The sequence below is a fragment of the Manis pentadactyla genome, chromosome 4 (genome assembly GCF_030020395.1).
Source record: "Manis pentadactyla isolate mManPen7 chromosome 4, mManPen7.hap1, whole genome shotgun sequence".
NCBI classification, from domain to species: domain Eukaryota; kingdom Metazoa; phylum Chordata; class Mammalia; order Pholidota; family Manidae; genus Manis; species Manis pentadactyla.
In genome coordinates this window covers 63,852,077-64,909,756 of record NC_080022.1, presented here as the reverse complement: position 1 = coordinate 64,909,756, position 1,057,680 = coordinate 63,852,077, and the positions used below count along the sequence as shown (strand labels likewise).

At 39.4% G+C, this 1,057,680-nt stretch overlaps 3 protein-coding genes and 1 long non-coding RNA gene across 9 annotated transcripts in view; 2 read left to right on the top strand and 2 right to left on the bottom strand.

Annotated features, from left to right (window-relative positions):
- Positions 1-16,866: 16,866 nt before the first annotated feature.
- Positions 16,867-178,790, bottom strand: ST6GALNAC5 (ST6 N-acetylgalactosaminide alpha-2,6-sialyltransferase 5). Its single transcript, XM_036890103.2, has 5 exons — positions 177,656-178,790; positions 176,629-176,856; positions 36,344-36,753; positions 30,934-31,041; positions 16,867-19,212 (listed from the first exon to the last, which is right to left on the bottom strand). The coding sequence occupies exons 1-5, from the start codon at positions 177,668-177,670 to the stop codon at positions 18,981-18,983; spliced, it is 993 nt and encodes a 330-aa protein (XP_036745998.2). The 5' UTR covers positions 177,671-178,790; the 3' UTR covers positions 16,867-18,980.
- A 91,534-nt stretch (positions 178,791-270,324) lies between these two features.
- Positions 270,325-918,053, bottom strand: ST6GALNAC3 (ST6 N-acetylgalactosaminide alpha-2,6-sialyltransferase 3). 5 transcript variants are annotated; one of them, XM_036890106.2, is made up of 6 exons: positions 917,888-918,053; positions 687,396-687,590; positions 578,230-578,639; positions 439,300-439,376; positions 399,968-400,075; positions 398,773-398,911 (listed from the first exon to the last, which is right to left on the bottom strand). In XM_036890106.2, the coding sequence occupies exons 1-5, from the start codon at positions 917,903-917,905 to the stop codon at positions 399,987-399,989; spliced, it is 789 nt and encodes a 262-aa protein (XP_036746001.2). In that variant the 5' UTR covers positions 917,906-918,053; the 3' UTR covers positions 398,773-398,911; positions 399,968-399,986. The 5 variants fall into 5 exon arrangements, with proteins under 5 accessions (XP_036746003.2, XP_036746000.2, XP_057356320.1 ...); XM_036890105.2 differs by lacking the exon at positions 439,300-439,376 and having other exon boundaries at positions 395,702-398,911; XM_057500337.1 differs by lacking the exons at positions 439,300-439,376; positions 917,888-918,053 and adding an exon at positions 853,358-854,021 and having other exon boundaries at positions 395,702-398,911.
- On the top strand, positions 519,200-525,453 carry LOC118914856 (uncharacterized). 2 transcript variants are annotated; one of them, XR_005025782.2, is made up of 5 exons: positions 519,200-520,403; positions 520,570-520,705; positions 522,892-522,991; positions 523,119-523,197; positions 524,961-525,453. It is a non-coding gene; the product is annotated as an uncharacterized LOC118914856 (long non-coding RNA). The 2 variants fall into 2 exon arrangements; XR_005025781.2 differs by having other exon boundaries at positions 519,617-520,403; positions 520,590-520,705.
- Positions 918,054-1,052,963: 134,910 nt separating the features above from the next.
- Positions 1,052,964-1,057,680, top strand: part of ASB17 (ankyrin repeat and SOCS box containing 17) — an 18,750-nt gene continuing 14,033 nt past the window's right edge. The window contains exon 1 of the mRNA XM_036890325.2: positions 1,052,964-1,053,361. Within this exon, the coding sequence (XP_036746220.1) occupies positions 1,052,964-1,053,361 (398 nt within the window). The remainder of the gene's footprint in view (positions 1,053,362-1,057,680) is intronic.

Sequence of the window (1,057,680 nt, the reverse complement as noted above, 5' to 3'; positions counted from 1 at the left end):
AATTATATCAGTAAGAGCCAGATCCATGGTTTTCAAAAATATTTTGTTTCCATATGCACTAACAAACACATTTTGCATTGTGACCTAATGTGCATATATGTCTATGTATCTGTACAGTTGAAAGAAAAGTTTTACAAACAATACTGACCCTTTCTTCCTATAATGTACCTTTTAATTGTCAAGCTATTCCATTCTAATTTTGTTGGTAGCTTGCCAGTAATATCTGCCTATATTTGCATTGTCGTGCTTCCTACCAAGTAGATATAATGAAAATATGCAGAACCTCAAACCAAGAAAAATTCCCAACAGGGTGGTAGAATTATTACAAACATCTTTGTACTGACAATGCACTTTACTGCTCCCTGGTGCTGCTCTGATCTACACATTGTGTCCTGTTCCTCCAACTTAGGTCAAATACGAATACTTCCCATATGAGTGACAGCAGGCTCTGTCTCCGAGGTATTTATAGTAGGGGAGCCAGGGCACTGGTGAAAAGAGCTCCCGGAGAGTTTCTAGAATGTGTCATTAAATTGAGAGTGATGGTTGGACAGTTTCTTAAAAATTACCAAAAATTCAACACAAATATACTGAAATTTTTAAAAAAATAGAATTTATTTACATAACTGAATGTTCAGGAGAGGTTTGTCTTCAGGCCTAGCTTGAACCAGCACTCATGATATTCCGAGATCTCTTGTGTCTTCTTCCCCATGATAGCTCCATCCTCAAAGTGAATCCTCGTGTGGTAGCAAATATCCCTGTGTGGGGTCATGTTCCCATCCTGTGAACCAATTTTTGTGACTGGGAGACAGGATGTGCCACTAGGGTTTAAGCTAGTTTGGGCTTATCCCTGGAGCTGTGTACAGAGCTATTCTCCCATTAACTACATGGTTCAGAGTGGAGGGATTGACTATGGGGACTCACCTGAAAGGCAAATAGAAGCTAGGCTATCAATGTCAGGGGGTTAGTCCATTGACCCTCAAAGGCCCTATGGAGACAGGGGAAAGAGTTACGTTTGTCCGTAGATGGGACAAGGGGAGGGGCAGCACTAAAGGTGCGAGGAGCAGCCTGAGCAAGGCCTGGAGCCCTGGAGCTTAAGTCAGTCGCCTCGTGCAGCTGGAGCTTCAGGACGCACGGCACCGCCGTGAGATTATAGGCTAGAGATTATAAGGCAGGCCTTGGGTTCAGATTCCAGGACATGGAATAAGGACTAAATCGAGCAGCTAGTCAGAGTGCAGAGAAAAGTTCTGAGAGACTTAGTACTTCATGAGACTCATTTTGCATTGTGGACAGAATAAATCAGATAAAGGCAACCCCGGAAGGCCAGGGCCATCCAGGGAGGAGTCAGATGAGGGCCTCCCAGGGAGCTGTGAGCCAGGACTGGACCGATGCTGAGCTTCTGAGCTCCTTCACCTCACAGCCCTGCAGAATGAGCCTTCAGTTCTGCTGATTTATGCAAAATAGGGATAGATCTTTTAATATTTAACTGGCTTCAAACAAAGGTTGAATGATTCCTGAAGGCTTTACTTTTCAAAAGAGAAGAAACTATCTGTTGGGGGGAAAAAAAGCCGATTGTTATTTAACTCATTATTCAAGTCTATCCCATTGAGTAGTTAAATTACTTTGCAATAGGTGAGATGGAAGAGAGACATTTCTAATCACATGTCAGGAGTCCAAAGGCCTCCCTGGGGCTCTCTGGGCAGCATTCTCCCTATTCTATGGGACCTTTGGTTCAACTGCCTTCTTATCAGCATTATGTATGTACATCTTTATGTACTGCTAGGTTATGACCAAGACAGAAGCCTCTTCATGTTGACTGAAATAATTTCTCTTTCTCTTTCTCCCTCCCTTTCCAAAGCACCTCTAGTTGGATACAAGCATCATGATAGGTGATAGAGAGAGAGAGATGAATCCCAGCTAGACCTGAACCCCAGGAAGCTGCAGTCTCGGGTGGGAAGTGAGACGCTTAACAGATGCTGGGAAGGACATCTATACAGAATATCGTTGGAGAGGTCAGCTCCATATGGTGAGATCAGGAAATGCTTCATCAGGGGCAAAATGTAAAGTCACAAAAGACTAGTAGCCAGAGAAGATGGGCTGGAGAAAGGAAAGACATTGAGTGGGAAGCCCTCCCTGGGCAGGTGCTGTTTCACCATAGGGGGACCCTAACGACTCTGACCTCATGGGCGGAATGCAGGAATATGTAGCCGTTTCTTTTAGGGTATTACCAGAGCACCTTGCTGCCCCATGCTGGGCTGAGTCGTCATGGACACAAGCCTTTCACATACTATTTAATTTTCATTACAATAGAAATAGTAGGAGGAACTGCAGTTTTACAGAAAATGGAGGTTCACCCAAGTGGTTGAGAGGCACAGAGCTGAGAAGGGAGTAGAAAACGGGCTTGTGAAATATACTGGCTTACAGGTCTTTCGCTCCACTAGGGCATACATTTATTCCCTTCTCTCTGCTTGTCATGACTCTGCCCTTTTGGTGCTGATCACATTGGAGATCTGGTGCTCCTTTTTGTGCTCTCAGGTACACCACCTCTTCATTTTATCTGCCAGAACCAGCCAACAGTGTGACGCTTGCTTGAATAAGCCCATTATAGATACATAGAATAAACTGTACACACACATTCATTTGGCAGTAGTGGTGGTTGATCTATGGTGAAAGACATCTGGTGTTAAGAATACAGGTTTATTATTACTAAAATAAGTCAAACAAGACTTGTTTCTCTTTACCTTACACCACTCAAAATTATTGAGAATGAGGAGCAGTCTTGTAGAAATTGAAGCACAAAATACTTAAAGCTATTTTGATGTTTTTCTTTAAAAAATAATTCTTAGAAGGACAAAGAAGATGTGGTACATATACACATGGAATATTTTAAAGCCATAAAAAAGAAATCTTCCATTTGCAACAACAAGGATGGATCTACAGTGTATTATGCTGAGTGAAATAAGCCAAGAGAAAGACAAATACCATATGCTATCACTTATTTGTGGAATATAAAAGCAAAGGAAGACAGAATGAAAAAAACAGTAACAGACTTATAGATACTGAGAAGTGACTAGTGGTTACCACAGGGGATGAATTGGGATGGGTAGGTAGGGAGGGTAAGGGGGATAAAGGGACACAAAAATTCTCAATCATGATGTAAGTTGGTCACAGAGATGGTAGTACAGCATGGAGAATATAGCCAATGATTCTGTAACATCTTCCTCTGTTGACAGATGGTAACTGTACTACTTGGGGTGAGGATTTAATAATATGGGCAACTTTATTCACTATGACTTCATTCACTATGCTTTATTCCCTATGACTCCATGCTTGCAAACATCAGTGATGTACTGTTGACATCAACAAGTTCACACCTTCAACTTGGAACTCAAGGTCAGCAATAATTTCAGTACAACCTATGTTTCCGGTTTTATCTTCAAACTTTCTTACCCACCACTTGTAGATTTCCTCCTTTTGTCCATGCTCACTTCTCTCTATTTACCTTTGGCTTTGGCCCTGCCTCTTCAGTGGAACCTGTTGCTATTAACAATACTGCCTAGCTGAAAATACTTGACAGAAATCCAAAGACTTCTTTGGAGGACTAAAGTCCTGATTTGGTACATTGTGGAATCTCTTTTCAGTAAATGATATGTCTATGGTCTACTCTCTCCCTGTGAGTGATACCTGGCTAGAGTTGCCTTCTTTCCTATACCTGTTATTCAGTGCCGACGGGCTAGCTCTGTTCTCACAGAGGACTTAGCTGGCTGGACCATTTGGTAACTGTCAAAGCCACACCTTGTTACTTCTTCAAGGAAGGACGACAAGAAGTGAGTGAAAAGGTATGGCACAAAAAAATCAAGGGAACCCTCCCCAACATCTTATTTCATTCTATCCCTTATTAAAAATGCCAGGCCAAATCTTGCTGCACTGATGGACAGTGACTGCATTGCGGTTGGGTGGGGACCTGATAATATGGGTAAATGTAGTAACTGCATTGTTTTTTCATGTGAAACCTTCGTAAGATTGTATATCAATCATACCTTAATAAAAAAAAAATGGCAGGCCAAATACTCATATCTCTCTCTTGACATCCAGGGGAGGAGGGAGGCAGCCGTGGATGTTGGTCTAGAGGTGGAAGGATGTGGCTGACCCTGGGAAGAGAGGAAGCTGAAAGTCAGAGCAGAGCACTGCAGGGAAGAGTCACACTTTACACGAACCAAGATTCACAAAAAAGGGCTTTGAAAATTCTATATTTGAAGCAAAAACTTAAGAGAGTTAATATAGCAGGTGCCAACTTGATGTTCTTTTTAGGTTGGTGGCAAGCCAGGGGAAAGAGAGTGTCTGCATTTCAGCAACATGTTTGCTAAAGGTTTCCACTGCATTCTTGTAAAAAAAAAAAGTGGTGAAATATGCACTGGATCAAAGTTACAAATACCACATAAATCAGTTCTATCCAAATTAGCAGCTTTCTCTTACCCTCCAGGGAAGTCTTGGCTGGAAAATAGTCTTCTGAATAATGTGCTTATCAACTTTACACTTGGTACAAACAATAAGAGAATAGACATGTGAGAGATGACAGAATTAAAATTGTTTTGACAGGCTGACACCAATACAGATGAAAATTAACATGGATACATGTTAAGTTCTTTATTTAATTTTGTTAATTGTTTTTTCTCCTGAGGATGATACATGGCTCAGTATGCAGGATTATAGGAAGATGCTATTGGGAATTGCAGTTGATCCCATGACAACTTTGCCATTTTAAAATCCATTAAAATTTTTTTAAATTCCACATATAATAATTTTATATTCTATATCCAATAAATAATGCAAGTATCTCCAGTGATGTTTGTAACTTCTTGTTTGTAACATTCAGTGTTGTTGAATGTCACTTATACTGGCATAATCCTTGGGCGTTTTTTTATTTTATGTGAATTATGTAGAGATGTGCCTAACAAGGAGTCTCCAGAGAAGTTTTCCCACCAAAAACGTGTGCAGCTGTAGGGGTTTGGGCCAAAGGATCTTGCTCTGAATCGGTCAGATGGTCTGGGCTTGACTAGGTTAAATAACAGATTTGACAAGAAAAGAGAAAATTAGCCAACTGGAGACTAGAGTTGAACAGATTACCTAGAATATTACACAGAAAGACAAGATAAAAAATATGGGAGAGTGATTAAACATAAAGGATAACACAGAAGATGTGTTATGTATCTATTCCGGTTCTAAAAGAGGGAGAATAGAGGGAATGTAGGAGAGGCAATAGGTGAAAAAATAATGGCTAATAATTTTCTAGAATTGAAAAAGATGTCAATCTATAGCTGTGGAGAGTCACTTGTATACCTAGCAAAATAAAATCATATCTAGACGTATTGCAGTAAAACTTCAGAACACGAAAGTCAGAAGCAAAATCATATAAGCAGCCAGAGACTGTACAAAGAAATAAAAAGTGAACAACAGAGAACTCTTCAACAGCAGCATGATCAGGAGAGAGTTAAACAATACCTTTAAAAAACGGAGGCAAATCACCATTAACCTAGAATTGTGTATCCAGAAAAGCAAGGATGAAATAAAGACATTTTCCAGACATATAAATCTGATAGTATTTCCCCCAAATAAATCTTCACCAATGGAACTTCTAAAGGATTTGATCTAAGAGAAATAGAAACCCAGAGAAAATTTCTGATATGCAAAAAAGAATGCAGAACAAAGAAATAAACAAGTATAAATGTAAACAAATTTATATTTTATATTTTAAAACTAAAATTAAACTATATAAAATAAAGTAAATTTCTATTAAAATGAGGCAAATGGAAGTAGACTGTATAGAGGAATTTTATGATTGAGAATTAGAGAGGGTTCTAAGGTCTTTGATTATTCAGGTGAGGAGGGGAAATCCACAGATATTGATTTGTCATAGAATTACCTACATTGTTATATATATAGATAATATGTATAATAAAATTTCACTTCAAGAGTGAACATTTATAGAAAGAGGAACTAATAGAAAAAGAAAATTGGAATAATATCAATTATTATTATTTAAAACAAAGGGTCAATATAGGAGAGAAAAACATAGTGAAAGAAGAATGAAAGGAAATTGCAAAGATTAGAGTAACAAGTCTAAATACATCCATCCTCCCAACCTGGAAATGAACTCAACTTTCTAATGAAAGACAGAAATTGTCAAATTTAAGAAGGAAAACAGTTTATGAGAAATGCCTAAAATATGAGAACAAAGATTGAAAGTAAAAGAATGGAAAAAAAGATATTTCCAGGATTGTAACCAAAAGAGCACCGAGGCAGCTATTTTAATGGCAGAAAAATACTGACTTGGAGAAACTAGATTTGAGGTAAAAGTGTTAATACCAAAGAACAAAAATTAATTTAAATGGGAGATAAAACAGTTGTAAAGTTGTATGCATCTCAAAATGGCTAAAGGAAAATATTGGTAGACTAACGGAAAGAAATTCAATATCATATTGGAGGACTTCTGAATACTTCTCTATTATTATTATTTGACCAAGCCAACTGAAATCAGTAAAAATATAAAATATTTGAACATCCCAATTAGCAAGCTGATTTAATGCACATCTATAGAAATCTGGACCACCGAAATTTCAAAACCACACATTCTTCTCAAGTATTCATGGAACACTTACACAACTCGGCAATGTATTATATAAAACCAGTCTCAAACATTTCAAAGAATTAGCAAATCTGACCACATTTTCTAACCACGAGCAATGGGGTTAGATACCACCACAAAAATTAGTAAAGCCTTATATATTTGGAATTTAAAACAAAATTTGCACCTTAGCTTATTTATTTATTTTTTGCTTTGAAGATGGAGATGTGTTCATCTTAAACTGTTTTTTGATTGAAGTACAACTGAAATACAATATTATATTAGTCGCAGGTGTACAACATAGTGATTTGATATTTACATACATTACAAAGTGATCACTATAATAGGTCTAGTTATGATCTGTCACTATACAAAGTTTTCACAATATTATTGACTATAATCCCTATGCTGTCCACCATATTGCCATGTCTTATTTATTTTATAACTGGAAGAGTGTACCCTTAATCCCCTGCACCTATTTTGTCCATCTTCCCACATCCCTTCCCTCTGGCAACGGTCAGTTTGTTCCCTGTAACTAAGTTTGTTTCTGATTTTTGTTTGTTTATTATGATATTTAGATTCCACATATAAGTGAAACCATATAGTATTTGTTTTTCTTTAACATATTTCACTTAGTATAATACCCTCTAAGTGGATCATAATGTCACAGATGGCAAGATTTTATTCTTTTTTTTTTTTTGGCTAAGTAATATCCTATTGTGTGTGTGTGTGTATTTAAAACAAACGGTCTTCTGTTTTATCCTTCATAACATATCTTCTTTATCCATTTGTCTACCAATGGACACTTAGGTTGCTTTCATACCTTAAATATTGTAAATAATGTTGTGATGAATATAGGGGTGCATATATCATTTTGAGTTAGTGGTTTTTTTCTTTAGGTAAATACTCAGAAGTGGAATTGCTGTATTATATGGTTGTTCTATTTGTAATATTTTTAGGAAGCTTCACACTGTTTTCTGTAGTGGCTGCATCAATTTGCCTTCCCACTAAAAGTGTATGAGGGTTCTCTTTTCTCCATATCCTAACATTGTTATTTCTTGTCTTGTTGGTACTAGCCATTCTGACTGTTTTGTGAGGTGATCTCATTGTGGTTGTGATTTGCATTTCCCTGATGGTTAGTGATGTTAAACATCTTTTTATTTTCCTGTTGGCCATCTGTATATCTTCTCTGGGAAAATGTCAGTTCAGTTCCTCTGCCCACTTTTAATAGGGTTGTTTGTTTTTTTTTGATACTGAGTTGTATGAATTCTTCAGGGGTTAATTCCTTAGTGGATATATCATTTGCAAATATCTTCCATTCAGTAGGTTGCCTTTTCATTTTGCTAATGGTTTCCTTTACTGTGCAGCTTTTTAGTTTGATGTAGTCCCATTGTTGATTTTTTCTTTTGTTGTCCTTGCCTAAGAAGACAGATCCAGGTTAATATTGCTAAGACTGATGTTTAATTGCTAAGACAGAATATTAGCATATTTAAAAATATCTCTGTGAAAGATATTAATAGTTGTAACGGGGGAAATGGTAACTTTACAGTGGAGAAATCTGAGACATCACCTGTATGAATCAGGGTTTTCTAGAGAAATAAAACATATAGAATGCATCTGTCTCTATATCTATATATGGAGAGATTAATTTTAAGGAATTGGCTCATGTGACTGTGGAAGCTAGAGAGTCTGAAATTTGTAGGCTAGACAACCAAATAGGAATTAATGCTACCGTCCTGAGTCTAAAACCTGAAAAGATTACTGCCTATTTTTTCTCTAGGAGTTTTATGGTTTCAGGTCTTATATTTAGGTCTTTAATCCATTTTGAGTTTCGTTTTGTATACAGTGAAAAATAATGGTCCAGCTTCATTTTTTTGCAGGTAGATGTCCAGTTTTTCAAACACCACTTATTGAAGACTGTTTTTCCGTCATTGTGTATTGTTGCCTCCTTTGTCACAGAATAATTGCCCATACAAGAAGGGGTTTATTTCTGAGCTGTCTATTCTGTTTCATTGATCTGCAGGTCTGTTTGTGTGCCAGTACCATACTTTTCTGATTACTGTAGCTTTGTAGTATAGTTCAAACCTAGGGGCATGATACCTCCCATTTTATTCTTCTTTCTCAAGATTGCTTTGGCTATTTGGGTCTTTTATAGTTCCATACAAATTTTAGGATTTTGTTCTATTTCTGTGGAAAAGTCATTGCATCGATAGTGATTGCACTGAACTGTAGATTGTTTGGGGGAATATGGACATTTTAACAATAAAAATTCTTCCAATCCAAGAGTACAGTATATCTTTCCATTCCTTTGTGTTGATTCAATTTCTTTCATTAGTGTCTTTGAGTTTTTAGGGCACAGGTCCTTTATTTCCTTGGTTAAATTCATTCTTAGGTATTTATTCTTTTTGGTACAGTTGTAAATGGGATTTTGTTAACTTAAAAATTTTGAATAAGTGGGGAAGGCTCTTCCTCATAGTACAAGTCATGATTCTAAGACATAATAAATATAGAACAAATGATGACAATAGAAATAAAAGACCCAGCATTTGGCAAATACCACAGTAGCAACTGTTGCAGCAAGAATCATCAATAGATGCTAAAAATGAATGGATATGATGAGAAACAGAATATTAGCATATTTAAAAATATCTCTGTGAAAGATATTAGTAGTTGTAACGGGGGAAATGGTAACTTTACAGTGGAGAAATCTGAGCATCACCTGTATGAATCAGGGTTTTCTAGAGAAATAAAACATATAGAATGCATCTGTCTCTATATCTATATATAGAGAAATTAATTTTCATGAATTGGCTCATGTGATTGTGGAAGCTAGCAAGTCTGAAATTTGTTGGCTAGACAATCAAATGGGAGTTAATGTTACAGTCCTGAGTCTAAAACCTGAAATGCAAGGCAGGTTAACAGGCAGGAATCTGAGGCAGGGTTTATATGTTGTAATCTTAAGGAAGAATTGCTATGTTGCATTCTTGAGGAAAAATTGCTTCTTCCTCAGAAAGCCTCAATCTTTGCTTTGAAGGCCATCAACTGACTGGATGAGACCCACCTGCATTATGAAGGGTACTCAGGTTTAATTGAAATCTAATTTGATGGTCAGTGTTATCATATCTAAAAAATATCTTCACAGCAATAGCTAGACTGGTGTTTGTCCAAACAACAGGGCACTACAGCCTAGCCAAGCTGACACATAAAAGTAACCATGACACTACTTTATTATAGTGATCAAATTTAACATTACTGGTAATGAGACATATTGACATGTTGTATCTCCTGATAAAATGCACTTAAAAGAGTACAATATCACTTTAATGGTACTACATGGCCTGAATTTAAACTTGAAAATCACTGAGTTCATTTAGCTCTAATATTGGGTACAAGATGAATATACAAAACTCAACTGTATTTCTATATATTAATATCAAACAGGTAGAAAATTAAAGTTAAAAAATTACTTATAATAGTACCTAACCCATCCAATACCTAGGAATAGATACAAGAAAAGATGCGGAATACATCTATATGGAAGACTTCAAATTGTGTTCATGAATTTAAATACTTAGTATCATTAAAATGTCAATTCTCTCCAAACTGGTCCATAATATCAATACAATTGTAATAGAAATCCCAGCAGGTTTTATTAAATATGAAAAATGATACTCTGATTCCAAAATTGTATGTGGGAATACAAAGCACTAAGACAAGTTGAAGTAATATTGAAGAGGATGAATAAGCTGGATACTTTCCACTTCCAGATATCAAGACTTGTGAAGTTATAATTAAGGTAATGTGGAAATGGTGCAAGAGTAAAAAAAGGTACCAAATTCAGAGACAAGAAACAATCCAATGTGTACATGGTAACCTGATTTACCACCAAAATGCCACTTTAGTTCAGTGGAGAAAGGGTAGTATTTATAATAAATGGTGCTGTAGCTATTGGATTTCCTTAAGGGAAAAAGAAATGAACCTTGATACCTACCTCACATCCTATCCCAAAATCAATTTGCGATGGATCATAAATCCAAATATGGAAAGGAGAAAAAAGAGCTTCTAGATGACAACATGAAAGATGATGTTCGGCTAGGTAAGAGTTCTTAAGTTGGACACAAACTATATTATACATGAAATACTGTTAAATTGGAGTTAAAATTATTAAAATTAAGAACTTTCAGTCATCAAAATACACCAGTGGAAAGACAAGTCACACACGGCAATATATAATCAAAGGGCTTAAATCTAGACCATCTAAAGAATTTCCCCAAATAACAAAAAACATGACAACCCAATTAAAAGACTGTGCAAAAGTTTTGAACAGGCATGTCACAAAAAAGGATATACAAATGGTCCATACTAACATTTGTATGGACAAAGGTATGAAAAGATGCTCAACATCATTATTCATCAAGGAAATGTGAATCTAAAACCATAATTATTTTCCATTAGAATGCCAGCAAATGGGTTAAATTTAGAAGGACTGACAATACCAAACATTGTTAATATGTGAAACGACTGAAGCTCTCAATTTTTGCTGGTGGGAGCATAAATTGGTGCAGCTATCTTGGGAAACTGGCACTATCACTAAGGCCAGGAACATTTGCCTCCTGTGACTCAGCAGTTCCACCCACTGCCATGTACCCAACAGAAACGAGCCCTATGCCCACCAAGATGTATATACAGAATGTTCATAATAACTGTATTCATAGTAGCTCTAAGCTGGCAACAATCCAAAGACCACCAACTTTAGAATTGGTCCTTCTAATGCAAAGTGATAATATATAGCAATGGAAAAAGAGTGGCTATGTGCATTGACAGGGGTGAACCTTACAAACAGTTTTGACTGAAATAAGCCAGGTACAAAAAAGTACATACCATATAATTCTGTTTATATGAAATTTTAAAACAGGTGAAACAAATACATTGGTGGAAGTCAGAAAGTGGTTGCCCTTGACAGGGAAACTGGAAGATGGCATGTATGAGCCTTCTAGGGTCCTGGAAATGTACTATATTGTGATTTTAATAGTGGTTACATGGGTGTACAGATAGATAAAATTTCATCAATATGTATACATAAAGTTTGTGTACATTACTGAATAAAAATACCTCAGTAAAAATGAATGACAAAAAGAAAAATGCAAGAAATTCTTCAGGAAGAAGGTGAGGGGGAAATTGCCCTACAAGAAATCAAGACTTATATAAAGCTGTAGTTATTAGCATAGGGATAGACTGTTTTATTAGAATGGAACAGAATACAAAGAACAGAAATAAGTCCCGACATACATAGAAATTTGATTGCAGATTATTGGAGAAGAATAAATTCTTCAGTAAATGGGCTGGGACAGTTGGTATCTATTAAAACAAAATTTCTAAACCACTTTACACAAAAGTATAAATCCCTTACTGCTCTATGAAAACAAAAATCTTAAAAATTTTTAAGAATAAATTATAGGAAAGTAATTATTGATATCAGGAACAGTGGAAAATTTATTTTAAAATGCTTAAGAAGTTCTAACCATATAAGATAGAAAGCAAGACTACATTGAAATTAAAAACTTCTGTTCATTGAAAGGCACCATAGAGAAGAAGAAAAGACAAGCCCTCAAATTGGAAAAAGCTATTTGCAACACATGCAGTCAACAACAACAAAATCCTACCCAGAATATATTAGGAATTCTTTAAGAGGAAAAAATAAAAAGTGGAGTATCTAGCTAAAAAGTGAATAAAGATGAATAACCATTTTACAGATGAGGTAATACTAATGGAGAAGAAAAAATGTTAACCCTCATAAGAAACCAGGGAAGTACAAGTTAAGACCACAGTGAGATACAATTTACATGTACGAGATGGACAAAAACTTACAGTCTGAAAATACCAAGTCAGATGTTAGAGAGGATGTGGACAATTACTGTGAGGAGTGTAAAGTGTCCAACCGCTTTGAAAATAATCTGGCAATATCATGCACATGTGAACAATTTTACTGTGCAGCCCAGCAATCTTATTTCTAGGTATGTGCTCTGCATAAATTCTTGCTGATGATTTCTGTACTTATACACGTTCTTGCACACATTACTGAAAGAACTTCCTAGGAATGCACATAAAAGCATTGTCCATATCAGCAACACACTGAAGACCCAAATGTGGATAAAAATACAATATGGCATATTCACATAATGGCACTATACAAACAATAAACTAGGGTTACATATAAAGAAAATGGGCAAATTGTTGAAAAAAGCAAGCTTTTGAAGACAATGCACAGTGTTATAACAGTCTTATGATGTTTATTCATATGTAAAATGAAATAATATGTTATTTATTGATATATCTCTATGTAATAAAACTATTTAGAAAGCAAGAGAACAGTAAATTGAAAAATCCTAAATAGTAGAAGGAATACTCATGCAGCTATAAGGGTAGCTGTAATATTGTCCTTATGTTTGCTTCATAATCTACATATTTGTCCCTTATTATTTTGTATGTATCAAATATTGCATGTTCCATGAATATGATGTAATAGAATATCATGAGGAGTCTAATAGAAATTGCTGCCTCTAGGATTACATTTCTGCTGGGAAGTATGTGGTGATTGAGGGCAGACTGGAGGCCGACCCTGTAGCTTTTCACCTGACTTTCCATTTACTAGTTGCATAACCTTGTATGAGTCACTGACATACGCTGTGCCTCAGTTTCCACATCTGTAAAAGGGGAATGATAAATTACCCTGTTTATTTATTGGGGTTGTATGCATGTATGTGTATAAAACACTTGGTAGAATGCTGGTATGCAGCAAGCCATGCATCTACTCTCACTTCATTACCTGGGGGCCGGATACACAGCCTCTCTTAGTCTCAGTTTGCTTATTTGCACAATGGAATAATAGGATTACTGTGAAATACATAGACATAAAGAAGTTACACTATGCAAAGTATCCATTAGATATTCAGTAAATAAAATATCATTGTTAAGGAAATTTTCTTAAGTGCAGCTAGACATGGCGTGTACTAGATTTTCCCCAACATCACTATGGGATTCTGCTTGAACACTTACTGTATCTTTTTAAATATTTTATGAAATAACATTTTGTGCTTACAATCAAAATTTAGAAAATGTGAAAAAGTCTATAATCCTACCCATTTGAAAATAAGAACTCTTCTCAGTTTGATACAGTGTCTTCTAAGCCCTTTCCCTATACTTTAAAAAATGAAATCAGGATCACACAATTAAGTAAATTCTATGGAAGAGCAGACAGTGAAAGAAAGGAATCCCAGAATGTCCACATGTTCAAGAAGGTGGTGATTCTGGTCCCCTGTAGAGGCACCCATTGGCAGCTGACTCACCTTTACTGACCTTATGCCACCTTGTCCTTTTCTGTAACCAGGAGGTAATTGAACACCAGGTGCTGGCCAGGTGGTGACACAGGGGCCTGGAATGTTCCACCTGCGGACAGTTTTTTTTTCCCCAAGAGTTCTCCTTTCTCCTTATGTTTTGGAGGAAACAAAATCATTTGGATCTTCTTCATGGAAACAAAAGGGTTATTTATTTTTTTTGAAAAAATGTATGCTTAATTTTATAGACCTTCAGGAACCGCCAGTTGGGTTCCCAGCAGCTTTAGGAAGCTATCAAGTTTAAGGCAAGCTACAACTTATCTCATTTTAGCCTCCCTTTTGCAGCTGAACTACAGAAGTCAGAGCCCAAGCTGCCTTTCTGCCTTTCTGCATGTGGTAGAGCATTTGTCAATATTAAATTTAATTTGTGCTAAGAGCAGCTTGCTAACAGGAAGAACACAAAGCTTGCTGAACTTCACTTTGTCTGTGTGTTCAGTACAACCCACATTAGCAAATCTAATGAATTCAGCAACATTACCCAACTCAAATCTAGGTCAGCTCTGTTGATTAAAAATGTTACAGGTTTAAGGACCGGCCCTATAAAAACCCACTTAAAATTTAACTATTTCATCATCTATTCTGTCTCCTGTACGTGAATGAAAGAATGTATACCAATTACAAATCCAATAGGCCAACATTAAGAGGTCATTATCAACAACAGACATTTATTGAGTGCCCATTGTGTGCAAGGCACTGTTCTAGGCATGGGGCTACAAAGACAAAGGAGAAAAAGTCCCTGCTATCAAAGAGCTTACAATCTAATTAGACTAACAGGACACATACATAAAAAGACAAAGGACAATTGAAGGTAGCATATAATATTAGGGCACTGAGTAGAAGCAAACAGGATTGCAGCCTTTTTTTGCATTTCTATGTCAGCTCAATACCCTGAGTAGGTGGGGACCAGTGAGCTTGAAGAGAAGGGTTACTCCTGTTCATTTTTAAGCCTTAGAGACACACATTTACCTCTTTCCACTCCACAGTATCTTCTGGCATGTGCTAGAACCTAGGCAATTGGTTCCCCCTCCTTGTTCCCCAAAGGCCTTAGTATTATAATTCTCTTTGAAGTGGCCTTTTGATAGGGTATCCCACTGTCCCAATTTTCCGGCGATTGTCCTGGTTTTAGCACTGAAATTTCGTGTCTTGGAACTCCACCCCTGCACCCATCCCAGGGGACACAAGGATGGTACTTCTGAAGTGCCTTGTCCTGTAGCTAGATGTAGTCCTCCACCTACTGTGGTCATTGCTCTGGCAGGACCTACCCCAAATATGTTCCCCAGGTAGGTTTCTAGTTCAAAAACCTACAAGGAAGACTGCTGGTTTAAGAGCACACTGTACACAAAGGAAGACAATCAGGAGAGAATACAGCAAAAAGATGGAATGAGGTTCAAGAGAGAAGCAGTGAGGATGGAGGCAATGATTGGATCAGGTATGAGATATGTAGGAGTGTTACCGTCACTTCCTAATACTTTAGAAAGAGAGAACTGGAATGCAGACACTTCTCTCAGAGCTGGTCTATTTAACAATCTGAATCACCCCAGTGGAATCCAGGGTATATTTCTGAAATGAGGTCACTCCTACATAAGGACAAATATTTACGTGGGTATTAAATAGGTACATGTGTGTGCAAATAACACTGCCTTAATCCTAACAGAATTTCAGTTTGTTCCTTCTACTTTTTGCCTAGCACTCATTTAGCTCCGGAATCAACAATTTTAATTTTTGAAGGGAGTTTTTATTTCAAAATGAGGTTATATACTTTCATTTTAATGTAATTAAAATAGGCCATAATAGAATGTCAGAAAACAGAGGTTATCTGTCTTCACTGGTGTTGTGTGGAATCCAAGCCACCTACCTGGTAGTAACCAAAGGATTCCAAGTGAGTACCCACAAATTTCTTGTTTAGGTATCATACCTGGTGTTTTGCTTTCACTTATTTTTTGAAAACAAAGCTCACTTCTGAAATCTTAGGACCTTGAAAGTTCCTGAAATGCTCTGGTTTTATGTCCAGCCCTTAGGAGCACATACCAGGGTTAGTGAAGCACAGGGATTAGTTACTCAACACCCATTAACTGTAATGGAAATCACACAGCAAAGTCCCCACGCAACACACTGAATATTTACCTCCTGATGTTCTTTTAATGTCCGCTATCTTGTGTGAATATTTACCATAGAATATTAAATGTAAGATTCCTTTTTTTATGGGCCATTTGAATTGATTGATTTTGTTTGTGAATTCCTGTGTCTTGCCCATAATGGCTATCTACTGGAATGGCCTCTGCCAAATGTTCTGTCGTTGAAATAACAGAAGCCATAGATTGGCCAGCTGTGGCTTTGTATTACTGTGGCATTACAAGCGAGGAGGAAGCTGATGACACAGCTGGGGACAGAAGAAAAAGGTATGTAATGTAACCAGTATGAGTCAGGCTTGGATACTGACATCACTGAGGGCTGTAAACATGGTTTTGTAGGCGTCTTTTCTATCAGAGTTGATGTGTAATGGTGTTGAATGGCATTAAGACTGATCATCCTGAGATGATAGCGGCAAGATAAGAATTCAATTGCCTAAAACCAGGTCCATCAGCACGATCTGTCAGAATTCTCGGCTTTTTCTTTAAATGCCGTACTGAAACCACTGCCCAAGCAATAATTTCTTACACTTATTTACACCATCTTTTTTAAAATATAAATTCACGTACTTACATATCCTAGCTATACATAGATTTAAAATACTTCTCAGTGAAGCCAGGAATTTCAGAATTAGGTTGCTTTTCACTCCTTTAAATATTTGAGAGAAAGAAGTTATGAAAAAGATGGAGCTATCATATGTTTTTTTTTAAAACAAAACAAAATAAAAACTCCAAAATCAGATTCTACAACCTGAACACAAACATTTGACATATTATTAGATTAGGTAATATCACTTCATCTTTGCATGTCCCAAGTGGGCCTTTCTAAATTTCCATAAAAATAAAACTTGTGAAAGGAGCTATGTACATTAAGAAACAAAATCTCTTCAAATGATGGTAAAGGCAGCTAATAAATCCATTATACAAAATTCATACTTTTCATACACTCAGAAAGTATGGTATGTTCAGAGTCCATGCTGCAGAAGAGATTGTGCTGGAATAAAACTCTATATAGTCTCTTTAAAAATTATGAGAAAATGTAAAGAACACATACATCTCAGCTGCACTGGCTTTCAACAGCTCAAGCCACCACAATACCAACTTTGTTTCTGCTATACAGATACCTGGTCTATGTTTATATCTCAACACCAGTACTCCATATAATTAATACTGCACTGGTTAGCACAAGGGAATGGAACCTTAGTACTAATTAAGGAATGGGAAAAGAAAAGGTGATGTGAGAAACCTTCTTTAATCACAAGTCACATCATGTTCTGTAAAATGTCAGTCTCCATACGATGTTTGCTGGTGCCTTCACATTTAGCATTGGAGAAATTAATGCCTCCTAAGACATATGTAAAGAAAACACAGGTGTATTTTTTAAAGACTATTTTTGAACACTATTACTTGCTTAAATGAAAAATCTTCATGCTAACTGATATTGGCTCTGAACAAAGTTAAGTCCTTCATACTTCTCCAGACCAGGGAATGGCAGTGAAGGTAATGTAAGATTTGCAGTGAGTGAAACTGAGTTCATAGGATAAAGGGGTCATATGATAGGGAATCTCTGTGCATTCCATTTCCTAGACCCACAGAAGGGTAGTTCCTAGCTCTTGTAGCCTGTGAACACCATGGAAGTTTTCCATTTTTTCTTTTTTTTTTTGGTGCAAGAAGCACCAGAAAAGCAGGCAGTCGATTTTAGCCAATGGGGACCAAGGAGGAAATATGTTCTTAACTACAGAGGGAGATAGTGAGGGAATATTAAGAGGACCCCTAAAATAAAGCTCCTGCTACTGTGGAAGCCCCATCATTCCAAGCCCAAAGTCCCCAAATGGGTCAATGAGAGGTTCATAGAATTATAGACTTGGGATTAAATTTACACAGTCATCTGGAACAGTGACATCACTCTGCCAAAGAGGAAACTAGGGCTTAAGTGAAATGACCTACATCAATTATTACTAATGAAAACTATCTTTAAGTTTCTCTTGTTAGTTTCTTTTTGTTTTAATGGCACAGTTTTTGGTTTTCTATTGTCGTTTGGAGTCTTTCTGCATGTTGGAAATTGTCATAGCTATTCTTGAAGCCTAAGGGTTCAAAAAATGCAAGATAACATTTCCAAGCCAAATACCCAACTGTATGCTAACAATGACCATTGTGAACGCAGTAATTTACCGACCCAATCCTAGGCCTTCCCAGCCATCATTCTGGATTAAAGAGTTCAGAAGGATAACCTGCCACATAATCATAATCTATAAAAATATTGAGCTAGAATACACTAAAAAACTCTCAATAAATAAATATCAGGCATTTGCTGTATGAAAGCCAGTGGAGAGATGTGCTCTTCACGAATCAAGTCCGTACTTTTAGGCTGCTTTTTACAAATCACACGTACAGAGTTCAACAGATGATAAGGTTACAGATCAGGTTAGGATACAATGTGATACAAAAATGTCTTTTGATGTGGTATTTCTATAAAGGAATATAACTAATATTGTTGAGTTGCTCATGTTTTGGTTCAAAGGCAATACTTAAAGAGATCCAAGATGTTCTTAGCTGTGGCGACACCACTGAAATGAGTGTCCAGCCCCTAACTTAGACCCTTCTGAAAGGGATGACACTTGCTTGGATGTATTAATTCTGGAATTTTCCCTTACACACCAACTGCACTGCTTTGTGGTCACCTTCATGGGGAGCTGCACACAGTACTTCTGGAGGAGTGAAGCTATTTTGTGCTACCAGTTCTGCTCCTCTTTCATATCTGGTGGCTCAAGAGGGTCAGTGCCCTGGTGTCTGAGATAGTAGGTCCTTAGGATTTCGGTCTGGCACACTCATTCCTCAGAACACAGGTTTATTCTCAGGATGATTTACAGCAGGTGATTCTGGTTTCCAGTCTGGCTGAAGAAAGTGAATACTGAATGTCCGTGCCCAGTTCTTAAAGACTCGTTTCTCTGTGATAAAGCGGTGATGACTACCCTTCCGTCCTCGCTCGTGGGAGAGGTACATTGTACATTCATCAGGTCCAAATGGTTCGTAATAATGATAAGGTACTGAAGGGTGATTAGGATCCCTGTAGGAGGAAAACAAGGCAACTAATTAAAGCCAACAACCAAAAAATTCCTTTGATTGATTGAGGTAAGATGTTATCTTTAATAAGGTGATGAGCACAAATCATATTTTCAAATTAAATGAATTTCAGCAAATGTTTTTTCTGATATTTAAGCAATACATAAGCAGAGAGGTTTTGAGGTTGTGAAATAAATGCAGTGACCATCATTATCGGAGATTAAAAGTGTGCTGTAGGGCATTCAGGCTTTTGGGATGTAGACACTACATTTGACTGAGACCCAACTATCATTCTTATTGCCACTCTTGCCCCATACAGTCTATTTAGCATAAGCAGCTATAAAGATACGACAAAACAAAATCAGATCATTCTCCTTTGCTATCCCAGCCCACAAATCCTCCAGGGGCTTCCAATTATACTGAGGACATGACTTACAGGGTGTCACATGATCTGGTTCCTCTCCAGCCCCTTCTCCTAACGCGCCTGGCCTTGTCTGCTCTGCCCCAGCCTCGCTGGCCTTCTGGCCGGCGCTGGCGCCTGCTCGTCCAGGCTGTGGGGCTTTCGGTGGGCAGTCCCCTGGCTGGAACACCCTCACACCAGCTGACGCCTCTCACCCCTGGGGACTGACTTAAATGTGTCCTCGTCAAAGAGGCTTTACCTGACGCCTACCCCTTCACTCCCTCTCACTCTAATTTGTTTTCTCGATGGCGATAGTCACTCTCTAAACAGCTGCTGTTTATTGCTTATTGTCTGTTCATGAGCGCAGGCCTTTGTCTTGCTCCTAGCCAGTGCTCAATTCGTAATTTTTGAATTTCTGTTGTTGAAAGAAATGTGTATGGAGTTAGTAGATAAACAGCAAGCCTCTAAAGACAACTTCTCCTTTGATTATGGAAAGTTGATGATCCTAGTTTGATTCTATGGAAGAAAAAAAATGCCACCATTTTTTTCTTGTTGCTTTATAGACAATGTACTCAGGTGTAACCTCCCTAAAGTTAAATCCTCGATCCCTGCTGGTTAGCCTGAGTCTCAACATTCTTCTGTCTTCATATCCCATCTCACCTCAAATGACAAATACTGGCTCATTTCTTGGTAGGGTGCACAGGATTAACATTTGGAGGTGGGTGGGTACCCTGTGGTAGGGTTACTAAAATGCCTAATCCCCAAAGGGCCCCGGTCTCAGATTGGTTTCCATTCTAGCCAGTCCACCCCATCTCTCCAATCCTTAAGTCTAGACAATAAGGTTAGTCACGATATCCCAGCAGATGAACCTTCCTACCTTGAACTCCACTCACCAGCTGGCCTTGTTGCAGAGACTAAGCTCTTCTTAGTGCTTCTCTGAAAAGGTCCAGGCTTCCTGCAAACCACCATTCAGTACCTGATGCCCTGGGGTCCCCGCTCCGGTCACTCAGGCTCTACTCTAACTTGATGTCCCAGAGATGCTCACCCTGCTAGACACCTCTTCGTTTTCTTCAGAGGAGATCAATACACAAATGGCTTTTAGAGTAGCGATTTTACTGGGGTCAGGGATCGAAGTCTTTTATCAAGAGGGTGTCAAGTTTGTGGCTCTGACAATAAACCTTTGAGCTGCCTTTCCTCTGAGGTTAAAGTTCTTCCAGGAAGAGAGATTTATTTTTGTCATGCAGCATTTAAACATTCCTCATCCTGGGCTGGCTGCTGTGCTGAATTAATACTTTGCATCTCTATTATGCCTGTCTTGGAAGTATCTCTATATTCCACAGTGAAATATCAGATTCTGTCCTGTCTATTTTAACACAGATTTCATTTATTTACATACCCTAGGAATTGGAACCCTCTTAAAAATTTAATAGGAGGTGTTTCAATACAGAAAATGCATGCTAAGAAAAATTTCAGTTGGAACTCACCACTATAAAAAAAAGAAAAACACCCGAAAGAAACAGAATCATGTGAGACAAATTGCTCCAGATTCAGGTAGCATCATCTGGGGAACTATGCTAAATTCATGCTGCCATGGCATACTCGGGGTTCAGTTTTTATCCCAGTTCCGATTAGGTTATACACCTGACTCACCTACGTTAGTGCCATCAGTCTGACTAACGAAACAATTAGGTTTCTAAAAATATCATGAGATTGATTTGGCACCTAGGAATAGAGGGAAATTGGAAACCAGCTAAAGGATGCTGTGGGATCAATTTCCTTATTCAGGAAGACCACCTCTTTCAGTGAAAATGTATGTGGCTCCACATTGATCACCTAAAGGAGAATTACATTTACATATTTGTTACTATGATTTTTTCAAAGGTGTTCAAATCCATAGGGTTTTTCTCCATGCTTTAAGACTCTGTCCAAATGTCAGAAAATTGGGACTTAAAAGGCAGAGTTGACGCGACTGCAGGAACTTGCTCCCAGATGCAGGCTGACCATCAGCTGTGATCCTGCAGAAAGCCCTCCCCAGTTTAAGGTCATGATTCCTTAGGTCTTTCTCAAATCTGGCTTTCTAAAGGCTGCCATAGCTTTTCCTTCTTCCACCTGAGACAAATGGAAACAGCAATAAATATCAGCAGGATTTCCCCATCAAGAGGCTGCTGTTGTAAAAGGGAGGATCTGGCACCCAGGTTCCCATTTTGGGCCAGGAAGCTAAGTGTGGAGGTGCAGTTGGGGGGCATGATAATCACAGAGCCAGTTCCCCAAGTGGCTGCAGCCTGTTATCGGCACTCCAGGGCAGGAACCAATCCTGCAGAATATCCTGATGGATTTTCTTTCTTTATAGAGGAAGCATGGGGGGGAGAGTGAAAGAACTAACATTTAGGGCATATGGGGAGCTTTAAAGAAATATCATTGCCTGTTCCACCTCTACAGATTCTGGTTTAATTGATTTGGAGAGGGTCCCAGGCATGGCTTTTTAAAAAAATGCCTTAGATTTGAGTGTCAAAATAAATAATATAAGTATTGGATTATAGAAGCTATAAAATAAAATGAATGTCCATGATGATTTCAATAAATAACTGAATACATAAATAAATGAGGGAAATAAATAGCATTTTCTTACAGAAGAACAACAATTAATAAATCCAGAAAGAATGAGGGGATAGAAAATCACCATTAGAACAGCAAAATAATTGTTGCAGGCAAGATGCACAATGAAAGGAACGTTAGTGAGGGAAAAGGCAAGGAGAAAGAGGTTATTTGCATAAAGTATCTCCAGCAAGATATTTATTAATGACAAAAGGGAAAAATAGTTAACTTTACAATGAGTAAACCCAGCGGACACCACCTTAACCAACTGATCAAGGTTAATTTTGCCAGTAATAAGACATTTTGACATCATGTCCTGTTGATAGGGGATGCTGAGAAGGGCTTAGTGCTTCTGTAATGCAGAGCCTCAATTTAATCATGAGAAAATATCACACAAACCCCATATGAGAGACATCCTACAATAATGACCAGAATTTTTCAAAAGTGTTCAAAGTACAAAAGATAAGGAAAGACTGAGGAAATGCCACAGATTGAAGGGGACTAAAGAGGACATGATAAATAAATGTAAAGCGACCCTGGATTGGGTCCCAGAGAAGATAAAGGAAAACTGGTGAAAGGTGAATAAGGTCTGCAGCTCAGTACTGTACCAGCGTTAACTTCTTAGTTTTGATACTTGGATCATAATTATGCACAATGTTAACATTAGGCAAAGCTAGGTGAAGGGTATACAGGAACTCTCTGTACTATTTTTGTAGCTTTTTGTGTAAGTCTAAAGCTTTTTCAAACAAAATTAAAAAAATATATAATATTAGAAAGTTCCTTGGGAGATTCTAATGTGCAGGCAGATTTGATAAGGTTGATTTATTAAGTACTTGCTAAGCTTCAGTACTTAACTTATATTATCTCCTTTGCTTTTCCATCTGGCATCTAAGGTAAGTATCACTGCTCCTTTTGGTAGGTGAGCAGCCAGCATCTAGTTGAAGAGTCCAGTACCTGATTTAAGCACATAGCCTCATCCATGGACCATCCAACTTGCTCAATTTGACCCTGTCAGCCCAAAACACTGTACTCAACACTCCACACAGACTAACTTATTTAATCCTTACCATGCCCCAATGAGAGAGGTACTGCTATTACCCCTATATTACAAGTGAGAAAACTCATGCATAAAGAAACTGCAGATGTTTCAGACACCAGATCTGCACCAAAGCTGTACTCTTATGAGTGAGACTCTGTGTCTTAGAAAAACTCCTGTTCTTGTGTAAATATTCACACAAGATAGTGGACATTAAAAGAACATTAGGAAGTAAATATTCAGTGTGCTGCGTGGGGACTTTGCTGTGTGATTTCCATTGCAGTTAATGGGTGTTGGGTAACTAATCCCTGTGCTTCTCTATTAAAGGCACCCAGGTTCCCACTGGGGTTGGGAGGTTGTCTTCACTGCATTCCCCCCTCCTGCACCCATCTATAGAGGCGCCCAGTGCTTGGTGAACACTCTATGCAGTCGGTCAGGATTCAAAACAGAGGCCTCATGCTCCTTTTCGGTTCTGCCCACTAATATTAATGGCAGCAGCAGTTTGCAGTGTCCCATTTTTGAATCTTCTAAAGATAAGTTGTATAGTTAGAAGGAAACCTCATAACATATACAAGCAAGGGGGGATAATTCCACATCTGGGTACAACCTAGGTTGACCCTGACCTCTGGGTTCAGGCTGGACTCTCTGTAAGGCTGCAAATGACCCAATGAATGATTGGTGCCTTTGCCTCTCTCTGGAGTTCTCAGACCCTCTCTCTAAACACACTTCTATTCAATGAATGACTCCTAGAATGATGTGTGGCATGGTGCCTGGCATGTAGTACGTAGTTTGAGTCAGAAAATGTTTGAGGATAGAGTGGAATCAATGGCTGTTAAGTGTCGAGGTTGTTCTGAAGTTGGCTTGCACTGGTGGCCTTTGGGGACACAATGTAGCATTCAGAAGAAAATGTTCCTATAATAAGCCTCCCTATACATCTGCTTCAGGTCTATGAAACCTACTGAGACATCTTTATTCTGCTGCCTCAATTTCTTGTCTTTACAGCCTCTTTTGGAAGGAAAACCCTTGGAAGCCAGCAGAACACTACTTGTATATCTGGGTACATGGAGCACCAAGAGCCTGCAGCTGTCCACCCTTCATGGGACACAAGCCTAAGTGAGTCATCTGACACCTCCCGCCACATGACTCAGGCACCTCAGCTGGTGCCCTAATGGCTCAGAATAGATCAATGGTACCCACATGTGAGAGGAAGGTAATGAACACACCCAGCGGTTGCAAAGCGTTGGTCATACTATGGCAAACACAGAAGAAGAAATGATGGCAAAAGTAGCATGTAGGAAAAAATACAACAAAATATTTTAAGTCTACTTCATCAAATGTGAACCAAGTGGGCACATTACCATTCTGTGCCCGTCCTCTGTAAGCATCTGATTCTACATGGTGGATTGTCGCCAAGTAGGAACTTTCCCTGTTACACTGGCAGCTTTAATAATGTTCACTAGCTAATAATTCTAGCCGAATCAACTCTCTGATATTCACAATACCTTTGAGATGTCCTTCAGACTATGGATGAGATATTAATTTAGTTCCATGACAGTGATCACTCTGAGTCATTACTCCGCTAATTAATGCTCAAGAAAATGATGGGTAACAGAGAGTTGTAAACTTGGAAATGTGTTAAGTATGACCAGAAATAAGATTATTAGGTAGAATTTAAATGCTTGGCTCATTATTATCACAAATAATTTACAATAGAAAATGAGATTAAAAATACTCAGCATAACTTAGTTTGGATGGCAATGATAACAGTTCTTTTCACTGCAATTTATAGTCTGTCTAGAGAGAAAGGATTTGGCTTCCTACGTGGATATGGCATGACTGAATGGTCTACTGCCCACATAATATATTTTGAGGCTGTCTCTGGTGAAACATGGCACTAATTTGCTCCAGCTTTCTGAATACTGATGAGCCTGCAGTCCAGTGACAGAGGCAGGATGGACTGATGCCTCCAGTCCGAGCCCCTCTCTGAGGATCCAGTGCTGACCCTGCTGAGCATGAAACAGGTGGCCACAGCTGAATTCCTAGGGCCCTTGAAATCTGAATTTTTCCATTTGCTAATTATCTTTTTCATTCACTTGCACGTTTTGTCTTGAGATAAGGATAAAATCAGTCTCGTAACACCAAGGAAAAGAATATTTTTACTTATTCACTGAGTCAGTCAATACTGAATATATACCATGTGGCAGACATAATGACAAGTGCTGAAGATACGAATGTGGATGGAGACCCGACCCCTTCTCTTCCTAAGGAGACTACAGGCCCACGAAGGAGGCGGACACGTCAATGAGTGAGGTGGGAGGAGCCCAGGAGGGGCACAGGTGGGGCTGGACTCAGACAGGAAGCAGCTGGGAGGAGGAGGGCCTGCCGCCCCTAACGCCGAGGAGTGAGGGATTAGGAGTGTGGGCTCTTGAGCCCTAGAGACCTGAATTCAAATCACAACTCTGTCACTTACCTGCTATATGACTTTGGCCAGCTGTGTCATGTTTTTAAGCTTCATATGTAAACTGAAGAAAATAATGATGTTTACCTCATAAGACTGTCAAAGGTTCAATGAAATGGCATATATGTTCATATGAAGCAGGGCCACATGTGGTATGGGCACAACAAATAACAGCCATTAATATTATAGTAAAGAGCCATAGTGATCAGGCAGATTCAGAGGAGAGGCTGGATATTCCAAGCCACAGGGGAAGCGTGTGCTGGGTGAGCTCCTTTGTAAGTGTTTCAGCATGGCTAAAGTAGGCCTGTGTGAGGAGAGGAGAGACTGCAGTGGGTGCAAACCAGGCCCCCGACGCGCCTGTGAACTAAGCTGAGGGTGTGAACTCCGCTCTGACAGCTTGGGGGAGGGGTTTAAGTGACAGGCGCCGTGTGTCTGGCCGTAAGCTGGTGTTTGGAGAAGAGGGAGAAATAAACACCAGAGCTGGAGAGAGATGTCAGGACGCTACTGCAGTATCAAACAGAAGAGGAAAAGGTTGCATGCCAGTCAATTGACTTTTAGTCAGTGTTAGATTCTGCCAGGTTTGGAATAACTTGTGCTCTTCTGCCACTGTGGTTGTTTATATATCCACTGCTGCAGTTTATTGTTTTAAATATGAATGTGGGGCTGTTGTTCTTCCTAAGGAGTCCATGTGCTTAATGGTTTAGAGGCTTCTAGAAGTTTTCTTGCCAATGACTCCTAGAAGTAGCTCAGGCCCTTTGGGTGAGAGGGTTGGGAGGACAGACCAGGAGATGTGGATGGAAAATGACAGCTCTAGGCTCGTAGGGATGAACCTGTCCACACATGGCCATCAAGCCCTCATGGATTGCTTGGCTCCAGAAGGGTATAATTTAGTCCCAGACTTCCTCATCCCATGCAAAGCACCTGACATTTCCCTTGGGGCACTGCCACCCTAAGCCAATAGAATTGACTGCAGCAGCCCTGTGTTTGGTCCCACTGTGCCTTTGTGTCCCTGGCAATAAGAAGGTGATGATTTGATTCACCTTGTACATGTGTCAGAGTTTGATTTAGATTGGAAGCAGCATGATTATATCTCAGACCAGAGGCTGTCAAAGTTCTCATCTGCCAGGGACCCTTTATGTAACAGATGGAAATGGGTCTGCTCTTGAGCAAGTGTGGTGGAACGGCCCACATTCTCCTGTCTTGGTTCCTTGTCTCTTTCCACCTGATGGGTCAGAGGGAATTCCCCCTGAGTCCAGCAGACAGCCAGAGGTGGATATTTCAATAAAGCCCTGTGAGTCAGATGCTACTGACATGTAGGGAGTATTTTCTCCCATAGGCAAACCTTTTGTCCCTTATGACTGAACTGTGTTCCAGTGACACTCAGGTGACTGAAGGCAGAGATCCTGCCTCATTCATCTTTGATTATGTCCCCAGGGCCCAAACAAGTTAGTTGAATGAATGAAAGTCTCTGTGATGTAGTAAATGACTTCTTTTGAGGGTACTAGATGAGTCTTAGAGTCTAAAAAGGTTAATTTACTCCAGATAAGCAGTTGACTCTCTTCTTGTTTGCTGAAATCTGATGCATGTGCCTAACTCCTCATTCCAGTGAGAAACTGGGCACTTTAAGGAAGTAATAGAATGGGTAGGTACCCTCTGAGAAGACTGTATGATGTTCTGCAAGGAGCTGGAAGCCACATGAAGCCAATTCTCAGTGATGTAGCAAAGTGGGGTCCAGGTCGCATAGGAAGACATGCATGTCCTTTCCTTCTCCAGCAGCCAGGCCCTCCTCACCAACTGAGCACCATTCATTAGTGCCCTCTGGATTTCTCCTTAAAATGTGCCAGTGAGCACCCACACTTGAAGATAAGTGAGCCCCTCATTTGGTAAACTAATGCATGCTTTACACACACCAGGGACAGCAGGGTTGTGTTGCACCTCCTTATCTATTAGCTCATATGCTCATACATGCCTGTGAGTAAAACTGCAGATTTTTCCAGAATCTCTCGCTTGACCTTAGTGCATGTCCATACCAATAGGTGTTTCTAATGGGTGGAGAGAAGTAGTCCATCTCCATATCAGTAAGGGGGAGTGAGGGTGTATCTTGCATATCTGGAGGTTTAGTGGGGTCCTTTTGTAGTCAGGTTGCAAGAGACATGGGTGAGCAGAATTAGGCAACTACTTGTAAGCAATAAATGGGTTTTTCCCACTTTGTTTCTCCCTTTGACTAATTTCAGCTCCAAAGGTTATTTTCCCTGGGCTGAGAACATTTGCACCCCCTCTTCCCCCTGTCCCCACCCCAAGTTACACTGCCCTTGAGTTAAGTACTATTGTCACCACCTTACAAAAATGGAAGCTAAGGCTTCTGAGGCAGTTGTTAAGTAACTTGCCCAAGATCACTAGAGTTCTATAAGGTCAAGCAAATTTCTCATGCCACAGGGCTTCTGAGAGGTGGAAATGGTCATTTTCACTCATATAAGTGCCCCTTTACTACAGCACTAAAGAGAAGTAGACGACAGAGCCATTATTTACTTGATATTCATGGAGTGTCTGTGATAGGCCAGGATGGCCTGGCCTGTACCCTAGGGCTCCAATAGTAAACCAAACACAAAAAATCTGCCCTTGGAAGTTTACAATCTGGTGAACTCAACCAGCTCGAGCTTGGCCACCTCACAGAAGCTTTTCTAGCACTTTTGGCCCTGGCGATATCTTAATTTCTTAAGTCCTATGAATTTTCATGACACATGAACCCTGTTTGGCTCTTATAATTCTTGGCTTCTTTCAAATTAAAAATGAAAGGGAGAATGGTTAAATAGTGGCAGGGCTGACTTCCAAGTCCCTTTTTCATTCTCTGGTGGCAGTTACTGTTTGTAGGAGTCATTCAACCCCAAGAGTTTGTTATATTTTTGTGTGGCTAAGGTTCATCATAAGCTTCTAGAAAATAAGTGCTATTCTTTGAACCCCCAAAATTCTTGGTATCTTTCAGGGTACCTCTCAAGTACTTAGGATAATATTAGTAATTTTTAATTTATCTTACTATATAACATTAATATATTAGTAATATTGATGATACTAATAATCTTTCCAGAGCACTGTGTGCTGGGCATTGTGTCAAATATTCTACATCCATGATCTCATTTAAACCTTACATGACCTGCTTGCTTGTATTATTATTTTCTATCCCTTCTGCAGATGAGGAAAGCAAGGCCCAAGGTCACCTATTCACACTGGGTGGTTTGCTGATGTGGCCTGGAAATGAAAATCAAGGGAGCTTGGGAATCAGTCTGTGTTGCTCCTGGTCTTTCCCTTCTTATCCTTCCTAAACAGGCAGTGCAGTCGGGCAGATGCTCCGCCTAGCCTGACCCTCTCACCCAGATAGCACCCAGCACACTTCCCCACCTTCCCTGACAGGATGCTGGGTGCGGGGGTCCTTCTGAAGAGTTCTTGCTGAAAGTGCCTTGTGAGAACAATCACTGAACCTCTGGGATGGTGGCTGAGGAACAAGAACCCAGAGCCCATGCCGACATATGGCGCAACGACAGTATTTTGACTTCCTTGTTAGGGGCATTCCAGAAACTCTTTTCATCCTACATCCCTGATATCATGATGAACAAATTCTGAGTAAGAGAAATGACAGGTTAATGTGACTTTCATTTGTTTTCCATAATAAATGGAATATTTCCTGGAACATTATAAGTCATTAACATTTCAATTTATTCATGCTCTTTCTCTCTGGCGTCCTAATGGCAATATTACATAATTACATCTGCCAAACAGCCATCAGCTTTGACACTCTTTGTCCCTAAGTGCTGCTCCCACTGCCCTTTGTTAGCCTGTTGGTTTGAGGAGGCACTTGGCTTTTTTTACCCAGTCCGACCTACTTTTTGCACAAAGGTTGTTAAACAGGGAAACAAGGCACGTGAACTAAGCGATGAGGACCTGGGCAGGAACCAAGCCAACTCTTGCCACATACTGAGTGCTGCTGCACACACTTTACATGCGTTAACTTATTTAGCCACCTACAACCCTATGAGGCAAAGTCTATTTTATCATCACATGCACTTCTAAAGATGAGGAAGCTGAGACACAAAGGGATAAGCAGCTAGCTCAAGGTCACACTAGGTTAGCAAATGGCCAGTGGAGTTCTGAACCTGTGCAGTCTGGCTCCAGACTCCACAGCCTTCCTTTTTCATTTTGTAAGTAAGGGGACCAGTGAGTCCAGGCAGATGTCAGGGCCTGCTTTGTCCAGACCTTTCCTTCTCCTCTGCGACTAGAGGCTTACATGTAAACCTGTACTACTGCTAGGCTGGATCTTTGGGTTAAAAAGGGTGGGAGAAGAGGGGCAAAGCGGTGACCATGCGATTAAGTACTCTTTCTCATCCATGCATCAAACCTCCAAATTGTAGATTTTGCCTAAAGGCCCTCAGCCTTTGGGAAGTTGTTAAGTTGAAAACATATGAGGGTATAAACAACCATAAATTTCAATGAGCAACTTTAAAATGCCCCATCCCAGGAGTTACCATTTGAAGATCAGGACTGAGGCCATGTGCAGGTCATCTGGCATTCCTGAAAACTAGGGCACTTTCTGAATTTACTGGGAGCACTACTTTAAAATTACAAGTGAATTCTCAACTGGGCTTCCACAGATCAGGCCCCAAATATTTCTCAGTGCATCTGAGTTAGTGCACACCAAACTCTGCCTGGACACATGCTGGGAGCAACAGATGTGTGTGTATTCCCTTTAAAGTAGTACAGCAAAATAATTAATTCTGTGCTTTTGGCCTTAGAAGCACAGATGAAGGCTACTGATATGGGGAGGGCATGAAGCTTAGAGGAATATTTTAATTTTAGAAAAATAGGCTTTGCCATCAAAGAAACTGCCCTCTTTGATTCATTAAACATGACCACATTCCTTTCAAATAAGGATACAATTTATATTTCTTAATGCTTGTTCACTGTTAGTATTACGACAATTATTGCATTACTTTTCATTGATAAATATTCAGAGAATAAATGATGCCCACACAATGGATTGATTCTTCAGCAGCACAAACAGAAACCTTCAATATTTTATATCACAGAATTAAATGTTGTTTGTTGATTCTGGAACCAGAACTTGGGGCCCATTAATTAATTGCTTTGAGAAGACAGACATGTTTTGTGGTTGGTATTTGGAATCAGATATCTTTAAACCCTGAACAACACTGCTGATGAACTGCACTTGCAGAGTGAGCCCTACCTGCAGAAGTCCGGGGGCACCATGCCGTAAACATCAATCCTGTCACAGAGCTCCAGCGCGATGGTCATCGTGAACCAGCCGGTGCTCAGCCACGTGTTGGAGATCTTCCTGGAACAACAGTAAGTCCGCAAGCTGGTAAAGTGATCATTATGTCCAATCCCATCTTAAATCCTTTCAGGAGCAAGGCTGACTATAAACCCACACTTTCTCTCTAGGTGATAAATAGCTGGAACTTTACCAGATAGAAGTCTCTTACCAACATCACCCCATTCCATGGGACAACGATTAATGATGTCAGTGCTTCACCATGGTGGGTTTGAGGCACTAAAGGATGCTCAAAGGACTTCTACATCATCAAAGATGATGATCAATATTTCCGTGCTTAACCACAACTCAATTTCTTGTAAAATGACAATCCCCGTGTGTCAACTCTTTATTAACTAGAACACTTGACTGACTACAAATATTCCTTGTTCCCCAAGCAGGCTAGATAACAAAGAGCCTATTAAATATGTATAATCACATAAATGTGTCTATCTATGGACCGACTGATTGATCAAATGATCTTAGCATAAGAACTTGCCTTCAGTTAGACTAATTAACTCCAACAACTTGGCTGAATGTCTTTTCTTAGGAAGGGTACATTTCTTTTGGGAAGGGGCTAATGACCAGAGGAAAAGTGTCCTGGGAATACATAGGCTTAATTGAGCATTTGCTTTATTTTACCTCAGAACATTCAGAGCCTTTCTGAAAAGTTTTTATTAGAGGACCAAAAATTGACAAAATTTAAGGAATGAATCTCTGTGTTCCAACGTGAACTCATTTGCCCATTCAAACATCTGTATTGAGCTCCAACCATGTGCAAACTCTAAGGACACCTATAGACACATAATATCAAGATCCAATCTGACCCTGTGAGAATGACTCAGCCCACTGTGCGAGGTTGCTGTGGATATTAATTTCAATTCTTTGGGGGTTACTGCTTTCACTTTTTTTTTTTCCCGGTGCTTATGGCATGCCTCATTAGCTAGTTTCAAACACCTTATCCCCAAGGTCAGACTGTCTGACTTTGCCCTGCCATAGCACCATATGTGATGTGAATAACAGAGTTGTAGAAAAGCTTTTCTATTCACACTCACACTGTGTAGCACCTCTTGAGAAGGAAGACTTTTCATTAAGCAATTACATTATTTCCATTTCGTGTAAGGACCAAAAAAAAAAAAAGGCACTTTAAGGAGTCCTTTGTTTTGTTAAATATCTGACAGAAATGGGTGATATAGTCATTCCTGAATTCATGGCTTCAACTTTGTGTTCTTATTCCCTTTGCTCACTTTTGCTTTCCATGCCATTGTATCCTGACCCAGCCACATCCTAGGAAGTACATATAAAGCTTCTAAAAATGGGAATACCATGGGTCTGTATGTTATCTGTGTCTATCACTAACCAGCTGAATGATCTGAGGCAGGTTATTGCTGATCTCTGGCCTTGATTTTCTATCTATAAAGCAGGCCTGGGAAACTCTATCTTCCTGGGCTGTTTTGAGGACTAAATAAGAGAATGCCACAGAAGTATCTACTCTGGTGTGTTGATACATTGAGACCCCTTCTTCTCTTGGTTGCTAGGTCAGAGCAAATGAAATAAATAATTCAGCTATTCCTTTTGGTGCTTTTTTAGCATCCATGAAGAAACTGATATCCCTCCAGCACTCTGCTACCTGCCCTTGTGTAAGAGCCACCATCAGCAGCAGTCAGGCCAGTAATTACAAAATCTGGAGCCTCCACTCTACATAGATATTCACAGTCCCCCTTCTTTCTCACCAGGGCCACATATTCATTAAGACCTTTGGGACTAAAGGAGGCGGGATGGAGCAGAGCTGACTGAATGGGAAAGGGGAAGGATAGGGGTCCCTTACCTCAAGTTAGAACCTGACTTCACCCATGTGGCTATGACAATGTGATGGCCAGTTTTCTAGACTTATACTAGTGCATGAATTTCTGGGAGGATGTGGAGCCCAGGAAGACAGCTCACTTACAGCCCCAGACTCCTGATCTGGGAATCACATTTGTGTCCTTATGCTTTTAGAATTGTCGAAAACACCAAGAGCGTTTTTTCTGTTGGCAGAAACTCCACCATATCTTGGTTTTCTTTTGTGTCATGTACTAGAGATCAAGCCACAGCCTGAAATACAAGAGGATGTGACTCCACTGAAAATTGTTTCATGAGTAAAACTGGGGAGAATACAAAGCTGAGGACTAAAGAAACTAATGTGAAGAGTTCTTTAAAATTCCCCAGACTTCTTGAATAAGAGCCTTGGGGATCATGTGCTATAGAAATGCAACTGCTTTGTGCTGCCTTTCTAAAAAGATTTAAACTCTTTTTCCAACAAAGGAATATCTACTGTTTTTCCACTTCATCAGCTATAATGAAGGAATATGAAGAGCTGTCATGTGCTTATTAGAGAAAATTATCAGATATTCTTTTATATGATGAAGTAACACACTGAGCTGATAATTCCATAGTGCACACTAAATTACAATTAAAGGCCTTTCTGCTCCACCAGAATCTCATTTATAATCTCTACGGAAATATTCTTCCTGCAGTTATTTCATTTATGCTTCCTTTATCTAATTACTATAATATTGGTTCTGAATCATATTTTCCTAATGTACCCTTATTCAATTATAAAGTTATTTTCAAGTATAGTTACTTTCTGATATCAAAGAATACTACTTGGCCATCTATGTCATTTGTCATGCTTCTTAATTGCAGATTGTTCCTGAGCCATTTTTCCCTCCACTTTAAAGTAGGGTGAAACTTCTATAAATCAAAATCTATTGAATTATCCTATTTCTTCAAAAATATTAGCCTGAAATGAATGTCCTATTCATAAGATGTACAAAATTAGATATTACACACTCTGGGTATCTTTCATACATGCTGCCGTTTAGCTGGGTTTTAGGAAAAGCATACATAGAGGAAATACTGTGGGACCTTAAAAATTTTGTGTTCTAACTTACAGAAATACTTTTGTTCTGAAGGGCTATTTCTGACTTGGCTCTTCCAGCTTGGAGCAGGTTGCAGGTTAAGAATGCAGACATGAGAATATTGAGTCAATGCAACATTAGCTTCCTTAAGACAGTTTCCTGAAGAGGCACATAGATTCCAGAAGTGACAATGTACTCTGGCACCCTACAAATCCGTGAGTGTGATTCCTCTGAGCAGAGACTGTGTGGACCCTTGTAGACGGATGTCTGTGAATGAGAGGTCCAGCAGCCAATGCACAGAGTTGGTTCTCTCTTTACCAGCTGGCCTCACTAAGAAGACAGGTTTATTGAGTAAAAAGGTTTGCACTGGTCAGAATTTAATGAATTTAGTACATGGGATATGTCTTGATATGAGAGTGTTTCCTAAAGACCTAAGTGACCAAAAGGTGGAATGGCTCAGCTTCCAAGTTATCAACTTCAAATAACCCCTTAAGAAGGTCTCGAGTGATGTGTAATTATCCTAAATAGTGACAGTGTTTCAGGAATTCTTAAATTTAGCAAACAACCATTAAACTGAAAAGAGAGAATATTTTTTACTGAAGAGAGCATTTCTACTTAAGTATTTTTAATTTTCCAACCAGACAAAAATGAAACTGTAAATAACTCCCCTCATTCTTCTTCCTTTATGAAATGCTCTCTTGGTTAAATAACTCATTCAGATGAGTGAAAGCCTCTTTGATCTGTGGTTTTTAAGGGGCAGTAAGTGACTGCATTTTGTGGTAGATTGTAATGATGACCAGGATCTGCTCTGTCATCTACTGGTTGGGCTAACCATGGGGTCACCTGGGACTCTAGGGGAGGCCACAGAGCCAGAAGCAAACACCCCCTCTTCTCTCTCCTCCAGACACCATGCTCCCCTCCTGCCTGAACCTGCCCTCAAATGGTCACAAGGTTGCCAGGATTTAAAAAGAAAGCTCTTTCATGCAAAGAATTTGGGGAGCCTGGGCTTTGGTCTTTCTTTAAGCTGGTTCTCGAATAATGAATTGCCTAAGCTAGCCAAACAATAGATTTAGTACTTTATGTCCTTTATTTCATTTATCATATCTCTGTAGGTTTAAGATAAGAAATCCACTCAGCAATACTTTTTGTAAGGAAGAGGGTAAATCACATCATTAATTAGGTATTAATTATAAAACTCACCTTGAGCTGCTCCCCACTAGCCCTTCTGAGTGCAGCCAGAGGAGACCTTTCTCCACACACACCGTATGTTCTCTTACCCCGGATCCATTGTACCCAAAAGGAGGGTTCTCACTCCCCTTGCTAGGCTCTTTCTTAAATAATTACTAAATACTGGCCTAGGTCTCAGCCTAAATACATTTATTTTGAGAAGGTCTTTCCTTCATTCCCTCATCTCCCAGACCAGTGCTTTACAAAATATTTCAATCTATAGTGAGAAACACATGTTACATCATGATCTAGCATAGATACATACATGTGTGTATGGGGTTTCATTTCATTTTTTTAAAGTGTGCACTTCAGTGTTTTTTAGCATACTCACAGGGTGTAAGGTCATCACCACTATCTAATTCCAGAACATCTTCATCACCTCAAAAAGAAACTTCTACATATATATGTTTGTATGTATAAAACTGAAACAAGTATTATATCATGAAACAATACTTTCCCTTACTTACTGTGGAGGATGAATGCTGATATTGTCCATATCATTCAATTCCATTCTTTCCATTACATAAAAAAAATCTTGCAATGACTCACTACATTGATTTCATGTCCCATTATTGGGTTGTAACTAACAGTTTGGAAAACCTTGCCCTAGGCCATGGCGAGTCTCCTAGAGCATGGCATACATACCACAACACCATGCTCTTCCCTTCGTATGACGCTCAGCACCTGGCTACCCCTTGGTGCATGTTGGCCCGACTTATAAGACTTTATATTCTGGGAGGGCAGGGTCTAGATCTGTCTTGTTTTTTACTGTCTCCCAGTGCCTGGTGCAGCGAAGAAGTAGGTGCTCCATAAATATCGGTTGACTAAATAAATGTTTGCCTTTGAAAGCAAAAATAAACCATGCACTTCTTTTTGGTTAGTGATCACACAAGGAAAATGGAATGCAATAAAGCTGTTATCTTGCATTTACTACCAGCTGTGTGGCCCCTTCCTCCTAAATAGGGATTTGGCCCTGAATTATCCATGTTAATTGTCTCAGTGCTTCATTTCACTTTGCCTTATAAATTCAGCTTGAGCAGCCCAGTCTCATGGACCCTACAGATGAGCTCTGTCAATGGCATGAGCAGTGGGGCCCCTATGTAAAGCCACAGCTGAAGCTTTGCTTTTGGTGACAGCCAGCAGTGACATTGCCCCTTCCTTCCCTGACCCCTGCCACTCCCCGTCCAGCGCCTCTGCACCTGTCTTTGCCAGTCTCCTGCTTGAAGAGCTCATCGAACTGCAGCATCTTGTGGCGTGTGATCATGAAGGCCTTCAGCCGGGGCAGGACCTGGCTCAGGAGCTGCAGGTTGTTGTAGACCTGGCCCTTGCCGTCGCGTCTCATGTAGCTGCTGGGGCCCCAGAAGATGAACACGGTGCCCTGGCTCACGTTGAGCAGGTCATGGCGGTTGCGGAGGATCCTCTGGATGCTGGAATGCGCGATGACCCTCAGGCTGGTGCGATTGCCCACGTCCCGCCCGAAGCCGCGCGTGGGCGCGTCGTTCATGCGGATGACGCACTCCGTCTGGTCGATCTGAGGGCCCTGCCGGCTGTGCAGCAGATGACCCGAGCTTGTCACCAGTGCACAGTCCCTGCAGTGCATTCTCAGGGGCTGGAAGGCGGTGGGAGAAAGGCATGGTTAGGGCAACCCACACTGGGCACCTCTGGTCACTGTCCTGCCTCGGAAGGCTGCTCGTTTCCCCGCTCCCGGCTCAACCCTATGCTCCATGCCAGAGTATATCCCTTCTGCTATGGCATCAGCAGCCCTTACATTCTCTTCCAAACTGGTGACACGGAGCATTAACCTGCCAAACAGTGGGCTCTGGGCCTTACCAATACTGAACAACTAAGCAAGATTTCTCTGATTGCCGTTTTACAGTTGAGGATGCTCAGGCACTGAGATGTTAAGAAATTTGCCCATGGGTGCATAACTAGCAAGGAATGATCGATCATGCTTTTAAACCCAGATCTTTCCGACCCCAAAGTTACCCTCCATATTGAAGGAAAGACTACAATTTGCTGTGACATTATATTTGAAGCTCTAAACTTACCTTATGGAAAGTTAAGCATTTATCAATTTTCTTAGATGCAGTACAACTATGGTTATGCTAAATAAACATTGTCCAAGAATCCCATGGGAAAAGACATGAAAATTGTAACCCCTCAGATGCCATAATTTTGAAATGACAATTAGGATAGTTTAGTCCATTTTAAGGAGACAGGGAGAGAAATTTAGTTAGTCCATCTTAAAAAGTGTAAAGAAAGCCTCGAGCTCAGCACCACAAGCCTCAGCCAGAGAACCCATGCCCTGCAGCAGCCCTGGTTGTGTAGCGCCCACCAGGGACAGCTCCAATGACAGTGCTCCTTCCAGCACCCCAAACCAGTGATTTGCTTTCTGAACACCTATGTTCTCACCAACTAAACATTCCCTACTCATGTCTAATGAGAAAGATCTCTTACTTGCTGTTTGAAGATAATGCAATTAGGGCCTGAGGCCAAGGCTAGCAAGCGCACAAGGAAGTGAGAATCAAGAATGTTCTGAAGGAAAACTGCATTGTTAGATTTTCCCCAGAAACTGCACTCTTCCCTGTTAACTTGGAGAAGGACACATTGGCTCACTGCACAGGTTTAGGAAATTGGATCCAATTTAGTGCTGCACATACTCAGTCTTGTATTTACTCTGGGAGTTCCCTGAGCCACAGCTGTGTCTTCAGAAGCAGCAGACGGAACCTGAGGGCAGCCACCTTCCCTCACTGCATAGTGGCCAAGGGCACATGAGGGGCTTAGCCTTGTCTCCACTACCTGTTAGCTGTGGGATCTTGGCAAGTCACTAACCTTCACACGTCTCTAATTGAGGAGAGTGAATGCCCCATTATACTTGGTAGAATGAAAAAAACTAAAAAACACATAGCATTAGATTTAGCTATTTGAAATTACCAATATTTGACCTGCAAAATAGCAATTGTGTAGGGTAGTACCCAGTCCTTTCCATTGGACCTGGCACAGCGATCATTCAATAGGTGATAGCTGTGAATGGGGTTATCTATCAGTCAGAGTGGCACTTGTTGTAGGTGCTCACTAAATCAGTACTGATCACTTTGGACTGATAATTGACACATCAGCTTATGAAATGGAGATCCCACCATTGCAAATTCTCATTATTTGACATCCAATTACCCTCTGATGACAGGTACTATTTTGGGCAGGAAGAATGGAAATGGAACCCCTCCAAGTTTATACTGTAGTGAGGAACATGGGGTCAATAAAGGTGTGCAATAAAATGTGACAGAATAGGAGAGCTGTGCTAAAGTAATAGTAAAGGGGTCTGTTTAGAGCCCAGTAAGGCTAGAAGCACAAAGAAAAGGATGATCACTCTAGCTGCTATTTTTGGATGTTCTTTCGGTACCAGGCACTGTTCTGAGCTTTTTACGTAATTGCATTAATTCTTCAAATAACCCTATAAGGAAGATACTGTGTTATCACCTCTATTTTACTATCTTATGAGAATATTGAGGAATAGAAAGTGAAGGAACTTGCTAAGGAACATGCAGTTAGGAGGTGGCAGAGCTAGGATTTGAACCCAGGAAATCTGACCTCAGAGTTCATGGGATTAACAATTACCGATTGCAGTGCCAAGAATAAATAGACAAAGTGCCATGGAATGTTTTCTTAACTCATTGCCTTCTTCCTTTCTCCCCTCCCAGAAACTCAGCGATGCCATTTCCTACTCAGTAGTGTTGCTCTTAGGGTACTGGGATGGGTGTATGTGGTAGGTCTTCTGTTTAATACCTCCGTTTTTCAAAAGCCTGTTCAGAGTAGACTCATCCAAGTAGAGCTATAAGTTAATGATGGTGATATGAGGGTAAGACTAAACCTTTCCTTTGAGGAAGAGCTACACTATTCATGCCCAGAAAGGGGCCTCTATTCCCCTCAGAAAACTGCTGGGACCTGGAGTAGGGAGCCCTTCTGACTTCCCTGTGTGAACTGCTGGGGCTGAAGGGCAATTTTCTCAAAGGATGGAGGAAATACTTAATTTTCCTTTTCCTTATTTTACTTGCACATCCCATATATACAGGATGAAGAGGGAAAGTTTAACAACAATCTGCTTAATGACAGACTTCCTACTGTGCGTCAGCCACTGAACCTAGTGATATGGAAAAGAAGATAGACAAGATACTGTCTTTTTTCGCAAGGGCATACAGTCTAGGGTGAGGGTGCCCCCAGACAAACAGCTACAGGAATGCATGCTAAGTACTACGGTATGATTCAGCACTGGGGCCATGGGACCAAAGATGAGGAACATTCGAGCCTGTGTAGAATAGCTGGAGAGGCAGAAGGACTATGTGATGGACACCAACAGATAAGCTGTTTTTAAAAAACAAGCATGGTCAACGGTGTCATAAGACCTGACAGGACAAGTGAAACAGAATTTGGAAAACTTTCTTTGGGTGACCTTGGCCAAAATCGTCTCAGTTGAACATTAGTGATAGAGTCTGACTGTGGTTGGACATGAAGAAGTAGAGGCTGAAAGTCAGCTGCAAAGAGCTAATGTATGCTGACGGTGGAGCAGGGCAGGTGGCAGGATGGACTCTGACACAAGGAGGCCGGCCTACCTAGTTTGTTAGGGGTTGTTTGGGTTTTAATATTGAAAGTCCTGCATCCTGGGAAACCCCCAGTCATGGAAAATCCTGCTAAAGAAATGCCTACGAAGATGGCAGGGCATCTGCAAATACAGTCATGGTGTTTAGGGTCAGGAGACCCAGGGTCTAAAGTAGACTTTCCCACAAATCATGTACTTAACTTTCTCACCTGTAAAACAGAAAGAAGACCAACCAGATCCTTGTGGCCAGATGACATTCATTTGTTCATTCATTTAAAAGGCAATCAGAGAGCAGTTAATACACCCCTGAGGTACTGTATAACTCAGTGCATTTGTTTAACCAGGTCACTTTGTAAGATTTTGTTCTACTGGATCCTAAGACCATTGGAACATGTTTTTTTTTCTCATCAGATTCACCTAGAATTACCCTGAATTTTCCAGTTTGATTGATAATTTTAAGACATTGTGCTCATTCTTACTGGGGAGAACATTCTGAAGAAGTCTCAGAATCTGTTTGTCTCATAATTAATTATTCTCCTGTGATTCTCAGAGCAGGCAGTGACTTGTCACCTTGTAGAGATTCCAGTGCCTTCTTTCTGTCTCTCTTTCTCCTGTGAGCACATGTGGCCAGCTGAAGACCTTTCTGGGGAAGACCATGGAGCCTGACAGGGCCACACTGACCCTCTGTGATTCCTGGGCACCACCAGAACACACAGAGGTCCACCCAGTCCCAGGAAGGCCTCCTTCATGATTCCTGCCCACCTGCCTTAGCGCTCAGGTATGATCACCTCAGGCACCAGCACCCACTCTCTGAATTGTGTGGCTGCACCAAACAATGCAAAAAAGGACTCAAATCTGAATTATGCCTTAAGTGCCTCTTGGTAAGTGGTGCCAATAAAATGACAATAGCTGTTCTAAACATAATGTTACATTTCCCGCAGCTGAGAAGAGCATGCAACAAAGGCTGAATCACTTCCAGAGGAGGAAATGAAGTCTGTTTTCTGCATTTGGAGGGACCAATGATGTCCTGGGAGGCAGAATGACTAAAAATTATATAAACTGAGTGAACCTGTTTCTCAGGATGTATTACAGTCCTAAGAGAGAGAGCCATGCTCCTCCATATCTCAGTATTAGAAGTCTTTGTGTCTTAATGATGTGGGTGGAAATCTTCATGCTTTGAGCGAGTTAAGACTCCCGGTGCAGTATTCGTGGGTGTTTTCCTGAAGCATTCGGATGCTGGGGGGATGAATCACGAGCAGAGTGAGGGAAGTGGGTCTGTGGCTCTGCTGGCCTGCCTGGGGGATGATCCTCCAGTGAGGACCCAGAGCAGAGGCAGCGCCCAGCGGACGTGCTGCCTAGCAAGGCCATCTCTCTGACATCTTCCTCACAGTGTGCAGCCTTCCGGAGTCTTGGGGACATTTTCCGTAAAGCCTCCTTTTTTGTTCCATCCTTTGGTGGAAAACATGTGTACTTGCTTGAGGTTACTCCAATCCTAGTAAATCTCCCTTGCCCCCTGACCCACGAAAAGCACTCAATTAAAATTGAAGAGATGGATGGATTGGTGAATGTGCAATGGAAACCCAACCTCCTGCCTTCTCTGTCCTCTGAGAAAACCTCCTGCCCTCCTGAGACAGAAAAAGGAAAGATCCTGTGGTGCTCTAACCAATAATCTGCCTGCAGACTGCAGCCCTCCCTCCTGATGCCACGGAGAAAGGGTGGGAGTGCACTGTGGGACCTTCGTCCGCAGAGGAGGAGGCTGTGGCCATTTGCCTCAGGGCAGCCTCTCAGTCCAGGGAGCCATAATGGCCCGAGCCCAAGGAACTGCTTGGAATTAACGGCTGGCTGGGAAAATGGCCCAGGACACAGTAAGGGCCATTAAGCCCAGCCAGTTATTAATCCCCAGCAGGAGCTGATGCCAAGGTCATTAGAGCTGTTGTGAGGTAAAAATGCACAGGAAAATCTACAGCACACAGAGGAGTTACCTGCTCTCCAGGCCACTGGTGCTCAGAGCTGCAGCCTTGGTGGGTCCCGAGGGCCTGGCGGGCAGGAGCCTGTGGGTGGTGGGCAGGAGTGTGACCGCTCGTGCATGCGCACACAAGGAGCTCACCGTTTCATTTTTGCTGTAACTTTTGTCCTTTGATAGTATGTAAGCATTTGTCATCATCCCAGTACAATTCAGGGGGGTCTCATGAATGTTTCAGAGTGTTTTAGAAAGTGTAAATGCATCTCTTATTCCACCGACACCCCCCCCCCCCAAAAAAATCACCAAAATCAGGAAATAGGAGAGTATGACAACTTTTAACAAAACTTAACTCCTTTGGGCTGTTGCCACAGGAGCAAACCCTGCTTTGAAAAGCACACTTGGGGAATCAAGATCTGATTTCTGTCACAGCCTGGAGAGCAAGAGCAGAAGGAATTCTCTCTGTGACCCAGCTGATGCCTCCTGAGCCCTTCTTAAGGGAACAGACCAGGCCAATTCAAATTAAACTTGACACCTAAACACCCAGTGATGCCCTTGCAAGCATTTGCAGCATGGCTATCTCGAGCTTCACTTTTTAAAATTCTGATTTATTTGGCAGAGGGAAAGGTACCTCAGAGCATAATGTCCATTAGCTCAGTAATGAGACCAGTCTTGCTCCAGGAGCTGCCTGTTGGTCTGGAGCAAACATGAGATATATTAAATACCTTTAGGTATTTCAAGAATCTCTGCACTTTCCAATCTGAAATTTTCCTGTAATTACTGGGCTTTTATTAACTGTCAATCTCAGTTCAGCCTGACACTGAGTATAAGCCATCCTGATTATTTAATGCGATTCACTAGAAAAATGTTACTCTTCCAAGCTGTTCCTCTCTCTCTTATTCAATGACATGCCTACCCAGCAGCCTCTGCAGCCAAGAAATCCTCCTTTCTCCACCAAGTGCACCTTCCATGATTTCCATCTACTGGCCAGCTCAGGACAAACGAGCTCCAGGGGCAGGAGGCAGCACTGAGCAGTGTTTAAACTGTAGCCTTTGGAGTCACCTGCTTCCTCCACTCCTTAGGTGGATAATTCTGTGCCCAGTGGCTTTGCTTTTCTGACCCGTTTTTTCATCTGTAATATGAGTGTAGTAAAGCCAATCTCAAAGGAAAGTTTTGCCATCTCAATTAATGGCACACCTTCTACCCCCTGATCAAGGATGATTGTTTTTTATATACTATCAAGACAAAGCAACCAAGTGTCTATCAGTAAGTGAATGGATAAAGAAGATGTGGTACATATCCACAATGGAATATTACTCAGCCATAAGAAGAAAACAAATGTGCCACTAACTGAGATGGCAAAACTTCCTTTGAGATTGGCTTTACTGCATTCAATACAAGGATTGTGTGTGTGTGTGTGTGTGTGTGTGTGTGTGTGTGTGTGTGTGTTGGATGCTGGATATTTGTTTTTTATTAAGGTATCATTGATATACAATCTTATGAAGGTTTCACATGAGCAACATTCTAGTTACATTCACCCATATTATCAAGCTCCCCCACCCCACCCATTGTAGTCACTGTCCATCAGTGTAGTAAGATGCTATAGAGTCACTACTTGTCTTCTCTGTGCTGTACTGCCTTCCCCGTGCTCCCCTACATTATGTGTGCTGATAATAATGCCCCTTAATCCGCTTCTTCCTCCCTCACCACCCACCCTCCCCATTCCCTTTCCTTTGAAACCACTAGTCCCTTCTTGGAGTCTGTGAGTCTGCTGCTGTTTTGTTCCTTCAGTTTTGCTTTGTTGTTATACTGCACAAACGAGTGAAATCATTTGGTACTTGTCTTTCTCTGCCTGGCTTATTTCACTGAGCATAATACCCTCTAGCTCCATCCATGTTGCTGCAAATGGTAGGATTTGTTTTCTTCTTATGGCTGAATAATATTCCATTGTGTATATGTACCACATCTTCTTTATCCATTCATCTGATGATGGACACTTAGGTTGCTTCTGTTTCTTGGCTATTGTAAATAATGCTGTGATAAACATAGAGGTGCATATGTGTTTTTGAATCAGGGATCTTGTTTTCTTTGGTTAAATTCCTAGAAGTGGGATTCCTGGGTCAAATGGTATTTCTATTTTGAGTTTTTTGAGGAATCTCCATACTGCTTTCCACAATGGTTGAACTAATTTACATTCCCACCAATGGTGTAGGAGGGTTCCCCTTTTCTACATCCTCACCAGCATTTGTTGTTCCTTGTCTTTTTGGCACTGGCCATCCTTACTGGTGTGAGATGATATCTCATTGTGGTTTTAATTTGCATTACCCTGATAACTAGTGATGTGGAGCATCTTTTCATGTGCCTGTTGGTCATCTGTATTTCTTCTTGGGAGAAGTGTCTGTTCAGATCCTCTGCCCATTTTTTAATCAGGTTATTTGCTTTTTGGGTGAGGCGTGTGAGCTCTTTATATACTTTGGATGTTAACCCCTTATCAGATCCGTCATTTACGAATACATTCTCCCATAGTGTAGGATGCCTTTTTATTCTGCTGATGGTGTTCTTTGCACACAAGTTTTTTAGTTTGATGTAGTCCCATGTATTCATTTTCGATTTTGTTTCCCTTGCCTGAGGAGATGTGTTCAGGTAAAAGTTGCTCATGTTTATATTCAAGAGATTTTTGCCTATGTTTTCTTCTAAGAGTTTTATGTTTTAATTAGTTACATTTAGGTCTTTGATCCATTTCGAGTTTACATTTGTATATGGGGATAGACAATAATCCAGTTTCATTCTCTTGCATGTGACTGTCCAGTTCTGCCCACCCAGTTGCGGAGAGGCTGTCATTTCCCCAGTGTATGTGCATGGCTCTCAGGGATCGTTCGTGATGCCTCTTTCACTACCCGCTGTGTCTCGTCTGTCCTATTGGACCCGCCCTCTTACAGATATCCCAAACTTTCCACTTTTCACCATCCTTGTGGTCACACAAGTGTCGCCCAAGCCACTCTTCTCTCTTCAGCCACTGCACACTAATAACTCTACTTCCCCCATTCTCTCCCTCCTCTGTATTCTAACTTGATTGGAGGAGGTCCCAAATCCAGTCACTGTTGTCCTTTAAGAAGATATTCCAACAAATGGAGACACACAGGGAGGACACGGTGTGACGAGGAGGCAGAGCAGAGAGTGGTGCAGCTCCCGGCCGGGGAACACTGAGGATCACCGGCAACCAGCAGAAGCCGGAGGGTGCCAGTAGGATTCTTCCTCAGAGCTTCCAGAGGGAAGCGCGGCACTGCCAAAACTGTGCTTTCAGATTTCTAGACTCCAGAACTGTGAAAGAATACATTTCTGCTGCTTTAAAACACCCAGTTTGTGGCCATAGGTTCGGCAGCTCTGGAAAACGAATGTACTGCTACCCACGTGGTCTTCACTCTCTGCCTCCCGCCCTCCCGCCAGCGCCAGCAGCCACCGTGCGCCCTCCTGGTCTTGCAGCCTCACCCTTGCCAGTCATTCTACACAGAGCTGCAAGGAAGAGAGGTGCAAAGCATAAAGCACACCGCTCCCCTACCTGGCTTGAAGAATCAAATCTAAATTCTTTACCTGGTGGAGCACGGCCTATCTCACGGTCCTCCACTCAGGAGGGTCTTCTCTTTCTGTGGCCTTTGCATCCTCAGGGATGCATATGCCTGGCTCCTTCTCGTCCCTCAGGTATCAACTTAAAAATCACCTCTTCCAGGCCTGCCCTGACTGCCCTCATCAGAAGGGGCCTCCCCCACTTATTATATAAACCAAGATATTAATCACTAATAATACGGATAAAATATTCAGCTCACGTACCAGGCACTGTTGTAAGCACAACACATCCTTCAACTAACTTAATCCTGGAAACAGTCATGAGAGCCAGCTTCTACAATTGTCCTAAATTATCAGATGAGAAAGTGAGGCACAAATTAATCACTTGTCATGATCCTCTTTACTTCCTCTGACACTTACCACAATCTCTAATGATTTACATTTTTTATTTCTTTATTGTCTGTCCCTGCATTAAAACATGAGTGTCAAGAGGGCAAAGTTCATGATTTACATACAGCACACAGCAGGAGCTCAAGAGAAATCTTAATACCTTTCTATCGCACTTCCTAAGCAAGCAGTAGATGATCATTCTCTATCCCAAAGGGGTGTGGGTGAGGTGTCAGTGAGGCAAGCCTGTTTCCAGAGACTGTTTCTTCTCTGGAACACTAGCGCGATGGCTGGCGGTGCACACTAGCTTACCTTGCAGCCTTTGAAATAACTCCCTGATGTGATTGCCGGCAAAGGTCACTCCTAGGTAATTACTTCCTCCTGGAGGAGATTAGATATAAAGGCCCCCTGTGCTCATTACAACAAACAGAAAGCTGTGTTTTCCTTACAGTAAGGTGATATTTAATGCTGTCAGGCAAATATGACTTGACAAAACTGGCTTCTTTCGCTTCTGCTACATTGACAGGGCCTTAAGGTATACATTGCATGGTCCAAATCTAGGAAGATAACTAATAATTGATAGACAAAGGCAAGAGAATTATGAGAACATGGGAGGTCCACATATAGGTGAATTAAATGAGGGAAAAATGCTAAGACTTCCATTGACCAAATGAGATAAAAATCTAATTGAATGGAACATTAAAGTTAGAGCATTAAAGTGGAGAGAGTTGACTTGAAGTCAGACTTGAGTTCAAATCTCAGTTTAGTCATTTATTCACCAATACCTCTCTCCTGTCAGCCTTAGTTTTCCCATCTGTAAAATGACCTTGGAAGTTACTCAATAAGGTGTAACTTTTACTACTATCATAGCTTAATTATTACAATATAAAAGGAACCTTGTTGAATAAATTGCTACTCCCTCTCCTCTCTTGTTTTCAGTCACTGAGGCTGCTAACATAACCTCCTGTATGTCTGTTGAATTTGATCATTTCTATCTGCCTGTACTCTGACCCCACTCCTGGTTCAACCCACCATCTTCACTGGACACTGTCATGCCTCATAGCCAGTCTTTCCACATCCACTTCTATTTTCCATACTAGGCAGAGTGGCCTTTCTAAAATGCACATCTAATTAGAACTTGCCTTTGTTTAGTATCCCTAAATGTTAGGGATCCCTAAATCCTCAAATCCCTTAGTGTCTTTTGGTTGCTTTGAGGATGAGGTCCTTCCAGTAGCTTACCAGGTTCTGACACCTTGCCAAGTCCAGTCCTCTGTATGCCCATGCTCTTATGGCTCTTTACACTCCACTCCAGTCACACTTTGACTTTGTGGCTCCAAGTGGCACTATTCATAAGGCTTTGCCTCAGAGTCTTTGCATATGCTTTCCCTGGAAACTGAGTTTCGTCAGTTATAAACCAGAACAATAATACCTACCTTGCAGAGTTGTTTGGTGACTCAACTGAGATAATAATAAAATTCAAAGTTTCACTGCACTGCCTTCTCTTCTCATTATGACTTTTGTAACTTCATCTCTCATTCAAAGCATCACTTCCTCAGAGAACCTTCCCTAAATTCGAAGACTAGCTCAGCACCTTGTTTCTCCCTTTATAATCCTCATCATATCTATAGTGACTGAGTCAGCATCTCTCCTCCCCACAGAATGGCAATGTTCTTAAGAACTGGGCTCATGTCTGTATTGGGTTTATGCCTCCATAGTATCCCCAGCACCTAATATTTAGTGGGCACTCACTACATTTTTGCTGCACAAGTAATGAAATTAGTTAATTCAGGGGAGGGGGTCACTCCAGAATCAGAGCCTCACCCAGCCTTTCGCTTGGATTTCTGTTTCCATTTGATATGTCCAAGTGAAGATCAAGAGACAAACTCATCCAAAATAGAATAATTTGGTACAAATACTCATTCTTCTCATGGAAGACTGGGTAGTACAAACTAACCTGATTACACTGTAACCTTATTTCTATTCACTTTATTATCTAAGCATAAGGGAGTTTCCGGAGTGAGTCATTATTTGATGTTGTGGACACTGACTGCCACCAAACACCAAATAACCAGATTGTGTCAGTGTTGACACTTTGGTTCTCTAGCTGATGGTTTGTTTATTGACTGCTTACTTTAGGGGCCCTGCAAATGAAAGAACGGTCATCAGCAGCCTGAATAACAATTCGGCACCCCAGCTGGAAACAGATGAGTAAACAGAATCATAATTTTTCACTTTGCCAAGCTCAGTAAATACCATTGTGATATGCCACCAGCAAGACAGCCATTAGTTAAATAAATAAAGCATGAGACTAGGAACAGGATTATCAATGCTGGCCCAGTCTACTCATTTGCTGACCATTGATGGACATTAGCCGTGATGTACACACTGGGGAGGTACTTTACCACCTGCTTTAATTTGCTAAACATGATGCATCCTCTGGGCCACAGAATTACTTACTTTGTATTAGTGAAAAATCACCTTTTCTTCTTTTCCCTTTTCATTTGCTCAACACATGGTTATTAAGTACCTACCTTCTGTGTAATGGAACCTTCTGGGCAGGCTGCCCAGAACATAACTACCTTCATTCCTCTGGCTACACTCAGACTCAGAGAATGGTTGGAAAATACAAAGAAGCTGATTCCTGGCAAGAGGAGACAAAGGCATCCCAGCTGCTTCAAGTGAATAGCTTAAGAGAGTTTCAGGATTTTTTTTTTTTTTTGAGAGGGGTACTATTTTGAGGGGGTGGAAATAGAGAAACTTTTTACCCAGTCTTCTTCTTTTCTTGATAGTCCTGCTTTGGCTTCATTCATGTATATTAGATCTTTCTTTAGATTATGCTCAAGCATATTAGTAAATCCACAGTAGACTGAGGCTTTCAGGATCCTGACTCAGCTTCAGCCATCCCCGTGGAGATGTCTCCCATACTCTAGTTTTTCACCCATACCTGGATCCTAACTCCCTGGAGTCTGTGGGTTGTTTTTATTTCTATTGATGGTGTCAATAAAAACCAGGTCCTGTTAAGTTCCAAAATAACAACAATAATGGCTACCAATTTTTACAGAGAATCTTTTCATATTATTATTATTATTATTTCAGTTAATCCTAAAGGAAAGCACAAGGTATGTACTACCACTGAGGCTTATATTTGAGGAGAAAGAGGTTTGAGGTTAAATTGCTCAAAGTCATAGAGTCTCTAAGTCACAGCACCACCTGGGTCAACCCAACTGTGTGCATGCTCTGTCCACCATAATAGCCCAAACAAAGCTGAGTGGAAGGGCTGCAAAGAAAAGAAAAGAAGATTGAAGATTTTTAAAAGAAGAAGAGAGAAAATCTACACACAGAATCAACTAGTAGATAACAAGAATGGCAGGAAAATATAGAAAACACTGGAAAACAGAAATTAGAGGCATTGAGATAACACAGTAACTATAAAAATTTTTAGGGGGACAGAAAGGTTAAAGAGGAAATTTAGCAGAACAGCCTGGAATTCTGGAGGCATTCAGTGCAGGAATAAACATTTCCACACCACTCAAAAGGCATCAGTATACAACACACTCCATTATAATAAGTGACATTCATAATGGAGATCCTCAGTCATCAAGAAAAGCTTAAATTAAGTTAAGCTTGTTCACTTAGGTAGGAAAGTATAAAATCAATTTGGAACCTTCAAGATTAATTTAGACAAATACTATTTGGTGCTAAAAGGGACCGTGCTTATGTTATTTTAAGCCTCATTTGCTCATAAAACTCATTCCTTAACCATGCTTCAAAATGAAGTGCTATGCTGCTTTGAAAAGTTATTGCTAAAGGGTAAATAAGGAAAAAATAATTTTTTTTTTCCTCACTCAGGTGCGAGACTTTTCACCAAAATTTGTGCTTCCCTTCTATAGTGTTGTCACAGATGGCGGTAGCTGCCGAGTCAGGGACTACGTTTCTTGTCCCCTGTCTGGGGTCGGGATGGAGAGCATGCGCCTCCCAATGACACTGGAGCAGAGGCCATTGGAGGACTTAAGAAGCAGGTGCCTTTTCCACCCTCTCCCTTTTTGATGCCTTGATCTACATGGCAGTGAACTTGGCCACGTCAGTGACGGCAGGGCCGAAGAATGGAAGGAGAAAGTTGCTGAATCACTGCTTACATGAGAAATATTAGGAGCTTCCACTTTTTTGAGCATGTAAGCAAGAAAAAAACTCATTTTTGAGCCATTATGCATTCTATGGATCTGTTTATGAAGCAGGCAGTGTAACTATAATTATTATGTCAGGCAGGCAGGAATTTTAATTTTTTTTGTCTAATTCTTCTACTAAATGATTAGAGTACAGGAACCATGTTTTCTTTCTAAAGTACCATTCTGATCATATCACTCCAGCTCAAAGATCTTCCATAACTCTATTACCTACAGAGGGAGGCCTACATTTCTCAAAGTGACTCTTTGTATCTTATTTTTTGCTGATCCCTTTCAAGAACGTAAACTCCCCCACGCTGGACGATCCAAATGTGTCATGTCCTCTTCTTGGCCCCTGGAGTAACCTTCTGGGATGACTCCAGTCACTGAAAGCCAACCCACTGTTCACTGTACTATGTAAAGGCTATTTGATCAACAAAGTTGTCCTTAACACAATTGCTTGAGTTCAGATCCCATCACTTACCAACTGCTGATCCCGGCCAAACTTCTCAACTTCCATGTGCCTTAGTTTCCTGGCCTATATAAATAATGGCAATGATGGAGCCCACCTCATGAGGCAACGAGGGCCTACTGAGTTAATCCACAGCGCAGCCTCAGCTGGCCCCTGCGCCATCAGCATACACACCGCATCCTGCAAACTCCTCCTTCACCAGGCTTGATCAGTCATGTGGGACGGACTGCCTTGGGAGGTAGGATAATACGAGAGGACTTATATACAGAAGATGCCTAATAAATGGTTGAATGAATGAATGTATGAATTCCAAAGTGGTAGAAATTGGGTTTCATCCTTCCATTTACTCATGGTTTGCTCAGAGGACTATGATTTCCTCCAGATTGAGTTCTAATCAGAGAATGACAAGGATTTTTAAAAATACAGATCTTCCTTGACTGACGATGGGGTTATGTCCTGATAAACCCATTGTAAGTTGATAACATCATAATTTAACACATCTAACATATCAAATACCATAGCTTAGCCTAGCCTACCTTAAATGTGCTTAGAATACTTATATTAGCTCACAGTTGGGCAAAATCATCTAACACAAAATGTATTTCATAATAATGTTGACTACCTCATGTAATTTATTACATACTGTATTGATAGTGAAAACCAGAATGGTTGTATGCTGACAGAATGGTTGTAGGCATACTGGGTGTTTTCCTTCATAACCACATGGCTGATTGGGGGCCACGGCTCACTGTCACTGCCCTGCACCAGGAGGGAGTATCATACTATGTCTTAGCCCAGAAAGGATCAAAATTCAAACTTTAAATTTCAGTTTCTACTGAATGCATATTGATTCCCCATTATTGTAATGTTGAAAGATTGTTAAGTCAAATTATTGTAAAGTGGGGACTGATTACTGTAAGAATTCTGAGGAGGCTCTGATCATTGTTCTGACCTCCAAGAATTGCCCACCCAGTGAGCATGGGGATCTGTTTCACTGGGAAGCTTTATGACAGCTCTGAAGGCATGAGCAATGTGAGATGCTCTGGCCAGGTTGAGCAGAGGTGCACACTTTTGGCTTCTGTGCTCATTCCTGTACATGCCTGAGGTATATATATATATATACCCAGGGTTAGTCTTTAGAGGCCATAGAAGGGTTAAATAATTTGAGGCTGGAAAAACTAAATATCCTCAGAGCTGACAGTGCAGGAGGCCAGGACAGGGCCACTGGAGGGAGGCACTGAGAAATGCAGAGCCTAACAGAGTGTATTCCCCACTGGTCTGGCCTGACTCATCTTCAGCTGCACTCAGGGCTGATGTGGTGTTTGTTTGTTTTTTTTAAAAATAGACTTAGGAGGGATGCTAAGACTATAAGTCAGTCTTCAAATGCAGAAGGACATGTCAGTCTAGAACATTATTGGTGCTTAAAAATATTGAGATGGTACAACTCCTCCCACTTCCTTAATGATATCTAGTATTAAATTATTCCACTTCCTAATGGACTTTTCCTGTTGGATGGCACATAGGAGCCTCACCTTCAACACATGGAAAGCCGAACTCACTTTCTGTCTGCTCCAACCTGCCACTCTTCCTCTCACGTGGTGAAGGTCCCAGCCCCACCCAGCTGCTCGACCCCCAAACCTGGGAGTCACTAACCCCTTCCTTTCCTGCTTGAGCTCAACCAAACTGTCCTTGTCTTGTTATCCTTCATCCTCACATTCTCTCAACTTGTTCACTTCTCTCCATTCCTACTGGAAACATCCCAGTTCAGCCCTCCACCATCTCTTACCTGATTTACTGCAACTTTGTCACAGCTGTGGCTTATTTGCTAGCATTCCTTGCCTTTAAAATGTCATCTTATCCGTGGAGCTGACCCCAGGATCTGCCACACAATAAATGCTCAATAAAGGGCCAGTCATCTCAGACTCATCTTCCAGCCATTGGAAGATCAAAATGGACCTTTGGCCCTGTCTCCAAGGGCAGGTTCCCTGACACTGGGTCATAAGTCCAGGTATAAAGGACCCTGAACACATTTCAACCCATCTTCAATATAAAGGACCACACTTATTTTTGTTTTAAGCAATGAGAGGTGAGGGAGTATATCTTTTGGGACTAATCCCACTGAGAGCCATGGAAGGGTTCACAGCATGTGCAGCAGGAGCGGCACCTCTTTGCTCTCCTCTGTGGCATCACCACTTACTCCCTCTGCTGTTCTGGGGGAGTAAAGGAGCTCTTTGTCAGCACCACTCCCATCAGGTCCTTCCATCCTGGAGGACTATCCACTTGGAGCAAAGGGCGCTGGGGCAGCTGATGACCCAAACCCCTGTTCCTGCTGGCGGGACCTCTGCTGCCTGGTGCTCATCAGTGTACAGGTGGCTGGTGGGTAGCCTGGTGACCTACTTCAAGAGTGGTCCAACCCAAGACTGTGTTCTGCAGCACAGCACTTGTGCCAGACATATTCCCATTCATTCATTCTTTCTTTCAAAATACATTTCTTCGTGGTTTAGTATGCTCAGGTACCATTCTTCGTGGTAAGGATATGAGAGAGAACTAATCAGACAGAATCTCTGCCATCCCGGAGGCTGCCTACAAACTGGGGAGGTGGCTGGTAAACCGATAAGTAAGTTATTGGTCGCCATCCCCTCTAACTTTGGAGAGCCCTGGACATTACGATTTTCTTGGTACATGGATTCAGGGCTGTATTTCCCCTGCCCTGGACAGTCACTAAGGATAGCTCTCGGAACCCCTCTCAACGACACTTCCACAAGCCAGTGCCAAGGAAGGAATTAGGCCTCTGAAATGGATCAGTTCCAGCTCCGCACAAAGGCAGCCCAGCTTGAATGCACGTGTGTGTCTCTTAGAAGGCAGTTTTCAGTGCAACGGGACATGCTGTGTTCTTATATGGAGACAGCAGGGCTGGTAAGAAGAGGGAGGAAATTAACACGAGAGGAGCTGAGCTGATCCAAAGGGCCCACGCGGTCTGAGCACGAAGGTCCCTTCCCCCGGCCAAGCAGCCAGGGGTCTCTCCTTAATCACATTTCCCAAGGTGCTTTTTCCCCTACACAAATGGCTGTAAATAAGTCAAATGTGGCAAAGCATTTACCAGAAAGAAAGAGCAGCTCCGGGAAGTAAAGGAACTTGCCCAAGGTCGCCAACACCGGCACTGGAATTCGGGTTACAACTTCCAGCCCAGGTTCTTTCCCATTATGCAACAAGCTGCCTCTTAACAGAAAATCTTGGGGAATAACATTCTTTCCTGAAAAGTTTGGAGAAATGCTGGCCTCCCTATGGAAATGGCTTTATGACAGAAGACGGAGTTGTCTACCTGTATTTACATGTTCACTCTTTTACCATCTGCTGAGGGTAGTTAGGTCTCTAGTGTGTGGGGTCTTGGCAGGCAGGGAGGGGCTCTGCAGTGGGAAAGGAGACTGTGGGGGAGGGGCAGCGGGGGGCGGGGAGCGCTGGTGATCTTGAGACAATGGGTGGAGCTGTGAACCGGCTGACCTTGACCTTCCTTTTGGCCCCTCCGAACAATCTTCTCTTCCTGAGTCACCTCCACTGGGCCCCCCATTTCTCACCTACCACATAATCAGTGCAGTCATGCTCCCTGCCTCCTGGTCACCTGGGGAACTCACTGTGGCCACGGAAGCATCCCATGTTCCAGACCTTTCTTAACCACATTTCCTGATTAAAATCCATCTGGTCTGGCTGGTAATTACAGATATGCTTTGGTTATGTAACTATACTCCTATTATGTTAATGTGTGTGCGCAATTTAAGTAGTAGCTTAAAATCTATACATGCTGAAGTTACTCTACAAGAAGATATGTCAAAGAAATAATCAATCTTCCCTTGTTTTCTCCTGCCTGCTACTTCTATAGCTTTTCTTCTTCCTTCCTAATTACAACGAATTCTTAAATAGAATTCGTGCCTCATATCAAATTTACCGAATATCATAATTCTTCCAAGTGGTAAAGATACCTCAAGACAAATGCTGGGCATAGAAGCCACAGGGCATAAATATGCAAAGAAATAAAAAGCTAACCATTTCAAACAATAAGGCTTCTCTCTCACTTACCAACTTAACATTTCCCTGTATGGCCCCGGAAGATGACTGGTTAGCCAGAGACGGGTTCCTCAAGGGAGGAACAACCTAAGATAGGCACAGTCGCAGGGGGGTCATCAGGTGAGAAATTGGGGATCAACAGAGGTGAGGCTTAGAACCTCACCCTCCCTGTTCTGAGAGAAATCTTCTGCATACGTGGATGTTTTATTGCCCTGGTCTAGCTTGGATTAACACATAGTCTACAGGCACACACCTGATCATCTACATTTGCTCTCTTACAGCACTGAACTATGTTTTCTACCTTTATGTTGTATCTACCTACCACTTCAGCATCTTATTAAAAATAATAAAGAGAGAAATGTGGTATCCACATATAAATCAAGTATAAAAATCAAATGTGTATTCATATTTGAACTGACTGTTTATAGTTCACAATGCATGAGCAAAACCAAAAGTTTCTGTTTTGACTGCCCTTGTACTGTTCACCATGTAACTTATTCACTATGTAAGAATTTGTTCTCCATGTAAGAACTTGTTCGTTATGCTTCAGAAGATTGGAGACTGACGAAAATTAGGCTTGGGGTGGATTAATGATTGTGCATTGAGCATTGACTCCCCTATACAGAATTTTATTGTTGTTAACAACCATTTGATCAATAAATATGAGAGATGCCCTAACAACAACAACCAAGAAAAAGTACACACTTCCAATTGTAAAATAAATAAGTAACCGGGATGTAATGTATAGCATAAGGAATATAGTCAAAATATTGTAACAACTTGGTATGGTGATAGCTGGTACTTAGAATTATCATGTATATAAATGTTGAATCACTGTGTTGTACACCTGAAACTAATGTAATGTAATACTGTGTGTCAACTACCCTTCAATAAAAAATAATTATCTAAAAAAATAAAATAAAATAAAAAATAAAAAATAAAAAATAAAATCCATCTGGTCCATGACTCATTTTTCCCAAGATTAGTCCAAGTACCCAGAGAAAGCTGATTCTCACAAAGTAAATTCTGTCTGGGTATAAGAATCGTTTAATTGTAATCTCTCCAGAGCCTTAAGCCAAAGGAGTGACTGTGGTGGACTATCAGGCATTTTCATGTCCTTGAAGTGGGACAAGGGCATGTGTGTGTGTGAGTGTGTGTGTGTGTGTGTGTGTGTGTGTGTGTGTGTGTGTGTGTGAGAGAGAGAGAGAGAGAGAGAGAATGGTTTTAAGAACTGATGTGGCTTTTTCAGTTCCTTTCCATATCTGTGATATTTAAGCCTAGGACAGACTCCACTGAGGGAGAGCTGGGGGTCAGAGGGAGGATAAGAGGATGTTAGGGGCAGAGGGCTTAAGAGGTGGCCTGGCTGCTGCTTGGGCAGCACAGAAAGGTGGGCCACAGCAGATGGAGCCAGAGTGCAGGACATGTCCCTGGATCCCCGCCCCGGGCAGCTGGGGTCTGGCACTTTGCGGTCTTTGCTCTGTCATAGCAGGTTTGCAGGCTGCTGAACACCATCCATGTGCTGCCTCCCCCTGCCTGCGAGGACTGTGGGCCAGAGATTCTATCCTGGCCTGGTCTCCACATGTAGGTCCACTGTCCTTTGTTCTCTCGGAGAGTTTCTGGCCTCATACGTCAAAGTCTTTTCTGAACTTGCCAGAATCAAACTGAGCCACTGAGATCTTCACTGACCTCTCAGATATGCTCTCTCAGTCCACATGGAGGCACATGCATCTAAGGCCCTGAGGCCAGTGGAGGGCACAGGCTCACTACTTCCTGTCCTTGACCTTCCCTTCCATTCATTCCACAATATTCTGTACCAGAAGTGAGGCTTTGACAGCTTAGGGGCATGAACATGAATCTATCCATTCATTCATTCAGCAAATATTTAGTGTCACCTCTTACCAGGGAGCATATTAGGTCCTAGGAAGTGAATGGAAAATAAAATAGCCACTATTTCTGCCTTCATGGAACAGATGGTTTAGGGGGGAAGACAGATGTTAATCAGATGATTGCCCAAATATTTAATTACAATGGTAATAAATGTTGGGAAAGAAAAGCACAGAGTATTTTGAGAATTTTCTAGGGCAGAGGGAATTGACTGGTCTGGTGTTGGGTGTCAGAATCATGATGTGGTCCTGGATTCCACAAAGCTCCCAAGCTCCCAAGCCTGCACCAACCAAGCAGGCGTTCTGTGCTCTGCCTTGGGCCAGGCTGCACCTTCACGCCTGGGCCTGCTCAGCAGTGTAGTTTTAACAGTGACCGCTTTACCCACATAGGCTGCGTTCACCAGCATTAGCACACAACCCTGCCTCTGGCACCCAAATTATTTCCATTTTTTAAAAACATTCTCCCTGCTTTGTGGCTTATGCCCTTCTACTTGTCTCTGCAATGACCCAGTTCTGCCATATACCCCATGCGGGCCCCTTGCGTCTCTGTCTGTGCTGTGTAAACACAGCATAACAAAGTGCAGCGGGTGCAGAAAAAAATGCCAACCCTAAACTGCAACTCTGAAGGATCCTGCCTCCTTGCCTGCCATGATTTCTGAGCCTGCCCCAGATTTCTGGTCTGCTTTCATGGAGTATCCTCCTAGAGGATTATCTCACAATTCAGAATGGCTCTGCTTTCCATTACTGGAAGCTGCTATGTCAGCACAAACCTCTGGTCACTTTTCATGCCTCTGAGTGGGAGCCTGTGCTGCGAAGGCTTAAATGGCATTTGTCTGCACCGAGGCTCTGCCTGAGTCTGGTGGCTGGACAAAGATTCTCTCCTTGATCCAACTTGAGCCAGGCTCCTATGAACCTTTTCTCGACTAGGCCTGTCAGTCTTGGCCAAAAAGACTCGAACGAACACTAACACAGTTTCTAACAGCTCAAGGCTGCATCCTTAGGATGACCCTTGCCCCCTCAAGTGCCTGCCTGAGAAAATTAAAGGCTGCCAAAAGAATTAGTATTTGTTCCAGCCAACACTTGAAGATCAGACCTCTGTCTCCCAGAAAGTAGGAGTGTGACTTCTAGAAGCTAGTTAACAAAACCAAGATGGATTTCATGTGGACCAAACCCCCCTTCCCATTTTTGTAATTTGTCACTTCCCGGACTCTACTGAGCACCCGCTCACTCCCCTCTCTACTTCCTCTTTCTCCCCTTAAACACCCAGTCATCACTGTACAAACTGAAGTTCAGTTCAGTTCACATTGGACACTTTTCCCTATTGTTTCCCTCTTTAATCAGTAATATACTGGCAAAAAGTGTTCTTACCACTTTAACTTGTGCTCAGCTTTGTTTACATTTGACCCCCTGAACATTCAACTCCAAAACAGAAGACTGGGCCTTGTCACCTTGCATGGAGCTGTACCTAGAAATGTACGAGGCACTTCCTATCAGTCACCCAGAAAAATGAGTTTCGGCTACACACAGGAAAAACTCCCAATGTATTTATTTGCTAAGGCTACCATAACAGAATACCACAGACTGGGTGGCTTTACATATTTTCTTGAAGTCTGGATGCCAGAAGTCCAAGATCAAGGTGTTGGGTAGGTTGGGTTTCTTCTCAGCCTCTCCTCTGCTTGCGATAACTTCTTTTCGGCTGTTCCCTCACATGGTGCCTCTCCTTCTGGGTTGTCTGTGTTCTAATCTCCCCTACTTACAAGGATATCAGTTATATTGGACTGAAGGCTCATTTTAACTTAGTCACCTCTTTAAAGGCCCTATCTTCAAATAGTCATATTTTGAGGTAACTAGGGGTTAAGATTTCAACATACAAATTTTGGGAGGGCACCGTTCAGCTCATAAAACCCCATTTGCTGAGAGATTTTTATTCAGAAAGAATGCAGATGTTAAAGGAAGAAAAACAGAAGGGTTCTGAGCTATCATGTCTTCTAAAAAGGGCCAATCCAGAGGAATGTCCCATTATCACATGTGAGAACAAGATTGGGAGCTCAAAGAAACTAAGTTTTTGTATATTTACGTTCCCCAACAGACAGAACTGGGTCTGAATTTTTAAGTTAAAATATAAAACAAGCCCAATTTTCCTATCTATTAGTTTTACTGAGTCACAATGTGACCCTATTAATAAGGTAAGAAAGACAGAAACCGCCTTTGTTTAGTTTCACGTCAACTAATAAACAAGTCACAATTCCAGCTTGGGTTGCTTAAGAGCTTTGAGTCCAGGAAGTGTCTGCCTTTTCTGGATGCAGGCATTCATTTGAAGGCACGCTGGATCTAATACTGCTGTGAGCGAAACCTGCATTGCACTGGCTTCCTTGCCCTGCATATTTTAGGGGCACAAACTTCACATGAGGAAGCAAAACTTCACAGAACATTTCCTCGGCACTGCAAAAATAAAACCTCACCCCAAGCACATTTCACATGGAAAGGGTAACATGCTATGTCTGTAAATCTCTCAGGAGCTCAGTTTTCCTCAGGAAGGTGCAGTTATATTATGAAGCAAGGCTTCTGCTTCAGTGAGGTGTTTGCAACTATGTTCATTTTCTGTTTTTATGGAATTGATGGCAAGTGAAAGTTTTCATTAGAATAATTAAAATACCACTTTCCTCAGAAGAGAAATAATGCATGCTGGGCTTCTAGAAACTGGCCCTGTCCCAAACAGCACTCACCTAAACATGCATTTTGTTGCCTGGAAAGAAAAATAAAATAGACCAACAGGGGCATAGCACAGACTGCTGAATGGCCTGACAGCATCTGCGTATAAAAGGCATTTCTGTTCTTATTAGGAGGTCTGATTACATGGCTCTCAAATTTCCCCTTAAGCCTCCTGGGATGAATGTGAGGTACAACCTTGTAAATTGTCAGCATATATAAAGCTAAGATTTAGAGAGTGGTTTCCACTGTGCATCCTATAAAATATGTCCCATGAGGAAGATTAGTATCAATCACAGGCTTATTGAAGAGGGAGATGGGATCCAATGATAACCTGGCACTATCAACAGGAGTAATGGTCTAAGAAGAAAAAGCAATCAGAGAGCAGAAAGGAACATCCAGAAAGAAAGACAGAAGTAGAAAATCAGAGTGCAATGTATCATATTGATGAACAGGAGCTGTTACCCAGGACAAAGGCTCATGTGAACGATGCAGGCTCTCAACAATGGATATTGCCTGCTGCTGAGCTTAAGGAGAAAGCGAGGAGACTCACGTCACACCTAGTAGCCTGACTCTAAAGCACGGCAGCACCGAAAGGTAATGAAGTCACTATCAGTTAGGAGTCCTACCTGCATTACCTGAGAATCATTCGCTAATTTCAGAGGCTTCTTGAAAGAGGAACTGGCATTCTAGTTCCACAGATAACTTCATCTTGGGAGAGAGAAAAACAGCATTCTCCAGCCCCAGACAATTTCATGTTGGATTCTTGTAGACTGACTCATTATTCCTCAGGGTGTGAGTAGATGAGCGAGAGATGGAAAAATATGATAGCTTTTTAAAAAAGGAGGCTGGTTTGGCTACTAATCACACACCTCTTATCAAGGGGTGCAGTCTAATTTGCTTGCCCTTACTGTGGGGCTGACCTTAGAGCTTCACCTCCAATGAATGGAATGCACCGGGAAGTGTCATGCTGTGGCTCCTGAGGCCAGGTTAGAAATGGTGTCCAGCTTCTGCCTGGCTTTCTGTCTTGGGATGCTTGAACCTGAAACCCACTAGCCACGCTGTGAGGAGGCCATTTGTAGGTGTTCTGGCCAACAGCCCTAAGTCAGGTCCCAGCCCACAGCCAGCATCCACCCCCTGAGATGTGACCTTTAATGATGCCAGCCACAGCTTCCAGCTGACTGCAACCGTATGAATCGTGTGAGATGCCTCGATGGAGTCCTGCCTAGCTGGATCTAGTCAACACCAGAAACTGAGAGATAATAATAAACGGTTCCTGGGGATTTGAACTGACTTGGTGTAGTTTGTTACTGATGCGTTCAGTGAGGGGCAAGGCATAAACACTACTGCCCATCTCTTCCGAAATGTAGAACCATCATGACAAGGAAGCTGAAAACCCTTTGGAACCACCTCGTGAGTGCAAGACCACAGCCCCAAATATCTCATAGGGCCACATTCTAGGTACTTTATAAATACCACTTAAATGTGAGAATCTGCTCCAAAGCACATGGTCAAGTATGGCTTATCAGGAGGCCCGCTCAGGGGAAAAAGCACCCCAACTTACAGCTCCGAGTTATTGCTGAAGCCTTTGCTCAATGTTATCAGTACAATGAAAGTTTTCTTCATCATCAAAATAATACAGATACTTAGCTCAATTCTTTGCATTGGTTTGACAGTGTGAACACAGTTGGAGGGGAGTTCATGTAGAATATGTCTGGGTCTTTTTGCTACACTGCTGTGCTGGCAACATGGTCTGATGTCTGCTGTCTGATTCCAAAATGGGAATCTGGAGGAGACAAATAAAACACGAGCCACGCCTACATTCCCTTAACTGTGAGCACAAGGGCAATTTTTAAATGTGACAAGCCCAATTTTTAAAACATGTGCCAGGACTACAGGCACATCCAAGGTGAGTTTTCAAGCAAAAGGAACAAACCTAAACATTGAAATTGCACCAGGACCAGAACCTTCAGGAACACTTTTGCTACACAGATCACCATGAGCGAAGGATCCAGGCATGAGGCTGGGCTAGAAAATGCTATAAATGCGTATTTAGTGCATTCATCTTCTTGCCATCAGGCTCTATCCATTCTCTTCTGCCAGGTCTAATCACTTAATAAGTCACAACCCAGCCTCTCATCAACAGTGAAGGATCCTAACAACAATTAGGAATTCAGAATCCTACTAGCAGCAGCTATCTACGGAGTGCCCACCACACACAGGCACTGTGCCAGGGACAGACGCTCTGATTCCTCCCAGCAACCCCAGTGATAGGTTTCTAGAGAACTTGACTGTGCTCATTTTGCAGATGGGAGAAGGGAGGTTTCAAGAGGGAATGCCACATATGCAAGACACGGGTGAGAAGGACACAGAGCAGCAGGGAGTCTGGCTCCAGGGCCCTTGATCCTAATCATGCCCAGGAGGTCAAATCAGGGGCCATCTTCCTTTTGGGCTCTGGGAGTTGGGCCTCAGTTCAAACTCCACATCTGTCACTCACCAAATTGGACATGTCACATTTAAAAATTGCCCTTTTGCTCACAGTTAAGGGAATGTAGGCGTGGCTCGTGATTTATTTGCCTCCTCCAGATTCCTGTCTTTTACTTTAAAGTGGCCTGAAAACGAAGAGATCTTGGAATCAGACCACAGAGATTCCTCCAGGTCAGGCTTTAGAACTGATATGAAGTGGAGAAAGGAGGGGATACCCAAACAGTTTGGGGAACTTTTCCTAGAACTGCCGGCATGAACTGCTTTCGGTTCTCTCCACCCCTTGGCGATGAAGATGCAGGCTCCCTTGGGGAGCACTCTTGGGGGCTGGAACACCCAGCACCACACATGATATGATGAGAACATAGCAGCAAGCCACACCTGGCTAGCTGGTCCACTGCCCTGAAGAGCTCTCTCCTGCCCTGGGCCGCCTGTGCTCTGAGCTGGCTGCTGCCATTGCTTCACTCAGCAGGCAGGAAGAGGGCCCTCCTTCTCTTTTCTCCATCCCATCTAGAGAAAGCAGGTGGTTTGCAGTGCTCCATGCACGGAGCTGTGGGGAGCATTTACCCTTCCGTGTGTAGCCAACTCCATTGGGAAGATCCGGGTGTGTTCTCCCCCTGCCCTGTCAGCCAGAGGGTGTGATTTCTCTGCAATGGGGCCCTTACACAGGGAGAGCAGTCTTTGCTTCCAGGAAGCTCAAGGGAATTCTGTGATTTCACTGCTTCCCCAGGGCATCAAGGTATCCAGAGGTCTAGTCAGTCTAAATTCTTTAGAATCTCCTGTCTCTGACTCCCTCGGGAAATGTCATGCTCATCTGCTACGGGATTTCCTTGCTTCCTGCTTAACGATTGGTTTGCAGCCTCTCCCTTCTGGCAGTTCAAGGAGAAATAAGACAGTAGAGCATAATAATGGGCTTAATAACAGTAATCACACCGTTTATTGAATGCTTACAAGTACCTGATACATTCATGTAGCTCACTTACCTCAAGACTTGTAGCTTCTTTAATTCTTCCCAGTTACTGATCAGAAAACTGAGGACTTTGAAGAGTTTGCATTACTTTTCCAAAGACACCCTATGAGTGACAGATGTGGAGTTTGAACTGAGGCCCGACTCCCAGAGCCCAAAAGGAAGATGGCCCCTGATTTGACCTCCTGGGCATGATTAGGATCAAGGGTCCTGGAGCCAGACTCCCTGCTGCTCTGTGTCCTTCTCACCCGTGTCTTGCATATGTGGCATTCCCTCTTGAAACCTCCCTTCTCCCATCTGCAAAATGAGCACAGTCAAGTTCTCTAGAAACCTATCACTGGGGTTGCTGGGAGGAATTAGAGCGTCTGTCCCTGGCACAGTGCCTGTGTGTGGTGGGCACTCTGTAGATAGCTGCTGCTAGTAGGATTCTGAATTCCTAATTGTTGTTAGGATCCTTCACTGTTGATGAGAGGCTGGGTTGTGATTTATTAAGTGATTAGACCTGGCAGAAGAGAATGGATAGAGCCTGATGGCAAAAAGATGAATGCACTAAATTGTTTCCAAGGGGTGCCTCTCTCTGGAGCTCTCCTTTCTCCCTTCTTTCTACATTTCCTACTCCTGATAGACTCTTCTTATTCTCATTCTATTATTATATAACAGAACACTAATTCAGAGTGGAACAAAAACTGTTCAGGGCCGAGGGGAGATCCCTGGTGAGGCACTGCAGGGATTCCCCTGGGGTAGGGGGAACACCACAGTAGGGTTAGAAGGGAGCTCAGGCAGTATCCAAATCAAATCTTTGGCTTTACAAATGGAGAAGCTGAGGCAGGGCCTATGGTGCCCCTGGACACACTGGGCCTCAGAAATTCCTGTTCCATGTCCAATGCTGTTTTTATTCTACCATATTACTTCTTACATATTATCTTTGTATTATGGTTTCCATGTTTTGAACAAGCTTTGTTTTCAATATTTAATACCAAATCCTTACCTCACATTCATCTCTTCCCATACAATTGAGGTTTACAAATCGTGCAGAATTCCACATAGGAATTGTCAGTAATATGCAGTAAACCATGACTTTTCCTCCTACTAACTATGGATAAAAACTCAGGGTTGCAGCATTTCAAAATCAGGAGACTTCTAATTAAAAAATATAAAAGAAATACTCAAAACCCGGAATTTCTGCTTCCCTTGAAACACAGAGTATCTGGGTCCCAGGGTCCGTCATGCGGGGCCACACAGCAGCCCCGATGTGCAGAGAGAGCCCTGTTCCCGTGTGCTTGGCATGCGCCAGGCCAGCTTCACACAGGCACAGCTCCTCCCTGGCTCCTGGGGGCATCTGTGTTTGCACCCCCTGAGCCCCTACCAATCGGAGAGCTGCTGGCTCCACTCTCTAGTGGACAGAGAATAAGACTCTGTCATTTTAACATCTTGTGGAAACAACCACTGTTCCACTTCATTGACATTTTGATGCTGAAGGAAATAGAACCTGACGTCATGTGCTTAAAGAACAGCCCTTATTCCAAGCGCCCTCAGTGTTGGCTGCTGGGGAGGGAGCAGGAAGGTACCAGTCACCACTTTCTGTCAATTCCCTGTGAGAGTCTGGAACACACAGCTTGGACCAGGCTTGCTCCCACTGTGCTCACTAACTCTGAAATGTTACAAGAAGGCCCAGTCTCTCTTTTTTGTTTGAATGATCATAGCCAAACTCATAGCATATACTGTCCCATTCATGTCATTGCTGATTCTCCTTGTTTTTGAACTGCTCATGACTGTCAGAAATAAGAGGTCTTAATAATGAGGCTTCGACACTATTTTTGAAACAATTGTGAGTATATTACTGTCACTCACTTAGAAAGGAAACATTTAAGAAGTTTTTGAAAATCCTTATTTCTGTGCAATATCTCATCCCCTTTTATAGATGTTAGATAATTAAAAGGCTAGAGAATAGTGTGATTTTCTCCAATATAAAACAGTTTGGAGAGTAAAATAATACAACTGACATGAGTGTGCAGCCCATGTGAGTTTTTATGAGTGAAAAGACTGACATGCAGAGAGGCCAAAGGCAGTGTTTAAATGTCACTCTGAAAGCTGCTGGGATAGGAAGCTGCCCTCAAACCTCAGCTTCTTCCCCAGTTAGCAGCAAGCGACCTTGGTCAAATCACTTAGCCAACGGAGCCGGAGCCTTTGCTTGGGGAGGGAGTTTGAGGGAGCAATCACCACTGTGTGCTTTGAGGCAGAGCCATTACCTCTGCTGAGGCCAGTCCAGAAGTGCCGGATAGTGAGCAAAAGCCCATCTTCCTTTCTCCTGGAGAAGTGGATGGGGAAGGGGAGGCAGGGGGGAAGGAGGGGGAGGGGAGGAAGGAGAGGAGGAGGATGGGGAGAGGAAGTAGGGAGCTGGACCAGGCTGGAGCTGAGGCCGAGCTCCTCCATTTCTGGGATGCTGGGTCCAAGGCCTGCCGCTGTGGAGACGACCACTCACAGGCTCACACCTTCCTCCACGAATGGCCCGAGTCTCTCCAGCCCACCTCTGCTCTTTCCACCTTGTATTCCAAGTTCCAAAACACTGCTCTGTCTTGCCTCTGGGGCTTTGCATATGCTCTTCCCTCTGCCTGAAAAATCCTTTCAACCTGGCTCAGTCCTGCTGGTCCTTGAGGCCATACCCCATTTCCTCAGGAAAGACTTTGCTAGGCCACCCCTGACAGTGAAGCAGGCACCCTTCTTCTGTATTTGCAAAGCACCCACACTTCAGCCACCTCAGTACTATCCACACTGTGTTGTTCTGCTCGTTTGCTGGCCCGTCTCTCTCCCTCCACAGTGAACACTTTCAGCATAAAAAACAGTAAGTACAGAGCACACAGAGAGTTCTCAATAAATATTTGTTGAGTGAACAGAAAATAGAATGTATAAGCATGAGAAAATTGCTGAGTTGACATTGACTGATTAAAAAAATATAGTTTAGGGGAAAGAATACCTTGCCCCAGAGATCTGGAGTCTAAATCCAGCTTTGTCATTAAGTAGCCACAGGACATTAGGGAGGTCACTCAAATTTCTAAACCTTAGTTTCCCTATGCTGTAAAACAAAAATTTTAAAATGCCATCTTTTTCAGTCCACAAATCATTGTAAGGAAAATGTGATAATTTTTGCACACTGCCTTGCTTCTCAGAAAATTCCATCCTGGTCACTCCCTGGTGGCTCACATCCAAGTAGCAGAGGGCAAGGAAGGAGGTCAGCTGGTGCGGGGGCATGGAGGGAGCAAGGAAGAATGCACATAAATTTGCGTCTGTGTCCCTGCTTTCTCCAGGACCCACTGGCCCAGGAGGACTCTAGCAATCTGGGCCAGCTGTGGGTTTTAGAAGCTGCCAGTCAACTTAGTCACATCCTCTGAGAGGGTGGGGTTAAAGTCACGAAATTAATTGCTTAGATCATTCCAAGCATTTTCTTGGAGAAAAAAATCTGCCTCCATACATCGCTTATTTCTAATGCCCTGCATCTCACACTGCCTCCTGCTAACTGCTTATAAATCGACCACGTGTGGAGCACCACATGCGTATCCACAGGCATAAAGTGGAAGGGACCCACACATTCAGAGACCCTGATGGGGACTCCTGTCATTTGGCCGATGGAGTGGTCATAAATGTGGAAGTAAGTGATGCAGAATGGATCATGGGATTTAAAGTCCAACCTCCTCATCTGAGCTGCCTGACAAGGTTAGGGAATTATGTGGTTGCAGTTGCATCAGTTATGAAATAGAAAATACTATTCCTTCCCCTGTCATCTCAAAAGGCGGTAACCATTTTATACTGGTTCCCTGTGTAAGAGCAAAACAGTTGCTTTTATTGATCAGCCTGGGGTCTAAGTACGTGGAAAGGATATGGAAACATGGTCCCAAGAATGACAGGCAATGATCCTTTACTTATGACTTTATCCACAATTTGGCTTGGCAATTGATGGGAAATGAAATGTGATCAATTTCAGCTGACTGTACATCGTTTCTCATTGACTGACCTGCCAAATTGTTGATTGAATAATTAGTTAAAGTTCAGTGGGACAGCCATTTTGCACAGCCCTCTCTCTCCAAGACAGGTCCTAATGGCATCCCCGAAAGGCCACCCTCCTGCCACAAGCTGGGACATTAATTGTTTATCCTTTTACTTACGGTGGTGAGCCACCATGTCTATGTAAATAAATGTTAATAGTCCCTCAGGGATGAGTGGCAGCTGGGAGTGGAGCCGCGAGGTGAAGCATTTACACAAATATGGTGCAGCATAAGGATTTAGAGATGGCTTCTCCTAACAGAGGAAAGAAATGTATCCAGATGCAAATAGAATCCCAGGAGAAAACAAGTCACAGTGCCTCTCTGGTTAAAAGGGGAGGCTTCTCCGATTTTTGCAGGCAGCTACAGTGTGGGGGGAAGTTGCTGGTAAGGACAATTATGTAACAAACACCACCCCTTTCCCCAACAAAAACCAAAACTATAACCGAAAAGTGCCTAGCCCTGTGCCTAGGACAGAGTGACTACTCAAGAAATGTTAGCTCTTTTCCTCTTGGAAATTCTAATTTCTCAAAAGGGGAGGAATGGCTTTTAATACCATCCGTTGTCCAGGTGGCTTTGGTGAGAAATTACACACAGACTCACAGAGGAGCCGCTAGAAACAGACACTGACTTCATACTGACATACAGACACTGGCTCGCAGTTCTTAGGACTGGAGATGTGGGCTTGAGCACTCCCTCAAAGACTTTGGTGAGCTTTGGTAACCTGCTGGCTGGTTCTGGGCGTTCCTGACGCCCCTGAGGGCCTGTGGGCCTGCCCTTGCCGTGTGCCCCCTGGGCACACTCTGCTCCCTCTGCCTGGGATGCCGGCTTATCGCTGGGACAACTGCAAATCTTAAATGACACAATGCAAGGCCCGCTTTAGGGGGCTTTCTGGGACTTGACTTTCCCACCTCTATGAGATTTTAAATGCCATTGCTTCCTGGACACGAGAGTAACTTTCAAACACATCTATGAGAGCACCACATGAAACTGGTGCTGCTTTCCTTGCCTGTCCTTAACCACTCAACTGTGAGATTTTTTGGGGAAAGGGACCATTTGCAATTCATTTCTATACCCCCTTCCATCACATCCCTTTCTGTGTTCCTAGAGTGCCACCTGGTTCATCAAAAACACTCAGTAAATGTTTAGGAATAAATAGATGAATCTTAAGATGTACTAGAAAACTCTTCTAATTTACCCATAATCTTCTGGAACTTCAGCTAAAAACACTAAGACCAGCCTATTATAAAAGCCTTTCCACTGGTTCACAATGGCCAGGGGCTCCCGACCCAATTCAATGAGGACTTGTCCTTCTCTTTCTCTCAGTATACAAGGATTTCCATAACACAGAAAACCTAATGAGGTTTTAATCTGAAATTTAAGTTATTTTATCACATTTTGTATTCCTTCCTCTACTGTCCCTAGTAGTAACTGGCTTAGGGAAGCAGCACCTCCTCCCAGCCCCAGGCTGGGGGGAAGCGCGGACCTGACGTGTAGGATGCTCTCCTTTTCTCATTTCCAGAGCAAGCAGTGATCTGGACAGCCTGTGCCTTCCACACCCATCTTGACCTCTGTTGCTGGGACTCTACAAAGTCTTTAGGTCTATAGGCTTGGATGTTAGTCAACTAAGAATGCTCCTGGCCACAAATAGATGTTCTAAATTTATCTATGGCTCAAAATAACTCCTAAACATTACTTCTGCGAAGAAGACATTTTTCTCTCCCCTTCCAAAGACTTTTATACCACTCTGCTACCTATGGATGTGATTTCAAAAGCTTCTGGCCACTTTGATGAGTGCAGTGTGGTAGTTAAAAGTCTCAGGCACCAGAATCACCAGGCCTGGGCCGTGTCCTAGCTCCACGACTATCAGCTATGGGACCCCAGGCAAATCACTCAGCTTCTCTATGCCTCTCTTTTGTCATCTGTAAAATGGTGATAATAATACCAATGCTTTCAGAAAACAATTTTGAGGATTAATGATGAATTTAGATAAGACACTTAGAACAATATCTTGTGTATGATAAGCAGTCCTATATACACAGTTAATTTGTTCTCATTATCACTATATTACAAAATAAAAATACAATATAAAAACACTATACAAAAACAAATCTATGGCATTACATATGACATATACAAAACATAAAGACAAAATTATCTTACATATAAATTGAAAATAAAATATTATTTTTATGTATGAAGTGAAAATGAAACAAGTTGAAGTAGTCTGAGGTACAACTATGTAAACTACAAATGTGCTCTCAGAGACAGCTATTCCCCAACCTTGAAGTGCTTTAGAATCATTTGGAATATCTGTTAAAAAATAAATTAACTGGAGTACATCCCTGGAGAATATCTCTACATTTTTTCTGTTACTCCAGGGGTTAATATGGTGCTGACCCCATGTTGTCACTTTTGCGTCCCTAAGTCTTTACTCCTGTTTGAATGTGTGGGTGACATCGTACAGGCCAGAGAGACCAAGACACATGACATAATATGTTTCTACATCTCTTAATTCTTCCTGGGGAGCCCTCGCTTCCTGGACAAAAGCTCCCAATACTCTAGTCATTGTTTTCCTACTGAGTGTCACTCATAAATTACTGCTCCAGCTATGGCCAATCTCAGAAAAAGGCTGGAGCTTGTTCCCAGCAAGGAGTAAGCTACCAGCCTGAACGTACTAGGGCGTTCTGTCCTCTGCTTTAAAGAGACCGACAGCAGTGGCCTCAGACTTCTAGAGGAATGATCAAAGGTTCTTATCTGCACTGAAACCTCAGGGGATGAAGAAATTTCTGCCTCTTGAGGGTCCTCAACATCCGAATGACATGTGGATTTCCTTGGGAAGATAGAGGCAGCTCAACTTGCCTTCCAAACATCATTTTCAGGAGAACCGGTGAATTGAATCAATTTGTCCCCAAGTTGCTGTTGCTTTTAGAAATAGTCTAAGAATTTCCATTTCCAAACTAATTTGGCATATTGAGAGGAGTGGCCAGGTGTACGGTCCAGACTGCCCAGGAGTCCTGCAGCCACAGGCTCAGATGACTGTCGCATACTGAGCCTCTGGCTTTCTAGATTGGAGAGACCAGGGGCCACACATTTATGTGCACGTGTCACAGGTGAAGGGATCGTGCTCCAGAGAGGGTGGGAAGCCACCCAGGACAGAGCAGCCAAGGACCACTTGTTGGAGGTGTTAACCCCAACATTTCAAATGTAGCTGGCAAGGTTATTATTTTACATGGTAGAGCATCTCTCCAATCACTGAATAAACATTTACTGAGCACTGACTGTGCACCAGGCCTTGCGCTTGTGCCTGGATAAGACAGACACAGTGAAGCTCCATGTCTGCAGTGCCATCACTCATGGGATGGTCACTGGTAAAGGTGACCAAGGACTGGGAAAAAATTCAAGGACTCTTTGAACCAACACTTCAGTGCTCTCAGTGTGGTTATTGCCACTGGGTTGACAACCTTTCACTTCAGTTTTTCTAGTTCTAGTCCAGAAATTAGAAAGAACAGCAAATGGAAAGGGATCAAGGTCACGCTATTAAAAAAAAAAAGTATTTTAGTATTTTCCATAAAAGAGGAAATTGGCAATTTGTTCTAAGAAAAAACTCTAAGGCTAGTAAGAAACCTGAGACACCTCAATTTTCACAGTGATAGATGATTTCCTCAGGGGGAAGATCGCCTAAAACAAGGTAGGAGATAAGACAAAACATGAGGAGAGAAATCCAGCCCCAGAGGGAAAACAATCCAGGCGGCAGATCAGCTTCCTGTCACATGGGGAAGGACAGGAAGATGGTATTTCCCCCATTGCATTAGAGTTAATGCTGTTCATATAACTCAGCTGCAAAGCTTGCCTTTTGCCCTCATTCATTTCTTCTCTGGATCCCTCTCCTACCACTATTTTCTCTATCACTCTGCTCTCCTCCACTCCAAAGCTTTGCAATCCCCCTGGCTACGCACAAGTAGCACCTATCCCGCTCCCCAGTGTCTCATGCTTGTGTGAAATCACATTTCTCCAGAAAAGACAGGAGGCATAATTCCTGTACCTATGATCCAAAATTCTCTCTCCCTTCTCCTGTGACTTCATAAAATGCCTGTCCTTCAAAGTCAACTCTCCACCAAGCTCCCGCTAGATCCAGATGCTACCTTCAGCTAAGTTCAAACCAGAAAACACAAAATTGAATAAATTCATGTTTTGGTAGTGGACTTTACCAGAAACTCTGGTGGAAAGCTACCCAAGGGATATTTTGGGGGTTTCTCCCTAGCAACCCTAAAATCATTCCAGGCACGCACTAGTGTTTAAAGTGCTGGCTCTTGTTATTGCCAGGGAAAGAGGGACTTTGGGCTGCTTCTTTGTCAACTCCTAGTCAGAGAAAAGTTGCTCCAATAGTGGGCAATTGCCCAAACAGGCATCCCTGACTGGACCTTGGATAAACAACATATTTTAGTTTCATAAATGTCTTAGTCTAAATTGGAAATGGTGCTAAGATGGTTTACAGAGTACCTCCCCTGTAGCTTAATTTCTGGCATGAAGAGCCAGGCTAAAAGTACCTCTTTGTGGTGATGAAACTGTAGATCATAACAGCATTTAATAAGAACAGGGTATAGCTAATATTTTTATCAAGTGCCTACTACAGGTACTGCGCTAAGAGCTCTACATACATTCTGTTAATATTTCCAAATTTCATGATGTAGATAGTATCATTCCATTTCACAGATAAATAGACTGAGATTCAGAGAGGTTAAATCTGTTATCCAAGGTTGATGCCAATAATCCACACATCTCTCTGACTCTGAAATACATACAATCTCCTGATTCTTTCCCACTGTGATGTCTGATTACATAGAAACATGAAGCTTGCCTGACCAAAGAAAGCTCTTGCATATGTAATGAGCTGTAGCTGGCCAAGTGACTTAGTGCTGGATATTCCAGCACCTCTGAACCACTGGCTTGGCATTTACCTGATCTCATCTCCAGGTGCTGAAACATACTTTCAGTCTAAAACCTAACCTTTCCAACAAAGCAATGCTACTTTAAAAATACAGACTTCTACTCTACTCTCACAGGACTAAACACACACAGTAATAAAAACAGAAAGAAGTGTCCAAAGAAAATGTCTGTCCCAGACATCCATCACTCTTCGGCAGTGTGTGACCCATCAGTGCCCTTTGAACTGGAAAGATCACCTGCTCTCCCTCAGGCAGCTGTGGGGCCAAAAGTTTAGCCACAAAATCTTACAGAAAACACAAAGGAGGGAGAACAAATCCATCTGCCTTATATAAAGATTATTAGTTACAAGTCAATTTCCATGTTCTTAGAGAGATTTCCTATATAAAAATATTCATAAAAGCATAAAGGTGTAAATAATGGGAAATAAAGAATATTCTCCAGGCTTCTTTTGTTTTTTTATTTTTTAAAAAACCAACTTCCTGGATATGTGTGGGGGTTCTAAACACATTTATTCTTACTTCCAAAACTTTTCGGCCTATAGTAGAATGTAAATCCTGAGGGAATAGGAACCTGGACTATTTTGTTGATGGCTTCATCCCCAAGGCCTAGAAGATTTCCGGACACAAGTAGATACACTGTGAGTATTCATTAAATGAGTGAATGAATACACAAATGGAATGCGTTTTAGAGCAGCCGGGGCATGCACTTCTGAGGCCTGCATGCAACTTCAGAGACAATTATGTTCCACTCAACGATTCATGACGGCAGCAGAAAGTTCTCAGATCACCCAGAGATGATCAGAAAAGTGAATTAGGCAGGTGAGTACTGGTAGAGTGGTAACAGTAATGGTCCCAGCTCTTTATTTGCTTTTCTACACCCTCCGGCAGCACCCTCTACTGACTTGGTGCCCTCCAGCAGTGCCCTCCGCACACTCTGGGCTTGGCCAGCTGACTTGCCTGGCCAACAGACAAGCAAACACAATGCAAGCATACCTTGGAAAGTGCTCACACACAGGGGCCCTCTTGCTTTTGTCCATGTGAATAAGCCTGGGCTAGCCTGCTGGACAAGAGAGATTTCAGACCCAGTGACTTCACTGTCCTACCAACAGCTGAGCAACCACCACACATACGGTGAGGTTATCTGGGACCAGCCAACATCCAGCTGACCAGCCAAGTAACCACAGCAGCATGAGCTACATCAACAGAGGTTAAATAAGCCCAGCCCGGCCCAGCAGAACCACCTAGGAGAATTGTGAGCTGAAACAATGTCATTTTTTAAGTTACTGATTTTGGGGTAGTTTGTTTTGCAGCAATACATAGCTGATAAATAAGTATTTCTCAAATTACCTGATCATAGGACCACCTGGAGTATAGGTTAAAAACCACACATTCCTACGTTATGGTGGTTCTTCCAAAAGTTAAACAAAGAATTACTGTATTTGATTCAGCAATTCTATTTCCAGATATTCATGCAAAAGATATTTGTACCCCAGTGTCAATGGCCACAGTATTCTCAATAGCCAAAAAATAGAAACACCCAAATGTCTACTGATGGATGAATGGATAAGCAAAGTGTGGCATAAATATACAAAGGAATATATTTAGCCTAAAAAGCAATAAAACTCTGATATGCTACAACATGAATGAGCCTTGAAAACATGCTAAATGAGGCTATCCAGATACAAAAGGACAAATTCTGCATGATTGTATGATTTCACTTATATAACATATCTAGTATAGTCAAATTCATAGCAATGGAAAGTTGAATAGTGATTACCAGATACTAGGGAAAAAAAGAATGAGATATTATTGTTTAATGGGTACAGAGTTCCCATTTGGAATGATGATTTAGTTCTGGATATGGATGGTTGCACAATGTGAATGCACTTAATACCACTGAATTGTACACTAAAAATGCTTAAAATGGTTAATTTTTTTGTTATATAACTTTTATCACACACAAGCAAAAAACCCTACACTTTCCTGAGCCCTACCTCAGATATACGAAGTTACCATGTCTGCAGTAGGAGGAGGTTGGTACTAGACCATTCCATCTCCCAGGTTGTTTTAATGTACAATTAAAAGAACTTACTGACACACTAGATCAGAATTTATGTCTCTTCCTTTTAATGAACTGGGTAGTATCTGGAAAAGTCAGAAGACAATTGGTTTTGTTTGAAGGATTAAGTTCAGTATCTAAATCCCTCATTATTATGGAAAAGCCCCAGACTTCAGATAAAACCCAACATAAAGGAAATCTCTTAGTATCCTAGAGTCCAGAACTGGCAGCCACTTGTCTTCCATTTGTCTAGGTATCAAGGGGATGGATATACCACACTGAATCCAAAAGGTAATTTTAACCTTTTTATTTTCTTACAATATTGGAACAAGAATAAATTGAATCACTCTGTCTGAAAAGAACCAGCTGTGCATGTTTACTTCCTTTTCATAGTCACTAGATCTAAGTAATAATGAAAAAATATTGCATGGAAATGATTCTAAAATAATTTCCATTCCAGATATGAAAACACTGCTACTCTTCTGTAAGAGGCTGACTGTTATTTACGCAAGATAGGACTTTCAAATAGTATCCTCAGCTAGGTAATTCACACTGCAGAAACTATTCCACACTCCACAGTGTATAATTACAAAAGAGTTTCATCTTCAAACATTTCACACATATTAGTCACAGAACTTATAATGCCTTTGGATTTTTGATGGATTACTCAATGATGGTTCAAAGTCTCGGGAGAATTTTAAAACTCTAAACTTTAAAATTTAAGTTCTAGTAATGAGAAAAAAAAAACCCAACATATAAGTGGAATGTAAACAAAACTAGATTTCTTTTCCTCTGAATAATGCCTTTCATTCTGCTCAGCACAGAACATAATTCATCTTTTTATCCTTGCAGATCATCACTGGATCTGAATAAGAATACCCTTTGGTCAATTACACTATGCAATTGTCCTGAACATTTTTTTTTCCTTTAAAATGTCACTTATAGAATTTTTCTATGCTAGGTATAACCCCAAGTTGTTTGTTTCAAATGTAACCTGTATTAAAGAAATCTGATTTTATTTCTTTATTGTAAAATGAAAGACAAGATGGAATCTTGATATCAAACCCATTTTAGTATTCAATGAATGGTAATTTAGTTGTCTGGATTCTGTTTAAGAGGGATCAACTAATAAAAGTCCTAGAAACACTTCAATGGATACAGTGGGCTACCTATAACACAGCACCGCTTGGCTGAAAACGTTCTATAGAAGATGGACAGGTCATTTTGAGCCAAAGCCAGCACAATCTGTTTGCTGCCAGGCTCCATGTTTCATGAAAAATGCTCCCACTCGACCCCTCACAACCGTGTCAGCCTCCTTCATGTCTCTGTACTTTTGCTCCTAATTGTCTTCTCCCTGAGTGTTCTTCTACCCTTTCTTGAAGATGGGAATTACTGCCCCCACAGAACCATACACACTCTGTGTATGTCCTACACCTGAGAACTAATCCTTTATCACTTAGTTTACTTCCCACGTTTCTACTCACAGGGTTATTTTTCTCTCTGTTTCAAAGTCATCTATTGTGAAATGAACAAAAAAATGGCTTTGTTTTGTAATTTGCCCTTCTCAGGACCTCACCTCTCTCCCCTCTGCTTTACTCGGCATGTATAACCCTCAAGTGTGACAGCGCATTAACCATCTGTTCTTCTCCATGGGCGCATGTGACATTCCAGAACTGACCCTTCTGGGAGCTCTTCTTGTTAAAATATAACACATCCTGGTACAAATCCTGGAAGATTACTCTCATGAATTAGAGCGCTATTTTCTTCCCCGTCATCTCTGACGACCCCGCCAGCTGGACCGTGGTCCTGTGATTTCCCCCTCACACCTTTGCAGGTTCTTTTCTCACTTGGAATTCTACTGAGACACTACCACTGGAATAAGGGAGCAGACAAAATACATTTGCTGGCTATGTTCTCCAGAGCAACTCCCTGGTTCCAACTGTACATGCTGAAAGGAGTTCCACAGTCTTTTCATGAATTTAAGCCTCTGCCCTGTGTCTGCAATAAGTAGTACTGTGAGAGCCCCTAACACATGCCGAGTGCCTAAAATCTTGTTTCAAACCTGCAGCATAGTTGTTCATGTATGCGTAAGCCACCAAACCTTGCTTTTCTTCCCATTTAATCTACATTCACTGCAGGCAGAGTAGGATTTCAAGCACAAAAAATTCAACAATGTTTATTTTCAAAAATATTTTTAAAAATTTGTTTTCATTATTTGTTCATTAAAATGACAACAAAATTTACAAACGTTCAAAACACTGTGCTAGCATTAGATAGTGAGTGTTTCTGAGGGCAAGGACTGCATCTCTTTCTTGCTTGCCACCTGAAAGCTCTGAGCAATGTGTGGTACAAAGTGGGCATCAAGTCCTGTGTTAGTGGGGGACGAGACGTGATCACAGTCTCGCCTGTGCAGAGGAGTCCCTGTAAATGTAGGGGAAGCCACCTGGTATGGGGAACACCAGCTGGCCTGGCTCAGGCTTAGAAGACAGGAGTTCAAAGCCTGGTTCTGCCACAAGTTAGCTGTGTAACTTCGTGCTTGGTGCTTAACCTCTACAAGCCCCAGTTTCCTCCCAAGTGTGGTGGGAGGGCAATCTTGCAGATCATCTTTACAATGACATGTTAGTGAAAGCTCTTTATAAATGATAAAGGAGCCTACAGCATTGCAACATGATTGAGCCATATTTACCAAAATCAGAACTTTCAAAGACAGTAAAATCTAGTGGCCACTGTCGTCTATTTATCCTTCATTTATACATATTCTGCTCCTCCTGGGATCTGGGCTAGCTGCTAAAAATGAAATGATGAAAAAAGACACGGTCCCTTCCCTCATGGAGCCAACAGGCTCATAGATGATACAGATATAGGTTTAATAACGCATATATAAACGTCAAATAGCAAAGGTAGTGAGCACTACACATAGGAATTTAACTCGAGAAGAGAAAGAAAGCAAAGAATGGGGAGAAGAGGAGGGGGCAAAATAGTAACTGAAAAGCACAGGAGCTTGGTCATCAGTAAGAGTGTGGTAGGGTCTGCGCATCAGGCTTTCCTCACTCCGCCCCGCCCAGTCCCCTGCCTCTCAATGCCATGTTGAAGGAGATTCACAGTATTTAAAGATAGTACGTTTTATGTAACACAGACCTAAATGCAACCTGACTACTTAATCTGGTGCTCAGTCCAAGAGACAGTGATCTATACCAATGCCTGGGGACTTACAAATTGGTGGGTAATTCTGACCATAAGTAAATTTCTCCTAAAAGTTGATTTTAGAACTAACCTCGGTTTTGAGGTGCACTGAGTTTGGGATTTGAGCGGGGGCAGACGGGAAATGAGTCTTCTTAGGTTTCCACTCTGAGCATCTGCGCACATTTCTACAGGAGCCAAGACTACCTTTCTAATCATCTCTTCTGGAGTATGGGCTAAAAACTAACAAAAAATACAGCTGGACATTCCTGCCTTTGGCTGACAATTGTCCTTTTATGTTTTTCTCTTCATATTGCAGGAAATGACTGCAATGGTCAGTGAGAGTACGGAGGTTTTCCCGAATCCCCTCCCTTCGGTGGCCCATGCGTAGTATTTCAGCATCATTCCAACTTCTAAAATTTAATGTACAAGCTACCTCAAGTGGGGGTTCTAAGTGTGCCTCATGGTTCTGAATACATTCACATTCTTGGATTCAATTCGTTCACATTCTTTTCCTCTTCCATTAAAATGAAACTGAAGAAAAGGTATACAGCTCATTCTATAGGAGGCCACGGTACAAATGGCTCAGAGAAACTTTGGGACAATCTTTTGCCTACCCCAGGCCCTGTCATTCTGAATTTAGTTGTGAATGTTTTCGTTACAGAAAAATTCTCACCTTAACTGAGTAAAACAAAGTCATTTTAGAAAGAGAGCCAATGGCCAAATTAATTCTTTTATGGAGCTGTCTGGTTTGATTAAGCTGTTATACCACATTTTAAAACTCATTAACAGGAGCTATCAAGCCATTTTGTAAGTGATTTTTTTCTAATGTCTTTACATTTACTGTCCTGGAAGGCTTTTGGTGTCAATCAAAATAGATGACAATGCTAAATCACCGGCTTCATGACATAACTCAGCGGTGGGTGAATTCAGCTGTCTCTGTGAAATACGACCTTGCAAGAGTGGCTGATTTGCCTGTTGCTGTCCCTGGTAAGAGTGTATATTTATAATGGCACTATGGTTGTAGGTGCATTGCACAGTGTATGTTATTTTACAAAAAGTTGTTTTATTCCCTCCAATATTAATGGAAAAAGGGAACATTTAAAGACAAGTCCTTTTCCTTTCTCTTTTTCAACCAAAACTTCCTCAAAAAGATTCAATGTCAGAAAGCTCCCGTGGAGAGAAATTCACAACTGAAAACAGAAGGAATATGGCTTTACTGGGAGAGCTAATGAAAGAATGAGGAGACAGTTGGATAAATCTGAACAAAGGAGGTGAACAATGAGCATTTTCCAGAGCTGAAAGCTGAGCTTAACACAGGAGAAGTAGAGCCTGGCAGACAGTTGGGTTTGCAAACTTCTCAACAGTAACAATTTCCTTACACAGAAATATCAGAGATTAGCTATTGTGGGTAAAATCATTATTTCTAGTAATACAAGAAAAGTATAAATAGGAATTAAATTCCCATGGGAACAAAGGACAGTGCAGCAATATTCAATATTTCTCACAAAATCATTAGAGAAAGCTTCAGCGAAACATAACACTGAGACATAAGAGAGATGGTGCTGTTTACTGGATACTAAGAATGCTCAATAAATTAGATTAATAAAATGTTCACTAATTTAGCAAACATTGATTGAGCTCTTGTTATTTTCCAAATTTTGCACTGAGGGGAGAGATGATGAAGAACTACAGAATAGGCCAGGCTTTTGAGACTCATAAAGTAGCTGAGTAAATAGAAATGTAAAGATGTAATTACTGTGCAGCACAGAGACAGATAAAATGCTGTGAAATCATGGAAGAAGTAGCATCTGATGTTAGGGAGAGAGTTCACAAAGGCTTCGTGGTGGTGGTGATATTTCTTAAACTATGAGTAGGAACTCCCCATGGAAGTTCCTACTCATACTTGGCACATAGAAAACATTTTAGGGAACTGTGAATGGTGGAGAATCCAAGTTCTAAGTGTGTGCACGAGGAAGGACAGAGATGAGGCTGGAAAGGCAAGTTGATTTCCATGCTAAGGTCTTATCCTGTAGGTAAGAGGCAGTGAATTGGAAGGTAGCTCAGGGGTCAGAGGGTAACTAGAATGGGCATGCATTGCCTAAAAGCATGCACATTCAAATGCAAAGTACACTCTTGGGCAAACACACAGCAAAGGAGGGAGAGCAAGTGGAAGTCATTATTTTATTATATAATGTAAAACAGAGGGTTGTGGGGCCAGAATTGCACTTTAGGAAGGTGATTAGCTGGACCGAAGAGAAAGGATTGGCAGAGGGAAGTATCTGGAGGCAGGATGGACCCTTAGAAGGGTCTTCAGTGCTCTAGGAAAAAAGACGCTGAGGAGTGGTAACAGTGGCAGCAGGGGTAGAGATGGAGAGAGGTAGAAGGTAGAGTTCAAATACAGAGTCATTCATTCATTCAAGAATGTTCATGTCAATGCCAAGTACTACAATACGGTGTGAAGCAGGGAAGGCATGAGCTATATGTCCTCGCCATAGACTTATGACCACTTTGGTGTGGGAAAAAAAGAAGGTATTGAGGATTACCTTTGCAGTGTGCTTTTGGAAAATTGAGCCCTACATAGACTATAGAAACTTCTGATTTCTTCTTCATTATAGGAAGCACCAATGAAACATTTTGAGTATTGACTTATGGCTCTGCCAGAAAAGAGAATCCCTCCACTTACCTACTTCTGTTGGAAAACAAAAATTAAGGAAGCCTAAAATGTTAAATAAGTTTGAGAATTCAGGAATAGACACAAATGTGTGTGTGTTGGGCAGAGGGGTGTTGGGAGGGCTTAAGATAATGAGTCACATTTTCAGCATGTAAATTTAAGATGTCTGCAAAGCACCAAGTGAAAATGTCCAGCAGACAGCTAGAACTATAGGCTGGGAACTCATGAGACAGAGCTCAGCTGGAGAAATGGTTGGACATGTCATTAGAGAAGATGAGAAAACTGACATCAAAGAACTGAAAAAACCTGCCCAGGAGAAAGAGTAGAACTAGCAGAGAAGAAGGCTGAGGTAGGGATTAAAATTAGGGTGGAAATAGGAGGGCTATTTATGGAAACTGAAAGAGAAGTGGTGGGGAATTAAAGATAAAATTGTAAAAAAACTTGATGATTTTCAGATAATGCTCAGTGAGTGTGTGTTTAAACAATTTTACGCCTTAACTTTTAAATCTAGATATTTGTTCATTTGCACATAATGACGCATAACTGTGTTGACCCTAAAATTCACCTTTAAATTGGCATGTGGTCTCAGAGTTATGTTTTCTTTAGAATAATCTTATGCTTGTTTTCTGCTAGCCTACAATCTTTGCAATGTGTTTGCTACTGAATAAAATTCCTTTTGAATTTTGTTTAGACAAAGTTGGTGGATCCACAGAGCGCTATTTATCATATTTGCCCCTCCACACCCATTCTCCACTTCCCTCCCCTCTGCCCTGGGAGGCGGACCTTTCTGGATTGATCACTGGGCTCTATTTGCTACTTGGCTTTTAAATAGGTTTGGCCAGTGAGAGGCACTAGAGAAGCTGGGAGAGTGAATGGAGATAGACTGGGATTTTCCCTGCTTCCCCCTTTATTTGGTTTACATTCCTCTGCTGGAGGTCATAATTCCTTTCAGGAAGCTCTCTCTCTACAGTGCCTCCTATGGACCCCTGTACCACTCCCACTCTTGGTTCCTTCAGGCCTAGAGATGGTAAACAGCTCCCTGCCATTTACAAATCCCAAGATACTGCACTATCCCTTGAGTGCTTTCCTTACCTGGCCAAAGTGTATGCAGAAACAGAAGGTCATTTTCTACCATAGCAGAATCATGGTGGTTTCAGTGAAAAAGAGGAAACAAGGTTAAATGAAGATTCAAACAGACATGGCACATTTTTAGGAGACAATTCTATCTTGTGGAAACTCTGAGAAGAGAACCTTTGCATTGTGAAGCTATGCCAGACAGGAATGTTAACCTGGACAGGAATGTTAGCCTGAAGAAAACTCTTCATAAAATACCTAGTCAAGGAAAACAAAAATCATTCAACGAAGAATAATAAAAATGAATTGATCACATCATTTATGGAAAGATACACTCAGACAAAAGACAAAAAGGAGCAAAATTTTTTAACAAAGCACATCCTTTTGTAAAATACTATCATAGGGAAGATGAAAGTTGTGAACAATATTTTGCCAAGAATTTGGAGGGAGAAAAACTCTGAAATGAAGTAATCATCTGGATGAAAGTAGATAAATAATAATGCAGAAATAGAAGAAGTCAGAGAAAAATATGGTAGAACAATAGTAGAAGATAAGATACAAGCTGGCAGAACTTAGGAAAGGAGTACAAGGAAAAATTAGAAGAACTAAAGAAATGAAAGCAAAAAAGAACATGAGAGTAAATAGGTGCTATGGAAAACATAGTAGATTTAGAGGGTAAGAATGAGAAGTGAAATGGAAATAAAGAAAGACCCAGAATGATTAATGAGACAATGATTAATGATTAACTTTATCTCAGTAAAGTTACTGGGCTTAAAAGATGAAGTAAAGGAGAATTCTGAGGAAAAGATGGCAGTGTAAGAAGCAAGGAAGAAACCTCTTCTCAAAATCACATAAAACATGAAAATACAGAAAACATAATGAATCCTGAAAACAACCTGAAGATTGCAGAACAAACTGCCTACATATGGGAAGAAGAGAAGACCTCACATTAAAGAGCAGAGGGGCAAAGCCGTGATCTGGCAGGACCCCAGCCCTCCCACACCCCAACCCACAGGTGGGAGGAAGAGGAGTGGAGCTAGGAGAGAGGAGAAGCCCAGGACCACTGAACACCTGGGCCTGGAGATCTGATCTGGGAACATAAGCCCACATTACATGGTGCTCTGGAGATTAGTGGGTCTGGAAAGCAATGGCGGATGTAACACTCAAAGAGGCTGAGATTACAGCCACTTGGGGAGAACAGTTACACACCACTGGCTCCCCAAGATAAAAAAAAAATGTGCAGCTTGAAGGACATCCCAGGAGCGAGAGGGGTGCTAGAGGGGCAATACCACACAGGGCTCTCTGCTCAAGAGAAAGGGCAGGTAGACAACACCCTCCTGACCTGCTCAGCCTAACAGGTTGGGAACTCTCAGGAGCTTCAGACTTTGCATCCCTGACTGGAAACACAGCCCAAAAGCTCCCCACTGCAGTACACAGCCTGCTGCTCCTTCCTCCTAGCGGGTGCTGGTCCCGTTCACCTGCCACCCCTTGCCATCCTGGCAGGCTGGCCAGAGGGTGGCTCAGCCCGTGGCAGTTCCAGGGGTGCAACAGTGAGTCTTCTCCCTGCAAGCGGTGCCCACTAGCTGTGGAGGCAGGCATTACAGCCAGCAAGGCAGGAAACCCTTCCAGCTGAGCTCTTTCCTCCTGGCAGGTGCCAGTCTTGCACACCTGTGGTCCCCACCATTGTGGCAGACCACAGGGAGGGCAGCTCTGGCCAAAGCAGCTTCAGGAGCCATCCCGAGTATTCTCCCTGCTCATGAGATCAACTAACAGCCCACACAGCCCATCTGAAGTCAGATCACTACATCTAGACAGGTGCCACACATACTGCATATCAATGGCTGGGGCTCCCCGCACAGAAAATTGGGCTTCTGGGCAATAGAGGGTGTCTCCTACACAAAGCCATTATTCTATAGGAAACAACTTAAAAAATGAAGAAGCAGAAGAATTTGGCCCAAACAAGACTATATGAAAAAACATCAGAAAGAGGGCTTAGTGAAACTGAAATCACCAATCTTCATGATAAAGATTTCAAAATAAAAATCATAAACATGTTCAAGATTTTACAGAAAAATATTCAAGATATCAGGAAGGACTTCAACAAAGAGAAATCTTGAAAAAGAGCTTCTCTGAGCTAAAGAATACAGTATCCGAAATGAAACAAACAATGGAAGGATTTAAAAGTAGATTAGATGAGGTAAAGAATGTAAATTAAATAGAGATTAGACAACAGGAAAACCAAGAAGCTGAGGCACAGAGAGAAAAAAGGATCTCTAAGAATGAAAGAATAATAAAAGAGCCGTGTGATCAACCCAAATGGAAGAATATTCACATTATAGGGGTTCCATGAGGAGAGATAAAGGGATAGAAAGTCTATTTGAGGAAATCATTGCTGAAAACTTCCCCAGTGTGGGGAAGGAAATAGACACTCAGGTCATGGAAGTACAGAGATCTCCCAAAAAAGGAACCCTAGGAAGACAACACCAAGACATAATAAATGGCAAAGATCAAGGAAAAGGAGAGATTATTGAAAGCAGCCAGAGAGAGAAAAAAGATCACTTATAAAGGAAACCCCATTAGGCTATCAACACACTTCTGAGCAGAATCCTTACAGGCCAGAAGGAAGTGGCATGATATAATTAATGTAATGAAATAGAGGGGCCTCCAACCATGAATAATCAAGTCAGCAATATTATCCCTTAAATTTAAAGCAGGGATTAAACAATTTCCAGATAAGAAAAGTTAAGAGAATTCACCATAAATAACCATTCCTACAGGATCTGTTAAAGGTACTGCTCCAGATGGAAATGTTCCTAAGGCTAAATAGCTGTCACCAGAGAAAATAGACCCACAGTAAAAGGTAGTAGGCCAATTAATTATTAACCAAATATGAAATTAAATCACCTACTCACAAAGTTAGTCAAGGGATACACAAAGAGTGCAGAATATGACACCTAATAAGTGTGGAGGAGAAGAAAAAGGGGAGGGGGGAAAAAGTACCTGTAAGTTGTATTTGAAACAGAGTAATCAGCAATTTAAGATAGACTATTAGATAGTATGGAAGCTGTCCTTGGACCTTTGTTAACCAAAGATCTAATAACTACAGTGGCAATAAGTATATAAATATTGCTAATCACCTTAAATGTAAATAGTCTGAAGGCACCAATCAAAGGACACAGAGTGGCAGAATGGATGAAAAAAAGACAAGACCCATCTATATGCTGCCTACAAGAGACTCGTTTCAGACCCAAAGACAGACTGAAAGTGAAGGGGTAGAAAAAGATATTTCATGCAAATAATAGGGAGAAAAAAGCAGGAGTAACAGTACTTATAGCAGACAAAATAGGTTTCAAAACAAAGAAAGTAACAAGAGACAAAGAAGGATGTTACATAATGATAAAGGGGTCAGTCCAAGAGGATATAACCATTATAAATATCTATGCACCCAACATAGGAGCACCTAAATATGTGAAACAAATACTAACAGAATTAAAGGGGGAAATAGAATGCAGTGCATTCATGTTAGGAGACTTCAACACACCACTCACTCTAAAAAACAGATCAACCAGACAGAAAATAAGTAAGGAGACAGAAGCACTGAAAAACACATCAGAACAGATGGACCTAACAGACATCTACAAAACACTGCACCCAAAAGCATCAGGATACACATTCTTTTCAAATGTACATGGAATGTTATCCAGTTTAGATCACATACTAGGCAACAAAAAGAGCCTCAGTAAATTAAAAAAGATTGAAATTGTACCAACGAGCTTCTCAGACCACAAAGGTATGAAACTAGAAATAAATTAAGGAAAGAAAACAAAAAAGTCACAAACACATGAAGGCTTAACAACATACTCCTAAATAATCAATGGATTAATGACCAAATTAAAACAGAGATCAAGCAATATATGAAGACAAATGAAAACAACAACTCAATGGCCCCAAATCTGTGGGATACTGTGAAGGCAGTTCTAAGAGGAAAGCATATAGCAATGCAGGCTTACCTCAAGAAAGAAGAACAAATGAGGCATAAAGTCAGTAGAAGTAAGGACATTATTAATAAAGATCATAGCAGAAATAAATAAAATAGACAAGAATAAAACAACAGAAAGAATCAATGAAAGCAGGAACTGGTTCTTTGAGAAAATAAACAAAGTAGATAAACTCCTAACCAGACTTACCAAGAAAAAAAGAGAGTCTACACACATAAACAGAATCAGAAATGAAAAAGGAGAAATCACAAAGGACAACAAGGAAATATAAAGAAATATTAGAGAATACTATGAAAAATTATATGCCAACATAATGGACAACCTAGAAGAAATGGACAACTTTCTAGAAAAATACAACCTTCCAAGACTGCTCCAGGAAGAAACAAAAAATCTGAAAAAGCAATTAGCAGCAATGAAATTGAATTGATAACCAAAAAACTACCTAAGAAAAAAAATCCTGGACCAGATAGCTTCACCACTGAATTTTATCAAACATTTAGTGAAGACCTAATACCCATCCTCCTTAAAGTTTTACAAAAAGTAGAAGAGGAGGGAATACTTCCAAACTCATTCTATGAGGCCAGCATTACTCATACCAAAACCAGACAAAGACATCACAAAAGAAGAAAATTACAGACCAATATTACTGATGAACATAGATGCAAAAATACTCAACAAAATATTAACAAACTGAATTCAAAAATACATAAAAAAGATCATCCATCATGATAAAATAGGATTTATTCCAGGGATGCAAGGATGGTACAATATTAAAAAATTCATCAACATCATACACCACATGAACAAAAAGGACAAAAATCATGTGATCATCTCTATAGATGCTGAAAAAGCATTTGACAAAATTCAACATCCATTCATGATAAAAACTCTCAAAAAAATGGATATAAAATACAAGTACCTCAACATCATAAAGGCCATATATGACAAAACCACAGCCAACATCATACTTAATAGAGAAAAACTGAAAGCTTTTCCTCTAAGATCGGGAACAAGAACAGGATGCCCACTCTCCCTACTTTTATTCAACATAGTACTGGAGGTCCTAGCCACAGTAATCAGACAGCACAAAGAAATAAAAGGCATCTAGATTGCTAAGGAAGAAGTTAAACTGTCATTGTTTGCAGAAGACATGATGTTATACATAGAAAACCCTAAAGACTCCACCAAAAATCTGTTAGAACTAATCACTCAATTCAGCAAAGTTGCAGGATACAAAGTTAAATACACAGAACTCTTATTGCATTCCTACATACTAACAACAAATTAGCAGAAAGAAAAATCAGGAAAACAACTCCATTTACAATTGTTTCAGAAAAAAATAAAATACCTAGGAACAAATCTAACCAAGGAGGTAAAAGACCTATACCCTGAAAACTGCAAGATGCTCATGAGAGAAATTAAAGACACCAATATATGGAAATACATCCCATGCTCATGGATAGAAAGAATTAATATAGTCAAAATGGCCATTCTTCCTAAAGCAATCTACAGATTCAATGCAATCCCTATCAAAATACCAACAGTATTCTTTAGTGAACTAGAACAAATAGTTCTTAAATTCATATGGAACCACAAAAGACCCTGAATAGCCAAAGCAATCCTTAGAAGGAAGAACAAAGCTGGAGGGATTACACTCCCTGACCTCAAGCTCTACTCCAAAGCTGCAGTAATTAAAGCAATTTGATACTGGCAAAAGAACAAACCCATAGATGAATGGAACAGAACAGAGAGCCCAGATATAAATCCACATATATATGGCCAATTAATATGTGATAAAGGAGCCATGGATATACAATGGGGAAATGACAACCTCTTCAACAAATGGTGTCAGCAAAACTGGGCAGCTACATGTAAAAGAATGAAACTGGAAATGAAATGCCATACACAAAACCCTCTTACACTGTTGATGGGAATGTAAATTAGTTCAATCATTGTGGAAAGCAATATGGAGGTTCCTCAAAAATCTAAAAATAGAAATACCATTTGACTAGTAATTCCACTCCTAGGAATTTACCTGAAAAAAAGATCCCTGATTCAAAAAAGACATATGTACCCATATGTTTATCACAGCACTATTTACAAGAGCCAAGATATGGAAGCAACCTAAGCGTCCATCAATAGATGAATGTATAAAGAAGAGGTGGTATATATACACAATGGAATATTACTCGCCAGAAAAAGAAATCCTACCATTTGCAACAACATAGATGGAGCTAGAGGGTATTATGCGCAGTGAAATAAGCCATGCGGAGAAAGACAAATACCAAATTATTTCACTCATTTGTGGAGTATTACAACAAAGCAAAATTGAAAGAACAAAACAGCAGTGGACTCACAGACACTGAGAAGGGACAAGTGCTTACGGAAGGGGAAGGCTTGGGGAGGGTGTGTGGGGAGGGAGGGAGAAGGGAATTAAGGGGCACTATAATTCACAGTCACAATACAGGTAGGTCACAGGGAAGGCAATACAGCACGGAGAAGACAATTAATGACTTTATAACATCTTATTATGCTGATAGACAGTAACCTCAATAGATGGGGTAAGGACTTGACAATATGGGTGAATGCTGAAACCACTGTGCTATTGTTTATGTGAAACCATCATAAGATTATATATCACTGATACTTTACTGAAAAAAAAAACCACATAGGAATCTTTGGGCAAACAGGTCAAGTCAAGTCAGTTTTATAAGGAGAAAAAAAAAAAATCAAACTAGCCTCATGTTTTTATGCAACACTGAATACCAGATATAATGCCTACAAGATTCTCAAGGAAAGAAAGTTTGAGATAAGGATCGTATATACATGCAAATTATTCTTCATGTATAAAGGCTACAAACAACAACTTTAATGCAAAAATTGGAGGAATATAATTTTGCTGATCCTTTTGGTGTGAATTAATAAAGGAAAACAGTAAATCAAAAACTTTGGGGAAAAGATTGAGGGAGACTGGATATATTTAACAATACCACTAAAACTAGAAGAATGTGAGTTAGAGTGGCAGATATAGGACAATTAAAAAATTGGGAAGGAAAGAGGAAAAGAAGGAAGAATAAATGTGTTTGTTGTTACCTGAAAAGCTGAAGGTCAAAGGTTTTCATTTAAAGTTGACAAATCAAAAAATGCAAACCTAAGCATACTTAACTATATCAAGATAAATACCAAGAAGGACAATACTCAGTAAACTCTATATGCTAGAGGAGAGATGGGAAGAGAGAAGAGGAGGAAATATGCTAATGTTTAACTGTTTGCAGTTATTACTTTGAAGAATAGACATCACTAAACACAGATCTGAATAATTTGTAATTAAAGATGAGTATAGAAAAATCATAAACTTTCTAAGAAGAGAACAAAAAATTCACAAGAGAACAAAGTGAAGAAAACTGATTATAGATTGAACACTAATTTTAAAAAATTAGTAAGAATAATATAATGTAAAGTGAAAGAACTAATATAAAATATGTCTCACTGGGCCAAAATTACCTACAATATGAAAGTGAATTCAAGGTGTGATATTTAGAATTCAAGATGTATCTAAATAAATTGATGCAGAAAAAAAACCAAACAACAAACATAAGTATATCAGGCAAATGCAAACAAAAAGAAAGCAGGAGTCATGATCTTAAGAGAGCTTAGTAGCAGATAATAATTAACCTCACATTTATAGAGCACTTACTCTATTACTTGAGAGCTTTATATATTTTAACTTACGTGATCCTCCCCCAGAAGCAGCGAGATAGTTGCCATCATTGTGTCCATTTTTTTCAGATGAAGAAAGTGGGTCACAAAGACACTTAGCTAAAATCAGAATTTAAACCTAGTCAATCCAACATTTGTGATCTTAGTGACAATATTTCCTGGTTATCCAGGGGAAAAAAAATTAAATGAAAAAAAAGGATGTTAGAGGATATAATTCACAATGTGGAATATAACAGCTACAAACTGTATATGCATACGTGTATCAACTGTATATGTAACTTAAGATTTACAGAGTAAAACATAAAGGAGATATTTATAAGGAGAAATAAGCAGAAAAACTGTAGGAGAGAGGCTTTAATATTTTAACAGGTATATTGAAATATAATTCACACGGCACATTTTGCACCCATTTAAAGTGTACAACTCAATGGCTTTTAGTATATTGATGGAATTGTACATCCATGACCATGATCAATTTTTTAACATTTTCATTGTCCCAGAAAGAAACTCTGCACCTGTTAGCTATCACCATGGAGATTTACATATAATTTTTTCCTTCTTTTTAAAAATTGTTTTAAACTAAACTTTGTATGTTTTTAAGATGAAAACATGATGATTTAATACACATATACATATTGATATGATTGCTACAATCAAGCTAACATATCATCTCATCACATAGTTACCATTTTTTTGATATGTGATGATAAGAGCATCTGCAATCTACTCCCTTAGCATGTTACCAGCATTCAACACAGTATTAACTATAGTCACCATGCCACACATTAGATCTTTAGACTTATGTTGTGTAACTATAACTTTGGACCCTTGGACCAATATCTCACCGTTTTCCCCACCTCTTCAGCTTCTGGTACCACTATTCTACTCCTTGCTTCTATGAGTTCAAATTTTTTTGTTTTTAAAGTTTCTGTATGTAAGTGAGATCATGTAGTCAGTATTTGTCTGTCTGTGCCGGGCTTATTTCCTTTAGTATAATATCCTCCAGGTCCATTCATGTTGTTGTAAATGACAGAATTTCCTTCTTTATTAAGCTCAGTTATAATCCACTTTCTATCTATACCTCATTTTCTTTATCCATTTATCTGTTGATGGACACTTAACTTGATTCTGTGTCTTGGCTATTGTCAATAGTGCTGCAGTGAACATGGGAATGCAGGTGACCTCTCTGAGATACTGATTTCATTCCCTTTCGATATATTACCCAGAATGGAGATTGCTGCATGATGTGTTAGCTGTATTTTGAATTTTTTGAGGAACCTCCACACTGTTTTCGATAGACTGCACCAATTTACATTCCCACCAATAATGTACAAAGGTTCTGTTTTACACATCCTCTCCAACACTTGTTATTTTTTTCTCTTTTTGATAATAACCATTCCAACAGGTGTGAGATGACATCTTATTGTGGTTTTGATTTGCAGTTCCCTAATAATCAGCGAGGTGGAACATCTTTTCATATATTTGTTGGCCATTTGAATGTCTTATTTTAAGAAATATCTGTTCAGGTCCTTTGCTAATTTCTTTTTCTTTTTTTCTTTTGGTATCATTAATCTACAATTATATGAAGGACATTATGTTTACTAGGCTCCACCCTTCACCAAGTCCTCCCCACATCCCTGTTTACAGTCATTGTCCATCAACATAGTAAGATGCTGTAAAATCACTACTTGTCACCAAGTTCACAGTCACCGTCCTTCAACATAGTAAGATACTGTAAAATCACTACTTGTCTTCTCTGTGTTGCACAGCCCTCCCCGTGCCCCCCCAACACTATACATGCTAATTGTAATGCCCCTTTCTTTTTGTCCCGCCCTTATCCCTCCCTTCCCACCAGTCCTCCCCAGTCCCTTTCCCTTTGGTAACTATTAGTCCATTCTTGGGTTCTGTGATTCTGCTGCTGTTTTGTTCCTTCAGTTTTCCTTTGTTCTTATACTCCACATATGAGTGAAATCATTTTGTACTTGTCGTTCTCTGCCTGGCTTATTTCACTGAGCATAATACCCTCTAGCTCCATCCATGTTGTTGCGAATGGTAGGATTTGTTTTTTACTTATGGCTGAGTAATATTCCATTGTGTATATGTACCACATCTTCTTTATCCATTCATCTACTGATGGACATTTAGGTTATTGTGAATAGTGCAGCGATAAACATGGGGGTGCATCTGTCTTTTTCAAACTGCAGTGCTGCACTCTTAGGGTAAATTCCTAGGAGTGGAATTCCTGGGTCAAATGGTATTTCTATTTTGAGCATTTTGAGGAACCTCCATACTGCTTTCCACAGTGGTTGAATTAATTTGCATTCCCACCAGCAGTGTAGGAGGGTTCCCCTTTCTCAGCAACCTTGCCAACATTTGTTGTTGTTTGTCTTTTGGATGGTAGCCATCCTTACTGGTGTGAGATGATATCTCATTGTGGTTTTAATTTGCATTTCTCTGATGACAAGCGATGTGGAGCATCTTTTCATGTGGCTGTTGGCCATCTGAATTTCTTCTTTGGAGAACTGTCTGTTGAGCTCCTCTGCCCATTTTTTAATTGGATTATTTGCTTTTTGTTTGTTGAGGTGGGTGAGCTCTTTATGTATTTTGGATGTCAACCCTTTATCGGATCTGTCATTTTTGAAGATATTCTCCCATACTGTAGGATACCTTTTAGTTCTATTGATGGTGTCCTTTGCTGTACAGAAGCTTTTCAGCTTGATATAGTCCCATTTGTTCATTTTTGCATTTGTTTCCCTTGCCCGGGGAGACATGTTCAAGAAGAGGTCACTCACGTTTATGTCTAAGAGATTTTTGCCTATGTTTTTTTCTAAAAGTTTTATGGTTTCATGACTTACATTCAAGTCTTTGATCCATTTCGAATTTACTTTTGTGTATGGGGTTAGACAGTGATCCAGTTTCATTCTACTACATGTAGCTGTCCAGTTTTGCCAGCACCATCTGTTGAAGAGACTGTCATTTCCCCATTGTATGTCCATGGCCCCTTTATCGAGTATTAGTTGACCATATATGTTTGGGTTAATGATTGGAGTCTCTATTCTGTTCCATTGGTCTGTGGCTCTGTTCTTGTGTTAGTACCAAATTATCTTGATTACTGTGGCTTTGTAGTAGAACTTGAAGTTGGGGAGTGAGATCCCCCCTACTTCATTCTTCCTTCTTAGGATTGCTTTAGCTATTCGGGGTCTTTGGTGTTTCCACATGAATTTTTGAACTATTTGTTCCAGTTCATTGAAGAATGTTGTTGGTAATTTGATAGGGATTGCATCGAATCTCTATATTGCTTTGGGCAGGATGGCCATTTTGACGATATTAATTCTTCCTAGCCAAGAGCATGGGATGAGTTTCCATTTGTTAGTGACCTCTTTAATTTCTCTTAAAGAGTGTCTTATAGTTTTCAGGGTATAGGTCTTTCACTTCCTTGGTTAGGTTTATTCCTAGGTATTTTATTCTTTTTGATGCTATTGTGAGTGGAATTGTCTTCCTGATTTCTCTTTCTATTAGTTTATTGTTAGCGTATAGGAAAGCCACAGATTTCTGTGTGTTAATTTTGTATCCTGCAACTTTGCTGAATTCCAATATTAGCTCTAATAGTTTTGGAGTGGAGTCTTAGGGTTTTTTATGTACAATATCATGTCATCTGCAAATAGTGACAGTTTAACTTCTTCTTTACCAATCTGGATTCCTTGTATTTCTTTGTTTTGTCTAATTGCCGTGGCTAGGACCTCCAGTACTATGTTGAATAACAGTGGGGATAGTGGGCATCCCTGTCTTGTTCCCGATCGCAGAGGAAAAGCTTTCAGCTTCTCGCTGTTCAGTATGATGTTGGCTGTGGGTTTATCATATATGGCCTTTATTATGTTGAGGTACTTGCCCTCTATGCCCATTTTGTTGAGAGTTTTTATCATGAGTGGATGTTGAATTTTGTCGAATGCTTTTTCAGCATCTATGGAGATGATCATGTGGTTTTTGTCTTTCTTTTTGTTGATGTGGTGGATGATGTTGATGGATTTTCAAATGTTGTACCATCCTTGCATCCCTGGGATGAATCCCACCTGGTCATGGTGTACAATCCTTTTGATGTATTTTTGAATTCGGTTTGCTAATATTTTGTTGAGTAATTTTGCATCTACGTTCATCAGGGATATTGGTCTGCAGTTTTCTTTTTTGGCGGGGTCTTTGCCTGGTTTTGGTATTAGGGTGATGTTGGCTTCATAGAATGAGTTTGGGAGTATTCCCTCCTCTTCTATTTTTTTGAAAACTTTAAGGAGAATGGGTATTATGTCTTCTCTGTATGTCTGTTAAATTTCGAGGTAAATCCATCTGGCCCGGGGATTTTGTTCTTTGGTAGTTTTTTGATTACCGCTTCAATTTCGTTGCTGGTAATTGGTCTGTTTAGATTTTCTGTTTCTTTCTGGGTCAGTCTTGGAAGGTTGTATTTTTCTAGGAAGTAGTCCATTTCTCCTAGGTTTCCCAGCTTGTTAGCATATAGTTTTTCATAGTATTCTCTAATAATTCTTTGTATTTCTGTGGGGTCCGTCGTGATTTTTCCTTTCTTGTTTCTGATTCTGTTGGTTTGTGTTGACTCTCTTTTCCTTTTAATAAGTCTGGCTAGAGGCTTATCTATTTTGTTTATTTGTTTATGTCCTTTGGTTTCATTGATTTTTGCTATTGTTTTATTCTTCTCAATTTTATTTATTTCTTCTCTGATCTTTATTATGTCCCTCCTTCTGCTGACTTTAGGTCTCATTTGTTCTTCTTTTTCCAATTTCAATAATTGTGAGATTAGACCATTCATTTGGGAATGTTCTTCCTTCTTCAAATATGCCTGGATTGTTATATACTTTCCTCTTAAGACTGCTTTTGCTGTGTCCCACAGAAGTTGGGGCTTTGTGTTGTTGTTGTTTGTTTCCATATATTGCTGGATCTCCATTTTGATTTGGTCATTGATCCATTGATTATTTAGGAGTGTGTTGTTAAGCCTCCATGTGTTTGTGAGCCTTTTTACTTTCTTTATATAGTTTATTTCTAGTTTTATGCCTTTGTGGTCTGAAAAGTTGGTTGGTAGGATTTCAATCTTTTGGAATTTACTGAGGCTCTTTTTGTGGCCTAGTATGTGGTCTATTCTGGAGAATGTTCTATGTGCACTTGAGAAGAATGTGTATCCTGTTGCTTTTGGATGTAGAGTTCTGTAGATGTCTGTTAGGTCCATCTGTTCTAGTGTGTTGTTCAGTGCCTCTGTGTCTTTACATATTTTCTGTCTGGAGGATCTGTCCTTTCGAGTGAGTGGTGTGTTGAAGTCTCCCAGAATGAATGCATTGCATTCTATTTCCTCCTTTAGTTCTGTTAATATTTGTTTCAGGTATGTTGGTGCTCCTGTATTGGGTGCATATATATTTGTAATGGTTATATCCTCTTGTTGGACTGAGCCCTTTATCATTATGTAATGTCCTTATTTGTCTTTTGTTACTTTCTTTATTTTGAAGTCTGTTTTGTCTGATACTAGTACTGCAACACCTGCTTTTTTCTCTCTGTTGTTTACATGAAATATCTTTTTCCATCCCTTGACTTTAAGTCTGTGTATGTCTTTGGGTTTGAGGTGAGTCTCTTGTAAGCAGCATATGGACGGGTCTTGCTTTTTTATCCATTCTACTACTCTGTGTCTTTTGATTGGTGCATTCAGTCCATTTACATTTAGGGTGATTACTGAAAGGTATGTACTTATTGCCATTGCAGGCTTTAAGTTTGTGGTTACCAAAGGTTCAAGGATAGCTTCTTTACTATCTTACTGTCTAACTTAACTCGCTTATTGAGCTATTTTAAACGCGTTCTGATGATTCTTTATTTCTCTCCCTTCTTATTCCTCCTTCTCCCTTCTTCATATGTTGGGTGTTTTGTTCTGTGCTCTTTTTAGGAGTGCTCCCATCTAGAGCAGTCCCTCTAAGATACCCTGTAGACGTGGTTTGTGGGAGGCAAATTCCCTCAACTTTTGCTTGTCTGGGAATTGTTTAATCCCTCCTTCATATTTAAATGATAATCATGCTGGATACAGTAATCTTGGTTCGAGGCCCTTCTGTTTCATTGCATTAAGTATATTATGCCATTCTCTTCTGGCCTGTAGTGTTTCTGTTGAGAAGTCTGATGATAGCCTGATGGGTTTTCCTTTGTAGGTGACTTTTTTTTTTCTCTCTGGCTGCCTTTAATACTTTGTCCTTTTCTTTGATCTTTGCCATTTTAATTATTATGTGTCTTGGTGTTGCCCTCTTTGGATCCCTTGTCATGGGAGTTCTGTGTACCTTTGGTCTGAGAGGCCATTTCCTCCCCTAGTTTGGGGAAGTTTTCAGCAATTATTTCTTCAAAGACACTTTCTATCCCTTTTTCTCTCTCTTCTTCTTCTGATACTCCTATAATGTGGATATTGTTCCATTTTGATTGGTAACTCAGTTCTATTAAAATTATTTCATTCCTGGAAATCCTTTTATCTCTCTCTGCATCAGCTTCTCTGTGTTCCTGTTCTCTGTTTTCTATTCCATTAATGGTCTCTTGCATCTCGTCCATTCTGTTTTGAAGTCCTTCCAGAGCTTGTTTTATTTCTGTATTCTCCCTCCTTAGCTCTTTCATATTTCTCTGCAAGTCCATCAGCATGGTTATGACTTTTGTTTTGAATTCTTATTCGGGAAGACTGGTTAAATCTATCTCCCCAGGTTCCTTTTCAGGGGAAGATGTAGCAGATGTCGAAGCTGTCTGGGTTATTCTTGTCTGGATCAAATTTTTTTGCCTTTTCATGTTGTTAGGTGCAATGGTGAGCCATTGGCTTTCTGTCAGCTGAGAGAGCAAAGGCTTTCCACTTGCTCCCAGCCTCTTTACTGGAACAACTGCGACCCCTAGTGGCTTGTGTTGGGCAATTGCATGTAGACTGGGTCTCTGTATCTTGCCGGGTGGTATAGAGGAAGGTCCCTTGCTGTGGGCGTGGCCAGCCTCAGGCTGCTGCTCTGCGATGGACAGGGGGGCTGTTTAGCTGTTTACCTCCGTGAGGGGTCTCAGAGCTGTTGCCCAGGGGGTTAGTGCACCCGGAGTTCCCTTTAATTTCCAGCTGCTTGACTGTGACCCAGAATGCTTCCGTCCAGCTGTGGCATCCCTGTCACTTTAAGACTTTCAAAAAGCACTCGCTTATCTTTGTCACAGGGGTGCCGGCTTCGGGACCTGCTCAAAGGTCTTGCTGCCCTGTTTTCCTAGTTTCTAGCACCTCACGCATGCACTGTGTCTGCGCTCTGGTCCGGATGGCTGGGGCTGGGTGATTAGCAGTCCTGGGCTCCCTCTCCCTCCCCGCTCCGACTCCTCTCCTCCCGCCGGGAGCTGGGGTGAGGGCCTTGGGTCCCGCTGGTCCGGGGCTTGTATCTTACCCCTTTCACCAGGTGCTGGGTTCTCGCAGGTGTGGATGTAGTCTGGCTGTTATCCTGTGTCTTCTGGTCTCTCTTTTAGGATTAGTTGTATTTGTTGTATTTTCAAAAATATGTATGTTTTTGGGAGGAGATTCCCACTGTCCTACTCATGCCGCCATCTTGGCTCCCCCTGCCCCTTTGCTGATTTTCTTAATCGGGTTGTTTGTTTTTTTGTTGTTCTTGAATTGTAGGAGTTCTGTATATATTTTGAATATTAATTCCCTATCAGATTTATGGTTTGCAAATATTTTCTCCTTTTCTGCAGGTTGTTTCTTCTTCACTCTCCTGGTTGTTTGTTTTGCTGTCCAAAAGCTTTTTAGTTTGATGGACTCCATTTGTCTACTCTTATCTGTCTATTTTTGCTTTTGTTGCCTGACCTCTTGGGGTCATATCCAAGAAATCATTGCCTGGATCAATATCAAGAATTCCCCCTATGTTTTCTTCTAGTGGTTTTACAGTTTCAGGTCTTATGTTTAAGTCATTAAAGAACAAATAGTTATGCAGTGATTTTAACACTTTCAAAGCCTAGACAAAGAAGGAAAATATCCTAGTTCTTTTTATGAAATCAACATAACAAACATCAAGAAAAGAATAAAAGCAAGGGAAAACTATAGATTTCTATATTCTAAAATAAATAATTAGCAACTGATTTAAAAATATTTTAATAATCTAATATTTGTATATAAGAAAACTGCATTAAATATAAATGTAAATATCCATAATTATTATAAAGCATATGCTTATGCAAACACTACCAAGATCAAGAATTCAAAAACATCACCAGAACCCAAGATTCTCTGAGGCAACTTTTCCCAATCTCTCTCCTTTAAAGGTAACTACTACCTGAACTTTCATGATAATCATTTCCTTATTTTTCTTTATATGTTTATTATCTAAATATGTATCCCTAAACACTATAATTTAGTTTTTCCCACTTCTGAACTTTAAATATATAAAATCACACAGTATTTTGTGTCTGGCTTTTTTGGGGGTAGGAATTAAAAATTATGTTTGTGAGATTTATTCACATTGGTGCATATTTTTGCAATGTTTTAATTTTCATTAATATATAGTATTTAATGTGTGAATGTACCCCAATTTGTCTATTATTCTGTTGATGATATTGTAGATTGTTTCCAGTTTTTTAATGTTATGAATAATGTTGCTCTAAACATTCTTACCCTACAGAATTAAAAACTATAATGGCCAAGTGGAATTTGTCTCAGGAATGCAAAGATGGTTCAATATTGGGACATATATAGGTATGGGCCAAAGGGAAAATAACATGAAAATCTCCATAGATACAGAAAATATTTGAAAGATCCAAATCCATTCTCAATAAAGACTCAGTAAAACAGTAACCAATGGTTAGTTGCTTAACATAAGATGATGTATCTACCTCTGTCCCAAAGCCAGTGTCATTCTTAATACAGAAATACTAGGAGTAGCCTCACAAGCAAAGGATGCTAAGAATTAACATTATTATTTAACAGTGAACCAGACTTACAATCTCATAAAGGTATCATGAGAAAAAAATAAGTGGTATAATAATTTGAAAGCAGAAGGAATAAGATTATATATAAAAATTTCTATATATATAGAAACATACAAAAAACTTAGGCTAGCAATAAAGAAATGCAGTAATGTATCAGCTTATAAAATTAACACACAGAAATCCATAGCCTTCATACAAGACTCCATGTAGAACAGCAACAAAAATTAAAACCTATGAATAAATTTACCAAGAAAATTTGCAGGCTCCTGTAAGGGGAGGAAAAGCCTCTAAAACAGGCAAAAAGAATTTAAAAGAAGACTTCAATGAGTAAAAAGGCATATTTCAGAAAGAAGAAAATTTCATATGCATATCATATTTGATATAAAGATTCAAAATCTTAAAGATGTCAATCTTCCCTAATAACTTTAGCTCATATCTAATAAAAACACCAACATGTTTTCTCCTGTAACCAGATAAGATGATTCTCAATTTTATTAACTAGAATAAGCAAGAAAAGAAATAGTAGGGGGAGAACTAGCTTTATTAGAAATTAAAATATTTTATAAAGCTTCAGTAATCAAAGCAGTCTAGTTCTGGTGCATAAGGCAAATGAATAAATCCAACTGGCACAAAGAGCACAAGAGAAAACTACTGGACCATCTTACTCATGACTATAGTTGTAAAAACCTTGAATAAAATATACCTTATTAGCAGTACAAGAGAGAAAAATCATTGATACAATAATCTCAGTAGATCAACATTCATCCATGTCCAAAATATTTAGCAAATTAGATATAGGAGAAAACTTCTTTAATCTGATAAATGCTATTTACAAAAACAAAGGAAAACAAAACAAAACAGTTTTCAACAAACCTCATACCTAATGATTTGCTGAAACTTTTCTGAACTGAGAATGAGACCAGAATGGCTGCTATTACCATTTACAAGGGTAGTCCTAAGTACTGCAATAAAGAAAGAACAAAAAATATAAGTAGTTTTAGAAGAAAACTAATTTTTTTTGTTTATAGATGATGTAATTATGTAGCAAATACAAAAGAATTCAGAAATTAATTATTGGAAAGTTTGTTCAAACTCTAGCTACATGCAACATATGGCTCTCAAAGATAATGTTGAGTGAAAGCCATACACAAAGGAATACTTACAGTATTATTCCATTTATATAATGTTCAAGAAACTGACAAAACTAAATTATGTGATTTAGTGACATACACATAGATGATTAGGTTAGGAATAAAAGCAAGGAAGCAATTATTATAAACGTCAGAAAAGTTACCTCTGAGGAGGAACTTCTAGGTCCATGGGAGAGAAAGCAGTGTGATTTGGGGTTAGAGAAGGGCCATTAAGAACTCTGGGCTTTATCCTCAGGACAGTGAATTCATTGTACAGTTCTGAGCTAGAAAATACTATTGAGGTGGCATTTTTCAAGAAGAGAACTCTGAATATTTGTGGGTTGTGCAAGGACAGAATTAAAAGTAGGAAAACCAATTGGGTGACCGTGGTAGTTTCACCTGAGAGATGTTGGTGGCTGAGATTAGCAGACTGTATTAGTTTTCTATTGCTACTGTATCAAATTACCACTAACACTGGGGATTAAAACAGTACAATTTATTCTTTTACATTCTATAGATCAGCAGTCTGATGCAGGCTCAATGGGCTAAAATCAAAGTGTCAGCAGGGCTGTGTTCCTTCCTGAATGCTCTAAAAATAATCATTTCCTTGCCTTTTCCAGCTTTGGGAGACTACATACATTCCTTGGTTCATCCCTACCTTCCAGCTTTAAAAACAGCAACATTGAATTTGTCTCACCATTTTTTTGCTGTCAGATCTTCTTTTGACTATGACTTCAACTGGGAAAAGGTTCTCTTTCCCCTTTAGAGGACTCATATCATTAGGTTGGGTTTGCCTAGATAATACAGGATCATCTCCCTAGCTCAAGGTCTCTAATCTTAATCACATTGCACAGACCCTTTTAGTAAGGCAAGGAATTAATTAATTAATTAATTAATTAATTTTTAAATTAAGGTATCATTGAGATACACTCTTATGAAGGTTTCACAAGAAAACAATGTGGTTATTACGTTCACCCATATTATCTATCAATTCCTCCCCCATACCCAATTGCAGTCACTGTCCATCAGTGTAGTATGATGCCACAGAGTCCCTATTTGTCTTCTCTGAGCTACACTGTCTTCCCTGTGACCCCACACATACCATCATGATACCCTACAATCCCCTCTCTCTCTCTCCCACCCCACCCTCCCTCCCGCACTTCTCCCCTTGGTAACCACTAGTCCCTTCTTGGAGTGAGTCTGCTGCTATTTTGTTCCTTCAGTTTTGCTTCGTTGTTATACTCCACAAATGAGGGAAATCATTTAGTATTTGTCTTTCTCTGCCTGACTTATTTCACTGAACATAATACCCTCTAGCACTTTCCATGTTGTTGCAAATGGTAGGATTTGTTTCTTTCTTATGACTGAATAGTATTCCATTGTGTATATGTACTACATCTTCTTTATCCATTCATCTACTGATTAAGGTAACATATTCATAGGTGCTGGGGATTAGGATATCGATTAGGTTACTAGAAGTCTTTGTCCTCTTAGGACATCTTTGTGGGCTTTTAAATTCCACCTATCACTGCGGTAGAAGTGGAAATGGAGAGAAAAGGACATACTCAGAGTATTCATCTGCCTTTGAGAAGCAGTCTGGATGCCTGTGATAACCTCTATGTACATGATGATCATCAACTATATTAACCTGTAATTAGGACACCCTACTCTTTAGTTCTGAATTCTTGCTCAGTCCTAATTATTACCTTTTCTCAAGGTCAAAGACACTTAGATCAACTCAAGTCTTGGCTTATGCATAATTTCATGGTGGTTGTTCGCAGAACTGTAACTGCTCTAGTAGGAGTAAATGCTCAGCAATCCTGTTAGCCAGAGAACTTGCTGTGGGATCTTATCCTATTATCCATAAAGCATTGGCTGGTCATGTTAAATTTGATTTATTTTCTAGGTGGGAAAAATGTATGGATATTTGAGCCTTTAAGCCACATTCTTTACTGTGATAAGTAATTAGACAAGTCCTAGCTAATGGGCAATGTCTCTCTACTAAGTCCCTCTTACTCCCTCCTTAGCTTTGTTCTCAGTCATCTTACCCACCGCCCTCTCTATTCTCACCAGATCCTCTACAAATGTCCCTAATAATCCTATGTACAAACCTTTTGTAGGTTGGAAGAAATGTATTTCAAGAACTGTGCTTTAAGTAACCAATTTTATCTCTATACCCATATGAAGTATAAAAAACAACTGTGTAAAAAAAAAGTCAATGTTCAACCTTTGGTGAACAGTAAGAAATTCTAAATTTTTCACTTTTTGGAGACAACAAAATACACTAATGAGTGGAAAACAGTGGTATTTCTGTTTCTATCGGACTAAGAGGCTGATTAAAATGCAAGATGAATATATAGTATTTTGGTTTAAAAGATCAAAATAACACCATCTCTGTGTAATTTTCTTTATTTTTTATACTTCTCTTAAAATAAACATACAAGTATGTATATATAAGTGAGAGAGGGAGAATTTGAGAATTCATTCACAGATACAAGAATGCTTTATTCTTAGATATCAATTTCAATACCCTATGCCTTTAGGTCTTTTAGGTGCTATTTGTTAATAAAAGTACTTCATAAATTTGCCTTGCATTTTCTGGACCCTCCACTCTAGGATCTGCATTGCATAAAGAGGCCTATCTTAAGATGAAAGTAGGTGACATTATCACATACAGCAACTGAGTTTGGGATCTATAATTACATCTCCTACTAGTCCTCTTGACTTTCCACTGTGGGTCTCTAAACCTTCGGTGAGCTGCTTGACATTTCATCTTGGATCATCCTGGCTGCCCTTCCCAGGCTCTCCTCTTCACTGTGACTTTAAATTCCTTGAGGCAGTGATGTGACTAGAAATGAACAGTGCTTTCAGACACAACCAGCAAGTAGCTCTGAATTTTTTATCATATTTTCTTCAACCTTCTTTCTTAGCTTTCTGTTTTCAATATTCCATGTCTCTTAGGTTGTATGTGTTCAGTTCTTTGAGCATCTTTTTCAGAGATTACTAAATAATGATTTTTTTAAATCAGCCAACTGTCTATTTGATTAAATGCTTGTTCAATATTTGTTTCATTTTGGTTCATTTTGGACAGTTAACCCTCATCAGTTGCTTTGTATTAATCAATTCATTCATGCCTCCAACAAAATTTTATTCATCACTTCCTGTGGGCCAGTCTTTGTTCTAGGTACATGTGATTCAATGGCAAAAATTGAACTCTGTTCATACATTCATGAAGGTTATAGTCTGATGGGGAAGAACATTATTAGTGGATCTGTAATATAGAGGTTCTTAATTGAACTCATAAGCTAAGCCCTCCAAAAGTGCTTTATAGGAGATGCTTGGGCAGCAATGAGGTGGCTATTACTGGATATACTGATATAATATATGTTTAAAAGAGAGGTATTGACAGCCTTGCTTTTCACCACTTCTGAGCAAAATGAAGAGGGCTTAGCATGTTAGAGTTGGCCTCACAGAGGCTGTATGGCACACAAGTGCTCCTGTGCTCATTTCTTACAGGTACCTTTCTTATTGGTCTCCAAATAAAAATAAGCTGTTTTGATGTAACACCTCTTGTGATCTCAGGTAGAGGTTTTCAGAAGTTATGGGATAGCCCTGAACATCTCCTTTGGGCAAGGATCCAGCTGGGTGCCCTAGTACAGAGGGAAGTAGAAGCTGCTCAGGAGAAGATGACACCTTAATGAAGAATTTGGGACATAAACAAGTGACTAAGAATGTGACAATCTACATAGCTGTTCTTGGGAATCTGATAAGCAGCCAACTTTGAAGGGCAGCTGGTCCTCAAAACACTCAGCAGAAATGAGAGTATCAAGTACCAAGAGGCTGGTACTCAACTTTTGTTAGAAATTCACAATCAAGCCTTCCCTTGCCCCTATCCGTTTTGTGCTTCAAAACACATCAGCCACATTGGATGAGGCCCTAAGTTGCCCTTCATTTCCCTAAGCATCTGTCCAAACTAGGCCATGATTCCTTATGTTTTACTGAGCCAATAGGTCAGAACAGAAGGTCTAGATAAATAAGCCAAAAGCAAGGAACCCTTCTGGAAGAATTAAAAAACTAAATGAAAAAAAAAAAAACCCACAAAAAAGAAAATATAGATATAATTAGGCTACCATGATAGATTCTTAAAATGTAAAATATAAAATTGTATTTACATTAAAAAGTCAAGAAAGTAATGATAAATATATGTAGACTTTGCATTTCTATACATTAAGTAAGTATGAATCTTGCCACATGTCCTCCAAAACCTGTAAATAATAAGGAAAGCAAATGAAACCACCCATAACCTCTGTTTACAGCAAAACTAGGAGACAGAGAATCTTACCAATCTCAATTTATATGGAGGTAGGGAGAGAAAAATCTGGTAGCTTTAGAGCCAGCACTGAAGGCCTTGCTGGAGCTGGCAGTATGTTAGAGAACGCTTGGGAAAGGCGTGGCTAGGCCACAAGGTCTAGTAGGGGCAGAACACAGATAAAGCCATTCCTGGTAGCAAATGCCACACTCTGAGAGGATAAATACTGACAAGGGTCTATGACCTCCTGGATCAGAATACTACTACCAAGGACACAAAAGGGGTGCAGAGATGCAGAGGTGGCAGTCTCTGAAAGGTACCTCTTGACACTACCCCCAAAAGTCATGTCTACCCGGAAACTCAGAATGTGACCTTATTGGAAGTAGGGTCTTTGCAGATATAATTAGTTAAATTAAGATCAGATCACACTGGATTAGGGTGTGCCCTAGATCTAATATGACTGTTGTCCTTATAGGAAGAGGAGAGGAGAAACGCAGAGAGACACACGGGGAAGACTATGACAGTAGAGGTAGAGTTTGGAGTGATACAAGCCGACCTGCTGGCAATCACCAAAAGTTAGGAAGAGGCAGGGAAGGATTCTTCCTTAGGAACTTCAGAGGGAGCATGGTCCCTGGACGCCTTGATTTCAGACTTCTAGCCTCCAGAGCTGTGAGAGAAAATGTTTCTGCTGTTTAGGTCACCCAATTTGTGGTAATTTGTTATGGTGGTCTTGGGAAACTAATATGGTAAGTCAAGTTAAAAAGTGTTCAGTGAAAATACTTTCAGTTTTTGTGTAGTTTTGAAGTATTTCAAAATTACACATTGGGAAAAACAAAATAAACTTTAAAAATCTATAAGCATAGAAGAACATCAAGGAAATATACCAAGCAACCAAAATTATCTCCCCAATATTTATAAGGAGTCACTGGCCCCCCAATGACCTCAGAAAGCTTTCCAACCTATATGTTAAAAAGTGCACTTAATCGCTCCCTTCTTCCTCCCCAAATCTATTCTTTAAATTGTAGGTGACTTTGGTTATCATGTAAAAGTGCCAGATGTTCATAACTGGGGAGATAGTTGGGAGATAGTGCATGCAGTTGGCCTGCAAGTGAGCAGAGGAAAGGTTCTGGAAAGAGGATGAGGAGGCAAAACAAATTCTCCATTCACAGGTGTGATAGACAGTACCACGTAAGAAGTCAGATATGACCAAAGTCAATATTATGCCTGGACTGAGACACAGAACCAAAGAAAAGGATGTGTCAAGGAACAGGGGGGTTGGAAGTGGCCACTCAAATTTCTGAAGTCTAAGAAAGTCAGTTAGCCTGTGGACTTTGAACTGGTCCTCTTGAGTGTAAATTTAGTTTGCCTCTGACTGCCTCTGTGACTTTAGGGAAATGGGAATAATAGTAGTAAGTCTTATAGGGTTGTTATGAGAAAGGAACCTGCAAAGTACTCACAATAGTTCCTGCAACACAGCGTTACACACATTAAGCTGCACTTCCTTCTTGGATCTTTACCCTCTGTTAGGTACATGGCTTCTCCCATTAGTCTCAAACTGTGGTGGACACAGAAGCAGTGACTTTAATAGAGTTTAACTTTGAAATTTTAGAATTATCATGCCCAATGTTTAAGGTAAGGGAAAAGAATTCTGCCAGCAGTAGGACCACTGAGAATTTTTATTTTCTCCTTTATAGTTTTTGTTATTTTTATAATTTTCTACAATAAGGCAGTGCTAATTTGATAATCAGAAAAAAAAATTAAAGAAAGGGAAATGAACTGACAACGTAACTAACCTTGTCCCTTTTACTCCTTATCCTCCCACTGAAAAACGGAGGTGATGGAGATAGTGGTGGGGAGGAAAGATTAATCATTTTGTTTTAAAGGTTAAGACATCAGCCAGGAAGCAGAGCGCTCAGATGCCTCTAGCCTGTCCTGGCCTTGACCTGCCCAGACAGCAACACTGGGGCTCATAGAAAACAAGTTAAAAAAAAAAAAAAGACTCAAATTCTGATTAAAAAAAATACAAACTCAAGCAGGAAGGCAAAAGGACATCAAGTTTGGGTGTTCACTTAATGTGGATTTATGGACTTCATTACAAAAGAACATTGATTAACAATAACTTTACTTCCAGATAAAACCCAGTGTGTATAATAGTTGAAAATACAATTGGTGAACACTTAAGCAGTCATCTCATTGTCCTATGTTTCAGGATTCTAGCTCCCTCAGTACTTTTTCATAATTTAGTTCAATTTTGAAAGGGCACAATGGCAAGGGAATATGGTAGAAAAATGTTATTAAAGATACAAATACATATAACATCTTACCTAATGACTACCATATTGATTGCTGAACTTATCTGTGCCTTTATGCAAACCAATTAAACAAATTCCACTTGCATGTGATGGTCACAGATTCTTTGAGTAGGAGAAGCCCCTTAAAGCACAGCCAATTCAGTTCAGATGCAAAATGAGCATTATAATATGCAACATAAATACCATATAACCAGGTCCTCGGATGAGGTCTTCAAACCGCCACCTGTATCCTTGATTTTACCCGAATCTGTAATAAAAAGCTACTACTTGGTAACCTTTGTGTGTTAGGAACTGTGCTGTGGTTCTTGTTTGTTCTGTTTGAATCACAGTTCCTGCTTTTTTCCCATTGTATCCGACTAATAACAAATGCAAAATCTTTGATTTCTATGCTTATTTGTGCATTGTCCACCCTCCCACCGAAACTTCTTTGAGGGCAAAAATCACAACACCTATACTCACTGCTGTATCCATAATCTCTTCTACAAAACCTGGAACTCATCAAGTATTTGTTAAATTAATGAACACAGCTTTTGATTATCTCCCCATTTTAACACTATAGGACATGAAAGGTCACTGAGGTGTTTCTTCAAAGCTCGTAAATGTCACAGCCAAGATTCAGACCCAGCTTCATTTGACCACAGAGGCTGTGATTGTCCTACCAAGCTTCCTGACCACCCGATTAGTTTAAAGGAAACCTATTAAGCAATTTCAAATTAATAGCATGAATTACATTGAATTCCTGCTTCCTCTCCCCAAAGCTAATGAAATGTGAGGATCAAACCTGAGCTTTAATTTTCTTTAAGGTGGTTTTGATATCACCTCTGGGCCTTAGTGCTTTTATAATGTTTTACATTACATATTTCAGTGTTTACATATACCACCATCCCTTATTATCCCTATGACTGCTTTTGTTCCCTCTAAACAAAACCATACAGCATACTTTAAATCAGTAGTGTGCTGGAGCCAGCCTGTACTGTCTCCCAGACCCATTGCTAAATTTTGGGGGAGTCTGTGAGCTGGATGTCAAGCTACAACTATTATTAGAAATTAAACTTACAAGAAAAATCATATGAAAAGCAAAGGAAATTTCATTGGAGAAAGAATAATCTTTAAAACAGATGGTGTTGGAACATTTGGACATCCATGGGCAAAAAAATGAACCTTGACTGAAAACCTCATACATATAAAAATTAATTAAAAATGTGTCATGCTTTAAATGCAAAACTTAAAAATTTTTGTAAGAATGCCTAGGGGAAAATCTTCAAGACCTAAGTCTATGTGAGAAGTCCTTAGACATGTTACTAAAGGCATGATCCATAAAAGAAAACATTGATAAACTGGGGCTTCTTCGAAATTTAAAATTATTGTGTTGCGGAAGACCTTTCAAGCAGTTGAAAAGAAAAATTACAGACTGGGAGAAACACCTTGCAAATCACACATATGACAACTTTCTTATAGCTAGAGTATATAAGGAATTCTCAAAACTCAATGAAATGATAATCCAATCAAAAAATGCGCAGAAGATATAGAGACATTTCACTGAAGAGGTGCTATGGTTGACAAATAAGTATATGGAAAGATGTCCAACAGCATTCGCCATTAAGCAATGCAAATTAAAATCACAGGGAGATATCAATATTCAACTATTAAAGTATTTAAAATGTAAAATAGTAAACACACAAATTGCTGGCAAAGATGCAGAAAAGCTTGACCTCTCAAACATGCTGGTGGGAAAATAAAATGATACAGCTACTTGGAAAATAATTTGAAAGTTTCTTACCCTTATCGTATGACCCAACAATCATACTCTTGGACACTTATCCCAGAAAAATGAAAAATTACATTCACACAAAAACCTATACACCACACAATAGCAAAAAACTGGAACAAACCAAGTATCCATCGATGGATGAATGATTAACAAACTCTGGTACAGCCACACAATGCAATACTTAGCATTAAATTCCAGGGAATTAAGCATAGTGAAAAAAAGTCAGTCTCAAAAGTTTACAGACTGTGATTTTGTATGACAGTTATAAGAGGTCAGCATTGGGGCAAGCTGGAAGGGTTTATGGGACTCAGTACTATTTTTGCAACTTCCTATGTGTCTATAATTATTTCAAAATAAAAAGTAAGCAAAATAAAAGCAGAATATTCAAAACTCATCATGAATAGCATAAAATGGAAAAGCTATTCTGTTATTTGAGAACTGTTACTTGATTCAGCAAAAAAGTTGTTCTTGTTATTGAGGAGTGAGTGAGGTTTCAACATAGGTCTTTATGGTTCACTTTCATCTACTCATTAAGTAACCCAAAATATCAACTCCATCTCATGTTGGAACTATACTCACCCATTAATTGCAACCATAGATTGGCTACAGACTCAAGAATTTCACAAAAATTAGTGAAAGCATTCTGCAAGAACAATTGGCTGTATGGAATTTACAATGAAGAGTTCTGTGTATTTTGTCATCATATGTAAATTATGTGACTTTACATTAATAAAATTCATAACAAACTGAAGCATGTATCCGAGCACATTTTAAAAGCAAGCTAGTGTTTAAACATTTACCAGCAGGGCACTAGTTTAAGCCCAATCTTCTCTTCCGGTTCTTACTTCAGTGTGGACAAATCACTCCTCTTTCAAGTGGAGACGTGGGTTAACTGTGTTCCATCAGGCTTTTACTTTTTGCAGATGCCCTGTTTCTGGGAGACTGATTTGACCCACTGTATGTTCAGATTTGTGTATTCAAAATGAATGACCTATCATAGTTGCAAATCCTTTTGACTTTACAGGCGTATGCTCTAGTTTTTTCCATGAAGAGACTCTCACGGTGGACTGGGTCATTTCCCCTTTGCTTTAGTTTAGACATCGAGTTTATACATTTTCTAATGGCTTTTCCATTTCTTTTGTTTTAGCAAAATCAGAAGGCAAGATTTCTTTATAGCAGGTGGTTCATGAGATTAGTCATACTGGGTCTTGACTTAAAGTGTTTCATACTCGGTGTCCCTGTGTTGTGGCCAGGTACTGGGTAGAAATCAAACCTCCCAACTGATTTGGTATTTGGTTCCATGCATAGTTACAGATTTTTGGACTCTGTGCTTCTGTTCATTCTGGAGTACTTCCAACCTAATTCCAGTGCCCAGCGCCTACCTTTCTTTTGAGGTTTGGTTCAGCTATCTCCTCTTTTGTCTTTTCTCTGATGATTCACTCAGTATGGGAAAAAAATACATCCGTAACTCTGAATTCATCTGGAATGCAGCCATCTTTCTCCTGAGATCCGTCCTATTTTCCCTTATATTGCATTACGTATTTCTGTGGCTATGTACTATGTTACTATTCTCTCTTTAAAGGCTCTTTCCTAATTGATTAGGAAATTAGGAAATCAGAGCTCTTTTCTAATTTATTTCTAAATTCCACCACAATGACTAGTTTATGCCTGTACCTAGAAAGGAATTATAAGAATTGGTTTAGTGAGATGAGTCGGCTATTTATATCATCAAATGAATGAGTTAGTATGTCTCTTTCAGCCTCAGTTTCTTACCTATTTGTGGAAACTGATGATAAAGAGACTGTATCTTATACAGTTATTGTAAAAAATAAAGCTAGGTATATAAAATGACTAGCACAGTGCCTGGCTAATGGTGGCTGCTCAATAAATATGTGTGTTTGTGTAATACATGTGATATACTATAAATATGTCATATATATAATTACCACTATTGGCATGATCATTGTCATATTACTATTCTTGATTACTAGAGTCAGGTTTCAGTGAATGTGTCTGAATTCTCTAGGGCAGTATAGGGTAAGAACATGGCTCCACAAGTCAGAAGTGAGAAGGTGCAAGATTTCATTCCAGTTCTGCTCATTATTCATGATCTTGGGTAGTCACCCTTTCTGGGCTTCAGTTCCCTTGCCTGCAAAATGTGTATGAATGTGGGGAGAAAGCTGAGCATCTTTGAAGCTCTAAGTTCTATAACTTCACAATGCCATGTGGCAAGTCCCCTTGGACTGAGCTGGGCTCCCAGTGAGAGGCAGCACTCTGCTTCAATAACTTCCTTTCTCTAAAGCCATAGACTCCTTCAGCAATGGGCTAAGTACTCTTTGGCAAAGCCATCTTGGTGCTGTATTTATGGGTGCAAAGATACTCAGTCATTCTGTTTGTTTACTTTACTGGCTGGAGAAGGATTATTTCCTCCAGTCTGTGATCATAGTGAGCATTTGGAAGTTGCAGGAAAAAACAATTAATGCCAAAGAGTTCCAGAGGTAACGTGTCTAAAGGTTTTTCTCTTGGCAAGTCACTGTGGGGGGTATGCCCCTAGAGTTGATCAACCTGGTGACACTGCTCCAATACATCCTCCCTGCAGACCCCATATGACACAGGCTGGTGACCTCAATTACAGAGGCAGATACACAGCAACCCAAAATAGCAGGGTGTCACAGCTTGGAGAGGCTGTCTAGTCCAACCATTCGATTTTACACATGAGGGAACTGGAGCACAGAGGGGCCAAAGGACTCCAAGGTCACAGTAGTTATTGGAAGAGCTGCATCTAGGAAATGCGTCTCCTGGAGTCCCGGCTTACAGCTTTTGCTCCCACTCCAGCCACACCCCCTGTGGGCCAGCATCATGGCTGGCAAGGAGCATCTCTGATGGTGAAAGCGAGTCCCAAACAGGCACAAACAGGCACGGCTCAGAACACTATCCTCTCCCCAGCCACCTATTCTCAAAGTCTGATAAACTTGCAGAGGGTTGAAGTTGACTTTGGGAAAAACTAATTCCAATTCTTAACTCCCATAAGAATAGCAAAGATTTTATCTTCAACATATGTGCCAATCCATCCTAGATATGATTATTTGGGAGCAGTAAGCAACTGGTGACTCAGAGGCCCTTTTTTTTTTAATGGCTTAACACAGACCCAGCAACACAGCCCACGGCATGGGTGATAAGAAGCAGTGGTTATGTTTCCTGTAATGTTTCTGTCCAGACTCAGAGGCAGCTGCTAGACCATGAGCTCCTCGAGAGGAGTGCAGCCTCAGGATGAAGCTGGCATGAGGCCTGGCACTTAGAAGACACTCAAAATGTTGGTTGGATGAGTCCAGGAACTGTCACTCACGCTGATGACCACAATGTCACAGAACATACAGTAAAATAGGAAATGGCTCAGCATAGCGACCTTTTAAGAAATGAAGGATTATAACGAGAGGTTTAAGCTTAAGAAAGCTTAGTGTTCTTGATATGTTCTTGGAGTAAGGAAATCAGACATATACTTTATCATATTCACTACAGTGGGTGTAGTTATATGGGAGGAAAGGAAGTCGAGTGAGAAGTATGTTCTTATTTATATTCTCACTTATTTCAATATTGTAAGCATATATTTTTATTTCAGTTGTTTTCTCTCTCTGGCTGTGTGCAGGGTGACCTGGAGTCTCTAACACTGAAATACGGTACCGTTCTGTGATGTCATGCTATTAGGGCTTGGTATGAGAGCTAGAGCTTTTGTTCAATGTCTCTTTTTCTCTCTCTAGGAAGTTTCCTTTTCTTGGAGGGACATTCATTCTGAGAAGAGAAAACAGGGGATTGGCTGCTAAGGAAGGATGAGGTTAAGGGAGTTAGAAAGTCTCCTGAGGCAGAGATAGTGTAAGTCTCACTGCATGTCCTCTTGCTGGCCCTACCTCTCTTGCACTAGGCTAAGATAAGTGGCTGAGTCATGATCAGTGAAATGCGGAGGGATTTGTCATGAGCATTCCCCACTTGGTCTTTACAGATACCTGGAGCAAACTTTCAGCATTTTCTTTCCTGGACACAGCAACCTTGCAGACTACAAGATGGAAAAGGACCACCTGACTCACTTTGGGCTTTGAGTGACTGAAGAATAAGCCCTTAATAGGTTCAACAATTTACTTTTTAAAGTTTATTTGTCACTGAAGCATAGCCTACCCTATCCTGACTTTTCTTCTAATCAAGCCCATCTCATCTGAGGATGACAAGTTGGGGAGGGGGCAAGAATGAAGAACAGGAGATTTCTGCAGGATCAAACATTTTGCATTTGTCTAGAGATCCTCTCTTGCTATCCTGCTTAAGAATATGCATGTGTTGGCACAGGATAGAGGGATTTGTAGGGAATTTATACACATGCTCCAATTTTCTCTTCTGCTTTAACACCTTTCCAAAGCCCTAGTTTTCCATAATTGTTCCTTTTTTGTGTTAAGAGAAAAAACTTTTAAAATAAACAATACAACTTTTAAGGTGAATTAAATAGTTGAAATGATTTTGAACTATAAACTTTCAATAGATTGAAAACAATGTATTTTTTATAAAATTTTTTCAAATTTTTTAACATTTTAATAATCAAGATCTAATTTAAACTTAACAAGCCACCATTTAAAGTTACTTATTTAGTTTAAAGAGCTGTTGAAATAAATTTCTAGGCCCAAGATGGAGCTGCTCTTGCCACATCAGGAAACCAAAACTTGGGTATCATCTGTGTGCCTGTAGAAGCTCCGCTCGACCAGAAATGCAGTGCCTCCAGTCAATCAAACAAATGCCAAGCCAACTCTGTCTCTATATTTATTTTCTTTTTCCCAATTCATTTTAATTTTGCTCTGTTTTGCTTCTTATTCTTTATCCTATGACAACCTCCTGGCTTCCACCCCATTCTGCAGTTCTCTGGACCCTTGGGAATGGACACTGCCTGCTTCATGAAGTGCTAAAGCTTTGGTTAGTATCACCTATACTGTCTTCTTTAATCATTTCAACAGAGCTTAATTTCTTTTTTCCTGCTACATGATAGAAGACATTTTTTTGAAAAGCTACAATATATAGTAGCTTTTAGTCCAGAGTTATTTACATTAACATTAACCTGGATGTATAAAATATTATTAATCCTAAACTTGAGTAAATGTCTAATAAGAAAAAAAAAAGACAAATTCATGAATTCTGGTCCTGGTTGCATTTCTGTTCTAAAGCTAGTTTGTTGCTAATACATAAATTATTATGAATTTAAATTGTTGCCAATGCAGATTAGAACCATGGACAAATGAGTAAATAAAAATGTGTTTGAGTTTGGATAAGTATGTTTTATGAGTCTAGTATTTCACAAGAGAAAACTAGACTCGGCTAGTGCTACCACACACTAAAATTATGTAATTCATATCTACTTGAATTAATTTTGTTATCTGGAAACATATCAACCTATCCAGTCAGGAGCAGGCATGCCCATTCGAAGAGAGTTAAATTACATGTACAAAAATGTATGTGTGCTTATCCTTATGTATCTAGAATGTATCATTAAAATTAGACCTGAAACATATATCCAAAATCATTTAAATTCCTAGGTGAAGTTATTTAAAGTGTTAAAACTAAACAGTGGCAACTTTAACTTTTATTGTCTACAAACCATTCTGGCCCACTCTTGCAAAAAAGCTCACAAGGCAATTTGGGTTAGAGGCATTTTTCTTCTTTAACTCTTCCAAATACAGCTTTGTATTAGCATGTTCAATAAAGCAAGTAACACTTTCACTTGATTGCTTGAAACCATTCTTGACCCTCATTTCATTCTAGTTGGAGGTAATTACTTGCTGCTAATGCAAAGTGCTAAGGACAGCCTTAAATTCTATTGAATTATGTAGATTGGGAATCAGATCTTCCCAATTCTTCTCTTAAAACAGCACCATAACTCTAATCTCTACTTTGCCCAATGCAAAAGCCAACCTATTTTTCTGAGGAAAGATTTCTTACTTAAAATAAAGTATTGGTCCTGGACCTGGTGGAGGAAATGAGTGAGTTGCCTTGGGAATGAGGTCAGGAATGAGTAAGTCCATACCGGTGGAGGTGAGTACATGCTTTCAGGGTTGAATGTACATCAGAATTATAGCTTTTACTCTTTTTTCATATCTCGTGCACTGAAAATGCAAGTTGTTGTTTAGGCAATCGAAGTAGCAACTCTACAATTTAGCCATGGTCACTGGATAATTTCGTTGTTTGGAGTCTAAATGGAAACTCTGAATATTAACTCATTTAAATTCAAACCAATCATTTCTGTATTCTAGGAACTCATCTCTGGATTAATAGTATTTATGGTAAAATGGAGCAGGGTTTCTCTTTGTCTTATTCCTGGAATCAATAAAAAACAACAATAAAAGGCTATTTATTTATTTATTTTTCTATGAATACCTAACTGGCTTCACAACCATTACTCCACTTAGAGGAAAAATTATTCTTACATCACAGCAAGGGGGAGGGAATGCACGGCTTCTCTGAAGACTAATGCAGATGGCAATGCAAACTCCATTTTGGGGTGTCAGGAAGAAAGTTGGCACAGGCCTGGCACACTGGAGGAAATGTTCTGATAATTCTTCCTGAACTAAGGAGCTTATGGTTTTATTCTCCCTCCTTCATGAGAGAGTAAAACACAAAATAATATATATATCTAAAGAAGGAAAATGAATGTTTTCCAAAAATTAAAAAAGAGGCCAAATATAATATCTGCTTACATACATGGAGGTTGTGCATTAGCCATTTTTTCACAACATGGAAAATTCAAGTCTACAAAATGTAGAAAAATTAGAACTAGAGGGAATGATTTATGACCTCAGTTCATCCTGGGAGGGCAGGCCCCAAGCACATTTTCTACTACATTTCGACTACTTTTCATTTACTAAAATTATGCTTCTGGTCTAATCAAAACACTATTTTGACACAGCCTTTTTAATCTTCCTTTTTTTCTTTCATGAAATGACCTCAGGCAACACCATTCCATTTCATTGGAAACCATTATCTTGTACTTAAAGAACAACTAACTTAGTGTTAACCCTGGGCCCTCTGGACAACTTTATCTGGTTTAGATGAGTCCTTGAATCACAGTGCCAGACGGGACTCAGGATAGGAAGGCAGCTTTTACAGACCCCCCGCCATGTACAGCCCGCCGAAGAACCATTTCACCTCGTGGTTCCGGCACTGCTGGGCACTTTGCTGAGCCAGAATAGAATCTACAGTCAGTCCCGATTCCCAGAACTACCTGAGCTGGGCCTTGGCTGCCAAGCATCTCCCAAGGGAGCAGTGGTACGTCTGTCTGGAGCTTCTAGGCCTCTTATATTTCAAAAGATGTTCAGATGTTCACCTAAGTTGGTGTAACTCAATTTGCTAAGCTTCAAGTGTGAAAATACAGTTTTTCCTCAGGTGAATTCCGGGAGAAAAAGCTATAACTACAGTTCTAAAACAAATGCTTGGGAAGAAAAACTGGGTGAGGGAAGCAGCGAGTCATTAGGCTGGATGCTAAAATCGTAAACTCTATCTCATGTTAGCCTAAAAGCCTGCCCTTAATCAAGGAAGCTGCTTTATAGGCAATGAGCTAGCTTATTTTAACAAATGAATTCTTTGGAAGGATAGTTCTTCAGATTGCAATTCACTCATTGATTTATTCACTTATCAACAGATATATTGAATGCCGACCGTATGTCAGCCTCTGTGCCATGCACTAGGGATGCCACAATGAGCAAATGGACAAAAATCCCTGCTTTCAGACGGCTCATGTTCTTGGGGGTGGGCATGGGGCACAGAATAAATAATTAGGTGGATAAGAATGGGAGACAGGGAGGAGGCAAACTCACTTACTCTTCACTTATATATTCATCCCCTTTGGGTCTTCGAGTAAACAAAAATTTTTTGCAAAACTTTCTCTTTTTCATACCATAGCATAATGAATACCGTATTATATTTCTTAGCTCCAGATCACCATGACCTATAAACTATTAGCTGCGAAAGTGACACAAAGCTATCTATTTCTCTTTTAAAAAATGAAAGCAATCCTATAGGAATTGTTGCCAGTGTTCTCAGACACAACCAGGACACGTTTACCTCTAGATTTCTGACCCCGTATATCAGCAGAAGCACTTCTGTGTCTTACCAGGATGAAAACTATTGCCTTGGGCCGTCTTGGGTGAGAGACGAAGATGGCGACACACGCACCTCCTCTCTTTTGATCTGCCTACACTTGAGCCCTGTGCTCATCAGCATGTGACCACTAAGTAAACTGTCTGCTGGGCACCCACAACTCTCCTGCACCCTACATGTGCAAACCCACACCCTACTTTTGTTAAAGAAGGCAATATTCAAGTATTGTGTACTCCACAGAAATCCCATACCGTGTGACATATACTAACTGAATCTTGCTTACTAACATGCCTTCACATTTTAGAAGTAGTTTCCATGAATTAGATGTAATTTCTTGTCATAATACTGGATTAAAAGCATGGATTATATACTGAGACACTGGGAAAAAATACTCTGGTTAAAAAAAATGGTTACTTGCATCTCTGACTGTTCATAGATGGAATTAGGTTCCTCTGCAAACTGTTGTAAAGAGCTGTTGTATTGAGGGAACCCGGCTACCTTTGAAAATGCTTCAGGATTGCACACTGTGTGGACGAAGTCAGTGCAGCTGGGTCTTACCCTGCAGGGTACGGAGGGGTGGTCTGGAGAAGAGTGCCTTCTGATCAGTAACCCTTCTGACTCAGTAAAAAATGAGGCATTACTGCATTGCCTTAGCACCTTAATTTTCAATCCCCTTCTTTTCTGCATGTTTTTAATGTGATCCAGAGCAGAGAGATCAGTATCTGTAGTCAAAGATCCTGGGTTCTTTGCAACTTGGCTACTGTTTAGCTGACCAACCTTCAGCCACAGACAGGTGAGCAATGCGTTTTGTCTTGGCTCTGTGACGGCAGTCTAGCATAATGCTGAAGGCTGTGTAATCTGGAGCCAACCACCAGGATCTGAATCCCCCTTCTGCCACTTTGAAAATAGGGCAAGTAACTTAGTCTGTCTTTACTTCAGTTTCTTCATCTGTGAAATGGGAACAATAGCGCCTATCTCAGGTTGTTATGAGGAGCACAGGAATTCATACCTCTAATATGCTTGGAATAGTGCAGGGAGATTAATATCTTAAAAAAGCTGAATTGTGGCTTGAGGAAGAAGGTAGGCGCTATTTGTGAGAAATAAATAGAACTGGCTTGTCAAGCTCTCTGGGTGACAATTTCCACTCTTAATGTTATCACTTTAGGGCAGACATAAGACAGTTGTTTAAGGAATTTATGATGGCTTAAATTAGCCTGTAAAGAGAGGTCATTCTTCAGATTGCTGTGTATCTGAGACACATCAGTGCAAATCAGCTGTTGTGGATTTTGAGTCAAGTTCCCATGGATTGGGGAGCGGTAATCCAGATGTCGGTGGAGGTGGGGAATGAGAGGAGAGACATCTGCCTACCTCATCATCCCACAGTCTCAGAAGCCCCCTGGAGGCCCTTCTTAATATCAGAACTCTCTTCGAGGGCCCAGGTTGCTCTGATTCCAACCGGGAGAGAGAGGGTCCAAGAGAAAACCAATGAAGTTAGATCCCAAAGGGATCTCAGACCTCAAGTCCAAGCCTGCCAACACCCAGGTGTGCCGCTGTGCTGAGAGCTGCAGGAGGGAGGCACCCCACCTGCTCTGTGCACCTGAGCCTCTATGCCTGCACAGTGCCTGGCATTCAGGGCTCAGCAAATGCCTCCACAGACCAAGGGAAGGAATGCACCAATGTGTGAATGCTGGTAGGCGTTCCTCCAGATGCTCTAGGTCACCGACATTGGGAGAATCAACTGCTGCCTAAGTATTCTGGTGGTGGGGGGTATAAATCGATGGGTGCAGCTTTACTGTTAATCTACTATAAATGAACTTCCCAGTCCTAAAAGCACATTGGCTTGTATATGACAGATGAGTGAGAAGGTAAAGGAAAAAGGAATAATGCTGGGTAAATGATAGAAATAAACACAATATAAGAAATACTCCTTGCTAAAGTGGCTCGTTCTGCAGTCCAAAATGTTCTTACACTACAGGTCAGAAGAAAAAGGCAAATTTTGGGCATTTTTCTGTTACATATACATGAGTTGGAGAAAACTGGGAGCATGTGTGAGAAAACAAATCAGCATTTACCTCAGAAATAAAGAGCATGTGTAGAAACATGTAAATACGTTCTCTAGAATCCCATTCAGGCCTTTCCACACAGCGTGGCCACTCCAGCCTCCTAGGTCTGGTCATCTCCTCACCCACATAGCTCTGAGACCCTGCCCCGTCTGACAGCTCTCATCCAGGGAGCCCTGGACTTGTAGTTGGCAACTGTATTAGTTTCCTACAGCCACTTGATAGCTTAAACCAAGAGAAACTTATCCTCTCCTAGTTGTAGAAGCGTGAAGCCCCAGATCAAGCTGTCAGTAGGGCCATGCTTCCTTCAGAGACTCCAGGGGGAGAATCATTCCTTGTTTCCTCCAGCGTCTGGGGGCTCTAGGTATTCTTGGCTTGTTGCCACATCCCTGCATCTCTGCCTCTGCCTTCATAGGGCCTCCTCTTCTCTGTGTCTGTTCTTCTCTTCTGTCTCTCACAAGGACACTTGTCACTGGATTTTGGGCTCACTCATGTAATCCAGGATGATCTCATCGCAATATCCTTAATTATATCTGCAATGACCCTTTTCCCAAGGAAGGTCACATTCTCTGGCTCCAGGGATTAGGAAGAGGTCACACCTTTTGGGGAGCCACCGTTAAGCCACTATAGTAAGTGAGGATGGCAACCAGTTCTCTTACTTCAATTTGTGAGGTTCATGCAGAACTCTGCACATGATCTCTCTCAAAAAGTCAGTGATGACAGTGCCTATTATGTTGATGATAAATGGGAACTCCTCAGCATGGGAATAACATGATACAAAGATAAATCCAGGTCCATTTTAGAAGGAATTGCTGACTAACTTTCCTGCATGCTGCCTGTTACATCTCCAGGGCAAACAGCTGAGCACGGCACTGGATATTTAAGCATGAACAACAGTCGTATTTCAGAGGACTGTATGTTAACAAGAAATTACTAAATGTCTGACTCATGACCCAAGCATACAGAGTTGTCAATCCTGACATTTGGTCACCACCACCACGTCATCTATATCTTGTCTCCAACTGCTACCAAGTGCTCAGGAATGACAATTTTTATTTAATATCCACAGTTAAAGTGCTAATTTTGTGAGGCTTTGAACAAAAGTTTTCAGTGAATCTATACATGCATAGCAAGCCATAAGACATCCAGTGAAACCGGCTTTGACTGTCAATCATACAATTTTTGTGTTTTTGTTTTATTTTCATTATGAACCCAAAAGACATGTGGCCGAAAGGCGCGGAGCCAGAGCAGGCAAGAATGATGCACTCCAGAGCTTGTACTAAGCTTGGCATGAAGGAGAAAGCTTGGCATGAAGGAGAAAGGTGTTTGCAAGTCTGCCACTGTTTTCTTTTTTCAATTACTTATCATTATTGTCATGTGATATAAGACAGTCAGAAGACAGGCAGTGTGGGGGTACAGCAGACCTTATCCAGCTGGGGCAAAAGACCAGAGTTTAGTTCTCAGTTTCTCACTCACTAGGCAACTTGGGCAAATTATTTTACTTCTCCAGATCTCAATTTTCATCAGTCTGAGGTCCATTCCATTTAAATACATGCTTGAAATAGCCTGCCATAAAAAGGCATATAACGTGTATGTGTGTTGGCTAACATTTAGTATATGTATGATTTGTATAAACACCACCCTTGTGCTTCATCATGTCAGTCTTATTTACTTATAAAATCTCAGGGTTTAATAATCAGAGCAACTCTCACAACAGCTAGCATTTATTGAGCACTTATTTGATGCCAGGTATGACCTTAATTTATCTGACCCATTAGCCAAGCTCAGAAATCCATCCTCTCTAACATTGAGTTGCCACAGCCACAACTTCATCTTGTGTCCAACTGCTACTTGAACTAGAGCTTTACCCAGTGATGATAGTTGTAATTTAATATTCAATTAAAAGGCTAATTTTGTTAAATGCCTCAAATACAGGTTTTTGGTGAAACTGAATACCCATATAGCTAAGCTACAACAATGCAGTGATGCCAGCTTTAGGTGCCTATCTTAGGGTTTCTGAGTTTGACGTGCATTTGCATATAAATAATTAAATAACCATCGCAGCCACCTTCCATGGGAATTACTGATTACTCCCATTTTACAGATAAGGAAACTGAGGTCTGGAGAGGTTAATTAATACAAAGTCATTCAGCTAGTATGTGGCAGTCATGACTCAAATCTTAGAGACTCACCTTCACAGGAGTGTAAGTTCCATGAAGGCAGCAAACACATCTATCATACTTAATTCTGCTGTTCAGTGCCTAGCACAGTGCCTGGAATACAGCAGGTAATCAGAAAATACTTGTGGAATGAATGAAGGTCTAAATCAGATCCCTCACTCTTAACCAGTATGCTGTAGTCATCACACAGTCCACCTACCCAATGATCTTGTAAGTGGTAACAAGGGAGACCCTGCTCGTGAGCAGAAGTAGATTAGTGTAATTCCTTCAATCTCCAGTCCAGGAAAACCAATGGAAACCAGTTCACATTGCTGACCACGGGCCCCCTCCTCCTTCACAAAGGATAGGGAGGTGTGGGTATTTGTGTCTGGGATGCCAGGGTGGATAAGCCTGTTGCCATTGGCCTTTGTTCTCAAAAAGCCACTTCCTTTGACAGTGGATCTTGATTTTGATCTGGAAAAGCTGGCTGGCTGATCAGCTGTGTGACTGACCATCTCCTTGGGAGCTGTGATTGGTTTTCATCATGTCTCTGCCTTTTGACCACAAATAAAGTTACTTTGCTTTCCTATCACCAGAACTGGCTCCTTGTTAATGCATTTCCAGCCCTAACAGAAGAGAAATGAGAAGGGAGATGGTGTGAGTGTCCCAGTGGCACTCAACCTGCTAACACTAATGCCGAGCTGGGCAATCCATCCCATTAGAGCTGATAGAGTATCCCTGAGACAAAACGGATGCTGCGGCTGAAGCCGTAAGCACCCAGAGTGAGCCACCTCCGGAACACTAGGGTGGGAAGGAGGCCTCCTCAAGGAAAGGTTTACTGCAAATTGAAAACATTCAGCTTTGTGGAATCCATGAGGGTTGACTGTTTAGTAAATATTTCATTGAGAACATTAGCTGTGGAATTCGGATGCTTAAGTAAAGCAGATAATTAAATGTAAATAATTAAAAATTAATGATGTTTAAAATGTTAAGCATAATGAGACAGGCAACATATCAGTTATAAAGTGGGTCCTGAATATCTGCAAACCACCTCAGGACTCTGTCACTGTGGAAATGGCCCTCATCAGCTCCTAGCTGTTCCGGGAATGCAAACCTTCTCTCCAACTTGGCAAAAAGCATTGTCACAGCAGGGGTCATCTGGTAGACACTACTACAGCACAGGTACTTTACAGAGGTGCCACACAGCAGCTACTCGGGTCCTTGAAATGGCTAAGGAGAGATTCTGTAAATATACTGCTAGAGATTATGCTTCTAGTAAGAAGGAGCTAGAAATGAAACAAAGATGAATCCACGTTTGTTTAGTGAATTATGTAATGGAGTGAAGGTCTGGAGAGAGGTTCCATTTAGTATTTGCTCTTGCTCTCACTCTTTCATCTTCAAACATTTCCCTTTTCTCCTCCAATAGCTACTCTGTTCAGTCTAAAAATATATGGTCAATTGTTCCTTATCATACAGAGACAATTCTCTCAACATGTATCCCTGAAAAGGCAGAGCCCTCTCCCCTTTCTTTCCTCATCAGACTTCTTGAAGGAGTCAAGCACATTCCCTCCCTCTCTCTCTGCAGCCCCCTTTCCCTGGTGAGGCTGCCTGACTGCCCCCACCACACGCTGCAAAGACTACTCTTACCAAAGTCACCAGTGCTGCACTGCTCAGTAAATCCAGTGACCTCTGAGGGCCTCTCCACAACATCTTACAGCCACGACTCTATTTTTCTGAGATCTTCCCTTTCTCTGGTTTCAGCCGTAACATTTTCTCTTAATGCTCTGTCTACCTCTCTGCTGACCAGCATTTAGTTCCTGGCCTGCCTTTAAATGTGAGCTTCCTCCTAAGCTCTCTCCTTCTCTATAAAAGGGCCTGCAAACAAAAATCCAACAGAGATAAGTCGAGAAACATAAATGTGTGAAATGGATGGGAGATGAGGAGGTATAAGACAACAGGAAGTTGTGGAGCCTCTGGCAAATGGATATTGAATACCCTAGTCCTAAAAAAGCTCAAATTGGAATACAGTTCTGCTCTCTTCAGGGGCAATACTGAGAGCAAAGAATTACAAGAATAAATATTATTGGTCAGGTAGGTCAAGGCAAAAAAAACATGTTTCTTTTATGTGCTGCTCTGGTAAGATGGAACTGATATCGTTATCAGGTACAGGTTCACGTTCACTTTCCATTGGTTTTTCTTATCATTTTATACCAACAAATAAGAGCAGCTGAACACAAAATGCACTAGCCTGATGAGCACATTCATTCTCTGTTTGCATGCAACTGTCTTGGAAATGCCTATTGGATGTTTGCCTTTATTAGTGCATTTGCTTTCTTCTACAACTGGCAACCTCAGCTCTTCCTGACACCACCTTCCATCAAGCTATCAATCATTTTATTCTTTTAAATTTACTGGGAATTTAACATGTTTTAAACTTTCAATAGGAGAAAACATTTGCAAATCATATAGCTGATATGGGGTTAATATCCAAAATACATAAGGAACTCATACAACTCAACAACAAAAAACCCAAACAATCCAATTAAAATATGGGTAGAGGAACTGAATAGACATTTTTACAAGGAAGACCTACAAATAGCCAATAGGAACCTGAAAAGAGGCTTAACATTACTAATCATCAGGGAAATGCAAATCAAAACCACAAGATACCACCTCACATATGTCAGAATAGCAATCATCAAGAAGACAACAAATAACAAGTATTGGTGAGGATGTGGAGAAAAGGGAATCTTTGTGCACTGTTGGTGGGAATGTAAATTAGTGCAGCCACTTTGGAAAACAGTATGGAAATTGCTCAGAATATTAACACTAGATCTACCTATGATCCAATAATTCCTCTTCTGAGTATACGGCCAAAGGAAATCAGAACAGGATATCACAGAGATCTCTGCACTCCCATGTTCACTGTAGCATTATTCACAATAGCCAAGCTATGGAGACAAACTAAGTGTCTGTCAGTAGATGACTGGATAAAGACGATGTGGTACATATACACAATGGAATATTATTTAGCCATGAGAAGGAAGAAAATGCTGCTACTGCCACAACATGGAGGGAATTTGAGGGCATTACACTAAGTGAAATAATCCAGGCAGAGAAAGACAAATACTACAAAAGTCAAACTCTTAGAAGCAGAGTAGAAAAGTGGTTGCCCTGGGCAGGGGAGTGGTGGGAAATATGAGAGGTTGGTAAAAGGGTACAAACTTACAGATCAGTAAGGTTTGAGGATTTAATGTAAAACATAGTGACTACAGTTAATAACACTGTATTATATAACTGCAATTTGCTAAGAGAGTAGAACTTAAATGTTGTCACCAAAACATGGGGAAAATTAACATGGTTTTTAACTGCGCTGAAAATTTAAGAAGATTGCTGTTATTTTCATTAACATTCAGGTTACAAACTTATGGGTTTTCAGTAATCTGCCTCATCCCTATTTCTCCCATAAATCTCTTATTTTTAGTGTATGATTTTGCAAGACTTCAGTCTTTCAAGAGCGCTGATATTGTCAAACATCAAAAATAACAATCAAAATGAAATGACGAGCAAAGAACAAAAACCACTTTTAGGACCTCTGCTCTGCACCCTCACCTGGAACAATCTTATCTTTGCTTTTGGCTATGATCAACCACTGCTGTTACTGAGCCCCATGCTTATTTTCAGCCTAGACCACTCGCTGGAGGGGTAGGTGATATTCAGTTATCTACAAAACATCTCAGCATGGCATCTCCAAAGCATGTGTCTAAAATGAGCCTCTCAAAGCTCCCCTTTACAGCCCACTGACACACACACACACACACACACGCAGGCCTTGCTTCCCTTCCTGTCTTAATTTGGATTGTGACATCAGAGTCGGGTTTGAGTCTCTCCTCTGTCTCACCTTCCACCTACTGTGGTTCACAAAGTCCTATTGATTTCTCACTCTGAGATAGCATTTACATCTGTTCTGCACCTAATTCTGCTGTCACTTCTCTGAGGACCTCATCTTTTGCCTAAAGAAATCCACCAGCCTTTAACTATTTCTCTCATCCTATTTCTTCCTTGCATCACTGTATCTTACACACTAAGGTTTCAGACAGACTGAGAAATAGACAGTAAGGGGAATTGAAGAGAGACCAACAGGCTGTTCTCAACCTTCTGCTCAGAAGCAGCCTTAGCTCTTCAAGGGCTTTACTGAAGGGATTGAATTACATGGATAAATGTTCAGTAAATCAGAGAAAAAAGTCAGACAGTCTGGGGAATCATCTAAATTTTTTCCATTGGCTGTCAACAGTGAATGAGGCTGAGTTTCTGGATCTGGCACTTAGAAGATGTTGGGAGGTATCTGCTGATCGGAACACATTACGCTGGCACCTTAGGAACCTGGGCGCTCCCTGTCCATTTCCCCTGCCCCTCTCAAAACTTCAGACTGTGTCTTAAAATCCTTCCAGCAACAAAGACAAAGGGGGAACTATCTTGCATTTAGTCAGTGGATGTTTATTTTCTTTCTTGGGAGAATAAACACTAGACTGAATTGGGGGATCTCCTGTTTCTTGGAGGTGTCAGGGAACTAATGGTGGAGTATGGGAATGACTTTGTAAACAAGGTGATATTTTCTTTTCTAGTTTTGTGCCTTTTCTTCTGGTCAGACCTTCTGCTTATACCTAAAGAAGCTCTTTCAATGAAAGTTGCCCATGAACTTTTCTCCATGGGGAAAGGCTCATCCACAAGAAGAAATGAGCCATTATTTTTGGTCTGTACCTTTTACTTACTTATTTTAAAGAGCATGAATGACCAGATAAACTGTGTTTGGTTCTTACTTCAATCTGAAGATACATCTATTGTTTCAAATAAAAGATAATAAATCAGACGTTTGTTTTAAAGAGTTGTGTACCAACAAAATAAAGACAGTAATAGACAGGGACACTATTTATAGTGCATAGCCATAATATCTTAATTACATAATGAGCTTCAGTGAATGTAAACGTACTAAGACTTCTGGAAAATCATCCAAGAACAAATTACAAAAGGAAATAATACAATTGACTTACAAACATGTGCAAAATTTTCATCTCACCTAGAGGTGTCTCTAGGTGACTTTATTGACACATTTTTCTTTTGAAAAACTAATGTTTTTAAATCTGTAGAAAATAACCTTTCTGCTACACTGGAGGAAAGTTCAGAGTGCTTGGAGATTCAGACAGGAGCCAATTCCTGGTTCTTCCCTATACTAACAAATTGCTACTCAGAGTCTGAATTTCATCTGGTGAGAAATTGGTACAATACACCAAATAGTTATCATCAATTATACCTGAGATGTTATATACAGGATCTGGCACAGAACCATACCCAATAAGTGTAAGCTCATGAAAGCAGAACTTAATTTTGTTCATGGCTCTATTCTTAGGGACTAGAAAGTGTCTGGACTTTTCAGGCATTTAATAATAATAGTAATTCTTGAATTAAATTACATCAAAATGACTTGAATTACTACCTTGCTATAGGTCTTAAATATAATCCCAAATGTTTTGCTGTAAAATAGTAGAGCCAAAGGTCTTTAGTTTCTGTGCTAGCTTTATGGTTTGATTGTTCAACATCTGAGCAATTTCCCCTTTACAGAAAAAAAAAATTAACCAAGGAATTTAAATAGTAATAGCCAACTATGACACACCAAGTTTATTCCCAAATTATTAACATTGCTTGTAGTTTCGCAGCACTTCACAGCAGAATTAGCTTGCCAACCTGAACCTTTACATATACATATTTATTCAATTCAACTGGAGTAGGTAATGCCACACTCACTGAATATTGCCACTAGTGATGATTTGTACCTACATAATAACCCTGAATAGAGCTTACTATTTTATGGGTCTTTGGTGGGATTTTTAAAAAATGAATTCTACACAAGAGATGACATTAAAAAGGAAAAAACCCATAATCTGATTTTCTCCCTCTATCCAGCCATTGTATTAGTTTCTTTTATTACTCTAAGCAATAAAATCACTTTGACATACTATTGTTATTTATTATTTATTTCCCACATATTTCCAAGAAAGGATTTAGAGTTGCGCATTTTAACATGCTGTTAGTGTCTTCAATATTTGGTTCCCTAGAAGAAGCTATAAAATTGAATACATATAGTTAGCTCAGGATAACATACTATATAACCAATTTTTTCTGTGACAAATAAATATAAGTGTTTATTATATGCCCACATTCTTATTATGCTGAATTTCTATTAAATCAGCAATTAAGCAAAGTAAAATCTGACTTAAGAAACAACTAATGGCAGAATGAATGAAAGTAATTATAGTGTAATTTGTGAATACTGTATATAGTCTTAAAATACTACCTACAGATTCGTGATATACTTGATTAGCTCAAAATTTCAGCATCATGACTGAAAACCCCACAGAGACTTTCTAAATGGGGCTGTCTTTCTTGGTTTCTTTTTTTTTCTTCCTTCAGGATAGCTTCAGAACTGCCTACCAAAGGCTTCCATCTCAGCCTGTTAATAAACCACCACAATATTCACAGTATTCCCCGGACTTTCACCACTTGTCACATCGTCAGGTTTTAGCATGCAGGCCTTAATCTCAACCCAATTACCTGGGTATGAAGCAGGAACTTCACAGCTGTCACAAAACACCTATATGCTTTTAGAAAGGCATTGCTATCAATAACCAAAAATGGGGATTTTATCACAGACAGTATGGGAAATTGCACCTCACGGACAAAACCATTGCAGACCCCAGGTGATAATATTATTATAGTAATTACCATATGTCTTACATCAAATGCAACTCCAGTTTTATTATCATTCAGGTTTTCTGGAAGGAGATAGGAGGGAGCTGTCACAGTCAGACAGATAGTTTGTCACCAACTGCCAGTTCCCCTCTGAAACACAGGCTTTCTATTCTAGTAAAGGAAATACAATTATAACTCCATTTGCATTGGGAACAAGAGCAGCCCTGGGTTAATTACAGGTAATTCTGTTTACATTCCCCAGGGCTGGCCAAGGCCAGATTCCATTTCTGAGGTGAAAAAAGCTGTAGAGTTTGAACTATATCCCCATTTTTATTCCATCTTGAAATTCTGTGTGGCCAGAGGGAGCCTGTCAGTCAAAGATCTTGCAAACATAACCTCAGAAACCTCCATTTTCCAGAGTCTGAATGTAGTTAAAGTAAGTTCAGAACCCAAAGCGAGACAAAAGAAAAGATGGAAGTTTGAGGCCATCCATGTGAAAATCAGCAAGAGGGGGTGGCAGTATGTATATCATTAGTCTTACATAATCAACTGCTGGGAAATGCAAGTAGTAACAGGACAGAATCTGAATGCCAATATTCTAAGAGGACTGTTTACTGACAAGAGACTGGATTTCTAAAAAACAATTTTCCTTGCATGTAAAGCTTCTTGGGTTCTTCTAGCTTTCAGGGCATTTCTTTTTTTTGGCTGACAGAAGGAAGGACTGGCTGTACTGACCTCAGCTGATGTCAGGGCTGCATCTCTGGATACCAGGTTCACAGGGACATTTCTCCTGATTCAGATTCAGCTTTCCAAAAATACAGGCACAGCAGGTCTCATGCCATTTATGTTCTTGCCAATGTAATCACGGATTGTTTAGCTATTTGGTTGCCATCTGATAATCTTCTGAATTCTGTATGTTCTAGATGTCTAAAGCCAGCTTCTTCACAGCCATTATCCATCACATATTTCTATTTTATTTTGGTCATATACTTAGCACTTTCTGATATGTATCTAATATATTAGTGTCAATAATAATGCATATTATAATAATAGAATAATATGTATTATATGTTAACATTTGTTTATTTTCAGCTTCACTCTTCCTCTGCTCTCCTATCACATGCACGTAAGAAAGCCAGCTCTCTGAAAGCAGGAGTCCTTATTTGGACCCTTGAACAGAATCAGATACATAATTGGAATTTAAGTTTAATGAAAAATAAACTGCTAAAACAATTTCAGGAGATCTGAATTTTAGCTCTGGCAGTAGCTGATGCCAGAGCTCCACCTATTTATAGATGACGTAGACACAAAGGATGCTTTCTTTATAGCCCATTTCTTCATGAGCAAAATTTAAATATTCTATTTAAGAAATGACGTGAAAAACAATTACAGCTTTATAGTCTTAGGTTCTTCTGAAGAAAAAACAAGTTACCTCTAAAGAAGTTATAGAGAAAAATTGAGGGCTGACACTGACCTTGTTTTACTTAAATCAGTGGAAGAAAGATGTGGAGACCAAAAATAGTTTCAGAGGGAAGGTGAAAGTAAAGTATCACCACCCCTTCTGGTGAGGAAAGTGGAGAAATCACCCCATTGCAAGGAGTGCATCCTATAAATGGGATTACTTACTTCCAACCTGAGACCTAAATGTTTTTCTTTTGTGACTATGCTAAATTAAAATACAACACAAAAGCCTAGCTTGTCAGCCAAGAGGCATGAGAGTAGTTCCTGTGAGTGCAAGAGGGATGGCTTTTGCAATAGCCCTGAAAACTGAGCTGCAAGGTCTTTCTCAAATTCAGGTTTCTTATTCTAATGGAGACAAACCCAAATCCCTTCACCTTCAACTCCAAGGGAGAATTCACAAGGTGCTATTTTCAACTTTGGTAAAACCCCTTAGAAGCTCAGATCTCTTTGTAAGACTCATTTGTGTTTAGAGAACTTACCCTTTAATTTTCATCAGCAGTTGTACTCATTATCCACGTCCCTAAAGCCCCTGTTCCATCCTACCCCACTTACTCTCAGCAGATGGGAAAACTAAAGTCATGGAAATTTAGCTGACTTCTTACCCCCACACCTGTGAATGTATTTACTTCTGCAAATAGGCAAATTTCTTTTCCCCTGGTCTGAGAGAAAGGTGTTGCTCCTCATCCAAGGCTAATTCTTCATGCTGTTGATTCTACCCATGCCCTCTCACCAAATCCTGTACCTTGATCTAACAATAATCTCCCTTTCTTTCCCATATCTATAATCTTTTCTAAATTATGTGACCAAAAAACATAAAAGTCTTTACCATCGTTTAAGAAAAACTCTTTTCTTGACTCAAGCTCCCCTTTAGCTATCCCCCAAATGCATATTTATCTCTACTTCCTCATTCTTAAGTTACATGATTCACTGAAATCCAGCCTCTCTCCCAGGTCGCAACTGTCAACAGTCTCTTCCTAACTCCTAAATGCAATTAACTCAGGTTTCATTTGACTTTTCTCTTTGGTACTCTCTTTATCTTGAAACTCTTGGAATCTCTGACATCATTCTCTCCTAAATCTGTGCTTACCTTTCTGTTTCCCTTTGCTGATTGCTTGTGTGTATGCCCCTTAAATGTTTCTTTCCTGGGCTTTATCCTTAGTCTTCTTTACCTCCTACAGATGATCAAGTGATTTAATCCATTTCAGTACCTCTGATTACCATCTGGAAGACGCTGATGATTTGGGGAAAAACATCTCTTTCTGGTCCATATTTCACTTTGGATCATATGAATCTGATACATTTTGAACCACAGAATCATGTCAAACCAACATAGGGGAAAATGAATCATCTATCAAACAATAGTCTATTACATGTAAACTTTAAAATGCTGCAAAATAAATATGGTAAATGATTTTATTATTAAATGTCATACATACACCAAAATCCCTTAGCCAGCTTTGCTAAGATGGCAGAAGTTCTTAAAATGAAGAAAAGGAGTAATGATTCCAATCATTTCAAGGAACTTAATCTTGTTTTACTCATGAAATATGCTTAGAGTCAAAATTTAGTTAAGTCAAAGTATCAGTGTATTAGTTATGTACTACTCAATATCACTGAAATCAGTGGCTTAAAATAACATTTATTGTCGCAGTTGCAATGGGTCTGGAACCTCTGCTTAAGGTCTCATGTGGCTGCAATCAAAGTATTGGCAAGGGGTGTGGTTTCATCAGAGGAGGATCCACTTCTAAATTCAGTCTGTTTGTTGGCAGAATTTAGTTCTTTGTAGTTTCTTGCTGACTGTTAGCAGAGGCTGCTCTCAGCTCGTAGAACTTACAGCAGTTTCTGTGTGGAGTCTCTCAATAGGACCACTTTTTCAAATCCATCAAAGGAAGGAAAACTCCAGTAAGATGGGAACTACATCTTACCTCATGTTATCGCATACATGTAATTAAGAACACTCTATCACTTTTGCCATATATCAGAAGCAAGTCACAAGCCCCGCCCACTCAAGAGGTGGGGGTCACACAAGGATATGAGCCACAGGGGGCAGGGATAATGGGAGCCACCTTAAGAGTCTCTGCCACAATCAATATACATTTTCCCCTTTATGTACAGGTGTTGGAAATATCTCAACTTTTGACCAAATTCAAAGTGTTTCTAGTTAGTTAACAAATACAAAGAGATTGAAGAGTTCTTTAATGGATCTGTCTTGTAAAAAAAACATTCTCTAACATGGAAGCTTGGATTTTCGTATTTTAGATTTCCTTCTAGGAACTTACACAAGGTAACAGGGAACTGTGACAATGTGAAGAGAAAATTGTAGATTTACTATTCATTTTAGCATCCTTCCAGATAGCCTGCTGGAAAGGTAATTAATTCATTTGAGTTTTGCTCCTTTCCCTCCATCTGTTCTAGGGGAAAGGGAGGGAGGGGAAAAGGGAATTGAACTAATAAACCATCAAAAATGTTCATCATGTCAGTCTGCAATTGCTACTACTGCCTGTAGAAGAATATAGGTTATCCACAAAACTACTATTTTAAAATGGTATTACCCCATTGATAATTCCACCCATTGGGATGGACATTCTAGTGACCAGTGGATTTATTTACCTATTTAACAACCACTTAAAGAATGTATACTACATGTTAGACACTCTACCCTTATAACACTGGTATGAGTTAGGTACCATTTCTATCTTGATTTTACAAGATGATAAGGTGAAAGAATTAAAGACAGATTAAGATAAATTGCCAAAGGCCATGAAGCCAGAAAGGGGCAAGATTAAGATTTGAAGTGAAGCATTCTGTTTCTAGTGTATGTTGTATTGTTCTCCACACTTACAACATTCAATAACAGCACAATGCAAGCCACAAGTGTGGACTACATCTGTAATTTAAAATGATCTGGTAGCCCCTAAAAATGTTTAAAAGAACTAGGTGAAATAAATTTGAATAACATTTTACTAAACCCCAAATATAAACAATATTATTTCAACACATAACCAACATACAAATTGTTAGATATTTTACAGTACTTTTTCCATACTAAATCTTCAAAATCTGGTTGCTATCCTACAGTTAGAGTACATCTCACTTCAGACTAGATGTTGCAAGTGTTAGCAGCTACCTGGGGACAGGCTGCTGCAAGGAACTCAGGGCTCTTTCCTGTATGTCCCCACTGGGCCACGCTGCCGACAGCAAAGCCTCAGGGGCAGCTTTTTTTTTTTTTTTTAGAATGAGGGTCACTTGAGTTGTTTATCCGAATAGAAACTTGAAAACATGTGATTTGGACAAAAGGGGCTATTGAGTTATTTCATTAAATTTTTAATTTCCTGAAGGTAGGGGCTCTTTCTATCATTTTCACAACTATATTCTCCATGCCAAGAATAATGTTTGCAATATCAGCTAGCATTCACCAAACATTATTAAAAGGAAGAAAGGAAGTTGGACTTTGTATTTTTTTTTTTTACCATCAGTTGCATGTATTAATCACTCAATATGTTAAGATGGCAAAACTGGGTTCACTCAGTTGAGTTCATCAAGTATTATCTTGTTCCAGAGCCCATGGCAGGTGCAGGCCCCAGGGATGTTCAGATGACAGGCCCAGATTCTGCCAGTAAGATGCACGCAAGGGAGGCATAGTTTAACAATATAATGTGAGTACAGACAGGGAGCAAAACCTGAGCTGCTTTGGGAGTGATTACTTGACCCTGGGCAGGGGTCGGAGCACAGGGTAGGGTAGTGTGGAGGAGCAGGGGAGCAGGGATGGCAAGAGGCCACATCCTGAAGAGCAAAGATGAAAAATTCTGAATTGAGGCAAGAGTAGATACGCACATTTCCAAAATGAGGCACCTTTTCACTTACAGCTATCCAATTATGCATCTGACCCTTACTAGTTGGGGTAGACTCACCCATTTAATTCAGGTGAAATGCCAGGGAAACTACAAGCAAAACTTCCAATAGTTCAAAACAACTCTAAAAGCTAGGAAAAAGAATGGAACTAATGTGTTTCATTTATCACTATGAAATGGGAAAAAACGCCCCTGCTGAATTATCATATATTAAGGACTTGATGTGACATAGTTGATATGGCACAAATAATCACAAGTATTTCCTTTTATTAAAAGTCACACTTCTAAAAGCTTAATTTTGGTGCTGCACACTATACTGGATATGGCTATAATACATGACATCATGTTAAAAAAATCAATGAAGGATGAAAATACAAGTACAATATTCAAAACAATTCAGATTAGGAAAAAGCTGTCGACCTTTATGTTGTATTCCCTGGTCTTCGTGAAGAAAAGAGAAACAACGGAGTTGGTAGTAAAATGTGAGACTATATTTCACCCTGGTTGGTGCTTGAAGCCCCATGATATAAATTGCTGAATAACAGCAAAGTAATGCCAGGTCTACCTGGGGGCTCCCTTCCAACTGTGTGCTCCCAGACTGTCCCCATCAAGCCTCATTTTCTTCCAATAAATCACACGTTGAAAAGATCATCACTTTCTGCTCTGAACCCCAAATTAGGCCCTATAACATTTGGTTAATCTTCTGGAAAGCAGCATTAATACTTGCACACACAATTATACTGGAATCACAAATAAATGACTTTAACAGATTTAGGAACAACCTTTATGGATAAACTCATCAATCAAATTTAAGTGCTTGAAGAATGCAATAATGACATTTATTAGACAAGCCTAAAGAGACTGGATACATTTTACTGTTGTCAACAGTAACAAAATGCAATGGAGATCATGAGGGACTCTACAGTTAAGGGGGAAAACAAGACCTCATTTCTGTTAGGATAAATAGGACAAGTGCAAAGAAAAAAATTTGAAGGCTCAATTAAAATCATAGTTTTCTAAAGCATACAAATGTAATGTGTTATTGTCTTCTGTTTATTCATTTATTTTCCCCCAGGGCTATTTTTCTTAGCATGCATTTCATCTTTTTTTCTTTTTAAGGTATCACAATTGTGCCTTTGTTAAATCCTGTCCCTTCCCCAGGCAATAAAAGAAAAAAAACAATCTCACTTCACTTTTCATCTCTCCTGTTACCAAAATTTTGAAGATCACAGTTACTTTATTTTTACGGTCTGCTTATCACCTCACAACCTTCCAATCCAGCTTATTTATAGTGGTGAGAAACTGAAACAATATAAATATAGGTGAGGAAACAGAAAAACAGTGGTCCATTCCTAAAATATGTTGTATAAATTAAAATATTTTACTAGAATTTTCATAAAGAAAAGCAGAAGCGGCACAATGTTAAAAAGATAAAGGTTAGATATAAATTGTGTATTAGGTGTCATAGGAAGGTATTAACATTTATACATAATTTAAAAAATCTAAAACAAATCAAAGATAAATGACAAACTGGGAAAATGTTTGCAACACGTGGTAGACATGAAGTATATATTTATGAAATAAAATAAATCTTTACAAAACAATTTTAAACAAGAAAAATATCCCAATTGAAGATGGGCAGTTCACAGAACAAATGAAATGATCAGTAAATATATGAAAAGATGTTGGTCTGCACTATTAATGAAAAACTACTAGAAAAAAAGACCTACCACTTTTACCTAATGAATGGGGTAAATTTTTCTTTTTCTCCTTGTAAACTGGGAAAATATTAGTAATACTGATAAAGGCAGGAGGAATCCACCTTTCTTATACATTCCTAGTGAGGGCATACTCTCTCAACTTTTCTTTTGGCAGTCCTGAAATAGATATCAAAATTGATCAGAAATTCCTCTTCTAGAAATTTATCTCAGGGAGCTACTAAGTACAAAAACATATTTACAAATAGCTTCACTGAAGCATTACTTCAGAGAACAGAAAACTAGAAACCTACATACTCATAAATAAGGGACAGGCTGCATAATTTCTAAGACATCTACCCATCCAATAAAGAGTATTTTTCTGTATTTCCTGATATGGAAAGAGCACCCTGAAATTCAATCAAATAAAAAAGGCCAGATGCAGGACATGATATGGAAAATGACGCCTTATATAAATTACAGGGGTAAGTGTGCGTGCAGGTATGAACAAAGACATGAATAAGTATTCACTGATATAACAATGGTTGCCTCTGGGTGATAAGACACTTTTTTCCTATATTGCCTCAATTATCTAAGTAAACATGCTACTTTTAGATAAAATATGCAAAGACAAAAATGATTATCACTTGATAGCAGGATTATGTGATTTTTTTTTCTTTTGGAGCTTTTGATATTTTCTGTTTCCTACTATTAATTTATTTCCATAACAAGAAAAAAGTAAAATATCAAGGAAGAAAGAAAAGAGCCATGAATTGCTGCTGCCCACTTGCCCTGAGTGTGCCAGGCAGACCCATTTGCTCAGTCAGCTGGAGTAGGAGGTGTGGTGTTATGGTTCTGCTAACCGGGCCAGGTGTTGGTAACCAGGGAGCCCATAAAGCTGCATGTGGGTTGGAAATGCTGGTTTCAGAGTTGCTGGCTTATGGGTTAAAATGTGTCATTCTAAGTCCCAAACATCTTTTCTAGACAGGTTTGTCACTACTTACCATTTTCAATGTTGTCTCCTTAAAACTGACAAAAGTAAAACATACAGAGTTTTTGAAATGACAATTTGCATTTCCCCCAGGTTCAAAGAAGGGGAGAGGTGTTTGCATTTTTTAAGAACTCCTGAAGGAAATTAGAGTTTAGGTTTTTACTTACATATTTGCTTTCAGAACATGTAACTAATGATGGAATGTATTGTGTAGCACACAGACCTCTTTTTTTTTTTGGTATCATTAATCTACAATTACATGAAGAACATTATGTTAACTAGGCTCCCCCCTTCACCAAGTCCCCCCTACAAACCCCATTACAGTCACTGTCCATCGGCGTAGTAAGATGCTGCAGAATCCCTACTCGTCTTCTCTGTGTTGTACAGCCCTCCCTGTGCCCCCCACACACTACACATGCTAATCATAAGGACACAGACCTCTTTTACTGATTCTCTTCTTTAGGTATCAAATATTTGGCTTGGGTAACTGTCCCTAATAATGCAAGCTTTAAAACTCCTGAATACCTTTCCATGAGAGGCTCTGCATTTGAAATTTTAAAGCAAAGGACAGACTGCTCTTATTCTGAATTAATTGGAGTATGGTATTGACTTAAGACCAAAGATGGACTGTGCTGTGGTCCACTCATCCCTGTATAAATTACTCTGATGGCAGAGATAAATATGCCTTTGGCTTTGAATTGGCAGATTTAAATAGATTGCTAGAACCTTTAAGGGAACCAGGCAAGCCAGGACAATTTACTCTCTTACAGTTTCAAAAAAGTGAAAAAAAAATCTTATTACTGCCCATAGGTCTGTCTTAGGCAGAAGTGTTTGGAACCAAAGGACTATACACTTCTTAACCCTTCAAGTTTTGGAATCTTTTGGTTCCCTTTATTGAAACTGCTTTTTATCTGAAACCCTGGGTGTTGAAGCTGCTGGGACTCCTGATGCTCCAGTCCAGGGGTGGAGAGGAATTCTGGTGTCTATGTGACCACATGAAGGGAAGCTAAAGAAACGTGTTTGAACTACTCCCTCAGTAAAATTGATTGCAGAGAAAAGGAGACACATAAACATTCTGGTTATAAATATTTTAGGCAAAGGACAGTGCTATTAAATATTTTGTTTTCTTCCATAAAGTCCAACAAACTGGTAGAAACAAAGTTTGACCTCTGTAATACATGTGGATTCCTCCAACCACTCAACAAGTATTTCTGTCTCTACATAAAAATAACTGTGTTTGTGATATCAGGATGCAGGGATTGCCCTGCCATGAAGAAATGTGATTTGAATGAAACTTCCCAAATAGGAACAATAATCTCTAAATACTTAGGTAGTGGAGGAGCCCTTCAGTGCTCTGCATTCCAGTTGGAATTGGAGTGGAATGGCTTAGGGGCATGAAAAAAAGCAATGCCACAGAACAGACCCTGGGGTGTGGGTACTGACAATATAAATGATATTTATATAGAAGAAAAGGTCTTTAATTCGGGTATCAACTCATCCATACTTGTATACTTACATATACACACACACCTCATCTCTCATACACACGCACACACACACACACAAAGACAACCCAGCTGAAATCTGTATCTCTCATTCTTTGGTATCTCAGCAATGCCAATTTTCCCCTACCTGGCTCTAATGCTCATTTTAGTAGTATCATGCTGTGTTTATTTGACCATGTTTTCAATAGAACTTTCATTTGATGCATTTGTAAAAAAAAGCCCAGGAGTACAGCATACAGTATCTTTTCATTGGAATGGCACATTACTTTTTGAAGTGTTGAGTGGATACATTTTAATTTCTGTAAATATCTATTTGGTATTTGTTAGATGTGACAGGGGGCGGTCATACCCTGGGATTATGATTTTCCAAATGCACTCAATTATGTCAATCGTCCTGCTGCAAATCCATGAAATCTGTCCTTAGTGGGGCTACTGATGGAATTGGGAAATCCTTTTGTTAACAAGTAAGTATCTTCCATGTGAGCTGTTCCAAATTTGTCCCATGGTGGCAAGTCTCCAATCTCCATCCCTAATCCTCTATTCAGTCTTTTTTTTTCATTAGATAATATTGTTTAATTAAAAAATATCTATTTTGAAATAACTGTAGATTCACATATAGTTGTATGAAATAATATAGAGAAGTCTTTTCACTTTGCTTGTGGTATCTTCCAAATTGTTAATATTTTGCAAAACTATAGTACAGTGTCACAACCAGGGTATTGATGTTTATACAGGCTATGTGCAAACATTTTGTCAGCACAAGGATTCCTTATGTTGCCCTTTTACAGCCACATTTATAGCTTTCCCCTCTTCCTTAGCCTCCTGGAAGCCACTTATCTATTCTCCATTTCTTTAATTTTGTCATTCAAGAATATTATATAAATGGAATCATCCAGTAGGCTACTTTTTAATATTGACAATTTTCATTCAGAATAGTTTCCCTGCAAATTTATACAAGCTGTTGCATCAGTAATTTGTTCCCTTTTTTTTGCTGAGTAATATCCCATCACATAGATATACCACTGCTTGTTTAACCGTTCACTTGCTGAAACATATCTGGCTTTTTTCAAAATTTGGCTATTATGAATAAAGATGCTATGAACATTTCTGTATAGGTTTTTGTGTGAACATAAGTTTTCATTTCTCTGGGATAGGTTACCGAGAGTATTATTGCTGGGTGATATAACCAGTTTTATGAGAACCTGCTAAACTGTTTGCTGTGGCACACACAGCAATATAGCTGTTACACTTTTATGTCTCTACCAGCAATGTGAGAGTGACTCAGTTTCCCTGCAGCCTTGCCAGCATTTATTACTGTCACTATTTTTTACTGAGTCATTCTGGTAGATGTGCAGTAATATCTCATTGTGGTTTTAATTTGCATTTAACTAATGACAAATAATGTTGAATATCTTTTCATGTGCTAATTTGCCATACCCATATCTTCTTCAGTGGTTCACGTCTTTGCCCATTTCCCAACTGAATAGTTTGCTTTTGTTTTTTTTACTGCTAAGGTTTAGAGTCCTTAATATATTTTATGAATGTATGGTACCTCATTTTCTCCCAAATATATCTTATTTTTTCCTTCTCCTAATAGGGTCACTGTTGAGAAAAAATTTTAAATTCTGATGAGGTATAATTTAGCAACTTTTTCTTTTATGTATTGTGCTTTTGGTTGTTAAGGCTAAGAATTCTGCCTAGTTCTTGATCCTGAAGATTTTTCTCTTAATGTTCTCTTTAAAAGTTCTATTTTTTTTCATTTTACTTTAAGCCAATGATGCATTTTGAGTTACTGACATACAAGGTGTGAGGTTTAAGTCAAGGTTCACTTCTTTTGCCTAGGGATGTCCAGTAGCTCCAGCACTGTGTTGAAATGCTATCCTTCCTCCACTGAAAATCTGTTATGCATATTTCTGAGGGTCTGTTTCTGGGTTCTGTAATCTATTCCCATTATTTACATGCCTATTCCTCCAGCAATACCACACTGTCTGGATTACTCTAACTATCTAGTTGACTTCAGTATCAGGTAGAGTGATTAGTCTCACTTTATTCTTCTTTTTCCAGATCATTTCAGCTATTCTAGTGCCTGTGAGTTTCCAAACAAATTTTAGAATAACCTTGTCTGTGGCTATAAAAAACCTTGCTGAGATTTTGACAGGAATTGCATTAAACATGTAAAGCACTTTGGAGAAAACTGACATCTTTACCATGTTGAGTCTTCCAGTCCATAAACACAGTATGTCTCTCCATTTATTTAGGTCTTCTTTGATTTCTTTCATCAATATTTTATTGTTTGCATCATACAGATTCTGTACATGTTTTTGTTAAGTCCATACTAAGTATTTCATTTACTTTGCAGTTATGGTGAATGGTTTTGAGTTTTTAATTTATACTTACACATGTTCATTGTGAGCACATAGAAATGCCACTGATTTGAGTATGTCATTATTTTATCCTGTGACCAAGAAGTTTCAGTTTTTTGTAGATTCTTTGGAATTTCCTATGTAGATACTTATGCCACCTGCAAATAGAATTTTATTCTTCTTTTCCAATATATATGCTTTTAAATTTCTTCTTCTTTCCTTGAGGGAAAACATTCCCTCTTTCATCGTTACATATGATGTTAGCTGTAGGGTTTTTGTAGATATTATTTATCAAGTTAAGTAAGTTACCTATTCCCCTCTATTCTTATTTTGCTGAGAGTTTTGGTCATGAATGGGTGTAGGGTTTTTATAAATATTATTTATATCAAGTTGAGTAAGTTACCTGTTCCCCTCTATTCTTAATTTGCTAAGAGTTTTGGTCATGAATGGGTGCAGGATTTTGTCAGATGCTTCTGTGTCAATTGATGTAATCATGTTTTCTCTAACCTGTTGATATGGTAGACTACACTGATTTTCAAAAGTTGAAGTAGTTCAGCACACCTTCAGATTTCCTATTCTTGAGATTTTGTGTCAACAAATTCAGTTATATTATGGACTATTCAGATTGAAGCTTGTTGGTCTGTGATTTTCAAAGGATTTCTCCATTTCTTTTGAGCTGTCAAATTTTATTTCTTCTAAGTTGTCAACTTTATGAATGTAAAATTGCACACAGGATTTTGAATTATTACCATTTGAGTAGATACAGAATTTGTAGAGATATCCCTGTTTCATCCTGATATTGGTGAATTGTATCTTCTCTCTTTATATCTTTGTCAGTCTTGCTAGAGGTTTATCAATTTTATGGATTTTTTTTGAAGAATCAGCTTTTTGTTTCATTGATTTTCTCTGTTGCTCTCTTGTTTTCAATTTCTGACTCTTCTTTACTACTGAAGATCACAAGAAAGAAGAGTTCTTTTTCTCTCTCATTTTGAGTTCTAGTGTTCTCTATCTTTTCTTCATTCCTTCAGTGTCAGAGAAAGGTTCCTTCTTCCATCTTTCAAAAGCTAAGCACACTCTGCCCAGTTTTGGTCCAGTGTTCTCCTCTGGGATCATGCCACATTCAGTAACTTTGCTTTCTTTTTCATCAAGTTTCTCCTTAGCCTATAAATTTGTTCCCACTTCATTCCAACCTAAATAAAGTCCTGCAGGCATACTTCCCACCAAACTATTGCTCCCCTTCACTATCAAACTTCTCTCTCAAGCAGGTAGTCTACATTCTCTGCAACTATTATCATTTTATTTCCCATTCATTTTTGCTGTCCCCATTCTTGTGACTTCACCTTAACCATGTCTCAGTTTACCTTTGACCTTGCTTATCAGCTTCTCCTTCCTTTGGCATTAACCTCTCACTAAGGGATGGTTTCTATGTTCTACTCAACTCTCACTCTGTGTTCTTTCTACCATATGTCTTGTTTTCTTGTGGCTTCTGCCTGTTGTCTTCCTGTTACTCTGTGTATCTGTGAGTTTTGTCATCACACTATATTTGTGTTTTTGCATTCACATTCATCAAGAGAGTATCTGATTGGTTGGTCACTCACTGTCTAGTACAAATTGCCTGACTGGTTATCTATCTTGTAACATTAACTCATAGGCTAACTTTGGGCTGGCCACTGTTCTCTGATTCAATTAGCTGTGGCCAGCAGAGCAAGGTAATGTGCGTACAAAGCATGGTAACTATGCCATAAGAAACTTGCTAGAGGGAGGCTGGGGACTGGGGTCTATGAAGCACTCAGAGTAAAACACAGTTTAAAATTCCACATTGGGTATACTTACGGTGCTTGGCTTTTGGGGTTTTGGCTATTTTTAGTAAAGGAGATCATGAGAATATTCAATGATAGATATTATATCTGAACTGGCAGGTTTTTAAAGAAGCCTAAATATCAGTACTTTCAGTTTAAATTTCTGCACATTTTCTATAGCACATGAATCTGTAATTTATAAAAGATCATCGGTCATATGGCTGTTTTCCTATAATATGTGGAAAACTAATAAAGGACACCTCATTAAAAATGGAGTCAGGAAGCCCTGAAGAGGGAATCTTCACACACTACCACCCAGACCCTAAACAGAAGGAAGCTTACTATACAAACCCCAGAGGAGAAAGGAAGAATCTCTCTTTGCCCAGTAACAGCCCAGCCAATGAGAAACTGCCACATTAAGCCAATGAGAAACCATCACCACTTTGAATGCTTCCAAACTGCCCCTCCCAGCTGCCTCCTTGCCTTCTTAACAGCATTAATTCTCCCCATTTTCTGGAATTGCCCATGGCTCACTACAATTTGTCTGTTCCACATTGCAACTCTTTGCTACCCCTGAATAATCTCATTTTGCTAGTAAAATAGCTAGTTCTCTCTCTTGTTTAAGGTCAACAGGTGTTAAAGAATAGGAGATTGATTCATGGCAAGTCACTAAATTTACAACAGCTGAGATTTTAAAATTTGTTTTTTTAACTTGTAGAAGGCAAGATTAAAAAATTCACCAGATTAAAACATTCTAAAGGCCAGATTATATAAAGGTTACCAGAGTAGCTATGCTAGGTACTTGACTTTCCTGGATATGATATGCATACACTTTCCTTTCCCTTTTTCTTCTAATTTGCATGTGAAATATAGTCATCACTAGAAAGATGAATACAGCTTGTCAAAACATGATACAGGACATTATTTCTCACTGCCTTATTTTTCCACAAGTATTTCCACCTTCAAACTTCAGTAGAGCTTTCCACCTTATTTAATACCATATTTATGGTGTTTTCTCTGATTTTTATTAGCAGTCATCAGTGAAACTGGCTGTGGCTCTTTTCTATTAGTTCTTGCACAATGTTAAAACAGTCATTCTTTAACACTACAGTCTCATTCTCACTCTAGCTTAAACTCCCTGATTGCGAAGTTATTTTAGGGTAAAGGTATGCTGAGTTTGCCAAGATTGTAATGAAGAAAGGTGAGAAGTTTACAATCAAATAGGGAATTTAGCTTAGTTCAGCTCACTTTTATTCTGTGCTTACACTCTGTTAGGTACTGGGGATGTTAGGCTGAATTAATACAGGTCCTAAAATCAAAGACTTTATAGCCTATCAGATAAGACAGTTGGATATTAGGTTCATTTATGCCCAATGCAACCACTGGTAAATTTCCTCTGGACAACAGGGGAAAGTCACCTTGTTCTTTTGAGGAGGAGTGAGAGAGGGCATTAGAGAAAACTTTCCAGATAAGAATTTGCCTGAGTCATACCTTGAAAAATGAATAGAAACTCATTAGAGGAACAAGGCAAGGATTTGCAAGGTGCAGGGGGCAATCCACGAGTGGGAATAATTGGTATGTGTGAAAAATAGCATGCTGATTAATGCTGGAGAGGAACATGGCTGGTTGGGAGTATAGGAACCAAGAGGCAAGCAGGACAGGATGCATGCCTGGCCAAGCAGTGCTTAGGAGCTTCCACTCATTCGCAGGACCCTGAGGAAGCTCGGAGGCTGTTCACATTGAGTGTTGTGCGCGTGTTTGTCCTTTAGAAGGTCACTCAGCTGCATGGAAGCTGAATCTGAAGGAGTAAATCTAGAGGCTGACAAACCAGTTCAGAGAATCCTTACTCAATGGTTGAAGAGAAAGATAATAGAAGCCTGAGAACCATGGCATTGGTCAAGAATGGAGAGGTGCTTAACTGAAGAAGTTAAAGGGAGTATTTTAATACTATTTTATAATATCCTAATGACATTCCAGTAAACCAAACATATGAATACAAAGAAATGAAGAAGAAATTAAGAAGTGGGCAAAATAGAATGCTTAAGATTCTTTAGTTATAGAATCACATCATATCAATAAACCTCATATTAAATGTCTGTGTGTAATAAATACAATCCACTCAACCCATTTGTGTTGTGTTGCAGTCCAGCTGAACAGAACGTTCACTAGGGTTCAAAGTACCAAAATTTTGCAAACACTATAGCAATGAGAAGCACAGTGAGTGATTGCTGTGGGGCCTCATTCTTCAGATTTTCCTCCCCAACATTGCTGCTTTGGTAAAAATGACCCCCTATGTAGAAATATTTTACTAAGCTCTCTTCTATTCCTTATTTTCATACTCTTAGAAGCTGGAAAAGAGATTTCAGGGACATCATTGACTTGACTCTTGTCTATGTCTTTGTCTTTTAGAAGAAAGGTAATTTCTATTCAACTCATTGAATTTCTTTATAAAAAATAACTTTTAATATGTTACCTGGATAATAGATTATCAATTAAAATTAAGAAACCAAAAATTTAAATTATTTATAGCCACATTAACCAGAGGCAGGAGGAATGTGTGTGTAGGTTCCAGTTTAACTTTTTCAAATAAATGAATCACATGTTAGTGATCCTAGCTCAGTGATAGATCATTAGGGAAAAAACAAGACATTTCGGTCCTGATGCCAATATCTAGCCAGGTTTTCCTAACTTGACTTTTAGCAATGTTCAGTGTTAAAAGCAAGTCAGTTTTTGTTTATCATAGATTTCACTCTGCTTGTTTCGTCCTTTTAACTTTATTTCGTGTTGACTATACCAGTAACATTCATTATAAATTGAAGGGAAAAAAAAACCTCTTTGTTTTTATGTATATGCAAAGAGCAATAGTAAAGCACATGCCTAAGATGGGGGTTCTAGGCAGAATCAAATAATGTCAGAATTTTCTTTTCCAAATCAAAACTCGTCTAGTTAAAGGGCTCACAGCCTTGCAAACCTGACTTCCCACTCACATAAGTGTTCCTTGAGGGTCTCCACAACTATTCTAGGAGGAACTAATTCTGGGGTACTACAGGAATTCTACTTAGGGTTTTTTTTTAAGTTTCTTAATTATAATTATTTATCAATATACTTTGTTCATATGTATACTAAATTTTTAGTGGGATTTAATACAACAAAGTAGTATACAGGAAAACTATTGTAAGTATTTGTTTAACAAAACATAAGGAAAAACTCCTTGAACCATGAAGCAATAGCTGAGGTCCTATTAAGGTATTTCTTAATTGCAAAAAGAATACCTAAAAAGAAAGAAGAAGTCTCAAATTCTGTATTGGCAAACATAACCTTATTTTTTATAAAGCTAATGACATACTAGCTAGATTTTAACTGGAGCATTAAAAGACACATATGGAAGTTTATTCAAGCCTGTGGTTTCCCCTTACTGAGGACTAAAGATTACTTCAAAATCCCATCCTTTCATGATTTCATTCTTTTTCCAGTGGACACCAAAATCTTGATGTTTTAAGAAACTTAACCTTTCACATTCACTGAAAAATAAAATTTAGACCAAGAATACAGTTGGAAGAGAGAATTTCTGGATCATGAGGGTTTTAGTCAGGCCCTAAGAACAATGCATGACATTTGAATAGGGCATAAAGCAGTTTTTCTTTTCTTTTGAAAGGAACTCAAGAGAAAACAAGAAGACTGAGTGAGAGTCTGTCTGGCAATACATGACTGTTCTCAACATGCTGAACAAGGAAGAGGTTGGTAGCAATACCGCCAGGCAGCTGAGTCACTTCTCTCACGTCATCTCTCCCAGCCTTCCACCTGCAACCTCAGAAACACTTACACAGGTATAGGAATTTTTTTTCTAATCAAATGTTGGTTTTTCTTTTTACTTCAAAGCCAAAAAGATACTTTCCTCCTAGAAATTATGAATGTAGCCAATGAATGGGAGATACATTCTGCTACAAGAGTGGTTTGGAGAATTATTTTCTTAAATTCAGATAACTAGATCAGTCTTGCCTTTATTTTCATAGAAATCATGTTTCTCTTCACCTTCCCTATTGTCAAATATACAAAATTGGTTTTATTGTCACCAAGGATTTTTATATACATGTTAAAATCTTAACAAAGATCTATACCAGCTTCAAGTCTCCCTTGTGTGAGTATATGTGCTTCCTTGCTTGTCTCTGATTTTAATGGCAAGAATGGGGCTTTATTTAAAGATGACTGTAGCTCAGTAGAAGCTCTTGGTGCATAAGATATCCTAGAGCTAATGGGCTTTGCTTCATTTGAGCCTGGTCTAAATCACCTAGGATTCCAGTAGGTGCTAACTTCCAATTATGTTATTTACTTATTTATTTTTGGCCTTGACTGTTTATTTAAATACAGGCATACCTCATTTTATTATGCTTTAGTATGCTTTGCAGATAGTGTGGTTTTTTTAAAAATTGAAGGTTCAACACTTGAGTGGAGGAAGTAATTGCAGATGTGTTGAAAATAGCAAGAGAACTAGCATTAGAAGTGGAGCCTGAAGATGTTACTGAATTGCTGCAACCTCATGATTAAACTAGAACAATGAGGAGTGGCTTCTTATCAATGAGCAAAAAAAGTGGTTTCTTAAGATGGAATCTGCTACTGCTAAAGATGTTGTGAAGAATGTTGAAATGACAGCAGTTAGAATATTACATAAACTTAGTTGATAGTGGCATGATTTGAGAGACTTGACTCCAATTATGGTAGTTCTGTGGGTAAAATGCTATCAAAGAGCATCACATGCTACAGAGAAATTATTCTCTGAAAGGATGAGCTAATCGATGTGTCAAAATTCATTGTTGTCTTATTTTAAGAAGTGGCCACAGCCACCCCAGCATTCAGGAACCCCCACCCTGATCAGTCAGCCATCAACATTGAGGCAAGACCCTCCACCAGCAAAAAGACTATGACTTGCTGAGATCATGGTCAGCATTTGTTAGCAATAAAGTATTCTTAATTAAAGTATGAACCATGTTTTTTAGACATAATGCTACTGCACAGTTAAGAGACTACAGTATAGTGTAAACAAACTTTCATGTGCACTGACAGACCAAAAAATTCCTTTAATTTGCTTTACTGTGGCATTTGCTATATTGTGGTGATCTAGAACCAAATCTGTTCTCTGAGTATGCCTGTGTGCTGTTTACCTAATGCATAATTAGAGAAACAAATTATATAATCACAGGGATTCTCAAAGGCATATAAATCACCATTATCTGTATCTTTATCTCCATCAACATAAACATCTTTAATTTTATAGATAGAGATGTCAATATTAATGATACACATCTAGTTCAAGGTTTCAATAAATGCATTTTCAAACTAACATTGATAAAAACATATAGGAAAGGTGTCTTTAGGAGCATATGATCCTCAGTGTTTTGAAGTTAATATTGAAACTTTATAAGTGTTTGGCCAGGTATTAAACTAATTATTTAAAACTAAGATGTCCAAGCTTTTTAGTTACAAATACAAAAATAAAACCTCTTATCTATGTCTAAATAAAAATGTTTGGTTGGTTTCTTTGGGCAATCAATTTAGACAGCTATAATACTATCCCCTGAAATTACTATATTCACTTAGCTTTTTTTCCCACCAAAGATTTAAAAAAATTATACATCTTTGTCCACTGCATTTGTGACACTGCATAGCACCACCCGCATATTCTAATTCCATGATTGCATATATTTACACAAAGTATATAAGATGCAATTATAATAATTACAGAGGAATAGGCAACAATTGAAAAAAAGTGACAAATTCCCACTAAAATAATACTAAATGATATGAAAATCATCAGACAAACCATTACAAGGGAAGAAATTTGGTTTTAAGGTGAATAAAACAATATAATCCAACTGGAGACTTAAGATTAAAGGGTGAAGATCATTTTCTTTTAAAATTGTTTTTCTGTCTTATAATGTGAGTGTTTAACACCGCGACTTTCCTGAACACACTGTAACTAGAGAACCTTTGTCCTTGGTGATTTCTTGTTGTTATTTCAAAGACAAAAGGAAGAATAATTACTAAAATACCAAAACATGAACATACAGTAGACAACTCTGGAATTTTAGTTAGGAAAGATCAAGTCCTGCTATGATTTTGTCCTTTTTTCTATAAGCTATCTCCAATTGGACATCTCATTTTCAAGAATTTACAGTCTGAGAATACTGTTTGTCCAATTTCATTTTTCTTTTTGAAAATAATATTCAAAAGATCAATTATGCAACTGATATACCTGAGCTCTCTATAGATTGTCTTATAGTGTCTTTTATTTGTGTCTCAACATTTCTATTTCAGACAGATATTCTTAATATAAAATTGGGAAGATTGTCTCTTTGGCTTCTTTGGCAAAAGATTTTACTAGATCTGAGATGGTGTCTTGCCAGCCTCTTACAGTGAAAAATTAAAATTCTGACATACCAGAATTCTTCACAAGACAGCTTAGATTTGTCCTTCAATGTAGCTTATTTATAATTTCTATGTTACAGGAACTTATTCATATTATATTTTATGTAATATTTCACAACAACTCTAAAAGGTGATATTTTGTACCAATCAACTCTCCCACTTTACAGATGAAGAAACTGAGGATTTGAGAGCTTAAGTACAGAAATAGGTATCAGAGATAGTGTAGTTAAGCCAAGATTTAAATTTTGAAATTTAATTTTAATTTAATTTAAATTCTGAAATTTAATTTTAAAACAAATATATAAACTCATATCTTAAGCATTTATATGAACATTTCTTGACTGCCAACATCACACTAGATATAAGGTTATGATGAGACAAAGAGGAATACGACATGGTCACTGCCCTTGAGGCGCTTGATGTCTTACATGTTATAGAGACACAAACACAAACAATTTCAATATAAAATGGAAATTGCTGAGAGAATGGCCTGAAGAGTTTTCACTAGAGGACAGTTTTCCTATAGACTAGATGCCTCTTGTATTTTACCATATAGCAGCATGGCTTTAATAAACATGATAGTGGTGATTTAAGGTAGGGATAAATCAGATTTTTTTAATGGAATATATAATTTCAGAAAATTAAATCTCAATTTCTAACAGCATCAGAAATTTTCACAAAATTGTAAATTCATTGGTTCACTGTTAAATGATTAATGGAGTGATCTATGTATTCATTCATTAAGAAATGATCATTAAGTACTTGCTCTGGGCCAGGTAAAGCAACAAGCTTTGAGGATATAAGGATGAACAAGACTTCTACTGTTATGGAGCTTACAGGCATCCAAACCAACTGACAGAGTGTGTTGGGAGCTACGTGAAGAAAAGGGAAAGATTCTATGGATGAACACAGGAAAAGCTCTAACCCAGATGTTCTGGAGGAAGTGAGGTCTAAACTGAGATTTTAAATAGCCAAGCAAAGAGAAGGGTTAAGATCCCAATGGTCCAAAGGCAATCTGTAGTGTTAAAGTCTTTAGAAGAAGGAGAGAAGGCAAAAATAAGAACCTGGGAGAAATTTAGTTTCCTTGGAACCATGGGTGGCAAGGGAAAATGGTGGGAGATGAATAATAGGTAATATCAGAAAGGAAATTATTGCATTAATACAGGGTTTAGACTAATAATGCATGTAGGAAATGAACTCTTCCACAGGCTCTAAGATGGTCCTGCATGCTGTAAATACCTCAGTATCTCCTGTGTTACCTTAATAGAAATATAATGCACCAAATTTTAGATCCTAGTTGACAAGATATATGAAAATAATAATATAAAGGAAGGGACTGGGGTCATCTTGTGACTAAAATCAAGGTGAGCTAAGGATATCCACTTACCTGGAATCCACTAAGTGAAGCAGACTCAAAGGCTAAGTTTAAACATTTGTCCTGATGAGCCCAATTATGAGATCTCTCTCCCCATGCTTAACCTTGTGTGAATGAAGCACATAGTAACCAAGAGTAGGGTAATGTTAAGCGGACCTTCTGGGGGAGTTGGAAGGCTCTGAGTTCAGGGCAAAGGGTGAGATCACATGGGTTAGAGCTTAGGTGGTGAATGGCATGGGCTGCCCAGAGCCTGGGTGGAAGAAATTGTGGAGATGGACTTTCATCAGTGTAGTTGTAGCTAATGAAAATCAAGTAATTATCTTGTCACCATCATCCCAGAGAAAGGACTCTTGTCTTGGATTTGGCAGTTATTCTGAGGTGGCTTAGGCTAGTTGCAAACCTGACAACCTGATGCTTCAACTGCTCTTCCTGACCCTTGCTGTCACCAAAAATAGCTGGGCATCTTCAGAGACAATATGAATGGAGAGGTTGTAGAGGATAGAGTAGTAAGATCTTAAGTAAGTAGATCATAATAGGATCCTGTAAGCCATGCCAAGGATTTTATCTTAAGAGCAAAAGAAACTCAGTGAATGGGTAGAGAAATGACATGAGAGTTGAATTTTGGAAAGATTCCTCTGGTGGTAATGGATTAAAGGGGGCAAAAGAATGGATGGCCACAGGAAGAATAGTTAGCAGAATGTTGAAAGAATTAGTGGACTCCTCTGGATGGGTAAGAGTGGGAATGCAGAAAGAGGGTGGGTTGGGGAGTATCTGACAGATGATTGATTACCATGTGCAGCAGGGGAGATGGCAGAATCCAAGGGCAATCCTACACATGATTTTGGATACTGGTATAACAATGATTAATAGAAAATAAAAATAGAAAACACTAGTAAAGGGATAATTATGGGGGGGTTGAAGAAGGCTATTATGATGAGTTTTATTTTGAACCTGTTGAGTTATACCTGTGGGGAATTCAATGAGATGAGTCTAGTAAGTAGTTGGTTAGGCAGATCGACAGCTCAGGAGAGAGATCTGGGGTGGAGATACAGACGTCTTGCATTAATCGTGCACATTTCTAAGCAAAAAGAGACAAGTTCAAGTTCCAAACACATACACTTTACTACTTAAGAGAACTTTCTGTTTATACTCCATCTTAACAATCACAAGTGTCTTCATAAAATTCTTGTCATGGCTGTACTCAACAATCAAAAAATTATGGGAGATGTACTATATTTAGTGATAGTATTCCTCTAAAATTCAATACGTTAAGTAGCATTAATTCTCTCCTCCCATCTTCTACAGACTTCCAAGAATAATGATCTGATCAGGAAGTTCAAAAGTTCAGGTATTATTTTAACTGCCTTTCATGATTTAAATTCTTACTTCACCTTTTATGTCATGAACAACTGTGTCGCTTTATTTCCCCTACGGAGGAAATGATTCCTGAGAAGTGCTGCTGACAAGAACCACTGTGAGAAACCTTAATGAGAGGAGCTGTAATCTAGAAGCTCTTGGAAAGCCCACTTTGGTTAGGGGCTGTGTCACCTTTCTTGTCATCTTCTCCATCTCAAAAGGGCTTTTAGTTTGGCTGTATTTACTACCCAGTAGAAAGGAATTTTGGCAGGCAATTTTTTTTTTCACCTTAGCTTGGAATTTTTGTTGCTAGAAAATAGCTTAAATATCATTTGCTGCTGTTCGGTTATGAAAAAGAGAAAGAAAGGACTCATTATGGCTTTCCTCCCCCAAAATGAATACATTTGACAAGCGCATTTTGCTTCCTTTCCAGCAGGTAGGTCATGTTAACTTTCTGTAATGCTTATACAAATAAGGGAGTTCTGCAGCAACACTACAGAGGGTCCCTTTTTAAATTTTACACCAGCTAAAAAGCACTCTGCTCTAAGGAAAGATCATGGCAAATGAGATAGATGTATCACTCACCCAAAGCTTCCTGGTTACATCAGACTAACTAAAATATGCCCCAGGAAGGTTCCATTCCATGGAAATGACTTTTCAATAGAGAATAGAAGTTTTGACTTTATAACTGGAAAATTATTTTTATTATCAAAGCATATAGGTTTTAGTTTTTCATAGAACTCAATGAAAATCCCTTCCCCCAGTCATAGTTAGAAAAACAGTACCCTGATAGTGACCAATGACGTTTCTTAATCAAAGAATGAACACAGTGTTTGATTCGGATATTCTCTACTCCATCTGCACCCCGTCTCTGCGTTAATCTCGTAGGGAGGATTGCGGCAGGGGATGACCACCACCAGGGTTAGCCTGACACTAGGAAGAATTGCTGGAGAATTTGGTTCTGAGTAAATAAAAATGAAATGGTAAGTTCGAAGAGGTCTGCTCTTTTCATGCTCAGGAAATGTCCCATAACTCTGCTTCCTCTAAGTGATTATTCCTCTATTCCATCCTTGGGGAAAATCTCTACCCCTGCTTGAGAAATAAGTATGAGCTGCTGCCTAACTTTACAGAAAATAAACAAAGCTCTTTAGTTTGTTTTCACTTTTAACAAAGTAGTAGCATACATAAAGATGCCTAAATAATGAGTGTTACAGCTCAGTGAATTTTCACAAAATGAACATATCATGTAAACAGCACCCATATCAAGAAATAGAATGTTATCAGCACCCAGAAGCCCTTCATCTACTGTCATTCACCAAGATAAACACTAATCTGTCATCTTACAACATAGATTCATTTAGTCTATTTTTAAATTTTATTTAAATGGAACGATATAGTTTGTATCTTCATGAAATGTCTCTTTTCATTTGGTTTCATCCAATTGTGTAGTTTATTCTTGCTGCCATAGGTCTTCCATTTTAAATACCATAAGTTACCTGTTCAAATACCTGATGAATTTTGGGGCTATTATAAATGGTATTGCTACAAACTTTATCATATATGTCTTTTAATGAACGTATTGATGCCTATCACACACTGAATAACTGTGTTTGAAACCTTTACCTTTCTTCTTCCCAACCAAGAATCTAAGATAACCCTCCCTTTGTAAAAACCCCAAGGACATGTGTAGTAGACTTTGCTCTTTCTACCATCTGACATTTTTTTCATCCTTCTTCCAGGGAAATTACCCTCTGCCTATTTACAACCCATGTATTCAGGTGGGTTCCTATGCCAGAACAGACAAGGAGCATGTAGCCTGGGCCTAAGCCGATTAGAGCATCTCATTCCTATCTAGTTTTATTTTTATAAAAGATCTACTGAGATATAACTCACATACCATACTATTCACCTGTCTAAAGTGCATTATTCAATGATTTTTAGTATATTCAGAGATATGTGAAACCATCATCACAATTCTAGAGCATTTTCATGACCTCAAAAGAAATCTCATGCTCTTTAGCTATCACAGTCCTGCCTACCCATCTCCCCTAGCCCAAAGATATTGATCTATTTTCTATTTTTATGGCTTTTGCTTATTCTGGACACTTCACAGAAATGGAACTATGTAGCATGTAGTCTTTCGTGGCTGTCTTCTCTAACTGAGCATACTGGCTTTGCTTTCACCCACACTGTAGCAGGGGTCAGTACTGCATCCATCTTCTTCTGAGGGAACAATACTCAACTGAATAGATATAGCACATGCTGTTGATCTATTCACCAGTTGATAGACATTTAAGTTGTTCCTACCTTTTGGCTATTATGAATAATGGTGCTATAAACATTTGTGCATAATTGTTTTTGTAGCTAGGCATTTTCATTTATATGGGTATATACCTGAGAGCATAACTGCTGGGACATATGGTAACCCTGTGTGTAACCATGTAAGTAACTGCCAGGCTATTTTCCAAAGTGGAGACATTACTTTATAAGCCTACCAGCAGTGTATGAGGATTCTAATTTCTTCACTTTCTTGACAGCACTTATTATTGTATTCTTAATGCCATCCCAGTGGTTGTGAAATGGTATCTTATTGTGGGTTTGATTTACATTTCTCTGAAGACTAAGGATGCTGGGAGCCTTTTCATGTGCTTGTTGTCTATTAGCATATCTGCTCTGTTTTTTGCCCATTTTTTAATTGTGCTGTCTTTTTATTATTGAGTTATAAGAATTCTTTATATATTATGGATAGAAGTCTTTTATCAGATATATGATTTCAAACATTTTTTTCCTATTCTGTAGGAAGTCACTTTCTTGAGAGTGTCCTTGGAAGCAGAGAAAATTTTAATTTTGATGAAGAAACAATTTGTTTTCCTTTTGTTATGCATGCTTTTGGTATCATACCTAAGAATCCATTGCCAAACCTGAGGTCATGAAGGTTTAGCCCTAAGCTTTCTAAGATTTTTATAGGTTTAATTAACCTTTAGGTCTTTGATTCATTTTGAGTTAATTATTGTAATATGGTGTGAGGTAAGGGTCCAATTTCATTCTTTTACATGTGAATATCCAATCATCCCAGAATTATTTGTTGAGAAGATTATTCTTTCTCCATCCAATGGTTTTGACATCCTTGTTAAAATCAGTTGACCACACACATGGGATTAATTTTGGGCCCTCAGTTCTATTCCATCAATTTATATGTCAGTAACACATTGCCTTGAATACTCTTACTTTATGGTAAGTTGTGACACAGGGAAGTTTTAAAATTTGAAAGCCTTCAACTTCTTCTTTTCAAGGCTATGCTAAGTCCCTTGCAATCACCTATGAATTTTAGGGTCAGCTTGCCAATTGTACAAAGAAGCCAGTTGGGATTCCCATCGGGACTAAATTGAATCTGAAGATCAATTTGGAAAGAATTGTCATCTTAATAACATTAAGTCTTCTGATCCATGAACATGAGATGTTTCTAATTTATGTAGCTCTTCTTTAATTTCTTTCAACTGTTTTTATAGTTTTCAGAATATGTTTTACATTTCTTTTGTTAAATTCATTCCTAAATATTTTGTTCTTTTTGGTGCTATTGTAAATGAGTGTTTCCCTAACTTCATTTTTGTATTTGTTCATTGCAAGTGTAGACACACAATTGATTTTGTATATTGATCTTGTATCCTGCAACGTTGCTGAACTCTAATAGTTTTTAATGTATCCCTTAGAACTTACCTTACATAAGATCATGAGTCTTTTTTATTTAAAGAAACATAATCACAATAAAGAAGGAACCATTTAATCTCAATATATTATCTTCTAACAATTTTCTGGAGATAGGAAGATAACATTCTCTGACCAGGGGGGAAAATCTGTATAGGAATTCAGGGTAAAAATGACACATTCTGTTTTCTCAGTTGACCATACAACTTCACTAGAAAAAAATGAAGTGTAATATTTTGCAATTAGATATATGTTATTCTATTTTATATGGCCACCTCATTAACACACTGAAGAGATATTAAAAATAACTTAAATACAAAATGAGAAAATTTGAATTGATTATGATACTGTGAAAACTGTTTAAAAGAAAAAATTTTATGTGCTACACTAGGCAAAAGATCAGGAAAATGTTATCCAGTTCAGAAGATCACGGCAATGGAGTTTCTTTTCAAGTAGCAAATCCAAAGCCAGCATAAAACATTTCTCATTCAACAGGTCTTATAATCTCAAAGTGCCCTGTTCTCTTGTTTCTTATTATTTCTCAGCAGATTCTGAATGTGCCATAATTTATCCTCATGTTACCCAGATACATGTTTGATGATCTGTAATAAAAACGCTAAAATGATACTGTAGTAGACTATGAGGACATATATCATGAGGGCTGGCCTGAATTATTTCACATAAAAAACCTAGGTTTTAACCATATTAATGATGAAGAACACTGCCCTACTGTAAAAAGAAGTAAACTTAGCTGTGGGCTGATGTGATTTCAGTGCTGCCTCCTCATGGCAGCTGCTGAGAGGACAGGGTAGGTATCAGTAGCAGGAGCAATCAGGTTCCTTTCAGTCCTAATTGTGGAAGGTCCTAAAAGGCTGACCGGTGTGCCGATACACAACCTACCAAAAGGTCATTGAGACTAAGGAAGTAAGATGTGTCTCATGGATACACAATTCTTTATGTCCTTGAAGTATTCCATGGCCCTGTTGTTGATGTGTATAAATATACCAATTACTTATTCTCATCAGAAGAGGATGTTGGAATTAATGTACCAAGAAGACTTACTGCCACTATTCCATTTCCTCAACTTCAATGTTCTAAAGCAAAACATTTTCTCATTCAAGACTAACAAGGAACTTTATAAAATATTTAAGTGAGAACTACACTGACATCAAATGAGGCTAATAATGTGCTGACTATAAACATCATCATCATGTTATTTCCCGAAACATTGATGTTCTCAGTAAATATTAATTCATAAGTCTGTTCAAAATTCATTATTAGAATTAATTATAAATTCAGATAATTCCCAACAAACTAGTATTATTAAACTATGGAAAATATTCATTAGCAATAATTGTATCTAAATATGATTTTTTAATCACTGAGGAAATAAACATATTTAAGAAAAATTATTCCTACTTGCAAAGCATAAAAATGAAATATTTGAAATGATAATAATTTTGATCAGTTTGCTCACTTATGAAATTAGAATGACCACTTTCTTAATTTCATTTTGTTCAATAGTAACATGTTCAACTGCGTTGACCAAGCATCAAGGGACTTTATTAAAATCCTAGAGAAAAATACAAATAATTGGTTCCTCCTTATGGCTTGATCATTTCTTTTATAAATGTATATTCTAATTCTGGGCTAATGCCAAATGTTTCTTTGACAAAAGAACATTTCCACTATATTAAAGGTGACCTACATAACCTTTAATAACTGTAAGTTAGGAATATAAAATGCTGGTATTACTTAATGATTGTGGTGGAAACACCAAATTGTATTCAAATAATCTTACCTCTCAAACAAATGTCAATGCCATTCCAACCCACTTTTATCACATATATACCATCTGTAAAAGCATTAGTAGCATTTGATTTATTTATTTTAAAATTTTTTAGATGACTGAAGTTTTTTAAACATTGAGATCTGATTGATATACAACATTGTGAAAATTTAGGTGTACAATGTGTGTTGACATGATACATATATATTGCATAGATTTACCACTGTAACATTAGCTAACACCTCCATCTCCTCACTAGGAATCATTTCTATTTTTTGTGTGTCAAGAACATTTAAGATCTACTCTCTTCATAACTTTAAAGTATACAATACAGTACTGATGACTAAATTTCAATGCTGTGCATCAGCTATCCAAAACTTATTTGATTTCTAACTGCAAGTTTGTACCCTTTGACCAACATCTCCCAAATTCCCTTCACCCACACCCCACCCCAACCCCCAGCCAATGATAAACACAGTTCTACTCTCTATTCTCAGATTTTGGCTTTTTTAGTTTCCACATATAGCTTATATCACACAGAATTTGGCTTTCTCTGATATCTCATTTGGCAAAATGCCCTCAAGGCCCACCTGTGGTATTACAAATGGCAGGATTTCCTTCCTTTTCATTGCTGAATAATTTTCCATGGTGTGTGTGTGTGTGTGTGTGTGTGTGTGTGTGGTGTATACACATTGTCCATTCATCCATTGGTATTTAGGTGGTTTTTATAACTTGGTTATTGTGAATAATGATTCAATGAACATGGAGGTGCAAATATCTTTTTGCTACTCTGTTGTCATTTCCTTTGAATATATGGATTATATATCCATATATAAGTAGAATTGCTGGATCATATGGTAGTTCTACTTTTAATTTTGGGAGAATAATCTTCATACTGTTTTCCATAGTAGCTGAACCAACTGACATTCCCACCAATGGTGCACAAGGGTTCCCATTTCTCCACATCCTCGCACCTCCTTTGTCTTCTTGATTATAGCCATTCTAACAGGTATGAGATAATCTTATTGTTGTTTTGATTTTAATTTCCTTGATGATTAGTGATGACTGAGCATCTTTCCATGTACTATTTGGATGTCTGTTTTGGAAAAATGCCTGTGTAGTTCCTCTGCCCATTTTTTAATTGGGTTGCTTATAATTTTTGTTACTGAGCTCTCTATGTATTTTGGATATTAAACCCTTATCAGACATATGGTTTGAAATACTTTTTCTCATTCTCCAGGTTGCCCTTTCATTTTGTTTATTGTTTATCTTGCTGTGAAGAAGCTTTTTAGTTTGATATAGTCCTAACTCGTTGATTTCTGCTTTTGTTGCTTGTGCTTTTGGTATCATATCCAAAAATTCATTGCCAAGATACATGTCAAATAAGTTTTCTTCTATGTCTTCTTCTAGGAGTTTTATGGTTTCAGGTATTACTTTAAGTCTTTAATTCATTTTAAGTTAGTTTTTGTAAGTACTTTAAGATACGGGTCCAATTTCTATTTTCTGCAGGTAGTTACCCAGTTTTCCCAGCGCCACTTATTGAAGAGACTATCATTTCCCGACTGAGTATGCTTGGCTCCCTTGTCAAATATTAGTTGACCATATGTGTAGGGGTTTATTTCTGTGCTCTCTATTCTGTCCCTTTGGTCTATGTGCCTATTTTTATGCCAGTCAGTATCACACTGTTTTGATTACTATAGCTTTGTAGTATAATTTGAAATCAGGAAGTGTGATGCCTCTGGCTTTGTTCTTTCTTAGGATTGGATTGACTACTATTTGGGTTTTTTTGTGGTACCATACACATTTTAGGATTGCTCATTCTATTTCTGTGAATAATGCCTTTGGAATTTTGATAGGGATTGCACTGAATCTATAGATGGCTTTGCATAGTATGCACATTTTAACAACATTAATTCTTCTGATCTGTGAACACAGAATGTTCCCATTTGTTTGTGTCCTTTTCAATTTCTTTGATTAAAGTCTCATAGTTTTCACTCTGCAGATCTTTCACTACCTTGGTTAAATGTATTCCTAAGTACTTCACTGTTGTGATGCTTTGTGAGTAGGATTGTTTTCTTTTTCAGACATTTCATTGTTAGTGTACAGAAACACAACTGAACTCTCTATGTTGATTTTTGTGTCCTGCAACTTTACTGTATTAGTTGATTATCTTAGATTGTATGATTAGATATGATTAGATTGACATTATCTTAAGGAGTTTGAATTAACTGTTGAAACATCACCATCTTCACTCATGAAGTCACAGTGCTGAGAGGTAACACTATGAAAGGTAAGAGGTTTTTTCTTTTGTTTTGAATGTGGCCTCAATCTCCAAGTGACAGGCAACAATGGGGAGCCTATAAAGTCATAGGGAAGACCTGCTGAGCACAGCTAGATACAGTTTCCTTGCCTAAAGTTCCCCCCTGCCTCTTGTGAGCTCCAAACTCCAATGTCACATGATATCATTAACTACACTAGGCTGATTTTTGTCACAACTCAGCACATAAACTCCCTAGGATCCCAAACACTGCTGCAACAGGGGTGGTAGTCAGGGGGATGTATACTCTGTGCCCTGCAATGGGCCGTTCGGGTTGACACAAGGTCAGTTGGCAAGAGACCTCATTGATGTATCTCCAAAGTAGATTCAAAACAAACCTCACAAAGTTTCATGAGGATTCAGTTTCTGTCAGCTTCCAGGAAGGTCAGGGGGGAAACCTGGGGGATTTGGTAGATTTTATAAAAGCAAATGGAACAAAAAATTATAGTTTCTGATACAGAGGCTTTCCATGACAACATTGTCTTGAACCTTCAAAGGTAAAGAGAAATCTGAAAGCCTACCACCCATGACTGATTTGAGTATGTTTACATTGTGTGCCATGACACGTTTAAGGGTTAAAGAAAACCTGAATATGACTAGCATTTTCTATTAATGGCTGATATTTCCTGAGTGCTTCCAATGTTCTTGGTATTGTACCAAAGGATTAACGTTTATTATCTTATTATATCCTCCCAATAACCCACTGAGGTATATATTATTACTCCTTACATATTATAGAGGGAACTGCGGCTAAAACGTAAGTGAACTGTCCCAAATCACAGTGAATGGCAGATCTAGCAATGAAATCTGGTCTCTGTCTCCAAAGACAGTGCCCTTAAACATTATGCTGTAATTTCCCTTTTCTGGTTCCTCTGCCTTCCTTTGGCTAATTTCTTCTCTCTTTTTACACCACTTTGTGTCTCAAAGTGCCATCATGTGATTCATCTTTCTCGGGTATGAGGGTTGGAATCCAAGTCTATCTGTTTATCCATCTGTCTGTCTATCTTCCCTAATCACTCCAGTCCTTTCATTCTCTATTAACAAACTGAACACTCTATGCCACTCTATTTTCTGAGGGCTGGGTCTCCAAAGCTCATACAATCCTTAAGGGCAGGATTTACATTTTTAATTGATACTCCCCATGCTTGCCAAATTTTCAGGTGTAAATTAAGGAGCAAATACATGAATGATATTTAGAACAAAATCCTGCTCTGGGACTCTCACATGCTTGGGGCTACAGCAATGCATCTGGACATTTTAGCAAATGATACTTGCTGGTGAATATAAACAAGTTATGGAGGACGATAGACACATGTTGATTCATTTTGAGGAATAGTCTACAAAGTAGCTATAAGAGCCCACTAGTCTGTTACATTCTTAATCTTCCTCCCTTTCTTTACAAAACTGGTCAGCTTGAGGTGCAAAATTTAACATGAGAAGTTTAATTATGTGTGCTGGGATTACCATGTTTACCTGATGTAGGTTCATTTGTCTGTTGTTTAAAGGACTCCAGATATAGGAAAGTTGATTTATTTTCTTCTTCCTAAATTTTCTTTGTATCAGATACAAGTAACCCTCTTATGATAAAAAATATGTAACTGCTAGGCATTGCTTATGGGTCTTCTGTTTCCAACTTGAGAGATTCCACATTTTACTTAGGAGTGAGATTAATTTGGGTGTAATATTTAATATACATTCATATTTTACAAGAATTGAAGGGAAAGTTCAAAATACTGCCTATACTTCATTCAGAGAGATTAGTATCAGAAACCTTATTTATCTCCACTGTTTATAAATAATGGTGACTGCTTCTAGGGTAAATGGAAAATCACTGTGACTAAAGAAAACAAAGGTCCTAAACATGACTTCCTCTATTTAAGATCTATCTTATGGTTTTGCCGTTTATTGCAAAATGCAGTCTGTTGAAGCAACAGCAAGAAAGAAACTCTAAATAATAATAGCAGCAATAAAAGAAGCACAGTCTATTTTTCTGTCCATAGTAACACTCTCACGGGAGTACTTTTTTTTGAGACTGTCATGTACGAGTAGTGAAATCCAGCTTCCTGCAAGTGTGAGCTCTGAGAGACCTGAGAAATTTTACAACCTTCTAACTGCTTACTCAACAGTGTACAAAGCAGATCTATTCTTAGTCTCTCCAAACCAAAGAAATTCTCAGCTCCACAGGCATCTTCACAGGATCTTTGGAAATAATAGACCATGATTCTTCTCTATGACCAATGATCATGATTGTCCATGACAGTCTTAAACACATAAGGACATGTTATGCCTAGGATAGCCAGTGACGATATATATAAAATAATTGATGGGACAGAATTGAATTGAAAGTCCACAAATAAATCCTTATATTTACAGTCAGTTTGTTTTTGACAAGGTTGCCAAGGCAATTGAAGAGGGTGAAGGATTATCTTTTCAATATATGGTGCTGGGACAACTGGATATCCACATTTACAAGAGATGAAGTTGGACCTCTGTCACATCATATATATCAATTAATTCAAACTGGATCACAAACCTAAATGTATGAGCTAAAACTACTAAAACTCTTAGAAGTTGACACAGGAAAAAAATCTTCATGATCTTGGATTAGGCAAATGTTTCTTAAATATGATACCAGAAAACAAATGATGAAAGAAAACAATAGATAACATCATCAAAATTAAAATCTGTGTCTCATTAAGTAAATGTAAATAAAAACCACAATGAGATACTATTTCACATTGACTAGGATGGCTGGACTAAAAAAAGATAATAACAAGTGTTGACAAAGATGTGGATAGATTTAAACCCTCATACATTGCTGGTGGTATTGTAAAATGGTGCAGCCTCTTTGGAAAACCATTGGCAATTCCTCAAAAGGTTAAACCTTAGATTACCATATGCTCCAGCAATTCCATTCCTAAGTATATATACAGGAGAAATGAAAACATGTGTTCACACAAAAACTTATGTTCAAATATTCATTATTCATTATTTTTAGTAGCCAAAAAGTAGAAAAACCCAAACAACTATGATTGGGTAAATAAAATGTGATATAGCCATAAAAAAGAATATTATTTGATAATACAGAAGAAAGAAGTTCTTGAATGTTTTAAAAATTACGCCAAGTAAAAGAAACCAGTCACAATGGGCCAAACACTGAATGATTTCATTTTTCTGAAATGCCCAGAATAGGTAATCCATAGAGCTAGAAAGTACATTAGTGGTTTCCAGGAACAGAGGGACAGAAGAATGAGGAGTAAGTGCTATTGAGTATGCCATTTCTTTTAGGAGTGATGAAAACATTCTAAAATTAGATTGTGGAGATGATTGCATAACTCTGTGATTATGTTTAAAACCCAATAAATTGTATATTTTAAATGGGTGAATTACATATGAACAAAACTATATGAAAAATCTGATCACATCAAAACATTTGTTGAATATCTGATTTATTGCCTGTTTTTTCTAAACATATTGAGAGTTCCAAGGTAGAGTTCTATTGCATTCCCCAGTGCACCTAGCTGAGAGTTGAGAAATAAAATTCTGTCACATGAGTATTTTCTGGCAGCCTAACCGAAAGCATTAAGAATATCACCTATGAAGCTAACCCTGTAGTTCCCCTAGAAGCAATGGCTCAGTAACTGCTAATTCTGTTTGCTGAGTCCATGCAACCTTACTGGGAGTGACAGGAATCGCCTGTGTTTACTTCAGCTTTTACTATCTGATAGCAAGTCAGCTCCACCTTGGCAGGAGCTTCCAACTGTCTTGTTCAGCTGCACCCCTGTGCCTAGAACATGCCTGGCACCCAATGGGTGCTCACCAAATATATGTAGAATAAGCCCTCCCCATTCCTCTCCCCACCCAGGTTTCACCCCAATCCCATCTCCAAAGAGCCCCCCAAAGACCCAAAAGCAATGGGGCCAAGGGGACATCAGTACAGTTTTTAAAAAAGGATCAGTTTTTAATTTACAAGAGTTTGAAATGTACAGAATTCTCCTTTAAAAACATCGTTATAAAAAAAAGAAAAACAGTATCACCTAAGCAAGGTGTCAGAAATTCCATCCACCAATCAATTTCTACTGAAAAAGTGATTTATATGTATATTCCAGCCAAATGAGATAAAGAAAAATTAACACAAGAAGAAAGTTGGCGTAAAAATGACAGGGGAGTTTTCCCTTATCTGATTTGAATTTAAAGTTAGAAATCCAACTATGGGTTACATTTTCTTGTGGATTCTTTGATTTGGGAGTAAGGTTGTCTTTATTTTTCCTCAGTTATTCCACTTAAGATGTTTATTCCATTCACAAGACTAGATCTTTTGTTTTAAATATCTGCTTTAGATGAAATCTCTTGCTGTATTTGATGACCATTCAAATCAATTACTGATACTGTTCTATTCCAACACTTGCTAAAAAATGGCTATTTAAAAAATATGATTAGTATACTGTGCTAAAAGAATTACTAAACAAAAAATACTTTTATCTTCCACAAATGGATGTCTGCATAATGGAGTTTTATTAAAAACATGTATGATATGTATGATGAATTACTATATTTTAAAAACTTATATTGGATGATATGAGGATTGAAATTTTAATTTGGAAATACTTGGTATTATTTGCTGCCAGCCTCTCTATGTAATCTTCCACTTTCCCATTTGTGAATATCTTCTAATTATGCTTCAGTTGATACATATGGTGCAATCTCATCTATATAAAAATAATGTACATACAGAAAAGACCTCAATGTACATAGGAAAAAGAAAACATTTGAAAAACTTTATAATGGTTATGCTATTTCTAGCTAATAAAGTTTCTGGAATCTTGGTTTTAGTATTTTATTTTTCTATATTTTAAAATTAACTATAATGACCATATATCAATTTAGAAAAATAGTATTTTAAAATGTGTTTGATAGAAGCACTTAAATAAAATTCCTTCAAGAGCTGTATAAAATGTTTTACAGTCTTTTTTATTAAATGAATTAACAGTAAAGTAAGGGAACTACATAGAAGTCAAAAATGAAGCCAGAGTTTAAGCCTAGCATTGTGTGGGCACTGAAGACAGCAGCTGCTCTGGCAGTGAACTGGTGAACCTTTCACCTACAGCCTTGGATTCCAGCAGCCATGTGGAAGGGCAAGAGGCACAGCCTTGAAACTGAGCAAAGAAGAGAAACCTAGAAGGCCAGTAACCCTCAAAGAAAGACTGAACTTAGAAAATCCATTTAGCACATGGGAAGTATGAAAAAAACCTGTCTCTTCTGTCCTTGGATCTGGGTGAAGGGGAGTAAAATAAATCTTCCTTGAAAATTCATAAAAATCACAGATTTGTGGTTTACACTCACATTTTTGGCATGTGTGCAGAAGGTCAGGCTTATTTTAGAGCAATATTTCTTAGTTGAAAATCCAGGAGCCTGGCAGAAGCAAATGCAAACTTTCTTTGGAGAAATGCATTCTCAACCTAGGTCACTAAGGATTTCTACAGACATAGTCCAGATGAACAGGGGTCACAATAAATGTGCATACCCACATAAACATAAACAAGATGTATAAATAAAGAAGCTCCCTGGAATAAAATCAGAATGAAAACAAAAAGAAAATACACAGACCTCCAATGATTTCAAATGTTGGAGTTATTAAATATAGAAATAAAATGTATATAAGAAAGAAGATACTATGAAAAAAGATCAGGATGATTTTTGGGGAAAAACCTAGAAGTAACTTGGAAAAAAAACTTAGTGGATGAGTATTAGGTGGAAATTAGACACAGCTGAATAGATAATTAGAAACTGGAAAATCAGAGGAAATTATCCAGAATGCACCATAGTGAGACAAATAAAGAAAGCATTATAAAGAGACAGAATAAAGGAGAGACCTTGTAAAGAAATAATGGTTTATGTTACCTAAAATGTAATGACAATTAGCCTGATGGCACATGGCTCAATATCAACAATGAGAGGGGAAAAACAGAGGAATTAGGTCTTCAAAATATTACAAGAGTAAAACATTGACAATGTGGAATTTTTTCTCTTTCAAGAATATGGTCAAGATAAAGATATTTTCAGATTAACTAAAACTGGGTTTATTACCAACAGACTTCAGCAGAGGAAGAATAATGGAAATCTATGCTGCAATGACTGATGAGCAAAGAAATTGGTAATATGCAGGTATAAACACTGACTATCTGAATCAAAAACAATAATAATGTTAATATCCAATTTGTTAGGCTTAGAAAAAGAGATATGTAAATTATGTAAAATATATGCAAAATTAGTTTTACATAATATGCAATTACACAATATATAAAACTAGCATTCAGGTTGACTGGGGTTAAAGTGTTCTAAAGCTCCTTGAATTGTCTGGAAGGGGGATAATGATATTAATTGAAACTTTGGTAAGTATTCATTTTAAAAGTTCAAGAATGATGTTGAGAGAATAGAAATCCATAGCATAAATTCTAAACAAGTATAGGTTAATAAATGAAATGAAGGGATAAGGGGACAACCTCCTCCCCAAGTCCATCAATCCAGAGGAAGGGGAATAATAGAAGAAAAAAGCATAGAAATAGAGACAACCACAGAGCCAATGAGAAACAAAAAATTGAAACAAAAAAACCCCTTCAACAGAACAGTAATATATAGAAAAAACCACAGTAAATGTAAATGAACTAAACTCTTAAAAGACAATGATTGTACACTTAGATTAAAAATGAATTTTAGCTATATGCTGTTCACAGAGGACATACAGTCTTACTCTTGATATTGCAGGAGCACCACAGTGTGCCTGTTAGAAATGCAGATTCTCAGGCCCCAACTCAAACCTAAAGAATCAGAAAATGTGCTGTAATAAAGACTCTTAGGTGATGTATATGGGCATTAATGTTTGAGAAGCACTTCTTAAAGGGCACAGCACATTGCAAACAAGGCATGAATTATATTAATGACCATAGGGGCACCTCTGTCATTCTGTCACAGCACCCCACCACTCAGGCCCCAGAAAAAGTGCTTTTCCACATTTTTTGTCCTCTGTCTATGAAACAAAAGGCCACTGTGTTCAAGTGCCATGACTTCTGAGTTGTGCTGCTGCTAATATGGGGCTGGTCACTGTTTTAGTGTGTGGGGGAAAGGCAGTAGAATTAGAATTTGAGGACTGATAAAATAGAATATATGAAAAGGAGAAAAAGATAAATAGAAAATCTAAAGATATAGTTGGCTTACATTTTTAGAAATTGGAGATAATGAGGGTGGGAAGATTTCTGTCAAGCATTACCCACATAAATTCTTGTGCATGATATTACACATCTTTTGTTTAATGAAGATACACTAATTGATCAAACAATAAAATTACCAATAGTATTATTCTGATCAAATTCATAACTACAGTAAGTCAGACAAAATCTTTGAAACCTGAAAGTCTTTCCTGAATGAAGACATGATTGCTGATTAAAGCAATTAGGAAATATATGTACTCTCCATTTGTACTCTTGCTTCAGGCCCTGCAAATAGTAGGGGCAGGTCTGGACATACATAAACAGAAGTTCATGGAAAGACTGAAAATTATAGGATGGAAAAAGATATAAAAGGCTGCCCTAACCAAACAGGATCTTAATGGCTATTTAATATCCATTTAATATCAAAATGGAAACAAAACAGATTTAAAATCATACACATTTTTAAAAAACACACAGAACATGCTCATGTTTAGGTTTGAAAGAAATAAAGAATGTAATGAAAAAACTGGCAGAAATAAACCAAAACTATATCATTATTTACACCAAACTGGTAGGATTAAGGCAACACTCCTATTTTTCACAATGTTTACATTATTTTTTTTGACAAAGAAATATAATTAGTGCAATTAGTGGCTCTTTTCTCTTGTTTGTTTATTTTATTTTTATTTCTATTTTTTTGGATGAAGGTGGGAACAGTCAGGGGTAGGGTGGCCTGCACAGGTGTGAGGTGATGGGAACTAGAGAATGAGAAATTGCCATGGGGTTGAGGAAAAAAGGGAGAAAAAAGGGAGGCACTTCAAAAAAATGAATGAGTATGACAATGTTCATTGCAGCATTATCCCCAATGGCCAAAGGGTTGAAACAGTACAAGTGTTCATCAAAAGATGAACAGATAAATGAATTGGTATATCAATACAATGGAATATTATTTAGCCATAAAAAGGAACAAAGGATGAACCTTAAAAACATTATGCTGAGTGAAATACATCAGACATAACATGACAAATATTAGATGATTCCACTTACATGAATATACGATATGAAATATTTAGAATAGGCAAATTCAGAGAGACTGAAGGTAGAATAGAGATTACCAGGATCTGGATAGAGGGGAAAAGGGGAGTTAATATGTAATGGCTACTGAGTCTGTTTGGGGGGATAAAAAATTTTGGAAATGGGTAGTAATAATGTTTGGCAACACTGTAAATGTAGTTAATACCATGAACTGTACACTTAAAAAGGGTTAAAATACCAAATACTATGTCATTTATGTGTCACCACAATTAAAAACATTTTTTTTAAATGGATAGAAGGATTCAGTGATACTTCAACCTGGAGGAAAAAGGAGAAAACTCAGGCAGGAAAACAAAGGACTGATTTGATACACAGGTTGTGGGCAAAGTTCTCACACTCTCAGACCCACCCCTTTACTTGGAAGCTACCAAACAAGATGTATAAAATATTATCTCCTGCCAGTGGGCCATCATGGGAGAGGCAGGCCCTGATGGCTCTGATGATAGAATTGTTCTAACTGGTGGACTGGAAGAATAACAGGAGTTTTGAGATTATGCCAAAATCAAGAAAGAACAGCTAGCACATATTTGAAAAATGTAACAAATAGAGAGTAGCTCAGATACATCACTGAGTATAAGAAAAAAAGAGTTAAGAATAGTCAAAGAATTCACAAAGTGGGGTTAACATAAGGGAAAGGATTTAAAATGTTTTATAAAACTAAAAGATACAGAAATACAGAAAAGGTCACTAATTAAGGTGATAATTAAACTTGTGCTGTAAAATCTCTTTTTAGGAAAGATATGTCAGAGTAAACCTGTACTGTATATAGACAGGGAATTAGATCTGTACCATATGTATGGTTAGGGAATTAAATCACCGAGTGGAAGACCAGAAAACAGAGGCGAAACATGAGGCATGTATCTGGATAGGGGCCACCCAGGGACTGGGAATGTGGGGGTCTTCTCTAAACGTGCCCTGGAAGCCCATATGAGTCAGCCATACCCCCAAAATAGCTATGGATGGGTTGAAGGGAAGTTACAGAAAAATGACAAGAAAAACTAAGGGATTATTGGGAATTACTTGTAAAACTTTAAAATTCTGCAACACATTCTGTAATTGAGCAAACAAGCTGGAGATGAAAGGTAGGGATGGAAGCATTGCCACAGTTAAAAATGCTAGAGGGTTTTAAACAACAGGAAAGGAATTTTAAGTTAGTAGAGGGATGTATATACCTTCAGGATTAATAAGTGGAAGTTCAGCATAAATACCAAGTCTTATTTTCTAACTACTCCTAATTGGAATGTATTTTGGTTTTAAGCTATTAATAAGTTAAGTGTTTAGAATTAGGATCTAACACTAAACCTCATGCCCTCCCCTTCATACCATTGGTCACGTCATATTGATAAAACAGTATACACATAAGACTCCACGTACCCAACAAAAATGAATTAGAAAACAAGAAAGAAGCACTTAAAATGTCACATTATTCACACACTGATATGTATGAAAAAATCTGTAAGAAAATACATTAAATTATGAGCAATGGTTATGTCTTGGTGGTAAGAACAATTTGTTATTTCCTTCTTTTCACCTTTTGCCACTTTGAGAAGACAATAAATACATATGCACTTACAACTAGGGAGAGAGTTAAGTTTGTTTTCCAGAACTTTTTATATCTGAACTTTCGTATTAAAAACCCATCACATTTCAAACTGAATCTGGCTCCCTTTTCCCTTATTTCTTTTGTTTACAGGCTACAGTGGGGATGATACAGAGGATGTTTTCCCAGATAGAAGGCATTCCATGCTCTCAAATATGGTCTGTGGGCATAGTTTGCATGAAATACCACTGACTTCTGATCTTCACAGGCTGGCAGAATACCCTGGAAGATACATAAAATAGAGTGTGGCCTCTTTCTATCCTTCAACAAAAGGCTGAGACGCCAACAGGATGCTCTGTGAGCGTATTAAGAAAAGCCCGTCAGTTGGCAGACCAGTCAATACTGCTATTCATAACCCCCTCGAGGACCTGATCCTGCTCACCTTATAGGGGAGCTATGGTGCTCATCCCAGAAATAAAGTTTAGTTGCTACTCTTCTCCAAATCCTATGACTCCTAGCCAGAGGAATCTATTTTTGTGTAAGTGATTCCTTTGCCCATTGCTGTTCTGTTCCATTATCAAACAGCAAATCATCACGTTCAAATGTGATAATGTCAAGTAACTGCAACACCCTTGGAGATATTGCAGAATCCATGACAAGCCACCCTCACTTGCCTTCCTGGAACCTAGTCAGCATCTCACATCTTTATAGCTAGAAAGAGAGCCCCTCTGCTAACAGGTAAGAGGCAACTGGTGTTTTTCTCACACTGACCCTTTTTCTTGGTGCTGGTTCCAGTGATCGCATTTTTATCCTTCACTGCTGCAGCTCATTCAGTCGGGATACCCCATTCTCTATGACAGCTCTCTCTCTCAACTTTTACTTCTGAACTTCCATATTAAAAACCCATCACATTTCAAACTGCACCAAAAACCACACTGAGTTGTTATTCAGAGTAATAGTCATAATTTCTTCAAGAATTAGTGATGACCAGGGCAGCAAAGCAGAACTTCATTCAGTCTAGCTGGGGCATTGGTAGTGGGGAAAATACACAAGTTTCCAAAATCCCCTTTTCCATGTCTGGAATACAAGCAGAATGCATTACATCTCACACTTTGATGGTTCAAACCTGAAAGAAGCAAAATGAAAATGAAACTAACCAGCTTTATGCTTCACAGTAAAGAGTGGAAGCACCTACCATTTAGGTAATGGGAGACAACTTGGAAACCCTGACAGCAGCCTGGCAGGTGCAACGCTGCCAAGTAACTCCAAACATGGGCCCCATAAAGCCGGAGTTCATTCAGATATGTATATTTTTTGCTCCCAACCAAATGCTTTTGAATGAATTAGGGATCATTTCCCCTCTTGCCAAATTTTACATGAATGCAAGCCAAATTTCTTTCTGATGCAAGTGAAATAGAAACTTTGCTTTTTCTAAGACATTAACAAACGTAAATGATTTAGAAGAATGACAACGGCTCTCTCGATAACATTGTGGGAAGTGAAAGGAAAGGAAACTTCTCCCTAGTCCCTACTTACAAAAGATCTATACCTGGTAAGATTTAATATGCAACAAAGGTTGTTCTAGAATCAAGTCTCCCCCAGGAGAACTGCCACAGGATAAAGTCTTTCCCAGTGCATTTATTCTGCACCCACTAGCTCTGCCGCAGGTGGAGGATTTAATTCCTGTTGTTGCCAGTATGCATTACGGAGCTCCCACAAACAGCTTGCTTCAACCTTAATCGAGAAACCATTGTTTTGCTCAAGTCAGTATGTGGTATTAAGATGCACAGCAAGGTTCAAAATTAGACAGAGTTCGAGCACCATCTGGGATCATCCTCAAACTCTCTTCACTAACTATTGAGAGGCAATCTTGAACCACTAACCTGCTGTTCGAGAACTGCATTCAGACTGTCTGCACCTACACAGTGGGGTGGGCAATCAGAAATTCTGGGCAGGCAGAAACTTCAGGTCTCTTTATCCTCTGGCCACCGGCATCACTCAGTCACTCACTCAGATCACAGCGCAGCAGCCACAGGGATTCACTGAAATACATATCTGATTGGAGTCACTCCTCTAATTTACCCTTTAAAGACTTCCTCAAAACTTTTAGGATAAAACCTACTCTCCATAGCATATACATATTTCTATCCAAATCTGCACTGTTAATTTCATGACTGCTTATCTGCCTCTCTCAATAGATGTGTTTTGTAGAGTCAGGGGTCACTTCTTAATCACTGTTGCCTTGTATGTTTAGTGAATCTCTCAGGCAGCCTTGTTTAAATCTCTTCCTATTATAAATAGTTACAACAGGACACTGCTCACCCAATATTCAATAAAGATTTATTGAGTTTTGACATGTATGAGATGAAGTTTTAGGTTCTAGTGTTACCAAGATGGAGAAGTTATGGTCCTGGCCTCAAGAAGGTCCAGTCCAGTGCGGGAGATAATAAGCATGTGGACAAATAAACATAATATCGTATGATTAGAGACATCGACAAGATACACTATTTTACACTTACCAACATAGAGTTATTGTAACATGTATTTCCTCCACTGTGATTTTCCTGTGAGTAGGGGCTGGGTCCTTCCTCTCATTTCCTCCCCTGTACCTAACATACAGTGGGTACTTGGCCAATATATGATTGATTGACTGATGCACAGCTGGCGTTAAGAGGATGTGGGATTTACCCTGCAGAGAGGTTATATCTGGGAAAATTTTAGAAAGGAGATGCTTCAGCTGGATCTTAATGGATGATTAGTTCTCTACCAGGTGGATAAAAGGCGAGAGAGCATTTCTTGGAGGAAAAGCAGGTAAGCGTGAAACAGCAAGCTGTGTTCCCAGGGTATGTAGCCTAGGCTGAGGGGAGTTATGGGAAGTGAGGTTGGAGAAGTAGGCCAGACAGACCCTGCCAGGCCTTGTGAGCCTTCCCATGGAGTCTGAACTTGATCCTCCAGGCAATGGGAAGCCATTGGAGGTGTGCAAGGAACTTAAGCAGATCTGTAAATTAGAAATGCAATAATGCAGTTCAGTCAGTGGAAAGGTTCCACAAGTGCAATTAATTTCCAGAATATGTTTTCTTATAAAAAATGGCTTAACTCTACATTTCAGTCTGTCAGAGTATCCTCAGACTCTGTGAGGTTCCCAGGAACACTATGGACACCTTCTTCGCCATTAAAAGAGAATATAAGAAGTTTCCTTTTCATACTGAGCTACAATCATTGACGTTAATTTTCCCTGCCATGGGTGAAATGGTTTCTTATTTACCTAAAGTAATTCTATCTCACAGTAAGTATCGCATCTCAGAATTTAGGAGGAGTCAGTGGTGACTTGCAGTGTGCCGGTTATTCAAACGCTTGGTTAACTGAATCTCCCAATGATGTTTTCTTCCCCACTGTGGAGAAGGTAATTCAGCTAAATGAGTGGTCTGGTCATGACATTTTCTGCAAATAATTAAACATGACACTCCTTTTGGCTTGGTTTACTTTTTAAAAGTGAAATCCACTGTGATTTGCAAATTGTTCCAATTACATCAGTACCATGCATTATGTGCAGCCTTTAGAGTACCCATTGCTAAGTCAGTGGTTGGTGGACGATCTTTTTAGCTATCCAGAAGCATATTCTCATATTCATTTCAGAGTAATAAGATGTTTAAATATTTATTTCTTTCCAATAACTGGGTAGGCCTAGGCTCTTCATTTTAATAAATTCTGTTCAAATAATGTTAAGTCACTGCTGAGAATATATTGGCACTGAATTCCCCTATGGTAATGATATTCATGTCAGAGGCCCACATTTTAGCCCCAGCTCTGCCACTAACCTGTGACTCTGGGCAAATCACATGGACACTCATGAATTCCTTTGATAATTTTAAAGTTTTCCTTCCAGCTCTGAAATTCTGATTTATGTTTTAAGAGATCTGATTAGTACAAGAACATAGAAATGAAATTGTTACAGAACTATAAATTCTGATGGGAAAAACTGATATTTATGATGTGCAGTAACTCCTTTTCCATACTCCAAATATCAGAAACTCTTGAGGTAGGCTTATTTTAGAAGAAATCTAACATCTTTATATAGTTTTTATATGCTCATTTATTCAACAAATATTTATTGAAGACCCATTATGTGCCAGGCATTATATTAAAGGCTGAGCATTCAAAGACACAGAAGAGAAAAAAAAAAGTCCCCAACCTCTATGAGCTGATTGTCAGGTAGGAAAGGCAGACAATTTTAGACAAGAAATAACAATAAACCAGAATAAGTATTATCATGGGATCCTGGCTATGAAAACAAAACACACAGCTCAGATCTAAGCTGGGCTACAAGTCAGGGAGGCTTCCCTGTGTTCATGCTGTCTAAACAGAGAACATGCATGGTTGTGACTTTTATTTGGAAAATCATATGTATAGAACATGCAGTAAAAATATTTGTTTGTCCCAGGCCCAGGCTAAAAAAGAGTTTAAGAACAAAAGAGCTCATGAAGCAGAATCTGAGTACATCTCATAAGTGCCCCCACCCCCAAGTTTTTATCAATTATTTGATCATAAATTTACTGACTTCCAAGACAATTCTCTTCAATCAGATTCACAAGGTTCACAAGGTATGTGTGATAATATTACTATTTATGAAATCATTCCTTGTCTTTCTATACTTACCATCCTTCACAGCAGTTACCCAAAGGTATAATAGGTATATAGGAGGCTTTCAGAATGATTTGTTGATTAATGATGGCTTTTAACTGTTCAGTCTTTTCTCATTTTTAATTTCCCTTTATCCCAGTATTTGAAGGACAGGAATTACATTGCACTGCCACTTGACCTTAGAGGTTATGAAAAGTCCCTTTGATAATTGTTGTCATGTTTCCAGGACAGACCTCACTCCAAATATTCTGTCTTATGGCCAAAGCAATTATATTCAGATTCATCATACCATAATTTAAGAGGTTTGCATTGGGAAATAGGGTCACCATAGGTTATAGAGACAGTTGAACAGGGTAACAGGGCTAGCTCCCTTCAAGAGTCCAGAGACTCTATGCCATGCCAAACAAAAATCAGAGATTGAATATTCTGAATTTAAAGTCCCTCCACTTTGAAGTTGCTTTGACATCCACATTGTTTACAGACTATTCATTGGACTTCATAAATATAACATATATGCAAACACACACACACATATATATATATATTTAAAAGTACTAGTAAGTAATAGAATTTTAGTTTGAAAATTTTATAACTTGTAAGGTAATAATAGTACTTAACTTATTTGGGGAAAATTTATAGGAATTGCCTCCACTTTAGTGTCAGTGCCTTGATTCCTTGTTTATTGGTTTCATATTATTGCTTAGCAGTTGATTTATTATTTTAATCTTTCTTGCTTTTTTGTCTTTTTTCTCTAATCAGATAAAATGTTCTTTGAGGGTAGGACTGTGTCCTCTTCAAGAATACCCAATTTTGCAACCATTGTGCCTTGAATGAATATTTTCTAAGGGCTCTAAGTAGTTAAAAAAAACAGAAAGAAATTAGCTACAGAACTACACATTGTGATGACTAAAAATGTTTCAAATGATGATTCTCAAACTTAAATGTGCACAAGAATTGTAAGGGAAGCCTGTAAAAATGTGGATTCCTAAATTTCATTCCCAAAGTCTTATGTTTTAAATCATATCTTCCTCTTCCTTTTCATTATTATTAGGAGTGATAACAGCAAATCAAATTTAGGAAAGATGAGACATACCAGGGCCATGGGACTACACTGATGTTTCTCTGAACTGATGTTGTAGAAAAAGAACTTGACATAAAGTGAGGTAGTTCATCATTTTCTGCCTCCCCATACATCCTGCTTTATTCTTTCCTGCAATAAATAGTTACTGTGTACCCACTTTGTGCCAAGAACTGTTCTAAGGTCTGGTCAACAAGATGTACAAATACTTTGCTACAGCTTAGATGCTACTTGGGAGGAACGCAGACAAGAGACAAGCAAATGTTAAGGTTCTTTCAAATATTGGTCAGTATTTTAAGGAGAATAAAACAGTCTGACATGATAAAGAAAGACTGTTGAGGAGGGAGTTATTTAAACAGTGCAGACCACAAGAAGACAACATGTGATCTGAGGACTGAATGAGCAGATGGAATTAACTACGCAAAAGATCCTTGGCAGGAGCTTTCCAGGAAGAGGGAACAGCAAGTGCAGAGGTCTTGAGGCAGAATGAGTGTTCCAGGATCAGCACAGAGGCCAGAATCCTGGAGGTTGAGAGGGAGACTGAGATGATTCCAGGTCAGAATCATCTATCAGGTGAGGTCTGGGCTTTGACATGGAGGTATCTTGGGATTACTCCTGTGGGAAGCTAGAGAAATACCTCTGGCTCTCAGAATTAAGGAAGGTTAAGTATTTTAATAAATATTATGTGAACACTTCTCCTGTTAAAAGCAACCACATTATTGCAACTCCTCACCCATGTACATTAGTGCATTTCATGATTCTGTTTGGTTGATGATTTGTGATGACAAGGTTTTATCATCATGGGCAGATTACACTCTGTAATATTTGAGCACTGAAAATCAGCTCACTTTGAATTTCTTTGAGGTCCACATTATACATCATTGATTGGATGCCTCAAATGTTATAAACTAGGGCCTACTAAATGGTGTGAACTTTTATTTGAGAATTTGTATACTTTGCCAGAGGAAGACTACTTACGCCATAATTTCAAAGTAAGTTATATGGTATGTACCACTTTTTCTGGTTTTGAATTTTTTTTTCCAACTCTTGCATTGACTTGCCTTACAATTCGACTGGACATCTACCAATTAATAGTAATAGTACTATTACCTCCAAGCCGTTTTGTTTTGTCTAAATAATTGAGTCCTCAAAGAAGGAAAGAACCAAGGACAAGCATGTTACTGGCATGTGTAAAATCCATTCCTGGGGACAATTACCGAAGCGAGGAGACAGCAGCTCCACTTCAGACCTCATGGATTAGTGTTCTTTCATATGCCATCTCAGAAAAGGGCAGCCCAGGTGACAGGTGGGCCTTCTGTAATAAGGGCTCCTGTCCAGTGGAAATGGGAACAGGCTCACAGTTTCATATCACAGGATCCACCAGAGGGCAAATGACTTTATCTACCCAGCCAGAACCACACTGGAAACAGAATGTGTTCCATGCCCCCTTCCACTCCACTGGGAGACTTGAAGCTTTCCTCCAAGGGTTGCTTGATTTAGCATATACGTGTCTTTTACTTTGGTTATACATTATGCTGTAGCTCTAAAGGCAGAAGGTTCCCAGAGCCATGAAAATTTGATTCTTCACTTGTGTGTGGTTGATCTGATTAGAAATCAATGATTTCCAAAAATGGGGGCCAGGAGAGTAATGGAAGGGTACAGATACAGCAGCTGCAGTGACAGACATTAACAAGATGGAAATGAGTTGGTGAAGCATTTGTGGGAATAGGTCTGAGGAAAGGGGTTGGGGATGAACAGAAACAATCTATCTAACAGAAAATGAAATTCCTTCATTATCACAAGAAACTCCAAGTAGCCTTCACTTAGTCATACTGGAATTAGAATTTCGGCTCACATCGCTCGTGAAAGAGGAAGTAGGGGGTATGACCATGGAAAGTGATATTTTAAGCTGCAGCACATACTCTCATCACTGGCTTGACTTACAGCATGTCTTTCAACAAAAGCACATAGTGATTTAATCTCAACAGTAATTCAGTCTGCAGTTGTATGAGACAAGACTATCATCGCAGACAGGCTGTAATTTTTGAAATTCAGGTGCTGGGGATTAGGACCACCTGTTGAGTTTAATCTTGGAGTTATAATGTTAAATATCGCCATGTAACTGAACATAAACACTACATATTTATCAGACTTTGGGACCTCCAGCCATGCAGATGTGAACATTTTCCTAAATAGTATCTTTAACTCTCTCCAGATTCTGTAAATCAATGACAAGTAAAAAGTCTGTTGGCATTCTGATTGAATGTGCAGCAACATATGGCTTGGTGGCCATCACATTTGGCGCATCCTATAATTTTTCTAAGGCCTGATGTGAGGGTGAAAAAAAATAAAGAATCAGGGTATCATCTGGCAACATAGTAATAAAAAGGCTTTTATTTCCTACCCTCCTCTGTGTTAACTGGAGAAAAAAATTCCTAGCAATATTCTAATAAATGATTTCCACCTCTGCTTAAGCAAGACTATGGGAAGAATCCCAAACAAACCTAATTAAACAGCACCATTTGAAGAGGACATAGACATTTTACACAGGCACTTTCAGAAAGCCATCAGAAATAGAACTTTGCCCAATTTCCAGCCAGCTAAACAGGAGCAGTAAAATGGTTACATTTTGAGCACAAGTTTACATTTAGTTGGATAGGACAACTGGGTTGATGCCTAGAAAGAGGGCATTGATTTTAAGATTTGCATTTGCTCCTTTGCTTAGAATGATGTGAACTCCTTTGAGCCCCATTAAGTAGGGAACTTTGTGAGATGTTGGTTGTCTATGAAAGAATTTCACTGGTATTAGTTCTCTGCAAAGACCTTCCTGGTCACATTTATAATTCTCTGTTAAGAATTTCAAGGACTTTACACATATTTATCATTCACATGACACTTCACAGTTAATACAGCCCTTTACTACAGATTATCTCAATTTCTCATATAGTTTCAACATTTCTTCCAAAATAGGGCTGTTCTTCATTTTAATGAAATAGCGCTCCAATATAATGAAAATGGGATCCAATACATTTGTGTGAATAAAAACTGCTTTATAAACAAACATGAGGACATCATATTTGTTTTAGCCTATTAATATGTTTAACTGGTGTCTGTTCAGCAGGAGAACACAGGAAGGAAAGTACTAGGAATAATATTCCCAAAGATAGATCAAAGCTTTGAGCAAATTTAGCTTTAGACATCCTTATTAATCAAAGCTTCACAAGTGCTAGCTAGCCATGAAAATCCACCAAGTTCAAAATATTCATCAGACACTACTTACACATAAACACCACATCCATCCAGTCAGAAGCCAACATCCAAACTCTTCTAGAACTCCAGGCCTTAATGGGTTGCTTGTTCATACAGATACAAAGTATGTAATCAATCAACAACTTAGAAAACTGAAGCTCTAATTATAAAGCTGATGGCCCTCTCTACTTTTGATTTTAAGAATTTACCACCACCACCCTCTCATTACACTTCCTCATGAAGTATCTTTCCCTCTTTCTGCTTCCCTGAATTCTTCCCAGTGCAAGTTCCATCTTTTCAAAGAAACTTTCCTTGATTCTTCCAGAGTAATGACCTTTCTCATCTCTGTTCCCCAAAGGTAATGACTACTTATATCTAGCATTTCCTATACATTTTTATCTATCATTCTGTTGTCCATCTACCGATCCATCCATCCATCCACATTTCATGGTGTGTTGTGTTTTTCCCACAGGCACTCAAAAATCTCTGAAGACTGGGTCCTGCTTTAAATTCTTTTGCATCCCCCCAAAGCCTTAGCATTATGCATTGCACAAGTGAATGGAAATATTTTGATTGCCACCTAAAAAAAAGTGACTTTTTCATGCAGAGTAAGAGTAATCTTTTCACACATAAGGAGCACCTGCTAAATAATACTTTGGTTCACAACCACAAAACTAGTAATATAAAAAGCAGAATAGATGGGTGGTTTCAAGAAATCCTCTAGCTTTATAGAGCAGATACAGAGTGAAACTGTTTTAATAAAAATACATTAGCAGCTTCAAACAATGGGGAATATATTTAAACTGTATTAAAGCATCTTTTCAGATTAAGGGGATTTGGTTAGGATTCTCCCAGAGGTTTCACACACTGAAACCAGAGATTTATTATTCCAGGGAAAGGAGACTCAATTTTAAAAAATTCATCTTTTTAATATTAGCCAAGCCATGAAGCGGCTTCCCAGAAGGCAGAAAAAAACAGGCCCTCAATGATGGGTTTCAAGCCAATGAAAGCTGAGTTTGTGCCTCAAGCCTTCGGCGCTTGCCTGGGCACCGCTCCCCAGGGCTGCGGTAATTCTGCCCAGAGCAGTCCGAAGCGGGGATCAGAGGGGAATCTCTGAGCCTGAGAAGCGGCGGCGGACCGCCTGCTGCACACCCGCGCGTTCGCGGTCAGAGGAGCGCTCTGGCTGGTACGCGCACCACCCCGGGTCTACTCCCACCAGGGCGCGATGTGGCCGCCCAAGCCCAGGCTTCAGGAACCCAGCACCACCCGCCGCTGCGTTTCTGAGTACCAGAGGGTTCTAGTTCCAGGGCCAGTTCCTGTTAAGAAATAAGGCTTGGAAGTCCACTCATCTCATCCCTATTCCCTGAAAAACTTTGCTTCCTTCTCCAAATAGGAATTCCTATCAAATAGGAATTATCCCATTCCACCCCAGAGGGCCCACTCCCGCCGCAGGCCTCCGAACGGCACCTACTCACGGCGCCCGCCAGCCCGGGAAAGGGGGCAGGCTCAGGTGTGCGGGCCGGCGAGCGAGCCGTCACCTTGTGGTCCGCCACGCCAAGGTATCCGTCCAGCGGCCGCGGTCCCGCCGGGGCCCCGGGGCGCGAGGGGGAGCTGCTCTCCGCCGACGGCTGCGCGCTGCCGGTCGCCGCTGCCTGCTGCTGCTGCTGCTGCGGGGGACGCTCCTTCTGGCCGCCCAGGCTGCTGTACACGAGCAACAAGCTGGTGCACATGGTGGTGAGCGCTAAACACACTGCCAGACCATGGCGCTGCGGGCGGGCGGGAGAGAGCAGAGGAGCGCCGTGAGAGCCGACTCGCGAGCCCAGCGCCCGGCGGGGTCGCCTGCGAAACGGTCAGGCGCGCGGGGTAGGCTCCGCGCTGCGGGGATAGCCTGGGTCCGGGCCCCCGCGGAGCAGCCGGGGCAGAGGAGGCACGGTCCCCGCGCGTGCGGCGGCGCCTTAGCTGCTCCCGGCCGACGCCACCTCCCACGCCTCTCGGCAGAGGGCAGGTGGCGTGCGGCGCCGGCTACGCCAGGGAGAGCGCGCCGGCGGCCGGGGCAGCGGTGGGCTCGCACTTTGGGGAGGCGTCGCCCTCTCCACTGCTCGGCTCGTAGAATCTCTAGCCCTTGCACCCTCTCCTTTCGGGCCCGTGGGACTCTATTTACGATCCTTGCAAGTTTGAAATCCAACCAGAAAATTCAGAAAGTCTGCAAAGGTCCTCCCTCCCCGCCCCTCTTAGTTTTCGCCAGGCTGCTGCTCTGGGGCACCCCTACCCCCCGAGGAGCGCGCCTATCCCTCTGCCGCTTCTTTGGCTCTCTGCTGGTCCCTCGGACCTCTAACTGGAGATCGGGAGCTGAAGCAACCGAGTTCCCATTCCGGTTGTGGGATTCCGAGCCAGGAACAACCGGCAAATCGTGAGGCGACGCGGAGCAGGTGGAAAGTTGTCCCTTTGTAACAGGCGACCTCGCGGCGCAGGGTTCGGCGCCCCCGGAGCATTCTCGGGCGCCCCGGGAACGCTGAGCCCGGGAATCCCTGCCTCTGCCCAGAGGAGTGGCAACAAATGACTCACCATCAGGGTCTTCATTTTGGGCACCTCTTTTGTGCGGAATCCTCAGGCACACGCGTCCGGGGCCACTTTTTCTTGGAAGATTTCCATGGTGGGTGATGGGGAGCGGGCGGCTTTGATTATCGCCCGGCGGCCAGCCGCGGCCGAGTGGGCAGGGGAGCCTCGGGACGCAGGAAGCACCGCTGTTGCGGAGAGACGAGACAGAATTAAAACTGAACCGGACCCTCGTAGTCTCTCAGCGACCTACACTACTGCTGCCTGCCGCCGCCTGCTGGGTCCTAAAGACCTCTACATCCCCCTCTCTAGCCCCCAAATAATCATCTTTTCAGCCTCGTGGAATTTCTGGGGCCAGTGAGTTAACCGTGCCAGGATACCTACCTCTTGGCCCGAGGGTTTATTTATCTTCTATGAAGTTATCAAGCAAAAAGGAAGGAGAATTTAACTGGATTCTGAACGTAATAACCATTTGAAAAATAGCAAACTAAATTTTCTGTTTCGTGATTTTGGTAAAAACAAGTCAGTCTCCCAAATGTCAATAGCCTCATTGATAGCTTTTGCATTTATGTTAGTAGCACAGGGAAATTTACCAAGAAATGATTTTCCAAAATATTCTTTACTGTTAGTTTTCCAACTGTAAGCTTTCTAGGATTCTCTTCCCTCTTAATTTTACTTCTCAAATTAAGTTATTCTCATGCAATCTTTATAGCATAATTTTCATATGTTTTCATTACTTGTTTTAAATATTACAGTTTATATTTCTACCAGAACTTGGGGGTTCTTAGTGTTCATCTAATGATTTTAAAGTGTCAAAAAACCTTCAGCACATCATAGCCACATGATTACCTGGACCTGTAGATTCTTCCTGAATTTAATGAAAGATTTCTGGCTACTCGGGATAAAACTGCTTCCTGCTGATTCCTAAGGCCTTTGGTCTCTCCTTGTGTTGGCCTGCTGCCCTGATAGTACATAATTTTACATCAAAACTTTGATTGTGTTTTAAAATTATTCTTTTATGTGGGGAAATTCACATCAATAGCCTGTTTTAAGGATAGTCTTCCCCTGTGCTGCATTACAAATAGTATTTGTTAAATGTCTGATTTAGTTAAAAACATACATATTGCTTCTGAAATTGCTTAGTGAGAATAGTTGTCTTAATGTATTACTTAACACCTCACCTGTAGTAATACATTAAGTAATCTTAAAGATTACATTAAGATGGAAATAATCAGCAGGTCAACTCAACCATACACACAATAAGAACCTTCTCAAGGCCAAAAAAAGCATTACAACCCTTTTTTAATCTTCACTAATCCATTGCTGGACTGATGATACAACAGGAACTATTTTTAACTTATGGGGCATCCTTCCGTACTTAGTATTAAGAAAGTTAACGTTATTGATGCAACAATGACTATGCCATGTGTTTGGGAGAAGGCAAGACACACATGGGATTTAGCCTTTCAAGTAAAAACAAAAAATTCAAAACACAGTCCAACATTGCCAGCCTTGAAGCTATTTATTCAATTTGTGCTTTAGGCATGAATAGCACCAGTTGTTAGGGCTGGAAAAGCAGCAGCCAGAAGAGAATCTTATCGGGTCTTGGCAATTCTTTATTGTACAGTTGCACTTGACACTCAAATTAGGGAAACAAAGGACCAACTTGATGAATCCTTGCAAGCAGATTATCTGTGTTTCTGCAGGGCTCCTTTTGAGATACCACTAGAAGCAGCTTCTGCATTTTTCAGGATCATTCCCCTTCCATCTATCAAGTTGCCCTGTGACTGAAAAAACACTTCTAATATATTTTGCCATGGCAAACACAGCCATCATATTTATGATTTAAGCTCATGGCAGCACGTTGAACATCTGTTACATGATATGTCTGACCAAATTCATTAAGCTTATGCTTTTTTTTCCCCCTCCTGGGATGGTAGTTAGCTAGTTGCTAAATAGAAATGGCCAAAATAAATTTAAGAATGTAATCCTGAACTTGATTTGAATAATTTCAAAGTCTCTGGCTTTTAAGTATTTTATTAGATTGATATGATGGTTTTAGGTGCTTGAGCCCAATGGTCAAGATGCGCTGAGGGAGGGATCAGAGAAAACAAGTATCAGAAGTTCACATCCTTGTGCTGTTCAGTTCAGTGATCATTTAATGAGCTCAGGACCTAGTGTGTTTGTGTGTATGTGCACCATGTGAAGTCTGTGACACAAGTCTGCAAGTAGATAATATAAGATGGAGTATAAGAGATTCAGTATATATTTATCAGATACCTACCACATTAAGCCCTATTCTGGTGAGCACTTACTATGTATAAGGCATGGGAAATACCTGGACGATAGGTCACTTGCTGCCCTGAAGGAATTTAGTCTGTTCCCAGATAGTGGTATGAAACTTTATGTTACAGAGAACTAGGAAACGATCAAAATACTTGACTTGTTTTTCAACTTCTGAGCATTTGCTTATTTAAGATCTGAAGGGTTTGATATTTTAAGGGTATCCACCTATGTTCATATCACTTTATGCACACATTCAAGTTAATAATCTGAATAGCCAGATAGAGCAGAAAATAGGCAACATTTGCAGACACTGGATTGACTCGGACACAAGTAGGCAAGTCAATACAGCTTTTTTAGTTCACCTAACTTGTCCAGTTCAATACAAAGTGAGTTCAGGAATCACAACTTGCTTCTCAAAATCCAGGTTAGCTGAGATGGATTTCTCACCATTTAAAATTTTGCCACATTTCTGCCTCTGGTGTCATCACATCCAATCAAATAGGTTTCTGCATTCGAAAAAAATAAAGGAAAGGAAAGAAAAAGAAATTGAGTGTTCCACAATGTAGGTTATGTGATAACCTGAAAGCGAGAATTTATGAAACAAGGCCTGTCAGGAGGTGAGGAGGAAGGAGGTGGAATCTGAAGCTCAGAGGGAATGCCAGCCTGTGCACGTGGCCACAGAGGCACAGAAAGCTACCGGAGGAGGCAGACAAACAAATGGAAATCCATGAGCCCTGCCCGTGATACCTCAGTGGACTCTCAGTTCAGAAACAAGTACCTCAAACATTTCAAAGATGGAAGAAAGCAGAAAGCAACATAATATTACCTGTATCTGAAATAGAATTGCTTAAAATTTATTTGAAATAAATTTGACAAAATTGCTTTCCATTTTATAATCTTAAAGAGAAAAGTTCTGCTAAATGCTACAAAAGCAAAATGCTTGATAATGGCAGAAGGTCTTAGAACAAATGTGTTTTTTGTCCATTTGTGTTCTGTAGTTTACTTAACTCTCAACTTTCCAGGCTGTGCCTAGTGGGCTTTTGGTTGAGAGCAGGACCCTGGAGTCAGGCTACCCGGATGCAGATTCTGACTTTACTACTTACCAGATCTGTGACCTTGGGTATGTTACTTAACTGCACCTCAGTTTCCTTATCTGTAAAATAGCAATCATAGGAACACCTACTTCAAAGCATTGTTGTGAAGGCTGAATGAGATACTACAAGTGAAGTGTCAAGAGGAGTACTAACAGATTAACTATTATTAAGAATATTTTATGATTAATAAACTGAATTTGAAGTTAGAAGACCAGGATTTGACCTGTGTGACAAGCAGCTGCATGATCTTAAGCAAGGGCCTTAAAATATTAAGCAGACCTTTAATTTACTTATAAAATGGATATAACAAAACCTGTTCCTCAAATTGTTAGAGGGCTTATTAAGATATTGTGTATTTGGCTGTTTTGTAAATGTGAAGCTCTACATAAACTAAGATAATCGTAACACATTCATTCACCCAACAAATATCAGATGAGCATCTACTCTGTGCCAGGCATTTTCTAGGCCTTGGGGATGTGACCAAGACACTGCCCCATGAGGCGTATATTTAAGCTGGGGCAATAAACCAATATAAGAGAGCACTAGGCACTGGGAACCTAAAGCAGGCTAAGGCAGTTAGAAATTGGGGTATATATGCTGTTTTAGCTGGGATGGTGACATTTGACCAGAGATTTGAATAAAGTAAGAGAGTGAACCATGAGGCTATCTGGAGGAAGGGCATTCCAAGCAAAGGAACAGAATGTGCAAAGGCCATGAGGCAAAGATTTGTTGAGAGACAACAAGGAGGTCTGTGTGGCTGGAGTGGAGGGAGTGAGAGGGAGAGTGTTAGGGAAGAAGGGCAGAGAGGTAGTCCAGGGCCAGATCATGGAGGGCCTCGTAGGCCAGGAAAAGGACAGTGTGAAGGAAACCCCTTGGAGGGTTTAAAGCAGCAGAAAGCTTTCAACCTTTTATTTTTCTGAAAGAGCACCTGGCTGCTGTGCTGAGAATAGCTTTGGCGGAGCAAGAGTGGAAGCAGAGAGACCACTTAGGAAGCTATTGTTGCACTCTCAGCAGAGGGAGGTTACAGTGCTTCTAGGAGAAGTGACTGGTTTCAGGATTTGCTTATGATTAGGTATGAGACATGAGAAAAAGAGAGGAGGCCAGTAAATGCAAGGCTTTTGGACCATGTAGCTGGAAGAATGGAATTGTTATTTCAGAGATGAGGAACTCTGTGGGAAAAGCAGGCTGGGGGTTTTGAGAATGGAGAATTGGGATTTAGATGATGCACCCAGTATGAAATGTCACAGGTGGTTGGAGCTCAGGCTTAATGTTAGGCTTAGAGACCTGAACTGGGTATTCCAGTTCACTCAGGAATGATCCAGGACACTGAAGAACAGAGGTCACAGGCCTGAGCCCTGGGAGCTCCAAATTTTGGATGCCAAGAATAGAAGGCATTATAATAATTGTAATGCTGAAAAACAATAAATAACTATCCAAACTTGATGTGATTTAGGTGGCTGATTATTTTAATTTTGAATGGATTTTCTATACCAAGGCAGTTAGTCATTTATGTCCTTTTCAAAGTACTTTTCAAATTCTATTATTGTACAAAGCATATTCATTCATGTATTTATTGTTCATCCGTCCTTCTAGATCATAAATTTTCCAGAACTGGAACTATGCCCTATTACTGTTTATATCCTACAAGCCTGGCACATAATGGAGGGTAATAATATCAATCACTAACATTTATCTAGCCCTTACTATGAGCCAGCCCTAATCTAAGAGTTTTATATCTATTAGATCCTTTAGTTCCCACAACAGTCCTATTAGGTAGGTAGTATTTCTATCTTCATTTCACAAATGAGTGAACTGAGGCACTGAGTCATTTGTTCAAAGTCACCCAGACAGTGAGTGATAGTCTAGGGCCAAAGAAATATTTGTTAAAGAAATAAATATTTGTTAAAGAATAAATGAATAGGAGCACTGTGAGAGTCCCCATAGCAAAGTTCTTCTATGAAACTGTTCTAAATTGGCCTGATTTATAAGAATATAGTTGACACCCAATGTTGGGATCATATAGCCAAAGGTTATATTATTTATTTTTATATTGCGATATATTTTTCTGCTACTTTTATTTTTTCAAGGTGTATTTTACATATACTAATATGTACAAAATTTAAGTGTGCACTTTGATGAGTCTTGACAAAATTATATGCTTGTTAACCACCACCACCATCAAGCTGCAAATAATTCCTATCATCCCAGAGACTACCTCATGCTTCCTTTCAGTCTTACTAATCCCAGCCAATATAAGCAAACAGACATTGTTCTGATTTTTATCAGTATAGATTAGCTCTGCTTATTCTAGGACTTAATAAGGATGATACAGCATATTCCTTTTAGTCTGACTTCTTTCACTTAACATAATTTTGAGGCTTATCTATGTTGAGTGTATTAATAGTTTGCTCCTTTTTATTGCTGAATACTATTCTATTGTGTGAAAAGGCACTACTGTTCTTATCCATTCTCCTATTAATGAACATTTGGGTTGTTTTCAGTTTTATCTTGTGAATAAAGTAACTAAGAACATCCTTGTCTTTTTGTAGGCATATGATTTCATTTCTCTGGCATGAATACCTAGGAGTGGAATGGTTGGGTCATGTGATAGGTGTATGGTTAACTTCAGAAGGAATTGTCAAGCAGTGTTCCTAATGTGGCTGTACCATCTTTTATTCAGGAATGAACGAGAGCTGCAGTTGTTCCACATCCTTGCCAGCACTTGGTGTGGCCAGTCCTTTTAATGTCTCTTTGCTTTTGTACAGTTTTCAGGATAAAGCTGGAAATCCTTGCTTTAGCACCCAGGATCCTTCTTGACTATGTGTCTACCCTTCTCTTTTAATCTCATCTCTTCCCTGTCTACACAAATGCACTGAGCTAGCCGTAAAAACTGTTCTTTGAATGTGTAATAGTTATGGTCCAGCCACTGAGCCTTTCAACAAGCCACTCTGCACCCTACTCTTTCTTCACACCTCAGTTTGTGCACCGCCCACCAGCATCCCTGACTTTCTGAACCTGCACTTGGACGATGAGGTTCCAGAGCTCTGTTGAAAGCCCAGGCCTGGAATCACACGGACCAGATTTGGCCTGGCCTCTGACATTTAACTCTCCTATGACCAAGAGCAAGCCGCTCATTGCTCTTCTGTGTTCTCATTCCCAGTTTTTCTTACAGTAAGCCTTTCCAGCAGAGTGCTTGTGTACAGAAAATGTACTAGTCTATGTAAAGTGTTCGGCGCCGTGCTGATTATGCAGATGGATCAAACAAAAGGTTATGTTTTTCACAAGGGACTGCCTGTATGGCATAAAGGGAGGCACATTCATCCTCATATTTATTGAGCTTATAATAAAAATATTATTTAAGATGTATTGTGTGTTTGCAGTCAGGCATTATGCTTATTTATAGGCTGTGGCTTATTTAATCTGTAATGATGTCATCCCATTCTACCAACAAGGAAACTGAGATGTAGAGATGTGAGGCCATTTGCCCAAGGTCACATGGCTAGAAAGTGACAGAACCAAGGTTGGACTGCAGTCCTTCCCTCACCATCTCCTCCTTCTACACTCTGTTGCTTTCTAAATGCTCTGACTCTAGACTAAGCCCTCCACAAGATGTAAAGTGGAGTAAGACACAGCCCTCACTGCAGAGGAAAAACCCTGAGCAGATAATTATAACTCAACGTGCTAAGTGTAAAAGTTGAGTCATAAATGAAGACTTAGAGGGAGTACAGAAGAGGGACATATGGCTATGAGAGGAGAATGGTTCGGATATGATTCCTGGAAAAGGGGAAATGCTCAGTGATTTTAAAGGATCCCTAGAACTAGGCTAAGAGAAGGCCAGTGTCTGTAGGCAGAGAGGACTGCAGAAACAAATGCATGGAAGCATGGAACCTCATGGGATGTGCTGAGAACAGACATGGAGTCTGTGGGTGAGGCAGGGAGTTTCAGAACCAGGGTGGTTCTCTACAGTCGCACAGGCTGTGTGGTGCACAAGGATGCTCATCTAAGTGGGTATCACATGTCATAGACATTGCAGATTTGTCTATTTATTTGTCAGTTTCCTTGAAAAAGACCAGCAAGCATCTTGCTCTACAGATATCAGAATATTATAACAATTTCCTATTAAATACAAGTAGAGTGTTATAAGTAACAGAAAACTTAAAATTTGCACAGTAGGGCGTTTGGGCTGGGAGTGGTTGGATCAGAACTGCCTTCTAGATGGATGTCTCTGGAAACAGTGAGAAGGATGGATTTGTGTGGACAAAGACTGGAGCCAGAGGCAGTAACTAGGAGACTATTGTAGAAAACTGGGTGAGAGAGAAAAGCTTTTCAGCCAGAGCACTGTTGGTCGGGTGGATTCCAGAAGCTCTTTGGGAGGTATTATGTTCTACTGAGTAAAGTGGATCAAATCCTAACTATGCAGAAAAGGATTTGCATATACAAAGAAGTGCTTTTTTTCCATGCAAATAGTGTGTATAATTCCGGCCACATTTCAAAATGATAGACAATGATAATAAAAAATGGCTCACCTCCTAACTTAGTTCGGGTTCTTTCAAAAGCACACCCTGGGATGAGGATCCACGTGCAAGTCTTTTATTGGCAGGTGAAGAAAACCCCGGTGAGGAAGTAGGGAAGTGACACACGAGGGGAAGGCAACCAGTAAATGGTCTTTCGCCAAGCGAGCTCCTCCTGCAGGCACCTGGGACTCAGTCCGGTGAGGGACATTCTGGCAGCTGGTGTAGAGCTCGGGCCTGGGTTATTCCACCCAGGGGTGGAGGCAGTAGGCTGTTCACCTGGCTGAGGGCTGCTCTGGGTGAGGGGCGGTTGCTGGGCATTGACTCCTTGGCACATGCCTCCTGCTGCACCGGGGACAAAGCAGGCAGGCCTGGAGGCAGGCAGATCCCCCAGGCAGAGACTCGTAGGTGTGGAGCCTTAAATCCCCAGTTTGCACTGAAGTGGCAAAGGCAGGGGCTGTGGGTTGGGCCCTCACAGCAGCTGGTATGGGTGGAAATTCCTCTTTAGAGTTTTCAAAGGATTCAAATTTTTTATGTCATTTGAATCCCCCAACAACCTCATGAGGTAGAAAAGCGTGTGGTTTCCAACTAAGGCTGGACAGCTCTTATTTCTGGTCAGTTCCTCCTGCCTCCACAGCTGCTGTTCCAAATAGGAACATCTCCTGTCAAGGTCCCTCCTCTTTTCCTCACCACCAGCTTGTTTAGATGTCTTTCTCCTGATGTGGATTGTGAGCAGCCGAGTTTAGAAATTGTGTATCATTCACCTTTGTTTCCCCAGAGCCTGGCAAACAGTTGGTGCAGCAGGACATTGATTGAGTGGGCGGATGAATCATTATTATCATGGCCATTTTAACTTGCTAACACTGGGGCTGAGAGCTAACACAACTTACCCAAGGTCCCCGAGCCAGTAGAGGCAGGTCTTGAGCTCAGCTCTTCCACCTTGCCCCCGAGAAGCCTTGCTGCCGCAGCACAGCACAGGGGAGCGGACATAACAGGCCAGGAATCACAGCCCCAGAGACCTGTGAAGTCGGGAATATTTGCGGATAGGTCAACAACTCTGAAGGAAGAGCAGGGAACTTCAGCAGAGGGAGCTTGTCACATTAGGAATTGATTTTTGCTATATTATGTATAATATCTCAGAGTAAAAAGGGGGAAAGACAAATAGGGGCAGACACTGTGAGCCCATAAACCAAAACAAATTTTCCTCCAAATATGAAAGAAAAGGGACCATGCCTGTAGGACCTGAGGGAACAGCTAAAGCCAAGTGGGACACACTATGAGGTTCCCTGCGCTCCTGCCTAACCAGGAAGGCAACAGTGATGCTGGGCCTTGGTGAGGAAGGCAGGCCTTATTCTTTAAATGCAGCATACAGTATGAAGGGTAGCATCTGCAAGAGGGGAAACCAGGTACAGAGGTTTCAAAATGAACTTAAAAATGCATTCTTGAGTGTCCTTGCAGTATTTCTGCTAATGTAAAGGCATGATTGATCTATGCATATGTCTGTTGCTGTTCCTATGCTAATTTATAGCATTCTTGTGTCAGCTTCCTTTTGTTTGGAAATGTTGCATATGCCATTTAAAATAGCTGTTTTTAATTAGCATTGAAATATTAGACCTTTATAAAGTCAACACTTAAAAAAAAAGGTCAACTTAAACCTTGCCTTCTCATTAAAAGTGGAATCTCTGATTTTCAAATGTTTTTTGTCTGTGGACCCTATACTTCACCTCTATGTTAAGGGTAGATGCTCCACTCTTGACTTGATCCATGTCTGAATCCCAGCCCTGCCTTTTGTATGCTGTGACCTTGAGCAACATACTACAACTCTCTAAGCCCCAGGTGTCTCATCCATGCATGAGTGATAGTAATACTGTCCTCCTCAGAGGGGCCATTTTAAGGATTAAATGAGACAATGATGAGAGTACCTTATATGTATATAGCATGCATATATATTTATAGGTATAAATAAATAAATAAATAAATAAATAATGCATATATTTGCTATGTACTTAATCCTTGTAACAACTCTCTCAGTTAGGTCCTGTTAATATGTCCCTTTTATAGATAAGGAAACTGAGGCATGATCAGGAGGGTATCTTAATTAGCAAGGTCCATAGTTAGCAAGAGGTAGTGTTAATATTTGGACCCTCACATGTAAAGAGCTTTAAAAAAAAATCAAAACCTTGTCAATTGTTATTTGCTGTTACAATAAAGTCTTACCTTGAAGTTCACATATGACTTACAGTTGGAGCTCTCCTGGTTGACAGAAGTGTGAAGCCGAGGTTTCTTTTTCCTCTCTGAGGTGGCCATGGAGATATGTCCTTGGAAAGCAAACATAACTTGGAAACCACTAGCTTTCCTAATGCTAGTAAAGAAAAACAAACATTAATAAAACATGAAAACAAGCTGGTGGATACCTACACATGTTCTGTTTGTATTGCCTTTTATATCCTATCAGATACATGAGAAGTAGCTCCCTCCCCTACAATTCCTCAGATAAACAGCTTTGTCTTGGAAGATAGAGAAGAGTCATGACACCAGGCTTTTGGGACTGTTTTTATGAGATCCAAACAAGTGTATGTCAGTGGCACAACCAGAGGAGTTTGCATTAAAATTTTCTTAAATAACAACTTAAATTGTTTGAAATTGTTCATTCATATGTTAATTCATTCATTAATTTAGCAAATATTGATAGAGAACAAAATATGTATCAGACACAGTTCTGGTATCCAGGGGTTGCTAGTTGGGGTCAAATACTGAAGTAGAGACCCAGCTACGTACCATTGCATCTCCCCCCCATAAGCCACCTCACTTGGCACCTGCAGGTCACCCTGCCTGCCCATCCCCTCCCATCCCGCGGATAGTCTGCATGATGACTTCTTTGTTGTAACATCTCAATCTGGATGCTGATGTCTTTTCCATGTAAGCTAATTTGCCCTGTGATGTTTTTATCTTCTCTTCTTGTAGAGGCATGTGTTGCTTCCTTCTCTGTCTTCAGAACTTTCCTTCTATTCCCTTTCAGCCAGGGCAAAACCCTCATGTGAATTTATTTCCCTTTTCAAGTTAGATAGAAGGCTGGCAGCTCCTTCAACATGATGACTCTGAAAACACAGGGGAACCACAACACCTAATTGCAAGGTTGTCATGAGGCTCCACCTCTATAACTTATTTAACACTTGACACAGGCCCTGGAGCTCAGTAGGCCCTCAGCCACATGTGATTTCCCCTCCTCTGTAGGAACACGGTAGCTGAAATTATGTACTGTGAGATCATTTACAATGTATGCATTGTTCTACATCAAGGGCTTAAATATATGGAAGTCATATTTTCCTTTTGTAAGGTATCATCAAATAGAATTTATGAACCCTCAGATTCATGGGTTTGGGATGACTGGTATAAAATTGAGGCAATAAAGTTCCACTCTGTACTTTTGCTCAGAACTTCTTTCACACACATTTTTGTATCTAATAATCATGGTTTGCATTTGTAAAACTATTTTTCAACTTGGACATTTCCTACTATGGTTGGCATTGTTTCTGATTACACTAACTGCTCGTATGTACCACTGAGATGAGTTTTACTTTTCCATATATCAAATTTGGTGCCTGGATTTATATGTGTCATAAGTGGAAGGCTAATTGAAAACTGATGAGATTTGAATCCAAGTGACTTGACATGCAGTGGCTTCTAAGACTAATTAATTGCTTCACCTTTCAAGCATTTATTGAGAACCTGCACAACGACATGCAATGTACTAAGCACTGATAATACAAAGATGACAGAGTTTCTCAGGAAGCTCATAGGCTGTCAGCAGAGACAGCCTGCAGTGTTGTGTGTAGAAAGTACTGTCATCACAGCACGTCGATAGTATGGTGATAGTCAAAAGCAGGAGAAATCAGCTCACCAAGTTTTAGATTATGGATTTTATTATTATTATTATTATTATTATTATTATTTAGGTATAAAACAGAGAGGGAGATGATTGCCATTGAAAGACAGTTTGTTATACTCAGATCCCAAGAGGAGGAGGCATGCCATACCACAGGGGCCACATGGGAAAGCAACACGGCTGGTCGGGAAATGGGGAGAAGAGGAGATATAGCCTTGTGGTTGAGCAAGTCAGGATAAGCAAGTTTAGGATTGGTTAGTTGAAAAATTTCCGAGGACTCTAGGCATAGGGGCTGCCCTACTTAATCCTGGCATGATGAGGACAGGTGGATGAGGGCTGATAAAGAAGGCAGCTGTGGGTGTGGGCTCTGGATTGCTTAGTTTGCATGAAAGGCATGCTCCTAGGCAAATTGTTTTCTCTCTAGGAATTAACTAATCCTTGGAGAGGCAATCCTTCAGGATCAGCAAATCCCCAGACATCAAAACATCAAAACATACAAGAAAAACATGGTCAATACCACCATGTGGGGCCAGGGCAGCAAGAACAGGCTTAAACCAAGAGAAGAGCTTTCTGGACAGAAGATTTGGTTAATGCAAATGTCCAGGGACATGGAAAACACATTGCTATTTCACTGTGTTTGGAGTCTGGAGTGAGGATGCTACATGAACAGTAGGGCTGGGGGTGGGCGAAGAGGATGATGTAGGCAGGAGCCAGTTCATCAAGTTTTCCTGGCTAAGCAATTTGGACTTTATTTGAAAGGTTGTAAGAAGTAATTGAAGGGTTTTGCATAGGAGGGTGACAATGATTTTAGTTTACTTCTGTTTGGTGAAAATCTATGCTACTAAATCTATGCTACTTAAAAATTAATGAGGTTTCACATTTCATCTTTGTAAGATAAACAGCATGATATGTTTAGTACTTTCAGTGGTTATGTAAAAAATGTTTACTCTTATTCTCCTATGGATTATAAATCCTTGTAATTCTCTTTCCAGCACCCTCCAAGCAGGCAGGCATTTCAGGTTCTTCATGACACTGTCAGTACAGTGGAGAGTATGGGGTGATGAGGCAGAAATTAGAGGATCAATATCCTGGTTATTCCATTGGTTAGTCACCTCACTTCTCCAAAGAGAAGTTCAGTGGTTAAGTTCAACCACTGGATCCAGATAGTGGATGTAAATTCTCCCTCTGCCACTTACTGTGTCACCTCAATAAAATGATCTGACTTCTGCCTCAGTTTCCTGAGAAAATTAATTTCCTGAAATAATAAGAATACCTATGTCACAGGAGTGATAAGAGACTTTGGATTTGGTTTCTCCACCCATCATACCTCTGCCGGCACCAACTCTGTGCAAACCAGTACCTTATGCAGTGTTATGATGGTCTATGCAATACTGAACCAAAGGATGCACATCAGAGCAGAATAAAGGGCAACAGGATGATGCTTTTAGATATCATTGGTACTATTAAATTCTTCAACACCTAGAAGCAGTGGAGGAATGGAATATTGAAGGCTATTGCTTTCGGTTGAAGCCAACATCCTATTAAGTTGGTGTGTTATCCTTTAGGTTGCTATGAATCAGAGATCAATATATTGCCTGTTTTCCTCCCACTCTCTGTGATCAAGATCTAGAATCTCTGTGATCAAGGAACCAATAACCAGAGTGGAGTGGTGCCTTGCATGATTATATCTAATGCCTACTAGCAACATTTGTGCTTCCTGTCCTTATAATTTTGGATTCTATGTCTACCAGGAGATATAATAATTGTTTCCCTTAATTGGAAGCTGCTATTACTGCCTTTCTGTTTCAGGTTCTTCATGACACTAGGCAATCACCCAAAAAGATACTGTATTTCAGCAGGGCTGGCTGACCCTGAGTAGCAAGGCAAAATAGGGTTGCTATTAAACAGTGAGAGCGGGAAGAAGTAAGAACGGAAATAGTAGCATCTTAATGGAAGACTGTTACAACCCCACACAGGCAGGTCTGCCAAGGGCTCAAACCCCTCTAGAATGAAAATTTGAATTAATGAACCAGGCAAACTACCCCAGCAAATGAGTTGGTCGTTCAAAGCAAAGGAACACTGAATGTGCAGATATAAGCTGTATTTCCTTCCTTGCTGCTCTATAGAGATGATTGACAGAGAGAGATGATATAGATAGATAGATATGTAGGTAGGTAGATAGATAAATACATAGGTGGGTGGATGGATGGAGGAATGGATACATACATGCATACATATACGCATAATACATGTATGTGCAAATATGATAAAACTTTACCATACCTTGAGAATTGGAGCCTAAACCTTAAAAAAAAAAAAGTTGTTATTATGAGGTTGGTGAAAAACAGCATTGAGAGTTGGTATTTCAGTCACTAAGTAACAGAAAAAGAAATGTTTTCAATTATTAGTTTGCAGGAAATAGACCAACTACAAACAGAATATGTCCTTTACTAGAACTAGGAAAGTAACAAATGATTATAAGGCAGCCACTCTCTAATTAAACCTGTCTCTTAGCCCCTCTCAGAAAGATAAGAATTTTAGTCCAGTCAAATTTTGGAATAGAGGCTGGATAGAGTACAGGAGTCAGTCACATCACATTATATTGCTCTGGCATAGTCTTCCTATTGTGGGGAGGGTGTGAGTACATTTTGGTTTGGTATGGTTTTATTATTTCACCTGATAAACCTGTTGCTTCAATTCTGTCTTAAGGATTCCAAGGGATAAGTTGTGTTAATTCTGCTGCTGCCTGTAATCCAGTCTCCTCAGTTTCCTTTGGGAGATTCCGTTCGTGTAAGTTAGGCGGCACTCAGTCAAGAGACCTTGCTCTTAGCCAGCCAGCGAGTTCATGACCAGCACGCATGTCCTTGGCCAATCAGACTTTCCCTCCCAGGATCTGAGAGCTTGAAGCCCAGCAGAAACACATCTGACTGAAATGGGCTCATCCCCACCGTGGCAGCACCCATAATTGGCGGCTCCTGCCAGAATCTCTGGAGTTGTCCTGGTTCTCGCCCCTTCTGAACCTAATTCTTCCAATTTTCCTTCCATCCTATGAACCATCCTAGGTCCTTCCAACACATTCATTTTCTCTTGTGTTAGCCAGAGACTTGGAACCTAGTAGCCCTAAATAAGTCAGAATAGGAAAGCTTTTCAAGCAGAGAGATAGGGGAAAGTTGGTTCTTCCTGACGTAAGGAAGATGTGAGCAAAGTACTAGTCTCAAACAGCACGATGAGTCTGGATGACCCCAGGTAGCTCAGAATGAAAGTTGGTACAAAATCAATCCTGAAAGGGTTTTTATCCTTGCCTGGTGATTCCCCATATATGGGCTATGGATCTCTAGAGTATTGTGAGTCTAAAAAACAAAGTCACTAAGAATCCACATGTAATCAAATGTCATCTGTTGATTGAATGGAAATCCCTGAATTACCATCATGTGATGTTCTGTGAAAAACTTTAAAATATGAAAGGTCTTACCATTGAAATGGTAGGGAACAACTGGTCTAAGCCAGCAGTTCTCAACTGTAGAGTAGTTAACACACTTGCCTGTGATGGTGCGACTGGATACTAACATTAGTTGAGATGTCAAGGCTTATAGGTGCACTGCTTCTTTTATAAATTAGAGCAGAGTCAAGGCTGTTCTTTCTGTAAATCCATCTTGTCTACTTGCATTCTGATTCATTTTCTTGAATGGGAAAGAGCAGAGTGGGATTTTAACTGCTGCTCCAAGGATTGTACACAAATTATCATCTCCTCTGTCTCAATCACGAGCACAGTGAGCTGCTGGTACTGATGGGATATTTATGATTATAGAGGTAATGCATTGTTGTGTTTGTGAGCTGTAGTTCCATCATTACTTCCTTCTTATCTTTCATTTTATTCATGGGTTCATTTATTGTTTATTTTGAAAAACATCCAAATTTACACATAAGTTTAACAGAATGGTACAAAAAATTACTACATTTCTTTCACTCAGATTTCCCAGTTGTTAATATTTTGCTGCATTTACTCTTTCTCCTCTCATCTCTCCTGTATGTATATACACACCAACATTCATTTATGTGGTATTCTTGCAAAGAATGTATGCCTGAGTTTGCTTGTGAAAAACTGTATGGATTCGGACTGTCCATTTCACTTCCTGTCTCTTTAGTCACTTTTAGTCTGGAATAGTTCTTCAATCTTTCTCAGTCCGTGAAACTTTTAAGCAGTGCAGGCCTTTCATTCTACAGGACAACATTGCTCAAATATGAATCACATATATATTTTTAAATATTCTGGTAGTCACATTAGAAAAAGTAAAAAGAGTCACCTGAAACTAATAGTAGTAGTAGTAGTATACTTATTTAATCCATTGTATTCAAAAGATTATCATTTAAAATGTAATCAGTATAACAATTATATATTTACATTTTTCATAAAAAGTCCTTGAAATCCTGGGTATGTACAGAACATCCCAATTTAGACTAGTCACATTCCAAGTGCTCAGTGGTCACATATGGCCAAATGGTTATCACACCGGACAGGGCAGCGTCAGCACGTCCCACAGTCCAGGTCCACTTAATGCTTCCTCATGACCAGGCTTGCACATGCATTTTTCATAGGAATGAAGCCATGCTTTTTATGGTCTCTCCCTCAGGGGGCACATGCTGTGTGAACCTTGGCCACTGGGTCATGATGGTGTCTTCCAGGTTTCTCTACTGCAAAGTTACCATTTTTCCTTCTGTAATTGAAAAGTATTTATCTTGTTTCTCACCAAAACAACATCCACCAGCGTTTACTTTCAAGGCAACTTCTGTCTAAATCAACTACCAGTGTATTGATTGGCAGATGGTGTTTTCTATTTCTATAATTCCTTCTATATTTATCAGGTGCCTTCCTATTGTAAGGAAGAACTTTTCCTTTTTCCTGATTCTTTCATACATATCAACATAGACATACCAATTTTTATTTTGTTTAACAATAGATTTTAATTTGTTACTATGAGTATTAGGTTTGATGTTTATAATGTGCCAGATCTGAGCAGTGGGAGCCTCTTCAAGCTGGCTCTCCTGTCCCTTTGATACATCTTTGTTGTTCTTTGAGTATTCCTTAAATCCTGGTCCAAGAAGATATTTCAGGTTCCTCTTGTATTTTCCTTATCTCACCCTTGGAATTAGTTATTTCCCCAAGGAATCCTGGTTCCATCTAATGTAGGAAATTATAGTTAGAAACCAATATTTTGGTGTGTGATACACTTATTTACAGTGGATGAGTGGACAGAGGTAAGATATAAATAAATATTTATATACACATACATCAATATTTGTACATCTATTGAACAACGATGAGTTCACACTGACACCTCCAACACCTTGGAGTTCTTTCTAGTTTTGCTCTTTTCTATATTTTTAATCCTTTTGCTGACATTGAGAAACTTGGCTCCCACTGTTCTAAATAAATTAATTTGTTCAGTCCTGTGACATGTCACCCGGTTGTAGGTCATGCTGGCCTTCACTTAGGCCGCAGCCTCACTGCTGCCTCCTCAGTCACTGCACCCTCTGCGCCTCTGCCTCCTCACATCCCACCCTGCACCCGCCACCTTGGCCCTGCTGCCTTCCAACACCAGCCCTTTGGGAGCTGGGCCATGATGCCTCTTCAAGAAGGGAAAGAAGGGAAGAGAAGGAAAAGGAAGAAGAAATGCTCCTTTTTAACCATTAGGAAACTGCATAGACTTCGCTTTTTGGGATCATGGCAGGTTAGGCATTTTGGAAAGCTCTCCCACTGACAAACACCTAGGTGATGGATAAGTTAAAATCAAACAACAACAAAGCTTTGAGTGCATTGCTAAATGTGCACAAAAGTAACAAATATTCCAAGGCCAGTAACCCCCGATAACATACTAAATAAAATAAAATTAATAATTGCATGAATAAGGAACTGAAACCAGAATGATAAGTGGACACAGAAAGCTGAGCTGTTCTGAGTGGGGGAGGGCAGAGAAATGCAATTTTTAGTAAAGTAGAGTTTTGAGGATTCATGCCACATACAAGGATAGGGAATACTAGGCCCGAGGCCCTCTGCAATGTGGGTAGCTGAATAGGTCAATCCCGCATACATCTGCAACATTATGAGGAGCCATACTCCCATTAAAACGTAGGGCTGGAAATTGACTGTGAAACTGGCCTATCTCTGCCAGGTGGAAAAACTAAAGTATTTCCTGAGAATTTGCTACCAGAGACCTGCTCTGTGTGGTGTCTGGGACTTAAATTTTTATTACCTCTGTGGCCAGGCAAATATCAAGCCAAGATATTAAATTAAACTAGCTCTGTCATCTGAAGCGTTTGCAAATTTGAGGATAGAGAAAGCCATTTTAAACCTAGGATAGTTAAGTTTCCCAAGATTAAGTTCAGGCAAAACTGAGATTATGAGTCAAAAAAAAAAGTGAATTTACCGAACGTGAGAAAACAAGCACCATGTTTGACTGTCAGCCAAAACAACCATTTAAAGATTTCGCCTCAATAAATTATAGATACTTGGATTATCCAATATAGACTGTAACATACCAACGTGTGAAACATCCAAGAAATTTTTAAAAAGCAAATAAGACATTATTAAAAACAATCAGAAATATTTAGGGAAAATACATAATCATTGAAATTATGAATAGCTCAAAAGCACCCAGAACTCTCATACATACTGGTAGGAGTGTGGATGGGTACAGATGCTTGGGGAAATTGGTTGTTTCTACTATAAGCAAATGTATAGCAAACCCAATGACCAGGCAGCTCCACTTCGAAGTACACATCTAGTAGAAGTGCCTGTGTATGTGCACCAAACACATCTCCTGGAATGTTCATAGCAGCACAATAACAGTCCCTCCTGGGAAGCTCCCCACCTGACCATCAACAACATGTTATAATGATAAATAAATTATGGAATATTCATACAGAAGAAACTATATAGCAATGAGAATTAGCAAACCACAACTACACACAACAGTACATAGGAATCTAATTATGTGAAAGAAATAAGACAAAGGACAGAATATGCTTACAATTCCACTTAAATAAAATTCAAAATTAGGTAGAGATAATTTATGCTGTAGAAATCAAGGTAACAGTTACCTTTGGTGGGGTTTCGTGACTGGAAGAAGCAGGAGGAGGTTGGGAGTAGCTGGCAAAGTGATGTTTTTTGATCTGGGTGCTGGTTATACCAATGAGTTCCACTTGGGAAACTTAATGTGTTATTGAACCTTTAGGATATGTAAGTGTCTCTTCTAAATGTATATTATACTTTAATAAAAATCATGAATATAAAAATAATTCTAGCTTGAGATAGTGAGTTGTGCATCAACATTTATTCATTCATTCAACAAATATATTTATGCACGGTTCTTGCAGTTACTGGGAATGTAGCAGTAAATAAGAAAGACCTTGCCCTTAGGGAGCTTATATTCTCCTAGTGGATAAAGGGAAATAAAGAAATCATTGTAAAATCTCAGGGAGTGATAAAATCAATGAAGAACATATTAAGAAAATGCAATGAAGAGCATAAAGGAATAGATAACATTGACTGGGGGCCATCAGAGAAATTCTAAGGAGGTGAGAGCAGAGCAGAAGCTGGAAGAAGTGAGAGCAACCCATGTGAAGAAAGGGGAGGCTGTAAAGGCCCTGAAGTAGGAAGAACCTTAGGGTTCTGGTGGAAAAAGTAAAAACTCACCTTAAAAATAAAGATTGTCCATCTTTAGCTATTTTTTTCCTCATGAAATGAGATGTTCAGCCAGCACATGTACATGATTCCCCTGATAAATATTTTGTGATAGTATTTGCTTTGCTTCTCTACCAGATGAGGGGAGTAGGGTTTGGTCAGCAGTGGGTAGGTTCTTGCACCTAAATGACATTTGTCCTGTGCATTGCACTGGGGAAGCCGTTAAGAGCCGCTGTCCTTGGCCATGAGAAGTCATTGAAGGGAATCAAGCAGAGGAGTGACATGACAATTTGTGTTTGAGAAGGACTGTTCCAGCCACAGTGTGGAGCATCCAGAGTAAAGAGAACCCATACAGCCAGAGAATGTGGGACATAAGGGCAGTGCAGAGGGAGAGCCGTTTGAGAATTGCCAGCACAGAGCAAAAACAGTCAACCGCCAGAAGTAGCATAATTAGAGTAAGTAGAAGTCCATTGCAACTCTAGCTTATTTCAGATTCTAGTGGCATATGTGGTGCCTATGTTAGAGGCGTCTTTCCCTCAGGTTGTGCTGATGACACTACGCTCCCAACTTTGTTTTCATTTAGTTGAGTGAGATCACACTTAGCTTGCATAAATTCTGATGCAGGGCTTGTTGATTTTTACACACTTTTATTTAAATTACTCTTGAGCTCCAAACCAATTTAGTAATTTATTTCCAAATTCTTACAAATATCAAATAAAATGCTGGTTGGCACCTTTTAAACTGAATCCTTTTAAATGTTGCTGAATTATTTAGATAATCCACTAAGAAAACAGGCCAGTCTTAACTGGACATTGCTTCTCTTCTTTATTTGAAAACAGCCTGCATCCAGGAAAGATTTTCCTGCTGCCGTCTTTCCTGTTCTCATAGTGTCTTCCCCTGAGCAGGCTCACACAGGTGCAAGGAAAGACAAACCCCACCTTGTCTGTCACCTCCACCACCACTGGCTTTTAATCTACAGTGACACAGTGAGAGAAATGTCTGTTACTCCTTAATGTCAGTGACTTCTCTCTGCTGAGTAAGTCCAGTCAGCCAAGCACACAAGAGTTTTTCATTACTACATGGACAACAGCTCTGGCCCTCACCCTGGATGGGCTGTGGACACACGCAGGTGCTGTTGTACTCAGTCTGCATACATGAAGGGAAAGCCCTTCTTTACCCCACCAGATTAATTAAGAAGCATTTATTGCGAGGACCTACACATGTATGGGTCAGGCTTTTTAAGGAGCTGACACATCCGAATTACCTTTGATAGTTGGATTTATTGCAAGGATGCTCACAAGACGGTGGGTTATCATATTTGCAGCCTCGTGAAAGAGACAACTACCTACCTCCCAGTTTTTCTTCTTTTTGTAGTTACAGAGCTCTCATTCAACCCCACCAAATTTTAGCAGGGCACATAGAGACAACCCAGCCAAAGGCTCCCCTTACAGCTAGGAGGGCCATATGACCAAGTTCTCTCAAAGAGGATGTGTAGAAGGGAAGTATGGCACTCCCTGCCATTATCCTTAAAGAAATTTGCTTCCTTCTGTGTGCTCCACAGGCTGAAAATGGACACTGTGTGCTTGAGATGGTTTAATTACATGGCCAGGACTGCTCCCTAGGTGATGGCAGAACCACCTGTTCAGAAAGTTGATTTAACTACAGATCCACACTCTAGACCATGACACAATACATTCAACAGTGTAAAAGGTATGAGCACATTTATGAATCATTGCCAGTCTTCCAAATAAATTTTTTGCAATATATAGAGTAATATCAGTAACCTTCTTAAAGCTTCACTCACCCCGACTTTCCCACTCCTTCATTGCAAGAAGGTAAACCAGTGCCAGAGCGCTCAGCCAGGGCTCTCCTAACACACAGCCGAACAAGGAAGAGTCCATTACTTAAAAAATATTTCTTTACCTGTACTGATGTCTGAAATTCTTCATTGGAAATTCATTGGTTTTAAGGGAATGTTTTCTGGCCCCAAATGAAAAATATCTCTGGAATTTCAAGAACTGTGAGGAGTCTGAGATTTTATTCACTTTCAGGCTGACATATTAGCCTGCTACAATTTCATATATGCTGGCAGGAGACACTAGCTACGTGGGTCAGAGACAAAGGACCTTATTATTGATGGCTTAAGCTGTGTGAGTTTCATGTGTGTGTTGGTTGCCCCCAAGTCCCACCTGGGATCTAAATGACGGTGTACACACAAAGGATTTGCTTCACAGCTGAGGAAATCCCTGTCTTTGAAAGGGTAGTGCTAGTAAACCTGCCCCACCTTGGGAACATGTTTGGAGGGAGACATTGTCTTTATTATCCTGGATCAGAAAATAAATGTACTTTCCATTCTGGAGAGAGACACGATCTCTATCTTCCAAGGCTTTCTGTTAGACAAACATCCTTGCAACTATAGTCTAGAATAAAAGCAGATACAAGAGATGCAGAAACACCACGAAGAATTGTAAACCATCATGTGAGGAACAAATATTAAACCTTTAAAGCTTTACACACATGGCCTAGTGTATCTAAGGGCACTCTCTAAAGCTGGCCATCGGAAATGGCTCCCCAGCAAAGGAAAGGCAAGCACAATAGGTAGCTTCCAAAGTTGCCATGGCCTGTTACTTAAAAAGAATGACAGATCTAGGTAAAATACTCAACATGAGTTTGTAATGTTCAGCACAGGGAATATAGGCAATAATACTGTATTAACTTTCTATGGTGACAGATGGTAACTAGACTTAGTACGGTGAGTATTTTGTAATGTATATAAATGTCAAATCACTATGTTGTACACCTGAAACTAATATAATATTCATGTCAATCATATTTCAATAAAAAATACTCAACTAGAGACCTGAGAGTACGAATAAAGATGTCTCCTTCACATACTTGACTTAGTCCTCATGGCTCGCTCTGCCTGGAACACTATTCCCTTTCCTTCTGCAAGGACAATTCCTTCACTTTTTTCTTAAAATTCTGCAAAAGCATCTCTTCTTCTGCAAAACCTACCCTGAGCCTTTGCCTCCAACCGAGATACGCATCTCACATCTGTGTTCCCACAGTACCCTCTGCAATAGTGTTTCTTGGGCTATATAACAACTTTATGCATGTTGATAGGTTTCCCTTAATTATAACTTCGATGGTAAAAACTGCATATCTTTCAGTATCTCAGGTTTGCAATAAATGTTTGAAGAACTGAGCTGAATTAGGGAGAATGTCATACCTAAATTTGACCTCCTATTTTCAGCTGTCTTTAAATTCAATGTAAATTCTGTACCAGATTGTAATTTCCTACAGGTCTTTGAATTCTTTGACATTTCCTTAAAAGTGACTCTTCATAATAAAAGGAAAACAAATTAGATTAGATCTTCTTTTGGTAATTTTTAAGACTAAAGGTTTGGTTAGATATCAAACAATTCTGGACAATTGGTCTTGCCCAAGAAGTTACAATACAATTCATTCTTGGAAGCAGTGGTACTCAGAATGACTTTCCTGTTGTGTGTTAGAGTACAAGCAAGCTGCTATAGCAGAGAGAGCCCAAAATATGCTAGTTCAATAAGACAGAAGTTTATCTTTCATGTAACAGTCCACAGTTAGATGGATAGATGGACCAGGGTGAGTAGGCAGTTCTGCTACAAAGACCAAAATTCCTCTTTTGTTTGTTTGTCAGTTAAGGTTTTTCATTTTTTACTCTTTGGAGTCTGGAAGCAGCCAGTTTTCTGGTTTTGCTAGACCCACATTTCTAGACTCTATTCTCTTCATTTCTGTTTGAAATGGCCTGTTTTCTCCTGATGTATTATTTGTCTTGTAATATTGCCAAACACGTCGAATAGCAGCAAACATAAAGTTAACTTTCGCTTTCCCTACCTCTCCTCCTAAAGATGCCTGCCTAGTAGATACTTGATCCACCTCTCAAGTTACCTTAGGAGATGGTTTTGCCAAATACATGATATGGATCTCCATCTCTCCAACTTCAGATAGCAGTTTTCTCAACAACTTAACTGCTAGGCCAGTGCCACATATTATAGGGGTGTTTTTGGTTTGTTTTTGCCTGGTTATTTACTGACAGCTAACTACCTCCATTTGCAATATGTGTATTAGTCAGGCTAAGGTAATGTGGTAGAGTGTGTTATTGTTCCCAGTTATTTGCTATCCTTCCCTGTGAAAGGATTATAGTTCTCTTCCTCTTTGGTAAGGCGTAGCTGTGTGACTTGCCTTGAGCACTGAAATGGAGACAGCGATGTTGTGTGCTACTTCTGAACAGGAGGCTTAAAAGCTGTCATGTGATTCTATCAGCATTCTTGCCTCTGGCCCTGAGAACAGATAGGGGCTGCTTCTTCACCCTGAATGCCAGAATGAAGAAGATACACAAAGCAGAGACATGGCCAATCCATAGCCACATCTAATGTGAGAACACTAATAGTGTTCTAAGGCACTGATATTTTGTGGTTGCTTGTTTTCACAGCATAACTTGGTGAAAGCTAACTTACATCTAGATTATACTGCGGTAATAAATAAATCTCCAAATGAAAGAGTTTAATGCTCTCATTTAGGATGGGGTGGGTATAGTTCCAGTTTCTCTAGGACACATCCTCCTTTTAGACATTGCTAAGTAAATTGTCATGAACAACCGTGTCTTTGAACTAATCTGACCAGTTCTGCTTTGTACCACATATAACCAAATCCACTGGGACAGAACCTCATGCAGGTCTGAATTCTTATTTTTTCTTTTCTTGTACTTCAAATCCTCTTAGCTTGTTTATTTGACTCTTGCCATTTTGAGATTTGTTTTTATCTTGGATGTACCATGGTTTTTTATTCATTAAAGGAGGATTAATTTGGTTGCTTCAAAATGAGTTCTATTCTGTTTTCCAAATTCAATATTCTTTTGAACTTATTCCAGAAACTGCGAAGGAACATTACAGTTCCTTCAAGAACTGTAACGTCGAGAGCTCTTTGGGCCTTGGCAATCTTGGTGTGAGGGCGCAGGTTTAGACTCAGTATTCTACCTCCTTGTTCTCTGCATCAATCCTCACACAGAATATCTACATGTACCAAAGTTACCTGCTTATTTCTTTCTTATCTAAAGATGGTGATCAAAATTAGCCCAGTGCTGAAGCTCTAAAAGCCTTGCACAAATTTCAGTTGCTCTGTCTGTCTTTGATTAGGATATATTCATTTAGGTGTTCCAACTCTTTTAAAAACTCTTCAGTAAATTTCCAAGCATCTTCTCTAACACAGCTGACCGATTGCCTTTCCAACCTCTAGCCCTAAAGGAGTCTACATCATTTCTCTGGCATTCTCACCAATGAATTGGACTTTGACTGGTGTCAGCTGCTGCCAACTGTGAGAGAACTGTTTTCAGTAAGCCTTGACATTCTAGAGGTGACCTCAGGTCACTTCCTCACACTTAAAAACAGAAAAGTTTTAGAGCTGAGAGGGGAGTTAATGCTATGAATAGTCTTTCCTTCAACAAACCTAAATTAAGAACTGACTGTGTGTTAGGTACTGTTGGAATGGGGTAAATACTCCCTTCTCCAAATTACCATTGAAAAGAACAGATTAACGTAATTGGAAAAGATGGTGAGTTTGTACTTGGGAAGTGCTGTCCAACTTTGAAACCGCTGTGTGTGGAGGAGGAGCCCATGTGTGGAACAGAGGAGAGGACACAGTGGGAGTCCTCAGTGACCTCTGGCTTACCCAGCAGGGGCACGTGATGTGACAGGGTATGTGTGTGTGTGTGTGTGTGTGATCTTCATCCAATCTTCACAACACCAACATGAGGTAAATACTAACATCCCCACATACAGATAAGGAAACCAGCCCCCTCATAGTACTCGCTAAGGGTTTGTCATTGGCTTAGATGGCAGACTAAGTTGTGCAGGTCCCAGTGGAGGTGGTTGTGCCTGTTAGAGGAGGGAAGCGAGAGCTCCAGCTACTTTCTGACGGACAGGAAACACGTGGGAAAGAACCACTGGCATGGGGCTGAGGCTCCTGAAGTGACCTGGGGTGGCAGCTCCCTCCAATTTCCCCAGGGGCCAGCCAGCCTCTAGTCTCACAAAGTAAAAGTGCAGTAAATCTAAATCCTCTTCTTCCCTATTAGACTTGAGCCTGAGATATTTGACCAGGGACCCATATTCTCTGTGGCAGAATCTGCCCAACTCTCCTCTCTGGGCAAAAACAGCTGACCCTCTACAGAATGGGCAGAGAGAAAACTCGCTGGGTATGTGAGAAGCAGCAGCTCAGAAGACAGCAGGCATGGCAATGACTGGGAAAATGTTGCCCTTTAGATACGGAGAGAAGAAGAAAAACTCTCAGATAATCTCTTATTTGTTTTTTCAATAACAGTTTATTGCATTTATGATGAAAAAGCAGGCAGTCCTGAAAAGGGAAGGTTTGAAAGTCAAAAAATATTTCTTGGAGATGAAAAATATCAACTCTGAATTTATGCAGTGGAGGAAGCAAACAGTGAATTGAATGCAGGAAAAAATGGAATTAATGAATGAGAAGTAAGCTTTAAAATTTGTCTCAAGACACTAAGGGAAAGGATAAGGGGGTGAATATAATGAGAGAAGAGAGTAATGAAACATGATCTAGGTGAGCTGATATCATATATTGAAATAACTTTAGGAAGGATACAATAGGTGGAGAGAAGTAACAGAGAAACAGTGAAAGAAAATATTTGTAAGTGGGGGAAAATTTTGAATCGTAGAGTTGAAACAATTAAAATGATTACATCAGTGCCAAGTTTTTTAATTCAGTGATTTCTTAATGCAGTGAAACAGATTCATTATAAAGGAAATGATATAGTCGACATTAGAATTCTTCTTTAAAAATAAACACTGGCAAAAACAGTGGGACACTGTGCAAATAGTTTTGAGGGGCAAAATATTGTGTTCCTACAATTCTAGCCTTTGCCACATCAACGTTCATATAGAAGGATAGAGGAAAAATTATCTCCATGCACAAGGCTTCAGAAGCATTCTGTTAGCGTAACTTTCCTGAAAAAATTATTAAATAAATGCTCCAGTGAACCAAGAAATTAATCATAATAAAGAATTTAGAAATCAGGAAGATTTATAAAAGAAAATGTAGTGAAAGATGGAACCAGTGAAATAGCATTAAATTTAGATTACTACTGCTAATGTAGTTACGAAACTTACTGCAAATGTCAAAAATGAAGAGAAACAGAAGTTACATAATGTTGAAGTGTATTAAAAAGATCAAGATCTAAAATCCTAGATTATTTTAATGAAAACTGGCTAATAAAGGAGGGAATGAAACTCCACATTTTGCAGGAAGGAGTGTAGTGTTTTATGCTTGATGTCGATAACAATACTTGTCTTCATATATGTTTAAAAAATTTTTAAAGATGAATACTAATATAGTAGGTAACCTTTTTGTTTCTAGCAGTTGAAATCCTCCCTCACCCTTATACACAGCACACACCTTAATATAAAGGAGGGAACCATGAAGACAACTCTGGTTGAGACAGAACAGCAAAACCCACAGCTCCAACCCCTGGGCTTCCCTTTCACCCACATGAGGCCCTAAAACAAAACCCTGGAGCTCATAGAACAAAATTTGAAAACCACTTACTAGTAGCATAAAATGCATAAAACTTCCATTTCATTAGATCACAACTTTGCCAACATGCTCTGAGCGGATTATAGGCCAGCCATGAGATAGTGATCTCCCCTGACTGGGTGGCTGGGCGGCCTGAGGCTGCTGCAGTCCCACAGCCTTTGACTTGGAGCTGCTCATCCAGGGTGCCTTGAAGTTTGGAGAGGTCTGATAATGTGCCCCTTGGTCCCCTATCAGGGAGACAGGCTGGCAACGTGTCACCTCTCATTTGCACTCTGTTCTACCCCGCTGTGCAGAGCACAGTTCAGAAGGTACTCCCGCAGCCTGGCGATCTCTGTCAGCAGCCAGTGTTAACAAGATGTTGGGGGAAGACTGCATGAGCTCCAGGTGAGGCTGGTCCACAGCGGGGGCTTCCAAGTGGGTACAGCTTCCTATTTTCCCAAAAATCAAAAGCTTTGGATCATTTGTGGCAGAGGCACTTAGCTAGCTTCAGGAGGGCCTGTCCAAGAATATATGCTCATTCCTATATATAAAATTTAGAAATACTTAATATTTCGATGGAAAAATTTTCGATGTATTCAAAATCCATTCACATCATCACAAAAATTTGAATATTACATTAGTACATAAAAGGATGAGCTCTTCATTTCTTTAAATACAAATGAAATGTGTACATTTTTTAGTAATTATGAAAATGTTCTAAATTTTTTTATCCCTAACCTGTAAAAGTTTCTGATTGAGGTTTTCTATAAAGAATTTGAAAATATCATCATGAAAAAATTCTTCATCAGGAATTTTGTGTAGTTATTCAAAGCATAAAACCTAATATAAATAGAAGAGTGGAAGCAAGCTTAAGTGTTTTATTAAAAATCTTGAGAATGTTTCATTTGGAAGCTTTATACAAATTCAACATTTAATGTGTTCCTTGATTTTACTTTTGAATCATGACTTTTTAACATAAAGAAAATACATTTTGTACCAAGCCCTCATATTTCCTCCAGTTTACTATGTGACAAAAGTATTATTTTCCATTGTGTGCCATGTGAGAGACTGGGAGGCACTGAATCAGAGAGACAAACATGCAGAGAAAGTTTAGTCAGTAACAAAAATAAAGGGGTAATAAAGGAAGCCCATTGGAATATTAGCCAATAGGCATTAGTTAAGGGGGAGAGTTATAAAGCAATATGTAGAGTTTATTTTCAATTTGGCAAAATAAAAATATTAAAACTACTCCTAGTGGGCATCTGGCTGTCTCACCAGCTCATTATGATTCCTCTGTTTGGTTTACTGTTCCTCTTCCACTTAAATGTGGTTATGATGGAAGCTGCCATGTTCATAGAATGTTCACATGGCCTTGTCCAGGGCTGGTCGGGTCACGATAGGTTCTTTAAGGACTCTTTAGACCCTTCCCAGGAAGCTTTAGGATTCTGACCAGGAATATCCAGTCTCAGTCTGGCGGCTAGATTGAATGGAAGAGATTTAATGTGTTAAAATCCCGGAATATAGGTACCTGCCTTTTTGTGCCACATGACAAGGAAGCAGAGATGAAGGATGGAGAGAACAGATTCTCCCAATTCTCTACACTACTTTAATCTGTTTCGAAGACCTGACTGCATTTCTGCTGTGAATTCAGGGAGACTCCCACCATCCTTGTTGTAAATGCCCCCCTTTTGCATTAATTTCTTCAATTAGGTTTCCTTTGCCTACATCCAATGAATACATTATCTGTATCAATTCACAGGTAAATATGAAAGACACAGGCAAATATGAAAGACAGGGGCATCTACAGTATAATATTAGCAGAGCTTAACTCTAGGTGGTGGACTATGGATGGATTTTATTTTTTATTTTGTTTTTAGCAAAACTTTTCCAAGAAGCATATGCTGTTCTTGTGATAAGAAAAAAAAAACACCCCACTATATTTACTTAGGGGATAAATAGTTGGGTAACTATGTTTAAGTCTAATTTTTACACTTAAGCTCCTAATTTGAAGCCTTATTATGTATGGCATAAAATGGAAGGCTTGACAAATTGTATGATTTTTCTGATGACAATACAACAGGGTAAAATGGATGATGCTGGCTGTTGGCACCTGTACTTTGGGTGAGTAAGGAAAAGTTTATCCTAGTAAAGAGAAAAAATATGTGAATCAAATGCAAAGCTACTGGATTGGACAATGTTCCAATGTGTGTGTAACTCTTGTTTTCTTCCCCAATACTTACCGATGCTTGCTTAAATATGGTTCTTGAGTCTGTCACAGACCTCGGCTAGTCTGCCATCAGAGGCCCCAAAGGCTTTGAAATTGAGTATCAGTGCTTTTGAGCCCAGTCAGCCATCCCTTAGGGCTGACATTAATTCATTTCTCAGGTGGCCCCATGAGGGGTTGTCCAGGGTTTGGATTCGGGTGACCTGCTTTGAATAAAGTTCCTGGTGGTGAGACTTTTGAAAGATGACTTAATCTCATTGAATATTATTTTTCTTCTTTGTAGAAAGGGCTAATAATACTCACCTTCCAGATGCAGGGTCTGAGTGTGAATGAATGTACCGGTTGCTTCACATGACATAATGCATACTCCAGCAGAATATTTCTATTCTTTATCTATACTTTATCTAGAGTCTTAATTTCAGCCATAACAATAACCTTGTCTGCCTTGAAACACTTCCACTACACAGCCTCCTTATCTTCTATGAAAATACTTCATTCATTGCACCTGAATTCTCATTTCTTCAGGATCACGTAGATATTTGTTATTTGAAGATTATCTAGAATGTTCTTCTAGGGACTCCTTTCTCTGCACAAAGACTGAGATGGCATTAGTTGTTAGGATCTAGGGACTATCAAGTCAGTAGCTTGGAAATATGATTCAACCCTGAGATTTAAACGATGAAACTATCACAAACTGGGGGCTGGTCATCCACTTGGTTATTGTGTGAACTAAATGAAGTATGTATAAGGCCCATAGCATGATGCTCAACATGGCTGTGTGAGTGACACTGTTGATAATATTGAGTAGTCCTAAGTGTGCCAGCCAAAACAATAACTTACAAGCAGTAACTGGGTTGCAGATTCATTTCCAATAAAAAATTAGAGTATAGCTGTAGGATAGAGCTTATAAATAGGGTTTGATTTCTCTGCCCAAATGCTATCTGTAATGCTGGGTTAAGAAGGATTCTGAAGCTGCATCTTAGCTCAGTGGGAAAAAGTGCCATGACTGATTAGAAATGTCAGCTCTGAGAGCAGAGGGGAGTGATGGATGGCATTTATTTAGCATTCTTCTAGTCAGTTCCCCACCCCTGTTTTTGACTGCAACCTGCTTAAGTGGAGTGAAAGATTCCTTGATTCATCTGTCTTACCCATTCCCACTTAATAGTGTAAAAAAAAACACTCTATGGTAGTAACAAAAAAAAATTGGAGAAGAACAAAATAATGAACACTATCCAAACTCTTTCATATTAATTTCTGAAAAATTATAGGTTCCCCAAAAAGTCATTACCAATTTTAGAATAATTAGCTTATGAAAAATTGGAGTGAAAATAATGAAGCCAAAGTAATAGTAATTAAAAAGCAAACATAGCACCTGTTGAAAACCCCAATCAATCAAGACAGCACTAATAATATTCTAATAACAAGCTCTGTTCTCTAAACAGTGGGAGTATTAACAATGTGTATGTCAATTCAGGAGAAGGATCCAATGTTGTCAAGCCCTGAGGAGTGGTTAGACATAACAGAATCTTAAATCAAAGGCTTCTGTAAATTATGGTTACTAGTTTTAGTTTAATGTGACAAAGATTACCGATGGCCCACAGTGTCTCTGAGTGAATACTGAGCATAATAATTGTATGTATTTATAGGGTTTTGGAGGTTAAGTGCGATTCTAAAGGTAACACAGGACACTGGCTGGCACCCAGAGTCAGCACAGAAAATGTTAGTTATTATTGGTTCATGTAATTTTAGGAATTCTAGTGAGAAGCCTCTAACTTTTTAATTATTTTCTGTCTTCTATGTGAGCCCTGGTACTCCACTTGAATGTATCTCCTTTCATTTAAGGTTTTGATCCATGTTTTTTTTTAAGTTCATTTTATTATCATTAATCTACAATTACATGAAGAACATTATGGTTACTATACTCCCCCCTTCACCATGTCCCTCCCCACAAACCCCATTACAGTCACTGTCCTTCAGCATAGTAAGATGCTGTAGATTCACTACTTGTCTTCTCTGTGTTGCACATCCCTCCCTATGCCCCCACTACATTATACATGCTAATCGTAAGGCCCCCTTTCTTTTTCCCTGCCCTTATTCCTCCCTTCCCAGCCATCCTGTCCAGTCCCTTTCCCTTTTGTAACCGTTAGTCCATTCTTGGGTTCTGTGATTCCGCTGCTGTTTTGTTCCTTCAGTTTTTCTTTTTTCTTATACTCCACATATGAGTGAAATCATTTGGTACTTGTCTTTCTCTGCCTGGCTTATTTCACTGAGCATAATACCCTCTAGTTCCATCCATGTTGTTGCAAATGGTAGGATTTGTTTTCTTCTTATGGCTGAATAATATTCCATTGTGTATATGTACCACATCTTCTTTATACATTCATCTATTGATGGACACTTAGGTTGCTTCCATTTCTTGGCTATTGTAAATAGTGCTGCAATAAACATAGGGGTGCATCTGTCTTTTTCAAACTGGAGTGCTGCATTCTTAGGGTAAATTTCTAGAAGTGGAATTCCTGGGTCAAATAGTATTTCTATTTTGAGCTTTTTGAGGAACCTCCATACTGCCTTCCACAATGGTTGAACTAATTTGCATTCCCACCAGCAGTGTAGGAGGGTTCCCCTTTCTCGGCAACCTCACCAACATTTGTTGTTGTTTGTCTTTTGGATGGTAGCCATCCTTACTGGTGTGAGGTGATATCTCATTGTGGTTTTAATTTGCATTTCTCTGATGATTAGCGATGTGGAGCATCTTTTCATGTGTCTGTTGGCCATCTGAATTTCATCCTTGGAGAACTGTCTGTTCAGTTCCTCTGTTCATTTCTTAATTGGACTGTTCACTTTTTGTTTGTTGAGGTGCCTGAGCTCTTTATGTATTTTGGATGTCAACCCTTTACTGGATCTGTCATTTATGAATATATTCTCCCATACTGTAGGGTACCTTTTTGTTCTATTGATGGTGTCCTTTGCTGTACAGCTTGATATAGTCCCACTTGTTCATTTTTGCTTTTGTTTCCCTTGCCTGGGGAGATATGTTCATGAAGAAGTCACTCATGTTTATGTCTAAGAGATTTTTGCCTATGTTTTTTTCTAAGAGTTTTATGGTTTCATGACTTACATTCAGATCTTTGATCCATTTCGAATTTACTTTTGTGTATGGGGTTAGATAATGGTCCAGTTTCATTCTCTTACATGTAGCTGTCCAGTTTTGCCAGCACCATCTGTTGAAGAGACTGTCATTTCCCCATTGTATGTCCATGATTCCTTTATCATATATTAATTGACCATATATGTTTCGGTTAATGTCTGGAGGCTCTATTCTGTTTCACTTGTCTGTGGCTCTGTTCTTGTGCCAGTACCAAACTGTCTTGAATACTGTGGCTTTGTAGTAGAGCTTGAAGTTGGGGAGCGAGATCCCCCCCACTTTATTCTTCCTTCTCAGGATTGCTTTGGCTATTTGGGGTCTTTGGTGTTTCCATATGAATTTTTGAACTATTTGTTCTAGTTCATTGAAGAATGTTGTTAGTAATTTGATAGGGATTGCATCAAATCTGTATATTGCTTTGGGCAGGATGGCCATTTTGACAACATTAATTCTTCCTAGCCAAGAGCATGGGATGAGTTTCCATTTGTTAGTGTCCTCTTTAATTTCTCTCAAGAGTATCTTATAGTTTTCAGGGTATAGGTCTTTCACTTCCTTGGTAAGGTTTATTCCTAAGTATTTTATTCTTTTTGATGCAATTGTGAATGGAATTGTTTTCCTGATTTCTCTTTCTATTAGTTCATTGTTAGTGTATAGGAAAGCCACAGATTTCTGTGTGTTAATTTTGTATCCTGCAACTTTGCTGTATTCTGATATCAGTTCTAGTAGTTTTGGGGTGGAGTCTTTAGGCTTTTTTATGTACAATATCATGTCATCTGCAAATAGTGACAGTTTGACTTCTTCTTTACCAATCTGGATTCCTTGTATTTCCTTGTTTTGTCTGATTGCTGTGGCTAGGACCTCCAGTACCACGTTGAATAACAGTGGGGAGAGTGGGCATCTCTGTCTTGTTCCCGATTGCAGAGGAAAAGCTTTCAGCTTCTCGCTGTTAAGTATGATGTTAGCTGTGGATTTATCATATATGGCCTTTATTATGTTGAGGTATTGCCTTCTATACCCAGTTTGTTGAGAGTTTTTATCATGAATGGATGTTGAATTTTGTCGAATGCTTTTTCAGCTTCTAAGGAAATGATCATGTGGTTTTTGTCCTTCTTTTTGTTTATGTGGTGGATGGTGTTGATGCATTTTCTGATGCTGTACCATCCTTGCATCCAGGGATCAATCCCACTTGGTCATGATGTATGATCCTTTTGATGTATTTTTGAATTTGGTTGGCTAATATTTTGTTGAGTATTTTTGCATCTACGTTCATCAGGGATATTGGTCTGTAGTTTTTTTTGGTGGGGTCTTTGCCTGGTTTTGGTATTAGGGTGATGTTGGCTTCATAGAATGAGTTTGGGAGTATTCCCTCCTCTTCTATTTTTGGAAAATTTTAAGGAGCATGGGTATTTTATCTTCTCTGTATATCTGATAAAATTTTGAGGTAAATCCATCTGGCCTGGGTTTTTTTTTCTTGGGTAGTTTTTTGATTACCACTTCAATTTCTTTGCTGGTAATTGGTTTGTTTAGATTTTGTGTTTCTTCCTTGGTCAGTCTTGGAAGGTTGTATTTTTCTATGAAGTTGTTCATTTCTTCTAGGTTTTCCAGCTTCTTAGAATATAGGTTTTCATAGTAGTCTCTAATAATTCTTTGTATTTCTGTTGGGTCCGTCCTGATGTTTCCTTTCTAGTTTCTGATTCTGTTGATGTGTGTTGATTCTCTTTTTCTCTTAATAAGTCTGTCTAGAGGCTTATTTATTTTGTTTATTTTCTCAAAGAACCAGCTCTTGCTTTCATTTATTTTTTCTATTGTTTTATTCTTCTCATTTTTGTTTATTTCTTCTCTGATCTTTATTATGTCCCTCCTTCTGCTGACTTTAGGACTCATTTGTTCTTCTTTTTCCAATTTTGATAATTGTGATGTTAGACTATTCATTTGGGTTTGTTCTTCCTTCTTTAAATATGCCTGGATTGCTATATACTTTCCTCTTACGACTGCTTTCGCTTCATCCCACAGAAGTTGGGGCTTTGTGTTGTTGTTGTCATTTACTTCCATATATTGCTGAATCTCCATTTTAATTTGGTCATTGATCAATTGACTATTTAGGAGCATGTTGTTAAGCCTCCATGTGTTTGTGAGCCTTTTTGCTTTCTTTGTACAATTTATTTCTAGTTTTATAACTTTGTGGTCTGAAAAGTTGGTTGGTAGGATTTCAATCTTTTGGAATTTACTGAGGCTCTTTTTGTGGCCTAGTATGTGGTCTATTCTGGAGAATGTTCCATGTGCACTTGAGAAGAATGTGTATCCTGTTGCTTTTGGATGTAGAGTTCTATAGATGTCTATTAGGTCCATCTGTTCTAGTGTGTTGTTCAGTGCCTCTGTGTTCTTACTTATTTTCTGTCTGGTGACCTGTCCTTTGGAGTGTATGGTGTGTTGAAGTCTCCTAAAATGAATGCATTGCATTCTATTTCCTCCTTTAATTCTGTTAGTATTTGTTTCACATATGCTGGTGCTCCTGTGTTGGGTCCATATATATTTATAATGGTTATATCCTCTTGTTGGACTGATCCCTTTATCATTATGTAATGTCCTTCTTTATCTCTTGTTACTTTCTTTGTTTTGAAGTCTATTTTGTCTGATACAAGTAGTGTAACACCTGCTTTTTTCTCCCTATTGTTTGCATGAAATATCTTTTTCCATCCCTTGACTTTTAGTCTGTGCATGTCTTTGGGTTTGGGGTGAGTCTCTTGTAAGCAGCATATAGATGGGTCTTGTTTTTTTATCCATTCAGTGACTCTATGTCTTTTGATTTGTGCATTCAGTCCATTTACATTTAGGGTGATTATTGATAGGTATGTACTTATTGCCATTGCAGGCTTTAGATTCATGTTTACCAAAGGTTCCAGGTTACTTTCCTTACTATCTAAGAGTCTAACTTAACTCACTTAGAATGCTGTTATAATCACAATCTAAAGGTTCTTTTCTATTTCTCCTCCTTTTTCTTCCTCCTTCATTCTCTATATATTAGGTATCAAATTCTGTACTTTTTGTCTATCCCTTGATTGACTTTGGGGATAGTCAATTTAATTTTGCATTTGCCTTGCAATCAGCTGCTCCACCCTCCCTACCATGGTTTTATTACCTCTGTTGACAGCTATCCAACCCTACGAACACTTCCATCTATAGCATTCCCTCCAAAATAGACTGCAGAGATGGTTTGTGGGAGGTAAACTCTCTCAGTTTTTGCTTATCTGGAAATTGTTTAATCTCTCCTTCAAATTTAAATGATAATCTTGCTGGATAAAGTAATCTTGGTTCCAGGCCCTTCTGCTTCATGGCATTAAATACATCATGCCACTCCCTTCTTGCCTGTAAGGTTTCTGCTGAGAAGTCTGATGTTAGCCTGATGGGCTTTCCTTTGTATGTGATCTTATTTCTGTCTCTGGCTGCTTTTAACAGTCTGTCCTTATCCTTGATCTTTCCCATTTTAATTACTATGTGTCTTGGTTGTCTTCCTTGGGTCCCTTGCGTTGGGAGATCTGTGGATCTCCATGACCTGAGAGACTATCTCCTTCTCCAGATTGGGGAAGTTTTCAGCAATTACTTCCTCAAAGACACTTTCTATCCCTTTCTCTCTCTCTCTTCTTTTTCTGTTATCCCTATAATGTGAATATTGTTCTGTTTGGATTGGTCACACAGTTCTCTCAATATTCTTTCATTTTTAGAGATCCTTTTTTCTCTCTGTGCCTCAGCTTCTTTGTATTCCTCTTCTCTAGTTTCTATTTCATTTATTGTCTCCTCCACCATATCCAACCTGCTTTTAATACCCTCTATCATGCTCTTCAACAATTGGATCTCTGACCTGAATTCATTCCTGAGTTCTTGGATGTCTTTCCATACCTCCATTAGGATGTTGATGATTTTTATTTTGAACTCCCTTTCAGGAAGAGTCATGAGGTCCATATCATTTAAATCTTTCTCGGTAGTTGTATCAATAATTTTACTCTGGACAAGGTTCCTTTGGCATTTCATGTTTGTATATGGTGCCCTCTAATGTCCAGGTGCTCTATTCTGGAGCTGCTCAGCCCCTGAAGCAATATTGGGGGTCGCAGGGGAGCGGTACTGGTGCCTGGGGGGAGGAAAGGGCTGTTCCCAGCCTCCCGGCTGCTGTGCCTGTCTCCACTGCCTGAGCCAGTGGGCCGGTCACACAGGTATAAGTTTTTGCCCCAGAGCAGCCAGATGTGGATCCCTGCTTTCCACAAGTGGCTGGGATCCCAGTCTCCCCAGGAACTCTGCCTGTATTAACTTTCCAACCCGATAGTCATGCGAGTATCATGAAAGCACCATGAAATGTAGGTTTGTGCTCCCAGAGCAGATCTCCAGAGCTATGTATTCAGCAGCAGTCCCAAGCCTTCCACTCCCTCCCTGCTCCGTTTCTCTTCCTCCCGCCAGGGAGCTGGGGTGGGGGAGGGGCTCGGGTCCTGCGGAGCCACAGCTCCGGTACGTTACCCCGTTCGGTGAGGTCTGCTCTTTTCTCCAGTTGTGTGCAGTCTGGCGCCATCCTCTTTCCTGTTGTTCTCTCAGGATTAGTTGCGCCAATTAAATTTTCTAATTGTATCCAGTTTTAGGAGGAAGCCTCTGTCTCTCCTCTCACGCTGCCATCTGCACTCTCCTTGATCCATGTTTTTAAAAAAGCATATTGCCTTGGGAAGACTGACACTATATTCCTTTATATACTTAGCATATTTATAAGTTATCTGTACTGGACCAGGCACCATGCAGTGACCTGTGCGGGATACAGGGGTCACAAAAATGAATGTCATGATTCCTAATTCTAAGGAACAACCAATTTTTCTGGAATGCACATGCATGGCTGCCTGGATTACTCTGATAACTTATGTGATATGGCCCAAGCCACCTTTCCAAGTGAATTTCCTATCAGTGTGTTATGCTGGTGTCCACACTGAACCATCATGTTTCCTAAGCAATCCTTATGTATCTTTGCAAACTCTGCATCTTGTCACATTTCTTCTAACTTGGAAAGATTCCTATCCTCACTTTTAGAAGAAATAAGTCAATTATAGTCTTACCTGTGAGGTCTGAAAGTGAGACTCCCTTCATTGAATAGCTGTAGCAATATATATTTTTGTTGAGTGAATTGATGTGTGGATAAGTAAATAAATTTGTATCTTACTGTAGTCATGGGACATGGGTAAAATCATGTCTTAGGCATGCTGGGTAAGTCTGCAGAATAAAGTGGCAAGAAATTCTAAAGGTGAACACCAGAGGTTTGGCTCTTAATGCATACATACAGCAAGTCACACTCTATCCTGGAGTATTTAAGGATGTCAGCTCTGGCATCAAATCCCAGCTCTATCACTCTATGTTATGGCCATAAGCAAGTTACTCAGTTTTCTCATCTGTAAAATGGAGATAATAATAGTTCCTAAAGCACAGGTGCATGAACATGAAGTTAGATAATAGCTATTAAGCTTTTGACATGAGAAGAACTTGGCACATGGTAGGAATTCAATAAATGTTAATTATTATCATTGCTATTTTGTGAGCTTCTCATTCTCCATATACCTGTAAAATTAGACTCAGTGCTGGTCTTGAATTAACTCTCTAGGTCCATCTTTCTTGACAGATAAACATTTTAATTTCTTATGCAAATATAAAACTGGATATGATCAGGAGACTATTTGGAGTATCAGGAATAGTGGTTTATGGAACTTAATGTTTTCTATTCCTGCTAAGGCAGTTCTTCAATTGGAGTAGTTCCTACTCCCTCTCTTTCAAGTTAATATCTACTGCACTTGAGGATCATCTCTTTTTGTTAGCTGGCAATAGTTGAAACCAATTAAAATGTAATTAATAAATGATAAGTCTGGTGTAGAATGATGTTGGCTTGTGGCAAGAGGCGTTCAGAGACAAACTGCCCAGCAGGCCTGTCAGGTTGACAAAAGAAGCTTGAAACCCATTAAATGTTCTTTGAAAACAACTGAAATGTTTTCCTCTGAGTGTCACCAATAAAGCACAAAAAGCATACCAAAGAGCATCTTGATATGGTGCTGTTTATAGCAAATTTCCCTTATCAAGGACAAAGACATCATTTATGTTATATTTTATGTGTGTTTATATGTGCTAAATAATGTATGCCATCCATACTAACAGGAAATTTCGGTAATGGAATTTGGAAAGATGAGAGATTAGAGCTTATCTGCAACATTATAAAAGATGTGAAGCGCAACATTATAAAAGATGTGAAGCACAACATTTAAGGTCAATCAGAGTTACTTTCAAATCATTTTTCATGAGGCACCTAAGCTATACCTCATTTGTGGTTTCACAGCTTTCTAGTGGACTCGTAGGTTGGACTGGTGGTTGGGTGAAGTCTTCCAAAAATAGAACTGAGAAACATTTGTATTCGTGATGAGACATGACAGAAGAAACATCTTGGGGGAAAGGAGCTAGTGAAAGTAGTGGTACTTGGAAAAATAGTATAGCTAGAGTGGCTATATACCCTGGGCTTTCCAGGAGAGGCTCATTTATACCTGCATTCAGGCACCTTATCTATTTAGCACCCCTTTCCACTCCAAATGCCCCAGTTTATGCAATAAATTGTACAGCCACTGGAGTTAAAACTGAACTGCTCAATTTCACTCTCAGGCCAGAAAAAAGTAATGTGGACCAAAATCTGCCACTGAGTCCTGAGATTCTAATTTGTCTAATAGGGATTTAGAAGGAAAGGTAAGAGACTGCCTGCTTAAAAGCCTGAGCACATTCACTTGGGTACTTAGGTAATGGAGGTGACACATCTGGGACTGGCAGAATAATCAAGTGCATGAGAACCTGAGGTAAAGTTGGTCCTCTGGAGAATAGACCATCCGTTCACCTGGGATCTCCTGCTCACTTTGTGGCAGAAATGTTGCCTTACTTTTCAAGGTCACTGAAGTAAGAGAACACAGACAAATGTTATGGATGCTTATGAGATGAAGATTTTTTTTCAAGGAGGTGGGCTAGAGGGAGATAGGGTCAAAGGGATGATTCTAGTCCAAGGGCTAGAACTTGTTGTCCTGGAAACAGCCTCTCCCTCCTCAGAGAGCAGAGCCCACCTGTGTTATTGTCTCCTTGGGTTCCTGCACGTCTACCCAGGAGGGGCCAATGGACACCCGGGAGACCAGAGTTTAGCTGTGTCTCACTTTGGCAACACATGTACTAACAGTGAAATGAATCCAAAAATGTTAGCATAGCTCCTGTACAAAAAGTTTATTGACTTTTTCCAATTTTTTGAAGCCAAGTATTATTATTTTTATTCAGTGTAGCCCTGGAGACTCTAGCCATTGGAGTATGGTAAGAAAAAAGATATCAAAATTGCCATGATTGGAAACAAAAATAAAATAAAACTCATTATTCAGAAATGACATGAAAATTGTCCAAGTAAAGGACCTAATTTATATATAGGTAATATGTGTACGCACACACATTTTAAGAGAGTTTAATAAGATTGCTAACTATAAGATCAATTTTTAAAAGTCAATTGCACAACCATGCAATAGCGACTGATAGTTAGAAAGTGGTATTAAACAAAGTACACTGTAAAATAGTAACAAGATGGTACTGAGGAATAACTTTAACAAATGATGTCTGTCTTTTATGTGGGGAAATTATACAATTTTACTGAAAGATAGTAAAGAAGACTTAAATAAATGGAGATATGACATGTTCCTAGATAAAGTGATCAGGTCTGCCATAATTAATATGTTACCATAGCGATCGAATTCTTGATGAAACTTGATAGATAACATCTAAAGTGTGTATGAAAGAGGAAAGACAAACAGCCAAACAGCTTGCAGAAAGAAAAGCATGGAGGAACTTGACCTACTCACTATAAAGTATTACTATAAATCTTACATTAGCTCACTATATGGGTTCATGAAGAGCTCACTTAAGCAGAATGGGAACCAGAAACAGACTTACCCCTATGCAGAAGCCTGACATATACGGATCTCACACTGCAAACGAAGAGACCAAATGGACTGTGAAGTCAGTGGTGTTCAGACAATGGGTGATCCCTGTGGAAACAAGTAAACTTAGATCTCGGCTTCAAATTCTAAACAAATCTAATTTAGGTGAATTAAAAGTTAAAAAATGAAAAGAAATCTTTAAATCTTCTTAAAGAGAGCATAGAATAAAGTCTTTACCTCAGGTAAGGAAGTATTTCTAAACAACTCACAAAGAATATAAACCACAAAGGAAAAGGAAATAAATTTGATCATATTAACGTAAAATTTTATGTTTATCAGAAGACAAATACGGAGAAAACCTCAAGGAAAATAGGCAAGAGATGTGGTATTTTTTTTAAAAAGGTGAGCAAAAGACATTTCACAGAACAAGAATGTTAATGCGTGAGAAAAATATTCAATCTAACTCATAAGCAGAGAAATCCAAATTAAATCTACAGTGAATCAGTGTTTTACAACCATTAGACTGGCAGAGTTGGACAATACTAGTCTTGAGGAGAATGTTATTTTTTAAACTTGAAGAAATCTATCCCATTACCTAGCAATTTCATTCTGAGGTGCATGCTGTAGAGAAATTCTTGCTCACATATGTAATGTATACAAATATTCACACTGTGTTTAAACAAACGTCTGCCCAAATTTCCATCGGTGGAGAATGGCTTGATAGTTTGCCTGCTACACAGCAGTGAAGATGGCGGCCCGCAGCTGCATGCCTCAGCGTGGATGAGAATCAAAACATAATGTGGAGTGAAGAAAGCAAATCACCAAAGGATACACAGAGTATGATTCTGCTTAATAAAGTTCAAATGTACCCAAAAGAGTAGCACATATTGCTAGGTTACATGCATATGTAATAAAGCTATTTTGAAAAGCTATAACCCTTGGTGGAGAGGAAGGGAAATAAGAAAAACTAATGGGGAAGAGTATTAGGGGCCTTGCCAGAATTAGTAATTTTCTATTTCTTAGGCTAGCTTGGGCCCAGGAATGTTCACTTAATCATTCTTTATACTTAAGCTGTTCAGTAGACATACTTTTTTAAAGGTATGAAATAGTTGATGAAAAATAAATTTTTAAAAAGGTTCCAGCTGGCCACAGACTCCTATCAGTGATGCAGGCAGTCCAATTATTTCCTTATTTACAGCTGAATTTATACTTTTAACTTTGGCTCATCCCTGAACAAATTTACTGAACATGCTCTAGTGATCAGATCAGCAGCCCTCTATAATGTTTTAGCTAATCCCAACCTCAGCATATGCATAATACAATTTTAATGACCCAGAACAACATATCTAGTCATCAAGTATAGGCAGTTTCCCCATTAGCAACTGCATCGGAAGTCCCCCAGTATGTAATTTCTAATAGTGACTTTATTATGAAGTTCCATCGCTGCCAGCTGGGGACTATATCAGGAATCAGATCTGATGATCCCCACAAATTTCACTTCCTCTGTGAAGCCTTCCTCTATGTCTGAAGGTGGAACTTGTCCTTCTGTTCATCTCAGTAGCCTTTCCTTGTTTACAAAATGGCGAGTACTAACTTACACCTTATAGGTTTTGCCTTGAGGAATAAATGAGATAACGCATTTAGAGCTCGCAGAAAGCACTCAGCGAATATTAGCCATTCTTATATTTGTGTTTGTATTTGTATTTATATGATGATGATGATGATGATGATGGCATTATTGGAATGCATGGCATAGTGTGATGCATAGTAGAGCTCCATCTCTCTCCACTGCCTGTAAACCCATTGAGGGTGGGAAGGGAAGTGTCTCTTTGTCTAGGTGCCCCTGGTGCCTAGCATTGTTCCTGTTGTAGAGTAGGCATGCAATACATATTTCTTGAATTTAGTTAAAAGAGAGTGTTTTATGGTTTCAAATTATTCTTTTAAAATTTAGGATTTCCAAATCTACTCCAAGTTCCAGTCCCTTGAAAGCCTCTGAAATTTGTGTTTCAATTCTGTGTACAGGGAACACTAGTATTACTTGGATTTTTCTCTTTGGCTGTAAATCAAAGGTCTGATGAGATAATGGCAGGGCTGTATCTACCTTTGGTTGGGCAGTTCGCTATTATGGTAAAAAGAATTTCTAAAAATGCTATTTATTACCATCTGGACTGGTCAGAAAATGTAGGACCTAAACATGAACAAAACCCTAAGTCAAATAGGTCTCTTGAAAAGATCTATTTGGGAAAGAAAGCATAGAACTCAGCATTATTGATTATAAGGCTATAATATTGTTTTCTGAGGAGAATATAATTTGCTGCTGAATATAATCTAATGAACATTTAGAGCTGGGACCTGATTCATTGACTCTTTGCTATTCCATATGGATCAATCTGAGAAATAAGTGATAACTCATATGATGCATGGCAAGGTGAAGGCCAGAGAATATAGAATTTAAGATATACTATTAATCCATTCCTCCAAAGACCTTCCATTCTTGTCTTGATCTGTGACTAATTCTAGCTATATAGTCATATGCTGAAAGTATTTAAGAATTTTTCTGTTGGAGAGGCAAAATAGTGTGATGTGATGTGTAATATAGATTAGTATGAAATTTTATTGGGTATTTTATTAGTTTAATTAATAAGCATATAAAATGTATTTGGTTTGAGGGTTTATAAAGATAAATTACGTGGTTACATATGCTTGGAAATAATTTGTGTTATATTAATAGAAATAGAAAATATGAAAGAGTGGATTTGGGAGAACAGATCTTTACATAGTAAGCTATTTTAAGGCAATATCAAGATGGAGAGGAAGAAGCTGTGAGGATCTATGTGTTTGTGACCATGGCAATGGGGAGAGCCAAGGGCAGCAAAGTGTCAGTAAGTGGAGCAGAAATCTTTGATCAGAATGGATTCTGTAAGCATCACTCCTGGTGGTCCATGTACTGAGTCCGTCCTCAAGATACTAAACTCCCGCAGAGGAAGTAAGCAGTCATTGAGGCAGAGCAGAACATGGCCTTATCAGCTGGCCTTGGAGTAGGGTTTGGATGGAGGAATGGATGGTAAAGTGTGAGATCAGATGGGGAATGGTTTTCATGGTAAATAAGAGATGTAGCGTGGTTTCACCCTCAAGAGCCCAGATGCACTAACCGTTACCAGTCATTTTGTCCACTGGAGTGGCTGTGATATAGGTCAATAAACCAAGGTTCTTCAACCCACGTTACCTCCCTGGTACTGTCACATTAGTGGCAGGGAGGAAACCCTAGAAGCAACAGGTAGGGGGAACCCACGTAGTAGAAAGAGTATGACTTTGGCATCAGGCAGAGTTTTCTTTAAGTCCAACCTCTGTCACTCACAGGACCTGAGATCTTATGTAAGTTACTTAATATTTTTGAGCCTGTCTCCTATTTTTCATAAAATGGCATGGAAGCAGTTTCTTCGTAGGCATACTTCCACTGCTTTTTGTTTTGTTTTTAAATTAAGAACTAGAGAGTACATCTATCCAGTGTCTAGTACACTGCAGGTATTTCAAATTCTCCCTTACTAATAAAAAATAATTGAGTATAACTTCAGTCAGTTCATGTGTTAGAATCTGGGAAAGATGAATGAGACTTTTTTTCAAGAAACTACCTGAGAAAACAAGTAAACAAGTATAGTAACCATTTTATAAGAAGGAGTGAAAGAAACTGCTACATGCCTTCTACTATCTATCTGTTCTTCTTTCTTTCAAATAAGAGTCCCAAATTTTTGTTGGGAACCGTGCCCTTCAGCTAAAATACTATTTCTCATCCCCCATTTTACAGATATGTGTGCCCTCGCAATGAAGTTGCAGCCCATGCAGGATAAGCAGAAATTCTGTGTGCACTAGATCTTTCCTGAGGATAAAGGGATATTTCTTTATTATCCCCATTTCTTTTTCTACTCTCTGGAATATAGTAGCTTCAGCTGGCATGGCCATGCTGGACCTGAGGTGGAAGTCATGCAGAGGAAGAATAGTGCACCAGCAAAGCAGGCTGACCACTGAATCTAGAGTTTTGGTGATTGTGAAGCCAACCTCCAGCTTTGGGCTTCTTACCTGAAAATTTCATTTATGTGACAGAAAAACAAATACATCTTTTATTTAAGCCACCATCCTTTTGAGTTTCCTGAAACTTGCAACCTGACTTACTGAAGTAATGCAATAGGATACAGTGAGGAACCCTAAGGAGGGGCTGACTGGTGACTTTATGTGGAACCAGGAAGGGCTTCTCCGAGGAGGTGAAGGTTTAGCAGGTAGAGAGGATGAGCAGGGGACCTGCCAGCTGATATGGTGGCCAGACATTAGGAGTTTGGTAGTGGGTCTATTTATAGATATTGTTAGCATTACCTAGACAAGCTTATTCAAAGGAAGGTTTGAGAGCTCTTATATAAATTGATCTGCCATTTCCCAAAAAATAGAGGGCTGGAGATTTTCATTGAATGATTCCAAGAGCTGGTCTGGTATTTGTTTAATTTACTCAGTTGTGTATGTATATTATGCTGCTTTGAAAATGCCAATAGCTATTCTCTCTTATTTCCTTTTATCCCTTATTCCCTCTCCCACATTTTGACCAGCTAAACTAGTCTGTGTTCACTGGCTCAGAAGAAGAAAGTGGCTACATAGAGAGGAGAAAAGAGAGTTGTTTTCCTGGCTTTTGAACTTCAAAAGCACAGTCTTAGATTCTCAGACTGTCCAATGAAAACTGGAAGAAACTGTCACTGGAGGTAGTGTTAGGCAGAGAGACAGAAATGAGCAGGATGAAAAGCAGAAAGGGTCCCCCAAAGATGACTCAGGGAGTTGATCAAATAGAACCAGAAAGCCAGAAATGACTCAGAGAGTTAATCAGATAAAGCCATATTCATAAAATGGCTTCAGGGTCTAAGAGTGACATGTCCAGGGTCTCCCCAGATAAGAAACATCAGAAGCACAGGCACAGACCCTGTCCTCAAGTCACCAATCAGAGAAAGCCTCAGGAGCTGACAGCTGTCCAGCAAGGACCTCTTCGTCCTGCCAAAACCATGTAAAAGAAGCCTCAGAATGAGCATCCAGGCCTGTCTTATCTTAGGCAGGGCCGCTCTGTTACTCTATGTAGAGTGTATTCAAACTTTGCTTTCTTGACTTTGGTCTCTCATCTCACTATATGTGACTTCCCTGTGACACTGAGCAGAGTCCTTTCCTTCCTAACAATAGGAGAGAGACCAGAAGCTCTGATGTTAGAAAGAAGTTCTGTGTGCTCTGCTCTGGGCCCAACCCCAGGCCAGGGAGGGTGGGGCCACTGGAAAACCCAGGTGAGTTTCTGGGATCCAAAAGCAGAGGCTTCTCCTACGTCGAGTCCTGGGTAAGTGACAAGGCTCTAGAAGACTGAAACAACTATCTTCTGTTTAGGCAGAAGGACCTTAGATCATCAGAATTCCCCTGAATTCCAGTACAGTATGGAAGCTGCAAAATGATTTCTGTGGGTCCATGAAAGTCCGAGAAGTAGGAAAGGCCCAGAAGTATCAGAGAGAGAGATCCACTGCAGGGTTAGGAGGGATGACTCAGCAGTGGCCAGAAGGTGTGTTTCTGTGGGTGCCAGTGTGGAAAGATGACCACGAGGGCATGGTGCCCACCTTCCAACACTTTGATCTGTGGGTGACCCCAGACCTTAGGCGTCCTGGATGGCCTCACCACAGAAAAAGGGAGCTGAATCCCCCACTGCTAATGAGGTGAACAGCACAGAAAACACAGAAAATGAGTATGAGGATAGAGATTAGGACCTGCTGCATATTCTTATGCAACAGGAACTTAGTGCTGTGAAGTGGGTGGCACTGTTCTAAGCATTTGGAATACTGCAGTGAGCAAAAGAAGTGAAATTCCTGCCCTGGAGTAGCGTATGCACTAGTTAGGGAGACAGACAATATATAGAAACACATAAATGTTATTATATCACACAGTATATATTACATAAATGTATATATTATATAGTCAGGTAGTCATAGGACTAGGAAGAAATATAAAGCAGAGTCAGGAATAATATACTTACACTAGAAGGTGAATATTCATACATTAATGATGAGTCTGAATAGAACCCCTTGTTCTTATTGCCTATCTGGCAGTATGTCATGCTGATCTGTGTAACTGATGAGAGCACATAACCATTGACCACTTTCAAGGTGGGGGGGGTGCCAGAAGTGGTAATGAAGTAGTTACGTTGTCTATTATACCTTCCAAAGATCAAGGGCAAAGTTGAAGCTGAGCACCGGATTTTGGCTAAACTCTAGCGCTGAAGCTGAATTTTACCACATGCCTCTTATAGTATCTCTCTTAACCCTTCATCCACCCCACTGGGTAAACGTCTGTGCTCAGTTCTCTACATGAGAGCACCGACCCTCAGAGAGGTTAGTCAACTGGGCCAAGGTTTTATCAGGATTCAGACCCAGGACTTTGACTGCAAGGCCCTCACTCAGCCCTAAACTGGGTAAGGCCCTCCAGCAGGCTCTGTGGGCTGTCCTTCTGGACTCTCTCTAGCTTTGCAGCCAATTGTGGGGGTTTCAAAGAGAAAGACAGGCCTGAGAAATCCTGTCACTGTAGAGGTCCCTTACTTAGCCAGGTAAATCTCAGAAAGTTGCAGCACTGCCATTTGGAATGGATGGTGGATTGGGGGACTGGAGGGAAGGGGAAGAAATGTTTTGCAGTGAGATTCAAGGCACTGGACTATTTTGCAGAAAACTCTGTGGATTACATTCAACTGTAATCAATGTACAGACCACAATGTACAGAGACATATGTTGTGGTCCTAAGCCAGAGGATTAGAAACTTTGAAGGGATCTTGGGGATCATCCAGTCCAATTATTCCCCTAATCTATGAGTTTCCTCACTAGCATCTCTGACTTGAAGATGTCTCATCTCTTTTTTCCCCCCCTCCCATCTCTTGTTTAGTTAGAGAAGTTCCAATCTGACTGAGCAAAATGCCTGTGTTCAGCGAGGTCTTCCTGTCCTAGAGGTGAGCAACGAGCAATGATCAGATTCCCTGAGTTGTGTGGAAGATATGTCTAAGGAGAAAACTTAAGGGTCTTTGTCCAAATTTCATGCACCCTCCGATAATAGCTTAAGAAGAATATTGGAGCTGATTTTATCATAGTGGGAGCCATGGACCTCAATTTCATTGCCTTCCTCAACATAGATAAAGTTATTGGCCAATTGACTCACACAAAAAGCATTAATAAAAGAATTCAACCTGAACAATGTGCTGTTTTATGACTGGTACATGTAGGCTCACCTGTATGAATTTACTGGGCTTATTTAATATCCTCTTTAAGATGAAAAATGATGCCAGCTCAGTGTGATTAGCATCTTTTGATGCTGAGAAAGTGTTCCTGTGGATTGAATGGCACTTGCTCCTTCCTCAGACAGAGACGGAGAACTTCATCTTGAATGTCTGCCCCTGGTGATGGTGTCCCATGCAAACGTCAGCACCAGAGGGCAGACTGATGGAACGCTGACGTGCCATAGGCACCTTGACTTGGCGGACTCACTGTCAAGGATGCTGTCTTTTAGAGAGCCTTTGTCAGTTGTCATCAAGCTGTACAAAGGAAATTGCTAACTAACTCGTATTTCCATTCATAGATTAGCTCTTGAGATAGCCTCCATCAGATGGCATGTTTTGCCTTTTCACTCTATATCTCACTGCCTCTTTGAATTTTAAAATTCTGTCATTAAGAAATATGACAGATTTACAAGACACCCTGGGCATAAAATTATTCAAAGTTCCTTTAGAAATCCTGAAAATGATGAGGAAAATTCTACGGAAATACTTCAGGAAATATGGGGAGCATAAGACACTGATCTTTCCTGAGTCTCAGATTCCCTGCCTATAAACTCAGAGTCTGAAAGTATCTTCTAGCCTTCATATCTCAGAAATCTGTAATTTCTTCCCTGCTTTTTAGGACAGACTCTTAGAAAAGACTTCCTCTTCAGGCACACAACATTTTATTTCTTTCTATTTTCTATATAAAATAGTGTAAGTTGGGTAGGGGTATTGGGCAGAAACTACACCTTAGGAAATGGATTCTAGCTTTGACTCAGGAAAGCTGTATGGCTTTGAGTAAATCACTTAACTTCTCTAAATCTTGGTTCATTCATTTACAAAGTGAAAGGGCCGGATTAAACTTTCTGTACAATTTTTTTCTTTTAGTCCTAAGAATTTAGGTCTTGTAAACCACAGGGATTTTATAATATGTAATGCATTATGAAAATAAATAGTAACATGTAATTGTTATTTTGACTTCTTTCAAGTAAGACCAGATTCCTTTAACTAAAAAAACAGTTGGCCTATTGGGTTCTTATGCTGAGGAGTGGGGGGCAGAGCACTGGATCAACCAATGTTTTGCTCACTGGTATCCGTGGACTTCCAAGAGAACATAAGTGTATTTTAAGAGGCTTACAAGTTTCTAGGTTTGAAAAGACAGAGGTGGAGGGACACCAAATCAAGCAATTGGAAGTGGGTGGGTGATAGGTAGGGGTGGGTAGGAGGCAGAGGTGGGTGGGAGGTTGGGGGTGGAAGGGTTTCTAGGTTAGGGTCTTGGCAGCAAATAGAAGGGTATTTAAATTGAGTAATTTAAGGGGAGTTTACTAAAGAAAGTATTTCTGAAGATGTGCACAGTGCAACAAATGTAGAGTGCTCCGTCACCATTAACGCTGTAGGTGAGCAAGGGTGGAGAAAGGAGTACCCTCCAGAATAGAAACCGAGAAGCAGCCGTGCCCTCCAGCTGAGGGACACTCCGCCCACGGGACGGGCTGAGAAGTGCCTGAATTTCATCCTTGCACCCACCTCCATACTCCTGTGAGGATCTATTCACGGCGCTCGACAGCGTGGGAGTCCGCAGATGTAGCCGGACTGATGGGCCTCCGGGGGGCAGACACCATGATGGCAAAGCAGGGAGATGTATCTGTAGAAGCAGAATGATGATACTCAGCACAGGTGGGCAGGGAGAAAGAGAAGGGTAAATCTTTTTAAAAGATGACTCAAATATTCAGCACCATCTATACTGAAGGCAGACTTTGCTTAAAGTAATCCTATTTCACAAAGTCCTGTAAATTAACACACTTCTGCATTTCTTCTTAAAGTACCTAATGCAGCACATGGCACACATGAAAGGCTCAACAAAGATGTGTTGATTTGAATAGATGGATACCTATCAATGGTTTAAATTTGTAGGTAGTGTCTAGAGGAACGTGATAGTTCCTCAAAATTCAAGCTTTACCTTACAAATTGAGAGAAGAGAAATAAAAATATTTGAGATTTAGGGTTGTGAGGAAATGAAATAAAAAACAAAAATGAATGCCAGGATCTTGCTTTGATTATTAGCCATTATTAATGATGCCATTTTGCTTTAATTATTAGCTATTATTAATGATGTCATTTGTTTTGCAGTGCCATTTCAAGGTTGCTATCTTAATCTGGTCTTTTAAACAACGTTTCGAATTGTTATTGTTTTTTTACCCCCACTTTACAGATGAAGAGAATGAGGCCCAAGGAGGTGGAGCAATTTGCCTCAGGTCACACTGCTAGTAAATAATGCTGATTCCAGTGTTGATCCCACCACAAAGCTCATTACTTTAAAAAGACTTAATGCAAGATTTTCTGAGGGGGAATGTTAGACTCTAATATATTCATCTCCTACCTTTGCTTTTTGGAAGTAGAAAATATGACAGTTTTATTTGCAACTGAATGGAATGTGTTTTTTTTTTGGAATTGAATTTAAATGATATCATCAATCACCTAGCCAGATGATATATTGCTTCAGGAAATAAAATTAAAAGAGTTAAAGCAGTTAAGCATATATTTTATTTCTCTTTTGCATTTTTAACAGAAGCAGAATACAGTCTATTCTCCAACACCTGCTTGTTATTTGCAAAATACTATATTTAACTTTTCTTTAATTGAATAAAACTTCATGTCAAATCCAGATTCTGCAGATGGATTGTTTAGAAATAAAATGTCAAATTTCTTTTTCACACATCTTACTTCTTCTGACCTCAGAGAATTCCCTAAATCTAATGAAACTTAGGCAGAGAAAAGAAGAGAGTCTCTCTGCTACCAGGCAGTTTTCTCCCCCTTTATGTATTTTTATGACATCTATTTTGCAATTACTAAATGGTGGTCTCAGGGATACCCATCTGTCATGCCTAATTAGGGACTATTAAGGATGATTTTATGATCTCATTTCTATAAAAATCAATACATATGAAAATATTTACATTCCTCTACCCACCCACACACGTTACCTGTTTATAATGATGATGGATGGGAAAAGAAAGGGAGGATTCTAACTTTTTACCTTTAGCATTTTTTGCAATAAACAAGTATTTGTTTTATAACTTAGTAAACATGATCAAATACTTTAACAATTAAATAAATGAAATATAAACTAGCAACAGAGATTACCTTAAAACATTAGCAATGATTCAGACAAAAGAATACTGGGTTATGTGAATTATTACCTACACTCTATGACTGACTAGTAAAATGCTGTTACCTTGATGTCCCAGACAGCTAAGTTGTGCATTAAAATACCGAGTATGGCTGCTGTTCCCACCTCCACAGTCTTCGGACACTGTGGAAGTCTCCAGCACTTTCCTACACCCAGACTGGCTCAGCACGGTTGTATTAAATTGCATGAGAACCCAATTTCTTCTTCAGTCTGGTTGCTTCGGCCCATCTACATAGGGAGCTGTTAGGATAAAACATTAGAACTTTCATTGTCTCACAAATGGTGCAAGCAGTCCTTTCAGTTCTCTCTCTTTTCAGGCAAATGGAATATGAGAGCAAGCAAGGAAGGGAATTTGACAAGAAATAGGTATGTTAATTCCTCACATTTTAGGAAGGATGCTATTATGCATGCCATCTAACGTCATCAAGAACATCTTTGAAACTCCCTTCTGGTTTTCTCTTTGGTGTATGACTTTACAACTACCACCACACATATTTTAACAGAATTTATATTTCTTCTAATTGAATATGGAAAAATTAATTGCTTTTACAATATGAACCATGTTTTTAGCTTTGCTGATAGGTTGCATTTGAGCGTCCACAAAAATTTTAAGTGGGGAATACTGAATGACAATAGGCAACTTATTTTTTGTGTGTGTGCAAAAAAAGCTAGTTCTTTGTGAAAATTATTTTTCTTTGAGACAATTTACTGAAATAGAAGTTTAAGAACTTCTCTTTGGTAATGATGTTGCTGTGTTATTGATGATGTTACAAATCAGTAATATGCAATCTGGCTATTCAAAATGCAGACAAAATGTGTTTTGGGTATGCCTATTTGAGTTAGGGTGCATGCATGCCATGCGTGTGTGTGTTTGCAGTTGTAGAAGTTTGGGACTGATAAAACATAGTAAAGATGATTCTCTCACCCTCGCCACTTTATGTCCTTCTCAAGTTACTAAAACCTGCATTAGACTAAGAAGGCAAAAATTTACATGAGGAGAGAGAGCTCAGAAATAGTTCTGTTGTGGATCTTGTCTAATCACTCTCCTTGAGATTCAATTATTTATTTGACAAATATTTATTAAGAACCTGCTATGTATCAGGTAGAACTAGTCACTGGGGATACAGCACAGAACAAGATTACGATTTCAATGTTTAGGTAATGTTTGCAGGTTGGTTCCCCCACGAGCAGACTCTGAGCTGCAGACTTACTAGGTTGTGTTCTTAGATTCAACACGTCGGGAAGGGAAAGGAAGGGAAGGAAGAAGATTGGACAGATGGAAAGTGAGCTGTACTCTAATCTTGGGTAGATTATAGTCATTTTGTGTTCACTGCTGAAATCCGTCTTCTGTAGAACTCCTTGTTCCCGAGATTCCTGTCTTTCTCTTTTCAGGCCCTTGGCTAACCAGCAGAGTCACTTGCCACTGTCATGAGTCCACTTACACTCTCTTACATGGGTTACTCTTCTTTCAACACAGATTAAAACACAGACCAGGTGAACTGCCCAAAGCTCTGCCCATGGGGAGGATTCCCATCATTCCTGTCAATCAGGGTCACTTTGAGTGACATTGTATTGCTGCTCATTTTCAGCTCTTGCTCCCATACTGGATTGACTACCCCATGCACTGAGTGCTGGGATCTTTTCCTCATCTGTTAGTGGGTCGTGAGGGATCTCCTAGGGGCTCTTACATGTTGAAGAGCAAGTGAGGGAGAAATGCTGGCACAAAAACAGTGGTAGATGACATGCAGACCTGTCCCGCCTCCACTTGCAGCTTGTTCATGCACTCAGAATTGCTTGTGCTCAGTCCTGGCTGTACTGCTTCTAATGTAACATGGATTGCTGCTGGGTCCATCCAATTTTATCATGTGGTGAGTCTGACAGAACTCAATTAATGATGGACAGTTCTGGCCATTGGTCATTTGATACTCATAGTCTGTCTCTTCCCTAAAGCCCTAGACTGCAAATATATACTGTGGTCTGTTCAAGTTGAGTGCAACTATTTCTGATCCTCTTTTCTGATAGTGATGGAAAAGAGTTCATTTGCCAGATCAGTAGCTGCATAGCATGTATGTGTTTGTGTTAATCTGCTATAACATAGACATATCTAACATAGCAGCTGCCATTGGGTCTCCTCCCTCTTGAGTTTGCAGTAGCTTACTGTCATCCTCCAGGATCCGTCTGTTTTTTTTACAGGGGTCAGACTTACTAATTAAATACTGTTATGATGAGAATCACCATCCCTATGTCCTTTAGGTGTACAAGTGGCACTAATTTCTGCCATTCTTTCTCTGATGTGATATTATTTTTTAACTTCTGATTTTAGCTTAGAGTATAGAACAATTTCAGAGGCTTCAACTTGACCTCATCCGCAGTGATAGCTCTTGCTCCACAGACCAAGACCTCTCTGTGTCAGCTGTGCCAACGACTAGGTGTGTACACACTAGTTATATACTTGGGGACTCGGGAAATGAATACTGGGTGAGTCCATGGATTTAGTGGACCCGCTGTAAACTGAATCTGGTCCAGAGATACATTTATTGATTGGGCCTTTTATAACCTCATACTAATGGGGGATCATGATGCCACCTCTAGGTATCAATATCAGCTCATACTTTGTGTCCACGAGTCCACTCAATGTTTGGGTATTCTCTTTTCTTTAGTGTACAGCTATTGAAGTCAATGGCTATAGGTCACTTTGGGGGGAATCATTATTATGTACACTTATGTGGTGTTAGAAAGGTCCTTATTCCTGGGGCCCACCCTTTTTTTCAGTCAGTGGATTCTGGGTCTGAAACCTAGCTCAGGCCTGGAACCTGGACAAGGAACTGTGGCCTTACATTGAGGTGACTGCCTTCTTCCATGATTCTTATCTTTGCAAGGTATTACCACATCTATCTTTGATATTTTTGATTATATATATTGACTAGTGTGCTTGTTGGCTACCCATTTATTCTTCAATACCGAGCCCAGGGATTCTGTGTAAATTAACCGTTTCCACAATCCTCTGCAGATCAGGCTCCCTTGCCTGCACTTCTGACCTTGACTCACCATAATTGCATCCATTAGGTTTCTAGTCTCTGACTGATATTTCAGAGTCTTATCTACCTGTTATCTGTGAGTCCAATACTATGATGGAATCCCTAGCTTTCAGCTCTGGCCCACAGAGGAGAGTCACCTTTGAACCTAGTGATAATGGCAACCATCTTACCAGTGTATTCTTTACTATTTGGGTAATTGGTTTATCATTTGGGCTCTCCTGTGGAACAGTCTTCTAGTTGAGTTTTCAGCCTTGAATTGTATATCCACTTTATTATGGTTCCCTTCTCTGAGTCTTTCATTCCTTTTTAAAAAATCATTTGTCATAACCTACCTCACCTTGTGTGGATCATCATTTTTACAATGTTTCTAGGTATTATCCTAGTATCATGTTCACATTATCTTCCGAAGTCCTTGCCAGGGTGTTAAATCTTGTGTTCTGGGAGAGTAGTCCCAAACTGATATCAAGCATTATCAAACATTATGATCAAGCTGCTTGATCAAGTGCCCCAGTGCCCGGCCCCATCCCACGCATGTCCTCCTGGGTCCCGTATCCCATGCTGCAAGCTCTTTTGGAGACTGCTCCCTTCCTTCTTTATCCAACCCTCTGTGTCTAGCTGGGTTACGTTGTGACTTTTCCCTAGTCATTTTGCCTAGTGAGCAGAATGTGTGGGCATAGCTTGGGGGGACACATTTTGTGTTGTTGGGGAGAGGCCTCTGCATCAACCTCCAGCAAAAGAGGGTTGCTAGTTCTTAGTAGACTGGGCCCAGAGGGTTAAGGCAAATCTAGGGTTCAGTATTTTCAAGTGCATCCACCCAGATGTCCCTAGCCCATTTATCAGGGTCACTTTCTTTATTAACCAGGCCCTTGAACTTGGCACAGCAGACCTTCCTTACATTGGACTTCACTCTTTCAATGAAGTCCTAGGCTTTATCCTGAGCTTTCTGTCTCCTCCCACTGTGAGAGGGAGTGTGTGTCTTTACATACTCCCAAAGAAGTCCTCTGGCTTTCCAGTTTAGTTTATAATTAAGCACTCCTAACTTTTTGTTATCCTTTTCCAGAGGTCAGTTAATTTCCAGTGGAATTAGCAATAGCCACCCAAAACTACTGCACTTGTAGGTATGGTTTTTCCCACATATCTCAAAAGCTGGACCAGCAAACACATTACCTTTCATCGGTGCACCTTTTCAATTTATCACAGGAGAAGATTTAACAGTTACAGTGTGTGTTAGGGACCCTGTGCTCCATCTGACGCTGATGATTGGGTTCTCATTGCCAGTTCTAATTGCAGGCAACCCATTTCCAAAATCTGACCCCAGGATCTGAGCCTTCCAGTCACTCCTAGCACCAACTCTTTCAGGTTTGTTTGATGGGACGCAGACTCGGAGATGGAGATCAATGTGCATGATGTTAACTGAGGAGTGTTTTCACCTGTAGAAGGACATTCAGTTGGGCAGAGAAACAAGGGAAACTGAATACAATCTCAGCAGAAGCTGAGCTGATTCTAAGGGGAGTTAAGCAAAAGCTGGGATAAGCCTACAGAGTTGGCCTGATTTCGGATGACAGGGCCAGGGCTCTATGTCCATGAGGATCAGTCATTGGATGCTTACTTCTTCCAAGAAAGGTCAGTGACTTAGGGCAAAGTGGCTCTCTGCTCCCTGATGCCCTAGTCGAAACTGACAGCCAGGAGCTTTCTGTGGGCAGCACTCGCACTTTCCTCTGGGGAGAGAACCTTGTTTACTCCTGAAGAGGAAGCTGGGGGGTGGTGCATCAGTGTCAAATTGTTATGCCGTCATAAAAATGACAAGCAGCATTTCCCAGGGCTTGGTCTGTGCCAGGCACTGTGCTATTTGCATTACTGACATTATTTCATCTGATCTCAAGAACCCTATGGGAAAAGTATCATTATTTTCATCATTTTAAAAACAAGAAAATTGAGGCCCATCGAGATGAAGTGACCTTTCTGAGGTGACAGCTTGTAGGCAAAGGAAATCTTCTTCACTCACACCAAGGGACCCACATCCAGCTTTCCTCATAGTTTGAGCTAAAGGCATCCATGCCTCAAAGTGTATGCAAAATGAGACTAGTGGCAGGCCTTGTTATTGCCCTTCTACCCTCTTACCTGGGTGTTCCTCATTCATACACAGGCTTGCTGCTTTTCTGCACTATGCTTTTGTGCAAATTAGAAAAAGGTGCTCACTGGAGCCTTGCTGGGTGTTACAGTTCCTTGGGCACATGGCTTGCCCAGTAAATAGAACCTTTTGGTGAGGAATAAAGCATCCTCCCCTCCAGGGACCTCAGATCTGCTCCAGGACACAAAGCCTGCCAAGCCAGACTCATGCTGGATTTCCACCCCCACTTTGCCCCTTGGATCAGTAACAGTGTGCAAAGCACTTTGTTTTACAGATGGCTTCAAGTGCTGCTGTCAAATACAGTTGCTCTTGGGCTCCAGCCCACATCAGCACCCTGGGCTTTGTATGTATTTAATCAGTGGGTTCCTACCTATCTCCATTTGTAATGTCTCCAAAAACTTTAAACTGACCCTTAAAACTTAAGAACTTTCAAAGCAGAATTCCTCATCTTTCTCATCCAACTCCACAAAAATCTGTTATTTTTTCTGTGTTTTCTAATTCTGTCCTTAGCACGGCCATATTTCAGTTGCCCAGGTTATAAACATGAACTCAACTAACATTTGTTATGCATCTACTATGTGTTTGGCCCTCCGCTGATGAAGAAACAAGGTCATTCTCTTCATTGAGTTCATGTCCGAGTGAGAGAGACAGACAAAAGCTAGTAGACAAATAGGTAAAAATAATTCTCAATTGAAATTGCTGTTACAAAAAACATTAGGTGGATGATGGGATAGAAAGTGAGGAAGGGTATTATTTTTAATAAGGTGATCAGGGACAACTTCTTTGCAAAAATAACATTTTAACTGAAGCATGGAGAAGGAAAAGAAGCAAATGCAAATATTTCAAGTTTGGTGAGTCATTTGCAATACTTTGCTCTCCAACATCCCACACAACCTAGATCTAGGGCTTTTATTTCCTGAACAGTTCATAAGCCAGCCTCCTTCCAACCAGTTGCCCTGCATGTTCTTGCACTTAGGACACTATGTTCTCTTCCCCTGATTACTTCATATGCATCATAGCCCCTCTCATGCCACTGTCTTGTCTCTGTCCTTTCAGCCTCCATAAGACTAAAATTTGATCATATTGTTGCCCTCCTTAAAATCTGACTGTAGTACCTCTTCTCCTTCAGTATAAAACTCAAGTTTCCTGGAATGGGATATTAGATATTCCTACTTTGCATCTTACCAGTGTCTCCAGATTCCCTCCCACTGTTCCCCATGGACATCCTGCTTTCCAGCCTCATTGCAGTGCTTATAGATCCCTTACTGTGCCATGCACCCACCTGCTTCCAGTCTGTGTTTGATTGCTTTTCCTGGAACACCTCCCCACCTCCCCCAGAGCATATCTATCCCTGTGGTGCCATGAGGATTGTGACTGACTCACTTCCTCACAGTCTTTGCTTGAGAATTTTAGCTGTACCCTCATGATAGCACCTTTCTTTGTCACACATACTACCCTCTACAGAATGTTGGGTGATGTTATTTATTCATTTTTCTTTTGCCCACATCTCAGTTTAAAACACTCTTGGTCAGGTTACTGAGTCTTCTTTCAAATGTAGTCTTCCCAGATTTGTGATGTGTATTTCATCTCTTGCCACAAATTGCATCCAACAGCTAAATCCTGTACATCTAACACCCTACGTAGAGCTATGACTTGATGCTCTCCTTTTGGTTTTAGATACAGACATTTTTATTGGGAAAAGAGATTAAAATGCAATGTAAACCCCCCATCTAGTTTCTAGCTAGAACTTTAAACTCACCAGGAATACAAATCCAGGTTTCTGTTGATTGCTTTGGTGTTTTGTGATCTTCTCATTACATTCAGCATTTATTCACACATGAAATACCTCATTGTTTCTAAGCATAGCTGTGACGTCAAACATACATTGGTCAAATCCCACTGCACTGGCTCTTGGGCAAGTTATTTAAACTCTCTGAGCACCAATGTTTTATTTGGAAAGTAGAATAAAACATCATTTTCATGTTACAATGATAAAAATTTATCCCTTTACTGAGTTCTTACTTTGTGTCAACCTGTGCTAAATGCATTCTCTTATCATTAATTTTCAGTTATTCTGTAAGTGGTTTTTTTAGCCCCTGTTTTACAGATGAGGAGTCTGAGACTCAGAGAGTAATGGGCTTTTCTAAGATCACTCAGCTAAAAAGTGATAGTCTAGATCTAGGTCTGTGTTACTCTAAATCATGAATTCACAGATCATCCTTTGGCAACTGCAAGAGAATTTATCTCATTACTTCATCTTGTCTTCCTTTTTTGGTGTTAGTAGGGAGGCTGCTTCTCAATTTTCACTCTGTAAATGTTCTCACATACTTACTATAGCTTTAGTGCTCATATTTCAATGGCATTATTTTCCCCTTATTTTAATTTTGTTAAATTTGTTAATAGTCCAAGCCATATTTGGGGTAGCTTTATTATTTTATCTGACTATAAGTAGCACATACTTATTGAAAAAAAATTCAAAAAGCACTCTAATTCCCACCTTCTTGGTCATTACTCATGTTTGATTTATATTTCTTTTTCCACATTTTAAATATTTTCTATTGCTTAACTCCTGTATAACTTCTTTCTTGTCTAGGAATCTATCATTCCATCAATATAAAGCAACATAGAAGGTGTTATGTAAGTCTTTTTCATTTTAATTTGATTATCTGCTAATCAGTTTACATTTTAACACCCATAGTTGATCACTACTTAGATAGGAAGTTAAATAGAATTTTTACCTTGAAGGCAAATACTCTAATTCTCTTGAAGCCATTATAGTATTTAGAAATCCCCTCTCCTCCTAAAGATGCCTGCTTTATTGGAGTCCTGACTATATAAAGATCACTGGTTATAGATAAAAATTTTAATCTTGCGTGTTTGTCTTCTTGATCTCCATGATCTCTCTGTCTTCTAAAATGTTAATAGTAACTTAAATGGACTGGAGCCAGTTGAATCACCAAACTCTCTTGATTTAAGCAAAAACAGCTACTCATAGACCTTGCCCTCGTGAAGTCATGTACATTCTTCATATATAAAGTAATTACATAAATCTTTAAGAAAATGAGCACGTCCCAACAGAAAAATGGGCATGTAAGCATATCTTGTAAAACAAGAAATCTATACAACAAAATATTCTTATTGACTTCAATTAGTAATTAAAGAAATATAAATAAAAATAACTATTACTACTTATTGGAATATTAAAGATTTTTAAAATTTCTAAAACTTAAAGCTGATCAGTATATGGTAAAATGAAATCATGCTGGCAGTGGGAAGCAGTTTGGAAACATGTATTGAAAATTTTACTCTTAATATCCTTTGATGCAAAAATCTTCCCTTCAGAATCTAAGGAAATAATAACATATACAGATTAAAATTTAGCAACAAAAATGTTTATTATGGCATTGTGTAATAAAAGAGAAAAGGAAGATATCTTCAATTAGGGCTAAGTTTAAGTAAAATATGTGTATCTTCATAGTGAAATACTATATAGGCTATTAAAGTTATGTTTATGAGGAATTTTTCATGGCATGGTAAGATGATATTACATCTTACAAAAAGAATACAAAAATTGCATGGTTAGATGTTAACAACTGTGTGAAAATATTCACATAAAATATTGGAAGTAAATATGTGTCCTCAAAAATTAATAGAGGATATTTCTGGGTGGCACTGATATTTTGCTGATTTTTAATTGATGTCTTTCTACTTCTTACATTATCCTTTCTTTTAAATCCCCAGTAGCAAAATAATAAATGTCATTTTTTTATAAAGCAGTATACCAGATCGTTATTCATACTATGTTTCACCACTTGCATGTTATTTTGGTCATGTTGAATATCTTGGAAAAACTGTCCTGATTTTGTTTCCTTCCTATCCTTGTTTGAGATGAGGAACTGGGGTAGCTGCTCATCAATCAACCATTACATTTACAGACCTCAGAGTTCCTGCTCCTCCAGCTCTAGAAACGTTCCCCGAATCCCGTTCTGCTTTTGTTATTGCCCTCAGGACTGGGGTCCTCTTGACACCCTAAGGAACTACACGCTTTGCCCCTGCTTCTCTGCTAAGTAAAATCAAAGTAATGGGCTGAAGTTGGTCAAAAATACGAGGGCCCATTTCTCAGGGATAAGAAAATGATGAGTTGGTTCTATCCGTACTCGTCTTCTACCCCTTTGCTCTTTGTCTCTGCCATTACATCCTTGATGATTTATGGGTTTCTAAATGGGGAGAGTTGAATAGTCTTTGTCTTATCTTGTTCAGATAAGAACACTGTATTTATTATTGTAATATTCAGGGGACATTAATAATCAAGATGAATTGTATTTTTGAGTGGTTGCTATCTCAAGACACCTAACAAAATACTGAATTTCTGAGACTGCCAACAAGCCAAAGGGCCAGGATGCTGACAGGGCAGTAAGTACTGTGCAAACAGTGCTGCTAGACACCTCCCTTCATCATTTGGTATTTTCTGTTGATGGTGGGCAGCAATACTGCCCTTAGTTGATTCTCCCAGCCTAGGTGCTCATGATAAAAACGCCCAACACCCAGGCATAGTTTTTACAAAATGTGCTCACATACATGGTCTCATTTACGAGAGGACGTCAGCATGGTGAAATGGAAAGAACTCAGGGTTTGGGTACAGACAGACCTGGATTTAAGTCCTGCTTCTGCCACTTACTGCTTGTGAACCTGCCTGCAAATTTGGAAATACTGCCTACTTTGCAATTTTGATAAGAATATTATCGATTACATATACAAGCACCTGGTTTGTTCATTTTTTTATTCACTATTCCAATGGCACTGTCCTTGTTCAATCTCAGATATCAAAGAAACATAAATTAAAGCAATATGCAATATATGAGGAATCAAATCAGACATTGTTCCTTTTTACATAGAACTTAGAGTCTAGCGGGCTTAGATAAGCATTAATCAAATAACAAATAAATTTAAAATTTCCACTGTGATAAATGCTATAAAGGAGAGTTCCATGATCCGAGTCAAGTGGAAAGCTGTGCTTAAGCTGAGAGCTAAAGGATTTTTAAGAGTTCCACAAGGAAAAAGGAAAGAGGGGAAAGAGGACCATTCCAAAAGAGAGATAGGCATGTGCAATGGCTGGGGGGTGTGGCAAGTAAGTGGGACAGAGAGAGAACAAAGACAGGGTGACAGGTGTGCCTGAAATGTGGACAAGGGCTGGACTGCAGGGTTTTTTGGATGAATTAATGGGTTTGTCTTAATCCACAATATTTGGTGCTGAAAATCGTGGCAAAATTATAAAAAATAGATTAGAGGGGACCCAGAGAATATGCAGTTAGATCAGGTCAGAGACTAATTAAGTAGTTCAGGAGAGAGATCATGGTAGCTACAACCAGGATGGTGATGGTAGAAATATAGAAAAGTGTATAAAATCCAGAGATATTTAGGAGGCAGAACAGAACTTAATCATGCACTGATGGGAATATATACAAAAACTACTAAATTTCTGGATTGCGTAACCCAAAGCCACAAACACAAGGTTGAATGGCAAATATTAAGAGTCCTTTTCTGGACATGTTGAGCCTGGGGTATCTTCAAAATATTAAAAAGGAGGGTTTGCAGATAGTTGGCACACTGTCAGTTTTCAATAAAATTTCATTTATTATTCATTGTATTGTATAAACACTTTATGGTCACAACATTACAAGAAACTGCCTATCTACTGTTCCACAGGTTAATACTTCCTGTACCAAGGCTGGGTCCTTAGCTGTAGACAACTGAATCCACTCTAGCTACTTGAGTGGCCATGAACAGTACAGTCAGACAGAACACACTCAGAACAAATATCCAACCACCCCCCAGGGCTGCCTGGCACCTGCTAAGCTTGAGGATGGGACCTCAGAACTCTGACAGGACCAGGAGAATAGACATCTATGTCAACTGTTTGCCAGAAAAGCTGAAATTCCTGTAATCATGGATATGCCACTATATATTGCCATTTCTGTATCCAAAATTTGGGAGACTTTGATAGGTGTAAACTAGAGAATAGACCCAGCATCCTAGCTGCAAAGAAATCTAGGAATCTGGTTTAAGAAAGCAAGTTAGAAGAGAGCTGGAAGAATTTTGAGTGAGCTAACTGATAGGCTCTTCCAGACCTCCTTTTTGATCCTTTTACATTCAAGCACACTTCCTGTCATTAAACTTACAAACAACAGCATGCTTCTGCCTAACAACAAAGCCATCCCTCATGCAAACAAGCCACGCTCACCCTCCCTTCAAGAGAGAAAAAGGGGTGGACTGAGGCAGAAGCAGCTTTCTGCCTATCAAATATTCATTTTTCTCTTCCTCTCTAAGCCTGATTTTGTCTGGGCTGCTACCAGACCCAGTTAAAAAAAAATCAGTGTTTTTCCAGCTTTCTTGTAGATGGCGTTGTGACACAGTTGTGTGACACAGTGTGTGACACAGTTCTGAGGAGTAAAATGTGAGCAAAATTGTTGGGTGGAATTCTGGGAAAGGCCATAATAAGGGGCGGTGATGTGGCAGTTGCTGACATGGCCTGTTTGGCCTTAGGGCACCATGTTTCTTCCTGCCTGATGTGTGCATGTGCCAGCAGAGGCTTTGGCGGCCATCTTGGGACCCTTCCTGAGGGAAAAGCCCAGGCAATCGGAGAAGCCTCAGTCCTCATGTACAGAAGCCTCCGCCACAGCCCTGGCTTGTTCCAGGCTTCTTTTTCCTTGAGGGGGAGTTGGCTCCTAGCAGTCTGTAAGTTTTGTTCTCTGGGGTTTTCTATTACAACCAATCAAACCCAAACTTCTAACCAAAAGGTCTTCCTATTGGGCTCTCATATTCCCTCTTGCCCCTTCAAATCCATTTTCTGCACCCTATATAAGTGGTCTTTTAAGATGAAAATGATTATATCATTTCTTCTGATGACATCCCATTTCTTGTAGAAAGAATTCTACAGTTTGGAGCATGTTCTGGTCTCTGCCATCCTTTTCAAACCCATCTCAAGTGACTTACGCCTCCTTTACCAGGCTGTGCACACACCAACTTCCCCGTCAAAGGCATTCTCAGATGCCTCCCCTCAGCAGGAAATGGCTTCCCTCTGTCTGCATCTCCCACATACACTTTAGATATTAGCTTTAAATAATCACTTCACCATATAGGTCTATTCTGACCTCATAATTTAAAGGTCTGTTAATCTCTCTTGCTGTGCTGCATTGTTTTATTTTTACAGCTCTTGACTCAAACTGTATTTACATACAAGTTTATTTCTTTACTACATTTCCCTCTTTAGATCACAAACTCCATGAGGTCATGGCATTTATCTGCAAGGTTGCTATACTGAGTACAGCTTTCTGTACCCAGTAAATGTTTAATAAATATTGGTTGAATGTTAAATGAATTAATCTTTCAGATTTTGCCCATAGCAGACATGTTTGAGCAATCAAATCTTATGCATGCTTTTTAGATACAGAGAATCAAATAGTTATGGTATTTTACTGTGATAAAGGACCTTAGATGTCAATAGCCAAACACAAAGCTGGAAAAGGTCACAGAGATTAAATGAATTTTTCAAGGGTCACAAGCACCCCTTGCCCCAGATCTTAAAAAGTTCTAGAATTAAATAATTCACTTGTCAAGCAACTTCTATTTATTCAATCATTTAACAAACATTTATTGAACATTTACTATGTGTCAGTCACTATGCTAGGAGGGAGGCATTAGAAATGAAAGACATACCCTGCCCTGGAAAAGTGTAAACATACATAGATGTGGAGACAAGTGTTTTTGCAGAAATAAGTACAATGTTCTCTGGGACCACAAAATTGGGGTCTCAGCTGAGGGGTATAAGAGAAGCCATTTGAGGAAAAGAAGACATGTGTGTGAAGTCTTGAAGACAAAGAAGAATTCCACAGACTGATGGGTGTGGAGGTGGGCATTTCAGTTGGAATGAAAGGCACAAAAACATAGAATTGAAACAGAAAGGCCAGAGCCAAGTAGTGTATTTATGAGTGACGGAGTCAACTCCTGACAGTCCTTTAGGACTCAGCTCAGTCATCACCATGCTGGGGAACATTCTAGCTCTGGTTTGCAGCTCTCTCCCTATTATAGAATGTATCACATTGTATTATGATTGCTAATTCACTTCTCTGTCTCCCACACAAGACTTCACATAGAGGTTATGTAATGAGTATATGCTAAATGGAAATTTGGGCAAGGACCATATAGTGGAAATCATGAGCAGGAAGGCAATGTGACTAGCATCTTATTTTTGATAGATTAACATGGTTTTGGGAATTGGGGGGAGGGCTGATTCACAGTGGGTAGAAATGAAGGCAAGACAAGAGACAGAAGGGTATTGAAACAGAGAAACTATTTTGCTGTTTCACTTTGTTAAAATAAAATCTCTTCTGGTAAACACCCTAAAAATAATTACCTTTTAAAAAACCCTTGAGGTGGATAAATATGACCCTACTTGATTCCACACATCGTAAATAATATCAGTCTGAAGCCTCATAGGTATTTCTTTAATATAATTCTATTAAACAACACTGCCATCTCCTATGGCTCTCTTTTGATTCCTACTCCATCTCTACTCTTCTCTTCATCAGCAAACTTCTTGAAAAGTCATCTATTTTCTAAACACAGCCATTTCTCAAACAATGACAAAATGTGTTTTCACTACTTTCCTAAAAGTTCTCACATTGTCTGAATGGTTCATTATGTCAATAACTCTTGGGCTTCTAAAATACATTTTTTCTCTTCCCACCCCTAGCCTCATCCCCACTCAGCAAGTGATCTAGTCTATTGAACTGCTCTTTAAATATTAAAATTCTTTCCCTTCTCTTCCTAGTCTACACAGAACAATCTCATTGTCATTCACCTTTCTAGTTTCTAGTATAACCAGAATATCTAACTTCCAAGTCAATCGTCCCTAGCTTCCATTTCTCTCAAATGAATGTATCATAGATACCTCAAACTCCATAGAGGCAAGCGTGAATGCGTTCTCCCCCTGCTGCCCATAAAGCCTTTTCTTCCCCCATTCCCTTTATCTCAGTTAATGAAATCAATATACACTCAATTAGTCAAGGTGTAAACCTCAGAGTAATTCCTGACTCTCCTTTCCCTGTCTCACACACTCTCTAAAATCCAATTAATCATGAAGTCTGAGTAGTTCTTTCTAAAAAATGACTTTTAGATTGTGGTGTCATGAGCAGAGATGTCTGGAAACTACACTGGGACCTCACCCTCGTTGTCTGAACAAAGACCTACCTGGACCTAGCGGTTCTTCTCCCAGAAGGAGGGGCTGCATGCGAGCTCTGCTTCCCAGGGGCCAAGAGGTTTCCTCCTCCCAGCAGCATCAACTGCCTCATTCCATGGCCCATGCCTTCTACATCTTGGAGAGCTAGCATTTCCCCATCAATTCCCAAACTGCTGGCATCTCAAATTCAGTCTTATACTAGGCAGCCTAGGTAATGCAATGGCAACCGCTGTTTACTCAAGCTTGTCCTGTAAATACAGAGACCCATGGCTGAGTGGGGGGACTCTTTCCACTGGAACATAGACCCAAAACACATGTGCAGCTGAGCTTAGGTCTAGCATGCCCCTCTGTGGAATAACGTTAAGATCCAGATACGGTCACCTTCCCTTAACTTCTTGATCCAGCTTGTCCCAATAAAGTCTATTTCTAAACTGTTGCCATATGACCTTGTGAAGTAAATCCCAAACCATTGTAGGTAACAGAAGAGAAGCCACGGAGGACCCACGTGGCATGTCACAAATATTCTCCATCCTAAAGTAATAGCCTTTGTTAAGATCCTCATTGCCTCTCAGCTAGATAACTGCTTGCTAACTGAACTCCTGCCTCGGGTTTGTCCCTTTTTGTTCTAATCTTCACACACGGTCTGAGGGTAAATTGAAGATGAAAATCTGATCACCTACTCCCACTGTTAAATCTTTCAGTAGCAGCATAGGGACTTTTATAGTGTTTTTCTTTTAAAGGAAAAACATTCTTTCAGACTTTTAGCATTGACTTAAATTATTTATTACGATATTAACAAAATCTATAGATGAATAAGACTAGGTATAATCACTCCTTTTTCTCACAGATAATATACAAATATAAATCGCAAAATAAATATACAATTAAATATGAACAAAACTATAAACCTAATAAAATTCTAATTAACAACATTAATTTAATGTTAAAAATTAATAGTAGGAAGATAAAGCTAAATCTCTCTACATTTCTGCATTCTATCTTTAATCTGTTTCTGTGTCTTAAATTCAAAAATACCAAGGAGGGCAATACTATTTACTTAAGAATGTTATCCATGATGGTATTAAATAGCATCACAGTTTTGTTTACTGTTTTAGGGTACTCAGACCACCTAGTTATTCTAATTTTGCCTGTGGAATAATCATCAAATGCCAATTTTAATGAGCTCTCCCTTGATCCCTCTGAGGTTATATTCATAACTTGAAGATAAGGTTATCCTTATGACATATTTAAAACTGGATTATATGACCTAATCCAATTATTACTGGACTTGTGAATGGGAAAATAATATATGAAGTCATTTTTTGTTTCTCATAGTTGAAAAAATACTCATGAAAAAATACAGAGAGCCAGAGAAAGATGTCAGTAAATACTGGAAGTGACTCATGCAGACCATTTTGAAATGACCATAAACCAAATTTTTTATCATTGTTTCCATTTTGTCTTAAATTTGGAATTTTATTCAAACTAAACTAAAGCTTCTTTGTATAGTACCCCATGATGTTATCTGGCCTTTATTTGGCATAAACAAATCATTTACTTAACAAATCTGTCACTGATCATTTGTTAAAAACTAGAACCACTAAAAAGCGAAATCATTTTCCTGTGCAATGTTGTTTTCACCATCTCACATCAGAGTCTCTATTGTCTAACATATGCAACGAAAATCATATTCTAGGAAAATGTGCCTTATTTCAATTATTAATGGAAAGAAACACTTTTTTTTAAATTAACTTGTAAAATAATTCAACATATATACACTGAATTCAGTGTAGGACAACTGCCATTTTGCCATTAGGCTGTGTTGATGTAACCTGTACAATCAAATGCACTTACTAGCACATTAAAAGTTGAAAACTGTCACTTTAGGTCAGGGTTGCAAAGTGGTGGTGCACGTTTTTGTTTGGACCACTCGGAGCTATTTCTTTTAAAATCAGACTTGAATACTTTTTTAAATGGGCATCTCTATGGGCCCTACCACTCTTGACTGTTTCATGGCCAGCACGATCATTTATTTGCAAAATGGAAACTAATGAGTATTTAACTCCTACATAGATCCAAGGTGCCCATATAACAATAGGTAACAATTATGGTGGTACTCAGAATCATCTGGAATATGCCTGAATTCACTGTAGGACTTTTTTTTGTTTGCTTTTGTTTTGTTTTTGCTTAGGTTCTCATCAAAATGGGGGAAGTGTGCGTTTGTGGGAGATTTTTTTTGCATCCTGCTCACTTTGTCCACCCCAAGGGTACATGGACTTCAACTAGAGGAATTCTGGCCAATGGGATCAAGCCAAATTCCTTAAATGGAATTTGAGTTCCATTTTAGTTCCATTGTGATTGTTCAGCCATCCTTCCTTCCTCTCCTATCATATACTCTATCTTCCAGCCACATCAATTGCTTCTCTTTCCTTAAACATCCCATAAATGACAATGTCTTGATGCCTACGCACATTTCCTTCCTTCTGCCTAGAATGCCCATTCACCTTACTAGCTGACAAACTCCCACTCGTTCCTCAAGACTCTCTGTGATCCAGTTGAAGTGTTATCTCCTTGGTGAAGGCTTTTCAAGCTTGCTATGGCTGAGTTGGTTGCTTCCTACTCTGTGCTTCCCATAGCACTATTTTAAAGAGCACATCCTTATAGCACTGATCCTTTGACATTGTAATGAGCTCTTTGTGAGTCACCAAGTCCTTTGCTCCATTTCTTTCTATAAGAGTTGGGGAGCTGCATCATGACCATCCTTCTGAGGACTAGAGATATCACAGAATTTTTCCAGAACAAATACAAATTATAAGAGTAAATGAGGGAAAAGAATGATAAATGTCAAACAATAAAGAAGCCTGGGATGAAGAGATCCAAGACTCTTCCCAACACAAGGAAAAAACATACAGTTTGGAGTTATAAATCTTGAGTTTAATTCCCTGTTTCTAGAAAATATCTGTCATTGTCTTTTCAGATATTGTTCCTATCCCATTCTCTCTTTCCTTTTTTTTTAGGAATCTGCCTTAAACATGTGTAAGAGAGTCTCACGGTATCCCCTATGCATTTTATCTTTCTCTTCCATGTTCTGTGTTTTGTTTCTTTGTGTTACCTTCTGTACAATGTTTTCTGACTTGTCTTTCAGTTCACCGATTCTTTCTCCAGCTGGGTTTAATGTGTTTTAAATGCGATAACTCAGTTTTTATTTTGTTATTGTATTTAACTTTTAAAAGTTCTATTTGGTTCTTTTTAAAATATGTTGTGTACTTTTTCTTCCTTTTTTTGGATTAAGGTATCATTGATATACAATCTTATGAAAGTTTCACATGAGCAGCATTGTGGTTACAATCAAGTATGTTATGTACTTTTTTATAGTTTTTTATTACTTAGAGAGTTATAGCATACTTTTTTATTTCTTTAAACATGGTAATAAAATGTGTTATTTTATTGTTTCTGTCTGAAATTCAAACATATCAACTATGAGTAGAGAAGATAGTTTTTTTGAATCATGTCTTCTTGCTCTCTGGTTATATTTCTGTACTTGACATATTTTTTAAAGTAGAGATGTAAGGTAATGATGCTTTTCTCCAAAGTCGATTTTTGTTGGTCTCTGTCAGGGGCTTGAGGCAATACAAATATTAGACAACATCAACCAGAGTTTAAAGTTTGTGGTTTCCTGGACCCTCTAGTTGCCATCAACTTGGATTGCAAGTCCAGCAAGAGTTGCTTTATTTCTGGTTCATTCTTGAAGCTGTAGCCCTTTGGGCTCTCACCTTAATGTGAGACTCCTCAGATGGAGCAGCTCCTGGGGTTTTATTTTTCCCCTTTTCTTTTAAGGGCTCCAGAACCACAACTTGGTTTTGCAGCTGTTTTTTCCAGAAAGGCAAGTGTGCTTAGTTCAAAAGAAGCTTTGAGTGCTGGGCTTGCTTTTCTGGATCCTCAGCAATCGTGGTCGAGTCATTCTTGGGGCTTGTTAATTCTTATGTGCTTTTAAGAAGATGTTTTTTATATTTCATACCTGCTTTTTTTGTTATCTTCAGTTAGAGGCTTGGTTAAAAATTACTTAGATTGCCATCATTAGATGAAATTTCTAGGTAGTGGCCTCACCATAAAACTGCTCTGAGCTATCAATTTGATTATCTTCAGCACCTAGAACAGTGCCAAGGCACATGTCTGCTGCTCACCAAATGTTTGCTGTTGAAAGAATCTGTAGATCAAAGGTAGCAACATCTAACCTAAAGAGCTGTATCAAGGGAAAAAATAAGATAACATATGCAAAAGTACAAATTCAAGGTGCCATTTGATGGATCCAGAGAGGTTTAGTGATCCCTCTGAGGTCCCAAAGCCAAGTGTGGCAAGAGGGAGAAGTGGAAACCAAAATTCCTGATTCCTACTCCCGTGTTCTATGAGAAATGATGCTCTGGTGAATAACTGTTGTGGTCTTAGAAAGGCAACTCTTCCTGAAAGTGATGGAGCTCAATGCTCATGGCTCCCTGTCAGGACAAAACCATTTCAGTGCAACATGGCTGCTTCCGAGGATCTTTCTGGTTGCACATAAATTGACCATCTCAACTCACAGTCTGGTGATACTGCACTGAATGCACAACCCAATGAACAGAAAACCTAATAAATGGAACATGCACAGCACTGTTACAAAAGGGAAAAAGGACAGGAGCTGGAAGAAGGGCAGTTTTTCTTGGCATTGTCTCTGCCTTTAAGACCAGATCTTTGTTGAATCTGGCTGGAAGTACACAGTGGAGTGTGACGGCAGGCTTGTTGCTGTAGCTTGAAACTTAAATTTATTAATCTTGCTCTTTACTCATCAAGCATGATTTAGTTAACACCCGCTCAGTTCAGCTTGCCTTCAAAAGTCTTTGCTGAGGACCTGCCATGTACTAGGAGGTCAGATGTCAGGAATATCAGTCAGGCACAAACAACCTTCCTGCAAAGAAAATCCAGTGGGTGCAGATAGACACAGGAACAAAATTATTATATCTCAAAGCACTTCACTACTGGTATTCCCCTTAAATTATCTGTTTGGGGTCAGAGCGTGGGGTCATTTCTGCAGGTGGGTTTCTCCAACAGCTTTGGTCATAGATGATCTGTTAGATCTTCAATCCACTGAAAGTTAACACCAGAGTAAACACTGATCTCTGTGTTAGGCATAAATTAGACTCGAATGGTGCTGACTGCAGACTCACTATTTCTAAGAGCACATGTGCTTCCTTCAGCTGCATGACTTTTGGTTGTGAGTGCATTCCATTTCCCCAGACTTGAATTTCTCTAGCTGCCAGAAGGAAAGAGTGTTCTTAGTTGAAAATTCAGCCCTAAAGAGAAGCTGGAAATGGTGCAAATCTTCTGAGAAATCTGTTCCTCACCAAATTATTCATTCACTTTTACAAATTCAAGAGCTGGGATAAGTTTCAGGAAAGAAAAGAAAAGAAGAAATGTGATCAGATAAGCTTCCATGCGTCCTAGCTTTTGGGCACTAATTCACTCTGAACGGATCTGACTTTCAATATCTAGTATTTCCACACACCTCTAAGGGGTATACAGAATAGACAGCTTCTTGATTTACTGGTCAGATAACAATGGGGAAACTTGTCTGTGCACACATGCACATGTTGTGCGGGTTATGGGAAAGACAGTGGGAATAAAACTCACCTTGAACAGAAATAATGAATATCCGAAGTGGATCTGGCATTTGACACTGAGCAGGATACATTTCCTGCACAGTATTTGGTATAAATGGGAAAAGGGAGCAAGGGAGGTGCAGCGTGCTTTGTCAGCATGTGGATTGCAAATGCAATAAAAATGGTATCTGAAGCTTAGAAGGGAAAACAGAAAACAATTTGAAACACTCTGAATAAAAAAGGAGAAAGTAGAGATAGTTGTTTAAATGGACAAGTGTGAATCAGAAAAGGAAGGGAGGGAGGGAGGGGGAAGAAGAACAGAGAGGGAGACAGGGTAGGGGGTGGGGAGAGAAAGCACAGAAGCTAGTTCTAGAAGACCTTGGCCCGTTCCTTAACACTCTGTGAAAATATGAAGACTGATCCTTTGAAAACCATCCCCTCTTACCCCATCCACACCCTTCACTTACCGTGCTAGGATCCTGAGTTTTCCTACCAAGATGGAAAGTTTTAACTTGCTCCAACTGAAGTGTTAAAGTGAATTTCTGTTCTATGGAGAACATGGTGAGATAAAGTGTTATCAGTAGAAATGTGGGATTCGTGCTGAAGACATTTTGGGGAAGAAGAGTCTCTCTGGGAAACTTCAGAAACATCCCCCAGGTAACCAACAAGGATCCCACACCAAGGGCAGTTCTGCAAATGACAGAAAAAAAACAAGGTTTCCAAGAGGTGAAGAGAAACATTAAGAGAGAAGCTATGAGAAGTGGATTTGAGTAACAGAGTGTTCATTCATGGAGGTACATTTTCAGAAAGTCAAGAGGGTAGTTTCCAGCTAGCATTGTAATTATCCGAGCAGGCAAGAGAGGAAACAAGTATTGATTACCCACTAGGTGTCAAGTGTGTTGCCATCTGTTTTGAAATGGTTTGTCTTAGTTCGCAATTGGATTTGTGAGGTCGTTTCTTCTACACTCATTTTACAGGTGAGAAAATTAAGGCTTGCAAAGATTTAGAAATATGTGTCAGGCAAAACTGACAACTAATTTCTACCAACATAATAACAAGTTATCAATTACTGGGCACTTAACTATGCACCAGGTGCTGGGTTAAGTGCTTTGCAAATATCCAACTTAATCTTCCTAATACCTTTGAACAGGTATTAATTCCCCCAGTTTATAATAGAAGGAAAGATCATACGACCACTAAATAGCAAAGATGGAATTTACCAGGTCTGTCTGATTCTGGACCTCACATGAAGTCTCATCATGGACCCCACACTGCCTGCTTACTTCTGCTGTGTGCTGGCCTTGACATTCAGACCCAGTTCTACCCAATGTTCCTGCACCCTGACCATGATCTCCCCTCCCTCCCCCCAAAAGAAAAAGCATGCTTTGCTGTATGCACTGATCTGCACTTCCAGAATCTTTGAAACAACTCTGCAAAGTAGATATTATTATCCCTACTTTACAGATGAGGACACTGAGATTTTGAGGGTTTAGCCAATGTGCCCAAGGTCACCTAGCTAGAGAGCAATGGAGTTCAAATTTAAAATTAAATCTGTCTGACTCTGAGGCCTGTATCCTTCCATTGCCCTTCAGGGCCCCTTGAACGTGTTCTGGGGAGTAATCCTGTGCTCACAGTGGGGCAGGGGATTAGAATTCTGAACAAAGTGCTTTCTAATCATTTTACTGTCAGAGGGCCTCCACTTTACTTAGTACCAAACTCCAATCTTTTTCCAGTGTGAAAGGAGGCCTTTGCAAAATAGAAAAAATGCTTTCATTCCAGAGAGAGCCCTAGGAATAAAAAAAAAAAAAAAAAAAAAAAGGAATCTGCAAAGAGAAACAGTGGGGGAGATAGCTAATACCACTAGCTTCATTTTAGAAAAGATGTATTGTGTGAACTTGAAAACAAGAAGTAGGGTCAGAAGCACTGCAGTGGCAGGTCTGTGGAGGAAGTAGCTACTAGAATAATAGCCTTGATTGCAAGCCAGTGTTAATTAGGCTTGTGGAACCAAAATGAGCAAAGAAGATTTAGCTCGAACCATCAGTTATCACATGAAGGATTTTTTGTAGTATGAAAAAATTACTTAATTTTCCCTTCACATTGTCCTTTTGAATCCTCACATTAATAAAATCATTTTCAGGGGAAATATCAGCAGGAAGAAATATAAAATTCTAATAGTGAGGATTTTATACATGCCCACGAGGAGCGGCTAGGAAATTGACACCTGACTGCCAGATGCATTTTACAGCTTTGCTCTTTACCATGTACCAGAGATGATTTTTCTTACGGAGAATTCACAAGTTTCCAGATACATCATACTGAAGATAGCCAGGATCCAGCACGAGGCAAGTGCCTGCTCCATGCTTGGTTTAGTCAATGAGAAGAAACACAAATGCATAGGGAGCTGGTACCACAGAGGAGGAGGGTAAAACGCACAGGGAACGAGAATGGGAGAGGATCGCCTCCCCTTGGTTTACTCTCACCTATACTGCACTTTCAGTGTCATTAACAATATTTGTTTCATGTCTCTCTCCCGTGATAGACAAAAGTTCAATGAGGCTGGGGTGCTATTGATCAATCTCTGTGCAAGGCATAGTGCAGTGTTAAGAATTTGGCTCTGGAGCTAGGATTACTGTTCTCACATACTTGCTTCACAGCCTGTTAACTTTGTAACCTTGGGAAAGTTCAGTTTCTGAGCCATATAACAAAGGTGATCATCATACCTACCTCACAGGGCTATTAGAAAAACTGTGTGATTTAATTTTTGTTATAATAGTTCCTGGTACCTATATAAACTAGGTAAACTTTTGCTGCTATACTTATTTTACACAATTGTACCCCCAGTACCTCCCTAGTACAGTGCTTATGTAGAACTTTTTTTTTAAGAGTGAATGGATAAGTAAGTGAAATAAAATTTTCTTTCTTTTTTTTCTGGGATGCAAAAGTATTTTTTCTTATGTGAATAAGGAGTTCAAATCTGCCAAACTTCCTTCATTTAGTTTCCAAATGTTAAAATAGTCAAAATCAGGATAAATACCCAAAATGGTGCACTGATATTTTTTTGTTCATGTGTCTACACAATCCTAATAATTCTAGTAATATACATAACTTCAGTTGCATGATTGTTTACAAGGCAATCATGTCCTAGAAACGCAATTCACATCCACTCTTGAATATATTCTGGCTCTTAGTGGACATGCTTTAGCTTTAACTCCTAATGGACTCAATGCTGACCCAGTGGGAATCCTGTAGAATAAAGAGCTTCCCTGTTTAGAGCTTTGAAGCCAATTCATTATTCTTATTGTGAGTTTTATTGTCTTTAGCCTTTTTCTCATTCCCTCTTTCCTTGAAGCCACCTGTTAGGGGGGATGTATCTGCCCAAGAATGAGCAGTTGCTCTCTGGTGGTAATCAGTGCAGAAGGCTGAGATGAGACCCATGTTTACTCAGGGAAGTGGCACCATCATTTTATAATTCATACCACTTGAGATGAGGCTGGCTAATTTGGAGTATTTCTGTTTTCTTTCAGGACAAGCTTTAATAGCCCTAGATAGCCTTAATAATTTTTATTGGGTGGTTTTGTATTCAGTGGACAGTCCTTTAAAAATTTCTCTCCTCCTGCACTGAGACATCCTGAAGAGATAAAAGAACATTGTCTAGAGGTTCTAGACGTGAACATTCTTGGCTACCAGTAACACAGTGTCACCTCCCTTTGTGTATTCTGGGACTTCGGTATCTTGCTCTTTTGGAAGGGTGTTGCCAAACAGCTATGACAAGAAAAACGTTTGAAGAGTAAGGCCTAATAACAATGAAAAGTCAGGAATAGCTTAGGAATAGCTCAGGAATAACCTAAGTCTCTCATGAACAAGAATAGTGTTCATTTCAATATTTCTATTATCAACTTACTATTTGAGTTTCCTTTTTATTTATTATAAATGGTTGAAGTAATAAACTTGAAATATGTTCTTTATTAATTTTTTAAATTAAACTTTTTATTTTGAAATAACTGTACAGTCACATGCAGTTGTAAGCAACAATACAGGGAGACCCTGTGTCTCCTGCACCCAGTCTCCCCTAACAAGTGATTTAAAAATACAGCACAGTATCAGAGTCAGTACTTTGATATTGATACGGTCAAGACACAGAACCACCACAGGACCCCACACTTCCCTGTCCTGACCGCTCCCACTTCCTTTCGACCTTTCTCTCTAACCCCGACAATCACTAATCTGTTCTCCATTGCTGTAACTTTGTTACTTCAAGAACATTGTATAACTAGAACTATATAGTATATCCTTCATTTTTATCTTTAGGAGAAAGTATGCTGTGGCTAATGGTGGGGATAAAAGTTAAAAATTAAGGTGTTTGTCTGGTGCTTTACTAGGGCTGTGACCTCTGGAGAGTCATCTTATTGTGTCTATAAAATCGGTCTGATCTGATGATCTCAAAGGTGCCTTCCAATTCAAAATTGTTATGCGTCCATGACTCAAATGCTTTCACATCCAAAGTGAAACAATAGGAGGGCAGGGCTGAGGCTTTGGGAACAAGCAGGGTCACTCTCCAGGCTTTTCCCCAAGGATGTTTCCAGCATGTTCTCGTCTTTTCTAGTGAAGCTTCACTATTGGACACTCTCCTGCCACTATTGTCAAATCTCCCTTCTTTTTCAGTTACAGGAAGCAGTAGAATATTCAGGGATTTTTCTCCCTGACCTTTTGTTAAGTGGGGTTTTAGAGGCTTCTCTGAAATGCACCTAATGAGGAAAAGCATAAAACCCTTATTTGACACTTCACCTCCTCTAAGTCTCCCTGAATCTTACAGAAAGGACACGGGGATGAGTCACCATATAGGGACACCTCCTTGTAATGAGAATCCACAGGTGAAGCAGAATCCAGGACGGAAGCTGATGGGAGGGTAGGCTGTTTGACTGCTATATAATACAAATAGCAGTGGTATCAGTCCCCGTTTCACAATATCTGACCTACGTGGTCACACAGGGTCCCAGGCCCAGACATGATTTGTCTACTGTCCTGTCCTAAAATTTTCAGTAATTTTATTACTGAATTTATAATTAATAAGTAAAGTTCTTTGGTATAATGGAGTAGGTGTGTGAGCAGAGGAAGTCTGAATAGTATGTCTGTTCACTGCTGTTCTTTGCCATCCCATTTCATTTACCCTTTCCAGTGCCCCATGAGCAGCATTCTGATGCATACAAAACGTGTGGGACTCAGTGAGACTCAAAGATGTTTGTGATAAGTGGCCAGGGAAGCTGATAGCCCCAAGCAGTGAGGCTTTCCATATTAACCAGAACCTGCTCTGAATGCAAAAAGAAGGCAATGATTTCTGAGAAACATGAATGACCCAGGAACTTTTATCACATCCTTTCTCATTTGTGTTTCTTCCCTGAAACTTACGCTGAAAATGGTGGCATAAAGGGGGAGTTCCTATAATTCCTACTCCTTTGGTCTCTTCTTACTCATCAGTAAGTCTAAGATGTAGTGTGCATGTACCAAGAAGTGAAATAAAAGCAATTGGGGTAGTTTTGTGGTGTTGTCACTGCTCTGGTAAGAATGAAATACATATATAAGTATGAGCTATGAAATGCAAATTATGTAATTTTGGTGATTCTGCATATCAGTTAAATGCTCTGACATTTGTATTTGAAACAAACATTGCACAATATAAATAACAACAGTAAAGTTCATCATAACAATTTCAAATTAAAAAAAAATTTAGAATGACATGAAATGAAAAAGAAACTACATGATGAATCAAGAGACCACAGAAGGAAATGGTTTATATTTTAGTACCTCCAATGATACTTGCCCCTTGTTTTATATAGGGGCCCTCACATTTTCATTTTCACTGGGCTCACAAATAAGGTAGCCAGTCCTGGGTGGTAAGATGGTGCTGACAAGTCAAGCATTTGTAAGTAGGAAAATGCCTTGTTAGATGCATTGTTTGAAATTTTCAGTGTAAGGAAAGTGGAACCAACTTGATTAACTTAAAAAAACATTTCTTTGTTTTGTTTGGGAAAGATGCTGGACATTCACAGAACTGGAAGAACAACAGAGAAAACAGGTTCAGAAAAAGGCAGAAATCAAGAAAGTTCCAGGATCCAGGCACAGGAACCGAAGGTCAGTCTTAGGGAGTGCATATGTTCTCTCTGCCTTGCAGCCCAGCCCAGCAGTGTCCAGAAGGGGCATCACATCCGTTCACCTTGGCTTGCTATGTGGCTAGAGGAGGACAGATCTCCTTAACTGACAGTTCAAGATTGTACACAGTGGGGAAGAAGTCATTCCCCTGATAGAAATTGGGGTGCTATATGTATGCATGTTCACTGCTATTCTTTGCCACCCTATTTGCATATAGCCTTTCCAGTGCCTCAGGAGCACAGAATTCTGGTGGAAGCACATGTGTGGGACTCAGTGAAACTCAAAGGAAGTCAGGAGACAGGAAGGGAGAAAGCAAGCTGAACTGCAAAGTCAACAAATGCCCATTACACAAGAGAGACATTCTGAAAAGGGTACTGAGTATTTGCACCACCAAAGTATCTGTGTGTGTACATCAAAGTGCTGACTTCAACAATCAGCTAGATCCCACCAGCCCACATGTCTATGTATAACAAAACTTGGAGATTATTTTTGTATTGTTTTAAAATATTTTTATTATTATTTCATTATTCATGCAAAAATCTATATAGTTGAAAGCCTACTGCAAACTCTGCTATGTTAAAGACTGGTGCTAAATACAAATGTTACATGTATTATAAAACGCTTACCTAAAGGAGCTTGAAATGAAAATCACTGAGACCTGGAGGAAAGTAGGAAGTAGACTGGGGCATGGGCTTAGAGAAAAAGCAGGGGGAAGGGGCCCACCCAAGGGAACCACAGGCAAAGGAAAGTAGTCAACAACAAGATCACCGTCCCCCAAAGCTATGGGGTCTGTAGAAGCCAGACCAATCCCACAGACCATCCACCAGCATTCTGGGAGGCACTGCCCTCCATGGGAGCTGGGAATCCATGTTAACCCTTCATGCTGTCCCTGATGCCTGGGAGCCCCTTGCAGTAGCGGCTTCCAGCACATCTGTCATTACTAGGTTGTTCACCGGAAGATGTGAGGCTTTGCTGAGCTCATCTGAGCTGTCTCAACTAGACATTTATCCATTTTTCAACCCCACTGGGTTACTCACAGACCTCTTAATTAAATGATGAAAATATTTGATGCTGGTTGGCATATTGGCAGTGTGGGAGGGAAAATAGGTGGTTTTCACAGCAGAGAAATTAACCCCAGTTATGTAAGGAATGCTTCACTGGCTTACTTTACTCAGAGCTGAAGTTCCAGTTCTTTATACCTGGAGGCTTTAGGCATTTTCTCTTCCCAGTTATGTTACGGTGTAGGAGACGCTGTTTTGAACTTTTCTGATAGAAAAGTAGCTTTGTGATTTTCTCTTTTTTTGGGCAGAAACATGGGCTCCATGAATTAGTATTAGACATTCACCTGTGGTTGCAAAAATCAAGAGGCTATTCCCAACTTGCAGAACCAATATTGATGATCATCTTGACAGCTCATTCAATTCAATTTAATCAATTTCACCAAGCACACATTGAGCACCAATTCTAAATCAGGCACCATGCTACTGATGACACAAAATTGAATAAGACATGGTTATTGGTGCTTGTGGTCTGGGTACAAGTTAGTTGTGCGTAGCTCCTTAAGGATGATGCTCTTCCTCTGATAGGTGCCTCTTGCTAGTTTGGGGCAGCTGATAGATGTGGGAACATTCCAAAATATGAGTTTGACTTTTTTTCTTTTTTGCTTGCAAACTGTTACTGACTCATCCAATAGTGACTAATATAGCCCTTAAAGAGGTTTAAAAAGTATTTGGTTGTTCTGCCTACACCAGTTTCTCTTTTTGCTAGTTCTCACCTTTGCCACTCAAACTTCTCAGTCCTGAAACCCTTTCCCCCTCCCATGACTGGCTCCAAGATAGGTTCCTGTGTGCTCCTAAAGCTGAATTCTTACTGGCTTGGTTGTTCCCATGTAACTCTTGGAGACAGCTGCTTGAGGGTGGTTGAGTGGGTGGCTGGAGTCTGTCCAGCTCCATTTGGCTGATGCTAATCACTTACAGGTTTTATTTCTTCCATTTGTTTCCCATTCTGGGTTGAAAAATAATGGAAATTTGTCTACTGAGTCTGGTGGAAAGGTAGCAGGTGGGCGAGGCTGGAAGAATGGGACCCGGTGCATCATTCCTGCCACCTATTAGGCTGAGAAATTCATTCCTTTCTCTTTTGTGCTTTGTCGCCACCATCTGCCAAGCTATTATGAGTTATATCTCTTTGACTATAGGGACTAACCTGAGCTCACCTCTATTTTAAGGATGTAGGAATCTTTCACAGAACCCACGGACAGGGGGACCTCAGAATGGATTCAGAATGAGCACCTGGGAAGTCTTTGGCTCCCTCCCTTTTTCATCCCTTATCTCTGCATCCCCTGATTCACTGGTTCTCTCCATCTGTCTCTCTCTCTGCCTCTGTCTTTCTGAGCAGACACTCTTTCTAGGTTTCCTGTCCAAAATGTGGAATGTGGCCACCCCACAGCACCCAGTTTCAGATGTTACATTTTCATTCAGCTGAAGAGACTCATACTTCTCAGCCCCAGTTCCGTGTCCACATCTGATCGGCCAGTTTGGTCTGTGCTCATCCCTGGTTCAGTCGACCATGATGAGAGGGGTAGGGGCACATAGTATAAACATGATGGCAAGACCCACTTCTTGGAGCAATTCCCAAAAGCGGGGAGATAATTGGGAATTTGGGCAGACTTACTCCGTACTCGTATCCCCAGAGATGTGCTATATCATATGCTTTGTTCCCTCTAGATCCTTCTAGTTCATTCTTTATATACATTTTCCATTAGGAAAATGTAGTCACTGTAATTCTTCAAGGCTACCCACCCACAACCATCCAGATTCATATGGTGGCAGGCACTGCAATGCCAGTGCCTATGGATCTCTACATACTAACATCTTCATCTCTAAGTTCTCAGATAATGGACATGTCATGAAAGATGCTGTGGCCTCTTTGCATCTGAGTGTCTCTGCCCAATTAACTATTGATCATCCAGTGACAATAATAAAGGAGCAACAGTTCTTTGGATTTCTGGGGTCCTTAGTTCTCCTCCAACTCACCAAGAAAGGGGAACAGTGATTTTTGGAAAGTCAGAGTACTCTTATTCATGGTCAACTGAAGAAACAAAATATTTCCATGGCAGCTGAAGTCCCCTTAACCTATTCCTGAACACATATTCCTCCTTTTCCCCTGAAATAACCATTTTCCTTAATTTAGCATTTATCATTATCATGGATTTCTTTATATATGTTATAGGTTGAATTGTACCCCCAAATATGTTTAAGTCCTAACCCCCATGCCCTGTGAATATGACCTTATTTGAAAATAGAGCCTTTGCTAATTATCAAATTAAGAAGAGATTGTTAGGGGAGGACCCTAAACCAGTATAACTATGTCCTTTAGAAAAGGGGCTATTGGGACTCAGAGCCAGACACATACCAGGAAGAACACCACATGGAGATGAAGGTAGAAATCAGGATGATGCGTTTACAAGCCAAGGAACATGAAAGATTTCCAGCAAACTGCCGGAAGTCAGGAGAGAGACAGGAACAGATTCTCCCTCACAGCCCTCAGAAGGAACTAACCCCGGTGACACATTGATCTCAACTTTTATAGCCTCCGGAACTGTGAGATGAAATTCTTTTGGTTAAGCCATCCAGTTTGTTTCAGCATCTGGAGCAAACTAATACAACTTACTACATCTATATGTTCCCTTAACAAGTTATAATTTGGTTGAGATATTTTTAAACTTTATATAAATGATACCATGCTGCAGGGTGTCTTCTATGCTTCAAATTTTCCTCTTAAACTTATGTCTATGAAAGTCATCTATTGGTACATGTAGCTTTAATATCTTCATTTTTATTGTTGCCCAGTAGTCCATTTTATGAATATACTTTCATTAATACAATGTAAATTATCCATATCCTGTGATGTGCATTATAAACAGTACTGCTATGTACCTTCTTATCAATTATCTTCTTGCACACATATGAAATAGTTTCTCAGGGGTTTATTCCTAGGTGTTGAATTTCTATGATGTTACATATTGTGCAAATTTTCCCTCCCATCATTGATGTTAAAAAGTTCATGTTGTTGCACAACCTCACTCACACAGTGTCATCTGATTTACAGCTTGCTTCCAATGTGATCAGTGCAGCTGGAGCAGATATTTAAAATTATGAAGGGTTCTATGAACAATTAAGTACAGTGTACTGTGGGAATGCATAAGAGAGGTCCAAACTAACATGGGTGGTGTGGTAGAGAAGGCTCCCTTGGGGAAGTCCCACCTCAGCTGAGACCTGAGGGTGTAAATAGGCATCAGCCAGGTAAAGGGAGAGCAGGAAGGGTGGGGGTAGGGCTTGATGGAAAGTGTAAATGGAGAATAAATATAGCACAGTTAAGTGGGGGGTAGAGGGCACATCCACTAATGTTAATACAGCCCTTAGTGGGTGATTCAGATGTGCCCTCTTCCTGGAGGAGCAGCAGTGAGCAAAACACTGTTGAGCTCAACAATAACTCCTATTGACTCCAAGGTTAGAGCACATGCTTTGAAGACTGAATGAAGAGGTATAATTTTTCTCAGTATGGATTTAGATCAGAGTTCCTAAACTGAGAGCAGTGGGCTGACTTAGATGCACAAATGTATTTTGTTTGGATGTCATAGTAATTTTTATATTTTCTGCCTTTAGTATTTGTGATGGTTAATTTTATAGGTCAACTTGACTGGCCACAGCATGTCCATACTAAACATAATTTCTGGGGCACCTGTGTGGCTGTTTCTGGATGAGATTAGCATTTGATTCAGAGGATTTGGTCAAGTAGATTGCCCCCACAGCACATGGGTGGGCAACATCCAATCTGTCGAGGGCCTGAATAAAACAAAAGGCAGAGGAAGGGAGAATCTGCCCTGTTTGGCTCTCTGCCTGCCTGCTTGAGCTGGGACACTTCATTTTATCCTCTCCAGCCTTTGGACTGAGATTTAAGCTATTGGCAACCCTTGTGCTCAGGCCTGTGGACTTGAACTGAATGATACCACTGACTTTCCTGGTTTCCAGCTTGCAGATAGCAGATCGTGAAGCTTCTCAGCCTCCATAAATGCATGAGCAAATTCTTCATAAATTTATACACACACACATGCACACACACACATTTAAATATATACATTCATAACCTACTGGTTCTGTTTCTCTGGAGAACACTGACTAACAGAGTATTGAATAGCATTTAATGAATTAAATCACCAACATGCTCCACTGTCTTATGCACACTAATCTCCCTGACCTCTGAAGTTATGTAAGTTAGGGGCCCTGTGCTAAGACTGTACTGGCATGTGTAGGGATTGGAAAGGGATGAATAAGCCTCTGTTGAGTTGTTTCCTAATTAACAGACATTCTCGTTGAAGTCCCTGCTAGGACTATAATTCTACTGGTGGAGCTTCAGGAAAGAAAACTGAGCTGGAGGGTCCAGGACCACCCTGGATCCTGGGACTGGACCCTGTTCTGGCCCCTGGGACTGGACCCTGTTTGTGACCTGGTAAATGGACAGGCTTGGAAGGCTAAGACAATCACGGACAATCACTGCCCATCTGGCTCACACTCATGGCTACTTCTCAAGTCTGCAGAAATCCGATTTGGATATGGTGTATAGGGGGAGGATCTGGGAGTGAGGAGGTGTGGGGTTTTTCTGGAGTTTTCTACTGAAAGACTTTAGAAAGAAGGTCTTAGGCAGAGGAGCTTACTGCCAAATGGCAGGGAACCTCAGTGAGGAGAGGAGGAAACAGCCCTGAGGAATACTGTCCCTTTGAGGCTCAGGAAAGTCCAATTCAGAGCCTGCTATTCTTTTCTAGACTTGCAGCTCCTTCCGGGAATTGTCCTAACTCTTGCATTAGGTTTTCAGTCTGGGGCACTGAATTTGGTTAAGACTGAGAGGACAGTGTAGGGGCCACTCGTCTCTCTTACATTTAGTCTCAAGGACGAAATAAAGCATAACTGAATAGAAATCCACCATCTCAGGACCTCCACATTGTTGTTAAGATGATTTATTCTTGGAATTAACAAGAAAAAATGAGAGGCATTGGGGTGGAAAAAAGAGAAATGCTGTTAGAAATACGATGGTTTGGATTTTTGTTTTTGTTTTCTCTTTGCTTGTGAAGACTTTGCAAAATATAGCAAACTTTGCCCAAACAAAGTTGAATTCCCACCACATTTTATCTCTGGCAGCAATTCTACTTCCTAACATCAAAATGCCTTCCTGCACCCCCCCTCTGGTTCATAGATGCCAAAGAGGTTGCATATTCCATCTCAGAAATTCATTCTTCCTTGAACTTACAACATATTTCCACTCTAAGGGTATTCAGAAGGAATTGCTTAGAAAAAGCCCTGCAGGAAGCCTGTCATAATGATGCAGGTTTCCAGAACACCCCAACCACATGTGGGGAATCACTCCCTACCCTCCTGTGTTTTGTTTTCTTTCCTGATCTCCAGCCTTCTGAACCCTTTGGTTCGGTTTCTAAGGCAGAATTTATGACATGTTACCCACCAAAGAACAATTGCATTTTATCCAACTGTCTTGTTGAGTTTCAACTTCTCACCAGGAGAACCAAGTAATATTTTCTCACAGTTTTCCCCAAGATTTTCATCTTTATTTCATTCCTTATCCTCCCTTAAAATGGAATGGAGGTGGAGGTATGTAAACACGTGTGCCCTCGGCAAACTGGTCCCAAGGACAGAAGTTTTTCCTCCTTTTCCTAAGTGGGGAAGCAGAAATTCTAGCTGTGTTTGTGTGTGTATGTACATGCACACATGTGTGTGTGTATTTGAGTCCTTTGGAGTGTAGGAATAGGGAAGAAAATGGATCTTCTTCTATGGCTTCAAATAATGGCCAAATGGGAGCTCAGGTTTATCTTCCAGACATAGCTCGCTTGAGTTTCTTGACACTAACTTTGGACTGGCATCTCAATCTCTGATCTTTCTGCTCAGTTAATCATTTCACCTGGCAAGCAGCTGTTTCATGTGGATAAGGGCCTATGTTTGGGATTTAGAGGCTATAATTTAAAACCCTGTAAATTTGCTTTCAAAGCCTCATTTTTAACCAGAAAATGCCAATTGCTTTTTATTACTAGATCGCATTTCCTTTTATGTGAACTCAGTTGAGTGGGTTTCCTTTAAAAAACAGACTTTGTGTTCTTCCCCCATCTGTTTTCCAATGTTTCATTCAATTTTTGTTTCTCATCAAAATTCGGGTATCACTTCCTCCATCTTCACTTATCTGAGGCTAGTTTGCTTTCCAATTAAATGCCCCTGGTTGGCTGTCCTTCTGCCCTGCAATTATTCATTTCTTCCCTTTCCATGTCAGGCCTAGAAAAGACTCCACAGGTGTCGCCACATTTAGCATATTTTTCTTTCAGCTCGGAATGAAGTCAGTGGTTCTGCAGGGTCTGATAGGAGTCTATGGGCTAAATCGATAATGAGCCTGTCAAGACAAATAGGCCAGCAATTGTTCTAGCCAGGCCAGAGGAGGCAAGCAAAATGCCAGTTGGAGACCCAGTGGTGAACGAGCTGCGAAGAGCAGAGGCAGTCCTGGATTAATGAAATTGCATGGGCTCAGCTTGCACCCAGAACGAAAGCAGCTTTGGGAAAGACATATGGCAAAAAATAAGCCAAAGTTAATGGCAAAATCAGGCGTCCAAGAAAGCAGCATCTGCCTGAAAAGGAAGGCACATCAGCCCCTGCTCAGTGATTTCTGACCTGCTCCTGTCAAGCAGAGGGATGCCAGAGTGGGATTAGCAGAGCAGCGAACCACAGTGCTGCAGCGGCCAGCATGGCAGCGGAGCTCAGGCCTGTGTGCCTGGGGCCCACAGACCCGCTGAGCGCTTGCTGGAGGCAGCCAGCTGGGGGTCTGATTTATCCTCTGTGCAGCAAGCGCAGCTCTGGGGCTGTCTCTCTTCTCCTTTTCCTTCTCACTCCCAGGGCAGCAGCCCCCGTGCTCCTTCGCTTACCACCCATTCTTCCTGCACTGCCCGTTATCAGCAATGGGCTGTGCACCCAAATGCGTGACCTCATTTAAAGAGCTTTGGCTTTAATGATGGCATCCCTTTGGGGTACTTGATTATGAGTCTGTCATAACTGTCCCAAAGAGCTTCGATGTCCAGAATTTGTAACATCCCTACTCTCCTCCCAAAGAGGCAAGAGGAGGCCAGAGGGTTATGGTCTGTCATGGGCTCGTTGCCTTGCCTGGAATTTGTTTTCACAAATTGTTGTTGTTTAGATGACCATAGTTTAGCTTTAGGCTGCTCTCCTGCTTGAAATCTGATTGCATTTTCTGAGGGGTATTCCATGGAAAATTGGTGGGATGTAAATGAGTACCACTTAAGAAAATAGCTTTCCAAGTCACCTAAATTTGAGAAACACTGGGTTTTACAAAGTTTTCTTATTATCCGAAGTTTCCTTATTATAGAAAGCCTCAGTATTTTTAAGATGTGCTGTGTCCTGTGGACGTGAATAATGGATAGAGTTGTCAAAATTTCCCTTTTTTTTTAGCCTGAGAATCCGTTTTTGGAAGAGTGTTTGTTAGGAGTTGAATTGTGTCCCCTCCCCATCCTCATCCTCAGTTCATGTCTTGAAGCCTGTTTGGGCTGCTGTAACAAAAATACCCCAGACTAGGAGGCTTAAACAAGATATATTTCTCGCATTTGTGGAGACTGGGGATCTCTGATCAGGGGCTGGCAGATGGCGCCTCTGGTGTGAGCCACTTCCGGGTCTGCAGACAGCTGTCCTTTCACTATGTCTTCAGATGGCAGCAGGGCAAGGGAGCTCTCTAGGGTCCCTTTTATAAAGGCACTGATGGCACTCATGAGGGTTCTGCTCTTAGGACCCAGTCGCTTCCCAAAGGCCCCACTCCTAATACCATCATGTTGGAGATTAGGTTTCAACATAGGAATTTGGGGAAGACACATTCAGTCTCTAGCAAGCCCCAATTCTCAGTGCCTTGGAACGTGACCTTATATGGAAATAGGGTCATTGCGGATGCAATTGGAGTAAGATGGGGTCATGCTGGACTAGGCTGGACCACTGTGTCAATATGACTGGGTCCTTATAAAAGAAGCAAACGGGGACACAGAGGCAGACACGGACACAGGGAGAACTCCATGTGGAGGCTGGAGTTAGTCAAGCCAAGGAGTTGTCAGAAGCTGGGAGAAAGCCTGGAACACACCCTCCCCTAATGCCTTCAGAGGGAGCGTGGCCCTGATGACACCTTGATCTCAGGCTGCAGGTCTCCAGGATTGTGAGAGAATAATTAACATTGTTATAACTGCTTGGTTTGTGGCACGTTGTTACAGCAGCCCCAGGAAACTAATACAGTGTTCGGGGGAATATAACACAGTGATCGGGGGATACTGTTCTGAAGAACTCACTTCGAGAAACACTGCTTATCAGGTTTCCCAGAATAGCAATTACAGCAGTCTCATAACATATTTACAGAAGTTAAGAGTTTACAAAGTTTAAGGCTCAATTTAAGATATTCTGTATAATTGTCGGTAGAGTTAATTCTGACTATATGGTTGTTTCATGTTTAAAAGAAAAGTCTAGGTCAACCATAGGAGATATTTTGTAAAGCAAATGGACACTCTGCCCTCTTACTTCCCAAGTGTTCAAATTAGAAAACTAGTTTCATTACTCAGGCTGATGGTAATCTTTTTGCCTTGCCTGAGTAACTGCCACAGCCTTTAATTAGATGGGTTGGCAAAGTGTCCCAGGAGTTACTAGCTGTCTTTATTGTATTCCTTTATCCCACTGGCTTGAATTAAAATGGAATGTCCTACAATTCATGGCTGCACAAGGGCTAGTGGTGCAGCTATTTGATTGAGAGAATTCCTGAGGTTGAATAGTGGTACCCAAATTTGGGGGTTTCATTGATAAGTCTATTTTCAAAATTAATTGGGGGATTGACACAGGTTTGTAAACATTTTCTTCTGTCAAGTAAGCATATTAAAACGACAACAAATGACTAAATGAACAAGAATCAACAACCACCATGTGCTGGTGACATCACTTAAAGTTTCTATTTTGCCAAGGAAGAATATTAAACCAACCACCAACTAAGCATACCCCTGCCCAAAACACCCTAAACCAACATCTATAACAACCATGTACTAGCAATACTGTTCATAAAAGGAAAAAGTATTTCCCAAACCAGGAAAGTAGGAAGAACAAAATATCATGATACCAGTAGGTTATGTATTTTAAATGACATGTACCAGGCATATTCTAAATGCTTTATATGTATGAACTCAACAATCCTCACAAAAAAACCCTGAAGGTTGAAACCACTATCTTCAGTTTATAAGAGGGGAAACTGAGGCAGTGGGTCTAACAGCTGCCTCGGGTCACCCCTGGTAGGTGGTTAGGCAGGGAGTTGAATCCCAAGTCTGGCTCTACAGTGGATGATGCTGTGATCTCGAACATCCTCTGATCTTGCATCTCTAACAAGATGGTCCTTTCCAAAGCAGAAACCTCAGCAAACTCAGTTTTTATTTTGCTCAGTGTAGATGTTTTTATTCTCCTTTTGTGCCCATGCTGCAGACCTGTGATAACATCATCACAGAGCCGCCTGGACGGGCATTTGGGAAACCCTTCCCTGCCGCTGAAGGCTATGCACCTGCCAGGGCCCCACAGTGGACATGGGCTGTACTGTTTGTGGAGGGAATTCCTACAGCAAATGGGGAAATGCCACACTTTTCTTGAGTCAGTTATCTATGTTTCATGGCAGGATTGAGCAACCTTATAAAAGGTTAGTGCAAATCAATCATTTCAGCTGACATTTTGGAAATACTTCAGGATGGCAGAAAGTTAATGTATCAAATGTTACTAAAGATTTAAAACAACCAAACCAAAACTAATATATTTTAAACTTAACCTTAAAATCTGGGCTGTGATTCAGCACTGAGCTTGGTGTGTGTGTGTGTGTATGCACGTGTGGTATGAATTGGATTCTATAGCCAAGATGCATATGAAAACAGACCACGTAAGTCACTCAAAATGGAAGAACATTAAGCACATAAATGACCTTCTGCCCCTGGAAATCACTACACAGATGTAGCCTTTGCGAGTGAGAACCTTCACAGTGCAGCCTGATTTCATGAAAGGAGCACTGTTTTGGGAGCAAACACAGGCAGGGGTTCAGAGCCCAGTTCTTATCCTTCCTTGCTGTGCAACTTTGGAAAATTCACTTATTCCCCCAAGTGTATTTCATTGTAAAATGGGAACAATAACACCTATATTACAAGTTTTAAAGGAGGATCAAGCTAATGCATGTTCAATAGTTAGCATTATTACTGACCTAAAGAGAATTTTATTTTTAAACAAATGTTTATATAGTGTTCATATTGCCAGACCCTGTTCTAAGTGATTTATAAATATTCACAACAACTATAAGGGTAAGTATTTTATGATTACCACTTTTACAGTTGAGAAAAATGAGACATAGAGGTTAAGTAACTAGCCAAAGTCACAGAGTGGTGAGGCTCCTTTCTCTCCTGTGCTTTGTCATACCCCCTCTGAGAGTTTGCACTAGCAGCCCCGCCCTTCTCCTGAGGCACCAGGCATTGGGTGTCAGAGACAGTGCTCATAGTCTCCGTTCCATAATATCCTGACAACTGAAGTAAGAATTCTTAGACTTTAAAATGTATTTCAATCAATCTCAGCTGAAAGATGTGCTTTACCAGAACTTTAGAAATAAAGGAAGTAGTTGGACATGGTTAGATTGTATATGGATTCACTTGACTGTGAATATGCACTGCTAAATGCATAGAGATTGCACCGTGTGGACTTGTTGACCACCACTTCTTTGGTCTAAGGGTTGGCACTAGCCTGTGGGCATCAACATCCCAGGTGGTTCCTATTCATCTCTCATCTCCTTCCATTCACCCTCTGGGGTCCTTTCTGGCCTGACTCCCAGCCGAGTGCTCCCGGGTTCCGTCCCCGCCCTCACCAGATGCAGAGGTCTCAGACTGTCCTGGGCTGCCTGCCTGTTGTGGTGCTTCCTGTGTGGGCTGCCACCCTCCCAGCCATCTCCCTGATTCAGGCCCGTCCTCTCCAGATACCCTTTCCTCACCTTGCCAGGCTCCTGCTTGTACCCACATTCTCCTGCCGTCAGCACAGGCCTTTGCCCCCTGTGCTCAGGGGAACTTGGCACTCGCATGCTCCTCAGCTGTGTCTCTGCCGCCACGTCTGCAGGCAACAGCTGCACACACGGCCTCTTCCTCCTCCTCCCCCAGGCTTCACTGCACTGTGCTTCAGATCTCATCCTTTTGTCTACCCAGCTTTCGTTTGTCCATGATTCACCCTCTTTCTCTCTGGAATCCTCCTATTTGTCGGGTTTTCCCCCATCTTAAAACAAATCCTGTGTCTCAGCCCTGCAGTGCCATCAGGCTCCTCTCTCTCCTGTGCTTTGTCGATACCCATCCTGAGAGTTTCCACTAGCAGCCCCGCCCTTCTCCTGTGCAGCCCACTTCTAAGCTCCCGCCGTCTACTTGGCTTCTTTCCACAGCACTTGACCCAAATGCTCTCGTGAGGTCATCAATGCTCTGTTAATTGTTGAATCCAATAGCATGCTGTCAGTCATCACACTTGACCTCTCGGCAGGACCCCACGTGTCTGGCCCAAGGCCAGCTCTCCAGCTTCATTTGCTGTTACATGTTCTTCCACACCACACAGCAGTGCACCGGCCTACCTGCCCTCTGCACAGTACCGCGCTGCTGCCTCACAGCCTTGGCATGTGCTGTAGCACAACTCCTAAAATATTATTCCAGATATTTGCATGGCTCCCTCCTTTTTTTCATGCGGATCTCGGTGTAAATGCTGCTTCTTAAAGGCGCCCTCCCTGAACCTGGTTATCTAAAACAGCACCCTCTTCCATTACTTTGAATGCCCTTGCCTGTTCTATATATTTTTACAGCATGTATCACTACCTACATGTTCCTTACCTGTCACCCCCAGAATAAGATTCCATGAGGGCAGATACTATTCCTCTTTCTTTTTGTTTGTTTTGCAGTTGTGTTTTAGCACCTGCAGTAGTGCCTGGCACATAGCAGCTGACCTATGAGTACTGGGTCAGATGAATGGATTTGAGATTCCCTCATCTCCTAGATTCTGTGATACCACACAGTTTGATTCCCCTGCTGCCTCCCTGGACATGCCTTCTTGTACTTTGCACTTGACCTTTGTCATCCATCTTGGACATTAGAGTTTCATTGGTCCTTTTTCTTTCCTGCTCTGCACCTTGTTCCTAGGCAATCTCATCTGTTTTGATGACTTGGCCCTCACTTGTGCTGTGATGTCACCTAGGTCTATCGCCTAGACCTTCTTACCAATAGGCAGACCCATATTCCTAACAGCCTACTATACACCCCTGATCCAGTGATACCTCAAGCTTAACATGCTCAAATGGGGGGCTAATTTGATTTCTTTATTTCCTGTCTCAAATAGCACTGCCACATAAGCTAAAAACTTACTACCTTTCCCTTCTATATCCAAATTCAGATGTGTCTACTTCAGAAGTCCATTTCTTCTGCCATGCTTGAGGTCAGCCCTCGTCATCTCATCATCTTGGACAATTCCATGACCTCCCTGCTTCCAGCCTCTCCTACCTCCAGTCCAATAGATCTGCATAAACTGCTGCCAGAGTTCCTTTTCTAAAATGGAAATTCAATCACCATTTTCCTCCATTAAGTATTTTAGTGCATATCCATTACCGTGAGTCAAATCCAAACTCCCTCCTATGACCCGTGGCCCTCATGACTGGGCCTAAGGTACTTTGAATCAGTCTGAGGCCAAGAAGTCAGAATCAGCCTCATGAATCAATTGGGGAGCCAAGCTCAGGTGGGGCAGGAACAGCCCAAGCTTTCTCAGCATAAGGTGGGGGTGGGCTGCGATAGCTCACCTAGGGGGCAAATCCAACACTGTGCCAACTGGGAAGTGCCCTTTCCTCCAAAGACGTGGAACTTTTCTTGGGGAAGGTTAATGACTACCTTGGTGAAGTGTGCTTACTTCCTAGGTAAAATGATAATATTTACCATTTACTATATACTAGCATTATTCTAAATACCTTATATATAGTAATTCATTTAATCAATAAACATCAGATAGATACTATGATTCCTCTCATTTTACAGGTGGAGAAACTGAGACACAGAGAGGTTAAGTTACTCTTCAAAGGCCTCACAGAGAGGGTAGAACTGGGACTCCAATTCAGATAGCACGACTCCAGTTTCAGCAAGGAAGCCAGGGGGCCCGAAAGTCTCATTGGGAAGTTGATGGAATGGGAATTGGGGGAGCCATATTCCCTCCTTTCTCTGGGGCCCTCAGTGACTGGCCTGAAGAGAATGCCACGAGTAACCAAGGCAGAAACATACAGGAAGAAATTTTGTGGAGAGGAGCTTGGTTTTCTTGAACAATAGTTTGGGTGATTAAATAGAAATAGGAGGGGGTGGTATGGAGAAGAAAGGATGAGGGAGAAAGACAGAGAGAAGGAGAGGGAAGGAGAGAGAGAATCAGGACTGGCTTAGAGTCCTTTGTGGCCTCCTTCCCTGAGAGGCACTGAGAGTCTGGAAAATTCTTGTTTGGCACCAGGACGTAACTTAACTGATCAAAATGTGGCCTTTAACTCCTCTCTTCCTGGCTTCTGCTGTCCCTCCAGCAAGCGACAAGCCACTGCATCTCTCAGTGTGTTTGGGCAGGTGGACGTACATGGACAGTCACCAGAAGAAGGGCTAATTTCGCCCCTGTGTGTGCATTGTGATGGAGGAGGGACTGAAGGAGTGCTGGTCTTCTGAGTCAATTAAACTTGGGTATTGTAGAGACCAATGATCAAGAGAATAGAGGTTCAGAGGCAAGAGTACTAACCTTATTATTGTGAGTTGGTGCAAAGCGAGGGCCTGCCGCAAGCAGAGGCACATGCTTAACTCCATCAGAAGACTCATCGCGGACCCCTCAGCCAGGGTCTCTCCCGTGTCTGGGGGATACATTTCCTACTGTGGTGCTTCCTCCATCTCCAATGACCTTTCTTTCTCCTCCCTTTCCTTCCTACTCTTGTCACTCCCTTCAGTTCCTTCCCCATGTGATGGAGGTTGTCTAGGTGTCAAAGGATGTGGGGTACTGTTCTTCGATCATATAAAGCATGTTAAAGTATGATTTTCTCACTGAAATGTGAATTTTTTTTTACAAGCATATTTTAGATTCTATTCTTGGTATTCCCAGCAAGAAGCATGGAGCACATGGTAGATGCTTAATAAATGTTTGATGAATACATAAATGAGTGAATACCTGTAAAACATTTAATGGTGCCACAGCTGTTGCCACTGTCACTCCTCATGCATCTCGGAGGAGCTTTTTTGCACTGGCATACGGTTCCCACCGAGAAGTAAACAAACCCCTTTCCCCTTGAGAAATTCCAAGGGTATCATTATCTGCATGGTACTCCTTATGACATGCAGATAATTCTTTATCCATTGTCCTTTGTGTTTCTTTATTTTTAAAAAAGTCTGCTTTGTATAAGAATTCTCCTCTGAGAATCCACACCAAAAAGACTTTTATTCTTAATAATGATTATGGAAAAATTTAATTGAAATATTTACTTTATGTTGGTTACTATGCTGGACAGCTTCAACGCATTTTCTCATTACTCCTTGGAGCAATCTCCATTTGAAAAAGCATATTTTCCATTTAAAAATGATTCTGGGGCTTAGGGTTGAGTGACTTGCTCAAGACCATCTTACTAGTCACTGAAGTCAGAATTCAAAACCAGATTCATCTAAATCCACAAATCCATGCGTCGAAGAGGCATGATGAGATCTGTGTTCAGAGGTCCTGCTGACTGCAGGGAGGATGGCTCTGAGGGCAGCAGGTCTAGAACCGAAGAGGTGAATGGGAGATGGCGTGGCGATTCCTGTGAGAAGAGAAGAGTAGGATTTCAGCTGGAGTGATTGTGGTGAGGACAGAAGGAAGCAGACAGATTGAAAACATACTTAGGACCTAAAATGTGAGGAACATTGTGATTGATTAGATGTAGGAGGTTAGGCAGAGGAAGACTTGCTGGTGACATTTTACTTCCTGGTTGGTTACCTGGGGATACAGGGACATCGTTCATTGAGTGACAACTATTAAAAAGGGAACAGGAATTGCCCAGAAGATGACAAATTCAGTTGGGGGTTGCTGAGTATTTATGTATCTGGGAGTATCCAATATCCTGTAGGCATTTGTATGTATGAGTCTGAATTTCAGAGAGAATGCCTTCCATCTTCTATTCAGTCATTTGTGCTGTGTGATCATTTGACTTGAAGTTCTTTTAATTATCAAAATTTTTCCACTTAATGGTCAAAGGAAATTGAGTGTCTATTGGTGAGTCAGAGCCTCTTAGGGAAACCTTTTCCATATTATCTTTTAAATGCTTGAATGAAGTTTTTCCCGTTATTGCACTTTTCCATTGCCTGAAATCATTCTGAATCCCTAAATTTATTGCACTGAATATTGTTCACTGTCAGGAAACACATAGCTAGCTGATCATGTCACCTTTATTTCTACTGTCTCAAATATATCTTGGTTGTCAGAGGAACTCTCTATCTCTATGAGTTACCTCCAACTACCTCTTTGAAAATACATGTTTTAATAATAATCTGTTTTTCTTCCATACTCTCATCTAATTGAAAGAACTGCTATTTTTCCCTATAATTAAGAATTTGACCCTTCATTGTAGCTTTGTTTATAATCCTGAGTACAAATGAAAATACCGTGATTAAGTAAATCCTAAGATTCCCCAGCTCAAACTATCTCACCAAGGAGACTGCAAAATGCTCTAAGATAAAAGGGAATACAGGATAATAACAGGTGATAAAAAGCATTATCTCACTGAACAAAGGAAAGAGGACATGCAAGGCAAATTGGGCTGTCTGCATATCTCGTCACCTTAAACAGGTGTCTAATATAGCTTACTCAGTCCAGGTGGTGGATGTTGTATTGAGTTTTGGCCTCCTAGCATCTCAGTATCTTTCATATATCTGTGAACCACCCACTACCCTGATCAAATTATAAAGAGCTGGATTCTACTAGAGAAACTGAAAATATCATGATTATTTTCCCAGACCCATGAAGTTACAGTGTAGGCACATGACTCAAATTCTGATAACAAGATAGAGTCGCTCCAGGCTTGCAGCTCAGGCTGGAGCTGTGGAGAAGCAGGGACTCTGTGAACTCTGCTCTGGTCAGACTGACAGCAGCAGCATCCAATTTTCAGAGACTGTGGATTGTGGTTCTGGGGCCGGAATGCTGTGCCCACTGTCCGAGGGTGGCAGTGCGTGTCATAGCATTCATGGAGCTCTTGCTCAGTTGATATCTTCATCAGACCAGCTCTAACGTATCTGATTTGAGGGCATGGCATTTGCCCGCAAAGCCTCCATTCCTGGCTCTCCTATAGATTTTATAAACTACCCACTATCCTTCCATTAAACCCATTTTCTGCTCACTTTAGCTAGGGCTGTTGACTGTTGCTTGCACCAGATTGACGCTTCCCACTTCTGTGTGATAGACTACATTGTCAAGATTCCCAATACTTGTCTCTTGGAATGTGTTCAAAATGATTCTCTTTGCCTTGTATTATAGTTAAATGTGCTTTTTTGTTTTTAAATCAGATTTTCAGAGACTATCTGAAATCAAGAGACTATCTTTTTCATCTTTGTATCCTGCTAATGTCCCATCCCAAATGCCTTGCACATAGTAAAGATTATTTATAAAATTGACTTGAACACACAGCAAAGAAAACATACCTTTATAGCTGCAAGAAAATAATGTGGGCAAAGTCCATGTGTAAGAGTGGACTGTGGACCTCTGAAAAACACTGGGGAGAATAGTTAAAAGGTGTCCTTTCAAAATCAAGAGTTAGACAGTGAGATGCTCCCTATGAGGCTTTGCCATTAATAAGCCCAAGCCACTGGTCAGTAATAGCCAGAGTGATGGCAGTAATCCCACCTCTAAAAATCTCCCATTAGTGTCTATTCACTGAACAATAATAGTCTGCATCTCAGAGCCTATGGATCTTGCTGTGAGTTATTGTAATGGACCTAATGCTGTTCCTCTTTTCAGCAGGTGGAGAGAAGTTTCTTGCCCTATTAAAGAAGAAAAATAAAAGGAGTCCCTACAATCAGAGCATGTGCTGTGTATTATAGTCTTTATTTCTCGGGATCTCACTTTCTTTTATGGATACAAAAGAAAGCCCTATGTAAATTTTGCATCCAGTTCTTGCATACACATGACTACCAGCCTCATTTTCTCATAATGCTTGTTGGACACAAACCTAATGTGTACCTGAAGTCACATTTTGTTGTTACATGGCATGAGTCTAGTGTGCAAATCTTCACTAAGTTGTGCTCTTCAAATCTGACATTGAGCATAGATTTAGCTCATTTTAGTGTAACATGAGTTTAACTCCTTCCCCAGTGCCCTGTGCCCCTGAAGCTGGCTGTTGGTATTATTGTATGTGCTTTGAGTTCCGCTGTGCTCTTGATCCCTCCCCTGCACTGTGGTCATAGAGAGGCATGTGGAGTCCATTCCTATGCCTCCTCTCACTTGCCTATGATGACTTACCAAAGAGCATTACACAATATAGTTGCCCTGTACTCTAAAGAGAATATTATTTATTTTAGTGGAGAGAGGTCCCTTTACCAGATTCTCAGAGTAGAATGTCTTCTAAGCCACATATTCATATTTATCCTAAAAAATTGTAACAGCTGTTATAGTTCTTCTCTCTGTTTCATAGCCCAATTGTTAAGTGTGAATTTGCCTGTATCTAGCTAAGGTCTTCAGTACAGGACTTAAAAGTATAGTATAGTGTAGTAATTAAAAATATAACCTTTGATATCAGACTGCTGGGGATCAAATCCCAGCTCCCTCATTTAATGGTGTTGGACTATTTGAATGACCGTGCCTTGATTCCTCATCTGTAAAAAGAGTATAATAACTTATCTCAGTGTTGTTGTGAGGGCTAAGTTAATTTTTAAAAGTAGAGATTCAGAGCATGGTTCTTAATAAGACCTCTGTAAATGTTAGCTATTATTATTCAGTTTTCCTTTTATATCTCATTCATAATTGCAAAGACAAGGCCATTCCTTAGGTCTTCTAAAAATGCAACCATTGGAATTCAAAAGGAATCAAAACACTAACATTAAACCATTATGCATCTTACCATACATAGTAGATCTAGAAAAAGTAAGCCATTAATTAGTTTTGAAAATGTGGTAAATCTATCAATTATTATTAATTACCTCTTATGCCATTAAAACATTATCTCATAGACTAATGGATTTTGTCAATTTAGGTGCTAGTTTTCTGTAGATCATAAACATAGGACTCATAATGGAATCATGGAATTTTAGACATTTCAGAATTGGAAGGGTTCTTGGATATTAGATGTTCTAATTTTCTACAAGAGGGAAGCCCTGTTGTCCAAGGTCTTACAATACTTGGGGGTGTCAGTCCCTTAAGGTGCATATTTTGAGTAGCAGTAGGACCACCTGGAAGAGATTTGCTCTTCTCTGACTGTAAGACTATTAATTTAGAGGACACACAGTACAAAAATCCAGTCTACAAAGGAGCAGCTTTTAGAAAGAAACACCATTAGACTGTCATTTAGAGTTATTTGAAATGGAAAATTATTATAAAATGAAAAATTATTATAAAGTAAAATTCATATATAAGGGAATAAATTAGTTCATAGGTAAACAACATTTTAATCTTGAGTTTATTAATCTTGTCATTCAGGTCTCAAGTCAAACGTCATGCCCTCAGAGAAACCTTCCCTAATCATCTAATGATTCCCCCTTCCCCAGCCACTCTCCCTTATCCTTCTTTATTTTCTCCATAGTTTAAATCAGGAGTTATTTTACTCACTGATTTTTTCTTGCCTCACTCTCACACTAGAATGTACATTCCAGGAGGGTAGTTGATATCTTGTGTAATATCTCTGTGTACTAGAACTATGCCTGGCACACAGGTCCCTCAGTAAAAACACATTTGTTTGATTGAATAACTAAGTCAAATCCTTGATAAGGAAGTTTGATTTTATTCTGAGTGCAAATAATTTTGTGCAGCAGACTAATATGAACAGATTTACATGTTAGAAAGACATTCTGGCAACATTGTGTACTTACCATTAGCAAAAAAAAATAGGAAATTAAATTTACTTTTGGACTTAAATTGAGAATACTTCTAGTAAATGTCATGTAGGGTATGAAATTTGACGAAATTGGAGATTAGAAGAATAAGAAGAAAAAAAGAAGGAAGGAAGGAAGGAAGGAAAGAAGGGACGAAGGGAGGGAGAGAGAGAGAGGGAGAAAGGAAGGAAGGAAAAAGGAAACATAAAAGTGCTGAGAAAATTAACTCCAGACAAACAAATGGGTACATCTAAATGAGAGGGAGAGACTTGGAGACAGGGAAGCTTAAATGGATTAAAAGAATTACCCAGCCAGAGCTTTGGGTTATGAAATGTTCTACCTCTAGAGATTAATTTCAGCCCTTACAATGTTATTTTCAAAGCTGCTCTACCATCTTTCCACCTAAAGTTTTCATGCAGTTTTATGCTGATACATGGACTCAATGATCCGGGAAGGTGCCTGTATCTTGGGAACTCTATGCAGCCCTCACTGGTCATATATGAACACCAAGCAAGCGGCTGGTGGGATGCTTTTGGTCTGTGGTGACTGTCTGTGAATCTCAATACAATAATGGTGGCTGTTGATCACAGCAGAGAGAAACAGGGCCTTTTAGAATGCTGGACTCAATTTGAGGATTTCAGGTGGTGAAAAGAAGAGGTCAGATAATTAACTCTGAGTTAATGGAAGGAATACAGTGTCATGAATCATACCAAACAGTAGATCATTTTTAAATTGATTATAAAACAGGGCTTTGGTATGCACTATATGACTTTGGCAGAGGATTTACATCTTATTTGCTTTGCTTATGCTAACAGTAGAATTAGTTTCTATTCTGTCTGCATTTGGAAGATGTTTGATAGCAAGTAGGTTGGATGGAAGAAGAGGAGGATTAAAGGAAAGAAAGGTATAGGAGAGAGAAGCAGTCTGGAAGCATGTTGGCTGGCTGGGAAGTTCAGGCGAGGGTAAAAACTTGCCATGTGGACCTGCATGGTGCAAAATCTTTAGGGGCACAATGAGGAATGAACTATATAATCAATGGATATAACTAAAAGCACCAGGCCTGATAATAACAGCATGTAATAAATAAATGAGTGAAAATAATTTTTCTCTGATTTGAAGTGATGACTTTTTATTTCACTGGAAATCTGGAAAAGGTTCATTTAGTGCTCTTTAATTTTTATTAAGTGCTGTCTTGGTAAGAAAGCACAGAAATCCTCTTTCCTTTTTTTTCTCTTCAAATTGACCCCTGGAATAGCAAGAAAAGGTTTTAAGCCTTGGGTAACCAGCTATTGTAACCAAAGCTTAATACATCAGTTTGAACTTTGGTGCAGATGGTATTTTTGCAAAGCAGTGTGTGATTGCTTTTAGGTATATGTTTTTAAAAGACTGGAGAATTAGTTACATTAGTCTGGGGTCTCCAACTCTAGAATGACTGGCCACTTTTGATACCTGTCAGTACAATACATGTACACCTGGTTTCACTGCTGAAACAAGAAGCTGGACCTCTGCATGCTCTGCTGCTTCTTAGGGTGAGGGTGACTCCTGCCTGGCCCTATCGGGAAAGGTGCTATCACCAACTCTTAGGATAGCCTGAGGCATCAGGACACTCAGTCAGCCCATGATGCTGCTTTCATACCAGTGGGGACCCACCAAGGATACAATCCAGATCTTAGAGTATCTATGGCTTTCAGAACAATGCCCACCAGCGGGTCACTACACACCCTGCCTGGAGTGATGAGAAACTTGAGTCTTTAATTTCCTCATTGGCAGGGATCCTCCATTCTCTTTTCCACTGGATCCCAGCAGGACCAAGACATTAAAGCTTCCTTGTGTTTGCATCCAGACAGTGTGACTCTATTACTCCATGTAAATAGACTAATCTCAAAGAGAATCTGTTTTGCATCCCCATCATCAGACTACATAGGCATCTGTTCTAAAATACATGTTTCTGATATCTTATATACACCCACACATAAGTATACAAACTCTATGTATGTCATGGCAGTAGAGCATAACACAAATAGGGTAAAGGCACATGGGGAACAGTTCTGACCAGTCACCCCAAACCCCCGAGGGATGTCTACACTACTCCTAAAATTGTGAAGTAGCAGCCATATCAATAGAAATTTTAAAGAAGTCACTTAAGAACACTTACTGCCATAGATTCTTCCCATTCATTGCTTTCAAATTGCTAACATAGTGCAGAAAGAAAACCAAAGCTCAGCCTGCTCTGGGACATTTGGCAATGTTCCTTTATGGCAAAGATGCTGGTTGGTGCCCCTCCTTGATAATGGGACAAAGGCTCCAAATACATTGGTAACTGCATCTGGCTGCACATAACAGAAATTTAACATTAAGTGGCTTGACAGAAGAGTTCTATTTTTCTTAGTGTATTGAGTTTTGTGGTAGAACTTCTATTGCTGCAGGGTGGCTCCAAGATGCCATTAAACACGCAGGCTTCACCCACTTTGCTGCTTTGACATTCTACTGCTTTACTTTCTTCCTTACGCTCACATGGTAGATTTTTCTCCTCTGAGCATCATGCCCAATTCCAGGAAGAAATGGGGTTAGAAGGGGGTGCATGGGTGGAATAAAGGAGGGTAAAGGGCAAGGAGAAATGCTAGATGAGTCTGTCCCTTTTTATCAGGAAAACAATAAGTTTCCTAAAATCTTAACTGAATAGATTTCTACTTCCTTATATTTAGTCAGAACAGGACCAAATAGCCATCCAAGAGCTATATGGGAGTTGGGAAATTCGAGGGTTTTTTTTTTTCTGTTCCATATAAATTTGGGGTCTATTGACAAGAAATATAGGGAGTGTTTTATTGGTAAGATATTGGCTAGATAACTTGTTGTGTTTGCCTCAAGCTATAACATGCAGGAAACAATTTTTTTCTAAATTCATTAAAATTTTCCAATACTCCACATGACTCATCAGCGAGGTTTTCCCAAGCTTCTAATATGTGAAGCAAACAGATAACCAGATTCTGACAACCTTTGGTTGGAGCAGTGATGGTATGGAAATTAGACCTAAATCTTGAGGACCATACCTGCTTTTTTCTCCCTACAGACTGTCAGCTCTGCTCAGTGGTGGAGAAGGCAGTAAGGGAAGACAGAATGTGCATTTTTCTTCTTCACAGTTTTTTGCCTCAAGCATTTAATGCATCATATATATTAAGTGCTTAAAAGAACATGTTTAATGATGAGTGGATTCATGATCAGAGTTAGTAGGTTCAGGATTAGATACCACCACCAATTAGCTATAAGTTCTTGAACAATTGGTCATTCCATGTCTGCTCTCTCCCATCTCTGATTTGGTGACATTGCATGTGCTAATGTTCCTTGTGGGGCTGTGGGGAAGGTGAAATAAGATAACACAGAATACACTTTCCTGAAGTAGTGCAGGGGTTTGCCCCCTGCCCATACTTTCAGTCCCACGGTGCCCCTTGCCTAGTTTTCCTGCTCACCCCAACTCCACCCTTCACCTGCGACCGTGTGTGAGACATCACTGCACCCACCTTTGAGAGATTAAGGAACTAAGGCTAGGATGGCTTGTAACTGATTGAAACTCAAATAAATTATAAGTGGACAAACTTGGTGTTTAGTCTTGAAAAAAAAGCTGTGTGCAATAAGCTTTCCTTACTTGTAACAAGCTTTTCCAAAAAAGGACTTAAAGAGGAGAGGAATTGTTATTTCTTTAATCTGGTTACTCTGAGAAACACATACATTCAATAGTTTACAGGTAGTATAATAAATAAGATATCCTGTAGCCTACTGAAGAAAAGACGGAAAGTCCTATGAGGGGTTTTCAAGAATATAAGGGATCCAATGATATAGAAACAAAAGGAGTCGGAGCTCTATAAAATTAGGCTAATTTAAAAATTTTAAAACTCCAGAATGGATTAATAAGGTTACTTTCTCTAGGGGTTTTTAAAACTGAGATAGATTCTCATCTGTGGAAGGTGGTTTACGTGCAGCGCCCTAGAAACAGACCGTGCGGTCTGCCTCCCTAAGTGTGCCTTTGAGCCTTACAATCTCTAAACTCTTAGAATTCATTATCACTTCTGCTTATTTACCTCAAAATAACAACTGACACTTTGCAATTTACAAAGTGCTTTCACACAGAGCCCCTCATATAATTCTCACGACAATCTTCTAATGTATTATGCACATTTTCCAGAAGAAGTAAGTAACAAAACTGAAATTTGAACCAAGTGCTCCTTCATCTAAATTTGACGCTCTTTTCTGGACATGCCCTCTGCTTCCCTCTTCCATGGGTCACGCCGTAGCTGGAGAACTGGTGAATTCACTGCCCTCCTCCCCACACCTGCTGCTCTCCTACAGTTCTGGTCTTGGGGGATGAAACCACTCTCTGCCCAGCTGCCTGAGTCAGAGATCAAAGAGTCAAACTAGACTATTTTTTAAATTCTTTTTCTTTCCCACTTCCACTCAATCACCAACTCTCATTGATTTTAGCTCCTCAACGTGTCTCAAAAATTTGCATCCTTTCCACCCCACTACTACCTTTTTAGTTTTAAGTCTTTACCACCACTTATCTGAATTATGAAAACAACACTTTTCTTCCTAGATTTTCTCCTTTCAGCATTGCTTCCTTAACTCCAGCCTTGGCTAGAGTGAAGAGCTTTAAGCAAGAGAGTAAAGTGGGGAGATGCCTCTGGAAAGTCCCCCGTCTCCTACTGTAGCATTTCCTAGATTTCAGCCACTTTCACTTCATTTCATTCATAGACTTTTCATATTGTTGCCTCGGTCTCATCCTGCTGAAAGTCTTACTTGGGGTACTGTTGAGAAGAACATATTGATATCCATAATAATCGCTCAGGAGAATCCATATGACTGACCCGTATCACGAGCTCTTTCCAACCTTCCAGAGCTTTGTGAGAGGAGTTTCAGCTGTTCAGGGTCTGGAGCATCCTTGACAGAGCCCTGGGCCTCAACACACTAGGCCCAGGTAGGATGGATCACCAGGGTAATGACTATTTTAGTCCATCCAAGGTAGTAATATCCATGAAGTCATGAGTCCGATATGCTATGTTTTCCCCCAATGTACACTGAAATATGCATCTAACCATTAAAAATTTTTGAAGATTTTTTATTACCTAAAATCATCTCCTTATATCAGTGGTAAACCTAAATTACTTAAGAAACTTCTCAGTATGAAATGTGACTCTCTGTGATTTGGGTTTATTTTGCTCTGTGCCCTCCTTTGTAGGGTGATTGCAGGGTGGTCACATAATTTATCACCAAACTAAGCTACTTTTGAGTGTGAAGTAGTAGTCACCCTCCATTTAGTTGGAATGCTAGGTATAAAACTGTACCACCCCAGGAAAATTTACCCTACTCGTCTGCTCATTTCCTTATTTCCACTTTATGCTCTTGAGTGATGCTCAGGCATTTTCAGGGTTTTATTTCCAGTATATGATTTCAACTCCTCTAAGTTTTTTCCTGTTCTTTTAGCTTCGAAACTCCTTACTTTTCTCTCAATTCCTAACTTCTAGTCATTGGCTTCTCAGACTCCAGACTGGACCAAATGATTGTTCCCAGCGTTCCCTGAGCATTTTAAACATCTTTGCCTCATTTTCACATTGAGACACTCTCCAGAGCAGGCACTGTGTCTTACTCCTTTTGTTCCCTGTAGCACATACATTCATGTTTGGAGCAGACATAACCAAGTAACATATATAGGACCCACTGTTGACCCGCCCAGTGTAGGGTCCTTGCTGTTCCCCTGAACACTGAAGTTCACCCTAATCGGGCTGATGATGCTGCCACTGCCTGGAAGCATTGTTTGCAAAACAACTGTCCATTTCCCCTCTCTGTTCTCAATTTACCTTCACCTTTGCTGCAAAAGCAGAATATCATGGTGCTTGAAACATGGCTTATGGATTAGGCAGAGCTGGTTTAGAATTCCTCCTGCTCTGTAGTTACTAGCTCTGTGACCTTAAGCGAATTATTCAACTTTCCTAAACCTTGTTGCCTTGTCTATAAATTCTGAATGATAATAAAACTCACCTTGTGGGCATGTTTAGATGAGTAAGTGCTATGATCCACCTAAAGGGATGACTGCAGTGCCTGGTGTGCAGTATGTGCTCAATAAAGTTTCAGAAAGAGCTATGGGTGGATATGGTTAGATGGCAAATAAATATCTTCTGCTGGCTCATTAAGGAGCCTCAGATTTTCAAGACTGCTTGGTTTGAATCAAAGTCCAGGCTTAAAGTACCATCCACAGGGCTCTGAAGAAGCACAGAACAAACTGAGAGACTTAAGACCTTACATTAGGCAGCATATGTGTCCTGACATATGAAAATGAAGGTTTTAAAAACACTAATGCCTCTCTCACAATATAGTACTGAGGTAATCAGCTATTCAAGTTTTATTTGGAACTCTTGATGCCACGGTTTTTGTGTACTTGAAAGGGTAGGTTATTAAGTCCGTGATGCCATCTCCTCCAGTCCCGTGAACAACCCGGTCAATTAATCAATAACGCAGTAATTAATTGATTGGTTAACCAAAGAGTTACGGCCTGCCTATTACATGACAGGTGCTTGCCTGTGCTCCCGTTAGGTATTAGACATTTGTAATATGAACCAGGAATAAAATGATGTTAAAGTAGGTAACTGGCCTTGGGGGATCAAGTGAGTCAGATGAAGCTTAAACTACATAAGCTCCATAAATGTAGCAAGTAGGTTCCTGATAAAGCTGTGGCCAGGTGCAGAGGGAACATAGGGGAGTGGTACCTCGCCTCCCATGGGAGTGGGGATGGCATGTTAGTAGAAGCTTCTGTTCTGTGTCATGAAGTTTTTCTTCATTGCTGATTACCTGACCTGGATGATCTGATCAACCAGTGATGAATTTCTCAAGGCAAGAGCACAGGCTTTTTCCCCTGGGTCCTCTGACCTCACGTTTTAATGAGGCTATAAGAGTGTTAGGCAATTCCTGTCTGTGTCTTTGGGGATTCAGTCCTGTCTGTGCAACACACCACCCTCCACTTCCCAATCCTCCATGCTGAAAATAGAGGTAATTGGATACAGCAGACAGGGAATAATTTAATTAGGTGATTTTTGCAATGCTAGAAAAAAGCCCAAGGTAGGGACACATGGAGTGGAAGAAATCTGTGTGTAAGAGGCAACAGAGAGAGAGACATTTTGATGGAATCAAGATTTTAGCCTGGATGACCTGGTGATGGTGATAGTATTGAGAGTTAGGGAATCGAAGAAGGAAGAGGAGAAAATTACAATGGGAGCTTTATACTATTTTTTATAAGATATAATTTTTTAACAAGAACGCACCTTTCTGATGTAAATGGCAATTGCCTTCTGCCCATTGTTTTTATATTTTTGAGGGGTTCCAAATAAAATGAATACTGTCAAACATGTCCTAGTACTGCTTAACACATATACTACAGAGTAAATTTAAACAGTGATTAAAGAGACAGTACAATTCCAGTCTGCATACAGCCCCGGCAAAGCTCTGTCAGTTGTTAGCTAATGATTTCCAACAACTTATCAGTCACTTTTTATGTTTCTATAGATAAATGTTTAAGAATGACATATTAAAACTGTGGTGCATGTCGAATTTACCGAGTATCATAATTCTTCCAAGTGGTAAAGACACCTCAAGACAAATGCTGGGCATAGAAGCCACAGGGCATAAATATGCAAAGAAGTAAAAAGCTAACCTTTTCAAACAATAAGGCTTCTCTCTCACTTACCAACTTAACATTTCCCTGTATGGCCCCGGAAGGTGACTGGTTAGCCAGAGACGGGTAAGATTCCTCAAGGGAGGAACAACCTAAGACAGGCACAGTCGCAGGGAGCCATCTGGTGAGAAATTGGGGATCAACAGAGGTGAGGCTTAGAACCTCCCCCTTCATGTTCTGAGAGAAATCTTCTGCATACATGGATGTTTATTGCCCTTGTCTAGCTTGGATTAACACATAGTCTACAGGCACACACCTGATCATCTACATTTGCTCTCTTACAACACTAAACTCTGTTTTCTACCTTTATCTCGTATCTACCTACCACTTCAGCATTTTATTAAAAATAATAATAATAGAGAAATGTGGTATCCACATATAAATCAAGTTTAAAAATCAAATGAATATTCATATTTGAACTGACTGTGTATAGTTCATAATGCATGAACAAAACCGAAAGCTTCTGTGATGACTGCCCTTGCACTGTTCACCATGTAACTTATTCACTATGTAAGAATTTGTTCTCCATGTAAGAACTTGTTCGTTATGCATCAGAAGATTGGAGACTGATGAAAATTAGGCTTGGGGTGGATTAATGATTGTGCATTGAGTATTGACCCCCCTATACAGAAATTTATTGTTGTTAACAACTATTTGATCAATAAATATGAGAGATGCCCTCACAAAATATATATATATAAACACACTTCCAATTGTAAAATAAATAAGTAACCGGGATGTAATGTATAGCATAAGGAATATAGTCAAAATATTCTAACAACTTGGTATGGTGATAGCTGGTACCTAGAATTATCATGTATATAAATGTTGAATCACTGTGTTGTACACCTGAAACTAATGTAATGTAATACTGTTGTCAACTACCCTTCAATAAAAAAAATAAAAAAATAAAAAAATAAACTGATCCCTTCCCCTCCCTCAAAAAACAAAATAAAATAAACGTGATCTCGACACTCTAAAAAAATAAATAAAATAAAACTGTGGTGGCTGCTAACCAATATTTGGCATGCCACCCTTGACCAGCTTGGTGGGTTGTGCACCCTTAAAATGTTCTTTCAACAATCCTGGTGTTGGTTTTACTTAAAATAAACCTTGTCATATTGGCATACAGTGCAAAGAGCATGTCTAATAACACTGTTCCAGTTTGGACTAAGTAGTAAAATATCTGAACTGTGGGTTCTTTAAAAACAATTATATGCAGCACTATCTCATTCTGTATTGTGTTAGAAATCATGCCAGCCAATATGTTGCTGGGCAGCTGTCCTTACCCTAACACAGAAACAAAAAATTACTTATAGCTGTTAAATTGAAGTATGAGCATAAACATTCAGATGATCACCAGGTTTGTGGGAAAATAGGTGTTTCCAACGTGTTTGAAAGCTTGTTCTATGTCATAGCCGAAATGCTCTTTGAAATCTTGTTCATACATGTCACTGTTCTGGAAGTGAACTATGTTCATCTATCAGTATGAAATTAAATTGCAGGCCATTTTCAATTTAATTTTATTGACTTCATTTTCAACAAATACTTATTGAGGCTCTGCTTTTGTTTATAGCACGCTCCTATATCTAAGAAATACAACGTGAACTGTATGCACCAAGTTCCTGACCTCACGGAGCTTTCATTTGCTTTGGTGTGTGGGGATGGTGAGAGAGAAGATTTATTGCAACAATGCATTTTTGTATTGCGAGTACTGCAAACACACTACATAAGGAGTTGAAATAGGGAGTGCCTAGGGGAATGGGAGCTACTTTAATTAGAGTATTAGGGAAGATATTTCTGAGTGTATGTATGTAAGATCTCAACGATGACAGGAAGATAGTCAAACTCATATGTGGGAGGAGAGGGTTCCAGGCAGAGAGGGGAACATGTGCAAAGACCTTGGGCATGATAGAAAATGATGTGGTGAAGAAACAGAAAGGAGGTTTGTGGGGCTGAAATGTATTAAGTCAGAGAGGGAGGAGGATATGAGGTCAGCAGTAGATTAAGCCTTCCCAGATGCCTTACAGTAGAAAACAGTGATGGGTGAAGTAAGTAATGGAAGCACTGAGACCACTCTGGTTGCAGTTTGGAGTGTGGAATTTGGGAGAAAATAAGGAAAGAGAAAACCGATTAGGAGTTGATGCATTGGTCCAAGCAAGAGCTAACTGAAGCTTCAGAAGCTGGAGATAGCATGGTTAGGCTGGGATGTAAGAGGACAGTGTGGTCCACAGGACTTGCCAAAGGGCTGAAAGAAGGGTATGTTAAAAAGAAAAAAATTTAAAGGTGACAATTTGGGGTTTGGTTTGAACAGCTTCCTGGGTGGTGGTGCCATTTAGTGGTTGGGCAACACTGGGAGAAGAGCAAGTTTGCAGGATAAAATCAAGATCTAACTTTAGGACATGGTAAGTTTGAGGTAGCTTTTTAAACATACAAATAAGAGATGTTTCCTAGATAGTCATAAATGTACATCTGTAGACAGTGAGGATTGGAGACGTAGATTTGGAAATCATGATGGTAAAGGTAGGGGGTCAGGAGATTGACCACTCCTGTAGAGTCACAGATCTGCCCTGGGAGAACTGGAGTAAGAGAGCTGGAAGGGCAGAAGTACGCAGAGGGTAGGATGAACTGGGAGGTTGTGTTTGTTACTGGTGAGAATAATGCCTAAGTTAGGACCCTGGGAGGGAGGGTGGTGGACAATACATCAGGAAATAGTGTTTGGTCTTCCCTGGGGATGTCAAAGCTGCTTAGAATGCCCACAGGATCGGAGCTGGCCACAGAGTCAGAGCCTTGGATACTATAGCTCCCAAACTGAGCAGCAGGGACCTCAGTGTTGGTAGATGGCAGCAACCGGGAAGGTGGGTACCTGATTTGATGATTTGCACTCCTTGAGTCTGGGAGCAAGCAGGATAACTGGTTTGGGAGCAGCACGGTGGAGCAAGCAGCAGGACGTGCCCTGCCGTTCTGCCTGGAGTGTAGGGGCGGAATTAGAGACTGGAGAACCATCGTTGGGAGAGTTGCTAGGAAAGCAGTGTCTCTGAGAGAAATCCTACTTCCAGCCAGAGCATCAGAATCCTTTCGGGACTTGTTAAAATACAGACTTCTGCTCCCCCTCTTGCCTCCACCCCCAACCCCCCCACCAGAGTTTCTGGTGCTTAGGTCTGGGCTAGGGCCTGAGAATCTGCATTTACAACAAGTTCCTGGGAGATGCTATGCTGCTGGTCCACAGACCACCTGAGAGCCATGATTCAGAGCCAGAGAGCAAAGTAAAGTTTCAGCAAAGATTTGGAGGGTATGGGGAGATTGAACACCAGAGGCTAGTTTGGAAGTCTGGGGAGAACAGAAGGGATGTGATGATAAATGAAAATGATCGGCTTGAAGATCATCTGATGGTGCCTGGAGAAGCGAGAGAAGTGAGCTATCCTGGGCGGAACCCTTACTGTCTGCAGAAGGACAGTAGCCTTGCTTTCATCACTTTGGATGGTGTGTGGACCTAGAGGAGGGTCAAGGGCCTCCTCAGGCGCAGTTCAACATTCAGGGCAGCGCTGTGAGTAGAGGCAGTGGAAGGACATGGGAGAAAATGTGACCTCCAGGCCATTGCTCTCTCCCCTGTACAGAGGGGCTGATGCAGCAGGAGGACAGGGTGGCTGGAGAGTACCAGGCAGCTGAGGTCATGTGACTCCAGGGAATTGGGTTGGCTAGAGCTTGGGGTGATTTAAACACAAGTTAGCTCAACAGACACTGACAGCTCCTTTGCATAATTAATAGTGGTGGGCACTGTTGTGGCAGGGAAGTCTTTGCCCATGAGGATCTCAAAATACTGGAGATGCAGGGAGGAGAGGGGCTTGTTGAATCAGGACTCTTTCTGTTGTCACTTAGAGTGATTGTTTTCAGGCACAGTTGGATCTAGGTGCTCAAATCCTGTCATTTGGAATCAATTCCTCCCTCTCTCTTTAAAATTTCAGCTGCATTGGCTTCAATTCCAGGAAGGCCTTTTCTTTTTGGTAGTAATTAGCAGCCACAAGCTTACACCTTAACACTCAGAAAACCCAGTGGAAAGGAGCCTTCTCTTTCCCAATAGTACATCATAAATTGGACTGACACACTAATAATCCTTGTACTGATCATTGTGGTCAGTGGGGCAGATGCCCTGATTTGATCTGGCTTACGGCATATGCTTACATCTGGAAAAGGAGAGTAAGCATATGGGTTTTTCATCAGCTCCATTGGGGCCACATGCACTGAAAAGTGGATGAAATTGGTTTCTAAAAAGAAAATTAAAATACCTTATAATAAAAAAAGATAGTAATAGTAATGTTCATTGAATGCTTACTCTTCATAAGACATGTGCAAAGCCTGAGTCACTGAAGCACTGAGAGGTTTTCAGGCCATAGGTTTCTGTGTCTTGTGAGTGTCAGGACAGAGCCTGGAGCAAATACTGGGCTAGGAGCAAAGACCAAGGGCAGGGTCTGGACTGGGGAATGGAGAGGTATCTGACTAAGGAGCCCAGGGAAAGCCACACGGGGCTGGATGGTAGGAGGGGGTCCCTCAGATAGGCAGGACAGTGCTAGGTGGACAGGTGGCGGGGCACACTTTCAGTGTAGGGTGGGCAGCACAGACAGTGACACAGCAGTGCCAGAAGGCAAGGCATTCCAGGAAGAGAGTGTCAAAATGCCTCCCAACTCAGAAAACTTCAAATAAGTGCCAGTGGACTTACTGAGGCCCTTCTACACTAAGCTGTTGCTGTCACCAAGCTGTTACTACCTCCAGAAACATATTAAAATTGAAGGAGAGAAAATCTGAGTCACGTGGTTTACTGGTACCTCATTGACATGTTTGTGCAATAATCATGCCTTTCCCATCTGTTTTTCAGTTTGACTTCATGAATCTGGATCTTTTGTTTACAGATCTCTCCCTTTTACCCATAGGCAGAGTTGTGCGTAATTATAGTGAACTTGAGTAGAAAACATGATTATGATTCCAACTTCAGCCATAAGAATGTTTATTTTGTGACTGCACACAACATTTCTAAGTAAGATCATGGGAACAAGAAATTTACACAGAACTTCCAGCAACTGCAAAGCTCCTAAGGCCATGAACTGTTTCCCCTGCTTTCATCCAGATGCAAGCCTTCTTGGTGAAAGGATCGCCATGCTCCCGGTGCGTCTGGCATGAACAGGCCAGCAGGATGGACTCCAGTGGCCCTTGAGAGGAGCTCCTCCCTACTCTGTGTAGAACTTCCTCTACATGGTTTTCTCTTCAATTGATCATAACAGCTTCAGTAAAACCCACTTCACCTTAATAAAAACAAATCAGAACGGCTCATTCTATATATTCCAACCACACTTGCACAAATGCTGATTATTGATCTGAAAACATGCTCTGCCTTAGCCTGGTAATGGTGAGTTTCATTTTCTCCTCTCAAGTTTCAGTAACAGCTACCATTGCCTGCACTGGAATTGCCTTAGCAGAACAATATCAGAGCAGACAGGTCAGAAAATCTATCTTGGGTCAACAGTTTGTCATAATGAAAATTGTAGAGGCCCAAGTGTATTCACAGTTAGCAACTCATGCTTTTCTTCCTGATATATCATATGCATCAGGCTTGCTGACTCTCATTGATAAGTTCAGTTTCTATGGAATAGCTGATAATTATGGCATCAAACAATTGATTCTACATTACCACTTAATCACATAACCAAAGCTGATTTGGCTATCATTGCTGCAAAGGGGAAAATTACAGTGGTTGCTGCTGAATGTCATGTACCTCTAAAGAATTGTTAAGGAAAGCGAAACTCAGAAGCATCTAATTCTTTTTTCCAGATGAACTGTTTTGCCCACTCCTCATTGTGAAGTGGAAAGTAGGTACCTCAGAATTGACAGAGAAATGATGCCAGCGTCACCTCTACCTTTACTTCCGTTCTGTGATTTCCATCCTCTTCAAACCAATAACTCTATAGGCTGATGAGGTCATTTTCCAAGGGCAAGAACTTCAGACCTCGTCCAAGATGGGAACATCAAGCTGTGTGGTCTGCCTCTTATTTTATTGTGAACAAGAAACCCTGTAATATTCCATTCTACTCAATGGAGCTTTATTGAGTGTCCACATGTCTGAGGTTCTCTGCTAGGGGCTGCAGGTTTGTGCGATTTGTATGGGCCTTGTTTCTGTTTGTGTTGTCATCTACGTCCTCATGCAAACCAGAGCCAGAGGGACTGACTTAGTGGCTGAAGTTCCAGGTGCCATAACCTGCAAACTGGGGGGGTTATGCAGAGTTGGGCTGGCCATCACTTTACACTGCTGGGCAGACCTAGTAAAAGCACTGGGGAGTAAGGTCTTGCCTGAACCCCATGCAAATGCATGATAACTGAAGAACATTTAGGAATTATAGACATTAAACACAAGAAAAAAATACAAAAACTGTTTACAATCACCTAGAGATGACCACTGTTATTATTTCTGCTACTTTTATATTTACTCTGTACACACACACAGTCACATACACACATATTCACACTTAAAAAATGCCAATGTACTATTTGTAGACTAATTTTTCCCATTAGAAAGATACTGTAATATGTATTCATTTATTCCACACTTTAAAAATAAAAGCACCTATTACGTGCCAGGCACTGTTCTGGGCATGAGATTTGTAACAAAAGAGAAAAATTCCAGATTTCATGGAGGACTTATTCTAGTGAGGGTATAAAGAGAACAGAATATGAAGAAAATAAACAAGGAAATATGATGACAACCGAATGGGCTGATGCCTTATAGAGGATGGGAGATGCTTTCCATTTGGCTGGGCGGAGGGGTCCTCTGTCAGCAAATGACAAACAGTGAATCGAATGACAAAAGGAACTGAGCATGGGAAGATCTGGGGAAGAGCACAGAGAGACCAGTTAGTACAAGGGCTTCCGGAAGGATCGGGCTTGGCAGACTGTGGGAACAAGGAGAAGGCTCTGGTAGCTCGGGGAAATGAGGGAGGGCAAGGCGAGAAGGAGATGCGGCCAGAGAGGGAGGCTGGGACCAACTCTTGTCTTCACAGTGTTTTCTATGTGTGATAAAGTCATTGGAGGTTTTAAACAGGGAAGTCACATGGATGAATCTGTATTTTTTAAAAAGAGAACAACAAAACTCTAGCTGCTGTGTGAGAATGGGTTGCAGAGGGTAAGAACGTAGCTAGGGATACCACTAAAGAGGTCATTATAGTGGTCCTAGGAAAAGATGACAGTGGTTTGAACCAGGAGTTCAAGCCATTAGCCTAGAAAAATTTTATTCATATCATCTAGGGGCATTAACTTATTCTAAAGGTAACTAATGTATGGGCAGAATCTAGCAAAAGCTCTTAGGAAGAAGAAAACCCATGTGAATCTTTGGACAATTTAAATATGGATGAGAAAACTCTTTAGCCTTAAGTGCCATTAGCAGGGTTGACATCTGGAAAGGAAGGTGAAAAAGGCAATATAAGTACAAAACAAGGAAGAGAAAGAAAGTGCCAACAGGAGAAATTAGAAAAATAAATGCCAAGTGGTTATGAGTGGTAATGTCATTTGAAATTTCTACTCATCGTCACCTGTGCCAAAAATCACTTAACTTCTCTGGCATTGTGTCATTGGTAGAATTAGCAAATTATTAGGAATTTTCAAAGAAGGATGGAATTCAGCCACAGCTCTAAGGGCTTTGTTGTTGGAACTGTGCTAGAATCTTATTAAAATATGGAAATAAGTAACACAGGGTTTCAGGCAGGAATAGATATGCAGAATAACAAGATGTCATCTGAAACTCACTTTCCTGGTAATTACACATAAAGCACTTGGTCTAGGCTCTCTTTCATGCACTTACCTCCCAATTGAAGCCAATTATAAGTAGAGAACCTGACTTTCATGCTGTCTCAGTTTATTTTCACACCCTTTCTTCTAATCACGCCCTTTATCTGTTCTCATATCTTATTGGCTAGTATCCCTCTCCAGGGTGACACAGGAGAGAGTGAAAGGGAGGTGAAGAATGATGTATTTTGAGTCTAAGTGACTGCCTCTTCACTTAGACAACCATCTTCAAGGTGGGGACTGTGTGGAAATCTTGTTTTGCCCAAAATATCTGGGTGGTAATTGGGAAGTCCTGCATCATAGAATAATTGCTTAATGTAAGGAAGGGTGGTTGTGGAGAGAGCAGGCACTTTGGTCCTGGAGAGATGTTGATTTGGATTCAGGGACAGACATCTGTTCTGTGACCCTGTCAATTTACATAACTTCTCTTTTGGCCTTGGTTTTGTCGTCTGCAAATGGAGGCAGGATTACCCATCTTGCCCGGCCACTGAGAATGGATATGATCACTGTGAACAGTGCCTCACACCCAGCAGTCACTTGATTCTCTTCCTTGCTTTCTATTGGTTAGGCTATACAACCAGTCTAGCCCGCCTTCCTGAAGCCTATTTCTAGGTGGACACATCAGCATATGTACAGACCAAAATACTTTCTGGTGCCTCTCTCAGTTGTCATCTGTCCACTCAATCCTGCTGCCACTCTTTGGTGGATGAAGCTTTAAGATTTCAAGCTTTCAGCTCATTGGGCTAGTTTGGATCTGTCAGCTTGGTTATAGGCCATGTAGTATGTAAATAATGACACCTTTTAAAATACGTTTAATCTGTCATCTTGATGGATGCTTTTGTGTCTCACATTTGTCCTTGGAGGAAGGAAAAGGAAATAAATAGCTCCTCTAGGTGAGAAGGTAATTATGCACCAAGAGCTATGTTGCCACCAAGGACTATGCTGAGATCTTGCTAAAGGACAGAGTTGTTCAAAATGTCATCCCTCTTCCTGACAGTGTTAAGAGAAGGTAGGTGCACTTTCAATTCCACTTGAGCCCTGATCATGGGGGAAGTGAAATCTGTTGCTGACTCAGCTAGTTTCAGAATTGCCTGGAAGTGGAGTCAGGAGGAAATGCCGTGGCCTCAGCACCAGGCCAGACAAAGCCAGTTTGATTGGCACTTGGAGCTGAATCCATGCATCACGTTCCCAGAAGTCACACAGCCCAAGGGCATTTGGTTCATGGTCTTGGTTGTTTCCTTGTTTTTTCTCTGCATAATCTGATTTCAGTGAAATGATTCTTCTCTTGCTCCATAACTGCTGGTAAATAGGTTGATTGTAAAACACACCACAGAAAGGACCCATCCAGGTTAATTAGATGAAGTCATGTAGTGCGCTAATAGGTACATTTATTGAGCACTTACTATGCATCAAGCACTTTACATGCATGAATCTTCTCAACGATCAAGCAAGGTAGGCTGTCTTGGTTTCCTTGTTTTACGGGTAAGCAAACTGAGGCACCAAATGATTAAATAACTTCTCCAACGTTACATAGGGCTGCCTGAAAATTGAACTTAGGCTGCCTAACTCTAAAATCTGTGCCATTAGCCACAATTCTGTGTTGCCTAATACAACTCATGCCATAGAAGTCAAATAGTCTCAGCATCAGGAGACCTGGGCTAGAGTGCTGCCACGTGCCTGCTCTGTGCCTATGAGTAGGAATCCCTTACAGACTCTGATGTTTAGTTATAACGATGATAATAACATTTGGTTACAAGGATGCTTTCCCAGTCTCAGAGTACAAATAACTCTATATTTTATTAAGAATACACTATTTTCCAGGTGTCTTATATACAGTTTAAATATTTCTTTAAAGCACCTGGAAGATAGGAACAATTATCCCCAGTTTGTGGCTAACATTTGTAAATAACATGCCCAAGCCTTACTGGATCCAAAGCTAGCTGGATACACAGTCTACACTCTTTCTAGGGTGTATAAATTTAAAGCATAAACCTGAATATGAGACCCAGAAACTTACAGGGCGACACTAGTCTGCCCACACTCCATATGTCCCACTCGTCCCACCTGCCAGCTACTCTGCCTTTCTGTGCCACTCTAGCTGTACCTAAACTTTCCCTCTTTTTTTGTAATATTTAGTGATTGCAGTTTGATTTGATTGGTACTATTTAGTGATTGCTTATTACATTATATTTCCCTCCTTTTAATTCTCAAAATAACTTTATAAAGTAGGATTTGGGGCTCTTTCCTAGGTGGTTCTCTTGTGAATACAGAAAGGAAGAAAGGAGGGACAAGAGCAAGAAGTAACATTTTATCAAACACTATGTGTCAGGCAGTGTCCTAATGATTTTATGTAGGTATTACTATTTTTCCCTTTTTATAGATGAGCAAACTGAGATACAGGGAGATTAATATCAAATCCAAGCCAGGCAACCTGACTCTAGATCCAATAGTTTAAGCTACATTTCATTCTCACATTGCCTCTTCAAGGTAAATAATTTAATTCTCTTTTGAGGAGACCAAAGCTCAGAGAAGTTGACTTAGGACACACACACACATATGAGGAGGTGGCTTATTATATGTTAGAGCTGTGATTTAGACTGAGTTTTCTTGAGTTCTTAAAGCCCTAATTTTTGCTTCACTTACTGGTTCAGTCACTGAGGCCTCCATTGTTTCTAGAATTTCAGTTTGAAAGGTACTCTGTGACACTTGAAGCCAGATTTAAATAACCCTTCTGAGGAGGAGGGGCGGAAGATGGCGGCGTGAGTAGAGCAGCGGAAATCTCCTCCCAAAACAACATATATCTATGAAAATATAACAAAGACAACCCTTCCTAGAATAAAGACCAGAGGACACAGGACAACATCCAGACCACATCCGCACCTGAGAGAACCCAGCGCCTCGCGAAGGGGGTAAGATACAAGCCCCGGCCCCGCGGGAGCCGAGCGCCCCTCCCCCCAGCTCCCGGCGGGAGAAGAGCAGGCAGAGCGGGAGGGAGACGGAGCCCAGGACTGCCGAACACCCAGCCCCAGCCATCCGGGCCAGAGTGCAGGGCCCTCGATACTAGGAAAACAGGGCAGCAAGAACAGTGAGCAGGCACTGGAGGCTGGGCGACAGAGGACATAAGAAAAGCGCGCGACCATTTTTTTTTTTTGCTTTTTTGCTGTTTTGTTTTGGCGAGTGCTTTTTGGAAGTCTTAAAGGGATAGGGCCCCCAATACTAGGGAAACAGGGCAGAAAGACCGGTGAGCAGAGGCCTGAGGCTGGCACTGGAGAATAAAGAAAAACGAACGACCACCTATTTTTTTTTTTTTTTTAATTAAAAACTTTTTTTTTTTTTTTAATTAAATTTTTTTTTTCTTTTTTTTTTTTGGTGGGCGTTGTTTTGTTTTGGCGGGGGCTTTTTGGAAGTCTTAAAGGGGCAGGGCGGGTCACTTAATCCAGAGGTAGGGAATCCGGGATCTCAGGGCACCCTAACCCCTGGGCTGCAGGGAGCAGGGAGGCCCCTTACGGAGATAAATAGCCTCCCAGCAGCTCCTGCTCCAACGCGACTCCACCATTTTGGAGTAGCTGCCCGAGCCAGGCCACGCCCACAGCAACAGCGGAGATTAACTCCATAGCAGCCGGGCAGGAAGCAGAAACCCTGTCTGCGTGCAGCTGCACAGCACAAGCCACTAGAGGTCGCTGTTCTCCCAGGAGAGGAGGGCCACAAACCAACAACAAAGGAAGTCCTTCCAGCCGTCACTCGTCCCAGTTCTGCAGACTATTCTTATCACCATGAAAAGGCAAAGCTACAGGCAGACAAAGATCACAGAGACAACACCAGAGAAGGAGACAGACCTAACCAGTCTCCCTGAAAAAGAATTCAAAATAAGAATCATAAACATGCTGACAGAGATGCAGAGAAATACGCAAGAGAAATGGGATGAAGTCCGGAAGGAGATCACAGATGCCAGAAAGGAGATCGCAGAAATGAAACAAACTCTGGAAGGGTTTATAAGCAGAATGGATAGGATGCAAGAGGCCATTGATGGAATTGAAATCAGAGAACAGGAACGCATAGAAGCTGACATAGAGAGAGACAAAAGGATCTCCAGGAATGAAACAATATTAAGAGAACTGTGTGACCAATCCAAAAGGAACAATATCCATATTATAGGGGTCCCAGAAGAAGAAGAGAGAGGAAAAGAGATGGAAAGTATCTTAGAAGAAATAATTGCTGAAAACTTCCCCACACTGGGGGAGGAAGTAATCAAACAGACCACGGAAATACACAGAACCCCCAACAGAAAGGATCCAAGAAGGGCAACACCAAGACACATAATAATTAAAATGGCAAAGATCAAGGACAAGGAAAGAGTGTTAAAGGCAGCTGGAGAGAAAAAGGTCACCTATAAAGGGAAACCCATCAGGCTAACGTCAGATTTCTCAACAGAAACCCTACAGGCCAGAAGAGAATGGCATGATATATTTAATACAATGAAACAGAAGGGCCTTGAACCAAGGATACTGTATCCAGCACGACTATCATTCAAATATGACGGTGGGATTAAACAATTCCCAGACTAACAAAAGCTGAGGGAATTTGCTTTCCACAAACCACCTCTACAGAACATCTTACAGGGACTGCTCTAGATGGGAGCACTCCTAGAAAGAGCACAGCACAAAACACCCAACATATGAAGAATCGAGGAGGAGGAACAAGAAGGGAGAGAAGAAAAGAATCTCCAGACAGTGTATATAAAAGCTCAATAAGTGAGCTAAGTTAGGCAGTAAGATACTAAAGAGGCTAACCTTGAACCTTTGGTAACCACGAATTTAAAGCCTGCAATGGCAATAAGTACATATCTTTCAATAGTCACCCTAAATGTTAATGGGTTGAATGCACCAATCAAAAGACACAGAGTAACAGAATGGATAAAAAAGCAAGACCCATCTATATGCTGCTTACAAGAAACTCACCTCAAACCCAAAGACATGTACAGACTAAAAGTCAAGGGATGGAAAAACATATTTCAAGCAAACAACAGTGAGAAGAAAGCAGGGGTTGCAGTACTAATATCAGACAAAATAGACTTCAAAACAAAGAAAGTAACAAGAGATAAAGAAGGACACTACATAATGATAAAGGGCTCAGTCAAACAAGAGGATATAACCATTCTAAATATATATGCACCCAACACAGGAGCACCAGCATATGTGAAACAAATACTAACAGAACTAAAGGGGGATATAGACTGCAATGCATTCATTCTAGGAGACTTCAACACACCACTCACCACAAAGGATAGATCCACTGGGCAGAAAATAAGTAAGGACACGGAAGCACTGAACAACACAGTAGAGCAGATGGACCTAATAGACATCTATAGAACTCTACATCCAAAAGCAACAGGATACACATTCTTCTCAAGTGCACATGGAACATTCTCCAGAATAGACCACATACTAGGCCACAAAAAGAGCCTCAGAAAATTCCAAAAGATTGAAATCCTACCAACCAACTTTTCAGACCACAAAGGCATAAAACTAGAAATAAACTGTACAAAGAAAGCAAAGAGGCCCACAAACACATGGAGACTTAACAACACACTCCTAAATAATCAATGGATCAATGACCAAATCAAAATGGAGATCCAGCAATATATGGAAACAAATGACAACAACAACACTAAGCCCCAACTTCTGTGGGACACAGCAAAAGCAGTCTTAAGAGGAAAGTATATAGCAATCCAAGCATATTTAAAAAAGGAAGAGCAATCCCAAATGAATGGTCTAATGTCACAATTATCGAAATTGGAAAAAGAAGAACAGATGAGGCCTAAGGTCAGCAGAAGGAGGGACATAATAAAGATCAGAGAAGAAATAAATAAAATTGAGAAGAATAAAACAATAGCAAAAAGCAATGAAACCAAGAGCTGGTTCTTCGAGAAAATAAACAAAATAGATAAGCCTCTAGCCAGACTTATTAAGAAGAAAAGAGAGTCAACACAAATCAACGGTATCAGAAACAAGAAAGGAAAAATCACGACGGACCCCGCAGAAATACAAAGAATTATTAGACACTACTATGAAAACCTATATGCTAACAAGCTGGGAAACCTAGGAGAAATGGAGAACTTCCTAGAAAAATACAACCTTCCAAGACTGACCAAGGAAGAAACAGAAAATCTAAACAGACCAATTACCAGCAACGAAATTGAAGCGGTAATCAAAAAACTACCAAAGAACAAAACCCCCAGATGGATTTACCTCGGAATTTTATCAGACATACAGGGAAGACATAATACCCATTCTCCTTAAAGTTTTCCAAGAAATAGAAGAGGAGGGGATACTCCCAAACTCATTCTATGAAGCTAACATCACCCTAATACCAAAACCAGGCAAAGACCCCACCAAAAAAGAAAACTACAGACCAATATCCCTGATGAACGTAGATGCAAAAATACTCAACAAAATATTAGCAAACCGAATTCAAAAATACATCAAAAGGATCATACACCATGACCAAGTGGGATTCATCCCAGGGATGCAAGGATGGCACAACATTCGAAAGTCCATCAACATCATCCACCACATCAACAAAAAGAAAGACAAAAACCACATGATCATCTCCATAGATGCTGAAAAAGCATTTGACAAAGTTCAACATCCATTCATGTTAAAAACTCTCAGCAAAATGGGAATAGAGGGCAAGTACCTCAACATAATAAAGGCCATATATGATAAACCCACAGCCAACATTATATTGAACAGCGAGAAGCTGAAAGCATTTCCGCTGAGATCGGGAACTAGACAGGGATGCCCACTCTCCCCAATGTTATTTAACATAGTACTGGAGGTCCTAGCCACGGCAATCAGACAAAATAAAGAAATACAAGGAATCCAGATAGGTAAAGAAGAAGTTAAACTGTCACTATTTGCAGATGACATGATACTGTACATAAAAAACCCTAAAGACTCCACCCCAAAACTACTAGAACTGATATCAGAATACAGCAAAGTTGCAGGATACAAAATCAACACACAGAAATCTGAGGCTTTCCTATACACCAACAATGAACCAACAGAAAGAGAGATCAGGAAAACAACTCCATTCACAATTGCATCCTAAAAAATAAAATACCTAGGAATAAACCTAACCAAAGAAGTGAAAGACTTATACTCTGAAAACTACAAGTCACTCTTAAGAGAAATTAAAGGGGACACTAACAGATGGAAACTCATCCCATGCTCGTGGCTAGGAAGAATTAATATCGTTAAAATGGCCATCCTGCCGAAAGCAATATACAGATTTGATGCAATCCCTATGAAACTACCAGCAACATTCTTCAATGAACTGGAACAAATAATTCAAAAATTCATATGGAAACACCAAAGACCCCGAATAGCCAAAGCAATCCTGAGAAAGAAGAATAAAGTAGGGGGGATCTCACTCCCCAACTTCAAGCTCTACTATAAAGCCATAGTAATCAAGACAATTTTGTACTGGCACAAGAGCAGAGCCACAGACCAATGGAACAGACTAGAGAATCCAGACATTAACCCAGACATATATGGTCAATTAATATTTGATAAAGGAGCCATGGACATACAATGGCGAAATGACAGTCTCTTCAACAGGTGGTGCTGGCAAAACTGGACAGCTACATGTAGGAGAATGAAACTGGACCATTGTCTAAACCCATATAAAAAAGTAAACTCAAAATGGATCAAAGACATGAATGTAAGCCATGAAACCATTAAACTCTTGGAAGAAAACATAGGCAAAAACCTCTTAGACATAAACATGAGTGACCTCTTCTTGAACATATCTCCCCGGGCAAGGAAAACAACAGCAAAAATGAGTAAGTGGGACTATATTAAGCTGAAAAGCTTCTGTACAGCAAAATACACCATCAATAGAACAAGAAGGATCCCTACAGTATGGGAGAATATATTTGAAAATGACACATCCGATAAAGGCTTGACGTCCAGAATATATAAAGAGCTCACATGCCTCAACAAACAAAAAACAAATAACCCAATTAAAAAATGGGCAGAGGAACTGAACAGACAGTTCTCCAAAAAAGAAATACAGATGGCCAACAGACACATGAAAAGATGCTCCACATCACTAATTATCAGAGAAATGCAAATTAAAACTACAATGAGGTATCACCTCACACCAGTAAGGATGGCTGCCATCCAAAAGACAAACAACAACAAATGTTGGCGAGGCTGTGGAGAAAGGGGAACCCTCCTACACTGCTGGTGGGAATGTAAGTTAGTTCAACCATTGTGGAAAGCAGTATGGAGGTACATCAAAATGCTCAAAACAGACATACCATCTGACCCAGGAATTCCACTCCTAGGAATTTACCCTAAGAACGCAGCAATCAAGTTTGAGAAAGACAGATGCACCCCTATGTTTATTGCAGCACTATTTACAATAGCCAAGAATTGGAAGCAACCTAAATGTCCATCGATAGATGAATGGATAAAGAAGATGTGGTACATATACACAATGGAATACTACTCAGCTATAAGAAAAGGGCAAATCCAATCATTTGCAGCAACATGGATGGAGCTGGAGGTTATTATGCTCAGTGAAACAAGCCAAGCAGAGAAAGAGAAATACCAAATGATTTCACTCATCTGTGGAGTATAAGAACAAAGGAAAAACTGAAGGAACAAAACAGCAGCAGAATCACAGAACTCAAGAATGGACTAACAGGTACCAAAGGGAAAGGGACTGGGGAGGATGGGTGGGTAGGGAGGGATAAGGGGGGGAGAAGTAGGGGGGTATTAAGATTAACATGCATGGGGGGGTAGGAGAAAAGGGAGGGCTGTACAACACAGAGAAGGCAAGTAGTGATTCTACAACATTTTGCTATGCTGATGGACAGTGACTGTAAAGGGGTTTATAGGGGAGATCTGGTATAGGGGAGAGCCTAGTAAACATAATATTCGTAATGTAAGTGTAGATTAGTGATACCAAAAACAAAGCAAAAAAAAAAAAAAGGGCAGTTCCTGTGTGGTAACCTCCAACGATTTCTACACAAGGGTATAAAGGGCATATAAAAGTGTAGGCAAAGGGTCTGTTTGTGTTTATACAGAGGATCAAAGCCTAATTGGGCTACTTCGAAAATGAACTAAGATACGATATGAAAAAGAACTTCCAACATCTGCACTCTCTGGAAGACTCATGCCAGAAGATGATCATCAAAAAACCCCAACAAAGATCCACGCACTGCTACAGCTGTAGATGCACTCATCCCACCAGTTCCTGGACTTGCTATGGGAATGAGGAAGGAGATATCTAAGCTGGCCTGTGCATACAGTAAAACAACAAATTTGACTGGATCTATACTGTTGGAACTCAACCAAGAATTTGGAGAAGTGCAAATTGTAGCGCTCCAAAGTCTTACAACTACAGACTATTTACTGTTAAAAGAACATATGGCATGTGAACAGTCCCCAGGAATGGGTTGTTTTAATTTGTCTGATTTCTCTCAGACTGTTCAAGTTGGACAATATCCACCATATCATAGATAAGTTTTCACAAATGCCTAAGGTGCCTAACTGATTTTCTTGGTTTCACTGGAGATGGCTGGTAATTACAGGTATGCTTTGGTTAGGTAACTATACTCCTATTATGTTAATGTGTGTGCGCAATTTAAGTAGTAGCTTAAAACCTATATATGCTGAAGTTACTCTACAAGAAGATATGTCAAAAAAATAATCAATCTTCCCATGTTTTCTTCCGCCTGCTACTTCTATAGCTTTTCTTCTTCCTTCCTAATTACAACCCTTAAATAGAATTCTTGCCTCATATCAAATTCACCGAGTATCATAATTCTTCCAAGTGGTAAAGATACCTCAAGACAAATGCTAGGCATAGAAGCCACAGGGCATAAATATGCAAAGAAGTAAAAAGCTAACCTTTTCAAACAATAAGGCTTCCCTCTCACTTACCAACTTCACATTTCCCTGTATGGCCCCGGAAGATGACTGGTTAGCCAGAGACGGGTAAGATTCCTCAAGGGAGGAACAACCTAAGACAGGCACAGTCGCAGGGGGGCCATCAGGTGAGAAATTGGGGATCAACAGAGGTGAGGCTTAGAACCTCACCCCCCCTGTTCTGAGAGAAATCTTCTGCATACGTGGATGTTTTATTGCCCTGGTCTAGCTTGGATTAACACATAGTCTACAGGCACACACCTGATCATCTACATTTGCTCTCTTACAACACTAAACTATGTTTTCTACCTTTATCTTGTATCTACCTACCACTTCAGCATTTTATTAAAAATAATAATAATAAAGAGAGAAATGTGGTATCCACATATAAATCAAGTATAAAAACCAAATGAGTATTCATATTTGAACTGACTGTTTAGAGTTCATAATGCATGAACAAAACCGAAAGTTTCTGTGATGACTGCCCTTGTACTGTTCACTATGTAACTTATTCATTATGTAAGAATTTGTTCTACATGTAAGAACTTGTTTGTTATGCCTCAGAAGATTGGACACTGACGAAAATTAGGCTTGGGGTGGATTAATGATTGTGCATTGAGCATTGACTCCCCTATACAGAATTTTATTGTCGTTAACAACCATTTGATCAATAAATATGAGAGATGCCCTCACAAAAAAAAAAAAAAAAAAAAAAAAAAAAAGGACAGACTTCCAATGGTAAAATAAATAAGTAACCGGGATGTAATGTATAGCATAAGGAATATAGTCAAGATATTGTAACAGCTTGGTAGGGTGATAGCTGGAACCTAGAATTATGTATATAAATGTTCTACCACTGTGTTGTACACTTGAAACTAATGTAATGTAATACTTTGCGTCAAGTACCCTTCAATAAAAAATAATTATTTAAATAAAAAAATAAAAAAATAAAAAAAATAACCCTTCTGAATGTGATCTTTAGAGCCAGGTGATGCTACTTTGCTTTGGTACCACCAGCAACTCCGTAACTTTGGAGGCAAAGGAAGCTTCAGGAAAGCAGCTCAGTGGGTATCAGATGGCAGTTGAGCAGTATGATGTAGGACTCCTATTCCATTGATACAAATGGCTCCCCAGACCTGTGGTTATGCCTTGACACATTATCACCAGCATTTGAGAGAACTGAACACATCCCTAAACAGAAGAGCTTTTCCTGCAGCTTAGGGAGAGTTGCCTCATCCTGTGACATCACAGAAAAAATAACACCTAAGTTGGTTATCTACTCAAAAATATAGGGGCATAAAACGATTTTGTTTAGCTTACAGTTCTGTTGGTAATTTGGACAGGGCTCAACTGGGTGGTCTTTAATCTGGGTAGGGCCTGCCTATTTTTAGTTAGCCCCTTCAGATGTCTGGGGCCTCAAATGGGAGGGCAGGAACCACTGGGGCTCTGCTCCAAAAGGTCTCATCCTCCAAATGGCTAGCTTGAGCTTGTTCACATGAAGGTTGCAGGGGTCCCAGCATGAGAGCAGAGCTGCAAGGCCAATGGAAACCTGCAGAATGTAATTTATGATACATTCTACTCATGCAAACCCATTACAAATCAGGTAGTACCACAAGGTGAGAAAGTAGATTCCACTTCTTGGTAGGAGATGCTTCAAAGACTGTATGACCATATTTGCAATCTGTCATGCTTTCCTTATTTGGTTAGTACAACATGGAAATTTCCAAATTCTTTTCTGATCATCAATCTCAGTTAAAGCCTTCCCAGCTACATAGACCATTTCTATTCCCTACTGGCTATGGTAAATAATTTAAATCATAATTATAAATTGCCTTTTATAGTTCTTTAAGTTATTTTGTTGGAAGTGGACATTGCCACTTTCCTGCTTTACTCTTGCTGGCATTTGCCTGATAGAATTTTATCTCTCCTTTTATTTTGAACATTTCTGATCTTTTTTTTTTCTTTTAGGTATGCCTCTTGCAAACAGCACATATTTTGGTTTCTTACCCAGTTTCAAAGTCTCTTATTATGGACATTTGGTTTTATTATAACTTAAAAAAAAATTTTTACCTAGATTGCTTTTTCTTTGTTCCCTTGTCTTTTTCCTCATGAGTTTTGAAGTTATGCTTCTTATCTCTTCCCTTCTAGGGGCTAAATTTATATTTTCTTACACATATTTATCTCTATACAATTCCCTACTCTAAACAAAACTTTTAGCATGCTTTTATAACTCCCCTATCTTCTCCCATGCCTTATTGAAATAAATTGGGGTTTGTAGTTATTTGTTCCCACTAACCCTACCTTCCTCTTAGACTAATTCTTTCAATTTATCTTAATTTTTCCTACACATTTGTATGCAACATTAAGGAAAATTGATAAATGTAGATAAAAAAATTTTGTATCCATAGACAAAGTACTCGGAGTTCAGATGCCTATAGTTGGAAAATTTGCTATTTTAATATATTTTTTCTTGTTATGTTTTGTAATCAGTTGTATCAAGGTGTAATTTGCAAATAATAATATTCATTAACTTTAAGGACAAAGCAATGAGTTTTGAAAAATTTAAATAGTTGTGTAACCACAACCAAAATTAAGATAGAGAACATTTCTCACACTCCTGAAAGTTTCCCAGTATGTTTTTCAGTCCATCCTCTCCACCCAAACTCCACCTCCCACTGGTAACTTTATCAGGAAGCAAATGGCCATATATGCATGGGTCTAACTATGGACTTTCTATTTTGTTCCACTGATCTATTTATCTATTTTTGCCCCAGTACCACACTATCTTGATTACTGTAGATTTATAGTAAGTCTTGGAGTCAGGTACTGTAAATCCTCTAAGTTTTTATCTGGACCCTGAAGTCACTGTTCTATTAATTTAGTAGTCAACTAATAATTGGATAAAGATTTACTTAAACTTTTAGTACCAAAAATTATTCCAGTCTTTGCTAAGGGATTCTGGGCAGGGGAACACCTTTAGCACTCGGCCAGACAATTGTAACTCTGCCTTAGCCTTCACTTCCTGCTCTTGTAAACAGGCTCAAAGTAAACAGGACATGAGACCTTCAGGGCCTTTTAAGGTCTTTCTTGAGCATATAGACAGCCCTGAACATGAACAAGGACTTCGAAATTCCCAGGAAATTTGTTGGAACTTTTCAAAGCCCCTATAAACATCTCATTTCCTAGCCTTTCCTCCCAACTTTTCTGTTTAGTCTATTTGCTCCAATTATTCTTCAGGCAATAACAGCCAAAGCATTACCTGTAAATCTTTCTGACAAATGCCCTTTGAGAAGCCGACTTAGCCCTGGAACAGGTGATAAGGACAAGCCCTTTAAGGTGGTCTTCCAGGGAGCCAAATCAGAACAAATAACAAGTCTTTTCAAATGAGGTCCCTCTGCTCCCTCTGGATGGGGAATGAGGTTGTTATTTTCATGGCTACTGTTGAGCTGAGGAGTTGAAACTGGAATAATTAAAATGCCACAAAACCCTTCATTGTTACTGAGAATCAGCCATTTTTCTTGAATAAGTGTTAGCCAGATTGCTGCAAGTCTTTGTTTAATTTCCAAAGTTCTGAAAAAGTTGATCTTAAACTTTTTGCCAATTTTTCACTGCTTTTATGGAGGCATAGAATTTGGATTTTCTGACTGACATTTTTGCTGATGTCATTTCTTGAACTGATTTTTCTCTTTCTAAAGAGTTGTATTTTCCTGATTCTTTCTATGCCTCATAATTTTTTTGTAGGGCTTAGGCACTGTAAATTTTATAATACTGAGTGCTGAATTTTGCTGTATTCCTTTAAATATTGTCTGTTCTGGGAGGTGGTTAAGTTAGTTGGAATAAGTTTGATTCTTGCAGGACTTACTTTTAAGTCTTGTGAAGGTGGGTGCAGAACAGTCTTTAATCAGGGGTTAATTTAGCTCCTCTATTAATGCCATACCTTTCTGAGGGCGCTACTCAATGCCCTTTGTATTAGGTGGGGTTTCCACTCTGGCTGGTTTGAACCATAGACTATTCCTAGCCCTGTGGGAGCTCCAGGGTTTATTCCATTCTTAGTCTCCCACTGCCTCTTCTCTGGATTTGGAAAATTGTTTCACATGCGTGTGCAGATTAGACAAAGATTTGAGGACACCTTTCTGCAGATTGCTAGAATTGTGTCCTTGTGCAACATCCTCATCTTTCATATTCTTCCCCAAAATATTCTTGCCATTTGCCATCTGAACTATGAAATATGTTTCCTCATTTCAGTAAAACTTCTGAGACATTTGACTTCTCGCTTTGTGCCCAGAGGCCTAGAAATTCACGCCAAACAGCAGACTGAGAAAATCGCATAATTGCAGGGCTCAACTTCTTTTTCTCTTTTTTAAAAATTTTCAGGCCACACTATCCCGTATTGCCTATTGTCCAATGACTGAAAACCAATGTTTCATTTATGTTGTCTGTTTTTCTAGTTGTTTAAAGTAGGGTTGTTAATCCAGTTCCTGGTGCACGATCATGGCCAGAAGCAGAAGCACTTATAACACTTTAATTAATGGAGATATAAAAGAGCTCTTTGTCCTATTGGTCCTCTGTCCTAATGGTTTCTTACATCCCAGGCTTTGCTTCTGCTTGGATTTATTTTTATCCTGCTGAAATACATTCTGGAGGAATATATCTTGGATGGTATGCTTTCTGAATCTTGAATGCTGAAAACCATATTCCTTCATTTGTTGGTTTATCAAACAAATCTGTTTAAACTAGATGTAGCTTAAAGACATTGCTGTGTTGTTTTCCAGAATCTAGTGTTTCATGTAAGATTTCTAATACAAATTTGTTTGTAGTTTGTTTTTCATCTCTTTAGAAGCACATAAAATTTTCTGTTTTTCTTGAAATTCAGAAATGCATGTGTTCCATGACCCAAAATTCAATTGTTAGGTGGGGGGAGGGTCCAGGAAGATACTTTAGAAATCTAGCGTTCTGGAAAAAAAAACTCAAAAATAGGTTTTTCCCCATAAATCACTATGAGCCCCTAGTCACAGGTTGGCTCTCTCTGATGATTAGCCTTGACTTTGTCCCCAGTATTCTTGTGTATGTCCTCCTTATTACTTTGAACTTCCTCATCCAGTCTGCTAATGGCTCTTGCCTGCTTTTTAGGATATTTCAAGCCCTGTGAACCAGGCCTGTGTTACTTGTTTAGTTAACAGTTATTTCTGCTTTGCATAGAAACATAGTCTGAAAGTTTTACCCTCCTTATAAAAAAATTAAAGCTCAGAGAGTTACCTGTTATAACCTAAAGGTGTTTACAGGTTCAGCATACAAATGTTCTGAAATTAGATATATCAACTTTGCAGCTAAGTCTAAAAGAAAAATGTTTCAGGTAGAAACCCAAGTTCTAATATAGGAATGACATATACTTACTGGTAAGTGTTATTGCCTATGAAAATTAATTTGAGGTTTAAGTAGGCACAAAAGAATGACATTAGAGGTGATAATGTGTTAAAGGGAGCATTGCAATGCCCATTTTCATTTCTTGAATTGTTCTCAAATTATGTGATGTCATTAAACTTGAAGCCAGCCTATGGAAGGCAATGGATGTTTATTAAAAGCAGTTGAAAGAGCTCTGCCTTGTGTGTTGTTTTAACCAAGTATCTGCCATTAAACTGCTTAAGAAATGGCTATTCCCTTCCCAGACATTCAGTAGTAAAGAGAAAAAAAATGGTAGGATATAATTTGGCTCAGATTTTTTTTTATCAGAATATGGTTTCTGAAATAGAAGTTTCAGTATTGTCTTACTGCAGCATATTCTGACAGCCATTTGATAGACACATGGAAGGTGAGAAGACAATAAATTATCTTCTCTTTGGATTTTAACATTGAGTACAGTGAAGTATTCCTTTAAATACTTTATGTATTCCTTTAAATACATATATGTTGTCTGTTTTTCTAGTTGTTTAAAGTAGGACATACATTATTTGTTGTTATTCTTCTCTATGGCTGCAACACTCTTTGCAATACTACTTATGTGTCTTCATGGCTGAAATTAGTTTTTTAGAGGTTCTGTTTCCTTAGGGGTTCTAGACAAGTTGCAGAGTTCAACTGTAAACTCTTGAAGGGGAGAAAATCAAAAAGAGATTGGAAGAATAAAATGAAAGAAGAAATTATGAGACTATATCTTGAGGAGTTTGCCTTAGAAAACAGGGTTGCCTGCAAATTTCTGGTATTGATTTTGGTGTCTTCTCTATCCTCTCCCCAGCAGGTATGTGGACTCCCTGATGGGGTGTTTTGGATCCACGAGTAGCTGGCTGATGTCACTAGAATGCTACTGGATGGAGCTCCCACTGAAACAAAGAAGTCTAGGCCTGGGCTTACTCAATGCATCATTGTTCTGGTCTCTAATATTCTTGTGCTTCAAACTGCAGACAGCAGAAAGTGACAATGGCAGGATGTTAATTTCAAACAGACCCTATACATTTACTGGTTCAAAAGGAGAGCTCTTTTAAAAAGAAATGCAAAAAAAAAAAAAAGATGATAAAATAAAAACAGGAAATGTTGAGGGTGGTGTAGAGAGAAGGCAAAAGTCCAAGATTCAGACAGAAAAACAATGTAGATTGTTTACTTGAGAGACTGTTTACAGCGTAGGAAGTCTAGTTGGGAATGAAGATCTTAAAAATATGTTCAAAAAGTACTGAGATATCCTTGGTTAAGGCAGGAATCTCATGCAACGTGGATTCCTTATAACTAATGCCTGGTTATGACCAGTATGAGATCCTGCCACAGAAGAAACAGCATATGGTGGAGATGGAGAGCCTGCATGGTATTAGCAGTGCCAAGTCAAAACTGTTGTGGCAATCAATCTAGTTGGTAAAGAAATTATGGACAAGTCACATTCACATGTGATTTAATTTTTCAAAAAGGGAGAAAAGCAGAGTCAAGAATTTCTATCTTGCGAGAATTTAGGATAGCAGAAATGATTAAACCCACAAATGGCTGGTTATATTCAAATTGACACTTCGGTACATTGCTGGTGACAATTATAAACTAGGATGATTCTCTTGGATGCAATATGGCCACACAAAGCAAGAAGTGTAGGGAGATAGTTATAGCCCTTAACCCAGGAATCTCACCCCAGGGAATGTGTCCTAGGGACATAATTCCACAGAAGCAAAGCATATGCAAAATAATAATCATTGTAGCAGCTTTACAATAACAACTATAAAAATGTCTCTGAGAAACAATATACCTATAAAGCAGTTGTGAAATTGTTCGGTAAATTATGGAACATTAAGTCTGTGGAATATTATTCAGCTATTAAAATCATAATTGTGAAGACCATGAATAACAAGGAAAAATGTTTACAGGGTGATGTTAAAAGAAAAAAGTGAAATTAAAACACTATATACATTAAGATTGAATCCTATGTATGTGAGTGGAAAGAAAATGCACAAAACAATATAATTATGTTAGTTTGGTAGACCTATGGATGTCATTTTCTTTTGTAAAATTGTGTTTAATAGATGGTAAATACCATTTAATAAAGTGCAGTGGAAACAGAGCTGGTCAAGGGGGATAAAAATAGGAAATATGGAGTAAAACTGGTAAGAGGATACATATGGCAATGTTATGTGATGCCTGCATAAATTTTGTTACTTTGGTTTAGCAGAGAAAAATCACTGTAAATATACATAATATGAATTACCTTTATAATAAAAATAGTTATACAGATGAAGTGAGTCCAGTGGAGGTGTTCCAAGCCTTGGCTTTAAGTATACAATTTTACTTCTGTGATCATCAGTTACAGAGATGGAGTGTAAGCAGAACTAACCAAGCCTCTGGCTGATTAAAAAGAGATTCTTCGACTTCTGATTTTTCCATCCCCGGTGACCACTGTCTCTTTCTACCAAAGCTTATCTCCACGTGTTTAATACACACAAGTGAACATGTACTATGTATGTATCCTTGTGCATATGTGTATATGTGTTTTTTTTACCTTTGAAAAAGTATGGACATATGTACAGAAAATGTATGAAATGTATAAATGCAGCTTACTAAATAGTTATGAAATGAACCCTTGCATATCTACCATGTAGTTTGGGAACTGGACCACTGCCAATATCTCAGAAGCTCCCAATCATGACCCCTTTTGTCACCCACCAGTGGAAGCCATGGTCAGGTAGCTCTATCCTGATTTAGGGGAATAATCATTCCCTAGTTTTACTTGCTTTTTCTCATGGGTCCCAGGTGCACAGTATTGTATTAATTGTAATTCTTGGTTCATGGCACATTGTTACAGTGGTCTATACATAGAATACTATTTTTACTACATTTCATAATCATATGATGAAACATGAATTCATCACCTGACCCAATAACTAGGATATTGCCATTAGCTTACAGCTTCCTAAGTGCTCCCAACTCTCCCTTTTTACTGCCTCCTTCCCAGAGGTATCCAGGATCCCATATTGTGTATTATTCTTCCCTTGTTTTTAGAAATAGTTTTAACATCTGCATATGTACCTGCAGACAATATGTTTTTAATTTTGTCTGGTTTTGAATTTACATGATGGAATTATACCACATGCGTTCTTCAGTGACTTGATTCTTATACTCAAATTAGGTTGATTCATCTCTGTTGATGTGTCTATCTCTAGTTTATTTTCACCTTTAAGAAACATTTAATTGTATGAATATACCATGATTTATATTCAATTTAATGTTAATAAGCATTTATGTTTCCAGTTTTTAAAATAATGAACAGTGCTGTTTGAAGAATTTTGAACACATCCCTGGTTGCACACATACAAGAGTTTCTCTAGGGTATATTCTGGAGGTACATCAACTGTACATGTCAGCAGGGTATTGAAATCAGTATTCAACCCAAACTGAAGCCAAACATAAATGCCATCTTAATAGAATCAATTCTAGTATGTACGAGTAAAATCTAAAATTTTGCATAAAATTGCAAGTACCATAATCTAAACATTAACATTGTTAGTGATCAAATTTTAAATATTTGAAAGAGCACACTAATTTCTTAGGGCTTGGTTCTGTCAATGACACTATGGCTACCATATTACATTTTTTTTTTTTTTTTTAATAATTATTTTTTATTGAAGGGTAGTTGACACACAGTATTACATTACATGAGTTTCAAGTGTACAACACAGTGGTAGAACATTTATATACATAATTCTAGGTTCCAGCTATCACCCTACCAGGCTGTTACAATATCTTGACTATATTCCTTATGCTATACCTTACATCCCGGTTACTAATTTATTTTACCATTGGAAGTCTGTCCTTTTTTTTTTTTTTTTGTGAGGGCATCTCTCATATTTATTGATCAAATGGTTGTTAACGACAATAAAATTCTGTATAGGGGAGTCAATGCTCAATGCACAATCATTATTCCACCCCAAGCCTAATTTTTGTCAGTCTCCAATCTTCTGAGGCATAACAAACAAGTTTTTACATGTAGAACAAATTCTTACATAATGAATAAGTTACATAGTGAACAGTACAAGGGCAGTCATCACAGAAACTTTCGGTTTTGCTCATGCATTATGAACTATAAACGGTTAGTTCAAATATGAATACTCATTTGGTTTTTATACTTGATTTATATGTGGATACCACATTTCTCTCTTTATTATTATTATTTTTAATAAAATGCTGAAGTGGTAGGTAGATACAAGATAAAGGTAGAAAACATAGTTTAGTGTTGTAAGAGAGCACATGTAGATGATCAGGTGTGTGCCTGTAGACTATGTGTTAATCCAAGCTAGACAAGGGCAATAAAACATCCACGTATGCAGAAGATTTCTCTCAGAACGGGGGGGTGAGGTTCTAAGCCTCACCTCTGTTGATCCCCAATTTCTCACCTGATGGCCCCCCTGCGACTGTGCCTGTCTTAGGTTGTTCCTCCCTTGAGGAATCTTACCCGTCTCTGGCTAACCAGTCATCTTCCGGGGCCATACAGGGAAATGTGAAGTTGGTAAGTGAGAGAGAAGCCTTATTGTTTGAAAAAGTTAGCTTTTTACTTCTTTGCATATTTATGCCCTGTGGCTTCTATGCCCAGCATTTGTCTTGAGGTATCTTTACCACTTGGAAGAATTATGATACTCGGTAAATTTGATATGAGGCACGAATTCTATTTAAGGGTTGTAATTAGGAAGGAAGAAGAAAAGCTATAGAAGTAGCAGGCGGAAGAAAACTTGGGAAGATTGATTATTTCTTTGATATATCTTCTTGTAGAGTAACTTCAGCATGTATAGGTTTTAAGCTACTACTTAAATTGCACACACACATTAACATAATAGGAGTATAGTTACATAACCAAAGCATATCTGTAATTACCAGCCATCTGCAGTGAAACCAAGAAAACCAGTTAGGCACCTTAGGCATTTGTGAAAACTTATCTATGATATGGTGGATATTGTCCAAATGAACTTGAACAGTCTGAGAGAAATCAGACAAATTAAAACAACCCATTCCTGGGGACTGTTCACATGCCATATGTTCTTTTAACAATAAATAGTTTGTAGTTGTAAGACTTTGGAGCGCTACAATTTGCACTTCTCCAAATTCTTGGTTGAGTTCCAACAGTATAGATCCAGTCCAATTTTGTTGTTTTACTATATGCACAGGCCAGCTTAGATATCTCCTTCCTCATTCCCATGGCAGGTCCAGGAACTGGTGGGATGAGTGCATCTACAGCTGTAGCAGTGCGTGGATCTTTGTTGGGGTTTTTTGATGATCGTCTTCTGGCATGAGTCTTCCAGAGGGTGCAGATGTTGGAAGTTCTTTTTCATATCGTATCTTAGTTCATTTTCGGGGTAGCCCAATTAGGCTTTGATCCTCTGTATAAACACAAACAGACCCTTTGCCTACACTTTTATATGCCCTTTATACCCTTGTGTAGAACTCGTTGGAGGTTACCACACAGGAACTGCCCTTTTTTTTTTTTTTTTTTTGCTATCACTAATCTACACTTACATGACGAATATTATGTTTACTAGGCTCTCCCCTATACCAGGTCTCCCCTATAAACCCCTTTACAGTCACTGTCCATCAGCATAGCTAAATGTTGTAGAATCACTACTTGCCTTCTCTGTGTTGTACAGCCCTCCCTTTTCTCCTACCCCCCCATGCATGTTAATCTTAATACCCCCCTACTTCTCCCCCCCTTATCCCTCCCTACCCACCCATCCTCCCCAGTCCCTTTCCCTTTGGTACCTGTTAGTCCATTCTTGAGTTCTGTGATTCTGCTGCTGTTTTGTTCCTTCAGTTTTTCCTTTGTTCTTATATTCCACAGATAAGTGAAATCATTTGGTATTTCTCTTTCTCCGCTTGGCTTGTTTCACTGAGCATAATACCCTCCAGCTCCATCCATGTTGCTGCAAATGATTGGATTTGCCCTTTTCTTATAGCTGAGTAGTATTCCATTGTGTATATGTACCACATCTTCTTTATCCATTCATCTATTGATGGACATTTAGGTTGCTTCCAATTCTTGGCTATTGTAAATAGTGCTGCAATAAACATAGGGGTGCATCTGTCTTTCTCAAACTTGATTGCTGCATTCTTAGGGTAAATTCCTAGGAGTGGAATTCCTGGGTCAAATGGTAAGTCTGTTTTGAGCATTTTGATGTACCTCCATACTGCTTTCCACAATGGTTGAACTAACTTACATTCCCACCAGCAGTGTAGGAGGGTTCCCCTTTCTCCACAGCCTCGCCAACATTTGTTGTTGTTTGTCTTTTGGATGGCAGCCATCCTTACTGGTGTGAGGTGATACCTCATTGTAGTTTTAATTTGCATTTCTCTGATAATTAGCGATGTGGAGCATCTTTTCATGTGTCTGTTGGCCATCTGTATTTCTTTTTTGGAGAACTGTCTGTTCAGTTCCTCTGCCCATTTTTTAATTGGGTTATTTGTTTTTTGTTTGTTGAGGCGTGAGAGCTCCTTATATATTCTGGACGTCAAGCCTTTATCGGATGTGTCATTTTCAAATATATTCTCCCATACTGTAGGGATCCTTCTTGTTCTATTGATGGTGTCTTTTGCTGTACAGAAGCTTTTCAGCTTAATATAGTCCCACTTACTCATTTTTGCTGTTGTTTTCCTTGCCCGGGGAGATATGTTCAAGAAGAGGTCACTCATGTTTATGTCTAAGAGGTTTTCGCCTATGTTTTCTTCCAAGAGTTTAATGGTTTCATGGCTTACATTCAGGTCTTTGATCCATTTTGAGTTTACTTTTGTATATGGGGTTAGACAATGGTCCAGTTTCATTCTCCTACATGTAGCTGTCCAGTTTTGCCAGCACCACCTGTTGAAGAGACTGTCATTTCGCCATTGTATGTCCATGGCTCCTTTATCAAATATTAATTGACCATATATGTCTGGGTTAATGTCTGGATTCTCTAGTCTGTTCCATTGGTCTGTGGCTCTGTTCTTGTGCCAGTACCAAATTGTCTTGATTACTATGGCTTTATAGTAGAGCTTGAAATTGGGGAGTGAGATCCCCCCTACTTTATTCTTCTTTCTCAGGATTGCTTTGGCTATTCGGGGTCTTTGGTGTTTCCATATGAATTTTTGAATTATTTGTTCCAGTTCATTGAAGAATGTTGCTGGTAGTTTCATAGGGATTGCATCAAATCTGTATATTGCTTTGGGCAGGATGGCCATTTTAACGATATTAATTCTTCCTAGCCACGAGCATGGGATGAGTTTCCATCTGTTAGTGTCCCCTTTAATTTCTCTTAAGAGTGACTTGTAGTTTTCAGAGTATAAGTCTTTCACTTCTTTGGTTAGGTTTATTCCTAGGTATTTTATTTTTTTTGATGCAATTGTGAATGGAGTTGTTTTCCTGATTTCTCTTTCTGTTGGTTCATTGTTAGTATATAGGAAAGCCACAGATTTCTGTGTGTTGATTTTGTATCCTGCAACTTTGCTGTATTCCGATATCAGTTCTAGTAGTTTTGGGGTGGAGTCTTTAGGGTTTTTTATGTACAGTATCATGTCATCTGCAAATAGTGACAGTTTAACTTCTTCTTTACCTATCTGGATTCCTTGTATTTCTTTATTTTGTCTGATTGCCGTGGCTAGGACCTCCAGTACTATGTTAAATAACAGTGGAGAGAGTGGGCATCCCTGTCTAGTTCCCGATCTCAGAGGAAATGCTTTCAGCTTCTCGCTGTTCAATATAATGTTGGCTGTGGGTTTATCATAGATGGCCTTTATTTTGTTGAGGTACTTGCCCTCTATTCCCATTTTGCTGAGAGTTTTTAACATGAATGGATGTTGAACTTTGTCAAATGCTTTTTCAGCATCTATGGAGATGATCATGTGGTTTTTGTCTTTCTTTTTGTTGATGTGGTGGATGATGTTGATGGACTTTCGAATGTTGTACCATCCTTGCATCCCTGGGATGAATCCCACTTGGTCATGGTGTATGATCCTTTTGATGTATTTTTGAATTCGGTTTGCTAATATTTTGTTGAGTATTTTTGCATCTACGTTCATCAGGGATATTGGTCTGTAGTTTTCTTTTTTGGTGGGGTCTTTGCCTGGTTTTGGTATTAGGGTGATGTTAGCTTCATAGAATGAGTTTGGGAGTATCCCCTCCTCCTCTATTTTTTGGAAAACTTTAAGGAGAATGGGTATTATGTCTTCCCTGTATGTCTGATAAAATTCCGAGGTAAATCCATCTGGCCCGGGGGTTTTGTTCTTTGGTAGTTTTTTGATTACCTCTTCAATTTCGTTGCTGGTAATTGGTCTGTTTAGATTTTCTGTTTCTTCCTGGGTCAATCTTGGAAGGTTATATTTTTCTAGGAAGTTGTCCATTTCTCCTAGGTTTCCCAGCTTGTTAGCATATAGGTTTTCATAGTATTCTCCAATAATTCTTTGCATTTCCGTGGGGTCCGTCGTGATTTTTCCTTTCTCGTTTCTGATACTGTTGATTTGTGTTGACTCTCTTTTCTTCTTAATAAGTCTGGCTAGAGGCTTATCTATTTTGTTTATTTTCTCGAAGAACCAGCTCTTGGTTTCATTGATTTTTGCTATTGTTTTATTCTTCTCAATTTTATTTATTTCTTCTCTGATCTTTATTATGTCCCTCCTTCTGCTGACCTTAGGCCTCATCTGTTCTTCTTTTTCCAATTTCGATAATTGTGACATTAGACCATTCATTTGGGATTGCTCTTCCTTTTTTAAATATGCTTGGATTGCTATATACTTTCCTCTTAAGACTGCTTTTGCTGTGTCCCACAGAAGTTGGGGCTTAGTGTTGTTGTTGTCATTTGTTTCCATATATTGCTGGATCTCCATTTTGATTTGGTCATTGATCCATTGATTATTTAGGAGCGTGTTGTTAAGCCTCCATGTGTTCGTGAGCCTCTTTGCTTTCTTTGTACAGTTTATTTCTAGTTTTATGCCTTTGTGGTCTGAAAAGTTGGTTGGTAGGATTTCAATCTTTTGGAATTTTCTGAGGCTCTTTTTGTGGCCTAGTATGTGGTCTATTCTGGAGAATGTTCCATGTGCACTTGAGAAGAATGTATATCCCGCTGCTTTTGGATGTAGAGTTCTATAGATGTCTATTAGGTCCATCTGCTCTACTGTGTTGTTCAGTGCTTCCGTGTCCTTACTTATTTTCTGCCCAGTGGATCTATCCTTTGGGGTGAGTGGTGTGTTGAAGTCTCCTAGAATGAATGCATTGCAGTCTATATCCCCCTTTAGTTCTGTTAGTATTTGTTTCACATATGCTGGTGCTCCTGTGTTGGGTGCATATATATTTAGAATGGTTATATCCTCTTGTTTGACTGAGCCCTTTATCATTATGTAGTGTCCTTCTTTATCTCTTGTTACTTTCTTTGTTTTGAAGTCTATTTTGTCTGATATTAGTACTGCAACCCCTGCTTTCTTCTCACTGTTGTTTGCTTGAAATATGTTTTTCCATCCCTTGACTTTTAGTCTGTACATGTCTTTGGGTTTGAGGTGAGTTTCTTGTAAGCAGCATATAGATGGGTCTTGCTTTTTTATCCATTCTGTTACTCTGTGTCTTTTGATTGGTGCATTCAACCCATTAACATTTAGGGTGACTATTGAAAGATATGTACTTATTGCCATTGCAGGCTTTAAATTCGTGGTTACCAAAGGTTCAAGGTTAGCCTCTTTAGTATCTTACTGCCTAACTTAGCTCGCTTATTGAGCTGTTATATACACTGTCTGGAGATTCTTTTCTTCTCTCCCTTCTTGTTCCTCCTCCTCGATTCTTCATATGTTGGGTGTTTTGTGCTGTGCTCTTTCTAGGAGTGCTCCCATCTAGAGCAGTCCCTGTGAGATGTTCTGTAGAGGTGGTTTGTGGAAAGCAAATTCCCTCAGCTTTTGTTTGTCTGGGAATTGTTTAATCCCACCGTCATATTTGAATGATAGTCGTGCTGGATACAGTATCCTTGGTTCAAGGCCCTTCTGTTTCATTGTATTAAATATATCATGCCATTCTCTTCTGGCCTGTAGGGTTTCTGTTGAGAAATCTGACGTTAGCCTGATGGGTTTCCCTTTATAGGTGACCTTTTTCTCTCTAGCTGCCTTTAACACTCTTTCCTTGTCCTTGATCTTTGCCATTTTAATTATTATGTGTCTTGGTGTTGCCCTTCTTGGATCCTTTCTGTTGGGGGTTCTGTGTATTTCCGTGGTCTGTTTGATTACTTCCTCCCCCAGTGTGGGGAAGTTTTCAGCAATTATTTCTTCTAAGATACTTTCCATCTCTTTGCCTCTCTCTTCTTCTTCTGGGACCCCTATAATACGGATATTGCTCCTTTTAGATTGGTCACACAGTTCTCTTAATATTGTTTCATTCCTGGAGATCCTTTTGTCTCTCTCTATGTCAGCTTCTATGCGTTCCTGTTCTCTGATTTCAATTCCATCAATGGCCTCTTGCATTCTATCCATTCTGCTTATAAACCCTTCCAGAGTTTGTTTCATTTCTGCGATCTCCTTTCTGGCATCTGTGATCTCTTTCCGGACTTCATCCCATTTTTCTTGCGTGTTTCTCTGCATCTCTGTCAGCATGTTTATGATTCTTATTTTGAATTCTTTGTCAGGAAGACTGGTTAGGTCTGTCTCCTTCTCTGGTGTTGTCTCTGTGATCTTTGTCTGCCTGTAGCTTTGCCTTTTCATGGTGATAGGAATAGTCTGCAGAACTGGGACGAGTGACGGCTGGAAGGACTTCCTTTCTTGTTGGTTTGTGGCCCTCCTCTCCTGGGAGAACAGCGGCCTCTAGTGGCTTGTGCTGCGCAGCTGCGCGCAGACAGGGTTTCTGCTTCCTGCCCGGCTGCTATGGAGTTAATCTCCGCTGTTGCTGTGGGCGTGGCCTGGCTCGGGCAGCTACTCCAAAATGGTGGAGTCGCGTTGGAGCAGGAGCTGCTGGGAGGCTATTTATCTCCGTAAGGGGCCTCCCTGCTCCCTGCAGCCCAGGGGTTAGGGTGCCCAGAGATCCCGGATTCCCTACCTCTGGATTAAGTGGCCCGCCCTGCCCCTTTAAGACTTCCAAAAAGCACCCGCCAAAACAAAACAACGACCACAAAAAAAAACAAGAAAAAAAAATTTTTTTAATAAAAAAAAAAAAAAATTTTTAATTAAAAAAAAAAAGGTGGTCGTTCGTTTTTCTTTATTCTCCGGTGCCAGCCTCAGGCCTCTGCTCACCGGTCTTTCTGCCCTGTTTCCCTAATATTGGGGTCCCTGTCCCTTTAAGACTTCCAAAAAGCGCTCGCCAAAACAAAGCAGCAAAAAAGCAAAAAAAAAAATGGTCGCGCGCTTTTCTTATGTCCTCTGTCGCCCAGCCTCCAGTGCCTGCTCACTGTTCTTGCTGCCCTGTTTTCCCAGTATCGAGGGCCCTGCACTCTGTCCCGGATGGCTGGGGCTGGGTGTTCGGCAGTCCTGGGCTCCGTCTCCCTCCCGCTCTGCCTGCTCTTCTCCCGCCGGGAGCTGGGGGGAGGGGCGCTCGGCTCCCGCGGGGCCGGGGCTTGTATCTTACCCCCTTCGCGAGGCGCTGGGTTCTCTCAGGTCCGGATGTGGTCTGGATATTGTCCTGTGTCCTCTGGTCTTTATTCTAGGAAGGGTTGTCTTTGTTATATTTTCATAGATATATGTTGTTTTGGGAGGAGATTTCCGCTGCTCTACTCACGCCGCCATCTTCCGCCCCACCCCTCCCCATATTACATTTTTGCAATAGACATTTTGAATTAGGGTCAGGTGAGAAACAAAGTATCATTTCTCCCACTCTACTAGTATTGGGCTCTCTGATGGGAATGTTGGCACCAGTTATTATTACACATTTCTTCCTTTCTAATAGCAATGGGTTATTGTAAAGATATAATTTCATTTCATCTCAAGACTTGAAACTTTGGTCTATAGTGATAATATAGTTTAACTGAAATAAACTGAATCTTTGGGTATTGCTTGAAGAAGATCACATCTGACTATTTTCTGAAGTAAATTTAAGGCTAATAACTTCACTTTTTAAAAAATATTTTTGCCTTTAATATTTCCTACACCCATCAATTTGAGGGAAAAAAAATAGTCTTTGTATTTAGAAATGAGGCAATTCAATGACATGATTAGCTTTCAAGATTTAAAAAAAGGGGCATATGGAAACTTTCACCTGCATCTCAGCTTTCACTGCCTGCACAATAATTTCAGATTTTTTTTTTAGTAGAATGATGGGAGAATCATTTTCAGCAGATGTCAGGTAAGAAATACTTGCATTTTCAAGACACATGGGTTTGGTTGTTTCTTCAGCAGCTTACAGCAGATAAATTACTTCTTTGTGTGCTAACATATCCTGCTTTATTGATATTGTTAGCTGCAGTGTATAATGTATAATATTAAAGTTTTTGTGGTTTCTTTTATGAACACATAGTAGCTGATTTTATGATTTTTTCGTAAACATGTTGTGTAAGCACAATACACATGTGTTCCAAAATCTCCTGTGTGATGAAGGTTGACTTTGGTGGGAGAAGAATAATGGAAGTAGCCCAACATCATTCTGTTTATGACCAGTAATTCTGTGATATTAATGCTGAAGATTAGAACACACCACTGGAAAGTGTGAACAAAATGTAGTATGTGTATGACTTCTTAACCATTCATAGTCCTTGCCATATGGTTTCATCATTAGTGACAACTGTATCACACTTACATTCATTTTTCCTGGAGTTAAACAAGATGATCAACGAAATTCCTACAATGGACATATACAGAACACTGTGTCCAACGCAACAGAAAACACGTTTTATTCAAACACATGCAAAATTGGAACATTTTCTGTTTCATAGGACAAACCTCCACAAAAACTTAAGGATTGGAATCATGCAGCCACACCCTCTGACCACAATGTGATTAACCTAGAAATGAATAATTTCAAAATTATATATTTGGAAATTAAAAAATATACATTTGTGAAGTAAACCTGTGGATCAGAAAAGAAATCACATCAGAAATTAGAAAACATTTTGAACTGACAATAATGAAAATGCTACATATCAAACATTGTAAGATTCAACAAAAACTAGAGGGAAATGTCTAGCCTTATAGCAGAAGAATGTCAACATTTGGAAAGTAGGAAAAATTAAAAAAAACAATAAAGTAATTATTCAAATTAGAAAACAACAGTTACATAAACTCAAAGAACAAAAAAAAAGAACTAAAAATAAGAATAGCAATTAATGAATGTGATTAAAATGTATAATATACAGAATTAAGGATAACAAACTGTTCTTTGAAAGACTAATATAATTGACAAACCAGTGGGTGAGAGGCAGAAAGCAAACAAGAAATGGCAAAAACTGCATTAAGAATGTAAAAGTGTAGTAGCTGCAGACACTAAAAAGATAAAGTGTTATTAATTTACAGGTACTTTCATAGAAATAAATTAGAAAATATATATGAAATGGGTTATACCCTAATAAAATATTAAGTACAGTATAAAAATATAAATATAATAGACTGTGTTCTATAATAGGTTATATTCACCATTCCATCTCAAGAAGAAATAGGAAACCTAATAGAGCAATAAACATAGAAATTATATTAGTAGAATTGTTCCTACATTGCAAACTCAAGGACCAGATGACTTCACTGGCAAGTCTCACCAGGTATTCGAGGAAAAGGTACTTTTAATCCTCAACAAATGATTCAAGAGGTATGAAAAAGAAGGAATGCTCCCAAACACGCTGTATGAGACCAGCTTAATCTTGTTACTACGAATTAAAAGGGTTATTCAAGAAAGTAAAAAGGTCACTTATAAACGTAGGTGCAAAAACTCTTAAAACAAAATATTTAACTGAATCCAGCAATATGTAAGAGGCATAATAATACACTAAGGCCACTGAGGGTTTAATCAAAGAATTCAAGATTTATTTAATATCAGAAAAATTAATGAATGTAATTTATCACATCAACAGATGAAAAGGAAAAACACATGATTATCTCCCTAGATACAGAAAAATTGTTTGGCAAAACTTAAAATCTATTCATGATTAAAACTCGAGGCAAACTAGGGAAGTTCCTTAACTCTTGAAGATACTTACAATTTTTATTAAACCTCATGTTTAAAGTGAAATGTTGAAGACTTTGCCTTTAAAATCAGTAAAAGTCAACAGGCTCCCATCTGCCATTCTTCTTGATCCCAGCCAGCACAATAAGGCAGGAAAAAGAAATTAAAGGATTGTAAAGAAACTCAGATGTCATTTTTTCAACTATGATAATGAGAATTATTAGAACTCATAATCTTTTGCATTGAGTCTATATATTTTTTAATCAGTTGTTAAGATTCATCATTTTCTGCTAAGAAAGAAAAAAATGATGCCAATTAAATTCTGATGCTGCCTTAATAAGAGTTCTACATTCTACATGAATTAGTCTTTATTTGTACTGAGGAATCTATCAGTTTCTCCAGTCTTTCCAGGGTTTAGGGAAGTTCTGTTCTTGGTTTTATTGCTTAATGTTTGGTAGATAATTATTCAGCACACATTGTAGTAACAACTTGTCACTACCAAATGTATTCATGGACATTTTTCTTTCTGTATAGCTCTTGGTTATTGTTTTGCAAGTAAATATGTTATTTTGATTATTCCTCCCATAATGAATATGTACTACATTAATATCTAGTTTATGTCCTGTTGCTCTGTTTTAATGCCTGTTTGTGTACTCGATAACTTTTCCTTCTAAAACTTAATAATAGTATAATTGCTTTAAAGATATTTTAATTGGCAGTTACACTAGCACATGTAGTACTATTTACACAATTTAACTGGAATGATAACAACAGCTATGACCAAGTTTCACATTCACAGTTGATGATGACTACTACCTAGAAATTGTGATTATAAATTAGATCACAAGAAGCTTTACTTAAATTTCAGACATGCTAAAATGTGTAAAGAGATAAACTTTGGAATTGCTTAAATGTAGGGTACTTTAGCACTATGCAGGATACAAGATCATTATAGAAGAAATATTGTATCTCTATTGCAGAACACCCAGTTACTTGGGTTAGAGTTGTTGCCCAACTTAGGACACTGCAGGGTGGAGGAAAGTGCACTGTAGGAAAACTTCCCTTCCTGTTCCTCTGCCATTCTAGGTGCTACTTTCCTGCCCCTACCCACCCCAACACACACACATCAAGGAAACACTTCCTTCTGTTTCTCTAGGGGTTTTCTCATTGCTTTTGTCTTGTTTGGGCACCGTGAATCTTTCTATAGCTCCTTGATCTCCCAGGACTGGACTTGAAGAATGGAATCATGTCTGGGTTAAGTTTTCCATCTAAAAGAAAGATTTAGTTTAACTTTTATAAACTTCTTTGAGTCTCTTATATTTAACATGCGTGCATTTTTTTCTTTCAAGAAACAAAGATTTGAGAGGAATTTAAGTAATTCCGTGTTTCTTAGAACAGAAAAAAGTCACCATATGACCCCTTTCTGTTTCATTTGTGATTTTCATATGATATATCTGAATTAAGAACGTTTTACAAAGCCATGACATTTAGAATAGTTAATTTAAGTAAATGAGCTAACTCCCAATGATCTGTTAAAAGCTTTTGAATGTTCTGAGTGATGGATCTTGTTGTATTTTCTTTAGTTGTGTCAATTCTTTGTGACATCTCAAATCTAAAGAGAATTTGAGCTGAAAAGACAGCTTTTACTTGAACTATTTTATACTCAGTCCTTTCAGAAAACTTCCAAGAGTTGATCAGCCAATTTTATCTTGCACTAAATAAACTCTAATGATGGCCAACTTAAGACTGGCATCTCCTTTACGACTTCTGTTTTTGGTAGATGGCCCTTTTCTAAGATACTACACCACCAAAAGATCACCTGCCTAATGAGACAGGTAAGAAATCTGTGTTCAGACATGTGGATGTTTAGTTTATCTTTTCACTCCCTCTCCAATGATTTCTGCAGTCATTGTTGTCATGCTCCCTAAGTGATGCCTTTGACTTCATCAGGTAACATGTCTCTTTTTGTTAATCACACAATATGGCCTTCTTATCAACTCTACCTATGCTGTGCTCTTTCTTTTTCCATCTTGGCCATTGTATTGGGAGTAAACGAGCAAAATAAGATACATTTACTGTATTGCTTCGGAAGAAAGTGATTGTCAAAATAATGCCATCCTACTCTATATATCTCTTCCCCAAGTGACACAGCTGACTGTTTTATGGACAACATCAAATGTTCACTTAGGGGAATGTTGCAAAGCCAATATAGCCAAGGAAGAGAAAAACAAATGTCATTCCATTTTTGTCATCAGCAATAAAATTATATCTAAAGTCCTTCTACAAAATTTATATTACCCATATGTGAAAGACAGGAATACCTGGATGCTTTGACAGAGCTTTGGGGATGGACACAACTTTATTATACATGTTGTATCTATTTTTTTTTCTTTGTGGGTAAGTTATTGAGACTAATAAACTGTAAACCATCTCAGGCCAATCTTACAGTTATTTCCTTTAGAGTCTGTTTTGTGAGCAGGCTTATCATGAAGGAGAACCAACACTGGGAGAATTCTGTTCTGATTGTCTATTTTACCCTGTAACGTTTGGCAAGTTGTTTTCTCCCAATCTGTCTGCCTAGGTAGGTGGCAGAATTCTCAAGAATTATTTAACATTTGCTGCTTCATGAATACGTTTCTAAGTTCCTTTCACTGTTTTGAGTAGTATCACCTCTATAACAATGTCAAGTAGAAGTTAAGAGTGTGGGCTTCTGACCCAGTTCTTAACTATAGCTTTGTGCAGGTGACTTAGCCCCTCTGAGGCTCAGTTTCCTCATATGTAAAGTGGGAATAATAGATATACCTTACCTCTGTTAGAGGAAGCATAACACCTAGTGTGATTTATTCCCACCAGGAGGTTTAAGCGTTTTAACAGTAAGGTATTGACAAAGGGCCACATGATGAAACATATGCCACAAAGTTGCTCAGGCTGGGAGCTGGGGTGAGCAGGGGGAATTGATAAGGAACGGGCTGTACCTATTTGGGAAAAGAAAGAAGTTTTAAACCAGCCAATTAAATTAAGACAAAAGAAACTAAGGGAAAGCCTAATATGGATATAATTTGTTTAGGTGACATCTGGAAAAGAATGTAAACCCTATAGTACTCAGCCAATGAGGAACCAGGGGAGAGACTTTCATGGTAGGGAATAAATTACGTGTGCCAACTGCCCTAGGTGTGCCTGCTCACCAGACACCTGATCTTGCAGGACCACTATTAAAGCCTCTCTTCCTGTTATCTTTTTCTCCCTGTCCACTTTTTGAGTTTGGACCAGAGAGTGTGTTTCTCACACCTCATAGGGACTAAATGAGAAAGTGTATAGAAACACATAGTACAGAGACAGGATGTGAGTAAATGCTGAACAAATATTAGCTAGTATTATTACTAACATCAGGGCAAATGAGCAGAGGAAGTGGATATGTGGATAATAGTGGTTATGGTGTAAGGGTACATTTGATGCATACCACATCTGCTATCATGAACCATGTTATTTAAAAGGTTTCTACTGTTCTTTCCAAAAAATGAATTTACTCTAATTCATGGAAGACTACCAAAAGAACACAGAGTTGAAATGAGTTGAACAAACTTACAATGCTAACCCATTGGCTGTAAAATTATTTTTAGTTTCAACAGAAAATAAAAGTGAATGCAATGAATGGAAGTGAAATAAAATAACCTTGACAGTGATGATTAACTGATGAACAGATGATTAGAAAACTCTTTTAAAATGAAGTCTGACCTAAATCAAAACTTCAGGCTAATATTTAAGTACTTAAGAAACATTGAATGTCTTATAAAAGAACTTTCAACCTCATACTGAAACACCAAAGCAAACAAAGCCAAACAAATCAGGAGGTGCTCAACTATGCAGTGACTAAATTAAAATCTTTTACCATTTCTCTATCCATCTTCACCTTATAACTTCCCAAATTAACACAATCCACTACATCAGATGGAATAGGTGAGCCCAGACCGAGGATGTGACATACCTAGAAATGTCAAGCAATAAAAAGAAGGCATTCTCTTTATTACCATGAGCACTGCAGACCAGAGGTTAATGATCCCATCACCTCTGACCTGCGTATCTTTCATTTGATGAAAAAGCCCCACAAATTTAACATGATAAAAGATAAATCAGAGCTCTTGGAATAACCATTAAGTCTTAAGTGTTAATTTCCTTAGTGAAATCTTCGCTCTGTCACCTTGTTATATATGAATCATAGCATTAAAGTGAGAAAGCATTGCTCATAGAAATTCAGGGCTCAGCGTTATGTCTCCCAACCTAGGTCAGGTCCTTAAACTTCTATAAAATCTACCAATTTGTAAGAGCCTATTTAGGTCTGAAAAAAGGAAGGGAAGGTTGGGTGATGGTGATATTTGAACAAATAAAAAATGAAGACACATTTCACGGGGATCTCATTGACTTTTAGAAATACTTTGAACAACAGCCATGGCCACTGGGGTGCTGTAATGACATGCCCCATTATCAAATGTAACACTAAGTAAACGTAGGACTGGAAATTTAACAATTGAACATTTAATGGCTGCAATTATGGCAAAAGAATAATGAACCTATTAGACAGGAGAACTGGCAATTACTCTACAGCTTATTGGAATACAGCTGTGAAAAAGTAATACAGCAGCATACTTAAGAATGGTTATTAAAAGAGGATAATGCATTCTGTTTACACTGACAGAAGCAATTTTTCTTTTGAAATGAAATGGGGCTTTCTGGCTATCAGACATATGAACTCAGATATGATGAATCCTACTATTTAAAGGTAATGCATTTTCAGATCTGCCTCTCTAGCTGTAAATGATGCCTCCACTAAGATCATAAGGGTGAGTTTTTTTGGTGGAAGAAATAGAAGAAGATGTCAAAGTGGACTTATAAACACAAAATAAATCACCTGGAGAAAAGTGGGCTAAATTTTAAAAGATCCAAATAGCTGCAATAAATGAAATGGCTACAGGTTCAAAGATGAGGGTTGTCAAGAGAAGTGTTCAGAACAATTACATAACCTATGAAATCATCATTTCGGTGCCCACAAGTGATGTATGTGTCCCATTAAATTTTCGAATGTATACACTTCTAAATTCAATTTCTATGGCACCCTATTTTCAAATACACCTTCCAACTGTAGTTACCAGAACCCTGAGAGTCAGCCAAAAACCAGGCTGGCTGGAAATAATAATTTAGACAAAAAGTCAGACACTGAAGTACAGGTGAAGTGTAAGAAAAGTTTCTTACCTGATTGATTTGACCGAATGGAGCAAGGAGACAGAATGACGAGAGGACTCGGCCCCTCAAGACCTAGATGCCTGCCCAGATATGGTTTTGAAGGGGAAGGTACCTTCTTGTAACAAGGGGTCATTTCTGGCTGTTTTCAAGGTAGATTGGAGGAATATAAAATAGAAGTCTCAGCTTCACAGAATGCTGGAAATTCAGAGATTGTGGGGCTAGTCCTCTGGTCCACTCCTCTGCCTGGTAGCAGGACCATGTTTAAGCCATCTGAGACAGGGGAAGAGAATCCTCCACTTTGTCTTTCACTCAGGAAGACTTGGTATTTATGAAAGCAATTGCATTTCCCCTCTGTGGGGAAAGTCTGTCTGAAACTTAAGCTCATACCCATGTTCCTATTCTTCTATAATTTTATGGGACAGAATTAAAGCACGGTGACCAAGACTTGAACCTTGACTTCCCTGGAAAACTGTGGTGGACAGATGCCCCATCTGCTCCAGTCTGTAGCTTACAGCAGTCCGGCCACACACCTGGAGCTTCAAGTCAGCTGTACCCAGTATGCCTTAGACTTGCAAGCTTATGTGGCAAGGGACTGCTTTTAATGGTATACTCTGTCAGGTCTAGGACCATTTTGATGTCTGATACATGTAAAAAGAACAAAGTAAATTATCTGTTGACCCAGAAGGAAGTTGCTTATGGCAGGTAATGAATGTGAAAGCTATAACACAACAAAGATATTTTTAGAGTTTTAGGGTCACAGACCTATTTTAAGGATCTAATGGAATCATCTCAGAAAAAAGCACTTACATGCTATTTTGCATGAAATTTCAGGGCTGGAAACCTAGTAGGAAGTTTGCAGTCCTGGAATGAGACTTTATATAAACAGTGGCCATTATCAACTTTTTCAGCCTTTTATTCAGATAAAGCATATACAACTGTCAGTTCCCAAACATTTGATTTAATGAGTCCAATGATAATGGTGAAATTAAACCCATGTAATTTAAAAAAAATGATTATAGCTAAATTATTTTTGTAGCCTTCCTACCTAGTCAGGTTCTAACTGGTTTGGATTTCACCCTCTCTTTCTTAACTTGTTACTCAGATAGAGGAGCACAAGAGAACAAATATTTAGTATGTGTATAAAGAAAGAAGATTTTAGATGACTAGATCCTTTGAACCAAACTTCCCCCCGAATCCAAGTTCAAGATGACAGGAAAGAATACGAAACCCTTCCTTCAGAGGGGCCAATAAAAATGGTCTGGAAAGGATTCCACGGGAATTCCAGGGTCTCACTGTTCTGTTCTAATTTCCCTTGCTTCCTTCTTGTGCCCACACACCTTGACCTTTCATTCAGGTTTCTCTTTGGACTTTGGGCCTGGTCTCAAAACAAAAATTATGCTTACCTTGTTTACTTTTTGCTCTTAGCTTTTGTTCCCTTGAAACAGTTGTTTGGCACTTACTTGAGTGAACTCTTTTTGGTATGCAGCTGACCAGCCACTCTTCATCTCTGACGGTGGAACCCAGAGAGAGGGTCCGAGAGTGGTTCTGATCTACCGTCTCTGGGATGAGGCGACAGAAGTAAGGGAAACATCACTGCGATGGGATAGAAGGTGGGGAGGAAGGTGAGGGTGCTGGGTTGGCATGTGTACAAAAATCCTCAGATTCAATCTTCTAGCCTCTCTCATCTGATCACACAGGCAGGTTAAAAAGGGTTAGAAACAAAGGTTAGAAGGAGGACATCCTTCTTACAGTTTGAGGCTTGTATGTCATTGCAGATCATGGTGCCTATTGTGCAGAATAATTCTTTAACAATATTATAATTATCTTATGAATAGTGCAATTGTATGACTCAGTGTGTGCTAAAATTGTTGATTTGTTAAATGAAAACATTTAATATATGTATCCTGATCTGTCATTTCTTTATTTTTATATACTTGGAGTCTCAAAAAGAATTTTGGAAAAGGGGAAATACCCCAGGCCTCTATTTTTGAAATACCCTAGAGCTCTATCTCATTCTGAGTAACCCTGGGGAAAGAAAGGAGAGGGGAAGGAGGGGGAAAGAAAAATGGGAAAAGAAAAAAAAAAAGAAAGGATAGGACTTCTAGTTTAGGAGCAGATTTAGTCTATTTTTTTCATAATCCCTTTGCCATCCCCTCCATCCTTCCCCACAGAAATTGAAATGCTTCTTTTCCTTTTTTCTCTATTGCCTGATTGAGTACTGATGAATATGTGCAAATTAAAACTTGCAGAGGACATGGTATGGCTTCCATGAAAATATCCTTAAGGGTTTTATTAGATGCTGAAGTACAAACTGCCAAAGTTTCCTGACTCTGTGACTTCACATGGGAGGATCTCCATGAATGTTTACTACATTGAGTTTGAGTTGAGAGACTTTTGAGAGTGGTGCATTTTAAAGTTCCTCTCCAAATGTCCATAGCAAATCCATCAATAGCCCTGCCTACAGGTATCCTGAAGCATTGTTTGGATAGTGAATTGACCTCCACTCACTCATGATTTATCTGGTCAACCTTGTGCATTGTACGCACAAAATAAACGTTTAACTGTTTAAAGACCTGTATTTTTAGCCCCAGCTCCATCTTTAATTAACTGTGTGATCTTGAATAAGTCACTCTGTTGCTGGCCAGCTGCATCTGAGCCATCTCTCCCTGTGCACCAGGTGAAACTCTAACCCGGACAGGAGAGAGTTCTGACTGAATGAGAAAGAATTCTCAAGCAGGTCAGAAGAGTGCAGGTAAAGAAGGAATTTATCAGAGCGAGAGCAGTAATGAATGCCAGTGGCCTTGCAGGCAGCTGAGAGCAGGGAAGTGCAGAGGGTGGGCATGCGAGCTTGCTGGCCTTCTCAGCAGAGGGGAGTTTCCCTCGCCAGCTCCTGAAACCAGGGTCACCTGGTGTTTCATGTCCACTTTGATCTGCACAATGCAAAGACTAGCCCCTACTACCCCAGGATTCGGGGGACCCTCAGAGCATGGGATGGAGTGAGATCATATTCTGAAAACATCTCAAAGAAGGGAGATTTTCAGGCAGGCTGCTGCAGCTAGAACTCCATCAGGGTCACTTAGGTGCTGGGGCACTTGTAAACCCAAATCTGAGCTCTCAGAGCCTCTCCCTACTTATCAGGAGTAAAGCACAGATTAAGTGAAGACTTGAAATAGCAAAAAAACAAATGTTAGGGGGCATTGTTTATCTTCCTCAGATCTTGTCCCTGCTGCAACAAAGAATTGAAGGGCAGAGACACAGTAGTGAAGTAAAAGTTTTATTTGAACTTATGCACTTAAAGAGAGAGAAAGTGCACAAAAATGAACAAGTGGGACTATATCAAACTAAAACGCTTCTGTACAGCAAAGCACACTGTTAGTAGAACAAAAAGGCATCCTACAGTATGGGAGAATATATTCATAAATGACATATCCGATAAGGGGTTGACATCCAAAATATATAAAGAGCTCATGGCCTCAACAACCAAAAAGCAAATAACCCAATTAAAAAATGGGCAGAGGAGCTGAACAGACAGTTCTCCAAAGAAGAAATTCAGATGGCCAACAGACACATGAAAAGATGCTCCACATTGCTAATCATCAGAGAAATGCAAATTAAAACCACAATGAGATATCACTTCACACCAGTTAGGACGGCCACCATCCAAAAGACAAACAACAAATGCTGGTGAGGATGTGGAGAAAGGGGAACCCTCCTATGCTGTTGGGGGGAATGTAAACTAGTTCAACCATTGTGGAAAGCAGTATGGAGGTTCCTCAAAAAACTAAAAATAGAAATACCATTTGACCCAGGAACTCTGTTCCTAGGAATTTATCCTAAGAAAACAGGATCACAGATTCAAAAAGATATATGCACGCCTATGTTTATCACAGCACTATTTACAATAGCCAAGAAATGGAAACAACCTAAGTGCCCATCAGTAGGTGAATGGATAAAGAAGATGTGGTCCATATACACAATGGGATATTATTCAGCCATAAGAAGAAAACAAATCCTACCATTTGCAACAACATAGATGGAGCTAGAAGGTATTAGGCTCAGTGAAATAAGCCAGGTAGTGAAAGACAAGTATCAAATGATTTCACTCATCTGTGGAGTATAAGAACAAAGCAAAAACTGAAGAAACAAAACAGCAGTAGACTCAGACTCACAGAACCCAAGAATGGACTAAAAGTTACCAATGGGAAAGGGACTGGGGAGGGTGAGTGGGAAGGGAGGGAGAAAAGGATTAAGGGGCATTATGATTAGCACACATAATATAGGGGGGGCACAGGGAAGGAAGTATAGCACAGAAAAGAGAAGTAGTGACTCTATAGTATCTTATTATGCTGATGGACAGTGACTATAATGGAGTATGTAGTGGGAACTTGATAATAGACAGTATGTAGTAACCACAATGTTGCTCATGTGAAACCTGAGCATAAGATTATATATCAATGATACCTTATAAGAAAAAAATAGAGAGTGAGAGAAAGTGTGGGTGTCCTCAGAGAGGAGGTGCCCTTAAAGGTTAAAAAGTTTTATTTAAAGAGAGAGAAAATGTGGGCATCCTCAGAGAGGAGCACCCTGAAAGGTTGGAAGTTCCCTCTTTTAAGGATTTTCCAGGAATGTGATAAAAAAACTAGGGGGTGTAGACTTGTTAAGTAGTCTCAAGATGTTTATCTTTGGTGAGAGACATTCTCTTCTCTTCTAGTATTGGTCCTCCAGGTAATTCTGAAAAATTAACACAAGAAATTTACTGATCCAATTCCTTCATAGAATAGCAGCTTCCCTCTGGGAACAAATCAATTAAGACCACCTGCTTTGCCCCCAAAGTGGGCTGAGTTATTGTCTGTTTGCTAAAGAGTATGTTAGGAATCTTACTTCTTAACTTCCTGGCTTTTGAAGTGGAATCTTAGCTTTAAGAAGAAATCTTTCCTGTTTTTACAATACTGCTTATATCTGGGCTTGTTTGGAAAATTAATTATGATGCCAGGTTGCAAATTACTTGATTAGAAGCTGGAGGAGGAGAAAACAGCAGTTTAAGTTCAAGAATATGCTGGGCCTGTTAGCAGGCTAAAGTAAATCTTACAATGGCATCATCTAATTGACACAATGATGACATGGATGGCACTCAGATACTTTTCTTTATCTGGGGAATATTCGGACATTCCAAGTTACTCCTGGCCTTTGGAGCTTCAACTGATTAACTCTTTAACTCTGAGTCTTTTCTGGCTCTCTAGTTTCATCTGGTTAACTCTTTGAGTCCCTTTGAGTGGACTTTACTGGCCTTATTCTCTTTCCACCCCACTCATATCTATTTTTCTGCCTAACACAAAGATGCTTACCACCGGAAAAGCTCAGAGAGACAATGAAATTAAGTCAAGCAGTAAGAAAGCTTTACTTAAAGTTATGCACTTAAAGAAAGGAAAGTATAGGCATCCTCAGAGATGAGGCATGCTTAAAGGTTGGGGGTTCCCTCTTTTAAGCATTTTTCAGGAATGTAACAAAGGGCCAGGGGAGTAGTTGTCAAGTGGTCTCAAGATGCTTATCTCCAGTGAGAGACACCATGTCTCCTCTCCTCTATTATCAGTCCTTCAGCCAGTTCCACAAAATAAACTTAACACAAGCAATGTATTGATCCAGTTACTCCCCAGGATAGAGACTTCCCTCTGAGAACATATCAGTCAAGAACGACTGCCCTGCCCCCAAGGTGGGCTGAGTTATTGGCTGTTTGCTAAAGAGGATGTTATAGGAATCTTACTTCCTAACTTCCTGGCCTTTGAAATGGAGTCTTAGCCTTAAGATGGAATCTCTTCTGTTCTTACTATACTGTTTATATCCCAGCCTGTTTGGAAAATTAATCATGATGCTGGTCTCAGGTCCCTGCCCTATATCAACTTTACCATTCTGAGCTGTATTTCCTTCTCTGAAAATAAAAGCATTGAATTATGACAGAATGAGAGATGTTTTCGGGTCTAAATGTTTGTAATGCTGTGATTTTTATAATTATTCATTATGACACTTTATACTATATGATAAAAAAAACTCAATCCTACATATTTTGTCTGAGTCCACTGCATCAACATTTCTAAAGCAAATTAATATTTCTATCCATGCATATAACAGTGGAGCTCTTGTTTTTCTGAATACATCAACAGCTTATTTTCACTTTGCATGTCAATACAGAACTAACAGCAACTTGGTCTGAGGGACAACTGAAGAAGTAAGGCTTGTGATTACTAAGGAACTTATACAAATTTCTCAACAGAACTCAGTTCCTTCCTAGATTGCCGTGATGAGATTTTTTAAAAGTCCAGCGCCGGTCCTAGACTACCTCTAGATATTATGATTACATGTTCAGACACATTTTATCATATCACAGTGGGAGCTGGTTGAAAGCACCAGCCGTGTTTTCTTGTACTAGAATTTTCAGCCATGTAGTAATGGCACACACTCTTTTCTTAGGAAGTGCATTTAGCTCATTAGAAAATATAGAAATGAATCTGGCTGGCAAACAAGAAGCTCAGAGAGGTGATTAATAAGAAAGAGGAAATTAGGCTGTGACAACATATCTTTTTTGAATGTGTATTCCCTGTAGCTAATATCTGAAGCAAATATTTTGTATTTTGAATTGGCTCATAAATGCAGTTATCAACAGAGTGATAGTAGCATAATTTTTAGAGAATACATATATTGCTTAACAAATAAACATAGTTCTTTCTTAATAAGTAGTGAAGCTTTGTTGATTATTGACAGAAAAAATTTAAAAACAGTTGAGGGAAAAATTTCAGGAGAAACCCTTCCAGCGCATGCCACTCTAGTAAACTGTGTTTCACAGAAAATAAAAGCACACAAACTTGCTTTATTAGTATGCAGCATCATATTTTCAATATTTTCTTTGCTAGCATTCAATGTTCCTGGTGAAGAAAGTAGCTGTTTCCATCAAATGTACCCTTTTCTTGGCTTCCTTCATCTTTAGCGGGCTTTCAGAAAAGAACATATTTCTTTTACAAATACAATACAAAAATTCCTGCACTACAAATAGCTTTACCCTCTCCATGCTAACAAATCAGGGCAAAGCCTTAATTTTTTTCTCATTTACACTCCCTATAGCGTACCACTGCATATATCACTGCTGGTGTACTAATAGTATTTAATGATAATTATGTTATCAACATTAATAAAGTATTTTAATTCTCTTTCCCAATTAAATCAATTCCCTTGTGCTAAAAAAAAAATCATTAGTGATTCTACATTGACTCACAAAATTTTCCAGTTATTTTAATGTTGAATTTTTCAGGCTTCCACAGAGATGCTGTAAATAAATAAGGCCTTTGCATGTGACAATTCAAACTTTTTTCCTTTCTGCTTTCACAAGTGGCATTTTTGTGATCAGTCATAAGGGAAGGAAGAGCTAGTTCCTGAGGTGTTACAAGGAGCTGGGGATTTGCATCTTCATTTGCCAATTTCAACAAGAGGCTTCTTTAGTAACACACAGGTGGGGCTGGGATTGTACTTCTTCCCTGGGTTTCCTTTCTAATATTTTATTAAGTTGTGTTCATCTTTTACTGTTTTCCTTGGTCTTACTGTACAGCACAGTGTTTTATATTTATAAGGATACTGCTCCTTCAGTGAAGCCCTAAATCTCATTAGATCGATGCAATGTTTCCTTCTTACTCATGACACACTCCAGTGGGAGTCAGGTGGCAATCCACGGCTCCCACTCAAGCTATGGCTTGGGGACCAGGCTACTTCCATCTTGCGACTCAAGCATCTCAGAATTCTTTGCTTCCAGCCTCTTGTCTGGAAGGAAGAAAGAGCATGTGTAGAGAAGGCATATTCACTCTTATCTGCCTCAGGGTAGAAAAAATACAGACTTCCTTTAATTTTCCACCAGCAGGAATTAGTCATATTACCCCACACAGATACATGAGGGCAAAGAAATACAGTAAAGCACATGGATATTTTGTGAGTACTCTCAGCTGTATCTTAAGAAAAAATATAATTATTTCTATTGGGAAGGCAGAAAGGCAAAATTCAAGATATGGCTAAATGAAACAAAGAAATGGTCTTTTTTCCTAAGAGTGTGGTGGGGTTTTGTATTAACAATTGCAGACATTCAAAGTATATCAATATCAATTCAGGACATTCAATAATATCAATAATATTACTCTGATATTAGTAATGCTAAGTATTTCTACTTTGGAAAATACTTTTATAATATTGTACCCTGAGAACCTTTTACAACTTCTGACACATAATAGTTCTCAATAAATATTTGTTGAATCCATGAATGCATGTCAGTTCATACCAAGCCTCTCAGAGCATTGCACCCCATCACTAGCTGGCTGATGAGGCCACTTGCAACAATGAAACTTTGATCACAGACTACTTTGCCATAACTTATAAAGATTGCTGGGCAGCAAATGAGGAGAGTTGCCTTCTTCCATCTTTGGCTCTGCCCAGCCAGCTGGTGTATATGGAACTCTAGATCAATTCTCTAAGGAGAAGAAAAAGACATACAATTTTGGCCTCATTCTCTCTCTTTTTTTTCCTCCTTAAACAGCTTTCCAAGTATTAATTAAGGTAAATTCTAATGGCCCTTCTGAATAAACCCAACATATTTCAAGTATCTTATCAATGAGGTTTATTCCTTACTCACGGCATCCAGTGCAGGTGCCCAGGCTCTTATGCAAGTTTTTACAGCAGCTAAGACTGCTTCCATCTTAAGGCTCCCACGTTACACTGGAGGGTCATCTCCATTGAAGTTACTTGGAAGGGGAATGCATTACAAAAGATCTTACCTGGGAGGATTTTATGGTAGGTTTTTTATAGGCCTAGAAGTTTTGTACATTATTTCCACCTATGATCTACTGGTTGAAATTCAGTCCTATGACTATATGCAGCCGCAAGGGACATAGGGAAACGTTTTTGACCTATCATTCTAGAAGAAAAACAGGTATTCTCTGTCACAATAGTCAGCATAGATTGAATAGCTAGAGTGTTCATAAATTATATATGAATGTCAAGAAAACATAAGATATTCATGTTATAGGACTTAAATTTTTTTCTCACCCCACACATAAATATTCATTTTATCTATCAGTTGGTCACACTTTTTCACAAGCCACCAAATCTCTAACAGAAAAAGAAACTAGATTTTAGTTCAATCTAGTGATATAATACCATAGAAGCCTTTATATCTGATTCTCCCATTATCAATTTTCAGTTCATTACTTGGAAAAAACAGTAAGGTAGGAAATCATATAAAAAGATTCACAAATACATTAAGGATTTTAACTTAAAACATATAAATACATATCATCTTACCTAGCTTTCAATATAAATGCAGACTTTCATTTGTGTATGGCGGTATTAACTAAAGTGCATGTTACCTTTCCTGCATAAACTCCATCCGATATGTGTTTTCTCTAATTTTCAGTTTCAGTTTTCTTAAGAAGAACAAATTTCCAACTCCCTCTACCTTCTTCAGTTGTCTTTCCTGTACCTAATTTGATAATCATTTTTTTAAATGACCCATCTTTACCAAGATTTTCCAAAACAGTCATTTTCATTTTTTTCTTTAGGTGAAATACATCAGACAAATCAAAGTATATATCTATAATTGAAAATATACCTACCACTCTGCCTTCGAAATAGGACATTACTTGTACACAAGTAGAGGCCCTACTGTGTTCCCCTCCCCAGCAACACTACCCACTCTTGTCTTCCTTTGGAAGTAAATTTTATTCTGAATTTTATGTTAACCATTTCCTTTGCTTCTTACATAGTTTTACTAGATGTGTACATACTCCTAAAATATATGTTGTTTTATTTTGCTATTTTTGCACTTTATATACATGTAACCACATAGAATATCAATGATGTACTTTTTCATGCAAAATTCTTCTTTTGAGAACTACCCATGTTAATATGTATTTCCGTTCATTTATTTTTTTTAAATTGAGCTATAATTGATATGTAACAATGCGTATGTTTAATGTGTACAACATTGATTTGATACACTTATATTGCAATATAATTGCTATTGTAGTGTTAGCTAACACTTCTATCATGTCACATAAGTATCATTTCTTCCAGTGACGGGAACAATTAAGATCTAGTCTCTTTGGCAAGTTTTTTTGAAGTCGATTTTAAATTTACAAACATTTAGGGACTTTTAAAAGGCTTTTCTTTCAATTTCTAACTATAGCTATTGTGATCAGAAAATAAGCTATGCTTGGTAGTAATACTCTGAAATTTATCAAGGTTCTTTTTATGGCCTGGCACATCCTTAATCTTCATGAATATTCCATGTGTACCAGACAAGAATGTATATTCTGAAATTTGGTGGTACATAGTTCTTAGTCCTAAATCATTCATCGTGCTGTTTAAATTTCATCTATCCTTATTCAATTTTGGCTGTTTGTTCTATCAATTATCTAGAACCTTAAGTTCAAGCACCCCATTATAATAGTGGATTGTCCATGTCCAACTTTAGTGTAATGACAGACTTTCAAATCAACTCTTGAGTAAGCAGATGCATGTATGAGTCTGGAGTTCAGCAAAGAGCTCCAATGGGTAAATGCAAATCTACAAATCCTTGCATGTAGATGATCTTTCAGGCCAAGAGACTGGATGAGATCATGCAAAAAGTGAAAATATGAAAGAGTAGAAATCCAAGTGAGCAATGGGGCACTGTAGTGTTTGTAAGGTAGGGACATGCGAAGAAACAGACAAAAATGACCCAAAAAAGTAAAGAAGCTTGTGAAGTAGAAAATAAAGCCAGAAATAGTGAAAATGCTGAAGGCCAAATGAAGGAAGTTTTTCAAGGAACAGGGACTGATTAACTGTCAAATGTTGCTGAGTGGCCAAGTAAGATGAGAACCAGGAACTGAACAACAAAGCCAAAAGCTGGTGTAGCTGTATATCTCAACTGATGGAACATTATCAGGAGATTAAATTCTAACAGTTGAAGGAAGAGACCATTTTCTTTGAAGCTTTTGGAAAACATCAGCATTAAACAGTCCTCAGTTCTAGCCATCAGGGCTGTCCCTAGAACCATAAAGGACTCCAGATGGGTAAAGTGAGATGGGGAAGTACTGCCCTTAGACCTGGGTAAAAGAGGCCCCTGCCCTGTATCCTGCACTTTAGGGAACCGAGCTCTGGCCCTTCTCTGTCCATGCCCCTCTTACTGGCGGGGAGCTCAAGGGGTCAAGGAACAGCCCCACCAGGAACCTGCATCTGCCCACACTCCTATTTCTAGGCGTATTCTGGGTCCATGGCTCAAAGTCTGTTACTAAAGCTTAGGCAGAATTCTTCCCTGAATCTGTTTTCTCAAGGGTGGACCATACTTCAAATGAGTATCCCTCTAAGCCCTGTGTATGGCCAGTAGGTGGTTGTTCATTGAGGAGCGGATGTGACAGAGCTTGGCAAGTGAACAGAAGTATCCAGGTATGTTTGAACATCTCACAGTGTGGGATGAAATCAGGGGTGGGAAGAGAGGGCAGTGGGCTATCAGTGAGATTTTCCCCCAAACTACCATATTCCAAGAACTCTTAAATTCAAAACTGACCTTCCAGGTTGTTATGAAAGTATTTTCACCAAGGTTGGAAGGTAGAACAGTTTTCTTTACCATTTTGTTAAATTGATTTATAAATGGTAAATATTTAAACATGTATGTCTTGCTCTGAGTTCTATAGATGTTATGGATGACATGCAGGTAACAAAAACTATTAAGGCTGACGTGTGTATAAAATAACATGGAAGGACCTAGAGGGTATTATGCTAAATGAAATAAGCCAGGTGGAGAAAGATAAATTCCATATGATTTTGCTTATTTGTGGAATTAAAAATAAAACAAAACAAAATGAACAAAACAGCAATAGACTCAGAGACACTGAGAAGTGACTGGTGGTTACGATGGGGGAGAGGTTGGGGTGGGTGAGTGGGGAGGGTGAGGGGAATAAAGGGGCACAAAAATCTCAGCCATAATGTAAGTTGGTCAGGGGGATGTACAGAGCATGGAGAATATAACCAATGATTCTGTAACATCATTCTATGTTGACAGATTGTAACAACACTAGTGGGGCTGAGGACTTAATAGAGTAACTGTTGAACCACTCACTGTATTGTATACTTTTCAATAAAAAAGTTGTAATACAATGCATGGATATGTAAAAAAAAGTCATAAAAAATGCTTTAGGTGTCTCTTTTACTAAGACACAGCATCTTGCAGCCTCCCTTCCCAATACAGGGCCCTAGCATACCATCCGGAAGTTCTGCCAATCAGACTGGATTCCTCACTCCCCTGCAATTCCCTTCCAGATAAAAAGCCACTTCCCTCCCCAGTCTGACTTACTACCCTCCTGTATTTTTCTTATCTTCTTGCTGAGCTGAATTGTGTCATCTTGCCAGCTCCCTTCTGCTCTCTGCATATTGTAAAACCCTACTCATCTTTCCAGGCCTAACACAAAGCTCAACCGTGGTGCTTTCTGTTCAATTGTTTATATTTCAATCTCTCCCAGCACCATTTGAGTCCCTGAGGTCAGGGCGCATGTCTGATTTATTTGTTTCTGCAGGCCTCCTCCAGAATCCTATACATGCAGGCATTCACTGAATGTTTTTAGGATAAATTAATAAATTCCCGAGTCTTATAACATATGTATCTAGCATGATGGCTTTAGTCCTGGATGATATATTGCATATATCAGCAGGAGGGCTGTTTCCCCTCCACATAGTCTGTCTTACTAACTGATTTAAAATTCTAAAAAGGATAGTATAGTTATCTTTCTATGAATCTTTCAAACTAGCATAGTTATGAAATCACAGTTGGTTCCTGATAATATCTTGTTAGGTTGATTAGAAAAGAAAGGATATGAAAAAAATCATTTAGGGAGAAAATGGAGGCAGGTACTTTTTAAATGACAGTAAAGAATGTCCTATATCCACAGATGTATTTTGGTAAGGGGCGAGGGAGAGAAAAATTGAAGGAGATTAAAAATTATCTCAAGATCCTGCAGTGAGAATTTTATTTATATGCTTTTCTTCCCTATCATTGTCCTTATTTTTAGGATTCAAAGATCTTTGAGGTTATCTCCACTGTCACTACACCCTCCCCTCTTAGTATAGGATTTCATACTGCTTGACAGCTGTGTATTTCTGTCTAGTTTATACAACTTGCAAATACCTTCCTAAGTATCACTGTGCCTTGAAAAACTAACACTGGCAGTTTTGACTCTGTATCATCACCTAAACCAAAAAAAAAAAAAAAAAAAAAATGCTTTAATAACCCTCCTATAAATTCACACTGGTCTTTGGAATAATTTTTTTCTGAACATTAGTACAGCAGTGAATTAAATTCATTATGACTTTAATTAAGTTTTTTTTAAAAACCACAATCACAGATAATACAGTTGAGATGGCTACAAAGAGTCAGTATCAAGCCAAAAACTACACTGAGATTAGGCAATATATCATAACAACACCTTTTTTCACAATTCAAGTCAAATAAAAATGAGGAATAGAGTGGAGTAGCTGCTGAGACAAGGGAACCCCGTGTAGTCATAACCTTTTTGCATTAGTGGGGAGGGCCAGGCTTTGAGTGTGAGGGAAGCCAGAAATGAACTTTGTGAAGAGCAGCTCTGCTAGGAAGAGCAAGCAATTGGTTTTGCATGCATTTTTAAAGAGCGACTGGGTGCAAATTCCACTTAACTAAAAACCTTGGGCAATTTGACCTCTTTGAGTCCTGATTTCCTCATGTTTTATTAAAAATGATAACATTAAACTGGGATAATTGGACAATATTTGGGATTGCAGTCAATCTCAACAGGATGCAGCAAATAAGCTCAATCTTGAAAGAAACTTAATAGAGAAATAAGAAGTTCTATGCCTATGATTCAAAATAATTGCAACATCCCCAAACATACAAATTCAGTAGTAATTACACACACACAGATTGGGACCAACAGAACTTGTAAAAGAAAATATATACCCAAGATTTTAACTGTCATACACAAAAACTTGATGGAGAAATGACATATGAATTAAGTCTTAGAGGAAAAATTTGGATTCCCAAGAAAAGACTTTTGACAACAAACAGACTAAACATTCTTATTACTCCAAAGGACTCACTGGGTAGAAATATTAGAGAAAAAGACTTTAGGTCATTGAAGACATGTTTAGCCACCAGAATGGACAAGATGAAGTAGGCTGTTTCTGGGGCTAGTGAACTCCCCACACCTAGAAGTTTTCAAACAAAACCCAAACTGAAAGCAGGATGCATAACATGAAAGCACACATTCTGGAAATAGACTGCTTGGGTTGAAATGCCAGCTCTGTCCCTTACAAGCTGTGACTTTGTTGTGTCTCAGTATAAAATGAATCTGCCTCATATGGTTGTGGTGAGGATTAATTAATTAACAAATACAAAGCACATTATTGCTATATGTGGGTAGTATTTCCTGGAATGATTATTGCAGAAGAATTCACGCTTTGGAAGATCTTGGCTAGGTAATCTGCCTCCTCTGAGATCCACAATCTAATGTTTCTATATTCCATACTTGTAAGGGAATACAATTGCCAATCAGTTAAACCAAACATATATGATCAATTAATATGCGATAAGGGAGCCATGGACACACAATGGGGAAATGACAGTCTCTTCAACAGATGGTGCTGGCAAAACTGGACAGCCACATGTAAGAGAATGAAACTGGATCACTGTCTAACCCCATACACAAAAGTAAATTCGAAATGGATCAAAGACTTGAGTGTAAGTCTTGAAACCATAAAACTCTTAGAAAAAAACATAGGCAAAATCTCTTGGACATAAACATGAGCGACTTCTTCATGAACATATCTCCCCAGGCAAGGGAAACAAAAGCAAAAAATGAACAAGTGGGACTACATCAAGCTGAAAAGCTTCTGTACAGCAAAGGACACCATCAATAGAACAAAAAGGTACCCTGCAGTATGGGAGAATATATTCATAAATGACAGATCTGATAAAAGGTTGACATCCAAAATATATAAAGAGCTCACACACCTCAACCAACAAAAAGCAAATAATCCAATTAAAAAATGGGCAGAGGAGCTGAACAGACAGTTCTCCAAAGAAGAAATTCAGATGGCCAACAGACACATGAAAAGATGCTCCACATCGCTAGTCATCAGAGAAATGCAAATTAAAACCACAATGAGCTATCACCTCACACCAGTAAGGATCACCACCATCCAAAAGACAGACAACAACAAATGTTGGCGAGGTTGTGGAGAAAGGGGAACCCTCCTACACTGCTGGTGGGAATGTAAATTAGTTCAACCATTGTGGAAAGCAGTATGGAGATTCCTCAAAAAGCTCAAAATAGAAATACCATTTGACCCAGGAATTCTACTTCTAGGATTTTACCCTGAGAAAGAAGCAGCCCAGTTTGAAAAAGACAAATGCACCCCTATGTTTATTGCAGCACTATTTACAATAGCCAAGAAATGGAAGCAACCTAAGTGTCCATCAGTAGATGAATGGATAAAGAAGATGTGGTACATATACACAATGGAATATTATTCAGCCATAAGAAGAAGACAAATCTTACTATTTGCAACAACATGAATGGAGCTAGAGGGTATTATGCTCAGTGAAAAAAGCCAGGCGGAGAAAGACAAGTACCAAATGATTTCACTCATATGTGGAGTATAAGAACAAAGAAAAACTGAAGGAACAAAACAGCAGCAGAATCACAGAACCCAAGAATGGACTAACAGTTACCAAAGGGAAAGGAACTGGGGAGGATGGGTGGGAAGAGAGGGTATAAGTGCAGGTAAAAAGAAAGGGTGCACTACGATTAGCATGTATAATGTGTGTGGGGGCACAGGGAGGGCTGTGCAACACAGAGAAGACAAGTGGTGATTCTACAGCATCTTACTATGCTGATGGACAGTGACTGTAATGGGGATTGTGGAGGGGACTTGGTGAAGGGGGGAGCCTAGTAAACATAATGTTCTGCATGTAATTGTAGATTAATGATAACAAAATAAAAAATAATAATAATAAAAAAAAAGAAAGGAAATTCGGACACATGCTAAAGTGTGGGTGAACTTTGAAGACATTATGATAAATGAATTAATCCCATCACAAGAAGACATGCTATATGATCCACATACATGAATGCAGTCAAATTCATGGTCAGAAAGTGGAGCAGTGGTTGCAAAGGGCAGGGGGAGAAGGGAGTAGGGAGGCTTTTGATGGGTGCAGAGTTTCAGCTGTGCAAGGTGAAAAGATTTATGGACTTGGATGGTGTTGATGGTTGTACAACAGTATGAATGCACTTATTGCCACTGAACTGTATACCCCAAAGTGTTTAAATTTGCGTTTGCTGGTTATGGCTGCCTTAGGAAGAGACACAATACAGTGGTTTAAACAAGTTTCATGTTATTTGGGTTTTATCACAATAAAAAATCTTATCCAGAAAAAAAATTGCCAATCAGTTGAGCAGTGACTGAAGCATTTTTGTAAAACAAAATCAACAAAGACCTATGTTTCTTAAAAATAAGTTTTGACCATTCTTCTTAAAACAGTAACGAATAGCATATTTGAACAATTATTCATATAATTATTTTATGGCTCCCTAAGAAAAATAGCTCCCTGCAAGCCAGCACATGGGCACCTAGGAGCAGAAGGGATAGAGGTGGGAAGGGTGTGGGGGTGAGAATCAAAAGTAAATTCATTTCAGAAGAGACCAGTCTATAAAATGACTTCCCAGTGTGATATATATAAAATGAAGGATGACTGCTTTTGGCCGTGGTGAGCACATCCCTTTGCTCTGAGTGGTGAACTTCACTGGGGGTCAGGATGGCAGCCCTAATGGGTGGTCCCAACTTGAAGTAATGTAATGATTCCCTATTGAAAACATCTTTTTCACTGTTCTCACTACCTTAGTCTTCCCTGTCTCCAGACCATTTGTGTACTGCAGACTGGGTGTTCCTTCTAAAATGCCAATTTGCCCCTGCCTGACACCTCTCAAGATTCTCCACACATTTACAGCATGATATGTAAATTCTTTACCTAATGACTCATTATCAACCACATTAAAGTTCCAACTCCTTATATCTGTTTTCCAAATGAGGCTGCTGACCACTGATGAGGTCAGTTAAAATGTAGCTCCTCAAGCTCCACCCAGATGTACTAAAATCAGAATTTCTGCAGCTGGACCCAGAGGTTAAGAAAACTCAACCCAACTCTCCATCCACATGTGGTCTGCTCACACTAAAGAGGGGTCTTTTTTCACTGCAATTCAAATGGACTGATGTTTGGCAGCGCTCACATCGACCTGCCTATCAATGGCAGCAGCAAGCACTTAACAAAGCTCTGACGGAGGCAAGTCGCCAGAGGCAGCTTAGCCCTTCTCTCTAGCACTGTGTCTTGCAGCTGAACTAGAGATATAAGTCACGGCAGCTAACTTGAAGCTGCAGCTCTTGACAGATCAATTCCATAACAAAAATCAATCACGGCACTTGTTGCCGGCATACATAATATCATGAGTTTCCTGCCTAGCACCACTGAGAAGCAGACCTCCTTGACCTTGACCACAATAAGTGAATGCACTGACACATTAATGTAATCAGCTGATCACCGCATGCGCTCCCATCCCAGGTCTGCATAATAGCAGCACAGAGCTCTGGTTTCCTGTGGCGCCTCCTAACTCAACCAAACTGCTATCCTTACTAGCAGAAAGAATGTCTCTTCTAGCCAAAAAATCATAGTTACAGCAGCATGCTAAGAAGGTCTTATTTTTCGACTGGTCACCTCAGGCAACATGTTAGTTAATTTGCCTGCTAGCTTCTCTCTAAGCAAATATCTGCCAGCCAAGGTTAAAAAATAGCACTGGAAATCCCAATTTGACCACAGATAGAACACCCTGATAGAATGCCCTCCTGTTCAGGAAAAAAAACCCTTGTTCGCTCCTAGGGCCAAAGAGGTTAAACAGGAAAGGAAGCCTGGATAAGCGGCTGGCTGAACATCTCACCTGTATAATGAACAAACTGCAAAGGCTGGAGCCATGGGGTGACAAGGTGAATGGAGTGAAGAGAAGAAAAAGAACTTCTCCTTTTTAAGATTAGAGAGGTTGAGGGATACTATGAATTGCATTTGGGGCAGAAGAATCCTCCAGAAAAGGACTATTGACAATTCCATTGGATTGCTTAACAGAGATGGTTAAGATGGGTGAAGGCTTTCACTGTCCATGTCATATGAGAGACAAATGTTAGATAAAAAACTTGGTCATCTCAGTAGCCCAGAGTGAACTTTGCTGGAAGTATTTTCCCAGAAACCAGGACCACACTTACTACTTTGCCCAGTTGGTTATTTACAGTTAAAACAAGTGATATTTGGACTGCTGAGAAGGAAGAGCTACTTTTAAAAAAAGGGAATTTTACCACCACCTGCAGCAACTGAAGCCTATAGAGAAGCCTTGTGTCTCATGTCTAACCAGAAAGACCCCATATGAATATTTCAATTTGACAAAGATGGTGAGGGGACACACCCAGACTTAGATACCTGCATGCCAAATGGTGATGTCTCACTTTCAAAGCTCCTCATTTACAATTTCATAAAATGTTCCTATGGTAAAAGGAAAATGCTAATTAAGCATTTCATTAGCTGACTGATATAACAGCACAAAGTGAGAGTAGAAAAAGTCAGCATTGGGAAACATCTGTCCCACTCTAATACTGAGAATGTCACCACCTAGGATAGCCTCTACAGATGGAGGCTTTTAAAAATTGAAATAGAGGAGTCTTCAAATAGCATTATAGAAATACCTTCAGGGAATAAACTCCAAGTAAAGTTTGCTCTTCAAACCTGTACATAGAATTTACTGTTCTTAGAAATGATAGTGTACCCTCTGTACAAAGGAAATCATGTTCAAGTTGGCAGTGATTTAATGAATACAAGGACATTATACTAGAATTTACTGCATATTGTCTCTTTCATGCTCAAGGCTCTCCAACGTGTCTTACTAACAAGCAATTAAAATGCTGAGAGACCAGGGATGGTGGGCAATGGTAAACCGTCTTCCCTTATCCCACTAGCTTACAAATTGCCTAGAATATCTCCTTGGTTGCTAGAAGAATGTTGACTGTGGATGTCATAGCTGTCCCTGCAGTTGTTTGAACAGGCAATGAGATCTGGGCTTCTCTCTAGTTAGTGGAATTTAAGACAGTTCTCTATTTGTAGCCTCTTCCATTAAGATTGTAATAAGCCAGTATGCATGTGGGGCCATGCATGCATCCTGAAAATGTGCTGCCCAAGAACAGACCACTCAAAAGCACGTAAGCAAACAGAAAGGTTTGTTTTAATTGTTCTATTATAAAATTAATAGATGACTTATGTAGAAATAGAGAAAACACAGAGAAGCAAAAAGAAGAAATAAAAACACTTTATAATTCCACTCTAGAAGAGTTAACTGGCAAAATGCCTGGTGCATAGTAGGTACTTCAGAAATATTTGTTAGATAAATATTCCCTTTTAGTATTTTTTAATGCAAATATATACATTGCTTAAATGAAAATTTGATCATACTATACCTACTTTTCTGATACCTGATAGTAAAAATTTTAGCACTATATCATAAATAGCTTTCCATGTCATGAAATATTCTAATAATTTACATGACTGCTTGGTATTACATTTTAGGATGCATTTGAAGTACAAATTAGACAACATTAATACTATACTCTCATTCTTTTATCCATTCAATAAATATTTTTGAACACTCACTATGTGTGAGACTCTATTCTAGACAGTCAGGCTTCATCAGGGAGCAGACACAATTCTCGCCTTCAAGGAACTTAAATAACAGTTGGGGAAGACAGACCACCAAACTGCGGGCAAGAACTAAATGTTTGAAGGTTGTAAGCCCAGTCGAAGAGAATAAAGTGGACAAAGGGGAGAGATAGTATCAGGGAAATAGGAAAGGAGTAGCAATTTTAAAAGATGGAATTTAAATAAAGTCTTGAGAGGGTGGAGCCAACATGGTGGCATGAGTAGGACAGTGGGAATCTCCTCCCAAAAACATATATACTTTTGAAAATACAACAAACACAACTAGCCCTAAAAGAGAGACCAGAAGACGCAGGACAGTGGCCAGACTGCAGCTACACCAGCAAGAACCCAGCGACTGGTGAAAGGGGTAAGATACAAGCCCCGGCCCGGCAGGACCCGAGCGCCCCTCCCCCCATCTCCCGGTGGGAGAAGAATAGGCAGAGCGGGAGGGAGACGGAGCCCAGGACTCCTGAACACCCAGCCCCAGCCACCCTCACCAGAGCACAGACACAGTGCGTGGGCGGAGGGCCCTGGATACTGGGAGAACAGGGCAACAAGTCCTCTGAGCGGGTGCCAAAGCTGATGCCCCTGTGACAAAGAAAAGCGAGTGCTTTTTGAAAGTCTAAAAGGGACAGGGACTTAACAGCTGGACAGAAACAACACAGGTCATAGTCCAGCAGCTGGAAATTACAGGGAAAACCGGGCGCACTAACCCCCTGGGCAACAGCTCTGAGACCCCTCACGGAGGTAAACAGTCAAGCAGCCCCCCCATCCATTACCCCACCGGGCGCTGCGAAAGCAGAGAAGCAGCCTAAGGCTGGCCACGCACTCAGAAAGGGAGCTTCCTCCATACCGGCCTGGCAAGACACAAAGACCCAGTCTACACGCAATTACCCAACACAAGCCACTAGGGGTCGCAGTTGTCCCAGTAAAGAAAGGCCAGTAGCAAGTGAAAAGTTTGGCTCTCCCAGCTGACAGTCAATAGCACCTGTCAACATGAAAAGGCAAAAAAATATGATCCAGACAAGACTAACCCAGACAGCTTCCGCATCTGCTACATCTTCCCCTGAGAAGGAACCTGGGGAGATAGATTTAGCCAGTCTTCCTGAAAAAGAATTCAAAACAAAAGTTATAACCATGCTGATGGACTTGCAGAGAAATATGCAAGAACTAAGGAAGGAGAATACAGAAATAAAACAAGCTATGGAAGGACTTCAAAACAGAATGGACGAGATGCAAGACACCATTAATAAACTAGAAAACAGAGAACAGGAACGCAGAGAAGCTGATGCAGAGAGAGATAAAAGGATCTCCAGGAATGAAAGAATTTTAAGAGGGCTGAGTGACCAATCTAAAAGGAACAATATACGAATTATAGGTATACCAGAGATGTAGAGAGAGAAAAGGGGATAGAAAATGTCTTTGAAGAAATAATTGCCAAAAACTTCCCCAAACTAGGGGAAGAAATGGCCTCTCAGACCACAGAGGTACACAGAACTCCCATGACAAGGGATCCAAGGAGGGCAACACCAAGACACATAATAATTAAAATGGCAAAGATCAAAGACAAGGACAAAGTATTAAAGGCAGCCAGAGAGAAAAAAAAGGTCACCTACAAAGGAAAACCCATCAGGCTATCATCAGACTTCTCAACAGAAACACTACACGCCAGAAGAGAATGGCATGATATACTTAATGCAATGAAACAGAAGGGCCTCGAACCAAGACTACTGTATCCAGCACGAATATCATTTAAATATGAAGGAGGGATTAAACAATTCCCAGACAAGCAAAAGTTGAGGGAATTTGCCTCCCACAAACCACCTCTACAGGGCATCCTACAGGGACTTCTCTAGATGAGAGCACTCCTAGAAAGAGCACAGCACAAAACACCCAACATATGAAGAATGGAGGAGGAGGAATAAGAAGGGAGAGAAATAAAGAATCATCAGACCGTGTTTATAATAGCTCAACAAGCGAGTTAAGTTAGACAGTAAGATAGTAAAGAAGCTAACCCTAAATCTTTGGTAACCACAAACTTAAAGCCTGCAATGGCAATAAATTCATACCTTCCAATAATCACCCTAAATGTAAATGGACTGAATGCACCAATCAAAAGACACAGAGTAATAGAATGGATAAAAAAGCAAGATCCATCCATATGCTGCTTACAAGAGACTCACCTCAAACCCAAAGACACGCACAGACTTAAAGTCAAGGGATGGAAAAAGATATTTCATGCAAACAACAGAGAGAAGAAAGCAGGTGTTGCAATTCTGGTATCAGACAAAACAGACTTCAAAATAAAGAAAGTAACAAAAGACAAAGAAGGACATTACATAATGATAAAGGGCTTAGTCCATTAAGAGGATATAACCATTATAAATATATATGCACCCAATACAGGAGCACCAACATACCTGAAACAAATATTAACAGAACTAAAGGAGGAAATAGAATGCAATGCATTCATTCTAGGAGACTTCAACACACCACTCACTCCAAAGGACAGATCCACCAGACAGAAAATAAGTAAGGACACAGAGGCACTGAACAACACACTAGAACAGATGGACCTAATAGACATCTACAGAACTCTACATCCAAAAGCAACAGGATACACATTCTTCTCAAGTGCACATGGAACATTCTCCAGAATAGACCACATACTAGGACACAAAAAGAGCCTCAGTAAATTCCAAAAGATTGAAATCCTACCAACCAACTTTTCAGACCACAAAGGCATAAAACTAGAAATAAACTGTACAAAGAAAGCAAAGAGGCTCACAAACACATGGAGGCTTAACAACACGCTCCTAAATAATCAATGGATCAAAGACCAAATCAAAATGGAGATCCAGCAATATATGGAAACAAATGACAACAACAACACTAAGCCCCAACTTCTGTGGGACACAGCAAAATCAGTGTTAAGAGGAAAGTATATAGCAATCCAAGCATATTTAAAAAAGGAAGAACAATCCCAAATGAATGGTCTAATGTCACAATTATCGAAATTGGAAAAAGAAGAACAAATGAGGCCTAAGGTCAGCAGAAGGAGGGACATAATAAAGATCAGAGAAGAAATAAATAAAATTGAGAAGAATAAAACAATAGCAAAAATCAATGAAACCAAGAGCTGGTTCTTCGAGAAAATAAAGAAAATAGATACGCCTCTAGCCAGATTTATTAAGAAGAAAAGAGAGTCAACACAAATCAACAGTATCAGAAACGAGAAAGGAAAAATCACGACGTACCCCGCAGAAATACAAAGAATTATTAGACACTACTATGAAAACCTATATGCTAACAAGCTGGGAAACCTAGGAGAAATGGACAACTTCCGAGAAAAAGACAACCTTCCAAGACTGACCCAAAAAGAAACAGAAAATCTAAACAGACCAATTAGCAGCAACGAAATTGAAGCGGTAATCAAAAAACTACCAAAGAACAAAACCCCCGGGCCAGATGGATTTACCTCGGAATTTTATCAGACATACAGGGAAGACATAATATCCATTCTCCTTAAAGTTTTCCAAGAAATAGAAGAGGAGGGGATACTCCCAAACTCATTCTATGAAGCTAACATCACCCTAATACCAAAACCAGGCAAAGACCCCATCAAAAAAGAAAACTACAGACCAATATCCCTGATGAACGTAGACACAAAAATACTCAACAAAATTTTAGCAAACCGAATTCAAAAATACATCAAAAGGATTGTACACTATGACCAAGTGGGATTCATCCCAGGGATGCAAGGATGGCACAACATTCAAAACTCCATCAACATCATCCACCACATCAACAAAAAGAAAGACAAAAACCACATGATCATCTCCATAGATGCTGAAAAAGCATTTGACAAAGTTCAACATCCATTCATGATAAAAACTCTCAGCAAAATGGGAATAGATGGCAAGTACCACAACATAATAAAGGCCATCTATGATAAACCCACAGCCAACATTATATTGAACAGCGAGAAGCTGAAAGCATTTCCGCTGAGATCAGGAACTAGACAGGGATGCCCACTCTCCCCACTGTTATTTAACTTAGTACTGGAGGTCCTAGCCACGGCAATCAGACAAAACAAAAAAATATAAGGAATCCAGATTGGCAAAGAAGAAGTTAAACTGTCACTATTTGCAGATGACATGATACTGTACATAAAAAACCCTAAAGACTTCACCCCAGAACTACTAAAACTGATATCGGAATACAGCAAAGTTGCAGGATACAAAATCAACACACAGAAATCTGTGGCTTTCCTATACACCAACAATGAACCAACAGAAAGAGAGATCAGGAAAACAACTCCATTCACAATTGTAACAAAAAAAATAAAATACCTAGGAATAAACCTATCCAAAGAAGTGAAAGACTTATACTCTGAAAACTACAAGTCACTCTTAAAAGAAATTAAAGGGGACACTAATAGATGGAAATGCATCCCATGCTCATGGCTAGGAAGAATTAATATCGTCAAAATGGCCATCCTGCCCAAAGCAATATACAGATTTGATGCAATCCCTATGAAACTACCAGCAACATTCTTCAATGAACTGGATCAAATAATTCAAAAATTCATATGGAACCACCAAAGACCCCAAATAGCCAAAGCAATCCTGAGAAAGAAGAATAAAGTAGGGGGGATCTCACTCCCCAACTTCAAGCTCTATTATAAAGCCATAGTAATCAAGACAATTTGGTACTGGCACAAGAACAGAGCCACAGACCAATGGAACAGAATAGACAATCCAGACATTAACCCAGACATATATGGTCAATTAATATTTGATAAAGGAGCCATGGACATACAATGGCAAAATGACAGTCTCTTCAACAGATGGTGCTGGCAAAACTGGACAGCTACATGTAGGAGAATGAAACTGGACCATTGTCTAACCCCATATACAAAACTAAACTCAAAATGGATCAAAGACCTGAATGTAAGTCATGAAACCATTAAACTCTTGGAAGAAAACATAGGCAAAAACCTCTTAGACATAAACATGAGTGACCTCTTCTTGAACATATCTCCCTGGGCAAGGAAAACAACAGCAAAAATGAACAAGTGGGACTATATTAAGCTGAAAAGCTTCTGTACAGCAAAAGACACCATCAATAGAACAAAAAGGAACCCTACAGTATGGGAGAATATATTTGAAAATGACACATCCGATAAAGGCTTGACGTCCAGAATATATAAAGAGCTCACACGCCTCAACAAACAAAAAACAAATAACCCAATTAAAAAATGGGCAGAGGAACTGAACAGACAGTTCTCCAAAAAAGAAATACAGATGGCCAACAGACACATGAAAAGATGCTCCACATCGCTAATGATCAGAGAAATGCAAATTAAAACTACAATGAGGTATCACCTCACACCAGTAAGGATGGCTGCCATCCAAAAGACAAACAACAACAAATGTTGGCGAGGCTGTGGAGAAAGGGGAACCCTCCTACACTGCTGGTGGGAATGTAAGTTAGTTCAACCATTGTGGAAAGCAGTATGGAGGTACATCAAAATGCTCAAAACAGACTTACCATTTGACCCAGGAATTGCACTCCTAGGAATTTACCCTAAGAATGCAGCAATCAAGTATGAGAAAGACCAATGTACCCCTATGTTTATCGCAGCACTATTTACAATAGCCAAGAATTGGAAGCAACCTAAATGTCCATCGATAGATGAATGGATAAAGAAGAAGTGGTACATATACACAATGGAATACTACTCAGCCATAAGAAAAGGGCAAATCCTACCATTTGCAGCAACATGGATGGAGCTGGAGGGTATTATGCTCAGTGAAACAAGCCAAGCGGAGAAAGAGAAATACCAAATGATTTCACTCATCTGTGGAGTATAAGAACAAAGGAAAAACTGAAGGAACAAAACAGCAGCAGAATCACCGAACTCAAGAATGGACTAACAGGTACCAAAGGGAAAGGGACTGGGGAGGATGGGTGGGTAGGGAGGCATAAGGGGGGGTAGAAAAAGAGAGGTATTAAGATTAGCATCCATAGTGGGGTGGGAAAAAGGGGAGGGCTGTACAACACAGAGAAGACAAGTAGTGATTCTACAACATTTTGCTATGCTGATGGACAGTGACTGTAAAAGGAGTATATAGGGGAGACCTGGTATAGGGGAGAGCCTAGTAAACAAAGTATTCGTCATGTAAGTGTAGATTAATGATAAAAAAAAAAAAAGTAGTTCCTGTGTGGTGACCTCCAATGAGTTCTACACAATGATATAAAGGGCATATAAAAGTGTAGGCAAAGGGTCTGTTTGTGTTTATACAGAGGATCAAAGCCTAATTTGGCTACCCCGAAAATGAACTAAGATACGATATGAAAAAGAACTTCCAACATCAGCACTCTCGGGAAGACTCATGACAGAAGATGATCAGCAAAAAAAAAAAAAAACCCCAACAAAGATCCACGCACTGCTACAGCTGTAGATGCACTCATCCCACCAGTTCCTGGACTTGCCATGGGAATGATGAAGGAGATATCTAAGCTGGCCTGTGCATACAGTAAAACAACAAATTTGACTGGATCTATACTGTTGGAACTCAACCAAGAATTAGGAGAAGTGCAAATTGTAGCACTCCAAAATCTTACAACTACAGACTATTTACTGTTAAAAGAACATATGGGATGTGAACAGTCCCCAGGAATGGGTTGTTCTAATTTATCTGAATTCTCTCAGACTGTTTAAGTTCAGTTGGACAATATCCACCATATCATAGATAAGTTTTCACAAATGCCTAAGGTGCCTAACTGGTTTTCTTGGTTTCACTGGAGATGGCTGGTAATTGTAGGCCTGCTTTGGTTATGTAGCTGTATTCCTGTTATGTTAATGTGTGCACGCAATTTAATTAGTAATTTAAAACCTATACATGCTTATGTTACTCTACAGGAAGATATGTCAAAGAAATAATCAATCTTCCCAGGTTTTCTTCTGCCTGCTACTTCTATAGCTTTTCTTCTTGCTACCTAATTACAACCTTTAAATAGAATTCATGCCACATGTCGAATTACCGAGTATCATAATTCTTCCAAGTGGTAAAGACACCTCAAGACAAATGCTGGGCATAGAAGCCACAGGGCATAAATATGCAAAGAAGTAAAAAGCTAACCTTTTCAAACAATAAGGCTTCTCTCTCACTTACCAACTTAACATTTCCCTGTATGGCCCCGGAAGATGACTGGCTAGCCAGAGACGGGTAAGATTCCTCAAGGGAGGAACAACCTAAGACAGGCACAGTCGCAGGGGGGCCATCAGGTGAGAAAATGGGGATCAGCAGAGGTGAGGCTTAGAACCTCACCACCCCTGTTCTGAGAGAAATCTTCTGCATACGTGGATGTTTCATTGCCCTGGTCTAGCTTGGATTAACACATAGTCTACAGGCACACATCTGATCATCTACATTTGCTCTCTTACAATACTAAACTCTGTTTTCTACCTTTATCTCGTATTTACCTACCACTTCAGCATTTTATTAAAAATAATAATAATAAAGAGAGAAATGTGGTATCCACATATAAATCAAGTTTAAAAATCAAATGAATATTCATATTTGAACTGACTGTTTAGAGTTCATAATGCATGAGCAAAACCGAAAGTTTCTGTGATGACTGCCCTTGTAATGTTCACCATGTAACTTATTCACTATGTAAGAATTTGTTCTCCATGTAAGAACTTGTTCGTTATGCATCAGAAGATTGGAGACTGACGAAAATTAGGCTTGGGGTGGATTAATGATTGTGCATTGAGTATTGACCCCCCTATACAGAATTTTATTGTTGTTAACAACCATTTGATCAATAAATATGAGAGATGCCCTCACAAAAAAAAAATATATATATATATATATATATATATATAAACACACTTCCAATTGTAAAATAAATAAGTAACCAGGATGTAATGTATAGCATAAGGAATATAGTCAAAATATTGTAACAACTTGGTATGGTGATAGCTGGTACCTAGAATTATCATGTATATAAATGTTGAATCACTGTATTGTACTCCTGAAACTAATGCAATACAGTGTGTCAACTACCCTTCAAAAAAATAAATAAATAAAAATAAAAAATAAAATAAAATAAAAAATAAAGTCTTGAAGGAGAAAAGGGATTTAAGCACATACACATTTTGGGGAAAGTATTTCTGGCTAAGGAAAGAGCCATTGCAAAGGCCCTAACGTGGGAATATAATTGGCACAGCCAAGGCCAGTGAGGTCACTGGAGCAGCCACAGCAGGAGAGTGGCAGGAGAAGGAGGCAGAAGAAGCACAAAGGGAAGAACAGGATCATTTGGGCTTTTGGGAGCCCCTGGAGCCTCTCCTAGAGCAGGAGAAAGACACAGTCTGACTTCTACTTTCCTAGGGTCTGTCTGAGTGTTACATTAAGAATAAAATGAATGGGTGAAGCTGGGAAAGGAGCCTAGTTAGGAGGCAACTGCAGTGAAGCACACAGCAGTGTTGGTGGTTGAACCAGGCAGGACTGGGAAGGTGGTGAGAAGTTTCCCTCTACATGTGTTTTGAAGGTAGTGTCAGTAGTTTATATTCATGGATGGGCTGTGGTGTGTGAGAGAGAAGTGTGAAGAGCAAGTGCAGGTGTTTGGGCTGAGCAACTCGAAAGGTAGAGTTTCCTTGTATTAAGATGGGAAGATGGTGGGTGGAGTGGATTTCTTTAGACAGAGATCAGGATTCAGTTTGGGTCATGTTAAGTTTGAGGCGTCCATTAAATATCCAAGTGAAGATGTTGAGGATACAGTTGGATTTAAGAGCTTGGAATTCAGGGGAGAGGCTAGGGGACATGAGTCTGGGTTAGAGATATAATCTTGAGAGTCATGGATATAAAGATAGCATTAGAATCAAAGGTCTGGATGAGATGATGTAAGTATAACTGGAAAGAAAAGAGAAGAAAATCAAAGTGCTGAGGCGTTCACACATAACTATGTCCACCAAGAGGTGATGAAGAACTAGTAAGAGAGACTCAGAAGACTAGCCAGTGAGCTGGGAGGGAAACCAAGTACATGGGGTTCAGGAAGCCATGAAGAACGTGTATGGAGGAAGGTGAGCTGGACTCTGTTGACTGCTGATAGGATTAGTGCTGCAGTCGAGAGAGTCTTTGTGAGAAGTAGAAAATGCATCCTCTCTGAGGACGTATGTTCTGCAGAGCTGCAGCTCGGCCAGTGGTGTGTGCACTAGATTTCACTCCCATCCACCCCATTTTTCCCAGTGCCTTGTGCAGCCACAAGTTAGCAGCTGTGCATGGTAATGCTTGCTGCAGATGTGCAAGATAAGGACCAAGAATTAATCACCCAATCCAGCATCATGGATACCATGAATGACCTTGACAGGAGTTTTGGAGGAGCGGTGGTCACGAAAATATGAATGTTAAGTGTTTAAGAAAGGATGAAAGCAGAAGAATTAGAAACTGAATATAGAGAGCTCTATGGATGAGATTTGCTACAAAGAGAGCAGAGAAGTCAAGGCAGAAGTTGGTGGGGGACATGGGGTCAAGAGACATGGATGAAATCGCAGTATATTTGTGTGCTAATGGGAGCGACACCCAGTGCATCCTCCCTTGCCTCAACCCCTGCAGTGGCCTTATCACTGTTTTCTGACATTCACTCTTGCATTCCAGTCTTTTCTCCAAATATCCTGAGTGTGTCCTCTTAAATCATGAACCAAATAGTGTCCTAATCTCTTCCCATCATACTTAAAATTAAATCCGCTGTCCTTACCATGACCTGTATGATCCTGCCCAGTTAACTCTCCTCCTTCAGCCCCTCAAATATGCCACTGCAGCCGTGCTGGCCTCCTGTTCTTCCTCCAACACACCAAGCATTCTCCCAGCTCAGGGCTCCGCACTTGCTGTTCCTCCTACCTGGAACTCTCTTCCCCATATCTTTGCAGGCCCTTCTGCACCCTGCTCAGGTCCAGTGTCCCCTCTGCAGTCCTTGTCTGACCACCTTATGATCACCCTGCCACTCTCTATTTCTATTTAGTAGCACTATGCTCTTTTTGAACAGCACTGGTCACTACCTGACTGCAAGATAAGGACCAAGAATTAATCACCCAATCCAGCATCATGGATGCCACGAACAACCTTGACAGGAGGAATTACACACATCATTCCTATTACTGTGTGTCTTCCCCGCAAAACACAAGTACTGTGAAGACAGAGGCATTGTCTCATTTTAGTCACATGTTCACCTCTAACCAGTACAATAATGTCTGGCACACAGCAGGCACTTATTAAGTACATTTTAGATAAATAACTAATTGAAAGAAAAGAATACAACAATTAACACTTTGAACACTTTTATGCTTTTTACTATATTGGCAATTCAGGGTCATGGGCCTACAGATGAGCAGAGAGGAACTCCAGTGTATACCCGTCTTTTCATCATACATGTGAGCCCAAAAGGTAGTCTATCGAAAGGCAAAGGACTTTTGCTTCAACCTAATCACACCGTTCAGAATTTTTAATTCAATGGAAAAATTTCAGTAGGGAATAAAATCAGAGAAGTCCTCTGTTGCAGTAGAAGGGACACTGGATCTGCATCCACAGACCTGCCTGGATTCAGTCTCTCCTCTGTTCTTACTAGTGCTGTGTGACTTTCTATAAGTCGCCGTATTTCTCTGAACCTTAGGACACTAATTTTAAGTTTGTGAGAAATATTACCTCATGTATTTCCATCACTTCATTGCTTAGGGGCCAAGTGTGATATTTGGAATAGTGCTGAACAAATGCACATAAATATTTTCTCTGGATGAAAAGAAAGTATTGAAGCAAACCAACAGGGTGGGGGGAGAACACAGAATTCTGCTGCTGCATATGCACCATCTGGTTCTTTAAAATGTGTCCCCCAGGAAGAAAAAGGAGATTGCTGTTAAGGTTGCAGTAAAAAATCATTTCAAAAGTGATATTTTCCAACTCTAATAAGACTATGATCAAACAATCAGTTTCTGGGGTAAAGGCCACTACTTTCCACCAACTGACCTGGAAGCATGTACCATATATTTAATGTCAAGAGTGTGCAGGCATAGGCAGTTTCTGCCTGCGAAGAACAGAAAATAAAGTCGTGCAGCATGAGCGGCTAGACACCCCCATCTGGCTGGGAACTGACAGGAACGTGCCTCCGAAGCCCTCCCTGACATGCTGCCTGGCAAATGCCAGCCTATCCCTGGAGTGACCAGAGGTGGCATTTCAAACAGAGCATTTGTGTGTGCTGGTTGCACAAAGAGAGTATTTGCCTGAAAGGATGTATAAGCCAGGAGCAGCAGGGAGTAGGGATAGCTTAGGGCTCTTTTATTCTCTCCCTCCCTCCTGGCAGCATTTTCTTTCTGCTCTTACTCACTTCAGTCTTCTCTCCCTCTGTTACCTTCCTCTGCTTTCTCACATTTCTGCCCTCTGTCACCTCAGGCTACGGATGACCCGCCAGGGTCACCCTGAACCTGTGTCACTCTATTTGCAGTGGCCCAGATAACTAAAATAGCCTCTCAGTTTCTCAGTTCCAAGTATTTCTAGAGAAATCTCATTGGCCCAGCTCACCTAACATTTTGAGTCTGACCACGTGAGTCCTGAGTCACTGATCTCTTTATTTTGGGCTGCCCTCAAGAGACGTCCACCCCTGGACTACAGATGTGGCCAGAGTGACATCAGATGGCACAGAGCATGGCCCAGCTCACTGACAGAGACCGCCGGCTCAGGCAGGTTCCCTGAGAGGAGGATAGGGTGGCATACACATTTTAAGTCATACTTGCTTAGGTGAGGGAGGGCATGTTCCGTGTGGGTCGCTCCCATAGTCTCTCCTAGAATCATTGTTTATTCAAGAAATAGTAAACTGTTACTCAGAGACCGTTTCAGTAGGTTACTGAAACTCCCACTTGAAATCCTCCTTTTCATCTTGTCTATCAACCTAAAATGTTTTATGTCAGCCTTATTAATTTTCAAGGCTAATAGTGGCTTCCAATGGTTTAGACACTAAGTCCCACTAAGTTGTAAAAGCTGTTTCACTACCTACACATTGATTATAGGAGGCTCAGGCTGCCTTTATATGAATCCATACAGTGTAGTGCAACCTGGGATCCAATTATGCTACACCCCTCTTTGGATGGCCAGCCACCCAACACTGACTCAGTTCTCCAGGAAGCTCTTCCCAGATCCTAGCAGTGAGAACTGGGCATCAGACCATGTCCTCATATTCCCAAGATCATTTTTTGTGGCTGTATAAACCCAAGCAAGCATTTCCTCAATACAACTAAGGAAATGGTATAATCCTTTCACCTGTCAGATTCAAAACAGGTTTCACTGGCCAGATGGAGGAGATCACGGTTCCCTTCTCCAACTATCAATGCCCGGCTTCCATCTTTTAGGAGAAATGAATTTTTGTGTCATCTGCATAGAAATGGGAACTGAATATGCTCTTTCTCTTGGCACATAGCTGCCAGCACTCCCGGGACGTGCATTATTCTGGCCTCCCAAGAGATTTTCTCAGAATAGGAGTGGGGCTTGGAACTCTCCTATCAGCTTCATACCTGAATCTAAAGTAGAGTGAAACCTTCATGCCTCCCCCCCAACCACTGCAGCCAGAGGATTGAGTCTTTAAAAACTATCTTGAAGTGGGGGTGCCTGTGATATTCTTTGCCAAGTGACCAGTCCAATTGCTGTTTATTAAAAAGAAGAATGAGGAGATCTGTGCTCAGTTAATAGCACTGATTGTGTAAGGTTGCCATGACTCCCATTCATTCCTAAGTTTCTGGATGGGTTCAGGGAGCTAATCATGCAGACAGACTTGTAGTGGAGACAGCCTTTCCATGTTTGAGAGGGTCGCCATTGAAGACAGAATTCCCCACCTCTCCAAGGCAGTCTGACCCCACAAAGGGGGTCTTGGGGAATCTGAAGGGAAGGTGTCCAAATCAGGTTCTTTATAACCAGGAAGTCCAGATGATGATGACAGAGTGGATGATGTCATTAAGCCCCACAGATACGTAGCTATGTGAAGGGTAACCATGCAGATGTTTGAGAGTTTTAATATGTGCATAGATCTGTTCACTCTTAATTTCTCCATCTCAGTTGCCTTTATGACTAACCTTTATAAGGAAGAATATTGACCCGGACTCTAGATATTTAGGGGCTAAAAGGATACCATCCCTTTTTCCAATTTGAAACTACAGTATGCACTGAGGGATGCCACAGCCAGCCTGGCATTTCCTCATGTTCTAAAGGCCAGCTGAAAATGGTCACCGTGAAATATTGATGTAATGCTATCTGTCACCATGTAGAAATCAACATAGGATTACATAATCTATGGAAGGATATCTTCATCAAGTAGTATAAAAGAACTATCCACTAGCAAGGCAGGTCCATAGCATGGGAGGAAACAGCTCTAGGTGAGCACTCCACTGAGTATTTGACAGAGGAAAACATGACTTCATTAGGTATCTAAGAAAATTCCTCTCTCTCTCTCTGCTCCCAACCCCTCTTTCTCTTCCTCTTTCTCTTTTCTTTCTTGACCTCACTGGATCAGTGAAATTTGTAAACTCTGCCAAATTTCTTACCCACTGCAACTGTGAAAGTGAAGCCATCTCTGTGGAACCCTTATTGCCAGCAGTGGAGCCATCAAGCCTAGCTCACACTGGATAACTTCTCCCCATGGATTGCTCCAGCCACAGTCCCTCTTCTCATCATCCTGCTCAGCAACAGAGTAAATTGTAACTATTTTTGTTACAGGTGCAAGCAAATACTTTGCTGCTCAGTTGTCTTCTGGCTTGACTATGGATGCTGGGAACAGAGGAGGGGAAAACTAGCCGAGGGACTCTGGAGGGCCAGGGGAAAAGGGGCCAGAGCCGGGCTGGAAGCTGTGTTTCTGTGTCCAAGGCCAGAATGACTTATTATTGCAGACATACAAGGGGCCATCACACCTCTAAAGTGACTTATTAATCCACGAGGGTAAGGGAAAGCCCACTCCTATTCCACTTGTGTCTCATTCCATTTTCCTTTCAATATGGTATCACCTGCCCCACACTAGGCAGCACCCGGATGGGGGCCGGGAGCAGGTGATACACCATATCCACACAGGGGCTCATCACAGAGAGCCAGCCATCTGACCCACAGGAATTAGAAGACTTGCAAGTTCTCAGGCCTCAGCATCCCTCTTCTTCAAAGTGTGGAAATTCTCTGAAACACTAAGTGACGTTCAAGGTCCTTCCAGCTCTGCATAAGCACCCAGAGCCTAAAGTGGGATTTTAAGCATCCTCTTCACCTAGTGTGCATCAACACAGCATCATTTCTGATTGTCCCCCAGTTATTTACTCACTGTCTCAAAGTGCCCCCCTCAAGTTTTGGCGACTTCAAGTGGAATGAGCGTTGTCACCTATCACATTTGAATGGTGTCTCTGCCTTATAAAAGCACTCAGTTTGCACAGAAGAATAGGATGTAAAATAATCCTTTAACTGGCTTAGGTTATGGCCATATGGGGGGACCGTGAGCATGGTGAAGGGAGATAGAGGGTGAAAAGTGTTACATACAATTTTTAATTTAAGCAGAAAAAAATGTTTCTAGGAAGGGACTTATTTCATAAAATTATCAGTTTTTTTTAGAAGTTTAGTTAATTTCATAAAAATGTAGACACCAAAATGATGATTCAGCAGACATTCAGGTAGTTTTTGGTAAATGAACTTGGGGGCTGAGTGAAAAATAGACTCCCCATAGAACCAGGAAGAAGTACCCCTATTAACTCCACAGCTTGTGGGCAGTGCATTTCCAGCCATGTTCCACAATAATAGGTCACATGGAAAAATGATTATCTTTGTGAGAGCCCATGGCATAGTTTAAACAACAAATCCTGTGTCCCAGAGATCACCCATGAGGCTTAAGGTCAGTGAACAGAATATCAATAGAGGGACCTTACAAATCCGGAGAACGTTACCTTCAGTAGCATGAAAAGCATGATGAATTCCAAGAAATATCATTCTTATTTTTGGAATTCAATGACTAACACTCTACTTAACCTTGAGATGCTGATACTACAGTAGCCATGATATGGTCCGGCATTGGTATATATAGTGATGAAGCTGCTTTCTCAATGATGGATGTATATGAGGGCAGTTATGTTATTCTGGTATTAAAATTAAAAAAGAAAAAATATATGTAGGTGAGTAAGCAAATCAAGCTTTGTATTTTGATCTGAGAGAGACTGAAAGACATTTACTAAGGCAAAGAATTTTTCTAACTTCCTTTGTTTGAATGAATTGGCCTCCTCCTACACTTTTAAAGGCTATTTTGAGTGCTGATTATAAGTTTAGGAAAACTTTTTAGTGGCATGATTTTTACTTCTGCAATCATCTTTCTGTCTTTGGTTTTTCTTCTGAGACATATGTATAGTCTTTCAGATTAGGTTTTCCAAACTTTTTAAATAAAGCCTTGTCTTGGAAACACAAGAAGACAGGCCACCTCCAGCTGAGAGTGGATGGTTCTCTGGCTTTGCTCCATATGCCAATTCAAGTTTAGAACTCACATTTTGGAGTCAATGTCAAGAGAGCTCTTGTGAACTATGGAGACCATCAAGGAAGGTGGTATAGCTGGAAATCACTTAGTCAAGGCTACAGTTGGAGCCTGCAGTCTCAACATGGAGGGGTTTTTTTTGGTTTTAGGTTATTAGTACTTCCAGGTGCTTACTCCTCCTTTTCTTCTCCCTCCCATAAATAACAAACACGAGAACTGCCAACATGTCTACTATCCACGTAGCCACATGGAATTTCCTGTTCATTTCTGCAGGTCCTTTGAAAATATCTCTTCTCTCCCATTCTAGCTCTTTCCATGTCCTCTGTGTCAGACTAAGGAAATCAGGAAGAAGATTTGAGGTGTTCAGGGTCATTTCCAAGTATAGAAACTGTGAATATCTGGTAGGATAAAGGAAACTAAGCGTTAAGTGTAAACCCAGGAAGACGGTGGAAAAAAACAAAGTAAAATAGTCTGGGTATGGCATGAGGAAGTGAGCACAGAGATGTGCAAATGGATAGATCTCTAAGAGAATTCTTATACTAGAGATGATATCCAGATGTACTGTCCATGTGTTTGGTGAGAACCGTATCACATCATTTATTTCTCAGAACTGTTAGCAGAAACCTCTAGGGAATTAAACACTGCTTTTACATTATTGTCATACTTAATCTTTTGTTGTTTGGGTAGTGGTAAAATATATGTAATATAAAATTTACATTTTAATGGTTCTTAATATACAACTCAATTCAGTGATATTTATTACACTCACGATGTTGTATAACTATCACCAACATTTATTTCTAAAACATTTTGTCAACCTAAACAGAATCTCTATAACCATTAAACAGTAACTCACCATCCTCCCTCTCACCCCAGTCCCTGGTCACCCCTACTCTACTTTCTGTCTCTCTGAATTTGCCTATTCTAGGTGTTTCATTTAAGTGAATCATACAACATATGTCCTTTTGTGTCTGGCTTATTTCACATACCATAATATTTTCAGTGTTCTTCCATATGGTGGCATGTATCAGAACCTCATTTTTTATGGCTGAATAATATTCCACTGTGTATATATGTCACATGTTGTTCATCTGTTCATGTGCAATGAACAATTGGGTTGTTTCCACCTCTTAGCTCTTGTGAATAATGCCACAATTACCTAGTCTTATAAAACTTACAATAGCTATTTGCTGCAAGATTAATTCTTTAAGGGAGAGTTTTAAAGTATCTTACGGAAAAGTAATTTCCAGATTCATCCTGGCTACTTAATATGGGGGAAACCACATGCTTGCTTTGAAAATCGAATCAGCAAAATCACTTCTGGCCTTGTCCGAGTTCCACCAAAAAGATCTAAGGGTTATTATCACAGTGATATTACCATTCTAGGGGCCCAAAGGAACCTAGATGGTAAACAATGCTCAGCATCAAATCCACAAAGAGAAGTGAGATTCTAAGACAAAAAACAGGTGGCTGTATCAATAGCTGAGCGAGTTAGCTGGGTGAGCTCTGTGGTTTTTGAGCTAAGCATAATGAGTCAGTCAGAGATTCATACAGGAGACCACACAAAATACTTAATGCAAGAAAGGATTTAAGATAGGGAGCTGGTTGCCTTCAAATGTTAAAAGGGGGAACAGGATGAAATTGGTGCCATTTTCAAGTGCTAAATGGCTTGTCAGGACTGAAGGATTGTGTACTATAAGGGCCATAGAAGGCTCTTAAAATCGTCCTTCACTGACCCCTGGGGGGTGGGAGGGGGTAACAACCGAAACAACACTGGAGCTAAGAATTCAAGAACATGCTCACACAGTTGCGATTCAGGGTTCTGGAACCTGGAATCATGGTTGATACCATTTCTGCCTTGGCCGCCTCCATGGCAATTGCCTTGCAACACTAGAAAGTCTGAAAATGGAGTCTGGCAATATGTGCAGAAGTGCCTGACATTCTACAGCCTTGCCTGCCAACAGAAGCGGCAAAAAGACAGGAGAAGGGCATCTGTCTTACTTTCACCTAAGTTCAGTTTGCTCTGATCTTGGGAGCCTTTGCTTTGCAACATAGTAGAACAAACTTGGATAACATTGCACCTTTTTACTCCAAATTAATCAAGGGCACCAAAGACAATTTTGGCTGAATCAAAGGTCATGTATCCCCAGATGTGACTTTCTTTTTCAGATAGGATCAAAGTACAGAGAGACTCATTGGCATTTGAAGTTTGTTAGAAAAGGGAATTGAAAATTAGAGAGAGATCTCATTACTTTGTAAATAATTTTTTAAATTACAAATTTACAGATGGTAATGAAAAATAGCATACTCCTAGTAGTGAATTTAAAAGATGAGTGTCTGGTCTGCAAAACAGATAGCACCATGGCTTTGGAGAGGAGTTTTTTTCTGGGTGAAAGTGGGGAGGTACCACCATACAAAACACGGGCATTCTGATTGGAACCTGGAATTACAATCAGCTCTGGAATGACCCTTGCAGTTTCTGCAAGGTGGTGGCTCTGAACTCAGCTCTGCCTCTTAGCAGGATAAAATTTGTCTCATTTTCAAGTGTCAGATAGGCTCGAAAGTACCCATTCTACCTAACTTTCTCTAGGGATCTTAAAAAGACCAGGTGAAGTAAAAGCTTTGACAATAAAAACAATCAAGAGCTACACTCATGTAAGATATTATTTTTTTTATTACCCCTCATTTCAGCTCAATAAAGTACCCTACACTGCAGAACGCTCTATGTAGGTAGATTTTCAAGAAACTGCAATTGAGTTGATCAGTTAACTCAACACATAATTCATTGTTCTGTGTGTCAAGACATCCTGCCAGGCCTGGAAACACAGAGGAAGTACTTGCCCTCAAAGAACTCTTAATCAAAAGGCTCATTAACAGTATGTCCACTAGATACTAAGCGGAACATTTCAATGCCAAGTGGAAAGAGCCATAATTGAGGTGAACACTGGATACTCTGGGAGCACAGAAGCAGGTACCTAATTTGGCCTAGGGGAGCTGAAAAAGGCTTGGTAGAGGAAATAAGACAGAATGCAGGACAGCAAAAGCATGAAGGTGTCTTTCAACAACAAAATAAAAAACAAAAACCGTTTTGTTTTTTTCTTTCAGTAAGGAGGTCTATTCAGAGAGAAATTAAAGTGTTTATAGGTCCCATTAAATAAGATTTTAAAATAGAAAATGTAGTACTTTGTGCCAAAGAATGTTTTGGTGTGTTTCCCCATGTCACTGAAAGATTTTTGTTTTTGGAGAAAATTTTAGAAACTATATCTAGCACACTTCACAGTATTTGGTTGTAACCAGCATTTCTGTGGAAATGCTATAAAAGTTCAGATCTGGTGGTTGGGGGGATGAGTCTGAGCAATTAGGAGATCCTTGCTTCCCTTGCTGGCAACTGAGGGTATAGAGTGCTGGGCATTTCTGCAGGTATTATCCGGACTCCACTTTCCAGCTCCCTAGTGTCACAAAACAATTGGCAATGCAGTCAGCAGTGACTGGTGTCCAAGTTCAGTCACAGAACAAGGCTGGCCAAGTAGGGGATTTCCTGATGCGGGGAAAGTGGGATGGGAGCAGACGTTCAGTAGGGGTGGGTCTAGGTGGGCTGTGAAGTTTATGAGTCTCAGCAAGAAATAGAAGGGAGATGGATGCAAAATTTCATGTGAATCATGAATTTGGCTTCTCTGTTGCCTATTTGTAAAAGAGCAGTCTTGCTGCAACATTTCTGGGAATAGGGCTTGTATTTGTGTATATGTGTATGTGGGGGACAGGAAAGGGAGCGCTCTCCGTGTTCCCTCCTTGGGGACCTCCACTAGAGTTTCAGTGATCGGTGAGTTTGGGATAAGGAACAGGGCGGGTGTGACTTACAGCCTGTCTCTGGGAGCTGGCTGCCCTCAGGAGTACACAGTGTGCTCTGTTCGTTCGTGCGGCAGACACCCAGCAGAGAGGTAAGAACCTGTAGTGTTCAGGGCAGCCCAGGGTTCTTGGGAACTTTAATCTTTGAACTTCAATTTCTCCTTGGGGATTTCATAAAGGAAGATGTCTTGCGTTCAAATATGCTGCAGTCTTTTTGTTACTGAAAAGTCTTTAGGTTGTCATATCATCTCATCACATGACACTAGTGAGCAAAATCAGACATTAGCACCAACCATGATTGAGGCTGGGGAACTGAAGGAGAGAATTTTTAGTCTTGAGTACAGAATGACCTTGTAAGTGTATCCTGATCCATTTCAGGTTCTTATGGGGGCAAAATCTATACTGTCCACTAGTAGTTGGTAAAGGGTGATTTATTCGCTCAAGAAAATAAGCACACGCCTGATCAACCCTTAGGTTAGGGAATATCTAGGGAGAAATTCTTTCTCCAGCTTCATGTCTCCCTATGAAGAAACCTCAGTTAATTGATGCATTTGGGGACACAGAGTTCACGATGTTCAATTCTTTCCTCATTCTGGAGTCTTTGCAGAAAGTAATTGACAGAAAGTATAAATTATGATCTGCTTTGCTCCTTCCTTCTAGGGAAAGCCTACTGTTGTTCAGCACTTCCAGTGATTATAGATGTAAGTCTGTTTAAATCAAGGCAAAGCATCGCCAGGCCCACCTGACCGGTAGACCTAAATCACCAGTCGCCAATATCAGCTTTCATCAATAATCTGACTTTTGGATGTCTCTATTGATTCTGACCTTGAGTGGGGAAAGGAGAGGAATATAAAGGATTAACTCTTTCAGACATTCATAGGTGAGTGCTGGGGGCCATTCCTTACTCGGTCAGCCCACGTGGTATCACGTGGTGTCCATACAAGGATGTGAATGCCGCACCCTAGGCGGCTGACTGCCAGTGAGGTGCCCTCTGGGGGCAGACATCTCCCCCAGCCCAGGCTGGTGATGTCATCCTCATGGGAAGGGCTTTTGCAGTGCATTTGCTTTTTTAGGTCGATTATTAGTCAGACTTAATATTTTAGGTAATATTGCAGATAAATCCCAGGGTTTCACATAATTCAGTTTCACCATAGTGTCTCCTGTGAAGAAACATGGTCTGGCAACAAAACATAACTCTATTTTCCAGGCTTTGTGATAGTCAGTCACATTATATAAATTTTCACATTTTATCCTCGCCATGAGACAAATACTTTCCAACACACTTTTATAGATGAAGAAACTGAGACACACACACACGCACACACACAGAAGGTCTAAATTGTGCCAGGTACTCTGCTACATACTGGGGAGAGGATGGTTAGCAAACAATAGTCCCTACCCTCTTGGAGTTTGCAGTCAAGTGTGTGGGGCAGAGGGATATAAAAATCATCTATATGTGATATATATATAAAACCACATACTATGATTGATATAGAACCTGACCAAGGATTGAGGAGAAGGAAGCTTCTCTGAAGAGGTTACCTCCATATTTAAAGCCCCAATTAGTTGAGAACTGTTGCAAGCATGTGAATTTTAGGTTCTAGCAGATCTGGATTTAAATCCACGCTGTATGTTTTCCTGTCTGTGTTAATCTACCTAAGTTTCAGTTTCCTCATTTGTAAAGTGGCCGCGATGATGATGACAACAAAGATGAGAGGGATGGCAGAGGCCTCATAAGGCAGTGATTAAATGAGACTATATTTGTAAGCTTTAAGCACACTGTCTGGCATCTAGATTTTATTTTATGTTTCTGTTTTTCTTGCTTTTGTCCAATTATGTCCCTCTTTGTCAAGTCGTCTTCATTCTGACTCCCAAGACCCTGGCTATTGGTCTCAAAGTCCCCTTTCTTTTGTAACGAACATATGACCTTCATGAAGATAGGACTCTGGGAGGTCTGTTCTCATGCCCAAAGTCCCTAAAGTGGACATGTAAAGTAGACACCCACCTCACAAACAAAAGAACAATTCCTTATGAAAAAATTCTCCTCACACTGAGCCAAAGATTAATAAATAAACAAGCAAACACAAAAGCCTATCTCCTACAGCATCTTTGCCAGTTAGCCAGCTTTGCAGCCCTGAGACCTTGGGGTTCTACCTTTCTTAGGGAAGTTGGAGACCTCTGCTCATTGCCATTGGTCAGGCAGCACCCTCTGCTTGCTGTGCAGGTTGTGGCAAACTTGCTGAGCCTTCCAGCCCAGGACGCAATTATTGCCAATTGTACTGGGATATTTTGTGTGAGAGAATACCCTGTTACGGAACACACAGAGGAATGCAAAACACTGATTATTTAATTTGCATTATTTTTCAATGAATCTAAAGAAACTCTTTTCTGCAAGAAACATGAAGGCAAAATGATTAAGGAATAGAATAGAATAAGCAGCCAGAATAGAATAAAATAAACTTAGTTGCTTAAAAGAAAAGGGTGAGGAAACTCAGAGAAGCAAAAGCAGTCATAAAAAACAATGTTATTTAAATAATACTATTTCTCTCCTGCCTTATCATTCTGATTATGTTCAACTAATCTACAAAATTGAAAGGTAATGAGCAGTATTTCCTTAAAGCACATTAAATAATAGTGTCAAAATGCAAATTTATTCATTAAGTATAGATGAGTATGTTAAATATTCATGAGTTGTTGCTCACAGTGTATGATTAATCCCACAGTCTTTGTGTCCAAAGCACTGAGAAGATAAAGGGTTGTTATAATGTTATAAAATAATATCATTCCCCAAAATATCCCTCAGGGCAAAGGTCAGACACCTAGCAGATCCCAATCTGGAACTTCATTTTATCAATACATTACATTGCATTTTAATAGGAACTTGGCAACATGGCTATCTGATGACATAGATTTATTTTTCCAACTTTTGCTGTTTGATAATCTAGGTGGGAAATAAATATTTCAGGCTTGAAGAAACTCTTGCTTGGTCTGAATATACTAGATCTGAGATTCTCTTTGTTTTTGACCTTGGGCAAATGGAATCATTTTATAAAAGTCTACTTCTTAAGCAGAAAATGTCATGTTTCTACCTCCTCTATGGCTTTTTAAAAATTTGGGATGGAGCACCTTGGTTTCAGAATCTCTTGAAAACACAGTCCATTTTCTCTACATAGCCCATCTCATCTAGGGCCATGTGGAATTTGACAATCATTTCTCTCCCTAAATGGCTAATGCACCTTTGCGGGTTCAGGAAAGTTAAAGCCACTCATTCATAATGTCCCTTATTTACTTCCTAGGTTTGATGTATCACTGTTTATTTTGATTCACAAGTATTATGAATTGATCTCTGGGAAAACTACTAACTGTAAAACAGCAAATGAAAAAAGAATTCATATTTTTACCAAAAGTCAAAGAAGCTGTAAGTTTTATTTTTCCTCTAATATCTAAGTTTATTAATAAACTTTGTAGTGTTTGGGCATTTTAAGGCTAGAAACCAGGTTCTCTCAATTCTGTAATTTATCAAGAATGAACTAGATATGCATGATGTCTTTCATATAAAAATATATAAATTACGTCTGTGTGTAGGTTGGATTCTCGTTCTCAGTACATTCACCAAGAGTGACCAGTGTATATTTTCCTGCTCCATTGATGTGGGACTTAGCCTCATAACTTGTTTTGTCCAATGTTGTGTCAGCAAAAGTGAAAGCAAGCCAGCTCAAAGCCAAGGCTTCAAGAGGCACCATGTGCTGGCACTCATTCTCTTATGCTTTTGCCATTCACCATGAGAAGAACATGCCCAGGGAGTTGCTGGTACATGGACTATGAAGAGAAACAGGGAGCTGACCTGATCCCAGACCCCAGGCTGGAGCCAAGACCAGCCTAGATCAGCCGAACCCTGTACACACCCTAGCTTACCTGCAGCCTTGTGAGGGTGAACACAGTGCTATATAGGCCGCTGGGATTTGGAATGTGTGTGAATGCTTATTGTGGTAAGTATACACAACACAAAATTTACCATTTTAACTGCTTTTAAATGTGCAATACTGTCTCGTTAAGTACATTACATTGTTGGACAATCATAACTACCATCCATCTCCAGAACTGTTTCCATCTTCCACAATTAAAACTGTCTCCATTGAATACTTACTTATTCCCCTTCTCCTCCTGCCTGAGCCTTAGAAATCACCATTTTACTTGATTATTCTAAGAACCTGATATAAGTGGAATCATATAACTTTTGTCCTTTGTGGCCAGCTTCTTTCATTTAGCATTATGTTTTCAAGGTTCATCCATATTATGGAATATGTCAACATTTCCTTCCTTTTTAAGATCAAATAATATTCCATTCTATGTATAAACCACATTTTCTTTATCCATTCATCTGTCAATAGACACTTGGGCTGCTCTCATTTTTTGGCTATTGTGGATAATGCTGAAAAGAACATGAAGTATAAATCTCTATTTGAGTCCCTTCTTTCACTTTTTTTGGGTACGTATCCAGAAGTGGAATTACTAGATCATACGGTAATTCCATGATTAGTTTTTTGAGAAATTTCCATATTGTTTTCCACAGCTGCTGGACCATTTTACATTCCCACCAGCAAGGGTGCACAAGGGTTCCAGTTTCTCCACATCCTCAACACCTGTTATTTTCTTTTTCCTTTTTTCTTTTTTATATTAGCCATCCTACCAGATGTGAAGTGTTATCTCACTGTGGTTTTGATTTGCATTTCTATATTGTATTTCCCTAATAACTAGTAATGTTAAGGATCTCTTCATATGCTTAATAATCATTTACATGCCTCTTCAGAGAAATATTTACTTAAGTCTTTTTTAAATGCAGCCATAGCTGATTAATACAATATATAATAGCATAAGAAAAATATGCATGAAAAAGGCACAGTGGTGTTACTTGTAGAAATTCCAGTAAGTTTGTTTTTCTTTTATTCTTTTTTGTATTATTTGAATATTTTTGCAATGCTTATGCACAATTTGTTTTTTTCCTAGATTTATCATAGTTTTAGCTCTTATATTTAGGTTTATGGTTCAGAAAAAATAAAGAGAAAAACCACAGAGTGGAAGAAAACATTTGCAAACTATATAGCCAACAATGGACCTGCAGCTAGAACAAAGAAGGAACTCACAACTCAGTCATAAACGTATAAACAACACTTTGTAAACATGCCAAATACTTGAACAGACATTTCATCAAACAAAATATGCAAATGGTTAATAAGAACACAAAAAGATGATCCACATCAGTCAACATAAGGGAAATGCAAATCAAACTGGATAATGAGATACCACCACCCACCCACCAGCATGGCCATAATAAACAACGCAGAAAATATCAAGGGTTGGGGAGGATGAAAAAGAAAACAAGAACTCTCATGCACTTCCAGCTGGAGTGCAAAATAAGGCAGCCACCTGCAAACATTGGCAGTTCCTCAAGCAGTTAAATGCAAACTTACCAGATACCCCAACAATTCCACTCCCAGAAATTCACTCAAGAGAAGTGAAATCATATGTCAACACAATGAGCTGTATGTGAATGTTCAAAGCACTACCACTCACCACATATTACAGGGTTATTAGGAGGTTTACATGAGATAATATATATGAAAATGCTTAGAGGAGCCCCTGGCAAAAGGAAGCCTCTGCATACCTGAGCTCCTTACCCCTTTCTCCACCTCAGGCTGTTTAACAAAGACAACAGTAATAGCAGCCATGATGACTTTCATCTTCTGAGTGCTTATGAAATGCTAAATACTTGACAGTCACTATCTCTGAACCCATATTCCCGGCACGCCGGGGTACTCGTCCTTTGGATATCCACGTGGCTATGTCATTGCCTTCTTCAAATTCTTGCTTTAAAGTCACCTTCTCAGTGAGACCTGTCCTGACCACCCTTTTCTTTAATTTTTCTCTCTGTGTTTACTTTGGGTAGGTGTTATTGCTATGTCTTCAAGTTCACTACTTTTTCTCCCTCAATTATCTGCTATTCATTTCATCCCAGTGTATTTTAAATCTCATCCACTTTAGTTCTCATGTTTTGAATTTTGATGATTTTTTAATGTATCTTTTATGTCTTTACTAAGCTTTTTCGACATACTGAAAAAGTTACAAACCTTATTTTAATACCCTTGTCTGCTAATTCTAGCACTTGTGTCCATTCTGGTCTGGTTTAAAAAGTGATTTGTTTGCTTTATATTTTCTTGCTTCTTTGCATTCCTTGTCATTTTTTTATTGAAATGCCAAATACTGTAGATTTTATTTTCTTGGATACTGGATCTCTTTGTATTTCTATAAATATTTGTGAGCTTTGTTTTGGGACAGTTACTTGGAAGTGGTTTAATTCTTTCATGTCTTCCTCTTGAAGGTTGTTAGATTGCACTAAAGCAGTATTAAGGCTAGGGTAATTATTCCTCATACTTGGTGAAGAATTTTCTGAGTACTGTTCTCATTGCCCTATAAATGGTAAGGTTTCCTAAGCTAATGAGAATGCAGACTATTACCAGCCCTGTGGTCCCTGGAAATTCTCCCCTGTAATGATTTTAGGTATTAATTCCCTGGCCACAGATGCATGTGCTGATATGCATCTGAAGCCTCAAGGCGGGGGACCCTCTGCAAATCTCCAAATTCTCTCTCTGTGCATCTTTCTCCTATGTAGTACTCCATCCTGCCAACTCTGATCACCTTGGTCTCTCTAGAATCCCAGCTCCCCCTTCTCTGTCCAGGGTACCCACCAGAGTTGTTTCATGCTCTCTTCCCTGACATATGGTCTGTAAACTCTGTCAGGTAATAAGCTGGGGCAGTCATAAAGCTCACCTCATTTGTTTCCCGTTTCTCAGAAGATACTGTCCTTTGTTGCCTGGTGTTCAGTATCTTGAGAACCCATGTTTTATACATTTAGTTTATTTTGATTTTGGTTATTTCAGGCAGAAAGGTAAATCTACCCCTTGTTGTGGCCAGAAGAAGTCTTTACTTTTTTCTTTTATTAGAAAATATAATTTTATGCATGTATTACAAGAAAGGTCAGAGGGCTTAAATTTATTTCTGTCATTTATTGATAGGGAAAAGCCACTCAGGCATGTGCACTGGTCAATACTATTTGATTTTTTTAATGATAAATGTAAGAATTTGGAACCAGAAACCACGTGAAAACACGAGTTAATCATTTTTCCTGTAAATAGCACACCACTTGCAACAACAAATACAATAAAGAATGCTTTTGTTTTCCCTTGTGAGTGTCTGGAGGTGAAGAGGGCAGAAAAACATCTGGACATAATTAGAATTACCAGAAAGCAGGGCCACAGACAAGCAAACTAAATTTCAGGACATCTTTTAGCATCATCTGTCAAGATATTAACAAGACAAGAATACATTGTGTAAAGCATTAGAATAAGATGGTGTCATTGTGAAGGACATCTCTTTGAGATGTCATGATAGATGGAAATGAAGAGTGACTACATTGATTCTTCCCTCTGGAGCTGTGAGACCATAGAGGCCCAGAGTGATAAACAGAAGCCTTCACTGAGCAAGGGCAGCTCTGTTCGTGTTGTCCTCAGTGGGGAAGCTGAGCTTGGGTTGCTCCAGTATGACATAGTACGGCATATATGACATATAAAGTGGTCTGAGGGCTGTGGCCCCTGGAATTTCCTCAAATAGTTGGGTGTGGAGGTGAGGGTGAGGAAGCGGGTGAGAAGGGACATGTATCTGCTTAATTATCAGTAGGTGATGCAGGGACATTTCTGGTCTGTTTAAAGTGATTCCAGATTATTTGTTTATCTTCAACCTGATGTCTCAGCCCATATGTTTATATCTTGAATTCTGTTTTCATAATGCAAATTGAAATGGATATTGTCAGCCATCACCAAAATGAATACTTGAGTCTGAACAATTTCATTTGTTTGTATCTCGTAGATCTAATTGACCAGGTAATATTTTGGTTTCTTCATATATATGTAAATAATTCACATATGGGAGAGTGGAGGGTAATAATAATAGTATCAGCAGATAATACTTACTGGGCTCATTATAGGCCAAGTTCTTTATTTGTATCAATTCATTTAATCATGTCAATAGCTACAGAAATTAGATATGTTAGCATTTTTACCTGAGGCTTAGAAAGATCAAGTAATTTGCCTGAAGTCATGCAATTTTATGAGTAATGAAATCTGAAAAGCCTCAGATTCCTCATCTGACAATGTGGGTGCTTGCTGAAGTCCCTTGAGTTGTTAGTGTTGCGATGATGTGTGAAAAGTTCTTAACTACAATGCCTAGCACAAAGGAAACACCCGACACATGATAAATAAACACCCCTTCGTTATCACCAGTGTTTTGCTCAAGGTCACACAGTAAGCTGGAGCCAGAATTTTAAAACTATGTCTCCTGATTCCAGAGCTTAGACTTTTAATGACTGCTTTTCTGCCTGTAATTTAGAAGGTGTTATTATCTATTTTATCCAGGCCACAGTGTGATTAGAGGCATGGCTTCAACTCCCGGCAGGGAGATGTGACAACAGGAAAATTTAAAAGAAGAAAGCTGGATAGCATCATCGGACAGGGGAATCCATGGTTTCCAAAGGAGCCAGCTTCTTCATGAAAGGCTCACTAGAAGCTTTTCCTGCCTACTCAGAACCTGGGACAAGACATGTGCTAAGAGTAGACCAGTAGATGACTCACTAACCAAAGAGCAATGCATGGCATGCCATCAGAGACTCCTGTGAATATCATGGAAACATGAAATGGCCAGTACAGCAGTAGTCTGCCATGACTGCTAACTGGTCAGCTCCACGAATAGCTAATATGATCAGCAAGACCAAGAAGGGAGGTGTGATCAGCAAAGTCTTGGACCTTGTGACCATGCAAGGGTGGGTTTCCTCAAAGCTTCCTGGTGGGTTCAGGGAGCACAAGACTCAGAAAGGAGAATACAGGAAACATAATCCTGAAAAAATAAAGCATCAAGCCAAGAGAATAATTTGGGGTAGAGGGAGTGAGAAAAGAAATTCAGGGGTGGTAATGAGAGCAGGAGCGGGTATGGTTGTTGTGCTGGTCCTTTAATCACAACCAGCTCACACAAGTAAACACAAAAAGCTGATAATGGCTGCTATTTGAGGAATTACCTGAGCTTTCCCTTCCACTAACCTGGGACCTGCTACTCCTTGCTTTCTGACCCTACATCCTATAGCTTTCCTTGGCTTCTTAGGATCTTCTTCAGTTTCTTTGTCACTTACCTGCTTTTTCTTCTGCGGGTGGAGTGCTTTGGGGTTCCTAGGCTAAGACCAAATTAGTCAATTCAAACCAAAAGAGCAGGGTTTTGGTTAATTCAATGGGTCTTACCTAAGAGGCACACAAGGGAAGGGCCTGGAGGTATCACAAGGGCTATTGGGAAAGTCCTATCAGGAACTTTTATTTGCCTGTGACTCTACAGGCTGTTACCTGGGGTATGTATTTGCATGAAGGAACTAGCACCAGTTTAAGGCCCTTGCAGGCTGCCTGACCAAACAAAAAGCGGGTGCTGGGCTTGGCATACACTTACCTGTTGAGGATTATTTCAACCAACTGCAATTCCCACCCCTTGCTATGTTTCACCTGTCTCTTACCTATCGTAGCGTCCTTGTGGTCTTACAGTGGTAAGAAATCCCAAACTTGTGCAAGGCTGAAACTTTGGAGAAGAAGCACTATCATCTGGAGTGATCAGAACCCTAGGGATGCCCTGGAGCCCAGGTTAGGATGGGCTGGGTCGTTGAAACAACTGTGCACTGAAGTTCTAGCTCAATTCTCCTCTGTCCCTGTAGGTTCTTTCTCACCTTTCCCTCTAGACCTCACACTCCATGATAATTTGAAAAGAGCTCAGCCTTTGGAGTCAACCAGACCTAATGTAAAATTCTGCTTAGTTGCTGATTAGCAGTGTGACCCTGAGCAACTTACTTAACTTCTCTGAACCTCACTTTCTTCATCTGTAAAGGGGGAATAATAATAGCACTTACCTCACAAAGTTGATGTGAGGATTAAAAGAGAGAACTCCAATGTCTTTATGCTTGAAATAACACTTTTAATTCTTGCTCTTTAATTTGACCGATTATGGTTTCTTCCCCCAACCTATCACTTATCTTTCCCATCCCTCATCTTCTTCCTACTGATCTGCCTTTCCACTATGTGCAGATTATTATAAAAACTCCTCAATACTCTGTGTTTAAAAATGCACTTTATTGTTGAATACAAAAAACATACAAAAAAGTACAGAAACCATATGTGTATATTTAATAAATAAAGCAAACACCTGTGTAACCCCTTTCAGGTCAAGAACTTAGACCTTGTGTTTCAGAGTCTCCTATACTCACCGTCACAGAGAGCTCACATCATTTCCTTACAGTAACTGAAGACTCACCTCCTCCACTCCAGATTTCCTTCTAGTGTTCTGAAGGGAAGTCACAGTACTTGTTTGTGTGCCAGGAACACCCATGAGGAGGGAGTGGGAAGAAGGAACTAAATGTAGTATAGGGAAGGATGAGGAAAATTGGCCCATCAAGGAGATATCCTCTTCTAGAGAAAGCCAGAAATCCAAATCACCTATGTGTAAACTAACTCTAATCAAATCTGGAGCCATGTCTTTTCCTAGACTTACACCTACAGAGAACTCAGGGCTTGGTGGTGGAGCTTCTGGTAGCACAAACTCTGTGTCCAGTAGATTTCTGAGCTGTACCTCAGATGGACTGGTTCAAAAAAAGTAGCTCCAGGGAAATGCTTTGAGAAGAACTTAAACTGGGGAGCTGTACGGAAAATGGAAGTTCCTATGGCCAGGATCCTCTCCTGACCCTAATCTACTTGATGTAATTGGTCTACTGAGTAGGCTAATGCTTACACACCTGTTGGCAATAAGCCATTATTGTCAGTGTTACTATATAAAGAGCTCCACCCAGTGCTCTGCCTGGAGGCAGAGACAGAGACAGATTGTGGACTTTCCGGAGGCACACGTGATTCCAGCACTGGACCTGCCACAGTAAGAATAAAGCTTGGTATAAATTCTTTAACCCCTAGTGTGCTGTTGTGTTTCAGTCTCACCAAATCCAGAGTGAACTTGCCCAGGGAACATCCCCCTCAGGCAAGACAGTTGCCTTTAAGAATAGGCCCTAATCCCAGGGTTGTGAGTGGGAATCAGAGGCTTGGGCAGTCAGGGTAGTAGATCAGCCACAGGACACTGGGGCTTAGATAGAGAGGTTTGGACATGGAACCCATGTGAATTCCCAACTTGCTCAGTTCATTCCAGGCATGAGTTCAGCATGAAGATTCCAACTTTAGCCTGTAGGCTAGTCTTTTGAAACTTGGGTGGGGATTGGGACATAGACATAGCCAAGGGATGACAGATGTTGCTCATTTTTTCTCTTCTTCCTACTTGTCCATGCCACCATTCTCCACTTAACTTTTGTCTACGAGGCAGCACTGGCCACTTCTGTGAAAGAAATTGGTGAAGAAATTCTTTGGAGAAAGCTATTGCCCTGTTTGTGTCCCATCCCATCCTCTGAGGGAAATATTCTATCCTTTAATCACAAACCCAGTAAGGGGAGCTTTGGGAGAGCTTTAAAATCTATTGCCTGAAGTTGAGAAGAACAGAAAACTGGTGCCTGAGCCACCTAAAACAGCTGAATCAGATTGTGAATAAGGGTAGGATTCCTAGTGGGAAACTCTAGAGGATGAAAAACCCCTTGCCAGGTTGGAGCCACAGCCATGAGAGTGAAGCGATGTCCCCACTGCCACAGCTTCTCATAGCAAAGGAACCATCCAGAATGTAGATTCATCAACTTGGTCAAGAGAACTGCAGGATAGAAGGACCCTGTGGAGAACCTTTGAATTGCTCTCGTAACAGTTTGTCAGTTAACATCCTCCAAGTCCACATACCTGGAGGCCACCCAGCCAAATAACAGATTTATTTCCTCACCCCTCCTCTCTTCACATACCCAACCCCAAGACTCTAGTGGGAATCAGACAGTATAGCAAATGGGAGAAGAATGGAGAATACACAGATTTAGCCTGAAGCTAAAAGGAGCTGGGGAACAAAGAGGGGGATTGCTAAATCATATTCAGAATATTCATTGTTACATGATATGAAATATTTTAATTTCTGAATTGAGGCTTGTTTTTAATGACTTAAGTGACCAGGTGATATATATTACCTAAAAGTGACCAGAAAATCCAAGTTTTTATCCTTGGGTGAAGGAAAATCACCTCCACTCAATAAAGTTTAAAGGCACTGTAAGTGGCACAAAGTTGTGTGTTGCTCATTATAACTTGCTTGTTCAACCTCCTGGTTACTTGTATGTCACCAAGAAAAATGATGACAGGTAGAATCAGAAAAAACCTAGGAAGCACATGCTCTGTAAATGGTGAAGCGATATTTAAGCCAAAGGATGACAAAAATTAGGAAACATAGACAAGAATAGAGTCAAATGGCATAAACTTTATAAAAGAAGAAATTTTGCTGAAGTGTTTAGCTCCCCACTGGGGTCTTAGGATTGAGTACGTTTCCATCCTTCTACTTTCTCTGGATTTGTTTTGCTGCTCTTTTTCTTTTTCTTTCTTGAAATAGATGCTTAGTTCATGGCTTTTTAGCCTTTCTTCTTTCTTAATCTATTTATTTAAAACTATGCATTTTCCACTATGGGTATCTTTAGCTGAATAACCTAAGTGTTAATATGTCATATTTTCATCATTATCCATCTGAAAATATTTATCAATTTTCATTGCAACTTTCTTCTTTAACTAATGGGATATTAATTTCCAAATATTTGGTGATTCTCTGGGTATCTTTGTTTTTTATGTATAGCATTATTCCTCTCTGATGAAACAAACCCTTCATACAGTTTCAAGCCTTTGAAATATTTAAAGACTTGGTTCATGGTTTATCATATGCTCAACTTTGGAAAATCTTTCATGTGTATTTAAAAAGAATGTGTATTCTGCTATTTTCGGGCACAGTATTGCATGTATTTTAATTATAATAATTTTATTATTTATATTAATCAAAAGTTCTAAATACGTGATGATTTTTCAATTGCTTTTTGTATTAGTGTCTGAACATTGTTTGTTAAAATATACCAGAATGGTAGTGGACTTTCCACTTCTCATTTTATTTGTCAGTTTTTCCTGTTTATGTTTTAAGGCTCTGTTATTAGGTGGATACAAATTTGAATTAGGTGAATACATATTATATTTGTCTGGTGGATTGACCGTTTTATCATAAAATGTTCTGCTTTTTCTCTAGTGATGCTTCTTACATTCAAGTCTACTTTGATTTCAGTCCAAATGCAACAGCTTTCTTTGATTAGTATTTGTACAGTGTATCTGATTTTAATCATTTTGTGTTCAACTAGAAGGTATACTTATATTTAAGGTGTATCTTTCATAAACAGTATATTTTTCTCCTGTCATTATTTCTCAACTAGTCTATTTATTTATTGAAGAATTAGAATTTACACTTACTATCTTACCACTTGGATTAGATTTGTCCCATTTTTTTCTATATTCTTTCATCTATATTTTATTGTCATCTTTTTAAATAAGTATTCTTATCATATTTTCTATCTCTATTAACTTGCTAGTTGTATGATCTTTTGTCTTTTTGGTGGTTACCTCAAGAATGCAATTCATCATTGACTTATTAAAATTTAATATAAATTTGTACTCTTACCATTTCCTTGATAATATAAGGTATTTAGAAGTTTGTAATTCTATGCTTCCCATGCCTGTTATTGTGTCATATATTTCTATTTGACAAATATTTCAAATTCCATAAATTTATTTTTATTATTGTTTTATGCCATCACTATTCATTTACTTAAATATTTATCACTTCTATTGCTACTCATTATTTTCTACATTTCTATGTTTCCACTTGGGATACATTTTTACCTTTTGTCTTAAGAAATCCTTTCCTATTTATTTCAGTCTAGGTTCACTGGTGACAAATTCATTCGTGTGAAAATGTCTTTGTTTTTACTTCGTCTGTAGGATTTTATCCCTAGTTATAAATTTAAGGTTGGAAATTTTGTAGATGGCATGAGATTACTTTTAGCTTCATTATTTCTATTAAGAAGCCATCTTCTATAAATATTTGGAATTAAATCTTTTGGAATTAATGTGTCTTTTCCTCTGGCTACTTTTAAGATTTTCTCTTTGTTTTTTTTTCCAGTTGTATTAGGGGGTGCTCAAGTGTTGCTTTCTTCGTATTTACCCTCGTCCGAGTTTAAAGTACTTCTTGAATCTGTGGCTTGATATCTTGTTTTAGAAAATTTCTTGGCCATGTATGTTCAAATATTCTCTCTCTCTTCTTCTGGGACTCCAGTTACATGTATGTTAATCTTGTTCCAGTGCTTTAGCCTGGATATTTATTACTGATTTATCTTCTAAATCACTATTCCTCTCCAGCTGTTGAAGCCATTCAATGAGTTCTTATTTTCAGTTTTTAAAGTTCTCTATTATAGAATTTCTATTTGATATTTTAGTTATCTGTTGAATTATTCACTTGCCATATATTTTTGAATGTATTAGACACAGATATTTTTGTTTTAATGTGATAACTCTTAATATTTTATTTCTCATAAGTTCATTTCCCTCATCTATTTCCCTTGTTAATCTTTTCTACTGGTTTGTCCAATAGATTTTTAAAAAAATATTTAGATTTTTGCATATTAAAAACAGAAATAATTTGACTCTGGGCATAATATTTTCCTTCAGAGAGGAAAGTTTTTTCCTGGCAGGCAGTTAGGCTGGGGCAAATAACCCTAATTCAATTTGAGACTGAGATAATTAGAATCTGGTTTCAGGTGGACTGGTCTATTTCTTGTTAGTTTTTCTTCTATAGTCCTTCAGGGGTCTCAACTGAAAGTCTTAGAGGTTTGCCATAGTTTCTTCTCTTTTGTAGCACTTGAACTTGAATTTTTTTCTCCCAAGTTCATTAGACAGTTGGAAACTTTGCATAGCTTTTCAGCCTCTCAGAGGCTGCCTGAAAATCAATAAATGCCTTGAAGGGAAAAGCAGAGGTAAATGTCAGGTTTCTCTCTTTACTTCTTTTCTCTAAGGATCTTGATTTCTCATATCCTTGCTTCCTTGATTAGAAAGCCAATGCTTTCTAACAGATTTTCTTGGGTTATTTTATACAGCCTTCCCAGTTGTGCCAGTAAAAATTAGTCTTGTGCAAGTTAACATGCCATCACTGGAATGAGAAACTCTTACCATGCTTTTCAAATTAGAATTTTTTATGTAAATATTTTATCTTTACTACTAGGTGTAAACTCCTACAAGACAAGCCCATTTTTTACTTGTAACAGCTTGCCCTACATATAGTATAGAGTCATAGTTTCTGACTGATGACTTAATGATTTTTAATTGGGAATCTCCAATTAAAAAATAATGTTTAACTCATTTTCCTCAAGAGTTAAATTTTCCCATAAAGATGTTATGTTATTGAAGAGTCATTGTGATAAATGAATATAGACTCAGAAAAGTGAGCCAGCTAAACTATATCAAAGTTTTTAATGTCAGAAAAGTCAGACACAGAAATTCTGAAAACCTTAAACTCCCCAGGATTTATTCATTCTACACGAAATAGGTGTTCTGCTAGTGACACTTTGATCCAACATCCTCATGTTGTCAGAGTTCAGAAGCCTTAAGGCATCAAAGTGCTCCTCTGATTTTGATCCAAAACCATGATCAGGTTTTGATGCATTGCAGGAAAGAGGTCTAATCTCTAGAGTTCAGCTGCAATGATGGCACCAGAGGAACCGTAAATGCTTAGACCAAAGGCCCAGCATGTGGCAAACAACTGATAGATGTGTTGTTGAAAATGTCTGTCCACTTCCTTCTTCCCTTTCTTTCATTATTTGCCATAATGATATTTCTTCTTTCCAGTGCTTTGACTTATAGTTTTTATTATTTTTTATTTAATAAATATTTTTACTGTTTACCTGGGGCTAAATATCATGCAAATACTAGGGCTGGATGAATGCAGACAGGGAAATGAAAAATATTAAATAGAACCCATATCCCCAAATGGGAAGATGTGTATGTGTGTGTTGATATATATGATGAAGAGAGTAGACAGCCTAGACAGGATGAAACCAGAGCCAGCTTCCAAATTCCAGATTGAAACCTTACTGTGGAAGATACGTTTATTGAATAAGCAAATGAATTTCAAAACATTGTTGAAGGGAAGGATCTGATTGCTACAGAACACACTTAGGTCTGAGATGCAGGTCTTGGGTCACAAATTACAAACTTAAGTCACAGGAATATGGTAAGTTAGGTTCACAGGACTTGGCCAAAGTTATTCCAAAATGAAAGTGCCTCTGAAATTTTTACCTATTTTTATAAAATCAAAAAAGGGTTCTTAGAGTCCAACAGACAGGAGTGTTTGGGAACTCACAGCCTCTAAAACAGAAGTTTTAATCTAAGTCAGACAGTCTAGGAAATTTTGAGCAGGGGAACTCTCCCTAGGGGATGTGAAACTGCAATCAAGTTTGAGAGAGAAAGTTCTACATGTCAGCTCATGGCTGACCAGTCAGAGTCCTGGGAATCTGAGCCAGGAGAGAGTCTGAATGCTTTATGTTTTATGGTTTTATTTTATTTTTTAAAGTTGAGATGTAGTTGATATACAATATTATATTGGATTGAGGTGTACGACACAGGGATTCAACAATTATATACATTACTAAATGCTCACCATGATATGTATAGTTACCATCTTTCAACATACAAAGAAACTACAATATTATTGACTATATTCTATATACTGTACTTTCATCCCTGCGGCTAATGTGTTTAAAAAAAATAGATTAAATGATTTTAAACCAGTTGAGTGGATTATTTGGGGTAGTGGATCCACAGATACAATGCCTGACTTATTCAAGATGACCTCAACCAAATCCTTCATTTTACCAAGAAGAATGATCATGGCAAACACTTGTCTTTCAACTCATTAGTGAAGTGGTTCTAACAATATTTTACAGCTGGGCAAGCTGGGGAAAACAATATTTTGATAATAGGTAACATTGCATTAAATAAAACTTTTTTTGTCAGTAGTTATTTATTGAATATATATACATTATTATGTTCATGGGGAATCACAAATGAAAGACACTGAGTGTATTGATTAGCATAGTTTTGACTGCTACTTATAGAAAACCCCCATATAATAGGTAGTACAGGGCTAGTATGTTGCCTATTTGCAGGTAATTTCCACCATCCATGTTGTCATAGTTGAAGTTGGCATTTACATTCCCAGGACAAAGTAGAAGGGGCAATGGATGGGTGTCAGCTGTCCAGTTTTGAGAGACTTTTAGTCATTATTATTTTAATTTATATACCAAAAAAATTTACTTTTTGTGTATACTTTTCAGTTTTAATACGTGTATAGATTTGTGTACACCACAAATAGGACACCAAACAGTTACACCAGGCTCCCAGATTCCCTCATGCTACCCATATGCAGTCAACTCCACTCACACACCCAAACCGTGGCAACCACTGACCTGTTCTCCATCCCTGTGGTTTTGCCTTTTAAAGAATGTCCTATAAACAGAATGATACAATACGTGACTTTTAAATTCTGGTTCATTTCACATAGCATATGCATTTGAGTTTCACCTGTATTGTGTGAAATGTAGTCTTTTTTTTATTGCACAGTAATATTTTATTATGTGGACATACCACAATTAATACATTCATCTATTGAAGGATATTTCATCCATTTCCAGTTTGTGGTGATTATGAATAATATTGATATAAACATTCATACACAGGTTTTTGTTCTGAACATTGGAGTAAGATTGTTGGGTCATAGGGTAACTGTATGCTTAACATTATAAGAAACTGCCAGTTTCTAGTGTGATTGTCCATTTTGCCTTATCTTCTACAGTGGATGAGCATTCAGAGTGCTATACATCCTCACCAGAATCAAATATTGTATATGTTGTTGCTCAATGTCTAATAGGGGAGAAAGGCATATAACTCATGTGTTAATTATTATTCTGTTAGTGTTATAAGAGAGATTTATCCTACAAGCATAGTTTTCACACTGGCATCTCTGGAATCCAGGGCTCCCTTAGGGTAGTCATATAGGTCCTAAAACTTTTGAAATATTTTGAAAAATTTCATGGAAGTCTTATGTTTGTCTCTGATTACGTTCTGAAAGTTGGTGAAGCATTACACTCTTTCCCTTGGTTGGGATTTTGTCAACTCAATTAGTAATTCTAGTTTTCTCATCCTGATTAGGTGTTTAGAATAGATGTAAAATTTCTCAGTTATCAAAAACATAGAACAAATTACTTTTTACTTAAGAAGTGTAACATAGCAGACAACATCTTTCAAAACACGGAGGCTTCATGTTGTTGCTAGATTTTATTAGTCTAGATTCTTTTGACAGCAAGTAACAAACTAGCAAAAATCCAATTCAGGTTTTAGACAATTTTTCTGAAACAGAAGAGAAAAGGGGCATTTCCTGGCTTATGTAATTGGGAAAACTATACTGAAATAAACATTCATGATTTTTTGAGGGTTAAAAAGTATTACCAGTTGGCTTTTTCGTAGGGAAGATAGCTATTAGGCAGACAGGCTGCCAGCATACCCTCATAGCAACATCACTGGGAAGAGTCAGTTCCTTTCTCTCGGGATCTGTACTTCATCCACAGGGAAGAGATCTGAATGACCTGGCTGTGATAGCCCATTCCAAACCAATCACCACGGCTAAAATGATACGGTACAAAGTTAAGCCCATCCTGGATTGGAGACCCAAGCTTATGATCACGGTTTGTTACTGGATGAGTAGAGAGGGAAAAGAAAGGACGTGTGCTGGGAAAAGAAAAATAAGAGCTGTCTGACATTAATATAGAGTGCAGTAAGAGAAGCAAAAGGTAATTTTTTAAATCTTTTCCTTTGGTTGGGTATCATTTTTTATTTAATTCTGTATCTATATCATCCACCAAGTTTTTTCTTTGAGAAAAACCACAATCAGAAAAGTTCCTGAAATTATTACTTATAATATATTCTAGACTTCGCTTTCTTATTTCTGTCAAGAGCTCTGAGTTGTTACTTTGTGTCCCCAAGTCAGGAATATTTTCTGTCATTAAAGTCAGAAAGGAAATATCAACTTTATTTTAGCCATAGGTGGTATAGATCTGAAAGCTCTTTATTTCATTTTTTCTCTGTCACTTTGCCACATTCCAGCTGTGATATAGATAACCTAGCACAGGCTTGAGTGTTAATTTGAAGTATTGTAGTTTCTCACTTTTACAAATGTCCTATTTTTACTTAAACTTTCAACCGTCATTTAGTAAATTCTTATTAAATGAATAAATTATAAATGAATAACCTGATAAATGCTGCTCATTCAGAATATCGACTATCAAAGAGATTTTTGTCTTTTTTTTTTTCTTTTGAGATCTTGCTATGTCCTACTCTACATACATTTGTGATGCATGTTCCACCCTAATTGAAACTGTGATTTCAGTTTTTTCTTATTTTTTCTAGTCTATAGCTCATGTATTTCTGGAAACAGTATTACTAATATCTCATGAATTTTAAAAACTTGAAAGCATTTCTTACTGTTTTTGTCTTCTTTCCATTATCTCAGAACCTATCCAGTGCCGATGTATCTGGGAGCCTCAATTCCCAGTGTGCTTGTTTTTGTTTGGGAGGTCACATCACAGACAATGCAGGCTTAGAAACAGATTTTACTCCCGTAACTCTTGATAATGACTAAATTAATTAATACTCTTTCATTCATACCTATTCATTTTGATATGCTTCCTTTCATCACAACCTCCACTGAAAATATATAATATTCTTTTCTCCATTCATTTGTGCATTTGTAAACAAGCTTAATGTTTTTTTCCCCTGCTTTGATCCTGGTTTTCCTTGCGATAATCCATGGGGTAATTAATAATCCCAATAATCCATGGGATTATTCCTCGCTGGATTCATTTTCTCAAACTTTATACTAGATTTATTACAACTTTGTTTATTTTAGTCAGTTTGGTCCATAATCAATCTTGACATAGGAAAATATGGAAATTTTGCTAATCAACATCAAGATATGCAACTGAGGCATCAGTAGTCAGCCCTCTACTTTTTTACTGTCTGCTTAGAATTCACATACCTTCGCTCAGATTCATGTGTCACTTTTATGTAGAGATGAAGAGGTAGGAAGCTTGTGGGTGATCCTGCCTATTGACATTCATAACTTTGTATAATCGCCTCCCATTCTGGACCTGGCTTCTAGCCAATAGTGGACCTGAGCAATGAAGTGATGCCACGCCCATGATTAGATTGTAACTTTTACCTTGCTAGCTGACTCACTTTTGGTGACTTCAAGAAGCACACTGCCATGTTGTGAGCTGCCCTATGAATAGACCCAAATGGCAATGAACTAAGAACACCCTCCAGTGACAGCCATCAAGGAACTGAATCTAGCCACAACTACATGAGCTTGGACTTGGATCTTTCCCCCTCTGAACTTTGAGATGCAATGTCAGTCCTAGTCGACACCTTGTCTGAAGCTTTGTGAGAGACTTTGTGAGAAGAGCACCTAGATAAGTCATGCCTATATTCCTGCTCCACAGAAAGTGTGACATAATAAATGTGTGTTACCTGAAATAACTAAGTTTGTGTTAACTTGTTAAACAACAATAAATAACTAATATTGATGATCTTTGTGCTTTTATGATATTCTGTACAAAATTTTAGCATAGCACTTATCATACCCTATTCTGTATTATACAGATGACTCCCAAATTTGTATCTCAGGGCTAGACCTCTCTCCTGAGCTTCATATTAAAACCACATTTCAATATTCTATATACACCTCAAACTGACCACATCTAAAACTCAATTCATCTCCAATTGCTTCTTCTACTGTAGTTCCTATAACAGTTATAGCAATGTCTGCCTAATTGGTCCAGCTAAAAACTCGTGAATGACCCTTGATTTTTCTCTCCTTTGATTCTTTTAAACAGCAAGTCAGATATATCATTTAAAATATTTCTATGCTTTCCATGCATTCCTCTTATAATAAAGGTAAAATTCCTTATGATAGCCTTTAAGACTTGTGTGATCTGACCTCTGAATAAATTACTCATTTATCTCTAACCACCACTTTCCAACTTCCACCCCTGTGGTTTTTCCCCAAACAGTCATAGTAAACTTTTAGTTTCTTGGCTTGTCATGCTTGTCTCTTCATTATGACTGTCTGCATTATACAGTTCCTTGTCCATGCTTATTATCTTCTTCATAACTCCTTTGCTCAATTTGCTTCTAGTCATCTTTCAGATCTTAGATTAAATTCACTTTCACCAGGAAGCCTGGCTTGATAATCCCTTTGTCCATCCTCTTGTCTGTGTTGGGATCTTCTCTGTCATCACTCCCAAAGCATACATATTTTTCCTATTCAGCACTTATCCCATTATTTGTGAATGCCTATTAACTTGTCTGTATCTCTCATTACACTATAAGATCTATAAAGGCAGGAACAATATTGCATTTTTTCACCAATGAGTCTCTAATGTCTAGTACAGTGTTCACTTTCAATTTGTATTTCCTGTTCACGGTGATGTTGAGCATCTTTACCTATGTTTATTGGCCATGTGTATATCTTTCCTTGTGAAGCATATGTTCAAGTTTGCCAATTTTAAATTGAGATGTTTGTCTTTACTATTGAATTGTAAGAGTTCTTTACATATTCAGGATACAAGTTCTTTGTCAGCTATGTGTATTGCAAATACTTTTTCCTGTCTGTGGTTTGTGTTTTCATTTTCTTAACAGTGTCTTTCAAAAAGTTTTCAATTAAATTCCATTTATTAATATTTTACTTTAAAGATTTTTGGTTTTTTTGCTTTTTGTGTCCTAGGAAATCTTTGTCTAAACCAAAGTCGTGAAGATTATATAGAGATTTTCCTTGATTTATGATAGGTTCTATCCTGGCAAACACATTATATATTGAAAATATGTCAAAAATGCATTTTCTAACCTATCAAATGTCATAGCTTAGGCTAGCCCATTTTAAACATGCTCAGAACACTTACATTGCCCTACAACTGGGAGAAATCATCTAACACAAAAACTATTTTTGTAGTAAAGTGTGGAATATCTCTTTGCATATTACAAAGGCATTACAAAAATGTAATTTATTGAATACTGTACTGAAAGTGAAAAATGGAATGTTTGTAAGTACATCAGTTGTTTCCCCTAGTGATCACATGGCTGACTGTGAGCCGCAGTTGGCTTGCTGCTACTGCCTAGAATCCTAAGAGAAGATTGTACTGAACATTGCTAGCCTGGGAAAAGATCAAAATTCAAAATTCAAAGTATGGTTTTACTGAACGCATATCATTTTTTGCACCATCATTAAGTCAAAAAACCTTAAGTTGAACCATCATTAAGTTGGGGACTGCCTGTGCTTTGTTTTTCTCTAGAATTTGTATTGTTTTATCTTTTGTGCTTAGGTCAATCATTCACTTCAGGTTAATTTTCTGTATGGTGTGAGGTAAGAGATTATGTTTTTCCATATAAATACCCAGTTATTTCAGCACCACATGTTGAAAAGACTATTCTCTTTTCTTTTGACTTACTTTGGCATCTCTATCAAAATCAGTTGACCAAATATATGTGGATTTTTTTCTGGATCCCAATGATCATAACTCATGAGATCACCTGGGTAGCCCTTCCAGAATAACATAACAAAGAAGAACCATTAGGAAAGACTGTAAGATTTCAGATTGAGATGAGACATGGAAGAGTATGAATTTATGATCTTATAGAATGCTATCTCATCTCCCTTTACTCTTATGCCTCACTGAGAATAACTCACCTGCCTCATAGGAGAGTAATTTTTTCCTGACAAGATCACTTCTAGGAAAACATAAGTAGGTCATTTAGGTCATGAGAGTCGTTTAATCACATAAAAGAGTATGACTCCTCTATTAAATTTTCTTTGGAAGTTGTAGACAATGAGTGAAAGTTGGGAGAGGAGCATATGTATGATTTTTGTTTTCCCAGTCTGTTTCTTAGCACTGCTTAAGTCTCCAGCTAGATGCATATAGCTATAACTACATTAGAAAATTTACATTCTACTCAATAGGTAAGTATAGGTGAAACCATCATAAGAAAAAGCATAATCAGGGTAATTCATATTCATGGTAACTCTTAAAGCTGAGAGTGAATGCATATCAAGAATAATAACAAGGTTAATTGATCTACGTGGATAAAAGGGATAAAATGGATCCATATTTACACCTACATTGGTTCCACATCCTATGCTATTTGAATTCACAGCTTACTTTGGAATGTCTTTGAAAGGTGCTGTTTGTTTAATGAATACATTTAAAAATAGTACCAGAGCCTTGACTGAACTGTGGGGTCTCCTAGAAGATTCTAGAGAAGAGTTATTAGCATTTTACTATATTATGGGCATTTTCATTTCATTTTTCAAAAATAGACCATACATTTTCAAATAAACATTGCTTTTCTGCTACAAGATGCTGCTGTCAGGAAGCCTCATTTTCTATTAGATGAAAGTATCTTTATGTCTTGGTGGCTGTCTCCTGAATTAACCATTTCTACAAGGCATTGCAAATCAAGTTCAAGATATACTTCCTGAGATCCATCATGTGCTATATCATCCTGAGAATCTGAGCTGCCCTATAGTTTTAGTTGAACATTTCTAGTACATCTAATGTAATGACAATTTTTATATCTGAATCATCATTTCTGTATACTTCTTATACATCTGTATAACAAATGACATTTTAATTTGTATCATTCTTATGACCATTGCCTTGTTTTGGGTCATCCTATAGTTATCTGGAATTTTGATTTTTAAAAAAAACTTTGTATACTCCATGAAGATAAATACTACAGATGAACCATCTCTGTATTTTCCAAAGAACCTACTGAAGTACCAGGAATTTGGTTATATTTGTTTATTTATACTAGTTATAAAAGTCGATATTTGTTAAACAATATTTTTGTATAGATATTAATAAGTAGAAGCACTAATTCCATAGCTATGTAACACTTATATTATCAAACTTTTATTCCAGTTATATTGCCGGGAACACAATTAAGCTTATGGCTTACCCAGTTCTCAGTAATGAGAAGACAGGTTTGACAGTGTGGGATGATTAAAATGCTTAATGTTCAATTAGCCTTCCTGGATTAAGTCTAGTAAAGGAAAAGGCAGGTAATTTAAAGTTGCATTATGGAGAATATTATTTTACAAAGCTTTAAGAGGGCAATTTGAAAAGGGCATTGATTGCTCAAAACTTAAAATGTGTAAGACATCATTTTGAAACTACAAAGACCAGATAAAAGGATTATAAATATCCTTAAAGTGAGTGGTACAGACTAGAAAACTGAAAAATGCAGCAAAACTCAATAAGAAGAATTTATTTAATCTAGCAAAAATAGGAAAAGGTGGACAATATAAATTACTCCAAAATCTACAGTGACACCATTATCATCAATTACCAACGTGGGGAATGCTATGATATTAAATGTAATTTTCTTGAGTCATTACATTTCAAAGACATAGCACAATAGCAAATATAGAAAAATATGGATATATGAAATGTGAACAAATTTTCCCCACTGGGAAGTTATAGCTTCTTGTGAAGCATTGTGAGAATGAAGTCAATGATAGGCAGTAGTAGCGATGGTGGGAGGGGGCTGGGGGGAATGTGTGTGCACCTACCAGCAATGGAATATACCCCCAGAATTCAGGAAATGACTCTGAACATGAATTTGGTGAAATTTGCCATCATCAGAAATGTCTTGTTTTAAGAGATGGCATCTGAGTATGCTGCTGCTGAGGCAAGGGGCTCCCACAGCTCAACCATTTTAGGCTTATTTTTTCAGAACTTCAGTGTCAGATCTTGCCTTCCCACACAGATCTGCATCATTTCACAGGACGTGTGCTTTGGAAGGAACTTTGGAGACATTGAGTCCAACTTTCTATTTCATCAAACACTGAACAAATGGGTGGTCCAATCTATCTGTGAACATTTCACATAAATTACTCAATTTTAAAAACCTACACTCTAGTTTTGGACTTCTTGTGATTATTTTCTGAGATAAAATCTGAAATTTCATTCAGTGGTTCTAGTTGCAGTTCAATGGAAACACAGAGTTTACAACTCATTTGGTACCTGCTTTAATGCTTTTCAACTGTTTGAATTTAGTTCACCCTAAAACATTGTATCAAGCTAGTTAAATGTTTCCAATACTTGGAACAACATGACTTCCAATTCCCTCAAAATCCTGATGTTTCTTAACTGGTTCTCTTTCTTTTGAATGAATTCTTATTGGTCTGTACCTTTGAAGTATTGTGACTCTCATTGCAATAAAAAATGATCAAAATATTGGAAGAGCTAATTCAAGAAAGAAGAGATATAAATTGCCAAAAATATGCAAAAATGTTTTGTTTCCATAGTAATCAAATTAAATGCTAATTATAGCAAGATAACCTATTTAGCATGTATAAAATTGGCAAAGATGGAAAAAAATTACACCAATTTTTGGCAAAGGTGCCAGGAAGCCAAGCACCACTCTATGTTGGTACAATAAAGTAAAAATATCTGAGAAGTGTCCAAACATTCATGAACATGTTGATGTTGGAGGAGTGGTTAATTTGATCATGGCACAATGTAGCTACTGAAAATGTTTTAGGCTAATTTAGTGCCATTGAAAGAAATACCTGCAATTTCTTATTAAGGAGAAAAAACGCAGGTTACAAAATAGCATCACATTGCCTTTGATATCAATTTTAATATCCATAGAAAATACTGGATGGATAGATGCAGTGTGATAATGGGTGTCATACCTTTCTGTCTTTTTAATGTTTTGACAATGAAACTAAACTATGTGTCCAATCAGATACCAAGTAAAAATATCCCCAGAAGTGGTCTGATCAATATAGAACTTTCTTGAAATATTCTTTCATGCATCTTAGGTCATAATGACCTTTTAAATTGCTACATCTCATATTAGAGTGTTCTAAACCTCCAGATATGTTTCATGAGTACTGTTGTTAAGCCATGCTCCTGTCTTTTTTCCAGTCTAAGTGCCTGGCTTTACATTTGTTTCTGTCAAATTTCATTTGGTTTTATTGAACCCATATGTTGTGCTGTTGAATGCTTTTATCCCCTTTGTCTAAGGTTTCATACAAAAAAGCCACCCACTCAGAACTCTGCATGATCCACACACCCATTTGCATGACATTTATGTCCTTATCCAACGTTAATGTCCTTTTATCCATCAAATATTGTTTAGTATGCCCTTTTATTTTTTTACTAGAGATGAAACCTATTATACTCAACATCACCAAAAGATGTTGGACAAGCCATTTTAATTTGAAGTAAAAGTGTCACTTAAGGTGGCAGACCATTTTAAGTCAATTTCATTTTAAGTCAAATTCATTCATTACTTCTCTGGGGAACTTAGGCATGTGGAGGAAAATTATTTTGGAAGATTATATAGATTTTTAAGTGACTTCATAAGCATAGAAAACAGTATGTTTGAAAAGTTTGGCCAGTGATAGATGAAAGAACTCTTATCAATGTGTTAACGTAAGATATTGCTGGTGAACACTCACAGTATACTGGTGTTATTCAAGAATTCTATCCATGGGCTTAGGGATAGTGAGAACCTCAGTTTAATCTTATAAAACACCTTAAGATATCACCAGTTACAACTCAAAAAAAAATTCGAACCTATGTCATTTACCAACCACGTACTATAGTTTCTTGTTCTTAAAAGGAATTTCACATTGATCTAGAAGGTAAACACTGGCAGCTTCTCTTCTCTAATTATTTTGTTTGTAGAGTCTCAACTAATCTCTCTCAGTGGATAAACTAAGAAAATTTATATACTAACATGCAAAGCAATTTTTCCCAAGGCAGCAAACAGTTTCCTATTAGGTGAGAAAAAACTTTAGGTTGTGAAATTCTATTAGCATTAGGGGAAAAGGATTTCTAGACACCTTTAAGAAAATAATGTCAAAAGTAGAAAATAGTGGGAATGGAAGAAAAATGTTGCAGTTAAAGATAAAACGTATGAAGGACTTCTCTCCATGGGAATATATCCTGTGCTACTCGCGATGGACAACCGTTTTATGGCATATTAGGACGATTTTTCCTTGAGCGAGTTCATATGCCGATGTGAATAGAGAAAGGGAGGGGGAATGCAAGAGAGAGATTTGTAATTTGAAGATACGAAAACCAGCAGTTTCACTTTTGCCTTGATAAAAATCAATGCAACTCTATGCAGACCTGAAGACAAAGACAACTTGAAAAGGGAGGCTAATCTTTGTGACATCTTGTGAAGGAAACAGGTACACCAAAACATGGGCGGATAGAGATGAGGATGGATCTATCTTACTTTAACCACAGATCATTAAGACATTCAAAGACATGTTACTTCTACTGCTGGGAGAGTTAAGTCACTTAAAAGTGTTTCCAGCATATTAGTTTCTCTCTTTATTGCCTTGGGTAGAGGAAATCATATCCTCTCTTCTTGGCATACAAGGACCTAAAACAATATTTTGTTCCCTAGCTTATTTTGTTTGAACTGTGGGTACTGACATCATGTAAAGAAATTTTTTTCCTAAGTGTTCCTAATAATAGGATTATTGACATAATTCATCCATACAGTTGCATTAAATTGAATGATTTGTTCCTGGCTAAGTCATCCTGACTAGGAATATTATGGCAGAGACTGCTGCACGTTTATCATAAGCCTGTTCCTTTTTCCTTCTGGATCCACAGGCAACAATTGCCCACCTCATGATCAGGCCATGTGCCTGAGCCTGGCCAGTGGATTGTGGCTGGAATGATGCACATCATCCAGACTTGTCCATAAAACCCTCCAACACAGGATCCTCCATAGTCTATCGTCAGCAGCAGGCCAAATAGAGGACTTCAGTGGGTGCAGAGGGCAAAGCCACATGATGGAAGAAGCCTGTGCCTCTGAGTCGTTCTGGAGTCAAGCCGGTGGAGAGGAACGTGTTTTGGAGAGAAACAAACCCTATTCTATTAAGACGCTGAAGTTTTGGAGTTTTGGTTACATCTCTAGTTGTCCCAGCTAGGTGTGGACTCTGTATCAAAACCTCATTCCATCACTAGCTGTGCAACCTTGGGCATGCTAGTTAACCTCTCTGTGCTTCAGTTTCCTTTCATGTGAAATGGTGACAGTAACATTGCATAGCTGAAATGTTGCCCTTTGGTTCCATACATGTGTATGTAATTGAGGGGATTTAATGAAGTATACAATCCTTTAATAAACCAGGCATAGAAATTACTACTTTATTCCCAAAGGAGACTCTCATTTTAAGATCAGATCCAAATAGGGGTCTCATACAGAGTTTGGAAGAGCACTGTAAGTTGATTTGTAAAATGAGAAACTATCCACATATTACGTTCAACTGTAAGACTACTGAATTTTCTAGAAAAAATGTAAGGGTGACAAGGAGGAGTGGAAGAAGAAAAGGAGGGAGGTAATGAAGGAAGGAAGAAAGAATGAAGACTTCTCAATTTTATGTACTAACCCAACTTTACTAACAAATCTGACACAGCGAGGGAGGAAATACACCTTAGCATCCATTAATGTGGACACAGGCAATTCCGGAGGCCGACTAATACTTCCCTTGTCACTGTCCGCAGCGGGGCCTGGGCACGGAGTGTGTTGAGTACCTTCCCCGCCTCCGCCTTGCTTTTGTTTCTCTTAGAGACAAACACTCCCCCACGCTACTCACATCTCCTCTCTCACGCAAGCAAACCACATTGAGATATACCAGTAGCCCTTTGCCGCTTAGTAAACTTTATTCTAAGGCATAGTGCCTATAAATAAAGCAATATGATACCCAGAAAAAAAAAACAAAGAAAACAAACAGCCTTGCCAAATGCACAACTGTGCATTTACAGTCTCTTCTATAAACAGATGAAGATTGCAGGTTTTTAAAGTGAATGAGAGACTACAGCAAAAAACTGTGAACTCCGAAAAAAATGAGTGAAGCATAAAATATACCGTATGTAACAGAAATATATATTTACTCAGTAGCAATGACAACAAAGTTAAACAAAAGGAAATTAGTACTTTGAAGGTTCAGTAGCAAGGATGTGTGATATGCCCTGGTTTGGGTCTCTTTGGAACTTCTCAGAAGAAACTGCTCACTATATAGGCAAATATATGAATTTAACAGTTGGTATTTATTCGCCAAGATGTTCTTTGCTTCTCTGGAAGTGCGCTTCTATTTTTTTGAGGTCTCCAAGGTATGAACAAAAGGAGACAGATCTGTGGAGAAAGAAAACCTTTTCTACTTCATGAACAAATTGTGCCTATTCGGAAAAGAAAAAGTAAAGAACTTAAAAAAAAAAAAAACCCAAATGAGGTTTTCTGCAAAGTTACAGTGCCCAAGGACAGTTCTGATTTGATGCCTTAGCAATTTACATGGAATTTTACTCTAGTGGTTTCTCTAAAGTTCAGCAAAAACAAGCAACAGAACAATATGCAATTTCTGAGGCACAACAACCATTTTCAGAGCCTGTTGCATATGGTTTCAAAATTCTCTTTGACCAGTATCATGAATGGACTGTAAAGAAAAAACCCTTTCAATCTTGCATGGTGTTTGAGTCCTGTGGGGCATTTTGGGCTTTGCTATACCTTCCAGAAGGGTATATATATGGGCTCAAAATCATGTGCAGTCAGAGATGAGTATGGAACCAAAGGGCAACATTTCAGCAGCCAGTGCAGATGGCTTAGTTCCCTCACCCAGGCAGCTGAATTGGTTTGATGATGAGGGCACTTAGCCTCCTTGGATAATTCAACGATGGGACCTGTTAGTTACACCAAGCAATTTCCCTACTCCACAGCTCTTAGGAGTATCAATGGCTTGAACATCCTCAATAACATAAGAAGTAAGAAACTCACTTTTACATTCCTTAAGTTAGTTCTAGAATTTCATGATATTACAACATGGCATAGTCTTAGCAATAAAAGTAGATAATAGAGAATATGGACAATTATCTGGGTATGTTCTTTCAATTATATAAATATGTCTATACTTCAGTATAGGATTTATTTGATCATGAGTAGAATTCACATAATTGGAGGCCTTGATTTCCAGGAATAGACCCTTCTAGTAAGTCACTCATGAATTTTTTCCAGCTACTGTAGCACAAAAAATATAATGGAAAAAGTACTAGAGAAGAAGACATAAGAATCTCAAGACCTTGGTAGTACCAATGGCCTGTTTTATAGCCCCGGGCAAGTCTCTTCATCTCTATAGGTCTATTTCTTCAAGGGGTTGAATTGGCTGGTCTCTAAACCCCTTGAGGCTCTGAGAGTCTAGACTTCTAGCAAAGCTTATCAGTGGCTCCTTCAGTGACTGGATCTATGTATGCTTTAAAATGATGAGGCCTTGCCTTTTAAAAATGCAGTTAAGGGAAAAGCATTTTTTTCCCCTCATGGCTCAGGGCCTGTACATCATTTGTTTTGCTAAGACATGCAAACAAGTGACTGGACAACATATTTGACATGCCACATTAAACACTAAATGGGTGTGTTGTTAAAAAAGGAAGCCATCTGATTATATTTTCTTGCTTATTAAAACTAAACTGAGCCTGTAATTAGCATCTAATTAACACCACCAGGTGAAGTACTTTACCGTTGTTTTTTTTGTAAGGAAGTAATGAGTGATTCTCTTTTGATGGCTTTATTCTCCGGGAAAGGCCAGCAAAGTCTCCAGTTCAGACTTACTACCACATTGGCTGATTCATTCCAAATCCTCAAAGAGCAATCTCCTTAAATACTGCTCTTTTTCACAATGGTCACAGTTCTCTAGCCATATAATAAAAACCATGCAAATCTGAGTTTTGCTTATACTACAGACAGGCTTATTTGAATAGGGCGGACCAATATGTGTGTGTGTGAGTGAAGCTTGAGTGTGAGTGAAGCTTGATGTGATGTGTTTCAATGTGACTTCAGCTGAGCTGTAATCGGCAGAGCCTGTGATACAGATTGCTATACTTACAGGACTGATTTGTCACAACTGTGGCATCTAATTGTGTTCTCAGTTCTAGATTTAGCAGCTTCTCTGGCTTTTATTCTTCTGACCAGCTATTGAATATGATTTATGTACTTTTAGCAATCAGTACATTTAATTTGGATTTTTGCCTCTTTTATCAGGATTTAAAATGTAACCCAAAAATTTTAGATGAAATCTAAGCTAGGTTTTCTATGATTCATACACATCATTCAAAAATATGCCTTCACACACACACACACACACACATACACACACACAAATCGACTCTGTGAAGATACACAAACATCCAATTCACAAGGTTTCCAATTCACATTACCATTAAAACAATATAAATCATTACTATTTATTGATACTCTAACTTTGAAAGATTGAAACATTCATTTAAAAAATGTTTTTAAATTTCCTTGCTTTTTTCTAGGATTCTACATAATTAAAAACAATATTCACTATTTTTAGCCTGCATGATTTTATGCTGATTTCAGCAAATTGTGGCCATTTTCCGTAGTACCGTTTGTGGAAGGTATTAAAATATTTTTAATTTTTTACAGATGTTAATTAACTTCTGGGATACATACACATCAGCAATGAGTGAGTTCAGTTAAATTTTCCAGTGTGTAGATGCTGGAAGAAATTGCAGTTGACTAGAACCTGTGGCTATGACCAGAAATTTGCACGACAAAGTATTCTCCTTGAATTGCTCCTTTGCCATTCTCTTCTCTATCAGTAAATCTTAGATGGAAAATATCTCAACAGAGGAGAAAATAGATTTTGTATTTTCACTAGAATTAGGAAGCTGAGGGTAAAGAACAGGAAGTGGAAGTAGAGAACATTAAGACTGCAGAGAAAAAAAGCCATGCAATTCTATCAAAATGCTGATTACGCTGGAAATCATCCAATTAGGTCTTCAAATTGAGAATAATGTGTTTTTGTTGCCCACTTTTGGGAAAAAAATAGACAAGAGACAACAACAATAAAAATGTAGAGTTGGATTTAGTGAAGGAAAAAAAAAGACAGGGAGAGAAAGGCAGGATGGGAAAAGAAGGCCACCCTTCCGCCTGCAGAGGAAACACTGCCTATTCCACACACACCTACTGCCACAGAGCGAGGGATGCAAGCACTGCCAACGTCTCCATCTAAGGAAGCCATAGTGAGGCAGGAGATCAAGGCAAGTTTTTAACATTTCTCATTAGTAAGGGCTAACACAAATAGAGCTGGCCTTCCACTTACCAGAAACCTAAATTAAGCTATGCTATTTCCTAAGGCATTCTGATAATCAAGGATTCCTTTCATTTAAAAAGGGAGAGAAACAGTCTGTATTACAAGTTTAACATTTGTATCTGTTTATTTTTCTTTGAGGGGGCATTTCTATCCATCATTAGCTCAAGAAACCTAACATACATAGCACTGAAAAATCACATAAGGAAACAACAATGAAAGAATAACAATGATAACAGTTCCAGTGATGGAAGTGGCGCTTAGTCATTTTTACGGACGTGAGTACTGGGGTATCAGAAGGGCAGCAGAGAGCAAGAGAGGCTTTTGCCCAAGATGGCCCATTTTAATAACTAACCAGGGGACACAGCACTGGTAAGGACCTACGATGGGCTCCTGAGGTGAGATGCATCACACATTCAGACTCCAAAACGTTCTGTAAGTCAAACCTGGCTTTGTCTTTTGAATCATTTGCTAGGATAAAATCAGTCTCTCAGCTGCTCTCTCAGCAAATCAACCCTCTAGTATTTCAGGAGCAATGAGTACATGGAATACAAAGTCATCTCAAGACGGGAACAGGAAACTTTTCCTGCTTTCATTCCATCCTGTTTTCCCTGCTTCCTCTTCTTTCCCCACCTAAATAGAGTCATTTAAAAAAGAAAAAATCAAAAGTCCCTCAGTTCCCAGGGATCCTAGTCTATGGTCAAGAATATCCTTGTGCTATTTTTTGCATAATCCTCCTATATTGTATTTGGCCCTGAAATCAATTGGTTACTAGTCTACATAATTGCTATTCTATACAAATATTAACAAGGGGAGCAATCTGGAGTATTTCAGAGCAATTAACAAATTACAGATCATCTGTAAGGAGGCATCATATCTCAATGGGGTGGTCATGGGCATCACCCAGAACAGTGTATGTGAAAGGACTCTGAATGACAAAGCACTTTGAACATTAAGGTCATTATTGTTGTTGTCATTATGCTATAACGACCAATACACTGGGGAGAAAATAAACCCCAAGAAGGCAAAAGCTCTGGTCAGATTTAATACAAGGAATCATTTCCTCTCCATGTCTAAGAGTTGGCACTTGGCAATGACAATGCAGTGTATGGAGAGACACATCTTGGGCCTGTAAAATAGAATATACAAATATATATTATGAAGTATGGTAGGATACAAATTGATGTAAAAATATGCTTTGCTTTCCCTGTTTTCATGATTTAAAAAAGCATGTGATTTTGTGTTGTTAGATGTTGATGCAGAGTTAGTAAACCCTTTTGGTTATGTTTTCACAGTATATGTTATTACAGTGTTGGTATCTTACATGTTAAATAACATTCTGAAATATTTACGACTCAACCCAAAATAACTAAACATTAATACAGACCATCCTAGCAACATGTTTAGCCATATTGTTTGGGGAGTAAGAATGGAGTGGTGAGAACAGAAATTCATCAAGATTTGCTAGTTGGCCCATTTCAATTAAGTGTTTTACATAGTCAAGTAATCCTGACGGATGTCCATGATATCTTCATTGTTAATTAGGAAATGGCCTGAGGCTTCAGCTGTAGGAGGTACTGTATGAAGAGGGTGTGTCTGGGAGAGATTCCTTCCCTGCCTACAGGCTAACAAGTAACTGTGGCAAGATACTGGTACCCAGACAGCATTTCTTGGGTCAGTGTTTGACAATCAAGTGCTCTTCAAGATGGTAGAGCTGCTCAAGCTCCAGAGACCACGGAGGCAGAACCTTGCCGTATGAGGCCAAACCCTGTGGCTTTTGGAGGTTACTGTTCAAGAATTCTGGGCAGCTATCTTGAAGGATAATGTTCCTATTTCTTAGGTCACTGCTGTCATGTTACTGGCCTTCACCTCAATTCCAGTTAAATTATAAAGTGCAATATGTAACGTTGAAACTTCAGAAAGAACTCAATGAGCACAGCCACCCTCTGTGGAATCCTTAGTTTGAATTACTGGCAGAGTCAACATCCATATCTGAGAATGTACAGAAACTTGATCACCATTGTTGCTGTCTTAATCATCATTGCCATTAGCATCACAGTCGCTGTATCACAATTATGTCATGTGGCCTGGCAATATCAGACAAACCAACATCAAGACACTGTCCAGTTTGGGTGTGTAAATATTATCCTGTGTTTCTTGGCCCATTTAGCAAACACTTTCTTTTCAGTGATAAACCTATGCCCCCCGTATGGGGCATGTTCATGAAGAAAATATTCATCACACTCATCTCTTCCTTGTTCATAGTAATGATAGGGAACTTTTCTATACCCTTCTGTCCTAGAAAAGAAAAAAAGAAAAGGAGAGAAAGATTGAGGTGAAGAATGAAGCATTCATTTGCAAGAATCCATTTGTACCCAGTAAATGCATTTACTTGCAAACCCATGCATGATTCTTGTCCATGAAGTCAGTTAAAAGCTATTATGTATAAAAGCTTTTAGGAAGATGTACCAGGTCCTCAGTGCTTTAATAAATCAAATGAAATTTATATATCATGCCAATTACACTCAAACATATAGCTATCCTTTGAAGGAGGAAATGGTGCATAATGGAAGCAAAATTTGGATAGCCCGATGCTCTTGCAAAGCTTGAAAAAGCTTTGTGATTTTCAGAGTAAGATATTTGGTTTATCTGTACCCCATTATGCTTAGTTAGGGTAGAAATACTTGATCATTTATCATATGTTACCAGTTTGACAATATGATTAAAACACTCTCTGAATTATATTGTGGCAATTGTTGGTAGGGAAATATATTTCATTACTTTGATGAAGCATGGAAGGTTTGTTTTATTAAATAATTACAAACACTTCCACTGGCAGGGATATTACTGTGGATAAACATACCCATTTTAAATAAGGACCTGGCAGATTACTCACTTATTAGTGACATGTAATTTCCAGGAACTCTTGCTAAATCATCAGCTTCTATAAGGCTTCAGGACATTTTGTCCTTCATGATCAAATATAACCATTGAGTAGATAGCCATCCATCAAGCCATTAGAGCAACAGAAATGCCAAGCTCACTTTGCAAATTAAATAACCACTAAACTTGTTCTGTATTTCCAAGCCACGAATCCCTGATACGCCACTGATTAAGGAAAAAAAAAAGTCCCTTCTGACATTTGACATTAGATTGTAGTAAATATTTTTCTTTTTATCACCCCTAAAAGTCACAACTTGATGTACTGACAATAAAATGTCATGTCAGCAAAGAACGCCAGGAAATAATTGTTTCTTTATCTGGGTCTCAGATTTATGGTATCAAAATGTATTGTGATATTTTGACAAGATATCAGAATTGGAGATGCATAAAAATAATTTCCGGTGATCTTACTTGCAGTAGGTGTCATTTATCATCCCGTAGACGTGAATGCCGTAACAGGCATCCATGGCCAGAATGAAGGTAAACCACCCCGTGCTGAGATAAGAGCCAGACTGGACTCTGTGGGGGAAACAAAAACAAACAACATACAGAACAAGACAGAAAACATGCACACGGCCACAATAAAGTGTGGTAAGAAATGAGAACCTTTTATCAAAAACAGAGCACTTGTTATCAAGAAAAAGCATTAAGAAACTTGACAATCTGTCAAAGATATGCACTTGTTTTGAATTATCCCTGAATAATTTATAGGCATGCTCTCACTCTTACTTCCTTAAGCCTAGAAGCTATGTTATATGGAAGAGGAGCCATATGGCAAATATCTGAACTCAAATAATCCTGTTCCCTTCAGGTGAAGAAATAATTTATTTGACTTCCCATAAGACACAAATTAGTGCTGTGTATCAGAGGACAGGTTGTCTACAAGTTGCCTGGAGCCCCGATGGGAGCTGAATGGTAATGGTGTTATCATGCTCACCTGGACAGAGTACTCTCTCTAAGACTTGTTGGGCTTCTAAGCATAAATTAGATGCAAATTAGGTGAATGTCCTGGTCTATGAAAACATCTGAAGAGCTTTCCTTCACTGCTTTCCAGGTATCCCAAGACAAACTTTTCCTTTGTATGACCTATGTTACCAATCACTTCAACACATTTTTATTGAACACCTACTTATGTGCCAACCACTGCTGTAAATGCTGGGGATACAGTAATTACCAAAACAATCAAAGCTTCTGTCTTCATGGAGGCCAGAGGATCACTGTTCGGAGGCAGCTATGTTAAAAAGGTCAGAAATGCCTCTTTGGTGATAGTGCCAAAGAGCAGGGAGAAAAGGGGGAGGAGGGGAAGAAGCCATGTGAATCACATTGGGAAAGACCATGTCATGAGCGCAGATTTTGATCCCTGTCTTGGCCACATTGAGAATGGTCCTTGAGGCTGGAACCCTTCTTTAACAAGCAATAAGGAGCCCTCACAGCCTGTGCCAGTCTCACTGCCTTGTATGGGAATGTCGTTCCCTGCTTCGGAGTCAATGTGTACTCCCTTGTTCTGCACAGGCATGTGTCATATGGCAACTGGCCGCCTCCAGTACTGCATCTGTCCCCCGCAAAGAGGGGAAGGAGTAGTTTGTTCTGTGGCATGAGAGGGTTGCATGCAAGCCAAGGACTCTGAATCAGCTGCCAGGAACGAAGGACCCAGTGGCTGGGGGAATGATGTGCACACTTGGGGCTGCTCTTGCCCTGTCTCTCGGTGTGAGTGAAGCATTGTTCCATTCTGGGCTTGTGGTGTGTCTTCCCTGGTGATTCTGACAAAAAAGATGCAGTGGACAGAAGTGCTTAGACTTTGACTCCTGGTGATAGGAGTCAGATGCTACTTGCTCAACAGACCATGAGAAAAATGTGCTCCAGGAAAGGGAAATAAGGGCAAAATCACAAATATGGAAGCGTGCTTGGTATGTTTAAAGAGAAGATGGGACGCACAGCAGCAGAAATGGGAGAGTGGCTGATGTAGTTAGAGGTAGTGCTGATTAGAGGGGTCTGCCAAGTTCCAAATGGCTCAAGGGAGTATTTGATGAAAAGCCGGATTTCCATACTTGTCTTTAACCAAAGGGACCCAGTCCATCCCCAAATGATGACTGCCTCTCTTCTTAAAACTCTCCCTGTAGGGGCATTTGGGTTACCCAGGTTGCTGGCAACTGGTAACACTACTTTTAAAAAGACTAAACCTCATAGCTTCTATCTAGACGGCCTGCTGGAGCACAGCCAGCTCTTCTCCTACAAACTGAAACTTGGCCACTGATAACCGCTCTCTGAGTACAGCTCTCCAGCTTGTAGCTGCTTCCACTTATGTCCAGTATTGTTGATGCAGTTCTCCAGTACCAAGCCATGAGCATGCTATATAATTAGGACCCCAAATCCTTTGATTCTTTTTCTTTTTTAAACAGGCACCGCTTAGTATCAAATTACTTGGAACAAGCAAGCATTTCAGGAGCAACACATATCAGAATGGGGGTTGAGAACTGCATTTTTAAACTTTGTTTTTAGACTTAGGATTTTCTGCAAGGAGAGAAGAGCCCAGCCCATGTATTTCTTCCCCTTTGCTTACTTGACACTAAGTCTGGAATGCCACTTTGTAAGTAACCTTTCCTTGTATCTTCTGGTGTGTCTTCTAAATGGAAAATATTCCAGAAACAGGATCACACTGAGTTACATGCACTTTATTCTATGATAAGAATAGTAGCATCAGCCTGGGTAAGGGATGGGTGCCAAATGGGTAGGAGGATGTACTGCAGGGAGTGACATCTGACTAAAGAGCAGCTTTGCTTATTATGCAATTTAACTTGCATTCTGAGGTCTGAGGATGCACAACAACAATGCAAACTGCTTAAAGCACCATCTGTTTAAAAAGTCTTTATGTGAAAATTGGGAGAGATCTGAAGATGCAAGAGTCTTGACTAAAACTCCCAAGTTGAATCTAGAAATTTTGTTTAGGTACTGAATATTTTCCCGGTTATTATTCCTATTTAACTGCATACTCTCTTCTCCTCTTCTTGTCTTCTCATTATAGTTTTCTACCTTTCTACCCTCTCTATCTTCCTACCTAGGCTGACCGAACATTAGTAGAGATCTCTAAAAATCATAGCATTTATCCGGACATGATGAGAAAAAACAGGTCTTACTTATTCACCCATTTATTCACTTTTTCAACAAACATTAATTGGGATCCTGTTATGTCACTGACTATGCTAGAAGCCGGTAATGAATATTTTCTTAAAGAGCACATGGCCTAGTCAGGGAGGCACACATGTTAAAGCAATTAATCACAATACAGCACAACAGAGCACAAGCCCGGGAGCTTCCGAGCCAGCATAGAGTACGGCATGGAACTGAGAGTGAGGCTGTCTGGTGTCATAGTCCAGCTCTGCCACTACAGAGCTTTGGACAACTTATTCAGCCTCTTTGCATCATCTTAGTTTCCTTGACTCTAAAATGAGATGTTTGAACTAAATCACATCTAAGGTTTCTTCCAGTTTTAAAATCAAATGATTCTGTGATTATCACCCTCAAATACTTAATCTGTTTTAAGCTTTAACCATTTGACAGTAACCTGCCCCATGCATGTTGGATGCATAATTAACAAGCACATTAATTATTTGGATCATATTTAATGTCCACTTGGTGGCAGGCATACCACTAAATGTCTGGGGCTTATACAAAAAGGGTATGAAGTTTCTATCCTACAATGGTAGTGACTACAGTCATTAAACGTTTGGAGGGAAGAGCTCCATGTTTCCCTCTTTCACGCTACTGCTCATGGAAGGTGCTGGAATGACTGTCCAACACCAAAGACACAACTGGACCACAGTATTTAGGGTAAAAATCTGAATGAGGAAAAAATACCTAAGTTAGGGCAAATTGTTTTTCTTTCTACATGTTTTTCTGGGAGTGGGTCCATCCATAGTGATGCTAGCTGTCAAGGACCAAGGTAATATTATAGCTCCAGGATAAAAGAGGGATCACTTGTGTGACATGGACCTCTATTCTGCAAAACAAGTTCTGGCTCATTCTGTTCCAGCCCAGATACTTATTTCTGAGTCCTCAACAGTAAGCTTTCAGAACCTCAAAGGATAAACAGGGTACAAGTGTTGAAGTGGTTACTCTACTTATCTATCTTCTCTTTACCACAGGAAAAGAACAGGAATTGGGCATTTGGTCAAAGATCTTTTCATCTCAACACTTAATAAGGATATTTTACTGCATTTCTGATACTTGATTACTTTTAATTAACTGACCTGATTTATTTTGTTTCTGGATAAAAAGACACTAATAATTAGCCCCCAAATTCTTCAAGCAAGCTGTGTTGCATGTGATTCAGATCAAGGAGGTTCATGCCACCCAAGTGTCCTCTCCTATAAACAGCATTTAACTAGACAGTTGCATTTTCTCTCCTCGGTGCCTCCAATACACTCAGGATGTGAAGTCAGGGAGGTTTCCTACCCACAGCATGTACATGTCCATATAATGATACCTGCAGAGGAATAATGGCAACTGCTGGATGAACCAGGAATTCTTCCGAACAAATGCCCAAGTGATCTGGTTCCCTAAGGGAACTCACTGGCCTGGATGGCACTGGCTCTGGGAATTCTTGTAGCTGCAGCATTTCTAAACTTTCCTGCTGTGTAGGTAGGTGTTCTAGATATAAAGATGTATAAATTATACAAGTAGACCGTTTGAAGTTCAATAAAAACAACAAAAAAAGACTTGAGCTAATGTATGTGAAAGTTTTTCAGCTTGGAAAGACCTTTTGATAACTATCAGATGCTTTAAAAAAATTCTTAAAGTGTCTCCTCTGGGGCCCAGTACTGTCTTGTAATTTGTTGCTCATGAATGGGGCACTAACTATGTACTAGCTGGCCATCAGCCACAGCGCTTTTTATACTTTCTACATTTGGGGATCGATAAAAACAATTATTGTCATCTGCAGATAAACAATCAAGATTCCCTTTGGGATGATAGAATTGTAGCCCCTAATTCAATACAATAGGAAAGCTTAAATTAATGTGGCAGAATAATGAGCCATGCAGGGGAAAATAAAGGCAGGGATGTTAAGAGGAAGCTATCAATCATTTGGCCAAGCTTTACATCCCACTGCTCCTTGGTAATCATGATACTTACCACTTGGAAACTCCTTAAATTTACTTGCTCATCTCTTGGAAAAATGATGCTGTCAACACCTTGATGTAGCACATGCTTGAAGGCATATCATTTAAAATATGATCTTTCATCTAGTGTATTACCAATAAAATATAAGCTACCTTGCCCCTTGATGTTTACCCCTGTTCCTTGATGTTTAAGGCCATCATATGTCCACAGGGATTCATCGTCTGTCAGGCTATCCTTATTTCCATCAATCTCATTATTTTTGGCTGTAAGCATCCTTCATTCGCCTGCACTCCTGCTTCTGAGCATGCTGTCCTGTCTTCTCATTTCTGGAAATGTATTGTGAAGTCTTTTTTTTTTCTCCTATTGCCTGGCAAGCAGGAACTTTCTAGTGAATGACATTTCCCTTTTGGATAATTTCAGGAGAGGAACTAAGGAAACAAATAGTTACTCTTCAAAAGGAAACTGGATTACATTGAATTTATGATCCATTCACAGGATGCTCTGCTAAGTTTTGAATACCACTAGCTCAATGCCTTGAGTTCTGAACTCAAGAAGCTTATATTTTGATGGGGAAAATGATAGCACTTTTCTCTTTATCAAGGTTTCTCAATCTCAGCACTACTACTATTACTATTAGGTGAGATAATTCTTTGCTGCAGGGGACTGTCCTGTGCAGTAAGTTCTGTTCTGTTTCATATTTTACCAGATTCCTCTCTCTTTCAAGCTCACCTGTGCCCTAAGAGGGCAGTAGATTTATTAATCCCCCAGTGACTGCTCTTAGCTTAGGGTGGTTTGCCTTGAGGATGTGTCCCTGACCCTACAAAGCTAGGTTCCTCTTATCTGCATTTCCTGCTCTGCCTGTGCACTCCTTCACAAGCTTTCCTTACCCAGCCAAGCACCATACTGCCTTTTCTTTTGTTACAAGTCTATCTGAAGCCATTCAGATTCAGCCAAAACTAAATCATTATCTCACCTTTTTAACACAACCCTAAGATTCAGCAAATTCCCTTGGCCTAAAGGGCAAGGCCTGGCCTACAATGGGGAAGATGGCAATGGGGAAGGTGCAATGGGGAAAGGAAGAGAGACAGGTGGGAAGCAAGGACAGGGAATCGCACTGCATCAGCCTCTGTGGCCTCCTCTTCATGGAATGGCTCCTTTGGGGGCCTTTGGCTCAAATGTTACAGCCTAAAGTTTACTGTTTCTTACTCATTTTTTTCCTATGAACCAATGAAAACAAGGCCTGGGGCATTCCAAGCTAACACTTTGAAAGCATAATAACCATTTATCAAAGCCCAAAAGAGATCAAGGCTCTACCAATAATGGAGGTTTATTGGAGAGCACAATATTGGCAGCTTCTGAAATCTGCTATCCTCATGAGTAAAAGAAATTTTTAAGAAGAATTGATCAATATTGCATGTCTTGCTTTAACATTATTGAACCTCAGTTCTCTTATCAATGTACTACACTGACAGGATAAGTAAAAATAGCAAAGTAAATTTCCATATAGCTTCCTAGGGAGAAGGAATACCTGACAGGATACCGATTATTCAATTAAAAACATCCTTTCCCCTATTTTTTTCAAAAGCACATGGATAATGAAAGAATACATTTAAACAAAGAGACTGGGCAAGAAAAACAGCTGATGATTATCAGTAGCACCTTGGGATTCAAACTAATACTTCAAACCGATCTAATTGAAGTGGAGCTCAAAGTGTGGAAACAATTTCAGCTCTCCCCAGTTCATATATTTTTGTGTGTCACTCAATAGTTGGGAGCTATGGAAATACTCTAGAGTTTGTCCATTGTATTAAGACTATATATTTGTACTATTTATCAATGGGACATGGCTAGCAAATCCACAGGCAGCAATAACTTTCTGCCAATTAGACAGCAGAATTCTTGATTTGGGTTGAAATCATTTGCAAATGGGCATAAACTTTTTCAATGCATGAAACATCATACTGTGGATGGTGATTATTAAGAGAAAGCACTAAATGAAGGGAATACAGGCCTGGAAAATAATGAAAAATAGACCATGGGTAAATGGAGAAAGAAGTAAATCTTAGAGGAAGATTTTATTACCATCCTGATAAACTAATGCAAAATGCCTGTGTTCACCAGTAGGCACTTAGACTGTGAATACAGCAAAGAATTTTCCTGCAATAGAATCAACAGGCCTCTCTGACTAGTGATGAATGCAATGAAATTATAGAAAAGGACCATAATAAGAGGTGACTGTGTCCTTTTTAAAATGTACATTTAAAAGTAAAATGGTACAGCTCCCAAAGTTATGATTTATGGTCATTGTAGAAATAGAAGATACCATTCACAAAAATTAGTTTGTTCATTCATCTCAGAAATTAAAAGGTGCTTTTGCTCTTGCCCTTAGGCTTTTAAAGCTCCTTCAATTGGAAATGTTGATTTGTGGGATTTCATTCACTTTCTTAAATGAACGACAATCAAACCTCAGGAATGGCAGGGATGGATGGTGGAGATCTCTTAGGTCCACTTCATTAAGGCAGGACTGGTTTCTTAACCACTGAGCACTGACTGGATTATCCCCTTCAAATTCATATGCTCAAGCTCTAACTCTCAATGTGGTGGTATTGGGAGATGGGGCCTTTGGGGGGTAACTAGCTTACCTGAGGTCATGAGGGTGGGACCCTCAGGATGATTAGTGCCCTCACCAGTGGGAGAGACACCAGAGCTCTCTCACATGGCAGAGCACAGTGAGAATGCTACAGCCAGGGAGAGAGCTCTCAACAGAAACTGACCAGCTGACCTTAGACTTACAGCCTCTAGAATTGTGAGAAATAAATTTCCGTTACTGAAGCCATCTAGTCTATGGTATTTCCTTATGGCAGCCTGTGCAGATTAAGATAATGGGTGTCTCTCCAGGTCTTCCCACCACAAACCTAAGCGCCCCCTCAGTGTTTTTCCAGGCTCCTCATCATGACCTCTCACATCTAGTCATGGGGGTCTGTTTAGTTCTCTTTAAACACATTTTGTACATGCTAGTCTCTGTCTTTTTACTCACTTTACTTTCATGTATTTCTTCCTGAAATGCTCTCTTCTACATCTTTGCTGGTTTCTCATTTTATCAAGCTTCAGTATGCTCGCTGTCATCCATACATGCTGTAGGTGTGAGGCACTTTTGAAATGCCAGGTTGCCTTTGATCTCAGCTCAGGGTCGAGTGGGGGAGACAGACAGTGACTATTTTAAAAAATAGGGCTGGCTATAAAGGAGATGATTCTCCTGAAAGTGCTGTGGAAATACTAAGAGAAGAAAAACAGACACAGCTAAGGGAAACTGGTGAAGGTAATTCCCTCTCCAGTAGGAAGTAAGAGCTGAGCTGAAGATTAAGGCTTAAGTAAGAACACCAGGCAAAAGCAAAAGGAAGCAAGCCTTTCAGGTAGAGGGAGTGACTTAAGCAGCTGCACTGAGGTTTGAGAATAATGGGAACACAGCATAGTTCTGATCTGTCCTTTAATCTGGAATGGACCTCAAAGCACCACTGGTGTTTATTTCCATAACATATTATTGGTTAGAGACAGGATGCATAAGTAACACTGATTTATTTTTCTTCCCTATGTTATGTTTTGAAATATTAGAGATATCTTGATGTGTTACATAGCTAGTTTTTTCAGGTGAAGGAAGTTTATGGATCTCAAGGAAAGTATCTAGGGGAAAGTTGGAAGACTTATGTTTTTTCTTCCTCATTAATTCCTCATTAATTCAGAATTGAGAACAAATGTAAACAATATATGACTAAGAGTAAAAACAAAAATATGTGATGAAAACGGAGGTACCTAGCAGTGTTCATCTGTAACACAAACTAAGTTCCAAGTCATGAACAAACTCATCTGATCTCCACTTACTACCAACCATGCTTCCTCGATACATACCTGGAAGCTCTTGACCTGTTCCATTTAAAAGGGAGACAGTTTTTACATAAACATTTAATCTACTGAGTATTTTTCATTAATGGAAATGAAAGCAGGTATCATTCTTGCTTTAAGGACATGAACCCTTTGAAGTACCTTTCAGATCTGGAAATGCTGAACTGAATGACCTCTAGGCTTCTGGAAGAAGGCATGATGCTCTGTGCTCTGGTACCCAATCTCTATCCTATAACACTATTGCCTTCCCTGGAGGCATTCTCTGGTTTTCTCAAATGGCCTATAATTTCAAAGACATGTGGAAATATGGATAGCTTGTGTGGGTTCTAGTTTCAGACTATGAAGGCTCTTGTCTCCATGACCACATTTTTTTCTATCAACCATCCTGTGCTAGATTGTATTGTTCATTCCCTCTCTGAATGTGGCTTGCTCATGTGTGCAGTAACTTTACTGTCTTACTGATTTGGGACTTAGCCAAGTGACTTGCTTTAACCGATGAAACACAAGTAGTAGTAAATCTCTTCCAAGAGATTTTAAAAAGCATCACGCGGTTCCCATTTCCTACATGTCTTCCCTTCGTCATGAGAAAAACACATCCCAGGTAGGGCATGCTCCTTTAGCATGGGCCCAGGAGGAGGAGACCCATGTAGCAGACATGCGCCCAAAACTGGAGCCAGATGAGGTTAGTAGGGCTATAGCTGACATAAACCCATGAGGAGGAAATAAATGTTCTTGAGTGTCATTGAGTTTCAGGGTTATTTGTCATGCAACAAAAAGCTGACTAAACAAATTTTGATTAACAATGATAACTGCTATTATTTATGGAACATTTTTACGTACTAGACCCTGTGCCAAGAGCTGTGCATAGGTCTTCTCATTTAATCCTCACAGCAGCCCCATCCTACCAGGAGTATGAATATCCTGATCATACAAATGAAGTTCAGGGAGGTATAAAGTTCTTGCTCAAGGACAGTCTGATGCCAGAGAACTAAGGTACTTAAATAAGTTCTTTCCCAGTATCACCCAAAGCACCACATATATGATAGAGCAGCGGTCAAAGGACCTTCAATTCTTCTTCTGATTCTACTGTCAACCCTCTAGGAAATCTTGAACATGTCACTTACTGGGTCACATGTTTAAAAATTTTAATGGCAGAATAAGAAGATTGGCCTAGGAAGGCTTAGGGTCTTTCATCATTAAATTTCTGTAACTGTAGTTGCAGTAACATAGACTGTAATGGCAGGAGGTGGGGCACAGCTATGTTTTTGGCACAGTTACTGTCACCACTTTACAGATGTGTACTTGTAACTTCAGAATGCCAAACAGTTCTTAGAATTTCAGCTGTGGTTGTGTTCCAACAATAGCTTTACACCACTGGTGCAGATATGTGCATCAGCTTTAAAAGGGGTAAGAACTGAAGTAAAGATCAAATTCCTGGATCCACTTCATTCCCCAGGCACGACTTCCTTCCAGCACTTAGGTTTTATAATCTTTTAATGAATTCTCCTTTTGCACTTCTTTTCTCCTGGTGGGGTTGGGGGTGGGGGGTGGGGTTTGTTCTTTGCAATCAAAGAGTTGAAATTGTACTGGTGACCTCTAAGGTACTTTCCAACACAATGAGCCTATTAAATACTGCAGGTATAATAGGGACTTTACTTCTAAATATTCCTTAATTCTTATTAACAATCACTATTTGATCTGATCCCAATTTTATACTGAGGCTTAAATAGGATGCTTCTTTCTGGCTTACCCTTCAACTTATCTTGAAGTCTTGACCTTCCTGAATTGATGTGGGCTTCGGGTGTTCTGAATGCTAATCACCTTTCTCTACCTAAGGCATTGGTGCCTCTTCTGCTGCTAACCTGATAAAGGTAATTAATGGAAGGTTTGGCTTTCTCTTCTAGTTCTCTTGTCAGCCCTTCCTCTGCATATAAAAATAAGGAAAGATTGTAATCGGGTAAGGCCATATCTAAACAGATAAGACCTTTTCTTGCCATTTTACCTTTTCAGAAGAGAAATGAAACAACTCACTTTCTCTAGCTTTCAACTTGAATGGAACTTGAATTAAACCAAGCTTTTTTTTAGAAGTAATTCTAGCACAGAATCAGACTCAAATCAGACAAACCAGACAAAAAGCACTGACAGAAGTGCTTTTTGAGCCATTGTTTCATTCAAAATGAAATAACGTTTAAACAAGTAAAAGTTTTAACAAGGATTTAAGACTGAGATTTGAGGTGGGTTCACCCCATTGAAGGAGATTAGGTTTCCAAGCTTCTTGCTAAGGTCTCCAGGGCCACTGGGATCATTGCTAAGCCAGCCTCACCCTGAGCCCGAGCATTCAGCTACACACGAAAATGAATCTGAAGAACACAAAGCATCTGACATTCATCTGGTCGAGAAAGCCTAATTTTAGTGTCACTTCCTGCCTACCAAAAGCTATTATCACTTTTCTGACTGAGTTACATGGCTCGATACATCCTGAAGTAAATTATTTCAAGAGGAATATTAATTTTTAATAGGAAAAGCTAAACTGTACCCCCATTTCCCCCCCATCTATTAAAGTTGTTTTTATCTGACTCACTAAAGGAGAATTCAATAAAACAAGTCAGATGCAACAACTTAAGATATATGGGTCTTCAGGCACTGAGAAGTTCAGGCTATAAGAGAAGGAGGCTTTATTTATCATTTTTCCAATAGGCTGACATTCACTGACTACCTCATTGTAACTCCAGGGAGGGGGAGGGAATCCCGGGGCAAAATGCCTTTGAAACTGAAATAAGTGAAAGGGAGAAATAAAGTGGGAGAAACCTGTTTATTTGTTACAAGCAGTTGTTCCGTGTCTCTCCAGACCTGGCTGCAGAAGAAAAGAGCTCCTCCCAACCTCTCCAGTCCAGATAAGCCCTTGCTCGCCCATGTAATTACCTACTGATATGAAGATGGACTACTTCTCCCCACCCCTTGGAAACACCTATTGATATGGAGATGCACTAAAGCCAGGCAAGAGATTCTGGAAATACTGCAATTTTACCCACACTCATATACAATACTTTTGCCAAATAATAGGTTATCAGCAGCATACCAAAGCAGGCACTGATCTACTTCTACTTCTGAACTGGCAAGTTCCTAAAAGGATGTCTGACTGCCTCCGCAGAACCCCTGAAGTCAAGAGACTTGGTGATGGAAGCTCCCTTGAAATAGTCAAAGCTAATGGAGTCTTAGCCCACTTAGGTGGAATATTATTCCAGTTTAATTTTGCCCAGAAATTTCAGTTCTAAAATAATCCATTTTTCTATTCTTCACATGGGATGGGGTCTGAGAGGAGAAAATTTTTCCTTTGAAGTCTATCCACATTTTCTAGTTGAGGTAGATACCCTGCTTAGTGAAGAAGTTTCTTTCACAAAGGTGATGTCTTCCCCACAGTACTGCTTCACAGCTCAGTCAGCATCTATGGAGAAACGACCTGTGTGCTGCCTACAGCAAATCTGTACATGGGAGGAAATCTTTCTGGGCATACCCTCCCCTTACCAGAACTTCTCCCATACCAAAACCTTCAGAAAATTGTAGAGCTAGGGCATCCCCTCCTCTACTTACAGTAGCTTATCCCATCGACACATCAGGAAAAAAACACCCAGGTATACCCAAAAATGTAAGGAAGAGAGATGAATTCCAGCATTTTTATTTAAGGACCATGTCTTTGATCAGAAAGAAGGGCAGTAATTCCTTTCTTCTGATCAGAAAGAAAACTTTGATGTGTTTCCTGAATTCTAGCCCAGTATTTTGTTGATCCAGAGCAGACAAAACAGCATTACGAGGGAGCTAGAATACAGAGATAAAGCACTATATCTTAGAAAATGCTAGGAAGAAAAACAGAGTAGAATACCTGTACTGAAATGTAAGAAAGTAATCTCCATGGATTTTCCTACATTCAATGGTCACAGAAATCTCCACACCCAACTATGAAAATGAAAAGGACACAGGAAAACAATTAAGGGGATCTTCCTCTGGCATAGGTGCTTTCGCTAGTTGGTGATAACACTTTGTGTCCTTCTTTCTGAACCCTGAAATTCTGATTAAAGGAATTACAAGGAAGTGAACAGAATTCAGAGCTTCTGAACTCTGACCGCTGTTGGATGGCGCAATAAATGAACAGCATCATCACCCTGCTTCTCTACTAGAGCCTGCTAATTGGAGTCCTTCTACTCCTTTTCCATTCCCCTTACGTCTGATTAGTCTTCTGAGTGCATAATCGTGCCAAGAAGATGAAGAGAGCTATTGTTGCAGGAACCATGGGAACTATAAACAGGGAGTTGGGACATCGATACATTTGGCAAGAAGCGATTTGTTAGTGCAGGCACTGGCTCAGCGGATTCCTATCCAAAGGCTGGGCTCTGAGCACAGTGGGCCATGCCTTTTATACACTCACTACAAGGGTAAAGCAGAGTCAGGCCCCAGGAATGTTGCAGTGGGAGCTGTTAGTGTCCTATAGGTTCAGTCAGAATGCTAGTTATGCTTTAACCCATCTCAATAAAGTTACCTAGATACCCTATTGTAAACTAATGGGCCTACATGACTATGATCCACAAGCTGTTCCACATAACTGGGTCCAGGTGGGGGATACACTGTTACATTGCTTCAAACTCAAGCACCCTGGTATTCCTCTGCGTTCTTAAAGCCTTGGAGAAACATTGCCCCTTTTCTTGGCTTGGCTTCCTACCACATTCCCCCCTTTGATGCTCAGACCTCTTTAGCTATAGAGCATCACCTGGGTTTTTTAATTGCTCATCTTGGGCTAGGGGTTTGTATTTCCACAGTAACATTACCTGGTTCTGCCATTCTTCCCCTTTCAATTAAAATTTCAATGAGTGTGGTGGCAGATCGCAGCACAAAGGGGGCAAGACAAGGAAGGAGTAGGCAGGTTCTTAAGATTAAGAGTATTATACTTATCAGGGTTTTGAATCTCCCAAAGGTTGAGAACCAGCCTCCAAATAGTTCATTTGGACTCCAGCCCTTCCAGGTTTGAACTGCGGTGTGGGCTACTTTCTTCATTCTGTCAGTAATTTCTTCTATAACTTTCTTTTCATCATCTATTTGTGTAAACAGCAGTTGCTGAGATTAAATTTCCCATAGATTCTTCCTTCAGAAGCGAGCAGGTAATCTAAGGCTACTCTTATTCTCAATATAAATTTCCACATGGCTTACTATAAATTGAGCAAGTATTACCTATGGCCCCACACACATCAAAGAGTGTACAGCAAGGTTTTTGTAATGCCTTGACCTGACTTAGTAGCCTGCATATATTTGTCACAAGAGTTTTCTGCTGGGACACCTCTGGATTTTAGGAGTAGTGTAATAACAGTAACAGATGATGCATCTTCAAGCTGCCAATTCCTCAAGCTTCTGCTGTTCATAGATTGGTCAGCTTCTGGAGAGACCAAAGCAGGGCCGTAGTCCTTTGGTTTTTTTGGATTTCGGGGGCCCTATCTTCGGATAGTTAATTTGCAGGGAACTGCGTCAGGAATGCACTCCCACTGGCTAGCAGGCTTCAGTCAGTTGTGATGTATCTAGGGTGTGACTTCTGCTTTGACTGCGGTAGGGGTGGACAAAATAGGAAAAGGTCCCCTCAAGAAGGGCCTTAATTCTATTAAAGGGTTGTAATTCTATTCTTTAACCTATACTGAGTCCCCTGGCTTAAAGGGATGAGCCTTGTAGTGAGGCTTACTGGCAACCTTTCCCTAACCCACTGGTTGAGGGAAGATAGGGTGCCTAGCACCTCATTTGTTGCTTTAAGGTGTGGTTGCCTAGTTTCCTGAGGTCTCCTTTAATGCCCTTAATGAGAGGAGGGGTGCAGCCATAGAGGATCTCAAAAGGGGACAGCCCTGTCTGTCTAGTGGGGCTAGATCTTATTCTTAAAAGGGCTGTTGGCAGCGTTTGATCCCAATGAAGGTGGATCTCCTGATACAATTTGCTGAGTTGCTTTTTTGGGTCGGGTTCATTCTCTCTACTTTCTTTGAACTTTGGGGTCGATATGCTGTGTGCAGTTTCCATGTTATCTTTGGCTCCCTTGCCACCTGCTGTACTATTTTGGCCACAAAGGCTGGTCCCTTGTCAGACCCAATAGTAACTGGAATCCCAAAATGGGGAATAATTTCTCTCAGGAGGATTCGAGTCACCTCCTGGGCAGTTTCATTGCAGGTGGGGGACGCTTCTGCCCACCTAGAGAAGGTGCACACAGTCACCAACAGGTGCCGACACCCACAGACATGAGGCAACTCAGTAAAATCTACTGTTATGTTTTCAAAGGGAGCGCCTCCTGTGCTCTGAACCTGCGGGGGGCATTCTTGGTCCTTGTCTCTGGTTGTTCTGGGCACAGACTTCACATCTCTCGCACACAGCCCGAGCAGTGCTGGCTAACTTTGGAACCCAGAAGTGCCTGTCTAGGGAAGGACTCTAAGAAGGTCTAACCCACATGAGTCTCTTAGTGAAACTGTTTATGAAAGTTGGTGCCAGGGATTTGGGAATGACTACTTTCCTGTTGTTTAACATTTGCCACCCTCTGGTGAGGTATTCTCCAGGCTTCGTCTCAAACCACGTCTTTTCATGCTGGGAGTAGTGTGGGTCCCAGTTAGCCCCTGGAGGTGGAAACAGGGCACTTGCTAGATTGCTGGTCTTGCATCACTCTCCTGGGCCACATGCTTTGCCTACCCGTCAGCTCTCCTGGTCTCTGCGGCGATTAGAGCATCTCACTTCTGGTGCCCCCAGCAATATATGACCACCAACTTTTTAGGAGCCCACACAGAGTCTAGCAGTTCAAGAATTTCTTTACCATATTTAATATCTTTTCCTCCTTAGTTATTGGCTCTTTCTCTCTGTATAGGCCCCATGTACATGAACAGTAGTAAAGACGTATTTGGGATCAGTGTAGATGTTCACCTGAACTCCCGCTGCCAATTGGAGTGCTTGGCAGAGAAGAGCAATTAGTTCTGCCTTTTGGGCAGAGGTGCCTGCTGGCAAAGGCTTGGACTCTCTAGTGGAATTTAAAGTAACAATTTAGTAACCAGCCATTTGCCTCCCATCTTGGATGAAACTGCTGCCGTCTGCGAAGTACTCCACTTCTGGGTCGGGGAGAGACTGATCTGATAAGTCTGGCCTACTGGAGAAAACCTCATCCCTTATTTCACAGCAGTCACGATCTGGGGCCCCAGGACCGACCAGCAGTAGGGTGGCTGGATTTAGAGTCTTCACAACCTCAAGGTGGATGTGGGGGTTTTCACACAGCGTTCCCTGGTATCTGGCCATTCGAGCATTTGTGAGCCAGTTCTGCCCTTCACAGCCTACCGAGTTCAGTGCTGCGTGTGGCACTCTGACAGTTAGGTCCTGCCCCACAGTCAGCTTGTCAGCTTCTGCCGCCAGGAGAGCCGTGGCAGCCAGGCTTGGAAGCATGGCGGCACCCTCGAGACACAGGGTATAACTGTTTTGATAGATACACCACTGGCCGGTGCCAGGACCCCAACATCTGGGTAAGTACCCCAACTGCTGGTCTTGACTGCTCACGCGCATACAAGAAAAATGGTTTTGAAGGATTTGGGAGTCCCAGAGCTGGGGCGTTGGTGAGAGTCTTTTATGGTTTGGAAGGCCCTCTCCTGTTCCTTTACTCAAAGTAGGGGCTCTTGTTCATTCACCACCCTTTGTGGCTTCTTATAGAGGGTTTCGCCATCATTGAGAAGTTGGGAATCCACATCCGGCAGAATCCTGCGGCACCTAGGAATTCCTAAACCTGACGTCGGGTTCAGGGGGTGGGCATTGCAGAAACAGACTGTTTCCTTTCTGATCCAAGTTGCCTCTGTCCTCATGAGAGGTGAAAGCCCAGGTACTTAACTCTTTCTAGGCAGGTTTCGGCCTTCTTCTTTGATACTTTATATCTGGCTTAGCTTCCCGCAGTAAGTGGAGGAGCTCTCTGTTCCCTTAAGGCACCCCACCCCCCTTGGGGGTCCTGCGAGTAGAAGGTCATAACTGGTCTGGGTGTCCTGGGCTCCCTGTGACTCCCTGAAAGGCTTTGCCAATTAGCTGTGTATCTAGAGATTCCTCAGATGGCCATTCGACCTCAAAGGAGACCTAGTCTATTTCTCAATGCGTCCGGAGTTTCTCAAGACTAAGTTTGACACTATAATCACCTTTGAAGCCCTTCTTGAAGTTCCTAAGCATGCCCTTTAAGGGGGTATGCTTACCCTGCTGACCACCCATACCTCCCTTTGCCTGTCATGCACACACACACAAAAAGGGTTATTTGGGTTGGGGAAATGCGGTAGAAATGTGAGGTGGGTAGGTTGGTTACATGCTCCGGTCCCTTTCCGGCTGTTCTCCTCCCAGATATTTCAGGCCCCTCTTGGCGCTGGCGGGACCATATAAATCCCAGCCAGGATCCCTCCAAGGAGGGCCGCCCTTAGCCGTATGAGGACTGCCACGGAACCGCAGGTCAGGACTCACACTCGCTGGGCAGCCAGGCCACATCTCACACATTCACCATTCACCATAGTTTCGCCACACTTACTTCCACCCTCCGCTCTTTCCCCTTAGGCCGTGGTTTCACCCCCCCAGATGGGGATACTCCGGCATCCCTTGGGAGGTGAGCAGGCTCCCCTTCTGTCTCTTAAGACAGGTGTACCTTGAACCTGGGTTCTTACCAGTGAGTCAGGCGAAGGCTCCCCACTGGTTCTTGCGTCTCACTGGGTTCTGTTGTGCATTCGGGTTATGTCCCTGATCCGTCGGGAGGGGTGAGTCCCCTATGGAACAATTGCCGTTGGTGCCAAGAGAAATCACCTCTCCCAGCATCCCAGGGACAGTCCCCCGGCGACAAAGGAGGTGTCTCTGAATCCCAGACGAGCCCCCAAGAAATGTTGCGGGAACCGCGGGAACTACGAACAAGGGGTCGGGACACCAAGACGATCGGCGAGAAGTGGTATCTTAATGCTGGCACTGGCTCAGTGGATTCCTATCCAGAGGCTGACCCCAGTGCAGTGGGGCCATGACTTTTTTATACACTCACTACAAGGGTAAAGCAGAGTCAGGCCCCAGGAATGTTGCAGTGGGAGCTGTTAGTGTCGTATAGGTTCAGCCAGAATGCTAGTTATGTTTTAACTATAATCTCAATAAAGGGTACCCGGATACTCTATCGTTAACCAATGGGCCTACATAACTATGATCCACAAGCTGTTCCATATCACTGGGTCCGGGTGGGGGTATGTTGTTACATTGCTTCAAACTCAAGCACCCTGGTATTCCTCTGCATTCCTAAAGCCTTGGAGAAACATTGTCCCTTTTCTTGGCTTGGTTTCCTACCACACTACATGTTTGCATTTTGGAGAGGTGAAATACAAGGCATGAAGTTTTGTGAAAGCCTCACCACAACATAAGAAAGTGGTTTGAAGGTCTGCCTTTGTTCCTCACGAATGGGACAAAAGGAGCTGTCCAGTGATGCTGAACAACTGGGTTCTTACCAGCTCCCTCTCCATCACTGCAGCACCCATCCTGTGCTCCTAGAGCCAAAATTCTAGATGTCTCCAACGTTTCCCACTCCTGAAAAACTGCTTACTGTCATCAGAGACCAAAATCTCTTAAAGAAAATGTGAGTCCACAATCCAGAGGCATCCTTTCTTCTTATTCTGGCTATCAGTGTCACAATTCCTGGACCCCACCTTCTCCCCGCAGAGCCTTGGCCTCCACTTCCTGGTCACAGCCCTGATCCCACTCTCCTAGCAGCATCTTTCCTGTGCCTGCACCCTTTCTCAAGCTCCATTTCCCACCACAGCAACTGAAAATGGATTCTGATTTTATTGTCTGAGAGGTATCGTCTGGCTATTGGTACTTACTTAACTTTTTTTTAAAAGACTTCCTAGGTTATTATGAGGTTATGTGTGCAGCTAAGGTTGAAAATCACTGCTGTAAATGGAGTTAGGTTTGAGGATTCTACTAAAAGTTGAGTTCCACTTTATTATGAATTAAATTGGCTTTTGAGGATTGGCTTGAGACTATAACCACTATTTTTAAATTTGTTTCTATATGAAAATGTGTTCCAATTTATAAATAGGTGACTTGAAAAATTACTGGGAACTTGACAGTGAAGGTATGCTGGTCAGCAAAGATGTCCCATCTTGAATAAACATGGCTGGCACATAGTAGTCACTCAATTTGTCCAATTTAGTTGTATAATTTTTTGAAGGCAAGCTGTTCCAAAGTAGGAAATTGCCTAGTTTTTTCCCCCAAGGAATTTAAAACAGCTTGCTGATGTTTTCTTATTGATGATGTAACAGAGAAGATTACTGATATGTCTAAAGATATGCCACATGTTTGGGATACAACTCAAATCACCACTCAGGATTCTGTAAGCCTCACATGTACACTGGTAGCCGTTTACCTCCAAATCAGGTATCCTCACTCCAACCACCAGCTTTATTGAGATATTAATGACATATAACATGTATAAGTTTAAGGTATACAATGTGATTAAATACATGTATATATTGCAAAATGATTGCCACCATAAGGATAGTTAATATCTCCATCCCTTGCATGATTACAATCTGTGTGTGTGTGTGTAGTGATAACATTTAAGATCCACTTTATTAAAAGATTTCAAGTATATGATACAGTATCGTTAATTATAGTCACCATGCTGTACATTAGATCTCCAGATCTTACTTATCTTACAGCTGGGACAGAATCAGGTTTTAAGCTTTTTCTAGTCAGTCGACCCATAGCTCAGCCAGAACTGTAATTTCATCTATCAGGATTGTAATGTGCTTTGTATGTTTTATAAATAACAGATCATAGCAAAGGGTTGGCCACATACAGTGTGCCAAAGAGACTAAATGAATCCCAATAGATATATCAACATTAAGAGGCTTATTGACTATTAAATCCCTGAAATCATGAGGTAAAATATCAATTTAACTAAATTAATTTTAGTCTTTGAATTTTCCCTGCAAACTCCCAGAAAATTAAAAGTGTCACTGGACCTTCCCGAAGCACATACTTAATGGAATCTCATGGCAATTAATGTCTTAGGTCATCCTCCAGACATAGGCAATACTTCCCTCCCTGCTTTTGGCTGCCATCATGCACCCCTCTTACTGCTATGGTCTCCAGTTCCACAGTCAACAGAGTCCAAAAGGGACATTTGTATACTAGCCTCCTACAGGAAAGCCTCCTCACTCTTCCTGCTGGCACAAAGCTCTTGCACTTATGTTCAGTCTCAGGAGTGCCATTTTATTCATCAGAAGGCCCTTTCTCAGTTTTTGAGTGGCTTTGGACCTGCCACTTCTTTGAGCAGCCCTGACCATGAGAGCATTGCCATTCCCCTTGGACTGGGGTTGTAGCAATTCCCCATGACTCGCATGCTGTTAATAGGACCAAGGTACTCAGGATGGTGCTCTAATGTGATGAGAAGGCTTTCTAAACCCCAAGCTTGCAACTCCTGCTTTGCACATTGTAAGAGGAAAAAAAACTAAGTGCTCATAACTGTTTCCTTCTGTTCGCATATCAGGAATTAATGGTGATATTAATGCAGCCAAAGAATATGTCAGATTGTAGATGGCTCCAGCTCCTGGATTATTTTATTCCATTTTTTTTTTCTTTGGATAGTGGCACCATCATTTTCCAGCATATGTACATCACCTTCGACTTTGATCTCTTCCTCATCCTTCATGGCCCATTAGTAACTGAGTCAGTTAATAACTGAGTCTCTTTCTTCATCTTGTCTCTCACATCTGTTCTTTGTTTGCATCCCACTGTTACTTTAAAACCCGGGGAAGTAAGGTGGCTTCGGTGTAGTCTCAGATTAGGACACCCACCCATGTGGTACATCTAGGAAATCTACACATAATTTTAACAGAAGGGAATGCAGGGGTGACTGTGCTGGTGGCAGCAGTGGATAGGGACCCAGCCCCAGGGAGCCATTATTAGCACCCAAGCTGTCCCTTCACAGTCTTGGCATTTTGTTTAAATCACACAAATAGTTGGTGGGGAAATGGGTAAAAATAAATAAATAAAAATAAATGAATAAATAAATAAATAAAAAGGAAAACACTGAAGCATTGCTATGGAGAAAGAAGATATGTTTTTCCATCTCTCTACCCAATAATTTTCTCCAGTCTCATGACTTTATTGTGGAAACAGACTCTACGTGTTTCCTGGTGAGCTGTTGGACCTGAGAAAGGAAAGTGCAAGCTGGGTTAGACACAAAATCAATATTCTTTGATTCAATCTCAGCTCTTCACCACGGCACTTTCCCCCTCATCTCTTTCAAGAAGGCAACGCAACAGGAAAGTCAGGTTTTTCTCTAATCAAGGGTAAAGAATGATTTTTTGGTTTTGTGATAATCAAGGAGTTTCAAAGAGCTCAGTGCTAGTTAACATATTACAGCCACTCAAAGCCCAATTTCATACCGCAACAAACCACCAAAACCTTCTTTTGATTATTATTTTTTTCCTTTGTGCACCCCCACAGAAGCAGCAGTATTTGATAAGCATGTTAAGCCCAGGTCTGGCACTCTTTGCTGGAAGGACCTTCGAGGGGATGAATAGATGAACTAGTTTCTCCCAACAATTAAACTACACAAATGTGCTCCTTTGATAAGAGGGGAGGGCCGTGGAGGGGAGGAACCACTTCTCTATTGACAGCCATTATCCTCTAACTTACGTGTTTCTTTTTTGGACATTCATCACATCATGGAAAATAACTCAGGGGTATGTAATCTTTGTGGTTTGTTTTGTCTAGGAAGAAACACATTCAAGATTTGGTTAAAGAATGGTATCTTTTGCAGTTTGTGTTTTAGACAAAGGTACATTGTTTTTACTTTTAGGTTTCCCAAAATGTGAAAATACAAATATAAAATACTGGTAATTTACTAGCTTATTTAGAAAAAAATCATTTTGAGTATTAAGTTCCCTTGTATAAGTTGAAATACTTGAGATCATGATTGCACCTTGAGAGTACTAGATGGAATAAAGGGAGCTAAAATGTAAAGTTTCAGTGCTAAGAAATACACCAACTAATGAAGGATAAAAAACATATTTAGCACCTAAGGAGTTATTTTATACATATACATATATATTTTAAGAATCTGGAAAAAAGGATTCATTTCTCTCAGTTCAATTTATCTCCACACTTTTGGAACATAACAATAGGGGAAGACAACACATGAGCACTTATTTAACAAATACTATCATACAGTGATTCAACAAACACCAGCCACAGCAAGGTGCCTGATATGAGCCTGGCCCTGTACAGCTAAAGTATTTTGCCTTCTAATGTTGAGTAATCCCTATATTACAAGGGAAAGCAGATTAACATTTTTGGGTTTTTATGCCCCATGCCCTTAGAAAATCTGTGAAGCATTTTGTCTATAGTAATACGGCAATTCTCTGAATAAAGGGTTCTGTGGCTTGGTGAGGAATTGGTCTCAGAAGTGGCCTGAGCACCCCATGTCTCCCATTATAGAACGTAAATGCTCAGCATTGTCCCAACACTGCTTCAAAGAAAGTGCTTTCAAAACCAGATCGATACTGTTCGACCCTCTTCTTAGGATTCTAGGCCCCACAATTCATCCAACTCTGTTTCCTCCCTCCTTCCAGACCTCCATTCTTGTCACCGGACTTTGTTCCCAGCATCAGGGACAGCATGCTCACAGAAAGGTTTGATTCTCCTGCCCAGGATTCTATCTTTTCCTTCTCCCCTGACCTGACTTTGATGTTCCCCTGCTCTGTGGCGAATTGAGGTGTCGAGAGCAAGGAAGGCGTTGCTTCTAAGGAGTAGGCTGTCTGAACCCTTTACTCTCTGGAGCAAAGGGCAATCATGTTTACTCACAGCGAGGAAAAATGGAGATGCTTGAAGCCTCATCTTTAAAGAAAATAGAGCTAACAGGGGATTCAGATATAAGTGCACTGACAAAGTTTGACTCTGTTTGGGTTCATCTCCCTTTTGGCTATTTTATAGAATATATTTTAAATTAAGAAAATAAAATCCTATGATAATTCCCAAGCTGCATAAATTGTTCCAGAGCCCAGAAAAATATGGAACATTTTCCAATTCATATTACAGATCCAGCATCACCCGTGAAGAGCCAAAAGGGGGCAGGGATGAGAAATGATTGCACAACCCCATCTATAAGTAAACAGTCCCCAAAACCCTCAGTTAAGAGCCAACTAAATGATCTTAGCACTAAATTCAACAGCCATACTCTGTGGTCAAGGAGGTTCTATTCCAGGACTACAAGGCTGATTTAATATAAGGAAAGTTATTAATAAGGTAATTCTCAAGTGTGTTAGGTTGAATCCTAAGTCAGTGGGATAGTAACAGGTTATTACATGAAGTAAGGGGGAACAGATAATGTTTGGAAATGGTGGGTTTAAGAAAGTTAACTGGATTTTTTTTAGTTTTATTGAGCTATGATTCAAATGCAGTGCTGTATACTTTTAAAGTGTATGGCATAAGACTCGACTCACATATATTGTAAAATGTGCCACACTAAGTTTGTTTAACATCCACCATCTCATATAGATACAAAAGTTCTTTTTATTGTGCTGAGAAGTTTTAGGATCCATTCTCTGAGCAGCTTTTAAATATACCGTATTTTACATACATACACACACACACACACACACATATACAGTGAATTTCTTTCTTGACTGCTGGTCTTCGTAGCATTTTTCACATGATAAGGAGCTTATGAATCTCTTAAGAAGAGCATATGCTATGCAGCATTTCCCCAAGTTATTTGACCATATGACAATTTCTCCCCCCACTCAATGTATTTCGTGGACTAGCCTATGGCAGAGGTGTTCTCTGGGAAACATTTTTATTGGATCCTCTATTACTTTAATTCATTGTATCAGTCATTCAAGGAAACACCATATCATTTCTTCAAGAGGTCCCAGACAGAATTTGATAAAATTCAATATTCATGCCAAATAAAATTGTTGTTATCTACCACTAAAGTGTTATTTCAACATAATAAAGAACACCTATCTTAAACCAAGGGCCAGCATCATGAGTAATGGTAAAATGCTAGAAGGGATGTGTCATTAAAATCAGGAACAAGAAAAATGTGTATGCTGTTATCTTTTTTCTTTAACACTTGAAAAATTTTAGAGAATGGAATAAGACATGAAATGTTAATGATGGGAGAAAATGGAGTTTTAATACCAGCATGAAATGATTGTTATAAGAATTGTAGAAGGATGATAAAAACTATCAGAATGAGTATTTGATATAACAGTCAAATATAAAAAAATATATTTAAAAACAAATAGTTTTCTCTTATAACCAGAACCAGTAGGTAGAAAATATAATGTACTATAATAATACTAAAATTCCCAGTAACACCAGGAATATTTTAAAATACCAAAGAATAATCTTAATAAAAATTTGGTGGACTTTCAGGACTGGACTACCAATTTCATACTGGGAAGACTGAGAATGCAAATATGTCCATTATTCCCCAATCAATGTTTGTATACAATTTTGATTAAATTCTGTCCAAGCAAAAATAATTACAAAGGTAAGATATATGAACAAAGTGGAGGAAAAAACCATTGGTAACATGTATGGAATGCAGAGGGTTAATGTTTAAATTTAAAAATTGCTCCTTAAAAATGACCGAAAAGAGGCAAAAAATTAAGAAAATAGACACAGGCGCAGGTACTCACACATGTCCAGTTCAGGGATTTTGATCTTCTGTCTGACAAATGTTCCTTCCAAGTGAGTTCTCCTCAAATGCATCCCTCTACCCCCACTCCTAGTCCTCTCACCCAAGACTTAGCACCACCTGAGTGTAGAGATTTGTTTTGTCTTTCTCCTCCCATTCAATTGGAAATTCCATTAGCCTCATTTAGTTGGTTAATGTCTGTTTTCCCAGGATCTAGAGTAATAATCATCATATAGTAGGGGCTCACTAAGTACTTGTTGACTGAATGAATATATACCATTCAGTCTCCCCTATTTATTTATTTCTTAAATTCACTGGAATTTTAATTCATTTATATTTATATTTTTGATTAAGATATCATTTATATACAGTCTTATGAAGGTTTCACATGAGCAACATTGCAGTTAAAACATTCATCCATATTATCAATTGACTCATTTATTTTATGTGAGGCTTTCTTTTTTGTTCATATCAGCATCTTCAAGCCTTAGGTTCATGTACTTAGGGCTGCCTCATTGGCTTAGGATGGATTTGCTTTTTTCTAATGAAATTGTACTTCATATGAAGCCAGGCATTAAAGCTTGGGAGAAAAAAACACATCTTAATCGGAATCCATCACTGGCCTATGAAAATTTCCATTTGTGTTGATTGATTAGCTTATCTCTGTACCTGAATATTCCTATAAAGGAAGTAGTTTAAGAGGAATTGTCACCTAGCAGCAGGCTGACTGCCAAGGATAATTAGGTAAATGCTATGCTTGGTTGGGGCAGTCATGGGACCATATAAAGTACAGGGCTGCTGAGTCAGAATCAAAACTGTAGGTCATGGCTGTGCATCTTTCCTCCGCACAAGGGCACGGGGCCAAGGAGAGAGGCTGGGGACATGTGGGGTTTGAACCAGCCTTTATTCTGCTTACCAAGACTGGTGCCTTTGTTCTGGCTTCATCAGTCCAGAGAAGAGGGTGCCTTTTAGTAATCCCTCACCCAGAGGGGGCATCTTTTTCCACTGTAATATGATAGCGCTGGGCCTTAATCACAATGGAGATGTTCTTTAGTAAATTAACAACTAGTTCAGAAGGCAGAAATCACCAGAGATTCCCCAGCTAGAATATTGTTAGTTAAGGGAAAAAGAAAAGCCCTGGGAAGAGCCCCTACTAGTTAGCAGTTAGGAGAGTAAAATGCCTCATTTTAATAAATCTCAATAAGCTTAATAAAAAAAAAATTAAACAAAGAGACAAAAGTGAGTACAAATCCTGGTAACATGACCTTGAGAAAGACTGAATAAGTTTACACCCAAAATTAAATTCAGTAAGATCGATAATAAGAAATGTTTAATTAGACAAGTGCCATCTACATTTCTGTTCATGAATTCATACATTTAGTGAGTTTCTTCCAAGTGCCAGCAAGTTATGGAGACTACAAGGAGGACTGAGTTTAGGTGAGGAGACAGTACACTGTGTTAGGTGCTACACTGAAGGCTCAAATAGATTTTTGGCAATTCAGAAATCAAATGACTTTCTTTTATCAGGGATGTTGGAGAAGGTGTTCTAAAAAAGGTGATATTTCTGGGTATGAAAGTATGAATAGGAATTTGCTTGTTGGATGACAAGGGACAGAGCATTCCTGACAGAGGGATGAGTATATGCTGGAAGACAGAGAAAAACTGTGGTACATTTCAGGGGTCGACAGGGAGTTTAATATCACCACACCACAGAGCATATACATATAATGGAGTGGCAGGAGGCTAAAGTGGGTAGACTGAAATGTTGGACTGTAAAAGAGCCTTCTTTGCTGTGTTTGTGTATTTAGATTGTATCTTTTAAGTTATGGAGAAGTAGAGATGTGTGTTAGGAAATACCATGATTAGACTTTTATGATAATAAGCCTATATACATTATGAACTGCATTTGGGGAATCTTGGTGATGGAATGACAAGATAAGAAACTAGTTAAGACATAATGAAGATGGAGACTAAGATATGACAAAGGATTAGAGGGAAGAGAGGCGAGAGCTAAGGGACATTGCAGCAGAATAGAAAAATGAACGCAAGAAGAGACAGCAAAGAGTCAAACTGAACTTATTTCTACATTGGAAACTAGGTGGGATGATGACACCATCATGGAAATAGAATATCCAGAGGCCATGATATTTTAGGGTGTAAAATAACAGAGTCTGGCTTGGATATGCTAAATCTGAGATGCCTCTGGGGCTCCAGCTTGTGAAGTTCCAAGATTAATTTATAATTTGAGTTTGGACAAGTCAGGTCCGGATAGAGAGATCTTGAAATAATCAGATTATTGATTGCAGAGGACGAACAGAGATCAAGGAGAGAAGAGGAATAAGAAAGGGGTCTTTAAGAACTCCCAACATTTGATGTGTCAGCAGAGGGCAAGGGGTTAAAGAATGAGATGGAGAAGACACTGTCAGAGATGTAATTTTATGCATGATTCTTTTAGACCTTGCTAGAGATTACATTTATATTCTCTCTCCATCTCTCATAGAGAATATTTAAATTATGCAAACTGTTCTTTTCATTAAATTTTTTAATAAAAAAACGAATCTAGCAGCCAGATTAGGTGCTTACTTATGAATTTCTAAGAATGGATATAGTGTCCAGTATTTTCTGAACACACTTGATTACAGAACTCTTAAAATCTAATGTTTTATAGAACTTATTCTGGGAATTATTACAGTATGTACCTTTAGTATCTTGTGCTATATACAGAAGTTAAATGGGCAGATTCATTATAGTAAAGTACTTCTTACTTATTAAAAATGAAACACTGAATTGATCTGTTCTCATAATTCAAATATTCACCCATTCTTTCAAAGAACTGTAACTTTGCAAGGCCCTGCCAATTCTTCTGTAGTCCAGAGTGAAAGTCACAAAGATTATACATTTGAACTAAACTTGTATGTTTTCTACACTAACACCAAGTTTTCTACTATGTGCTTGACTTTTCATTTTCCATTTAACTCTTAACCCACATTTAGATTAATTATTATTGTGAAATATTTCATATATATGAAGGACTAGAGGTGGTATGTTCATAGGTCCATAGAATAATAAACTACGAAGCTTAGGAAATAGAATATTATCATATCATTTCAGACCCATTCTAATCCCCTCTCTTTCCAGCAGGAGTAATCATTATTTTAGGTTTTTGATTTATTGCTCCATTTTTTAAAGTACAGTTTTACTATAAAAGTATGTGCCATGAACAACATATTGTTTGGTTCATGAATTTTTCAAATTTGTATACATTTTATATGTACTCCTCTGTGACTTGTCTTTTTCACTCAGTGTTTTGTGATATTCATCTCTGTTAATGCATGTGGCCATTCACTCATTTTTTACTACCTTAGTAAAATCCATTTATGAATACAAAAGAATTTATTTTTATTCATTCTTTTGTCAATGGATATTTGTGATGTCTCCAGTTTTCTTTTTCCTTTTGCAAACATTACCCCTATGAACATTCACACACCTGTACTAGTGTTTCTCTAGGGAACTATCTAGGAATAGAATTGCTAGGAAGAAAGGTAAGCAAATGTTCAACTACAAGATAATTCCAAACTGCTTTCCAAGGGACTGGGGCCAATTTATACTCCTAGCAATAGCATATAAGGGCTTCTGCTGCTCTTCATGCTTAGTAATACTATGTATTTTCAGCCCTTAAAATTTTTGCCAATCTGGTGGGTGTGAAATGGTATTTAATTTTTGTTTGAATTTGCATTGCCCTGATTACTAATGAGGTTGAAAATGTTTTCACATATTTATCAGTTATTCATGTTTCTTCTGTGAAATGCCTGTTCAGGTTGTGGCTTATGTTACTTCCAATGGGTTGTTTGTCTTTCCTTAATGGTTTTCAGCAATCCTTCATGCTACTCCTATCTGGATGCATTGCGAATATCTTCTCCCACTGAGGGTTATTTTTTCACTCTCTTTGTTTGAAAGTTTTTCACTTAAAATTAGTAATTAAATTGCTAAGAATTAAAAAAAATAAAAATCAATGCATTAATTTGTTAATAAAATAAATAAGAGTAATCAAATGTATCAGTCTTTTGCTTTACAGCTGGTACTTTGGGGGCTGTTTTTAAGAAATCCCTCCTACTAGGATATCAGTTTGAAGATTCTTTAAGAAGCACATGTCCTTTGCTTGCCTTACAACTTAAAATCACAAACCTGTTATTATACTACAGTATTATTATCCTAACAACTTACAAATGAAATGGTTTAGGAGGTTGCAAGTGTACTTTTGTGCCTTTCCTCCAGCTTTTCCCACTTCGTGGCCTCTCCTCACTCATGATCTTGCCCTTTGTGGGAGTGCGCGCACACACACACACACACACACACACACACACACACACACCTGTGCGTCCCTCTTTTTCTCTCCCTGGACTGCCTCCCCACTGAAGGAGTTCCCAATCCTAACTCAGGCGCATTGGCAGCATCAGATTTTCAGCGTAAGCTGGTCGCTAAGTGCTTGCTCCATGTGGTCCTTAATCAAGTGTCTGTAGTTAGGGCTCTCTCATTTTTTTCTGCAATCTTTTTCTCTCTCGTTTTTCCTTTCTCTTTCTTTCATTCTCCAACAGTATTGGCTTTTATTCATTCATGTTAAGTCACCTGAAATTGTATCTCTCCATTTCAATGCTCCTTGAGGTAAATGGCTGAACGAATGCATTCCGACGGACACTCAACACCCCATGTAGTTAATTCACTTCAATATAACCTCATGGTGACTCTGATGCCAAACCAGTACTCTATTTTGTAATTTTTGACCCATTTTTACTCCCATGTTGCAGTTTTTCTAGCAGTCAAGAGTACATTTGTCAGTTTTTTTTCCTTCTAGAAGCTCTGTTACATCCTTCCTCTCTTGTTGATGAGCTCACCTCTTACTTTTCAAAGCGGTAAGAGACTGTTTACAAGTCTCTGAAATTTCTTCCTCCCTGTCTTCCCTACCTCCTCTGAACTTGTCTGCATTTACCTATCCTCTTTCACAGGGTAGAAAGAACATGTCCCCCACCCCATTTGGCACCCAGCGTTTGGGCTTGCCTCTGCCAACTTCTAGCTAGTCTTACTCTCACTGCTTTGAAAGCTCTCCTTCCCTGACCCTTTCTTCTGTGGATAGGGTAGCGATATCTCTCCCTCAACTGGTCACACTTTCAGCATGGCCTGTGCTTACCTCTTTATTCCCACTCCATTCCTTCCTCATTCTGTCACTAGGTCACAGACTCCAAATGGTGTTATGGTGTTACTTAGGTTGAATCCTGAGTTGGCCACTGACTAGTTGTTCCAAGCTTGGGAAGAAAGACAAGAAATCTCTCTCATGCACAGTGGCCTTGTAAATGAGAATAATTATCTTTCATTAGGTTGTTGTGAGAATTAAATAAAACACAGTATTTGGAAATGAATTTCATGCTAGCACATGATAGGAGTTCCATATGTGTAAATTTTCTTTCATTATCTTTTAATTTCATTTCTCTTTAATCTCCTTTTTTCCAACTCTGAAAAATAAATTCCTATTGCTTCTTGAGTTAATGGTTGAAATACTTTTATCCCACAATTATTTCTTTTAACTAAGACCCAAAGTCTTAATTCTTTTGTTTATTATAAGTAACCATACATTTCCCTCCAATTACTTTACTCATTTCTTTTTATCCTTATTGTTTATCCAGTTACATTTCAGTGAATTCTAGAATATAAAAAGCAAAAAGGACAGTGAACTTCAATATGCAGTTTTCCTGATAAGGAAAATGTTTTAGGTGGCATCTTGGCCTCAATACCCTTTCTCCATTTTGTAGATGACCATTTCCAGGAAATCTTTCAGTGAAATGGGATTAGGAAACATACATTAGATAAATGGCTTCTGAAGTAGCATTTTAATCTAATTATTAAAGCCAATCTATATTCATAACTTGAAAGCTGGCAAAAAAATATGTTTCTTTGATGCGTTGTATAATAACCTTGACATGTTTTAAAATATACCTGACAGACATCTTCAGGAGACCCATAGTGCACTCTCAGCCTAGAGAAACAGCCACAGAGATGGAACAACTTTATACACTGGATGGGGTAATGACTGGCATACACTTAGTTCCAGGACTTACTGAGAGGAAGTGGGCACAGGAAAATGAGCAGGGGTCCTCTTTTTTTTTTTTTTGCCTTTTAAAATTTATTATATCTCAGAATAATTGTACAAGTAAAAGCATCTGGTCAAAATAATACCAAGTATGGCATGAAGGTGTCCATCTTAAAAACCAACACTGGGGAAAAAAGAAAAAAGGAAAATAGCTTTTCTGTGATTTGTGCACCAAAGTACAGTCCCCGAAGACCCTTGCCATATAAGGGGTGAACATACTTATTTGGAGCAGTCCATTCTTGTTCCATCTGCAGTTAGGAAAGGGGGCAATTTTCAGTCTCCTGACTTCACCTGAGACTATAGCACTTGGATAAATGTTTTCTGAGCACCCACCCTGGCCGGAGGGCTGGGGAACAGAAAAGAGGAAGGTGTCCCCAGAGGTGAGGTGTTCCTATCAGGTCATTTCTAGTTAGGAGTGTGTCAAAGGACATTGCATGTGTGTGTGAGGTAGGTGGTGGGGTGGAAATCCTCAGAAATGGACCTCTTAAAGGCTTCGAGCAGGGGTCCTCTTACAGATCCTTATATACCCAGCTCCCAGCATAATACATATATTTAGAGAGGGTTAGATTGAATAATGAGCATAGGGCTGAAATATGACTCCTCATTTGAGAAAGGTGACAGTAATTCCATTTTCAGATTGGTGTACCTTTAAAATAACCTTTGCATTAAAATAGACTTAATTCCTAACTACTTCTCTCTTCCCACCAGATCAATTTTCTAGCTGCAGAGGATACACCCATAGGATACCAAATTGTGTGTTCTGAAAATTGATTATTAATGATAAAAATCTCATTCATGTACATCACCCAAAATAATAGAATATTGTAGAGAATGGATGTATTTTTCCATATTTTGTAAGCAACTCTCCTTACATCTCACACACACACACACACACACACGACTAAAAAAAGGACAGAGTAATAAAACGATCAAGCAAAGCATTTTATCATAATTTCTTGGCTATCCCAAGCAATCCTTCTGAACTGAATTATACTTGATTTTTAATATGTAAATGTTTACAATAGTTCCTTTACAATAAGCTCATACTCAAAAATGGAAAAAGAAACCCATGAAATCTTAGATAAACATTTCAATTATTTTATGCATCAGAGAATGATAAAAAAATGACTTAGTATGAACAGCTAATGAAAAATAAGAGAGGAGCATTAGAGGTATTTCTTCAATCAAATTCACAGAAATCAACAATCCTAAAAATGTCTGTAAGAAAAAGAGCGGTGCGATGAACCTACGAACATGAAGGAAAAAAAAAGCAGCAAATAGTATCAACAAAGGCAGATTACTTTAGAAAAATAAACATTTCAATACTCATAAATTTCAGGAAGTGTTACTTTCCATGAAGAACACAGAAATGCAGTGAGAATTAGATGTCCTTAGATTTCATATATTTTTGTCAGAGATTTATGTTTTATATAGAAATAGGAAGAAGTATGTGCCAGACATTGGTACTTTTGAAGAAATGCCCTAATCAGTCCTCGCTCAAGCACTTAGCAAGAAGAATCCTTGTCTCAGTCTAACGGAGGCTCCCCATTTACTTTTTAGTTTGTGAAGCATGTACGGCGGGAAGGAGCAGTGAGGCTCCGAGCTTGTCTATAAAGCGCACCTGAATCATCAGTGTAGAGGAGAGCAGTAGAAGGATTACTGGAGATTTGAAAGGGTATTTTGCTTTTTCCTATCATTGAATACATTGGAGTGGATACAAAGAGTTATTTCATCCATAAAGATCGAAATAGGATTAGAATTCATATTTCTTTCCCAAGGCCTCACTGTCAGTTTACATTTGGAATCTGTACGTAAATGATTTTGCAAAACATTTCTTCTTGTCTGCTTGGCTCCAGTCATTCCTTTGGTTCCCTGGGGCAGTTCATCCTTCTGGAAGCCTGGGATGCTGTGGGGAGGGTGGAAGTGCATGGATGTGTGTGATACCTGGCTTCCTGGACTCTGACTGGCACCCTGTTCATGAAGAACCTGCCATCTTGGTGGACAGTATGCACTTAAACTGATCCTGGATGACTCAAATCAGGACCTAGTGGAGAGAAGACATGCCAAACGAAGCAAAGGGCATGAGCAAATGCATTCCTTTAGGAATGGCTCAGCAGAAAAAGTGCAGACCCCAGGGCTCCAATCCCAGCTCTGATACTTACTAGCAGGGTGAATTTGAGCCCATCACTCAATTTCCTTAGGTCCCAGTTTCTTCATTAATAAAGTAACAGTAAAAATACAGAAGCCCTCTACTTATGAATAGTTTAGCTTTTCAACAACTGTTCAGAGGGCCATTTGCTCATTAAGTCCAGAGACATCAATTTTTGAATTTCTTTAAAAATGGCCATCTAGGCTGGCCCTTTCAAGTCTAAAACCAAACTATTTTCTCTCCTTCATATTGGCATGTTATTTTGGGGGTATTTATTTCAAAGTAGAGTCCTTCTGCTCACTGAAAATCTGAAGAGAAAGGTAAATGTCTCCCCGATGCCCTCCCCTCCTGGTGCTGCCCAGACTGTCAGGGAGCAGCGCCAGCTCCAGGGTTCATGTTCTGTGCCCAGCTCACTTCTTCACATGTTGCAGAGATGAACAATCCATGAACCTATGAAACCATCCACTGCCAAGGGGAACAGTCGTGTCAGCAGCTCTGCTCATTTCCCATGCTTCTCAGACCATGCTTGACCCCTCCTGAATTAATGTAAAGTGGGTCTAAATCTCAGGACATAAATTTTGATGTTTAAGATATACAACTTTCTTAATTTGTATTTTGAGCTATTTGGCTTTATCTGGCAAAAGTGAAGTCAAATGGTGTGTGTGTGTGTGTGTACAGTTTTCCATTACAAAGGGAAGGAAAACTTACCAGGGTCATGGCCAGAACCTGGCACATGGTAAACAAGCAACTTATATTTATTGAATATCTGAATAAAAGATGGCTCAAAATTAGTAATTAGTCAAGGTGGAATGCTTAAGCCCTCTGATTTTTCATTAGAGCTTTTCCCCACTTCCCAAAAATTCTGAGTAGGCCTCCTACACTGATGAAACAGGAAAACTAGTCAGTAGATAATTGCCCAGCATCTCTTTGCTTTATGCTTTCAGACTCAGACTAAATTATGGATTTTCTTTCCTTTTATTAATGTCCCCAGAAATCTTTTAGGTTAGTAAATCTCTCTGAAAGCAGAGTAGTAGTTAGCAAGAAGGGGGGATGGTGTAGAAAGAAACCTTTTAAATCATCTCTTAAAATGAACTCAGGGTAATTACAAGCTCACAAGTATAAACACGTTCAATCAAAATTGAATTCAGGTCTCAAGAGACTAACAGTATCCCATACATCTCTGTGAATAGAGCCCTAGATGGTGACTAGACAAGTGTATAACCCAGTGATAGCAACAGTTACCACCAATGCTCTAGTTAATAATAATTATATTAGTTATATATAATACTTATATATAATGATAATTATATAAAATGTTATTATTTAATAATAATGTGATGTGTAGATACTGGCTCATTAATCTTGCTCTCACCCTGAGATGCAGGGGAGAAATCCTGGGTGGGTGTTTACTGCAATTTTGTTGTGGCTTAATAGAATGAGTCATTCACATCTTAGCAATCCCTACTTCAGTCTATGTTGTTTTGTTTTCTAAAACGAGATGCTAGGCTAAATTATTTAAATAAGAAATGTGGTAGCTGCCATATATATCTTATAATTAGCAGTTACAGTACAAGTACAGATTTGCCTATATTGAATTTGGTGGAATTTGTAGTTTTTGTCCAAGAATAATTTTTCAATACTATGCAATACTTAGTCTTCTCTCCAACCCCAAATTTTTTGCCCTCTTTTCCTAGGACACTTACTAAGCAACAACTGTGTGTCAGGAATTGTGTCAAAGCTAAGGCTCTCACACATAAACAGGACACATCTCTACCTCAGAGACTGACTGTTTAACCAGAGAAAGAGGCATTGAACAATTATAATTTCATGTGATAAGTAAAATAAAAGAGGCATGGGTAAGTTATTAAGAAGGAAAGAATTAATTATGTGAGGGTGGCAAAGGGGCAACAGAAGCTAAAGCAGGATGTTCTTGAAGCATTTTCCAGGAGTCCTCCAGGCCTCATGTTAATATAGAAAGCCCACATTTCACGTGTTTATCTGAATTAAAAAGATAAACTCTGGATTTTTCTAGTGCAGTGGTTCTCAGCCTCAGTTTTGCATTAGAATCACCTGGGGAACACTTAAAAATTGGGGATGAGGGCACTACACAGATCATTAATTCAGCATCCCTGGACTGAGCCTCAGTCACTGGTCCCATAAATAAATTTCCCCAGGTGATTCAAATTATGTCATTAGACCTGGGAACTACTTTTCCATGGTAATCAAGTACAGGACATCCTCTGTGCCCTAAGCCACAGGGATCATTATTATTTTGGATGGAGGGTAAGAGGTGGAACAGAACTATATATATATATATATATATACACACACACACACACACACATAGTTTTCAAGATATATATATATACATATCCTTGAGAAGAAAATATAAGAAAAACACAAATATTTAAAATCCATAACATTTTTGTATACCTAACTGCAGTCAATGTAAAAATCAAATCCAATGTAAAAATCAAATCCAAAGTATACATAAATGATATTTATTGAACATTTTGGGGTTATAAGTACTTGAAATGAGTCCTGTCTCAGTTAAAATGTCCTGAGTGATTCTGGACATCTTAAGTATGGAATATACTACCAGTTAAAAGTTTCTATTTTGAAAAGCAGAGGTAATCTGAATAAAATATAGAACTTAGTTAATAATAATCTGATGTGTAGATAATGGTTCATTAATTATGAAAAATGACTAATATTAATAACAGAGAAAATTGGGTAGGGGGTATATGGGAACTATGTACTACTATCTTTGAGATACACTATAAATCTAAAACTGTTCAAAAATTTTGAAGTTTCTTTTTAAAAAGTCTGTCCTTTTGTTTTTAAAGCTGATAGATACCACTCAATGCTACCTTTCTCTTTCTGCATGAAGACTTGATCTTCAGTTAACTTTCTAGCTCTCTTCCCCTGGAACCTAATAAGATAACCTATCAATTATGTTACTAGGCCAACATAGCTTATGATAAAAATGACACCTGGTCCATAAATTGCATCTAAGCTGGGAGAACTGTAAACACCTGAAAGGAAGCCAAGCTCTAGGCTTACCTGGGTGTGCGGACTTCTTGTAATTGGAAGGACCCTTGTGGGTGTCTTGGAAGCTATGTCTGTGAGGTTGTTACAGGAGATAGTGGCTCCTCTGAGCCAGGAGGCCTTTAAACCAACCCCGTTCTTGCACCTGTCTGGCATGAAGTTCGTTTCCTTACACTTGCACTGTCATCTGGATGCCAAGAGAATAGCTTCTGATGGTGTGTGGATTTTGCAAAGTATCCCTCAAGAGGAGAACCTAATGCTGCCCTGCTGGAGGACTGTATTTCTTGCCCTAGAGTTTTCTGAGTAACCCAAATTGCCAAGTGTGCCCTATAAGAGACCTGTGAGTCTGTTAGAGGGACTTTACTTGATGGATATTGACTACCTGTGTCACTACCTCCTCAGAGCTGTAGACAGGATGAGAGACGGTATTATATTTTCTGCCATGCACCCGTACATACTTTCATATATCTATTGAGTACTCACATAAATCAATTTAAGGATCAGTGGTAGTTTGATACTTGTTCATGCTAATTCTGTGGAATCACAGTTAATTCAATGATCAAAGAAAAGGTAAAGGGCCCAAAGGAACATCTCTTTCATCTATCTATCTATCATCTATCTTTATCTACCTATCTATCTATCTATCTATCTATCTATCTATCTATCTATCTATCTATCTATCTATCTATCTATCTATATCTATCTATTATCTATCTATCTATCTATCTATCTATCTATCTATCTATCTATCTATCTATCTATTATCTATCTATCATCATCTATCTATATCTATCTATCTATCTATCTATCTATCATCTACCATCTATCTGTATCTACCATCTGTTTACCTATCATCTATTGTCAATTATCATCTATTTATATATCATCTATCTTTCTGTCCATCCATCTCCCACCTATCTATTTATCTATTGTTATTGAAGTTTTCCTTTATGAGAAGAAAATATCATGATATCATTCAAGAATAATTTATTACAGAATATAACTTGAGGTAGTCACAGATGAATGGGTATCCTATTACAAAGGAGTAAGTTTATCTCTTTGCCACTGCTGTACCTATGACCTACCACATCATCATGCTTAGTACATTGTACTCAAACCATTTGCTTTACAGGCCTGTTTTCCACTAGATCAGGTATAAGTGCCTTGAAAGCAGAGACTGGGTCTCATGTATCTCCTCGATCTCATGACTCTCCAACAAGTATCACAACTAATAGGCATTCAGTGATTAATAACTGGAATGAAAACAAACTTTTGGGCAAGTACAGCAACCAGTCCCAGATAAAGAGTCTGAGCAGTAATTCTAAAACTCTGGACAGAGTTTGGTATGTTCTTCACCAAATAAAGAAAATATAGAAGTAGTTTAGAAAGATGGCTGATAAAGTCTTTTTATTCTGCCAAGCTCAATTTCTTAAAATTGGACCCTGTTCAAGGCTCCTGGGGCACTTTTCTATCTTAGATGGATGTTTACTTCCAAATGTTCACCATGCCATGAGTTTCTTATCTAATGTGGGTATTCAGACTCTAGGTAGGTGCTAATAACCTTTTTCTATTAAGGAGACCAAATTAAAAATTAACAATGCGATCACATAAAATTCCAGTGATAGCATCACAATTAGCTCTGCAAAACAACACAGTTCTTCACAGAACCTTCCTTTGCTTTATACTGCATTTTTTCTGATAAACACTTGCCAACAAAGACATCATACTAATTACAATTTGTTCTACAAAGGGTAGGAAAACTGATAAGTGATTCATTGATTATTTTTTTTTCAAAAATAATTCTTCCACTCTTGTCCTTAAGTTACATTGGGATAATAAATGGAGGCTTTAAGTGATTTCCTAAGGAGTGATTTTGAAGACACCATGTTGATCATTTTAATTTTAGCTACTTAGCAACTTTGAGTAGATGCCCATTAAAAAAAAAAGAGAGGAAAAAACACACACAAAATGTTTTGTATTCTTTGTGTGGAAATAAATGGTTCCTTTAGAAGTAGATCATTCTATAAAATGTTCTTTGTTTCTCTGTAAGATTCTTTGTTCCCCCACCATTTCAAGTGCTGTGAGGTATGACTTCCTCTCCTCTGTATCCCAGATGGGTGCACCAGGGGTGCAGGATTTGCTGCCTTATCCTGGCTTTTCTGACATGAAAAGGTCAACACATGATGGGTAATTTGTCCAAGGACAATGGCTGGGCAAAAGCAGGAATTTGAGCAGAGGAGGAAATGAGCCAGTTCATGAGGTCTTCTAGGAAGGTCATGACTAGAAAGGAGTGGTAGTAGGTATGAGATGACAAAGGTGGAGGGTGATAGGGCAAGATTCAAGGGACTTCAAGCCTTCTCTCCCCTGAATGAGGGAGAGAGTGAGTAAGTACATTTATGATTTCCAAATCTGTACAAGAGGCCCAGGGCTCTCTCCATCTAAACTTTTCTCCTGTGTGTATATGATGCTCCTCATTCATAAAATGACCCAAACTGATCTTCACATGCTTTCTCAACCCTTTTCCCATTTCTTTTCCCCCATCTCAGTTAATGGGGTCAGCAGTCACATTGGCCAGAAGCATTTCCTCGTGAACCCATCACTTTGTTCTCCCTTACCTCCATATGTTACTGCTGGATTTTACTTCATAATGTCTCTCAAATTCATTCCCTTCATCTTCCTTTATTTGGACTTTTATCATCTCTGTAGACAAATATATTTGCTTCTTATGAACCATTCATATATGAACCATTCAGAATAGGCTGTAGAACTCCTGTTGGGGCTTGTGCAAATTGAACAGGTATTTATTGTTTAGATACTTAGGTGCTGGGCATTTTTCTAGGTCCTGGGATATAGATGTGGTATCTTTGCACATTATCTTCTGGAATGCCCATTCTAGGCTTCCTTTAAAATTCACACATCAGCTCTTCTGTGGAGTCTTCAGTGGCTCTCTCAGGCAAAGGCAGCCAGGCTATTTTTTGTGTCACCAGAATTTACTGACCAACACACAGAACTTTGATATGGCATATTATAAATATGTGCTTTGATAACTCTTTTCTTCACTAAACTCTAGGATGGAAGTGTCCTTGAAGACAGAGACCATGCTTCATTCCTCTTTACATCCTTAGTGGGTAGGGTAGTGCCTGGCACTGAGGAGATGACTGGCAAAGGTTTTCTGAGTGAATGGCAATATGAGTCTAGGACAAATGTACTTGGCACACATTGGCCCTGCACTCTAAAATACAGGCACAGTACCCGAAGACCCATATATACACCTACTGTCAAAATAATTACCCAGATTTCCAGGTCAAAATAAAACTTGTTTTGTTGAAAGTAAGAGTAAACATAACTGGAAGGAAGGTTAACAACAGTTGTTTCAGGGGAGGGCTTCTTGAGGGAACTTCAACACATTTTTTTTGCCTGAAATGTTCAACCCACCCTCTTCACACACACACACACACCCACACTCCCTATTCAGTTAACTCTTATGAATTCTTCATATCTCAACTCATTTGCATTTCTTCAGAAGAAATTCCCTGACCCTCCCTTCTCCTCAGATTAAGTGAAGTCCTGCTACCATGGATTCCTTTCCAAACATTTTTCATTGAAATACAGTTGACATCATATTATATTAATTTCACGTGTGTAACATAGCTATTCAATACTTATATACACTATGAAATGCTCACCACAATAAGTGTAGTTACCATCCCCTGTCACGTATTTGTATAGCATCAAATATCTTCTTTCTGTAATTTTTATCCACCTGTAATGACATTTATTGGCGTAATTATTTGATTAATTTCTATTTCCCCTTCTAAACCGTAAGTTCAAAAAGGACAGTCTCCATGTCTGTTTCATGGGAGACACCCAAAACATATTTATTGAATAATAAACAAATGATCAAACTAAACCTCATAATAATTATCCAAGGTAAACACCATTATCATCTGCTTTTCCCAGAGAAAACAGAGACTGAGTACAATTAAATAACCTGCCCAAGATCACACAGGTAGGGATGAAACCCTGGGACAATTACTGCATACTGACTTCCTGCATCACAGAAACAAATACAAAGCTATGTTAAAACTAACTAAATGAGCTCAGCTTTATTATTCAATGTTGAATAACTAAGAAAATTATTAATTTTAAACATGAGTTAAAAAAAATACGAGTGGATCCTTAGAGGGTTTGTTATTTTTGATCTCTTGAGCTCTGATTGAAAATACATTAGCAGTAACAGTGTTCCTGGACTCCATGAAGGTTCCTGTGGGTGCCTGGAGTCTGGCAACAGAAAAGAGAAGCCTATTTTCTCCTTAAATCTAGGGTTCTTGTCTAATTCCTGGTGTGAGTTTCAAGTAATTAAAAAAGTAATCTGATATTTGCAATTTACTGAAACATATCTGACAACTTGGTATTGAAGAATTTATTGTTGAATTATTTTATAGCCTTCCTAAAATCCTAATCCTATTTCTCTTACAGAATGGATATATTCTTTCCTATTAAAAGACACTGAAAAGTAATGGTCGATGAAATGTGGTCACATTAAGCGGCTGCTCAGAACCTCAGTGAAGTTTGGGACTTGATTGCACAGAGTTCTCCAGACCCCAGTTAGTGGGAAGTAGGAACAGAGGACAATGTTGAGCACAGCTGTACCACGTGGGTACAACTTAGCCACACTCAACACATTTTCCAAGGCCACTTGCTGATCCTACTCTTGGCTGCCATGGGCTTCAGAGGTGACTAAAATACACTCTCGGTTAGCAGGGTTCTTAACCCAGTGAAAGGAAGGTGACACTGTATACAGAATGGATTACAGGAATAGAACTGGAACCCGACTTCTACTCCTCAGAGAGAAAGTAAGGACTACCACGCCCCTCCTTCCCACGTTTGGTGTGGACAAAAGCTATATGCATGAAGGGTGCTAATCTCAACCAAGAATTGGTTTCTAACTCATTAAGTATGAATGCCCAGTTTTCTGCTTCTAGTGGGAATTTGCCATTTTTCAAGCTAATTTAAGCTTCGCTTAAAACTGTACCAGTTTGTCTGTACTATAGGCTGTGCAATTCAGTTAACCACTTCTTTTCGTTTGCATTCTATATTTCTTAATTAATTTTACTGGCATCTTCTTCGTATCTTGGGTAACACATGGATGCTGGATTTTGCAGTGGTAGAAAAGCCGAGATCTGGAGGAGGTGTGCTAAGAGTGGAGACCAGTGGGGAGGCATTGTACACTTTATTTGGAATGGTTTCATTTAAAATAAATCTAGATTTATTTATAAGAGAAGGGTGGAATGTTTAATTTCTTTAAAGTTTGTTTCTTTTGACAGACTACATTTAAAGAAAAGCATTCATGACTCTTGAGCATTTACTGGGCCCATCATTTAATTTTAGGATGAGCATAGGGGCACAAAGAGTAAGAAGAGAAATAGGCTAAGATCTGTTCCAGCAAGGGGCACAGGACCTATGGGTACAAAAGGGGAAAGAGGCAAAGTGTGTTCTATGCATCTACCATCCATGCTTCCTACCTCCAGCCACTGTGGGCACACCACAGGCTTGCTGAGCATAAGGCTCCTGGTGTCCTCCGCATGTTCCTGGAAGCCAGGTGGACCCTCACTGGCACATGCTCATGGGGAGCCCGTGCTGTTACAAGCATGGGATCTCTCCTCACTTTTTGGTGCCATGAACCAGTCTCTTGCCAATCCCAGCCTCCAAGCTTTACTGCCCACCTGCTATTTCTCTTGGCCCACTATAATTCACTGGACCTGAATCTCACTGCTTGAGGGCCAAGTTTCTTTATAACTCCCATTCATCAAGAGCCCGTTATGTGCTCAGAATCGGACTAGACATTTGCTTGGATTATTCCATTTAATCCTTGTAACAACTCCCAGTTTACAGAGGAAGAGAGAGATTTAGAGGTCAAATAATTTGCCTAGGGTCATGTAAGCAGTAAATCAGAAGTGGGATTTGAACTGACTCTGTGTCCAAGCACATACCCCATGATACTGCCTCAGACAGCCAGGGGCCAGCCCAGAGGGGCCCACAGTACGCCACTCTTTATTTATATCAGGCTGTCATCTCGAAGCCACAGTTACAGCTCTGTACACACACACAAGCTGCGGGAAGTGGTTGGCCGTAAGCCCTTCCCGGGCACCTGTCTGCCAGCAACAGTGCATACGCTCACGCCACCCTGACCCTGACTCCTGCATCATGGTCACTTAGTCCCTGGACTTCCATCTCACAGAGTGAATTGGTGTCAGCTAATCAAACACATTCCTTTCCTGCCTCTTCTCATTTAGGGGGCTGTATCCACTGCCTACAGCTTGTTTTGTACGACTTATCAAGACTAATATAAAATCATCCTAATAATCATGCACCCAAACTGGCCTTCGTATCTGGTGTCTGCTGGAGTACAACAGAAATCTTTTAATTTCAGTTTTAAAGCATTGCTTCATCCAACCACCCAGCCAACTGACTGCAAACTGATGTATGTTCTGACCTAAAGGTTATGGATCAACAGGTAAATGCAGAAATTCTATTAGTTTTCAGACCTGTGGTTTATGCCATTCATTTTAAATAAAATCAAAAGCCTATACAAGAATAGGAACATCACCATGGATGGGTTCATTTTTAAATGCTTCCATTTACCTATTACATAAGAGTAAGAAGGCAGTAGTTCCTGCATTATCATGAAAATACTTTTTATTCCTATTCATTGACTTTGACAAAGACAGTAAATAAAATACAGAGAACAAACACATTAATGTAATATTAAGAAATGTAAAGTCCCTTGCATAAAGAGAGAGAAAAATTAAAATGCCTTTAGTTTTGAAACTGCACCAAGCTTATATAAATCTAAATTCCTTGCCTTAACCTGAACCTAAAATAATGGGCTACCTTGACAGAGCTTTACAAATTGTAACAATGACCATTTTCATTTATTACCAGAATGAGTGATAATGGGAGTAGCAGGGAGACATGGAATATTGGGAAGTGTCCAGGAGTTTAGCAAGACAATACTTCTTTTTCATAATATGAAGATAAAACAGTCATAAAACTGAGAGCTCATTTCATTCACTTGGAAGAGAAGGGCAGGTGGGTGTTCTGGTTAAACAGATTGCAACCCTCTCCTCTAGGAGGGTAAAGGAGAATGAGCAAACACAAGAGGTAATATTCAGACCACAGTGCAAGAAGGTACATGGATTTAAAGTCCATCACGGTAATTCAATTTCAATGTTGACACAGTACATCTCAACATTCAGAGTTCTAAATATAGTTTATACAGTTCCTGTGAGCAAAATGCAATGCGCATGAATATTTATCTCTGTAGCAACGATTCTTGGGCCACATGATCAGAAAAAGAGGGTTGAGATTAGGACAGACCAGAACAGAGACCACAGAATTTGATGATAATTATTTCATATAGCTGAAATGATCTTGTGGCCTTATCTGAGGCAGTGCTTTTCTAAATATTTTTGGTTGCAGAACCCTTTGTACAAATGAAATCTAATTAGCAGCCAGCTCTTTGAAATGATTGGAAGAGGAGCAGGTCAGTCGATTTATGAAGGGCGGGGGTCAGCAGTAAGGTCTTCCAGATTCTTGACTGTTCCATGCCTCTGCAGACTCTGAGACACATGGCCTGAAGCTACTATTTAACCCATAAGTAAGTGAAATAAAAACCCATTTGGTATTTGATGGACTTTATGGTACTGCAGTGATTTAAGGTTCTGACATATGGTAGAGAGCTATGTATTTCAAAGGAAGGACTATGGAATTGGTTGATTGTGACAGGGCAGAAGCAATGATATTAAAAGTAAACGATATTTACTTTCTGCCACTCTTCAGGAAGATACCGTCTTCTTTCATATTATTATTGTGCCCAGGCCCTTGACTGTGGGCCTGTCCTGGCACTGGCTGAACATCCACTCTGTATGTGCGTCTATTCCCAGTCTGTCCAGCTCTCCCCTCAAGGATGGCGTCTGCTTTCTGGCTGTCCCTTGGGAGGAAGTGGCCAGGACGGCAAGGTGCTGGTTTTCCTTTTATGCCTACCATGTTTCTCCAGCATTAGCTCAGATGTCTTCAAGCATATTCACTAGTTTATTAGTCAGCTTAGATTAAGCATGCTGTGGTAACATGTAACTCCATGTCCTCAGTGCCTTAAAGAACTTGTTTCTTGCTAGGATTACGTGACCATAATGGGTTGGCTAGATGTCTTCTTCACTCTGGGACCCAGGCAAATGGAACCTTCCTATCTGGAACATTGTTGACTTTGTGACAGAGAAAAAGTCATGTGGCAGCATAGTCCACAAAGGTTCTAAAAGCTTTCTGTTGGAAGTGGTACACATCACATTTGCTTACATGCCAAATAAGTCAACTGTGCAAGTTTGATATCAAAGAAAAGGGGAATGTATTATCTTTCCCTAGGGAGGTAGCCCATTGAGGAGTGGCAGTATTTTTAACAGTCTAATACAACAGGCTAATTGTTAAGCCTCCCCCCTGCCCCAATACTGATAAAGTTCAATTCAATGATCTTGCTTTGTTTCTTCTGTCACACCATTTCCATGGTGGGTACACACTTTTCATGACCCATGCCAATTTCCACTGAGAGTCAAAAGTAGGATTTTTTCTTTGTTTTTATTTTAGAGCTTGCAGTTCTTATTAGGACTGCCCACTAAATAATTTGATGTTTCAGGATGCTGCCAGCTTACAAGATATCTGGAAAGCAGAGATACCTAACATGTCCTGAGCAAAAGGCTTGCTTTGCTTTAGGGCTACTGACTCTCCCAGGATGAGGCTTTTATGAAATTCTATAATTATGAAATCATAGTTTAAAAAAAATGTTTTCGATACACAGTGGTAGACCAGAGTATATCAAGAGGAATTGGGCTTTGCATCATACCTGCTTATTAATGGTTTTATGGATGACTGACCCATAACATATTCATTCATTCATTTGTTTAGCATCTACTGTGAAACAAGCAAACACTGTGCCAGGTTAGGTCCTGTTCTCATGTAGTTTACAAATACAACCCAGCCTGGGAGGCACAGGTAAACCACAAATGGCATATTCAACATCTCATATCATCCCAACTGCTACACTGATCTCAGCTCTACCATTTACTGACTATAAAACCTACCTAGCTTCTATAATCCACTCATTACTGAAGTAGGGAGACTATAAGTAACACTTCATAGGTTTGTTGTGAAGATGTCCTGAGATAATGAAAAGCACTTAATTATGCATAGAGTATAGCAAGTGCCCAATAAACTTTAGTTATGGGGCTCATGATCATCAGGACCAGATTAAAAGTTAGAATGGGGGGTGAGGAAGCTAATCTGGTTTTGCAGAATTTCATCTGAGGAAGATCCAGAGGCCTTTATTGAAGAAATTTACCATGGGTCAACAATGCAACTGTTAAGAAAGCTAAATTCAACTCAAGTAAGATGAAAAAGTCATACTGTAGCATAATTAATTCTACTTCAGTCATCTTTGATCAAAACTCACCTAAAATATAGGACTGTGCTTTTTGGAGTAGAACATGTATTTCTGAAAATGGAGTACCAACTGTATCTGCTTCACACAGGGTCCTGAGAACACAGTCTTTATAAAGAGTTCTTTATATGCTGGCAAGCACTCTTCTATTTTTGTTAAATCACTAGAAGTCATGGCAGGCGCTAGCTTTAGTTTCTTCTAGGAATTTTGCAGACAACTGTTGGTCAATCCTACGGGGATGTTTTACAATGTCCTTCAGAATGTCAAAAGGACTTACACCAATCCCTAATTTCCTGCTGGTCTTTACCATCTGTTACCTTGACCTTTTCATCAAAGGATCCTCAAGCTGCTGGAAACCCTGCTTGTTAACACCCAGTGTGATACTCTTCCTGTGTGCATTACCACTCGCATAAATCTTGTCTGCCATTATGGTATGAAGTAGTTCATCAGAATATAAAAATATGTGTCAATTAGAGAGGTCCTAAAGGGTATATACAACATATTACTGAACACTTTCAACTCAGTATGGTGCAGTAGAGTGTTCACTGGCTGAGAATATTTGCCATATGGGGCATGCACGCTTGCTGCCTGAAAGCATATAGAACAGTCCACCGCACCAGCTCTCGCTGGCTCCCAGCATGCCGGCACTCTGAGGATCTGAAAGATTATATGTTGACAGTGTGCTCTAATGAATTGCTCTATAAATGCATGTATTTTTCTTATGGGAAACTATTTCAGATCCAAATACTATTGTAATGACCCAGCCAGCAGGGGGCAGTATTAAATGGAATGTGTGTTCAAATTGAGCAATATTTTAAGAGGGATAAACAAGTGTTTGCTTAGAGGATAACCACGTATTGAGGGATATGAGAAACTTGGTTTGAGTGACTAGGTATGTGAGCATTCAAAAGAAAACACAATTTTCTTGAAAACTACTTGAAAGTAAAAAAAGGAAAGCTGACTTGCTCTGTCTGGTTCCAGAGGGCAGAAGGAGGAACACAAACTGGAAGTTATAGGAAAGCATTCATTTGTCCTGCTTGTGAAAAAGATTTTCTAATATGTAATACTGTCCAAAAGGAATAGTTTGTATGCTATGATAATGAAGTCCACATCACTAGAGGTAATAAACTTGGATGACGGTTTGTCAGGGACACTATACATGGGATTCACGCACTGGGTTGTGTGGTGGTTTATAAACAAAGGCCACAGATTGGCAGTTTGACAAACTGGCATTCCCTCCACAGACAGGTGTGGTCTATTTCCCTTCTCCTTTGATCTGGGTGGGCTTGTAATTCCCTTAATTAATTAGGAATGGTAGAGGGGACACTATGTGAATTCCAAAGCTAGGTCATAAAAGACGGACAATGTCTGCCTTGTTTTCTTGGAATGCACACTTTTGAGATGCTCCCTCTCAGAACCCAGCCACCGTGCTGTGAGAAATCCAAGCTATGCGAAAAGACACATGTGGGAGGAAAAATTCCAATTAAATTTAAATTTTCATTTATGTCTATTTTTGTCATTGGAAAAATTAGAAATAAAATTAAATTCTCCTAAAATGTAATATTCTACTTGACAATGACCCCATCACTCATCCATATGTCACAGACTCAACATATTAAATATTCCTTTGGCATACTGTGCCATATTCTGCTGTAGGTCTAGTCACACTGGTTTATTTGTATATTATATTATTTAGCTTTGACTTACTAATTAGCCCTTTCAAAATGGACAAGGGGTTTAAAGAGGTTTCTGCAAGGAAACCACAGACGGACAAAAACACTAATGATGCAAACAAGGGCACACAAGAAACTAGCTGAGCTGAGACTCTCCTGCCCCTAGCCGAAGGTTCTGGCTAGCCACAGTTCCAGAATGAAATTGTGATGATTGATGTGTACTAACTAAACAGTTTAGAGATTATACAGGAAATTATATAAAATACAGATTTACATCAACTACATTATTGACCCTCATGCTAAGAGTTGGTATATTATTGATAATAGCATATGTGTGCATATTTGTACATGATAATTATAAAAAGAAGGTTGAAAATATGAAATTGCCAATGTCCAAATATTTTTGACCCACAAAATGTCAATTTCATATGGTTCAACTTAATGTATTGAGATTAAATACTCAAAAGCTATTTGCCTTTAGAGCAAGTATAATAAAAAACTGTAGATACTACTGATTAAGCAAATAAGATGTGGTAAGCATGGATTTAGTAGGTACACAGGAAACTGTTCACCATTGCACTTTAACTGCATGTATCTCGTGTGTATGTGAGCACTGACATGTGACATGTTACAAAATTACTGCTTTCTTTGGGAGATGAATAATTTTATTATAACGCATGGACCCTTTCCAGTTAGAGTGGCTCTTAGCACCCGGATATATTATGAAGCACTGACTTGAATGACAATGATTATTCTTTGCCTGCCTCCATTCTGCAGTGATCTATCTAGAAAATCAACATTCCTTAGGAAGAAACAGGCTTTAAAAAGAATGATCTTTATGGGAGCTGGTGGTTATAGAGAATTTTAGTGCCAATAAAAAGAAGATAAGGATTACCTGTTCCTTTGAGGCCGTGAGGTAATTAAAAAACAATATTTAGTGGCTTTTAGAACACCTATTTCCATGAAATCTCAGCACTAAACAATTCATTCAGGGAAATCAGAATAGATAAATCACCCAAACAGATGAGAAGAAATGGATAAAGCAACCATAATTTTATGTTACCTCCACCCCCTTTAGATTCACTAAATTATTTCAACCTCTTGGCACAAAACCCATTTACACTTCAAAGCATGTGTCTGGCTTTGGTGCTTGTCGGAATTAGTGTCTGAAACACCGCACAGGGAATGCTTTCCGAGACAAGGGGCAGTTTCCTGTTGAAACCCTCCTCCCAAATAGCTCAGGATATCCACTCTCATCCGCTCATGTCTCAGCTAATATTGTGCACAGTTTTGTAGCATAATCTAAAACTGGATTTATTCCTGAAAGTAAAAGGAGATTATGGTTTGTTCTTTCCATCACTGATTCATTCAACAAGTATTCCGATGGCTTTGTTGTGCCGGGCAGTGATGAAGGAGAGCACAGCAATTTGCAGTCAGGCGGTAAGACACCACCAGAAAATTAGAATTCCAAACACCAGGTGAATTTGGTTCCCTAAGATAACATGAAAATGTGAGAAGAATAAGACATGTTTTTGAAAACTAAGACATTTGGGCACTTTTGTGTATCTCCGTAATTTACATTTAAAAACTAGCTGCTTTAAGCGCTCCAAAATCTTGCGACTATAGACTATCTACTGTTAAAAGAACATATGGGATGTGAACAGTTCCCAGGAATGTGTTGTTTTAATTTGTCTGATTTTTCTCAAAATATTCAAATTCAGTTAGACAATATCCATCATATCATTGATAAGTTTTCACAAATGCCTAGGGTGCCTAACTGGTTTTCTTGGTTTCACTGGAGATGGCTGGTAATTGTAGGCCTGCTTTGGTTATGTAGCTGTATTCCTGTTATGTTAATGTGTGCACGCAATTTAATTAGTAATTTAAAACCTATACACGCTTATGTTACACTACAAGAAGATATGTCAAAGAAACAATCAATCTTCCCATGTTTTCTTCCATCTGCTACTTCTATAGCTTCTCTTCTTCCTTCATAATTACAACCCCTAAGTAGAATTCGTGCCTCATATCGAAATTACCATGTATCATAATTCTTCCAAGTGGTAAAGATACCTCAAGACAAATGCTGGGCATAGAAGCCACAGGGCATAAATCTCCAAAGAAGTAAAAAGCTAACCTTTTCAAACAATATTGCTTCTCTCTCACTTGCCAACTTTACATTTCCCTGTATGGCCCTGGAAGATGACTGGATAGCCAGAGATGGGTAAGATTCCTCAAGGGAGGAACAACCTAAGACAGGCATAGTCGCAGGGGGGCCATCAGGTGAGAAATTAGGGATCAACAGAGGTGAGGCTTAGAACCTCACACCCCCTGTTTTGAGAGAAATCTTCTGCATCTGTGGATGTTTTATTGCCCTTGTCTAGCTTGGATTAATACTTAGTCTATAGGCACACACCTGATCATCTACATTTGCCCTCTTACAGCACTAAACTATGTTTTCTACCTTTATCTTGCATCTACCTACCACTTCAGCATTTTATTAAAAAAATAATAATAATAATAATAAGGGAGAAATGTGGGATTCACATATAAATCAAGTATAAAACTCAAACGAATAATTATAATTGACCTGATTGTTTATAGTTCATGATGCGTGATCAAAACCAAAAGTTTCTGTGATGACTGCCCTTGCACTGTTCACCATGGAAGAACTTATTCACTATGTAAGAACTTGTTCACCATGTAAGAACCTGTTCGTTATGCTTCAGAAGATTGGAGACTGTTGAGAACTAGGCTTGGGGTGGATTAATGATTGTGCATTGAGTCCCCTATACAGAATTTTATTGTTGTTAACAACCATATGATCAATAAGTATGAGAGATGCCCTCTCAAACAAAAAAAGAGAAGGTAGTAGAAAACAAAACAAAACAACAAAAAAAAAAACCTAGCTGCTTTAGAAGCCATCCCAACATTAAAATCATGTGACAGAACACCTGTCACATGATAGGTAGACTGAGTAAAAGGAGAGGGAGCAGCTCATTTCAAAGTCTCTGGGATACAATATTGCAAACACAGGTGAGCAGACGTGAATGTGTCAAAAGAACATGGCCAACCTTAAGAGGCTCCTGTTGGCCAAAGCTGGGACAATTTGAGGAGAAGGAGAAGAATAAGGATCATAACTGCAATGGATTTAAATACTGCAAGAAATTTTAAATACCTGCGTTCTTCATGATATTAAAACACAATTTTGGGTACTAATAAAGAAGGCCAGGAGCTAAGTCTTTATTTTGAAAACTATGAATAAAAGAATCAGGAGTTTACGCTCCCTTTTCTATACTAACTGTACCACTGTGAACCAAAGAGTAAATGATGGCAACTTTTAATTAGAGAAATATCACATCTAATAAGTGAAAAGTGCGTGAGAAAATAGGAATATCACCATTTTGTAACCTCTAATGAATTAGTGGACCCAGCCATTGAACACCAGAGGCTGACATGCCCTAAAGAGACAACTACATATCAGGTGCTTTCTGTTATGTAGACGACATCAGACAGGTAGTTGTCTTATGAAAGAATATGATCAAATCTCTAGATCTAACTACTCATTATAGGAAATAAGGACTGAAGAGCATATTACATTGTACTATGAGGACGCAGTCAGCAAAATCTAAACTGTGAGAAGCTGGAGGACAAACCAAGTGCCTTCAACAAATGAACCACAAGGAAAAAAAGAGGAGGGTAGAGGACGTACATGTATATTTTTAAAGTCTTAAAGACATATCAATTAACTTCAATTATGGGCTTTATTTGGAAACTGATTTTTTGTAAGTATAACTATTTATGACACGAGTTGTAAAACTGACTGGATATTTTATGATATGAAGAAATATGGTTAACTTTTTAGTGAGGTATTGGTACTCAGGCATATATAAAAACTAAGTTTTTTTTAGAAATACTTTCAGAAATATTTAGAAATGAAATAATATTAATAACATGATCTTGGATTTGCCTCAAAATAATACTGAGGGTTGGGGAGATGAGGCTGATGGTGGAGATGGGGCAGGTTAACCAATACACATCACGATGGGGGATGGTGCTGGTGATGGATATGTGGAGGCTCATTTTGCTATTGTGTTTGTGTATGTTTGGAATTCACCAAAATAAAAAACAGTAAGAAAGAAAATTAGAGGGCATATAAACTCATATACTCAAAATATCAGCAGGAACTGGCTACTTGAAGCTATTCCTGTTTGCCTGTCAAATTATCATGCACCTTACAGTCTTGTTTTTTCACATTTATCTACAGTGATATCATATCCACATGGATATGAATACATGAATAGAATATAAATGTAAACATGGGAAAAAAATAAGAACTCTCTCAGTACATTTGTATAGAATATATGTATGTCCACATACACGCAAATGTGTGCATGCATAGATATATCCCCAGATACATCTTTTTGTTATTCTGCCTTCCTATACTGTTTTTAGCCTTGTCAGAGAAGACTGGGATCAGGCTGAAAACAAATAAATCAATACTTCAATTAGCATAAACACACATTTCAGATTATATACCAGACAACTGACCTTTGTGACATGGCTGGTAGCATATATCAAGTGTGTCCATATGAATGAGCACGCAGACATTGTGCCGCAAAGATTACAGGAGTTCTACCCACCAAATGTCTGCATCTGGGTCGATTTCAGTCTGAAGAAAATGCACTAGATCTAGGAATTCACACTTTAGAGAGGCTCCAAGTTTCCTGAGACCAATTTTAAAACCAAATACACATAAAATCTTCTCCCATCCAACAAATCAAGCAATAAAAAGATGGTTTACCTGCTTTTCCTATCAAAGGTCAAAAGCATCCATCTTAATAATACATTACAAAATGCTAGCACAATGCAATTAAAACAACACAAGCCAAAAACCCCAAACTCCTGAAAAGTAAAAAAGTCCACATTATACAAGACCTCTTGCATCTGATTGCTTACCGTTACTAGTTGTTTGCACAACAGAGAAACTCAGAAGGGCCCCTGCATTATTAGAGCAAATTAGCATGTTTCAAGGAAGTCGAGGATCATTGCAGATGAAAGTGGTTTACCAACAGGGGTTTTGTGGTTGGCAAATGTGATTATATGTCCATTAGCATCTGCAAACCAAACGTGTGTCATGTGCCTCCTGGAAACACCTCCATGTGGATATTCTAATTTCCACCATTTCGAAAGAACAAAATGGTTTTTATCCAGGCATAGCCAAAGATAATTTTTTAAAAGCTGAGTAGTAAAGTAGGGCAAATTATTTCTGTAACTTAAACAATTATCAACTCCCATCTGCTATCTCAGGATAAATGGCAAAAAGAAGCGTCTGTCATTTTTTGAAATGTAGCAAATGTTGACCATCTACTTAATTAGTCCACAGTGCTCACCCACAGAACACATTGAAATTTTATAGAAGAGAAACTTGGGAGAAGTCATAAATAGCCTCTTTCTCCATCTGAACAGAATTAAATCATAAAAATGAGGAAGCTACCCGCCCCCCAGAACTGCTTGCGCCGTCAATACAATTACGTGGAGCTGTCATTGCGCCGAGGCCCGCCTGCGCTTCCCATAGCACCAGTGGGAACAGTGTGTGCCTGGGGATGAGAGGACAGCACCGTGATGCTCTGAGGGTGCCAAAGCTAAATATCCTCCCACTTAACCACAGCTTTACTTCTTCAAGTACTGGTGTGCCCCAGCAACAGCCGGAGGAAGACATGCCCGGTTTTCAAGGTCTCTGGGGAATGATTTTTTTTATGACATGATTTATAAATGATATTATATCTATGAAATTTTAATGCTTTAATTTTGGCCCACATGGCATGAATTAGTGAGCCAAGATACTATCAGGCCCCGTTTTCACAAGAGCAATTTCCACTAAAAGATTAAGAGGCACTGGCTCTTGCTAAAGGTTACCTTCCTTGCAGAAGGATGCAGCCGCGACGGAAACCCAGCAGGGCCTTTTCTACAAAACAATTCCCTTGGAGGAATCATATAAAGCACTCCTAGTCTTGTAATCAAAATCAGAGGAATGGGAAGATGAGTAAGTTTTGCTTGAATAGAATTCAATAAGGACAAATTAGATGAAACAGATCAGAAAAGAGGGAAAACCTTTAAAAATATTGACAAAGCACAATTTCCCCTCCCTTTTTTGTTGCCATCACAGCTGAATAATTATGCAAGTCAACAAAGGAGAAGGAGAACTTTATATAAAACCACAATTTTAATCCTTGAACCACAGAAATAGAGATTTGTTTTGTTCTGCTTTTTCTTTTTTCCTTCCTTCCTTTTTTGGGAGGTGGTGGTGCTGTTCAGTTGATGAGCACAGCATGTGCACCTCTGGACTGGATATCACAGGAGTGGGGGGTATCATCAGAGCCAGGACTGGCCTCCCAGTTCAGGCAGGGAGGGGAGAGTAGCCATTACAGAACAATCTTTTAGAGTGGATAATTACATTGCATTACTCACAGACTGTAAATAGTGCAGGGAGAGGGGGAGAAGGGAAGCCAAGGACAAGGACATGGACAGTGATCAGGGAAGAGCTCCACAAAGAAGAGATGAAGAGTTAGGGCTTGACCGGGACACAGTCCAGGACAGGAGTTTGATAGCTACGGGAGAGGTGACACCCCTCCCAGGCAAAAGGTCCTACTAGGTTGGTAATAGAGTTTCTGGCCCCCAGGGAATAAGCATGTATGGGAGTTTCAGAAGAATATACGTTATAGACCCCTATATCTACATTTATATCTGTATCTACCTATATGTAGAGAGGGACTGACACTGAAGGGAATTAGTTACACATGCAAATCTACTCTTTCACTATGAGAATCCTCTCATTCTCTGTGACGACTGTGGAAATGGTTACTCAGCCTCCTGAGAGCTCATCTCTCTGGCATTTCTTTTAACATGCCATTTGTATATTCCAGAGTTATTATACAGCTTTTATGAAACCAAGTCCACAAGACAGGCTCTAAGGTGTAACTGAAGTCTCTTTTGAAAGCCAGAGAAATTTGCACAGCTTGTGTCTTGGGAGACTAATACTTCAGTTCTTCTTGGGGTATCATTACCTGTTTGTGTCTGGCTTCCACAGCACTAGACTGCCAAATTCTTTGGTCTAACTGCAGCAAGGGAAAAACTATCATCAATTATGGATTGGGAGCACACAATTAACTTTGCAGGAAGCAATTCAAATGAGAGCCAAATTTCTTTTTGGACATTCTGTGATACCAAAATTTTGGTTTATCAGAAGACACAAAAGCACTTTATTTTCCATATCATCTATGGGTTCCATTAAGTTCTATCCCTTGGCCTTTCCCTGTGCTGTTAGAAGAATGAAAGCACCATCATGAAAGGAAACATCCATTGCCAAATAGCTAATAATCCTGTTCTCCACTGCATCTGACAGTCTCTCAGGGAGACGCAGAAGAATTCTTTGAGCAGAGTTGCCTAAGGTCTCCCTAGCTGGCCCTGACTACACTGGCCACCTGTTCCCTGTTTAGAGAAACCATCCTCCCCCCGACAACCTTCTGTTCCTTGTCTCAGACTAACGATGATATATGGGGTGCTCTGTTCCTCCTAATTATGAAAATTGCTTTCCATTGGTTCCAAGATTTTTATCTGATATCTTCTCAGAATCTTGGCTAGCCTCTGTGCCTTGGAGTCCTTAAGTAAAATTAGATCTTAGAGACCCCATATGGGGTCTGACATACAGCTTTTAACCAGAGCTCTTATTTTAAGAAGAAAAGCTTAAGCTTCAGAGAAAAGATACCAGTTATTTTCCATGTAGTCCACACACCATCAAGCCTGGGCTTCCATGTCTGAAGAAAAATTCCCAGACCCTGGTGCATGAACACCATCATTGATGAACACATCACTGCTCACTTCCTCTTACTTGTAGATTGCCATCAGTGTGCTGCTCTTTCATGATTCCTTACCTGTGTTTGTGAGGACATCATCATCCCTGTAACTCCCAGAGTCAGAAAACTACTCTTGCTGCCTTACTTTGCCATACTTAGATGCCACTGAACCTCTCTCCTTGATGTCTTCTAGCTCAGTCCACTCCATCCACCCACTCTCTGCTATATTTTAGGCTCCTATGATTTCTCACTGGGATTATAGCAAATTGCAGCAATCCATTCTTAGACCCACCAGCCCACCTTGCTTTTGCGTTATTCCCATTTAATTGTTTCTATGTGCAGTAGCCTGAATGATTGCTCTGAAGTGCAAACCTATTACTATTCCTTTTTTAAACCCTCAGTGGCCCTCCACCGCATGCACAAGCCTTTTGCCAATGATGCCTGGAATGTCCTATCCCTTCTGATTTGTTCTTGGAAACATGTCTCATGATGTCTTTCATATCCTTATTCATTTCTTTATAATAATCTGTGTGTTTTCATGTCTGTCTCTATGAGCTTCTTTGGCGGATGGGAGGATGCTCCTCTGACTGATCGGTCTATGAAGCCACAGCACAATGATAGTGTCTGACACTCCTAGGTTCTCAGTATATGCTTCATGAATTAATCGATGTTGCAATTAATGAATAGTCTGTCCCCCTCTTGGTCAGCCACAAAGGGCATAAAGGATGTGACAGTAGTTTCAGGTGCTACTGGAAATGGCAAGATGAAAGGAACACTCAATTGTTTTATTTTTACAATGAAACTATTAGTGTGCTTGTGATGGATGTTGGAAAGGAACCTAAGAATGATTATCTTTCTAATGGTAATTATAGTGGATTTGCATTTCTTCTGCTTAAAAAGATAAACTTTTGTTATGGCTCAGATCAATGCATCTCATCACTGGCTTCCCCATGACAGCATACTCTGCATGCAGGAGTCTCTTCTCACCTATAAAGACAGGTATTTGGGCTGCTTCAAACTGCAATTCCATATTCAGAGATTCTATTAAAATAACACAGCTATTTGGATACCCTTGACCAAAGAAGAGTCCAGATAGAGCTTGAAGATCAATTTCTTTGCCTTAGCATATGGCTTAAAGCAGGCCACATGTGGGTCAGTGAGGGAGGAAGGTACCACCTTTCCAACCATCCAAGTCCAATACAATCAGCCTGCTGACCAAAGAGTGACAGATGTCAAAGCCTGACCACTTCACCATGAGTCCTTCCACACATGACTGGTGCTGCCCTATGCACTCTATTTCCTTCTTTGGTTCTGTGGAGGAGAGTTGAGCACCTTAGACACTTTCATAGTTCTTCCTGGCTGGTTGACCTTTGACGCTTGGGAAAGAAATTTGCTCACGCCTCAACTCCACTGCCTGAGACTTGCACATTACTTTCAACAGAAGAAACTATAGGCCATGGATTCCAGCTTCATATAAAGAAGATCATTTGAAAAACTGGAGCTACTGGCTGGTGAACTGGGCTACCTCAAGAAGTAGAGCACTTCCTGTGCCTGGAGGTTTCAAAGAGAGATAGATAATTACTGTTTAATATGCTGGGGAGAAGATTTAGCCATGGGGAACAGGGGTGTAGAGTAGGTTAGGAATAGAGAGGGCACAGATATAATATTCAAGTTTCTTCCATCGTTGAGATTCTATGAGCCTAACAGATTTTACCAAAGTGATGATAAATTCTACGTGCACACTCAAATAATTGTCAAGTCTGTAAAATATTACCATCTAGAAATAAGACTGGTATGACTTTAGTGTATTTTTATATAGTGCACATAGACACACAGATTAGATAAAAATTCCTGATCATGAATTTAACACATCAGCACTCAAAACTATGCCAGATACCAGGTCCTGTAAGTGCTTATTTAGAACAGTTTGGCCACAAATTATTTATTGGATTTTTAAGTGTTGCACTGGGTATTTCTTTCCACTTTCTGTGAACTATAACCTCTACAAAGGCATTTTTGTGTTGTTCCTTGCAGTATCCTTAGTATCTAAAACAGTGCTTGGTACATGGTAGGTTTCAATTAGTATTTATTGAATGATGAGCATTTCTTATCCACAAGGCTGGACAAAAAAGATAAAGGTATCCGTCTAGAGAAAATATGTTCCTTGGATCCTTCTCTACCAACCCAGCCCACCCACTCAGTCCAGAACTGCACTAAGTACTCACAGAACATGACCATACCACCTGTTACTTCCTGGAATGACAAGAGCAGAGGATAAGTACAAGATGTTAACAGTACTTATATCTTGATAGGCAAATTCTAAATGTGTTTATTTTTTAATGCCTTTTCATTTTTAATGATTTCTCTAAAATGAATTTTTATTATCAGTATGATACAGAAAGGAAAGGAGAGGGAAATGGAAGAAGCTGCCTCCTTTGCCATACCTTCATGCAAATCTGACCAACTTTTCTGTAAACATGGAGTCAAGAGGATATTTTTCCTCTTTGTGTAGATAAAGCATTACCTAGGTTATATAGTCACACAAAGGGCTGGGTACAGAACAAGATGAACACCTGGGCACCCAGGATCAGGACAGCGTACAGTCTTGAGTTGCTGCCCACTGTGCAATTTCACACTCAGGGTCTTCCTTCCTTGGAAATGAAAAATATTTGGGTTTTAGGTGTACGCAATGGCTGCTGCGGCATGCCAACCAACCACAGGATTCGTGATGTGGAAGGAGGAGGCAGGCAACACCACGACCTGTCAGAGGGTTCACAGTCTTTGACTTTTCAACAAGTAACTAGATGCTTGTGAGAGGACTCCAGAGGCAGCTTCCCTCACAGCGTTGAGTGGTCATTTTCAAAAAGCACCTGCAGGAATGAATCACCAGACCCCCCTGCCCACTCCCTGGATGAGACCTGCGCAGGTGACTTCTGAGGTTTGTTCAGCATTGCCTTCAGCCAGAAGTTCAACTAGAACAATGACACCTATTTCCCACACTATCCCTAGTTACACACTTCTAACCTAGCTACACTGGTCACTGAGAAAAGATTATCCACTTCTATAAAACTTAGTTAACTTTCTGGGCTATGGTCTGAGATCAGCAAAGCTTTTCTTAACTGATAAGACAAGCGATTTCATTTTCCTTGTCTAATGAATTTGGTACTAAGTCACTACCCAGAATCGTTCACAATGGTAGCTTCTTGTCTGGTTGCCACGCTGTAAGGCTAACAATACTTTTGACAAGCTGAAAAATTCCTTAGCTGCCTGCTGTCTCTGCAACAAATTTCCTTCATCAACTAATTCACTAATTTGGGCCTTCTAGAGGACTCAGCTAATTTGTAAGAACAGGTGGCTCATTCCATAAGTGTTCAATAAAGATTCACACATGATTACACATACAGCATTGCCTTAAAAACAAATGAAGAAATGTGTGTATTTATGGAGAAGCTAAAGAGACAGACAAGAGATTCTTCAGTAGCTAATGGTGTGCATCTGGTAATCTGGTAAAATTATTTCAAAAACTGGTGGAGGAAGGGAACAGACGCAGGTGACATAAGGATATAAAGTCTTTGTCACATGGACAACTAACTATTCTTGGGATACTACCAAGAAGTGGTGGACATGAAAACAAACAAAAGATTACTAATCATAGCCTCACTTTTATTTTTTATATATCCTCATGTTTACCTAGATTTGAGTTCATTCTTTCAAGCAACATTTTTTGAGAACTAAGTGGTACTTACTATGTTGCAGGCACTGTTTCAGTCACTTGAAGGTGTACTTATCTTTTGTTATAAAAAGAGGGAAAAGTATATTATATGCTTTAGAAAATATCATTATCTTGTTTAAAAAATAAAATAGATGCTCCAATATTACTGGATTAGGTAAGAAAAAGATAGTTCATGTAAAAGATTATAAAGCCAATTATTCTACCAGTTGCTTGGACATAAAATATCTCCCCCACAAAAATAAATAAATAAAAGAGATAAGAGAAAAGAGAATTACAGCAACAGTTCTGGCTGATGATTTGTTGAATTTAAGGATTATTTTTCCATGAGAATGATATAACTTACTTAATAAAAAGCCTAACACACGAGGAAAATAGAACATATAAAGTGATGTTATAATTCTGTATTTTGATTAAAAGGGCAAAAATTTCTGCTAACAGTTACTATAAGAGAACATAGGAAGGTTTCCCTCTTTGTTCTTAGTAAAAGAATTAGGAAAACCCATGTGGATGTTGCATAAATCATTACTTTACAAACCATCAGAGACAAATAGTACAAAGTACCGTGAGTGCCACAATGGTTTCGAATTAACATACACACAACAGGGTGATGAGTTCAGCCACTCCTTATATATGGTAAATAAAGAACATCAATTCACTCAGGCACAAAAGACTTTTCTTTTTCTATGCACGATTCTAGCTATCCTTTTCTATCATTTTATCCGAGGAAAAGAAATGTTTGCATTTATAAGACAGTGAACACTTCTAGTGTTCTGAAGTTTGAAATAGAGGTAATGGAGGTGAAGAATTCAATACAGTTCCCTAATAAAGTATGATTTTCTAAAAGAAAGACGATCCAGTTCTGCAACCTGTGATAAAATTATGGCTGTGAAAATCCTTCAGCTGGTACAAGGATTATTGGCCTTTATAAATGTGAGTTACCTCTTTTAAAAAACAGATGGATACAGAAGTAGCCCACATTTTTTGGTTCAATTAATTTGTTCATTTATTCTAAAAACTTTGAACACCTAACAAGGGCTAGGTTTCATGATAAGCAGCTCAAGGTATTTGAAGACAAATAAAACATTACCATTAGTGACTAAAGTTTAGTAAATGCTGAAAGAAAGGTATGTGAACTAGAGAAGGGACTCTAAAGCAGATTTTGCAACACAGGTGAGATAGAGCTAAGGTTTGAGGACTAAGTAGGAAGACAGCTATAAGAATGGTGTCGGGATATAGGAAATTAACCTGGGGCAAAGTGAAGGCATGGAGTGGTTTAAAAAAAATGTACTCGTGAAATAAATGTAGTTTGGTGTAGTTGAAGAGATTGGAGAGAGCCATGTAGGAGGAGATAAATTCAGGATAGGGTTTAAGGAAAGTCTCATCTGCTACACTAGGTTGTAGGAATAGTGGGTGCACAAGAAGGAAAAACGATGAAAAGTAAAGATAGCTTATAGGGCTTATAGGACACACTAAAGAGACTAATATCCATATTATGCAAGTATGACATGCATATTATTTAGGAGAAGAGAATGAGAAGGGGGCAGGGGAGAGAAAGCTTATTCAAAGGAATAATGGCTGAAAGCTTCCCTCATGTGGGGAAGGACAAAGACATCCAGATCAAAGAATCTCAAAGGATTCCCAAAAAAGGTGAACTCAAAGAAGTCCACAACAACTTCTTTGAGGGATGGAAAGAGCAGCAAAGGGAATACAGTCAATAATATTGTGATAACTTTGTACAGTGACAGATGGCAACTACACTTATTGTGGTGAGCATTTTGTAATGTTTATAATTGTTGAATCACTATGTTGATGAATCACACACATCATGCACCTGTAACTAATATATTGTATGTCAACTTTACTGCAATAAAAAATATTTTAAAAAAGAAATAGAAATAATATTTCAGAAGATATTTTTTAATAACTCAGTGAAGAGATGATAATTAAAAGGCAGTGGGTAGGAACTAGACTTACTATGGGGGCCATTTAATAATGTATAAAAATATAGAATCACTATGATGTTCACCTGAAACTAGTAGGACATTGTATGTCAACACTTCAATTAAAAAATTAAAAAGAAAAAAAAAGGTAGTGGGAATGGGGAGAAGTATACAGATATGAGATAAAATAGATGTAATTTGGTATAAAAATGAATGTGGAAGACAAGGAAGAAGAATATTAGATAACTGAGATTCTGGATTTAGCCCTGGATAGAAAGAAGGTTATTCATCACCAAGAATGTCCATTATACTTGCCTATCTTTAGGAAAATAAGCCAAGGAGCAATTTTGGGAGAAAAGAGAATGGGTTCAGTTTTGGACAGCCTAAGTTTTAGTTGCCTTTAAGGGTACTGAAGTAGAGACATCTAGTAGATAAATAACTGATATTTGGGTCTGGAATCTAGCAGGCATAGGCTGAGAATATGAATATATAAGTGGTACCTGAAGTCATGGGCATGGACAGACTCACTCCAGGATTACACATAGACTGAAAAGGAGAGAACCAAGAAAAAAGTCCTGGGGAAAATGGTGTTTATGGATTAAAAAGAAGAAAATCCAAAAGAGATGAAAAAACGAACAACCAGAGTTGTGTCCCCCAAGGCAAGAGAAAATAACATTTAGATAAAGGGAAATGTGTCAAATGCCCAGAAAGATAAACAAAAACAAAGAAAATACCCATGCACCTTGGCAACATAGGATGTCATTGGTAAGTTTACTGGTCTGGTGGTGTGAAAAACTAGCTGTATGTGTTAGAGAAGTAAACAAAAATTTAGGGAGAGAGACATGGGAAGTGCACACCTCTTCGAAGTAGCATAATATGAAGCACGGAAATTTTATCACAGTTAACAGAGGAGAATGTGGGACTGAGAAAATAAAAAATAAGAAAAAATGTATTGAATTAAGCAACTTCATGCTGCATGGAGAAAATGCAACAGTATGGAGAAATAAATGAAAACACGGAAGGAAGGAGGGAAGGACAGAGGTGGGAGAGAGCATAAAAGGTAAAATAAGGACCCTTGATCTGAGGGCAGAGCATCTGAAGCACAGGTAAAGAATTGCCCATTACTACACATATATTTTTAATGATATTTCATTCAAATTTATATTTTATAAAGATATTTTCATAAAGATATTCCATAAAGGTTTAAATTTCATAGATTTAAGAAGGACATTACTAATTCCACCAATATGAGTGCACACTACTCAGAAATAGTGAATTAACTAAATTGGGTCCATTACTTCCATAGTTCAGACCATGGCCCAGCCCTTCTTTAACTTTGCTGCTTCATTACAGAAAATGGATTGGGTTCACATCTAGCCTTAGACAGAAAATGATCAGTGACTCACACCGCCTAGATATGGATGAGACACCAAGTCCCTTGATTCTTGATGAGAAAAGTAGATTTTAGAAACTGATTTCCTTAATTTGATGAACATCAAATCCAAGAACACAGAAGTTTCATGGTTTAAAAAAACTCTGATGCTAATAGCACAAGTGATAAAATATGGGTCTAATCAAAATGACTCAGTATTGAACATTAAGCCCTACAGCACCAAATTACTCAGTGCTGTTGCTGGTGAGAAATACGATATTCATGGGTATAACCTAACCTGCAACCAGAAATAATATACAGGGTGAGAAGTAGGAAGAAGCTCCCTAAATGCTGCCCCTATGTGATCTTAATTGTGGTCCTATTAGAGAGTAATTATTTGGAGGTGTTTTTCCCAAGCAATCACATTTTCACATCCAGACAGCACTTTTCCTAAAGTTGACTTGCTAATAAAGTTGCATTTGCAAGCCATATTAACATGATTTTATTTTGAACATGTCATTTTGGTTTGCCTAGGAGTTTTGTTTTGATTTCCCTGGGCTAATTTTGCAGCAGAACAAACAGAATTTTCTTTAGCTGTCTCAGCTCATACAAAGTTAATCTGGCAACCCTGGTAATGGGGTAATAAGTGACCTACCGTGTTCCTATTAATTCATTTTGCCAACCTGAAATCCATATCCATGCTGGAATTTGTCCTCCTCCTTGCATATACTGAATTTTGTACCCATACAACAAAATGTGTCTTGGAAGGAAAATGTAATTTTTTTAATCATTATTTTTTATTGTATTGTTTTTGTTGCCTTCACTTCAAACAACTGTATATTTGGGCAGCAGTAGTATTATGGTGCTTCATTCATTTCTCTAGAGAATAGTATATAACTCTTGAGAAAGGAGTTATTTTATTCTGCAAAATGCATATGAGATCCTTCAACAAGCAGTACTCATTAAGGTCTCTTCAGAATGCCTGGGATGCTTCTATAAGACAAGCCATCCCCTCGAGAAGTTTAACCCATTTATTCTTCTTCTTACTTTCCCTCTAGGTTTCTAGCTACAAAAAGAGCACAATATATTAAATTAACAAAATCCATTTGGAGAATGAATCTTCTGTAATGGTTTCCAGGAAATGTTTAATGCAGGCATGAATGCTAGTAGCATTTCTGCTTATAGCCGAGATAACTTTGCTTTGATACATGAGCGGAGACACTCTCGGCAAACCTGGGATTTGAGGCAAGGCCTCATTAATGCACTCGCACGCTAAGTAATATATGGTGTGTCAGTGTTTCCATTATGTCTATCCATTGCCTTCTCTCTGTAGTTTTGAACCTCTGTATGCTATTGTTTGGTAGGAAAACTATCAGTGTAGGTGGGGAATGGCTATGTGTGTTGATGTAGGTGTTAATCTCCTTGGTTGATCTACATTGGTTCAATGTAGCTGTGCTCCTGTAGAGATTCCAAATTGCAATGCGATTGCACAGGGTTTATAGACAACTCTCACACTGAGACAGAGATGCTCTGCAAAGAGAGGGCCAGGAAGAAAGTATACACATGATATAGAAGTGGGCTTGGGCACAAATTTCCGTAACATTTCTGTACATAAGCATAGGTGTGTTAAGACAATGTGAAATGCTCAACATATAAATCAGTTCAATTATAGGAGAAAATGTGCTGGTATCTTGGAATGAGTACCAGACAGTTGGAAGGTCAGAGTTCAAATTATGCATCTACCATATACTCATCTGATTGTGGGTAAGCTACTGAACCTGTCTGAGCTTTCCAGGTAGGGTCTGATAACACTTGCTTCATGGGGTGGCTTATGGAAAGGAACGATATAATAGATATGCAATCTTCTAATGCCAACAGTGCATTAGCTGGGCATTCTGCCAGGCACAGAGGATGCAAAATAATGATACGACTTCTGTCTTGAGTTTAAAATGTTTTCTTCCTTTCTTTAATTTCTAACATCTCCTCTCCCATTATAATCAGAACTCAAGGCAGCAATAATCTTATTTTTACAATACAGATGCAACTGCTGAGGCACAAAGATACTTATTTTCTTAAGTCCAATAAAACAGATACTCAATAGAGAACCCGTGGTCCTGATACCTAATTGACAGTTCCAGTCGTAGGAAGGCATGTCCTCCCTTATCACAGTCCATAAACTGATTTAAGAATTGTCAAGGCAAGTATGTGAAATGCACCCAAAGAGACACAGTAGCTTTTTGGGGCCACAATATAAGTATCCATGAGAGATACCAATTTTCTATAAGTACCAGTTTGATTTGATCTGGGCTATTCACAGGACATCTTTGAAATATCAAAGGAATTAAAACTGCAATATTATTAAGTACCTTTCACATTTGGATATTACTGCATCTGGTAGAGTGGCTGCCTAGTAGCCCAGCTTTAGAATGTTTTATTGTGTAAAAGCAAAGCAAAAATGGCATTTTATAACATTCTTTTGTTAGTTTTAGTACATCATTGGAAACAGCCTTTCATTTTGCTTGAATTTTTCTAGTAAAATGTCATAAGTAAATAACAATGTGGAACTCCTGCTCATTTGATTATTGTTCTCTTGTTAGTACCTTACTTTGCCAGTCATATCAAAACTAAGGGCATGATTTCTCCCATGAATATGCATAATTATTGAGCCTACACCAGCTTGCAAAGTATATTAAACCTGGAGTTGAAATTCCAATCAGACATGTTATGGTGCTGTGAAACATCGAAACCAAGAGGGCCTCATAGCTTTAAAATGCATATTCAGTTTGATCCAGGCATCCCCTGAAAACAGCCCTAAAATATCTCTTTTGCTTTTCACATAAATAATAGGGAAATATTAATATCCTTTCTCTCTCTCCTCTCTACTTTCCTGTTGTTATTCTTTTCTTTTTTCCTGTCTTTCACTCAGCAACTATTTATTGAGAGTAGGTTGACCAACAGTCTGGTATTTCCTGGGACAGAGTGTATTCCAGAACGTGAATTTTTCTCCTAAAACTGAGAAATTTCCAGGCAAACTGGGATGAGTTGGTCACTGTAGTTAACAGTCTTTTGCCAGGTACTTTAGGGCTGGGCATTTGGTGACAAATAAAGCAGACTTCCTCTCATGCAGTGCACTTTCCAATGAAGAGAGCCAGAAAATGAATTCTGACAATGTGACTAAATGCTAGGAAGAAGAATAAAATGGGTCTAGTAAATGAGGGATGGGTAAGGAAGGAGAGGACTCATTTTATTCACGGGTATTCCAACAAAACCATTCTGGTTAAGGGACACTTCAGCAGGGTATGAAAAAACAAGGGAATGAGACACAACCTATCTCAGGGAAGATGACTCCGGGCCTGAAGGAGGAGGACTGCAACTGGAAAGGCCCTGAGGCATGAGGGTGCAGAAGGGCTGGAGGAACAGTGAGGAGGACAGTGTGGCTGGAGTGGAGTGAGAAGATGAGGGACCTTCTGCGACACTGCAAAGGATTTGAGCTTTACTCTGAAGCTCATGAACTGCTTTGTTATCTTCTAATTGTTAAGCCAAGCACCTTCGAAAGCTACTGTATATATCAAGCCATGTCTGATACACACACACACATATATAAACACATACACATAATATAATATATATGTAATATAATATACTTATGTATATAATATATGGCATGTCACTATTTTGGAACAGAATAATCTGGGATATACCTGCTGGTTGGAATTTGGCCTCCACTATTACCTAATATCTGCTATCCAAGGAAGTCACCTTTTTTTTTTGAAAACAGAATCTTTGTTAACCAAATAATAAATGTGTACTTACCTAACTAGTTTCTAAGTATGTTAGAATACCAAACTGTCACTTAGAACAATAACAAATAAAATAAAAATACAATGCTGCTCATGATAGAAACACTTTGAAAAGAAAATCTGAAGAGAAGGCCTCTTAAAAATATGAAGGTAGCGTCATAATTTTGAGTTGTGTTAGTGCTGCTGTTTTATTCTGCCTTCCTTTGTGCTCCCCCCATATTGCTCCAGAGGCCCCCATTTACTCCTGGGCAGGATGGTGAAGTTAAAGGGCAAGTACATACACAACTTTGGATATTCACGTCTTTGGTACGGGTGGTAACTCAATAGTTCTTGACAACCAGTTTTGCTGAAAATGAAAAGGCTTTTCCAAAATCTGTTGGCTTCAATTAACACATCAAGAGCCATGCCTGCAGCACACATCAGGCATCTCTGTGCTTTCTCTGTAAGGTAGAGAGGGCACCCTTTCTGCTGCTGCAGCTGAGCTGCCAGGCTGTTGTTAGGAAGGAGTATAAACTTAAGGGAAGCCCACTCAGGAGAAGGAGAGAGAATGGGAGGGCCTCCTTTCTCTGAGGAATTCCTCTTTGGGAAGAAACGCGGAGAGTGGCAGGGAGGCCAAGGGGAAGGCAGGATCCTGGTGCCCCCGCGGGCAAGGACAGCTGTGCCCTGGGGGAGACTGCAGTGGTGGCCCCACCAAAGTGAAGTGGCCTGTGTTTAGCTCTTCCCCAACTCAGGTGTGGTGTAGAGGGTATCCAGACATTTCTTCCTGTACTGCTCAGAGGAAGGATGGCATATGTGGCAAGCTTTAAAGGGGGCATGGCCTTGGTTGGAGTGCCTTTGTTCTCAGCATAGCAGGCCCTCAGAAAGCTGACCCAGTGAGAGCCCAGAAAAAGCACCGGCATCCATGAGACCAGAGGGGCCTTTCCCCCTGGATTCCAGGACCTAGGTATTTCCCCCACACACCCCCACCCCCAGACTTAAACTTATCCCATGTACACAGACACCATCTTCAGGACCAGAAAGGGGAAGGGAAAGAATTCTGAAAAGGCCAGACATTTTCCTGGAAAGGAATATTTTAAATGGAAAGAAAAGGAAGAAACGGAGCCATCAAGTTGAAATTTCTCCACTACCGGGGGGAAGAGGAAAGCAGCTCGTGAAGGTTAGATCAGTTTCAGAAATATAAAGACGCCACATCTACCCTGCATATTTGAATCTGGTATGTTACCTTTTGATCACATCAAAGTTTGGTGCCACCAGTGGACCACCACTCGTTTGGCACTTAATCCAAATCTGTCCTTACTGTGAAGTCATCTGCTGTGGTATTATTTCAAATTAAGAACTCATGCAAGGGTAGACCCAGGTGGCATGAGGCGTGAAGCCTATATATTTGGGAGGAATGAAGGTTTTTAAGAAAAAATAAAATTACAAATACAAATTAGGTACCAAAAGTAAATATTTAGACAGAGAAAGATAATCACCACAAATTGCTGGAGACCTGGAGATTCAATTCCATTTCTAATGTGATCTCCTTATCTCCAAACAGGGCCCATGCAAGTGAGGGGCCCTGATCCTCCAGCTTTCATTACCTTCATATTAAATCTGTGGTACTCTCTTTATTCCAATAGGTTATCCTGTTTTGTATAAGAACTTACACTGCAAGATTAAGTTTACAGTCGAGGCAAATTGCCAACCAGAAGCGCATAGCCTACTTCCTTTCTATGATTGTCCTTTAGAAGTGAATGTGGTCAAGTTCATCGTATGTCACTCCCATACCTCTTGTCTACTTCTCCTCTTTGGATGGGATGCTTAATGGATCTTCCTTGCACAAAATGGGAGAAATTGTTACTATTCTCTGCTCCTGCTATTCTTGAAGATATTAAGAACACTTACTGTTAGCCAAAGTATCTTTGGAGGGATGGAGGGAGGAAGACATTGCTGAGCACTCTCATAGAAGCTGTGTTGAGAACCCTTCTATGGCCTTTATTTTTCTATGGAGAAAAATTTTTTGCTTCATGTTTTTTCATAATAAAATCAAACAAAACATATATTGAACAGTTAAACGGCAGTTTTCTCCACTGGGTAAATTAAATAAGACAGTATATGTGAAGTGCTTTGTAACTGTACCATGCTACATAAATGTAAAATACTTTTACTATTGTTATTATTTCTACTGTGGTGGGGTATGAAAGTTAAACTGGTTACTAAATATGCCTAACTTTGCCATTGGGGTATTGTTGAGACTCTGAAATCCTAGGTACTATCTTCCTTTGGAGAATCCCAGGAAAATTTGTATGAGTTAAAAAAGGAAAGTGCTGGAAACAGTCAGTAGGACTTTGGAGGTGTCTCATGATTCTCCAGACAAGAGAGTCAGGCATCTGCCTCTTCAAGTTTGTCCCTTTGTCAGCACAAGGAAAGTGATGCAGATTTCTAAATAGACTTGCAAAGATTTAATTTCATCTCTGGCTCAAGGCCTGACATCCCTTCCTCCTTTCCCACAGGTCTCCTGCCTGCCTGGTTTAGTGAGAAGGTTGCCAAACAAGATTGAAAACTAATTGATTTCCCATTTTGATACAGCTACGTTGCTGATTGTGTTTTTTCTTTAGTGGTGTTAGTTAAATATTTAATGGAATCTAAAGAGAAAAATGCTGTCTATGTAACATAAGCATATTGTGAGGTGCTTGAAAGGGTCACATCTCAATGAAACTGAATGGCAGGAGTATTGTTAGTAACCTCTCAGTATTTCAGAGAGCTGCCATCAGCGAAAGCCCCACACAGCCCTGGGGCTGCTATGACTTTGATGCACAGCCCACAGGCATTTGTGGTGTGAGAGGAGGTCCAGGACCAAACGGGGGTTTGAGCCCTCCAACCTGCACAGCTGATTAACAATGCAGCTTTTCAGAAATAGAATTCCTCTTTGAGAATTAATCTCTCTGACCTTTGTTGTACAAACACTTATACATTCTATAATCCACAATTGACCATTAACAAAGCCTTCCAAAGTTATCATAGCAACATGTCTATTATTACAAGACAGTGGGTAAATGTTGCAGACAAGGGAATTTTGCCCCTAAGCAATACAAATAATTAAAATCTTTCCCCAGCTAGGGTAGATGGAGGTGATGAGCAGAGGCCTCAGCTATGGGTATTTTTAAAAAAAGTGACGGCTATCACCCATCAGGGATGATGTTGACATAGCTTCCCTAGTTACCTCCTTAAAATCCTACATTTGTTCCCACTGTATTATCCTCATTATCACTGTTAGCTCAGGTCCTGCTTATCATTTATATCAATATTTTTTTCACTTGTTTCCTTACCTACAGTTTCAGCCTCTACTATCTTGTCTTCTACACTGACACGTAACAATCTTTCTTTTTTTCTTCTTAATAACTATGTTATGATATAGCTCACATTATCACTTTACTCATTCACTTAGAGTATACAGTTCAGTGGTTTTTCATATATTCACTGGGTTGTATATCAGTTGCCACAACTTAATTTTAAAACATTTTTATCAGCCCCCCTTGGTCTCCCTACAAAATCGTCTTCCCATTAGCAGTCACTCCTCACTCCCATTCCAAGTCCCAGATCCAGTTCCAGGGAACAATGCATCAGTCTACCTTCTGTCTCTATAAATTTGCCTATTCTGGACATTTCACATAAGTGGGATTACACAATATGTAGCCTTTTCTGACTGGCTTCTTTCAGTTAGCATAATGCTTTCAAGGTTCATTCATTTTGTAGTACTTATCAGTACTTTTTATTGTTGCATAATACTCCATTGTATGTATATAACACATTCTTTTATACATTCAGCACTTGATGAGCATTTGGGTTGTTTACACTTTTTGGTTATTATGAATAATGCTGCTATGATCATTCATGTACAAGTTTTGTGTGAACATATTTCCACATTTCTCTTAGAATGAAATTACTGGATCATATGCAGCTGTATGTTTTAACATTTTGAGGAAATACTAAACTGATTTTCAGAGCAGCTGCACCATTTACCTCCCCAGAGGTAATGTATGAAAGTTCCAGTTTCCCCATCCTTGCCAACACTTCTTGTTATTTTTCTTCCTGGTAATAATCATCTAGTGGTTATGAAGTGGCATTTCATTTCAGTTTTGATTTGCATCTCTGATGCCTAGTGATGTTGAACGTTTTTTCATGTGCTTATTGGCTATTTGTATATCTTCTTTGGAGAAGAATCTATTCAAAACTTCTGCCCATTTTAAAAACTGAATTATTTGTCTTTTTGTTATTGAGTTGTCATAATTGCATACGTTCTACATACACGTCTTTTTTCATATATATATATAATTTGCAAATATTTTCTCCTGTTTTCTGTGGGTTGTCTTTTTGTTTTCTTGACAGTATCCTTTTTAGCATAAAAGTTTTTAGTTTTGATGAAGTCCAATGTGCATTATTTCTTTTGTCATTTGTACTTTTGGTGTCTTATCTAAGAAAGCTTTGCCTAAACGGTCAGGAATATTTACTCCTGTATTTTTGTTTAGGACCTCTTATACTTCAGTTTGTAATCCATTTTTAGTTAAATATCACGTATGGAGTGAGGAAAGGGCCCAACTTCATTCTTTTTTATGTAGATATCCAATCGTTCCACTACTATTTGTGGAAAAAAGTATTTTTCCCTTCATTGAGTTGTCTTGGCACTCTTGTCAAAAATCAATTGATCATAGATACATGGAGTAAATTTTGAAATCAAAAAGTGTGAGTCCTCTAACTCTTTTTCTTCTTTTTTAAGAGTGTTTTGGCTATTCTGCAAAAATGGCTATAGCAAAGATGGGGAAACTGGAATTTTCATACATTGCTGCTAGGGATGTAAAACTGCAGCTGCTTTGAAAAACTGCTGGTAGTTCCTCAAAATGTTAGAGTAGTAGGTGACCCAGCAATTCCACTTTTAGGTATATATCCAAGAGAAATGCAAATATGTTCACAAAACTTGTACATGAATATTCTTAGTAGCATTATTTATAAGAGCCCCAAAGTGGAAACAGTCCAAATGGCCATTAACTGATTAATGAATAAATAAATTGTAAAGATATAAATATGTATAATAGAATATTTTTCCATCATAAAAAATAATGAAGTGATACATACTACAGCATGGATGACCCTTGAAAACATTATGCTAAGTGAAAGAAGCCAGTCACAAAAGGTCACATAGTATATGATTCTATTTATATGAAATATTCAGAATAGGAAAATCTATACAGACAGAACATAGATTAATTCTAGAGAAGAGGATTAGGAATACTGGGGAGTAACTGCTAATGGTATAATTGTTTTGTTGGGGGGAGACAAAAATGTTCTAAAATTGTGGTGGTGGTTGCATAATTCTGAATATACTAAAGTAACACTGAACTGTACACTTTAAGTGGGTAAAATGTGTGATATGTGAATTATATATCTCAATAAAGCTGGTTGTTTTTTTTTTTAAAGGTCCTACTCCAAGAGTTTCTGATTCACTTGTTCTGGTACTCAGGCCCTTAAAAAAAAAGATCACTGGTAGTGCTCTTTATCAATTTCTCCCTTCAGTTTTCCTGAGCTATCTACTTTAGAAGGATTTATTCAATCTGCCACTCTTGCTCCCTTCTTCATACCTGCTATTTTCTCATTCTTTCTCCAGTTGATTAATATCCTCACTCTACCTTACCTGCAAATCAGAATGTCACCACTAAACAACATTTCTGGTTCAAATCTCATTTCTAGGAGACCACTAATGATGAGCCCCACTTGGCTTTGATCAGTCAGCACTTGCTGTGTTCTCCTCATTAATTTGTTCCTACACACTCATTAGAATGCCCAATTTTATATGTCTGGGAGCAGGAAGAAATCTTTAAGGGAAGTAGTTGCCCCACTCTATCCCCATTATTTTACAGCTGATACAAATGAGGTCCAGAGGAACCGGAATTCAATTCCAAGTATTTGCCTACTTTGCATCTGTTAACATTTTGTTTTTTAATTATTTCAAGTAATTCCTCATGTGCTTTTTATCTGCCTAATTATCTTACACTCTTCTTAAAGATATATATTAACTTCATCCCACGTGAACTTCTTGTTCCTGTTGACAATAAAATATATGCTTACCCTAATGAGCTGACATTTCTAGTGCCTTCCTGAATTCTCTTCTTGTATTCTTCAACAAATTTTTACTTTAAAGGTCATTAGTCCTATTTTATAAAAGGCAATAATCAACTAGTCTGTTTCCATTTCACAGAAGAGAAAAAATTTAACCTGCCAAAGGAGACATTTAGGTAACTCTGGGCAGATTACTCAACTTTTTGGAACCTCAGTTTCTAACTGTAAAATGACAGAATATCCTTAGTGTATGTTTTTCATGAGTACTAAATAAATTAGTGCTTACGTTTAGGGAGTGGTTGCATGAGGTATCTTCCCTGGAAATATTAATTACTTTTATCATCATAGTCATAGTTATTGGAACTGTTCTTGGCCTGCAGTCAGTCCTTAGTAGCCCTCAGATTTTTATACATTTGGAATGTATTTTTTCTTCAGAGCATTGAAGTTGTTCTTCATTGGCCTGTTTGAGTTAATAGTTTCTCAGCTAATTTTCATCTAATAAATACAACTGCTAAGAAAACTATATTTAATAAATGTTCAAAATGCTAAGTTTTACCTACCCCTGCATAAACCACACATCTAAAGGAACTGGCTTTATTAGCCAAGTAAACCTGGTGACTCTGACCTTCAGAGAAGGAAGAACTTGTGTCCCAGAGCACACAGTCTCCATCAAGCAATAACATGCCCCGGAGGGAGTGTTCTCATTAGTTATGTTTTTCCATCAGTTTTCAAGTTGAAGTTCTGTTTTGAAGCTGAGTAAAGCTAGCTTAATTGGCTTTTTCCCAGAGCAGAAGTTTTGGGAGAAGATGTATACCTTGAAATCTAATTACATATCTTAACTATAACCTGAGAAGCTTTAAATTCACAGATGTACTTTATCTGTCAAACATGGAGACAGTTGGCAAATGCAGGCCATAAAGGTGGAGATTTAGTACCCAACTGCATGAATTGTTGCTGTTTTCCAATGTTTATTACTTCACATTTAGTCAAGAAGATAACTCCCAGGAGTTTGGTATCTTCCTATGTTCTATATGTTGAGGAGGGAAGGAGAAAAGAATATTCTCTTTGGAACATATTTCCAATTGGAATAAGGTATTTGGTTCACAAAGGCTTGAACTAAAAACTAACATGAATGTTTAAATCAATTCCTGAAATCTTTTTTTAAATCCAACAGACTAGAACATCACATTGTTGTTACTATTTGTATTCTTTTCATAATACAGTAATTGTATGAATATGTGCATGTAATTAGGACAGATATTCAGAAACAGGACTGGCCAACAAGTAGCAAAACCATATTTCTACACTGATCTGGCATTTTACCACTAAGAGCAATTACACTGAAATAATTTTGTAATATGGAAGCTCTAATTATTGAGCAGAACATAGTTTCTTTCCTAAGCTCAGAACACAAGAGGTTTTATATGTATATGAGCCTCAAAAATGATGCAATTTCTAAAGGTGAAAAAAAAAAAAACCAGAAAAATCAAAAGTGCTTGTGAGAGAGTAAGAGCATTCACTCTCCATTGCCAGCCATCATCAAGGCTACCCAGGACAGCTTCAAGGAAGCTAAGCCTTCCCAGTTCACAAGCAGCACCCAGTTTCCTGGAGCAATTAAGGGTTTGCTCTAAATGCCTGGATACAGGTGGCACCAGGTTTCTAGTCAAACGGCCAGCATGATTCACCTACTATGTAAATAATGTAATTATGGTACGGGACCAAGTTACCCCAGAAATCCTTGGCTAGTAGGAAGTTCTATTCCTTCATTTCATGGTCCAAAATAAGCAGTGCTAACCCTTCCTCTCTCCTTAACTCCCACCATTCTTATCTTTTGCTAATATACGTTTTATATGTTTCATTTAAAAAATATAGAAATACCGAAAAATGAAATAAAGAAATGGTGAATTAGGCATACAGCTCTAAAAAGAAACTTAGGTGAAATAAAATTGAAATAATAATTGCTCAAAAATCTTAAGGTTTCTTTTCCTCTGGGAAAAGACCTAAATATTTCTTTGAAAAACTCTTGATAACCAATACACATTATCTTAGGAATGAAAGTGTTCTAACATTGGAAAACCTATTACTGTATTACACAATATTAATAATTAACAAATTAAATAAACAGTATGATAAGCTCAGTAGGTGCCAAAAATGTATTTAATGAAATTTTATTTATGTTTAAACTCTTATTAGAAAAAAGTATTTAATAAAATTAGAAAAACTTATTACAAATAAAAGGGAGGTTCCTGACTTAATAATTATTATCTATCAAAAATCTATAGCAAGAATCAAACTTAAAAATGAAACTAAACAATCCTAACATTAGACTTAGAATAAGACAAGGATGCCTGCTATCAGTACTCCTCTTTAAGGCTGTTAGGAGATCTCAGTCAACACAAGAAGACAGGAAAAGTAAAAGGAGGTACAAAAGATAGAAACATAACTGTATTTATGTGTACAAGATCAGTTTTCTTACATAAATAATCCATGAGAATCTACAGGCAGAAATATTAAGTGTTCAGCAAGGTGGTTAGGCACAGGATCAAATAAAAATAATGATAGGATTTCTACACAGCAGTAATAACTCATTCGAGAATAATAATATAAAAAGTACCTCATTCCCCAAAACAGCAAACTAAAAGATAGCTAAGAATAAATCTAGCACATATGTTTTGATCTTTTTGGAATCAATGACAAAATTACTTTCTGACTGAGATAAAAGAACTGAATAGACAAAGAGGTATACCAAGTTTATGGGTAAAAGATTCAAATTAATCCATATATCAATGCAATGGTGTTTGCATTTTCAACAGGCTTTTTCAAGAGACATTCTTGAAATTTGTTTGAAAGAAAAAAAGGTCAACAACAGTTAAGACCATTTTGAAGAAGAAATAAGTAGAGGTGGCCTGATCTAACAGATATCTCAATTAGTAATAATAATAATACTGATATTCCCACTAAAAATAATAGCAGCTAACTTTTACTGAGCATTTTTATGTCAGACAAAAGCTTTTCATACATTACGAGTTTGATATGATTATTGTCACCATTTTACAGATAAAAATGAAACTTAGGCACAAAAAGAGTAAGGATCTTTCTCAAGGTACCACAGCTAGGCAAGCTTCAGGATTCAAACACAAGCAGTGTGGCTCCTGAGTCCCTGCACCTAACCCTACTCAATAATACCTCTAAAACTATGGTTATAAAGTATCCTATTGACACAGGGATAGAAAAACAGACCACTGAAACATCATACAGAACACAGACAGAGACCTGTGCCTAAATGGAAGCTTGGTATCTATCTGTGACCAAGGAATGGAACATTCAATAATGCTCTGAGTTATTAGCTAAACATAAAGAAAAAGCAAAATAAAACTAGATCCCTTTATATTATATAAAAATAATTCCAGCTGGACTAATTGTGGAAAGCAAAAACTTGAAAGTTTTTATAAGAAAATAGGTGAGGATGTCTTTAAGATTTTGGAGGTAAAGAGGCATGTCTTATATAAGACATAAAAAGCCCAAACCATGTGTTAATAGGTTGATACGTTTTACCATATTAAAACTCAAGTTTCTTATTCACAAAGCAATATTATGAATAACATGAGCAGTCTCATAACAGTTTGGAAAAAGACATTTGCAATGTGTGTTAAGAAGAAAGGATTTCCATCCAGAATATATCAATAAGAAAAAAAATCAACTCCCCATTCCCCTTAAAAAAGGCAATGGCTAGGAACAGGCAATTTGCATTAAAGGGAATCTGATTGAAAGATCCTCGATCTTCCTGACAAGGAAATATGCTGAAGAATGTTAATTATTGGTAATGTTATTTACAATAGAAAAAGATTAAACAGTCAATGAAAATTTTATCTTGAGAAAAAATGGGTAAATTGTGGTATATTCAAACAATGAAACATTACAAAGCTACATGCAGAAATATGGTCAAAAATCAATAATGAGAAGGATTTAAAAGACTGGAGAAAAATATTTTGAGTATTCATATAATATATATACTGTTTATGCAAAACATAATACTTATGTACAGTTTGAAAACATGCCAAATAATGCCCTATAGTTTATTGCTTCTGGATATGTATACAGATAGTCATAGTATAAAAACACATACTAGGTTGACACGGACAGGGAGGACTATGTGGCTCATTCTGTTTTGAATCTACAGAGAATGCAGGTTTTACAGTACTCCAGATGTCCACACTCAATAAAACATTTAACAAAACAAACAAACAAACAAACAAACAAAAAGAAACACATACTAGGCTGGCAAACCCTAATTCAGGACAGTGGTTGCTTCCAGGGAGAGAAAGGCAGGAGCAGAAGCATGGAACCAGGGAAGGGACACAGGGACTCCAACTGTATTTGAGATCTTTTGTTGCTAAATTCAAGAATATCAACAGACCTCAAGGGACTCTGGACAAATATGCAAAAGAAATAGAGCTGGGGGTGGGTATTTGAATGTTCATTATTTTATTTGGCATATATCTCTTCTTACCTCTCTTTATTTGAAGTACTTTTTAATAAAAAAGGAGCTCTATGTAAGCCAAATTTTGATAACGAGAATCCAATTTTCCCAGGAGGTTATGATTTTATGATGATTTCAGGGGTAGCTTCTCTTCTCTTTTCTTCCAGCAGTTAACTTCCTACAAATTAAGCATTATTTATTAAGTGCCTGCCATTCATCAGGCACAAAGCTAGATTCTGGTGAAACAGTGGTGAGAGAGCCAGCCCTGGAATACAGGCATCCAGTGGGATTACAAGCATGTATCTACAAACCATGACAAATACCATGAAGAGAAGTAGGGAGCTACGTCAGAGAATAATCAGGGCAGAGGCCCCGGGGAGCTCATGCCGTAGCAGACACTGAGGTTTGGCTGCCTGAAGGTTGTTTGCCTCCCCCTTCTCCCTTGCCTTCCTCTACTCTGGAGGTTGGGAAGCTAATAGTGATTTTCCAGGCTCCCTTGCAAGTAGCACCAATTAGGTGCTGGCAAGGTCTAACCAATTAGGCATAGTTAGGAGTCTCTGGGGATGGTGGCCATTCCTGAATAGAAAGGCAGAGCCTCACTGGAAGAAAGCCTTTTCTTTTACTCCTCCTGTGTTGTGGTGTTTGCAGCACAGATGCAATGACGGGGGACCAGAGGGGGTAGGTATGAAACAAGCACCTTGAGATGATGAAGATGGATGCCATACACTGCGGGAGGTGGACCAGAGGGGTAGGCTTCTAGGTCCTTGATGACAGGGCTGAGCCAAGGCACCAGCTCTGGACTGTTTACTTCTTTTCAACAAGTTTAAATATCTACTGGCTTGAGCCACTATTAATAAGATCTCCTTTTATTATCAGGCAAATCATTCTAGACAGATACTCTGGAAGAGGTAACATTTAAGTTGAAAGGAGAAGAACGAACAGAAAGCAGGCATGGGGCAGTGAGGTGGGCAGGTAACCAAGACCAGCAGAGAGGAGACCAGCCCATTCCAGAAGGCTGGCACGTTTAAGGAACTTAAGGAACCCACTGAGGCTGGACCTTAATAATAGGTGTGTGACTGTTTTGCAACTGGCTGGGAATCTGAATACTTGAGTGTCTCAGGCTCTATGTTAAGACCAGTGTAGGTAATAATCTGTAAAAAAAGATGGACTCAATAGCACCCAGTTCCTGTTTTAAGAGACTCCCTTCTATCAAACAAAGAATTAACTCCTAATCTATCTACTTGGATTTTTGTTATATTTGATCTTTTAAAAGAGAAGTCCACCAAGTCTGCCTTTAGTGCAGAGATACTGCTTTCTCTACTCTCTCCTTCACTGCTGAGGAGGAGAAAAAATTAGCATCTCACTAGCCCCCTTGACATAAAGTAAAATGCAATGATAGGATTTAACCAAAGGCTAGTCAACTGTGTCTTAGGCATTCCCTGTGCTACAATGGTTTCTATTTTGTTCTGTATTTATCTGAATGGGAAGAGTTGACATCAATGTCGAAAAGAGTCTGACTTGAATAACACAACAAAGATCTATTCCTCTAATCCTGTCCTCACTGGGCACTAAGGAAAGGGTTGGCTATTTTCTAATGTGCTTCCTCTCCTCTTGGCAAACAACGATTATATTCTAAGATAGTGTTTCCTGAGCACCTGCGTAGGCACAGGGCCAGTTCAGGCAAAAAGCCCATAGCTTGGAAGAAAACATCCATTTTCATCTGGAGAGTCTCAACTTGATGGGTATTCCGCAAGTTTCCACTTGCTAAGGTAGACTTAGATATTTATTATTAGTTTCTGGGCCTCTCCCTCAGCTTTCTGGGCTAAACTAAAGCTATTTAATCCTTTTAATCTTTCATCTGAGTCCTTTCCTCCAGCTCCTGAATCCATTTGCTCTTGTTGCTATTCTGTGCACTTTCTCCAAATCGCCTAAGCTTCCTCAGTAACGAGGTGGTGGGAGCGCAACGTGTGGTACCAGGTGCTGCTCAGCTAGAACTGTCCACAGAGGAACTGTTACTCCTCGCCCGTCTGCACAGGCAGCCTCAACCTCGACTTCCCTTTCATCCTGCCAGCCGGAGTAGCTGGCCTGAATTTAATTTGCACACCACTGGGCCCCCTGGGCCTGCTTTGGCACCGCTGCGCTCTGGCGTCTGCTTCCTCGAGTATGGCCGTGTTTGGATTCTCTTCCCCCAGGTGTATTCACTGCCTTGCCTCTCTCAGACGCTCACAAACTTATTATTCCCAGCCTACACACTTTGCATCTCAAAGGTCATTTGCATTTTATTTCTATTGCCTGAGCTGCTCACGATAGTTTCCAAATTGGAATTATTAGTGAATTCCAAAACTGAACAGCTTCTCCCTTTTTTTCCATCCAGGTCATGAATAAGAATGCTTAAATAAGAGTCAGACCCACAGTGGCAGCAACAGCATATTAGGAGCACATCTTAATTCCCCCTCAGTAATAATCCCTCCACGAGCAACATCACTTAGAACCTTCTGAGCTTACAGGAGTTTTTCAGCCAATTTAAAACCCACATACTCAACATTCTGAATATTTATCAAGAATTATGGCATATACTTCAGATTCCAAATTATGTAAGATGCAATCATAGCCCTTCGAGAGGCTTCTATCACTACAGAGAATAGATGATTTTCAATATATAATAAGCACCTTAACTGTGATAAGCAATATTAGGTGCTGAGGTTTCAAATAGGAAAAGTAGAATCCCAGTAAACTTCTACAGTAGCAGATAATGGCATATAATTACATACAATGTAAAAACAGTAATGAAATGTACACCTAGGCTGTCAATCTTTCAGCCTCAATCTCTCCATCTGTAAAATGGCACCAGCCTTCTAAATTGTAGTTAGAGCTGATATAAGATGATACAAGATGTCATGCGGGGTATGACACAAAGTCTTCAGATGTTATTATTGGTAATAATCTTTGCAAATATACGAATAAAATGGTTATTATTATTAGTGTAGTATTACTATTCAATCATTGTTTGAATGATTGAAGGCTGTCTGGAATATTGTGATAGGATAAATCAGAAACCTGTAAAAGGTCCTCTAGAAAAGAATGTGTGGTGAGGAATGCCAATACTATGATGGGCAGGAGGAAGAGATAATGATGCAAGTACCGACTGACCCTGATGCATGAAAGTAACTGCATTACAATTTGCAATGTAGTCTTCTGACTTAGGAACGCCACCAAGTGCAGAGCAGGTAACCGTTTGGGAGAGGAGGGGATTAATGTCATAGTGTGGCATCTTGTGTGACTGTGAGTTTCATCCTCTACCACTTTGATTCAGAAACCCCAGATGTGTTTTTAAGCTCGGACAGGCTAAAAAATCAGGTGAAGCTGGGTGTGGATAAGACCTGCTGCCAAAATGAGGGCATTGCTGCCTGAGGCCGTTGCAGGAACTCCAGGGCAGTGGCTTGCAACACTGCTTCAAAGTTCTCATCGACCTGCGGTAAAATGAGAATGAGAACAATGGAGAAAGAAATTCATGCAACTAAATGTCCTTAATTTGAAGGACAGATACTGTGATTTTTATATTTTGTGGATGTTAGAATGTCATCCCTTTCACAGAAAGATGTTCTGAAAATTTCCATTCCTGTATCAGACCTCAAAATCTTCTCACTTCTGTAATGCTTATTTCCATGAAGTCATATCTGCTTCCATGACTCTAATACCATTGATATGCTGATATCTCCTAAATGTGTTTCTAGTAGCAAAACACTCCTGGAAGCTTCTGATTCAAAGAGTTGCCTGCTTGGGTACCTCAGACATCTTAAATTTAACAAGCTCAAAAAGAGACCCTGGTTCTCCTGCCCAACCTGTTTCTTTCTTTCTTGGTCTTTCTACCTCTGAAAATGGTTCATTAAATGGCAAGTTGCTCAAGCGTGGAATATGGGAGTCATCTCGATACCTCTCTCTTCCTCCCCACATCCTCTCAACTATCAATGAGTCATAGCGATTCTAGCTACAAAACATTCTTTAAATCCATCTACTTCCCATCACCATGGCTGTCACAGTGGCCATATCTATGCCATTGAAGTCCTGTCCCAACTGATCTCACTCCTTCCACCCCTGCTTCCTGCCAATCCATTAGCCAATAGTATCCAGCACCTTTTAAAAAACATTAATCCTGCATAAAATTGTTTAATTATTTCCCATACTTTCAGCATAAAGTTGACCAACCTTGCCATGGCCTAAAAGGCTCTGTATCATCGGGACCTGTTAAGTCCCAGTGTCAATTTTAAAGAGGAAGATTTCCCTAACCCTCTCGGACCATATAAAATTAATGTTATATAATCACAAAGAACCATGTTCACTTCATTCATAGTACCTATCTCAATGTAAATTATGTATCTATAGAGATTAGCATAACTGATTAATAACTGTTTCCCTCAGCATACTTTTGTAGCTGCAGATGATATGTGTTCAATAAATACTCATAAATTCACTGAGTGAAAATGAAAAAAAAATCTTTTTATCTGGTTAAAAAAAAAATAATGGACCACCCTTTGTAGGACTCCAATTAAAATATTTTTTTTTCTTGCCTCTGAAATCCAAAGGTCTGAGAATCACTGCTCTATGGTTGAAAAAGATGTATCAGCTTGGGCCTCTGGATATTATAATGGCCTATGCAAATGGCCTTTGAAAGCTATGGGAGGTGCTAGTAGGGACCAACTAATGTTGTATTGGTTCTCTGCTCTTTGGGATGGAGCAGTTTCTTTGGTCTAATTCTAGTTCTTCAGCTCTGGAAATCTAAAGAGAAAGAGTAAAAGAACACGGTACCCATCTCAAGTTTAAGCTTTTCATTTTAGAAGAATTTATTTGCATATTTTATCTGATGTGATAAAATCGAAGGATAGAAAAATTTATTTATGGTAAAACCTTGTCCATATACCAATTGGCTATACAATATCCCAAGTCATTATATGTAGACTATAAATTAGAAAAGCAAATTGTAAGCCAGTCAATCAGATTTACGTTCCCAGTGGCAGCTTGTGTTATAGTACTTGGATAGTTCTATCAAATAATTTATTGAGACCCAGATGCTCTAGTTCCTGATCTTCACTAAGTGAGTGGCTGTCAGGTACTCCTGTCCAAAAATAAGGCAGTTGGTACTTAACTGTAGGCTCCCACACTTGTCAAAGGATCTCCAAAGAATATGAAATTGCTTGTCATCCTCGTCAAAATTACATATGAATGGCTTATTTGCTATCTGTGTTATAATTAAAAACTCCATTAAAAGAAATTCTGAAATCATTATCAACTTTTTCAGGCATGAGTTGTTCTACCAAAAAGCAAGCTGTTTATAGCTTAGGTTTTTATTAGCACTCAGAAGACGGCTTAATGCCAAAATAGGCCCAAGGAAAGGATAAGATAAGGATCAAGGTGGAAGAATCCTACACGAGGGCAAAAGCAAGGTGCAAACGGTGACATGACCTGTTAGGTAGCAATGCCTCTCATCCTAGCATTTTACTGTAGTGTGTATAACTGCGATTCTCTAATTAGATTGTGTCATTTCACTAACGTTGAGGGCCACTGTCCCTAATGAGTCTCTTCAAAATGAGCAAATAGGAGGTAGCTTATCATTATGGCTCTCATTTATACTGTGCCTATCTAGTAGATGAATATAACTGGGAAAAATTAATTGCATTAGAGTGGGTGCCACTGAATGTAAGCACATTTGGTCTTTAGGGAAACAATTACCCTAAGTGGCCGATCACATTAATTGCCTACAGAGAGTAGGTATCAGTGATGGGAAGGAAGCAAGTGTGCATTTCTAAAAAGGAAACTCACCATTTTATAGCCATACAGCCGAGCCTGGATGGGAAAGCGATCCCAGCCTCAGCCTGAGCTGGTTAAACCAAGCAGATTCTCAAATCAGAGCATGATTAATAGAAATAATTCAATAGCTGCTTCCATTTATTGAGAACTTAGTACATACCAGATTGTGGCTAAGCCTTTTAAATTCATGATCACACTTGAGCCTCCCTATAACCTTATGAGATATGTCCCACAGTTTGTGAGTGGTAATCAGGAAGCAAATCAGTTTGACTCTAAAACCAGTACCCTAAAGCATAAAGTTGTACATTCTAGATCCAGACTCAATAGAGTTCAAAGTCTCTGGGGTATTTTTATTATTAGCCCAGCCATGCATCAGCCCGAGCAGAGCCAGCACATCTGGAATTAAGGCACTGAGCTATGATACTGAGCCTAAGAGCTACTGTGGGTATTGTTTGCCTTCTGTCCACTGGGACATGGTTTGGACATTATGGAAAATACTATTTTTTTAAGGAGAAAATGGCTAAGGCTTTGCTTCTGTGATTGTAACGCTAACCAACAAACAGCAGTAAAGCCTGATTTTTAAAAAGTAGCACTGATTCAAATTTTCCTAACTTCCTACTGAGACAGAAGGGAAGAACAGTGTTCCTAATCTATACTCCAAATGTCTACCGTGGGGAGGTATAGCATGTTGGGATGTGCCGGCTCGGAAACAGGAGCACCTACTTTACAGAGCTGCCCGGGGGGTTCCTCTATCAGGTGTGACAATGGGGACACCTCTGAAAATCTTCCCTGTCCTGATTATCATTCCATCCATGTGATTTTCATACCATGGACTTCACTTTCTGAAGAAAGGAAGGCCTGTGTGCAGCCAGAGCAGACAGTGCACACGGATGGAGCGTGGGAAGAAAGGGTGAATAGAGTGGCGGAGTCTAGTAAGACCCATGACAGCCAGTGTGCCCTGGAAGGCTGGCCCTGCTAGCGGCATAGCAGATATTTATAGCTTTGAGAGAAATAGCTTATAATATACTTGAATGCAGACAGTCAATAGATATTTTAAGGGGTGTGTGTGTGTGTGTGTAAATCCAGAGCTGCTGGAGGAAAGCCTGTGCGTGGCGGCGGGCGAGGAGCAGCATGAGAACCAGGGGCATGGCAGGGAAATGACTGGGAGCTGGTGAGGAACCACCCTGAAGAGGACGATGAGGGATTTCCTTTTTTAATGGCCTTACCAAGATATATGTCACATACAAAATTCACTTGGATGATGAGACACTTCTGAAGATGATTTCATCTGCTGAACCACTGTGTTCGGTCCTTAGAGGGATGAGTAGAGACTAACGATCTTTGTGCTGAAGCCATGCAGCATAACCACATGTCCCCCTTCCCCTCTCCCATCACTCGCTCTCTCGCTCTTTCCCTTCCTTCCAGCCAGAAGGTTTGAGTTTAAGTCTTTCTGGCTTAAGACCAATCTTTCCCATGCACCCATGCCCTCCACCTCTCCTTTGGGACCGTGCTAAATCAGTGTTTTCCCTATTTTATCATGTATTTCTACCTTTCCCCTCTATTGGTTCTTTCTTTTTAGCCCTAACTTTATCTAACTTGTTCACTATTAAAATAACCTGCCTCTGACTCTGCATTTCCTCTAGCTGCCATCCTATCCCTCTCCTTCCTCCCATCCAAACTTTCCTGCAAAGACTCTGCTCACTCTCCCCGCATTCACTCCTCAGCCTTGGCAGTTGGGTTTCTGCAGCCATGCCTGCATTGAGACTACCCAGCTCTTGAAATTTAAGGCATTCTTTTAAAGTCTTTATATTGGATTTCATTGCTGTGGTTTTACTTTGGATCCTGCCACTCTCCTGAACCTCGGTTCCTCTGGCCTCTGTGACGTGACACTGTATTGGGATCCTTCATACCATTTCACTGCCCCCTCTAGGCCTCTTTCTTGGATTTCTCTTTGGCCCACCCTCTGCAAGCTGTCCTTCCCAAATTTCAGTCCTTGTGTCTCTTCTCTGAGGGTTTTATCTACCACTTACATGCTGATGATCTACAGAACTGAATTTCCTATCCAGGATCTGCTGCTTACAATTCAGGGCTATATGTCTAATTGCCTCTTGGACCTTCACTCAAATGTCTTTTAGAAACCTTGAGATACACATGACAAAAATGGCTGTATATCTTCTCCCCTATATGTGGTTCTCCTTCCGTATTCTGTATATAAATTGTACTACAAATCACTTAATCAGTCAAACTATAAGCTTGAGGGTCATCTTCACAAACTCTTATAAAATTAATCACCATACATCACCTTTCTTCACTATTTTTCAGATTGGCCTTCTCTGTTCTATTCAACCCTCCCTGCCTAAATTCCCACTCTCCCTGTCTTTCACCCAGACTATAGTAATACCCTCCCCACTGCTCTCCCTGACCCTCGGATCCACCTTCAAGACTACCCCAAAGTGGCCATGTTTCGTCTTGGCTTCACTGGGGTTCCATCACCAACAGATAAAATCTGAACCTACGACACAATATATAGGCCTTCTATAATCTGGCCTCTGGAGACTCATTTTTTGCTCTCCTCTGCTTGATTTTAAGCTCTAGTCATACTGTTTTTTTACTGATTCCAAATATACTGTGCTATTTTTCACCTCCAGGCCACATTCATGACATCTCCTATTCCAGGGATTTACTTTCTCTTCTCGCCCAAACTTCCTCTGACTTCCCTGACTCTAAAAATGTAGTCAGGAATTCCTTTCTATGCTCCCAAGCACCTGGAATATCTCTATCATTGCACTTAACACAACACATTGACACACTCTATTTATATGTCTGCTTGCCCAACATAATTATCAATCTTTAAGGGCAAAGGTCAGTATTACTATTTCTCTGAATTCTCAAAGTCTAAAGCAGTTATAGTAATCACTCTTCTAATATTTACTGAATGCTATAGTAACAGGAACAAATATGTGTATAGATTTTGGGTTTTTCAGGTTGCCTTTCCATATACTAACTCCTTCAATTTTTATGACAATCCTACCTGGCTATTCAAAATGCGTGTTTTATTTCAGGTTACAACATATGGAAGTAAATGGCAGCTTCAGCTGAGAATTACCTGAGAAATACAACACAGAAAGATGTTATTAGAACACAGTCCACCTTTAGTTTAATATGAGACTATGGGACTCCCCCAAATTAAGTTTATGAGTCAAGAAAAAAAACAAAAATAAAAACAAGATGTTTTAATATCCCTGCTCACAATGTAAGTCTTACAGTTTATCCAGTGTTTCTGAGCTCTAAAATAAATACCAGGTCATTTTCCTGTGCTGTAATTGAACATTTTACCTACCTATTTCTCCAACCTTTTGAGGAAAAGTTTTAATACCTCCTTGGTCCAAAAATTTCTAGTCCATATGGAGTCCCCAGTTCTTATTTTGTATCTTAACCTGTTAGGTTTTTTTTAACTTTTAGATGGCACATGAATTTATATTTTGGAATTTGTATTAAAGGCATTGAATTAAAATGCTGTTCAATTAAGACTTCTTTTGACCAGTAGATTTAGTAGAATAAAATAGTTATCAAATGTTATTTCACTTAAGAAGCAAAAATAGTTGTTATCAAATTGTAGCCATTATCAATATCACTTAATGTTTTTTCCTTAAGACAAATAGCTTTACCTCTTGAGCTAGAGAAAAAGGAGCCTTATAGTAACAAACAAGCTCATACCTCACATGCTGTTCAGAATTTTAGAAATGATTTGTCCAATATGTGAATTCACTTCCATAAAGATAAGAGAAAGCAAATTAGACTATTTATTTAGTACTTGCCTACTAAAGGGAAAAATATCATCTGTATAAGATATTAATACATTTATATTCTATTTCCACTTCTAAGTGACTGTTCTATAGGAGAAACATTTGTTTTTGACAGCAAATACAGAACTTAGAGTTCTTGTCCCAATATTTTTATGGCTGTGACATGATCCTAAAGGACAATATTACTTTGTTTCACTTTACAAAAGCCAAGGAAACTAAAATCTGCCCATTACCAGAAAGACAGTTTGGACCTAAAAGAAATCAGACTGATGTCTGATGATTATTGTCCTATAGAAGAAAACCATAAATTTCAGCAAGTAATATCAGAATACCAAGAGCTTTGTTTGCATGTAAGAACGAAAACCAGACTCCCAAATGCCAGATAAGAGACTGTCACAAAGGCAAGTAGACATTCTTAAATGTATAAAAAAATAATAAACACTTACATAGCACTTACATACCAGACATTCTTCTATGCACTTTACAGATAGCAGTCATTTTCCTTCCCATTCTGAGATCAGAGCCCATAGGACGTGCTCTCCCCTCAACCCAGTATTACTCTTCCCACTCTCTTTACCTTGAGTTTGATTACTCTGTAGTCCACGGAGATGATTTCATATTGAAGACTCTCCTATTTCATGTTGAAAATTGTTAGTGAAGTCACAGAACCTTAGCAAGTTACGGTGGACAAGGATCCAAGAAATCACTCAGTTTAATGAAGACCTAGAGCAGCTACCTGATGTGTTAGGTGATACACACCCGATTGGTGGTAGATTAGAAACTAGGACTAGTATCCTGACTGTGCATATCCTACTATTCCATATTCATTTTCTTATTTGAAAGGTGAGACACCCATTTGCTTCAAACATATTTCCTGATCACCTACAGCATGCCAGGCACCAGTTATGACACTGTAGATATGATTAGAAACAGAGAAAATACCTATCCTGATGGAGTCATGCTGTTCAGTTTACTAAATAAATAAGGATTTATTGAGCACTGATTATACACCAAGCTCTAAAGAAAGAAGATCTGCAGAGGTGAGGACGGGTGCAGTAAGACAGGGAAGAGGATGAGCCAGTCCCTGATCTCTAAGGGGCTACACAAAAGGCACAGGAAAATATAAAACAGCATGTAATGAAGAGCCCAGTTGCAGGGTAAATGAATAGCAAGAGATGTCAGAGGAGAGACTCAGGGAGTGGGAGGGATCTGGGTGTGCAGATCATGGAGAAAGTAGAGGCAAAGGTGATGGTTGCCTACCATAGAGTATGCAACAGCCAGATTTAGCAACACAGATGCACTTTAAAGGCATAGGGCTGATGGAATAAAGTAAGAAAAAGATGAAATTTAACATATGTCATTTGTGTAAATAAAAATACATGTGTGTATAATAATAATAATTTAGCAAAGATGTCTGCAATTTAAAAAAGCACATAAAACATAAGAGAATGCCTGCCTATGCAGAAAGAGGAAAGAGAATAGGAATAAATATGATAAATACATTAATTAATTGATTCATTTGAAAATAAGATCACAAACCTCACAGACCAATGAAAATGTACTTGACCCGGATTATGTCAATTCTCCGCCGTCAAGTCCAAGGAGAAAACTCATGGTAGCCTGGGACAGATGCTGTGAAATTCTGTAGGATGTGTAAGCCATGTTATGGCTGAGAGAAGAATGGAAAAGGTGATACGGGGGAGGGGACAATATGAGAGGGAAGAGATCATTACGCCAGGAGAGGAAGGGACACATGGAGGGAGTGAAGGAAATAGGGGCAACTATATGGCTTGGGCCTCTTAGGGGAACCAAGTCAGGCAGAAGTCTCAGAGCTCTTGTGGTAGAAAACATGGATTGAGGGGGTTTTCCTTAGCAGGTAAGTGATGCAGAGAAAGAGGCGACTACGGAAAGGGAGACTGTCTGTGTCCTCTGGAAGAAGGGCCCAGATGGTGAAGGAGCTAGGAGTTCAAGCTGGGAACCTTCAGATGTGTATGGGTGAGGGCCTGGATTAGCGGTGTCCATGGGAAAGAAAGGACACGTGCATGGTGAGCAGACACAAAAATGCCATGGGGATGTATTTGTCTGGCTCTGTACACAGGACACTTTTCAAAGTTTGCTTCAGTGCAGCCCTGGTTCCTGAAAACATTTAAATGGGTCACTTGCTTAGCTTTCCTTAGGGGTAGATTAATTAGCCAGCTGTAACTCCCGGATCTCTATTTTTAAATAACGACTCGCATAAATCTCCAAAGACAAGAGCTCACCACTAGTATACAGCATATTCCAGCAGCTGCAAGTTATTATGCCCAGTGGAAATTAAATATCTTTAGGGAAATCATGCAAGATCTCGTGACAAATATGAAATTAACCCCTGCCACCTCTGTGCCCAACTCATTTCTTTGCTCGCCTGCCATTTTAATATGCAGAGTCTCTGGGGTCCTGAAATGACAGCAGAATAGGCAATATTTTAAAAAGGCATTATTAGTCTATGAGAACTAGTGAAACACAGAGCCTTTATTTGTGGCTGAGCTCTGGAAACTGTAAATCAACCATCAATAAACACACAACGGGCCCCTCCTATGAAACTATTAACTAACGAATATATTAATCCTAAAACACTATCAACTTAACTCCAGGGATGTAAACAAAGAAAGAAATCTGCTATTTTGTCATTTCAGGCGTTTTGTTTCCTCTGCTTGGTACCCTTAAGCTTCCATTTCTCTTTCCTCTGACCAAGTGCTTCTCAGTCTGGTTCTCTATTACTTCTTCCTTTACAAGCTCCACACTCCAGGAAAGGACTTTTTACCTTCCCTTTTCATGGCCTGTCCTGTTATATTAGGTTTGGGTTCTTGCGGTTTGCAGGGGATGTGCCGCACTGCGTTCTCAGAGTGAAAGCAGAGGGAAGGGCAAGCGCAGCACGCGCGGGCTGGGAGTAACTCTGCCCGCGCTGCCTCAGGAAGGGCGCTGGGGTCCAGAGCTGCGCGGGGAGCTGGGACGCCGTTGGCTAATGTGTTTCTGATAAAACAGCTGCCAATGCACGAGCCATATCACCACGCGCAGGACTACACTTGCAAGGCCATTTTCAAGAAAGGGCAGAAAACAGGCAAGGTTTTGGCAGGAAACCTATCTCTGGGTGGGTGAAAATGTAATTCTCGTTTCCCAAATGATTGTAAAGACTCCATAACAAATCCCTCGTTTCCCGCCTGAGCATCAACAATGTAGAATACAGGAAAGAGAAAGAAGCAATGCATTTTAGGGACAGTATCATTTTGGATGAGATGTGAGGCCGAGAAAAACAGTGAGGACCTGTAAAGAGAAACTGGGGTGCCGGGTATCCCAGCGCCCCTTCTTGGAGAAACCCATCACTGTGGAGTTGGGAGTGGCTGCCCCCTTATCTGTGCCAGCCTTGATCCCCAGGCCTTCCCTCAACTTTCCACATGCTCTGGGAGGCCTGCAAACCCCAATGCTGTTGGGCAGCACTGTTTTCTTCCTTCGTGGAAGTCCGGAAGTGGCTATAGCCTGGGCCTTCACCTTGACCCTTCGACCTCCTATGTCAAGAAGGTAACACGGTTTCTGCCTCCAGCTAATGGTTTCCAACATCGCTGAGTAGGAGTCTATCTTATCAATTATGTGAACTTCAGTCTTTGGCATAAAGGTCATTATTGTGTTATGTACCTGGAATCACTTTGTAATGAGGCACATCACATTCTCTTATAGTCAATGAGGGGGAAAAAAGCACACAAAATGGAAATTACTCCTAAAATGACCTTGCTGGATTTCTACATCTGGCTAGCCGAGCCTGTTTCTATACATCAAGAACCTGATGGGGCAGCTTTGTCATACAGCTGAGCAGCCCAATCCCATGTTAGCAAACATGCTATTATGGAACATATGGCACAGGCCCATTAGTAGTGTGCACAGTTGATGAATTCCCAGAGTAGTACCCGCAATGTTTACTGATTCACTGCCACCCTGCCCCAGGCTGCTTTCAAACATGTCAGAAAAATAAAATGTCACCCATATTTGCATTCAGAAGTTTTTCCATATTTACACATGCTAATAAAAACAAAAGCCTGCTTTTTAAGGAAGGGGCAAGATCCATAATCAATTTTCTGAGACACTGAGGTGCTTGAAATGTTTTGCACGCATTGCAGTCACTGGAAGAGCAACTTAGAAAACACCGGTAGGCTGGCTCTGTGCCTTCTCACCCTTTGCTGGGCCAAAAGCAGTGAGAGCCACAGCTACCCATTCGAGCCAGAGGTACTAACAGATCATTTTATCCCTCTACCTAAATAACTTGCTTTAGATTGTTTCTGAGTGACTGAACAAACATTTGATGAATGAATGAAGGACTTACGTGAATAGCCACACCTATGGTGCCCTAAAACTTCTCTCTTCCTTTCATTAATAACTAGTTCCCTCTCCAACAGTTGGAAGTTTCCTTCAAGTTGCTCCCTTTACTGGAATATAACATTTGGGGTCAGTAAATATGGCATGACATTCTGGAACTGAAAATCACTGATAATGTGATTTTCATGAAATCATTTAACTTCTCTGAGCCTCAATTGCTTTATCCATAAAAATGGGTGAATTATATAACATCTGTCATGTAAGGATTCCTTAAGTTGCAAGACACAGGAAACCAATTCAAAATATTTTAAGTGAAACACAAGGAATATGTTTATTGGCTCATGTGGCTAGGAGGGATACTGGGCTACATGACCAAACTAAGGGTTGGGGAGCCATGCTTCAAACACTAGGATCAAGACACAAAGCCACCAGAACTTCCTCCTTCCTTTATCTCACAGGTCGCCTCAGCTCTGCTTGGCTTCTCCTGTCACAGCCACACACCTTCTTCACTTGAAATGAACCTCGTTGCCTTTAACCCTAATTTCACATTCTTCCAGCATCATGAACCCAGAGGTAAAGCTGTTTATTCTTCACTTTCAAATAAAATCCTTCTTTAGGATGCCAGGGGAGGCCTCAGATTGGCTGTGCTTTACCTTAGGATGAAAAGTCTATGACTGACTAGGCATGGGGTCATGCCAACCCTGTAACTAAGCTAAAAGGTAATGTTCAGAGTGAATTACCAGAAGGGGAATCAAAACCTTTTTGAACAAAGGAGGCAAAAGTACAAGGTGCCGTCCTCTGACCTATCTCATCAGGTTGTTGTGAATTTCAAGGCACACAGCGAGTGAACAAACATAGGTTAGTATTACAAGTAAATGGGCTTTGTAAACTGCCAAATTTCATACATGAGTCCTAGCAAAATAACTACCAATTCTAGTTACTATTTCTCTATCCAATGGTGGAAACTGCTTAAGCCAATATTAATGACAATTAAAATGATAATAGTTAACATTTAAGGAGCAATTACCGCAGGTCAGAAACTGCTTTTCCAAGCACGGTGTATGCATGAACTATGAGGTAGATACTATTATTGTTCCTAGTTTTTACATAAATAACCTAATGCAAAGAGAGGGAAAGCAACTTCCCCAAGGTCACTAAACTAGCAGTGGAGTAAGTTTGGACCCAGGGAGTCTGAACCATAGTTCATACTCCCAACCACCAGGCCTCAGTATTTCCTGTGCTGGAAGTATGTAGTGTAGGTTGAAAGGCAAGTAATGTTTTACATTATACTGTGTGCCTTTTCCCTGATGTGCTGAAAATCTCCACAAGATTAGTAACTGTGTCTATCTTACAGTTGCATATATATGACACTCTTAAGGTCTACGTTTTGAGAAAAGTAGAGATAATTAGGATAATTAGAATTTTTGGGCCTGAATATCATTCAAATAATAGTGCTTTTGAAAATGAATATGCACACCCACTTTTTCTGAAATTCAGAAAAGATGCATAATATTCAGGTGCCTGATAACTTGGCTACTAGTTAATCATGCTTGACACTTACATAGCACTTCACCTTTTAAAATCATTTTAGAATATGTTAGAGTTCATTAATTCCCACAACATCCATGTGAGCCAGGGAAGGTTCCTGAACCCACCTCTGATCTCCCTACCTGGTATCTGCATATGTGGTGGACAGGGAAGGAAGAAAAGAACTGGATAAACCAAGGAAGGAAACCCATGTAGCTGAAAATGACGGCAACTTATGGGCAGCAAACGTGAAGGGCAGCAAACCTGAAGGAACAGCCTCAGATCTCATGGAGGTTTGCCCTCGTCTCAGAAACTTACAACATATAATACTCCATGTTAATAGCAATTATTCACCCCTGACTGATCAAAATGTAAGAAAATAACAATCAATGTGCAGATTCAATTTCAAATGGCTGTACACCAATCACCCGACCTTATCAGTAGTCATTTCCATTAAGATGTGCTTCAAACTGTACACTTTCATGATATTTTTATACTTATATTCCAAGTTTTGTTGCCCACTCTAATTTCTACTTTTCTGAAAAAGGACCTGCTTAATGTTAAATCTAATATGATTTTGGCCTTATCCACTACAGATTCTTCCATTGTTCTCTTGTCAGCTGGCCAAAAGTTGCTTCTAGGGTAGGATGTGGTGCTGAGTAAATCCCACCAGTCATCTGAACAAAGATGTTCTTGGCCATTGTGTTTTCATTCATACACTAGGATTACCCTACTTCTCTTCATGCATGGATGTTGAGCACCACTGACAAATCAAAAAAGTGGGGAGAAAAAGGTATCTGAACAAGGTAACAGCTAAAAATACCATTCTAAGATGCTTTGGACTACAAATAACACTTTAAAAATTAGTGAGAAGGCATCCCCATTAGGACAATGGCATAAAAATCCAACCCAATCCAGGTGCACATACCTATTTTTGGTTAGTTAAATAATCACCTTCTTTCCAGCATCAGCTCATCCTGCTTTCTCAAGGTGTTGATAATTAAAGGAAATGCTGTGAAGGTTAATAGCTTGAGCTCAAATTCTAAAGTCAGGAAGACCAGGGTTCAAATTGATTGAACTAATTACTAACTGTGTGACCTTAGGCAAGTTGCTCACTCACTCTGAGTATCAGTGTCCATAGAATAATACTAAAACCTGCCTTGTAGAATTGAATTGTTATAGGATTAAATAAGATAATCAGTCAAGGCTTAGCACAGTACCAGGATATAAGATATAGTGAATGTTCAGAGATAAATATTACTGTATCCAGGTTTATTTGGTATTCTCACATTCACTTTTGAGGTATAATATTGAAGCTTCTTTAAATGATGGATCCAGGAATTCTAAGTAATGATTGCCTCTGAAAGAGGAGCAGTTGTGGTCTGTGTTAACACATAATGATCTTCATCCACCTGGCCTAGAAACAGAAATTCTCTAAATCATCCAAAAGGTCACATGCTTGCCAGCAGTTAGCAGACTGATATGCAGTGTTGACCCTGGGCAAAGTCAGGGAATAGATGAGCTGTCTATAGTGAACCTGGGTTTTTCTGTTTGCTTCCTCTTTCCTCTTCTTGAGATGGTATCCTCATCCTATTTTAATTGAGGCGGTTGAGGCCTCCCACATGCCTTGGAAGTCTCAACAACTAAATGACCACTTTACCTACTCTTGAGTGCTACTCTGTCCTCTTAAGACGCTCGAGGTTACTGATAGTAGCTTTGTCCATTTCCTATAACCATGTTACTAACCTGTAAGATTTTTCAGCTCCTTTCCCTCCTTTCAAACAGCTACAAAGATAATCCATGATAAAGGGACTTGACAGTGTCTCTTATTACCTATTAGTATGGGACATGGAGACAATGGTGAGGGTTGTGGAAAGGTGTTATCAAGTTCATGGGTTAATTTGCATTGGTACAAGGAAATCTTAGCAGACCTTTTTAGAATCAATTCACTGGGGGAAAATATAGAAGGAAGCATTCAAATCACGGTGCTCAAGCAGAATGAACACTTATTTCACGGACACAATTACAACAGCCAGGGGAGAAAATTTTTCCAAAACTATTTAATCTTTGAAATGGGCAATAAGCTTGTCAGCCTCTTGGGCATTTCAACCTTGCTGCAATGGTTCACAGCAAATCTTTCCATGACCAAAACCCATCAGATTCATCAAGTGTCTCCATTCTCTCACAATAGAAGTCTTTTAAGGCTCCGAAGATGAGGCAGGCTTTGTGTGTGCAATATATGCTCCTCTCTGTCACCAATGCAAAACCTGGGGATGTGCTGGAGCAAGGAGCCTTAAAAATGAGGATATTCATCTTGCAAGTGTTTGAGATGGTATTTCTAGGCTAATTTCCCCCTACAAATCAAGGAGTCCAATTCAATTCAAGTCCAAATCAAGCTTGTCTTCCAGAATGTCTAATAAATGCTCGAAAACATGAACCTCATGCTTGCTGGGTGTCTCACTTTCTACCCATCCTCCTCTCAACCCCATGGGTTCATTATAGCTATGGAAAGTATTAAAATTAAAACTGGAATTAGCAGTCAGAAAATTTGCTAGAACTAGCTGCTTTTTCCCTATCATGTCTATTAATGACTCCAACATCATAAACAATAAAGTTTAATTAGCAACTAAAGTGTCTACAGCAATTAAATATGAAGGAAGTATTCAAAAACACAGCAGGAAGGATCATATTTTTAAAGCATTTAAATTGCAAATTATGTTATTGACAGAACTTATAAAAGAAATTTTGTGTTTGGGAGGAAAAAAAAGAAGTCTAAAGTGAACTGTTGATATCATGGCATTTATAGACAAATAAATATTTAGGATGGATCAATTTGTAACCATGAGCAGATGCTTTGGGAAATATATAGAGCTAATGGGAGCAGTCCTTAATTTCTACCTCACTTAGTCAGTGAGAAGAAAGAAACAAAGGATTCCAGAGTAATGACATGACTCATTAGTGTTAAGGCCACTTCAAATTAAAGGATTCATCTTCAGTTGCTGAGAGAAGACAATACATAATGAGTTTCATGCATGAATATTTGGAAAGGGCTACTGCTCACTCTCTGGGTTTGAAACTGTTGTAATCACAGGTTTTTAGGTTTCTAAATAATTTTTAATGATGAGAGTAGATTATAAATAATTTTGCCTCTCTTTGATTCTAAAGGCCTGCTTGGTAAACAATGGTGGGAATGGAAGTTGTGTGCCCGCTAACCCACTGGGAAGAGCCAGAAGGGCTGGAACACGGGGACAGGGTCCATGCTAGAGAGAAGGGGACAGGTCTGCCATCACGGAAAGACGGTAAAGGAAGGGAGAATGATGAGCCTTCGTTCCTTTAAGTTTATGCCATTCCAAATACAGTGGTGGCAATTTCTGAACACAAATGTAAAAATAAAGAAAGGCCAGGCATTTCTACTTTTAGAATGTTCAGGACTAACTGCTACTGAATTTGTCATTCTTGACATTTGCTCTTGAGCTTGGAACTTGACAGTCTTCTTTCATATTTAACTCTATAACCTGGATTTAGGCCGTATTTAGACCATTCCAGAGAAATGTTCATTTCAAGCTCTTGGTATTTGAAGAAACTGTGCCGAATAAATTGTTTTGTTCTTTGCAAAGATGCTGTAAAACAAATAGTCTCATGGAAAATGAAATACTCAGGTGAAAAATCAGAGAAGTCCAGAATGTTGAAAGCTAAAAGGGGTTGGGAAGTTTGTAGGTAGAACCTTGCAGTGCTGTCGTCTGTGCAAGTTATGAAAAAGACATTAAATTAAGATTCTCTCAACATGGTTGAAATACTGTCAAAACAACTGAGCACTTGCTCATTGGCTTATGGAATGACCTATACCTGCAACTCATTTCTGTTAGGGCAGAAAGAAGCAGAGGCTGATCTTTTTGAAATTCCTTTCCAGAGGCCAGGAATCATGTCAATTTTATTTTCTAGTACAATTATGTTTCTCCCTATACTGTGTTTGAATTACAAAGGAACAGAAGCATGGTAATCCCAGTTCAAGTTTCTCAAATTGACAGTCCAACAGTCTGATCTGTTTTTATTTACTTTCAAATTTAAATTCCAAGCTAGTGTTCATAGGTGTCTTCACAACAAGCTGAAGGCCTCTGGGAAATGCTCCCTGGTTCCTCTGTTTATTTAAAATTTGGCATCCTCATTATGATCAATTAATACTTCAGAGTTCTTTTTTTTCTGATAATTGGAATAGATGTTCTTTCCAGAAAGTCACTTACATTGCTATTCATTTTCTTTCCAGTGCCTTGTTTATGACTAAAAAATGCACTGATGATTTCATAATGAGAGTGTATTATATAGAAATGGAAATATAATCTCTAAAAGTATGAGTTTTATGTGTTAGGGAACATTATTTCTCTTCAATTTCCCTCTTCATGTGATTTTTTTTTTTCTTTTCTAAAGGGTAATATAAGTGTTAGGAGAGAACCGACTTATATATCAGGGATTTAAAAAATATATTTCTTGAATTATTATAAATTCTAAAGGGGCCAGATGATGAAAGTCCTTCATTTTTAAATAATTCTATTTGAGAAATCCCAGAAGCTAGAGAAAAATTATTTTTATTACTGTTTTAGCTTTAAGGGCATAAAATACACAAGATTTTGTAAAGAAAAAAAATTTGTCTCTATTTCTTTAATATTATATACTATATTTTGGGCTTTTAAAAACAATATTATTCCTAATGTGAAACATACCAATAAAGTCATCGACCATGAACACCATAAAGTAATTTATTAATTTATTTAACAAGTAAATGATAAGCACTTACTTTATGTAATTACATGTGCTAAGTATTATAGGAAGCATGAACATAAATAACATGTCTTTGCTTTTAAGAAATTTATAATATAGTAGTAGAGACAAACACAGTGAGATTGCTATAATATAGGGCAGAAAGTTCAAAATGTTACGGGGTTTCTAGTTCAAGATGGTTTACTGAAAGTACATGTTAACTTGTCTTCCCTTTCAAATTACTACTGATAAGATCTTATAAAAAATGATTATAAAAGCCATGGTAAGAGAGGAAGACTAGGCATCCTAACAACAGAGCACTATACTGATAGGAATTGGGGAAGACATAAATAAGAATAGATTAACAGGCATTTCTGTTCCATAGAGGTTAAAGTAGTTTCTGGTAGACCAATTAATCTGCTGGAAAGAATTAGTGTAAAAAAGCAAAAAACACACAAAAATCCTGTTTAAACACATACACAGCTGCAGAAATAATGAGGACTAGAGAGGCTAAAATCATTGAAAGGGGAGACTCATGGAAAAGTGTAACAATCAAGTGCACTTTCCCTGGAAGCCTGTGCTGAATCTTGCATGGGTAGGCTGGGAAACGGCTTTCAATGTGCAGAGAGTCACTGTTGAAGATAGAGAAACCAGTACATATTTTGGCACTTAGATGAAATGGAGTCACAAAATTGGATACTAGAGGAGCTCAAAATATGTGCTAAATTTTGAAGGTGTATAAAACTGGAAGATAAAGAACTAAACTACCAACACTGAGAAGTGAAGTGAAAAATTCTGTGGTGTCCTGGTGCTGAGAAGTCAAAGACAGACTAGAGTAAACGGACCTAGTGAATACAGCAAGCTCTTAACTGCAGTAATGGAGGCATCTGGACTAGACACAGGGACAAGAGATAGACTGACTTTTAATTTAATTAACAAAAAACGTCAATCCAGACTATAATCAGCTCATTCTTAAATGACTAAAGACAGACTTTCACTCTATCTACCTAGCAGAGGACAGGATAATTCTTTTTTTTGATGCAAGATCACAATATCTGGATCCTTTTCAATATTTATATCCAGTGTTCTTTATTTACTAAAATCATCCTAGGCATGGCAAGACTCAGGGCCATGTGTTTGAAAACCAAGAGGGAAAAAACAGGCAGCAGAAACAGATCCGTAGGTAACACAGACATTGGGATTATAAAATAAGGATTCTAAAGTAACTGATTAATATGAATAAGAAAAGAGAAATTATAGAGAGGAAAGGATGAAATGTTGGAGAGTTTTATCACACCAGTCAGAATGGCCACTACCCAAAACATTAGAAATAACAAGTGCTGGTGAGGATGTGGAGAAAAGGGAGCTCTCATACACTGTTGGTGGGAATGTAAATTGGTGCAGCCATTGTGGAGGTTTCTCAAATAACTAAAAATAGAAATATCAAACGACCCAGTTATTCCACCTCTGGGATTTTACCTGAAGGAAACAAAATCACCAGTTTGAAAAGATACACATAACCCTGTTTATTGCTGCATTATTTACAATAGCCAAGATACAGTAGCAACCTAAGTGTCCATCAATAGATGAATGGATAAAGAAGATGTCTGTGTGTGTATATACATATATATACATATATTTTTAATTATATTTTATATTATAAATATAAATATTATAAATATTACTCAGCCATAAAAAGTAATGAAATCCTGCCATTTGAGACAACATGCATAGTCCTAGAGGTATTATGCTAAGTAAAATAAGCCAGCCAGAAAAAGACAAATATCATTATGATTTCAGGTATATGTGACATCTGAAAGATAAAATAGACAAACAAAACAGAAATAGATATATAACAGAGAAAAGACTGGTGGTTGCCTCAAGGGAGGGGGTGGGGGTGGGCAAATAGGTGAATTTTAAAAAAAGAGAGAGAAAGAATTGGAAAGAAGTAATATTTGAAGAGGTAATGACAAAAAAGGTTTCCATGAAAAAAAAACATGCAATTCACAGACCCAAAATGCTTGGCAAGCTGCAAGCAGAATAAATATGTAAAAAAATCATTTAGGTACATCATAAAAAAAACTGATTTAGAAAGAGAAAAATTAGGGCACACCATAGAAAAATGGATTTAAAAAAGAACTAAATAAAATAAATCTTAGAAGCAGCCAAAGGGCGGGGGAGAAAAAGACAGTCTTCAGAGGAACACCAATAAGAAAATTAGTGATTTTTCAATAGAAATGATATAAGCCAAAGACAGTGGAATGGTATTTTAAAAGTGCTGAAAATAACTGTCAGCCTAGCATCCTACATTCAGTGAAAATGCATTTTAAAAGGAAAGGAAAAACAAAAACATTTCCAGAAAACAAAAATTGGAATTCATTGTCAGTGGGATTGCACTAAAGGAAATATTAAAAGAAGTTCTTTTGGCAAGAGGAGTATGATCACAGAGGAAGATACAGAAATGGAGGAAATATGTGGACAAATACAACTAAATATAAATGGCACAAAACAATAATGGTAATGGGTAGGAAATTTAAGATACATGAGAATTAAAATGCATGAAAATGATACAAAAGGGATAAATGAAGTTAAAGTTTTCTAAGGTTCTATCAGTATTATGAAAGAGGTTAAAATAATCATTTGTTTAGGCTTATAATAAGACATGGATGAATATTTTGATCTCTAAATCATTAAAATTTTGTTTAAAAATATAAAACTGATAATAGAAAAAAAGTGAATGACAAAATCATTCAATTAATCCAAAAGAAAGCAAAAGAGAAAAGGCATTAAAAAAACAATAAAACAAAATGAGCCGAATAGTAAACACATAATAGGATGGTGGAATATATAAGTAAGCACATCAACAAATAATATAAGTAAGTATATTATACTTATAAGTAAGGATATTATAAATAAATATATTTACTATAAATGGTTAAAACAGTCCAAGTTAAAAGTTTAATACTTTCAGGCTAAGTTTTAAAAGATTATATGTGCTTATAACAGTAAGAAAGGTACAATGTACAAGTAAATACTAACAAAGAAAACTGGCATAACTATACTGATATAAGCCAAACAACTTTAAGGCAAAAAGGGTTACTAGAGATAAACAAGGTCATATCATAATAACAAGCCAGTCTACCAGGAAGATACAACAATTATAAATCTAAATGCAACCAATATAAAAAAAATTAGCAGGTCTCTGGAATCTATAAACCATACAGATCAAACAAAGAATCCAAAACAAGTGAATTTTTCCAGAACTCCAAGTAACCTGAGCTAATCAAGGATGGAAGTAGTAGACTGTGGTTGTAGGTGAGGCAATTTTTGTGTGTGTGTGTGCATGTTTTTGTGTATCACTATGCCAATCCCCTCTCTTAGAGCAGCCAATTCTAATGTTTGCTTCCAGGATTAAGCTCTAAGCATTATAAAGCAAGAATTCTGAGAAGCATCTCTGGTAACTTATGGTCTTCTGTGCCAAGATGAGAGGCTATGAGCTATCTATAAAGAGGAGCTCATCTAGTTATGTGTCTCTATTGCCTAGTCCCTGTAAACATGGCTCTTGTTATTAGAGCCTATATTTGCTGCTAAGTCAGTAGAGATTCTTATTTGTACTAAGTAAATAAGATGTCACTACCAATACTTCTCAATCAAGATCCTCAGATACAAATATGAACAAACATGCATGAATCACTAAACATCTGAGGAAAACTATAGCATGAAAAAAACTGACTCGACAAACAGAAATAACCACTAAAGACACAGAAAAGAGGAAAATAGAAAAAAAGTATGGATATGTATAAATACATACACAAACATTTTTTAAAATCCCATAAATACTTTAAAAAGATGTTGTCTATGATAAAAATCACTGGCTGTTGTGAAAAACAAATGAGCAGAATCCTTGGAAATTAAAAACAGAATTGCCATAAACCTAATAAATCAGCAGAATAGTTGAAAACTGAATAATGAACTAGAAGATCAAAATGAGGGATTCTCCTATGAAATAGTACAAATGCCAAAGGGTTGAAAAGCATGAAAGAAGAGATGACTCATTAGTTTATACAGAACAATAAAATGTTCAAGAATCTGAAGGAAAACTTTGAGATTAAACTGTATCTGTCTCAGCAGATATCAAATTTAAAAACAAAATGATAGAAGGACTTAGAAAAAGTAAAAGGCTGATTTTATTATGTGTCTATTTTTAAGCTTCTACATTGAAAAAGCTACGATAAGCAAAATTAAAAGATAACTAGGACTAAATACCTGTACCATGTACAATATACTACGGTTTACTATTAATTTTATGCACAGTTCTTTCCAAAACTTTAAAGACAAATAAGCCAACAGAAATCTGAATAAAGGACCATTAGCAAGGAAATAAATACCTGGAGCTAAGAAACTTGTGCAACATTCACCAATCTCACTAGTACAGAAGAATAAAAATTAAAATAAGATAGTATATTTTGCCATTTAGATTGATAGGTATTTTTGAAAATGTGGTAAAAAGGGCCAACTCAGATACTATCCAGGCACAGCTCTTTCTGAAACAATCTTACCAGAGGTTACCTGTGGAAAGCAGCATGGGTTTGAAAGAGGAATGGAGACAATCTTTCACATTTCAAAACTATTTTCCATATTACTAAACTCCTCCCCTACAAAAATCATAATATTCATGTACAAGGTTTTTCATGTAAAAACAATCATTTATAGAGAAAGAAATTATGTTATGGTAGCACAGAGAGACTAATGCCACTAAATAATTCCAAATTTGGAACCTAAGATAAGGTCCCTGACCTTTAGGAGGTTAGGGAGATAAGCATTTCCAGATCACCATGACATATAGCATGGAGGTCTGTAAGAGAAGTAAAAACAAACTGTGCAAGTCAGGAGAGAGCTTTTACTTCAAATATGTTACCTAATAATTCATTTTGTTTCACCACTTAATATTAAGAGGAAAATTCATTTGAAATTATTTATATATTTCCCTAAACTGAACAGCATATTGATTTTGATATTCACTTTCACTACATTCAAGAGCCCTTCGATGTGGAGCCCTTTCTATTTTTAAATGTCCTTGAATAACCTGTGATTGTACTGCCACGCTGAATGTCAAAAAGAAACAGTCACACTAAGAGGGAGAAGGTTTCCTTAAATTCAAGTTTAGTACAATTTAACAAACATTGGCCAGATGGTGTTTATGTGCCAAGTACTGTGCAAGGGCTGAAGAGGGAGAGATGCAAATTCTACGCCTTGCTCTGAACAATCTTTGAATCTGCTACAGCAGAGGCCTCAAGCAATACAGTGGCTGTATTCAGGGCCCTGTAGGCACCACACACAAGTGGGTACGGGGGTGGGGAGGTGGGGCGGATTGGCAAAGAAATTCTGGGAAAGAGCAGGCATCGAAGATGTAACTCAAATGAGAGCAGGACTTACCTGGGGAAGGCTGTGTGGAGGGCAGTTCCTTGGGCATGAAACAGCATGGCTGCCTGCAGTGGACAGAGCCCACTCTTTCTGGACTATGAAAGGTAAGAGTGAGTGGGGAAGGAGAGGGTAGAGGGGAGGCCAAAGAGATGGACCAAGGCCGACTCCCAAGGGCTTTGAATAGAGAGGTAAAGAATTTACATTTAATTCTGGGCAGGATTTGGAGATTTTTTAAGTCACAGGGTTGATTTACTTTATAAATGGACCATCTGGTGTAGGATACGAGGAGGGCAAAGATATCAATTGTATCTTCTTTAAGAGAAGAGGGCAAAAGATCCTGATTTCCTGAAGTAGGGTGGTAGCAGTAGGTAGGGGAAGTGGAGATTGTTTCAGAAACTCTATCTAGGAAGTCTATTTACCAGACTTGAGATGTGAGGATTAAATGACCTCAGATATCCTAAGGCCCGACCAGTGTGAAGGGCACAGAGTAAACACCATGTAACTGTCTGGTATTATTATTCTTGGTTCTGCTATGTTCTCTCTGCTCCTTTACACTTTCTGCTCCCACTTCTTGGCCCATCCTTCCTCTAGTGCCCCTCTCTCTGGTGCCCTCGCTCAATCTAGTGTTCCACCATAACATATTCTGAGATTATATGTGCTCTCTGGCTGTGTGTCATTGATGTTGCCTTCCCCAGCACCCATCATACTATCTTGCACAAGGTCCTCAAGGTATTTTTGGTGAAGGACAGGAAACAAAGCCCATAATATCTTACAAATACCAATTTTTAGCTCAAATTCATGCCTCTAAATGTCAATTAAATTCAATTCAGTATGAACATCCATTCTAAAGTTCCTGTACAAAGCTCATAGCAAGCTGTGGGTTAAATCATGTCCTACATATTTGTGCTGTGATCCCTTATTCTAATTGGGAAATCTATGTCATCCAAGCCTTTGATTTCATCATCAGCAGATGACACATCAGGACTGCCCACCAGGTTTTAACTGTGCCCTGGAGAGTTAGGCTTAGCCCTCACAAGAGAAACACGTTCTCAACCACCTTCAGGCTGATATTCAAAGGGTTGACAAAATCCTTTCTTCCATGTTTTAGAATAATGGCTCCCTGAGGAGGTCTACATCCTAATCCCTGAAACCTGTGAATATGTTACCTTATATGCCAAAAAAGACTTTGGAGTTGTAAATGAACTGAGACTCTTATGATGGAGGGATTATTCTAGATTTTTCAGTCTCAATATAATTATTGGGAGACATGAAAAGGAGATGTGGCAATGGAAGCAGAGGTCAGAGTGACGTGGGACCATGAGCCAAGGAATTTGGACAGCCTTGCATTCCTTGCTGGAAAAAGCAAGGAAACAGAGTCTCTCTGAGAGCTTCCAGAAGGAATGCAGTCCTGCCAACCCATTTTTACTTTTAACTCCAAAACTGTAAGAAAACAAATTTATGTTGTCTTAAGCCACTAAACCTGTGGTAATTCATTGTGGCAGCAATGGAAAATGAACACATTCCCCTACTCAAATCTCAGTGGCACGAACAATGTCCAGCTGATTTGTTCCCTTTGACGTGGTTCCAGTATCTCAAAAGCTGCTCTTACGTTGCAGGTGTCCGAGTGAGAATGGATCCTCATTCTTTTTGTGATCCTAACCAAGATATTGCTGTAGTATCAGCCCAAATAATCCAAGCTTGGTAAGTTTCCATCTGTCCTTAATATGAAAGTAAATGGTGAACCAGGCCAGTTCTGTGAGTTCCTGCCAATATTTTCGGAACTAGTCTTTGAATGCTTAGTGAGCAACATCTATGCTCATGGCCTCACCCCTTTTCTTTACCCTCCATTTCGTGTCCAATTGTTTGTCTGTTTTTTTCCTTGGGCTGTACTGAGTGGCAAAAGATATTTTCTTAAGCCTCCAGCATTCAAATAATTTCATACTACATCCACAACTGAAGAATAACCATTGGTCTTTTCAGAATAATTCAATTCCCATTTCCTGATGAGCTTAAAAATGACAAGCTGTTCAAGTCCTAGACTCTTACATTACATTAGAAGCATCTTAAACAGAGAAAATTCTCTCATACCTAGTAAGGTATTTACTCTAAGTGGTAAGGTATTTAAGTATATACTGTCCTTATAATATAATTGTCCTAAGTTGGAGCTCTATGCTCACCATCTGGTTTATCCTGGAAATTTCAGTATATTTTTATTTGACAAAGAAAGCTTTCTTACTAGTTCTTAAATGAGAAATATGCTCAGGGTCTCAGACATCACCTGAAAATTTTCTACTTATCATTAATGTAAAAGTGACAGTATTTTAGAATCTATAAAATTTTAGAGCATAAAATGGGGAGAATGAAAGGAGACCAAGGAGTATATGCTATCTAATGTCCTAGAAATCTGGAGTCCAGCTCATCCCTTCTGGCTGATGCCTGCTATGAAGCCCTCCTTCTTTCCCATGTTCTTTTTAGGCCTCTTCTAGGAGCCTTTCTCAGCAACACGTGTTCTAGTGGCAGGCTTCTGGAAATCATGCTTCAGCAGTATGGGGGCCCAGGTGACAACCTTTAACCATGTTGCAGCCTTCCTAACTATGCAGAAACTCTAGGGGCTGCTCCATCCACAGACTTGAAAGGGTTGATACTTTTTTGCCATTATACCTCCACTGTACGGGGCCAGATCTCTGTAAGGCAAGTTTACTAGTCAAGATAAAGAAGTAAAAGATGTCAATAAACACGTGAAAAAATTCTCAACATCATTAGCCATCAGGGAAGTCCAAATGAGAGCCACAGTGAGATACCACTTCACACCCAATGAGAAGGCTATAACAAGGAAGGAGATAATAACAAGCACTGGTGAGGTACCATAGAAATTGGAACTCTCATACACTGCTGGCAGGAAAGTAAAGTGATGCAGCTGCTTTGAAAAACAGTCTAGTGCCTCCTCAAAAGTCTATACCTAGAGTCACCATATAACCCATGTATTCCACTCCTACGTACATACCTGAGAGAAATGAAGATTCATGCCCAAAGACTTGTTTATAAATATTCATAGCAGCATTACTCTAATAGACTACTGACAAGCAAAAAAGTAGGAACAACCCAAATGCTTATTGGCTGATGAATACATAAACAAAAGGTGGTGTATTTATAATGGAATATTATTCAGCCATAAAAAGGAATAAGTACTGATACTTGCTATAACATGGATATACCTTGAAAACATTATACTAAGTAAAAGAAGCCAGTCACAAAGGACCACATATTATGTGATTCAATTTATATGGAATACTGAAAATAAGCAAATCCATAGAAACAGAGGTGGATTAGTGTTTTCTAAGGCTAGTGGTGGTGGGGGGTGGGGAGGGTACCAAGGGGTGAAAGCTAAGGGGTGTGGGGTTGCATTTTGGGATGATGAAAATGTGCTAAAATTGATTATGGTGGTGACTGTACAAATATGAATATACTAAAAGCCACTGAATTTTATACTTTCTATGAGTGACTTATATGGCACGTGAATTATATCTTAATAAAGCTGTTTAAAAAAAAGTGGAATGAATATTTCTCACCAAGTTATTTCTTGAGCTATGTCACAGGTTGTCTAACCCATATTATTTCCTCCAGCCACATCTACCTCTGCTCCTCTGCCTCTTTACTTAGGACTGCCAGGATCAAACCCAGCAGCTGTTCCTGAGAGACACAGTGCTGGACTGGCTAGAGTTTTATGTTTTGTTTCATTTTGAAATAATGAATAGTGGAGGCATTTGCTTAATCTTGCTTGCTTCTTCCTGAAAAATCCTGCCAGGGCCCAACAGCATGTCATTTTTCATGATTTCCAAAGGGATGTTCACCTTAAATATTTACTTCTGTTCTCTTCCATGCATGCTCTAAAGCTCTACTCCACTACATAAACATTCATATATATTTATTCTTGCTGACTTCCTGTCATTTCTCCAAGACCTGCCCTCCCTAGCGAGGTGACTACTGATTGCCTTTATGACATGATCTGAGTGTTGTCATCTGATCCAAGCCTCCTTAGCCAAATTGTCTGCAGCCCCCTCTTTTCACTAGCTAAGCCACCTGCCATGAACCAGAAACCCCCATTAGTAGTCTCCCCTTTGGAATAAGACACTGAAGTCTTCCTTGAACTATAAATGTGTCTTAGAAAGGAAAGCATATTGATATACTCCCACATATGTCTCCCAGTATACAGTTAAATACACGAGTTACTCAATAATGTTTTTAAAAAATGGGTTGGGAAGGTCTGGGGCATGCAGCACAGTCAAGGGAAAGCCTCAGGGCAATGAAAATCTGCTCACATGGATCACTGAAAGAAATGGGCCACTAAACGAAAGATGAGGTTTTAGTGTAAGAGATCTTCACTAAAGTCACCATTTTGCCTGTGATGGGCCCAGACTCCTTCCTCCCTGGGACAAGAGTCTTCTCTGTTAATTCCATCTTAACGAAGTGTCACTCTGTTGACCGGCTGAACTTCTGTCATAGTTCAGTGGTGGTAAAAGTACTCGCTCTCTCCCCTTGGGTATACACCTGCTAGTGAAGATCTGCAAGAGCCTAAGATTCAACAGGATGCAGGGTACTACCTAATGGAAGCAGGAGACCACATTGATCTCACGGCTCCATTTCCAAGGGCCTCAACAACACTCTGGAGTTTATTAGCATGTGTCAAATAAAACTCATGCTTCATATACAGCACCTTATTAAATAATGATTATGTCTCAAGGTAGGCGCTGAGCATATTTCATTTTTTCCTCTGCTGTTAAATAAGGAGGTCGCCCTCAGCGGCTATTGACAAGTACAAATGGTCAAATCAACACTGCACCTGGCACTAAAATTAAGTGGTGCCTCTTCCTTCCATGCACATGCTGCTCCACATGTCACTTTAAAATTACTTCTGATTGTTAAGATTAGCAAAGGTGGAAGATTCATGATCATGCAGCCTACGGCCCTCCATTCTGAGCTCTATTTTCAGTGCTTTTGAATATATAACTCTGCATTTCAAGCAATGTACAGCCAGAGGGACTAGCTCTGCTTCTTCAGGGATACAGAGGTGATTCCACATTTGAACATATTGAAGTGCCTGCCTTTTTGGAAATAAATTTTCAAACTGGGCTGACTTAGTCTGCCAATTTGGGCCTCAGTCTAGGTTTTACTTAGATCTATTTATAAAGTAAAAAAAACCACTCCCTGTGGTGTCAATAATTTATGATGTAGGACAAACTCTGGTTTGATTACATGTCTAAATGTCATCTGACATATTTCCCTGAGTTTTTCAATAAAGTTTTGGCTATCCATTTCTTGCCTAAGTATGCTAATTAGCGTATCACTTCTGAAAATTATGCTTCTACTACGTGCCAGAAAATATTGAGCTACATTGTCAGATAAAGAATTGTTTTCTGTTGAGTATGTCAGTGCTCTAAAGATACCCACCTCCTCATTGGCCATGATGAATTTCATATGTGAAATTACAAGATGGGAGAAAAGGACTAGAAGCTTCTGAGTGCTCTATCTTTGAACAAGGTCACATATGAAGCATGCTAGAAAAAATGACAGTGGGTGTGATGTTATTAAAATACTTCATATCAATACTAATAGATAGCATTACTTAATAGTTTAGAGAAGCTCAAGTAGCAAATACTGTAACTCCAGCATGGTAAATTCTCAGTGTAATATGATCTATTATGCCACTGGACCACAAGTAACACTAGGTTCTTTCAAATCTAAGACTTCATACCATAAAGGCCCAAATACCATGGTGTTATGCTTTAACATACAAACGTAAATGCTCTTTGATAATCTATTATTGGGTTTCCTATGGTATGTGTATGTTACATACAGGTTACTTTCTGTAGTTATGAATGCCTAAGTCTTCACACCAAATATTGAAGCCCCATTGAATATCCATTCATTTACTCCAACAGACATTTCTTCAATACTGTATAGGTTGAATTGTGGCCACCCCAAAATATTTACACCCAGAACCTCTGAAAGTGACCTTATATGAAATAAGGGTCTTTGCAGACACACTTAAGGCACCATTGAATGATTTTACTCTTGGCGAATCCTATTTGCTCACAGTGTTGGGTGGGCCAGTTATTCTTTCTATCCCACTTCCTTCAGTTACTTTGCTAGCTTTATTTATTTTAGTGCTTAGAGCTTAAGGCATACTTAACTTTGAGGCTCTATTTCATGTTATCTGATGTACAACTATGATTCAAACTATATCTACACTGAGATACAAATCCAACTGTGTTAGCTGAAAATATGTATTTTTGACATGTCCATATAACATTCTGACATTGTCATATACATTAGAAATACTAAAATATTGTTCACTCATTCTGTTTTTCATACATTAACTTTTGTTTTCTTTTGTTACAGCGGAAGGAACACAAGTTTGTGATAAAAGAGACCTAGGTTTGGAGATACTGTGGTCTTGGGCAACTTACCTAATGTCAACTAGCCTCAGTTTCTTCTGTACAATGGTGTTATGGATTGAACTGCGCTCTCCTAGGATTTACCTGTGGAAGTCCTAACATCCAGTACCTCAGAATGAGATCTTGGAGATAGAGTCTTTATAGGAATAATCAGGTTAAAATGAGGTCATCAGGTGGTCCCTCGTATACAACTATAACTCGTGTCCTTATAAAAAGGGGAAATCTGGACACAGAGATGTGCACAGGAAGAGGACAGTGTGTGAGACGCAAGCAGACAGCCATCTACCAGCCAAGGAGAGAGCCTGGAACAGACGCTCCTTCACAGCCCTCAGGAGGACCCTGCCAACACCTTGATTTTGGACTTTAGCCTCCAGAACTGGAGATAATAAATGTCTGTCATTGAAGCCCCCCACTCTGTGATAACTGTGTGGTTATGGCAGCCCTAGAAAACGAATACAAATGGCAATAATAATACCTACCTCAGAGGTTATTTGAGAGAGTAAAAGAATGTGGCAGACATTGTTGGTTAATTCCCCAAAGACCCTCACATTTTACTTGCTAACAGAGCTCTGATTTTTCTTGAGGTATCAGGAGGAGGTCCCGCCGTCTCCAGAGTGTGGAAGCAGCTCCCGGAACGGGGTGAGCACATGACACGGCTCTGGCCAACGAGGTGTGAGGGGAAACTGCTAGGGGTTCTGAGGAAGACATTTTTTTCCCTGATAAGAGAGTCCCAATTGGAGAAACACACCCTTTGTTTCTCTGATTCAAGGCTTGAAAGCAGACCGTGCGCGGATGCGACGCCAGCTATCGCCGCGCCTGTCCCAGACGGAGGGGCTGTCTCAGATACTGAGGCCACAGGTATCCCAGAGACGCAGACTGATCAGGGGCTCTGATCTCGCTCCCTCGCTGAATCAGTTCCAGTGACTGCCTATACCCTGACTGCTTGTTGTGTGAGGAAAAGAAACCTCCATTCTTTAGGCAATCTTAGCCAGGGATTCTCTTACTGAACTGAAGCAACAAGGCCCCAGTTTCCTCGTACGCAGTCACTAAACACGACTTTCCTTTTCCCTTTGTTTGCATGTCGAAGCGTCTGTAAATGTGTTTCTCTTTCTTCCTTTTGAAGCTTACTCATTTAGGCTGCCTCAGTATCGTGCTTCTCTGTGGTTTCATTAATTTGGAAACCCTGCGTTTAGCTTGTTCATCAAGTATGTTTTGTCTTGTCTTTGCCTTTACTTGTCTCATAGCATTTGCTTCCTTCAGTCAGTTTTCCCCAAACTGACCTCCTCTCCTGCTGTTTCAGCTCAGCAAAATGATTTACTCAGAATGGTTTTGTGTGACTTGCAGCATAATCTCCCGGGATAAGGACCTTGCCTTCTGAATCATTTGTCTTGTAAGGCATCGTGTGTATACATTTGGGGATTTACCAGTTACAGATGGGGCATAACCAGGGCTTTGGTGAGTGCTGACGGTAAAGAATGGATGGGAAAGAGGCTAAAGCCACGGAACAGACTCAGGCCTTTTCCACCAGGAGGTTAGCGGTTTAGTTTGGCTCAAGGTAACAGCAAGCAAAACTCCAAATGAGGAATGGCTCGTGGGAGGAGGCAGAGAGGAAAGACGAAGTGGACTGCATTTCAAACTAATTTCCATTTACTATGTTACTGCCAACAAAGGAACAGGGAAAAAGAGAAAAATATGTCTTCCTCCTCTTCCTGGGGTCCTCCCCCCACCACCCTGGGAGTGATCACTGTGTATTAGAGGAAAGGTTTATGAGTATGTGGCCACATGTAATTATAGATAACGTTCACTGGTATAGCTTTTTTTATTTTGTACAAATGGGTTTACTGAAATACAATACTGCAACCTTTTACTTTATTTCAAAATATATCTTGGATATTTTTCAACATCCATATATATTCCATAAATGGCCGAATAAAAGGTGAAGTAATTTCCCCAAAATTATCCTTCAGAAAAGAAGCATAATTGTCTTCGAGTTCTTTCAAAATCTCTCATATTATGGGAAGCTTTCCTCCCTGCTTAATTTTGAAAAAAGGTTATTGTTTGAGAAAGATGCATTAACTTGAAAAAACCTGAATTAACAGTAGTTTCAGATGCTTACGGAGATTACCTATTGGAATAGATTACGAGGGGTAAATGAAATTTATCACAGATTAGGCTTTTCTTATGGGAGTGAGAACTCAAAATTTCAAGTCTGAGACTGTAAATAAGTTTTTCAAAGATAATTTAATAAGCATTTAACTATCATTTAACAGAAAAAGTAGTAGTATTGTGTAATTCTATATATACCCCTAGAGAATGAGTTAACAAAATAATTTTCCTGATGTTATGTGAATGAGGTCTTGAGGTTTGGGATATAATTCTTAGCAAAAGCATCATATGTGGGCCAGCAAATGCTGCATGTCAAGTAACAGATGGAAATAAGTCAAATGTATGTTGAAAAATACGTGTTAGATGACTCAGAAAGGAGCCCAGTTTGATAATGCTCAAAATGATGCATGTGAAATATTTAAATAATACTGATTCAAGAAATGCTAGAAGGGGAAATATTTCGAAACTATTATGTTATATGATATGTGATCTTAAATGTGAATGTGTAATTAGGTTAAGAAATATAGGTAGACATTTGATAATTTCATTTATAATTCTAAAAGGATATATACATTTAAGTTGGCCATAGTCTTTAAAAAAAAAAACATCTTCACACCAGAGAATATGAGATTGCTTTACATCTAGGTGACATTTTAAAAAGAAGAGCTACCCTACTTTTTAAGGGCTGCCTGGTATTCCATAATAGAGATACATCATGCTTTATTTTGCCTGTTGTCTATTGATGACCATTTATACTTTATGCTCTGCAACTATAAAGTTACAATTAATTTCCTCAGATATACCATCATACACTCTTGCAAGTATGTCTATGGAATAAATTCCTCCAATTGCAATTTCTGGGTCCATTTACAGTTGAATAGAAATTTCTATTCTTTATTTTCTCTTGTTCACCAAGAAGGAGGTTCTATGAGCATAGTGCATTTCAGTTATATTGTAAGTGGTGGTCAAAACCAGCAAGGGAGATGCTTTATTATCTCAGATATTTTCACTCTGAAGTCCCTAGAGTCCATTCCCCTACACTAAAGCCCAGGAAAAAGAGGACCCCACTAGGCAAGGAAATAATAAAACAGAGAACCTGGAAGATGAAAATCTGGGGGAAGACTAGAAAGATAAAAAGATCAGCTGGGGAAAGAGAGAATCATGGAAAGAGGATATAAGAGAAGACATAGCAAAGGAGATTATTGCAGAGGCTCCCTGATTTTTACCTCATATGGACTCTGTAGTCTGATAAACATCTGGTAAATGACCCAAGGGGGCTTTGTGTATCCTTTATTTCCAGTGATGAAAATCAACTTCCACAGTCAACCGGATATTATGAACATTATTAATCAGTTAAAATAAATATTGCCAAATTGCCTTCCAGAAAAGCTCTTTCAAATTTTACTCCCACCAAGAGTTTTTCCCCATATCCTCACCAATGTTTTATATCATTAAACTTTTAAATTACTGCCAATTAATGAAAAATAACATCTCAGTGATATTTCTTTAATTACATACAAGTTTAAGTATCATTTCATGGTCACTGACTAACTACATCTCTTCTTCTTTGCCTATGTTGTTTTCGGTTGTTCTTATTTTTCTTATTTATATGTAAAGAGCTTGTTGTATATTAAGGAGAAAACACCTGGTGCCTTGACCACTGTAGAAGTCAGGGACCCCATCACGTAGCCAGTCCAAATGTCGACTGACTGTTGCTAGGTTAAAGTTGCCATCTCAAGAACATTGTCCAGGGTGTGGTCTGTTCTCCAGTACTATGCAGGTCAATGGGGATAGGTCCAGAGGGCCCCGGGGCCCCCAAGGTCAGACAGTGAGTATGCATACGACATGTGTGTGATGCAGGGGTCCTGTGAGCCCATCCCCAGAGCTGCCCACAGCGGTGCCTCACTCTGGCCAGGAACTGGAGAGTCCCTTTCTCTGAATTCATGCGTTGTCAGTGACTCCTCACTTCCTGCCATTCCAGATGTTGTAGCTCCCCTGTTCCTCAGAGAATTCTGAATAAGGGTTATTAATACTCACGACTAGGTCTCCTGAAGAAAGCAGACCATCTGGCACCTTTGGCAAGGATCCAAATTATAATCATTAAAAACAAGTCCCCCTAATCACTTAAAACTAAAAGAATAGATGCCAAACTTTTCAGTTTATTCACCCATGTGAAGAAGGCAGGCAGCGAAATGGCCCCAGCTTTGGAGAAAGCTCCCACCTGAGGCCACAGAGCAGTCAGCCTTAGAGGGCAGTGACTTCAGTATGCAGACATATGGAGAGGTCATTTGTTTCTCATTTACCCAACAGATAAGAATATGGAAATAGTCTCAGCCCATTTGTTTGATGGGCCTCCTCAGCCAGTGATAAACAAATTGATACAATTAATTTTGGCTCATCATCAGTAAGGAACTTTCACTGCTGGGACATAATTTAATTTTACCTTTGCTCCCCAGGAAAGATGGGTGCTTCTCTTGCAGTTGTAACAAAGTGGCAGTGGGTTGGGTGGGGAGGCTCAGAGGCACAACATGTATGACTTCCTGAGAATGTTGTGTGTATGAAAGGGGTCTGTCCTGGATGGTTCTACATGCTCCTCTTACAAGTCCTTGGGAATTCATTTGAGCAAATGTGCATTTTGTGTGGCTTTCAGAAATATAACAATGCTAACAAACTGAAACAATGCCTAAAGATGAAAACGAGGAAGTCTACTCTGTAACTAAAAGCAAACCCGAAGCCAGGATGCCTGGTGTGGGTCTTCCAGGTTCAGTCTGTTGACAGTGACAGAGCCACAAAATTGCTTCTGCCTCAGCTTTTCCAGCTAAGTCTCTGTCCCATTCTGACTAACAAGCATCTAACACTCTGTAAATGAGGCCTGTGAACTTAATGTTCATACAAAACACTCTGGATCATGGCTGGTGATCAGTGGACTTACTGTTTTGGATAGCGCCTGTCTATATCCCAGGTAGTCTGTTTCATATGGACAGAGAAACTATTTCACATCTTTTCACTTCCTTCCCTCACCTCCAAGAATTCATCTTTAAACCAAATTCAAAGAGGTGATTATCCAATTGGAATAATTGCAATTTTCACTTGGAAGTGATCTTGGAAAAATCAATGTAGCCAATATTCCAAGTTTCAAATTAGGAAACTAAGGCCCAGAGTAGGTAACTGATTTGCCTAGGTTACTCGGCTTGACGAGGACAATTGGTACTTGAATCTAAAATTCAACTGGAGGGTTCACTCTGCCAAACCAGCCTAACAAGTCCATATTTCCAAAGTTTTCTGTTAAAGAAGACTCCCAAATGGCAAAACCTTTTGAAAGTTTAATTTGCTGTTCCACTTATCTTCTTTTCCCACTGGGTTCCACAGAAGATCATCAATGGAGAAAAATGACTTGTCTAAGGTGATGCAGCTCCTAATTTATAGGAGCCAATAATCAATTAAGTATATATTTTTGGAGTTGACTTTATATCTCTTTCCTTCTCAAAGTCAGTGACATATATACTGACTTTAAAGTCTATTTAAATATAGAGAGGTGTTCTACAACTGGATATTACAACTTGGAACTGAGTTGCCAAGGAGAGCTGCCTGACCTTTAGAAGACTGTATTGTAAGTGAGAAATAACTTATTTTTATTCAGCTAGCAAAATGTAGGGATTGATTATCATAGTACCATTACTTTTTCTAATACATGAGGCTTTTCACACTGTTATTTGGGATTACAGAGGCAGATTGAGCATTCCTTCCAACCACATCCAGAAAGCATCCCCTTAAGCATCTAATTAATATACAACAATATTATGACAAGCATACTGTTATTTTCAGCAATATTCTCTAATAACAGTAAAATTAACTCTATTATTCCATTTTCTAATAATAGTAAGAAGCTCTGTTAATTAAGTACCTGATGCATACACAGTATATATACTCTGTGACGGTTAATTTGTGTATCAACTTGACTGGGACACGTGGTGTCCAAACATTTAGTCAAACATTATTCTGGAAGTATCTGGGAGAGTGTTTCTGAGATTAGCATTTGAGCTGGTCGACTGAGTACAGCCGACTGCCCTTCCTACTATGGGCGGGCCTCATCCAATTAGTTGAAGGCCTGAAGAGAAGATAAAAGACTGACCCTCGCATGAGTAAGAGGAAATGTTTCCTGTCTGACTGCTTTAAGCTGGGACACTGTTGTCGTTTTTACCATTGGATTCAGTCACGGCTCTTCTTCAGTCTCAAGCCTACAGGCCTTTGGACTGGAACTACACCTTTGGCTCTGGTGGGTCTGCAGTTTGGCATCTGCACATTTTGGGACTTGTCAGTCTTATATATATCCAATTGGTTCTGTTTTCTGGAGAGCTCTGAATAACACACACTTGCATTATATACAAGGTAGAATCTGAATGTTTGTAAATTAACAAATAAATTAGGAAACCTAATTCAGGAGCCTTTGGTGACTTGAAAAGACCAACATTTCCTCCAAGAGAGAAAAGCAACTGTGCCTAAAAACAGGATTCCCTCAGCAGAATGTAAAAAATGAGACTGCTAGGTATTTAAGGTAGTAGAGATTCTAGAAAGCATAGGATGTGGCCAAGATATCATTTAGCCTTCAAAATGGATAAGAAATGCATTAGGAAAATGGTACCAAGCATGTGTTCAGAAGTCTTGCTACCAAGACTGAGTCAAGGTTAGGATAAGATCCCAAGACATTTTGACAGATACTCTATTTGTAAAAACGTTATAAACCTGCAGAGATCTACAGAAATATGGACAGAGCAGAACCCTACTAATGGTCTAGGTGGAAATGACAGAGGAACTCTGATAAGAAAGGGGAACAAATCTGGAGGTGTGGGACATCTACAGAAACCTGCTCCTATCCTCTGAGGTAATGGCCCTACACTTAGTCAACATTTTCACTTTGTGGCGGTTCCTGTTAAGTCTGTTCATATTGATTTGAAAAAGTTCTGAATAACCGAATTCAGTACCTCCCCTTATTGAATATACAGGCTAAAGTGACAAAGTGGACTAAGTAAATGATACATGTTAAATATGTTTTGAAATAAGACTAAACTGTAAAAAAAAGATAAAAACCATACCCAATGTTTGCATTGTCTTTTATTCTGAATTGCTGAGAATACACCTTTATCTGTTATCTCCTTTAAGGCAGAGAGACAGGCATTCTCTTTGGACAGTCCAGGAGGGCTCACATTTTAGATAACTAGAAGATTTCAAAATGACCGGGCACACTTGAGAAGTGATTAATCAAAATCAGGAATCAATACTTTGAGGTCACAATGCAAAATCAGGAGTTAAGGGTAGGCTTGGCCATGAGACCACAAGTCAAGGGATTACAGCTATAGCTTTTGTGTCTTTCTTTCATACTGCACATTTCTACCCCTGGTTTCCACACAAGATCACATTCTACATCTGGTATCCCCTAAATTTGCTTGCCTTACAAATCCCACTCTGAAAGTTATTTTGCAGTGTTTCCTCTTGTCAGTTTCTGTAGGCTTGTTGGCCTGTAAGCCACGTCTCTCCAACCTTGCCAACCCTACATAGCAGCATCTACCTCTCTAGCCACTTGAAAAACCTCCAGCACAAGTAGTTTTATAACAGATACTGTTTACTTCCAAAGATAGTGCTCAGTTTTGAAAGGTCGCTGAATGATATGAGCAATTGAAAAAAAATCTAAAATTGAACTTGATGGGGAAGAAAATGATATATAAAAGTCTAATGGTACTTGAAAAATAAGTCAACAAAACTAATGTCAGCTTTCTGCTCCTTTCCTCCCTGCAAACAGGCTCAGCCCTCAGAGTGAATTAAGGTGTAGGGTTAGGAACAACTGAAACTGTCCCTATCCCAGGGCACCAGGAGGTGACCTTTCCTTTCAGGAAAACTAGCTAGTTGGTAAGTCAGGTGACAAAACACAGTTTAGGAATGACATTACTGACATTACCCTGCAAGAGATTTGTAGTACTCCAAAACTTCAAACCCATGTACTTGTTTGTCTTACATATTTCTTTAAACCCAATTGGTGTGTACTATGCTGGGTAGTCCTATAGTGTGGCTTACTTCCATACCCAAATCAGGTTTATACATCTGCTTCCTTGTCTTCCCTTTAATGGCATGGGTGGGGTCCATTTTTGGTGATAAGCTCCTGCTAATCAGTTTTCTTTCAAGCATGGGCAAACCACGTTTAGTTTTTATTATCAAATAGTCAGATATTTAGTTCTAATAATAGATTTTTTTCTTTTTAATTTTTATTATGCTCCTATTTTTAGGCCTGTATTTTTGTGTCTTTTTGATGTAAGCCTGTTTTTTCTAAGCCTACTTATTCTAAAGCATTAAACATTAAATCTACTGTTTTATTTTATTTTACTCCCCATTAATTATGTGTTTTATTTATTCAACGTAAGGATCTCTTGGTAATTCTGTAGGCCTATAGAACACCAATAAGACTGTTCTTGTTCATTCACTCCCTAGGACTCCAACCCACTCTTAGAAGGTCAGATAGTCAATCCATTGTCAGGGGAAGAGCAAAGATTATGGTGGGAGAAAGCCCACCTAGCCACAGTACAGGTTACATAATTTGCCTGAACCTTAGTTTACTTACCTGTCAAATAGGAACAAATAATATATGCCACAAATGGCGTGGGATAGTGTACATCAAACTGTACATTCATATCAGGATGGGAAGTTGGAAGTTTTGACTGAATCTTCAGCTCTCATAGATACCAGATACCAAAGTGATCTGTGTGACAGACCAGCCTGAGGACTTGAAAAGGAGATAACGAAAGCCAATCACACAGTCCAATGCAAGCTGGCCACACAGAATGTAAGAGGTATGAGAGGGAAGAATTTGAAGGGGAATTTCTTTAGCAAGAGCTTTGCTGTGATGTCCCTTCCCCAAAGGAGTGCATGCCCCTTCACATCCAATCAAGCAAAAGAGACCTGGACTGTACACTTGGAAACTGGGGATCTTTTTTGCAGCTGGGGATATGTAGTGAACTGGCATCTAACTTTCAGTGTCAACAATGGCCTGAGCAGTGTCTCCCCAAGTTTCTTGGGACAAAAGTTGTGTGAGTGTGTGCCTCAGATTAATCTAGAACCAGAATGAGGTTCTGTTAGTTCCTTTCTGTTCAATAGTGACTTTAAGATGGGAAAGCTCATCCAGTAGAAGCTGGGGGTACCCCCTCAATCCCATTCCTCAGGATTATAGAAGGAGCAAAGAACCAGTCAGAGGAAAAAGCATCATCACCTATATCACGACAACTGTGCAGCTGAGAAATTCCCAGTACTGAGGGTGTGGGGGGAGGATACTGCAGAACCCGTCAGAGTGGTCTATGAGAGAAAAGTTTTAATATAGACCAGGCCCAGAGGGCATGAGGTCCCCTTACAGCAGAACTGGCCATATAAGAGCTTGCCTCTCCTTACCTCTTGCTCTAGTTCCAAGTGGTCTATAAATAGCACCTCGCTAGCGCAGAGAGAAGCAGGAAAGGAAAAGAAACTAAACACATAACACTTCCAGGCTGTGGGTTCTCTGGGAAGAAAGTCACTGTAATTTTAAATGAAGCTGGAAGGTTTAACTATTACATGGGGCTAGACACTTAAAGTACCAAATTATGACAGTACTTATTGCTTTAAGTGACCAGAATATTTTTATTATTTAAGAGTGCCAGAAAACCGATGGGAATACCCAAATTGGGTTTTCTTCCACAACAGAGGAAAAACTAAATCTATTTTAAAGACAGAGGTGACAAAATCATTTTGTTATTACATTCCATAAGTTTGTATTCAATGTACTTGAGACACAAAGACACACAGACATGCAAATACATATACCACATAATGTTATGCTAAAAACAGAAGTGGCTACAGAGACCACAATATAAAATTAATGGGAATTTCTGAGACCAACAGATCATGTCCATATTTAAAAACAAACAAAAACCTTCTGGATCCTACAATTTAATCCCCACTTTGAGAATCTAAGAGGGTCTAGAGTATGATGCAAGGGAATGCCAGGTGAAGGAGTTTCATCAGAAAGCTCTGACTTTGCTGAATCTCTAGCTCCCCACTTCTACCCAAGTCTGCTGAGGGGACCTTTCAGAAGATCACAGGGCGGGGGGTGATCTATAGGCTCCGTTTCCTGGTTAGGAGATGAAGAGGACTGACGGCTGACTAACCCCTGACTAACTAGTCTACCCTCCCAGATCAGTCAGGGCAGGCGTGTGAATGTTTCCCATAGAGCCGATGTAGGTCACACAGGAGAGAGAACAAATGTGGGATTTTCTCATATCATCCCTAAGAAGTTTGCCTAGAAGGCTCACACAGATCTGTCCTCTCCAGCTCCTAAGGGCTGAGAGGCGAGCCACAGGAGACCATCTAGAGTAGACTAGACATACATGCTTAGGATAAGGATACTCAGAAAAAGGGGCTCTGGGGAACCCTTGAAAGGCCCATGAAAGCTTCCTCAACCAGGCATATCAGCTTGAACCATCCACCAGGCTCAAAGAACAGCCATCTAAGAATTTGTGAGGTGAGGGTATTTATCCCCTTAACTTCCTCCCATCTCGTATGCAATCCTGAGTTGAGGAGATCTGAAATAGCAGCTAGAAGGTAAAGAGAGAGGTGAGCAAAAGAGAGTAGAGAAAGGGCCTAAGCCCCCTGCTCGCCTCTGAGTGCAGAGCTCCACCTCGGGAGGGAGAAGAGTTAACGTTACCTCAAGTTCAGAGTTTTGAGCATCCCATGGAACTGGAAATCACAATTACTGCGCTGAGGCTTTTTATGACTTCAAGGCATTTTAGGACCATTTGACCCATGAGTGAACAGAAGAATTATGGAGCCTCCTGGAATTTTCATCCAGCAGCAGAGAAAGGAATCCCTTTCCAATAAAAAAAAAACGTGAAAGGACAATAGGAAAAAACACTGTATTTTGATTGTGTGATGGTTACCAATTATATATCCTGTTGCCTAGATCAGCTCAGGCACATAGTAAATATTTATTGAATAAATTAATAACATATTCGTTTCACACACATATACACAAACCCTTGCACCTCTGGAAACTGTATCTTCATATAGCAAAACTTCTAAATAAGTACATTATTATGATAATTATTAATGCTGTAGAATCCAGTTACTTGCAATCTTGATAAGTACGTAGGGCTTGCAGTGGAAACATTCATCCATTCATCCATTCATTCACTAATTTAAATAACAAATGTTGACTAAACAACTACTTTATTCCAGGTGCCAGGACTGGACAATGGAGATAATAGGATGATGCAGCTTCTGTCTTCACAGATCTTATTATTCAAAGGAGAAGACAGTAAAACAAACAAATAAGTATTTCCAGAAAGCCTGTAGTTTTGACTGGGTAGGAAGGGAAAGGAGAAGAAAGATGATCACAAAAGGTTCATGAATGGGTTTTGCTCTGGTTTTGCTAAGTTCTGGATAGACAGCTGCCAGCAAAAAGGACAGCATGGGGAGAAAGCAGTACCAGCAAAGAATGAAAAAGGGCAGGGGCTGCCAAACAGGCATTTTGCTCACTACACAATTTGTTTAGCACTGGTTCTGGAAGTGGAAGCCACGTTGTGTTACAGAATCATGGACAACTGACAGATGCTAGAATGGGCTAGACTGGATGAGAGTAGTGGCGGTGGGAGGGTGTCAATGGGCCAGAATGCTCTGTAAATTGTTTGACATTGTCTTGCGTTCACTCATGTAGTCACTCATTCTACACATATTTATTAGGGCTCACTCTGAGCCAACCCGTATAACCAAAGGGTGAATCTGGGCTCTGGAGAACTGGCTATTGGAAGTCTTCCTGTTCTTTAGTTACTGCTTCCTGCTAGGGCTTTAGGATCTACTTCTCTCTTCCAGAAAGTAGGTAGCATAGTAGGTAGCATAGTTGAGCAATTAAGAAGAGAGGCTGTCAATGAACCCTATCTGCATTTTGTCTGGGTGACTCGGTCAAGTTATTCCATTTCTCTGAACCTGTTTCCTCATGAGTAAAAAATGTTAGAGTAGAAACACCTCCTTGGAGGGCTGCTGGGTGGATTAAATGAAACAATGCATGTAAAAGAATTGGCATGGTTCCTTGCATGTAGGAAGCCTTAGATAAAGGTTAGTTATTTATCATTCTCTCCTTTTCTTTTCTTCTCTGTTCTCTGGAAATTGGGCACTTTATTCTGCTCACCACAAATGCTGTGGTGTTTAAAATATTCCTACTTTGTGAAGCCATTTATTATTGGTATGTGGAATATCTCCTCTTTCTTCTCCTCTTAATCAGTGTTATTGTTAACAGCTCAGAAGCCACCCGGTGATTATGGCTCCAAAAGGAGTGAAATCTCAGGGGTTCCGTAACCTTTCAGAAAAATGAGGGCTCTCTTGGGCTGAAATTCTGAATGCTGGCTCTTACTGCAAAGGTGAGTTCGTGTGTGTGTGTCTGTATGTGTGTGTGTATGTGAAGGAAATTTGATAAAATTCCCCTTTGACAAATTTCCAAGTCACTGGAGCATGAAAAAAGGTATTTCTCATCCCTTGAAAGAAATTCTCATTGCCTTTTTCAGTGTGTGAATATCTCAATAAGCAGCTTGATTTTAAAATGTCAAACTTGCCACAGAACTTGGTTCTTGGGTAGGACAAATGCCTTTGATTTGTTTGAAGAAATTTGATTCGGAAATAGCCAAATGATTAGTTGTCGAGACTAAAGCTTTGAAGTTACAGAGTATAGATTTCTATTACAGGCCCAGGTGGAGCCCCAGACATTTGCATGTAAAATATTTCTAGAACTTTTGCATAATCTTAGATATTAAAATAAGCATGCTTAATGCATTTATAAGATCCCATCTGTCACATGCATAATGCACCTTCAAATGCTACCCAATGAGGAAATACTGTCTTATTGTTTCACCTTAATAAAAACAAGAGAACAAACACAGTGTGGATCAGTTGTGATTGCTGAAGTCTTACATGAACAGTTGCATTTAATTCTGTACATTGTGCATTTGTGATACTATTAAATAACAGTTCTTATGAGATCTCTATTTGAAAGAGACTCAGGAATGGGGAGCAGAATCAGAGAGTCAAGAATCACTCAAGCATAAAAATAAAAGTCTAAAAAAGACCTTGCAAGGTTGAAATGTCTGATCTTACCTGAAGTTAGAGAGCTGTGTGATGTTAGGGCTGGGGGAGACCAGAGGGAGACAGCTACTCTAAACCATTCATTTTACAAAATCAGGAATTAGGGTCCAAATTAGAGTTCGTTAAAACCTTATTTGTGCTTTTCTTTCAGATTTTCAGAAGAAAAAATTCTACAACTTCCTCTAGCAACATATTCTTGTGCTTAATCATCAGGAAATTGCAACTACCTTAATTTCTTCCATTTAGGCCTATTGTCTTGATGTGTGTGGATTTAAAGCAATGGTACATCATACATCTCTGTTAGTGACTAATGTTAGAACATGACACTATGACAAATGTTAGAAATTAGAAATAATTAAACAGAGATGAGAAAACTCACAGGGTACTGAAGCAGGGTTTTCCAGTAGATTCAGTTACTGTATGATGATGATGCAGGATCGGGAGGGGTACAGTGAGGACTTGGAGCAGATGGTCTGAATTCTAGTTCTGCCCCTTACAAGTTGTAGAACTGGGCAAATTACTTATCTTCTCTCAGTCACTATTTCTTTATTGGCAATAGCAATGGCTACTAACAGAAAAATGCTTTAAAAAAGGACTCAGAGAGTATCTTCCCATCTAAACACTCAATATATGGTGTTGCTCCACTGCCATAGACCATAATTGCACAGTAATAAAAAAAGGGTAGTAATTATGCATTATCATCACCTGTATCATCTCTGACAAATATGTTATTTAAACTAAGTACATAAGAATGTATTGCTATAAAGAGACTTCGAAGAGCTAGTATTTAGGGCAGGGGTGAAGGGACTGAAGGGTCTTTTTCTTCTTTCTTCCCCAGAGATCATTAAATAGAGGTACTATGTATCCCACTGCAGAGGAATGGACTAGGTGAAATTTTATTATCTTTCAAATCTATGACTTCTGGACTTTTGTCATCCCACCATCATCTTTGAATTCTATTTCATTTTCTTAGGTTTATGTGACATTAATTCATGTTTACACTCAAGGAAAATTTTAAAGCAGATTTAAAAGGCCATATGTACAAATTTTGTGTCCAATCTCAAGATTCTCTTATAAGAAATAGCTACTATTTTAAACATTTTCTTTTGCAGAGTATAAGTCCTGTTTGTTATCACTGGAGGTTCTAATATACCTGGGTAAAATGAACTGTGATTATTGAGAGTGGTTAACTCTTACGCAAATCTATTTCAGATCAGTAGTTAAGTGTTAATTTGCGCGATAATGTAAAGCAAATTCTTTTAAGTTCTCACTTTCGTTATTTAATACAAATTGATGTCACAATACTACTGGCAAAAAAAAAAATCTGTATTATTTCTGTTTGTTAGTTTCACACATTTAATTACAGATGTGGGAGGTGTCAATTTGGTTGCTTTTATTAACCAACTCTTACGGACAACTTCACTACTTTCAGGTCAGTACAGTATATGAAAATGTGAATTTTTTACAGGTGGATTGACTACTAAAGTGATTCATTTGGGTAATAAGGGGTCAACACACGCATATTCAGAGGAGTCCTCAGTGGCCAAGAGGAAACCAACCAATGACAGGTAGCTAGGATCTTGTTTGACTTTATGAGGTTATGTGCAGTTTGGGGAAAAGGAAAGAATGTTAACTTTGTTTCTACGTTCCAATGACTCCCCCCACCCCTTCTGCCATCAAACTTACTTCCTGGAGCAAACTCTCCTAGAGATGTGAAGATGTATGTGGAGTGGACAGCATTTCAGTTCTGCTGTATGTCTCCAGGAAACCACTGGTAAGCATGCTGATACCATGCTGGGTTGAGTATTACAAGTTAATGTACTAGTGGAAGGGCTAGCGCCACAAATCTGACCTTGGGGAAGAACAAGGTCAAGCACAGAATAAAACCTAGAGCTGCAGGATGAGAAAAAATAATGGTACTGGGAATATATTGATTTTAGAACAGGAAAATCATGACATTTTCTGTTGTGGATAGTAAAAGTCCATTCTTTGTCTGAATGGGAGTTAGAGAGAGTGGGCCTACATGTCAAGGAACCTGACTTAACTGAGGAATTGAAGTCTCCATAGAAATGACTACAGTAGATCAATCAGAACAGGACAGCCTGGATACAGCAAATACAGGACTAGTGTTGGTTCAGCCTGGGAGTCAACAGAATGTCTTCAGAAAATAAACCAGAGGGGACCCCAGCAAAGAGGAAAGGATGTATTTGCCAAAGCTCAGGACAGCTGGTCTATGACCAGTAAAGGAACTTCCCAGCCCAAACAACGTGACCTTTGGCTGCTGCGAAATGGTGACGAGTGAGTGTGACAGCCCAGGCCTACAAAGGGTGAGTTAATTTAAAGATCATGATACAGGGGAAGGGGAAATCACCCCAAGACCAGGAAAACAGAATAGAATTAGATGAAGTTAAAGGATGAAACACAGGACAGCCCATATTCTAGACTCAGAGAGGGGTAGGAATGACAGCTCATTGTCCGGAGGAGGAACAGCACAGAAGCCCACAGCTCCCTCCTCACCACCCTTCCTGACCTGCCTTTCCCAGGAGGACTGTGCTGGGGATGAGTCCTATTCAAAGACATTTTCCCTGGTCACAGGCCCATAGGTTTCACAATGCTGAACGAAAGTCAAAGACAGGGCCCGTGGAAGAGTGGTATCTTCAGAACAAGGTATGGAGTAAAACAATCAGAGACCTTGCTGCTCATGTTCACTGCTCTGTCTCCAGTACTTAGATGAGAGTCTGACACATGATAGCTGTTCATTAAATCTGTGTTGGGTGGATAATAACTGAATGAAGCATGAGTGGAGGCTGGAAGGTGTTTTGTCCCTTGGTTCAACCCTTGCCTTGAGAAAGCCTGGAGCTAAGGGCCCCAAACAGGCCAGGAGAGGCAGACCGGTCAGCTCTGTCCCGGGCACTGGGACAAATGTGCTTTCTTGACAAATATGCTCCTTCTGAGCCAGCTTTCCCTCCCACTGAGTGAGTGAGTGAGATGTCCAAGTAGGTTTAGGCTGAAGGAAGCTGCTTGCCCTGATCTGCCCCAAGCTCCGTGATATATTAAGACCAACGCACTCAGGAGGAATTCCCCCTGGTCCAGCTCAGCTCACAGAGGACCTCATCAGGGCACAGAGACAGGCCCTCGGCCGAGCTGCCCCTCTGCCTGAGCATGTGTTCTCGGGGTGGCAGGGGAACAGTTGAGGGCAAGATTGAAAGGTTTAGATCCTGGGACATATTCTGCCTGCCTCTTTAAACATAAAATATAGGATTTACCAAAAACATGTTGGATTAAGAGATAAGAATATGATTTGCTCTGAGCAGTGATAAATATTTTTTGGATATTTTATATGTTTTAAAATTATTTATCCTTTTTCTCTCTCTCTCTGTAGCCAATAGAAGATAAAGTCAGGAAAACAGAGCAAAGGGGGGAGCAGGCAAAGATACTCTACAGGTGTCTCTGGGAAGGATTTTGGGACACAAGTCACAAAAGTGAAGATAAAGCCCATCCTAGATCACGGCCTCTAGGAGAATATTTCTCTCATAGGTCCCTGAAGAGACAGAAGACAAGACAGGGGGCAGGGGCTGAAGAGACACTCACCACCTGCTGGGGAGGTTCCATCCCTATGGGTAATTGGAAAACGTCCGAAAAACCCCTTGTTGGGAAGGGTTATTAAAGCTACTTGTAAACAACACAAACAGATCTGAAGGCAGCCAATAGTCTGGGGCTGACCAGCTGTTCATTTTCATAAAGGGCAACATAATTTTCAGCTTAGGGTTTTAATGGCAGTTTATGCCTGATGCCATAAAGCCCTGTATCAAAACTGCTCCCCTGAGGAAGAGAAAGAAAGGTGTGCAAAGCACAAGGATATTGTCCATACCTAATGTACTGAATGGTCCCCAGTCCTCAAACTCATACCTAACCTTATTGCATTCTCAATGAAAATGGTCCTGGCTCATTAAGGAAAACAATCAATGGCCTTACTGAAGCCCAGCATGCATATGTCTGAACCAGAATCAAAATGAGAATTGCTTACATATTTACTTAGTGTATTTTCTCATTCTTTTTCCCCCATACTTATGGGCATAAGTACCTTAGTAATAAACAGTACAAATTTACACGAGAGCAGGGGACCACAAACTATAGCTTGTGGGTTAAAGACAACCAGTGGCCTCTTTGTATGAGCTAGAACGGCTTGTACATTTTTAGAGGGTTGTAAAAAATAACAAAGACTATTTGATAGAGATCATGTGTGACCTACAAAGCTAAAACATTTACTATCTATTCTTTTATAGAAAAAAGTTTACTGAATCCTGCATTAGAACACTGCTTATTTCCTTACATCCAAAATTATGCACAATGAATAAAGAAGGAAGCAGTATGTCAGTTTTGGTTTTGCCTAAAGATTTGTAGAGTCTGTGTACAACAGCATTAGTCTAAGGAGGAAGGTCTTAATGATACCTATAAATCGTAAAATGGCCTGTTGCTACACATTATATTAAACATTTGTTACATTGAAATCATTGACTAAAATGCAGTTGGAATTCATTTCCTTATAAAAATTTCTGAAAAATCCTCTCAATGAGAGGCCGAATATATGAAAGTCCAAAATTACCACTAATTCCAATGATGACAGGTACCACTTACTGTGCATTTACCAGACTAAGTACTTTGCACACAATGTCTCAGTAACTCCTCAAAACAACCCCCGAGGCAGACAGTCTCCTCCCCATTTTAGAGATGAAGTGGCTGAGGCTCAGAGGGGATAAGAGCACATCCAAGGCCTCACAGACAGTAAGTGACTGAATGCAGTTCCAGCTGACCGCAGAGCATGAGTAGGTCACCTTGACATTACACTGGAGAATCACTAGACTATCCTCTCCTCTCTAGAAGTATGTTTTTTCATTTTTTTAAAACAAATGGTGCACAACTTGGCAGACGGGGAGTCGCAGTGTGGCCTGTCAGCAGAACCTCACTACCTCAGCGTTCTCAGCTTGCTCCCTGTGCGTCCAGCTCAGAACACAAAAGTACCATTTTTGAAGGTTTAAGGATCCATAAAGGAAAGCATCTTTTGTCCTTTCACTGTGATTTAAAAAGCTGAGGTTAGGGTTTTTTATTTTCTTTTGGGTCTACTGAAAGGGCAAACCTTGGAATCATGATAATTTTAGTTGAGTGTGTATGTTTCATTCCATATTTTTATGCTAAGCAATGCAGCCTTCCAAGAAGTGTAACTAAAATACAGTGCAATCCTGCAGGATACCACGTTGCCTTATTCTCTGATGTGTCGTCTCCCTCTCCTTTCTATCTCCCCTTCAAAACCCCTTGATATCTCTACCTTTGCTACTAAATCCAGAATAAAGGAGTGAGAAAATACCCTTCAGTCTGGAACAAAAGGGAAGGAGAGCTGGCTGAATCTTTTTGTTTGAAGCCTCTAGCAGCTCCAGCCCCGACTCGGCCCTCAGCTTCAGGCCTGCATCTCCAGCTGCTAAGGGAGCATTTTTACATGGAAGTTGTGCTGTTACATCAAAAAATAACAGCTGTAAACTGGACTTACTATCCTCAAGGATCCAGTTCTTCACCTAGATATACTGCTGCCATATACTGTGTCATAATAATCTTTTATTTCCCCTTCTCCTTTGCCCCCATCCAATCACCAAGTCACAGTGCACTTTGACACCTACTGTTGTCCCACATTGTCCCCTGTCTCTCTCTCTCTGTACTTGTCAGTCCTTCACCTGACACCTGGATCGTGTGTGAGGTCTTTTAATTTGCCTCTCTGCCCAGAAACTCTTCCTCCTCACATTCTATTGCAGCACAATAAAGCTCTCAAAACTCTGAGGCTTAAAGCAATGGCTACCATTTTTCTGCTCACAATTCTGCAATATAGGTAGGGCACAGTGGCAGTGGCTTGCCTCTGGTCCACATGTGTTAGCCAGAGCAACTTGACTGGGGGTTGCAGGCATTAAGCTGGTGTGACTGGCATGTCTGCTGATTCTGCTGGGGAGGCTGCACCGGTTGTGGCCACCTGGGTCTCTCTTCCTGTGCTCTGTCATCCCCTGAGGCTGCTGGCTACCTGTTCCCTCTCTCCAGCAGGCCAGGGAGTTGTTTTTTTTTCTCACTTGGTAGCTCAGGGTTCCAAGGCCTGGGCACAAAAGTCACACAGTGTCAGTTTTGCCTCATCCTGGTCAAAGCAATTCACAAGTCAGGCTCAGATTCAAGGGGAAGGGATAGATTTTGCCTCCTGATGGGAAAAATAACAAAAGAGCACTGTAAACGGGCATGTAGGATGGGAGGGCTTTTTGTGTGACCATTATAACTAGATAAGATCTATATTCTAGCACTTACGTTTCAATATTAATGGAGTCCAGACTACTCCAAAATAAAATAGTCAGCCGTACAAAAAGTGAATTTCCCATCTATAAGTTTATCCAAGAACAGATTGGATGGTATAGAGACAGGCTCTAACCCATCTCTGAAAGTCTACCTTTCCAATAGCATTTTGCATTTTTAAGAAAGAGAAAGATGATTCAATAAGTCAGGAAAAGTATGGGTATAGTCAATCATTTAGTTGGGGTAAAGAATCATTTTAAATTCTAACTTCACACTCCAGACTACAAAAATTTTCAAATGGTTCACCTTAGACTTGTCATCACTTGGAAATGTTCCATTTGTAGAAGCAAACACCAGTCTCTCACTTCGTGAGCACAATTTCTGATCATAGCAGAATTCTCACCCCTTTTGTCAGACTATACATTCTGACTAGTGTCATCTTGCCTCCAGAAGTTACTGCTATGTAACTACTTCATTTATCGGTCCTATTCCATTCCTCACTCCTGCCACCGCTTTCCTCCCACCAGCTGAGCTGTCCCTATATAACAAAGACAACTAGCTGTTGGTCTTGAATGCCTTCAACTTCCTGCTCCCCACCCATGAAGATGTGCATTCTTAGCTTTTCCGCACTTACTCCCCCACCGACGCTACTCCCAGCCCTGGAAATAAGAAGCTCCTCCTATCCAAGGTTCATCCATCCATCTACCTCTTCTATGAATTCCATCCTCCCTCATCTTCTCAGTAATACTGAGACAGGGCAGAGACATGGGACAAGCATCATGATTAATTTTCCTACAAATGCTGAGATACAAATGGCATAGTAAGAACAGGAGGGACTCCATCTTAAGGCCAAGATTCCATTTTAAAAGCAGAGAGTTGAGAAGTAAGATTCTTAACATAGTCTTTGGTAATTAGCCAACAACTTATCTTAAGGCAAGGCCAGCAGTCTTCACTAACATGTTCCCAGTGGCTGAGGGTAACCACTACCCCATCAGTAGGGAGGGGCTGCTGAGAGCTCTGATATGGGCCTGTAAGTTCCCATTGCCTGGATGACCTGGATTGAATAGCAGCTGAGAGATCTGCTCTTAGACGCCTGCCTGAAATCTTTCTTTGCAAAGTTCTCAGACTACAATGTCACTCTTTCCCATGCTCTGTGGCTCCCCAAGTCCTGGAGTGGCAGGGGCTGGTCCCCACGCCATGCAGATCCAAGTGGACACAGGATGCCAGGTGACCCTGGCTTCAGGAGTTGGCAAAGGAATCTGTCCCAGGCCATGTAGGAGTTCAACAAACTTCCCGTCCTTCCCTCTGCACTTCCCTGCTCTCAGCTGCCTGGAGGGCTGCTGCCATGTGTTACTACTCTCACTCTAATGAATTCCTTCCTTTCTTACACTCATCCAAAGTATTCGTGAATTCTTTATTGATCAGAGTTAGAAGCCCACTCTCTGTTGAGGTCTCACCAAGTGTGCAGGGACATCTCCCTGGATTGGACTGCAGTGTATCAATATTACTCCATCAATTAATCCCTCTCTTGTCTATATACTCAATCTGTCTCTCTCGGACAACTGCTTCTTTTCCTCCAGCATATACTCATCTTCTACCTCTCTGAAATAAACTCCCAAATCTCTGCTGTCTATCTGACTATGACTTCATTTTCTCTCCAGTTTTCATACCCAAACTTAAAAGTAGTCCCAGCTTGTCGTTTTTATATACTTGAAAACCACAGCTAGTGTTTATTGAGTACTTGTAAAGAAACCAACACTGTTCTAAGCATTTTAGACCCTTGAACTCATTTAGCCCCATAAGAAACTTGAGATAGTTCTATTTTTATTCCCATTTTGTATAAGGGGAGATTGGAGCAGGGGGTGGGAGAGGGAGTTTGGGGAAGTGGGGTTCCTATGGCCAGGATCCTCACTGAACTTAAACCACCTGATGATGTAACTGACCTGTGACTAGGTTACTGCTTCCACACCTTTAGGCAGTAAGCTATTCTTGTGCTATTTAGAGAGCTCAGCCCAGTGCCCTGGGTGGAGGCAGACTCTAGTGCTTGACCTACCGCTGGTAGAATAAGATGGGTAGTAAACCCTTTCACCCCAAAGACCATTTTGCTGTCAATTTCTTTGGTCACATTGAACCCATAGTGAACTTGCCCGAGGCTGAAACCCATTGGCAAGACAGTTGGCATAGTCGGCAGGATTCATTGTTGACCAAGGAAAAAGACAGGCTGCCCTTATGGGAGGGGTGCTTCAGCAGGCTGCCCCTGTGAATGGGGAGACAGTGGACCGTCCCCCAGTGGGTATGTGGTCTGAGATGGCTTGCCTCCTAGGGAACTGGGCCCCACCCCAGGACTGGAGGCAAGTGGCAGTGACACCTGAGGCAGTAGGGGTGGCCCTTGGTATAGTAAGCAGGTCCTTTGAGAAGCAGAGTGCCCATGAGGCAGCAGGGACTGTGGGTTGGCTGCTTCTCACAGTCTTAAAAAGGTCTACAGGAGAAGAGCATGCTCCTGAAAAAGACCCAAGAAATAAGGCATGAGAACGCGAGCTGCAAACTCCTGTGGATTCCCTGAGAAGGGAGATGGCATCGATGTAGAGGAGGCAGCACGAGAATGCTGGCAGTAGGTGCCATTGAAGAGGGAAAAGATTCCTTACAGAACGAGATGCAGTAACACTGATGCCCACAGTCCAATGCAGGGAGATGGCCCTGCACGCCTGGTGAGACCTCGACTGAAGAGTGCGCTTCTAACTCTGCTCTCCTGTGCAAGGTGTTCTGAAGGAGGAAGAGGCCATCAAGGGAAAGGACGAGCTCCTGAGGGAAGCACAGGCGGAGGTGGCACGAGAACATCACCTGCGAAGCACTGAGGTGAAGGTAAGAGAGCTGGAATGAACTCGCCAACCTATTGGATTCTGGTCACAACTCTGGAAAGGGGCAGAGGTATGACATATTTTGATAGAAAAACAACTGGCTGCTATGTATCATGCCTTGCTGGCTACAGAGCCAATAACTGGAATGGCTCCGATAAGGATAGTAACCACCTATCCCATCTTGGTGTGGGTACGAGACTGGACCCAAAAGCCAAGGAGTAGTGTGGCATAAACGCCTACACTGACCAAGTGGGCTGCTTACCTATAGCAGCTTAGTGCCCTCTCTAGTAGCCCCTTGAGTGAAGAACTCCAACACTTATTGGGGCTGGTGACATACACTGGTGAAAAGCAGGAAGAACTTGCTTTTGAACCATTAGTAGCAAGGAGTCCCTATCCGACTTCAGATTTCATGCCAGCCCCTATACCTGAAGATGCATGGTACACAGATGGCTCCAGCCATGAGAAGCCCTCAAAATGGAGGGCTATAGTTTTCTACCCTAAGACTGAGACAATATGGATGGAAGATGGTGAGGGGAAGAGCAGCCAATGGGCAGAGTTGCGGGCCGTGTGGCTTGTGATCAGCCAGGAGCCCTCCCCTATAGTTGTCTGTACTGACCTCTGGGCTGTCTATCAGGGCTTGAGTCTGTAGTTACCACCTGGTACCATGCCAACTGGCTGGTTGGTCACTGACCTCTTTGGGGGCAAGAACTGTGGCAAGACTTATGGGTCTATGGTCAGACTAAAATAATTACAGTAAACCATGTGACAGGTCATTTGCCACTGGCATCCCCAGGAAATGATGAAGCAGATAAATTGGCCCAGATTCGTTGGTTAGAAGGAAAGCCTGCCTCTGATATAGACCAATGGTTACATCAGTGTTTGTTGCATGCAGGGCAAAAGACAAATGTGGGCTGTAGCCCTTCGGTGAGGCTTGCCTTTGACCTTTGAAGAGGTTAGCAAAGTCCAGCAGGAGTGTGTCATGTGTTCCAAAAGGGACTTACACTGAGTTCCACAGCAACATGGGACAATAGCTAAGGGGCCTATACCCCTTGTGAGGTGGCAGATAGAGTATATTGGGCCTCTACCTGTGTCAGAAGGATATTGGTATGCGATGACTTGTGTGGACACAGCTACTGGACTTCTGGTTGCTTTTCCTACCCGTTGTGCAGACCAGCAGATGACCAAAAGAGGCCTGGAGTGTCTCTTTGCTGCCAATGGCCAACCACAGGTAATTGAAAGTGATCAGGGCACCCATTTTACTGGACATACACTGCAAGAATGGGTGCGACAGCTGGGAATCAAATGGAAGTTTCATGTTCCATACAATCTTACTTCAGCAGGCATGATAGAGAGGCACAGTGACTTGTTAAATTCTGGACTGAAGTCAGATACCAATAGTCTGCGGAGATGGTCAGTCCACTTATGGACCATGTTACAGTGTTTGAATGAAGAGACACTGAAAAGGAGCCCTGGGCCCCGTAGATATGTTAACACATATGGCTGCCTCCCCTATACAACTGCAAGTACAAACCAAGGAAGAATTACTGAAGCTGAGATTTGGTCACCAGAATACTATCTTTCTGCCAGCACCAACTGCACTGAACCCCGGAGACTCCATTAAGTGGACATGGCCTTGGACCTTCCAACATATGGACCAATGATGGCTGGCTCTCCTGGCACCTTGTGGACAAGGCATGGAAGCTAGCCTCCTGTGTATTCCTGGAATAACAGCAGAGTGGGTGCCAAAGGTCACAGTAGTATATCCTGAATGGCCAGAAAGTAGGAGCATCTTACCGGTGAGTTTTGTTTTATCATTATGGCCAGTGCATGCACCTCTAGTAGAACTATATATAGACCCTTCAGTAACCCCCATGGAGAAAGGAGTAAAAGTATGGTATACTAGACCTGGAAGGGACCCCCTTCCTGCTTCAGTCCTATCACAGGACCACTCTCTTGCATGCATCCTACCTGATGGACAAGATTTGCCTATGTTGGTGTCATTAAAACATGTGCCTTATTGCCTCTAAGGTCTTTCTGGATTGGAAACCTCCTCTGGCTTGAGGATTATTATAATTTTTGTTACCTGTATCAAAATCTTGTTGTATCTTAATTTTTGTTATTATCTCTAAGTTGTTGTTATCCTCTGTTGCTGTTGTGGAATCTGCTTACAGTGCTCCAGCTTTCTCGCATAGGGACCATTGTGGAAGCTTGAAAGCATGTAGATTGTAAGGCGAGAATCCTGGAGGGGTGGAGTGTGGGGAAGCTGGGGTTCCTATGGCCAGGATCCTCACTGTACTCAAACCAACTGATGATGTAACTGGCCTGTTGCTAGGCTACCGCTTCCACACCTTTAGGCAATAAGCTATTATTGCACTATATAGAGAGCTCGGCCCAGTGCTCTGACTGGAGGCAGGGACACTAGTGCTCGACCTACCGCCGGGAGAACAAGCTGGGTAATAAACCCTTTCACCGCAAAGAACATTTTGCTGTCAATTTATTTGGTCACGTTGAACCCATAGTGAATTTGCCTGGAGGTGAAACCCATTGGCAAGACAGGGAGAGAGTAGGGGGTAGAGGTGTGGGGAAGGGCAATTGATTTAGTAACCTGGCCACAGTTGACAAACGGCTCATAAAGGGCAGAGTTTGGATTTGAACTTGAGTGGTCCAGCTCCAGAGCCCATGCACTCACACACGGACTTTAGGGACTCAAATATCCCTGCTGTTCAGTCCGCTACAGGCTGGCTTCTGCCTTGGTACCTGCTTTCACACAGGTACCAAGGCCACGCTAGTTTCAAATTTCAAATGACACCTGTTGGCACTCATCTCAGGTGGCAGATTCATGAAGAAGAATGAGGAGGGAAGCTGAAAAGAAAAGAGAGAGCAGAGACTTCCTTTCCCATGTTCATCTGGGGCAACATGGGAACTCTGTTCTTGTCCAGCAAGGCTGGCAAGGAGGAAATGAATCTTTTTCTGGTACCCAGCTATGACTTGTGTATTTTAGACCACGTTTCTACATGGAAACATCTGAAATGTTAACCAATTCAAATCAAACTCACAGATAAAAGTAACTTTGCTCAATTATACTGGAAAGCGATCCCCCAAACTGAATGTTTACTTGGTTAAACACCAGTTTTTTGGAGACATTGAATCTTCTTGCTCACTAACACCTGCACAGAACATGGGCCTGCAAAGCCCTTTGGATGCTTGGAGAGCTTCATAAAACCCAGTCTTTTAACAATAGGTCACTGGCATTAATATTTTCAATTATTGAGAAAAGTCCCCATTGCTTAAAAAAATTAACCTTATTCCTATTCAAATTTGATAAACATAACTTGGACATCTTTATAAAAGCTGTTTGGAAAAATACAGTGGCAACAGAATGATGCCAAAATAATGTAAAACAAAGGGGAAATTATCCATACTTAGATATTTGAATATTTTTTATTTCTATCTCATTTAGATAGGCAACAAATGTTTATTGAATCTAAGCACATGCATTATGCCATACTATGTGCAGAGAGAGCAATCTGAGGAAAAGTAGGCCCTACTCTCTTAGGTTTTAAGTGCCAGTGCTCAATATATGTGCAACTGGATGAACGTTTATTTATTCATGAGTCATAAGCTGCTGCTGATTGCTAGGCATGTCACTGCCTTTAAGGATCCCACTTTCAATGAGCTTACAGATTGTTGAGGAGAAAAGACAAGAATACTGTGAACAATAACACAAAGTAGAAAAGAAAACTTAAATACTGTAGCAGTAACAAGCATATAGTAACCATTCGATAAATACTTGTTAAATAAATAGTAAAGTGCTATAACATAAGTTCATGTTAAGTGTCACAAATATTAGAATAAGGAACTTAGTAGGTATTTTATGAAGACAGTATTTGAATTGGACCTGAAAGAGAAACAGACTGCCATTGGTAGGCATGGATAAGGATGTTCCAGGGCAAAGCCACAGAGGCAGGAAACTCCAAAAGATTTGTGGCCAGTTGCTTTTGCCGCGACTGGAAGATAAAAAGAAAGAGAGGTTAACCAAGGAATTAGTATTTTAATAGAAGGTAATAAGGAACCAGATTATTGAGGAGTGGTAGGACAAAAACTTTGACTTAATAGATAAATTGGCAATGGAGTATTATGTTAATAGACCAGAGGGATTCTGAGGAAGACCAAGTCATGTTTGTCCTGCTATCAACAAACGACACTAGGTATGGCTGTCAGTAAGCCCAAACTTGGAGATGCTGCAAGGTCAGTTCCAGCCCACTGTGATAAAGAGAATATTGCTATAAAGCCAGTCAAAAGAATAGTTGGCTTTCCCAGTGCAGATAAAAGTTACGTTTATATTATACTGTGGTCTACTAAGAATGCAATAGCATTATGTCTCAAAAAACAATGTACATACCTTAATTTTAAAATACTTTGTTGCAAAAAAATGCTGATCACTGTCTGAGCTTCTAAGAAGTTGTAGTCCCTGATCACAGATCACCAGAATATACTAACAAGATAATGCTGACAATACTGTGAGAATTACCAAAATGTGACAAAGAAACACAAAATGAGAAAATGCTGTTGGAGAAATGGGCCAATAGATAGGCGATGATGCTGGGTCGCCTTCAGTTTGTAAAAGACACCATCTAGGAAGCACAATAAAGTGAAGTGCAATAAAATGAGGTATGCTTGTCTAGTGGACATCTGTCATCTGCTTATAGCATCTGGCCCCTGCTTCTAGGGGAAGCTCCTGAGCAGAATCATCTCTGTCCCATGCTGCAGCCCCTTTTGTGTGGAGCTGATCCTGGCTCCTGGAGAGAACGGGGTAAGTGGGGGACCTTGGCCTCAGTGGCGAGCTCTTGAGATGGACATGTTACCCAACTTGGACTATAGAAGTCAGGTCTCAAGGTTTTGTCCAAACTTGGAAAAAAGCCCTTGATTTTTTTTTTTTTTTTTTACCTACTGGATTTGGGTGAGCATAGGGGAAAACCTGTTTGAAAACAGTGACAGCACAGGATAAAGTGTATTTTTAAATTTATGATGTAATAACTTCCTTACTTGTCTACACCATTTTCAGCTGGAATTTTCTTCTCATTTGCAAATGAAAAGGATCCTGACTGATACAGTAAGAGCTTTACTTAATGAATAAACATAAAAATGAGCGATTGGTTTTACATGCAGAAATAGAATAGATCTAGTGGGAGAGATCACTCTTTGGTTAGCCAATCTACCTTATCATTTCCCATCCCTAGGTTCCAACAGTCAGTTTCACTTGGCGTCTCTTTCACACATGAGCTCTATTCATCTCCACGCAACCATATTATGACCTATGTTTCTATCAAGTTCATCAGAGAGAATCACAGGACTAGGCACACAGTAGAAATGCAGTAAGTCCTTTGATTGATTTATGGCAGCACCTAGGCTTTAAGAGAGAAAACAAGTGATGAAGTATCCTATTTCAAAAAAAGAGTATAGTTTCACTGTAAGTAAACAGTGATTAATACCGGGAATGCCTTCCAGCTGGCCAAAATAACCTCCACTGGGCAAATGCGAGAAACAAGAGGGGCCATTTTCATTTGTGCTCACCTGAAGCAATGGCTCCATTAATGCAAAAAAATCAAATACCCGTCAGAACGTTTCAAACTTGTTCCATTCTAGGGGGTTACCACAAACTAGCTAAGCAACTCAGTATTCCCGTGGTGGCATTACATTGCTATGGCTTTGGCTGTTCTGTAATAATGTAACTGCTCTCCTTGCCTTACCTATTGTTAAATTGGTGGGCTTTATACATCATTTATAAGCCTCCTGGTGTCATTTATTGTGAATCGCTCTGGTTCAAGTCACATTTGTTCAACATCCTAAGAAACGAATGTTCCAGCTACTAAACAAAACTTTTATAAGAAAAGAAATGATTTGAAACATGTTCTGGATTCAGCTTACCTTAATAAAGTTAACTGGATTAGCTGCCAGAGATATATCTCTTTGTGAATTATTGGATAAATTTGTGACTCTTTTCCCCAGGGCTCTGAATTGAATCCATTCAATATTTACTGAGTGCCTACACGATATGCAAGGCACTGTGCTGGGCCCGGGGGCAATCTGGTGTTCTGTTCTATTAGATATAGTCCCTGAATCCGTAAGAAAGTAACAAAAAATGTAAATGATGAGGACAAGAAGAAAGAAACAGGAGGAGGAGGTGTGCTGTGTTAGGGTAGCCATAAATAAGGAAAAAGAAGTCTTCAACAGTAGTCTTTTATAAGGGGAATAAAAAAGACATTTTTGGCTAACACCCAGGCCAATACTTAACCATAACCAGAGGGATTTAAAAGAAACATGCAACAATTGTCTCCTGCATAAATAACATTCTTTTACTACCTAGTTAATAATATTGTAATAACCAGTAGGTTACCCTTTTGTGGGGATTTCTCTTTTAGGCCATTAAAGTAGCAAAAGCAAGTGATTCCCTATCAGCAGATTTGTTCCCAAGGGAAGACTATTATTTTTTCATGTGTGATGCCAGAGTATCTCCTTCTCTTCCTCCCCCACCCCCTTTACTTCCTACTTTTCTTCTTTCTTTCTTTTCTCTATTTCATAAACATTTACTCAAAATACTAAAAAGTTAACAAGAAATTTCCAGTTTTTGCTATTGTTAAATTACATTCATTAGAAATGCCCTCTAATGATTAACTACACTGGCCCATCACACGTGGGATATGGAATTCCACAGTCCCTTGACCTCAGAGGACAGGTAGGAGTCTAGATTCTCATGTGTTATAAGTAGAGACAAAAATGTGCTGGTCAAAGTGAAGAGTACAGAATAACTCTAACGAACCTTCCCATTTATGGCACTTTCAGAGGGGCGGTGAAGGTAATGGCCTGGAGAGTTCATGTCCTGTCAGTTAGTGCAGGGCTGGGATGTTCAGTGATGAGAGGCTCCTTTAGTATATTCACAAACAAAAAATACAACACTGGCCTTTTGCAGGGTCTATATTTAGTAGGATTCAGGGCTAAAGGATTTTTTGTTTCTTACTGTATGAATCCAGAAGGCTAACATCAGGCTCTGCAATGTGCCCCAAATAGCTATTGAAATTATACGTATTGAAGTATTTGGGGGTAAAGGCTTTATCTAGGTGCTGACCTGTACTTAAGGTAGGGTCACTGTTGCCTGTTGCTTTCATTTCTTCCAGATTTTATGAACCTCAGCCCTTTCACAAATGGGCCACTATGCTAAACCCCTCCTTACTCTCTTTGCCTACTATTTGTAGAACTGAAAGGAACGAGGGAGGAAGGAGAGGAGGGGATGAGGGGAGGAAGGAGGGAGGGAGGCAGAATTGACTGATCCTGGTATATATAACACCCTAATTTTAGCAAAAGAATTACAGAGAAAAAAAAAGAGAAGAAAACATGAGAGTGTCAGCAAGAGCTTGCATATACATAAATACCGATATTTGGCATTTCAATGCAAGCTGTTCACTGGTGGAGTTACATAAAAAGCAAACAGTCTCATCTGAGCACCTCTGTAGACCTTTAGTGAATGGAAGCAATCAAAATTGCACTTTATTCCATTTTATTTTAATTCATATGTTACCTCTTTCTAAAATTATTTCAGGCATCAGTTCAATCATTATATTTGAGTGCTTATATTAAATTCAATTTAAAAAACAATTTTTACAACTTTCCCCTAATTAAGGGTGAAAAAATAATTGGAGAATATGGACACAAATAGGGAATTGATTGCCTGCTATCCCACTATTCACAAGACCATTGTTGACACATTTGCATCTTTTTAATTTCTTCTTTCTTATGAGTGAGAGTGTAAAAATTGGAGTCATGCTCTATACATAGTATTATATTTCACTTTTTTTCACATAACTTTACTGTAGACTTTTAAATAGATAAACATATATTTCTCTACTTTCAGTGTCTACCTGATAGTCCACTGTATATCCATAGCATGCTTTATTTAACTACTCCCCTATTGTTGGATATTTAGATATTTACAATAGGCCTTTTTCTATGGATTTTTAGGTCTGATTCAAGCCTGGCAGGGATATTTCCACATTCCCTTTCTGTCCTATAGATTTTGGGATAGAGTCCCTTCTACAAGTCCTATTCACCCCATTCATATAAGGACTTTGCAGTTCACGGCCACACGCCACACTGTTTCAACATGTTAAAGAAAATGACTTCCGTCTAAATTATCTGATGAGATCTTACTCTTGCACCAACACTGAAAACCCCAAAAAGAACAAAAATGGGAGGTTTCATTATTATTGAAAGATGTCTACCTCTCTTGTTTATTCGGCTTCTCTTTTGCTTAAATCTGATCATTAAATAGTAATTTTCCAAATCCTTGACACTTTCAGGCCCCAGAGGTATACCTTTAGACAACTATAACTGTCTTAGCAAAGTTCCAATTAAAAAGAACTTTCTCCAGTGATATTTATCTTCAGTCAAGTAGCTTTTAAATGCTATTATTGTTAAATACAAAACAACAATGTAAAACTAGACTGAAGACTGAAAGCTACATCTGAACACATTTTACCAAATTCCATTTCTTCCTATGCATGCAATAATTTTATACCCTCATAATTATAATTTTCTCCCTGAGCCCTATATCATAAACTTTTACATGTTACCAATTAGATTTCATGAATATAAACCTACATAAATTTTTAAAAATTGAGTCTCATTTGTTGAGTACTTGACTTGTTTCTAACTGTACAATAATATAAAAAATTCTGCAGTGAACATCTTAGCTCTTTTTATTCTTCTAAATGATTTCTTTATGCTAAATTCCCAGAAGTGTAAATAAACTATCAAAGGCTATGGACACTTTTATGCATTGCCACAATGCTTTCCAAAGCAATTGTATTGCTACCAGTAAGATATGAACTCAGCAGCTTCACCAATATTCTACCCTCAGGGACTGTTATGCTTTAATAATGACTTTCTAATTTGACAGATGTACAATGGTAACTGCTCATGGTTTTTAATCTATGTATTTCTATGGATTACTCTCTCAAAAACCCAGGGAGCTATGTGCAGAATTCTCCCTGGCACAGTGTGTGGAGCAGTAGTCAGAATAAGCAGATACATAAATTCAATGGGTCACTCCAGAGCAATTTCAGTTCATTGAGACATCTCCCCTCTTCTAAATAAAAGATGACCTAGGGAGTTGATACAAGTTTGTATCTCCTTATATCTAAGACTGCATCACCCTCACAATGATTTAACCCAACTATTTAAAATCGAAGGTCAGTTTTCCTGGAGACTAACAATATGCCACCTAGATTTATTTGATAGTAGGGCTGTTATAAACATGACAGGGAGAAATGTTTGTTATGACACGGTTTATTTTTACATGAGCATCCTCTATACCAAGAGTCATAAAACATTTTATAGTGATACATAAGCTAATGGTCCTTGTAGAATGCTGATTTTTCAATGTTTATTTAACTTGTGATGAAAAATTGGTTGTTTTATTTTCTGGCAGGTAACAGCCATCTTTCCAACAACTATGTTAAAGAAAATAATCCCAGAGGTTAAGAAAAACCAGAAACTTGGAACATTATGATTTACCCTCTCCCAGTGCCTCACACAGAGCCAAGGAAACGCAACATTGTGGGGAAAACAAAAGAGAGGAAAGAATTAGGAAACAACATCCTCACCAACAGGGAAAAATGTGTCAACCAAGTAATATTTTTTCCTGAAAGATGTGAAAAAAACACTCTCTTGTCTTTTCTCAGTAAGTGTACAACTCCTCAGCTGCTCTCAGTGTTTGGCTGATATGACATTTAAATGATAAAGTAAGACAATTCGAAGTTTGCCATATCAAATGTAGCAACAGCTCCCCAAGGAACAAGAAAGAAGAATCAACGGCTGTACTGTTGGATGCTTTAGGCCCGTGGTATTATTTTAATAAATTAAATTTATAACTGGCTGGCTTGCTTTCTTTTGCTTTTTCATTGAAGTCAAAGCATTGTAACTCCCATCGAGATGATGCTGACAGTTTTCAAATAGATTTCTTGGCTTTCTCTTTTCTTTTAGCTCCAGTCCCTTAGTGCAGAAACTCTGTGAAATGCTAGCTTCCAAGGGAATAAAGTGTAGGTAAGGTTCTTCTAAAACCACACAAAAGTGACTTGGCTGGTTAATGGTAAAACCTTTTATTCTCCAAGGACACAAGTTCACAATCTGGAATCAGGAGAAAGTCTCATTGGGTTGTAGAGTGAATGACTCGCTATCTAAAATGCAGAAATTCAATGTTTGATTGTTATTCACTTGAGGGTTCCCCTGATCCTTTGCTAACATACAGTTCATTTAGTCTTCTCTCTCAAATTCCATGCTTTCTACTATTGTACTACTGGAAGGGAAAGAGATGAATCCCAATCAGGTTTTTTTGTTTGTTTGATTTTGCAATTTATACAATGGCTAATTAAAAGAAATGCTTGAAACTTGGAAAAGATCACACATTATGGCAAATGCAACCTTTGGCAAAGTTGATGGTAGAAACAAAGAAGCCTTGGGGGGATGAAACGTTCAGTGGAGAGAATGTTTTTGAGTTTATGGGTCTGGGTTCCAATCTTAGTTCTAAATCCTGGTGCAATCTTGGACTAGTCACCTAATCTTCTTAACCCAGCTGTGCTATCTATAAAATGGAATAGAGAGCTACCTCACAGAATAATTGTGATGATTAAATAAGATGATAATTTAAAGGTTCTTGTATGATGTCTATCCAGTACGATGTCTGGGAAAGAGCAGGCAAAGAATAAATGGCTATTGATTCTGCTATTGCTATGACCAGGGGTTTAAGTCATTACCTCATCCTTTCCAGCTTCCCTGAGAAGAAACAGCAATGGTCAAGAAGTGGAGGCTGCTAGCAAAATCTTAGCCAAGTGGTGCACTATCTTACTATCCCCATAAAACTCTTCCTCCCAGGATACTGACCACAAAGCCTAGTGAAAAAGGTAATTAACAAAGAAGGTTATGACCTCTTCATGGGTCATGATCAACATCACCCACAATGACCAATATTTATTGAGCTTTTCAAGTATCAACTGGATAGAGATAAAACATACTGGTAGGAACCAGAGGTTGTGGTTTTAAATATCTTTCCCTATTGACTAATAAGATGGCTTCCTGGAAACACATACAAAAATAAATAAGTCTTTTGAAATTGTTTCAGTGTGTATGTCACAAAATTAGTTAAGGCATAAGTCAGGAGAACTAAAAGGTCTTAAAGGAAAAGGTTTAGAGTTAAAGTGGTACTCAGTCAACACACACAATGCTAAAGGGATGATTTAGAAAGTGCCAGTGGGGTGTGGAGGAGCCATGGAGGATGAGACTGTACCCTGAGCCTGGTAACAATAGGAGGGAGGGCTGGAGGAACATAAGGGGGAAATGGTCACTGGAACACAGAGACAGGAACAACTGTGTGGAGTGGATGTCTGAAAGAGCTGTGATTTTCAGCACCAGCACCAGCCTGGCATGACCTTGCAAGGTGGGAACTGAGAGAATAAATCCTCCAACCTCACTCTTTTCCCTCCCGCTGACCTACCATTAGTGCTCCCACTGGCTAAACCCAACCAGAAGCCAGAGGGCAAGAGAGCCTTTGGTTGCAGTCTATGTGGGTCACCCTCCCAGGGCAGAGGGCAAGGTTGTGGGTATAGAGTGGATCTGGGAAGGAAATGGAGGATCTCCAATCGTCCCATTCACCAGGCAAGATGAAACCAAGTTAAGGTGGGAAAGCTCCTAGACCAGATGATGTTTTAAGCAGGGATTGCATCTTGCCCACTTTTGTAACCATAGGGTCCAACAATTGTCTAGCTCAGAGTAAGCACTCAATAAATATTTGTTATAGAAAGAGCAGGATAGCTTGGTATTCACTTTAGTATTAGATTTTTTAAGAAGAAACATTTTCAATTTGCTAGTAAAGTGATCAAACACTTGTCTGAGAAATATGAAAATAGACAAAGTGACAAAAGTTTGGCATGTGAAGTCAAAACTGTCATATCTCCAGTGAGCTGTGCAAGGCAGTTCTTCACATGAATGCATTCACAGCAAAGTTTGTCTCCCTCTCAGCATGTGAAAGTCCTATACTAATGCTATTGACTCACATAAATGGAGCACCCACAATTCACCTGAAGTAGTAATGCTTTTAGGTTAACATTTTGAGGAGCAAATTTAAAGAAGAGTGAAAAATGAAGTAATTCTGCAAATTTCAAAGTTAAGCTTCCACTATTAAATTGTTTTAAAAACTTTGTATCTTTTTTTCCTATTAAAGGTCTCTGTAGTTTTATTTTTGATCAGATGATGTTAAAATAATTGTGCTGGGATTAGACTTTCTAAACCTTAGCCATAATTTCTACAAATGATGACTAAATATAAAACTTTAGGAACTGTTTCAGTAGGACAAATCATGTTTGACTACAGGTTATACACTGGGATGCCTTTAGCACAGTGTATTTCAAATAGCAATACAGTTCACATAGCAATCTAGTACACACTCAGATATATACTAGGTCACAATGTAAAATATTTTTCTTAACGTATATCGTGGTCAAGCATTTTGAAATACACCACCCTAGCTGTCAATCTGGTATTTGCCCTTCTGAAAACATATTTAGTCAGTACTATTGATACATATGACTCCTCTATCCACGGGGCGCAAATACTGTGTCTTTCTATGTGCCATGCATGCCCATAAGTTGTATTCTTTTCTAGTCTGCTTATTTCTTTTTTGAAAAATGCTGACTGCCACACACTAAATTAATTTCAAGACCCCCTAATGGGTAGAGACCTACAGTTTTAAAAGGCTTGATTTGGCTTAGCTCATACCTAAGAGCCAACTGCAGAAAATGACAAAGTCCAAGGCAGCCTGAAAAAAAAATGATGGGGAATGAAGAAACTAAAGAGAGAAACAACGAAGTAATTTATCCAGGGGCCTATGGAGATGTCCGGGCCCATTTTATATTAAGAGTTGGGAGGAAGAGCAGGAAACAACCTTCTGATTCACTCATGCATACATTTTTTTCCCCATTTATTCAACCATTCATTCCACAAACTTTGAGCTCCTGCTCTGTGCTGTGCCCTGGGGATAGAGAGAGAAAAGGCACAGTACCTACGCCCTCCAGAAGCTTACCATCTGGGAAGACAGAGATAAGCAAGGACATAGTTACTATGTGAATGACAATAGCTGCTCTAGATGTACAGGGTACCAAGGAAACAGAAAGCCATATGGTCAGCCACACTGGGATAGTTAGGTACACTGCCCAGAGGAGGCCAAGCTAAAGACAGACAGATCTTCAAGAACCTGCCCAGTTTGCTTTCTCAGGGTTACAGTCAGGGTAACCTCGGTCTGAATCCTTATTCTGTCTTTTACCTGAGTGACCTTGAACAACATCTTCAACAACCATAAACAACCTGAGCCTCAGTTTTTCCATCTATAAAATGGAAGGGTAATAACGCACACCTATGGGACTGTGGCAAGGATTAAGCTGGATGATGTACACTAAGGGGACTAGCACAGCCCCAAGAGTCCAACACCTGCTCACCGCTGTCATCACTCTCACTGTGAGCATCCTGTCGCCCTCTCAAAGCTGGTGGCAAGAGCTCCTGTGCAAAATGGAATCCCGAACTTGTAACCAGCACAGCACATGTCCAGGCTGAGGTGGAGACCACGGCCTGACATCTTTAGGGAAGGGAGAAATGAAGTAAAGGCTCCAGCACGAAGCACAGTTACTTTGGAGATTCTTGCCCTGAAGTTTTAATACTGCTATCTGAAGTGTTTAGTTGTGTAATTTTAAATATTCTGATGTTTTTGAAGCTTAAGGGCACTGGGTATAGTTGCTTAGAGATGAAATGTAAACTAAGGTGCAATCAGCTATCAAACTACAAGTCTTCCATGGCCAACCACCAGGGGAGAGACGACTTAAACCTAAAGCAGTTTATCAGAGTTGTGCTAAGATTCAAATGATAACTGATCACTGATCACTATGTGTTTTGCATAGTTAGTGTATTTTATGGACGGTGTGAACTACCAGCAGATATGACATATAAAGAACAATTTTATAGGTGAGAAGAAAAAGCAAAGCTAGATTTAATAAGATAATGACCAGTCTTGACTGCCAGGATTAAATTTCCACACCTAGTTTTCCTAAGTTAGATATTTCTGTGCTATGACCTTACTTCAATAAATAAGATATTCAAATACAATGATCACAAATATTACTCTAACTCCCCTGACTCAAAGCCCACAGAAGCCTAATCCAACCACCTGTAAAATATGTTACCACTTCTTCTCTTACCCAGTCACCCAAAATACTTAAAATTTTTGAATTTCTGAGTCTCCCACCTAAGTCATCTCATCTAAAAAAGAATTTAGCCACATTATCAGGCCAATGTTTCCATTGAGAATGATTTCAGCAGTGTGAAGAAGAAAAGTAAATGCTCTTTAAAAGACTCCATCTCTATGTATTAAATCAAATAAATGAAAGATAAGAGGATGCTGGTTCAGGTTATAATCTTGCTACTACTGAGAGCAATTCCTAATACAAATGAAGAATAATGAAGTCAGGCCCATTTAGCAATTGTCTTTGATGGCAATGCCAACTCCTGGAAACCCACAGTGATGACATTTCTGATGCAATAGTGAGATTTTCTGTAGCACCTAATTTACTGGCTGGAATCAAAGTTCAGCTGATTCTTGGAAGATGGACCAGAGGACCAATGACAAAAGAAAAATAAATGAGAAAGGGACTTCTTGGTCAACAGTGGATAAAGAACTTAGCAAAATTTATCCCTGAGGACTTTTCCAAGTTGTATGATTTCTAATGAAATGACTGACCACAAGCTTCTATTTTGTCTCAAGTTTTATGCTTAAAACATCATGGCATAAAGAAAAACAACCCAATTAAAAAATGGGCAACATATTTGACATGTCTCCCAAGAATAAATATAAATGGCCAAAAGCTTATGAAAGATGCTCGATCTCATTAGTCATTATGGAAATATAAACCAAAACCACAGTGAGATGCCACCTCACACAGACTAGGATGGCTATTAAAAAATAATGACAAGTGCTGGCAAGGATATAGAGAAACTGGAACCCTCATGCATTGCTAGTAGGAACATAAAATACTGCAGGCACGATGGGAAACAATTTGCAAGTTCCTCAATAAGTAAAACACAGAATTATTGTATGACCCAGCAATTCCACTCATAGGTATGTGCCCAAAAGAAATGAAAACCAGTTTTCAAACAAAGATTTGTACAAGACTGTACATAGCAGCACTATTCATAATAGCCAAAAGTTAGAAACAATTCAAATGAAATCAGTTGATGAACTGATGAACGGATAAACAAAATGTGATATATTCATATAATGGATTATTATTTAACTATAAAAAGGAATGAAGTACTGATAAATGCTAAAACATGGATGAACCTTGAATGCATTATGCTAAGTGAAAGACACCAGACACAAAACTTCACAAATTGTATGATTTCACTTATATGAAATATCCAGATAAGCAAATTCATAGAGACAGAAAGCAGACTAGTAAGGGCCTGGGAAAGGGAGACTACGGAGTAACCACTTAATGGGTATGGCTTTTCCTTTTAGATGATAAAAATAGTAGTGGAATGGCTAGACAATGCTGTAAATGTACTAAGTGCCACAGAATTGTGCATTTTAAAATGGTTAAAATGGTAAATTTTATATAATGTGACACAAACACACACACACACACACACACACACACACACCAGCTCCAGAAGTTCCACATAGAATTGAAGGATGTGCTTAGGGGTAGCAACATATTTGACAGAAGTGTAAAGTCTTTGCTATCAAAAGTGAATTTGTCAAGCATAAACATGGTTTTCACTTGGATTAGCTATCTACTTAGGATGGCTAGGAATAAGGGACTGATGGAGATCAAATTACAGGAACCACCCCATTGTGTTGCCAATGTTAAAACAACTCATAGAAAGAGCCAGTTTTTCCTTTTTAAAATAATCAATATGGTATACTTGTAGTGGACATACAGAGATTAAAACAGACTTTGTGTATTCAACAGAGTTCATATTTTGTTACCGTATTTATTAAATGAGCACAGCCTATAATTTCTGCTGCCAATGCCACCACTTTTCTCCCTTGCCTAATGGAAACACTGCTAATTTTCTTCTCTACCCCACTGGCAATTTTTATTGTTTTGTATAGCAACAGGGAGCAAGCATGTTTACATAGTTGTAATAAGCTACTCCTCTCAGCAGTCCACAATCAATTCCCTTCTATCCCTGTATTTCTCTATTAGACAACAATGCCTTATTGTCTAAGGACACTATTTTAATTTGTTAGCCCATCTTGAATCTAAGTTTAAAAACAAGAAAATGGAAAGAACCATATTTCTCAGAGCTGATAGCTTAGAGGTTGTTTCTGTACAACTTGAGCAGAGGTATGTGCACTCCCAGGGATATTTACTGACATGCTAGGAAGTATATAAATTCCAGAAATAATACAGTACATCTCCCTGAATTGTCAGTTTCACTCCATGATAAGGGATTTAAGAACATTACTTTTATATTAAAACAGATACATTATGGAGCAAGATCCACATGTATTTTTAAGATTATACAAGATGTAAAAAAGAAATTTCTCACTAGCTTTCAGACTGTGAAGGGGCAAGTTCATTCTCCTCAGCCTCTAGGAATATGTAAAAGCACTTTGTAAACCGCAGACCATACAGATGGCAGCAGTGTTGCACTGCGTGTACTGGGAAACAATAAGCCACAGAGAAAAGTCACCATCTTGTTGTATATTTGTATTGTGCTTTTTAGTTAGTTTGCAAAGTGTTTTTACATATTTAATTCATTCAATCCTTATGATGTCCCTGTGGAGTGGGCATTTATGGAGAAGGGTAAGGAGGTTTTGAAAATTTAAGCAATTTTCATTTATAGGGTTAGTAATACTCAGACTAAGAATACAAGGTACCCTAAAAGGCAAAAACAAACTAACAAAAAATCTGGTTAAATGAGGGATGGAGTTTTAGTTCATGCAACTGCATTCTTTTCTCAGAGAGGAGGCAAAGAGTTCTTTTCTATATTAATTGAAATAAAGAAAGCAATGGGCACAATGGAAAGTGGGGTTGAAACCTTATAGCTAGAACCCCCAAACCTGTACATTGAATGGTGAGATCTTCAGCATCCTAGCAACCAAGGTTACATAGTCAGGAGATTGGAGTGTTTCCTGGAGAAATCAAATGTCTCCCTAGAGTAAAACCTACATATACTAAATTAGGAGTCCTAATTAGAAAAGCCAGCTCACCAAGCCCAAGCTAAGTGCACACCAAGCCCTCTACCGAGCACACAACTTTCTGGAAGTCTTTATCTTTGCTTTATTCTTTAATATAAATCGGCAGCTAAAGAATGAGGAAAGCTTCCAAAATAAAAGCCAAAAAAAAAAAAAGGCAAAACAAACAGAAATGAAAGGAAAAGACAAAAATAATACGCATGTCTGTGCAGGAAACATGAGAAAATATAATGACATAATGTAAATGAGAAATGATATGGTATTCATAAGATAAGGACAGGTTGTTATGAAATAGAAACATCTGAAAATTTAAAAGAACTCTTGCAAATAAAAAAAATTAATAGCTATTAAAAACCTAATAATTGAAATACACATTTAAGGAACTCTTCCAAAAAGAATAAAAGAATCAAAAGATGAAAGTTGGGGAAAGAACAGAAAGTTAGAGAACAAATCCATATCTAATATAAAATTAAAAGAACTTCCAGAAAATAACTAAAAAAGTAGACAGAAGGACATTATACATATATCAGAAAAATAATTCAAGAAAAATTTCCAGAGTGTAAGAACAAACTGGATTTTCCACAAACTGCTCATTTGAAAAGACCCACACTTAAGCATATCACATTGAAATATCATAATTTCAGAAATGAAGAAAAATTCTTAAAAGTTTCTAATGAGAAAAAATCAGGTCAGGCACAAAGGAGCAAAAAAAAAAAAGAAAAATAATATCAGTCCTCCCAATAGAAAATGATGGGACAAAAGTTCCCCTCCAAAACTTTTAGAGGAAGGAATTCCCAGCTAAATTCTATACCTAACCAAACTATCAATCAATCGGCTATGAGGTTACAATAAAGACTCATTCAGATGAAAATGCCAAAAGTTTATCTTTGTTATCCACCCTTTTCTCTTAGGAAACTTCTGGAAGACGTAACTCAACAAAATGAGGGTATTAACCAAGAAAGAGGAAAACAAGGACCCAGAAACTGGAAGTCCAACAAATATACTGGGGAATCTTATAGTGACAGCTATGCAAGAGGTCTGAGGAGAGCTTGCCCAGATGTGGCAATATATCTGAAAACTAGGGGAAAAGAACTGATGGGCACATGGCTGTGTTGATGGACTATTTAAAAAACTGTGCAAGTACAAATACAAGGAAACTAATGCGACTTAAAAGAAAGTTTTCTAAGAAAAGAAACATAACCACAATATATTTCCTGGCTTTGCAATGACTAGTACTTATGCAGTTTTAAACACTGAACTTTTTCATTAACCAAATGTTATGATAAAGCTATCCTGGAGGAATGGATAAAGAATGTGTATGCAGACATGAGAGGAATAAGTTCTCAATTGCCATTACAGGAGTTTCATAGAAAATGTCTAAAATTGAGACTGCTCATTGAAGACTAACAATTCATTTGAAAAGACCCACACTTAAACATATATCACATTGAAATATCATAATTTCAGGATTATATGCATATGTATATGTCATCTCAAGGAAAAGAAGTGATTGCTGCTAGAGGTAAGAATGAGGAGTGGGGAGCGTGGTGGGCTGTTATTTGTAAACAGATTTTAAAAATATAGGCATGCATTATTTTCATTAAAAAAGTAATTTAAAAAAGAACTCCATGTTGTCCAGTAATAGTGAATTAAAATAAATTTTGATATAACTAATACACTAGGATGCTACACAGCCATCAGATACCATATCACAAATAATCTGTTCCCAAAAGAAAGGATGTTCACGATATATTGTTAGGGGGAACATAAAAGCAGGTTATAACAGTATATGGTATGATCCCATTTTTGTAAAACACACTCACAGTGTGTATATATACTGTGGCTACAAAATAAAACATAACTCCCAGTCCAGTCCAGTCCAATTTTGATACAATGTGTTTGTCAATAAGATTCAGGGGTTCTCAAACTTAGCATGCATGAGAAGCATGTGGAGGACTTGTTTCAACAAGGAAACTTTGGTCCCAGTGCCAAAGTTTCTGATTAACAGGTCTGGGGTGGGCCCCCAAAATTCACTTGCTAAGATGTTCTCAGGAGCTGCTGCTGCCAGTCAGGGATGACACTGAACACCACAGAGATTGTTATATGCAGGGTTCTCTGACACACTTGGCCCAGCCTGGGCATAAGGGGAGGCTTTGCAGAGAAAATACTACCAAGTGACATCCTAAATGGTTCTCAGAGGTCTCTGAAGTTCTTACCAAAGTAGAAAACTCTTTTCAAATGCTGAGAGACCTCAATGGAAATTTTGGATGTACCAGTGATAAGGTCGTACACATTAACTACAAACCTCACATTTCTTTGCTTCGGACTGGAATTCTCTAGTCAGTACTGGTTACTTCAGAGAAATCAGCAGCTCTGCTTGGTGTTTTATATGCCTTTGATTAACAAAATGGAGAAATGAAGACACTATTTCTTAAAAATTGTAGTAGGATGACCCAAATATTCTGTGGTAGGGACAACTGGGAGGGGCCCGAGTCTTTGTGCTGAGGGAGGAAGGGAGACCGGATTCAGTCTAACAAGCAGGGGATGTAAGGCTTCATCAGCTTGTTAAGAGACAGCCAGGACCGCTTTCTGTTGGAACTCTGCTCAGTGTTAGAGGCTACTGTTCATCTCCCTAGAAAAGAAGCAACATGGAAAGTGGAGAAGGACTAACACAAGCTACTCGCTGCCAGAGCTCAGACATTATCCTATACACTTGGAAGTCCCTGCCAGGAGCAGCCCATCCCCAGGTGTTTAGGAAGGTAAGGACTCATCAGAAAACCAATCCCTGCTCACGTGTTGGCCAGCTACTTTCCCCTCATTGATTTTTTTCACATTTTATGTTTTTCTCCTAAGAATGAAAATAAAGGAGACTTGTAATATAAAATTGAGACAGTATAAAATACATCCCATGAAGTCATTTACTGAGCATCGCCCAGGTTGAAGGCACTGAGCACTACCACAGAGAGAGAGGTGCCCAGTCTTCTTCCAGACAGTGTAAGTGCTTGCCCACGAGCAAGCAGTCACTGGGGAACACCACCACCCACAGTCGAAATGCATAAGCAGAGACTGAACAACAAATTTCCTTTGATTTAGGAATTCACAGCCTGGGGTCTCATGGCTAGCTTCTGTTGCTCACTATGTGTGACCCTGGACAAGCCTCCTTTTCCTTATCTGCAATCAGAGACAGAAAGAACCTCTCTCCTTATTTTACAGGGTGGATGTAGAAATCCAGTGGCACCAAAACCAAGAAAATACTCTGAAAAATAAAGGTCTTATACAAATGTATGGTCATGCTGTTGCCATTTTATCTGTCAGAGAGTTTCAAAATGGTTATTTTTTAAGATAAGAACAGCATAGGAGGCTGTTTATGAGCTGATTCTTGAAAATATCTCCAGTTTTATGATAGTGTTTCATGAACTTGCTGTCTTTAACTGGATCATGTGCCTAGCACAGTCAGTGGCTCAGAATTGGTAGTGAGTAAAAATTGTTAAATAAATGGGTAAACAAACATAGAATCTGTCTGGGAGAATTATGGAACATATTTCAAGCATACAGGGAATTTTCTTTTCTTTAGTCTCAGAAAAACGAATGGAGAAAGAATCATCTATTTAAGACTTCATCTAACTCCAAGGGTCTATAATCTGATCCATTTTTAGAAAGAGGAATACTAAAGTGTTGCCGTGCTTGTACCTGTCGGCCGACTCACTGGTAGAGGAAATCTCTGGGTGTGGCTACAATGAAGCCCATAAGCAGACAAGCCTATCACAAATTAAAAGCTAACCCTCCTTCTCTAGAAGAGTGCCAACTTCTTTGCTTCTGATTCTGTGAGAAAGAAGTTAATTCCAGTTACCTAAAACAGTGGTCTCAACTACTCTGATGAAAACTTGTATTAAGAAATAATTGGAAACACCATATTCTGTACTTCCACAGTTGTTAAATTTGCCACATCACACCCATTATAGAGTCTTCTAGAGAGCAGGAGTAAACAGCATTTATGTGTGGATATAATTCCCTTGCCACCTCTCTTGGTTAGAAACCTGGTTTCTTTATACATAAAGCAAGATTGAAAGGCCTTACTTTCTATCATAATATCTTCATTTTCAATTCATTTTGTTTCAAGATTCACAAAATAATTTTTATGGAGCATCACACTGTGCTTTGAAAACCTGACGAGGCCAAGAAAAGTAAACCCCAGTTTCCCTCACACCCAGGCAAAGCTATTCAACATAAAAGCAAAATCCTTTTTGGGGTAGGGATTCTTGGTCGGGGTAGGATAGGGAAGAGTAAAGATGGTTAGAAATTACAGAGGGCCATGAGTTCCCTGCCCTGGTTTACACTTCGAAGAAGTCCTGCCTTGTCTCTGCAACAGAATCTTGCTGAATGAAGTGATGGAGTCATTGCTCTTTAAGGCCAAGTTGGATCACAAGGCCTTCACCTGTCCCAGGAACTGTTAGAAATAACAATGACAGGTCTGCCTCTGGCTTTGGTTTGGCCAAGACACTTGAATCTTATAATTAAAAATGTGCTGGAATAAAACCAAGTTAGTACTCTCAAGACTTTAGAAATAGAGGCTTCAAGGAAGAGAAATTTTGAGTAATCCTAATTGTGATATTACACATCAGAGCTCACAGAAGGAAGTTACAGGAAGCCAGTAACTTAAAGAGAAAAGTGGAAAGATTTCAAACACACTAGGAGACCATTTTGTTCTTCCTCATCAGTCATGTGTAAAAAAATGAAGGCTGAATTCCCCTAAAGTCTGAGGAAAGAGCAATAGTCAAGTTGTTTCCACTCAAATTTTTAGTCCAAAATTCCACTAAAGAAATATGTATTGGGATAGGCAGTCAGGTTCTGTTGGTGGAAGTCAAAAGAGGGGTCCTAAAAGGGGCAGTCATGATGTCTGCTCAGTTGGGCCCCCTGTTGGGCGTTATCAGAATAAAGCCAGACTGGGTTAACAGTCGGTAGGTTCTCATCAGATAACAGATGAAAAAACAGGCATCTGTTCTGAACTGAGCAAAAAAGAAGGATCTAATATTTTTTTACCTAGCCCATACCATGGCTCACTAAAGCCTGAAATGAGTTATATCACAACACAGATAGACTGCCTGTGGGATGTGTATGGAGTAAAACAAATGTAGTCAATTCTGAACTGGGTCATGCTCATGAAAGCAAACAGTGAGGCAATATTCAAAAAAAAAAAAAAGCAAAATCAGAAAAATCCCTTATTTTTGGTTTTTGAATACTGTATTATTTAGGAGGTATCAGGTACCTTTGTGTTTGTGTTCTGCATGTAGAAATGTGAAAATTAGTGTATAGCTGCTAGATACACATCAACTGGTAGAAGAAACACTGGAGTAGGAGAAACCAATCAGCTTGGAATGGAATAGTTCTGTGGGTAAGTTCCAGGTGGCAAATTTAGAGACAACTAATCTTTAGAACATCAAGGAATGGACAACAACTTTTTTATGGAAGGGGTAACTACAAGTGATGCTATTTCACCTAACCCAGTACACACAGTTAGAAGTCCCCAACCCCTGACTCTGAGGCTCTTCCCACTCAGTCAGGCTACTTGTCCCATGCACCTGCGTTTCAGATCAGAGTGGACTGGGGAACATGAATGGCGTGACAAAAATCTCTAACTGATCAGTGCCAGACTGTCAAAAGACTGTTTAGAACAGTTTACATGCTTTGAAGATTGAGACTGACATCAGGGAAGCTTACCCTTCCAAGGAGCCTGTGGGTACTCAATGTCCAGCACTATATTTTACATTTAGTTGGCACTTAACTAAAGGTTACTAACTGCATGTATATAAATAAGAAAAATACAGATACAAGCTCTACAGATTTCCCTGAACACCACGTATGCTATTGTATCTTAACTTGGTTGCAAAAATTGGTTTACCGACAACTAAACAGAAATACAAGTGGGTAGATGAGAGGACATAAAGGATTTCAGAGATGGTATACTTTTGTAAAAGTGCATGCTTCATCCTACAGCAATAACCAAATGCCTTACATACTCCTAAATTCTGAAGAGTTACTGAAGCATACAAAGAGAAATTGAAAACATAAAGCATAGCTTTTGAAAGCCCCAAACCTTTACAAACAAACTTTCTTTTTTCATTTCTATACATTAGGTTTTATTTTAAGTTACACATATTAGGGAGAGTTAAGAGTCTCTTGAAACAGCTTAGTTTAGTTTTGACAGTAACTCTTTTGCAAAGACTCTTTACTGCACCATTTCTCTAGGACTCACTCTCCCTTTGGCTGTCACAGGAAAGCCAATGATATGTGACATTTCATGCCCTCCCCAGACATCACTTATCTTGACAGTTTAGGTGAAGAGTTACTATGGGAGGATTACTATGGCAGAGTTACTATGTTGCTATGGAAAACCTTCAGATACTTCCAAAGATGACATCTCAGTACCCACTTCAGCCTTCAATAAAGGTATGCAGCAGTGAGCAACTGGGTCCTTATTTCAAAGAAATAAAAATGAGCTGTGGGACATTAAGTTCACTGTACCACCACTTTTCTGATTTCCCTGTTAATATTTATCGAGCATGGTGTTGCAGAACAGAAGGAATAAAGTTGTCCCTTGCTCTCAGGAAAGCTCATATTCTAGCTGGGCAGGAAGACGTTTACTCCAACAGCTACTCATGGCCAGCTAAACATGGCCAGTAGCCACAAAGTTCAAGAGCCCAAGGAAAGAAGGAACAATTCTGCCTAGAGTGGGGAGGGGTCACAGAGGAAGGCTTACTTCTGAGCCTCAGGGAAGCATGGGATTTGGCCTGCTAGGAAGGGCTAGACGAGGTAAGGTGGGAACTGGAATCACAGGTAGGATAAAAGCAACATTAGCTTAAAATATTGTTTTATTGGTGAATGGTCTGTTTAATGATATAAAAAGAGGAGAGAGAAAGGAAGGGAAAGAATACAAAGACTTGGTCCTACTTCATTTCAGTAAGAGGGAGGCTATAGCTGTGAATCTTATACAAGAATTTTGAGAAGGAGACAAACAGACATCTATAGTAATTTAATGATTTATTAGGAAGTCAGAATATGTTGTTTGCCTGTATCTCATTTAATGATGTCAGGGTTATTTGAGGAAATACATATAAAAATATAAGGCCTTCCTAAACAGACCACAAACCATCAGCATTTGAAAAATTAGTACCCAGGCTTGGTTCAAAAATTGAGAAGATAAATCATCTTGGGTGAAAATAAATTCAGATTAAGCCTTTGTCACACTTTGAATACTCAGGCCTTTTTATTTTGAAATTATTTTTTTAAAACTAATGCTTATTGAGAACCTTTATTTATAAATTCTAAGAATTTATTCTAAGAAATTTAAAAAAATAAAAAAATGAAAAAATTTCCAGATGACACTACATAATCAACCTTATTAATTACATAAGGTCATATGCATTTTTTCTGTAATAAATAATTCGGCAAGTTTAAAAAGACCATATTGGACACTAAGATGATATATTTATCAGAGAACAAATACACCTTGGAAAGCAGAAAAGCACATATGATTGTGAGCACAGTAGAGAATCTTACTGAATGGGGCTGCCAAGAGGCAGTGACCTAACAGAACTACTAAAATTGAGAATCCTGGGCTTCACAGAAAGGACTATGAATCAGTATCTTGAAAAGATGCCTGGAAAAGCTGGACCTAAGAAATCAACTTCCATTGATTGTCCTCTCTTCAATTAGGTGGGGGTTTCACTTTCTCATTTGGACTTGATCTTATGAAATATATTGCCTTTGTAGATATGAAAACTTAAGGAAAAAATTAAACGAATTAAGAAGGAGCATTTGCTCATTTTGCAGTATTATACTTTCTACTGGTATGGGTATGCAAAGTCACATAGGATTATGGGTAAACGGAGTTTTAGGAACCTGTGTCGATACTAATAACATTAGGTCAGCCAAGTGCATGGCAAAGCTCACCCAGGCTGAACCTCCAGTCAGAGCAAATCTATTTCCCTTCACACCACTTGGATTGAGGACTGGAGATAAAATTCCTACAATAGTGATGGTTCCATTTTTAAAAATGATGATGCCATAGTCAAAAGTTGTCTCAGTTTCAAAATGAGGACAATTTAAAAATGAACATAAAGATCTCCAAATATGGTGTATGTCATCCTAGACAAAAGTAACTCTGAATTGTGTGTAACATCTGTATGTTTCCATTCCATTATCTGTGTGTATATTTTGGAGTAATATTTTTCTCATGAAGTTATTGTAAGGATTAAATGAGATAATGTAAGAAAAATAATTGGCAAAGTACCTGGTACAAAGCCAAAAATTCATTAAATGCTTTTTTTAAAAAGGCCTTCCATTTATGTACTCCCTATATTTTTGGCTAAGGACTTATTTCCAATATTTAATGTATTAAATAACAGCTGATAAGCCAAAATTAGCTAAAACAGAAATGTTCACTCTGATTTTTTAAGAGTTACCTAGTCCTCATTAAATGAAAACATTGTAATTCAAGATACCTCAATAATAACACTGCTTAATTCCTTCTGAGAGAAAGCAAGATCCCTTTAGGCTTAAATTCATAACCCACAGCCTTCATGACCAGCAGTTTCTCAAATGTGATATTCTGAGGAACTTCCAGGTCCTGCAGGAATTACTGCCATCCTCAGTCAGCTGTCCTCTAATCTAGTATGGAACTCAGACTCATTTGATTATTAGTAGTCTGAACTTAAGTGGGTTTAGAAAATTGCATATTGACATAGAGAAAATTTATGCTTTTTGCAATCAAATGCTTTAATGCAAAAAAATTGGGTTACAAATTTCACTCAAAGGAGTTTTAAAAAAGAGGAAAGTGATTGTGGTTTTCACTCCATATTGAGGAGCTTTAGAAAAGGGAGAAGCATAAGCAATAGGTCTGTTTTCAATTGCTATTCTCTATGATTAGCGGATATTTAATCATCAGTTGAAAATAATTTACCAGCACACCTATAAACACATCAGAACTAATATTATCTTAAAGTTACACTGAAATACTCATCTGAATTCTATGGAAGCTACTTTTTCAGAAGGGAAAAAAATATTAATTTTAGGGGAATTATAGTTAAGTATTTTTAGCATTGGCCAAATAACATTATTCAGGGAAAATATTACCAAGGCCGCAGCACAATGCATTTCATACTTTTAGATTTACTCATTTACTTACCCAGTATTCAGGACTATCTACGATCTATCATTCAAACACGGGATTGTCAAACCTCTGAAACCTCCTTTAACCTTTGTTCTATCAACTGAGTAAGAATGTTCCTTATTTCTGAAAGAAGAGATACTAGATTTTTCTCACCATTTGTTACAAGCATGTATTTCATAAATTTGTCTTGCATCATATGTATATATTTATTTAATTACTTGTTTTTAAAATTAGTTTTCCCCATATATATATAAGCTAATAATAATAATAAGTTATAATGCCTTTCATTTTATATATATTCTCCAGTTGTTTTTGGATTCATAGTCTTACTTGGTATTTTCAATCTTTGAAACTCTTTGAAACATTTTTAATATCCCTAACCTCTGCACTTTTTTGAATATTGAATGTATGACTTATTAACTCAGCTTTATATATTAGGAAAATGAGATATTAAGAGTGGTTAAGTGATTAAGAGTACTACATATGAATTACCAATATATAAAGTGGCAATAAAAAGTTCCCTTCCAGTGACAGCTCATAATATGCAGTTGTTTGCATGTATCTACCATCACAGTAAATTCAATACAAAGACTATTTTGTTCATATAACAATAAAACAGTTTAATATAATTTTAACTTCTTTTTCTACTGTATCCTGTAAATAACTACCTTTTGTAAAATACCTTTTTTACAATCTTGCTTTGCATTTATTTGCTAACATGTCTGTATCACTCAGAAGAAGCACTTTAAGGAAGTTTCTATGTTACCCATTGTTGTAAACATAAATGGAATGCTGATTTGTCATGTAATGTGAGTTGATTTCTTAGGACAGAAGCTTACATTTAGTTAAGAGTAGTTAACAGATAGACCAAAGCGCTTAGAACATGACAGTTTATAGAAATACCTTGCCTAAATTCACATGTATTAATGAGTAGCAACAATTATATGGGCATATAAAAATGGGCCTGCCCTTTGGCCAAAGTCCATTACCCCTGTCTCTGATGCCTGCCACCTTAGTTTCTGGGGGACTTGTCGAGGTTTGCTCTTTGAGGTTGTGTCTGTACTGTACAGAGGAGTGATTAAGTAGCAACACTTGTCATGCAACTCAAATGAGCATGAAGTAATCAATAATAGCAATCAATAACAATGCTAAAATAAATGAGTGAATAAATAAAATTAAAAATTAAAAAGAAAACCTCTGTAATCACAATGTGATACTATCATAGTGAATAAGCCTTATCTCATCATATCCCTATCTGCTATCATCAGCAGCTTTCAAAATTATCAAATTGGACTAAGGATGCTGATTTCATAAGCAGTTAGTGCTACTTCCCTGCATTTCTTCAATTCAGGAACAACTGGGAGCAAAGTCTGGCCTTGGGATTCACTGGAAGTGACCCATGTGCAGTTTTGGAGGTGCCTGCTAACTGTGGGGTCACTTCCTCAGTCCCTGTGGACTGCGGAAGTCCATCTCCAGCCCAGCCAGCTACTGTAGTCACACTTGGTGGCGAAGACAGTCAAGGAAAAGGAGGTCTGATGGAGAGCTAGGAGCAAGACCCAATGCCAAGCACTTAAGATATTTTTCCCCGTCAAAACAGAGATAGTTATATTGCTTTTTAACTATAAATATTTGTATATATGTATCACAAATCAATTTCAGAAAATACAGTTTATAGTCATGAAATATCATGCCTAAGTTCACATGTATTAATGAGTGGCAACAATTTTATGGGCATATAAAAATGGGCCAACTCTCTGGCCAAAGTTCAATACCTCTGTGTCTGATTCCTGCCACATTAGTTTCTGGGTGAGCTGCCATATAACGAAGAAAGCAGAACTCATGCATAACCCCACCATCCACTCTGCTAACTGTCCTTTCCGACTTAAAAACATATTGCATACTCATATTACAAAACACAACAGAAAGGGAAACCTGGAATAAGAGTGAGAATAAAATCTTCTTTGCTCATATCTTTAAGAACAAAATAAATAAGGAAAAATAAAATCAAAATAAGAACAAGAACAAAATAAGAACAAAATAATGACAAGCACGCCCAGAATCTAGAAGATAAAAAGGACAGAGAAAGTTTTCAAAGGCAGGAAGAAGTGATCAAATGAGCCTGTCTCAAAAAAAACATGGCACTGAAAAGCATAAAGAGCAGAGGCAAGAACTCTGAGGAAGAGCAAAGAAATACAGATGGAACAGGGTGAGCAGGTCCCGGGAGGAGAGAGAAGAGACAGAGCACAAGAGGCAGAAGCGAGTTAGAACGGCCGCCCGAAGGAAAGCGACGGAAGAATGGAGATGCTCCCCCACCCTACATTTCACCCTCAGAGACGGCCTAAGTTTGTGAGCTGCTCAATTTCTTTGTTTTATTTTTGTTAAGAATAAAAATAGTTTAGGTGGTTCAAATGAAAGAGGAAGACTTCCAGTTATACTCAAAATCCATAACTCAAAAAAGGGTAAATCACTCAGCATCATAAAAGAGAAAAAGATCAGTGAAGGCAACTTAACTATACCTTTCAGCCGAAATTTTTTCAGTGTTTAAACATTCTAAAAGGAAGTCAGCATCTTACCCTATTCCCATGTCCCATATCCGTAGCAGCTCTTCACACACAGGGGAGAACGCAGCATGCAAGAGATTTCTGGGAGAAACTGATTTGATAGAGAACTGGTGGGGACGAGGGGTGCAAAGCAGAGAATCTGTGACATCCTTGTCTCTATGAAATGAAGAGCTACACACACACACACACACATCAGGTGGATTTGGGTCTATCTAACTTCTGATTAAAAAAATAAAAATCATCAAATTTTGATGTTGGAGTTGTTGATCCATTTTTGGAGTGGAGAAAATAAAACCTTAAGACTGTGGGAGGTGACTTGTCAAAGCTTACCTAGTTAGGTAGTGACATAGTTGAGGCACACATACTCAGGGTTCACTGCTTCTGTTCCTGGGGTTTGCCAAGTGTCATTAGCTGCTGATGAGCCAGCACCTGCTCTTTCAGAAACAAGATGACTTAGAGGCCCTTCTACCGTGGGAGATTGAGTCAGCTGCCCTCAGCAGCAGATGGGGCTGCCCGGGCTGAGCCGGATCCCTGCATATCTGTCCTCTCCCATGAACTCCCAGCTGAAAGGATACTTCCCCAAGGAGAAGGTCTTTGATTCAGGGCAAAGGGGATTGCCCTTAATTCTGTCAAGGGGTTTTACAAGATTCCTGTAAGAAAAAGGCTTAGAAAAATTTCCTTCTAAGTATGAAATCAGCTCCAGACAGATTCTAATAGTTGCAAGAAGTCTTTTGAGTACTGTCTCCGAGTGCTTACAAAATTGACATTCTCATCAACAAATATTTGTTGAGGAAGTAATACACATCCCATAGTCTGCACAGAGAAATGTAAGACAGCCTTGAAGGGCTTCCAATCTTGCCTATCTCATTGGCCAGCCAGAACCATTCATAAAGCATAAGAAAGCCAAAGCAGCCTGGCAGAGTGCAAGATACGGGGCAGAAAAATAAATGCCCGAGGAATTCATAAGAGGGGGAGATAAATAGGGCTGCTAGAAAGCACCATGAAAGAGTTGAGCTGTGCCTGAACAGATTTATATGATAACAATACCAAAGGAAGGGCATTTTAGCTGGGGAAATGGTCAGCAAAGATACAAAGCTCAGAGTGTGTTGGGGGATAATGAGCTGACTTGTTTGGGCTAGAGAGTATTTGTAAGCGCTAGCTGGTGGCAAACTTGGAGAGAAGGTAGGGCAAAATACTCAGAACAAGAATGCCAGATAAAAGACACTATAGGCAATGAGGGGGTCATCACAGACTGGCAAGTAGGTGAATGAAATGCAAAACTGATTCAGTCTGATTTAAATAATAAATTCGTTTGATTAGTCTGATAGAAGTACAAAATGTGGATTGAAGGGCAAGGATAGGAAACAGAGTATTCAGAGAAAATTTTAATAGTCTAGACATGAGATAATGAGAACCTTGAAATAAAAATAGAGCATGTAATCAAATAATCAATATTATGAAGCAAGAAATGGGGGACTTGGTAATGTAATCCGAGTTTGGTTTGGAAAGAAGAGTGAAGTTTTAGTCAGATTAAGTTTCACATAGAAGAAGATGCCCAAGAGCTAATCTAGTTTAAGAGACCAATGTTCACAAGTGATATCAGAGATGGAGATAACCTATAGCAGTGAGGGCTGACACTCAGCCACTAACGAGTGGATGTGTCCTCTTGGGGAGAAAACATTTCATTTGTGGTTAATATATAAAGGGAATAGAAGAAAAATAAAGACCAGTGCCGTGGCTTCTTGGAAGTAGAGTGGCAATTGAATGGTCTGCCAACTTCATGAATTTCCTTGAAAAGTCTCTGCTTCCTGATGCTTCCTCATGACCAAAGACTGGTGACAGTGGCCAGGGGCTTACAGGGAACCCCAGAGTCCCTCATTCTAAGAGTGAAATGTGAGCAGTGGGAGAGCCTGGTGACTCGTCCAAGCCATCTCCCAACTCCATCTGGAGCATATGCTGGTCACATAGTGAAGGCCCTTGTGCTATTTTCAATATGATCGTGTAATGACATTTTTTTAAAGGAGAGAAAAATAAAAGTGAATGGTTACCTAAATAACAATAAAATATCAGTAGAGGAAAAGTGGCATTAGTGTGGAATTGTTCTCTCGATATTATAAAATGGATGTAAAATAATTCATAATAATAACTAATACTAATGTTTACCATGTGTCAGGCACTGGCTATGAAATTCATAAATATTATTTAGTTTACTTTTAACAAAAGTGCAGAAGGCCGATACTATTACTTTCATTCTTACTTTACACAAAAGAAAGCTGAAACACACAGGGCTGACCTAGACCACACAGACAGGATGGGGGATAATCTATGTCCTCACAGCACCTACTCTCACCCAGCATTATAACCCAAATCTGGGTGAACATCCTCGAACTTGTAAATTTAGTATTACAAGTCTATTGTTTTAGATAAGACAAATGAATCAAGTACAAACACACACACAAATTTACAGGAGGAAAAGGGCTAATGGGTATTTTAACCATATCAACAATCAATCCAAGAAGCCTTTTTATAAAGCTAGTAAGGACTCAAGATTTCCAGTTCATTTAACAAAAAGACATTAAGTTACAGTTTCTGGTAGGACTGATGGTTACACTTCAAAACCACAATGGAGATGGACCTCCACTTCACTAATGTCTCCACATACACTGTTTCAAGCAAAATATAGACCATTTACAGGAAGTGCAGAAATGTTGTTAAATTTAATTAGATGCAATTGTCACACTTTCATTAGCTATTAACATTATGTAAAGATAAACTAATGCATAATGAGTTCTTTCATTGTCACATAACTGTAATTTTAATGATTACATTATGACCATTATAATACAGTGCATATTTTCAATTTTCCCATTAGTGGGCAATTATTTATAAGGTTTCCTATTACAATCTGTCCATAGAGACCATGTTATTAATGCTTTCATTTTCCTGTAATGATGACCAACCAGAGTGTTGAAATCAATATGATGGCTGTGGGGGGAGCTGCAAAGGAACGTGGAAAAAACAACAAAACTACAAACATGAAGTCAGCTCATTCAACACATGCCTGAGGAAATTCCAAGATGGAAAAATATATATATATTAATATTCTTATAAGATATTCTAGTTTATAAGGTTTTCGCAAGTGTATTTTCCCTCATTCTTTGCAGCCTTAAGTCTTCAACTCTTTCCTAGAAGAGTTTCCATGGTATGAGATATTCAATAGTCCCACCTTTGAAAAATGTCTTAAACAGCTTTCAACATTCAGATAATTAAATGAATGTCCCACAAAACCATTTCTGGGAAATTTTTTTGAATTGTTCAATCTCCAAGTTGTATGTCAAGAAGTAAAATGCTGATGAACTACATCTTCATCCCCAAAGATGATGAAGAGTGGGGGACATTTATTAGAGCAAAGGCAATGGATGATGTGACTGGATGATGATTATATGGCAATTGATTATAGGTCCTGCAAACTGATACCAATAGCAATAGAAATAACATCTAATACCCAGGTTTTGCTGTTGCTCATTATCTCTGAGAACTCACAAATGTCCTCATTATTCTTTTTGTGAAACTGGAGACTATCTGGTGGATTTGGAGAGATGTCAAGGGTATGAGAAGAGATTTACAAAATGTGGCCCAAAGCCCCTGGCCCATGCTGGTTGTGTTACTTGGTCTTCAAGGCCTCATATGGAGGCATCACAGTGTGCTCCTCAGGGCTTCCTGTAGCCCTGTGAAACCACGTGTCTCTCCTAACTACGCTAGGGCTGTGCCAGATTCCTACATAATCCCTGGCACTTGCATTCTGTAAAGTTTGTGGAAGAAATAAATAAGCTAGTTAGATTTAAATCCAAAATCTCAAAGTAGCTCATAGCTTATATTATGTAACGTGATGGTAAAACTAAACAGATTCCAGCATGGCCCAGAGTTCCTCCCCGAGAAACGCTGTTGGGCAAAGTGTTCAGCAAATATGTATTCATATAGTTTGCCGATAAGATGTGAATGTTTTGTTTTACCATTCAAATGTAGGAGAATCAAGAATCCTGACACATAACAGATGACAGGTTCTCAGACACTGGTTTGTGTAAGGCACACCTGGGAAAGTGATTAAAAGGCAGAGCCCTAGGCTCCATTACCAGAGATTATGAATCCTTAGGGCTGAAAGGCTATATTTTTATTAAGACCCTCCAGAAGATTCTAAGACAAATGGGCCATGGACTACATTTGAGAAACACTGCAAATGATGCTCAGTTCAGTGGTGGGAAAGCCACATGGACCAGTTAACAAGGCACTAATCTAGTATTCAGAAGACCCTGTGATTGAAGTTTCACTACAATAAGAGGCATGACACTAAAACTATGCTGGTCTTCGGTTACCTCACCTATGTGATGTGTTTGACCTTGGTTTGGAGTTTCCTTATTGAGATCTCTGTGGAAGGGGATCATGAAGTTGGCAGTAGAGACCCTTGAATTACATATACAATTTCAAAAAGTCAAATAAAAAAATCATTATCCAATACAAAATCTTATTGACACATCCACTTCATGGTTTTTAGCTGTAACTATATCACCTCTGGTTATCAGAACTTCTGATGGCATTTACATTGGTCTCAGATGGAGAAATGAAAAATTATTTAACAAATACAGTTTTTTTGTAGATCCCATCTTTCAAAGTGTAAAACCTGCAGCGCTAAAATCAAACAAAGAATACTGGTATGAGAAATGTTGAGACACAGTGGGATAGAGATTTCTAAGTTCCCGTCCAAACCTACGAGTTTTTGGCCAATATTGCTCATAAGTTAAAGAAACTAACAATTCCAAACGGATTCCCGTCACCCACTCAATAACTGGGTGGAGAATGTCACCTCTGTGCCCAGTGCTATTTGAGGGGGAGATACAGAACTGGGTAAAATGCAGTCCTGCTCTCATGGTGCTTACAATTTAGTGGGAGAAAGACGGACAAGAGCAAACACATTATATATCAGGCCATGATGCGTGACAGCAGGTAAAATAGAGTTTGGTAAGCAGGTTGGGGGAAGGGGCAGACAGAGGGTGTTGTCAAGGAAGGGTTCTCTGATAAGGCAACATCTGAATCAAGACTGAAAGGAAGTGAGGGAGAAAAATCATAAAAGTCTCTGGGAGGATTCCAGACGTACTGATTTATAGAATATATGCTTTTCAAAATAAGAAGATGATTCATCTTCTATATTATCATAAGCCTTATTTAAGCTATCATATTTATGAGCTCATGTTCTGGCAGACTCCAAGCTTGTAGAAAAGCACATGGTCATGATTTCTTAATAGAGCTTGCAGAGAGCACAGGTGAAATCTCTGATTATCTGACAATGAGGTAAATCCTGGACTTTGGCACAATACTTAGTTTTGCTGCTTAAAGAACACATCTTGGTTTGTTGCACATCCTTGTGGTCAACATATTTTTAGCTCACTCAGATTTGTTTGGTGTTTGCAGGGTTTCTCAGTTACTTTCATTTCCTACCTACTGACAGCCTGATGAGCATGATTTATAAACATTAAAAAATGAAGTGGTGAGATCAGATGCAAAGAACCTGCCAACACATGCCAGGGCCACTGATAAGCTCCCACTAAAACTAGAGAATATGTTTCAAGTATCAGTTCCCCATGTCCAGGACAATGTCTGACACCTAGTTAGCTCTGGGGGAATGTGTGCTCAAAGAAGGAAAGAAATGTTTGTAAAAGACTTGGATAATGCTACATGCTCTGCTGCCTATCTCAAACCAAAATAAAAACTCTGCCTAAACAGAATAGCTTGGTGTGAGTGTAAAGTGGGTGAGGGCGTGTGTGTACATGTTAGTACACAGGATGTTTTCTCTCCTTTATGAGAAAGCATGGCAGCTGCTCATTAAGCTCCTAATAGAGGAAGCTGCTAGTTTTACATCCTTGAAAGCCCCTATTTGCATAGACCCTCTATAGAGGGCAGACTAGAAACAGAAACAGTATATGATCAACAAATCTCACTTGTGCTAAAAAGTTCTGCCTGTGGTTTGTGATTTTTGGAAATACGGGTGTGCTGACAACAAAATTAACTTCTCCAAAGTGAGAACTGCCTACTCTCATCATCCCTCTCACTATAATTTACATGACTTGAGGAAATTAGACTGTTATTTTCATCGGGGTGATCTGCAAAATCATAAAATGATGTGTATTTTGGGAATGTCTAATTAACTCTCGTTAGCTCCACTGAGGTTTCAGCTACTAATATAAGCATTGCAAATATCATGGAGGTGTTCACATCTAGTTTTAGCAACTACAAAGAGACACTGCAAGGACCTGAAAGAAAAATCCCTTTAGAAATCAGGCAATAATAGATGATTCAAATCAAATGGTGAACCTATGGAATAAAATCTGATATACACTGATTTGTCAAAACTTGCCTTGCATAAAATAGCAAGAAATACTTTTATAGTTGAAGTCAATATTAATAATCAAAACAGCAGAATTACATATACACACAAAGTCCATCCTTATTCACAATTTTTATCACAAACATTAATTAATATTGATCAAGCTGTTTGCCACAAAAGTTTGCTTTAACAGATAATCGGCATCTGAAGTGAGCGTCATGTTGCTTAGACGATTGCCAGCACCTTGTGTCATACTTGTAAATAATGGGCTACTCCTATTGAGCACCATCTGCTTTATATAGAAAATGTTCATCTTAATTAAGAAATTCTTATTATTTAATATTTACCGAACACCCACAATGTGCTTGGCAGCAAAAAACCAGAAACATGCTCTCTGCTCACCAAGAATCCACATGCTATGAAAAATATGATAAACCAGTTATGCAGTCATTTCTGTTCTTAACATATTTTATGTAACTCTTTCCAGGTGACAGAGTTGCCAATAGTTCAATCTTTGGAAGGGTCTTCTCTTATAATTAAGGTGGGATGGTGAGCTATCAGATGAGTTATGAATTAAGATGAAGAGAAGATAAAGGACAAATTAATTATAATTGCCAGAAAACCTAAGTGAAATTTGCTCCATTGGTGGAAGAAAATTTAATGCACTCCTAAGTACACCCAATTCGTTAAGGACTGCATAACATATTAGAAATACAGACTACGTATTGGAAGTCACCTTAAATAACAAACATTCTTTGTTTTGCATTTCCCTTCAGAGCTTTTTCACCTCTTCAATGATACAATTCTGCTATGGGATACTCATTTCATCACAAACATAATAACTCTTAGTTATGATTTAATGGCAAAATATCTGCTATCAGCTAGAAGAATTAAGACAGATTGACAACCTCTCCCAGAGCCTCCAACTCTATCTCCTTCTCTCTTTCCCACTCTCCAATCAACAGATTCAAGAAAATTTGATATGCTCAGTATTGCAACTGTATAGAGAGCATTATTATAGAGAACATACAAACTACTCACATCAGGAAACTGTTACACCTACGCCTGTAATAGTGCCTTTGAATGAATTACCTAGGAATAATTTTAATTCTCTTTAATGAAAGTTATAAATTAAAAAATTGTTTTTGCTTCAATAATTTAATATCTCAGGTATGTTTTTTTTTTCAGATTCTGAATTTTAACTATTTCTCCACTTCACATGGGAAAATGTTCCCCTCCTACCTTCCCAACGTCTATGTGTTTAAGGTTTTGTTTCATTTTGTTTTCTTAATACTTTCCTTTAAATTATATGCTTTCCTCATTCTGCCTTCTTCAGATGGCATATATATAATGAATGAAAAAGAAGGCAATGATTTTGGTCATAATGTTACTTTCTTGTCCTCCAGTTTTATTGTTTTTCTCAAATAAGCAATGCCAATTGCCCCAGTTATCCATTTGGAACATGGTGACTCAGAGAATGGAATTTTATCCAGCATCTTAATTTTATGGATATACTTCCTAGATAACCACCTACCCCAGATAAATCAGGCAAAAGAGAAACTGTATATTAGTAGAGGTAATACTTGACAATGGCAGTTGTCAGACAGTGCCAATGTGAACTTTTAAGTGAATATAATTTGAAAAAAATACAGGACAGAAGGATAATGACTATCTCATATATTGTTAGGGTAATTAATACCTAATGAGCAAAATTGTAAAGCAAATAGTAGGTCGAACATACACCCAAATGTTGATTCTGGACTCACAAACAGAGAACAGAATGATTTGTCTCTCTGTCTAGAATGATGAAGCATCACTTCCTCATAAGCTAAGGAGTAGCACCATCTGGCATGATTACAGGGGAACAAGAGCTTAAGAAAGTGAAGACTAAAATGAAAGAGCTGTATTAGGATTCTCACAGGAGGTTAAAAACTTCTTACCATTAAAAATATCACCATAAAAATAACTTGCAATGCTCATATAACACTATACCAATAGTACAAAGATGATAGGACCAAATGTTTTCAAAATAATAGAATATGATTACTGAGACCTCAGAATCTTTCTCTAACACAGTGGTTCTCAAAGTTTGGTCCCAGAACCAGTGGCAACAGCATATTGCCTGGGAACTCATAGGAAATGCAAACTCCAGGGCTTTGCCCAGAACAAACTTTCCAGAAATTCTCAGGACAGGCCCAGAAATCTGAGTTTTAACCAGTTCTCCAGTTGATTCTGATATAGGCTCACTCTGGGAATCCATTGCTCTACCAAACCAAATAAGAGTCAGAGATTTTTGCTGTTTCTGTTGAATACCAAAAAGCCAACTAATTAGGTCAATTCTATTTAAACAACTGGTCCATATGCTAAAGAATAAAAATCAGGCAGACCAATTCCTTGAGTGACATGATCTCTTCTGAGTAAGAGAGCTGCCATCCTAGTGTCCTTTTGCAGAACAACAAATGGCCTTAAACTTCTACCTTAATTATACCGTTTCTAACCTTATGTATTTTCTTCTTTTTAAGCTACTTTCATAGACCCCCCTGAGACAAGTTCTGCAAGTTTGCCTGAATCCTTTATTTATTTAATTGTTTTTCCATCTCTTGGTCATTCATTCAGCAAATATTATGTATTAACCACACGACATGCAATATTCTACATGCTTGGGATATATCAGTGAGAAAAACAATGATCCCTGCCCTTATGGAATTTATATCCTAGTGGAGAGATAGACAAAAACAAATGATTAAGTAAGTGAGCATATTAGATGGAATGTTAGAAGGTAAACAATGCTATGGGGGAAGAAAGGAAATGTAGAACAAGGTAGAGAGAACTGGAAATGCTGGTTATGGGAAGTCAGGATTTCAGTTTTAAATAGTATCATTGTAGACTGAGTGAGTGGTGAATGAGCAAAGGCTTGAGGAGATGATTGAAGTAATCGTGCAATATACGGGGAGGTAGGGGAACTCAGCACAGAGCTAAAGTAAACGCCTGGAGGAGAGAGCATGCCTAGCGGTTTGAGGTACAGCTAGAAAGTCTCTGTGGCTGGACAGAGTGAGCACGGAGGAAGTTTAATACATGAAGGTCAGAAAGACAAGGGGTCAGATCGCCCTGGAAGTAATTGCAAGTCATTGTAAACACTTGTGCTCTTACTCTTAGGCAAATAGGCACTATCCCAAAGTTTTGAGCAGAAGAGTGATATGATCAGAATTATGTCAAAACACTTTCCTTAATTTTCCTCTGTGTACAAATTCATCACCCATTTATGCAGTGAGTTGGAAGACAGCGACTTTTCTTTTTCTTTATGTTCATTATGAAGTTACTTAAAAGAATTTTCATGAAGGTAATTTACTTTCTTTGTTCTCAAAGAATAAATGTTTTCTGCAAGACAGAAGAAGATAAAGTTGGGAAGTAATCAGTGCTCTTTTACTTGGGTCTTTTGTTTTCTGCCTCCTATGGTGGTGGTGGTATTTGTTTCCTAAGGCCCAAGAGTATAACCTTGGGTTTGGGAGCGAGGAATTGTTCTTTCACCAGGTGACTGACAGCTAACGGAACTGTGAGTGAAGTCTTGTAACCCACTTTGCCGCTGAAGTGAAACTAAAATGGAGACCTGTATTTGAGGAATGGCTCTGTCAGTGACGTACTAAAAACCCAGTGCCCAGTCACAAAATCCTAAGGGGAGGTAATAGATTTGCCAACCTTTGGGTAAGACAGAGCAAGGGGAGGTCTGTCTGAGTAGAACTGTGGAGACTTTTCTTATCAAAATCCAATCCTAGAACTTGCCTTGTTTGCTATTATTGTGACCCCTATAAACTGAAGAAAAGTGTTTGGAAATTCACAAGTATTTCAATGAATGCCAAAGGGACTTGTAAACTTAAAAAAAAAAAACCATCAGGTACTATTTCTTTCACTCTTTTACTCACTTATTTGTTCATTTATCCTTCAAATGTACTGAGTATCTATTAGATCCAAACACTATTATCAGGTGCTGGGGAAACAAACAAATATGTAAGAGCTGATTTAGGGAAAATGGAAGTCCCTAGGGCCAGGATCCTCACCTGAACCCAAACTACTTGTTGCTGTCATTGGCCTACTGCTAGGCTACTGCTTCCACACCCATTGGCAATGAGCCATTATTGTCACTGTTGTTATAGAAAAATCTCTGTCCAGTGCTCTGCCTCAAGACAGAGACAGAGACAGACTGAGAACTTGCCAGAGGGAGATGTGATTCCAACACTTGACCTGCCACCATGAGAATGAGCTTGGTATAAACACTTTTACCCCTAACATTCCCTTGTTGATATTCGGTCTCACTGAATCCAGAGTGAACTTGCCCAAGGCAATCCCCCTCAGGCAAGACAAAGAGTTTATGGACAACCTGGAGAGACTGGACATACATGGCTATAATACATGGAAGAGAGTGATGATTTCTATTTTTGAATGTCCAAATGCTGTTGTGGATTTTTAGAGGAGGAAATCTGAGTTCTAAATAGCAATATTACAAAAGACTTCATGGAGGAGGTAGCATCTGATTTGGTCAAAAATGATGCATTAGTGTGCGTGGTGATGGAAGGAAGGGAAATTTAGGCCCAAGGGACCATCCTGCATAGGTGTAGAGGCAAGGCTGTATTAGTAGTCACGCACATGAGAGGCAAGAAGGCCTAAACCAGTGGTTATTTCAAGAAAACCTGAAATAATCTGTGGGCCATTTAGCTGAAAGTAGAGTGAAAACAGCACATTTGTTTGGTATTTTGGTGGCAAATCACTGATATACTAGGTCTGAAAAGAAAATGAAGATGGGCACAGTCTTTGTTCTTAAGCTTAAGAGGTATATTGCCCAATAAGAGAAATGGACAAATACAGAAAGTAAGGTTATCTAAGTAAATCATGTTGAATTCTTAAAGACTTCTAGGCACCTTGCTTAGTGGGCCAGAAACAGGGCATAGTCACAGAAACAGGGGCCAACTGCAAGCAGATTACCAAGGCTGTTTGGGGAATAGCTACTCTTCACTTGTGTATTTCTCTAGCTCAAGCAACAGCAGAATGTTGTCTTGTCCCTTCAATCAAAGCAATCTAAGATAGTGCAACTCAAAAAACATCATCTTCAGATTAATATCATGGCCTGGCCTGGCCTGGGGACTTGTTCAAAATGCAAATTCTTAGGCTTCACTCCCCATCACCAGCATCTGCAGGTGATTATATGTACATTACAGTTTGAAAAGTACTATACTAAAAAAAGAGGAAAAGTACTGTACTGATCTAGAGGATCCATTTTTTAGTGAGAAAGATTGTTGAGAAGGGAAGTCCATTTAGAAAGTCAGTAGTACCATATATAATAAGAAGTCTCTTATTTTTGTTTTTAGAAAAGCAAAAATTCAACAAACATCTTTAGAGGTCCTACAACATCTCAGATACTATGCCAGGTACTATGAAATGGTTGTCCAAGCAATTAAAAATCCAGTAGTACAGATGGACACAGCATAGGATGAAAAGCCTCAAAACAGCAGTCTTAAGAGCCACAGCATGCAAAAATTGAAGAAAAAGAAGATTGCCCTGGGTTTATATTTTTCATGGGCAAGTGTATAACCATTCTTCATTTTCTTGATTTTGACCTAAACCTGAAAAGAGATGGACATGGTTAATAAAAAAAAAAAAAGAGAGAGAAAAAGAAAAGAAAGAAAAAAAATCAAAGGAGGGGAGAAATCCAAATTATAGGAGGGATGTATATCAACTGAAGAGATAAATCTTATGATTTAAAATAAATACATAAACAAGAAAAGAAAAAGCCCTTTAAAGCCCTTACATAGTTTAAAAGTGTGGTTATATTTTAATGAGGATTCTAATTTAAGGCTCCTTTGTCTTTGAGTTTCATTCCCTCTGTAGTGTTCAAAAGCCTTTCTATTGAGGGAATGTTCCGCATCAGCGTCTACTGCCACTTCCTCCCTATGCAGTATAATCTGGCTATGGAGCAAGCCATTCTGTCAAGTCATACCCTCAGGCCCAGGAGAACATTACTTCCCTAACTATACTGGTCAGGGGTCTTGATTTCTACAGCTTGTACAGCCTTCCTTTTAATAGTACTATCACTGAATCTTAGATGTTTCTCATTTTGATCCTAAACTAAGCTGTCTTGTCAAATATCATGATCTTACTCAGTGTGCATGCCTGTATGTGTATTTTTTAAACACAGGACAGGCTGGTACTGATAGCTTGAGAAATTACAAACATCCCTACCATCCTCCCATATTAAAATCGATTCTTCCTTCTTTTTCATTGAATTTTTAATTTCCAGCCCATGTGTATTATAGAGGAGGCCTAATGTGGGTCACAGGATGCCATCAGGAATAACAGGAAAAAGGAAGTCAGTCCCTTGTTTCCCAATGCCTGTAAGCATGAAAACATAGCCCTGGATGCCTCATTATGCTTTTTGACTCAGAAGTCCTGTGGGTCTGCACAAGACTGCTGTGTGGACTTATTGTTCCTGCCAAATACATCAGCTGGGTTGGGAACATTAATTCATGTTAACAGAGGTGTGTCAACATTGCTCTTGAAAAAGTGCTGGGATGCTATAGTTGCAAGATCAGCTTCAAAAAGGAAAATACTATTTTTAACACTGTGTCCTGTCTTTCAATCCAAGAATTTTTCTACTTTGCCTATTTTCTTTTGGTCCAGGTTTTCCTGGGGGTTAGTATCTATTTATTCTGGGTTAGAAATAACTGGACATCTTTGTTTTTGGAGTCCAGGTAGAGTGGTAGTACTTCACAGTGAATTAGGCACCTTTCTGTGCCTTGTGCCGACTCTAGGGCTAGCACAGACTTTCATTGTGTTTTTGGTTTCACTCCTCCATCTCTTCATTGCACTACATTTGTCTGCCTTGTGCCCCAACAGAAAGGACTCAGAGAGCTCCCAAATTCTCAGGGGAGAAGGTTGAAACTTTTCCCACTCTAGAAACTAGGAGTTTGCAAACCTAAGGGGGGTGAACCAATTTATTCCCTAAATTTGATCACACAGCAGCACAAGAAGCTTCCAAAATGGCCAAGTTGAAAAAGCAAAACCACAGAAGAGGACAAAACTGTCCCCAACAGAAGGCAGTGAGAAATGCGCATCACTGATTTCTTTTTCTCTCCTTAAGACTGAGTGGGAATGGATGAAACATGGTGGCGAGTATTAGCCATGTAGCTGCCCTGATATTTACAAAATCAGTTTGCCATTTTGACAATGTTTTACGAAAGTGACTTTTGTGCATCCTGTTTCCTGGGTGATTCTTAAAAGTAACTCCCTCCCTTCTCATCCTCTGCACTTGAGGCAATAAGGTCTTAAACATTGATCTATTTGCTGCTAGCTTTCATTAATTTCATCTAACCCTGAAGGCGAAGCCATATTGGTGCCAGCTCATTAAGACCTACTTAGGGCAGTTCAAGGCCCTTTATCAGCTCTGAATTAGCTTTCCACTTTTAATGGGTATTGTAGCTTTCTCAATTATTACTTAATTAAATAATGTGCCTGCATTTGCCAAAATTTTTCTAAAGTGGGATGCAAGCTGCAGTTGTCCACCTGCCGACAGGTAAGAAGAATATCTTACGTGGGCTCTCTATTGCTTCTCTAGGAGAGCTAACCTAGGTCTGCGTCAGCACATGGCCAGGCACATAAATCACATTCTTCAAATGTTGAGTGTGGTGCTATGTGCTGCTGTCCACCCATTAGCACATCTAGAGTATTTCAGTCTTCAAATGTCTTGATGCAAATGTGTACATGTCAGCAGGCTAATATTTGTTTGCTAATCATTTGAAGGGGAAAAAGTGATCCATTTGGTCCAGATTATTTTGAATATAAATCCTTTAAGTCCAAAGGTTTCTGGTTTGTTGAAAGTTGTTTCCCAGCAAAATATTTGGTGAGTGAAACTGTAAAGGCGACCACCATGCAAGGAAATGGAATTTCAAAGAAAACGGGGCCTGGAAGATGGAGAGAGAGGGCGAGCAGCCTTCTCCTGGTCTCCCAGCACCTCTCACAAGGTCAGCCATTCTAATTGACTAGCCAAATAATTTTAGTCGGTAACTGATAAGAAAGCAAATTAAATTTCATATGGGTTTAAAAACTATTCCAATATGCCTATGAATTGGTCTAAGCACATTCTAAATAAATTTAACAGTATACATATTTCTTTTGCTACTTCCTGTTTCCACATAAGGAGCCCCTTCAGACAAAAATAAAAACCACTGGAAAAAGAAAAAGATGCCTACCACCACCTTAAAAAGGGGAGGGGCTTATATTCTTTTAAAGGATTTTGACAAAGCGGAGAAGTAAATTTGCCTTTGAGGAGCTCCATTTAATCATTTTCCTATCAATAATCATTTTAACTACTAGGGACACACTTTTTCAAATTCTATAAATTAGATATCATAATGGTGAAATAGCTTCTCCATTAAAAACTTGATGATACAAACAAGCACTTCCAGTAAGTGCAGGCAAATCAACCAAAACAGCTTTACAACAAAAGTCAAATAAAATGATATATACCATGGAACTTTCTCCTATTTACTTAGGAAAAAAGGACTGAAAACTTTTGTTAGGATATAACCAACACACATTTTGTGAGCATGGGCCTATATGAATGCTTGCCATTAAAACATCTTCTTTAATGTAAAATAACCTAAATTTTTGGGAAGTAAAAATAATCTTAAAAAAATTAAAATACTGTAAACTGCTTAGAGTAATCATGTTTCTAGTTGTGCTGTTATTCTTATCCTAAAATTGTTATGCGTATGTTGTGGGGTAAAGCAGATAAGCAATTTCATTGGTATCTCTAGGACCTGTGGCTATTGGCATGGCAGAAAGAAGAAACAGATGTAAGGTAGATGACATAAAATAATAATCAGTAGCCCTGAATTTGAAATGGTAGTTTCCATTTGAACTCACAGTGATTTTACCTTTATGCAATATATACAGTATATACGGTTTACAGACCAGCTCTGTCCAGTAAAAAGACCAAGAAACAAAAACCAATCCAGTAGCAATTAGCAGCTATAACACCAAAATTAGGCTCTCTTAAATACTAAGAAGACAAAGTTCTTTCAAGAAACATCTAAAACCAGGTTTGCATCAGGATATATACAAGAAGAGTCTGAAGTATTCTGTATTAGCAAGAGATGAAGAAGCTATTCAAGACTACCAAAGCTATACCCAAAGGACTTAAGGGCCAATTGGAGGAGGTTTCCACAGTCCAAAATAGGACAATTTGAGCATAAGAACATAATTTTAATGAAATTAAATATTTCAAATATGTTCAAGTATATGTCAATATATAAGTATTGAAAATAATAAACTTACTACTCACTTTTGGAAAGTACCAGGGATCCATTTCTTAAAATTGATAAAGAGAAAAATTGGTATTATCCTCTATCTCATGGTAACCAAATGATTAAAGAGGGCAAATTTCTCTTTATAAAGTATATCAGCTAATAAATAAAAAAGAAATGATGAAATATCACCATTTTGTAACTTCTAATGAATTCCTGGATCTAGATAATGATCATTAATGACTGTTAACATAAAAAGAGAAAAAGCTAGATAGTATTCCTACTGAAGGAAGTACCATGTAATGGTCTGGATTTAAAAAAGAACAAAATACTAGACCTGACTCCACTAAAGCCTCAGTATATAAATACTAAGGTAGAAGAAATATCATGGAATGCAATCAGCAAAACCTAGACTGTGGATATTTCTATAAGACAAATGACTAGGTTTTTTTCAAAAATGGGGGTGGGGAGGAAGAAGAAGCTATAAGTTAAAAGAAATACAGGAAACATATCAATTAATTGTAATATGCAGACCTTATTCTATTCCTGATTTGAAAATGTATGGGCTTTGATCCTAATCCTAATTCAATTAACTCTTAAAAATATTGATGAGATTATTGGAGAAATTTGAAAACAGACTAAACATATAACATATAAGGAAGTATTGCTTATTTTTGTGTAGGACAAGGGCATTGTATTGATTTTTAAGAATCTTTATCTTTTAGACATATATGCTGAAATATTTATAAGTGAAATGTGGTGTCTGGCATTTGCTTCAGAATAATCCTCGGGGAGGGAGGAGGTGTACAGGGGTATAGATGGAAGAAGATTGGCCATGAGTTAATAATTATTCAATCTGAATATGGGCGTACAGAGGTCCCCTACACGATTAGTCTCTTTACTTTGTAAATTTGACATTTTCCTTCATAAAAAAGTTAAAAAATACTCTTGTTTGAAATTTGGCAATGAACATCCAGTCACTATGGGAAATACTTAGACAATAAAATCTGCACAGTTCAAGTTAGGATGTTGATTTAAATCCAAATGGAGACAGCAGCCTTTGAGGTCATTTTGTCAGACACCCAGATTTTATCAAAACCAGCCCCTCTTCTCATTTCTGAAACACTAGCATAGCCGTTTTCTTTGGTCTGGTTGCAGTACTCAGTGAAGAACCAAACAGGAATAGAAAACAGCAGGAAAGCATCATAAAATCATTCTGGCTTTTTACCCCTACTTTTATTTTGGTAACTCTGCCAACTGAATGATAACCTGCAAATTAATTTTACCAAGTGAGCTTTTTGCCACCATAGTTTTCCTCATCACCAGCAGGAAAATGAATCTCCCAAAGCTATTCTCTCCCACCTCTTGGACAGTCCCCATACCTGAGATAGTGCTCTCTCACTGAAAGCTCACGGCAAAGGCCAACACGATATTAACCCATAGGAACGTAAGGAACACTGAGCTCTTCCCCAATACCCCAACGTGATTCTGGGCATACAGTTATGGCTGAGGATATCCCAAAGGCTAACTATGACTAATGAAAAACCAAATGTATCTAATTAATTGCATTACTTTGGGCTAATGAGAGACCAGAAATTTCCAAAGCCCCTTGAAATTGGTCATATTTAAATAGAATTATGCCCATGTGAGATTTTTTTCTTTGAAGCATGCACCTGCTTCTTCTATCTCTACTGCCTATATCTTTGGAAAGCTTATGCCTCACTGATTCAAATCTAACCCTTGAGATTCTTCCTGCTAACTGTAGCAGTGGAAAGGGCCAGTATTATGGCTATTCCTGTTTTGTATTTCATTATGCAGCTGTGCATTTTTGGCGTTCATAAGTAGAAAACGCTAAATTCAGCCTACATTATCAAAAGGAGACTTGGTCCAGATAAAATTTTAATGTAATTACTAGCATTCAAATGATACCCAGTTACATAAGAAACTTTCCTCCTACAAACACACATCCCAATAGAGTGAAAAGTTTAGATTTGATAATATTGCAAAGTGAAAAATAAACATTTTGAGGAAATCAGGATGTTCATTTGTAATATTGAACTTATTGCTGATGCTCAATTGAGCCAACGGTATTACACTAATAAGCAAAATTCACAGATTGGTTTCAATACTTTCCTTCAGCAATTTTCAAACTTTAGCAATTGGTTTCAATATTTTCCTTCAGCAGTTCTTTATTAGAACTAGAAATATGAAGTAAAAGGGACCAATTTATAACTCCAACTTCTCTGCCATATACTGGCTACCTTTCTGAAGAGAAATAAAAAATCGTAGGCAATAAAGTTATATGGGAGATAAGGGATGAATGAACAGAGAGAGGAAGCAGGAGAAGTAAGGAATAGAAGAATGAGGTGAGCAATCCTCAAAAATCGAAAGTGGGAAGGGTGGTTTATAGAATGCTACAGAAAAAACATACAATGAAAAAATGCAAAATTGATTTTTGGATAATTGAGTATTCATACCTCATTTCTCTTCAAGAGTCCACTATTAATGATTTTGAGTAATGCATACTATCAATATGGTATTCTGCTTAACATGTTAGATACCAAGTTATGGCATACACAATCATAGGGCGTATCTGCATTCTGTTTTGAAACAGAAATGTGTAGATTTCCTCTTTGGGCTAAAATCTGATTTAACCAGTAGCATACTGAGCTAAATCAGGACAAATCTAAACATATCTTGGGGAAGCATCCAGTGTTTTTTGGAGCCTCAAGCCAATAAAAATGGAGAGAACAGAAGGTAGTGTAGGTGGAATTAATGGGGCCTCGCTGCTGGCTCACCAAGTAATCATAATAGTCAAAAACATATATCAATCAGTTTGAAAAATAACTCTGTTCATTTGAGAGCTGGCAAAAGGATGCAGCAAAGATTTAGCATAAAAGGCAATAAGGCTGCTTCTCAGAAGACTCACCTGTCTTTCCCCGTTTCCTTCTTAAAAACTCCATCACAGTAACTCATGCGCTTCTCTGTGGTCACATAAATTTGGGCATTTGGATAGATGTCAACAGTCTTTTTCAACATGTTGTAAACGATGCCATTGCCATCTTTCCTCATATTGCGGAAAGGGCCCCAAATAACATAAGTAGTAGTGTTTGATTCCTTGAAAAAATAATCAGGGTTTTTTAGCAAAAGAGGAACGCTGGTATGGGACACAACTCGGATCATTGTCGTGCGGCCAACGTCTTCTTCATAGCCCGTGGTGGGGGCATTGTTCATTCTCCAAATGCAGGAGGACTGATCTATCTCAGTCCCCACCTTCCGGCCAACCATCTGACCTGAGTTTGACACTATAGCACAAAGGTCACAGTCCAATTGCAAAGGCTGAAAAACAGAAAGGGAAACAAGGCAGGGGAGAGAGACACGTGAGTCAGTAAGGTCCACCTGTCTGGACAAGTCCTTCTGGGAAAACAGAAAATTCAGGTATGACATATAGCTGCTGAGTGTGGGAATAGCTCTGAAATATATATACCAGTCCTATAGTAGCTACCACAGGTTATCAAGCTAAGGACATGCTTCCCATTTAAAAAGTGAATAGAGATTGTTAAGACATTATTTTAATTCGTATCCCTTTGTGTTGGCTTAAAATGTAAATGGAAAAACAGTCATTTGTTTTCTACTCTAAATGATGATTTTTCATTCAAAACCATAATTTCAAATGGAATAAGGAAATATGGATTTGATCTTTTTAATAAGGATGATGCCTAATAAAAGAAATGCAAAAGGAATATATGCACACATCAGTTCTGTATTTTACATACATGCATGAATGTTTATATTAGCAGTTGATGAAAATATGAAAAATTCAGCAAATGATAAGGTTCTTTTTCAGAACCAAGCACTACTTAAGACAAGTCTCAGGCTAGCAAAAGTACTACAGAAACCCTTAAAAAATTCCCCTGTGTCACCATGTTGACTGGCCTTTGTGTTACTGTTTTATTCTAGATGGATAAAGAAGGGATGGACAGAGATGATAGCCTTTGGTGCTGGTCTAACCACTCCCTTTTTCTTAACCAGTGAGGTAATAGAGACTCATTGAGATTTAAACATCAGATTTCAGACTTGTAGATGATAGATTCAAGCTGCAGTGGTAAATTCAAATATAGATCTTCTAACTCTAAACCCATTGTTCTTTCCATTATTCCCTGTATTCTTTCCTCCTGAGCAAAGCAAATAAATTCCATTTGCCACCTCCCTTCTACATGAAGAAATGTCATGCTGTCTTTTCAAACAGTGGTAAAGCAGCAGTGTGTTTGCTGGTATATATCTTCCTCATCTCCCTTCTGTGAGATTCCACATTTTGTATCTGACACTTGATCGTATATTTCTAGCAGGCTGGTTGGTTAGTGGCCCTTCTCAGCCTGAGTACATGCTTACTTTACTAGTTGTTTTGTGCTTTAATGTACTGTTTGGTTATTTCTGTCCTCTAAACAGCAAACTCTGTAAGAGAAGAACCGGTGTCTGTCTTCACTTTAACTCCACTCCCCAGACGTCCTTGTAAAAACACAGGAGCAATTTCACACACACACACACACACACACAAAAAAAAAAAAACAACAAAAAACCATAACCAATATGTAATGGTTTAGTTAGGAAATGAAAACAATTGAATTAAAAAATTTATTAGGAGTCTGAACACTGAACTTAACATTATGGAAAAAATGTACTTTTCCAATTCATCTAGAATTGCTTGTTGGTTTAGATAAAGAGAGAAAAGCAACCCAGAAAAAAACATATAAACCTAACAAAGATTCAACCAAGGCAGATAAATTGAGAGGCAAGGACCTCAGAACAGTCACCTGGATAATTACCACACAGTGTAACAGATTGTCTTCCTATCAATGGTAGGAACCCAAGTAGTTATTGAGCAACTACTATGTGCCAGACATGTTAGGGGCTAGGGATTCAACTGTGAATTTTTTTTAAATGAAATACAGTTGATACAAAACATTATATTGGTTTAGGTGTACAACATAGTGATTCAACAATTAGGTACATTACAAAATGCTCACCATGATAAGTGTAGCTACCATCTGTTAACATACAAAGATATTACAATATTGTTGGCTACATTTCCTATGCTGTACTTTCATCCCCGTGACTAAAGTATTTTATAATTGGAAGTTTGTATCTCTTTATCCTCTTCATCTTTTTCCCTCATCTCCCTATCCCTTCCCCTATGGCAACTATCAGTCTGTAAAAATTTTAAATAAAAATTCCTGCCCTTACAGAGCTTATATTCAACTAGGGGGAGAAAGGCAATAAACAATTTAGCATAATATAAATATTTTAGATGGATATAAGTGCTAAATAGAGAAAATAAAGCAAGGAATGGGGTTGGATGTACGTGTGCATGCACACGTGTTGGTGGAGTGATCAGTAAAGGCCCCAAGGGTAAAAGGACACCTGAGAAAAGGCAAATGAAGTAAGAGTGCTGGCTATGGGATATTTGAGGGGGGGGCAGAGTATTCTTGCAAAGCAGAACCAATGCAAACATCCCAAGGTAGGAGAGGAACAATGGGGACAGCAGTATGGCCTGGTAGAGTATGAGGTGACTGAGTAGGTCCTGGGGCCAGAGAGATGACAGGGTGACATCAAATAGGGTGTTTTACTTATAAGCCCACTGCCATAATTGCAGCAAGTGAGGCTGGTGGCTTCTTGGATCAGGTCAGACAACAGAGGAGGTAGCAAAAAGCTGGTGACACACTGGATATATTCTTAAGGTATAGCCTACCAGGTTGACCAGTAGATGGAACGTGTGATCTGAGAGAAAGAGAGGAGTTCAGGATTTACAACTTCATATTTTAAGTCTAAGCAACTGGAAGACTGGTAGCTGCCTTTAACTGAGAAGAAGGAGGCTTTAGGAAGAGCAGGATCAGGGAAGGAAGAGAGGAGCTCATTTCTAGACCTGGTGGAGTTAAGAAAACTTGAATAGTTACTTTGCAGCAAATGTCATAACAAAGCTGCTCAAAATGCTTTTAAAAACTTCTGTCTTCTGAATTTGAAAGTAATGTGGGCTCATTATGGAAAACTTGAAAAATAAAAAAAAATAGACAAAAGAATGAAAACTGACCATATTTCTACTATTCAATGACTGCTATAATATTTTGTAGTATTTTCCTCCTACTAATTCTATTATTTTATACAGGTTGAGAAAGAACATTTATACAATTTGGTAGCCTTGATTTTTTTCATTTAATTTCACATCATTAAACTTTCCTATGTTAGTAAAAACCCTTAGAGATGTATTTATTGCCTGCAAAATACTCTATCATGTGGATATACCATAATGTACCCATTTGTGTACTGGTGGGAATTTAGTTATTATCTGATTCTTTCTATTATAAAAATTGCTTTGATGAACATCCATGTATTTCCCATCATATTTTGAATGCTAACAGTTATATTTAACTTTACTCTTTCGAGGTAATTTTTACTGCACACCTGTAAAATATGCTAGATGTACAAACACATCTATCTACTTGAGATGTCAACATTAAGAATTTTGAAAAAACTTGACTTGTAAAGCCCTCCAAGGACCACAGGGGTGGTGATAAAGAAGAACACTGTATTCTTCCTGCCAGGCGTATTGCAGCAGGACCTGATATCCATTACACTTAGCTGAGTCCTCCAAACTCAGAGTTATGCAAATCAATGCCTGATTTAAATTGTGTTGTCATATGGCATCCTCTAATTTACCACCAAGATGTATATGGTCTGGGGAGGTTACATTCCACTTACTGTTCCAAGAAGTTGCCTCACTGTATAATAAAAACATTTTTGGGGGTGAAAGGGGGTATGACCTTCACAAATCTTAAAAATACCAAAAAGAAAAAAGAAAGATACAACAAAAAAGCCTTGGATGTGTTCTAACCTACAAATCTGCATTGGATTTCCCAGTCATTAGAGTGAATTAGCTGGTTCTGCTGTAATAAGGTTTAATTTAACTAATAAGAATCAGCATAGTGGCTTCACTTGACAATTGTAACGCCTGAAAGTGATCAATTAAGACATCACAATCCGTTTCATGACAACGTATCAGGATGCCACAGCTGTGCAGATTATAAGGTCAGCCACTAACAACTTGAGGGCAAACACTGGCATCAACAGCCTCTTGTGGATGTAACAACTATGTAATTGGGCAGAGTGCTGTGAACGCGGTGGCTGTGAGGGTACTTGGTGATCTTTAAACTGCCCCTCTTTTCTACTATGCACTTGGCTTTACTGTTGCCATGTCGACTGTGACTTCCACATGTCAGTGCTGCTTGGTTACTGTCCTGTCTCGTCTGACTGCCTGAATGAGGTACCTGAAAAAGTGGCTGCTGTTTACCACTTGGTTGCAGGAGCCATTTTTCAGTAGCATAGGAGTGCACGGCTAGATGAATGAAACACTGTTAATCATAATCAGAAGCTTTGGGAGAGCTTGCTAAGCCAAGAGACTCATTCATACGTTTGAAGGCACTTCAAACTACAGTAAGCAGTGATAAAAAGAAACACTTAGGCACCAATGGGCGGTGTGACCCAAGAGCTGCTCTTCTTTGGTTATCTCGGCTCCTTTTATTAATCTTATCGTTGTATCTTGTGATCTCAACTTTCTGTATTAAATGTACTGCTGTTTCTCAAACTCATTTATATTATTTGACTTGGGGCCCTTGCTTGAAAATTTATTCCATGTGTCTCCACTTGCTCAGTTCTGCCTCAGTAAGCACTATCTTTCTAGATGGAGACCCTAGATTTTCTGAGACCTTTGGGAAGATTGATCCCACTCCACTTTACCAAGTCCCAATTCTCCTTTTTAGTTGACATGTTCCTATTTTTGTTTCTTTTCATTAAAAACAAACTTGACCTCTTCATCTCTTTCTCTTGTATATTCAAAACATCACCAAGCTTGGGCTGAGTCTATAAACTGAGAATAGCACAAATATTCAGCCAGCTGTGGTTTGGCAACTGTGTCCCTGATAAAAGAAAACCCCTAGATGTCAAATACTTGTTTTTATTTGAAGCCTAAAATACTGAATTTTTTTTATAGTAATGCCACTATATTTGATTTGGGTATTTCCTCCCTCTGCAAAAGCATACTAACTCTATACCTGCATATCTTGTTATAAACACTCAGCCTGGGGAAAGCTAAGAATTTGGTGACATCTATTAAACAACAAAGAAATTTTACTTAGTACCTATTCTGTATGAGGCACCGTGAAGGGCAAGATAATTTTAGAATTCTAATCAGTGGGAGCTTTTAGCCTCAGTACACAGCTCTGAGGCAGGCGGAGGAACTCTATGATGAACAGGGTCAATCATAACTATTTTCAAAGGTCTAAGGGATTGCCTTGAAAAACAAGTCCTTTCTCTGCTAAGACGAATCTTGACATTTGCCTCCTTACAAGAAAAAAAGGACTTGATTCCTGTCTGGGGCTAAGAGAGGGAGGAAGGGAAGAAACAGTGTGACAGAGATATGTAAGTATAGTATACTACATTTATTGATATAAACATGATTGAATACCTATTATGGGCCAATCATCCTGCCCAACACTCTATTGTCTTATTCTACTCAATTTTTATGACAAATTTTTCAAAAGTTAGTTTTTATTTCCCAAAATAGAGCTGAGGAAATTGAGATGCACATGATGTCCAGTGAGTTCTAGATATCTTTCAGGTTAAAAAGAGAAACATACGTGATCTTTTGGAAAAGGTACTCACAGCACTAGTAAGAAATGGGAGATATTAAATATTTATTATTAATTTGCACTATTCCTAATACACATATAGGCAAACACCTCAAATCCCACCCAGTATTATATTAAAATTATTTACATTAAATTAAAAATTAATGCTTCTAAACATGTTTGTGCCAAGAATTTCTCCAAAATAGGGCGAAGTTTCTCAGTTGATGAAATGCTCCTCAGTAACATTAGGGTTTACATGCGAGCAGAATGGACCTTTCCTTTCTGGCAATGGTATTAGCATGGCATAAGAAATTACATAGAAATATTTTTCTACATATTGTCAGTTTGAAATATGGCTGACATTTCAGCCTAAGGTAAACTAATCACGGCCAATTTTATGAGCTTCAAAATGGTTCTCCACGTCTTCATTTGCTTTTGAAACTTTTTTTTTCAAAAAGCAGTGAGTTGTGCTTCTTCTTGGAAGCATTCAATGATTACAGTTCATGTCTGAGAAAAAAAAGTCACAGAAGATGTTTTTATAAGCTTGTCTGCGTGGCTACAGGAAATACCTCCCCACCTCTGAAAGTGTCCTTGAGGTAAATTCACTTTGGAAACCACAATGGCTGCTTTCAATTCCTTGGGAATCCAAGTCAGCTCAGTACTGTCACCATTCTCTAACCCATGAAGCAGTCTCCCATCTGTACTTATGAAGATTCCAGGACCCTGGCTGACTGGGATATTATGCTCCTACTATAGGTTATTTTACAGCCGTGCAAATTTTTATTTTATTGTGAGTGTGAGTATTTGGCACAAAAATGAATTCTGTTTGCAAAACTGCTGGAGCGTGTAAGCTCAGGGGGACCAAAGAAGGACTTATAAACTCTGATACTATCGGTGGGTGGGAGGACGATGTGGCTATTCTCAAATCTGCAGTATTTTAATAATTAGTCATTTTTATTTTCCTGTACTTAAATATTATCTATGAGGACTCTAGAAATCAAATCATGCCGAGCTGATCTTCGCCTGGTTAAAAATAAAAAAGAGTAAATGACCCAGACTGACAGGTTAGTCACTCTGATTGCCAAGTTTCTCCTTTTGCTGAGTCATGGTCACTTTTCTCTTCACATTAGTACACATAGAGTTAAAAACTTCCATTTCCCTGCTCCAAACTCACACACACACACACACACACACACACACACACACACACACACACACACACACTCACTCACTCACTCACTCACTCACTCACTTACTCTTCTGGCCACTTTTGTCATCCTGCTCCTTACTAACCACTCTAGAAAATTCTCCTTTCTTCTTTGGGTAAGAACCTGACAAATTGTCCTATCTTTTAGAATGATATATTGGGACAACTGCCAAGCACTTTACATTTTAATCAGCTAAAAAGAATGAAACATTTAACCTTTACTTTTGTCTCTGTGAATAAGCTTATAGACAAGAAAATTAAAGCTTGTAGGATAGCTAATTAAAATCTGTGAATTAAAACTTGCAAAACAGTGTGGTTTCCTCAGCAGAGAAATGGTCTTGTATGAAAGGTCACCTGTCAACTAGTTGTAGTTATTAAATCTCTGCATTTATCACTAAGGTGGCTCTACCAAAAAGGAAGGTCAAGACATTAAATTATGAAACAGTCAGGATTAGAAAAGGTCACCAAAAACTCAAGGAAAATTTAACCAAACCTGCTCATTCTATACCCCAGAAGCAAGCAGAAACAGCTAGGGATGAAACACAATACCAGATCGCACCAATATAGCTCCCCACCTTAGCCCCTTACTGAAAGTGAATTTTCAGTTGATGTCAGAGTCTAAAATGAAGACTGCTTGCCTTAAATAGAAATAGGAGTTTCGATAAATATTTCAGAATGAAAATCATATTTGAACCAAACAAGCTTAAAAAGCATTGTTTTACACCACTCTAATGGTTGCTTTCATTTCAACCATAAGGATGCAATTTAAAATACTGGCAATGGGGCAGTCCTGGCATCTTAAATGCTTTGCAGGACAATTAGCAACTTACCACTCTCTAATTTACCACTTTAATATTGAAATAAATGAGTTCTTTGCTTTTCATCATCCAATCTGAATGAATTTGAACAAAGCAGGTTGAACAAACCTCCAGAGACACACTCTTCAGTTTGCTGTCATTATTCCTCCACTCTTCTTGAATGTCTTTAGAGTTTTAGTTTTAGAGGCTTCAACATGCATAATGATGCCATGGGGGAATAGATTTTGCCTTTATTCTCCTTGATGTTCTTTTGAGGTCTTTCAAGTGAAAGGTACAAAAGAGGCATTAACAATCTGGCATTGTTTTATTGCTTGACAAAGAAAAAATGTATTTTAATTTTTCCCAAGTTTCAGGAATGATTAAGCAAGCTGTTTTTATCTACACAGAAGTCACATTCAGCAGACCTCTAACTGTGAGCAAAGAATCGTGAAGATTGTTCCAGAGAGAAATCAACACAGTTCAACCAAGCCCATGAGTAAATGTACTTCTTTGCCCCTCCACAAGCCAGCATCTTTCAATTAATGCAGCTTTCAAAAGCAGTGTGGGTAATTTACGCACTATGAGGAGTGGCACATAAAGACAGATTTGATAACCCATGGTTCGGCTCTGACACTGTGGATTTGGGATATGGCATTTACCTTGATTCCTACCTGGTGGCATTACATCCAAGCATAAAACTTAATGTGGGTGTGCATAAAAATGTTAATGTCAAGAAATAATTCTAAAATAGGCAACATAAAGCTGTGTTTCTCAGTTGCCACAGATGATGTGTTCTCTTTATTTGGAAGTTCCTTGAGGGAAATGAGTCTGTATAATCATGCAGGCATGCCAAAAGGAAAGCAGCTTGCTTTCTCTGGACTACAAGGCAAAAAAGCAAGAAAGAGTTTTCTCCTATGGACTGGAATAATGGAAGTAATTCATATTTCACTATCACTATTAGGTCAGAACAAAATTTGATTAATTTCATGACCAACTTATCTCTGGGCTGTTTTCCTCCCCTTTCAGGAAGATGAGCTCAGGACCCAGTGCTAACATATTATCCAGGTACATCACATAAAGAAAGTAAGAGAAAATTGAATCATGCTATGATACTAGTACCTCAGCATGTCCCTCAACTAGGGACATGGTTTTCAACTGGCTGTACATTACAATGACCAGGAGAGCTTTTAAAAAATTATAATGGGTGGACTCCATTTCTGACCAATTAAATCAGACAACTCTTGAGGATAGTGCTTGCACGTTTGTTTAAATTCTACATGTTAATCCAATGGGCGTCTAGGTTTGAGAAACACTGTCTTAGAGAAATTAGCAATGATAAATGAGAAGACCATAATGCCTGACCAAAGGGATGAAAAATAAAATGGGAAATTGGGATCTCTGACACAGTGTGTTGGGAAAATGCTGGGGTAGTAAATCCTCCCAATTTTACCCCTCAAGTACCACTAGATGGGTGAGCAGCACTTACAATTGAAATCAGCTTTAGAAGTCAGAGTTTATGACGAGCAAATGGAGAATGTATTAGAAGTTTGCGTATAGTACCAAGCATAAGAACTTCTATTTTCCCACAAAGTTATTGTTAATTATATAGCCTACAGACCTTCTTCATGTTCCAATTTGCTTTGAAAGCAAGAGAAATCATGTTGCCTTACAAATTCTTTTCATTGTTATGTGGAATTTCTGCCAGCACGTAAGTCTAGTGATAAATTTGATAGTCACTGACACTCATTCAATAGTTTTTTTTTTTTCCCCCATCTTTTCAAATATTTTCTAGACTGGAGGATGCTTTAGTGGGTTTGCAGTTTGAGAGGAAGGGGTTGATTGAGATGGAATGACTGTGAGCACAACAGAAGGGCCCTCTAATAGAATGAGAAACCAGGGAAGATGGGAGTCAGTAATTTAACAGTTGGATGGGTAGCTTTTGAAAAGGGAGAGACACTTGTTCCTCTAAGACAGGAAAAAAGAATTAAGAATGAGAGGAGAAACATGACTTTACATGGAGGACTGCAGTTAAGAGTTCACTCCAGATTCCCTCACATTTCTATAAAGCAAGTAAGGGTTAATTAGTGAGACAGGGAATACTTAGAGGGTAAGGTTAACAGACTCCAAGAGAGGGATGAACTTTTGAGAAAGAATAGTTTGGGCAATAATCAAAAGGACTGCCAATTGTGCCACAGCTGGAATTTAGAAGTTATGGATTTTTGATGAATATACTATACTGCAAGGTTATACGTCCTTTCTAGTACTGTTCAGAAGCCCAGAGGCAGGAATGAAGAAAGAAGCTAGTCAGCTTGGTGCAGGGCTGAAGATTGTGGAAAATGGTGTTCTGAGAGTTCAAAGTTGAGATCTAATTATGGGCACTAGTAACATGGATTTCAAGCTGAAAGTGGAAGGAAATGGTAGCAAAATGAGCAAATGGATGAGATAAGGAAACATGAATGTCTTAGTGGGCTTATGATCATTCATTAAGGAGAGGAAGAGGTATGTTTGTATTGTATAGCCTAAGACTGTTTATTTTAGGAATAAGGAGAAAAATGTGGTTTATGTAGGCTTTGAATTATTAAACTTCTTTAAAAATTAAACTTGAAACTAAAAATAAAAAAAATTTTAAACTTTTAAAATACTTTAAAAATTAAATTATTCCTAAATTATAATTCCAATTAGGACAAGCTTCAGGAAAGAAGCTGTAGTGTAAGTCAACCTTCTAGTTAGAAATGCAAAACCAAAGTACAGAGGATATTCAAACTGACATGATTGTTTAAAAGTACCAGCCTGAGAATACTGGCTTCAATATGTTTAACTTAACGAAATTTGGACCAACCTTTCCATGGAAGATAACTAAAAGACCTGGAAAAAATATAAAAGTCATCTCTTTAAGACCACTTAAGACCTAACAAGACAGTGAGGAATTGCCAGCCTGGAGAAGTCTGGAACTCAGGCAGGCACAACACTAAGGGCAGCTCGTGCTCTGGAGGTATTTGTGAGTCTGGAATAAGTAGGTAGACTCCTCTTCTGGCAGCCTCCTGGGCCTAAGAGAATAGAAATCAGAATGAAGAGCCCCAAAAGGGTCAATCAACATCATCTTTGGACCAGGACTCCTAAGATGTATTCTAACAGCAGATTTGAAATAAACCAGTCTTATAAAATCTGCCCTCCTCTTTTGTATCAATTGGGTGGCTCTGCAAATCTCAGTTTTGCAAACTGCATTACGTAATCCTGTGCTTATGATGACATTTGACAACTGGAAAAAAGCAAAGAAAAATCTTCTCTGGAGGAAGATAATAGTCTCCTATGCTTCAAATTATTGCTACAAATAAAACCGCAAATACACTGCCCAACACACTAATCAAAAACACAGACACATGAAAAAACAAAACATCATTAGAGAAAATCAACTGAAGGAGTCCCATAGGAGCTCCACATGCAGAATTGCAAGCCACAGGCTACAAGAACCTATGTTCACTATGTTCAAGGAGATAAAAGCCAAAAAAATGTTGTCAAGGAAATGAAAACCCAAAAGTGATGGAGTGAATGTGAAGAACCACACAGAAGTCCTAAAACTGATCAATACAACACAGGAAATGAAGAACTCAGTGAATGTGTTTAACAGTAAATTAGACAAAGCTGAAGAGAATTAGTGAACTCAGGATAGAAGTCACAATGAAATGAGATTTTTAAAAAGTAATAATATAAGAGACACAGAGGATATAATGAGAAGGTCTAACATAAATTTGTTTGAAATAGCAGAGGAGGGGAGAGGTAGAATGGACAGGACAATGGCTGAGAATTTTCCAGAACATATAAGAATTCACAAATTCAAAAAGCTCAGCTGATGACTCACAGGCAAAAAATAAATATACATCTAAATATATTACAGTGAGGCTTCATAAACACAAAAATTAAGAGGAAACTTTAGAACTAAATTACCGTAAAATAGCATATTATTTGGGAGGGGAACGAATAGAGTTAAAATATTTTAAGGTTCTTACATTGTCATGGGAAGTAGGTAAATGTGCCAAATAACTTTCCATTTCCATAAGCTTAGGATGTCTCATGTTCCTGGGGCAGTAGTGCTCAAACTTTTTGGTCTCAGGTCCCATTTATATGCTTAAAAATTACTGAGAATTCCAAAAGTCATTTGTTTATGTGAGCTGAATATATATCAATATTTATCATAGCAGGAAATGAAAATGAGAAATTTTTTAAATAGCCATCAATGTATTTAAAAATAATATGCCTATTTCATGTTGACATGATACTTTTTAAATGAAAAGTAACTATTTTCCACAAAAGTAGCAAAAAGAATTACATTATTTACATTAAATTTTTGCAAATTTCATTAATGTCAAGCTTAACTGAAACTAGCTAGATTCTCATATCTGTTTCTGCTTTCAATCCATTGCAACATGTTGTTTTGGTTGAAGTGGATGAAGAGAACCCAGCTTCCCACAGATATACAGGAGGAAAAGGAAGGTAACTGTAGATATTTTTCTTTGAATCCACATCAGAATTTGACAAGTTGCAATTTCTTAAAGCATATTTGCAATATGGAATCTGCACCATATCAATTTAAGTTTCTACTCTTATATTAGAATCCATGGTCTATCTTTGCACAGATCTTTAACACACGCATGATTTTGTTACATCACACACTGATCCATTTGAAAAATTTTAGTCCAATGAGTTATGCAGATATTTGCAATGTTGAAATTTTCCAATATACATTTTAAACACATTCATTGATACTACCATTGATCTTTCCTGAAAAGTCTTTAAGTTTTGGGAAACTGGAAAGTTGATGGTGACAAATACTGGTTTTCCAAAATTCTAATTTGACTTGAAAGCTGAATTTTTGTCATTAGTAAAATTTGCTGCCTGTTACTATCTTGAAGTGACAGGTTCACTTCATTCATTTTCAAGAAAATATCTACCAAATACCTAAGTCTAAATATTTATAATTTGTCTGTTGGCTGTTATTTCAAGTAAAAATGGTGTTCGATGAAACTTGCAGCTCATATGAAACCTTTTAAAGTAAAAAAGTTTAGGAGAAAAAGAAATCAATGTAATTTGCAACTTTAAGCATATGATCATCTCCAAAGGACAATCATATGATATGATCATCTCAGTAGATGTAGAAAAAGAATTTGATAAAATTCTACATCAACTAATAATTAAAAGCCTTCGGTTAAGGGAAAGTAACAGGGAACATCCTTAATCAAATAAAGTATTTCCATAAAACAAAGATTCTATAGCAAACATTGTATTTCACTTCACATTTAATGGTAAAATGTTGGAAGCTGTCTCTTTGAAACTGGGGATAAAACAGTGATGTCCACTCTTAATATTGCTATGCAATATTGTCCTGAGGTCCTAGCCATAGCAGCAAGTCAGGAAAAAAGAAAAAGAAGGATTGGAGAAGAAGAAACAAAAATAAAATTATTTACAAATGATATGATGGTATAAAATAATCCACATATAATCTGTTATAATTCTATCAGCATTAGTAGGACAGCTGGATAAAAATCAGAATGCAAATCTATTGTATTTCAGTGTATTTCATTAGCAACAATGAAAATTTAAGAAAGCATATCATTTATAACTGCATCAAAATACAAAATATCTAGGAATAAACCTAATAAAAGATGTGCAAGACCTCTATGCAAAACGTTACTGATGAATATTTAAAAAGCTCTACATAAACAGAGAAATATTACATGGGTATGGCATAGAAAACAATGTAAAGATGTAAATTCTCCTCAACTTGATCTTTAGATTCAAGATACTCTTAATCAAAATCCCAAATTAGAACAGGATTTCTTCTGTGGTACTTTATAAGCTGATTCTAAGATTTATATGGAAATGCAAAGGCCAAGAAAGCTACAATAACCATGATAAAAAATAAGATGGCACTGGCACAAGGACAGCCCCACCCACAGAATACAATAAAAAGCCCAAGTAATTTGTGATGAAAGTACCAAGCAGAGTAGTGGAGATAAAAAAAGACTTCTAAAAAAGTGGAGTGGAAGAACTGCATAATCATGGAAAAGAGTAAATCTAAACTCTTATTTATATGTAAATATTAGTTCCAGGTGAATAGGAAACCTGTATCTGAAAGATACAGTAAAGCTGTATGAAAAAAATGTAGGAGAAAACATTCATAATGTCAGGTTTGGAAAAATTTTTCTTAAACAAGATACAAAAGCACTAACAATAAAGGAAAACACTGATAAAATAAACTATATTAAATTTAGGAATAGCTGTTCTTCAAAAGACAACATTAAGAGAGCAAAAAGGTAGGCCATATATATACATATATATCTTCTCCCTCTCTGTGAGGTGTGTGTGTGAGTGTATGTGCATGTGTATATTCAGTCATTACATAAGATTCAGTTATTGCATGAAAGAGGAAATTCAAATGCCAATTAAGTGCCAGCAAAGATACTTGCCATTAGTAACCAGGAAAATGCAAATTAAAACAATGAGATGTTATCACACATCTACCAGGTTGCCTAAAATTAAAAGATCTGACTAACCAAGTGTTAAAAAGAAGGTAGAGTACCTGGAAGTCCCAAACAGTAACTGGTAGGAGTCTGAACTTTTTATTACACTTCAGAAAATTATATATCCATTCCTAAGACCCAGGAATGCTACTCCCTACTTACTATGGATCCTTTTACCTACCAGGATTCATGTACAAAAATATTCAGAGTAGCGTTGTTTGTAACACACTCAAATTGCAAATAACAAATTTTCATCAACACACTTGTTCAAGGGGATACTATCCAGCACTGAAAACAAATAAACAACACAGACAAGTCTTAAAAACATTATGCTGAGCAAAAGCCAGATATAAAGGAACATACAGTAGAAGATTCTATTTATATAAAACTCTTAGTAAGCTAAGAGTGGGATGTTTTCTTAATATCATTCTGAAACCAAAGCCAATATCATAGTTAACAGCGCCTGCCAGGGTAGCACTGGTGTATTGTATTATAAGATGGTAGTTAAGTGTTCTTCAAAGACCGTGTTCTATGGACAAATATGTTGGGAAATGTCACATACATTGTCCACCTCTCAGAGATCACCAAAATTTTTTAAGTGTTAAAGGCTATGAAAAGTCATTCACCAAAGAAATTTGTTCCATTTGCTTAATTCAGAATTCCAGAAACCTCACCCTCCCTTTTTTTTTTTTTTCTGGTAGGAAACTGATTAACATCTTAACCAGATAATGGTTTGGAGTATAGTTTGGACACTCTGAACTAGACATAGTCTTATTAGGGCTAGGAACAAGACATGAATGTCCATTGATTCCACAATTATTTCACATTGCTCTGCAAGTTCTACTTAGTGTAATAACTGAAGCCCAGAGGCAGGGTTGGGGGAGGTAGCAATAGTTGAATGGAGGAGAAAGAAAATCATTGTTAGTTAGAGATGGTACGACAGTCTTCCTTGCAAACACAGCAAACCAGAGAAAATCTGTTAGAACGAATAGGAGAATTAAGAATGGTAGCCAGCTACAACATGGATGGATATACAAAATCACCAGCAGTCATTAGTGAGAACTAGAGCTACAAGAGAAAGAAATCTAAGGTACAACAGCAACCAAAATAAAGAATATCTAGGGAAAAAAACAGAATAGAAATTTGTGACTGAGCTAAGAAAAATAAGCAGCTTATATAAGAAGGAACCGCAATAGGCTGTCAGTCCAGATATTAAATTCTAAGTGTTTTCTAAGGAAAAAAACACACTTGAATTTCTACATCCAGACTAAATGCTTGCTAAAGTTTATTTCAGGTCTAAGATCTTATAATCTACTACTGGACAAGCTGGACCCTTTGAATTATAAAAATGTGATATTAAGATTTAAATATAATATTCATACTTATGTTGGAGTCTCTCCTTTATTGCTATGGTAATTATAGTTTGAAATCCCTTTCTTGTTTGAATAATTTTTTTAAACCACTTTTTTTTAATCTCTTTCTAGATATCGTGGATTATTGACCCAGTAATGAAATTACTGAGCCCACAGTATTTTAATGCTTTAATGAAGTGGCCTTCTAAAACGCTCAGTCCCTGTGACTATGTAAAGATAGCAATTAACCAACACTGATAATTTCCACCCTCCCAGTACCCAGGACTGCAGAAACTAGACTCACTAAAGACCTCACGCAGGCTACAGAAGATCAAAAGTCAGCAATAAGCAAATAATTATTCCCAGGATAAATGAACCAAAATGTTTTATTGAACACTGTGGTGCATATTGGCCAGTTTTAAGAGCACATGTCAGTCATCTTGCCAATGGGTTTCAGCCCCTGGCAAGTTCATTATGGATTCAATAAGACCAAAGAAATGACAATGGAACATTCTTAGGGTGAAAGGGTTTATACCCAACTTTATTCCCACGGTGGCAGGTCAATCACTAGAATCCTGTCCACTCAGAATCCCATCCACTCAGAGTGAGTCTGCATGCAGCAAGCCGGTCCCTGCCTCTGGGCCTCTCTGCCCCCTCAGCCGTCTTCAGTCTCTGTCCTCAGCGCTGCCACCACTCCAGCCTCTGCTCTGCTCTCCTGCAGCCTTGCAGCCATGCTACCATGTCACCCAGAGCACTGGGCAGAGCTCTTTATATAGAGTCAATAACAACGTATTGCTCACACGTGCGTAACGAGCTAGCCGACCAGGGCCAGGTGAGAATCCTGACTGCAGGAACCTTCACTTTATCCACATGTCTCAAAATCTGTGTAACTGGATTTTAGAACTCTCCATGGAATCATTTTGATAAAGAGCAATTTGTGTATCTCTCACACACTAAATATGGCATCAACTTTATGTGTTTTAAAGCTGAATAAAAATAAGGCCTTAAATTAAAATAGATCAATTGCCATAAATGTTAAAGCATAGCGAATTAAAATGTAAACAAATATTTATTTTTGTTTCCTTTACAAAACAGCTTTCCTGACAGGCTGAGGAGAGCAGGTATCCTTTCCTTGAGAGAGGGCAATCTGAACCGAGAGAGGGAGCTGGGAAAAACCAAATAATTTTTCCAGTTCTAATTTTTGTGAAACTGTTTCTTGTCTGTGTTTCTGTGTCTGTGTAACTGCATCAGCTCTTGCCTAAAGAGCAGTGGACAAAATATGAGGAGGATAAATTCTGCCTTGAACCGTATCTGAAAGAGGATATTTGGGAAAGAAAAGAGAGAGAATGGGCAAAGAAATAATCATGTGGTTGAAATCTGTGGCTGCAGCTGTCTTCAAAGTATTTTTATGAAGTTGGTTAAACCTAAAATGTATAACTCAGAACGAAGTGTTAATTTAGGCGAAGCATAGGTAACATTTCAAAACATGGCATTTGTTCCAACTAAATGTTTGGTTTTTGTCAGAGGAGGCAAGTTGTCTATCCTACTGCAGCCTACCATTTCTGTATCTTTTTGGTGCCAATACATTAATTTGCCCATACACTATATTTTCCAGTATAGATTCAACAAAGATGACATAATTAAAAATTAAAAGCTTTTAATAACAGAACTTTGAAAGTTTAACACCAACTTCAACATTTCCACATATTCCACGTCCACCTCATCTGAAAGAACTGAATGTGTTTTAAGAAAAGTATAATAGAAACAGCTTCTAGCAGGATACTAGAATACAGATAAGCATTGGCTTTGAGATCAGACTTGTATTCAAATCCCACTCACCATTATCTAGCTGTGTGCTTTTGCATACATTTCTCAGTTTCTTGACTCTCTGCTGCTTAACTTCAGCCATTCAGTTCTTAGGCACTCTGAGCACCTTTATATTTGCTCCATTTCAACCTTGAGTAAAATTCAATACTACTACTTACCACTCCCACCCCAAAAGAAAAGCCACCCTACAGAACATTACTGGGTAATGTAAATTCATCCGAAGATAACATGGGGATAGAAAGAGAGCTCTCCCTTCTCAGATCTTCATTTCTTCCAAGTTACATATCTTAGATTCTATTTCTCTCCATTTCTTTGGAGTAGAAAGCAGCATATTTCTCCTGCTTCCTCCAAGCTTGTATCCTCACAACTGTCATTCATTCAGCCCCCTAGAGACTCTCTAGTGACCAGGATCTATTGTTCAGAGGGGTTGGTAGAGATGTATCGATAACAAATCATCTAATTAATAAATAAAAGCACACATACACACATTTTACAAGGGGACATAGTCCCTTTTACTTCCTGATCATGTGGGAATTCCGTTCAGGACTTGTAAAATCATTGTTTTGGCAATAGCTCTTTGTTATTTTTTTTTTAGAAGATGGTAGTAATAATGTTAAGTATGTTTCAGAAGCATCATACACTTGTTACCTTCATTTTTTTTTTTTTTTCACACTAGTTGGCCTGGGAGAAAAATGCTACTTAAAATACATCTGGAAGTAAAGTGTCAGATGAGGCTTAAGGATACATACAGTGAAGGCTTCTGTGTGACTGGACCATGAATGTAGAGTATGAATTGTGAATAAAGTCATTCCTGCATCTCATGATGGGAATAATTTCTTAGATCTAAGTTCTCCCACTGACCCACTGAAGAAATCCAAGTAATAGCGATCCTTTCTTAAGACTGTATCACAAGATTCCAAAGAGGACCGAGGTCAGTAAAATTCCACTAATGGTTATGTGTCTTCCCTGAATGACAAGACAGTTCCATATTAAACACAGCACTGGGGTTTGTTTCTTAGAAACAAAAGGAAAGACTACACTGAAACTTTTTAAAAGAAAATTAATTTCAAAACAGATTTCCTGGCTGGGTGTTAGGAAGACTGTTCTCAAAAAATAAGTGTTATTTGAAGTCCTTTTTGGACAACTAGTAAGGTTTTATGCAGAGTATGATAACTACAGATGGCAGTAAAGTATATAATGTATGCAAAGGGGAATGGTTCCAGGCTGATATTTTTTCCCTGGAAAACTTTTTAATACTTCTACGTTAATAATGGGCCATTATCTAGAAATAGAAGCTGCTAAGTCCAAACACCATTGGATGTAGTTACGCTTTGAATGTGTTCTTGCAATTGTCCAGCTGCAAGTTAAATGCAGTGTAGCCTATGGCTTCCCAAGCTGAGTTTTGACTTTTATTTCTAGCCTGTTGACCTGTGTTCTGATTTTTGACTGCAACATTAGGTCAATCAACAAAAATATCCTGGATGAATGAGATGACATCGCCACCAAACGCCGTGTTCCAGCTCTCAAGCTGGAAGTCTAACCTCTAATTTACTCTAGTCCCAGGATGATTAGACCCATTATTTAATGAAGTCTTACTCATTTGTCTGTCTATCAAATTATTTGTATTCACGGAGAGAAAGTGATAAGCCAAAATGCTAATTATCCATTTTTCTAAAATAAAAGATTCATGCTAAGAATAACAATGAGTTATAAAAATAGCACTTTCATCTGACATAATACATCTTAACAAGCTCCTTAAATCCAGGGAATTTCACTGCTGGACATCTTATCTAATAAAAAGGAAGATGTTTACTTTCTATCTACTCAGACTTTGCTAGCATTGGGAACAGTTTTTGAATTTGAATGCTGTTGGAAATAATGAGAGAGGATGGGGAAATCACATCTTTAAAAACACATTTTTAAAAAACCTACACTTAATGTATTGATTTATATAATCATTTGTCAAATATTTGAGTTTAAAAGAGTGGTTCTCAACTGGGAGTGATTTTTGTCCCTTAGGGGACATTTGGTAAAATCTGGAGACATTTTTGGTTGTCATAATTGGGGTGGTGGGGACTACTGGCATCAGTGCATAGAAGCCAAGGATGCAGCTAAAGATCTTTCAGTGAAGACCAAAATCCCCACAACAAAGAATTATCTAGCCCTAATGTCAACAGTGCTGAGGCTGAGATAATCAGGTTTAAAAGGAGTCAAGGAACTCTAATGAATAATTAGACAATAGGTCTAATGAAGTTTGGTACATAAGTGCTATAAATTTAATATATGTATATATGCTCCTACTAGCTTTGCAACTTGTTTCCAAAGAATATGCAATCCATCCTGCAAAAAGTTTTATTACCTAGTGAATTTATCTTCTACTGATCTCATCAGTATCACCTGCCACGTCACCGTCACCCAGAGTTGTTCATATACACCCACACAAGTGGGATAATCTCCATCCCCCCATCACACAGTCAAAACAACACTCACACTTGAGGCCTTTCACACAAAGGGTCTTTGCTCAAGAGCTAAAAAGACTGTCACCACATACACACATGACAATTATACTGATCACTTAAAAAAATTAACAGACATTTTGATAATTGGGAGTAAAGTGATGTGGGGCACATAAATAATGCACCATTTTGTTTTCTGTATGAGATTGTAGCTTTAAACTTCCAATGTACAGTCCTAAGTCATTTCCTAACCACAAAACCACTTAAAGGTTCAACCTCTTCTAGTCTTCTTACAGGAAAAGTCAAGCAAAAACAGTTTATTTTCTAGACAGGTTTCTGTTTCCTTGGCACACAAACCCCTGGCACCAGAGAGCCGTGAGGAGCTTGGTGGTTGGGGGCTGGCAAGCTCAGGGCGCTGCAGTTCCCAGCAGCCGGGATCCTCTGAGTCCTGCCAGAGCCACGAGGCAACATTTAGTCTCCAGAGCCAAAAGCCCTGGGGAGGGAACCATCCTCAGTGAAAAAAATCCATACATGCTCCATTAGCTAAAAGGCTGATTACCAGTAGCAGTCTTTAATAAATCTCAGGTAAATTTTGGAATTTGAAGGATAGCACTATAGAAGTCTGGTCGTCATGAAAGATCAGTAACGTAGTGGCCAGAGAGGGGTTGTTCTCTCCACTAAGTTAACACCGAAGTCCCTCTCAGATTTAATTTTAAAAAATTCCTTTCAAAAGAAAAAAAAAAAACTCTTTTGCAGATTAAAGATAATGACAGATGCAGAGAGTAGCAGAAAGAATCATGAGCATTTATTTACATGGAACAATTTTTTTAAAATTCATGTATACCTAATGAAGAAGTATTTGTTAGAATACAGGTGGCTCTGCCAAAACAAAACAAAACAGAATAAAAGCACCATGAAACCAACATAAATAATAAATCATTTTATAAATTAATGAGTACAGGGAAATTTATCAAAACCCATTAAAACAAAAATCATACATGTAACTGAATTTGTGTATAAAGGCTGGATTAAAGTCAGTATTATACAATATAGTTAGCAGTAGCAGATCATTGATGGGGAAAAAGCAAATATCCAGCTGCTTTAAATTGTTGGCTATTATGAAAAATTATATTACATACATTTTTAATAAATGGTACCAAAAACCTAGGCTGAGTGTATAAGCAATTATTTTGTAAAACACAATACTAACTCATCTAGAAAACAAATGCACAGGGATGTTGGACACCTGATCATATTTTGCATTGTTCCCAAGTATGATCATTTTTTCATTTCCTGCTTGATAGATAACCTATGTCCAAAACAAAAATCTTCCAGAAGAAAGTAATTTAAATGTTGATAGGTGCCATACTTTCTTAATAGAAAACTTTTTTAAAAGGCTGAATTAAAAGTGCTCTCTAAGGTTAAATGTAATGAAGTGTGTCTAAGATACACAGCCACAAATTAAAAACATATCTGTGATAATTAGCATTCAGTATAAACATGGAGATCCTAAGTTCTGGAATCCACATCTCACACTCTCACACAGCTTATAGGTCTATAGTCTATGAATGTAACTCAGTCAAAGCATTCACTACAGAAAGCAAGGCACTGACTGCTCCCTGACATTCCTGGGTAGAAGGACGCTTAAGGGCACTGATCATTACTTCTGTTAACCCCAAATCAACAAGGTTCTTCCCACTGCATGCATAATGCGCTCCAACCCCTTCCTGTGGCTTTGGGCACCCTGGGCTCTGGCCCTCTCAGTCACAGTCAGCCAGCAAATTTAAGTTTTTGTTTCTTGACCATGCCATATTCTTGCCTCAGCCTCAGGACTCAGAACATTGTTCCCCTTTTCTTTGGCAGTACTTTGCCTGATATTCTACCTTGGTCTTGTACCCTATCATGCAGGATCCAATTAAAAGATCGGCTTCTCAAAGGAGCCTTTTCCTGATTACTCAACTCAAGCTCAAGTGTAAATCCCCCCTATGAGGCCCCTTCATAGCAAACGGGGCTTCACCTCCAGAGATGCATCACAATTATAATTATGTACTTATTAGCACCTACTCATTGATTGTTGGTCTCTCCCATCACTCTCTAACCTTCTTGGAGGGAGAGAAAATTCCGGTTGCCACTGTATCAAAAACACTAGCAAGTTGCCTGGCCCAATGCAGGCATTAATAAATGTTTTTGAAAGCAAAAAAGTAGATTCAGATGCACTGTAGATATCACACTAGTAGAAAGACTTAGCTGTGATGTTTACTGATAGGGTGATTTTAACACCATCGCCTAACATCAGTGTTAAACAGGATCCAACTTCATTTGCCACAGCATCTTATATTTTTTGGAACATAAGTCTTACAATTTTTTTAAGTTCAGTGAATTCTGAGGCATCTCCAAGAATGTGGAGACCTCTGGTACCACTGTTTAGCAACTTCCTATTGAACTGAGAAACAGTACAAAATGCACTCAGCATAGCCTGTGCTGAAATCACAACAGTGTGTGTCTGTGCACACAGGAGCACGTGTGTGCAGGTTACTAAACACACCTATAAGCAGATGCCTACCCAGGGGCCCTGTGGGACAGACTGTCCTGATACAAACACGTGAGGAGTTACCCCTAATTTTTTCTTTTCCTGAACTTTTCAAAAATTGCTTTCTTAACCTATATGGTACTTTAATATCCAAGAGGTCTAATATGAAATTTCTGATAAAGAACCAGATTGAGTTAGAGGAATTGAATCTAAAATAGTTTTGAATTTGTAATGAAAAGGTTATGATAGTTGGAAAATCCAAGATCACAGGATTTCTCTTGTTAAGCAGGTCAGTCCAAATGGGTACAACATGAAAACAGAAGAGGGATTTGAAAGCAAGGAAAATAAAAGATAAAAATACAGTAGAGTTGCTCATCTACATATAAGACTTTATAAAGTCATTTTTAATCTCTAAGTTTAACTAAGAAAAGAAAAAGGCAGATTTTAAGTGTTATTAGGAAAGGGTATAAAGCATAACTTTATATCTCAACTTTAATTTTTTATAATTGGATGATAAGTTTTATAAAAGCAAGGAAATGCTCTTGTTCTCTGGATAACTCCAACATTCAGAATAGAATCTGATATCTAGTAGGCAATCAGTAAATATTTGAATGAATAACAATAGTAGCTTTCACTACCACTTTCTCAAAATTGTGCTAAACAGCTCCTAGATAATAATGCCAATTAACCATCATGTCAACCTTAGGAGGAAGATGTATCATTACCATTTTAGTCATGAGTTAACGAAGTCCATGTAATTCCTGCAGGACCAAAAAGCAGAGCCAACATTCCCGTCCAGGAAGAGCTGACTATAGAACCTGCTTTCCTAACCACTGAAATCAACAGGCTCCCTGGGCATGCAGAATTATGTGGAGGAGAATTGCAAGCACATTTAACAGGATAAGCAGGAAAACAATCAGAATGTACGATGAACTACAGAGGGAGAACGGGGCCTATTTCTGTGCAATTAGTTCACTGAAGCTTCAAGTTCAGTGCCATGGGATGTGGTGCAGGTGGCTGAAGGCCGCATGGGGGTGGAAAGGGAGTCCAGAAAAAATAGAGAGCAAATCAGTAAAGAGCTTATTTCTTTCCATAGTAACAATACACCTCTAGCCACAACATTGCTGGTGCTGCCAGAAGAACCATACAGAAAGGAGGCAAACCCTGTTTTTCAAAAGGGTAATAATGAAAAAATAAAGTCCTGTGGTGCTTTTCCTCTATCGGCCCTGCTTATAAATTCATAGCACAGCATGGAGGTTATTAAAATCCCATATGTGGGAACCACACACAGCACAAAGAGATATGAATTGGAGTTCCATGGAGATAATGCTATCTAATGGGCAAAACAAGTAGTAGGGTTTCATTTTTATTCTGAAAACGTTTGAAAAGGGCTCAGCATCCAGCTACTGGGCATGGATAGCTGACTGTCCGAAGACAATTTCTCGCCTGCCTTCCTATGGAGCAGGAAGTGGGATATAAAGAGCAGGGTTGTTATCTGCCCAAGTCTGGATATTCCCATGACATTTTTTCTTTGCTTGCAACTGTTTGAAAGAGAGTAGATTAAAAGCTAATCCGGCTGCCTTGGCACAGGAAAGAGGTACAGCAAACCTTTCCTGCTTCCCACATAGCATCACGCAGGCCCAGGAGTCCAGATGGGTTCACGACTCTGGTCTGCAGACCCCCAGAGACTCACCTCAAGGCCCAGAACAGACTGGCTTACACTTTATTGCTGGGTTGGTTCGTTCAGAGTTGGTTTTTGTTTTGGTTCTTTTCTTTGGTCAGAAAAGGTCACTGAATGTCCTATTAGGGAAAACCAAATATGACTAATAGTAGAGCAAATACCATATACTATATGATCTGGCATGGAGAGGAGAAAGCAGCATCTCAGATTAGAAGGCCAGTTTTAGGAAATCCTACAATCAGCAGAAAACCTTACTTCTGAGATTTCCTAAGTAACAATGCCAGAATTTAAACAAAATAATTGCTATTTTTAATTCATTTATTCCCAAATCCCATCTTCAAAAGCAAGTAGATTTGTGGTCATAAGCACCCAGACCAGGGTATGGGCAGAAAACACTAATCAAGGAGCCAGCAAGTTTAAAATACAGCTACAACACAAAGAAATTCTGCAGCCTTCCAAGCAACTGAAACCCAAAGTAAGGAAAGTATCTAAACAGAATCTAATCCAAGAAATGAATAGGGTGGGGATGGGGCATGGGGCAAAGATAACAAAGGCAGGAAAATAAAATGTGAGGGATTTGAGTTGGAACATCATTGATTCATTCAGCAAATGTGTGATGAGCACCTGCACTATTCCATGCCCTGCGGGATTCTGCAGGGAAGGTAAAGTCCCTGTCCTCACGAAGCTTACATTGAGTGCTGACAGAAAAGTAGAAGAACACCTCTTGAAGCCCTACCACCACCTCAAAGAAAATTAAATAGCTTGGCTGTTGGTTGACTTAAAGGTTTTTCAAGTAAACCTTGAGTGCTGAGGTCAAAACTCACTACTGAATCACTATTGGAGGCTTGCAATGAGGAGCAATGAACACGGGTGCCAGCATGGACAGAACCACCTCTGGCCTTGCAGGCAGAGGACCAGAAAAAGCCCACCCAAGAAGAGACGAATGCAGCGAGATCAAAGGCCATGCTGGTGAGAGGCTGAGGCTAAAATGAGGTCTAGTGTGGAAGAGTAAAATTTGGGGTCCAGAAGGAGCAATGAAACTCAGCGTTAAACCTCTTACACCTCTTAAACACCTCTACTGACCATGTCTACCACCTAACTACCACATGTGAAAAGATGAAATATTGTTGCACTAATTTAGGATAACACCCCACTCTCAAAAATCCTCTACATAGGGGTGATGAGTTCTTTCTCACTGGTTATCTGGAGATAGGAATGCAGACAAAGGAGGAAGAAGTAAAAATTTCAAAGGCTAGCACTGAGGAGGCCTGAGCTGTAGGTTCTTCTCCAATACCAACAGTCATGAGACTGTTAGACAAATCACTTCCTTGCTCCATCTTTTATCTTGTATACCAATTGCAGATAAGAGCACCTACCCTGCCCAAACTCTCACGGTTGTGGGGAGAATAAAAATAAAATGGATTTCAAAATATAGGGGATGCATTTTAAAAGCAAATTTTCACAATTCTGTTCAGCCCGATTTGAGCTTGTTGGCTGAGAGAAATTTTTAAAAACCATCCACACAATGGTAATTGCTATGATTTACTGAGTGCTTAATACATGTAGCAGGCACATATCTCATTTAAGCCTTACATCAATCCTGAGGGGTTCCTATAATTGTTCCCCACATATTACAAATGAGGAATCTCAGGCTCTAAGAAGTAACTGTTTTATGAAAATACAAGTATCTGGTTCAAATCCTCAAATTAACTAACCTCAAATTAACATAACTCCAAAGCTTATGAGTTAAACCACAGAGCTATTCTGTTTCTTACTCATCTCTCCAGATTCATTCCAGTTCAAATCAGTACAATTCAATTCAATTCAATACACAAACTTTTCTTTTTAAATATAAGCTTTCAGAGTTCAGATACTTTTCACATTTGCAGAAATGACACACGCGGTCTCTTGCTAGAAGTTCCCAACTTACTTAGCCATGAATGGAGACCACACTGGAAGCAAGGTACAGGGAAGGGATTGATGCCACATGTCTTGGCGCTATTTGTTTCCCTAGTGGAGTGCTAAGCTGCTCAAGACACTCTCCTGAGTTGTAGGGTGCCACCAAGGTTGAGAAAACAAATTCTTCCCATCTTATACTTAACACTTACACTAATTTATGCAGCTCTAATTAAGCTTCTGGTTCATGAGCCAAACTTGTCATCAGTGTCAGCTCATCCTCATCCACAGAGAGAAAACAGAGGCAGTTCTCAAAATCTTTGCCTCACGCACTCCAGAAATTCCATCTTCCTGATTGCTCAGTATAGTTCCAGGTATTAGAGGGATTTAGGAAACAAATATGAAGAGGGATCCAATCCCCCGAGGTAATTACAGTAACAATCACAAACATTTTTGGAGTGCTTACTTTTGTACCAGACACTGTTTTAAGTAATTATTGACTCATTTAATTCTCAAAACGGTACTAGGAGACTGGCATTGCTATTACCTTTATTTTACAGAAAAGAAACAGATAAAGAGAGTTCAAGTGTCACCCAAATGTTAAACTGGGAATAAAACCAAGTAGTCTGTCTCCAGGGCTGTGTCTTTACTCCATCCTGCTGCCTTACATGTCCCGCATGATGGAGGAGAAAAAAGATCTGATGAAATTCAATAATACCATTAGCTAGTACCTTTATTTCCATAATGAATAATAGATGGAAATGTTAATGAAGTTTAAAAGGGTTTACTAGGTGGAGGAATGTTCATGGAGAATATAGAACTTGAACCTGAGAAATTTCCCTGTTTCTAATGTTTGCCTACCTTTCCTCACCTAGAAAGCACTTCTGCATTTTTTTACCTTCAGTTTTTTAAAACACATTTTTAATGAGGTATAACATGTATATAGTAAGAAAACAGAACACTGTTGTGCCTTGTCTCATTATAGTTTAATTTTACCTGTCTTGGGATTTGTAAGTGGAATCACATGATATGCATGCATTATGTCTGGCAGTAGCTCATTTTATTCCATTATATGAATATAGGACATATAATTTCTCCATTCCCCTGTGGGTGGACAAAGGGTTATTTCCACTTTTATGAACATTATTGTACAGTCCCTTTTCTTACCAAATGTACCCATTTATGTTAGGTATCCAGGAATGGAATTACTGAGTCATAGAACGTGTATCTTTTCATTACTGACTTATAGCCTGATTCTACTATGACAGGAAGAAATACTACATATGATTTCAACCCACTGGATTTTTTAAATACTTAGTTTATTGATTAGTATGTAATCAGTTTTATTAAATGTTTCAAGTTTACTTGAAAAGAATGTGTATTCTGCAGCTTTTGGGTGCAGAGCCCTGTAAATGTTCTTTAGGTTAGGTTTATTAACTGTGTTGTTCAGATCTGTGGTATCCTTACTCATATTTTTGTCTGCTAATGCTAACAATTAAAAAGGGAGAAACCTACTAAAATCTCCCATGGTGATTTCTTGTCTTTTTAAAAATTAATCAAGGGCAGAGACAAGATGGCGGCATGAGTAGGACAGTGGGAATCTCCTCCCAAAAACATATATTTTTGAAAATACAACTAATCCTAAAAGAGAGACCAGAAGACACAAGACAACAGCCAGACTACATCAACACCTGCGAGAGCCCAGCGCCTGGTGAAAGGGGTGATACAAGCCGCAGCCCAGTGGATCCGAGTGCCCCTCACCCCAGCTCCCGGCGGGAGGAGAGGAGTCAGAGCAGGGAGGGAGAGGGAGCCCAGGACTGCTGAACACCCAGCCCCAGCCATCTGCACAGGAGCACAAACACAGTGCATGTGTGGAGTGCTGGACACTAGGGAAACAGGGCAGCAAGACCTGTGAGCGGGTCCCGAAGCGGGCGCCACTGTGACAAAGAAAAGAGAATGCTTTTTTGAAAGTCTTAAAGGGACAGGGATGCCACAGCTGGACGGAAACATCCCAGGTCACAGTCCAGCAGTTGGAAATTCCAGGGAACTCCGGGCGCACTAACACCCTGGGCAACAGCTCTGAGACCCCTCATGGAGGTAAACAGCCAAACAGCCCCCTGTCCATTACCCCTGTGGGGCAACGCTATAGCAGAGCAGCAGCCTGAGGCTGGCCACGCCCACAGCAAGGAAGCTTCCTAAACACGAGCCAGGCAAGATACAAAGACCCAGTCTACACGCAATTGCCCAACACAAGCCACCAGGGGTCGAAGTTGTCCCAGTAAAGAAAGGCCAGGAGCCAAATGGAAAGAGGCCTGACTCTCCCAGCTGATAGACGTGTCAATAGCACTCCACTGCACCTATCAACATGAAAAGGCAAAAAAATTTGATCCAGACAAGACTAACCCAAACAGCTTCGGCATCTGCTACATCTTCCCCTGAGAAGGAACCAGGGGCGATAGATTTAACCAGTCTTCCTGAAAAAGAATTCAAAACAAAAGTCATAACCATGCTGATGGACTTGCAGAGAAATATGCAAGAACTAAGGAAGGAGAATACAGAAATGAAACAAGCTCTGGAAGGACTTCAAAACAGAATGGACGAGATGCAAGAGACCATTAATGGAGTAGAAAACAGAGAACAGGAACGCAGAGAAGATGATGCAGAGAGAGATAAAAGGATCTCCAGGAATGAAAGAATTTTAAGAGAGCTGAGTGACCAATCGAAATGGAACAATATCCACATTATTGGGGTAGCAGAAGAAGAAGAGAGAGAACAAGGAATAGAAAGTGTCTTTGAAGAAATAATTGCTGAAAACTTCTGCAAACCAGGGTAGGAAATGGCCTCTCAGACCACAGAGGTACACAGAACTCCCATGACAAGGGATCCAAGGAGGGCAACACCAAGACACATAATAATTAAAATGGCAAAGTTTAAAGACAAGGACAAAGTATTAAAGGCAGCCAGAGAGAAAAAAAAAGGTCACCTAGAAAGGAAAACCGATCAGGCTATCATCAGACTTCTCAACAGAAACCCTACAGGCCAGAAGAGAATGGCATGATATACTTAATGCAATGAAACAGAAGGGCCTCAAACCAAGATTACTGTATTCAGCATGATTATAATTTAAATATGAAGGAGGGATTAAACAATTCCCAGACAAGCAAAAGTTGAGGGAATTTGCCTCCCACAAACCACCTCTACAGGGCATCTTACAGGGACTGCTCTAGATGGGAGCATTCCTAAAAAGAGCACAGAACAAACCACCCAACATATGAAGAAGGGAGGAGGAGGAATAAGAAGGGAAAGAAATAAAGAATCATCAGACCGTGTTTATAATAAACTCAAAAAGTGAGTTAAGTTAGACAGTAAGAGAGTAAAGAAGCTAACCTTGAACCTTTGGTAACCACAAACTTAAAGCCTGCAATGGCAATAAGTACATACCTTTCAATAATCACCCTAAATGTAAATGGACTAAATGCACCAATAAAAAGACACAGACTAATAGAATGGATAAAAAAGCAAGACCCATCCATATGCTGCTTACAAGAGACTGACCTCAAACCCAAAGACATGCACAGACTTAAAGTTAAGGGATGGAAAAAGATATTTCATGCAAACAACAGAGAGAAAAAAGCAGGTGTTGCAATTCTGGTATCAGAGAAAACAGACTTCAAAATAAAGAAATTAACAAAAGATAAAGAAGGACATTACATAATGATAAAGGACTCAGTCCAACAAGAGGATATAACCATTATAAATATATATGCACCCAATACAGGAGCACCAACATACCCGAAACAAATACTAACAGAATTAAAGGAGGAAATAGAATGCAATGCATTCATTCTGGGAGACTTCAACACACCACTCACCCCAAAGGACAGATCCACCAGACAGAAAATAAGTAAGGGCACAGAGGCACTGAACAACACACTGAAACAGATGGTCCTAATAGACATCTACAGAACTCTACATCTAAAAGCAACAGGATACACATTCTTCTCAAGTGCACATGGAACATTCTCCAGAATAGACCACATACTAGGCCACAAAAAGAGCCTCAGTAAATTCCAAAAGATTGAAATTCTACCAACCAATTTTTCAGAACACAAGGGCATAAAACTAGAAATAAACTGTACAAAGAAAGCAAAAAGGCTCACAAACACATGGAGGCTTAACAACACACTCATAATAATCAATGGATCAATGACCAAATCAAAATGGAGAACCAGCAATATATGGAAACAAATGACAACAACAACACAAAGCCCCAACTTCTGTGGGACACAGCAAAAGCAGTCTTAAGAGGAAAGTATACAGCAATCCAGGCATATTTAAAGAAGGAAGAACAATCCCAAATGAATGGTCTAATGTCACAATTATCGAAATTGGAAAAAGAAGAACAAATGAGGCCTAAGGTCAGCAGAAGGAGGGACATAATAAAGATCAGAGAAGAAATAAATAAAATTGAGAAGAATAAAACAATAGCAAAAATCAATGAAACCAAGAGCTGGTTCTTCGAGAAAATAAACAAAATAGATAAGCCTCTAGTCAGACTTCTTAAGAGGAAAAGAGAGTCAACACAAATCAACAGTATCAGAAACGAGAAAGGAAAAATCACGACGGACCCCACAGAAATACAAAGAATTATTAGAGAATACTATGAAAACCTATATGCTAACAAGCTGGGAAACCTAGGAGAAATGGACAACTTCCTAGAAAAAGACAACCTTCCAAGACTGACCCAGAAAGAAACAGAAAATCTAAACAGACCAATTACCAGCAACGAAATTGAAGCGGTAATCAAAAAACTCCCAAAGAACAAAACCCCCGGGCCAGATGGATTTACCTTGGAATTTTATCAGACATACAGAGAAGACATAATACCCATTCTCCTTAAAGTTTTCCAAAAGGGAATACTCCCAAACTCATTCTATGAAGCCAACATCACCCTAATACCAAAACCAGGCAAAGACCCCACCAAAAAAGAAAACTACAGACCAATAACCCTGATGAACGTAGATGCAAAAATACTCAACAAAATATTAGCAAACCGAATTCAAAAATACATCAAAAGGATCGTACACCATGACCAAGTGGGATTCATCCCAGGGATGCAAGGATGGTACAACATTCAAAAATCCATCAACATCATCCACCACATCAACAAAAAGAAAGACAAAAACCACATGATCATCTCCATAGACGCTGAAAAAGGATTTGATAAAATTCAACATCCATTCATGATAAAAACTCTCAACAAAGTGGGTATAGAGGACAAGTACCTCAACAAAATAAAGGCCATATATGATAAACCCACAGCCAACATCATACTGAACAGCGAGATGCTGAAAGCTTTTCCTCTGCGATCGGGAACAAGACAGGGATGCCCACTATCCCCACTGTTATTCAACATAGTACTGGAGGTCCTAGCCACAGCAATTAGACAAAACAAAGAAATACAAGGAATCCAGATTGGTAAAGAAGAAGTTAAACTGTCACTATTTGCAGATGACATGATATTGTACATAAAAAACCCTAAAGACTCCACTCTGAAACTACCAGAGCTAATATCGAAATTCAGCAAAGTTGCAGGATACAAAATTAACACACAGAAATCTGTGGCTTTCCTACACACTAACAATAATCTAATAGAAAGAGAAATCAGGAAGACAATTCCATTCACAATAGCATCAAAAAGAATAAAATACCTAGGAATAAACCTAACCAAGGAAGTGAAAGACCTATACCCTGAAAACTATAAGACACTCTTAAGAGAAATTAAAGAGACACTAACAGATGGAAACTCATCCCATGCACTTGGCTAGGAAGAATTAATATCGTCAAAATGGCCATCCCGCCCAAGGCAATATACAGATTCGATGCAATCCCTATCAAATTACCAACAGCTTTCTTCAATGAACTGGAACAAAGAGTTCAAAAATTCATATGGAAACACCAAAGACTCCGAATAGCTAAAGCAATCCTGAGAAGGAAGAATAAAGTGGGGGGGATCTCACTTCCCATCTTCAAGCTCTACTGCAAAGCCACAGTAATCAAGACAATTTGGTACTGGCACAAGAACAGAGCCACAGACCAGTGGAACAGAATAGAGACTCCAAACATTAACCCAAACATACATGGTTAACTAATATTCGATAAAGGGGCCATGGACATACAATGGGGAAATGACAGTCTCTTCAACAGATGGTGCTGGCAAAACTGGACAGCTACATGTAAGAGAATGAAACTGGATCACTGTCTAACACCATACACAAAAGTAAATTCAAAACGGATCAAAGACTTGAACGCAAGTCATGAAACCATAAAACTCTTAGAAAAAAACATAGGCAAAAATCTCTTAGACATAAACATGAGTCACCTCTCCTAGAACATATCTCCCTGGGCAAGGGAAAAAGGCGCAAAAATGAACAAATGGGACTATATCAAGCTGAAAAGCTTCCGTACAGCAAAGGACACCATCAATAGAACAAAAAGGTAACCTACAGTATGGGAGAATATATTCGAGAATGACAGATCTGATAAAGGCTTGACATCCAAAATATATAAAGAGCTCACACACCTCAACAAACAAAAAGCAAATAATCCAATTAAAAAATGGGCAGAGGAGCTGAATAGACAGTTCTCTAAAGAAGAAATTCAGATGGCCAACAGACACATGAAAAGATGCGCCACATCGCTTGTCATCAGAGAAATGCAAATTAAAACCACAATGAGATATCATCTCACACCAGTAAGGATGGCTGCCATCCAAAAGACAAACAACAACAAATGCTGGTGAGGTTGTGGAGAAAGGGGAACCCTCCTACACTGCTGGTGGGAATGTAAATTAGTTCAACCATTATGGAAAGCAGTATGGAGGTTCCTCAAAATGCTCAAAATAGAAATACCATTTGACCCAGGAATTCCACTTCTAGGAATTTACCCTAAGAATGCAGCACTCCAGTTTGAAAAAGACAGATGCACCCTTATGTTTATCGCTGCACTATTTACAATAGCCAAGATATGGAAGCAACCTAAATGTTCATCAGTAGATGAATGGTTAAAGAAGATGTGATACATATACACAATGGAATATTATGCAGCCATAAGAAAAAAACAAATCCTACCATTTGCAACAACATGGATGGAGCTAGAGGGTATTATGCTCAGTGAAATAAGCCAGGCGGAGAAAGACAAGTACCAAATGATTTCACTCATATGTGGAGTATAAGAACAAAGGAAAACTGAAGGAACAAAACAGCAGCAGAAGCACAGAACCCAAGAATGGACTGATAGTTACCAAAGGGAAAGGGACTGGGGAGGATGGGTGGGAAGGGAGGGATAAGGGCAGGAAGAAAAGAAAGGGGGCATTATGATTAACATGTATGGTGTTGGGGGGGCACAGGGAGGGCTGTGCAACACAGAGAAGATGGTAGTGATTTTACAGCATCTTACTATGTTGAAGGTCAGTGACTGTAAACTTGGTGACAAGTAGTGATTTTACAGCATCTTACTATGTTGATGGACAGTGACTGTGAACGGGGATGTGGGGGGGACTTGGTGAAGGGGGGAGCCTAGTAAACATAATGTCCTTCATGTAATTGTAGATTAATGATACCAAAATAAAATAAAATAAAAATTAATCAGGTAATTTGAAAATTTTTCCATTTCTTCTTTATTAGTCTGTTACTTCTACATTGTCTTATTCTCTTTAGTTATTACTTTAGAAATTAGAGGACTCATCCTTGACTTATTACAGTATACTGTAATGCAGTATTTCCAGCAATTTCCAAACATTGCAAGGATCTCACACTGCTTCAACACTTTACCCTGCTCCTGCTTTTCTATTATTGGCATGTGTTTTACTTTCATTGGGCATTATTATTTTCACTTTGCATAATGTTCATCTATATATACCTTCATATTAATTATTTTTCTTGCTTTTTGTTCCTTTTTCATTTATGTACTTTCATATAAATTCATTTTCTTTTGCCTGGACAGCTTCCTTTAATATTTAGTGTCACTTGGCTGCCAACAAATTCTCTCTGTTCTTGTTTGTCCATAAATATCTTAATTTCATCTTTACTTTGAAGGGTATGTTCATTTGATACAGAATTAGGTTGGCAGCCTAATTATTATTATTTTCACTCAACACTTTGAAGATGCCATTCCATTGACTTCTCGATTATACCATTTCTGTCAAAAAGGCAGTTTCAGTCTTGCTATTGTGCCCTTGAGGGTGTTTTTTTTCTTTTTTTTCCTGGCAGCCTTTAAGTATTTTTTTCTTTGTCTTAAATTTTCAGTAGCTTCATTCTGATATATTCAGGTATGGTTTTATTTGTATTTAGGTTGCTTAGGGTTCATAAAGTTGTACCTTGAGGTCTTTATTGGATTTGAAAAGCCCTCAGCCAATACAGTTTCAATTGTTACTTCTGCCACATTGTTTCTCTCCCTGAGTTCTGGGACTCTAAGTTTACTTATGATATACCAGTGTTTCAGCAACTATTTGTAATGAATGCTTTTTTTTTTCCTTTTATTTATAATCCCTTGTAAACTAATTTTCTGTTATAAACTGCATTAAGTTTTTCACAGCGAAGTCAATCATTATAAATATTTATAAATAGTCTATCTTTACTTACCTTGTCAGGCACCAGGACTAGAAATGGTCTCAAGATCATACTCTGAGAAGCACCATGCTGTTATTTTTTCAGCAAGTCTCATGTCTGTTCTGCTCTTTTGTTTATCATTCATCCTTTTACTCTCTATGCTTCAATCTGTTATGTTTTACTAACATATTCAGCTTTACTGATCTTCTCTTCTACTATGTGTAATAGGCTATTAAACACATCTCTTATATTCTTAATTTATATTTTTCATTTCTAGGATTTCCATTTGATACTTGTATATAGATTCCTCTTGTGGAATCATCAATTTGTACTCCTATTTTCTTAAACATATTAATCACAGTTATTTTAGAACCTGACAATCTCAATATATCAATAACCTGTAGTCTAGTTCTATTTTCTCTAGAAATTCAGGTATTTGGTCCTATTTCCTGACATGCCAATTTTCTATTGACTACTGAACATTTTAAGTAAAACAATTATTTAGACTTTAGGTGATGTTATCTTTATGCACTGAGGATTTTTTCTTCTGAAAAATAGGGCACAGACTCATTATCTTGACCCAGTAGAGAATATTCTATTTCCAGTTTTCCCTTACTGTTAGAGTCTAGCCCATCTGAATCTCAGTTGAGAGTTTACCATTCTTACCAGGGCCCTTCCTTCTGGAGGGGAGGGGCCGTGAACCATTTCTGCCTCTCTTGTTCTATGGGATTGCTTCAAACTCTTGGCCTTGTCACTGCTGCATTCTTCCTGGCTTCTCTTGCACACAGTGTAGAAGTCAATAAACTCCTTAGGGAAAGTTGCGTGAGGAACATTGGCTCAGACCTCTCTGGTTCCCTTTCCTCTGGGATCTTGGTCCTTCATATCACGGTTGTCTTGGTATTCCTAAGCACGAATTTTTTTCTCCTAATTCCACTGAAATTCCTGTAAGATCTGGGCCACTATTTTCTGTGCAGCACCTAGGCTCCTTTTATGTGTTACAAATGCATCACAGAAAAGAAGCCACAGAGAAGGTCCTGCTCACCTCAGTGCATTTCCTTTCCTCAGTTGTCTTGACCTCTCAAATTCTAGCCTCTTTCAGGTGCACTCTGACATGGTCAAGCAGTAATTCATCCAGCTTCTTGGTGGGAGAGTTAGTCTGATACCAGCTGCTCCATCATGTCCATACAAGCTGCACATCAAGCAGTGTGCTTTTGTGAGAATTAAAGTAAGTACAAAAAATAGCTAACATTACTGAATAATAGTAAATATTCAATAAATATTTACTAATATTATTATGCCTAAATATTTGGTAACTTTTAGTTCAGGGGCATCTTTTAGTGTAAAGTTCCACGGAATCCTTACTCCCAACTCCTAATTCTAAATTCTGTTTATTCCAACACTTGGCCCTGGCATTCCAAGAAAACAGGTATTGCCTTTAGGTTACGGGGTCTTATGCACCAGACTTTCCTGGTGTCTGGTGATCTTTTATCACCATACTGACAAGCCTCTAGGAGAGGTTATCTTTTTGTGAGCAGCCCAAACCATTTTTAAGCAAAATCTTATGTAGATCCCCAATAAATGAATACAGAGCTGCCTATTAGGCTTAGTCTTATCTCAGCCCTCCCTCTAACAGAAAGATAGATGATGGATAGGTAGAGAGACAGATATATAACATTCTTGGTTTATATTGACTTGGAGCCCAAAAGCTCTGAGGAACCCAGTTTAAAAATAACTACCATAGGGATAATTTCTGGACATTGCAGCTCTTAGAACAAAATAATTCTTAAACATTAATGATATAATTTGGAAAACATTGTCCAGTATTCTTTGCCCTTTAGATCCCACGAGACAAAGGCCCAGCATGGTTCAAACAAAATTTCTGGTGATTTTTATACATTACTCCACCTCTTCAGGGTTCACCAGGATCCAAATTATCATTGTTTTTCCCCATAACTCACAAATACACGTCATGGCCTAAGTTACATGCCTGGTTATCATGAGGAATAAGCAAGCATCACATGAAGAAGCAGAGCTATCTCACACGATCAAAGACAACTCCCACTCGGGATGGTCTAAATGTCAATCTTAGGCCCTTCATTGCTAGAGCAAAACTACACAGAAGTGTGTAGTATGAAAGGCCTAGGAAGGAAAAATGGAAAAGACAAACACCTCAACATGTTATACAGAAGGGTAAATTTTGTAGGTCCCATCTGGTATTTTTTTGGCCACAATATCACATTCAAAGGAATAGAGCTTAGCAAACATAATAGTTTAAAAGCAATTCCAATACTACATTGGTCTCTCAAAAATAGATAGATGGTAGATACACAGATAGATAGATGAGATCTAATTCATAAGTCAACCCACCTCCCCCTTCTAATAATTTTTTAAGTATACAATAAAAAGATAGAAATCTTAAAATAGAGCTTAATGGATGACTCAAATTGATTATTAGTATGTAACCACCACCAAAAGCTATGAAACAGAATGTTACAAAGACCTCAGAAAGCCTTCTGCCATTTCCCAATTACTACCCTCTCTCTGTGCCCAAAAGGCAAACACAATACCAAATATAGGTTAACTTAGTCGACTTTTGAGTTTTACATAAAATCACACAGTATGTAGCTTTTAACATCTGATTTCTTTTGCTATTATCTCTGTGAGGCTTGCCCACATTTCATTCTTTTTCAGTGCTAGTGTTCCATGATGTAAATATTCAATTTGTTTATCCATTCCATGTTGATGAATATAATTTCCAAATGTGGCTATTATGAATAAACCTGCTGTAAACATAAATATGCATGATGTTCAGTGCTCCTTTATACTCATTCTGTTTGCAAGTATACCTAGAAGTGGATTTACTAGGTTATAGGATATGCATAAATTCAATTTTACTAGAATGTGATGAACAGTGTACCATCGGGGCTAGACTAATCATAGTCACACCAGCAGCATAAGAGGTCTAATTTCCTGCATATCCTTGTCAACACTTGGTGTTGTTGTCAATTTTGGTCTAGCCATTCTTGTACTATTTTTATATCATTGTGGTTTAATTTGCATTACCCCAATTAGTAATGAGGTTGAGTATCCTTTCATGTATTTATCATTTATTGCACTATCGTCTTTTGTAAAGTGCCTATTCAAGTTTCTTGCCCATTCTAAGAACACTATTTGAAGGGTCCCCCTCTTTCCTTCTCCTCTTCTCTCAGGATCCTCTCTCTCATCCCCAGTCCAAGTGCCTAATCTGACACACTCCTTATCCCACCCCCCTCATCCCCCCGTCTCTCATTTACTTTGCTCAGTACAGATTTATGCCACCATCCTATCTCTTTGCTTCTTCCAATACTCAGATTCTCCCCAACAAAGGAAAGCCTGGGATGCAACCAGCAGGAGGCCTCCCCTTTCCTGACCATCTTCCTATTTCTGCATCACCAAAAGCCTGGGAAAGTTTCTTGTAAGTTCTGTGCTTTTTTTTAAAATTCCCTTTCATGACTGTACCACTACCCTATGTCATGTCAGCCACCTGCACAGACTGAATTCCTGAACAGACTGAATTCTGTAGATGGGCTAGGAAAGAAAGGACACATGCAGGAGGCCACTCTAAGTTCTCAGTTATTGAATTTGACCCTTTCCCAGGAGAAACTTGTTTTTCCTGGGAGACGAGCCACACATTACAAAGAAAGAGAGCCACCTACCAGCTCTCCTAATCTTCCTCCACAGCAGGCTCATGTGTCAGTAACCTCAACCCAAAAGCCATTATCAGATTCTCTGTCTTTCTCCACCATGGAAAACCACTTGGCCATGGTCTGACAGGCACAGATGGTGCCACCAGCTGCAAGAGTTTTGAGTTCTTGTTGACTCTAAACTGCCCTTCGTCTTAATCTCTTTGCAGTTTACTCAGTAGAATGGGAGATTAGGCCAAACCTCTAATCTGGGAATAAAATTCACAATGGGAGATTTAGCAGGGTCTGGTGCAGGGTGAGATGGGGTTATGGATATTGGCAAGATGCATGGGAAATATGTCCTGCAAAGAAAATGTATGGACAGTCAAAATGAATTCACAATTGTTTAAACAAAGAATCAGGACCCATGAAGGGAAGAGGCACATGAAGAGGAAAATATTCTTAGGTCTGATGACAATTTTTCTGTTGGTCTGAAAATAGAGCCAAGTCTTTACCCTATGAAAGTTATGTATCAAGAGAGGAATGAGGGAAATAAAGGAAAGACCATCCCAAGGAAGTTCTTCTGCATGGCGAGAATGGACTAAAATGACCATTCTGGTTGTGGAAAATGCCATGTAATACACCTGGATGATTTTCTGTATAGTGAAAACACTAAGAATGCAACTGTAAAAGTCATTTACATATATTCTGGCTCCTGTACAAAATGAGTAAGCATCATGAATTATTTGCAAGAGATTCTATACAAAGATCTGTCAACAAGAATGAATGGAAGCTAAAAAAGACTGATCAGGTACCCTAGTGCTAGGGACAATGCTACCAGTTCTGACATCTTCCTCTCATCCTCCCAAGGTAAGAACCTATGAATCTATTTCCAACATTTTTTTACTCTTTGTTTTTCATATCCAACTAGTACCACATACCAAGACCATCAGCATAAGGGTAGGGGAATGGGTCAAGAGGCCGGAGCAGGCCCTCTTCACCTCAAGCATGATTATATGGCAAAATCTGTCCTTAATGGGAAAAAGTGGAAAGATGGTGCCATCCATGCAGTTAAGGGAGGGGGCGGTACCAAACGGGCATGTCTGGCGACATTGTTTTCTCATCCTGAGGAATGGCAGGCACGGTGTTGCTGTAGATCTGCAACCCTCTGGACTCAGGTAGGCACTCAGGGAAAAGTAGCAATGATCTGAGTGTTTGCCATGTGCCAGACACAACACTAAGAACTTTACACACGTTTTCTCACTGAATCCCTGCAATTCTATGAGGTTGATTCTATTATGCACTTCCTCTTATAGTTGGGACTTAGAGAGTATAAGGGGTGGAAGGAGGTCCCCCAGGTGGTAAGTGGCAGGTCTATAAAAAACCATGGCCTGGATCCTCAACAGTGTAGCTTTCTCTGTTCCATGTTTCAGAGTTCCAGACAAGCCCCCAATTTTCAGTTTCTCAAGCATGACCTGGGAACATTTGATTTAACACTTTCTTCCTATTCAAGTTTTCTTTGAGCTGTTTCTTCTGAAGAGCTTTCACCTTCACTTCTCTTCCTGCCTCAAGTCTGACTGTATTGAGCTGAGTTTTTACTTCTTTCATTTGTTTGGGGTGAAAGTGAATGGGGGAAGGGTATTTTGGTTTGATAGTTTAGTTTCTTTTGTAATTAACTTGTAGGTAATAAAAAAATAACCCAAAAGGCAAAAAGGAATAGAAAAATAGTAGATTTTGCTAGTTTATATATATATTTTTTGTGATACCCAGAGCAACCATGAAGAATACTATGCAAGTGATATGCTCAAAAAAACTATTAATAAATAAATATGGAATCCTAAAAAACATTCAAGTAACCCTCAGGAAGATAAGAGAAACAGATAAGAAATGGAAAAAACAAACAAAACAATAAAAGGGCAGACATAAGCCTGACAATAATTTCCTCACATGTAAATAGTCTAAAAAACACCAATTAAAAGTCAGACTTTTGCAGAGTGGATAAAAACAACCATCCAACAATATGCCTTCTGTAAGAAGAGATACATGCAATAACTTGGATGACCCTCAAGGGGGATTATGCTGAGTTTTAAAAGCCAGTATCAAAAGGTTACATACTATATGATCCCATTTATACAACATTCCTCACATGATAAAATCATAGATGTAAGAATAGATTCGTGGTTGCCAGGGATAAGGAAGGAGGGAAAAGGATGGAGGTGGCTATGGCTGTAAAATGATAGCACAGGAGAGCCTTGGGATGGAGCTGTCTGTATCTTAACTGTGGTATTGGTCATGCAAACTTACACATGGTGATAAAATTGTATAGAACTAAACACACACACATGCACATGCGCACATTTTTAAAACTAGTGAAATTTGAGTAAGTTTGGTGTATTGTATCAATGTCAATTTTCTGATTGTGATAATAATCTATATTTTTGCAAGATGTTACCATTGGAGGAAAGTATGTGAAAGATCTCTCTGTGTTCTTAAAATGATGCAATTCTACAATTATTTCAAACTAAAACGTTTAAAAAAAATGAAGACAGAAATATACACTGAGAAGGACGTCTCCCATCTACTTCTGTCTCCCAATCCCTCCATTCTTTTCTCCAGGAATAATCACTGTAGCTATTTTCCTAGATATCCTTCTGGAGGCAATCTCTAGTCCCCCACTTGTAAATATGTGTGAATGCACACACACATAGATTTACAGGTTTTACACAGATTTTAACACCATATACAGTTTTCCCCAACATTGCTTTATCAGTTTATCTTTGAGCTTTCAGTAGTGATAGAGCTCCTTGTTTTAACAGCTACACAGTATCCCATCCTATGAAAAAATCCTGATTTATTTAATCAATCATTTATTTACAGAAAAAAGTAACCCAACAAAAATAGACATTGAGTTCATTTCCAAATAGATCCTATTATAAATAATACTTCAAGGTGGGCCAGTGATCACTGAATTGATATTTTTTCTACATGTCAGTCTTACCCCAACACACCCTCATTTGGTTCTGGGTTCCCGGGAGCCAAGCTTAACCTTCCCATCACAGTGCGCGGCACCCTTGGCTTAGCAGATGCTGACTGGAGGCTTATTTATCTTCATGACCATGTCCCTGGCTTTGCCTCACTCAGCTCTCATTATTATTTTACTATATTCTTAAACTTCTAACTTTTCCTTAGTAAACATGACCCTATTTATAATATCCTGCAGACATTTTCCTCTACTTTATGAACATGTTCCCTCTCAATTCTCTCCTAATACCTAGAACACCCTCTTTTCTTCTTAATTACTCCCTCGCCATCTCTGCCATGACTTTTCCTCCTTCAAAAAAAAAAATCATTTCTCTTGAAACCCCATTTTGACAAGCATCTCCATCAAAAGTATAATTACCCTTTCTCCTTGAATACAATGGAAGCAAGGTGCTCTAATACGCCTTCCAAGTGTATAAACATATAAAAATAGTGTGGTGTTTACAACAATGGGGAACAGGCCCCCAATTTCCACATCCCATGATCCCTCTCCCTTTTCTCTTCATGTATCACCTCCCCTTTGTGGAATTTGCAATCTTCCAGATAGACACTTTAAACAGAGTAACAGGTATAAATTAAAGAATTTTGCTATGAAAAACAAGAAGGAAAAAAAGAAAAGTTGGCTAACTGACATGCTTACTGCAGAAAACCACAGTGAAAAGCATTTTTGGTTTATTCTGTTTTTTAACCAAAGTCACAACTCTGCTGCCAGAGTCAACAAATAATGATTGAACTGAATATGTGTGTGTGTGTGCATGTATGTCAACATCGGTGTAAAATTAAGGTACATCGGCAAATGACATACCATGACACATCTACAATAATTTTTAAATTGTTTCCGTGTAACTTTTAAATGTATGTCTCCAAAGTGTAATAAGTGCTCGATACATATTTGTTGAGTGAACTGTGAATGAATGAATGAATGAGAATGCCTTTTCCTGTCAGTGGTTTTTCTTAGATCATCTGTGTCTACATGTCAGAAGCCTGTTTCATTAGTGCTGCATGTGCCTGTGGCCATGAACGTGTAATGCAAGCCAGGTGGTTTTTCTTTGGCTCCCCGTCTTCAGGTAAATATTCTGTAGCCTTTGCAGTATTACATTACATGCAAGCACTGCTGGACCACCAGCCATTATGACTCTGTGCAGAAGGACTATTTTAATGTCTGATCCATTCCACCAGGTGAAGCAAACAAATTAGAGAGATCCCAAAGCTGGTTGATATAGGATGTCCTCATGTTTTTGCTCCCTTTTTTAATACACCCAAGCATCACATCTATTTTTTCAACAGCTGCTGCATATTTAGCAGGCTTCTTAATTAGCTAATGTTTGGAAAGCCCTTTGAAGATAAAAAGCCCTATATAAGTGCTAAGTGCTGTTATTACCTTGACAAAGGAGTTCTCTTTTACCTTGGCTCAATGCAAACTGTGTGAGCCTTTGGGCTCTCTGGCTAGCCAAACCAAAGGCTACATAAATCACAAGAGAGAAATTGGAGAGTTAGCTGGGACCCCCGAACGCAGGTAATTGGGTCCCCTGGAGCGTTCCTCCATCTTAATGTAATCCTCTCCAGGCACCAGAGGAAAAGAACGCTGGGTAAGAAAACATGTTTTCAGGCTCCAGAATGCTTTTGGCGGGGGGTGAAAACTCCTACAGGACCCTCTTTGTTGAAAAGGCTTTTGGGACATCAAATTTACATTTGCTTCTCGTAGCTTGATTTTGGAAAACAAAGCAAATGTTTAGCTATCACAGACTGCATCCCTGTAAACAGATACCCACGGTCCAGACATAAAAAATGATGTGCCTGCTAAACTCTGTTTTCTACCTTTATCTCGTATCTACCTACCACTTCAGCATTTTATTAAAAGTAATAATAATAGAGAAATGTGGTATCCACATATAAATCAAGTTTAAAAATCAAATGAATATTCATATTTGAACTGACTGTGTATAGTTCATAATGCATGAACAAAACCGAAAGCTTCTGTGATGACTGCCCTTGCACTGTTCACCATGTAACTTATTCACTATGTAAGAATTTGTACTCCATGTAAGAATTTGTTCGTTATGCATCAGAAGATTGGAGACTGATGAAAATTAGGCTTGGGGTGGATTAATGATTGTGCATTGAGTATTGACCCCCCTATACAGAAATTTATTGTTGTTAACAACTATTTGATCAATAAATATGAGAGATGCCCTCACAAAATATATATATATATATAAACACACTTCCAATTGTAAAATAAATAAGTAACCGGGATGTAATGTATAGCATAAGGAATATAGTCAAAATATTGTAACAACTTGGTATGATGATAGCTGGTACCTAGAATTATCATGTATATAAATGTTGAATCACTGTGTTGTACACCTGAAACTAATGTAATGTAATACTGTTGTCAACTACCCTTCAATAAAAAAAATAAAGTAATTAATTTAAAAAAAAAATCATGTGCCTGAAACAAATAGATGTATGAGTCACCTTGTCCCCTTCCTCATTACCAGGAGGCAGGACACTAAAGAAAATCTACGGAATTAGACGGCAAAAGGCAAAGAAAACCTCCACAGTCCTGCGCTCACACCTTAGTCCCACCCCCCACCTCCACACTCATCTTTGCTTATCAAAGTCATTACCCTTCATGGTGTAGGAGATACAGCTTCTGTCCTTGAGAATCTTCCATTTTGCTACTAATAAAACAACAACTTCCACTGGCACCTATTTAGAGGCCCTATGCTCTGTGCCTTGCATAGATGATCTTGTTTACTCCCCACAACAATCCAGAAAGGCAGTTATTAGAATCTTCATCTTACAGGTGAGCAAACAGGCCCAGAGTCCACGTGACATGCGCCTGGCTACCAAGTGACAGGTGGCTGCATTATCTGAACCCAGGTTCACCTGGTACACACACTTGCGCTCTTTCAACAGTGACATTTCAGAGTCACAGTCATTAGAGCCACAGGAGTGGTACGAAATAAGTACGTGCCATTCCTGGTACAATTTTTTATTTCTATAAAAAGGAGGAGCAAGGATCAAGAGAGTCACTGAGAAATGACTTCAGTCACTTTTGTGGGGCGATTCCTTTGCTAAATCCAGCAAACTGTGAGAACTGGCACTCTCGGATCACGACTCATGGATGAGCATCTGCTATTATTTCCATTTCAGAATTTATTCAAGAGAGAGGAGGTGAACATAAAAGGAGATGAACTGAAAGAACAAATACTCATGCTATGGAAATAAGCTCCAGCCTTCAGGGCTCATTTACATACAAGTTTTAATTTTTTAAATAAATAACTTACTTACATTTATTTAAAATAAACTACATTATCTCCAGTTTCTCCTATTGCCCCAAACTTTCAAACCTGAGTATGTGGGAAGATAGGAACAGTGGTGGCATTAATGGAGAGGGAAGGAACTTAGAGGAAAAGAAATTGGGAATGCGGGAAATAATAAATTCAACCAAAAGATCCCAAACTGGAAAATTTTCCATTGAAACCCCCCAACTGTGAGGCAAGAGCTATGCAAGCAGCTTTAGCACCATCTGCCCACGCAGAGCTCTTGCTCTGCCTGCTTCTCCTCTCATTTGGAAGCTGTTGTCTCCGCTTCCTGGTGCCAAAGTACACTTACAGAACAAGGACACACTCGACGGGCTTACCTGCCAGCATCGGAACACCTTTTTGGTGCCCTCCCTAAATGATACCAGGAGTAGAAAGTACTAGCCATTATTACACAGCTCAAGGGCTGAAACACTTGTGAAGGTAAAAATCTATACTCCAGAGCAACTTTGTGGAAACCTTTTGGAACTGGGGACATTCATAGCTGCCTTCTAAAAAGCAGGCACAAGGGTAGTAACATGCTCAGTGGCAAAAGCTTCTCTGTGGCTAATATAACAAATTATTTTAAAAAAACATTCTTTTGAGTCCTGTGATTACTGCCAAGTAACTGAGCGTGTTGGCCTACAAACTATAGATCAGAGACTACATCCGCACTTCACGCAAGATTCCCTCCAGGCTCTAGAAAATGCATTGGCCAAGTTGCTGATTTGAAACACGAAATATGAAGCACAAAATACTGTCACTTAGAAGTTATAATGTAGGGGAGATGAAGGAGATCAGATACCAAAGAAAGGACTTGGCACTTAACATTACCAGCTAGTGACATCAAAATTCTCCATAATTTGATTCAATCACTGTTTCCAAATAGATCTTCCATTACTACCTTTTAGGTCTCCAAGCTTCCTCTAACCTGAACCATTTGCTTTTTCATCTCCTACATATCCTGTATTTTTCACCTCCACTTGTTAATTCTTACTATCACTTTTTTCTCGAATGCCTTTCTTCTGAACCACCCCAAATCCAAATCCTTCCCCTTGTTCAATGTCTATTTCTTACGTCACTTCCTCAGGGAAGCCTTTTTCTCAGGGAGAAGTATAAATAGCACCTGTGTTTCATTTCTCACATGGAAACAACTACTTACCCTAGTATAGTGATGCTGGTGAAAAAGACATAATTTAGTAATGACTTTTTAGCCTGGAATCTCCTTGAGAGTCAGATCCATATTTGTTTCATCTTAGACCATTTTTGGCTCTTAGTCCAAAACTTTGAAAGGCAGCAGATAGCAAATAAATACTTAACTAATAAAAATACACTCAACCGTTCTCACATTTATTATCATTTATTGTCAGGTACTATTCTAAGTGCTGGGGATATGCTATGAACAAAGTTGACTAGCCTTTCTGACCTAGTAGAATTATCTTCTAAAAGCATGGGACAAGACGACAAGCGAAAATAAAATAAAATAAGCTGTGTAGAATGGTAGATGATTTTACAAGTGTGAAAAGGAAAAACGAAGCAGAGAAGAAAGATAAAATGGTTCAGAGTGGCTGAAATTTTATATGGGATGGGTAGATGGATGGGTAGGTGGGTGGGTGGGGAATGGATGCCTAGATGAATAGATTTACTCTGTAAAAAACTGGCTTCATCCATGGGAAAAAAACGTTTTCAAAAGCATTTTCCATTATCTATATAAATCAGTCTCTGGGGCCAAGAAAAGTGATAGTTCATCTCATCCATACAATTTTAGAAAAACACAGGACAGAAAATCTGGTTTCTCAATTTATTGCTATATTGACTTTAGCTGCCTCTGAACAAGTCACTTTTGGTGACCTTGTAAAAAATATTTTAATGCCTATGAGTTTATGAAGAAATTGTTTCTTTTGGTCAGAAGAGCATGTTTTAGTGTGGAGATACTCCCATAAAAAGAATTATCTTTCCAAATGAGAATTGATCACTGAAGACGGAAATATGAAAAGCAAAAGTTTGGAAGGAAAAGGAATATTTTTACATTAAAAGTGGATGAGTTATCTGTTTATGCCAATTTAATCAAATCTAGAATAAAGACAGTTTGCCCAAAGCAATTGGGATCTGTTATCTTCAGATCCACAGTGCCAGTTTTTGTATCATAAGAGAATTCATGAAACTCATTATCACTAACTTACTAATTTTTATTTACAACATGGAATGGTGAGAATCATTTCATGTTTCACCATTCTAGAGATAAAGTGATTATCTAATCTAATGGGGTGGCCACATTTTTCATGCTTGATCTCTGCTGCACTGTAACCAGGAAAAACAGCAACAGACATTATATTCTCTACATTATTTCATATATTGATTTCAATTTTAGAGAAAACATCTATTTGTAGCTAAAACTCTACTTCAGACCCAGTGAAAAACACTTAGTGAATAAGAACATCTTTTCAGTGTTGCAAGCTAGCTCTCTTAAAAGAGAAAGCATAGCCATTCAAGGGCATTTTCATTTCCCTTATGATTTTCAAGCCTCACAATATCCTGGACTTGGAATTTTCTACCTAAGAGAGATAGCATTGCCTAATAGCTCATTTGGTCTCTGAACAGTTCCACTTCAGTCTTAACCATACTACAAGTCATGCACTCTTATTTGTTTTCCTCCCCTCCTTCATTCCTATTTTCTGAGGTTCTAAGAGAGTAGAGGATAGAATTAGGGCTGTATATGCTATGGGGAAAGATAGAGAGAGGGGAGGTCAGAGATCATGGCATCAGTGAAATGGTTTAATGCACCAACTCAGAATCAGATTGTCCGAGTTCAACAACTAGCTCCACAATGTTTAGCTGTGTGACTCTGGGCAAGGTGGCTCATTTCTCTGTGTTAGTTTTTCTTTGGTAAAATGAAGATACTGCAATAGAATTGACATAGAGGTTAAATAATTTATTATCTGTAAACAGCTTGCAGATAGTAAATTCCTGGTGCCTAGTGAGCCCCATGTAAGTATTTGTTGTTAGTTGTTCTCCATGCAAGTGGGAGAGTTAAAAAAGAGATTCTTCTATGGCCAAGATTCCAGATTTCTCTGGCTAGGATTCAAAGTGATGTCTGGATGCCTGGGCAAGTTGACAAATTGGGGGACAGGCCCCTTGAAGTGTGTGCTTGCAAGGAGTAGAGGAGCTGCTTGGGAAATAATTCTTCCCAAGGGCTGAATCCCATGATCTGGATCCTGTAAAAAAGCCTTGTTCTTGGTGGAGGGAAAAGTTACTCTAATTACATCTGATCTGACTCCAGGCTAGTCCCATATGTCAAACAGACTTACTTGGTTCTAGGGAAATAAGGAGCTTCATTAAAAAAGAAAAAGATATTCTATTACAAATTCTGTAAAGCACTGGATAAAAGAACACAGTGCTGGAACCCCCTCTAAAAAGAGTCTAGGACACTTTAAAACACTGATGGGAGCAGGAAAGTGTTCTCCTCCACTTCAGTGGAACAGCAGTTAGTTGAGGAGGGCAAGATGAGGGGACAATCTTTTAGTTGTCACAGACCATCCAAATGGCACTTAGCTAAAGAAGGGCTAAAATAATTGATTCCATGGCCCTCTGAACGCTACTGGAGCCAAGAGAGTTAAACTTCTGCTTTGTAACAATACAGTGACTAAACATGGCAACATGGCTCATAAACTATAAAGCCATAAATACATTTCACCTGCTACAAGTACATCAGGGAAGGGATAAATAATTTCATTCATTAAACATTAAACAAATATTTATTAACCTCCTCCTATGTCCCAGGCACTGTGTGTTAGGTGCTAGGGATACAAGAGGGAGAAAAAGCAAGCAGGTTTCTGCCCTCCTGGAGCTCACTCTGGAGTGGTGGAGACACAAGATCCCAGGCAACTAGAAATCAGTCAGTGCTCTGGAGAGGAAGGTATGCAGCGCTGGGAGCACGTGGGGGGCATACAACCTGGAGCTGGGGCATTGGTGAGGGCTTCTGCCTTGAAGGAGTGACGTCTACACCATCTTGCTGAAGAGTAACTAAAATCTGGCCAGGCAGAGAGATGGAGGAGGAACATTCCACACTATGGCATTAGCATGCCCAAGGGGCCAGGCACCATGCCTTAGAGAACTGTTGCAAGCAGGGGTCAGCAAACTATGGCCCACAGGCCACTGCCTGTTTTTAACAATGAAGATTTACTGGAACACAGCCACGTTCATTCATTTGTGTACTGACTACAGCCAGTATACTACAATGGCAGAGTTTAGTTGTGACAGAGATTGTAGGTTGTGCAAAGCTTAAAATATTTACTCTCTGGACCTTTACCAAAAACACATTTGACAACCCCTGGATTAGATCACAGAGGGCAAGTGCAAAGTGGGGAACATTCTCCCAGTAAACTTTCTTCAGCATTTTTCTGGTGTTGGATTGGATAGTACTATAAAGCAAACAGAATGAACCAGCAGGTGCACTTTTCTGTATACTTTACAAGTCAAACTCACAGCAACAGGCCTGTGGCACTATGAATGGAAGAGGTACTTTTGTGGCATACTTTTAGATTTGTGCTTCAGGGAGCCTTTTTAGAGGACATATTGTTATCCATGTTACTAGGAGGCAGTAACTCATTGCATTCTGATGAGACCAAAAACTCTGTTTCTAGATTATAGCCTCAAATTGCCTGTGACATGCAGAATAAATACGCAATCTGACAAGCCACATGACAAACTCTGTTAAGGAGATGCTGAAGGCTGGAGGTTTACCTAATGTGGCCAGTCCATTCTTGACTGAAATCACAACTAATGTTTGTCCAGTTCACAGAGCCCCTACCTATGATGTATAATTTTATGATGATAACTAAAGCATTGCTGAAATTTTGCCCCATTCAAAACTTAATCCATGCTCCTGCCTGGAACCTTCTCCTCTGCCCTTCTGCAATCCTACCATCCTTCATTCTTAGTTCTATGTATTTCCTTTGCCCACAAGGATTCAGGTGACTGTCCCCTTTTCCTGTTCCCATAGTGTACTGTGCTGACCACACAGTATCGTTTCTTTCCTGCCATGTGCCCCATTCCCATAATAGCCTTAAAGGCAAAGCTGCATCTTTTTCACAAGTGTAGGTCAGTGATTGAAACATTTGTGAGTCCCCAGTATATATCTGCTGACTATAAATGAGAAGGAAAAGCCAATGGTGCCTGGATTAACACTGTAGAATAAAAACTTTTTATATAGTTTACTCCTTAACAAGCTTAATTGTGTGAATAATGAGCCATACGTTTCTGGTATCAATCCCCATTTCCTCCACACTAAGGAATTAGCCAGGTGTCGCTCAGAGAATGTTCTGTTTCCTGGTGTAGTTTATATCTTGTTTAGCCTTTCTTTGTCTAGATTTTGTAATCCCACTGTTTCTCTGCCTTGGAATCCTATACTGCCATTTTCTAATAGTGATCTGCTAGAACAGCCACTTCCTTATGACATAATTTTTAATACCTACTATATAGACTTCTAAATTTCTCTTATTACAGATAATAGAGATTAACTGCATTTCTATGGAGTTTTGTTTACTCCAATTTTCCCTGCAAAGTGCTGGCTTCCAAATCTAGTGCCTAGCAATGATCCTGTTTATCTACTATAGTTTTCTGTTTTCAGTACTTGTATTTTTTTCCAGACCATTGAGATAGGAGATAGGAGACAATTTCTACACAGAAAACAAGTGATTTCTTGGTTGATTTCAAATTATGACAATAGGGGCACCTTGATACCTGTGGGTGGGAACTTCCTGTTTAACCATTTTATAGCCACAATCACATAGAAAATATCAAACTAAATGAGGAAAAACCTAGAACTTCTCATTGAAGTAAGATATTCAAAATGGGAGAAAGATCATGTAATACTCATGTTACAATCTTATATTCTTATGTTTATTCTTATTCGTACCATTTAATTATTTTGGTAAGCAGATAATCCATGGGGAAAAAAAAAACCTCACAGATGATGTTTCAACAAATTCATCAATCAACTATAATTGATTATATACATTTATTTTTTGCCCTTAAGATCTACTTTCAAATGTCTAACAATATAAACAGTAAATACTTTATTTTAGAAGCTAAATTAAAAAGTCAGGGGAAAAAAGTTTGGAGTAATCAATCAGATTAGGTTTTTAAAAGAAGATCATGGTCTTAAATTCACATATTTCTTGCCTGTTTTGAAAGCAAAAAAAAAAATGCAGTGGACAAAATTAAGCTTAAAAATTGAATAGTTCATGCACAGATTCATTTATAAAGAGAACACGACATAGGGATAAGGAATTCTGGAATGTATTATGAATCAGCTTTTAAAAAAAGAATTCAAGAAGTTAATTCTGAAAAATAAACCATCCAATGTGAACAGAGAAAAGGGAGTAACACAGTTTGAAGGAGTAAGGCAATTGCTTTTTCTTATGCTGACAATTCTGTAATTTCACACCTAACACATATGTATTGCCAGGAATTGTGGATAATATAAGGACTTGAGGGAGAGAGTAAAGAAGAGAGAGAAAGCAAGTGAAAGCAGAAGATTATATTTATAGATACATACATCCACACATTTGACACAAGAACGGTAAACATGAATTAAACTAATGAACCTAATCTTCAGAAAATTAGAGACAGTGTAAATGACTGCTAGCTTATCAATTTTCAGAATGTGGAAAAATGGAAAGACTGTGCTTGTCATTATTCTAAAAGAATTCTAGGGCCTATTTTTACATACATACTCAAGCTTATGTGAATTCTTCTTTGAAAAGATCTTAATTATGTGGATGACACATTGCGTTTCACTGGCACAGACCTCTGAGCCATTGACTCTTAGGTCCTGGAAATATTTAAGATATCACAGAGAAGTCCACTCACTACAGTGTTAAACAAAAATAATAGCTTTATCTTCAGTAAGTATGGAAAGGAATTTGGGTTTTAAAGAGGTTTTTAAAGAGATGGTTTTGTCTTAATAATCTATCCAAAGTCTTCTTGATCCTTCAAAGGTCAAGAGCCATTCATTCATTTCCACTTTATGCCAAGACATTCAGTAACTGTTTTTATAGTTCTAATGTTCCATGTACTGAGGTTCACAATAATATTCTGCCTAAAGAAATATTTGGTACCATTATTGTCCCCCACCCCCTAAAAAAAATCTAGAATAAGGAAGCTTGAGTGACAGAGACTTTGAGAATTTCTCAAGTGTATTAAAATATGCTTCCTTCATTTTTATAGGGAAAAAGTTAAAAACAACTTTGTATCTTCAAATACGCTTAATTTCTTTTTTTAAAATTCAATGGCAGAGGTGGAAGCAACCTAAGCATCCATGAATGGAGGAACGGATAAACAAAATGTGCTATATGCATATAGTGGAATATTACTTCACCTTGGAGAGGAAGGAAATCCTGTGATACACTACAATGTGGATGGGCATTGAGAACATGTTAAGTTAAATAAGCCAGTCACAAAGAGAAAATACTATATGATTCTACCTACATGAGGCATCTAAAGTAGTCATATTCATGGAGACAGAAAGTAGAATGGTGGTTACCAGGGGCTGAGGAAGGGGAGAATGGGGACTGTTTAATGGATATAGGGTTTCAGTTTTGTAAGATGAAAAGGTTCTGGAGATCTGTTGTATAATAATGTGAATGTATTTTTCACTACTGAACTGTACTCTTCAAAATGGTTAAAATGGTAAATTTTATGTTATGTATTTTTTACCATCATTCAACCTCCCTTTCCCCCCAAAAAACCTAAGGTGTGTTTCTGACTCATGTACATTTAATTCATTGCTCATTTGCAGAGAAATCAGAGGGCCCTGAAACCCTTGTCATCAGTCCTTTAATTAGCCTCTAGCTCTTTTTTTCTTAGACACAGATCTCCTATTTTGACAGGATTAAATGAACAGGAACACATGAAAGGAAAGGTTTAAATTTTCCTTGAAATTGAGACTCTGACTCCCATAAGGCCAATGAGGTTCTAAACTTGAAATGTACACTTGACAATCACTATTAATAACTAAGATATACCATCAGACAAATTCCCCAACCTACTTATTATGTATGAACAGAAGCAATTATGCTTTTGCACAACACACATACAATATACCACAGAGTATGGAATCAAATTAATGCATAATATAATCTAGCATGGATAATTGATTACAGGAATATTGATTAGCTACCAGAAATACTTCATCTCAACACTTTGTATTTTTACTATTAAGCAAGGAAATAGACGGGTATATTTATTACTTAACTATTGAAAGAAATAGCCAGGTAGAGAATATTTGAAATCAGGGTCCAAAGTTGTTCATTCTCAACAGAGCAGTAGTTACTAGGTCATACTGCTTGTTAGGCTTTGAACATTGGTAAAAGGAACAAAACACCATGTCTGTTATAGCGATCTTACCACAAAAGTGAGATAGCCAGACCTTTATATAAATAGAATGTAAAGGGGACAGTATGAGAGCTATAAACAAAGGGCTGTAGGAATGCAAAAGAGAGAGTAAACTAGACTGAAGTCATAGACTGATGATCACTTAGACTTTGCTTAAAGACATCAGAGATAAAAATCTACCTCCCAAGAGTATCCATTCCATTTTGGGGAATTCCAGTTGATTAAACCTTCTTTCTTAGGTAAAATGAAAGTAAGTCCCCCTTAGCATACAATTATTTGGAAAAATAACATATGACCTCTCTCCTCCTTCATCTCCATGGTAACCCTTATTAATTATTAGCAATTTATTTATTTAACCTCCTTCAGAATGGCTGTGGAAAATGCAAGTGGAGCTGATTGGCATTTGGATAAGAGCATCTGGAAGACTGGAGAGAAATTCTAGCTGAAGATGTATACTGGGGAGTCCTCAGCTAATAAAAGTGACTTGAAATCCTCCATCATTTCTAAATCTTTTCTTCTCTCTTTCAACTCTCCAAATGTAATCATTCACCATCCTAGTTGCTTCTACTTCCAAATTAGTTATCTAATCTTTCCAGAGTCACTATCATTTCTTATTTTAATAACCCCAAATAGTCTCCCCATATCAGTTTTACACACTTCTAAACCATTCTCCACATTGCAACCAGACTTATCTTTACTACATTAATTTGCTAGGTTGGCTATAACAAAGTACCACACACTGAGCAGCTTAAATAACAGAAATGTATTGTCTTACTGTTCTGGAGGCTAGAAGTCTGAGATCAAGGTGTTGATCTCAAGGTGAGATCAAGCCAGGCTCCCTCTGAAGGCATGAGGGAGGGATCTGGCCTCTCTCCTAAATTCTGGTCGTTCTGTGGCTTGTGGCAGATTACCTCCAATTTTCACACACATTTCTCTCTGTATGTATGTCTGGCATTAAAGAAAATAAAGAGGAGTGGGCTTAAGATGGCGGCGTGAGTAGGGCAGCGGAAATCTCCTCCCAAAACCATATATATTTTTAAAAATACAACAAATACAACTATTCTTAAAAGAGAGACCAGAGATACAGTACAACAGCCAGGCTACATCTACATCTGCGAGAACTCAGCATCTCACGAATAGGGTAAGATACAAAGCAGTGACCCAGCGGGACCTGAGCACTACCCCCACCCCAGCTCACCAGTGGGAGGGAAAGAATCAGAGTAGGGAGGGAGTGGAAGCACAGGACTACTAAATAACCAGCCCTAGTAATCTGCACACAGAGGACAGACACACATTGCATGGTGTACTGGATATTAGAGAAACGGAAAAGTAAAACCTGAGAAGGAGACAGTGAGCAGGTCCCCACAGCTGGCTCCCTTGGGACAAAAGAAAAGTGGGTGCTTTTTAAAAGTCTTAAAGGGACAAGTGCTTAAAAGCTGGACAAAATCATCCCAGCACACTCAGTCCAGCACACTGGGAATCTTGAGGAACTTCAGGCACCCTAACCCCCTGGGGGGGAAATGCAGCCCCAAAGCCCCTAACGGCAATAAAGCAGCCTGTCATTCACTACCCCTGGCTGGCACTGCAAGCACTCCGGCTGACCCACCACAGGTGTGGAGCAGCCGGAGAACAGTCCCACCCACAGCAACCACACAGTCGCCTTGCAGTGCACAGCTAACTGGGACAGACAGAGGAAGCAAGAGAAAGGTCCGGAAGGCATGAAGGAGCACTATTCTTGAAGGATAACACACCCAGCATAGCTGTACCTCCCCACCCCCACAGTGCTCTAGGCTATCCCGAGGGCCTCCCCACCATGGCAGCTCAAGAGATTATCCCAGAGACTGCTCCCGGTATGCGGGTAACTGGCACAGGCAGCAAAAGCCGGAGCAAGGTCTAGAAGACACGAAGGGGTGCCATTCTTGCAGGAGAACACACCCGGCGTGGCTGCAATCCCCCACAATGTGCTAGACTATCCAGAGGGCCACTCAACCCACGGCAGTAGTGCACTAGGCTATCCCGAGGGCCACCCCGCCCACCACAGCTCAGGAGATTATCCCAGAGACTGCTCCCAGTGTGCAGGTAGACAGAACAACAGCAGAGAAGGGCAAGGCAACCAAAAAGCAGGAAGGGACTTTGTTCTCCCAGTTGCCACACACAGCACCTGCCTGTGACCACTTCTATTGCCATGAAAAGGCAGAATAATCTGGTCCAGTCAAAAATCACTCAGACAACCTCAGAGAGTGGGCCTGGTAAGATAGATATAACCAATCTTCCTGAAAAATAATTCAAAATAAAACTCATAACCATGCTGATGGACGTTCAGAGAAATATGCAAGACCTAAGGGATGAAGTCCAGAGGGAGATAACAGAAATGAAACAATCGATAGAAGGTCTTAAGAGCAGACTGGATGAGATGCAAGAGACTGTAAATGGAATAGAAATACAGAGAAGCTGAGGCAGACAGAGATAAAAGGATCTCTAGGAAGGAAAGAATATTAAAAGAAATGTGTGACCAATCGAAACATAACAATATTCGCATTATAGGGGTGCAAGAAGAAGAGAGAGAAAAAGGGATAGAAAGTGTCTTTGAAGAAATAATTGCTGAAAACTTTCCTAAGCTGGGGAAGGAAATAGTTTCTCAGACCATGGAAGCCCACAGATCTCCCAACTCAAGGGACCAAGGAGGAAAACATCAAGATATATAATAATTAAAATGGCAAAGATCAAAGACAAGGACAGAGTATTAAAGGCAGACAGAGAGAGAAAAAAGATCACCTACAAAGGAAAACCCACCAGGCTATCATCAGACTTCTCAACAGAAACCCTACAGGCCAGAAGAGAATGGCATGATATATTTAATGCAATGAAAGAGAAGGGCCTTGAACCAAGAATACTGTATCCAGCACGAATATCATTTAAATTTGAAGAAGGGATTAAACAATGTCCAGACAAGCAAAAGTTGAGGGAACTGGCCTACCACAAACCACCTCTGCAAGATATTTTAAAGGGACTGCTCTAGATGGAAGCACTCCTAAGGCTAAATAGATGTCACCAGAGAAAATAAAATCACAGCAAAGAAAGCAGACCAACCAAATGCTAACTAAAGGCAAAAAATAAAATCAACTATCCACACAAGCAGTCAAAGGAAACACAAAGTATACAGAATAAAACATCTAACATATAAAGAATGGAGGAGAAAGAATAAGAAGGTATAAAAATAAAGAATCATGACACTGTGTTTATAACAGCTTAATAAGAGAGTTAAATTAGCTGGTTAGATAGTAAAGACGCTACACTTGAACCTTTGGTAACCACAAATCCAAAGCCTGCAGTGGCAATAAGTACATATCTATTGATAATCATCCTAAATGTAAATGGACTGAATGCATCCATCAAAAGACATAGAGTAACAGAATGGATAAAAAAGGAAGACCCATCTATATGCTTGCCTATGAGAGACTCACCACAAACCCAAAGACATACACAGACTAAAAGTGAAGGGATGGAAAAAGAGACTTCATGCAAACAATAGGGAGAAAAGAGCAGTTGTTGCAGTACTTCTATCAGACAAAATAGACTTCAAAACAAAGAAAGTAACATGAGATAAAGAAGAACAGTACACAATGAAAAAGGGGTCAGTCCAACAAGAGGATATAACCATTATAAATATCTATGCACCCAACACAGGAGCACCAACATATGTGAGACAAATACTAACAGAATTAAGTGAGGAAATAGAATGCAATGCATTCATTTTAGTTGACTTCAAAACACCATTCACTCCAAAGGACCGATCAACCAGACAGAAAATAAGTAAGGACACAGAAGAACTGAACAACACACTAGAACAGATGGACCTAACAGACATCTACAGAACTCTACACCCAAAAGCAGCAGGGTACACATTCTTCTCAAGTGCACATAGAACATTTTCCAGAATAGACCACATACTAGACCACAAAAAGAGCCTCAGTCAATTCAAAAAGATTGAAATTCTACCAAACAACTCCTCAGATCACAAAGGTATAAAACTAGAAACAAATTTTACAAAGAAAACAAAAAGGCTCACAAACACATGGAGGCTTAACAATATGCTCCTAAATAGTCAATGGATCAATGAACAAATTAAAAAAGAGGTCAAGTAATATATGGAGACAAATGGCAACAGCAACACAAAGCGACAACTTCTGTGGGACGCAGTGAAGGCAGTTCTAAGAGGAAAGTATATAGCAATCCAGGCCTATTTAAAGAAGGAAGAAGAATCCCAAATGAATAGTCTAAAGTCACAATTATTGAAACTGGAAAAAGAAGAACAAATGAGGTCAAAAGTCAGCAGAAGGAGGGACATAATAAAGATCAGAGAAGAAATAAATAAAATTCAAAAGAATAAAACAATAGGAAAAGTCAAAGATATCAAGAGCTGGTTCTCTGAGAAAAGAAACAAAGTAGATAAACCCCTAGCCAGACTCATTAAGAAACAAAGAGAATCTACACACATAAACAGAGTCAGAAATGAAAAAGGAAAAATCACAACAGACGCCACAGAAATACAAAGAATGATGAGAGAATACTATGAAAATCCATATCCTATAAGCTGGAAAACCTAGAAGAAAGGGACAACTTCCTAGAAAAATACAACCTTCTAAGACTGACCAAGGAAGAAACAGAATATCTAAACACACCAATTACCAGCAACAAAATTGAATCAGTAATCAAAAAACACCCCAAGAACAAGACGTCTGGGCCAGATGGATTCACTGCTGAATTTTATCAGACATATAGAGAAGACATAATATCTATTCTCTTTAAAGTTTTCCAAAAAATAGAAGAGGAAAGAATACGTCCAAACTCATTCTATGAAGCCAGCATCACTCTAATACCAAAACGAGGCAAAGACCCCACCAAAACAGAGAATTACAGACCAAAATCCCTGATGAACATAGATGCAAAAACACTCAACAAAATATTAGCAAACAAAATTCAAAAATACATTTAAAAATTCATCCATCATAATCATGTAGGATTTATTCCAGGGATGCAAGGATGATACAACATTCGAACATCCATCAACATCATCCACCACATCAACAAAAAGAAGGACAAAAACCATATGATCACCTCCATAGATGCTGAAAAATCATTCAACAAAATTCAACATCCATTCATGATAAAAACTCTCAACAAAATGGGTATAGAAGGCAAGTACCTCAACATAAAAAAGGCCATATATGACAAACCCACAGCCAACATCATGCTTAACAGAGAGAAGCTGAAAGCTTTTCACCTAAGATTGGGAACAAGATAGGGATGCCCACTCTCCCAACTATTATTCAACACAGAACTGGAGGTCCTAACCATGGCAATCAGACAAAACAAAGAAATACAAGGCATCCAGATTGGTAAAGAAGAAGTCAAACTGTCACTATTTGCAGATGCCATGATATTGTACTTAAAAAACCCTAAAGACTCCACTCCAAAACTACTGGAACTAATAATTGAATTCAGCAAAGTTGCAGGATACAATATTAACACACAGAAATCTGTGGCTTTCCTATACACTAACAATGAACTAATAGAAAGAGAAATCAGGAAATAATTCCATTCATAATTGCATCAAAAAGAATAAAATACCTAAGAATAAACCTAACCAAGGAAGTGAAAGACCTATACCCTGAAAACTACAAGACACTCTTAAGAGAAATAAAGGAGGACACTAACAAATGGAAACTCATCCCATGCTCTTGGCTAGGAAGAATTAATATTGTCAAAATGGCCATCCTGCCTAAAGCAATCTACAGATTCAATGCAATCCCTATCAAAATACCAACAGCATTCTTCAACGAACTGAAACAAATAGTTCTAAAATTCATATGGAAGCACAAAAGACCCTGAATAGCCAAGGCAATCCTGAGAAGGAAGAATTAAGCAGGGGGGATCTCGCTTCCCAACTTCAAGCTCTACTACAAAGTCACAGTAATCAAGAAAATTTGGTACTGACTCAAAAACAGACCCACAGACCAGTGGAATGCAATAGAGAGTCTAGATATTAACCCAAATATATACAGTCAATTAATATATGATAAAGGAGCCATGGATATATAATGGGGAAATGATAGCCTCTTCAACAGCTGGCATTGGCAAAACTGAACAACTACATGTAAGAGAAAGAAACTGGATCATTGTCTAACCCCATACACAAAAGTAAATTCAAAATGGATCAAAGACCTGAATGTAAGTCATGAAACCATAAAACTCATTGAAAAAAACATAGGCAAAACTCTCTTGAATATAAACCTGAGCAACTTCTTTATGAACATATCTCCCCAGGCAAGGGTAATAAGAGCAAAAATGAACAATTGGGACTATATCAAGCTGAAAAGCTTCTGTACAGCAAAGGACACCATAAATAGAACAAAAAGACATCCTACAGTATGGGAGAATATATTCATAAATGACATGTCTGATAAAGGGTTGACATCCAAAATATATAAAGAGTTCACACACCTCAACATACGAAAAGCAAACAATCTTATTAAAAAATGGACACAGGATCTGAACAGACACTTCTCCAAAGAAGAAATTCAGATGGCCAACAGATGAAAAGATGCTCCACATCACTAATCATCAGGGAAATGCAAATTAAAGCCGCAATGAGATATCACCTCACACCAGTAAGGATCACCACTATCCAGAAGACAAACAACAAACGTTGGCAAGGATGTGGAGAAAGGGGAACCCTCCTACACTGCTGGTGGGAATGCAAATTAGTTCAACCATTGTGAAAAGCAGTATGGAGGTTCCTCAAAAAACTAAAAATAGAAATACCATTTGACCCAGGATTTCCACTCCTAGGAATTTACCCTAAGAATGCAGCAGCCCAGTTTGAAAAAGAGACATGCACCCCTATGTTTATTGCAGCACTATTTACAATACCCAAGAAATGGAAGCAACCTAAGTGTCCATCAGTAGATGAATGGATAAAGAAGACGTGGTACATATGCACAATGGAATATTATTCAGCCATAAGAAGAAAACAAATCCTACTATTTGCAACAACATGGATGGAGCTAGAAGGTATTATGCTCAGTGAAATAAGCCAGGCAGGAAAAGACAAGTACCAAATGATTTCACTCATATGTGGAGTATAAGAACAAAGAAAAAAACTGAAGGAACAAAACAGCAGCCGATTCACAGAATCTAAGAATGAACTAAAAGTTACCAAAGGGAAAGGGATTGGGGAGGATGGGTGGGAAGGGAGGGATGAGGGGGAAAAGGGGGCATTACGGTTAGCAGACATAATGTAGGAGGGGGTCACGGGGAGGCATGTACAACACAGAGAAAACAAGTAGTGATTCTATAGCATCTTACTACGCTGATGGACAGTGACTGTAATGGGGTATGTGGTGGGGACTTGATGATGCGGGGAGTCTAGTAACCATAATGCTGCTCATGTAATTGTAGATGAATGCTACCTAAACAAACAAACAAACAAACAAATAAATAAAGACACTAGTCATATTGAAGTTGTGGCTCATCCTTCAATATGACCTCATCTTAACTAACTACATATACAATGACCCTATTTCCAAATAAGGTCTCCTTCTAAAGTACTGGGGTAAAGATTTTACCATATGAATTGGGTGGGGACAGTGACACAGTTCAACCCATAACACTTATGATATGTGAATATGATCCTGTCATTTACTCTTCCAATGATCTAATGGCTCCCCACTGTCCCCAGGATGAAGTTCACATGTCTTAACATGGTTTACTGAATTACTCCTAATTTGGTCCCTGGTCTCTCTCATTTTCTCTCTTCCAACTCTAGTTCTCCTCATTCCCCTCCCAGATGTCATCAACAATACAGTAAAATTGTATAATAGCAAGATATGCTTTCATAACATGGTGCTATAAAAGATTCTAATAATGGTGTTGGCCTAATCAGGGAGATCAGAAGATGCATCCTTGAGGAAGTACTGATTGATCTGAGAAGTGAAAGATCTGATGAGCAAATAGGTGAAGAAGGGAGGGAAGAACATCCTAGACAGAGCAAACAGTCTGTGCTCCATGGAAGGACGGATGGGAAAGGAAGGTGAGAGGAATGTGGTGTGAGATTAGGCTGGAGGGGCGGGAGGGATGCATTGTACAGAGCCCTGCAGGCGATATCCAGTAGAGTTTGGGGAAGGCGCAGGTAACCATTCAGAGCCATACCTAGGGAAACAAGGTCATAAAATCTGCATTTGAAAAAAATCACATGGGTAACTGTAGAGAACTGTGAGGACAGAGTTGGGGAGGCAATGTGGATGTGAGAGGCCCAGTCAGAGCCTATTGGAGCAGCCCAGGCAGGAGTGTCCTCTTGATTGGAAATAGTCTTTCTCTGGGTGGACTCTAGATGAAGGAGGAAAAATGAGGGGGAGGAGGAAGAGGCGAAGAACTGGAAAAGCTTACCTATCATTACTTTCCTCCTCCCCGAGTTAAATATCTCCTGTCTTTTACCAATCAGGCATTTCACACATTTATTCCATAGGACCTTCAATTGGAGACACTCGAGCATGACAATATTTTCCTTGAAAATGCCACTGGACACTCTTGTTAACCACTCCTTTATCCCTGATGGACACTTGCCGGGCATGGGGGAAGGATAAAGGATCAGTCAGAGGAGAAGCTTACTCTCAAAGAACTTTAAGTCTAACCGAAATGTGGAGCCATCTCCTATGTAAGTAAATATAACATGAAGTGCCAGTTTGTTATTTGGAAAAGGAGGTAATTGTTTCCATTAATTTTTATAGGAAAGGAAACACTGAGCTGAGTCCAGTAGAGTGGATAGAATTTAGGCACTGTAGAAATGGTAGAGAAAGATCTTCTAGCTGGAAAAAATAAAAATAAAAAATAAAGGCAACAAGGTGGGAAATCAGAAGACTGGTGTTGGGACTGTGTAAGGCCGTGCTAGGAAAAATGTTGCAAAAACTAGTTGGTGGAGGGCTGTGAATATTAGGCTAAAGATTTTAGATTTTTCCCTATTCCCAGTAACAGTCACTAGATATTATTAATGATTCCTATTTGTCTCACTTTGGTCCCTGGAAGTCCCATGTTGTGTTTGCTGAGTTACCTACTGTGGGCATGCCTCTCTGGATGCACACCTCCTTCCTTTCTTCCTTCTTTATTTATTGTCAGCACTGTTCCTCTATTTAGATCTCAATAAGGTTTCTCTAAAGTACTGACCTACGACAGAGTTGGCTCAGGGAGAGTGAGAATAGCTCAGGGGCCACTGTAACAGTCCTTGTTTCTTTATGTTCAGGATAGAGCATCAGTATGGCTTGCGATCAGGATTAGGAGGTTCAAGAAACAGCTGATAGAATTAAAATGCCTTTTTCTGTGTTCTTTTCATTCAAGATACTCCTTATGTTTTAATTTACTTTCATTATCATGTCCATCACCTACTTTATATCTAAACCTTTCCAGTCCACCTCAGCTCATCTTTTTTAAAAATCTGTATTTTATTGAAGTATCATTGATATACAATCTTATATTGATTTCAAATGTACAACACAGCGATTCAACAGCTACCCATATTATTAAATCCTCATCCCCACTAGTGCAGTTACTATCTGTCAACATAAAAAGATATTACAGAATAATTTGGCTATATTTTCCATGCTGTACTACTATCCCCGTGACCAACTTATATTATGATTGCGAATGTTGTGCCCCTTTATCTCCCTCCCCCTCTCCACCCACCCACCCAAACCCTCCCCAGTGGTAACCACCAGTCACTTCTCAGTGTCTACGAGTCTTCTGCTATTTTTTTCATTCTATTTTGCTTTGTGAAATCATATGGTATTTGTCTTTGTCTGACTTATTTCACTTAGCATAATACCCTCTAGCTCCATCCATGTTGTTGCAAATGGCAGGAGTCTTTCTCTTTATGGCTGAATAATATTCCACTGTGTATATGTATCACATCTTCTTTATCCAATCTTCTATTGATGGACACTTAGGTTGCTTCCATATCTTGGCTATTATAAATAATGCAGCAATAAACAAAGGGGTACATGTATCTTTTTGAATCACAGATTTTGTTTTCTTCAGGTAAATTCCTAGATATGGAATTACTGGGTCAAATAGCATTTCTATTTTTAGTTTTTTGAGGAATCTCCATACTGCGTTCCACAGTGGCTGCACCAATTGACATTCCCATCAACAGTGTAAGAGGGTTTCCTTCTTTTTATTGCTTTACTTTTCTTCACAGCATTTAACAATATCAACCTGCTCTTATTATTTTACCTGTGTTATTTTTTGGTCTCTCTCCACTGTTCCCCACTGCTACAGTCTCCAGAACTTAGAACAGGGTTTACACATGGCAGGCACTCAATGTTATGGAATGAATTAATTTGTTTGTTCTTTATATCTGAATCCCATACAATTCAATAAATGCTAGGAAAAGGGAAGAAAGGGAAATCAAAGATGATTCAGATTTTCAGAATGAATGAGTAGGAAAATAGAAGCTATTGGCAAAAATAAAACCAGGAGGAATACTATCGAGGGGGCAGGTTCAGAGATTAATTGAATGTTCTAGAAACTGAGTAACAGTATAAAATTTTCATTCCCTATAAAATATCACTGTGCTCCATAATATATTATTTTGAGAAAGCAAAGAAATATGATAAATTCTTGCATTCCAAATAACCTTTAAGCCAACAGTGTACACATATGAGACGATACCATATGGGAAGGTGAGACAGAGAGAAGCAGAACAAAGAAATTCTGACTTTGATAGATTAAACCCTTGACTTGATAAATGGTTCATGCAGATCGGTAATGGGAAGTCCTACGTGCCCACACAAAGAGCCAAAAATAATCTTGTAGTTTTAAAGAGTGAATGAATGATACCGTACTTTGGGCTTGGAAAAGCCTCAGCTGTGATCATGAAATATGTATCACAAGCACTGGCTCTCTGAATGATACGTAAAGTTCCTCTCTGGCTGTGGTAGAAGTTATTTTTTCTGATAGCGAGTGGGCCCAATTCAAATTACAGATTCTTCGTTTTGTAATTCTCCTAGCATAAATTGCTGCAAACCAAGCGAAATCCAGAATACATTTTTTCTTGGTTGGTGGGGAAGGTGGCAGTCTATAAAAGGAAATGAGCCAGCAGATTCATCCTCTTTATCACAAAGGGGAATCACAATGTGTATCTCAAAGTGGAAGAGAAAAAAGATCATAAATCAGAAAAAGGATTGAAAGGAAGTGCTAAAATGTAAATTTTCTTTGGAATACATATAATTTCCTTTTTATTTATTTATTTACAACGAATGTATGTTATTCTCCAACTGGAAAAATAAATGAAGGGATTCTTAAAAAGAATGATCAGTGGTCGAAAGCTGCTTGGTAATAAACTCATGGGTCATTTTTAAGAAATTTTGATGGCATGGCATCTCTTTCCCTGAGAGAAGAGACAGAGGGCCAGGGTAGCAGGGAGGGGGGATTTTAATGTCAATCCAAATCGTTTTGAGTTTAAGCAAAAAAGAATCCACATGGCTGTTTTGGAACCAGTGAAATCTTTGGCACTCGTCCTGAGGAGATGCTAAGTACATTAAGTTGAATTCCTAGATACTTCTTAAATTCTGTTTTTGTCAATGAAGTCAATCTGTTGTCCAAAAATCATTTCAAATAATTCTGTACATTTTACCCTTTAAATTGTCCCTTCTTACCTCAATAAGAGTCTACCACAACAGTTTTGTTTCCTTTTAGTTTGCTTTGCTTTGTTTTAATGGAGCACAATAGAAAAGGAAATGGCAGACTGCAAGGGGTAAATAACCAACCTGAAGGCTAAATACAGGTAAGTATAGAATTGTCAATACTGGCCACACTTTCCAAACCAATATTCGCAGATGTTCTGGGTCAATACTGGCAAAGCATAACTAATTATTTGAAAGGAAATAATATACAAACCTCCCCCCATATACTCATTCAAATGGGCACATACCTTACCAATATCCATTATATTTCACATTTCACATAAAACCTGATTTTATTTTAAAACTAATCAATCAACAAAAACTAAATACAGCACTCTCTCAGCATTTAGTGACTTAAGACTCATTATTTGATCTATGAGAATGAAGCCAAAAGTCCAGGACATGAAATATACACCCCAATACCTTTTGTGGGTATTGGAGGTGTGGCTCCAGCTTTGGGGGATGTATTGTAACAGGGACAACAAGGTTTGCTTTCATGGAGCTGATAAATCAGCAGCAGACCAACAAGAAAGAGGAGCCATCCCCTAAATTAAGATGAACTCTAAGAGCACTATACAGGACAGGTGTGGCCCGGCAGGTAAGTGGGATGATGGAAACCTCAGGCTAGGCCAGGGTTTGCCAAAAACCTGGGACGGGACAGCGCTCCTGGGGCAGCCACTGTGTGCCTGCAGCAGTAGTAGCGGCAGGCCAGCTACCAGGAGGAGGACGGTAAATGCTGGGCAGGATACACAAGGCCCGCAGTCCTTTGCGCCACTGCCCCTGTCAGGGAAGGAGACGCCATCCTGGTGGTGTTGGGTTTGCAGGGAGCCTGGGAACAAGGTGAACCTGGCAGAGCTGTACAAAGGCAAGAAGGGGCCCTCCACTCTGGGCTGTAGACCACCTTCTGGGGCTTGTAGAGCAGGCTGGAACTGTGAAGTCCAAGGTGGTCCAAGCCCATGTTGAGGGGCACTGTCTTCTGGCTGATGAGGGGATGAACCCACAATATGGAAGGCAAAGCTCAGCTCCTGGCTGACCCATGGGGGCAGGAGACAGACTTGTTACTAGGTGATTCTTCGTTGCTGCTCTTTGGAATGGCTTCAGTGTTTCTCCACGGTAACAGAGGACAGTGTAGAGAAGGCCCTGAAGGTACATCCTAAGGGTACAGGCTTACCTGCAGGCTGACCACCAGCATTATCTTGCAGCTCTGAGGCCCACACCCAGATGCCCTCCTTCTACCCTTTACTGTCTCCTCTGTCCAGCCCAAAATCAGACAGGGCCCCCAACAAGGAACCTTGGCCAAATTTCTGCAATAATCACTCTGGTTCAAAACAAACCAAAACAATGGGGTAACTTAATAGTCACCGGAGAGGCACCAATGTCAGTTATAGTGTCAGAAGGGAAGGCCTGTCTGAGGAAGGGACAACAGAGTGGACGAGATTAGCCATCTTGTGAAGACCATGGCCTGAAGAATACCCAATACAGGAAACAGCAAGCAACCGTATGGCAGACACGTGAGCCTCTGGGAATAGAAGGAGGCTGCTGGGAATAGAAGTGTCCAAAAGCGAACATGGGCAGCATTCCTTACTGGCCAGGGCAAGAGTTTATTCTGAGTTCAATGAGAGGCCAGTCAAGATTTTAAGGTGATTTATATTTTTATAAGATCTCTTTGGCAGCTCTGGAGAAGGGCTGCTGGGGGTGGGGGCTGGAGACTAGTCTCTATAAAAGGCAATGGTGTCTTGGATTAGAGAGTAACATGGAAAATCAAGAGAAGTGGGCAGGTTTGGTGATGTAACTGGCTGGCATGCTGATGAATGGGATACTGGGGAAAGCAGGCAGTTAAATCTCTAGGATGCCTCTTAGGTTTTTAGCTTGAGAACCTAAGTGGATGGCATTACTGAGATGAGGAGAAATGGAAAAGATTGGGTATGTAGAGGAAACCCTATTTTGAACATATACCTAATTTCAGCAGGTCTTATACAGCCGCATGGAAGTGTCAAGCAGGCAATGGGATACACAACTTGGGAACTCATGGTAAAGTGTCAGGGCTGCAGGTATAAAGTTACACAAAAGGATTTAAAGCAATGTAATTGCATAAAGTCACCAAGGAATAAAATACAGATTGGGAAGAAAAGAACACCAGTCCAAAGCTCTTTACACTCCAGCAATTAGAAACCAGCCAGTAGTGAAAGAGCAATTAACAAACTTGAAAATAGTGAGGTACAGAGAAAACTGGGAGCTGGGCAGTTTTGAGCACCTCACTGGCAGCTCACTGAACCCTCTGAGGCCAGCAACAGGCAGGCTGCAAGAAGGAAGCAGTCGGCTGGGCCAGCTGTTGAGAGGTGAAGTCAGCCAAGGACATGAGTGGGCAACTGTGTGTCTCAAAGGATGTCAACAAGAGCATTTCAGGGTTGAAACAATTACCTGTTGTTTACAGAAACTGCAACTACTTTCAAATCATAAAACAACTGAGTATTAAGTCAAAAAAGGAAAGAAAATAATCAATGGCAGCACTCAAACGGCATTCTAACAATGTTTCTCAACCTTTATTTCATTATTGTCTCTTCAAGGAGCCTGTTTAGACAATTTGTTTCCTAATTGTACTCTCACCCTAATGAAATTTTAACACCACAGATAGATGGTATATCACCCTCTGGACTGTGGTGCTTTGGCTGGTCACAAAACACTAGTACTAAAGAATTTCTGCTCCACCCAAACCTCCCCAGAATCAGTGTTCACCTCCCTGTGGGTTGAGAATACCCACATGATAATTATAGGCGGCTGTTAGAGTTGTCTGGGGAGGAAATTGTGTAATTCACTCAACACTAAGTGACCCTATAATTTATTATCCAACTGACTTATTTTTGAGAGGGAAGAGAGTGCTATTGGTGATTGTATTAAGGTAGCAGGCATACACCAAAATATCCCAGGCAAACTGGACGTATGATCCTCTTCATCCATCTTCATCGTGAACTCTTGAAAAAAAAACTTATAAAGATAAAATTGGCAATAAATAAACTCCAAAATAGGCAAATAAGAGCTGAAAAATGAACAAAATGGGTAAACCTGGAAAATCTAAGACAGAAAAAGAGAAAGCAAAGCAAATCATAAGTTTTAAAAATAATATAAAAACAGATAAAGTGGATTTAAAATGTATCATATAACACATAGTACACTTTATACTAAGAAATTTGAAAATCTAGGTAAAAAGGCAAGTTTCTGGGGTTGCATACATTTTTTAAATGGGCTCAAAAAAGACTTAAAAACAACATAGGTAATCACGAAAGAAACTGAAAATGTTATCAATGAAATGTTTCCAAAAAGAAATTTAGCCCATATATTTCTTTAGAAAAAAATTCTTTGAAATCTTCAAAAGCACTTAATGATGTATCTCATAATGTTCCCAAGCTGAACAGAAAGTTATCTAATTCATTTTATAAAGCTAGCATAAGCCTAATGCCCAAACTTGACAAATATACAAAAAAGAAAACTACATCTCAATTTCTCCTATGAGTATAAGCATGCACATATGAAAGAAATTCTAGCAAATTCATCTACCATGCCCAACTGATTAGTATGCGTTATCCAGGACAATCTGCCTTAATTCTCAACACTAAGTTACACTCTGAACTTTCATACTTAGTTTAACACTTGTCTTAGTCACATGGGAAAGGAGTTAAAGAAGAATGTGATGTTGCAAATCTTTAGACCTATAAAAGTGAAAAATGTGTCAGAAAATTGAGATGTGGTGTTTAAAATAGTATGATCATATATCAGAATAATAATGCTTAGGAGAGCTCCAGTGACCTAGTGTTTGCTTCACAACTGTCAGCCCCGATATTACTGTAAGTACTAAAAGACTTTATGACACTAATATTTCATGCTTCAAATGAGATAAAACAACACTTTTAATCCATTATCATAATTCTAATCCATGCCACAGTGTTGGTATAATAGAGAACTTATCTAAAAAAACAGGTAAACGTGTTTATTTTCAACCTTAGTTTAAAAATCTAAGACATGATTCACACATTTACCCATCACATTGATGATTCTTTTATTAGACTGTAAATTGCACTTGAAGAATCTGATTCAAAACACTGATTTTAAAATGTGTCACTCAAAGGACATTTTCATGTTTTCTTTTTATCTTATTAACACTGAGTAGTTACACTTCATAAAAATTGAAGCTTAAATATTCCCTTTTGAATTCAGTACTTGGTAAATCTTATGAGGAAGATATAAGCATGATTACATTAATCTATTTTAAGCTTGTTCAAAATTCTGGACTTTGACAGGGACTAGTTTCTTCCTTCAAATTTTTATTTCAGAAGAATTTAAACCAACAGAAAAGTTATATGAAGAAGAGACTGAACATGTGCAGGCCCTGCACCTAGGATCATTAGTTAACATCCTCTCACATTTACTTCCTCTTTATCCACTTACCTATTAACCTATATTTACATTTCTACACATACATAATTTTGCTGAACTATTTGAAAATACATCTCAGACCTCAAATCTCTTTTGGACTGATTTCCAAGACCTCTGTGTGAGCATGCTGTGGTCCTTCAGCATGTATATTTTAAGTATAATGATATTTCCTTATGTAAGCACAATAATTATGACATTGATGAAATTTAATAGGGAAACAATACTCTCTGATATACAGTCCATTTTCAAATTTTGCTAATCAATATTATAATATAAATCCTGTTTATTGGTTTTAAACTTCAAAATCAAGTATATACAAAACTTGGAAGCTTTAAATATGGTTATAGAACAGAACATTAGCAACCTTGAAAATATGAAAAAGGAGAGTAGGGGAGCTAATATGCTCATCTGGGATAGACAAGAGATGCTACCTAAAGTAAATGGAATGAAAAATAGAAGTTTAAGTCTAGTATTTAAATTTTTTTTAATTACCTAATAAGAGAAGCAAAATACTAACATAGATTTGGGGAAGGGAAGGAGATAAAAAGGTAAGGGGGGAAAAAAAAAGGTAGGGAGAAAGGATGAACTAAATCCTTCTTCATAAAATGGAGTTAATAATGTCTAAAGCTGATAAATCAAGGAACAGTAAAATGAAATAAAACAGGATGGTTCTCTTTCAAAATATTAAACTGATTGTTCTCTGTGCATTTCCCTCCAGATCTTTTGTCTCACTTGTACTCCAAAAACCATTTTCCTTCTTCTATACTTACCTCCAGGGCACTCCACAGGAGAAAACATTTCAAAGAGCCAGACTAAAAGGGCCTAGCTCCACAGAGAGCAGTGTCTGGAGAGCAGTGCAGAAGGGATTCAGAAGACAGCTATCCTTGACTGTGGACTCCCCCGTGCCAGTTTATCTGCCTGGACAAGAAGTCTGGTGTTCAAAAATTGTAGACACTTGTAGAACCACCCCCCTGAAAAAAGGTAACAGATAACTCTGTCCTTGATGAAGGTGAATCTAGACCGGCCCAGCAGGGGGTGGGGCACATTGGAGGGTGTATCACCACGGGGGTTACTTAATGCTATGTAATAGGCAACCATAGGAAGAGTTGAATTTTTTTTAAATAGTGAGGCTCTGGAGAATATGACTGGGAAAGAACAGAAGCAGCACAGGGAACGGCTGCTTTTTATTTCAACTCTTCTGTACTAGCAGATGTACATTTATTACATTTGTAAAACATTTTAAGAGGTGATCAAACTAATAGCTTTCATTACTGAAGGCCTACTATGCAACGGGCATTGTGTTAGGTGCTTTAAATACATTCTCTTACTTACTCTTTAAAAAAGTTAAGTATTGTACATATAAAGATAGGGGCCTGATATTGATTTAATGAATGGATAGCTAAATGAACACAGTGCATGTCTATAGTTGTGTTTGGCTCAATGAACAGATGTTGCACGAAGAGCTTCAAAAAGATTTCAGAACTCCACCCAATCTTGTCCACCAACCACCTCATCACATGGATGATCATTCTGCCTGCATTGCATAAAACTGGCATCAGCTTTTTCAAAGTTCTTGCTTTTCAGGGAAGAAGAAAAAACTGGAAAATCTATCATATAATGATCATTTCAATTTCTGTAGCCTCACTCTGTCTAGGAAGTTCTCAGTCTCCAGAGGTTTGGAGAAGAGGAAGTTCTTGCTGGCATGGAAAACCTTAAATTAGAGTCAGTAAATGGACACTTGGCATAGCATTTCTGAAAGGCTGCCAACCTCTTCTCAGCTGCCTTTTCTTCATCAACTCTCATGTGCAAAGGAAAGCAGAATGTACAAGTTGCTGGGAAAGATACTTCCATGTTCTGAAGGTACAAAAATCACAAGTGGTCTCTCACACTAAATTAGACTTTCATGGTAAATCAATAGGGTCAGAAAGTGCACAAGACAATAAAACGACAGACCAGACAGTCAATGTTAAATAGTAAGTTATCTCTGTCTGTAACATAGTGTAGAAAGTTAGAAAATAAATAACAGAGGCTATTTTTCAACGGATAAACATCAGCTATTTTAATTTGTAGGGCTCTCTAATAATAGAATATCCTTGTTATCAGAGGATAACAAGTTGGTAGGCTTCTAGGAAAAACAGGAAGAAAATTATCTTATTATACAATTGTTGCCACAGTTTGCAGAGATTATTAAAATTAAACACTGTCAATCAATTTGTAAAGTTCTTTTTTCTTAAGTTCCTAAAAATGATAATCAAGCACAAGTCATAATGACTAATATTTATGAAAAACCATGTACCAGACACCATGATAAGCCCTTTATATACATTACTTCCTTTACTCCTAAAAATACCTTCTAAGATAAGATGTACTAATATGGACCCCTTTTGTTTGTATAATTAAGCAAATTGCACAAGATCACTGTATTAGTCTGGGTTTTCCAGAGAACAGAACCAATAAGATGGATGGATGGATGCATGGATGGATATAGACAGATCCAGCTGGATGGCTCTATCTATCACCTTTCTATCTATTGAGATATATAGTTATTATAAGGAATTGGTTCACATGATTGTGGAGACTGAGAAGTCCAAGGCCTACAGTTAGCAAGCTGGAGACCCAGGAGAGCTGATGGGATAGTTCCAGTCTGAATCTTAGAGCCTGAGGACCGAGAGAGCTGATGGGATAAGTGAGAGTATGAGCCCAAGTCTAATGGCACCAAAAGACCAAAGTTCCACATTGAAGACAGTTAGGCAGAGAAAAAGAACTCTTTCTTACTCAACCTTTTATTCTATTTGGGCCTTCAACAGGTTGGATAAGACCCACCAACCTTGGGAGGGCAATCTGTTTCACTCCATCTACTGATTCAAATGTTAATTTCATCCACAAACACCCTATAGATACATCCAGAAATAATGTTTAACCGAATACCTGGGTATCCCATGGTCCAGTCAAGTTGACACATAAGATGAACCATCACAATCACAGTTAATAAGTGGCAAAGAGCTTGACTTTTTACAGTCTCTACTCCACACCTCTGGTTCTTAACCACTATGATATACTCTTCTCATATTTAGTAAGGAAAGGTATAGGAAACCCTATTATAAGTAGTTGATTTCATCAGGTGTAGCAGCATACAAACTAGATAGTTGTTAGGGTTCACAGTTTAAATAGCTTAGATACCATCAATTCCTTGCTAATAGAATATATTATACTATCATTCTGTTCAACTCTATTGTAATACATATGACAAAGTTAAAAAACTTACTATCATATAATACATAAAGAATATGTGTTAAAGATATATTAAAATCATTAATGAAGGAACCAGCAAGACAATAAAGCTCATTCAAAAGAGAATACAAGAAACTGACAGGTAGGACAGTATGTAGGCAAGATGGATGGAGGGACAGATGGGAAAAAGACAGCTGGAATAACATTTCTAAGATTATATATATATATATCCCAAACTGCTTAATGGTCCAGACAGCAATAAAACCTACATATCTGGGGTTATCTTACTACTGTTAGAAATCATTTGCTTATTTGCTTCTTATTGGACAGTAGTTTACATCTTACTAGTGTTCTATGCATTAATATCAACTTTAGAGTCTGGACTGTAACCAATGGTAAATAAGTCAAACAAAATCATGTTGTCCAACAAAGTCAGTCAACCTTTAGGAGAGTGTGTTAGATAATGTCCAGTATGACAGCGAGAGGATATGCAGTCATATTTTTGCCTCATTTCTATTTTAGATGCTCTTTCTTTAAAATTAATAATGAACAGATAACATTGCAACCAAAACTTTCTCTGCATATATATATATATATATATATATATATATATATATATATATATATAGCAAGTAAACTCCATAATGATTCTAACAGGAGTAATTTTTTGAGTGCTTATTGAACTCCTACCATGAACCAGGTACATGCTAATTTACCCTTTGGGGCAGGTGTCCTAACAGCATGGAGTGTCCCTAGAAACCCACAGAGTGCAGTGGGTAAAGCACTGGCCCTGGGCCCCAGCAGACCTCTATTTGAAGCCTTGCTTTACCACCTCCTAACTATGACCTCAGAAAATTTACTTGTCTTACTTTAATTGATACAAGCTTAGTTTTTCTACTTTGTAAAATAAAGAATGAAAAGCAGTATCTACCTTCTGGGGCTATTGTGAGGACGTAGTATGCATGTATTTACTAGTAATTAAGAAGAAAGCTGGTATAGTCCTTGTATTCAGGGTCTAGAGTCAAAAGAAAGCAACTGACATAAAATATTATATGTCAGGTGATGATAAGTAGTATAGAGAAGCAAGGTGAAGAGGATGGGCAGTGGAAGCAAGTGATGGCAGTGGGGAGTTAACATTTTATAGAAAGTTGTCAGGGGGATCTTTTGCTTAGGAAGCGAAGGAAGAAGAGCCCCCAAAGCAAGAGAACAAGTAATGAGGATGTCTGGGAGAACGCTGCCTAGGCACAGTAAGAACCAGTAAGGTCCTGAGGCAGGACAATCAGTTTGACCAAGAATAGCAAGAAGACCAGTATGGATGGAATGGAGGGAACAAGGGAGAGTGGAGGTAACACGTTCAGAGATGTGGGAGGGAGGTGAGTCCTCCTGAGAGGAGTGGATTCCATTATCTGAGTAAGGTGGGACATGATTGAAGAGTGCTGAGCAAAGGAATGACAGGGTTTGCCTTACACTGAAAGAAACATGCAGGAGAGATAATGTATGTAAAACTCTTAGCACTGTGTTAATAAATGTTACTATGCTACCACTTTTATGATTAGACATAGTACTCTAAGGCAGAGATACTACCCTGCTAGGATTCTCAGGAATCTTGTTGTTAACATCCTCTCTGTGGCTATAAGACATGCCAACATCTAACAGGCTGTTGACCCACTGCCTCTATTCCCCTCTGTTCTTTCATTCATTCTCTTATCTCCTTTCTCCTCTCTTGCCCCTCTCCTCTCCAAGCTCTGTCCTCTCTCTAGCCTTGCTTTCTCCCTTTGTCTGCACGATTTCAGTCTCCTGAAAGGGGATTCAAAGGACCCTTCTTGAGGTTAATCAGCAAGCATGAAAAAAGAGGCCAACAATGGCAGCGTCTCATCATCACAGGGGAGAAGGAGGCTGAGTCAATAGGGGGGTGATGTCTGCTTGCTTCGCCCACCATTACCCACACTCAGGTAGGCGGTCAGGACTGCTCCTGACATGGAGACAGTCAGCTAGGGCTTCAGCATGAATCGGCTGCAGATTAATCAGCCGTCTCTTTACAAACCAGAGCCAAGGATCATGAAGGCTTCACATGGCAGACAAGTAGGACTGAACGGGGCATGATGAAGGCTGGAGCTGGGTGTGCAGCGTGTGGGTGAGGAAAGCTGAGGAAGGTGCTGAAAGGAACTAGGGGGACCCCAAAACAGGAATGGAGAAACATTAGGTATTACCTTTTCTTATTTTGCATGTTTATAGCTCTCACCCTCACCGAGTGTGCTGAGGAAAGAGAAGAGGGAATCACCGGAGACCAGTATTTACTCAGCCCTGATACACCAGCATGGCACTCATCCTTTATGTACATCTTCTCATTTAAATCTCACAACACCCCTGTAAAATATAGCATATTATTCCAGATCTGGCAGTTTTCAAAATTCTTGATCTTTCTTCTTTGTCCTACTTCTCTCCAGGGGCACAAAGAAACAGCTTTCTGGAGTGGAAATGCTATTCCCTGGACACCTAGTTATTCTTCTGGGCATTGCTGACACAGTCATCATGAATAAAAAGGACAAAATACAGGTCCTTTCACACTCTAGTGGGAGAGACAGACAATAAACCAGATGAATGGGTAAATTAGAAAGTATGTCAGATATTGCTAACAGCTAGGGAAAAAGTCATGCTGGGAAAGGGAATATGAAATGCAGAAGGCAGGGGTGAGTGGGAAGCAGAGACCAGCAAAAGTCTTCTTAGAAGCATAATAGTGACAGGCCTCTCCTAGACCATGTGACTTTATAAATCAAAGTTCCCTTTTGTAAACACAGGCTTTCCCTGAGGAGTTAGGGTGAACACGGTTTCCCCTTCCTCACCTATAACAATGTGCCTGGCTCCTCCTCACCGTTCATGTCTCAATTAGATTAGGAAGACCCCTACGTACAAAAGTAGGTCTCCTCACCCTTTATCTGCTAGTCATAACTCTCTAGCATAATATCATGTCTGGGTCTTTCATAACACTTTTGGCAATTTATCATTTAATTCTGTATTTATTTGCATTTTTGTCTCCCCCACCATTTATATTCTAAGTTCCGGGAGGCCCAGGATAAGGTCTCATCTCACTCCTGCCCCATGTCCAATGCTTAGATCAGTACTGGACATCTAGTAGGCACCACAACTCAGATGAATAAATGAACAAATATGGTGCTTGAAATAATTCTTATAAATTGCCTTAATTCCCTGTAAAAAACTGGCTTAACGATTACTTTTCACTAGTACTTATGCTATAATGCAGGGAATCCTGGCATTATATTCCATGGCATTAACATGCTATCTAGGTTTTAAGAAAATAAAAGGCAAAGGATATCAAAGCATTTCAAAGTGAGAACGTCAAGTTTGGTCCCTCCTTCTCCTATGCAGTCCGTAGGGCTTGGCTTTAGAAGTTGAGGAGAAGAGAGGAGAAGGTAGGCATTTGTACTGACCTTGAGGACAAGGGAGGATGCCTGCCTACCAGCAGTTGACAGACCACAGTTCCTGGGAGTTTTCCTAGCTGTTCACCCTGGCTGCGTGCCTACTTCCTGTCCAGTTTGGGCTACTTTCCCAGGCTTTCTAGGGTGCAGGGTCAACCCCACAGAACTCAGAGCGTGCACTGATCTCACCCTCTTCTTATTTCATTTCTCCTGACTTGCAGTTGCTCATGTTGCTTAGCCTTCCTTTACCTTTCTTCTTATAGTCCCTTCAGATTGGAGAACAAACTGACATCAAAGTGGAAGTTTTATAAAAGAGGTTCTTCCACTTTGAGTTGTAGGGTTGAAGATGGCCATGCTACTCCTATTACTCTATGTCTTAGAAAGTTTCCCCACTATGATAAAAAACACACATTAATCTTTCAGTTCTGAACATATGTCACTTACCTATCAGAAGTAGGGAAAGAGAGCTTAAAGAAACTCATTTAGGAAAAAAAAATCTAAAAGGATAATCAAATAATGACTGAAGTGCCTTTCAGCTACAAGTGGATTATTCAGCATAAAGAAGGATGGAATACACACATATCATCTATGACCTTGCTTTGGTTTTTACGAGACTAGAGATACAAAATGCACTGAAAAAAAAAAAAAACCCTTTAAACCTATGATGTTAATGGATAGATACCCAGGCCAGCTTAGACTCTGAGAGCCTTCTGGGTGCCTCACATCCTGAGCCGCCTCCTTCCCCTTGCAGCTGCCAAGGGAAATCTTACTCTGAAGTACAAAGGCATGTGCAGCATTTCAGCATTTTAATTTTCTCAGCCTTTTATAAAAACTCAGCCATTTCACCACCTGCCTTGGAAGAAGTATGTGGATTATATTTCAAATACTTCAATTTCATCCTTTGGCAGAGCTTGAGAACTCCAGAGGGATTAGTTGTCAGCAAGGCTGGGCTGTCAGAGGCTATCCCAAGCATTTCTCCCTGGTCCCTGGCCAGGAAGGGGCCAAGGTCTCTAAATTCCTCAATGATTTCTCTCCCAGGATAGTGTGTGCATGTTGGTGAGACACAAGTTGACTGCTCAGAGCCTCCATTGGCTTGTGGGGAGCACGATCCAGGACAGCAGGGGTGCAAGAGGGAAGACTGGCCACAGGGGCGATGTCCTCCCGTCCATCCTACCCTGTCCTCACCACCCAGTCCCTGAAGGTTTGTCAGTCTGAAGCACACACACAAAATTAACATGTTGGGAAAATACTCCTATAACTGGGTCTTTGTGCACAATTTCCAGAGTCCTGGGCCAACAGCTGTTTCTCCTTCACTTCTGTATAGACAGAAAATGAAGGTCATCCTCTAGATCACTTGGCAGCCCCATAAATGCACTCTGAGGGATCACACAATGATAATAACTAATATTTACAAAGTGCTTTGAAGTTCGCCAAGGGATCTCATGTATATTTCCTGGAGTTCTCACGACAGTCTTGTGAGGTAATTAATACCCTTTATCCACACTGGTCCCCTCCCTGTACATCAAATCCCTGAAGCAAACTCCTAGTTGAGGGAATATGCTCTTGCCTTTTCCTCTGCTGGAAACAGTCTTCCTTCAATATCTGCATGGCTTTCTCCCTCACTCCCTTGAGGTTTCTGCTGAATGTCACCTTATCACAGCCCCTTTCCTGGAATACCTCTTAAGAAATAGCCACAACTCCAGCTCCCTTACCTGCTTCACTTTTCCTTCAGAGCACTTACCACTTACATATCATTTATACACTTACATATCATTTGTTGTTTATTGGTCTCCTGTCACTAGACTAGAGCAATGGTTTGATCTGTATTGTTCACTGCTCTATCCAAAGTGCTTAGGAGAGTGCCTGACATATAATAGGTAATCAGCAAATAGCTGCTGAATGAATGAATGAATGTAGAGGCCTGTTTTACAGTACATCAGGCCCTATTTTACGTCAAGAGGAAAATTGTCTGACTTAGTCTATTAGTTTCCTATTGCTGCTATAACAAATTACCACAAACTTAGTGGCTTAAAGCAACACAGATTCATTATCTTTCAATCATGGAAGTCAAAAGTCCAAAAGTGGGCCTTACTGAGCTAAAATCAAAAGTATCAGCAAGGCTGTTCCTTCTGGAGGCTCTATGAGAGAATCCATTTCCTTGCCTTTTTTGGCTTCTAGAGGTGGTCTGCATTCCTTGACTCATGGATACTTCTTCCAACTTCACCCCATCTTCAAAACTATCAGTGTAGCATCTTTAAATCTCTGACTTGACTCCCCTGTTTTTCTTCTTATAAGGACTCTAGTGATCACACTGGACCCACACAAATAATTGAGGACAATCTCCTCATCTCAAAACCCTTAACTTACGTAATCACATCTGCAGATCCCCTTTGCCATGTGGGTAACACTTTCATGGGTTCTGGAATCGGGACCTGGACATCTTTGGGGCCCTCATTCTGCCTGCCAAATTCATGGTCACTCAATTAGGAAACAGCAATGTTGACAATACAGTGCAGGATGGGCCCCCCAAACCAATAGCTGATTCATCAGAAAGAAGGAAAAGGGAAGCTGAGACTCATCTTGGTAAGAGCATCACCACCAACGACGCAGGTCGCCACCCCAGCCTCCTAAACTGTATGCTCGTCTTGATCCCATCCTGGGTGGAAATCCTGGCAGACAGTCCTAGATGACGGTGATGCCCACAGACCTCATTTCCATACAAACAGGATATGGACTTGGCCCCAGTTCTTCAGGTCAGAATCACAGGCAGGAGTGCTCTAGAGTAGAGTTTTTCAACCTCAGCGCTAGATAATTCTTTGCCGGGGGTAAGACTGAGGGCTACTTGGGCATTATAGGACAATTAGCATCAGCATCAGCCTTGGCCTGTGCCCACGCCACCTCCCTTCCAGTTATGACAACTAAAATGTTACTAGATATTCATAAATGTCCCACGGGATGGAGGAGGGATACAAAACCACTCCAGCTAGGGACCACTGCTCTGCTCTGGATGAACAGGCCTAAATGCCCCAGCCCCAGGGCAGGGGGACAGGGAAGTTAAGCCTCTGGATGCATCAAGTGTCTGGAATTATAGGTGTCTTTGCCTTTATCTACATTTAGGCCAATCATTTACAGTACAGGATTCTGGCTGAAATATATTTGGCTGCACCGAGCATAAAGTGGTTCCCCATACTGCTGGCAAAACATAATTAACCAAATGACAGTGGCTTTCACGTACACATTGATTCCTGTAATTTCAAGCCTCCATTACTAGATAAATCAACAGCAGAATTATATACATCAGCAAAAGCCTCCTCTCCTGGCAGACTTTTCACTAAATATATTAATCCTAGAAGAGTAATACTTTTCCTCAGCTTTGCAAAGCAGCCCACCTATAAAAATGTTAATAGCCACAACATCATTTTCAGTATGCTGCTTCTCCATTAGCTCTGGGGTTCCCCCCACGCAGGACAGCTGTGGGCTTTTCTGACTATCAGGTACAATGTAGTAAGAGACTGGTCCATGGAGGGCCATGCACTCAAGGACTGCCGGGAAAAAGCCTGGTAGTGCTTGTGCAACTGCTCTTTCCTTCCTTGTTTGGACATGCACCACTTCATGCAGCACTTTGGAAATGTCACTCTGTGCCAAAGGGCAGGAGGGTCAACATCACCCCACCCCCAGTACTGCAAGTCGAACCCTGTTCAATGTGCCCAAGTTACACTATGAATGCACACAGGAGGTGCCACAGCCCCCAAGTGTCTCCCAAGCCCTTGAGATTCTCCCAGGCTCCAGAGTGTTGTCCAGGTCAGGGTTTCTCAAACATGAAGCACACTCTCTGGAGACCTGGTTAAAATGCAGCTTCTGATTCAGTAATCTGGTCTAGGCCCTGGGAGTCCACATTTCTAAACAGCCAAGTGATGGTGGCCTACAGGCCACACTTTAAGTACCAAACACTAGACAACCTGCTTTTAAACTCCTCACCTTTTAGACAGCTGACAAAGGCCTCATTCCAAGAGGAGGACATCTCTGAGTGGAAGCAACCAGTACACCAGTTCTACCTCAAACACAAAGGGTTTGTTTGCTGCCTCCATTATTCTGGACTCTAAAGCCAGTGGGAGAGATAATTTCCCGACTTATTTCTGTACCACTGTAATTGCACAGTAGCTCTTGCCATTTATTAGCACACACATCTGGCAGCCCTCTTGCCTCCGGGCCAGCAGGCTCCAGACTCCAGCATCCTGCAGAGCCCGGGAAACCATCCAGTTGCTGACACAGCAGCCAGCGGGTGCCTGGGGATGGTGGGAGTGACTGTGCTCCTTGTCCAAGGGGGTTCAGCCTGGCTTCTGCCTGAGCAACAGGAAGGAACGGATCTGGGTGAAAGGCGAGTCAGGAGATCAGAGGCTGGCCTCTGCCCAGGACATCATCCCTCCAGCTGCGGGCAGATTTGCATAATCGGGACTGAGAGACAAATGCAGATGCCTCCTCTCGCCTGTGAAGTGAGCCCTGCTAGTCTCTGCTCTGGCGGTGCATTAGCTCATCTGGAGGAAATCTTGGCTACTTGCTAACGCAGCTGCCGTTCACAAACATGCAGCAGACCAGACCAATCTGGGAGAGAAGAGGAGAGAAGGGGAGAGCATGGGAGGGCAGGGGGAATAACTAAGGAATCTCATGGGTATGGTGGTGGAGGAGGGGGTTGCTTAGAATCAGGAGATGTGGTTCCTGATGAATCAGCTCTCATCTTTGCCCACACCCCTGAATCATCTTTTCGCTTTGGCCTTGACCAAATCACTTGTCTTTCCCCTACCTCTTATTTTTCCTTATCAAAGAAATGGGAGTAAAAGGAGCTCCTCTTTGGCATATAGTGGGAGCAGTGCAGTGTCAGGAGTCAGGCATTGAGCCAGGGGTGAGGAAACCTAGATGTCACGGTGTCTTGCCAATGGGTTTCAGCCCCAGGCAAGTTCACTATGGATTCAGTGAGACCAAGAAATGACAATGGAATGTTCTTGGGGTAAAAGGGTTTACCTGGCTTTATTCTCCCGGTGATAGGTCAAGCACTAGAATCATGTCTGCATCCAGCAGTCTGCAGCTCTGCAATCCTTCTTCATCTCTGCCTCTGCACAGAGCACTGCACAGAGCTCTTTATATAGTGACTCACTCAATAATAGCTTATTGCCTATGGGTGTGGAAGCAGTAGCCTAGCATCAGGCCAGTTACATCATCAAGTAGTTTAGGTTCAGGTGAGGATCCTGGCCATAGGAACCTTCACTTTATCTGTACATAGCCCTCACAGTTCATAACTGTTCTAGTTTGGACTAATAACCTAAACTTGTAGTGACTTAGTCTTTTCACCTATGTAATGTGGTTAAGATCCCAATGATCATCTCATGAGTTTCTAATGGAGAGCAAACAAGAATATGAGTGGTGCTAAGATTCCATTATTGTTCCAAATGGGATAAAAGAGCCTTGTTTATACTGCAAAAATGCACTACTGTTTAAAACTGGGATCTCTACACCACTGTCTTGGGATTCACTTATACAGGAAATTTAAGGGCATTCATTCCATGACATTCACTTAGGAAAAACATGAAATATTCTGTGCCTTGCAATGCTAAAAAATGTATACTAAGAAACATGTTTTAGATCAAAGTTCTTTTATCTACAGATAACTGAAATGATTCCAAAAACATTTAAGATAACTGAGCTCTACCTTGCTTCCCTCATGTAAATATAATCCACCCTGGGTTCTTCCTGGTAAGCTAATGGCACTCTGAGGTCATCCACAGTGAGAAACTGCAGCTTCCTACCAGCCTTCTCAGCCTTCCCTAGAGTTTTAATCTTTGCCTCATGCCAAGCAGGTTTTGAGAACGTGACCCTGCCATCCAGACTTGCTTATTAACCTTTTCCAAAATAGGGGTCCTTATTAAAATCAAGCAGCCTGTTCAGCTGTGGCACTGCTGGTTGGAGCCCATACTGGAAAAAATTATAAATAGCACATGAGAAGAAGAAAACAATATAACATGGCCCTTTTAGACCAATAAAATTAATAATTTTATCAGAAATAAGTTATTCTTATTCTAGCATGATTAGAGATATATGGTCAGTCAATCTAGCCTAATGGGGTAAGACTCTTATTGTAAGAGATATTTATTCATTTAACAAGCATTCCTTGAGCACCTACTATGTGCTGTGCCATGTATGGTAATTAGAAGACATAAATGGGAAATGGAGGTATTATAAGCCTCAATCACCTATTCTGTTTGTATTGAGGTAGGCATCAGGCAGAGTTCTAATCTCAAATGATCTTTTGAAGCAAGCAGGGGAAGACATGTTATCAAATAGTGAAAAATATAGGGCGTGTTCTGGACCAAACTACCAAGGTCACTAGATGAATGAATAGCATCAGGCATTCTGAAAGAGTTGGATTAATATCATGAATATGTATAACTCCTGGGTGTGCATTACAGTCACTTGTGAAATCCTAAAAATATTTTTGATACTGTGACACAGTGTTACCCCTAAAAAGCCTACCCTCTCCAAGTTTGGTCTCAGGACCAGAAGCACCAGCACTCCCTGGGAACATGTTACAAACACAAACTCTTCAAACTGACCTCAGGGCTGCTGAATCTGAAACCCTGGGAGGGGATGCCAGTAACTGGCACTTTAGCTAATCCTTCACATGAATCTAGTGCATGTTAAAATCTGAAAACTGGGATTCAGGTACACATAAAAGGAGTCACTTTGTTGTTGGATTATTGTATACTATTGCAGTTCCCCAAAACAGCAAAATATAAATGGAGAAATCTCAAAGGAGGATAACTGACATAATCATGGAGACAGAATCAGATCCCTATGAATTCAAACTAAAGACAAATAGTTGAGAAAACCACAAATGGTAGAGATTAACTAAGCATGAGTTTGGTTGGCCAATGCCAGAATGCTCTAACACAACAAAGAGATGTTTGAAAGAAGGTATTGTTAGAATAAGTAAAAGCAAGGACTGCCTACAGTTATACACCTGTAATTCAACAAGACAAAGTGATTTTTGAAGGTAAGAGATAATACCTTATTAAATGTATTCATCAAGAGTCAGTAATGCTTAATGATTACAGGTTCAGATCTTAGATCAGATAGCTTGGGTTCTTCCACTTACTAGCTCTCTGACCTTGGGAAAATTAATCTCTCTGTGCCTTAGTATTCTAATTTATAATATGGGAAAATAGTACCTACCACAGAGCATTGTTATGAGCAATAAATGTATTCATATATGTGGAGCACCAGTAAGCACTTGATAAACATTGTCTGTCATAATCATCATATCATTTTGTATCTCCTATTGCATCTGGCCCATCATTCAGTTTTGTTGACTTAAACTGAAATGTATTTATAAAAGTTGTAGTAATTGTATGATCTATACAGACAAGGAATAAAAGGAAACACAGATAAACAAGGACAGCTTGATTCATTGGGGAAAGAGATAGAAGATAATTTATTTTCATTGACTTGATTAATTAAATTTTTTAATGAAGGTTGAGATAAATTGATGGATATCAGATCCATAATTGGCAATTATGGGAACTTAATGATATTTAAACTGATTTAGATAAAAATAGAACTTTAAGATTAGAAAGGATCTTGGCAAGCGCCTATGCCAAACCAATATAAGAATATATATTTGATAGCATCTCTCTGAGTCTTGGTACAAAAACTTCCAGTCATTGAGACCTCATTATTTGACAAGACAGCACATTCCAGTTTTGAGGAGTTTAATGCCCAGAAAAGTATTTTTATGAGATACAAATCCTGCTGAGCATCCTCACTCATGGAACATACCAAAACTGAGAAAACCACATCTCTGGACAGGATCAATCTGTTTTGCTCTTAGGGTTGAAATAAATACTACACCAAAATTCACACATTTCAAAATATGCTTCTCTCTGAGTGGAGGCACTTACTGGTAGGAAGGAAATGGAAGGGACTTGAGATATACAGAAGATCCTACCTTTAAGGAGCTGATGTTTTTACAGAGGAACTCAGCTTTGCACACAGTAATGGCACTAAATGGTTATAGGTGCTCTGATAGAAATAGGCAAAGGCTACACCAGGAATACAAGCACGCTAGAGGAGGTAATCAGAAAAGGCCCAGAAGGTAACTGGTTCACCAGGTAAATGAGGGGAGGGGCAGGCATTTGAAAATTCAGAAAGATATGAAGTACATTGTATATTTGGGAATTCAAATCAATTTAGAATGATCAAAGCATTGAGCAACATGGGGATGGAGTGTAATGAGAGATGAGCTGAAAGGTGGGCAGATGTCAGTCTGTAAGCCAAATGGTCTGAAGGATTACATGAATTGATTCACAATACAGGCTCTAACCCTGTAAGCACCTTATCCACTACATCAAGGAATGCCGTTAGCCCTGTGTGGGTAAACTTGCAGTATTTCCAGAATCTCTCTCCTGGCCTTAGTTCATCTCCATATCAATAGGTGTCTCCAAGGAATAGAGACAGGTAGTCCATCTTCATATCAATAGATGATTACAAGGGGGTTGGGGAGCGAGTGCACACTGGGACCGCTGAGCTTTGGTGGGGTCTTTTTGAAGACAGGTTGTGAGAGACACGGGCAAGCAATAAATGGGTTTCCCCCACTTTATTTCCCCCTTTTTGGCTTCAAAGGTTTACTTGCCCCAGGCTGGGAACCTATTTTCCCCTGAAACTCTTAGAGCTCAGTGAAATTAAGTATCTTATCTCATTTGTGAACACTACGGGGACCAACATAGGAAAATCAATCTCAGACTTGCCAAGTCCCAACTTTTCCAAAATGTTTCCATGTCTCTTGCATGAATCAGAAAACAAGAAAAAGGAAATGACCAGATAAACAAATAGCACCACATCTCATGGCTTCAGTGAAGAGGAACTGATGGAAAGTAGATTCCAGCTGTTGGCAGATTAGTGATGAAACACCTGGAAGAGTATCCTATCAGATTCAGCTCCCACAAGACCTCTGAACCACATGCTTATTTTCTCTTTGGGGTGTCCCACTGTTGTTTCCTGGGTAAGCTCCATTAAAAATCCTGAGTTTGCAGAAGTACCCTGCCCACACTAATACACTGTCACTGAATTAACTCCAGGTAAGGAAAATCATGAATACAAGGAAATTTATAACACTAATGACCATAACAAATCGGAGCTAATTAATAGGATGCCATGAACTGAAATCCCTGTGTTCCAATCAGTCTTCCAGGAAACTTCATGAGAGCACACTTGGGAGAAAAATCCATGAGATATTCTAGGCAGTTTTCTTCATAATAAGAGAGAAACAATTGGAAAAGACAATACACTGACAAGCAGACTGATAATTAGTAATTGTTAAGTTACCACAATTTTTGGTGAATAAATGTCTACACTTAGAGTTACATTTATTCTCAATAAAAGGAGTCTTGACACTTTTTCAAACAGAGGTCCACCTGACACACATATTTATCAGAGCACACTCTGCCTTAATCAGCTGCAGGTGGTGGGGAGATTTGGCGACGGGGCATTTTCAAGCTAAAACCATTATTAGAATGGGAACCTGCAAAGAATTGGTGAAACAAGTCAGATGAGAAAATGATAGCAATCCATCCAGTATTTAAATCGATAAGTTGTAGAGCACTTCAGAAATGATGGTTATGGAAAAGAAGTACCGTTAATGAAGTAGCATTTGAGCAGGAAAGGGGAAGCAAAAGTTCTATTCAGTCATTACTTAGAGAAGGGAAGGATTAGGGAAGCATTTGGATGGTTGCACACCCACAAAGTTGGGCATTTGTTTGCCTGATAAATTTTCCATTAAAGATCGAATAAGCTTTTCTTTATAAGCTGTAGAAAACATCCACTCCTTTCTCAGGCCTGTATGTATTTCACTATCATTAACAAGTAATCTTCCTTTATGATGTTAGATTACACAGGTGTTCATCTTCCCCCATTGGTTGAATGATGCCACTGCAAACCTGAGTGACTTCACATTCAATGACCATCTTAACAGGGTCTCATTCAAAATGATCAGCTGATAGACTCACGTCATTTCAATAGTTATGCCAGATATCATTTATTGGTAGTCAGTTTACATTTTAACTTCTTCTGTGCTCTTCCCCCATCCTGCATAGCAGGGACTGGAAAACTAACAACTACATTTCCCAGACTTCCTGGCCAATAGGGTCCTGGATTCCATTTAGATTCTGCACATGGAATGCACTCATACAAGATTTGAAATGCAGAAGGTAGCATTGGGGTCTGGAGGGTGGCTTCTGGCAATTGTGATTTTTTTGCAGCATTTCGATCGCTATGCGCTATATTCATGTATGTGGAAAGACTGACACTACCAGTAGCTTCCTGCAGTTATCTGACCTTGCATAGTTTACTTCTCAGTCCTTTGGATTACTCATCCATCTTAGTGGGATAATAATGGTACCTATTGCATGAGGTTGTTTTGAAGACTGTGCATCTGGAAAGGAGGTGTTCAATATTACTCCTGTTGCAGATGAACCGCCTAGAACAAAACCTGGCAAAAATACCTGTGCTCAATAAGGGTTAATTAAAATAATGATGATAATTTTAGAGCAACAGGATATAGCTGGCAAAGGAAGAGGTTTTATGGCAGATGATAGAGGACAGCTGTGTGGCATTTAACAAATTACTTCTGTGCTTATTTGCTTAATATTCTCAATTCAAAATGGAGAATATATCAAGTTCATAAGGTTTTTTATTACATGGGATAATGTCTATCAACTTTGTAAAGCATAAAGAATTATACAAGTGTTTATCATTATTAATTACAATAAAAAGTGCTGAAGGGGTTCATAGGAGGAGCCATGACTTCTAAGGAGAATCAGGCAAACCAACATGGAGGAAGTGGCTTTGGACTAGGCTTTGAGAAATGGGTAGATTTTCTACATGTGGAGATGGCAGAGAGAAGCTTGCTAGTCTGAACTAAGGCATGAAGGTGAAAAATTGGACCAATATAGAATATATTCTTCTTCTAACATCTTTTTCTAGCAGTTATGCCACAAAAGCTTTGAGAAACAGTTAAGAAAAGAAATCCTAGGTGGAATCTCCTAATTGGCTTTCTGCATACTTAACACCACTTACAGAAAAAAATAGTTACAGGGGCAGGGTACACTGAAAAGGTAAAGCTCATGGGCATGATTATGTAGCTTACAGGATTTAAGATGAATTATTTTATGTTGAAAGCAAAAAAGAGAAAAGAAAGCTTCCTACTAGCAGGAAAATGTCAAGGTGGCTCAGACAGTGAATATTATTCTGTTGCCATGATGCCTGTGTTTTAATCAGCATAAAAATTTTTAACACAGGCACACCATTCACTGAAGAGGTGAGTGACCTCATGTTAGGTGACTCCATTCCCAACCTCTAAGTGGGGATAATAGCAGGCTGAGAGTGGATTATATAAAAATGAGAATTATAATGACCATGCCAGTTTTGAGAGGTAAATAAGCAAATTGACCACAAACCCATATACTAAACAAACAAATTAACTAACTAACTAACTAACTAACATGTTCTGGAGATGATGAGGGCAATCAGAGTCAGTTCATATTCATGCAGCTTCTAGGGATATCAAAGAGAAATCTGCCCTTTTGAAGTGGATGTTCAAGAAAGAAACACAATGGCTATTTGGCACATACCTCAGCACCTAAAACTTTGCCTTGTTTTCATCCTCAGTGGATTTCTGACAAAGGATGTCAATTTCCACCTAATTTAAAATCGAGATAATATATTACTATATCTCACTGGTTCTTTAATTTGGGAAAGTCAACATTTTCACTCTGAAAGACTGTCCTGAGCAGATTCTGCCTGAAAGCTCATATTATTTCAAGAATACATGGTTAAAAGGCTCTGTGCAGACAGGGATGAAACACAGTTAAGCATACTGCTTTTGAAACAGGGTTAAGTAACTCATAAAACACCACATGTTTCTTTTGAAAAATATAAGGAGAGAAATATGAGGTCAATTCATCAGCAACATAGCAAGAATGGTGGTGTTGGGGTTGTTATGCCTCTACCAGCACAACAGGGTGAAAAGTCAGGAGGAGAGCTTCCCTTCTGTACTCAGTCCAGATGTGAACTGCAACAGGATAACTGATTATAGCAGTTCATACCAGTATGTAGAGATCTAAACTCTTCCACTCATCATCCAACTCAACAAAAGAATCAAGTTTAAGTCATATAGGAGAGATATGAGCAGTGAACCCCAAGCAAAGAAAGTAGGGCCTGTATGGAGAATAATGTATCAGCACATTGGATATTTTTTCTGCCCTTAATCACATGACTAGAACCTGTGACTCTGGAGTCCACCTTTCAAGACTCAGCCCTACCTCTTTAAGCAAGTGTGAAAGAGAAACACTTAAGAGAAGAAATCCTAGGTGAAGGAATTGGAGCAAGTTGTATCACCTGTCCTTATCTCAATTGCCTCATCCACAATATAGGAGAATAATTTTACATAACCCATACAGTCTTGCGACAAATTTTTAAATTCAATGACAAAAAAGCCTTATACACTATTATGTTTAATTTCATGTGTCAACGTGGCTGGGCCATGATGACAAAGTATTTAGTTAAACATTAACCTGAATGTCTTTGAGTTACTTTTTGGTGACTCAATATACTAACAATATATTGGACTTTGAGTAAAGAAGGTTACCCTCCATAATGTGGATGGGCCTTATCCAATTAGCTGAAGACCTAATAGAACAAAGACTGACCTCCCCCAAATGAAAAAGAATTCTGTCAGCCAATTGCCTTTGGACTCAAATTGCAACTTTTCCTAATCTTTAATAAGTTTGATAAACTTTATAAGTTTCAAGAGAAAAATCATAATCATATCACTATATGCCCCAAAAGTCTATTTGATAAAATTGAACACATATAATAATAATTTTAGAAAAATAATTTTAAAAGCAATTATATTAATTCTTAGTATGGTAAAAAAAAAAGTCATGTCAACCTCATGCTGAGGGATCAAACATTAGAAGCACATTAAAAAAATATTTTTAGAACTGTTGTTTATAGTTGTTTGGCAAGCTCTAGTTAATGAAATAAATACTAAAAAGAAGTGGAAAAAGATATTTTTAAAACATTGGGATTGCACACTGAAACAACCCAAAGAAAACTTCTAAAATTTAAGTGGAACTCATAAAGGAGTTCAGTATAGCAAACAAATGTAAGGAAAATATGTAAAATTAATGGATTTCTGCACACCAAAAATAAACAGCTATAAATATCATTCTAAAAGCTTGCACTCAAAAAAAAATAAAATAGTTCAGCAAACATTTACTGAACTATTTGATGTCACAACAGCTTTGCTTAAAATGTACATATATGATCTTTTTCAGCAAATTACTTAAAATACTTGAATAGATAATACAACCTTAATAGAAGGAAGAGTTGTTGTAAAAGTATCTGTTTTCATCAAGTTAATACACAATGTAATTACAATAAACACTTCACTAGCATGGGCTGATGAAATTATTTTTGGCAAATATTCATTCTCTTCACACTGTCCTCTACAAGAAAGCACATTTCCCACTCTGTTGATGTTAGATGTGGAAATGTAACTTGCCTTGGCATCATGGTGGGTTAAGTGTGCTCTCCTGCCCTTTCATTTTGGGCTTGCCTCTGTCACTTTTGGTCATTGAGATGTTAGTAGATGTAAAGCCAACAGATGCTTACAATGTGTTTCCAAAATTGGGCTTAATCTCTGTGCTTCTGCCTTCACCATGAGCAGATGATGCCCCAGGTAGCCTGGTGGTCATCAGTGAAGAAAGACACAGGAGAGGAATTAGAGCCAACTTGCAGCTTTGGAGCTAAGCCCAGCTGAGCATGGGCTGCATCCCTGCTGACCCCCAGAAGAATGAGCAAAAAATAAATGATTGTTGTTTAGGTCACGGAGTTATCAGGTGATTTGTTACATAATATTGTTATGCAAATAGTTGTCTGATACAACCAGGACTTCCCACAACCAGGACTTCCCACTTTGTTCAACAAAATGATATATAGAAGAATTTGTTAAATATTCTGAAAAAAGTGAGGAAAGATGAAACAAGTCTAATCCCACAAGTAACAATAATTTAAAAAGGAGGAAAAAAGATTGGCAGAGCAGGAAGGCAAAGTAGAAACCTCCTCACACATACACACCAAGGAAGCAACTATGGCGAATACAACTAAATCTGAAAATAACCTGAAGACTGCAGAACAGACCACCTACACCTGGTGAAGAAGAGAGGACCACACAGAGAAGGGTAAAGTGGCAGAGCCACAACTGAGCCAGACTCAAGCTCTTTCCTCAACCCAGCCCACAGGCAGGAGGAAGAGGAACTCAGCAGGTAGGGAATAGACACTCAGGAACATTGCACACCAGGCCCTGAGATCTGCTCTAGGAACACAAGTCCACATTGGGTTCTGCTGATTAGCAGGGCTGGACACCAGTGACAGTTAGAACACTCTGGGAGGCTGAGACTACAGCCACTTGTTGAGGACAGGCATTCTCTGCTAAGACCCAAAACAGAGGTTGTGGTTTGAAATATTTGCCAGCAGTGGAAAGGGTGCCAGAGGGGGCAACAGTTGAATGTAGCTCTCTCTGCAGGAGAAATGGCATGCAGATGACACATTCCCAGTCCTCCCTCTGTCAAATGGGTCCAGCACTCTCAGGAGCTCCAGATGCTCCATTTCCCTCTCTGATAACTCAGCCCCAAGGTGCTTCCCTGTGCTCTACTGGCCTGCCAGCCCACTTGGCCCAGTGGCATCAGATTTTGCTGCCTGGCAGGCAGAGGTAGGCTTTCTCAGCTTTCTTGACCCTGTCTCAGACCAATTAGAGACACAGGGCAGGAGTCAGCTCCAAGCATTCCATGCCCCTCACAGGTGGCCAGGTCTGGTGCCATGAGCCTCCCTGCAGCCAGGGCATGCTTGCACTACTTGCTGCCACTGTGTAACTCACTAATGCCATAAACCCTTGTGCCCTGCCACAGCACAACTCACCTCCCATCTACCACCCCATCTGCCCCTCTAACCAAGCAACCCCGCCATTGTTGCAGGGCAGGCAGAGGGCAGGCCCACTCACAGTGATCCCAGAAAAGTCACTACTTTCATCACAAATGGCCACCTGAGGCAAACTGCTGCCACAGAAGACAGAGATAGAGCAGAAAGGCAGCCCCACCCATTTCCTAGCAGCAGCAACTGGGCTCCACTACAAAGGAGAAGCAGATACTGGAAAGGAAACAGGGCTGAGCTTCAGGGCTCCACTGGACACCTTGTTCATAAAGCCACTACTCTCTAAGCCAGGAAGCAGAGCAGATCCATCTAATACAAAGGAAGAAACACAGAAATCCTGACAAAATGAGGAGGCAGAGGAATATGTTCCAAACAAAACTACAGGATAAAACACAAGAAAATCAGCTAAATGAAATGGATATCACCAATATTATTGATAAAGAATTTCAGAGTATCGTAAATATGGTCACTGATCTGCAGAAAAGTATTGAAGATCTCAGGGAGGACTTCAACAAAGAGAAGAGTTGAAAAAGAGCCACCCAGAGCTGAAAAATACAGTAACTGAAATGAAACATACAATGGAGGGAATGAATAATAGATTGGTGCAAGTAGAGGAGAAAATCAAGGAGACAGAAATTAGAGAACAGGAACACAATGAAGCTGAAGAACAGAGAGAAAAAAGAATCTCTAGGAATGAAAGAATGCTAAGAGAGCTATGTGACAACTCTAAACAAAACAGTATTCTCATAACAGGGGTACCAGAAGGAGAAGAGAGAAACAAAGGGATAGAAAATCTCTTTGAGGAAATAATTGTTGAAAACTTCCCCAATCTGGGGAAGGAAATAGACAGTTGGGTCATGGAAGCACAGAGAGCTCCTAACAAAAAGAACCCCAGGAAGACAACACCAAGATATATAATTATAAACATGACAAAGATTAAGGATAAAGAGATAGTATTGAAAGCAGCCAGAGAAAGGAAAAAGATTACATATAAGGGAAACCCCATCAGGCTATCAGTAAACTTCTGAGAAGAAACAGAGGCCAGAAGGGAGTAGCGTGAAATATTAATGCACTGAAACAGAAGGACCATCAACCAAGAATCTTCTACTCAGCAAGATTATCATTCAAATTTGAAGGAGAGATTAAACATTTCCTAGATAAACAAAGACTGAAGGACTTCATAACCACTAAATCAGCATTAAAGGATATGTTAAGGGGACTTCTGTAGATGGAAATGTTCTTAAGCCTAAATAGTTTTCATTAGTGAAAACGAAACCACAGTAAAGGTAGCAAAAAAATTACTTACTGAGTGAGTACGAAATTAAAACCAAATGAAAGTAGTAAAACCAACTATATACAAAATCAGTCAAGTGATACACAGAGATGCAGATTATTACACCTAATAAATTTTGGGGGAGGAAGAAGAAAAAACAAAGAAGTTTAAGATTGTTTGAAATAGAGCATTCATCAACTTAACACAGACTATTATATAGTCAGGAAGCTACCTTTGAACCTTAGGGTAACAACAAGCCTAAACCTATAATAGATACACAGATAATCAAAAAAGAGAAATCCAGTCACAACACTAAAGAAAATCACCAAAAAACAGAAGAGTATAAGAGAGGAAAAAATGACAGAGAGGAACTATAGAAATGACCAGAAAACAATTAATAAATGATAATAATTATTAACTAATGGCATATCTATCAATAATCACCTTAAGTGTAAATGGACTGAAGGCACCAATTAAAAGATATAGGGTGGCATAATGGATAAAGGAACAAGACCCATCTATATACTGCTTAAAAGAGTCTCATTATAGAACCAAAGATATTCACAGACTGAAAATGAAGGGATGGAAAAAAGATATTTCATGCAAACAAGAGAGAGAAAAATGCAGGAGTAGCAGTATTTATATTAGACAGAATAGATTTCAAAACAAAGTAACAAGAGATAAAGAAGAATATTACATGATGATAAAGGGGTAAGTTCCAACAAGAGGATATAACCATTATAAATATCTATACAATGAACATAGGAGCACCTAAACATGTAAAACAAATACTAACAGAATTAAAAGGGAAACAGATCACAACATGTTCATTGTAGGACACTTTACCACACCACTCACATCAATAGACAGATCAAAAAGACAGAAAATAAATAAGGAAACAGAGGCACTGAAAAATACACTAGATCAGATGAACTTAACAGATAATCTACAGAACTATCCACCCAAAAACAACAGGATACACATTTTTCTCAAGTGTGCATGGAATGTTCTCCAGACATATCACATACCAAGACACAAAAAGAGCCTCAATAAATTCAAAAAGATTAAAATTGTATTAAGCATCTTTTCAGACCACAGTGGTATGAAACTAGAAATAAATTACAAAAACAAAACAGCCTACAAATGCATAAAGGCTAAACAATATGCTTCCAGATAATCAATGAATCAATGAACGAATTAAAACAGAAACCAGGCAATACATGGAGACAAATGAAAAGAAAAATTCAACAGTCCAAAATTTGTGGGACACTGCAAAAGTGGTTCTGAGAGAATTATATAGCAATAGAGGCCTACCTCAGGAAACAATAACAATCCCAAATAAATAGTCAAACTCACAAGTAAGGAACCAAAAAAAGAACAAATGAAGCCCAATGAGGGTCATAATAAAGATCAGAGCAGAAATAAATAAAATAGAGAAGAACAAAACAATAGAAAAACATCAACAAAGCCAAGAGCCGGTTCTTTGAAAAAAATAAACAGACAAATCCCTAGCTAGACTATCAAGAAAAAAATGGAGAGTACACATATAAACAAAATCAGTACTGAAAAAAGGAATAGTCACAACAAATATCAGAGAAATACCAAGAGTTATTAGAGACTTCTATGAAAAATTTTATGCCAATAAATTAGACAAACCAGAAAAAAAAGGAAAGAATCCTAGAAAGATACAACCTTCCACAACTGACCCAGGAAGAAACAGAAAATCTAAATAGACCAATTACCAGCAATGAAATTGAACTGCTAATCAAAAAACTCCCAAAAAACAAATTCCAGGACCAGATAGCTTCACAGATGAATTCTACCAAACATTTCAATAAGAGCTAATACCCCTCCTTCTTAAAGTATTCCAAAAAGCAGAGGAGGAGGGAATACTTCCAAATACATTCTATGAGGCCAGTATCATTTTAATACCAAAAAAAAATACCACAAAAAATGAAATGAAATTATAGTCCAATATCCCTGATGAACATAGATACAAAAATCCTCAACAGAACACTAGCAAACTAAATTTAAAAATACATCTCAAGGATTATCTATCATGACCAAGTGGGATTTATTATAAGGATGCAAAGATGGTATAATAATCATATTGAAATCATACATCACATTAACAAAAATGATAAAAACCACATGATTATCTCAAAAGATGCTGAAAAAGCATGTGACAAAATTCAACATCTATTCATTATAAAAACTCTCAACAAAATGAGTATAGAGGGTATGTACCTCAACATAAGAAAGGCCATATAGGACAAACCCACAGCTAACATGATACTCAATAGTCAACAGCTGAAAGCTTTCCTTCTAAGATCAGGAACAAGCCAAGGATGTCCACTCTCACCAGTTTTATTCAACATAGTACTAGAGGTCCTAGCCACAGCAATCAGAAAGATTAAAAGGCATCCAAATAAGTAAGGAAGAAGTTAAACTGTTACCACTTGCAGATGGCATGATACTGGAAGCCCTAGAACTCCACCAAAAAACTATTAGAACTAATAACTGGATTCAGCAAAGTTGCAGGATACAAAATTAATATATAGAAATCTGTTATGTTTCTCTATACTAACAACAAACTAGCAGGAAGAGAAATCAGGAACAATTCCATTTACAACTGCATCAAAAAGAATAAAATACATAGGAATAAACCTAACCAAAGACCTATACTCTGAAAACTATAAGACATTGATAAGAGGAATTAAAGAAGACACCAATAAGTGGCAATCTATTCTGTGCTCATGTATAGGAAAAATTAATATTGTCAAAATGGCCATCCTGCCCAAAGCAACTAACAGATTCAGTGCTATCCCTATTAAATTACCAATGGCATTTTGCAATGAACTAGAACAAATAATCCCAAAATTCATATGAAACCACAAAAGACCCAAAACAACAGAAGCAATCCTGAGAAAGAAGAACAAAGCTGGTGGGATAATGCTCCCTGACTTCAAGCTCTACTACATAGCTATAGAAATCAAAACAGTATGGTCCAGGCACAAGAACAGAAATATAGATCAATGGAACAGAATAAAAAGCCCAGATATAAACCCACACATATATGGCCAATTAATATATGATAAAGGAGCCATGCGTATATTATGGGGAAATGACAGCCTCTTCAATAATTGATGCTGGGAAAATTGGACAGCTACATGCAAGAGAATGAAACTTGATTACTGTCTAACTCCATACTCAAAAGTAAATGTGAAATGGAATCCAAGATCTGAACCTAAGTCATGAAACCATAAAACTGTAAGAAGAAAACATAGGCAAAAATCTCTTGAACATAAGCCTGAGAAATTTTTTTCCTGGACGTATCTCCTCAGGCAAGGGAAACAAAATAAGAAATGAACAAGTGGGACTACATCAAACTAAAAAGCTTCTGTACAGCAAAGGACACCATCAGCAGAACAAAAAGACAACCTACAGTATGGGAGAATATATTCACAAATGATTTATCTGATAAGGGGTTAACATCCATCCAAAATATATAAAGAATTCACATGCCTCAACCTGGCAAAAACAAATAACCTGATTAAAAAATGGGTGGAGGAACTGAACAGACATTTTTACAAAAAAGAAAAACAAATGGCCAACAGGCACATGAAAAAATCCTCGAAATCCCTAATCATCAGGGAAATGCAAATCAAAACCACAATGAGATATCACCTCACACCAGTTAGAATGGCCACTATCCAAAAGACAAGAAATAACAGGTCTTGGTGAGGATGAGGAGAAATGGGAACCCTCCTACTCTGTTCGTGGGAATGTAAATTGGTGCAGCTACTGTGGAAAGCAATATGGAGTCTCCTCAAAAACTAAAAATAGAAATACCATTTAATTCAGTAATTCCACTTCTGGGAATTTACCTGAAGAAAACAATCTGTGATTTGAAAAGATATATGCACCCCTATGTATATCGTGCACTATTTACAATAGCCTAGATATGGAAGCAACCTAAGTGTCCATCAATAGATGAATGGATAAAGAAGATGTGGTACATATACACAATGGAATATTATTCAGCCATAAAAGCAAAAAGAAATTCTGCAACTTGCAACAACATGGATAAACCTAGAGGATATTATGCCCAGTGAAATAAGCCAGGCAGTGTAAGACAAATACCATATGATTTCACTTACTTGTGGAATCTAAAAACAAAGCAAATCAAAATGAACAAAATAGCAGTAGACTCATAGCCACTGAGAAGTGACTGGTGGTTACCATGTGTGAAGGGTTGGGGTGGTGGGGAGGGGGAGGGGGATAAAGACACAGAAACATTCTCAATCATAATAGAAGTTGGTCACAGCAATGGTAGTACAGCATGGAGAACATAGTCAATGGCTCTGTGACATCTTCCTATACTGACTGATAGTAATTGCAGTAGTGTGGGTGAGGATTTAGTAAGATGGGTAACTTGAACCACTGTGTTATACACTTGTAACCAGTGTAAGAATGTAAATCAATGATACTTTAATTTTAAAAAAATCAAAGAAATGTTGATCAGTGAACCAAAACAGTGAGCATAAAACTAGAGTTACAGAATAGTGTAATGATAAATGGTCAGCTATGTAAAAAATATACACTTTTACATATACCACCACAATTACAACTTCACATATATGTTTGCATATAGAGAAAAACTAAATAGAAAATGAAGTGTCACAGGACACTTAAATGAAGCTACTTCTATCTCAAGTGTTTAAGAGAAAACCAAAGACAAGACAAATATAATATAGGTTCACAGTACTTCCACATACTAAAAAAACTAGGGGCAAAATGACCCATTCAGGACATTTTGAAATTATCAAAGTGCTTCAGTTACTATTTGCCTATTTTGGGCATACATAAGAAATATGAAAGAAGCATTTTTTGAGGAAGGAAGTAGCCAAAAATCTTTCCATGGCACAGATGTGATTCTTCTCTATGTTAAGTGTCAGTTATTATTACAAGAGGCAGTATGGGGTGGTGAAGAGAGGGACTCTGATGCCAGGGTACACATCTCAGCAACTCCACTTATAAACAACATAACTTTGGACAAGTTACTTAACCTTTCTGTGCCTCTGGAATGATAATAATACCAACTGACTAGTCTATGAGGCTTAAATAAATTAGTATATATAAAGCGTTCAGAACAGTGTCTGGCACATAGTAAGTACCATATGTGCTGGCTTATTATTCTCATCATCCTTTTATTGTTATTGTTACCAGTTTCTGGTGACATGCTGAAAACATCATCCTGTGAGCTTTGGGAAAGAAAACTTAAAGACAGCTAAGTGCCCTCAATCCAATAAATATTATTGAATCTTTTAGAGTTATTGGCAAAACACAATAGTAAATAGAACCACCAAAAACAAAATATTTACTTTGTACCTTTCCTTCCTGGGAATTCCACTAATAATTTACATAGTCAGAAAGTGGTCTGCACACAACAGAAGAAACTGCTGCCGGGCAGGAGTATAGCTATGAGGAATTTAAAAGCTCACACTGACTTCCACATGTGTTCTTGGAGGAATCTTTAAAGGACTCGTATTTCATAAGCTTTTTTTAGGACAAGGCAGGAGTAATTTCTAGAACACTCACCTTTTCTCCCACAAGTACTTAATTGTATTCAGCATAAAATATGAAGACAATGATATATTCATGATATATTTGTCTTATACATCCTTCCCTATGGAACTGGACTAATATATATTGAAATACATATATTATTTTGAATCACCCGCTTCTGTGGTCTTCCCCATCTCAGTTAATGGCAATTCCAGGCTTCTAGATACATAGGTCAAAAACCTAAAGCCACTTTTTAAAGTAAACTTATTTTAGAGCAGTTTTAGATTGACAGAAAATTTGGGAAGACAATATAGTAAGTTCCCATATGCCAACATCTAGTTTCCCCCATGATCAAACTCTTACATTATTAGTATGATACATTTGTTATAGCTAAAGAACTAATATTGGTAAATTATAATCAACTAGCATTTGTACTTCATTGACCTTTCCTTAGTGTTGACCTAAGGTCGTTTTTCTGTTCCAACCCATCCAGGATCCTACATCACAGTTAGTTGTCATGTCTCCTTAAGATCCTCTTGGCTATGGCACTTTCTCTGACTGACCTTGTTTTTGATGACCTTGACAGCTTTGAGGAGTACTGGTCAGGTTTTTTTGTAGAATGTTCCTCAATTTGGATTCATCTGGTGTTTTTGTCCTCATGATTAGACAGGGGTTATGTTCTTGGGAGAAGATCACAGAGGAAAAAAATTCCATATTCATCACATCATACCAAGGGTATATACTACCAACATGATTGATCACTATTGATGTCGACCTTATCACCTGGCTGAGGCAGTGTTTCCTCGATGTCTCACTGTAAAATTACTATTTTTTCCCCTTTCCGTACTGTACTGTCTGGAAGAAAGTCACAATAAGCATCCTACATTTAAAGAGTGGGAGAGTATTTACTTCTAAAAGTACTCCAAACAATATATTATCTAGACATTTTAAATTCTATTTATTTTTTTTGGAAGATGGAAACAGCTCTGGAGTGTTCCACAGATAGAAATTACATAAAACATAAAGTGGTTAATTCTAGTAATTTTACTAGTAATAAATGCAAGAAGACACTCTTTGTAGAAAAACTGGAAAACATGTTTTGAAAAAGATCACCGAACATTTACCACCCGGACATAGACTGCTACAGTTAATATTTGGAGGTATTTTCTCCAAACCTTTCTGTTTACATTTAAAGAGTTATAACAATCCTCTACATACACTGCTCTCACTTATTAATATTTAGTTATGAAAAATTATGAAAAACTTGTTTGGTACTTTTAGATAAATGTTTTGTTTTTTTTTACAGTTCCGGAGCCCAGCATAAGGCCCAGCACACAGTGGATTCCGCATATGTAATCCATGGGCTTTCCGATGTGAACTGAGGACCCCTCCGTGAAATCACTTAATGGGATTTGCCGACCACAGCATTCTCAGTCGCTTCCTTTGCCCTCCCAGGACAACTAAAGTCACTGGCAGAGAATCACCATTTTAGGGCTTTGGAAAATTACTTTAGTAAAATAGTTTGCAGTCTCTAAGGTCTAAAGAAGATAATGGCATTTGAAGTGCTTAAGCACATAGGTCCACAGTCCCTTATCCCAAGTCATTTGCACCAGTACATTTTGGAATTCAGAATTTTTCAGTTAAGAAGAATAACAGGGCAAATGTGCAGTATATTATGAACCCTTACAAGTGGGTATAGAGAAACACGTTGAACTCAAACAGTAATACTTTTTAATAGTAAAGCCTGTGGATAATCACAATAAATATACTTGTCTTTTATAATTTTTAACGGTGCATTTTAAGAATCGCTCGTGTTTGCATCCCAGAGGAGTTTGCATCCCTTTAGCTCCAGTTTATTGCTAGTTAGGGACTAAATTTTCGGTTGATTTCTCAGCTTGCAGGGTTCCTAGAAAATGCAAGTAGTAAAATTGAAACTTTAAGACCACTAGGCTCCAGGTATAACATTTTGAATTTCCAGAGATAATTTCTTGTTATGCAAAGACAAAAGATGTAAATAAGCTTCCTTGTCTGTTCTCTGTGCCAGTTTTCATGCTTTCTTTCCTAGCCTCCCCTTTCACTAGCACAGAGCTTGTAAAGACCCAGCTTTAGGTCTGTGGGGGAGGGGAGTCTCACTCTCTCCCTTTGCTGGACCCAGGCCTCTTGCTGTATCCTGTAGAGTGGATATTACCCATCCCCTCAGTTATTGAAACTGATAAAACCCAGGAAACCACATCTTCAACTTGCATATTTCTCTCTCTTTTCATTCCTTCTCAGTTTCTGGTGCCTGAAGATTCCCCTTTGGTCTGGCAAGGTCAGCTGGGTATTTAATAATGTATCCTGTATTATCCAGCATGTCCCAGTGACAGCAGGAGAGCTGTTGGGCTATCTATTGCCAGACCAGAGCTCTGAATTTCATTTTTCTTGTAAGTCAATAATCTATTAAATACTTAAAAATTTTCTCTTAGCCAGATAAGTCAATTGATCAGATATTCCATGTCCCAAGTTTTGCAGGATAACATTTGATATAGGAGCTATATAGTTACTTTGGAAATAAAAATTCTGTAATGAATATTTTTCTTTTGTAGGTAAGCTTTTGTCAGCCTACTCTGGAAAATGAGAAACCACAATTTGATGCCGTCTGCTTAGTGACAAATTACCTCCAGACAAGGAGTACAATTAATTGTTTAATTGAAATTACTTGAACGTTCACTATTCTTAATGGCAATGGAGCAAATTTGTTACATTGAAATATCAATGTACTCTAGGTGGTATTTTTCTGGGATATACATAACTGTGCCTAGCTCATTTTTTTCCTTAGTGAACCTCAACTTTTTCTTCAAAGTGGGGTTCTTTGCTGATCCTCAGAACACTGGAACTGTTAAATATCTGGTGACTGACTAATGCAGTAATATTAACTGACACTTGGTGAATGGTTTTTGTGCTAGTCACTCTGTCAGGCTATTAGCAGGAACTTGAAAAAAGCTGACTAGAAAGTTTTTCCATTGGGGCCCTAGTTCTCTTATCTTCTTTAACTCTCAAATCAGGGTGCTTTTTGATGGGTGCTCTATTCTGTTTTTCTTCACTTGTCACAAATGAGATAATTTGATATCTGAATTTGTAATAGGTGTCTTTCAAGTGTGTTAACATGGCAGTTGGCAAATGGGCATTTTTCTACCTAAGGTTCTATAATGAATAAATCACCCATACATCTTCCGGGGAACAAATTACCACATTGAAAACTATGATAATAATGGATCTTTCATCAAAACAAATGTGATTTGTAAACTGAATCAATCTATTTTGACTGATGCCTCATAGCCATAGGGAAGATTTCATCTGAATAATTACAATAAAACCACATGATTTATCAATTGAGTAAGACTAGAAATTCAGTAAGTAATCAGTCTTGTCCAGCCATTTTCTGGCTTGACGACCTTGGAAACTGTGGCCATCACTTTTCTCTCTCAAAAGAACAAGCTAGTTTCCTGAACATACATCCCTGAGCAGGAAGATATACGGCATATCTCTCTGTGGACCTGAGCCAACTGCTGGACTGATGGGAGTATTTTCTTATGCTTGGTCACCCCATAGGTTGGAAGTACGGATCTGAAAAGATAACCTCTCATCCTCCAAGCAGCAACTTGTTAAAAGATAAGTTTCAACATGTTTGGTTTTTGTGGTTGTAAAATAACTATAATGTATAATGTATGCATCAGCTAGGACTCTTTCGTTAGCAAGTGACCAAAGCATAGTTCAAACCAGCAGACATGAAAAAGAGGGATTTATTGACTTATATGCCCAAACCATGGGGAGGGTAGACTGGCTTCAAGAATGGCTGGCGTCAGTGCTAGAGAGTCCAAGCCCTCACTTTAGCTCTGCAACTCCTTTCTGCTTCTCTCAGTGTCTCGGTCCCTTTCTTCCAGGAAACAGCCACCTGACACCCAGAGCATCATATCTCAATAACTCTACCACCGAAGCAAAAAGGAACTTTCCCACAGCATTACATTTCCCACAGAAAAACAATAAAATCTGGGAAGAGTTCAGAATGGCTCATGTTGGGTCATGTGTCCACCTCCTGACCAATCACTTGAATGGCCAATCACCAGCCTGGATTTCATGCTCACTGATGTCATCAGAAGGGAAGGGATTGTTTCTGTGATAAAGGGGCAGTGAAGAGTAGACAAGTATGAGAGGCACTATATATATGATACTGTACTATATTATGTACAATATACTATACATAACATATGTAACTAAACATATTTTATATATTAACCATATTATATAATATAGTATTATGTAGTCTATGTGTGTTTGTGTTTAAAAGAGTGTAAATTGTTTCATGAGCATGTATGTATACCTTGCATGTATGTATGTATACATTCTCTATAATTTATATATATTGGTTTATTAATATGGATGGATGTATATATTGTATGTATTACTATGTTGTAAGTATGAGTGTGTTTTTCCCCTTTTCAGGGATCCCATGCATATTCCTACATCATCATCACCCAGTGAATGCATATTCTATCCTCTAAGCCCTACAGTAAATTGCATTCCAGGCGGATTGGCCTACTTGTTGCCTGTACATGTGTCTGATTTCCTTCTCTGGAAAGTTAGAGGATCATGAGGATCTATGTCAGTGCCTCAGGGACCCCCTGGGCATGGGGTGAGTCATGCCCATGTCAGACATACACATATTAGGAGTGACCCCATAGATAGTTTTGGGGGCAGCAGGGCAAGGTAAGCACACTTCAGGACTGGGTAACCAGCCAAAGAAATGAGCCAAGAGATTAGAACTAAGAGTAATGGGACCAGGGAGAGGTAAGGAATCGATCAATGGAGTTGGAGGCAGGGGTAATTAGCAGCGTAGACATTAGAAGTTTATTGTGACTTTCAGGTTAGCACCCTTGTCATACTGGGAAGTGGTAGGAATTGAAAGAAAATGGACAGTTTTCTAAGCTTCTGCTTTTTCCCCCAACTCTATTTTCTCTTCTCCCTCTAGTCCATCCAAACCTTTCTCCTACCCATCCCTCTCCACAAAAGCTTTCTGGAATTATTCCAACCCACAGTGATGTCTCTCCCTCTCAATCTGTACTCAAGCACAGATTGCCTTCAAATATGGCCATTGTTTGGGACATGCTATTTCACAACCAGACTAAGAAACATCATCTCTTCTCCACTCAATAAATACATGCCCTCATGCTTAGGAAAAAGATAAATTATCTTAAAAATAATGAATCCAGTGTGCACATGCCAAATAAGTAATCCTTATTACATGGTAATTTAATTGTTTCCTTTCCTGTAACAGTGTAACAATTGAAATTTCTTTTGCTTTACTGTGATATAAACGTGAACATTCAGAATTTAATTAACAATTAAATTGATCAGTTTTAAACTTCTGGGACATGCATTTGCATATAATTGCTCTCAATATACTTATATAAAATCCTAAGCATAGATCCCCAAGTATAGAAATGTATCCATGTCAGCTTTACTTACATGTGTACATTTATTTGAATGTGTGGAGTGTGAGCATTCATTCTCAAGAAAGTCAGCTCTGTTCCTTAATTGTTGCTATAACCACAATTCGGGAAATTCTATCACAACATCAATATGTTATGCACATCTTTAATTAGGCTAGTGTGGCCTGTCTGTCACAGTAACTGATCCTAAGTATTCTTATTTAGTCTACTTCAGGCTTTAAAATGTTCTTATTTTCTAAAGAGGTGTATTTTGGCCTCATTAAATAATTTAGCAAGTCAATATGCATCCTTACACTTGATTGCTACCTTCTGGAAATCCTGTGCTTTTTCCCGTAGCACATCTTTAGGCACCCTCTGAAAGGGCCCTCTACCCAAATATCAGAAATGCTCTGCAGCTCCAGCATGTTGCAGTTCTCTTATCAGACATCTGTCTGAAAGAGACACCTGTCACCTCCACTGACCACGAGGAAGATCTAGCTGTGGCATCCTATTGATCGCCAGAGCTTGATTCTCTTATCTAGTAGTTAATGCAAATAAGTTGCAGGTTGCTTGCTCTAAGCAATGTCTTCCCACCGGGTCACCCAACAAAAAAGACAACACAGTGACTGATTTCATGGCCTAGAAACTACATACAGAATCTAGCCCGGAGTTCATTTCTTTCTCTTTCCTCAAAAGCTGCCATGATTTCAACAGGGAGAAACAGTGATTACTTTGAACCAAGCCCTGCGGTACCTTAGTCTTATACACCTTTTTAATCTGCCACAATTAATTCATTTAAAATGAATCGTTAAAATTTGCATTAGGAGAAAGCAGAGTTCAAAGGATATCCCCAAGCATAGGTATAGTTTTTTTGACAGATATATGGCTGTCAAATGCTTTTTACTATATCCATGGTCAAATGTTAACACAGTAACTCTGTTATAGCAGAGCTGTTGGTGGGGTCCCCCAAATTCGACCTGTTAGGATGGGGGGTTGCATTACCAACGCAGTAATGACATGAGAGGGGAAGTTGGAGCAGCTGCTCATGGGTCAGAAATTAAAGTGGGGGTGGAGCACGGGGACGTATAGGGCTACTGCAAAATCTCAATCTCTCCTTGTCCGTGCTTCAGTTTGACACCACCTCACGGTTGCTGTAAGCTCAAACCTGAGTGCTGACGAGCAGTCTGGGGTTCTGTGGCCAACAGGAGTTTGCACAGCTTCAAACTCCCAGTTCATTGATTCACTCTGCTTCTCTGCTTCTCAAGACTTTCCCGGTCCCAAGGGCAAGAACCAGAAGGGAGGTGGGGAAAGGACGGAGCCCTTCAACAACTGTGCTATATTTAGATTGTTATTATTATGGTGGGAGGGGTATTTTAAGTCTTTCAGTTTAACTCCTCTAGAATAGTTCTCATCATTTTCACAACATGTTCCTTTTTATGAGTCTGAACCAGGAAGAAATTACTCCAACAATGTGCAATAAAATCAAGTCTACCTGTACCCTTCCTGCATTCCTCAGGGTTACAAATAAGTGGAAGTATAGACAGTCTCATGCATCTGAGGCAGTTACGAATATTCAGATTTTATTATAAATAACATACTGGTTTTTTAACATAAAAAATGCCAAGTGTTGCATTTTCTTTACCACCCTGGAGCAAGACTGTAGAGTTAAGGCACACAGCTAAAGTGAAGGCACACTTAAAAGGGCCACAGTTGGAATTAAAAGGGAAAATCCCAGGAACAGCTGTGTTAAGTTTGTGACACCCAGCGTTCTGCAGCAGCCACCCTGTCAATTTTATTACATGAAATACAGGTAACTAGAACATCTCCTTCTTGTACTTCTCTTGGGAACAGATCATTCAAAAACTAGGTGAACTGATAAAATGAGTTTGAGCATGAACTGGGTATAGTTCGTAAATTATCAATTATTGCAATTTGTTATAAAGTAATTATTATATTTACAATTAGTAAATTATTATAATTAATGAGGCCTCCAGGAGAGACTGCCTCAGATGCATGAGACTGCCTATACTTCCACTTATTCCAAGCCAAAGGAACCAGAACTCCTCTCATTTTCAAAGATAACCAGAGAATCAGATTTTACTCCTAAGCAACCCACGTCTCCAGTGTCCGCTACATCTTCAACCTAATTCTGCCCTTCCCACATCCCCCACCTCTCCTCCTGTTTTAGACAGTAGTGGAAAGACACTTTTTCTTGGAAATGTTTCTGCTCATAAAATCTTTGTTTAGTGCAATGTCTGGCCAAGCTGAAGCACTGGGCCATAAAACTATCATCAACAACGATCATGTTTGCAGATGTTCCAGGTCTGGAAATCACTGCTGGCATGCCTACATGTTAAAAAAAAATTTTGGAAGCCTGGTTGTTTCTAGAAAGTGTGTGCTCTCTTCTGAGAAACTTCTGAGAAAACTTCAAGGACTAAGATCTTAAAATAAATAGATCAGCTTGGTGACCACTTGTCTCAGCTCAGCCATGGCTACTGACACTTCTCCAGATTAGGAGAGAGTGAACAGGGACATAGGAGTGGGTGGCTACCTCTGAAGTGATGTCTGAGGATCACTACTGAAGCTATTTGCCCAAAACATCAAATCCACTACCTATCATTTTAGCTCTATTACTTTGGTTCTTGAAGACTTTTTCTTCCCAAGTCTTATTTAATGCAACCATCTCTGGGAAAGAGCACATTTGAAACCATTATCTGGTGAGGACCAAATCATAGAGCATTTCGAAGTAAAACTGGAGCATAGCCATGGGGGTGGGAATGGGATGGGACTGTGAAAGGGAAAGATGAAATCAGTGAGAAGGGAGATAGAGCACCACTAATTTTGCTTTCTTCCTAATTTAGCCTACAACTATTTGAGTTTGGAGAAAAATCTTATTTTCTTTGAGTGTAACATTGTTTTTCAAATTCCATGCAAAATTTTCTGCTCATCCCCAGTGCTCATGCTACAGTACATAGGGCCTCTCTTTCTATTACACATAGGTGAGAGAAATAAGTTACCTGTATATCTGCTAGTGTTTGCATAAAATGAAATTGCCTATTTCAAATATTTCTACTTTGTTTTAGATAGCTTAATGCCCTATGGTTTCTTTTTAGTAATTTCTTGCTGTTAAATTAGGTGAAATGTTTTGTGTGATTCCTGGTCAATAACCACCCTATCTGCACTCTGAATACATATTTCTTTCTTTTTTTAAATTAAGAAATAGACATACAGAAAAGGCATATAACATGAACGTACACTTAATAAATATTTAGAGTCCGAACGTCCATGTAACTTCCAACTGGATCAAGAGATAGGATACTGGTGCTATCCCAGAAACCCAATTGATCACAAACCACACTTTTCTCTTAGAGGGAACTGCTCTTCCCTTTCATTTGATGATAATTCCTTGCTCTTTTTCCTTTTTTAGTTTTACGTCCTATGTATGTCTCTAAGCAACGTCATTTAGTTTTGCCTCTTCCTGTGATATATAAATGGAATCCACTGTGTGTATTCTATTATTCTTGCATTTTTTTGTTCAAAATTGTTGATGACTAACTCATCCATGCTGTTCCACATAGCTGCAGTGTCTTCACTTTCATTGCTGTATGGTAGTCCAGCATATGTAGCACGATTTAATAGACTCTCCTACTAACAGATGTTTGGGTTGCTTCCAGGTTCTAGCTGTTACAAACAACACTGCCATACATGCCACCCACGCCGACCACAGCCTGCACACAGTACCTCCAGTAAATACATATCGTGAATACACACTGATGATTAGAAATGCTGGAAAACAGGGTATGTGGATCATTAACTTTACTCAATAATGGGAAGGTGGTTTTTCTGAAGTATTTGTTCCACAATTTAAACTCTCCCTACTAGTGCACAAGAGTTCCCTTTGTTGCATGTCCTCATCAACACCTGGTATTGTCAGATTCTTAGGTTTTTGCCTATCTGGTATTTAGTGTATAGAAATACCTCTCTGTGCTTTTATTTCCCTTCTCATTGTGGTTTTACTTGGCAAAGCCCTAATTTCTAAGGAAATTGGAGCTGTTTCATGTGTTTACTGACCTGAGTCCAGAGTCTTTAAAATTTAAATACAAAGTCTGGTACTCTGGACTTTGGTATTTAGGTATTACTCATACTAAACACTGTATTTCATAAGTGGTAAGTATAGGGGAAGCAAAATAGACTCATTCATTGAGCACCAATTTGGAGTTGTTACTCATGCGTTTTGTCCTCTTTAATCCTCATAATCTTTTGCCACTCGATGTTTTTATCCCCATTTTATAAGTGTCAGAACTGGCACTCAAACCATGCCTCTGTGCCTCTAAAGCCTAACTCTTTCCAGCAAGCATGCTTCCTCCTAAGAGATAATCTCTGCAGGAACAAAATAATGATCAATATTTTTTGAAAAAGTCATTTTATTAAAAACTATGCCAAAAGAATTTCAAAGGTAGCCTGGTTACTGTGACTAATTAAATGACTGTATCTCCAGGTCAGTTTTTCCCTTAACATGCCAAAATCCAATCCATTAATGTTTCAACAAATGAAAGGGTCTTTGATATTTGGTGAGATTTCCCTCATGAGAATAATTCATGAGACACTTCAGTCACATGTTTTATTTTGTGTCTGTGACAGGCACTTGTTAAATGATTAACACAGGCCAGCAGGTTTATAGGATATTAAATGACAGCCAGAAATAAAAGTAAGAAGAGATGAGAGTGAGGAAAACCATTTCCTAAGAGGTACATTTTTATATAGGTAATCAATTTATTAGGAAACTCAACAAATTCAAGCAATGGCATTTTTTAAAAAACTAATTTAAAACCAATTAAAGGATAAACATCAAGCAAGGCTTCTAAGAATTTATATTAATGGTACCTTTTTCTTTTTAACTCTAAAGGTCTAATAAAAAGCCTGTAAATCCTGCAGATAGAGAAACAATTTTCTAAGACTCTAACCAGAAGCAATGACACAGGTATGATATTGCTACAAAAGAGGATGGGCCAAGCCAGCTTTCAACATCCCTCCGTGGATGCTAAGCATAACTCTCAGGACATTCTGTGCATTACTCTTCTCTCTATTATCTTTACAAAATGAACTTTCAATGGGATCTGATCCCAAACTCCTCTCAGTGACATAGACATACTGGTGATTTGTACCTTTGTAACCAACAACTTCAAACAAGCTAGGACTTTGCATCTGTGAATATTAACCTCCCATTCATCCCACTCCATAGACATGACTAATGAAGACAATTTTTTTAACCACTTCTATACACTTCACACATTTTGTGAGGTTCCTTAATTTTCACTTCCCTCCATGATACAAATCCTTGCTGCCAAAAGTGCTAGCACAGTGTGTGCTTTCCAGTTGTCAATATACCTCCATTCACTCCTCTACCACCAATTGGCTACAAAGATTTAGAGGTTCAGTGATTATAGGATTTAAATGATTTTAACACCTTTAAATTTGGAAACTCTTTAAATCCCATTATCTCTGCAGCCACTGAGAATTTTAAATTCAGCTTGGCCTTTTCTAGCTCCAGGTCTCAGGATTACAGAATTTTAGAGAGTATAAATGCTTCTCTGCGGTTCTACAAAGAGCTATCCCCAATCAGTTGACCTCCAGGAAACAAAGACAGACAGTTTTCACGCTGATCAGAGTTTCTAAATGGAAAGATATGTATGTTATGCCACAAACCACCAGGAAAATAGGTAATTGCTTCCTCAACTCCACATGAAGCCAGTGAATCAGAAGATTTGACATAGAAGAGGCAGCAGACTTTAGACAAGTGTCAATAAATGTCTAAGAATGAGAAACAGAAAATTTCAGGGACACAAAGAAGCTCTTTGGGGAAGAGAAAGTTCAGTGATTGGAAGACATCTTGCTCCTAATGAAAAGCTGTTACCATGGATACCTTTGAATCCTAGGTAACCTTCTGAGGTCTTACCTCTTGCGTTCTCACATTTACGTATCCATAGTGAGTTCGGAGGGGCCGCCTATATGTGTAGGAGAATGGTATCCATTTTGTACCAGGTTGTCCAAAGCAGTTTAGTAGCAGTGGGAAATTCACTTCATTTACAAGGCGCACAACCAGCAGGAAGAGGAAGGCGGCTATGAAGCTCACTGCAATCACAGACTTTCTCTAGAAAACATTGAAAACAAGAAAAAAGAAGAATGAATGACTTTTAACCAAAATCAGTTACAGAGGAAGGTTCCTTTATTTCTCTCTCTTTTTCTTTCAAAGGGATCAAAGGGCTCTGTCATTTAGGATATTTCACTTGGAGACAAAATACTGATCCTTGGGTGACCAGGCTGCTTTCGTGTGCTCAGCGTCTGACAGCAAGGAGGGCAGCTATCTTGGATTATCTTTCCATTTCATCCCTACCCTTCTTTACCTCCCTGTCTTCCTTGAACAACTCTTATTCAGTGTTCAAAACCCAGACAGACAGACATTCCCAACTATAGGAAATCCTTCCTAACTGCTCAGTTCCCTGCCCACATCACCTCTTCACCACACCCTGTCAACCCTGATAGAGGTAGAGTCCTACCACTTCCATACCTTGAAGGCACTTCTAGTGTTGCACGTTTTTCACTGCATAATTATTTTGCGACTTTTCCTCCAAATAATTGTGAGTTCCTGGAGAACTGGGATGCACTGTGTCATATGGACCTCTGCATCCCCAGTCCTTAACACAGCGCCTTACATACAGTAGGCACCCAACACACACTTGAGTGAGTGAATGAATGAATGAATGAATGGGTTTTTCACATTCTTATAGACAAATTCACTATCAATCATTATTCTGTTTCTTTGGCACTTTCTACAGGCAGGAAATTTTTCCTGTGCTACAGGATTTGCAAAATTATGGTTCAAAAAACTAACAGTAAGACTAGGAAAGAACTCCTGCCAAGCAGTGTAAGAACATGCCCCTCTCCACTCCCCAACCCAATGTGTGGCCATGGAATGTGAGCAGGAGCAATTAGCTGCATCTGACTCGGGTGGGGAAAAGCAGAAATGTATTTGAGACTGAGTTTGATAAAATTAATTTGTTTTAATCAGTAGAGATGTGTGAGTGGAACTTTGTAGGTAGAGGGGACAGAGCAAGGAGACAAAAACACATGGGATCACTCACAGCCACATGGTACTTTGTCTTACTGGGACACAGAGAAGACGAAAAAGCCAGAATCACAAATAACTTTATGGACTACCTCAGATTCCAAGCCAGGAAGTCTGCTGAGTCTGCCAGGTGATGGAAAAACGAAGCGGTTTGGGTTGGTTTGTTTAATTTTTAAGAGGTGACTGTTTTACATTTGTGGATAAAATGAGAGTTCCTGTGGTCAGGATTCTCACCTGGCCATGGTTGACTAGCTCACTGCACACCTGTGGGCAATACATGGCTGTTGACTCTATAAAAAGAGCTCTGCCCAGTGCTTTGTGCATGACAGGGTGGCAGGGCTGCAAGGCTGCAGGAGAGCAGAGCAGAGGCTGGAGTGGTGGCAGTGCCAAGGACAGAGGCCCAGAGGATGGCTGTTCTGATGACTGTGCAGAGAGGCCCAGAGGATGGCTGTGCAGGACTACTGAGCAGAGAGGCCCAGAGGACAGCTGTGTGGGACGGCTGTGCAGAGAGGCCCAGAGGACAGCTGTGTGGACAGAGGGGCCCAGAGGCAGAGACCGGCTTGTGGCATACAGACTTGCTCTGAGTGAACGGGATTTTAATGACTGACCTGCCACCTGGAAATAAAGTTGGGTGTAACCCTTTCACCCCAAGAACGTTTTGCTGTCATTTTCTTTGGTCACATTGAATCCATAGCGAACTTGCCTGGGGCTGAAACCCACCGGCAAGACAACATTATAATCAGTCATCAATGCTTAAGATGCTTTGGAGCAGGGAGAAACCAGAGGCATGCAGCAATCAGTTAGTGGGCTGTGCCAAGTAGCTAGGACAGAGGTCATGAGGGATACAAACCGGAGCAGTGGCAGGGGGAATAAAAAGGTGGAAAAAGACATGAGAAACTCAATCTAGGTGGCAGGCAGAGAACTTGGCTATTGATTGGATAGAAGTGGCAGACAGGAATTCAGAGATGCCTGAGATTTCCAGTCTAGGTAACTGCAATAATATTGGTTCATATTAGGAGAAAACAGTGGGCAGAGCAGGAACTGATTTAAGAGAGTAAGAAGATGAAGCCCCTGGCTTTCTAGGTCCTAGTTTCCAGGCACTGGAGGGAGCCGCCAAGGAGGCAGGCAGAAGGTTAAGTCCAGAACAAGAAAAAAGGAGCAGAGCTGAGGCAGATGTCAGGACCATTCTGCCTTGAAGTCCAGGGTGAAGAGATAGTCCTCCATGAAGCTGGACTCGGCCTCTGATTCTTGTTCAAACAAGGGAAGCCAAGTAACTTTCTGGGAATGACTGTAGTGGTCTGCTTTTAGTTTACCACTGCCCAGTGGAATCAGCTTCATTTTGCTCTTCACAGAATGTCCCACAGGGGAGAGAAAACCCCAGGCCAGCCCCTGTGTCCTCCCTGGGCCCTCACAGGTCACAGTCTGTGTAAGGGCAGTGGAACAAGCCTCCAGTAGTCAGAGATCCCCAAAGGAAGGTTTCACTCTTGCTCAGTGCCTGTAATTTGTAAAAGCCCCATCCCTCTGTCTAGCCAGCCTAATTTTCCAATCACCTGCAAGTCTCTTGAGCTCTGCCTCCTCAAAACCCCTTATCTTACGGCTACCTACCACAGCCTTACCTCATTTAACCTTCTAATCATGAAAAACCATTTTAATTTGCTCCTCTGTGGAGTCATTATGTCCACAACATTGCAATGTGTCAAGGTAACAGCTTAAATGAGGTGATGGATCTTATAAGTTTAAAGGGACACAGACCAGAACAGATGGCTAAATAAAAGCAAAGAGGCTAGTCACCCATTAAGTAAACAGGTAAAAACCTTTTTTATCAGCATCCCATAGCTTGTTGCAAAAGAGCAGCTTGCTTTGAAGGACGCCCAGATGGGATCTGTGCCTTTGTCTACTCCAGAGCCCAGCATGGCTCTCTGCTTCTCTCAGTTGCCTCATTGCATTGCATGGCTGGGGCTTTGGGGACAAAGGAATGGACGGCCTTTCTGAATTTGCCAGTCTCGCAAAGCAACACATATACAATGCACATATGAGAGGAAAATAAACCAACCATTTTGAGAGAAACTTTAAAATGGAATGAAATCACAGTTGTAAAAGCCTGTTCCCTGGTATTCCATGTCTGCCTCCCACATCCTAGCAAAGTGAACCAGAAATGAGCACAGAGAGGATGAGGGCAGCAAGTGGAGAGGGGAAGCCAGACACTGGTCCTTCTGTGCTTGATCTGAAATCAGAATCTATAGTGGGCAGAGGTGTTCCTTTCACAGCTCAGAAGTCCAGCCTAATTTCTGTTGTGTTGCCTGGACCTAATTAATTCTTTGCCTTTCTTCATGTTTCCATATTTTTGCTTAACAGTAAAGTATTCCCATAGTGCTGATATACAACCACCCTGAAAATTCACTGGAAGAGGCTAAGGTCAAGCACATGCTGTGCTTTGGGCGGCAAGGACATTGGAATTCAACATGAATGTGCATCTTTCTAGTCGTCGTCACCTGAGCCAGACTGTGACCTTGAACTTCATTACAACAGAAACCACAGATGAGGCTTTTCAAAGTCTACCACACCAGAATGCAGTGAGAACGTGTGTGTGTTTGTGATAGGGCTGTGGGAGTTGGGGAAGTAACAAAGGACCACTATGCATGATCCATATGAATGCATCCACTTCCTCAAGTCACAAGCACTCACTGGGTCCACACTCTGTGTACACTGGGTGAAGTGCTGAAAAACAAATAAAGCCATAACAGACCATGCTTGCAAAAAGCCCCATCTTAGTGCAGCTGGCAAGTAAACAGAAAAGTGTAATACCACATATCAAATGAGGTAATGGAGGTATGCTCAGGGTGTTGGGCAGCCCAAAGGACGTGGGCAAGGGTTGTGCTGTGTGTGGGACAAGTCAGGGAATGCTTGTTTGCGGAGATGGTGTGCAAATGCCGTCCTGAAGAATGAGGAAGGAGTTAGAAAAGTGCAGATGGGAAGGGTCTTCCAGGCAGGGGAAATAGCATAGACTAAGGCTCAGAGTTTGAAAGTCCTTAATTTGGTCAGAAACCTGAAAGTCACGTGGAAGAAGAATACACAGACTATTTGTGGTACAAGATGATGCTAGGGAAGTAGAAGGGATTCAAATCATAAAACAAAAAATAATAAACCACATATATTCAGTCAGAAGCAATTATCCATCCTATCTACTCTATGTTAGGATAATGAAAGGATGAATGCACAAAAGTGCTATGTTTTATAACTTTAAAATATTCTCCATTTTCCAATCAAATGAAAACGTATCAATCACTTCATTTTACTTGAAATTGCCATTTAACATACCACAGTGCCTTGTTTCCAGTTACTCGACTTAAGTTTATTCCAGCAGGGGCTTGATTTAGTAATGGTTTAGAGTCCAACACTCAGCAAATTAAAAGACTACCTCTTTATACATGTGTTCTGAGTCCAACAATTTGTTCATGGGAGTGATCACCGCTGCCTTCACTGAGGTAATCAGAGCAACCTCTAGCTCCACCCAGCGATAATCAGGTAAGGGAAAACAACAGGAAGTACTCAGCAAGTTTATAACATGTAAGACTCAGCTTGACAAATTTTCACACCGCAAAAGACAGGAGCACATTTAACAAGTCATTCTTCTAATGCTACATCAAATGATACAATGGGTAGAAAAGACAGGGCACAGTTTTGGGGCCCGTGATAGGCACTCAAAACTGGAAGATATTATCATGATGATATAACTACTAATTGTCATGAGCCTTGCTGGACATTAGACAGTCAGTGAGCAATTGGCCAGCCTATGTGAATACATGATAAGAACTTAGAGATATCTTTTTCTCAGATACTACGAGCAGCTGCACACCCTTGAACTATTTAGTGCAACTTATCCACACACACTCTGAGAGAATGTCACAGTGCTCAAATAGACCTGAAGAATTGCTTTAGGGAAAGGTTTCTCCTTCTTTGTTTCTCATTTTGGGCAAGTCTGAAGGGGCCGTTAACAGCTGAGACATTTAGAATTTAATCCTCTCTGTGCTGCAAAAATATGCATCAAAAATGTGGCATTCCAGTTGCTTGCTCTTTAAAGTTGGAATATCATTTATCAGACTTATAGCAGAAATACCTATTTCAAAATAAAACCCGCAGAGAATTTATGATTTAGGGAGAAAGCAATTGTAGAGATTTGGACCTACCAAATTTGCAAGCTATATTAACATCTGTATGTTTTTATTTTTTGTATCACAGAACTGGTCTCTTAACCACAGAATAAAGTTTTTACCTCTTAATTTAGTCCCTCATTTCACAAATGATAACAGTGTAAAGGTATATTTTTCTATTTAAACAATATTATTCAATGACTGAAGTAGTTGCTTATTAAGGTAAAATAGTGTACACTTTTGTCCAAATGCTGTCATTTATCCTGTAACAAATGTGAAGGTATCAGTTTTTTAAATTTATATCAGTCCTCAGTTAGCTCATGTGGATGAGTCCCTACCAAATGCCTACTTGTGACCTTATCAAATACAAAGAATTGTGTCATCAGTGCAATTCTACCTTGTATCATTGGCCAAACTCCAAATCTGGTTCTCTCAGAATACAATGCTTCCTCCCATTTGTACAGGATGAATTAACAAAACTCAGAATATACTGACAAAATCTTCACTTGTTTTATTTTACCTACTGAATCTACAACCTAAACTAAAGTGAACTCTGGGGAAAATCTCATTCATTTCTTCGGAGGGTAAAAAAAGGAGGGTAATTAAAAAGGTGGGCAGTCCCAGATTGGCAGAGCCTATATAGGAGCTTACCAAGGGCAGCCTTAGGCAGATAGCTGGTGATAGAATCACTAAGGTCATAAAGAAGAGAGCAGTGAATGTCGAACAAGGTCAACACGTGAGAACGAGCAGCACTTCAGAATCCAGGAGGCTGATGAAGATAATGAGATAAAATAAAAGAAATACATTTTGAGAATAAAGCCTTTTTTGAATAGAGCAGGATTGGAGCTAGACAGGCAGGAAGGGACCTGACTGGAATGTCTTACAGATCATGCCTAAGAGTCTGGACTTAGACTGTGGAATCCGAAGAAGGGGGCTAAGCATGATTCAGACAGAATCAGACTAAATTTTGGAAAGCTTACTCTGGAGGTGGTGTGGTCAATGGATGGGGAGGTTGAAAAAAGCCTTTCTGAAAAGACAATGACAAAAGCCAACAAGGGACCATTTCATCAGATATTGTTAATGGACATTAAGTTCTCATTCTCAATATGAAAACTGTGATTGCTATTTTTAGAGATTGGCTTTTCTTCTCTTAATAGGAACACTGGGACTGAAGGTCAGATATAGTGTACATGTATGAATAATTCACATATGTATGAATAGTCTTAATAGATGATAATATTTAATGAGCATTATTAGTTGAAAAAATACTTCTGTAATCCCCATTTTCCAGAAAAAAAAAGAGATGTAGAGAGGCTGAATGACTTGCCCAAGGTAACAGAACAAGTAAATAGTAAAGACAATTACTGAACTCATATATTCTGACTCTAGCACCTGTGTCCTAGTGTATGAATTACATTGTTGTTACTCATACCAGTAGAAACACTCTTATAGGACTGGTTCAGAAATTTTAAAAACTAGCACTAGCCCAAAGTAGATATGGTAATACATTTTGTCAATAAACAAAATACTTCATTCATATGGAAATTAAGAGGCTGATCTGAAGCATGGTAATTATATTTACTTCAAATCAGTAGTCTGTGAGCAAAGTTAATTCTGGTTTTATTTTCAGAATGGAAAAGACAACTGTAGGGAACCACTGGATTGGTTAGCATGAAGGGAAAAGTAACGCAATTATTCTTCCACTTCTGCAAGGGAATATTAGGTACCCTTTGTCAATCCATAGTATGGAGTCTTATGGCAGGCAATTTGTAGGAACCAACATGAAATGGTTATGTTTTCCTTTCTCACCTCCACAATTCTGTGATCCTTTTGTTTAAATGGAGATGTGGCTATAAACAGAAAAATCTTGATATTTCAATTAAAAAGTTTTTTTAAGTAGTAGAACACCTTCAATTAGATGACCTACTTTTAAGAACTTGGAGCTCACATCAGCATGTCACCACCAGAGATGGGCACAGTCCAGTAAGAATTGTAAATCCAACAAACAAAAAACAATGCAATAGAGTTCTCATGAGCACGACTGTCACAGATTACTCTGTGAAAAAGCTAGCCCTACTGAAAAATTACAGGTAGCCAAAATTTCCTCAGGAATTTTTTTCCCAAAGGGTACTTCCTATAGCTGCAAACGCTATAGAGAAGATCAAGTTAACACGCACATGAGGAGTTTGTCCGATGACATGGTAAGAAGTCACACTGAACTTTCTAACACCTATTTTGAAGCCATCATAAAAAACTTCAATGAGTTTTTAATGTGCCTACACGTTTTTCTTATTTTATTTGAGAAGGTGATTTAGGTTTTCCTGCCCTGATTTCATTTTCAAGCTGCTACAATAGCAAATGAAAACAATCATGGCTATATTCACTGAGTTCGTTTCATTTGTAAAAGTATATAACCAAGTTTTATCTCATTTTACTGCTTCATGTTTATTGTATTGCTTCAGCATATGTCTTTGCACGTGGAAGAAAAAGTCAAAGTTTTTTAGAAACACAAGATAGACCTGAAGACTGATTCCTAAGTACATAGAAAGCAAAGTCCCTCAGTGGGGCTGCACAGATACACCCAAAGAAATGTAATCCAATGAGCTGGTTCTCATGATGAGACCCTCAGAGGTTGGGGTAGTTGGCCCTAAAGCTTTTTAATTAATTTTTGAGCTTACAGAAATATGTTCCAGTCCACCTGTTGTCCTCTCCCTGTGCCCCTGGCCTTTTGTTGAGGGAAGAGAGGTGCTAACTAACTAGGGACAATGAAGGGAATAAGGTAATCAGGCCAGGTGCTTCCTTTTGATTCTCAGCCACCTTACAGCCTTCGCTGGCTGTATTCGGTTTCTGCAGACATCTGCTTGGCATCTTTCACTCTTAAAGAGATGAGCTTTTCTCTTAGAACAAAGTTGTTACTTGCAAGGTGTTCAGGACACAGAAGTGGAGCATAAAGACAAATTCTGGTGGTCCTAGTGCCAGCAGGGAGGGTGTGCTGCCCAGAGGCATCACGGTAATGATGAGGATGGTAACCCTGAGGACGGTGAGGAGGCGACTTCTGATTTTTCTGTGAATCTAACTATGTTTACACTGCATAGCATTTGTCTTTAAAAGTACTTTCAGGCCTATGACCTCCCATTATTCTCCCTATAAGCAGTGAAGAAAGAAGGGAAGTTTTGATATGTGAAAGTCTCATTTCTCATGTCTCCCTTCACATTCTCCGGGTTTCAGGCGGGGCCTCTCACCAGTCTCCCAAGCCCTGTTTGCTACCCGGTTCCTGGGACTTGGCCAGGCTGCTCCTCACTGCCACCCTGCTGTGTTCCACCATCCTCGCCTCTGCAATTTCGAAAAGAACTCATCTCAAATGGTATTTCTTCCTCTCTGGCTCCCCGTTCACGGATGGGAGTGAGAGGAGATGGGGTGAGTGGAGACAGAAGATGGGAGAAAGAGGTAAGAAGGAGCAGGGAGGAACAGGAGGGAAAGATTCCCCTATAATTATGTTTTTAAAAATTCCTCAAGGACGTAAACCATCTCCCACACAGGCAGCAGGGACAATGTCTTAAATTTAGTAGATACTCAATGAATTTTTGTGGAAGAAATGAAAGAATGAAGGAGACAAAGAAGGAAGGATGGAGGGATTAAAAACTATTCTCTCCTAAATAAAGCAGAAAATTTTCTGAAAAGTTTTAGATTGGGGTCATTAGGGAAAATATGTTTTTCTATAAGGGGAAAAAACCCCACAAATCATTTTTTCCTTTTTCCCTCTTAATTCACTTCACTGTGTAATTTGATATGAGTGTGGTGGGGAGGTGGGGGAAGAGGGTTAGCATGGGGAATATATAATGAAGTTAGAACTGGAGTATTTGTTGACCTGGACTTTTCACCGAGAACTAATTTGAAGTTCCTGATAGAACTTGCAGATCTGAATGGTAGTAAACCTGCTTAGAGCAACATCCTTTATAAGGCACATAATGAAAAGACTTAAAAGAGTTCATGTTCTTTAGAAAACTAACTCTTGTCCGAGGATAATACTTAAAGCTAGTGTCCCATATCAGGGAATGAGAAGTGGATAACACAGGATACCCTGTCCTTTTAATAAGGACAATGGCCCATGTTCTGCAGCAGTTTGCTGTGTGCCAGGTGAGTATAAGGTTCTGTGTCTAGTACTTTCCAGGGATGAAATCAGATTCTCGTATCTGTAGCCTTCGGGTGGTCAAGTTACATCAAATGAGGCCATTTTTGTAACTTGGGTGCATTGCTTAACCTCTTTGTGCCTCTGTTCTCTTATCTGAAATTGGGGAAACAGTACTTACCTAATAAGACTGTTAAAGGTTTAATGAGTTACTATATATAAAGAGCCCTTAAAGAACTGCTTGGCAAAGGTAAAGTGCTTGGCAAATGTTAGCTTTTATTATTACAGTATTTCACCAAATCTAAGGTACCATCATTTGTTAGTCACACTGTTACTCTAAATATGATTAAGAGAGAAAAATAAAATGGGGAGTCTAATAAGAGACTTCTGCAAAAAACTAAGACACCAAAATGCTATTCCCTTAAAGTTAGAATATTCCAGAAATAAATATTTTGCCATTCAGAAAAGATGCAGCAAGAAAAGAAAAAGGAAAAATAATCTCCTCTGAGAATCTGAACCACAAGCAGATACTCAGGCATGTTTATGATACCAGTTCACACTACCAGTGTGATTTGTGGAAAAAAAACTCAGTAAATAATTCAATTTAAAGTGGTCTTAGGTTGGTGGTATCACCAGGTGACCACCTGAAACAACACAAATCCTATCTGAAAGAATTTAACTTTGTTGCAGGCAATTGTGACTGCAAGTTGGTATTGAATATAACACACATCTAAGTCTAAGATATGTGAAAAAATGGGAAGACATTTTAAAATCAATGAAATACAGTGTTATCACCATCATAGACATCATCACTGTCGTCATCATCCAAGGCAACAAAGAAAATCAGGAATGGGGCCTGAACTATTTTAAACACCTATCCCTGACCCTGTGCCCTAAAGGAGGCATAATCACAAGTCCATAGGGAAAGGATGACAGAGAGCCCTGGAGTTGCCCAGGACACTGGATATCACCAGTTCAAAAATCCTTTGGGTTTTTTCTTCTTGTTAAGATTGCATGACGTTAAAAAACAACAAAACCTTCTTTTGAACATGGTTAGGCTACACTACACACACATGCATCTCACACCTCAGCCGCATGAACAGTGATCGACTATGGCACCTCCCAGCTTCTCTCTAAGGAATAAGCATTGTCCTCTTGTAGGTCAAAGTTGAACCTTCGCAGAGGAATGCATACATATTAAACAGTCTTTTGCTGGGCACAACTAGAGTTTTGCCAGAGCACAGGTCTCATGGTGATAATAAATAATATGTCAAGAACACTTGAATTTCTAAGGAAGACAGTTTTCCTATCAATTCTGGATTTAATATTGCATTGACAGTAATTTGTATTGCTCATGCAACATAAAGCATATTAGTTTATTACTTATGCTCTCAGGTGCTAGAAGAGCAAAGGCAGAAAGATCTCTACCATTAAGCAGAAGCCTAGATGTACATGCACAAGATCTGTTATCAGCAAGTCTTTAATATATTTTTTATCATAACCAGATCAGTCAATACTGTATTTCCAGAAGCCTTCCAGCCACCTCTATTTCTATGTTCCATAGGCAACTCAAATTCAGTCCCAACCCAAACCAGTGATATCCTCTCTCTCCAATCCACTTCTGCTCACCTATACTGTCTCTCCGAGTAGCTAACAAAGTTACTTTAGAGCCCCAATAATTAAAATCTCAGCCACACTTGGTAGCTGTATGACCTTGGGCATCTTAATTTTTCCCTGTTCCTCATCTGTAAAATCATAGTCATTATGAAAACTGAATAACAAGATAATACATCAAAGACCTAGCTTACTGCCCAGCATATAACAGGGAGTCAACAATCATTAATTTCCTTCTTTTCTCCACATATAAGTTCCTCTGCACAAGCTATTCTACGTTCATGGAATGTTGTCTTCATTCCTTCCTTTTTCAGGAAAACTGTTATTCACTCTTCAATGTCACCTCCTCTGTGAAATGGTCCTGACCCTCCAGGAAGATTTTAGAGCACTCTGTTCTGAAGCACACTTTATTTACATCATGTGGTAATTATCAACATTACCTTCATCATTCAGCCAAATTCAGGAACACATAGCATGCCATGCTCCCACATTCTTCCCTAACATATTGCTGATCAACCACAGCACCATTTCCCCAAGTTAGGATGCAACTTCCGAATTCTTTCAACATAATGCTCCCACAGTGGTGATCCCAACCAATGCCACCTGCTTTACTTACCTCTCTAGCACAAAACAGGTAGCAGTTGGAGGCCAGAGGCTAAGCCTTGATGATTCTACAACCAAAATGACAGTGGGTAAGATTGTTATCCTCCCTAGCTCCTGATTTCCTCATCTGTATGATGGAATGCTTTCAGGTGACTAGCTGGCTCTCAAGTCTACTGACTCTGTAATGATGACCCAGGGACCCTGGTTGGACAAGGCTGCTGTCACTCTAAGGAAGTTTTGCACCATAGCTTTGTACATGGCCCTCACTCTGGGTCCAGCCCATTTCTTATCACAGAGTTAGGCATGCCTTCAGACACTCGCAAATTGAACCTGGTGTCTACGTAATTGAAACAGAAATGGGGTGAGACTTTGTGATCTTTCAACTTGGTAGAGAGCAGCTGCTACTTAGCCAAGCCTACCTGATTGCAGCTATTTTGCACCTGCTGAGAAAAACTTTTCATCAAAAGACATTATTTCCTCTTTAACCCTTGTCTGAAAAGAAGCTTCTGTAGTTTTTCACCTAGTTGTACAGAATATGTATCTGTCTTCCATATGTGTATGCACACTGCTGGGTTAACACACCTGGCCAAACCACTTCCTCTGAGTCCTGACACTCACAATGGGAATTTTAAATGTCCACTGAGTGAGTTTGTTGAAAAGCTGAAATCAAAGCAAAGAGAGTCTGAAAATTTTCATTTCTATGCATATTTCTTCAAATAAGAAAAAACTCTGTTTCTGCAGCTTATATGTGACTGCAAAAAGATGAAGATTTCTCCGGAGATTATTTGTTGGTCCATTAAGCCAAATATTCAGATTTATTCAGTAAACAGCATCATAAAAATATACACAAAAGTAGTTACAGGGGAAAAGTTAGCAATAAATAGTTGTAAAGAAACAAAGGCCATTTCCTCAAATTTAAAAATAGGTTCAGTTGATGGAAGTTAGGCTTGTGCTAGATCTTAATATTATAACTAAAATCTCAGCTCTGGTGCCCAAGACTCAGGTGGGTGGGTATTCTCTTGCAGAATTAGGTCCCAATGATTGAACTTTCCCCACAGCACAGTGAACTGCCCCTGCATATCTCTGCTCACTGTTGCAATGACTGGTTTAATATCTCTTTACCTGCAAGACTGTGAGCTCTTGAAAGGGAGAAGCTGTATCTGTCTTGTTCACCAATGCTTTCCCACTGGCAAAAGCACCCAAGCCAGGAGCCTCGTGCACACAAACCTTGAAAACACAAGTAATCTGGGAACAGTTTTGAGGCCTGAGAGTGTGGCACGGTTCACCTCCCCTAAAAGCATATTTAGTACTGGCCCAGCTCAGCAAGGGCAAGGCCACCTCCACACCCCATTTATTTTCTAGCACCTGACCGCCAATTCATAAGATGATGCTTTGAAAACCCAAAATTCCTGCTCACTTAAAAGCAGTATTTGCCAAATTTGTTAGGTAATTTTCCACAGCATGAAGTTGGCTCATAGTCTTAGCATATTTTGACATTTTCTTGAATTTTGTTATTTTTAGGCAATATTTTGCAAATTTGGTATTGCTCCTGATTTTAATAAAGCCTTTTCTTCCTGAGTAAAATACATGAACAGTTCAGCAAGACAGGGCAGCCTTTATCTGTAAAAAATATGCCTTTCAGCAGAACAGACAGTATGAGCGAAACAGAGGCAAACACATTAGGTATTTCCTATATGTGAATTGTGATTCTTTTCTCCCGTGGGATGTACAAGTGGCAAGGTAGTTTATTCCCATGTGGCGCTGATAGCAGGTCCTGAATACTTCCGAATGTATCACTTTTATTGCCTTTTATATTGAATTACTGTGAAAGAATAAATACTTTTGTGAAAATTCAAAATCAAAGTACTTTAGGAGCTTTTAGAATCCATCTCCAGGACATAAAGAAAAGCTTAAGAAAACAAATAAATCTGTTCTGCTAAGAGATACCAGATACCACTCCCACTGAGAGATGGCCCCTTCACAGAAAGGGAGACATTATCAAATATTTATGCTGACTTTCAGGGGAAAATGGAAACATTCTACTTGGGGTCCAGGCACTCTGAGCCCCGTCCCTAGTGTTTTAGAACTCGCCACATAATGGGCAGCATTTGCCCCAGGGTGCTCTGTCAGTACCACTCCAGCACTGCAGGCTCCTTCTGGAACTCTCTTGAGATGCTTCTTATTGGCATATTTCACTAGAAATCTCATCCCTCCATTGCCAATCAGTCATAAAGGTTCTTGTTGAATATATACTTCTTTGTTTTCCAGATAAGTTTTTTTGTAGATTTCCTCTTCTTTACATGCAATCAAGAACTCTACAAACCAAGATTTTAGTTCCAGGTTTGTCACTTTAACTCACCTATTTAGGTGACAGGAAGTTGTCTGTGTGGTTAAGATGAAGTCCAAGTGGCTGAACATGATAAAAACACCTCTTTCTGATCTGACCTCTACTTGTCCAGCCTCTCTCTCAGCCTCCCCATGTTCAGACCTCATAGTTTAGCTATCATAAGAATACTGTAATTCTTGGAAGACTCCATGCTTTTTGATGGCTACATACATTGGTATAGTTTCTTCCGTCCAAAATTTCAGTTCAGGAAAACAAACAAAACAAAACCAAGCAAAAAAAAATCTGTCTTCAAACTAAACAATTTCACATCCTCTCAGAAAGTTCCCTATCCTTTCTACTGCCTAATCAGGAAATTAGTCCCTAGATTCTTGGCGAGTCCACAGTTGGATTGTAGATCAAGATATAAACCAATCAAGATATAAAGCAAACATTCATATGGCTCAGTCATATTATAACTGTAGTACCAATAACTGAACACCTACTAAGTGTGTGGAATTGTACTGGTCCCTTTTATACACATTTCTTTTAATATGTAAAAATGCAATACACACAATGCTCTTATCCCCCATCTGACAGTTGGGGAAACTGTTGGCCAAAGGGAATAAATGATTTGCCCAGGATAACAGCTAGTAAGTAGTGGAATCAAGATTCAACCACATTGCCTAAAAAGCTAGTGATTTTTGCATTATACCTCAAGAACATCTTATTTTATGGCCCTATATTTATTTACTTATATGTCTGTCTACTCCAATAAATTATAATGTCTTAAAGGAAAGGACCTCTAGTCCTGGAAATTCATTCTTTGTCATATATTAGGTTTTCAAGAAATGTTGGTGAATCAATAAAGTAAATGAATGCAATAAATTGTCTCTGTGCTTTTTAGGTAAAAAAAAAAGTTATTATAGGGGGAAACTGAAACATTTGTATATCTCTTGATATTTTGTTTTAATCATTTTCAAGAGGTAGTTTAATCAAAAGAAAAAATGAGTTAGAGATACTTTATATTCTAATCTCAACTCCACATGGTACAAATTAATTCTTATCTATAGATATCTAAATGATAAAATGGAAATTATAAGAGCCCCTTCCCCACAGATTTATGAGGTTTAACTCTGATAAAGCCTGTAAAAAGCCCTTTCTTCATAAACACCAAAGTTCCATACAAATATTGACAGGTGTTGATGGTCAACTACAGAAGATGATTTTTCTCAAAGACCATTTATTTTTAAATATTACTTTTGTAACAAGAAAGATGAGGGCTGGGGGCTCTCTTGTCCCCTCCTGGCTTGAGCCAGGAGCTCTGTCTTTTTGCTTTCTCTCTAAATAAAAGCCCCTGCCTTGCTCTCCTTAAAAAAAAAAAAAAAAAAAAGGAAAATGAGGGCTGAAGAAATTTAATATTTTCTATAAATCAACACACATTTCCTGAACACCTGCACCAAACTTGCACAGGGTCTGAGTTCAACATGTTCTCTTAAAACAAGAAAGTTGCTGGTGGCAGGAGAAAAAATAGTATTCATCTATTAAAAAAATAACTTAGTGTCTTTCTCACTAGGGTTGAAATTCTACAGGGGCAGGAACTGTGCCTTTTTTGGTTACCACTGCCTCTTCCTAGTGTATCTAGAATACAGGTGGTGCTCAACAAACCTTTTTGGGCACACATTCACGGTTCATGGTGCATTTTTCAGGAAGAAAACTGACAACTGGAGAGGAAGAGAAGGATAAGAAAAAAACAAGTCTAGGAAAGTAGGAACAAGCCAGGACCTACATGCGGTGACCAAAATATATTTTCTTAGAAAGAAAAAAACACCTAAACTTTTATCATCTAACGATATTACAGTTCTTAAAGCATTTTATTGCATTTTCTCCTTCCCAACACCTAACACACACACACACACATTTTCCCCAAGAAATTGACTTTGATCTCCAGGTTTTATTTTCTTTCCTCTAATTCCTCCTCTAGCCAACTGTGGATGTTAGAAAAACCCAGGCTTGCTCCTACACAAGGGAACTTTGCCTCTCTGAACCTATAATCTGGAAAGTGTGGACAGTAACCCAACACTTTCCGCAGAAACAGTGATGATTGAAAGAAAGTAATATAAATTATGTATGTGGCACACAGTGAGTGCTCAGTAAGTGTATTCCATTCTGTAACCCCTATCCTCTCTGTATTCATCCTACATCATTCAAGAAACTATTTGTAACTACTGAGACTCAATTTAGCAGAGATGAGAACACACATACACACATACACACTCAAACACTTTACCTTTTACCAAATGCAAAAGTACTGAAGCCCATCATCTCCAAAGAATAATACACTTGGTAGAACATTCTGAGGGTTTTTTAACTACAAAGGCCTGTGCTAGTAGCACCTTAAAATACAACCTTTGGGTGTCTTTTGTTTGAAAAATCTTCAAGAAGCTCTTTGATATCAAAGAGCATACCTATTTTCGGTAGCTTTAAACTCTAATTGCTAAGGCTCCCTGGTAGGAAAAAAAAAAAAAGTCTCATAAAGAAAAAGAAAATACCTCAACAAAGGCTTCCAAAGGAAAAAAAAAATCTCTCACTGGTTTGCAAAAATTCTTAACAGAGCTCTTCCTCTTTGTAGCATGGAGTGGGGAAGCTGCCAGAAAGAAGAACCAAATTGGAACAGGAGGAACGTGGATCGCAGTGCTCCGTAAAACCTGATCAATTTTTGACAGATTGAACATCTTTCCTTCCTCATCACAAATTATGGGAATTTGACTTTTTTTTACCTTTTAACAGGTGAACAAAATGTATAGAGTCTATAGACTGTCCCCAGGACATTCCACTTTCTTACAGTAACAGATTAAGTTCATTAACTTCACATAAATTATATGCCTAAATACACCGACAATGGGCTACCACATACCCAAAAGTCTATTTCCCTTAAGTGGATTGAACTTGACCTTCAAAGCCCTTGAAATGCAAAAAACTTATTTTCTGACATTTATGAGTATCTTTTCTGCTTGACTGCATTTTACCACCTAGAAATGATACTGAAAGCATTGTAGGCGAAACCTGCTATAAACACTGACAAATAACAGGAAAGGCAGACAGTTTTATTCCAGGCAGGTTAAAGCTAATCTAATCAAATCTAATTCTTTCTCTTTCTGTAAGCTTACCACGATGTTCAATTTATTTTTTGATTACAAGTGCAATATGATAGTCCTCTGTTGGACTACAGTTAAACAATACAGAGATTTACATTTTCCCCACAAACTTGATGAAACAACAAATTGTAGGGTGTTTCCTTAAAAAAACATGGTCTTGTACTAACGTTCTAAGAAGATTGTAAGGGGAACTTTTTCTTAGTGTTTTTTTGACTTTGGAAATTTATGGGTTGGTTCTATGCTAACCAATAACAAAATACACCTAAGAGAAAAGTGTTCTTTGGGCCTGAGTTTTAGAGATTTAAGAAAAAGAGCTCTCTGGAAATACTAATGGTAATAAAGATATTACATTATCTATATTTAAATACTGAATAATGGAATAATGAGACTCATGTTGAAGAATAGTTAGCAATTCAGTCAGCAAGGTAAAAAGAGCTATTTTGCTTCTACTGAACAAATGTACAGTCCTTCATCAACAATAGAGGTCCCTCAGGGAGCACAAAGCAAGGCTACATGCCCCCAAAATGGTTCTGCAGAAATGACCGGTTTGCCTTTATATGATGTTTTCACTGAGCAGTAAATCATCCTGTTTATCCTGCTCTTTAATTATTATGGTATAAAGTAAATGCACATTAATCTAACACACACACACATACACACAATACCCCTCCCTCACACACATATTTACACACACTTACTTTTAACTATAATGTACCAGTTGTTAGGCAACACCACCATATCATGTTTTAATGATTTGTATTTAGAAATAGAAGGAATTTTACCAATGGTCTTATAAGAACAAATAGGAAAAGACCGCCACTTCACTTTAGATTCAAATTAACATTAGTATATGACCTTCACGAAAAAGACTAGGAAACCTTCCACAATATGTCGGGATTTCAATAAAACATTTAACATTCCTTGTATTGAACTTGAGAACAACAGGAAGAGTGGAAGCTGTGGAAAATAGCTTAAAGATTTCTTACAAAACTAAAGATACTCCTACCATATGATCCAGCAATCATGGTCCTTGGTATTTACCCAAAGGAGTTGAGAACTTATGTCCACACAAAACCTGCACACAGATGTTTATAGCAGCTTTATTCATAATTGCCAAAACTTGGAAGCAACCAATATGTCCTTCAGTAAGTGAATGGATAAATAAACTGTAGTACATTCAGACAATGGAATATTCAGCACTAAAAAGAAATGAGCTATTAAGCCATGAAAAGACATGAAGGAATCTTAAATGCATATTACTAAGTGAAAGACACCAATCTGAAAAGGCTGCATACTGTATGATTCCAATTAAAGGATGTTCTGAAAAAGGCAAAACTATGAAGAAAATAAAAAAGATCAGTGGTTGCCATGGGTTAGGGGAGAGGGAAGGATGAATGGGTAAAGAACAGAGTATTTTTAGGGCAGTGAAACTACTGTGTATGTTATTATAATGGTGGATAACTGCTGTTATAAATTTGTCCAAACCCATAGAATATACAGCACCAAGAGTGAAGCCTAACGTATACTATGGACTCTGTGTAATAAAGATGTGTCAATGGAGGCCCATCAGTTATAACAAATGTACCATGCTGGTGAGGGATGTCCACAGCGGGGCAGTCTATGCATGTGTGAGGCCAGAGAGTGCACGAAACCTCTCTGTACCTTCAGCTCAATTTTGCTGTGAACCTAAAACTGACATTAAAAAATTGTCTATTAAAAAAAAAGAGTAGCAGTTGTGAGCAAGAAGAAAGAACACCTGCCTTGGGCATCATCTGGCCTTGGTTCTAGTCTTGGTGTTTCTCCTAACCAGCCAGGTGGCTGTAGTCTCTTTTACTCAGTTTCATTCCAAGCAAAATTGGCAGAGAGGATTAACAGATTTAGTTTTTTCTAAAGTCACTTCTAGCACACTTGTGGAAATCTTTGTAGGCCTAATGATCACACAAAAGGATAATTGGTGCTGCCCTAAAAGGAAAAGAGGGCCCTGATGGCACCTACCTATGCACAGTGTTCTGTTACCAACTGTGTTGATCAGATCCTCAAAGATACAACACTGTGGCAACAACATTGTTGACAACAATCAGCATCTGACAAACTTTTAAGACCATAGAAAGATGGGTAAAAAAACAGTATGACTGAATTGTACAATGATAGATGGGATAGGTCACAATGCAGCTTTTGAAAAAAGCCTTTGCTTCAATAAAAGACAGGTGAGAAGGTTTCCTTGCTAGGACTTGAAGGAAAAAGGGTCTGAAGTTTAAGTTGAGCAGGAAGTTGAAATGACTGACACAGCTGGCAAAGGAAATAATTAACTGAGGGAACTTGGGATTAATCTGGAGCAGAGAAAATGTAAGGAGTCATTAAGCATCAAAATGCTCACATGGACGGAGGAGTTGGTATACTCCTTTTTGAGCAGAAGATAGAAGTAGATTTACCAATTAGAAGTTCAGGAAGGTGGATTTTGACTTCCTGTAAATAATAACTTTCATTTCATGTATCAGAACATTTTATAGAGTACTTAATAGATCCCAGGCATAAGTGAGATGTGGGGCTAAGGGTCAGGGGCAGACTCATGCTCAAGGAGGCATGATCCACTAATAATAACAGGCTGGTATGAGAGAAAGTGAACATGCCACAGGAAAGAGTAGTCATGCTTACTGATGGTTTTTAAAGGTAAATCTTTATCGGGTGATTTGATAGATACTTTTTAAAAATATCTATCAATGGATGAATGAATAAAGATGGTATGTGTATGTGTTTGTTGTTATTCACAGATTATTCAGCCATGAGAAAGAAGGAATCTTGTCATTTGTGAAAACATAGATGAAACTAGAAGACATTATGCTAAGTGACATAAGCTGGACAAGGAGAAACAAATACTGTATGATTTCACTTATATGTGGAATCTGAAAAAAGAAAAAAAGTTGAACTCAAAATGAGAGAGTAGAGTGGTAGTTACCTGGGACTGGGGGGTGGGTGGAATGAGGAGATGCTGGTCAAAGGGTCCAAGCCTTCACTTATAAGGTGAGTAAGTTCTGGGGGTTTAATGTACAGCATGGTGACTAAAGTTAATAATACCGTATTGTGTGCTTACAATTTTCTAAGAGAATAGATCTTAAGGGTTCTCACCACACACACATAAAATAATAACAATGTGAGGTATAGATGAGTTAATTAACCTGATTATGGTCATCATTTCACAATCTATACATATATTGAATCATGATGTTGCACACTTGAAATATATACATTTAGTTGTCAATTATACCTCAATAAAGCTGGAGGGGGGAAATAAAAACCTCTTTTCAACTTTAATTCCAGGTTACTGGTCCAAGATGTGACAGAGCATTTCCTTTAAAACTCACATTAAAAAGCCAATTACTTAATAATACTTACACACCCAGTGTTCGGATTTCAGTCACCAAAATGGACAAAGGAGACTCACAGTTACCAGTTCAGTCATTCCTTCAACAAACACTTCATAAAGGTCTCCTCATCCCTGCTTTGTGCATATCTGCCTTCGTAACGCCAAACGTGCATGATTTTTCATGAGCATTCTTCACACACAGGTCTATCAGTGCATAATCTCCCATTGCACTTAAACCACCACTTCTAACAAAATAATTTTAAATTGGGACTGAGAATATTTTAACTTCCCATGAGATGGGAGCCAACAACTGCTCATTTTCAATGTTGCTGTCAGAATACTAAGTTCCTGAGAAGGTTCACTACTCATTACTGGTTTGGGCAATGTTTTATGACAGGCTACAATGAATACGAATCCCAAGAATTATCTTGGAAGCTTCTCAAAATAGTACTGTAAGATTTCCTCACTGAGGCTGCTAAGTCTTGTGCTATAAATCTCCCCCAATAACACTGCTTATTCAATTTAAGGCTGCAAGTCCAGAGAGATTAATGAGATAAGTTGTCCACTAGCTGGGGAAGAGCACAAGATCTATCCTATCTTATTTCATCTTCTGGTTTAATCATTGTAAGTGTTATATAATGTGACATTCACACATTATTGAAGACGTTCAAGGAACAAATTGCATATCACTAATCAGCAGACCATTTTTCATTTTCATTTCTTGAAGACTCTAAAATGAATGACTCCCTTTTCTATTAAACCTTTTTTTAAAAGTTATATTAAATAAGAAATTAAAGATGGGAACAATAAGCAGTTCTTCTTTTTTTCTCTTTTGCAATTTCGGTGCTTTTTTGCAAGCTAATGAACCCCAGCAGTGTTAGAAAAAAGGCTTAAGGAACAGCAACTTATTTTGTTTTGGTTCGTTACATCTCTGACAAGCAACTTGCTCCTTCAGGATCCAAAATGTTCTTTTCCACTTGATTCTTTCATGTCTGTTACTCCTCTTTAACTTAGTGGTTGCAACACACTTGACTGCTATTTCCAATCTGCTAATTGGGTCCGGGGGAGTGTCTGGACTGACTTGGGGCAATGAGGCCCCAGTGAGCTCGTCGAGCTCTGCGCTCTCTGCGCCCTCTGCCAGGACCTGCTCCTGCTGGAATCCTCTGACAGGCCTGCAGGGTGCCTCCATCTCTGGAGCAGCCGAGGGAGGTGGGCGCTCTGGCCACAGGCACTGTAGCTGTAACCAGCGGGGGAAGAAAGCACTGGTCCAACCATCCTGATCCACAGCCCCTCAGACAAGGTATTGGAGGATTTTAATTAAGTAAGAAAGCCTTTCAATATGTCACTGTAAAATATTGAAGAAGGCTCATGAAAAAGCTTGGGGTTCTCTGAAATGTAAGGTTTTTGCAGGCTCCAGGAACCCTTTTTCTTTTAAAGTATGGCGGTCAATTAGAACATCCATCTCTGCCTTTCCTGCTCAAAACAAGCCAGTCTCCACAGGGTATTATTCTCCACCCTCTTTAGTGCCTTCTTCTTTAATAATTTAAGCGTTATTTCATCCTGACATTTCTCAGTCGGAGCTTTCAAATTTCAGCCATGGATGGATAAATCTGTTTCTACTTTGGCACACTGACTTGGTGAGTAGGTCGGGCTGGGCATTCTGTGCAATCTCCCCCATCTCCATCTCGTTCGCACACAGCTGTCCACCTCCAGAAAGCCCCCTTCCCACCGGGAAAGGCAGCAACTGATCTATCATTGACGTGAGAAAGGAAGTGGCCATGTTTTGGGCAGCCCCAGGATGCCAGGATTAGGAAATAGGTCACCAATGCAAATGTTCCAATCTTGGGACAATGGGAGGTAGCCATGCATGGGGTGGGAGGGGAAGAGAACTCATCAAATTGAGTTTGGAACAAAAAAGATGTGGGTTCTTGTCCTGGACATGTCACTCACTGCCTGTGTCCCCTCTCTGGGCCTCTGTTTCCTCTGCTGTAAGAGAGCAGCTTCAAAGAGCAGCTATAGAAATACACCCACATACCCAAAGGGACAGCATTTTTAGCTATGGTGAAAGAATAAAAAAGAAATACCATAGATATCTACCAGAAGGAGAAATGGGTAAGTAAAAAAATCGGCATTCATGGGCATACAGCAATTTCAAAGAATGAGATATATCAGGATCTCCAAGACATATCATGAGTTAAAAAAAAAAATGTTGACAATAGAAATGATATATAGTATATTATAATTAGTGTAAGAAAATACAAAGTAATACTGGACACTTTTTATAGGTTTAACTGTGTGTCAACAAATAGAAAACTGTTGGACCCACACCCTATGATGGTGGTTCACCCTGTGGAGGGGAGCAGAGAACCTAGCCTAGAAGTTCTGCTTGAAGGGAATTTTCACTCTTATCTGTAACGTGTGCATTTTCTTACAGAAGAATAAATTTGCTTCTTAAATGTGTCATTAAACATTATTTTATAAGGAAAACGGTGCTTGTGAGACAACATGTATGAAACTACTCTGAAAATGCTTGGCAGACATGAGCTTTTACTATCAACTCTGTCCAGGCCATTGTCCTTGGACACGGGAAGGCAGAGTAACTCTGTCCCTCCTCAGCTCTGTTCTCCCACCACCGCTAGCTTCAGGAAGAGGCCCTGCCAGGGGGAGCTCCCTTCCTCTGCTGGCCTCACTGAATTCACAAACAACGAAAAAGGGAATTTGGTAGCCGTAAGGTTGGGACTCCAGCAGGCCTTGGTAAATGCCCACCAATTAGATATCCTGTTAAGTCTTAGGCCTCAAAGTATACCTAAACTTCTTTTTGGATTCCTCCTATCAGTGCTTCATCAGGTCTAACTGAATGGAGTGTATTTAAGGCAATGTTTCTCAAACACTTTTTTTGCACACACAGCCCTCTCCCAACAAAATGATATTTTTTTTCCTCATCACACCATTCATGACTTTTTGCCCTCATTCCTGCTATCACCACTGTTACGAATGCATAAGTGATTCAAGCTAACCATTCTTTAGTATGTACTGCATACTGCTTAATTTCCTGAATTAACATATCTAATCAGAAACAGATGAAATATCTGAGGCACAAGAAGCTGAGTGTTTACCAGAGGTTCCACAGTAGGAAGTGTCAGAGTTGGGATCCAAACCCAGACAGTCTGACTTCCATCTGTGCTCGGGTTGCTTCTCGACAAAAATATGTCCCAAAATGCTTGAGAAAAATACCTTGCCTCATACAGAGAGATCAATGGAATTTATCCCAAATGAAACTGTCACCTTTCTGTGTTGTTTGTAGCAAAGTGAGGCTGAGATTAAAGGTAACACACTGGAGTGTAAGTAACATAAGATCTGGTAAACACAGGTTTTAAGAACACAAGTGGGAGAAAAACAAAAACGTGTTTTTATTAGAGTTCATGGCACTTAAAAATACAGCTTTCTGGGCAAGATAAGAACATACACTAGCATGAGACATAACTGGAGGGTGAAGATTTGTTCCACATGCCACACAAAAAAAATCAGATTTTTTGAGCCCCACAGCTTCATACACCTATAAGCAAAGTACATGCTCATTTTCCTGTTCCCGGCAGGGGAGTCAGGGTCAATTGGTATCTTTCTAACCTTATCACCCAGGACTCCCAAAACAGCTCTCCTCCCTGGCCCAGCCATCTCCTGGCTCTTACACCCCAGAGGCTGGCCCACACACATCTGCCCACGGAATGGCCTTCTCCCCAGTCATCCAGGTCCTGCCTACATTGGAGGGTCTACCTCAAATCCAATCTCCCCATCCTCAGACAAGCCCACATCCTGCCCCTTCCTTGGAGAGCCCACCCACCAGGCCAGACCTGATTTCTCTCCTTTATTTGAGCTTCTAGTATTTACTGAGCACACTGTTGATCTGAAGCTCTTCGCAGTACTTGTTGACTTGGCGGTGTGTGCCATTCCCTCTGAGAGCCCACCATGTCCTGGCGGGCAGGACTGGCTAGGACCGACACTTCTAGGTACTTTCCCCAGGGCCCAGCAAAGAGTGAATAGTGGGTTCGCATGTTTGGGGGAACTGGTGTCTGATGTGGTTTGCTGTTTAGAATGTGCATATTAGAACATCTAAAGAGAGGTTTGGGGGGGTAGGCATTGTTTTGATCTGAAAGCAGAAATTGGACCACTGGACTTTAAAAAACATTATCACTGGCTATAAAATTGGAGAGGATAAAATAATGAACATCTCAGTGCTGAGCTTCCACATGATTTTACACCATTCTTCCTCCCAGAGCTTCTAGAAAGCAGGCATAGCTAAGATCCATAGGCGAAAAAGGTAAGATAAAAATCCTGGTAAGCAGAAGAGCCTGCCCCACCAGCGGAATAATGAATCACTATCCTCCCAACAGAAAGCTGGAGATGTAATTTCCTTTGCTACCTCTGAGGAGGGCAGTGGAGCATAGGCAGTAAGAGCACAAGGTCCCAAGGCAGGCTGCCTGCTAATCCCAGCTCAGCTGCTCACAAGCTGGGCAGCCTTGGGTAAGTCACGTAACGCTCTGTGCCTCAGTTTCTTCATCTTTAAAATGAAGTTAATCACAGTATTCCCACCTCAAAGGTTGCAGATCAATTAAATGTGGCGCACTTAGAACTAAGTGTTGTTAGCTATGCTATCATTTGCAAAAGTGAAAACAATCACTTTTTTATTCTGTTATAAAAAGTACATGTAATCAGGAAAGAAGAAATTATTAGCAGACGCTCTTTATATGTGGATACTGTGAAAGAAGAAGGGACTCAGCCAGTGGACTAACTTGTAATGATGCTTACACTCTTGGGGCATCACTGTGTACATCTCTCACATGACAATCACAAAACAGGCCTGCTTGTATAACACCTGTGATTTTGGCTAGAGATGATGGAGTCACTCTTTAATTAATCCGCTGCTACCAGATGATCCTAAATAAACTATTCATCTTCTAAATAGATGAGCTTCTCACACCTACGAAAGTGCGTCCAAAAATAACTGCTGTTAGCTTGTGGGAGGGAAAGGAGGCTTCATTTAATGGGATCATGTAACTCCATTTCTGGTGGGGATTTATACACCATCCGACGCTCGTTGGTTGTCAACAAAAGGCAGAAAAATAAACTGCAACTGACAAAAAAACAAACTTACAAATAACTTCAACTGCCTTTTCTCTCTTAACTGAACGAATTGTCTCCATAATGATGTTGGACAACAGCTATGACTGAATCTACAAACAAACACATTGTGATCACTGGGGCAAAATAAGAAATTACTTCACCTAGACACCCTCTCCACCACCAGGGACGGGTGAGCACGTTCCCTTCAAGGCCGGCACTGTTTTCCCAAGTACCTGCTGCCTATTGCTTCCTCCCAGCCCTGAAAGGTGGGAAAGCCGAGCTTGTTCTGGCTTAACGACTTCTCTCCCTCTCTCTTTTTTTCTTTTCTTATTGATTTCTTCCTCCAACCATCACTGACAAGATTAGAAGACCAGAATTCAGAATGGATTGAGGCATACACACCACTGTTTAGTGTGAATTATTTCATTTCTCTGGTGTTTCTTGTAGGGCATTTTGAATGGTGTGTATCTTAGTGAATCTTTTAAAAACAATCTCCAATCCTATTTTCCAGAGACAACACAAAGAAAAAGGAACTGTGTGACTTTTAATTAGGTGACAAGTGGCTCATGTTCCATTTGTTCCTGTTTCCCTGGTATATTCATATTCAAGGCAGCAGTCCTAAGGCCTCAGGCTGGACACCTCCTGCCCCAACCCAATCTTGATTTTACAATTCCCAGCTGCTTCGGCTGCAGCATGGCCATGAGGTCGGTGGCTTTGCAGCAAACACTGAGGCACTTTTTGGAGGAAGGGAATGGTCACTGCATCACATTCCACGTGAAATGAGGAATGCAGGGTCAAGGCCAGGGTCTGACATAGACCTCCTTCACGGGACTCTGCTGTACCCGGGAGCATGGGGAAAGAGGAGCATGGACCTCACCTCTCTCTCTTAATTCTCTGCGGCTTGGGATAAGATAGCGGCTGGAGAGGCCTATAATTCTTTAGACGCAGTTGCTCCTGGGAGGCTGAAAAAAATCAGACTAAGCTGATGGCTGCCCCTTCTAGGGGAATGCAGCCTATGATATCTTTGTCTGTGTCTGTCTAGTTCAGTGTGTCTGTCCTGCTCTCCATCCTTCTGACTCTTCCTGCCTCCCTGTACCTGTCAGGCTGTTTCTGTGTGTGTCTGAACATCTCTAACCCTGGTATGTGTCCCTGCCTCTCCCTCTCTCTGTCTGTCTGTCTCACTCCATGTGTTTTCCAGTCTCCTTTCCTCTCTGCCTCTGTGGGTCTCTGCTCATCGTCTGTGCCTCTCAGAGGGTTGTTCAGTCAGTCAGGGCTACAGCAGGCCTTCCAGGGGCCTTCGGCACTCGGGCCTTCATTGGCTCCTCCCTCAGAAAGAGAAATATTGTAACATCTCATGATTGAATTGGTACATAGGTAAATATAATTCAAGATGGACCCATTATTATATATTCATTATTATTGTATTTAATAATCTCTCCTGGTCAAAAAAATATTAAAACATTTTTTGTGCACTTCTAAACTTAGCATGGGCCTTAGGCACTGTGCTCCGCAGTCTCTCTCTCTTTCTCTACACACATGCCTGCACGCACACACACACACACACACACACACCCCGCACTCTTCTAACTAGGGGACTGGCCTTGCCTTCCCAGCCTAGACAAGTGTAGGCTACATCAGCTAGCCTGTGTCTGCTCTAAGCTTTCGGGATAATGTTGTCTTTTTCCTACACAGACTTTTACTTCTCACAGGTGAGGGTGGTAACACTTGTCTTGTTCTTAATGCCGGAATGTTAAGATGGAAGCTTCTGGTGAGAGCTTCAGGATGGAAATGAGCTAAATGTGCACTCCCGCCAGTTTTAGTTCTAGGTTAGGCACGAGGAGTTCCTTCTGGTGGCCGGGTCTAGTCCCCAAGACACCTGCCTTGGGGGTGCAGCTGAAGCCTCTGACAGGACTCAGATGCTCCTTTCCTTGTCTCGTTTCCTGCCTCTCTGACCAGGAGAGCTGGCTGGGTGGAGGCAACAGGACGTGTGGCCACCCCTCTCCCTACCCAGAAACATGTACTGGCACTCTGTTGGGCCACGACTCACACCCACCATCATCTCTCTGGGGCTGCCCTGCATCTCACACACAGTAAAGTGTGATCTGTCTGCTCCGAGCACCAGCAGGGCAGTGGCATATGGAGTGGGTCCAGAACAACTGGATTTGATCGCCTGGGCCTCTCATGAAGGCTGAGCAACCCTACAGGAGAACCCTTAATAAACACTCCTCCAAACCTCACTGTCATCCACACTCTATCCCCATGAGATAGTTCTCATTTTCATAGTTGGTTCTTTAACTTGTTTCTGTAGTAGTCCTAATTAAAAGTCCCCCCCTCAAAAAATCCCTAAGCTTTTGCTATCTCCCTGGGAAACAGAATAAAATGAAATTGGTTTTCTTCTTTATCAGCAAAGCTTATAAATTGAAGACACAAATCTCAGGAAGCCAGTGTGTTAAATTTATCTTAATGTTACTAATTGGATGAAAAATGTCCTTTTTTGCTTGTTAAAGTTTCAAAAAACAACCAAATCCCACCTGCCTCAATCATACTTTCCTATCTATTTCCATTGGCCCCAGTGAATAAAAAATATGTTCAGTGTGTTCTTTTAACAAGATTTCTCACTTTTGGAAGGATTATTTTACCATTTCCAGCCCCAAACCCTTCCTTTTTTGCCAGTTTTTGCTTATAATAATGTCCTCTATCCATTTGTTTTTATTTAATAATAGATTTCCCTCTCTGGTCCTTTGGTGTTACCGACACACATTTACCTTCTAATTTCCTTCTGTTCTCAGAGACCTGTCAACAATTCACCTTATCTAAGACTAGAGGGAAATATTAAAATTATAAATCTAATAATGGTAATACTTTAAAGTATAAACTTATGTCCTTTCAATATCCTATGCATATCTACTTCAGTTCTCTGACATTTCCATTGGCTTGAACCAATCATGAAATTCCCATATTCCAACCAGCAAGGGCACAAAAAGGATGAATGACAAAGATTCCTAATAACATATTCATGAAGGTTCTCGTTTGTATGGTCACTTGAAGTCTTTAAGTTAGGCCCAACATAAGAAATTTCCAAACTATGTGAATCCCAACATTTGAAGACAAGACACCACCTGTTTATTAGCTGCTATGATCACACTCACCCAGACAGGTTTGCCTTGGAGGGTACAAAAAAAAGAATTTTATTGAAAACACAAAGGCAGATGCCTGTGATTTCTATTTCCTGACTCCTCCCCAACTCAGCACTACCAAAGAGTCATAGAATCATAGGAAAAAAATGGAGCTTTGTTGGAGAGGACAAGAATCTGACCACTTAAAGTCATGACAAGATGTTTAGAGCTAACATTTCAAACCCAAACGTAAGGTAGAAGATCAAGAGGGACAAGACATGGAGGAGCACAGTTGTGCCAGCCAGACCAGACTTTCTTTTTATTGCTGATTTCCAGGAGGTATGGCAGGCCCTGATCCCTGTGCCTTCCCCTAAGTTGATGAGACAAAGGACACTGAAAGGACCTCATAGCCCTACTCAGGCACGCATGACACTTAGATGAGCTCTCGCTCAGACTGTCTGAATATGTTTGAGTCTGTTGGAATGTAGAGGCTCTATTATAATATACATAAACAGATATAAAAAATAAAAATAAAAATGATTAATTCTGCTGGCAAAGCAGTACATCAGAATTCAATGTGTGTTAGAAAAAGAAAACATAGTTTCCTCTTTTAAAGGAAGAGACAAATTTTCAGTACTCTATAACATCAGCAAATAATAACATCATAGGAAAAATCCCAAAAAGGTAGGAACTAAGTCAGTGGTTTCCCCACAGTGTCTGGAGGCACTGAGGGTGCAAGAGGGAAACCCATGGAGGGAAATGCCATTTTCCTGAGTCTCACAGGGCAGGTTCTCCATAAGATCTGTTGCAAGAATGATTCCAGTGCTTTAAAAAATTAGTTACCAAATATAGATAGTTCTTCTGACTTAATAAAAACCAGTAAAGCTTTTCCCTGAGAAATAGGAATCTGTGGCATTTAGAAGATTTTTTTCCAGATGTCATTGCAGCACTGTTGATAAAGCTAAAAGTGGAAACAACTTAAATATCCAATAATCAAGATATGGCACACACTTGGTATAGAATTTTAGGTAATACTGAACAGGATATTGTAGTTGTAAACATTTAGACATGGGAAAATGTTCATAGTGAACTTGAGTTTAAAGCAGATAATATAAGATGAAGTATGGTATCATCTTATTTCATAGTGTCTGTGTATCTATTGTATATGAAATTACATATATATAAAATATGAATACACTTATGTGTATATGGATATGTACATGTGTCCATAAGCCTCTTGTTCCCCCTTCCCTTCCCTCCCCGCTGAAATTAACCACAAAAGCTTACTATAACCAGTCTCTCAAGTCAGGACTAAGAAGGAAAGGAACTGAGTAGAGCCAGAGCTTCTTCAGCAGGCAGGAGACAAAGGGTGAGAGACACACGGAATGTAATTTTTGTCTCCTTACACAAGGCGATCATATATTGTTTCTAATCATTTCAAGTGACTTGAGGGAACGGATTTTGGAATCAAAAAGTTTGGGATATGTCCTACCTTTTCTGTTTCCATTTTCAATGCAGCCTGCTCTGTCCGTTAACCTTTTCCTACTTTTTCCAGTACTGTCTGAAGACATTTTCGACTCTCGCCAGTTTTGCTAACACGGTAGAAATGCCCACCACAGTACCTGGCATCTGGTATATCAAGATGTCCCTTCCTCCCTTCCCTTACTGTCACCTGTGCCTAAGAATGTGTTAATGGTCTTAAGTAAAAATGAGTCTAGGCCACATGAATCAATACTTTCCATGAAAACTCCTAACTAGGCAGTGTAATTGTGTAGTAAGGTGAGGTCTGGGGCCTTCCCAAGGAACAAACATTTCCCAATGAGAAAAAGATGCTGAATGAGCCCAAGCCACTGTCAGTTTGCCATCATTATCCCCTGGACCCAGCTCCAGGGTTCTGCTTAAACAGAAGGGAGCTGTCTTTTGGCCAGGTGTCCCCTCCCAACCCTGCCCAGTGACCGTGGTCCCACTTGAACTCCTGTCGGTGTGCCTGTGGACGCTGTATACACTCTGTGCAGATGAGGGGCTCAGGCACTCTACGGGGCAGCTGGCACGACTTCCCAGGCAAGCTGCAGGCACCTTGGTCAGGCCAGTTCCACTGATGAAAAGCAGCCGGGGCTGCAGCCTGATGTCTCCCTCAGATGAGAACCAAAGGAGAACATGTTTTATGAAATTCACTCTCCCCCTTTACTACACTAACACAGAAAATAAACTCATAATGAAGTGTGCTTTTGTTTCATGTTCTTTTGTCCTAAGGTCTTTAGGAGAGAAAATCTGCAAACTCAAGAGAAAAATCTATATTGATTTTTAGGCAATATCTCAGGGTAATAATATTTTCAATTAAAAGGGAAAAAAACTCACATTCAAGTGTCTTCACATGAATCAGTGACTCTGCCAGTTACTATCCATGTGGCTTTGGGCAAGTTATCAACCTCTCTGTGCTTTAGTTTCCCTATCTGCAAAATGGGGCAATAACAGTAAATACTCAAAGTATTTTTATGATATTAAAGAGTAAAACTTATGAAACACTTAGAAGAATGCCTGGCACAGAGTAAGCATTAGATGAGTGTCTGACTGATAAATACATACAGACATAGACTAGATCCAAGGAAGAGACTTGGGTGGGGAGAAGGAAGGCAATAATTCAGTGAACATCCACTCTGTGCTGGCGATTTCACAAGGTATCTTATTTGTCCCTATGATAACTCCTAAATGGGCATTACTGATCCCATTTTACAGAAAAGAAAAGAGACTCAAATAGAATAAAGTGACTTGCCCAAATTTACACAGCTAGCAAGGGACTGAGTTGGGATCTGACTCCATATGTTTCTACCACACCATGCACCTAATATTAACAATGGTGATAACAATTTCCACTGATTTCATTGACAATTCCATTCCCATGATTTCAGTTAGTTCTTATAAGCCTCTGTGATAATGCATAGGACCAGCCCCTGCCCCTGATAACGGCACGTCCAACTGAATCTTCTGTCTCTGGTGGCAGCAATACAGGAGTGCCTCACCCTGACAGAAACAGGCCTGACCCCGACCTAAACAGGCCTTGCCCCAACCTAAACAGGAGTCACCTCTAACCTAAACAGTCCTCACCCCTGACCTAAACAGGCCTCACCCTGACCTAAACAGGCCTCAGCTCTGACATAAGCAGGCCTCACCCTGACCTAAACAGGCCTCAGCTCTGACATAAGCAGGCCTCACTCCTGACCTAAACAGACTTCCTTCCAACATAAACATGCCTCACCCCAACCTAAACAGGCCTCGCCCTGACCTAAACAGGCCTCACCCTTACCTAAACAGGCCTCGCCTCTGACCTAAACAGGCATCACCTTTGACCTAAACAGGCCTCACCCCTGACCTAAACAGGCCTCACCCTGACTGGTCATCTCCCCCCACAAAAGCTTCTCCTTCCTGTTTGTTCTGCAACAAGATCCCCCCGAAGCTCCGGAGGCCTGCTGGATAGTGCAGGTTGACTGATAACAACTCGTCTTCCAGCAGAAGATTCCCCGTGGAGGATCCCAGATGGCGAAATGACTTGCAGTAACTTTTTCACCAAAGAACATTGGGCTCAGGCATCAACAGAGAATCCTTTCCAGTCAAATCCACAGAGGAGACTTTCACAGTCATAAGCCTTTACTTGAGTTGTTACCAGAGTTTTCCATCACTGATCATTTAAGAAAATATTAAAAGGCTCCACACAGAGTTCTGCTTTACAATTTTAGTTCTCCCACCTGGCTGTGTGCATCGACATGCAGTGTAGGGGAGGCAGGCTGGTGATGTCTGCTATCTGCTTCCTCAGGTGTGCAGAAAGGTGGTCCTTCTCCGGGGACCACCTGGCCTCCTCAGCAAGGAACACTGACAAGAGCAGTGGGATAAATGCTGTCAAACCTCTGCTGACTTTGGGGTGTGTGCGTGTGTATGTGCGTGTGTGTGGTGGGGGGGCTGTAGTGCCACATGATTGGGCTATAGAATGGATTTATCCATTTTGGTCATTGTTGAGTGCTTAGAAATTTCTGAACATTCTTTTTGCCTAAGGGAAATCACAGTATGATGAATAAAACCATTTTGGAGTGAAACTCTCCAAATTTTAGATCCTGGCTTTGCCATGAACACATTTGTTGTGTGACTTTGAGTAAGTTCCTTGGCTTCTCTAAACCTTGGTTTCCTTGTCATTGAAACAAAAGAAGTAACACCTACATTGAAAGGTGAGGTATACAAAACTCATGCAGGTGTGGCAGGCAAATTTACTAAAATGATTTTTAAATGGTGTTGTTCTCCCTTTATTTTCTCATTCCTTCTTTCAAGCAACTAAACAAACACTACCATTCCTTGTCTCAGGGATTCACACTAATCAAAAAGTAGAGGTGAGAGGATATAAAAGTCCCTTCTTGTTTTATGTAAACACTAAAGTCTATTGGAAAAAAATGCCCAGCAGTAGTTAGAAAATGTGATATTGAAAGATACCATTTATAATAGCAACTAAAGATACAAAGACCTGAATTAGTAAAGATATGGATAGATAAAGCTATAAATAGAAAGACTCAATGTTATAAAATTATAGACATCAGTTCTACTCCAAAACTATAACTTTAATGTAATTCAATAAAAATATTGGAAATTTCCAAGCTAATTATAAAATTTATGCAGAAGAACAAAGGGCTAAGAATGGCCAGGACGTGCCTGAAGAAGGTACAGGAGTTGGGGAGGTGGGAAGAGGCTTGCCTGTCAGATTTAAAGCTTAGTATATAAAGGTGAAAGAGCTAGTGACAGTGTGGTCCTGACACAGACAGACAAACAGACAATGGCACACAACACAGAGCCCAGAAAAGAATCCATTTATATATGGAAACTTGATAGATGACAGAGATGTCATTGCAGATCATTCTGAAAAGATAAATGGTGCTGAAACAATTAATAGACTTATTTAAAAACAGAATAGGATCCCTCCTTCATGCCAGGTCAATTAAAGACATGTGTGTGTGTGTGTGTGTGTGTGTGTGTGTGTGTGTGTGTGCGTTTAAAATGAAGCTGGAGTAGGAAATAATTTGTAAATACGACACCAAACTACAAGCCTTAAGGAATAGTTTGATAGATTTAATCATCTTAATTTTTTAAATTCATTAAAAGACATTTTTTTAAATGAAGAAGTGAAAAATATAAATCGCAAATTGGGAGGAGATATTGCAACATAACATAAAAAACTGATGCTGGATTAGTCAGTAGAGTAGATATAACAACTTCTACAAATCATTTAGAAGAGAAAAACAACCCAAAAGCAAAATGGGTATGAACAGACAATTCACAAAAGAGGAAATAAAAATACCAATAAGCAAATGAAAATCTTTTCAACCTAATTAACTTGTCAAAAAAAGGAAATTAAACCAAAAAATACAATTTTCACAGGCCACTTTGCCAACTATTTAAAATACTGACAAAACCAAGTGTTGGAAAAGATGTGGAATGACAGCATTTCTTGTATTCTACTCATATTGAATATAATTTTATTCTATTTTAGAAAATAACTTTTTAATATCTAGTAATATTAAAAATTGTGTGATCTCATTCAGCAGTGTCATTTTTAAACATGTGTGTACACTTGGGAACTCCTTCCACATAGGCACCAGAATGTACAAAAGATGTTTGGCAGCATTATTCATGACAGCTCAAACGGAAACCAACTAAAAGTCCATCAACAGTAGACAGATTAATAAACTATGGTTTAATTACACAAGAGAATGCTGTATCACAGTTAAAATGTCCATCACATAGACAAATCTCATAAACCATGCGGAATGAAAAATGCAAGTTGCAGAAGGTGGTATCATTAATATAAAATTCAAAAATCACACAACACTAAATAATGCATTGTTTAGGAATATATGCATACAAAAATTATACAGAAAAGCAAGGTATTAACGAACACAAAGAAACCTTACCTCTGGCAGTGAACGTGGGAGATACAGACAAGGAGGACTGGAAGGACCTCCAACAGAACTGGTAATACTCTATTGCTTAAGCTGGGCAGTAGCTCCAAGGGTTTACATTACATTATTCTTCATCTATATTATATGTTACATATACTCTAATAATCTTTTACAACAATTTAAGGGTCTTGTGGGTCCAATGAAGACCAATTAGATGATAAGAGAGATTTTATGGGAGTTATTATGAGAGAAGGATTCTTCATATTCTGAGGAACTGCCCAAAACCAATCGTCTCTCTCCTTTTGTAAGATGAGCTGTCAAATATAAAGCCTGGAATCACTTTAGCCATTTACCCCCACAAAGGAATATACCTTAAGATCAATCTCATGTCACAGTCAATACAACACAGAAGAATGAAACTGATGATGACACTGTTAAGCTGCAGAATCACACCAGTCCTGAAGCTTGCACTGCCAGTGAACAATCCAGATAAATGTCAGTAAATTCCCATGTTCTTTAAAATACATAGATATTAGAGGGGATAATTTTCTTAAATACTAAGAAAAACATCAATTAAGAAGAAAATGAAACAGGAGAACCTAATGCTAGTTACGCTCAAGAATAGGAAGGAAAAAGACTTTTGAGGTAGAGAGAGTCACGAAAGGAAAAAAAATATCTACATACCTTTCCAGCAGTGGGGACTCAAGCACTGCCCAGGAAAGCCCTCAGGATGGTTCTTAGGCATTGTCTGGGACCAGAGGCAACTAACTGGTCAAGTATAGATAAATGAGCAATGACCAGAACTCTGGCACAGCACTAACATGAAGGGACGCAGCTCCAAAACAGAGGGAAGCAGCTCCAACATGGAGGGATGCAGCTCCAAGAAAGGCCAAGTTACACTTCCTGATCCCCAGGATGGATGAATTTGAATTTCATGTTTCAAAAAATAATATATGCTCTTTCTTGCATATCTGAGTTTATAGATCAAGATTCAATCTGCTACAAAGTCCCAACATAAAACATTCCCAAAGTAAGCTTTAGAAAACACTACTCCCCCATGAGAAAGGCTTTCTATTCATTTCAATTTAGGAAATGTTTCATGCTACAACCTGTTCTTATGAATTCACATACACCTTAGAATATTAAAGTCCTGCAATGAATCCTTCCCTAAGTGCATCTGAGCAATGAACTTTCCTAGAGGAACATCTATCACAAGATGAGAAACTGTAATTGCACTAAACACATTTTGGAAAACACCATTTCCATATAGCATAGGAGGTGAGCCTATCTGTCTGCAGAGATGCTTTACCATTACCCTCTCAGTATACAAGGCAGAAAACTCTAGGCTCCATTTATTGCAGTCATGGAGAATGACATTTTTCCATCTAGTGAAGCAATGTCTTTTGGCCAGGTTTGAACTCACCACAAGATGAAGTTTGACATTCTCCAAATTTGAGTGCTCCTGCTATCACAGTAACAAACTGTTGGTGAAAGTCTCTACTGGTAACTGTTAAATCACATGAGACTGTCGAGAAAACAGTAAGAGAGCACCCTGGAAAAGCATCCCCTTTCCAATCCCATCCCCTCAAGGTGCCTATATTTGCATTTACTGTTTCCTTCAGAGATTAGAAATCAGACAGAGAAGACTAGGACTAGGATTTTTAAAATAATATCAGAATAATACTGGAATTTAATAAGTTCTGACTATAAAACTGCTGACCTTCTTCCACTGATTGGAGAAGTTTGGGCCCCAGAAATAGCTTTAACTCATGTTCCACTCAAGGCTTTTGAATTGCTTACCTGTATATTCCTGATGTGGAATGATGAGTAATGGGAGAAGACAGTGATCAGAGATCAGGTTCAAGTGAATCAGAGATCAGAGAGCCAAGTGAAATGCCTAAATTACTGAAGGTTGGGAGCAGTGGGAGCCAAACTCCCAGAAGGCTCTTCCACGCCCGCTTCAGGCCTCTGTGTTGTTCAGAGAATTACAGAGGCAGGTTTCCTAGCTGGGCCTTCCAACTTCACTTTGCACAGCAGCTGTATTTTTAAAAGGCTGAGGGTAAATTAGAATCTTTATAAAAACTTTATATTTAATATGTGTTGGAATAGGTTCAGAGTCTACTATTAATTTGGAGAATTAGGATAAAACTTTAACTTTATATATATCAGTGTGTGTGTATACACACACACACACACACACATACATACACATATATACATAGTATATATATATAACCACAAGTACACACATATGTAATCTATGCATAATTTGAAGTTTTTCATTATTGAGAGATGACAACTAAGTAAAATTCCCTCTAACTATGAATATATTTTCAAAAGGTTAAAAAGGAAAATACTAAAATATTAACTGTTTGACTTTGGATATTGTGATTATGGATGGTCTTTTCCTTCCATTTAGTTTTATGTAATACTCCAAAGTTTTTGTGATAAATGGTACTCTCACCCTTAAGCCATATAACATGTTCCTACTGAACGAAGCAGTGACGTAACAGTGGCTATGAAAAGGACCGGGGGTTCTGAACAACAGACCTCCACACTACATGAAGCACCGGAGTGGTACAGGACTACGTGCACAGGGAGGTACACTTCCAGGAACAGCATTTCACTGTATGAGTTCAGCAAAATTTACTTATACATCTTGAGTGGACATTTAGATTGTTTCTAATTATTCCCTATTGTAAATAAGGCTATGATATAAATCTTTGCTCAAATTTTAGCTCTTTCATTTTTAGGATAAAGTCCCAAAAGTAAGATGGATGGATCAGTGAATATTAATATCTTAAGGCTCTCAGTGCATGTTGCATATTGGTTCCCAGATTGATATAACAGAACATATTTATGCCAGGAATGTACAAACAGGTCTATCTTAATTTCTCAGCTTTAAATATTAAAAATTTTATTTGACCTCTACCAATTTGACAAACAGAAAATGGTGTCCCATTTTTGTTTTGTTTTCAAGTTCTTTGGTTAGTAGAAGCTTATACGTTTTTTTGTAGGTTTGCTTGCCATTTGTATTTCCTCTTCCATGAATTTGTGAGTTCTTCTTCTCAACTCCATTATCTATTGATGTTTGGGATTTTTTTTTCTTTTAAGATATATATACATTTTTTATATTCTGGTTATTAACCTTTTGTCAAGTCAGTCCCACCCAAGCACGATATGATGGTGGCTGGGACAGGGAAGGGCTTGCAAATTGAAGAAGATGACACTTGACAGAGACAAGGGACTAGTAAAATGAATACATCGTACTACCTTAGAGGGAGTGAAAAAAAAGCATTCAACTCTGTGGGCGCTCACTCAAAAAGCGACATTAAGGTGGAAAAGCTCTTCATAGTTCAAGTACAGATCTAATGAAGGAACACTGGACTGTAAACGTGGAAGCCTGAAGCTCCGATCCTTATCTTGATTCTAATGACCTTGGACAGGTCAATGAACTTCCTCGGACTTTGGAGTCTCTATATTTAAAATGAAGGGCTTCACTATTAGAAGATTCTGTTTGAAAGTTCACAGGACAACTGTGCAAATGTATTTAGTTTGTCTCACATGTGTTTTAATTTTTTTTAGTGTAATAGGGCATAGCATTCTGTTTCTAAAAGCCCATATTGTCCCATAATTTTTTTAAGTTTAGTATCTTACCCAACCTTTATTCCTATGAACAAGCATCACAGTTAACAATAATGCTTTGGTATGCAGCTAGTTTCACTCACCTATGTTCCCTACTGTTAGGTGGAAGGCATCAGGGGAAGGGGTGAGCCTGCTGGACAAACTCAGGCCTCCCCAAACTAGGCGAAGAGACCAACAGGTTCCGGTCCGCCCACATTCCAGAGCCTAATCAGATAACCCTCCCAACTAGAGCCCTTCCCCCAAGCTAAAGGATTAGTGGTAACCTTCCAGTACCTGGCTAAAGGTCAGTAAGAGACCCCCATGTACCCTAGACGAGCCAATCCTCGCACCAATGTACACCTTTGCCCTCCCTCCCCCTGCCTTCTTTAAAAACTTGCTGCCTGCCCTGTTGGGTGTGACTTCCCCGGCCTGTGTTTCAGACCATGGAACATCACCCGGGGGTGGCATTCAAATAAACTACCTGTCCCTTTGTTGCCTTTCTTCGCCTGCTTACTTCGGTAGAAATTTATTGGAATTTATCTTACACCTACCTGGCCTCAAAGGTCTAAGTGATCCCTAAAGTCTCTCCCTACTTTGTACATTTATCCAATCCATTGGAAATCCATGACAGCTGGACCTTGAAATACTTGGGCACCTGACACCTCTCACCACCTCCACTGCTGTCCAGTGCTCGCAGCCACTGGCACCTCCCGCCAGGATTACTGAGATGGCCTCCTAGTGTGTCTCCATGCTTCCACCCAGTCTCCTCTGCTGTGTCTACCAGCAGAAGTGGTCACAGAAGTCTTTTTAAAGCATAAATAAAGTTGTCATTCAAACGTCACCTAATCAGGGACACCTACTCTTAACACCCCATTTAAATAGCAATCCCTCCTGATTACCCTTTCCCAGCTTTATTTTCCACGTAAAACTGTCCCCTTCTCACATACTATGTAATGACTTCTGTGTTGTGGGTTTTGCTTTCTTTGGTCTGTTTTGTCCCACTAAAGGTAAGATCACTGTGGACAGACATTTGTGTCTGTTTTGTTTAATGTTTGCTAAAGCCCCAGTGCCAGGAATAGAGCCAGGCTCAGAGGGGGTATGCAATAAATAATCATTAATAATTATGAATTTATGAATAAATTCTCTCTCTCTGGGAATAAGTTCTTCTGGTTGCAAGAAGTAACATCATTTAAATGTCATTTCAAAATGCAGATAGGATCCTCTCTTCTAACCTCCCATTAACAGCAAACCACTTTACACCTACTCTACAGCTTGGAAAACTCTCAGCAAGGAAGGCACTTGCTATATCGTGAAGACTGGGAGCCTTTCATGTGAGAAGCAGGCCAGTCCTTTATTAAAGGCAGCCCACAAAGACATGAGTTCATACAGAATGGAGACATCTTTCCACAGCCATCAAGTAAGAATCAATATGAGGATCAATTTATAAAACAAACAAGACAGTCAGTCCCAGAGGGCAGGCTCAGCAACGTTCAGAGTTACATGATATCATCCATGTTCTTTGAGCCCATGATCCCTTGGGGCCATCTCCAGGTCTGTTTGCTGAATTCAAGCATGCCGACAATAAGATCTTTTGTTTCTCAAGAGTAATACATCCTCTTTCAAAGACTAGTAAAGGTCAACACCTCCCTCACCCCCGCAAACCTGAACTGCTTGCAACAGCTTTCAGATCGATCTCTTTCAAGAGTGGACTGAATGAGGACATGCTCCCCTCGCAAAGGCAACCCACTTTCTCTGAGATGGACATGGTTCTCTGAGATGGACACGTTCCTCCTACAACTTGGAGCTTCAAGACTTTCCCATCCTTCCCTCCCTCAACACGCCTTTCATCAGTTGAGGGTGTGGTTCAAGTCTGGTCACAGAATTTTCGATGTCATAGACCAACACAATCTAAAAATAAAGCAACAGAGAGACGGGAGGTACCACTCCAAGACCACCAACTTTTGAGCTTGTCAAGTGAACGTACTCTTTCTGAATAGGCCTCCTCAGCAGGATATTTCAACACACTCACAGGAAAAAATAGGTACATAATCTCAAAATAAGTTAAATAATTTTAACTTCATGAAATACTTGTTCTCTTTCACACACCATGAGTGGTTGGTCAGAGAACTTTTCTCAGGAACCAGCATTAGGGAGCACTAACGGACATACCCCTGATTCCCATATCTGGAATAATGAAACCCCAGGGTGAATCTGACAACTGGAAGCATGGCTGTGACACCAACTTGATGTTTTACATAGGGTGAAAGGGAGGAACTCAGCCTCACCGGGTTTCAGACACACACACACGGGGTCCCCACTGACTCACAGCGGTTACAGAAGACAGGGCTCATTAGCAATGTCGTTGATTCTGAAAGGTTTTTTCCAAATGGTGGGTGTGACACAAGCCAATGTCTTTAGAGAACAGTCACTAGCTTTCTTTTTTCTATTCCTTTCAGATCCTTCAACAGCTTTGCTGGTCAGCAAAGGGCACTTGGCAAATGACCATATACGCATGGCCTTATACTAAGAGAGCCACGGTAGGATAGTCAATCCCATTACAACTGGGTAGCTACCAAATAAAACTTTAAAGCATACAGTGCAGACCAGTGGTGCACAGGCTGAATATGGCAGCCAAATATATATAGGGCGGGACAGGGGGCACTGAGGACTATATACAAAATGCATGCACGTGCACACACACACACACACACACTAGTTATCTGTGTTTAAAAATCATGGCATTTACTTAACACTCTGGATTTTGGAATTCTCTTGAAATATATAAAACCTTGGCAACAATGGGCTTTCATTCCAATGAGGGCACCAGTGCCTGACGCTGTGCAGATAGACAGGCAAGGCCCTGGTCCCTGTGCTGAGCCGTTCCATTACCTGCCTGGTGGCTGCGAGCACCTGTGTTGATGACCCCCTGGCTTAGAGTACGGAGGGTTATTTATACTCTACTTAATCCCCAAAAGGACTGAAAGAGGTTTAGAACAGATAAACAACAAACAGAAAGGGGAGGGAGGAGAAGAAGCAACGCGATGAAGCCAGGAATGGGGTCACGACCCACAGTGTCCACTACACAATTCTATACACTTAGCTGGAGACGGGCTGCAAATTTGGCGCTCAGCTTCTGCACAGCTGACTCTAGCTTATAGTCTGAGACCAAAACAAGGTCAGATTTTCCCTTTAGTGAAACACAATCTTCTGTAGTAATAACATTAAATCCTATGAAGCAATTAAACATGAGACAGTAATTCAAGACAACATAAAGTGCCCAAACGTGTGGTATTGGTGACAAAGTGATCTGAGTGGTCCCTGGAGGGAGAGGGGTCTGACAAAGATACCCTCAGCTGCGCCTTGGAAGCCGGCACATCACGGATAGGCAGAACTCACCACAGGCTATACACAGGAGACAGTCTCACTGCAACAACATGAGGGAAGGGTGTCAAATTCATTCAGTTTTCACGTAGTACCCTAATTCCCAGCAGCTCTACTTTTCTTCCTTAAGTATTTTCTTTATTTGGATTGTTGTCCAACTATGGGAAACATGACACTAGTTAAAAATGAAATGCCTCTTAGAGTTTAGTGCATAAGTACCTCAGCTTTGAGGCTTTGAGACCCAATTTCTTTCTCTCTCTTGAAATCAAGATTTCAAAAGCCACTCGTGTGTGGCTTTACTGAGTTGTTTGGTGCAGGGGGCTGAAGGGAGAGGCTGACTGCCACCAGGGCCACACAGAAAGGAAAGGGTCCCACCCACAGTGGCCCCCACGTCCTCCCAGCTCTGCCTCTGCAGCACAATGTATTGCTTTGCACTCTCTCTCTGAAATCTGCATCAGGCCCCATCAAGACAAATTCTGGCAACCATGTGGCAATCGCACCTCCATTTCTGTATATAGCTGATGTAGAGTTCTATGTGGCCTGAGTGAAATTAATGGCAAATCCATTTGGCAAAGCAAAATAAATCCTGAATGAATAAACAGCACCACTACCACTTCTCAGTTTATTAGTAGAGAAAGATTTATTTCATGCATTTTCCTCAGTTCAGTATCTTATCTGTATCAAAATGAGAAACAAAGCTCATCACATCAATAATGGAATTTCAAGCAACTGTGGGGATAGGACTACAATTTTCTTCCCTATATAAATGCAGACCTGTGAATTCTATGGAGAATGGACTCTTCCAGACAAATCAATTAAAAAATTATAAAAGCATTTTGGCCACTGAATCAGAAGGACATGAAAATATCATGTACTTCCTCCTCTCTATACTACAGAAGGTAGACAGTTGAAATCTTTTTTCATGAGATATCGACTACATCCTCATATCAAAGCAGCCACAGTCATCAACAAAGTCTGCTAGTGTTTCTGTATGAGACCCCATCTGGGGAGGATTTACAGAATATTAGCTGCTTTCAATTCACAAAGTGCTGATTTTAAAGCCAGGGTCTCAGTTCCCATGAATCCATTTCATTTGCATATCATACATAGTCAGAACAAAGCCATTTCTTGGGTCTCTGACCATTAGCAATTTTACAGAGGTGATAATTAAGATAATAGTCAACTTTATTCAGGAAACATGTAATTTTTTCAAATCTGAGAATTATGAAGAGCAGTTTCCTATTCAGCCTCAGTGCTGACATATTTTCCATCATAATCTATCTTATTTCAGGTGGGCCCTGAAGAAAAGGTGGTAAAAATACAAAGAGGTTTAATGCAGAAGTTCATCTCTCATGCAGAAGGGGGAAGAGAGGAGAAGAAGGGGAGTGCAGTGTGGGTGCAGGTCTGCCTCATCCAGCGCTGGACAGCAGCAGGACAGAGCCTGGACAGGACGGGAAGGGGGCGAATGGAGGTGCCCCTGCAAGATCCTATGTGAAGCAAGGCAGACGAGTGAGCAGATCCAGAGAGGTCAGCATGCGCTGGAAGGAGGAGGCAGATAGTTCCACGTGTCCATCATCAAGCAAGGGGTCACAATCAAGAGGTCAGGTCGTGAGGTCCCAAAACCTGGAGAAGGTAACTGGGGAACAAGGGGTCAGGGACCCGAGTTACAGAGGTCAGGATGTAGGAAAGAGCATAACACAGGCACGCTCTGCCACTGCCCTGCAGCAGTCCTGGGCTGGAAGGGAAGTTTGAATTCTCTGGAGAGACTTGGGGATGGGGGCCTGGCTGGAGCAGAGGGGTTTTAGCTGGCATTGTGGCTCCCAGCACAGTTCTCTCGCCATTCATCATGCTGACCCTCAAAGAGACCTGAGCATGGCCCTGCATGGGAGAGAGCCCAAAGAAAATACCTCCCTGGGCCACTTGTACCTGGTCCTGCAGAGCAACTGAGCCTGAGATTGTGGGTGGCTACGGAACCTAACACATGGCTGGAGAGGCAAGTGGGATGAGAGTTCAGATAGTTCCCAACATTCCAGATTCTTTCTGCCTCCAGTGGGACAGAAGGGAGTGCAGTTAGTGGCTGCTATGCACACTGGGTGGTGGCAGCTGGAAGCTCAGAAGAACGGCGAAAATCTAGATGGAGCAGAGAGATGAGAATTAGAGATGGCATCTACCGAGCCAGTTGCCAGATGAGGCCTTAAGAGCAGCCAGCTGTTTTCCGAGAGGCTTTAGAGGACATTGCCTTCTTAGGCAGGAGGCCACGTGTGCTGTTCCAGGAGCCTGTGCTCCACGTCTGAGGACAAGAACAAGTAGATCTGCTCTCAGCTGGGAATGCAGGGTCTGGTCCCAACAAAGCAGACACCTCAGGTTCTACTTCCTCTGAGAGAAGTTCCTTTGAGCCCCAGGGTCTTTCTGGAGCAAAGGCAGGAGTGGCAGTGAGGGCATAAAATGATCTACAGACCTACTCGATAAAGCCATCCTGACGCTGAGGAAGAGCTGTCCTCGGAAGCAGAGCCCCGGGCACCCAGGGAAAGGAGGTGCTCATCTAGAGATCTGCCTCCACGCCTGCCTCGTCTGTTACTGTGTCTGTTACTGTGTTCCCCACAGTCAGGAGAGGGTTTGCCACACATGAGGTGCCTGGTAACAAATGATGAATGAATACATGGAATCCATAACATCCAATTTTCTACCACGAGCTGCTTGCAATTGGTGAAGTGCCCCCTGAAAGCTACAATTTTTCCTTTGAAAAATTGAAGGAATTTGACCATAACCCAGAAAAGTTTGCAGAACTCATTATACAGCCCATTTGCTTAGAATCTCAAGCATGGTTTTTCTAACAAATGGTTCAATAGACCATCTACCCATGAAGCTCCAAATTCCTGGGCCCTAACCAGACCCACTGCACCAAAATCTTTGGAGGGGGATTAGAATGAGCGGAAGAATCCAAAGCTTTTGGAAGCACTGCAGCTGATACGTGTCCACACAATAATTTGAGAAACATGGAGACGTTCACTGAAGAATATATTTTTTTAGGCCATAAGCTTGAGACGTCATACACATTTTCACATAATCCTTAAAATTATCCTGTGAGTCAAGTACTATCCTCCTTATTTTAAAGATAAGAAAACTGACTTGTACAAGATCACAAAACCAGGAAGTAGCTGAGCTAGGACCCACCCCACATCTGCCTAAATCGGAAAGCCGTGCTCCTACACACTGCACTGAGCTAAGTGAATGTCAGCCACATACCCAAGAGAAAATAGAATGCTGTGTCTCATTTTCAGTCTTATGTTATCATTGAGGAAAGTATATGCTTGTAGTGACGAACTGAGAGGAAGTAAAGTTATATTTGTGAGACTTACTTTTCCCAGCCTATCAATGTGCAGAGCAACAGGGGTGGAAAAACCATGGGGGAGGAAGGAAGCAGCAACTGGTTGAGCACCATGATGCTCACACACGGCAGTGAAATGTTACGATTGAATTTCTAGTCTTGATTTAAAATGGTTAGCTACCTTGGGTTACTATAATATGCTTACAGTGTAACACTGTACCAATGTCATCACCCCCACAAAGCCATCATGACCTGCCTCCGGTAACCTGATGGCCAATGAAGCCACAGTTGGTCTCAAAATTGAATTGTTCAAAACAAACATGACTCACTGAAAGCTGCCTCGTCAAGTTTTAATTGTGCTTACTCTAGACAAAACCACTTTTTTTTTTCTTCGAAGCAGTTGTCACAGTTAAAAATGACCCATATAAGCATTCCTGGAGTGAAATGACATTGAGTTTTAGCTTTTGGATGCTGTAAAGTGTCCCTTGGTATTTCTGAAAGAGATAACTAGTGTCATAGAATGAGGGCTAGGTGATTTATTTTTTGTAATCCAGAGGCATAAAGGAAAACACAGGTTATCAAGGAAAACACATCTCTAGGTAATATAATCTAATAGAAAAAGTACTGGAGTGACAGTCAAAAATCATGGGGTATGGTTTCATCAATAATCAGTTTGGTGTTCTAAGAGCCAAAAAGACTTCTCCAAACTTATCTTAATCACCTGTGACAATATCTACCATTACTATTTCAGAGGAGTTTAATGAGAATATATTAATTCAAATAATATGAAAGAGCTTTAAGCAGAGACTATAATTCTAATGTAATGAATAAGGATCACCATGGGTGAAGAAGACCAGGTTTAGGTTTGGATTCTAGGAGCTCCCACCACTCATCCCCAACCTCCTACTAGATGGATTTAAGTAAGTGGTTCCTGCAAATTACTTCAAGCAACTCACAGAAAGAGACATTTGAAGCACAAATTACTATTTTTATAGAAGATATTACAAAAGTAAGGCAGCAGTTACTACAATTACCATTCAGTGAAGAATCTCCTTAAGTGTGTATGGCAGACGTGCTTGGTAAACCAAAGTATTTTCATGGGTATTAAAGGTTTAAACTAATAACACCTATCTAGTTACTGAAGGTAATTTGATAGCTATAATATATATAGAGACAGATAGGTTCATTATACCAAATGAATTCGGTGCAGTATGAAGAAAATTGAAGCTACTGCTATTACGCGGATGTGGCCTCCTAGAGCTAACCCCAACTCCCTCCTGACAGTCTCTGCTTATTCCAATAGAATTTCAGACTGTTACTTAAGTAAGTTTCCTCATCTGTAAAATGAGGGGGACAGATGTAATCTCTGTGGCTCCTTCCAACTCCATGAATATTCAGTGGTTTCTGTATATCATACAAAATAACAATGGTATTGCAATGGTATCTCATTTCAAGAGGTCACTTGACCCAAAAGCTAATCAACAGATAAAAGAAAAAGAGCATGCTCCAGCCACACAAAAGGGTGACCCTGACTTTGGCATAGTGAGTGATGCTAACACATCAACAGAAAGCTTATGTCAATGGCCAGGGATGAGCATTAAAGAAACATAAGGGCCAAATGTGTTTATCCAGCAAGCTTCAAAAGAATGAGACACTGGAGCTCAGAAACTAAACCAATTCTATTACCAAAAAGGTAACTGCTATTGTGAGACATGAATATGTTGCCACTTTCTCGAGTTTCAGCATTACAGGCCTAAATGATTGCCTTTCTTTGCTGACTCCAAGCTCGCTGAGCCACTTCTCATTAACAATCAATTTCCCAATAAGAGAATGGGGGTGGGGGACAGGAGAGGTGACAAGAAGAGCACAGAGAGCCCTTGATACGGAGATTGTAGATTTGGTACCCTTTTATAAAGGATATTGCATAAGTTGATTCTGATTTACAGATCAGTCATGATAATATCTCATATATTTGTCAAGCACTTGTGATGCTCCAAGCACTACCCACTGATTTACATGCATTTAATCAACATAGTATTTCACAAGGAAGATCCCATGCTAATTAAAGGAAACTGAAGCTGAGAAACATCAAGTCATTTACCCAAGATAACACTGTGAAGACTGGCACAGGATTTGAACCATAACCTCTATGTTATTCTTCAAATTTAGTTTTCATGAGGTAGAGACAAAACCGGACAGACCTGGGCAGATTTGTTCACCTGAACTCACAGGGTTAGGATCAGCTCTGGAACATGGTGGCTCAGCTAGGAGGCTTCCCCTGGGAAGCCTTGCCCGACGTTCCCTCAGACAGCATCTTCCTAGATTCGGCCTCCAGATCACCACGTAACCACAGAGCCAGTGTGTCTCAGAGAAAGGGAAGTGCTTCTTAACTAGGACATGCCAAACAGGGCACAGCACCCCTGGAGGCGGGGAAACGCCACCCATGAACTGAAAGGAGAAGTAGGAGATGTTTGGGTGGCCTTTCCAGTTTCCGGGCACAGATCTATCCTGACAGGTGGTGAGCCACACTCCCCTCACTCCACAGTCCACTCCGGGATGGAGTCTAATTACCGCCCATTTTAGGTCCCACCACAATGTTCATCACATTTGTCTCTATATCCACTGCCATGTCTCTCATCCCAGATGTCCTTACCTCAGGCCTAAAGACTGCAACAGCCTCCTATCTGCTTTCCTCAATTCCAGCTCTTACCACTTCACCTCATTCTACCAAAGCAGCCAAACCAGTGCCCTGAATATTGTTTTCACCATACATTTAGATGACCCAAATATCAACATCAAAGAAGGGGCATCAAAATTATAAAGTAATATTCCTCCTCTTTTAGCCCTCTGCATATCCCTCATTTACTCCCATATTACAGCAAATGTTCCCAAATCTTTATAATATAAATTTTCATAAAAACTGAGCTAATAACACATAGTTATAGCAGCATGGCATGAAATTAGCATGGTAGCTCTGATATTAGTCAGAGTCCTGGTTCCACCAACTTGAGCAAATCTGGTATATCTCAATGCATCTCAGTTTCCCCATGTATAAGATAGGGATACTGAGGGAATGTTCCTCACAGGATTGCTATGATGATTAGGAGATAGTTGGTAAAGGGTGCTGGGCACATTTTTCTGGCATGGAATAAGTATTCAATAAATGCCAGCTATCATCATACCATCATTATTCCAGCAATATGGCTTAGTGGTTAGGAATTCAGATGTTAGCATCATAGATACATGGTTTAAGCAAATGAAAATTATGGGGCAAGGTCTCTATACATCTAACCAACTTCTTTCTACGTGAAAACATTCCTCAGTAAAACTGTCTAAACCAATGGAGTTTCTCCATCCCAGACACTCTTTAAATGTGGTTTAGCAATTTGTTAGAATAAAGATACAGAGAAGAAGAGACCAATATTGCCCACGACAGTAGTAGATTTTCAAACCTCTTTGATCAACAGACATTTATTGAATCTCTAACATGGAACCAGGCACACAGATGAATGACATGGTCCTGCCTCGTGTCTTAGTTCTAGTTAAGGATGTTTTTGCTGGGTCCTGGTGACATGATGGATCTTGTTGTGTGGCACCTGCACTATTCCTGGCTCTGTGTTAAGCCCTAAGCATGCAGTATTCCACTGGTCCTCTGCGTTATTTCTTGAGATTACTTCATTTTTCATGTGAAACACCTGAGACTTAGAGAGGCTGGATGGCTTTCAAAGGTCCTGGGGCACATGGGTGGTAGGGCCAGGACTTGGAGCAGGGTCTGGCCAACTCTACTGCCCCAGTGCTCACCCCTGCGCTTGTGTCTCCTGACTGTTCAAGCATTGCCAATGTTCAACTTCTATCACATCACAGCTGGGATGCAGACAACAGGAAACTGTATTTCCTGGATGCTGTTCTTGGGAATGGAAAATGTATCTTGCAAATGGAAAATGTATCTAATTGGCAAAAACCTGGAATAATGTGAATAACCATCAAGAAAAGAATAATTGAAGAAATTATGGTGTACCAATCTAATAAAAGAATGCCAAATAAATAATGGTGTATCCAAACCACATTATGAACCTATTAAAAGACAGACACATATATATTAACTTGGATGGATGTTCCTGGGATATCGTTAGGTTAAAGAAAAAAGAATCCCTTTAAAAAAAAAAAGTAAAATTGTTAAATGAAAAACTGAGAGAGTAACAGAGAGAGATATAGACATTTTAAATTTAATCTGAGTCTGTATGTAATTATCTGTAGATCTGGCCAGATTTATCTGCAAATTAGAAATGGACCCCAGGAGACATACATGAAGGATAGAAAAGTGGTTAAGAGCACAAGCTTTGCAGTCAGACAGATCCAAGTTCATATCCCGTCTCCAAGACTTATTACTCGTAACCTTGGGCAAGTTACTTACCTCTAAACCTCAGTTGCCTCAACTACAGAATGATGAAATTAACATCCCACCTCAACGTGTTGCCCTGATTGAATGAAATAATGTAAGGAACTGCTGAGCACAGTACCTGGCACTTCACAAGTGCTTAATAAGTGGTGGCTATTACTCTAAACACTATCTAATTGCCTTAGAGATCGACCTTTGCTAAAAAACAGAAATCCTTCTGCAGGTTGACATTTAAAACGCCACTGCCACAAAGAATATGATTAGACTTCCAGGAAGATACTTGTGGAAGTGTAGGCTGATGAATAAATGACATTTGATTTTCTCTTCCAACATCTTTGCACTTCAAAATTTTCTGATTAGGCAGCCACAGCGGTACTCTCTAGCTGTCTGGCCTCCCTTCCACATTTTCAAACTAGGATATTTCAGATGTGAAGAAGCATGGTCCCCAAAGCTTTGTGCTTGCCATGATCACAAACCACACACAGGTTGTTGGGTTCTAAGGCCCTGAAGCAGGTGGGGAAATTAGCTCGATGAACACAGCCTCATTATTCTATGCTTCAGCTGGAAAAAGAAATAGAAAAGCAAAATGAGAGCAAGAGAGAAACAAAGGACAGATGGACGAGTCTCCATTACCCCCTGGGGTACTGTCAGAGGGTCTAGAGCAACTAAATGAATGAAAGAGACAATCTTAAACTTTGGGAAGAGACTCCTAGATTTTTGGGCAAGCCCAGCTGCTTTGTAAACCAGAGCAAATAAATACAATCTTATCAACAGTGAAAATGCTACAGCCCAAATTTAATTAAATTCAGTGTCCGAGTGTGTGCACTCAGCACTAGCATTTATATACTATAGAGATGGGTATTACCATCATGGTTATTAGGTCACAGCACCTATTCCACTTACAATTTCTCTGCTGTAATCTATAGAGTACTGGTTGCTTTTAAACTATTTAAAAGGAGCCACTGGTATTAAATTATGGACTTACCCAAGAACAAAGGGCTTTATCTTAATTAGAGAAGGATGATGCAGGTGATGATAGCAAGCTATTATTTACTGAGCACTGACAAGGTGCCAGGCACTATGCCCTGTGTTTTACCCAACAACGCATGTGATAGATTTTATTCCATGAAGCAGACTAGAAGAGGTTAAGTAACCATTCCCAGGCACAGATGAGCCAGGATTTCGACCCAAGCAGTCTGTCCTCTGACACCACGCTCTTAACACTCCATCACCTGCTGTTTGGGTCTCCATGTGGTCCTTAGACCCTACATTAAGTAGCACTTGATTTCTTCTGCCATTACAACTTTTCATCACTGCAGCTGCTTCCAATTTTTTTTGTAAGCAAGTGGTAACCTACAGCATTTCATCCTAATGCTTCTCACCTACATATTTAATTTTTTTAATCTCCTAAAAGAAATCATGGCTATTTCAGCTGAGCATCATAATTCTATGTTTTTCCAGGACATGCATTCATCTTTTATTTTCCTGAATGAGGTTTTGTTTATAGCACATGAGATAGAAAAACAGGATTGAAAAGGCAGGGAGGAATATAAATCTTCTCATAGAAAGAAGACTCTCCCATCACATTTGAAAGAAGTAATTCTTTGATGCCCTCGATTCACTAGGAAATTTTGGAGGAAATACATTTTGAAGGTCACAAGTAAGTCCAAAACAACTTGCTGGTTTTTCTAGGTCTGCTATGTAACCTGGTGATTTCTATTTCCTAAATCCTAGTATGTGCCCTATGGTATGTAGCATCTGAACCCTTCATTTGGGTTGTTTTCTTATTGTCAGATCTTTATTTCCAACTAGACTTTAAGCCCCCTGTGAGCAGAGCCACATCTTACAGTAGCATGCACACCCAGCCTCCCATAGTGGCTTATATATAGCAAGCAAGCAAAAGAGGCTTAATTAGGCCAGTGATCATTTATTTTTTAAGCAAACTCCAAACCTCAGAAAAGTCGACACTAGACTGCATTGCTTCGTCCAATATTACTTCATCCCAGGGGAGCCTTCAAGTGACAGTAAAATTGATTTCCTTCCCCAGCAACCTGAAGCCTTGATGGGTCTGGAATTATCATCTGGATATAAACCCACCCATGCTAAAGGTGCTCATTTCTTTAAAAAGCTAAGCAAATAAAGGCCTGAAAAAGCAGTATTTGATGAGAACATTTGGCCTTCCAATTCAAAGATTAAGCAATTTTGTAAGGAGGTAGGCTGCACTTTTTAAACTGAATTGTGTCATAACTAGAAAGTGCTTAATAAATATTTATTGAATGAATGTCTTCTTCCCCCCCAAAATTAAACTTAATACCTCATCTTACTTTACAATTAAATTTCACTATAAAAGTCAGAGATAGGTTTATAATGAGAAACACTTTGGATTACATTCAAATCATTTCAATTAAAGACCAATTCTACTCTGAGAACATATTAGTTGTACTAGACAATTTAAACATGGAAAAGCCACTGCACTATGCTTATGGCCTTTAGGTGGGACACAAAAGCTTAAAGGTCACAGCAGTTTTGAGGTTCACGAGAGGGGCCTGAAGACTGGCATCTGAGTCACAGGGAGGCCAAATGGGCAGGGCTGCCAGCCAGAACAACCCCACATTCATCTGCTATATGGAGTGGGATTGTTCATGAGATTTAATTTAACAAAAGGAAAAGCAGTCAAGAGTGCAAAGATACCAGACAGAAAATAAAATAACATCACTAGGCATCTATGACACTCTTTTCTTCCAATATCATTTAACAGAATAACCTGTCATTCTTTCTTGGCTCCTATCAGCTCTGAATCTCGGCCCATTTGAGACGCTATGGGCTTTCATTAGTGAACAGTGGGTGTAGATCAAAAAGACAGAGACAGAGAATAAGCAGAGTCTCAAGTGGGGCAATGAGAGAGCAAAAGGGGAAGAAAGTCACTGGAATTCACGTGGCAGTACAAGGTTCTACTGTTGCTGAAGAACACAGCTTAACACTCTCGAAAACTCTTTGAACTAAAGTAGGTGTTCCCCAAACCAGTGCTTTTTGAACCTGACTATGGTTCAGAATTGCCCATGCGGCTTGTTGAAAATAGGCAGGACTGGACTCCATGACAGATTTACTAAATCAGAGTCTCCAGGAAAGGGGAGGGATGCAGGCAACTGTATACTGAACAAGTCCCTCCAAATTATCTGATGCATATGCAGGCTTCAGAATCACTAACAGAAGCCACGTTAGTGCCACGGTGTGAATTCTTGGCAATGTCATTTTTATAAAGTGAATTTCTTTAGGTTAAGAAATGTCAAGACATTTTGATTGGTGATAGTAAAATCATACTCATGTAATATTGGTATTAAAATACCTTCCAACATACAAGAAAATGAACTGTCACTTTAAAAAATCCGAAGTTTAAATCATATCTCTGAAATCTTTATAAACACATTATGATGTAATGCCTCCCTGTAATAGTTCTATACTTGCAACAGATAAGAAAATTCCTTGCCTCACTCATAATAACTAGCTGCCTTTGACAACTGTCAAATTTTCTCATTGCTAAGATTTGGAGATTCATCAAAACCAATTGCCAACCAGACATCTGGTTTTGTAAGTTTCTTTAGAAATATAATCAGTAGCCCTGAATACAGACAGGATATTCAAAGTATTGTGAATGCCTCAGATTATTAGGATTTTAACTTTTGTGACTGGGGTATTTTTCCCACTCCTGTGAAATCACTACGCAATGTGTCCTGTTTATAAAATACATAGCATTTGTTTTCCCCAGTTTCCTAGAGACTAAAAAAAAAAATCTCAAGTAACTTTATGTTTCAGAACTTCATGTATATTCTAAACCACTTCATTAGAGATATCTGCTGTCATCCTGTGAGTTTATAATAAATATCAGAAGAGGACCTATTTTTTTTAATTTAAATCTTACTTTAAAAAAAGCCCTCTAACCTGCCCATATGTATCTTCCAAATTCTATATTTTTTAATTGGTTTACATTTTATTTTTGGTTGATTCAATTAAACTCATTGAAGCAGTAGGATGCCACTTACACTACCACTTTAACATAGACCTACCCCGCTGCCAAGCAACTTGTTCAGGATTTTCCCTTTCTTTCCATCGCTATTCTTGCACCCAAAATGGGGTCTTCTTGCTTTCTCTGAGTTTCAGTGTCTTTTTGTTATCATTAAGAAGTATTCCAAATAGCTAGCCTTCTCTCTTACATGAAGACTGTCTTTAAAAATTACTACAATTTTACAAAGTGAATGGATCTGCAATCTGTTCAGCAATGGCTGGTCCAAAGAAACAGAATTGGAAAGAAAAGATCATTGACTTTTTCTTTTCTTTTTTAGTTTACAAAGGTAATTTAACACTTGTTAGAATAAGTCTGTACAAGAATAGAAATACGTTTTTAAACCATTTTTAAGCACATTAATATTTATCTTTAAAATACTAGATTGAATTTTGCTAAGTTTTATAAGTACTTATATTTTTTCCAGACTAGTTAAAGACTTTGGACCTCTGTACAGCTTTTCCTAATTGTACTTTAGTGTGTGTGTGTGTGTGTGTGTGTGTGTGCGTGTGTGTGTGTTTTATCACTGAGGATTTTTTTTATTAAAGTATTATTGATATACACTCTTATGAATGTTTCACATGAAGGACAATGTGATTACGACATACACCCATATTATCAAGTCCCCACCCATACCCCATTGTAGTCACTGTCCATCAGTATCGCTGAGGAATTTTTATTAATTCTTTAGTTCTATTTTTGCCCTGTAAAATTATGCTTTATTTTTCCTTTTCTTTTATAGAAGTTCTCATAGAAATGTATTTGATTACTACTTAATTTGTCTTATACCATTATTTTCCTGACTTTTATATATTTTGCTTTTTTTTTAAATTATTGCTATAAGACCACTTCACATGAGATCTACCCTCTCAACAGTGTTTTAAGTGTATAATAGGGTATTGTTAACTACAGGCACAATACTGTTCAGCAAATCTCTTGCCTTAATCATCTTGTGCAACTGAAATCTTAAATGCGTTGAATAGCAATTCCCTCTTTTCCTCTCCCTGCTATTGCCTTTTGCTTTTGTCTTTCTTGTCTTTCCACCCTTTTAGTTTCCAATTATTGTTTTGGTAAGGATATCCTTTCCTGCCATACAAGAGGAAAAGATTAGGTCTTTAGCATAAACACACCACAGCTTCCTAGCAGGAATGAGTCTTTCAACCAGGGGTTGCAAACTCAAAACTCATTCAAGGGCAGGAGGCAACAAAGCAGTGAAACGGTGGGGGGGTATAAGACATTAAGGGGCAATGAGGACTAGAACCAACTACACCGGAAAGTCACTTAAATGTACCTGAATTAAAATTTGTACCAGCCAAACAGAATACATACAGGGGCCAAATCCAGCCTTACAGAGCTAGTTTGCAACCTCTGCAAGATTTCATTCCTAATCTCATTTTATCTCTCTCCAGATAGGAAGTTCAGTTGACTCTTCCTTATTTGCACCAGTGGAAAAGTACTGTTGCATAGATACAACAGAAAGAGCAGAAAATCCAAAATATGCCTCAGTGTGCACTGCTTTTCCTACAAAATTTGGTTTTGTAAGTTTCTTTAGAAATATAATCAGTAGCCCTGAATACGGACAGGATATTCAAAGTATTGTGAATGCCTCAGATTACTATGATTTTAACTTTTATGACTGGGGTATTTTTCCCACTACTGTGAAATCACTATTCAGTGTGTCCTGTTTATAAAATATATACATTTGTTTTCCCCAGTTTCCTAGAGATTAAAAAAAAAAAATCCCAAGTAACTTTATGTTTCAGAATTTCATCCTCCAGAGGGCTTAATTTACCATTTAAGTATAATTTGTCCAAGCTAACCCTGCATTAAAAATAGTTTGTACTCCTCCCAAGCCCGAACAACTCATTGGCTATAAGGGCGGGAGAGGGAGATGAACTTGACACAGGGATGTAGTCAACATCAGGTTAAAAACAGCTTAATGTAAAATTTAGGGCAGTTTTACAGTTACAAATCCACAGTCAGTTTGTGGAAATAACTAGATTCACAATGTCTATGAGACAGTCACTGAATTTAGCCTTTGCAGATGGTTGAACCTGATGAAAATAAAAGCCAGCTATAGTCTCTCCCCTACCACTCTGCCATTGTCAGGAGTGAATGATTTTTCACAAACACATCCTTTGAAATTTTATCCAAGGTAAACTCTGCCCACTGCTTACCCAAAATGGAAACAACCCGAGAGGAGGATAATTGTCACCTTCGCCTGTCACTAAAGAGAAACTATCTAACAAACTGAGCAGGGGAGAAAAATCAAAACCTCGGCATGAGACAGCCTTGCCATCCTGTTGAAGGGTGAGTCACTAATTCCACAGCAGCTTTATTAATCGTAGCTGAGCACACCAATATCCAGCTTAACTCTCGTTTTCTTCTTAGAGCATTAGAGCACTATTCTCCTCTGGTTCACTTATGCCTACAAACAGTAACTGTCCCAGATGAAAATCCCGTGGTGCATATTTAGCATCTCTATAGCATTTTATGACTTCAAGGTTTCGTCCGACCATTTGCATGATTCCTTCCATCTGCAGAAGCAGAGAAGTAAGGTGCCAAGGTCACAGAAAAGATTAACAGAATGACAATCCTAACGTAAGCCCATTCCAGACCATTACTTCATTCGCAGAGGGCTCCTACCTCATTTGCCACCATTTCCCTCTCAGCTGCTGATTGGCCACTGGAAGGCTTTGAGAATCCTTTGAAGGACCTCAAAATCTGTACTGCACATACCAGCCTCCCCGGAAGCCCTCTGGAGGATGAGAGTCCCTGCACGAGGAACCAACTACCACACAACTCCTGCCATCTGCTTGCTTACTGGAAACTAGGAAAGTCAGAATGCTCTGCAAAGGGGGACCTCCTGTGCTCCCAGAGTAAACAATGCCTGGTTTGTCTGCCCTACAGTGTTTCCAGCCAAGCTTACAGCTCCATGTCACCATGGTGATCAGGATTCATGTAACTGCATCAATAGTTTTCCATGGAAGGCATGCTCCAATTAAGCACATCTTAAATAAAAACAGTAAAAGAATTCTATAATTTAACCATACTGAGGCACAGTCTAGCAGCATCATGTAATATACTAAGAAGCCTGATGTTTCATCATATTTTCAAGACCTAGGTTATTGACATAATGAATCTCTTTCTGTCATGCTCTCAGAAAAGTTTTGCTTCTGTGTAAGTTCAGGTTCATACGAAGCTTTAATAGTGAAAGGCTTCACATTTTAAATAGGCTCCTCCATCCTTGTGCCAAAAGACACCCGTGATGGCATTTTTTTGTCCAGAACTCAGCAAACAATCATTTCTACTTCTTTCTTCAGAAAGGGAATAGGGTATATTCTTTGTTACCAATTTCCTGGTGGAAGAAAAATGCAGAAGAAAATTTAAGTTGGAAATAATTCTAAACATAGGAACCTCAAGTTTCCTGAGATTGTCTTTAAGACAAAATTATACTTTTCTTTATTTTATATTCCCTTCAGAATTTTACTCTTGGAGTGTGGGTGTGCATGTATATATGTGTGTGCATATTTCATATAAAAATAGAGACTTATTATTTCTAGTACAGTTAGCCAGAGCACTTCCAACACCATAAAGGAAGCAGCACAATGTGGAAGTGATAGAATTCTACTTTATATTCCCACTTTCTCTACATCCTCCCATTGGCATTCTACTATCAAAAAGAGAATCTGATCGATCAGTTCATTACAGTAGACAGTGACTTAATTTCTGACACATATGGCAATAACGTAGACTTCATCAGCAATCTTTTATCTGCAAGAAATTGCCTTATGATGTCCCACTCCACAAACCTCTTTTAAATTGAATGCTATCACATAGCAGCTTATCAATTAAATCAAGACATCTTAATATTACAGAAAACTTATTCTTAAATGCAATAACAACGTTTCTCAACTGTGGCAGCAGCCTTGAACACTGCTATTTAAATACCTCCAAGGATATAAATTCTAGGAAGCATTTCACACTTTGCACACTTTTAAGTCACTAACTTTAACTGTACTTCTCTCTGCATTAGTAGGATTCAGGAGTGAGAGACTGGTCTTTGGTCCAAGAAATTAAGAAAAAGGATCATGCTCAAGAGATTAGGGTTGGATGTATTAGCAATATCACTGATATTTTTTTTGAGACTAATTAAATAATACATATATACCCTTTCAAATATATACATGAAACAGCTCCCATCTGACAACCACATGCAAGGATTTGGCTAAGCACAGACATGTCATCCTAATCGTCCTACAAAATCCCTGAGAGATGTGTTTGTTTCATATCACAGCAGTAAGGAAGGTGCGGAGGTTCCAAGGAGTGAGGCAGACAATCTCAAATGAGACCTATAAGCCTGGGTTCAAATCCCCTCTAAAGCTAGTGTCCATGTAACCTATACTACAGTGCCACCTATCTTACCAGCCATCTCTACAGGACTATATGAAGCGGTTTCAGAAGCTCCAGTACAATATACAAGTGAGATGAGTCACTCCGGGCTTGGTGCCTGACCCTCCATGGTCAATACAGCATCACTTAATTCTTTCCATTTGGTTTCTCTGATTTCTGTTGCCCCCACATAACAACTCTTTCCACACACCAAAACATACAAATTAGCACACGAAAAGCACTTCAACCATACTGCAGACTAATCTGAGATTTGGACATACTCACCTTTAGGTGAGCAAGGGGAGTAATTTTAATCATATTTGGGGTAGTATATTCATTCATGAGAACCTTTATCTACCAACATCTTTTTTGAGTGAGACTTTATGCTACGTGACCAGGCAAGATAGCCTCTGCTTATGTAGGAGCTGAGAGGTTATAAGTGGAGTTTAGGGATAGAGAGAGACTGAGAAAGGAGGAAAGGAGGGCAGGGAATTAAGGAACACATTGGAGCAAGAATGAGGAACTGGTACAAGAGAGAAACTTGTGAACAGTCACAGAAGTCTGATAAGAACCATGACATGAGCCTATGTAATTCGCCATGGGTCTCAAGAAAGATGTTCCAGAACATCTTTGGTCCAAGAACTTAAAGGGTGAGTAAGAGTTTACCAAGCAGAGAAGAAAGAGACAGGACATTTCAGGGAGAGGAAAGAAAGTGGACAAAAGCATGGATGTACAGAAGACTATGGTGTGATCAGAGATCAGAGAGGAATTTAGATCTGGGAGGCCGAGATCAACATAAGCTGTACAGTGAGTTTAGATTTTATTCTCCAGGCCGTGGAGAGCCTCTGAAGATATGGAGACAAAGGACCAGCAGGGTGAGGATCATGCATTTAGAAAATAGTTTAGGCAGAAATGTAGACAAAGGATAAGAAGAAAAATTGGGTGTGGAACAGCTTTATATTGTAATATTTAGGAAAGAGTCAAAATCTGAACTAAGACAGTGGGGTTGGATAGGAGGGAACATAAACAGATTAGACCTGGTGACACGGGGGTAAAAACTGGAGTCTGGGAATCAGGGGAGGTGGTTTTGCCATGGCCAAAGGAGTGAGAGAGGCTGGTGAGGTAAGAGGAATGAGAAAGAAGGGAGAAAAGACCTCACTTTGGGAGCGTGAGACGAGCGCTGCCAAGATTTCTTTCCATGAGAGGCTTTGCGACAGGCAGGTGGAAAGGCAGATGGAGCCCAGAGGAAAAGTCAAGGCTATCAACACAGATGTGAAAATTCATCCAATTTGGCAACTAGCAGGTTACTGGTGACTTTCATTGCTCCCTGAGAGAAATAACTGTGCAGAGTGGTGGACTGAAGCCACAGAATATACGAAGCTGAGGGGTGCATGGGAAGTATTTTATGTTATTACTGAATTATTTCTAACAATTTCGTATGTGTATTTTCTAGTCCGTCCAAAGAGCAAAAGCTCCTTAGGGCAGGGACCATGACAGATCTCCCTGAAATGCCTCACAGCCATGTTCAGGCACTAATGAACATTTGCCGAATTGAAGAAGTTTGGTTGAGATAAGAAGACCTTTTCCCAGACAGCCCTTCGAAGAGTACTTGAAAGCTCCTGAGACTGCAGACAACAGCTCTTTCTCTTTCACCTCTGTAAATGAAATTCAGGTTTCCTCCTGGCTGATGGCCTCTGCTTATTTTCCATGGATTAATGCTTCCAAGTGAGCAGGAACTGACTTGCCAAGTAGTTTAATTCACTTGGCTGGTGTGTCTCACTTAAAAAGCCATTAACAAGTCATACTAGAGAGGTGAGGAATGTCCAATTAAGGCAATTGCTGCAGTGTCCAAATGCCTATAGCAGCTGTGCCCTCCCCATACCATGGGCCTACTATGAAAATAAGATTTTAACAGTTCTTTGATAGCAGAGCCAAAAGTTTGTCTGGAAGCCACCAATGTCTACAAGGGCAGTTTAGAAATCACAAAACATCCTCTTCAATATCTCTCTATTTTTAAAGCTGTGAAAGAAACTCCTGTGAATTTGGCCAGGATTTCTTAGGTGTGACACCCAAATCACAAGTGACAAAAGAAACAATAGATAAAATGAACTTCAACAAAATTGATTTGTGCTTCAAAAGACACCATCAAGAAAATGGAAAGAGAATTCCACAGAATGGGAGAACTGTTTGGAAATCATATATCTGATAAGGGCCTTGCATATAGAATATACAAAGTACTCTTACAACTCAACAATACACAGACAACTCAATTTTTTAAAAATGGGCAGAGGATTTGAATAGGCCTTTCTCCAAAGCAGTCATACCAGCAACAAATACACACATGACAAGGAGCTCAACATAGTTAATCACCAGAGAAGTGCAAATCAAAACCATGAGACAACACTTCAAACTCACTAAGATGGAGAAAAATAAAAAGATGGGCAATAACAAGTTTTGGCAATGAGGTAGAGAAATTATATTCTCATACCTATCTGGTAGAACTGTAGTGGGATGCAGTCACTTTTGAAAACAGTTTTGAAGTTACACATATAGTTCCTATATGATCAGACTTCCACTCCTAGGTATATACCCAAGAGAATTAAAAACATGCCCATGAAAAAATTTGTACACAAATGTGCATAGCAACATTGTTAGTAATAGCCAAAAAGTGAACACAACTGATGAATGGATTAAAGAAAAGGTGTTAAATTCATAGGATGGATATTATGTTAATGTGTGTGCACAATTTAATTAGTAGTTTAAAACCTATCCATGCTGAAGTTACTCTACAAGAAGATATGTCAAAGAAATAATCAATCTTCCCAGGTTTTCTTCTGCCTGCTACTTCTATAGCTTTTCTTCTTCCTACCTAATCACAACCTTTAAATAGAACTCGTGCCACATGTCGAATTTACCGAGTATCATAATTCTTCCAAGTGGTAAAGACACCTCAAGACAAATGCTGGGCATAGAAGCCACAGGGCATAAATATGCAAAGAAGTAAAAAGCTAACCTTTTCAAACAATAAGGCTTCTCTCTCACTTACCAACTTAACATTTCCCTGTATGGCCCCAGAAGATGACTGGTTAGCCAGAGACGGGTAAGATTCCTCAAGGGAGGAACAACCTAAGACAGGCACAGTCGCAGGGGGCCATCTGGTGAGAAAATGGGGAGCAGCAGAGGTGAGGCTTAGAACCTCCCCCCTCATGTTCTGAGAGAAATCTTCCGCATACATGGATGTTTATTGCCCTCGTCTAGCTCGGATTAACACATAGTCTACAGGCACACACCTGATCATCTACATTTGCTCTCTTACAACACTAAACTCTGTTTTCTACCTTTATCTCGTATCTACCTACCACTTCAGCATTTTATTAAAAATAATAATAATAGAGAAATGTGGTATCCACATATAAATCAAGTTTAAAAATCAAATGAATATTCATATTTGAACTGGCTGTGTATAGTTCATAATGCATGAACAAAACCGAAAGCTTCTGTGATGACTGCCCTTGCACTGTTCACCATGTAACTTATTCACTATGTAAGAATTTGTACTCCATGTAAGAATTTGTTCGTTATGCATCAGAAGATTGGAGACTGACGAAAATTAGGCTTGGGGTGGATTAATGATTGTGCATTGAGTATTGACCCCCCTATACAGAAATTTATTGTTGTTAACAACTATTTGATCAATAAATATGAGAGATGCCCTCACAAAAAAAAAAAAATATATATATATATATATATATATATACACACTTCCAATTGTAAAATAAATAAGTAACCGGGATGTAATGTATAGCATAAGGAATATAGTCAAAATATTATAACAACTTGGTATGGTGATAGCTGGTACCTAGAATTATCATTATCATGTATATAAATGTTGAATCACTGTGTTGTACACCTGAAACTAATGTAATGTAATACTGTTGTCAACTACCCTTCAATTAAAAAAAAAAAAAAAAAATTCATTGGATGGAATGAGGTACTGACACACAGTACAACGTAGACGAACCTCAAAAACATGCTAAGTGAAAGAAGCCAGTCACAAAAGGCCCCATATTGTATGATTCCATGTACAGAAAATATCCAGACAAGACAAATCGGTAGAGAAAAAAAGTAGATCAGTAGTTTCTAGGTGCTGGAAGAAGAGGTGGTGGAAATTGACTGCTAATAAGTGTTTGTTTTGAAGAAGAAACTGGTTGAAGAAATGAAGTTAGGTCACAGAGGTGATTGTACAACTTTTGGAGTATAATAAAAACCACTGAGTTGCACCTGTAAAAGGGTGAATTTTATTTTAAGTGAATTATATATCAATAAAGCTATTATTTTTTAAAAGATAAATAGAAACTGGACACATACATGTCAAGGTCACCTCCTCAAGGAAGTACATACACAGTTTCCATTCAGGATGTAAGACGGGAACATTGGCCTCAAGAGTGTCTTGACAGCCATGTTGATACAAAATAAATCGGTGTTTGGAGAAGCAATGTATTAGCGCTTGATCTTAGCGACTTCTGGTTTCTAGATGGCCACAAATAGGACAGTTTCGCGGGCTTCCTAATGTGTCATCCTCTTTCCATCTTTGGCTTTGTGAACAAAGGATAAGGAGGGAAGAGAAGGGAAAAGGACAGAACAGGAGAGAGCACAGGAAAATATACAGACGGAAGGAGAGGTGAACAGGGGGGAGAAGGAGGAGAGAAGGGGAGAGGACAAGAGGACAGAGGAAACATTTAGTTCCAAGAAAGCAGTATTGGAAAACACATGCTTCATGTAGACAGTCCAAATTACGGATCTTTAAAAACTAAGAAAAATAAAGCATTTCTGGGCTTAGGATAATAGCCATTTAGTTTACTTCCTTTAAAAATTAAGGGGCAGTGTGGTGTGATCAAACAAAAGCATTAGCTAAGCAAAGGGCTTTAAATAGGGATTGCTAGACTTGAAACCTATTTCCCTAATTCCAAAGAAGCTAAATGCTTTCAATTTCCTAAGATTAGATCCAGAGAGAGGTTAGCATACTTGGGGAGATGGTGATACTAAAAAGGCTATAAAGGAGAACAAAAACCATTTCAGCTTTGATACTGCAAACACATTTTAGCAAGGTTTTTTAAAGAGGAAACAAAAGAATGCTTTCCTTAATGAAAAAATTCAAAGACCGCAGCCGGTGATTGTGGAAGCTGCTTGTGGATGAAAGGAAGACGTAGGAGAAAAACAACGGCTGACACCGGCTGAGCAACCTCTGCATATCACGCACTATCCACAGAAGATCCTTCATGCCAGTAACAGCCCCCACGAGAACCATCGCCACCCTTTAAACAAACCTTGCTCCCCAGTTCTCACCCCCCAGTTCTTGCATTTGGAGGTATCAGAGGATATTCACTTATACTAAGGACTAATACTTTCACCCCTGGAGCAGCACTGTCCAATGGAAATGGAATGTGAGCTACATTTGTAATCTTACATTTTCTGGCAGCCACATTAAAAAGAGGCAAGTTCAACAATATGCTTTAATACAATATACCCAAAATATTTTCATTTCAACATGAAATCAACATTACAATTTTTAAGCCATTTGATACTTGAAAAATTTGTTTGTACCAAAACTGTGAAATCCAGCGTGTATTTTACACTTACAGAGTATCTCAGTTCAGAGTAGCTACATTTGAAGTATTCAATAGCAATATATGACTGGGGCTAGCATTTTAGACAGTGAAGCTTTATAGGACTGTACAAATTTTAAATTATACATGCATTATCCTAATTGATCTTCACAATATCTCTGTGACATAATTTGCAGGTAAATAATCTGAGGCCCAAGAAGTTAAATGGCCCAACAAAGTCATATAGTCTATCATCATTTTTCCTATAAGAAGGGAAAGATTGAATAATAAAAAGATCACAAAGCCAAGTCACAAACTCAGCTCTGTTTGTAGGTTTGGTGCTCTTTTTAAAGTGCTCTTCAGTTTGGTATCTTTCCAGCTATCTCAGTCACATTTGAAGATGGAAATAGGAAAAAAATGAGTACTAAGATATGCTAATCTGCCAGAATGAAAGACCCAAAATTAAATGGCTCAAAGACAGTAATTTCTCTCCCATTCAGTTCAGTGTGTGTGTGTGTGCGTGTGTGTGAGGTATCATTCAGGAACCAAGGCTGAGGGAAACTGAGCTGATTGGCTTCTAAGATCACCCTAGGCAGCCCCATCCCAGTTGTCTGAAAGGGAGGAAACAGCACAGAGAAAGGCTTATGGGAAGTGAGTGGCCAAGCCTGGAAATGGTACACATCATTGCCAATCGCGTTCCATTGGTGGCCACTTAGTCACATGGCCACACTTGCTATAATGAAGGCTGGGAAATGGACACAAAATGGTCAAAGCGAAGAAGAACAGTAGAAAGGATTTGGGTGGATAGCCAGCAGTTAGTGCTCAACATGGCTTACTAGCTATACTTCTGCCAGAAATTGAGACAGAATGCTAGCAAAAAATAAAATGAATTAGAAACCTTCCTCCTGAAAGAAAAGCAGGGGCTGGCATTTTCTTGAACACCTTTTATGTGAAGCATCATGCTAAATATTTTTTGTAGATTCTCCCACTTAATCTGCACAAAATCCAATGAGGTGGGTATCATTTTCCTAATTTTCAAAAGCAAAAACTAAAACTAGTCAAGGTTAAATAAGTTGCCCAAGGACAAACAGCTAATAATTGTTGGAGAGAGTGCTCTCACAGTCTGAAGTTCTTTGCAGCATACCACACCACCAACAGTGAGAAAAGCATAGCTACCATTTATGGAACAGCTGAACTACAGGGCATCATGCAATGTATTATACATTAGCTATATTATTTAATCTTCCCAGCAAATCTAAGACACAAATTTATTTCCCAATTTACATTTAAGGGAATTAAGACTCTCAGAGGTTAAGTAGCTTTCCGAAGGTCAGGTAGCTAAGCAAGTAACAGTTCCTAGATTTGAATTCACCTCTGACTCTAAATTATATATACTCTTTTCTCAGAGATAATTTATCAATGGCCACTTTAATAGGGAAAAGCAGAAATGAGGCAGAGGATAAAACCTTCTGCCTAACAGGTAGAAATAAAGAGTAGGTAGATAAGAAAGAAGGAGAATTCAAAGGGAAAAGGTTTAAGTAATGATAGAGGAATCTTCTGTTAGCACAGGGCCTTCCTTGCGTCTCATGTCAGCCCTGTATAAGATTTCATAACAAAGTTGTGGTTGGGCATTGATGTTGCCTTCCGAGAGAATTCAGGTGTCCAGTCTCCACGTCCTACCCTCTTCCCGCATGGAGAAGAGTATTGTTATTGACAGATGAAGGCCAAGGATGCTGATTTGGGCCACATATGTGGAAACTGAATAGTTAGAAGGAAAAGCACCTTTGAGGTGAAATGCTCTGCCTTCTGTGTTTGCTCCATGTGATCAGGGTGGTAAGAAAAGTAGACCATTCACTTCATGTTCTCCCTTCTGTGGGGCCAACCTGACATCCCCAGGAAAAAACTGGCAGCCCACCAGCTCTGCCAACACCCTTGGGACCGAGTCTTTTTGCTCTCTGTTCACTTTTTGTTTACTGGGACTTATATTTTCTTAATAGGTAAAAATCTGAAATATTGGAGCAGACTGAGTGTGAAGATAAGGCTGTTATCTAGACTGCCACAGATCAAGAAAGACATAAAATGTTTTGATAAGAAGTATGGACCAAAAAATTCCTAGACCTGTCGGTACACGTACAATTAGGTGCTTGTGCAGCTGCTATTTCCTGTCCTTGGAAGCATTCTATCTTACACCTATTTCAACTCTTCTACCTTAAAAAATCCTACTCATCCTTTACAGGTGAGTCCACTGTCATCAGGAACAAACTGTATTTAATGAAAGCCTCTTCCCACTCCTCTCTACAGTTTGTTCCTTCCCCTCTGAGCTCTGAGAGATCTTTATTGTCCACAGAGACAATGGCCTTGCATGACAATTAGTTATGGTGACATCATCCATCTCCCTGGTTAAATTGTTGAGCTCCTAGATACAGAACGTCTCATGTCCAATGCCAGCACCAGGCCCCACGGGGCACAGACCTTCAATAAACGTCTGTGGATGAACTAAGGAAGGAAAGCCTCAGAATGCCCTGACGTGGTCTGCTGGGTCTCTGGTGTTTCAGGAGGCTCAGCTTCTCCTGGCTGAAGGCTGACTCAAGCTGTGGGCATCCCCTTGTACATTTTTCATTCGCCATAATGGCCTCTTCTTATCATGCATTTTATTGATCTGTCTGAGCACTGAAACTTATTATTTATTAGATTTCTGTAATAGCTCTGCTCCAAAGAGCACAGTGTGCTATGCAGAGAACTCCAAGGCAACAGAAAGGAAGACCAGAACAATGAAGCCCGGTGTGGGAAGCGGAGAGGAAGGAAATGGAGAGGAAGGACAGAAGCAGCAGGCCAGGAAGGAGTGGTGACAGAAGGACCCTGTCCCCAGAAAAGTGGCAGCCAGGCCCGGTTCACGGGAGCTCGAGCCAGTCCTGAGCTCAGCCCAGCCCCTATCTGTGCCCACGCTTGTTTGACAGTCTGGCAGGAAAAATATTATGGGAAAGCACTTGAAAAGTTAAAAGCATCCTATAAATACAAAGTAATATTATTCCATTATCATTAATCAACATCAACATAATTCATCCAAGAGCAGGAAGTGTTTCATATTCAGGCAAGCAAGGAGAAGTTTGGAGTGTCTATCTTTCCCTACTAGAAATATGCTCTTTTAACGCAAGGACGGTACCATATGCATTTTTGCACATGGCACCAAACCCAAAATTCCCATCTCCAGAAAAATACTCATTTTGTCAAGGGTCCTGACAAAAAGTTAAAAACTTTCTTCCATTATATTGTTAATTCCCATGGAAGATGGCCCAAAGACAAAGATGGTTTTCTCTCCTCCAATCTACTGATTACATGATAAATTCTATGCCTATGGTACCCCCTTAACCTGTATCATACAGATTTCTGGAAAATCAGGCATGGATTGATAAATAAGAGAATCTCACACCTTTCAGCTTTGTTAACAGGGCCCTTCAATGAGCCTAAAGGCAAAGCTGAAATGAGTCCCCTCCTCCTGCAGCCTGCATTTGTTATGGGTTGAGTTTGTTCTCCTAGGATCTTGTCCCTGCTAAAACGAAATGAAAGGCAGACACACAATGGCTAAGCAGAGTGAAAGTTTTACTTGAATACACCCAAGGGAGGAGCTGGCAAGGGCACTGAACCTGTAGCGGAGGGCCTATCACCACCTAACTGGCAGGTGCTTCTTTTGACTGACAGGGTGAGGGCATTTGATTGGCAGCTCTAGTTACATACCCATTCCTCTAGGTGGGCAAATGCGATTATGAGTAGGTGTGGTTTGGGTGGTTCTTAGTTTTGTTCATTGCACCTGCACTGGGACCTGGCGGGACTGGTTTGGCCTGGGATATGCAAGAAGTTATCTCCCTGCAAAGCCTTTGTTGTCTTCCCATGAGACCCCCTACCTGGGCAGAGTTTGGGCAGTTTTCTTTCCTTGAAGGTTATCTTCCCCTTCCCCAGCTCTATCTTTCTACCTAACATTCCAAACACATTGAAATTCAGATTCTCCTTGGAATAAGAATGCCTGAAGCTATTCACTAACTCCCTGTAAACTCTGCTGCACCCTCTCCAGATACCAACCATGAGTCTGACTTCCTCACCATACTCAGCCCCACTGCACTCATCCTGCAGATTCCAGGCCTGGCATCCCTTCAGCACACTCCCAGATCCAACCGAGAGCTCTCTGAAGTTTGGAACCAGGTTTTATTAGTCTGGAATTCCTAACACAGTATCAGGGACTATGTTCACTGAATGTTAACTAAATTGGCAATCTGACGCTATTCTAAAGACAGTATTGACAAGATCAGAATGACTTATTTTATGTCTGGTTAGTTAACAATTCTCATGTAACAGCTGAGCTTCCTATCTGAAATATTATGGTAGAAATTGGATTATGCAAACTCAAATACATTATATGGAAAATAGTATTTACATACAAAAGCAAGTAAGGAGTAATACACAATCAGGGTGAGCTTACAGTTTTGTTTATAATCATAAACAAGCTGAGAAGCTTCAATCATATTGAAATCATTTCACTTCTCTAGCCTCTGTTTACCTATCTGCAAACTTAGGATATTAGAGATAAAGAACATACTGTCAAAGTTTCTATGAGGATTAGAAGCAAGTATAAAAATATAGCCCCTGACTCAAATACTAATGATAATTACTTAGGTTGTTTTTCTTTAAGATGTCTATTTACCAATAATAAGTAGACCAATCCCTCCCATGGCACTTTATATACTTATTTAATCCACACAATACCCTAGGAGGTGGTGTTATAGGTGAAACTGTATCCCCCAAAAACTCGTATGTTGAAATTTAAAATCCCAGTACCTAATAATGTGACCTTATTTGGAAATAGGGTCATTGCAGATTTCAAATTAAGATGAGGTCAAATTGGAGTAGGGCGGGCCCCTGATCCAATATAACTGGTGTCCTTATGAAAAGGGGAAATTTGAATACAGAAATACACCAGGGACAATACTAAGTGAAGTTGAAGGCAGAGGTAGGAACACCAAAGAATGCCAGCAAGCTACCGAATGCCCTCAGAAGGAACCAAGCCTCCTGACACCTTGAGCTAGGACTTCTGGCCTCCACAACTGGGACACAATAAATTTCTGTTGTTTATGCCACCTAGTTTGTAGTATTTTGTTACAGCAGCCCCAGCAAACTAATACAGGAGAGTATTCTTACAATCCCCATTTTAAATGTGGGGGGACTGAGACACAGGAATTTATTATATCAAGTGAGACACGCCTATTTGCTTTTTGTTCTAAGAAAATAACCCTGGCTTTCACAGGCATCCAAGGTAGGTAAGTTTTAGCACTTGACAGTCGAGAGTGTAAGTGTGGTTACTGAAAATGTGGGGCGTAACCTTTTCTCTAACAATGGCTCTGAACAGTTCTCGATTTTTCTCTTGAGAGCCAGAGTGAGTGGCTCCTGGTGCCCTCTGCCAGGAGTGCCCAAGGGTCCTCTCCCTCAGGAAGGCTTCTAGACTGGGACTGGGATAGGATGGGGCAGAGGCGGCAGGGGTGGAGGGAAAGGGGTAGTTGGGGAGGGTGTACACATCTGATAGATCTAACTAAGGGCCTCCAGAGTGCTCTTGTAAAAGAAGCTTTTAAATGTTAATTTGACTGATTTGCTATTATTGCTTATATTCCTCATCTTGCATGGGCCCTCAGGGAAGGAGAGAATGAAATCCACTCATTCCTGATAAATTGATCCTAGAAACTCAGGGTAAAAAACCGAGACTGTCTATTCAATTCTTTCAAAACAACCTTTCAAAGCAACTGTAAAGTGTTTCTCATGGCTACCTCTGTTTACTATAAAATGCATTTTAAAGATTGAATGTTCTTGGAATTGCTACACAGAGAAACTCAGGTGTACAGCCCAGCTTATAGAATAACAGCAGGAGATTCTAATCAAGAGGGTCAGATGAAGATACAGAGCACACAGAGCTTCGGTTAGAGCAGAGCATCTCGCTCCCTGCTATGTTTTCCTGAACAGGTCTGCAGACACACAGTTCCAAATTGTTTCCCACTGGCCTGGGAGGGCCCTTGAAATCCCACTGGGAAAGGGCCAGTCCTGTGGGTAATTCCTCTGCACAGGTATTAAAATGCAAATACCCATTCCTCCAACCCAGTAGCCGAATTTTCTCCTAGAGAACTCCTCCACTAGCAAAGAAACCATAGAGATGGGAGTCTTAGACCCCACAACAAAGCAGTTCAGGAGGGTCCAGGCCACCCCAGGGAGGAAACTGAGGAATTTGGGAGAAGGGGAAGCTGAAAAACCCCTGGGGGGGTCGGGGGGGTGGAAGGTTGAAGAGCTGTTTCCCATCCTCAAGACAAGCAGCAAGGAGGCAGTGTGGTGCTGTGAATAAAACACATGCTTTTGCACCACACAGGGCTTGGGTCAGAGCTCTCCTACCAAATCATTTTGTGTGGGCAAATTATTTAACCTCTCAACCTACATTTAAACATCTATTTAATAAAAACAATAATACCAGATGTCAATACTCGGACTTTTAAAAAATTATTGCTTCCCCCAAGGAGCTTTTTAGATAAACTTTCTCTAATGACCCCCCGACACTGAATTATAATAGCACAGATATACTGCTTATCTGTTTACATATTGTATGTATACCTGAGCCTTACACATAAATACAGTAAGATGATTTATTCCTAAGAATCAGTTTTTGCCCTTGGCTGAAATACTGACCTGCTATGGGATAAATGCTGTGCGCCCCCCCGAAAAAAAATTCACTATGTTGAAGCCCCACTATAATGGTATGTGGAGGTGGGGATGTCGGAAGGTAACTGGGCATGAGTATGGAACCCTAAGAATGGGATTCATGTCCTTTGAAGAAGAATAGAGCTAGTCCTTCCCTTCTGTGCTCTCCACCATGTGAGGAGACACATGAGGAGGGTCCTCACCAGACAACAGATCTTGGATTTAGATTCCTAGACATCCACCTTGCTCTTAGACTTCTCAGCCTCCAAAACTGTAAGAAATAGATATGTACTCTTTAAGCCACTCGGTCTGTGGTAATTTTTTACAGCAGTCCTAAGTTACTAAATGCCCCCACTGAAAACGTATGCCCTATAAGGTTGTTGATAAAGAGTCATCTACACCAGAGCATAATCCTGGTGGTAGATTAAATCATAGCCTCAATTTTTCACTCCCCTATAGAGACATCATACACCCACCCCTCGCCTTGGCTTCATGGTTGGTGGGTACCCTGCCCCACTCCTCACTTTTGAGTCTACTTGTGTGCTTAGGCTGGCCAATGGATGTTAGATTGCTCTCAACTAAAAACTTTTAAGTCTTTTTATAATGTTAGTGTTAATTTACATCTCATGCATCATATTCTTATGCAGGTAAATTTTTGGAATTGAAGGTAGGTCTTTACAACTCTCTTAATTTTAATCGAATTAGGTACTACCAAGTCCCAAGTCTACCTAAACTGGCCTCTTCCAGTGCTAACATCGTACGAATTAGTAGTACTAGAAGTGGTTTTGGTTAAAATAGTCCCAATATTTATATTAGCATTACTGGCAAGGAATTTAGGAGGAAGTGCAAGAAGGAAGGGCCTAGGAGGGATGGGTGTAGTGACGGCAAACGTGAACAGAGCATTTACTATAAAGTTGGCACTCTTCCAGTCCTTTGAGAGTTTTATGTTTCGATCCTGTATCAATCCTATGAGGCAGGCTCTTTTCATGTGACTGTGTCTCAGACACTTGCCAAGGTTAAGTACAGTGTCCAAAATCACACAGTTCCTGCATAGTAAAACCAGGAATTGCTCTGCCTCCAAAGCCTAGGCCTTTCAGTTCCTATAGCAGAGATATCCACCTGGATTTCACACTGATGCATGGCTCAGCAGGCCTGTCTCAATTCAGGCTCAAGTAATACCCGACACCCAAGACAAGAGTTCATCATTGTTTAACCATATGTCTTACCTGGTTGCTTCGTCCAAGACACAGGTTACCCCAATGTAGGACATACAAGTCACCCAGAATGGGAGACAGGGACCTACTGGGGAGAGAGGGAACTGGGGTGCATTTTATTTACTATTCCACTATACCCCTACTATCCTGGGGAAGAGGGATCTGAACACACAGCAGAACACACAGAGAGCCTTAGAGACAGGAGCTCCTCTGATCAGCTGTAATGCACAAAGGAGCCAGCCCCCTGTGAGAGGGCCTGTTGCAAAGAGGGCCCTTCCTCCAAGATGGCCAGGGCACAGAGTCAGTCCCTGCTGAGTGGAAGGTGGGCTGCGATTCAGAGCCCCTTCATGCTCCCTCAGATAAGTCCCTTTGTTCAGGCCCAACTTGCGCAACTGTACCCAAGGCAGTGGAGTTCATCTGAATCATCTGTATAGATCACCCAGTACTATTTCCACCATCACTAAGATAAACTCTGCTAAAAACACAGAAATGAGCTTAGAGGCCACCTGCTATGGTCCAAAAGTTTGTGTCACCCCCATCAAATTCATATGTTGAAATACTAATGCCCAATATGATGGTATTAGAAGGTGGAGCCTTTGGGAGGTCATTAGGTTCTGAGAGCAGAGCCCTCATGAACAGGATTAGTGCCTTTATAAAAGAGGCTCCAGAGAGATCCCTTACCCCTATTCTACATGAAGGACGCAGCAAGAAAGCACTGGTCATGAATCAGGAAGATGGCCTCCCCAGAACACAACCATGCTATCACCTTGATTTTAGACAGGTCTGCAGACCTCTGAGAAATAAATTTTTCTTATTTATAAGCCACTCAGTCTATGTTATTGTTACAGCAGCTGTAACAGACTGTGAAAGCAACATATGATGAATAAATACTGTCAACTTTGGGAAAGCACACTTCCTTGAACTACATTAGTCACAGATAGTCATCTTTTCAATGTTGCTGGTTACTGATGTTTCTCTCTGTCCATTGTACATAGATCACTAAAGATAAAACAATTTGGGGCATGCTTGTTTGTAAAGCAGTATACTATACTGTACTAAAGAGTTGGATTCTGGTACACCAGACTTCAGAAATCAAAGCCTGTTCTGTACAAACTATATAACCTTGGATAAGACAGTTTCTCCCTTACAAAATGGGAATGATGATAGTACTTACCTCTAAGTGTTATTCACAAGAGTCAATTAATTGTTTCCTCTGATATTGTTATGTAATAAACCACCCAATGATTAAAGGGTGAAAACAACAACCATTTAAAAAACTTAATTATCATATGATCCAGCGATAACACTTATGAATATATATCCAAAAGAATTGAAAGCAGGGTCTTGAAGAGATATTTGTACACCCATGCTCACAGCAGTATTATTCATAATAGCCAAAATGGTGGGAGCAACCTAAATGTCTGACAGATAAATGGACAAACAATAGTATATATGTATAATGGAATATTATTCAGCCTTTAAAAAGGAAAGAAATTCTGACACATGTTCCGACATGCAAGTTGAGTGATGTTATAAGTGAAATAAGCCAGTCACAAAAAGGCAAATACCACAATTTCATTTATATGAGGTACCTAGAGTAATCAAACTCATATAAAAAGAAAGTTGGATACTTGCTAGGGACTGATGAGAAGGGCAAGTGGGAATTTGTTGTTTGATGCAGAGGGAGTTTCAGTTTTCCAAAATGAAAACGTTCTCAAGATTGGTTGCATAGCCATACAGATACACTATACACTTAAAAATGGATAAAAAGGTAAATTTATCTTATGTGTATCTTAACACAAATAGAAGTAAAAAAAAAAACCAATTACTTTAAAAAACAACCATTTTCTTGGCTCATAATTCTGTGGAAGAGCAATGTGCACTGGGCCCTCCCTGCAATCATCCGGTGGTTCAATTGCTCCTGGATTGTTCAGTATGTGCCCTGTTGATGGTTAATTTTATATGTCAACTTTACTAGGCCAGGAGTGCTCAGACATTTGGTAAACTTATTCTGGGTGTGTCTGTGAGGGTGTTTCTGAATGAGATTAACATTTGAATAGGTAGACTGAAAAAAGAAGACTGCGTCCCTAACGTGGTAGGCCTTATTCAATCTGTTGAAGGCCCAAATAGAACAAAAGGCTGAATAAGAGTGAATTTGTTCTGACTGTATTCAAACTGGGAGATTTGTCTTCTTCTGCCTTGGGACTGAGACTGCAGATCCAGGGACTTCTTAGCTTCCGTAATTATGCAAGCCAATTCCTTTAATAAATATCTTTATAAATCTGGACCTAGATATATCCTATTGGTTCTGTTTCTCTGGAGAGCCGAGACTAATATGGCCTCATTCACATTAAAGGGTGATGCTAGCTCTTAGCTGGACCTCCCACTCTCCTTGGTCTTTCACCCTAGCCCTCTCTCACCAGGAAGGTGAGAGGCAAACATGGGGCCTCTTCAGGCCCTGGCTTGCAAGTCACAAAACATCACTCACTTGGGTCAAAAAAGTCACAATTACCCTAGATTTAACAAGTGGGAAAATAGACTCCCTTCATAGCATGGGGAGAGGTAGACATCAAGTTTACATTGCAAATGTGCATGCATAAGCAATGAAGGAATTATTAACAATGATCTCCACAAAGAAACTATCACTTAGGGGAACTAGAGTAAAGCACTAAGGACAGTGCCTAGCATATTGTAAGTGCTCAATGATGGTAAGTTATTGTTGTCACAATTCTAATTCAAGAAATGTTTACCAACTGACAAACTGGAGTTGATTTTGATCTTTCTAATGTGTTTCTCATAATCACAGAGATGAAGATAAGCCATCAGTTACTAATAGGCCTCTATATTTCATAGTCCATATATCTAAATATATAAGATATACATTATATATTATTACCTATATATCTATATTACATGTAGATATGCAAGATTTTAAAAATCTAATGTCTTAAAAAGTAAGATAACAAGAAACTAAAATATGACATTTAATAATACTATTCTCACACATTTTCTGCAAACTAATATAACTCAATAGGTTTATCTGACCATAACTTTAAGAAATTGAATTATTTTGAAAAAACACTTGGACTCTAGTGTATTGCCATAGGATCCTAAAGTCTTGCCTAAATTAAACATAATTTGAAAACACAGTAGATCTTCACCATGAACGATGGTTAAGTATTTTTGCACCCTTCTTTTATCTTATTAAAGCTCCATAATTGCAATGTTTAAATACTGTAATAACAGAGTGAACACAGATAATGAACTCTATGCAGATGAAACCAAATATAATAACAAAATAAGGTATGATATGGTTTCAAACTCTTCTTAGGCAATCATTCCAACTTCTCATCTTAGCACTTATATGTATTCCCCTTAAGGTTTGAAGAGAGGTCACTGCTGAAATGTCACTGAATTTTCATTAGAAAAAGAAAAAGGAATTACTTGGCTTTTGTTTCTCAGTCCTGTTGTACTGGATCCTATTACTGGTACAAACAAGAGTATGAGGAGGCTGGTGATTCTAAACCAACTCATCTATAAGCAAGTAGCCCTTTGATGACCTGATAAGCTCAGCTCTCTTATGTCCAAATCTTTTGAGGATAATATTTGAAAAGGTTTTCCTTTATTCTTTAACATAAAAAAAAAAGCCATTGGTTATTGATCTCTGTGACAAAGAGGCCCTCTGCTCCTCCCTACTCAGCTCCATGAGAATGGGGGGGCATCACTGGATGGTAATACCCAATGCATGCATTGACATTTAGTAATGTGATTTACTGCTCTGCCCTTTCCACACATGGAACGGCAACTGGGGGCCAGCCACAAGCCCCTCCAGAGCTAGGAAAGGCTAATGCTCCTGAAGGAGCAACAAACACACAGAATCACCCACCTACAGAGATTAACAAGTGCTCCTGCGTAGCATCACTCCCTGCCCAACCACGCCCTGTGGAAATAAGTGAAGACCAACAAAATGAGAAGCACAGGCTATTTATTCAGAGCTTAATGCAGCAAGAGAGTTAGCCACTGTCGCTTGTGTTTTGGCGAGACTCAAAGGCAGGCAGAGGCTTGTGTTTTGGTGATACTCAAAGGCAGGCAAAGTGGCAAAGTTTCATAATGGAGAAAAAAGGAAAGCTTCAGGTATGCCCTGACTGTAGGTTGTTGGCATAGGGAAGCTGGAGGTGGGCTAACTAGAAATTGGACATCCTATGTGATTGGTGGAGGGAGCCAGAACAAGAATTAGTGGAGTTTTCAGTTGTCAGGCTCTGGCCATTGTGGGCCAATTGTTTCAGAAGTTACTGTTCAGCTTCCTGGATTGTTATTTTAGAGAAAGCATCCTGACTTCAAAAGTCTAATGGAGCAGGTGGGCTGCCTGAGCTATTTATTGAAGATAAGGGTTAAGTTTCCTTGGCAGGTTGCTGCAGGTCATGGGGCAAAGTTCTGTTTTATATATGGTCTGATACATTGCTTGTATATTCACTCTCTCAGTCCTAAATGAAGCCACAGCAGGCACAGTGAGCATTAGCCCAGTGAGTCTAATTTGAACTTGACAGAGTCTATCTGAAGGTGGCTCCCTTCCCCAAGATGCCTTAGTCTCTGTCCAGATGTCTATCAGCATTTCTCACCAGAGAATGATCAACACACAGGGCTCTCTCCCTTACTGGTGCAAGCCTTTTCCAGGAAGAAACCATTGTTTATGTTGCTTCATTTCAAATTTACAAGTTAATATACAGCAAACAATTGGAATCTAAGTTTACTCTGAGCTAAAATGAAAAGCGTTACATATTTTATGTTTTTTTACAATAGAAAGCACATCTCATTTACAGAGATAACATTTTTCCTGGAGGTAAACCAAGTGCAATGTCTGAGGAATGGATAATTAAAAAATAATTTGCCAGACTGACATAATTGTTCCTCTAGAGTTCTGAGACCCACTTCCTATAAGGTTTTTAAAATGTGCTGCTATAGTTTGACCCAGGGCACAGAGCAGACAAGGAAATGAAGAGCATATAAGTTGGACATAAAGTAGAGAACAAATGAATTTGAAAGAAGTCTTCATATGCATCTGCTCCAAACTAACCTCTCTTTCCAGGGTTACTTGTGAATTAAGTTGGTTAATATGAGTGTTGAGGGAAAAGAAACAGATTTGTGCCATAAACTTCTCAGGTTAATTCAAGAGAGAAGAGAGAGAATCTAAGGGTAAGTGTGTGCAAGAAAGCTCTGCTTTCATTGGAGAGTTTGTTCTTAAACAGGATTCATGGTTTGATTCACAGTATTACTGGAATTACAAGGCTTTGCTTAACATTTGGCACTCCTAAACTATAATGTTCTTAATTTTTAAGGGTAGGTAAACCTTTGTGCAATGGTCTACTTTCAATGTTACAAAGGGAAATCCATCCTTGTCTAGAGAGAATGTATTTGCTACAATAGGCATCTTTCTGCCTTGACATCCTAACCTCAATTCTCTTGGGCCTGAAGCATAATTGTAGCTGATTGGTGTTTACCTCCAGACACAGACTTTGATAACAAAGTAATGAAATTAAATGTTCCAGGAGTGATTACTTGCAGATTATAGATACTTCCTCCCCCTCCCCCCACCCCGAGAACAGATTCCAGAAACCACATCCTTTACAAAGGAGCTCAGCACAGTATTTTCTAAGGTTTTATCTATATAGCCACAGCTGCAAAACTCTTGAAGCACTTTGAATCTATACTATATGGTCACAAGAGAGCAAAAATATTACAAATATCCTAGCTACCCAGTAGATGCCAATTACTACTATAATCGACTTTTAAAAAGAGGAATATGAAAGTTTTGGAATTTTCTTTAGAGATTTAAAAAATATAGGTCATAAATGCACCAAATCAAACTAAATTGCTGCTTAAATACATTCTGGTAGTGGAACTTAAATACTGATATGCTCATGACATAATAACACATTTATATTTATTTGGAATACAAATTCTAAATATCCTCTATCATTTTAATTCATTTTCAAACATTTACTAAATACTGTCTCTATGCTAGTTACCAAGTTGGTGATAGAAGTTACAAAGACGGGTAAACACAATCCCTATCGTCAAGAACTTCATGGTCTAGTGAGAAACTAAGCTAAACAAACAATCAGACAAATAGTTCTAATACTGTGTGATAAATGCCACAAGAGAGCTTGATCCTGAAGTGTTCAGGCATCCCAAATGAGAAGGCAATTAATTCTCCTGAGAAGGATCTAGGAAGGCTGGCGCTCAGCCCTGGCACCTTCACCACACTGGATGTTTACTGCAGGCGTGCGTTTTGACTGATCGGGGCCAATGCACTCCTGACTGCAGAGGAAGGAGGCAAAGTAAAGAAGGTATAGGTACAGGGCACAGAATTAAAAGAAGGTAGAGGTTCACTTCTTGAATTTACCTGTCAGTTTACTCTGCCAATGAACATTTCCAGTTGCATCTGGTTTTGACTTCCACTATAAATTCAAATCACTCTTGGAAATATAAAAACCAAAAACACACCTGTATTTCTGCATATAAAGAAATACTTCTCATTTTTTATCACAGAAGTCAGTTAAACTCAACCCAGGTACTGGAATTATTCTCTGGTATTTCCAATTGTTGGTAGACCAGTAAAATCCCATTTGCTAACACTAACAAGATGCTTAATAATTATATTTGTAATTATTTTAATCTAATGCCCTCCAGAAGAAAAGCGAAGTCATTCCTCGACTAAGGGAAGCCATGCAGTCTCTCTTCAGAACAAACAGGCATCTACACTAGAGCCATTCACCCTGGGGTTGGCACTAAGTCCCGGGCCAGGCCAAATATTAATCGCAGATGTACTTTAGGAAACAAAACAAAGTGAATTCTCTGTTTCAGAAGAAACACACAGCGTTAAGTCAAATTTCAATATTTCTCACTCTCCGCTATCTGCCGGACAAGAAGAAAGCCCAGAGTGTGGTGTTTTATACCCATAGTCTAGGTGCAATTGATTTACTTTCATTGGAATCATTCATCTATCAGAGTTGAAAACATAAATGTCAAAGTGGCCATGATATATTTGCACCAATAAAGTTATTGGTTATGCTTTCATACCACATTTAGAGAGAGGACTTTATTAACTTTCATGAAAATTAAATACAAAAATAACCTTAAAGGAAAACACTTGGGAATATTTTGGGTGGCTGGTGTGTGGAGTGGGATAGAGTGATCAAGTTAGTAATAATTGGAGCCCTAAGACGAGTGGAGGAAGAGAAAGTGCCTCTTGAAATGGCTCCTTACAAAGCTTAAATCTTTGGTTCCCATATAATGCAAATTATTTACTCCACTTTTCCACAGGTTACTTACTAAATAACATTATTTCCTTGCAAAATGAGAGAGCATTAACTAGGTTCTCAAATCCAGTGAAGCATATGACAAGTTAGAAACTGCTTCCAGAATAAATAGTGACATAGGTAATGCTAGCTTTGTGGCGTTAAATGGGTCTGGTGGGTGAGTAGTGGAGTGGGGGAGGGGAGGTTTTTATTTTCCTTGTTTGATGGGTCTGTTCTTTTTCCCCTCATGTATGTAACATCTCTTTCTTGCCTCTATTAATTGCTACTCTCAGGAAAGGAACTTCTGATAGACTTTTTCAGACTAACACACACACTAATACACTTACTGCATTCTTTACAGGGAACCAAGCCTCAAGTTAAAGTAACTAGTTTCTAATTAGACATTTCTGGCATCCAAACACAGGCCTGGGGACTGGGGAGAGGTTGTGCTTTGAATAGAAGGTATCAGATTCAAATATCAGATTAGATACCATCTCAGCAAATTTAGAGGCCCTTTAACATCTTCAGGCATAGTGGATTTTGACTGTATCAAATGCACTTTGAAATAAGGAAGGCTTTGCCTCATAGATCAGCAGGTAGGTCCTCTGTTTCTCAGTAGACAAAAAAAAAGAGGGCTTCAGAAGAGTTTTCAAATATCACTGTATTGGCCTCTGCTCAATCCACGTTCCTGCTGCACAAATCGGGAGGCAGCCATCTGCTTAGGCTGCTCCCTGTCCTATCACGGCAGGTGGACATCCACACCATCTGAAATAAACCATGCTGACCTCCTGGGTTTTCACTGTCGCCAGATGTCCAGAATATTGACTAAATTTCCAGGGGATCACAGCTCTAGACCAGATCTCTTCTTTCATAAGGGATTCACATACCTCCCAAAGCCACTTGGTAAGAAAACAGTGCATTTTAATAGGAGATAAAGGCTAACTTGTCATGCAGAACTTCTTAGCAAGCTGATTTAGGAGAAAATCCTTCCATCTGCCTAAACCTTTTGTCACCTTGGAGATTAATAGAGAAGCTTGTAAATACGAAAATCAATCTCCAATACCAGAAATCTTTTGTTTCATGAAACTTAGAGGAATCTGTTATATCCTGTTCCTGTTGAATGGAGAATCGATGTACTATTATTTAATACAGGAGACCAGGATACCTCATCCAGGGGACAGATAATTTGATGTCCAGATTACATAACCACTCACTTGCAGGAAGGCAATGTAGGTGCCAACATTAGGGCTCTGTAAGTCTATCTTTACTCCATCTAAGGAAAGAACACATCTTTTATCATTTTTCCTTTTTCAACAAATATTTAATGAGCATTTACTTTAGGCCAGTACTGTCTTCGAGGATGGGAATACACAGAATAATCATAATATATTTCTTGCCCTCCAAGTAGTGACTCTGTGGCATCTTACTACACTGACGGACAGTGACTGTAATGGGGTATGGTGGGGACTCGATAATATGGGTGAATGCGGTAACCACATTGTTTTTCATGTGAAACCTTCGTAAGAGTGTATATCAATGATACCTTAATAATATATATATATATATTTTTTGTCCTCAAATTTAGTGGGACAAAGTGATGAGTGTTATGAAGCAGGTAAAAAGATGAGAGAGCAGCAATTTTGTTCCTGACAAAGGAAATAAAATGTCTCCAGAGAAGGCAGCCCTGGAATACAATTTTGAAGGTAAAATAGAAATTCACCAGAAAAGCAAAGGGTGAGGATAGGACATTATAAGCAGGATGGCCATGAAGTTCAAAGGGAGGGAGGCTAGAACAGAGTGGTCAGTCAATGTTGAACAGGTCAGTGGGAGGGGAATATCATATGATAGCTGGAGGGGGCATGGAAAGCTGAACAGGTGTGTTTTTTATTAAAGAGTTCAGATATCCTACAGTGGATCAAGGAGGCATTGGACACTTAGACCAAAACTCTGGACCTTCTACACATAAAATTTCACATACAAATTCAGAGAGTTCACCAATTTCCTGACTATAATTGATGGATCCAGGTTTACAAATTCCTAAAGCTAAGAGAGATTTTAGTCACAAAGTTTACCTAATCATATTATTTTGAAAAAATAAAAAAACATCCTGACATCAATAACCAACACCGACTGGATATGTGAATTAGTAGAGTCGAAAAGCTGCTGTATATAATATACCAGAAATACTACTGTGCAGGTTCATAACAATATTGACTAAAAGCAAGATAGTAACAATGGATTATATAAACACTGGCCTGGCCAAAAGTACATTTCAATATCTAATTCTTAACACTTAGAGCTTTCACTGAGGCTGAAATGGAAGAAAAAAATACATGAATAAAAAGAAAATTGTAGAATCCTCTCTTCCAAAGGGTGGTCATCCAGCAACAGAGCAATCATTCCCTATTTATCACTCACATTAGAGAGCCAAAAATGCAAGTTCATTCTTTCAACACAAAGCTTATGCCAAGAGCTGGATAATAAAATTTTGCAGGGAGTGTGAAATAGCAGTGATATTCCTTGAGTTAAAGTATTTTTATTTTATTAACTCTTATACCAGTAATCTCTTTACTTCAATTAAATGAAGAAATCTATCATTCATTATAGGGAACAACAGAAACTAAGCCTATCTTCCCTAGGATTGCATTCAAGTCTGATGAAAAAATGCATATCATACTTTCTCCTCTTTTGTTTTGAATTGCTGAGCACGTGCAATGAATGGGAAGAGGGAGGGCAGGCAAAAAATAGGATAACAGATCCCTGTTGTTGAATTACTTAGGCAAGGGACTATGACTTGGAATGATGGGTGGAAGATGATCCGAATGACATACAACAAAGTATATTCCTGGAGAGCCTTGGAAGAGAGAAGCTATGAAGCCCAGAGGAGGCTAGAGCTAGGTGAGAGCCACAGTTGGTCCCACAGTATTTTAAGGTGTTCATCTCAAAGAGCTGCCCTTGGTTTGGCCAAATCCATGCTCTGGTGGTAGCACATGACAGCATCTTTGTTAAAAGTTATTTAAAAATTGGTTCTAAGGCACGTGGTTGGAAGAAGCACCCAGGCCCTTTGGACTTATTTCCCAAGTCCAGGGTTCTCTGCACCATAAAACATGATTTTTTGGTGCTATATGGTTTTATAGTTTTAAGGATTCCTGGGAAACTAATCCAACTGTGCTCCATGACTATGATCCATGTACCTTTAATATTTCTTTTCCTTAGGAGTTCCAGAACCAAAAGAGATTCTCGATATTTACTCTGTCATCTCACACCTATCACTTCTATCTTCCCACAAGAAGCAGTCCTGGAACCTTTGATTAATAGGGGCTTCTTATAAACCTGTATCAACACTCCAAAGCCAACCTGACCATTGGGTGAGAATAAACTACTGAACAGATTTATGCTTCAACAAAGAGCAGGGAACTGCCTGTGTGACAAGTACTCCCTTTTGAACATATCAGGTTATGCACATGTCAAGAATGGAATGGTGTTCATTAGGCAGCTTTTGCAGTGTTTTTGAAACCTCACATGTCATAACGAGGAACAATCTGAACTCTTGTTACTGTGAATATCTTTGAGAAGAAGATCCCAGCAGCACCATGTCTTGCTCCCAGCTCTAGGCAGCTGCGTGAGCTATTTCTTTGGTCTAAACTCCTATTATACCCCAACAACTGTGCCAAGTTAACCCTCACTGCTCCTCTAGGACCTGGCTTCAATCCTACCGTTTCTAGAAGTCCTTGCCTCCTCCACCTCGGTCAGAGTTAGGTCACCCTACTATGTGCTCCCACAGTGCTTTCCCTTAAATCACAATGATCTGATTACTTTATCATATCTATCGAGTAGATTATAAGACTTGTGAGGGCCTCAGTAGCCCCATTAGCTGACATACAGTAAGCACTCAGATATTAACTCAACAGAATGAATTATTCAATTAATCATGCATGTAGGCATGAGATACATTAAAAATGAACCAAACTGCTGAAATATTTTTACTCTGTGTGAAATACATGTATTTAAAGAGCAACTATAAACAATGAGAATTTACTTATATATTTGTGCCCTCAGCACTAAATTTTTCTGTCTCTAATGCCTCCCCCAAAATACAAAACTCGGACAGGTAGTTCTTCAAGAAATTATCCATAGCCATACTATTCATTTTCAAGCAAAAATTTGTGATGTTTAATCTTATACTCATACTTCTGACAAAATTTACCAGATTATTAAGTGAGCTCTTATGAAATATGAACCCAAAGAACCAGCAAAAAAATAAGAGAAAATTATAGCAAAAATAAATTAATTAGGGAAAAAATGTTTCTATTCTAGCAGACTTTGCCATTATAGACTTTCAAGCAAAAATGGTGTTTACAAATAACAATAATAAGCATAATTTTCACTTGCTGATAGGTACGTTGTCTGTAACAGCCATCAGGAGTCATCGGAAGGATCCAGGGCTGGGACACACAGCAACTCAGGAATCCAGAGCAACACCCAGAATCACTCTCTGGGACCCTAGAAATCCCAACTCTCCAATCCCAATTTGCTTAACACAGAACTATAACTGGATTAGAACATGCAAAGTCTATGTCAAATGAATCACTTTCTGCAATGGAACTGTAAACAGATACAGAGAGAAAACTACACACCATTAAATAATGCCATTGTTATGACGTTGGCACATATTTGCCTTATCCAATCCAACAGCTGCCTCATACAACACACACTTAGCGACCCATGGCCAAAGCCCAGTCACCCTTTCACTCTCCAGGGCCCATGTCACCAGGAAACACCCATGCAGTGCTTCTGGCAAACCTTCTTTCTGTGTGCAGGGGAGGCTGCCCTAGAAGACCCACCTGGCCCCCACACCTGCTCACCAGCCTAGGAGAAACCACCAGGCACAGGCTGCACATCCACAAGCCCAGGATTTGCATCTGCACCTGCTCTGCAGTTGCCCCAGGATCACAGGGTACATCAAAAAAATTTTGTGAGTTCCCGATACTTTAGGCTTCCCTGGGTTTTCTAGGATGATGGAAAAAATGAAGCCCCAAACTGAAGCAAGGGGCTAGAATATCACTAAGAAGACAGATGGGAGTCAAAGATTAAAGATGGTGGCGTGAGGGGTGAGACAGAGGCTACCTCCTAAAACTGCATATAATATGAAAATATAATTAATACAGCTAATCCTGAGAGAGCAACAGGAAAGAGGACTGCACCAGACTGCATACACCTGGAGAAAAGAACAGACCTCACGGAACAGGGTAACGTACCAAAGCTGTGGCCTGGCAGGACCCAAGCCCTTCCCCCAACCCAGCGCACTGGCGGGAGGAAGAGAAACTGAGTGGAGAGGGAGTGGAGGCCTGGGACTGCTGAATACCTAACTCCGGAGATCTGCTCTGGGAGCAAAAACATACATTTCATGGTGCTTTCATGATACTCTCATGATTACGGGGTTGGAAAGCTAAGACAGGTAGAATTCTGGGAGAGACTGAGATTCCAGCCACTTGTGGAAAGCAGGGATCCATATCTGGCTGCTCTGGGACAAAAGCTTATACCTATGTGCTCAGCCCACTGGTTCCAGCATGCAGACAGGCACGGCAGCTGGGAAGAAGGAAACAGCTATTTCCTCCCCCCAGGCACCAATACCACTCCCTGCGACCCCAGATATTGCTTCAGGAGCTGAGCAGCTCCAGAGAATAGAACTTCTGGACACTAGAGGGTGCCATATACAAATATGAAACACCAAAAGAACCTGGTACAGAGTAAAATTAATATAACTCCTGAGAAAGATGATATGGACCTCATGACTCTTCCTGAAAGGGAATTCAAAATAAAAATTATGGAGGTACAGAAAGATATTGAAGAACTCAAGAATGAATTCCGGTCAGAGATCCAATCATTGAAGAGCACAATGGAGGGTATTAAAAGCAGATTGGATATGGTGGAGGAGACAATAAATGAAATAGAAACTAGAGAAGAGGAATACAAAGCAGCTGAGGCACAGAGAGAAAAAAGGATCTCTAAGAATGAAAGAATATTGAGAGAACTATGTGACCAATTCAAATGGAACAATATTTGCATTATAGGGATACCAGAAGAAGAAGAAGAGAGAGAGAAAGGAATGGAAAGTGTCTTCAAGGAGGTAATTGCTGAAAACTACACCAAGCTGGGGAAGGAGATAGTCTCTCAGGCCATGGAGATCCACAGATCTCCCAACACAAGGGACCCAAGGAAGACAATACCAAGACATATAGTAATAAAATTGGCAAAGATCAAGGATAAGGACAGACTACTAAAAGCAGCCAGAGAGAGAAATAAGATCACATACAGAGCAAAGCCCATCAGGCTAACATCAGACTTCTCAGCAGAAACCTGACAAGCCAGAAGGGAGTGGCATGATTTTTTTAATGCAATGAAGCAGAAGGGCCTGGAACCAAGATTACTTTATCTGGCAAGATTATCATTTAAATTTGAAGGAGGGATTAAACAATTTCCAGATAAGCAAAAGCTGAGAGAATTTACCTCCCACAAACCATCTCTACAGTCTATTTTGGAGGGACTATTATAAATGGAAGTGTTCCAACGGTGTAATATCTGTCACCAGAGGTAATAAAACCACAGTAAAGAAAGTAGAACAGCTAATTACTAAGGAAATGCAAAATTAAATTAACTACCCCCAAAGTCAACCAAGGGACAAAGAGTACAGAATATGATACCTAATATATAAAGAATGGAGGAGGAAGAAAAAGGAGGAAAAAAAGAAAAGAACACTTAGATTGTATTTGTAATAGCATATTAAGTGAGTTAAGTTAGACTCTTAGATAGTAAGGAAGTTAACCTTGAACCTTTGGTAACCACAAATCTAAAGTATGCAATGGCAATAAATACACACCTATCAATAATCAGCCTAAATGTAAATGGACTGAATGCACCAATCAAAAGACATAGAGTCACTGAATGGATGAAAAAACAAGACCCAACTATACACTGCCCACAAGAGACTCACTTTAAACCCAAAGACATACACAGACAAAAAGTGAAGGGATGGAAAAAGATATTTCATGCAACTAATAGAGAGAAAAAAGCAGAATTACAGTACTTGTATCAGACAAAATAGACTTCAAAACAGAGAAAGTCACAAGAGACAAAGAAGGATATTACATAATGATAAAGGTGTCAACCCAACAAGAAGATATAATCATTATAAATATCTATGCTCCCAACACAGGAGCACCTACATATGTGAAAGAAATACTAACTGAATTAAAAGGGGAAATAGAATGCAATGCATTCATTCTGGGAGACTTCAACACTCCACTCACTCTGAAGGACAGATCAATCAGACAAAAAACAAGTAAGGAGACAGAAGAACTGAACAACACATTAGAACAGATGGACCTAACAGACATCTACAGAACTCTACACCCAAAAGCAGCAGAATACATATTCTTCTCAAGTGCACATGGAACATTTTCAAGAATAGATCATATACTAGGCCACAAAAAGAGCCTTAGTAAATTCAAAAAGTTTGAAATTGTGCCAACCAGTTTCTCAGACCACAAAGATATGAAACTAGAAATAAATTATGCAAAGAAAATGAAAAATCCCACAAACACCAGGAGGCTTCACAACATGCTCCTAAATAACCAATGGATCAATGACCAAATAAAAATAGAGATCAAGCAATATATGGACACAAATGATAACAATAATTTAACACAGCAAAATCTGTGGGTCATAGCAAAGGCCGTGCTAAGAGGAAAGTGTATTGTAATACAGACCTACCTCAGGAAAGAAGAACAAACCCATATAAGGAATCTAAACTCACAATTAATGAAATTAGAAAAAGAAGACAAATGAGGCCCAAAGTCAGTAGAAGGAGGGATTTAATAAAGACTAGAGCAGAAATAAATGAAATTGAGAAGAACAAAACAATAGAAAGAATCAATGAAAGCAAGAGCTGGTTCTTTGAGAAAATAAACAAAATAGATAAACTCCTAGTGAGATTTATCAAGAAAAAAAAAGAGAGTCTACACACATAAACAGAATCGGAAATGAGAAAGGAAAAATCACAACGGACACCACAGAAATACAAAGAATTATTAAACAATACTATGAAAAATTATATGCCAACAAACTGGATAACCTGGAAGAAATGGACAACTTTCTAGAAAAATACAACCTTCCAAGGCTTACACAGGAAGAAACAGAAAATCTGAACAGACCAATTACCAGCAACAAAATTGAAACGGTAATCAAAAAACTACCTAAGAACAAAACCACTGCACCAGTTGGCTTCACCGCTGAATTTTATCAAATATTTAGTGAAACCTAATATCCATACTCCTTAAAGTTTTCCAAAAAATAGAAGAAGAGGGAATACTTCCAAACTCATTCTATGAGGCCAGCATCACTCTAATACCAGAAGCTGGCTAAGACACAACAAAAAAAGAAAATTACAGACCAATATCCTTGATGAACGTAGATGCAAAAATACTCAACAAAATATTAGCAAACCAAATTAAAAAATACATCAAAAAGATCATCCATCATGATCAAGTAGGATTTATTCCAGGGATGCAAGGATGGTACAACATTCGAACATCCATCAACATCATCCACCACATCAATAAAAAGAAGGACAAAAACCACATGATCATGTCCATAGATGCTGAAAAAGCATTTGACAAAATTCAACATCCATTCATGATAAAAACTCTCAACAAAACGGGTATAGAGGGCAAGTACCTCAACATAATAAAGGCCATATATGACAAACCCACAGCCAACATCATATTTAACAGAGAGAAGCTGAAAGCTTTTCCTTTAAGATCGGGAACAAGACAAGGATGCCCATTTTCCCCACTTCTATTCAACATAGTACTGGAGGTCCTAGCCATGGCAACCAGACAACACAAATAAATAAAAGGCATATCTAGATTGGCAAGGAAGAACTTAAACTGTCCCTGTTTGCAGATGACATGATACTGTACATAAAAAACCCTAAAGAATCCACTCCAAAACTACTAGATCTAATATCTGAGTTCAGCAAAGTTGCAGGATACAAAATTAATACACAGAAATCTGTGGCATTCCTATACACCAACAATGAACTAGCAGAGAGAGAAATCAGGAAAACAATTCCATTCACAGTTGCATCAAAAAGAATAAAATACCTAGGAATAAACCTAACCAAGGAAGTGAAAGACCTATACCCTGAAAACTACAAGACCCTTTTAAGATAAATTAAATAAGATACCAATAAATGGAAACTCATCCCATGCTCTTGGCTAGGAAGAATTAATATCTCAAAATGGCCATCCTGCCCAAAGCAATATACAAATTTGATGCAATCCCTATCAAATTAACAGCAACATTCTTCAACGAACTAGAACAAATAGTTCAAAAATTCATATGGAAACACCAAAGACCCCAAATAGCCAAAGCAATCCTGAGAAGGAAGAACAAAGTTGGGGGGATCTCACTCCCCAACTTCAAGCTCTACTACAAAGCCACAGTAATCAAGACAATTTGGTACTGGCACAAGAACAGGCCCACTGACCAATCAAACAGACTAGAGAGCCCTGATATAAACCCAACCATATAAGGTCTATTAATATACAATAAAGGAGCCATGGATATACAATAGGGAAATGATGGCCTCTTCAACAGCTGGTGTTGGCAGAACTGGACAGCTACATGTAAGAGAATGAAACTGGATTATTGTTTAACCCCATACACAAAAGTAAACTGGAAATGAATTAAAGACTTGGATGTAAGTCATGAAACCATAAAAGTCTTAGAAGACAACATAGGCAAAAATCTCCTGAATATAAGCATGAGAGACTTCTTCCTGAACACATCTCATCAAAATGAAAAGTTCCTGTACGGCAAAGGATACCATCAACAGAACAAAAAGGCATCTAATGACATATCCGACAAGGGGTTAACATCCAAAATATATAAAGAACCTACATGCCTCAACACCCAAAAAGCAAATAACCCGATTAACAAATGGGCAGAGGATATGAAGAGACAGTTCTCCAAAGAAGAAATTCAGATGGCCAACAGACACATGAAAAGATGGTCCACATCACTAATCATCAGGGAAATGCAAATTAAAACCACAATGAGATATCACCTCACACCAGTAAGGATGGCCAACACTGAAAAGACTAGGAACAACAAATCCTGGCAAGGATGCAGAGAAAGTGGAACCCTCCTACACCACTGGTAGAAATGTAAATTAGTTCAACCATTGTGGAAAGCAATATGGAGGTTCCTCAGAAAACTAAAAATAGAAATACCATTTGACCCGGGAGTCCCACTCCTTGGAATTTACCCAAAGAATACAACTTCTCAGATTTAAAAATACATATGCACCCCTATGTTTATCACAACACTTTTTACAATAGCCAAGATATGGAAGCAACCTAAGTGTCCATCAGTAGATGAATGGATAAAGAAGATGTAGTACACATACACAATGGAATATTATTCAGCCATAAGAAAGAAACAAATCCTGCCATTTGCAAAAACATGGACGAAACTGGAGGACATTACGCTCAGTGAAATAAGCCCGGTGGAGAAAGACAAATGCCAAATGATTTCCCTCATTTGTGGAATATAACAATGAAGCAAAACTGAAGGAACAAAATAGCAGCAGACTGAGAGACTCCAAGAATGACTAAAGGGGAGAGGTGTGGCAGGGTGGGTGAGAAGGGAGGGAGAAGGGGATTGGGGGGTATTATGTTTAGTACACACAGTGTCGGGGATCACAGGGAGAACAGTGTAGCTCAGAGAGGGCACATAGTGGATCTGCGGCATCTTGCTGCACTGATGGACAGTGACTGCATTGGGGTATGGGTGGGGACTTGATAATTTGAGTAGATGTAGTAACTACATTGTTTTTTCAGGTGAAACCTTCATAAGAGTGTGTATCAATCATATCTTAATAAAAAATATAAATAAATAAAATAATAAAAGAAGACAGATGAAATGAAGCAGATTATTCAATCTTGAAAACAGCTGATGGCAGTGCAGGATCAGCCATATACTGTGTGAGCACTTGGGTTATCATGTGGCAGGAACCAAACTGCAAATGTGAAATAGTGCATCCCATTGAGTCCCAAACAACTTCCAGGGCAGGAATTAGTATCTCCTTTATACAAAGGAGGAACCAAGTCTCAGACAGTTCAAATCACTAAGCTAGTCTCTGTTCTTTTACTTAGTTACTATGTGACCTTGAACAACATATATAAAATTTCAAGGCACAGTTTCCTTAGCCGTAAAATGGGGACAGTAATATTATCTATATCATAGGGTTCTGGTAAGGATTAAATGCAAAATGCATGCAAATACTTCAGTACCTGATATGGCAGATGACTAATAATCGTTAAGTAGCATAATGGTAGTAGTGATAACAAATATTACAAAATTACTATAAAGTGGCAGAGTTAGATTCAAACATAGGTCTTTCTGATCCTACAGCCTTTGCTCTTTATTCTTACATCTGCAATACAGTACTTACCTAATAAAAATGAATGGATTGATGAAGTGGGGGAAGGGGCAGAGAGAGAGAGGGAAGAGAAAAAAGGGGGAGGAGGAAGGAGGTGGGAGAAGAAAAAGTAAATAAATATTTCATAAATATGGAAATGTATATCAATGAGCTATTTTTTTTTCTGCAAAAAATCGTGATCAGCTTTCCTTTATCTCAAAGAAGTACTATGTACCTGTTGCATTCGTTCTGCAGGTTGGGTATTTTATGAAACCTATTTTTTTCCTCACCACCATACCTCTAGCCTGGATTACCTAGTCTGACATGCAGAAGCTACTCCATAAATATTTGTTGACAGAGTTTCCTCTCAAAGGAGATTTTGATGAGAACAGAGGTACAACTACTCAAGTCTCTGAGGTCTCCTCTGGGCAGGAGGCTGCATCCTCCTGCAAAGGCCACAGTGCTCCCCACCTTAACGACAGCCTCCTGGGATTAGGTCTGGCAGTCAGCGCCATATCCCACCCTGACCTTATGTCTCTGCAAATGCCTGTCTGCAAAGGCAGGCTTTCAAGTTACAAGGGAGCTCAGATGGCAGACACACTCGATGGTAGTGAGGAGGCACTATTTATGCTAAGAATGAAACATTCGCAAGTTCTCCCGGATGTAGGAATAAAGACTTTCCGGGATATAGGACAATAATTTAGACTATCTCACCATGATACAGATGAAATACTTGTTTCATAAAGTTTTTTCAACCTCCTTCTAGACTATGACTAAAGGAAAAATCTACTTCTGAAAATGAAAGGGATTTAAGATCACAATTTAATTTCCTCTTCTACTTGAGAAAAACACACAAGAACAAAAAACAAGGTAACAGAGGATTTTTAAAAATTTCCTGTCAATAAGGAAGAGTTATTAAAGAAGTGGAGAGAGGTTTAAGTTTTTCCACAGGGAGTTAAAGGGCACTACTATGATTTCAAAACTTGTACGTTAAAAGACCTTTGAATTGATAGATTTAATCGTGTATGAAATTAAAATGAGGTGTTACCTTAAAAGGTTGAATTTATTATAGTACAATTCAAGCATTTTAATATATGCCCCAGGCTGACTGTTTATCACAGCTGGCATTTTTAAAATAACAAGGGATGATGCTAGTACTTTTTTTCCTAACAAGATTTGTAATTTATGTAGCAGGAACAACTTAATGTGCCAGTGATTTGTCCTGCATCTCTAATTGATGACAAAGCACTAATTTTTACACATCAAAGAAATTAAACCTAGTTTCCTGTGCATTATTGACCTTTACTGTACCCAAAGTGGTTCAGAAGAAACAAATTACACTGCAGTAAAGTTTTGTATTTCCTTCAATGGTTGCCCCAAAACTGCTAACCAGTGAATAAAGTTTTGTCTTTGAAGATGTTGTTCTTATTTGATGTGAGAGTTGAAAAGAAAAACAGCTTGAAAGTCATCACCCTACCCATATACCACTAAATTTATCCCTCAAAGATGCAAATTAGGTGGCTTCCTTCACTGGAAGTTTATCCAGGCCAGAACAGAATATTTCCAAATACAAGTGGTAAGATTAGATTGCATAAAAATAGAGATTTAGATTTATTCAACAACAACTATTTCTTGAGCACTTCTGAAAATGCAGCACTACTCCAGCCCTGGTGCTATATCCATGCACACTTTAGACAAAAGTTCTGGACCATGTGAGGTTTACAGTCTATTAGAGGGAGACATATGCGCGCGCATGTGCGCGCGCGCGCGAGAGTGTGTGTGTGTGTGTGTGTGTGTGTGTGTGTGTGAGAGAGAGAGAGAGAGAGAGAGAGAGAGAGAGACCACCATGCCTGAGGCAGGAAATGAAAATGAGAGTAGGAGGTGAGGTCATGGAGGAAGAAAAGTTGCTGATAGTTGACCCCACCAACTAGCTTGTTAAAATCCCTTTAAATCCACAATAAAATCTGTGAGGTCCCTATAAATCTCCAGAGCCTGGCAATCCCACCATCTCCAGAAAGCACTGTTGTCAGTAAGGACTTCTCTACATCCATCTCCCGACCCTTCCACTCAGTAGATCCCTGTCTACCCTCCGGAATGCCAGGGAGAGACATTGAATCTAGCTTCCTAAGACAGACCAAGCAAGCAATGTCCAAGACTATTACCCCTTCCTACTGTTCAGCAAGAAAACATCTGTCTCCTTCATTCTTTCTCTCGGAATGTTGAAAATTCAAGTTCACTCACTGTCCTGACACGCTTCCCTGAATACACTCCCACTGCTTGTGGGGCATTCAGACTCCAAGCAGCATGCATTTTTCCATGCAAGTCACATTTATAGACTGTATAAATATGGAGTGAAGAGAACCAGGCAGGACCTCCTTCAGCCGAGACCAGTTGTTCTCAGACTTGTCTGCATGTTAGGTCACCTGGCAGTGGGAGAGGGGAAGTCCAACGCCCCAGTGCCAAAGCCGCACAGCACACCCATGAAATCCGAATCTCTGGCCATGGCCTAGTCATCAGCGTTTTTAACTTCCCAGGAGTTTTAATGTGTAATCCTGGGTACCTTATTCCTATTGCTAAAACTAACTTCTGGAATCACATCACATGGTACATAACAATAACTCTTTTAAGGCCCCAAGTCCGCACAATGAGGTTAAGCCACACATCCTCTGTTCACTACCATTCTAATTCTTCTTTGAATTAAGTATGAATCATTGTGATTCCCCTTTTTAAAACTTCAAGGATTAGATTTTGTCTATTTTTTTCTGTTTATTTTTTAAGGTCCTTCTGAATTCTAATTCTTAAGCCAGCTTAGGTCATCCACAAATTCAAGCAATATTTCCTTATTTTTGTCAGAGATGCAAACATTGACTAGGTCAGAATTAAGACTCACCCCATAAAATTCTCCTAGAGACCTCCTTCCAGACTATGTTCATGCTAGCTAGCCTTTTCCATCACCAAATGTGAAACTCACACCACCTAGGATGTAGATATCATTATTTCCACTCTGAAGATGAGGAAATAGTGATGCTAGTGATGCAGAGAAGCAAAATATCTGTCTGGGACCATGCAGGTTAAGTGAAAAAGCCAGGAATTGAAGGTAGTTCTAGATCTGATTCCAAGTCCTAGGCTCTCTTTATCAGCTGCCTCTCATGGTTATTTAACTAATTAGCAATTAACCCAGCTGTCTTATTACCCAGTAAGTACTAATTTAAAGATAACATGAGAACACTTCTCTTTTATTTTGATAAAACTGAAACTAACTGCATTTAACCTTATTTCTCTGATAGTCATTCAACTGGTATTTATTGAACACTTTCTATGTTACAAGCACTGAAAATACTGAGTACTCAGCAATGAAGAAAATAGATTTAAAAAATACCTTCTCTTATGAAGCTTAGATTGTTATGCCAGTCATAGAAGGAAATGAAATGAATCTGTCATAGCTTAACTTCGTGAACTCTTGATAGCTCCTAATTATCACAACTTCTTTTTATGTACACTCAGAAATCATCCTTTTATGATTTGTTCCAGAAACCTTTTCCAGAATTTATATTGCAACAGTCTTAAAAACATCTCATGTGCTTTAAAAAAAACAGCCGAGTGTTGTTAAAAAAACAAAATTCAACTGAATTAAATTTTAAAATCTTACTGGTTTTATTCAGTGATTCATGAAATGGGCAGCATCTAATCTAGCAGACAGAAAGGAACTCTGAAAAGCTATCCAAGACAAGAGATTCTGTAGGCAGAAGGGAGCAGAAACAAGGATGATGTAGTAGGCAAAAAATAAATTTTAAAGCAGATCAGTTGTTGCAATGTTACTTTCCTTTAGTGGATGGCAAGTGTTTATCGGACAGATTACCCAACTAATGCTGATCTGGTGATTCCTGACTAACTGGCTTAAATTTCTATTTCTGGGAGAGTCAAAACTAAGTCTTGGTTTGGTGACATGGGGCTTGGCATAAGCAACTACATTTTGTGCCTGTTGTCTTGTTTTTAACAGTGTTTTTAAATATATGATAAGTGAGAAAATCTGGAAATTTGGTTGCATCATGAAAAGATAAAAGTATCAAAGCTAGCTCTCTCTATGCCAGTGCTGACAGCACTTTCAGCAAAGATGGAAATGTTCCATATCTGCGCTCTCCAGTATGGTAGCCAGTAGCTACATGTGGCAATTGCACACTTGAAATATGGCTAATGTGACTGCAGAAATAAATGGTTAATTTCAAATAATGTTAATTAATTTAGATTTAAGTAGTCACATGTGACTAGTGGCTGCCATATTAGGCCGCATAGTTCCAGAGAAGTCTAGGTTATGAAATGGTTATATCTCTAAAAGGGGACTGGGGGGAAAACACAACAATTTATATACTCACTCTTTATGGCCTTTGGCCATTGCTTTTTCTAGGGTTTCTTTCAAAACAATCCTGAGAAGCAAGTAGTCCACTAACACACTCATAAAAAAGCCTAACACAAATTGGGTGGTATTCATACATGAAACTTATGTGCTTTGTCTCTGCAAACATATCTCTTTTGTGGGATTTTTATAACTGAGAACATGTGCCTGATTTTGTGATCTGGTGCCTGCCTTCCCTTAATCAGATGGTCATGGCCACCAGAAGTAGCTGTTCTCATTTGCCAGGTTATGCCCAGGGAAAGCCAATGCCTAAACAATTTCAAAGGCAGAATACATACCTAGCACTATTTATCTCTCTAAAACATTTTGTGTTTATTTGTTGTTTTAATGTGCATGTGACTTCACAAGTTCTGTGACAAATGCTCTGTTGGCCTGTAGGCTAGCACATACCTGTGATTCTATGGAATTAATAAAGCAAAAGGAGTATGTTAATAGGGCAGAAACTGGCAAAGGCACATTTTGTTGTAGCATTCATTGTTTTAATCAGATCAAATACTTTTCAGCATAATACTACTAAGAAACACAACCAAGGTGAAACTTTTTTGTAATTAACGCAAGACACTGTAACAAACAACCCCAAACCAATGCCGGTGGCTTAAAACACAATAAAGATTTATTTCTTGCTCAAGTCACATCACAGTCCCATGTGAAGTGGTGGGCTCTGTTCCATGAAGTGTTTCAGGGACCCAGCATGCTTCCATTTTATTTCTCCACCATACACTAGCTTTTCCACTGCACCTTCTGCATCCAGTCATTAGAAAGGGACAAGAGAAAATGTGGAGAATCATGCAGAAGGATTTTTAGGAGCCAGGTTTTGATGTGCCATTACATCACTCCCACCAAACCCCACTGGCCAGAATTCAACCCCATGATGCTACCAAACAAAAAGGGAGAGCATGAGACGCAATTCCAGCCAGGTGCCAGGAGGAAAAAGGACAGGGCTTCAGTGAACACAGAGCATTGTTTTTGCTATAATCACCACCTTGAATTACCTGGAAAATAGTCTGGCATGAATTAATTAAGTCATACATTTACTCATTCAATTATTAATTTCAAGCATAAGCAGCAGACTTAACTATATGCAAAGTATTTCCAGCACAGAACAGGTCAGACTTTACTTATAAACCTCAGCTGTTTTCTTTCTCCCTTCCTGTGTCTTAGACCCACCAGTGGCAACCTCAGATACTACCTAACCCAGCAAGGAACTATCAAATAGTACAAACAGAAAATTCATGACCAAGAAAATGGCTCTTATTTCACTAGATTAATAAGCTTCCTTATAACAACCATGAAGTATTTCATGATTAAGCCCTGAAGGATTTGCATTTTTTATCATGCACCTGCTTTTCAGGATGGTCCTCAAAAGCACCCTCTTCCCATGGAAATCACCTTCACCCCTGGAAAAAAATCCAACTGCTGAATTTCTTCAGTACTGCAGGACAGCCATGGAAATAAGTCCTAATGTTCCCTACATATTTGGAGACTCCGGGTAGATAATCAAATGCTGCTCATCATTCCCAAAATTGCCCAACATTATATACAAGACAGGTGCTTTTTTCCCAGGAAACAAAAGCTTTAAACTCCTCTTCATGATCCAGCACCCTGAAATCAAAACTCCAAACCATCAGGAAGTATTTTTCAAATGATCATAAAAAAGGGCTGCCAAAATATGGCTCTTGATTAAAAATCAACATCATTACTGCAAGCACAGACTGGGGGGCTAGACTGCCAAGCCCTCTGAGAATGCTGCTTGTGGGACAAATACTGTCCAGAAAACACCAATTTAATTTTAACAAAATGAGATTGTCTGGAAGCATCTCCCTAGATTTAACATAGGGGAGCAGTTTCCAAAAATGAGGTTTAGGTTTTTGGATATAACAATCAGGATGCCATCTAAGGGGCAAGATCCAAAGTGTAATTATTGCTAAATGGAGTGCTTTTTCTTAGGGTGGAAATGAAGTCTTCAACATGGCTGCATGCGCCCAAATGGACAGAAAAGACATCACTGAAATGTTGTTTTAATATCTACTGGAAATGTTTAAAGGAGAAAGTCTAGTAAGTGTGGGTTATTATGGAATGAATTTTGTCCTCCCAAAGGTCATATGTGGAAGCCCTAACCCCCAGTGTCACTGTATTTGGAATGGTGCCTTTAATTAAGGTTAAAGGAGGTCACAACAGTGAGGCCCCGAATCCAGTAGGCCTGGTGTCCTTGTAGGAAAAAGAAGGGACTCAAGGAATGCACAGAGAAAAGGCCATGTGAGGACAGCCATCTGCAAGCCAGGGAGAGGCCTCACCAGAAATCAACCCTGCTGACACCTGGTCTTAAACTCCCAATTTCCAAAGTTGTGAGGAATAAACTTCTGTTGTTTAAGCGACCCAGTCTGCGGCATTTTGTTACGGCAGCCCTGGTGGGCTAATGCAAGGATGAATACAGAATGCCTCAGCCATGTTGGTATAGGTGCCCAGGCAAACAGATAACAAATTCAGTTCAATATAGATAAAGTGCAAGTCACAGATCTCAGTACAAAGGGCAGCATCAGGAATGTTTGCTAAGTGGAAGTGTACTATTCCTGCTGCATCCTAGTTAGAGAAAGGGCATTTATGGTTCACATGAGAAAATAAACAAAAAACCTGAGGAATGCGCAGCTCTCAGATACAACTACAGTGTGGCACAAAAGGCTGCCAAGTCACCACCGTGCTGCTTCCAGGAAATGCAGTCCTGAGTGCAAGTGGGTCTGCTCCGGGCATCGGACAAACTAGCTGGGCAATGGAGGCTGGCTCATCAGAGTCCGTGGGTACTAAGTCATCCTAATAGAGCTGGGCTGCTTGACTACAGCTCGGGGCAGCCACTCTTTAGGGAGAGTGGGACTCAGCAGGCATGGATGTTCCGGGGGGCTACACAGGCTAACATCAGTTCTGCACTTCTGACTGCAAGTCCCAACCAAGCAAAGAACCTGAAGGAATATAATAAATCATAAAATGCTAGCAAATGCCAAGTGGTTCTTTAACAACTTAAACAATTTGTTTTGGCCTCTAATGACTTCATTCATCTCAAGGAACTTTAAGATTCCATGAGAGTAAGCAGATATCAGTTCCCTACAAGAAACACTGCCACCTCTTCTTCCACCTTCTCCCCTGAAGATACCTAGCTAGGACTGGCTGCTAGCCCATGCAGCACCTCCGTGTGCATTAGGGAAACCTCCTCCTGTGGGGGTGCAGGCTTGCAGCAGGTTCCAGGCATGGCTAGGAAAGCACAGGCTGAAAGTCAGCCCCCACTCTTGGCCCCTCGGCCCAGCACACCTGGGCAGGATGCAATCTGCGTACCTCTGCAAGATGCTCTGATATAAAAGTTTGTGAAGCATCCTGAGCCACTGTGCTAATGACAATGAAAAAGTCCATGCTTTTGTTTACAGATTCTTTGGCTGAAAGAAGCACTCCCAGCACAGTGGGCATGGGTTGGAAGAAGCCATTCTAACCGACACAACATGATAAACCTGCTCTCAAGACAATGCAATTTAGCAAATTACCAAGTGCATGTTAGAATATCAGCCCAGCAAATTCCAAGCAAACTTTGGAAACAGCAGAATCAAATGATAAAACACCTGAGGAAGTTTCAGCAAAGGAGCTGCTCAGCACAAAAATTTTGAGAAGTACAAGACACAAATTCATCTCTAAAGATGAAGCATAGAAAGTTTCTAAAGACCAGAGAAACTAGAAACTGGGCCAAGAAGAATTAAGGAAGACACCAAAGACAGTGCAAGAAGCCTCAAAAAATCCTTACCAGTACTAATTGTCTCCAAAGACATGTGGGGAAAACATGACCATAGAATACAGGTATAGCCACTGGAGGAGAACACTTGATGTGAAAAGCATGTATGACATATATTACTCCAAGTACAATGTGACTGGGAAGTGTAGGAGGCAGATGTTTTTAAAAAGTAAGCCAACATAATAGTAAAAGATTCCTGCTCTGTACAACAGGGACACTTAGATCCCAGCTGAGGACAAGAGTCAGACAGGTGCAAGCACCCACCCTAACATTCCCCACCCGTGCTTGTGGCCCACCTCAACCTTGAGATTCGACTCAATGGCTTGACAATAAAAACTCCCTGAATGTCTGTGTCAGTAAGTTAGAGGGAAAGCCCTCACATTTCATCCGGAACAGCAATTCCTCTCTGAGAGTCAGACTCAAAAGTAGAAGCACAAGGTTGAATCTCCATTCTGCTTTTTGTAGGCTGTGACCTACTAGACCCTAAACCTTTCACAGACGCGTCCTCCAACCAAATGTCTTGTTGTAATTGTGAGCTTTGGATGCCCAGCTGGCGTGACATAACAGTGGCTGAATATCTTGATACTTGCAATGGTCTGAATGCTTGCATTCATACGAAAATCCATATATCGAAATCCTAACCCCCAAAGATGCTGATAATAGGAGGTGGGGCCTTTGGGAGGCATTCATGTCATAAGGGTGGAGTCCTCATGAATGGGATTAGTGCCTTTATTAAAGGGGCTCAAAGGGGATCCCTGCCCCTTCTACCATGTGAGGATACAGGGAGAGTCTGCAACCCATCTGGAAGAGGGCCCCATCTCAGCACACTGGCACCCTGATCTTGGACCTCGAGTCTTCAGAACTGGGAGAAATAAATTTCTGTTGTTTATAAGCCAGTCTGTGGTATTTTGTTACAGCAGCTCGAAAAGACTGACAGCACTTTATCATTTGCAAAGCCCTTCGAAACAGAATCACTGCCGTAATGGTTTTCAGGACAGCCTGCCAGTCGCAGCACCAACCCAGTCCCTTGGGCCTAGGGAGTGCCCTCTCCGAGGCCAAGGCTAGCTCTCAGGAGGACGGACCCAGAGCACAGGTCCCAGCAGCCCCCAAGTGGGGCAAGGGCTGTCTGGGCAGAGGGTTTTCGGGTCTCAGGGAAGCATGGTTTCCAGGCAAGCCATCTCCTTGACTTGGGGGATCCCCACTTCATGGAGGGCAGCCTGGACCTGAACACTGCAGAGGGTCTCTCTGAAGCCCAGGGGCAGGCCTAAGGACTGGCAGCCCTTACTCAGGCCTAAGGACAAGACAGCTTCTTATGAAGCAAATTCCAAAGTCATTTTATATGTTAGGCTCATTGGGACATTTAAGGTGAAAATTTAACAGCCAGTAAAGAACATGGGCTGTGGGGAATCAACACTGGAGAGAAGATAAATTTAACCTCCATTCATTAGCATCAATTTGAAAGGGGGCTGGTAACCACCCTTACTGTATATTCATCCAAATGGTGCTAAACACTGTACACGCAGGAGCAGAGAGAGCAGGAGGGTAGGTAGTGCAGCTCTTGGCTTGGTAGTCAGATGGAAGGGCAGACGAGCCAAAAACCATGGAGACAGGCACAGACTTTGGAGCAAGACTGTCAGAGTTCAAATCCCACCTTATCACTCACTTCTCGCTGTCCTCTCTGGGTATAATTTGTAAAATGGGGCTAACACCTCCTCATAGTACCACTAGGAGAATCAAGTGAAATGAATCCTGTAACATACTCAACACAGTAACTCAATAAATATAATTTGTTGCTGTTATTTACCAAAATGACAGAAAGACAGAGGAACCAGAAGTCGAAAATATTGGATTGACAACTCCCTCCTGTTATGAGACGGCACCCACCTGAGGCTTCTGTCTCTGGGGATTCTTAAAGAATGTCACTGGGATGAAAAATGAAACAACACATTGCTTCCTCAAGGTAAACAAGCACTGCTCCATGATATATTGTCTAAAGTTGCTAATTTAGGGGAATGAAAGTACTAAATCTGTCATGTAAAGAAAGACAGGTTAACCTGAGCAAGGTGAATGGAGTTGTTTGCTGGAAGTGACCATTTAAGTATGAGTTTAGTGACCCAGTAGAAATATTTTACTGTTACAATTGTTGTTAATAACCATCACCACCAGTTGAGTGCCTTCTAAATGCCAGCACTTTGCAAACTGTGAGCATTCATGCTACAACTGGCACATCACTGAGAGGTACAGAAGTTAGTTTTGCCCAGAAATATTAATTCACCTGCCTAAAGCTATACAACTGGAAAGTGGCAGGGACAGGATTCAAATGCAGAAATAACCCCAATTATTTTACTCCTTCTACTACCCCCAATGGTTTCCACAGCCTAGAGGAAAATTAAAAGCCTCCAGCCTGCATATGTCTCAAGCTCACAGTACATGAGGTATGATTCTACTCATCCTGAAAGGTGACACAAATTTCTGTGCTGTTTCCCTCACCTCAAAGGATTCCTTCCCCATGGCTTCATGGAAATGCATCACATAAGACCTCCTAGGATAATTTTATGGTCTCATTTTTCTGTTTCTTTAAACATAAGCTCCTAGTGTCCAAACACCATGTTTCACATTTTGTTCCACCTTCCCGGTGGATAGCACCAAGCTATAACATGAAAGGAACCTGGTAAATGCTATTTGAATAAATGAATGGAGAAGTAATGAAAGAACCAAATTGGTGAAATATAACGGTGCTGGCTAGGTAAGAAACATATAGGCAACTTCATTCAATTCCAAGATGGAAAATAATACTGACATTTGCTGTTTGGGGATCCATGGTCTAATCTCCTGTAACGTCCCTAGTGCTTAATCTGTCAGTCACCGCACACAGATTTAGTACTTACTGCCAGGTATTCATTCTCAGGTCGTTGAAGCATAAAATAGGCAGCATTGGATAATATAGCTATGGAAATGCTTTTGGTTTCTTTGGGAGAAAATATATATATGCACTTTCATTATTTCTCAATCCCATTGTAGATTTCCCTCCTCTTTGACAACATAAAAGTAGCAGCAAGGGTCCCATTCATAAATATACACTAACTTTCCCTTGAGGATGCCAGATGGGTTGAACAAGATGCTCTTTGGAAAAGGGGCTCAGGTGCCCGGTTGGCACCTCCACCACAGTTTTGGCCCTAAGGTCAGACTTCTGTGGGGCATGATGAGAGTCGGAGACTGACCTGTGCTTTGGGGAACGGAGCGGGGAGGAAGTAGACAGGGAGGTGTTGTGACCTGCCCACCATTAGGAAGGCAAAAGGGGAGACCAGGGACCATGGAGTGCGCATTGAGCCCTTTCCTCTCTGCAGTGTTGACACGGCAGAGCATTGAGAAGGCATAATACCACTGATGTGCTGATATACTTAAAATAATTACATAAGTGCTCTGGGGCCAAATCAGCTCTAAGCTGGCCAATCCTTCACTCAGCACACATTTAATGAGGGCCAATTCTGTACCAAGCATTGTGCTAGGGGATTGGGAACAGAAAGACAAGGAAGGAAACTTGCCTATCCTCAAGAGTCCCGCAGTCCAGGAAACAAAAGGTGTGAGTGACAGCAGTAGGGCGGAAGTTAGAGCATTGCTGACAATTACTGAGTGGTCACTGTGTGCCCGGCATTGTCTTAAGCACATGTACATATGCCAACTCATCTAGGTCTGCATAAGAATCTGAGTTAAGGTCCTCTTATAAGATTTCAAGGCTACTGGGACTCTGATGACGTGCTATGGAAATACAAAGAAAGCTCTCACACCATCCCTCACTCAGTTTTCTTAAGAGACAACTAGTAGCAATTACCAAATGGCCAAGAGAAGGTTATGGGAGTAAAACTTAAATTGAGAAAGTTGTATCAAGTAAATACCCCCACACCCAATAGAAAAAGACTGCATTAAGACACATGCTCAACAATATGGAATTTTCTGAACAATGCATGTGAGAGAAACACGTTCCCGGATATCCAGGCCAACAATTCCTCCCACACACCCTTCCTCCCCCCAACTCCACAATAGAAAAAAAGGACCCTTATGCCATCACAGCTCTCCCAATGCACTCAGCCACCCTGCTCCAGCTACACACAGACACTGAACTTGCTAGACCAGAGTACAGAAGCATTTCTCAGTTCCAACTCTTCTATTTGAGAATTTAGGGCAATTCTTGAGATATGAGGGGAAAGTTTTCATCTATCATGTAGAATAGATAGTGAACATGTATGATGAAAAAAAGGATTTCCAGGAATTCCTACACTTTGAAAATATAATTTTCATCTGAATCAACATACTAAGTACAAATCATTTTTATTCATTCATTAAATATTTACTACGTAGTTTTTCTTATCAATCTTTGTCTTTTTTTCATTTTTTTGGCATTCAAACATAGATTCTCTTGTACTTTTCTTCAACAGTTTCACATACAAGTCACCTCTTCCCTCGTTTGACTGTAATCCTCTGGAGAGCAAGGTCTACACCACTAGCTGGAAATGTTCATTGGGCATTAGAACCACCTGGGGAGCCTGCAAAGCCAAGCCCAGTACAACCTCCAGAGGTTTTGTTTAATTGATATTAGTTAGTTTTTAGAGCTCTCCAGAGTTCTGATATAGTTCTCACGTGTGGCTGCACATCAGAATCATCTGGAGAGCTTTACAAACTAGTGATGCATAGATCCCTCACCAAAGACTGATTTAATTGATCTGAGTATTGCCTTCATTGATCAACGTCCTTCAGTGATCTGAATGCCATCTCCATTGACCTGAATGTGTCCTCCATCGATCTTAATGCATCTTTCATTGATCTAAGAGGCCCCTTTATTAATATGAGTGCCCTCTCCATTGATCTGAGTGAAGCCTTCATTGATCAGAGTGTATCATTCATTTACCTGAGTGCCACCTCCATTTATCTGAGTGAAGGTTTCATTGATCTGAGTGACACTTCCATTGATCTGAGTTTCACCTTGGTCTCACAATTTTTCTGAAGTGCTCCAGGTTGACACTCTTTGAAGCCAAGGCTGAACATGACCTTACATTTCTTTCGCATGTGTCCTAAGACCTAGTTCAGCACTTGCACAGGTTGACAGTCATTAAGCTGTCTTCAATATATAATGACAATTTCATTTAAAAATTCTAAACTTTGATTCTACAACTTCCTACAAATTAATCAAAACCAATAAAGTTTAATTATATGTTAAAAGTTACTGTACTTGAATCCCTATAAAGCTCTAGACCTGATTATCTCAGTTACTATTTCTTTCCTTGACAGGCAATATCTTCATGATTACAATGAACTAAAGAATATTCAGATCTCTATACTTAGCACCAATTGCCCAAAGGCCACATCAGTGTATACCTAATAAGCTAATACTTCAAAATGCAATGTACTAAGATTAAATCTAGATGACTTGCCTACCTTTTTTTTAAGACTCTAGGCAGATTTTTCACTGAAAAAATTGACCTCAACATGCAAGGCTAACAGATTTCATCAGCATGAGGTAGCCACTCTCTGATTGCAGACACTTGACACTTCTCCTCTCATTTGGTGTTGTCTAAGTATCACCCTTACTTCCCTTTCCAGCAGTTACCATACACATTCATTAGTTCCTACTGCAGAGTTTTCTAAGAGCCATGACTGGAAGAGGTGGGGCAGAAGACTTGGAACACAGGTGGAGCATTCGTCACTCTCATTTGATGCTCAGCTTTATAAAAACAATGCTTTAGGCTTCACCCACGTATGCATTCACTCCAAAATTTTGCAGAGACCTTTCACAAAGAATGTTTACAATAAATAGTGTTGGATTCCTTTAAAGCTTTGGAGTCAAATATATATGCATGTGTATGTACATACATACACACACACAATACACACAATTCACCCACACCTCCTTAAAGGACCCCTTAGGAATATCAATGGTTTTCTCCTGCTCTCTGGGTAAAGAACATTGCCCTTGAGTTAAATTCAAAGTCAAAGGTGCGTACATGGCTTTGTCTCTCTGTGTGCCATCCTTCTGTTGGAGCCAGGAAATTCCCTTGATTTGCCCTCCATGTCCCTCACAGTTAATCTCTAGCATCTAGTCACTTTACCCAGAGGAGTGCTGAGTCAGTTAATTACCTTTGCTTTATGGGGATTCTGTTATTTTACCAAGCCAGTGCTCCCAGAGCTTTGGGCTAGTTAGATTTACTAATGCATTTGCCAATGTATTTTGTACATGCTGAATGCTTTGTACATGGAGGTTATTAGTAATTATAAATGGAAACTGCCATTCTGCATCCAAGGACAAATTCTTGCCCTTTTGCATGTCTTCCTGTTAGAATCCCAGATGCTGCTGCCTAAAGGCGCTTGTTTACCTTCTTCTGAGGCTTCTGATCCCCACCACCACCTTTTTACCTTTGTTTTCTCTCTTATTGTTTTAATCTAGAAATACAGTTTATTCTTTCTGGACCTCCTTTTTTGAATATTTTCACCTTACCACCTACATCCTGGCTTCCTAACAAAGAAATATTTTTCCACACTCAAGAGAACTACAGTAATTGTCATCAGTGCCAACTAGCCATGCACCCATCTATAAATTCAGTTTCCATCTCAACGATGAATTCTTTTTTGCTTTCGGGTTCTCAGTCACATAAGGATTTAAAAATCTAGGTCCTTTTTACCTTTTCTTTTTCTTGTTTTTTCACACTCACATTTTCAAAGGCTACTCTAGCTGGGATACAGTAGGAGAAGCCTAAAAATTCAAGAATGGATGATATTTTCATGGCCCTTTCCATAGCTCTGATAACTTCTGGGTCTCAAAAATATCTGTTTTTATTAATTAGAATAGCAACTCACATTGAGCACTTACTATGTGCCAGTACTGAGCATTTCCCATGTATTGTTATTTCTCCACTATAACAACCTCAGGTATTATTAGTCCTATTTCAAAAGGTGCCATCAATTTTCACCTGGACTATTGACACATCTCCTTTCTTGCTTCCCCACATTCATGTTCTCAACACTGTAGCCAAATGATAAAGCAGTTTGTCTTAAAACACTAAATAGATCACATCACTGCCTTCCACTTCACTCTTCTTCCTTCCCCCCACCTCTCTTCTTTGAAACATTAATGCTTTTCCACTGTCCTTTGAGAAAAGGACAAAATCCTTAACGTGGCTCTGCACTATCCCTACCTACTCTCCAGCTTCAACTCCTAAGGACCCCTAGATCTTGGTACTACAGATAAACTGTTCTGAGCATGCCCCATGATCCCTTCTCAAAGCTTTTATCTGGAAAGCCACCTCTCAGTCTCACTCCTCTTTTGCCCACTTATTTCCAACAGTTCCATCAGCTCAAGAGTCACTTATTCAGGGAAGCTTTGCCTGACCTCCCAAAGTTCACAGGCTCTTTTGTAGTACCAGGACCCTCTCCTCTGCATCACTTAGCATGGTTGGGATTTGACAACTTTGATTCATGCCTACAAACTCTACACTGGTGGCCCTCAAAGTGTGACTCTGGGACTGGCAGTGTCAGTATATCTCTGGGAACTTGTTAGAAATGCAGATTCTGGGCCCCCACTCCAGAGCTACTAAGTCAGAAATCTGGAGGTGCAATGCAGTCATCTTTGTGAAGAAGCAGTGCAGGCAATCTGACGCATATGCTACAATTTCAGAAGCAATGTTGAACTGTAGGCACTGAGAAGGGTTTTTTTGGATCATCATGGTATTCTACCATTTGTGACAAATGAATGAATGAATATGGAAAACCTAACCTTATGTAAGGTTAAATAATTTTTCCAAATCAAAGATCCAGCAAGTAACAGAACCAAGAAGTATGACTCTTTATCACCATGTTTGCAAGCATTTTTCTTCTTAATATTCCAAGAAAAAAGTAAGATACATTGCTCACTCATATTTACACTGAATAATACCTGGACCAACTTCCTGGATTTCCCTTTCCCTGACACGTTTTTCCATATTCCCTCATTAATATGGACACTGATAACAGGATGCTACTTTGCAGTAAGAATACATAAAAGTTTCTAAGAACCTTACTTTGGGATTCTCAAAGCCACAGCCAAGAAGAGATGAAGGACATTGTAAAAGTTATCATAAGAGGTTTTCCTTAAATGTAACTGATATTTAGGAAATAACAACATGCTACAAAAAGACCAATGCAACATCAATAAATAGTTGGAAATTACACAATAACAGAGGTAGATATTCACAAATTTCACTTACCTAAAATATTTATATGTGACACCTATAAAACTTCCCAATTTATTATTGTTAGAATTCAATTACCAATTTTCCATTTGCCTTTACACATACACATGTACACATACGTGCACATGCGTGCCTGCACACACACACACGCACATGTGCACACGTCCGCACACACACATTGTTCCAACAACTAGGTCACCATACTTTTGCTCTTTCATCTCATAATGATTCAAATTACAGTTAAGTAACTTTAAATTTTTATTTTTACAGTAATAAAATGCATATGAAGTTAAGCTCAATTCTAATGCAATCACTTAAAAAAACATTAAGGTAAGTAAGTAAACGTTTCTTCCCTTGCTCTATCAACCCCAATTTCCCAGAAGTAATCACTTTCAACTCTTTGGGGACTACCTATCACAATATCTTTCTAAGTATATAGAGCCATATCTCTATCTGTACATACAAATGCATGTGTCTACATACAAATATTATTTATGTACAGACATATAAACATATATTGATTCACGGACAGTTTTTGAATAATAAAAAAGGAGCACTCTAGTTACACTGGCATATATTTTGTTTTTGCGTTACTATCCTATAGAAATAGGAACTTTGTGAGGGTGTTTATTATTAATAATCTTCAAATGTCAAAGACGCGGGAGTAGTCTTCTTCCTGGTGGTGAAAAAATTGGGTCATCTGAGGGCCCCAGGTAGCCTGGGATCTCAAAGCACTTATTTCAGGAGACAAAGAGGAATAGGACCACAAAATGAGAAAGAACATCTCCTGGGAAAAGGTTGGAAGAGACCTTATGCCCCAAGGGCACCTCCCGTCACAGCACCATACTGCTGCCCAAGCACCACTGAGAGACTGTACTCTCTTTTCCTTGTCCTTACATCAGACTTAAAAAGGTTCAGATTACTAGGCCTGGAACCAATCATCACTTACACACATACCCCCTTCCTTTACAAATCTCGTTTCAAACTTGAATCTGTTGTTACACTTCCTATACTTATTCCTGTATTTTTCAGAAAGTATCACAAACATTTAGACCAAAGGCTAGCTCAACTTAAAGCCCTTGAATAATAGCCAACTCATAACACAGCTTGTTTTAAGGATATAAACAAAGCATGATAACCACTATCCAATTAGAAAATAGAAATAGACAACATAGCCCATTTCATCACTCCCATGTACAGGAAACCATCTGAGCTGGTTTAAGCACACAGGATGATTTATTAGAAGGAAACAGGGGTCTCTTAGAAATCCCTTTATTATAAGGATAGAGGGGTCTGTGAGTGGCCTCAAAGGCACAGATAAGCTGGGTCCTGGGAACTTACTAGAACAGGGGACTGACATGTTCCAGGGAAGCCTGGGAGTCCTTCCTCTCTGTTGCTTTTCTCTACTTCTCTCCCCTTATTCTCCTATTTGTGCAGACTGTTCTTTCAATTTTGCTATTTACATAGCAAAGAATGGTATACCCAAAGACAACTGGGCATCTGGCTGAGCCAATTACAAAATCTCACGTGCAGGGCTTGATTAGCATATTTTAGTATAGAGACCCAACCCTGGTCCAATCAGTCACTGCTGAAAAGTTGTATTACACAAAAATGGTTTTTCCCACAATCACCACATGGATAGTCTGGCAAGTGGAATTACCAGGAAAGGAGACACTGCACTAAATTAGGGAGCTAACACACTGCAAATTTAGTGCAAACTTTATTTTTCCCAGCCGGGTTTTCTATTTGAATACACAAATAAGCTCTTATTTAATCAAGAGTCTTAACTCTTCCATTTGGGATGACTGTAAATCTTGACTTCTCAACTCTTTCAGTACAAAAGGGACACATAAATTAGGAAAATGAAAATCACCAGACCAGAAAATGTAAAGCTTCTGAGGGTTTTTATTCAAATATGAGCTACCAAGTGCATTCCACATTATGTAAAAGAAGTTATGAAGCGTCTTATTTTAATTAATAGAGCATTGAAACTATGGCTGAAATTTTTAGGCATGAAATCCAAGTACAGAATTTTCCTTCGAGTCCAATTAGCATATAGCCACAGGACCAAATTCTGAAATAGTCATGATAAGTCACAACCATTTAGAATACACTAGATCTTAGCTTCATGTAAATAATACATTACCACTTTCAAAGGTCAGGTATCTGGAGCACATACCACTCAGGAAAAAATATACCATCTTGTACAAAACTGATCTTAGAGGCTCGGTCATAAGACATCATAACCCATCAGTGATAGTTACCCAATCTCTAAATTAAAGCTATAATTTTTTCAACAAAAGTGGCTTTTATAAAACAGAAACACAGTTCTACTACTCATCAACTCATAAGAAATTTTCTTTAAGGAAGTGGAGGGTGATCTCTGGCAGGGGGGATTTGTCTCCAGCACACAGCCTGCTACATAATTCAGCACCTGGGCCCGTGCCAGTCCTGCAGAGGAACAGCATCTCTCTCCACCTCCAGATGCTGTGATTCGGAGCTTCCATCCGGGTTCTATCAGGGGCAAATGTAGTGATCTCCATAACCAGTCACATCCTTCTTGGAAGTCTGCAGAATGACTCTAATGAGCATGTAGAACCAGATGAAACTTAAATTCATTGAAGACTCAGTGATGGACACAAAATTGCTCCTCTTCACAGAGCTAAGTTCTTCTAAACTTTCCTGGCATTGCAGCATGCCAGTTTTCCTCCTCCACCTTGTCCCCTTCGTCAGCCCCTCCTACTATTGCCAGCGCCTGCCCTTAGCTCCCCGCTCTTCCCACACAACAAAATGCATTTGCCCTGACCTCAGATACCATCTAGTTACTGACTGGCTCAGATCTGTCCCCTAAATTCCAGAACCAAAACTCCACCTACAGATGAAAATCTCTACTTGGCTCTCAGAAGGTACTCAAATGCAACATATCTAAAACCCAAGCCATTCTCCTGATCCTGCCAAATACATGTGTTCTTCTTCCTTTATCAGTGAATAGCACCACCATCTTCAGGGCCCAAGCCAGAAACCTTGAGTCAGCCTTGATTCCTCTTTCCCTTACTGTTCATATACAGTTAGTCACCAAAGCCTATCAATTCTATCACCTAAATATACCTCAAGTCTATATACTTCTCTCAATCAGTTCCGCCACTATCTTAGATCAGATGGCTGTTATTTTCTACTCAGGCTGCTGCAACAACATTCTAATATCTAACATGTTTCCAGATTTCCAGTCTTGCCAACTTGCAGTGATTCTCCAAAGGTGTAAACCTGTTCATGTCACTCACCTGAATAAAATTGTAACTGCCCTCCACTGCTCTTAACATAAAGACAAACTTACTAACAGTGGTTCTCAATCAGGGGCAATTTTACACCCCCTGCCCCACCCAATACACACGCAAGGGACATATAGCAACACCTGGAGACATTTTTGGTTGTCTCAGTTGGGGGCATGGACTGCCGTGGCATCTAGGACAGACACCAGGGAAGCTGCTAACATCCTTTAACACACGGGGCAGCCCAGTTCCACTCCATCAAGGAATTACCTGGCTCCTAATGTCAGTAGTGATGAGACTGAGAAACCCACAGGGCACTGAGGGCTCTGCCTAACCTTTCCACCTTCCTGTGGTTTCCATCGTCTACACTGTCCCACCTGACCTAATCTCACGAGCCAGAAAATTAATTTCTCAAAGACATTGTGTTCTGACTGTCCTCTAGGTCTTCCCACACACTCTGCATTCAGGCTCAAATACTGCTCACATGGATCACCTGCTCTCTTATCTGACTAATTCAAAGTCTCCCTGAAGTGACAGCCCTACTGCCATTACCCTGGGAAAACTTCTTTGCCCCCCTGTGAATATCAGGTGCTCCCTCAGTCCAGTCAGCAATCTGTCCCTCCCTGTTCTACAACTGCCTGTGGACTTAGCAGTGACCCAGACTGGGCTATGCTCATCTTATCTTTCGTTTGGTTCTGAGCACCCAGCACAAAGCCTTGCACACAGTCGGCACATATTAAATGGGTGTATGCCTTGAAATCAACATCACTGGTAACCATCAAACTACCACCACTCTTCATTTAGTACATCTTTATCAGGAGCCTTATCTAAACGTCTGAGCCATAAAAGAAAGTAAGCTATTCAGATAACACAGCAAAGGTGCCTTGTGATATTGGTCAGGGTGCCAAGACCTGTTGGAAATAATGCTAGTGAGCAAAACCACTGGCTATCAAGTAAGTTTTTGGAAACCTGTCATCTGGCTTGAAGAGCAGTTAGGTGCAGCAAACAGAGCATTTTTTAAAAGGTAAATACTGAATTGGTTACTGTCTCAAGTTATATAAAAAATCACACAAATATGTAGAGAACATCTCAGTTCTTGGGCAAAGTTAATGAAAGAAGCCAAATGAAACAGGAAGAATAAGTGCATATCATCTTCCATCCAAGTAAGAGGCACTGGCTTGCTGGATAACTGGGAAAGAAAAGGATACCGAGTGAATTCCCCTGATTCAGCGTCAGGGAGTGTGCTACACAGAAGAGCCACATCAATATCACCCAGAACTCGGCAGAAATACAAACTCGTGGCCCCTCAGACCTCCTCAGTCAGAAACTTCAGCTGTGTTTTAACAATCCCTGCAGGGTATTCTGCTATCTGCTGAAGTTTGAGAACAGCTCCCGAATTCACCCTATAACTACAGCAAAATTCCATTTTCACAATAACTTTCTATAGGTCCTACTACATAATGTCAGGCCCTGTTCTAAGCTGTTGATACACTAATTCATGCAATTATAATTCTATTACATTTCTATTCTACAGGAAACATATGGACAGTATCATTCTGTCCCAACAAATTACAGCAACTCCTGATTTTCCTTGAGAGAGAATTACTCCAGAATCTGGGCCTCTGTGCTTTAGGAATCTCGGTAAAACCTTTCTCCTCCTTACCAACATTGTTTAAGAGATGTCCCCACCCCACACTCATTTCAGAGTTGCTAATCCTTAAACTTTATACTCAAACCAAGTGTAGACCCGTTCCCGGATTCCCCAATAGATCTCATCCCATAACATAATTCCTCTAGCTCAGCAGTTCTCAAAGTGCAGGCCACAGATCTTGGAGTCAGGGGTGTCCTTGAGACCCCATTAGGGGACTACGAGGTCCAAACTGTTTTATTAATAATGCTAACATGTATTTGCCTTTTCCATTTTGTTGACATCGGCATCAAAGTGACAACAGAGGAAGCGCCAGTGCCTTAGATAAATAAGGCTCTGGATCCAGAGGGCACTGGCAGGCACTGGGCTCCTCAAGGCCACACGCTCCCAATAAAACCCACGGCGGCCTCCGTGGAGAGAGTTCTGAATGGAGCAGGAAGGTTCGCTTGCTTTATTAAGCCTTGAATACACATCATTTTCATATTCTATGTGGTGAAAAGCATAAAGCACGTCTGCTTATGGACATACACTTGCCACAAGGAAAAGCACTTGTGCGGCTGAGTTGTGAGAGCAACTAGTTGCTCCCTCATCAGACAAAATTTTTACTTGAAAGGAAAACCGACAAAGGATGGTCATTCAGATGTGGGCATCTGGCAGACATTTTCTTGAAAGGAATGAAGTGATCCTATCGCTTTAAGAGAAACAACTGACAGTATTTGATAAAAATCTAGTTTTCAAATGAAAGTTAAGGTTTTATAAAATGTGTATCTGCCACCATGAGCTTGACAGCTTCCCAATACTTAAAGACGTTCTGATGAGATATTTGAGTGGCGATATTAAGGAATGTAATTTTTGGTTATTGTGTAATGAAACATGTCAACATTTGGAAGATCTGCATTAACTCAGTGAACTGATATTTTCAAATGACCCAATGCAAGATGTTACAAAACCATGTGTGGGTAAAAAAATCCATTCAAAGTGCAAACCAGGCAATGGATTTTAACGTAACAGAAATTGAAAAGTTCATTGATTCTGTTTCAGATTTCACACTGCAACTAACCTTTAAGAAACTACCACTTGGAGTTTTGCTGCAGTAACAAAGCAAAATGTTCACAATTATCTGAAAAGTCGTTTCAAATATTCCCCCCCTTTAACAACTACATATCTATATCTCTGTAACACTGAATATTCTTCATCTACTTCAATCAACACAACATATTGCAACAGATTGGATGAAGAAACGGATATGAAAATCCAACTGTCTTCTATTAAGGCAGACATTAGAGAGATTTGCAAAAATTACTTAATGCCGCCATTTTAATTTTTTATTCCAGAAAATATAATTACTTCTCATAAATATATATTATTCATGCTAACATGTAATGAGTTTATTATTATTACTTTTAAATGAATTAATATTTTTAAATCTGTTTTAATTTCTAATGCTATAGATATCAATAGATATAATTCACATAACAGAAGCTTTTTAAGATTCTCAGTACTTTTTAAGAGTGTAAAGGGATCCTAAGACTTAATATTTAAGAAACTCTGTTCTACTAAATAAAACCCTCTTCCCTGCATATGGTTGCTTAAGATCCTACTCAGTATTTCAGATTACTTCTCTTCAAAAAGTCCTCCCTGGTTTACAGCCAACCAACTCTAATTACTTCTTTATTCTGTAGCCCCTCATCATAAATACAACATAGTTCAGATCTTTATACCTTTCTAAACCTAGCTTGAGTCCACAAGGCCTGTGACTATGACCTAACTAGTTGACTTACTTGTAGGACCCTGGGAAGCCCCTTGCTGCAAACCTCGGTGTCCTCATTGGTAAAGCAGAGACAATCACTGTGCCTACTTCATTAAAGGGGGAGGAGGCATGTGCCCCCCTAAAACCCATATGTTGAAGCCTTAAGCCCCAGTGTGGCTGTATTTGGAGTCGGGAAGTAAAGTTAAATGATATCATGCAGGTGGGAGACCCTGATCTGATGGGATTAGGGTCCTTATAAGAAGAGACATCAATAAGCCAGCTCTCGCTCCCTCTGCCATGAGAGAATACAGCAAGAAGGTGGCTGTCTGCAAGCCAGAAAGAGGGCCCTAACTAGAAACCACATCAGCCAGATCTGATCTTAAACTCCTAACCTCCACAATGGTTAAAAAATCGCTTTCTGTGGTTTAATTCACCCAACCTATGAGACACTGTTACAGCAGCCTGAACAGAGTAAGACAAAGGATTAACAAGATAAGATGGGCAAACAATGCAGCACAGTTCCTGGTATACAGTAGGCATGATATTTTCTGCTATTATTACTGTTCATTCAAGAAATATTTAATATCTATGCTAGTTACAAAGGTTCCTGCCATAACGGAGCTTACAGGGTGGGGGAGGTGGCAGAGGAGACGAAGCTTCAACAAAAAATTAATTCAAAAAGACATATAACTGTGGTTCTGTTAAATACTATGGAGGAAGTCCGGGATGCCAACGAAGATATAAAAGGGAGACCTAGCGTAGACTGGAAAGGAGGCAGACATTAAGGAAGGCATCTTTGAGAAAGTGACATTTATGCTTTACCAAAGGATGGAGAGAAATCTTCGAAGTCTAGATTTCTAAAGAGAAGGGGCCATGTCACTCTTTTACGGGCCTTGCAGAAGGTGGAAGGATCTGCTGTTTTTTTCTATCCAATTTAAGCTACACTCAGAAGCACAAAGCCTTGTTTCTAGTTTTTATATGACATCCCCAAACTTAATGTTTATTTTGGCTTTTATATGAATGCCCTGAGCTTAGTGTTTGTTGAGAATTACTAAGAGGAGTAGATTTACCTTCTGGGGAAATGGAAAAATGACCTTTACAGGCAAAAAAGCGGATGATAAAAGGATCAATAAACAAAAGTCCCCAGTTTCCCAATTCGCCTGACTAATGTTACAAATCAAAAATGATTTAATTCACAAGGTCAGAGACTCTTCAGAGAAGTGAAGACCACTAGGTGAAAACAGGGACGCCTGGGAGTCTATGAAAGCAGATTCCAGTCACACCATTAGGTGATTTTTCCTGATCAAAGAACAAAAAGAACGAAAGCTTTGAAAACTGATCCACGGTGCTGAGAAGTACATTGCTGTGACTATTCCAGGGAAGGCAGTATATTTTAACCACTGGGCCTCAGAAACAAAACATCTTCTTACCCAACACAGTCCTCAGCAACAAGGAGCCTGCGGGAGGATGACTGGTGGCTCAGCTTCCTGCTGGCAGAGGTGATGGGAGGGACCTCTAAGGCTGTGTGCCGAGATCGTGAAATATTAACGTGTCTCTCCTTTAACTTTTCCTTTGGCATTCCTACAGATGTTCTGAGAGAACAGGACTCTTCAACAATTCTTTTCCCTAGTCAAGTAGGGTACAGGCTCTTGATAAATCACAAAATGTAAATAGTCCAGTGGAAGGGACCTCTAGCTGGGAGGCAGCAGAGCCTGGTACCAATCTCAGTGCATAACTACCGGCAAAACTTGTCACATACCTGTGCCCAAGATTCTCCATCTCTCACATATAGATCATGACCTTTGGAGAAAATGAGTTCATATGGGAAGATGCTCTGATTTTTTAGAAATAAAGAATTAATACAGTCAATGCAGTCCCACATTTTAGACCAGTGTTACATTAGTTCTTCACTTATACGATTCACAGCCCTGGAACTTAATATATATATATAGATCCAGTGTAACACTTCTGTTATAGTAACCTAGAAAGATCTGGAACTCAGGTCTCTGTATTCTCATCTACTGTCTTTCAAGGGCCCCCTGCACTTTCTTGAAGCCCTGTGACAGGCTACACCTTTACTCTCAGAAAATAACCTCACCTCCACTGCCAATGAAAGCAAGTCACCGTTTTTTACTATCCTCAGCTGTCCAACTTCCCACCCCAACCCTTCCTCAATATTCAAGCAAATCCGTATCTCCCTCCACCCCTCCCTCTCTCCCTTCCATCTCAAAAGAACAAGTGTCACTCCCTGGGTTTAAGCTAACCTCCCACCTGTATATGCATTCAGCTCCTCTGAGCCCCCATGAACCTCAGCCACTTCTATCCTTTCACTTCTACCTCTTATACCCAGAGGTCTCCTTTTTCTATAAGCACATACATGCTCATGGCTTGCCCAAGTTAACAATAATGCCGTGAACCTGTGTGCATCTATAGCTAGGCCTGTCTCCACATCATCCCATTTTCTGCAGGCCAAGCTTTTGAAAGGGGCAGTCCACACCCAGTGGTTCTCAAACTTTAATGTGCAAGAGATCAACTGAGGAACACAGCAAAACGCAGGCTCAGATTCAGTCTGACTGGGGAAGGGCCAGAGATTCTGAATTTCTAACCAGTCCCCCAGGGTGAGGCTGCTGTGGCTGGGCTGCAGGCCACACTCTGAGAAATTTCTATACTCTAATTTCATTTCTGCTACTAGAACAAACATCCATTTCTTAATGGGCTTCCAGGGATGGGAAACTGCATGATTTCATTCCTGTATGTCCTTTGGGTAGAGCACCTTTCTCCTGGGGCACCAAATAAATACAGTACACCCTTATATATTCTTTTGATATATCCATAAGAACAAAGGCAAATAGCATATCAGTCCCAGGGTTTGTACTGTATAACTAACAAGCTTTATCTCACAAAGAGGAGGCAGACCCCTGAGTGTAAAAAAAAAAAAAAAAAAAAAGCCCAAATAGCAAAAATGTTTCTCAACAAATGGCAGGAACATTATTTCACAAATCTGATCAACAAGGGTAGGCCAAATTCCTGAAGCCCTTACGGGCCACAGTCCAGAACAAATTCTAGCTGAAATTTGTAAGAAATTGACTTACTATGATTTTTTTTTCTATCAATTTAAGCTAACTATTTGTATTTCTGGGGTTTTTTATGTTGTTTGATTTGCTTTGTTTGCCTTGCTTCACTTTTCAATATGATGTAAGCTAAATCCTTCTAATTTCTGGGTATGTGTCCCAAAGCTTGCAAAGGAAATAAAAACCATTTCAAAACAAGTCACTGAGCTGAAACCTTGCTGTCCTGCTGTCCTGTGTGCTTTTTTAACAATTTTGCAATGCTCTGCAAAAATCTTTCCTTTCCATCTCGAGCCTGACTCTCACCCTACTGTACCCTCTGATCTAGTAGTGCAGATGACAGACAACAGAATCCTGGGGTCCTATCGCTATTATGGAACACTCCTGGACAAATTACCATGAATTACTATACTGGTGAAATGTTGTGAGTGTCATATACTACATTACTTTTGTTGCAATAATTACCAACTAGACACAATGAGTTCTTAAAACAAGGATTGGTAAACTCTACCCCAAAAGTCAGAAGGCTCTCATAAGGAAAAAAGTATCCATTATTCAGATGAACTTGCCTTTATCCACCACATCTGAGCACTTGAATCACATTCTCCTGTCATCCAAAGACCAGAAACTCATGTGTCCAGCCAGGCTCAGGGTCAGGTTCTCCCAGTGTCAGTCCCCACCTGATAGCCTTCAAGGGTCCCTTCAAGCCTCCAAGATGATGCTCAAACTCCTTCAGCTGGACCACAAAACCCTTCATAAGCGGTAGCTGGGCCTGGCCACCTCCCTGCAGGGCAGCCCTTTCATTCTCTGCTTTCACTGCTTGTACTTCCCCCAAGAGCCCTTGTCTCCCTGCTTCCAATGGGGTTGGGGTGAAACTGACTGGGAGGTAAGCCAGCATTCCCATTTAAAGTTAAGGAATTTCAAACTCTAGACAGTTTTTTTTTTGTTTTCTTGGATTTACTCTTAGCAGGCTTCTTTCTGGTCTCTGATTAGTCTTCCTACTCACTGTTCTTCATAAGGTATATGTGTCTGAGAAGCTAATTTCTTCTTACTCCCAAATGCACTACAATGATCACTTTTGCCCTTACCTATAAAACACATAGATTATTTCAGAATCTATTACTATCTACTCATAAGCTGTTAATTACTACTCATTTCTGAAAACAAATCACATCCTTAAATTCTGCATTCCCCAAGAGCCAAGTCTCAGAGCAATTTTAAGAAAAAAGAAATCCTAAGGTATAAGTCTCCCAATCAAAAGCTCAGCAGATACAGGAAGGCAAGGAGGCTCAAGGCAACCCGTGGGACGGACCCAGCAGCAGCAGTTATCTGCTCTAGACCTGTAGACACTGCCAGGAGCGGCCTCTGCAAACACAGGGCTAACTCAGCCTCCTCTACACAAGGGGAGACATGTGGGTATGAGTGTGTGCATCCATGTGTGTGTGTGCAAGGCGAGGAAACTAAAGAATGAGGATGGAAAGTCTTCGACATGGCTCAAATGTCTAAGCAGTAGGTGGAGATGTTGACATCCTGTGACACAGTGTGGCTACCCCCTGCCTTCCAGCAGGATTACAGAGTACTTCAGAGTAAGCACATACACCACAGTCTTCTGTAATAAGTTTGGCTGTCAGAATTCAGTGGTTTAAACAATGTTAAAGTATTTTTAGTCACCAGTAGCACAATCTACAGAAAACTGAGGCTGAGACCAGTAATTAATTTATCTGGAAGTTACAAATTTATTGACTCTATCTAGTCAGTTAACTGGAATGCATACATATATAATGACAATAAATATACATATATATCCTATCCTAACCTTTACTTTATTCACAGGCCTCACAATGGAATATCAAGTAAGCAATTACAGAACTACAGGATGTAAAACAACCAGGGTACTTTGGCTAAAGAAGCTGCGACTCTGAAATCTGATGAGCTCATCTATTGTGTGTTATAAGGAAGGCAGTAATTTATTTCAGTGCCATTTAAGATGCACGGCTATTCTGCAGAAAAGCATCCAAAACATTAAGAAGAAGATCAGAAGGAAAACTGTAATTTCCTAGGAACTGATGCCGGAACTGAAACTTTAACAATAGCAAGAGGTTAGAATGGCACATTCTGAGTTTAAAGACAAAAAAAAAGCTCAGGCTTGAAGAATTAGGAGGGATGGAGGAAAGGGATGGATATGTAGTTTCCTTGGAAACTAAATGTAATATTATTGCAGCAATAAGCCTCAGGAATCATTGTTTAGAGGGCAAAAATACTCTAATCTGCTTAAAACTGGACAAGGGTAATTTAGAACCTAAATAATTGTGATCTCTATGAGAATCCTCGGGGAACTCTAAAGACTTCATAGAGTGAAGGTGCTGTGTACAAACTCATAAATCTGCAGAGGAACACGAGAAAGGCCCCTGGTGAGGTTGCAGAAAGCAGACGACCACGGTAATGAGTTACAGGTACAATTTTCCAGGGAACTGATATAAATAGGTGCCACCAGGCAGCTCACTCTCCAGCCCTCCTCCATCCTCTCTTATGGCCTTGAGGACACCCCACAACCCCAGACAAGCAAGAGTGCAGGGAGATGGCACTCCATTCCTCACCCAGGCTCTACCACACCTGAGCTCTGAGCTTGGACACTGCACTAACCTCACTGGGCCTCATCTGCAAAACCAGAGAAAATACCACTTTCTTCTCAGGGTTACTATGCAAATGACATCAAGGAGAAAACACCCCAGAACACTGCCTAGTAGTACATAGTAGAAAGCTCATATAGGCTGATCGCCTTTCTCCTCCCAATGGTCAGGGGGCTAATTTCACTTGTCTGCTGCTTTCCACCACAGACAATCCCATATGACAGCTTGTGGCAGGAGTTCTTTATAGAGAAACTCATAGTGTGTGGCGTCTGGTCAAATTAGAACTGGGGTTATGTGGGCCTTCTCTGCCAGTCAGACACTTAGGAATCAATCCTACTGAAGACACAGGGATGGTGGGTGGCAGAGGATCATGTGAGTGAGGAGCTGAGTTGAATCTGAATATAAGAATATCCCTTCATGAGGGCAGGGCCCATGCCTGGTCAGTTCACCTTTATGTCTCTCGCACCAGTGTAATACCTGGAATGTAGTATATGCTCCATGAAGCACTTGTGGAATGGATGCTAAGAGTGGCAGGGTGTGCCGGGAGCTGAGGGCAAAGCCACCTAGGGATTAGAAGCCAGGAGGGTTCACAGTGACAGCACCAATGAAAACCATGAACAAGGCCAAAAATGCTTGCCTCCATGACATGTTCATACATGCATTCAACAAATATTTATTGAGCACCTAGTACTTTCCAGGCAGTTTTAAGTGCTTCAGAACAAAAAAGACAAAGAAAAGCCCTCTCCTCCAGAGCTTACATTCTAAGAACCCTGTTATGGTACATACTTATACACATGGTTTATGTGCCCATCTCTCCACTTGTCTGCAAGCTCCTCCATGCAAGGTCCAGGCCGTGGTCATCTCTGCTCAGTGCTGGCTGCAGCAAATGTTTTCTGAACTGAACTCAAAGTCGAGTATCCACAGCAGCAGAGCACAGCACGACCCTGGCTTGGGTTACAAAGCACTGCAGTCCCAGGTTTGAGTTTCAACCCTACTACTAACTACAGCCTGGTGACCACGGACAAGTGATTTTACCTCTCTGTTCCTATTTCCTCATCTGTCAAGTGGAGAAAATGGTAGTAACATAGATCACCAGGATGCAGTGAGAGTTAAACAATGTGCTGCCTGTAAAGCAATCAGTACAGAGAAGGACACTTGGTGGTCAGGAAATAGCACAGGCTGCTCTCAAATCATGATCATGATCATTATTGTTGTTGTCCTTCATCAGGGATGGAGGTTGGCTGTGCTCAGCTGGAGAGCATGACTAGAAAATGGAGCACGTCCTCACCTGCAAAACTTTTAACTCAAAATAAGATAATTTAATACAAAGAACTGTCCCCACTGATAATCATGTATGAAGGAGACCCCCACTCAGGCCAACACAATCCAGTTTGTGTTACAAAGTGCCTCCCATCAGTTGCAAAACGTCCCTGAGCCCCGATCTCCAGACCAACTCCAAACAGCATGAGTTTCTGGTGATAATCCTCCTTAGTTGTCTGCTCCTGACGACCATTCCCAAAGGGTCAGCACTCAACTGTGTACTCTTAATATAAGTCCTGGGCAAACTCAAAAAAGCTAGAACCCTCCAAGCTGGCCATATATTTCCTAACTCAGTTCTGGTGACATGAATAAGCTAACTTACCTATAATGAAGAAGTAACAATTCTCTCGGAGCAATCCTCCAATGGAGAAACTTTTGGCTTACTTAGGGGTGATCATATTACACAGCTAGTGATTGGACATGAGCTAAAGGAAGAAAATTATAGAAGAATATATACATAGTTATTAAAATGTGTTACTTGGATGGACTAAGAGTGGAGAGAGAAGTGGCAAGAAGAAAGAAGAGAGACTAAACACACAAACCCACAGTATAGTTTTATATGGATGCATACACAGGACCATATGTTGATATATATGTATATATATTACAATGATCTGAGGTTTCAATAACATGTGTAACATATTCAGTAATATACATGTACATATAGTTGTTACTTATCGCCACCCTACCAAAACATATATATATATATATATGTAACACATATATTCAGTAACAAACATCTAAAGTATATAGGTACACATACTTATTACATGTCTGTACCTACCCCAAAAAGAAGCCATTTCTGAAATTTAGTATTGAAATCAACAATAAGTCATATAGTCTTGTGGTGCTGACCATTTTTTAAAGTAAATAATAATGTAATGCCATATCAATGAACAAATTAGAGAAATAATCTTAAAATAAATTACACAAAATGTTCTCCAGACAAGTCTAAAAGAGATAAACCATTGTACAGAAAAGTCTCCTAGATTCTCATTATATCACCACAAGATGGACAGTAACGACTTCTTCATGGTCATTGCCTTCCTTTCTTCTCTGTAATCATATATTGAACAGAGTCCCAAACAGACGATATTGGAACCACATCGCATGTGGCAGCATCTCTGAGCTCTGCACTGTCCTCGTGTCTAGCCTGAGACACCACAACCATAAATACAGACTTCATTTCTCAAACGACAATTTTGTTCATAGGAAAATAAGTGGCAAGTCAAAATTCAAATGACTGAAGTTGTTTTAGGTAATTCATAGGCTGTAAAAACTAATGAGAAGTAAAAAAAAATTATGAGGGTATTACAACTCTCCCATTAAAATGAAAACCTATGTTATAACTTTATGCTCTTCAAATCCCATACCAGACTGAGGCATCCAGCAACATATCAAGTGTTCCGTTGCTAAAAAAAATCACTTTGCTTATGTGGAGTGAGAGCTTTACTTACTAAGTATCAGAAATACTTGCCAAGTTATCCTTTTAAACCAGAATCATCTCCAATTCTACAGGACCATCAAAGTTTATTTTTAATGGGCAATTCATTTCTGTAACTAAAATGAAAATAATTCCCCAAAATGGCCAGAGGACATTATAGGCAGGCACACACACACACACACACACACACACACTTCAAGCAACTTGAAGGTAAGCTAGAAACAGATAACCATGTCTCTTAAAGAAAATAAACTCCTCTGAAGTCATCACTAAGAACAGTCTTATGAATAGCACTAAAGGATTTAACACATGTATGAGAAACGATCATGCAACAAGACTCAGTTGGCCAGATACTAGTTTCATACTGTAGAAAAGACTTTGTCCAAACCTGTGCACAAAAGTGATATTGATGTTATTTTTTTCTTCACTCTTAAGAGCTGCTGCTCAGCACACAGAGGACACTCTACATATGGGTGCTGATTGGACAAATGACTGCCAATAATCGGATGGCATGGTTTACCATTTGAAAAATCATGTAACACCAATAATGTAAGTGCTAACTAAGGCTTGCTCATTGAAAGGAAAGGAGCGACACACAGCAGCAACTCACCGGAGAATTCCACTTTATTAGGGAAAGGTGCTGGGTTATATAGGAAGGTGCATGGGGTGATTGTGGTGTCACTTCTACGGGGCTGGTGGCTATTGGCTAGGTGCTGGGATTGGGAGGGGGGCGAGGGGTGATTGGGCTTCAGGTGGCGCAGGCGGGAACCAAGGACCTGGAAGAGAAGCAGGAAGTTTGCCATCTTATGGGTGGGGGCCCTTCATTCCCCCCTTTCTCCTCTATGGGGTTGTGGACGTTGCTTTCTCTCTGACTGCTTCCCGCTGAACGGGGGCGGAGAAGGGAGTGAGGGCTTGAGGACTGGGAGGAAAGGGTTGATAGGACTCCCCACAGTAAGGGCGAGTAGATGTGGACTTCTTCAGGTTGGAAATCAATGAAGGTTCTCTGTAACCGTAGGTCGAGGACTTGTTGATTCTAATGGTGCCAAGAGGATACAGGTGCCAGAAGCCAGGCGTCTGCGGCCATTGTTTCCAGGAACAGTTTCCAGCGGAGAGAGGGGTCCATCTCAGCGTGTGGTGAGGAGGTTACGCGAGGGTGAGGGATCTTCTGTGGCTAAAAGCTGGTAGTTCCTGAGTAAAAGCTGGTTGAAAGTTTGATTAGAGATTTTACCGACTTGGGAATTGATAAACTTTACTATACAAGGTAAGAAGAGACAGGCAAGGAGAATGATTATTATAGGGCCTGCAATGGGCTGAAGCCAGGTAAGGAACGGGCTTGTTAGTATTGAAGAGAATGGGTTGGAGGAGTAATACTGTGGGTACCGGGAGTTACCCATGTAGTGAATGATGCAAGACTTGTAGGGACATTCTTCGTAGGTGTCTGGTCATCGCCTGCAACAGGCTTGTTTTTGGTCATAGAGGAAGCAGAGGTAGGGAGAATAAAGGTAGCTGCTAGTGAACACCTCGGTGGAGGGAGGAAAGTGGAGGTATAAAGGCTTGGAGCAGCCTTTCAGAGGGCAGTCTGATGTGGCAATGAGGGCAGTAATTTTTTTTTTTTTTTTTTTTTTTAATAATTATTTTTTATTGAAGGGTAGTTGACACACAGTATTACATTACATGAGTTTCAAGTGTACAACACAGTGGTAGAACATTTATATACATAATTCTAGGTTCCAGCTATCACCCTACCAGGCTGTTACAATATCTTGACTATATTCCTTATGCTATACATTACATCCCGGTTACTAATTTATTTTACCATTGGAAGTCTGTCCTTTTTTTTTTTTTTTTGTGAGGGCATCTCTCATATTTATTGATCAAATGGTTGTTAACGACAATAAAATTCTGTATAGGGGAGTCAATGCTCAATGCACAATCATTATTCCACCCCAAGCCTAATTTTTGTCAGTCTCCAATCTTCTGAGGCATAACAAACAAGTTTTTACATGTAGAACAAATTCTTACATAATGAATAAGTTACATAGTGAACAGTACAAGGGCAGTCATCACAGAAACTTTCGGTTTTGCTCATGCATTATGAACTCTAAACAGTCAGTTCAAATATGAATATTCATTTGGTTTTTATACTTGATTTATATGTGGATACCACATTTCTCTATTTATTATTATTATTTTTAATAAAATGCTGAAGTGGTAGGTAGATACAAGATAAAGGTAGAAAACATAGTTTAGTGTTGTAAGAGAGCACATGTAGATGATCAGGTGTGTGCCTGTAGACTATGCGTTAATCCAAGCTAGACCAGGGCAATAAAACATACACGTATGCAGAAGATTTCTCTCAGAACGGGGGGGTGAGGATCTAAGCCTCACCTCTGTTGATCCCCAATTTCTCACCTGATGGCCCCCCTGCGACTGTGCCTGTCTTAGGTTGTTCCTCCCTTGAGGAATCTTACCCGTCTCTGGCTAACCAGTCATCTTCCGGGGCCATACAGGGAAATGTGAAGTTGGTAAGTGAGAGAGAAGCCTTATTGTTTGAAAAAGTTAGCTTTTTACTTCTTTGCATATTTATGCCCTGTGGCTTCTATGCCCAGCATTTGTCTTGAGGTATCTTTACCACTTGGAAGAATTATGATACTCGGTAAATTTGATATGAGGCACGAATTCTATTTAAGGGTTGTAATTAGGAAGGAAGAAGAAAAGCTATAGAAGTAGCAGGCGGAAGAAAACATGGGAAGATTGATTATTTCTTTGATATATCTTCTTGTAGAGTAACTTCAGCATGCATAGGTTTTAAGCTACTACTTAAATTGCACACACACATTAACATAATAGGAGTATAGTTATATAACCAAAGCATATCTGTAATTACCAGCCATCTGCAGTGAAACCAAGAAAACCAGTTAGGCACCTTAGGCATTTGTGAAAACTTATCTATGATATGGTGGATATTGTCCAAATGAACTTGAACAGTCTGAGAGAAATCAGACAAATTAAAACAACCCATTCCTGGGGACTGTTCACATGCCATATGTTCTTTTAACAATAAATAGTTTGTAGTTGTAAGACTTTGGAGCGCTACAATTTGCACTTCTCCAAATTCTTGGTTGAGTTCCAACAGTATAGATCCAGTCCAATTTTGTTGTTTTACTGTATGCACAGGCCAGCTTAGATATCTCCTTCCTCATTCCCATGGCAAGTCCAGGAACTGGTGGGATGAGTGCATCTACAGCTGTAGCAGTGCGTGGATCTTTGTTGGGGTTTTTTGATGATCATCTTCTGGCATGAGTCTTCCAGAGAGTGCAGATGTTGGAAGTTCTTTTTCATATCGTATCTTAGTTCATTTTCGGGGTAGCCAAATTAGGCTTTGATCCTCTGTATAAACACAAACAGACCCTTTGCCTACACTTTTATATGGAGGGCAGTAATTTTTGTGTGTAAGTCTGTCTGACTTTGAATCGCCATACAAAGGAGGCTGGGGTGGCGGGGAAGACAATAGGAATGAGGAAAAAAAGCGAGAGAGAGCAAGGGAGCAGTAAAGGAGGAAAAAGTCATGATTCGGGTATGGATGGCAAAGGGGGTGAACGGGAGATGCGGAGTTTCAAGGGATCAGAGGGATGAGGCGTGGTAGAGTAGACAGCGTCTTGGGCTGTATGCAAAGGACTCTGGATTGTGACCAATGGGTCTTGTGTGTCCAGAGAAGGTGGGTGGGTCCTGGGTGTTTGGTTTCAACTTCTTGTAATGGGGGAGTCGTCCTTTTGATGTGATTTGCAGTGGACTATGCCCAGTTGGTGTGGGAGTTGTGAAGCCTCTAGAAGTTTAGTAATTAAGGCTGAATTAGTGATGGAATTTCCTTTTGTGGTGAGGAGGCCTCGTTCTTTCCATACTGCCGAGTGAGACAAGAGAATGTGGAATACGTATTTGGAGTCAGTGTACAGTGTGAGAGACGTGTCCCAGGCCAGAGTACAAGCTCTGGTGGCTGCAATGAGTTCGGCCTGTTGATTGGTTGTACCGGGGGGTAGGGCTTGTGCCTCGATGACGTCTTCGAGGGAGACTACTGTGTATCCTGCGTAATGGGTGCCCTCATGTTTAAAGGAGGACCCATCAGTAAACCAGATGAAGTCGGAGTGTGAGAGGGCTCCTTCGGAGATCGTGGAGTGGCACGGAAGGAAGTTGTGAAGGGCTTCCAGGCAATCATGCGAGGGAGTATGAGGAGAGGAGAGTAGAGGAAGAAGAGTGGCCAGATTCAGGGGCGGGCAGGGGAGGAAAGAAATGTTTGGATTTTGGAGGAAAGAGGACAGTAAGGTCAGGAGTCTGGAGGGAGGGAGAGTCTGTAAACTTTTGTAGGCTAAGAGGTCTTTTAGGTGATGTGGGGACAGAATGGTAAGGGGCACCCCGAATGTCAGTTTATGAGCTTCCTTCTGCAAGAGCTGTCCAGTGGCTAATGCTCGTAGGCAGGGGGCCCATCCCCGAACTGTGGGGTCTAATTGCTTGGAAAGATAAGCTACTGGGGCAAAGGATGGGCCATAATATTGGCCTAGGACTCCTGGAGCTTGACTGGACCTCTCATGGATGTATAATGAGAAGGGCTTCGACAAATCAGGAAGATGGAGAGCTGGGGCTTCCACAAGGGCTTGACGGAGCTTAATGAAGGAGTGTCGGGGTGAGGAGGATAATGGTTCTTCAGGGGGGCCCTTGCTGAGGTCATATAGGGGTCTTGCCAACAGGGAGAAGTTAGGGATCCATGCTCTAAAATACCCAGTCAGGCCTAGAAAGGAAAGGATTTCTGTCTCGGTTTTGGGAATGGGCAGGTCAGAGAGGAGCCGTTTTCTGTCTAAGGTAATGGACTTTCTTTGCTGAGATAGAAGAAATCCGAGGTAAGTGACAGAGGGGAAGAGATTTGAGCTTTGACAGGGGATACCCAGTAACCTCTGGAAGCTAGAAGGTTAAGTAGGGAGGCAGTGTCAAGTTGAGACTGTTCCCACGAGGGACTGCAGAGTAGAAGATCGTCCACGTATTGTAATAAGGTGGACTCGGAGTGATCATGATGAAACTGTTTGAGATACTGAGCTAGGACCTGTCCAAAAATATGGGGACTATCTCGGAAGCTTTGTGGCAAAACTGTCCAAGTGAGTTGTTCAGAATGTCTTGTGTATGGGTCCGTCCAGGTAAAGGTGAAAAAATCTTGGGAGGAGGGGTCCAGAGGGATAGAAAAAAATGCGTCCTTGAGATCTAGGACTGAGAAGTGGGAGGCCGAGGCAGGGATCTGCGATAAAAGGGTGTATGGATTTGGGACTAAGGGATGGATAGGGACGATGGCCATGTTGACGAGGCGAAGGTCTTGGACAAGGTGGAAAGATCCGTTGGTTTTTTTAACAGCTAATATGGGGAAATTAAACGGGGAGTGAGTGGGTCTGAGGTAATTTTTGTTTAAAAGATCTTGAATGATGGGTTGGAGGCCTATGAGGGCTGAAGTGTTTAGGGGGTATTGGGCCTGACAGATATACTGAGAGGGGTCACGTAATTTGATAGAGGCAGGAGGACATAGAGCCATGGAGGGGCTTGTAATGTCCCAGACTTTGGGATTTACAGGGTGTATGAGGGCAGAACTGGAGCTTTCAGTGGGTAGAGGGAGGTCTTTGGCTATGAGGGCCATCAGAAAGGGAGTACTGGGGGCTGTGGGAGTGGATATAGTTATGGAAACATGGAGGAGAGAAGGGATGTCTTGTCCTAGTAAGGGGATGGGACACTGGGGCATAACCAGGAAGGAGTGGGAGAAAGGTATGGGATTGTCTTGGATTGTGCATAAAAGGGGGGGGTTTAATGGGAAAATCTGTTTACCTCCTACCCCGACCAACCATAGGAGTAATAGCAGGCGTGGTAGGGCCCCGGTATTCTTGCAAGACTGAGAAGGTGGCTCCTGTATCTAGGAGGAAGGAGATGGGGCGACCGTCTACTATTGAAGTAACCCTGGGCTCCTGTTTGGTGATGGAAATGGTCGGGCAAGAAGCCCCCGGGCCCCGTCAATCTTCTTCTGCCAGCCCCACTATGGAGGGCTCAGGATGGGGGTTGTTCGTCCAGCCTCCCCTTCGGATGGCTGGGCAATCAGACTCCCCGTGGCCCTTTTTGTGGCATCTGGGGCATGGGGTGGTAGCCCCTGACTAATGTCCTTCTTGTCCGCACTTGAAACAAGCTCCTGGGGGGGGGGCTTGTTTGTAGAGGGGCGCCCAGGTTGTGGTTTTATCAGCTGGGCCAACATTTGGAAATTGGCCTGATCAGCCTTTTGTTTACGGCGTTCTTTCTCCTCCTCCCGGTTATGGAAGACTTTAAAGGCCACTGTTAGGATCTCAGTCTGTGGGGTAGCGGGGCCCTGTTCTAACTTTTTGAGTTTAGCTTTAATGTTGGGGTAGCTTTGAGCTAGGAAGTATGTCATAAGGACATGTCTCCCGTCAGGCGTTTCTGGGTCCAGGCTGGTATAGTGTAATAGGGCTTGAGTGAGTCTGTCTAAGAACTCAGAGGGTGTCTCCTCCCTCCTTTGAATTATGTCTTGGAGCTTTTGAGAATTGACTACTTTACGAGCTGCCTTTTTCAGACCTATTATTAAGCAGGAGGCAAAAATATCTCGAGAGCGGAGACCCACAGCAGTGTTATAATCCCAGTGTGGGTCTTGTTCAGGGACAGCGGTGGGGCCAGGGGGATAGGTGGGGTCAGTCCTGTGGGTTTCGGTGGCGTGCGTTTGGGCGAAGTCCCAAACTCGTCTGCGCTCTTCAGGAAGGAGGGTATTGGCCAGGAGCATGAAAATGTCATGATGTGTGAGGCTGTATGACTGGAGGGTCCATTTAAACTCCTTAATATATGTCGTGGGATCAGTGGAAAAGGAACCTAGGCATTTCTCTAGTTGGGCTAAATCTCCTAAGGAGAAAGGGACGTGAACGCGCACGATGCCTTCGGATCCTGCTACTTCTCGAAGGGGGGCAATAATTTTGGGAGGCCCTCGGGACTGAGTCTGAGGAGGACTGAAGGGTTCTGGTTCAGTCTGTGGGGGAGAAACAGGTGATGGGGGCAAAGACAGAGGAGGCTCTTGGAACTTAGTTCGAGGGGGGCTGAAAGGCTCAGACTTGAACTGCAAGGGGGGTGAGGTGGGGGAGGAGATGGTGGTGGAGGAAGGGGGAGGGGCTGTTGTGGGAGAGGAGGGGAAAGGGAGTGAACGGGAGGCTTTTGTGGGGGAGACGGCTTGCAGGCTAGGAGAACTTGGGGGGAGGCGGGGGGAGGAGGCGGAAAGCTTCGGTAAAGGGAATCTCTTTCCAGTTTTTCAGGCGCTGGCAGTAGTTAAAGAGATCGCGAGTGATGTTAGGATCAAGAGTTCCCCCTGCCGGCCATTGGTTGTTATTGTCTAGGGGGTATGTCGGCCAATCTTGGGAGCAGTATTTACGGAGAAGTTTTGGTTTTATATCAGGCGTCAAGGAGAGGGTGGCTAGATGCTTGAGCAGGCATTCAAGAGGTGAGCTTCCAGGGAGGGGTGAGGAGGCCCCCATGGCTAAAGGACAGAGAAGGAGACAAACAGGGGAAGACGAACGGAGACCCTCGGACTGGGAGCAGACGGCAAGGAGACAAAGGGCGTCCCCGATGATCCTTGGGGGTCTGCGGAAACTCGTATACGAGTCGGTTTCTCAGGAAGTGTGGGTCGTCACCCAGACCTCTCTAAGAAGGCAGAGTGCCGGAGTCCGAGGAACCTAGTACTAGGAGTTTGCGGCAGAAGGAACGGAATTTTCGGTGGAAGGAATTTTCGGCGGAAGGAACAGAAGGGGGGGGGGGAAGGGAGCGTTCTCATCCGCAAAGGAGTCACCTCGTTTATGGCTGTTGGAGGAGGGGCCTGAGGGTCCGCCGCAGCCGTGAAGGCCTGAGGCGGGGAGAGTTCCCTCCTTGTCCTCGAACGTCAGGGCCTTGCCAGACGATCATGGTCAATGGTGTTGCGATAGCTCGGGGAAGAGCGGCCCACTCAGGGGGAAAACTTACCCAAAGGCCAGAGAGGAGTGGTGAGTGTGAGGAGCCAGCGCCGGAAAGAGGACGAGGGCAAGCTGCTGCTGGTGTCGGGGGGAAGGGGGAAGACAGGGCCCAGTTGGGGTGTCCCATCTCCCAGGTTTCGGCACCAATGAAAGGAAAGGAGCGACACACAGCAGCAATTCACCGGAGAATTCCGCTTTATTAGGGAAAGGTGCTGGGTTATATAGGAAGGGGCATGGGGTGATTGAGGTGTCACTTCTGCGGGGCTGGTGGCTATTGGCTAGGTGCTGGGATTAGGGGGGCGAGGGGTGATTGGGCTTCAGGTGGCGCCGGCGGGAACCGAGGACTCAGAAGAGAAGCAGGAATTTCGCCATCTTATGGGTGGGGGCCCTTCACTCATCATAGTGGAAGTGCTTGTACTATTTCAGTATTCAGACCCGGGGTATAGAGAAAACAAATGGGCAGAGTGAGTTTGATACTCGACTCTCAAATTTCTATCAGCAGCATTTGCTGATAACACAGGGTCATACTTTGCTACATCATATAAGGGATTCAGATACCCTTACAGGTATGAGAAACAAGCTGATGGGAATTTGAGTGTTCGAATCCTGTCATAGCATTAAAATAATCATGCAAATCTGCCTCCAGCTGGTCTCTGATTTGCATTCATTTTTTTCTGTTTGAAGTGATTTATACATACTTTTACTAAATTCTAATCTTAACATTCAGTCTTGGAAGTACAGACATTTACAATATTAAACTAAATTTATAACATTAATAACTAGCAATTATTAACATTGTAAGTGTGTGGATGACACCAAACCTGGTTAACAAGCAAACTATCTTCACGTGCCTTCACAAAATTGAGCTCTAACCAAATTTTTTGGCTGACATGAAAAAAAAAAGCTGGCTACCATAAATAGTACTTCCTGTAGGTAAAACTGCAGTATTTCCAGAATCTCTCCATAGCCTTAGCGTATCTCCATATCAATAGGTGTTTCCAAGAGGTGGAGATAAGTAGACCATCTCCATATCAATAGGTAATTACAAGGGAGAGCAGGGCATATCTGGTTGGGTGGGGTCCGTTTTTACAGCGGGGTTGTGAGACACAAGGCCCAGCCTAGGTGGACAACTGCTTGTAAGCAATAAACAGACTTCTCCCTTTTTCTGTTTCAAAGGTAACTTGCCCCAGGCTGGGAAAATATTTCCCCTCCCCACCTCCCCGAGTTACACCTCCTTCACACATGGATGATAAGAGCACATAAAATACCACATGCTGATTAAACATAAGAAGACAAGGAATGAATCCACACAAACCCTATGTAATTTTTTTAAAAAAAGGACACTCTCCATTCTGTAGTTGTATTTAAGTGGGAAATTTTACAGTGTGATAGTCTTTACTTAAACAAAGATCAGTCAAACAAAACCCCCGGATCCATAAGCAGGGAGCCCACACTCTTTTAGGAGTAGAATAGAAGGAACCAAAATGTTCCTTCTAGAAAAGTTACACAGGACCAAGACCAGTTCCTGGATTCCACCTGCATTGAAATCCAACCCATGCCTGAATAAATTCAGTCTTAAAGCTCAACCAATACCATCGCTAACAATAATAATAGTTATTATACTTTAGGGCAAATGTGATCTAATATCTTTGTTAAGAAATTTAAGCATTAGTTCTATTCTACAAAGGACCCCATGAAATAGAAGTTACCTGCATTTTTTAAAATGAGGACCCTTGGACTCTGAGAAATGACATGCTGAATGTCACACAACAAATAAGTGATAATGCTGGACTGAAAATTCAACTCTACCAGTAGTACGTTCATTCAACAAATACTTTCTGAACACCCAATATGTGCTGAGTACTGTTCTAGACACCAGGGATCTCCAGGGAACAAAACATAGACCCTGCCCTCACAGAGCTGTGTTAAAGTGTTTATGACTACTTGACAAATAATAAAATACATATATAAATAAACAGAAAGTCAGGTGATGAAATGTGCTGGGGAGAAAAGAAAGCAGGATAAGAGCGAAACCAAATGTGAAATGAATTAGGGGGTGTTCTTGCGGGAGGGTGGAGGTCCCTTTTGATATAAGCTGGTCCAGAATTGATTCTCCAATAAGGCAAAAATTGGTCAGATGTAAAGACAGTGATGGAACCATACAAATATCTCATTAAAGTGTGTCAGGCAGAGAAAACAATGCAGTGCCCCAGAGGCAGAGGCATGACTGGCCAATTGAGGAACAGCAGGGAGGAAATTATGGCCAGAGCAGAGTGATGGTGATGAGGAGGCTAATAAGTCAGAGCAGAGGGAAGAAGGGAGGTGGGGGAAACTACATCACGCAGGGCCTTAGGACACTGTCAAGTCTTTGGCTTAGAAGACTTCTGAGCAAAGAAGGGAGAGGCCTGAGTTACACTTTAAGGATCACCATGACTGCCATGTGGGGAGGACTCGGGAACAAGGGCAAAAGCTGTGAGACCAGTCAGGAGACTCTGGCCATTGTCCAGGCAACCGTGATGGTGGTTAGACCAGATGTTAACTCTGTAGAGATGGTCAGAATAGATGGCTTCTGGATATACTTGAAGGGATTCACTACTTAAATGTGGGCTGTGAAAGACAGAAAGGAGTTAAGAATGACTCCAGGGATTCTAACCTTAGAAAATGAAAGGACAGGGGGCCATTTACTGAGAAGAAACATACAAAAAAATCTATCAGACTTTAAAGTCCATGCTCTCTCAAAATCATCGTGCTGCTTCACAGAGTACACCATGTATTAAAATTAGTTTGGGATTCAATTCAGACCCACCTGAGTGCACAATCCTGTCCACCAGGTGGGACAGGCCCCCGTGAAAAGTGGAGGTTCTGGTACTCCCAGGAAGCAGACAGGTGTCACCCTGAGGCTCGCCTGTGAGCCCAGGAGCCACGGCGGAAAGTGGAGAGTAGAACCAGGAGAGAGAGCTGAAGGGGCAGACCCAGCACACAGCGTTGATACTCTGGGATAAAACAACCAAGAGAGGCTGAAAGTGGAGGTAACGGGCAGGAGGAGGAATGTGACCGCCACAGAAGGCCAGTTGGTAAGGGTTAAATCTTCATTCAGGTGCAAGGCTTTCCCTCATGTGGCCCTGGGGACCTAAGAAAGTTCTGCCTCCAATTCAGCCAATACAGCTCTGCTGTCAACAGATTAACATATTTCTCTTCTCAGACAGCTGAACAAAGGGTTCCAAAGCTTGTGCTTCCTCTTTCTCTCTGTCCATTTTCTTCTGTCCTACTACCTTCTCTCTTATTTTGATCAAAACTATTGACCTTGGCCGGTAGTTTTCAAACCAAGCTGTGCACCAGAGAATCTTAGAAATGCAGAGTCCTAGGCCCACATCAGCTATACTGAATTGGAATCTATGGGGAGGAAAAGCATTTAAGCATGTTTGACTCTCCCCCACGGTTTCTCAATAAATATCAAGAACAGTTACAACTTGTAACCTGCACATGGTCTTGTTTCCTTTCTTTCTATACCATTAGGATCCCTGAGTTGGTCCAACATCTGCTGACATTTTCAATTTTTTTTTTTCCAAGGAATCAAAGGCAGAATACTTTCCCGAGAAACTACTCATGCCTTTGGGTCTAATGAAGCCATAGTATATCCATCTCCCCTTTCCTTCTACAATGACTTTCCCTAGTGAGGAGGCCAGAAATTCTTCTGCTCCTTTACACTCTTTATTCTCCTCTGTATTTGCTTTGGATACTTTAATTAATGTTCATCTTCTGTGTGTGCTCTGAGGCAGAGCCTAAGAAGGGCACAGAGTTCAAATCATAGCCTCATAACACTGCACAGGTTTAACACTGAAAAATCATGACAATTCAAACCGTAGACCAAAACCCCACTCAAACAGCCAGGAACATGAGGTCAGTTTGTGCAGTCCTGCTCTGCTGAATCTGTAATTTCCTTTCTATTTCCCTACTCTTACACTGGTAGATAACTATTCCTGTCCCCTCCTTCCCAAGGAGGGGTTGTATTCTGTGAGAAAATTGCTCCGTCACTCAAGAGTGATGAAATCGGTGGAGCAACACTGAAGGAGAAATGATTACTGAAGGCCCATAAGGAGATGCCAACAGAGAGTCTATATTAACACCATTCCCACTGTAGGCAGTGATCTGAAAGAAAGGGAAGACTTTCAGCTGCTACAGTATCTTAGGGAATCATCTGACAGCTTATTTATTAAATGCATTTTAATATTAATTCTCTTCTGCAATAGCTGACCTTCAAAGAAATTTACTGAGTCTCAAGAACATAAAGCACAATGGCCAAGGGGAAGCACGGAAGGAAAGAAAGCTACACTTCAACTAATTTTCTCCTGTGCAGTTACATACAAAATCTGATCCGATTAAACACTACATTAGATAGCTGATCTTTTAATATAGAGCCTAAAACACAGATAAATTAGGACCCAATTCATTGGGATACAAATTATTTTTCTCTCTGCATGTTTAGAAGAGGAATGCAAATTACAGAGATGAAAAACTTATATAAAGAAATTTTAAGCTCCTCAAGCATGTCCTGGGTTCAAAACACATTCTGCTTTCTCTAGTCCTACAAACAGAGAATTGCATGCAGAATAATGACTGTCAAAAAGCCGGGACACACACTATTATAATTAATCTTCTATATTTCCTAAGTCAAATTTGGATCAAGAAACTTCCCAAAAGAAGCTCCCATTTAACTCTTTTAATTGTGGTGTAAATACACAGAACATAAATTTACTACCTTAATCATTTTTAAGTGTACAGTTCAGTGACATTAAATGACTTCACATTGTTGTGCAATCACCACCACCACCCAAATCCAGAACTCTCTTCATCTTGCAAAACTGAAATGTTGTACCCATTAAACAATTCCCCATCCCCCTCTATCTCTTACCCGGAAAATTCTACTAAACAGAAAACCCCATTCTTTAAATATTTGTCTAGGCCCTTCTGAAGGGAACTCTATTCCTGTCATATAGACCTTATATAAGGTTAAATCAGGTTAACTCTTCTTTTATGAGTTAACTCATATTTAATCCCAATTTATACATTATGCTCAGGAAAGAACTGCTATTTTGTTTTAGAAAGTCGTGTTTAATCCTCAGGTAGCTACATGCAATGCTGATGGTTGTTAGGGACTGAATGTTTGTGTTTTCCAAAAATTCATGTATTGAAGTTTAACCTGACCTCCATTGGGATGGTGGAGCCCCCATGAATTGGACTAGTGCCCTTATGAGAAGAGGCCAAAAAGCTAGCTCACCCTCTTTCTACCATGTAAACAAATAATGAGAAGGCAGCAGCCAGTATACTGGAAGAGGGCTCTCACCAGAATGTGACCGTGCTGACACCCTGATGTTGGACTTCCAGCCTCCACAACTGTAAGACATTTCTGTTGTTTGTAAGCCAGCCATCTACAGTACTTTACTAGAGCAACCCAGACAGACTGAGTCAATGGGTGCCTATCAATACAGTTACCCTAATTAGAACTGGAAGTCACAGACATCTCTCTTTACTCTCTCTGAGTCAGTGTACACTATGAATTAGGATGAGAGCTGTTTTCACAAGGATCTGGTAGATGACTACCTACTAAATCACATTTTAAACTTTTAAAGTTCTAGGAAAAATGACTACCTAGGACATCATCAAAAAAAACCCCACAAAGAACCAGTGCTTGTAACATCCCAGAAATGAGCATCCTGCAAGTCAAACAGCCATTTGGGCCCAGTACTGAGAGCTGCTCAGTGGGCGTTCATCTTCCTGGAGCAGCAAGGCTGCAGGGGGGCGTGGGTGCTCTCTGGACTGTTTGCAGACCCAGCACAAGATGAAGCTCTGTGTCAGTCCTTCCTTGGTTCTGAGTCATTAGTTCCAGGGTGGGAAGGCATTAGAAAACCTTTCAAGCCACAAACCACATATCTTAGGGAGATGGCTAATTAGAATTCACCCTAAACTGTGATAGAATTAACAGACATTAAAAAATCATTATTTATAATTGGGGAATCAAGTCACCCAAGAGAAAAAAGGCAAAGCTCAGGCTGCCTTGGTTAATGTTAAAATTGGAAAAATAAAAGGATAAGTAGTTCCCCAAATGACCAATAACTTATGTTCCCATAGTTAGGGACTTAGAAAGTATTTTTTCTGGATAAGTGATATTAAATTTGTGATTAGGATCTTTGTTCTTAAAACAACACACAAAAATGATCTCATCCACATGCAGCCAAAGTATAGGACAAATAAAGCTCTGGAATAGTGGTCAAGGGGTAATGAAGTTTACAGGGGAAAAAGAAATGTTCTTCCTTCTTTTCATAGCAAAGTATAGCCCTAGGGGAATATTTTTAAAGAAAAATAAGTCTTTGATTTCTTTATTTCTCCTTTTCTGAACCTCTTTCTCATCTTCTGGTACTTCTCTTATGAGGCCCATGATAATCTCAAACTACCTTAATTTCACTCCTCTCCCAACTGGGTTGGCATCCTGGCCAGAACAACACCAAAGGCCAGTCCCTTAGGGCAGCAGACCACAAAGGATTCCAAGAAAATGGGTCAAATCAAGATACAGATGAAATAAGATTTCATGTTTTCTGTTTTGCTCTAAAATGATAGCTTTGTAATATTTGGCCCCCCAAAAAGTCAAAGAAAAACGAAGAAAACATAAAAATATATTCTCATCTGAAAATGTTAAAAATGTTTAAAAGAATGAGACTATTCAGTGTGAGACAGTATGGAAAAAGAAGCACTCCCAAAAAACTGGTTACAGCCCGTCTGGAGAGCACTTTGATCATACATGTGCAGGCTTTTTTAAAAAAGTATAACATTGACCTAGCTAAGAACCACACAAAGGAAGTAATCAAAGACGTGCACAAAGATCACTGTGTATAAAGATGTTTAAGATGTCATTTCTTACAATAGAGAAAAATCAGTAACTTACTGACTAATGTAAATGTCCAGTAACAACAGATTTTTAAGTAAATAATGAGAGATCCATACAGTGGAATACATGGTTATTATTAAGTATCACATCACAGAAACACATTTATTGATATAGAAAAAAATCTTCATGATCTGTTAAGTAAAAGAAAATAATATACTAGAAAATATAGACATATTTTACATAATAGATATGATCTTATATTTTGTAGTTTTATTTTATGCATAAAATTACATTCAAATTATGTATATAATTTACATACATAATTTATACATAATTTTCTTACATATGTATATGTGTATGAAAGTAAGTAAGCTATTAGAAAAACAGTCACAAAAATGTAAGCTGTGGTGTTCTGGGGGTTTTTTCTTTATGCTTGCCTGTGATTTTTAGGATTTCTATTCTAACTACAAAATAGACTAGAACATTCTACAATTAGGGAGTGTCATTTTTTAACTTAATGCAGAATACTAAAAGCAGCAATAACATCAATAGCTCCACTAGAGAAATGCCAGGAGTGGGAAGGAGGTAGAAGTTGTCAGCTGCATTTATAGAAAGTTTATAAGTGGGAGATTATAGACTGTCTCTACATGGTATAATGATTAGGGATAACACTCCTGCCAACCCACACATGCACATGCGCACACATTCACCAACCTCAGTGAATACTTGTTGGGTAAAGAACAAAGAAATACTGAATCCTTGAAAATACATTCCTACCAATACAGCTCCACCTTTATATTTTTCCCAAAATATCTGACTGTTCCATCTACTGTGAGAAATACTGTACATCCTCAAGCTTTAGAACACTTGAAATCATGTAAATTATTCCTGGGGAATGTTTAAAAATTCATATTATTTACTCCTGAGAGACCATGATAACATCTTTCCAGACTGCATCAGACCATTCTGTGAATCAAGGATTCTAATTTGTAAGATGGAACAGCAATGCTTTGTGCTCGGATCAATACAAGGAAATGAGCTACTGTGGTCTGTCTGCCTTTACCAGACCACCCACCCCAATATTTATTCACAGTCCTGAGTGTATCAAAACTCCATACATAAATTAAACTACCTTGTCTGATACAGAAATAAAGCTAACCCATGTACAGAGCAAACCACTTGTGGCTTATTTTCAACACTATGGATCTTTTCTCTTCCTGAGCTAAATCTCTGGCTGGTGAAAAGACAAACAGGTCAGTAATGAACCAGGATTTACAGAATCCAAGGCTTTTTATAGACCTATGAAATAATTTTTTTAAACATTTTTATCTCCTTTCTCCAGCAATGCAGTTTACTACTACTATCTGCATTTTTTAAAAGCCTTAGAGACAGATGCCTGCATTCTTCAATCAAATATATTTTTTCCATTCTGATTCTACAAAATCATTGATGACTGTCATCCTTTCTCCTTCCTCATTTGTTTATTCACTCCTATTACTTAATCATTGAAATTATGATAGCAATTTCTAAATTTGCCCACTCTATCATTATGGGCTTGACGTAATTATACAATCTGAACATTGTGCATAAATATTCATGACGTATTAATTTTTCAAAAATGCATCAGATTCGTTACTTGTATAACAGACCAAGTAAGTGATGGCTGGGTTAAGACTATCTAACTGGAACCAATGCTTTGGAATCCTACCTAACAGTAAATACCTTTAAATGTTTACTTCAGGGGTACATAATGTAAAAGCAGAGTATTTTCAAACTTTTGGATCACTCCTATTTCTTTAAAGCTGCCATGCTCTCCTTCAATAGCTAACACTTTTTAGAAGCCCACCATCTGCAAGGTGTTGCCTGTCTCCAAGTTTTCTTTGGCTGGGAGAAGCCCTATTGGGGTTCCTCTCTTGGGCCAGAGAGTGACTTATCCAACTTCCTGTATAGTCCCACTCCTTCCTTCTGTCTCTCCTTGGAAGGAACTGGGCACAGAGTGCCAAGATCTCCTTTGCTCCTCCATGCCTTCTACCGGCACACCTGTGACTGCACAGGTAATTCTGGGTGCAGTACCAGGAAGCCCAATGACCCACAGGTAGAAGCCACTCTCCAATCTAGAATTCATGACATTTTGGTTCTTCCTCTGCCAGTTCTTTCACCTTTTTTCTCAATTAGCTCAGAACCCGGGTAGGAGAGCAAGCACTGCTATTTGGAGAAGAGGGATGGTTTCTCAAAGAACTGAACATCTTGAGCACTCTGCCATGAACCTTCATGATGTCAAAATTAGCAAAATGCATTTGGAAGGATTAAGGCTAAGGGTGGGTGGCTTTGAGCATCCGTGTGCTTTAGTAAGCATGTGCCATAAAGGTTTTTAACTTTGACAGCTTGTAAAGCTCATGAGGGGTTATGGGGCTGGTTCTAGAGTATGCAGCTACCTCTTAACTATTATGGCAACATCAGGTAAATATAAATTGTGTACATTATCTCCAATTTTCACATAAATCTAAAAGGTAAAAGTTACTGTATTTTATCAGATCTTAAAATGCCACTGAATGTAAGACATACATTATTTTATGTACCACCAAGAAAGAAAGAAACATTGCCAACTGAACTATAACATGTCACTTATCATAAGACATCCAAGGTTTAGAAAAATTAAAATGTGAAGAATAACAAGAGTCTTACAGTCAATGAGCTATAGTAGTAGTAGCCTCATTTTTTAACTCAAGGAAACTGAGGTTTGAAAAGAGTGAATTGTCTAAGATCATACACATAGAAAATGGCAAAGTCAGATTTCAACCCATCCACATGATCCCAATTCTAACACATGGCCCAGGTACACTATATTTTTTAGGTGGATTATTTACTTCCAAAATCAAGCATTACATATTTGTTGATCACTGCAGACTCAGTATTGTGCTCACCCCTCAGGAAACCCAGATAGTATGTAATCAGGGCTTTTCCCTCAGGGGACCTTTCAATCACCTTTCTTGATGACTCAAAAAAATACATAAACTTTAGGAACACTGTTTTTAAAGACATAACTAAGTGTTGAAAATGCTATAGGATTTTAAAGTAAAGTGGAATCAGTTCTGAGGTAGTCAAAGAAAGTTGCACGAATGAAGGGGAAAATACAACTGAAGGAAGAAACCCCCTTTTTGAGTTAGGACTCAGCAGCCTGAGAGGGAATCTAGAATATTAACTGCCATTTACTGGCACCTACTAGGCTCACGCTGGGCTTCTCTCAGCTCTTTAAAACATACCACACGCTCTCCTGCCTCCGAGTTTAAATACACACTGCTCCCTCTGCCCGGACCTGTCTTTCCTTGGCTCTGGACCTGGTTACCTTCTATTCATCAGACATATCACCCATCAGCAATCACATCCTCTCTGAAGTCTTAAGGGATCCCCAGACCCAGCTGGGTTCCCCAGCTAAATGCTCCCACACATTTATTCTCTTAAATACTTTGCACTTCTGTAATTTTAAAAATTATTCACAAAGTTTATAACTGTTACAGTTAGACATCCATTAGACCTGGCCATTTCATGATGGCAGGGACTGTCCTGTTTACTTAGCACTCTACCTCCAGAAAAACACATAGTAAGAGCTTAAAAGTTGACTCATAGTTATCTTGACAGAGCATTCATAAGCCTTATCTCAATTAATCCTTACTACTACATTGTAAGGTAGGTACTATTATTTCCCCTGTTTTACCAAATGAAGAAACTTGACACTTGAAGAGGTCAATTAACTTGCCCATGTCCCACAAAAGGGAAGTCAAGCTCCAGTCAGATGTGCATGAAATCAAAGCCATGTCGCTAACCATTAGATCATACCATCTTCCTGCTAATAAGCAAAGAGCATGCAGGCAGAAATAAAATGGCATTTCATGGTGCAAAGAGATTTACCTGGTTACAGTGGATAATGCCATGTACAACAGATTCAAATTAAATATTTATTGAGGACCTGCTATATGTCAGGCAATGGGCTGAACACCTTTGAAATTGCTTCTTATCTTATTTCCTTACAGTCACCCTGTGGGTTTGGATTTATTATCTCTACAATGGAAAACAGACTCAGAGAGGCTAAGTAAGATGCCCACAGCTGGTGAGCAGCAAAGCCAATATGGTGAGCTATGTTTGGACAATGATATACCCACAAGGAATTTTAGAGAATATGAGAGTATACTTTTTGAAGATATTTTTTTCCTAGCCCTGTTGCCCAAGCTAAAGAACTGGCTTTGTTTTTTTGTTTTGTTTTGTTTTAATTTAAGTATAGTTAATGTATAATCTTATATTAGTTTCAGGTGTACAACATAATGATGACAATTATATACGTTAAGAAATGTTCACCATAAGTGTAGTTACCATCTGTCATCATGCAAAGTTATTACAATATTACTGACTATATTCCCTCTGCTGTACTTTTCATCCCCAAGACTTACTTATTTTATAATGGAAAGTTTGTACCTCTTTATCCCCGTCACCTATTTTGCCCCTCCACCCATTCCCTATGGCAACCACCAGTTTGTTCTCTGTATTTAAGAGTCTGTTTATGTTTCATTTGTTTTATTTTTAGATTTCACATATAAGTGAAATCATATGGTATTTGTCTTTCTCTGTCTGACTGATTTCACTTATCATAATACCCTCAAGTCCATCCATATTGTAATGATGACAATATTCCATTCTTTTTATGGCTTGGTGATATTCCATTACCTCATATACATTTTCTTTATACATTCATCTATCAATGGACGCCACAAGACCACAATGTGATATCACCTCATGCCAGTCAAAATGGCTGGTATCAAAAAAACAAGAAATACCAGGTGCTGGCAAGGATGTGGAGAAAAGGGAACCCATGCACACTGTTGATGGGAATGTAAATTGGTGCAGCCACTGGAAAAATTACAGAGATTGCTCAAAAACATAAAAATAAGAGATCTGAGGAAAAAGATGGTAGATAAGGAAGGCAAGGCAAAAACCTCCTCCCACATAAACACCAAGGAAGCAACTACAGCAAATACAACTAAACCTGAAAACTTGAAGGCTGCAAAACAGATCATTTACACCTGGTGAAGAAGAGAACACCACACAGAGATGGGTAAAGTGGCAGAGCCCAATCCACTGGGACCCAAGCCCTTCCCCCATCCCAGCCCACAAGCAGGAGGGAGAGTCACTCAGGAATGCTGCACACCTGGCCCTGGAGATCTGCTCTGGGAACACAAGTCCACACTGCACTGGGCATTGGTGATTAGTGGGGCTGGACCCCAGGGAGAGCTGGAGCCGTCTGGGAGGCTGAGATTCCAGCCGCTTTGGAGCTGTCACACAGCTTTTTCTTTGAAATCTTTATCAAGAAGAGTTGTAATCTCTGTTTTATGTAGCCCTCTTCTGTAGTCATCCTCTGGAGGACAGACATGCTCCATCATCACTGCTGAGACCCAACACAGAGGTGGCAGGTTTGAAAGATTTACCAGCATCAGGAAGTGTGACAGAGAGGAGGGGGTCAGAGGGAGCACTCTCCGGAGGAGAATGGGCAGGTGGATGATGCTTCCCCAGCCCTCCCTCAGCCCAACTGGTCGGGTGCTCATGGGAGCCAGCTCCAAATGCTTCCTCCCCCTCACTGGTGGCTCAGTCCCTCAGAGGCACTCCCCTGTGCATGTGCCCTACCAGGACTGCCCATTCCAGCAGTGGTAAGACTTTGCAGCCCAGCAGGTAGAGGGAGACTTTGCTGCTTGGTAGGCAGAGGGGGGCTTTCTCAGCTTTCCCAGCCCTTCTCAGACCAATCAGAAAGGTGCCTGAAGGAGCCAGATCCAAAAGCTCCATCAATGTCACTGGTGGTTCAGCCCCATGGCGGTGCTTCCCTGCGCACCCACCCTGCCTGGCCCAGCACCTGCTGCCATTGCTGACTGAAAGGCATAGTCCATCCCCACCCACAATGAATCCCAGAAGCACCTCCCAGCACACAAAGAGCACACAGAGGTGAGCTATTAGCCTCTGCTGACAGACATCAGCCACTGCTGGCAGACAAGCAGAAAGACAGCCCAGACATAATCCACAAACAGCAACTGTGGCTCCACTGCACAGGAGAACCGGGCACTGGGGAACAAAGAGTCTGGAGCTTCTGGGCACCACAGGTCACCTTCTTTACAAAGCTACAAAGCTTTGTAGACCAGAAGGCATAGCTGATTTATCTAATACAAAGGAAAAAACACAAAAATCCAGACAAAATGAGGAAGCAGAAGAATAGTTTCCAAACAAAAGGACAAGATAAGAAATCAGAAAGAGGGCTACATAAAACCATAAAACAGAGATTACAACTCTTCTTGACAAAGATTTCAAAGAAAAAGTCATGAATATACTCACTGAGCAGCACTAAAGAACTGATGATCTCAGAACTTCAATAAAGAGATAAAAAATATGAAAAAGAGCTACTCAGAGCTGAAGAATATAATAACTGAAATGAAAAATACAATGGAGGGGATGAATAATAGATTGTTGCAAGTAGAGGAAACAATCAACGAGATGGAAATTAGAGAACAGGTAAACAATGGAACTGAGGAACGCAGAGAAAGAAAAATCTCTAAAAATGAGAAGGTGTAAAGAGAGCTGTGTCACAACTCCAAACAAAATACTATTCTCATAATAAGGGTCCCAGAAGGAGAAAAAAGAGACAGTGGAGTAGAAAGTCTCTTAGAAGAAATAATAGCTGAAAACCTCCCCAGTCTTGGAAGGATATAGACACCTAGGTCCTGGAAGCATAGAGAGACCCTTCCAAAGGAACTCCAGCCCAAGGCAACTCCAAGACATAAAGGAGTTAAATTGGCAAAGATTAAAGATAAAGAGAGAATCTCAAAAGCAGCAAGAGAGAGGCAGACAATTACCTATAAGGGGAACTCCATATGGCTATTAGATTTTTCAGCAGAAACTTTATAGGCCAGAGTGAGTGGCTTGAAATATTTACTGTATTGAAAGGGAAGCGCCTACAACCAAGAATCTTCTACCCAGCAAGATTATCATTCAGAATTGAGGAGAGATTAAAAGTTTCCCAGATAAATGAAAGTTAAAAGAATTTACCACCACTAAATCAGCTTTACAGGATAAGTTAAAGGAACTTTATAATTGGCAATGTTCTTAAGTCTAAATATTTTCTTCACTGAAAATAAACTTATAATAAAAGTAATAGACAAATTACTTACTAAATAGGCAAGGATGAAGTTAAAAAAAACAAAGTAGTAAACTCAACTGTACAAAAAAAAACAGTCAAGGGATACACAAAAGATGTAGATTATGACATTTTATATATAAAGTATTGAGGAAGAAGAATAAAAAAGTAGTACTTTTAGATTGTGTATGAAATAGAACTACCATCAACTTAATACAGACTGTTACATATTTAGGAAACTATCCATGAACCTTATGGTAACCACAAACCTAAAGCCTATCACAAATACACAAAAAATTTCAAAAAGAAATTCAAGACAACACTACAGAAAACCATCAAATCACAAGAGAAGAGGATAAGAAAGAAAGGAAGAAAGGAACAGAGCGGAACTACAAAAACAGCAAAATAATTAATAAAATGGCAATAAGTACATATCTATCAATAATTACCTTAAATATAAATGGACTGAATGCACCAATCAAAAGACAGAGAATGGCAGAATGGATAAGAAACAAGACTGATCTATATGCTGCCTACAAGAGACTCATTTCAGACCCAAAGACATACATGGACTGAAAGTGAAGGGATGGAAAAAGATATTTCATGCAAATAAAAAGGAGAAAAAAGCAGGAGTAGCAGTACTTATATCAAGCACAATCTGACTTCACAACAAAGAAAGTAACAAGAGACAAAGGACATTACATAATGATAAAGCGATCAGTCAAACAAGAGACTATAACAACAGTAAGTATCTATGCACCCAACATAGTAACACCTAAATATGTAAAACAAATACTAACAGAACTAAAGGGGGAAATAACAGTACAATCACATTAGAAGACTTTAGTCTCCACTTAGATCAATGGACACATCACCCAGATAGAAAATTAATAAAGGAACACAGACATTGAACATGGACTACATGAACTTAACAGATAGATACAGAACATTCCACCCAAAAGCAGCAGGATACAAATTTTTCTCAACTGTACACGGAACATTCTGCAGAATAGATCCCATATTAGGACACAAAAAGAGCCTCAATAAATTCAAGAAGATTGAAACTGTACCAAGCATCTTTTCAGATGACAATGGTATGAAACTAGAAATATATTACATTAAGAAAAAAAAAAACCCACAAACAGATGGATGTTAAATTAGCTTCTAAATGATCAGCGGATCAATGAACAAATCAAAGCAAAATTAAACAATACATGGGGACAACTGAAAACAAAAATACATCAGTTCAAAATATGTGCATTGCCACAAAAGCAGCTCAAAGAAGGAAGTACATAGCAAACATACCTCAAGAAATTACAGCAATCCTAAATAAATAGTGCAAACTCACAACTAAAGAAACAATAAAAAAACAAATGAAACCCAAAGTTAGTAGAAGGGGGGACATAATAAAGATCAGATCAGAAATTTTAAAAATACAGAACAAAACAATAGAAAAAATCAATGAAACCAATTCTTTGAGAAAGTAATAAAATAGACAGCCACCTAGCCATATTTAACAAGAAACAAGGAGAGGACACAAATAAACAAAATCAGAAATGAAAAATTAAAAGTTAAAACTGACACCACAGAAATATAGAATTATTAGAGAATTCTATGAAAAATTATATGCCAACAATTGGACAACCTAGAAGAAACTTCTAGGACAAATTCATAGAAAAGTACAACCTTCCAAAAGTAACCCATGAAGAAACAGAAAATCTGAATAGACCAATTACCAGCAATGAAATCAAACCAGTAATCAAAAAACTCCCAACAGAAAAAATCTAAAACCAAATGGTTTCACAGATGAATTCTACCAAACATTTAAAGAAGAGCTAATACCCATCCTTTTTAAAGTATTCCAAAGAATAGAAGAGGATGGAATACTTCCAAGTTCATTCTATGAGGCCAGCATCACTCTAATACCAAAACCATTCAAAGAAAAAACAAAAAAAGAAAATTACAGACCAATATCCCTGATGAACATAGATGCAAGAATCCTCAGCAAAATATTAGTAAACTGTATTGAAAAATACATGAAAAGGATCATCCATCATGACCAAGTGGGATTTATTCCAGGGATGTAAGGATGGTGCAATATTTGTAAATCAATCAATGTGATACACCAATTTAACAAACAAAAGATAAAAACCATATAATTATCTCAATAAATGCTGAGAAAACATTTGACAAAATTCAACAGTCATTCATGTCATAAACTCTCACCAAGACAGGTGTAGAGGGAACATACCTCAACATAATAAAGGCCATATGTGACAAACCCACAGCTAATGTCATACTCAGTGGCACAAAGAAGAAATCTTTTCCTCTAAGAGCGTGAACAAGATAAGGATGTCCACTCTTACCACTTTTATACAACATAGTAATGGATGTCCTAGCCACAGCAATCAAACAAGATAAAGAGATAAAAGGTATCCAAATTGGTAAGGATGAAATTAAACTGTCACTATCTGAAGAAGACAGTGCTATATATAGAAAACCTTAAAGACTCCACCAAAAAACTATTAGAATAACTGGATTCAGCAAATTTGTAGGATACAAAATTAAAACACAGAGATCTATTGTGTTCCTATTTACTAACAAGGAAGTAGTAGAAAGAGACATCAAGGAAACAACTCCATTTACACTGGCATCGAAAAGAATAAAATACCTAGGAATAAACCTAACCAAGGAGGTGAAAGACCTGTACTCTGAAACCTGTAAGACACTGATGAAAAAAATTTTTTTAATTAAAGTTCCACAAATAAATGGAACTCTATTCCCTGCTCATGGGTAGGAAGAATTAATATTGTCTAAATGGCCTGCCCAAAGCAATTTACAGATTCAGTGCAATCTCTATCAGAATACCAAAGGCATCTTTCAATACTAGAGGAAAGAATCCTAAAATTTATATGGAACCACAAAAGTCTGTGAATAGCCAAAGTAATCTTGAGGAAGAAAAACAAAGCTGGGGTAATATGCTCCCTGACTTCACACTGTACTACAAAGTTACATTAATCAAAACAATGTGGCACTGGCACAAGAACAGACCAACAGATCAATGGAACACAGAGAACCCAGAAAAACCATGCATATATGGTCAAATAATATAAGATAAAGGAGCCATAAATATACAATGGAGAAAAGACAGTCTTTTTAATAAAGGGTGTTGGGAAAACTGGACAGCTACACACAAGAGAATGAAACTGGATCACTGTCTAATTCCATACACAAAAGTAAATTCAAAATGGATTAAACACCTAAATATATGACATGAAACCATAAAACTCTTAGAAGAAAACACAGGCAAAAATCTCTTGAAAATAAACATGAGCAATCTTTTTTTCTCATGCCTCAAGATGCCTTTCCCCAGGCAAGGGTAACAAAATTAAAAGTAAACAAGTAGGACTACATGAACACACAGCACAGGACACTATCAACAAAACAAAAAGCAACTTACCATATAGGAGAATATATTCATACATAATTCCTGGTAAGGGGTTAACAGCTAAAATATATAAAGAACTCATATACCTCAACACCAAAAAAACAAATAACCCAATCAAAAAATGGGCGAAGGACCTGAAGAGACATTTCTCCAAAGCAGAAATACAGAACATAGTCAACAGGCACATGAAAAGATGCTCCATAACACTAATCATCAGAGAAATACAAATCAAAACCACAATGAGGTATTACCTCACACCAGTTTGAATGGCCACTATCCAAAATACAAGAAATAACTAGTCTTGGTGAGGATGTGGAAAAAAGGGAACCCTCCTATATTGTTGGTGGGAATGTCAATTGGTGCAGCCACTGTAGAAAACAGTATGAAGGCTCCTCAAAAAACTCAAAATAGAAATACAATATGATCCAGTTATCCCCCTTCTAAGAATTTACCCAAGGAAAACAAAATCCCTGATTTGAAAAGATCTATGTACCCCTATGTTTATCACCAAATACTTTACAATAGTCAAGATATGGAAGCAACTGAAGTGTCCATCAATAGATGAATCAATAAAGAAGAGGTGGAACATAATCACAATGGAGTATTATTCAGCCATTAAAAAAAAAAGAAATCTTGCCATTTGTGACAACATGGATGGACCTAGAGGATATTATGCTAAGTGAAATAAGCCAGGCAGAGAAAAACAATACCATATGATTTCATCCATTTGTGGAATCTAAAAACAAAACAAAATGAATAAAATAGCAATAGACTCAGAGACACTGAGAAGTGACTGGTGGTTACCATCAGGGAGGGGCTGTGGTAAGTAGGTAGGGTGCATGAGGGGGATAAAGAGGCACAAAAATCTCAATCATAATATAAATTGGCCATGGGGATGGAGGTGCAGCATGGAGGACATAGTCAGTGGCTCTGTAACATCTTTCTATTTACAGATAGTGATTATACTAGTTGTGGTGAGGATTTAATAGTGTGTGTAACTGTTGAATCACTATGTTGTATACTTGAAACCAATATAATATTGTATATCAACCATACTTCAACTAAAAAAATAGAAATAAAATAAAAATAGAAATATCATACAACACAGTAATTCCACTTCCAGGTATTTACCTGAAGGAAATATAATCATTAATTTGCAAAGATACATGCATCCCCATAGTTACTGCATCATTTTTTACAGCAGCCAAGATATGGAAGCAACTATATGCTTATTATCTTTGGCAATTGACATTGGCCAACTGACCTTTGGCAATTGTCAATTTCCAGAAGCTTTTTCTGAACAACTTGGATCTTGAGCAAATGTTTTCTGATGAAAGCCTGATAGTATTTAACTGAAATACTAATGGCACTGCTGTAATTAAATCGCATTTAGAAAAAGAAGACCAACAGAAAGTCAGACTCAGCATTAGGCACTATGTGAAACTGGCATTTGTACAGACTGTTCCCAAATCAAGGGTGGTCTTTCAAGGCAAATTATGTGGCTCCTTGCTATAGCAAGCCAGAGTTGAAAGAGTTAAATTATGGATCAGCTCCTCAATAAAACTGCACTTGACACCTCTTTCCTCAGGAGATTGGGAATTACCTTCCCAACACGCTCACTAGGACATCAGTGTCAGTCCACCTGCTATATAAGTTTAGATCTCAATACCGTATGTAAAGTGTTTTTCTGCTGTGGTCATTAGCAAAGAGAAAAACCTCTAAAGGTCTCATCATTAAATGAAGACACACAACATCTGTTCCATCCTTAGGGAACCTGTCATTTGCTCTGGAGCTCTCGGTGAAGGGCTGAGGGGACAGGGCAGGGAAGCAAGCAGGGTTGCTGTGTGATAGAGGGTCAGGAGATCTAGCTGCTGTCCTTAATCTGATGTTCACTAGCTCTGTGACCTTGGTTAAATCAAAATACCTCAGGGTTGCAAAGAATCTTTAAGGTCTGTCAGTTCAGACAGTTTACCGATGTTGTAATCCCTTTAATAACCACATTGCTAAGTGGTGATTCGGTTTACACTTTCCACTCAAGTGATAAGAGAAATCATTACCTCCATTTCCTCTCCAGTGCTCTATGGCTTCAGAACCTTGGAGAAGGAATCGTGATCCAAGCATTGGAGATTGAAGAGAACCCAAGGTCTGAGAGGCAACTAGCTCTTGACAATACAGGAGAATAGGAAGAGGCCATCAACCCCAAGTGATTATCAATTATTAATCAACGCTAAATAGTCACATAAGGTTCCACCATGAAAAGTCAAAGAGTAATCCTTGACATAAGTGGCTTGCTTGTAGAGTGAAAACTCTTAAAATGCTGAAATTATGCTTTCTGCATACAAGGTTTGGCCAGAGAAAAAGATGTTTAAAGTATATAACCTACATATAGCAAATAAAATTAATTGAATATGTGGCAATCCTACTCTAATTATGGTTGTGGACTGGTAAAGGTCCACAAACTATTATCAGGCCACTAAGAGATATGAGTTGGCACTAGACATACGTATCAACTTTGCCACTAAACACTATTGCTTCAGTTGACTTTGTGTGGGCATGCACATGCGTGCCACGATTTTCTCAGTGAAGGAAAAAGTATATTGATTTGCACTGTGGTGCAAGCCCCTTCTCTTGGCCCAAATGGTAATGAACATTTCACAGACTGGCTACTCTGTGGAGCACTGTTAGAAACTAATAACAATGTGGGTGTTTCCCAACAGGACTCTAATGAACCTGTGACACCTTTCTTCACTCTGTGAAGTATAACACCCCCAACCAACCAAGAGGAGGCACAGGCACAGTCTTACTCAGAAACTGATGCATGGTGTCACCTAAACTACTATAGAGCCTTCTGGCAGGTTTCCTGGCTTCCGACTATTCTGACACACACCAAAGTCAGCCTCCACACTGCTGCTATAGGAATCTTCTCAAAACATATCCAGACACCCTTCTGCTTAAAATCCTCTGAAAGTTCCCAGTGTCTACTGCAATAGCATTAATATTTGGAATTTAATCATCAACCATTCTCTGCCACTCCTCCATCCCTGGGATTATTAGTCATTCCCAGAATAAATTATATACTTTCACATATCTGTGCTTTAACTCACATTGTTTCCTCTACTTGGAATACTCCTTCCCTTCTACCCACCTAGAAACTCCTAGTCACCCTTTAATAGCAAGTTCATATAATACTTCCTCTGAAAGTCTCACCAACTGTCCCAGCAAGAACTATGCATTCAGTCCCATTTCAGGAGGTAGTTTAGTGCCATAATTAATGGCTATGTTCCAGAACTTGACTCTACAACTCCTATTTGTATGACCTTGGGTGTTATTTAACATTTCTGTGTCTCAGCTTCCCCGTCTGTAAAATGGGACTACCAGTACTTCCTCTGGAGGGCTGATCTGAAAATTAAATTAGCTGATCCATAAAAAGCAGGTAGCACAGTGTCTGGCATCTAAAAAGCATTCCACAAAGTACTTTGTTCCTAAAATCTTTATTTTCATCTCTCTGATATTATATTATTCTTAATGGTTTTCACATCTATTTTCTCCAACATAACGTAAGCTTTAAACAGGTAGACCTTTAATTTATCTTTCCATCTCTGTCCCTAGCACAGTGGCACGTGGAAGGCACTAAACAAAATGATTGTTTAATACATGGATGCAGAAGGATACAGATGGGTGAAGCCAGAAACAGCTGACCCCGGGTGCTGCCATGCTCAGAAGGCAGTTCAGAAAAGAACTCCAGGCCTAAACTCCCCAGCCTAACTCACCATGACTACAGAAAGAGCCCCCACCTTTAACTCAGACTGCTCTACTCTCTGTCTCCTGGAGAGTGCCCGTGCTTTCCTACCTCTGCTCTTATTCCCTGAAAGTGGGAAGAGAAAGTCCCTCCCCTCTCCATCATTACCCATCCCTGCTTAAACCGCACGGGTGCCTGAAACAGCAGTGAGAACCCTGCACCTGCCAGCAAAGGGCCTCAGCAGGTTCTAGACTCAGCCATCTGCCAGCTTCCTGACCTTGGGCAAACTACTAAATGTCACCCCATTTCCTCATCCACAAAATGTGGATATAATTTCAATGTTAAAGAATATAAGCAGACAACACAGGAGTGTGTAGTTTTACATTATGAAGCAGTAAGTAAATATCAAGAGCTGTTATTAGATAATAGTAAAAGCAACTAATCACCAGGTGCTTACTCACTGACAGGTACAGTGCTTATTTAATCCTTATAAGCAGTATGGTAGCTGCTATTAGCCCTGCACTAATTAAGGTACCTGCAGGTAAGCAGGGCTTATTCTGTCTGGCTTAAGTTTTTAAAAAGAAGAAGTGAGGAGTGGACTTTCTTTTAAGCTACTAGAGTTGCTTAAAGAACTAATCAATCCCTACGCATCCAGCCCAGGCTGAGCGGGTATCAGGAGCAAATGTGGAAACTACAGCAGCAGGTACTGATGCACCGGCACTCCAGACCAAGGGCGTAAAGGTGTCTCAATGCCAAGGGCCCCTCTCTCTGGGTCTGAAATGTCTAGGTTAGAGCAGTTAGTTAGCCTAACCCCATTAGGTGCTGTGGCTGGGGAGCAGAACATATTGCACAGACCGCTCCCCCCAGTCATTGCTGAGAAAGGAAAATTGTTTAATAAGCCAGAAAGACACCATAAAGGGGTCTAAGGGGTGTAGCATGTTCCCACTTTATAGGTAAAGACTCTTATTTTAGAACTCCTGCTTTGCCAAGGTCCTATGGCTTATAACTGGTGGAGCCAAGTGGTCACCCAAGTCTCTGATATTAAAGCAAAATTATAAAACTCCCCACTACACTATTTTCCAATAAAATAGGTCCAGGAAATCTTTTCATGAATATTTCCACTAAGTTGTCAAAAATAAACAAGGATTCCTTTTTCATTATCTTCAAAGGCCATCTGCTGTGTGATTATGAGCCAGCGTCTACAGCTACACTGCCAAGACTTGAATCCTGCCTCCTCCACTTACTAGCTAAGGAACTTTAAACAGGTTGCTTAACTACTTTGGACCTCTCTGTGGGCTACCTGAGGATTAAATGAGTTATTATATATAAAGGACTTAAAACCATGCCTGGAGCAAAAGACCTAGACTAGCAAACACAATATTGAAGAACAACAAAGTTGGAGGAATCACACTAAGTGATTTCAAAACTTACAATAAAGCTACATTAATTGAAACAGCCTGGTGGGCAAAGATAGACACATAGATCAATGGAACAACATAGAGAGCCCAGAAATATATCCACAAAAATATAGTCATGACCTTTGACATAGGTACAAAGACAATTCAATGGAGAAAGGATAGTTTTTCCAACAAACTGTGCTGGAACAACTAGATGTCCATATGACAAAAAAAAAAAAATTTAAGCTGAACACAGACCATATAACTTTTATAAAAATTATCTCAAAATAGATCACAGACCTAAATGTGAAATGTAAAACTATAAAACTTTTAGAAGAGAACAAAGGAGAAAAAAAATCTAGATTACTTTGTGTTTGGAGATGAGTTTTTAGAGACAATACCAAAAGCATGACTTGGATTGGACTTTATTAAAATTAAAAACTTTTCCTCTGCAAAAGAGACTGAGTGAAAAGATAAACCATAGAACTTTGCAGGTATTTGCAAACTCTTATCTGACAAAGGACTTGTACCCAAAGAAATCATAAACCTCAATCATAAGAAAAAAAAACAGCAAGCCCAATTTAAAATGGACAAAAAAATATGAGCAGAAATTTCACCAAAGAATATAAGAAACAGCAAATAAGAATATGAAAAATGTTCAACATCATTGGTCATTAGCCAATTACAAAATACAACAACGAGATACCACAGCAGACCTATTAAAATGGCTAAAATCCCAGAATTGACAATGACAACTGCTGATGAGGAAACAGCAGTGGGAACTCTCATTCTTTGCTAGTAGGAATGCAAAATGGTAAAGCCAATTTGGAGGACAGTTTGGCAATTTCTTGCAAAGCTAAATATAGTCTTTGCATACAATCCAGCAACTGTACTCATAGGTATTTACTCAATTGATTTCAGAACTACGTCCACAGAAAAACCTACATGCAAATATTATAGCAGTTTTATTCATAATCACTAGAACTTGGAGGCAACCAAGATATCCTTAATAGGTGAATGGATAAACTGGAGTATATCCACAGTGGAGTGTTATTCAGTAACAAAAGGAAGTGAGCTATCAAGGCATACAAAGACATAAATAAGTCTTAAGTGTATATAACTAAGTGAAAGAAGGCAATCTGAAAAGGCTACACAATGTATTATTCCAGTTATATGACATTCTGGAAAAGGCAAAGCTATAGAGATAGTTAAAATGTCAGTGGTTGCTAGGGACTGGAGGAGAGTTAAACAGGTAATAGGTGAAACACAGAGAATTTTTAGGATGGTGCAGTTTTTCTGTATGACACTGTAGTAGTAGATACATGACACATGTATCTGTCAAAAACCACTGACATTTACTGCACAAAGAGTAAATCTTAATACACGTAAACTTGAAAAAAATATCATTTAGAAGGTCAGGAGACTCCCAGGATGAAATGCAGAATGTGACAAAACAATCTAACTGTATTACAAATACATAAAACAACCTCTGTAAAGCAAGTGGAGAAAAAAACAAAATATAGTACATATTTTGGAAATGAGGAGTCTGTAAAACTAAAGGCAAAAGAAACTGTACAGAAGCACTGTACTCTAGCTGATAATGTTATTTTCCATAAGAGTATGGGTTAAACATTCTGATATTGCTACTCATATGTACTGGAACTGAACAACTAAGTAAATGCATGGCAGATGATGGGAGATAAGTCTATCAGAGTTGGAGCAGGAAATTACTGATAAACAAGGGGAGGAAGCTAGAATGAGCCATGTGGTAATGAATCAGAGCTGGAGAGTAGTACCCATGTTTAGCAGATACAGATGATTACAAACAGATATGGTTATAGATTAATAGGTATTCGTATAGCTATTCGTATGTTTCCTTGCTCTGTCAGCTGGAGGGCCTATAAGCAATAGCACCCCATAGCAACAAGTACATGAAAGCCCAGATCTTGGTCTTTAATACCCTCCTCCAAATAAGAAACAGAACTCCTTGGAGAAATGACTGATCTTAGGATTAGGTCAAAAGATACACAAGATGAGCCTGGAGAATCTCACAGTGATAAAAAATAAGAAAGCACTGAAAGACAATGAAAACCACTCACAATGACAGAGGTACATCAAAGGAACACAAGAGCCATATGAAAGAACTCCCAGTGGCCAAAGCTGGAACAATTTGAACAAAAAAATAAATAAAGGTGTATTTTATTATAACCCAAAGTATAAAATAAATCTCCCTGAATCCATACTAGTATCAATAAATAAGTGAATAAATAAACATATGGGTGAAATGAGACAAATTTTCTGTGCAGAATTACAAAGGATTTGTGTAGACACTTTACCCCCCAGGATTTAGAGCACATGCTTCTTAAATGTGGGCTGCACATAGTCACCTTCTCCCAAGAGCACAGTATGCATACAGGGGGACGTAAATTTACAGGGAAGAAATGTGCCAAATATTACTTGAGCTAGGTGATGAAGGTGAGCATCAGCCATGGTAAGTCACGTTGACAGTATGTTCTCTTGGTATGATGAGATTTCCTCCCCAAAGTCCATAACCCCATTCTAATCATAAAAAAACCTCAGATAAATTACCATAAGGGAAAATTCTACAGACTACCTAACCAGTGCTCCTCGAAACTGTTAATGTCATCCAAAACAAGGGAAGTGAGAAACTGCATTGCCAAGAGGATCTTAAGGAGACATGACAACTAATACAATTTGGGATCCTGGATGGGATCCTAGAATAGAAAAAGGACATTGGGTCAAAACTAAAGAAATCTGAAAAAATTATGAACTTCAGTTAATAATAATGTATCAATACTGGTTCACTAACTATAACAAATGTACCATACTTAAGATGTTAATGGGGAAAACTGGGTGTAAGGCATATGGGAATTCCCAGTACTGTTTTCACAGTTTTTCTGTAAATCCAAAACTGTTCTAAAACATAAAGTTTATTAAACAAAAATTAACCACACTTGAAACACAGTAATGTCATATAATTATTAGCTAGTAATGATGGTAGTAGCAGTATTCACAGAACCAGGGGGAGAAAAGATTTGCCAAGTGAGTTGCTTATGTTTTTCCTATACAAATTTAGGTTCCCAGGCCCAGAAAATAAGCAGTCATTGTGCTGGTCACCAAGCAACAACCACTCCCAAATCCTGCTCTACTGCCAACAGGAACAGCACTGCCAGTGGTGGATGGCACTGGTGACTTTCTAGGGAGGAGGTGGTCTGGTCCCCTTCTTCCATAAATAAATGGCAGGTCACCTCACACATCCTCCAAAACTGACCCCAAAAAAAGTTGGTGCGAGGTAGAGCTGGGACATGGGACATGGTTAATTTTTCCTGCTTACAATGAAAAATACCAAGATTTAAATAATATAGTAAGAACAGGAGGGACTACCTTAAGGCTAAATTTCCATTTTAAAAACCAGAGAGTCAGGAGGTAAGATTCCTAAGATTTTTTTTTTTTTTTGAGAGGGCCCTTTCATATTTATTGATCAAATGGTTGTTAACAACAATAAAACTCTGTAAAGGGGACTCAATGCACAGTCATTAATCAACCCCAAGCCTATTTCTCAACAGTCTCCAATCTTCTGAAGCATAACGAACAAGTTCTTACATGGTGAACAAGGTCTTACATAGTGAATAAGTTCTTACATGGTGAACAGTGCAAGGGCAGTCATATCACAGAAACTTTCAGTTTTGATCACGCATCATGAACTATAAACAATCAAGTCAGATATGATTATTCGTTTGATTTTTATACTTGATTTATATGTGAATCCCACACTTCTCCCTTATTATTATTATTATTATTATTATTATTATTTTAATAAAATGCTGCAGTGGTAGGTAGATGCAAGATAAAGGTAGAAAACATAATTTAGTGCTGTAAGAGGGCAAATGTAGATGATCAGGTCTGTGCCTATAGACTAAGTATTAATCCAAGCTAGACAAGGGCAACAAAACATCCACGAGATTCCTAAGATATTTTATGGTAATCAGCCAATAACTTACCCTATCTTAAGGCAGGGTAAATAGTCCTAAATGATGTGTCCCCACTGCTTGAGGGTAACCACAATCTTGCAGAAGAACAGGATCAAGAAATTCCCTGTGTTAAATTTATATTACAGAATATCCAGAGGATGGACTATGGATAATGACATAATGTCTCTCACCGGAGACAGACATCATGAGGCAACATGTCAAGCCTATGGCCCCTCCCCATCCCTGAAATCCTTAAAAGACAGAATCCTAAGCCTTTAAGTGTGCCTAGTCTCTGACATCGCCTGCACTCCCCTTTCTTCAAGTGTGTACTTCGCCTTAAATAAAGACTTCTTGCTTCTCAACTTACTGTGTTTTGTCTCTGTGCTCTTCCAAACGTCTTGGGAGGTTAGTAAAAGACCCCTTTCCCAATGGTAAGCATCATTGTTACTTCACCATTTCATTCAATTTTCTATACTTGAGCACAAGTCTTCACTCTTTCTGTTCAACTTCAGACAACTAGGGAAGGGCTACTAAGATCTCTGATTTGGGCTTGCAAGTTCCTGCTGCCTGTGTGACCCGGATGAGACTGCAGCTCTACGATATGCTCTTTAGTAGACTACTTCACAATCTCCTTTCTTTGCCTTTGGGAAGTTCTCAGAACATAATCTCATTCCATCCAGTGCTCTGCAGCTCCCCCAAATCCTGGGGTGGTAGGGGCTTAGTTCCCATGCCATGCAGATACAAGCAGACACTGGACTCCAGGTGACCCTGGCTTCAGGAGTTGGCAAGGGATCTGCTCTATGCTGAACAGGAGTTCAATGAGCTTCCCTTTCCTCCCTCTGTTCTTCCTTGCACTCTGCTGCCTGCATGGCTGCTGCCACTCACTACTACTCTCACCGTAATGAATTTCTTCCTTACCTACACTGTCTGAGCTGTTCCAGAATTCTTTCTCAATCAGAGTCAAGAACCCTCCCCTGTCCAGGTTGAGGTTTCACCTAGTGGGCAGGGAGAGACCTCCCAGATGCAGCTCCCCAACAACAGGTGGAAATGTAAAGATTTCAATTAAAAAATGCTTTGCAATTGAAAGGAACTCCTGATCAGGGTCAAGGAATTGGCCCCCAAGAATAACTGCCAGATGACCTAGAAACCCCAGAAATCAGAATGGTGGTTTTGTTAATGGTACCACTCCGTGAAGAGTGAATGAAATATGACTTGTAATTAATTCCCTTGCTTGAAGTCTTAAATCCTCTCTAAATGAAAAATCTCCTGTTAGGTTGACCCACCCCAACCATATGCACTCTTCAGCTCTCCCCAAAATAAACAGGATTGACAAAGAAAATCAAGTCCTCATCTCCCTCTTGGCCTCAACACAAGCGTGCTAGAGCCACATTTAAACCAACTACTGGGCAAAGGAGAAGAGCAGACTGGATGCACTGCACTTCAAAGGTGGATGTTGCTCCTGTGAGTGTAAAAAGCCCAGGGTTACAATTACATTTCATTAATGAAACACAAATAAGCAGGGACTGTGCTTAATTTACAACAGGAGTTTACAGACACTAATCTTCCCCACGCCTGGCTGGGCTGGAGAATGTTGTTTTGTTCAAAACACACCTTGAGAGTGCAAGCTGAGAGACAAAGTACCATCTTAAATGCAGTGTGCTTCTGGGGACTTAACCAGTTTTTCCTGGGTACTATTGCTTTAAGAGTGACGAGAGTGCCCTCTAGTGGGTGAGAAGGGGCCCTGCACACAGGGTATAAAGCCGAGCCTAACTGATCACCGCAGGTTCAGCTCATGTAGTTGGTTTCTGCTCTCTGTTTTCCCCATTCCAAGATCTTGGTGTTGTTCCAAGAGAACTGTCCACCCGCACCACAAGAAAATTCCTGGGAGAAATGAAGAGTTCCATTTTCAGGTGGACAGGGCCACGTTTGACTACTTCACTCCTGATTGGCATCTGCCCGGGTTTATAGCTCATCCTCAACACTGCAAACACTGCCCTAATGGCAAGCGCAGAGCTGACGTCTCCTCGCCACCTACGAACACCAAGCCAACTCCTTGCGCCAGTAGCAAAGGTCTACGAGAACACATCCACCTGAAAATGTTGCCCATTTCCAAGGGCCCACCTGGACAAACGTCAAAAAGGGGAAGATTTCCTGATTTTAACAGATCTTTCTCTAAACCCAGCAGCCCAGAGTATCATATCAAACTGAAGCAAAATGGGAAGCAAAAGCACTCAGAGTCAATGCCCTGATACAGAATATTGCTGTCCCCATCTAGGTCACCTCATCTGAAGGCAACAAGAAGCTGCTCAAAGAAAGCCATGTTTATTCTCTAAACAAAATAAGAGTTTTTGCTTAAAAGTTACAACACAGAACAAGCTATACCACCAACAAAATACAGAAAGGCCTGACTTGAGGAAACTAGAAGTGGACCCTGTTCCCTGGACTCATCCCATGTTTTGTGGGATTGAAGTGAATGAGAAATATGCCACCCTGAAATCCCCGCCCCCAAAGGAGCTAGCTGGCTGGATGCACACATTTGGTCTAATCTGCATGCAGAGGCAGGTGAGGCCCTGAGCTGGGAGCTGCACTAGAAGGTGGTCTGTCTCCCCAGGAGCGCACAGGTATTCTCCAGCCAGCCCATGGATAGACAGGGGCCTGGGGGTGCAGGAAATGGAGTGCTTTGCTTAGTTGAGATTATTCTGGTAGCAAAAAAGGAAGGGCAGGGAAGGAGGCAGTGTCCTTCACTGTACAGACAACTTCACATGACATGCAAATAGGGAATGCCTACAGGAAAAATTATCCACAATAGGATTCAAAGGAATGCAAATGAAAGCAATGATGTTGGATAATTTTCCACCTATCAGATTGGCAAAATGAAAAAGAATGACACATCCATTACTGAAGATCTAAGGGAAGAGACACCGGAAGCCACTATAATAGAGAGTATAAAAATTGTTTCCCCATTTCTGGAGACTAGATGCATCCAACATTTTTAAAATGTGCACAGCTTAAGACCCAGCAATTCTCTTCTGGGAATTCTAAAGAAAGACAAGCATTTCCAATATGAAAACCCCTTTCTCAAAAGTTGATGAATGACCACATAATAGGACTTAAAACTTTTGGCTTCAGATATATAAGAAAATGAGGACATAATTTGACCACCAAAATGCAACCAAGAATTAGGGAAAGTGTTGATGGAATCTCCAGACCTTTTCTCCACTTTTCCAGTGGACATGGTCTTTGGCTAATTCATGACTGGAAAGCTCTGCCCAAAGTTCACAATAATTTGTTATGTATATCTCTACCCAGTTGCATGAGGTCAGAGTTATACCCAGGTATTTTATTTCCAATCTAAATGTTTCCAGTTTCTGCCAGAGGCCCGGGTCAGCAAACTCAGTCTGTGTTCTCCATGCACAGGCTGGTTGAAGCCTCAGTCTCAGCTTTGCGAATCACACAGGTGCTTCGCTCTCGGCATTACCAAAGGCGTGTGGGCATTTCAGAATCTCATTCTTGCTGGCACAGTGCTGTATGGACAACCTTGACCTTTCAGCCCAAGGCGCTCCGCAAGTCATGTGTCTCATCACACCTGGCAGGACCTGCTTGGAAGTTGCTTTTCTGTGATAAATAGTTCCTCCACATCTTAAATAACCTGGGCAGAAATGAGCCGATTGTTACGGTGGTGATGGCTGTCGGGTTCTCCTAGAATGGATCAACTGTGTCCTTGGAAAAACAAAAAGCTAGAAGCCCAGGTAAACACTTAAGACATGACAATGACAAAAAGACATGAATAATAAATCCCTTCAAAAATATGATCTTCCTGGGAGACTTTATTTACATACTCAGCCATTTTTTGTTCTTTCTCTGGTTCTCAAAGAAGATTTAATCCCTTTGACAATTTTTCACTCAGAAAAAGACTAACGAATCCATAGTGGGAAAGGAAATATTGTTCTATTCATCAGGTGCAGTATGCCTCATAAATCATTACAAATTTAAATTTCTGCCTTGAGTAGCCAAGTAGGAAGAGCATTAGAGTAAGAGTCAGTATACCTGGATTTCTGTGACCTTAAATCGCAAGAACTGGCCCTGCGACCTTGGGCTCGGCTGTCTCTCTGAGTTTTGGATGCAACCCCTGTCAAGGAAAGGTCTAGGATCAAGTGGAAGGTGAATATGGGATAACACACATAGCAGGGTTGCCGACAGTCTGCCACATTCTCTCAGCCTTTATTATTTCAGCACTCACAGCCTGACCTCCAAATGCCAGCCCCTAATTTCTGTACTTTAGGTTCTCTGGCAGCAGGTCCTTCCTTCACTGTTCAGCACAGCCTGTGTTACACTATATCCCAGACTTCCCCAGTGGGATTGAGTCCCAGTCATCCACAGGAATCCCTAGTTTGACAATGCCCCCTTTGACGACTTCCTCCCCTGCTCATTCCCACTCCCTCCCCAGGGTTTTCTGGGATTATGTCCCATATAAACTATGTGCCCTCGTCCTTGTCTTGGGTTCTGCTTCTGTGGCAATCCAAACTAGGTCAGGGGTCATATGTCTTCCTATCAGGAACTACATCTTTTTCAATGGCCTGTCCTAAAACGGTTAACCCTTCCTTCTGATGTAGGAAGTGGCCAATTTTCTCCAAGGCTGTCCTGAATGCAAACTTTTAAAAGTGACACCATTTGGCTTTCATATCTTTCCCCTAACATCTCAAGGGAGTTCTGATGGCTCCTTCTGATTCCTAGTGGTCACCACGAACAAAGGCAGAGAGCAATGATTCCCCGCTGCACATCAGAACTTAGGACCACGGTCCCGCTTCCTCAGCTCCCTGCTCCCTCTGCGATGGGGCCCACCTCTCCATGTGTTACTGCACACTCAGCAAGTGGCTCACATGCCAGAAGTGCCAGGCCGTGAAGCAGGAGTGGGGGTTGTGGCTGAAGAGTCAAGGTCTGACCACTCCTCTTCAGCGTCCAAGTGGTTGAAATGTCAGGGCTACAGCCCGGCATACACCAAAGATGCAAAAAGGCCCAGCTTCACGGGGACCCAGACAGCCCCTGGCTCAGCAGAAACAGGATCACCAGCAGCCACGATCTGCGGAAGAGTCCCCTCTGGTCCCCAGCCTGCTGCACATTCAGGCCACCATCGGAGAAGCTCTGGAGAAATCTTCGGACCCAGTCCAAGGCGGTGTAATCATCATCATCCAGATAAAACAGAGGTGGGACCCGAGTGGTGAGCGTCCACGTTTACCCATCCCATCCCTGTACTCACACACCCGGTTGGGTTTCCCAGTCCCGCTCTGCGCGGGCCATGCCCACCGGCAGTCCGCTGGGCTGCCAAGTGGCCCCGTTTTCCGAGGCAGGTTCCAAGAAATTGGCACTATCCCCAGATAATCTTAGCTCACAGGAGAAAAGATGTGATAAGGGGAGAATATGCTAAAACTGCAAGGAAATTCCAGGACAGAGATGTGAATGACCAAAAGGAAAGAGGAAATTAGGAAGGAGCAAGTGTGCCTAGACTGAGAGGAGATGAAACCTCCCTACTCAGAGACCCCGTCACGGAAAGAAGAGCCACTCTGACTCAGCGCTGCCGGCCTACGTGACGCCTTTCAGGAAAGGATCACGAGCAACAGAGAAAAGGTGCCAGGGGAAAGTTGAGGTCAACTTGAAAGAATTGTGCCTTTCACGCCCAAGCAGTCCAGGTAAAAGCCAGCCCACCAGGGTGGTGCCTGGTGAAGATCTCTCAGGGGAGCACACAGAGGCTCTTGAATAGGGACTGAAATGTGGTCTTCGGTGCAGGAAGATCTAGAGATAATGAGCCGGTCTCCTCATCCTGTGGAAGAGGCAGAGCCATCTGAAAATGTGTGTCCCACTGCAGAAGCCCATTCTCCAAGCAGCTCTGGGCATGGCTGCTGGGGAACACAGGCCAGGTCGCTCATGCCCTAGGGAGGGCCCTGCCCTAACAAGCTTACCACGTCACTGAGATGTCACCCAACACACCGAACAATCCAAAAGATCCTCCTTTGCTCACAGACTAACAGGAAATGCCAGACTCACAAGGCTGTAGTCCTTCCCACTGGGCTGTAGGGTGACCTTCACATATGAGCCGTTTCTTTCTGATGCGTGGATGTGGCAGACTGAGGCAACCGTGACCCACTCCTCACTTTACCTAGTTGAATGACTTGTGAAGGTGAAATCCCGCATGTGTGTCTTTGAAACACACAGGATTTGACCATTATGTGCTAGACACACAAGGATGAGAAAGCTTCAGCCCAGGGACCCCACAAACCAGGGGCCGGGCAAGTAGAGAGCATCACCGGCCAGAGGGATCACAGGTGCCACACACTGGGCTCCAAACTTTACATGAATTGTCTGATCTCATTTTTGCCACACTACTGACGCAGACATTGTTATCCCCATTCCACAAAGAAACCCAGGCTTAGAAAAGGAAATTGACTATAGTTTCGTAACTAGCAAGTGGGAGAATGTGAGGGTGAGTCTGCCTGGTTCCAGGCCTTTGCCATCCTCTCTCTCAAATAAATACATATGTTTATTCATTTGGCTAATCCTCACCTTGGAACAGAATAAATTTAAGGCGGTAGTATATGAATAAATGGAAAAGCTGTATTAGAAGGGGCCTGGAGGATTAGGGAGGGCTTATGAGAGAAGACAAGTTAGGGCTTGGCTGCCACTGAGCCCCCTGGGGACAGGATCCATGCCGTGGAAGAGAAAGAATGACACACTTTCCTGTGGCTCGGTGGAAAGCCAGCATCAACATCCTTAAAACACATATGGGGCCTAGGGCTGCTGGAGAAAATGTACTTTGCAAAAAAGAGCATTGCAATTTCCCAGCATTTGTTTATAAATTGTGGGAGTGTCTGAATTCTGTCTGAAGGAATAACAAAGAGAAAGCAAATATCAGAGAGAGAGAAATAAAGATACTGGGGGGTGAGAGGGAGTTTAAACAAACTGGCCCTAAAGTAGGAGATTCTGTTTGCCCAAAAGGGGGAAAAAGGAATGAAATGTGAAAATGAAACCCAAAAAGCAAAGAAACTCCTCGAGCCCCTCACAACCCTCCTGTCTCTGAATTCTTAGTTCTTTCCCTCCTACCGTGATAAGCAGTTGAGATTTTTGCAACCCGAGCTTTGTTACACACCAAAGAAATGCCTTTTAGGAAAACGGGAACATTGGAGAAATAGAAATTCCCATGAACAGCCTCTCTTGAAGACATGGAGCATTCATCTCCAGAGCTCAGGGAGGACACGGATGTGCGCAGCCCAGCGCTGCAGCCCACTTTGTGCAGCCTGAGGGGGTTCTTGGGCCTTCCCCGCTGGAACACATGTTGGGTTTCTTGCATTCATTTATAAATTTACTGAGCATATTTCACAGTGATACACGAGGCAAATGTGAATACCCCATGACCGTTTTTCAGCATAAAAGTAATTTGACTAAAAGGCAGAATGAATTTACTGATATGACAGGTACAAACAACATTTCAAAGAGAAGGACCCTTTGAATTAGAAAAGACTTTCTGGAGGAAGTAGTTCTTAGGGAGGTAGACTCTGAAGGGTATAGAGAGATGATGACAAGAAAAAGACAAAGGGCTAAAAAGAAGTGAACACACGTAAGGGAAGAGTAGAGTCAACACTGAGCAAAGGCGGGAGATAAAACTGAGAATACCAAGTCACTCATTTGACCTAGATGTGAAACATTTACTGAGCACCTACTACTTATTAGACACTGTGGCCAGTGCTTGGGCTACAGCAAGAACAAAACAAACACCCCAGTCTCATGGAACTTACATCCTAGTTGACACAAGAGAGACAATAAACAAGATAAACAAGTAAATGGTATCATGTATTAGGAGGTGTTAAGACTATAAAGAGAAACCAAACATGGTGGAGGGTACTGAATGCTGGGGATGGTGGGGAGGGGGGAGTGGTTGCAAAGTGGTTGGTCCAAGAGCACAAATGGTCTTGAGTATCAGAGGAAGGTGTTTGAACTTAATTTCACAGACACCGAAGAGGCAAGGGAGCTCTTCTGAGAAAACACATGCTAAAGGCTTGGCAGTAAAGGTCAGTGATCAGTAGAAGTTAGCAAGTTAGCTATTCATGTAGGTGGTGAATCTGGGATGAAACTGAGGTACTAATTTGTAGTGCATGGGCTCATCAGGTTGGGATGTAGAGAGGCATGTAGGAGAGATACCAAGGAAGAGATGAAAAAGTACATTTCACTCAACACTGGCCTTGCTAGGCACTTCCCAAGAGGGTCCTACCAGGACAGAAATGTGGGAATGAGGCTTTACACAACCCAACCCCTGCCTGGCAGCACATTCAAGGTTTTAAGTTGGCCTGTAGTTAAACCAACAAATAGAGCCATATTTAATTATGTTTAAATAGCATTTTGCACTCTTTTCTGACCAGTTAATGTTTTCAGGGGTCAAGAGGAGGCAGAACACCTATTAAAACCCGCAGACAAACTTTGTGAAATGCTGACCAAGAGGGAACATAACAAAACCCTGTAAAGTGGAAGAAGAGGATGGATTTGCAAAGGAGACAGAAGTAGCTGAAGGACAGGCGGTGGCACCCACCTGACTGGGATTGGCCGGGATTGTGAGCAGCAGGGGCCAGGGGAGGCTCTGTCAAAGGCAGGAAGGACAGGAGGGTGCCAGGGTGCCACTAACACGGATCCTCAAGAACATCTTAACCAAACGTTGAAGCACCTCCTGGGAAGGGGCAAGGAATGCTAACTCACTTCCTCGGCAAGCCTCCCACCTGACAGCAACAAAAACAAGGAATTAAGAGAGGGATACTCTTCCTCTTATAAAAAAAGAGCAGTTACGGCTTTAGACAGGCAGCATCCTAGATCGCCCCTGCAAATCTATCCTGAAGGGAGGGAGAAGGAGGCACATTTTGAGGAAGAAAGGAAAGGAGACAGTGTTGTTTAAAATTAAGCCTCATTTAATCAGGTTAGGAATGTAAAGAACAACTCATTCATCTTGAAAAGCACATCTTGTCCACTCACACAGACATATATAATTCAAGCCTCCCTTTTCTACAGCTGCTTAGCAGGTTGTCTGTATGTATTAAATTGCCTCACACCTTTTAGATGGCAGTAAGTTTTAAAAAAACAAAGACCTAGGCAACCATTTATGTCTATTTGCCAAGTTGGCTTAGAGGACCAGTCCAGGCCCAGACTATCAGTGTCACCAACTAATCATTTTGTAAATTGATCACTTTTGTAAATTAATCACTTTTTGTAAATCGATCACTTTTAAGTCCACATTGAAAAAAGAAACAAAAAAACAGAGACCAAATTTCTTTTCTGATCCCACTACTCAGGAAAAGATATTGAAAAAGCATAAGATGACTTACACATGTTAAAATTTTAAAGCCCCTATTAAACTGTCATGAAAAATTTATATCTATCTAATTTTTCAACACATATAGAATTTACTCTCCAGCTCATAAATGCCACCAATTCTGTGATGTCATTACAACAGCATTAAGGCAGGGATATCTATTAAATAGTGTGCAGTCCTGAATCAGAAGTGAGTTTCAATTCACTAATTATTACCGTAATTTAAAAAGAACCACATACCTGAAGAGCATTTTGACTCAGAAGTATTCAACAGACCAGTGCTTCTCAGTCATATGGGGAACTCATGAAGCTGCAGATTCTGTCAGAAACTCTGAAGTGGCATCTGAGACCCCACATTTCTAATAAGCCCCCTGGCAATGCTCATGCTTCTGGTTCATACCCCTCTCTAAGAATAACAAGGCAGTAAACAAGCCGTCTTCCAGGGCTGAGGCTTAAGGGGAGGCAGCATGATTTGATGAATTAATTAAACTGAGTGAAATGGATTGAGTTGTTTTTGTAGTTTGCCTCGTGATTCCTGCTGCCCTTTCTATCTGGGAAGACATGGAAAGCTCAGGTTCTAAAATCATATGTATGCAATGTGGGAAAACAAATGCAAAGGAGAAACATGAAACTACTAATAGAGTAACGTTGATGCAAGGCTCTCTACTTTGAGCTGCTGTAATAAAGAGGGGGATTCTTAGGTTAGTCTGGATTGAGATTCAGGATTTGGATATTTATAAATTCCCAACTGATTCTTAGAACCACGTAAGTTCTAGACAAGCTCCTGCAAAATAAACTTTCTTCCTTTTGCAACAAAGGAATTAGAAACTCAGAAGATGCCCAAATCCTCCCAACTCGTAAAAGAGCAAAGGTTCAAACCCAGGAGGTCTTCTGACAACGAGAAAAAAGCTCTTCCTTTAAATTACACAACTTGCCAAGGAGATCCTAAAACCATTGTTGGGAACACATGTCTGAGTAAATCATTGATTTCAAATTTTGAAAAAATAAAGATATCAGGAGTTGTAGACTAGTTTATTTAACAAAATTGGGTGGGAGTACAGAGGGAAAGAAGTGAGCATTGGGGGCCAGTACAGGCTCACCACCCAGGGGAAATGAGGACTCCACCAGGACGGAGGGATCTGCCCCGTCTACTTTCTCCACTGCTGACGGCAAACTTGTAGAGCAATGCCTAGTCCAAAACAGGAACTTAATATATATTTACTGAATGATTGAACAAATTAGTGAATAAGGAACAGGCTAGCACACTCCAACATTTACTGAGCTCCCACTAGGGGTCAAGCACTACAGATTTAAAAATAAGTAAGATGTAGTCCCTGACTACAAGTGGTTAACATGTTTTCCTAATTAATCATTTACAAAGGAAGTTATGGTTTCTTGCTTCTGGGACACTTGATGTTCTGATTGTTCCATCCTCCTCCCCTTTCCCTGGCCTCTGAGCAGGCATTAGTGACCTTTCTCTTTCCATTGGGGAAAGTAGCATGCTTGCCCACACTCACGTGCTGTGCCCAGGAGCCTACTGTGATCTCCGAGCCCTCAGTTCTTAATGAGGCATCATGGTGAAGTGGGAAAAAATTGGGCTTTGGAATTTTCAAAACCTGGTTCATTTACTTAGCACTTCCATATGGTAGACACTACTCTGAGCACATTATTCGTATTAATCACTGACTCCTCTCAGCAACTGTGCAAGGTGGCATTACACCATTTCACAGATGAGGAGACTGAGGCCAAGGGAAGCTAGTGACTTGGCCAAAGTCCACCAGCTAGGTTTTAAATGGGCTTAAACCTGGACATGTGACTCTAGAGCCCACTCTCCTGACCATAACTCCAACCTGCCTGTCACAGCGGAGGCCTTAGGACCAGAGTCATCCTCACACGGCAGCTCACAGCATCCATCTCAGGTGCATGCTTGGCCCCTTACGCCATGCGGTAACCACCCCACTGGCTGCCATAGGAAAGACGGTCTTCATTTCTTTTCAAACCAAAGCTGGCACGGCTATTGAGTAACAGTTTTTCTTCCCCTAATTTCTTATCATATCATCAGTGTGAGCTGAAGAGTAATTTATTTAATTGTTTGAAAAATGTTTATAGATATTTCAACATGAAGATGCAAGAAGAAAAAGAGTTGTAGTGTTTGGTATTCCAACAAAATCACTCAACTCATTTTTTTTCACGTTTCAAGCCCTCTTCTTGGATATAACCTTTTAACAGATGCAAAGTGGGTGCCATGAGCCTGTCTATTAAACCGCCATGTCCTGAACACCCCCATTTTAAATATGCACATGGATAGCCACACACACACACACACACACACGACTTGGTAAGAAGTCCAAACTTGCAACAATGTGTTCCTGAAGCAGATGCTAAATTTAAGAAAAAGAGTCGGGTGTTTAAGACAATAAAATATGGCCTCTACCAGGTTCTGCCCATTGTACTCACCAGACAGCTAAAGCTAGCCACTCCCTTACTGGCTGAAAAGGTCTAAAACATGATTCCTCAATGTCCTTAGAAAGACTACAAGCTCTCCAATAAGGTATTAAGGCCTTTCACAGTTTTTATCCTCACCTTTTATCTCACGGTGGCAGAAGATGGCTAACCATCTCCTCTTCTTTCTCTCAGCAGCAGATCCTGCCACCCACCCAGTTAAAGGCTACATTAGTGGCCTTCCTTGTAGCCCACGTGGCCGTACATCTTAAATTGATGGTGCCATATGATTCAGATGAACTTCATACCTCATCATGATGGAAGACTGTTTTCCCTCCTCTTCCCCCTGGCTGGTGGGAGTCACGGGAAGCCAGCTGTGACCTTGCACACAGGGACAACACCCTCAGAGATGGTGGAGCACCAAGATGAAAGAGGCCTGTGTCCCTGGAAGACAACTTGGAACACAGCCAACTGCACTTTCTAGAAACCCAGCTACATCTATGCTATCATGTAGAAGAGAAACAAACTTCTATTTGATTTAAGCCATTATTTTTTTAAATCTCTTTGTTACCATAGTTTAGCCCCTTCATTAACAAATTCACTCACCTGGACTCCATCCCACCAAAGATGGAATTTCTCCACCCTTCCCTACGTTCCCTCCCATGTCCATGTCTTTGCTTTTGGGGTGCCTGCCCTTTATAGGGTGCCCTCCTCCCAACTGTGTATTCAATCTCTAAGGCCCAGGCACTCTCATCTCTCTGCTAACAGATCCCTCCTTCTCAAGATCCGGTTGCCCTTTTAATCTGAAACTTTGGCACTTGCTCAGGTGCTGACTGGAACGGACTCTAGGTGTCTCCTGGGTTTACTCCTTCAGGCCTTCATGGGAGAGGCAATGCAGTGTTGAGAACACCGAGGACACTGGATCGCCCCTCCCATGAAGGCATGAAGAAATATATTCCTAGATTATGGTTGTTGTGAAGAGACTGAAGCATATGTTGAAACGCCTGGCATAATAGAAGCACTCAGAGACTTCTGCTTGCTCCTTCCACTTACAGACAGGAGGGGTTGTACGTGGTATTTATTTCCCCCACAATTTTGTAACAGAACTGAGCATGAATAGGGATTTTAACAAATGCTTTAAATTGCTAAAAGTTCCAAGTGATTTGTTAGGCTTTTTTTTTGCCACAAGCAACTATGATGCTGACCATCCGCATAAAAGGCAAGTTTAAATCTCTCCCTCTTTTAAAAAAAAATGCATGCTATCTTTTGTTGGATTGCGAGTCCCCTTCTCTGACCTGGTTCTCTCAGAGTTCAAGTGACTTGAGAACAAGCCTCTAAGAGGACACAGAGGACCTCAGAGGTGCAGTCTGCTTCAGGGTTGGCTGGAAGGAACGTTAGACTCTCAGTCTAGCAGGTTAGTGGCTGGGGCCACCTTTCGTCCTGACCCGAGATAGATGGACACCCACGCTTACTTCTCCCCTGCGTTATAGGTAAGAGGGACTCTGTCTACACTGGGAGTGGGACAGCTCTCACAGCTTGTCTCCACTGCAGAAATCCCTGGCTATTCAGGGTGTTTCAATTTAACATTATAAAATAGACCATGCTGGCCAACAATGGCATGCCTGAGGCCTGCCACAAGAGACTGGCAGCTCCCTGGTGCCAGCTATGTCTATGGAGCTGCTGGAGACACCCTAGCAGGGACACTGAAACTAAATCTCCAGGCTACAAAAAAAATGCCCTCCATTTATCCCAGCTTTCATCCAGATAAACTCATCATTAATTGTTTCAGGAAATATTTAGTGAGTACCTAGTATAGGCAAGTCACTGAGTCTACAATAAGAAATAAGACAAACACTCAAGGTTTTTGAACTTCTGTACAAGGGGTAGAAGTAAACAGGCAATTTCAATACAATCTGATAAATGCCACTGCTAACGGGAGTACAAGGATCTATGGAAATGACGAGACGAGGACAGAGGTAAGCAGGGGACTCCTGGTTACCAGGGCAGCGGGTATGGACCTAATAATCCCCATCAGACTCCAGGGAGGTATTGGAGCCACCACTTTTTTTGTCCCTTACCTGGCAAAAGAAAGACCAACCTTCCTTCCTTCAGCGGCACAGCAAGGGCAGCCAAAGGTGAAAGAGGCATGAATTGCCCACAGTGTTAATGAAACACCCTGTAACTGCCGAACAGGCAGAATGTAAAAACTTCTCTCTGCTCAAGAGATCTTGCAATCTCCTTCCACAGAGCGTTGGGATAATCCCTTTCACCATCAAAATTTCAAAGAGCTCAGACAAGAGACAGGCAGAGGAAGCAACTGTTTTTGCAGTCAGAAAACCCCAATTAGACCAATTATGTTGTTCAAGGGCCTAGATTTCATGATAAGAGGTGCCATATGAATAAACCAGTGATTGACAGATACATCTTACATGAGTGTTGAGCAAAGCAGTAAGAAAGTAAAGAGATTCTCTTGTTTTGCAATGGCACTGACCTCATCATCCTCAAGACAGGTGGGGATTTAGATCTTATCCACATGCTATTCCTATCCCATTCTGCTTTGTATTTCCACCATCACTGGGAAAGAGACATGCATGTAATTTAAAAGCTAAAATCTTGGAGATCTTCTATCCAGTCCTTCATTTTACATGTAAAGGATCTGAGGTTCAAAGAAGGTAAGTGCTTTGCCCTCCCAGTTAGTGACAAAATCAGAATTAGAACTCAAGCCCTGACCTCTCAGTTGAGAGCTTGTCCCACTAATCCACTTTGAGCCTAGAAATGTGGCACTAGACAAGTACTTATTTTGGGGAAAGATTATAATTTGCTTAAAGACCTTTTTCCTCTAATACCTCTCTCTGTCTCCCTGTCTGAGAATCTATGTCACCAAACATAGTTATCAGGATAAAAGCTGTAGCTGTTAAACGCTTTCAGCCTGGCTTCCTACAAGGACGGAGGCCAAAGAGAATATCTGTAAACAGAGAAAGGAAGCCACTGTCACTGAGTGAATGTTTCTTCCAAGGAAACAGTATATGTTCATGTGAAAGTATATGTGTGTTTACATGTTTCTACATGTTTTACGTGCATGTGTGGGTGAGAGTGCTGTATATCATAAGTGTGGTTTTAAGTTGTGTGTGTGTCTATGTGTATGATGGTCTTCTTTGTGGATCTGTGGGTGTGTCTTTGTCCATCAGGGCTGCTATAACAGAATGCCATAGGCTAGGTAGCTTATAAGTAACAGAAATTTATGATTTGCAATTCTGGAGGCTGTGAAGTCCAACATTAAGACAGCAGCAGAGTCAGTGTCTGGGGAGAGCTTGCTGCCTGGTTCACACATGGCTGCGTTCTCATCGTTCTCATCGTCCTCATTTGGTGGAAGGGAGCAGAGAGCTCTGTGGGGGCTCTTTTGTAAGGGCACTAATCCCATTCATGAGGGCTCCATATTTATGATCTAAGCACCTCCCAAGGATGCCATCTCCAAACTCCATCACCTTGGGTGTTAGAATTTAACATATGAATTTAGGGAAGGACACTGTCTATAGCAGTATGTGCATATGTGTTTATGTATTTATCTGTGTGCTTGTGTGTATAATTGTGTGTATATATTTATATATATATAAATTTTTAAACTCTACCTTATTTTCATGGGGGAAGAAAAGAAGAAAATAGAAATAAGAACCTTTACAAACTGCTTTTGGCTGTCTTTATAAAGCTCTACATCTGTCTCACTGGAGAATTACTGGGGGTTCACTTCTCTGGAAGCCCTTTTCAGTGTCCCATAGACAGAAAAAGTCACTATACTAAAGTTGTAAAGAGCAAATAGAAGCGTGAAGAAACAGTATCTAAGAAGCTATAGTGCACCAAGTCAACAAATACTCAGAAGGGTTCAATTCTCTCCATTTTAGAGAAATCACACAAACACTTGTTGGTTTGGCTCTGTATATAATAGCCAATCTGGGGGGGTGCCCATGACAGCGGCAGGGCTGCTGAGATGCAGGGTTAGGCACCCGAGCATCGAGCTCTGGCCCTGTGGCTAATGCTGCCTCTTTAAAACATTGGTCTTGAATCATGCATTTGTTTGAACTTCCTGGCTGGCCTCACCACGACCCCCAGGACGTGCTCCACACTATGGCCTCTGTGAGAAACTTGCAGGATGATGACACATCCCCCGGGGCACTCTGCTCTGTCAGTGACTACAGCACTTAGGAGTTCAGTGGGCTTGTCTTTCTAAAGGGCCAGACAGCTCCCCTCCCCAAGCCCTTCTGAAAACGATTTTACTTTTCTCATGACATCTTTTAGATCAGCGTTTTTGACATTCAGAGACTGGTCTTCTTCATTAGACTTTAGATCTTTGAAAGCAAGGCCTCAGTATTTTTTCTCCAATCCTCAAGACCTGTCATGGTGCACGGCATATGTTAAGTAAATAGGGATACTACTTAATGTGTTTGAATATCATAGAGGTGGAAGTTTTACCACAAAATAATAAAACTTTATTCTTACAGCAATGCAGTAGCATGTTCCGTGAGCCTCCTCAGTCACCTGAGCCACACCAGCAGCTTAACAAGCAATGTTTCAGTCACGGCTTTGAGGGAGGCTTCCTGGGGGCATTACATTAGTGAGCTCAGAGCCACAAGCAGCTGAAAGCAAGAAAAGCATATTGAAATCGACATTTTCCTGCTTACCCAACAAGCATTTTGGCTTCGGGTTAGGGGTGGGGTCCCTCAGGAGGATTTCCAGCCCGGGGAAGCGCCATCTAGAAGCCCACGATGACCCACCGATTCTCTGGTGGGCCTAACGACCTTGACTTTGTGGGCAAGGAAGCCAGTGATAACTTTTGCTCAAACACTGAAGATTACACATAAAGGATTATTGAACCAAAACCTTTTGAGCTTATGGAGGAAGGGAGGAGGGTGATCCTGTATGATAGAAAGCTTCTACTTTGAACAAAATATCCTAAACCTAATTGCATTTGTCTGGGGCTTATCTCTATTTTATGTTTTTGACCATCAACACTTGGATCACCTGCCTCCCAGAAATATGTTTCTACCAACACGCCTCGGCTGTGGGGTATGTTTATTTGGAACAAGTTAAAGAAAGTCTCTCATCTGGGCACAACGGGCCACTGGATCCCCAAAACTCTCACAAATATCAGGGCCACACTCTGCTCCGTCACCGACTAAAGCTAACAGCTGCAAGTGGCGAAAAAGGGAGCAGAAATGGCTGCAAACACTCAGGCTTCCCAGACTGATGTGATAATATAGAAAGGACCCAGCTCCCCAGCATTTTCTGCCCCACAGCCACAAAGTCCAGCAGTTACCGCCTCTCTGCATAAACACGAGGGTGGCAGCAGAGGAGGCAGCACAGTGGATTAGAAACAGTACAGGGCCCCCGGGCAGGCAAACCTCACTGCCAGTTCTTCCTGTCACCTCCTGGCTCTGAAATCTTGACCAAGATCTTGTATAATCTGAACCAATCTGAGTTTTGTCTTTCTAATCAAAAAAATACAAATATCAACCTCATAAACCACTGTAAAGATTAAATGAGATGTTGCTTTTCAAGCACCTAGAACTGACTCTGATGCTGGATAAATGATGGTCAGGATCATTGCTAGGTTTTCTGTGGGGCCTATAGATTCAGCAGACTTTTGGGGGAAAGAATCTCAGCAAAGGGTTAGTGACAAAGACTGCAATTCCAAATCACCCTAACCAGGAGAGAGAGAGGAAAGCTGGAACTTCCCAAATACTTCCAACCCTTACTAAGCTACAGTAAGGTTTTTGGAAATGACATGCACAAAAGATGGCATATAATTTTGGGGTCAGATGCCTCCCCAGCTCTGATGATTAACTAACTCTAGAAGCTATTTATTACCAGGCATCTTCTGGGCCCTCCTCATCTAAAAGGAGTATTTCATACACACACCCTCTTTGGTGAACAGTTCCTTCAGGAATTTGTTTTTCTCATGCAAAAACCAAGTAGGACAGAATTAGCTTAGGGAGCTCTACACAAAGTCACATAAGATACCACTTAATAAGATTAAAATTGAGTTTGTCAAAAATGACTAGGTGATATATTATAGAGTGCAAATTTAGCACTAATTTCAAAACCCTCACATATGAGCAAGTCCCATAAATGCATGTATTTGTAAGCTGTACATCAAGGAACAAATAGTCTATTGACAACAGAGCTATTTTAAAGAAAGTTTGCCTCCCGACAGAATAAATGCATTTAAAACATATATTGACCAGGCCCCTGTTATTTAGTAAACCCTCTGAATTTGGTTTCTGGAAGTGCATTTATAAATGGCCCGTAGCTGTCTCTTTATATTAGCTATTTTCAAAGAAGGATATAAACTTCTAACATAAAGCACCTGTGTTAAAAATTCTGCCACGAGCCTGTTAGTGGCAGGCGGTGCTGCCTCCCAGTCCTGTGCAGCAATTCCAGAAGATTGCAATGAGCAAGCACAAAAGGCCTGACCTCAAAGGGCCCCCTTCTGAGCACAGATCTTTAATGGAGACAAAGCAGAAAAGCCTGGGGTGTGCAATCGAATAGCAAATTCAGGGGCACAACTTAGATGGAGCCGAGCCTTTCAAGAGCACTGCTGTGGGGCTCCTTCAACACAGCACAACTAGGGAAACATGTGACACCTGGAATCAATCATGTGTGCCCAACGATTAGAGCAGAGCCCCATGGGTGGAAACCTGTGCTGAGAAGGGAACCAGTTGCCTTTCTATCTTATATCCATGTGCTGGGTTTGGCCTGGAAGACAGAAGTTCCCTGAAAGGAGAAATTGTGTCTCAAGTGGTAGGTAGGCCTTCCACGGGTCTCCTCCCGATGTTCAGTTCACTCACAGCATAAGTAAATAGGATATCTGACAGCCACTAAAGTTCACAGTCAGAGGAACATAGGTTTTTGAAGTCAGCCCAAGTCAGATCAATTTTGACTGTGGCCCTTACTAGCTCTATGATCAGGGCAAGTGACAAACTTTCTGAGCTCTCATTTCCTCAAGTGCAAAATAAGGATAATAATGTCCACTTCACTAGTGCTGTACTAAATGAGCTAACTTCTGTAGAAACACCTAATTGGTTTCTTCATATCAGCAGATACTCAATATTTGGCTTTTTTTTTAAACTAGTCATGAGACAACATAAAAAACATTTACAGACTGGATTTTTAAAGCAAAACATGAACACCAACACAATCTGTGCAACTGCAACACTGAGCAAACAAATATACAAAACAGAGGAAGAGGAAATGCAATGGAATCTCAGCTGTTCTACCTTCGCATGAAGGGGTTGTGAGAGCAAGCTTGCCCTTTCCCATATTTTCTTTTATGAAGAAAACATTACTTTTATAATGGCAAAATGTGATTATTTTAATAAGAGGCAGTATTAAAAGGGAGAGTTCTTGAAAGAGACAGTTTGTCCGAAGGTGGGTGGTTTTTATGACATGGGTACAGATCAACACGTTCTCAGGGCAGACAGTTAACCACAGCAGGAGTCCAGCTGCCACAGCTGCCACACCTCACGGGCAGCTGAGGGCACAAACTGGAGTCAGTGGAATATTCTGGAGGTTAAACAGATGCCACTGTGGCTGGCTGCATCCACTAATGAAAAGGAAGCACAGTAGCTGGTGGGCCTCCTCAGGTATTGTTGGAAAAAGCACTTGCCCCCTCTGGGTACGCTCCTGGCAGCCACTTAGAAGCCGAGGATCCTACCAACAAGCCCGAACAGTACAATGAGAATTAGGACATAGCTGCAGGGGCACCTGCAGGCTCGTGTTTGACAGTCTGATTGCACTGAACCTTTAACACCCAGCTATGGATTCCTCTGGTGCCTCGCGGCCATGGACACCTGTCCGGAAGTGGAACTGCCATCCCACATGGCATCCACATGCCAATACCACCCTCGTCATGCTGGAGAAAAATATCTGCCACAGAGTTGGGCACCCTACAGGTCTCCAATCAGATCAAGGCCCTTCTTTTATAACAAAAGCCACACAATAATGTATCAATAATAAATCCCATGGCATACACTGGACTTTCCATACTCCATACCACCCACAAAGTAATGGAGCCACTGAATGGTGGGAGGGAAGACTAAGACAACTAGTGCAGACGGGACAGCCTGAAGAACTCATAGCAGGATGGAATCCTCATCTCACCGGAGCTGTTTGGACCCCTGCGGGGAAAAGACAGAGGTCAGTGTCCCTCTTCCCCATGCCGCCTGAGGCCAGAGGTGCCCCAGCACTTCCGCTCAGGATGGGGACACACACTCGGAGGGGGAGAGGACCAGGCAGTCACCTGGCTAATCCACACCTGGGAACCCCAATCGGTACACCCAGCTGCTTTTTTTCATTTTTCTCTCTTTAGTGCTCTGAGAATGGTTTGTGGTCCCTGCACCTGTAGTACCTGACACGAGTACCCGCTCCCCAGTCTAACTTGGAAATCGTGCTGCCCCGGAGCACTTGGCTCCCCGGGGCCCCACAGAAGAGGGAGGTGGGGGAGACACAGAATGCCACAGGACCAGAGTTCCCTGGGTAGTAACAGGAACTCTCAAGTCCCCTGCACAAGTGCACGATGTTAAAGGGCATGTAAAGTTCATACAGGACATAACTTTCTTGCCTGGATTGAATGATGGGCCTGAAAGGACTGGCTAAAACAGCAGGACCAGTGAGTTCCTGGAGAGGCACTGGCCCCGGGTTAGGACAGATGGCCTGGGTGGCCATCCCTGGATAAACCACACCTCAAGTGACAACAGGTGCATCTCCCACCTCAGGAGTTACGGGGGGAAGTGGGGACAATGACCTCTCTCTTGCCACCCACCCCCAGGACCAATGGTGATGAGTGGACTAATAACATCCTCCTCCAAATCCACTCTGCCGTAGCAAAGGGATGACCTGAAGCAAAGTTGGGTCTGCCACCCAAGACCAAAATCCTTTTTTTCTCAGACCCTCATCTTGGTGGGCTAACACATAATGACACAGGACTTCCTCAGGCCGTCAGTGAATCCACCCACCAGGTGACCCTCTCATACAACATCATTCCAGTGTCCTCTGTTTTAATGTCACCTATAATGTGATTGGAAAGGACCCCACAGAGTGTCAGGTGCTGCCACCTCATACAGGCAGATGTGTAAATTTGGACAGGGGCAGATGTGTGAATTCTCTCTTCAGACTGGCCATACAGGCTGCATCCACGTGCAGTGGAGTAAGTATCTGTAACAACCACACCAGGTCATTTGCTCTCCCCCTTGGGATGCATTTCTTTATGGCCCTCCATCGGCAACAGAATCCTTCCCCTGGAGAAGCATCTCACTGCCTTGGGGCCCCAGGACCCACTGTCCACAGGGGCATCTGCACGGCAGGGTGGAGGGTTTCCACTCCACCGGGACAGCAGGCGATACCCTTCCCAAGGTGCAGATGAACAGCTGGTTCCACTTCACTGTCTTAATGCCAAGGTGGCTTGCAGGCCCTAGGAAAGAGAATATGCTCCCTCTCTTTGACTATGGCAGAAATGGCTAACTCCAAGATCCATGCCATTCAGGACCAACAGGACTCACTGAACTCACTCAATAGCCAAGCTGGTGGGTAACTGAACTGCCCCAATTACCTCCTGGCAGAACAGGGTGGAGTCTGTGTTACAGCCAACACCTCTTGCTGTGAGGAAGTCAAGACCGAGCTGGAGGAAATCCACACAGAAGCAAGATGGTCACTGTCTGTGAGCCCACAGTCCCTGTTAGACTCTTCTTTGACCTTTCAGCCATCTGCACCCTGATGCCTGGGGCTCCTGGCTGAGAGGCACACCCCCGGGACCTCTGACCACTCTCCTTGCAAGGTCCTGGCAGTGGCCCTGACATGCTGTCTCAGTTGGGCAGGGAGGCTCTGTGAGGCTGGAATCAGCCGGAGATCACTGAGAGGCCTCTCCATCTCCATATTCAGGGTAGCCATCGGTCCTGGCAGGTGTGACATGATTTGTTTATTTTTCCTGACATCCCAGTGAGGGTCAGGGATGCACTGCTGAGGAAGCAGCTATTCCATAACCTGTCACCTCTCCCCAGGACTGCCTATGGGTGTTCTGGGCCTGAAACATTCCCTTATATAGAAGGCAGAGGCCAAGCTGCCACATGGTCCCAGACTCTTCCTCCTTATTAGGAGAAAATATTCCCTGTTCTAGGGAGGCAGCAAACTTCCTTGTCTTGCTTAAGCATGTTGCTGCATGGAACCAGGCCAGCCCCACTAGCATATCTGCCCCTGCCTTCTCAGCGAAGGAATAGGGTCTTTGCCAGCAGATGGGTAGGTGCAGCTATGGAGAGGGACCCACTGGCCATCAGAGGCAGACACCACTATAGACACTGATCTGATCTTGCTGATCACTTCTTTCTGAGTAAAGAGCTGTTCCAACCAGCACTTTGTGTGCTGACTTGTCCCTGGGGACTCAGAGCCTCTAGGTGGTGCAGTGGACTGAGGTCTGTGGGCTCTGACTCCTGGAGGCCAGCACTGTTACGCTCTTTGCCATCCTCCACGCAGTGGGAATCCTCACCTGGTACCTGGACCCTTCCTGCCCTACACATGACATAATGTCAGGGAGCAGTAGCTGCTGTGTAGAAACATAAAGCAGGGTAAGGAAGAGAAATGTGGGGAGAAAAACAGAAGATGAAATTGGGTCATGGAGCCTTAATAATGAGACAAGGACTGCAGATGTGTTCATATGTGATGAGCACAGCTGGAGGGTGTGCACACAGTCACCCACCTGGTGTGGACAGTGTCCAGGCACACATCCCATGCTCCTAACACCAGCAGGAGGCTGCCTCCCTGAGCGGGCAGACAGCCCTTTCATCCTTGTGCCTCTCAGGAGACAGACACCACTGACACTTTACCAAGCACCTTGCAAAATCCAACCTTTTGATGCTACTGAAAATAATAACAATAATAATAACTTTCTCAGCATCATGACGAGAAATAAATGAGATAATAATCCACATTAAATGCTATAAACAGTGTATGGCATAAGCACTTAATATATGTTTATTTCACCACACAGCAAAATACAAGAATAGAAAAGCCCATTTAATGTATAAAGTTTATTATAAAGACAGAGCCCTGACTCTATTTCCATTTCAGATTTGCAATAAGGTCTACACTCTGAGAAACAGTTCTTGCCATACTCCCTTTAGTTACTGTCTTAGTCAGCTTAGGCTGCTAGAACAAAATTACCGTAGACTGGATAGTTTAAAGAGACATTTATTTCTTACAGTTCCAGAGGTTGGGAAGTCCAAGAGCAAGGTGCTGCAGACCTGTTGTCTGGCTTATAGACAGCCACCTTCTCTGTGTGTCCTCACATGGCTGAGAGATAGAGATGGAGAGAGAGAAACAAAGTCAGAGAGATAAAGAGAGAGAAACAAAGACAGAGATAGAGGCAGACAGATAGACAAAGAAACAGAGAAACAGAGACAAAGACAGAGAGACAGAAAGAGACAGAGAGATGTGGAGAGACAGAGGGGGAAGTAAGTACTCCCAAGTATTTCATACGGGTGCTAATCCCATTGTAAGGGCTCTACCCTCATGATCTCATTACCTTCCAAAGGCCCCATCTCCAAACACTATCAGATGGGGATTAGGTTTCTATATATGAATTCTGGGGGGACCCAAACACACAGTCCTCAACAGTTACCATGTCAGCTTCACCACCATCTGTTTAAAGCATGAGGTTCATAGTCCTCAGCCAAAGCTGACACAACATCACTCTGTGGCCAATAAAAAATTACTAATGGACTGGGGCCCCCATGATGGCTTTTCATGTTGCTTAATTCCATGCTGCTTGGGCTCTTAGAACACCAGCTTCCTCATTTACACATCCACCCACATTGCTGAGGACGTGCATTTCAAACAGTGCACCACAACAGGCACACAAAAATCTTAAAGATGATTTTAGAGATCTATTTCCTACCTCAAAATTTCCCTTATAAAAGCATCGAAGCAGAACTGAGAAATTTTGACTTTTGTTTTAATCATTTTCCTATGTGCTTCATGAGAAAGTTTTAGAAATAGAGGATTTAGTTTACTTAAAGCATAAAGGTTGCATCTTCTGAATTTAAGAAGGCCAAGACAAAACATTTATCAAAGTTCCTAGCTTAGCTAGAGTTGTTTAGAACTACCACTTGAATGCCCACTAGGTGATAGGCACTTACCCACTTTTTAAGTCCTTAACACAATAAAACAAAGTAGCTATTATTATCTCCATATTGCCGACAAGGTAATGGAAATACAGAGTAGTGACAGCATTTGCTCAGAATACAGGTGGAGCAGGGTCTCAAACCCATGGCTCTCACTCGAAGTCCCACACTCTTTCTTCTATTAGACATTGCTTCCCAGAGCAACAGCAAACAGTATGCTTTATGGGACTATGGACACGCTCACTTGATTTAGAAAAGAAAATGTACTTCACCATGATACATGTTCGCTTATTTCTGTAAGAGACAATCATTTGTCACCAAAGACGGGAAAAAAATGAAAGACGTTTCCCTTAAGGGCATCCCTTACCAAGTTTCATGGTTAGTAATTAATTCCATTTGAAACAGGGACCTAAGGTTAATGAGTGGGTGAGAGAAAGAGGGTAAGGAATGTAAGGGAGAGCATAAAAAAAGGCAGTAAAGAGATGGCAGGGCAAGGAGAGAAAAAGTATTAAGAAAATAGAAGACATTTTATGTTCTTGAAATATTAGAAGTAACTTCCTTATCAGGAACTCTGCAGACAGACCTCTGAAAACGTCTTTCAAAGCAAAGAAAAGAGGCCCTATACTATTTGGGGGTTTTTATATTAACTTAAGTCTTGCAAATCCAATAAGATTTCCAGACAGAGTCCCAGGAGACCTCACTGTGTCCAACACCAGCAGGAAGATTTACACTCACTGAATGTGGCTTTTCAGCAGGGCCTGCTCAATTGGCTCCATCGATCTAAATAAGATTCTAACACAGAAACTGAGAATAAAAGTAGGAGACTGGTGTGATGGGTGTCAGCGAGTATCTTAACACAGACATAGTGGCATATCCTGATTGGTATTTAAAACTACAGCAGGATGAAGCAGATCTTGGTGTTAACGAGAAGGCACAGAAACGAAAAGGTATCATCCCCAGATCCACAAAAGCTGAGAAGATGCCAGAAGCATTCAACAACAAAGATTTCGAACCCAGCTACAAAAGCTGTCTGCTGATGGGAAACACATGCCTTGTGTACAGAGAAAGCCGCTTCTGATCTTCCAAGTGTATTCTAGGTACTAAAATAAGATGACAAAGGATGCTTTATGGTTTCTTCCAGCTGGACCAGAGTCTGCACTGTAAATTGAAAGGAGCTCAGTGTGAATCTGAGTCCCAAACCGCCATTCATATTCTAATCACAAGCTGTCGGTGTTTCATCATCCGTCTGTAACTGTACCTAAACGTCCTCAAATCCTCAGACCCTACCAAAGTCACAAAAACTTGGAGGGATGCTGTGCAGATGCCGTGCAAACGGCCCAGGAACACACTGAGACACCACCAGTGTCTTCAGCAGAGGGGGAGGCTCAGAGGGAAAGAAGCAGGACTGGACTGGACACTAAGTGCTTATATAATTTACAACATACTGCTGAATACAGATCACAGCCTCAAGGAAAGGGGAACTGCACTGTCCAGTGAGAAACAAAGCCCATTTCATATGTTTCATGTTGTCAGTGTAACTCTTTCAATCCCACATCTGGCCATGTTCCTTGCAGTTGTCCGGAAGTTAAATACACCTTTACAAGGGTTCCTAGTAAATGTGGTGCCACCAGAAAAGAGTAAGGCTCCCATAGGGATCTTGTCTCGTGTTCCCAATTTGCCCCTGAGTCTTAGGAAGTTTAGGTAAGAGCAGGTCAGATAAACGAAAGCTGCTGATAATACACAAACACACACACAAATTATTGTGAATCATTAAATGTGAACTCTTTCCCTCACCAGATCTTTGACCAGTCTGTCAGGTTGGGCTATACTGGTTGTTGGCAAATGGTCACTAGAACCCTGCCCCCTCCTGTGATCACTAGACAGTGAACAGTTAGCAGGTGGAACAGAACCCGGTCCACGGTGTGGCCAGCCAGCACTGGTCTGAGTGGCTGTGCTCTTACCCACCCATAGGCAAGGCGCCAAGGAATCTGAGTCTCACTTCCCGTTCTTGTCCAATGTTAAAACTACCTCCAGTAAGCTGAATTCGTTACTCATTTACCACAAAGATTTACTGAAGTCTTGTATGGGTTAGACATTGTGCAGGCCTTTAGGATGCAGATAAACAAGAACCAACTCCTGATCTCTGACATTCATAGACTGAAGGGCAGGGTGAGACAATTAAATCAAGTGCACCCTCACATTATTGTCTTAGCAGTGGTATGGGAAGCCTGGAGCACAATGGGAACACCGAAACTGAGAAAGCTAGCCAAGCCAAGGCAAGCTTCTGCATTTCCAACAGGCATAGAGAAGCCCAGTTTGGCTGGTGGATAGGCCATGGGGACTGGTGCACAGCAGAGTGAGAGATTAGGCTGGAAGGACTGGAAGTGGCCAGAAAATGTGGTTCCTTGTAGGCCACATAAATAAATACAAATAAATACTTACTTGCTTCTAAGAGCAAGGATCTTTGTGTTCTAGAAAGATCACAGCTGTACTGAATGGAATGGCCTAGAGGAGATCAAGACTAGAGGTGATAAGGAAGGAAGTGGGGCAACGGAGACAGAGACACAGATGGAGAGATGACTGTGTGCCAAGCCAGGGCACAGCAGGGAGTATGGACAGAGGAAGGTGCACTCAAAAAGATTTAGACAGAGAACTGACAGGGCCTGCAGACCAACCAGACTGGAGGACACAAGACAGGCACCAAGGATAATACTGCCTGGCTACCTGACTTGGACAAGTGAGTGCATATTTGCACCCCTAAAGCTCAGTGCCTAAAACCTAAACAGAATCTGACTAGTGGGTCCAGGATCACAAAGGCAACAGGTTAGGAGGGAGGAGAAATCCTAGGGGGAAAAATTGAATTCACTTGACCTTCAGCTTCCCAGACAGAAACCTTGCCGGCTGCTTTCTGATCAAACAGGTTGGGAGGTGCTGTCCCAGAGAAATACAGTGCAAGCCACAAACATGAGCACATTTGTAATTTTAAATTTTCTAGTAGTTATATTAAAAAGTTAAAAATAAACAGGTGAAATTAATTTTAATACTATGCTTTATCTAGCCAAATATATCCAGAGGACTACCATTCACTAATCAATATGAAAAAACACTAATGAGATATTTTACTTTTTGTTTGGTATTAATTTGTAATCTGGTGTGTATCTTACTCTCAAGGCATTTCTCACTCAGATGGGCCACATTACAAGTGCTCAGGAACCACATGTAGCTGGTGGCTACCTTATTGGACAATGCATGTTTACAGTTTGTATACAAACACTTTACCTTTTCCCAGATTTCATTTTAACAAATAAAAAACCCTAAAGAAGTATATGATTAACAGCAGCTCACTGAAAGGTCTAAGTAACAAGCAGGATATCAAATCTGATGAAGGAGAATTGGGACAATTAGGGAGCGTTTTTTTTAACACTGTCACAAAAGGAAAAGAAGTTGGGGACAGGCTGACCTCACACCATTGCTGAACAGTACAGCAGATGAGAGCTGCTATGAAATGGAGATCAGAGCTGGTTCCCCTCAGGAATAAGTCAATATAGCTTTGTGATACACAGTAGGTGGAGGACTGCATGTCACCATCCAGGGACACGCTACATTATCAAGGTCAGGTTGGGGAGGACTGTACCTTACCCATGGAGACAGGCCCCTCCCCAGCCCAGTCAATGCCATCTAAAAAGATTTTCATCTGGATCTTCTCAAAATCTTTTCATCAGCTCTTCACATTCACTTGAAAGTGTGCACGTGAGGTCCTCATCTTGGGAGTGTAACGGGGCGCGGCTACCCCACTCCTCACCTCCCCTTCATCAGCAGTGAGGCGGGCTCCCCAACGAGGCAGGGCAGACAGGAGATGAAGCCAAGGGCCTGGCTCAGAACTGCGTGGCTCTCCAGTAATCACAGTTGAGGAGCCTAGCTCCGGGCTGCTGGCCTCACTTCCCCAGCTTTTGAGACCTCACATCTCACCAGAAACCAACAACATTCTTTCTGTTCGGATAACTCCAAGGGTTGTTAGTCAGAAATTGTCACCCCTAAGAGAGAAAAAGGGTGAAATGTTGCCTTCTGAACGTAAGAAATGGACACAGTCTTCGGCCTAACTGTCCGGCCTTGTCTCTCACGCGCCCTGTTCCTACCTTCCCCGCCTCCTCTTTTACACTCTGACCACACAGCGGGTGGGCACTCTCACTCACATACACATACATATACCCCAGAGGAGAGGCAGAATAGTGGTTATGCAGCTAACACACCAGGCTTTGAAGATGAATCCAAACCCTATCCCTGATAGTTGCTAGCTGTATGATCTTGGGCAGATACCTTGACCTTTGCAAGTGAGTCTCTTTACCTGAAAAATGGGGAGAATATCCATGCCAACTGCACAGACGTGTGAGGATTAAATGATTTAATGTATTAAACTAAGTGTATTAGAAATTAAAATGAGTGGAACTGGGCCTGGAACACGCTAAGAAGTATATAAGTGATCCTTTACTACCCCCCTTTCAGGTGTTCTGTAAGTGGTAGCTATTATTATTGTTACTAAAACCCCGCTATTAGCCCATTCTGCTGGCTGCACAGAATGTCAGTGCTGCTCTACCAACCCTCCGTGCCACACACAGAAGTGCACACAGTTCCTCACTTAGATCTGATGACCTGGTGCATCCCACTCTTCAATTCCTAACTCAACAGTGCTGGATACAACTATCTGTTCTGAGTTTCTCACTTTTCTTAGAGTGCAGCTTCTTAAATATACAGATAAATCACCTGGGAATCTTTTAAAATGCAGCTTCTGACTCAGATCTGGGGTGGGACCTGAGCTCTGCACTTCCAACACATTTCCAGGTGATGTGGGTAATTCTGGTCCATGGGCTACACTCCAGGCACGCCTGATGCAGACCTCGGGCTCCTCCGGAGCAAGACACGGAGCTGGTTGCCCTCAGTGTCTCTTGCCCTCTGCCCAGTCCCTGGCTTACAGTGGATGCTGAACTATTCTGGCTGTACTGAATGGAAATGAGGCTACCGTCCCTGGGCTCAGGTGCCCCCCTTTGTGGCTTGCTCACACATCCCGAATGAGTGAGGGACTATTATCAAGCATGATCACTCCCATACTGAACTCACCCAAAAGGCTGCCCTTAGTCAGGGAGCAGCCCTGGGTTATGAAAACACTGTATGCAGGGTCACCATCTCTAATAGGAAGGTAACAGAATGTGTGCACATCATTACAAGTGGAGCGGAGCCAGCGAGGGGGCCTCTCCAAGAGTCCAGGGTTTCACCCGAAGAAATTCTCTGTACACAGCAAAGTGCTTCCTGCCCCCACCTCCCGGCATACAAAGGGACACAAAACCCACACTGACTGTGGGAAGGTCTCAGGGAAACAAAAACTTTATGTTACAAAACCATTCTTTCCCTTAACCACCTATGAAGAAGAAAGTGGAGAAGGGAGAGCACACCCCATCCGGAACCAGAGACCTGAATTTAAAGCCCAGTTTTCATATATATAGTTATTAAGCTCTTACTATACATACGGCACCATACCAGATTATGAGAAAATACAAAATTCTCTGCCCTCATGGAATTACCCTCTCATGGGGAAAGACAGATGATACACTTACAAGAAAATACACACACACACACACACACACAATATACTGTCAGGAATGCTAAGTGCTCAGACGGGAAAAAAGAACAAAAGGGCAGAGAGTGTGAGGGTGGGCAGGTGACAGAAAAGGCAGCTCTGAGAAGGTAAAACTTGAGCAGAGACAGGAAGCCATGAAGATACCTAAGGAAAGAGTGTTTAAGAACAGCAGGCAGGCCAGTGTGGCTAGAGAAGAGTGAGGCAGAGAGAGGAGGTCAGAAACACAAGGCCTAGGGGACCAGACAGTAGTTGCCTGTAAGCCATGAAAAGAGATTTGGGTATCTTTTTCTGAGTAATAAACTTCCTGGAGGGCTCAAGTACAGAGGGGTAGTGTAATATAACCCACTTTTTTGAAGGCCACTCTGGCTGCTGAGTGGAGAACAGACAGTGAGGAGACCAGGGTGGGTGCAGGGAGACCAGGTGGGCTTTGGAATCCATTGTCCAGGTCAGAGAGGGTGTGAGAAAGGAACAGAGGACAGAGCTCCCAGCAGGATCGCTGATGGACTGGGTGAAAGAACAGAGATGACATCTTGGTTTGGGACCTACAACTAGGCATGACTAGTATCTTCCATGGCAAACAGGACTGGCAGAGATGATTAAAGATCTTTGGATGGAGAGATTATTCTGGATTAGCTGGGTGGGCCCAATACCTCTGATGGGTCCTTATGAGAGAAAGATGGAGGCCAGAGGGTCGGAGCCAGAGTAGGAGACGTGGTGATGAATGCAGAGGTCAGGGTGAGGCAGGCCGGGAGTCAGGGGATATCAGCAGCCCCTAGAAGCTGGAAAAGGCAAGGAAACGGATTTTCCCCTCAAGCCTCCAGAAGGAATGCAGCCCTGCCAACGCATTTTATTTTTCTGCACTGTGGAGCTGACATCATAAAGTTGTGTTGCTGTAAATCGGTGGTAATTTGTTTCAGCAGCAATAGGAAAGGAATATGCCTAAGTTCACTCTGATGTCTTCCATTGAGACAGAGAGCACTAAAGAAGGAGCAGGAATCAGGGGCTGTGTTAGGGCCGGAGCTGAGGTGCCTGTTATCTATCCAAGTGGCGATACCAAGTGGGTAGATGACAACCGGGCCTGCAGCTTAGAGGGAGACTGAAACTCCGTGGGACCTGAAGCAAGTCCCTTAATTTCTCTGAGCTTCCCTGTCTTCTGTAAAACAGGAGTTTTATCTTTTTTATCTATCTGGAGGATCAAAGGAGACATTTTATGCAAGTGTTCAAAATGTGCCAGTAATATAAGACATTTATTATTCCTGCAAATCGGCCCCTAGTCCAAAGGTAATGGGAGTCATTTTTTAGGGGCTTTTAAAAGTCTTCTGTCTCTACAAAGCTCATTATGTTCCATCAAGCTCCACAGAATGGAGAGAGCAGCACTTGGGGCAATAAATGGCCACAACTCTCAAGGAAGCACCAGGTCACCAGAAGGCACTCCTTATCAATAGAGCTGTAAGGAAAATCCCCCCACAGTAATCTCACTACCTGCCACTGTCTCCCCATGCCAGATTGACTAAGCTCACATCCAACAGCAGAGTGATGGAGATGGCTGTCTCATTTTCTACTAAGTGATCAGTGAGTAACAAAGAGTTTTAGAAACTAGTCAGAGAAGTCCAAGCTCCCACCAAATGCAGAATCTATTTGTTCATTCATCACATGGCCATTTGCTGAACACTGGTGGAGGCCAGGCCTTGTGCTAAGATTACCAGGTAGAGTGGAACATAGGCAGGCAAATGCTCATGGAACCTATGCAACTTACAACCTCTCATCCACCCTATGAGGTAAGCATCCACTCTTCACAAGCCTCTAGTACCCTTGGGCCAATTCCCAAACTAACTTGAACGTTAATTTTATCATCTATAAAATCAGGATTATAGTCCCTGGAAAGCATTTAGCATAGTACTTGTTAGTCATTAAGGCCCAATAACTGGCCACCTTGTTATTGTTAAGGTATTTTTTTTTTATAAACAGCCTAAAATGTCTCCCTGAAATATCCAGTATGACAGACTAACTAAAATCCCTCCTCTTCCTGACAGCTATAAAATATTTGAAGGCAAATTTTATTACTCCTCTTCATCTCTCTTCCAGGGCAAATACAGTCAACTCCTTCACCATCCCTCACAGAACCCAGCTCCCAGGACACTTCCAGTCCTCTGTATGGCTTGGCTGCAGCCCTCTTAAATATGGCCAAGGGAACACAGTGATCTGACCAAAGTCAAGTACAGCAGAACTGCTACAGAGTAAATACCCAGCATCAAAGAATTTAACAAGCATTGTTTCAATTATTCATAAGCAGCAATTTCAAAGATCTGTGACAAGTTCTAGGGGGAAATTTCACTGAAATACAAATGTGGATCTTCAGATGATCCACAGGGTTTGGGTGACTAGGGTTTGGGAGAATTATTAAGGTTCCAGGGGCCCAGAATCTTTCTGGCAATAAAACTAAGAGAGTCCCTCCTTGTCCTTAATGCAATACTGCATGTGATGTGATTACAAACTCAGGTTCCTTGTTAAAATTTGCCATCAAGCAAGAGAAGATACTTTGGTAAAACTGTTTTCACATAAAAGGCACTGCACAGGAAACATATGATCCTTAAGAGAAATGATTTGGGAGAAATAGGGATTCACATAAACACTTCCATATTCACAAGTTCGGAAGTTGGTGATGGCCTCTACCTTTCACAAATGTCACATATCCTTTATATCCTATCAGTGTAGCCAAAGAATGCTGCAGGTCTTCTCCACACTTAGGCGGCCTAGTGGGTGCAGAACTGAATTGAGAGACAGGTCCTTGAGTTCCAGACCCAGTGCAGACACTGCCTGACTTCAGAAAATTGCTGCTCTTCTAGGTCTCAATCTTCCTTCCTACAAAATGAGAGGGTGGCTTAAGTCAGGGATTCTTAGCCTGTTGTCCAGGGGCAGGTAGGTCAGGGAGATGAGAACACGCAAGTTTTAAGGATATGAATATATATATATTTTTAGGGTAAAAGAGCCACAAAACTTATCAAATTCTAGGCAATGCAGTAAGGTGCTTTACATGACAATGCCTGTAATGATTGCCACTACTTAAAAACTTACTATATACTTCACCAATATTATTTTACTGAATCATAACATTCCTATGCAGTAGGTCCTATTATTGCCCCTATTTTATTGATAAGAAAGTTGAGATGTAGAAAAATCTAAACCACACTGAGTCCCAACCAACTCAGGAACTAGGTAACAAGACTAGCTGGTCATCACATCACAGTGTGAAATTGTCTTTAATGTTCCCGTTTGCAGGGTAGCACTTTCTCAAATCTCAGCACTGGTTGGCAGAGACTGTTCATTCAAATTAGCAGGCCCAGAGACCAGACCAGCATGAATGACCCTGCCATTAACAAAGCTGTTGCCTCCAAGAGCTGATAATGCAGCAAAGACAGAGTCAGGAAAATGCTCCTGGTCACACTTACAAAGAAACCATATTTTTTATTTATGTTAATACTATTGCTATTGGCATTACCTTCAAAAGGAAATAAGACCTGAGTGGGCTGTAGAGAGTCAGATGAGAGAATGCTACAGGTAAAATTTCATTTCTTCACAAGTTTTTACACTCAAATCCATAAATTACCTCATTAAAATGTTTCTGCTAATGTAGCTAAGTTTCCTTGTATCTCATTTCCATTCTTAGAAAATGTTAGATGAACTTAACTTCTCCTGCTGCTTTGTGTCCTCAACCTAAACTAGAGAATATTGGCTTTCCATAAATTAACAAGATTTAAGGTCCATTTAAAATCAGAAGATGAACCTAAAGCAGAATTATAATAGATGACTGTGAATATCTGCACACAGAGAAAAAAAACTTTTACATTAGTAACAGAAACCAACTCTGGCTAGTTTAAACACAAGCTGGGGAGAGATTGTTTTGGAAGAATACTATGTATTATAGAACCCAAGGCTAGGATACATGCTGGAAAGGTCTAGAACGAGGGCCTGGAATACATGGAGGATGAAGGAGTATGTTCTCCCTCACTGACTTCACCTTCAATTCTCTCTGCGGATTTGCTTCATTCCTCCCTCTCTGCACCTCAGGCCACTGGAAAGAACAACTGCAACCCCACAGCCTCTTCACTCCATAGGTCTCTGTAACTGCCAGGAGAGAAACTAACTTCTCTTTCTCAGTTCCAATGCCAGTATCCCCAGTGATCAAAGGAGAAAATCCCTGGATCAGTCAACTGTAGTTGGGACACAGAGCAGCTTAATGCAACAGGGCTGCCTCCATGAGAACCATGGAGAGAGAGTACTAGAGAAGCAATTTCCAGAATGGGGAGGTGGACTAAAACAGGGATAGCCAAGCTAACAGTCAATCAAATAAAGTGATACATGTTCCCTATACATCCTTTCTGAAATACACACTTTCCTTAAGTGGGAGAAAGCTCTTAGCTCACAGAGTCCAGATGAGGACCAGGTGCCCTCACGATCTGGCTCCTGACCTCCATTCAATCCTCTCTGGGCACACGCACCTTCCAGCACTCAGCTCCAGTCACTGCATTTTCTTTTCACCTCTACAAGGATAGAATCCCCTTCTCACTTCAAAGGCTTCTGCAGAAAGTCACATGTACTCTCCATGCCTCCCACCTAGCCACCTCCACTTAGCCCGTCTGCGACTGAGCCTTCCTCATGACACCCAGACCAGACCAGAGCACTGACCACAGCTGCAGTTAAAACACTGTGTGGCTTTTTAGTTGATTTTTTTCTTTCCTCTCATAGTATAAACTTAACAATGGCAGAGCCTATCTTTCCTATTCAACTCTAATTTTGTAGTGCCTAGTATAGTGCCCTACAACAGAAATTATTTCATGCATATCTTTGAGTGAAAAAAATGAGCAAGTGAACCAGACTAAATCCTAAATTCTCAAATTTCATAATGTCCAAAAGGCAGGAATAGCCTAGAATCAAATGAAGTATTTCTCACACCTCATTTTCCGACTCAGAGCACTTATATATACAGGAACCAATTGGCAGGTGATGGCTGGCAAGGACAATCCCAGAGGCATAAGGGACGCTTTGTTACACCACAGCAACCCTGAAAACAAAGTCAAACTGTGGTCCACCAAGAAGCAGAATTCTTGCATTGGAAGAAGCCAAGTACATATTCCCGTCCCCAGTGTTTTTTAAAAATAGGCTACCAGCCACTCATCTAAAAACCAGAAAGCCCAACATCAAGGTTCTTTTCAATCTAAAATCAAAATATGTATTACTAAACGATTATTGCTTAAGACTCACAGCCTCTGTTAAATGTAAATGACTCCTTCTCTGGCTTTAATACTAAGTGCGCCTTAGGAATACAATTGGCATGTGGTAAATCTAAATTCTTCTCCTTCTAATTAGAAAGAAAATTACAGCTACCCAAAATCAGTCATGAACCACTGGATTAGGGGTGGCCAAGGGGTAGCAACCCAGTTTCCTCAGAGACATACCGAAATATCCTGACACACAGAAAGTACATGAAAACCAAACCTAAGCTCCAAGAGCCAACTGTCTACTATGAAGTTCCTGGAAATACATGAAACAGAATACATTTAACAAGTTAACCTATAAAGCAGTCTCATTAATTATTTTCCTTGAAAAAAATGATATCCAATTCTAGGGGACAGAACATAGCATAAACTGTGTGATTATTTTAAATGAAGACCAAGCTGCCTGGTCAATCACCTGCTATTGAGAAGATGGACTCTTGTTCTCTGCACACTTTGTACTCTTTGGGCCCTGTATCAATCAAGCTCTTAGATCGAAAAGAGGAAGCCTTACCATTTACATATAGTTCTCAATCTATCCCTGTCTTTGCTAGGTTCATTTCGTGCAGGTCTCTTCTTCAGGGGCACAAATATATTTTTTTTAAGTGATATAGAGTACTTAATTATGCACCTGCCATTTTAGTAAGATTTTTATTTTGTAATCGGGGGGAATATACTCATTACAGAAGTTGTAAAACTAAAGAAAATCTGAGAGAAGAAAATAAACACCTCTCATTCCATCACTCAGAGGTTAAGTTTACACTTACTCTGACCTGCTGCAGGACAGTCCCGGTTCTAGGAAAGGAGCTGATAAGCAACTCTACAAATAATGAATCTCAATTTTGATATATGCTATAAAGAAAAAGTATAGGATTAGATGCTATGGAAACTATAACAGGACCCCTTACTCTTGTTAATAACTTGGTGCCTATGTTCATACATTTCTTCAGAGCAACTGGTAAATATGCATGCATTCACCTACCTGGTAGTAGATAGTGCGTACCACTGGAGGACAGAGATTCCACTTTTCATTTCCAAAGTTACCTTCCACAGAAAAAGTTGTTGTTTTTCCCAGATTTTCTTCAGAAATTCCAACCATCATTGAGTTACAAATGGACACAAATGAAACCAAAGAATTACGTTTTCTAGATCTCTTTGAAGCAGTCAAATAACATCTGGGAAAAAGGGAGGCATTTTTGAAGGCTGGATGAGGCTATCACATCATCTCAGAGGTACAATCAAAAGGATATGAGAAAATTACAGATCCAATGCAATCCCTATCAAAATACCAACAACATTCTTCAACAAACTGGAACAAATAGTTCTAAAATTCATATGAACCAAAAAAGACCCTGAATAGCCAAAGCAATCCTGAGAAGAAAGAATAAAGCAGGTGGGATCTCATTTCCCAACTTCAAGCTCTACTACAAAGCCACAGTAATCAAGACAATTTGGTACTGGCACAAGAACAGACCCATAGACCAGGGAAACAGACTAGAGAGCCCAGATATAAACCCAACCATATATGGTCAATTAATATATGATAAAGGAGCCATGGACATACAATGGGGAAATGACAGCCTCTTCAACAACTGGTGTTGGCAAAACTGGACAGCTACATGCAAGAGAATGAAACTGGATTATTGTCTAACCCCATACACAAAAGTAAACTCAAAATGGATCTAAGACCTGAACATAAGTCATGAAACCATAAAACTCTTAGAAGAAAACATAGGCAAAAATCTCCTGAATGTAAACATGGGCAACTTTTTTCTGAACGCATCTCCTCAAGCAAGGGAAACAAAATAAAAAATGAACAAATGGGACTACATCAAGCTAAAAAGCTTCTGTACAGCAAAGGGCACCATCAGCAGAACAAAAAGGCATCCTACAGTATGGGAGAATATATTTGTAAATGACTTATCCAATAGGGGTTAACATCCAAAATATATAAAGAACCCACATGCCTCAACACCCAAAAAGCAAATAACCCGATTAAAAAATGGGTGGAGAATATGAACAGACAATTCTCCAAACAAGAAATTCAGATGGCCAACAGGCAAATGAAAAGATGCTCCACATCAATAATTATCAGTGAAACGCAAACTAAAACCACGATGAGATATCACCTCTCACCAGTTAAGATGGCCAACATAGAAAAGACTAGGAACAACAAATGCTGGTGAGGATGTGGAGAAAGGGGCACCCTCCTACACTGCTGGTGGGAATGTAAACTAGTTCAACCATTGTGGAAAGTGGTATGGAGGTTCCTCAAAAAACTAAAAATAAAAATACCATTTGACCCAGGAATTCCACTCCTAGGAATTTACCCAAAGAAAACAACTTGTCAGATTCAAAAAGACATATGCACCCCTATATTTATTGCAGCACTATTTACAATAGCCAAGATATAGAAGCAACCTAAGTGTCCGTCAGCAGATAAATGGATAAAGAAGATGTGTTACATATACACAATGGAATACTATTCAGCCGTAAGAAAGAAACAAATCCTACCATTTGCAACAACATGGATGGAGCTAGAGGGTATTATGCTCAGTGAAATAAGTCAGGCAGAGAAAGACAAATACCAAATGATTTCCATCATTTGTGGAGTATAAGAACAAAGCAAAACTGAAGGAACAAAACAACAGCAGACTCACAAACTCCAAGAAGGGACTAGTGGTTACCAAAGGGGAGGGTGTGGGAGGGTGGGTGGGGAGGGAGGGAGAAGGGGATTGAGGGGTATTGAATAGTATACATGGTGTGAGGGGGTCATGGGGAGGACAGTATAGCACAAAGAAGACAAGTAGTGACTCTGTGGCATATTACTACACTGATGGACAGTGACTGCAATGGGGTATGGGGGTGGGGGGACTCAGTAATATGGGTGAATGTAGTAACCATATTGTTTTTCATGTGAAACCTTCATAAGAGTGTATATCAATGATACCTTAATAAAATAAAAAAAGTATATGAGAACACATTCAGATTATTCTTCTTCATTCCTGGGTCTTGTAAATTTGTCAAAACTGCTTATCTGTTACGACTTCATCACAGGGATCTAGGTTTGCAGATAAGACCCCATAATAATACCATTTGGGAACTCCTCCACCCAATCTGACCTTTAAGATCTAAATAATTTTAAAGATTGGCCAGGCATGCCCTCAACCACACCCCAAATGGAAACACAAATCTCTCACTAAGATTTCTGCAAATTTCTAGGGAAGGGTATTTCTCATGGTCAGTCTCTACCTACAGGACTTTATTTCCATACCTACTATCTCTATTCCACTCCACATTAATACCACACAAAGTCTCAATACCTTCCTCAGTTTCTACAAAATAATCCACTCAAAAACCATTTGAGAATAAAATTGGAATTACTCAGGATTAGTAGATCAAAGAAACTAGATAGACAGCACTCATCAAACCATATTAAAATCACACGTGAGACATTATGTGTTGTGGACATTACACGGCTAGAAACCAATGGGGCTGGCCACACTCAGTTCCTTTTCTCTAACTTCTACACAAAAGGCCTCGTTATAATTCCCTTTGACTCTTGTAGTTACCTCATGATCCCCACATTCCCTCCTTCCCTCCCACACACTGTTTTCAGTATTTCTACCACAAATGACTTATCACAGCATTTCCCCAAGGAAAGGCAGTTCCCTCCCTAAGGGAAAGTCTGATACCAGTTATTATGACTATAATATTTTCTCCTTTTCATTTTGGGTTTGAGCCTAACATCTCTAGGGTTTTCTTATTGGCCTTTTAGAACACATAGCATCCAATCTTCTGCCATCTTCCCAGATTCTTTCTGTTTCCTCTTTTGTTTCTACTCCTCTATTCTCTTCTCTTCTGCAAGCTTCCCAGGGCAGAACAAAACATACCTTCCTTTCCCTTTCTCAGATTCAGAAGATTTTGTGGCTTTGGCTCCTACACACTAATGTTTTCACCACATCCTAATGTTTTCAGTGTTTTTCACCTTTTACTGCAAATGACTTATCATGGTATTTCCCCAAGCAAAGGCAGTTATCTCCTGTAGGTAAAACTGCAATATTCCCAGAATCTCTTAGCTGGCCCTAGTGCATCTCCATATCAATAGGTGTTTCCAAGGGGTGGAGAGAAGTACTCCATCTCCGTATCAATAGGTAATTACAAGGGGAAGGTAGAGAATATCTGGACTGGAGAGGTTGGCTGGGGCCCCCTTTTGCAGCCAGGTGGTGAGAAACACAGGTGATCAGAAGTGGATAACTGCTTAGAAGCAATAACCGGGCTTCTCCCACTTTATTTCTCCCTTTGACTGATTTTGGTTTCAAAGGTAATTTGCCCCAGGCTGGGAGAAAGAGTTTTCCCTCAAAGTGACACTTCCCCAAAGGAAAGTCTGGTAAATCTAAATTCTTTGATTGATACAGGGCCCAAAGAGTACAAAGTGTGCAGAGAACAAGAGTCCATCTTCTCAATAGCAGGTGATTGACCAGGCAGCTTGGCCTTCATTTAAAATAATTACACAGTTTATGCTATGTTCTGTCCCCTAGAATTGGATATCATTTTTTTCAAGGAAAATAATGATATATTTGTGGTATCTAAATTCCACCAATCCTACCTTGCTTGAGCAAATTCTTCCTTGGAAGCACTTTAAAGAAGATAGTACAAAGAAAACTGGAGACATTGGGCTCCCATCATACATCTACAAGTCAGGTTTAGACCAAGGAGCTATCCCCCAACTCTTTTACCAAACACCAATGTACTCCACATAATTCTCAACTCAGAGAGTCCAAAAATATAATTGAAATGATAGTTCTTTCTCACATTTTTTGAAATCACTTCAGGTATTAGAGATCTGTAGCCTAGATGTCAGGAGATGTAAATGTCTCCAGACAGAATGCTGGAATCTGAGCCCTGAGGATGATGGAAAGGCATACAGGAGCAAATGGACAAGGACACTGTACTGGGGGGCAGAAGGAAAGGGTAGGTGGGAAAAAGAACCCAGCCCTGCCATAGACGTTTCCACTGTTCTCCACACTGCATCTTCTGTGAGCCTATGCACATGGGCTGCCCTCTGGTCCACCCACAGGGCCATGTAAACACGAGGCAGGCGGGAGGAGAGAGGAGCTCAATCACAAAAAGTTGCAGACAAATTAATAGGGAAGGAACTGGGAGCCGGAGCAAGCAGAAAGAAGCCTGTGCTCACTGAGAATAAGAAGAAACAAGGCTAACAGCACATAGAAGAAAACATATAAGGTAAGGAGATAATCAGGGTCAAGAGAGAGTAGAATAGTGGTTAAGAAGACTCTCTAATGTCAGGCCAATCGGGGATTGAGTGCTGGCTCTACTTCCTAAAACCGTGACCTGGGCAAGTCACTGACCTCCTCAGAGCCTCCATTTCCTCCTCAGTGACATAAGGATAGAAGGAGGACAGCACTGGATTACTGGTCATTGTCAGATAAAATGAGAAAGTGTTTTAGGAATAATGTATTTGATTAACACTTAATGAGCCATAGCTGCTTTAATTCTCATCAGCCACTGTACTCACGGAATTAGGGAAGAAGGTAGCCGGGAAAGAGGGACGAGTCTACTGGGGACCTGAAGGGAGTGCAGGCACCACAGCTGCAAGCCCGCAGGGCAGGCTCCCCCATGACCCATAACACCGCCCGCGTGGGGGGTACCCGCAGTGGAGCCTGGGTGGCTTTCCCTGGAAGCATATGATGATTATTTTGGGGGGAGATCATTCTTACAGGAAGGGAAAAATGGAAGTTAATTTCTCAGGAAGATAGCAAGGAATTGACTGTAGGCTCCCATAGAGTACAGATCTTGGACAAAGGGAGATACATACCTGTATTCCCCCTTCAGAGTGAAGGTTGACGTGCACACATTTCCCATGACAACAGCAGGGAGCCTGAGGAGGGAAAGCACTTAGGAAATGCCACTATTTTATTTATTTATGTACTTCAGCACACTGATTTCAGTCATTATTCTCTGTCCCAGGCTTTTGTTGTTCTTGTTGTTATTGCTAATAAGTCTACTCTCTACCATTCAAAATTAATGTTCCCCATATTTGAATTATGGGCTTTTCTGTTTGCTTAACTCAGAAAGAAATTAAAAGGTACTTTGTTGCTGATGCTCCACCTCACCCAACTATTTGGCATGACTCCTTGAACTTACAAAGCACTTGGCTGCACCACCCATTTCCTGCACAGAGCCCTACAGGCCATCAACAGCATCACACGGAGGACACAGTCGCTCCAAGCACTAGGCACACCCACACCGTTGAGGTCAAAGCACAGACCAAGACTCACGGAGCTCCACATCCAAGAAGCACAGACAGGAAGGGAAATGGTGAAGAGCTTCCAAGGTCATTCCACGGACTGAGCAAAACTCTGCTCTGTCTGCTCCTCCTGCTATTAATCAACACTGCTCAGTTCATTTTTCTAGGGATGAGGGCAAGGTAGGAAACCATGCTCTGCTCTGGAAGAGAATGATCCGTTAATAAGAACAGCAACCACAATAATACCTGTAATAGCGAGAACTAGCAGTCATCAGGCATTCACTGTATGACAGACCCTGCACTGACCACTTCCGTAAATCAGCTCCCTTAGTCCTTACAGCCCCCAAACAAAGCCAGGACTATTGTTATCCTGAACTGACAGCTGGGGAAAGTGGGAGTCAGAAATATCACATAACAAGGGGAACCAGGAAGTGGCCTGTAAGAGACAGGCTTACATGGAAGACCTACAATATAACAACTTCACGTCCCACCACAGCATCTCAGGAAGATACAGGGCCCTCAAGAACACAGACAGCACTGCTCTCTACGAGTTAATTTTGCCCTAATAGTTAAACTTTACTTACTGTAATTAATGATAGTGGAGGTTCAATCTCTATTACTGAAAAACCCAAATCAGACGAATTGTATACAATACAATTATATCAGTCAGGATAAGTTCAAGGGCATGATACAGGAAACCCAATTTAAACCGGCTTAAATAAAAAAAGAAATGTATTAACTTCTGTAATAAAAAAGTCTTGCAGTAGGACAGACTTTAGAGATGGCTGCTCCGTGCTCCACCTCAGTCTCACTGTAATACTCTTTCACCTCCACCCTCATCCATGTCTTCTTCCTCCTCAGGCTCACTTTTCTTGTGGGACCACTAGGGTGGCGGCAGCTCCAGGCCTCACAGGGGCAGCCCGGGCCATTGCGAGCAAGAGAAATTTTTCCTTTCTGTTGCCACCAAATGAAAGTCCTGGGTTTCGCACTGATTTGACCGGCTTAGGTCACATGCCTAGTGCTGAACTCATCAACCGAGACAGGGAAAATGCTATGCACTAAGGACTGGGTGAGGTCCAATCCCATTCCTGAAGGAGCATGGTTTTTGGAAGATGAGTCCATGCCAATCAGGGTCCATTCCTCCCAGACTAAGTGGCTGCTATTGAATGAGGTATAAGATAGTTGCCAACAGAATTATCTAGGTGCTGTTAGGAAAAAAGGAGTTGGGTACTAAGAAAGTAACCAACAAATGTTTGCCACAGCCACCTATTACTTTGCTAACCAAAAGTGTGCCAAGCAGAGAATGTGAAGGATCTACAATCATAAACACATTTGAAACATTTGCACTTAATTTTGTATGCAAAGAGGTAGTGAAATGCTTGGGAAAATTTTACTTACTTAACTTGGTTCAACATTTCCTCTGTTCATATGACATATTTGCTTAACCATAGCCACCTTCAAAATTAGCACCAGTGTAGACTTTTGGCCAAGCCCTCCATTAGCCTGATTGCAAATTCCAAATTAGTAAGAGTCATCTGCATTAGCAACATTTTACTGATCAAATTCTCTCCACTCAATTTTAATTTTCATCATACATATTTTGTTTCAATAAACCCCCGGCATCACTGTGAACTCAGGATGTCCTAGAGGGAGGCAGCATAGCAGAATGGTTAAGATCACTGGCAAAGGGAAGGCCAGGCTTAGTATTAGCTTTGTCTCTTACCAGCTTGGAAATCCCAGACAAATTATTTAAGTTCTAAACTTTCTCACCTGTAAATGGGGATAATAACAACATCTATATCATAAAGTGAGGAGTAGACGAAACAGTCCACGTAAAGCACTTAGTACATATCCTGGAACACAGCAAATGCTCAACTCATATTAGCGTTTTTATTAATAAGAATTGAAAATAAAGTTCATGTTAGTGCTCTGAGCCATTTTTTTAATCTCACAAATAAACTGGCTAATTAAAAGGAAAAGAATCCCCATTTGCATTCATCTTTATCATAACAACAACAATGATATGACTTATTGACTGCTTACTATGTTCAAGGCATTGGGTGTTTTATAGGTATGAATTCTAAAAGGCAGATCTTTTGTTGACAGAAGAGCTCGAAAAGGTTAAGAAACTTGCCTAAATGCTACAGAGCTAGTAAGTAGCAGACCAAATACCTGAACACAGATCAGACTTCAAAGCTCATACTTATTCCAAGTTACCTGACAATTTTAACTTCTCTAGCAAGTGAAGAATTATCTCTCTTAAGAGAAAGCTAATCTTCCCAGTTCAAAAAAGAGAAAAAAAAGAAAATTGTTTAAAGTAGTATTTGTACAATAATTTTAGGAAATGTAATAGCCAGATGATAATAGCACTAGCAATCCAGGATGTATTTTATGGGGCTATTAATATATGCCTCCAGTGGTCAAAGGCTTCACCACTCACTTGAGGCAAGTAGTAATGGCCAATAAAACTTGCCTTGTCATGTCTTAATGCTGTATTATATCATCACACTTGTAATGAAATGCTCTTAAACTTCACTGTTATCAGAAGAGAAGAAAAAGTGATGGTTAAACAAGCTAGCAAAGTGAGGAGGAAGGATAGAAAAGTGGAAAGAGCCCTGAGCTAGGACTTTGGCCTAACTCTGCTATGAACCTGTGTGACCTTCAGCTCACCTCGTGCATCTCAGGATCCGGGCATCTCCATCTGTAAAATGAGGTTCATTATGGCAAGCTAAGACTCTTCCATCTCCTTCAGCTCCAACAGTCTATGGCTCTACAGAGAATTTCATTCAATCAGCAGCCACTCATGGAGTGAGCAAACTATGCCCCAAGTTCACCCTCTGCCAGGCACTCAGGACAGAACAGTAACAAAGGCGAAGTCCCATCTCTGGTGCTGGACTTTGGGGGTGAATGATGGCTGGTGGTTGAAATACTGCCCTACTTTGCAACTTTCTTTTCTTAAATGTCACGAAAATGTCCAAGCAAATGTAACAAAACCTTGGTAATAGTTGAATTTGGGTAATGGTGTGTGGGAAGATGATGGAGGGTTTCTTTGCACTATCCTCTTTTTTTTTGTGATGTTTGAAATTTTTCATCATAAAAATTTGACACAGAGAAATGACAAAAGCTTCTGATAATAACCTACTAGATATGCCAGATAAGCCCTCTCATCAAAGACAGGTAGGAAAGATAGACAAAATAATTAATAAATGTTTAAAAACATCCAAAGGCCAACAATAGTGTGTGCATATTGTGGGGGAGTAGAGGGGGAATCAAGTGAGGATGAAGAAAGGGAAGTCCAGATGGCATTTTGAACCTGTTTTCCCTCTACAGATGCTTTGAGGAGCTGGGGAATAGAGATTTGTATTCACAGTTGGCTGAGGGTGGTGGGTGATGGACCTGAGTGTACCACTGGTTTGGTGTTAGGATCTCCAAAGAGCTGCACCCTAGCAGGAAGGGAGAACAGAAAGCTAACAGGCTCTTGCAGAAGACTACGGCTTATCTTGAAACCATCCCAATCTCTGAAACTGAAATAAGATGCTTCCAGACTGCTAATGCTCCAAGCACTTGCAGAACAAATGTAAATCCCTTCTAGAATTGGATAACATTGACTTAAGATTATATATGTAAACAACTGTGCAAATATAGTATCTCACACACAATTAAAAATAACAAGCACATGAGGAAATAAGACATAAGTGAAAAACAGCAGAAACAACAGAAACAGAAATAGACCTGCAAGACTCCAAGTTTGGAATGATCTGAAACTAAAAGTCTCACTATGTGCACAAAGGTACAATTACAAGGATGAGAATTTCAGCATAGAATCGTGCAACGTGCTGAACAGTGGCCCCAAAAAAATATGTCCATATTTTAATCCCTGGGACTCTTGAATATTATTATATTTGGCAAAGGAGTGAACAACACTTTATATGGGAAAATATCTGACTAAATTACAGGTGCTGAAGCATAGTAGCAGAGGGAGTTTTAAGGCAGACAGAGACAGGAAAAGGCAGCATGAAGATGGAGCAAAGAGCTGAGGACACAGACAAGGACTGTCCACACCCACCAGAAACTGGAAGCGCTGAGGAATGGGTTCTTCCACTGAGTGTCCAGAGTGTGGCCCTAACGACACCTTGATTTCAGGCTCATGGACTCCAGAATTATGAAAGAATACATTTCTCTTCTTTTAGGCCATCCAGTTTTTAATAATTTGGAAAATTACTACAAATGCCCTAGGCAACTAATATAAATGGGAAACTCAAAGAGAGAGAGAGAGAGAGATTCAAATGGAAAGTTTAGACCTAAAAATATGTTAATTTAATCTTAGTGAATGGATTTAACTCTAGAATAGATACATCTGAGGTAGGAATTAGCAGTCTGAAGAAAACAACTAGAGGGAAACATAGAAAGAAAGGATAGAAAACACAGGAAAATGGATAGGAAAAAATATATAGGATATAGTCAAAAGGGAATTAAATTAAGCCCAAGTAATTAATAAATATAAGTAATTATAGCCAAAGGAGGAGAGGAGAATAAGTGGGCAAAGCAATATGGACAAGAATAAATGGACAAGGTAACAGCTGAGAAATTTTCAAAAATGAATAGTTACCTAGCCTCAGATGGAGCTAAGACAAGAAGCCCTAGAAATCCCAAGCAGGATCAATAACAATAGAATGTCATTTAGGCAGATTATTATAAAACTGCTGAAAACCACAGAGAAAAACTTAAAATCATTAAAATGGAACAAAAATTAAAAATCAATAACAAAATGATGGCTAGAAAATCCTCAGAAAAAAATTAGAAAATACTCTCAACTAAATGGTGATAATAATGATTTCATATAAAATTGCAGGATCCAAACAAAATAAAAAGTAAAGAAAATTTATTATCTAAATACATATATTATACTAGATTAAAGCTGAAAATCAGTGAACTAAACATCCCATTTCCAGAAATCATTTTTCAAAATCAACAAATTCAAAGCAAAGAAAATAGAAGAAAAATAATGGACAAAGAGCAGAAATAAGTGAAGAAAAAACAAATACACAATATAGAGGATCAACCCAGAGAAGTGTTGAAAGATTAGCAACATTGATAAACACTTGAAATGACTGATCAGAAAAAACCAATGTCAGAAACACATGGCTGTTTAACATTATTTAAAACTTTTATTCAGCACATTAAAGGAACTAAGAAGAAAATACATACAATGATTTTAAAATATGAAAGAATAATTTTCATAAAATTGATGATTTTATCCACTGATGATTAAAAACTTTTAGCAAAACAGGAATAGAAGGAAAATTCCTTAAAAATACTGTATCTTAAAAGAAAAAAAAGACTACTGCAAATCTAACACATACTGATGAAATGGTGAAAGCTTTCTCCTTGAAATCAATGTCTTATTAAAGGTTGTAGCCAATACAGTCAGGTACGAAAATATATAAAAGATAATTAGAAAAGAAACAAAAGTGTCATTTTTAGCAGATGATATGTTTGTGGATACAGAAATTTTAAAAATCTAGATAAATGACAATAAGTGAGTTTAATAAAATTGTTGGATAAAAGAATCAATAGACAAACATGAACTGCATATTTATATACCAACTATACACAGTATGACATTTTTGGAAGTAACTCTCATAATAATATCCAAAACATTCAAGAATTTCTAAAAAAAGTACCTAAGATTAATTCATAAACAGATGTGAAAGATCTCTATGTAGAAAACAAGAAAAATATTGTTCAGAGAATTCAAAGACAGTAATACTTGAAGCTATATACCATATTCATAGATCAGAAGCTCCAATCTGTAAAATGTCAGTTCTTCCCAGACATTTTTAGGATATGGTTCTATGACCTCTATAATCACCACCCCAATTGGTACCCAAATGCCCCTATGCAGTTCACCCTGTCCCAATTTCTTCCATTTCCCTACTCCAATCAACCACTGATTTTATATTGATCACTGTAAGTAGTTGTGGTTGATATAAAACTGCTTATAAATGGAGTCCCACAGAATGTATTTTTTTGCACCTGGCTTCTTTTGCTCAATGCACTATTTTTGCAATTCAACCGTGTTGTTGGTTTTATCAGTAGTTCATTCCTTTTCATTGCTCAGTAGTTTTGCATTGTATAAACATTCTAGTTCTTTCCAGTTTGGAGCAATTGTGAAGAAAGTGCTATAAATATTCATGTACAACTCTTTTTGTTGCCTTACGTTTTCATTTCTCTTAGATAAACACCTGGAAGTAAAAGTTCTGGGGATTAAAAAGATGTGAAAGATCTCTATGTAAAAGCAACAGAATATTACTCAGAGAATTTAAAGAGACAGGTTTTGTGGAATTTGATGACCTGATGTTAACATTCAAAAGAAACTATAAAGGGCTAGTCTAGAATAGCCTTAAAGAAGAACAATGGGTAGAAGGGCCGGCTCTGCCAGAATTAAAGACTTACTATAAAAACACCACCATGTGGTATTGATGTAAAAATAATCAAACAGATCAAGGGAAATTAACGAAAGACCCAGAAACAGTCCCAAACATACACGAACATTTGGGTATAACCAAGGTAGGTGCCTGTGACACGCAGGAGTGGAGGGACAGCCTTTTTAATGAATGGTGTCAGGAAAACTGGATATCATAATGGGGGTGGGAGTTGAAACTTCATTTCACATTACACAGGAAAAGAAACTCTAAATGATTTTTAGACCTAAATTTGAAAGGTAAATTAATATAGTTTGTAGAAGTTAATATCTAAAATATTTTCAAGAAAACACATAATGAAAGATTTAAGGAGAGATTTTAAATCATTAACTATAAAATAAAGGAGTAATAAACTATGCTGTATTAAAATTGTTTTGTTCATTAAAAGAATGAAAAGGCAAAAAGTGAGAGCAGGTATCTGCAACACACATATTGATAAATACAGATTAATGTATAGAATACATATAAAGAATTCCTATCAAAAAAAGGAAGAACACAAATAACCCAATTCTCTTAAATGGGAAGAAGACAAGTATGCACAAGACAATATTTAAGCAGCTAATAAACATTTAAAAAGATGCTCCACCTCATTCTTACAACGGAAATGCAAATTAAAAGGATAAAGAGATTAACACTAACCATCTACCAAATGGCAAAAATTAAGTCTGACAACTCCAACTGTTGTGAAGGATGTGACACAACAGAACTCCAGTACACTTCTAGCAGGAGAATATTTTTAAACAACTACTTTGGGAAACAGTTAGGTATTACATACTGCAAGGAAAAATTGTGAACGACTTTGAATAGGGAAGAAAAAAAGAATACTGAGTGTTCAGTCTAGTGCCCCCTTCAATGTTATCCTGCCTTTCATTGTCTTTGAGGTATTTCTCTAAGTTGTAAAAAACTGATACTTCTACAAATGCTTCTTGTTTATAAAAATGCAAATGATTGTGCTTGGTGGAATTCAATGGATTAAAGACAAACTCATTTTTCATCTACTTACAAATTCATTTCAGCCTCCCTTATTGCCTATACGTGTGTGGTTCTTTCAACTCTCTGTTGAACCAAGAAAAGGAAAGGTAACATTTATTGGTTCTCTCATTACTAATGAATTAAATCAAGTGTTCGACACATGTTCATTTTATATTTGTCTAAGAGTAATGACTTTACTTAAAAAAAAATTTTTCCTTTAATAACACGAAGGCAGTAGATACATAGATCCTATGCCCCAGCAGTTCCACTCCTAGGTACACAACTAACATACTTGCATGCATCTGTGCCCCAAGAGACATGTGCATGAATGTTCATAGCACCATTATTTATAATAGCCAAAAACTAGAAAAACCCCAAATATCTATCAGTAGGCAAGTAGATAAATAGGTTGTGGTATATTCAGATGATAAAATACAGTAAGTAAAATGAGTGAACACTAGCTACATACCATTTCAGGGAAGAACCTTGGAAACATAATAAGGAAAAAATAAGTCAAACATAAAATAACACTTTTCTGTATGATTTCGCCTACATGAAATTCAAAGCAGATACAAAACTAAGTCAGTGTTTAGAAATACATACTCAGGTAGAAAAACTTATAGTAATAACCTCTTTGCTTTTCTTTATAAATCAAGACAGTGGTCTCCTTGGTGGGAATAAGAGGTTTAAGGATTGGGAAGCAGTAAGTGGAGCCTCTGGGGCACCGGCTATGCTGGGTCTTGAGCCTCAATATCAGTAACAATCATGTACATATTCACTTCATGCTAAATCACTGGACTCTTTGTTTTGTGCCCTTTTCTTAATCTGCATTATCCTTCATGCTAAAGAAAACATTAAAAAAAATTCAGGGAGTGAAGGTCCCAAAAGCCAATTAGAGACAAAAGCTACAGTATTCATTGTATTGTCCAACAAGCAAGTTTTCCACATTAATATTCCAAAATCATTAAATAAATGGACTTCACAGACTTTTTTATAATCCCCTAAAGCAGTAAAATAAATGCAATAGGCTGTTGAAAAAACAGGAAGCCTAACAGTTCGGCGCCAGGGCTGTTTTTTCTTCAAAGACTTGCCAAGTTCACAAACTGAGCATTTTCAGCCAGAAGTTAAAATTTAAGCTTTATCCTGCTTCTCCGAAAACAGAAAATCAGCTGCTATTCAAAAGAAATTAACACCTGCGTCTCCGTCATTTCAAGATAAAATCATTTCTTTCCATCTCCGCCATAAAGCGACACACTTGAGCGTGACCAGACAGACGCCCCCGCGACAGCTCCGTTGTCACAGGCACAGGTAAACGTTGCCTAGGTAACCAAGGCCTCCACCGGAAGTGCCGGCTCCTCGCACCTCCCTGCCGAGCTCTCCAGGCTGAGTTCACCATCCCCGCACCTGAGGGCAGGAAAAGTTAGAAAATGCAACAAACAAACCTCAGCCGCTCGTGTTTTGATTCACCTGTCGGAGTGCTGGAAGGACCTGTCTGAGGGAGCAATGGCAAGCGCAGCGCCACATCTGAAGCCAGCCCGTGTCATTCGGCCTTGAAGGGAGAAAAAGACTGGCAGTCGGGGGAGTGCAGGGGAGACAAGTAAGATGAGGGGCGAAGTATAAACATCTCTTGCGCTCTTGGCCCTTCTCCTCTAATGGCAATAACTCCTTTCTTTTCAGCAATACAAATACTGTTTACCATTTATTGAACACTTGCTATGTGCCAAGCACTTTACATCACACATCTCCTTAAAGCTTCACAGCAGTCCTTAACTGTGGGCAGCTTTGTCTTCCTTTTCCAGGAGGAAACTGCAGCTCAGACAGGGTAAATGATGTGTCTAAGATCACCCTTAGGAGAATTCTGACCCACTGCCTAGAGAAAACTGCTCCTTTCCCCATCCTCCCCATCTCCTATTCTGGCAATGAATCGCCCACTCTTCCTAAAAGGCATCTAATTAACCACAGTCTGCCAAAACTCCCCAGCTTTGAAATGATGTATAAAGCTGCCATACATGAAACAACAACAACAAAAAAAAGTAGAGTACAAGTAGTAAATAAAATGTCTTACCCTAGAGACAACATAAACAATAAACATTGTTTATACCAAGTGTATCATCTTACTTCATATTGTTCCTGACAACAGCAGAGCACATATGATTATTATGCCCAGTTTAGAGACAGGGAAACAAAGGTTCAAAATGGTTTGCTGCCTGCCCCCAGATCCCAGGGCTGCAAATGGTAGAGTTAAGTTGACTCCAGGGTCCCTAGCCATCTCAGGTAACAATAAGAATGCCAGAGTGTGCATATCACATCACTCTAACAAGTATATGTGTGACCTGGGAATACATGGATATTTATAACTTACAGAGAAGCCCTCAATAAATGTTACCTATCATCATCATCATCACCATCCCTGATTCCTCAAGTTATAAATCTACACTCCTTTGGTCAGCACACCAAGTTCTTCACTATTTGGTCCCCGACTACCTCCTCAACATCATCTCCAACACTTCAGCCAGTGCCAAATACTTGCAGTTCGCCCTGACTGTGATCTCCGTCACCTTCCACACTTTTGTTCTTACCGTTCCCTCTATCTGACACACCTTCTCACTTCTCCCCCCTGGTTAATCCCCCTGAACTCCCTACGCTCCTCTGGGGCTCCTGTGCCCAATGGCTGCCTCTGTCAGAGCGCTAAGTACCCTGTGGTGACTACACTTGTATCCTTACTCCTTCCACCTCCCGCTATGGTGTCTTGCTGGCCTCTCTGCCTTTTCACAGAACGTTCTCAGGAAATGCTGAGAGATGGAACTCAGGCAGTCTCAGGTTCTAGCCACAGACCATGCAGGGATGATTTCTGCCAACGTGATATAAATCCTCTCCTATCTTTCTGTATCTTCCATTATAGCAATCCATGAAAGGCTAAAAAGCAGCTTCTCATAAAACAGTCCATAAAACCGTATGCGGTAATTAAGTGTCTCCAGCCCACAGAGCACCACATGCAGATAAGCAGTGCTGAGGTACTGTTCTACTTCCTATGCTCTGGAGCCTTCTTTTTCTTTGTTTTCCAGTAAAGTTGTACAAAACAAATAAGTTCCAGTGTTTCCACTCTATTCTTGCTCATTTTTAGGTTAAGATTTTTCACTATGGCAAGAATATGCAATTCATGCCTTATCTTCAAATCTTCCCTACCACTCTGGTACAAACCTAATTGGGAAATTATATGCATCACACTCTTGGCCCAACAGACCAAAGCTCAAAAACAAAGAATTCAACACAGATGAGTCAAACCACCTGCTTCTAAAGACAGGCACAAAGACAAAAGAAGGAGTATAGACCTTACTTTCAGAATATGGGTTATGGACAAAACAGAATAAATAAAAGAGAGCAAGCTTAAGCTGGGCAATCTGGGTTTGAATTCTTACTCTGCCACTCCCTGCTGAGGGGCTTTGGACAAGTCACTTAGGCAGGACCACCTACATGATTCGTGGGACCCTGGGAAAAATTTAAATGTTGTGTCCCTTCTTCAAAATTATGAAGAAAAAAACACATTCTCAGAATTTCTTGATCTTTTTGTATATATTTAGTTTAACTCAGATAAAAAATATTTCCGGAGGGCAGAGCCAACATGGTGGCTTGAGTAGGACAGTGGGAATCTCCTCCCAAAAACATATATATTTTTGAAAACACAACAAATACAACTAATCCTAAAAGAGAGACCAGAAGACACAGGACAACAGCCAGACTACATCCACACATGCGAGAGCCCAGCACCTGGTGAAAGGGTTAAGATATAAGCCCCAGCCCGGCGGGACCCGAGCATGCCTGCCCCCAGCTCCCGGTGGGTGGAGAGGAGTCGGAGCGGGGAGGGAGAGGGAGCCAGGACTGCTAAACACCCAGCCCCAGCCATCCGCTCCAGAGCGCAGACACAGTGCATGCGTGGAGGGCTGGAAACTAGGTAAAACAGGGCAGCAAGACCTCTGAGCAGGTTCCGAAGCTGATGCCCCTGTGACAAAGAAAAGTGAGTGCTTTTTGAAAGTCTTAAAGGGACAGGGACACAACAGCTGGACGGAAACAACACAGGTCACAGCACAGCAGCTGGAAATTACAGGGAAAAACCGGGCGCACTAACCACATGGGCAACAGCTCTGAGACCCCCCACGGAGGTAAACAACCAAACAGCCCCCGTCCATTACCCCTCCGGGCGCTGAGAAAGCAGAGAAGCAGCCTAAGGCTGGCCACGCACTCAGAAAGGGAGCTTCCTCCATACCAGCCTGGCAAGACACAAAGACCCAGTCTACACGCAATTACCCAACACAAGCCACTAGGGGTCGCAGTTGTCCCAGTAAAGAAAGGCCAGTAGCAAGTGAAAAGTTTGGCCCTCCCAGCTGACAGTCAATAGCACCTGTCAACATGAAAAGGCAAAAAAATCTGATCCAGACAAGACTAACCCAGACAGCTTCGGCATCTGCTACATCTTCCCCTGAAAAGGAACCTGGGGAGATAGATTTAACCAGTCTTCCTGAAAAAGAATTCAAAACAAAAGTCATAACCATGCTGATGGACTTGCAGAGAAATATGCCAGAACTAAGGAAGGAGAATACAGAAATAAAACAAGCTCTGGAAGGACTTCAAAACAGCATGGACGAGATGCAAGAGACCATTTATGGACGAGAAAACAGAGAACAGGAACGCAGAGAAGCTGATGCAGAGAGAGATAAAAGGATCTCCAGGAATGAAAGAATTTTAAGAGAGCTGAGTGACCAATCGAAACAGAACAATATCCGCATTATAGGGGCACCAGAAGAAGAAGAGAGAGAAAAAGGGATAGAAAGTGTCTTTGAAGAAATAATTGCTGAAAAGTTCCCCAAACTAGGGGAGGAAATGGCCTCTCAGACCACAGAAGTACACAGAACTCCCATGACAAGGGATCCAAGGAGGGCAACACTAAGACACATAATAATTAAAATGGCAAAGATCAAAGACAAGGACAAAGTATTAAAGGCAGCCAGAGAGAAAAAAAAGGTTACCTACAAAGGAAAACCCATCAGGCTATCATCAGACTTCTCAACAGAAACCCTACATGCCAGAAGAGAATGGCATGATATACCTAATGCAATGAAACAGAAGGGCCTCGAACCAAGACTACTGTATCCAGCATGATTATCATTTAAATATGAAGGAGGGATTAAACAATTCCCAGACAAGCAAAAGTTGAGGGAATTTGCCTACCACAAACCACCTCTACAGGGCATCTTACAGGGACTGCTGTAGATGAGAGCACTCCTAAAAAGAACACAGAACAAAACACCCAACATATGAAGAAGGGAGGAGGAGGAATAAGAAGGGAGAGAAATAAAGAATCATCAGACCGTGTTTATAACAGCTCAACAAGCGAGTTAAGTTAGACAGTAAGACAGTAAAGAAGCTAACCTTGAACCTTTGGTAACCACAAACTTAAAGACTGCAATGGCAATAAGTACATACCTTTCAATAATCACCCTAAATGTAAATGGACTGAATGCACCAATCAAAAGACAAAGAGTAATAGAATGGATAAAAAAGCAAGATCCATCCATATGCTGCTTACAAGAGACTCACCTCAAACCCAAAGACATGAACACACTTAAAGTCAAGGGATGGAAAAAGATATTTCAAGCAAACAACAGAGAGAAAAAAGCAGGTGTTGCAATTCTGGTATCAGACAAAACAGACTTCAAAATAAAGAAATTAACAAAAGATAAAGAAGGACATTACATAATGATAAAGGGCTCAGTCCAACAAGAGGATATAACCATTATAAATATATATGCACCCAATACAGCAGCACCAACATATCTGAAACAAATACTAACAGAACTAAAGTAGAAAACAGAATGCAATGCATTCATTCTAGGAGACTTCAACACACGACTCACCCCAAAGGACAGCTCCACCAGACAGAAAATAAGTAAGGACACAGAGGCACTGAACAACACACTAGAACAGATGGACCTAATAGATATCTACAGAACTCTACATCCAAAAGCAACAGTATACACATTCTTCTCAAGTGCACATGGAACATTCTCCAGAATAGACCACATACTAGGCCACAAAAAGAGCCTCAGAAAATTCCAAAAGATTGAAATCCTACCAACCAACTTTTCAGATCACAAAGGCATAAAACTAGAAATAAACTGTACAAAGAAAGCAAAGAGGCTCACAAACACATGGAGGCTTAACAACACGCTCCTAAATAATCAGTGGATCAATGACCAAATCAAAATGGAGATCCAGCAATATATGGAAACAAATGACAACAACAACACTAAGCCCCAACTTCTGTGGGACACAGCAAAAGCAGTCTTAAGAGGAAAGTATATAGCAATCCAAGCATATTTTAAAAAGGAAGAGCAATCCCAAATGAATGGTCTAATGTCACAATTATCGAAATTGGAAAAAGAAGAACAGATGAGGCCTAAGGTCAGCAGAAGGAGGGACATAATAAAGATCAGAGAAGAAATAAATAAAATTGAGAAGAATAAAACAATAGCAAAAATCAATGAAACCAAGAGCTGGTTCTTCGAGAAAATTAACAAAATAGATAAGCCTCTAGCCAGACTTATTAAGAGGAAAAGACAGTCAACACAAATCAACAGAATCAGAAACAAGAAAGGAAAAATCACGATGGACCCCAGAGAAATACAAAGAATTATTAGAGAGTACTATGAAAACCTATATGCTAACAAGCTGGGAAACCTAGGAGAAATGGACAACTTCCTAGAAAAATACAACCATCCAAGACTGACCCAGAAAGAAACAGAAAATCTAAACAGACCAATTACCAGCAATGAAATTGAAGCAGTAATCAAAAAACTACCAAAGGACAAAACCCCCGGGCCAGATGGATTCACCTCGGAATTTTATCAGACATACAGAGAAAACATAATACCCATTCTCCTTAAAGTTTTCCAAAAAATAGAAGAGGAGGGGATACTCCCAAACTCATTCTATGAAGCTAACATCACCCTAATACCAAAACCAGGCAAAGGCCCCACCAAAAAAGAAAACTACAGACCAATATCCCTGATGAACGTAGATGCAAAAATACTCAATAAAATATTAGCAAATCGAATTCAAAAATACATCAAAAGGATCGTACACCATGACCAAGTGGGATTCATCCCAGGAATGCAAGGATGGTACAACATTCGAAAGTCCATCAACATCATCCACCACATCAACAAAAAGAAAGACAAAAACCACATGATCATCTCCATAGATGCTGAAAAAGCATTTGACAAAATTCAACATCCATTCATGATAAAAACTCTCAGCAAAATGGGTATAGAGGGCAAGTAACTCAACATAATAAAGGCCATGTATGACAAACCCACAGCCAATATTATACTGAACAGTGAGAAGCTGAAAGCTTTTCCTCTGAGATCGGGAACTAGACAGGGATGCCCACTCTCCCCAATGTTATTTAACATAGTACTGGAGGTCCTAGCCACGGCAATCAGACAAAACAAAAAAATACAAGGAATCCAGATTAGTAAAGAAGAAGTAAAACTGTCACTATTTGCAGATGACATGATACTGTACATAAAAAACCCTAAAGACTCCACCCCAAAACTACTAGAACTGATATCGGAATACAGCAAAGTTGCAGGATACAAAATTAACACACAGAAATCTGTAGCTTTCTTATACACTAACAATGAACCAACAGAAAGAGAAATCAGGAAGACAACCCCATTCACAATTGCATCAAAAAGAATAAAATACCTAGGAATAAATCTAACCAAAGAAATGAAAAGACTTATACTCTGAAAACTACAAGTCACTCTTAAGAGAAATTAAAGGGGACACTAACAAATGGAAACTCATCCCATGCTCGTGGCTAGGAAGAATTAATATCGTCAAAATGGCCATCCTGCCCAAAGCAATATACAGATTTGATGAAATCCCTATCAAACTACCAGCAACATTCTTCAATGAACTGGAACAAATAATTCAAAAATTCATATGGAAACACCAAAGACCCCGAATAGCCATAGCAATCCTGAGAAAGAAGAATAAAGTAGGGGGGATCTCACTCCCCAACTTCAAGATCTACTATAAAGCCATAGTAATCAAGACAATTTGGTACTGGCACAAGAACAGAGCCACAGACCACTGGAACAGATTAGAGAATCCAGACATTAACCCAGACATATATGGCCAATTAATATTTGATAAAGGAACCATGGACATACAATGGGGAAATGACAGTCTCTTCAACAGATAGTGCTGGCAAAACTGGACAGCTACAAGTAGGAGAATGAAACTAGACCATTGTCTAACCCCATATACAAAAGTAAACTCAAAATGGATCAAAGACCTGAATGTAAGTCATGAAACCATTAAACTCTTGGAAGAAAACATAGGCAAAAACCTCTTAGACATAAACATGAGTGACCTCTTCTTGAACATATCTCCCCAGGCAAGGAAAACAACAGCAAAAATGAACAAGTGGGACTATATTAAGCTGAAAAGCATCTGTACAGCAAAAGACACCATCAATAGAACAAAAAGGAACCCTACAGTATGGGAAAATATATTTGAAAATGACACATCCGATAAAGGCTTGACGTCCAGAATATATAAAGAGCTCACATGCCTCACAAACAAAAAACAAATAACCCAATTAAAAAATGGGCAGAGGAACTGAACAGACAGTTCTCCAAAAAAGAAATACAGATGGCCAACAGACACATGAAAAGATGCTCCACATCACCAATTATCAGAGAAATGCAAATTAAAACCACAATGAGGTATCACCTCACACCAGTAAGGATGGCTGCCATCCAAAAGACAAACAACAACAAATGTTGGCGAGGTTGTGGAGAAAGGGGAACCCTCCTACGCTGCTGGTGGGAATGTAAATTAGTTCAACCATTGTGGAAAGCAGTATGGAGTTTCATCAAAATGCTCAAAACAGACTTACCATTTGACCCAGGAATTCCACTCCTAGGAGTTTACCCTAAGAACGCAGCAATCAAGTTTGAGAAAGACAGATGCACTCCTATGTTTATCGCAGCACTATTTACAATAGCCAAGAATTGGAAGCAACCCAAATGTTCATCGGTAGATGAATGGATAAAGACGATGTGGTACATATACACAATGGAATACTACTCAGCCATAAGAAGAGGGAAAATCCTACCATTTGGAACAACATGGATGGAGCTGGAGGGTATTATGCTCAGTGAAATAAGCCAAGTGGAGAAAGAGACATACCAAATGATTTCACTCATCTGTGGAGTATAAGAACAAAAGAAAAACTGAAGGAACAAAACAGCAGCGGAATCACAGAACTCAAGAATGGACTAACAGGTACCAAAGGGAAAGGGACTGGGGAGGATGGGTGGGTAGGGAGGGATAAGGGGGGCAGGAAGAAGAAGGCGGGTATTAAGATTAGCATGCATAATGGGGGGGTGGGAGAAAGGGGAGGGCTGTACAACACAGAGAAGACAAGTAGTGATTCTACAACATTTTGCTATGCTGATGGACAGTGACTGTAAAGGAGTTTATAGGGAGGGCCTGGTATAGGGGAGAGCCTAGTAAACATAATATTCTTCATGTAAGTGTAGATTAATGATAACAAAAAAAAAAAAAAAGAAAGAAAGAAAAGGGGGATTACTCCCTGATAGGATAAAACTAACAGTAAATCAACGATTAATGCATGCTTTAAATATCCTTAATTTTGATCACTGAAAGGGTGTCAGTCGATCGGCTATGGAGGTACATTTTTCTCATAATATTCCTTTCTCTTAAAAAAAAAAAAAAAAGCAGTTCCTGTGTGGTGACCCCCAAGGAGTTATACACAATGGTATAAAGGGCATATCAAAGTGTAGGCAAAGGGTCTGTTTCTGTTTATACAGAGGATCAAAGCCTAATTTGGCTACCCAGAAAATGAACTAAGATACAATATGAAGAAGAAATTCCAACATCAGCACTCTCTGGAAGACTCATGACAGAAGATGATCATCAAAAAACCTCAACAAAGATCCAGGCGCTGCTACAGTTGTAGCTGCATTCATCCCACCAGTTCCTGGACTTGCCATGGGAATGAAGAAGGAGATATCTAAGCCGGCCTGTGCATACAGTAAAACAACAAATTTGACTGGATCTATACTGTTGGAACTCAACCAAGAATTAGGAGAAGTGCAACTTGTAGCACTCCAAAATCTTACAACTACAGACTATCTACTGTTAAAAGAACATATGGGATGTGAACAGTTTCCAGGAATGGGTTGTTTTAATTTGTCTGATTTCTCTCAGACTGTTCAAGATATGTTGGACAATCTCCAGCATATCATAGATTAATTTTCACAAATGCCTAGGATGCCTAACTGGTTTTCTTGGTTTCACTGGAGATGGCTGGTAATTATAGATCTGCTTTGGTTATGTAACTGTATTCCTATTATGTTAATGTGTGTGCACAATTTAATTGGTAGTTTAAAACCTATACATGCTTAAGTTACTCTACAAGAAGATATGTCAAAGAAATAAAAAATATATATATTTCCATAAGCTTTCAAAGTACAGTTACATTCAGTTCATTTCAATAGTCCTACATAATTCTCTCATCTACAAAGATAGAAGAACAGAGGGTTATAATAAAAATAGGGCATTTTGAGTCAGACAGATCTGAACTTCATTCCCTAGATCCACTACTTACTTGAGAGAATTACAGAAGTCTCCCCCTATCCACAGGGGTATGTTTCAAAACCACCAGTGGGGACGCCTGAAACCACAAATAGTACCAAACCATACATATACTGTGTTTTTCCTATACATACATACCTATAATAAAACTTGATTTATATATTAGGCACAGTAAGAAATTAACAACAATAAGTAAAAGCAAAATAGAAAATTACAACAATATACTACAGCAAGTTATGCAAATGTCTTTCTGTCTCTCAAAATATACTGTACTCCTTTCTTCTTGTGATGGTAAAGATGTGAGATGATAAAATGTCTCTTCTTGTGAGATGATAAAATGTTCATATAATGAGATGAACTGAAGTGAATGTTATAGGCATTGTGACAAACATTAGGCTACTACTGAACTTATTATTATATGTCAGAGGAATATCAACCACTTCTGGACTGCAGTTGGTCACAGAAGACTAAAACTGCAGAGGGAAAAACCAAAGATAAGGGGGGACTACTGTACTTAACTTCTCTGAACCTTTGTTTCTCCATCTGTTAAACAGGAATATATGAAGCTCAAAAAAACACTATTAAGGTTTTACTTACATAATGTAAGTTGATTAGCTCAGTGACTGCCACATAGTAGGTGTTCAGTAAGTAATAGCTGCTGCTGCAAGGACAATAATATTGTCCTTCCAAGGCAGGGCCCCAAGACAGTTGCTATATAATGACCCACAGGACAGAATAACCTAGCATCTTCTTTAAGAGCAATACTACTGACTAAATATAGAAGTCAGCTCTACCAAAGCCTAAACTCTGCAATGTATCACCTAAATGACCCAAGAGATAATATCCAAATTTAAGATTCTCTTCATTAAACAGAAAGTTGAACAATCTGAACTAATAACTTATTTGTTTAAAATATTTCATTTCATTTTATCATTGATTGATACCCATTTGATAGATAAAAAATAAGCTTTGCTATAAACAAGCACACTTACACCTTTGGCACATTTTGATTTCCAGCATTCTGTTTGAAATTCTGCCTGTGCAATCATTGTAGCAAAATCATAATTGGGACAAGTAATTTCCAAATACAAAGGACAATGACCAGAGTCAATTCAAAGACTCTAAGTACTCTAAAAGACAGTAAGACAATAGAATGTTCTCTCTGACTAGATACCTCCATCACATTTAATAATCTGTTTAAAACCTATCAGCATTTCCCTATTTCCAGAAGACAAAGCCCATACTCCTTGGTAGGACCTACATAATCCTTTATGATGTGACCCCAACTATACCATCTCCTCTAGCAACCCAAGTCAGTTCAGTGACGGCCATCCAAATTTCACGATTCCCCAAAATGAGCTGTTACTTCAGGCGTCCATAATGAGTTATTACTTCAGACTATTCTTTTTGCCTTAATTAAATTAATGCATTCAGTCTTCATTGGTTTGTTGACTGCCCTGTGTTAGATGCTAGGTACACAGTGATGAACAAAATAATTATGATCCCGGCCCTTTCAATTTTTTGACGGACAAGTAAACAAACAAATACGCATGTATTCTTATATTAAGAAAGTGCTATGCACAAAATAGGGAAGCATAATAGGGAATATCAGGAAGAGTTATATTTCATTGGCATAATCAACAAAGACCTGTCCAAGGCAATACATTTTAATGTGGGGCATGACAGGTGGGAAGAAACAGCCTCGAAAAGAACCCAGGGGCAAGGTTTGGGAAGCAGGGGAGGCAGTCCAAAGTCTCTGAAGCAGGAAGGAACTTGACATGGTCCAAGAACTGGAGGGAATGAAAAAGAGCAGGAGACCAAGATGTAGGAGATGATTTCTCACAAATAAGCAGGAGCAAGATCATGAGCATTGTGAACCCTGGAAAGGACTTTAGATTTTGTTCCAAGTAAAATGGAAAGTCACCAAAAGGTTGAGAGGGAACTACCATAATATGATTTACTTTTATAAGAGCACGCTGGCTGCCTGTGGAGTTACTCGGGTAGGCAGGTGGTGAACGTAGAGCAGGGAGAGCGGTCGAGAAGGCAAACTGCCTGGCACTCTCACCCAGTCAGAATGTGGGCTCATGCCCAAACACAAACACCGCCTCGATAAGGAAATTAATTCCACCAGGTCTGACGACCTTAAGTGGGTCTCCCTAAGTGTGGTTGGATCCAAAATTCTTCAAAGGCATATAAAAGAAACCTTCACAAAATTTTTTTCAATTCAGTTTTTTTTTAATCTTAAGTCAAAAATCAAGCAATCATTTTTATTTCCACAGCTCCTTTGAAGTGGGTTGATTTCATATTGGAATGAATTCCAAAAGTCCTAAGTGATGCTCTCTGCGCCAGAAGATAAATCACCAAAGTGGGGGAGGAAAAAACACAAAAACACAAGGTTTGTGGCCATATGCATGCGTGTTACATACATAAATACCACAGCCAATGTGCCTGGGTTCAGATCTCACCACTGCCAAAAGTAGTTTGGTGATCCTAACCAGTAAGTGCCTCCATTTCCTCATCTGGAAAATAGGGATTACACGAGTTAGTAAATGTAAAGTGCTGAGAATAGTGCCTAGGCCTCACTAAATGTTAACTAACAACAGCAATAATTAGAAAAATAATAGGGTTACACAGATTGTCTACTCACCAGCCATGGCACCTTGGGCGAAGAACTTGAGCTTTCCCTAAGCCTCAGAGTTTCATTACAGGCAAAATAAATATGACAACAATAGTATTTTTCTAAAAAGACTACTGAATATTAAAGGAAATATGTGCATGCCTCAGTATAATGTCTATCATAAAGTTAGTGCCCAGAAAATGTTTAGTGATGTTATTTTATCATTAAATTATTATCATTCGAGGCAAGTTACAAATAGGTTTGTCCATGTTTGACTACAGGAATGTATTCTACTGCATGTATTTTACTTCAGCCAAACTCCCGGATTCAAATCATACCCCCTCATTTAACAGTTATATGACCTCAGGGACTTAGCCTCTCTAAAACTTCAATTTCCTCCTCTATATGGGAATTTATAAGACTATCTACCTTACAAGCTTTAAGGATTGAGATAATGCAAAAATACAAAGCCCCAACACAATACCTGTAGACACTCAATAAATCTAAGTTATTGTCACAGTCATAGACTCCATTTTCCCTTAGAAAGGAATTAAAGGCCTCAGCTTCTCTTTTTATCTCCATTTTGTCTATCCCTCTACCACTTGGACTCTAAGTGCTTGATAAAAACTCCCTCTTCACAAGTCCCTATTTGCTGAAAATAAGTGGGGTGAAAAGGTCAAGCATAGTCCCCTCTAACCCACACAAATGTAGAAGATATACAGTGGATTTCAGTTGTTCTCATACAGAAATCTACAGTAATATGTGATTTGGATGTCATTTCTTTAAACAAGGTTTTACTTCAAGGGTCAAAGATGCATGAGGGAAAAGCAAACCTTCCTTTACCAAGTTAGAAGTCACATGCAGAAACCTTGGCTCAGTTTGAGCCACCAACCAGGCTGGTGGGGTTAAACAGCATGGCAGAATTAAATAAACATTAAACCAGCCAAGGAACAAATAATTAAGTGACATAAGCCAGAGTAGGAGAGAGCGATTCTCTTACTCCCAAAGAAAAAAATGAGAGGGAAAATAAATAAAGCAGAAGGCATAGGTGGCAGTGGTTCTGCTACTTGCTGTTTCAGGGGAATGGATTGTCTCCTAGAAATAGGGAGAAAGGAAGGATGGCAAGGTCAGAAAGGGCAGCGAAGAAAGAGCACACACAGGGCGTGGGAAAGCCAGCCGCCAGGCAGTGGCAAAGGTGTGCGGGATGACATAGGGGCTGTCATGAACACGGCACCAATAATTCCATACGAGGCACAAAAATGAGTTGCACTTCCCAGAGAATTCCAAATGGAATGACTTTATATCCTGGAACTCTGCAAGACGGCTTTATCTACTTAGTGACAGAGTTCTATACTTCTGTAGGGAGATGATGGTTCTGGAGACATAGTAACCCGCGATCCACTTAACACCTTTATAGAGGAGGAGCCCAGTGACCTGAGATGAAAGGGGGGAAATCAGATAAATGTTCTGTACAATAGATAAAGGCATAGAAATAGAGAGCCTGGAGAAAGCAAAAGGGAAAATTTTAGAGATTTCTTCTTAATGTCAATATAAGCCTGTAAGAAGAGACTAAATCAGAGGTTCCCAACGCTTTTTGTTATTAAAATCCCAAACAAGGCTAAGAATCATCTACATGAAGGAAAAAAAGCTATCACCTTTCACCAGTCTTGGTTCCCCCCCACTCCTAATCCTTAAATAATGACTTTTTAAATGAGACTAAGCCAATAATTGAACTCTAGCACTAACACATTAACTTCCATGACCAAAACCAGCGCAATCTGACTACAAAGCTGTTTCCTGCACCCCAGGTCTCCTTGTCAGCCAACAGAGAAATGGGGGTGCGGGGAGCGGGGCACAGAGTGGGAGAAAGGGCTCAACATACAATTAGCAGGAACCAAATTCCTGTTTATAAATCACCATAAGCTGATTTTGAAACTGATTTGAAAGAAACTGAGTGTCTTGCACAAGGGATGCCACCCTCCAGGGATTCGTTCCAGCCCCAGCCCCTTGCTGATGGGCATAATCACATGCATTTCAACATTCATGGTGGCCTGAGCCCCCTGGCATCAGAGGGCTTGGGGTTTAATGAGAACAATGGAGGCAGAAATCAAATGATTACCATGCCTCAAAAGTTGATAAGAATATACTTATTAAATTTCTAAATTGACTTAAACAGAACAGGAGTTTCTGTTGGAAAAGTCTTCTATGTAACTCAAAAGCTATTTATTGAGCATGCAGGGCTATTCAAAGTGTGCCCACAGATGGGCGCCATTAGCATTGACTGGGGTGGGGGAGGCCTGTCAGAAATGTACGTTTGTGGGCCCCACCCCAGACCTAGAGACTCCTGAACTCTGGATGGGGCACAGCAGCCTCCAGCCTAACAAGCCCTTCCCGGGCCCTGGTGCAGTGCTCAGCTTGCGCAGCATCTTGGTCAGCGTGCTGAGAAGCAGCAGACTTAGGGATCAGGAGGCTGAATTCCAGCCCCACTCTGGGGCTTTGGCGAGTTTCTTATCCTCTCTAAGCTTCAGGCTCCTCTTCCACATAGAGAGCTTGGTTCCATGCTCAGTAAACACCCCTGACACTCAGTGGGAGGCCCCAGGGCCAGTGCCAGCCATTTGTGCAAGAACCCCCACACCCATGACCCCCGCCCCTTACAGCCTACAGAAAGAACATGACACTCGAAGCAAATAAGCATGGCTGTGTCCCAGTAAAATGTTATTTATGAATACTGACTTATAATTTCATACATTTTCAGGTCATGAAATCTTACTCTTTTAAAAATTTTTTCCACCATTTAAAAAAGCAAAACCCATTTTTAATCACAGGCTATAATATAGATAGGTAATAGTGTGATTTGGCCCAAGGGCTATAATTTGCAGACTCCAGTCTGGTGCTCTTATATTAGCAAAGCTGTTGGTGTATATGAACCAGAGTTTCCTCATCTGTCAGAATAAAGTCATAATGCTCATCCTGAAGTCTTGCTGTGAGATAATAAATATCTGTAAAATACCTGGCAAGCTCCCTGCCAGAGAGAAGGCACTCAGCAAAAGGCACCTACTGTCATTCTTAAATGAAACCTACTGTCATTCTTACAATGTCATTTCATCTCACGAAAAAATGCTAACACTGTCTGATCCAGAAAGACTAGAGGGAGCAGGGCAGAAATACAATGCAGAACTGTAAGCAAAACTGAGCTGCAGGTTTACAAACTGATTTGCTCTAATCACCATTGGACATTTGTCTACCAGCATACTGCTGAATTTATATACACAAAAACAAACACTGAAAAAATAAGCAAACTACCCACAGGAACTCCAATCACCTTACTGCCCTGACTTAAAAGAGGACATGTGGTTTATCCTGGATGTCTAAATTACTGCCATATGTGTGCTGCCCTCCTGGAGCAAAGGAATGACTCAAGTAAAAGTGGATAACGTCTGTCTCTGACCTCAAAGCCTCCAGGAGTTCACACCACCACACTGAGACCAAAGCAGCACTCTCTTGGGAGAATTCACAGCTGTTCAACATCTGGGGGGCCAATCAGTCTCGGATATGGAAAACCCTAGGACTCCATTTTCATACAACATTTCAAGGGCTCATCAAAGTTTCCAATATGTCCCCAGGTCTGGCACTCATTACCTGCGCATCACTGCCTTCCTTTGGCTGCCTAGCATCTGACCAAGAAGAGTGCCCCCCGTTCTGATCCTCACACAACAGACCTTTCCCCGATCCCCTGACATTGCCCACATTGCCTCCAAGTTCAGTGGTCTCTCCTGATGGTGAGTATGAATACCTGAATGAACACGCTGTACAACACAGACGCCACTACCTGCATTTGGCTGTTGAGACTTGAAACACAGTGATGTGACTGAGGAAACACATTTTTTATTTTATTTTATTTACATTTAAAAACTGATTACTTGATTCAGCTCTTGGAACACATAAACATCTTTGGAGCAACCTGGACCTGTGAATCTACTTTTTTGACTATAAATTTCATAAAGTCTAAATACAGATCAAATTATCTCTGCTGAAAATTTAGCATCCAAATTGAGATACGATGTAATGGCAAAATGCACACCAAGTTTTGAAGACTTACAAAAAAAGAATATAAATATTTCATTAATAATTTTTATATTGATTGCATGTTGAAGTGAAAACGTTTTGACTATATCAGGTTAAACAGAATATATTATTAAAGTAAATTCTGCTTATTTCCTTTTGCTTTTTTGAATGTTTTTAATGTGGCTCTTAGAAAGTGAATTGCATAAGTGGTCTGCAGTATACTTCTACTGGTCAGCACTGCTAGAGGGTTAAACTGTTATTGTTATCACTCCTGTTCATCACAAAGTTGGAATCAGACTTAGAGTCAGTGCAGGTCTGACCTCTTTACTCTACAGTCCTCTTACTGCCAATGCCCTTGAGAACAGCCCTTCTTAAGGTTTGATAAGGCAAATCTATTTTCCTTGATAGAAAAAGCAAATCTTACCCACAGAGAGACTCACTTCTTTTTCTTTAGAGTCCAGCCTGTTGGTGGGACCAAGAATACCACACATACTAGGAATAGCAGCCTTACACTCTGAAGGTGTATATCCCACTTGTCCCAAGGAAGGGGACAGTCCCAGAACAGTCATTTGTTCATTCTAGTCCTCAAAATCTCAGATGATTTCCACATACTCATATTGATCCCACATCATGACTTATTCCCAATGCAGCACACACACATTTTACTTCCAGTCCCCTTTTGATCATGATCTTAGAGCAAGATGAGAATATAACTTCCATAACTCACCAAAGAAGTTTTTATTTTTGGGTCTGGTAAATGCACAGCTAATAAATTCACTAAGAAACTAAACAGCCTTTTAAATCAGAGCAAGGTCCTTTCCAGACAAGGATTTTGCATGTAAAAATTTTCAAATCTGGGTAAATATTAAGATATGACTGAATGAATGTGGATGCACAGTTTTATTTATGTATTTATATTTACCATGTATATGCAGAGACACATCTTTTGCACAAACAATAGAATGACTTAAGTACAGGAACCTCTTTTCCTGGCCCCACCCCTCAGGCAATCTCTTCAAGAGTTAACTTTCCCCACTCCCCCAAGTGCCAGATGTTGTGAGCCCCCACCCCTCCACATCACACAGGAGGTGAGAAAAAGGCCTGGATATATGGGGTGTCAGGTGAAGGATCCTCTGAGAATGTTACCTACCCCCAAGTTGCTGTTTATTGAAGTCTCTGGAAACCCTGGGCCAAGGGTCTCTAATTTGGTGACTTTAAATGAGTTTAAAATCAGAACCAGAACTCTCATTCTTGAGCTGAGGAAGAAGGAAAACAATAGTGAAAGCACATAATCCCTTCACTTCATTGGAGCCATTTCCTGTAACTACCTTCCTGATAACGAACTTTGAGCTGCTAACAGGAAGAGGAATTAACAATTTCGGGTTTAGCTCTTCTCCCTTTCCTGGCTCTGGTGGAGGTGCTAATCGGCAGTAAAATGCATAAAAGGTGTACATCAGAATGGCCAGGGATGGAGAGGATCTGGATAATCCATAAACTGAATAATGAGCCTTTCAATAACCAGGAGCTAACTGCAGCTTTCTTTAATGGGATCCCAGTAGCACTTGTAAATCTACTCTTTCCAATTAGAAAAATGCCTTCCTCCTCCACTTTTCCCTGAAGCCAGAAAACAAAAAGAACTCCAACTCCCAGCCTTGAGGCACAAGTGTGTGTGAAATTCTCAGAAACAGATAGAAATTTTCCTCCTGGGGAGATTTCATAACTTCCCCCAGTCATCTACTGGAAAGCTTAACAGGCTCCCTCTGCTTTCCTCAAACCTAAACCCTTCTTTCTCCCACCAATCCCCAAGATAGTTTTCCTCCATTCAAGCTGTTACATAATTATTAATATAATCATAGTTTTGCCATACGTGTACAGTGCATTCTGCTTTGCAAAGCACATTCACATGCATTATGTCTTTTGGAATCCAACACTACCCCAGGAGGGATCCAGGCTGGGAAGCCTGAAGTTTATACATTTGCGGGGCTCTTTAAGAAAATGAATATAAAATTACAAATACAAAAATGCCAGGGCCTCTTCCCAGAGCCTTGAAGGCTCTTATCGGAGCCCTAAAGCTTGACATATGGGTAAATCCAACTCTTCACCACCCTCTCCTTCACTCCAACCCCCAAAGGGACTTGCGGGTTTCTCAGGCAAGGGGGGAGGGGTCATGTGACTTGCCCAGGATCAAAGGGCTATTCAGTGTTAGAGGCAGAATTAGAAACTTCTTATCTCCCCAGTCTCTCTGGGCCCCTCTATTCCTCTAGCTGCTCTGTCTCAAAGGAAACTCTAAGGAAGGAACACATAATAACACAGCTAAAAGTGATCCCCACCAGGCTGGTGTTACAAAGCTGTCTAGACAGAGTATTGCCTGCACAGAAGATGGTGAAATAAACTCAAAGCCCCTACAAACATTCACTTAATTGGCACTGAAGGTAAAAGACACACTCCAACCTCACACAGCCAGGGTGAACCCCACCTTCACCACTTAGAAACCACAGGACCTGGGACAAGTTACTCAACTTCTCTGAACCTAATATCTTCATTTGCAATAAAAATTGATATGAGATGATGTACATAAAGCACTTAGCACAGGACACAGCCTGAACATGCTGGGTATTCAACAAGTACCAACTATTACTGCTGTTGTTGTTATCAGTTCATTCAGAGAGCTCTGCTTTTACCAGGCAACTCATTCCCCAGAGCATGCTAATGGAAGTTGCAAAAGCATCACTTGGTCACCATAAGACTGTAAATTAGGCCAGACAGATGCTGGGATTCGAGCATTTCTTGGGTAGTGGAAATAAATGTCATAGCAGATTTACTGGCAAAGTACCTTGTCTGTTCTACTTGCTGGGGTTATGCTGAGTTTCAGATTTATAATCCATATACTTGTGAAGAAGTCTCTGCAGCTTTACAGTCTCAGTCTGTATTTTATTATTTTCAAATGTTTTGGTGAGACCTCATAGTTGGAGAACCACAAATTGGGGGTTGTGGGTGTTGGTTTCTTGATTTGTTTTTGCTTTTGCTTTTTTGTTTGTTTCCAATAACTTGGGGAACCAAATTATTATGACAAAAGATAAGACACTCCTACACTTTCCTTCTTTCTTCCTTCCAGTCTAGTTCTCTCTTCCCTTTACCCCCAGATCTCAAGTTTGCTCCAGATTTTATACGAGCAGCAGTAACAGATCTACAAGAAACAGACTGAGAAGGAACTGAAGAAGTAAACTAATTGGTAAGTTCTAATATGCTTGTTATATAATAGAGGGAAAAATCCCCGCAATATCCATGAAGAATTCAGCAGTTTACAGAGGAAAATAGGTTAGGCCCATGTCTCTAATTGGCATCTTAAAAAATTAATGATATCATTTATACATTCAACAAACACTTAAGTAACACCTTGCTGAGAGCCAGGCCAGTTCCTATGGATACCAAGTGGAATAAGACGAGCTTTTTCTGCCCCCAAGACTCAACTGGATAGCCACCAACACCACCACCCATAAACTCCCACATCACTAGCAGTATTCATTTATAGTGCCTTATAATCACTGCCGATTCACCTACTGAAGGCCCCTGCACTTTGTGAGTTCGTGGTAAAACAGAAGAGTAACCAGCTGACTGACAGTACGGGATAATACCTGCCGCTGCAGAGACCAGAACTGAGGCCAGGGGAGCACAGAGGAAGTCATGCTGAAGCAGGGGAAGGCTAACTGTTGACATGGCACCGAACTAGGAGCTGAAAGATGAATAAAACTTTTGTCCGTGGAGGAAAAGTAATAGCAGAGGAAATTTCCTGCAGAGAAATGAGCCTGTGCAACACAACTAATTGCTAACAATTATCAAGGACATATTGTATGTCAGGTTCTGTTCAACAGAAATTAGCTCACTTATTCTTCATAACCTTAAGAAGTAGGCACTATTTTTGTTCCCATTTTGCAAAAGAGGAAATAGGCCGAGAGAACTCACTGCCAGAACAGGTTGGTCTGACATTAGAATCCAGGCTTTCAACCCCTGTGCTATATATTACAAAGGCACAGAGTATGAAGGGAGGTGCCACATCTACAGACTTGGGAAAAGTTTAGATAAGTGTCTGGACTGTGGGTGAGGGAGAAGTAGGTAGAAAGGCCAGATATATGGGTAGGAGCCAGATTCTGAAGGAGTTAGAATGCCAAGCTAAACCACTGGGTTTATCCTACAGAAGTTGGGGAGCCAAAACAAGCACTTAAGTCTACAAATGGCTTGACCAGCACTGAGCTTATATACAATACCCGAAGAGTGATGTGGAGGATGGACAAGATTATGCACAGCCTGAAGGAAAGGACACTGTTTCAAAAGACAGACCAAATACTAGGCTCTGGACAAGGCAGAAGGACTAAGGATGGAGAGCAGTGGGCAGATTTGGGAGGTTTTCCTAGATGCAATATGGTGAAGAGTTAGGCTGGAGCGGAAAAGTAAATAAGAAGACACCAAGTATATAACTTGCTATCACTAGTCACCCAATTTCCTATAAATGAAAATAAATATCATACAGAGACAGGTAACTGGTAGTGAAAATAACAGTAACTTAGTCATGCATCTATCGTGTTATTGCCTAACTGCTTCATGTACATAAGTCTCATGTGTCTACTTCAGTTCTGGATACAAAGAAAACTGAATACAAATCACTAAATATTTGTTAACTGTTCAATGTGTACAAGATACCATGCTCAAAAAGTACCTGCTAACCAAAGGCAGAACTCATGACAGAAAATATAAACAGTTTTTATTACATAAAATTATACAATGTCTGTAATTTACCAAAGAAGAAAAACAAATGGCTAATATAAATTTTAAAGTGTTACTTCACTAGTAATCAAATTAATACAAATTAGATACCTTTCTTGTCTATCAGATTTCAAAGATTTTCAAAACACCTCTTGGAAAGAGACTGGTCCTTGACTAGACAGGTTGTTCACAACAGCATATCTACCCAGGAGAGCTGTCCCAATAGGGGCAGGGCAAGAAATGAACCTACTAAGACTTGGGGTTGTTTTTACTGCAATATAACCAGCCTATCCTTACTGATAGGAAGATATGCTCATTTAACCCCTAGAATAACCCATTGAGGGATGCATGACCATCCCCATTTCAGAAACTGGGACAGTAAAATCAAGAAACTTGTTCTTGGTTCTACAATCAGTAAGTGGTAGAGCCATAATTAAAACACACGTATTTCTGGCTTCAAAGTAATGTGGAGTGGATATGTATTCCAGAATCAAATGATTATTGAGGCAATCAGCATTTTGCCTCAAAAGCCAGCTCCATGCATGAGCAGAATGGACCCTTGCCATGCTCAGTACCATGAGGAGCTAGTTCTGTCTAAAAAGACCACCAACAGCTGCCATGGCAAGGGCTTCTACTCTTAACTAGTTAGAGATTCCAACTACTAGGAATAATTGCCTACTGTGTAGGCAATAAAGATACTTTATTCATCCACTCTGTATCTCAGTTTTCTCATGTAGATGTGGATAATAATATCTACCTAAAAAAATCTGTTGAGATTACTTTTTACCCACAAAGTTGACACTGCCTCAAAAGGCATCTAAAACACAAGCTCCATGACAGTAAATACTATTCAGTCTTTAAAACCCATCTCCAGTATCGTAAGTGAATATCCTGTCTTGACTATCTAGTAAAAGGGCTGATTACTCTGTCCAACCATGCTCTACTGTACCTCCTACAGACCTATGTTACTCTTCATATTGTAACATAAGCATCCATGTACTTTTCTAATCCCCTTAACTATACTGCAAACCACTTGTGAATGGAGCCATTGGTTTATACATCTTGTGATGCCAACCAAGTCTAGGGCCTGCATATGGCAGAAAATATTTCGTCAAAAAACAAAAGAAAAGAAAATTACCCTGTCAGGCAATTATTATAATTATCTACAGTCTACAACTTGAGCAAATGGAGTCTCCAAGTGGCAGTAACTACCTAAAATCATATGCAGGAGGCCAAACTTGCAGTGAATCCAGGTCCTCAGACTCTCCACTCCACTAGACATAGCCTTTTAAAGACAGCAAGGGGAAAAGACCTACTAGCCCATCATTGCACAAAGATACTTTGTCTCTCAAAGGTGGTAGGAATTATATTGGTATCAGAACATCTTAGAATGTACAGGGAGCAGCATTAAAGTATAAGGTTGGTGGATCTGGGTCTAAATCCAGGCTCACTTTATTCTTAACCTTGTTGCCTTGGGGCAATTTTCTTAACCTCAGGAGACTTAGCTTCCTCATCTGTAAATGGATTATTTTTTTAAAGAGAGTTATTATATTATATGAAACAGGCTGAAGATATAGCAAGGATTAAGTAAACTGTAGTTATTATATGTCAGAAAAAAGTGGCACACTTTAATACCTGTGCCATGAAGTATTTCTCATAGCCTATCTTATTTTATCCCCACAACAACCCTGTGGAAGGTGCTATTACTTTGATTTTATATTGAGCAAACTGTTTCAAAGACAATTAAGCAACTTGTCCAAGGTCACAGGTAGCAATTGGTGGAGCCTGCATTTTTAGACTAAGGTCTTTATGGGTACAGGCCTCTTTGCAGTTTACCTGTTGTATCCCAGATTAGTTTGAATTGAGGAACGAAAAGGAGGACTCATATATGCCCCAAATGGGTGCTGAGGTCAGAGTGAGGAGCTGGAAAGGGAAGATCGGATCAGATTCATGTGTAGCTTGGGATGTGCATTAAAAATGTTTCGAACAGGTGCAAGACAGGGGAGAAACCAAAAGAAGACGACAGCCAACAATAAATGTCATGTTCCTCAATTTTCCTGTCAGCCAATAATATAATAAATAGTAGAGATGACTCATATTTATAATCCAGTCTTTGTGCTGTCTCCAAATAAAAATCCCATAGTGTAACACCAATGTATTATATATTTCCTCTTGATCTTGCTACCATTTGTTATGTCCCAGAAAATGTTTCAAAAACAAACAGAGGAAGTTCAGAAAAGTCACAGGAAATATCTGATCTCCTTTATTCTAAGAAAAGGAAAGAAACTCTGTTAGTCTCTTATTTGCATCATTAACGCCAAGGCATGTTGGAAGATGATTCAGGTACAGCAGGCGATGGCTTCAAATCATCCTACAGAGAAGCAAATGCTATTTCACAATAACACATCCAAAAAATTCTCTTCTGGTATTTTCCTGTGTCACACAGCTCCCCCAACCCTGGAACAAACAGGCCTATACATTCTTCAGCCAAGGCCCAGGAAACCTTTGTACTGTGAATGTTTTTGATTCATGCAGTCAGGAGTCAGGTTAGTTCACAGTGAAACAGTAGTGCAAACAAACAAGTAACAAAACACATACAAACAAACAACTCTTCCTGCGGGATGGAAAGTTCTCAAGTGAGGCACTGACAACAAGCCCTCCCACCTAACACCACAAGGCTGTAAACCCAGAAAGATGCTCAGTCCGGGGTAAGAACAGACTTGGAGAAAGAAAATTCAGCAAAGAAAGGGTGGACTCTGATAGGGAGTGAAATCCTTTTGTCTGTTCAAATTTGTAAGCATAAGAAGGGTCTGAGATTCTCTACTAATAAATACATCGTCCTGTGAACTTTTTCCAAAGTAGAGCTAATGACACATAGAGCTAGCAGATCCCACAGAAAATTCATTCCTAAAGGACTGCCTGTAAACTCAGAAGTTTCTGTCTTCACATGATCAAAGGCTCAGTAGACTTCCCCCCCTATGCTCACTCTCACCCCCATTCAAAGTGTTACACGCTTCACCATCGGGAATCCATACCTCTCCCCCTCTCAACGTGTCCCCTGAAAGGCCTCAGGCAACACAGCCGCGAGACCCGAGGGAGCACCCCACCCCTCCCTGCCATCCCCATTATTCGGCGCACAGCCCTGTTCTCCCCTGGAGCCAAGAGTCTGCAGCTCCTTCAATGCAGGGGCGAGCAGGCAGGAATGGTGGGAAGAGAAGCTGTGCCAGCTGCATGTTTCAGAATCTCCCTCCATATGCATTTGCCAAAGGAACAAAAAGAAAATCAATGCCAGAAAAAGACAACTGAGATGAGGATGCGGTGGGACCGCGACGGACTCTTGCCCCTTAGCAGCAAGGGGCGAGCCAACCACGCGTCCGAGGCACAGAGCCCAGTCGTTACCTTCAGGATGCAGGCCATGGCGCTCCGCCGGCCCTCCTGCCACCGAGCAGCAGGCGCGCCTGGGTCAGGGGCAGTCCCGGCGACAGGCAGGAGGTTGGTACCACGGCAGGACAGCTCCAGCCCACATTCCCGCAGGTCCAAATAAGGGGACCGCGGTACGAGCTGCGCCGGCACAGGCCCCGCCTCCCGCGCCGCGGCCCCGCCCCCGGACATGTCCACTGGCTGGCGGCGCTCGAGGCCCCGCCCCCGGATCACGTGCTGTCCCGGGCGCGGACAGCCGCTCTCGGTGCTCGCTGCTTTTTCTTTTTCTCCTTTTTTTTTCTATAAACGTTCCGTCGATCAACGTATACAAAGTGCTCAGCAGTAGGAAGGGATCTGGATCCCGCTGGGGAGAGAAAACGAACGGCCTTTCTTCTCCTCAATTCGGTCTCCTCTAACAGATCAGAGAACTCTGCAGACATTTCACACTTTTAAAGAAGTTAAATGAATTTGGAATCACCCCGCTGTAGGCTTGGGCACATCAAAGGTTTCTTCAAAAGTAGCAAAGGAAATTCTCCTTGGGCTGTTTAAGGACAGAGCCTTCACTCTACTTAAAAACTCTGTGATGGGCTTACCTAAAAATTAGTAATTTTGCCATTAAAAAGGGAGCACAAATACCTATCAACTAAAGATGCCATGACCTTACACTGTGTATATTTGGTGTGTTAAGTATACACACACATATATACATATATGTAATTGTATTGCTCTTTCCTGCTTTAAGCTTGTGTATTTATGGAAAATGTGTATACATAAATAGATAGCAAGAACATATGTACACATGAAAATATAATACATTCTCTTATCTTTTACATTGGTAGTATATGTATATAAATTGTGTGTGTGCACATGCACAGGACTTTGCTCTTCCCTGCTGCAAGTTTAGAATCTGAATGAACTTTGTTGCAACTTCAGTAACAAAATCAGATCTAAACTTTCCTCTCTTCCCAGAGAGGCCATTCTTCACCATCCAACCAGAACTGATGCTTAAACAAGTGATGATACAGCAGCTCTACTAAGAGGCAGGTTGCCAGAGAGAAAGTGTGTTTTGGGTCCTCTCTACCCCTCCTTAGCAGGCCCTCTTGGAATGAAAATCAATTAAGGAAAGCCCAACACCCAAGCACTGGCTAAGAGAAGCAGTTACTTCTACAAGTAAAGTAACATCACACAGGAACAAGGGAGAGAGCACTCTGTGTGTATATACAGATTTCTACCACTTGGTCTGTCAGAGAAATCTTAAACCAGGTGCAAAATATTCACCCCAAAGAGGTTTCACTTGCTTGAAGCCCCATGTAGTTTGCCTGCATGGGGTCAGGGCTTCTGGTGGCTGTTACGTGGTGAGATTGGCTCATAAATCACAAGCAGAAACCAGGCTTTCAAGGGACTGGGTGTTTTCCTGGTAAAGAACATGCAGAATCCTGAGAAAGCAGAAGACACCACAGGAAAAGAGCTACAGAGGCAGAGGCTGAGACTTGGATAAACTGCCTTCTCCCAGGTGAAACTCCTTTCAGTCTCCCTGAAGGACCACATGCTGCTCTGCAACTCCCTCCTCCAGCGCCTCCATCTGCTTCAGAGATGGGCTATATTTTCCATAAGAACTCCTTTGATAAGGATTGGGTGATTTAACCCTCTGCTTTAGATTGCAGCCTTTAGTGGGCCAGGAAAACTCAACATTTCATTCATTTATGAGTTCCACAAACCTTTATTGACCCACTAAAGGAATAATTTTTTGAGCTACCACTAACTAGAGGGAAAAAAGAAACCTTTATTAAGGCACTCCAGGGCCTGTCAGGGATGAGAGAATGATTTCTATGTCTCTGACATTGTCTCTGGTTCAGTCACATGGGAAAGACAAGAGATACATGATGATATGACATGGTAAGGTCCTTAACCAATGTGGAAGCAAAGCTCCAAGGAAGAGGGGCTGGCCCTGACAGGGTGGTAGGTGGAAGGGGTAAAGGTGGACAGAACATGCATTCTCTCTCCAGAGACTCTGGAGGCCTGAGAGAACACAGCAGACTCTAGTGAGCAACTTTGCTGAACACATCCTTGCTTGGTGACCTTGATCAAGTTTCTTCTGTCTTTAATGCTTAGCCTAGATAATAATATTTATCCTTGTGAGAAGTAAATGAGACAATGCTTGTAAATCCACTCACCTTAATTCCTGGCACTATGAACACTTTCAAAAGGGTAGCTCTTTATCTAAAGATGGCTTGTAAGAAAGGATAAACAGGATGTCTCTCATTCACCTTGGATATCTCAAAAAGATAAACACTGATGCAGCAAACACTTAGCATCTTCTGACTTGGGCATACCATAGCGGGGACTTTACTAGCTCCATCAGGCTTGGGTATGGATCTGTCAAACTCACACTTATTCATATCCATACTTCCCAAAATGTTATTTTTTGATTAGTATCCACAAGTTATACCTAAATACAGATAGGAATGGAAACACATTTATAACAACCAAAAAGAAACTCAAAAGATTCTAGAATAAATCTGTACCAGAAGTATTACAAAACAATATTAACAATCATGTCTCAGACAGACAGAAGTTGGATGGTAAAAAGAAGTTGGACAGGGAAAAAAAGGTTATAAAAGTGCAGCAGATTTGTGGAATGGTGGAGGGGGTGAAGGGAAGGTATGGCCAGGATTTTTTTGTTTGTTTTAAAACTGGCCAAACTATAAGAAGCATAATTTTCCAGGTCTCAAATTATGTGACTTAAAGCCAATAACCTGTTTCCAACAATAATAACAAAATAGAGGCACCTTGCAATTAAATGCAATATCCCATTTGATCCTCACAACATCTATATGGGTGCTGTCTTCTCCAGGGAGAAGTTAACTAGGGAGACAGGGACCTGAGCCCAGATAGTTTGACTTCTGCATCTACCATCTTAGCTGCTACATTTAGTTGCCCAGTAAGTTAGAGACCAATCTCTACTATTTGGCATCATTCAGACTTAGTCTGTTGTTTTAGGTTGGGTAGTCAGAAAGCCTAGAGTAAGTATATATCCTCACTAGGATACATGCTAAGATAAAAACTAGGTATATAAGTATGTGAAAGATGGATATACTCTCTCTCTGAGTATACAGGATAGGTACACTCACCTTGCATCCCTTCACCCCACCAGGCCCTGGGTCCTATTTTAACAAAGACTGCACATCCCATCCAGGTCTCCCATAGAACCAAGCTGTTACCACCTTCTGCTCAGGAGAATTGCCTCCCACCAAAGATTCTGCTGCTGTATCTCACCTATGACATGGGGCCTGCCATGCCACCAGCCCTTGCTTCCCTTCATGGCAAGATCCCTGAAGACTGGGCCTATCACTACATCAGCTTCCCTAGGACTTTTTTGGCTCAAATTTGTCCATCTTCTCTCTCCTCACAGGTTTGTCACTAATGATATCTCAACATGCCTTAAAGCTGAAACCTCACAAGTTATGATAAGTCATGGGCTAAAATATCCTATTTAAATTCAATTTTGCTTCATTATAAACAGCCTCATTACCAAATAATTCTCAGAATTACAACATATACTCTCCTGATAGAATTAAAATGCAGACTCCCATAACTTTTCCAATTTCATCTTATACACATATTAATTTTATACATTTATTTTATACATAGAGTCACTTATTAAGGTTTTAATTGGATCTCAATTTTTCCCATCTAAAGACTTTGAATGAATTCCAGATATTATAAAACTCCCCTTGTCATCCACTACATATATTATGCTTCCATAGGAGACTGTGATTGGAAGATCCATTATATAATGTTATGGGAAAGTCATTTTTTTTTTACATTCTGAGCCAGAATAGGAAATGACTCTTCTTCTAAAAACCATTGCACTGTTACAATTTCGACCAAGGAAGTTTTTCATATCCTAAAGCATGTGTGTATCTGTCCTTGTCCATGTGTGTGTCTGTATTTATATCTGTGTCCAAGTAAGTCTGTGGCTGTGCCCTTTTAGGTGTGTATTTATGAGAGTTTCTTGGAATGTGGATTAAGTTTAATTTCCTTCCATTTTAGATAGTAGATCATTCCAAAATGTCATCCATTTTGCATTTTCAAGACTTTAGCTTACTATTTTTTCAAAGCTTTACACAGTTCTAATCCAGAATTCATCATTATCCTTGACTATGCTCATACTTATCTGGGATGAGCTCCAAACCAAGTTATGCATGATTTAGAATTACATTTTTGAAGTATTATATATTTTCTCATTCTCCTTTAATATTCACCCTTCACTTCATCCCAGCTCTACCCTTTTGGAAGTTCCTATCTTTTCTCAAGAGTTTTTTTCAAATGAACCAAAAGAGAAAAACAAAATAATATGTCTGTTTTTAACTAAAAGAGAAAAATCTGGAAATTAATGTTTTTTACCTAATTTCCATTGTCTAGAAAAATGTACGTTTTAACCAAATTTTGTTTTCTTAAGGAATTCCCAAATAAGCTTTTCAAAAGCATAAACAATTGAAAGTAAATATGGCTGGGAGCACTGGCATGTAGTTTGAATTTGGTTTGTATTGAATTTCTCCAAGGCTAGTGAAGGCTCCCTTATTAATTGAGTCTGATACTTCTTAACCACGTTTCCCAGCATTTGTTTTCTTTTCACTGTGAGTTTCTTTCCATGTGTGTTTCTCTACACTCTTCTTAGATTTCCACCTCTTAGTGAGGCTTGGTGACATGTTGCCTTAAAATATTAGAGTGGAAATTTGGTATTTGAAATGCATCTGTGGTGGATCTGATCGGAACACCCACAGGAGTGGGGCTCACAGTTGACCTCCTGCAGCTTGTTTTGCCTGAACTATTTTTTCTCTGATGATCTGGCTCTCACAAATCCTCAAGAGCTGGGATTTTTTGTTAGTTCTTTGTAGCAATATAAACCATCACTTTTTGTATCAATGTCTGAGCTATTGGATGAGGAGTCATCTAAACACACTCTTAGAGAAGCCCCAAAACACAGAGTATTATTTTGTGTCCAACAATGTTAACATCTGTGAGAGCCAAGAGCCTGAGAGAGTCAAGGGGCACATCCATACAAAAAGGCTGTTTATTCTTTTCAAGAGCAACAAGTATAAAGCAATAGGAGGTTTAAGAATCTGAAAATTTCTGTTGATTTTTACAAACATTTGCAAACAGAGGTGATATGTTTAGGAAGCAGAGAGAGTTTGGCTACCTCTGATATTCAAGTTCCTGTTTATGTCCAGAGCTTGGTTTATTTCTAGGCCTGCCAACATTTCTTTGCACCATTATTGCCCACTATTCTCTTACACCAGGAGTTGGCAAATATTGTCAGTAAAGATTTAAATAGTAAATATTCTGGACTTTATGGACCATTCTGTCTCACAACTACTCAGCTCTGTCATTGTAGCACAAACACAGCCACAGACATAAACAAATGGAGAGTGGCTGTGTGCCAATAAAACTATTTATGGACACTGAAATTTAAATTTCATATAAGTTTTAGTGTTATGAAATATTTTTCTTCCTTTTTTTTTTTCAACCACCTAAAAATGTATAATCCATTCTTGATTCTACAGGTAAACAAAAGTCTGCCAGCCAGATTTGGCGCAACAGTAGTTTGCCCATCCCTGTCTTAACCTTTGCACTCTTCATTCAGCCAGATTTCACCATCTCAACCTGATTAAACCCCATGTGGTCCTTGATGCCTTTGGGACCACCCAATAAATTTTGGACCCACCCAATAAATATTTGGGACCACCAAAATAAACTACAAAGTTTATTGTAGTTTCTCCTACTTGAATTCCAGCGATCACTGCAAAAATCTTTGGCAATTAATCACATTTCTATCTGGTGGCATTTTTTCTAGCATCAACTTGTCCTATTACTTATTTTGTCTTTTATTTTTGGCTTTACTTCCCAAATAGATCAAAAGCTTCCTGGCTTATTTTATTCTTTGTGTTCTTTACCTCTCTGTGCAAGGAAATAAAGCAAATCTGAAGAGATAGCTAAGAGTGCCAGGTGAGATGTTAGAAACCACAAATTTATAAAATTGAAAATCAGATTGTCCTATAATTTTATTACCAAAGATTTTGATAAGAGAATTTTGGATTATATTATTAATCCTTCTACCATACATGATATTCTCAGATCATCCTATAGTTCTCCATGAGGCATGTATCAGACCATCCTAGTTTTTTTTTTAATTTTTAATCAACAGAGTGATGATTTGATTTAGATGGATTGTTCAGTCCATGTTTAGTAAGAGTGGTCTGTAATTACCCGTGTGGGTGTTCTCAGTTGATTGAGAAATCAGTGACACTTTTCTTCTAAGTGGAAGCTGCCTTATTTCCATCATGATTTTTTTTTAATTACCAGGTAGAGTATTTTTGGATCAGTCACAGTGCACTTTGTTTATCCGATATTTATTCTCACTAAAAATGACTTACTACTTACATTACTTTTTTCAGTTCATTTCACTTTATTTTGTGTTTATTCTCATTAAAATGAAAGGAATAGGGTGTTGTAAATATATCACTTCTGTCTCATATATAGAGAGATCTGGATTTCCAAAGGTATCAAATATTTAAATGACTGAGTTTCCAGTTTTTATAGACACCCTCATAATTAAGAAAACATAAGAATTCACATGATAAATAATGACATATTCCAAATAAGATTTAGGTTTCCCTTCCAAGGGGTGAGTGCTGCAGTATGTAGGACAAGGACAACATTATTTAAACACTAGAAAAATGTTATTTCCTTCATCTTTCATTAGCTTACATTTAAATGACTTACAGTTTTCTCCATTTCTGAATTGTAATAAAAATTGGCCATTTAAAAATAGGTGAAAAATACAATGGAATATTATTCAGTCATAAAAAGAAAAGAAATCCTACCATTTGCAACAAAGTGGATGGAGCTAGAGGGTATTATGCTTAGTGAAATAAGCCAGGTGGAGAAAGACAAGTACCAAATGACTTCACTCATTTGTGTAGTGTAACAACAAAGCAAAACTAAGGGAACAAAACAAAACAGCAGCAGACTCACAGACTCCAAGAAGGGACTTGTAGTTACCAAAGGGAAGCGGGTAGGGAGGGAAGGAGAAGGGAATTAAGGGGCATCATGATCAGCACACATAATGTAGGGGGGGTCACAAGGAAGGCAGTACAGCACAGAGAAGACAAGTAGTGACTCTGTGGCATCTCACTACACTGATGGACAGTGACTGCAATGGGGTGGAGGGAGGACTTGATAATATGGGTGAATGTTGAAGCCACAATGTCATTCATGTGATACCTTCATAAGATTTTATATCAATGATATTTTAAGAAAAAAGAAAAAAAGAAAGGTGAAAAATAATAAAGCACCTCACTCCAGATAAACTAGCTTCTCTGTATTTTCATCAAAAGTATGTCTATTAGCACAGCCATTGGATGAACCCCAAAATACAAAATAAATAAGACTACATTTGTTTAAACGTCTTAGTATGTTTAATGCCTATGTACTGCCCTCTGCTTTGACTGCTTCTCTTTTTTCACTGTTCTTGGTATTCCCATCACCTCATTTACCTCTTTCTTCTTTTAGAACATGCTTTACCTTTTTACCTCTGGGAAAGTTTTTCAGTTTAAATTTAACAATAAAACTCAAGGCCAAAGGAGATATTTTTACCTTGAAAAAGTACAAGTTTGGCTCAAGTATTTGCCTGAATAAAATGTAAATGTTCAAAGCAACTGACATGATTCATGAAGGGCCTGAAATTTCACCCTATGTGGAAACTGAGAAATTATCTGCACATTTTTACGGCAGTTGACTAATGCTCAAGATCCTGGGGCCATAGAGATAGGACTATTATTTTCAGTCAAAGGACTATTTATTGCTTTCAGGCAGAGAGTATTGCACCCATTCCCTAAGCCCCAGTTCCAAGCATAACGTGACAGCACATACCAGTACACGCTGTGGGTTGTGTTCAGTAGAAGAACCCTAAGCTTTCAAATGTTTTTTAATGGGAAATAAGCATGCCAGTCTTTTGTTCGTGAGAGAATTATTATCTCTCTCTTTCAAGGCTGCAAGCTGTACAAACATCCTTGAAAAAATAGTGCAGACCCGAAGGCATTCTGTACCTCCATTTGTAAATATGCAGAAAATTAAGAGATTAATTAAGAGTTGTCTCCTACTAGTAATCACATTCACTATACGTTCCTTTATGAATTTTGACTAATGTGGTACTCTGTACCTGTTTTAAACAAATTTAGGCAACTAGAAAAGCATATGAAGCATTTGGCAGTGGTTTTTGAATGAATGTGAGCTGCCTCAATTTTTTAGTAAGCAGAGTTTGTAAAAATAATAATGATAATAAGTAATTACAAAGTATACACAGGTTCAAAATATTTGTTATTTCTCCTCCAGCCCCAGACATCATTTTCCATAAAGACACTTTATGCTTTAAAATGAAATATTTACCCAATGACTTAAAACAAAATATTTTACTTTTTCTGGTGCACACACATACCCATCCCCCCACACACACATGCATACACGTACATGCAAATCCCATCCTTCTTTTGGCCAGAGTTTATATAACATATTACCAAAGTTTTACCTATGTAGAGAATAGTGATTGAATTACTGATGAATGACTGATGCCCTGGTAAACATCCAAGGTGCTCGTATAAACAAACAGGTTCTGGGTTTTTTTTCCTAACTTACACTTATTTTTTTTCCCTTCTTGTTTTCGGCAAACCCATTCACTTGCCAAACACAGGAAGGAATTAAAGAAGGTAAGTATAGGAGGGCACATTATTTGCAGAATTTCTCTATATTTGAATGATATGAAGCAGTTACACAGATCTGGCTATTGTACAAATATTAATAATGTCTTAACTGGGCATCTGAATTATCCCTGTTTTCAGACAAGTGAGTGCTAACTTAATTCATCTCAGAAAGGAGAGAATCTGTCATATTTGAAAAGGACATTTTACAACATTCTCTAGGAAACCTTAGCTCTAATACTTTTAATCTCTCCCAAATCCTCCTTGATGTGATACCTGACATTTCCCTTGCCACAAATGAAAGCTCTCCCATTACACATGACTCTGATCACCTGATCTCTTTCTGGTCCTGCATTCCTCCTGGATTCTCCACAGGCTCAGTCCGGTGTCCATGTGTGTTCAGTGCACTGGGCCCTGAAATGTGTGTCTGGCACTGAGCCTCTAATGAGGGACATAAAATAAACACTGTCCATTTCCCCTTAATGGTAACTGCTTCCTATTCTCAGGCATCTCTTGTCTGCAGCTGGGGAATGGGAGTGACATCACTAAACATGTAATGTGTGCTGTGCTGCAGGGTCAGCTGAAGGGTAAGTTCTAGGAAGCATGCCTATTCAGAAGACAAACCATGTTGGCACTGAGCAGGGGCACTGAGCAAATGCTGCATTTCAGATGGCATTTCCGCAGGGTACACAGTATCAATGACCTCATGCAACAACCAGCCATGCTAATCATCAGCACATGAGTGTTCTTCAATGGCACTTCAGGAGACTCCTTTATGGATTTGAAATAGTAAAATAATGAGATTTAGCCAGTGGCTCATCTTGAATAAAAGTGAAGACATGCTGTCAAATGAAATACTTCTAGAGTCCTGCAAAGCTTTCTTTTAGCTCCGCACCTTGGAGTGGACGTGCCCAGTTATCATTTGGTTCCAGATGCTTTAAGACTAAATCCAAAACTGGCCCCAGCAATAAGTGATGCACTTTCTCCTAAAATGTGTATGTGTTGGCAGAAGGAAGGTGAGTATATTATGTGGAAGAATAAAAACACAAACACAAAACTATTTCTGTAAAACTGTCACCAAATCTCAGCATGATGAGTTAAGACAAAGGATAATCTGCTAAATGACTTTCTCCAACTATATGCATTGTTTCATTGCATGTCTCACACCCTACTTTTCTTTCAACCTCTGCATTTTTACACATGCCATTCCTCCACCTAGTTGGTCTTTCCCTTCTGCAGTCAAATTCAACTCATCTTTAAACGTCTAATTCAAAAGCTACAATCCATATGAGGACCCTCCTCATAGGAAATATTTATTCAACAAATTCATTTGAGTGCCTATATATATATATATATATATATATATATACATATGCCAGCAGTTAGACGTGGAGCCTTGAACAAAGCAAGCATCTGGCCTTCCAGCATGTGCAGCATCCAGCTTCCCCTCTGAGCTCCTATGGTCTTCACTAGGAGACCGGCTCATTTTGGACTTGGGATAGCCTTCTCTGTATTGAGTTTTGTCATTGGGTCTCTTTAATACACCCGTTTAGAGATTTTGCTACAGAGACCCTCAGAAGGACAACAGGCCACAGAACACATCTCCAGACACAACAAAACTAAAATACTTCAATACCAGGGATAGAGCTGAATAAGTAAAACTGATTCCAGTAAAATGAACTAAGAATTATATAGAAAACTCTTTTGAAAATTCCTAGGGTTCAAAAATGTTTTTAAATTTGCTTGTCTATTTCATAAAAGCAATATTGAAAACAAAATTAATATATATTTAAAGGTTGATGTTTTGCAGTGTCATTCTTAGCAATGATAGTTTTCTCTAAGCAGAAAACTATAGATAGAAGTGGACTAGGAAATTGGACTTCATATACACTGATTCAAAACAATGTTCAGGAACTCAACTTAAAAGTTCCTCTGATTAGTTGCAAATTTAGCACTGCTTCGTTTTCATCAAATAGAAGTGCAAGGGGGAAAATTCAGTTATTTGAAGGTTCCAGTTAGTTGGGCTCCCATGTAGCTTATTCCCATAGTCATGAGTCTATTGGGCTACAGCTGGGCAAACTTCTTCTATGGAAATATGCTCTGTGATCATCTGCCTGTAGTGTGGTGGGTTATCCCTTATGGCATTTAATCAGTAATTACCCATATTTTGCACAAATGGGCATTTAACAATTTAATGAAGGGCCTGTCAACATGAGAGTTAACAACATAATCAAACCAAATAAAACAGCAAACAAACAACAATTATAAATGCATTACATACTGCTTATGTCTCTGTTTCCTGGATATATGTCCCATGCACTTACAGTCATAGAGTCCTCATGGGAAGGGCTGTGTCTTTCCTTTCTTTGATTTTCTCTGAAAGGCCTACTACGATGCAAGACATGTAATCAAATCCTGATTGAAAACATTATGGAGTCTCCTCCTCAACAAGTAATTCAGCATAAAAACCCTAATAAAACACTTGCTTAGCTGTAAGGAAGTTAAGTTGCTGTTTTTGATATGGAAATTGCCCTGATGCTTTATATATATGTGTGTGTGTGTGTGTGTGTATATGTATGTGTATATCTATACATGTTTATGTGTGTATATCTATATTTACACATACATGTATATGTGTATATACATACATATGTATGTATACACACACACACACACACACTATCAACTTCTTGCCCACCCAAATTATTCCTTTTTTGGCGCCCCTATTTTGTTTATGCTTGTAGAATAGGTAGTTTGCCTTTTGGATAATCAGCATTGTATATAATAAAACCACATTGGAAAAAATAAATACAACAAAAGGCATTTTATATGCACAGAAATCTGGGCAAAATCTCAATAACTGGTTCTGACCCCTAGGTAACTTCTCTTAAATGCTTTAAAATTCATTGATTCATTCAATGATCATTTAAGATCAAATGATTCATTAGATATCAATATACTATTGAGTACCCATACCAGACCATGTGTCCTAGCAAATAAAATTTCTTGGATGATGTAGTTTTTATCACTATGATACTTGGAAACAACAAGCCCTCTTAATATTCTTGCCCAAGTCAGGGAAATTCCTAGAAGTTGAAAAGTTTCCACAGTCTGTATCATTTTACTGTTGCATGAGTGTACTTAGTATTGAAGATGCCTAAGAAAGAAAAAAGCAACTAAGAATACACTGTCATAAAATTTACTTCTATTGTCAGTAGAGAATAGTTTCAATTCCATATTCATATACAAAGTATCCACATATGTTATAGTTCCCACCAAGCCATATAACTCGTTTACCAGCAAATATCAAAGTTAGAGTGAACTTTTTACACCACTCTCATTGCAACTCCTAGTTTTTAAAGCCTGTATCACTATTTGTTATATATTTTTAAAGCAAATATCTCCTATTCCAATTCTTATGCATCAGCTAAATTGTGTTTCTCATCACAGTTATATGCAAATACACCAAGTTTAAAAACAGACATGATTTTGAAAGACACTGTGTTGCTCTAACAAAGGGAACATTGTTCATCTTCTCTGACAGCCTCTCTCTAATTAAAGAGGCCCTGATGCTCTGCAGAATGCCCGGCTCCTTAAACACCCCTCCCATGCACTGTTCTCACTGCACAAACAGTGGAGAAAACAATTTGTAGCTTACTGGGGTCTTTGCCCTAGAAGGAAATTTAATAATACCCCATAAGGGATAAGGAAGCAAAATTTCCTGATGGGATGTGCATTTCTTCTTTTAAAATACCACAGACTGGAAGATTTGGTTAGGAAATAGGCTTCCTTTATTACCTCCATCTCTGAAATATCTGTGTGCAATTGGCCTTGTTTTTTCAATAGAGGCCATTTGCTTTTTTTTTATTTAACCATATTAATAAACCACCTTTGACATTCTATTTTCTAAAATCTGGCTCTGTAGAAACAAAAAAGGTGAGAGATCATTTCATGACTAGAAATGGCAACGTCAATATCCTCACTCTCTAAGTATGATCTCACAAAGGACATTTTGCGCAAACAACCAAAGATGTGCTGCTACACACTAGCCCATGTCTATTTTTCAGTCATTGCATCCCACTTTAAATTACAAAGGGAAGCGGAGGGAACACTCCCAAACTCATACTATGAGGCCAGCATCACTCTAATACCAAAACCAGGCAAAGACACCACAAAAAGAAAATTACAGACCAATAAACCTGATGGACATAGATGCAAAAATACTCAACAAAATATTAGCAAACCAAATTCAAAAACACATTGAAAAATTCATCCATCATGACCAAGTAGGATTTATTCCAGGGATGCAAGGATGGGGCAACATTCGAACATCCATCAACATCATCCACCACATGAATAAAAAGAAAGACAAAAACTATATGATCATGTTCATAGATGCTGAAAAAGCATTTGACACAACTCAACATCCATTCATGATAAAAACTCTCAACAAAATGGGAATAGAGGGCAAGTAGCTCAACATAATAAAGGCCATATACGATAAACCCACAGCCAACATCATACTTAACAGCGAGAAGCTGAAAGCTATTCCTTTAAGATCGGGAACAAGAGAAGGATGCCCATCCTCTCCACTTTTATTCAACAAAGTTCTGGAGGTCCTAGCCATGGGAATCAGACAACATAAACCCTAAAGAATCCACTCCAAAACTATGAGATCTAATATCTGAATTCAGCAAAGTTGCGGGATACAACATTAATACACAGAAATCTGTGGCATTCCTATACACTAAGGATGAAATAGCAAAAAGAGAAATCAGGAAAGCAATTCCATTCACAATTGCATCAAAAAGAATAAGATACCTAGGAATAAACCTAACCTAGGAAGTGAAAGACCTATACTCTGAAACTACAAGACACTCATGAGAAAAATTAAAGTGGTATGAGATGATACCAATAAATGGAAACACATCCCATGCTCATGGATAGGAAGAATTAATATTGTCAAAATGGCCAACCTGCCTAAAGCAATCTATAGATTCAATGCAATTCCTATCAAAATACCAAGAGCCTTCTTCAAAAAACTAGAGAAAATCATCCTAAAATTCATATGGAACCACAAAAGACCTCAAATAGCCAAAGCAATCCTGAGAAGGAAGAATAAAGCAAGGGGAATTATGCTCCCCAACTTCAAGCTCTACTACAAAGCCACAGTAATCAAGACAATTTGGTACTGGCACAAGAACAGACCCATAGACCAATGGAACAGACTAGAGAGCCCAGATATAAATCCAAGCATATATGGTCAATTAATATGCGATAAAGTAGCCATGGACATACAATGGGGAAATGACAGCCTCTTCAACAACTGGTGTTGGCAAAACTGTACAGCTGCATGCAAGAGAATGAAACTGGATTATTGTCTAACCCCATACACAAAAGTAAACTCAAAATGGATCAAAGACATGAACATAAGTCATGAAACCATAAAACTCTTAGAAGAAACATAGGCAAAAATCTCCTAAATATAAACATAAGCAACTTTTTTCTAAACACATCTCCTCGGGCATGGGAAACAAATCAAAAATGAACAAATGGGACTACATCAAGCTAAAAAGCTTCTGTTCAGCAAAGGACACCATCAGCAGAACAAAATGGCATCCTACAGTATGGGAGAATATATTTGTAAATGACATATCTGACAAGGGGTTAACATAAAAAATATATAAAGAACCCACATGCCTCAAAACCCAAAAAGCAAATAACCCAATTAAAAAATGGGCAGAAGATCTGAACAGACACTTCTCCAAAGAAGAAATTCAGATAGCCAACAGGAAATAAAAAGATGATCCACATCACTAATTATCTGGGAATTGCAAATTAAAACCACGATGAGATATCATCTCACACCAGTTAGGATGGCCAACATAGAAGAAACTAGAAACAAAAAGTGCTGGCGAGAATGCAGAGAAAAGTGCTGGTGGGAATGTAAACTAGTTCAATCATTGTGGAAAACAATATGGAGGTTCCTCAAAAAACAAAAAATAGAAATACCACTCCTTGGAATTTACCCAAAGAAAACAACTTCTCAGATTCAAAAAGACATATGCACCCCTATGTTTTTTGCAGCACTATTTACAATAGCCAAGATATGGAAGCAATCTAAGTGTCCATCAGTAGATGAATGGATAAAGAAGATGTGTTACATATACACAATGGAATACTATTTGGCCGTAAGAAAGAAACAAATTCTACCATTTGCAACAACATGGATGGAGCTAGAGGGTATTATCCTCAGTGAAATAAGTCAGACAGAGAAAGACAAGTATCAAATGATTTCCGTCATTTGTGGAGTATAACAACAAAGTAAAACTGAAGGAACAAAACAACAGCAGACTCACAGACTCCAAGAAGGGACTAGCAGTTACCAAATGGGAAGGGTGGGAGAGGGTGGGTGTGGAGGGAGGGAGAAGGGGATTGAGGGGTATTATGATTAGTACACATGGTGTGTGGGGTCAAGGGGAAGGCAGTGTAGCCCAGAGAAGACAAACAGGGACTCTGTGGCATCTTACAACACTGATGGACAGTGACTGCAATGGGGTATGGAGGAGGACTCTATAATAAGGGTGAAAGTAATAACCACATTGTTTTTCTTGTGAAACCTTCATAAGAGTGTATATCAATATTACCTTAATAAAAAAAATTACAAAGGGAAGTGTTTCTCTATTTTGCAAAGCGTAACCTAGGTATTTCCTTAGAGAAGCTCATGTCTACAGCACCCCACATGTACAGACATATCGGTACACCTTTATGAAAAGTGTACATTAATATCTAACATAATACCATGCTGTTTCTAATTTCTTTCCATTTCTTTATGAGAACTACTTATTCAGTTCGAGGTAAATCACACCATATTCTAAGTTAGGGCAAAAGTAACAACAACAGAAATATTCTACATTCATGCTTTAAAGATCCCAAAAATAGTTTATGCCTATTCTATCATTTGACCTTCACAGCAAACCTGTGGACCAATCAGCTAGTAAATTTTAAGAGTCATGATGCAATTTTTATGTTGTAAACCAGAGATCAGCAAAAATTTTCTGTAAAGATAGTCATATTTTAGGCTTTGGGGGCCATATGGTGTCTGTCATAACTAATCAATCCCACCATTGTAATGCAAAGTAACCATAGACAATATGTAAATAAGTATGACTTTGTTCCAATTAAACTTTATTTGCAAGGACAGGCAGTTGGCTGGATGTCTGGTTGGCTGTAATTTGCCAACTTCTGCCCTAAACCACTATGTTTTAAAGTCCTGAGAAGGTAGAAATCACAAGACAGTTACAGGTTAAAAGTATTTGTTTCCAAAGGAGGGAGAGATTACAGTTTAAGCTATAGAAAAGGTCTTTATGGAAGAGGAAGCACTTTAACAGAGACTTAAAAATTGGTTTCAGGATACCAGAGGGTTGGGTATTTCATGTAAAGAGAACTATGTAAGAAAAACTCTGAGGACAGGATGGTGGGTGTGTGGATGGGAAGAGGAGGTAGTTCAGCTTGACTAAGGCACAGATATGTGAAGAGGACTAGTGAGAGAGGAAAGCCAGGATTTTCCTTAGATAAAACTATCTTGAACTAAAATATAAAACCTCATTTCCATAAGAAATTGGAACTCATTATATGTTAGTGAGTAGAGGAGGTGGTCCATGAAAGAGGAAATGATCATCCTTCCTTATGATCAGAGAAAGTGGAGAAAGTTGTGCCAGAAGGGCTGAGAATTGAGATGGGTCCTAATGAGTGAGGATACAGTTCTAGTTATTGCAGTGAATACGGAAGGCCACCCTTGAAAGATGGACTTAAAAGGCTGTACAAACTACAGTAAGGGAGTGATAAGCCAGGTGGCCATCTACCTATACTGTGAGTGGAAATGAGTCAGCTTTAAGAATCAGCATCCCAAGGTTGTGTGGTGGATCTGTTGGGGATTCAGGTCAAGTCTGGCTGTTCGGCCCTTCGGCTCCACTTAAAGCTGGACTCATTTGCTCCCCTGCATTCAGCTGGGCTCTAAGGCACAGAGTGAGGCTGAAAGTCCAAGGGATCTTCACTCACATATTTGTGTTGATGCCCTCCACTCTGCCTCTCCTTCTGTTTGTAGACAGCATGGCCTTCCTCACAGCGTGGTAATCTCAAGGTAGTCAGGCTTCTAAAGCATCATTTAAGGTCCAGTTTTGTAAGTTACACAGTGTCACTTCTACCACATTCTATTAGACAAGGCCAGTCACAGTGTGGCCCAGAGCCAGGGGAAGGGGAAACAAAATCCACCTCTCGATGGGAAAGTGGCAGGACCACATTGCAAGAGCTTGTGGGGAGATACTGCTGTGGCCTTCTATGGAAACACAATCTGCCACAGAAAGTTGACAGAAAAACTAAGCCAGTATCACTGACACACCTCTAGGGACCTATTGGAAGCAAACTTAAAACTATTTCCATAACCCAGGCCTTATAGGACTCACATGGAAAACAAACTCTGCTGAAAATGAACTTATGGTCAAAAATTACAAACCACATAAGGAAATAGGATGTAGACATAGCTGAGAGTAGAACTGGCACACTGTGACCTGGGATAATGGAAAAAAATGAAAGAGACTTAGAAATAAACAAATTTAAAGTGTGCAAAGAGCTAAAGGTAGAAATAAAAGACATAGGCAAAAAAAAAGGACAGTATAAAAAAACAAATAAGCATGCTTGAAAAATATTAAATTGAAAGTTTGGCAGTGAAAAACTGGTTCATTGAAATGAAAATCCTTTATAGGTGAAAGATAATTAGTGAAATGGAAGATAGAACTGAGGAAATGATTCCAACACAAGTGTAGTGTTGAAATATGAGAGAGATAATAAGAAATTAAAATGTTAAGATAAGAAAGGCTAGTATAGATAGACAGTGACTGCAATAGGGGAGATGAGGACTTGATAATATGGGTGAATGTTGAAACCACAATATTGTTCATGTGAAACCTTCATAAGATTGTATATTAATAATACTTTATTTAAAAAAAGAAAGAAAGGCTAGCATATATATCTAATAGGAATTTCAAGAGGAAAGAATGAAGAAGAAATAATATCCAAAGAGGTAATGGCTGAGAACTTTGCAGAATTGAAGAAAGAAGCAAGTCATTAGATTTATGATCACATCAAATCTAGCAGGATAAGTAAAAAACAAATGCACAACTAAACATACCTTAGTGAAAATGTGCAACATCCATAACAAAAAGGAAAATTTTTTTCAAAGCTACTGGAGGAGGAAAATAAACCATATTAGCAATCAGACTGACTGAGTTCTCCTCAGCAAAAATAGGTAAATAATAGAATAACATATTTAAAGTGTGAGACAAAATAACTATCAACCTTGAAATCTGTGTGTTATTAAACTATCACTCATACTGAGTCCAAAAAAACTCATACTGTAAAAGACAGGAACCATCAGATCAGATTTTTTTTGTTACTCAACTTTATTGAAACATATTTTATGTATAAGAAAGTATAACCATTTTTTGAGTATAGTTTGATAAATTTGACAAACAAGTACAACCTTGTAACTACTACCATAAACAAAGTACAGAACACTCCCATCACTGCAGAAAGTTTCCTTGTATTCATTCTCAGTCAATTTTTCCACCAGACCCTTGTCTCCTAGCAACCACTGATCTGCTTTCTATCACTATAAATAAGATTATTTTTTGCTAGAAGGTTTTTTTGTTGTTTTTTTTAAAGTAGACTTTCACTGCATGCAATCTTTGTGTCTGGCTGCTTTCACTCATTTTAAGGTTTTTGATAGTCATCCATGTCATGTGTATCACTAGTTCATTCCTTTTTATTGCTGAGTAATATTCCATTCTACAGAAAACTGATGCTTCCATATTAATTTCAGTAAAAAGAAAATTTAAGTCAGAAAATACGATTAGGGTTACAGAGGGACTTTCCATAATGGTTAGAAGGAAATTATACCAGGAGAGAAAAGTATGAATTTCCATGCTTCTAACAATATAACCACAAAGCATATATGTAAAAAACTGACCAAATTACAAAGAGTAATATAATAATTCACCATAAGAGGATAATTTTTACAGACACTTCTCTCAGAAATGGACAGATCAAGCAGTCTAAGTGAGTAAGGATTCGGAAAATGGGGGAGAGGGATTGTTAAAATTTACAAATAGATATCAATGGAGGCTTCCCTGAGAAAATCATCCATTAGTCGAAGGGCATCTTAAACTCTTACATATTTATAGCAAAGCACGATCACCTAGCTCCACTGGAAATGGGGTTGGTTAATAAGAAGGGGTTGACACTATTAGCTGTTTGTATGACATTGGTGACCATGCTTCTTGGGAAGATTTTAAAACAGAAGTAGGATGCTTTTTCCTTCCAACAGTAATAAATAACAATTAACAGAGCACTCAGCATGTATCAGGCAGTATGCTAAACACTGTGCATGCATTATCCCTTTTCCTTGTTGCACCAACTTTTGAGTTCACAGAAGAGGAAACTGAGACTCAAAAAGATAGCTAGTGAATAGCAACATTAGGACTCTAACTTCTGTCTAACTCCAGCAACATTTAACATTACCAGACAATATTGCATCAGCCCAAAACCCAGAGTTCACAAACTCCCATCACTGCCTCTTCTTCCCACAGCATAACACATTCCTGACCCAAATCACCACTGAATGAAAGGACAGTTCATTCTTTTTCAAACCGTGGAGCAAAGACTCAGCTGGATTATTTCTCACGTAAAACATTCCATCTGCAGAGAAGCAAAACAGGTTTTTGTTTTTTTAAAGGCAGTCTGCCTGGGGGTTGGAAGTGAGAGGCAGTGGAGTGCCACGGCTGTGGCTGAAAATGAAGCTGGAGATCAGAGCTGGGGAATGACATGCAGGTATAGCACATCAAAGCAGTGAGGAGCTGCCTGAAAACAGACAGCTCAGGGTAGACCCAGCTCCCTGCTGCTGGCAGGGACTTATTTAACCAGTATCTGATAGTCCATAACCAAATAGCTAATGCCATGCACTGCATTTGCATGGATCTTTGCTTCCTGTGACCTTGATTCTTACCTCACCCCAGATCATCTTGCAAGAAAAAAATAATAATGATGCAAGACATTGTCAACTTCTCATGGGTTTTAGAAAGCTGTGAAAATTAGAACCTGAATTCCACATGTTTGTGTTACCTCACCTAAATTTAGATTTTTTTAATTGGCCCTTTACATAATTTGAATTATGTCTTACGCAAAAGAATAGGAAGGAATAACTCATTGGTATTCTGCAGAGAGCTTGTAGTTTTCTGCAGAAAGATTATGAGGAGATACGATATTGAGAGGATCCAAATGAAAAACCTTGTAAGGTAAATATTACCTTGGCTTTTGCTATACACTGTGTATGTTGGCTATTTGGCATGATATCTGGGATGTTGTTGGTTTTAATAAATGTTTAGTGACAACAATGAATAACTATGACACTATAGAGGGCAAGGAGCAAAATTATCTGTTTGAATTAAGCAAAATGAGTGCTCTATTATGCTTACATGAGCAAAATAAAGGGAAGGATGAGCCATTGTTAAGTGATTTTAATCAACCTGAATCAACTGCCTATGTTCAAATCCCCATTCTTCTTTGTGACCTTAAGCATATTATTTTTCTGTGCCTCAGTCTCCTCTGTGAAGTGCAGACTATTTTTTTAACCTTTGTGAATAAAATGTAACCTTAAGAACTTCAGATATATATATTTTTAATATAATTGATATACAATCTCATGTTGGTTTCAGATTCACAATGCAGTGGTTCAACATTTACCTATATCATCAAATCCTCACCCCCTCCAGTGCTGTCACTATCCATCAACATAGTAAGATGTTACAGAATCATTAACTGTGTTCTCCTTGCTGTACTACTGTCCCTGTGATCAACCTATATTGTGACTGTGAATTACTCTGCCCCTTAATCCCCAACCTCCTCTCCCTGCCCCAGTCCCTCCCCCTTCATAACCACTAGTCCCTTCTTGGTGTCTATGAGTCTACTGCTATTTTATTCCTTCTGTTCAAAGAGACTTCTTAATTAGAGTATTCTAAACACATCAAATCCAAAACTCCACATCAAACTGACTTCCTTCCTGTAGTCAATATGATGGTTGGTGTACCCCAATGTTATATAAACACTGAACTTTTATTCTTTCTTCTCTTCACAAAAGACAGTTGTCCTTAATGAAAACAGAAAACTGATCTCTTACTTAATATTTTAGAAATATGGCCCTATTATGCACCATTTTTAGTCAAAACAAGGAAGTATATAAGAAATGTTCTCATAGGTAGTGGGCCAAAAGCTTTGGCTTTATATTAGAAGGACTAGAAAGGAGGTTTTTACAAGGCAAGAATTTGTCTGTTCATGATCACTGCAGCTCAGGTGCCTGGCATGGTGCCTGGCACATGCCACGCACCCACTAAGAGGATGTGTCTGAGAGAGCCTTGCTGACTCCTCTCTGTCATTCCAAGTTGCTCTCTCTGACATCATCCTCTGCAGATTAGGTGCTACAGTGGAAAGGACCCAAATCAAACAGACCTGGATTCAAATCCCCAATCTCTTACTTGATTGTGATTTTCAGCGAGATAATCTTTCTAAACCAAGCCACAATTTTCCATCTGTAAATCTTTTGAAGGATTTCTGTAATTGGAGATAACGTACTCTTATACACTCTTACACACACTTCCCTAAGGTTTTATCATCCATGGATTCATCTACACTTTAGTTGATTCGATCTAAATCAGTCAACATATCCTCCTCATCACATTTTTCTATCTTTATGGGTAAATGCAGAATAGTGTAGCATAATGAGTTTACAGTCTGGAAACTGACAGATCTGGGTTCAGAACCATCTCTGACACATATCTTGAGAGTTTACTCAAAGGCAGGCAAAGATAGAAAAAATCCTGACCTTAGGAAATTTAAATAAGGTCTCAGTGAGGGCTTTGTTTTATCACCTCCCACAGAGAACCAAATACAATGAGCATCTCGAAGGTGATAAGTAATGGAGGATGAATAAATGACTGACTGAATGAATGAAGGAGAAGGAATAAAGACAGGAGGGGGGTGAAGAAGGAAGGAAGAAAAATAGATGTAAGGAAGGGAGGAAAGAAGGCAGGCAGGCAGAAGGAAGAGGAAATGATGGAGGAAAAAATGTACCCTATAGATATTTCAGGACATGATACCTTACACTGAGGTTTAGCTTTTAAAACATAGCATAGTGAAATCTCCAGGAATCCTGAAGGAAGCATTTGTAAAAATTAGCACTTCCTATAAGCCTGTCATCTCATCCTTCATTAAGCATCTAGAATACCTTGGAAAAGCACCAAATATGAAATCATGAAAAATGGGAGAAAAAATTTCCAAGGCAAAAGGATTGTTTTATATCTTCCCAAGTAGCTGTTCCTTCATGCTGAAATATTTCATGCAAAACACATTTCATGTAATTCAAATAATTAACTGAAACAAACATTAAATAAGTAACAGAGAGTAGCAAATAATAAATCTCTTCTGATTTCATTGCCTTGTCCTAAACCTTCAATAAGATATAAATATTTCTTGTATTCACATTGCCAGCAAAATTAAGAATGCATTACCAATTTTATTAGAAAAAAATTATTTGGAAAGAAAATACTATTTGAAATTTTTTTTAATCATAGAAGAGCAAAACATGAAGCTAGTGCTGTTTGATCTATAATAAAAAGAGCAAAAAGAAAAATCTATTGAAATCAATTAAACCTTTTTTTTGTGTAATAAACACCCCAAATACATTGAAAACAGTCTACTTTCGGCAGTCATAATTTTCATTTTTTCTTAAGTGTATCAGACATAGATTTCACAGCTTATAATTAATTCCTGGAGCCCACATCACCATTAATTTTTAATCAAAGCAGAGCTGCTTTGAGTGCCTCTGCTATTTCACCAAGGTTGGTAGGGGGTTGTTTCCAGGCTCAGAAACCTTATTTGTTCTGCATAACAGAGTCTGATTTCTAAAAGGATGGCCAGATGCACCTTGTAAAACCAGCTAATTACCTACAGGTGATGGGGACCAAACTCTGTGTTTTGACTAAAATAAGGAAAAAAAAGAAATCTAGCTTCACAGATAATTACATGTTTACACAGGCTAGGGATTTATACTCTTGGCAGTGTGAAACTGAGGAGGTATATATTATTGAAAAGTATTTCCTCTACATGTATAAAAGGAATTCCCCACGATCAATCTACCATCCTTATGCTCATAAATGTATGTTTACAGGAGCTCCTCCCAGATGTCACGGTAACATTGCACCAGGGAGCAAAGGTGATACAAGTTCCAGAACTTTTATGACATAAAATCACCAGACAAGGATATTATTTCGGTGTGGGTTTAGGAAGGCCACAGGAAAGCTATTTTCCGATTCAACATCAAACAATGAGAGGCAAAACTGGTGGACTAATGCTCAATTTCAATCCAGCTTAAGCAGTCTAAGTAAAAGCAAATACTATCAACAAAAACCCTGCTGCAAGGAAATTCATCTTCCTTAGGATTAGTACCTTTGCATGAAAGATAAAACTTAGTCATTTAAACTGTATCTATCCATCCATCTATCTACACACACACACACACACACACACATATTTCAAATTAATTTCTTTTCAGAAAACAATGTCATGTTCATAAAAATCTAAAAAAATGCCTAATAAGAAAAGATTAAGTCTAGCTAACCCAACCAAATATAAATAAAAGCCAAACTGATATACATATACACAGACACATCTTAAAGATATAAATACTTTAAAATATTTGCAAAATATTTAAAGATATACATATACACCTGAGTGACAATTTCAATTTTTTCTTCATTATTCTTTGTATTTTCCAAATTTCTTAGAATGAACATGTATTGTTTGTATAATAATAAAAAAAACTTGTAAATACTTTCAGTCTTAAAAATTTTAGGCTCACTAACTCCCTTGTCTGCCAAATTTGAGATGCACCATAAAATAAAGGAAACTGGCTCCCAATAAGCTACATAATGAAAATTAGTTTCCTCACTTAACCACACGTCCCACTATCAAACCCTCCATAATGGAGCAGTAAGTATTCAAAAAATGACCTATAAGTGCTTATACAATGGACACACTCACCCAGAGACTCCAGGGACAGATCTAGCTGAGCAACTTAAGTCCAACAAAAAGATGAATAAGATTTCATGTGGACCACTCCATGAAACTGTATGGTTCTAAATTAAGTTTTGAATTCAATGCAGCTTCAATATAACTGCAACTTTGAATAACATCGATTGCAAAGCTTTGCAAGTAGAAAGTGCATTAAATGAAAAGCCCAATTCTAACTCATCACTCTCAACTCCCCTCCACCATCATTAGCTCCCCACCATTTCAAATAGCTGGGTCACTCTGCATGAATGTGTAAGCCATTAGACAGGAGAAGCATTGAAATTTTTTCCTGTTTAAAATATCTCCACTATCCTGTCAGGATACCAGACTTTCCTACTGTGCAAGACTTTTGGCCAAGACATTAACTCCTAAAAGCAAAGAGCAAGTATTTTCTAACACTTGGGAATAATGATGATGAATTATTAGGAAGAAGAAACAAGTGAACAAGTGCACAGCAGTGGGAAAGGAGGTCTTAGTCCAGGGGATGGAGTAGTACCTAAGTAGAGGGAAAAGTGAGGCACATTTGGAAAGACAGTTTAGGACAATGTCATAAGACTCTGAAAGTGCAGAGCAGATTTTATTGTTAGAGGATAGCAATCCACTGAAGACTTCTGACCAGAAAATAACATGATCAAAGTGGTGCTTCCCCCAGAGGATGGACTGCAGCTGGAGAGACTAAAGATAAGAGATGCCAGCCAGTGGTTCAAGCATGGTGTGATGGGGGCATGAACAAAGGCATAGGTGGGGAGGAGTGGAGAGAAGTTGGTGGGCATTGATCAGGGTAAAGAAAGATTCAGATATGACTTCAGAAAGCAAGAAGGTCAAGGAAAGGTTTTAGTGAGAAAGGGAGTCCTGAGTATGCTTCAGGCTGTGGGGAAGGAGCAGGTGGAAAGGGAGAAAGGGAACCAAAGCTTGGGGGAAGACGGGGATCAAAGCAAGAGAAAAAAAATTACATTTTCTGAGCAACTACTATGTATCATCAGATCAAGGCTAGGTGTTGTAAATAAGTATCAATTCTCTGAAGGCAAAATCTGTATCTTTTTCATCTTGATATTTTCAGTACTTCACATTGAGTCCCACTTAGTAAATGTTTGTTAAACAAATGGCACAGAGGAAAGAGGAAGGATTAGCCTTGGTAAGATGACAGGACACTTTTTCAAAGGCAGGAGTCAATGAAAGGAGTACTGAAGGAATGGGGATATTAAGCCCTGATGGCTCAGCAAAATGGGAGTCAAACTCATTTGTTTAGATGAAGGGCAGTGAAGTGGGTTGTGGGAGTGATGTGATTAAAGTTCAAAGAATGGAAGAGTTTCAACAGCTGTTGTAAATAGTGAAAGGAGGATTCTTCTAGACATGAGTAAAAATGTCCAAATAGCCTTGAGGGACTAGCTAATGTGTATGATCCTGTAGGTCTCCATTTTCTGACATCTACTCCCTAAACAAGGATTAGGAGTTGAGAAAGCCAGATAGAGATCATTCAGGTCTTTTGACTTTACAATTTCTAGTATGTAACTTAATCTGTATTTGTCACACTATTTTTTTTTTTCAGTCTCTCCCAATACACAGATGTCTTTTCAAAGGTAGGACCTATGTCATATGCATCTCCAGCCCAGAACATCATCAGTGTATAGTTGATGTTGGTGAAACTGTGAACAAAGGGCTGTGCACCAGCCAGTGGGAACAACAGAAGTTCAACACCAAGCAACTGACTCTGGGGTGGCAGAGAGCACACAGCCCGAAGCACACACTAGACAATGTATAAAATGAATAGAGAATGAGATGCAAAGATTCTAAGAACAGGAAAGGAGGCTACAAGGAACAAACTGGCAGACTAACAGGGTCTCAAAAATAAGGACATTTAATAAGTCACATAACAAAAAGTCCAGAGACAGGACAATTAACAGAGTTGGTGCAGTGGCTCAACAAAGTTTAGGACCCAGTATTTTCTTTATTTCTGGCCCCAAGAAGGTGTTGAAGGAATAGTGATCACCATGAGGATTTTATGGCTTGGGAAAGCCTCAGAATAACCTGCCCCACCCATAATCTCATATTATGCACCAGGTATGTGGATCATGTGATTCAAATAGCTGATTGGACCAAGGTGGACACCTAACTAAGGGAAATCAGTAACATCTAATGTGGCTCAAAATGAAAAGCAAACTAGATTCTTTCTGGGCTATTTATATTAAGGAGATTTGTACCAAGGAGGTGATATTCTATATATTGATGTGCTTTATTTCTCTGAACTTTCTTATTTATGTCTTTCACTTTATTCAATAAGAGGCATTTGCAGTGCCTCAAGTAGAGTTAATATTGTCAAAGCAGGAATGCAAATAGAAAGAAGCAGAACTTTCTAATTTATGTGTATCCCTAAGTTAAATCCCATTTCTCTTAAGAAATGCCAAGTGAGTGACTCTGTCTTTGCTTTTAAAATTGCTGTACTATAACATGGGATGAAAACATGGCTATTGAGTACCAGCTATACGCCAAAGGTCTGGGCAGGGGGTTAGGATTTGGAAATATCACCAACAAACAAAAATAACAAACACTTGTTAAGTACTTTGCTAAATGTCAAGCAGAGTGTTATTTCATTTAAGACACAGAACTCTGTGAAGATGATACAATTTTACCTGCATCTTATAGATGTTGTTTGCAAGTGGCCTATGGAAAAGACATTGTTAGCCTACTCAACATTCATCTGCACTGTTCTCTCTCTGACACCCCTTTATTGGATTTCAGCCTGCACTTCAGGAAAAGCTTCTCATGCATCTAGAGATAGTCTCATCTTCCCACCCCGCCAACACAGTAATTGGTTCCAGGTCTACGACCATTAGCACATGGCATTTCCTCAAACACACAATTGCCTCAAGAACAGGAATATGATCCTGTCTGAGCCAATGAGACACAAGAGGAGGTTGGCTTGGTGCTCCTGTAAAATAGTCTTCTCCCTTGTAAGAGACACTTTTGTAAGAAATGTCCACTCTTTCTCTGGACATGGTGATTTGGAGACACGATGTTTGGAACTAAAAGAGGTTTTTGCCATGGTATCAGGATGATTTTTGTCAACAAATAATTTACCCACCTAAAACTGGTTTACAGATTAGGAAAATTTGTTGTTTCATAAACAGAAGGCCTATAGGCAGGTAGGGAGATCTGAGGTTAATTCCATGGCTAAGCAATATCCTAAAAAACAAACAAACAAAAAAACCCAACAAAAACACAGGCATTTCCACCCTTCTTGTCCATGCTTATCATGTCAACTTGATCCTTGCTCTGGTCTCCTGGTGACAGCTACCACAGTTCTAGTGTCATAGGGGATTCCTTACTTCTCACTGGCCATGATCACATCACATGCCCATGACTAAACCAATCTCTAGCAAGAATGGAATTAGTGTTTGGCTTGACTAAGCACCCTTTAGACAATGGAGGGTCAAACTTCCCTGAATATATAGAATAAATTATTGACAAAATCTGAGTTTTCCCAGAAAAGAAAAAAGGCTGGTGTTGGGAAGGCAATATAAATGTATAGTCACCAAGGGAGGTGGCAGGTGGGGAGGCAGTTTGGTGACAGAGCAGTTGGACAGAGGAGAGCACATGGACTTACTGAGGGAGGGAAATACAGAGAAAGAAGAGCCAGAGCCACTGGATCAAGCCCACCCTGAAGGCCATCCTGCCTTGAATATTCAGCTATGTCAATACATTTCTTTATTGTTTAACCTTATCAGAGTCAGGTTTTCTGTACTTGCAGCCCAGAGCACCCCACCTGGTGCAGTGAAGAGGCAGAATTCAAACATAGGTCTGTCTGAACAGTGCCTAGCTACTGACTCTACTGTCCAGATCTCAACCATTATGCCACACTATATCCCCAGAACCTCTATGAGCAATGAGATAGCAGCCAAATGACTTGACCTGCTTAATTTCCAGTGCCCTACTCCCCATTCTCCTCCTTAGGCTACCGCAGGGGAATGAAGACCAGCCAATCAGCTGGGGGTATGAGCTTGTGGGCCTTTCTCTCAGGTCAAGATCTTGTTCCAGTCTCCTTCACTGGTTTGTCCTCTTTGTTGTCTCACTTTTCCCATGTTTTTCCTCATGTTTCCTGGTACCATCTGTTCCTAAGTCAGGCTTTAGTTTGGGGAAAACGAAAATAAAATAGTCAAACAGTAATAATAATAACTGCCATGAAGGAAAGGTATGTGGTGTGCAGTTTAAAAGAGAAGTTATTGAAAAATGCGGTGGTACATGGGTTGAAAGTAGCAGAAGACAAAGATGATTTTACTATCCTTGCAAGGGGAAGAGTAACCAAATAGTATAAGCTGCCTGCTAGAATGTTGTTTAGTTCACCAGACATGTATTAAAAGAAAAGTAATAAATTATAAAGCAGCTAGATAATCTTATTAGACTCACTTTGTTTGTCTAGCTCTCTAATAGAAGTACTAAGGAGCTTTTGCCCCTATATAGTTAGAAAACATTACAATGAATGGAGAATCAAGAATCTTCCAGACTGAAAGAGGGACTATTTCATCTTCACATGGCTGGGAAAATAATCAGCACTCCCTTTAGGGAGAAAACTCAAATTTTTATTTTGTTTGTTTGTAATGTATTATAAAATTTAAGACAAAAACAACTATAAAAATAATAGAGTGAAGACTCAAATACTCTTTATTCAATTTATGAAGTAAAGTATATCCATAAAATTTAAAGTTTAGTTTCTCCTTCCAATCAGATTCACTTTCTTAATACACAGAGGTAACAATTATCCTAAATGTGATGATTATCATCTCCATGAGGTTTTTTGTACTTAATATATAAGGTGTATATTTATAGTTAATATATAAATAAGTATATATATTTATACTTATATATATAATACTTAATATGTAAATATCAGAATATAAATATATCAACTTTAATTAAATAGTAAAAGCCCACACTATGTTTAACTTCCAGCACTAGAGAAGTACTTCAGCAATGGAATCATAAAGATTCATTATGACCCAAATCCCTTTAGACAGTTTTATCAGTTACATATTAAATATATTATATCTAAATGTTATATACATATATTATGTGTGTGTGTGTATATATATATATATGTGTATATATATATACACAAATAAACATGCATGTATTCCTAAAGAACAATCTCATTTTATATGGCACTATACTTTGTATTAATGTAACCATATTGTGTATATTTTCTGAAATCTGTTTTTTCTTTTCATTTTTATATGTGTAAAATCCAATTATGTCAATGCAAGCAGATCCAGTATATTGTTTTTCACTGCTATGTAATATTCCAATATATTCATTCTCTTGCTAATGAAAACTTAGCATGTTTCCATTTGAATCCTTCTTTCCACAAGCATGGTATGTTTCTCCTCTTAAAATAACTAAATTTTAACTTCCAACTTGTTACAAAAACATTCTATGGATTTTCATATGATGTCACAGAATGAGCACTCAAGTGGTGTGTCAGAAACCTAGCACTGAAATTCTATATGCTTAACATGCTACATATGAGTGGGTATTTGGTCTGAGTATAATGGAAATGGATCTGGGGAGGACATCTCTAAAATTATTTTCTCTATAACATCCTTAAATATTTTTTTCTCTGCTATCACTGAAATTACAGGAGCATGCAAGCATGACTATTCTGTAGACCCAGGACAGGAAATACTGGGAGACTTTGTTACTACATGGATATAAATTCAAGTCAGAAAAGACGATCATTATTGAATTCATGACATATCTTTCTTCAAAAAGTACTTTAAAACCATACAATTGAATTTATCATGAAATCACTCTTGAAAAATAGAAGTGCTTTTAACCCAATTTATTGAGTGACATTGCAGTTTGTTGCATCATCCCAGATCCCACAGGCCAGCTTTGATCCTTGCTCAAAATAGCATATACTCAACCAAGCTGTCTCATACAGTTTTCATCTTTGATAGAATAGTAAACGCCCACATTGTATTAACTTCCAACACTAGAAAAGCTACTTCAGCAATGTTATCAACCAAAGTTCCAACTCCCTTTGGACAGTTTTATCAGTTATGGTCCATTTGGTTGGCAGTAAAATGAAACCAATGATGTAAAACTAGGGAAATGTATTATTTCACAAAGGAGAAGTCTAGAGGTAATTACTTGATTAAGTGACTTATCACTGTCATCAAAGGCCTAGGTTCTTTCCAACTCTGCTGTGCCTCTCTCAGTTTTAGCATTGTCCTCTGGTTGGTAGCAAAATGGCTGCAGCTGTTCCAGGCATCAACTCCAGATACAAAAACATTCAGAGGAATAGAGATACATATTTTTTTATAACTCTCTCTCAGGACTGCTCCCCAGAACCTTCTCCCACCCTCACCCAGCAGACATTGCCTCTAGCTTTGTTGGCCAGAGCTGAGCCACACATGCATCATGGAACCAAATATTAGAAAAGAAAGTGAGATTGATATTTCAGCAAATCAGACCCATCTGTAGAGATGGGCTCAGGGTCTACTGAAACACATGACTAAATGGGGAATGAGGAGACACCCAAACAAAATCAAGGTTCTGAGATAAAGGAAGAGGAAGGAATTCAGGACAGGCAACCAATGATGTCCATTAGAGTCTGTCCTCTTCAAAGCCTCAGAGATGTCAAATACCAAGGAAGTGAATTCCAGCTCTGCCTTATTCCCAGGAAAGTACAAACTTTAGGTCTAACCCCCTCAAAAATACCCCACCACAAGCCCCTAAATCTTACTGACTTCTGATCCACAGCTACTTGGTTTGAATGTTTGTGTCTCCCCAAAATTCATATGTTGAAACCTAATGATCAATGTAATATGAGGAGGTAGGGCCTTTGGGAGGTGATTAGTGCCCTTATAAAAGAGCCCCCAAAGAGCTTCTTTACCCTTCTGCCATGTGAGGGCACAGCAAGAAAGTTCTTTCTGTGGACCAGAAAGCAGACCTTCTCCAGACACCAAATCAGCGGGCACCTCGCTCTCAGACTCCCCAGCCTCCAGAACTGTGAGAAACCAATGTGTTTATAAGCCACTCAGTCTCCAGTATTCGGTTATAGCAGCCCCAAAAGACTAAGATAACAGCTCTAATCGCCAAAGGTGGTCATCAGTATTTGATTCTTCATGGTCCAAAATAAAGATGAATCTGGGCCTGGGTGTTAGAGTTAATTAACACATATGAATGACTGTTTTATGTCCAGTGTAGCTGCAGTATGATTTTGAGACTTATGCACATTAAACCTAATGTTAAATGGAAGACTAATATTCAACATTTGCTTGAGGAACTCTCTAATGTTCAATGTAAATTTTAAAGTATATGGAATTAAATTACTGGAAACACTTCCCTTCATTCCCCTCCCTTTCCCCCAAATATAAACTACTCAGTACCAGATCAACTTGAAAAAATAGATCAGATTTCAAGTGGTATTTTAGCTTAACTTGAACATCAGCTATCTTTTTTGAATGACAGCTATGTGTTTGCCAAATGCTATAGATAGAACATATCCAGACACTCTGTAGGGAACTTTCCTCATCCAACACTTTGCATATATGCTTTTTTTTCAAATTCACATGTTCTTAAAAATAAGTGGATTTTAAAATGCTGCCAATATACCTGAGGATGTCAGTCCAATTTAGACACAGTCTTTAAAAAGTGTCTCATTTGAGTGAGGCAACTGTCAAAAAAAAAGAAGGCATTCAGAAAATCTAATGATGAGTTTCTCGGTGTGTACACATATCTTCGCAGCGGCTTCTCATGCCAGATTAGATGTCTGTTAACTAAACTACACCTCAGGTCTTTAAATTATGAGAGACCTCCAAAACTGCAAAAGTTTTCCAATTAAAGGAAAATTCTGATGTTCACATGAGTTTTACATGCTGTTCATGTGAGTTTCAATTTCTTCTAACCGTGTGATAAGCATCTGTGAGCCTCAGCTACAGGCAGTGTATTATTTTACCCTTTCCCAGGTTTCATGAATTTTTGAAGTTTATTTGAAAATACATAAGGTCCCCTCACATGCTTTAACATCAGCTCAAAGACAGCTTGGCTATCACTCTTAAACAACTTAAAGATGTATTCCTTTCCAACAAAAGTTTACTTCTTTTAATTCAAAAGTATTTTTGATGTATATAAGAAGAAATATCTCTGGACTTTAAGAAATGAAGCCTGTAGATTTTATCAGTGTACATGGAAATTGACTGTTTGAGAGCTATCAATTTTCTTTCTTCTGGAATATTTGGAGAAGAGACGCCTGGCTGGGGAAAGCCAAGTGAAGTTATTAGATTAGGCTCCAAGAGATGAAAGCAGAATGGAATCCCAGAGCCTGGAATATGATTTTAAGCCATTTACTGGTCAATTCCTATGATTGCTTTTGCATTCAACCATTTTTCTGCTTTTTTTTTTCCCACTACACACCTTTCCAAAACAAAATTCTGTGGCTTCAATAGCCAAGAGTGATAAGAGAAAAGAATACCATATGGCTTTCGTGACAGTTGACCATGGAAGAGGAAGGCTGGCATACAAGGCACTTGGGAGATGCAATCATGAGACAAAGAGAGGCTGCCTGGAATCTAGAATTGGGATCCTCTTCTCTCTCATTTCCTCAGCTGCCATTCATTCTACTATTTTCTATTACCATTTTCCCCTCCTTTTTTTTCACCTCTTTTTCCCCTTCCTCAGTCTCTGAAACATAAAAAACTTATTTAAAAACTTCATGCAGTTAAAATATATATTTTACAGGCTGAGAGTTGGGGGCATTAGGGTATAGTAGGTATACAGGCTCTAAAGGCATGAGAACCTTGTCCACTTTAGAGGATTCTTGGTATACAGGAGACAATAAATATTATTGAAATAATTAATTAAGAACAAGAGAAATGAAAAAAAAATTGTATAGTCAGAGTTGCAAATTAGATCTCCTTGTATATTTTCTAAGAGTCTCCAAAAAATATTTGAATTGCTTTCAATTACTTTTGCTTGATGGATGGGAGTTCTTTCTGTGAGATTCCTTGTCCTGTCTTTTATTACAGTTAACATGCATTCTTTGTCTTCTACAGTATCAAGAGGTTGACATCATTTAGAAAGCTGCACAGCTGGGGTTAGAACTAGGTCCAACTGCTGTGGATGAGCTTCTCAATGACAGGATCAATTTACTTTTTACATGTAAAAGTGTCTCTTCAAGAAAACCACAGGGTTCTTACCATTTTAACATATGACTTTAGAGGGGTAATAGTGCCAAAGGCACTTTTTTTTTTTTTTGCAAGTGAAGTAGTGAGATGAAGGGAAAATGTATTTATACTTTCAGTAGTGGTTGAACATCTGCAGGGTGTCAGGCATTGTTCTAGGTCCAAATGAACAAGAAAGAAATATGGTTAGATCATAAGAAAATTCAAAAATAGTGATACAAATTAGGAGCATAGCAAAGGCATTTCTATCCCTGTGAAGATGTAAGTCAAAAATTGTATAAAGAGGTCCTCTTAAAAAATTAGGGATAAAGTGGCTGGAACTTTCTATTTGGTAATCTCAGTGAAATCTCCCAGTATGGGGGCCATGAGGCCTTCCTTCTGGGGATGCTAGCTCTCCTCTCTTTGGAAACTTCTTTCTCCCTGACTTTACACATGTGGAGGTTCTGATGAGGTCTGTTTGTGATGTGGCCCCATCCTTTTGGCTATATTTGATGTGTACAAAGATGGGCATGTGACTAAAACCAGGCAGGGATGCTGCTACAGGCTTCATTTCCCACCAAGTGGAGGAAGTTTGTCTGAAAAAAATTTTTTTGCACTAAAACATCCTTTACCTCACATATTTACTGTGTGTGTGAATATTTAAGTTCTACTCACTTAACACATTCCAGTTATACAATCACAGTGCTGTCAACTACAGTCACCATGCTGCACATTACAGCCCTCAGAGTTTATTCATCTTATAACTGAAAGTTTGTACCCTTTACCAACTTCCCTACTTCCCCCACCCCAGCACCTGGCAACAACTTTTCTACAATCTGTTTCTATGAGTGTGACTTTTTTCCCCATAGATTCCACATGTAAGTATTTGTATTTCTGTCTGGCTTATTTCACTTAGCATAATAACCTCCAGGTTTGTCCATGTTGTTGCAAATTACAGGATTTCCACCTTTTTAAAGCCTGAATAACATTCCATTGTATACATGTACCACATTTCCTTGATCCATTCATCCACTGACACTAAGGTTGTTCTTATAGCTTGGCTAGTGTGAATAATGCTGCAACGAGCATGGGGGTACAGACATCTCTTCAAGCTGTGTTTCATTTGCATATACACCCAGAAATGGGATTGCTGATGATATGGTTGTTCTATTTTTAATTTCTTGAGAAAACTCCATACTGTTTTCCATCATAGTTACACCAATTTACATTCCCACCAATGATGTACTGGGAAACGTTTAAATATACATATGCCTGGGTCCCACACTCAGAGATTCTGATTTAAATGGTCTGGGATGCAGCCTTTGCATCAGAATTTTAAACAGCTCTCCAGGTAATAATGTTGTGCAGCCAAATCTGAGGACTATTGAGATAGAGGTTCTGCAAGTGGCTGTTAGCAGGAAGGAACAGGAGCCAGTTGCTAATCTCATCAATGAACAGGAAGGAATTGCTAATCTCATCAATGAATATAACCAAAGACTCTGGTCAAAATCCCAAATTTACCATTTAACTACTTTGGTAAACTTGGGTTACTGCCCTTGCACTGTGGTTTCAACACCACTTGTATAAAGCTACAATGATATACACATCACAAGGTCATGCTGAGATCAAATGAAATAGCATGCAATGAACACCCTAAGTGTACTCCGCTCCATAAAAGGTGGTTATTGTTACACACCCACTGTGATGGATCAGAAAATTATTAAAGGAAGAAGCGTTACAGATATATTGTTGCTCTGGAAGAATGTCGCTTCGGGTGGTTAAGGGACCTTAAGGCATTCCTCAGTCTGATGGGAAGAGAATCATATTTGTTATGCGAGCTCACAGAAATTATTGAGGGCAAAGTCAGAAGAATTACTTTGTCACAAGATGCTACAGAGAAAAGACTCCATAGCATTCATACATTACGTCCTTATAGAGTTCATGAGAAATTAGTTGGTGACATGAGAAAGAAAGTGAAAGAAATAACACTTCCAGAGGTAATTAACACTTCTCTGAAAATTCCTGTTTTTTTTCAGTGGTCTCAGCACATAAACTGGACATTTTGATTAGACGTGTAGATTACTGATGTCTGTGCATAGTCAGTAATCAGAGAATTTGTATCATTAGACCATTAAAGAGCTTTAAACATAATCTTAACCATTGATTTATGCAAAGGGTCCTGACAAATTGTCTTAGATGAAAAATCTGGTGCTAAAATTGCATTTGTAATTATTGGTTGTGTGTGAATTCAATGCCACACTCTTTGGATTGATGATCTACTTTTCAAAATTTGGCAAGTGGGTCAGCCGTTTGCAGCAGCTATTGAGGCATCATGGCAATGTGTAACCAAAGTATAAAAGATCAACTGGGACATCTCAAATCACTGCCAATTGAAAACCATAAGACTGATCTTAAATGAAACATTAAAAAGACAACTTTTTTCCCCTAGAAGTCAAACACTCCACAGGAGATGGAAAAAGAGCAGGTAGACCTTTCTCCCAACCACTCATTGCCCCCAACCTCTACACGTGAAACAAAAAAATTGTCTTCAAACATGGGAGAGCACCTCCAATCCACAGGCAGCTGTCACCTTCTGTGTGACACTTTCCCTAAGCTTTTACCATTGATCTCACCTCCCAGGCAAAGTAAATCACTTCTCAAGTGAGGCTCCTATGCATGCTCTTCAGCACGTGCTAGTATGGTCCTTCTCACATTGTATCATAACCTCTAAAATAAGTGTTTATTTCCCACTCATGACATCAGGTGCAATCGTAAGTCTTATTTGTTCTTGTTCTTGGAGACCAAGGACTCAGACTGAATAAGCATTGGCTGGGTGTTGGATTTTCTTCTGACAGGAAGGATATCCATCCCTTTTGAGAAGCTGAGTATTGTGTCCTGAGTGATATTAAAAGAGGTCCATTTCATGAGGAGTTTCAGAGAAGCCTTCTTTGTCCTCAGGTATGTCACTATTTTGAAGATGTCCAATAAGAAGCCAGTGAAGTTTTTAAGATAATTGAGCTCCTCCAGGTACACAGAAGCCAACTCATTTAACTCAAAAATAGGTGACCCGGTTGAGGTGGTGACCATGGTGAATGGCCCAGAGTGGGGAAAAGATGGCTTTACTGTGGCTAGGAATGTGTCTCTCTAAAGCTGTTGGTTATGGAGTCCTGGTGGGACTGCAGATTGCTTCAAGTCTGTATTAGCTCACTAGGGCAGTTATCTGATTTAACTCATTTTCAGGAAAGAGATTTGTTTATCCAGACCCTAGAGTATTAAGAAACTTTTGCAAAATTGAAATTTATAGATGAGTTTTGAAGTTTCCAAATGTTTCATTACCCTTCAGAGTGTCCAGTATGCCATCAGATAAAGGTGTGAGCTCAGGTTTTCTTTTAAGGCCATAGTAGGATAAAATACACTCTAATCTAATTGTGAAGTAAAGAATGAATGAAAGAAATATATTTATCTTCGATTCAGAAATATTTAACAATCACAAAAACTTTGCTAAAATCAGGATTTTCAGAACATTCAGAACAGTGACTCTTGGAGAAACAGAATGATTGGAGTCTCACTCCACACTTCTACACTCATTTCCAAAGTGAGATTCTGAAGCAGGGGGGCCTACAGTTTGGAATCACTGGTCTAGATTAACATTGTACTAGTCTGAAAAATGTACAGAGGAAAAAACAGAAAGCTTAAGAAAGAGGCTTGAAAAGCCAACTGGTATATGTTCTAAGGCAACAATTCTCTAACAGGCATCATCTGGAACTCTAGTAATGCATATTCCCAGGACCAGGCCAGCCTCAAAAATCTGCCTTTTAACAAACTCTCATGTGATTCTGGTCTTAGACCACCATTTTAAAAACCTTTCTTACAGACTCACTTTAATAAGAAGCTTGTGGGTCTTGAGCAAAATGCTTTGTGCTGTGAGAAGAGAAGGAGTTGAAGCAAGAATACTGAATGTATATAGTATGGCTTCATGTGTTACCTGTGATCTTTTGATGCTGACAAGAAATGGATCATTCAATACTTTAATTTAAAAAAAAAAGAAATGGATCTTTCTAGTGAGTCAAATTATCTGTCAACTATTAGCATAATGTTCCAGAGTTGAGCAATCCATAGTCGAAGGAAGGGTCCTTTTCAGCCCACAAGCTAATTTCAGGATGATCGATTAGAGATTTGTGTCATAATAACAAGATTTTTGTGGATAATAAGCAGAGCCATTTCTCACTGGCACTCTTCTATTATGTAAAGTAGATAATATAATTTGTATGGATATATATTTTTTTCCAAGGGACTTAAACATATTTAAAATTTCCATTTTTAAAGTGGCCTGTAAATATTTAATATATCCTAAATTGGTCTTCATGCCAAAAGGCTGCTCATCTGTGCTGAATCCGTGCTGGACTCTGGACACTAAGGGGTTAATGAAGCACAACTATTGAGTGCTTACTATGCTGTAAAGCACTGTAAGAAGTTATGCACATTTATCATCTCATTTAATCCTTTTGCCAACCTTACGAGGTAACTCCTAATAATACTCCTATTTTACATGTGAGGAAAATGAGGCATAGACATATTCAGAAGCTTGAACATAGTCACTTGGCCAGTAAAGTGTTGGAATCAAGATTTGTACTCAGTTCTTTCAGACTCCAGACTGTGTGTCTCAAGAACTAAAGGTACACCCAGGACTGGCTGGTTTTCTGAAATGGACTAAGAATGAGAAAACAGTCATATTTTATTATATGGTAAAGATTAAACTAAGAAGGTAGAAAGTTGCTGCATCCTTTCTAGACAAGGAGGGAGTATTAAAGAGTTTTCTTCTATCTTGTAATCTGTGATAGTGACAGTGTTGGCAGGCAGCAGGTCAGAGGGCTTTCAAAGTCTAGCCTTTAGCCTGAGCACTGCCCACAGTGAGCCTTTCTAGAAAACATCACATGCATGTTTAATGGAAAAGCTTGCACCTAAGTAAAGGGGCTCCTTGTTTTACATTTTTTTTGGCTTTTTTAAAATTGTATCATTGATACACAATCTTATGACGGTTTCAAATACACAACACAGTGGTTCAACCTTCACCCATATTATGAAGACCTCACCCTCTCCGTTGCAGTCGCTATCTATAACGTAGTAAGATGTTAAGAGAGTCATTAATTGTATTCTCCGTGCTGTACTGCCGTCCCAGTTACCTACCTATGTTGTGATTGTGAATTATAGTGAAGGGGCTCCTTGTTTAATTTTTAGTATATTGCTCCAACTAGTTTTCTGTAATAACTATTAGGAAAATATATCAAATCACCTGGGAATCATATAGAACATTTTCCCCCTTAAAATTCTCCCTCTCTTGTTTCTTGCTTATATTTACAGTGACTTTTTTGTGAAATTATTTGATTGTTCCTGATTACATGCTCTCATTCAAGACTATGGAAAGTTTTGATTCAGTTATTCTCATTTAAGACAATTTGGGGCTCAGTAAAAATTCTGCATTTGCCTCACTCTCTTAAAGTAGAGGGTAGCAGGCATTTTAGTTTCCACTAGGCACTCACTTCACCCCGTTTTCCTTTTCTTCATCATTATTATAATTTTGAATTATCTGGATAAGTCTTCAGCCCTCTATCTTACCTATACAAATGTATCCAATAAAATATGATTTTGTACACATGTTAATCTGGAAAAGGACTGGAGAAACATAGCCAAAACTTTCTGGTAAAGACCACCAGGCCAAAAACTCAAGATAAATGGCTCTGACTCTGAAACTAGTAGCTGCAAAGTGCAGTGCTTCTGGCCATAACATGTATCTCCTGCTGTACTGATTAGATTCTAATTCACTGGCAGTTGAGGCCTGTTGTGAACAGTGCTAGTCATTTCAAGGATCTGTTTAGAGGGAATATATTTTTCATCTTTGATTTGTGAGTTAAGGTTCCTGTTTTAAATTTGTTTTGCCAGACATCTAAAGCATGCAGGGGTGGGTGTGGGTGTGTGTAATCTCTGTTCTGCTACAATAAACCATGCCTGCACACGAGATAACCTGGGATGGGTTATAAATACCCTGTAATTTGCTGAAAGTATTGGAAGCATAGCTTTCTATCAGGTTTTTCTTCTTCAAACCTCCTGGCACTTCTCTTATCAAGATTCTACACAGTAGGCCTGCGGCTCAGCCACCTATTTAGGTATGCTTTAGTACAAGACTGAGAAACATGTCACTTCTATAGATAACTTTCTAGAAAGTTGGATTGCTGTTTAGTGGGGCAAGTTCAAGATATGCCTGCTTAAAATCGTCTGTTAGCAGTCAACATGGAAATTACATTTACTCAGGTGGGGAGGCAAGATTGAAATGGGGAGCAGATGCCATCCAAATGGCCTTTGAAGTAAATTTTATAATCAGGACATTGAAATTAATGGGCATAAAATTGACTTGAGCAAGTCCCAGGCTAATGACCAGCTGCCAAGCCAATACACCCTCATGCCAACCCGCTCCATCCTTCCTTTTCCAATAACAGCTCCCACAAGTAGCGATTTACAGAGACGGCAAAAGATCCTGTGCCAAGGGGGAGTTCACTGGGAAGAAAGTAACCAAAAAGCAACATCCTAGTCCCAATTTGCATTCTGGCCTCATAATGTTCCTAATCTGTTTAAATTTCTGACTGGCTGGCTGAAAGATAAGCTCACCTTTCAAAATCACCCAATAAACATAATATTTTTGAGAGCTAAGTCTCAGTGGTATGAAAAATTTTGTGATTTGAAGGCCATTTCAACCAGAGATGCTTATCTTGCAAAATCCCCGTGGCTCTAACATGCACACTGTGCTGGATACGTGCAGTTCACAGCAGTGGGGCAGCTGTTCATGTCGACGTTGAAATACTTACTTTGCTATTTCACTATTCCAAGGATAGCATGTGTCTCATCTTGATAGATATCAGGGGAGCGGGTGTTCTATTAGAATTGCAGAGCTGAGAGGTCCTCTTATGTAGTGATTTCAGCTGGTTACAGGCTGGCGGCAAAAAGCTTGTTAAAAACACAATGCTATAGGCCCCGCCCCTAGTATACCCTGAGGTGCACCATAAGAAGTTGGAAATCTTAAGGGCCCCTAGGTGATTAGGACATGCAGTCAGGACTGGGAACTATTGTAAGTCTAGTCCCTCATCCGATAGAGACAATTCTTTTGTGTCACCACTTATTCTTCCAAATTACACGCTGTAAATTCCCCAGCTTATGGGCGAAACAGACATAGAGACAGACCACTGAAAACACACGCAACTTGGTCAGAGCACTGACGACAACAGTGACAGTGGAAACATACTAGCGTGGTTTTTAAAATGTTACATCTTCAAAAAGTAGGTATACAAAATAGAAGACTTTAAACAAAAAAAAAAGGTGAAGTTTGATGGGAAAAATTCACAACATTTGGAAAGAACTACACCACAAGCACCTCTAAGTTGGAATATATGCTCAAACTGAGCCAAGAAGAAGCTGGAGTGTGTTCCCATCAGATCCTGCATTCCCCTCTCCATGGCTCACTGTGTTCAGCAGTGTGAGGGCACTTGGCACCATTGCTTGATAGTGCAAAACATCAAAGGGCTGATGAGAGCCATGAATGATACAGCACAATGTCTATGTCATACTGATACCATTCTGCTGGTAGCAATTGAGCATGAGCTAAATCACGCTTAAAAACTCATGTCATAGCAGAATAGACAATCTTCTAGACAACATTTCTACCAAGTGTTTATCATACTTCTTACTTGAACACTTCGGTTTGAGGTAGCTTCCTCCAATTTTGGAGAACCCTAATAAGTAAAAGGTCTTCTCTATGTTGAGCTAAAATTTGTCTTTCTGTAATGCCCACCTATTTATCCAAGTTTAATTGCGATTCCATAGGACAGAAAGCTTTTCAGATATTTGGAATGTTAATCTTAATTCCCCAACATCTCTTTACCAAGCTACACATCCCCCAGCTTTTCACATGCTCCTTGTATGGCATTGCTTAGAGTTCTTTAAAATGCTCAGGGTTTTAATACCCAGAAGTGACCATAATACTCCAGATCTGGCTGATCAGTGTAGACATATGTGAGACTGTTGGCTCATTTAAGTTAGACACTGTATTCCTATGGATGCAGAATGAGCTGAATAGACTTTTCATGGTCAACTCACAGCACTGACTCATATTGTACTTGCAGTCACAAGTGCCTTTACTTAGACTATACAGTTTAACCCTTGGCCACCTTATGCAAAGCCTCTATGGCTCCTTGATCATGGGCTGAGTCATTAATAAAACTGTTGAAGAGCAAAAATCAATGACTAACTTTGCATGTGTGTCCTTAGAAACCTCTATCGACACGTCACTGATCCATTAAGCCACCCTCTTTGGGTATTGTGTTCCATAAATTATGAGCCTCTGTATAGCTGACTGAAAAACAAACCTACAATTAGATAAATTATATTAAAAACAAAGGTCATGGAAAAACAAGGAAAACCTGAGAAACTGTCACAGACCAGAGGAGATTAAGGAAACATGACAGCCAAACACAATGTGGTGTCCCAGGTAGGATCCTGGGCAAAAAAATGCCATTTGTGGAAAAAGCGGTTAAATCCATAAAAAGTCTTTACTTAATAGTATGATACTAGCATTCATGTCTTAGTTTTGATATAACCATAGTTATATAACATGTTATTATTAAGGGAAGCTGGATAAAGGTATATGGGAACTTTTCTGTACTATCTTGCAATGCTTCTCTAAATCTAAATTTATTTCAAAATAAAAAAGTTTTAAGTTAAAAATAAAAGTTTTTTTTAAAAGACAATAAATCTTGTTACTTCCTAATTTTACTGCAATTTGCTGTTATCTATGGTCTTGCAGTTATTTACTTCCATGGTATCTATATACCTACACTTCCAAAGAGCTACTTGTTAAACACTTACCCACCACTCTTCAAGACCTTCCTTACTAATTAGAAAAATGTTAACAGTCTGCTCATGCCTTTGACCATGGTAAACATTTTTTATCGATTACAATGAAAGAATATGATCCTGTGCATTACTTGTAAACAAAACGATTGCATGGGGCGGTAGCTTTGGATCCCTTTTCTGTCTGTATGTCTGTACTCTTTCTGAAGCAATCAGGGTTTTCTGAAGCCTGCAGTAATTTGAGGAACATTTAAAATATACTAAAATCAGAAGAACCACTTTCTTCTTATGGTTCAAACAAAAAATGGATTCCTCTGTTGTACAGAAAGTTTACACCATTAACTATCTCCCTGAAAACAATCACTCCAGGCCTTACTACCTAATCACTTCCTGTCCTATATGCACTGAGTTTCAATCCTACCCACCTAATGACTTTATGGTTAGGATCACATTTCCCACGCTGACTACAAAGTTGCCACAATATACCCTGCAATTGCTCTTCTGAAGTCAGATACATTATGCCTTAGCAGTCCCTTGACTAACTGGCAGATTTACCCCATTAGAAGAACTAGGGTGATCTGATGCAATTTTTTCTTGATCAACTTCATACTTACATATTACCTTCTTCTAAAAAGTATGTGAGGTGACTCCCCTGTTTATTAGTTTGATTGCAAACTGTCTGAGACTCAGATAAATATAAGAAAACTGCAGGAAATTGCTCCCTAATTGTCAGACTCCCACACTACGTTCAGGAAAGCACAATCACAAGGCTTGCTTCAGAATCACTTCTATTTACTTTCATTTTAATCGAAAGTGAGTAATCAAGAAATTTTCTCTCCAGAAGATTTCTAATGAGCAAATTTCCATTATCCTTAACCACATAGTGTGAGCTGACTTTTCTTTTCCTAATGAATTTTGTAATGTAAATGTGGACATGCATTAATCCAGCCACGGCTGAGCAAAGCTGAGCCCCATCAAGACAAGAATCAAGGGTCCTCCTCCTCAGTACACAGATTAATAAGTATAGGATGTAGATTTTATGGTCCAAGAGTCAAAAAGGACAAGGTAACCCATACCTCTCTCTAACCCAAGGGAGTAGACATCGTTTACGTTTTTAATGTACTCATGTTCTATTGACACAGCTGAAAATGTGACAGATTGGATGACAACTTGAATAGTGGATTTTACAAATGATAACAGATACTTCTTATTATGCCAAACACTATAGAAAGCACTTTAAATAAATTACCTCATTTAAAATGGGGTAAAAGCACTTTAAGTAATTACCTCATTATTATCCCTTTTTCACAGATGAGGAAATGAGCTTTCAGAGATGTAAACTTATCCTAGATGACCAGGGTGGTATATGGTCAAGCTGGGATTTGAACCCAGGATTCTTGGGGCTAAAGTCATTCTGTCCCTGTGTCTCTGTCCTTGGATCTGTATACATCTGAACTACTGAAGAACTTACTTTTCTGCAATGAGAGCCATGTGAAATAGTTCTCACATCCCATTAGTAAAATCTTCCTAGAACACACTAAATACACACAAATGCATAGATTCACAAATTATATACCTGTGGCATTATAATAACTCAATGTGTACATTTTAAAATACACAAACAGGAAAACTATAAAAGCTTTAAAAATTTAAATATATTCTAATATTTTCTTCTTGTACACTCCTGCAGTCTATGCACCCCCTCTGATAGAGGGACTACCCTTTGCCAAATTTAATTAGTTGTATGCTGTCTTGGTAAATTCTTATGCATACCTTGCACTAGTATTGTGGCATATGGGTTTGTTATTCCAAATATAATTAATATCAAGCAACGCTGGCTATTTTTCAACTGTAGGTGACATGAAAGGAGCTCACTGCTTGGAGAGGATCCAAGGGTGAGCCACGCCTGAATCCAATCCTATGCCATGCCTGTGACATGACCCCTCACAACAGCCTTTACAGGAGGAGTGTTACACCATCTGTGCAGGAGTGGGAGTAGCCTCACTAACCAATGGGGATTCTGAAGATTAACAAAAGGTGTAAATCGCAGAGCCCCTGGTAATCAAAGTGCTATGTTAATATTTCAACTCAGATCCATCATTTGTTTTGTGGACTGACAGAGGATTTGTACTAAATGACTAAAATGTGGAGCATTCAGGCAGAACCTGGGGAATCTTGCAAGTCAAAGTTTCTTTTTTTACGATAATCATTTATATGGTTGCTGGGTTGCTCTGTGTTCAATTAGAACATGATGCAGTCTGTACTTGCCCCTCTTAAATTCCCAGCACATGGAGGGAGAGCTTTCCAGAAGAATAAGCACACTATTGGTGGTATGATTCCTCTCAGAATAGGGGTACCGCTGGGCTAACTACATGGCAGAGGGAGCCCTGGGTGAATGGCTGACCTTATTGTGGTCCAGTTAGTATTCTTTTGTATCACTTTAATTCAGTGGTTATCAAACTGTGTTCATTGGAGTCCAAGAACAGTGCCTGCCATGGACATTAGAGTGGAGAGAGGAAATGGAGTCCAGCAGGGGGCACTCTGGGCCCCCTTCCCTGATGAGAGCAATTTTCTGATCTGTTTTATGTATCAGGGATATTTAAGGAATTCTATTTAGACAAAGTGGTCTGATAAAAAAAATTAACCAATGCCCTGATATATGTTAGTAAATTTTAATTTTATCCTTAATTTTAAGTAAAATATAAAAGCTTCCTGCTAATCATTTTTAAAACTTGGGGCAAGAATGTGAGGCAAAAATCAGACTTGAAGCTCCAAGGGCAAAGAATAATGTATAAAAATCCAGCAACTTAGTAATTTTATGGTTTCTACATTTCCACCAGTTTGAGATACAGGATACTTAGATTACCCAAAGTTAGAATTTTCAACTTACTCCCCACTGAGGATGACCTTGATGACAAAGTTACTCAGCCTGGCACACTTCTGAGAGTCTTTATTCAGACATATCTGGAGGATTGATAAGGGATGGGCTGGGGTTTTGAACTCTGAATCACTGATTATCAATCTTTCTGGATGTTTTGCGAGCAAAATCAAGACAGATGAATCTTCTGGTGCTGGGATGGGGGTGGTAATACAAATTAAAACACACCGAAAGAGCCAGTGTCCTTGTTCTGAAGGATTTTTCTGTAAAATATATTGGTAGAGAAGTGTCATTTTCAGTGGAGTGTAGCATCTGAACCTGTTAGTGCTGACAGTCTCCTCATTGCAGCCCTGGTTATCCATTTGCTACAGGCAAGAGTGAAAATGCAGTCGCAGGTAGTCGTACCGAATCTGGGATTATGAGCACAGGTATGCTGCCACAAACTCAGGGCAACAGAAATTGCTTTGACATGAGTGACTCAGTCCCTCAAATAGTTCCAGTGCCTGTGCTCCAGAGGAAATTCCTTACCTGGTCAATTTGGCTCCAACCAATTCTCTGTCTAAATAATCCACAATAGGAAACATACCCTCCAGGAAGGTAAGTCTATTCCCAGCACGTCATCACTCCCATACATTTGCTGTGGTTAAATCTTGCTCCTGTTTCTAGCCTGATCATCTTCATTCTTCAAGAACTAAGCATATGTTCCCAGTTCTTTCATTAGCTCTGCTTAATTTCTCTAGTCTCCTGGTAATCAAAGTGCACAAATATTTATTGAGCATCTACTACTTATCAAGCTCAGGTGCAGATGCTGGGGATGCAATGGTAAGCAAGACACACAAGGCCCACCCTTGTTCAGAGAAAAATTCTAGTGGGGAAGACCAGGGTGACACACACACACACACACACACACAGATGTACACATACACATATATTTATATTTATACTCAATTTATATTTATACTCATATGCTATGGCTCCAGGAAATAATACTATGAGGAAATACAGAATGAGGGAGTCTAATATCCACAGTCTGTGCCACTCACTTTTCATATAATACCTTGTATTCTGATTTAACTTTGGATCTGTGCTTGTTTTGTAAGAGTCTTCAGGGAGAGATGTACTATCTTTGTATCCTCTACAATGTCTTAGATCTTTCAACAGATGTTCAATAATTATTTGTTGAATTTCCTTGATTAAATGAAATCCATTTGCTGACATCACAGAAAGGGATTTTGAGTTGACACTGACTAATGGGCTGGTTTCAGCCCCACGTAAAGATGAGAAGCTTCAGGAATGGTTTGCAGCTGTCATAATGGTAGATGCTAATTTAAGTCACAGAAATTTTGCTTTGAAATATGCATAGATTCTATCTTTGCAAAGCTTACTGTAACTACAATGTGATGGTTCTTAAAGTAAAATGTTCATATTTTCTCTAATTGCTGGAACAATCTTAAATCCATATATTTTCATTGTTTTCAAAATCAAGTTTATAAATATTTAATTACATTGACAACTTTAGTTTATATACACTTAAGAATTTTTCACATAGGTGAATCCACAAATCATGGGGGGAAAAATAATGCTGAGTTAAACAGCATCATCCACAGGTGCTCCCTTTTGTAAGGCTTTCAGTTTTCTTACATAACCGAAATCTGGAAGATATATTCCTTATGCCATTCTTTGCTCTATGAATAAGTCATCTTTTACGGTAAGTCAGTCTGTTAATCATTTTTGCATGTCCATGGCCACAAGACTATCCTGGCAGAAGTATGCAGAAATGTAGGCAACAATGAAATTCTGCCCTTGCCCTGCGGTGTGGTGGCCAAGCCAGATACTTCATGCACTAGCTTTCTTATCAGGGCTTTCATTCCCTTCCATCTCATGATTCAGAAAGCCCTTCTAGGATGACCTTCATCATGTGGTTGTTGGAAACAGAATGTGTGTTCTGGAGTCAGGACAAATGGAGATCTGAATCCTGATTCTGCCACTCACTTGCCAGGTGACCTTGGTCAAGGTGCCCCATTCTCTGAATCTCAGTTTCCTCATGGTAAAATAGGTATAATAATAACTACTATTAGACCTGTGGTGAGGATTAAATGAGATAAGATGCATATTAAATGCTTTGTGCATAAGAGGCATAATATATTGCCACTATTTTTATCATTTCTAACTTGTAATCATCTGCACTAAACATTAAAATACAAATGTGATTAAGACACCTTCTAACACATCAAGATACTCATCATCTAGATAGGGAGAGAGAAATATAAGCACACAATTTCAGATAGTGAATGAACAGAAACTAACAAGTACAATAATAGAGAAACGCCCAGGGTGGTGTGGGAGCCTGGAGGAAGAGTATCTAACTTATGGGGTGGAAGAAGGCTTCCTAATGAATATCACATAGGAGGTCTTAAAGGATGGTATAGAGAACAGCATCAGTAAAAACATGGAAGCAAGACATAACAGCATGTGCAGTGAGCAACAAATCGTTCAGTGTGGCTGCCTGGTAAGTCCAAGACAGAAAGTGGTCAACATGGAGGGAGTCTGAAGAGAGGAGCAGCAAGCAGTTCAAAGAGGTAGCTTACGGAGGCAAGGATCTTCAACTTCATTCTGCAGAAAACTGGTAGAAAATGAAACTAGAGCATTTAAATAAATAATTGACATAGTTACATGTGAATAAAATATACCACACTGGTGATATATAGTGTGATATACACATAACAATATATCAATATATAGAAAAGGGATTGGATGAAGATGGTAGGAAGTGGAGAAACATAAGATCCTGAACTGGGGCATGGCTGTATGGATAGATTCAGGAATCACAAGGTAATGAGGTGGAGCTTGAGATAGAAAGAAGGGAGTCAAGCGGAACTCCCAGGTTTCTACATAGGTGGTTGCAGTGGAATGAGTTTTGAAGGTCCAGGAAAATTGTGAGACTCCAATGGGTGTTGATTCACCTATTCTCCAGGATCCTGAAGTACCCGAGTGAAGCTAGAACCTTCTGTGAGTTAGGCTGACATTGGGGCTCCGTGCACACCAGTTGTAGTACACTGTGGTACAGCTTGGTGGTGTCAGCCTCCCAAAAGTATTTCACAAGGGTAGACATGAGCATGTGTGAAGCAGCAGTGGGGTACCTGGGAGACACTAATGCACACTCCAACCCTCCGACTGTGGTATGCACAGTGTGGGGAATATTATCCCCACTGAACAGATTGGAGGGGCAGTCTTATGGGGGTGAAGGGAGTCAGGCCCAAACCTAAGGGGATTCAGCATTCTGCAAAGAGAGCTTGAGGATTAGGGAGTGTGTTAGTAATGGCACAAGATTTTCCCTCACCCTTAGGCCTATCAATTCCCATACTACCTTCAGTGGTGCCAATATTAAGTGCTCTCCAATTTATTATCCCTTCCTCTCTTAACAGAGCAGGCTATTAACTATTTTGACCTCCCTAGCCACGTGCTTCACTTCACTGATACGGTGATCAATGTTCATAATACATGTTTTTCCTGAGAAGTCTCAAGCCCCTCAGAACTCATCACGGTGGATGAGCAGCTTAAACTGTGTGCTCCCAATGTGGTCAAGGGTTTGCCGTCATGACTGATTGTCCCAATGGGGCCAGATAGGACTGTGCTGGGACCCACAGAGATACATCATACTGCTATTTAACAGTCACCTGGAGAGGGGTTGCTCAGTGTATCTGACCTCTCTTCACCAAACAAGAACAAACTGGCTGTTTTTCTAAGGATTTCCGATACTTTTCAGCATTGCAAGCAGACTCATTAACAGTTCTGAATTTCTGACTATAAAATTCATTCTTACTGAGGATGTATGTTGAATGCTTTGATTTGGCTAATAAAATGTTTAGAGGGAGAGATGCCATCAAGAGGTTATGTAAATCAATGAAAGAATTCTTCTATCCTGAATACATGTAAATCTAAGCCATTAATATATTTCTGTTAAAACATGGAGTTCTCTTTGTCCTCTTAGGGCTGGAAATAACTGCCCTTTCATCGGTGTTCTAATAAGACCAACACTAACCAACCTGTCTTCTGAAACATGTTAGTTGAATGTAGAAGTTACTGCATGTATGAATGATACAGGAACTAAAAGCAGATTCAGGTTATTTATTAAGGCCTACCTTCAACTCTACTGGGGAAGCATATGTGTTCACAATGATACTTTTAAGAGAACTCTTTTCAGATAGCACGTGAAAAGACAGAGACAAAGCCAGAGTTTTTATTCTAGGCTTATTCTTACAAGATAACTCAACATAGTGTCCATTTCTCCTGTCCTACCTTTATATTTCAAGGATATATATATATATATATATATATATATATATACTAAGTCACTTCTTAGTAGAAAACAAGACAGAGGGCACTGACAGCTGATTTAAATAGAATGACTCAAGTTGGTTTTTGTAAACAGGGATTTGACATAACTTGTGCTAAGCACATTTGCAGACAGGATGAAACCACTTGCATTTTTGCCTTTGTCTTTAGAGCTGCAATTTGACTTTTTAAATGCACTGGGCACTTGGGGTGCCTGAAGTTTGTGAATGCTCATACCCAATTGTGGATAAGCTGACATTTATATTTCAATAACATTTGAAAGATTAATTTTGTTTTTTCTACAGCTGGTGCATTGCAAAGAGTTTTATATCTTCCCAGAATAATCATGTTTTTTTTTTTTATAATCTGTAGTTATATCTTGAGGCTGCAGATCCAGACATGAACTTCAGCAACCTACAAACCCTATAGCCTTGAGAAGCCCCATTCAGAACTGACTCTGAATCCAGACATAGAAAAGTGACCAGGTAATCAGTGTTCCCACCTTGGTCAGCCAAATATGGCCAGTTGGAGATGTTACATAGACTGTGGTGTTTGTAGAATGAATCACCAGTTCACCTCTCTAGAGTTAAGTTTATTTGACATTGAAGGTCCATCTTTTTAAAATATAAAGGGCTCACTGGCCTTTATCTTATTTAATTTTAATTAAACTCAACAACATTTACCAGCTATCTTCTGCATGCCAGGCAAAGTACAAGGTACAAAGCACATGCCAATGAGTTGGAATAAAACAGTGCACCAAGATGATGATCCACAAGACACTAATAGTGTGTGCGACAGCAACACTGTATGTAGTATTACAATTAGAATGCCAAGTGCTAAAATTTGTTTCTTAATGTATATGTAAGAAAAATACCAAATGCATTTTATAGTTGTTTTCATGATTATGCATGATCCACCTTTAAAACATGGAGTTCAGTACCCAAGAACACCAGGAAGTCCTGTAAGAGATCCCCTGCTGCCTACTACAGGGTCTCTTTGTAGTTGCAGAGGCAGCATTGACCACAAAAAAACCCGGAATTATCTGTTCTAAACTGGCTACTTGCTGGTCTCTATGCCAATAGTCTTTGAATTTTTTTGCTCATGTGTCCCCCAAAATAAGTATGGAAACTAGATACCCTTTTACATATAAATAAACCTTTATCTAAAATGTTTCAATGTTAGTTTAGATAGTTCCAAAGATATTTTTGGCATATTGTAAATATTCATTTATGAATGTCAAGTGTTTCACTACACTTTTAAATAAATACAATGAAATCTAAATACTGTAGTGTTTGATACCCACCAACATGTTTTTAAAAGAAACATGAACATACTCTGACAGTTGGACATTTTACACAATACTTTTTTCCTGGTGAAGGTTTTGCATATCATTTCCCTTACATAATTTGTCTGCTACAAACATATTTCTAAACTGAAATTTATAAGGAAAAATTTCTTAAGCAAAAATGAAGCTGTGTTAAATTATTTTTCTGTATTGTGCTATTCTTAAAATTATTATTTGTACATGGTTGATTAAAACAATATGAAGGGCCCCCACCCATAAGATGGCGAACCTCCTGCTTCTCTTCTGGGTCCTCGGTTCCCGCCGGCGCCACCTGAAGCCCAATCACCCCTCGCCCCCCTAATCTCAGCACCTAGCCAATAGCCACCAGACCCGTAGAAGTAACACCACAATCACCCCATGCCCCTTCCTATATAACCCAGCACCTTTCCCCAATAAAGTGGAATTCTCCGGTGAATTGCTGCTGTGTGTCGCTCCTTTCCTTTCACAATATACCTATGTTTCCAATTTTGAAAAGCAATTATTGGACAAAACAAGTAAGTGTTATTGAGAACACACCTTTTCACGCAGACTTTTTTCCTCAATTAATTCATCCAAGCTTACATGAGTATTATTTAATGCTGAAATGAAACAGGATTCAATATCTGTTCAATCCTATGTATCTTTTAATGCATGTAAGTGCTGAGGAATCATTCAATGGAAATTGACAGAGTTCTGTTATAACAATGTTACTCAATTTTTTATTTGAGTTAGATGCCAAAAATCACAGTGAATTTATCATCAGAAATCATTTTTCATGATCTTTCATCTGACAATTGAAAGAGGTCCTCTTCAATTTTGTTGATAACAAGGAATTAGAAACAGTATGACTGTAAAAGGGTGTGTGTTATCAAGTCATTAGAGCCATTTACTTTTTAGTTTCTGGGCACTCATGCTACCTATAAAGCTTCACAGAGAACTTATCAAGTGACAATTATTAATTAAACTCATTATAGTCTTTCACTCAGGCATACCATATGGATTTAAAATTAGATGAGACTGGAACATGCATATTTTAGGCTTTTTTTCCCATTGCCTATGAACAAAGACCTAAATCTTCTTGGTAAACTTTTATTTATTAAAACATATCAAACCAGCTTTAAAAGGGCATGGCAAACAACAGCCATGTGATATTCATATAAATAGACAGGTTACTATTTTCATTTCATAGTTGAAGATTATTAAGTTTTTAATTATGGATATTACAGAATTGGAACAGCATATCACTACCTGGGAGGGAGACATGATCCCATTTAAGTGAAGTTGGTTTTCTAAGTCTAGTGCATTAAATGCTAGATTGCACTTGAAGAACATTTCATTCTATACTTAGAAATTAACAACAAAAAATAGTAATGGCAGGGCTTAAAAGTGGATATGGGTACTGTAACTCTGGGGGGGAATTCCAGGGGCAAAATACCTTTGAAACTGAAATCAGTCAAAGGGAGAAATAAAGTGGGAGAAACCCATTTATTCCTTACAAGAGGTCCACTTCTGCTCTCCCATGTGTCTTACCACCCGGCTGCAGAAGAAGGGGCCCCACCCAATCTCTCTGGTCCAGATAAGCCCTGGATTGCCCTTGTAATTACTTATTGATATGGAGACGGCTACTTCTCTCCACCCCTTGAAAACACCTGTTGATATGGAGATACACTAAGGCCAGGAGAGAGATTCTGGAAATACTGCAATTTTATCCACAGCTGTATTAATGAGTGCTTGTTATTAAGTGCATTCTTTATAGTAGCCTTCACACACATTCTGGTTAAGTTAATCTACATTGTATAAGGAGATGATAGAAATAAAATAAGGTTGCAGAAAAGAGGCTGAAGGATGACAGTGAGTAGGAGTCTTGCTCCCAAGTCAAAAAAAAAAAGAATATGAATTTACAATATCTAATTATTTTTTGGTAAAAGATTATGAAATTATTTCTTCCAGAAGCTCTTCTAGGCAAATGTTTAAGGAAAGCTAACCCTGACATGTTTCATTTTCACAAAGACGCATATTGCTCTCTTGAAAGTAAACATGGACCTTTGTATTCTCCCCTCTTTGAAATCATGAAAAATATTCAACTAAACAAAGCATTCACTTGATCTTTTTTCATTACTGAAAATGGTGAATATGCCAAGATGATATGCTCCATAACCAATTAATATTCTCCAGCATCCCTATTGCAAATCTTATCTTAAGATAAATTGATACAGTATGTGTATGTCAAGGTCCAGCCAAGAAAACAAAAATCACAGGAGGCATTTTAACATGAAATTTACTACAGGGAATTGGTTTTGCAGATAGCAGAGATCTGAATGGGTAAGAGATCACCAAGGTAACTCTGATATACAACAGCAGGAGCAGCTGCTATCCAGAGAAGAGGCTGAGATTATCGCAGCCTCACTCAGAGAGAGTCCACAGAGCTGGGGCTAGACCTCGCAGGAGGGGCATGACCCAGCTGCTGTTAATGTTCTGAGAACAAGCCCCAAGGCTGGTTCTGAGAGTGCCAAAGAGAGGAGACCAGAACCAACTGCTGCTGTCAAACCAAGGCCATCGCTGGGGTGATACTGAGAAGAACAAGGAAACAGGGAGTTCCTTCCTCCATCCTTGAAGTCTCCCTCTGCTGTTATATTGCAGAACTTTGAGGGACCCAGGCAAAGGCAAAAGACTTTACAGACACCTGGCCAGCCCAGCAGAGTGCTGCATAGAAGGGGGGTTTTGCAGCTGAGAGGTGATACCTTCATCGCTGGCTCAGCGTAAGGCTGAGTGAGCCTGGAGCTCGTCACCTGGAAGACAGTGGCTGCCTCTCCAACTAGAAGGTGGGCATCTGTGTTTGCTTTTTCCCCACTCTCGTACTGCAATGCGTGGAACAGAGTCCAGAGTATATGAGCACTCAATTAATATTTGTTGAATGAATAAATAGAATTCGAACATAGATCTCTCCCATTGCAAAGCCCACAATACTAGCTTTTTTCAATTGTTACACCATTCGCTGCCTTTAAGGAGGAATAAGCCAAAGAAAATCTCTTTCCACTCTATACATCCGCTTGCAAGTGACCTTGGCAGCCTCTTTCGTTAATGTCTCTAGTACTGCTAGAATGAACCAGAAAGAACTGATAAAATACCAGCACTACGACTTCCTATCTGTTTTTCACAACATATGATAGAATTTTACCTAATGACCAAGTTGACATAAAACTTTCACATGCAGAGACAACCCAGGTTTTATTTTGTGCAATTGGAACTACAAATAAAACGAAGTGATAACTGTTACAAGAATCTCGGGAATGTTTCAGACATGCTTCTTTTCTGAAAGAGATCAATCTACATACATCACTCCTTATGAAAACCTGTAAAACCTTAAATGACCGCTGTGCCAAATAACAAGTTGCTGTAAATGAACCATGTTCTTAAGTCTGTAACTGGAGACTGTGTCCCTCTCTAACCTGTCTCCCCTGAGCACAACAGGCAGCGTCTGCTCCTCAAAGCCACGAGATATCAATGCCATTCTCATTTGCATTCTTGGAAAGAGAAAGAAGAGGAAACGTTTTAGATAAAAACAAACTAATAAATCCCACCCAGCCCTATGATGATCCACTGTGGTACATCCATTCTAGCTGCAAGCAGGCAGGCATTTAGACTTTTCTCCACCAGCCCTGATGGGCTTTAATTACCTTTCTCAATGTGTTAGATGCATGGCAGGACACCAAGCCCCATGCCCTCAAGAGGAATAAGTGGGGTTGTACAACCTTGGCCACCTTTCACCCAACACGGGAGCTTTAAGCTACATTCCTTTGAGCGGCAGCCAGGTTTGTGTTCTACGAGGCTGGGTGCAGCTCATTAGAACTTCTTCAGATACTTGCACCTGGCCTTCAAACCTGTTCTATTGTCTTTCACATCATCTTGAAATTCAGGGCCATGTAATGAGGTTGCGGATTTCTGTGGCTCCTTTTGGCAAAAGCTGAGTGTTAATTAGTTTGGGTTTTGAATGTCATTTACTGATGAGTTGTATTTTCCGGAAGGAAAGCTGTTTCCTGTCTAATGCTTAGTTTGGAGATGGATGAAGTTTTTCCTCTTCTCTCCTTTGTGGGGTTGTCTGGTTAAATTCCCTTTCTGAGTCAGGCAAATCAGGTGCTGGGCAATTTGACATTCAGTCACACTCACCTACAGTGATTTTATGACAGTTACGGTATTAAAACCAGAGCATTTGGAAAAATGAAGTGTTGGCATCTGAATTGGACAAGCTTAGACAGAGGTTGTTCTGGTAGCGAAGAAGTAATGTTAGACCAACGTATGCCTTAGACGTGTGCGTGTCTCCTCATATGGCCCCCTGTGGGGACAGTCTCAGGGGGACTGGTTTGGAACTGGTTGCTGAATCAAAGCTTATTTGGTAGACCAGAATGGGTGATGGGTATCTGGAGCCACTGACCTTATCAAGTCAATGTTATCATTAGTCTCCCACTCCCTTAACACACCCTTTCTCTTCCGTCATCTCTTTCTTCTCATTGGTTCATCACTGTTTCTTCTTCTTTGTTTCCTTGCTTCACTCTCCTCTGTGTGAATCTTTGCTGTTTCATTCTTAACCCTGTTAATGTTAGCAGGATTTAGAGGTTGTGGACCCCTAATTTAAAGCAATTTTTAAATTGTGGTTTAGTTTTCTATATACCTCCAATGCTGGTAATGACAGGCAAAAAAAGAATTCTACAATGGTTTCATCATCTAACTCATGGGACTGATGCAAATATCTCTCAAGTAAGAGTTGTAATCTTACTATCAAGATCACTTTCCTTTCAATTAACAGTTGTCAAGTGCTTTCTAAGGAACACTGGGGATTGTTGAAATACTTTCAGAGAGTCCGTGAGGTCACCATTTTTTAAATAATAATACTAAGATGTTATTGGCCTTTTTTATTCCTCATTCTCTTACAAGAGTACAGTGGAGTTTTCCATAGGCTACATGATGTGTGATATCAAAGCAGACTGAATGCAGAAGCAGATATGAAAATCCAGCTGTCTTATGTCAAATGACATTAAAGAAATTTGCAAAAATGTAAAGCAATGACATTATTCTCATTAATTTTTTTGTTGCAGAGAATAAATATTTATCAAAAGATCTAATTCACATAAGCAAAAAAATGAAAAAGCACTTTGGGTCCTTAATGATTTTTAAGAGTATAAAGACCAGAAAGTTTGAAAACAATTGTGTTAGATTATAACATAAGCAGGTAAGTATCAGTTTTCATTTTCGAGTAACTTCCATCAAGTGTAGACTTGGTGGGAGCATTTTAATATGTCAGAATAAATCCTGGTAATTTAAACTCCAAACTATATTGGGAATCTAATCACAGCTCATCACCCTTATCACCAATACTCTAATCCACTTCCACAGGAGATATTTTCTCCGAAGGTGTTTCATTATATCACTTATACCCCACTATAATCCATTTTGGATGTCACAACCAGGATCACTTTTTAAAAGCCAACATCTGATCATGTCTCCCCCTCTTGTCCAACCTTTCATTGGTTTCCCATCACACCAGAATAAACCTCTGCAGGCCCATGTGATCTGGTCCTGCCAGTCTCAAACCCCTCTCCCATCACTCCTTGCTGGTCACACTGGCCTTCTTGCAGTTCCTGGGATAAGCCTGTTTTGTTCTTGCCTCGGGGTCTTTGCCAGTGTTGTTTGCTCTGCTTGGAGTGTTCTTCCTTCAGGTATCTGCATGGCTTCATTTCCCCCTTTGTCATCTCCAAGTTCTTTTAAAATTGTGCCTTATCCCCATCACACTCCATCCTCTTTAACCCCTTTCCCTTTTTTATTTCCTATTAGAATTTCATTTCCTGATGTATATTATATTTATTATATTATATTATATTACATTACATTATACATTATTTGTGTACTGTCAATCTCTCCAGTTACAAGAATGAAACCTCCATGAGGGCAGAGACTTTGACTATCCTACTTATCACAGTACACCCAATGTTTAGAACAATGCTTAGCACTGAGTAGATGGTCCACAAATATTTTTTGGGTAAGTGAGATCCAAAAGGCTCCATATCTTTGTGGTTATGGATTAACTCAACATGTGCTGTGTACTTAGTTCTGTGCCAGGAACCAGGATACAGGGATAAATAAAACCAGTCCAAAGCCTATATTGTAAATCAGCATGGCATCAATCTTACAAGAGAAGTACAGACAAGGTGTATAGGAGAGAAGCACAAAGGAGAACCACAACTGGGAGAGTTAAGGAAAGTTTCACAATGAAAGTAATAATTGACAAAGTCTAGCAATGCTGATTTCAACTTTATCTTGTTTGGGACTTGCAAAATAACCTTTTCACTTTGTTATAATCCTAGCCACAACCATTCAAGGCTGCTGTCTTAAAACAGCCAACGGATCTGTTGGTTCACACCTACCCAAAGAGTGAGTTGCTTCAATAGGCAACAGAAGCAAAATAAGAAGCTAGTTTTTACTTAAAGAAAGAAGGGGAAAGAACATGAAGTGCAGTGACTACTCTGGCCCCCTGCTCTTGAGGAGGTTTCTATGCATTTGGCCCCAGACACTGGATTTTACCTTAGAAACAAAAAAGCGAAGCTAAATTTCACAAGGTCTGATTTGGTGTCTGGAAGATTCATTCAACATTATATAAAGCATCAGATCAATGTGCTGTGAAAATTCCCATGAGCTCTGAAAGAAATGAAATTTAAAGAAATTAAAATACATTGTCTACTTCTACACTGTTGCTAGAATGAGAACCAAGAATTGGAAAGATTAACAAATAGCGGGACCTGAAGTCAGAGGGAGAGAGGGAAAAAGGGGCAAAGAGAGGGAGAAGGAGGGAGGGAGACAAGAGACAAGTGGAGAGATAACAAAGGGTATAACCATTACTGAGACTTTGAAAAGAATAGTAATTTTTGCAATGAACAGTCTCAAATGTCACATAAATCCGTGTTACCCATATTAGATGACATTTTGGAACATTCACCTAGGAACAGAGGTAAAGTAAGTCTGGTGTCTCAATGGTATTCCATAATGGAGAGCTTTCAGTGACTCCCCCTGTCCCCAGTTTGCATAGATTTTCCATATTGCATCCCAGTCTCCCCAAGCCAGTCACAACTTTGATCTTTGTTTCCAATTTCTGTTGAATGGTGTATTTTATAACTAGCACTATCTAATCAGACTTCATATACTACTTTCTCCATCATCAGTTCCATCCAGTGGGTTTTGGTTCCTAGATTACAAATCCTACCACATCAGAAATTAATTATGAACACTCTAGATCATGTTTAAACACTAGGTGACTCATCCATGGGTGCTACTGTTCTCTCTGAAGTCTTACATATTGTGATTTTTAAATTTTACACGCTGAGTAGCCATCCCATGATTATTGACCTAGGCAGGGAGATCCATAATTTCTATTGATCACTACCCAAAGCACTGGGGCAGGAACTCCAGTGATGTCATTAGTGACCCATGTTCTTTCTCCACCTCTCCTCTCTCCTGTCCGCAGAGTGGGCTTCCTCCTAAGGCTGGTTTTCCCTAATGGACAGAGGATGGTAGCTGGTGGCAATCAATGCTGCAGGCTTTTTCTTCACATCCAGCAGGAGAGTCATTTCCAGAAGCTGTCTCAGGAGCCATACTATTAACTCCCAGAAACCTCTGGAAAATTCTTTGTCAAGTTTCATTGCCCTGAATTGGCTTTAGAGATACCTAACCCTGAAACCACAACTGTGGAAAGGAGGGTGGGCTCATCCTGACTGGGGCTCAGCACCCCAACCCTCATGGCTGAAGTACAGTGGGGAGGGTCAGAATGGAGTGACAATCACAGTGTCTGCAACAGACAGGGAGTCAGTTGTCTCACAACCGTTCAGGGCTTCTTTTATAGTCCTGGCTATCTAACTGCAATTCTTTAAAGCTCTGCAAAGCAAAATAACTTTTGATTGATGAGCACCTGTATTGGAGATCTGTCACTATCCTCACTCCCAGCTTCTATAACTGTTTTATTTGTAGGAGTTTGTCTAGATTTACGATTTATCTCGATCAAAATCCCCTTTACTTGGCCATAACTGAGAAAACAGTCTCTGGCTCTTGTCTCAGAAAGGAGAGGCCATATCTTCATCTAACTCTACAGCTGCATAAAGAAGGCACTAATTAATGCACCGAAGTTGGCCGGCTGCTGCAGTGACCCTGATAGGTGGGAGTGTTGATTCCTCACTCTTCCACTTCATCATTAGCGAGTATCTGGAGGGCTTGTGAAGTGATCCAGGGGTTTAATGTACTTAATCACTTTGATGCTGAATCTGTAGTCATTTTCTTCTATCCCAGGCATGGTTTAAAAATGGCAATTTACAACTTATGGTATCCTTTTGTATAGATGTATATTTTAATGGGTAAATTGCTATGTGGATCTACTTGGTTCATCCAAATATTTTAAAGCCCCTGAGGATGCTAACAAGATGGAGATGGACCCCAAAAAGCATCTCCTGGTATGATGACTTAGAAACATTCCAAGGGGAATACTCTGATGGTACTGAGACCTCCTTTAGGAGGTTGCCATTCCAGGCACACCTGGGCATTGCCTGGGTACACAACAGATGCTTCCAACAGAAATAAACAAATCCAATATGATTCTCAATGTACTTCAAGTCAAAGAGAAGACTTCCTCCATGTCTGCTAGAATGCTCTACTTCGGCTTTTGTTGCTTTCTCCTTTTGGTGAAGGATGACCAGTTCTTTGTGATCCAAATCAACAACACTCACATTCATATGCACAGGAATTTTATATAAAGTGTTTGCTCTCCTGCTGTCCTTTTCTAATGCTAGGGACAACTAGTTTAAGTTGCAATAAAAATTCTCTTAGCCTACACATTATCAGTGTGTCCTTTTACCCAGGAAAAAAAGGGAGAAAATGTTTACTTATATTTCTGGCCATGGCTTCATCATGATAAAAAGCTCTTCTTTATAGATATTTTATTCTCATAGGTCTTCACAATACAGATTTTATAGGATTTCTTTTTGGACATTCTTCGAGCCAAATATTTGTTCAAGATACTGAGAACACCCCAAGTGACTGAGTACCAGACAATATTATTAAACATCAACTGAATCAGTGACGTGAACATCTCTGTGAGATCTCATGCACAGCAGCAGGAATGAACAGGATCCTGGCTGAGCCCTGATGCAGTCCCAGGGAAGATCCTAAATGATGGCTCTGCACTATACAAACCCACAGACTGAAAGAAGTCAAGAAGCATTTGCTGGTCATGCAGACCTCTTTTAAAACTGAATATTCCTAATTCCATCAAATGTAGCTGCGTGCCTACTTCGAGTTCAAAACTTACTAATACAAACAGAAGAAAAAGGCTTTTTCGGGACATAATCAGGGGCTGTAGAGGATTTTTTAAGCCAATGCCACTATCCAAGATCATGGCAGTCACTCAGGATCATTCTATTTGCTGGCAAATAAGTTAAAGATGAGATAACCAAAGTTTCTGCACCATAAACTGAAGTTACTACTTACAAAACTTAGCCAAAAGAAGGATTAAAAAGACATATGCATAAGAGCTAGGGACCTTCTCCAAGAAGAAACAGTAAATTCCAAAGACAGGAATGTCACTCAGCATCATTGCACAGCATCAATTTTATCTGTTGCTGACAGATGTCTGAGTTGGTTTGAAATTAGACAAGCCAATAGTTTTCCAAAATGACTAAGCAAAGAAACAAAATAATTGGATGTATCTTGTCACTAAGTACAACCTATCTTCTACCATCATCTATACATCTGAAATATTCCTCAACAATAAAAATTTTGAGATTTGAAGTCTGCCTCAAAGTTTTCTATAGGAGCCAACTCACCATTTTCCCACTCACTTTACATCAAGAGACCCTCACTATGACCCTATTGCATATGCCCCTCTGGCCTCAACAGAGACCAGTTCTCTGTTGCACAAGAAAGATCTGAGCCCTGGTGATTTGAACAAAGAGAAAAATGAAAATGATCGCCAAAATCTGACGGGTTAGTTTAGCAAGGCCTCGCCTGGAAGTCTTTCCCTTTATTCATTTATTGAGCCTAGAATAAGGGTTATTTTGTGAATTTCTGTTTTGAAAATGGGAGAGGACAAAATGGTACCTGCTTACAGCTAGAAGTCTCAGAGAAGTTCTGAGTATTCACTCACACCTTCCTCTGTGACTCAGGGTATTTTACTCTTTCTGTAATGAAGTTCCTGGGCAGTTTATGCACAGGCTAGGGGCACAGATTCTAGAGCCGGCTATAAAGCTCAGTTTCTCCACTCAGTAGCTATAGGAGCTAGACTAATTACCTAACCTCTCTATACCTCCATAGGCAAATTACCTAATCTCTTTATACCTCCATTTCTTCATCTGTGAAATAGAAACAACACTACTACCAACCTTAGAGGGCTCCTGTGAGGAGTCAATTAATTGGTATATGTAAAGTGCTTTAGATAACGCTTGGCATTTAAAATCAACATATATAATAATACATATACATTCAACAATTCATTTATGTTAAATATAGATTTCAACAATATATAACAAAAGCTAAATAAAACTAAATTTTACAGTAAGCAATACATATGATAAAAAACTAAATAAAACTACCCTATTCTCTAATAACACTTGAAAAATGAAGGTATGCTCAAAGTCCTAGAATATGGATAGAAACATAATACACAGATTATAAAAGGGATCCCAATGTAGAAAACACATACAACTGCATAAAAAGTCTGATCTAGGACTTATATGCCAGTAGCAGTATGTTTACAAAGAGTATGTGAGTAAGAGGAAACATTTTTAATGATCTAGCTTTATCCAGTGAAGAGTAAGTTGATACTTTCTTTTTTAAAAAATCCTTTTTAGTAATGAGCAGAGTCATAAAAATAATTTTATTAATCTCATAGCTTAATGTAATAGGTACTCAATAAATATCATTGTTAATAATTATGATAGTGATAGCTCTCTCACAAACAAAATAATAAAAGTCTCATTACTAACAACTGACATTTGATTTGGTCTTTAGAAAGCCCTTCCCATATATTATTTTGATAGAGCCTCACAGCAACTCTGTGAAGAGAATAGTGTGTTTTTCTTTTTCTTAAATGGGAAAAACGAACTCAGGATCGTCAAACGATTTGCTGGAGGTTACATAGCTTATAAGCAATAGAGATGCCCTCAAACTCAAGCTCACTTTTCTGTACTCTAAAGAAGCTGGGCATGTTCCCAGCAACTAAAGTCAGAGTGTTATAACTGATCAATGAATGGCTTGGTGGTACTGATGTGTGAAAGTAGGGGGAGCTGGAGCTTCCCCCCATAAGACAGTACCCAATACTTTTTTCCTTTTTCCTACCTTTATGTTTCTTCCAAGTTACCAGTGCAGCTGTTGCAGTATTAGATCAAAGCAATACTCAGAGGAAATAAACCTATGTAGGCTAAGTCATTTTTACTGCTCTTTCTCATCACTACTATATAGCTTTGTCTTGTGTGAGTCTGTGGTTATTAAAAGTAACAATAGCTGACATGATTAAACATTTCATTTATCAAACTCAACTCAAAATTACTTTGGTCTATTTTTTAAAAGTAAATTCAAAGAGTAAAATCTTGTTACAAATCAGGCTATTCAATAAAGGAAAGAATTCTCAAAAAGGGGTTTCAGAAAATTTTGATCTAAGGTACATCATTAAAATAAAAGCTGAGTTCTGCTTCCAGCTGGTATGTAAAGAATGAGAAAGAGCATTGCTCCCACCCTCAGCTGAGGTGGTAGGACAACAAAGCTCCCTAAATTCCAAGAAGAGACAAGCCTTGGCAAGGAGAGTGGGACGCACAGACTGGGTCACTTGTGGTAGGCATGTGAGCAAGAGTCACTGGACACCATGCAACTGAGTAAAAGAAGTCAAGTGTTGCTAAAGGCCAAGAGTGGGCTGCTATGGCAGGAAAGTTCCCAGGAGTCCCAGATGGAGGAGTTCCTACTGACAGGCTCATCTCCCTGGACCACAAGGAAGTATGGGGGCAGATGGGACACTTGAGAGAGTCACCTTTAGTGGTACAGGTGTGCAGGAGGGGACTGGTCGCCTCTGAAGGCAAAAGAACCTAATGGGGGGTCCCTTTCTGGGTCCCTTCTCCCACAAGGAGCAATAGTGGATAGCAAACCTTGTTGACCCCAAGGCACACATGACTACCAACTGCTGCTGGAGAAAGGGAGAGGGAAAAGCCCCCTGCCCCTGCAGAAGCAGCAAAGGAATCCCAAATCCATGATCCCACAGCTGCAACACTGAGGTGTCCCACCGTTGGGGGAGAGGTTGGGATTTTTTTCTACCCTAGATGTACTATGAATACAAGATGGCTTGACTGCCAAGGAGAGAGTGGGAAGAAATATTGAGAAAGCCCCACCCCAGAGGCCCAAGCACACAGGGTCTAGCTGAGACTAAACCTAGGTGCAACAGGAGAATAGTGGGAACACAGAAGCCAGGTAGGAAGCTACTGCAGCAATCCAGGGAGGAGACAATGACGGTGGCTTGATGCAAGACTGTAGCAGTGGTAGTGGTAAGAAACTGGTAGATTTTGGACTGATTCTGAAAGCACAGCTCATATTTCTTGATGGCTTGGATGTGGGTAGGAGTAAGGTATCACAAATCTGCCCTAAGCAATCCCAATTTAAGCCTGTTTTCCGGGAGGACTTGGTAATAGCACTTCCTTTCATTCTAAAAGCATCCTGATTTGCACAAAATATGGACCACTTTAGACTGAAAGACAGAGAGGAGTCAAAGACGCTTCCAAGTGTCTGGGATGAGCAACTGAAAGGATCAAGTTCACCTGAGATGGGGAAGTCTTTAGGTGGTACAGGTTTGTGAAGGATGATCAGGAGCTCACTTAGGGCTGTGCTAAATTTTAGATGCCCATGAAACATCCAAGCAGAGATATTAAGTAGGAAATCTGCTGTTCAAGTTTGTACCTTGGGTGGAAGAACTAGAGATATAAACTTAAGAATCATCAGCATATAGGTACTTAAAACAGTGACACTGGATGAAATCACCACTGGAGTGAATGTACAGAAAGAAGAAAAACAGAATCATGGTCTGACCACTAACCATTCCAAATCAGCAAAGGGGATGGCAAGTCTCGATTACTAAGGTAAGAGAAACCGAGAGAATGTTGTGTCCTGGAAACCAAGTGAATAAAGTGAAAGTCCATTTTTAAAAATATCATGTACTTCTAATTTTGTTGTAGGTCACTCTGATCTTTCTCCAAATTAAGCTGTTAGTGAGCTTTAAGAAATGTTCAAGTATCTGAAAGAAGTGTTTGTCTTACTATTGAAGGTCAAGATGCACTAAAAGATAACATGTTTACCAGGTGAGAAGACTTGAGGTTTAGTCCAAATTCTAATATTAACTTGTTGTATTTAAGTTGATCATAGTCTAGTTGTGTTTCAATTCCCCATTTGTTAAGTTTTTTAGTTCTTCACTCATTCAGCAAGTATTTGTTAAGTGCCTGTTATGTGCAATGCCTGAGTAGGATAAATTCTATGGCACCTAATTATTATTAGGATGGATGTGATAATGTAAGTACTTTGGGAAGTACACTGTGTAAATGTGCTGCATGTTACATATTGCTGACTAATCTTTTCCAAATACTTAAAATCTAAGATCATGTCCTTTATACACACTTAATACAATCCTATTCAGAATTAGAAGAATGACCAGGAACCTTCTCTCAATGTGCCCTCATGTGGGATTATGTGTTGAGTGTCCAGGGGGTGCTAAGCCCTGCACTAGCTCTAGGAACACAAAGATGAAGGAAACGTAATCCTTGCCCTCAAGAAGCTCATAAACTAATAGAAATACAGTCAAATGAACAAATACACACAATGCAGTGGGCTTTCCTGAGACTTTTCCCAGTAATATCTCCGGGCCAAGCAATGGTCAGATCTAGTTAAGAAACCACAGATGGGCGAAGCTTCTTTATTCTTATTGACAAATTTAAAAAATTCTAATAAACTGCATACTACAAAGTGAAATTGTCCACTCCCCTTCAATTTAGAATAGTTAAAGAAACCAAAATGCTTTAAAAACCTCCTGGAAGCAAGTTGATTCCCTGACAACAACTATTATCTTAAATGTTTCTTGATTGAAGGGTGAATAACTGTGTCCTAGCAAAATAATGCAGATGAAAGTTGGAAGTAAAGTGACAACAAAATTAAGGTATTAAAGCTCCAAAGTTCAACACCCTGACAGTTATTTCCAGGCATTCACCCCTCAAAGACAGAGCCAAAAATACTACTCCGGAATTCTCTTAGGGATTATCTGAAATTTTGCAGACCAGCGCTTTGGGTTGCTTGTCCCTCTTTGATAACAAGCCAAATATTTTGCTGATTTACATAAGATTCCATCAGAACTGACAACTTCAAGAATGGGAAAGTAAGTGAATGAAAGTGCAGTGAAAAAACCGCATCTTTTCATTGTCTTACTCAAAAGTAACTACTTTGTTATTGAGAAGGCAAGATCTCATAAAAATGAGGAAGAGACAAATGTTTGCCTATCTAGGAATATGGCAACTGGGGATGAAGTAAATTTTGGCAGGAAAAATTAAAACCAAAAGTCCAAAATGTAAGGGAAAATTACCTCAACAAATATTTAGATGAGTTAATAACCCCAGCATTTTTACAATAACCAAAGAGCTTACTTTCAGAGTTTTCTTTTAAAGATAACCGCACTCAATATCTTACATAAGAAAGAGATGATTATTTCTCCAGAACACTGAACAGTCTTGGTTTATGATTGTGGCCTTTAAAGCAAACTACCTGACTGGCTTATTTAAATAAAAATCTATTTGGAAGAAAGTTCTTCTGAGTCTACATTTCCCATGTCCACTCTTGTTATTATAGTTGTTAACTTAGTGGTTGCTTGGTTTACACCCAGTTTCTCTATCTGTTAGATTGAGGATGTTGATTTAATATGACTTTAAAAAGAAAGATTGCATATTTCCCTTGAAAAACCTAATACATGTTATACTCAAACAATGATACTCTAAATTGATTTATAAAGCCAACCTATATAATTTTCAAATATGTGAACAGACCTCAAGCAATGAGATTGCTTTTTGCCTGATAGGCTTGATTGCAGATGAGGTCTCCATTAAACCATTTCTTACCCTTCAGAAAATTTTAAATGATACCCTAATAATAGTTAAACACCAAACATAAAACATTATAACTGACACCAGCCAAATCAAATGTGTAGTTAATGCATCACAGAAAATGCAAACACTTTGCACTTCCAATGCCCCCATTATCCAAACAACAATAAAAAATATTACAAAAGTAGGCAATTGTTATCTCCCCCATCTGGCATTATTGCTGTAATAGGCAATGTGACAAAAATGCTCGAGAACCAGAGAAAATGCTGTATTTGACTGGAAGTGCTTTTACTATGGCCCAGGACCCTGTGAAGTATTCCAGGAAATATCCACTCATGTCAGTGTGCATGGCCAATATGACAGGGGAGAGGATGAAATTCCAGAGATGCCAGAATGCTCATCTGCTGTGTCTCCCTCACTAGCCTCTCAGAAACCAAAGATGCCTCCCCACAATGGCCCTGTTCAAAAGTAAAATATGAAACTGGCAGGAATAAATCAAGAGGTTATCAGTACTAGCTAGTATGTGACTAGGTGTTAGTAGCTGTCTTTTTTGGGAAAAAAAGAATATGTACAGCACATAGGATGGTAGTGAGAGTTAAAAGAATATATGGAAAGCATTTAGAACAGTGCCTGCAGATCCTATAGAACCAGTAAGTCATATACATAAGTATATATATTACAATAATAGCTATGAATATTGAATAGAAAGCTGCTCTATGGTCCACACAAAATGAATAAGAAAGAAATTCAAAGCATTATGAAGCTCTCTTTCCTCCCCAGTGAGACAAGGGGAAAGGTTTAAATGTGCCTTTGTTTGTGGAGAGTTTATAAAAGAATAAATTACATCCTTACAGTCTAAGTTGGTAATCATAACCATGATTGTACTTCTAACCTTTTCTCTCCTAGAGCTGTTAACATTTGCAGATATCACCTAAAGCTTTTGTATGCCAATTTCAGTATAAATACCTTTACTAAGTATCAAATCCGTTAGAACAGTATGTCTTTACATTATTAGAGGGAGGTTTCCAAGAGCAACCAGAGTTACATCTATACTAGTCAATGCCCACTCTCAGGGGCTGCTGTTTTATGCAGCATGTGGAAGAGCACATATAATATAGATTCTCTGTCAAAGTAGAGAAACAAAGCCATCTGAGACTTTCCCAGGTTAAAAAATGACAGACCAGCATCTGGACAAAAAAAAAAAGGTATTTCAGCTACCATCAGTGTGCAGTAATTAAAATATTTTGAATGCATTAGTATATGGACAATTTTATCTAGTGAGCTAAGGCTGAATTTTTGGGGTAAACATTTAAAATATACATATAAAAAATTTTAATGTAATCAGTTCCAGACAGCTCTGTACACAGAACATTTTTAATACAAGTAAAAAGCAAAACATTTGGCATTACTTTGTATTAGAAAACTTTTGGGTGGCTATATGGCATGAAGTCTGCTTCTGGTAAGGTTTTGTACTATAAAATAAATGCCTTTAAGACAAAAGAAAATACAACTGCATAAAAGATTTCATGATTTCATTCATTATGAATGTTATTTCAACATGGATCTTCTCATGTGAGCAAGCTGAAGGTAATCTTTGCCATCTTGGCAGAGCAGATAGCAAGGACTTCAGCCAGGCTGGATCTTGACTACAGTCATATTAAATATCCAAGAAAGTTCAAAGATCTGACAGCCTCAAAATAAATCCATCTTGTCATGTTCCCCAAAACATTTGAAGACTGGCGGGCGCTACACCTCTTGACCTAGAACCCTCTTTCAGTTGGGAAACTGCTTACCTTGACTCTTCACCTTTCCCCAAGCCCCTTTTTATCTATTAAAATAGCTTTTGCAGTGAAAGATCTTGCTTAAAAAAAAGTTTGAGACAAGCTCTCTTAAGATCTAAACAATAAAATGTCATTTTTGAAAGTTGTCTGGGAAAGTTGTGCATTTTAATACAACCATACTGATATTTCTTATAGATGTGGCCCACCCCCAAAACAGAAATATCAGAGACCAATAAGATTACCATTTGAAGCCCCAACAAGCCAAGTTCATGGACCATATGATCCTAAGATAATAAAAAGCAAATTTACAGAGGTCCCCGAATATACAATTTTCCACGTTCCAGAGGCAGTCTTGAAAGAAATTAGAACAGAGAATTACCATAAGTAATGAAACCAATCTGGTCAGTATGTCAGGTCAAATTACATAAATAGGGGTATAAACTATTACATATGCTATCTCTAGTTACATAAATAAGATAAATGGGAAGGGGTGAGGGGTGGGGTGGCCTTCCCATTTCCCTTTGTTCAACTTTAAGTCCAATTCCTGACTCCCAAGCATATGCAGAACACACTGCATTACCTTGCATTATTTACTCTCTCTCTCTCTCTCTCCATCTCTCTCTCTCTCTCTCTGTCTGTGTCTCCCACTGTCTTTGTGTGTCTCCCTCCTTCATTCTCTCTGACTCAATCTCTCTTTTTTCAAATAACATCTAAATTAGTCAAATTAACGTGTCTAGTGACTCCTGCACAGGCCATCATATGAAGGTTTCAGTACGGAAATCCACTATAAATCAAAACTTGGGGCATGGGGGAATTGAAATGATTATGACCACTAATTCTGAGGCAGTTAGATTTTTCAAATGGAAAATCACCCAAGAACTCTCCCACGGGTTAATTTTGGTTCCCCCAACTGCCCCACCCCTTTACATACAGCCCTTCCTTGAACTCAAACGCCGACGTCTGGTGTGGTATATGAATATATGAAGTGTGATCATAAAATATCAGAATGAATGCTTTTATCAAAAATATCAGTCTTGCTTATGCTAGAGAGTTTCTAGGAACTGTTTCCTCTCAATCAAATTGAAAAGTGGTACAACTGTGTCAGGGCTTCAGATATTTCTGAAACTCCTGCATAACTTCCTTTTGTGCTGCTTTTTAGCAGTGTGTCAGTAGCTTCAGTTTGAAGTGAATCTTCAAACTTTGAAATTGTATCTTATTTTTTTATGTATTCAATTTTACTCACTAGAGTTAAATTTAGTGGCTTAAATTGGGTAAACATTACTTGAGATGAAAACAAAATATGAGTATAAAGTTCTACAGTTTCTATTTCTGGTTTGTTAATTTTCTGATTCTAAAGTTAATAGAGATAACTTAAGGAGAAGAAAAGATATTTTAATATTTTAATAATCTGAAGCCATTTCTGGAATTACCCCCTTTTGACATTTTTTCTTAAACCAAACTGTCTTTTTGTTTTCTGGTGGTGAAGCAAATTCCTATATGTAATAGAAAAATTAGAAAATAAAAACTAGAAATAAAATTAAAAAAAAAAAGTTCTAGCCAGGATATGTTACTTATTTTCTACTCCTTTCAGGTCTAATACTCTAGCTGGCACATGCTCAAGAAATGCTAGTCAGGATGGATATTAGATTTCATTACATGGTTCATAAACTAGTTTGAAGACCATTCTGAGAGTTTTAGAATAACCTCAGTCTCTCTAGATGTCTACTTTGAGTGAAATAGCACTAGTTTTATATGTGTAAATTCTAGTGTTTTTAAAAATCTCCTTACTCTATAACCACATTCCTAATATGTATTGATTGATCAGGTCTGGCCATTTCCAACAAACTGATTTATCTAGTCTAACTTGTATTCTTACATATCTTGGCATTCCAGTTAATGATTGAAACAACAAACTAATCTATGATTTCCAGTTTGGTCTAGAGCAGAGGTCAGCAAACATTTTTGGTAAAAGACTAGAAAGTAAATATTTTGGACTTTCTGGGCCAAGCAGCAAAATGGAGCGCATTACATGTTATTGATAAAAGTGAAAATATAACAATAATAATTGAATACAATTTTTTATAACATAGATCTATTAGACAAGAATGAAATTCTTTTTTGGAGGATAGAATTTTCTTTAATTGGGGTCCCAGTTAATGCTTCCTGTCATCACATTCATTGAAAATGTTCATTTATAGGATGTTTCTTAGCTTTGGGATGTACAAAAACAGGCATTGGGTAGGAGTTGGTCCATTTTAGCCACATTTTGCTAACTCTTAGTCTAGCAGCTATAATGAGTCGCCATTAACTACAGGGGTTGATTTAGGTCCCCAAGGAGAAGTGGAAGGAACCTGCTATGGCCTGAATATTTGTGTCCCCCACTCACTCCCCAATTCATATGTTGAAATTTTAACCCCCAGAAGTGATGGTATTAGTCATGGAAGGTGTCCTTAGTCATTTGGGAGATGATTAGGTCTTGAAGGTGGACCCCTCAAGAGTGTGATTAGTGCTCTTATAAAAGAGACCCACAGATCTCCCTAGCCCCTTCTGACATGTGAACATGCAACTAGTCTGTGACCTTAAGGAGGGGCCTCATCTCATCCTACTGGCACCCAGAACATGAACTTTTAGCTTCTAGAAATGTAAGACATGAATTTCTGATTTTTATAAGCTATCCAGTCTTTCCAGTCTTTGTATTTTATTTTAGCAGCCTGAATGGACCAAGACAAACCAGTCTCCATGTAATCTCATTAAGGACAAGAACCATTTTCCTGGAAGCCGAGAACCCTTTAGTGTTTCCAAGCCAATTTCCTCAGTGTTCTAGGATAGACAGGGACTGGGGAAAAGGCTAAGACATCTAGGAGGGGACTGGTTCTGAATACTGTCCTCAGATTTACCTTATTTCATTGATTGAAAGACACAAAGAATTTTCACATTTTAATATCTCTAAAATCAGGTTGGTCCTTACAATCAATGATTTAATTTAATTGGCAATATTTATTTATTTATTAATGCAAATGAAACAATAGGGAGACTTACAATCGATGGCATTTTAGCTTCCATGAAATATGGTAATATTTCTCATTCAAAGCTGCAATTCAACTCCCTCTTCACCCGTCTGAGTAACTCTAAGAGCCTATGTTTTGTTTCCTTCTGTTGCCACAGAAGTGGTCTCTCTCGGAAATGTTCCCTGTGAAGTCCCTGGATGAATATCAAGAAGCTGTCAGTTTTGGAGTACTTGGTAGCTGGGTATGATAGGGCCCTTTTAGGGGTAGACTTTCTTGTAAAATTAGAGCCTACCTTTAAAATACACACACACACACACACACACACACACACACACACACACACACACACACACATATATATATATATATATTCCTTTCCTTTCCAAATGACAGGAGGGAAAAATTCTTGAAGGTTAGCACATCTAGCACACAACCTCTTCTTTCTGGAATTGCTTTCCTGGTGGTGGAAAGCCAGCCAGCCGCCTGATTTGGCACAGAGCTCAGTTCCCTTGAACAATGCCTCTTCAATCTGATGCCAGACGCCGCCTGGTGTCCGCATCAAACAGGCACAACAAACGGGCATCCTGTTGAAGGAAGTTGGAAGGATATACTGAAGTTGGAATGTAATGAATAGAACCAGCAAGTCAGCCTTGGACCAGATGAGGCATTACAACACATGTACCACATGGAATATGAAGGCTATATATGAGTGAACATAATATAACATAACTGATGGAAAAAATTAACTGGTTACTCTGGGAAGGACATCAAAAATAAGTTAGATGTCCTTGGCATTGATTCTGGTTTTGCCATTAATCAGCAGAGTGTCTGCTACCCCGTACACACTTTAGTAGGTATTTGAGCCTAGCATTGTGCTAAATGCTCTATGCAGATTATTTCATTCAAACTTTACACTAACATATGAAGTAGACATTAAAATTTCTTTAGGAAACTAAGCTCAAGGAAGATAAATAAAGCTCCCAAGTTCCAACAGCTGATAAGTGGAGGAGCTGAAATAACAAAATTTTACTTGGTGTAGTGCCTACACCAAGATGGGGCTCAGATACCCATATCTAAATGGTGCCAGCATCACCACTCGTAAACACTACACATACTGCCAGTGCTCCCATGCCCTGAAACAAGTTAGCTCCCGGCTGAGAGTGTTTGCCTCTCCTTTCTGTTACCTGTGCAATATAGTGGAAGTGACATTTGAGACAGAACTCAGGAGGCTTAACACTGTGGAAGACCTAATCCTCTTAGTCAAGGGGCAGGAAAGCAGAAGAAAAGAGAAGAGGAAGCAGGACAAAGCCTCATCACTGGTCTGATTAAGAGCTAAAATCCTCAGTATTTGTAGTGTAAGTGTTTGCACATAGGCAAAGCTACCCCAAAATTAGCAGAAAAGTTTGCTACCAATCTTCTTTTTGTGATCTCCTAGCCTCACTGAAAAACCAAATAATTACCCAGTAAAAATTAGAGTTCCTGGAGCTGTTTCCACCACTCCGTGGCTTCTTGAACTCTCCATCATTCTGAAAGTGCCAGGAATTGTGTCATATCACTGCAGCAACAGTCTCCCCATTCCTGCAGCCCTCCTAGCCATCGATCTCCCCAGCACCTCTCACAGACAGGGTCTGAGCCAGAGATGAATCACAAACATAAGGAAAGAAAAATGCATAAACATATGGAGGAAATAAAACTCTCCTGGAAAGTGGTAGAATGTATTTTCACTCTCTAGGAGCTGTCCTCCAGACTTGCTAACTCCACCTTCTTGAAAAAGCATCTGGAAGTTCAGAATTATTTTCATCTGGCAAACTCATGAACTGTGACTCCAATATTTTGTATCTATTTTTTTAAGACTTTTGAGAGCACTACAAAGAGCATTTTCCCTTATCTTTTACCATCTTCACTCTTGAAAGGTTTGAGAATTAGTTTAGATGGATTCATAAAGAAAAAATAATAGTAATTTGAATCTCAGGAAAGCTTGAAGTAAATGAAATCATGTCTATGAAAATTATGTGCAACCTGAAAAGCACTGTGTGTCAGGGTTCAGTTAGGAAAGCACATAATATGGGTATTATGGGAATAAAGGATTTTTTAATTGAAGTATACCTGATACACAATCTTATATTGGTTAAGTATACAAGTATACAACACGGTGGTTCAACAGTTACCCATATTAGTAAATCCTCACTACAACTAGTGTGGTTACTATCTGTCAACATAGGAAGATGTTACAGAACCATTGACTATATTCTCCATGCCATACTACCATCCCTGTGACCAACTTACATTACGACTGAGAATTTTTGTGCCCCTTTATCCTCCTCAACCTCAATTCACCCACTCCAATTCCACCCCCATGGTAACCACCAATCACTTCTCAGTGTCTATGAGTCGACTGCTATTTTGTTCATTTTGTTCTGTTATATTTTCATATTCCACAAATAAGTGAAATCATATGGTATTCATTTTTCTCCACTGGTTTATTTCACTTAGCATAATACTCTCTAGGTCCATCCATGTTGTCACAAATGGCAGGATTTCTTTCTTTTTAATGGCTGAATAATATTCCATTCTAATACCCCTCTTCTTTATCCATTCGTCTATTGACAGACATTTTGGTTCCTTCCATATCTTGGCTATTGTACATAATGCAGCAATAAGCATAAGGTGCTTATTGAATCTTTTTGAATCAGGGATTTTGTTTTTTGTGGGTAAATTTCTAGAAGTGGAATTATTAGGTTGTATGATATTTCTATTTCTAGTTTTTTGAGGACCCTCCATACTGCTTTCCACAGTGGCTGCACTCCCTGTCACTGCACTCAAGACTGAGTAATAACAAGGGCTAGGATGGATGACCGGGATCTGCTCTCCACGCCGATACTGGCACAGCTCCCAGGGAGACAGGGGCTCGCAAAGGTATACTGGTCTGGGTCCTGTGTAAGACTGGGGACTCCCCTATATACTATGGAAAGGGCAAGAAGGTGGGACAGATCTTTCTGAGTGGAGATGAGGCATGGAACCAATGAGATTTGGGAATTAATATTAATACAAGCTCATTTCCTTGCCTTACACACAGGCAGCTAAGGTTTGGGCTCATCTGAGCTACACATCTACACTTGGAGCAATTACAGCTTTCTTTTTCTTGATTCCTGTGAATCAAGAGCTGTTCTTACTAACTCTCATTAGGGTCATTTTTAGCTCACAAATGGAAGGAACATTGAGCTGCTCAGAAGGCCACAAAATTTATTCAAAGCAGAAGTTCTCTCTCACTCTGTATAGATTCTTGCTTTCTGTCTTAATTTCAAAGTCCTGCCAGACTTTTGCAAGTTATTTTTGCCTTGGTTTTGTTGATTCTTGTATAGATGAGACTGTTGGCTCAGCTGGATGGAGTTATCCTTTAGATGCCGCCCTGGCCTCTCACTGACCTCATGGCTTCACTTCTCAGCAGGGCACTGTGGCTGGTGAATGAACCTATGCGAGCCTAGGTGGCTGAAAATATACCGCAACTCATTTGGTAGCCTTAGCCTAATCCTGCAAATATCTAGCCACAGGCCACCCAAACCCGGGGTGGGTGGGGTAGGGGTAGAGAATCAATAGCAAAGAGGCCGTTCCTTACGCCCAAACAGGGGTGAGGGGAGGGCTAAGCTGACCGCATGCTGAAATGAGGACTCTGCTGTCTGCCTCTCCAACTCTTTGGAGACTTAAAGAGCCGTCTTTTCCATCAAAGGAATAAAAACAGAGAGAGGGAGCAAGAGGATGGTAGGGAATCCTGAAGTCCAGCAAGCAAATGAAGGTAGCCAGGCTGTCAGTCAACAGTACAGGAAGCAAAGAAAGGAGAAATGGAAGAGAGTTTTCCCACCACAGCAATGAGAAGGGTAGAGAAGATGAACACCATTGGGAGGAGAAAGGAGGTCCAGTATTAATGGGGAAGTGAGAGGGAAAGGGGCAGAGAGCAAAAAGGGGAGAGAGTGCAATCAGTGTGATGGTTTTTATACAAGGGGCATTCAGAAATCTAATATAAAAAGCAAGACTATCCATAACAACTTTGCCAAAGAACCAATACGGCAGACCCCTTCCACATACAGTAATCTCTATAGCAACTGCAAACTTGTGTAGAAAGCAGGACCATCCAACATGATGAATTTCACAGGTTTCCATCTGATACATGACTTAAACCTCCTGTGCTCATGGAAGGCATGGAGTTGTGCAGAAGGAAAAATAGGGCAGTAAGCATCCTATTAAGTCTGATGATACCAAGGGATACCTATTGAGAATGGAATGATTTGATCCATTATTCACATGCAGCTGGTCTAGAATGGTTACCTGATCACATATGCTACCTGCTGCTAAACTTAAATTGTCCCTACACTTACACCACATACATAGATAACATTGATTTGGTCACTAAAAGTAAGCAAATACATATTCTGGATTGGGATGGAACAGAATACTCTCTGGAACAAATATGTTTGTTTTCAATCAAATGTTTTTGTTTCTGTAATTCCTTTGTGGTATCAGAGGCCAAATCCACATCCTCCTGAAACCACAGGCAGAGTTGGCCACATGAGGGAAACTGGACTGATGCTGGGGAATCCCTGGCCACCAGGGACAAGCAGGTATCTTCCAGTTCTGTTCCCTCTTACTCTAGGTTCCTGGAACCCCTGTTTTGACAGATCTCCTGAACTTCTCATCTTTTATGGCTGCTGCCGCCCACCATCCCATTTCTGGCCTTCATTAGAGGGTCTCCTGCTTCACTCTTTCCACAGACATTTTCCTTCAGCAGCGGTAGCTCAGCTGTCTTCTTCCCTGGTGTGTGCAACACCTCCTGGCTCCTATGACCATGGCTATGCTCCAGACTAGCTGATTAATTAAAGCCATTCCAATAAATTATAATATCTTTATTGTCCCCAAGATCAGTTTTGACCATTTTCCTTCAGGCTCTTCAGGAATCCCAAGAGGCCCCATGAAATTATACAGAGCAAGTATCATTATGCTTATAGGGTTGTGGGGAAGTTGGGGTTCCTATGGCCAGGATCCTCCCTGAATTTAAACCACCTGATGATGTAACTGGCCTGTTGCTAGGCTACCGCTTCCACACCTTTAAGCAATAAGCTATTATTGTGCTATATAGAGAGCTCAGCCCAGTGCTCGTTCGACCTACCACCCGGAGAACAGGCCGGGTAATAAACGCTTTCTCCCCAAAGAAATGTTTTGCTGTCAATTTCTTTGGTCACATTGAATCCATAGCAAACTTGCCCAGGGCTGAAACCCACTGGCAAGACAAGGGTCCACTAGGGACTATAAGTTCCTGAAGCAAACGGGTGGGGAGGTACTGGGACATGATGAGGACTGAGGCAAACTAGATGGCATGTGCCGCACCTCAAGGAGGTAGAGCCAAAATGCAGCCTGAATCATGGTCACGTAGGAACAAGCTAGGGCCCTGTCATGCGAGATACTTTGACTTTTTCAAAAATCTCCCAATTTTTTCTTCATGCTGGTAACTAATTTAACATAAATATATGTATATGAACTAGCATTACAAGGGACAAAAGAAACATGTTGACCCCAGTTTGCGGTGTGTGACGTATTAGTTAATAATAGAAACATCAGCACTGACGGCAGCCATCAGGTGGCGACCATGGGCTTCTGTTACCTCTCTCCAGCTTCTATCGTATTATAATGAGCAGCACAGAGAAATGAATCTATGAGCAAGCTACACAATGTGATTTGTTTCTCTCCTCCTGGTTAAGTAGAAAAGAGAAGAAGAAGCAATTATGTATTTTTAGGGGCACCTCAATCAAGCTGATATAACCATGTGACAAATTCTAGTTCCGAAGTAACAGGCAGCCCTAGAGAAACTAAATTTGTGTCTCTGGATTTTGTGAGTTTGGGGAGTCAGAAAACGCTTTGGGGCAGGGCGGGTTCAAAGTAAAGTCACTAGGAATTGGAGCCTAGCCTCTGATTTTCTAGCAATTAAGGTACTCAAAGAGCAAGACTTACACAAATGTGACAGAACGATGCTTTACTTCTTACATGGACCAGTGACTACGTGCCTTTCTCAGATGATTCCAATCAGCTTTGTATCCACAAAAACCTGCCACTATGACTTTAATTCACTACCTCTTAAGCAGTGTGCTTAAATTCAGGTTATATGAGTAAGTTTTCTAAAACTCTAATCCTCTGAGCCCTAAGCTGTCAGGTGGGCGTGTGGCAGCTGGAACCCCTGAGGCTGTCACCTCTGACCACAAACAGCCTAATGGGCTTATCCTAATGCAATATAAAAATATTATTCTTGATATGCCACACTGAAAAAAGGTTAGAGAGCATTGGCAGTGCATCTTTCTGCAAGGTTCTATATGGACAGGTCTGCCGCAGAGGTGGCCTTCACCCCTGTCGTTCATGTGCTGTTCAGATCTCCCCCTCCCGGGCTGAAGCACTGTTTCCCCAGCTGCTGGGAGTGCTGGCGGCTGACAGCTCTCAGCTGAGTTCTTCAGTGGGGCTCATCCTCTAAACAGAAGCACCTGACTCAAGGTCACTGCCTTCCTCAAGGACAGGCTGCACGCAGTGACTGTTCAATGATGGGGGATGGGAATGAAGTCCTGGCAACCTCTCCCCGATTCTTGATAAGTCTGAGGGGCCACCCCAGTTCCAGAGCTCCTGTAGGTTCCCTGAGGCCTCTGTTTCAAGGTGTCACACTGAACTGCCCTTTCTGACCAATCCTGCCTCCTCTTCTTACAGGTGCTGATCCCAGGAGCACAGCCAAAAAGCCTCCTGCACACAAATCTCCATCTCTGGGTTGGCCTCCACCGACCTGTGACAACCTCTGATACAATCTCTCAAATAAAACTCATCCCCGCTGGAAACGGGTAGAAACATCACTAAGCACAGCCTTGCCATCTCAGATGAATCTCCTTTCAACATCCATTTCCCATGTAGGTTATTAAGGTCTTTATTCTTTCGAAAACCTTTTTCTCACGTAGGTCATGAAGTCTGTTTTCACTAAGTCTGAATTCCTCAGTGAGGTTTAGAAAACAAGTTTCTCGCAGTGGGAAAGAGGAATAGTCCACAAGAAGTAAAAGCAAACTTTCCCCTTCTAACCCCATCCCTCCCACAAGCCAACAAGCATCTGATGTTGCTGTCGAGGGGCCGACTCTGGGCTGGGCTGTCCTCACTGTTATCCTTAGACAGTAATCACAGTAACGAGAATAACCATTATACCATCAAGCACACGCCTGCACTATCAGAAACTCCACACTAAAGGTTTCTTTTTAATGTATTATCTTGAATTTTTCCAACAAACCCGATGAGGAAAGTATTATGCACCGCTTCTATAGACCAGGACAATAAGGAGAGTCAGTGCCCAAGGTTACGTCATTCTGGAGCTGGGACTAAATGTGAGCTGGGACTAAATGCGGGCTCTTTCTCCCTTCAGAGTCTAGCCTGCTCCTGTGCATTAATTCTCCTCTCCTCTATTCTTCCACCTCTTCACTTCATAGTTCCCTTTGGAAGGGAAGCTCTGAGAGGGCAGAGATTTTTGTTTTCCATGTGTCTCAGTTCCTACAACAGTGGTGGGCATGTGGCAGATGTCCAATGACTGTTTGAGTGAATGAATGAGGGAGGTCCAGCAGCACAGTCCCACCAGAGTGTGGACACTAGTAGCCAAAGAATGCTAAGGACTATGTCTGAACTCATCTGTTTTTGAGTAAATAGCAGCTGCCAGACCAAAAGATGCGATCAAATTGGAAAAGGAGCCCCCTTTTCAAGACAATTATATCCACCTATCAGAAATCTGTCCTACTAAAATGGATGGTTAAACAAGACCCTTTACTGCCATGTGACCCAGAATAATAACTGCACATGTCTAGGATATGGACAATGTCCTCTTTAATGTGGCACTTTGTACACCAGGCAGCCTGCACAGCCGAATGTCGCTGCTCTGCCTAGGGCTGGCCTGGCCTCTTCCATGCTTTAGTCTCAGGAGGTACCGGAGTCAGATTTGTCTTATTTTCTGACAGTTGGAGTCTGACCCACATTTGTTTTTAATTCCTCACTCAGCTACCTTTATTCAGCTTTGAAATAATGGCCAAACTCTCAGAAGTTTGCTGGATGATAGTCTGAGTGTCACCCAGGCTCCCTACTCTGTAAGCTTCATGCTTTCAGAGAGCTCTCTTACCACTCTTGGATGCAGAGCTATTTTCAAGAGCCATACAATTTCCTGACATTCTTCTTTGCTTGTTGAAGACAGATTCTCTTGAGAGAGTACAGTATCTTAAGTACTTTAAAACACTGAATGCCATTGCCTCCCTTCGGAATCAGGCTTTCTTTCTCATCAGTAATCTTCCACCCTGACCTGCTTTTACAGCCAATTTTATTCCTTTTGTCCCAGACAGATGAAACAACTGGTCTTGAAGAGGTCAAATTCAGCATGCAGAAATAATATATATTTCTACATCTCCAGTGAAAAGAAAGGAATTTGAAAGATAGCATTAACCAATTTATCTCTGAGATTCTTGAAGAAGAGATACTAGAAATGTGAAATTGTGAAGAGCCTTAGATCAGATGCCAGATGCCCATATACATACCAACTGAATGTTTCATATTAGAACTCTTTACAAACAAAGGCTGAATGTAAAAAAACAAAACAAAACAAAAGGAATGTAATAGGTCATCCTGCTCTCATGAAATGTAGTAAAGCCAAATCTAACAGGAACCAAAAATCTAGCTGGCCTAATTGCCAAGATACTGAAGTGAACATGAGTTGGTGTATAAATAGGTCACAGTAAGCATACACCAACATTCTTCAATGATCAGTTGGGCCCACTTGCCATGGCAACTAAATTAAATCGTAACACTCCTCGCAGACCTAAGTTGTTCTCATGTTGGAGAACCATTGATTTGGTTTGTTCTCCTGATGGAGTATTTAATCTATTATATGGGATTTTCGGCTCACTCATCCATCTTTTCCCCATTGAATTGAGATATCTTGAAGCAGGAACCACGTCTTAACACATTTTCATATTCCCAGGGATGAGTAGAATGCCTGGCACATCATGGGTGTCCACAATGCTTTGTGGGAGCCAGTTGGATGTGGATGTGAATATTTGTGTCCCCCAAAATCCCTATGTGGAAGCTTAACTCCAGGTATTTGGAGTTCGGGCCTTTGGGAGTCAGTTAGATTTAGAGGAGGTCATGGGAATGGAGCCCCCATAATGGGATCAGTGCCCTTAGAAGGGAATGAAAAGATAAAAGTTCTCTTTCTCCATCATGTTAGGATCCAGCAAGAAGGCAGCCATCTGCAGGCCAGGAAGAGGGTCCTCACCAGAACCCAGCCATGCTAGTACCCTGATCTCAGACTGTCAGCCTCCAGAACTGTGAGAAATAAATGTGGTATTTTCGCTATCACAGTCCAAGCTAAGACAGATGATATTCCAATGACACAGAGGAATTAGACATCTTTCTTTATGATGTAATTCCAGTGCTGGATAGTACAGGGAGAGGTGTCATAGCAGCACCCAGAAGGCTCATAGGATAATGTTCATACAGACTGATTTTTCTCTCACAGTGTTACTAGTGCACTGATTTCATTTTTCCTGAATGTGCTGAAGTTCACCCATTTCTCAGAAATCTTTGTGTATTGTCCTATTATGTACAATGACATGCAGGTGCCTAAAAGAAGTCTGTAATCCTCACAATGGCTGGCATGAAGTGAAGGAGCAGAATCTCCCTAACTGCTTTACCGGGAAGATATTCTGAGGCTGCTGGACAACACGTGCCATGTGCTAGACAGTGGGAGCCTTCAGAAAGACGCTCTGACTACAAAAGGACTTCTAGAATCCTTTTCTGTCATGTTACCACATTCAAGGATAACCCAGCAGAGGGATTAAAGTCCCCACTGCAAAGAATACCTATTCAGCAAAAATAATGAAGTTTCCAAAACATTCTAGTACAGACATTGGATCAAGAAGGTAGCAAAGACCACAGCTAATATTTGAGAGCATGTGTTATCTGCCAGGTACTTCACTGAGGACTTGATAAGCATTCATCCTTGGAGCCACCCAGGGAAGGAGGCATCTTATAATCTCCATTTTATAGATAAGGAAACAGGTTTATTAAACAGGTTAGTAATTTACCTAAGGTCTCATGGAAAATAAGAAGCACATCAGCTTTGAACCCTAGTCTGTCTGCTGGAACTCTATAGTTTAAGCAAGTTAATAAGTAGAAATTAAGTGTGGTAAACAAGTGTATTTGGGTTCTTCTCTTCTTCTGAACACATGGGTGGATTATATGACTCTACTCATTTAAGTTAGTTTTACCTACTTTGTCCAAACAAATGACACATTTTACTTCATGGCAGAAGTGTTTGAGATCCAGAGTGTAATTCTCCACTTCTCTTGCTACAGCAAAGCCTGAAGCTTCATGTTGAACTGGCAATGTCTACCAATGCCCACTTTAGATATGGCACCAAGAGAAGGAAGGACATCCAAGGGGGCCGAGCAAGGGCTGTGGAGATGGATGGGCTGGAAGATGTTCCGAGGGATCAGAATGGAGCTCAACCTCAGAATATTCTCCACCTCCAACATAGGGAACCATCACATGCCAGTGAGCTTTCAGAATTGCTCCAGTCCCGTTACTGCTGTGTATCTTCCATTCTTCCTCTTACAGATTGTGAACACTTATTAGAGTTATCCTGTCCCTATTCTACTGGGAGAGCAAGGGGTTAGGGGCAGGTGACTTGTATTTTTAGTTCAAAATGTCAAGTCATGATCTGGGGTTCTCTTTTTTTGAAGGATGTTATGGTCTGAATGTTTCTGTCCCCCTCCATAGTTGATATATTAAAATTCTAACTCCCAACATGAGGGTATTAGGAGGTGGGGCTTTTGGGAAAAAACTCATTTGCCAAAAACACCCTACAAAACTTTATTCATCTTTAAAAACAACTAATGTAAAGATCCCTTTAGATTTCCCCAGAGAAGAAAACAAGTAAGGGATACCTAGGAATGCAGTACTTCTCATAGTGTGGTTTGTGAACATGCTACATCAGAATCATTAGAGTCTTTGCTAAACATCCAAATCCCTAGGTGCTACCACTGAAACTCACTGCTATAGCAATTTCTGTTTTATGGAGCCTTATGGCTGTCTGGATATGCTACATCATATGCTTTAACTTTTCCTAGAGTTATGCAACTCCCAACATAGCAATCCCACAATCCCTCTAAGTCAATAAATTTTTAAGACCATTCAGTTCCTTAGGAGTCAATCAATGCCCAAGCTAACACTAAAAAAGTGAATTGTAATCATCTGGCCTTCAGTAGGCATTCTTGGTGAACTTGAAATAGGGAAGAACCCATAATTAGCAATGAAATAAGTGTTTGAAATATCCTTTGGTATTATTGTCAAATATTTAGCATCAACCATGTTCCTTAATTTCAACCATTATGCTAGGTGTTAGGCATACAAAAATGACTGCCTCATATCTCAAGGAATTCCACAGGCACATAAACAAACAAACAGAGCTGGTTCTCATTAATCCCCACTGTAATGTTCCATAAAGTCACCACAAAACACTGAATTAGTGAATAATGAACCAATGCTCCTAGGAAATACACGGTTAGGCTTCCATGAGCCTCTGGTCATGACATTTTTGTCATTCAATAAATACATAACCTTGTTTTATGTGCGTTTCTGTTTAAAAATAATTATTTAATATATGTTGTTGATTAATTAACATTGAACTCAAGGCCAAAGGGTGCTGTAACTTGCGCTGGAACAAAGCTTTTGTAACACATGTAGTTTCTCTTTAAGGCATATCACAGCCTTCTTGCACTTAGGAACATTACACAGCACTTCAGCATTATGCTTAGGGAGGAATTTTAAACAGGAAAATCATCATCTCACACCAGAGTGGCTAATATCACCAAGACAAGAAATAACAAGTATTGTCAAGGTGTGGAGAAAAGGGAATCCTTGTACACTGTCAGTGGAATTGTAGATTGGTGCAGCCACTATGGAAGGTAGTACAGAGGTTTCTCAAAAAATGAAAAGTAGAAATACCATACAACCCAGTAATTGTACTTCAAAATCACTAATTCAAAAAGATATTTGTAGTTCTTTATTTTATTGCAGCATTGTTTACAATAGCCAAAATATGGAAGCAACCTAAATGTCCATCAATAGACAAATGAATAAAAAAGATATGGTATGTACATACAATATTAGCCATAAAAAAGAACGAAATCTTGCCATTTGAGACAGCATAGATGGACCTAGAGGGTATAATGCTAAGTGAAATAAGCCAGTAAGAGAAAGTGAAATACTATATGATTTCACTTGTATGTGGAATCTAAAAAACAAAGCAAACGAACAAACAAAACAGAAATAGACTCATAGACACAGAGAACAGATTGGAGGTTGCCTAGGGGAAAGGGATGGGGAGCGGAGTGAAATAGGTAAACTGGGGAAAATTACAGAATGTTCAGTATCTTGATCTACATGGTGGTTACATGAGTATATACATATGTCAAGATTCATGGAGCTGTCCACCAAGCTTCATGCATTTTACTGTATGTACTGCGATATAAAAAAATAATAAGGTGAAAGGAGGTATTCTGCTCAGTGCTTCAGGGTCAACAAGACAGTGAAAAAAACAATAACAATTTTGTTAATAAAAATTAAACAGCAAAATCACCAACAAAAAGGACAAAAACGTGAAAAACATGGCACAAAAGAGACCACAGAAAGGACACTTATGCACAGAATGAGAGCTGAAACAAGAAGACACAGCATTGCCTGTTTGAGCGCACCTGGGAATGTGCAAGATGGTGGCTCAAATTTTTTGCTTCCTTGGGTATATCTGCAGGTGACCATAAATGTACCACAGGCATTTATTTGGGGATTGCAGATACATTTTAGTGAGTAGGGGAATTTGCAAATACAGAATCGTGAATAATAAGGATCAACTGTATAAATATCCATAACACACAGACACTATAATAGAAGCAGACAAGGTTCAATGGAAATGCAGAGTAAGGAAACGTAAGAATTTGGTGGGTCAGGATGGAGGGAAGCAGAAAAGCCATCAGAGAGGAAGTAATCATTAGGCAAAGACATGTTAAGCAAAAAAAAAAAAAAATGAAAGGAGTTTGACTTATAGGTAAACAAGAAGGGAATATTCCAGGAAGAGGGAAATGTGTGAGGCAAGAATATGAGATTGAACAGCCTGGTGGGCAGCAATCGTGAAAGGCCTTGTTTTCCACACTAAGGAAGTTAGATTTTTATCCTTTGTAAATAGCAGCAAATGATATCCTAGTTAATTGAGTAGACTCTCTCAATTTGTGTTTCCCTTTTGTTTGACAGTGCCACCCTATCGCCAACTAGCAGGAGAGTGTAAATGATTATCTTCAGAATAGCAATTGTTTACCCTAGTCCTTTTGTAATTTCTCCTACTTAAATTTCATTTCCTATGCATGGCTTGCCTAAAAGCTTCAGATTATGATTTATTCACTAGGTAATTTCACATTTGGGAGGCATTGTTTTGGCAATGTTTTGATTAGATGAGAATCCAAGACATGGAACCTGACATGAATCAGTATCTGTCTAATCCTCAGATAACTACAACTCAATCAAAGAAAATTTGTCAGAGTGGCTATGATGTCTACCACGTATCAGTAGCATGCTTTTGACTAAGCAGAGAAAAATACCACCAAGGAGTGAGTTTCTTTATATCTGGTGAAGGAAGACCAATGGAAAGATTGGACAAGTTACTTGGCTTGCCAGCTGAGCGGAATTCACACTCGGTGGGGCCCTGTGGTTAGTGTCATCCTTGTGTTCAATGCCTTCGAGTCTTTTTTGTTTTGCTTTACTAGCTTTAGACAGTATTCAGGCAGGCCTGCCGCTCAGTCACCAAATGGAATTGCCACAGGTAACCAGATGTGGTCACCAGGTGGCAGTTCAGGACTAGCATCCATCACCTCTTTTCTTACTATAATCCCTTAATTGTCCTTCCTTATGCTCATCTCACTCTTCCATCCATTCTCCACAGTCCTCCCAGAAGGACCTTTTTAAAAAGCCAATGCATTGTTTTCCAGCTTGGAAAACATCAAAAGCCTCTCCTTAGCCTGATTTCAAGGCCTGGCTTGCTCCGTTTCTCTTAATTCTCTATCGCTCTCATTCTGACACTCAGTGTTTGAGCTAGTGGCTAACTAAGCCACTAATTAACATTCACCTTCCAAACCATGACTTGTCCTGCCTCAGACCCTTTGTACATGCTGCTCCCTCAGCCCAGAACCTTGTAATCCATTCTTCACCACAAATTTGTTCTTACTTATTCTGTCTTATCTCAGACATCACCTCTTCCAGAAAGCTTTCCCTGACTACTCCATCATTCCCCCTGCCCTACAGGGCTCCCATGGTTCCCTGTATTTCCCCCAACCCATCATCCTGTATTACTCCCTCCCATTTACCTGTCTTCCCCCATTAGACTATATGCTTCACCACAGCAGGGACGGTGTGCTACTCTCCCTTGTACTTCAAGAGCCAACACAGCACCAACACTGTGTTCATAAAAGTTTGCTGCATGTTTGGGTAAATGAACAGGGAAAGTCAATACCGGCCTCTTCTTCTGAGGAGGCAAGACACAGGATTTAGAATCTGAAAAAATGGATTTGAGTTCCAGAGCCCCCAGTTTCTGGTGTGTGATCACGGGCAAGTCACTTATTCTTTCTGAGGCCCAGTTCTTATCTTTGAAAGAGGGAAAACAATAACACCTACTTTACAGAATTGTAGTGATGGTTGATTAAAACATGAATAAATAGGAACTCTAAACTGTGATTTATTAAATACATGTTAGCTATTACATATAAAGAATTTTTTTTAACCATTGACTTCATTTCAAAAAGAGATTTTGATTTGGTGCTATGGTTGCAATTTTATCCTATATGTGAAAATCACTGTACTGTGACTAGATTAGAATATTAGGATTCTCATAAAATGAGGCAGGAAATTGGAAACATTCTTAAAGAAAAAAGAAAAGGGTAAATACAGGGAAATTGTTATAATTCTAAGCTTTTCTACTGGAAAAACTAAGAAATATACTATGCAGAGATTAAAAAAAAACTTCTATTCAATATAAAAGGAAATATGGCCATGGTAACTTTGTTGGCTAACACGAAAACAATATTTTACAGCCAACCCATTTTCTGTGTGGTCAAGTGGAAAACCGAACATTGAAGATGATCTTTAGACATGTAGACAGTGGACATCCTCCTCTTCAGCTCATTCAACCATACAGAACTCTCAGCTCCCTTCTCCATAGACCTTGCACAGAGAGCTTCATGAGCAATAGCTCAGCATCACTAAATGACCAGGGGAGCTAACGGACAGTCATGCTTATCTGAAAACTGACACAGAGTATTTTTCATTGTTGGCTTTCAGACCATTTCCAAATCTACTTCCTTTTCAATTTCTAGATCAGCAAGCATTTTTAAAGTTTAGGGAACTGGCTGGTTTATCAGCATATGACCTACCAGTGAACTTCAATATGGAACAACCAAGTTGTTCATATAAAACAAGGACCTATTCAAACCAATTCTTGCCCCTAGACCTCAACTATAAATGAAAGTCATGCCAGCAGGTGGATTTTTCAGTTGCTGTTTCTACTAAATTGCGAAGATAAAGTCTGACAGTCTAGAAAATATTTCCCCAGTGGTTCCCTCTGACAATGAGGTGGGTGGGCCCTCAGCTCCCCTGTCTCTTTTATGTTTATCTATGTATTCCATGCTGCTTCACCTCTCCTTGTCTATTTTTTCCCGTGCTCTCAGAGAAGAAACTATCCATCTTTCTCAAAAGCTTATTCTTTGTATGAGCTCTGTGCTACTTTGCCTTTCTATATAGTAGGCAGGAAAAGTCAATAAAGGTATTGGTTAATTGACCTTGATCCCACTCTAATACCTCCCTCTGTAGCATCTTCAATAACTGATTGACCCTGATTTGATACCTTGAAACATGCCCAAGCTTTTCCTACCTTAAAACAGAAAGTGCTACACTTGACCCATTTAGACAAATACTTAGTACTTAGATATGTTCAAGAAACTATGATGGCACCCTGAGGAACACAAAAGAAATAAAATAGCCTCTTTTGCAAAGGACCTTCCTGTTTGGGTTGGAGGTGAGACATAAACACTGGTCTCAGTTCTTCTGGGTGGGCACTACAGCAGCAGGCAAGCTGTCAAGCTCTGCCTGTCAACTCTGCACCCAGTCTCCTCCCATTTGCTCATTCTCTGGAACAGAGAAGATTCAGCCTACCTGTTCAGCTACTCAATTCCTTGTGGTTCAGGGAAGCTACGTATCAACTCTCCCCTGGGACTAGACCTGAGTGAAGATATTCCTGCACCAGTTTCTTCCAACAGACACATCTCCACCCTCAGAGCCTGCTGGGAAGCTTCAACTACTTGTCTCAGAAATGGACAGATCAGAGTTGGGAACACAGAGAAATAAGGCCATATTGAAGCTACCATCTTTCCAGATTCCCCTCATCCCCTGTGTGTGTTAAAATGGTTGAGTGTATTTTTTTATTGCATGCTTATTAGATTCTCTGGGTTGATAGTGTTCTCCCAAAATTCATGTCCCCTTGGAACCTGTGAATATGAGCTTATTTGGAAATAGGATCTCTGTAAATGTAATTAAATTAGATGAGGTCATACCAGATTAAGGTGGGCTTTAAATCCAATTACTGGTGTCTTTATAAGAAGGCCATGTGAAGATACAGAAACACACACAGGAGAACAACATACAGTGACAGAGACAGAGATTGGAGTGATGTGTCTATAAGCCACAGAGATCCAAGGATTGCTGGCAGCCACCAGATGCTCAGAGGCAAAGAATGGTTCTTTCCTGGAACCTTCAGAAGGAGCATGGCCCTGCTAAAGCCTTAATTTCTGACTTCAAGCCTCCAGAATTGTGAGAAAATAAATTTCTGTTGTTTCAAGCCACCCAGTTTATGGTAACTTGTTACAGAAGCTCTAGGAAATGAACTAATATGCCAGGTTTTGGGTGTAGTATGAGGACATTTAACCTTATCCTCTCATTTAAATTCTCATGTCAATCTTATGAGGTAAAGCTATTGTTATTATGCCCTTTCATAGACTAGGAAACAAAGGCATGAAGAGTTCAGGCCACTTTTCCAAGGTCAAACCATTAGTAAGTTTGACCTTGATTCCAAGACTCAAACCTAAGCAGGTTGGTTCTTAGTCACTGCTTCCTATAATCTCCCAGTGCTTTAGGAGTTTAAACACCTTCATATGGTTGTTACTATAGGCAAACTTGTGCTAAACAGCTTGTTTTATGGTTGTGAGGACTCAGCTCACAGCATGGAGAGTCCTTAGGGAGCATCTTTCCACACCAGAAGGAAGGAAGGCAGGATGTGTGTGACCAAGAAAGTGAGTCACCAGCCCCTTCATCACTGAGAGGGACAGCTACCAACACGTTACAGTGCTCCTGGTCTGACTACCATCCTTTGCTGGAAATATTCTTTCTGATGTGTATTTTTATTGGTTCTACTACACTAAAATGTCTCCTTTATAACTGTGATACAGTGGTTCCTTGTCAACATTAGAGAAACTAAGCTGTGTGGCAATTGTGTAACACAGTCCCTGAGATGATGTCATTTCTCAGGGCCACCCAGTGACAACGATGCACCCTCTCAGATGGGTACCCCTCCTTCCTGTCCCCAAATACCTTCACCATATTATACTTTCCTATTCATCATCTGTGTCCATTACAGGAAAGTAAGTTCACTGGGCAGCAGGATAATGTTTTCCTCATGAATCTAACACCAGCCCATGCACAAGGCGATTGGTTGTATATTATCTTGTATTCTTTCAGAGTTGCTTCTTTGCAGGATAGTTAATTTCCTCGATTAAACCATATGCCTTGAATGGAGAATTTTCCTTAAGCTGAGCTCATCTGAAGTGAGGGGTATGTACTGCCCAAGAGGGGAGCAGAAGGCACTCTGAGCAGAGACAACAGCACTGATACACTGTACAGAGACAGGAGGAAGAAAGCACTAGTATGAACCACTGAAGGGTGATTAGCACTGAGATTGGTGTGGCTGGAATGAGGGCCCATATTACATGGAAAATGAAAAAAGAGCAAGGCTGTCCTTAATGTCTAACAAAGCAGAGAGCCTGTTTTCTGCACGTTTTGATTCCAGCAACTCTAGCAAGGTCCCTCTGATTGTATCAAATGGCTCCTCAATCCACTGATGCCTAAAAAATTCAAGCTTTTAAAATTATAAATCTTGCTAAATTATGAAAGGTACTGGTAAAAAGAGCACAGTAGCTCTCATAGTCATTGTATCTTAACAGCTATGAGTTTATCACATCCTTTGCTGAGAACACAAAATGTGGAAATAATATGAGGATTTTCGATGGAAGATAAGAGATCCAATGTGAGAAGAAGGGTAAGCTGTGTGTGTGTGTGTTGTGTGTGTGTGTGTGCATGTGTATATGTGTGTGTAACTAATTTCATAATTTTTCCTGGAGTTTTGGCCTATAGATAAGGGTGGAGGTCAGTGGGGCAAAGTCTTTAAAGAATATTTATTCCCTAGAAGGCTATATTTTATTTACACATTGGAAAATCTGGCTTATTAATTTTTTAGATCTCCCTTTACCACCATTGCACCACACCCAAGGAAGGAGGCATATACCCCAGTGCTGAGTCATTGAACATGGGAAAGTATTTTATTTCTATCACACAGAATAGGGTGAAGAAGTATACTGAAGTGATTTCTACGTTTTCCCAACTGCTTTTGATCTTACATTATTAGATTTGCTAGGAGGCCTTTTAAAAAGGCACTTCAAGGACTAACAAGTTCAAATCTGATTATTATTTCTTTTGACAATACTCATTAAAAACTGGAAAGATAGGGCCACAGTCAATTTCTCGTTTGGGTTGATTTTGCCATTTTCTAATAACTTCAACAGGAATAAGGTGTATCTTTACCAGAGGTAATATTATTTTTGCAAGAGGGTATGTTGGAGAAATTAACTATCTAGTGGCTTACCATTTTTAAAGCTTATACCACAACACCAAGAAAAGAATAAAGAATAATATTGCTCAAACAAATCTTCATTTAATCTGTTCTGGCATTCTCACTATCAAATACTCTAAAAGAACAAAGGTTCAAGTTAACAAACTAATAACAATCCTTTTAATAACTGTACTAGCACTACTACTAATATTCATAATGTTAGCCATATATAATGAGTATGTGCCAACCACAATGATACATGCTATATATATATAATTCTCACAAAAACTCCAGGTTTACCTAAATTATATAACTTGTTCTTTTTTTTTCTTTTTAGCATACTACAGTCAAACCTTAGTTTTTGCACTTCACTATATACGTTTTTTACAAATTGGAGCTTGGGAGAAACACAATATTGAGCAAGTCTATCAGCATTTTTCCCACAGCATTTGCTCACTTGATGTTTCTATGTCACATTTTGGTAATTCTCAAAATATTTCAAACTTTTCTTTTTTTCTTTAATTGCAGACCTAGGAAATTAATTTTTTTTAATGATGTATAGTTGATTAACAATATTATATTGGTTTCAAGTATACAACACAGTGGTTCAAAAGTTACACACATTAAATCCTCACCACCACTAGTGTAATTACTATCTATCATCATAGGAAGATGTTACAGAACCATTGGCTATATTCTCCATGCTGCACTTCTATCTCCATGAGCACCTTGTGACTGAGAATTTTTGTGTTTTCTTATCTCCCTCACCCTCCCCAACTGCCCACCCCAATCCCTCCCCAACTGTAACCACCAGTTACTTCTCAGTGTCTATGAGTCTACTGATGTTTTGTTCATTTTGTTTTGCTTTGCTTTTAGATTCAACATATAAGTGAGATCATATGCCAACACTTATTCCTTGTCTTTTAGATAGTGGCCATTCAAACTGGTGTGAGGTAATATCTCATTATGGTTTTAATTTTGCATTCCTCTGATGATTAGTGATGGGGAGTATCTTCTCATTTGCCTGTTGGACATCTGTATTTCATCTTGGGAAAAATGTCTTATCAGGCCCTCTGTCCATTTTTTAACCAGGGTTCTTTATATGTTTTGGATGTTAACTCCTTATCAGATAAATTGTTTATGAATATATTCTCCCCTACTGTAGATTGCCTTTTTGTTCTGTTGATGGTGTCATTTGCTATACAGAAGCTTTAGTTTTAATGTTGTCCTATGTTCTCACTTTTTATTTTGTTTCCCTTGCTCAGAGAGATTTGTCCAGAAAATAAATTACTTATGCTTGTGTTCAAGAGATTTTTGCCTATGTTTTCTTCTGAGAGTTTTGTAGCTTCATGTCTTATATTAGGACTTTAACCCATTTTAAGTTTGTGTATTGGGTTAGACAGTAATCCAGTTTCATTCGTGTGCATGTACCTGTCCAGTTTCTTCAACACCATTTATTGTCTTCAATAATTTATTGTCTTGACTATCTTTTCCCCATTGTATATTCATGGCTCCTTTATCATATATTAATTGACCATATATGCATGGGTTTATTTCTGGGCTATGTCTGTATTTTGTTCCATTGATCTGTGAGTCTGTCCTTGTGCTAGTACCATACTGTTTTGATTACTGTAACTGCAGTAAAGTATGAAGTCAGGGAGCATATTACCCCTAGCTTTGTTCCTCTTTCTCAAGATTGCTTTGGCTATTCAGGGTCTTTTGTAGTTCCCATATGAATTTTAGGATTATTTGCTCTAGTTCATTGAAAAATGTTGTTGGTATTTTGATAGGGATTGCATTGAATCTATAAATTACTTTGGGCAAGATGGCCATTTTGACAATACTTATTCTTCCTATCCATGAGTATGGGATAGACTTCCATTTATTTGTCTTTTCTTTGATTTGCCTTATGAGTGTCTTACACTTTTCAGAGTACAGGTCTTTCACCTCCTTAGCTAGGTTTTTCCTAGGTACTTTATTCTTTTTGATGCAAATGTAATTGTTTTCCTGATTTCTCCTTCTGCCAGTTTGTTGTTAGTATATAGAGATGTAACGGTTTTCTGTATATTACTTTTGTATCCTGCAACTTTGTTGAATCCAGTTTAAAAATAGTTTTATTCTAATAGTGTTTTGGTGGAGTCTGTAGGGTTTTCGATATATAATATCATGTCATCTGCAAAAGTGACAGTTTTATTTCTTCCTTACCAATTTGGATATGTTTTATCTCTTTACCTTGTTTGATTTCTGTGGCTAGAGCTTTCAATACTATGTCGAATAAAAGTGTTGACAGTGAACATCCTTGTCTTGTTCCTGATATTAGAGGAAAAGTTTCAGCTTTTTGCTACTGAGTATGATGTTACCTGTGGGTTTGTCATATATGGCCTTTATTATGTTGAGGTGTATTCCCTCTATACCCATTTTGTTGAGTGTTTTTAACATGAATGGATGTTAAAGTTTGTCAAATGCTTTTTCAGCATCTATTGAGATTGTCATATGGTTTTTATCCCTTTTTTTGTCAGTATGGTATATGACATTGATTTATGGATATTATACCATCCTTGCGTCTCTGGAATAAATACCACTTAATCATGATGGATGATCCTTTTGATATATTTTTGAATTGGTTTACTAATATTTTGTTGAGGATATTTGCATCTATGTTTATCAGGGAAGTTAGTCTATAATTTTCTTTTTTTATAGTGTCTTTGGTTTTGGTATTAGAGTGATGCTGGCCTCATTGAATGAGTTTGGTAGTATTCCCTCTTCTTTTTGGAATACTTTAAGAAGGATGGGTATTAGCTTTTTAAATGTTTGGTAGAATTCAGCTGTGAAGCCATCTGGTTCTGGAGTTTTGTTTCTTGGAAGTTTTTTGATTATCAATTCTATTTCATTGCCGGTAACTGGTCTGTTAAAAGCTTCTATTTCTTCCTGGGTCAATCTTGGAAAGTTATATTTTTCTAGGAATTTGTCCATTTTGTCTAGGTTGTCCAATTTATTGGCATATAATTTTTCATAGAACTCTCTAATAATTCTTAATATGTCTGTGGTATTTGTTTGACTATTCCTTTTTTATTTCTGATTTTGTTTATTTGTGTACTCTTTTTTTCTTGATAAGTCTGGCTAGGAGTTAGTCTATTTTGTTTATCTTCTCAAAGGACCAGCTTTTGGTTTCAATGATGTTTTTATATTGTTTCATTTTTCTCTTATTTTATTTATTTCTGCTCTGATCTTTATTATGTCCCTCCTTCTACTAACTCTGGGTTTCATTTGTTCTTCTTTTTCTAGTTTCTTTGTGAGTTTAGACTGATTATTTGGAATTGTTCCTGTTTCTTGAGATAGGCCTGTATCGATATGTACTTCCCTTTTGCAACATCCCATATATTTTGAACTATTGTAGTTTTGTTTTCATTTGAGTCCATGTATTGCCTGATTTCTTCTTTGATTTGTTCATTGTTACATTGATTATTTAGAAGCATGTTGATAAGCTTCCCTCTGTGTTTTTTTTTTTTGCTTTCTTCATGTAATTTATTTCTCATTTCAAAGCACTGTGGTCTGAAAAGATGCATGATACAATTTCAATTTTTTAAAACTTACTGAGACTCTTTTTTTGGCCTAATACATGGAGAACAGTCTGTGTACACTTGAGAAAAATGTGTACCCTGCTGCTTTTGGGCGGAATGTTCTATAAATACCTGTTTATTCCATCTGATCTAATGTGTTGTTCAGTGCTTCTGTTTCCTTATTTATTTTCTGTCTGGATGATTCGTCCATTGATTTAAGTGGGGTGTTGAAGTCTCCTAATATGATTGTGCTGTTATTTCCCCCTTTAGTTCTGTTGGTATTTCTTTTACATATTTATATGCCCCCATTTTGGGTGGTAGATATTTATATATCTTATTGTTGGACTGATCCCTTTATCATAATGTAACGTCCTTCTTTATCTCTTGTTACTTTCTTTGTTTTGAAATCTATTTTGTCTGATATAAGTATTGCTACTCCTGCTTTTTCTCCCTTGTAGTTGCATGAAATATCTTTTTCAATCCCTTCACTTTCAGTCTATGTATGTCTTTAAGTCTGAAATGAGTCTCTTGTAGGCAGTATATAGATGCATCTTATTTCTTTATCCATTCTTCCAGTCTATGTCTTTTAATTGGTGCATTCAGTCCATTTACATTTAAGGTAATTATTAATAGATATGTACTACTGCCATTTTATTGTTTTCTGGTTGTTTTCATAACTCCTTTGTTTCTTTCTCCCTTCCTTTCTTATACTTTTCTCTTGTAATCTGATGGTTTTCTTTACTGTTGTGATTGGATTTCTCTTTTAAAAATTTTTGTGTATCTGTTATAAGTTTTAGGTTTGTGGTTACCATAAGGTTCAAGGATAGCTTCCTGACTATAGAATAGCCTGTGTTAAGTTGATGATTGCTCTATTTCAAACACAATCCAAAATGTCTTTTTACTTATTCCTCCTCCACACTTCATGTATCAGATGTCATAATCTGCATTTTTGTGTATCCCTTTACTGATTTTGTGTATCGTTGGTTTTACTACTTTTGTTTTCATTTCATACTTGCTTGGTAAGTAATTGGTTTACTACCTTTTCTCACTGAGTTCTCACTGAGATCTTACTACCTTTATTTTCACTAGTGAAAACTATTTAGGCTTAAGAACATTTCCATTTACAGAAGTCCGTTTAACATATCCTGTAAGGCTGGTTTCATGGTGATGAATTCTTTTAACTTTCATTTATCAGGGAAACTTTTAATTTCTTCTTCAAGTCTGAATGATAACTGTGCTTGGTAGAGGATTACTGATTTTAGATTTTTCCATTTCAATATATTAAATATTTCATGTCACTCCCTTCTGGCCTGTAGTTTTTCCTGAGAAATCTGCCAATAGCCTGATGGGGTTTTCCTCATAGGTAATTCTCTTCTTCTCTCCTGCTGCTTTTAAAATTAACTTTAATCTTTGCCATTTTTATTACCATGCATCTTGGTGTCGTCTTCCTGGGGTTCCTTTTGTTAGGAGACCCGGGTGTCTAATTGCTTCCCCAGATTAGGGAAGTTTTCAGCAATTATTTCTTCAAAGAGGCTTTCTATTCCTTTGTCTCTCTCTTCTCCTTCTAGGACCCCTTTATGCAAATAATGTTTCATCTGGAGTTGTCAAACAGCTCTCCTAGCATCCTTTCATTTCTAGAGATTCTTTTTTTCTCTCTATTCCTCAGCTTTGTTGTTTTCCTGTTCTCTAATTTCCATCCCACTGATTGTTTCCTCTACTTACAGTAAGCTGCTATTCATTCCTTCCATTGCATTTTTCATTTCAGGTATTACATTCTTCAGCTCTTAGTGGCTCTTTTTCAACATGTCTATCTCTTTGTGGAAGTTCTCACTAAGATCTTCGATTATTTTCCACAGGTCAGTGAGCATATTTATGACTCTCACTTTGAAATCTTTTACAAGAAGATTGGTGATCTGTACTTCATTTAGCCCTCTTTCTGGTGTCTTGTCTTGTTTTTTGTTTGGAACAGAGTCCTCTGCATCCTCATTTTGTCTGAGTTTCTGTTTCTTCCTTTGTACTAGATAGATCTACTATGCCTCCTGGTCTAGAAAGTAATGGTTTTATGAAGTAGCCATTCTGTGGTACCCAGAAGCTTGAGACTTTGCTCATCAGTGCCTGATTCTCCTTTGTGGTGGAGCTCTAGTTGCTGTTGGTGAGCTGTGGATGGGACCACCTTTCTGACTAACTGCAAGCGGTGGCTGATCTCTGTCAACAGGGGCTGACGGCTCCCTCTGTGCCCTTTGTGAGCTGTGTAGCAGAGCTTCTGCTTGGATCATTGCTGGCAGGGCCACCCTCTGCCTGCTGGATGGTGCTACTGGGCCTTGTGGGGCTGGTGAGGCAGAGGAGCAGGGGAGTACTGCACGGAGGCTGAGCTGTCAATGATGGGAAAGGAGCATTTGGAGGTGTCTCCTGAAGGCACCTCTCCAGTTGGTCTGAGAGAGGGCTGGGAAAGCTTGGAAAGCCTCTCTTTCCCTGCGAGGCAGCAAGGTCTGACCACGGCTGAGCTGAGTGCACAGAACAGGCCAGGTGGGGATGCAGGTGTGCAGGGAAGTGTGCCACGGGGCTGAGCACATGGCTCAAGGGGAATCGAATGTTTGGGGCTGGTTCCCACAAAAGTCCAAACTGTTGGGCTGAGGGAGGGCTGCGGAAGCCTCATCCACCTGCCCTTTCTCCTCTGGAGAGACCTCCCTCCAACCCCTGACCCTCTGTCACACTTCCAGCAGCTGATAAATCTTTCAAACCGCGACCTTTGTGTTGGATCTCAGGCTGACAAACAGAGCATGCCTGCCCTCCACACGTGGCAGGAATCTCAGCCTCCCCAGAATGCTCTAACTCTCCCTACTGTCTGGCCTCATTAATCACTAAATCTAATGCAATGTGCACTCATGTTCCCTGAGCAGATGTCCAGGACCAGGTGTGCAGGATTCCTGAGCACTTATTCCCTCCTTGCTCCACCCCTCTCCCTCCCACTTGTGGGCTTAGATGGGGGAAGGGCTTGGATCTGATTAATCATGTCTCTGGCACTATACTCTTCTCTGTGTGATCTTCTCTTCACAAGGTGTCGTTGGTCTGTTCTGCAGGCCTCAGGTAATTTTCAGGGTTAGTTGTATTTGCTGTAGTTGCTTCCTTGGTATGTACATGAGAAGAGGATTCCGCCTTGCCTTCCTATTCCACCATCTTTTCTCTGACTTCTCCTAAAACTTGTTCTCTTTTTCAAACACTGTGTTTTGGTAAATCAGACCTGGATTAGAGCAGAGTCTGCTGTTTATCAATTATGTGTGAAAGGAAATTACATCACCTCTCCCTTTTGCCTCATTTAAAAGCAGGATAGTCATAGAACCTACTATATAGGTGTGATTGTTAGTTTTATATGTCAGCTTGACAGGGCTACAGAGTGCTCAGATATTTGGTCAAACATTATTCTGGGTGTTTCTGTGAGGGTGGTTTTGGGTGAGATTAACATTTAAATCAGTACACTGAGTAAAGCAGATTATTCTCCCTAATGTGGGTGGGCTTTTTCCAATTAGTTCAAGGCCTTAATGGAACAAGAAGGCTGACCCTCCCCCAAGGAAGAGAGAATTCCTCCTGCCTGACTGCCTTTCTACTGGGACATAGGCTCTTTTCCTGCCTTCAGACCTGAAGTAAAACATCATCTCTCCTGGGTCTCCAGTCTGCCAACTAATTCTGCAGATCTTGAGATTTGCCGGTCTTCCTTTCATGATCATGTGAAGCAATTCCTCATAATAAATCATTTATATATGTGTATATAATATACAGATATTTAAGGTCCTATATATATATATTCCATTGGTTCCATTTCTCTGGAGAACCCTAATGTAATAGGATATAATAAGATATAAATGAGGCAATGAAATTAAGTATTTACTGAGTAGTGCCCAGCAGACAATAGCACAAACCACTATGCAAATGCTCCTCTCCTTATAGGCATTGCACATCAATTGTTTTAGCTTCTTTATGAAGTGAAAATATCCCAGGGTTGCTCTTCTGGACTCAAAACACAGAAAGAATAAGGGAATATTGATCACCTTCACTTATTATTCATATCATGTGCCTCTGTATGTTGAATTATATGTTTTAAAGAAACTACAGATTGACTGGTTTTAAGATATATCTTGGGTTAGATATTAAATCAATGCTATTAAAGTTGGCTTATTACAGTGTCAGGAATTTAGAGGCTAACTGCCCCTTTTTTCTGACTTTTTTCATATACAGATATTTAAGGTCCTTCATCTTTTAAAGCTATATTTTTCTGAAATAAAGAGTCTCTGAGAAAAACAGCAGTTCAATAAATAAACTATTCAATCAATGCAGTGATACTAACCTCTATCATAAAAGTGACAGGAGTATCACTACCTATAAAATATTCTTGTGAAAGGTATGCAACAAGAGCATAAAGAGAGAAACAATGTAAGTTGTTTTAAATGACCTGTTCCCAAAATGAACCTTCCAGGTAAAAACAGAAGAGTAGATACAGGGGTCCTCACAAGAACAATGAACAAATTAGATATGGTAAATTTTCTTCAGAGCCTCCATTCATTTCAGTATGGAATCTACACTTATTTTGTGCCAGGCACTGTGCTTGGTACTGGACATAGAAAGGTGAGTGAGATCAGTTCTCTGTCCTCAAGGAGAACACAGTCTAGGTTCCATTCAATGTAGAGTCCAGAGTTTTAATGAAAATATGAGGAAGAAGCAGTCAGCTGAACAAGGAAGATAAGGATAGGGTGGAGAACAATGAAGATCATGTGATGGAGAGAAAAGGAGAAGAGGAAGGAGGAAGGGCCTTATGGAGCAAGAAAGCATATTGGAAAGATTTCAAAGCATAGAAGCAGCGTGATGTATGGGGAGCAAAAAGAAGCCTCTCATAACTCAACTAGCGGAAGGGTTAGCAGGGGAGTTCAGAAGTGGTAGACGGTGCTCAGATTACAGGAAGTCTTCAGTGTCATGCTCAAGAATTTAGATGGGTCACATAAATCATTTATATTAATCCAACATGGTAGTGTAAAGCACTTTGATAACAGCTCATTGCTAAGAACGAGATATTTCCTTCCTCTTTCAAATTCACTACTCTTATTTGTGCTAGACACCCCACTACATGATGTGCTATATTGTGGTCTTCTAGCAGAATCCATTTGATAACAGACCTTCTTTTATCATCTGTATGAAGAGAGGTAGGAATCGGGAAGGAAAAAAAGAGTTGGGGAAGAAATCAGAGTTTGATACTTGGTCTTTTTTCCATTTTACCATTTTCCTGATGGTGGAGGAGGGTGTAGGAAAGGTTAAGATGCTCTGCCTGTCTCCTTCTCTCACCCTGGAAAAGGCTGGAAGTCCCAGTACAACCATTAGTTGGGGTTTGAGGATCACTCAAGAACAGGGGCTAGGGCCTGTTTCTTATTTGGAGTTGCTGAGCACTGGCTCACAGAGCTGATGCAAAGCCTGTAGGGTACCCTGTGGCTCTATTAAGGCTGAGAATTTGGAGGTGAGTTAAGAGGGGTATCAGGCTGCGTGGGACAGAAACCATACACCTAGAGAGAACATGTTGGACACTCTGCTGAAGCAGGAGCTAAAGTGGGATGAAAAAATCTTCCTCTGGCCTGCAGCCGGATGAGGGGAGCACAGCTGAGAGTGCACATCACCTGCACTAGGAATAATTGGATGTCAGGGAGCCTACTTCCTACCCCACCCAGGCAGAGATAAGATCTACAGATATGAGCAACTCTATATATCAACACTACCTGATAGAAAATCAAAATTAACAATGGAAAGGGCTTCACCTCCTCCTCTTCAAGGTGAAAACACTCACCTAAGTGGAGTCCTCTTTCCACTCCAACCCCATTCATGCCATGAGGGACATAAACACATGAGACAAGGAACAAAAAGATGGGAGAGAGTGGAGGCCACATCCTATTGCATCCTTCACTGGACCTACTTGGAAGGCAGAGATAGAAAATTTACCTGAGATGAGACTCAGATCTGAATAGCAAGATTAGACTCCCAATCACTGGACTGGGATTGAGATACAATGAATTGGCAACTCTGTTTTCTTTTCTTTTTCTTCTCTTACCTAGTGACTTAGGCTCCAACAAGGAGAGGTGTGGGCAGAAGTGCTTTCCCTTTACCCCAGCTGGGATACTGTCATTCCCTGTAATGCAGTAGGAAAGCTGCTGATTAAACCTTCAGCTTAAATTATGACTGATCATATCTTAGTATCTCAAACATGTCAGTTGAGGCTTTTCTTGGCCGTTTGCCACTGACTAGTGGGGATTTGGAGCTGAGTTTCCTTCGGTGGGTCAGAGCAAATACCCCTCAAAACAGGCCTTGTACTACAGAATAATTAGTAACTGATTATGAGAAGAGATTTTTTTAATTTAATATGGTGACAATAAGTTTGGAACATTTTTATATTGCAAAACTACATTTGGGGCTATGTTTTTATATAGTGCTCATTTTGATTAAAACTGTTTCATTTGGGTAATGCAGGTGAGCATCTTTGAGATGGCAGGAATGAATGAAGGGCTTCACTGAGGAATAAAATCTCAGACTACTGCATACAGTGCCCATGAGATAACTTCATCTCCAGGCTTAATCTATCTCAGAAACTTCTAGAGGCAACACTGAGAGATATTCTTAAAGGAACATGGGCCTAGATTCCTCTTATATTAGATCTTGATTGTGATAGCATAGATTGCTGAAGAGGTCCCCCACAAAAGGAATCAATGGGGCTCATCTAATGTGCTGCTAATCTTTACCCCATGAGATCTATGATCACATGTTAGATTGACCACTAGTATGGTTGTTAAGTCAACTAGATTAATAGGATAAAAATAAAGAAACTGGGAAATGCCAATACTACCCCCTCAAGATGTACTTAGAAAGGGGAGATGTCTACTGCTATGCTCTGATTGGCTGTAAGGGCATTACAGACCACTGTACTACTAGGTAAAGTCCTTTGCTAATTAAACATCACAGGAAATAGATGTTTGGCCATTCTTCCTCTCTTTTCTTTCACAGGCCTGGAGTGGTAAGAACACTGCAGAATGCCCTAAGATTTTTCCATCATCTCTCTCTCTTCCCTTTTTTCAGATTTTTTTTTCTCCAACTTTTCTCCAACACAGAAGCAGCCCTGGAGCTACTACCTTATTTGGAAAAACCTGAAGCAAGCAACTCTAGGCATTAAAAGAAATCTGTTTTATCTGTCTACTCTATGCTTTCCTCTGTTCTCTCATAGGTATTCCTCCTGTTTTTCTCCCACTGGAGAGCTTATCTTTGAAATGGAAGCATACCTGAAAGTCTTTTGACTTAATTTTGTATTATGTCATTCATACCTGTGTAGCTTCAATTAATCTACAGACCTGGGTTTAATGTCAAATTCTAGCTTTGCCTTGCATCTTCATTTGCATGTATGTGTGTGTTTGCACATTCCCTTGGGGATCTTTATAGAGGAATTACTGGTCAAGAGTGGGATTCAGACTGTGGTAATTTAAAAGTATGTCTGTAAATTCTTTGACACCCTTTCCTTCAAAAGGTGGAGCCTAAATCCCCTCTCTTTGATTGTGTATTGGACATAGTGACTTGCTTCTATTGAATAGAATGTGTCAGAAGTGATAGTTTGTGACTTCTGATAAAAATCATAAAAGGCATGTTACTTCTATCTCACTTTCTTGGATTGCCCACTCTGGAGGAGGTCAGACAGCATGTCATGAGGACCTTCAAGTGGCCTGTAGACAGGCTTCCACTGTAAGGAACTGAAGTCCCCACCAGCAATCAGCATCAGCTTGCCAGCCCTGTGAGTGAGCCACCCTGGAAACAGACTCTCCAGCCCCAGTCAAGGGGTCGACCACGTCAGTAGGTCAGGCCAACCATGTAGTGAAAGACCCCTCATCCAGAAATGCCTAATTAATCCACTCCTGAATTCCTGATCCACAGAAATTGTGAAAATAATATGTATTTGTTATTGTTTGAAGCTACTACATAATGGGCAATTTATTATACAGCAATAGATAACTAAGGGTGATTTTAGTACTGAAAATGGTATAACATTATAATAAAAAACTAAAATATGGGAGAGGTTTTGGAACTAATAAGGGGGAAGAAGCTGAAAGGGGAGTATTAGCAGAATCCTGACGGACTTTGAGGGCACTATTGGTGATAGCTTGAAGGAAAGTAGGAAAAATGTTATTGGAAAATGGAGGACAGGAAATCCTTGTTGTGTAGTGGCAGAAAGCTTAGTGACAACTGCTGCATGTGGTTACATGTAGAGCAGAGGATGTACTAATGAACTAAATTATTTAGCTAAGGTGATCTCCAAAAATAGTGTTGAAGGTACCACTTGTTTTTTTCTGACCAATTAAAATCAAATGTGAGAGAAGAGAGATAAACTAAAGAATGGACTATTAAACATGAAGAAGTCAGGACTTGCTAGTTTTGAAAATTCCCAACCTCTCCAGAGGGCAAGCTATGCTAAAATTAAGAAATGTCTCTTTTTTTGTGGAGAGCAAAAAATCTAGGATACTTTCAGAAAAAATTTATGAAGATAAAGCTGAGAGATTGACTGCAAAATCCTTTGATTAGACTTAAAAAAAAATGTAGGGAGGTGCTTCAGAGAAGCTTGTAGTTAAAAAACAAGACTTCTAAGAAGCTTAGGGTCTGTTTTCTCAGCAGTCTCAGCAAAAGCCTGAGTAGAGAAGGGCATTTCTCAAAAATATTGATGGGGGTGGCTTTTGTCAATGGCATAGCCTTTAACAAGAGTCATAGCAGACACACAGGCTTTAAAGAAAATTGCATGGCAGAAATATCACTGGCTGGGACCGAAAGGAACAATACAGTACAAAATGAAAAGAGATCTTCAGGTTTCCCAAAGTCCTACAAGCAGGAAGCAGACTTGCTCAACTGTAAGCACTGGCTACCATTCATAAAAAAGGAAGAATGACTCAGAAATCACAACCAGGAGACCAGAGTGCAAAGCCCACACATGTGGAGAACTATTCCCAGGCCTTGGATCCCAGGAACCTCCTGGGACTATCTGATTCAAGGAACTACCAGTGAGTACTCTGCTGTATAATGGAATTTCTGTGGATCTGCGGCTCCTGTGAGCCTCTTGTTTTCACCCCTCTTGAATGGAAGTCTCTGTATCACTTAACTTATGCCTGCCCTACCACTGCGTGTTGAGCATTTGGGGAGCAGATAACTTGTCTCTTTGGTTCACAGGTCTTCAGGTCAAGAACAACCATACTTTGAGGAACTCTATTTAAGCAACTATACCAGAGGAGTCTCATCCATACCCAGACCTAATATAGATTATGTGATTCTAGATACTCAGCTGAGGCTGTGAAGGATGAGACTTTTTGTGGGGGATCTTGGAAGTGACTGAGAATATGGTGCATATGGGTAGAATGTAAATAATTTTTGGCTGAAGGGCAGAGTTTGGTGGTGTGAAAATTAATAAGGGGAAACCTCACTGACATGGCATCAGGAGGCCTGCCAAGGACACTTTCACACCCACCACTCCTCATAAGTCTCAGACCCCACGAGAAGAGACAGATGCCATTATTGGTTTAGACACTTCACTACTCAGCAGGAAGAAGGAAGGCTCTGCCTTCCACCTCCTCACAACAGCCCAGCCAATGAGAAGCCACAATATGTAGGATTCCCAGTTTACTCCAATGGACTTTTGCTTCAGCTCAGCCCTTTCCTCCATAAAATACTGTTCCTCTTTTTTGTTTTTGAGACATGCGTATGGTTTTGCTGTAGCTGGCATGTCTGGGATTGCAATTCTCTGAAACTCCCAAATAAAACTCATTTTTTGCTGGTGAAACAACCGTTTTATTTTTAAGGTTAAGAGTAGTTTTAAAACATGTCTGCAAATTTTTTAATACTCCTCTCTTTAGTACAAATGGTCTAATTCCACTCCCTGTGTATGCGGGTTGAACTCACTTTCAATAATCAGAATATGAAGAAATAAAGTGTGACTTCTACTACATATTTTAATTTGTTACACAGCAGTGGATAAATCTCCTTCCTAAGTAGAATCATAATGTTATTCCTAAATACTCTCTAAAAAAAAAGTCAGAATCTAGTGTAATTGAAAGCACCACATTTTACACTAATTTCCCTTCATTTGAAACACTCGTAAATGATCTGCCTGTAACTTCATTTCTCCTTTCCATGCCCACAGTTTTATTATTGAGATTGTTTTCTTTGTTTGTAATTGTTTCTATGCTTGCTTCCCAGAATAGTATGAAGACTTCTTGAAAATAGGAGCCATTTCTAAATGACCTTGGTACCTTGCATACAATAGTTGATTAAATTTTATAAATGAAATTCAGGACAGATATTACACATTTTAAAAATTTAAGTTAACAAAAGAATGACTTTTACATAGGAGGTATGCCATAAATACTGGTCGTGGGATTGACTGATGGACTGAACATGATTTACAGCAAAAAATTTCAAAAAGAGAAAAGAATGTAAAGATAGGTTTGTTCAACTGGGTAAACCTAGTCATGAAACCAGGAGCTGGGTCAGTGTAAAAAAAAAGTCAGCAAGATGTTATTGAACACTTCCAAAAAAACATGATGCCATAATAGAGAAGGAATGAGAATAACAGAGAAAATGATAAAACTATATGGCTAGAAAATAATTAAAAGAAAAATAAATTCATTTTTTCTCTTCACTTTTAATCTTACTACTTATTTTTTTTAAAAAAAACCTAATCACATCTTTCTTTTCCAAATTAAAAAAACAAAAAAACACATAATTTTGAGGTGGAAGACAGAAAAGTTTCCCTAAAGGAGGCTATTTACCTCCTTAATAAGCTTAAAAACATAAATAATAATCTCTTACATTTCAATGGTGCTTTGTAAATCACAAGGGATTTTTCACATGTTAACTATCTTTTGCAACAACCCTATGAAAGAGGTAGAGTGAGATTTGTTTATTTGTTTGCAGGTAAGGCAATTAAAGTTCAGAGAGACAAAAGAATATGCTAAGGTCACACATAAGGTAAGTCACAGAACCAGTGCTTATACCCAGGTCTTCTGACTCCAAATCCACCATTTTCTCACTATATCACAATGAAAAACTGGGTTAAATACATGGGAAAGTCAATTCGGTTTATCAGTGAATGAATGATCTGCAAGCACAGCAGTATTTCCTAGCAAACCACTGTCATAAAAACTCCATCTGGAACAAACTGCCCAATTCCAGAAGTATAGACCACATAAAAATCATACCTTACCTGAAATTAGAAGGGAAACCTCACAACACTGCTGAATGATAGCCTAGTCTCACAGGTGGCTTCCTTGACTTTATAAAAGCTGTACTTTCATTCATCATTATGTTGACTCACATTCTCATCCAACAGATGATGGCTGGACATAAAAAGAAAAATGTTATTCTTTAAACATGTTTCTTCTGTTTAAAACTTTTTTCAGCTTTCTCAATGACTTTAACTGTGAATCAACATAATCCCTATATTGAAAGCTCTTACTTTCAGTTTGAAAAAAAATAAAACATTGTATTGAAAATTACAAAAACATATGCTATAAATTAAATATGTGATTACTAAGGAAAACTGAATAAGAGAATGATCTGAAGTGTGGGATAAATCATAAGGGTGATAAACATAAGCCAGGGGGAATCAAAATAGGGATTCCAGAGGAAGGCAATAGGATATTGAAGGCCAAGGATAGGAATGACAAGATTATGCTAGAAGATTTAGTTAGAGCAGAAAGGGGCTTGCTGAAAGACTGCAAAATATAAGGTGTTTTGGGACTACCAGGTTAAAGATTTTAGATACTAAAAAGCATCTGGGAGTAACTAACCCAAGAAAATAATGAAATGCTTAGAAGACCTATCTGGCAACTGTTCATAGGGCAGATATACAGTCTGGAAATTCAAGATATAGTAATAAAACGTCTTGGCAAAGACTCTGAAAGTCAAATATAAATGAAATATAAGAGCTGAAGGGGAAAAAAATGGAGTGATGTGTTAGTCACCATCTTAATCAAGGATCAAAGTTTATATCTCTAATAGGACAATCTGACATATGAGTACCTTCTGGTATGATGCAAAACATATTGTCAAAAATGTTTATACTGAATCTAATGAAACCAGATTATAGAAAATTTTTAAAGATAAGGAAGTTAAGTTTCAGGATGAGCAAACAATTACACAAAGCCAGAATGTGGCTATCCGTAATTATCATGGAAATATCATGAAAAGAATTAGAAAACTGTTACAAATCCAAAGAGACAAAAAATTAAAGGCAATGTATGAATTTCTATTGGATTTGTATTTTTTAAAAAGCTCTAAAAACATATTTTAGGACTTGGGGTAATTTGTGTGTGGACTAGGTGTCAGATGACTTGGAGATGAACTGGAACTTAGAAATTACGTGGTATAACATATTCATTTTACAGAGGAGGAAACTAGGCCTAGGTAGTTGATAAGCAGCCTGCCCAAAATTATATTTTAATTAACTGTAGACCAAGTTTAAACCAACATTTTCTCATTTCCAATGCAATCATCTTTCCACTGAGAGAGATGCTATTCATATAAATGCCTACTATATGAGATAACAAAACAACTAACCATATAGGAAATAAATAAAGAAACACTGCTTCTTGGCTGTCTTTTACCAATGAGTTTATTTGCTGGATATGTGTGAGGGCTGACTAGCTCTCCTCTCAGTAAGAAGTGTCTCCAGTCTTGATCTTTTTGTTTCCATGTATTGCTCATTGCCTTTTCAATCCTTTAGAATCAAATTAAAAGAGTTACTTTTCCTTACTGGTCCAAAAATTAAAACTACGACAGAGAAACTGAAGCAGAAAACACAAAGGATTCTGTCTTGTCCTACTTAATTATAAAATCGCATGCTGTCTCCCAGAGAAATGCAAATGTAATGAAATGCTGGAACAAGAACAATGACGTACAATAATCCACAGTCTAAAGCTTCTGTGGTTTGGGTCCATTATTGTCTTCCTATCTCCCTCCGCAGCCAATATTCATTTCTTTTCAGTACTGCAAGAATGCTCATACATATATGAATACATACCCACATTATGAACACTTACCCAAACATAAGTAGACACACACAGAAAAAAAGCCTACCACAATTAACAAAATTCTAACTTTTTCCATTTTATTAGAAAACTGACTAGAGCTGTGGATATGCTTATTTGTTAGTTACTGGCTCAAATTTTTGTTTATTTGCTTGTTTAGAAAGAGAGAAAAGCTTTTTTTTGTTCCTCCATTTGTTAAAAAGAAAATTGTTAGACATACATACATATGATAAATTCTAAATGACAATACTTGACAAATTTCAGTAATATTCCACAAAATAACCTTTTCATTTCAATATGTAGTTTTGACCATTTTATTTTGAAAACAAAATTATTTTTAAGAAAGTATCCAAATATATTGATTTTAGTTTATGTTCTCTGCTAGATAGTGCCTAGATGGTCAATAAATATTGGTATTTCTAAAAGTAACCTGGAGAAACAGAAAGGAGAAGAAATCTAAATCATATACACACTTTGTAACCAACTGTCAGAAGGGTTAACCATAAATTTGCAAATACTGAACATCTCATTTGTCCCAGAACTCTGTCCTCTGATCTAGCCTCTCATATTGTGATTGAATCCCAGGTATAGAGACTAATAGGCCAAATCAAATCATACTTGTTCTTAGATTTATTATTGAAATGAAAAATATCAATTATCAAGTAGCCATAGAGGAAAACTAGGTCATAGAAATAAAATACAAGAAAGCCTCATTATTTTGAAGAAAGAGGACTTTTAGGTGTAAAGTTAGAAGTAATTGATTTGTCCCAAACCAACTTTTCATGTAGTAATAATAAAAAAAATAGTGCTGCTTTATGCTAGAATTAAGGAATTTCCATAAAGCAGAATGCAGAAGATGTCCTGAGGCAGAACACCTGAATACGCAAGAACATTGTAAAATAATTAGGCCAAATTCCACTTTGTGTCCCTGTTCAAAATGGCATCTTTGACAATGAGAAAGACATGCATCTTTGACGAGGTAAAGGAAGGACTCTTTCTGTCCATCTCTATACTTCCCCTCCCCAGAGAGAAGATCCAAAATAAAGGGACCATAACTGTTTTACTCATTTTATTCCCAAAGCCTAGTACATCAACAAATAGTTGGTACTCAATACATATTGACTGAACAAAAAATAAAGTAAGGGCATACTTAAGATTCTTAAAATCTAAAAAAAAGAAAATTACAGGAAAAAAGTGAGAGAGATGATAGAAATTCATTAAAAGACCATAAACAAATTCACAGAAAAGTAATAGTAGAAGAATTTGTTTTAACTGATGTGTTTTTGCAGATTCAAAAAGCTTGCCAATTATCAGGTGAAATTATTGAAAGAAAAAGACCAGTATTTACACATGATTCAATGATGTTTTAAAATTTCAAGAATAAAGAAGAAATCCTACAAGCATGTAGCAAACTAAAATGCAAAAACAAAAATGTGATCTAAAATATTACTAAAAAGTAATGTTAGAAGACAACTGTGCTTCATTTGCTGAACTTTAAAAAATAGTATGTAATACACAAATTGTGTAAAAGATAGTTTTAATTACACAAAGATTTAGAACATATACCCTTAAAGTTATCATCCTAAAAATATTTACTTGAAAGTTTACTTGAGGGATTAAGAAGAAAATAAAAATAAAGAAATCAAGATTGAGAAAATAGAAGGCTTGTGGAGAAGCACTGAAAACAAATATATATTGTCTAAATAGTTGAAAATATGGTAGGAAAACATTTAAAAAGTCTAAACTAATAAAGTAATGATTTAGAGAACACATATAAAAATAAATTACAAAACACTACACAGAATAGAAATAATAATGTGAATCTAAAACAGTATATTATATCACCACAGTGGGAAGTGAGTCAATAGAACATTGATTATATAATGGCCAATAAGAAAAGTTTTCAAAAAGCAAAAATTGGATGAGTCAAATCCTCAAGTATACAGTAAATCCAGGAATAATTTTTTTAGTAAAAAATTCAAAACACAAATATTAAAATACCATCACAAAGCAAAGATAATCCAATCATTAGTAATTTACTCAAATGTCTTCCATACCAATAAGTCATGAAAAAAAAAATATATATATATATAGTTTAGGTTGGTCCTCAGGTGTTTTCTTCCTGTAGCAGACATACAACTCTCTGGCCCAGAAGTTAGTCATGAGGTCTTGGGAATTTACCTCCCACAGTGAGAGCCACCCTCCATGTCCCAGACCTGTTTCTTCATTGCCTATCCATAAAATTATTAATCAAGCTTGACACTGGGCAAGATGTCTGATTCATGAATCTAATTTGATGATCTGATCCTTTGTGTTATATCAGATTGTAGATTAGAATTTCATGCAAGGATAGTTGCTCATCCATTGTGTAAAGTGGTGAAAGCTTTGAGACAAATTATAGATGATAAACCTTGCCAATGATATTTGAGGAATTCAGAATTTGTAGGAAATACACTTGGGGGAAATGGCTAGATAGATTGTCAGGGAGTGGCAAGCAGAAAGTAACAAGTAGCCACCAGAACCAGTTTAAACCCATTCAGTGGCTCAATGCCAATGTGCCTCAGTGAAAAAAAGTTTTTGCAAACCAACCAATCAGTAAGAGGCACTTGCTTCTGAAATTCAATTTATGTAGTCAGGAACAGACTCCAATAAACTATCTCTGAGTGTCAAGCAATTAATAATCTCACCCAAGTAACCATGCTTCTACAGTTTATGTCAACTCATTTATACTTCTGAAAGTCTGTCAATCCCTGGACCCCAAAAAAGCCTGATATAAAACCAGCAGTCTGCTCTACTTGGAGTTACTGTGTCTGACCAGCATAGCTCTGACACAGCAATCAAGAAATTCACCTTTCATTTTTTATTCAGATTTTATTCATGGCCTCCTCATCATGTAACATTATTTAGAGTTCCCTCAAGATCATTTTGAAGAGCTTCCCTTGGCATATCCAGACACCCTTGCACCTGTAGGGATATTCACATGTGGCACTGACTTTGGGTCGAGGCAAAAGATGGATGGCTTTGGGAAAAGTGTTCGTGGAAGTTTAAAGGGCTTTAAAGAGGCTTTTACCAGGTGCTCAAAGGATGGTAAGGAAAATGTTACTGAAACTTAGAAGAAAGGAGAACTCTTGATGTAGTGTTCGGAAGTTTGGTAGCATAGAAAATAGGAAATGCATGGAAAGAATTTAATAATACAACTAGGATTTCCAGGCAGAATATGAAAATATTTAAAAAGATTAAAAGCCATCTGACTTCTCACTATGATATGAAATATGAAAGCAGAGGAATGAGTTATATAATAAGCTGTTAAAAATAAAGGATTTAGGACTCACTGGATTTGAAAATAAAACTCTCTCATCCCTAGCAGCTTCCAGGCTAAGGTCAAATCCAGAGTAGGGCTATAAGACTTTTATAAAGATCTTAGAAAAAAATCCAAAGTCATAGTTCAGAATCTTTCAGACAGAGAAAAGGCTTTTTAGGATCTTAAAGTCTTCCAAGAATATTAAGGAATTTTCCCATTAACAATGTCACAGAAGCCCAAAGTAGACATGGGCTATCTCAAAATTATCTGTATTTGTTGCTTTTATCTAAAGAAGTGGATTATAAATTTATACATAAAAATCCCACAATGTTTTTATAAGAATTTACCAGCTTTGACTGAAGGGAAAAGAGGCAGTGAGAATTAAAAGGAGATATTTTGGACTACTATAAAATATTTCTTCTACAAATGTCACAGTGGTAGAGCTGGTATCCATTTACACTAATTTCTGAACTCCACGCTTCAAAAAAACCTATGTAAGATCAGCAGGTAAAAGGCTAAATTTACTCATCTGCAAACACAGACAACATGAAAAAGGTGGGATGACTCAAAAGGCAGAGAGAATGGAGCCATGATTCCAGGGGCAGAACCAAGAGTCATGGAAAACAGCTGCCAGGAAACAAGACTGAGATGTATTCAAGGAACTGGCAACATATGCCTGTTTGGGTTTCAGAATTGCTATGGACCAATGACTGCTGTGTGCCTTCTGCCTTCCTCCTTCATCCATAAGAGGTTTTAGGTCTGCCCCATCATTGTATGTTGAGTGTGGGGGGGAGACAAGTAATCTCATTAATTAGCAGGTCTTCAGAGAGAACAGTACTCAAGGAACCACACCCAAGGAGCCTCATTTATACCCGGACCTGATTATGTGGCAAGATTCATGATTTTAAGTTGATGCTGTAATGATATAATACTTGGTAAAGGGTGGATCCTAAGGAGGAGATGAGCAAATATTGTCATGAAAGGGATGTGAATTGTGACTAGAAAGTGGCCAGAGAGTGGACTAGTCTTTCTTTTTTTTTTGGTATCATTAATGTACAATTACACAAGCAGCAACATGGACCTAGTGTTTCTCATGGATAAAATACTACACAAGTGTGAAATTTATAATTCACATTAAGTTCAATTTGTTCCATGATATTTTATTGGAACAAGCTCACAGTTTCAAACTAGGCACTCTATTGAAACTGACTACCTGAAAGGAAAATGAGTAGTTTGAAGATTGATTGCTTAGCACAGAATTAGAGCAAAGAAAGGATTTATGCAGGGGATATAGTCTGTTGAAATCTGATGAAAAGTTCCTACCCTATAGCAGACCTTGATGCTCATGTAATTCAGATTCAACAGCACTCTGGATGCACTTTACTAACATGTGTTTCTGTAAAGCCTGATTTTTAATATGCTGGCTATATCCTTTTAGTAAAAGTTTAAAAAGAAAATATGTATTAACATCACTGATTAAACAACAAACAAGTCATTTTTCTCCAAGGACCTAAGAGATATTTTGTAGTACTCATAATGTGTTGGTTTGATTAGACTTCCAAAACAGTCAGACTCATTTTCCTTAAGGCTTTGCACTAAGGATAATCCATATTAATACTTTGTATTTTATGAATTGATAGGTAAATAAAACAAATGAAATGAGATTTACTACAAAATGGCAAGTCACTCTTATCTAAAACTTAAGCCATTCCTTTCCACTATAACACTTCTCAGCCCTCCTCATCATTGTCATCAACTGTGGGCTCCCTTTCTACTCCCCCTTATTTATTCCTCAAGATAATTGGGCTTTTATTCACATTCTTTATATGCCTTAACTTCTATATCTTCATACCAACACCAACATGGACAAGTCATATAATGACCTCATCATAAAATTGCTGGATTCTTAAATTGCAATAACCATAACTCTACTCTCATGCTAAAGTGTAGATTTTGTCTTAAATAGGACTTTTCCACCTCAGATAAATTAAATGTTAATATTTCACTCTCTGACCACAACTTCTTATCCTACCAGATCTCTCATACCTACATTCCTGCTTCACCTAGTCTTTGGCCATGGAGAAATTTAGTCCCATTTTCTCCCAGACCTATCCTTCCCTAACCTGGTCTAGACACCACTGTTGATAATTTCAATGACAGTTCTATTTGTTTATATATCATAATATGACCAAAGAATTATAATACTGATTTCAAAAATAAAATCAGTTTGGTTTTCTTGACTGATTATGAAACATATTGAGAAATACTTATAAAACAAAACTAAAATCATCATTGATTCAGTATTAACATTTTGATGTATCTGTCTTACCAGTTATTTCTATTCGTATATATATGCATACACATGTTCTTAAAATATAGATTGGACTCCATGTATTGATTTCTTAAAATAATATGGTATGTTTTCTAAAAAAAATTCAAATGCTACCGTATAATCAAGATTAGAAATTTTACAAAACAATCTCATTTTTGAAATTGTAATATTATATATGCCTTCAACATAGATATTTAAGTTATAACCAAGGTGTAATTTATGTAGCACAGATCCTTTACAAATGTTATGACCAAAACTATTATAATCGCACATTAGTTCCTGTCACCTTTTAAAATTCTAACAGTGATTATATTTATCTCTTGATTAAATATTTCTATATGTAAAGGTCATGTCTTATTTGAAACACTATTTGGCAGTCAGAATTTGGCAAATTTTAAGACAGAGATCTGTGTTCTTTCCAGTATTGACATTTTCTTCAAATAGAATATAATATCACCATCAGCATTTTTATACTAATTTTCATGAGTACATATTTTCTTTTCATTATCATTACATTTTTATTTTAAAATACACATTACTATTTAAAAAATAAAAGTCTCTACCCAATAAATACATTTCAAACTCCTCTCCCCCAACCACATTTATATAGGTACAAAAAACAAACAATAAAGCTAATTCAGAGTAAGAAAAGAAAAGGAGGATTCCAAAAAAGTAACCAACCTTACAGGAGTTTAAGTTATTAATGGTAGAATATTTTTAGATGCTGTTTTTTTGCTTTTTATTTTGTTTGTTTGTTTTTTGCTTTAAAGCATAAAAGAACACTAGGCCAGTAGTTTTCAAGTATTTTCAGCAGCACATATTTTGCAAAAGATAACATTTGTAGAAAACTAACACATAAAACACATACAGTGGGCAGCTTTAGTTCAAGTCCAAGGGAGCAGGTCCCAGACACACTCTGGTTGGCCTGCAGTGGCCCTTCAACCACAGCTCCAGACACTCAGAGTTCTGGGGAGCAGATATTGAATAGAAACTTATGATTAAAGCCTTATCAGTGACATAGTATCAGTAACAGATAAGTCTTAGAAACTATTAAAGAATATGAATATATATCAAGTAAAATTCCTTTTTCATTTTTTAATGTTCAAAAATCATTATATGGTAGGCCTATTTTTAATTTTTTGAGGAACCTCCATACTGTTTTCTATAGTGGCTACATTGTTCTACATTCCCTCCAACAGTGTATAAGGAAGGGCTCCAATTTATCACATCCTCGCCAACACTTAAAAAATTTTTTTATAACAGCCATCCTAGTAAGTCTGAGGTAGTATCTCATAATCCAGCAATCCCACTTCTGGATATATATGAAAATACTTGAAATCAGGAAATCAAAGAGGTATCTACACCCCTGTGTTCGTTGCAATATTATCCATGGTATTCAAGAAATGGAAGCAACCCAAATGTTCATTGACAATGAATGGATAAAAAAAAAGTGTTCTATACATACAACAGAATGAATCCTGTCATTTGTGACAACATGGACGAAACTAGGGGACACGATGCTAAGTGAATAAACCAGTGACAGGACAAATACTGCGTGATCCCACTTATGTGGGATACCTAAAATAGTAAAACTCATAGAAGCAGAGAATACATGGTGGTTGCCAGGATCTCGGGGGAGGAGGAAAGGAATTGTTTTTCAATGGATATAAAGTTTCTGTTATGCAAGATGACTAAATTCTAAAAATCTGCTATACAACAACAAAGTCTTTATAGTTAACAATACGTTATTGTGCAGTTTAAAATACATTAAGATGATGGATCCCATGTAAAGTGTCCTTACCAAAAAACCCCACAAAAACACCACAAGAGTATTCTCAGAGGTGATGGATATGCATAGTACCTTGGTTGTGGTGATGGTATCACAGGTGTATGCATACATCTGAACTCATCAGGATGTAAACATTAAATGTGAAATTTTTGTTCATCAATTAAACCAATAAAGCTTAAGAGTCATTATAATTTCCTTTTACAGTTTTGTTGTCACGTATACAAATATGTGTTATTTCTATCTTTTTGGTAAGAATTTAACTTTTGGGAAACAGTTTTTGGATAGAACTTTATCAATCAATAAATAACAAAATTTATTTTAGCATGTCCTTTCACTCCCAAATGTTTCCTGGTCTTGTTAATAAATTTGCATTTTATAGGTAAGAAATTTGAAGTGTGACACCTTCAGTTGACTTTTTATATATGTCAAAATATTATTAATTGAAAAAATACTCTTAGGGTGCTAAAGTACCTGATAAGCCCAGAGCAAAAGCAAATTTTAATAAATGGAGGAAATTGTCAATTCTACTTTTCAAAATAAAATGCTGTGTTATATATTCACAGCTCTCTGAGAAGCAGACACCAACATGGGATTAAACATGGGAGGATTTTAAGGGAATACTTAATGTGAGAGAAAATGGGAAGGATCTAGAGAACCTTGGAAGAGTTGTCAGACTGCAGTAGAAGTCTAATACTGAATTAAGGAAAAAGGGAGGATGATTGAGCGCAAGAGACCTAGTCTGAAGTTGGAGTGCTGCCAGACACACCTCAAAGTCACCACAAATGTATAAATCTTTCAGCCCATACATTTTCCACAAACACTGTCTTTGCCACCATTTCTACAATTGTCAAATAAGTTGCCTATGATTCTTTCCAATGTTTCATGAAATTTAGATGAAACTGCTTTCTAAATTTTATTCACTCCAGATATAATATATATTTGTCCAGTTAAAAGTTCCTAGAAGTTCAATTTTACAAAGTGGAATTAGAGAAATTGGAGATAAAGTTCATGCAATGACCTATCTTTGTTTAATTTGTTCAGTACTGCCCAAGCTTATAAAGATACAGTTCAGCATCTCACATTGTGCAATTTTTTATTTAATAATTGCAATGTTCTAAAAGCTTCAAACATTGGAGGTGTTGGGTGTTCCATTCATTGAATACTTTCATTAAGGATATAACACTGATTTTGAATAAATGCAACAAAAATTTGGAGGACCTATTTCTAAAAATACTCCAATATCATCATTGCTGTAGCTTAGGTTGATTTACATAATAGTTCTTCAAAGGCTCAAGCATTTCTAAAGTCTGATTGGTGATGGGTCAAGAGAGAAAGTGTATACTTTCTGAAGTATGTTCTATAATTCAACATAGGCTTAATCACAAAACCTTTGTTAAGTTAATTTGCCTATGTATGTCTACATTTTGACAATCAAGGCTCCTGCTTAGATTGGTAGAATATTAAAGCTTTGTTAGGATATAGTCGAACATCATGTGTGTTCTACAACTAATTCCTCGTACATTTCTATTCTACACATTTCTTATTTTTCTAAGAACATTGTTTTTTACTACAAGGCTATGCTTCTTAATAAAATATTCATCATAATATCATTAAATCCAATAATTTCCTTTTTAATGAGAAACTTAATTATTGAATTTATAGTAACATTTATAATATATCACCTTGAATATGACATTATTTGGACATAGGGTCTTTATACATGAAATCAAGTTAAAATGAAGTCATACTGGATTGGTGGGGGTGCTAATCTAATGTCTGATGTCCTTATAAAATGATGAAAATTTGGACACAGACACACATACACAGGGGGAAGATAGCCATGAGAACATGGAGATTATTTTAAGAAAATTAAGTATTTGGGTTTGGAGCTAAGTTTAGCTAAATAATTTTTATATATGGTTGAGGTTGAGTAATATGCAGTATTTTTTGCAAGTCTCTATTTAACTAATAATGCTGAGCAACGTAATGATTATTTAAGACTAAATGACCGAGACTCATTAGCCTTACTGCTTTTACTCTCTGGCCTGGAAAACAAGGATAAAGTCATTTGGGCATCATATAACTGGACTTACTTCTTAGGTACTGATAGTGATTGGAAAGTTTGTTCTAGCAGATAGTTTAATCTCCCCTGAAAATCTTACTGATTTCCATTGTAAATTATTTTGCCAAATGTCTTCCATTCCCTCTGCCTAGATGATCACATATTCAAAAATAAGAGAACTCAAATTAATAATGTTTTACTCTAGTCTTTCTTCAATATTTTTTATTTAATTACTTCATTCCCTTCAAATGATTTGTAATGCAAATTGAAAGAATCTGCGAAGTCACAAGTTAGATTCTGACCTCTTAAATTAACTTCATTTAAATAGCTCCAACCATAGGAAAGAGCAGACCTTCTTGCTTTTAGGGTGAAAAGAATCACAATTTGAAGTGTCAGTTGCCTTAGGCAGACACATCACACTGAGTTGTATTTAGACATAGCTTAAAGCTAGCTTCACACTGAATTATAACAGAAATGTCACTGAAGTCATTGCTTTCATCTACAGTAGAAAATGGAAAAAAATTTAATATTACTTAACAGAAAAAATGTGTCATGTATATATACATAACAGTTCATTAGGTTTACCTTTATATAATGAGTTTTTCTCTGAAAAGCCTAAAAACTGATACATTTATCCAATAATTGATATAATTTGGTGTAATATCAGTGTATAGTCGGCAACAATGAAGATCTGTAGTTAATGATTCTCTAAGGGAGATAAAAGCTTTTTGAAGTCTAGAAGCATAAATCTGTGTAAAAAAGTAAAGCCATCTCAGACAAAATAGTTTTCAAAGGAGGCTCTTCCCTATTTTAGGTAAATCTAGCTAAAGATCCACAAAACATTTCCAGGTTAGGCCAGTAATATATTCTTACATTTAATTCTTTGTAATACATATAGTACCTTAAATTATTTGCTAAATATTTTAAGTTCAAAAAGAAATCAGGACTACAAATAGAGACAGTTTAGAAAATAGTAAGAATGCATCAAACTAAAAATTATGATGCAGCCTAAGTGATACTTGAAGGAAAATGTACAATCTTAAATATTTTTAGTAAATTGAACCAAAGAGATAACAACAAAAGAAAGAAAACTTAGGAGTCAGGAAGGTATTTTTAAAAACTAAGGATAGAAGAATATTACTAAAAGCAGAAGTCAAAATATTAGTGAAAGAAAACAGTAGGCCTTTTTATGCCCTAACCATACTGGTCTCGTTTAGTTTCCTTTTTCTGCCTCAGAGCATTTTCATAAGCTTTTTTTCCCTCAAACTGCAATGATATCTGCCTCTTCCTTTCACCTAAATAAAACTAAATCTTTAGAGATCTCAGCTGAGCCATTATTTCTTCAGAGAGGTTTCTTAACACTCATATGGGTTAACTCCTCATATATATATATATATATATATATATTTATATATATACCCATTTCCCATACCCCTTTCCACATCAACAACTGCTTATTCCTTGCTTAACTGTAAACTCCACAGAGGCAAGGGCCATATCCAGCCACTTCACTGCAACATTTGTGTTAAATGAGTACATAGGTAAATAAATGACTGGAAGAAAAAGTCCTGGGAGAAGATACAAAGAAATACACAATTTTTGAGAAATTTAAACCACACATTAAAAAGGACCACAAAGACACAAAATTAAGAATGGGAAACAGAAAGAACAGATATTAAGAAGATTTTATAAACTGGCAGAGACCACTAGGCAAAACCCTATGTAAATATATTTTAAAACCTCATTTAAATCAATAATATCTTGGAATATATAAATGACAAAAAATGACACAGGAAAAATTATCCAATAGCAAGGGTAATTTTAAAAAAGTTTTTCAAATAAAATCTCTACAGAAGTTACTTTAAGCATGCAAAGAACACATATAATTTTGGAAAGCTAGCATAATTTAGTCTTATAAACTTGATACACTGAATATAGTACCAAAACACATCTTAACAAAACAATCCCAATTATCCACATTGCAGTAAAAATACTGAATGGAAGTCAATCAACTCAGCTATAGAAGAATATTAAAAGAATAATGTACCTTGACCAAATAGGGTTTATTTCAGGATTTTAAAGCAGGCAAAAGATGTAAGAAATATACTAATATAATATCAACAGGCCAAAGGAGAAAAACCATATGGTGATATCAATAGATACACAGAAAAGGACATCAAATCTAACACATGTTCCTGATAAAAATACTTCATTAATTAGGAATAGCTAATGCTACACTTAATAGTAAAACAGAGCAAGAGGAGAAGATGGCATAGAGAGGTTCTATCATCCACACCATCTTGAACCAGTTGGTGGTGGCTACCTGAAATACTAGTGAAGAATTCTTAAGCCTCTTCCAGTCTTAGAAGGAAACAGTGCCATGCTCAACCCATATGGTTGTCAAGGAAAACTCTCTGAAGAAATAATTATTAAACTGAGATTTCTAAAGAAATAGTGTTATTTAGGTAAAATGAAGAGACAGATACCATTCCAGTTTGATGAAACAGTTTATGAAAATGCCAAGGCAGAAAAAGGAAATTAAAAGAAATCAGTACAGCTGGAGCATAAACCCTACTTGGTGCATTGGAGACATTTCTTTTGAAGTCAGGAGCATGGCATGGAAGCCCATTAACAACAATTATAAACAGTCACTTGAAATTTCAAGCAAATGCAGTAAGTAAGTCAAGAAGCCAAAATATGATACATAGCTATTGTACATGAGGACTCAGAATTATTTTTTTTTTCTGATACTGTTATCAAACTAAAAATGGAAAAGAGGATACTGAAAAAGAAAAAAATAAAAAAACTAATAAGAGAGTCTAGTAAGATATCTGCTAATAAAATAATTATGCAAAAATCAAGAGTCTTCCTGTATGCCTGCAATTACCAGTTAGAAAATGAATGCCAAAATCCCATACAAAAATACAAGCAAAGATATAAAATACACAAGAATAAATGTATTATGAAATGTATTAAGGTCTTATATGAAGAGTACAGTGAAATTTAATTGAGTGACCTAAAAGGGGACTTGATAAATGAATGGCAATCTCAAATTTCTAGATGGAATGATTCAACATTGAAAAGATGTTTTTTCCTCCCCACATTAATTCATGTGCCAAGTACAATTCCTATCAAATAGAGGAGAACCTGACTGTAATATAAAAACAATTTAAAAATATGAAATATGTTGTTCTAAACCAAGTTTGTGGCAATTTGTTATAGCAGCAATAAGAATAACTGGATAACTTTGAAATTATTATCTATTTTAGGATAGCAATTCTATTTCTAGGAACTGATCCCAAAAAAGTTACTAGAGAGTAGCTGAATAAAAGAAGCATAATTTAGCCTTATAAACTTGATACACTGAATATAGTACCAAAACACATCTTAACAAAACAATCCCAATTATCCACATTGCAGTAAAAATACTGAATGGAAGTCAATCAACTCAGCTATAGAAGAATATTAAAAGAATAATGTACCTTGACCAAATAGGGTTTATTTCAGGATTTCAAAGCAGGCAAAAGATGTAAGAAATATACATAGAACAACAAAAATGTATTTTCTTATAGTTCTGGAGGTCAGAAGTCCTAAATTCAAGGTGTCAGCAGGGCTGCATTCTTATTGGAGACTTAGGGGAGAATCTGTTTACCTTTTTGTGCTTCTGGAAACCACCTGCATTTGGCTTGTGGCTTCTTCCTCCATCTTCAAAGACAACTATGTGGCATCTTCAGATCTCTTTCTCTGTGACCTCTGCTTCCCCTATCTTCTTGTCTGACTCTGGAACTTTACTGCCCCCACCTTTCCCTTATAAAGATCCCTGTGATTACATTGGGCCCACATAGATAATCTTTCTATGATTCATATTTTTAACTCGTTTTTATATTACAGTCAGGTTCTCCTCTATTTGATAGGAATAAATAAAAGGATATTCACCACAATATTGTTTAATGCTACAATGAGAACTTGGTAGTAGTTAACAAGTAGAAGCTACCTAAGGGTCAAACAATAGGGAATTTATTAAACAAATTATCATATATCCTCATTAAAAAAGTACAATGCAACAGTCACAAATCAGCAGCTGGAAAAATATCTAAAGAAGTTGGAAAATTGTCACAGTAAGGTTCTTTTAAGATAGTTCACAAAACCATATTGTAAACTGGTCAGTCTCAGACTATCAAGTAGTAATGCTATTGGCTAGGAATGCCTGGGCACTCACCTGAGCTTGTATTACTTGAGGCAAGCCACAGACATTTCGCAGACTGGACTCAGTTTTGTGGCTGGACCTGTCTTTGTGGTTCTTATTATAATTGCAAGATGCATCTCAGCAACAACCATCAGGGAACTTTAAAAAGACAAGGTTTCTTATTCAGAAGCCATAAAGGGTATGTGGCACACAAGAGCACCACAACAAGATGAGGGGAGAGAAAGATGAAAAAAGCATGGATCTCGGGTTCTGCCTTAATTGGGATCAAGGGTAGGGTGCCAAGTTTCCTTGGATTTACTCATTATTGGTGAATTTAAAACATAAAAGCAGGAATTAGGGCACAGGAAGGGAAAAGTAGGTCACTAAAGTGGCAAGTGATCTAGGTCAATCTGTGTTTTCTAAAGTGGTTAATTTCATGGGTGTTAGCAGCCTGTTTCCTTATCTAGTTGTTTATCTAGTAGCTGTGCTATACAGTTGGCCATAAATTTATTTGAGATGGATGTCAGATGCCTCAGCAATCAAAAGCTTAATGTGAGATACCATCAAAAAAGCTTATTTTCAGGCAGTTATTTTACATACATAGAGTATAATACCAAGTTTTTAAAAGATATATATCTGATCATATCCAAAAGTTTATGGTTACCTGTGAGTGGTGAAATTCAGATGATTATCCTTTACACTTTGACAGAAACAAATTTTATAATCAAGACTTTTAAATGTATAAAATAATTACATACATACCTACTTGCCAGAAGCAGCCTATGCACTATATTCACAAATAGCAGCAGCAGTATTATATAGTGGAAAAGAGCCTCAAGGTATAATATAGTTGTGTTTTCCTCCATTATAAACAACCCCGCCTCTCTAATAATTAGAAGCTTGTTTATGTCAGTTATACCTGTGTGAGCAGAACCTTCCACTGGTGCTTGCCTGGCTCCATTTACTACCCCTTAATTTAATTTCCAATTTTGGGAAGCATGTCAATCATGAGTTACTTGAGAACAGCAATAATCAAGTTTGTTAAGTCAGTAGCCTTAACCGTATGCATAATAAGTTTTATCTGGCCTTTGACTATGTTAAAGTACATCAGCTTTGTAAATGGCTCTTATTTCCTTCAGTACTCAAAGAACTGTTTTTTCCACTTAGCTTTGTCTTCTGGATTGGTCAGATTATCATCAGTTAAATGATATATTTTTATTATTTATTATCATTTATCAATATATATTTACATGTCATATAAGCACATAATCATGATCTTAAAGCCAATAGGAGAACAGTAATGGATTAAAGAATGAAAATTTAAACCACACACTTCCTTTGATTTACTAGATCCTAAATTCTTCTCTATATGATGCAATGCTCAAACTGAAGATTCATATATTAAAATAGAACAGAGCGGAAAGGTGATAATTCAAATAGAGGGCTAATGCTTTTAAAGACATTTTAACACTTAAAATTAATTGTGTTACTGATACAAGAGCACAGAGGCTATAAAAGTAATTCTTGGTAACTGTCAATATTTCCAAGTTACTCAGTTACATTAAAAAAAAAGTACTTGGATAATGTCTAAGCTTATTATAGAAATACCTTTATTAAATTATTAATAAATGATACCCTTTTCTTTTAGGGAATGGAAGAATATAGGATAATAGAAGAAATGTTCATTAAAAAGTTTTGAGATTTTATAAACTCTAGCCAAAAACATTGTCCATTATATTTTAAGAGTGAATATTATGGAATATGAGTTATATCTTAAATTTTAAAAAATTATTTCATTGTACTATTTAGTGTCTATTAGCAAAAGGTTTCACATGAAAATAGCTTAACAAAAGAGCTAGAAACTAATTCCTGGTAAGTTAAAAAATGCAGAAATAATGTTAGGATAACCTAGAGAAATATATTTTTAATTTTTCCCTAAGATTTTTTTTCTCTTTTAAATAACAGCTTTCAATCCACTATTGGTTAAGTGTTAGATCCCAATAATTTCATGTTTGAATTATTTAAAATGCTAATTTATGATGGTAAATGTTTAATATAAGAAATAGAAGAAAGGGGAGATGTTGTCAGCAAGATGGTAGAATAAGAGCGCCAGATTCTCTCTCCCATACTGGAGACACTGAATTAGCAGCACAAAGACCGATTCTCTTTGAAAAAAATCCAGAAACCAGTTAAGAGGCTCCTTGTACCATCAGCAAGCATGTAACCAGCAGTATTGAGCCAATGGGAAAACCCATACTGAGACACTGAATTAGCAGGACAAAGACTGATTCTCTTTGAAAAAAATCCAGAAACCAGTTACGAGGCTCCTTATACCATAAGCAAGCATGTAACCAGCTGTATTGAGCCAATGGGAAAACTCATAGACGTCTACTTTCCAGAGCTCCCTCCCCTGACAAACTTATCAGGAGTAAACTTCCAACTCCCAGCTTCTTCCAGGGGAGGGTTAAAATAGGAGCATGTATCCAACATTCTGGCTTTGCAGGGGACTGCTCAAGGGTCTGATTGTTGTCTGACTCATCTCAGAGGGCACATTTCCAATCACATTTTTGATATCAGCACTAACCTGACAAAACCAAACAAAGAAAACTGTAGGTCAATATGCCTGATAAATATATATGCAAAGATCCTCAACAGAATTCTAGCAAACCGAATCCAATAGCACACTAAGAGGATTATATACCATGACCAAGTGGGGTTTATCTCCGAGATCCAAGGTTGGTTCATCATACAAAAATCAATTGATGTGATTCACCACATAAACATAACAAAGGGGGGAATTACATGATCATCTCAATAAATGAAGAAAAAGTATTTGACAAAATTCAAAGCCCTTTCATAGCAAAAAAAAAAAAATCTTAACAAACTAGGAATAGAAGGAAATTACCTCAACATAATAAAGGTTATATATGACAAGTCCACAGTACTGACTGGGAAATTAGTATAGTACTCCATTTACCATTATACTCAATGGTAAAAATCTGAAAGTTTTTCCTCTAAGATCAGGAACAAGGTAAGTGCTCTTTCAACTATTATTCAACATAGTACTATAGTCCTAGCTAGAGCAATTAGGAAAGAAAAAGAAGTAAAAGGCGAGAGGCGGCGCCAAGATGGCGGCGTGAGTAGGACAGTGGGAAGCTCCTCCCAAAAACATATATATTTTTGAAAATACAACAAATACAACTAATCCGAAAAGAGAGACCAGAAGACACAGGAAAACAGCCAGACTACATCCACACCTGCGAGAACCTAGCACCTGGTGAAAGGGGTAAGATACAAGCCCCGGCCCGGCAGGACCCGAGCGCCCCTCCCCCCAGCTCTGTGGGGGGAGGAGAGGAGTAGGAGCGGGTTGGGAGAGGGAGCCCAGGACTGATAAACACCCAGCCCTAGCCATCCGCACTGGAGCACAGACACAGTGCATGCGTGGGGTGCTGGAAACTAGGGAAGCAAGACAGTAGGACCTGTGAGTGGGTCCCGAAGCAGGCACGCCTGTGACAAAGAAAAGCAAGTGCTTTTTGAAAGTCTTAAAGGGACAGAGATGCCACAGCTGGATGGAAACATCCTGGGTCACAGTCCAGCAGCTGGAAATTCCAGGGAGCTCTGGGCGCACTAACCCCCTGGGCAACAGCTCTGAGACCCCTCATGGAGGTAAACAGCCAAACAGCTCCCCGTCCATTACCCCTCCGGGGCCCCGCCATAGCAGAGCAGTAGCCTGAGGCTGGCCACGCCCACAGCAAGGGAGCTTACTCCATACCAGCCGGGCAAGATACAGAGACCCAGTCTACATGCAATTGCCCAACATAAACCACTAGGGGTCGCAGTTGTCCCAGTAAAGAAAGGCCAGGATCAAGTGGAAAGCCTTGGCTCTCCCAGCTGACAGAAAGTCAATAGCTAGCCATTGCACCTAACAACATGAAAAGGCAAAAAAATTTGATCCAGACAAGACTAACCCAGACAGCTTCGACATCTGCTACATCTTCCCCTGAGAAGGAACCTGGGGAGATAGATTTAACCAGTCTTCCTGAAAAAGAATTCAAAACAAAAGTCATAACCATGCTGATGGACTTGCAGAGAAATATGCAAGAACTAAGGAGGGAGAATACAGAAATAAAATAATCTCTGGAAGGACTTTAAAACAGAATGGACGAGATGCAAGAGACCTTTTATGGACTAGAAAACAGAGAACAGGAATGCAGAGAAGATGATGCAGAAAGAGAGAAAAGGATCTCCAGGAATGAAAGAATTTTAAGAGAGCTGAGTGACCAATTGAAACAGAACAATATCTGCATTATAGGGGTACCAGAAGAAGAAGAAGAGAGAAAAAGGGATAGAAAGTGTCTTTGAAGAAATAATTGCTGAAAACTCCCCCAAACTAGGGGAAGAAACGGCCTCTCAGACCACAGAGGTACACAGAACTTCCATGACAAGGGATCCAAGGAGGGCAACACCAAGACACATAATAATTAAAATGGCAAAGATCAAAGACAAGGACAAAGCATTAAAGGCAGCCAGAGAGAAAAAAAAAGGTCACCTACAAAGGAAAACCCATCAGGCTATCATCAGACTTCTCAACAGAAACCCTACAGGCCAGAAGAGAATGGCATGATATACTTAATGCAATGAAACAGAAGGGCCTCGAACCAAGATTACTGTATCCAGCACAATTATCATTTAAATATGAAGGAGGGATTAAGCAATTCTCAGACAAGCAAAAGTTGAGGGAATTTGCCTCCCACAAACCACCTCTACAGGGCATCTTACAGGGACTGCTCTAGATGGGAGCACTCCTAAAAAGAGCACAGAACAAAACACCCAACATATGAAGAAGGGAGGAGGAGGAATAAGAAGGGAGAGAAGAATCATCAGACTGTGTTTATAATAGCTCAATAAGCGAGTTAAGTTAGACAGTAAGATAGTAAAGAAGTTAACCTTGAACCTTTGGTAACCACAAACTTAAAGCCTGCAATGGCAATAAGTACATACCTTTCAATAATCACCCTAAATGTAAATGGACTGAATGCATCAATCAAAAGACAGAGAGTAATAGAATGGATAAAAAAGCAAGATCCATCCATATGCTGCTTACAAGAGACTCACCTCAAACCCAGACAAGCACAGACTTAAAGTCAAGGGATGGAAAAAGATATTTCATGCAAACAACAGAGAGAAAAAAGCAGGTGTTGTAATACTAGTATCAGACAAAATAAACTTCCAAATAAAGAAAGTAACAAAAGATATAGAAAGACACCAAATAATGAAAAAAGGCTCAGTCCAACAAGAGGATATAACCTTTATAAATATATATGCACCCAATACAGGAGCACCAACATATGTGAAACAAATACTAACAGAATTAAAGGAGGAAATAGAATGCAATGCATTCATTCTGGGAGACTTCAACACACCACTCACTCCAAAGGACAGATCCACCAGACAGAAAATAAGTAAGGACACAGAGGCACTGAACAACACACTAGAACAGATGGACTTAATAGACATCTACAGAACTCTACATCCAAAAGTAACAGGATACACATTCTTCTCAAGTGCACATGGAACATTCTCCAGAATAGACCACATACTAGGCCACAAAAAGAGCCTCAGTAAATTCCAAAAGATTGAAATCCTACCAACCAACTTTTCAGACCACAAAGGCATAAAACTAGAAATAGACTGTACAAAGAAAGCAAAAAGGCTCACAAACACATGGAGGCTTAACAACACACTCCTAAATAATCAATGGATCAATGACCAAATCAAAATGGAGATGCAGCAATATATGGAACAAACGACAACAACACAAAGCCCCAACTACTGTGGGATACAGCAAAAGCAGTCTTAAGAGGAAAGTATATAGCAATCCAGGCATATTTAAAGAAGGAAGAACAATCCCAAATGAATGGTCTAATGTCACAATTATTGAAATTGGAAAAAGAAGAACAAATGAGGCCTAAGGTCAGCAGAAGGAGGGGCATAATAAAGATCAGAGAAGAAATAAATAAAATTGAGAAGAATAAAACAATAGCAAAAATCAATGAAACCAAGAGCTGGTTCTTTGAGAAAATAAACAAAATAGATAAGCCTCTAGCCAGACTTATTAAGAGGAAAAGACAGTCAACACAAATCAACAGAATCAGAAACGAGAAAGGAAAAATCATGACAGACCCCACAGAAATACGAAGAATTATTAGAAAGTACTATGAAAACCTATATGCTAACAAGCTGGGAAACCTAGGAGAAACGGACAACTTCCTAGAAAAATACAACCTTCCAAGACTGACCCAGAAAGAAACAGAAAATCTAAACAGACCAATTACCAGCAACGAAATTGAAGCAGTAATCAAAAAACTACCAAAGGACAAAACCCCCGGGCCAGATGGATTCACCTCGGAATTTTATCAGACATACAGAGAAAACATAATACCCATTCTCCTTAAAGTTTTCCAAAATACAGAAGAGGAGGGGATACTCCCAAACTCATTCTATGAAGCTAACATCACCCTAATACCAAAACCAGGCAAAGACCCCACCAAAAAAGAAAACTACAGACCAATATCCCTGATGAACGTAGATGCAAAAATACTCAGCAAAATATTAGCAAACCGAATTCAAAAATACATCCAAAGGATCGTACACCACGACCAAGTGGGATTCATCCCAGGGATGCAAGGATGGTACAACATTCGAAAATCCATTAACATCATCCACCACATCAACAAAAAGAAAGACAAAAACCACATGATCATCTCCATAGATGCTGAAAAAGCATTCAATAAAATTCAACATCCATTCATGATAAAAACTCTCAACAAAATGGGCATAGAGGACAAGTACCTCAACATAATAAAGGCCATATATGATAAACCCACAGCCAACATCATACTGAACAGTGACAAGCTGAAAGCTTTTCCGCTGCGATCAGAAACAAGACAGGGATGCCCACTATCCCCACTGTTATTCAACATAGTACTGGAGGTCCTAGCCATGGCAATTAGACAAAACAAAGAAATACAAGGAATCCAGATTGGTAAAGAAGAAGATAAATTGTCACTATTTGCAGATGACATGATATTGTACATAAAAAACCCTAAGACTCCACTCTGAAACTATTAGAGCTAATATTGGAATTCAGCAAAGTTGCAGGATACAAAATTAACACACAGTAATCTGTGAATTTCCTATACACTAACAATAAACTAATAGAAAGAGAAATCAGGAAGACAATTCCATTCACAATAGCATCAAAAAGAATAAAATACCTAGGAATAAACCTAACTAAGGGAGTGAAAGACCTATACCCTAAAAACTATAAGACACTCATAAGAGAAATTAAAGAGGACACTAACAAATGGAAACTCATCCCATGCTCTTGCCTAGGAAGAATTAATATCGTCAAAATGGCCATCCTGCCCAAAGCAATATAGAGATTTGATGCAATCCCTATCAAATTACCAACAGCTTTCTTCAATGAACTAGAACAAATAGTGCAAAAATTCATATGGAAACACCAAAGACCCCGAATAGCTAAAGCAATCCTGAGAAGGAAGAATAAAGTTGGGGGGGATCTCACTCCCCAACTTCAAGCTCTACTACAATGCCACAGTAATCAAGACAATTTGGTACCGGCACAAGAACAGAGCCACAGACCAATGAAACAGAATAGAGACTCAAAACATTAACCCAAACATATATGGTCAACTAATATTCGATAAAGGGGCCATGGACATACAATGGGGAAATGACAGTCTCTTCAACAGATGGTGCTGGCAAAACTGGACAGCTACATGTAAGAGAATGAAACTGGATCACTGTCTAACCCCATACACAAAAGTAAATTTGAAATGGATCAAAGACTTGAATGTAAGTCATGAAACCATAAAACTCTTAGAAAAAAACATAGGCAAAAACCTCTTAGACATAAACATGAGTCACCTCTCCTAGAACATATCTCCCCGGGCAAGGGAAACAAAAGCAAAAATGAACAAATGGGACTATATCAAGCTGAAAAGCTTCTGTACAGCAAAGGACACCATCAATAGAACAAAAAGGTATCCTACATTATGGGAGAATGTATTCAAAAATGACACATCTGATAAAGGGTTGACATCCAAAATATATAAAGAGCTCACACACCTCAACAAACAAAAAGCAAATAATCCAATTAAAAAATGGACAGAGGAGCTGAACAGACAGTTCTCCAAAGAAGAAATTCAGATGGCCAACAGACACATGAAAAGATGCTCCACATCGCTTGTCATCAGAGAAATGCAAATTAAAATCACATTGAGATATCACCTCACACCAGGAAGGATGGCTACCATCGAAAAGACAAACAACAACAAATGTTGGTGAGGTTGTGGAGAAAGGGGAACCCTCCTACACTGCTGGTGGGAATGTAAATTAGTTCAACCATTATGGAAAGCAGTATGGAGGTTCCTCAAAATGCTCAAAATACAAATACCATTTGACCCAGGAATTCCATTTCTAGGAATTTGCCCTAAGAATGCAGCACTCCAGTTTAAAAAAGACAGATGCACCCCTATGTTTATCGCTGCACTATTTACAATAGCCAAGATATGGAAGCAAGCTAAGTGTCCATCAGTAGATGAATGGATAAAGAAGATGTGGTACATATACACAATGGAATACTACTCAGCCATAAGAAGAAAACAAATCCTACCATTTGCAACAACATGGATGGAGCTAGAGGGTATTATGCTCAGTGAAATAAGCCAGGCGGAGAAAGACAAGTACCAAATGATTTCACTCATATGTGGAGTATAAGAACAAAAGAAAACTGAAGGAACGAAACAGCAGCAGAAGCAGAGAACCCAAGAATGGACTGATAGTTACCAAAGGGAAAGGGACTGGGGAGGACGGGTGGGAAGGGAGGGATATGGGCGGGAAGAAAAGAAAGGGGGCATTAAGATTAGCATGTGTAGTGTTGGGGGGCACGGGGAGGGCTGTGCAACACAGAGAAGACAAGTAGTGATTTCACAGCATCTTACTATGTTGATGGACAGTGACTGTGAACGGGGATATGGGGGGGACTTGGTGAGGGGGGGAGCCTAGTAAATATAGTGTCCTTCATGTAATTTTATAATTAACATAATTAGTTATATTGGGGACTTGGTGAAAGGGGAGCCTAGTAAAAATAATGTCCTTCATGTAATCTATAATTAATCATAGATTAATGATACCAAAATTTAAAAAATTTTTAAAAATTACAAAAAAGTAGTGAAAGGCATCAAATTTGGAAGGAGAAAGTAAAATTATCTCTGCTTGTAGATGACATGATCTTATATGTAAGACATCCCTAAAGATTTCACAAAAAAATGTTAGAAATAATAAACAAGTTCAGTAAGGTTGCAGGATACAGTATCAACATACAAAAATCAGTAATTATTCTGTATGTTAACAATGAACAATCCAAAAAGGAAATTAAGGAAACAATCCTATTTACAGTTGCATCAAAATACTTAGGAATAAAATACTTAAGAATAAACTAAACCAAAATGGTGAAAGACTGTACATTGTAAACTATAAAACATTGCTGAAAGAAAAATGTGACATGAATAAATGGAAAGACATGGTGTGTTCATGGATTTCAAGACCTAATATTGTTAAAATATCCATACTACCAAAAGCAATCTAAAAATTCAATGCAATCCCTATCAAAAGAACAAAGACATCTTTTACAGAAATAGGAAAAATAATCCTATAGCTCAGATGGAATCACAAAGGACTTTGAATAGCCAAAACAATCTTGTTAAAGAAGAATAAAACTGAAGGCCTCACACTTCTTAACTTCAAAACATATTACAATGCTGCAGTAATCAAAACAGCATGGTACTGGCATAAAGATAGACATCTTGAACAATGGAACAAGTAGAGAGCCTAGAAATAAATCCAAACATATATGGTCCAATGACCTTCAGTGAGTGTGCACAGTGGCAAAAACATAGTCTCTTCAACAAATGTTGTTGGGAACACTGAATATACACATGGAAAAAAAGCAATTGGATCCTTATCTTATACCATATACAAAAATCAACTCAAAATGGATCAAAGAATTAAATGTAAGAACTGGAACAACAAAACTCCTAGAAAAAATATAGGGAAAAACTTAAAAACATTGGTTTCAATAATGACTTCTTAGATTTGGCATGCAAAGCATAGCCAACAAAAGCAAAAATAGACAAATGGGGCTATATAAAAAATTGACAGCTCCTATGCAGCAAAGGAAACAGTCAGCAGAGTAAAAATGTACCCTATGGAATGGAGAAAATATTTGCATACAATATACTTGATAAGGAATTAAAATCCAAAATATGTAAGTTACTCCTACAACTTAACAAAAAAAATTTTTTTAATAGGGTGAAGGATTTGAATAGACATTTCTCTAAAGAAGGCATACAAATGGCCAGCAGGAATATGAAGAGATGCTCAACATCATTAATTATTAGGGAAATGTAAGACAAAACCACAGTGAGATGTCATCTCACACCTGTTAGGATGGCCAATATCAAAACAACAGAAAACAACAAATGCTAGCAAAACATGTAGAAATTAGAACTCTTGTGCAATGCCAGGAATTTAAAATGGTATGACCATTATGGAAAACAGTATGGGGATTCCTCAAAAAATTAAAAATACAACTACCATATTACCTAGCAGTCCCTTTTCTGCATAGTTATCCAAAACAAAAATTAAAACAAGAGCTCTAACAGATATTTACATTCTATATTACTGTTTTTAACTACATTAAGCCAAGAGGTCAAAACAACCTCATGGTCCATTGGCCAATGAATGGATAAAGAAACTATGGTATATACATGCAATGAAATAATATTCAGCCTTAAAAGGAAATCCTGCCATAGGCAAACAATATGGATGAGCCTTGAGGACATGATGCTAAGTGAAATAAGCCTGTCATAGAAGGACAACTACTGCATAATTCTGCTTATATGAGGTAGCTAAATAAGTCAAACTCAGAAGCAGAAAGTAAAATGGTAATTACCAGATGCTGTGGGAAAGGGGAAAGGGGAGTTGGCTGTTCCACGGGCATACAGTTTTAGTTATGCAAGATGAAAAGTTCTAAATATCTGCTGAACAACAATATGAACATAATTAACAATACTGTACTATACACTTAAAAGTTTGTGTAGATTTCAAATTAAGTGGGTTTTGTTTGTTTTTTTTTGGTAAATCACAATTTAAAACAAAACAAAAAATGACACAAAAAATGGGAAAGATGACATTCCATTGCAGAAGGGGAAATTAAGAACCTTAGTTATACTTTTACAAATGAAAGGTGATGTTATTTCCATACAGAGAAAGGAAGTGGGGGTTTTAATGTATTTTTGATGATACCTTCATTATATATGTTCATCTGAAAGAACTTTGCATAGCTGAACAGAAAAATGACAGATAAAAATCTGTTAGTTGCCCTCAGTCCTCATAATCCCAGAATATCTAACCTGTTGAACGTTTTCAGTATAATTAGAGGGATTAGACATTAGATTTTGGTTTTTAAAGGGTTAAAATGTTCATATATGTACTTATTATTCTAAGTAACCATATTTCTAATATGCTTAATATAAACCATCTGTATGTTTATTTTAAATTTTTAATTGTAACCTAGATATTTTGTGGTGTTTGCTTATCCAAGCCACACCTGACTAGCTATAGTGGTAGGTATAGTCCCAAAAAAACTTCATATATAAATTGGCTTAATCTATGACTTAAAATAGCCTAGTTCAAAAATTTGAGTTAAAACTTGAGGTTAAATATTGAGTTAAGAATTTGAGTGGATACCATAAGCTAGAAACAAGTCTGACAAACTGTAGTTCTATGCAATTCAAAGTTCTGAGAGGGAGCTAGAATTATGAGTTTAAGTGTTTCTAGAGCATTGACTGAATTCACAAATAGAGAAAAATTCAGTTTGCCATATATTTTAAGATACCCTTTAAAACTGACACAGAGTGATTAAATACACTTTTAAGACATCATACAATATATACACATACTTTTCATTCTGCCTTTTGAAGTATGCACTGTTCTTACACATACTTAAAAGTGAGGAAATTCCTCTTCTCTCAATTGTTTGTTTTTTATCTTCTTTTAAATACATAAATCAATACTAAATATGAGTGTAATTGAGAGAAGCCCAGTAAGAGGGCTAACATAAACTTTGTAGAGTAGATAAGAATTTTTACAAATAATAATCGTATATAATTATGTAGAAACTATACTATTGAATCCATCGAAAGTCCATTCTTATCCACTGACATTTGTTTTACTGTTTGCTGAGATCATACAAATACATCCCTATGTATATATGATCCCTATGTAAGCTATGATTTACAACGCATCTCTGGTGAAACAGCTTAGCAGGCCAAGTTTGTCCTTTGTGCTTCCCCTTAGTCACTTTCCAACACCGCCCTGCTGCATCCTTTGTACTTTCCAGATCCTTAAGCCATTGTGCTAGGATTTTCCATATATGCTTCCTCCTTAACAAAATGTAGCTGTGATGGGCCCAGCCAGATTATGGGTTTAGGTATCATAATAAAAATGAATCTATTTAAAGAATTAATAAATGATAGTGGTCTCAAGGGTAAACCTTCCATATTTAGACCTGAAAAGCCTAACTTATATGAGGACAACTGAGTAGGAACTTCAGGCAGTATTTGGGACCTATAAGCTTTTGGCTTACAACACATAGAGGTCAACATGCAATTTATACCCAGGTTATTTAATCTTGCATAATGAAAAGAACAGTAAAATATATATTTATTTGAAACTCATAATTTCACAATTACTTGTGTATAATGTAAGGAACATTTTTCTTTAAATTGGGACATTTATTAAAGCTGTTGGACATATTTTCAATGTCATTAGACTTCTAATGATTTTACTGAAGGCTTTTCATGAATATGAGATATATAAACTATACTCTGTAGATGTATAAACTATACTCTGTAGCACATATTACAGCTATACCAAAGAAGTAACTGGACACAGAGGACATGGACTGTGGACTCAGCCTTGATTCAAATCACTGCTACTCACTAGCTGTTTGACCTCTGTAAAGTGTCTTAACCAATCTAAATTTCAGGTTCCTCAGCTGTAAAACATAGATAGTAGAGAGGATTAGGAGAATTAAATGAGAAAATGCTTATCAAGTACCTGTCTAGTGTAGTACAACTACATAAGAACTCAATATATGTTAGCTATTATTGTCATTCATCAGTAGATTGCCTCCTGTATGTCTTTCATGTTTACCATTAGCAGTGGCTATAATCTTTTAAAAAATTAAAAACTAAAGTGGCACCAATTTTGACTTAACATGTTTCACTTATTACAGTTAAAGTGAAAATGACTGGTTCTTCTGATTCCAAAAAAATATACATACTCAATGACATTTAAATCATAAATAAAATTATAAAGGAAAAAGAAAAAAATATATTCATGCAGAGATATACATTGTTATTTTTAATAACAACACTTTTTTCCCAAAGGATGATTAATCTACCATCTGTTTGTTTTTGAAATATAATTGCAGAGCTCTTGTCATGACCTCTACTTATAAATTAACCATGAAAATGGAAAGGTAGTTGTCTTCTTGGAGAAGCAGAAAAGAGTAGAGGTAAAGTCTCCAGCACCATCACGACTGGGTTAAAATCCCAGTTTTATCAGTTACTAGGCATACCATCTCAGGCAAGTCACTTAGACTCTGCATCTCAGCTTCCATAGTTGAGAAGTGAAATTGCTGTTAGAATTAAAGAAGTTAATATGCAAAGTACTTAAAATAGTGCCTGCTACATAGTAGGTAGTACATATCAAGTTAGCTATTATATATGGTCATACAAAGGTACCTATGATATATAAATAAAAAAGTAGATAATAAAACCAGTGATTACTATCCCATTTGTATATTATCATCCCATTTGTATAAAAGAATAAAGTATGCAATAATGTATTTATTTACATATAAGCATAAAAATATTTGAAGGGCTATATACATAAAACTGCAAATATGATTATCTTAGGGAGAGGCTCTTCACTGGCTCTATAATGTTTCAACTTTTTACAACCTTTTTGTATTATATTATTAAGAAAACAATGAAAATAGTTCAACTTAAATATGTATTTTTTGAAGTGGAGGAAATAAAAAGAAAGTAGAGGAAAACAACAAAACTCTTAGCTTTCAGAAAGATGACAATAGCTACAGGTATTCATGCTATCACAGGAAAAGAGAATTTAGAGTTTATAGAATTAAATACATTATTAGTGAAAATGTATTATAGTAAGCCCAGAATTATAATTGCCCTTTACTAAAGAGACTTCATGTGATTTTTAAAAAGTATGCAATGAGGAAAAAAAATTTAAGTATCTTTAAAATTGCTAAATTGTTAAATTAAACAGAAAGTGACTGAAGCATAACTACTGAGTAATGATAAAACAACCATAATGTTTTTTTTTTATTTTACTGGGGCAAGGATGACATACCAAGCTTAAGGAACCTTTAATGCCCAAACTGTATATAGACTGCTTAATTTATAGAGAAATTATGTCTATAAAATTTTAAATTCTTAAATGTTTCCAAATTTTATGTAATATTATATGATATTTTTTCTCCCTGGAATTATTACAGTGCTTACTGGCAAGTCTCTTAACCTGTCTAAGCCCCAGTTTCCCCAACTACCAGATAGAGAAAATATCCTATGAGGATTAAGTGAGAACATGCAGTACTCAAGTCAAACATCAGAACAACAGTACTTGAACTTTTTCATTGTACCTATCATTATCTTTCTTTGCATGATAGTCTAAAAGTAACAATCATTCTTTACTAATATTATTTTTTCTAATGTGTAGACTGTGCTTTTAGTATCTGATAAACACACATACTAGCTTGAGCTGAATTCTTAATATTTAAGAATATTATATCTTAGTTCTTACACATATAATTTCTGTCCAATATCACTCTCAAATATCACCAGTTACATATAATATTCCAAATTCCTGACCTATGCTGATCACAAACCTCTCTCCATTGTGATGTCATCCAGTACTTTGTGGTAGTATTTCATAGGGTAATTTTTCTGGCTGCAGTTTAAAGGGCACTTACTGTTTGTGGAGGAAAGACTACCACATCACCAAAATATGTAGATGAAGGATTATAGTATGACTTCCTGGGACTTTATTTCTATATTGTTATCTTAAGTAGCAATGAGTAAATCTTCTAAATTATGTCATAAGACTTTTCATCCAAGAAGCAATATATTTTGCAATCTCTTTGACAAAATTGTTAAAAGACCATCCTTGCAGTTTTTGGGTCAGTGCGGATATCATTATTATGAAGCCAGGATTTACAGAACACTGGCAAATATTCTGAGGTGCCTCAACTTGGATGGGTTTGACATACTACTTACAGATTATATTGCATTTGTGGAAAAATCAGGATACCGTTTCGAAGAGAATTTTAATTTGGAATTTACTGAAATATGTGTGAATACAATTCTGTACTGGGTTTTTGTTAGAAAAGGTAATCCTGACTTTGTGGAATTGCTTCTCAAGAAGACAAAGAAGGACTATGCTCAAGACAGAAGTTGTAACCTGGCACAGAGGTAATAATCTCATGTGTTTTCACCATAAAAGGAAAAAAGTTCTCTTTAGGAGATTATACTTTTTCATAAATGAATATGCATACTGGCTATATATGGGTAAGGAATTCCTGAATTGATTTTTCATTCATTTGTTCACTCCTTCATTATTTACTCAATCAAATTTTTACCTATATGTACATTATTACATACCAATAAATTACTAGTGATTCTGTTCTATAAAGCTTACATATGAGTGTAATGCAAAGTTAGACAACTTAAATTTCTCTAATTAGACAAAGACATAATTTTGGGTAATACTGTGATCTCTTCTTTCTGAGAAACCTGGAATGTATATCTACAGTATGTATGTAAATTAACTTTCAAAGTATAATTCAGAATATACACACGTTCACTAATGATGCTTATTAAATACAATTATTTTATTTGCATGTTAAACATTGATAAATCTGACTCCAAATTCTCCTGAACTGAGCACAATGAAAGTCAAACACCTGATTCAATCTGCTATAGACCCAAATTTTCACATAATCTGAACATGTCAAATTAGTTAATGAATACTACTGAGGATCTTATGAAAATAAAGTATTTGTAGGGTCCATAACCTAGATTTTAAAGTTAGTTTGCACTAACTCCAGTTTACTCTTTGGTTTCAGGTGTTAGTTTGATTAGAACAGAAGTGCATTTGTTCTTTCATTCAACAAAGTGTTTATCACCTTACTAGGTATGAGATACTGTACTAGGCACAATGATAGGAGCCATATGTAATAAAAAAGACAGGCAAGATCAGTTAAAGACTAGACCAATTTAGATTCTGCCTGAGTTGTTTCCTTGATTATGTATCACTGTGGTATTGGAGACCCACTAGATTGCTTTGCTTCACAAGTACATGAACTGATAGCCGTGGGCCTGGAATATCAATAAATAAAACTCCAAAATAGTACTTTTTGGTTGTCTTAAGGATCATTATATTTGTAACTATAGTAGAGATCTGCTTCTAATACTGAGTGTCCCTACCTAGGCTAAGTAATGACTATATGAATCCCTTGCAGGCTCATGGGAAAGAAAAGTGGGAGTAAAACAGGAGAGGATAAATTTTTAAAGTTTTAAATGGAAAGAAAGAGGAGGAAACTGAAAAGAAAGGAAGAAAAATAAAAGAAAGGGAAACACATAGTGGGGCATAAAAGAGTGTCATTATCAACTGTCTTGACAGTTTTAAAATCAGCAAATCTTGACTTAGAAACATCCACAAGGTGAAACACAGTACAGGCCAATTCTCTGTACTATAATGTCATTTAGATCTTTTCAGAATCATGGAATTTTAGATTCAGAGGGGACCTAAGAACTCGTTGGCAAACCTGAACCCTGAGCAGCAACACTTTGTAGAGCATCCTTGGCTGACGCTCATCGGTCCCTTCTTGAACTCTAGTAGTACTGAGTTAACCATTTCCTGAGGTAAACCAGACCTTTGCCCAACAACCCTTGACTTTGCTAGCTGTACACTTCTTCACAGACTTTACTTAGTCTCCATGACTTTAAATATTATGTGTATTCCAATGATTTCCTTATCTGTATCTCTAGTCTTGACCTCTTTTCTGAGCTCCAGGACTCCTTCTATATTAAGCTGTTAACTCAGCATCCCTACAAAACATGTCAAACTTAACAGAAACAAAAGAGAATATTGATCTAACTCTCCCTGTCAACTTGCTCCTTCCTCTGAATTTTCCACCTGATTAATGACCACTGTTACTCAGGCCAGAAATTTAGGATTTATTCTTGATTCTTCTCTTTCTTTCACCAATACATCAGCAAGTCCTTGGGACTTAGTCTCTGAGACTTATCCCAGTTGATTACACTTCTTTCTCATCTCCTCCATTTCTGAGGTGAAGCCACCACTATCTCTTGCCTATACAATTGCAAGGCTCCTAGGAGCCTTCTAGCTTCCGTTCTTCACTCTCAGCCCTATTATCTTGATTCAGAGGCCTAAATGACTTTATAAAAGTATAAAAATGTGTCATATTACCCATGCTTAAAATCCTCTAAAGTTTTCTTACTACAAGTGGAATAAAATTCAAACTCAATACCCACTTTTAAAAAGTCCTACATGATTTGGCCCCTATTTTAACCAAATCCAAGCTCATGCCAACTCTTCCCCTAGCCACACAGACCTTTCTGATTCTTGAGCATCAAGTTCACTCCCGCCTGAAGACCTTGTAGCAACTGTTCCCTCTGCCTGAAAATATCTTCACTCAGATCTTCCTGTGGCTAGCTCTTTTTTATCAGCTGGGTCATAGTATAAATGTCATCTCCTCAAAGAGGCATTTCCTGGTGACACCACCTAAAGAAGCCACACAGTCAATATCATACCACTGTATTTTAATTTTCTGCACCAGCACTGATCACCCTGTGTATTTGCTGTTGGTCTTTTTTTTCCCCATTGATTTATTTATTATCTACTTTCACTAAAAGTAAGCTCCATGGGAGGAGGAACCTTGACCACTTCTTCAACTTTGGATCATCAGTGCCTAGAACTATGCAAATACACAGCAAGTGCTCAATCAAGATTTTGTTGAATGAAAAAGTGAATTTTTATACAGCTTTATTAGATTCTTCTTCCTCATAGTGTGCTGAAGTCTGTCTCCATTTCCCCAATTCTGCCCCTGGAGCTATAGGAAACATAGCTTCCACATGAAAACCTCTCAAATATTTGAACACAACTATTATGTTCCCATAATGAATACCCTAAATTTCCTATTGTTTTTTCCTTTTAATTTCTGCAGCAGCACCATTCTTTGGTCACCTTTCCCTATATAAATTCCAGTTTGATAATTTCTCTATTATAATAAAGTGTCTAAATAGGTTCCTAGAGGAGAGCAGAATTAATGAGGGAAAGGAACTTGTTTGTTCATTTTTACAATAAACCTGCAGTAAAAATTTAGGTGCAACAGTATGACAGACTATAAGTAGTTAAATAAAGATGTCATTCAATTAAAAAAACAATAATTGTTCATTAAGCATTTCTACATGCTAGGCACTGTGTAATTAGTTGAGAATATAAAAGCAGTCATACTTCCTGATTTTGAAGAGCTCACAGACTAGTAAGTGAGCCATAAAAAAAATTATAATTACACTGTAAATGCAAAAACAGAATCACATACAGACAGAGAAGACAGAGAAAGAAATTGGTAAACTGCTGGGGAGGAGCACGTATCTGAGAAAGCTCTCTAGAAGAAATATGTCCTGAATGATTTTTTAAAGATGAAAGAGAGTTTTCCCTTTCTTTCCCTTGAAATATAATCCAGGCAAAGACAAGATGACTAAAGCCAAAGGAGACATGAACTTGTATCCAGTGACTAGAGGCAATCCAGCAGTTGCTAGAGAATGTGGGAATCAGGTAGTAGCAAGAGATGAAGCCTAGAAGTGAAAACTGAAGGACTCTGTAGGCCATACTAAGGAATTTTAAATTTAGACCATGGGTGATGCCTAATCAGTGAAGGTCAGACTTACAAAATGAAAAGATTTATCAGCTCCCATTTGAAGAATGGATTGCAGGAAGGGAGGATGGGTCTGGAGGCAGGGGGGCCAGTTAGTGACTGCTCAAACACTCCAAGTACAACAGCAGCTCCAGAACTTCTATACAGGAAGGGTTGAGGGAAGTAATCTTATTAAAAAGAAGTGGATGGAAAAGAAGTTGCTTGATACTGAATTTGTGTGGTAAGCATACTATGTTTACTTAGCTTATATGTGCATTTTTATTAGGTTTGGGGGAAGAACTAATTCTGTTCCACACCATCCCCTCAACCTGAATCTACTCTTTGATACCACAACTGTCTAGGTAAATCATAATGAGGACTTAAACTAAAACTATAGCAGTGAGGGAAAGAAGAGATTTATTAAGTAGAATAGCAAGACACAGTGAGTGTCTAGAAGTGCAGAATCAAAGACAGAAAAGAGTTAATCCTCAGATTTCTAAATTTTGAGGCTGGTTGATGATTGTTTCTTGTTGCTGCTGTAACAAATTGCCACAAACTTAGTGACTTAAAACAACAAAAATTTATTATTGTGTAGTTCTGGATATCAGAAGTCCAGAATATGGATACAGGGCTAAAATCAAGTTGTCATCAGGTCATAGGTATAGGGGTTCCTTCTGGAGTAGGAGGGTCCTTCTGGAGGCTCTAGGGGAGAATGTTTCCTTGCCAGCTTCTGGAGGCTGCCTGCATTCCTTGGCTCATGGCCTCTGCCTCTGTCTTCAAAGCCAGGACTGTGTATCTTCTTCACTGGCTCTGTTTCTATCACTCTCTGACAGTTCTTATAAGGATCCT

Bases quoted from the DNA above. Each gene is read 5' to 3' on its own strand.
- ST6GALNAC5 (XM_036890103.2), bottom strand. The intron at 36,754-176,628 runs GTGACGGCTCGC...ACCGCCTTCCAG, and splicing joins TTGGCGTGGCGGACCACAAG to CCCCTGAGAATGCACTGCAG. The intron at 31,042-36,343 runs GTGCAGAGGCGC...CTGTTGTTCCAG, and splicing joins CAGGAGACTGGCAAAGACAG to GAAGATCTCCAACACGTGGC.
- ST6GALNAC3 (XM_036890105.2), bottom strand. The intron at 578,640-687,395 runs GTAAGACCTCAG...TCTGTTTTTCAG, and splicing joins TAAATGTGAGAACGCAAGAG to CCTTTGCAATTGGACTGTGA. The intron at 400,076-578,229 runs GTGAGTCTTCTG...TTTCCCCCACAG, and splicing joins AAGGAAACGGGGAAAGACAG to AGTCCAGTCTGGCTCTTATC.